This window comes from Aquarana catesbeiana, linkage group LG03, assembly GCF_042186555.1.
Source record: "Aquarana catesbeiana isolate 2022-GZ linkage group LG03, ASM4218655v1, whole genome shotgun sequence".
NCBI classification, from domain to species: domain Eukaryota; kingdom Metazoa; phylum Chordata; class Amphibia; order Anura; family Ranidae; genus Aquarana; species Aquarana catesbeiana.
This window is the reverse complement of record NC_133326.1, coordinates 223,072,879-223,917,614: the sequence shown is the minus strand read 5'-3', so window position 1 is coordinate 223,917,614 and position 844,736 is coordinate 223,072,879. Positions and strand designations below refer to the sequence as shown.

The 844,736-nt window shown below is 41.4% G+C and overlaps 1 protein-coding gene and 1 long non-coding RNA gene across 2 annotated transcripts; both read left to right on the top strand.

Moving 5' to 3' along the window:
* The first annotated feature begins 146,876 nt into the window (after nt 1-146,876).
* Nucleotides 146,877-155,645, top strand: LOC141134507 (uncharacterized). The gene is made up of 3 exons (XR_012243179.1): nt 146,877-147,004; nt 151,746-151,811; nt 154,925-155,645. It is a non-coding gene; the product is annotated as an uncharacterized lncRNA (long non-coding RNA).
* Nucleotides 155,646-168,461: 12,816 nt separating this feature from the next.
* On the top strand, nt 168,462-769,371 carry KCND2 (potassium voltage-gated channel subfamily D member 2). Its single transcript, XM_073619816.1, has 6 exons — nt 168,462-170,803; nt 669,512-669,674; nt 679,765-679,851; nt 709,057-709,140; nt 754,164-754,414; nt 766,202-769,371. The coding sequence occupies exons 1-6, from the start codon at nt 169,689-169,691 to the stop codon at nt 766,377-766,379; spliced, it is 1,878 nt and encodes a 625-aa protein (XP_073475917.1). The 5' UTR covers nt 168,462-169,688; the 3' UTR covers nt 766,380-769,371.
* The last annotated feature ends 75,365 nt before the right edge of the window (nt 769,372-844,736 follow it).

Genomic DNA, 844,736 nt, shown 5'->3' with positions numbered 1-844,736 from the left:
TGCTGCTGTTGATCTCTGGGATTCCTGGACCAGATTGTGCTCCCTCTTATATGGACTCCTCAAGATCCCAATTTTCTTTATCACAGACTTTTGCCAGCGTTGACTTCCTCTTTATTTTCTTTTTACCATAAATAAATGGATATTTTAGTTTATGAAAAGACTTTATGTGTTCTAATTAACATCACTGATTTAGAGACAATGTCAAATTAACAAGGGACAACAACCTCCTTGAGATTGCAAAAACACAACAAAAAAAATATAATGTTCTAGTGGTAACTTTTACAAAAAAAAAAAAAAAAAAGATAACCAAAAAAGGTTCTTTGTGTTAACTTTATATACAAAAAAAATCAAAAACAAAAAAAAAAATAATGGTTCTTTGTGGTAACTTTACCAAAAAAAAAGAAAAATAAAATTAAAAAAATGTATTTGTGTTAAATTTAAGAACTACAAAAATTTAAAAAAATGGTTTTTTGTGGTAACTTTACAAACCCAAAAAATTAAATAATGTAGATAAAGATAAAATAATTTTGGCAATAATCATAAAAAAAACCTTGATGAAATCTAAAATAAAAGATGACTCCCCCAAAAAAAACAATTAAACGTTAGTATGGAGATATGGCTTTTAAAAAAAATTCTTTATCATTCATGAGATCAAAGAGAAATAATCCAGAAATCAGTTTGGGAGAACTCTGTTTGAATAGGAACAGCAAAACATCTTCGTTCTTATAGCATTATTATAGCAAGAAGACATTAATGCGCTGCATTCAACGATCACAGAATTTGCAGCGTGAGGAATGTGCTACCTACAATACGAACACTAGTTTTACTAGACCGACTGCTTCCGTTTAGTTTTTGCTTCTGAGCATGCGTCGTTTTTTTGTCCGCCAAACTAGCATACAGACGAGCGGATTTCTGGGTCCAGTGGAGTTACGACATAAAGATTTGAAGCAAGTTCCAAATCTAAAGTCCGTCAGATTTGTGGCTGGAAAAGTCTGCTGAAAGTCCAGGGATGCCCACACACGATCGGATTGTCCGCCGGATTTGGTCCGTCTGCGTCCGTCAGACTTTTGTAACCGAAAAGTCCGACCATGTGTACGCGGCATTAGAGATCTGGAGGTGCATCCTACATATTGAAGTGTGCATGTTGTGCATTCCACAACATACACAACATTCTTTGTGCCACAATTAATGAAATCTCGAATGGTATATACTCTGCCAGTAGATCGAGAGACAATGGTCTTGTTATTCCTTCTGTGCTTATCATAATAATGGCAGGTTCGCAGGCCACAGCAGAACAAGCCATGAGTGGTTAACCATGTATGTCTGATACTACGAGATTGAAAAAAGCGAGGAGATAAAATATTACAAAATGTCCTAGTGCATCTGCTTGAGAACCTGCAGCCCTTGGAAAGCATAGGAACAAGATCCTTGTCGGCAGAGAGTACAGACAGATATTTGGATATAATGCCTTTAATTTGGTTAAATTCCTGTGAAAAGGTGGTAACAAAATTGACAGGATTACTTTTGTTATTCAGACAAATGCCTATTGCTTGTCTTGGTGAGCAGTGTGCGTCTATCTCTATTCTTGGCTATTGTGACACCCCTATTAATGTGACAATCCTGGTAACCCCTCTCTTTAAGCCTCAAGGTGATGATATTACATTCCTGTAAGACACTACCTGTGTCGGAGCAATTCCATCGTGCTCTAATAAATTTCCCCACAGGAATAGAGCGTATATTGTGAGATGGGTGACAACTCGTAGCCAAGAGCAACAAATTTTACCTGCACATTCTTTGAGGAATGTATGGCTGTGAACAGTACCTGTTGTATGGTCCCCCACAAGAGTGACATCTAAATAGTTAATCATGCTATGATTACTCTCGTGGCTAAATTCCAAACCAAAGTGATTGGTATTGACATAAGATGTGAGGGCAGACAGATCCATAACAGCCCCATCCCATACAAGTATGAGGTCATCAATGAATCTGCCATACCATCTAATGGCACCCACACATGGATTGGAATGGGAGAACAGAAACTCCTCCTCCCACCAGCCCATGTACAGGTTCGCCAAGGATGGCGAAAATTTGGCACCCATATAGGCTCCTCTACATTGTAGGTAAAAGATCTAATCAAAAATAAAATAATTGTGTTGTAACAAAAAATCAACTGACATGACCAAAAACTTTTTCAACTCTGCACTATATGTGCTATAACAATGTAGATGGAATCTCAATGCATCCAGTGCCAAATTGTGACGAATGCATTAACATAAGGATCGAACGTCCAAAGTGTCCCACAGATATAACTCCTGCCATCTAATGTCCTTCATATGAGGCAACACAGTGGATGTATCCTCATTGTAGCCTGGCAGTCGTTTTACCAGTGGCTGTTTGTATTGGTCAACCCATTCCCCAAGTTTTTTTAAGCAGGGAGCAAATACTATCGGTCATCCCTTAACTGGAGTGTCACCTTTGTGCACCTAAGGTAGATGGTAAAAAAACAGAATAACCAGACAATCCAACATAAGGGAGTCTGCTAGTTTCTTTTCAGCTATCTAGGAGCTGGGATAATTGCTTTGGAAAAATTTTAGTGGGGTCTGTTGATAGGACGCGGTAAGTGTAGATGTCACTCAATTGCCATATTGCTTCCGCCTTATAGTTCTCAGAAGAGAGGATCACCACTGCTCCACCCTTGTCAACTTCCCGTATCACTATATCTTTCTGAGTTTTCAAACGGGTAAGGGCTTTCCTTTCAGACTTATTTCAATTGTCTGTAGCACAGGTGGAGGCAGTAGACAATCCTCTCTTTAGATCCACAAGATCCTTTCTACTAACTGTTGAAACCTTTCTACTGCTGAACTTTGCGTATTAATGGGATAAAAATATTTATTGCTCTTGTTGATATCAGCTACCTGTAGAAGGTTGGTGGTGTTTTCCTGATACTATCACTACCGCAGGCAGCTACATTATTTACACGTTAGTGTAGTGCGACCTCTGCACAGTGTTCAGCTAAAGCTACCTGTAGAAGGTTGGTGGTGTTTTCCTGATCCTATCACTACCGCAGGCAGCTACATTATTTACACGTTAGTGTAGTGCGACCTCTGCACAGTGTTCAGCTAAAGCTACCTGTAGAAGGTTGGTGGTGTTTTCCTGATCCTATCACTACAGCAGGCAGCTACATTATTTTAACGTTAGTGTAGTGCGTCCTCTTCACAGTGTTTAGCTTAAGCTACCTTTAGAAGGTTGGTGATGTTTTCTTGATCCCATCACTACCGCAGGCAGCTACATTATTTTAACGTTGGTGTAGTGCGTCCTCTGCACAGTGTTCAGCTAAAGCTACCTGTAGAAGGTTGGTGGTGTTTTCCTGATCCTATCACTACCGCAGGCAGCTCCATTATTTACACGTTAGTGTAGTGCGACCTCTGCACAGTGTTCAGCTAAAGCTACCTGTAGAAGGTTGGTGGTGTTTTCCTGATCCTTTAACTACCGCAGGCAGCTACATTATTTACACGTTAGTGTAGTGCGTCCTCTGCACAGTGTTCAGCTAAAGCTATCTGTAGAAGGTTGGTGGTGTTTTCCTGATCCTATCACTACCGCAGGCAGCTACATTATTTACACATTAGTGTAGTGCGACCTCTGCACAGGGTTCAGCGAAAGCTATCTGTAGAAGGTTGGTGGTGTTTTCCTGATCCTATCACTACCGGAGGCAGCTACATTATTTACATGTTAGTGTAGTGCTTCCTCTGCACAGTGTTCAGCTAAAGCTACCTGTAGAAGGTTGGTGGTGTTTTCCTGATCCTATCACTACCGCAGGCAGCTACATTATTTTAACGTTAGTGTAGTGTGTCCTCTTCACAGTGTTAAGCAAAAGCTATCTGTAGAAGGTTGGTGGTGTTTTCCTAATCCTATCACTACCGGAGGCAGCTACATTATTTACACTTTAGTGTAGTGCTTCCTCTGCACAGTGTTCAGCTAAAGCTACCTGTAGAAGGTTGGTGGTGTTTTCCTGATCCTATCACTACCGCAGGCATCTACATTATTTTAACGTTAGTGTAGTGTGTCCTCTTCACAGTGTTAAGCAAAAGCTACCTGTAGAAGGTTGGTGGTGTTTTCCTGATCCTATCACTACCGCAGGCATCTACATTATTTTAACATTAGTGTAGTGTGTACTCTGCACAGTGTTCAGCTAAAGCTATCTGTAGAAGGTTGGTGGTGTTTTCCTGATCCTATCACTACCGGAGGCAGCTACATTATTTACACTTTAGTGTAGTGCTTCCTCTGCACAGTGTTCAGCTAAAGCTACCTGTAGAAGGTTGGTGGTGTTTTCCTGATCCTATCACTACCGCAGGCATCTATATTATTTACACGTTAGTGTAGTGCTTCCTCTGCACAGTGTTCAGCTAAAGCTACCTGTAGAAGGTTGGTGGTGTTTTCCTGATCCTATCACTACCGCAGGCATCTACATTATTTTAACATTAGTGTAGTGTGTACTCTGCACAGTGTTCAGCTAAAGCTATCTGTAGAAGGTTGGTGGTGTTTTCCTGATCCTATCACTACCGCAGGCAGCTACATTATTTTAACGTTAGTGCAGTGCGTCCTCTTCACAGTGTTCAGCTAAAGCTACCTGTAAAAGGTTGGTGGTATTTTCCTGATCTTATCACTACCGTAGGCAGCTACATTATTTTAACGTTAGTGTAGTGCGTCCTCTGCATAGTGTGCAGCTAAAGCTATCTGTAGAAGGTTGGTGGTGTTTTCCTGATCCTATCACTACCGGAGGCAGCTACATTATTTACATGTTAGTGTAGTGCGACCTCTGCACAGTGTTAAGCAAAAGCTATCTGTAGAAGGTTGGTGGTGTTTTCCTGATCCTATCACTACCGGAGGCAGCTACATTATTTACACGTTAGTGTAGTGCTTCCTCTGCACAGTGTTCAGCTAAAGCTACCTATAGAAGGTTGGTGGTGTTTTCCTGATCCTATCACTACCGCAGGCATCTACATTATTTTAACATTAGTGTAGTGTGTACTCTGCACAGTGTTCAGCTAAAGCTATCAGTAGAAGGTTGGTGGTGTTTTCCTGAGCCTATCACTACCGCAGGCAGCTACATTATTTACATGTTAGTGTAGTGCGAACTCTGCACAGTGTTCAGCTAAAGCTACCTGTAGAAGGTTGGTGGTGTTTTCCTGATCCTATCACTACCGCAGGCAGCTACATTATTTTAACGTTAGTGCAGTGCGTCCTCTTCACAGTGTTCAGCTAAAGCTACCTGTAAAAGGTTGGTGGTATTTTCCTGATCTTATCACTACCGTAGGCAGCTACATTATTTTAACGTTAGTGTAGTGCGTCCTCTGCATAGTGTGCAGCTAAAGCTATCTGTAGAAGGTTGGTGGTGTTTTCCTGATCCTATCACTACCGGAGGCAGCTACATTATTTACATGTTAGTGTAGTGCGACCTCTGCACAGTGTTAAGCAAAAGCTATCTGTAGAAGGTTGGTGGTGTTTTCCTGATCCTATCACTACCAGGGGGAAGCTACATTATTTACACGTTAGTGTAGTGCTTCCTCTGCACAGTGTTCAGCTAAAGCTACCTGTAGAAGGTTGGTGGTGTTTTCCTGATCCTATCACTACCGCAGGCATCTACATTATTTTAACATTAGTGTAGTGTGTACTCTGCACAGTGTTCAGCTAAAGCTATCTGTAGAAGGTTGGTGGTGTTTTCCTGAGCCTATCACTACCGCAGGCAGCTACATTATTTACACGTTAGTGTAGTGCGAACTCTGCACAGTGTTCAGCTAAAGCTACCTGTAGAAGGTTGGTGGTGTTTTCCTGATCCTATCACTACCGCAGGCAGCTACATTATTTTAACGTTAGTGCAGTGCGTCCTCTTCACAGTGTTCAGCTAAAGCTACCTGTAAAAGGTTGGTGGTATTTTCCTGATCTTATCACTACCGTAGGCAGCTACATTATTTACACGTTAGTGTAGTGCTTCCTCTGCACAGTGTTCAGCTAAAGCTACCTGTAGAAGGTTGGTGGTGTTTTCCTGATCCTATCACTACCGCAGGCATCTACATTATTTTAACGTTAGTGTAGTGTGTCCTCTTCACAGTGTTAAGCAAAAGCTATCTGTAGAAGGTTGGTGGTGTTTTCCTGATCCTATCACTACCGGAGGCAGCTACATTATTTACACGTTAGTGTAATGCTTCCTCTGCACAGTGTTAAGCTAAAGCTACCTGTAGAAGGTTGGTGCTGTTTTCCTGATCCTATCACTACCGCAGGCATCTACATTATTTTAACATTAGTGTAGTGTGTCCTCTGCACAGTGTTCAGCTAAAGCTATCTGTAGAAGGTTGGTGATGTTTTCCTGAGCCTATCACTACCGCAGGCAGCTACATTATTTACACGTTAGTGTAGTGCTTCCTCTGCACAGTGTTCAGCTAAAGCTACCTGTAGAAGGTTGGTGGTGTTTTCCTGATCCTATCACTACCGCAGGCAGCTACATTATTTTAACGTTAGTGCAGTGCGTCCTCTTCACAGTGTTCAGCTAAAGCTACCTGTAAAAGGTTGGTGGTATTTTCCTGATCTTATCACTACCGTAGGCAGCTACATTATTTTAACGTTAGTGTAGTGCGTCCTCTGCACAGTGTTCAGCTAAAGCTATCTGTAGAAGGTTGGTGGTGTTTTCCTGATCCGATCACTACCGGAGGCAGCTACATTATTTACACGTTAGTGTAGTGCTTCCTCTGCACGGTGTTCAGCTAAAGCTACCTATAGAAGGTTGGTGGTGTTTTCCTGATCCTATCACTACCGCAGGCATCTACATTATTTTAACGTTAGTGTAGTGTGTCCTCTTCACAGTGTTAAGCAAAAGCTATCTGTAGAAGGTTGGTGGTGTTTTCCTGATCCTATCACTACCGGAGGCAGCTACATTATTTACACTTTAGTGTAGTGCTTCCTCTGCACAGTGTTCAGCTAAAGCTACCTGTAGAAGGTTGGTGGTGTTTTCCTGATCCTATCACTACCGCAGGCATCTACATTATTTTAACGTTAGTGTAGTGTGTCCTCTTCACAGTGTTAAGCAAAAGCTATCTGTAGAAGGTTGGTGGTGTTTTCCTGATCCTATCTCTACCGGAGGCAGCTACATTATTTACACGTTAGTGTAGTGCTTCCTCTGCACAGTGTTCAGCTAAAGCTACCTGTAGAAGGTTGGTGGTGTTTTCCTGATCCTATCACTACCGCAGGCATCTACATTATTTTAACATTAGTGTAGTGTGTCCTCTGCACAGTGTTCAGCTAAAGCTATCTGTAGAAGGTTGGTGGAGTTTTCCTGAGCCTATCACTACCGCAGGCAGCTACATTATTTACACGTTAGTGTAGTGCGAACTCTGCACAGTGTTCAGCTAAAGCTACCTGTAGAAGGTTGGTGGTGTTTTCCTGATCCTATCACTACCGCAGGCATCTACATTATTTTAACGTTAGTGTAGTGTGTCCTCTTCACAGTGTTAAGCAAAAGCTACCTGTAGAAGGTTGGTGGTGTTTTCCTGATCCTAGCACTACCGCAGGCAGCTACATTATTTACACGTTAGTGTAGTGCGACCTCTGCACAGTGTTCAGCTAAAGCTACCTGTAGAAGGTTGGTGGTGTTTTCCTGATCCTATCCCTACCGCAGGCAGCTACATTATTTACACGTTAGTGTAGTGCGACCCCTGCACAGTGTTCAGCTAAAGCTACCTGTAGAAGGTTGGTGGTGTTTTCCTGATCCTATCACTACCGCAGGCAGCTACATTATTTTAACGTTAGTGCAGTGTGTCCTCTTCACAGTGTTCAGCTAAAGCTACCTTTAGAAGGTTGGTGGTGTTTTCCTGACCTTATCACTACCGCAGGCAGCTACATTATTTTAACGTTAGTGTAGTGCGTCCTCTGCACAGTGTTCAGCTAAAGCTATCTGTAGAAGGTTGGTGGTGTTTTCCTGATCCTATCACTACCGGAGGCAGCTACATTATTTACACGTTAGTGTAGTGCTTCCTCTGCACCGTGTTCAGCTAAAGCTACCTGTAGAAGGTTGGTGTTTTTTTCCTGATCCTATCACTACCGCAGGCAGCTACATTATTTACACGTTAGTGTAGTGCGACCTCTGCACAGTGTTCAGCTAAAGCTACCTGTAGAAGGTTGGTGGTGTTTTCCTGATCCTATCACTACCGCAGGCAGCTACATTATTTACACGTTAGTGTAGTGCGACCTCTGCACAGTGTTCAGCTAAAGCTACCTGTAGAAGGTTGGTGGTGTTTTCCTGATCCTATCACTACCGCAGGCAGCTACATTATTTTAACGTTAGTGTAGTGCATCCTCTTCACAGTGTTCAGCTAAAGCTACCTTTAGAAGGTTGGTGGTGTTTTCCTGATCCTATCACTACCGCAGGCAGCTACATTATTTACACGTCAGTGTAGTGCGACCTCTGCACAGGGTTCATCTAAAGCTACCTGTAGAAGGTTGGTGGTGTTTTCCTGATCCTATCACTACCGCAGGCAGCTACATTATTTACACGTTAGTGTAGTGCGACCTCTGCACAGTGTTCAGCTAAAGCTACCTGTAGAAGGTTGGTGGTGTTTTCCTGATCCTATCACTACCGCAGGCAGCTACATTATTTTAACGTTGGTGTAGTGCGTCCTCTGCACAGTGTTCAGCTAAAGCTACAAGTTAGTGTAGTGCGACCTCTGCACAGTGTTCATCTAGAGCTACCTGTAGAAGATTGGTGCTGTTCTCGTACTACAGGCAGGGAGTTGATTTTTCTAGCTGCAGTATCAGTATATATATATGTCCCAGCTTAGTGCAGCTACATCTCACTGCAGGCCATTAGTATGTCTGGAAGGCCAACAAGGAGAGGCAGACAGTCACAAGCCAATAAAAGAGAGCAAGCAGGCTCTGTGTCTAGAGGCAACAGTGCTGGTCATGGAGACGGTGCATCCTCATCAGCACGTGGCCGTGGGACACGCTTGGCCTTTTTTTCGGCAGCTGGCAGTGTTGAGCAGCAACATGCGGAAGACTTGGTTGAGTGGATGACCAAGCCATCCTCATCCTCCTCATCCTCCCTCACCCATGCTCAGGGTACGTTGTCTGGCAAAGCAGCTGCCAACACGGCCTCTTCCCTCGGCTCAATGGCATCAGTGACTCCTTCCCTAGCCCCACCATGTCCTCCTGAGGAATCCCACGAACTGTTTGACCACAGTGTTGGGTACATGCTCCAGGACAATGCCCAGCGTTTAGAAGGCTCTGATGATGATACTGAGCTAGATGAAGGCAGTAACGTGAGCACGGACAGAGGGGGTGCCCAAGAAGGACAGCAATCTGGCAGTCATGCTCCCCCTGCTGCAGCATACTGCCAGGTTTGCTCCAGTGATGAGAAGGGAGGGGATGATAAGGTCACTGACTCAACGTGGGTGCCTGATAGGAGAGAGGAGGAGGAGGAGGCACATCACTAACGAGGCAGGATGCCCTCCAGGGGCCAGCCTAAGGGCAGCACACTGACTGCATCACACCGCAAAGCTCCACATGTGCAGGGAGCTGCTGTCTCTGCGCGTTATTCCAAAAGTTCTTTGGTGTGGGCCTTTTTTGAGACGAGTGCATTAGATCGCACCACTGCTATTTGCAACATATGTCTCAAGCGTATCTGACGTGGCCAAAACATCTCCCACTTGGGCTCTACATGCTTGACCGGACATATGTTGACCTGCCATGCAGTTCGTTGGCAAGCGTATCTAAAAGACCCACACCAAAGAACAAAGAGGACCTCTCCTTGCTCCTCATCAGCTGAGATTTCCAACCCCACTATACCTTCAGTCTTCTCTGAGACCTGCACTGAGAGGAATAAAGGTGTAGAATTAGGTGTGTCACAGCCAAGTACTTGTGGGCAATCTGCTTTCAGTACACCAACGTCAGATTGTACCAGACAAATTTCCCTGCCCCAGCTGCTGCACTGCCGAAAGAAGTTCGCTCCCAGCCATCCACATGCCCAGCGGTTGAATGCTAGCACTTCAACTGCTACCTTTTCAGTTGGTAGACTCTGCCCCCTTCCATGAGTTTGTGGAATGTGCGGTTCCTCAGTGGCAGGTACCGAAACGACACTTTTTCTCACGGAAGGCGTTTCCGGCTCTCTACCGGCATGTGGAAGGCAATGTCCATGCCTCCTGGACAGGGCGTCAGCGGTAAGGTGCATATTACCACTGACTCATGGTCCAGAAGGCATGGACAGGGATGTTACCTAAGTTTCACGGCGCATTGGGTTACTCTGCTGGCAGCTGGGAAGGATGCAGGACAAGGTGCAGTAGTGTTGGAGGTTGTTCTGCCACCACGTCTCCAAAATGCCACTACTTATGATTCTGAAACACCTCTCTCCTCCACCCCCTCCTCTTCTTCTTCCTCCATGGCTTCTTCCTGTGCTTTATCCTCGGAACCAGCTGTGCTCCATAGGCGTTCAAGGGGCTACTCAAGTATGCAGGCCAAAAGATGCCATGCGGTGCTTGAGCTGGTGTGCTTGGGGGACAGGAGCCACACTGGGGCAGAGGTTCTGTCAGCTCTGCAGGGGCAGGTTCAGAGGTGGTTGACGCCACGCCAACTTAAGGCAGGAATGGTGGTTTGCGACAATGGGATGCCTTGCAGAAAGGTCTGTGAACGCGTTCCCAGAGACTGGGAGGTTACAAACTCCTGTTTCTGGACAACGTGTTGCTGAGGCTTCGGTCAGTCAAAGAAGGAGCGGTAGAGAAGGTGGCCATCTGACCGATGCGTTCAGACAATTTTTTAGTCCGCAGCCCCAAGGTATGATCGGTTCCAGCAACCATCGCCAGCGTCTGTTTTACATGGTGCAAGAATACCTAGGGGCAAGATCTGACTTGGACACCTTTCCCACCAAAAATCCTCTGGGTTACTGGGTCTTGAGGATGGATCACTGGCCAGAGCTTGACAGTATGCAATTGAGCTACTGGCTTGTCTTGCATCCAGCGTTCTCTCGGAACGCACATTCAGTGCTGCTGGAGGCTTTGTAACTGATCACAGGGTGAGTCTGTCGACTGACTCGGTCGATTGACTGACCTTCATAAAAATGAATCAGTCTTGGATCACCACCAGCTACCAAGCACATGATGCTGATGTAACCGAATACATTTTTTTTGAAATGTCAGATCCCTTCAAAGACTGCCTATGCTGATGCTGAGTGACTATCCTGTTATACTGAGTAATTATCCTCTTCCTCCTCAATGATCATGATGATAGCTTGTAAGAACATTTTTGGTTCTGGGCGCCGCCAGTCCCGCCACCAGTGCCTAAGGCACAATTTTTCAGCCCCTGTTTAACAGGGGCATGTAATTACAATTTTTCATGCAATTCTTTGCTGCAGGGCTAGTTCCTGCGCTCCAACTAGAGTATCTTTGAGGGGTTGAAGTGTTGTGACACCAGCACCAGTGCCTAAGGCCCAATTTTTCAGCCCCTGTTTAACAGGGGCGTGTAATTACAATTTTTGATGCAATTCTTTGCAGCAGGGCTAGTTCCTGCACTCCAACTAGAGTATCTGTGAAGGGTTCTAGTGTTGTGGCACCAGCGCCTAAGGCCCAATTTTTCAGCCCCTGTTCAACAGGGACATGTAATTAGAATTCTTGATCTAATATTTCACAGCAGGGCCCGTTTCTTCGCCCACCAAGAGTATCTGTGAGGACTTACAGTGTTGTGGCACCAGCACCACCACCACCAAAGGCCCGATTTTTCTGCCCCTGTTCAACAGGGGCATGTAATTACAATTCTTGATCTAATATTTCACAGCAGGGCCCTACTTTCAAACATCCAACTTACAAACGACTCCTACTTGCAAACGAAAGGAGACAACAGGAAGTGAGATGAAATCTACCCCTAGGAAGGGAAATTCTCTCCTGTAAGAGTTAATATGGGAAAAACTTTTCTCCTTTCCACTGATGCTTTATCACCAATCCTTGTTTGACAAAAAAACCCACATTTTCAAAAAACATTTGTCATTGGGACAAAAAGTGAGGTGAAATCTTCTGAAGGGGAGCACAGACAGCAAAACAAATGTCACAGGGGTGATAACCCTTCCCTAGGTTTTCCAAAAAGCTTAAAATAGATTTTTTGGCTGGAGCTAAACACTTTAAAAATGTACCAGTTAAAAATTACAAACAGATTCTACTTAACAACTAACCTACAGTCCCTGTCTTGTTTGCACCGCCTGTATACTGCTGTTCAGAGTATATAGGGCCTGGGGGCCCCACACCTTTCCTTTTTTAATTTGGGTGCGGGGTTCCCCTTAATATCCATACAAAAACCAAAGGGCCTGGTAATGGACTTGGGGGTACCCATGCCGTTTGTCTCACTGATTTTCATCCATATTGCCAGGACCCGACATTACATTAAAGCCGCAAGCAGTTTTAAATTACGTTTTTTCCTTTAAAAATGACATTTTGTGCAGGGACTGTTCTAAGCACGGGAAACACGCGCCACTTTACAGGCATACTATAGACACCCCACAGGTATGATATTTAAAGGAATATTTAACTTTTTTTTTTTTCTACTTTAAGCATCATTAAAAGCACTGCTCCCGAAAAAACGGCCATTTTTAAAAGTTTTTTTGCAGTGATACATGTCCCCTGGGGCAGGACCCAGGTCCCCAAACCCTTTTTAGGACAATACCATGCAAATTAGCCTTTAAAATGAGCACTTTTGAATTCGAACGTTCGAGTCCCATAGACATCAATTGGGTTCTAACGTTCGTGCAAATTTTCGGTCCGTTCGCAGGTTCTGCTGCGAACCAAACCGGGGGGTGTTCGGCTCATCCCTAATGGGCACTGATAGGCAGCACTGATGGGCAGTGATGAGAGGCACTGTCTGGCATCACTTATGGGTACTGATTGGTGGCACTTATGGGCACCGATTGGTGGCTCTGATAGGCACTGCTGGGACTTTCCTGTAATCAGGGCATGGATGATCAGTGTCCTGATTACCTGCCCAGGTCTCCCCTGCGAGGAGATACCACTGATCAGCACTCCTTGCCACACACTCTGTCAGTGTGAGGCGAGGAGAGCGGATTCACGGCACTTCAGTATTTACATGTGACCGGCTGTGATTGGACACAGACGATCACGTGGTTAAAGAGCCGTTAAGTCAGGATCGCGCAGTGTCCTAGCAACACGGCGCCATCATATGACATCCTCCCAGAACAATAGCTGCACCATCCCTCCGTCATTTGACGGTGGGTGGGAAGGGAGGGGTTAAAAACAAGGGGTTTATTCAAGCACATATGCAAACATATGTGTAAGCCGCAGTGGTTATGTCAAGGCACCCCATTGTACTGAGGTCCTAACTTTTTTAATTTTTTGAGAGTGTCCCAAATTGGAGCATATAAAGCAGTCAATAGATTAAGGGCAGGTTTGCTTGGAAGGAGCCCACCCCCCTTAAAGGTACAGGGATGCACGGGATACCCAGCAAGGGCACAATGGAGTCCCCGCACCAATATAACCTATAACTATCCTTTGCAGCAAAGGGCACATAAAAAGTGCTACACACATCAAAAACAAACAAAAATTCCCAGCTTACTTACCAGCTAGCCTGCAAAAAAAGCAAAACAATTTGACCCTGTCTAACTGTTACACATTAAAACAAGGGGTTTAGTCATGCACTGTTGCAAACATACAGTATGTGTAAGCCACAGTGGCCACGTCAAGGCACCCCAGTGTACTGTGGTCACAGACAATAGACAGGGTCAATTTGGTTTTGTTGCACGCTAGCTGGTAAGTTTCACAACTCATATATCCAGCTGAAAACCTACAGTAGATTGATTTTACGCCACCTTCATAATGCCATGAAAGCTTGCAACTTCTTCTGAAGGCTTGGTTCTACTGGATTGCGTTTATCTTTTCTGAGGAAAGCAAATTCCTTCTGACAGATCTTGAGTAATCATTTTTTGCTTCTGTTATCTTGCACGCCCCTCTCAGTCCTCATTTCACCTCTCCCCCCTTTTTTTCTCTCTTCCACCTCGAAACACTTTTTTACTCTTTGCCTACCCTTTTTTTCTCTACCAATTTTTTCCTCCCACCCTGTTTCACAAGTTCACCTTCCCCTTATAATTGAAAAAAAAAACATTTAATTCCTGATATGTGTTGATAACATCTGAAGCCTCCTAAGGGTGGTCATGATAGAGATACACAATGTCTGGGTTTGATGACACTACCCCTCTATTTAACAAAATTACCTGGATAGAAGTTTTTTTTTATTTCTCTGTTTACTTAGAAATGTCCTCCTCTGGAGGAGGACTCTTAGTTATTGATGTTTCTGTTTACTTTTTTCTATTGTGAAGCTTTCTGTAGTCAATCTTGTGACCGGTTCGTTGTCCTTAATCTCTGGTATATCTTGATTAAATAAAGAATGAAAAAAGAAAACATGCTTTTAACATTGGTTATTGAAGAGTAAAAAATAAGTTTTACAGTTTTAATGTTTGTAGTTGGTACTGTATAGCTTCATCACAGTTATAAATTCTTTGTGAAAAGGCTCTCATGTGAAGGCTATACTCTGAAATTAGTATTGAACATATCCTCCACTAATCCAGTGACATTCTAGTTTAATTTTTAGTAACATTCAAGCTCAATTTTGCTTTTCAAATTGAAATTCTTTAATGGAGTTAGAGCCATTCACAGCATTTTCTAAAAGTTTCCAGCATGCTTTCTGTTGGATATGGCGATAAACTAATAATCTCCCAGTGGAGTCAAATGAACACTATAAATATCATTATATCCTCTCTGTGAACAATGAAGATTGAATGAGAAAAGTACATGTTTCCATTTGTTCATTCGTAATGTACAAATGTATAAAATAGAGTTGTACTAGCTAGACTGCAGTGTCCACGTGACATGTCTGCACTATAATTATTGAAGTTTAATATGTGTCTGCAGAATCTTCTGGCAATAATTGCATGGCAAATCTGACATGCTGGTTTGTTCCAAGTTGATCAATCTATCAACTTGGGTACAAGCAGTCTGCCCCTAAATGGTTCAAATCTCGGCCGATCCCTGCTTAACCGGCTGAGATTCAAACTGTCCATGGCCAGCTTTAGGTGTAATCCAGAGACACAGTCCCATAGGTGTTAATTTACTAAAGGTGAATAGGCTTTTCACTTTGCAAGGGAAGTTGCCCCAGAGCTTAGTGATTGTGGTAAAATTTCACTTTGTAAAGTCAGCTTCACCTCACTTGCAAGGGAAAATTCTCTTGCAAAGTGCAACTTCCCTTGCAAGGTGAACAGCCTATTTGCCTTTAGTGAATCAACCCCATAGTTTTACTTATAATAAGAGAATGATTGATTATTAATTTACTTACAGATACAATTTTTGTGCATATATCTGAAACCTTATTGAAATTCAACTACTTTAGTAAGTGTGGTAAATTAAGTTAAAACTTCATTTTCTCTTATGTAAATCTAAATGATAAATGTATACTGAACGACAAACAGAATGATTAATGATTTACCAGAAACAGCTTCAATCATTTCCCCTTTTTCAATTTAGAAATAGTAACAAGTTTAATTAATCACCGTGGGGGATCTCTACTCAAGTGACACAGCTTTCCTCTTGCCAAACCAAGCAGGTACGTACCACTTCCTAGATAATAAACAATGTCTATTACATTCAAATAATCAAAAGCAATGGTCTGGATTACACTTCTATGATAAAATTCTTGCCTTAAACTTACACATTATTATACTAAGCAAGTCATTCATCAAAATCTTCTAAAGGTTAACAAGACATTAATCACATTCAAATCAATTAAAGTTTAGCTCACTTACATGCCTTTTAGCTGCCTGCATTAGTCTTTTGAAAAATCAGACATCACAGATAGCCTTATTTAACGATCCTCAAATGTGGTTCTCTTGCATTACTAGAAATAAAACAATGTATAGTTATATGTGATATCTTATCATTTCTTCAGAAAAGCTATATTATTAGAAGACTATAGATGTGTGAATGGATTGCACTATATAAAAAAGGTGTTGTCAGGGTTTAGCTAATCAGGCATCACCAGTGTGCCTTCAATAGGGATGGAAGCACGTGGCGATGTTTAGCCCAATACAACCGAATACAATTGCTGAATGAATGAATGAATTAATGATTTGTAGAGCGCTGCAAATGCAAACTGAATCGCCTCAAGGCGCTAGATACAATCTCTGTAGTCGGCTTCTTAGAAAAGGAAGGTCTAATTGCTGCTCATAGTTGGCCCCTATGCTAGCCTCCCCTAGTTTATCCTTACATTTTTTTTTATCAGCTGTATTATGATACAAAGTTAATTTTTGGTGCATTATTCTTTTATTTCTTTACTGGGCATACATTAGTCAATCTGTGTCTATTGGTGATGTATGAGTTGGTATTGCTGGGCCATCTGTTTTCATCCAGTCCAGGAGCTGCAATGCGCACTGAGGGCTTCCTCCCTTCCCCCGCCTCTTTTAATGCCTCGGGGGGGGCGGGCGCACCATCACTGTGCATCAACATCACGTTATACACGCCGGAGGTACGGTGTCCTTGTGGCGCTGCCATGTCGGCGAGGTTTTTTCCATCACCGCAAGCGCCATGGGAGGTTGCAATGATGCCATTTGCCGGGCAATTGGCCTCCTAGGGGATGGTGCCTCCCTCTCACCCTGCATGTGTGCGTGAGTGATGTTGGGGGTTTCTCTGTGGTGGCGTCTATATAGGCTTCCTCCTTGGGTGCGCTGGGCACTCAGGGCTCTCTTGCACACACTGTGTATCACCATGGATCACAGTCCTCCTTTCTCTTCCTAGTACCAGATATTTATTGGAATCATATGTGACACTTTCCCAGTCTGTTTTCTTTATCCTATCCTCATTCCCTTGGGGTTTTGGCTGTCCAATTCTCCACTTCCCTTCACCTACCTTCTATTCTGTTTAGCCCCAATTGCAGTCAGCTTCCAGCTTTGCACCTATTACTTTTATTATGAGCACTGTTTTTTTGTCAACCATGATATTATTTCTTTCACATTTTACAGAGGTCCACTTGATTGGCTCATTTATCATTTCCATTTCACACTAGAAGTGCCCTGTGGACCCATATCTGCCTTGGATGCTGTCTGGGTCGGTTACTATCACTGAGCTTGCCACCACAGCTACCGGTCATTATGTACCCAGATGGCTCATGTTCTTCAGCACTATACCATTAATGCATGGACTTTTGTAAATTTCCATCTGGGGGGAATTTTTATCCAACCCCCTTATACATTGCTGTGAAAAAGAATTTGCCCCCTTTCTCATTTTTTATTTTTTTGCATTTGTTACACTTAAATGACTCAGATCATCAAAACTAATTTCATTATTACACAAAGATAACCCGAGAAAATACAAAATGCAGTTTTTAAATGATGGTTTAATTTATTAAGGTAAAAAAGCTGTCCAAACCTGCCTGGCTTTATGTGAAAAAGTAATTGCCCCCTAAACCTAATGACTGGTTGTGCCACCCTTGGCGGCAACAACTGCAATCAAGTGTTTGTGATAACTGGCAATGAGTCTTTCACATTGCTGTGGAGAAATTTTGGCCCACTCTTCTTTGCAGAATTGTTTTAATTCAGCCACATTGGAGGGTTTTCCAGCATGAATGGTCTGTGTAAGGTCATGATACAGCATCTCAAAAGGGTTTAAGCCTGGGCTTCGACTAGGCCACTCCAAAACCTAATTTTTGCTTTTTTTGAACCATTTGGAGGTGGATTTGCTGTTGTGTTTTGGATCATTGTTCTGCTGCATAACCCAGGTGCACTTGAGCTTGAGGTCACAAACTGATGGCTGGACATTCTCCTTTAGGATTTTTGGGTAGAGCTCAGAATTCATGGTTCCATCAATTATGGTAAGTTGTCCAGGTCCTGAAGCTGCAAAGCAGCCCCAGACCATCACACTACCACCACCATGTCTGACTGTTGGTATGATGTTCTTGTTATAAAATGCTGTATTAGTTTTATGCCAGATGTAACGGGATGCACACCTTCCAAAAAGTAAATTTTTTGTCTCATCAGTCCACAGAATATTTGTCTTAAAGTCTTGGGGATAATCAAGATGTTTTTGGTAAATGTGGGATGAGCCTTTGTGTTCTTTTTGGTCAGCAGTGGCTTTGGCCTTGGAATTCTCCCATGGAGGCCATTTTTGCACAAGTTCTTTCTTATTGTTGAATCATGAACACTGATCTTACCTGAGGCAAGTGAGGCCTGCAGTTCTTTAAATGTTGTTCTGGGTTATTTTATGACCTCCTAGATGAGTCGTTGTCATGCTCTTGGAGTAATTTTTGTAAGCCAGCCACTCCTGGGAAGGTTCACCACTGTTCCAAGTTATCTCCATTAGTTGATAATGGCTCTCCCCATGGTTCACTGGAGTTCCAAAGCCTTAGAATTGGCTTTGAAACCCTTCCTAGACCAATACATGTTTGTTTCTAATCTGTTCTTGATTTTTTTTTAGATGTGGCATGATGTGTGGCTTTTTGTGATCTGTTAGCGTGCTTCACTTTGTCAGACAGCTTCTATTTATGTGATTTCTTGATTCAGCAGGTCTGGCAGTAATCAGGCCTGGGTGTGTCAAGTGAAATTTAACTCAACTTTCCAAAAAATTGTAGTTTATCACAGTTCATTTATGATTCAGCATGGGAGGGGGCAATTACTTTTTCACATGGGGTCAGGCAGGTTTGAACAGCTTTTTCCCCTTAATAAATTAAATAATAATTTAAAACCTGCATCTTGGATTTACTCAGGTTATCTTTGTGTAATCTTAAAATTTGTTTGATGATCTGAATCATTTAAGTGTGAGAAATATACAGAAAAATACAAATCAGGAAGGGGGCAAATACTTTTTCACAGCACTGTGTGTTGATACATATTAGATCATTTAGACAATCAATTTTTAATTTCAGGCACATCACGTGCTTGCTCCTGAAGAGTGGCTGTTGTTACATTTATCATATGTTTATCAGTTACATTTATCATGTACTTATCAGATTTTCATGTTATTTTGCATAAACCCTTACCAACCCTGAGGCCATAGGTCATGCAGGTATTACCCCGTAAATATGTGTATATATATATATTAATTTTGGTGAATTGTGGAATTTTATCCTTATGATATTAATTGATACCAATGTTATTATCACGTTTAACAGTTTCAGAACTTGACACAGAGATTATGTTTGTACATATATGTATATGAACTAATAAACATCTTGTTATATTCACCAATCTATTAATTTGCAACCACGTGCTTCATATGAGGTCCCAATCCTCCTGCTCTTTTTATCATATTGACAGGGATTGAGGCACATGGCCTTACCAGGCCATGGCTTCATATAAAGTCCCAAACCCCCTCTTCCCCTTTTAGTGTGCATTCAATAATTTATTCAAGTATCAAGTATTCATTGCGGTATGCATTAAAAACAGCACAGAAATTTGTGCTTCCTGGTTTTTAATCCTAGCAAAAAAAGTGATTTAAAGTAGAATTCCAACCATTTTGTTTTTTTACTTTTTTTTTCTATTTTTTAGCAAGGAAGAGTTAGGTTGTTTTTTTTTGCCTGTGTCCTTGCTAGGGAAATTTTCTGTCACTTGCTGCCCCGAGGATGCGACAAGCAGTGAGAGGAACACCCCCCAAATTGGTGAAATCTACGCTGTGATATTTGTCACTGGAACAAATGTACCCAACAGGAGATCCCCCTACTCCTTTGTCCTGCTGACAAAAGTTAGAAAAAAAGTTGGAATGAATCTCCAAAACAGGGACACAGACAGGGACAGCTATGAAATCCTTACAAATTACAAGAGGACAGAAGGAGAATATCCTTTCAAAATAAGGGACTTTAAAGGCATCGTAGTGAAACTGACAACATATATAGCTAAAGCATTATTTTTGTGTTGGCATTAAAACAAATTGTGGAATAATGCATAACCACCAATCATACCATAAAAAAAATGTTGCTGTATCCCGTTAATTATTGGTGACGCATTTTGCCGTCCATTACTGCTTCATCAGGGACAGTACAGGATGATCTGAAAATTTAGAAATATTTTGACAGTGCAAATATTTGATTCCATATTATATGTATATGCGCGGGAGGGGAGGTAAGGGCTTATGGACCAGAAGTGGCATGATTTACCTGCATGTGGGCTAGTTTGGCTGGGTGGTGTGTGCTGGGCATGTGTTTAGTTGCTTGTTGCTGGTTTTGTTTTCATATTAGGTCTGTGAATATTTGCTGGATGTGAGTCAGCCCGTTTTCTCCCATGCACCCTTATGCACAGTTGGTATTGGTACACTCAGTGATACTCCTTGGCATTTCTTGCGGTTATTCAGGTGTGGCCGGTCGTGGCCCTCTTCCCCCTCTGGGTGGTCTACTGACCAGAAGACAGCCCTCTTATGTTGCTGCACAGGGGTTGGTGTATAGGTCCTGTGTGGACACCCTTCTTGGAGTTAATGGTTGATTAACATTTTCAAATCATAGTGGTAAGCCCAAATGGCTATGATACATGTAATATGGAATAAAATTGTTACAATATTTGTACTGTCAAAATGTTCCTTAATTTTCACATTATCCCGTACTGTCCCTGATGAAGCAGTAATGGACTGCAAGATGCGTTGGTAATAATCAATGGGATACAGCAACAATTTTTGTTATCTACATTGATTTTAAATATTATGTACAGCATTATACAGTATATGTGATTGATCGGTGGTTATGCATTATTCCACCATGTGTTTCAATGGGAACAAATAAATAATGTTTTAACTTTATATGTTGTCAGTTTTGGTATGATGCCTTCAAAGTCCCTTATTTCAGAAGGATATTCTCCTTCTGTCCTCTTGTAGTTTTGTTAGCACTTGGCATGTGACAGTGTACACTTACTGCTTGAAACGTGGTCATTGACTTTATATTTGAAATCCTGACAGATGTTTTAACCCTTCTTCCACTCTAGTGCAGGATACTTATCTGTTTTGTCTATCATGCCTGGTGTATAAAAATTAATTCATTTTTTTATTCTCCTGAATATTGTATGTTAATTTATCTGATCTACAGGAAAACATCCAAATAGAAAGCCCAAGGAATCATGATTCATGAATTGAATAGACAACTAAGCATAGCTATGCTCTGGAGAATCACATTTCCAATTAGCCAGTTAATCCTATTTTCCAACTGGTTTGCTCATCACCAGTGAAAAAACAGTAACAGCAAGCAATGGAGGCACTGCAGAGAGCATAGCTTCTCCCTGTTCTGTATGGTTGAGTGAAGCCCAGCAGTCTTTTTACCTATCGTAGGGAACTGGGAATTCAGATAAAAAAAATAGGTTATTTGGTGTGGTGCAGCTTGAATAAATGGTTACGTTAAAACCAAAGTAACTAACGTAATCATTTTGGTGCCATAAGCCAAGTAGATTCTGGAAGAAATGTCTATAAAAGTGTTTTAATCAATGTTAAAAAAAACATACTGATATATGGCTGACATAAATAAACATTACTTTAAATGGTAACTCCATTGTTATTAGAAAAAATAAATAAATAAATAAAAATTATCTTTCCTTTTCAAATTGCAGCTGCTGTGATTTTCTGTAAAATTCAATGTAATATGGCAACCTGGTGTCTGAACCAAAAATCTGCACTAAGATACATGTCAAATTTAGGCACTCCCCCTACAGTAGGAATACTGTATCTGTTTTGGTGACTTATGCCCTGTACATACGGTCGGACATTGATCGGACATTCCGACAACAAAATCCATTAATTTTTTCCAACGGATGTTGGCTCAAACTTGTCTTGCATACACACGGTCGCACAAAGTTGTCGGAAAATCCGATCGCTCTGAACTCAGTGATGTAAAACACGTACGTCGGGACTATAAATGGGGTAGTAGCCAATAGCTTTCGTCTCTTAATTTATTCTGAGCATGCCTGGCACTTTGTGCATCGGATTTGTATACACACGATCAGAATTTCCGAGAACAGATTTTGTTGTCGGAAAATTTTATAGCAAGCTCTCAAACTTTGTGTGTTGGAAATTCCGATGAAAAATGGGTGATGGAGCCCACACACGGTCGGAATTTCCAACAACAAGGTCCTATCACACATTTTCCGTCGGAAAATCCGACTGTGTGTACAGGGCATAAGAGTGTACCAGGTGATTATGATGAAACAGTCCCTCCCAGTCAGATTCAGTCTGCCAAGAACATGGTGAAACATACAGCTATTTCTTTAGAGCAACAAACAGTTTCATTTTTTTTCAATAAAATTAACAAACATGTTATACTTACCTTCTCTGTTGCAGTGGATTTGCACAGGGCAGCCCAGATCATCCTCTTCTCAGGTTCTTTATCAGCTCTCTTGGCTTCTCCCTCCTGTCGAGTGCCCCCACAGCAAGCAGCTTGCTATGGGGGCACCCATGATGAGTCACAGCTCCCTGTATCTATTCAAACATGGAGCTACAGCCCAGCCCCGCCCCCTCCCTCTCCTGACTGGCTGGCTTTAATTGGGTCCCACTGCTGTGTCTCTGCCAATCAGGAGAGAGAGTCACGGATGGCCGAGACACTCGTGGACATCGCTGAATAGAGATGGGGCTCAGGTAAGTAATAGGGGGTGCTGGGGCGGCTGCTGAATGCAGAAGGCTTTTTATCTTAATCTTAAGATAAAAAACCTTTTGACTTTACAACTCCTTTATAGGAAAATATTTAAAAGAAACGTATAATATATATATATATATATATATATATATATATATATATATATATATATATATATATATATATATATATACACCACTCATATTTTTGTAAATATTTTATTATATCTTTTCATGTGACAACACTGAAGAAATTACACTTTGCTACAATGTAAAGTAATGAGTGTACAGCTTGTATAACAGTGTAAATGTAGAAATTTCCAAATTGGGCCCAAAGTGTCCATATTTTGTGTGGCCAGCATTATTTTCCAGGACTGACTAAACCCTCTTGGGCATGGAGTTCACCAAAGCTTCACAGGTTGCCACTGGAGTCCTCTTCCACTCCTCCATGATAACATCACGGAGCTGGTGGATGTTAGAGACCTTGCACTCCTCCATCTTCCATTTGAGGATGCCCCACAGATGCTCAATAGGGTTTAGGTCTGGAGACATACTTGGTCAGTCCATTACCTTTACCCTCAGCTTATTTAGCAAGGCAGTGGTTGTCTTGGAGGTGTGCTGAAGGGAGGGGATCATGCTCTGCTTCAGTATGTCACAGTACATGTTGACATTCATGGTTCCCTCAATGAACTGTAGCTCCCCAATGCCGGCAGCACTCATGCAGCCCCTGACCATGAAACTCCCACCACCATGCTTGACCGAAGGAAAGACACTATTGTCTTTGTACTCCTCACCTGGTTGCCACCACACACGTTTGTCACCATCTGAACTAAATACGTTTATCTTGGTCTCATCAGACCACAGGACATGGTTCTAGTAATCCATGTTCTTAGTCTGCTTGTCTTCAGCAAACTGTTTGTGGGCTTTCTTGTGCATCATCTTTAGAAGAGGCTTCCTTCTGGGATGACAACCATGCAGACCAATTTGATGCAGCGTGCGGTGTATGGTCTGAGCACTGACAGGCTGACCCACCCACCCCTTCAACCTCTGAAGCAATGCTGGCAGCATTCATATGTCTGTTTCCAAAAGACAACCTTTTGATGAGACGTTGAGCAAGTGCACTCAACATCTTTGGCCGACCATGACAAGGCTTGTTCTGAGTGGAACCTGTCCTGTTAAACCGCTGTTGGTTCACTGTGCTGCAGCTCAGTTTCAGGGTCTTGGCAATCTTCTTATAGCCTAGGCCATCTTTATGTAGAGCAACTATTCTTTTTTCCAGAACCTCAGAGAGTTCTTTGCCATGAGGTGTCATGTTGAACTTCCAGTGAACAGTATGAGAGAGTGAGAGCGATAACACCAAATTTAAAACACCTGCTCCCCATTCACACCTGAGACCTTGTAACACTAATGAGTCGCATGACACCGGGGAGGGAAAATGGCTAATTGGGCCCAATTTGGACATTTTCACTTAGGGGTGTACTCACTTTTCTTGCCAGTGGTTTAGACATTGATGACTGTGTGATGAGTTATTTTGAGGGGACAGCAAATTTACACTGTTATACAAGCTGTACACTCACTACTCTACATTGTAGCAAAGTGTACTTTCTTCAGTGTTGTCACGTGAAAAGATTTACAAGGGGGGTGTACTCACTTTTGTGAGATACTGTATATACTGTATATATATATATATATATATATATATATATATATATATATATATATATATATATATATATATATATATCACATTCTATTAAAAAAAATATATAATATAGAATTATATTATTATACAGGATTTATATAGTGCCAACAGTTTACGCAGCGCTTTACAATATAAAAGGGAGACAATACAGTTATAATACAATAAAATACAAGAGGATTAAGAGGGCCCTGCTCAGAATAGCTTACAATCTAAAAAAAATATATATAATATAGAATAATATAGAATATTATAAGTGTATTGCAGTATTAATATGAATATTATCCCTCCACATTATTGCCACACTCATATTGACCCTCCATGCCACAGTGAGTTTTGCTCATGACTGTACTAGAAATTTTATAGTCGAAAGGCTGTAGTGATATTTTTGCTGTAGTGACATTATTGCAACTGGTAATGTTCCACCTATTTTAAGATCACTATCCATAATTATTCCAGTTCATTGCTGTCATATTTATTTCCTATAATTTCTTCAGTAAATGTATTCAATATGTATTATTTTCCACAGTAACAGTCTACAACTCCAAGTTACTCTTCAGGCTAAGAAAAGATTGTACATCTTATGTTCAATAACTTGCTCTTCTTGGTGGAATCTTATCTACACTGGACAAACTGGATAAAGTATGGTAAGATAAGCAAATCTGCCAGCATTTCATTTTTTCCAGCTATCAAAACTGTTCAAATTTAAAATACCGGTAAGTTTCTAACATATTAAAGTGAATATATAGTCTATGAGTATGAGAACAGTACATGAAATCATCAGCATAATGTAAATGATCTTATCACTAATGCCCCGTACACACGGTCGGACTTTGTTCAGACATTCCGACAACAAAATCCTAGGATTTTTTCCGACGGATGTTGGCTCAAACTTGTCTTGCATACACACGGTCACACAAAGTTGTTGGAAAATTTGATCGTTCTAAACGCGGTGACGTAATCCACGTACGTTGGGACTATAATTGAGGCAGTAGCCAATAGCTTTCATCTCTTAATTTATTCTGAGCATGCGCGGCACTTTGTCCATCGGATTTGTGTACACACGATCGGAATTTCCGACAACGGATGTTGTTGTCGGAAAATTTTATATCCTGCTCTCAAACTTTGTGTGTCGGAAAATCCGATGGAAAATGTGTGATGGAGCCTACACACGGTCGGAATTTCCGACAACAAGGTCCTATCACACATTTTCCGTCGGAAAATCCGACCGTGTGTACAGGGCATTCGTTTTTGATGTTATAAAAGTCTTCCTGTGTACCGCCTGGAATGATATATGTACACAGGCAGGGCTGTCAATGGGGGGGTGGGGGTACAAGCAGTCCTCTCATACCAGGCCTGGGTCACATTATGGCTTACTTATAGTAAATGTAGACTAGAAATGTTATCTCCACAAATGTTCAGCATCTTCTGTTGACCTGTTGCTGAAGTGCTGAAAAATGGTTAGTAGTTCACATGCACATGCACATACCGCGTCCCCTTCCCCTTTGGCATTTTGACCAACCATCCAATAAGGTGCTTAGTGAACGCGTTTCACACAAACGTGTGTGAAACACGTCCACTGAGCACCTTATTGGATCAATGTATGTCATGTTCCTTGATTTTATGGATTTTCAATAAACTTTTTTGATTTTATTTTCGGATGTGCCACCATTTCTCTCTGTTTCAATTGCATTTCTCTAGCTGCAGACCAGGCAGGCACCCGGATTCTTCCAGCAGCACATCAGATCCTTACAGGTGGCTTTGAGCGGTGTGCACCCAGTTCTTTCTTTCATCCATGTCTTCCCTACTTGTTTACCTAGGCAGACTGCCGTTTTGCCTGTGTACCAAATGATGGGCGGGTGCCAGCGGACATCGAGTTCCCGGTACCCACGAACTGGCTCCCATTGTGTATAATCACAGCGGGAGCGAGCCACCAGCAGCATGCATTTGTGCCCGCTACCCGGAAATGCCAGATTAAATATACTGTATATACGTGATCTATATACATGATGTAGCAGTAAAACTGCTGTAGGGCAGTCAGCAAGTGGCTAATATGGTATAGCATAATGAATATATGTAACAACATACATGTAAAAATATATTGTTAAAATTTCTCTTAGTACATAGATCTTCTGGCATTTAAATTTAAAGTAAAACTGGTTTAAATAAAATGTGAGGGCTGCCATAGCAGGCCTGCTTCTGACAATAATAGTTGCATGATTGTATCTGCTTTTAGAACCTCTGAATTGCTGATCTAGAACAAGTGTGCGGCAAGTGAAGGTCAGAGAAAATTTGGAATTCCTTGTCTGTATACTTAATCAGGATCAGTGAAAGTGCTGAAGGCAGGAGATCTGCATACTGTAACTACCAAACATATAGTGTTTTTTTTTAAAGCAGGCAACCTCTACTGGGTCAGTAGAGGTTGCCTGTGTGGTTGAAGAGGAACCCTGTCTAGAAGGCTGTATGGGGCCCCATGATTTCTAATGGCAGCCCTGTACATAAGAGTCAGCTGGATTAATTATTACAAATGCAGGCTCCACTTTCTTCTTTACAGTGCTACACAGTAAGTGTCCAATGTCACCTCATTAATTAAGCTAAGTTAACACAAACTTTACATTATATACATGCTCTATTTATTGAATAGAAATGTGCACAACAGGACAATTTGTTACGCTTCATTTCGGATGTGTTCCTTAAGTGAATAATTTAGTCTCATCATATTTTTTAAAATGATTTATTTTTGTATATTCGGATTTATTTTGTATATTTCTTATTTTGAAATTGATTTGAAATTAATTTAAACTTGAATTTGAAATGGAAACATATTGCAATAAATATAGTAGGATATACAAGGGAAACAAGATGATGATTCCAACTTAGGCTGCTTTAACCATTTCTGAACAAGCCGCCGCAGTTATAATGTGGCAGGTTGGCTCCCCTGCGCGTGACATCGTAGCTGCACGTTGGCTCTTTAAGATGCCTCTGACCGCCGGGCACGCGCGATCGCTCGTTACAGAATGAAAACGGGGTTGTGTGTGTGTAAACACACAAATCCCGGTTCTTTCAGGGGAGCAGAGACAGATCGTGTGTTCATACTAAGTATGAACACCGATCTCTCTCTCCTCCTACACAGTCCCATCCCCCCTACAGTTATAACACACCTAGGGAACACAGTTAACCCCTTGATCACCCCCTAGTGTTAACCCCTTCCCTGACAGTGTCATTTATACAGTAATCTGTGCATTTTTATAGCACTGATCACTGTATAAATGTCACTGGTCCCAAAAATGTGTCGAAGGTGTCCGATTTGTCTGCCACAAAAAAAATTGCAGATCACCGCCATTACTAGTAAAAAAAAAATAATGAAAATGCCATAAAATGCCATAAAATGACCTATTTTGTAGACGCTATAACTTTTGCGCAAACCAATGAATATACGCTTATTGTGATTTTTTTTACCAAAAATATGTAGAAGAATACATATTGCCTAAACTGAAAAAAAAATTTGTTTTTTTTTTTTTTTAAATTGGGACATTTACTATAGCAAAAAGTATAAGACATTGTGTTTTTTTTTTCAAAATGGTCGCTCTTCTTTTGTTTATAGCGCAAAAAATAAAAACCGCAGAGGTGATCAAATACCACCAAAAGAAAGCTTTATTTGTTGGAAAAAAAGACGTTAATTTTTTTTGGGTACAATGGTGCACGACCGCGCAGTTGTCAGTTAAAGTGCCATATCGCAAAAAATAGCCTGGTCATTGAGCAGCCAAATCTTCTGGGGCTGATGTGGTTAAAGAATAAAAAAAGAAGAGAAAATTAAGGAAAAGAATAGAATAGACTAGAAAAGAAAAGAATTGAATAGAACAAAAAAACAATAGAATAGAATAGAAAATAAAATAATAGAACAGAGTAGAATAGAAAATAAAGGATAGAATAGAATGAACATAACCATCTTTTGAAATTTGAAATTTGGCTATTTTCATTCTATTTTATTCTATTCTTTTCTATTCTAATCTATTTTTCCTATTCTATTGTTTTCATTTCTATTCTATGCTTGTCTGTTCTATTCTTTTAGTTTCTATTCTATTCTGTTTTATTTCTGTTTTATTTGATTGTATTGTATTCTATTTCTTTAGTTTCTATTCTATTCTGATAGATTTGACATTCTTTTGCTATATTCTTTATTTTCTATTCAAGTATGTTCTGTTTTATTCTGTTTTATTATATTTGTTTCTGTTCTATTATTTTATTTTCTGTTCTATTCTGTTCTATTCTATTATTTTATATTATATTCCTTTTTATCTATTCTATTCCGTTTTATTATACTCTATTCTTTTATATTCTATTCAATTCTGTGCTATTTTATGGTATTATATTTATTTTTTTCTATTCTATTGTTTTCCTTTATATTCTACCCAATCCCTCCATTGGCTGCCACTCATGCAACAAATTAAATTCAAAATACTAACAACAATCTACAAAGCTGTCCAATACTTGGCCCCCAGCTACATCACTAACCTAGTCTCAAATTACCAACCAAATTGTTCATTTTCTCCTGTTCTCAAGCTCACCTCCAAGATTTCTCCAGAGCCTCTCCCATCCTATGGAATTCCCTACCCCATTCTGTCTGACTATCTCTGTCCATTTTTAGGTGATCCCTAAAAAATACTCTCTTTAGAGAAGCCTATCCCGCCTTCATCTAACAACTGTACTTTTAATTTCTCCATCAGCTCATCCCACACAGTTATCACCTTTTGTATCACTTTGACCCTCCCTTTAGAGTGTAGGCTCTAATGAGCAGGGCCCTCTGATTCCACCTGTATTGAATTTATTGTAACTGTACTGTCTGCCCTTATGTTGTAAAGTGCTGCACAAACTGTTGGCGCTATATAAATCCTGTATAATAATAATTATTATTGTTATATTCTGTCCTTTTATTTTCTATCCTATTCTGTTTTATTCTATTCTTTTCTATTCTATTCTAAAAAGCAGCCTAGGTAGGAATCATCATCTTATTTCACTGTAATACCTTACTGTATTTATTTTAATATGTCTCCATTTTAAATTCAAATGCATATTAATTTTCAAATTAAAATTCATTCCAAAATTAAAATTCTTAGAATGTGTTTTGTTATCATTTATTTTGGATCAGTTCAAATTCATTATTATTGTGATTCAAAAATTTGGATACATCCGAATTTCCAAATAACAAAAATTTAGTCCAAATTTCGATTCATAATGAAACAAATCGCACATGTCTATTATTGAGCAAATCAACTCTTGTGTGTTGCCGATAGCTCTCTGTGTGTCTAACTTCTCTCAGCAGTTGTTAGGCAAGAGTTAAACTGGCCATACACAGATCAAATATTTCTCAATTCCTGCTATATTTCATCTGTGGGTGGCCCTGTTGGCCCCACCCAGATCAACAAATTTAGATTTTTCTATTGACTTTAGTTGGGGAGAATATTCTCAGCCAAACACTGCCTACATTTAATCAGATGCAGGTACTGTTTGATTATTCAAGGGTAGAGGAATCTAATGATTTCTCTTTGTTAGCCTGTGAGGCTGGCGAGTGAAATCCTAACATGCATGGCTAGCGTTTGAGTCATTGTAATGGTTAATCTACCCTGCCTTTAGTAGCTAATCTCAAAATTTCTACACTTATAGAAATATAATTTTAGGTAAATGGTGCAATAATAACTCACAATTTGTGCTCTTAGGAAATACACCATATTTTACCTTTGAGATAGACAAAGCTTTTAAAATAAAATACATGAAGGAACACATCTGCAAATCTATAAGGAAGATACAAGCTGCAATAAGATCTTTGCAAGTGTGCATTGCTACTGTAATGTATGTAAGTAGCAAAGTAAATCAGGCATGTTGCATTTTTTAAAATAATTATTACAATAAAATGTGCCCAGTCCACTGAGAATAACATAATTAGCGCTGATCTCCAGGCTTGCCTTTTTTTTTTTTGTACCCAAACGTCCTTCTCCCTTGTACAGAAATCCCCAGGCAGTAAACTTTTTTGTTTATCCTGCATCTATCCTGAAACCAGAAAAAATGTACTCAGATGCCAGGAGGAGGGATCAGTAGATCTTCCTTTTATCAAATAGGATGTGACTTAGGAGTATCTACATAAATGTATAGTTAGGTACACAACTGTGATAACTGAGTTATGCAGATGGGAAATGTGAAGATGCTGAGGTATGCAGATGAAAGAGGCAGAGGAGGGTCAGAGATAGATGGAGTGGAGCTGCCAGCAGTTATGTGGGCATTAAAAAGGGAAAACAGAAGTTCCCTGTGATTGTTGGCCTCAGATTTTTACTTTGCTTTTCTTGTTCTCCAAATTGTGGTTGGTGTTGGCTTCAATGTCTTTCAACTAAGGCTGGCCATACATGAGTCATTTTTTTTTTTTATATATTCAACCAGCGGGTTGAAAGAAAGAAAACATTGAATGTGTGGATGGGGGAATCCCTCCCATTCAGACATTGGGGTTGGTTTACTGAAACTGGTGAATGGAACATCTGGTGCAGCTGGGCATGGTAGCCAATCAGCCTATCAGCTTATTCAATAAAGCTTTGACAAAAAACTCTGGAAGCTGATTGCTTTCTATGCAGAGCTGCATCAGATTTTGCACTCTCCAGTTTTAGTAAATCAACCCCTTTGTATTCTAACAGTGTGGAAATTTCCCCTTCCATCAGAATACATTGATCAGTACATCTATAGCCAGCAGTGCTGGTCAAGAGAAAATTATGACTTGTGTACAACCAGTCTGCCCACACATGGATCAAAATGTGGCTGCTCCCTGCTGAACCAGACAAATTTCAATCCATTTTTGGCCAGCTTAACTCCCCAGACAACTACGACTATGACCTCCCCTCCTAGTTGTCAAGTATCTAAGGACACTGATCAGAAATTTGTGAAACATTTAATTTGTGCCCAAAGTTTAGCTTTATTGCATAACATTTGCCTGGGTTACAGACTTGCATTATTTGATCATAGTTACGTAGTTAGTCTGGTTGAAAAGAAGATACAAGTCCATCTAGTTCAACCAATAAATCACAATTTCATTGGAGTAAAAAGACACCTACAGTATATAAAAATGACAGCAAAGAGCAAAGATTACTGGAAAATGATTGTCAGATTGTCACAAGTGGCCGTCACTGGTCGAGAAGGATTAATTGACCTTCTTATTTATCCATTTAGCCCCTAATCTACATGCAGTGTTTCATATTCCCATCGTACACGTTCCTGGTATAAGCTCCAAAGGTTGGGTGCTGCAGCAACAACCAGCTGGGTACTGGTTCAAGTCACAATGTAGATACTTGCCAGCACACCAAGGATCAGCACAGGATGGTGTGCAAAAGGTTTAGTTTATTGCATGATCACAACACAAAGAGGTGCAATGTTTCGGAGTCACGCAGGACCCCTTCGTCAGGCATGTGCTGAAGGGATCCTGCGTGACTCCGAAACATTGCACCTCTTTGTGTTGTGATCATGCAATAAACTAAACCGTTTGGACGCCATCCTGTGCTGATCCTTGGTGTGCTGGCAAGTATCTACATTATAATCTACATGCAGGGCGCTAGATGAATTGATTTCAATGTGGGTTTTTTCTTTGAAGCACATGATTAGAGCCTGAGGCTCTAATTGGCTTCAAAAAGAGTGGATTTGGGGCGCAGAGCACTGCACCCTTAGTCCACTCAATCGTGTGACATTAGCAAATTAATATTCCCTAATGTCTTCTTTCTTCTCCTCCCGGCCAATGAAGGAGCGAGTCCTGAGACCCAATTGGCCAGGGATTCTTAGGACTTCTGGCCAATCGGGTCTCAGGACCTGCTTCCTGTTGGGCCTGAAGGAGAAGCAACAGCACCGGCTTTTCCCTCTGAAAGCTGCGGGCCATGTGCAGCATGGAGCAGCAGATGGAGGTGCAGCAACAGTGAGAGGAGGCCGCCCAGATTGACAGGTAAGGATAAGGTAAGGCCATGGATCGCTGCCTTCCCGTTCGTTTGTGGGGGGGTGCTGCGAGTGAGGGCGCCAGGTTTGTTTGTTGCCCCCCCAAACAAAAATTGAGCACCATCCGCCACTGTTCTCTACCTATGTGAATGGCTGTTTCAGACTCCAAAGGAAATTCCCAGATAGTGTAATAAATTCGAATAAAGCCATTCATTAAAACAACGATTATACTCACAAGTGAATAAAAGCAGGCATCAATACATAAATCTGGTGCAGCCCCCAGTAAACTAAAAGCATTGTGTACACAGGAGATAATAGCCGGCTTGTTCTGTGTGTACTGGGACTAACAGACAACAGCCCCAGGCACTTCCGCCCACGTTGTCGCTCCTCCTAAACACGTTTCATTGCTATGGTCACTTCATCGGGAGGATCATTAATTTTATATTTCAATTCTATAACTGCATGTCATTTGAAGCACTGTTGGTAACACTATGGTCCATTTTGGGAATATATGCACTGGTTGGGGCACTTGTCGTAATGATAATTATGCATGGTACACCTTTTGGAGAATTTCTCTGATTTTTTCTCTCCTCCAGTGAAGACAACCTTGCATTATGCATCACCAACTCTGAAGGCACTGCCATTTGCTCTATTTCTTCTTCCAGATGCAATGTCTTCTTCCTTTGGCTATTGGGCAGCCAGTGATGAAACAGCTCCTGCACATAAGCACTGGAGTTGCATTACCACAGCACTAAATTAAACTTGTATTACAGATGCAGAGTGTAATCTTCATTATGCATGAAATTATATTAAAAACGAATATTGCTGGGGCGTGGCCTGCTACAGCATGGAGTAGGACGTGGAAGACCCGAGCTCCATCCAATACCCCTGAATCCACATTAATCCTGCCTATCAGTAATCTTCCGCAACACCCTGGCATACCTCCTGAGGATCTTACTCATATCGGTGGACTTCAGGTCGGACGGGAGCTCCGAGTAGCACGGCGCTCCTCCGCGGCTGCAGCCACAAATACAGGCCGCGGCTTCGGCCTAGTCGATGCTGGCGGCCATCTTGCTCCACTCGGCCTCCTCACCTCATCTATACTCCTTCCTGGCCTCCCTGGTGTATGGATCTCCTGCCGCAAGCAGGCCCGGCCCTGCAGGCTTCCGATTAGGGGTTCAGGCAGAGCGGTACCCTTCCGTGCAGCGGCGGACTTAAATCCAGGCCGCAGCTTCGGCCTGGTCCTGGGCTCCGGCGGCCATCTTGCTCCTCCCGGCCTCTTTAAAAGTGCTCCGCTCTGGCCCCTCTGATGCTTAGCTCCCCCACCAAAAGCTGATCCTGCTACACCGGATCCTGACTGGGAGCCCGAACTGAAAAGTGCCCCCCCCACACAGTGACAACCCCAAATCCGTGGTTTCGGCCTAGTCTCGGCGGCCATCTTGGTGCTCCCAACCTCATTACCTGCCCCACATCCCCCTTTCCTGGACTCTGCACCCAGTACAGTGGATCATTTAACCCACCTACTGCTCCCTGCAACTCCTCCAGGGACATCAAAGTACTCAGCCCTACAGATGACCTCTGCATCCTCCAGGTGAGTGGCACCCATTCTGCTACTCTATATTGGACACTCCTGACCCTCCTATCTTTCCTCTGCCTGATCTGAACCCCGGCTGACAATCCTAGTGCCCTTGCCCGCCAAAGCATTGTCCCTACTCAAATCTGCTGGGGGTATTCAGGCCCATTGGGGGTGAATGGGGACTCAAGACCTGTCCTAGACGAAACGTGTGGTGAATATCCTGCTGTTCTCGACCTCCAAACTCCCCCAGCTCACCCTCTGCACCAACTCCGCAACCGCTCGGTCAGCTGCGTCTGCCGCCTCTTACTAACAGCCATGGCCCCGCCGAAACCCAAGACCGAAACGGCTGCCAAACTTGATAAATACCGCCGTCAGGATAAAGACAGCCTGGGGGAAGATGGCGGCACCGCGTCAGAGGGGAGGGAGGTGGCGGGCGCAGACACAGATAGAGTGCTAGAAGCCATCTCTGCGCTCCAGGCCGCCCTCACGACCAAAATTGAGGAGGTGAAGGTAGATGTCTCCCTGGTTCGACAAGACCTGCATAAGCTTAAGGAGTGAGTTAAGACATCTGAGACCAGACTGGGAGAGGTGGAGGATGCGATCCCGCCATTACAGACTACCTCTGAACGCATGCAGTACCAGATCAATCAACTCCTGGCAAAGCAGGATGATATGGAGAACAGGCTTCGTAGGTGCAACCTCCGCTTCATTGGCCTACCAGAAGGGACAGAGGGGAAAGACCCCACCACATTCCTGACAATTACTAATTACAACGTATGGCAGGGAGGCCTTTTCGTCCACGTTTGCTGTCGAAAGAGCACATCGTATGCCTGCTAGGCCACCACCACAGGGTGCCCCACCCTGAACATTTATCGCCAAATTGCTAAATTATAAAGACCGCGATGCAACGCTGCGCATGGCAAGGTTGAAAGGCAATATACCTGTTGAAAACGTCAAGGTAGCCATCTTCCCTGATTTTTCCACTGAAGTACGGAAGCGCAGACAAAACTTCACTGAAGCCAAGAGACGCCTGCGCATCAAAAATCTTAAATACCCAATGTTATTCCCTGCACGCCTTCGTGTAGAGGATGATGGCCGAGCCGTTTTCTTTGAAACCCCTGAAGATACCATCGCCTGGCTGGTACGCCGAGATAACAGGAAAGAGAATGAATAACCCAACACATACAGCACATGGCTGTGTATTGCGGCAGGGGACCGCAAGCCTCTTTCCTTACAACATGAGGGACTTTGCCCTAAATACCTCAGGAGAAACTATATACTACCACTTATTATTTTGACGACCGGAGCCTCGGGTCAGTAATAGTCCTACAGAACACATGTATGGTGCAGCGTGACTTTGCCCCACGCACTTTTAGGGAAATCAGTCACCGAACCTGGAATGAAGCCGTTCAACTACAATTACACACATTTATCTTTCCCAGAGAATACATGCAACTATTTTCTTTATACATGATTTTGTGGGATATGTTTACCCCGGGTTCTAAAACCCAACGGCTACCCTGGTTTTTTCTGTTATTTCAGATGAAGCTGACTGTTTTTTCCCGGATTTCAAGTTCAGTTTTGTTCGGGAAGTATGCCCGCACAGGTTGGGGTCAGTGCAGGGCTGGGAGGGGGAGGGGAGGGAAAATGTTTAAGTTACTTTTTAAAATGCAAGAAGTACTATTTTTACACTTTTTGAATCATTATAGTTTTTTGAATAATATTGAAAATTTACCTTTGCTGTTATATTTTATAATACTGTACATACACATACATAATCTTTGTATAAAGGTACTGGTGAGACTCAGGATACACGCCTTAACACTGAAAATGATCTGTGAGAACTCCATATGGCGTCTATAAAATTCCTTACTTGGAACGTGAGAGGCTTGCGTGAACCGTTTAAGAGGTCGGCAACCTTCACATTCCTTAAGAAACAGAGGGCTGATGTAATAGCATTGGTGGAAACCCATATAGACGGCAAGCTACAGATGGCCCTACGCCGCCCATGGGTAGGATGGGCATTTCACTCGACCTTTACATCCCATTCCAGAGGTGTATCTATTTTAATTGCAAAATCCATACACTTTGAGCCAGGAGAGATATGTACAGACCCTCAGGGCAGATATGTTTTTATATCTGCTAAACTATACGGGGAACCCTTCCTAATCTTGGCCTTCTATGTCCCCCCTCCGTTCGCTATTACTATAATACTGGAGGGTGTCTCCTTCATGGCAAGATACCCCACAGTGCAAGCAGTATGGATGGGGGATTTTAATTCCACAATGAATGATACCCTAGACAGACTTCGCCCACTGACAGTAGCTACAATGAGGACAAATGACACTAAATTACATAAAATAACCTCATCCATTCATCTAATTGATACATGGAGACATAAATTTCCGCATACTAATGCTTATTCATGTTTCTCCTCCACGCATAACTCGATGTCCCAAATAGATTTCATTCTGATGTCTAAACAACTTTTACCTAGATTATTGACAGTGTCCTTTGGACCTAGGCTGTTGTCTGATCATAGCTTTTACTCTATTACTCTTAGCGTGTCCCGTGCCAAGCAGAAGCGGGCCTGGCGCTTGAACCCATTTTGGTTGTCCTTGCTGCCAGAAGATGGTATGCTTGAGGTGGAATGGACTCGGTTTTTTACGGACAATGAACATTCTGCTCCCGCGCCAGTAGTGTGGGACACGTTTAAGTTGCATGTCCGAGCTGTCCTGACCTCACGCATTAATCAGATTAAAACAAACTCCGCGGAAGCCTTAGATAAAGCAATCATAGAACTATCTTCTTCAGAACAAGCATACACAGCTGACCCATCCACAACAAATGCCAATACTCTTAAACTACAGACAAGAGTGGTGTCTCAGATGCAATATGTAAAAGCTAAGCAGAAATTATTCTTTAATAGACAGCGGTGATTTGAACATGGAGAAAAAGCAGGTAAATTGCTTGCATATCTTGTTCATAGTGAAGACAAACCCCCAATTGTAATTACACTTCACGATAAGGATAGACAGCCGATCACGGGTCCTTTTGTCGTGTCCTCCAAGTTTAGAGATTTTTTTACAGAACTTTACACACCGACGGTCTCGGAGGATACGACAATAATGGATCAGTTTTTGAGCAACATCTTACTTCCACAACTCTCGGAGAGTCAAGTTGAACTTTTTGAGGCACCCCTCACGGTGGAGGAAATAAAGATTGCTATTGCAGACTTTGCTAGGTCCAAATCCCCAGGGTCTGATGGTTTGCCCATTGAATTTTATGCACACTTTTCTGAGATACTTACACCCAAACTGCTGACTCTGTATAACACTATGTTCGAAACCTCAACACTACCTGCATCCATGAGGGAGGCCACGATAGTACTTATACCCAAACCAGGGAAAGATTTAGGATACCCTGAATCGTACCGCCCCATATCTTTACTCCAGGTAGATGTCAAAATATTAGCCAAAGTACTCTCCAAACGTCTAAACCAAGTAATACTATCCCTTATACATGTGGATCAGTCAGGGTTTATGCCTGGCCGTAACACTTCCTTTAATTTAAGGAAGTTATTTATCAATCTCCAGGCCAAGCACGAAAATACGGGCACAAGAGTAATAGTAACATTAGATACGGCCAAGGCATTTGATTCGGTTGAATGGAGATATCTCTAGAGATGCATGGAGGGATACGGATTTGGGCCCAAATTTATCAGATGGGTGCAACTGTTATATCAGCAACCAACTGCCCGAGTGGTGGCCAATGGATGCCCCTCTCGGGAATTTGGCCTAAGCAGAGGTACGAGGCAGGGATGCCCGCTCTCGCCTTTGCTGTATGCTCTGGCATCGGAACCCCTCGCCGTGTCCATCTGTACTAACCAGGAGATAATAGGCTTGACGTTCAGATCCCTTACTGAGAAAATTAGCCTCTATGCAGATGACACTATCCTCTACCTGGCAGACCCTGGCCACACACAGCTCATAATGTAATTGAGCAATTTGGGAAATTCTGGGGCTTGAAGATTAATTGGGATAAATCACAGATATTACCAATTGATAGTTTTCCACCTACAGAATCACAGTCTAATTTACCCCTTCAACAGGTGGATATAATAAAATACCTTGGCGTTAAAATATCCAAGAATCCAGTAGACTATATTTCCCTGAACATCGAACCATTATTCTCCCTAATCAAATCTAAGATCCAGGTCTGGTCCCGCCTCCCTTTAGGAATATGGGGCCGAGTCAATTTAATAAAGATGGTACTACTACCTAAGGTACTGTACGTCCTATGGCATACTCCAGTATATCTACCCCTTAAGTATTTTAAACTATTAGAAGCACTACTTAAACCATTCATTTGGGCGAAATCTAGACACAAACTCTCATGGCAAACACTTAAAAATTCAACGGACATGGGTGGAACAGCACTACCTGATTTTAACCATTATTATATTGCGTCACAGCTGTCCCAACTATTTCACATTGACAAAACTGACAAGGAACGCTTTCTCATTCTGCTGAGCCCCCATTGGACTCAGCATACTGGGGACCCAGTAAACGGGATAGCGGTGGGTGTAGGGAACACACAGTCAAAAGATTATAGACATTCTTTGCTATATCATTACAGACGCATATGGGAATTGGCTTCTTCCAAACTAGAGACACCATCATTTAATGACTATACACCACTTTGGCATAATAACAAGCTGGAGGAACTTAATGGAGTCCAGAACTCAGACTTACGGGCAGCCAAGGGCATATACTATTTACACCATCTGTTCACAAATGGAACTTTTAAAACGTTTGAGGCACTTAAGATGGAGTTCCAGATTCCGAATCAAATGTTTTTTTGTTATCTTCAGATCCGTCATGCGATCCAAACGCAGTTTTCATGGGGTTTTCCTCAGCCCACTCCTAACTCTATTATAGCCATAGTCAAGGATACAGACTCAAAAAAACTAATTTCCTGTTTTTACAACATGTTATCAGCCCCTACCTCTGCAAAATTAGCTTACGCGTTGAAACCAAGATGGGAGAGGGAGGCTGGGAGGATGGAGGACGAGGAGTGGGAAGAGGCCTTGGAAACATGCAAGTTGGTTTCACCCAAACTTTCAGACAGACTGTCCCAAATCTTTATACTTCATCGTGCATACCTCACTCCTCTTAGGGTAGCTAGATATAAAAGAAGTCAATCCATCACATGTCCAATGTGTAGAACTGAAACAGGCACATTCTTTCACCTTATATGGTCTTGTCATAAGATACAAGACCACTGGAAACAAATAGTTACCTTCTTGCATGACGACATGGGGTCCCCATTAACTCTTGACCCAAAGCAATGCCTACTGGAGATTTTTCCAGATGTACTAGATAAATTCACACTAATATTCCTACATGAAACTTTATTTTCAGCTAGGAAAATTATTGCCAGACAATGGATGAGATCCGAACCCCCTCAATTGGTGGACTGGAAAAGAGACATTAACACAACCCTTCCATATAAAAAATTCCTTTATATTAACAGTGGTTGTCCAAATAAATATAACAGAATATGGGATAGATGGTTACAAGAGTCTACGACATGCACATAAATGGTGCTTATCCTGATACTTACTAAGTATGAGTGTGGAAATGTACGGATTATATCAGAACCTAAAGAACTAACTATATGATAGAAATATATGTGTATCATGTTCTTTGTGTGCTGAATATCTTCTGTATGATGTTAAACATGTGTACCAATGCTTTCCATGTATTATGTACAATCTTGCAAATAAAAAGTTTGTTATAGTGTAAAAAAAAACAAATATTGCCAGAAGACAGGTGAATAGGTATGAAAAAGACATATGGGGGAGATTTACTAAAGCTGGTGCACACAGAATCTGGTGCAGTTGTGCATAGTAATCAGTTTCTAACTTCGGCTTCTTCTTGACAATAAAAACCTAGAAGCTGATTGATTACTATGCACAGCTACACCAGATTCTGTTTGCACCAATTTTAGTAAATTTCCCCCACAGAGTCATTTTAACTGTACCAACTAGCATTCAGTTCTGCTTTAAGGTTTTGGTATTCCTGAAGTGCTATTCTATGTCTAATAACATAAAATTAAGAGCTAGACATTGGGTTTTTTTGTTCTCAATGAGTGTGATTTAGGGTTCTGAAAGCCACTGTTTTATTTGTAATCCTGTATGCTTTCTAACTAGGTTACAATTTAGCAGAATGCAAGCACAGCTAATTTTTATTAAATTAGGCAAAACCTGTTAAATGTTTCAGACGATGAATGACAGAGGGGAAATCAAATATGTTTTTGTATATTGGATATCTCCTTCTGTGCATTATAATTACCAGTTTCAATTTTAATTAGGAAAATTCAAAGTGACTTATTGAGTTTACAAAGGGACTATGAAGAGAATCAATCTAGTACCCAGAGAAAATTGAAGCTATTATTAAAAAGCAAAAAGTATGAGATTTATTATACGTTGTCCTCTGTTGGTTTAAAATGTAAAGTTGAGGGTTTGCTTTGCAGTCTGTATTAGTTTACAGCAGAGGCTTTGAAGTTTTAACATTAGGTATGCCCAGATATGCCATATTCTTCATTCAGAAAGCGGTTTGTGTGTTGATGATAACCTTGTGTGGCACACTTGAAATAACTGCTATACAGTAATCAAGCATATAAGTGTAAAGTTATATATTTTGTCCATGACAGCTAGCTAAATGAAAAAAAACGAAAAAGAAATAAATTCAGCTATGTGCAATTGCATGCATTAACTAGTTGTGTTCAGAAAATCCCTGTCTTTTAGGTGCACCTGTGATATGACTATGGACATTAACCACTTGTCGACCTCCTACCGCAGATATACTGCAGCAGGTCAGCTCTATTGTGCAAAACTATGTACCAGTATGTAATTTCGTGAAATAAACACAGGGAACGCCACTCAGCGGGATGGGCGATCTCTCCCCAGAGAGGCAGAACGGCGATCTGCCTATGTAAACAAGGCAGATCGCCGTTCTGATAGGGAAGAAGATAGAAATCTTGTGTTCCTGCTAAGCAGGAACACGGATCTCTGTCTTCATCCAGTCAGACCATCCCCCTCACAATAAGCATACACCCACTAGGAACACACTTAACCCTTTGATCGCCCCTGATGTTAACCCATTCCCTGCCAGTGTTATTAACACAGTAAGGCTCGGTTCACACTGGTGCGATGCGGCAAACCCTGCAAAACCAGTGCGGGTTCCCCCATCGCAACTGACTCACAGGCAGTTCACACTGCCCTCTACGAAATGCTGCAGATGTCAATACAAAGTTAATGACACCCCCAGATCAGTTCGCAGATCGCAGTGAGAACTGTGAATTTGGATAGAAATCAGATCGCATGGGTGTGAGCACCGGTGCGATTTGATTCTGGTGCAGACAAAAAAGGGTCCTGCATGAGTTTGGTATGAATGCGATGCGAATTCAGCCATACCGTTTGTATGGCTGAATTTGCATTGCACAGTCATCGCAGGTGACTTGCAAGGTCTGGCACCGCACCAATGTAAACCGAGCCTAACAGTGCATATTTTTATCACTGGTCACTGTAATAATGTCACAGGTTCCCAAAAAAGTGTCAGTTAGGTGTCCGATTTGTCTGCTGCAATGTCGCAGTCTCACTAAAAATCGCTGATCGGCGCCATCACTAGTAAAAAAAAATAAAGAAATAAAATAAGAATGCCATAAAAATATCATATAGATTGTAGGCGCGATAACTTTTGCGCAAACTAATCAATATATTGGGATTTTTTAACCAAAATATGTAGCAGAATACATATTGGTTTAAACTGATTAAGAAATTTGATTTTTTAAATTTTTTTACTGGATGTATTTTTCTGCATAAAGTAAAAAATATTGTTTTTTCTCTTTCAAAATTGTCACTCTTTTTTTTTTATAGTGCAGAAAATAAAAACCGCAGAGGTGATCAAATGCCACCCAAAGAAAGCTCTGTTTGTGGGAAAAAAAGGTCATTGATTTTATTTGGGTTCAGCGTTGTACGACCGCACAATTGTTAGTTAAAATAACGCAGTGCCGTATCGCAAAAAATGTCCTAGTCATTAAGGGGGTAAAACCTTCCAGGGCTGAAGTGGTTAAAATGGAACTTCACCTAAAAAGGAAAGTTCTGCATTATGTCCTCTTCCCCCCTCTTCTCCTACTTTTGGAAGTTGTTTTTTTTTTTGTTTGTGGAGAACATGGATCACAACCAAGACTGTGATCAGCTCAACAATGAAATGAGCGCAGCAGGAGACACGAGGAGAGGAACAAAACAGACCAGATAGTGTGGCATTGCATAAAACCACTTCAGTTATAGAATATAGAGGGTACTCAAAACACAATAAATAAAACAAGCTCAAACTCCGCTCACAAGCATCGGTGGACATAATGACGTGAGAATCTTAGGCTCCACGCAACATGCTTCACATAGACAATGCCTTTAGGGCTCAGAAGTAACAGCGGTATGATTGCATATTTTTTTCACTGTCTTTTGCATTATCACTCTAACCACTTGCGGACCACCCGCCGCAATGCACTTTATGCTAGTATATTTAAGCCAAACTGCTTCCAGAGTTATTTTTTTTTTTGTATAGATTGGAGAAGGGCTAGGAGCTCTGTTCAGTTTTAATTGGTGTCCCTCTTGAGAGTAATTTCCATAATTTCCTGCTCTGACTGAGATCCATTCTCTGGACAAGAAGCAAGAAGAAATGAACGCAGCAGTAAAAACATGTCAAAAGATCTAACCCATTCTCCTACTGTTTATCTACTGTGTCTTCACCTCCCCAAAAGGTGCACAAACACCAGCTAAACAAAAGCCCCTTCACCAAATACCAAACATAAAAATGTGTTTTTGGCTTCTATTAATACTATAAGTATGTTTTTTACCTTTTGGTGAATGAAGCTGCAAAACAATGTTTGCTTTTGGTTGTGAGGGCAGGTTTGAGAAACAATAAATTACAGTAAACAGATAGAGAATATTCCTGCGCTACCATATACAGGGAAAGGAGAGGGGGAATGAAACAGTAGGAAAAGCTGCCTACACCAGGTGGGGTACAACCTGTCCCTAAATATTAGAAAAATAAGTAAAAGTGTGGTGCTGCGCTAATCCTTAAAAGCATATACAGGTATGTGGAAAAAAATATATAAATAAATTATCAGTGTATAAAACTTTTGGTAATAGTTCTGACGTGTTAATAATCAACTCCGTGAAAAATCAACATAGGCAACCTTGTGCAAAAGATATACATAAGTAAATAAAAATATCAAATAAAATAAAATAACAATACCTGTCTAAGAATAATAATAGGTGTATACAGTGCAGCCAGGCGTATAACAAACAAGCGAAAATAGAAAGTGGCTGGTGCTCATGAACACAATACAAGTGACAGTTTAACTGGAACCTTGTGATATTCAACAAATATAGTCCACAAATCAGCGCGCATGAAAGGTGATCCACTAAAGGCTAATAAACATCCAAAAATGTGTATAAACAGTGATCCATTTAAAATTGATTAAAGTGACTGGTAACAATTGTGATGTGTATTCTTTCTTCATGCAACACAGCCCGCAGTGGTGGGCTGTGGCCCCTTACCTGAAGGTAATGGGGTACTCGCATTAGCCAATATTGGGCATGTCGGCCCTTAGCTTAGCAGAACCACAGCATCAACCAATCGTGGGAACGACACTAATTAGATCCTATCCTGGCTTATCTCCTCTGGGGACATCCGTCTCTCCAAGTAGTATCCCGGGGTCACCAAGCTAAAAACATCAAAGGAAGATCCCACAATGGTGTAATATCGTTTGGCAAAAAGTAGGTTTTTATTGAAACAAATCAAAATACTCACATTAAAACAATAGCAATGAGTGGAGATCCGACGAGCGGCGAGCTCGTACCGCTAATCACCATAGAGTGCCTGTCCCTTTTGGGGACACTGATAATTTATTTATATATTTTTTTCCACATACCTGTATATGCTTTTAAGGATTAGCGCAGCACCACACTTTTACTTATTTTAATAAGTTACAGTAGTATATGGAATGAACTGCACAGTTATGAGATATTATACAGTGTATATAAGGAATAAGCACACATCCAATGAAAAATTAAATCAAAATTAGTGATAAATTGTGAATTCCAAAATCAATAAATTATCATCAAAAAAAACACTGATAAAATCCATACAGGAATTGAGAAAAAGTCCATATGGTGCTCCAAAAATTGCTAAGTGATAAAGGACAAAATGTGTTCACTCGGTTCTCCTGATCACAAAAAAAACAATCAGCGCCGCTTACCAGAACAGTTGGATCTCAGGTTATAGAGATCATACATACTCACACAAAAGCTAGCCGACAGGGATAATCTCTTCCTCAGTCTCCTCCAGGAGAAAAATCCTCTCCAGTACAGGGGGCTATCCAGTTATGGAAGTCTCGGAGACACAAATCATTATTTTCCGAGTAATCCTTGACATCGTAGGATAAAAGGAAGAGACTTCATGGTGTAGTAATCCAAGGGTATTTTATTTTAAAAATATAGTAACACATCAAAGAAAATGGTAGAAAGTTGAACTATCACACAGCCGCTGCTCTGACCAGCAGGCTGATATGTGGTGACGTCAAGGAATGCTGCTCCAACCGACACGTTTCCCCATACAAGGCATCGACTGGGATTGGAGTACAGGAGTAGATTTTTCCCCTGGAGGAGTCAGACGAGGAGATTATCCCTGTCGGTTGGCATTTGTGTGAGCGTGTATGATCTCTATAACCTGAGATCCAACTGTTCTGGTAAGCGGCGCTAATGGTTTTCTTTGTGAACAGGAGCACCAGGTGAACACATTTGGGGTTATTTACTAAAACTGCATGGTGCAAAATATGGTGCAGCTCTGCATAGAAACCAATCAGCTTCCAGATTTTATACTGAAAGCTTAATTGAACAAACTGAAATTAGAAGCTGATTGGCTACCATGCCCAGTTGCAGCAGATTTTGGTCAAACTCCTCCATTGTGTTCTTTATCACTTTGCACTTGTTGGAGCACCATATGGACTTTTTCTCAATTCTTATATGGATTTTATCAGTGTTTTTTATGATGATAATTTGTTGATTTTGCAATTCACAATTTATCACTAATTTTGATTTCATTTAGCATTGGATGCGCACTTATTCCTTATATACATATGTTATTAGCTGAGTATTCAGGCTATTTTTAAGCAGCAGCACCTTCTTCACATTCACATCTTTTATTTGGGTTAGCGCAGATATTTATTTTATACACATATTATACAGTGGCCATACATGAAGCAGATTTCGGCCAGTTCCTGATAAATCTGGAGAACCTCGCTCAATGGTTGGTCCAATCGGTTGCCTCCTGCCCGACATCTCTTGATTGAACATTTAAAGAAGTCAGGTGGAAAATGGTCGGCCAAACAGCACTTACATCCAATAAGCTGCAGGCACTGATTGGATATTGTGGCAGCTGGTAGCGCCAGCTTTCAAAATGTGATAGCCACAGTGGAAGATTCGTCCATCCACACTGCGTAGCATGGATAGAGGCACCTGAACAGAAAAATCAGACTGCAGGCTAAACTGAAAAAAATCTATTTGTGTTTGTCCAGCTTTTCATTCTTCCTGGAAGACACGAAGACTTCATTAAATAGTAAACAACCATATAAAGAAAAAGGAGGCCCCAGGGCCAAGCGCTGCGCTAGAAATAAGTATATTCAACTTGAAATAAATCAAGTAAGGAGAGCTGCCAGCACCAAGAGTCTACAATACAAAACCCAAAATCATAAACAAAAAAGGAGGTGCAGCACTAATATCGCAAAATAAATAATTATAACACAAAGAGGAATCACCAAACCAGAATATTGACAACCTGAAAAGGTGAAAGCACTCTAATAAATGAAAACTAATGTGAAGTACCAATTCTGGAACTATTTTTATATTCCAGTATACAAGTGGATAAGAATTATTGTATAGGTGTCATTAATAAAAAATTGAATTGAAAAAAGACACTCAAAAATAATAAAACATAAATAAAAGTGTACATGTATAATTTACCATATGAAATGGACGTTGAGTGATAAATAGTCCCAACCATAAGTGAAAACAAACCAAATATAAATAACTCTAGATCCAAAATTATATTAAAATTAATCTCAAGATCATGTGTGAAAACAGTATAAATAGCAAAAACTAAGGTAAAGTCCAATGTAAGCAATGATTGAGTCCCAATAATCTTGAAAAGTGAATCAGTGAATAATGCAACAGAGCAAATGGTAACATAAGGATCCCTCATCCAAAGAAGCAGAGCACCCGAAGTGAGTATATAATCTCCTTACCGACTGAACAGACCAATATGTTGGTCTCACCAAGCCCAGGGAATTCGGTCTCCCAAAAACCTATAGGTCATCTGAAAATGCTGGATGCGGGATTATATCACTTGGTCACTCAAAAACATAAAAACAAAAGCGGCTCCATAGTGTAGCATTTGAGTACGAAATTTATTGAGCTCAAAAAGGATTGCAAATACAAGAGTCTCCCGAGGCTTCCTTCGCTCCTAGCCTTTGTAGCTCACACATCCCCAAAATATCAGCGATCCATCTCTGTGTTTCACAGTAGGAACGGTGTACCTTTCATCATAGGCCTTGCTGACTCCTCTCCAAATGTAGCATTTATGGTGGTGGCCAAAAAGCTAAATTTTGGTCTCATCACTCCAAATGACTTTGTGCCAGAAGGTTTGAGGCTTGTCTCTGTGCTGTTTGGCGTATTGTAAGTGGGATACTTTGTGGCATTTGCGTAGTAATGGCTTTCTTCTGGCGACTCTACCATGCAGCCCATCTTTCTTTAAGTGCCTCCTTATTGTGCATCTTGAAACAGCCACACCACATGTTTTCAGAGTCCTGTATTTCACCCGAAGTTATTTGTGGGTTTTTCTTTGCATCTCAAACTATTTTCCTGACAGTTGTGGCTGAAATTTTAGTTTAGTTTAGGTCTACCTTTGGTTTCAACAGAACCCCTCATTTTCCACTTCTTGATTAGAGTTTGAACACTGCTGATTGGCATTCTCAATTCCTTTGATATCTTTTTCTATCACTTTGCTGTTTTATACAGTTCAACTACCTTTTCATGCAGATCCTTTGACAATTCTTTTGCTTTCCCCATGACTCAGAATCCAGAAACGTCAGTGCAGCACTGGATGAAAGATGCAAGGGTCTGTCAGGAGTTCAGAAACTCATTGACCTTTTATACACACACATACTAATTACAAGCAAACAGATCACAGGTGAGGATGGTTACCTTTAATAGCCATTCATACCCCTTTGTGTCAACTTGTGTGCATGTTATCAGGCCAAAATCACCAGGGAATGGAAACTTTTGATCAGGGTCATTTGGGTAGTTTCTGTTGTCAATATGATTTAAAAAGAGTAAATACAGTTGATATGTAAACTTATGAGCAAAAGTGTATGTAATGTGCAGCACAGCATGCATTGGGATTGATTTACTAAAGGCAAATAGACTGTGGGGGAGATTTACTAAAACCAGAGCACACAAGCTTAAGTTAGAAGCTGATTGGTTACTATGCACAGCTGTACCAGATTCTGAGTGCTCCAGTTTGAAGAAATCTCTCCCTGTTCCCTTTGCAAAGAGCACTTGCACTCTGCAAGAGAAGTTGCTCCAGAGCTTAGTAAATGAGCAGACACTCTGCTGACTTCCATCATCCAATCATGTGCAAGCAAAAATGCTGTTTTTTTTATTGTTCTTGCATGTGATTGGGTATTCTTTGCAAAGTGAATCTTTACCTCATGATGAGGCTTCTGCTCATTTACTAATCTCTGGAGTAACTTCACTTGCAGAGTGTGCTCCAGCAGTCATTAATATGTAACATATGCTGTAACAGTAACAGATACTGTATGTAACATATAACACAGCATACAGAATATTTAAGGCGTATGTAGTGTACAAATATGTTATAAAATCTTTTCCACCACACCCTGTATTTATGCATACATGCTCTTGACCACTGACCGCTGTCCCCAGTAATTCTCCCTCCCAGAATAAAAATATCGTCCCCAACAAACATTCTTTCTTACTCAAGCAACACCCCTCAAAAGTAAAAATCCACTGCTCACCTTTGTACCCCTCTTTCACAGCTCATCTCAGTATCCCTGATCCACAGCTCACCTTTATATCCTCCTGTTCACAGCTCACCTCTGTTCTCTTCTAGATCTCACTTTTGCACCTTCTAGATCTCACTTTTGCACCACATCTCACTACCATTCACAACTCTCATCCCCGTGTCCCCCTTCCATCCACAGCTCTCACTTCTGTATCCCCCTCCATCCACAGCTTTCACATCTACACTGCTCTCTTTCCACAGCTCTTACATCTGCACCCATTTCCAGCCACAGCCCTTACCTGTGCACTCATCAACCCCACTTCCATTAACAGCTCTCATCTCTGAGCCCAGTCCTACCCATCTACAGCTCTCTTCTTTGCACCCAGCATTACCCAATCCACATCTCTCATCTCTGCACCCAGCCTCCTCAAACCACAGTTCACCTCTATGACTTCCCCCATCCACATATACAGCCCTCACCTCTGTAACCTCCCTTTACAGCTCATCTCTGTCCCCCATTTCCAGTTCTCAATCCAGCACCCTCTGCCCACAGCTACATTTCATTTAGAGAAATGAAAGAGAGAAATAAATGGTTCTAAGCATGTATGGCTGTTGTAACTCCTTTTTGCTACTATATACATTTTAAAAAAAAAATTAAGTTGCTAATTGCACTTTTGTTTTGTATAGACCTACACATCTGTCAATTATATACTAAAGAAGGGATTTCCAGGTAGCAGGAATTTCCAGGTAGCAGGGAGTTCTGATGTAGTGCTGTTATACAGTGCCAGTAGCCAGGGCGAAGATGCCAAACGCCCCCCCCCCCCCCCAAGATGCATGAGCAGTGTGCGTCAGCAAAAATTGCCTACCCCAAAAAGAATTTGAGCACTAATCTGCATGCTATGTGGGATGTTCTGCCTCCCAGGCTCCTCACAGTTCAGTAGCAGCCCTTGGGGAATCTGCTTTTAAAACTTTTCACAGGCAGCTGGCAGGGAGAGGTGCGGGGGTATAGGATTGTGGCTGCGGAGACTCACAATAGAGATTGCATTAGCTGTCCAATTGGGACTGAGCAGGTTTTGCTTACCTGCCCCCTACCCACATTCTTTGCTGTGAGGAGATAGGGGCGGGTAAGCAAACCCTGCTCAGCCCTATGTGACAGTCTCGATCAAGGAGCGTGGCAGTGACGGGAGGAAGAACCTGGAGGGTAGAGAGAGCACAGCGCAAACCTCCTCCCAGCTCGCTGCTTCTCTCCAGATGGGCTTTGTCCATTCCGTCTCAGTGCTGACAGTAGTAGTAAAGCTGCTGTTAATACTTCTGTCAGATTATAGCGGTAGCAACTCTTCATGGGGCGACCCCCTCACATGGAACCACCCCACCCAGGGCAGTCGCCCCCTCTGCTCACCCCTAGTCCTGGCCCTGCTGTTAAAAAAGGAAGTGACTTCAGGGTAACTGATCAGCGTGAAGATAATGCAGACTGGCCACCTCACAAGACTGTGTGATAGGGCAAGACCACCATGTTGTCTCTTTTTTGACATTCTTCAAATTCTTTATTTAAACAAAGAAAGTATCCAACAGAGCAGCGCATGATATAACATCAAGAGTACCCAATGAGTGTCATATACTGAATGTCAGTAAGGAAGGTGAATATGGGGAGGTTTAGTTAATGGAGATATCAAACCCAAAGGTGGGGAAAATAACCTGAAAGTAGGCCATATGCCACGTTGGTAAGAGAATACCTCTAGAAGCTAAGATAGTACGCAGAGACATCTCCAGAATCCAATATTGTTAGTTACCAGTCAAAGTGCATGCTTAATTGGACACCCGATATTCAAAAAAAGGAGGAGAAAGGGTCTAGAGAGCTGAGAAAATGAAATAATATACAGTCGAATAACACGGGGGTATAAGGGGAAGGGAGGGAGGAGTGTCATGCTGGAGAATGCATGGAAAAGGTGGAGGCCAAGAGAATTCAATGCCCAGAACAGATTCCTAGAAAAGCCTTACTACTCAGAGTAAATGAACATGTTCCGGTAGGATCAAATTTTTACATATTGCTCCCGCCTGCTCTAGGCAGTGAGGACCAATTCTTCCAGTTTGTTAACGTCATCAACTTTGTGGAGCGACAACAAGATGGAAGGAGGGTTTAGATCCTTCCATTTTAGAGCAATACAACTTTTGACAGCAATAAGTAAGAAAAAGAGGACCATTTTTTTTTTTTTGTAGGTCTTTACTGGGATCTGAGAGCAATGGACAAGGTGTCAATACTGTATGGGGGGGTCCTAGGGCACAAAGAAAATAATGTAGCTGTAGTGCCTTCAAGAAATGCAAAGCAAAACAGCAAGCTGGGTGCATCAATGTCAAGATAAAAGGACAGGTATCGGAATCGAGGAAGCTTGAAAGTAACCCCTCTCAAGGAGCTCACAAAACAGGCCCTCATCTAAGCGTGGAGGGAAGCTAGGGTTGCCCAAGACGGGGTATAACAGAGATTGACTGGAAGATACAGCTGGGTTACGACAAGCCAGGGAGCAAACTTGGAGCATAGGGCCACGCTCGGGTGTGTCTTAGGAGACGTTGGTATAGCTGCATAACACCACGGGGCCCTACGGAGGGGGATGCAACTATACTGTTGTTCAATATAAGTCCATAGCTATAGGTCACCGTGTCTGCACCAGTCAATAACCCTCCCTAGATGTGCAGCCTGTTAGTATTTCAACACATCTGGTGCTGCCATGCCCCTATGTAGTTTTGGTAAAGTTAAAAGGTGACTACAAAGTATGGGTCGCTTTTGAGCCCAAATAAACTTGGTAAACTAGGCATTAATTTGACAACAAAATGATGAGGGAATATGAATAGGCAAAGGCTGGAAAAGATACAAAAACTTGGGTAAGGCACATCTTGATAATATTGCAATGTCCAAACCAAGAGTGTAGGCCTTGATGCCATTTATCTAAAAGGGCTTGGACTTTATTGAGTAGGGGTGCTAAATTTTTTGCTATAATAAATATCCCTAATTTAAAAAAAAAAAAATCAAAGTTTAGGCTGATATGTATTCTTCTACATATTTTTGGTAATAAAAATCGCAATAAGCGTATATTGATTGGTTTGCGCAAAAGTTATAGCATCTACAAAATAGGGGAAAAATTTATGGAATTTTTATTATTACTAGTATTACTTTTATTTTTACTAGTGATGACAGTGATCAGCGATTTTTATTGGGACTGCAACATTATGGCGGACAGATAGGACCCTTTGGACACATTTTTGGGACCATTGGCATTTACACAGCGATCAGAGTTATAAAAATGCACTGATTACTGTGTAAATATCATTGGCGGGGAAGGGGTTAACAGTAGGGGGCGATCAAGGGGTTAACTAGGTAGTGATTCTAACTGTGGGGGGATGGGACTGACTGGGTGAGGAGAGCGATCGTTGTTCATACTTAGTATGAACAACGGTCGCTCTCCTCACCCCTGACAGCACGGAGATCTGTCTGTTTACATTGACAGATCTCCGTACTGTCTCTGTGTGGAGCAATTGCAAGTGCTTTGGCTCTGGCATCACGCCACTGCCACACGCGCTCCCCCTGGTGGTCACAAGGCAAGCTGACGCATAGCTACTACTGTTCGCCCAGGGGAACCAACCTGCTGCAGTATAACTGCAGCAGCTGGTCGGGAAGGGGTTAATTAATTAGGAAAGCCAGCAGATATCCTCTTCACTAATTCCACTGTTGTAAATACCTTAGATGGAGTAGTCTGTGGATACACCTTGCTGTCTATCTTTTCTCGTAGGATCAAAAACTTCAGTGTATTTCATTTCTCCTGAGATAATAACAATAAACATCTGCCAAAGTTATCAGCACTTCCCACTGAGGGAATTAGGATTAGCCATCGTAAAACCGTAAAACAATTTTATTCTGTCATGCTTGGAGCCTCATGGCAATAAAATTAAGAGTGCACGGCATGCAATTAAATGTCTTACCCAGGGCTTATTGATATTGTAGAAATCATATAGGCCTGAAATGACCTGTAGGAGACAGCTGTCCAACTCACAGTTTCAAAATCTGATAGGACCAAGCTATATTACTAGTATTTATATATTTGAATGCGGAAGAAAATACTGAATAGGTTAGGATCACACTTGACTTGGCTATCGCATACAGAAGACAAGATAGCTGTCTCCCAGAGAGACATCATCTTTAGTATCTCTGGAAAGAAAATTCCATGTTGGACAACAATTTACCAGTTCTTAGAATGCAACCTGTACATTTTCAAAGATGATAATATCTTTAAAAAACTGTTTGTAAGGAGTAGCTACTGTGCGGTCTTAAACTTGTGACATCCCAACGAACGCTCCTCTGCCTTGTAATTGGTCAGATCATTTCCGGCAATACCCTACTCATGGAAAAAAAAACAGAGGGGCTGTGCCTGTAGTCAACAGCTCTCGTTTCACATCAAGGAATATCTACCAAGATTTGAGAGCCGCTGATCCATCTTGTTCATTGATTGGACTTTGCTGAATCAGGACTTGCATATTGTCTCTTTTTCCTTTGTAATACTTTTTTACTGTAAATATTTTGTATGCAACATTTTTTCTGAACTATCTTTTTTTAATTAAACGATATTTCAAAATCAAAATAGTTAATATTGTCACTAAGAATTATTGTCTCTTTGAAGAGCGCTACCATAAGGTAAATCTTTGGATATACCTGTCTGTGCTGACAGTATGTTACAGATGTTTATTTTTAAGTCATAATTGCTATTGTTAATATTGTGAATGTTTGACATCTTTCAATAAAAATATATGGTGGCAATGTAAAGGAATAATTGCATAGTTAACCAAACCCAGTGACAATCTCTCTCAGTCTGTTGGCACTGAGATATTGGTCCTGCAAGCTGGAAAATCTTTGTGCAGGGTGAGGTTTAGAGTGGCATTGTCGAGTATCAGTGATAGCATGGTGTAAGGTTGACCAGCCATCTGTCACAAGTTGGTGACGGTGGCAGTGGTCTGATTCTGCGTCCATCACATATAAGTTCCTTGCTTCGCAGCCTCTTCAGTCAGGACAGCTTGTGCTGCACCACAACTGAGTTGTTCTTATATGGGCTATATCACACAGTGTCAACAAGGAGATCATTACAGCAATCAGAGCGGCTTCTTGTCTGTATATGAAGCACCTTAGTGGAAATAAGCCGGGAAGTTGGATATTCATTATTCATATAGTGTAACTGATTCCCAGGACAGTAATTGGTTTCAAAATTTCTCAGCAGAAATATTTATTCTGGCTTTTCATACTGAACACTTTCAAAATATGCTCATGTTTATCTGTGTGTAAAGTAAATAGTTATTGCTGTTTATTGTTCCCTAAGCTTTTAAGTTGAAAGTTACAGACCCTTACTACTTCACACCAGGGTCACTTTTTGCTTGTTACTTCCTCTGTACATGTCTTCATTGTGATGGAGAAGATACACAGTATGTATCTAAAAGGACTGGCTGACCAGAATGGCCTGGCAATAAGAAAAGCAACTTTTCCCACCTGTCTGACCTGTAGCTCAGAGCCAAGAGAAATGCTCTTAAATTACTTCATGGCTCTGTCCTACAGGTCTGACAGGTAGTGAACAGGGAAAGAAGCCAGTAATAGCATTTTTTTCACAATAAAAAAATTACAGGCATCAGGTCTACGCCAGGGATATTTGTTTGCTGGGGACAGACCCCACAAAACAGGGACACCGCCAGGGATATTTGTTTGCTGGGGACAGACCCCACAAAACAGGGAATGTCCCTGGCAAATGGGGTTAGATAGCAACCTAATGTTAAAAGCTTTAATATCGCTGTACAATTAAAGTAATGCTACAGTGTATAGATATGAAAACAAAGATTCTGAATCCTACAAAATTGACCAATTCTACATAGCCTTAGTTATATAACCTCGCATAAGTAATGCCAACTCGACATAGTTTGCAAAACATGTGAATTACAACATTAAAAATGACACAAAAATAGAGCACTATATATTTGTTTTCAAAGCCTGCAGGCAGATACACAAAGTCAAAACCTTAGTGAAACCTTTTCCCTTGAGTATTACTTCAGATGGGGAAAGTGCTTCCAAGAAGAGGTAAGGTAGTGGAAGTCTAAACTATAAGTACACAGTTTTCAATGATATTTGACGCTGGCATTCAGGAAATAATGACTATAAGCTATCTATGGTTGCTTTAATAGAAAAGAAACTGTTATGGAAAAGTGTTAAACTTGAATATGTCTAACGTGCTTCTGAACATTTGATAAAGAAGAAACCCAAACAAAAGCTTTGCAATTAAACTGAAAGTTATAATCTCAGCTGTAACATTCAGTTATGTAATGATACTCCAGTTAAAGTAGTTGTAATCCCTAACTTTCAAAAGGCCTGAATTTCACAAACACCTATTTTTTATTATTTGTCATATTTCAGTCTGCTGATCTCCTGCATTGGCTTTGTGGCCACTTCCTGCCTATATGCAATCACTCCAGTGATGGCTCCATAGTATTGCTAAAAGCAGGTTTCTTGATGGTGGCAATAGTGGATCATATCTGTGCAATGAGCATCTGCATGGCCACCAGAAGCTTGTGTTACAAAGTGATGATGCAAGAGCCTCTGAACCCTCATAACAGTTTTACTAGGTATTATTTTAATTATAGCAGCAGATCTAAAAATGTTGAAAATAACTTATGAAATGACATTAATGTGAATCTAAAGCCAAAATCTTTTTGGATAGAATTGGAATAGGTTAGGTTTTCATTTCTGTTTGTGTACCTGCTAGGGAGATTCATTTGTCTTGGTGACCATTGTCACTGTGACTCAAAGTAAATGAAAATCCAAACTTTTAAGTTGTCACCTGTTTTTCTTTGTTAAATATACTTGTCTTGGGTTGCAAAGCAATCTTCAAGGTAGTAGCTATTTACACAGATAGGGGGATACATATATCACTTTCTGTTTAACAAGCCTTTTTTCCAACTAGCTAGGCAAGTTCATTATCTGTTAAATAGAGGAAGTCCAGCTAATGAAGGCTACTCACTGGAGAAGCACAAAGGCTCCGTAAATTTCAAATAGTAGCTAAAAATTTAAATCCCTGCAGCTTTGAGAGTCTTTCCTCAGAAAAGGAAAAAATAACCCCCCCCCCATATAGTAAATGGGAGGAAAAAAATCCCTTTTGACCCCTGGGTGATCAGACTTTCTCCCTGGACAAGATGCAGTGTTCTGTTATGCAGAGTTAGCATTGTGTCTTTGGCAGTTTGTTTTAAATAGTTGGAAGAAAAAACTCCAGATAGAAGTCCATTGTCATTCAAGCCAAAATGAAATGCTCAGATATAAAGCCACTCTAATTCCACAATCATCAGGAAACCATCAACATCTTCCTCATGTTTTTATCTCCACTTCTAGTTTGGCTCAACTCATCTGGTTTTATAATCTCATCTGCTTGTTCAACCATTCAACATGTATTACCTTTTACAGTAAGAGTAAAAACAAAGCAGATAATATGTTCCCTCCAATTATGCCAAAGCACACAGCTTACAACTACTTTTAGTTATTTCTGTTTTTGACCATTTCTGACTGCAAAATTATTGTAGAATATTCACTGTATTGCTATGACACAATGGCTTTCATTTCCAGTGGAAAGAATAAACTTCCATCTCTCTCTGTGTTGACCTGGAAACAGTGGCCTGCGGCAGGTCAATGTCTGCAGCATGGCATTCTCCAGCCAAGTCTTTGACAACAACCAAAATCTGATCTGAAGAGAAAACAAAATCCACCAGCCTCTGAAGCATCTGACAGAGATGGTGAAACCAGTCAGGCTATGCAAGAGTCCACCTCTCCACTATGACCTATTTGTCATCTATATGCTACTTATGGAACGGTACACCCTGCTATGGATGTCTCTTTCATTGATTATAGGATATCTTTGAACAACAGGACCTGATAAGTATATTTATACTTTTCCTGGATGTGGGACTTTCACTGATTACTTTGATTACTCTTGCGTACAAACATCTTGGATTACAATTGGTCCTTACAAGACTGAAACTGCAAGCTCTAAATTGTTGAGCAATTTAATTATGGTGATTGACTTTACAGTGGAAGGGAGGTAATTCAGGACATGGAGTTCTATGCTATTTGACCTTGCGGTTATAACTTCATGACATTATATCTCTGGAACCCTGAATAGTAGACCTCCTCTTTACCATTGCACTATTTCCAATCACATCCAGCTTTTTCACCATTATCCAGCTATATCGCTTCTCTTGTGTTCTTTATCGGTAGCTCCCACCTCATTTACTTCTTTGCCTCGAGTATAACTCATAGGGAGGTTTTGTAATATTGTACAAGCAGTATCTTGAGGGTCATTCATTTTTAGTGTTTGAAAATCTGATGTTACTGAAATTACCATTCCCAGCTACTTTATTCCACATCTTAAGAAAAGCTGGCATAAGATCCCATCTATTTTTATCTCTAAGGACCCCTACCTAAAGTAAGTGTCAGGGCTGGGCTCAGCCCTTCCTTCTCAAAGCTGGCCGCTCAGCTGTCAGCTAATTGCCAGCTCCTATCTTTCCACAGTGACTCACCTGTTGATGATATCCTGCTCGTCAGTCCTGCCTACTTAAGCCGTTCAGTCCAGATGATCTCTGCTTTTGCCTTGGTCACATCTCTAGAGATGCTCTCCTGTGTTCCTGTTAAAGACTTGCTTGGCTGACAATCCTTCTGGCTTCAGATCCTGCTTGCTGTTCTAATACGCTCCCCTCTGGCTCCCTGATGTTTTGGCTTGGCTGACTATCTGTTCCAGTTCCTGTACTCTGGCTATGTTTGACTATGTTTACTCTGTTTACCTTTTTTTTAATTATTATTATTAAACAAGCGTGATTTAACTGTACTTCTCTCTCTGTCTGATTTATGGTTTCTGACAGTAGGCTAAGGCCATGAATTCAGGAGATGCAGTCAATCCACTTGTTGGTAATATTTTTTTCAGATTGGATGAGCAGGATCAGTTTGCCATGGCATTACAAATGCTCCAGAGTCACACAGCTTACCTGGAATCTCCCACTGTGGCTGCTCTGGTACAACCTTTGTTGCAGGCCATCCCTGCTGCTCCAGTCTCTGTACAGGCCCCCACCTCAAATATTACCTCTATAAGAGGTATGTTCTTGTTGCGCTCTGCTTCCCCAGCAATTTGGGGGCGATCCAGTCCAATGCAGATGGTTTCTCAGCCAGGTTGAGATATACTTTGAGATGCTGCCCCAGGCGTTTCCCACGGACAGAAGCAAAGTAGGTTTTGTGATATCTTTGCTTTCTGAGAGAGCCTTGGCCTGAGCAAACCTTCTATGGGAGATATACTTTGAGATGCTGCCCCAGGCGTTTCCCACGGACAGAAGCAAAGTAGGTTTTGTGATATCTTTGCTTTCTGAGAGAGCCTTGGCCTGAGCAAACCCTCTATGGGAGACGCAAAAACCTGTTGTCTTGAGTTACCCTGAGTTTGTGGCTCCTTTTAAAAGGGTATTTGATGTTCCTGCACACTCCTCTTCTGCTGCCAAGTGCCTCATGTCCATCAAACAGAGTACAAGAACTGTTGCAGATTACACCATTGAATTCTGTACTCTGGCAGCAGAGGTTGCTTGGAACATTGAGGCCCTCGTGGCTGCTTTTTCTCATGGTCTCTTGGATACCATCAAGGATGAGATAGCAACCCAAGATATACCCACTGAGCTGCAGAAATTTATCACGTTTACCATCCTCATTGACTCCAGACTCAGAGAAAGACTCCCTTTTAAGGAGCGCTTGCGGAATCCTCCTGTACATTTGTCTCTGAACTTTGCAGTTCCACCCTTGCCTCCCTCACCTCCCATGCCTCCTGGTACCGAGTCAGTTTGTGAAGATGAACCCATGCACTTGGGCTTCGCGCGTCTCTCTGCAAATGAGAGAATCCTTAGGAGGAGGGAGAGATTGTGCCTTTATTATGGCCAGGCAGGTCACTTTTTGAAGTCTTGTCCTACCCGTCCAGGGAATGCCCTAACCTTGAGGTCCTGTCACGGACAGACCTTAGGTGGTGTTGTTTCGTCCCCAGTTATCCCGAAGGATAAGCCCTTGGTTTCGCTTACTCTTTCTTGGGCTGAGTGGTCCATCAAGATACAGGCTCTAATTGACTCTGGGGCTGCAGGCCTGTTCATTGATGCTGCCTTTGTATAGAAGCACTCGATTCCTCTGCAGCTGCATGACACTCCACGTGCCATTGAGGCTCTTGATGGGGGACCTCTATAGCCTGCCCATGTGACTCATGAGACTGTTCCGTTGTCCATGGCCATAGGGGCTCTTCACCATGAGATAATCCAATTCCAAGTTATTTCCTCACCTAAATTTCCGATGGTTATTGGTTATCCTTGGTTACAGAGGCACAACCCCTCTTTTGATTTGCTCCGTGCTGAGGTTCTCTCCTGGTCACCACAATGCAGTAAGACATGCTTCCAGAAGGTAGCCAAGGTCCTGTGCACCTCTTCACTCTCCTCCCTGCCAGAGGAGTACTGTGATTTTAGTGATGCCTTTGACAAGGGTCAAGCTGGTAGTTTGCCTCCACACCAGTCGTATGATTGCACAATTGACCTTCAACCTGGTGTCATACCCCCTCGTGGCCAGGTTTACCCTTTGTCGGTCTTGGAGGATAAGGCTATGGAGGAGTATGTTGCAGATGCACTTTCTAGAGTATTCATCAAATCCTCGTCTCTTGCTTTTGCTGGTTTCTTCTTTGTGAAGAAGAGTGGTGAACTGAGACCTTGTATTGATTATAGGGGTCTCAATCATTTCACGATTAAGAATGCCTATCCGATTCCATTGATTACGGAGTTAGTTGACCGCCTCAAGGCAGCAACGGTTTTCACAAAGCTTGATTTGAGAGGGGCATACAATCTTGTGAGATTAAGGAGGGCGACAAGTGGAAAACTGCGTTTAATACCAGAACAGGCCATTATGAGTACCTTGTAATGCCTTTTGGCCTTTGTAACTCCCCAGCAGTTTTCCAGGAATTTATTAATGATGTCCTCCAAGATTTGTTGCAGATATGTGTGGTGGTTTATCTCAACGATATCCTCATATTTTCCAAGTCCCTGGAGAGCCACCACACAGATGTCTGTTGTGTGCTTCAGAAACTAAGAGAGAACAATCTCTATTGTAAATTGGAGAAGTGCGAATTCCATCATAAACAGGTTAATTTCCTTGGTTATGTAATTTCCACTACTGGTTTTTTGATGGACCCAGAGAAACTTTCAGCAGTCCTACAGTAGCCCCGACCCGTGGGTTTACGTCCTCTGCAACGATTTCTTGGCTTTGCCAATTATTATCGGAAGTTTATTTGTAACTCCTCGTCTCTGGTCAAGCTGCCTTTGTTTCTGCTCCTGTGTTGATCCTATGTTACCTTATATCCTTGAGGTTGATGCTTCTGAGACTGGAGTTGGCACCCTTCTGTCTCAACATCCTACCTCTGAGAGCGCTATGCATCCTTGTGGCTACTTTGGCTTTGAAATTGTCACCTGCGGAGTGCAATTACGAGATTGGTGACAGAGAGCTGTTAGCGATCATTTTAGCCTTGAAAGAATGGAGACATCTCCTCAAAGGTACCACTGTGCCGGTTCTCATTCTTACTGACCATAAGAATCTCACATTCTTGTCTGAGGCTAAACGCCTTTCTCCCAGAAGGGCGAGATGGGCTATTTTCTTGTCTAGTTTCAATTGCATTGTTTCATTCTTACCCGGTACTAAGAATGTAAGGGACACTTTGTCACGACAATTTTCCTCCACTTCCAAGATGGAGTCGGTTCTGGTTCCTGCGATTCCTCCTAATCGTATTCTGGCTACGGTTCGCACCAGTCTCACTTCTCCTTTGGGTGACAAAATTCTTGCTGCTCAGGTCCATGCGCCTCCTGACAAAATCTTTGTCCCAGAGAGTCTTTGTACTGCAGTGCTCAAGACTTACCAGTCTCCCAAGACTGCTTGCCACCCTGGGAAGAATCAACTTTTTTTGGGCCATTTCACAACAATTCTGGTGGCCTAGTCTATGTGGTGATGTAACCGCCTTCATAGCTACCTGTTCTGTGTGTGCTCGGAGTAAGCCTCCACAACACGTTCCAGTGGGCTTCCTACAACCCATGCTCAATAGAGAGAGGCCCTGGACCCACCTCTCTATGGATATTTAATTGTGGAGTTACCCAACTCCCAGGGTAACACAGTTATCCTTATGGTGGTTGACCAGTTCTTGGAAATGTCACATTGTATTCCACTTAAGAAGTTGGCCACTTCTAATGAACCGGCTTCCATTTTTGCTCGGGAGCTCTTTCGCTTACATGGGCTACCCAAGGTGATTGTCTCGGACAGGTGTAGTCAGTTTGTGTCCCAGTTCTGGTGAGCCTTTTGTGCACAGTTGGGAATTCAGCTTGCTTTCTCCACTGAGTAGGGATGAGCCGAACACCCCCCCGGTTCGGTTCACACCAGAGCCTGCGAACGGACCGAAAATTCACACGAACGTTAGAACCTCATTGACGTCTATGGGACTCGAACGTTTGAAATCAAAAGTGCTCATTTTAAAGGCTAATTTGCATGGTATTGTCCTAAAAAGAGTTTGGGGACCCGGGTCCTGCCCCAGGGGACATGTATCAATGCAAAAAAAAACTTTTAAAAACGGCCGTTTTTTCGGGAGCAGTGATTTTAATGATGGTTAAAGTAAAAAAAAAAAAAGTGAAATATTCCTTTAAATATCGTACCTGGGGGGTGTCTATAGTATGCCTGTAAAGTGGCGTGTGTTTCCCGTGCTTAGAACAGTCCCTGCACAAAATGTCATTTTTAAAGGAAAAAAGTCATTTAAAACTGCTTGCAGCTTTAATGTAATGTCGGGTCCTGGCAATATGGATGAAAATCAGTGAGACAAACGGCATGGGTACCCCCCAGTCCATTACCAGGCCCTTTGGGTCTTGTATGGATATTAAGGGGAACCCCGCACCCAAATTAAAAAAGGAAACAGCAGTATACAGGCTCTGTACTCTGAACAGCAGTATACAGGCGGTGCAAACCAGATAGGGACTGTAGGTTTGTTATTAAGTAGAATCTGTTTGTCATTTTGAACGGGTACATTTTTAACGTGTTTAGCTCCAGCCAAAAAATCTATTTTAAGCTTTTTGGAAAACATAGGGAAGGGTTATCACCCCTGTGGAATTTGTTTTGCTGCCTGTGCTCCTCTTCAGAAGATTTCACCTCACTTTTTGTCCCAATGACAAATGTTTTTTGAAAATTTGGGTTTTTTTGTGAAACAAGGATTGGTGATAAAGCATCAGTGGGAAGGAGAAATGTTTTTCCCATATTAACTCTTACAGGAGAGAATTTCTCTTCCTAGGGGTAGATTTCATCTCACTTCCTGTTGTCTCCTTCTGTTTGCATGTAGGAGTCGTTTGTAAGTTGGATGTTTGAAAGTAGGGGCCTGCCCTATATACTTAGCAGAAATTTGGGCCTTAGGTATTGTTGTGGCCACAACACTGTAAGCCCTCACAGGGCCCTGCTGTAAAAAATATTAGATCAAGAATTGTAATTACATGCCCAACGGGGGCAGAAAAATTGGGCCTTTAGTGGTGGTGCTGGTGCCACAACACTGTAAGTCCTCACTCGCTCTTGGTGGGCGCAGAAACGGGCCCTGCTGTGAAATATTAGATCAAGAATTGTAATTACATGCCCCTGTTGAACACAACACTGCAACCCCTCACAGATACTCTAGTTGGAACGCAGGAACGAGCCCTGCTGCAAAGTATTGCATCAAAAATTGTAATTACACGCCCCTGTTAGACAGGGGCTGAAAAATTAGGCCTTAGGCACTGGTGCTGGTGCCACAACACTGCAACCCCTCACAGATACTCTAGTTGGAATGCAGGAACAAGCCCTGCTGCAAAGTATTGCATCAAAAATTGTAATTACACGGCCCTGTTAGACAGGGGCTGAAAAATTGGGCCTTAGGCACTGGTGCTGGTGCCACAACACTGTAACCCCTTACAGATACTCTCGTTGGAACGCAGGAATGAGCCCTGCTGCAAAGTATTGCATCAAAAATTGTAATTACATGCCCCTGTTAAACAGGGGCTGAAAAATTGGGCCTTAGGCACTGGTGGCGGCGCCCAGAACCAAAAATGTTCTTACAAGCTATCAGCATGATCATTGAGGAGGAAGAGGATAATTACTCAGGTTAGTCACTCGGCATCAGCATAAGCAGTCTTTGAAGGGATCTGAGATTTCAAAAAAAATTATTCGGTTACATCAGCATCAGGTGCTTGGTAGCTGGTGGTGATCCAAGACTGATTCATTTTTATAAAGGTCAGTCGATCGACCAAGTCGGTGGACAGACGCACCCTGTAATCGGTTACAAAGCCTCCAGCAGCACCGAATGTGCGTTCCGAAAGAACGCTGGACGCGGGACAGGCCAGTAGCTCAATTGCATACTGTGCAAGCTCTGGCCAGTGATCCATCCTCAAGACCCAGTAACCCAGAGGATTTTCGGTGGGAAAGGTGTCCAAGTCAGATCTAGCCCCTAGGTATTCCTGCACCATGTAAAACAGACGCTGGCGATGGATCATACCTTGGGGCTGCGGACTAAAAAATTGTCTGAACGCATCGATCAGACAGCCACCTTCTCCACCGCTCCTTCTTTGACTGACCGAAGCCTCAGCAACACGTTGTCCAGAAACAGGAGTTTGTAACCTCCCAGTCTCTGGGAACGCGTTGCACAAACCTTTCTGCAAGGCCTCCCGAAGATGTTTCATCCTTTGCTCCCTCTGCGATGGCAAGATAAGGTCCGCAACCTTACCCTTGTAACGTGGATCAAGGAGGGTTGCCAGCCAGTATTGGTCCTTCTCCTTGATACCACGAATAGAAGGATCCTTACGCAGGCTTTGCAGGATCAGGGAGGCCATGCAGCGTCGGTTTGCTGAGGCATTCAGGTCCGGAGTCCTCTGGGTCACTAAGGACGACATGGTCCGCAGCCACCTCCTCCCAGCCACGTAGAAGTCCATGTGTTTCTTGGGACTGATCCCTTAAAGACTGCTGCTGATGCTGAGTGCCAGGCTCCACCTTCATACTGACACAATCCTCCTCCTCCTCCTCTTCCTGTGTGATCGGCGGGTACGCAGGAACACTGTCTGGATAAAGGGGGCCTTGAGAGCTAAGGAAGTCCTCCTCTTCCTGCCTCTTTTCTGCCTCAAGTGCCCTGTCCATTATTCCACGCAGCATGTGCTCCAACAGATGGACAAGGGGGACAGTGTCACTGATGCATGCACTGTCACTGCTCACCATCCTCATGGCCTCCTCAAATGGTGACAGGACAGTGCATGCATCCCTGATCATGGCCCACTGGCGTGGGGAAAAAAAACAAGCTCCCCTGACCCTGTCCTGGTGCCATAGTTGCACAGGTACTCATTGATGGCCCTCTGCTGCATGTGCAGCCACTGCAGCATGGCCAACGTTGAGTTCCACCTGGTGGGCATGTCACAGATTAGGCGGTTCTTGGGCAGGTTAAACTCCTTTTGGAGGTCTGCCAGCCGAGCACTGGCATTATATGACCGGCGGAAATGCACACAGACTTTCCTGGCCTGCCTCAGGACATCCTGTAAGCCCGGGTACCTGCCCAAGAACCGCTGCACCACCAAGTTAAGGACGTGAGCCAAACAGGGCACATGGGTCATTTGTCCCTGTCGGAGGGCAGAGAGGAGGTTGGTGCCATTGTCGCAAACCACCATTCCTGCCTTAAGTTGGTGTGGCGTCAACCACCTCTGAACCTGCCCCTGTAGAGCTGACAGTACCTCTGCCCCAGTGTGGCTCCTGTCCCCCAAGCACACCAGCTCAAGCACCGCATGGCATCTTTTGGCCTGCATACTTGCGTAGCCCCTTGAACGGCTACGGAGCACAGCTGGTTCAGAGGACAAAGCACAGAAAGAAGCCATGGAGGAAGAAGAAGAGGAGGGGTGGAGGAGAGAGGTGTGTCACAATCATTAGTAGTGGCATTTTGGAGGCGTGGTGGTGGAACAACCTCCAACACTTTAGCACCTTGTCCTGCATCCTTCCCAGCTGCCAGCAGAGTCACCCAATGTGCGGTGAAACTTAGGTAACATCCCTGTCCATGCCTGCTGGACCATGAGTCAGCGGTAATATGCACCTTACCGCTGACCGCCCTGTCCAGCGAGGCCAAGACATTGCCTTCCACATGCCGGTAGAGAGCCGGAATCGCCTTCCGTGAGAAAAAGTGGCGTTTGGGTACCTGCCACTGAGGAACCGCACATTCCACAAACTCACAGAAGGGGGCAGAGTCTACCAACTGAAAAGGCAGCAGTTGAAGTGCTAGCAATTTTGCCAAGCTAGCATTCAACTGCTGGGCATGTGGATGGCTGGGAGTGAACTTCTTTCGGCGGTGCAGCAGCTGGGAAAGGGAAATTTGCCTGGTACAATCTGACGTCGGTGTACCAAAAGCAGATTGCCCACAAGTACTTGGCTGTGACACACCTAATTCTACACCTTCATTCCTCTCAGTGCAGGTGTCAGAGAGGACTGAGGGTATAGTGGGGTTGGAGATCTCAGCTGATGAGGAGCAAGGAGAGGTCCTCTTTGTTCTTTGGTGTGGGTCTTTTAGATACGCTTGCCAGCGAACTGCATGGCAGGTCAACATATGTCTGGTCAAGCATGTGGTGCCCAAGCGGGAGATGTTTTGGGCACGCGAGATACGCTTGAGACATATGTTGCAAATAGCAGTGGTGCGATCTGATGCACTCGTCTCAAAAAAGGCCCACACCAAAGAACTTTTGGAATAACGTGCAGAGACAGCAGCGCCCTGCACATGCGGAGCTTTGGGGTGTGATGCAGTCAGTGTGCTGCCCTTAGGCTGGCCCCTGGAGGGCATCCTGCCTCGTTGGTGATGTGCCTCCTCCTCCTCTCTGCTATCAGGCACCCACGTTGAGTCAGTGACCTCATCATCCCCTCCCTCCTCATCACTGGAGCAAACCTAGCAGTATGCTGCACAAGGGGGAGCATGACTGCCAGATTGCTGTCCTTCTTGGGCACCCCCTCTGTCCGTGCTCACGTTACTGCCTTCATCTAGCTCAGTATCATCATCAGAGCCTTCTAAACGTTGGGCATCCTCCTGCAGCATGTACCCAACACTGTGGTCAAACAGTTCGGGGGACTCCTCAAGAGGACATGGTGGGGCTAGGGAAGGAGTCACTGATGCCATTGAGCTGAGGGAAGAGGCTGCGTTGGCAGCTGCTTTGCCAGACAAAGTACCCTGAGCATGGGTGAGAGCGGATGAGGAGGATGAGGATGGCTTGGTCATCCACTCGACCAAGTCTTCCGCATGTTGCGGCTCAACATGGCCAGCTGCCGAAAAAAAGGACGTGTGTCCCACGGCCACGTGCTGATGAGGATGCACCGTCTCCACGACCAGCACTGTTGCCTCTAGACACAGAGCCTGCTTACCCTCTTTTATTGTCTTGTGACTGTCTGCCTCTCCTTGTTGGCCTTCCAGACATACTAATGGCCTGTAGCTGCACTAAGCTGGGATATATATATATATATATATATATATATATATATATATATATATATATACTGATACTGCAGCTAGCAAAATCAACTGTCTGCCTGTAGTATGAGAACACCACCAACCTTCTACAGGTATCTTTAGCTGAACACTGTAAAGAGCTCGTAAAAAACTAACTTGTAGCTTATTTAGCTGCCTGCGGTAGTGATAGGATCAGGAAAACACCACCAATAGGGATGAGCCGAACACCCCCCTGTTCGGTTCGCACCAGAACATGCGAACAGGAAAAAAGTTCGTTCGAACATGCGAACACCGTTAAAGTCTATGGGACACGAACATGAATAATCAAAAGTGCTAATTTTAAAGGCTTATATGCAAGTTATTGTCATAAAAAGTGTTTGGGGACCTGGGTCCTGCCCCAGGGGACATGGATCAATGCAAAAAAAAGTTTTAAAAACGGCCGTTTTTTCAGGAGCAGTGATTTTAATAATGCTTAAAGTCAAACAATAAAAGTGTAATATCCCTTTAAATTTCGTACCTGGGGGGTGTCTATAGTATGCCTGTAAAGGGGCGCATGTTTCCTGTGTTTAGAACAGTCTGACAGCAAAATGACATTTTGAAGGAAAAAACTCATTTAAAACTACCCGCGGCTATTGCATTGCCGACAATACACATAGAAGTTCATTGATAAAAACGGCATGGGAATTCCCCAAAGGGGAACCCCGAACCAAAATTAAAAAAAAAAAATGACGTGGGAGTCCTCCTAAATTCCATACCAGGCCCTTCAGGTCTGGTATGGATATTAAGGGGAACCCCGGCCAAAATTTAAAAAAAAAAATGACGTGGGGTTCCCCCTAAATTCCATACCAGACCCTTCAGGTCTGGTATGGATTTTAAGGGGAACCCCGCGCCAAAAAAAAAAAAAAAACGGCGTGGGGTCCCCCCAAAAATCCATACCAGACCCTTATCCGAGCACGCAACCTGGCAGGCCGCAGGAAAAGAGGAGGGGACGAGAGTGCGGCCCCCCCTCCCTCCTGAACCGTACCAGGCCACATGCCCTCAACATTGGGAGGGTGCTTTGGGGTAGCCCCCCAAAACACCTTGTCCCCATGTTGATGAGGACAAGGGCCTCATCCCCACAACCCTGGCCGGTGGTTGTGGGGGTCTGCGGGTGGGGGGCTTATCGGAATCTGGAAGCCCCCTTTAACAAGGTGACCCCCAGATCCCGGCCCCCCCCCTGTGTGAAATGGTAAGGGAGTACATAAGTACCCCTACCATTTCACGAAAAAAGTGTCAAAAATGTTAAAAATGACAAGAGACAGTTTTTGACAATTCCTTTATTTAAATGCTTCTTCTTTCTTCTATCTTCCTTCATCTTCTGGTTCTTCTGGCTCTTCTGGTTCTTCTGGTTCTTCCTCCGGCGTTCTCGTCCAGCATCTCCTCCGCGGCGTCTTCTGTCTTCTTCTCCTCGGGCCGCTCCACACCCATGGCATGGGGGGGAGGCTCCCGCTCTTCTCTTCTTCTCTTCTTCTCTTCTTCTTTTCTTCTTTTCTTCTCTTCTTCTCTTCTTCTCTTCTTCATTTTCTTCTCCGGGCCGCTCCGCAATCCATGCTGGCATGGAGGGAGGCTCCCGCTGTGTGACGGCGCTCCTCGTCTGACAGTTCTTAAATAACGGGGGGGCGGGGCCACCCGGTGACCCCGCCCCCCTCTGACGCACGGTGACTTGACGGGACTTCCCTGTGGCGTTCCCCGTGATGTCACAGGGAAGTCCCGTCAAGTCACCGTGCGTCAGGGGGGGGCGGGGTCACCTGGTGGCCCCGCCCCCCCCCCCGTTATTTAAGAACTGTCAGACGAGGAGCGCCGTCACACAGCGGGAGCCTCCCTCCATGCCAGCATGGATTGCGGAGCGGCCCGGAGAAGAAAATGAAGAAGAGAAGAAGAGAAGAAAAGAAGAAGAGAAGAAGAGAAGAGCGGGAGCCTCCCCCCCATGCCATGGGTGCGGAGCGGCCCGAGGAGAAGAAGATAGAAGACGCCGCGGAGGAGATGCTGGACGAGAACGCCGGAGGAAGAACCAGAAGAGCCAGAAGAGCCAGAAGAGCCAGAAGAACCAGAAGATGAAGGAAGATAGAAGAAGCATTTAAATAAAGGAATTGTCAAAAACTGTCTCTTGTCATTTTTAACATTTTTGACACTTTTTTCGTGAAATGGTAGGGGTACTTATGTACCCCCTTACCATTTCACACAGGGGGGGGGGCGGGATCTGGGGGTCACCTTGTTAAAGGGGGCTTCCAGATTCCGATAAGCCCCCCGCCCGCAGACCCCCACAACCACCGGCCAGGGTTGTGGGGATGAGGCCCTTGTCCTCATCAACATGGGGACAAGGTGTTTTGGGGGGCTACCCCAAAGCACCCTCCCAATGTTGAGGGCATGTGGCCTGGTACGGTTCAGGAGGGAGGGGGGGCCGCACTCTCGTCCCCCCCTCTTTTCCTGCAGCCTGCCAGGTTGCGTGCTCGGATAAGGGTCTGGTATGGATTTTTGGGGGGACCCCACGCCGTTTTTTTTTTTTTTTTTTGGCGCGGGGTTCCCCTTAAAATCCGTACCAGACCTGAAGGGTCTGGTATGGAATTTAGGGGGAACCCCACGTCATTTTTTTTTTTAAATTTTGGCCGGGGTTCCCCTTAATATCCATACCAGACCTGAAGGGCCTGGTATGGAATTTAGGGGGACCCCCACGTCATTTTTTTTTTTAATTTTGGTTCGGGGTTCCCCTTTGGGGAATTCCCATGCCGTTTTTATCAATGAACTTCTATGTGTATTGTCGGCAATGCAATAGCCGCGGGTAGTTTTAAATGAGTTTTTTCCTTCAAAATGTCATTTTGCTGTCAGACTGTTCTAAACACAGGAAACATGCGCCCCTTTACAGGCACACTATAGACACCCCCCAGGTACGAAATTTAAAGGGATATTACACTTTTATTGATTGACTTAAAGCATTATTAAAATCACTGCTCCTGAAAAAACGGCCGTTTTTAAAACTTTTTTTTGCATTGATCCATGTCCCCTGGGGCAGGACCCAGGTCCCCAAACACTTTTTATGACAATAACTTGCATATTAGCCTTTAAAATTAGCACTTTTGATTTCTCCCATAGACTTTTAAAGGGTGTTCCGCGGCATTCGAATTTGCCGCGAACACCCCAAATTGTTCGCTGTTCGGTGAACTTGCGAACAGCCAATGTTCGAGTCGAACATGAGTTCGACTCGAACTCGAAGCTCATCCCTAACCACCAACCTTCTACAGGTAGCTTTAGGTGAACACTGTGCAGAGCTCGCAAAAAACTAACTTGTAGCTTATTTAGCTGCCTGCGGTAGTGATAGGATCAGGAAAACACCACCAACCTTCGATAGGTAGCTTTAGGTGAACACTGTGCAGAGCTCGCAAAAAACTAACTTGTAGCTTATTTAGCTGCCTGCGGTAGTGATAGGATCAGGAAAACACCACCAACCTTCTACAGGTAGCTTTAGGTGAACACTGTGCAGAGCTCGTAAAAAACTAACTTGTAGCTTATTTAGCTGCCTGCGGTAGTGATAGGATCAGGAAAACACCACCAACCTTCTACGGGTAGCTTTAAATGAACACTGTGCAGAGCTCGCGCTACACTAACTTGTAGCTTATTTAGCTGCCTGAGGTAGTGATAGGATCAGGAAAACACCACCAACCTTCTACGGGTAGCTTTAACTGAACACTGTGCAGAGCTCGCACTACACTAACTTGTAGCTTATTTAGCTGCCTGCGGTAGTGATAGGATCAGGAAAACATCAACCTTCTACAGGTAGCTTTAACTGAACAGTGTGCAGAGCTCGCACTACACTAACTTGTAGCTTTAGCTGAACACTGTTCAGGGGACACACTACACTAACTTGTAGCTTTAGCTGAACACTGTTCAGAGGACACACTACACTAACTTGTAGCTTTAGCTGAACACTGTTCAGAGGACGCACTACACTAACTTGTAGCTTTAGCTGAACACTGTGCAGAGGTCGCACTACACTAACTTGTAGTTTTAGCTGAACACTGTTCAGAGGATGCACTACACTAACTTGTAGCTTTAGCTGAACACTGTGAGGAGGACACACTACACTAACTTGTAGCTTTAGCTGAACACTGTTCAGAGGACGCACTACACTAACTTGTAGCTTTAGCTGAACACTGTGCAGAGGTCGCACTACACTAACTTGTAGTTTTAGCTGAACACTGTTCAGAGGACGCACTACACTAACTTGTAGCTTTAGCTGAACACTGTGCAGAGGTCACACTACACTAACTTGTAGTTTTAGCTGAACACTGTGAGGAGGATGCACTACACTAACTTGTAGCTTTAGCTGAACACTGTGCAGAGGTCGCACTACACTAACTTGTAGTTTTAGCTGAACACTGTGAGGAGGACGCACTACACCAGCTTGTAGCTTTAGCTGAACACTGTGCAGAGGTTGCACTACCCTCACTTGTAGTTTTAGCTGAACACTGTGAGGAGGACGCACTACACTAACTTGTAGCTTTAGCTGAACACTGTGCAGAGGTCATACTACACTAACTTGTAGTTTTAGCTGAACACTGTGAGGAGGACGCACTACACTAACTTGTAGCTTTAGCTGAACACTGTGCAGAGGTCGCACTACACTACTAACTTGTAGTTTTAGCTGAACACTGTGAGGAGGACGCATTACACTAACTTGTAGCTTTCACTGAACACTGTGCAGAGGTCGCACTACACTAACTTGTAGTTTTAGCTGAACACTGTGAGGAGGACACACTACACTAACTTGTAGCTTTAGCTGAACACTGTGCAGAGGTCGCACTACACTAACTTGTAGTTTTAGTTGAACACTGTGAGGAGGACACACTACACTAACTTGTAGCTTTATCTAAACACTGTGCAGAGGTCGCACTACACTAACTTGTAGTTTTAGCTGAACACTGTGAGGAGGACGCACTACACTCACTTGTAGCTTTAGCTGAACACTGTGCAGAGGTCGCACTACACTAACTTGTAGTTTTAGCTGAACACTGTGAGGAGGACGCACTGCACCAACTTGTAGCTTTAGCTGAACACTGTGAGGAGGACGCACTACCCTAACTTGTAGCTTTAGCTGAACACTGTGCAGAGGTCACACTAAACTAACTTGTAGCTTTAACTGAACACTGTGAGGAGGATGCACTACACTAACTGTAAATATTCTAGCTGCCTGACTGTGGTACTAATAGGATCAAAAGAACACCAGCAATTTTCTTCAGGTAGCTGTAAATACTGTAACAAGACAAGCCTGACTGTCAGTAGGAAGATAACAGGAACGGATCTAGCTAAACTGAATACAGTGTATATATATATATATATATATATATATATATATATACATACACAACAAACACCTGGGATGCATATATAAACACAATACACTGTAAGTGCAGCTAACTCACTGACTGTCCTGCCTAATCTAGCTAACTCAAATGAAATGACACTGTCTCTCTGTCTATCTAAGCACGCTGGAACACACTACACAGGGCCGCTATGTAGGCGGCCTTATATATTGTGGGGCGTGTTCTAAACCCCCTGAGCCATAATTGGCCAAAGCCACCCTGGCTTTGGCCAATTATAGTTCTCTCTACTGACGGCGCTATGATTGGCCAAGCATGTGGGTCATAGTGCATGCTTGGCCAATTATCAGCCAGCAATGCACTGCGATGCCGCGCCACACGAATTTGGTGCGAACGGCCCATAACGTTCACAATTCAGCGAACGATCGAACAGCCGATGTTCGTGTCAAACATGGGTTCGACTCAAACGCGAAGCTCATCCCTACCTCTGAGTATCACCCGCAGTCTAATGGGGCCACAGAATGAACCAATCAGTCCTTGGAGCTGGACAACTGGTCAAACCGCTTACGGAGTTTGCTTACAATAGTGCCTTGAATTCTGCTTCCCGATTGTCCTCATTTATGGCAAACTATGGTTTCCAAACTTCCATGTTGCCTGACTCATTTGTTCCGCAGAGTATTCCTGCATTAGAGGAGCATCTCCGTGGTCTTCGTTCCAATTGGGCATAAGTCCAGGAGGCTTTGCGACATGCTAATGATAGGTACAGACTCCATGCTGACCGCAGACGCCTGCCTGTGCCTTCCTACCAGGTTGGGGGCAGGGTCTGGCTGTCATCTCGCAACCTCTGACTTTGTGTTCCCTCTCTGAAGTTCGCACCTCAGTTTATTGGACCTTTCCGTATTGTTCGCAGGATTAACCCAGTGGCTTACGCATTAGACCTTCCTTCTAATATGCGTATCTCGAATGTATTTCATGTCTCCTTATTAAAACCTTTAGTCTGCAACCGCTTTACCACCTCGGTGCCTCATCTTCACCCTGTACAGGTTGAGAACCATGAGGAGTATGAAGTACAGTCCATTGTTGACTCCCATAGGTGCCGTGGGCGCATACAGTACCTGGTGCATTGGAAAATGTACGCTCCAGGGGAACGCTCTTGGGTCTCATCCTTGGACGTACATGCCCCTGTCCTCATCCGTTATTTCCAAACGTTTTGCCCTCAAGCCTGGTGGTCCCCCCGAGGGGAGGGTTCATTGAGGAGGGGGTACTGTCAGGGCTGGGCTCAGCCCTTCCTTCTCAAAGCTGGCTGCTCAGCTGTTGGCTAATTGCCAGCTCCTATCTCTACACAGTGACTCACCTGTTGATGATATCCTGCTTGTCAGTCCTGCCTACTTAAGCCATCCAGTCCAGATGATCTCTGCCTTCGCTTTGGTCACATCTCTAGAGATGTTCTCCTGTGTTCCTGTTAAAGACTTGCTTAGCTGACATTCCTTCTGGCTCCAGATTCTGCTTGCTGTTCTACTACGCTCCTCTCTGAAAAGTTTTTCATCAACTTTCATTGGCTCCGCCTGTGCTATTCTGCCCCATAGTACCACCCAGGCATGATGCTTCTTACGATAGCCACTCCTGTCCACTATATTAGTATCCAACTAGTCCCTGTCTAAACAGCTTGAAGGAGTGCGGCTGTTCATGCCATTCACAGCTTGCACGCTCATGAAACGCGTCTCATTCCGGTGATGTTATCACCCTCCGCCTGGACTCCTGCGCGCCTCAAGCCTCATGTGGAAGACGATCTCCACCGCAGCGAGGCGAACACCATCTAGTGGTGTACGAGGATACATCTCAGGATGCACACAGACAGGAGCCAAGAAGGATCTGACTAGACCGAGGACTACCCCTGTAGGGGACACATTACATGCCTTCCCTTCACTCAAAAAATGTGAGTGCATTGTGGAATATTTACTGTTCAATAAATATGTTTTAAATCTGCACCCAGAGGCGCCTCTTCTCCCCCTTCTTGTATTTCAGCCTTTGGGAACATGGTCACTGTCCCTCTGTGATGGCAGCCCTGACAGCAGATTACCCTGATCCACTCTCCCCCCTCCCTTTTTCATATAACCACCTTCATCATCTATAACTTTTTGTGACTTCCTCCACAAAACATCAGCAGAGTCTGTAAATTCACCATTCATTATTTATCCTTTTTCTGATGTATGGAATACCATGCACATCCAGCATGTGTACCTAATGCATATAGGATATATACTGTCTTAGTTGTTGCGCCTTTTACTTGTATAACAATGCTATACCCACAGTTGATCCAGAGGAAAGTGAAAAACCCCAGCAAAGCATGATTCAATTTGCTATAGCAGGGGAAAAATTCCTTCCTGATCCCCCGAAAGGCAATTGGATTTTCCCCGGATTAAATTTACCTATAAATGTCAGTACCCAGTTATATTATGTACATTTAGGAAAGAATCCAGGCCTTTTTTAAAACAATCTACTGAGCTTGCCAGAACCACCTCCAGAGGGAGTCTATTCCACATTTTCACAGCTCTTACTGTGAAGAAACCTTTTTGTATTTGGAGAATAAATCTTTTTTCCTCTAGCCACAAAGAGTTTCCCCTTGTCCTTTGTGATGATCTTAAAGTGAATAACTCAAAACCAAGTTCACTATATGGACCACTTATATACTTGCACATGTTGATCATATCCCCCCTTAATCTTCTCTAGAGGGAATAAATTCAGTTCCTCTAATCTTTCCTCACAGCTGAGCTCCTCCATGCCTTTTATCAGTTTGGTTGCCCTTCTCTGCACTTTCTCCAGTTCCCCGATATCCTTTTTGAGAACTGGTGCCCAAAATGAACTGCATATTCCAGATGAGGTCTTACTAATGATTTGTACAGGGGCAAAATGATATCTCTCTCTCTGGAGTCTATACCTCTCCTAATACAAGGAAGGACTTTGCTCACTTTGCAAACCGCAGCTTGGCATTGCATGATATTATTGAGCTTATGATCTACTAAGACCCCCAGATCCTTCTCCACCATTGATTGTACTCCCCCTAGTATATATGATGCATGCATATTCTTAGCCCTCAAGTGCATAACTGTACATTTATCAACATTAAACCTCATTTGCCACTTGACCAATTAGACAGTGCATTGAGGTCGGCTTTTAAATTGGAGACATCCTGTGAGGATGTTATTCCACTGCATAGCTTAGTGTCATCTGCAAAGACAGAAATGGTACTTTTAATCCAAGACCCTATATCATTTATAAAGGTATTACAAAGTAAGGGTCCCAGCACTGAACCTTGGCTGTACACCACTGATAACCTTAGACCATTCAGAGTAATGTCCTGTACACACAATAGGATTTTCCAATGGAAAATGTGTGATAGGACCTTGTTGTCATAAATTCCAACTGTGTGTAGGCTCCATCACACATTTTCCATAGGAATTTCCGTCACACAAAATTTGAGATGTGGTTCTCAAATTTTCCGACAACTCCGATCGTGTGTACACAATTCCGACGCACAAAGTGCCCCGCATACTCGGAATCAAGCAAAAGAGGAGCACTGGCTATTGAATTTCATTTTTCTCAGCTCGTCATTCATACATGTTGTACGTCAACGCGTTCTTGACGTTCAGAATTTCCGACCAACTTTGTGTGACCGTGTGTATGCAAGACAAGTTTGAGCCAACATCCGTGGGAAAAAATCCCATGGATTTTGTTGTTTTGAAAGTCCTATTGTGTGTACAGGGCATAAGAGTTATTAACCACTACTCTCTGAATCCTGTCTTTTAGCCAGTTTTCTATCCATGTACAAATTGATCTTTCCAAGCCTGTAGACTTTACTTTACACATGAGCCGTGTGTCTAACGCTTTTGCAAAATCCAAGCATACCACGTCCACAGCCACCCCTCTGTCCATGGTTTTACTTACCTCCTCATAAAAAGAAATCAGGTTTGGTTGACTGTCTTTCATGAATCCATGCTGTCTGTTGCTTAAAATATTTTTTTCTAGTAAGAACTCGTCTATGTGCTCTTTCATTAAACTCCTCAGTATCTTCCTGACTACAGAAGTTAAACTAACAGGTCTATAGTTACTTGGCAAAGACTTTGATCCCTTTTTAAATATGGGCACCACATTGGCCCTGCGCGAATCCAGTGGTACCATTCCAGTCATTAACGAGTCCCTAAATATTAAAAACAATGGCCTTGAAATGACAGCGCTCAATTCTTTTAGGATCCATGGGTGGATGCCATCTTGTCCAGGTGCTTTATCCACCTTCATTCTGTCTAAATATTTCTGGACCATATCACTTTTGAGCCATTGTGGATCATTTGGGGCTGTGTCACTACCACTCCCATTATGGACATGAGCTCCCCCATACTCCTTTGTATACACAGAGCTGAAGAAAGTATTTCATACATTTGCCTTCCCTTTGTCCCTAGTCATCCACTCTAGATTATTTTGTAAAGGGCTAACATGCTCAGACATGAGTGAACATGAATAATCAATAAATGTGATATGTGACCCCCCTATTGTGGATAGTCAGTAGTGTACAGTGCTCAATACAATCCTCAGTAAAGTGCAAGTGCTCAAAAACTCCACATGGATTCCCAGTCATAAACAGCAAATAAATAAATAGATGAAGCGATATAAATAAATATGAATAATCAATGCGATAATAAAACAATGTGCTTATAAACAATTAATAAACGACAAATAGTCCAATCTATAGTGAATATAAACAATAAAATAGTCCAAGTTATGTGAATAAAGATGAGATGCTATAGACCGAAGCTCTTCACTTTGATCCACCTCTGTGCATGTGACAAATCACTCCTTGTACGACCCTTCACAGGATGTGCCCTTACCTTAAGGCTTAATAAAAACACATGTGACAGTGGTTAATCTTCTGGGGTATTCCTCTTATTTGTTCCTCCTTTCTTTGGTATATATCTTAGCCAACTGATTCCACTATGTATCCTTCCTGATAGTCACCAGAGCCCTCCTCTCACATCACCCACATGCAAAGTAGAAACTGGCAATAGTGTTTTATCCTTTTAAAAATGTATTAAACAATCATGCGCCATATATATATCAACTCACATTTTCCATATTAAAACCAACCTGTATGTAAACAACCTGTGTGTGGAGACGGTGGTTTCACCTGAGATCCTGCTCAGCTCCGGTCGACAGTGTTCCCTCCGCCTGTCACACTAAGACAAACTTTCCAGATACGTCCTCATACATCAGCTCTCCAAGCCCCTCCTACTAGTTTCGTCACAGCCTTGTGACTTACTCTGGGAAATATATCATAAAATTACTATTCGTCATTTATTAATTGTTTATAAGCACATTGTTTTATTATCGCATCGATTATTCATATTTATTTATATCACTTTATTTATTTATTTGCTGTTTATGATTGGGAATCCATGTGGGTTTTTTGAGCACTTGTACTTTACTGAGGATCAGTAGATTGTATGGAGCACTGTACACTACTGACCATCCCACAATAGGAGGGTCACATATCACATTTACTGTATCAATTATTCACATATTATATTACATTTATCAAATATTCACTTAGCGCTGCACTTATTTGGTATTCGCTTTTGCATTACCACATAAATAGGAAGTGTGGGGAGTGCTGGCAGCTTTTTATTTATTTATTTATTTATTTGTTGGCTTTGCATAGCAGCTCTCGAGATTCTAACAGACATTTATATGCTCAGACCTGACCTTTTTACTATTAATATATTTGAAGAATTTTTTGAGGTTTGTCCTACTATCTTTTGCAATTTGTCGTTCATTTTGAATTTTTGCGTCCTTTATTTCCTTTTTACATATTCTGTTATATTCTTTATAACATTTAAGCAATGATAGCGTTCCTTCATTTTTTTTTTTTTTTAAAAGCCCTTTTCTTATTTTTTATAGCCATTTTAACTTTAGCCGTGAGCCACATAGGTTTTAGCCTTTTAAACTTATTGCACATGGGAATATGCTTTTCAGTGAGGTCACATACAGTCTTTAGCCGTGAGCCACATAGGTTTTAGCCTTTTAAACTTATTGCACATGGGAATATGCTTTTCAGTGAGTTCACATACAGTTTTTTGAAGAATTCCCATCTCTGTTCTGTGTCCATTGATGTCAATATTCCCTGATCGGTACTAAATTTTCTCTCCTAAAGTTAAGTGTTTTTATCTTACCTGCATGAGTTTGTTGCTTACAGCTAACATTAAATGAAATCAGGTTATGGTCACTGCTACCCAGATGCTCTTTTATATGAATATTGGTAATAAGCTCTGCATGGTTTGAGATTACCAGGTCCAGCAGAGCTTCATTCCTAGTCTGGGCCTTAATAACTGGACCTAAAATTGTCTTGTAATAGGCTTTTACATCTTTGCCCTTTAACTGTCCCAGCAGTACCATTACTCCAGTCAATTTCTGGGTAGTTTAAACACCCCATTATTATCACTGTCCCAGCCCTTGCAGCCCTTTCCATCTGTGCAAGGAGCTGAGTCTCCACCTTCTCACTAACACTGGGAGGTCTATAACAAACTCCAATGACAACCTTTGTAGTATGCACACCCATGTACAGTTCCACCCATAATGCTTCAGACTCATCACACTCTCCATCAACTAGGTCCTCTTTCACACTTGCTTTGAGATCACTTCTCACATAGAGACAGACATAACCACCCCTCTGTTTTAGCCTGTCTTTCCGAAAGAGAGCATAGCCAGGAATATTAATAGCCCAGTCATGGGAAGAATGAAGCCAAGATTCAGCAATATCAATTAGATCATAGTTCTCCTCATGCACCAGAGCTTTCAACTCACCTATTTTGCTTGTCAGACTTATGGCATTGGTAAACAAACACTTTAACTCATTGTCACATTTTGCAAACGTATGTTGCATATTTTTCTTTTGGTACAAATAGTACCATTTCCAATGGTTGTTTGTAACATAGGAACCTTCATATCATCTGCCATAGCCCTTCCCCCATCTTTCCCCTTTCCACCCACCAATAGGGAATGACCCATGTCTGACCTGTCTGTCCCATTATAATCTAATTCACCCCCCTCCAGCGGGGGCATCTGTTCTGGTAGCAACTGTCTGAGAGGACTTCCTCTACCTGACAAATGTCCTCATACTGTTGGGTCTACTAGACAGGAAGTAAATAGAAAGTACACCGGGGGGGGGGGCGTAGATGGTAAAAAATAAAAAAACTGACAGGGATTCAAAGCCTTCCCTACTCTATACAATACTTTTACCAAAAGTTGGATTTAGATATTAAAGCTTATATGAGAGTTAAGCGATTGGGTTTACATATTCTTTAATCACTTTAAAAAACATACACTTTCAAGTAAAAAAGCAAATGCACACTAGTAGTACTCTTAAAAAAAAACTCTTTATATCATTGCAGTGGTGGAGAAAACAATATTTGCATAAATGACAATAGTTCATACTTTATAACAGGCAAATTTTTCCTTCAAATCTTATAAAACACTTGCCCAAAGTTACACAGGGAGGTTGGAAATTCAGGATGTCAATTGATCTGTCCCCATAGTCCCTTTATCAAGATTGTCTTTTCACTATATAATTGAAAAACATACACTTGTCACCCATGTCACTCATTTCACTATATGCATATATCACATGTAGGATGTAGTGACATTGACAGTTTTTACTTTACTGAAATTTTCCAATATCCTCAAAGTGCAATGAATATAATCTGGAAAGTAAAAATACTTTCTTTTTGGTGCATTTTAATATTTGAAGTGTTTTACACAATAGTAAAACAAAAAGAGTGAAAACGTTTATCTTTTACATTTTTAACACTAGCACCTGCTTTCTTTATTGTCTCCTTACATTTGCTGGGTACTAGGTGGACTGTGTTTTCTCCCTGTTGTTTAAAGCGGTTGTACACCCTGTACAACCACTTTTTTCCTACAGGTAAGCCTATATTAAGGCTTACCTGTAGATGCTTGAAATATCTCCTAAACCTCCACGGTTTAGGAGATATTTACTAAAAAGATGATCGCCTATGACTACGGCGCATGCGCCCTTTGGAAAGGGCACATCATGCCATTTCCATTAGGGGCCATGCCATGACTTGCGGCTCCCGTGCGTGGGAGTGACGTCACGCAACTCCGGACAGTCACAGAGCCAGAGTTCGCGGCCCCGGAAGGAAGAGGGGCGAAGATGGAAGCTCCCTGCTCGTGGGGACAACGGCGACAGAGCGGGCTTCTGTGTCAGGTAAGTGACACATAATGGGCTACTATGCAATGCATAGTAGCCCATTATGCTTTACCTTTGCAGGGAAATAAAGAGGAAGTAAAACCCACCAGGGTTTACTTCCTCTTTAAGAAGGCTATAAAACAAAAAACACACAAAATAATACACAAACAAGGTAAAAATTACAGTTTTTTTTTAACATTAATTTATTTTAACTACATCTTTATCTTTGAGAAACAGATCTGTTATTTTGCTAAAATTCCATTTATAGCACTTGGCTGGCAAGTAAGTACATTAAATCACCAGTGTCCTCATTTGACCTGTTCAGATGCTAATAAATGGGATTTCTTACCTACACATCTATTCATATGAAGTAGGTTAAGTGAGGACTTTGGCGATTCAGCAATGTACTTGCTTGAGTTGATAGTCTAGTCCTATGAAGGGATTTGTTCACTAGCAGAATGGGGTGTCACATGGCGTAGTCTACATGATTAGTGATCAGTTTTTTTTCTTTCTTTTTTTTCTACTTTCAAAAGATTTTTATTTTTCATATCATAGAAAAGTTATCACAATGCATTATAACAACGTACAACACGGTAACTGACAGAATATTGGAGAGGTGGAGGAATAGGCCAGTAGCAATGAAACCTATTTGAGTCACTAGGGGTATTCTTGTCAACTATGGACTAGGCTATGTAGATACAGCCACAGCTATTTTGGTCTTGTAATAGGGACCGGTGGGAAGCAGTAGCAGCTTAAGAAGGGAGGAATCCCTGCATCCGGCAACCCTAATGGGATCAATCTGTGCCAGGGGTAAACCCCCCACTACCACCATCCAGAGGGAAGTGGTAGCAGCTTAAGAAGGGAGGAATCCATGCACCCGGCACCCCTAATGGGAACAAGCTGTGCCAGGGGTTAAACCCCCCCACTACCACCACCCCGCCCCGCAACCCTTAAACGGAAAGTTATCACTGTGGGAGTTTACTTCCAGGGAACCCCTGTTAGTGGAAACGTTATACTTCAAGGTTAGATTGAAAAAAGATTGAAAATAATGCATCTCCTCAATTCAAAATTTTAGAGAGAGGGAAAAAAGGAAAGAGAAGGAGGGGATAGAGAAAGAAGATGGGGAAAAATATGAGCCAGTCCCTAGTTTATGGATTCAGGTTGGCTTGGGAAAACTCCGGAAATAAACGAGATGCCTACAAATAAGGCCCAGGGTTCCCAGACAATTTCACATTTTTGGGTTGTGTCTGTGAGGGTGCTTGCTATTTTTTCTTGGGACATAATCTAGGAGATCTTGCATCGAGCTGCCGCTAGGGAAATCTTGGGCTGTTTCCAAACCCTAGCCATAGTAAGTTTAGCTCCTAGGAGGATAAAGTGGATCAGCTTTTGTATAGACTTGGGGATTTGGGGGATATGGGGATTAAGTAGGGCGACTGAAGGGGACCTGGGGACCGTGCAGTTGGTGACCTTAGTTATAAGGTTAAAACATTTTTTTCAAGAATGATCTGATTCTGGGATACTCCCGCCAGATATGCGCCATCATGCCCCGGAGCTGGCAGCCCCTGAAGCACTGAGGGTCTGCTGAGGGGTAGATAGATGCAAGTCTAGTGGGGGTTATGTACCATCTAGTTAGGACCTTTAAATTGGCTTCTATCAGGGAGGTGTTTAGGATCCCTTTGAAAGCTTTGATCCTAGCTACCTGCCAGGTCTCCAGGCCCCACTCGTGTTGAAAGTCAGCCTCCCAGGTTGTCATGTAGGTAGATTTGGCTGTCGGTAGAGAGAGTGACGAATAGAACACAGAAATGCCTCCCCTTTGCTCCATAGCCTGTCTACACCAGAGTTCATTAGCCGTAAATTTGGGTGGAAGTGATTTATTCTTTCATGTTTTGTGTAGGAAGTTTGAAATCTGCCGGAATCTGAACCTCTCAGAGTCCGGGAGTTCAAATTTGTTGATGCGGTGACTAAGAGTGATGGGGCCGTTGGAGATGAAGAAGTGTCCTATATGGTACAGCCCCTTGTCCAACCACCATTTCAAGGATTTAATGTTCAATCCAGGGGGAAAGTCAGGATTGTGGAATAAGTGAGCCAGAGGGTGACCTGAGGACACCAGACCTGGCCGGTTTCGGAGGTTGTCCTAAAGGGTACAAGAGTGGGATAGCGTGGGGGCTAGAATTCTGGGGGCACCACAGTAAAAAGTCCAGGGTGAAGTGAGGAACTGCCTGTCTTTCTATGTGGACCCAGTCTGTTTTTTTCAAATCTGAAATAAATTGTGGAGAGTTGGGCTGGTTTCGCCACCAAGTAGTATTTGTGCAAGTTTGGCAGTCCTAGGCCTCTCTTTCGTCTGTGTAAATATAAGATGTGTTGAGGGATTCTATATCCCGCGTTTCCCCATATAAACTTTAGTATCTTACTTTGGAGTGACCGTAGGTGATCTTTCCTGATGGGGATAGGGAGGGAATGGAATAGGTATAGGATCCTAGGGAGTAAAGTCATTTGATGGAGTTTATTCTTCCTAGCCAGGAGAGTTTGGACCATTTCTTAAGATCTACTTCCAGTTTTCGGTATAAGGGTGGATAGTTGTGAGTTTAGAGGGTTTCAGTGTGGGCTGTTAAGGTAATCCCTAAGTATCTAATTGCTGATTCACTCCATTCAAACTGAAATGATTACTGGAGCAGGGAGAATGTCGTTGTTGGAAGAGAAACATTGAGGAGTTGCAATTTGGAGTAATTGACCTGGAGACCTGAAATTTTGAAGAGTTCTGCTAGGACTATGCTGAGATTGGGTGATGTGATGTGAGGTTAGGGGAGAGGTCAGAAATAAGAGGATGTCGTCCGCAAAGAGAACGTATTTATGATTTTGGTCGCCACATGATACCCCTTTAATATTGGGGTTTTGGCGTATAGCTATGGCTAGGGATTCAATGGCAATGGCAAAGATTAGTGGGGAGAGAGGACATCCCTGTCTGGTTCCCCTGGCAATGTCTATCGGATGAGAGTAGTAGCCTTGCAAGCGAGTCTTAGGTTCGGCGTAAAGGGCACGTATTAGCCCTAATGAAGCGCTGTCCAAAGCCCCAGTGCTCCATGAAGGAAAATATGTAGGGCCAGGACATGGAGTCGAAGGCTTTCTGCAAGTCAAGAGTAGGAGTAGACCCTGATGTTTTGGACCCCCATCCCAATTAGTTTGTAGTATCGACACAATATCTATTGCTCGTCTTACTTGGTCAGGGCCTTGCCTGTCAAGTATGAAGCCCAACTGGTCTTTATAAATGTATGAACTAATGAAGGAGGCGAGGCGGTCGGCCAATATTTTGGTTAATATTTTCAGGTCGTTGTTTATTAAGGAAATTGGGTGATAGTTGCTGACTTCTTCTGGGTTCCTATCTGGTTTGGGTATGACCGTAATCTAAACTGTGTTAAGTTGGGTGCCTAGGGGGTCGCCCTGCATTTTGAAATTAAATAATTTTGTCATGTATGGGGCCAGGGTATTCGCAAAGGCCTTATAGTAGGGGACGGAAAGACCGTCTGGGCTGGGGGCTGAGCCCTTTTTGACTTCCATCACCTCTTCTTCATGAAGGCTGCCTCTATGAGGTTCTTGTGTTCAGCATTTAGCAATAGAATGGGGAGGCTATCCAGAAACCTTGATATGGATTCCTTGTTAGTCTATGTAGGGGAGCTAAAGAGTTTGGAGAAGAAGTCATGAAATGCTTCTAGTATTTTGGTTGGGTTGGTAGTAGGTTCCTGACCAGCAATTCGGATCTTGGGCATGGTGTGGACCTTTATTCGGGGGGACAGTTTGGTAGCTAGAAGTCAACCTATCCTATCTTTTTGTGTGTAAAATTTGTTGCCACTCCAGCAGATGGCTTTCTCGGCTAGTTGTAAGGGATAAATTAAGTTCCAGTCTGGCTTTATCTATTTGGGCTATTGGGGCACCAGAAGGATTCTTTTTGTGTTGAGCCCGTAGGGCTAAATAATCCTTCTCTAGTCGCTCAATGTCAGACTTTTGTTCTCATTTGTATTGAGTGGCTATCTGGATTATCTTGCCTCTGATGAAGGCCTTATGGGCAGCCCAGAGAGTTTCAGCTAAGATATTTTCCACATTGTTTAGTTTGAAGTATGCCTGAAGTGCTTTGTTTATTTCTCTAGTTCTAATAGGGTCTGAGAGAATAGATTCATTCAATCTCCAGTGTCCCCATTTTGTGTCCTGGGCGACTGATCGGATAGACATGACTACTATAGAGTGATCTGACAGGGCTGTGTCCCTAATTTGAGTGCGCTGGACCATATGAAGAAGGGGCGAGTGTTGGTAGGAGTAATGGGTAAAATCCCATCTAGAGGAGTTAATTTTCCGCCAGACATCCGCTAATCCCTGGGCATGAAGTAGTTTGGCTATTTTATGACTCATTTTGGTAGATCAGGTCAATTGGGCCTTAGGAGGCTTGGTTTTGTCTAACCCCTGGTCGAAAGCAACATTTGAATCTCCCCCCATATTACCGTGCCTTCCAAGAGGGAGTTCAGGGTGTCCATTAAGAGCTGGAAAAATGTATCTTGTTCTTTATTGGGGGAGTAGTAGGAAACTAGGGAGGATAGGTGCCCCTCTATCGTGCCCTTCACTAGGATAAACCTGCCTTCAGGATCTTTAAAGTTATAGGGACTGTCAAATTTGCAGGATTTGGAAAAGAGTATTGCCACCCCACAGGTTTTGGTTTCCGCATTGGCTAAATGGAAGTGTGGAAAGTGAAAGTGGAGGAAGTGGGGGCTGCACCGTATAGGAAAGTGAGTCTCCTGCAGCATGATAATGTCCAGGTTTAGGGATTTGTAGCTGTCAAAAACTTTCCTCCATTTGAGAGGGGAGTTTAGGCCCTGGACATATTTTAAGAACTTTCTCTGTGGGGTCGGCCATGGAGCTCAGTAGGGACAATATCGCTGTTTCTACCGTCACTCACCCTTAGGTGTCTTCTTTTGGGACATCTTTGAGTGGGGTTTCTTGTTGCATCGGCTGGCATCTCAGAACGAGTCGCTGAATAGGTACGTAGGTGATCTGTAATAGATGGTGGCTCATTAGGCTCATATGAAGAGAGGAAAGTATAAGAAGAGAGAAGAAGGTAGTGAGGGACAGAGTAAAGACATGAGGGTCTCCCAGCATGAGAGAGCTGGGTCCCAGGGGGGAGAGGCCCTCCGAGAACCTCGTTAAAGAAAAACAATAAGGGCATGTCCTGTGAAGGATCAGACAGCCTAGCCCCCAGAGGCCAACTGGGATCTGAAGGTTAGGTGGAGGAACATGGGGACCACCCCAATGCAGGGTGCCCCTGGTAAAGTTTCATAAGTGCAAATCAACAGCCATCGGTATCAGAAAAACAGGAGTTAAAGATGGATCCAAGGCTTGTCTGGGCGGTCCTGCCCCCCTCTCCCCTGGGGAGCGAGGGAAGGAGGAGGCCCATATGTTTTACCTCTGAACCTCCCACACTGAGGTGGGAACACCCCCCAAAAAATAAAAAAGGGGGAGCAAAATTGAGGTGTGACACAGGATCCCTGAGGAGAGAACGAGTCATTCCTTTCTGGGATTTCAACTACTTGAGGATAATGGCCGGTGATTCTCCCAGGGGGTCTGCCAAGAATCTTCAGGGGAGACCCGAGTCGCTGTTAAGGCAAAACAAGCAAAAATTTAACAGGTGAACATTTGGAGAACTGTGGAAATAAGTTAAAGATCTCCAAAAAGTGAAACGAGAGAAGTCTCTAATTGGAGGGTTCAGTGGAACCAAGAACCCGGAACCCGTCTCTGGGTTGTGAGAGAGAAGGGAGCCAGATTAATTGGTGAACAGTCAAGGGGGACCGTTATCTTTAGCCTTCTTATTCTTCGTCTTGTTCCAGAGCGGGGATTGGGGGCTAGTAGGTGTCGGCCTTTTAGCTGATCCAGATATGTTGTTTTATGTGTCCATGTCAGTTTCCTGGGAGATAAATTTCAGGTGGAGTAGGAGCTTTTCAACTTCCGAGAAAGTGGAAAAGGAGTGGTTCTTCCCTTTGTTGGAGAATTTCACTGTAAAAGGGAAGGCCCATTTATATTTGATGTCCTTTTGTGTCAGGACTGATAGTAAAGGTTTCAGGGATCTTCTGCGCTGCATTGTGGAGGGTGACAGGTCCGCAAAGCTCTGAATGGGGTGACCCTGGCATTGCACACGGTTCATGGATCAAGACTATTATATGACTTCCTCCTTCATTGCGTAGTGGTGAGGTTTGGCAATGATGTCTCTCAGTGTGCCGTCTTTCCTAGGGGGTCCCAGGGCTCTGTGGGCTCTGTCTAGCTCCAGGCAATGTTGAGAAATATTTGGGATCAGGTTCCTGATTACATCCTGCACTGCTTCTTAACATTAGTGATGGACTCTGGGAGGCCCCTGATTCTAATATTATATCTCCTGGACCTGTTCTCTGAATCATCAATTCTGGATAAGGCGACATCCAATTGGTCTTGAAATGTCTGGATATGATCTGAGTTCTGGTTTGTAGCAGCAAAAGTCTTGTCTAGCTTGTTCACAATTGTTTCCATTCTGACTCTCTGGTTCTGGAAGTCGGATTTTAAGTCCCCTGTGATTTTAGATGCTGTGTGAGCTAGGCCTCTTTCCAGGAGATCTGACAGATTCTGGTAAAGCTCAGCTGCAGGGAAGTCAGATTCTTTGGCCTGGTAGTCAGTGGGTGAGGTGCCTGCATGAGAGGCTGTGTCAGGAAAGGTTTCACCTGCTGGTGGAGCTGTCAGATCTTTGGGCCACAGTATTGGTGTCCACCAGCGGGTGTCTCCCGGCAGTCTGGAGCTGACATTATCTCCTGCAATCAGGTGTCACCTGATTACAGGAGGTGTGTATATATACCCGGCAGATGCTCACACATTTGCCTTGGTATTTTCCTTGAGCCCTAACCTGTATTCTTGAATCCTGTACCTTGTGACCTGTATTCCTGAATCCTGTACCTGTACGTTGTGTACTGTGTTCCTGAACCCTGCATCTGTCCCTGGACCCCTGTCTTGCAGACTTATCCCTTCCTCCAGTTGTCCTCTCCCTGTCCCTTCCTGCTTCCTGTTCTACCTGATTAATCTCTCCTGTATGACCCTGGCTTGATTATGTTTATGATTATATCTTACTCATTTTTTCACGTTGGGTTTAGAGAGTTATTACTGTGTGTCAGCGTGGTTGTTTGCTGGTTTTCTTTATTGTTTATGACTTATCCTTTTAATAAAGCTAACTATTATCACTTTACATGCGTTTTGGTCTTTCCTACCGCAGTCCACACATTTCTGGTCACACCGGTTTATGACACAATACCAAGGCCAATCCTGGCCAGAGGTGGCTGCTTAGGGAAGCCATTGTGATTCTGTTTTGGCTAACATCCAAGCATTCAGAGGAATTTGTTTATTATTCTCTGCTGGTGACAGAGGATGGGGAATACTGCCACCAGATATTGAAAGAGTGGGTCAGTGACCAGCTACTAGAGTGTATCCGACTGGCTCATTGCCTAGTTGATCAGGGCCATATGCTGTTTGGGGATGTTCAGCCCCTGATTCAGGTATGTGCAGAGCTTGCCTTGTCCAGTACTCCAAGAGTCAGTGATAATTTTTCTCCCCCCTTTAGTTTTGATCAGGTTGAGTCTCTGGTGTGGTTATTAGAGAATGACCCGGCTTCTTTCTTTGAGCATTATTCCTCATGTCCTCAGCAGGTGTTATCAGAGTGTATTAACGCAGTGAAGTCCCTGGTTAGACAGGCAGTATGTAAGCCGAATTTTGTTCAACCTTTACTACAGGCATGGTCAGATCTGTTACAGCCTCAGTCAGATTGTAACAGCCCATTCCTGCTGCCAGACACCTGCCTTCTCAGTGGTCTTGTTCTCCATCACCCATCACCCACAGCAACCACAGTCACAGCCCAATATCCCCTGCTACCAACTAAATATCAGTATCCTGTTTCCACTTGCTGCACCATGGGCACTGGAACATCTGGCTGGAACTGTCTTTAACCCATCTGCCTCCTCTCTACTGCCTGCAGCAATTCCACAAAGACCCCCCTTAGTAACTGCTTCCTCTTTCTTACCATGCTCAAACTCTTCTCTTCCATCAGCTGCACCCCCTATTTACAGCCCTGCAGTCACCTACAAGGCTTCAGTAGCTAAAACCAAAAAGAAGCTAAAGTTTTTTCCAACCTGTACAATCCTGCCATTATCCAATTCTGTTTCCACACCAGCCGATCTATTCCAGCCTGCCTCCACGCCAGCCGATCTGCTCCAGTCTGCTTCCACACCAGCCGATCTATTCCAGCCTGCCTCCACGCCAGCCGATCTGCTCCAGTCTGCCTCCATGCCGGCTGATCTGCTCCAGTCTGCCTCCATTCCGGCTGATCTACTCCAGTCTGCCTCCATGCCTGCCGATCTGCTCCAGTCTGCCTCCACGCCAGCCTATCCACTCCAACCTGCCTCCATGATTGTCAATGGGGTCAGGATAGCCTCTGATGGTCCTGAACCTGGTGACCCACCTAACCCTGCCAACCTTCTGTCTGCTGTCCAGCCTGATGCTCCAGTATTTGCTGTTCAGCCTGATGTTCCAGTGCCCATGGTCCAGCCTGATGTTCCAGTGACCACGGTCCCGCCTGATGTTCCGGTGCACATGTTCCAGCCTGATGTTCCAGTGCATTGAACTGGGAGAAAGGGTGAGGGGAAAGGGAACAAGAAGCATTTATGAAGTGGCCAAATTAAGGTGACCATAAAGTTCGTAAATGAACTAATGCTGTAACCATAATAGCACGAAGAAGAAAAAAGGCACCCAGTACTAGTGTCTGGGTAAGGGGTTACCTTAGCAAAGCTTTCGGATTATCAATCACAAATTGGCTGAGTTGCCAGAAAGTTAAATAATTCACTTTATTTGAATAGTTAAAAAACATTAAACATTAGGCAACACGCTTAATTAAAATGTACATAGGTAGAGCGCAGTGGGACCAGAAGGGCCCTATTACTGCGACTATAGTTTAATAGTGGGCCTGACACAACAAACAAAAAAACGCACTACACAAAACGAAAACAATACACACAACGGATGACAGCGCCCGGACGCCGTAAGGATCTTGCTAGTAGCTGGCTGGTAAGGGGTGATCAAATTGATGTCGCTAATTTGGTATCTGTTATTATTGTATTAATATTCACAATTGGCCAAAAAATACCCGTCAGCAACAAGAAAGGTCCTTTTGGGGATAGGTGGGAATGGTGGTGGGAGAAAAGGTTGGGTGGTATTAACTACTGCTGGCTTGACTAGAAGTGCTAAGCATTGAAATTTCAAAGCTATTGGTTAAAGTTAGAAAGCAGTAGAAGTCCACATGATGATGATCAGATCCTGGGAATATTGATGAGAGGATCAAGGATGTTGTTAGAAAAGATGCGGCAAAGGAATGATTGTCCTTTGGGCAGTTTAGGTAAAAGTCATTAATGTTAACATAGTGGGTGTAGAGAGTATTCTCAGATGAATAGAGATATGAAATTTTACCAAACTTAACTCAGATGAATAGAAATATTGGACTTTACCATTTGTAGCATCAGTTGTCCTCTGAGATCCGCTCTGGATTGATCATTCAAAAATACTGCCCACCTGATGAGAAGGAGAGTTGGTGAGAGGATGCAGCTCCGATGCAAGCAGCAGCAGCTGGAGGGACGGCGGAATCATGGATTGTGAACTGCGATCACTACCTCCTAGTCAGATCACTGCTGTAGTAGCCGCCTACTGATGGAAGTCCTCCAGCTCCTGATATTCCTCCTAGGGGCTTGGATCTGCTGCCAGTTAGTGGAGGAAATCAAATTGGTGCAGATGCCGGGTTAGCGTCAGTGGGATAGGCTGGTCGGAGCAGTCAGCTGTCAGCAGCTACCTGTCACTTCGTCTCATCTCCTGATCTCGCACACACACACAGTGCCCGGCGCCCGCGGCATGTCGGCGTTGATGACTTTCGCTATTGCCGATAGCGTAGCTTCATCTCGGACGACTCCAGGGCTGGTGAGGACGCTCCTCTTGTATCGTCGGCTGCGATCAATCACCGCCCTGATGCTTAAGTTTTGACACATGTGAATCTCAATAAATTAATCACACTTGTATGTTTCTGTCAGGAGAATTTCGTATGTTGTTTGTAAAGGGTAATTAGGGGATAATGGATACAGTAAACTGTGGGGGTAAGAGTTTTTTTGATTTTAGTAGTTCATTCAATACAGCTATATTTTTCAAACTGAATTACAAGTACCTGGCCTGGTGTGGTGAATAATAAGGAAGGAGGACAAGAGGGGAAGGGTGGAACAACAAAAGTGGACATGCTAATGAAACTAGAATTAGGTAAAAATTAATGATACAGCATATTAAGTGGAAATAAAAATAAGAAAAAAGAAAAATAAGAAAAAATGATAAGCATACTAGTAATGGTATAAAGCTTCCTAAGTGTTAAAAAGTGGATATATTGTAGTGTTGCCTACCATGTCAGCGTTTTATTCATATATAATATCGATTCACTGGCATGATTGGAGTAAAACACCAAATATGATCCGGGATTGTTGTTTAAGTGGGTAGAAAGGGCTGAAAATTTAGTTCAGTGTTTAGCCCTACCGGAACTAGCGACTTTAGGCGGTAAACCCACCATTTTTCTTTTTGAAGTACCAGCCACCAGCCACCATCCCCACTGGGTAAAAAATGGTATTCCGGTGGGTCAATTCCTACGTCTCAAAAGAAACTGTTCAAAAGCCAGTGATTACCGAAAGGAAAGCCAGGATCTCTATACACGCTTTAGAGAGCGTGGCTACTCACATCGTCAAATTAATCGAGCTAGGCGGAAGGCATCGAATCGGAACCGTCAGAGCCTACTCTTAACTGAGTCAACTCATAACTTGGACCTACTTAAACCAAAAACTGACGGTCCAGTTAGATTAATTACCACCTTTGGCTCTCAATGGAATGACATTCGATCCATCCTAGAGAAACATTGGGGTTTACTCACAAACTCACCAGGTTTGGGTATGATAGTAGGTACTTCTCCCCAGATGGTTGCCCGACGGGCCAAAAATCTGGGGGATATGCTGATACAGTCAGAATTCACGCGAAAACCTGAAAATTCATGGTTGTCCGACTATCCGCGAACTCTTGGTATGTACCCGTGTAATAGGTGCCAAATTTGTCCCTATGTACACAGAACCTCCACCTTCACCGATGCGCATGGAAAGGGATCATTTAAAATGATCTAATTAATTGTTCTACATCCCGATTAATTTACATGATTACATGCCCATGTCCCAAAATTTACATTGGAAAAACAAAAAGACAGCTAAAAATCCGCATTGGAGAACATTTGCGAGAAATTAATGACAAAACAAAAATCCCCGAGAAACCTTTGGCAAAGCACTTTGCTAAATTTCATGGGAGTAACTCGCGTGGGATGACGGTAAAAGGCATTTATGCCCTAAAATTACCCCCTAGACGTGGCGATTTTGATCGCATACTACTTCAAAAAGAAAAATGGTGGGTTTACCGCCTAAAGTCGCTAGTTCCGGTAGGGCTAAACACTGAACTAAATTTTCAGCCCTTTCTACCCACTTAAACAACAATCCCGGATCATATTTGGTGTTTTACTCCAATCATGCCAGTGAATCGATATTATATATGAATAAAACGCTGACATGGTAGGCAACACTACAATATATCCACTTTTTAACACTTAGGAAGCTTTATACCATTACTAGTATGCTTATCATTTTTTTCTTATTTTTCTTTTTTCTTATTTTTATTTCCACTTAATATGCTGTATCATTAATTTTTACCTAATTCTAGTTTCATTAGCATGTCCACTTTTGTTGTTCCACCCTTCCCCTCTTGTCCTCCTTCCTTATTATTCACCACACCAGGCCAGGTACTTGTAATTCAATTTGAAAAATATAGCTGTATTGAATGAACTACTAAAATCAAAAAAACTCTTACCCCTACAGTTTACTGTATCCATTATCCCCTAATTACCCTTTACAAACAACATACAAAATTCTCCTGACAGAAACATACAACTGTGATTAATTTATTGAGATTCACATGTGTCAAAACGTAAGCATCAGGGCGGTGATTGATCGCAGCCGACGATACAAGAGGAGCGTCCTCACCAGCCCTGGAGTCGTCCGAGATGAAGCTACGCTATCGGCAATAGCGAAACGCGTTGACGTCATCAACGCCAACACGCCACGGGCGCCGAGCACTGTGTGTGTGTGCGAGATCAGGAGATGAGACGAAGTGACAGGTAGCTACTGACAGCTGACTGCTCCGACCAGCCTATCCCACTGACGCTAACCCGGCATCCGCTACAATTTGATTTCTTCCACTAACTGGCAGCGGATCTAAGCCCCTAGGAGGAATATCAGGAGCCGGAGGACTTCCATCAGTAGGCGGCTTCTACAGCAGTGATCTGACTAGGAGGTAGTGATCGCGGTTCACATTCCATGATTCCGCCGTCCCTCCAGCTGCTGCTGCTTGCATCGGAGCCGCATCCTCTCACCAACTCTCCTTCTCATCAGGTGGGCAGTATTTTTGAATGATCAATCCAGAGCGGATCTCAGAGGACAACTGATGCTACAAATGGTAAAGTCCAATATTTCTATTCATCTGAGTTAAGTTTGGTAAAATTTCATATCTCTATTCATCTGAGAATACACTCTACACCCACTATGTTAACATTAATGACTTTTACCTAAACTGCCCAAAGGACAATCATTCCTTTACCGCATCTTTTCTAACAACATCCTTGATCCTCTCATCAATATTCCCAGGGTCTGATCATTATCATGTGGACTTCTACTGCTTTCTAACTTTAACCAATAGCTTTGAAATTTCAATGCTTAGCACTTCTAGTCAAGCCGGCAGTAGTTAATACCACCCAACCTTTTCTCCCACCTATCCCCAAAAGGACCTTTCTTGTTGCTGACTGGTATTTTTTGGCCAATTGTGAATATTAATACAATAATAACAGATACCAAATTAGCAACATCAATTTGATCACCCCTTACCAGCCAGCTACTAGCAAGATCCTTACGGCGTCCGGGCGCTGTCATCCGTTGTGTGTATTGTTTTCGTTTTGTGTAGTGCGTTTTTTTGTTTGTTGTGTCAGGCCCACTATTAAACTATAGTCGCAGTAATAGGGCCCTTCTGGTCCCACTGCGCTCTACCTATGTACATTTTAATTAAGTGTGTTGCCTAATGTTTAATGTTTTTTAACTATTCAAATAAAGTGAATTATTTAACTTTCTGGCAACTCAGACAATTTGTGATTGATAATCCGAAAGCTTTGCTAAGGTAACCCCTTACCCAGACACTAGTACTGGGTGCCTTTTTTCTTCTTGATGTTCCAGTGCCCATGGTTCAGCCCTATGTTCCTTTGCCCATGGTCCAGCTTGATATTCTGGTGCCCACGGTCCAGCCTGATGTTCCACTGCCCACGGTCCAGCCTGATGTTCCTTTGCCCATGGTCCAGGCTGATGTTCCAGTGTCCATGGCCCCATCTGATGTTCCGGTGCCCATGTTCCAGCCTGATGTTCCGGTGCCCATGTTCCAGCCTGAAGGTCCAGTGCCCACGTTCCAGCCTGATGGGCTGGTGCCCATCACTCAGCCTGTTGAGCTGTCCCCCTCACCCAGCCTGTTAAACCGGTGCCGGTCACCCAGCCTGTTGAGCCGGTGTCTGTTACCCAGCCTGCTGAGCCGGTGCCCTGTTACCGGCCTGTTGAGCCGGTGCCCATCACCCAGCTTGCTAAATTGGTTCCTGATGCCCAGCTCACTGCTGCTGCTGCCCAGCCTGTTGCTCCAGTGCCCACTGTTCAGCCTGTCCCTCCAGTGCCCACTGCCCAGCCTGATGTTCCAGTGTCTGCTGTCCAGTCTGATGACCCGATGCCTGATGCCCAGCTCAATGATTCAGTTCCTGATGCTCGGCCTGATGTTCCAGTGCCCGTTGTCTGGCCTGATGATCCAGTTCCCGATGCCCGGCCTGATGTTCCAGTGCCTGCTGCTCAGCCTGATGTTCCATTGCCTGCACTCCAGTCTGATGATCCAATGCTTCATGATCCAGTTCCTGATGCCCCACCTGATGTTCCAGTGCCCGTTGTCCGGCCTGATGATCCAATGCCCAAAGTCCGGCTTGATGATCCAGTTCCTGACGCCCAGCCTGATGTTCCAGTGCCCGCTGCTCGGCCTGATGTTCCAGTTCCTGCTCTCCAATCTGATGATCTGATGCTTGATGATCCAGTTCCTGATGCCCAGCCCGATGTTCCAGTGCCCGCTGCCTGGTCTGATGTTCCAGTGCCTGTGGTCCAGTCTGATGATCTGATGCCCGATGTCTGACTTGAGGATCCAGTTCCTGATGACTGCCCTGATGCTCCAGTGCTAATTGTCTGGCCTGCTGTTCCAGTGCCCGCTGCCCGGCCTGATGTTCCCATGCCTGCTGTCCAGTCTGATGATTTGATACCTGATGTCCGGTCTGATGATCCAGTTTCTGATGCCCGGTCTGATGTTTCAGCGCCTGCTCTCCAGTCGGAAGATCCAATGCCTGATGCCCAGCTTGATGTGCCTCTGCCCACTGCCCAACTTGATGTGCCCCTGCCCGCTGCCCAGCTTGATGTGCCGCTACCCGCTGCTCAGCTTGATGTGAATCTGCCCGCTGCCCAGCTTGATGTGCCTCTGTCCCCCTGCCCAGCTTGATGTGCCTCTGCCCACTGCCCAGCTTGCTGTGCCTCTGCCTGCTTCCCAGCTTGATGTGCCTCTGCCCGCTGCCCAGCATGATGTGCCTCTGCCCGCTGCCCAGCATGACGTGCCTCTGACCGTTGCACAGCTCGATGTGCCTCTGACCGCTGCCCGGCTTGATGCCATGGACTTTTTACAGCTGTGAATAGTTGGAGAGTCCAGAGGTCACTCCTTCAAGGGGGGTACTGTCAGTAAAGGTTTCACCTGCTGGTGGCGCTGTCAGATATTTGGACCACAGTACTGGTGTCCACCAGCGGGTGTCTCCCGGCAATCTGGAGCCTACAACATCTCCTGCAATCAGGCATCACCTGAGACTGATTGCAGGAGGCATGTATATATATTCCCAGCAGATACTCACACATTTGCCTTGGTATTTTCCTTGAGCCCTGACCTGTATTCCTGAATCCTGTACCTTGTGACCTGTATTCCTGAATCCTGTACCTGTACCTTGTGTCCTGTATTCCTGAACCCTGCATCTGTCCCTGGACCCCTGTCTTGCAGACTTATCCCTTCCTCCTGTTGTCCTCTCCCTGTCCTGTCCTGCTCCCTGTTCTATCTGATTGATCTCCCATGTATGACCCTGGCTTGATTACGTTTATGATTATATCTTACTCCTGTATTCACGTTTGGTTTAGAGAGTTATTATTGTGTGTCACTGTGGTTGTTTGCTGGTTAACTTTATTGTTTAGGACTTATCCTTTTAATAAAGCTTACTGTTATCACTTTACATGTGTTTTGGTCTTCCCTACTGCAGTCCACACATTTCTGGTCACACCAGTTTATGACAGGCTGTATCAGGCCCCATGGGGGAGAAGGCATAGTCCTCTGTGGTGCGGCTAAACAAAAAGGGGGGTTATTGCCAACTGATTGGGAAAGAGCTAGTTCAGGTCCAATCATATAGATTTGGTACATTTAGACAGTGTGTGTTTGAACCGATCGTGTGTACGCGGCATAAGAAGGAATAATGATGGACTGTACTCCTCTCTACCCCCTGAAGACTTAATTTATATGAATATAGTACACTGCTATAGAGATACATGGGGGCTGATTTACGAAAGCCGTGCACCATCAGTAGAGGCGCACAGCGAGGAGCAACACACATGCTCATATTTACAAAACGGTGCACCACAAACAGAGCGCGAAACCCCATTTACTATAGCGATCTCGGCGCACGGGAGAATGCAATCTGTGCACCACTATGGACATGGAGCATGGCATCTTCAATTTAATATTAACAGAAGATGGAGGTGCCAATATTATGGAGTGATGTGGGGTGATGTGAGGAAGTTTAGTAACAACTGCCCAAGTAACAAATATGCCCAAAATAGAATGAGAAAGTAACCTTTTCTGAGAAAGCCTGCTGTGCCTGCAAGTACGTTTAGAACTGCGTGAGATCAATGTAAGCACTGCGCATGCGCAAGCAGCTCCTGCGCTCGTTCAAATGCGTTGTTTCACTGCGCCACCAAAATCTTAGTAAATGTCAAGCAACGTAAATGCAATTACGTGGGTTGAACTGGCACACCTCTAAACTTGACATTTTTATTTTTACGCTGGTTCATCCTTATATATTTTTTTAAGGAGATTTGCACACAGGTCATGTTAGCATGCTACGTTGCCAACATGTGACATGCACCTTTTTAAAATTATGTAAAAAGACACTCGCTCCTCTAGCAACTCCTAAGTTGCATTTAACCTTCCCCCTCTAATGCATATGATTTCTTTGGGCTAGCTTTTGCTTCTAAAGGGGAACTCCACAATCTATTCTCCAATGCTCTTGTCTCCCCCCTCTAACCCCTTGGATTTCCATGGCCTAACTTTTGCTTTTAAAGGGGAACTCCACCCTCCACTCCCTTCTCAAAAGGCTGTGAGCTGCCTTCACCAATCCAAACCACATCCTTTTTCTGAGCATACAACAGGACCAGCTAGGAAAGAGGTGAGAAGAGCGATCACCCAACCCCCTCCTGAACCATACAAGCACTCAACATAGCTGGCTGCCTTTGGTGCATGTTGGGCTCAGCCCAATACCAACCACAAAGCACCTTGTACCCACTAGTTTAAAGGGGCTTTCCACATTCCATAAAGCCCCCTTTCTGCAGCCCCCACAACCCCAGCCTAGGGTTGTGTGGAAGAGGCCCTCCTGCCCCCAAGCATCCACCCCCCTTTCATGGGCTGGCTTGCTGTGTGTTTGGCTAGGGGTTTGTTAGTGTATGGGAGGGGCACAATATTTTTTTAGTTCAGGGTGGTATTTTTCACATGGGGGTTCTCATTTTAAACCTTAACATACCCAAATGGCCTTGTATGTATTGGGGGGCAGGCTATTTTTTGTTTTGGGTTTAAATATTGCAGCTGCAATGTAGATTTGTACATTTGCTTTAAAGCCATACATCTTTGAAGCAGCATTTTGGATCCATGCTACAGACACCACTTTAAAGGCAGAGTAAGCCCCTCCCCCCAAGTTACATGCTTTTAGGCAATTTTTAAAGGCACTTCTTGTTTCATTTTTGGGGTTGTCTAAATTGGTGACATTGATATATGTCCCTCAGGGTGGGACCTAGGCCCCCATACCCATTTTAAGGCCCATAACTAGAATATAAGCCAGCCAAGTGGGGACCAGCAAAATTAACAAGTCAGTTCCCATAGACTGCAATGGTATTTGTTGTATAACTTTTGCCCATGTTAGGCTTTGTTTGCCCCTCTGGACCGGGGGTGTTTGTCCCATCTGTAATTTTGTAGCATGCTGGATGATGAGCTTAATTTTGGACAGGGGGGTGGCTTACTTTGTGCTAGCTGCATTTGGGTTGGTCTGGGCATGCTCATGGACTTTGACTTTTTCCTGTGCCTTTTGGTGTGTGAAATGCATTTGGGTTGGTCTGGGCATGCTCAGGGACTTTGATTTTTTCCTGTGTCTTTTGGTGTGTGACATGCATTTGGGTTGGTCTGGGCATGCTCAGGGACTTTGACTTTTTCCTGTGCCTTTTGGTGTGTGAAATGCATTTGGGTTGGTCTGGGCATGCTCAGGGACTTTGATTTTTTCCTGTGTCTTTTGGTGTGTGACATGCATTTGGGTGGGTCTGGGCATGCTCAGGGACTTTTTTTTCAGCTTTCTGTGTGTGAACAGCACTTGGATGTTTCTGGGCATGCTCTGAGAGTGTGTTTTTGGGGTTAGTAATTTAAGGACATCCTTAACAGATGTACCCACTTTGAAGTTCTGGGTGAACTTGCATTTTGGGGGTTATTTACTAAAGGAAAATCCACTTTGCACTGCAAATGGATGTTGGAGTGGAGGTAGAATCACCAGCACTAAGTCCAGGGACTCCAGGAATTTTTCAGCTGGCCACAATGTCGCCTAGTCAGGAGTTTCTGGATGATGAAAGTGTTGTGGCCCTGAGGAATGTATGTCAGTTTTCTGGCTTAAGTTATGGGACTGGAGGTGAATGATGCACATCTTCATGTGAATGAGCATCAAGCTGGTGTCCCTCAATGTGAGGGGTTTTGGGTCTCCTGCTAGACAGAGCGCAGTTTTTGAGGACTTGAGGGTCAATGGAGGAGACATCACCTGTCTACAGGAATGTTTTTTTAATCGACCGTCCAAGCCTCTGGAGTGGGTGGTGGATTACATATGGTCGGCAGTTGGGAACAATAGGAATGCTGGTGTAGGCATTATCATTATAAATATTTGCATTATGTCACATGTTGTGTTAATGCCAGGAAGATTAATTATGGTAGATTTAGTTTTGTTTAACCAGAAGTTTAGGCTTTTTAATTTATATGCTCCTGTGAATAGACAGGAACGTCTTGAGTTTTTGAAGTTTTGAAGTTACATGCAGTGGGAAGGAGACCTAGTGTGATCATGGGTGATCTTAATATGATCCGTTTTGTGAAAGATAGGATAGGGGTAGAGGAGACTAAGTTAGATGTAGGTAGCACCATGCTGAATGGGGTAATTCAGGACTTACATCTCAATGATGCTCATATTGTTCTGGGTTTGGTGAATCCGTATTTCACTTTTTTTTCGGAGAGTGGGTACGCCAAATCCAGAATTGATTTCTGTTTGTTTTCTTTTTTTTTTGTCACTCAGCTTGTTGTGTAGAGAGACCAAAATCAACTTAGCCGTTCATATATGTCTCTTTTTCATTTTCACATCACTGTGGCTATTTTTCAAGACGGTATAGAAAAAAGAAACAAAAAATCACAAGAAAATCCCATGATCAACTTATCCATATCCGACCTTCTTTTCCTTCCCCCTTATAAAACTATAAAATTCTTCCTTTATTATATTATCTTTCTCAGTCGCACACCGTATTGTTTAATCTATTTCCCACTCCCCCCCCCCCCCATCCCTTGTGCATTACCCCTTTCCTAATTTTCTCTGCATAACTCCAAGATTTTTTAAACTCTCTCCAACACTTCCATTTATCTTTTCCCACCTCCCTCTTTTCATCCTTGTTATTGTACGTCCGGTCCATGATATAAGTTTCCTCCATGGCATTTATCCACTCCCATATCTGCTGGGCTTTCTTTTGCCAGCCAGTTTTTAGGGATTAACTTTTTTGCTGCATTTAATAAGTGTGGTACCAGAGAAGCCTTATATTGTTTCTCATTCTCGTCGATGCTGTGGAAGAGCACCATCCATGGATCTTCTTTTACCTCCGTTTCAGTAATTTCTTTAATAATTGCTAAGATCTTTTCCCAATACTTTTAGATAGTCGGGCACTTCCACCACAGATGTGCCATTGTGCCTACCTCCTTACATCCCCGCCAACAATCTGCCGACTTCCCTTTTTGATATTTACTGGTCCTGTCTGGTGTTGCATACCACCTTACTAAGCATTTATAATTCATCTCAGCTGTTTTTATATCTACTGCCGAGCTATGGGTAAGGTTCAAAATTTTTTTAATCGTGCTTAAAACTTTCTGTGTCCCCAATTCCCTTTCCCATTGTTTAATGAATGTGGGTACCTCTGTTCCTTCCTCTATCAATAATAATTTATATAATTTTGAGATAGTGTTTTTTGTGTTTTCTGAGGTGCACAATTTTTCTAGCCCCGTCAGTTCATCTCCTGATCTTATTGGCTGTGGTAGTTTCTTCACAAACCGTTCTAGTTGCGTGTACCTCCATGCATTAATCACCCATACTTCTGTGTTCTGTTTTAACTCCTGTAGTGCCCTAATTTTTCCTTTATTTATAATCTCTCTAAGTTAAACCTTGTCTTTTTTTATCCAATTCCCTCCTATACTTGTTTTCCCTGGTGCAAAATACTCATTATCTTTTAATCTTAATAAAGGTGAGTTATATGTTTTATTTAGTTGCTTATATGTTATATCCCACATCTTTAGTACCACCCATGTTAACAAATGTGTTTTTTCATCTATCATTCTATGGTGAGGAGGGTTCCAAATAATAACTCCTAGCTGTGCCTTGCTATAAAATTTTTCTATGTTTACCCATCTTTTTTCTTGATTGTCCCTTGACCATTCTATTGCTCTTGATAGGATTATTGCTTTGTAGTATGTTTGAATGTCTGGTACCGCCAGACCCCCTCTTTCTTTGTCTTGTTTTAACGTCTTTAAGGAAACTCTCGGCTTTTTATTTCTCCATATGATGTTTGTTAGTATTGTTTTTAGCTTTCTAAGATAGTACTGTGGTAATCTGATTGGTAACATTTGGAGTTTATATGTAATCTTTGGGAGGAGAGTCATTTTTATGGCATTTATAGGCCCCATCCAGGATATTGGTCTAATCTGAAATTTTTTTCCTTCCTTCTTAATTTTCTCCAGTAAGGGGATGTAATTCCTTTTATATCTCTTTTCTAGGGAGTTAGCTAGTTTTATTCCCAGATATTTTATCTCTTTTTTCCATGTAAATTGAAATTCCCTCTTCAACTTTTCCTCTTCTAATTTACCCATATTTATATTCAGAATTTCAGATTTCCCCATATTAATTTTGAAATTTGCTATCTCACCATATTGCTTAAGCGTTCTAATCAGGTTTGGCAATGTACTCCCAGGATTAGTTATATAAAAGAGCACGTCATCCGCAAATGCTGACGATTTGTGCTCTTCATCCCCGACCCTGAACCCTTTAATGTCTGGATTGTTACGAATTGTTGCGAGGAGTGGCTCTAGGGTTAAGACGAAGAGCAGAGGGGACAGGGGGGCACCCCTGTCGTGTCCCCCTCTTCATCTCAAAGGGCGCTAAGAGGGATCCGTTGATCTTGATAACTGCCCTTGGTTGTCTATACAGTGTTTTTATCCGTCTCATCATCTTTGGGCCTATTCCCATTTTATCTAGTGTTTGAAACATGAACCCCCAGTCTATTCTGTCGAATGCCTTTTCAGCGTCACTCGACAGAAGTAGACCCGGGGGTCCGTCCTCCTTTATCTTCTGGAGCAGAAGTAGGGTTCTCACCCCATGATCTCTCCCTTCCCTTCTTGCTATAAAGCCCACTTGATCCGGATGGACTAGTGTATTCATTAATCCTTTCATCCTCGTCACTAGTATTTTTGCAAAGATCTTTGTATCTGCATTTAGTAGCGATATTGGATTATAGCTAGAGCATAAAGTCACGTCCTTTCCTTCCTTTGGGATTACAGTAATTATAGCAGACAGCGCCTCCCTACTCAGTTCAAAATCTTCTTCCAGCCCGTTCATATACTGACACATCTTAGGTATCAGTATATCCTTAAATTTTTTGTAATAATATGAAGTGAACCCGTCTGGCCCTGGACTTTTCCCTTGTACTGTATCTGTTAGTGCTTCCTTTACCTCTTCTTCCGTAATTGATTTCTCTAAGGACTCTCAGGCATTCTCTAAGATCTTAGGTATCCCAGCATTCTTTAAAAATTCACTTATCTTTTTACTTTTTTCATTTATCTGACACCCTTTCTGCTCCCCCGCATACAGATCTTTATAGTAATTTTTGAAAATGTCACCTATTTCTTTTGTCTCATAGACCATTGATTCCTGTTTGGGTTGTATCTTACCTATAAAATTAAGGGTTTTTTCTTTCTAAGCATTCTAGCCAGATGTTTGCCCACCTTATCCCCCCACTGGTATCTTTCTTTCGCTATTTGGAAGAATTTTTCATCTGTTTCTTGATCCATAAGCCTTTTTAACTCTTCCCGTGGGAGAAAAGATAGCCAAGAAGTTGAGGTTTTGGTGTCTAAGAAAATTGTCGATTTATGGTAAAGTTTTAGTAGTCAAGGCAGTAATCTTACCTATAATTTTGTATGCAAGCAATATCTTCCCTCCTTGGGAGATAAGATTGAAGAAAATGAATAAGTTATTGTTTACTTTTTTATGGGGGTTGAAAATAGAAAGAGTCAAGAGAGAATATGTGTGTAGACATGAATGTAATGGTGGGTTGGGTTTTCCGAATGTGAGAGTGTTTTTGTTAATGCATTATTGGTTTTGCGAGGAGAAAATTTTGAGGAATGGTGGAGTGTGTGCTAGGATGATATCTTTTTCGGGTGGGTGGTTGTTTAGGAGATGGGGGTGGGTGGGAAGGGATTCAAGCATACCGGTGGCCTTCGTGGTGGCACGCGACTACTGAGTATTAGAAACGTTTAGGGTAGAGTTTAAGTTGGGAGATTTAGGAGAAGGGGAGAGGGATAAAGTGAAGGTGAGAAAGTGGTTGATAGAGAAGGAGTATGTGTGTAACCTTAAGGGAGTAAATTCGTCAGTGGCTGGGAAAGTATGAAAGAAAATGACTGTATATGGGGTGATAAATGTGCAGAGGCAGATAGTATGGATGAGTTTGCATGCATGTCTAGCTAAAAGGCTATTTATGAAATGGAAGGATTTGTGTGTGTCTGATATTTGTCCAAGAATGAATTGTGGGGATGTAGAAGACAGTGAGCATGCGTTCTGGGGGTGTGGTGTAGCAAAAGATGTGATCAATAAGAGTCAAGATCTGGTGAAAGAAATAACAGGAGTGAAGGTGGGTGAGTGGAAAATGATGATGTATGGCTTGGGGAAACCACAGAGAGTATTGTGGTTAGTGTTATGTGCATTAAAGGAAGTGTTGTGTGATGCACGCAACTTGTATGTATATAAAAAGGTTTCATTAGACAGTAAACAGTGTATAGGATTATCGCTAAGCAAGCTATATTTCTTTTTTGTGTTGGATAAAAAGAAGGGTGTGGATCTTGAAGGCACCTGGAAGTTTAAAAAATGGAGGATGTTGATTAAAAATTAAGTCTCTTCCACGATGATGTAAGACCTTGTTGGAGACAGTGAATGAGAGTCAAGCTGAATAGTCTCTCAAAAGAGTTTTCTAAAGTTGAAAAAAAAAGAGATTTTAGAGAGAGAGATTACATTTGGGTGTCATTATAGGACACATGTATTTTTAGTTTATTGTATTTTTTTTGGTGTGGGGGGGATATTTTCCACTGAAATATTTTTGATGTTGTCAATGTGTGTCATTTGTAGGTTGTTTCACTTTAATTTCATTGTCTGTGCTGCATTATTTTGCAAAATCTTCCTCAAGACTAATGTTTAAATCCTTAATAGATGTTCGTTTGCGGGAGCACTCGTTTTAACTCCTGTTAATTTCCTCTGCAAAATACAGTAGTCAGAACCTCTGACCATATTCTGTTAGTGTCTCAAATTAACATACATGCATTTTTTTCTTTCCTTGCTGTTTTCCAAGTCCTGTTTTGTTGACCAATAAAATCTGTAGCAAATGTTTATGTTTTATGTGTTTTTTGTTCATTTTCATGCAACAGATTTCCCAGCTGCAGTTTAACTAGGCTGATTGGCATGGCGAAACAAAAAAGGCGTGATTTGTCTAAAAGCTTCTTTCCTGGTGCATTCATGGTAGCATATGCATGGATTGTGCATATGCTGCCATGGATAGGCACCAGGAAAGGACAATTACAGAGAGGTAGGTATTCAATTTTCCATTTTAGCACAGTGGTTCTCAGCCTCACTCCTCAAGTACCCTACAGGACATGTTTTGGGAATTTTTCTTAGCTAAAATAGCTGTCCAAAATACCAAGCCATTGACTTTGATTTAAAGCACCTGTGCAAGATGAAGGAAAACCTGCAAACATGACATGTTGGGGATACTTGAGGACAGGGTTGAGAACCACTGATTTAGAGCACTGAGCTAAAATCTAGCTCAAGACAATCCTCTTCTAATTGTGGGCATTTGAGGGAAACCAAGTGAGTGTTAGAACCCCTGCTTGTCTTTTTTAGCTTTGTGTCCCTTTTCTGAAAATTGGCTTCACTTCCTGTCACATAGCCACACAGGAAGTGAGGGTAAATCCCTACCAATGTCTTTCCTTGGGGACACACAGATCAATCTAACTAGTGTCCCCCATTAGGCAAATTGCACTCTAGCACTTTATTGTGTACACCCCAAATTATTAGGTATTTTGGGGTTTATTAAAGTCAAATCTAGTCTGCAATATAAGTGTACTCGCTGTAAATCTGAGGGTAAGCACTGGTGATTTTATCATCCAATCATGTAGAAGCAAAGATGTTTTTTTTTTGTTTTTTTTCCTTGCATTTCTCCCTCGGATCTCCAGCAACTTGTAGTGCGAAGTGGATTTGCCTTTAGTAAAAAAACCACAAAGTCCAAGATACCCAAAGTGCTAGAGTGCAACAATTTACCTAATGTGTAGCTCCGCAACAGCTGGAGAGCCATAGTTTGAAGATTCACGATCTAGCATGTCTTGAAAAAAGGTGGTTTCTCATGTGCCTTGTATAATGCCCAAGAAATATTGTTAGGAAAATACAAGTAGGTCATGGCATATCTACATTCCAAATTTGGCACGTAAGATGGTCATGCACTATGCAATCTGATTGGCCAATCTCTGTACAACTCAATATTTCGGCAAAATAGGTAATAGGAAGAAATTAATTCAAATTATAGGAAATCAAACAGACTTTTGCACTAAATCTAACTTATTTAAGATCTAACTGGCTGCAGTGTATGGTCACCTTTAAAGATCAAGATCTGAAAATATGAATTTATTGGGTTTAGAAACACTTCTCTGTTCTTTGTAATGTATTGAAAGATTTGGGTAAAAATAGAAAAAAACACATTGATACACAAAGATATTTTAGAAGTGATAAGAGTGAGATTAGCATCAAAAGGGTTAATTAACTGAGAACACCTACTAATTGCCTAACAAGACACATCCATTGAGATTAAATTAACCAATTGTATTGGGCATGCGCTATTATCAATGAGAAAACCGTAGTTACTCTAGCACCAGTTACAGTTTACATATTTATTATCTTTTTGCGCTTCAAAGTGCACCGGTTTGCACATTCAGGTAATTACTTTTCCAGGCACCAATTAAAGTATAAACTGGCACAACGCATTATTATTAGTAAATCAGCACCATGGTCAATCCTCACTTCCCAATTTGTGACTTTAAATACGATAAAATATTTATTCTTAAGACATCTAGGAGGTGCACAAGAAAAAGAGTCAGCCACAAATCTATAAAAAAATGGTTTATTCTTATTGTAAGTATCTTAATCTTTGGTAGCAATGCTTCCCTCGACACAGTATGCTCCCTGTTTGGGTGTCTGGGTAAGGAGACAAGATTCAGATGGTAAGATTATTATTACGAACTCTACATTTTTGATTTAACACTCAGTGATTTACGCCTTACTATGTTACCTGTTTCAACAATTTCCTAACTACAATATGATTGTATTGCAGACAGTTTCATTGTTATCTCATAAATTTTACTCATGTTTCCTTTTTTTGAGAAATCTCAATAAAAATATTGAAATATAAAAAATCGTTTATTTTAGTAACCATGGTGATATTTCCGAATGTCTCATTTCAAGTCATCATCATAACTGGGTTTTACCTGAGAAAAGGTCATTCTGGGAGCATTTTGTGTGATTTATAGCACCAGATAATTTCATTTTGCCCAGATAAATGGTAAATGTATCCTATAGATGTCAAAATAAAGCCATAATAGGAGGTATATTAACAGTAGGATGCATAAATCAATGAAAATAATTTCTAGTGAGCTCACTGTCACCAGTAACCTTTTTTGTGAGCTAGAGGACAAAGACTACTTCCTGTCAACTTCTACACTACAATGTCTGAATGAGTCATTTGACTCCACATCGCTGGGGATTGTACAGATGTTAAGTAGCATTTAAAACAATATCTGTAGGGCAGAGGATATGGCAGCCGTGAAACTGATCTAAATCTTATGCAATAAATATTTCACATTTTGCTTTCTATTTATATCAACCAGATGTAATTTCCCTTACCTTGCTAATGTTACCACTTACCATGGAGGTAATGACTAAAACAATAATTATTTTGCTGGCTGGAAAAAACACATATACACCTTTTAAAAACAGTTTTTATTGCTTTCAAATGTTATACTTGAGTAAATGAAAGGAACTGTAATAGCAAAATATGTAAATGTGCTAAAGGTTTACTGTTTATTATGAGCACCACTGTGTATTTTTTTTAAAGGTGTCCCTAAAATCAGCATTTAAACTTTCGTAATTGGAACTGTAGTGAAGGACCCATTCACTCAATATGCTCAGATGCAAGTACAGGCCCCTTTAATTCAATTTCCCACAATTCCATGTGTTCCTGGACACAACTGGGGAAGAAAAGTTCCTCAGAAGTAGATGGAAATGTATCTTCAGCCAGGCTAGTGTCCCTCCACTGTCAGAACTGGCGTGCAGGCTGCTAGATAGGAGCCAAATAGCATGCAGCTTCTCCGGAAGACCCAACATCTCTCCAAATGCAATTAGAGCATTCTAGATCCAATGAGCTGGCTCTTTGTCCTCAGGTCTTGGATCCCTCCAGCTGTTTGCCTTTGGTACCAGAGCTACCTAATCAGCTGCAACTGGGGAATTCCCCCACCACCACAACCATCACCATATGGCCAAATTTGGACAATAAGTTAAAAAAGTAAATTAAAAAATAATTTAGATAATGAAAAATATTTCAGATATTAACCTTATACAGTTACCAGCATATGAGACGTTTTGCAATAATGGTCTTTTCAGTAATTTTTCCAGCCCTGCAACACAATAATTACAAAGAGCAGGACCATACATAGACATGCATATCACCCAGGGGCCCCTGTTCTTGTAAGGCACAGAAGGTGCAAAAAAAAATATAGCCTGAATTAACAACTTCCCATAGTTCATAAAACTATCTGGTATGCAGAAAAATATTGAAGCTTGAAGTATACGGCTGCAGGAGTTTAAAAACATCTTATGCTTCTGGGTACTTCTTATGCCTTTTAGAATCTTAAAGAAAACTTGTTATGACAAAACATTGAGACTATCATTGCTGATTTCTCACCGACTTCTCAGCTAGTCACGCTGTTATTCTGACCCTGTGAATTAGAACTTAAAACATTTCTCAGACCATTATCTCAATACTTTTTCTGGATTGGTGGATCTACATGCCAGGCAAGTATATAGAGCAGACAGAATCTGGAGCAGTTTGCATAGCAACTAATCAGCTTCTATCTTTAATTTTTAAAGCTTAACTCAACAAGCTGAAGATAGAAGCTGATTTGTTGTCATGTACAACTGTTCCAGATTCTGTCTGTTTTGATAAATTCTCCCATATAGACTTTTCAGGAAGAGATCAACATTTGCAACTTCTAAGTGTACTCTCAGTAAAGGATCTTTAGTTATGACATACACTTGAATTTCCATGGCTTCCCTAATGATCGCAGCCTGCTTGAACCTTCTTAACCCTAATAGTAATAAATTGAATCTGTCAATAGGAAAGTAAGCTACAGTTTAATAAAATAATTTAGCACGTTTTGTAAAGTTTGTCAGTTTTTAGAATATAACTTGATACAATGCAATAAAAAATGTATTGTCTGCACAACCATGTTAACTAGTTATGTGCAGATACCAGTCACAGGAATCAGAGTTCTCAGGCAGGGAAGCTATCAGAAATTTTGGGGCCCCTTACACATCTTTAGGCCTGGGCCCCCCCGGAGCCCAACCCCAACATTCCCCAGGGCCCGCCCACTGGTCATCCCACCGAAACCACCCACTGGCCATCCCACCGAGTCCTTCGATGCACCCACTTTTATTTTGACACTCTTACACCTTAATATATGAAAAGTGGATTACAAGTCATCAGTGCTTTCAATATTTAACAGTAAGGGATTACAACCCTCCCTTAGCCCTTATTTCCTCTGTGATACATAAATCAATCAATATAACAACTCTTGACTGACTACAGGGATTTGTTTACACTGGAGGGATGGATGGTGCTGGGCGTGGATGGGGATGTGATGTGTTGTGAAGACTGGAGGGATGGATGGTGCTGGCCGTGGGTGGGGATGTGTTGTGGAGACTGGAGGGATGGATGGTGCTGGCCGTGGGTGGGGATGCCTTGTGGAGACTGGTCTGGAGGGATGGATGGTGCTGGGCATGGGTGGGGATGCGTTGTGGAGACTGGAGGGATGGATGGTGCTGGGCATGGGTGGGGATGTGTTGTGCAGAATGGTCTGGAGGGATGGATGGTGCTGGGCGTGGGTGGGGATGCGTTGTGGAGACTGGTCTGGAGAGATGGATGGTGCTGGGCGTGGGTGGGGATGCGTTGTGGAGACTGGTCTGGAGGGATGGATGGTGCTGGGAGTGGGTGGGGATGCGTTGTGGAGACTGGTCTGGAGGGATAGATGGTGCTGGGCATGGGTGGGGATGCGTTGTGGAGATTGGAGGGGTGGATGGTGCTGGGCATGGGTGGGGATGTGTTGTGGAGACTGGTCTGGAGGGATGGATGGTGTGGGGCGTGGGTGGGGATGCGTTGTGGAGACTGGAGGGATGGATGGAGCTGGGCATGGGTGGGGATGCATTGTGGAGAGTGGAGGGATGGATGGTGCTGGGTGTGGGTGGGGATGCGTTGTGGAGACTGGAGGGATGGATGGATGGTGCTGGGCGTGGGTGGGGATGTGCAGTGCAAACTGGATGGATGGATCGTGCTGGGCGTGGGTGGGGATGCATTGTGGAACCTGGTCTGGAGGGATGGCTGGTGCTGGGCGTGGGTGGGGATGTGTTGTGGAGACTGGAGGGATGGATGGTGCGGGGAATGGGTGGGGATGCTTTGTGGAGACTGGAGGGATGGATGGTGCTGGGCGTGGGTGGGGATGCGTTGTGGAGACTGGTCTAGAGGGTTAAATGGTGCTGGGCATGGGTGGGGATGCATTGTGGAGACTGGAGGGATGGTGCTGGGCATGGGTGGGGATGCGTTGTGGAGACTGGAGGGATGGATGGTGCTGGGCATGGGTGGGGATGCGTTGCAGAGACTGGCCTGGAGGGATGGATGGTGCTGGGTGTGGGTGGGGATGTATTGTGGAGACTAGAGGGATGCTGGGCGTGGGTGGGGATGTGTTGTGGAGACTAGTCTGGAGGGATGGATGGTGCTGGGCGTGTGTGGAGATGCGTTGTGGAACCTGGTCTGGAGGGATGGATGGTGCTGGGCGTGGGTGGGGATGTGTTGTGGAGAATGGAGGGATGGATGGTGCGGGGAATGGGTGGGGATGCTTTGTGGAGACTGGAGGGATGGATGGTGATGGGCGTGGGTGGGGATGCATTGTGGAGACTGGTCTGAAGGGTTGAATGGTGCTGGGCATGGGTGGGGATGCATTGTGGAGACTGGAGGGATGGTGCTGGGCATGGGTGGGGATGCGTTGTGGCGACTTGAGGGATGGATGGTGCTGGGTGTGGGTGGGGATGCGTTGTGGAGACTGGCCTGGAGGGATGGATGGTGCTAGGTGTGGGTGGGGATGCGTTGTGGAGACTAGAGGGATGCTGGGTGTGGGTGGGGATGTGTTGTGGAGACTGGTTTGGAGGGATGGATGAAGCTGGGCGTGGGTGGGGATGCGTTGTGGAGACTGGAGGGATGGATGGTGCTGGGCGTGGGTGGGGATTCGTTGTGGAGACTGGAGGGATGGATGGTGCTGGGCGTGGGTGGGGATGCATAGTGGAGACTAGAGGGATGGATGGTGCTTGGCATGGGTGGGGATGCATTTTGGAGACTGGAGGGATGGAGTAGATGCTGGGAGGGGATGAAGATGATCGAGTTGCATTGTGAAAATGGATGAGGATGACTCTGGGTGGGGATGAGAGTTAAATAGTGAAGAGGCTCTCCAAAACATTACTCGCATATGCACCCAGAATCATCCATTTTAACATTGCAACTCAATTATACCACATTACATTTTTGAGACTTACCCTCCATGCAGCACTCTAGGATCTATCCTCATGGCACCTGTTATTGCTGTGTCCTGTGTTCATGTGCATCAAGGAGCTGGCCACCCCCTGCCCCTGTCCCGACCAATTACAGTTCAAGTAAACCAGCAGCAGCAATCAGGCTCCGCCTCAGCAGGGAATGGATGAGGAGAGAGCACTGGACGCGATCACCTGCTGTGTGTGCACAACCACAAGGGGGCCTGGGTGCTGTTGAAAGTTATAGTGTCTTTGATTCTTCTCTGCAGTGACGCGGTACAAGTTCTGATCAGATGCTTAACCTCAGCCAACGGCAGGGGGTGCTGTTGGAAGTGAAAGTGTGCGCCGAACTTGTAGATCTTATCATCTGCTTAACCTCAGCCAGCAGGGGGGGATGCTGTGGGAAGTGATGTGAAAAAGTGTCTTATCTTCTGCATGCTTCTCTGCAGCGGTTCTGCTGTTGGAGGGAAGCAGGCCCTGGCCGGCTGGGCCCCTAGGGACACTCAGGCCCCTTACATGTGTAATGCCTGTACCCCCCTGATGGCAGCCCTGTTCTCAGCTATATATTGCCTTCTCCTAAAGTTTTGGAAATTTTAGTAAAAGGCTCCATACTGATGTGCTGCTGCTGATTGCTCAACAATTTTAACATTAGTTGCAAATAAAAAAGTGAAATATTCAAATTCCATAAAGATCCCTCTAGCAAGGCGACTTCACTTTGGGAGAGAGACTTGGGACCGATGTCCGGTGAACAAAGGGAAGAGGTGTATCAGGCTGTAGTAACCTGCTCCCTAAATTTGGCTCAGAAACTATTCCAACTCTAAATTCTCCTACGCTCTCATTATACTCCCCTGAGACTCTATAAGATGGGGTACAGCACGGAGTCTCAATGTCATAAATGCAAAAGGGATCACGGGACTTAATTAATTTACTATTGCCTTGCCCTAAATTACATCTTTACTGGAAACAGGTTGTAGACACATTGAATATGGTATTGGTTAATGTTAATATGGTTAATGTGCATGGAAAGGTCTGAATCGGGCCTTCAGTGTATCTGCCATGCCCAAATAACAGATTTTTATGGTCAGGCCGAGCTTCAACAATTCCCAATGTGTCAAAACATGCCTTCCCACTGCTGTCCTCATACATTTCTATAAGCTCATTACTATGATCGACTGCTTCATTTGAAAATGGAAAGTATTAGAGGTCGACGGAAAAGTGCTGATGTTTTGGCCATCAACAAATTCACAAACACATGTTTATTTCCCTTTTTTTTTTTTTCTTTTAGGCATTCTGTACCAGTGTCGCCAACCATCAGTATTTTTACTGGCAGCCAGTAAAAAATAAGCACATTTCTCCTGCCAGTAAATGTCAGAGACACGAAAAGGTTGCCAGTAAAAAATATGGCCGTGACGCTTGACTTGGATTTACACATGCACAGTTCCGGTCCGCAGCCGGCTAAGAACATCTGAGTGCCTGCTACAGTGTGTTCAGGTGGTGGCAGAGGGTAGGTCTGGCGAAAGTGGTGCCTGAACATGTTGTGTGATGTCATTGTGCAAGGGGGCCAGGCAGAGCGGGCGGAGCCCAGTATGTGGGTGTTCAGGGCGGAAGCAAGACACATTGGGAGCGGCACTGTTAGTGCTGTTTGGAACTGGAGTGGACTGTAGGGACCACCGGGCATAGAGTCGTATCAGCGAGGTGTCATCTTCATCTGTGCTGCTGCACACAGCTGTCTGTGTCACTTTAAGAATCAGTCATATGTGTGTGCCTGCCCATTCTAAATTCTTGCCCTCCTGAGTCCTGTCCTTGAGCTACTTACTTACTATATTGAAAATAAAATAAGAAATATGTTTTTTTGCCTTAATATCTAGCTTAATCACATTGCATATTGTACTTGTTTATAGCCTAAATACTGAAATTTGCACTTAAAACTGTAATTTTGGGGGGCATGTTCTGCTCTTCATGATGGCGGACGTGTGATCAGTGAGCTCCAGACAGGCGCCACCCTCCATCACCCCTGTACAGCACTATACACTCTCAATCACCACAGGGGTAAGCCACATCAACCCCTTAGACCACCAGGCACCTCCTGGTCAAAATCGGAGACCGGAGACCATACTACCAGACCCCTCCATGCCACGGCCTACTGTCACCATGGACCGCTATTTAACCAGGCCTCAATCCCCAATCTCAATTTTGCAGGGGGACCGAAAGACTATGTCCACACCCTGATGGCGAAAGATAGCTCACAGCCAGCTCCCCCCTTTGCAGCACCCCTTATCCTCCCAAGCATTATTAACCCCTGAACTGCTGAATATCAAGCTCCAGATTCTTGCACAGCAGCTCACCAGGAGCATAGCCCAAGAAGTGGGGAAGATCTCAAGGGAGCTTAGGGGTGAAATAGATCAGCTTGGTGAATGTACTTCCACACTTGAGACAAAATTTGATGAGACAATTCACTATCTGCAAGCTTTAGAAGATGAGAATGTGTCCCTTAAACACTCTGTGTCTCAGCTACAACTCCAGCAGGAAGATCTGGAAAACAGAGAGAGACACCAAAACCTTAGGATCTGTGGAGTATCAGAAAAAGTGTCTGACAACAATATCAGATCATTCCTCCTGGGCCTGTTCAATAATCTTGCACCAGACATAGCAGACATAGACTGGTGTATGGTGCTAGACCTCATGATATCGGGATGAGATTCCACTACTATGAGAGCAAGGAAGTGTTTACTCTGGCTATAAGGGGGACATAATTCAAATCTTTAGCGACCTCTCCCCGATTACTCTGGCTAAAAGGTGCTGCTTGCGGCCTATCACTTCTTACATCCAACAACACAAGATTCCTTACTACTGGGGCTTCCCATTCCGCCTCTCCGTCACGAAAGGTGGAATCCAGCATATCCTCTGGGACCTGCAAGAAGGGGACTCCTTCCTTAGGAATCTGGGCCTTCCACCACTACCAGCGAAAGATTGCCAGCTCTCAGCGCCCACGTCAACCAACCTGACCATCTGTGAGATGTCGTCCATGACCCTTCCTTTGGGGTCTCAACCCCCTGTTACCCCTCACACGGGTGTGATCTGCTATCTTTCCCCTTCTCTCCAGGGTGGTTAAAGTGTTTTTTTCTTGTATTTTTGCATTTTTATCTTTCTTTTGTTTCCTCCCACTGAGGTACCTTGAACAGTTTGGTTTTGTTTTTGGCTAACCCATAGAAGGTAAGTAAGGAGACTTTTGCTTGCTCAAGCTATAGATGGAGCGGCTCGGCGGGGCACATTGCCTCACCCTCACTGGAGGCCGCCTTGCTCCCCCACATATCCTTTGACTGCGGTCGAGGACCCCTGAGACACTATTGCCTCTCAGGCCTGCAACTGTTATTCATGTTCTATCTTTTTAGGCCGTTATGGCCTGTTAGTTTTTTTCATGGACCCTTTTTGTTTTACAATTTTTTCTTTTTATTTTACATTTTCATTGTTATTATGTATCCTTTTCCTCTCTGGTTAAAGTATACTGTATTATTAGATATAAGGTTATTTATCTGTTCCCGTACCATAGGGGTATCACCCAACGCACTAAGGGTACTCTGGCTTGCTAGCTTTACCCAACTATGGCTCTGAAGATATTGTCCTATAACGTGAAGGGTTTGAACTCCATCAATGGCTGGCTCTGAAGGAGTTCAGGACCTTCGGCGCGGACGTGATCTTGATTCAGGAGACTCATTTCCGTGCCGGAGATTCCTTAAAATTTGTTTCCAAACACTTCCTGGTTTCATATATGGCTTCGGACTCATCTGACAAGGCTGGAGTTGCAGTGCTAGTCAGAAGCTCCTGTCCTCTCCAGATCCAGTCCTTTGGGCCCACATGGTTGATACATAATATTGCAATGTATTTTGATGTCTAGCCCTTTTACCCTTATGAATGTTTATGAACCCAATTCGGGTCAGCTTAAATTTCTCACTGAAACATTCAATCTGTTGCAACGTTTCTTTAGGCCCTTTACTGTTGTAGGTGGTGATTTCAATGCTATCCTTTCTCCCACAAGAGATAGGAAATCTCCATTCCAAACTAAGCTACCTCTCCCAATGCAATCACTAGCCTCCTCCTTCTGTCAATTAACGCGGGCTCACCATCTATTTGACGCTTGGAGGATAAAACACTCAACCAGCAGACAGTTCTCATTTTACTCTCCTCCCCATAAAATAGTTCTCCAGATTAGATATTTTTTCGTGACAGCCCCCCTTTTGCCTAACACAGTGTCTTCTGATCTGGGCCCAATCACCTGGTCAGATCACGCTCCCCTAACCCTAGACCTTGCCCTCTCCACTGCATTCTACAAGACATGCCATTGGAGGCTCAACGAGTCCCTATTGAACCACCCAGAAACCAAAGGAAAACTTCTCTCGTCGCTAACCGAATACTCAACTCAATGCAGGTTCTGTGTCCAGTCCATCCACTGTTCACTATTCCATGATCACCCAGCTACCTGTAAATTACGAACCTTTGCTAGCCTCCAGTCTAAATATCAACTCCTCAAAAATTTGTATTACTCTTATCTTCAAATAAGTCATTACCTGTCAGCTCTTTCCCCTACCCTTATCTTACCTAAATCAATTAACTTTGAACTCATGTGTTCCCAAGGTCCCCATCAAACACGATTGATTTCCAGCTATCTATCAAATACTTCAGGAATCATCCCCACTTTCTGATGATCTCCATACTTACTTGCGAAAATGGTCTAAAATCATAAAAAAGCCTATCTCTATCCCTCAGTGGGACAGGATTTGGACCTCCACCTCCAAAATATCCCAATGCATGGTGCGGAGAGAATATTCAAAATATTGTTCTTCTGGTATAGGACACCAGAGATCTTGCACGGTTATGATCCCTCCCTATCCCCACTTTGCTGGAGATGTGGTAAGACCAGAGGTATCCATTACCATATACTCTGGCAATGTGAGTTAATTATACATTTTTTGTCCATGATGATGTCTCTGCTCCAACAATTATTTAAGTCCCCTCTCCCATTACATCTCCTCCTTGGCCTTCCCTTTCCAGGTTTGTGGAAAAACTCAAACAAATTGGCTTCATACAATTTATTAGCAGCTAAGAGAGTCATTCTAATATGTTGGCTGGCCTCCACACCTCCCTCTCAAGAACAACTTCTCAATGTCATCGCTGAAATTCGCAGAATGGAACACATGACGGCATTAGTAGAGGATGCTATTGACAGGTTCGACGGGGTCTGGAAATTGTGAGACAAATCTAAGCACGGTTCCTCTCCCTGACTCTGTCTGAATCACATCAACCCATTCATTCCCACCCCTTCCTGATTTAGCCCCCCCCCCCATATCCCGTTCCCTTGCTGATTTCTGTTTCCCACCCAGTATACTACCCCCTTACCCCATGGTATATATATATATATATATATATATATATATATATATATATATATATATATATATATATATATATATATATATATATGTGTTGTATAATTTTGATATACATTTATATTTGCAATCAAGAGAAAAATTGTTATAGCCTTTAGACGGTTTGCTCTACACAGTTCTTTATCTAGATAAATATCTGTATTCAACCTAGATGCTTGTATCTTTTTTGTTTGTTTTCTTTTTCTTGTTTGATTCCTTATAGCTCTCACTGAGCTTAATATGCTTTATTTGTAATGTAAAAATCTTTAATAAAAAATACAATAAAAAAAAAAAAACTGTAATTTTGTAACTTTGGGAAATGCCAGTAAAAATTTGGCTGTGCCAGTAAATTTCAATCTGGTAGGTTGGCAACACTGCTCTGTACATAAAAAATAAAAAATAAAAAGATTACCATATGTGTTATTGCTCCTGTCTTTCTTTAGACAGACAATAAATGGTCAGTTTTCATAGGTTTCTTCTGAGACAGCAGAAAATTGAACTTTTTTTTAAGGCAATGTAACAGTAATAATTACACACCATTACAATATTTATTTGTAAATTTAACATTTGTAGGAGAAAATTCTAATGAGATAAAAAAACTGTATAAACATAATGCTTATATTGTAGCTTTAAATGTATTTAACAATTATTTATTCTAGTGTTTTTTCTATTTTATGGTTTTCAACGTTGAGCTTCTTTCATTTGAGCTGTAGGCTAGAACCATTTTTGTGACACAGGAGAAATTAAAGGGTCTCAGATGCCCTTTATAGATACTGACTGCATACAAACTGTCAAGTGATACATAAAATTGGATAGTGACAGATACCCAGATAAACAAAGTGATTATTTTTGAAAAGACAGCACATTTGTAACAGGGTTCTACACTGCATTTACTTTATATCAGCATTCAGTAAATTTAAGTGCTAAAAATGTGCTTTAATAATAAAATATAAAATATTTAATTCTGATCAGGGTGCTGTCAATGTTTGTTAAAGCTTTTAGAACTAAAAATGATAGGTTGTTCTGCAACATGGACTTCTTAAAAATACAAAATAAAGATGTGCAAAAAAAAATGACTTATCTAGTTTGGTAAGTGCTCACAAAACTAGCAAGAGGAGACTTGGCATATTGAGGATCACTTAGACATAAGTACAGTACATTTTATGTATCTTCACAGTCCAATTTACTTAAAGTGGATGTAAACCCGATTCATGAAATTTGAGTTGGGCACATATATCTTCAGTGTTTTGTTATCTCTCTTGAAAGCACTATGTTCCATAACTGTTTCCTGATCAGTTCTGCTGTTATCAGCCTGATAACTCCTGACAGTCTCTACCTATGAGTAGAGGGGGTGTGTTTCTTTCCTCCAATCAACTGTCTTGGCTGTATGCCCAGGCTTCTCTGCAGTGCTAACCAGGAAGAGAAAATCTCTAACGTGATCTGAAATTTCTAAACAGTATATAAAGATGAAGACAGCAGATATACATGTATCATATGAGGCTGTTCATTTCACTGGGTATATGTGAGGGTTTACATCCACTTTAATGTAAATCAAATGAGTATAATCATAATCCTACAAAAATGTGACAACATTTTGAAACATTCAACAGCCTATACTCCTTACCTAAGGCCTTCTCCAAGTCCAAGCATACATAGCTGATACAGTATTGTTGCAATAAAGTTGAAAATACTTATCAATCAAGCTATGTATACAGTGGGGAAAATAATTATTTTATTCCCTGCAGATGTTGTAATTTACGCCAATTACAAAGAAATGAAGGGTCTATAATTTTTATCATAGGTGTATTTTAAATGATAGCGATAGACTATCAACCAAAAATCCAGAAAAAACACATGATACAAATGTTATAAATTGAGTTGCAGTTCAGTGGGTAAAATAAGTATTTGATCCCCAAACGGAACATGACTTAGTTCTTGGTGGAGAAACCCTTGTTGGCAAGCACAGAGGTAAGACGTTACTTGTAGTTAGTGACCAGGTTTGCACACATGTCAGGATGGATTTTGGTCCACTTTTCTCTAAATATTTAAGGTTTCCTGGCTGTCACTTGGAAACTTGAAGTTTCAGCTTCCTCCATAAATTTTCTATAGGATTAAGGTCTAGAGACTGGCTAGCCCACTGCATGACCTTAATGCGCTTCCTCTTGAGCCACTCCTTTGTCGACAAGGCCGACTTTGCCGCATTGAGGGGCCAATGGATGAGGCCATGTATTGTAACATCTTGGATGAGAACCTTCTTTTCTCCTTAAAAAAAAACGACGTGTGCCCCCCCCAAAATCCAGTCCAGACCGAGTAAACGCCCCCCCCCATGATCTTTGCTTTTCTTTAACGGTCAGAGAGTCCTCATCGGTTCTGACATCTTCTACCTGACATCTTTCAGAAGCCAGGTAGAAGATGTCAGAACCGAAGAGGACTCTCCAACTATTGAAGACCGTTGAAGAAAAGCAAAGGTTTTCTTTAACTTCTTTCAGAAGCCAGGTTGCAGCCATCTTCATTGGGTGATGCAGGATGACATTAGGGATGAGCCGAACACCCCCCCTGTTCGGTTCGCACCAGAACATGCGAACAAGAAAAAAGTTCGTTCGAACACGCTAACACCGTTAAAGTCTATGGGACACGAGCATGAATAATCAAAAGTGCTAATTTTAAAGGCTTATATGCAAGTTATTGTCATAAAAAGTGTTTGGGGACCTGGGTCCTGCCCCAGGGGACATGGATCAATGCAAAAAAAAGTTTTAAAAACGGACGTTTTTTCAGGAGCAGTGATTTTAATAATGCTTAAAGTCAAACAATAAAAGTGTAATATCCCTTTAAATTTCGTAGCTGGGGGGTGTCTATAGTATGCCTGTAAAGGGGCGCATGTTTCCCATGTTTAGAACAGTCTGACAGCAAAATGACATTTCAAAGGAAATAAGTCATTTAAAACTACTCGTGGCTATTGCATTGCCGGTCCGACAATTCACATAAAAGTTCATTGATAAAAACGGCATGGGAATTCCCCACAGGGGAACCCCGAACCAAAATTTAAAAAAAAATGACGTGGGGGTCCCTCTAAATTCCATACCAGGCCCTTCAGGTCTGGTATGGATAGTAAGGGGAACCCCCGCCAAAATTTTTTTTTTTAAAATGATGTGGGGGTCCCCCTAAATTCCATACCAGACCCTTCAGGTCTGGTATGGATTTTAAGGGGAACCCCGCGCTAAAATTTAAAAAAAAAACGGTGTGAAGTCCCCCCAAAAATCCATACCAGACCCTTATCCGAGCATGCAATCTGGCAGGGGGGGATGAGAGAGCGACCCCCCCTCCTGAACTGTACCAGGCCACATGCCCTCAACATTGGGAATGTGCTTTGGGGTAGCCCCCCAAAACACCTTGTCCCCATGTTGATGAGGACAAGGGCCTCACCCCCACAACCCTGGCCGGTGGTTGTGGGGGTCTGCGGGCGGGGGGCTTATCGGAATCTGGAAGCCCCCTTTAACAAGGGGACCCCCAGATCCCAGCCCTCCCCCCTGTGTGAAATGGTAAGGGCCTACCATTTCACTAAAAAACTGTCAAAAATGTTAAAAATGACAAGAGACAGTTTTTGACAATTCCTTTATTTAAATGCTTCTTCTTTCTTCTATCTTCCTTCATCTTCTTCTTCTTCTTCTGGTTCTTCTGGCTCTTCTGGTTCTTCCTCCGGTGTTCTCGTCCAGCATCTCCTCCACGGCATCTTCTATCTGCTTCTCCTTGGGCCGCTCCGCACCCATGGCATGGGGGGGAGGCTCCCGCTCTTCTCTTCATCTTCTTCTCTTCTTCATCTTCTTCTCTTCTTCATCTTCTTCTCTTCTTCTCTTCTTCTCTTCTTCATCTTCTTCTCCGGGGCGCTCCGCATCCATGCTGGCATGGAGGGAGGCTCCCGCTGTGTGACGTGTCTCCTCTTCTGACGGTTCTTAAATAACAGGGGGGCCACCCGGTGACCCCGCCCCCCTCTGACGCACAGTGACTTGACAGGACTTCCCTGTGATGTCATGGGGAATGCCACAAGGAAGTCCCGTCATGTCCCGTGCGTCAGAGGGGGGCGGGGTCACTGGGTGGCCCCCTCCATTATTTAAGAACCGTCAGAAGAGGAGACACGTCACACAGCGGGAGCCTCCCTCCGTGCAAGCATGGATGCGGAGCGGCCCGGAGAAGAAGATGAAGAAGAGAAGAAGAGATGAAGAGAAGAAGAGAAGAAGATGAAGAGAAGAGCGGGAGCCTCCCCCCATGCCATGGGTGCGGAGCAGCCTGAGGAGAAGAAGATAGAAGACAACGCGGAGGAGATGCTGGACGAGAACACCGGAGGAAGAACCAGAAGAGCCAGAAGAACCAGAAGAAGAAGAAGAAGATGAAGGAAGATAGAAGAAAGAAGAAGCATTTAAATAAAGGAATTGTCAAAAACTGTCTCTTGTCATTTTTAACATTTTTGACAGTTTTTTAGAGAAATGGTAGGTGGTACTTTTGTACCCCCTTTCCATTTCACACAGGGGGGTGGGATCTGGGGGTCCCCTTGTTAAAGGGGGCTTCCAGATTCCGATAAGCCCCCCGCCCGCAGACCCCCACTACCACCGGCCAGGGTTGTGGGGATGAGGCCCTTGTCCTCATCATCATGGGGACAAGGTGTTTTGGGGGGCTACCCCAAAGCACCCTCCCAATGTTGAGGGCATGTGGCCTGGTACAGTTCAGGAGGGGGGCACTCTCTCATCCCCCCTCTTTTTCTGCGGCCTGCCAGATTGCGTGCTCGGATAAGGGTCTGGTATGGATTTTTGGGGGGATCCCATGCCGTTTTTTTTTTTTAATTTTGGCGCGGGGTTCCCCTTAAAATCCTGAAGGGTCTGGTATGGAATTTAGGGGGACCCCCACGTCATTTTTTTTTTTTTATCTTGGCCAGGGTTCCCCTTAATATCCATACCAGACCTGAAGGGCCTGGTATGGAATTTAGGGGGACCCCCACGTCATTTTTTTTAAATTTTGGTTCAGGGTTCCCCTCTGGGGAATTCCCATGCCGTTTTTATCAATGAACTTTTATGTGTATTGTCGGACCGGCAATGCAATAGCCGCGAGTAGTTTTAAATGACTTTTTTCCTTTGAAATGTCATTTTGCTGTCAGACTGTTCTAAACATCGGAAACATGCGCCCCTTTACAGGCATACTATAGACACCCCCCAGCTACGAAATTTAAACGGATATTACACTTTTATTGTTTGACTTTAAGCATTATTAAAATCACTGCTCCTGAAAAAACGGCCGTTTTTAAAACTTTTTTTTGCATTGATCCATGTCCCCTGGGGCAGGACCCAGGTCCCCAAACACTTTTTATGACAATAACTTGCATATAAGCCTTTAAAATTAGCACTTTTGATTTCTCCCATAGACTTTTAAAGGGTGTTCCGCGGCATTCGAATTTGCCGCGAACACCCCAAATTGCCGATGTTCGAGTTGAACATGAGTTCGACTCAAACTCGAAGCTCATCCCTAGATGACATCAATCCTGCGCATGTGCTGGAGTTTAGTCATCCCAGCATACAGGACCTGGAATACTTGCAGAGCTCAGTGTACTTTCTGTACTTTTATTGTAAAGGAAACATTTCATGGCTCCTCTGTAATAAAGAGCCTGCCTGTTTCTCATTTTTGGCTGCATTCGTTTTCGTTTTTTTTAAGCTTCTTTTATTATCACCTGCTGATCCCACCAGCAACACATTTCCTGTCTTAGGGTGTCTCCACTCCACTGGAGAAGCAATGGAGACACCTTTGGGCAGCAGCATTGTCAATTTGGGGAAAGGGTAGTGTCAGACTAGCAGGTTTTAATGGACTTGACTAACAAATTAAAGCTGAACTCCAGCTAACACTTTGTAGGCCGCTACAACAACAGTATTCTTTTTCCATTTGGGATAAAGGCTTTACATACGTAAATGTATAAAAGCAAATCATCGTAATGCCCCTGACAGTGGTAAATGATTTGTCTCAACCCTCTTACTGTTACTTTTTCTGGACAGATTGCTCTGTTAACCACTTGTCGACCAGCCACCGTCATTATACTGCGGCAGGTTGGCTCAATTACGCAAATTGCCATAGCTGTACGTCGGTTTGTGTAATAGATAAAGTGTCGCGCACGGCACCGGAGCCGATGCACGTGACCGGCTGCCGCAATGTCCGCTGGCCATCCACGATCGCTCCACAGATCAATGTAAACAAACAGATCCTTGTTCTGTCAGGGGAGTAGAAAGAGATCAGAAACAGCAATTCCTCTCCTCCTCCAGTCAGTAGACTCCCCCCACAGTTAGAAACACCTCTCAGGGAACACATTTAACCCCTTGATCACCACTAGTGTTAACCCCTTCCCTGCCAGTGACATTTATACAGTAATCAGTGCATTTTTATAGCACTGATCACTGTATAAATGTCACTGGTCTCAAAAAAGTGTCAAAAGTGTCCGATCTGTCTGCTGCAATGTCACAGTCCCACTAAAAATCGCCGATCACTGCCTTTACTACTAAAATAATAATAAAAATGCCATAAATCTATCCCCTATTTTGTAGATGCTATAATGTTTGCACAAACCAATCAATATACGCTTATTGCAATTTTTTTTACCAAAAATATGCAGAATACATATTGGCCTAAACTGGGGAAGAGATTTTTTGAGGATATTTATTATAGCAAAAAGTAAAAAATATTGATTTTTTTTTCAAAATCGTCGCTCTTTTTTTGTTTATAGTGCAAAAAATAAAAACCTCAGAGGTGATAAAATACCACCAAAGAAAGCACTATTTGTGGGGGAAAAAAGGATATAAATTTTGTTTGGGTACAATGTTGCACGTCTGCGTGATTGTCAGTTAAAGCGACGCAGTGCCGTGTCGCAAAAAAATGGCCTTGGTAAGCTGATTGATATATATATATATATATATATATATATATATATATATATATATCAATTTATACATTATATACAGTGGGTAAAATAAGTATTGAACACGTCACCAATTTTCTAGGTAATTATATTTCTAAAGGTGACATGCAATTTTCACCACATGTCGGTAACAACCCATGCAATCCACACATACAAAGAAACCAAAACAAATAAGTTAAAAATTACGTTATGTGTAATACAATGGAATGACCCAGGGAAAGAGTATTGAACACATGAAGAAAGGGAGGTACAAAAAGTAATGGAAAGCCAAGACACCAGCAGAAATCTATCAGTAATTAGAAAGCAATCCTGGTCCTTGTCAGTGCAAATTAATATCAGCTGGTTCAGTCTCAACTGATGGCCTATAAAAAGATGTCTCATTACAAGTGTCACACAAGAAACAAGAATTATCTCATGATGGGTAAAAGCAAAGAGCTCTCTCAAGACCTTTGCATTCTTATTGTTGCAAAACATACTGATGGCATTGGTTACAGAAGGATTTCTAAACTTCTGAATGTTCCAGTGAGCACTTTTGGGGCAATAATACGGAAGTGGAAAGAACATCATTTCACCATTAATCAGCAATCACCAGGTGCTCCTTGCAAGATTTCTGAGAGAGGAGTGAAAAGAATTATCAGAAGGGTTATCCAAGACTCAAGGACCACTTGTGGAGAGCTTCAGAAAGACCTGGAATTAGCAGGTACAATAGTTTCAAAGAAAACAATAAGTAATGCACTCAACCGCCATGACCTTTATGCACGCTCACCGCGCAAGACTCCATTGAAGCTCATTTAAAGTTTGCTCCACAAAATTTAGACAAGCCTGTAAAATACTGGAAGGAATATAGTCTGGTCAGATGAGACCAAAATTGAACTCTTTGGATGCCATAATACGCACCATGTTTGGAGGTCAAATGGCACTGCACATCACCCCAAAAACACCCCCATGCCAACAGTGAAGTTTGGAGGTGGGAACATCATGGTGTGGGGCTGTTTTTCAGCATACGGTACTGGTAACTTAATTTCATTGAGGGAAGAATGAATGGGAAAAATGTACCAAGACATTCTTGATAAATACCTGCTGCCATCTACCAGGATGATGAAGATGAAACGAGGGTGGACATTTCAGCAAGACAATGATCCCAAACACAAAGCCAAGGAAACTCTCAATTGGTTTCAAAGAAAGAAAATAAACCTGCTAGAATGGCCCAGCCTATTATCTGATCTGAATCCAACAAAAAATCTATGGAAAGAACTAAAGATCAGAGTGCATAGAAGAGGCTCATTGAACCGTCAAGATTTGAAGACTGTGCAATGCATGCAACTAGTTTCTCCATACAGGAGGCATCTTGAAGCAGTCATTACCAACAAAGGATTTTGTACGAAGTTTTAAATGCATTTCAGTTAGCGTGGTCAATACTTTTTCCCTGTGTCATTCCATTTTATTACACATAACTTAATTTCTGAACTTATTTGTTCTGGTTTCTTTGTATGTATGGATTGCATGGGTTGTTACTGACATGTGGTGAAAATTTCATGTCAATAGCACCTTTAGAAATATATTTGGTGATGTGTTCAATATGTATGTTACCCACTGTATTTACTATACAGTAGTAGGGGGGTTAAACATTTTCTATGCAAACATATTTATTTTTCAGAAATATGGCCCACTTCTCCTCCAGGAAAAGGGTAAAAAATGTAAATAGTTGGTCTCTACACAAATGGCAGGTTATGTAACATAATAGCCCATAATTAAATTAGTTTGATGCAGATGCTTAAGAATGTTATTTTTGCAGAGCATTAATGTTTTTTATTGCCCAATAAAATGTAGTTGATATAAAACTTACATTTAATGCTTAAATGATAAAAAATACCTGTCATGATATCATTCTGCAACAGCAGACGTGGCCTCAGACATGTTTAATACAATGAAGACTGCAATTATATCAAAGCTTTTGATAGAGTTGTAAAATTTTGATGAGTTTCCCTGCATATTGCCACCTTCTGTCATCACCAAGCAATATTCTGTCTAGCAAATATCCGAGTCCTCATGACAAGTGTGTACTTTTAGTTTCAGCTGTGTATAACATTTTAGCTTTAAAACTTTACACACGTTCAGAGTTGTTGTTTCAAATTCGGTGTCAAAATCTTAGCTAGTGTTGCTCTAATACATCTGTGTTCAGTTTAATGGCAGTTTAGCTGAACAGACAAAAAAAATCTTCAAAATCCAAATTGGGCATTGCTTCACAGTGTAGGGCTTGTAGTGTGCCACATCACCCCTTTTACTTTGGTATGGTTTAGACAAAATAGGGTCTAGAGGTAGCCTGGAGATATTTTAGTACTAAAATAAACCCCATTGTCGGTGTCAGTGGCAGCAAAAATAACCCCCAGCATTGGTGTCAGTGCCAACAATGACAACTCCTAGCATTTGTCAGGGCCAGCAATAACCCCCAGCAAGTGTCAGGGTCAACAATAGGGTCAACAAACTTGGGACACAGCCAGATAGATGCTGTCCCAAAATATTTCACTAGTCTGACTTAAACCATTGTGGTTATCTAAAAGCTAACCCTGGCAGCTTAGGCCATGGTTAAAATTTAGTTGGCAGGGTTAAGGTTAGAAAACCAATATGGTGGCAAGCACCGCCATATCAGTTACTATAGTGCAATCTGCTATTTAGCATCATGATTTCATTGAGTACACATTAGCGGGCAAAGGGTCATTGTGATTGATGCTGGATTTACATTGCTGAATGATTTGATTCACAGATACATCACTGGGCACTGTGACTGATGCTGGATTTACTTTTGGAGACGTTAATGGAACTTATTTTAAAAACAAGTAAATATGTATTTGTGTTTATTTATTCAGAGATTTTTCTTTCATGGTGTTTTTTCACTCTTTGTGGGAATAGGAAAGAAATATTACTGTACTCCTGTACTTATTCCCCTGGGGTGGGAGGATATCTGGTCACCCTGAGTAATAGGGGCGTCCAGATTCCACTATGAGTCAAAACAAAACATACAGGAAAGGTGCTGTAGGACCATCCCTCTGAATGAAAGTCAATACAATATTGAGGATAAAAAACATTTTATTACAAAAATAGTAAAAGACCTACAGGTGGTTGTCCCTACACATAATCTTAATGTGTTATCAATAGATGACAGATAATGATAGTAAATGAAAATACAGTATCAGTTACAGCGGGGAATGATAACTCGTCCCATCCTCACGTGTTTTGCCTGTATTGGCTTCTTCAAGGGATTCAGGGGATGTGTGTGGCTTGGAACAAAATTTGTATAAGAGCAGAGCATTTAGCGATGTCAAGAGAGATGCATGTGTCCCTTTATCTAATCAGAAGTACTAAAAAAGCACGCAGGGGCAGATATATGGGCAAGGTTGAAGACGGTCCCACCTCCAGGCAACAAACAAGCAACACTAGTATCCCATAGATATATCTACAAATCACAGATGTTCCTAGTGGGTAGACCAGAGATTCCAGGAAAGCTCTGCAGTAGGGAGGAACAGACACTAGAGAGTTGCCACACTATCATGAAGACCAAGACGCCATGCGATCCCACATTTTACTGTTATCCCCTTCTCTTTCTAGTGGCAAATGGAAATGAGCAAGAGGTCCTTGTCCTCCCACATTGGGACAAGATATTTTACAAGGGTAAAGGCTTTGCCGCCCCCTTACAAAGTAACCCCCCCCCCCAGCCCCAATGTTGAAAGGCATATGGTCTATTATGGTATCACAACCCTCCCTTTCCTGGTTGGAGTATGGAGGGGTGTTTTCACACTTGCAAATGCACCCACAGTCAAATTACATATGAGAACATCTGCCAAAGGCAACCCCATTGAAAGCAATAGGAGGTTGCTGGCTGCCTCAGCTGATCCTGATTCGCATGTGATCACTACATGAGCAATTACAAGCGAGTGGGTACAATTATCTGTGTGAACGCAGTGTGAATAAGTGTGTATGCACCCTTAAGGAAAACTCCATTTTTTTTTTTAAATAATACATATACACCACAGCAGTGGGGTACTTTCTCTGTTACTTTGGTGACAATACATTGCTGAATTACAACCAGCCCTGTACTAGTACAATAACCACTTGAAGACCAGGCCTTTTTCTGACACTACTTGCATACATGTAAAAATCAGTATTTTTTGCTAAAAAAATTATCTAGAACCCCCAAACATTATATTTTTTTTTAAGCAGAGGCCTTTGTTTTTCAAACACAATTGTTTGGAAAAAAAAAAAACTTTAATGCATTTTAATGTACAAATGCATAATTCAGTTCCCAGTTGTTTTGTAAAATATAAAAGGTGATGTTACAATGAATAAATACCGTAGATACCAAACATGTCACGCTTCAAAATTGCACACGCCCGTGAAATGGCAACAAACTACATACAGTACATTATATTATCTATAGGCAACGCTTTAAAAGACTTTACAGGTTACCACTTTAGATTTACACATGAGGTCTGGTGCTAAAATTATTGCTCTCGATCTGATGTTTTGGGCAAGTGGTTACATAGTTACATGGTTACATAAATAAATATAAATAAATGATGCGCTAATATTAACCAGTTAATATCACACTAAGTGCTAGATTCACAAAAAACGTGCAAAATTAAATCCAAGTGTATGACTGAAGTATATACATAAACCTCTGTGTATAAATATAGTGAATAAATAATTATAAAATAATGAAACTGTCCACTATTGAAAGACACACAGGACTCCTCTTAATATGGAAAAACGGAACCTGTTAAACAAACTGATAGTGCATCAATACACAGACCTCCTGTGCATAGATAGAGTAAATATGTGATTTATAAATAATATACAAATTAAAATAAAATAACATAGTCCACTAATTAGGACACAGGGATAACTCCTCTTCACTTAAAAACCGGAGCCTTGTAAAGCAAGCTTGGATGAATTGACGGCGGGTTAAATATTACCGTTTACCTGCCGGTACTGGCTAGTGGAATTCTCAGCTCTCAACGGCCATCCCCAGTATAGAAGACAAAATTGGGAAACGAAACCATTGCGCAGGAATTAAACTCAAATGCATAAATAAACGTACAAAGTGATCTCACTCACAAATCCCCATTTAAATAGATCACATGAGAATAAATGGTCAGCTACATTCAACTCCGTGCTGCTGCCTCCTCATTCACCTCCAGTGTCCACACTGCTGAGAGCATCACAGGCTCCTCCTCCCGATGCGTTGCGTCACCAGACACGTGACTTTTTCAAGGGTCATGGTACATGGTTACATAGTAGACGAGGTTGAAAAAAGACACAAGTCCATCAAGTCCAACCTATGCATGTGATTTTATGTCAGTATTACATTGTATTTCCCTGTATGTTGTGATCGTTCAGGTGCTTATCTATAGTTTTTTGAAATTATGCTCCCTGCTGAAACCACCGCCTGTGGAAGAGAATTCCACATCCTTACCGCTCTTACAGTAAAGAACCCTCTACGCAGTTTAAGGTTAAACCGCATTTCTTCTAGTTTTAGTGAATGGCCACATATCTTATTAAATTCCCTTTCGCGGAAAAGTTTTATCCCTATTGTGGGGTCACCAGTACGGTATTTGTATATTGAAATCATATCCCCTCTAAAGCATCTCTTCTCCAAAGAGAATAAGTTCACTGCTCGTAACCTCTCCTCATAACTAATGTCCTCTAGTCCCTTTATTAGTTTTGTCTGGACTCTCTCAAGTTCCAGCACATGCTTCCTGAGGACTGGTGCCCAGAACTGGATGGAATACTCCAGGTGCAGCCGGACCAGAGTCTTGTAGAGTGTATTGTTTTATCTCTGGAGTTAATCCCCTTTTTAATGCATGGCAATATTCTGTTTGCTTTGCTTGCAGCAGCTTGGCATTGCATGCTATTGCTAAGCCTGTCATCTACTAGGACCCCCAGGTGCTTTTTCATCCTAGATTTCCCCAGAGGTTCTCCCCCCAGTGAGTAGATTGCATTCCTATTTTTGCCACCCAAATGCATTATTTTACATTTTTCTACATTAAACCTCATTTGCCATGTAGTTGCCCATCACTAGGGATGAGCTTCGTGTTCGAGTCGAACATCGTCTGTTCGCCCGTTCGCCGAATTCCGAACGTTATGGGCTGTTCGTGCCAAATTCGTGTGGCGCGTCACGGCCCATAATTCACTGCGGCATCGCAGTGCATTGCTGGCTGATGATTGGCCAAGCATGCACTATGACCCGTATGCTTGGCCAATCACAGCGCCGTCTGAACAGAGAGCCGTAATTGGCCAAAGCCAAGGAGGCTTTGGCCAATTATGGCTCAGGGGATTTAGTACACACCCCACACTATATAAGGCCGCCTGCACGGCGGCCCTGTGTAGTGTGTGTTCCGGCATTCATAGATAGAGAGAGAGAGACAGACAGTGTCATTTGATTTAAGTTAGATAGATTAGGCAGAACAGTCAGTCAGTTAGCTGCACTTACAGTGTATTGTGTATATATATATGCATCCCAGGTGTTGCATATATATATATATATATATATATATATATATACAGTACACTGTATTCAGTTTAGCTAGATCCGTTCCTGTTATCTTCTTACTGACAGGCAGGCTTGTCTTGTTACAGTATTTACAGCTACCTGAAGAAAATTGCTGGTGTTCTTTTGATCCTATTAGTACCACAGTCAGGCAGCTAGACTATTTACAGTTAGTGCAGTGCGTCCACCTCACAGTGTTCAGCTAAAACTACAAGTTAGTGGGGTGCGTCCTGCTCACAGTGTTCAGCAAAAACTACAAGTTAGTGGGGTGCATCCTGCTCACAGTGTTCAGCTAAAACTACAAGTTAGTGTGGTGCGTCCTGCTCACAGTGTTCAGCTAAAACTACAAGTTAGTGCGGTGCGTCCTGCTCACAGTGTTCAGCTAAAACTACAAGTTAGTGTTGTGCGTCCTGCTCACAGTGTTCAGCTAAAACTACAAGTTAGTGCTGTGCGTCCTGCTCACAGTGTTCAGCTAAAACTACAAGTTAGTGTGGTGCGTCCACCTCACAGTGTTCAGCTAAACCTACAAGTTAGTGTAGTGAGACCTCTGCACAGTGTTCATCTAAAGCTACAAGTTAGTGCAGTGCGTCCTGCTCACAGTGTTCAGCTAAAACTACAAGTTAGTGCGGTGCGTCCTGCTCACAGTGTTCAGCTAAAACTACAAGTTAGTGCAGTGCGTACTGCTCACAGTGTTCAGCTAAAACTACAAGTTAGTGCAATGCGTCCTGCTCATAGTGTTCAGCTACAACTACAAGTTAGTGTGGTGCGTCCACCTCACAGTGTTCAGCTAAACCTACAAGTTAGTGTAGTGAGACCTCTTCACAGTGTTCATCTAAAGCTACAAGTTAGTGCAGTGCGTCCTGCTCACAGTGTTCAGCTAAAACTACAAGTTAGTGTGGTGCGTCCTCCTCACAGTGTTCAGCTAAACCTACAAGTTATTTTTTTGCGAGCTCTGCACAGTGTTCACCTAAAGCTACCTGTAGAAGGTTGGTGGTGTTTTCCTGATCCTATCACTACCGCAGGCAGCTAAAAAAGCTACAAGTTAGTTTTTTGCGAGCTCTGCACAGTGTTCAGCTAAAGCTACCTGTAGAAGGTTGGTGGTGTTCTCATACTACAGGCAGGCAGTTGATTTTGCTAGCTGCAGTATCAGTACATATATATATATATATATATATATATATATATATATATATATATATATCCCAGCTTAGTGCAGCTACAGGCCATTAGTATGTCTGGAAGGCCAAGAAAGAGAGGCAGACAGTCACAAGCCAATAAGAGAGGGCAAGCAGGCTCTGTGTCTAGTGCTGGTCGTGGAGACTGTGCATCCTCATCAGCACGTGGCCGTGGGACACGCTTGGCCTTTTTTTCGGCAGCTGGCCATGTTGAGCCGCAACATGCGGAAGACTTGGTCGAGTGGATGACCAAGCCATCCTCATCCTCCTCATCCTCTCTCACCCATGCCCATGGTACTTTGTCTGGCAAAGCAGCGGCCTCTTCCCTCGGCTCAATGTCATCAGTGACTCCTTCCCTAGCCCCACCACGTCCTCCTGAGGAGTCCCTCGAACTGTTTGACCACAGTGTTGGGTACATGCTCCAGGAGAATGCCCAGCGTTTGGAAGGCTCTGATGATGATACTGAGCTCGATGAAGGCAGTAACATGTGCACGGACAGAGGGGGTGCCCAAGAAGGACAGCAATCTGGTAGTCATGCTCCCCCTGCTGCAGCATACTGCCAGGTTTGCTCCAGTGATGAGGAGGGAGGGGATGATGAGGTCACTGACTCAACGTGGGTGCCTGATAGGAGAGAGGAGGAGGAGGAGGAGGAGGAGGCGGCACATCACCAACGAGGCAGGATGCCCTCCAGGGGCCAGCCTAAGGGCAGCACATTGACTGCATCACACCCCAAAGCTCCACATGTGCAGGGCACTGCAGTCTCTGCGCGTTATTCAAAAAGTTCTTTGGTGTGGGCCTTTTTTGAGAGCATCAGATCGCACCGCTGCTATTTGCAACATATGTCTCAAGTGTATCTCGCGTGGCCAAAACATCTCCTGCTTGGGTACCACATGCTTGACCAGACATATGTTGACCTGCCATGCAGTTCGTTGGCAAGCGTATTTAAAAGACCCACACCAAAGAACAAAGAGGACCTCTCCTTGCTCCTCATCAGCTGAGATCTCCAACCCCACTATACCTTCAGTCCTCTCTGAGACCTGCACTGAGAGGAATGAAGGTGTAGAATTAGGTGTGTCACAGACAAGTACTTGTGGGCAATATGCTTTTGGTACACTGACGTCAGATTGTACCAGGCAAATTTCCCTGCCCCAGCTGCTGCACCGCCGAAAGAAGTTTGCTCCCAGCCATCCACATGCCCAGCGGTTGAATGCTAGCTTGGCAAAATTGCTAGCACTTCAACTGCTGCCTTTTCAGTTGGTAGACTCTGCCCCCTTCTGTGAGTTTGTGAAATGTGCGGTTCCTCAGTGGCAGGTACCCAAATGCCACTTTTTCTCATGGAAGGCGATTCCGGCTCTCTACCGGCATGTGAAGGGGATTGTCCATGCCTCGCTGGACAGGGCGGTCAGCGGTAAGGTGCATATTACCACTGACTCATGGTCCAGCAGGCATGGACAGGGACATTACCTAAGTTTCACCGCGCATTTGGTGACTCTGCTGGCAGCTGGGAAGGATGCAGGACAAGGTGCAGTAGTGTTGGAGGTTGTTCCGCCACCACGCCTCCAAAATGCTAATGATTGTGACACACTTCTCTCCTCCACCCCCTCCTCTTCTTCTTCCTCCATGGCCTCTTCCTGTGCTTTGTCCTCGGAACCAGCGGTGCTCCGTAGCCGTTCAAGGGGCTACGTAAGTACGCAGGCCAAAAGATGCCATGCGGTGCTTGAGCTGGTGTGCTTGGGGGACAGGAGCCACACTGGGGCAGAGGTTCTGTCAGCTCTGCAGGGGCAGGTTCAGAGGTGGTTGATGCCACACCAACTTAAGCCAGGAATGCAGGAATGGTGGTTTGTGACAATGGCACCAACCTCCTCTCTGCCCTCCGACAGGGACAAATGACCCATGTGCCCTGTTTGGCTCACGTCCTTAACTTGGTGGTGCAGCGGTTCTTGGGCAGGTACCCGGGCTTACAGGATGTCCTGAGGCAGGCCAGGAAAGTCTGTGTGCATTTCCGCCGGTCATATAATGCAAGTGCTCGGCTGGCGGACCTCCAAAAGGAGTTTAACCTGCCGAAGAATCGCCTAATCTGTGACATGCCCACCAGGTGGAACTCAACGTTGGCCATGCTGCAGCGGCTGCACACGCAGCAGAGGGCCATCAATGAGTACCTGTGTGACTATGGCACCAGGACAGGGTCAGGGGAGCTTGTTTTTTTTTCCCCACGCCAGTGGGACATGATCAGGGATGCATGCACTGTCCTGTCACCATTTGAGGAGGCCACGAGCAGTGACAGTGTATGCATCAGTGACACTGTCCCCCTTGTCCACCTGTTGGAGCACACGCTGCGTGGAATAATGGACAGGGCACTTGAAGCAGAACAGAGGCAGGAAGAGGAGGACTTCCTTAGCTCTCAAGGCCCCCTTTATCCAGACAGTGTTCCTGCGTGCCCGCCGATCACACAGGAAGAGGACGAGGAGGAGGATGAGGAGGAGGAAGATTGTGTCAGTATGGAGGTGGAGCCTGGCACTCAGCATCAGCAGCAGTCTTTAAGGGATCAGTCCCAAGAAACACATGACTTGTACGCGGCTGGTAGGAGGTGGCTGCGGACCATGTCATCCTTAGTGACCCAGAGGACTCCGGACCGAATGCCTCAGCAAACCTACGCTGCATGACCTCCCTGATCCTGCAAAGCCTGCGTAAGGATCCTCGTATTTGTGGTATCAAGGAGAAGGACCAATACTGGCTGGCAACCCTCCTTGATCCACGTTACAAGGGTAAGGTTGCGGACCTTATCTTGCCATCGCAGAGGGAGCAGAGGATGAAACATCTTCGGGAGGCCTTGCAGAAAGGTCTGTGCAACGCATTCCCAGAGACTGGGAGGTTACAAACTCCTGTTTCTGGACGTGTTGCTGAGGCTTCGGTCAGTCAAAGAAGGAGCGGTGGAGAAGGTGGCCATCTGACCGATGCGTTCAGACAATTTTTTGGTCCGCAGCCCCAAGGTATGATCGGTTCCAGCAACCATCGCCAGTGTCTGTTTTACATGGTGCAGGGATACCTAGGGGCAAGATCTGACTTGGACACCTTTCCCACCGAAAATCCTCTGGGTTACTGGGTCTTGAGGATGGATCACTGGCCAGAGCTTGCACAGTATGCAATTGAGCTACTGGCCTGTCCTGCATCCAGCGTTCTTTCGGAACGCACATTCAGTGCTGCTGGAGGCTTTGTAACCGATCACAGGGTGCGTCTGTCCACCGACTCGGTCGATCGACTGACCTTCATAAAAATGAATCAGTCTTGGATCACCACCAGCTACCAAGCACCTGATACTGATGTAACCGAATAATTTTTTTTGAAATCTCAGATCCCTTCAAAGACTGCCTATGCTGATGCTGAGTGACTATCCCTGAGTAATTATCCTCTTCCTCCTCAATGATCACGCTGATAGCTTGTAAGAACATTTTTGGTTCTGGGCGCCACCACCAGTGCCTAAGGCCCAATTTTTCAGCCCTTGTTTAACAGGGGCGTGTAATTACAATTTTTAAAGCAATGCTTTGCAGCAGGGCTCATTTCTGCGTTCCAACTAGAGTATCTGTGAGGGGTTGCAGTGTTGTGGCACCAACACCAGTGCCTAAGGCCCAATTTTTCAGCCCTTGTTTAACAGGGGCGTGTAATTACAATTTTTGATGCAATACTTTGCAGCAGGGCTCGTTCCTGCGTTCCAACTAGAGTGTCTGTGAGGGGTTGCAGTGTTGTGGCACCAGCACCAGTGCCTAAGGCCTAATTTTTCAGCCCTTGTTCAACAGGGGCATGTAATTACAATTCTTGATCTAATATTTCACAGCAGGGCCCATTTCTGCACCCACCAAGAGCGAGTGAGGACTTACAGTGTTGTGGCACCAGCACCACCACCAAAGGCCCAATTTTTCTGCCCTTGTTCAACAGGGGCATGTAATTACAATTCTTGATCTAATATTTCACATCAGGGCCCATTTCTGCGCCCACCAAGAGCGAGTGAGGACTTACAGTGTTGTGGCACCAGCACCACCACCACCACCAAAGGCCCAATTTTTCTGCCCCTGTTAACAGGGGCATGTAATTACAATTCTTGATCTAATATTTCACAGCAGGGCCCTGTGAGGGCTTACAGTGTTGTGGCCACAACAACACCTAAGGCCCAAATTCTGCTGAGTATATAGGGCAGGCCCCTACTTTCAAACATCTAACTTACAAACGACTCCTACTTGCAAACGGAAGGAGACAACAGGAAGTGTGATGAAATCTACCCCTAGGAAGGGAAATTCTCTCCTGTAAGAGTTAATATGGGAAAAACATTTCTCCTTTCCACTGATGCTTTCCAATCCTTGTTCCACAAAAAAAACCCAAATTTTCAAAAAACATTTGTCATTGGGACAAAAAGTGAGGTGAAATCTTCTGAAGAGGAGGACAGACAGCAAAACAAATGTCACAGGGGTGATAACCCTTCCCTATGTTTTCCAAAAAGCTTAAAAAAGATTTTTTGGCTGGAGCTAAACACGATAAAAATGGTGCGTCTGTCCACCGACTCGGTCGATCGAATGTACCCGTTCAAAATTACAAACAGATTCTACTTAACAACAAACCTACAGTCCCTGTCTTGTTTGCACCGCCTGTATACTGCTGTTCAGAGTATATAGGGCCTGGTGGCCCCACACCTTTCCTTATTTTAATTTGGGTGCGGGGTTCCCCTTAATATCCATACAAGACCCAAAGGGCCTGGTAATGGACTGGGGGGTACCCATGGCGTTTGTCTCACTGATTTTCATCCATATTGACAGGACCCGACATTACATTAAACCCGCAAGCAGTTTTAAATTAGATTTTTTCCTTTAAAAATGACATTTTGTGCAGGGACTATTCTAAACACAGGAAACACGTGCCACTTTACAGGCATACTATAGACACACCCCAGTTACGATATTTAACCCCCCTGGCGGTATTCCCGAGTCTGGCTCGGGGTGAGATTTTAGTACCAAAAGCGGTAACCCCGAGCCAGACTCGGGATCGCATCGCTGGATCCTGGAAGACGCGACTCACCTTGTCTCCGGGATCCCGCGATGTTCTCCCGCTGTGTTCGGTCTTACGCCCGATCCACTGTGTGCCCTGGCTTCCGTTCCCTGCGAGCGTAGCGACGCAGGGGGTGGAACCAGCGGCAAATTAAAATAGTATATAACACAAACACACTGATACATTGTAATCCTATTGGATTACATTACTAAATATAATAAATATAATAAAATTGACCTCAGATTGCCTCCCAGTGCTTTGTCCAGTGCCCCTGCCTGCAGTTTTACTGTACTTTGTGTCTGGAAACTGCAGAGCGACCATGGCATCCAAAAAGCGCGCTTCAACCTCAAAAGCGACATATGACCTGCTGGAAAACAGCGACAGCGAGACAGAATCGCTTGCAGAAGTGAGTGATAGCGAATCATGGGGAAGTTCGTCATCAGGCACGGAAAGCGATTTCAGCGATGATCCTGCGACTTTGCCCAGCGATGTGCGGACTTGGTGCTCGATTGATTGCGGTATGGAGCACACAGCACCCCCAAGATTCCCGTTTACTGGAGCGCCTGGTATAAAAGTGGAGGTTGAAGATGACAGCCCCTTGGGATACTTCCAACTCTTTTTGACTGATGAAGTCATAGAAAGAATTGTTACAGAGACCAATCGGTACCAGGAACAACAAGCTGCTATACCTCAGAGGTTTTCAAGGAGCAGAAAATGGGAACCAGTGACCAAGGAGGACATCTGGAAGTTTCTGGGCCTAATTATTCTCCAGGGAGTGGTGGGGAAACCCCTGCAGAAATGGTATTGGACAACCAACAAAATATTAGCCACTCCTTTTTTTGGCACCATAATGTCGGAATACAAATTTTCTCTCATAATGAAATATCTGCATTTTCAAAATAATGACGAATTTGATGAGACTTCTCATCCAGCTCCAAAACTGAAAAAAATTTGGGACTTATATCAAATTATTCAGAAAAATTTCCAGCAGACCTATGTACCAGACAGAGACGTCAGTATCGACGAAAGTCTTATGGCCTACAAAGGAAGACTTAGCTGGATACAGTACATCGCGTCTAAGAGAGCACGATTCGGCATAAAATCATTCATGCTCTGTGAAGCCAGCACTGGTTATATATGGAATTCGGTCCTTTACACCGGGAAAGGAACCAAATTCAACGACAGATTCAGTCAATATGGAATGGCAACCGCTTCTGTTCTCACTTTGATTGAGCCATTGTTGAATCAGGGGTACTGTGTAACCACAGATAATTTTTATACTTCTCCAGAACTCTATGAGTTCCTTCTACAACACAAGACGGATGCATACGGGACTGTTAGAGCTAACCGGCGTGACATGCCGCCAACCTTTGCCAAAAAAAAGCTCACTGCAGGAGAAATAGTTGCCTGGCAAAAGGGCAAAATGATGGCACTAAGATGGCGAGATAAAAAAGATGTGTGCCTAATGAGTACCATTCACAACACCTCTACTCTCATGGTACATACAAAAGGTGGAAAAGATGTTATGAAACCTCAACTCGTAATGGACTACAACAACACAATGGGAGGTGTTGACAGAGCTGACCAGGCCATGACTTTTTACCCTGCTATGAGAAAGCAACAAAAAAAATATTACAAAAAAATCTTCAGGCATCTTCCACAGTGCCTGTGGAACGCTTTCATTCTTCTAAAAAAAAAAGAGTGACAGGCCTGTGATTCATGCAGACTTCGTTTGGAAAGTTGCAGAACTCATATTTCTGAAGCACCAAACACCAACCACTGTAAATCGATCTGGATGTCGTGCTGCTGGCGTTGTGAACCCGGAACGTCTGACAGGTCGACACTTTATGGACCACATTCCACCAACGGAAAAGAAGGCAGCACCCACAAGGATGTGTGTGGTTTGCTGCTCTAAACGTGATGACACAGGAAGGAAAGTCAGAAAAGAAACCCGGTTCTACTGTCCTGACTGTGACGTCGGACTTTGCGCTGTACCCTGTTTTAAAATTTACCATACCCGAGACGTTTACTAAAGCAATATGACTACTAATATTGCACTCTTGTTTGGCCAAAAAAAATGTCAGTGTTTTTGATTGATATTATTTACTAAAATTTATTGAATAAAAAGTATTACAGGGGGTCCCCGGGTTACGAACAAGATAGGGACTGTAGGTTTGTTCTTAAGTCGAATTTGTTTGTAAGTCGGAACAGTACCCTTTTTTCAGTGCAAATCCAGTCTTTTATTTATTTTTGTATAATTTTCCTATATTTAATATTATTTTTCTTATTCTTTTTTAATTACTTCTTTTTTATTTTATTAATTTAATTATTACTGTATTTCTTATTTTTTTTTATTTTTATCAATTTTTTTTCATTTAAACTTTATTGCTATCACACAGGAGAAAACAATTCCCTGTGTGATAGCAATTGGAGGTGACAGGTTCTCTTTTTTGACCCTGTCACCTCCAAAACAGGAGTCCCAGCACTGTGCTAGATTTCCACAGCACAGCACAGCTCTCCCCTCTTACAGTTTACATGGCAGCAGGGACAGGAGACACCAGAGAGAGGGGAGCCGATGTGTTGATGTGTGATGGCACAGCAGGGAGATGGATGGATGGAGACAGCAGCAGTGTCTGTGACCCGAGTCCGGGGCAGCGGCACAGGAAAGACCGGGGATCCTGGGGGCTTCACTAGGCTGCACTAGGCCGCGGCCACGACGGGCAGTTTTAGCGGCCTGGCAGGCCACCGGACCTTGCCAGGCCTGTAGATGGGCAGGCCAGGAACGGAGGAACGGCTCAGTCATGCAAGGAGAGGAAGATTCGGCCGGCAGTGACGTCATTCGGGCCCCGTTCGTAAGTAGGAGTTGTTCGCAACTCGGATGTTCGTAAGTCGGGGACCCCCTGTATTACTATTATATTATTATTTGTTATTATTTATAGTTATTTATTATATTATAATTTATGATTTTGTGTTTCAAACTTTATCATACCCAGGATGTCTACTAGACTCTTGTTTGGACAGATTTCAGTGAGTTATTCCTAAGAATTACAGGCCTACAATATAAAACGCCACATTTCCATGCAAAAATAATGGTACCGCTTACAGCACCTAAAATCTGAAATAATCATACCGCCAGGGAGGTTAAAGGAATATTTCACTTTTTTTTTTTACTTTAAGCATCATTAAAATCACTGCTCCCGAAAAAACGTCCGTTTTTAAAAGTTTTTTTTGCATTGATACATGTCCCCTGGGGCAGGACCCGGGTCCCCAAACCCTTTTTAGGACAATACCATGCAAATTAGCCTTTAAAATGAGCACTTTTGATTTTGAACGTTCGAGTCCCATAGACGTCAATGGGGTTCTAACGTTCGTGCAAATTTTCGGTCCGTTCGCAGGTTCTGGTGCGAACCGAACCGGGGGGTGTTCGGCTCATCCCTACCCATCACATTAATTTGTTCAAATCTTCCAGCAAGGTTTCTACATCCTGTGGAGACATTATTGCCCTGCTTAACTTAGTATCATCCGCAAATACAGAGATTGAGCAGTTTATCCCATCCTCCAGGTCGTTTGTGAATAAATTAAATAGGATTGGTCCCAGGACAGAACCCTGGGGACCCCACTTTTGACTATTCCGAGTACTCCCCATTTATCACTACCCTCTGAACTTGCCCCTGTAGCCAGTTTTAAATCCATGTACTCACCCTATGGTCCATGCCAACGGACCTTACTTTGTACAGTAAACGCTTATGAGGAACTGTATCAAATGCTTTTACAAAATCCAGATACACCACGTCTACAGGCCATCCTTTGTCTAGATGGCAGCTCACCTCCTCATAGAAGGTTAATAGATTGGTTTGGCAAGAACGATGCTTCATGATTCTTCATGAATCCATGCTGATTTCTGCTAATGATACTGTTGTCATTACTAAACTCTTGTATATAGTCCCTTATCATCCCCTCCAAGAGCTTGCATACAAGTGATGTTAGACTAACTGGTCTGTAATTCCCAGGGGTTTATCTTGGCCCTTTTTTAAATATTGGTGCTACATTGGCTTTTCTCCAATCAGCTGGTACCATTCCAGTCAGTAGACTGTTCGTTAAAGTTAGGAACAATGGTCTGACAATTACTTGACTGAGTTCCTTAAGGAGACTTAATAATATTAAGTTTTTCAAGTCTATTTCTAATTCTGTCATTTGTTAGCCATAAGGGTGCTTCCTGTGACGTGACATGAGGATAAACATTGCAGTTTTGTTTACTGAAACCCCCCGGTTCCCTCGTAAGGAATGAGGAGAAGAATAAATTCAATACATTCGCCATCTCTCCATCCTTAGTAACCGGATTCCCTTCATCATTCTTTATGGGACAAATATGATCTGACCACACTTTCTTACTATTTATGTACTAAAGAATTTCTTGGGATTTTTTTACTCCGCTATGTGCCTTTCGAGTTCTATCTTAGCTGTGATGATTGCACTCTTACATTTCTTTTTGCATTCTTTGTAAAGTTGGAATGCTGATCCCTCAGCTTTGTATTTTTTAAAGGCCTTCTTCTTTGCTTTTATATGCGTTGGAGTTAAGCCACCCAGGACTTTTATTAGCTTTTTAAAATGTATTTCCCATTGGGATGCACTGGCTAATACCCTTATTTATTATGCTCTTAAAGCATACCCATTTTTCCTCCGTGTTCTTTGTTCTTAAGATTTTATCCCATTTGGTATCTTCTAGCAAGGATTGTAGTTTAGGGAAGTTGTTTTTTTTTAAATTCAGTGTCTTTGTATTTCCCTTATGTTTCCTATTTGTGTGATATATACTGAAACTAATTGACCTGTGATCGCTGTTTCCTAAATTGCCCCGTATTTCCACATCCATGATAAGGTCTGTATTGTTGGTAATCAGTAGGTCTAGTAACGCTTGTTTCTAGTTGGTGCATTTACCATCTGACCCATGAAATTGTCCTGCAAGACATTTAGGAACTGGCAAGCCTTAGATGAATGCACAGTTCCTTCCACCCAGTCTATGCCTGGATAATTAAAATCCCCATTATAATGAAACTTCCCATCCTTGCCGCTAATCTAAACTGTTGTAGGAGGTCCGCCTCCACCTCCTCCCTCTGGTTAACATTTAACAATGTAAATAGACCCCACTGGTTTTAGAAAGCTGCAATTGTAATCATATATGTATAATTACGTACACTGCATGGATTTCATCACATTTTCTATGCAGAAATCTGTGCATTGAGCAATTCAGATGTATGGTTCTAACTTTTCAGAACTGAATCTTCTATATTCAGGCATTTTAGTGTTTCCCAAAATGAACAGCATCTCTAATCAGCCTTATCTTTTTTAAAAGTTCTTATTAACCCCTTAACGCTGGCACCTCCCGCCCCTTAAAGGGGTTTCTGATGCTGGAAGGATGGGGTTATGATCATGTGACCACCGTGTTTGGCTGTGTTTGGCTGTCACAATGGTCACATAATCATTCTAATATTTATCACATATGTTATTTTATTTCCACTTATGAATAACAGATTCACACTATTTGTTATCCGAATTGTTGCAATTTTGGTGTTTATTGATCCACGCCAGAGGATCAATATTGTCACTTTGCCTATGTGTATATTAATTTTTATTTGATGTATTTACAATACTTTCCAATTTGAATACTATATCATCAGGTGATTTAATTTCACTAAATTTAACTTATTTTATTCTCGGTAAATTTCTCCAATTTAGTTTTCTGTTTTTAGTTTGTTTTCACCATTTCATTATGTTTATATTTATTTTCATTTTAGCGCTGCACTATTTTATATTATATCACTTTGGGTTTTGTATTGTAGACTCTTGGTGCTGCCAGCTTATATTTTGCTGATTTTTTGATTCATTCAAAATTTTTTTTGATTTAGTAGACATTCAAGTGTAATTGCAGTGCAGCATTAGGCCTTTTGGCCCTTTTTTTTCTCTTCACATGATTAGAAAGCTCCCGATCGGAAGACTCTGTGGCGGGAGCGCGCAGGGCACGTGCTCATGGCACAGGCTTGTTTACATTTTGGTATGCAAATATGAAACCTTTCGCGTCAAGGCCCACCTGCTGAGAGGTCGCTAAGCTAAGAGATTAAAAAAGTGAAACAATATGACTTTATTTTGACTATGTGAGGGTTGATATTACCATCTTAAATTCAGATAAATAATATTCCAACAAATATATATCATTACTTCAAATGTATTGCTTCTTTCACAAATGTGACATTGCAAGTCACCTTGGTATGTTAAGATACAAGTATCTTCTGTAAAAGTTACATGTTTGTATAACACCAGCATTAACATTTTCTTCACATATGCTGAGAAGAAGAATGTTAAAAAATAACATTAAGTGAAGCAGGACCATCCTACCTGAGGCATAAAAACTTGTAAGATTTGTCTCCTGTCCAAGTCTTTTTATTATCCTTTTATTTTCTATAAACTTCATAAACTGTATTTGATGCAAGATCTTTGAAATTATATGCATACTGACATGCAGAGGACAGGAGCCTACTAAAGGTGCATAATAAGTGCCACAAAAAGATATACTGTATGCAAGAATGAAAGGGTATGTAAAGCCAATATAGTATAATAAAGCAAAAAAAAGCATGGAATGGTTAAAACCTCTATCAGTTTTTTTCACATCTGTGACCCATAGCGTAACAAAAAATATAAAGAAATTTACCTTAACCCCTTGCCAAACAGCCGCCGTCATTTTACTGTGGCAGGTCGGCACGATCCCGCGATCCGTTGTAGCTATACGCTGGCTCGAGGGAGCGGGATAACAGGCGCGTGCACGCCGCTACACAGCGGGGGTGCTGATGCTCGTGGCTGACGGTCGCGATGACTGCCAGCCACGAGCGATCACGGGAACGAGAAGCAGAACAGGGAAGTGTGTGTGTAAACACACAAATCCTTGTTCTGTTCTGTGAGGCGTGACAGATCGTGAGTTCTTATTAGCTAGGAACCACAATCTGTCACTTCCTCTAGGTCAGTCCCCTCCCCCTACAGGTAGAAACACACCTAGGGAGCACAGTTAACCCCTTGATCGCCCCCTAGTGTTAACCCCTTCCCTGCCAGTGACATTTTTACAGTAATCAGTGCATTTTTATAGCACTGATTGCTGTATAAATGCTAATGGTCCCACAAATGTGTCAAAAGTGTCTGATGTGTCCGCCATAATGTCGCAGTCCCGATAAAAATCGCCGATCGCCGCCATTACTAGTAAAAAAAAATAATAATAATAAAAGAGCTATAAATCTATCCCCTATTTTGTGTACGCTATAACTTTTGTGCAAACCAATCAATATATGCTTATTGTGATTTTTTTTTTACCTAAAATGTGTAGAAGAATATTTATTGGCTTAAACTGAGAAAAAATTTGCTTTTAAGAAAAAAAATGGGGATATCTATTATAGCAAAATTTACAAAATATACAAAATATTGCGTTTTTTTCAAAATTGTTGAAAGCTCTATTTGTGGGAAAAAAAAGGACGTCAATTTTGTTTGGGTGCAACGTCACATGACCGCGCAATTGTCAGTTAAATTGACGCAGTGCCGAATCGCAAAAAATGGCCTGGTCATTCAGCAGCCCAATCTTCCGGGGCTGAAGTGGTTAAATAAGTGAAATCCCCTCTTGGACTGTTATCATTCCCAGAAGTGTTCCTATTGGATGATTTCTCTTCTGTTCCTGTTGTGGTGATAACTCCAAATGGAGTTTTTTTTTTCCCTTTTTGCCAAGGTGACAATGGTGACTCTATCAAACTTAATAAAAAAACAGTTTTATTTCATTCTTTACACATTTTATTAGGTATTCAGATGAACGCTGTTGCACTTTATTTATTAAAGGAGAAATAGGCCAAATCTATTTTGGGCATACTTCTCCTGTGGGTCACAGGAATATGGTTATTTGTGTTAAAGTCTGCTGTTGAATGACATCACAGAGCCGGTCCAGGCTCTGCAGGGATCCCAACAATAATGTCGTGATCTGCCCAATAATGTTGGAATCCGGACCAATGCTGCACCCACCTATGTGAGCATGATTGTATGTTTTTATTTGAAAGTCCACATTTCTCCTTTAAAGTATATCTCAAGCCCCAAGCTTTTTGTTCAACATTTACATTACTAAATGAACATTCAAGACACCTTAAAGCAGTCTTCTGTCTGCAAGACAATGGCATATTGTGCTAGTATGCATCACATACTAGCACATTTTGAAAGACTTACCTAAAAACAAAGCCCTCCAGTGGCGCACTGTCACCACTGACAGGGCTTCCATCTTCACCCAGTCTTCCTTCTGGGTTTTTTGGCTCTGGCCTTTGAATAACTGTGCAGCAAAGACCTCACACACGCACATGCACATGGGAGTCACAGACAGGGCACAGAGCTCTAAAGGGACAGCACGAGTATACCATCCCTTCAGAGTGCATGTGCCAGTGACGTCACCAGCTGCAGAGACATTAAATATCTCCTAAACGGTGCACGCTTAGGAGATATTCCTAGTACCTACAGGTAATCTTTATCTTACTGTAGGTACAAATGTCCAATGTGTTTGTATGTGTGTTTATGTGTTCACTACCACTTATAATATACCACTAGGGAGAAAGTTGATGGCAGATAGGAATGCCTGCAAAGACCAGATGCGATCACTGATCCCGGTTTATCTACACTGCCTTGAAGAAGTGTTAATACCCCTTGAAATTTTCCACATTTTGTGATGTTACAACCAAAAATGTAAATGTGTTTTATTGAGATTTTATGTGATAGACCAACACAAAGTGGCACATAATTGTGAAGCGGTAGGAAAATAATAAATGGTTTTCAAAATGTTTTACAAATAAATATGTGGAAAGTGTGGCATGCATTTGTATTCAGCCCCCCTGAGTCAATACTTTGTAGAACCATCTTTTGCTTTAATTACAGCTGTAATGCCCCGTACACACGGTCGGATTTTCCGATGGAAAATGTCCGATCGGAGCGTGTTGTCGGAAATTCCGACCGTGTGTGGGCTCCATCGGACATTTTCCATCGGATTTTCCGACACACAAAGTTGGAGAGCAGGAGATAAAATTTTCCGACAACAAAATCCGTTGTCGGAAATTCCGATCGTGTGTACACAAATCCGACGGACAAAGTGCCACGCATGCTCAGAATAAATAAAGAGATGAAAGCTATTGGCCACTGCCCCGTTTATAGTCCCGACGTACATGTTTTACGTCACCGCATATAGAACGATCGGATTTTCCGACAACTTTGTGTGACCGTGTGTATGCAAGACAAGTTTGAGCCAACATCCGTCGGAAAAAATCCTAGGATTTTGTTGTCGGAATGTCCGAACAAAGTCCGACCGTGTGTACGGGGCATAAGTCATTTGGGTATGTCTCTACCACCTTTACACATCTAGAGAGTGACATTTTTGCCCATTCTTCTTTGCAAAATACCTCAAGCTCTGTCAGATTAGATGGAGAGCGTCCGTGAACAGCAATTTTCAAGTCTTGCCACAGATTTAGTTCTGGACTTTAACTGGGCCATTTTAACACATGAAAATGCTTTGATCTAAACCATTCCATTGTAGCTCTGACTGTATGTTTAGGGTCGTTGTCCTGTTGGAAGGTAATCATCTGCCCCAGTCTCGAGTCTTTTGCAGACACTTAACAGGTTTTCATCTAAGATTGCCCCATATTTGGCTCCATCCATCTTCCCATCAACTCTGATCAGCTTCCCTGTCCCTGCTGAAGAAAAGCATCCCCACAACATGATGCTGCCACCACCATGTTTCACGGTGGAGGATGGTGGGTTCAGGGTGATGTGCAATGTTAGTTTTCTGCCACACATAGCGTTTTGCTTTTAGGCCAAAAAGTTCAATGTTGCTCTCATCTGACCAGAGCACCTTTTTCCACATGTTTTTCTTCCACGTGTTTGAAGCCATCTGTGTCCCCCAGATGGCTTCTCACAAACTGAAAACAGGACTTCTTATGACTTTCTTTCAACAATAGCTTTCTTCTTAGCACTCTTCCATAAAGGCCAGATTTGTGGAGTGCATGACTAATAGTTGTCCTGTGGACAGATTCTGCCACCTGAGTTGTGGATCTCTGCAGCTCTTCCAGAGTTAAGCCTCATACACACGATGAGATTATCGGACGAATGATCGTCCAGGTTTTTTTGCATGCAAATCTCAGATCGAATCTGATGAGTTTACTAAAGTCATGAAAATTCCCGTATGACAGAAAAAAAATTCGGAAGTGATGTCATGTGTTGTAATGCATTTGTATTGCATTTTCAAATGATAGCTGTACTGATTAAACGATAATCGTACGATCTGGCACCGTACGAAGAATTTTTTCGTGCATATCCAATAATATCGGATGAACTGTCATGTTCGGCTTTCGAAAGCTCTGTACTAACGATCCGATTATCGTACGATCGATTCGAAAGCTGTATTTTCTGTACGATTTTCTGATTATGTGTACGGGGCATTAGCATGGGCCTCTCGGCTGCTTCTCTGATTAATGATTTCCTTGTCCCAGTTTAGGTGAACAGCCATGTCTTGGAAGGTTTGCAGTTGTGCCATGCTCTTTTTATTTTTGGATGATGCATTGAACAGTGCTCCGTGAGATGTTTAAAGCTTGGGATATTTTTGTATAACCTAACTTTGCTATAAACTTCTCCACAACTTTATCCCTGACCTGTCTGGTGTGTTGCTTGGCCTCCATGATGCTGTCTATTCACTAAGGTTCTCTAACAAACCTCTGTGGGCTTCACAGAACAGCTGTATTTATACTGAGATTAAATTACACACAGGTGGACTCTACTTACTAGTTAGGTGACTTCTGAGGGCAATTGGTTCCACTAGATTTTAGTTAGGGGTATCAGAGTAAAAGAGAATGAATACAAATGCACGCAACACTTTTCACATATTCATTTGTAAAACATTTTGAAACCCATTTATCATTTTCCTTCCACTTCACAATTATGTGCCACTTTGTGTTGGTCTTTCACATAAAATCCCAAAAAAATACATTTACATTTTTGGTTGTAACATGACAAAATGTGGAAAATTTCAAGGGGTATGAATACTTTTACAAGGCACTATATCTATTTTTAAGAGAAGGAATCAGGTTAAAAAAGGTTTGTTATGGGCAATTCCATACCTTTTGGATTTAAAGTACCACCCATAAGAGTAAGCTAAGGCTATTAAACCAATCTCCTCAGCTATCTATGAGAACATGGTTTAGTTCCCAATATGTATAAAAGCACTAAAAACAAAGCACAGCAATTTAGAACACCCTTTATGCTACACTTCATACATCTGTTATCGGCTCATTTATAAAAGCTTCTTGCAGTTTGTAGAGATGTATTTTGTATTTTCCAAAAGCTGCTTATAGTTTTAGTTCAGTGCAAAAAAGCTGATGTTGTGGTGAAAAGAAAAATTCCATTGTATTCAGTAAGTAGTTGTGGCTGCTACTGTGGCTAATGGTGCAGCTGATTTTGCCAGTGCTGGCAGGGGTGTATGGAGCATTGGTAATAGAGTGTCAATACAACAAGCAGGGATAAAAAGGGGTCTTATCATCAAACAGGCACCTAGAATTATTCTGTTCATTGAAAACTGTGATAATGTTTCAGTTTATCTTTCCTTCTGAAGTTTTAAATAATTCTGTTGTGCTTTTAAGCCTTCTAAACTGTGGCTATGCAGTAGCTTTGCCTCCATTTAATATTGATTCCAGTTGTACTTCTGCTTGCTTTCTTCTAGTTTGCCAGGCTTGTCAACCAACATATTTGAATCAAAGAACACAGTTGAATTGCTCTCTGCTTAACCTCCGACAAATGATATCTTGCATCATGGTCACAACTGGTATGTGTGTTATGTAGAAAGTCAGTCTTATCCCCAATATGCAGCATAGGTAATATTGCTCTATCTTTCACTTCGCTGTGTGCAGTATGCTCCTTTACAGGTTTTGATAGCCAGGCATTTACACATGCTTCCCTGATTAAATGCCAAATAATGACATACATAAGAGGAATAACACAATTCACATCATAGTAGTTCATATTGATGAAACTGGTCATCTCTTTAAAAATCCCCAGTGACTGACACTACAGGGTTGATTTACTAAAACTGAAGAGTGCAAAATCTGCTGTAGCTGTGCATTGAAACCAATCAGCTTCTAACTTCAGCATATGCAAGTAAGCTTTGGCAATGCAACCTGGAAGCTGAATGTCATATATTGGTTACTGCAGACTGGGTTGAAAGAAACAGGCTTCCTGCTTTGCTTCTGTGGTCGGTTACATTTTCAGGTTAAGTCTGTGCACAAGGGAACATTTCAGATCAATTTGTCAATAGAAAAAACATTCTGCCTTTGCAAGACCAGAAAAACACTTATAACAGTCAAAAAATTGCTTTAGTGTGTCTAGAGTCTCCTAGCTATATCCAGGTTCAGTAATAGTTTATAAAGTTTTTTTTGTTTGTTTGTTTAGTATACCAACCAACCTGTGTAAGAAATATGTATATTCTTACTTTTTTCAAGTCGCTCCAGTCCAGTCACATTTTTTTCCTCTTTGTCAGTCAGTGGCAGTTGCAGAGCAGTGAAGAGAGCACTCCAGCAATGGATAATAAAGCCTGGAGCAGGGACGTCAACCATAGGCTTCGATGTCCCATCCGTTGTTGGCTCTCCTTCCCCTCTCCTCCCCTGCAACCACACTGGCACAATGAAAATGGGTAAGTATATACAGTACATCTTTTTTACACAGGTTAGTTAGCATAGTTGTTAGGAGAGGGGAGGGGACAGTTTTAAGGCTAGTTAGGTGTAAGCTGGAATTTCGCTTTAAAGCAAGTAGTAAGTATGTCTTAATATCCCCCAAGGCCAAGGCCAGATGTTCATTACTGGAGTCTGTAGGCACACATGTGTTGGCATCCCAAGTGATAGCCATCTGGTGGGTTTATCAATTGTACACATGACTCTAACCTAGCTGACATAATGTGTAAATAACTTTATAGGAGATAACTATTTGAATCAATAATGTAAAAAAAAATGTGTGGCTAAAAAATAATCAGGTAAATATCTTTTTGTGGCTGCCGCCTCATAGGCATACCACTTACCGCTTTGGAAATTTGTAGTGAATAGGAGGAATATGTATGATAGGGGAGGGCACAGGAAGCAGTTTGGAGTATTGCTGTTCAGAATTGGTTGTACTCTTTTAAAGAGACATAGAGGTAATTAGGGAACATCTGGCCTTGGAACTTACCATAGTTGTTCATGGTGGTATTACCAGTGTCATGGAGCGTCATCATCTATGGCCACTGCTCCAGATAGCCAGGTATTGCTTTTGGTGTTCACCTGGCTATACAGCAAGACATGCCTCATGGGGGATGATCAAACAACTTCAGCTTCTGAAAGTGGTTCCAATTGACTAACTAGCATTGCTGGTAACACATTATTGGATAAGTGCATGTGTACATGGCATTGCTAATATTTCTTTGGAACTCTGCACTCTTGCCTTTAGAATACTGGCAATACTCTTGGCTTGGAATTCCTGCTCAGTATTTTAAATTAGTATATACATAAGGGTACTTACATCTTTAGGCCAGATCTCTTGGGTGCTCTTACTCTCTTACTCTGACATGTACACACCCAGAGTATCTTATTTCCTCTCTATCTACTCTCCTACTCCAGCTATCTAGTTTTACTCTAGGACTCTGACCATTACTAACTAGCAGGTTATAAAACCAAGCTTGAACTATGGCTATCAACATAGAGTGAACTAGGATGATTAGGGTTGGATCTTATAACTAAAGACAAAGCTTTTTTAACTTCGGATAAAGTAGAGAGAGATTGAAACATCTATCAAGTTTTTATTGCTTTTTCCCAAATTTTGAGTGCTCCCCAGAACAGGCAGAGAGGAGAAATTTTCCAATGTGGACATTAGTTCCGGTGATTAGACATGTGTGATTCGTTTTGTTGCAAATCTAAATTCGAAAGTGTCTGAATTTCTGAATTACAATAGTAACAAATTTTAATAAAATCAGAAAAAATTATAACAAAATGAATTATCTGAATCCAAAAATAAATTCAAATTTGAAAATGTATTTGAATTTGAAAATAAATTAGATTTTTAAATGGAAACATATTGCAATAACTACAGTAAGGTATAAAAGTGAAACAAGATGATGATTCCTATGTAGGCTGCTTTATAGAATAGAATAGAAAATCATAGAATAGTATAGAATAGAACATAATAGAATAGAAAAATAAAGGTATATGAAACAAATAAAATAAATTAGAACAGAATAAACAATAAAAGAATATAATAGGATAGAAAAGAATAGAACAGAATAGAATAGAAAAATAAAGAATAGAATAGAATAGAACGAATATAGCCATCTTCCAAAATTCCAATTTTGAATCAATACAAAAATAATGAAAGTACGAAATGAATCTGAATACAAAACAGAAAACAAATTCTCGAAAACAAATCATTCTAACATAGCGAATATGACAAAACAAAATTATTAACATAACAAACAAATCCAAAACAGAACGAAACAAATTTTTCCATTGTGTACATCTCTACGGGTCCTTTCACACTGGGGGCTTTCACACGAGGGCTTTCATACTGGAGCAATGCGCTGGCAGGACGGTAAAAAAAGTTCTGCAAGCAGCATCTACGGAGCAGCGAAGGAGCGGATTGTATACCGCTCCTTCACTGCTCCTGCTCATTGAAATCAATGGGATGGCGCGGCTATACCGCCGGCAAAGCGCTTCTGCAGAGGCGCTTTGCGGTGGTTTTTAACCATTTCTCGGCCGCTAGTGGGGGGTAAAACCGCCTCCGCTAGCGGCCGCATACCCACGGTAAAGCGCCGCTTACAATAGCGGCGCTTTACCGCTGACGCCGCCCCCGCCCCAGTGTGAAAGGGCCCTACCGGTGACCCTGGTGACTTTTCCTCATTTTGGGGGGGTTTTCTCTCACTTTCTGTTGCAACTATGATAAAGGGAGTGAAGGTACATCTCCCCAGAGGGATACAGATGGTAAACAAACATCTGACAGGGATTGTACCCTCCCAAACATTATTAAAAATGATTAAAAAAAAAGGTTTTGCCTTCAGTTCTACTTGCAAGATTCAGTGTGCTCATCTCTATTTTATTCTGTGCATAAGGTCTTATATGAAGGTCTTTGAGACATTTTTCAAGGTAAATTCCATATATTGGAAAGTTATGCTTAGTAACTTTAAAGGTTAAATAACTCATAAAAATGTACAAATGACACACACAAACCCATTTAGGTAGAAAGGTCACCATACATGTTGTAAATGCACTTCTAGGCTGAACAATGTTTCAGGAATGATTGAAGGTTGTCAGGGCTGGCGGCTGTTGAAAGAAGCACAAATCCATAGGAAGCATGATGAGTGGGCCATTCTCATAATTATTTGGCAATAAAAAAGTGATAGCATCTCAATACACTCAACATATCATGCACCTCTGTGGAATAACTAATGCAAAAGACAATGCCACTAAAATATTAATGCATTTTTACGTGCTTCTACGTTTCTTGCACATATATGATTTCTAAAGTGCAATTAAAATGCGCAATCCCAAATTAATGTTATATAATTATAACATCATAAAGTCATAAACTTAAAAAGACCACCGTATTTTATTTGTTTGTGTTTTCTTAAGTGCTTTTTGTTGAATATACATTTGATTGTATGCATTTCTAAGTTTAGGTGCTTACCACCACCTAACAAACAGCTAACTTTTATCTTGACAACAATGAGAAGTCAGTGTAGTCAACAGCTAAAATACTGGCCATGTGGCAACATTGCTGAAGTTCATAATGCTCTGTTCATACATTTGCAGGTAGAGTTGATTTACTAAAACTGGAGAGTGCAAAATCTGGTGCAGCTCTGCATAGAAACCAATCAGCTTCTAGGTTTTATTGTCAAAGCTTAAAGTAGTTGTAAAGGCACAAGGTTTTTTTTATCTTCAAGCATTCTATGCATGAAGTTAAAAAAACCCTCTGTGTGCAACTCCCCACTCAGCCCCCCTAATACTTACCTGAGTCCCCTCTAGATTAAGTGAGGTCCACAAGAGCCTTGCCTCTCTGTGAACTCGCATTCCTGACTGGCTTGTGGCAGCAGCGGGAGCCATTGGCTCTCACTGCTGTCAATCACAGCCAGTGAGCCAATCAGGAGACCAAGAGGTGAGGCTGAGCCCCGGCTCCATGTTTGACTGGACACACAGAGCCACGGGTCGGGAGCGCCCAGAACAAGCTGCTTGCAGGAGGGAGGAGCCAGGAGCACCGGTGTGGGACCCGAGAAGGATCCAGGCTGCTCTGTGCAAAACCACTGCACAGAGCAGGTAAGTATAACATGTTTGTTTTGTTTTTTTTTTTTTTTAAAGACTTTATTATCGCTTTAATTGAACAAGCTGAAGTTAGAAGCTGATTGACTATCATGCACAGCTGCAACAGATTTTGAGTGGTCCCGTTTTAGTAAATCTCCGCCAGTGTGCCTGTGTTTTTTTTTTTTTTTTTGCCCTAGGTGCAAAAAATGTACAAAAGAACCGAAGATACCTTTTTTTTAAAAAACACATTGCATTACAATGCATGGTAATAAGTTACAATGCTTTGTTGAACAATTCAGCATTAAGACCCCATTCAATGCGTTTAATAATGATGATTGATGCTGACGAGCATGAAAACGCACTATATTCTGGCAGTTGCGCTGCAGTACCATTCATTCCTAATGGCACCCCCAAATGCAACACCCAATGCACGTGCACTGATATGCACCATGATACATGATAACCTATTGACATGCTTTGTAGTGTGATGAGATTTAAAGAAAAGCTGCCCACATTTCCTTTGTGCAATTGTCACGCATAGGGTAACCCATGAAATGAATGCACTGCCCTAAACATGACACACCTAAACGTGTAAAAACGCAGGCGCAATGTCACACCTGCCTAGTTGTAAACAGAGTATTATGTAGGCAGGAAGTGGTACTTAGTGCTTTAGTATGTCATTCAGTTACGGTTTATATCTACTTTAACACTTGGAGCTTTGACTTTCGCAATACATAAGGGGTACAAATAATAAGCTCTATATCCACCGCCTCTCTACATTTGGGGGCCAGAGAGAAGCTATGGAAGCTGACAGCTATGTGAATACAATGGTAAAACTGAAAACATTTCTGATTAAATCTGTCATCTATTCTGTAAAAGAAATATGAAGCAGTGGCAGAGACTCTGACCCTATGAGAGGCATGCAGCAGAATCCATTAAGTCTATCACTAAGCATATTCATCATAATGATTACTGTATATAAAGCTACATCTTTTTCTATACTATTCAAGTTCCATTATGTATAATAGACTGATAATTTAGACAGTGTGAAAATATGTAAGACTGTCAAGCTACATAGATCCTATACTATTACCAAGTTTTTTTATGTTTCCATTTCAGTGTATAGCAAGATGCTGTTCTGGTATTATTTTAAGGAGAATTGAGGACAAGTGATAAGAAAACCAGGTAGATCTGAACATTTCAAATTTACTGATTTACCTTATGATATGCACTCCAATCTGCACAGAATTATACGATTCAGGAATCATGGTTACCTGGGTTCCTATATTGCATGTGTCTCTGCAGGTCAGACTAATCTACATGCAATATTCTTGAGAATGTAAAAGTGAGGAATCAGTAATTCCCTTCATTTGAAAAATGCCTACTGGTGACCACTGCTATCACATTTAAAAAAAAGGCTTATGTTAGAGTGCCCAAAATCAATTTGTTGTGCAATCTATTAAATCCAGATTTTCCTGTCAATATTGTGCATAATAGAAAAATATTAATGGTTAAAAGCAATTTTAATAATTCATTTCCTATGTGAATTTATAAGTGACGGACCACAAAATCTATCAGACATGACATAGATGTATGACAGATTTTGATAGATTCCCACTGCATTCAATTGTATTGTAATTGCACTGTCTACCCTCATGTTGTAAAGCGATGCGTAAACTGTCTGCGCCAAATACATCCTTTATTATAATAATAATAATATTAATAATAATATAGCGACTGGTAAGAGGAACACTAAAACTTCACAGATGGAAACTCTTCTCATGGAAGAAACAATATTAAATGATATAAGCAGGGAATGGATTCAATACATTGAATTACCCAAAAACAGTATATTATATCACTCAGTGATGGCATATTATGACATTCTTCCGCCGATATTATCTGGTAGCAAGGTATAATATCACCAAACCAGAGTATGCTACATCACCCAAAAATGGCATGTTAATCAGTAGAGGCATGTTATGTCATTTTGTGGTGGCATGCTGTATTATGAAAGCCTATCAATCATGAACAGAATATTATTAAGCAGTATATATTTATAGCATCTGCAAGCAAATATTTCACACCCAATATCTAGGAGCATTAAATCACTAATATCAGCTTTTATTCCCCCGATCTAAGCCACAAGGTTCAGTTTTATATAATTCATCTTTTATTCTCCTAACATTAACCCCTTTTCACCCAAGCCTTTTCAACCCCCCCCCCCGCTACCCCCGACACCACCAATATTTGCATATTTGAAACTCTTAGCAGCATCTGAGGCAAGAACCTCTTACCAGGGCTGGGACAAGGTGTGGGCAGGATGGGCAACTGTCCTGGGCACTGTGGTATCATGTGAGTTGGAGGGACACTGTGAGGAGTTTGGGGGAAGGGATTTGTGTTGGGAGGGGGAGTTTGGGGGGGCAGAAGGGGGTAAGAATTGTTCTAGGAGGGGGATTTAGGGAGCATGTGCTAAGTGATATGGTGGGGGGGTTGTGGGGGGGGGGGGTAGTGCTAGTAAGAATGATTGGGAAGCATTTGTGCTAGGAAAGGAATTTTTTTTCGGGGGGGATATTTGTGCTAGGAGAGAGAATTGTGGGGGGTAATTTGTGCTGGAAGGGGGGATTTGAAGTGGGGGGAGAGGATGTGTACTTGAAGGGGAAATATGAGGTGTAGAAAATTTGTGCTAGGGGAGATGACTTTTTTGGGGGGTGACATTTGTGTTGAGGGATTGGGGGGGCAAAGATTTGTGCTGGGAGGGGGGATTTCAGCAGGGGGAGGATTTGTCCTGCAAGGAGGGGAAGTTATGCTTGGGGGTAAGCATGCAGATTCATGTTCAATTTTTTTGGGTGGAGGGGAAATTTTTATTGACACATAATGTTCATACATCTTGGTTGGGGGGGAGGGGTGCTGTTTAGCATATTCGCCCTGGGCTCCAGATGACCCTGCCTCCTACACACGGGTTTCAGCTTGTATCAGATTCTAAGCACTTTCACTTTAAGGGCTTGTTTACCCCAGATGCAGTCAAACACATTTTTACATGCAGTGCAAACGCATACGCAAAAAAAATCAATGTATTTCAACTAGCCTAGTTTACAATATTGAGGCACCTTTAAAAAAAAGTACATCATGCTTCATTTGTTTACAGGCAAATGTACCATAACGCATAGCAAAAGCATGTGAATGCAACGCATTAAAAAAAAAATCATGATGATTCAAAAAGACACCACAAACACACTTAAAGCTCATTGCAAGCATGCTGCAAATTGTCATTTTTTAATGTAGGCACCACCGAAGCATGCATTTCTATTCATATGTACATGTACAGTATGTGGTGGCAAGGGGCTTTGAACATTTTTGGTGGGTTTTCTTAATTGTACTTAACCTTAATTATTTAGCCTCCCTGGCGGTTTTCCTAAGCGTGGCTCGGGGTTAAATTTCAGTACCATTAGTGGTAACCCCGAGCCACACTAGGGATTCCATTGAAGGATCCTGGTGCGGTATACTTACCTTGTCCCCAGGATCCTGCGATGTCCCCCCGCTGTGTCTGCGGGCTGTGTCCTCCACCCGATGCCTCCCTGTGCCAGGCTTCATTCCCTGCGAGCGCTTTTGTCCCCAGTGCTTTGTCCAGTGCCCTGCATGCAGTTTTATTTGATATATACTGTTCTTTCTGCCTGGAAACTTGAGATTGTCCATAACAACCAAAAAGTATCCCTTTACGTCAAAAGTGGTTTTAGACCAGCTAGAAAACAGCGATAGTAAATTAGAACACTTGCAGAATTGAGCGATAGTGAATCGTGGGGAAATTAATTTTATAATTATTATATTATTACTTTTTATAATTATTTATATTTATTTATTATATTATAATTTATGATTTTGTGTTTCAAACGTCATCATACCGGGGATATCTACTAGAATCTTGGTGGACAGATTTAAGTGTGTTATTGCTAAGAATTACAGGCCTACAATATAAAATGCCAAATTTCTATGCAAAATAATTGTAAAGCTTTGAGACGCAAAAATCTGACATAATCATACCACCAGGGAGGCTACACCCTTCTTTTCTTTTTTTTCAAATTAACTTTATTGCTATCACAAGGGGGCTGGAAAAGGTTACCTGCTTTATACGAGTAGTTCAAATTTTTAATCCACAAGATACTGCTGTTGCCAGCATGTGATTATTATGTGTTTTTTTTTTTCTCTCTTTTGAAAGGGCTTTCATTAGCCTTTCAGTGGGGCACATCTTGTTCATTTCAGGTGTGCTAACTTGTAATTAATGATCATTTGTTTCACAGCAGGCTTAAGCACTCTATATATATATTCCTCAATGCGTGATGTTCGTCATTCGGCCCATCCTGCGAAGATTTCTTGTTGATGACGACACGCGTCAGGGAGTGGCCTACAAGTGACGACATCATGCATGCCCCACCACTAACCACCGATACTGTTTGAAGCCGACAGCCTGCTGCTCTTCTGTTATACAAAACAAAATTATGTTCATGTTTTGTATGAAGGTAATTGTAGCCATATTTTAAAATAAAATCTTTTACATTATGATGGGCTTTACTATGGGAGTTTTCCTTTTTTTTCATTGTGAGTTTTCCCTATACAATCTGTGATCCATGTGACGGTTACCTTCCTGCATAAACTTTCTTCTGCTTGTTTGACCATTTACTTTTACTCTGCACGGATCATTTCTGCCTTGGATTGCTTTGCACTTATGGACTGTTTATGATTTTGTTGGTGTTGCATTATTAAGATTGAGTTAAATTTTGCACATGGACACTTTTTTTTTCATTTTTTCTGTACAACTGAATGTTATATATTGCTGCATTATTTGGAGCGCTGCTTATTATCCTCATTTAATTGTAGCCCTCAGAAATCTGCTGATCTATGGGTGTGGCATAGCACCAAAGATTGGGGGGCAAAGACCTAAAGTCACACTATCCCCCCCCCCCACCTATTTACAGAGTCTCTCTATTTATGTTCTGATGTCTCTCTCTCTCTCTGATGTCTCTCTCTCTCTCTGATGTCTCTCTCTTTTGTCTCTCTCTTGTCTCTCTCTCACTTTATAAAGTCTCTCTCTGATGTCTCTGATGTCAATTCAATTCAAATTCAATTCAAATAAGCTTTATTGGCAAGACCAATTACATTTTAAGATTGCCAAAGCAGTTGAATTTGTATGGGAAAGAGGGGGGGTGTCATTTAAAGGGGGATGTGGTGTGAGTCTGTAAAACTGATTTTCCCTTTCAGTCTGTGACATGCTGTCACATATTGTGCAGCTATATTCACATTGGCTTCTCTGCTCCAACTAGAAATTGAAGTTTCTTCTTCTCTTCTATATAATTGAAGTCCAGGATGAGAGTCAGTGTCCCTCACCGACGAGTGGTCCTTATGCTCCAGGACCCCCTGGTCACATTGCTGGCACAGTCCACTCTCCCTGGGCTTGTAGGTCTGTCTGTGCCATCCTAACTCGATTTCCAGGCTGTGGGCGCTCAGTCTGTATAGGCTCAGGGTCTGTCTGTCTTTGGGGTCTTGTAGCACCACCAGGCACAGGGCCAGTTTGTAGTCTCTCTGCAATGACTGGTAAACAGTTCCTTGGCATTTGTTATTTCATTTCTCCATTCTCCAATATATTTTTCTTTGGAATCATTCATTATGTTTTTTATTTGAGATTTTGTCAGGTTGAGTTGTTGGGGGTTGTGATAGACAAGGTGCTGATGAGTTGCTGCAGGCTGCATGGCTTGGACTGGTCCTTATTGGTCAGTAAGGCTTTATGGTGGTATGAGTAGGGACTGCTGTTTTGCAGATGGTCCCAGTATGATAGCGCCCTCTTCTGTGCTGTGAGATGTAAGGGAAATCTGCCCAACTCAGACCAGCAAGCGCTGTTGGAGGTGCAGATGGACTTGGAGGAGGTGCTTGCAGAATTCCAAATTAATTATTTCTGTTGGACAGGAGTCCAATTTTTGATTGGTCTAGGTAGGTGACAGGACCCCAAACTTCACTGCCATAAAAAAGGATTGGGGTGATGATGCTAGCAAATATTCTAAGCCAGACTCTCACTGGTGGTTTTAGGTAGTGCAGCTGTCTCCTGATGGCATAGAAGGCTCTGCATGCTTTGTTTTTTGTGCCTCTATGGCTGGCTTGAAACTTGCAGATTGGTTCATTTCTAGGCCGAGGTATGTGCAGTTGTTAGTTTCATCAAGAGTGACCTTATTTAATGTAAAGGAAGGGATCTTTGTTTGTTTTACGTTCTTCCTTTGGAAGACCAGGATTTTTGTTTTCTTTGAGTTGATAGGTAGTGCCCATGTGGCATTGTATTTCTTTAGGACTTCCAAGCTGTCTCTCTCTCTCTCTCTGATCTCTCTCTCTCTTATGTTTCTCTCTCTCTGATGTATCTTTTATGTCTCTCTCTCTGATGTCTCTCTCATGTCTCTCTCTCTGATGTCTCTCTCTCTCTCTCTGATGTCTCTCTCATGTCTCTCTCTCTCTCTGATGTCTCTCTGATCTCTCTCTCTCTCTCTGATGTCTCTCTCATCTCTCTCTCTGATGTCTCTCTCATGTCTCTCTCTCTCTCTCACGGATGTCTCTCTCATGTCTCTCTCTCTCTCTCTCTCTATCTCTCTCACGGATGTCTCTCTCATGTCTCTCTCTCTCTCTCTCACACGGATGTCTCTCTCATGTCTCTCTCTCTCTCTCATGTCTCTCTCTCTCTGATGTCTCTCTCATGTCTCTCTCTCTCTCTCATGTCTCTCTCTCTCTCTCTCTCTCATGGATGTCTCTCTCATGTCTCTCTCTCTCTCTCTCACACTGATGTCTCTCTCATGTCTCTCTCTCTCTCATGTCTCTCTCTCTCTCTCTCTCTCTCATGTCTCTCTCTCTCTGATGTCTCTCTCTCTCTCTCTCTCTCTCTCTCTCTCTCATGTCTCTCTCTCTCTCTCTCTCATGTCTCTCTCTCTCTCTCTCTCTCTCTCTCTCTCTGATGTCTCTCTCTCTCTGTCTCTCTCGTCCCTCTCTCTGATGTCTCTCTCTTGCTCTCTCTCTCTGATGTCTCTCTCTCTCTCTCTCTCTCTCTGATGTCTCTCTCTCTCTGTCTCTCTCGTCCCTCTCTCTGATGTCTCTCTCTCACTCTCTCTCTCTGATGTCTCTCTCTCTCTCTGATGTCTCTCTCTCATCTCTCTCTCTCTCTCTCTCATCTCTCTCTCTCTCTCTCATCTCTCTCTCTCTCTCTCTCTGATGTCTCTCTCTCATCTCCCTCTCTCTCTCTCTGATGCCTCTCTCTCTGTCTCTCTCTGTCTCGCTCTCTCTCATGTCATTCTCTCTCTCTCTGATGTCTCTCTCTCTCTCGCTCTCTCTCTAATGTCATTCTCTCTCTGATGCCTCTCTCTCTCTCTCTGATGTCTCTCTGATGTCTCCCTCTCTCTCTAATGTCATTCTCTCTCTCTCTCTCTCTCTCTCTCTCTCTCTCTCTGATGTTTCTCTCTCTCTCTCTCTCTCTCTCTCTCTCTCTCTCTCTCTCCGATGTCTCTCTCATGTCTCCCTCTCTCTCTAATGTCTCTCTCTCTGATGTCTCTCTCATGTCTCTCTCTCTCTCTCTAATGTCTCTCTCTCTCTCTGATGTCTCTCTCTCTCTCTCTCTCTCTGGTGTCACTCTCTCTCTGATGTCTCTCTCTCTCTCTCTGGTGTCACTCTCTCTCTGATGTCTCTCTCTCTCTCTCTCTCTCTCTCTGATGTCTCCCCCTCTCTCTCTGATGTCTCTCTTTCTCTCTCTGATGTATCTCTCTCTCTGATGTCTCTCTCTCTCTCTCTCTCTCTCTCTCTATCTCTCTCTCTCTCTCTCTGATGTCTCCCCCTCTCTCTCTGATGTCTCTCTTTCTCTCTCTGATGTATCTCTCTCTCTGATGTCTCTCTCTCTCTCTCTCTCTCTCTATCTCTCTCTCTCTCTCTCTCTCTCTGATGTCTCCCCTCTCTCTCTGATGTCTCTCTTTCTCTCTCTGATGTATCTCTCTCTCTCTGATGCCTCTCTCTCTCTCTGATCTCTCTCTCTCTCTCTCTGATGTCTCTTTCTCTCTCTCTCTGGTGTCACTCTCTCTCTGATGCCTCTCTCTCTCTCTCTCTCTCTCTCTCTGATATATCTCTCTCTCTGATGCCTCTCTCTCTCTCTGATGTCTCCCCCTCTCTCTCTGATGTCTCCCCCTCTCTCTCTGATGTCTCCCTCTCTCTCTCTCTGATGTATCTCTCTCTCTCTGATGTATCTCTCTCTCTCTGTATTCACTGATGTCTCTCTCTGATGCATTTCTCTGATGTCTCTCTTTCTGTATACTTCGCTGACTCAGTGAGCTTTGTACCTGGATCTCCAGAAGAAAAAGGAAAGTAAAAGTAAACTTGGCTCCAATCTCAGTTACAGCTCATAGAGAGGTACAGAGCAGCGTCAGACATGCCCCCTTCACACAAGTTCAGGCATGGATGGTTTGGATAAATCACAATGGGACCAGACCTGGGTGACTATGAAATCATGCTTCTGGAGCGCAACAGTGGTGAAAACTAATTTTAAAGTGCTACTTCGGTGGCACCTTGTGTGGGACTCCTGGATCATTCCTCCCAATTAGTTTTGAAAGCAGACTACTGGACTTATTGAAACATGAGCACAATTATGTTTGTTTCTCCCCGGCACAATGATGTCTGTCCCCCCCCCCCAATCCCCTCGCTTCCTTCTTCTCTGTATCTTCCACCGCTCTTGCTTCTCTCAGATTCCTGGCAGCACTTTTTCTCTCCTCTGCTCCTTCATGCTGTTACCACTGTACACATATGAGAAGGCTTAATACTTCAAATCACCTCATCAGTTAGCCAAGAGGCCTTGCCTAACACCTTTCTACCAATAGTTGTTTTATCTATTGCTGTTTTATCTACCCCCTAAGCATCTCAATCTGAATTCTTTGAATGAACGGGATTTATGTCACCCATTCTGATGTACGCGGTTTCTGAAACTTCTGGTATATTGTTATGTATACTGTTTTTTGTTCTTTTCTTTTGTATATTTTGCAAAAATCAATCAAATTTATTGAAGAAAAAAAGTGTAAACTATTTTAATACTACTGAAAAATGGCAATCAATTACACAGAGGAACACTGACTTACTGTGGCCAACGATTAAGTTGGCAATAATTTAGCCCACTAGTGGGAAAAATGTGTCTAAGGGACCTCCCCTGTAGGTGGAGAGCAAAGCTGAAGCCATCTTACATTACCTACTTTAGTTTTGGTCACAGTGAGTTAGCGTTCTGTATGGAATTTGTTGACATTTTTCTGGAGCATACTGTAGCCTGACAAGCTGTTTTTTGATGATCTGCACCAATTCATTACATGTCATGTTGGCTGATATCAATGATAGGCGCATTGGAGCAGTACTTTTTTTGTTGGTCTATTTTAATAATGTTTTAAATCCATTCAACCAGAAAGCAAATCAACGATGGCATCAATGCAACAGACAATTAGTAACTACAACATAGAGAGAATTCCTTCTTTACCATATTAATGGCAGGCAAATCAATTCTGCTAGATCAATCATTCCATTATTATAGTTGAAAATCTTGCTTCTAGTAATAGAGGTGTTTAGTTCACATTTGAATTAATCTATACTGATAGCAATCATGAATCCAGAGTCTGGTGTCTTTACAATGAGGAACCCAAAATAATGTTTTTTTTTTTCAAAACTTCAACTAATAAAGTGTTACATAGTTACATAGTAGGTGAGGTTGAAAAAATACACGTCCATCAAGTCCAACCTATGTGTGTGATTATATGTCAGTATTACATTGTATTTCCCTGTATGTTGCGGTCGTTCAGGTGCTTATCTAATAGTTTTTTCAAACTATGGATGCTCCCCACTGAGACCACCGCCTGTGGAAGAGAATTCCACATCCTTGTCGCTGTTCCTACTTGTAGAGGGATATCCTTCCTCCAAGTCCTGCTAGCAGAAAAAAAGTGGAGGTTTGCTGTTTCAGCTGCGTTCATTCCCTTTATGGCAGGCGTTCTAATATTTATCTCCCCCTGGAATTACACAATTCTGGAACTGAAGGGCTTTAACCACTCAAGCCCCGGAAGGTTTACCCCCCCCTTCAAGACCAGGCCATATTTTGCAATACGGTACTGCACTACTTTAACTGACAATTGCGCAGTTGTGCGACACTGTACCCAAATATAATTTATGTTCTTTTTTTCCCACAAATAGAGCTTTCTTTTGGTAGTATTTGATCACCTCTGCAGCTTTTATTTTGTGCACTATAAACAAAGAAAACCCAACAATTTTGAAAAAAAAATAATATATATATATTTTTTGCTTTCTGCTATAAAACATACCCAATAAAAAATGTTAAACATAATTTTTTCATCAATGTAGGCCAATATGTATTCTGCTACATATTTTTGGTAAAATAAATTCCAATAAGCGTATATTGATTGGTTTGCACAAAAGTTATAGCGTCTACAAACTATGGGATGATTTATGGAATTTTTATTTATTTACTTCTTTACTAGGAATGGTGGTGATCAGCGATTTTTAGTGGGACAGCAATTTTTAACAGGCCCCCCCAGCTTTGCCACAGCTGGGACCTTGATGAACAAACATACTGATCTGGACTGCCTAAAATGGCACAAGCTCTATAGGCTGGAAACTTCTTCTCCTGGAGAATAACAAAGCTGTCTCAAACCCCAGATTATATCTGCACCCCCTGCCACCTACTATGCGCTCTACCCCTGGGATTGCCTGAGACAACATAAATATTGGAACTGCTGATTTGCCTCATACCGACCCACTAAATTTTGGATTCTTTCAGAAGACAGGGGAAAGCAAGCAAACCCCCAGCCTACAGAGCCTGAAACAGCCCAAAACAATCAAAAACTGCTCCACTGGTTACAGTGAAGCCAAAAAGAACTAAACTTTCCAAGCAATCTTTCTAGGAGGGTGCTACACAAGAGCTGTTATTATTCACCTTCTTCTAAAAATGTTAGTTGCCCATGTGTGTGTGTCTAGTCTAAATTATTTCCATTTGAATTGATTTTCAAACTGTAGCTGCTTACTTTTAAAAATCAGCTGCTTACCAATGCCTAGAGACTAGTCTTCCCGCAGCCATCTTGGATACAAGAGCTGACTGTGACTTCCTGAGGAACCACAGCTAGCTCCCCACTGCCCATGTGCAAGTTCCCGAGGCACTTTGCGAATGGTCCTACAGCCTCTTGGTACATAATATGTGTTGCAGGAAGCTGCAGAAGGGGAGGGGGTGGAGCAAGGCATTTCAGAAGTAGGAGTGGGTACCGATAAATATTGGTATGTACTCCCCCCCAAACAAGTACCTGTAACTCAGTTACAGGCTTCGGAGAAACTGAAAACCAGCTGGGCTTCACTTTTTAGGTGAAGTTACACTTTAACACTTTATAACACTTTATAAGTCACTGACCTGGAACAAGCATATAGAAAGCAAAGTCAGAGTATTCGGTGTTGGTGTTTGGATCAGCATGGCAGACAGACAACTAACATTTTAAACAGAAATCATGGTAGCCTACATTTTTCTCAGCACAGGTTTCCTTGAATAAGGTGCACCTTCCAAGCCTTTATGATCAATCACATAGTGGCACATAGCGAGGGTCAAGATCTCACTTGTGAACAGTTGCACTGTGAAACATTATAAAAATTGGCAAAGCAGATGGAATTTGTTGAGATGATTGCAAGGATAACATTTTATCTGAGAGCCAGCAGAACAGTCAGAACATTTGAGAAGAGGAGATCGGAAAACCATATCAAACAAACATAGGGTCACCAAAGGGCGGACCCATAAAATACAAGACATGTATTCAACACTGGGCACCTCATACAAAGATTTACCTTTCTACCTTCAAGATACGGGTAAAAAAAGAACACAACAGAGTGTTTCTTTTATAAGAAGAGACGTGATGTTACCCCCTTTTCCTGAAATACTATAAGTTAATGTCATCCAGAATAATATACCTCAGTTATAGTGGAGTTTAAGCATTTTTAAGCAATAAAGAAGTCTGACTGTGCAATAGAATTTGCCTTTATGACAAATTTCTATTTTTCATGTTCCTCTTAACCGTCTTCTAATGCTTGGAAGTGCTTATTTTTTTACTTGTAAGCATTAAATAGTCTCATTAGAAAAGGTTCTCAAATCTATGTACAGTATATATGTGTGTATGGCCACCCCTAGAGATTAGAGGTCTGTATTAAACAAGCTGCATTGACTGTCCTGCCCTGAAATTAACCCTAAAAGAAAAGGATCGGCCAGGTATTGTGTACCAGAGTGTTAGACCGTTTCCACTAAAACCTCGTACACAGGCTGAATGTAGGCCTGTTTCTACTAAGCCAGCCGATACCACCCAACATTTGGCCCGTGTACTAGGCTTAAAGTGTTACTAAACCCACAACAGTAAAATCAGTGTGTATATGCAGTAAAGCATGCTTGTTATAGTCACTGTGGAAGATAAGGGGTTAATCCTCCATATTGTGTAAAAGGCTGTTTGAGCCTGTCTTCTCTGATCCTCTCCTTCTTCCATTGTCCACTAACCATCTCCTGATAAGACAGAGCCTTCGGAGTCACTCTGCACATGCTCAGTTTGATTTGTATTGCTAAAGAGTTTTTTTTTTCCTTCTGCATGTAATCAGCATAGGGCCAATCAGCACTGTCCAGACAGAGGGTCAGGGGTCCTGCAGCCTTTTAGGACAGTCAGAGTAAAATAAATCTTCTCCTACAAGCTTTAATTAGACTCTGGTAGAAGTTACAAGATTGCTATTAACCTTACTGATGAGAAAAGGTATTTAGCAGTTTATATTTACTAAAATAATTGCATTTCCATGTTCTGTGTAGTGTGGGGGGTATCACATATAGTGAATGCAGGGTTCTGGGTTTAGTAACTACTGTGAAACTGTGAAAAAATGGTCATGCTGTTTTTACGTTATTGTTGAGAAAGGAAACCCCCCACCACACAAAAAAAATATTGTTTCAACAATTTATGGTATCGATTTATTTAGCTTTTTCTTAATGCGGTATTAACAGTTTGACCTCTAGAAGGTTTTACTCCCTTCATGACCAGGGCATTTTTTTTGCTATTTGGCACTGTACTATTTTAACTGACAATTGCGCGGTCATGCAACGATGTACGCAGAGGAAATTTATATACCCTTTTTCACACAAATAGAGCTTTCTTTTGCTGGTATTTGATCAACACTGGGTTTTTTAATTATTAGATGGTGTGTGTGTGAACGTTATAGACACTATACTGTAATGACGATGATCAGCTTATAGTGGGACTGTGATAAGGTGGTGGGCAATCTGGCACTAACAGACACTAGCTGGGAGGGTCACTAACTGACACTGATGCCACTAGTGACACTAGTGACACTAAGGCCACTTTCACACTGAGGCGTTTTACAGACGCTTTTGCGCTAAAAATAGCACCTGAAAAGTGCCTGTAAACTGCCTCTTCTGCAGTCCCAGTATAAAAGCCCAAATGCTTTCACACTGGGGCGGTGCGCTTGCAGGACAGGAAAAAAAGGACAGGAAAAAAAGTCCTGCAAGCAGCATCTTTGGGGTGGTGTAGAAGCGGTGAATACAGCGATCCCAAAACGCCCCTACGCATTGAAATCAATGTCCAGCGCTGCAAGGTGGCCAGCACCCCAAAGTGAAAGTGGCCGAAGACATGTACACATAGCCTATTATGACTGCCGGCATAAGCGGCGGACAGAACGTTCCTATTCTGAACGGGATTCTTCTGCGTTCAGGAGAGGGAGTTTGAACATCCCCTAACTGCAGCAGCTTCTAAACAATTGTAAAAGCCTATGTGTACATGGACACATAGACTTTAAGGAGTGGAGTTTAGGAGCTTTGGCAAAAAAAAGTTTAGAAGCTGCCAGGAGCTGCTAGTGTACATGTACATACAGCGATCAGTGATATTACGGTACACTGACACTGTACTAATGACACTGGCTGGGAAGGGGTTAACATCTAGGTGCAATCAAGGGGTTACCTGTGTGCCTACAAATGTGTGTAATGTGTGCTTATTTAACTTTACTTCACTATGTGCTTTTCAGGGAAACGAAACAGCCAGATCGCTGTTCCTATGTACACAGAGTTCTGTGTTTTTGTAAACATGGAACTCTGTGTATGATTAGAAGCTGCCAATCAGCAGATTTCAGCCAAAATCATTGGCTGAAATCTGCTTCCAAACTACTGCTGTGTCAAATCACAAATCCTGAAGAAAACCGGTCACATTCATGTACGTGGCTGTGCCTGTACCTGCCTCCTGCTCGCAGTATATATACTGTGAGCGGTCGGCAGATGGGTAAACTCAAAAATGTAATGTATTGCAGTTAATCCATTCCTATTTGTGCTGGTTGCATTAGTTTTCTTTTTCTAGGCTTTTTTTCCTTTATTTTCATTTGGTGAATTGATCAGTAAGGGGTCATTTGTCACCCTCTGAGGAGCAACTTGAAGTAGAATGAAAACTCCTCCTACAAGCGTTAAACAGACGCTGATAGAATTCACAAGACTGCTATATACTCGATGTCATCGAAGCACCACCGAAGCATCGCAGAAGCACGAAAAACACATCATAAAAGCATGTTGAAGCAGTAGGTGCTATAGTATGTGTTGAAGTCGAAGCAAGTGTAAATGACCCCTAAGGGTCTACCCGCATGAAGGGGGACCAAAAAAGAGGAGGTAAGGGGGCTATCTGTGCAATGTCCATGCACAGAGCAGATAAGTATAACATATTTTATATTTTAATTTAAAATGTTACTAAACCCAGGACCCTGCATTCACTATATCTGCTCTCCCACAGTACACAGAATATGAAAATGCAATTGTTTTAGCAAATATAAACTGCTAGTTAGAGCAATCTTGTGACATCTATCAGTGTCTGGTTAAAGCGGTTGTAAACTGCGGCTGTAGTGAAAAAAAAACACCTGCAAGGCAATGACATTATGAAATACTCACCTTGGAACAAAGCATTCCAGCACTGTACTGTGACTGCTGAGAGGGCTGACATCTTTCTCTGATCTCTCTTCTGGGTTTGCACACTCTGGCTATGTGCTTGGCTGGAGCCGCAATGACGTCACTACCAAGGCATGTGCGCGGGAGCCCTCGGTTCCGGCACAAAGCTCTGAAGCTCTGACAAGGTCCTTCAGAGCGCATGCGCCAGTGACATAACTGACTATATCCAGGGTAAATATTTCCTAAACGCTGCACATTTAGGAGATATTCATTTTACCTATAGGTAAGCCGTATTATAGGCTTACCTGTAGGTAAAAATGACCATGCGGGGTTTACTACCACTTTAAAGCTTGTAGGAGGCATTTTCATTCTCCCTTGATTGTCCTATGAGGCTGCAGGGCCCCTGACCCTCTGTCTGGACAGTGCTGATTGGTGCTGTGACAATCACAGGTAAGTATAGACATGTTTGTTATTTAAAAAAAAAAAAACATACCTTTACAATCACTTTAAATAAAAATAAAAAATGAAAGCTTAGTATGACTTTAAAGTGTTACTAAACCCAGGACCCTACATTCACTATATCTGGCCTCCCAAAGTTCACAGAGCATGGCAATTATTTTAGTAAACATAAACTGCTAAATACCTTTTCTCACCAGCAGTACATAGCAGACTTGTGACTTCTATCAGCTCCTAGTAAAGCTTGTAGGAAGAGTTTTCATTTCCCCCACGATTGTCCTATCAGGCTTCAAGACCCCTGATTCTCTGTCTGGACAGTGCTGATTGGCTCTGTGCTGATCACATGCACCCTCCCAAGAAAATAAAAAAAAACTCTATAGCAATACACACCAAAGTTAAAGCAGACCTTCAGTCATTTTTTCATCTTTCTATCTATTAAATCTTCTGCCCTTGTTGTTTTAACTTTCAATAGTAAAACATTTTTTTTCTGACAGTAAATACCTTATAAAGCCCACTTCCTGTTTCTTGTCTGATAAAAAAAAATAGGCTTATGACATCATGCACAGCTCTCTCTCTCTCTCTCTGAGAGTTTGCCAGGAAGGGAGGGGGGATGAGTCATAAGAGAGCCAATGAGAGCTGCAGAGCTGGAGGTGTGCCTCTGTGTGTCTGTGTAAATCCAGGAAGCTCAGCTGCCCACAGTTAAAATGGTTGCAGCCAGACTTAGTGGAGGGAGATTTCTGCAGCATATTTGGCAAGTAAAGAATCACAGTATATATAAAATAATATGCAAAGTGGTTGGAGGGAAGCTTCAGAATGGCAAAGATGTTTTTATTACAAATTATGTGAGCAGACAAGCATTCTTTACTGCACATACACACCAGTGGCAGCCTGTGCACTGTGGGCGCACTGGCGCCGCCCCCCATCCATGCACCCGGTCCCTTTCAGGACGGCGGACGCATGGATTCCTATGGCGGGGGGTGGAAGGGGGTGGTACTTTTTGAAGCACCTGAATAGAGCCAGAGGCTCTAATAGGCTTCAAAATAGGGTGGGCTTGGGGTGCCGAGCATGTGCCCTGATCCCACCCAATTGTGTGATGATAGCAAATTAATTTTCACTATTTTCACACTCACCTTCCTCCCCGCCAATAAGGAAGCAGGACGGCAGACCTGTTTCCTGATTGGCCAAAGCGCCAGGCCACCCTATTGGATGCCTGGTGCTTAGGAAGAGGAGCGGAGGAGACATGTTTGAGGAGCTGCTGCAGGAAGTCTCCTCTGCCAGAGCCTCGAGTGGGGGGTCGGTGGGCACAGTGGCTGCATAATATGATGAGCACACGTGGCTGCATATAATGGGCACAGTGGCTGCATATGATGGGCACAAGTGGCTGCGTTTGATGGGAACAAGTGGCTGCATATGATGGGCACAAGTGGCTGCGTTTGATGGGAACAAGTGGCTGCATATGATGGGCACAAGTGGCTGCGTTTGATGGGAACAAGTGGCTGCATATGATGGGCACAGTGGCTGCATATGATGGGCACAGTGGCTGCATATGATGGGCACAAGTGGCTGCATATGATGGGCACAGTGGCTGCGCTTGATAGGCACAAGTGGCTGCATATGATGGGCACAAGTGGCTGCATATGATGGGCACAAGTGGCTACATATGATGGGCACAAGTGGCTGTGTTTGATGGGCACAATGGCTGCGTTTGATGGGCACAGTGGCTGCGTTTGATGGGCACAAGTGGCTGCATATGATGGGCACAAGTGGCTGCGTTTGATGGGCACAAGTGGCTGCATATGATGGGCACAAGTGGCTGCATATGATGGGCACAAGTGGCTGCGTTTGATGGGCACAAGTGGCTGCATATGACGGGCACAGTGGCTGCATTTGATGGGCACACTGGCTGCGTTTGATGGGCACAGTGAGGCTGCAATTGATATGAGTGGGTCGGTATTTTTCAGTTTGTTTGCGCCCTCCCAAAAATTTTGAGCGCCAGCCTCCACTGATACACACTAATTTTACTGATGAGGGTTTAGTAACACTATAAATAAAATAAAGAAAGAAATGAAAGCTTAGTATGACTTTAGCAGTGTATGGAGCTGTTGCAATGTATCCCAGCCCGGTGGAGCAGACAATACATGTAAATAAGACAATAGATTGTGATGGCCGGAGGCGCAGAGTGTGCTCAGCCCATACATGTGGAGCGGGATGCTCGGAGCCTGTTGGACGGCTGTGCGCTGCATTGGAATCTAGCGCCATCTAGTGTCCGGTGAGCCGGAATGCAGTGACAGTTGCCATCCAGCTGTCATCCTGTAGACAGGAACATAGAAGTCACACCGGGATGGATCGCTGCGTGTGTGTGTAACGTGTTTAGCAGTCTAGTATCCCCTATGGTCCCTTATTCAATGTGCACCACTCCGATCACACAGTTCCCTTGTGCTGCATTCCATCGCCTTCTTCATTCCCTGCAGATGAGTAAAGTGTGTGCCCGCAGCTGAGCACAGGACATCCCCGACGGGGGGGTAATGTAGATAATAGACGTTACTATGGTGACCAAGTGGCAGTGATCGTAGTGATGGGGAAGTGATGAGCCAGGTATGCGGGCGATTCTCACCCTGACAAGGGAGATCGGGCACAGGGGGCGGGGCTACAGCGGCTCAGCTGCTGAAATGGATTCAAAGACAGTGCGAGAGGGAAGCTAGGATCGTCCCTGGACTCTTCTCTGGACACTGTGCTGGCTGCGATCCCTCCACTCCAGGCACACACACAACTGCCACTTCACGTGGACTCAGCCAAGGGATCGAGAGATAAATTGGGCTTGGAGTTCCTTGAAGCCCCCCCCCCCAGCTTGTGGATGGAGCTGCTGCTGAGGATGATGATGATGATGAGGATGATGAGGATAAGGATGCTGCTGTGTTAACTCACTGCTTGTGCTGTGGATTCTTTCTACTTGTTGCTCTCAGCTTGTTGTTTGTGTGTGTGTGTGTGATCACAATGAGCTGCCAAGGCTTTGATGCGAGTGGCCACCTTCCCCAGGCTCCCCAGAGGTAGGTAAAGATCCAGTTTAAAGGGATTGCTGCAGTTTTTCCTGCCTTTTGTGCAACTGGTTAAGTCATGCTAGCGTATGTAAGGGAGCACTACAGGAAAGGGATGGGAGCAAGGACTGTGCTGGGCTATCCTGGGATGAAATGAGATGGAAGAGACAACCCCATTGATCTCCTGTTTTGGAAGGTGAAGGCACAGGCATGTGTGAAGTGCTTGCCACTGTCAGACTTAAGAGACAACAGATAGGTGAAGGCAAACTGCAAGCAGACATAGCATATATTTTATTGCTGCTGATGTACAGGAGCTAAAAAAAAAAAGGTGCAGCTGAACAGGCAACACATGCTATGCTTCATCTTATATGTCCACCATGAACGCTCAACGTACTACTCTTTAATACCTGTGGATACAGATGGCCAATTGGAACCTGGAGACACATCTTTGACCAAACTGGGTCTGTTGTAACTTTTTTTTTTTTTTTTGCTAAGCTAAGCAATAAACTTCAAGCTGCCTACAAATTTGAAATTCTAGGTAAAGAACTGCAAGAGGAAAAAAAAAAAAAAATGGCGGCGGGGGTAGCAGCATGGATGCCTTTCGCACGGGCTGCCGCTATTGGTTGGATGCCTGTGGCTTCGGCGCCTATGCCCCCTCCACCCATAGGTGAGAGAAAGAGGTCGCAGGACACTTTGATTGTTTTAAACGTAAGCGGCACCCGCTTTCAGACGTGGCGAAACACCCTGGAGCGCTACCCCGACACACTGCTTGGCAGCACGGAAAGAGACTTTTTCTTCAACCAGGACACCGGAGAATATTTCTTCGACAGAGACCCGGACATTTTCCGCAACATTCTCAACTTTTACCGCACGGGTCAGATTCACTACCCGCGTAACGAGTGCATCGCAGCGTACGACGAAGAGCTGTCTTTTTTTGGTATTATTCCAGAAATGATTGGTGACTGTTGTTACGAGGAGTACAAAGACCGCCGAAGGGAGAATGCAGAGAGACTACTGGATGATGCCGATTCAGAGAACTCGGCAGAAGGACCTTTGCCCCCCATGTCACTGCGCCAGAAGCTGTGGCGGGCCTTTGAAAACCCCCATACCAGTACAATGGCCTTGGTGTTTTACTATGTAACTGGCTTCTTCATCGCTATTTCTGTCTTTGCCAACGTACTGGAGACGGTTCCATGTGGTCTAATGCCAGGCACCATGCGGGAGTTGCCGTGTGGTGAACGTTACGCTATGGCTTTCTTCTGTCTGGATACAGCTTGCGTCATGATATTTACTGTGGAGTACCTGTTACGCTTGATGGCTGCACCCAGTCGCTATCGGTTTGTACGAAGTGTGATGAGTATTATTGATGTGGTAGCCATCATGCCATACTACATAGCCCTTGTGATGTCGAACAACGAGGACGTAAGTGGTGCGTTTGTTACGCTGAGAGTGTTCCGCGTGTTTCGGATCTTCAAATTTTCACGCCACTCACAGGGTCTACGGATCTTGGGCTATACACTTAAGAGCTGTGCCTCAGAGCTGGGCTTTCTGCTATTCTCCCTCACTATGGCTATCATCATCTTTGCCACAGTTATGTTTTATGCTGAAAAGGGTTCTATGAACAGCAAATTCACTAGTATACCCGCTGCCTTCTGGTACACTATCGTCACCATGACAACATTGGGGTAAGTCTTTAAGAAGTGAGGATACCATTAAGCATTTTGTCCTGTTCTCTCAAGCACGTCCAAGTGGCTGATTATCTATGGGCTTCAATAAATGGGATAAGGCACATGGAATACCGCACAAGGTTGGTCTACTCTTGCCCATAAAGTACTAGGTGCACGTCCAGCTCATTACTGAAAAACCAGGGAACAGAATAGTGGATGACCGCACTCTGGTAAAACAGACTCCTTTATTATTGCCAATCCATAAAACTCCATATAACAAGAGAATTGAGACTCACTCCTCCTCTTTTATAGATTTGAATGAATAGAGCAGTCTGTTTTTACTAGAGTGTGGTCATCCACTATTCTGTTCCCTGGACTTTCTTTAAGCCTAATATTATCGTTTTATGTAACATGTGCTTTTCTTTAAAGTAGAAGTATATAAAACCTTTTAATTTTTTTAATTTTAGATAGAGTGTCAGAGGGTTATTATCCCTGTCAGATTTTTCTCCGCCATCGCGGAGATTTCCCTTCACTTCCTGTCCCATAGACAAAAAGGAAGTGAGATGAAATGCTTGCAAATTAAGGGAATTTTTTGGGGACCCCAAGGTCACCGGAACTAGTGTCCCAATTGGAAGATTACTTTTCTGTAGACAACCCAAAATTTGGGATTTTCTTTTACTTTCACTTTCAATGGTAATGGTAAACAGGACAAATAGAGAGGGCGAATCTACCTAACAGAAGTACAGACAGCAATAAAAACTGACAAGTGTTCTAAACCATTCCCACTCTAAAACTAAAATTAAAAAAAAAAAAGTTTTGCCTTTAGTTATACTTTAGGTACTTTTTTTTTTTTTTGGCCTTATTCAGCAATGCACAGTTCAAGGGCAAAAAACACCAACCAATGAGAACTCATATTACTAGAGTTGGGTCTGTACAAGATGATTCTCTCTTGGTACTATGCGTACTACACCTAGGTACTTTGGTCATTGTATCGTTTTACAGAATGAGTCCAATAATTGTTTTTTTTGTCCTTTTTAGTAACTGCAATATAATCTCTAAATACCTAATATATAACATTATCTCATGTTGTCTTCTGTCCAGTAAACATAAATGTGGAACATGCACACTAACTTGAATGTCTGTAGGCCTGGCTGTATATTATCTGTCTAGAGAATAGGAAGTTTTATTCTATAGTGATGTTCTGTTTTGTAACACAGATCAGCCTTTGGTTTATCCTCTCTTCAATTACTCACATTTGTAAAAAAAAAAAGTAACCAAATGTCTTAGTCAATGTATTGCTCATATTACCATACAAACAGCTCAATAATGAATTCAGACAGGGCAGTGTATGATAGAAGTACACGTCTCTATAGTGCATAGGTTTTGTTATGTGAAAGTAAATGCTCTACTGAACTCCCAACTGAGATACACAGAAAAAAAGGTTTGTTTTTTTTCACGCCAGCTTATCTTCTGGAGAATGTTCATTTTGTTTTATAAATGTATTCACAGGACTGATGCTGTACTAGGCAGTCATTACAGAGCTCTCAAAGTACTCATTGAGTTTAGATACAGAAGAAATTCAAGAGGCCATTCAGACTCAGTCAGTTAATATGAATTAGTTATGTGGGGGAAAACACCTGACGGATGTCATTGAATCTTGTTTATGAAAGCAAGGGAAGAATGAACTCAGACTACAAGTCTAGTCTTTAATGAGCAGTAAGGTTCTTCCTCTTATTCTCCCAAGGTCCACCAGGATAGGAAAGGGATCATCTGGATTCCATGGTCAACACAGTTTGCTTGCTGCACTTTTTTTTCTTGATTAAAGAAGCAAGTGAGAAGAAATGGACACCTTTATGTTGACTTTTACATACCCATAGCTCCCAACTGTCCCTGATTTTGAGGGACTGTCCCTGATTTTGAGGGGCTGTCCCTGATTTTGCGGGACTGTCCCTGATTTGGAACAAAGTCCCTCTGTCCCTCTTTACTCCTCAATTGCCCCTCATCTTGGTCTGGTCTATATAGTTGTATATAAAATGCACAACTATCAAAAAGTGTTTTACAGTGCTCAACCTTTCATCCAATTTCTAAATGGCTGCATTTGTAAAAGCCAATATAAAGGAATAGTAGTGGTAAAAAAAAAAGCTCTCGAGGGTTTAACCAATCAATTGTTTTGTACAATTCTCCCTTCAAGGGAGGCGTGGCAGGGGGTGTGTCCTATGCCTACATACTTTTGCTAATAGATGTCCCTCATTCCCATCTCAGAAAGTTGTGAGGTATGCATACCTCTCAACTTTTTGAGATAGGAACGAAAAAGAAGTTGACACCTTTATGATGACTTTTTCATATCTATAGCTCCCAACCTTCCCAGATTTCGAGGGACTGTCCCTGATTTGGAACAATGTCCTCCTGTCCCTCTTTCCTCCTCATTTGTCTCTCATTTTGGTCACATATATATATATATATATATATATATATATATATATATATATATATATATATAATGCACTAATTGTCTATCAAAAAGTGTTTCCCACTGCTAAACCTTTCATCCAATTTCTAAATTGCTTCATTTGCAAATTCCAAAAGCCAATATAAAGGAATAGTAATGATACAAAAAAGCACTCATGGGTCTAAACAATCAATTGTTTTGTACAATTCTCCTTTAAGGGAGGCCTGGCAGGAGGTGTGTCCTATGCCTACATACTTCTGCTAATAGGTGTCCCTTATTCCCATCTAAGAAAGTTGGGAGGTATGCATACCTCCCAAATTTTGAGATAGGAACGAGGAACACCTATTAGCAAAAGTATGTAGGCATAGGACACACACCCCTGTCACGCCCCCGTAACCTCCTCACGCCCGCGCTATAGCCGAAAGATGGCTACAGCGCGGTCCTAAATTGCTGGGAGGGTGTCCATGTACGTCCTCCCGAGCATGCGCTGCCTGCGCCCCCTGCGGGCAGCGCGCGGCACGCTCTGTGATCAGCGAGTCAATGAGACTTGGCCCCTACCACGTGATCAGCTGTCAGCCAATGACAGCTGATCACATGAAGTAAAGAGAAGATCGTAATCGTTTTTTTTTTCCTTACCACTGACAGCGTGAGGAGAAAATAAAAAGCAGATTACCGGCTTCTGTCAGAGGGACATCAGCCCCAGGCATGGACACCCACCACTGCTAAGCATTGACCACCAGTGACACCTGCCAGTGCCCACCAGTGCCACCTACCAGTGCATATCAGTGTTGCCTATCAGTGCCTAACAGTGCCACCTACCAGTACCCACCAGTGCTGCCTATCAATGCCCACCAGTGCCACCTATCAGTACCCATCAGTGCTGCCAATCAGTGCCCATCAGGGCCTCAGTATCAGTGCCACCTATCAGTGCTGCCTATCAGTGTCACCTACCAATGCCTTTCAGTGCCCATCAGTGCCGCCTATCAGTGCCACCTATCAGTGCCCTTCAGTGCCACCTATCAGTTCACTTCAGTGCCGCCCATCAGTGCCCATCAGTGCCACCTCTCATTGCCACCTATTAGTGCCCATCAGTGCTGCCTTAACATTGCCCATCAGTGCCACATATCAGTGCCGCCTTATCAGTGCCTATCAGTGCCCATTAGTGCAGCCTACCAGTGCTGCCTCATCAGCACACATCAATGAAGGCGAAAAACTACCTGTTTGCAAAATTTGAAATCAAACTTTGAAACAGCTTTTTTTTTCTAAATGTTCTGTCTTTTTTCGTTTTTTTAGCAAAAAAATAAAAAATCCAGCAGTGATTAAATATCACCAAAAGAAAGATTTGTGTGAAAAAATGATACAAATTTCATATGGATACAGTGTTGCATGACCACGCAATTTTCATTTAAAGTGTGACAGCACTGAAAGCTGAAAATTGGCCTGGGCAGGAAGGGGGTTTAAATGCCCAGTAAGCAAGTGGTTAAAGAAAAATTATACAAAAAAAATATATATCAGTTAAACCCAAAAGTGTTTTTTTTTTTAACCACTACTATTCCTTTATACTGGCTTTTAACATTTATAAATGCAGCAATTTAGAAATTCAATGAAATGTTTAGCACTTGGAAACACTTTTTGAAAGATAAATGCATTTTTATACAACTATATAGATCAGACCAAAATGAGGGACAAATTAGGAGAAAAGAGGGACAGAGGGACTTTGTTCCGAATGAAGGACAGTCCCTCGAAATCAGGTATAGTTGGGAGCTATGCTTTTATGAACTTTAAAGCTGAATTCCAGGTATAATTTTAATTGCATACTTACATTGGTCCAACTTGGACCATTGCAAGTATGCAAATTTCATATCTGATGGACAGTTATAGAAGGTGACAATCAAGGTAGTAGTTAGTGCTACAACAGTGATCACCAATATCTTCTGGGTCCTGTTGACAAGTGGCTGCCCCACTGCAGACTGACCACAAAGGATCGCTCACTCTACATTGCCACCAATCACAGGAGACCTTGTATTTGTTTTATAATACAAAGTGTTCTCTGATTGGACATGGTGGAGATTGTAATGTCACCTCCTTTCCTCTCCACCTCATTTAATCAGTCGTTTGAGGTCCAAGCTGGACCAATGTAAGTATGCAATTAAGATAATACCTGGAGTTCAGCTTTAAGCTTTCACCACTCATGTAACCTTTAGTAACTGCAGATCCACCATTCCTCCAACCAACTCACCTGTCCCAGAATATAGAATAGCAGCTTTCACATCAGACATGCTGATCAGTCAGAGTTACAGACACTAATAAAGAGTCATATTTATAAAACAAAGAATGTAACTTTAACCAAACTTTCACTGGGGGTGAATCAAGCGCTGTTTTTTTTTAAACAGATGGACCTGAAAGATTTACTTGGAGTAAATGGTTAGGATTGCTGGTTTTATAAATACGCACTTTAGTGATCAGAGCTAAAATTTAGCTTAGGCACCTGATGGACTAAGTCTATTCATCCCTCACCTTTAAGCCCAATTCTGGGCAAAAAAAACCCCTTGCAGTGGGCCCCCCCCCCCCACCTCACTGATAGGTTACATGCTTGCTAAGTCTAGGAGGCAGAACAAAGGGCTGCATTACTTACTTGACTCCTTGCTTCAGACAGGCTCTACTGCTGCTATCTTCTACCCGAGGCTCTGTGGATGGAGGCTCTGCTTCATCATGTACAACGCAGGGCCATTAACCCTGTTCTGTACGTGCTGCATGCAGATGTGTGACCACGGCTAGGAGCAGGTCATAGAGGAAGCTGCAGCAGGGCGGTCACATGGAGCGAGGAGAAGGTAAGTAATACAGTAGTAGTGTGGGAGGGAGGTGGACCCACTACAAGATTTTTTTTTTATTATGCCCGCAGTTGGGCATTAAGTCTGTTCTGGTTAAATGGAATCCCAGAATTTAAATGCACCTGGCATGGAACCACCCTTGTTTTATTGCAAAAAAGGTTGAAAGGCTGGTGCCATGGAATTTGTTAAAACATTGTTTTATTACCGCATGTGAACAACAGTCAAAAAACGCAAACGTGTTTCGGCCATCAGGCCTTAATCATGGCTGAGCATGGGTTACATTGAGGTTTGCAGAGACTTCACAGGCTAAGTGCTTTGTTCTTGAGGCTCGACAGGCATTACACAGGTGGTAGTAGCTTGGTTGCCCCTTTTCCAACCATTGTTTTATTGTTTGAAGGGTGATAGTATATGGCCTCTTTTAGACTTGCTTTTGGAGGGTATCAAAAATGTGCAGTTGAGCTGCATTTTTGCCACCATCCAACCCCTTTTACCCCCTAAGCTGCAATAGGCAGGGGACCAGGGTGTTGATCTGCCCTTTAGCAAATGATGGGCAGCAAGCTAGACGAACGCTTCACATTTAAGTCAATAGGGAAGTGCCGCAAATGCCCCTTAACCGCATGCAATGGACACGGTTGCATGGCATTTGTCTTCAGAAATGGGGTTAAAACAGGCAGTAAGGAGCTATCACATGGCTTCCTCATTGTCTGTTAGTAGCCTTTGGAGCATGATCCAAGCGTCCATCAGGCTTCAGAGGCAAGGAAGATTTAGATGCAGGTTCAAATCTACCCTATGAGTACAAATTATGTCACTTTGTGAAAATGAGCTTTAGCAATCCCAGGTTATAAATTCAGACAAATTGCACAGTGTGATAAGCATTAGTAATTACTTCAAATCAATTAGTGATCTTTCTTTTGTAAACTGAAATTACACTGCTACACCTTGAACTGCAGCTTTACACATTGCGATGGTTTACTGAATTAATATAGTATAAGTTGTACACAAGCTATAATAAAAAGTACTTTCTGTATAGAGTAGCTGAATAGATTGCGACGTATTCGTACAATATTGCCTTCAGAATAATACCAGAAACCTTCCCTTCTCCATAACTGCATGTGATGCAGTAACCATCACTGTGTCATGTGCACAGTTATCAAAAAAGTAGTTTTGAATTTCAAGACATAGGAGAAGTTGCCATTCTTGGGACCCAAATAAAGTCAAACAATATTGCTTTGGCAGCCCACCTAAAGCTTTCGAGACGTCTGACCTCTAGTGCACTGAAGTCCTTCATCTGATGCTGGTAAGACTTACCCTGTTTTAATGGAATTGAGACAACTCATTAAGATATATCCATGTACAGTATAGTACAGATATGCACACTTCCCAACTTCAAAATCTTTTTACAAAGATGATATGGATCTGTGCATTAAAAATAGCGTTTTGCTGTTTTGCTGTGTAATCTAGGATCAGTGTGGGTGGAATCTGTTTCTCCTCTTAGTATGGTTTGTCATTTTTGGAATGAACACGTGGGAAGAACATGAAATCAGCCATCTGGTTAAAAGTGAGCACAGTATTTACTAAAAATGTAATGCTGGCCAGTGGCCACAGAGTCCAGTTAGCTTATCATGTAGGAAATAGCTAATTTATTTGGGGCATACTTTTTCAGCTTTGAGTCTATGCATTTAAGACTATATAGACATAAGCGCATCACGGAATCCTGAAATGTCCAGGATTAGGATGTGGATGGCTTTAGAAACTGACAATTTATGGACCATTTAGAATGCACTGTGGTAGGTACTTTTTTGGGCAATCAACCATTGTTAGCCAGAGATACAACCTTGCTGACATAATGATGGCTTGATTGTTTTTTTGTTGAATATTTTACGCACAGCGCAACTCAACTAATCAATATAAATGTCCACCATACACTATAACTGTGCTCAAGAAAGTGATATAATACAATATGTATTTCTGCAATTTATCCATAATAATATTTATAACTTGGTGTACAACAAATACAATAAAATGTATCAACCCAAAAAATAGTCAAGAATAAAATAAGTCCAATCAATAAGTAATACAGCCACCTCTGTAATGTATGGTGCTCCATGTCTCCAGCACCCAGATAAGTTGGCTGCTCACCTCAAGGCCATGACCTCTGCATTACCAGAAAGGTCAAAGCAAGATGTGTTCTCCTCAGGGATAGTGGCTCTGATGGACACTCAGTGAATCCTCACTCTTTTTCTCAAAATTGGGTACAATGGTCCTCAGAAGCTCAGGAACACCAGATACATATGGGAGGCAAAAAGGGAAGCACACAAAATCTAGTGTTCTCTATCTTAAAAATGTAATGTATTAAAAGAAATAAGTACTGCACTTACAAACCTAGCACTGCTGCCGGCATCCGGCTCTGTAGTAATACTGAAGAAGTCCCTTGGATGTAACACATATATCGCGTGACATCATCCCACGGCCATCTCGGTACAGAGCCTAATGCTGGCAGATGTGTTTACACGTGTATTTGAGTTAGCACTCGTGGCAGTGCTAGATTTGTAAATGCAATACTTACTTCTTTATATACATTACATTTTTAAAACAGAGAACATTAGATTTTGTGTGCTTCCCGTTTTGCCTCCCATATGCATCTGATGTTCCTGAGCTTCTGAGGACCATTTTACTCAATTTTGGGGGAAAAGAGTGAGGATTCAGAGAGCGTCCATCAGGGCCACTATCCCTGAGCTTGTTTTGACCTCTCTGGTAATGCAGAGGGCATGGCCTTGAGGCGAGCGTTCCACTTATCTGGATGGTGGAGACACGGAGCGCCATATATTATCTGAATCACATTGTCACAGTGATGGCTGTATTACTTATTAATTGTACTTTTTTAATTATGATTATTTTTTGGGTTGATATATTTTCCTACATTTGCTGTACACCAAGTTATAAATATTATTACGGATAAATTGTAGTGATACATATCACTTATTTGGTGTCAGCTGGCAACTTTATTTTGATTATTGAGCACATTTTATATCATTTTATACATATATTTTTGATTGTGCTAATTAATTTTGCAGCATGTTGAATATTTGACTGCTGCCAGATGTCTATGACCAGTTCTAAATCTACAACACATACGTTGTTAAAGGTCTTATCTGTCAGAATAAATGATACTGCAGAGTTATATTTATGTATTGTCACTTTTGCAGCCAGATTGGGATAACGCCAACATTATATTGATTACATGTCCCCATTCACTTTCCATACGTTTAAAAAAACAAATATTGCTGCTTACCTTTTTACTTGCTATTTTGTAAAAAAACTCCAAAAATGAATCTCTCCCTTTGAATATAATGTTAAGGAGGGGGCTAGTGAGTTATGTTTACCACAATTAACCCTGTCTGTATTGTTCAGGTAGATCTCATCATCAGTTGTAAATTAAATGTACACACATCTGTCCTTGCAAAGTGTTAAACATCTCAAAGCCTGGGGAATACACTGTGGGGTTGATTTACTAAAACTGGAGAATGCAAAATTTGGTGCAGCTGTGCATGGTAACCAATCAACTTCTAACTTCACCTTGTTTAATTCAGCGTTGAATGTGATTGGTTTCTATGCAGAGCTGCACAGATTTTGCATGCTCCGGTTTTAGTATATCAAATATATTTTGATGCAATTTTGCAAGTTATTCTGAACAGTAATAGCCGTCCTATGTATAATTGTGCTTCAAAGAAACAACTAGAAAGGCAAGAAATAATTTTTTAAATAGTTGTATGTATGTTGTGTGGATGGGAACACATGACATGCGAAGGAGGAAATACTTTAAGCATTCAGTATTTAATTACAATTGTACAATGTCTTTCCGTTGACTTGCTGGTGAAATGTGTCTTTTACTTACTGTATAACTGACTGAGAGATATATGGGTATAGCTATACAGTACACTATGAAAATGGGGTCATGATGTATAATTGTACTTGCTGCATAAGACATTGATGCACAAATCAGTAGTATAATTTATGAACAACCACGTAATAAGCTTTACTTTTTATGAAAGATAGCGTTCCATGGATATTTTCTGCTTTTTTTCCACTTTTTAAATATGTTCTTTTTCATCATTTAATCCTATTAGGCACTTTTACTTTGAAGTAAACATATTTTTCTATGCAAAACATTACTTTACTGTACTTGACTTTATTTTGATTTATACATGAATGTTTTTGAGTTGTATTCATATCATATGCTAGAGTTCACCTTAAGGCAATAGGCCTAATGACACATGGCTGCCACATACAAATAGGCTGATTTTGGTGCAGAGATGTCTATGCTGCTTTTTTTTTTTCTGTGGCCTGCAACATGGTAATGGTCTGTGTCAATGGGCTTTTGTATGCGCAGATGGATTTTACATTCTCATACAAGTCTATGAGAATGCAAAAGCCACTTGAAGCAGGCCAAAGGGCAGTTCAGAAGAAGCCAGCTGAACGTTAAATGTACTTGATAGAATATTTTGAGTTATCTCAGAAGCATCTTGAACTGATGTTCCCATGTGTCCTTAGTATTTAAATGATTACATTAGGGTTTCAAGTGGAAGTATAAGCTAAATCTAAAAATGTTGCTTGCCCCCTCTGCTTACCAATGCTGCATATGGTTTATAAAAGATAGCAGTGTAAATACCCATTGTTGAGTGCTCCCCAGTAGGCACCACAAGTGGGAGGAAGGGGAGGCCATGTTTTTAACAAAACTTATATTAAGCCTATACTTCCACTTTAAAGTGGAAGTAAACCCTCTTATCATTTTTAGGCAAGGAAGCTGCCATCTTGGCCTCTGTTTAATCTTCAACTGCCATGATGCTGCACATGTGATTAGTTATGACACCATTGGATGGTTTGACAGTTTGGTTGAGAGCACAAACAATGTGACAGTTATATTTCCGGCACATGCCAGGAATGTAACTTTTTTTTGAAACTCTTAAATCGATGGGTTTACTTTTGCTTTAAGGCTACTTTCACACTGGGGCGGTGAGAGCGTCAGCGGTAAAGCACCGCTAGTTTTAGCGGCGCTTTACGGTAGTTTTAGCAGTGCTTTTTGGCCGCTAGTGGGGCGTTTTTAACCCCCGCTAGTGGCTGAAGAAGGGGTTAATACTGTCCATGTATCGCCACTGCCGAAGCACTTTGCAGGTGCTTCGGCAGCCCTGCCCATTCATTTCAATGGGCAGGGCAGTGGAGAAGTGGTGTATACACCTTCATCCACTGCCCCAAAGATGCTGCTTGCAGGACTTTTTCTAGCGCCCTGCAAGTACACCGCTCCAGTGTGAAAGCACTCGGGCTTTCACACTGGAGTGACAGGAGGGGTGCTTTACAGGCACTCTGCAGGCGCTATTTTTAGCGCTAAAACGCCTGTAAAGTGATTTCAGTGTGAAAGTGGCTTAAGGTAATTGTAAGTTAAGTGTTTGGTGAATTGTCAGGGTTCCAGATAATGGTTAAGGGTTAATTATAGGTATAAAGGGTTAAGTTAGTATGCGGTTTATGAGTTAAAGAGCTATTATATGCAAAAAACTAAATTTAATATATTGCAGGTTACCATTCCAATGTTGGGCTGCCTTAGTTTTCTTTCTTTAAGTCTTTTTTCCTTTATTTTCACCTGTGATCCAGCCAATAATGTACTTCCTGTCTTGGGGTGCCTCTGAAGAGGCAACGGGTATATTTTTGGACAGCAGCATAGTCAATCTGGGGAAAGGGTAGTGTTTGCTGATTTAGATGGATTTGACTAACAAGTAAAAGCTGAACTCTAGCACTTTTTTTCAGCTGTTACACCAACATTTTTTTTTAGAAACAAAGGAAAAGAATGAGACTTTAAATGAGGCCTATTGCTGCAAAAATGAGTGTATGGAGTAAATATATGACAAAACCTTTATTGTATCAAAAGCAATTCTGTGGTCTAGAAATGCATGATAATGTTTTCAAAACATACATAACCATATACAAAGGCTGACATATTGGTAAAAATATACCATGAACACATAACTGTATACAATGATGATACATAATTATACATGTACATAGATGAGTACATGCTGTATAAAAGCTGAACTGTCTTGGCATCACATAAATAGAAAAACTCTACGCGTTTCATGAATAACGTTCACTCATTAGGAGTATGGATGCAAAATATTCATTCACTGTAAGTACAAAAAAATCATATATATAAATATAATAAACCTTTTAAAAAAATGAGGGAGAGAAAACTTTATGGACAATGCAAAAAAGTTCCCTTAGGGATTATTAGAATATACTAATACTTACAGATCAGCCCAAGAACTGAACTGGCTCATGTGAGGATGAAGGGGGTGGGAGAGGGGTTCCCATCACATGCCCGGCCCGGAGCTGAGACAGGAAACCCAAACCAAGTCAGGGGGTCAGCTCGAGGCAGGTCAGGTCATCACAATACAATTGCAGAGAGGATAGATGATCTAATAACAATCTGCACCAATCTGGAAGATAATGATTGTATGGTGCAAGATGTGGCAGGAGCCAGACAGAACTTATTCTGCATTTAAGGCGCAAAAGAACAACCCAATTTGGTGCAAAAATTGTATTTCCTACATTTTTTTCTTAAACTTACACTGCAAAAAAATTAACAGATGGAATACATCATGACAGACCCTCTTCTAGCAAACCTCACGTTCTGGCAAAAGCTCCAGTTAGCCCACTTTATAGGATCACAGCCCACCCCAGCACTCTATGAGAGGGCCCTGACGTCCTTTGAGCTACTTTGTTCGGAGCAAGAGCCAGTCCGCCATACGATCTCGTTAACATATCAAATTCTCATTGCACCCCCAAACGGGGACAGACCTCCTTACATAGCCAAGTGGGAACGGGATTTGGGATTACAGCTAACTGAGAGTCAAGTGGAGAGAATGTTTCTCTTCTCATGTAAAATCTTGGTGTGTGCCAATCAGCAGGAATCAGGGTTTAAGGTGTTATCTAGATGGTATTACACCCCAATCTAGGTACACCGGATGTTCCTTCTGAGTTCGGACCGTTGTTGGAGATGTGGTGAGGAATCAGGCTCTCTCTTACCCATCTTCTGGTCCTGCCGATCCCTAACCCCATTTTGGACAGAGGTTCACCACATTATACAGAAGTTCACGGACCGGGAGCTGCCCAGGACCCCTGAGTTCTTTCTCTTACACCACCATGAAATACCGGGCAGGGCATACAGGAAATCTATCCTACCCCTCCTGGTCATGGCAGCGAAAATTTGCATCCCCCTGTATTGGAGATAGACAGAGCCTCCAGGGGTGGGTGTCTGGTTGAAGAAAGTGGCAGAATGGAAGATCTAGTGGAGGATCTAGAGGACTAGAGGATCTAGTGGCAACAGACAGGGAACTTAGAGAGCAGTACCTTAAAAAGTGGTTCTATTGGCTCGAGTTCTACTACTCGGAAGAGTATGCGAGGCAGCTGGTATGATGGACTGGGATGGATGCCTGGGGACCAGTGGAGAGACCGGAGGCAAGGTTGTTCTCCCTTGGGTCGTACCTCTCCACCCTACAAATAAATTGTTGTATAATGACTAACCTCATGCGGAATACAGTGAGCTTCTTAACCTATTGGTATGTCACCCAATGTATAAGCACATAGATTGGATTAGTGAGCTTTTGGGGTTTCTTGTTCTAGCTACTACCAGTTGTACCATGATGTTATTCTTATATGGTTGTGATGACCCTTCAGTATACACAATATTGCTGTGCTTCCTGTACCATCATTTGTTTGTTTTTGTATCTCTATTCTATTTCAAATATAGAATAAAAAAAAAAAATACACAGATAAATGTAATTAAAAAAAAATAGTACTTTTCTAATATGCCATTCACCATGTTGTAGAATGATTGGTGTATTTAATCTCAGGGTGTTGTTAGCAACAAATAAGGAAAAAAGCATGAAAAAAGGCCCGTGGCTGAAACATTAGTTATATTAAATCAAGAACATAGGGTGGGTGGGGGGATTTATTAAATCTGGAACAGGCAGAATCTGGAGCAGTTGCGCATTCCAATCAATTTCTATCTTTAATTTTCAAAACTTACCTGAACAAGCTAAAGATCAAAGCTGATTGGTTGCCATACACAATTACTCCAGATTTTGGCTACTTCAGTTCTGACAAATCCCCACCACCCTGTGTTTTTGAATCCTGGTGCCCTCAAAAGTTAAAATTTGCTGATTTATAGTTGTGACTTCAGACTGAGAAGAGTTTCTCTCTAGCATGCAATTCTGATGTCTTGAGGTGCTGTTCTGTTATTGTGGATTATATTTTAGCAAATTGTGCTCTAGAGACACTTGCAAATAAGGGAGTCATATAGAGCATATGTCCAAATAACAAACCACCATTGTGATTAGTTGCTGTGAAAATATACTGATTATTATAATGACAGTTATCAGCATACATGGTCCTATGAAGTGTGCAAAGAAAAGTGTTTTGTTTCATGTAAAAACTCTTCTGCTAAGAAATAACCACAAAATATATTCCTTTTTTTATATATAACCTAATAATTCTGTATTGTTTGTGGCATAATACTATGTAAAGATATTTAATAGGTATGATAGAATTATTTTATATGGCTCACACAATTTGTAGTCAACTTTCACTGTTTAGCCTTTGTAATCTCCTCTGCATTAGTAAATTCACTACATGTATAGATGTCAGTAAAACTGCCTGGGAATGCACAACCTTCGGAATTACAAAACAGGATAAGTTCCAGGAGCAGCCGGTAAATGACTGCTTGGGTTACAAAAAAAAAAACAAAAGAAAAGAAAACTAAACATGGCCATCTAGTAAGGAAACATCTCAAGTCATCAACATTTCCATAGCTATTATTATTTTTGTTTTGTTTTGTCTTTTACCTCTGAATGCTTGTTTTTATTCATCGCGTATTAAGGCCCGTACACACGGTACAAAATCAGATGGAAAAATTTGTATGGCGAACTGTCTGCTCATTTTTGGATCATTAGTACATTGCTTTCGATAGCTGATTATGATTTTTGGTCAGACAAAAGCTGGATGTGCAGACTATAACATTTTTGTCGGATGTAATCTCCATGTCCAATTTTCATTTCATCAGTATGGTTTTCGTACGAAAAAAATTATAAGAGTAAGACTATGCATGCTCATAAATGAAACAATACATACAAAACTATTCAACACATTACGTCACTTCTGACGTTGTATTCTGTCGTACGAAAATTTTCGTTTTGTGAGTAACCTCTTCACTTTTGACATGACGTGAGACTAGCATGCCACAAAAACACGGATGCTCGGTCGTCCGAAAATCGAAACGTGTGTACGAGGCTTTAGTCAAACTGTATGCAATCTGCTCACTAATAGCTATGCTTACAATAGGACAACTATTGCAGCCTCATTAGCTGCAATGTATTTTTGACTTTTTTTTTTTTGCTTTTTCGCATACATTGCGGCTTTTAGAAACATTGTGGCATGTTGATTCACAAATCAGGAACAATATCTGCATATACGACAAATATGCCAAAATATTTTTGTTGTGCTTCAAATGTGCATTGCATTAGGTATTTAAATTAAATAAAGTATAGTTTGCTCAAATGTCTCATGCAATACATTATACAGAACTGCCTAACCAGAGAGGGATAGGTTACAAGCCATTGCTGTTACTATGACCATCTACTTGTTACTGTAGCAGTAGTCACAGATACAGTGTCAAAAGGTATGTCTGTGTTCTCTGATAAGCAATGAGACATGTGTAACATTATCTGTGAAACATTCTTCAAGTCATGTCAATTATTGCAATCATCAGGCAATTACAGTAGAACGCAACCAAAACATATATTTTTAGTTTTGAGCGTATATAAGAGTTGGAACCTTTGTCAGCTCTTATTTGTAATCTGTGTCTGCTTTAAGGAGCTTTCCCTTTGCTTCCTTCCTCCCAAGGGATTTCTTTAGGTTTTGACAGGTACCTGCTCCCAGATAGTCCCAGGTAGCTCCCAGGCCAGAAGTTTGGCCCCTCTTCATTCCCCCCCACAGCTAGCCCATTGAGAAAACACAGCGTGATTCGCACATGCACAATAGGAAACCAGCTCCACAAGGCTTCACTGCCAGTTTCCCTTAGCCAAGATAGTGGTGGAAGTGCCCGAGAGCTGAAATGACTCAAGAATGGGCTCGGGTGAGGACTCCTCTGGATACCAGGACAGGTAAGTACTCTAATACTAAAAATATTTGTAGCTGCTGACTTTTTTTGAGAGGGGGGGCGGAACGCCTCTTGAAGTTAGAAGCTGATTGGCTACCATGCACATCTGCACCATATTTTGCACTCTCTAGTCTTAGTAAATCAACCCCCAGATCTCCTTTGGTGCAGGCAAGTGTTGTATGTTCCACCCCCACAAATGCATTTGCAGAAATTGATGACACTGTACACTATATTCTGTTTTATATACGGCATATCACGATAGTTTGGAGGTACTATATGAAGTTTATGTTACATGGAAATACCTAAAATATCTCCATACTAGCCCGTAATGAAATTGATGGATTTTTCTTAAAAGTCAGAATTCTCCACTGTTGCAGTTTTAAAGGCAATTTTTTTTTTAATTAAAATAATAAACATGTTATACTTATCTGCTCTATGCGCAGGTATTGCACAGAGCAGACCTGAACCTCCTTTCCTGGGGTCCCTCGATAGCTCTGTCATGACTTGTTTGCTCAAACCAGAGCCAGGCTGTGTATGCCTATTGAAACACATAGTGTGGCTCGGCTGCACCCCCGCTCCCTGCTCACAGGTATGATTGACAGTAGTAAGAGCAGTGGCTCCCACTGCGCTCAGCCAAGCTTGTGAGGGCAAGGAGAGAAGACTAGAAGACAAGCAGAGTGCTGGATCGATACAGGATAGGTAAGTATTTGGAGAGGGGGGGGTGCACTGCAGGTGGCAAAACAATCTTTACCTTAATGCAGGGACTGCATTAAGGTAAAAATTGTTTTACCTTTAGAACCACTTTAATAGTAGGATGTAGCCTACTGCTGTATCCGTCTAAACAGGTAATAAGCTGTTTTTACAGTATAGTTCTCTATCACTAGAAATTTCAAGGTTGCCTTCAAAAGACACTTTGTGGAACCTGCTGTGAGAATTCACACTGGGAACAGCTTAACACAAATATTTTAATTTAATTATGTATAATTAAAGATGGGCTTCATTTACAAAGCCAGAATAATCTTTATTTGTAGTAACATTCTTTTGCAACAACAAGAGGTGAAAATAAGACATACGAATGAAAATGATTGTTATGGTGTGTATATAATATTATATATATATATATATATATATATATATATATATACACACAGTATCTCACAAAAGTAAGTACACCCCTCCCATTTTTGTCAATATTTTATTCTATCTTTTGATGTGACAACACTGAAGAAATTACACTTTACTACAATATAAAGTAGTGAGTGTACAGCTTGTATAACAGTGTACATTTGCTGTCCCCTCAAAATAACTCAACACACACCCATTAATGTCTAAACTGCTGGCAACAAAAGTGAGTACACCCATAAGTGGCAATATTTTGTATGGCCACCATTCTTTTCTAGCACTGCCTTAACCCTCTTTGGCATGGAGTTAACCAGAGCTTCACAGGTTGCCACTGGAGTCCTCTTCCACTCCTCCATGACGACATCATGGAGCTGGTGGATGTTAGAGACCTTGCGCTCCTCCACCTTCTGTTTGAGGATGCCCAACAGATGCTCAACAGGGTTTAGGTCTGGAGACATGCTTGGCCAGTCCATCACCTTTACCCTCAGCTTCCTTAGCAAGGCAGTGGTCGTCTTGGAGGTGTGTTTGGGGTCGTTATCATGTTGGAATACTGCCCTGCGGCCCAGTCTCCGAAGGGAGAGGATCATGCTCTGCTTCAGTATGTCACAGTACATGTTGGCATTCATGGTTCCCTCAATGAACTGTAGCTCCCCAGTGGCAGCAGCACTCATGCTGCCCCAGACCATGACACTCCCACCACCATGCTTGACTGTAGGCAAGACACACTTGTCTTTGTACTCCTCACCTGGTTGCCGCCACACAAGCTTGACACCATCTGAACCAAATAAGTTTTACTTGGTCTTATCAGACCACGGTACATGGTTCCAGTAATCCATTTTCTATAGTCTGCTTGTCTTCAGCAAACTGTTTGCTGGCTTTCTTGTGCATCATCTTTAGAAGAGGCTTCCTTCTGGGACGACAGCCATTCAGACCAATTTGATGCAGTGTGTGCCAAATGGTCTAAGCACTGGCAGGCTGACCCCCCACCCCTTCAACCTATGCAGCAATGCTGGCAGCACTCATACTTCTATTTACCAAAAACAACCTCTGGATATGACGCTGAGCATGTGCACTCAACCTCTTTGGTCGATCATGGCGAGGCCTGTTCTGAGTGGAACCTGTCCTGGTAAACCGCTGTATGGTCTTGGCCACCATGCTGCAGCTCAGTTTCAGGGTCTTGGTAATCTTTTTATAGCCTAGGCCATCTTTATGTAGAGCAACAATTCTTTTTTTCCAACCCTCAGAGTTCTTTGCCATGAGGTGCCATGTTGAACTTCCAGTGACCAGTATGAGAGAGTGAGAGCGATAACACCAAATTTAACACACATGCTCCCCATTCACACCTGAGACCTTGTGTCATGTTTTCACATACCTTATAGATGAGCCCGGTAATGCAGAGGAAAGCCTCCCTTACGTATCTGACTTGCAGCCCCTGATAGAGTCAACAGGGGACCTGAGAGTACAGAATGGTATGAGTGCCTGGCAGGTGGATAGCCAGGAGAGTTGCTCCGGAGTTCCTGATGCTGGTGGGATGAGATGTTGGCACAGCAAGCAGTAGAGGGGCTGGGTCAGCACAGCAGCAGTAGAGGAGCCGGGTCAGCACAGTAGCAGTAGAGGAGCTGGGTCAGCACAGCAGCGGTAGAGGAGCTGGGTCAGCACAGCTGCAGTACACAGCGGGTCAGTCTTGAGAGATTTGGAGCACAGGCACATACAGGAAAAAGGAAGTAGAATGTACACCGCTCCAAGGCTGTCTGCAAATTAAAGATCTCTTGATACTGCTGTGGCAACAAGACTGGGTGACTGCCAAGGTCTGCAACCTGGAAAATCCATGCAACAAAGAGAAAAAGCGGCACATCCAGAGATGAAGAAAAATGTGTTGGTTTATTGTAGAATCAAAGGTTAAAAAACATGACACATGAGAGATCCACACTGTTCAGCAGACGCGTTTCAAAGTGCTTAATCCACCCCCATCCATACTCAGCCATACCCAGTCATACTCAGCCATACCCAGCCATACTCAGCCATACCCAGCCATACCCAGCCATACTAAGCCATACTCAGAAATACTCAGCCGTACTCAGCCGTACCCAGCTGTACTCAACCGTATTCAGCCATACCCAGCCGTACTCAGCCGTACCTAGCTGTACTCAGCCGTACTCCGACGTAATCCGCCATACTCAGCCGTACCCAGCCATAGCCAGCCGTACTCAGCCATACCAATCCATACCATCCATTCTTTCAGCTGCCTTTGACACGGTTGACCACCCCCTCCTCCTCAAAAAACTTTACTGCTTCGGTCCCTGTGACTGTGCTCTTCAGTGGCTCTCATCCTACCTATCCCAACGCACCTTCAGTGTCACTTACAATTCTACTTCCTCCACTCCTTTTCCCTTCTCTGTCGGGGTCCCCCAAGGTCCTGTTCTTGGACCTCTTTTTTTTCAATCTACACCTCTTCCCTGGGTCAGCCTCTCATGGCTTTCAATATCATTTCTACGCTGACGACACACAAATTTATCTCTCCACCCCTCAACTCACTCCATCAGTCTCCTCACGCATCACTAACTTACCAACCGACATATCTGTATGGATGTCACACCACTTCCTCAAACTCGACTTGTCCAAAACTTATAATATTTCCTCCCCCACGTGCCTCTTCCCCTGACATGTCTGTCAAGAGCAATGGCACAACCATCCAGACGTCCCCACATGTCAGGGTACTAGGTGTTGGATTCTTGGAATCTTGGATTCTGAACTCTCCTTTCGGCCCCACATCCAATCACTTTCCAAAGCTTGCCACCTCAACCTCCGCAACATCTCTATACTACGTCCCTTTCTAACCAATGAAACCACAAAGCTCCTGATTCACTCCCTGGTTATCTCTCGCCTTGACTACTGCAACTCCTTACTCATTGGCTTACCTTTAAATAGACTATCCCCCCTTCAGTCCATCATGAATGCTGCTGCCAGACTCATCCACCTTACCCCGCACAGTGTCTGCTACCCCTTTCTGCCAATCCCTCCATTGGTTGCCACTCGCCCAACAAATTAAATTAAAAATTCTAACAATAAGTTACAAAGCCATCCACAACTCTGCCCCCAGCTACATCACTAGCCTAGTCTCAACATACCAACCTAATCGCCCTCTCCGTTCCTCCCAAGACCTCCTGCTCTCTAGGTCCCTCATCACCTCCTCCCATATCCGCCTCCAGGACTTCTCCCGAGCCCATCCTCTGGAATTCCCTACCCCAATCTGTCAGACTGTCTCCAAATGTATCCACTTTTAGGCGATCCCTGAAAACTTTCCTCTTCAGAGAAGCCTATCCTGCCTCCATCTAACAACTGCACTATTTTCTCCATTAGCTCATCCCCCACAGCTATTACCCTTTTGTATAACTTGACCCTCCCTCCTAGATTGTAAGCTCTAATGAGCAGGGCCCTCTGATTCCTCCTGTATTGAATTGTATTGTACTTGTACTGTCTGCCCTAATGTTGTAAAACGCTGCGTAAACTTTTGGTGCTATATAAATCCTGTATAATAATAATAATAATAATAATACCAAGCTATACTCAGCCTTACCCAGCCATACCCAGCTGTACCCAGCCATACTCAGCCATACCCAGCCATACTCAGTCATACCCAGCCATACTCAGCCATACCCAGCCGTAACTCAGCCATACCTAGCCATACTCAGCCATACTCAGCTGTACTCAGCCATACCCAGCCGTACTCAGCCATCCCAACCATACCCAGCCATACTCAGCCATACTCAGCCGTACCCAGCCATACTCATTCATGCTCAGTCATCCCATCCATACTCAGCCATTCCCATCCATGGCTCATCCATCCCCATTCATGCTCATCCATGCCACATCAGTTCTCATCCATGCCACATCCATGTCACTACAGTGCCTCACAAATGTGTAATAGGTAGTCAAATTCACTTTGAAACTTATGCCCCTAGAACACCTGATGGTGCTCCCTAATGTTGGGCCTCTCTATGTGGCCAGGCTGTGTAAAAGTCTCCCACATGTGGTATTGCCGTACTCAGGAGGAGTAGGAGAATCTATTTTGGGGTGTAATTTTTGGTATGTACATGCTATGTGTTAGAAATATTGTATAAATGGACAAATTTGTGTAAAAAAAATGTGTTTTCATTTTCTTTACACATTTTTCAAAAACTTATAGAAAAAAATGACATGTTCAAAAGACTCATTATGCCTCATAGCTTATATGTTGGGTTGTTTTCTTTCCAAAATGTGGTCATTTTCAGGGCGTTTCCATTGTCCTGGTGCTCCAGGGCCTTCAAAAGTAGGGATGAGCTTCGAGTTCTAGTCAAACTCATGTTCGACTCGAACATCGGCTGTTCGCAAGTTCGACAAACAGCGAACAATTTGGGGTGTTCGTGGCAAATTCGAATGCCGCGGAACACCCTTTAAAAATCTATGAGAGAAATCAAAAGTGCTAATTTTAAAGGCTTATATTCATGGTATTGTCATAAAAAGTGTTTGGGGACCTGGGTCCTGCCCCAGGGGACATGGATCAATGAAAAAAAAAGTTTTAAAAACGGACGTTTTTTCGGGAGCAGTGATTTTAATAATGCTTAAAGTGAATCAATAAAAGTGTAATATTCCTTTAAATTTCATACCGGGGGGGTGTCTATAGTATGCCTGTAAAGGGACACATGTTTCCCGTGTTTAGAACAGTCTGACAGCAAAATGATATTTCAAAGGAAAAAAAGTCATTTAAACTACTCGAGGCTATTAATGAATTGCCGGTCCGACAATACACATAAAAGTTTATTGATAAAAACGGCACAGGGGAACCCCGAACCAAAATTTAAAAAAAAATGACGTGGGGGGTCCCCCTAAATTCATTACCAGGCCCTTCAGGTCTGGTATGGATATTAAGGGGAACCCCGGACAAAATTAAAAAAAAAAAAATGGCCAGAAGAACCAGAAGAACCAGAAGAAGAAGAAGATGGAGGAAGAAACCGAAGGAAGATAGAAGATAGAAGAAAGAAGAAGCATTTAAATAAAGGAATTGTCAAAAACTGTTTCTTGTCATTTTTAACATTTTTGACAGTTTTTTAGTGAACTGGTAGGGGTACCCCCTTACCATTTCACACAGGGGGGAGGGCCGGGATCTGGGGGTCCCCTTGTTAAAGGGGGCTTCCAGATTCCGATAAGCCCCCCGCCCGCAGACCCCCACAACCACCGGCCAGGGTTGTGGGGATGAGGCCCTTGTCCTCATCAACATGGGGAGAAGGTGTTTTGGGGGGCTACCCCAAAGCACCCTCCCAATGTTGAGGGCATGTGGCCTGGTACGGTTCAGGATGGGGGGGGCGCTCTCTCATCCCCCCCTCTTTTCCTGCGGCCTGGCAGGTTGCATGCTCAGATAAGGGTCTGGTATGGATTTTTAGGGGGACCCCACACTGTTTTGTTTTTTTTTTATTTTGTCGCGGGGTTCCCCTTAAAATCCATACCAGACCTGAAGGGTCTGGTATAGATTTTGAGGGGGACACCATTTTCTTTTTAAAATTTGCCTGGTATGGAATTTAGGGGGACCCCCACGTCATTTTTTTTTTAAATTTTGGTTCGGGGTTCCCTTGTGGGGAATTCCCATGCTGTTTTTATCAATGAACTTTTATGTGTATTGTCGGACTGGCAATGCATTAATAGCCGCAAGTAGTTTTAAATAACTTTTTTTCCTTTGAAATGTCATTTTGCTGTCAGACTGTTCGGGAAAACACGGGAAACATGCGCCCCTTTACAGGCATACTATAGACACCCCCCAGGTACGAAATTTAAAGGGATATTACACTTTTATTGTTTCACTTTAAGCATTATTAAAATCACTGCTCCCGAAAAAACGGCCATTTTAGAACTTTTTATTGCATTGATCCATGTCCCCTGGGGCAGGACCCAGGTCCCCAAATACTTTTTATGACAATAACTTGCATATAAGCCTTTAAAATTAGCACTTTTGATTATTCATGTTCGTGTCCCATAGACTTTAATGATGTTCGCGTGTTCGAACAAATTTTTTGCCTGTTCGCATGTTCTGGTGCGAACCGAACAGAGGGGTGTTCGGCTCATCCCTATTCAAAAGTGTAAGAGGTAGTCAAGAAATTATATGTGTCATTTATGCTCCAAGAACGCCTGATGGTGCTCCCAGCATGTTGGGCCTCTGTATGTGGCCACGCTGTGTAAAAGTCTTACACATGTGGTATTGCCATACTCAGGAGGAATAGTAGAATGTGTTTTGGGGTGTAATTTGTGTTATGCATAAGCTGTGTGTGAGAAATAACCTGCTAATATAACAATTTTGTGAAAAAGAAACAAAAAAGAAAAAAAAAATCTTGATTTTGCAAAGTATTGTATGAAAAAATTACAACTTCAAAAAACTCACCATGCCTCTTACTAAATACCTTGGAATATCTACTTTCCAAAAAGGGGTCATTTGGGGGGTATTTGCACTTTCCTGGCTTGTTAGGGTCTCAAGAAATGAGATAGGCTGTCAGTGCATCAGGTGTGATCAATTTTCAGAGATTGGCGCCATTACTTGTGAACTCTATAACTTTCACAAAGACAAAATAATACACGGATTTGGGTTATTTTTACCAAAGATATGTAGCAGTATAAATTTTGACCAAAATTTATGAAGAAAAATTACCAACTTGCAAATTTTTTTAACAGAAACAAATTTTCGGTCTTTTTTCTTTTATAGCGCAAAAAATAAAAACCCAGCGGTGATTAAATACCACCAAAAGAAAGCTCTATTTGTGTGAAAAAAAAGACAACAATTTCATATGGGTACAGTGTTGCATGGCCGAGTAATTGTCATTTAAAATGTGAGAGCACTGAAAGCTGAAAATTGGTCTGGTTAGGAAGGGGGTTTAAGTGCCCAGTGGCACTTAAACTTAAATGGTTAATGGCTGTGTGTTGAGTTATTTTGAGGGGACAGCAAATTTACACTGTTATACAAGCTGTACACTCACTACTTTACATTGTAGCAAAGTGTCATTTCTTCAGTGTTTTCACATGAAAAGATATAATAAAATATTTACAAAAATGTGTGGGGTGTACTCACTTTTGTGAGATAATATATATATATATATATATATATATATATATATATATATATATATATATATATATATATATATAAATATACAGTGGGGACGGGAAGTATTCAGACCCCCTTCAATTTTTCACTCTTTTTTTATATTGCAGCCATTTGCTAAAATCATTTAAGATCATTTAACCACTTCCCGACTGACGCACGCCGATGTACGTCGACAGAATGGCACGGCTGGGCAAATGGGTGTACTTGTAAGTCCCATTTGAATTTCTCACCGTGCCATTGCATGTGCGCCGCCAGCGGCGCGCACGCGCGCTGGCCGGGAGCTCCGTGAGTCAGGTCACGGGTCCCGCTGACTCGATCGCCGGGGGATACCCACGATCGCCTCACGGAGAGGACGAACGGGGAGATGCTGATGTAAACAAGCATCTCCCCATTCTGCCTAGTGAAAGGCTCACTGATCTCTGCTCCTTGTCCTCGGGAGCAGAGATTAGTGACGTGGCACAGCTAGCCCATCCCCCCTACAGTTAGAAATCACTCCCTAGTACTGACTTAACCCCTCCCCGCCCCCTAGTGGTTTACCCCTTCACTGCCAGTGTCATTTACACAGGAATCAGTGCATTTTTATAGCTGTATAAATGGCAATGGTCCCAAAAATGTGTCAAAAATGTCCGATGTGTCCGCCATAATGTCGCAGTCACAATAAAAATCACTGATTGCCACCAATACTGGTAAAAAAAAAAAAAATGAATCAAAATGCCATAAAACTATCCCCTATTTTGTAAACGCTATAACTTTTGCGCAAACCAATCAATAATCGCTTATTGCGATTTTTTTACCAAAAATATGTAGAAGAATACGTATCGGCCTAAACTGAGGAAAAAAAAATGTTTTTTTAATTATTTTTGGGGGATATTTATTATAGCAAAAAGTAAAAAATAATGCGTTTTTTTCAAAATTGACGCTTTTTTTTGTTTATAGCGCAAAAAATAAAAACCGCAGAGGTGATCAAATACCACCAAAAGAAAGCTCTATTTGTGGGAAAAAAAGGACGTCAATTTTGTTTGGGAGCCACGTCGCACGACTGCGCAATTGTCAGTTAAAGTGACGCAGTGCCGAATCGCAAAAAGTGCTCTGGTCAGGAAGGGGTTGAAGCGGTTAATTACATTTTTAATAGAGTACAGAAAGGGTGAAAAAAACCCAGTCAGCTGGGATGATTTCCCTTTATTTCCTGCACTAAAAAAAAAAAAAAAAAAAACACAGCAGAAAGAGAGAGAAAGTCTCAATAAAGTGAGAGTGTCCCTTGTGTTCATTTTTTTTCCTCATTAATGTACACACAGCACCCCATATTGACAGAAAAACACAGAATTGTTGACATTTTTGCAGATTTGTTTAAAAAGAAAAACTGAAATATCACATGGTCCTAAGTATTCAGACCCTTTGCTGTGACACTCATATATTTAACTCATGTGCTGTCCATTTCTTCTGATCATCCTTGAGATGGTTCTACACCTTCATTTGAGTCCAGCTGTGTTTGATTATACTGATTGGACTTGATTAGGAAAGCCACACACCTGTCTATATAAGACCTTACAGCTCACAGTGCATGTCAGAGCAAATGAGAATCATGAGGTCAAAGGAACTGCCTGAAGAGCTCAGAGACAGAATTGTGGCAAGGCACAGATCTGGCCAAGGTTACAAAAAATTTCTGCTGCACTTAAGGTTCCTAAGAGCACAGTGGCCTCCATAATCCTTAAATTGAAGACGTTTGGGACAACCAGAACCCTTCCTAGAGCTGGCCGTCCGGCCAAACTGAGCTATCAGGGGAGAAGAGCCTTGGTGAGAGAGGTAAAGAAGAACCCAAAGATCACTGTGGCTGAGCTCCAGAGATGCAGTCGGGAGATGGGAAAGTCAACCATCACTGCAGCCCTCCACCAGTCGGGGCTTTATGGCAGAGTGGCCCGATGGAAGCCTCTCCTCAGTGCAATACACATGAAAGCCCGCATGGAGTTTGCTAAAAAAACACCTGAGGGACTCCAAGATGGTGAGAAATAAGATTCTCTGGTCTGATGAGACCAAGATAGAACTTTTTGGCCTTAATTCTAAGTGGTATGTGTGGAGAAAACCAGGCACTGCTCATCACCTGTCCTATGCAGTCCCAACAGTAAAGCATGGTGGTGGCAGCATCATGCTGTGGGGGTGTTTTTCAGCTGCAGGGACAGGACGACTGGTTGCAATGGAGGGAAAGATGAATGCGGCCAAGTACAGGGATATCCTAGACGAAAACCTTCTCCAGAATGCTCAGGACCTCAGACTGGGCCGAAGGTTTACCTTCCAACAAGATAATGACCCTAAGCACACAGCTAAAATAATGAAGGAGTGGCTTCACAACAACTCCATGACTGTTCTTGAATGGCCCAGCCAGAGCCCTGACTTAAACCCAATTGAGCATCTCTGGAGAGACCTAAAAATGGCTGTCCACCAACATTTACCATCCAACCTGACAGAACTGGAGAGGATCTGCAAGGAGGAATGGCAGAGGATCCCCAAATCCAGGTGTGAAAAACTTGTTGCATCTTTCCCAAAAAGACTCAAGGCTGTATTCGATCAAAAGGGTGGTACTACTAAATACTGAGCAAAGGGTCTGAATACTTAGAACCATGTGATATTTCAGTTTTTCTTTTTTAATAAATCTGCAAAAATGTCAACAATTCTGTGTTTTTCTGTCAATATGGGGTGCTGTGTGTACATTAATAAGGAAAAAAAATGAACTTAAATGATTTTAGCAAATGGCTGCAATATAACAAAGAGTGAAAAATGTAAGGGGGTCTGAATACTTTCCGTCCCCACTGTATATCTGTGTGTGTATGCTGTATGTATTATAGATATTGGATTGTGCCTAAAGATTAGTAACTGTTAGCACTTATAGACCTTCAGTCATTATTATTTTGTTTCTTGAAATATTGACAGCCCTAAATATGAATTCCAGACAAAGAGCTAAGTACACAGCAGAAATACATGTATAGAAACTATCTTGCCTGCCAAACAATTCTCAATTTTATTTAGCTAGTCTGGTAATCCAGCCCCCATGACAGACAATACAGCCAAGATGATGAGTTCACCTTTCACTATCTGCCCTGGACTGCTTATTAGAGAGAGAAGGAGCAGAAGCAAATAATGAGGTAATCTCTATGCTATCCCCTTCAGAAAGCATGTTCACAATGTGGACAGACATAACTTTGCTGTGCTTTAATTTGTTACATTTGACTTCCTTCCTAAAGAATGCCACTATACAGGGGATTAAATCTGAATGTATTGTGCTTATATTTTGCATTTGCTGATACAAACTTTGTGTGATTTTATTTGTACCACCAATGATCTCTGGGGTGCACACAATGTTACCTCATACATTCATACTTCGCAAGTCCTCTAACCCAGTTTTTCTCAACTCCAGTCCTCCAGGCACCCCAACAGGTCATGTTTTCAGGATTTCCCTCAGATGAAACAGCTGTGGTAATTATTGATCAAATCATCTGTGCAAAATAATGGAGAGCCTGAAAACATGACCTGTAGGGGCTCCTTGAAGACTGGAGTTGAGAAACACTGCTCTAGCCCACTATGAAACCACCTACAACAGAAGAAAACTGAACCTATCCAAAACCTGGTCAGACTAAACGTAAGACAAATAAGACAAAGTGTCAACCAAACTGTAAAAAATGCTTTTACAATAAATAAAATAAATAATCCAACGTGTTATCATGTACATTGATTAAAGTGGAGTTCCACCCAAAAGTGGAACTTCCACTCATCAGATTCCTCCCCCCCTCTGGTGACACAGTTGGCACCTTTCAGGGGGGAGGGGGGTACAGATACCTGTATATTACAGGTATCTGTACCCACTTCCGGCGTAGATAGCCGCAGAATCTGCGGTTATTTACGCCACTTCCTGCTCCCTCCCCGCTGCCTGCTGGGAAACACACGGGTCCCAGAGGCAGCAGGGAGCATTCGTATTGCACGGCGCGACTCGCGCATGCGCAGTAGGGAACCGGGAAGTGAAGCCGCATGGCTTCACTTCCTGATTCCCTTACCGAAGATGGAGGCGGCAGCACCCGAGGACGGAGAGACGCTTCGGCCTCGGGTGCCGACATCGCGGGCGCCCTGGACAGGTAAGTGTCCATGTTTTAAAAGTCAGCAGCTGCAGTATTTGTAGCTGCTGACTTTTAAAAAATTTTTTTTCGGCGGCGCTCCGCTTTAAGTAAGATCCTTGATCATTTTTATTGCTACCAGCGGCAACTTAATAGAAATCTTTGTATTGAAATTAAAAATGGTGGTGGAATAAAAATATGATTGTTAATAGCACAAATGTTGCTAGCTACTTATGCATGTATTTATTTAAACTGCTACAAAAAGAAAATGCACAAGGAATCATTATATAATGTTTAGAAATGTCACGTGACAGTAAACAATTAGAAATTAATTGACCTTTTCATAAGAAAACAGTGCATCATTTAATTCATTTATTGTCAGAATGCTACTATATTTGTTAGGTTTTTTGATGACTAGTGCCAGGTTTACTTTAGCAGCCACTGTAGGCTAGAATTGTAATGTTTTTACATTTATCACATCTTCTATCTCTGCTTCATGGAAATACCTCCCATAATGTCTCCCAAAACAGCCAAGAATTGAGTGGTGAAGGTTGTACTTTTCCATTATGTGATATTAGAATGTAATGTCTACTTTATTCATCCATACTCAGTGCTCAAGGCCATTTTCCTAAATCTGTATAACCATACTTGTATACATAAAAATCACATAATAAGACATACAGTATTCTATCATAAATTATAATACATTTTTATGGATTTCCCAATGCATTTAAACAGTGTTTAGAAATTCAGTGCTCAAAAATGTATTTGTGTGTTACAAGTAGCCCTATTGTCTGTCTGTATCTGTTAGTCAAAATTCATATACACACTTACAAGCTGAGTAGTCCTACAGCCTGAACACACAAATGCAGTCTGAAATGACCAGTCCCATAGGGGCATCATTTCATTAGGTAATATGCATGCTTTACCTTAGGAGCTAGAGCATTGTCAATAGAGCAAAACACCCACTGAAAAGTGCTTTTGTATTTATTGGGTCTTTCTTCTTTTTTATTTTTGCTCTGACTAAAAGTTGAAAAAAATTCTCAGATAAGAATGAAAAAGTGCATATGGATTATTAGTTATATATTTAGCAAACAGGAGGACCTCTATTTTTTTCACATACACTATATTACCAAAAGTATTGGGACACCTGCCTTAATATGCACATGAACTTTAATGGCATCCCAGTCTTAGTCCATAGGGTTCAATATTGGGTTGGTCCACCCTTTGCAGCTATAACAGCTTCAACTCTTCTGGGAAGGCTGTCCACAAGATTTAGGAGTGTGTCTATGGGAATGTTTGACCATTCTTTCAGAAGCGCATTTGTGAGGTCAGGCACTGATGTTGGATGAGAAGGCGTGTTGTCTTGCAGTCTCTGCTCTAATTCATCTCAGAGGTATTCTATCAGGTTGAGGTCAGGACCCTGTGCAGGCCAGTCAAGTTCCTCCACCCCAAAATTGCTCATCCTTGTCTTTAAGGACCTTGCTTTGTGCACTTGTCCAAGTCATTTGGTGAAGGGGGGAGTACGGTGTGGGGTTGTTTTTCGGAGGTTGGGCTTGGCCCCTTAGTTCCAGTGAAGGAAACTTCCTGTTCCAACATGTCTGTGCACAAAGCAAGAGCCATCAAGACATGGATGAGTGAGTTTTAAGTGGAGGAACTGGCCTGCACAAAGTCCTGAGCTCAACCTGATAGAACACCTTTGGGATGAATTAGAGCGGAGACTGCGAGCCAGGCCTTCTGGAAGAATGGTCAAACATTCCCATAGACACACTCCTAAACCTTGTGGACAGCCTTCTCAGATGAGTTGAAGCTGTTATAGCTGCAAAAGGGTGGGCCAACTCAATATTGAACCCTATGGACTAAGACTGGGATGCCATTAAAATTAATGTGCTGGTAAAGGCAGGCGACCCAATACATTTAACAGCTTGCCGACCAGCCGCCGCAGTTTTACTGTGGCAACATGGCACGGCTGCGCAGATCGCCATCATGTTACGTCACTTCTTATTGTGGCCACTAGGCGCGCGCGCCTGCTACTCGCCCCAGAGCCGATGTGAGTGCCCGGTGGTCCAGATGACTGCTGGGCTCCCACAATCACTTGTGACACGGCGAGAATCAAGATCTCTGTGTTTAAACAAAGAGATCCCAGTTCTCTGAGGGGAGAAGAGACTGAGCGTGTGTTCATACAAAGTATGAAAACCGATCTATCTCTTCCCCTAGCAAGTCCCATCCCCCCTTCAGATAAAGCACATAGCAGGGAACATAATTAACCCCTTGATCGCTCCCTAGTGTTAACCCCTTCACTGCCAGTGAAATTTTTACAGTAATCAATGCATTTTTATAGCACTGATCACTGTATAAATGCCAATGGTCCCAAAAATGTGTCAAAATTGTCCGATGTGTCCACCATAATGTCGCAGTCACAATAAAAATCGCAGATCGCCGCCATTACTAGTAAAAAAAATAAAATAATAAAAATACTATAAATCTATCCTCTATTTTGTAGATGCTATAACTTTTGCGCAAACCAATCAATATACGCTTATTGCGATTTTTATTACCAAAAATATGTAGAAGAATACATATCTGTCTAAACTGAGAAAAAATTAGCTTTTTTTTAAAAAAAAAATGGGGATATTTATTCTAGCAGAAAGTACAAAATATTGTGTTTTTTTCAAAATTGTCGCTTTTTTTTGTGTATAGCACAAAAAATAAAAACCGCAGAGATGATCAAATACCACCAAAAGAAAGCTCTATTTGTGGGGAAAAAAAGTACGTCAATTTTGTTTGGGTACAACGTCGCACGACCACACAATTGTCAGTTAAAGCGATGCAGTGCTGAATCGCAAAAAATGGCCTGGTCATTCAGCAGCCAAATCTTCTGGGGCTGAAGTGGTTAATATAATAAAGTGTATTTGATTGTCTATTTTTAGCTGATGTTGAAAAGAAAACTGCTGCTTAAAAAGCTCAAGGTTTAATTTACTCATAACACTGCTTCATTCAATGCTGGGACCTACAGTATTCCCCCTTGCCTACTTTTTTAAAGAAATGTCCTACAGAATTTAGCTTAGAGAGAGAGAGGATGAATGAAAGCAGCTTCTGTTGTGCTTTCTCTAGATTACACATACTGCTCTGTTCAATAAATAACGTTTTTATATAAATGGTAAAGAAAATAAATATCAGTTTAAAATACTCGGAAAAGGATTAAATCATAAACAAAATGTAAATAAAAGTTTTACTTTGGAGATTTTAGTGTATTTGCCTTGTGGTAAATACTGCTGATGCAATAAGTTACATAGTTACATTGTTGGAAAGGTTGAATAAAGACACCAGTTCATCCAGTTAATCCTGAGCATGTCTGTGTGTGTTTTTGTCACTACCATTTTAAATATTCCTGAACATTGTGTTCTCTGAGAAACACATTTTTTTTTACATTTATCTACAACTCCTACTGACACCACAAACTGTAAAAGGGAGTTCCACATCCTTACCGCTTAACCAGTAAAGAACCCCATATGCAGTTTAAGATTGAACCGTTTCTCATTCAACTTCATTTATGGCCGCATACCTTCTTTAGAGACCTTAGGCTAAATAGTTTCCTCCCAATGCTAGAGTCCCCGTTTAAAGATTTGTATATTGCAGTCATATTCCCTATTAAGTGTCTCTTCTCCAGGAAGAACAAGTTTAAAGGATAAGTTCACCTTTAAAAAAACAATAAATGCATTTTGTTTTTGTAGGTTTTTTTTTTTTCTCACTAGGAGCCTGCAAAGCATTGCACCCATGATCGGAAGATTGCGGTGCAATGCGGGATTCCCGCAGACTGTCTGTGCAAGCTGTCTGCTCATACGTCATACAAGCTGACAGGAAGCATCAATGAACTACCTAGAGCAGTGGTCATCAACCCTGTCCTCAGGGCCCACTAACAGGCCAGATTTTATGTATTACCTTGGGGAGATGCAGACTAGAATACTGCAATCACTGAGCAGCAAATGATATCACCTGTGATGTATTTCAGTTATCTTGCAAACCTGGCCTGTTAGTGTTAGTGGGCCCTGAGGACAGGGTTGATGACCACTGACCTAGAGCACTCAACAACGCCCTGGTAGTTCATCAAGAGCTACAAGCCAACAGCCGCAAAGGTTGTTGGAACTTGTAGTTCTCCCATTTACAGCACTCTGTGAATGAATAATGTGGCCAGGCATTTTTTTTTTAATTGTGACAGCGAGGTCAGGGAGAAGATCCCCGACTTGCTGTCACTACAGGCAGTGAATCAGGGAGATGCTGCAGAGATGGGAACATGTTACATGTTCCACTCTAAAAACGGGTGGAACATGTAACATGTTCCCAAAGGTGAACATATCCTTTAACGTTTGTAGTTTTTCCTTCAAAACTAAGATCCTTCAGCCCTCTTTTTAGCTTTGTTGCCCTTCTCTGGACTCTTTCTGGTTCAAGGACATTCTGTTCAAGGACATCCTACCTGTAGACAAAGGAAAATAAAAATATCTATGTGCAGGCCCATATATGTGTGTAGACTGTGTGTGCTGAAGCATAGGAACACTTTTATATAAGAAGAGACTCTCCTGAACCTGCAATATTGCTGCCCACAAAGTAAGAACCATCCTGGCAATGCACTACCCTGCATCAGAGCTGGATCCCCCTTTGTCATGATTGCTGTTATTGGATGGAAATGAATCCTTCAGCACAGAGGACTGCTGCAATCTTCTGCTCCCACCCAGCACAGGTAAAATGCTGTGAGCATTGAAACTGTATCTGTCCCACCTGCAGTTTTGCAATTTTCTTTTCTTATAAAGGCTCCTTGTAATATCATCTGGATAATGTTGCTCTTTAGGAAAGTGTGTAGACCAGGCTTAGATAAAAATGACTGCCAATGGCAATTAACTTTAAGTAAATTATTACTTTTTCACACTGCTACAACATGCAGTTAAAGCAGAATTAAACCCTGTAGACCAGCACCAGAATAGCACATAACACTATTCAGCACATGCATCAAGTTTTTTATCAAACACTCTATGCAGCTGTATTATTGTGCTTACTGTTGTTTTGGAACTTGTGGTTTATCCTGGGCTTTAAAAAATCTCCTCCTTTACCTCCCCTAAACTCTATTTCTGCCTGCATGGACATGCAGAAATAGATTGCGCACAGCAAAATAGTCAAGAGGAATATATAAGGATGTAAATTACGGCAACTGTGACATCAGTAGTCACATGGGGTTTCAGGAACTCAAAATTTGATCATGAGATGAGCAGATGAGCTGGACAGTGATGCTGACATTGGCACAACAAGGTGCTCTTGCAGATCATGGCATGGTCAAGTATGCCTTGATTGTGTAATAATCTGAGCATGCGCTAGTAATGTGAGTGGGGAAATAAGTCAAAATCTCATAAACATCAAGGTTTTGGAGGATTTGGAAGATAGGTACAGGTATTATGTTTAATGTACTTGCAGATTCAAGTTTAACATGCTGTCTGGGTCTTATGAGTTGTCCACAGTAGTGTTAGCCATCTTGCTGCTGGATATTTCTGTACATATGACAACAAGTATGGCACAAAATAATACCTTGTAATACTAGACATAGATGTAATTAAACAGGAATATATGTGTTCTAGTTCATAAATTCTACCTGTTATGAACAATGCTGGAGACATGCTGTGATGATTTTGGGTTATGTACATTAGTGACCTTAAAAAAGAAACTTTATCAATAAAATAGAAGTGAAGTGAAGTGAAAAACAGAACAGTTTGTGCCTTAGATTAGGTATTATGATGAACAATATAAATGCAAATAAAGAGGCCAAAGGGCTATTATAATGTATATTTAACTGAGAGAAAATATGCTATTGTATTTCATAAGCACAGACAATTTACATACACATATTTTATGGACAGTATATCATGGGGCTGCACTGAAGTAATCACAGTTGCTGTCCATGGTGCTGAAATTGAGCAGCACAGTGTAATTTACAACCCTTGTAATGATCATTTACAGCAAGCATTGTTTCTGTTTAATGCATGATTACAGTGACTAAATCAATGCTGTTAAAACATACCCCTGATTAAATGCTGTGTTATTTAAATACTAGGTAAATTTTATATGCCAAACAAAGAAATGGCTTTTCAATGTAATATAAGATTCTGTATTGTTTTTTTCTTCTATTGTTTTTCAACAAGACTAAATTTAAAACCTTTCTTATGATAGAGTGCTTTATAACAAATGTAAGGCAGAGAAGTAAAAGTACTTACATAAAATTGCAATGCATCCGTCATTCTATTACTACAAAGGGAAGGTTTTATGAACATCTTGTACTGGAAATGCACTTAAAGAAGCTAAGGCCAATCTCTTTCCTTATTCAGCATAATCAACAGAAGCTGACTAAGGATGGTTGAGACATTGATATGACATGCTACCTCACTTATAGCTTGCTCATCTGTGATCACTAAACCTTTCTTTCCTTTTAATGTGTAGAATATTACTGCTACATTTTAAAAAGCATGTATACTGTAATATTTTTTTAGCATTTAAAACAATATATACAGTAAAAAAAAAAAGAATATATATATATATATATATATATATATATATATATATATATATATATATATATATATATATATATATATATATATATAATGAACCCTGATGTGTATTGCGTTTTTTGGTACCCTAAAATGTCTGAACAGTATAAACACCCCCAATGTGAGTTGTTTTTGAAAAGTTGACACTACAAGGTACTTAGTTAGAGGCATGCTGAGTATTTTGAAATTTTGCCCCACATTTTTTGGAAAATAAAGTAAGTGAAATTAGATTTTTTTTTTGCACAAAGTTGTACTTTTAATAAGTTATTTCTTAAACAAGGCATGGACATACTTAGAACAACACCCCAAAACACATTCTCATACTCTTCCAGAGTATAGAGTAGTTTTTGGCTGCTTAGCCTCATGGCCCAAAATCTAAGCAGCATCTTCAGGCTTTTAATGAGCATAAATTATGCATTTGATTTACTGATTACCTATCATATTTTTGGAGGCGCTGAAGTGCCTGGACAATAGAAACACCTGCAAATTGATTACATTTTAGAAAGCAGACGCCCAGAGTATATGCTAATAGGTATGGTGAGCCTTTGGAAGGCTTTTTTTCTTTCTTTAAAAAAGTTGTAAATTTAATAAGGTATTTCTCATAAGCAGCATGGGCATTTGTAAAATTATACCCCATAACACATTATGCTACTCCTCTTGAGAATAGGAATTTTATATATGTGGGACTTTTTTGCAGCCTAGACACATAGAGTGGCCCAAGATCCAAAGAGCACTTCCAGGTTTTCTAGGACTATAAGTTGCGCGTCTGATTTCATGGCTACCTATCACATTTTTGGAGGCCTTAAAGAGATTGTAAACCACAAAAAAAAAACTGCAAGACTAGGCATAATAAGCTAGTATGCATCGCATACTAGCTTATTATGAAATACTTACCTTAGAACGATGCCCTGAATTGGCGCCAGCACACCAAATACACGGCCATCTTTCACCAGAGTTACTTTGCTGGCTCCGGTGCTGTGATTGGCCAGAGCCGCAATGATGCGGAGCTGCTAGTCACGGCACGGGCACATGCGTCGATGACGTCAGCAAAATCGTATATAGTGAATATCTCCTAAACTGTGTACGTTTAGGAGATATTTACAGTACCTACAGGTAAGCCTTATTATAAGCTTACCTGTAGGTACAACTGGTGTAACATAGTTTACAACCACTGTAAAATGTTAGGACAGTATGACCACCCAATGACCACATTTTGAAAAGCTAATGCGGCAAGAAAATTGCAAAGAGGTATTGTGAGTCTTTTGAAGATTTTGTTTTTTGCTGCAAGTTTTTATTTCCCACACACAGTATGGGATACTTAGAATCACACCCCAAAACATATTCTGCTACTCTTCCTGAGTATGTGGATACTTTTCGAAACCTAGCTGCATAAAATCCAAGGAGCATCTTCAGGCTTTCAAGGGGCATAAATTATGCATCTGATTTCCTTACTGCTTATCATGTTAGGAGGCCCTGAAGTGCCTGGGCAACAGAAACACATACAAAATGACCACATTTTGGAAACCAGACACTCAAGGTATTTTCAGAAGAGTCTTGTGAAGGTTTAGTTTTTTGCTACATATTTTTGGAAAAAGAAGAAAGATAACATATATATATTTTTTTACACAAAGTTATATTTTCCACACACAGCACATGCATCCTTAGAATTATACCCCAAAACACATTCTTCTACTCCACCTGAGTATGTGGATACTAAATGTGTAAGATTTTTGTCAGTGTTTGAACCAAATGTGTAGGATGTGTTCAATGTTTGAACTGAAAATACAAAAGCAAAACATTATGGCGGAATGAACACAAATGCCCAAAGTTTAAATGTATGAAATCATTAATCTAACACTGAAAACACTGGCACTTGCTGTGATTTGCAAACTGGAAACACTGACACTGGCTCTAATCAGCGACAATGGAAACACTAGCACTGGCTTTCTCATCTTAGACTCCAAATATCTTATCAAAACTAGTTAAGACTAATACCGTAATGAGGTATAGTCGTAACAGAAGCAGTCAGTTATGCAGAGGCCAAGATTTGAGGTACTGTAGTGACAGTAGTAACATGTGTCATTCCTTATTCGATCTTTGCTGCGTACCAGGCATTTTTTGGGGGTGTCCTTTCTGCTTGAGTAGCACACTACGTCATTTACGTGTTTACGAGAAGGTGGAACGCAGCTGGAGCGCAAATAACTGTCGGCATCCCCTATCTTGGTACACACTTGGTTTGCTGTCTAAACCCGTACCGGCATTACATGCACGCCGTATATGGGTGCAACCGGTAGGAACACAAGGTTTTTATTGGATACTATTGCCTGGTGTTTATTTTATGTTTTTTAAATAATAAACGGACCGATTTTTTAAATTTACTACACCATGGGAGCTCTCTCTTTGTATATTTTTTGACATGCGAGTGATGGGCACATCAGAATCAACTACTCAATAAGGATATATCTGGGACATCCACCGCGGACATCAGGGAGCAGTGACCTCCATAATAAGCACTACAGGCCCATTACCCCTGCAGGGGTGTCTGGATCCGGTGAGTAGAAATTCTGATGGGGGAGCACAGAAGTCACCTGGAATACTATTTAAGCACCAAAGTCACCTTGATGCTGTCCAGATTTGATGCAGACACCACTATGCATATGGAACTTTCATATTTTTTCTTTTCTTCATCTTTTTCTTCTGCATACTAGAGACTTTGTGTTTTCTCTGTTAATAGCCATAACTATCTAGGGACCACTGCACCAATTATTTATTTGTCTTGGAGGGTCCCATTTGGCTGATTTATGAGTCCTACATAGATGTAACAATCTGTAACTCCTATATAGATGTGACAGTGTTATATGTGAATTGAAGGTGTTTTGCATGTATATATATTTTTTTGGATTATCTCCTATACACAGTTTTTTTTCTATTTCCACTGCACACCTATATACCACCCAGAGCTATAGACTGGGTACTTAGGCTTATATGATATACCCCCTCCCTTTCACCTATTGAGGTAGGAAACTTTCTATCTATCATTTAGCCCACCCTATTGCATAATTAAACATCTCTATTTGATTCTTTCCCTATGATACAGCAGCTTCTAGGGTTCTTTTAGGTAGCGTCAAACACCCCTCTTCTTCTTATTCATATTCTAATTTGGGGCACCCCTCGTGAGTGTTTCCGTTCTTAGGGGAGGCAGCAACCTTTCCTGTTACTGTGTAGGCCTATCCTAAGCGCAGTGTTTCTTTCTTTATTTTTGTAATACAATCAGTAAAGTGTCTCTCATGCAACCTACTGACTGCATGATATTGAAGCCATTCAGGCGCACAGTCCTCCTGGTAAATTAGGGTCACCAAAGATTTCTTCTTGAAATTTTTAGAATCAGCCAGATCTTTCTACTGATTTTTAAATGGCATATGAATTATAGATGACCAATTGAAATAGGTAGATGGACACTTTTTCATACCAGTCTTGGGTCATACCTTGATCTTTGGGTTGCCAGGGAAGGATTCATCATCTGGTCATTTAAATCTACACCTCCCATATGTAGATTCTACTCATGAATGCACAGAGGTTTTTGGCACATACCAAACATCCATGAATTTGCAATGATGTATCTGGATGAATAGCTAAAAAGACATAAACATCCCATTTATCTTTCCATTTAAGTGTCCACATTTCCTTACTATTCAAACCTGCTGACTGCCTCTTTATCAGTTTTGTGCTGACAGTTCTTTGAGGAAAGCCTTTGCAATTTGGTTAAGTACAATAGTACTACAAGCTATGGTTTGTTTGAGAAAATGATACCGGAAAAGTGGTGCACTGGAATAATCATTGTTCACAGAGAGGTAGCTCCCTTTCTACCCATATAAGATGAGCACCCAAGGGGTTCCAAATCTCTTAAATGCAGAAATCAAATGTATAACCTGAGCCTTTCTCATATAGTTTGGACAAAATCCCCCCATACCCGGCATATTTACTGGTGACATAAATTTCAGGCTGACATATGTGTGATATTCTGATGAGCTTCCACTGAAATGGTCTAGCATAACTGGAATGTGGATTATTGGCAATAAACTATTGGGCAGCACAGCAAAAAAACTGTTCATATAGCAAACACAGGCACTGGCTGCAGATACACTGGACACACTGGCACTGTCTGGGATCAGCTACACTGGAAACACTGGCACTGTCTGGGATGATCTACACTGGAAACACTGGTGCTGTCTTGGATCAGCAACACTAGAAACACTGACACTGTCTGGGATCAGCTACACTGGAAACACTGGCACTGGCTGGGATCAGCAACACTAGAAACACTGACACTGGCTGTGATTATCAAACACAAAACACTGGAGCTGGCTGTGATCAGCAAACTGGAAACACTGGCACTGCTGTAATCAGCTTTGCGGAAACACTGACAGTTGCTGTAGTCTTCAAACTGGAAACACTGGCACTTGCCTTGATCAGGAAACTGGAAACTCTGGCACTGGCAGTAATCATTAAACTGGAAACAATGCAGCAGGCTGTAATCAAACCACAGGAAACACTAGCATTGCTGTGATCAGGAACACTGGCGCTAATTCTGGTCAGCAACACTGGAGCATTGTATATACAGGATCCTATGCACTACCACTTAAATTAGAAATAAGACACAGCTGCTCACAACTTGCAGTTTGTCCCCACATCCATAAAACAATATAAACAAATTAGAAGTGGCACTGTGCTTCAAAATATAAGGGATATGTGTAACTAGGTAAATGATTCACAATTATAAACAAACAATTTTGAAATTGAATGCACTGCTACCAACATATGCAGTTAATCTCCCATAAAAAAATGTTAGATAACATAAAATAAATAATAATCGTAGATATCCATAAAAATAGGATAGTGATAATCCAAGAATTGGTGATGGCCCTACTGGGTGCTGTTATCCAAGTGTCAGTCCTGCAAGAAGCTTAATCAATAAATGTGCAAAATACCACAAATGAATAAATAATCCTATGCCTTATCGCAATTTAATGAATAAAATTACATCCCTACTGGGTGGTGAAGCCAAAGATACCAGTGCTGAAAGCAATGTGCAAAATTAGCAAGGATAAATAAGGATAAAAAATAAATGTATAATGAATCAATAATGTGACAAAGTGTAACAGTTCAATAAAAATAACATAAAAATTCATATAATATTGTCAATTGAACAAAAACATTAATCTGGTGATATCAGTTGTGCAAAAATCATCAGCTTCCTCTGTGATGTGATCACTCTCCCTTGCAGCTTAATACACACTGTGGGGTTTATTTACTAACGGCAAATCAACTTTTCACTACAAGTGCCCTTGGAAGTGCAGCCGCTGTAGATCCGCGGGAGACATGCAAGGAAAATAAAAAACAGCATTTTTGCTTGCACTTGATTGGATGATAAAAAATTATAAAATCAGCAGAGCTTCCCCTCATTATAGATCTTCCCCTCAGATCCCCTCAGTGACTGCACTTCCAAGTGCACTTGCAGTGCAAAGTGGATTTGTCTTTAGTAAATCAACCCTCGTGTGTGCTAGCAATTCACCTCATTCCCTAGACCATTGTTTCTCAACTTCAGTCCTCAAGGCACCCCAACAAGTCATATTTTCAGGATTGTGGTAATTACTAACGGTAACGGTTGTGGTAATTACTAAGGGAGTGAAACTGATCAAATCACCTGTGCAAAATAATGGACAGCCTGAAAACATGACCTGTTGGGGCACCTTGAGGACTGGAGTTGAGAAACACTGCCCTAGACTATAAGGTCTAATAGCATTTAGAATATAAACAATTCCACTTTGTATGGCTGTTATCAAGTGTTTTCTCCAATCAGAAATAAGATAGCATAGCATAGCACTTTCTCCCACTATCCAATCTCCTCTCTTCAAATGAGTGATAAGAATATGCAAAAAGGTTGCCACCTTTTCTTCAAGCCAAACCCAAACACTTTAGCAGTGCACTGAATTTTTTTTTAAGAGCGAATGTTGTGGACTCTGGTGTAAAGGGGAACTCTGATGTAAGGGTGTTTCTGCTCACCAAAGCTCCCACTTACTTTAGAGTTCCCAGCATCCCCCCATAAATCAGGGTTCCAAATGCCCCCCTTACATCAGAGTCCACAGGGCACCACTTACATCTGAGTCCCCCTTACCTTAGTGTACTCACTCGCTCAGAGGCAGGAGATAGAGGGGAGGGAGGGGGGAGTCTTAAGTCACAGACATTGAATGGTGAGCTCACTCACCCGAGGATAGAGGCTCAAGCATCAACACCTTTCATCCACAATGTAGCTTCCATTTCAAATTTCTAGCTCACCCATTCCTTTCCTGAGGAACAGAACACCAAGGATTGGAGTTTGGGTGGGCAGACAGAGGGGTAAGGGTGGGAGGAGGAGGAGAAGATTGAGCCCTCTCTTCTGTCCATGTATGGGGGTGGGGTGGGGCTCGTGCACACACCTATGTACTTGGTGGTTGTGGTACTCAGTTACTTCGGGAACTGCAGTCCATTCTGAATAATGTATCTGTGTTTCAGGTGGTCTGAAACCCAGACACAGGATTCAAAATCTGGACTGTCTGGGTAAATCCTGATTGCCACTGCTGTATTCAAGCATTTGCACTGGCTGTGTGTATAAGGGGTACTGGAAAACTGGTACTGGCTGAGATTACTGATGTGAACTGTCATATCTGAAACACTGGCTATAATCATCATTTAGCTCTGTGTGTAAGAGAGGAAGGGGTCACAACAATCACAATCAAGGTATAGAACCATTTCCATTGGCTCAGTACCATGTGTCTGTGATCTGCATCTGTTCAATGACAGTACAATTACAACAACAAAAAAGACATTTATAGGTCGCCAGTTAGAAGAGGAATCACCCGCGCCAGTCTTTTAACTGCATCTGCCAGTAGTAAACTGGTTAAATTATTACAAACATATGCACACACACCTACACTGTAGACATTAGTTGAAAGTCTCTGACCATTTGTTAGATCAGGCTACAGTCTAATGTCTATGAACACTCTGCAGACATTGGTGGCCAAGGCTTATATGGTGGGTTGGTAGGAGTTAGTGACTAGACAAATTAGAAAATCGTATCCAATCACCGCAGTTTTCTTCCTGATAAACTGGCAACCGAGGTGTCAGCAGCATGTTTCCCTTGCCCTCCTCCACAAACCAATACATAAAAATGCTTCTTCTAATAAAACAGCTTAACTCACAGACTGTCAGAAAAGGCTATTGGCCCTTGGAAAGAAGCATGTGCCTTAGGCCTCATCCACACTGGACGTCTTTTGACGTTTTTACAGCAGCTGTTTTGGGGGGTGGGTTCTGAGAGACATTTTTCAGCTGTAAAAATACTCTGATAAACATCGATAGATGCTCAAAAACGTCGCTCGCCAGCGTTTTTTAACATTTTTGATCCATTGGGAAAAAAAAAATATATATATATCTGTATATAGATATATATAGATCTATATAGATCTATATATATCTATAGATATATATATAGATCTATATATATATCTATAGATATATATATAGATCTATATATATATATTTATTTATTTATTTTTTCTCCAAAAAAAAAAAGCTAAAAGACGCTAACGCAGAAAAACGCTAAGAACGCTAACAAACGCTATTGCAAAAACGTTTAAAAAAGTTGAGGGAAGTTGAAAAACTCACTGCAAAGCTACTGGCGTTTTTATAACGTTATTTTAACGTCCAGTGTGCATGAGGCCTTAAATGTTAATTGTACATGCATACACGTACAGCTGGTGTTTTATAGATTATTTTGAAGATTTAGGTACAGCTCAACATTAAAATGTGAACTGATACAATAATAATAATATGACTAATAAAATGAAAGTGCATAGTACAAGTAAACTGAAGTTGTACCGCATTTTATTAAAACAAGGAAAATATGTTGGGTCTTCATGTTATGTGCCCATGCATACCGTAGAGTACTAGTGAATTCATAGAAGTAATGTGCTCGGAAATGGAATGTGTCTGTGTAAAAAACGCAATTACTCATCAGTGCTGATATAAACACTAATAGATGGATGCTGTGTAAGCTGCAAGGACTGGAGACCGTGACAGGTTTGCAAGCCATGTAATGAGTTGTACCTTTGAGGCATTGCTTCACTGAGTTATTGAAGAGATAATAGGAAATAACTGGTTTCCTTGCAAAATGGTAAATAATATGACACAAGGACATCATGTGTACTGATAAGTGAAAGAAATGCTTGAACAAATAGGCAACCATGGCCCACCATGTAAAAATGCATCAACTTTTTTTATCCTAGTTTTACCTTGACATTAAAACCCCTATGCCAAAAACCGATGCAAAGACAAAAAGAATAAAGTGTAAATTCCAATGGCCCTGCCAATAATTTATCCTTAAAGTGTTACTAAAGTAATTATTTTTAAATTAAAATAACAAACATGTTATACTCACCTGCTCTGTGCAATGTTTTTGCACAGAGCAGCCTCGAACGTCGTCTTCTCAGGCCTCCCGATCCTGGCTTCTCCTCTTTTTTTGTGTGTCCCCATAGCAAACAGCTTGCTGTGGAGGCACACAGTGACTGCGCGCTCCCAAGCGGTTTGTCTAAGCCCTCCATAGACTTACACAGTGGGACTTAGCCCCACCCCCCACTTCCTCCTCACTGCATTTGATTGCAGAGCTGCTGCTTGAGTGCTGTGTGAAGAGGAAGAAAGGGAAGAATAGATGCACAGCGCTGGATCTGTTCTTCTTTCTTTTCCCCTTTACACAGGGAAGGGGGGGCAGAGAAATAGAAAACGTTTTTTATCTTACTGTAAGGAATGCATTAAGAAAAAAAAAATCATGCTTTTGAATGCCTTTGTCACCATTATAAAAAAAAGCCCTATATGCTGAATTTTGTGTGTGTTTTTTACCCTACAGTTTGCTATTCAAGTTAAAGTGGATGTAAACCCACCACTTACCCAGTATAAACTAATGGCACAGTATTAATTAATATATACATCCAAGCCTCCTGCATGTATCCCTACCTTGCAAATGTCACCCCCTTCAGCAGTAGGCGCCCCACAAAACTCTGGAATCGGTGGTCTCTTTGCCAGAGCTCGGTGGGCAGAGTCGTGATGTACCCACCTCTACACTCTCCTACTCTCCTACTCTCTTATTCCTGAGTTTTGAGTAACATCCAGTCAAAACTCAGGAAAGGCACCTCATGACTTCAGCATGCCCAGTCAGGCTGAGGTGTGGAGCAGCCAATCCTGGGAGAGCTGGAGAAGAAAGGAGGGGAGATGTGAATCTACAATCGTAACACACACTTTGCTCTCTGCTCGTTCATTAGATAAAGAAATGAGATGTCAGTCACAGCAGTGGGGGATGTGGCCACATAAACTTATCTGTGTGTTGTTTTTTTAACTTACTTAAAAAAGACAGGAGGATTGCTCAGAGCTGAAATTAACTCTTCGTGACAAGACTGGGCACAGATGACTTGACATCCTCTATTGTACCAGGTAAAAGTCTTTGTTAAAAAAAAAATCAGGTTTACAGCCACTTTAATTCACACAGAGACTTTCAAAAAAGCAATGCATGGCAAAGCGCGTGCACCAAACACATGATAATTTATGTGTTGTAGTGTAGACTAACCCTTATGCTATGCCGCCCCCTAAAAACAGAAAATCCTAATTTTGGAAATTAAAGTCATTATAAACTCTCCATTTAAAGTTTAGCTCGTTGCGATCTACATAAATATTGCTATTCATCGCTGCCTGTTAAAACTGACTTTTTTGAACAATCTTCTTATAATCCGTTCTGTAATCTTTTATTACGTCACCGCATTTCATTGTCAGATTGACGGCACGCTATGTGTGCCGTTTCCTTAACAACAGCATGTCGGATTGGTTATTTCCAATGAAAACGGCAAAGCAAGAAAGTCTCGCAATACTGTGCCTTCCTCCTCAGCTTTCTGATGTCACAGGGGGGGGTGTACCAATGAATCTCACAGACATCCATATGATCGAGAAAGAGGCTTGAATAGCACCTGATCGGAAAGTGGTTAAGATAACTAATATTTAAAGGAGCTTTATGGTCACAGCATACACATTAATTTTAAAAAATCAACATCGTAATAATAGTATAAACAATAGTTACATTTGACAATCCAATGTTGTAATTTGTTTTCCTTTCTGCTGGCCATCTCTTTCCACAGCTTTCTGGATTCCCTGCATGCTGTTTACTTTCAATTTCTAAGGACTACATATCTCATGGTTCCTTGCTGCCTGCAGGCAGTAATTCCTGTACTGACTCTGCCTCCTCCTCTCAGCACCTCTGTATTTCAGAAGACAGGCTCTGTGAAATGTGTGGCACAGCAGTGCCTAATCACAGGGCATAGCGAATACATGTCACAGAATTCAAGGAAGTAAACGTATGGGATTTTTCACACACCTTAGGCCCCTTTCACACTGGGGCGGTTTGCAGGCGTTATTGCGCTAAAAATAGCTCCTGCAAACCGCCCCTAAACAGCCTCTGCTGTTTGTTCAGTGTAAAAGCCCGAGGGCTTTCACACTGAAGCAGTGCGCTGACATCTTTGGAGCGGTGAAGGAGCGGTGTATTCACCGCTCCTAAACCACTCCTGCCCATTGAAATCAATGGGACAGCGCGGCTATACTGCGGTAATACCGCCGCGCTATACGAGGGGTTTCAACCCTTTTTCGGCCGCCAGCGGGGGGTTAAAACCGCACCGCTAGCGGCCGAATACCACTGTAAATACCACTGTAAAACAGCGCTAAAAATTTTTAGCGCTGTTTTACCGCCGACGCCCCCTACCGCCCCAGTGTGAAAGGGGCCTTAAACCAGGAGTAGGCAACCTCGGCCCTCCAGCTGTGGTGCAACTACAAATCCCATCATACCTCTGCCTCTAGGAGTCATGCCTGTGAAAACAGCCGAAACAGCTGGAGGGCCGAGGTTGCCTACCCTTGCCTTAAAGCGTTTGTTAAGAAAAAAAAAAGGATCCTGTCTCTTTAAAGCATGTTATAGAGCATCCTGTCTCTTTATCCAGCATGTTAGTGCTTGTCCTGTGTCATTTGGCACCCTGCATCACCTAAAATACCTGGCTGATCCTGCCAGTCTGTGCCCTCCCCCCTGTAAGCTGACCACGGTATAAGTCGCTGATCGCTGCCATTACTAGTATAAAAAATAAATAAAAATTCCAGTATATATCCCATAGTTTGTAGATGCTATAATGATTGTGTAAACCAATCAATCTTTCTTCCTGAGGTGCAGCTTTTCAGGCTTAGACACTGAAGAACAATGATGATGAAAATGTGAAAAAGCACAGTCATCACACTGTGATGTGGAATACACAGTAACCAGGAGCAACCTATCACAATTCAGCAGTCCCCTGCATCATCAGCACAATAAGAAAAGATTAAACATTGGTTGTGGTGGGTAAACACATCTTGAAAAGTGTTCCTTGCTCCATTAACCACTGGAATGGCGTCAAACTTTTACCCTCAAAAATTTCCATAGGCGACGTTTAAAAAGTTCTACAGGTTGCATGTTTTGAGTTACAGAGAAGGTCTAGGGCTAGAATGATTGCTCTCACTCTACCGATCGCAGCAATACCTCACATGAGTGGTTTGACCACCGTTTTCATATGCGAGCGCTACTCGCGTATGCGTTCACTTCTGCGAGCGAGCTCGTCGGGACGGGGCGTTTAAAAAAATTTTTTTTTTCTAATTTAGTTTACTTGATTTTATTTTTTTACACTGTTTTAAAAAAAAAAAAAAAAAAGGGTCACTTTTATTCCTGTTACAAGGAATGTAAACATCCCTTGTAATAGAAAAAAGCATGACAGGTCCTCTTAAATATGAGATCTGGGGTCAAAAAAGTATTTATTTGGACTTAAATGCAATAAAAAAAATAAATAAATAAATGTTGTCATTTGAATAAATGACATTGAAAAAAATGTGCCTTTAAGACGTATGGGCGGAAGTGACGTCTTGACGTCGCTTCCACCCTGCTATGGTATGGAGACGGATGGAGGCCATCTTCCCCTCACTCGTCTCCATACCAAGGAAGGAGACAGACGCGATTGCCTCTGCCGTGGCTGGCAGCTGCGGTAAGCGGCGGAGGGCACCGGATCGCAGTGGGTGGGGTGGCCCTCTCCCGCCACCAAAAAAAGTGATCTTGCAGCGAATCCACCACAGAGACCACTTTTATCTTGTAGCCGACCGCGGGCCGAACACGGGGATACCAGGGTTATGGCAGCTAGCTGCTGCCATAACAACAAAATCCATCCCCAAAGAAGGGACGTACATCGGCGTGCGGCGGTCGGCAAGTGGTTTTAAGATTAAGATTGTTTGAAAAAATGAAAAAGCTTAAAGTGATATTAAAGTCTTTTTTTGTATGTTTAAAAATAACATGTTATACTTACCTGTTCTGTGCAGTGGTTTTGCACAGAGCAGCCCGGATCCTCCTTTTCTCGGGTCACTCACCGGCACTCCTGGGCCCTCCCTCCTGCGAGTGCCCCCACAGCAAGCAGCTTGCAATGGGGCACCCAAGCAGGCTCATTCCCGAACCACGGCTCTGCATGTCCATTCACACACAGTCCAAACAGTTTTTAGTGAAGCATAATTACATCACAAAAAGGTAGTGCAACGTCACAGGACCACTTTGTATGATGATCTGTGGTGTACTAGCAAATATCCTCGTTGTGGCTTTCTGATCCAATCTCCAGCTGATGGTTGCTGCAGCACCCAAAACTTTTAGAGCTTTACCCAGGAATTTGTGCGATGGGAATATGGAGTACTACCATTCACACACAGAGCCGTGGCTTGGCTCCACGCCCTCTCCCTCCTTATTGGCTCACTGACTATGATTGAAAGCAGTGGGAAACACTGGCTCCCACTGCTGCCAATGAGGAGGGAGAGTCTCCAGAGAGCCAAAGATCTCATGCACATCGCTGGATCCAGATGGGGCTTAGGTTAGCATTAGGGGTGTATTAGGGGTATTATGTGTACTGGACTCAAAAAATGTTTTAGGGGAAAACATGGAATGTAATTATACTGAAATATAAAATAATAATAGACAAATACTGCTTATCTAGCAAAACCTTAAGGCAAGCTTTACTTTATTTGATGTAAATTCACCATTAGAAAAAGCTGCCTAAATTACTCTGTTGCTTAGATATTATGTTTATTAAAACAATTTTAGACACCATCACATTGTTTAAATTAAATAAACTGTAACATTTGCCCAGATTAGCCTGCTTGTATTCATTCTTTAAATACCGCAGGTTGATGCAGTATTATCCAATACATGCAAAATATATGCACTAATTATGTGGTATAAAAACATGAATTGCAAGGAACTGTAATTTTAGATTTACAGTATAATGCACAGCTGTGCAAAATTAGTATTCATAGCGACTCATCCATGAAGCAAATAGCCATGTAATAAGAACAAATAATGATTTGTTAATAGCATATGAAATTTGTATTATTATTAGGGCTTCTTTTTCTCAGAGCATGTTGGTGATGTAAGTTTGTGAAGTGGAACTAATGATAGTAAGACTTGCATTTTTTTTTATTTCGTGTTGTTCAGAGACTTCATTAGTGGCAGCCTGACCCATGACATGAGCTGTGTCTGAGAATGCTCCAGAGTAGATGACAACACTTAATCGGCTCATTCACTTGAGAAGTTGTGATAGTCATTGGGGTTGATTTAGTAAAGGAGTACAATGTTCTTTTAGCCTAGAAAACGTGTTCCCTTCAGTAGTGAAATCTAAAGCAAAATTTTCGTTTGTGCATTTTTTTTACATTCACCTTCACTTGATTGGGTATTTTGTACACACAACTTTACTGTGCTAATTGAAATGCACAGGTGCACAGGCTATGGACTTTTAATTCTACTTAACAAACACTAATTTCGTTTTAAAGAAAAACTCTCATGAATATTTAAAAATTAAATGTAGATTCATGCATTAATTATCAAATATAATAGCTTCTGAAGACACGCGGTCCCACAAAACGGCGTTGGGCTATCTATGCATTGCTTGTGGCCGCGCCGCCATCCTGTATAGGATTGATGTCCCCAAATGCAAGTCAAACCAGCGGCATTTGTAATATTCTCTTTTTTTAGTGTTTGGATGTTTTTAAATGCTTTATTATTCACTTATTGATTAAATACTACTACACTATGAGGATTTTTTTCTTATGGCTGGTGATTACACATAGATGAGTACACTGATATTGACACCTGGCATTAATGTGACGAGACCATCTGAATAGAAGGAGAGAGTGAATTATGGAGTAACTCTGGTGATAAGCGAGAGATATATATTTGCAGAGGAACATTTATTTACATGTGTTAATTGCTGTCCTGTGATAAGGCAGCATATCCTTGTGGTAACAACGCATTTTTACCATTTGGTGACGGATTATCATTATAGGTGCCATCTGCTTTGTTGGTGAAAGTGCAAGTGACACATTTGGGACTGTATATCTTACACTGGACAATTAAGAAGATAATATTTATATTCACTGTGTATTATATGCTAGTGACACCATTGGGATTGTACGTTGTTACTTAACATTTATATTCCCTGTACATAATATTTTCACTATATCCCTAAGGACATAATCCATAATACACATAGAAGCTTCTTTCACATTTACTTCCAGCGCTGCAATTTCTATTGTTTATACATTCATTATATATATATTAGCCTGTCCAAATAACTGCTAATGAAATGTTAAGAAAATCGCTACTTTATTTCTTAATTTCCAGCTTCTCTGTTCCTCCCTTGTTAGAAGCCTGATTTGTGTGAGTTACTAATGTTAAAAAAGGAACTTCAGCTTGATTAATAAAAAATCAGGCACTTTCTAGTGCCTGGAGTCCGGTGCTGTCTCCCTGAAGCCATCTTTTCCTACTAGATTGCTGGTCCCGCCATCTTGGATAACGGAGTCAGCCTTGGCTTCCTGAAGAACCACAGATGGCTTGCCACTGTGCATGTGTAAACGTGCGCAACACTTTGTGAATGGTCCTGCAGCCTCCTGGGACATGTGATGTGTCCCAGGGGGTTGCAGGAGGGAAGGAGGTGGGGCAAGGGATGTCCTCCTCGCCAAGGCAAGGATTTCATTCCTAAACTGAACCTAGGTAAATAATTTAAGTTATTTACATGGGTCTGGTCTTTGTTATGGATGAAAAAAGAGGGACAGGGGACACTGCAGCATAACTCGCATCTGGTATAGTGGTTAAAAGCTCCTGACATTTTATTAGGAAATATAAAATGCACTCAAAAGAAGATCAAAGCAAATGTTGCATGTATGGAATATGTCAGTTAAAGAGTCCATCATCACACAGGTGGGAGCAGGTATCCGGTGTAGCCACCTCCTGCCCCTGGCAAGGGGGAACCAAGAATGGAGCTCCAGGTCCACTGACCACCACAGAGTCGGTACTAAAGGATGCATCAATCCAGATAAGCCTACCATCACTCTGCTTTGGATCTTCCCACCACAGACGTTAGTCCGATGGGATGTACAGGGATGCGTTTCAGGGAGTCAATCCTTTTTCAGCTCTGTGGTGGTTGCCAGTACCCAGAGCTCAATCTGATGTTAGTACAGCAATCTCACCTTCTGTTCTATTGTGTTTTGACAGGGGGGCAGCCCCCCTGCACTGATCAGGAGCCAGTTGGCAGACTTTTTTCAGTCATTACTCATTAGCCTTTGACAGAAGCCGGACTGAACTGCCATACGCACAGGTTGAATGTCAGCTGGCTTTTATTGAACCGGCCAATGCCTGCTGACATTCGGCCCATGTGTACTAGGCTTAAATTTCTGCTTTACGCTCAAGAAGAGCTCAGTTGTCACCTATTCACTGAGCACTCTTGGGGTAGAAGATGTGTTAGCTAGAGATGCTCCAGTTCCTTAGCTCCACCCCCTCTGTCTTTTCAAGCGGTGGTAGAATCAGCTGAAACCTACCACCTTTGGATCCAAATTCAACCTGCATTGGTTGCTGGGACACAGGCAGTTGAGTTACATAATTAAGGCAACAAGGCCATCAGAAGTAAGTATCCACCTCTGTCAATTACCATTATATTATTTTTGGTTCCCCCTGGCCAGTGGCAGGAGGTGGATGCACCAGATACTTGCCCCCCCCTGTGTAATGATGGACTCTCGGAACTGATGCACTAGGGTTGATTTACTAAAGGCAAATCCACTTTGCACTACAGGTGCACTTGAAAGTACACTGAAAGTGCACTTGGAAGTGCAGTCGCTGTAGATCTGAGGGGAAGATCTGAAATTAGGGGAAGCTCTGCTGATTTTATTATCCCATCATATTCAAGCTAAAATGCTGTTTTTTATTTTCGTTGCATGTCCCCCTCAGATCTACAGCGACTGCACTTCCAAGGGCACTTGTAGTGCAAAGTGGATTTGCCTTTAGTAAACAACCCCCACGGACACCCGTTTTGACCTCCTTATATGCAATTTATATTTCCTAATAAATTTTCAAGAGTTTTTAACTCGATGTGGGCTGTGCTGTGTTATCCCCCTTCTCTTCTCTTCTTTTTTTTCTTATACAGTAGGAGCTCCCACTTCAGATGCTGATGAAGCAGCACCTGCTTTTTAGTGATAGTGTTGTTCTTAATTAGATTCAGGGACTACCCGCATCTTATGCTTATGTTTATATCATTTTTCTACTTGTGGTGTTTAATGTTATATGCACACTCCTTGCTCTATATGTGCAGGTGGTGCTTTACTTTTTTTTTCTGTTCTGTCTTCTTTATTATGTATGAAAACATAGGGGCATATTTCTAAACAAATTAACAAATAAAGCAAAGCTTGCCATAAGGTTTTAGTAGATAAGCAGTGTTTGTCTTTTATTTCTTTATATTTTAGTAAATTTACATTATTTCCCTCAAAAAAAACCTGTAACTCAATTAAACGCTTGGGAGGAGCAAACCAGTAGGACTTCAATTCTTGAGTAAAGCCTAGTACACACTGCTGGGTTGAATGAAAAAAAAAAACCTGACAGCTCAGGTTGGAGCCGCTGTACTAACAATTAGATATTAGTACAGCTGCCTCACCTGCTGTGTTCTATTGTGTTTTGACAGGGGGACAGCTCCCTCCAGAACACTCTCTCGGCTGAGAGCACGGATCAGGAGCCAGTTGACAGACCTTTTTCAGTCATGATACAAAAATTAGAACTAAACCAAGAAGTAAAGTTAAAAACACCACAAAAATAGAGTCAGAGATATAGTACCAGACAATGGGACAAATAGGTTAATATTATAATATGGTAGGTTAATTGGCTTCTGTCCAAAATTGGCCCTAGTTTATGAATGTGAGTTTGGGACCTTGGATTGGGGGCTCCTTGAGGATAGGGTGCGATGTATGTGTGGATCGCTGCGTAAATTGATGGCGCTATATGGGTACCTTAAATAAATAGGGATAATTGTAGGCACGCAACCACACTCACTCATGTTGAACTGGATCGATTGGTGTCTTTATTCAACCTTACTAACTATGTAACTATGTAACTAAATAAAGTTAATAAAAAATTACAAAAGTTTATTGCAGAATATAATAGAAAAAAATGCCAATACAAATAACGGACACCTCCACCAAACACCAGTTAAAAAGACAACGTTGTCTATTTGAAGAAACTGCACAATTCAATGGGATGAGAAATAACAACTACCTGTGATGTTCATATCATCCAATCAGATTCTCCCTTTCAGTGTTCTAGTACATGGTTGATGTGGGCAGTATAAATGGTTTAAGACATTAATACATGAGGATCTTGACTACATAAAATGACTTCATGTAATACAATGAATATGTAATTTAGTATTGTATACGTTTTACTGATATATTACTGTGCCATCGGGGAATTATCTGAGAGAAGTGGGCACATGTCCAGGTGTTTGCTATCTGGACAAACAATACTGAGATCTGCTGCCTCCAAACAATTTGCATCACTTTTTCCATGGAACAGCTAAGGTGCTGAAACTTTGATACAGGTAATCACCTGTTTGCACAGCTGGACCTGGATGATGCAGCAGAACTGTCTGTGTTACAGAAGCTTTAACTCTTGTTGTTATCCTCTGTTCAGTGTATACAATTACCTGGTATATAAAGAACATGATTATGCAAAGGTGATTTTTTTTTTTTTTTCTGCGTAACTGCCCAAAATTTTGCAAATAAAAGCAGCAAAACATTAAAAATATAAAAGCATTTGCACAGGAATTGCGTGTACCTTATGCAGAATCACTACATTGGACATCCTAAATATATAATGTACAAATCTCTGTTGTCATGTTTAATTATGGGCCGTGGATAAACTGTGCAGAGGGTTAGAGGGTTTACCTTAGAGAAATAACCAGGTGTCATTATTCCTTGTTATTTTGCTTACTAGTGGTTGTTTTTCAGACTATGCAACTCTTTTGGTTAATGAGTATTGACCTTTGCATTCAATATACAGAACAATTGTCTCCTATGGTGAAATATACAGTATGTATATTGTACCCAGGAACTAGTAAGTACATGTTCACTTAGTAAAGAGGTTGTATAGTAAATGTCTCTACCTGACATGGGTGCAGATCAATTTTGATCCGTAAGGTATTGTTATTGAGCAGTCCAGGAAAAACACCAAATAAAGGCATTGTGCTTATGGCTGCAAATGGCTGTATAGCATACAGTACAGTCCCCGAGTGGCAGGGGCAGATCAAAGTCACTAGTCAGTTTGTACAAATCAATGACAGGTGGCAGCTGTACACATATATACACAAATATACTTGGATCAGAGCATAAAAAATGTAATATATTGCAGCTTACCAAGTGGTGGCTGCATTAGTTTTCTTTTTTTTATGTTTTTATTTCTGTTTTTACTTGGCGATCTAGTCAGTAACATAACTCCTGTATTAGAGTGCCCCCAGGGGGCTAAAGGAGCACAGGGGGCACCTATGGGGACAGCAGCATTATTTATTTGGGGGGAGGGTAGTGTTAAGTTTGGTACACATGATAAGTTTTTTTCAACCCAGCAGGCTAAAGGGAAAAAAAAAAAACCTGAAGAACCTTGCTGTATTAACTATGCAATGTTAGTACAGCGATCTCCCCGCTGTGCTGTTGTGTTCTGACAGTGGGACCCCCAACCGGTTAGCTCTAGCAACCATTGGCTTTGTACGCTGAACGGATGCTGATCAGCCACTGGTTTTCCAGCATGCTTTAGATATATACAGCTCCAAATAATAACAGGACTTCTGCCATTAGATATCCTGAATACTGGACTAATGATTTGCACTATATTGCTTGTTTGATTGAGAATGCTTGTTTGACAGAAGCTGATCATTAAATCGGTTTCTTTCAAACAAGGGCCTGAATACACCTGTACACACGGACTGAATGCCGGCCGGTTTCTTTAGATGTACTAGCAGATTTAGATAAACTAACCAATTGAAGCAGAACTCCAGCAGCAGTTACAGCAACAGTGTTTTTTTTTTAGTATAAGAATTTACATGAATAAATAAAAACTGATCATTGTAAACACCCCTGTCAGTGCTAAATGGTTTGTCTCAACACACTAACTGGTACATTTTGCAGGAGAGCTTGTTCTGTTTAAAAACAACAGACTTACTGGCTGGATCACCCGATGAAAATAAAGCAAAGAAAGCTTATGGGGAAAACAAATGCAGCTATAACATCTAAGAATAACCTGCAATATAATAAATGTTTGCTTTTGGATTTATTATCGCTGTCTAATTACTGCCTAGTGTCTAACTTCCAATTTTGCTTGGCAATAACAGTACTTGGTTTGAGCATCCAGACAAAAGTGCAGCTTTATGAAGCAGCAAAGGCTGACAGTCACCTCTCTCTGCTCAGTGAAGACCTGAGAACTGAGCAATCAGTGTTCATGTGATCACTCAGTACTTGGTCTTAGAGCCGGCAGACCGATGATGCAGCCACATAGGTGAGTATGTATGTTTTTTGACATTCCACACTTCTCTTTTAAAAGGATTCCCTATGGCAGGTAAAATAGCAATAGCACGCCATGAAAGTTATTTATGAAAGGCAAATCCACTTTGCTCTACAAGTGCAAACTACAAGTGCAAATTGCGCTTGAAATTGCACTGGAAGTGCACTTGGAAGTGCAGTCGCTGTAAATCTGAGGGGTAGATCTGAAATGAGGGGAAGCTCTGCTGATTTTATCATCCAATCATGTGCAAGGTAAAATGCTGTTTTTTATTTTCCTATCATGTCCCCCTCGGATCTACAGCGACTGCACTTCCAAGTGCACTTACAGTACAATTTCAAGTGCACTTTGCACTTGTAGTTGGCACTTGTAATGCAAAGTGGATTTGCCTTTCGTAAATAACCCCCATGTGTCTCTAAGGATGGCGTTATTTTAAAGGTAGACTCCAAGCCAACAGTTTGAAATACTACATGTGTACAGTTTACATACTAAAAGGGAACTGTTTCCCCAGTCTTGTGACATGATGCTGCTTGTGATGTTAATGCTGCTGTGCATGAGATTACATGATACTGATATCAGGAGAGAGTCAGGTATTTTTCTTCTTGCTATGTAAGCATACTTAAAATGTACAATAACTCCAGTTTTGTTGCAGTAGTAGGCTATATACATTGCAAAGATTTCAGAAAACTTTTTCTGTAGATTTTTGCCCTTTTCTGTTATGAAAAAAAATGCAGTTTGTTTTACCATGACCTTTCTCAAACTGAATTCTAAATGGGAGAATATGCCTTTATTATAGAAAAATGAGCAATGTCAGTGATATAATGAGAAAAAGTTGTATCGTCTTTATTCCTTAAATAGAAGAGTATCTCACAAAAATGAAAAACCTATTAAAGGATTAAAGGATGCCTGAAATTTGATTAGTGCAGACTTCAGGGAAAAGCAGTGATCCCATCACCTGGATAGGAAATGAGATCCTTGGGGGCATTCTGTACGCCAACAGGTTGAATTGCAGGAAGGGACAATTTTATTGTTTGACTATTTTAGAAAACTGTAATAGTGGTAGACCTGTATACTGTTTTATATATATATATATATATATATATATATATATATATATACAGTATCTCACAAAAGTGAGTATACCCCTCACATTTTTGTAAATATTTTATTATATCTTTTCATGTGACAACACTGAGGAAATGACACTTTGCTACAATGTAAATTAGTGAGTGTACAGTTTGTATAAGGGCCCTTTTACACATGCGGACCGTTCGGATCTGCCTGTCGGTTTTTTCAGGCGGACCTGAACGGTCGCTCCATACATCTCTGCGGAACAACGGATGCCAGCGGTGACATGTCTGCTGACACCCGATCCGCTCTGCTAAATCCAGACGGATGGAAACCCTATTTTCTATTCGTCTGGCGGATTGGATGAAAATGGACAGGCAGTCCGTTTTCATCCGATCCCCCCCATAGAGGAGAGCAGAGATCTGACAGGTCCATTTCTGCACAGTGTGCAGAGACGCACTTGTCATCTGCCGGCTCAGCGGGGATCAATGGAGCAATCCCCGCTGAGCAAAGCGGATGGCCCTAACAGTGTAAATTTGCTGTCCCCTCAAAATAACTCAACACGCAGCCATTAATGTCTAAATTGCTGGCAACAAAAGTGAGTACACCCCTAATTAAAAATGTCCAAATTGGGCCCAATTAGCCATTTTCCCTCCCCGGTGCCATGTGACTCGTTAGTGTTACAAGGTCTCAGGTGTGAATGGGGAGCAGGTGTTTTAAATTTGGTGTTATCGCTCTCACTCTCCTATACTGGTCACTTGAAGTTCAACATGGCACCTCATGGCAAAGAATTCTGAGGATCTGAAAAAAAAGAATTGTTGCTCTACATAAAGATGGCCTAGGCTATAAGAAGATTGCAAAGACCCTGAAACTGAGCTGCAGCATGGTGGCCAGGACCATACAGCAGTTTAACGGGAAAGGTTCCACTCAGAACAGGCCTCACCATGGTTGACCAAAGAAGTTGAGTGCACATGCTCAGCGTCATATCCAGAGGTTGTCTTTGGGAAATAGACGTATGAGTGCTGCCAGCATTGCTGCAGGGATTGAAGGGGTGGGGGTCAGCCTGTCAGTGCTTACGCCGCACACTGCATCAAATTGGTCTGCATGGCTGTCATCTCAGAAGGAAGCTTCTTCTAAAGATGATGCACCAGAAAGCCCACAAACAGTTGGCTGAAGACAAGCAGACTAAGGACAGGGATTACTGGAACCATGTCCTGTGGTCTGATGATACCAAGATAAATGTATTTGGTTCAGATGGTGTCAAGCGTGTGGGGCAGCAACCAGGTGAGGAGTACAAAGACAAGTGTGTCTTGTCTACTGTCAAGCATGATGGTGAGAGTGTCATGGTCTAGGGCAGCACAAGTGCTGCCGGCACTGGATAGCTACAGTTCATTGAGGGAACCATGAATGCCAACATGTACTGTGACATAATGAAGCAGAAAATGATCCCCTCCCTTTGGAGACTGGGCCGCAGGGCAGTATTCCAACATGATAATAACCCCAAACACACCTCCAAGACAACCACCGCCTTGCTAAATAAGCTGAGGATAAAGCTGATGGACTGGCCAAGCATGTCTCCAGACCTAAACCTTATTGAACATCTGTGGGGCATCCTCAAATGAAAGGTGAAGGAGTGCAAGGTCTCTAACATCCACCAGCTCCGTGATGTCATCATGGAGGAGAGGAAGAGGACTAGAGTGGCAACCTGTGAAGCTCTGGAGAACTTCATGCCCAAGAGGGTTTAGGCAGTGCTGGAAAATAATGGGAGCCACACAAAATATTGACACTTTGGGCGCAATTTGGACATTTTCAGGGGTGTATTCACTTTTGTTACCAGAGGTTTAGACATTAATGGCTGTATGTTCAGTTATTTTATTTATTTTATGTACTGATATAGCGCTGTCAATTTATGCAGCACTTTACATATACATTGTACATTCACATCAGTCCCTACTCTCAAGGAGCTTACAATCTAAGGTCCCTAACTCACATTCATACATACTAGGGACAATTTAGACAGGATCCAATTAACATACCAGCATGTCTTTGGAGTGTGGGAGGAAATCGGAGTACCTGGAGGAAACCCACGTAGGCACAGGGAGAACATGCAAACTCCAGGCAGGTAGTTTCGTGGTTGGGATTTGAACCAGTGACCCTTCTTACTGCTAGGCGAAAGTGCTACCCACTACACCACTATTTTGAGGGGACATCAAATTTACACTGTTAGGCCCCTTTCACACAAGGTGGATTCCGCTTCCATGGAGTCTGCCTCGGTCCGCCGGCTCAGCAGGAGATCTCTCCATTGATCTCCGCTGAGCCGGCGGATGACAAGTCACTCTCTGCTCACTGAGCGGGGAGGGGCTTGTCAGGCGCCGCTGCCGCCTATGGAGGGATCGGATGAGAATGGACAGCATGTCCTTTTTCATCAGATCTCACCTGATCCGATGCGCCAGCTACGGACCAGGACGTAGGGCCATCCGTCTGCTTTTAGCGGATCGGACCGGGTCGGATGTCAGCGGACATGTCTCGGCTGACATCCGTCGCTCCATAGGCTAACATGGAGTGCCCGTTCAGGTCCACCGTCAAAACTGACAGGTGGACCTGAACGGTCTGATCGTGTGAAAGGGGCCTTATACAAGCTGTACACTTATTACTTTACATTGTAGCAAAGTGTAATTTCTTCAGTGTTGTCACATGAAAAGATATAATAAAATAGTGAGATAGTATATATATATATATATATATATATATATATATATATACTGTGCACATATTAAAATAGAACTATGGCCTCTCATTAAAAAATGTGTTGCAGCACTTAATTTTTTATTTTTACTTTATGAGGCTTGTGCATCACATAATAACTGGGTTAGGGACTTGCTTAGGCTCTTATACAGGAGCTTTAGTTTTACTTCAAATTATAAAATGGCTTGTGTTGCAGAAATATAAACTATAGTGCCATAAGTATTGGGACCCCTGCCTTAACATGCACATGAACTTTAATGACCTCCCAGTCTTAGTCCATAGGGTTCAATATTGAGTTGGTCCACCCTTTGCAGATATAACAGCTTCACCTCTTCTGGGAAGGCTGTCCAAAAGGTTTAGGAGTGTGTATATGGGAATGCACATTTGTGAGTTCAGGCATTGATGTTGGACGAGAAGGTCTGGTGCGCAGTCTCTACTCTAATTCATCCCAAAGGTGTTCTATCAGGTTGAGGTCAGGACTCTGTGCAGGCCAGTCAAGTTCCTCCACCCCAAACTCGCTCATCCATGTCTTTATGGACCTTGCTTTGTGCACTGGTGCTCAGTCGTATTGGAACAGGAAGAGGCCATCCCCAAACTGTTCCTATAAAGTTGGGAGCATAAAATTGTTCAAAATGTCTTTGTATGCTGACGTCTTAAGAATTCCTTTCACTGGAACTAAGGGGCCAAGCCCAACCCCTGAAAAACAGCCCCACACAACAATCCCGATTCCCAACAAAATAATTTGGAGGAGTGGCCCAATACTTTTGGCAATATAGTGTGGATGAGCAAGTTTGGGGTGGAGGAAACTGACTGGCCTGCACAGAGTCCTAACCTCAACCCTATAGAACACCTTTGGGATGGATTAGAATGGAGATTGCGAGTCAGGCCTTCTCATCCAACATCAGTGCCTGACCTCACAAATTCGCTTCTGGAAGAATGGTCAAACATTCCCATAGACACACTCCTAAACTTTGTGGTCAGCATTTCCAGAAGAGTTGAAGCTGTTATAGCTGCAAGGGGTGGGCCAACTCAATATTGAACCCTACGGACTAATGCTGGCCATACACTATACGAAAAATCGGCCGAAAAATCGTTCGTATAGACACTTCGTTCGTTTTTCGGCAAGTTAATGGGCACAAATCAATAATCGTTTGTGACGTTTTTGTGGGAAAAAACGAACGGGAAGTTTGGAAAATTTTATGCCGAACGTACGATAAATTGCAAGGTTAATGTGTTTCCCGTCCTGTCTGCACTAGGTATATGTAAAAAAACGAACAAAAAATTATTTATTCATGTCCACTGAACAATTTATCGGTCATTACATGATGGCACGATCGTTTGCGGTCACGGTCGAACGTTCGTTTTTCTAAAATGTGTTCGGCCGATTTTCTGTATAGTGTATGGCCAGCATAAGACTGGGATGCCATTAAAGTTCATGTACATGTAAAAGCAGGGGTCCCAATACTTTTGCCAGTATAGTGTATATATACAGTGGGGAAATTATATGATCCCCTGCAGATTTTGTAAGTTTGCCCACTTACAAAGAAATGAAGGGTCTATAATTGTTATCATAGGTGCAATTTAAATGATAGAGACAGAATATCAACCAAAAATCCAGGAAAAAACACATGATACAAATGTTATATTGCAGTTCAGTGAGTAAAATAAGTATTTGAACCCCAAGCTAAACATGACTTAGTACTTGGTGGAGAAACCCTTGCTGGCAAGCTCAGGGGTAAGACATTTCTTGTAGTTAGTGACCAGGTTTTCACACATCTCAGGAGGGATTTTGGTCCACTCTTCTTTACAGATCTTCTCTAAATACTTAAGATTTCTTGGCTGTCGCTTGACAACTCGAAGTTTCAGCTCTCTTTGTAAATTTTCTATAGGCCGCTCCATGACCTTAATGTGCTTCTTCTTGAGCCACTCCTTTGTTGCCTTGGTGGTATCTTTTGGGTCATTGTCATGCTGGAAGACCCTGAACTGCGCTCTGTGTGTGAATGGAAAATGTCCATTCACAGGAGCATGGCTCAGGGGAGCAAGGCTGCTCGAGTGCCTCCATAGCAAGAGGCTGGCTATTGGAGGTACTCTGCGGGGGGGGGCAGGTCCGTCATCGAGGGACCCAAAAAGAAGAGGATCGGAGCTGCAGATAGCAGGTAAGTATAACATGCTTGTTATTTTAAAAATCACTTTAAATTTTTTTAAATGAACATGTAACTGGATTAATGTGTTTATAAATTTGCCTGTCCAGCTTTAATCTGTTTCAACTTTAAAACATAAAAAATAGTCAAGGCTCTTTATGTACTTATTTATTGCAGGATTAAAACAGTTCTCCAAAAGCGTGACTAAATATGATAGTGACAAGATTAATTAGCTCGCTATACTGTATAATTGCGGTAAGCTGTAATGTATTAAATGTTTATTTAATTGCAGCCAAGATTCATCTTGTAGCAGCAGATTACATGTCCTTCCATCTGCTGGAACAATTTCAGGTGTCTGTTGAGTTCCACAAAGTATGCTTTAAAACTCTGTTTGTTTTGAGTTTGCACGACAGCACCTGCTTCCAGGTGTCACTTAGTCTTCCTCACCTGATACCTGAAAAGAGCACTCTTCTAAATTGAATATGGCCTTTGAAATGCAGTATCATTAATTAATGTTTCATTGGTTTTTGTGACAGTAAAAAAGACAAGCATTCATGGACATCTGCTACATCGACACATTGAAGCTTTTGGACTTAAAATAATTTAAACTTCATATAAAAAGACTTTTTGCTTAGTCTTTAAAGCACTGAAGCTCTTTAATGGAAACTTTAATTAAATTGCAGTTTTATGAGCTTCACCTTAATCTTTTAACTAAGCACTAGTGAGTTGTCAATAGCTTTCTTCAAGAGCGGCCTTCTCAATGGTAAGAATATATAATTAGAGCATTTTAAAGAGGTTTCAAAGTCATATTTTTGTTTAATAATGTGCTATTCTTAAAGCAGAATGAGACAGATACATGATAGGGGATAATGCTCATACAACAACTCCTTCTCTATTCCTTCATTGTTGCATTCCTTGGATAAACTTACCTTGGCACGTTTGAAATGTTGGAACACATTCGTATGTAATTCAGATTGCTGTGATATAAACTGTGGCTAGTGCAAAATACTGTGAAATTTTTATTACAGACAGGATAACTTGCCACAAATTTGTGGCAGTGCTAAATCCGTAAAGCCTCGTACACACGCTTGATTTTCGGACGACAGAACGTCTGATTTTTGTGGCATGCTAGTCTCATGTCGAAAGTGAAGAGGTTACTAACAATACGAGAATTTTCGTTTGACAGAAAACAACGTCCGAAGTGACATAACCTGTTGAATCGTTTTGTATGTATTCTTTCATTTCTGAGAATTCGTAGTCTTTCTCTTACAATTTTTTTCGTACGAAAACCATGCTGATGAAACGAAAATCAGACGTTGAGTTCAAAATTTTATAGTCTGCACATCCAGCTTTTGTCTGACGAAAAAGTCAAATCGGCAGTCAAAAGCACCGTACTAATGGTAAGATTTGCGAACAATCGGTCATCGTAACACAATTGACATCTGAAAATCAAAGCGTGTGTACGGGTCTTTAGTCTGTTAATTTGCTGCACATTTTCACTGGCAAGTTGTACACTTGCAGAGCACTTGAAGCACAAGTTCTAGTTGACACATTTCTAATTTGTAGCAAATTTGCGTGGCAAGTTTTACTGGCCCTCCAGCTGTTGCGGAACTACAAGTCCCATGAGGCATTGCAAGGCTGGCAGTTACAAGCATGACTCCCACAGGCAGAGGCATGATGGGACTGGTAGCTCCACTGGAGGGCCAGTAGTTTGACAACCCTAAGCGCAAAGTTGCAGTGGTGACTCTACAGCAAGAGCTCTGCAAGTCACAGTGACCCCTGTGATGGGATGACTATTGCACAGCACAACTGAACCAGAACTTGCAGCAGACTTAGAATGTTTGCAAAGAAAGTTGATCTAGAGTCATGCAAAGCAGGCTTGCTGCAATTGTGCAACAAACCTGTAAAACCTGGCAAGTCTAGCAATAGCTTAGCAAGTCAATTTTCAAACCTGTCGCTCAATTGCTTGCTATCTGTGATAAGGCATCTATCATTCCTACCTTTTAAAACAGGATAAATCCAAAGCACAGAGGATGTATGCCCAAAATGGAGCAAGTCTCTAAAACAATAACATCACAGAAGGATATAGAAACTTCACAAGAGGACCTGAATATATTAATAAAATGGGCTACTAGATGGCAAATTAAGTTTAACATTGGTAAATGTAAGGTAATGCACTTAGGGGGTAAAATATAAATGCAAGTTACTCATTGGGAGGAGAACCTTTAGGGGATTCCAGGATGGAGAAAGATCTAGAGGTCCTTGTAGAAGACAGGCTGAGCAATAGCATGCAGTGTCAAGCTGCAGCTACTAAAGATGGCAGAATATTAGCATTCAATTAAAAGGGAATTTAGTCCAGAGTTAAAATGATAATCCTGCCACTTTATAAAAATCTGGGTCGGCCGCATCTGAAGTATTCTGTCCAGTTCTGGTCATCAATCTTTAGAAAGGATGTGCTGGAGCTGGAGAGAGTCCAGAGAAGGGCAACTAAATTAATATGGGGACTGGAGGACCTCAATCATGAGGAACGACTAGAAGTGCTAAATTTATTCGCTTGAGAGGAGATATGATAGCAATTTACAAATAGCAGTGATCCCGGCGTAAGTATGAAACTTTTCAGTCCCAGGGAGTGTAAGAGGACACGGGGCCAAAAGATGAGACTGGAAGAGAAGCGGTTTAACCTTAAACTGCATAAGGGGTTTTTCACTGTCAGAGTGGTAAGGATGTGGCATACTCTTCCACAATCGGTGGTGTCGGCAGGAAGTATGGATAGTTTTAAAATACTCTTGGACGTGCATCTTAGCGAAAACAACATACGGGGATATGGGAAATTATTTTTAACACGCAAACACACACCGAAACAGGTTCAACTGGATGGACTGTTGTCTTTATTCAACCTTACAAACTATGTAACTATGTAACCATGGATATGAATAAAAGGAGACAAGCTCAGTCCATAAGTCCATCAATCATAAATAATTAATGGCGGCAGCCATCCTAGGAGTGTGTCCAACTCTGAAAAGATATGAGAAGAAAAGAAAGAGAGGGGAGGTACCACCTGAGTGTAATATTACTGTACACGTTTTATTATCACAGGATTAAAAACACTCACAAGATATAAGTTGTAAAAGTGCTCATCAATAGTACTCAGCCCTGGGGGGGTTCCAACATCCTGCAGGCTGAAAGGAGATAGTTGGAGGCAGAGAGGTCCCTCTAGGTCCAGTAAGTCCCACGCCAAACCAGCGTGGAACGCACAGACGAAAATGATGTCACCAGAAGGGATGCAAGTCAGGGCTGGAACTTAGAATTGCAGGACAGTGGGACCCCCAGAGCTGAGAGCACTTTTACAACTTATATCTTGTGAGTGTTTTAAATCCTGTGATAATAAAGCCTGTACATTAATACTCCATTCAGGTAGCGCCTCCCCCCTCTCTCTTCTCTTCTCATTCCTACCGTTTGCCTAGGATTATATGCTAAGTGTCACATGGAGGTTAGTATTCTTTTTTCGCTCCTGGCACTCTCCTTCCATGATCTGAGGATTACAGTGGGAGGGGCTGAGATTCCCCATTGACATCAGCTGGGAGGAGAGTGGCAGGAAGTCAAGTGAGTTCACAGCAGCGCTCTGATATAAGGTATTTCGCTGCATAATTTTAAATACACAGATACTGCACAGTATATCTTTCTGTAACAGAGGGGTTTTCAGGATCCGAGATTAGTGGTTTTACAGCCATAGCGGCTGGGGGGAATGGGAGGGGCAGGGAGGAGATGGCTCACACACAGACTTCCAAGCTGACAGGCGGGGGAGGGGGGGGGAGAGACTGTGGGCTAACGGAGGCACGTAAACTGACCACGGTATCATGGATCAGCAGCCATGATTATCATGGTCAGCACACTAAGGGGGACACAGAAACAGGCAAGATTAACCAGGTATTTTACAGCACAGAGAGGGACAAATGACACCTCACAAGTGCTATGCTATATGTCCTGCTTTAAAGGAATAGGATCATTTTTTTTAGGGTTACAACCATTTTAACCATTCTCTACTCTACTGCTATCTAAAATAAAACATTTTATGCTGTGGACAAATTAACATGGTTGCACATGACTTTTTCGACACTCTGCAGTATTTACTATTCTGAGCTTAAGTTCAGGGAAAGCAGTCTACGTTGTAACAATACCCCCTGTTTTCTACTGGTCATATGTGTACAGCTCATCTGCAACTGTATAGATAACTGAGGTTTTTTGAGCCATCATTTTTGCCCATGCTCCCACACCATTTCCTTACAGGAAGGCTGAATTACCAATCATGCACCATATTGTCTATACATTAACATCCTACTTGCATCAGTCCAGTAGACTTAATTAAATCTGTCAACATAAGTACATTTCATATTGTGTTAACATAAATATTTTTCTGACACAGCGAAAAATAACATCACTAAATACTCTCTCATATATACTGTACATGCACCAAAACATATTCACATTGTAATACACACCAGTCTCCTGCCAGATTTGATTGAGCTGCAACTTGATAGCTGTCCATTCAATCCCTATGTAGTGTACAGTGTCCCTCTCTAGTGCTTTCACGCTGCAAATTTAACCGGACAGATGAGGTTTCACTGTTTTCACCAGTGTATTTCCACCAGTTTCCATATAGGTGTTTAAGATAATATCTTTGTTTATGGAATTCTTTTACACGCTGCATGTATTGTGGCTGTGTTGAACTGTAAGGGTTTTGTTTAATAACCTGCTGCAAAACAGCATGGTGCGTAATAACTGCAGACACTAAATACAGGTCACCTTTCACTGGTCTGAATGCAGCTTGTTGCTGGAACCTCTTATTTAACTGATTGCAAGGAAATACAGTGTGTCATCCAGTCAAGTGTTCTCGTTAAAATTCCTACAAGGTTCATCCTTGATAATACTGGCTAGTGTTTTTTGCATCAGAAGGAGATTACACAAAATTAGTTTTGTGAATTTATTAAATGAAATTGTAGAAATGAGTGGGGATGGGCCAAACTGACCCCTGTTCGGTTCGCACCAGAACTTTCGAACACTGCGAACGTTTGGACCCGAATATTGAACCCCATTAAAGTCAATGGGACCCAAACTTAAAAAATCAAAAGTGCCCATTTTGAAGGCTTATATGCAAGTAATTGGGCATACAATGGTTATAGGGGTCTGGGTCCCGCCCTGGGGGACACATATCAATAAAAAAAAGTTTGAGAAAAACTTAATTTTTTAAATAAGCAGTGATTTTTTGATTTTTAAAGTGAATGCATAAGAATGAAAAAAATCCTTCCAATATAGTGCCCGGGGGGTCCCCTTAGTCTACCTGTAAAGTGGCAGATCTGTACCATGTCTATAATCTGCAAAAGCAATAATTGCATTTTTTAAAGCCAAAAAAATGACATTTACCCTGCAAGCTGCCTTTATTTTGCTCATCAACAGCTGGGGAGCCAGTGTGTATGATGGGGCCACAATGTAGTGCACGGGAAACAATATTAGAGATTTTTTGAATGCATTCTGGTGTTACTTTGACTTTGGATAGAAGTAATGGGTGCGTACAAATTGGTCTTTGGTTGTCGGCGGCGCCTTCCCACCGTAACCCTATAGAGGTAATCTTGATGAAAGTAGGAATTGGCCTTGCTGTAAAAAATTGCAATGATATGCACCTGTCAAACAGGTGCAGAAAAATTAGTCTTTGGGTGTTGGTGGTGCCTTCCCACCGTAACCCTATAGAGGTACTCTTGATGAAAGCAAGAATTGGCCTTGCTGTAAAAAAATTGCAATGATATGCACCTGTCAAACAGGTGCAGAAAATTACTCTTTGGGTGTCAGGGGCGCCTTCCCACCATAACCTTATAGAGGTGCTCTTGATGAAGGCAAAAAAAATTGCAATGATATGCACCTGTCAAACAGGTGCTGAAAAATTGGTCTTTGGGTGTTAATTGTGCCCATGAAACCTATACCAAAAATATTCTTACGGATGAAATGATTGAACACTTTCAAAGAGATTCCACATTCCAAAAAGACTTAATCAGTGACATCGGCATCAGGGGCTTCATAGCTGCTAATCCAGGACTGATTCATTTTTATATAAGTCAAACGGTCCATGGAGTCTGTGGACAGACGAGGTCTATGATCAGTAACGAAACCTCCTGCAGCACTGAATGCCTGTTCTGAAAGCATGCTGGATGCAGGGCAGCCCAGCAACTCAATAGAATACAGGGCAAGTTCTGGCCAGTGATCTATTCTCATGACTCAGTAAGTCAGTGGATCGTCAGCTGGAAAGCTCTCCATCTCTGTTTTGGCCCCGATGTAATCTTCCACCATGTGATGCAGATGCTGCCGATAGGATGTGGAAGCTGACACCCCTGGGCGGCGAGGACTAATACAATTCTGAAATGCCTCACTTAGGCAGACGCCTTCTCCAACACTCCTCTCTTGACCAACAGAAGACTCAATACTACATTTTCCACGACACTGTAATCAGGAAAAACATTCAATAAAATCCTCTTTAATGTGTCCTCAAGATAGTTTATCTTCTGCACTCTTTGTGGGGACGGGATGAGTTCTGAGACCTTCCCCTTATAACGGTGGTCAAGGAGGGTTGCCAACCAGTAATCATCCTTCTCCTTTATGCCACGTATTCTTGGGTTCTTTCACAGGCTTTGAAGCATGATTTTGCTCATGCGCCTCAAATTTGCCAAGGCTTGAGAAGGAGACTCCTCTGGGTCACTCAGGATGACAGCATCTGGAACTTCCTCCTCCCTGCCACGTACTACTCCCAAGGGTCCTGGGGTTGGAAAGCCATCGCTTACAGGTTGACGCATGTCTTCCTTTCTTCGAAGCCTATGAAACTGCCAGAATCTTCCTCCTCATCCTTCTCCCCTCTCTCCTGTGTTCTGTGACATAGGAATGATGCTGTCTGGATAAAGTGGGCCTTGAGAGGAAAGGAAGTCCTCCTCTTCCTCCTGCTGCTCTGCCTCCAGTGCCCTGTCCATAATGCCATGCAGAGTCTGCTCCAGTAGGAACACAACAGGGATTGTGTCACTGATGTATGCGCTGTCACGACTCGCCATCCTCGTGGCCTCCTCAAAAGGTGACAATACAGTGCATGCATCCTTAATGATCAGCCACAGGCACTCGACGGCCCTCTGCTGCATGTATAGCTGCTGCAGCAATGACAAAGTCGAGTTCCACCTCGTGGGCATGTCACAAATCAGGTGGTTTATGGGCAGGTTAATTTCCTACTGAATTTCAGCCAGCCGAGCACTGGCTGTGTATGACCGCCTGAAATGGCTACAGACTCTTCTGGCCAACTTTAGCACATCTTGCAACCCTGGGTACATGTTTAGGAAACGCTGCAACACCAATTGGTGTGAACCACCTCTGGGCCTGTCCCTGTAGAGCTGCAAGAATCTCTGCTCCGGTGTGGTTCCTGTCCCCTAAACACACCTGCTGAAGCACTGCATGGCACCTTTTAGCCTGGCTCTGGGAATAGCCCTTTGAACACTCAGGGGGTACCTGATGTTTATAGGACAATTCTGCAGAGGAGGGCATGGAGGTGGCGGAGGAGGAGGAGGGGTATAGCTCACAGGTCTGGTATCATCACCACCAGCTGTATGGCGACGTGGCGGCACAACAAGCTGCAGCATCGAGCCCTGTCCTGCATACTTTCGAGTTGCAAGGAGCATTGCCCAGTGTGCTGTGAATAAAATATATCGTCCCTGCCCATGCTTGCTGGACCACTGTCAGTAGTAAGGTGGATTTTACAGCTGACTGCCTTGCCCAATGATACCAGAACATTCCATTCTATGTGATTTTAGAGAGATGGAACGGCCTTACATGAAAAGTAGTAGCGACTGGGAACCTGCCATTGTGGTACAGCACATTGTGCGAATTCAAGAAAGGGGGCAGAAACCACTAGGCAGAAGTTGGAGAGCCAACAGCTTTGACAAGTTTGCATTTAGACCCTGGGCATATGAGTGGCAGGGACTGTATTTTTTTTTCCTCTGCAGCAGATGGGGCAAACAAATTTGATGGCTACAGTCTACAGCTGGTGATGTGGGTCTGGCAGATGTGCTGATAGGACCTGGGACACCCTGTGCTATACCATCATCCCTGTCAGTGGAGGCTGGTGAGAGGTAATGACTCGGTATAGCAGAAGCAGACTGAAATGGGTGAGGAGGAGTAAGAGGGACAGATTTGTGCCCCTTTTGTATGGCTTTTAGATTCTCTTGTCAATGGGCTGAGTGGTTGGACTTTAAATGCCTTGTTAAGCATGCAGTACCCAAATAGTTGGTGTTTTTGCCACGTTTGATGTGCCTGAGACACAGTTTGCAGATAGCAACAGTGTGATATGCTGCAGATGTGCTGAAAAAGGCCCAGACAGCTGAGCTTTGGGGACTGGGCCGGGAGATAACAGCTGCAGAATGTGAGGAATAGGGTGGCTGCTCTCTACTCTTTCTTGATGTCGGCCGCCTTGGGGTTGTGCCGCCTCACCTTCAGTTTCCTCCTCTGCTCTATCTGGCACCCAAGTCGCATCAGTGACTTCATCATCATCATCATCATCATCATCTCCATCATCTCCATCTCCTCCATCTTCATCATTACCACTGGAGACAACTGGGCAATACGCTGCGGCTTGGGGAACATGAATGCCAATTTGTCTACCAGTGTTCCTCCCTCTCTCTAGGCTAATGTTCCTGTCATCCTCAACCTCAGAACCAACATCTGAATCCAGTAATGGCTGGGCATCATCAAGGAGCAAGTGGCTGACGCTGTGGTCATATAACTCAGCTGACTCCTCAATGGCTGATGTTGGGGCTATGGCAGGAATAGATGTGGACAAGGAGGTAGGTTTATCCACTCTGGCAACTGCAGGGGACTGCACACTTGTCCTTGCGTGCGTGACAGAGGATGAGGAGGATGAGGAAGGTTTAGTAAGCCAGTCCACCACCTCTTCTGCATGCTGTGACTGGATAGCATGGGCAAACTCACTAAACAGAGGAAATTATGCCCTGCCTGAGGACTGACTACCACGTCCTCCTTTGCCTGTGGACACATTTGTTGTTGGCCCCCTTACAGGGCCTCTCCTTGTTGTCCTCCCAGACATTATTGGGTGAGAGGGGGCGGTGCTTATAAGCAAATGTAAAGAAGAAGTTGAAATCTGTACGTAGAAGCACTTTAATCAATGTAAATAGGTGTTTGGTGCACTTTAATTTGAGTACTCACACTACACAGACACACTCCACAGATACACTATAATATACTGCAATATAATGCGCAAAACATACAGTGACACACAGAACTATATGGTGTTAAACTGGCAGTAATGCACACAAAACTATATGGCGTTAAACTGGCAGTAATGCACACAAAACTATATGGCATTAAACTGGCAGTAACGCTTACAGAACTATACGGCGTTAAACTGGTAGTAACACACATAGAAGTAAATGGCATTAAACTGGCAGTAACGCAATCTAACGCCCTTTAATAGCCAAGACTTGTGCTGCCACTCCCCCTGCACAGCCATTCACTGGGAAGACCAGTGTACTGTTTTTTCCTTGCCTCCTGCTGACACACCCCACTACGTTCTCCACCCTCAGCTCTCTAAGCTTTTTATTCAGCTGAGAACAGTGGTCATGTGACCAATGATAGAAAAAGTATTTATAATGTGTTTTTTTTGTAACTATACAGAAATGTTTTGCCTTTTTGCTTTTTTTAAACTGTTGGTTGTTTTACAAGTTAAAGGTTTGCATATACTTTAATACTTGAAGCAGCTCTGCACTCTGGTGAGCAATATCTTTCTGGCCCAACTGTGGGTAAATTAGAAATTATCCCTTGCAGTGGGGCTGTGTGTGCACTGCAAGGGTTAATTGACCATTTTGACTAGAGGAGAGGAGAAACAGTTTTACTTACTTGATCCTCTGCTTTCTTGGCAGATGGCACCCCCTCACGATCCTGTGGTGGACTGTTCTTTGGTGGGGTCCAAAGCAGGACTATAGACAATGCTCTAATCTAAATGAAGTCAGGACCCTCGACTGGTTGAGCATGAGGGTGCACAACAAAAAACAAGCCATTAAACCTTGCAGTGTGCCCATGCAGAGCAAATTATTTATTTACCCGGAGTTAGGCTTTAAAGAGGAAGTAAACCCTGGTGGGTTTTACTTCCTCTTTATATCCCTGCAAAGGTAAAGCATAATGGGCTACTATGCATCGCATAGTAGCCCATTATGTGTCAATTACCTCAAACCAAAGCCTGCAATGTCACCATTGTCCCCACTCACAGGGAGCGTCCATCTTTGCCCCTCTTCTTTCCGGGGCCTTGAACTCTGGCTATGTGCTTGGCCAGAGTCGCGTGATGTAACTTCCGTGCATGTGCGCGGGAGCCGCCAGTCACAGCATGACCCCTATTAGAAACGGCACAGTGCGCATGCGCTGATGACATAGGCGCATGTGCCGTAGTCATCGGCGCTCAGCTCTTTCAGAAATATCTCCTAAACCGTAGAGGTTTACGAGATATTTCAAGCACATACAGGTAAGCCTTAATATAGGCTTACCTGTAGGTAAAAGTGGTTGTACAGGGTGTACAACCACTTTAATGGTTATGTTTAATGGGCATGTTTGTGTTTTGTTTTGTTTTTCTTATAATGAACTGAGTGCTAATCTTTGGGTTTTCTATCTTGAAATATCTGCCTAGGGGACCATGTTACATGAGCAATTTTATAGCAGCAATTTGTAACAGCTACAGCATGAAGTTGCTCTAGATAGTATTTTATCAGTAAGAATAAATCAGGGGTTTCCAAACTTTCTAAATAAAGGCCCAGTTAAGTGTCCTTCAGACTATAAAGGAGGCCAGACTGTGGCCCGGCGTGAGTGGGAGCAGACAATGTCTCAGCCTTGGTGGTCAGTGAGAGTAAAAAATAAATAGCACGGGTGGTCAGTAGAAATGGAGGACATCATTGGTATTGGTGGGATAAATAATGCCCAGTTGTTTATATCAAGGGGAAGAATTAGACCTAATCTTTAGTGTCAGTGGAAAGAATAGTGCCCCATTGTTGGTGTCAGTGGGAAGAATAGTGCCCCTTTGTTGGTGTCAGTGGAAAGAATAGTGCCCCATTGTTGGTGTCAGTGGAAAGAATAGTGCCCCATTGTTGGTGTCAGTGGGAAGAATAGTGCCCCTTTGTTGGTGTCAGTGGAAAGAATAGTGCCCCATTGTTGGTGTCAGTGGAAAGAATAGTGCCCCATTGTTGGTGTCAGTGGGAAGAATAGTGCCCCTTTGTTGGTGTCAGTGGAAAGAATAGTGCCCCATTGTTGGTGTCAGTGGAAAGAATAGTGCCCCATTGTTGGTGTCAGTGGGAAGAATAGTGCCGCTTTGTTGGTGTCAGTGGAAAGTATAGTGCCCCATTGTTGGTGTCAGTGGAAAGAATAGTGCCCCATTGTTGGTGTCAGTGGAAGGAATAATGCACCATAGTTTATGTCAGAGAGCTGAAAAGTGCCCCATTGTTGTTAGCTGAAGGAATGTTCCTCGTATCAGTGGGAGGGGTAGTGCCCCAAGGGCCAGATAAAGGTAGGCAAAAGGCCGCATTCGGCCAATGGGCCACAGTTTGGAGACCACTGGAATAAATCAACAGTAATGATTCCAGTGACTTGAGCTCAGTTGTTGAGTGACTGACTTTTTGCAGTGTTTAGAGCCAGTTACAAAAACGTTATCTCCGTAGCCACTCATGTTATCCAATGCAACTGCTGAAATCCATGGCCCTTTAGTGACCTGTAACTGAACAGTTAAGCATAGTAGTCTGCTATGCAGTGCATAGCTACACATCACCAAAGAAAATAATCAAAGAGATATCTAGCTGTTACAAAGTTTCTAGTGTGAAATGGCCTTGATGATGCAAGGCATACAATCTAGTATGAGCAAGACAGGGGTTTTCCATGTTACTTATTTTAAAAATGTAAAAGGCAAAAAAAAAAGGATTAAGGCAATGGAACCTTCGATCATTTTTGGAAAACACTAAATGAAAAAAGGATAGTCATGCTTGTACCTCTGTCATAAAAGAATTGATACTTAGCGTAACATAAAATATTTTCATTATGGGTCTGTTCTGGAAAACAGATTTGATTTGGTACACATAAACGTTACCAAAAAATTTTTATAATATTTTTTGGATGCCAGTGAGATGCATTTACCAGCTTCTTTTCATATCTTGAGTACTCTGTACTAAGATTTACAAAATGCAACAACGGTGATATGTATATATATATATGTATATATATACAGTGGGGACGGAAAGTATTCAGACCCCCTTAAATTTTTCACTCTTTGTTATATTGCAGCCATTTGCTGCAATATAACAAAGATCATTTAAGTTCTTTTTTTTTCCTAATTAATGTACACACAGCACCCCATATTGACAGAAAAACAGAATTGTTGACATTTTTGCAGATTTATTAAAAAAGAAAAACTGAAATATCACATGGTCCTAAGTATTCAGACCCTTTGCTCAGTATTTAGTAGAAGCACCCTTTTGATCTAATACAGCCATGAGTCTTTTTGGGAAAGATGCAACAAGTTTTTCACACCTAGATTTGGGGATCCTCTGCCATTCCTCCTTGCAGATCCTCTCCAGTTCTGTCAGGTTGGATGGTAAACGTTGGTGGACAGCCATTTTAGGTCTCTCCAGAGATGTTCAATTGGGTTTAAGTCAGGGCTCTGGCTGGGCCATTCAAGAACAGTCACGGAGTTGTTGTGAAGCCACTCCTTCATTATTTTAGCTGTGTGCTTAGGTTCATTGTCTTGTTGGAAGGTAAACCTTCGGCCCAGTCTGAGGTCCTGAGCACTCTGGAGAAGGTTTTCTTCCAGGATATCCCTGTACTTGGCTACATTCATCTTTCCCTCAATGGCAACCAGTCGTCCTGTCCCTGCAGCTGAAAAACACCCCCACAGCATGATGCTGCCACCACCATGCTTCACTGTTGGGACTGTATTGGACAGGTGATGAGCAGTGCCTGGTTTTCTCCACACATACCGCTTAGAATTAAGGCCAAAAAGTTCTATCTTGGTCTCATCAGACCAGAGAATCTTGTTTCTCACCATCTTGGAGTCCTTCAGGTGTTTTTTTTAGCAAACTCCATGCGGGCTTTCATGTGTCTTGCACTGAGGAGAGGCATATATATTCGTATATTATATTAGTATTTTATTATGAGATCCATATTTTTTTTCTTTATGAAAAATTGAATGATCTCTTGTTTTATGATCAGCTGGAAAAATGGATGTTGGATTAATTGTTTGCTACAGTTCCATCCAATAATAGAGGCATATTGGCTGGAAGCAAGAGATCTATTATAGGTTCCTCTTTACAAGTTTCTTAACTGCTTCTGCGGTAGTTAAACCATAAAAAGGGAACATTACCTATGCAATATTGATACATGTAATAAAAAAGAATCTTTACAGGGAAAAAAACCCAGAGGGAGGAATTTATCAAACATTCATGATGCACACAACTTTTTATTTACCGTATTGATTCAGCTGAGGATGCTTAGACTTCAGAGAGAACATTTTCCTGGCTGTAAAGCTGAAGCGAACCATTTGAGAGTACTCTTGTTTAAACTTGTAATACCAGAGCGGAATGATGAATGGTGTTTGTGAGAGTCTCTGCATCTAAATTAATGTTAATATATCTACTCAGATGTTAAACCATACCTGTCTTGTCTCTGATTGCACCGCATCCCATATTGTATTGTTTACCAGTCAGTTTTCCCTATTACTGACTCATAAAGTTTAATGATGTTATCAATGCAAGGCAACTTGATGAACTAGATTACTATTGTATAAAAAAAGTTTTATTAGTGTTTTACGAATTGCTGACTATAATCCAGGGTCTAAATGAAAAAAACCCAAAAAAATGTTTTTACGCTGACATTTTGTATACATTTTCCTCTAGCCAGTGGTTGGTTACTTTTAGTGAACCCATTATTCTCAGTCATGTAGTTAGATCCAACATGGAAGTGATATGTATAAATTATACACACACACATTTTTTCATGATTTTCATTTGCTTGGTGAGAATAAAATGCCTTGTCTTGAGCACTATTATACTGTACACTGGAAAGAAAACTCATTGCCTAAAATACAAAACTGACATGGAATAATCAGACCAAAGTCAATGGGGTTGATATACTCAAGGCAAATAAAATGTTCACTTTGCAAGTGCAGTTGCCCTCAATTCCCTCAGATTTTATTGAATTTGGTGAAGCTTCACTTTGTAAAGAATACCCAATCAGGTGCAAGAAAAAAAAAAAAAAAAAAATATATATATATATATATATATATATATATTTGCTTGCACATGATTAGATGTTGGAAATCAGTATAAATTCACCTCACTAAGCTCTAGGGAAAATGAGTGCAACTGCACTTGCGGAGTGCGCAGTCTATTTGCCTTTAGTAAATCAACCCCATATAGACTCCTAAGATCTCAGCTGGTGACTGTAGGATGAATTTACTGTGACTTTGCCCAATTGAGTGTATTATTGCCTGCCCTGCAGTCAACAATAGTCTGCACTTTTAGCTCACAATAATCCTAGGGTGTGAGCATGGGGATTATGTGAGATTGATAAACACAGTACAGTAAAGAGACAGAAAAAAGTAAAGTTAAAGAGTAATTCCACTTTTGTTGAGAAAAAAAAAACATTACCCTTTGGGTAATCTATATACATTACAAGGATTTTAACAAGCTTTGTTGTAGATTCCTACCTTTTGTTATTCTGAAGAAATTCCTGTGTTTGTCTGTGTCCATATGGAAAGTGTATCTAATGGGAGTGGTTTCATAATTATAGATCAGCTGCTGCACTTGCAGGGCTCTAATGAATTGCAAGGTCTACATCCCTTTAGAGGTGATTTCCTATTGGGATTATCTCACCAAAAATGAAAATTTTGTTGCAGGGGATGCCATAAATCTTAGTGCAAACTTCTGGGAAAATCAGTGAGCCAATCACACAAGCAGGAAATGATCTTTCTAGGGGTGTTCTGTACATTTTGTGTACAGAACACCTCCAGGTAGCCATATTGCATTCCAATAGGGACACTAGTTCTGGTGACACACTGGAATTTCCTCACTTTGGTGGTATTTCCTCTAACGTCCTGTTTTGATTATGGGAGAGGAAGTAGATGGAAATCTCACCTATGGAACACAGATGGCAAAACAATTTGCAGGGTTATAGCCATCCCGTGCTCTATCCAAATCAAAAAATATGCATTTAGCTACAATTTAAGCTGGTCATACACATAACAAACTCTCTAGCTCCATGAATTACCCCTTCCATTCTAAACAGCGTGGATGAAGGAATCTCCACTGCTAGCTATTGTAGTCTGCCAGCTGGCACATGCAGCTGTCTCCAAATGGCGACTGCAGCTGCTTGGATACATTCACTGTTCCACTAACTTTTTTCTATCTCGATTTTTGGAATGGATGTGTGTAGCCAGCTGGTGAAGGCAGGGCTGCTCAAAGCTCACATTTTAGCCAAATCAGACAAATTTCAAGTATGTGTATATACTGTACATTGCCAGGGACCCCAGACTTCTTTTTCTTTTCTCATTGAGAAGTAGATAAGGGGGAGCTGCAATCATGCTAGATCACATCCACTCCCTCATGTCTCTACACATTGTGGCCATTAACCATTCTCTTCTCCACTGGAGAAAACTCCGGTCTTAATAAGCGTGCTATCCCCTGAGAACTTTATATGTGATGAATAGCTGTGATGAGATAAAGTGCACTAGATCACATCTTAATAAACTATTGTGAGGAGTAATTCTATACAATCACATATTTTTTTCCAGTGCAGCAACACTGAAGTACATTATGAAGCCTTCTTACCCATGTGGTCATGCATTTAAATTATCAAGAACCTCATCAGGTGTCAGAAAAAGCAGCCTATGAGTAGGGTTTCAAGATGATGCATTGAAAACCAGATACACATGACATACCCCCACGCACTGAATTCTTCATTTGAGCAGACATATAGCCTGTATCTAAACTGATAGCAACATGACATGTAACCATTCATTTACATTAAGTAGATGATCTATCATCTACCTATTAAACAATCTTCTTGCATATGCATTCATTCACCTTGGAACTTTCCATATTTTGTATTGTTAAAGCCTGGAATTAATATATATAATTAATTTGACTATTGTGCCACTGATATATTCAAAATAGTCTGCAGTGCAGAAGTAGTAAAAAAATTACACCTTTTACTGTAAAGTCCCTACCTATGCTCTGGTGCAGGGATCTCCAAACTTTCTAAACAAAGAGCCAGTCAACTGTCCTTTAGACTTCAAAGGGGCCAGGCTGTGGCTGCGGCAGTTGAAAATGTCCTGACGTCAGATTAAGTGAACAATGCCCTATTTTTCGTATTAGAAAAATGGTGTCCCATTGTTGCTGTCAGTGGGAGGAAGAGTGCCCAATCATTAGTGTCAGTGGGAGAAATATTGCCCCATCATTGGTGTCAGTGGAAGGAATAGTGCCCCATTATTGGTGTTAGTGGGAGGCATAGTGACACATCGTTGGTGTCAGTGGAAGGAAAAGTGCCCCATCATTGGTGTCAGTGAAAGGAATAGTGCCCCATCAATTGTGTCAGTGACAGGAATAATGCCTCATCGTTGATGTCAGTGGGAAGAATAGTGCCCCATTGTTGGTTTCATTGGAGGGACTTATGTCCCATTGTTAATATCAGGGGGAGGAAAAGTGGCCCAAGGGCTGGAGAAAGGCAAGCAAAGGGCCTCCGGTTGGAGACCACTGCTCTGATATATACCATAATTCGTTGAGAAGAATCCACTTGTGTGCAAAAAAAATGCTGCATAATCCTAAAATACATATGCCTTTTTCTGGAAGGCTCCAAAATCAGTTGGAAAACATATCCAAACAACCATCAGGAGCTCACAAAACAAGTCCAAAATAAGTTATAATGAAGCACCAATGAAGGATGTGCTTTAATTAAAAAGTATCTTTATACATCTGCTGGAGCACTATTAAATCCATTATTAAAATTGTAAAATATATGGCACAGTGTTTAAAGAAGGCCTTCCACCATAGTGATAGACTGTGTAATGAGAACACGAGGCAAGTAAGCAACCAAGAAGCTAGTGATAATTATAAAGGAGCTACTGAGATAGGAGAAACCAACCACACAACACAGCTTGGCTTTGAGGAAAGTGACAAAAAGAAAGCCATTGCTGAAAAAAAAAATAAGATGATCTCCTCATTGGAGTTTTCCAGGAGGCATGTGGAGACAACAAATATATGGGAATAGGTTCTCTGGTACACTGAGACCAAAACTAAAACTTTTGACCTCAGCGCCAAGACACTACACATTGCATAAAGCTAACACTCCATTTCCATGGATAGACAGGGTAGGAACAGCACGCTTTCCATCAGCCAGAACTGAGAAACTGGGCAAGATTGATTTGAAGTTCTTTGGAGCTAAATACTGGGCAATTCTAGAGGAAACCTTGTTTGTCTGCAAGGGAAATGAGACAGGGGTTATGACAGGGGCAATGCTATGCTCTGAAGTGGTTAGATGTGTGCTTTGGCTGAGAATGCCACAGCCAAAACCAAGGCTTCCATTCAACTGAGAAACTATGGCAAGACTTGATAATTGTTGTTCACCAAAATACTCCATCTGATCTGAGCAGGTTTAGGCAATTTTGTCTAATGAATGGGCAGAAACTTGTGGCTGGTAGAATCCCAAAGATTCACAGCTGTCAAGGGTGATTCCGCCAAATACTGAATTAAGGGATACATGCTTTTTTTCCTGGTTTTGGTACAGTAAGTATTGTCTCCACCTTACGCTGCTGTGACTATTTGAACGCCTATCGACCCATTCAAATTTTCTGTACAGTATGTTCCTGTGTGTTTTTATTTTTTAATTGTATCCACATATCATAGCATATCGCAGAGCAAAGAGGTAAAGTGCAAGTATAAGCTCCACTTGACAAGCAAGTATGACTACAAGTTCTGTAAAGATGAATGGGTGGCAAGCAGAAAAAATAGATGAAAACACTGCCTGGTACTGTGGAGAGTTGGCAAGTTCATCCACCCTGCTTCAGATATTTGTGCACAGGGCATACTAGGTAGGAGGGGGTGGGGAAGCATATAGATACACATTTTTTTTAATACTGGAAGTAGTTAAAGCCCATTTCTGCACAAATATGAAAAAATTATTCCTTGAAGTGGGTCTATGCCTGCACTGCAAAGGTTAATTGCTCATTTATGTCTAGGGGAACAATAAAAGGATATTTACCTACCCAATCCTCTGTTGTTCCATGGCATGTTCCTCGCAGCGTTTGCATGCCATGTTCCAACTGTATAGAGTCCTGATGTCTCCAAGAGCAAAGCAGAGTCCATAGACCTGCCCTGGACATGAGGATGCAGAGGGACAATCCACCACCGGAACATTGGGGAGCACTGCCTGCCAGGAGACTGAAGGATCAGGTAAGCAAAACCGTTTCTCTTCTCCCCTATACAAAACAAGCTATTAGCCCTTGCAGTGCCAACGCAGTCCCAGTGCAAGAGATAATTTTTTATATTCCCAGTTTGGATTTAAACTACTGTCAGTATTGAAATACTGTCTATATGTTTCCCCACACCCTCCTACCTAGTATGCCCTGCACACAGATCTCAGATGCAGGGTGGGCCAGCTTGCCAAATCTCCATTGTGCATTAGTTGGACTTTAAATTGGAAACATATATTTTATTTATTTATTTTTATTTTCAAAAGGTTGTATTTTTTATCTTTACCAGATTGTAGCTTTAAAATATGCACCTGATGGGGACCACATATCCACCTACTGGGCCAGATCTTTGGGTTGAAGGGGCTAAAAACGAGAGGCTGGGCAACTTTTCATTTAAACATGTGTGTATAATTTTAAAGTGCAATTTCACTTTCGGAAGAATGTGTATCTATGTGTTTATTTAAATCCCTGTAGATTGAAAGTGAGAGGACCCAGTATGCTGCTACTCCTTCATTATTGCTCAACTTCAGTGTAGTCTGCCAAGAGGTGTCAGGGAGTGCAGATCCTAGCTGTGCTGTCTGAAAGGTGTGCCTGAATCTCAAGACTGCCTGGAAAATCTTTTGACACATAAAACATTTCACATATGTATATTTCAGCTTTCTATTTAGCTTTTTGCCTGGGGCTCAGCTTTAAGTCTTTTACAGACTTAAATGTTAGCTGCAGTTTTGCTTTAAATATTGCATAGCCTGAAAGCTTCTATCTTTATAAAAGTAATAATTTCATAAATACAGCCTCTGTCACCTGAGCCTATTCTCCTTCTGGACTTTTATGAGGCTGTAGATCATTGTAAAAGACTAAACTGCTTCCACGCACCATTTGCAAAATGTATTGTCTGATTTGTATTCTAGTTTTACCAGTTGCCATAGACAGACAATGTAATATGTCAGAAATTACCTACATTTCTCAGTGTAATATAGACTGACATTGTCTTTTGTCTTGTTTTTTTTAATAAGAAAAAAGCTACACCAGTGTGAGCACATGTATTATATATTTGCAATGCCACAGTATATGTCAGAATATAGATTTGTTATGTAGTGAGCGCACATGCAGGAATGCTAATTCTTGGTTCAGGCTTCCCTTGTGGCATCCTGCAATACCCTAGCATGGGCTACCCCATAAACTCTGTAAACAACAGAATGGCAGTGCAAAAACCTTACCCCTGGGAGCCAAGGGAGAGGTCCAGCCTGGCCTGACAAGAACTCAGGACTACCTTCCTTGATTGGGCCCCAGACACCACTCAATACCCTATTTTAATCCCCCATTGAGAGTCCAGACTAGGTTCCTCTAAAATGTTTCTAACTTTACTATGAACAGTAATATGCTAACAGGGCCCTTTACAGATTACTTTGAATAACATTAATCAGATAGTTCGCAGCAGTGGTCGCCAACCTTTTGGACCTCATAGACCACTAGACTCCCAATTGTGAATCCCACAGACCACTGACATGCCTTATGCATGCAATGCTCCGGTTCTCTGCCCCCCCCCCCCCCCCGTATCATACTGCTGCCTTATACACACAATGCTCCAGCTCTCTGAACCCTCCTGCCCCCCTGTACTCTGCATCGCTGCCTTACACAGACTCATCATCGGATCTCACCTCTTTATCCAGCCATGTGCCAAAGCTCTGTGCTCCCTCCCACAGTCTATAATCAGCATTGCCATTGGAAGTCCCTTTCCTATTCACCTCCCGCTTTCTGCACTACACCCGGAGCCTCTCTCTGAGTTCACAGGAGCCAGAGCTACAGAAGAGGAATCGGGTATCAATGAGCGCTGACATAATCGACTGTCAGAGCGCATTGAGAACAACACTGGAAACAACACTGGGCGGTTTACATTCACCACAATGTTGATTTGCAACAAAACCCCTGGGGAACACCAATATTTCCTGGTGGACCATCAGTGGTCCACTGACCACTGGTTGGTGGCTGCTGGTTTAGAGGATAACTGCCTCATATTCATGGATAATACTATTAAAACCACCCTTACAATATAGAGATTTTTGCCTATTACATTTAAAAGGTAACTCTACTTCTGTGTTAAAAAAAATATAGGGAGTAAAAAAAAAAAAAAAAGATTATTATAACATTTACAATTGCTACACAAGCCATATTATAATTTAATTTACCTTTCCAAACTGTGGTCAATGCAATATGGCTTTGAAAGGCTTTCCATACATAGTTGGAATGTAATATCCTTTCCTGCTTGTGTGAAGAACTTTGCACTTAGAAACAAGTCAGGTTTAAGGCGTCCTCTGTGACAAAATCACTAAAGGTATGCAGACCCTGCAGCTTTTCTCATCAGAACACTCCAAGTGCACCAACTTATTAAAATGAATACATCACTTCCATTCAGAATCAGTTCACAAAAAACATGGTGGAACATACTGCTTTTTCTTCAGGGCAGAAACAGGTAGAAATCTGTAGCAAAGTGTGTTAAAATCCCAGCAGTGGACATTGCTCATCACCCAGAGGAAATTGTTTTTTTTCTCAACAAAAGTGGAGTTACATTTTAAAGCGTATGTTAACCCCCCAAAAAATTAATCATGCTCCTTTGAAGCATGTTATATGACACAGTGCTTGTGCAGTGTCATTTGGACCCCTGTGACACCTAAAAAACCTGGCTGATCCTGCCAGTTTCTCCCCTCCCCTCTGTAAACTGACCACGGTAATCATGGCTGCTGAGCCCTGACACTGTGGTCAGTTTGCATGCCTCCATCATCCGCAGCCCTGCTATCTGTCCCCTCTCTGCTCTTGTGTCCTCCTCTCCCCTCTCCCCCCTGCCTGTTGGCTCCTGTGTCAGGACCCACCCCCGCCCCCCCCCCCACTGCTGCTTTAATAACATGTCTTACTTTATATAATCTGCTCTGTCTTCTATGATATGTCCCCCTGTGTGTGTTGTATAAAAAAAAGCTGTATATACCTTATCTGTGAGCAATTTTCAGCGGTCACGTGACGCGCCGGCTCACTCCAGCTCACTCCTCCTTTTCTCCTCCCCTCCTCATCCCCTTTAGACTGACGTCAGTGGGGGAATCTTTGCTCCTCCCGCTGCATCTGTCAGACAGGGAGAGGAGAGATGCGGCGCGCAATGTGACCGCTGATCGGCGCTCACAGATAAGGTATATAAGGCTTTTTTTGTTATATACAACACACACAAACACAGGGGGACATATCCTTAGGAGCCTGAGCAGATTATATAAAGTAAGACATGCGGGTTAACAAACCCTTTAAACATGAATAACATCATATGGTAAAAAAACGGGTAATAAACAAACAAAAATGACTTTTTCAAAATTATAAAAATCTTCTGCTCATTTTCCAGCTTGCTGGAAAATTCCAGTAGGTACATTTTTTTTTTTTTAAATTTACAGTTTTTATTGATTTTCCAAGGGATTAAGGAATTGACAGCATACCATACAAGGAGAAAGAGTTTGTAGCAGCATAAGTACTTCTGGTATAAAATCAACAAACAGATGATTAATGGTACAAGAAATTACATAACTAGACTAGTAGGTAAAATTTTTATCATTCACAGACAACACCGAAAACAATTTTTTAAGATATTTCTGAACATTGGTTAATAAGCTGTCCCATCCTCTGGACTTGGCCTGGTGATCTTTTAAAAAAATTTTTTAACCACTTGAGGTCCGGGCCATAGCCGAATGACGGCCACAGCGCGGACCTCAATTTCCGGGAGGCCGTCATGGGACGTCCTCCCCTGTGCACGCGCACCGTGTGCACCCTGCAGGGCGCGCGGTCCACGCGCTGTGATCACCGAGTCATGGAGACTCGGATGATCACAGATCCGAGTAAGGGGCCGATCCCGGCCCCTTACCATGTGATCAGCTGTCAGCCAATGACAGCTGATCACATGATGTAAACAAAAGCATGGTAATCGTTTTTTTTCTGTCAGCGTGAGGAGAAAAAAAAAGCCGATCACCGGCTTAAGTTAAAGGAACGTCGGTCCCGAAGAGGAAGGAGACACATATGCCTCATCTGTGCCAGCCAGTGCCACCTGCCATTGCCACCTGCCAGTGCCCACAGTACCCAGCAGTGCCACCTATCAATGCCCACAAGTGCCACCTATCAATGCCCATCAGTGGTGCCAATCAGTGCCACCTAGCAGTGCTGCCATCAGTGTAAGCAATCAGTGCCCATCACTGCCACCCATCAGTGCCCATCACTGCCACCTATCGGTACCCATCAATGCCGCCTCATCAGCGTACATCAATGAAGGAGAAAAATTACCTGTTTGCAAAATTTTATAACAAAATATTTAAAAAATATAAAAATTTTTTTTTTTAATTCGGTCTTTTTCAATTTTTTTAACAAAAACTAAAAACCGCAGAGGTGATCAAATACCACCAAAAGAAAGCTCTATTTGTGTGAAAAAAAATTATAAAAATGTCATTTGAGTACAGTGTTGTATGACCGCGCAATTGTCATTCAAAGTGCGACAGCGCTAAAAGCTGAAAATTGGTCTGGACAGGAGGGGGGTTTAAGCCCCTCCCTGCCCAGTAAGCAAGTGGCTAAACTTCTAATAAAAAGTAAAAAGGGTAGATAATGCTAAACATCCTCCAACAGGAAATGACTGTGAAGCTCACAGTGTGCAGTGAAAACAGACCAAGCATTTTCTATACAAGCCTGAAGGTAAGGCTGGAGTTCAAGTGTATACCATATTTCTTAGATTTGGGTAGCCTGCCATCCTAATTTAGTCTCATAGAGCCTGAAATTTTGGGAGATTTGTCCCGGCCCTGAACCACCCACAACTGAAGCTCACTAGGGAAGAGGGAGATTGCTGACATGGCAAAGCATTGCCCAGCACACCAGCATTTGCTAAAGTGCAGTTAACAACATATATTAGGTATGTAACATAGGATTCCTGGCCAAGCACCATAGCTGATTAGATAAGGAGGGTGTCTGTTTAGTGTACAGATGTTGATGCAGAACAGGAGGGTTCATGTATGCATACATATCTGACAAATAAAATATTCATTGGTGAGATCCTGTCTTCACATGGTTTATCCTATGTCTCTACCTTTAGTCCACCAGAAAGTAGTCTCTAATGCCGCGTACACATGGCCGGACTTCCCGACAGAAAAAGTCCGATGGGACCCTTCGGTAGGACATTCCGACCGTGTGTATGGACTTTTTCTGTCGGCATTTCCGACGGACTCAGATATGGAACATGCAAATCTTTCCGTCGGAAATGCCGATGGAGTTTAGCCCGTTGGCAAGTCCGGCCTTGTGTACGCGGCATTATGCAGATGAATGAACCAAAGTTTTCCTCTGCTTTGTACAGCCTGAAAATAAGTGATTTGCAAATGACAGCTCCCCAACAATGTCACAGATTTCCCTACCATATACGTTTTTAAAGTGGTGGTAAAGAAAAAAAAATGGTCCCCTTGCAGGTTAATGTCATATTGTGCACATTATGACAAACGTCCCTGTAAAGTGATCCCTCTCCATCTCTGTCCCTAGTGACAAGGCTTCCATCTTTACCCGGTCTTCCTTCTGGGTTCACGCATTTCAAATGTTTGAATGGCAAGGTCACGATGATGTCACTCCCGTGCATGTGCACAGAAGCAGTGCTGGTACAAGGTCATCTAAAGGCCAGGGTGAACACGCCAACCTACGCCCTCTTCCCAATATGTATGAGCATTATGGTGTTTGTTTACTAAAGGCAAATAGCTTAGTAAATGAGCAGAAATTCTACTGATTTCCATCATCCAATCAAAATGCAAAATGCTGTTTTATTTACTTTCCTTGCACGTGATTGGGTATTCTTTGCAAAGGGAAGCTTTACCTCATTTACTAAGCTCTGGAGCAACTGTACTTGTAGGGTGCAACTACACTTTGCAAAGTGCACAGTCTATTTGCCTTTAGTAAATCTACCCATATGTGTCAGCAAAAATTCCCCCACAAAAACTCGAGCACTAATCTGCATGCTTACCACCTAAGCTTGTTTTTTTAAGTAACCCCCATGATGGAATGTGTATGAAAAGAAGGTATTGTAAATCGTGTTATTTTCAAATAAACTTACTTTGTAGTCCCCAACGAGTGTGCACCCTTCTTTAGTGTATCTGAAGCCCACTTGTTCCTCCTTCTGGGATACGGTGCTGCTGGTTACCCAGCATTCCCCTCCTGATCTCGCAAGTGCGCATATAGTAGCGAGCAGTGGCGGCTGGTGTTTTTTTGGGGGGAGGCAAACAACCACGCCCGGGCAGTCGGCAGGTGGCACTACCCCCATGCCCGCTGTCTGCTGGCACTTACCCCATCTAGGTGGCGTATGGCGGGCTGCGGGCAGTGGCTCCGGTGTCCTCTGCGCCAGCATGGCGGACCCAATCTAGGTGGCAGGTGGCAGGCTGCGGGCAGCAGCTCTGGTGTCCTCACCTACAGCACAGTGGCTATCGCCATGCATCTCCTCTCCTCTTTCTTCTAGGCACTAGATGTCCAATAGGATTGCCTGACGTTTTGCCCAATCGGGAAACGGGTCTCAAAACCTGATTGGCGGAGAGGAGATTTAGTGTGAAAATAGGGAATGTTCATTCGCTACTGTCACACAACTGGGTGGGATCGGGGCGCAGGGTACTTTTTTGAAGTACCCTCCCTTTTTGAAGCCTATTAGAGCCTCTGGAATTGGAATCCATAGTCCGGTGCTCTGTATGTAGATCACGGGGCCGGACGCATGGATAAGGGGGGGCGGTGCCCCTAATGGACAGGCTCCCACTGGCAGAAAGCTCGGCACGATGCTACAAGCGGCGGATGCCCCTTGACTACTGAAATTGATGACACTCATATCCAAGGAGCCAATGGGCGGGCGGACATGACGTACATCGGAAGCGGAGGATTACAGTGATACTAAAGTCTAATTTTTTTTCTTTAAAAATAACAAACATGTTAAACTTACCTGCTCTGTGCAGTGGTTTTGCACAGAGCAGCCAAGAGCTTCCTCTTCTTGGGTCCCTCGCTGGAGCTCCTGGCCCATCCCTCCTGTCGAGTGCCCCCACAGCCAGCAGCTTGCTATGGAGGCACGCAAGCCGAGCCGCAGCTCAGTGTGTCCATTCAGATATGAAGGTTCCACCCTCTCTCACTCCTGATTGGCTAAAATACTTTGATTGACGGCAGTGGGAGCCAATGGCGCCACTGCTGTATCTTAGCCAATCAGGAGGGAGAGTCCCGGACGGCCAAGGCACTCATGCACATTGCTGGATAGAGATGGGCTCATGTAAGTATTAGGGGGGCTGCTACACAAGGTCAACAAGAGTACCCGTGAATTTTCAAAATGTAAAAAAGAGTTTTCACAATGTCGTGTTATTATATGGACTGCAAACATTTTACGGCATTAAATAGGTGTTATTTATAAAAAAAAAAAAAAAAATTCATTTTATTAAAACAGAGATCTGTTCATAACTGCTATTGACAAATCAAGTGTTCAGGAGTACCTAATAGTCCCATCTATTCTCATCTTCTCCTTTCAAGTACTAAGGGAGCAAATGATACATATTTATCATCCGTTGAAGATGTGTTGTTGGATTAGTAATCAGGAACTGAGTAATGTTCTTTGACCTGCAAACATAGGAGGCAAGTGGTTAAACTGAATTTTCATAATGTCTTCAGGCAGTAGACCTCTAGCACATGACACAGCTGTCTTGTTTAATACTATCAAAGAGAAGAGACAAGACAGCACACCAAACACACAAACATAAAGACATTTACAAATCAATGTGGAATATATAATAAGGATAACAGAGGGTAGACTGACTGTACATTACAAAGGTTTGTAAACATAGTGCCTGTGACCTCAAATTTATATATTGACATATTGCATTATGCATAAGTAATAACATTTGGTGCAGGATCCCATCCGACTGCATTGTTTCATTTTATTTCACTTATATTCTTTTTCCAAGCACTGCAGCACACGTATCGCCTGTTGTGTTTTCATGTCGTGTTCTGCTCCTGCCTGTCCGGTGTGCATTACTCTGCAGAGGAAAGTATTTACCAAATCTGATAAAACAAGCTGAAAAAGATGCACTAAAATTCTTTATCATATTATTCTAATAATTACCTCTTAATTTAAGATGGCACCAACACGTTAAATCACAAAAGCATGCGGTTCTTCCAGTACTGCATATTATATGTTGATTATACACCATTTCTTCAGTTTAATAAGAGCCCATTTACTTCTTATGCCCCTGACGTAAAGCATGCTATGTCACACATTAACCTGTCTTGCAGTAAGGCACCCTGTTGAAATGAATATGGTGCCAATAAAGGAGATTTACTAAAACTGGTGCACTTCAGCTTGTTCAATTAAAGTGTTATTAAATCCACTACATTAAAATCAGTCTGTGTATGCAGTGAAGAATGCTTGTTATACTCACTGTGGAACCTAAGGGTTCAATCCTCTGCATTGTGTAAAAAGGCTGTTTGATCCTGTCTTCTCTGATCCTCCCCTTCATCCACTGTCCCCAAAGCAATCTCCTGATAGTTCAGAGCCTTGGAGGCACTCTCCACATGCTCAGTTTGTTCTGTATTGCTTGGGAAGTTTTTTTTTTTATTCTTGGGAGAGTGCATGTGATCAGCACAGGGACAAATCAGCACTTTCCTGACAGAGGGTCAGGGGTCCTGCAGCCTCATAGGACAGTCAGAGTAGAATGAAAACTCCTCCTACAAGCTTTAACCAGTCTGCAGTCAGACACTGATAGAAGTCATACGACTGCTATTTACTGTTGATGAGAAAAGGTATTTAGCAGTTCATATTTACTAAAATATTTGCATTTCCGTGTTCTGTGTACTGTGGGAGACCAGATAACACTTTAAGCTTTGACAATAAAGCCTGGAAACTGATTGGTTACTTTCCTCAGCTGCACCAGATTCTGTGTGCACCAATTTTAGTAATTCTCCCCCAATGTGTTGCCTTAGAGCTATGGCATGCCATTTAAAAGGCATTACCACAGCATAAAAGGCTAAATGGGCCCTACAAGTTTGCAGTGATCTGCTGATTTTACTACATATATATCCTATCGATTTTTGCAATTTTCTGTATCTAAAAGTCAATTCACTAAAATTATCCCAGCTTTTTCTTTAAGAAAAATAACAGCTGTCTGGCATTAACAATTCTTTGCTGTCAGGAACATATTGAGGAGCACAATAAAAGTTGTCAATTGAGGTAGAATTAAAAGGGCTGATGATAATCTGAAGCTTTCAATAGTTATATGTTCGTTTTTATGTGGAAGAATAGCTCCATGCCAATGTAATATTTATTTTGGTAATTTGAACACTTTGATAGGATAATCTTAAACTCACTACACACATTACTACCTGACTGTACAACCTCCTTTAGATCTAACAGCTGCAGTACAAGAGTCTGCCTAATTAGTACAAGTGGATGAATAGTTTAGGTAAATCTAAATGAGATTTTACAGACATTGTACAGCAGATTTTAAATGTGTATGCAAAGCAAATATAAATAACAAACCCATAACTTTCAGGTCTAGCTCCCCCTTCTGGCGTGGCCATTCCTGGGCATGCGCAAATTCCTTTGCATCCTGGCAGAACCCGTTGGCACATCTGTGCATGTACAGGGGGTTTTCATGTATGTGCAAAAAACAGGGATTGTTTCGGACTTCCGTGTTCCTGGTCTTTGCACGTGCATGGGAATCCCCGCATGTACGCAGGTGGGCAGGAACTCTGCACATGTGCAGATGTGCTGCAGGGCTTTCTTGGGAACTGAGCCCTTTGGCACATCTCTGCACGTACAGAGAGAACCTGCCTGGGTGAGAAAAGTAAAAGTTCATGCTTTGCAGCAGAAATACAAACTATTGACAAAATAGTTAATATCTATTGGTAAGAGAGGGAAGGAAGACAATCAGAACATGATGGCATTTAGGGTGAAAGTCCGCTTAAAGGAAGGTCTGCATACGTTTGGTGTGTTAATCATATGTCAATGTTGTTCTTTTTGGTAACATTTGATAACTTGTTGAATCTCCATGTAAAGACCTAACAGTTCACAAGTTGTGTACAGGGTTAGGTATGTATATATTACAAGCAGGATAACATTTTAGCATGCACAGGCAAATTTTATGAATTTAATCACCTATTATTGCAACTTTGTATCATGACCTTGCAGCTGCCTGTATACCTTAACATTTCCAAGTCAGTTTTAGACCACTGTAAACTATAAAATACAGTCTCTGCCCAATGTGAAATGCACTTTGAAGAAAGCTGTGTTCTTGCTTCCTGTGATTGGCTTTGAAGTGCATCATCCATTATTATGTCTAGCTCCTTTATACTATGCTTGCTGTAACATAAAGTAATGAGTACTTTGGTCAGTCCGACTCACCTACAATGCCTCTTATGTTCTGCTGCGTGTCGACTGAGATTTTGCTTTGGAAATGTTGTGTTGAGTATTGAGGCAGTATCCACTTGGGTTTTCTCCTTTTCTTATAACCTTTCACATTATTCCCCTGTATAATAACTAGCCAACACTGGATTAACACACTATGATGTAGGAGAAATGTGTTACATTGGAACTCAGATAAGAACATTTTAAAGATAAATTGAAATTCTGTATCATACCTCAGCAACGCACACATAGAAATGTACTAATTAAAAGCAGAGTTTCTATTTTTTTTTTTTTTTAGTTTGGGAATAGAGTGTTGGAGGGTTGGACATATTTTTAAAGTGTAACTCTACTTTTGTGGAGAAAAAAAAACCTTTGGGTGATCTGTATACCTTAGAAGGATTTTAACAAACCTGGTTGTAGATTTCAACTTTTTTCTGTTCTGATAGAGAAAATTGAGTACTGTCTGTGATACTTTTTTTATTTGCACTAACATACAATTTTTCAGGACAAGCTTTCGGGGTATGTCCCCTTCTGTTCTGATAAAATAGTTAGTTGTTTTACTAAGTGCTTTCCAGGCTGATTCTTGAATGAAAGGGTCTGTGCACATTATAACCACCTGTACTTTTATGCCCCGTGCACACGGTCGGACTTTGTTCGGACATTCCAACAACAAAATCCTAGGATTTTTTCCGACGGATGTTGGCTCAAACTTGTCTTGCATACACACGGTCACACAAAGTTGTCGGAAAATTTGATCGTTCTGAACGCGGTGACGTAAAACACGTACGTCGGGACTATAAACGGGGCAGTGGCCAATAGCTTTCATCTCTTTATTTATTCTGAGCATGTGTGGCACTTTGTCCGTCGGATTTGTGTACACACGATCGGAATTTCCGACAACGGATTTTGTTGTCGGAAAATTTTATCTCCTGCTCTCCAACTTTGTGTGTCGGAAAATCCGATGGAAAATGTCCGATGGAGCCCACACACGGTCGGAATTTCCGACAACACGCTCCGATCGGACATTTTCCATCGGAAAATCCGACCGTGTGTACGGGGCATTAGTCTTTTAATATGGAAAGCTGCAATGTCTGAACCCCTTTAGAGGTAGCTAACCCTTGGGAAGTTTCTCACCAAAACTGAGGTTTTTATTGCAGGGGATGCCTGAAATTTGACTTGTATCTTGTTACAGACTTCTGAGAAGATCAGTGAGCCAATTACACAAGTACACCAATGGTTTAATTGCCTCCAGGTTGCCATTTTGCATTACATTTTTTTTTTTTTTTTAATTACAGTGCAGGCAGATTAAAATAAAAGGGTACTTTTAGTTACATTAAAGTGGTTCTAAAGGCTGAAGGTTTTTTACCTGCATGCATTGTATGCATGAAAGTAAAAAACCTTCAGTGTGCAGCTCCCCCCTCAGTCCCCCTAAGGCTGGGATCACACATGTCTGGTTTGCAGTCCAGAATCAGGTGCGTTACTGTTCACCGGTTCAGGTGTGATTCAGGTGTGAATTTTTGCCTGAATTCACACCTGAACCAGACCCAAAAATGCACAGGACCCTTTATAAAACCGTGCAGCGGCCACCCAGGACATGTGTGAGAGCCAGTCACATTCACATGTTATGCAAATTGGAAGGTTAAAAACGCATTCAATTTGCATATATGTGAACCCAGCCTTATACCTGAGCCCGATCTCAATCCAGCAATGTGCACAAGAGCAGCAGTTCTCCTGGGTCTTGCCCTCCTTATTGGCTGAGATACAGCAGCAGGAGCCATTGGCTCCTGCTGCTGTCAATGATAGCCAGTAAGGGGGGATGGGGATGCAGTGCTGATCTGCGATCTCTGTGTCTTATGGACACAGAGATCTGGCTCAGAAGCATGCATGCATAAGTGCCCCTATAGCAAGCAGCTTGCTATGGTGTCACTCGGGAAGGGGGAGGGGCCCAGAGCGCCGGCAGGGGATCTGAGAAGAGGAGGATCTGGGCTGCTCTGTGAAAAACCATTGCACAGAGCAGGTAAGTATAACATGTTTGTTATTTAAAAAAAAATCCTTTACAAACACTTAAATTAATAAATGGCGTGTGTAGAAATTATATATACTATACTATCTTTCTAATGTGGAGTTCTCCTTTAAGTTTTTATTGTTGCTTGTTTACCTGCTGGGAAGATTCACCCACTCTATTTGTCCTGCTGACCATTGCCACTGAGACAAAAAGTAAGGGGAAATCAAAAATTATAAAGTTGTCACCATAACACGAGGTAAAGGAAAATCATGTTCCTGTGACAACTAAAGAGGAAATTCATTTTTACTTTGGGGGCATGTTCCATCATTTCCATTTGCATCTGAAGCACAGCTTCATAGGGGTTTATATCATTCCCTATTCTATCCTGAAAAAATGGCTATACTGTTACATATATTTTAAGGGCTCCACACAGGTCCATGGAATAAAAAATGGAACTCCTGGATGCCAAGACATCCAGTGTAGCGCCTTGAAAATTTGGAGAGGGAGGACCATTTTGCAGCTCAGCATATATTATCTAGAATAATGTTGGCAAGCATTGCCCAGGATACTGCAGTAGATCTGGGAAAAAGTGTCCTTGGTTAAAAATCTTTACATCTTAAAATAAAGCTGTATGTTTTAATCTAACTGGCCAGGATATTCTAGCCTTACAACATATTTTGGATACAGCCCAATGAATAAAGAAATTCTTGTCTTTGCTAACTGACTGGTTTAATGAAAATAGGTCTTAACAGCTGTGGTCTCATCAAGTGAATACCACTTGTTTTTTTCTGGATTTATAGAAGCATAAAAAGAAAGGTAATGTAATATGATTAATATCGGCTTGGGACATCACATTATGAATGAAGTAAGGCAGAGTTGTTGAATTGTATCAGATAGAATTAAAAGAGAAGTTTCTTGACATGAAAGAGTCTGAATCTTTCCAACTCTTTTGTCAGTTTTTGACAGCAACCAAAACAAAGCCTTCCAAGAAAAAAGATTCAGGGGACTAGCGTGCAGAGCCTTAAGCAGCTGTGCTGTGAGACATTTTAGCTCTAAGCTATGGACCTAGGTGGAGAAGTTTTGGTCCTAGGAGGAGATAAAGGAGCAGTGTTGTCACCTAGGATGGCAACTATGTTAGGACTACATTACAACTTTTCATCTTCTCTTTTTCATAACCTAGAGACATGTTCTGTAGTTCAGAGGTGAACTGAGCAGTACCAATAGCGCTACTGGAGATAACACTGCAGAGTACAATGAAACGTATGGGGTCACTAGATTTCTGGAAAGAACAATCTTTTTTTTTTTTACTTATTAAACAACTATTACCAATATACTGTCAATAGTATAATTATAAAACCAAAAGAGAGAAAATAAGGTGCTTGTCAACACTGCCTTGGAGAAATTGCAACAGTTATGCAGTTGGGATTTTAAGCAGAGAAATCCCCTTAGTGTGACACCAGGCTTGTAAGATCTCCCAAGTCTTAGTTTTTAGACTTCGGAACTGAATTAAATTAAATTGCTTAAATGGTTGTGTCCTCTTTCTGAGGCATAAAGTCATATGATCGCTCAATAAGAGTCCAGCCACCTGGGACTACAAGATATCATAGAAATCTTGACTGGAGATTATATTTTCTTAGAAAATGAAAAATCCTGGGAGGTTGATTGACTAAAGGAAACTATACTGTGTACTGCAAGTGCAATTGCTCTAGAACTGAGGGGAAGCTCCACTGAATTCTATCATCCAATCATATGCAAGCAAAAAATGCTGTTTTTTTATTTTTTGTGCATGTGATTGAGTATTCTTTGCAATGTGAACCTTTACCTCATTTACTGAGCTCTTAAGCAAGTGCACTTGCAGTGCACGGTATATTTGCCTTTAGTAAATCAACCCCATTATGTTGAACAAGAGGCAATGTTCTAGAATTGAATGTTGAAGAGCTCCTGGAATACTGCCTTGATCATCTATTCATTAGGGCTTTGCTGTATAGCATTGGGGAAGGCTTTTTGTAACTCACAGAGGTGAACTGGGTAAGGTTACAACACTGCAGAGTGCACGGGAATGTACGAATTCACTGGATTTTATCATGATCAGCAAGTAATATTTACTCCATTTATCAAATATATATAATAAAACACTTTTATGGTATATTAAACAGACCAAATGGCAGCACACAGGAAAAGTTAATTGTCAGAATTTACTTTAAATTAAATAAAAGTTTGAGGTATACCAAAAGAAATATAAAGTGTATCATTGCAATGAGCTTAGTTTTGTAAAGCACTAGAGATAGAGTTGGAAATGGATAAAAAACTTTTTTTAAATATGTCTGTGTTTTTTGTCTGTGTCTCCTTTGGGAAACAGTAGGTCTGTGGCAACTATGGATGTAACAAAAAGCAAGATACTCCCAATGACTTACCGTATATACTCGAGCATAAGTCGAGTTTTTCAGCAAATTTTTTTGTGCTGAAAGTGCTCCCCTCGACTTATACTCTAGTCAAGCACTTTTCTGCAGCAAAAAATTTCATTTTCCGAACCGACTTTGGGGCCCCGTATCTCAGGGCCACTTGGTGCTAGGAACAAATTTAGTGTGCAACCCCAGTGGAACTGGTACCACAACATATCCAAAGCTGAAGTTCCTAGCACCAAGTGACCCTGAGATACTGGGCCCCAAAACCGGTTCGGAAAATGTCATTCTCTGCTGCAAAAAAGTGCTTGACATTTTCTGAACCGACTTTGGGGCCCCATATCTCAGGGCCATTTGGTGCTAGGAACCCCATATTTGGTGTGCAAACCCAGTGGAACTGGTACCATAACATATCCAAAGCTGGGGTTCCTAGCACCAAGTGGCCCTGAGATACGGGGCCCCAAAACCGGTTCGGAAAATGTCATGGGACAGCAGGCCACACCTTGCCCCTAACCTTAGTTCCCCAGGTACCACCATAAAATCTTATTAATAGGAAAAAAAACACACATACATCATATATGGCAAAAAATGGCCGCGGTAATTTTATTGGTTACAAAAAATTCATATAAATAAACATAATAATTCCAATTTTCCAAATGAAATTAAATATTTAACAGCAAAACCTTTGCCCAGTTTTCAGAACTCGGGCTACTCAACCTTTATTTACAAAGAAATACGTCCCCACCAGCCGGACTTGTGCAACCAGGCCGGCCTACCCCAAATATGCCCTCTCAATGCTGCTTTGCAAGCCAAGATTAAAGATATCTGCACCTACATCTGAAAGGTGGACCCCATCCTGCCTATAAAGACCTGGGATGCCCCCTTCCAGATCCACGTGCCTATAAGAAAATCCCCCCCAAAAGTGGCATAAATTTTGCCAACGCCCGATTGACCCTCTTCCTCATCTTCTTCATTACTTTGGAAAATGGGGAAGACAGCCAAGCGAAACGAGGAACAATTTCTGAAAATACAATGATCGTACCCGGGGAAGTCAAATGGAACCTATACAGATCCTGTTTAATCATAAATAAAAGGTCTAAAGTACAAACTGAACCCAAATCATTGCCTCCCAGATGGACTATCAAAATTGAAGGCGGTGGCCATACCTGATGTAACTGAGACAAATGAAAAAATAAATGTTGCCACCGCAAACCTCTTATTCCTTTCCAATACAGATTGAAGAATTCCGGCAGTAATTATATGTATGAGTGGCCCACAATCCAAACACAATGCTGAAAACCTGGAAAATTAAAGTGACAAGTTAGGTCTAATATATCTCTTAAAACAGTTTGACCTCCACCTTCCCAAACCCATTATGGTTTTGGCTGGCAACCCCTTTTCAGCAGCGTCAGACGCTGCTCCTATTCTGAATGAATGTGAGGAAAACTTGAAATCTTGTAGACCCAATTTCCCAAGACAGCATTTCAGAACATAAGCAAATTGGTACCTGGTTAAAGGAGACTGGTCCCAATGACTGAGAAAATGAGTCGCCCCCACCGGACGTGCGGCGAGGAAACTGGTAACTAGCGCCACCGGACAAACTGAGGCGTCACTCCATGCCGACACTGTCACCCATTCCCCCCGCCCCAGCTGGTCCGTTTTCGACCGTCTCAGAAAAACCTGCACGCGACCGTGGTCAACTAGCACATGCTCCGACCACAAACCCAAGGAGCTCAGCTTGGATCCAGGAAGCAGGTCAGAAACCCGGAAGGCACCAAAATAAAACAACACAAAAGTTACTTTAAACAGCAAAGCCTCATAGCCGCTAAAACATACCCCCAACGTGGCATCGCACAAGCGCCTAAGCAGAGATAAACCAATAGGACGCCTGTCATCCTGGACAAAAGTTGATCTTCGATAGCCTTTCAAGGCCTGCTTTACCAGGAAAAAACTAGAGCAGGATGGGAGACCCCTCATCCTGAAGAAAAATGATACTCCTGCCAGGGTCTTAGCCAGAGAACCATAAGAGGGCTGGCCTTCCATTAGAAAAGCCAAAAAGGCCAAAACAGCCTGCTCCTCGGGAGACTCCCAATCAAAACCCGCATTTCCAGCGAATAGCATCCACTTCCTCCAAGCCACGGAGTAGTCTGCCCACGTACGGGAAGAAACTGAGCATTTAACGGCATCCATCACTCCCGCTAAATTAGCTCCCACAAGTATGCCGGGCATTGCGTTCCTTCCGCGTCCGCCCCTGGGAGCAGCTCCCGAAAACGCTGCATCTGGAAACGGGAAAGAGAGTCAGCCAGATTATTCAAAACCCCCGGCGTGTACTTCGCCTTGATCCAAATGTTAAATTTTAAACATAAAAAGACCAAATGCCGCAAAATATTAACCACCTAGAGAGAGCTGCAAGAAAGACAGTTGACAGCGAAGAGGACCCCTTTATTGTCCGTTTCTACCAGAATCCGCCGGTTGGCAAAAAACTCTCCCCAAAGCGCCACGGCCACTAAAGCTGGAAAAAGCTCTAACAGCACGACGTTCCTAGTAGCCTTCATTCGAATCCATGCCTCCGGCCAAGCCCCACAGCTCCAATGCGATCCCCAAATTGCCGCAAAACCCTTGGAGCCTGCCGCGTCAGTGAACAGACGAAAATCAGGAGCAAAGATAAAATCTGATTGAAAAAAGGAACGCCCGTTAAAAGTCGCCAAAAAATCAGCCCACACTACCAAATCATCTTTGAGGGAAGCCGTTAAACGGATGTGAGCAAAAGGAGATTTCAAACCTGCAGTTGCCATGTACAATCTCCTAGAAAAAATCCTCCCAACTGGCATGATTTTTCCAGCAAAAGCCAGGAGACCTAGTAATGACTGCATCTCCTTCAATAACACCTTACGTCTCCGCAAAAATACTGCAATAAGGTTCCTCATCTTGTCTACCTTAGCCTGCGGCCACCTAAATTCTTCCACTTCGGTATCGATCAATATACCTAAAAACTCCATGGAAGTTGCAGGATAACAAGTTTTCTCGGCAGCCAGAGGAACCCCAAAATGTTCTGTAACAACCACAAATAACTGCAGAAGACGAGAACAGATGTCAGAATTTGCCGAGCCGATAAACAAAAAATCATCTAGGTAGTGTGCAATAGAATCCTGACCAGACTCAAAACACATAACCCAATGAATGAAAGTAGAAAAAGTTTCAAAATATGTACAAGACAAAGAACATCCCATAGGAAGACATTTGTCAAAAAAATAAAACCCGTCAAAATAAAAACCCAAAGAACTGAAAGCTGCCGGGGCAATGGGTAAGAGCCTGAAAGCCGACTTCACATCGGCTTTTGCCAACAATGCCCCCCGGCCGCATGCTTTAATTTTGCCCACTGCTTCATCAAAAGTCGCATAAGCGACTGTACACAGCGAATCTTCAATTTCGTCATTCAACGAGCCCCCTTTCGGGAAAGAAAGATGCTGTATTAAACGAAATGAATTCGGTTCCCTCTTGGGGACCACACCTAGCGGTGAGATGCGAAAATCGCTAAAAGGGGGGAATTTAAACGGGCCAGCCATGCGACCTTCTGCAATTTCTGAAACTTTTTCCCTCACTACTTCAGGAAACTGCCTAACTGACTTCAGATTATCCACAATAGTACAACCAGAGCCAGTAAAAGAAGAGAGAGGAAAACCAAAAGAAAACCCTTCAATTAGTAAAAGCGCTTTCTCCCTGCTTGGGTATAGATCCAGCCAGGGGCGCATGTTTTCCAGCCTCACTGGCGTGCAGGCTCTTAGGAAAAATATCGCGCTGAGACGGGACCCCCACCGCTGTTTTCCTAAAACATTTCACCACAGGATGGGGCCCTGCGCAAAAAGAGCACTCATGTCTATACTTACAAGAAGTATTAAAACGACACTGACTCTCATTGAACGAAAAACACCAACCCCTGCGATACCCTGGCGAAACCTGAGTACCCGGATTAGCAGGGAACTGCCGCATACTAGGCGCTCTCTGAGGCAAGATTAAATTAAGCCATAGGCCCACGTCTTTCATTCCCCATCTTAAAGATGGGTGGACCGCTAGCTTCTGGCGAAAAGACTCGTCATAAGCGTACCAGCCCAGACCTCCAAAATTCTTGTAAGCCTCCAAGACGTGGTCCAAGTGCTGGAACAAACCCCTGCTCAATTCCGGGTGCTTCTCGACCAGAACGCTTGCAAAAACAAAAAATACCTGTAACCAATTATTAAACGATCGTGGTACCGTTCTGCGCCTATCTTCCTCCTGCTCCCCTTTTTTATCTGATTTCAAATTAAATTCTTTTGCAGTGGGAAGAAGAGATAAAACTTCCACAAAATCTCCCCGCCAGATTTTTTCTTTAACCGCCGAAGGGAGATGGTACCCCAAAGGAGAAATTTCACAAGGCATAACCCCTTTTAAACATGCCTCAGGGACTGACAAGATATCCCTAACAGGAGTGTGCATGTGTGCATCCCCAATATGTGTACTGCCTGACTGACTAAATGACACAGGAGCAGGGACATTTACAGGTGCAGAGATTTTAAAGCTAGCAGAGTCAGACCCAGAGGGGGAGACAGCCAGAGAAGGAGGAAGAATAGGAGAGGCAATACCAGCAGCAGAGAGAGCATGAGAGATAGCTGACAGGTAACCCAAAATATCATTCACAGTGGATTTTTGTAACTCACCCTGCCCAGCTGATGACACCTCCGCCGCTGGGACACTCATGCTTGTCTGTAGGCTGTGGAACAGTGCACCCGGGACCAGGTCACTCTGAGGAGCCGACCGCTGAGGAGTAGCTGTTGCTTGAGAGCCTGCAGCAGACACAGGCAGCTCAGTCCTCTCCTGTCGCTCTTCTTGTGGCGCCTTCCCCTCCTCCTGGCTGGCGACTGAGTGCGGGTCCGCCTCTTCTGTCCCGACCGTCTCCCGGGCACCGCCGCCATGCTTCTCCTCTCTTCTGCACGCGCCCGCCCAGCGGCTTGTTCTTCTCCTCTGGAGACGCTCCGGAGGGATGCTCCACCTTGCTCTTCTCTGAGGTGAGGGCTGGACTGGCTGAGCCTATCTCACCTCTGCGTTCTGCTGACTGTCCTCTGTGACAGACAGCGCCAGGCAGCGTCGCATCCATTCCTCTCCGCCCTGGCTCTCTGCTCTCTCCACAAAAGCCCTCACAAGGTCTTCCATCCGCACCGCTCACAATGACAGGAAAGAGAACCGTTTTAAAGGCAAGTCAGTCACTCTTTGCTCTCCAGGTCAGGCTGCAGTTTCTTCTCTTCCAGGTCCAGCTGCTGCAAGAGGAAGTACAGACCCTCAGCAGCCCCTTTTATCACTTCTCCCAGGAATACCGGAACCTTCCCTGGGATCTGATTGGGCCACCTGCAACTCAGGTATGCATTTAAAGGCACAGCACACTAAATACCTGCTAACCTAAACTATCACCAGGGCTGGGTGACCGCCGTCCCAAAAAAGGGGGCTCTAATGGTGCGCCCCCTTTTAAGTATTCTCTGCTGCAGAAAAGTGCTTGACATTTTCTGAACTGATTTTTGGGGCCCTGTATCTAGGGGCCACTTGGTGCTAGAAACCCCAGCTTTGGAAATTTTATGGTGCTAGTTCCACTGGGTTTGCACACCAAATTTGGGGTTCTTAGCACTAAGTGGCCCAGAGATACGGGGCCCCAAATTCGGTCAACTGTGTCCATCTGCAGCAATGTCATTTCGGGACCCTTTGGGTTCAGAGACCCCAAATTTTGGCTGCAGCTAGGGGGCATCTAGGAACCTTTAACTACCGAGTTTGAAGTTCAGGGGACCTATGGCTGCAAATGGGCACAGTGAGGCATGCAAATGGGCACAGTGATGCTGCAAATGGGCATTGTTGACCCTCTTTTCCACTTACAGTAGCTGTGCATTTTTCACCCTCGTCTTATGCTCGGGTCAATAAGTTTTTCCTATTTTTTTGTGGTAAATCAGGGCCTCGACTTATACTCGGAACGACTTATACTCGAGTATATAAGGTATACGCAGATACTTGTAATGAAAGATACTTGTTTTATATAAAAAATATTGTTTTTATTTTCAACTATCTATCAATCCAGTGCGTAATATGTTGATTTATCCAGTATGTCAGTGCAGGCGGCTGGTTATACGTTCATCACAAGATTAGTGGTATCATCAGTTCCTCACCATTAAATCACCCATATGCTGCATTGAAAGAAACATATATATATATATATATATATATATATATATATATACATGTGTGACTAAATTAATTAGTCAGAGAGGGCTGAGACAGCTATCTCAAAACCCCAGGTAAACTGACCTTATTGTAATATATTTTCAAAGGATAAATGGCTACTTACTGAGATTTGTATTTCACTACATGTTCCTGTCCTGCAACTATTCAATGTGTTGTATCCACATAGGAATAGAATGTATACTGGGTGTACTGGGTATGCCATTTATATAGAAGCCTGCTGATGCCCTGACCTATCTCACCTGTGTGTATAATCAAGGTACGAACCAGCGCATGTGTTTCACCTCCCCATCCTGTATTGCATGCCCCTTCCAACCTTGAATAAATCAAAGGCCAGCTGTATGGCCTCCTCGGCATTCAGGGAGAATCCCGACAATGGCCGCCGACTCCATGGAAACCTGTCCGGCATTGTGATGCCACGCACCAGCACACCGCCCCTTGGTGGTGGCTGTGTGCATGCGTGCAACAGACACCAGAGACAGACACCAGCGCCTGGAGTCAGCCACTGAATGCCGCTGACGCGGAGCATATCCTGGTGTGTTGTGATGTTTTGTGTCTTTTTGCTCTGGCTATTTAAATATTTCTCATATCAAAGGTAGGACCCTTTGTTATTTTTGAATTCCTGCATACACAGGCTATTTATTCCCAATGATGATGATGATGTTATTGATGTCAATATTGCTAATATTCTGTATTAATATGTTGTAGATGTCTGTATCCACCTGAAGAAGATTGTATACAAAATTATGATTGAACCATGTTGGGGTTACTCTAAACAGTAATATCCAAAGATATACCATTTCTTTTTATAAAACGTTATATAGACATCTAACATGTTTATTTTTGTGTATACCAGAGCTCTTGTTGTTCCTCCTTTTCCACATGTTCCCCTTCCCATCTCCTTTCCTTTTTGTTATTGCTGCTTTTTTTGATGCAATTTTACTCATTGAAAATAAAAACAATATTTTTATATAAAACAAGTATCTTTCATTACTTGTAAGCTACGTATAAGCCATTGGGAGTATCTTGCTTTTTGTTACATACATTATTGGGCTAGCAGCACGTTGTTTATAATCAGGAGAGGTGGGTTCCATATATTTTGTTTAGAGGCAACTATGTTGGCATTTAGATTGTACATTGGTAAAACATGTTATTCTGTTCCAATTTATTGTGGAAATGTAAATGTATGTGTCCTTTTTTTGTAAATTCAAATAGCTTGTGTACTTTTTATAATTTATTTTATATTTCTTACTCAACACCACTCTGCAAAGTCCCACGGGCAAATTGTCCTTTCCAGTGGCGGCTGCTGCATATGGGGCACAGGGGGTGCCGCCTGCCTAATCCATGCCGGACGCATTGAATCCAATAGGGTTTTTTTTATTTTAGACGCATGTGATTAGAGCCAAAGGCGCTAATTGGCCTAAAAAAAGGGTGGGTTTGGGGAGCAGAGCACTGCACCCTGAGCAGGTCTTAAGGCCTCGATTGTCCGAGAGGAGAAACAATCGTATTGGCCGGTACCGGGGGCGGGGAGAATATACAGGGAGATCTAGGAGATGCGATCATTATCTCTCTGCTCTGCATCGATCGCCGCCAAGAGACCCAACTGTGTAAGTCGGGTGGATTGTTTGCTGCCCCCGTGATGAATGTTTTTTGGTTTGTTTGCCACCCCCCCCCCACCCCACCCCAGCTGGAGCACCAGCTGCCACTGTCCCTTTCGTTTAGTTATATTGGGGACTGAGTGCTGCATTGCATAGATGTCAAGATTTCCTTTTTATTCCTGTTCCAACTGTAAAATGTTAAATTTCCCATTCTTTTCTGCCCTGGTGACAATAATACACAAAGAGGGTGAATCTCCCCAGTCAGACAAAACTGAAGAGCCTGTGAGGGGTTCTCATCCTTGCCCCGCTTTATTCACAACCTAAAAAGAAAAGGTTTTAGCTATAGATATATTTCTGAATATTTCAGAACAGGCTTAGAAAGTCTTTCTGGAAAGTATGATATAAAGATTGATGTCAGAATGCTAATTATGATAATCGGTACATTTCAATGTTTCATAATATATCTTTCACTTAAGTATACTTATTATAAGTTTCACAACTATCAATCATTTGGTTATTAACTGATTTTAATACATATGAGATACTTATCAGCTTCTGTTCATATATGATTTAACTGTAATACAGTTTTATCCCTACACTCTGAATCTGACACCTAGATAATAGCATAAAGCTTATTACATGGCCTAAACAAACCAATTTTTATAGATCCTACATCTGTATTCTTATTGCCTCATTGTTTTTGCTGACCATTTTTTTTTCTTTCATGATTAACCTTTAGAATTAGAATTTTGTTTTAAATGTTCTAGTAAATTAGAAAGCCTTTCAAATGACCCATTAATGGAATTAGTTCTGTGGCATAAGAGCCTATACACAATGCAAGTGCCCACAAGAAATTCTCTATGGCTTCTCCCAGTGGGCTCATTTCACAACCTGCACAAGAAATCAACCAGTTGGAAACAACGTGCTAGCTACATTGTGTGCATACTAATATGTTCATTTGTATTTGACACATAATCATTTAAAACATTGTCTTCTGCAAATGAAAATTAGCCAAGATGATTTTATTATTGAAGTTAGTAGCATAGCCTACTCAATGGATGCAAATGGGCTTTTTTATTACAATTGTATCATCACATGCCCTACTTTGTAGTTAATATAATGTTGAGTTTAAATATATGAAAAACAGATACAGTGCTGCGCATAAATGAGTACACCCCCAACAGATTTATCAGAAGACCTTTACTTTCCTTTCAGAATCAACATTTTCTTTGGGACGCTATACTACAAAATACTCCCACAAATGTGGGCCATTGATTGCAACCAATATTTGTTAATTTGCACACACAAAATTATATTTCCTAACAAATTCATTCAAGTCCATGTTGCAAAATTAATACACCCCAATGAAAGTCTTAGAACTGGTTCACACAGGGGCGACACGACTTACAGCGCGACTTTGCGAGGCGACTTGGACACGACTTGAGCGTGAACCACAGCGTGACTTGGAGCGACTTGGAGCGACTTACAATGTCCCTCCAGGACAGGGGACTTTGCCAGTGGACAATCAGAGCTTATCAGCTCTTGTCACATCATGCTTGTTTAGTGGGGAGTACCTGGATAAATTCCTTTCTGCTTCCTGTAAAGTTGCCTCACTATGAACGAGGATCTGACTTGGAGGCGACTTCCATTGAAATCAATGGGTACAAGTCGCCTAGAAGTCGGATTGAAGTAGTACAGGAACCTTTTCTGAAGTTGGAGCGACTTCAGTAGTGTACATTAAGACGGCTCTCATTCACTAACATTGATTTTCTCATGTCGCGTGACTTGGGGCGACCTGGGGCGACTTGAAGTCGGATCCCAAGTCGCCCCTGTGTGAACCGGCTCTTAGGAGCAAAGCTAAATTTTGGGTAACAAAATCCTAATTAACAAGAATTCAACTGCAGGTGAGTCTAATTAGTCATTAAACAGGTGTCCAGCAGACAGTTAATTATAAAAGGGCATTACTTAACAAAGAAAACCCCTTCCCATTTCATGCTGTCAGCAATGGCACCACATAGAAGAGAAATGTCACAAGGCCTGAGAAAGAAAATAATTTCTTTACACAAGAAAGGGGAAGGCTACAAGAAGATAAGCAAAGCTTTAATTTCAGTCAGAATACGGTAGCAAAAGTGTTGCAAAAATCTAGCAAAAATGGAACTGCAACCATCCCACAGAGACATCCAGGCCGTCCATTGAAGGTAACACCTCGACAGGAGCGTCTTCTGATGAGAAGGGTTGAAGAAAATCACCAAGTGAGTTCACTGCAGTTAGCTAAAGAAATAGAAAGCCAAACTGGGGTGATTGTTTCCTGTGACACAATTTGGTGTACACTGCAATGGGTGTTGTCCATGAAGGAAGCCTCTCCTAAAGCCCATGCACAAAAAGCCCGCCAAGAATTTGCCAGGGCCCATGCTAAAAAAGAAAAAGACTACTGGGACTCTGTACTCTGGAGTGCTGAGACCAAGATAAATCTTTTTGGAACTGATGGCTTCAAAATTGTATGGTGTCACAAAGGTGAGGAGTACAAAGGAAAATGCATGGTGTCTATAGTGAAACCTGGTGGTGGCAGTGTTCTTCTGTGGGGCTGCATGAGTGCTGCTGGTGTCGGGAGATGCATTTCATTGATGGTATCATGAATTCACAGATGCACTGCTCTATATTGAAAGAGAAGCTGCTACCATCACTCCATGCCTTTGGTTATCGTGCACTTTTCCAACATGACAATGATCCAAAACACACATCTAAGGCCACTCTCCTGATCTGAACCCAATTGAACACCTATGGGGAATTGTGAACAGACAAGTTGAGCATCACTCTCCATCTAGCACCCAGGCTCTAAAAGAGGCCATTTTTGAAGTATGGAAAAAGATAGAAGTTGCAATATGTTGCCAACTTGTTATTCCATGCCTAGAAGACTTGGTGCTATCCTTACAAATCATGGAGGTCATACAAAATATTAGATGTAATAGTTTTTGTTGTGGGGTGTATTCATTTTTGCATCAACTAATTTAACTAAAACTGAAGATTATGTCATCTAAGTTATATTCTTAACCTTACTTTCATGTAATGAGCTAAACAAATGTTCTAGAAAACTCAGTTTTGTCAACATTTTGGAAATTGTTCTTGTGTTCATTGAGATATTGATTAAAATCTTACTTTTCAAAAGGGGTGTACTCATTTATGTTGACCTTTTCAGTAAACAACATTGACCAGGGCTGTGCACTATAGGGTATAGCCTTTCTTATTCTTTAAAGAGTAACTGGATTTTCAATAAGCATGGTTGCTACAGTGGTATGAAGTAACGACAGGCTAGAAGGCAACTCTGCAGAGAGGTACTATGTTGATAACTGATTACAGTCCAACTTCAGGTGCAAGAAAAAATTGCCTTTGCCATGGGCCCCACCGCTAAAAGGGTTAACTGCTTATTAGGTCTAGGGGGGCAGTGATAAGGAGTAATACCTTACTCACCACGCCTTTATGCTTCCTCCTTCTACACAGTCGCTCCCATAAAGCCTCCTCTCTGGGGCACTCCTGGCCACAGGCACACGCCTGACTCTGCCCACAGCCTGGAGCACCAGGGAGAAGAGGAACACACCAATGACTGATGGAGCAAAAAATAGGGTGCTGCTTCCTCTGCCTTTAAACTTATTTAACGTTTAACTCTTGCCAGGAGTGGGCAGCAAGGTTTTTTTTTTGATGGTTAAAATTAGAGGTTCTGTACAATCTATGATTAGGAAAATCTGCAAGAACATCTGCTTTGAGACTAGGGAATTTCACTTTAGTACAATATTGTATTGTACATTAGTACAATATTGATGCATTATTAGACATGGGGTTTCGATTTTGGGTGGAGAAAGGGCCAACATTATTATATAGCAAAATACAATAGGTACGTAAGATCCTAAGATTATCTAAGAAATAACTTTTGAAATACCCTGAACCTGAGGTCAGACACCTCTTTCATTTTTAAATGGTTTTAAGAAGAAATTGGAGAATCATTATGTATAGCTCAGTGCCCTATTAAGAATGAAGTGATGGAGGTGCTTCTGCCTGAGACTACTTGGATATAACAAACCAGGAACATAGTTATGGTCTCATGAAGAATGCCTCCTGCTTCTCTGTGAGCAGTATCCACTATGTGACAGCAGTAGGGGACCCGACATCCACCTGGCCTACATCTGGGACAACTGGACCCCTAAGTCCCATAGGGCACTTGTCCAGTTGCATAGTCTATACTACTTTTTTTCATCAAATGTTGGGCCCCGTTCATACCTGCGCATTTGGTAGCTTGATGCACAAAGCTCCAAAATGCTTATTAAGCCATATCCCAGTGTTTTAAATAGCCCCTGTCCACATCTGAGCATCCTGTAGCTGGATGGCTGTGGCTTAAAAAAGTATTTGAGCTACATTTCAGACAGAATTGAGCATTTTTGATCCCATAGACTTTAATGCAAATGCCTAAAAATGCTTGATTTTTTCTGGAGTATTTCAGCCATTTGTTTAGCCTATAATAATTGATTTCATCCCCCTAGTGCCATTTCCATTGGCTAAAACAGGGGCGTTTAACCTTTTGAAGAGCAAGGGCCACTTGAGTGATTTGGTAACCAGTCGCGGGCCACACTGAAATGATATGGTTCAGAATTTCATTTTTTTTTATTTTGAATAGCTTAATGAACATTTTTTTCCTGCAGCCAGGAGGGAGAAAATGAGAAGTTGGCTGTTAGCAGTTGCAACAGGAAAATCGAGAGGATCATTTCCTGTATATTCCGTTCCTGTCCAAATGCTTTCAAACTGCTGCGCTGCGGTTTACTGGCACCGCGGGTGCAGGGCAGTTCACCTGCGGCTTTCCTGAAGGTAAACTGTGCTTTAAATAGACTATTTTATCATGCAGGTGTGAGGCACTTTATGAAAGTGCACCAGAACTCCTGCATTTAGGAGTTTTGGTACCCTTTCAGAAAGTGCACCAAACCTGTAGGATATATTAGAAGTCTTTGGCTCAGTGCAGCTAACCCACAGGAAACTTGCATGTCCACTACATTGCACTCGCGATCAGTGTGAAAGCAGCTTAATAGTTGTTAACTCTTTTATACGTGCTAATATGCCCATTACAAAAGCGCAGTGTATGTGATGTCTAATATACTGACCTTTTGTTCCTCTTCCAGCTTCTGCTGGCATCGCTCTTAAGGCTATTAGAAAGGTCCAAGGCGAAGTGCCCTCTTGGATCTGTCCTTTGCCACCTACTCGGCAAGCCCAGATCACAATCAACGGGTTGCGACCGTGGGCATGCACGTTCCTGGTTTGAGGTCGAAGGCCACATCAGAGGGCCCCGAGGGTCACAGGTTGAGCACCCCTGGTCTAAAATGAAAGTGTCTGAAGCTTAAATACACCTTAATATGCCTAAAAATCACTCTGCTCAGGTGTGAATGAATGCTTAAAATTGAAGTACAGCCCTCGGACAATGTTGGACAAGTACCTGGTCATGGTTGCCTTTATCTATGAAACATACTGCCAGCCTGCAGCCTGCTGCATGCTTTTTTTTCTTTGTATATTTCAAGAGTACACAGCATTTTACAGGTTGCCACATCACTACAAGGCATAAACACAGCTACAGTGGATATAAAAAGTGTAAACACCCCTGTTAAAATGTCAGGTTTCTGTGATGTAAAAAAATGAGACAAAGATTAATCATTCCAGAACTTTTTCCACCTTTAATGTGACCTATAAACTGTACAACTGAACATCAAACTGAAATCTTTTAGGTGGAGGGAAGTAAAAATAAAAAACTAAAATAATATGGTTGCATAAGTGTGCACACCCTTAAACTAATACTTTGTTGAAGCTGCTTTTGATCTTTGTTGAAGCACTCAGTCTTTTTGGGTGTGAGTCTATCAGTATGGCACATCTTGATTTGGCAATATTGGCCCACTCTTCTTTGCAAAAACACTCCAAATCTGTCAGATCGCGAGGGAATCTCCTGTGCACAGCCCTCTTCAGATCACCCCACAGATTTTCAATTGGATTCAGGTCTGGGCTCTGGCTGGGCCATTACAAAACTTTAATCTTCTTCTGGTAAAGCCATTCCTTTGTTGATTTGAAAGTATGCTTCAGGTCGTTGTCATGCTGAAAGATTAATATCCTCTTCATGTTCAGGCCTGAAGGTTTTTGTGCCAATATTGACTGATATTTGGAACTGTTCATAATTCCCTCTACCTGGACTAAGGCCCCTGTTCCACCTGAAGAAAAACATCCCCAAAGCATGATGCTGCCACCACAATGCTTCACTGTGGGTATGGTGTTCTTTTGGTGATGTGCAGTGTTGTTTTTGCAACAAAAATATCTTTTGGAATTATGGTTTCATCAGACCATAACACATTTTCCCACATGCTTTTAGGAGACTTCAGATGTGTTTTTGCAAAATTTAGCCCAGCTTGGATGTTTTTCTTGGTAAGAAAAGGCTTCCGTCTTGCCACTCTACCCCATAGCCCAGACATATGAAGAATATGGGAGATTGTTATCACATGTTCCACACAGCCAGTACTTGCCAGATATTCCTGCAGCTCCTTTAACCACTTCAATACCAGGCACTTAGACACCTTCCCGCCCAGACCAATTTTCAGCTTTCAGCGCTGTCGCAATTTGAATGACAATTGCGCGGTCATGCTACACTGTACCCAAACAAATTTTTTATCATTTTGTTCCCACAAATAGAGCTTTCTTTTGGTGGTATTTGATCACCTCTGCGGTTTTTATTTTTTGCGCAACAAATAAAAAAAGACCGAAAATTTTGAAAAAAAACAAGTTTTTCTTTGTTTCTGTTAAAACTTTTTTGTAAATAAATACGTTTTCTTCTTCAATGACGGGCACTGATATGGCTGCACTGACGGGCACTGACGGGCACTGATACGGCGGCACTGATGGGCACCGATGAGGTGGCACCAATGAGGTGGCACTGATGAGGTGGCACTGACGGGCACTGATGATGGGCACTGATAGGCGGCACTGATGGGCACTGATAGGCGGCACTGATGGGCACTGATAGGTGGCACTGGTATGCGGCACTGATGGGCACTCATAGGTGGCACAGATGGGCACTTATAGGCGGCACTGATGGACACTCATAGGTGGCATTGATGGGCACTCATAGGTGGCATTGATGGTTACTTATGGATGGCACTGATAGTTGGCACAGATGGGCATGGATGGGCACTGATAGATGGGCACTGATGGGCATGGATGGGCACTGATAGGTGGCATGAATGGACACTGATGGGTGGCACTGATGGCACTGCTTGTTTGCAGTGATGCCCCTAAGGGTGGCATTGCTGGGCATCACTGCAACATAATGGTGCCAATCAGTGCCCATTTGTGGGCACTGATTGGCACAGATTTGGCACACTGGGCACATGTGGATGGCCATGGGGTACATACCTGGCCATCCACATGTTGCCCCTTCCCTGGTGGTCCTAGTGGCGATCCCTGGTGGTCCAGTGTGGTGATCTGCGGGGGGGCTGCGCTGATAAACAATCAGCGCAGACCCCCCCTGCCAGGAGAGCCACCGATCAGCTCTCCTCTAATCGCGTCTGTCAGACGCGAGTGAGGAAGAGCCGATCAACGGCTCTTCCTATTGACAGCGTGATCAGCCGTGATTGGACACGGCTGATCACGTGGTAAAGAGCCTCCGCCGGAGGCTTTTTACCAAGATCAGTGTAGAAGTGTGTCAGACTGACACACCGCTCCACCGATCGCCGCGATGCGCGCCCCCGGGGGCGCGCTGCGGCATGTTATCCTGCTGGACGTCATATGACGCCCAGTCAGGATAACGGAACCACTTCCCGGACGTCAATTCGCTATAGGGCGGGCGGGAAGTGGTTAATGTTGCTGTAGGCCTCTTGGCAGCCTCCCACACCAGTTTTCTTCTTGTCTTTTCATCAATTTTGGAGGGACGTCCAGTTATTAGTAATGTCACTATTGTGCCATATTTTCTCCACTTAATGCTGACTGTCTTCACTGTGTTCCATGGTATATCTATTGCCTTGGAAATTCTTTTGTACCCTTCTCCTGACTGATACCTTTTAACAATGAGATCCCTCTGATGCTTTGGAAGCTCTGCGGACCATGGCTTTTGCTGTAGGATGCGAGTAAGAAAATGTCAGGAAAGACCAACTAGAACAGCTAAACTTTATTCGAAATTAATCAGAGGCACGTTAAATGATGGCAGGTGTATACTGACTCCTATTTAACATGAGTTTGAATGTGATTGCTTCTGAACACAGCTACATCCCCAGTTATAAGAGGGTGTGCACACCTATGCAACCACATTATTTTAGTTTTTTAGTTTTATTTCCTGTCCTAAAAGATTTCAGCTTGTTTTTCAATTGTGTTGTACAATTTATAGGTCACATTAAAAGTGGAAAAAAACCTGAAATTATTTATCTTTGTCTTATTTTTTTTACATCACAGAAACCTGACATTTTAACAGGCGTGTGTAGACTTTTTTATATCCACTGTATATATTTAGATTTTTTTCTGTTTCACATGTATTGTCCAGCAAATGTGACAGTGACATGGAGTTGGGACAAATTAAAACCTTGCCTGGGTTTCTTTAGAAGCTGAAAAAAGGCTTGCTTATTATACCTTTATAGCCAAGATGATGGAAATTTACCGTTATAAGCAGCTTTGTTAATTAGTTCCCAATGGATACATTTTTGGTCTGCAGTTACATTTCAGGAAAAGCTTCTTTATTTTTTATTTTTATTTTATTTTTATTAAATAAAGAAAGTTTTAGCTATATTCTGGGTGTCAAGGTACTTTCAACCATTCATGATCAGCTTTGTATGCCTTTATATAATCCCTGTATGGCAGCCCATTATCTCATTGTCATGAACGATTACACTGTACTGTTTAAAAATCTGTAGTGTATCAAAAATATGGATTCTGTAGCCTTCAGGCTACAAACCAATACATTTTCTTGCCTGTCATGCATTAGCCTCATTTTATAATCTGTACCCATCTGTAGCCTGTCCTCCATTCTCAGTTCTGCTTTTTCCAGCAACCTCTAAATGTATATAAAGGCTACAAACTTCCCTGCAGATTGCTTGTGTTTTCTCTGGAGTTCTCTACATTTCAGCTTGTCTTTCATTGGCTTTTATTACCCTTGTCTTTTGGCAATACACATAAAGGAAAACCACTTTTATTATGACTCACAGTAGAAAATCTGGATCAATTTCTAGAATGCCTCAGGAGTCAATGTGCCCGTAAAACCAATAAGCTTTATTTACTTTTAGCAGCATCTAAAAACAGAGTTGGCTGATACACTTGTCTTTGGGTGAAAATTAAAAGCCCACCTATCCAGGTTATGAGCATTCTTTGTGTTGTTTGGAACTTTTCTGTTCTCAACAGGGCAATGATAAGCACTTCCATTAAGGAACATTTTACTGCAAATAGATGTTGTCTTTTAGTTTTTCTATGTAGTAGAATCATGTATCATGAATATAATTTTTTCATTCTTAAACAAACATCACAGATGTTTCTAAAGCTAATGGGATACAGGGGTTCCTTAGGCCTACAGAAATGTATCAGAAAGCACCTGCAATTTAACGGTATAGTTCAAATTTTAGTACCCAACAGTTTTTGTTTTTTTAAAGTAAACCACTGCTTTGCTATACTAGGCAAAAGGTTTGCTGCACAGCTAGATGTTTTACTTTTTCTCCCCTTTTTTTTTTCTGCAGCCCTAGTTTGCTTCCCAAGCTCTACAAAATTCTTGTATAAATTCTGAAATTAGAAAAATACACAGGGCTCTGCAAGTTCCTCTCAACGTCCAGATAACAGCGACCAGGCCTAGTAACTGACCCCTTAAGCATCATAACCATGCTAGGGAAAACTGTGTACTTTTTGTGTCTTTGGCAAAAGGATCAGTAAAGTGGAAAAGCCAAATGTAGTGTATGTAGCCGTTGGCACCTGCTGAACAATGAACCTGTTAGCCTTGTAGAGTGAAAACTACAGACTTGGTTTTGGGTGCTGGCTCTGCTGTGATTTGAAAGCAGAAACCTATTTTTTAAATTATCACGGAAAAGTATACATGTATCCATTTATGTACTTTAAATTTATTGTTAAGAGTCTTGATCTAGTTCTGTAAAAGATAAACAACTAAGCCTTTGATTTTAGAAACCTTTCCCACCTTTACTGCATGGTATATGAAAAAGGTTCACACTACTTTAAATCATCTTTCCTATCAGTGTATTGTCAACAGAAACAGAAAAGAGCACTGGTGCAAAAAATATTAGGCAGCCTGCAGAGTATATAATAAATTATACTTTTATGAAGATTAATCTTGCGTCTGATGGTATTGTCTCTCAGGTTGCTTTTATAATTTGAAACAAATATATTCATATATACCGTAGAGTGAAAGAAAACAACTGATCATTTTCTGGCTGGGAGGGCACAGTAATGGTAAATGTATGCAGATCGAGTCATAAAGTCATTGTTACTAGAAATGTCTCCTGTTTTATGCTCATGCAAAGAATCCATGATCGGTTGAAGGATTCCTTTTCTGTGCTTGAAAAGCCTATTTAAGGACTAAATGGTAATTTATGAATCACAAAAAAAGAAGGGTCTGCATAGGTTGTGACCTAGGATTATCTGAAGCTTAAAGTGACAGCACAGGATGGCTCACTTCTAGATTAAACTGCATCTATCTGTCAAATTATTCTGTACTCTAAAGCTACCCTCAAGGAGAGTTTAGGCAAGAATAGTCAGAATTATGGGTTGCTTGGCCTTTCTTCAACAAACTTAGATTTGTAGGCCCTTCAGAGGAAACGATACTAATCAACACAAGAATTTAGTGACTGGTCACCAGTATGATTTTATGAAAGTGGGGCAGAAAATACTGAACTTGGTGTACAAAGATGCAGCATTATAATATACCCATCGATTCAGAGAAAATACCCTTTGCCTGCTTTACTCATAATTACTGACAGCGCTAACTCAAACATCAGTAAAACTATAGCTGGGGGAGCTGAGGTCATGGCAAATTTTATGAATGATTGTATCACTGATGATTGTATGAGTGATTAAAAAAGGTTTCCTTAACAGTTAAGGAAAAAATACTGGGCAGATTTGGGGGGAGTCTGATAACACCAATCTCCCACGATACATCTGTGAGGCATGGCAGAAGGTTCTGTAAAAAGGATTTTATTTTATATGTATCTGCATGATCTGTAATTTATGCCCATACAGTGGAGTCGCCCAGGAGGCTTTTAGGCTGGGGTCACATATGCTATGGCCACGGCTCACAGCATGGGGTCCGTTGCCTCAGTGTTCACCCATTCAGGTGTGAATCAGGTCCGAGTTTTTGCCTGAATTCACACCTGAATCAGAACCAAAGACGCACAGGACCACCCTTTTTAAATGCGGACCGCGGAACTGTGTGAACTGGCTCCATTGAGAGCCAGCCACACTCTCCTGTCATGCAAATTGGATGTGGGGAAACCCACATCTAATTTGCGTATGTGTGAACCCGGCCTTGGACTTTAGGACCCTTTAAAATGTATGGTTTCTTTATTCTGTTCCCATAGCAATTTTTTTTTTAAAAGCTCATCATGATTGTTATATTTAAAGTGACCACTTTTTTGACAATGCAGGGTAAAGTAAAAAGGTCACTTAACTCCCCCTCTCTCCTGCATTGCATATTTTTCCAGCACTAATCCTGCTACTGGGACTAAGGAAAGAAAGCATTGTGTAAGCTCCACACCAACTTGTTGGAAACAAGTTAGTAGACTCCTTCCTCAGCTCCATGTCACAACTCTGGGCCAAATACGAGATACCTTGTCTTGTCACATGACAGGGGGGTAGTAACTCACCTGCTCACCCATACCCAGAAGTAGTAGGCAATTCAATTTGCGTCAAGTGGCAGAATGACGTAAAAGTGAGAAAGGTGGGAGTGCTGCTGGGCAGAGGGGAATTAAAAAATGTTTTTGCCCTACATGGGCAAAGAAAAGGCTCACCTTTTTCTATTTTCAGCTGGTGGCCAAGATGAGCTGTTCACACATTTTGTTGACACAGTGGGGTTGATTTATTAAATCTGGTGAAGCTGTGCATTGTAGCCAATTAGTTTCTATCTTCAGCTTATTCAATTAGGCTTTGACAAAAAAAAAAACCTGAAAGCTGATTTTCTGGTTTCTATGCAGACCTGCACCAGATTTTGCACACTCCAGTTTTAGTAAATCCACCCCAGTATGAATATTGGAATTACCCTGACATTTATGCATGGATAACCATACCACAGGTCACATAAACCTTAGCAGAAAAGCATTTTTTTCTTACATGATGCCCACTCACATAAAAGGTGTTAACCTTTTTTATTTACTGATATTGAATAACATGCTATATTTAAAAGGAATGCAGATATTAAAATTAAAGTAGTATACTATCATGTATGTTTTTACTGTGTGATTCTTATTTTCCGTTTATGGTAATTCCTACTTCTCCAAAAATAAGCATGTTTAAACCTTTATCTCCAAATTCAGTCAACCTTTTTAATTTATGATAAAATTGTTTCCCACAATGCTCTTCTCACAGAAAACATTGAGAAGAAATGTACCAGTAAGTTGAATTATTGGGTCTCTTGTTGATATCTTCTGTCCTCGGTGAGAACACCCACTCAGCGCATGTTGAGTTTTGTACTTCCCTGTCTTGGTGAGGGTATTAGGCTAGGGCGAGCATGGAAAGTAAATGACTTATTGGTGTGTATACAAAGCACTTAAGGCAAAAACGATCCTTGCTTTATGGCAGAAGTATACCTAAATATGGTTTATACATAAAAAAAATTAACTTTATTGTAAAATTTACTGAGCTCTGTTGGGTACAATTATCTCTTGCTGTTTCAAGCTAACATACCTAACTCTTCATTGAACCAAACAGTAGCTCCTTTTATGTTAGTGGTCTATTCAGAGCGTCGTGATAAAGTGCCCTATTGATTTTTCTTTGCAAATACTTCATCACAGTCTTCATAGAATTCCAACCTCCATGATCTGGTGTGAAAATCCTTTTTGCACAGTATCTTTACTGCTTACTTGCTTCATTATAAAAAAAAAATCATTTTCACCATCTCTGTGATATTTGACATTGTTTCTTCTAATATGATATTAGAAGGTTGTTCAGGCAATTCATGGTGGTTGCATGTTATTCACATTGATACATGTTCATAAAATTGACAGGTTTACTTTAAATATGCAACACCCAGTGGTTTAAAAGCAGAGCTGTGAGAACAACAAGAGGAGGAAAGTGTTAATATTTTGTTACACTTTGATGATTTACACCTGTCGCCAAACATATTATTGGTAGTCTGTTTGCCGAACAGCAACATTAGTGATATTTTAGCAGAACAGTTATGCAACACTGCACAGTGATATGCTCTACAAGATGATTGATATTTTTTAAAGTTTATGATTTGCATTAAAATGCTTTACAAAACTCACAAAGATGTTTGCAAAAATCATTATGTGCCATTAGAATATGAAAGTGGTAGGGAAGTGAATTGTTTTGCTGCGTGCAGAGTGGAGAATAGGACACAGCAAAGCAATTATGCCACTATGGGAGATGGACATAAAGTACCAGATGGCAGAGGGTGCAGCAGATTATCGAGAGTGTGGATTGCAAGTATGTAATTATATATACAGTATGTGTATTTGTGTATTATATGAATATTTTTTTCTTTAATTTGTTTCTTTAGAAACAACCCAGATTCTAGTTATAGAGCCTAAAGCTTTGGGCAGAGAGATGCCTTAGACTAGACCAATTGCAGTATTCATTTTTGACCCATGGCAAATCATCCCCAATGCTTGGTGCACTATAATAAAGTAAAACTAAATGGCTTACTATCAGTGGATGCTTAGTGAAGCAATGCATATGTTATTCACTAAATTTTATTACCTTATCACAAACCACAACTCAGTTGATGTCCCATGGTGGGTTCTTCTGCCATGGAGGGCATACACTGAGCAACAGCCAGCATGCACTCCTCCAAACTTAGCCTTATGCCCCGTACACACGAGCGGATTTTCCGTCGGAAAAAACTTGGATGGTTTTTCCGACGGAATTCCGCTCAAGCTTGGCTTGCATACACACGGTCACACAAAAGTTCTCTGAACTTTCGACCTTCAAGAACATTAAATTCAATGCTTCCGAGCATGCGTCGAATTGTTTCTGAGCATGCGTCAGAATTTTGCACGTCGGAATTGCCACACACGATTGGAATTTCCGATCGGAACTTTTTCTGTCGGAAAAATAGAGAATCTGCTCTCAATCTTTTGCTGGCCGAAATTCGGCCAGCAAAAGTCCGATGGAGCATACACACGGTCGGGTCGGAATTTCCGACGAAAAGCTCACATCAGACTTTTGCTGGTGGAAATTCCGCTTGTGTGTATGGGGCATTAGGCTTTTAGTTACATTACAGGCTTCATTTAAAGTTATTAGGTTTTAATCTTATCGGTTGCTTTGTTTGGAGTAAAGAATGTTCCCAATTTTCATCAAAAAACATACTGATACTGTAATTAGAGTAGCAAGATAAAATAATTTAATTGATAATAAACTAAAAGTCAAAGCTAGCATGGAGTCAGATTGGCCTCATATAAAGAATTACCACTTTTTTAGGTAAGTAGTGGTATATTGCATAGACTGAAAATAAAATTGATTAGGATAAAGCATCTTGTAGTTTATATTATCCATACAAATTATTTAACCACTTCAATACAGGGCACTTATACAACTTCTTGCCCAGACCAATTTTCAGCTTTCAGTGCTGTCGCAGTTTGAATGACAATTGCGCGGTCATCCATCACTGTACCCAAACTAAATTTTTATCATTTTGTTCCCACAGATAGAGCTTTCTTTTGGTGTTATTTGATCACCTCTGCGGTTTTTATTTTTTGCTAAACAAGTAAAAAAAGACCGAAGATTTTGAAAAAAATAAAAGTTTTGCTTTTGTTTCTGTTATAAAATTTTGTAAATAAGTAAGTTCTCTCTTTCACTGATGGGCACTGATATGCGGCACTGATGGGCACTGGTAGGCGGCCCTTATGGGTGGCACTGATATGCAGCGCTGATGGGCATTGATAGGCGGCACTGATGGGCACTCATGAGTAACACTGGTGGGCACTGATGGGCACTGATAGGCGACACTGATGGGCACTGAAAGGCTGCAAAGATGGGTTCTTATGGGTGGCACTGATAGGCGGCACTGCTGGGCACTGCTGGGCACTGATAGGCGGCACTGCTGGGCACTGATGGGCAATGATAGGTGGCACTGATGGGCACTGATATGCGGCACTAATAGGCATCCCTGGTGGCACTGGCAGTGGTAGGCATTGTGAGTAGGCACTGATTGGCAGCTTCCTGGGCATTGATTGGCAGCCGCCTGAGCACAGATTTGTATTTCCCTGGGGGTCTAGGGGGGGCATGCCTGGTGGTCTAGTGTGGATGGCCATCCTGGTGGTCCTGGGTGGCATGATGGTGGTCCTGGGCGGGATCCGAGGGGGGGCTGTGCTGATAAACAATCAGCACAGACCCCCCCTGCCAGGAGAGCAGACACGAGTAGAGGAGAGCCGATCATTGGCTCTTCCTATTTACATCGTGATCAGCTGTGATTGGACACGGCTGTTCACGTGGTAAAGAGTCTCCGTCAGAGACTCTTTACCTAGATCAGAGTTGCGGTGTGTCAGACTGACACACCGCAACAACGATCGCCGCAATGCGCGCCCCCCGGGTGCGCGCAGTGGCTTAATATCCTGGGGACGTCATATGACGCCCAGTCAGGATATTGAGACCACTTTGCCGCTGTCATTCTGCTATATGGCGGGCGGCAAGTGGTTAAAATAACCCCTCCCAAAATTGACAATAGCTTTAAGTTTTCAGGTACTAAATCAGTCTGATGGGCTTCTCCTACGGGTCACAGAAGTGCATTTTGTTTTCACTCCTGTGACCCATTTTCAGCAGAGAGAGGTCTGAAGTCCGCTCTCAGCTGACGTCACACAGATCAGTCCAAGCACTGCATCATCTGGAAGTCTGGATCCGCCTGCTCGCTGAGAGGCTGAGATGGCCGCTCCCCACCCCCTCCACAGGCCAGTGCTCCAGTGAGCGTGGAGGAGCAGAGCAGGAGAGCTGCTGATTGACATTCAGTAGCTCTCTGCTCAGGGAGCTGAGAGAACCGAGCCATGGACAGTGTTCCATGGCTTGATTCTCAGTGTGGGGGCAGTAGGTGAGAGATGCAGCATCGGACTAGGATTACATATAAAGTCTTCCTATGAAATATCTAAATGTAAATGTAACATTTAAACCAGGTTAACCTATAGGGTGAACCTTGTCTATTTCTAAAGTGGTCGTTGGTACATGTAAGGGACCTAAATAGACTGATTACAGCACTTTAATGGGGGTCATTGGAGATGGGGTGGGGGGAGGTGAGAGGGGGAATGAGGGGGTAGAGAAGAAGGAGTCCTTATCCCAAATGGGGCTTACTACACCAGTTATGTAGGATTAGATTGGAGTAGTGAATATTCTGTTGAGTCTTTGAGCTGAAACCAGCTTGCCCAGGTGTGAATAAATTTAGTCGGTTGCACAATATTGATAAATTCTTCCATTTTTGCGGTTTGTCTTATACACAAAAACCATCCCGCAATTGATGGTGGCATTGTATTGCCCCATTTACTGGGGGTGCAGCATTTAGCCTTGTTGATAAGATGCATGGATAATGACCTGTGGTAAGTCAATCTGGGGAGGGAAGGGTAGTGAAGGAGGTATTGCGAGGGAGTAAAGTCCAGCGTGTAGGTGGTAATCTTTGTGATGTAGTCATGCACGTCTTTCCAGAATGATTGTACCTTTGTGCACAGCCACCAAATGTGTAGTATGGTGCCGGGTTCTGATCCACATCTCCAACATAGCAGTGAGAATGTTGTCTAGTTTTTTTTTATCCTGGTTTTGCTTCTTTTTGTGGAATGCTTCATACTGGCATGATTAATTTGATTTGGCTTTATGTCTGTACAAAAAGCAAATTGGAATATTTATGTCTATCAATAATTCTTTGTAGCGCTAATGGAAATCCTATGATATCATTTTGTATCCCGTACTCCTATAAAACTAAAAGCTATTTACACTCCAGAAACAAAGATAATGATTTGTCTTCTTGCTACTTTCTACTCCAACATATTGACCACCTGCCATTGAGGTCTTACTGAGTAATATCCCTTAGGAGACCTCATTAACATTTTGACATTGTTCATGTGTTGTTCTGCAGATCGATAATCCCAAATACATATTCAGGACAGGTTGTTTTAAATAGAACATCTGACTCTTAAAGTTGAAATGTCCGCCAGATTTTTAAACAAAAGACTATACTTTTTACGTATTATAACATGAGTTAAACACCCCAAATCAATTATGCACAATCCTCTATTTACCTGTTTTTGCTGATAAGGCATGCTTTAAATTGCACTAGTGAGTCTCTTAAAGACTTGTTCACGCCATGGGGATGATTTACTAAAGACAAAAAGTCTGTTCACTTTGCGAGGGAAAAATGCAAGCATGTGCAAGCAAAAATTTGTTTTTTTCCCCTTGCACGTGGTTGGGTATTCTTTGCAAGCTAACTTTTCACCACATTCATTAAGCTATGTGGAAAATGTCCTTACAAAGTGCAATTTCATTTGCTAAATAAGCAGCCTATTGCTTTTAGTCAGTAAGGCCTGGTTCACACAGATGCAGGTTGCAATTTGCATATACCAGGTGCATTTTGTGTTTTTCAATACACGTTTTTGAACCATTGAAGCCTATGGAAGCAAAAACCAGAAAAAAGTCCCTGGTACTGTTCAAAAAATACATAGATGTGAATGTGACCCATAGGAAACCATGTTAAATGGGCTTTAGTGTGTTTCTGCAAAACTGAAAATGCGCTAAAAAATGCATAGGTGTGAACCAGGCCTTAATGTCTGTGTGCGGAGGCCTATGTTTCTTCGCACCTGATCAACACAGGTCTCCCCAAGGACACAGGTCTCCCCAAAAACAATTGTCTGCATTTTTCAGCAAAGAATCAGAGTTCATCTGAAATCACTGTAAAGCTAACAGTTGATACCAGGAAAATATAGCTGACGAAATTATGTTTTTTGGGGTCACTTGTCCACCACGTTCAATCAACTGGTCAATGAGCAGGTATGCTTGTAGTCTGGATGTGACCAGGTCAGGGCAGATCTATCAGGACGAAGGGGTAGGTGAAGCCAACCTGCCATTGTGGCACATAATTGCCAGTCTCATTTGCCAAAAGTCTGCAGGGGACGCTGAGCCTTTTTGGTATTTTATCTCCATCCAAGATTGCAATGTAGACTAATTTCTCGGCTCTGATCTGGAACTGGCATCCTGAATGGGTGTGGATCACAGGATGGCCTTTTCAAAACAAGTGTATACTTTTTTTCTGGTGTTTTAATATAGTTTCAATTTATTTTACCATATTGTTTCTAATAATAATTATTAATAATAAGTAATTATAATGGTGATTAAAGTTTCACTTTCTGGAAAAACTTTAGCATTAGATATAAAAATGTGTTAACATTTCCAGTGTTTTTAAAATGTTGAAGACAGGTCCAAAAATGGGAGTTTGCATATGTTATCCTACTTTATCTAGTCAGAGGCCCTCTCTAGTTCTAGATTTAAAGAATTTGTTAATTCTATATTTAGAACAACGTTTCCCAACTTTGGTGCTCAGAGATTGCAGTTACATTAAAAGGTAATGTTGCAAATGAAGCCCCCTCATTCTTTTACCTGTTATAAAGGAACCTGTGGAGCATGTTTATACAGGAATATGGGAAATAATTATCGACACTGACACACGTACACCTACACAGGTTGAACTGGATGGACCATTATCTTTATTCAACCTTACATACCTACTATGTTCTATTAGTGGTCCCTGTGGTATACAATTATGAAAAGTGGCTCTCGGTCATATATGAGGTTGAGATATATGATCTCAGAGCCCTGTTTTACATTTTTTGACATCAGGGCATCCTTTTTTTCCTGCCCACGGTAGCACTTGATATATAACCATTACATTAAAACAAAGCAGAGGTACTAGCTGTAGTAAGCAAGCTCCTTTATGAACCCCTCGCACTTGGTCATGTGAAATAAACAATGGGATTGAGTATAGGGAATGCACAGAGAAATGTGCCTTTGCCAATTTGTAACCTTCCTTCGGAACTCTGTAAGGGACAATATAATGACAGCACCACTCCACGTAATGTGATTTTCTTTGTTTTAATGTGTTACACGTGAACTAATATTGTGGGGAAGACAGATACAACTGCTGCGACCCCTTTTCATCTACTACTGATTAAAGTATTGGCATATCACATGCTGTGTGTATAGAGAGTGCAAAAACAGGCTAAGAAAGGAAAGAGGCTGTAATCATTATTTTGCTATATTTTGGCTTGTTAAACCAAATAACCTAGTTTAAAGCCAGCATTTCGTATGAGAAAGATGGGGAATACCACTTCTGAAAATGCTAGTTGTCAGACTATTGCCTCTGGCTTTAATATGTTGAATCACTGACCCAGAACCTGTATGCAGATCAGGAAAGTCAGAGTACAGCCAGAAATCTGTTTACTCGTCTATGACTCAGTGTTTTAAAGCCTAATGCCGCGTACACACGAGCGGACTTTCCGGCATACTTGGTCCGGTGGACCAGAGTCTGCCGGACAATCCGACCGTGTTCTTCCCAAAAGCCCGCCAGACCTAGATTTGAAACATGTTTTAAATCTTTCCGTCAGACTCAGTTTCTGGCGGAAAGTCTGCTCGTCTGTGTGCTGGTCCGACGGAAAGCCCGCTCGTCTGTATGCTGGTCCAACAGACCAGATACGACGCAAGGGCAGGGTATTGCATTTCGCGCTCGCTGCAATAGGAAAAACAAATTTTCCTATTGTGATGTTTTAGGGGGCGTGGTCACCGGGTGATGTTGACCACGCCCCCTAAAACGTCACAGTCCCAGCATGCCCAGGGACTGTGACATCATAAGGGGGCGGGGTCTCCGCCTATATAAGTCACAACGGAGCGCTCAGAGAGCAGTCCAGCCGGAGAGAGCAACGTGTCAACATCTGGAGAAGACAAGAGGGAAGAAGACAAGAAGCCCAGAAGTCCGGACCTCCGCTGGCAAAAGAGCGGCCTGAAGACAGCGGAGGAGCCGGCCGAAGACCTGGAACACCGGGAGAAGAGGCCGGAGAGAGCGGAGAAGAACCAACCGGACGCTGGGAGAAGAGGAACTGGAGGGACCCCCCAAAGCCGGAAGAAGACCCCCGAAGCCGGAGGAAGACCCCCCCGGAGCTGTTTAATAAATTATTTTAAAAACCTGTGTAGTGTGTTTTATTATTGACACTTTTTCCCTAGGTGAATGGGTAGGGGTACCATGTACCCCATACTCATTCACATAGGGTGAGGGGCCGGGATCTGGGGGCCCTCTTATTATAGGGGGCTCCCGAATTCCGATAAGCCCCCCGCCCGCAGACCCCGACAACCAACGGCCAGGGTTGTCGGGCAGAGGCCCTTGTCCTCATCAACATGGGGGCAAGGTACTTTGGGGGGCCCCGCAGGGCCCCCTTCCCCCAAAGCACCCACCCCCCATGTTGAGGGCATGCGGCCTGGTACAGTTCAGGAGGGGGGGGGCGCTCGCTCGTCCCCACCCCCTTTCCTGACCGGCCAGGCTGCGTGCTCGGATCGGGGTCTGGTATGGATTTTAGGGGGGACCCCACACCGTTTTTGCGGCGTAGGGGGTTCCCTTTATAACCCATACCAGACCTAAGGGCCTGGTATGACCCGCGACGGGGCTCGCAAGGTGTCAATCTCACCGATAAAAGCGGCAAGATTGACTTCCTTTTCTAGTCCCGTCGCACCTGAGTCACGTTCAAAATGAACAGACTTGTCCATGTATTCTGAAAGTCCGCCGTAACTCCGGCGAAAGTCAGTCGGAAAGACAGGCGGATTTAGCCTGCCGGAAATTCCGGTCGTGTGTGGGCAAGTCCGTCCGTTTTAAAGTCCGGCGCACCTGGCGGACAAAGTCCATCGGAAAGTGTGCCGGACCAAGTATGCCAGAAAGTCTGATCGTGTGTACGCAGCATAAGACCCTTTCACACTGAGGCGCTTTACAGGCGTTTTTGCTCTAAAAATAGCACCTGTAAACTGGATAGTAAATAAATAAATGTAGCGCTATGTGTAAAATTATAAATATAAAGTGCAAATCTCTAAAATAAATAAATCCTATATATAAATGAATAGTCTATAAAATGAAAAAATGAAGAAATAAAACATGAAAAACTCTTCTTGTGATCAGTGTATCCACACAATTCCACCACAGTGATTGTTCGTCCTCAAAAGGAGTGCACACCACCACCAGTAAAAATGCGTGCTCACCTCCCAGATGAGTCAAAACCCATATGTAGATCTCCCCACAAGCTCTTTGCTCTCACTTCCTCACTTCCTCTTCCCAATCAATGGTGGGTAATCCATATGGCACTTTTCTTAATGGTAACTCAGCTCATTAATATCCAAAGAAGTGGATCATCTCCCAGCTTGGCTCAAGATTCCATGAGTTCAGGACATGTAAATAATAAGTATGGAGACCATAGTGTTCTCCGTATACAAATTTATTCAAAGCCCCCAAACAGACAAGTTGCACTTACAAGATAAAAACTTTTAAAATCACATAAAAACCTCCAGAGTAGCACAACCGTGTCCACATACACAGTGCCTGGCTGAACGTGACTATCAGCTCCTCCCTTCTAGATGCGTATCGGCCAATCACAGGCCTTCCTCAGTAGATAACTGCCTCTTCTGCAGCCCCAGTGTGAAAGCGTGAGTGCTTTCACACTGGGGCGGTGCGTTTGCAGGACAGGAAAAAAAGTCCTGCAGGCAGCATCTTTGGGGCAGTGGAGGAGCGGTGGGCGCCGCTTTCAAAGCGCCTTAAAAGCGCTTTGAAAGCAGCACTAAGCGGGCGCATTTAACTCCTTTTTAACCCATACTGGGGGGTTAAAAGCACACCACTAGCGACGCCAAAGCGACGCTATTACAGCGGTAAAGCGCTTCTAAAACTAGTGGCGCTTTGCCGCTAATGCCTGCACTGCCCCAGTATGAAAGGGGGTCTAAGTGTAGTCAAAATAAAAAAGCAAAAGTCAGCACAAGGAACATGACTTACAATTAATAAGTCCCTTGTTTGGTTGGCTCCTGGTTTTCTCGAAATCCTCCTCAAAGCTGCCCACTGCCGTAGTCTACCGATGCATATTAGAACTGAGGAAGCTGTAATTTGCACTCATCAAGAGTGCATGACTATGCCAGCCCTTCCCACTCAGCTCTGCCATTTTTTTTTGTTTGTTTTTGAATGCAGGGCTCGTGACTTTCAAACATTTGATTGTCCTCCAATCATAGATCCTGTTTCATTCATCGCAGCTCTTGTACCGGCCTCCGTGAATAGTGGAAGCTGGGTTTTTTAAATAACAAACATATCATACTTACCTGTTCTGTGCAGTGATTTTGCACAGAGAAGATCGGATCCTGATCTTCTTGGGTCCTTCACCGGTGCTCCTGGCTCCTCCCTCCTGCCGGGTGCTCCTACAGCAAGTAGCTTGCAATGGGAGCACCCAAGCAGGCACGCTCCTGACCCATGGCTTTGTGTGTCCATTCAATTCCAGTCCATTCAAAAGTCATTCAGGAGTGCGAGTCCTCTGGAAGGCAAGGCTCTCATGAACATTGCTGGATGGAGATGCGGCTCAGGTAAGTATTGGGGGGGCTGGGGGGGCTGCTTCACACAGAAGGTATTTTTACCCATGGCTTTGTGTGTCCATTCAATTCCAGTCCATTTAAAAGCCATTCAGGAGTGCGAGTCCTCTGGAAGGCAAGGCTCTCATGAACATTGCTGGATCAAGATGGGGCTCAGGTAAGCGGGGGCTGCTTCACACAGAAGGTTTTTTTACCTAGAATGCATGAAGGTAAAAAATCCTTATGCGTTTACAACCACTTTAATAAGTGCAAATGACAGCTCCCTCAGCCCCCCACAGAAATAGAAGGTTACAGTGGTGGGGGTAAGGCATTGTCAGAGGAATATTTCAAGGAAATCAGGAGCCAGCAGAGCAATGGGCACAGCGCATTAAGAGTAAAACCCCATACAGACAATAGGACTTTGTACAAACTTTCCCTTGGATTTTTGTACAAAGGGCGTTGGCTAGAAGTTTGTCTTGCATACAGACGACAGGACTTTTCCAGCCAACTTTCACCAAATCATGTGGTTTTTCAGCTCTTCACCACCACCCTTTGGTCAACTACTGTATTGTCTGATATTGTGTCAATCTTGCCACTTTTATTGGCGAGATTGACACCTTGTGAGCCAGGTTCACACTGGTGCGGAGATCCGACTTGGATCCCCGCCAATGCCAGGCACTGTGTTTGGTATGAATCTTGAGGGGGAACTCCACGCCAAATTTTAAATAAAAAACCGGCATGGGTTCCCCTCCAGGGGCATACTGGGCCCTTAGGTCTGGTATGGATTTTAAGGGGAACCCCCTACGCTGAAAAAAACGGCGTGGGGGTCCCCCCCAAATACATACCAGACCCCTATCCAAGCACGCAGCCCAGCCGGTCAGGAAAGGGGGTTGGGACGAGCGAGTGCCCCCCCTCCTGAGCCGCACCAGGCCGCATGCCCTCAACAAGGGGGGTGGGTGCTTTGGGGGAGGGGGGCACCCTGCGGCCCCCCCACCCCAAAGCACCTTGTCCCCATGTTGATGAGGACAAGGGCCTCTTCCCGACAACCCTGGCCGTTGGTTGTCGGGGTCTGCGGGCGGGGGGCTTATCGGAATCCGGGAGCCCCCTTTAATAAGGGGGGCCCCCAGATCCCGGCCCCACACCCTATGTGAATGAGTATGGGGTACAGCATACCCCTACCCATTCACCTAGGGAAAAAAGTGTCAATAAATAAAACACACTACACAGGTTTTAAAATTAATTTATTAGGCAGCTCCGGGGTCTTCTTCCGACTTCGGGGGTCTTCTTCTGACTTCGGGGTCTTCTTCCGACTTCGGGGGTCTTCTTCCAACTTCGGGGGTCTCTCCAGCGTCTTCTCCCTCTCTCCGTTGTCGTCTCCACGCTCTCTGGTTCTCCTGTGCCTTCTTCCTTCTACCGGGCTCCTCCGCTATCTTCTGCTCTTTTGCAGCTCTTTTGCTAGCAGAGGAGCCCGGACTTCTTCCCTCATGTCATCCTATGACCACGCCCCCTTATGACCTCACAGTCCCAGCATGCCCTGGGACTGTGAGGTCATAGGGGGGCGGGTCACCGCCTATATAAGTCATAGCAGAGCACACAGACAGCATTACAGCCAGAGAGAGCGTCGTGTCAACATCTCTGGAAGAGAAGAGGGGAGAAGACGAGCCAGATGTCCGGGCTCCTCTGCTAGCAAAAGAGAGGCAAAATAGCAGAAGATAGCAGAGGAGTCCGGCAGAAGGTAGAAGGCACCAGAGAAGAACCAGAGAGCGTGGAGCGACACAGGAGAGAGGGAGAAGACGCTGGAAAGACCCCCGAAGTCAGAAGAAGACCCCCGAAGTCGGAAGAAGACCCCGGGGCTGCCTAATAAATTAATTTTAAAACCTGTGTAGTGTGTTTTATTTATTGACACTTTTTTCCCCTAGGTGAATGGGTAGGGGTACGCTGTACCCCATACTTATTCATATAGGGTGGGGGGCCGGGATCTGGGGGCCCCCTTATTAAAGGGGGCTCCCAGATTCCGATAAGCCCCCCACCCGCACACCCCGACAACCAACGGCCAGGGTTGTCGGGAAGAGGCCCTTGTCTTCATCAACATGGGGACAAGGTGCTTTGGGGTGGGGGGGCCGCAGGGCTCCCCCCTCCCCCAAAGCACCCATCCCCCATGTTGAGGGCATGCGGCCTGGTACGGCTCAGGAGGGGGGGCACTCGCTCGTCCCCACCCCCTTTTCTGACTGGCCGGGCTGCGTGCTCGGATAAGGGCCTGATATGTATTTTGGGGGGGACCCCCACGCCATTTTTTTCGGCGTAGGGGGTTCCCCTTAAAATCCATACCAGACCTAAGGGCCTGGCATGCCCCCAGAGGGGAATTCCCTCTCGCGCTCGCCGCAGTAGGAAAATGTGTTTTTCCTATAGCAGCCAGCGTGAGATGTACAGTACCCTGTTGCGCTGGAAACATTCTCACGGCCGTGTACTGTAGTTTGTACAAAAGTCTGATGCTTTTGTGTACACACGATCTGACTTTGCTCCAACTTTTGTTGCTGGAAAGTTTGTCCATTTGCACAGCCAACAAAAGTCCGATAGAAACAGAAAAAGTTTGTCCGATGGCGCGTACACACGGTCGGATGTTGCTCCAAAACAGCTCATTTGCATGTTTGTTGTCAAAAAGTCCGATCGTGTGTACGGGCCTTTAGTCATGTCTCTTGTGCTCATTTTTTTTTTTTTTTTTGACTACACTTGGATTTAAAACAAGAGAGGTTAGCTACGGACACCTCCATGTGTATCATAGTAAAGGTTTTCTTTAAATGTTCTATTTTCTATTTCAGAATATAAATGTTCCAAAACTCTCAACTTTACCTGCAAGGAAAATATTTCCTCACCTTCATTTTGCTGCCTTGTCTTTAAAGATTTCACCTAGCAGGGAAGCCTATTAATTGGGGCTGTCTTTTTCTGAGCATAGGCAGACACTAATCAATGCTTCCTGTACCATGCTTCCAATAACCTATTAAGAACAGGGGCTGTGATTACAGTGTCTTCTTATACACTAGAGAGGCCTTTCTGATCAGTAGATTCTCTTGCTCATATGACTGAAGCCTTCGTTAGTATCTGTCATGTGAAAGATTGCAAAACCAGCACCACAGATTTACAAATAAACCTAAACTCTATACATTATGTGTTAAGATTTGTATATTTTTAACTGTTCATACCACAATATGAATTTTGTAGCATTATAAAGAGATACACCCATTCTATTTAGGCTTTGTACATGTAGCGCTATCCCCACAGAAGCCACTGGTAATTTGGCTCTTGGTGTAGCCTCGTGTGAGGCCTAACACACTCTGACCCTGGCAATTTGAGAATTTGAACATTTTCTAAAAATCCACAATTATTTTGATGTCATCATACACCTAGGGACACATGCACACAAGAAGGAAGACTGGTGTTGTGTTGCTTCCATGAGGATCAGATTCCATCATTTTATTTGTAAGTGTATTTGGTGACATTTTATAATGTTTCAAATTCAATGTTTCACAGATGGTTATGCCCCATGAGGATCGCTTCTTTCTGCTTCATATACCCTATGGTGAAGACTTCTTGGTCTCACAAACATTTTATTGTCCATTGGCACTTGAAGAGGATTTCCAATTGGCAGTGCCGGATTAAACTTTGTGGAGGCCGATTGGCAGCCCAAACCTCGGGGCCCCCTTGCATGTTTCTGGAGGATTCTTGTTTATAAACTGACAGCTGAAAGAACATGAGCTTTTAGGAGGCAAACCGTAATGTGAACCTGATGTCTATAGTTTATGTACTTTAAGTTGTTATTGGGTACATTATATTAATATTTTTTCATGTACAGTTTTCATTTGTTTGAGTTGATTTTTTTTTTATCTTTAGTAAACAATTTAAGAAATCTTCATTGTAAGTTTTTTTCAGATCAGATCAACATTATTTTGGTCCATAGTCACGAGGCTCTTAGACGGCATAGGGCCCATAGGCAAATGACTATTCTCCCTATTTGGTAAACTGGCACTGGCAGTTGGACACTAATTTATTTGCTGTCAGATGCTAATTTAGATATTTTATGTTATTTATATTTCATGTCTATATGTACTGTATATATTTGTAGAAACCCCTCCTTGAGCTGGAGCATCCATATCCTAAATGTAATGTTTGCAGCTAGGCTTTAGCCAATCTGAACTCTGATTGTTATTATTATCTAGGTTTCTTGGGTCTTCCCTAAGCCCAGGACATTGTTTTCCTATTCCTGGAAAGAGTTCTTCAGTAGAGTGAGAAGATACAGTGCTGTGGTTTATGAGTGTTTATTATTTACAGTAAATCACAAGAAGGTTTTTGCCAGTAATGTGGGTCGAGGAAGGGAAAAATACTTGGGAAGACCTTCTACAAGGCTTCTTCACTACTAAGCTTTGCCTGAAGAGCATATGTATTTGAGAGATCTAGTCATTGCCTCCTAGGCCTGCTGCCTCAGGGAAGGTGAAAATAATCTAGGTTCACTTCTACAGAATGCCAGTTGTGGCTTAAAGGTTCACTACTAGCCTGTGAGATGGGCAGAAGATATTAAGATTATGTCCATACAGCCTACACAGTTCTACATTAGTCTTTGGCATAGGCAAAGATACTTCAAAATGCTACTGGGCAGAGTGAATTTGGTGCTGTTTTTGGGCATCCTGTAACACTATCTGTCTCTCCTCTGGATACAGAGCTAATGAAATTTGGGAAAATAAGGTTGATGGAGTGGGTGTTTGTCATTGGATCACTGCTGGTGGGTCAATGAGTGGTTTGGAGATGCGGTAGGCCAGATCACCTGTAGAAAACCAAGGAGGGGCCATTAAATCTAGTTGCTCCTTTGGAGATGAGTGCTTCATATTATTTGCACATTTTTAGTCATTGATGAGCACTGTATGAATACTGCATATTTACTTAACCTAAAGTTGCCTAAGGGCCCATTCACACCAGTACATGCGTGTTATGCTAAAGTTCTTGTGTGCAGGGGCAGTGTGATGCGCTAATGTCAAACATTACAGTGATTATTTTTTATTTTTTAACTTTATTTAAAATAAAACAAAATTTAAGTGAGGTTTATGCACTGCAGTACATCTTTTACAAAACGCCCACCAATGCACATGTATGATGTGAACAGGACACCTAGAGAACAATTGTTTTCCATCTGTTATTGCCTTAATCCTGTGTTGATAAATGCAGCTCAATGCACCTGTATGGAAAAGGCCTATTCATCTTTGTCTGTTTTAATGCAGCAAATCTCACACATTTTGCTGTCTGACGATGCATTTGAATTTAGAAAACCCCATTCTTCCTGTGGGACTGGTTCACATCTATGTGCTATAGTTTAGGGTGAAGGGGAAAAGGAAACTATATGGGCTCATTCACACCTACATATGCTCATTACCATACATGCTGCAATGGTCACAGAACAGTCTGAATTCACCAGTGTTTTGAAGTGTTGCTTGGCTTAGTATTTCCTCAGGATCTATCCAGAAACTGAAGGTAAAGGGAGCATTTGTTCCCTTGTATTTGTCATTTGGTTTTTGGAGATGGAGAAGAGAAACTTTGGGACTGAAGATTAATTGGTATATAAAGGGTACCATGCTAGTGGTCTACAACAGCCTTGATGTATTGGCTGGTAGCCATGGTAATGAGTAAAGGACATTTTTATATATATTTTAAAGCCCCTGCAATGTACAGGACTGTGCTCTTTTCACTTTTTATCTGCTTGTAGTTTGTTTTCATGTCTACAGCCTTATACCAGCATCTTAGTATTCTACAGCCATTGTTATATTCTTGCGTTGTGGGTTGCGCCACTTTTAGCTAGTGCCAATATGACAGATAAAGTTCAAGGTATTACGTGTAATTTTTCTACATAAATAATACAAACTGTAATATTTCTTATAATGAAAAAGAGTGGGATGAGGTCAAATGTAGTTTAACATATGCATTCAGCTGTTGAAGCTGTGTCTGTTCAAAGGGAATCATGCTATGAATTTTAATATAACTGCCAGGTTATTGTGCTGTATCAGCTTTCTTTTACCAAGATTAAAATATATATATGGAAATCATTTCCTTTTATTATGCATTACGCTGGTGGATTAGTATGACTGATCAGAAGAGAAATGCTCCCATATGAGAAAATAGATGTAAGGTTGTTTTATATTAATAGCACACTTTTCCATTTTACTGAAAATAGCTGTTTTATCTTCAAACTGTTCATACAAGTACATTGACCTATTTTTATTTGTCTGCTAAAAGATAGGGTTTGGGGATAAATGCGATATTTGTGAAATTCTTGTTAAAATGAGTAACCATTTTGAGGTATTTTAAAATATAACTAGAGGAAACAAAGGCTATATGGTGTATTTGAAAATGCTATGGAGGCTAGGAACCATTAGTTTCAGCCATGTACACATACACTTTAATGTTCTAAAATCTAAATTAATGTCCAAAAAATTAAAAGGTGACCATAGATGAGAGTTCAGACATCTCATTATCAAACACCCTTTTTACTACCTGGACCTGTTTGTTCCCAATTCAGCCAGTAGATAGATACAACGAACGCATGGGGGCTTATTTACTAAAACTGGAGAGGGCAAAATCTGGTACAGCACTACATAGGAACCAATCAGCTTCCAGATTTTATTGTCAAAGCTTAATTCAACAAACTGAAGTTAAAACCTGATTGGCTACCATGCACAGCTGCACCAGACCAGTTTTAGTAAATCAACTCTATGATGCATGCTTTTTCCCTTTTGTCCAAAGAGATCTTTTAGGATGTTTATAAATGTCTACACCAGTGTTTCTCAACCTTTTTTTAGTCAAGGCTTTAAAATTCTGCATTCTGGTGGCACCTCCTTTTAAATTTTAAAAACAAAATTAATAATTTTATATATTGCAGCAACAGCCACACACATAAGACACCCAACATTAAAGGCAGGGTTGCCAACCTCCGGCAGCATTTTTTACTGACAAAACATTTTTACTGGCAACATGAGAAATTACAGAACTCCTATTGAAAACTAACACAGTGAATACTTGAACAATATAAACATGATATGGAACACTGACAATACCTATAACAAAGTAATTTGCTTGATTTATACTTAAAAAGTCAACACAGCATGAAATTATCAGACCCTGATATTTACTGGCAGTTGTAAAAAAAAAATCACAGATTTTTACAAACTGTCAGTAAATTTACTGGCGGTTGGCAACCCTGATTAGAGGTGATTTATTCTTTCAAAGCAAATTTTTGCACACTGCTACTGACCAGTATTCCAGCATTTCTTCTTCCTCATTTTCACTCCCCCATGCAGCCAACATAACCCCAGTACTGACAGAGAGGGGCAGGTGGGTAAAAACAAGAATGCTGTTTGATCCACCCGCTGGCTTTTACATCATTTTTTGGCAATTTTTGGCAATTTTTAGGCATTTTGTCAAGACTCCCCTGAATAATCCAGAAGACACTCTGGTTAAAAAAGGCTGGTCTACACTTTAAATTGTCCATAAGAACTCAATAACAAATCTGTATAAGGATTATCTGTTGCAAGCTATGCTTAAAGTGGTTGCATTGTTTGTTTTGTTGATGCTATGCATGGGCAGCTTTATTCTACAGAGTACATAAAGTGAGTGCGTGAGCAAAGAAATAGGTGCTACTGCTGCTTTGTTTTAAAGGTGCTAGCTCTTGGAAGACAACCTGTTTTTAGTTTCACTACTAGAAGAACAAGCATGCAGACAGTAAGTCCTAATGCTTGTGCCAGGTTAATGATTTAGTCGGCAAAAAAGGATCAATATTACAGTTTCAAAGCATACAGTGCCTTAAAAAAGTATTAATACCCCTTGACATTTTCTACATTTTGTCATGTTACAACCAAAAACGTAAATGTATTTTATTGGGATTTTATGTGATAGACCAACACAAAGTGGTACATAATTGAGAAGTGAAAGGAAAATGATAAATGGTTTCCCAAAATTTTTACAAATAAATATGTGAAAAATGTAGCGTGCATTTGTATTCAGCCCCCCTGAGTCAATATTTTGTAGAACCACCTTTCTCTGCAATTACAGCTGCAAGTCTTTTTGGGGATGTCTCTACCAGCTTTGCACATCTAAAGAGTGATATTTTTGTCCATACAAATGCACGACACACTTTTAATATTTATATAAGTATTTATTTGTAAAAAAAATTGAAAACCATTTACCATTTTCCTTCCATATCACAATTATGTGCCACTTTGTGTTGGTCCATCACATACAATCCCAATAAAATACATTTACATTTTTAGTTGTAACATGACAAAATGTGGAAAATTTCAAGGTGTATGAATACTTTTTCAAGGCACTGTACATCTTTAGTGTTAGTTTACACCAGATGCAGTTCCGTGCACTTTTTTTTCTGCACTAAAAATGCATGCAGTGTTTTCCATGTATTCCAATGGCTCTAGTTCACTCCAGTGCAGGCAGTTACCGGTCAGTTTCTGGTGCAGAAAAAAAAGTAGAGCATGCTGCATTTTTTTTTTGCACAGAACTGTATTGGAACCTTGCAAATTGTATCAAAAACGCACTGGAACTGCACTGGAACTGCGTGTGGTGTGAACTGTAAGCAAAAACTGATCCAGAACATATGAATGCATTTTTGTGGTGTGAACTGGCCCTAAAAATGCATGTACAGTGTTTTCCATGTATTCTAATGGCTCTAGTTCACACCAGTGCAGTCAGTTTCCGGTGCAGAAACTGACCCGGAAACTGACTGGAACTGACTGCATTGGTGTGAACTAGAGCCATTGGAATACATGAAAAAAACACTGTGCATGCATTAGTGCAGAAAAAAAACGTACGGAACTGCATCTGGTGTGAACTGACCCTAAGGCTCGATTCACACCTATGCATGTTGCTTTTGAGCGTTTTTGGAGGTTTTTTTTTCATGCTTGCCACGTTTTTGAGCCGCGTTTTTGCCGCGTTTTTGCTGCGTTTTTGCCGCGTTTTTGCCGCGATTTGCGTTTTGCGTTTTTTTTTTTTTTTTTTTCATTTTTTTTACAGTCTTAAAAAAAAATTACAAAAAAAAAAATTAAAAAAAAAAAAAAAAAAAAAACGGCAAAAACGCACCAAAAACGCACCAAAAACGCATCAAAAACGCTGCAAAAACGGTGCACTTGCGTTTTTGATGCTTGTCCATTGAAAACCATTACATGCAAAACGCTGCTTTTTGCATGAAAAAAAGTCCCCGACCCTTTCCAAAAACGCAGAGATACAAAAAAGCATTGATGTGAACATGTTCCATAGGAACCCATGTTAAAAAATTCCCGTGCATTTCTGCAAAATGCAAAATGCATCAAAAAACGCGCTAGTGTGAATGGGGCCTCAAAGCCCAATTATCACTTTGGAAAAAATAAATAAACTGCTCTCCACAGCTCCTGAAAATAAAAAAGCAGCTCCAACTGATACACTCAGGGGCATATCTACTGAAAGGCAATCAGGGTGTTTGCCTTGGGTGGCATTTTTCAGGGAGTCGATGCAGCTCCCAGGCAACCGAGCTATAGCCGAATGATAAATACAGCATGGTCATCCAGTTATGGGAGGGCATCTAAAAACGTCCTCCCAGAACTGTGCCCGCTGCAGCGCGCACCCGGGCACTTTGTGATCTAGGTAAAGAGCCAATCACAGCGACTCTTTACCACGTGATCAGCTGTGTCCAATCACAGCTGATCACGATGTAAACACACTTGCCGGTTATTGGCATTCCTTTCCTTATGCTGTCACAGTGCAAGGAGATGAGAGCCGGTAACCAGCTAGTGTGAAAGGGGACATCTACACTAATAATCAGGGCACTGATGTTTAGTGTCCTGATCATTAGTGCAGCCCCAACAGTGCCCATCAATGCTGCCTATCAGTGTCAATCAGTGCTGCCAATCAGTTCTCATCAGTTCTTCCAATCAGTGCTCATCAGTGCTGCCAATCAGTGCCCCATCATCAGTGCCACCTATTAGTGTCCATCAGTGCCGCCTATTAGTGCCCATCAGTGCCGCCTATCAGTGCAACTTTATCAGTGCCTCCTCATCAGTGCCCTTCAGTGTAATGTGTAGCACAATGAAAGTTTTTGTACCTAGGCACCTTACATTTACATATCTATGTGCCCGTTTGTTGGGACCGGGCAGGCTAAACATTTTTTCTGGAGTGGTTTTAAGTGCTTGGGTGTATGTTACAGTTTTATACACTTTACACTTTTTTCATTTTATTGCTATTGCCAAGAGAACCAATAGCCCCCTATGTGATAACATTTTTACTGATGAAAATTCCAGATATGAGCCCCTGTCTCAGGTCTGCAGCGAACCACGTGCCAGCTTTAGGGAGCTCATCCCAATTCAGCATACTGCAGCAAACATTCGAACAAGGCCACACATTGATGACCACACAATTAATATTTTATTCAGCTTACTAAATAGTCCCCATCTGTGGCCTTACCCTTCTGACATGTTTCCCCTGGATTGAAACTAATTGTAGAGATAGGAGTGGCCAGGGCAGGGGGATGGTAATATACACCAAGTAATTAAAATGAGTCAGAACAGGATTAAGACCAAATAACCTTGTTCAAAAGAAACAAAATCAATATAAGTGAGACCAGGGCTTTTTTTTTTCAGAAAATAGGTGCAGGAACTCAACCATGACCCCCACACACCTTCCAAACTGCATCAAATAGTGGGTGTGGTTACATTTTATGACAAACAGTGGAAGGGTCTTAAAGGGGCAATTATTTCAAGGGAAGTGTTACACACAGCATGCAGAGTTCAGAGGTGCGCTCCATGTAGAGTTCGGGGGTATGCTATGTGCAGGGTTCAGGGTTCAGGGGTGCACTGCACATAAAGTGCAGAGTTCAGAGGTGTGCTACATGTAGAGTTTGGGGATGTGCTATGTGCAGGGTTCAGGGGTGCACTGCACATAGAGTGCAGAGTTCAGAGGTGCGCTACATGTAGGGTTTGGGGGGTGTGCTATGTGCAGGGTTCAGGGGTGCACTGCACATAGAGTGCAGAGTTCAGAGGTGCGCTACATGTAGAGTTCGGGGGTGTGCTATGTGCAGGGTTCAGGGGTGCACTGCACATAGAGTGCAGAGTTCAGAGGTGTGCTACATGTAGAGTTGGGGGGTGTGCTATGTGCAGGGTTCAGGGGTGCACTGCACATAGAGTTCAGAGTTCAGCCTTCTTCCACAGCTGCTTACTTCTGCATCCCCATCCACATCTCACCCCTCTTCAGCTCCAACCTCTGCATGCAACCCCCCCCAGCTCCACTACCCCTTCCTGCTTAAAAGCTCCACATATCTTACTTGTGTTGCTGTATTGGGCTGAAACACCTAGCTGGCTCTAGTACCTCCCTGCACATTGTAGGTGGCTCTGCTTCTCTCACTTACAGGGAGATCACCCAGTGGGAGAGTCAGGATCTGCACTGCACATCGAGCATCTGCATCTTCCTTGTCCCCATCCTGCACTCAGTGGGAGCCACGCAGGAGATCAGATCTGTGGGAGTCCTTGGGAGACAAGCTGTCACTTGTAAACACAGAAGCCAGACTTCTGTGATTGCAAGTGACAGTGGTGAGCAGAGGGACTGAGCCAGAGGTGGTGGAACTGAGTTCCACCAAGTTCCAGCTGAAAAAAGCCCTGAGTGAGACACCATTGAGAACTTTATTCGCCTGCACATGAGGGACAACTCAGTGAAAAAAATCACCAAAATGTGTGGACCAGCTGCATAGCCCCATGAGCAAAGGCAAAAACATATACCATGTACAAGTATATAAGCATATATATAAAAATGCATACAAATACAGGTGCAGCTATACACAGGTTCAATCCAACAATCTGTATACGTAATGTATTGACCTGTATAGAAAAAACATATACAGTAACTGTCAGCACATATGTGAGTGTTCCTGCAGTCTCTATCATTCCAAAACTGTCTAATCCCTTGTTACAAGGTTACCATTACTAAAAACAACACAAGGAATTGACATTACTAAAACTGACCTCACAAAGATTACGCTTACAAAAAATTAACACTACAAATAATTTGTGTTATAAAATATACAAAAAATATTACATATAAAACTCCCGATACAGTATATACCCACATCTGTCATTTTCTAATGAATTCATTAAAATAAGAATAGGCATTGGTTTTATTATATCTTAAAGTCTAAAAATATGATAATACATGGACAGACAGGTAGGTCAATGAAGCCCCGAGGATATACTGTAGAGACAAGGAAAATAAAGACAGGAGGTTATATTTGTGAAGGCAAATGTCAACGCATTTTGGAGTCTAGAAGCCTAGACATCTCTATTTAAACACTTAAAGTGATACTAAAGTCTCTTTTTTTTAATTTAAAAATAACAATCATCTCTATACTTGCCTGCTCTATGCAGCAGTTTTGCACTGAGAAGCCCAGATTCTCCTCTTCTCGGGTCCCTCTTTGGTGCTCGTGGCCCCTCTCTCCTGTTGAGTGCCCCCACAGCCAGCAGTTTACTATGGGGGCATCCGAGCCGACCTGCAGCTCCGTGTGTCCATTTAGACACTGTGCTGTAGCTCCTCCCCTTTCTCTCCCCATTGGCTGACTGACTTTGACAGCAACAGGAGCCAATGGTGCCACTCTGCTGTCTTAGCCAATCAGTACAATCACCCAATCAGTACAACTTTGCTGGATAGAGATGGGCTCGGGTAAATATTAGGAGGCTGAGGGGGGCTGCTGCACAAAGAAGACTTTTTATCTTAATGCATAGAATGCATTACGATAAAAAATCTTCTGCTTTTACAAAATGCATTGAGGGTTATATATATTCTATCGGATGGGTTTTTTTCCATGGCATTGTTTTTTGTACGTTTTGTAATGCTAATTATCAGTAGTGTTTATTTTTTGTAACCTTAATATTTGCAGAATCAATTTTAGTAAAGGCATTTCCTCAAATAGAATGCTTTTGGTATTGGTAACTTTGTAATAAGGGATTAGGCAGTTTCGGAACCATAGAGACCGCAGGGACACTGGCATATGTGTGAGCAGTTACTATGCACCTTACACATACAGGTCCATACATTAACTATACAGATCAGTGTATGAACCTTTGTATAGCTTCACATGTTCTCATGTATTTTTTATATATTCTTATATACTTGTACATGGTATGTGTTTTTGCCTTTGTTCATGGGGATATGCAGTCAGTCAGCGTATTTGGCAACATTTTTTAATGATATGACCCACATGTACAGGTAAATAATCCTTTCAATAGTGTGATCCCAATTCTGTTTATTTTAAACTTTACTAGTTGGTTTGTCTTATGTTCTGATTGATTTTAATTACTAGCTCTATATTAACATTCCCCCATCTTGGCCACCCCTACCTCTATGTTAAGGTCCAATAATAGTGAAATGTGTTAAATGGGCATGCCCACAGGTGAGAACTATCCAGTAAACCAGTGTTGCTAAATAAGATACTAATGCGTGATGTAGGGTTGCCACCAGTATGGGATTCACCCAAATAGTCTGGGTTTTGAATCATGTGTCTGGTTTTCAGTCCGCCTAAAAACTGGACACAGTATTCATACCAGTCCCTGGCTTCCTAAGATAGCTAGAGAGAGGATTAGGTGTTCTCCTCACTCCAGCCTGCAGGGGGAAATAGAGAGCCATCACTGAGACTGAGAACTCACCACAGTCTCAGAGCGGAACTGCAGGGGAGTGAAGACAGTATGTCTGGATACTGGAGAGAGGAAGGAGGGGCTACTTTCTTTGCAGTTGATCTGAGTACAGAGGGGAGGGGGGGCTCTGATGTGTGGAGAGAGACCTGGGGGCACCTGAAGTAAGGGGGGCTGTGATGTGTGGAGGTATTCTGATGGGGACACCAGATGTATAGGGGGACTCTGATGGGGACACCAGATGTAAGGTGGGACTATGATGGGGACACCAGATGTAAGGTGGGACTCTGATGGGGTCAACAGATGTAAGGGGCACTTTGATGGGGATACCTGATGCAAGGAGGGACTCTGATGGGGACACCAGATGTAAGGGGCACTTTGATGGGGATACCTGATGCAAGGGGGGACTCTGATGGGGACACCAGATGTAAGGGGGCACTTTGACAGGGACACCTGATGTAAGGGGGGACTCTGATGGGGACACAGATGTAAGGGGAACTCTGATGGAGACACCAGATGTAAGGGGGACTCTGATGGGGACACCTGATGTAAGGAAGGATTCTGATGGAGACACCTGATATAAGGGGACTCTGGTTGCGGCACCTGATGTAAGGGTGGACTTTGATGGGGACACCAGATGTATAGGAGGACTTTGATAATGACATTAGATGTAAGGGAGACTCTCATGGGAACACCAGATATGAGGGTGGACTTTCATGGGAACACCAGATGTAAGGGTGGACTCTGACGGGACACTAGATGTAATGGAAACCCTGATGGGGACACAGATGTAAGGGGGGACTCTGGTGGGGACACCTGATGTAATGGGGACTCTGATGGGGACACCTGATGTATGGAGGACTCTGATGGGGGCACGTATAGGGGGACTCTGATGCGGACACCCAATGTAAGGCGGGACTCTGGTGGGGGAACCTGATGTAAGGAGGGACTCTGGCAGGGGGCACCTTATGTAAGGAGGGACTCTGATGGGGACTCCAGATGTATAAGGGGACTCTGATGGGACACCAGATGTAAGGGGGGAATCTGATGGGGACACCAGATGTAAGGGGGCATTTTGATGGGGACACATTATGTAAGGTGGTTCTATTTTCTTTTACTTGAAATATGGATGTGGTGGACTACTTTTATGTTATATTAGAGAGAAAGTTGGACCTCAGCTGGAAGAAAATTTTAGCAACCGGACTTCTGCAATGCACAAAAACACAAAGCCCTTTTGCAGGTGTGCTGTGGTGCCTTTAAATCATAGTGGCACAACCACACACCTTGCTTTTTGTGCTCATTTACCTCTGGCAAAATGTATGGTTGCAAAATTCTATACGTTTTGCTACAGCACAAGTTTTAAAAAGGTTGTACAGGTTTTACATCTATTTGTACTACATTTTGTTTTTCATTTGTTTTGTATACACTATTTGATGTGCGCCACTTAAGTTTTCCAGTTTAGCTTGAAGAAAAGGTGGCAACCCTACTGTAATGTCATCAGTGTATGGCCTGGTTTGAATGTTTGCAGCATTTCTACTGTGACAGTTTCTCCTCAGATGTCTATTAGACCCCTTGTGTCTCCTTTTCCCTCCAAGGAGATCATGCTCCATTAGCTTCTTCTTTCCACAGCAACCGGAGAAAGTGATGGAAGAAATCAGAAGGGATGTAATCCTTGTCACTTCCGGGTTCTTATTAGTTAGGGGAGATCAGTGAATGGGCCGGTTGCTGGTTTCCCTGCCATCTACCTGGTAACATCCATTATGCAGGTCCCGGGCCTACAGGTGAGATAATGGAGCCCAAGAAACAGGACAAGAAGGTCTTGCAGGGGTTACATTTACTGGGGGTCCATGAAAGAGATTAGACTGCTATAGCAGCTGGGAGTTTGTGTAACCCCCCTCCCCCAACTGCAACCTGATATACATCAGGAAATAAAATGGTTATAACAAGCTGCTAGAGGGCCTTAGCAGGTTTTCAACAAGTTTAAAGGAGTTCTGTAACTCACTAGAAATTACTAAAGCCTGTTTGTTAAAGTTTTAAAAGTGCCAGTGCTCATTCCCCTTTTAAGATCTATCTTTAAGTTCCAAAACTGGAGCTGAATGGTGCTTTAAAGGTTTCAGCAAAACTGCTTGAAACTACCTGAAAGCTTTGCGAAAGCTTGCTGTACAGTTAGTTTGTTACAGAAGCTGAAGTCCTTATGTGAAAGGACAAAGAGTGCCAGAAGAGTTGCTGAATTTTTTGTTGAATTTATAACATGTTAAGCAAAATTAAAGTTCTCAGTAGGGGGCAAATATGGTTTTTACAGGACTGTACAACTGTATGGCATAAAACAGACCAAAAATAAATGAGACTGTATAGCTGCCCTCATGTATATATATAAAAATCCACTATCATTAAAACTCCTTACGATTTATTTATTTTTATGATCTTCTAAAAATTGTTTATTAGATCTCTAAAGTGCATACTACTATTTGGGCAACCAATACACTGTCATAGAACAATACATTTTACAGGCAAAAATTATTATTTCACAGATCGTTGTCCTCACCCACATGCTTTAGTAAGGAAAGGGGGGCAACAGAAGATACATGACATGTTTCTAAACTTCAGAAGGGTCCTGCTTCTTCAGGTGCTGCAAAACTGTGTCAGTGAAAGAAACACAAATCTCCATTAAGACATCTTAATTATTTTCTGACTTTTTACAGAGTTTACAATATACATGCAATGGTATAATGATTTTTTTTTTAGATGATACTTGGAGCCCATCACCACACTTAGCCTCCCTCTGGGGACTGCTGTAAAACTGTAGTATGTATGTAATATGTGTTGAACAGTATGCCCCTTCTTTTTTCCAAAAATTACACACAAAACAGGTTTTTTTGGTGTGAAGTGAGAATAGTAACATGTCTGTAATATTTTTATCTTTCAATTGCATTGGAAACATCAACTTTCTTAAACTTTGGCGGAGGAATGCAGGAAGCACTATCTACCAGCTGAGAACTTCAGTCTTTAATCCAGTCATTCTCACAATGTGCCAGTCCACCACAATCTCTATTGAGATGTTGAAACCCTTGGAGGTTCTTTGCTACCTTACACATGAAATAAATACTGAATTCAATACCCAAGCTCTACTACGGTAATTCTATCCAAGGCTGAAAACCAGTGCTCGTGGCGGGGAGGTGCAGTTCCTCAGTACTTTTAACATCAATAGAAATAAGCTGCCAACTTGGTGGACTCAAACACTAAAAATCTTTATTGGCTACACGAGTACATCCTGTAAAACAACTCTGATGCATTTTGGCCACTGTGGCCTTACTCATAGCATGCTATGAGTAGGTCCACAGTGGCTAAAACACTTTAGCATTATTTACTGGATGCACTTCTGTAGCCAATAAAGGTTTTCAACATTTGAGTCCACCGAGTTGCCGGCTTATATCTATCAACATAAAAAAAATACCGTAATTCTCAACCACCAATCAGATTCAAACCTGCTTTCATGGAATGAATGTGATTGGTGATGCAGGAAGCAGAGAGAAATAGAGGGTTTAATTTACTAAAGGCATATAGACTGTTCACTTTGCCAGTGAAGTTGCACTTTTGCAGGGAAATTTTCCCCTGAGATTAGTGAATAGGGTGAAGCTTTGCTGACTTCCATCATCCAATTATGTGCAAGCCAAAATTCTGTATTTTTATTTTCCTTGCACATAATTGGTATGCTTTGCATGTGAAATTTCCACACAATCTATATGCTCTAGGGAAAATTCCAGTGCAAAGTTCAACTTAAAGCGGAGCTTCATCCAAAAGGGGAAGTTCCATTACCAAATGGCACTTTTTGGGGGGGGGGCAGGTACCTAGTTTTGACAGGTCTACACTCCCACTTCCACTCGAACCGCCTAGGCGATCTAAGCAGAAGTTCTCCTCCCTCCCCACAGTCTTCTGGGACACAGCAGAGGTCCCAGAAGACTGCGGGATCGTTCACAATGCAGAGAGTGGCTCACGCATTCATAGTGGGCAGCCAGCTATGAAGCCGCAGCTGTCACCATCAGGGACCAAAGACCAGTGAAACAAAGGGCTTGGGTGAGCATAGCAGTGGATCCTGGGACAGGTGAGTATCTGTTTATTAACCGCTTCAGGACCGCCCCATAGCAGATTTGCGGCTCTCCTGTGCAGGATCACATATATATACATGATACTGCACTACCGCCAGCAGATCGCTTCTGCTATGATTAATCACACCAGAAGCCGATCTGTGGGTGTCGGGCACTGGATGTCTGCCAGCGCCCACTCAGAAAATCACTCAGAATAGAGATCTTCCTATGTAAACAAGGCCGATCTCCATTCTGACTGGGGGAAAGGGATGGAATTTGTGTTCCTGCAAATCAGGGAATAAAATCCATATCTTCCCCTAGTAAAAGCACCTAACAAAGTACACAAAAACACTGACTAGGCACACAATTAACCCTTTGATCACCCTAGATGTTTAACACCTTCCCAGCCAGTGCCATTAGTACAGTGACAGGGCATATTTTTATCACTGATCACTGTATTAGTATCACTGGTTCCCACAAAGTGTCAAAAGTATCAGTTAGTGTCCGATTGTCTGCGCAATATTGCAGTCCCGCTATAAGTCGCTGATCGCCATCATTACTAGTATAAAAAAATTAATAAAGAAAAATTCCATAACTATATCCCATAGTTTATAGATGCAAAACGTTTGAGTAAACAAATCGATATGAGCTTATCGGATTTTTTTTTTTTTTACCAAAACATGCAGCAGAATACATATTGGCCTAAATTTATGAAGAAATTAGATTTTTTTTTTACAATTTTTGTAGCTGTTGAATTTTCATTTTTAGAAATCTCACTGGAGCTCCTCTTTAACGTGCAAAGTGAACAGCCAATTTGCCTTTAGTAAATCAACCCCATTGTCACCAAACACAAACTTTAGGACGTCTAATTCTTCTGATCATCTTCAGTTTCAGCTGGTGGTATATTTTTTTTGGGGGGGGCGGAAAACAATGCACCCATACGCAGCTACTCCCCCCCTGGTCGGTCGGGGCACCTATAACACCCCCCCCATTAGTCGGTTGGTCACCAGCCCTGCACTTACCCCATCTAGTTTGCGGGCATCGCTTTCTCCGGGCAATGAACGGCGGCTTCCCCTGCGTCTCCTTCTCCTCGGCATCAAGGCAGCTTCCTCCGTGCATCTCCTCCCTCCTCCGCCTAGGCGGACAATAGGATCGCTTCTCCTCTCGGCCAATCGGGTGACAGGTCCCAGGATCTGCTTCCTGATTGGCCGGGAGGAGAATCAGGATGACAATAGCGATTATTAATTAAAACCCCATTAGAATCCATGCACCCAGCGCCCTGCATGTAGATTAGGGGGCCGGACACATGGATAAGGGGGGCGGTGCCCCTGTGCCCTGCATTACGGGCCGCCACTGATCATTTTACTGGGCCAGTTATATGCTTGAGAAATCTGGCAACAGTGTAATACAGAGAACGTAAACTCAGTGAACATTTTGATTTTAGCACATTGCATAGTATACTCAATAGCATAATGTAAGTAATTCACTGTTCACTTTCACATGTTGTCTGGAATTTGCTCTTTGACTGTAGAAACATCTCTCTGTAATGCGTTATCCTGATACACAGTTTTTGGTAGTCAGAAATCACGGTATTGTGAAAGGGAAATCTGTTCTCTTTGTTAAATGAAAGGCATGTTCATAGCAATTAGATGGGTAAGAACATAAGGTGAAGTGATTGCCTAGTTATGAAATATACATGATAGTATTAAGTGAATACACCCCTTAAACAACCATACTAGTGGAAGACAAAGAATGTGCCGATGTAATCAGAAATGAATGGAATGATAGTCATTAGAAGATGTGATAAAACATGTACTTGCTTTTAGTGAAGGTCAAATACAAAATGTGATCACATTTACAAAAAGGCTGATGCATGTGGAGGCTTTATTAGCTTTATAGTTGTAGCCATAAAAGAGACTGCTTAGATATTTCCCAGCATGGCTAACATATAAAGCAATGGGTAAAATCAATTGATCTGTCCAACAGAATTAGTATATGGAAGGGACAGAGATATATCATACAATCTATGCAGTTCTTGTAAATGAGAAATCCCGGATACGCCATACATTTCACTGACTTGCGTCCTCCTCCTCTTTCCAATAAATCTACGGCACACAAGATTTCTCCATAAAATTCAAGGCTATAAGTATCCGCTAGACAGCACCAAGCTGAGTATTACTGTTTGATCAAAACAGTTTGCAGCAATACTGATTGTTTCATTATTATTTCATTCACTTTTCCAAGCAGTAAAAATGTTTAATAGTTGTTCATAGCAAAAGGTACTATAATGATAGTAGATGGTAAAATTTGAACATACTTAAGAGAGAACACTTACATTTAGTGCCCTTAAATTGTTAAAGCCCAACTCCATCCAAAATGTTTTCATTTTATTTGGGCCGGTTTTAGAGACAGAAACTCTTTCAGGATTTTACTACTGTGTCCCCATGAGGATTTGTTCTAACTTCCTGTCTAGGCGACAGGTGTCAGGCAGAACAGCCAAAGAAGATATATTTTCTCTATAGGGACACAGCATTTAAAACCTGACATACATTCTTATCCTCTCCCACTCTGTCCAAAACTAAATAACTTTATTTGGGTTTTAAAGCTAAACTGAACCCTCAGTTTAAATAAATGAAATACATTCTAGGTGCATGAAAAAAATGTGTGCAAAGCCTTACAGGCTGTTTAAAAATTATTATTATTATATTATTATATAGGATATATATAGCGCTAACGGTTTGCGCAGCACTTTACAACATGAGAGCATACTGTACAGGAATCAGAGGGCCCTGCTCATTAGCGCTTACAATCCAGGAGGGTCAAGTGATACAAAAGGTAAGGTTGCTATGGGGATCTGCTGATGGAAAAAATAAAAGTACAGTTGTTAGGCAGGGGTAGAATAGTTTTATCTGAGAAAAATGGTTTTCAGAGTGGACAGAGTAGGAGATAGTTGGGCAGATTGGGGTAGGGAGGTCCAAAGGATGAGAGAGGCTTGGGATAAGTCCAGGAGGTGAGTATGGGAGTGGGTGATAAGGGACTTATAGAGAAGGAGGTCTTGGGAGAAATGAAGAGAATGATTTGGTGAATTGCTTCGTAAGTTGTTGTTGGTATTTTAATCTAATTTGTTGGGTGAACAGAAGCCAGTTGAGGGATTGGCAGACAGGAGTAGCAGACATGTGGACAAGTCTGCCACAGATTGAGTAGAAAGCCTGCCAGCATAGGATGGCGAAGCCGTGCCTTCAAAATGTGTTGTGATTGGCCAGTCAGCGTGTGGGCGGTTCCCCAAGTTGACAGCCCTGGACCACTCCCACCCAGAGGCACACAGCCGACGTGTCCATGAGGCTTATCAAGGCTCCAGCTGCAGCTAACACATGGCGCTTTCTCAATAGAGACTTTCCGGTAGTCTTCCTGTGCTCCTGTGACACTGAACCTGGAAGCTCCCACCCACTCTAGCATTCTGTAAGTGCTCCAACATTTTTCACGCAAGTTTTTAGTGTTGTTTTATACTTATATACTGAATAAATTCCTAAGCTGTTTAAAGGATTGGCTTGGCGCTTCTCTCTCCTCCTTTTGCTTTCAGTAAGTCACTTTCCTGAATGAACACAGTGAATGATCGGTACTGATCACTTAGTATGTTCATTCTTAACTGAAGCATAGTAAACTGTGTTACAGAGTGCTTCCTGTTCATTACTTCTGCAGTGCAGCCGAGGTTGTAGAGAGAGGAAATGAGGAATCTATGCCCTCAGTCCTTTTCTCTGTCTCAAAAGTGAGACATCAGGGGTCTGTTTAGAGCCATTAAATTTCACCAAAACCTCCCTAACAGGGCGATTAAAAAATGTAAAAAAGTTGTAAAAAAAGTAAAAAATAATAAAACACTAAGGGTTAATTCACACATGCTTTGCTCTCCAAATGTGTACTCTGTGATTTTTAACGGCAGCCCTGCAGATACAAGTGACCTTGCATTGGTATATCTGAGATCTTTCAGCTCAGTCTCCTTCACAGACTTTGATATAAATTTTGACAGCAGACAACATATGTTGTCTAAGGGACCACCATATGTCAGCACTGCACAAAACTGCATTCTTGGTCTGTGGATCTGTGTTACGCCCTGCGGTAAGCTTTTTTTCATCATAGAGGCAAACATACTGAAAATTGCAAACAGCCGCTGTCAAAATATGTGCAGTACAGTAAGCATAAATATCTTGGATCTTTATACTGATGTAAGGGCATTCTAAAACATGAACCTATTTATTGTAATTTTCTCTGTACACATCAGTTGTAGGTAAAATGTATGCTTATTGTCACATCTTCATACCATACTCATTTCATTATATAATTCATGCAATAGCAATATTATATTTGTCTTACTAGCATAAGAATTACATTTTTATATGCATGAATAAATCTTATGGGACACGTAAAGATCTTTTTTGCATATGACAGAAATTGTCTGAAATTAGGACTAGGTTACCTGCACAACTTTTGATGCTGAGAAATATAACCACTTGTTAGCAGTCACCTAATTTTCAGTACATTCAGATCAATCAAGTGACTGAATCATGTGTAGCCATAGCCTAGTGTTATGTTGCTGCCCCAACAAACTTTGTTTAGAATGTTATAGCATAATGAAGGAGGGAGAAAAGATGAACATGGTTGGTTGGTAAGGGTGGACTGGTAACATCAGAACACAGACAAGGCCGGTGCTACCACAAGGCAGCTTAAGCAGCCGCCTTAGGGTGCCACTTTTTTGGAGAATAAGGATATCCAGTTCAGCTCTTTGGACATACTACGTATGTCCGAAGAGTGAACCTTTAATCACAATCTGAAGACTGCAGTAGCAGCCATCAGCTTGTGCATGTTTTGTTCAGCTAGTTTTCGGCTTGAAAGTGAAAGTGATGCAGTTCCACAGCTGCCGACCACTTTCACAGAGCTGGCAGTGCGGTGCTCCCGCCCTTCAGCGGCCCCCCTCCTCCGTGGTTCCTGAGCTCTCCCACTCTTACCAGAGCCTGGGAACACAACCGCTGGCTAGGGGAGAGCAATCACTGTGAGGCCGGAACAATCCATTCCTCAATCTCACATGCAAACAATGAAACCAGAAGTGATGTCACTTCCGGTTTCAGATCCACCATTTCCTGGCCAGTACTGCCAGGGGACATATCTAACCAAGCCGATCTGTGCTTGGTTTGACGGCGTGAAGGGTAGGGGAGACATTGGGGTCTATTAGCCCCTTAAAGAAGAACTACAGTCTGCTCACATAATTTGTAATAAAAACATCTTTGCCATTCTGAAGTTTCCCTCCAACTACTTTGCATATTATTTTATATATACTGTGATTCTGTACTTGCCAAATATGCTGCAGAAATCTCCCTCCACTAAGTCTGGCTGCAACCATTTTAACTGTGGGCAGCTGAAGCTGCTGCCTGTTCACTTCCTGGATTTACACAGACACGCAGAGGCACACCTCCAGCTCTGCAGCTCTCAGTGGCCCTCTTATGCTCATTCCCCCTCCCTTCCTGGCAAACTTTCACGATAGTTGGAGAGATTGCTGTGCATGATGTCATAAGCCTAAGCTTTTATCCAGACAAGAACCAGGAAGTGGGCTGTATAAGATATTTACTGGCAGAAAAAAAATGTTTTACTATCCAAAGTTAAAACAACAAGGGCAGAAGATTTAATAGTAAAAAAGATGAAAAAAATGACTGAATTTCCGCTTTAATGTCTCCATAAAGAGTACCTGTCAACTGCCCAGTGCTATCACATGTGATAGCATTCAAGTAAAAATAAATAAAAAAAGAAAAGAAAAAAGTAAAAAAAATTTTTTTTAATTGTATTAAAATATATTAAAATGAGAAACAAAAAATCTCCGAAACCCCCATTGCCCCACAGACCTGCACAAACACAAACACAAGCCCACGCATATGTAAACAGCGGTCGCACCACACGTGGGACATATCGCAGCGAATGTCAGAGTAAGGACAACAATTCTAGCACAAGAGCTCCTCGTGTGTCACCAGTGGGGATTTTTGGGCACCATAGTTCTTGCCGATATCACGGGCACACGCAATTTTAAGACATGAAATGTTTGCTATCTATTCACTCGATACAACCTCATCTTTTATATTTTAACCAAAAATGGGTATTATATGTGCGTTTTTGCACTAAAATGTATTTTATTATATTTGTTCCTGAAAATTTGCATTCAATAAACAGTTGCGCAAATATGATGTGACATAAAAATTTGCAACTATCACCTTTTCATTCTATAGGGCCTCTGCTTTTAGAAAATATATAATGTTCTGGGGGTTTAAGTAATTTTATTGCCAAAAATTAAGACTTTTACATGTATGCGACAAATAAAAAAGAAATTATTCTGGAGCTATTGTTATCGTTATAAAGTTATCGTTAGTTTCACTTTAGTTGCAAGAGAAAAAAGGCAGGTCTCCAGCTTGGCCACGTTGTATACATTTTAGGACAGAATGGGCAGCAATAAAAATCGTTTAGCAGGCAAAACAGCTCCCAGATATGTATTTCAATTATGTATTTAGCTATAAAGCAAGGGTGTGCAGTTATGCCAAGAAGCTCTTTCGTCTTACAATCACATTCACTATGGTATTATTGGTTGCCTCTTATTTTAGCCCTGCCCTTTGCATTCATATGACTAGATATGGCTGCTTGATTACGAAAAAAAATATGCAAATCAATAGAAACTATAATAAAAGTAATGAAATTTACTTAAATACTCTAGGAAAACAGATTATATTTCTTGCTGATTTTCCAAATAAAATGAAAATATATTGATTACCTTTGTCTTTAGAAAACTGAGCACACATCACATGAATAATGCATTGAACAAAGATAAAAATCAATATAATGAATGTAAATATTTTTAATTTTAGAGACTTTTGTATTATTGCTTGTAAATAAAATTAGCTGAAGGTTTAATCAATACAACAAATCATTTGGTAATGGGTGTACCGAAGGGCATATGTAGGGAATGGACATTTAAATGATATACTGTGTATTGACATGTTGCAGAGAATGGTCACTAATATTCTACATCTGCTAGCTTGTGATGTTCAAATTTATCGATGCGTGCTCAGTTATGTTTTTTTTTTAATATGTGAAACAAAAGACATTGTTGAAGTTTTTTTTTACTTTTTTTTATGTGAAACTGCTTTGAAATACAAAAAAAATCATAAAAGGATAATACATACTGTAATTTTGAGATTCAGTGCAGGTGGTAGTAACATATTTTCTTTTGCATAAATTAATATTTGAATAGCATGCTGAGAAGTAATATTGCTGTGCTCATCTTGTTTCCCTGAAGCTATGAAGACCTTATAATAGGGATTTTCAGCTAGGAGTCTAACAAGTGTTTTCTTAAATATTAGTGGACTTAAAAAAAGGCAGATAGTAAGGAACAAAGTGTTATAGCTAAAAGCAGCCACTGACATCAGTGTTTTAGCTCACAGTAGCCAAATACAGCAAAGTGTAATAGACCCAAGTAACCAATGACACCAGAGTGCAAATGGCTCACAGCATCCGATAGCAAATTCTAGTTTATAGTTCTGAAAAAATGTTTAATCTGACTGGGTGCAATGGGTTAATTATTATTATTATTCAGGATTTATATAGCGCCAACAGTTTGCGCAGCGCTTTACAGCAACGGGATAATGCATTTTGCACTGCCTTACTGAATACATTGGGATGCTATTACAAGAAAATATATTGGGGTGGGGTAGAGGGGGTCTTCAGTTTCATTAGATGTACACTGTATTACTGAAAGTATTGGGACACCTGCCTTTACACGCACATGAACTTTAATGGCCTCCCAGTCTTAGTCCATAGGGTTCAATAATGAGTTGGTCCACCCTTTGCAGCTTTAACAGCTTCAACTCTTCTGGGAAGGCTGTCCACAAGGTTTAGGAGTGTGTCTATGGGAATGTTTGACCATTCTTCCAGAAGTGCATTTGTGAAGTCAGGCACTGATGTGGACGAGAAGGCCGGTCTCACAGTCTCCGCTCTAATTCATCCCAAAGTGTTCTATCGGGTTGAGGTCAGAACTCTCTGCAGGCCAGTCAAGTTCCTCCACCCCAAACTTGCTTATCCATGTCTTTATGGACTTTGCTTTGTGCACTGGTATGCAGTCATGTTAAAACAGGAAGGGGCTATCCCCAAACTGTTCCCACAAAGTTGGGAGCATGAAATTATCCAAAAAGTCTTTGTATGCTGACGCCTGAAGAGTCCCCTTCACTGGAACCAAGGGGCCAAGCCCAACCCTTAAAAAACAACCCCACACCATAATCCCCGCTTCACCAAATGATTTAGACCAGTGCACAAAGCACTGGGCCAACTTAATATTGAACGCTACAGACTGAGACTGGGATACCATTAAAGTTCATTTGCTTGTAAAGGCAGGCATCCCAATACTTTTGGTAATGTAGTGTATATTTGAATGTGTCCTACTTTAATGTGTCCTACTTTAATTCCATGATTTCACATCCCGGTCTCCCCGCATCACCTTGGACTCTGTTTCTCCTTTTTTCCCATTACCAGGTACTCTGGTTCCTAACAGTCACCTTCCCTTGTCTCCACGTGCACCTTTCCCTTACAGAAACTCATTTGGTTGGTTCATATACCATCCCCACTGGCCTGGACCCACAGTCCCCTGGGGGGCTGTGGGTTCTTGGGTGCTTACGTTGGACAGGCCCCCACCACAGCTTCCGACCATGATGCCCCTGGGTGACCCGCGATTCCTAGCACTATACCACCAGCACCAGGTTTTTCTGTAAGTAACATGTGGTAGGGGGGTTTCCCCTCTCTCATAATGCTATATGACTGACTATTTAGACCCATTTTTTCATGTATTATAGATCCATTACGTGCCTGTTCCTGATGAGTGGTTATACACCACGAAAACGCATAGAGGCAATACATGCCGTGTATTGTACCATCATGTGGTCAATAGAACTTTTCACAATTATGCTTATATATATCAACTCTGACTGGGAATAGCAAGGCCATGGGCCATGCAGGCAGTATTTTGAGAGTATGTTGTGTATATACATTAATTCTGGTGGATTCTGGTGATTTATTATGTCATGCAATTGATATCGATGTTATTATCATGGTTACTATATGGGATTCATTTCCCCATTTCCCTTATATATATTATGTGTGTATATCAGTGTTTTGTACCAATAAATATCTTCTTACATGTCCACCTACTCAGTTGCTGCTATGTGTTTCATTTAAAGTCCCGCCCTCTCTGCCCTTTTTTCTTGAGCTATTATTTAAAAAAATCCTGACTCGGTTTGCGAGTGTTGTCTCGCTAAACGAGCAGGATTCAAGCCTCTGCGGTGTGCAGTACCGCATTTGGTCCGTGGTGAGGGGGCGCCAGTGACACTCAGAGCCGTTCGGAGCTGCTTGGATGCACTCGGATGCACTCAGAAACACTCGGAAATACTCAGGAAAAACTCAGTTCCCGAGTGTTTCTGAGCCTTTTCAGGGGTTTCCGAGTGCATCCGAGCAGCTCCAAGCGGTCTCTGAGCAGCACTGCATTTGGCCAGAGGTGTGGGGGTGCCAGTGACACTCAGAACCGCTTGGATGCACTCGGAAATACTCATGAAAAACTAAGTTCCCGCGTGCTTCTGAGCCTTTTCAAGGGTTTCCGAGTGCATCCGAGCAGCTCCGAGTGGTCTCCGAGCAGAACCGCGTTTGGCCAGAGGTGCGGGGGCACCGGTGACACTCAGAGTCGTTCAGAGCTGCTCGGATACACTCGGATGCACTCGGGAAACACTCAGAAATATTCAGAAAAAACTCAGTTCCCAAGTGTTTCTGAGTCTTTTCAAGGGTTTCCGAGTGCATCCGAGCGGCTCCGAGCGGTCTCCAAGTATTTCTGAGTCTCTCCGGCACCCCCCTACCTCTGGCCACATGCGGTGCCACATACAATAGAAGTCAATGTGGAACGAATTATCTTCGTTTCCATTGACTTCTATGGGGAAACTCGCTTTGATATGCAAGTGTTTTAGATTACAAGCATTCTCCTGGAACGGATTATGCTCGTAATCCAAGGTTCCACTGTAAAGGGTAAATCCAGTTTTACTATCTTCACCTCTCAAGGCTTGGAGACTGACAGGACCATTTAAATGGACCTCTGTCATACTGGTCTAACATGTTCAGGTGTCAACTATCTGAGGGTTTGTTTTACTCCAGAGCGTTTTCCTTCTACTTCCCATCCAGCTTTGAGATAGAAAATGAAGGAAAATCTTCCCAATGGGACACAAACCAAAAAAACTTGAAAGGGGGTCTTAACAATTCCCTACATTCCTTAAACTGGTAATAAACCCAAAAGCAAACCTTTATTATATTGCGGCTTACTAATACTTAGATGTGATGGCTGCATTCGTTTTCTTTTTAGGATTTCTTTCTCTAATTTTTATCTGGTTATCCAGCAAGTAAGTCTGTTTTTTTTTTCAAAAAAACAAGCTCTCCAGCATCAGTTCCATAGATGAAACAAACCATTTAACGCTGGCAGGGTTGCTTACAATGATTACTTTTTACTTATTTATTTATTCAGGTAAAACCTTTATCCAAAAGGGAAACAATCTGTTTGCTGTAACTGCTTATAAAGTATTAGCTGGAGTTTGGCCCTAATTTGTGTACTAGTGTATTTGAACCTACTAGTACATTTAACACTCCCCCTCCTCCGAAGATGCCCCCTGTGCTCCTTCATCCAGAGTAGGGCACTCTAATACAGAAGGTGTGTTACTGACCAGATTACAAGGTGCAAATGGAGGGGAAAAAGCCTACAAAAAGAAAATGGATGTAGCCACCACATCTAAAAGAAAGGTATTCTAAACATATTGTACATTTTCTCATTATAATCTACACACACTCTATGGGATATTGTAAAATATACCTTTACACTGCTTTTATTTCGAAATAACTAACTATTTACTGATGATTCCTGAGCAGTCATACAGATAGAGCAGACTCAGTGCCAACTGCCATTTTGGTCCCTGTAATTTTCTATGCATGGATATTCATTCCAATATCAGATGAATTAAGTAAAAAGCATGAGACACATTAAGGGAGATGTTCACATTGTACCCTAGGCATTGGAGCTTCTGGTATTTTCTGATTACATGAGCAATGCCACAGATCACTTGCAGATTCAAATGTTAATGAACAAAATTGTAATACAATTATTTTCTAATGATGCTTATTCTGGCTGTATCCCCAGTCTCCAATTAACCTAAATATTATGTTTTAAATCTTCTGACGCTTTGTATTCTTTTGTAAAATTATAGATTTAATAGTTTTTTCTTCCTTATTGTGGTACAGAACTAATCATATAGAGTTAATTTTTATAATCTTTTTTTATATTGCGTAAACTTAAAGTTCAGTAATTTCTGCCATAATTTCTGACAAAGCATGAACTGCAGATTCAGTTGCACATATTATCTTTACTATAATAAAAAAATAATAATAATAAAAAAATTAAGGATAATTAAAGTTTAAAGTGATACAACCAGGGCTTTTTTTCAGCAGGAACTAGGGGGAACTCAATTCCACCACCTCTGGCTCAGGTCTTCTGCTCCCTGTTCACCACGATCACTTGGTAACACTGAAGTCCAGCTTCTGCGTTTACAAGTGATAGCTTATCTCCCAGTAGAGCCCACAGGTCAGATCTCCTACGCAGATCTTACTGAGTGCCGGAAAGGGACAAGGGAGATACAGAACAGGTGCCCAGGCTTCAGTGCAGTCATGGGCAGGAAAGGGTGCCTGGTAAGCTGCACCCTCTGTGGTCTCCATTTTTTCCCTGGTGACCAGTTATTGATGCCTCTACTGCATAATCTCCCTTGCAAGTGACTATAGTATAGTATAGTATGCTGGGAGGTACTACAGCCGGATAGGTGTTTCAGCTTAATATTGCAACAAAGGTAAGACAAATGACAGATGGTGGCGCTTTTAAGGAGGGGGGAGAAGATGAGGGCAGTGGGAGGAGGGGGTTTGTGCAGAGTGAAGAGCTACTATTTGATGCCATTTGGCAGGTATGTGTGTGTGGCGGGCATGGTTGAGTTCCTGCACCTATTCTCTAAAAAAAAAGCCCTGGATACAACAGATAGGCATTCCTTGGATTCAGAAGCAACCTGTATTTCTTTCTTTCCTTTAAGATACACTTTTACAGATATTTCCATAAAAAATGTAAAAATTCTGCACTACAAATGAAAAAACTAATATGCCACTAGCAGCTGTATTCATGTTACCAATTAATATAAAAAAAAATGATCAAATAAAAAAAAAAAAAAAAAAAAAAAACAGCACTTTGTATAAAAGCAATAAATTAATAAATAATTAAATAAATAAATCAAACCTAATATGAGTAAAATATAATTTATATATGTTACATAAAACTTTACAAACATACACAAATGAGAAAAATAATACATCTAAAGTGGAAAATAGTACAAAAAAAGTGCCTCCATGTTCTTATATGAATCAACACTCCTCTTTAAAATAAGACCCTTCTGTTCCACTACCACAAGGTGCGATTGAACTCATTAGATATAGAGGACCAGTTAAATCAATAAGCTGGTCTATGAAACACTTTTTTTTATATACATCTGTTCTGCTCTCCTTATTCCTCATGGTATAGTACATGTATCCTCAATGAACATATGAGGCAGAAAAGGCAATTATGGTGCAGCAACATTTATCAATCATAAAATACATAAGATTAAAAGACCTACATGGTACAAGTTCTTTCCCAGCACTAGGGACAAGATTGCCCAGTATGACATAGTAGGATCATATCTCAAAGCTCCAGAGCTTCCACCTATTGTGCATCTGCCTCCTCCGCGAATTAATAAAAATTGCTGCACTATGATCACTTTTTCTGCCTCTATGTATTCATTGAAGATGAATATATAAAATATTACTTGTGGTGGAAGGAGACCAGACTGGACATAAATATACAGTGGGGACGGAAAGTATTCAGACCCCCTTAAATTTTTCACCCTTTGTTATATTGCAGCCATTTGCTAAAATCATTTAAGTTCATTTTTTTGCTGTCCATTTCTTCTGATCATCCTTGAGATGGTTCTACACCTTCATTTGAGTCCAGCTGTATTTGATTATACTGATTGGGATTAGGAAAGCCACACACCTGTCTATAAAAGACCTTACAGCTCACAGCACATATCAGAGAAAATGAGAATCTTGAGGTCAAAGGAACTGCCTGAAGAGCTCAGAGACAGAATTGTGGCAAGGCACAGATCTGGCCAAGGTTACAAAAATTTTCTGCTGCACTTAAGGTTCCTAAGAGCACAGTGGCCTCCATAATCCTTAAATGGAAGACGTTTGGGACGACCAGAACCCTTCCTAGAGCTGGCCATCCGGCCAAACTGAGCTATCGAGGGAGAAGAGCCTTGGTGAGAGGTAAAGGAGAACCCAAAGATCACTGTCCCTGAGCTCCATAGATGCAGTCGGGAGATGGATGAAAGCTGTAGAAAGTCAACCATGACTGCAGCCCTCCACCAGTCGGGGCTTTATGGCAGAGTGGCCCGACGGAAGCCTCTCCTCAGTGCAAGACACATGAAAGACCGCATGGAGTTTGCTAAAAAAACACCTGATGGACTCCAAGATGGTGAGAAATAAGATTATTTGGTCTAATGAGAACTTTTTGATCTTTTTGAACTTTTTCGCCTTAATTCTAAGCAGGATGTATGGAGAAAACCAGGCACAATGGTGGTGGCAGCATCATGCTGTGGGGGTGTTTTTCAGCTGCAGGGACAGGACAACTGGTTGCAATCGAGGGAAAGATGGATACTGACAAGTACAGGGATATCCTGGATGAAAACCTTCTCCAGAGTGCTCAGGACCTCAGACTGGGCCGAAGGTTTACCTTCCAACAAGACAATGAACCTAAACACACAGCTAAAATAACGAAGGAGTGGCTTCACAACAACTCCATGACTGTTCTTGAATGGCCCAGCCAGAGCCCTGACTTAAACCCAATTGAGCATCTCTGGAGAGACCTAAAAATGGCTGTCCACCAACGTTTACCATCCAACCTGACAGAACCGGAGAGGATCTGCAAGGACGAATGGCAGAGGATCCCCAAATCCAGGTGTGAAAAACTTGTTGCATCTTTCCCAAAAAGACTCATGGCTGTATTAGATCAAAAGGGTGCTTCTAATAAATACTGAGCAAAGGGTCTGAATACTTAGGACCATGTGATATTTCAGTTTTTCTTTTTTAATAAATCTGCAAAAATGTCAACAATTCTGTGTTTTTCTGTCAATCTGGGGTGCCGTGTGTACAATAATGAGGAAAAAAAATGAACTTTTGCTAAAAATGAACTTTTGCTAAAAATGAAAATGATTTTAGCAAATGGCTGCAATATAACAAAGAGTGAAAAATTTAAGGGGGTCTGAATACTTTCCGCGTCCCATATATATATATATATATATATATATATATATATATATATATATATATATATATTTATAAACAAATGTGTCATAGACTAGTTCATTAATTTAACTGGTCATCTACTGTATATCTGGTGACTTCAATCCCATAGGGCAGTGTTTCTCAACCTCTTTTCAGCCAGGGCACCCTTTGAAAGCATATTCAGTCTCAAGGCACCCCAGTCTATGTCTAGTGCTGGCCATACACTATACGAAAAATCGGCCGAAAAATCGTTCGTATGGACACTTCGTTCGTTTTTCGGCAAGTTAGTGGGTACAAATCAATAATCGTTTGTGACGTTTTTGTGGAAAAAAAACGAACGGCATGTTTGGAAAATTTCTGCCGAACTTACGATAAATTGCAAGGTTAATGTGTTTCCCGTCCGAACTGCCTGTACTAGGTATATGTAAAAAAACGAACACAAAATTATTTATTCATGTCCACTGAACAGATTATCGGTCATTATATGATGGCACGATCGTTTGCGGTCACGGTCGAACGTTCGTTTTTCGAAAATGGGTTCGGCCGATTTTCTGTATAGTGTATGGCCAGCATTGGTTCACACTAATTCGAGTGATTGCAGGTGCTGGTATCGCAGATGTTCCACATGCAGCTAATCATGCTGCTCTTTACAGCCATGTGGGGCTGCCATTCATTCCTAATGGCACTCCCACGCATCTAAAAATGCATTGCTTTTGCAGATGTGGAAACCACTGGGAAATTGCATAGTGCAAAAGCACCATGCGATTTCTCAGCCCTCAGTGCAGGATCCGTTTTCCTGCATGAAAAAAACTAACACAAGAGGGTGCCTCCATCTAGATTTAGCGATTTAATTAATAAGACATAAAAAAACAATTTAAATGCACTTACTAGATAAAAGATCAAGGCTTGTCATAGACCATTATAAACCTTCATAGGATTACCGTGAGGCTGCAAAGCTCAGCAAGCACGTGGCTGGTTAAAGCAAAGTTCTTGAAGGAAGGCACTGCGTTCTTGAAATGCAAGCAAGGCAGCCCATTCAAACGAATGAGCCGTCATGCCCGAGCAAATGCGGCTCGCAGAGTGTGAACCTTGACTATGAGCTCATTCACACATGGGGTTGGGTGATGGTAACACGATGCGATTGAGACACGTTTTGACCACCCCCAACTTCTTTCCCTTTACCTGTAGAGGCAACAGCCAGGGTTGTACACATGCTGTATCAACAATGCTTTGTGGCTATGGCAGGAGGTTTACCCCCTCTTGCGTTACCGATAAACAAGTCTTCGATGCAACCACCCCTCTACCACGTGCACTGCATGTAGAGGTTTAAAACAGGTGGTGAGGAGATGACATATTGCCTCCTCACCACCTGTCAAATGCCTCTGAAAACCAATCCAAGCAAGAAGGCCGAATTCTGTACCGCTGGTGTGAATGAGCCCTGAAAAAGCAGTCCCGCTAGCTTAGAAATGCAGTTCTGATGGTACAGAGTATAGGGGTCAGGATCAAAAGTAACGTACAGACATACAGTATCTCACAAAAGTGAGTACACCCCTCACATTTTTGTAAATATTTTTATCTATCTTTTCATGTGACAACACTGAAGAAATGACACTTTGCTACAATGTAAAGTAGTGAGTGTACAGCTTGTATAACAGTGTCAATTTACTGTCCCCTCAAAATAACTCAACACACAGCCATTAATGTCTAAACCGCTGGCAACAAAAGTGAGTACACCCCTAAGTGAAAATGTCCAAATTGGGCCCAATTAGCCATTTTCCCTCCCCAGTATCATGTGACTCGTTAGCGTTACAAGGTCTCAGGTGTAAATGGGGAGCAGGTGTGTTAAATTTGGTGTTATCGCTCGCACTCTCTCTATTTTAAGGCTTACCTGTAGGTGCCTAAAATATCTCCTAAACCTCCACAGATATTTATGAAAGACCCAAGCGCTGATGACTACGATGTCATCGGCGCATGTGCACTTTAGAAAGGGCACATCATGCCATTTCTAATAGGGGTCATGCTGTGGCTGGCGGTTCCGGCCAGTCACAGAGCCGGAGTTCACGGCCCCGGAAGGTAGAGGGGTGAAGATGGACGGTCCCTGCTAGTGGGGACACCGGTGACATCGCAGGATTCGGTTTCAGGTAAGTGACACATAATGGGCTACTATGCGATGCATGGTAGCCCATTATGCTTTACCTTTGCAGGGAAATAAAGAGGGAGTAAAACCCACTAGTGTTGTCACAAGAAAAGACAGAGAAAAAGATTTACAAAAATGTGAGGAGTATACTCACTTTTGTGAGATACTGTACATACACATACAGTACATACATACATCCACATATACACTATATTGTCAAAAGTATTGGGACGCCTGCCTTTACACACACATGAACTTTAATGGCATCTCAGTCTTAGTCCGTAGTATTCAATATTGAGTTGGCCCACCCTTTGCAGCTATAACAGCTTCAACTCTTCTGGGAAGGCTGTCCACAAGGTTTAGGAGTGTATCTATGGGAATGTTTGACCATTCTTCCAGAAGCGCATTTGTGAGTTTAGGCACTGATGTTGGACAAGAAGGCCTGACTTGCAGTCCTCAAGTCCTGTCCTCAACCCGATAGAACACCTGTGGGAGGAATTAAAGCTGAGACTGCGAGCCAGGCCTTCTCCCTTCAACAGTAGATCCCTTCAAGCAACATAAGACCAACCGCCAGCAACAATATATTCCCCATCAGCAACAATAGACCCTCACACAAAATCAGATCCAGACCAGTGACAATAGATCCCCCAGCAGCCAACATCAATAGACCCTCCAGCACACCCCACACCCCATGCTATTACATACATTCAGTGCTGGAGGTGCCGGAACTGCGTTCCCCTGCGTTCTCGCTGAAAAAAAGCCCTGCATACATACATACACTCACACACGCATAGAGTACTTATTTATTTACAGTCCTGCACTGTAGGAGGATGCCGAGCAGGTCAGCAGTCTGGTAGAAGCCTCCTCCATTTAGGGCTCTGTACATTGTCAGGTCAGCTAATTACTGTCAACTCTCACTATACTGACAGTGCAAAACTCTGCTGCAAACTGGCGACCGAGGGAGATCAGACAGGATTGTGGCATCCCCATTGACAAATATATATATAGCAGGACATGGGTGGGCAGCCTGCATAGCCTTCTGAGTGCCTGTAGAAGCTGCAGGCCTGTTGGAAACAGCAGACCAGCACTGCCTTAATAAAAAAAAAGGCTTAACTGGTGCCAAGAAGAATCTTTTACTACATTACTATTTAGTTGGGGAAATTTTTGGTTGCGGAACCCCTGAGGACTCTTCACAGTACCCCGGCTGAGAAAGGCTGTCATGGTGGCACCTTGTGGGTGTGGAATAGAGGGTTTATTTTGAAGAGAAGGAGTGTTGAACCAAAGATGTTAAAAACTTGATATATGGATATGTTTGATATATTGGATTTTTGGATACTGGAATTGCACTTTTTTATATACTATTTTGCACTTTATGATTATTATTTTGCACTTTTTTTTCATATTTGCACATATTTAGTTTACATATATGTAGCCACCCAGTCCTAAGCAAGGATGACTATCTAAATTTAGTCTTGCTGAATGGTAGATAACCCAAGCTGATTTATATTCTGTTTCCTTATTTGGTTCCCCCTAAACTCAGCGGTGCTGTTGTTTAGGTGTCACTGGTACCTCTGACAATAGAGTGAGATGCCACAGTAATACTGAGTATTTATATCTCCTCTGGCCAACCATTAGGAGGTTTATTGCCACTGGTGCATGCTGGGAGAGAGCATACATATTTGGGGAGGACCTTGTGAGCTCTCTCTTCCCTGGACTGTGGCCTGGGGAAGGTGTGTGATGTGCATCTGTGTGAATAGTCTTGGGGCACAGGAGGCCATTGCATGTACTTGGTGCAAATGCCTAAAAGCAAAAGCCTACCTGTCCAGTGTAAAAGACAAAAACAGAACATTCCATAGCTAAACTCACCAACCAGTCTGCTAACAAACCAAATTAACCAGTCCAACAGTCTGCATTAAAAACAGGGGTTTAGTTAGCACCCATTTGCAAATGCAAGCGTAAGCTGCAAGGCCTCTTCACAGCACCCTGTGTATGCTTGCAGTCCTAAACGCTACTGAATTTATGAGCGTCTCCACAGTGGGAGCACATGCATTCAATGGATAGGTGAAGGGCAGGTGGGCCTGGAGGCAGCCCAATCCCCCTTAAAGGAACAGGAAAGCACTATATTGCACTGGCTGTCCTATTAAGATGCAGTACCTCTGAACGTCTGTCTGGACAGTGCTGATTGGCCCTCTGCTGATCACATGCACTCTCCCAAGAAAAAAAAACCCTCTCTAGCAATACACACCAAACCGAGCATGTGCAGCCTGACTCCACTAGCTCTGTTCTATCCGGACATGTTTGGGGGGCAATGCAAGAAGGGGAGGATCTGTGCATACAGGATCAAACAGCCTTTTTACACAATGCAGAGGATTAACCCCTTAGGTTCAAACAGAAATGATACTGTAGTGCTAATTGGCCCTAATCTGTTTAATTATGGTATAGACATCAAAATGCAAGCTTGTTTAGGGGTCAGGGATTAATGTGATTTCCATTAAAACTGCTGTGTAATATGTTTGTTGTAGCTTGGCTTGAAGAAGAATGTTGTTATGCTTTTTGTGAAGACTAAAGATGTATTCAGAATAAAACTCAAAAACACGTGAAAGGAGGAAAGAGTTGAGTGATTACAGCTTTAAGAAAGTAAATGATGCCATTAACGTAATTTTCAATATTTAGTAATTTCAGGGTTTTTTTGTGAACTTCAGCTCTCTTGTTCTTTCATAATAGTCATACTTGTGATTTCTGAGTGCATATTTCATCAGTTTCAGTGTAGGAGAATATCATTTGTATGAATATTTCTTTGGTGTTGAAAATATTTGAAATGTTCTCCTTTACAAATACAGTCCTTTTATGTTATCCACAGGTTATGTAGGTAGCATAGCATTGAACTGATTTGGAAAACAAAATAAATGCTATTTTCAAAAACATACTGCAGACACAATAAATAACTCAAATATATTCAGATTTGACACATTATGTGCTGCATGTTTGTAAAAAGCATAGTGTGATCAGCCCTAAGCTAATACTTTTGTAATAGTCAATTAATTAAAGAATGTATAATGTACTAATTGTGCTTTATTTTGTTTTGATGCTGTAATTGTCTCTGTCATAGCCCCTTGGAATTCTCTAAAGCCGCGTACACACGGGCGGACTTTTCGACCGGACTGGTCCGACAGACTTTGAAACGGACCTTTGAAGGACTTCTGACTGACTTTTTAATGAACGGACTTGCCTACACACCATCACACAAAAGTCCAACGGATTTGTACGTGATGATGTACACCGGACTAAAATAAGGAAGTTTATAGCCAGTAGCCAATAGCTGCCCTAGCGTCAGTTTTTGTCCATTGGACTAGCATACAGACGAGCGGATCTCTGGGTCCGGTGCAGTTACGACGTAAAGATTTGAAGCATGTTCCAAATCTAAAGTCTGTCAGATTTTACTGGAAAAGTCCGCTGAAGGTCCAATGAAGCCCACACACGATCGAATTGTCCGCCGGACTCGATCCGTCGGACCAGTCCGGTCGAAAAGTCAGACCGTGTGTACGTTGCATAATTCTCTCTCCTCAAATATGCATGGCAAATGTCAAGTAGCAACTCCAAGAATGGTGCTTAAATAATGTACATTCATTCTTCATGTGTATGTAAGGGTACATGCACATGGGGCACAAGGAAGCTGTAAGCACAAAGAGTTCCCTGCATTTTCCCAAGTTTAACGATAAAGATCCCATGTGCCTTCACCATCCATGTGCGTGTACCCTAGAATGGTTAGGTACTTCTTAAAATACCCTAAAGGTTAGGTTAAAAATAATAAATGAACATATTCTTGCAGGAAAAAATGTACATTTATTATTTTTTTTACACACGAACCTGCACAGAATTGCATCGGTGTCAGTGGATCACGGGTGCAATGTCAGGCTCCTGCATTGCCTCCTCCAGTTCGCTGGATGTACCCAGGTATGGGCTTTCAGTTACTTGGCTTACGGATGTGTCAATGGACTACAGGTTTGGTGATTACTAGGGATGAGCCTAACACCCCCCGGTTCGGTTCGCACCAGAACTTGCAAACAGACAAAAAATTTGTGCGAACATGCGAACACCGTTAAAGTCTATGGGACACGAATGTGAAAAATCAAAAGTGTTTGGGGACCAGGATACTGCCCCAGGGCACATGTATCAATGAAAAAAAAGTTTTTAAAACAGCCGTTTTTTCAGGAGCAGTGATTTTAAGAATGCTTAAAGTGAAACAATAAAAATGAAATATTCCATTAAATATCGTGCCTGGGGGGTCTCCTTAGTCTGCCTGTAAAGTAGGCCCTTCGGGTCTGGTATGGAAATTAAGGTCAACTCCATGACATTTTTTTTTTTAAATGACGTGGGGGTCCCCCCCCAAAATCCATACCGGACCCAAAGTGCCTGGTATGGACGGGGGGAACCCATGCCTTTTTTTATTAATTCTGTCATAGGGCTCCCCTTAACCACTTCGATACACTATAAAATTTGCTGTTCAGCGAACGGGCAAACACCCGATGTTCAAGTTAAACTTATGTTCGGGGGCGCTCTGGGTTTGGAGGGGTTTGCTTCACAACATGTTACGGGCCAAATATGGATATAACATGTCACATGTTGAAAAGGTGGAGCTAGCCATAAAGCAATTAGAAATGCGCAATAATAAAATAAAGTTATATACTGTACTTGCATAAAAATAAAAAAAGTGTTTATTAACTGGCAAATTTTTATAGAGAAAGAAAATGTATACAAACGATATATAAAATAGTGAAGAGTTTGTTAGTGTAGTAAAAATGTATTTTGTTGTTAGATAAATGTGGTTGTTTGCTGGAAGGAATTGCTATGGTATAGCTCAAATCATTTAACGCATAAATCTACATAAATATTTATACATTTGAATTAAAAAATATGAGAAATATTTATAAAGTAATAAAGTTATTTGTTAACCAATGTCTATGGGAAATTAGGAACTATTGCAGTAGAAAGATAGCATTTAAAATTTTATAGGCAATATTAAGTTAATTCTTCTAAATTTCATTCTCTTGCTTTGAAACAGGGAGCAAATGAAAATTCCAGAGATATCTATGGTAACCTAAACATTCCCATAATTTAGCCTTATAGACACAGTTACTTTTGTTAGTCATCTGACTAATAACAAAAAATAAATAAATTTTTTATTTTTAAAATAAAACATATTAGCTTATTTCATGTGTTTAACTCTGCTTCCTTTCTAGTACTTTCTACTGGCATCCAGATACTGTCACTGCACCTACAGTATCTGGATGTGAGTCTATGGGTCATGTCTTACCTGAATCAAATTAAAGTGGTTGTAAAACCTTACAAACCACTTTTCACTACAGGTAAGCCTTTAACTAGGCTTACCTGTTCGTACCGTGGATATCTCCTAAACCTGCACGGTTTAGGCGATATCCACCGTATCAGCATGTATCAGCATGTGCTGACATCATCGCACTGCGCACTGAAGAAATGTCTCATTTGTGCCATTGCTTCTGCTGATGTGCTATGACCGGCGGCTCCCGCGTGTGATGTCATCGTGGCTCCGGACAATCACAGCGCCGGAGCCCGCGATCCCGGAAGTAACATTCCGGAGACATGTCGCCGGTCACAGCAGTGTACAGGGACCGCTGCATTAGCTTCAATCTAAGATAAATATTTCATAATCCGCTAATATGCGATGCATACTAGCTAATTATGCCTTTGTCTTGGAGGTTTTTTTTTTGTTTGTTTGTTTTTTGGATGGGTTTACAACCACTTTAACAAACTCTCTATAAGGCTTGTCTTTACAGCCATTAAGCATCAAGAAGAAATGTCAATCACATTCCCTGATAAGCAGATGACCACTAGTCGGAGAATTTACATATCTGTATCATAAGTACAATATATTTCTTCTGTTGAACTGATCTGCTTTAGTATTACGTGCATTTATTCAAACGCGAAAACATGCATCCTTTAAAAACTGGCAAATATGTACATACAGTAATTTTTATTGATCTGATGTGCTGCTTCCTTTTCTTTGCTCTAACATTCCACTATAGCTCATTATAATAAGTTCTTAAAGCAGTTGTATACCCGCAAACCAAAAAAAAAAAAAAAACAAACAAAAAAAAAACCTATAAGGCAAAGGCATAATGAGCTAGTATGCACCGCATACTAGCTCATTTTAAAATACTTACCTTAGAACGAGGTCCCCACATCGCATCCCAGTCCACGCCGAGGGAGCTGACAGTTTTCCCTCTGCGTTTCTTCCGGGTTCGCGGCACTGTGGGTGGCCAGAGACGCGATGATGTCACTCCCGTGCATGCGCACGGGAGTCCTTAGTTCCGCCAAGGCCTGGCACGCTGACAGGCTGTTGGCGGAAAATCCTACTGTTTGTACGCTCCATCGGACAATTGTTGTCGGATTTTCCGCAGACAAATGTTGGATGGCGGGTTTTAAAATTTTCCGTGGACAAATATCTGTTGTCAGATTTTCTGAGCGTGTGTACACAAGTCCCTCAGACAAAAGTCCAAAGTACAAACACACATGCTCGGAAGCAAGGACGAGCCAGAAGCGGTCGGTCTTGTAAACTAGCGTTCGTAATGGAGAATTAACATTTGTGACGTGGCAAATTATGAAATTTCGAAATGCAGCGCACAATTCTCTTCTTCTTTATTAGGATAATAATGAAGCTGCTTTGCTGGTGATACTGATGGAGTTATTGCAAACAAATTTTCAAGTGATATCAAGAATAATAATATTATTATGCTTTTTTTTTTTTTTTTCAAGTTAACACCATTACCCTGTAGTTTTTAAGATCAAAGATCAAATGTTGGTGTCCCTTGTCAATTTTACATCGCATTTTTTAAAATGTAACTGCCTACTGACAAACTGTCATTTGAAGTAAAACACATAGCCAAGTATTATTCTCCACAATTTTTTTATTGTGCATTAAAAAAAGAAAACAAATAAAATTAGACATGCTATCTGCCAATAGAACGTAACCCCAAAGTGCATTTTATGCATCCAAAAATATAGAAAATATAACAAATCAAATCATTATTCAACCAAAAAATAAAATAAAAGCCTCCCGCAGCAAAGGCATATGACAGAATTGGTCACGATTAATAAAGCAACCAATTTTTGGTCCAAGAAATCCTTCTCCTCCTGTTCCTGGACTGGATTTGGGTCAGAGCAATAACTCCAAGGCCAATAATAAATAACACGTTATCTCCTCCAATTTCGCAACATGTCTGGTTGATGAACGGCCGTTCAAAAACAAACTGAAAAGCACGAAATGAAAACCTCAAACAAACACTCACCAAACTTCTACTAACTCGAAATTAGCAGAAGGTGCCCAAAGGGTGGCGCTAAGGAGCTGAAAAACCACGTAGTACGTCACTACGTTCGTGTTTTTTGTCCAACAATTCCTTGCCATTTGTATGCAAGACAAATCCAGGCACAGACAAATGTCCGAGGTTTTGTCTGCGGAAAATCCGATCGTGTGTACGAGGCTTTACTTTCACTCTCATTTGTAGAGGATGTTAGTTTTTCATCAGTATATCTGTTTTTTAGTGCCTCACTGATCTTTCTATGCAGTGACATTTGTTAGTAGACTTTTTAGATTTTTTGATTATTTTCCTCAATCTTAACCACTTCAGCCCTGGAAGGATTTACCCCCTTCCTGACCAAGCCTTTTTTTGCGATATGGCACTGCGCGGCTTTAAATGACAATTGCGCGGGCATGCGATGACACTACTTTGGGACCATTGACATTTATACAGCGATCAGTGCTATAAAAATGCACTGATTACTGTGTAAATGTCACTGGCAGGAAAGGAGTTAAACACTAGGGTGCGATCAAGGGGTTAAGTGTGTTCCCTCAGCGTCTTCTAACTGTAGGGGGATGGGAACATCAACAGAGATCACTGCTCAGGGAACATGATCAGAGATTACTATATTATATACTGTATATATATAGATATATACAGTATATAATATAACAAGAGAAGTTAGAAATAGGCAAGATAATATTAAGAGAAATTGAAATCTGATGTAGCTATAATATAGAAAGAGATATATGAGTGATTATTAAGATCTAGGAAATTAATAGGAAATTGTCTCAGATTTAGAGTGGAGTCTACTATTTAACTTTGTGGGGGGCAAAAGAACAAATAAACCGAGAAATAACTAAGCTCTTCTACAAAAACTTCAAGACAACCAGTCATTTTTAGAAGTAAGGGCAAGCAATAACAGCCTTTATATTTTTTCGGTACATGTTTCCTTTAACTTTCATTTTTAAATCACAAACATCACAGTCAACAGTGTTGATTCAGATATCACTTTCTTTTGTCATATACTGATCCTTTACTTATTGAAACTTTTACTTTGACTCGATTTCTTTCAGGTATGGCAGTATTTAATTAAAAATCCATCTATTTATTTCTTGTTTACTGTGGGACTGTCACTCACAGGAAGTTTGAGCACTGGCAAGCAGAAAAATTGTAAACCATTCTGCATGACCTCTACACAGCATGCTTCAGTTTTTTGCTAGTGTTCTAGGAGGATGGACCTCTTTCTTCAGCTCTGCTGAAAAAAGTCTATAGTTTCTTCATCTTCTATACTTTGTGGCTTTTTTTTTATCTGTGCGCTCATTTAGGATTCCTCACTGACACTACTGCTTGAGTTGGTATCTATATAGCAGTTCAGATTCAGATCAGCATTTCCTTAGCCTAGTTTGGGAGGCCATAACAAGACCCGATTGAACTGGGTGTGTGAGCCAGTCTGGCGTGTAACCTTTAGGCACTGGGCTCTTCATTATGGGACTTTCCAGACCTGAGTGTACTGTGTTAGTTAGCTGTGGCACAGTTTCCAGGTCCAGACACAGTCCCAGTTCCTGTAACTGAATAATCACATAGTGAGTGAGGCCAGTCAGACTAAAGCCCTGGGAGATACTTCTCTCATTGGACCAATGAGTGATTATCAAACTTCCCACTGAAGTTGGTTTTACTGGGTAAAAGATTAAGGCTGATAGACTAAGAGCTGTGTTCTGCATTCTCTTTCCTACTATTCAGGTTGGAGAAAGTACCATCCTACTGCTGTTTCTGCTCTTGGCTACCTGAAACCCTCATCAGGTCCAGCTGTCTCGGTTTGTGAGTAGGGATTGACCGAATGGACCCCTGTTCGGTTTGCACCAGAACCTTCGAACACCAGGAAAGTTCGGACCCGAATAACAAACCCCATTAAAGTCCATGGGACACAAATGTCAAAAATCAAAAGTGCCCATTTTGAAGGCTTATCTGCAAGTAATTGGGCATACAGTGGTTATAGGGGTCCGGGTCCTGCCCTGGGAGACATGTATCAATAAAAAAAGTTTGTGAAAAACGTCATTTTTAAAAGAGCAGTGATTTTTGACTTTTAAAGTGAAAGCATAAAAATGAAAAATTCCTTCCAATATAGTGCTCGGGGACTTCCCTTAGTCTACCTGTAAAGTGGCAGATCTGTATCATGTCTAGAATCTGCTACGGCAATAATTGCATTTATAAAGCCAAAAAAATAACATTTTCCCTGCAAGCTGCCTTTACTTTGCTCAGGGGAGCCAGTGTGTATGATGGGGCCACAATTTAGTGCACTGGGAACAAGATTAGATATTTTTGGATACATTCTGATATCACTTTGACTTTGTATAGAAGTAACAGGTGCAGAAAAATTGGTCTTTGGGTGTCGGTGGCACCTTCCCATCGTAACCCTATAGAGCTAATCTTGATGAAAGCAAGAATTGGCCTTGCTGTAAAAAATTGCAATGATATGCACCTCTCAAACAGGTGCAGAAAAATTGGTCTTTGGGTGTCGGGGGCACCTTCCCACCGTAACCCTATAGAGGTGCTCTTGATGAAGTCAAAACAAAATTGCAATGCTATGCACCTGTCAAACTGAAAAATTGGTCTTTGGGTGTTAATTGCTCACGTTAAGTGCCAATGAAACCTATACCAAAAACATTCTTCCAGATGAAATGATTGAACACCGTCAAAGCTAGGCAGCCTCGAAGTCCTGCAGAGATTCCACATCCCAAAAAGACTTAATCAGTGACATCGGCATCAGGGGCATAGCTGGTAATCCAGGACTGATTCATTTTTATAAAAGTCAAACGGTCCACGGAGTCTGTGGACAGACGTGTTCTATGATCAGTAACAAAACCTCCTGCAGCACTGAATGCCCGTTCTGAAAGCACGCTGGATACAGGGCAGCCCAAACAACTCAATAGCATACTGGGCAAGTTCTGGCCAGTGGTCTATTCTCATGACCAAGTAAGTCAGTTGATCATCAGCTGGAAAGCTCTCCATCTCTGTTTTGGCCCCGAGGTAATCGTGCACCATGTAAGGCAGACGCTGCCAATGGGATGTGGAAGCTGACAGCCCTGGGTGACGAGGATTAAAAAAATTCCGAAATGCCTCACTTAGGCTCAAAAACTACATTTTTCACGACACTGTAACCTACTGGAGATTTTATCTTCTGCATTCTCTGTGGGGACGGGATGAATTCTGAGACCTTCCCCTTATAACGATGGTCAAGGAGGGTTGCTAACCAGTAATCATCCTTCTTCTTTTATGCCACATATTCTTGAGTCCTTTCACAGGCTTTGAAGCATGAGGTTACCCATGGCCTCAAATTTGCTGAGGCTTGAGAAGCAGACTCCTCGGGGTCACTCAGGATGACAGCATCTGGAACTTCCTCCTCCCAGCCATGTACTACTCCCAAGGGTCCTGGAGTTGCTTACAGATTGACGCATGTCTTTCTCTTCTTCAAAGCCTATGTAAGTGCCGGAATCCTCCTCCCCATCTTCCTCCCCTCTCTTCTCCTGTGTGTTCTATGACAAAGGAATGATGGTGTCTGGATAAAGTGGGCCTTGAGAGGAAAGGAAGTCTTCCTCTTCCTCCTGCTGCTCTCCCAGTGCCCTGTCCATAATGCCACGCAGAGTCTGCTCCAGCAGGAACACAACAGGGATTGTGTCACTGATGCATGCACTGTCACAGCTCACCATCTTTGTGGCCTCCTCAAATGGTAACAGTGCATGCATCCTTAATGATCAGCCATTGGCGTGGGGAAAAAAAGTCGAGGCGGCCTGAGCATGTCGTCATGCCGTACTCGCACAGGTACTCGTTGACGGCCCTCTGCTGCATGTATAGCCGCTGCAGCATTGACAAAGTGCAGTTCCACCTGGAGGGCATGTCATAAATCAGGCGGTTTATGGACAGGTGGTTTTCCCGCTGAATTTCAGCCAACCAAGCTCTGGCTGTGTATGACCACCTGAAATGGCTACAGACTCTTCTGGCCAGCTTTAGCACATCTTGCAACCCTGGGTACATATTTAGGAAATGCTGCACCGCCAAATTGGGGACATGTGCCAGGTATGGCACATGCGTCAACTTCCCCTGTCTAAGGGCGGACAGGAGGTTTGAGCCATTATCACACACCACCATTGAACCACCTCTGGGCTTGTCCCCGCAGAGCTGTAAGAATCTCTGCTCCGGTGTGGTTCCTGTCCTCTAGACACACCAGCTGAAGCACTGCTTGGCACCTTTTAGCCTGACTCTGGAAATACCTTTGAACGCTTAGGGCAGGGATATGCAATTAGCGGACCTCCAGCTGTTGCAAAACTACAAGTCCCATCATGCCTCTGCCTCTGGGTGTCATGCTTGTGGCTGTCAGAGCCTTGCTATGCTTCATGGGACTTGTAGTTCTTCAACAGCTGGAGGTCCACTAATTGCATATCCCTGGATTAGGGGGTACCTGATGTTCATAGGACAATTCTGCAGAGGAGGACATGGAGGTGGTAGAGGAGGAGGAGAAGGAGGAGGGGGTAGAGCTCACAGGTCTGGCATTATCACCACCAGCTGTATGGAGACGTGGGGGCACAACAAGCTGCACCAAGCCCTGTCCTGCATTCTTTCGAGTTGCAAGCAGCGAACAAAATATATCGTTCCTGCCCATGCTTGCTGGTCCACGTGTCAGCAGTAAGGTGGATTTTACGGCTGACTGCCTTGCCCAATGATGCCAGAACATTCCCTTCCATGTTATGGTAGAGAGATGGAACAGCCTTATGTGAAAAGTAGCACAGAGAAGTAAATGATGTTAAACTTGCAGTAAAGCACAGAACTATATGGCGTTAAACTGGCAGTAATGCACACAGAACTATATGGTGTTAAACTGGCAGTTAAGCCCAAAAAACTATATGGCGTTAAACTGGCAGTAACGCACGCAGAACTATATGGCGTTAAACTGGCAGTAACGCACACAAAACTATATGGCGTTAAACTGGCAGTAATGCACACAGAAGTAAATGGCATTAAACTGGCAGTAACGCACACAGAAGTAAATGGCGTTAAACTGGTAGTAACGCAATCAAATAGAGGGTGTTCAACCTTCACTTCACTGACGCTATCAGAACTGTCCCTACTCTAGCTATACACTAATGTCAAGATTACTGACATGGTCTCACTACACTACACTGAAACTATCTGAGCTGTCCCTACTCTACACTAATGTATGTATGAATGACACAGTCTCACTACACTACAGTGAAACTATCTGAGCTGCCCCTACTCTAGCTACACACTATGCAAAGCTGAATGATGTGGATGATGGTCCTCGTCACTACACTCACACTATCCCTAGACTGACACTAAACTAATATTCTACACTGACAATTGAACCAAAATAGCACAGTATAGCACACTAACTAAGTAATAGCACTGAATGAAGCCCTGTTCTATCTCTCTCCACGCCAAAATCACACTGAAAATGGCTGCCATTGAAAGAATACTTTTATATTGTGGAGTGGGAATGAGCCATAATTGGATAAAGTCATGATGACAGTGTCCAATCTTTACTCTGACAGTGCTCTGTGCACTGATTGGCTGAAGCTTTCACTGCTTCAGCCAATCAGGGCTTGCAATGCACTGTTCAGCACTGCAATGCATTGTGGTTGGTTCGGGGGGGTGAACAAATGGTCAAATGACACGTTTGTTCAGCTGTTCACCGAACATCCGAACAACAAAAGTTCGGCCCAAAACCTATGCTCGGGCCAAACCGTTTGCCCATCCCTATTTGTGAGTACCCAAGGCTTTGTCTCATTTGGACCTAGTTCTGTTCATACTTCTCTAATGCAACATGTCTTTGCTAAGAAACACAAAGCAGACAGACCTTCTGCCACAGGTGGCACGAGCCCATACTTCCCTAGTGATTCTGGGGCTGTTTACTCAGTATCCCCAGAAGGAACTGCCACATGTAATCTTAAAGCTGAGACCCCAGTTGTTATAAGGTCATCATCGGAATCTTTCTCAGCTCATTTGGGTAAGGCCAAGTTCTCCTCCATGTCTACAGAAACCTTCATGTCCACTTGGGACTTCTTAGCTGTTTGTATTTAGCTACTGGGGCTTTTGGCCCACAGAGGGCTATGCAGAGTCTGTCTCTGCCTCATCTTAAATCAAGCTGACCTGTGGTCCTGTCACCATATCAAATTCACCATACCCACAGAATATGTCTAAATAGACTGTTTTTGTGGCACTGTAGGTTCATCTTTCAAACTTTATTGATCCAGTGGATATTACCCTACATCTAGAGGTTAAGTTTGCTGTTCCAGGTCTTTTGAAGCTGAGACAGCTGCAAAGACCTTTCTACTACACCCAATATTTGAGTAATTCCTATATTTAGACTGTTAACACCCTGAAGGTTCTTGGGCCCCACCGAGAATGTGTTGGAATATTTCCCTTGTGAAAGGGTATTTTAATTATTATTAGAGCTTTAAGTACTCATTATACAAATGACCATTAAAAGATAACAACTTTTTGTCAGCAGAACATTATTGCTTTTAGGTAGGCTGCTTCCTGCCATAAAGTACAAATTACACATTATGGCTCACTTGCCTGTCGGTGTGCTCTTGTCCAGTGATATGACATCTCCCTCATCTCTCCATCGCTGTTGCTGATATCTTCGGCCAGTCTTCTGGACCTAGAAACGTTTGTGGGCAGCCATGGATGATGTATGCTGAAGTTACATCATCCTGGCTCCATTCTTAAAATAAAAGGATAAATGAGATGGGTGTGTACACTACAAAGTACATGTACACAAAATAAAAAAAACTGCTAAGAGCAAGAGGAAGAAGGACTTTGCCTGGCTCTTCTACTAAAAAACTCGTGGCAGTTTATTTTGGCGTGCATTTCCAATTTAAGACCTGAGGCTGAACAACAAGAATTTTAGAACCTTCTTACTTGATTTGATTGTAGTCGTATTAGTGCAATTGTGACAGAGAAAATTGAGTACTGTCCATGATACTTTTTTTATTTGCACTAACATACAATTTTTCAGGACAAACTTTCGGGGTATGTCCCCTTCTTCAAGGTCCAAGCAGTACTGATTCACAAATTTTTAGGCAGCATGTTAAAGAAGAAGAAAAAAAAAAAAAAAAAAAAGAGAAAACCAAACACATACAAATCAATGATAATAAAGATAGCAGCAGAGTTAGTGAGATAAGACAGAGGGAGAGCTATAGAATGTAGGGGGGGATACTAGTCACAGAGGGGTCGTAAAAAACTTTAGCACAGGGATCCTCAAACTACGGCCCTCCAGCTGTTGCAGAACTACACATCCCATGAGGCATTGTAAAACTCTGACATTCACAGACATGACTAGGCATGATGGGAATTGTAGTTCCTGAACACCTGGAGGGCCGCAGTTTGAAGACCCCTGCTTTAGCATAATGTGCAAGGAAACCAATATCTAAATTCAGGCCGTTATTTTTTGTGTCAAAAAGAAGTATCATTCTTAGTTCAAACGTTTTCCTTTCCTGGATAGCTCTGAAATTCCCTTTAAGAACTAAAACATTGAGGTTTTCTATAGTGTGGTCCAGTTGTGAGAAATTATGTCCCACAGGTGTGCATAAACTGTCTTCTTTATGTTCTTTGATGGTATGTCTGTGCAAATTCATCCTCGATTGCAACTTCTGTCCTGTTTCACCAACATAAGATGCTTTGCTGCACCTTTTGCATTGGATGAGGTACACAACATTACTGGAGGTACAGCTGTAAGATCCCATGATATTGAAGGTCCCATTTGTGTGTGTAACACTTTTGGATAGATTGATCTAGTTGCATAGTTTGCAGCGTTTTTTATTGCAGGGTTTGCTTCCATTATTTGTGACTTCATAATCAGAGTGAAGTTTCCTGCTGATTAGATTGTGTCTGAGGTTGGGTGGTTGCCTGAAAGCCAATAATGGGGGATGTTGGAATATTCCTTTCAGAGTTTCATCCTCTGTTATAATGGGTTGTAAATCTTTGATTATCTTTTTGATCCCTTCAAGTACTGGGTTGTATGTGGTGACTAGAGGTACTCGGTTATTTGTTTTTTTCTCTGTGTATTGGAGGAGATTTTCTCTTCGGGTTTTCAAGGCTGTGTTTATGCTGTTGTTGATGGTTTTGTCTTTGTAACCTTTCTTATGGAAGGAGTCTGCCAGTGTTCTGAGATGTTTATCTCTGTCTTCTGGGTCTGAACAAATTCGGTGGTATCTGATGGCCTGGCTGTGTATGATGGCCCGTTTAGTGTGTTGGGGGTGAAAACTGGAACTATGAAGATAGCTGCATCGGTCAATAGGTTTTCTGTATATCGACGTGTGAAGTTTGTCATCCCTGATGTATACTGTAGTGTCCAGGAAGTTGACATGTGTTTTCGAATAGTTCATTTTTAGTTTGATAGATGGGTGAAAAGTGTTGATCAATGAGAAGAATTGGTTTAGATTTTCTTCACCTTCAGTCCATATCATGAATATATCATCAATATAGCGATAATATCTGTATGGCTTTTGTTGTATGCTGTTCAGGAATTTGTCCTCCAGGTCAGCCATAAATAAGTTTGCATATTGGGGTGCCATTTCGCTTCCCATAGCAGTACCCATACACTGGAGATAGATGTCATTATTGAAAGTGAAGTAGTTATGTGTAAGAATGAATTCAGTGAGCTGTGTCACATCCTCAGCCGTGTATTTGTGGTTTGGAGAGGATGATAAGAATCTGTGACATGCTGCCAACCCATCCTTGTGAGGGATGTTACTGTACAGAGATTCTACATCCATAGTGACTAGGAGTGTATTTGGTGGTAATTGTTGTATATTGTTAAGCTTGTTCAGAAAATCAGTGGTGTCTTGCAGGAAACTCGCAGTGTTCATGACTAAAGGTTTTAACATGTTTTCTACAAGGCCTGAGATATGTTCGGTATATGTTCGGACAGTACTCAATTTTCTCTGTCACAATTGCACTAATACGGCTACAATCAAATCAAGTATGATGGAAGATACTGCATATAGCCGCATAAAGAAGCAGTTAACCAACCTGATCTCAAAGGAAACACAGGTCAACAGCGACATCTTCTTTCTCTCAAGATGCAAAAAGAGGAATCTCATACCACAGGGTCTCCGGATTAAAAATCCTTGTGCAAATACACTGAACTCTCCTTATGCAGAAGGAATCTGCAGACGTACCAGCGAAAGGTTAAGGAACAACCTCACTCATAAACTCTATGGTAAAAGGCAAACAATCCGGAAACAAAAGCAGTTGGTGTTTGAAACCTCAGCACCATTGGACCCCACAAGCATCAACCAAATTAAGAATGAAATCGAAACCTTACAAAGACAACTGCAAAAACTTGCCATGAACAGGAAGCAAAAAAAACTCCAAAAGCTACACCAAGAGCAGACCTTTTGGATACAACCTAAACAACTTCTATAACTCCTGCTATCAGCAACTTGGAAGCCAATCCAGAATCCCAAGGTATCCCTTGTGTAAATGCTGACTTTACAGAAAATGTGCATATAACAGAGGAACTCGGAATCATAAATTTGTCAAATCATCAACTTTCTACACCAGAAACATCAGTCCTCTCCAAAGGCCTCACATTCTGCCCAACCACCAGATTGGATAATTTACAGGTATGGCCAGATATGGAGGAATTCTTTAGGAGACTAAGGCTCAAAGAATATTTTCGCAGTAAGGAAAGGAATCCTAGGACAATAGGAGGTGACAAAAAGAAAAAGAACAGCAACTTCACACCTCCACAAGGACGCAACCCCAAACTGGATACCTATATTGACAGCTTCAGGCTGCGAGTTACATCCCTGATATCCACTCAGCAAAAGAAAATATTATACAACCTTTCACCACTGGAGCGAAGAGCTGTACATGATCTGCGCAATAATCAGGCCATAACCATCAAATCAGCAGATAAAGGGGGAGCAGTCGTTGTGATGGATACAGACAAATATATACAAGAGGGCCAGAGGCAGCTGGCAAATACTACTTACTACAAAAAACTGGATTATGATCCGACCCAGGATTTTACTAAGCAATTAAAAGGTCTCATTGCGACAATACCAAGCCACCTACATTCAGAACTCATCAATGCGATTCCAGATAATCCAGAAATTGGAGACTTCTACATGCTGCCCAAGATTCACAAGCCAGGAAATCCAGGCAGACTCATTATAACAGGTATGAATACACTTACCGAACATATCTCAGGCCTTATAGAAAACATGTTAAAACCTTTAGTCATGAACACTGCGAGTTTCCTGCAAGACACCACTGATTTTCTGAACAAGCTTAACAATATACAACAATTACCACCAAATACACTTCTAGTCACTATGGATGTAGAATCTCTGTACAGTAACATCCCTCACAAGGATGGGTTGGCAGCACTTCACTTTCAATAATGACATCTATCTCTGGTGTATGGGTACTGCTATGGGAAGCAAAATGGCACCCCAATATGCAAACTTATTTATGGCTGACCTGGAGGACAAATTCCTGAACAGCATACAACAAAAGCCATACAGATATTATCGCTATATTGATGATATATTCATGATATGGATTGAAGGTGAAGAAAATCTAAACCAATTCTTCTCATTGATCAACACTTTTCACCCATCTATCAAACTAAAAATGGACTATTCGAAAACACATGTCAACTTCCTGGACACTACAGTATACATCAGGGATGACAAGCTTCACACGTCGATATACAGAAAACCTACTGACCGATGCAGCTATCTTCATAGTTCCAGTTTTCACCCCCAAACACTAAACGGGCCATCATACACAGCCAGGCCATCAGATACCACCGAATTTGTTCAGACATAGAAGACAGAGATAAACATCTCAGAACACTGGCAGACTCCTTCCATAAGAAAGGTTACAAAGACAAAACCATCAACAACAGCATAAACACAGCCTTGAAAACCCGAAGAGAAAATCTCCTCCAATACACAGAGAAAAAAACAAATAACCAAGTACCTCTAGTCACCACATACAACCCAGCACTTGAAGGGATCAAAAAGATAATCAAAGATTTACAACCCATTATAACAGAGGATGAAACTCTGAAAGGAATATTCCAGCAACCCCCATTATTGGCTTTCAGACAACCACCCAACCTCAGACACAAACTAATCAGCAGGAAACTTCACTGTGATTATGATGTCACAAATAATGGAAGCAAACCCTGCAATAAAAAACGCTGCCAACTATGCAACCAGATCAATCTATTCTAAAGTGTTACACACTCAAATGGGACCTTCAATATCATGGGATCTTACAGTTGTACCTCCAGTAATGTTGTGTACCTCATCCAATGCAAAAGATGCAGCAAAGGATCTTATGTTGGTGAAACAGGACAGAAGATGCAATCGAGGATGAATTTGCCCAGACATGCCATCAAAGAACATAAAGAAGACAGTTTATGCACACCTGTGGGACATCATTTCTCACAACCGGACCACACTATAGAAGACCTCAATGTTTTAGTTCTTAAAGGGAATTTCAGAACTATCCAGGAAAGGAAAACGTTTGAACTAAGAATGATACTTCTTTTTGACACGAAAAATAACGGCCTGAATTTAGATATTGGTTTCTTTACACATTATGCTAAAGTTTTACGACCCCTCTGTGACTAGTATCCCCCCCTGCATTCTATAGCTCTCACTCTGTCTTATCTCACTAACTCTGCTGCTATCTTTATTACCATTGATTTGTATGTGTTTGGTTTTCTCTTTTTTTTTTTTTTTTTTCTTCTTCTTTAACATGCTGCTTAAAAATTTGTGAATCAGTACTGCTAGAACCTTCCTTAAATGGCATTTCAGCCTGAATATCTAAAGATGCCTTATTTCTATTAATGTTTGGAAACATATATGTTTCACAGGCCTTACAAACATAAATCACAAGAATTATGGTGCACTTCACATGGTAAGGTAGCCGTCCAGAAACTTCAAGAACAAATGTGTCAGCACATCACAAGCTCAATTTAGAGTTATTTATTGAACACAAACATAAAAACAGCAGCAATATTTTGGTGCTCAAAACTGTCTGTTCATCAGACAAACAGTGTAAAATGTTACTGTTTGTCTGATGAAGGGGCTGTTTAAAACTACAAAAAATTGCTACAGTACATTTTTTTTGTCTGTGATTAATAAATGGTTCTAGATTGAGCCTGTGATGTGCTGGTTATGCTTTTGCTCTTATTTATAAATGTCTGATGGAGCAGCAGTCTCAACAGTCTATGTCACCACATAGCAACTAAAGTCACATATTCTTTCTCTGTCATTTTCCATTGAAGGTTTGAAACTGATTGTTTTCTTTGGGACAACAGTGACAATGCATAAAACTGTTCTTCTTACCCTAAGTAAACATCACTGGCAATGATTTAGGAAGGCATAATTTAAAACTGCAATCAGAAAATGTTTTGTCTCCCACTCAACATTGCCGAGTGGATTTCAGAAAGTTGATGATTAATCTCCCTTGCTTAATTGCATATGCACCCAAGCAAGAACTTCGGCGGGGTTCCTGCACATTTCCTTGTCTAAAAGACTAGCAAAGCAGCTTGATACTTTTAAAATCATTAGGAGAAAAAGGAAGTCAGGATTATGAAAGAAGTTTTTTTTACAGCAGATGGTTTAAATGCTAGTATAAAATATTAAAGAAAAATGGTGTGTGCAAGTATATTTGCTTCTGTACGCATAGTAAGATAATTATAACTGTATCAATATGCTTCTGTTAAAAAGGGTTATTTACTAGTCATGAAACATGTCCATCTACGATCAGCTTAACAGGCGTTCATTTACCAGACAGATGAAATCTTTATTAGGACATTATACATACTTTACATCACAGTAATAAATAAACGACAAGCAGTCATGATTTTACACTTTTTACTAATGTAGAGTCATGTCAGAATGCAGAGCACACTGGTATGGGTTGACACTAATGTATTCCTTTGCATTTTGCAACCCATGGGAAGCTGTATTTGTGGTGGCCTCCACTGGTTCTTTAGAGAACGGCTCAACCCAGAGAAATAAATGGGGCCATGGTGCACATGAGCAGGCTGAAAATGATTTGTTCAGGATGTTTTGTGAAGCAGGTCTGTGTAGCTCCCAATAGGGCCACACAGCAAAAAATACTGGAATGAGCCCAAGAAGCAATCTGCCTACCGGGTCTCTCTTTTTCCCCCTCCCAGTTGCCACCATTATGGTGCATGCACTGATGTACCCATGGGCTGTGCCCAACTGTAACTATCCAAAACTATCATACTATGTATTTGATGAATGGATTGGTGCTATTATTAAAGCAGTAGTAAAGTCATTTTATTGATTTATTCCTACGGGTAAGCCTTTAATAAGGCACCATTTAGGAGAGATTTACTTTAGTAGAAGCAAGTGACGTCACTGCTGCATGCACACTGTGCTCTCAATGGACGGCATGCATACGGGAGTGAGATCATTGCAGCTCAGCCATTCAAACAGATCAGAGCCCGTGAATGTGGAAGGAAGCCCAGGTGAAGATCGAAGCCCTGTCAGCTGTGACAGCATGCCACTGGAGGACTTTGTTTTATGGTAAGTCTAGTATGCTAGCGCATTATGCTCTTAAAATTGCAGAGGGAAGGTTTTTTGGGGGGGGGGGATTTTTTAAAAAAAAGATCAATCATATTCATCTGATTTTATGTTTGTTGGTAAAACAGATCTATGAAATAGTAATGGGGTTGCTCAATGAATATGAAAAGGATACTGCATGTGCATATTGGATAAAGGAAGGTTAAAAGATTTTGATCACGTGTTTCTTCAGTTTCATAGTGCTCCTTTCTTGGCTACATTTTAACCACTTCTGGACCCACGCATGCCGATGTACGTCCTTATTTGAGGATGGATATCGTTGTTATGGCAGCAGCTAGCTGCCATAACCCTGGCATTCCTGTGTTCAGCGAGCGGTCCGGTACAAGATAAAAGTGGTCTCTGCGGTGGATTCGCCGCAAGATCATTTTTATTGGCGGCGGGAGAGGGCCCCCCTCCCGCCACGATCCGGTGCCCTTCGCCGCTTACCGGAGCCACCGGCAGCGGCGGAGGCAATAGGGTCCTTCCCGTGGCTGTGCATGGAGACGAGTGAGGGGAAGATGGCCCCCACCCATCTCCATGACACTGCAGGGTGGAAGCAACGTCAAAACGTCACTTTCGCCCACAGCTCTTAAAGGGACATTTTTTTTTCATTTTTTTAAATGACAATTTTTTTTTTATTATTGCATTTTATTGTAAATATGAGATCTGAGGTTTTTTTAACCCCAGATCTCATGTTAAAGAGGTCCTGTCATGCTTTTTTTCTATTACAAGGGATGTTAAAGCGGAGTTCCACCCAAATTTTGAACAATATCTGTATGTATTCTCTTCCTTGCCTAGATGCTGACATGCCGTTTAAAAAAATTGAAATCGCCGTAATTACCTTTTATTTTTCTATTCTTCTTTGCACTTCCTGGTTCTCCTCCCGTGGGAGTAGGCGTTTTTCTAGCCTCTCCCAGACTCCTGGGAGCTAGTCTCAGGCTTCCCAGGATGCCACTGAGCATGTGCGGAAACGAGCGGTGAATGCTGGGAGCACAGCATTCACCACATCCAGGAAATAAATGCTTATGGGCTTCAAATGCCCACAATGAAGACAATGAAGATGGAAACCGTCTGCAGTGAATAATATAAGTTATTCTTTCCAACGAAATCTGTCACAGGCGGACATATTACACACAATATGTGAGTATGTAATGCTGAGAAGAAAAGTTTGTGAATGAACTAAAACAAAAACAAAACGATAGATAGGTGGACCCCCGCTTTAACATTCCTTGTAATAGGAATAAAAGTGACACATTTTTTTTAAAAACAGGGTAAAAATAAAAAATAAAAGGTGAAATAAATAAGAAAAAAAATTTTTTTAAACGCGCCCCGTCCCGCCGAGCTCGCGTGCAGAAGCGAACGCATACATAAGTAGCGTCCGCATAGGAAAACATTGTTTAAACCACACACGTGAGGTATCTCTGCGATCGGTACAGCAAGAGCAATAATCCGAGCCCTAGACCTCCCCTGTAATGCAAAACATGTAACCTGTAGAATTTTTTAAATGTCGCCTATGGAGATTTTTAAGGGTAAAAATTTGTCGCCATTCCATGAGCGGGCACAATTTTGAAGCGTGACATGTTGGGTATCAATTTACTCAGTGTAACTGTATCTTTCACAATATGAAAAAAAAAAGTGGGCTAACTTTACTGTTGTCTTATTTTTTCATTCAAAAAAAGTGTATTTTTTCAAAACAAAGTGCGCTTTTAAGACCGCTGCGTAAATACTGTGTAACAGAAAGTATTGCAATGACCTCCATTTTATTCTCTAGGGTGTTAGAAAAAAATGTATAAAGTTTGGGGATACAAAGTAATTTTCTAGCAAAAAAACAGTTTTTAACTTGTAAACAACACATCTAAAAAAGAGGCCCGGTCCTTAAGTGGTTAAGTAAAGTAAAAACTTTATTTATTGATGTTTTACACATTATCATCATTATCAAGTATGTTAAAAGGAAATGTTGCCCAAAAGAACCACCCGGGATCCTTGTTTTATTTTCATCTATACAACCTTATTTCATGTTTTGTTATTTTCAAGTATGTTAGACTCTAAAGGAAAGTATGTATTAAAATTATGTTAAAAAGAAAATATCTTGTTACCCATAAGGAAACACCCAGGATCTTTTTTTTTTTCATTTCTTTGCAGAAATGAATGTTAAAAATTGGTCGGGCAGCAAAAATCCCCCTGTGAAGATACTTTTTTTTCATAGGCTACTTTGCTGAATGAATATTCAAGATTTTGTTTTTCTACATGCTCTGTTGATTGTGGATCAACATGTCCCAATATAAATCAGAAAAATATAGACTCCAACAGTAACTAATGTGCTGGATATTTTGTGGTAGGGTCTACCACCTCATGCATTGTCAGATTGTAGCCTTATCCCACAAATATAATATGTATCATGTTACATAGTTACATAGTCATGTTGAAAAAAGACACAAATCCATCTAGTTCAACCAACAGAAAAAAAAACAACTAAATAGAAGACCTTCATATACAGAAAACTGTACCTGCAGTTGCCCCAGAGGATGGTAAAAAAATTCTTTAACGTATAGTCCTATTTGCTCCATCCTTCCTGATTCGCTGAATGCAATCAGATGTTCCTTGGATCAACAAGTGTTTTTACCTATAAATGTTAATAAAGTTATATTTTGTGCATTTAGGAATGCATCAAGCTCTTTTTTAAAACAATCTACTGATTTAACCACAACTAGTTCCTGTGGGAGTTTTTATTCTTTTTCGAGGCTCTTACTTTGAAGAAGCTTTTCCATATATCCATAAATCTGTTTTCCTCTTGACATAAGGACCGGTCCCTTATCCTTTGTAATGAAGCACAACTTCATGGAAACACTTCACAAAACACTTTTACCTACCTGATCTAGATGGCACTATGGTGGCGGACTGTCCCTCAGCACCAACACATCCATTGCAAGGCTTTTGGCCCTGTTTTGATCTTGATCACATCATAGTCCTAGACCACTGGAACATGGGGGAGAAAATGCTGTGGGGACCGGTCTAGAAGTGGCGAGGATTGGGAAAGTAAATTAACCCATGTAGATGGGCTGAAGTTGGCAGGAGTTGGGCTTTCAAGTTAAACTAAATTCTCTCAATCAACATTAACTATTTTTAATCCTTATGCTGCTAGCATTAGTAAATAGATAGGAAGATATATTATAGTTACTTGTTTAACCGCTTCAGCCCCAGACCATTTGGCTGGCCAAAGACCAAAGCACTTTTTGCGATTCGGCACTGCATCACTGCGTCACTTTAACTGACAATTGCGCGGTCGGGCGACGTGGCTCCCAAACAAAATCAACGTTCTTTTTTCCCCACAAATAGAGCTTTCTTTTGGTGGTATTTGATCACCTCTGCGGTTTTTATTTTTTGCACTATAAACAAAAAAAGAGCGACAATTTTGAAAAAAACGCATTATTCTTTACGTTTTGCTATACTAAATATCCCCCAAAAATATATAAAAAAACATTTTTTTTCCTCAGTTTAGGCCGATAAATATTCTTCTACATATTTTTGGTAAAAAAAAATCGCAATAAGTGTATATTGATTTGTTTGAGCAAAAGTTATAGCGTCTACAAAATAGGAGATAGTTTTATGGCATTTTTATGAATAGGTTTTTTTTTTACTAGTAATGGCGGCGACATTATGGCGGACACGTCGGACAATTTTGACACATTTTTGGGACCATTGGCATTAATACAGCAATCAGTGCGATTAAAAATGCATTGATTACTGTAAAAATGTCACTGGCAGTGAAGATGTATGAACAGAGGATCTGTCAGTTCTCCCCTCAGAGAACCAGAAACTGTGTGTTTACACACACAGCTCCCGGTTCTCCGTGTGCCTCAAGCAATCGTGGGAGCCCGGCAGTGATCGATACCGCCAGGCAATCGCATCGGCTTCGTGGGCGAGCAGGAAGCGTGCGCGCCTCTGGCAACGCGCATGTGCCCCCTAGTGGCCGTCTATGGTACAGACGTACCATGATGGCAATTCACGTGCCTGTGCCACTCTGCTGCAGTATAACTGCGGCAGACGGTCGGCAAGCGGTTAACCTTTTTTTTTTTTGTTGCATCCCTTCTGTTGCTTCTTGGTTTCTAGCCTTGGCCAAAATGATGGCATACATTCCATGAGTTTTCACTGGCATTTTTCTGCCAGCTAAAAAAGGGGAAGAGGGGCTCTCTCAAGTAAGTACACCTTCTTGCCTGCTTGAGCTAAGGGCAGATGAATTCCAGAAAGTAAATGCTACATAAATCATCTGCCTTACTCAAGATGGCCATGGCTAGAAATGCAAGGGGGTTTTCCAAAGTGATTTCTCAGCAAAATAAAGCAGGGAGACATGGATAGATGGGAGCTTTGAATATTAAAAAATAATTATTGGTGTTTTCAGTTTGTGGTCCTCAGATACAATTAAGTTGCCCTTCTCTGCACCAGTTCCCCAATATCTTTTTTTTTAACTGGTGCCCAAAACTGAACTGCTTATCCAAGATGATGTGTTACAAATGATTTGCACAGGGGCAAATGTATGTCTTTTTCTGGAGTCTATACCCCTTTTAATATATGAAAGTATTATGCTTGCTTTGCAAACTGCAGCTTGACACCATGTGCTATTATTACATTTATGATCTACCAGAACCCCCAGGTCCTTCTCCGCCATTGATTCCCCCAATTATATTCCCCCTAGAATGTATGATGCATGCATGTTTTTAGCCTCCAAATGCATAACTTGACATTAATGAGCAATAAAAGTCATTTGCCACACAGTTGCCCACAATTGCCCAATTAAACAGTGCATTAAGGTCTACTTGTAAATTGGGGACATCCTGTAAATATATTTTTCCACTACATATAGTTTTCTATCCATTTATAACTGAATTTTCAACACACATAGACTTTAACTTACCGTATTTATCGGCGTATAACACGTACTTTTTTCCCCTTAAAATCAGGGGAGAATCGTGGGTGCGTGTTATACGCCGATCCCCCGCCAATCCCCCGCTGATTGTGAGCGGAGCATCAAGCCACCGGGATACATAGCCGAGTGTACTCGGCTCGGCTCCGTTCACAGTCACGCCCAGTCCCGCCCCATGATGGACATAACACAGGGACTAGGTGTGACTGTGAGCGGAGCCGAGCCGAGAACACTGAGAGCCGCTGAGATACACAGGACACCCGGCTCTGTATCTCGACTGCAATGAAAAGGCTGCAATGACAAGGCTACACTGACAAGGCTGCACTGACAAGGCTGCAAATGACACTGGACAAGGCTGCAGATGGACACTGATAAGGTTGCATTGATGGGCATTTAAATGTAAGTTTTTTCCTTAAACTTCCCTCCTAAAAGTTTTTTCCTTAAAATTCCCTCCTAAACTTAAGGTGCGTGTTATGCACTGGCGCGTGTTATACGCTGATAAATACGGTAAGTATTAGCTGTGTGTGGGGAACTGTGTCAAATGCTTTTGCAAAATCCAAGTATACTATATCCACAGCCACTCCTTTGTCTAACGTGTTTGACAACTTCAGTCTTTCACGGATCTTTGCTTACTATTGCTTATAAAATGTTTTCTAGCAAAAACTTCTAGCAAGAAATATCTTCCTGACTATAGAAGTTAAACCATCAGTCTCTACTTGCTTGGTAAAGACCATGATCCCTTTTTAAATATAGGCACAACATTGGCCTTGCACCAACCTAGTGGTACTGAGACAGTCTCTAAGAATTCACAAAATCACCCCCTGATGAAGATACGAAATACCCCTTGTATCAAACATGCGTAGGGGAAGGGGACAGGACAGAACGTTATACATACAACCTGTTGGGACAGATTAGCACGCCACCCCATACCGGCTGCTGTTGCCCGTTCATCTCTGCTGTTTTAGTGTGGCGCCCTGAAGCGCCCTGTTACTGTGAGTACCCATTGCGGGATTTGTTTATGATTTTAATAAATTTAGTACATACTGCACCATGAAGTCCTTTTTATGTTGATATATTGAGGTACAAACGGGAATGCTGTGAGGAACAGACGTACCAGTGCAAATCTATCCAGGACCCTGCATATAACATCGAACCCAGAGAGGTTCTATGGCGCATTCTGACCAAGCTTAATTGCAAGGTCGCACGCCCTAAGGTGAGGGGCTATTACCTGGGGGGGAGCACTTGTATGAGCGCACAGCACTTTAGTTTGTGTTCACCATAACACATGAATGGATTGTGGAAGATCTGTGGACTGTTAATTTCATCATTGCACAGCAACACAGCACTGAATTGCATAGAATCACATGGATGCAACACCAAATCGCATGGATGCGTTTTTTTTGTATTTTTAACTTTTTATTGTTTGAATATTGCACTAACACCATATTGCATAGATGCAGCACTGAAATGCATGGATGCAACACTAAATCGGACTGTTAATTTAATCATTGCACAGCAACACAGCACTGAATTGAATAGAATCACATGGATGTAGCACCAAATCGCATGGATGTGTTTTTTTGTATTTCTTTAACTTTTTATTGTTCGAACCTTGCACTAACACTATATTGCATAGATGCAGTACTGATATGCTTGGATGCAACACTAAATCGCATGGATGTTTGTGTTGAATTATCTATTAATGTTTGAAAATTGCACAAGCTTTGTGGAATATTTGCAATACACAGGCTTATTGGAGCACTTTTACCTATTTATTTATTCATTGAAATTTATTGCACATTAACGTATAGTATAGTATTAATAGTTATTAATAGATTTTGTATATGTTAGGCACAATATCACTTTATTAATATTTTAGTGGAAATTTTTTTATTCTTTATTTTGATAAGCGCAGCGTGTGTACAATTTAGTCTCTAAGAATTGCCTTCAAAATAAGAGTTCAACTTTCTGAGGATGCATGGGGTATGCCATCTGGTTAAGGTGTTTTGTTCATGATTTGTTCTAAATGCATCTCCAATCCTTACCTGAGCTTCCTCCGATCCAGCAATGTTCAGGTTAGCCTCAGGATAGCCTCAGCTGTCTGGGGACACTCCCTCCTCAGTGGCTGACACAGCAGTGGGAGCCTATTGGCTCCCACTACTGTCAATCACCATCAGTGACCCATAGGGGAGAGAGCGGGGGGCAGGGCCAAGCCATGACTCTATGTGTCTTATGGACACATAGAGCAGTGGCTGGGGAATGAGCATGCAGTGGTACCCCCAGAGCAAGTGGAGTTTTCTGGGGGCACTGCTTGAGGGGGAGGAACGAGGACCGCCTGTGGGGGACCCAAAAAGAAGAGGATTAAAGCTGTTCTGTGCAAAATCACTGCACAGAGCAGGTAAGTGAAACATGTTTGTTATTAAAAAATAAAAAATGAAGCTTTAATACCACTTGGTAGATGGTATTTAATAAATTTGCATTCTCTTTGTCCTTAGCCTCAAATTCTGAGCTATCTTGTAAAAGATGTAATGCTCTGACCTAACTTTTTTATTATGAATATAATTTAATAATTGGGGGGGGGTGTCCTACTCACTTTCACAGTCTGTCATTAATTTTTTAGAGTGATCTTAACGGTAAATAAATAAAAAAATACAAACATGTTATACCTGCTCTGTGAAATGGTTTTGCACAGAGCAGCCCCCTGCTCCCTCCTCACTCGATGTGATTAACAGCAGCAGGAGCCATGCTGTCTCTAAGCCAATGAGGTGGCAGAGACCCAGGAGAGCAGTTGCTCTTGTGCACATCGCTGGATCGCGATCAGGATCAGGTAAGTATTGGAGAGGCTGCTGCATACTCAAACTGTTTTACCCTAGGTAAAAAAAAAAAACCTTCAGCCTTTAGAAGCACGTTTATATTTTGTGTCTTTGATTTATTCTTTACATATTTTGTTATTTCTTTGTAACTTTCAAAAGATAATGTCCCTTCATTTTTCTATTTTTATTGCCCTTTTCTTTTTTTTATGGCTTTTTACCTTTACTTTTAGTTTTACTTTTAGCCTTTTAAATGTATTGCTCATGGGAATATATTTTGCAGTGCGTTTGGGTACAGTTAATTTGAAATATTCCTATTTATGTTCATGTGACAGTGTATCTGCGCTTTTGGGTACTTTAACGCAGATATAAGACAAATGTTTCTGAAAGTTTAAATGTAAAACATGTTTATTTAGATTATGTAACAAAAGGTTTCTGCAGGGTTAAATTATGTACTTTTTAGCTTTACAGATTTTTTATTTTGACATTCTGGATGAAGAACTGAGTTGTATTGTTTCTTGGCCTTGGTGCCTCCATTTATAGAAATAGTACCATTGTTTGATTAACTGCACAGGTGTGAATATGTGGTTTGCTTTAAAACATTTAATTCTTTGAATAATAAAATTGGTGTTGTGCCAGTTGTGCCCTTACATAACTTTGCTAATTGTTAAAACTGTTCCCTGTTGAAGTGAGCACAGCCAAGTTTGCTTTTTATATATTTTCCCCTATGCCTAAAGTTTGAAAAGCATGCTTTCTATAACATATTAATTCAACATTCATTTCCATTTGAAAGGCACACAGATGTGTCCTCACAATGTCTCTTTGGTATAGAAGTAGGGCATTGGCGGTGACTAGCTTTTAAAAAGCATATCCAAATAGATGACTCATTAAAAAAAACTGATCCAAAAGAGAGATGATTAGAAAATCAATAGATCTTCCCAGTGGTGAAATAGAAGCACACAACTCCTTGGAGGCTGATCTTGTTTTACATTTTAAGCATCAGAGTCAATTCTAGGAAGGGTTTTTCATTATTAGATTTATTTATCTTTGTAACTGCGATGTTAGTTATTCCCCCATGGTATCTTTAGTTTAACATCAAATCTAGAACAAGATTAATCATGTTCTTGCTCTGTAACAAAGAGCCTATGTCCAATTTTGGATTTTTTTCTCTGTACTAATTGAAGTAGTGACAGGTGTAATACGAAAGCTTTCATGTAATAGCTCTGGTCAATTACCCAATAAATTGTTCACAATTTCTTGTGGTGTGTTTTAGAGATGCAAATAGTATCCATAGTTTGAGTTTGCTTACAGAGGAACAACATGAGGCATACAGTTATTTTGCTAATAGCCATTAGTATAAGTAAAAAGAGAACCTGTCAGCTTTTTAAAAAAAAACCTCTCCAGTTTGGAAGTTAGTTAGGCATGGGTCAAAGTGTTTCCAAAGGAAAGGATCTGTGGTGCTTCATCATAAATCTGTAGCTTTGCTGCTGATCTATCACCTACCTCTAAATAATATTGGTACGTGTAGTTCCATTAACATTAACTTGCAAGGTTCTGCTGTTATACAACAAAATGATCCAGCGCTCAATGGGTTATCAGAAAAGGCAGTCTTACAACAGGCAGTGGAACATAAACACAAACAGTTTATTCAATGATATACATGAAGTCCAATCCTGTATCAAAGCAAATGGAGTGGGGAGTGTTAAAAAGTAAATGGCTTACGGTTTCACTGGAGGTCCTCAGAGCAACGAGGGACTGACGGCATCTGGGTGAAGGGAAAACCCTCGCAGCAGGGGAGACGCCAATTTCCCTGCTACTCTTCAGCTGAATGGGAGACCTGCTCACCGGCGTGTGGAGGACAGCCGGACGTACTGGAGGAGGAGACGGAGGCAACGGTCAGCAGGAAGGTGGAGAGCCAGACTCCGTACTTCACATGTCAGAAACGCCAGTCCAGCTGGAGTGCTAACAGGAGGTGGGAAGGTGCCACGATCCTGCAAATGGATTCCCGCTGCTCTCTCCTGATGTGACCAAACACGTTAGTTGCTGCTCACTGCTGGGTGGGAGTGTCCTGGGGGGGATGCAACATCCGGATGGATGAAAAACAGAGCTGGGTTGGCTGGCGTGGATGGCAGTCAGCGTTGCTGGAGGCTGTGGTGACTGGAACTGCTTGAGGACCAGAGTGACCCGCAAGCTTCTCGGTTGCCGTGACGATACGTTTCACGCACTTGCCATTTTTCATGGGTATGGGCAACCAGGAAGTTTTAAATATTGTGTAAGGGCAGGGAATAAACAGAGCAGTGCGGCAGGGCAATTCAGTAACAATTTGTTATATATGCACATGATGGGTGTAACGAAAAACACAATAATGAATTAAAAATTAGTCAACGCATATGTTAAAAAAAAAAATATATATATATATATATATATATATATATATATATATATATATATATATATATATATATACATATATATATATATATATATATATATATATATATATATATATATATATATATATACATACATATATACATACATATATATATACATACATATATATATATACATACATATATATATACATATATATACATATATATACATATATATATATATATATATATATATATATATATATATATATATATATATATATATATATATATATAGGTTGAAGTGTAGAGGAGAACCGCACACAGCTTTCAATCTAGTGCCAGCAGACAGGTCCTCCCACCGACCTTGTTTATATAAGAATAAAGTTCCAAAGGTTGCTGCGCTTAAAAATGTATTGCTTTATTCCATCAAATCTTTGGAAAAAGATTACAAAGAAAGAAACAAGTAGAGTCATTCCAGACAAAATCGTTACAATCATCTGTTCAGACAAAGATTACGTTTCGGGCTGATTTGTTTGCGCCCTTCCTTAGATCAGTCAGAACACATCTGATGGAATAAAGCAATAATTTGCAGATTTGATGGAATAAAGCAATACATTTTTCAGTGCAGCAACCTTTGGAAATTTATTCATATATATATATATATATATATATATATATATATATATATATATATATATATATATATATATATATATATAAAATATGCGCATATACATCCACACATGAATATGCACATATGGGGTACACCAACGATCAAAAGTAAAATATATGTATAGATGCGGTTTAAAAGAAAAAAACGATATATCTATATATCTATCTATAGATCTAGATATAGATATAGATATATACACACATACACATGTGTACCTATACACACATGCATAAATAAAAAAATGATGAAAATACTGATTAAAATGAATTATAATAAATTCCTATTAAACATATAAAAAATAATAATAATAATAAAAATATAAAAATAATAATAATACAAAGATAATAAAAAAATAAAAATACAAATAAAAATGAAAAAGTGAAATAATGACATAAACAAAAACGACATGAAAGAATGAAAATTGTGCAATTTATATTACTTTATATATTGTGTTCGCACATTGCACTGAATACTGGGCATGAAAAATAGTAAATAATAATAATAAATTCCCAAATATATTTATTAACAATAAATAGATTCTGCAGCCACTAAAAACAAAAAAGGAAGGGGAGGGGGGAGGATGGAAGAGAGGGAGGAGGCAGGAAAAAAAGAAAAGGAAAAAACCCCATGAGGTAGGCCTCATTCGGCTGAAGCGTAGCAGGGACAATTATTATTATTATCAGCACCTGTGTCTGCAGCCTGCTTCAGCTTCTCTCTGTGTATACCTAGTCTGTCTCTGTGCATGACTAACTCCTAGTCATTCTGTCTTTCTCTATGCACTACTATTCATTCATAATTCCTCGGTGTGTTTTGGTACATTTCTTCTAATTTTGGTTGAACTATCTATTAAATTGTGATCCCAGCAAGGGACTCTTACCTGCTTATCAGCCCTTAGTTCCCAGTAGCTGTCTGCTCAGGTGAGCCAGAAGGCCACAACTTGAGAATTGTCTGCAGCACAACCCATCTTCAGAAGCTCTAGAAAGAACAAAGCAGCACCTCGGTCCCTCCAAGAAACCTCACCTTCACTGTACGTGCGAGCATGCTGGATTCTTCCCCATTGGTACCAGTGGGTATCCTCCCTGTCCTAGACCCCTGCACCTATATGTTCCTCGTAGCTTTACCCTATGTTCTTGTAAGCCAAGCATCCCACTGCTGTAAGATACCCCTGTACTGCTGTCTTTCTGAAGACAGCACAATTAGTAAATCAACAGAATATAGGTATATTTTAAATCGTTGGCCATTAAATGACTTTTATTTCGTCTTGCACAGTTCACACTATAATCTAACAGTATTACTAAATGTAAAAAAAAAATGCAAAGATTTATGTGCCATACAGCTGCCTCTAATGAAGGTAACAGAATAAGGTTTTTGTTTCCTATGCACCTATTATGATATGGGAATTTTTATATTTATTAGCAAAATTTGCTGGCAACTATCTAGGATCTTTTCATTCATTTCAATGCATTTCTTGGCACAAAGCATACTTTTTCAGAGAATAATTTGTAGGCTTTCAGATCAGCATACAGATAATCTACATAATGTCTAACAAAAAAAGTAAATATGCTTGGAAAGAACATGGATTTATATGCTGAAGTGACCATGGCAGCTGCAGTGACCATGGCAGCTGCAAAGACTAGGGGGCAAGCTGGCATAATTTAGGGTCAATCATCCAAGCCTACCCCTGCCTTTATCCCCCCCACCGAGTATCCTCCTTTATAACTATCATGGCTATTATTTCTAGTACAGTACTTACCTACCCTTGGTTTTCTTGTTGTACAATTATATGGGATGAGTTCATCCCTATTTGATAAATGTCCATTTTTGAAGATTGGCATTTGCTATTTATGTTTTTCTATGCCTGTATGAAGTAATGTTTTTAAGAGGTTAGAAAACTATATTTGTTTAAATTGATGTGAAATATAAACACCCTACATGCTTTAAACTGAAATTGGCATTAGACCCAAAAGCAAATATTTATTATATCGCATTTTACCAATTCTTAGATGTGATGGCAGCGTTTTTTAAGGCTTTTTTTTTATTTTTTATTATTAGCTGGTGATCTGGCCAGTAATGTTGTTTTTCAAAATAACAAGCTATCCTATAGATGTAGCACTTACAGAGATGAGAAAACCATTTAATGCTTACACTGGTGCATATAATGGTCAGCTTTTCTTTAGTTATATATTATTATTATTAGTATACAGGATTTTTATAGCGCCAACAGTTTATGCAGCGATTTACAATATAAAAAGGAGACAATACAGTTATAATACAATAAAATACAAGAGGATTAAGAGGGCCCTGCTCAGAAGAGCTTACAATCTAATAAGGTGGGGCAGGTGGTACAAAAGGTTGTAACTGTGGGAAATGAGCTGATGGAAGTGGTAGAAGATTAGTTGGAGATGTGATAGGCTTTCCTGAAGAGATGGGTTTTCAGGGATCGCCTGAAGGTAGCAAGAGTAGGGGATAGACGGACAGGTGGAGGTAACAAATTCCAGAGGATGGGAGAGGCTCTGGAGAAATCCTGGAGACGAGCATGGGAGGAGGAGACGAGAGAGCTTGAGAGTAGGAGGTCTTGAGAAGAGCAGAGAGGACAATTTGGGTGATATCTGGAGACAAGATTGGTGATGTAGCTCAGGGCAGAGTTGTGAATGGCTTTGTATGTTGTGGTTAGAATTTTGAATTTAATTCGCTGGGTGATTGGGAGCCAGTGTAGGGATTGGAGGAGAGGGTTGGCAGACACTGAGCGGTTTGTAAGTTGGATAAGTCTGGCAGCAGCATTCATGATAGACTGAAGAGGGGATAGCCTATGGAGAGGGAGGCCAATGAGAAGATAGTTGCAATAGTCAAGGCGAGAGATAACGTGGGAGCAAATGGGGAGCTTGGTGGTTTCATTTGTTAAAAAGGGGCGAATTTTAGAGATGTTATGGAGGTGAATTCTACAAACTTTTGACAACAAGTCTAGGATTACGCCTAGTACCCTGGCTTGAGGGGAGGGACTGATGGTTGCATTGTTGATTTTGATGGAAAAGTCATGGAGGGGGGCACGGGCGGGGGGGAATATTAATAGCTCAGTTTTAGAGAGATTTAGTTTAAGGAAGTGGTGCGACATCCATGCTGATATATCAGTTAGTAAGTTACTAATGCGAGAGGAGACTGAAGGAGTGAGGTGAGGAGTTGACAGATAGATTTGGGTGTCATCGGCGTATAAGTGGCATTGGAAGCCGTGGGCGGTTATCAAGTGACCAATGGAGGAGGTTTAGATAGAGAAGAGAAGGAGTCCAAGAACAGAGCCTTTGGGGACCCCACAGAGAGGGGCAATGGAGAGGAGGAGAAAGAGTTGTAGGTAACACTGAAGGAGCGCTGTGATAGATAGGCAGAGAACCAGGATAGAGCAGAATCTTGGAGGCCAAGGGAATGTAGTTTATTGAGAAGGAGCGGGTGGTCAACAGTATCAAAGTTCACAGAGAGGTCAAGTAGTAGGAGTATGGAGTACTGGCTGTTGGTTTTAGCAGTTAGTAGATCGTTAGTGAGTTTTAGTAAGGCAGTTTCTGTGGAGTACTGCGAGCGAAAGCCAGACTGTAAGGGGTCAAGAAGGTTATTTTCACTGAGGTAGGAGCTAAGATGGTTGTAGACTAAGCGTTCTACAAGTTTAGAAGTGAATGGGAGCAATGAGATGGGTCTTAAGTTGTTCAGGTTGGTGGAGTCCAGTGAGGGCTTTTTAAGTATGGGAGTGATCTGCGCATGTTTTAGAGGAGAGGGGAAGGTGCCACTAGAGACTCATCCCATTCATGCCAGAAGAGGACAAAGCAGCAGTAGCTGGAACAATCATCAATTCCAGACTCGACTACACAAACTCCCTCTACATAGGACTACCCCAATATCAGCTTGCGCGCTTACAACTCATCCAAAACACAGCGGCAAGACTGTTAACAGGAAAAAAACCCTGGGAATCCATCTCCCCTTCCCTGAGGAGCCTACATTGGCTAACCGTAAAGAATCGGATCACCTTCAAGACCCTCTGCCTCACCCACAAATGCATATACGGAAATGCTCCTCAATACCTATGCGAGAAAATAAACCTCTACACACCGAATCGCAGTCTTCGATCTTCTAACCATAACCTCCTCCTTATTCCAAACACCCGCTACAAAACAAAGGGAGAACGAAGATTCGCAGTCCAAGGACCACGGCTATGGAACGCTCTACCTACTCACATTCGCATGGAAGAAAACCATCAGGCCTTCAGAAAGAAACTCAAGACCTACCTCTTCTGAGAAGCTTGACAACACAGGACGGATCCAGCGCCTTGAGGCGATTCAGTTCGCAACTACAGCGCTATACAAATCATTCATTCATTCATTCAGAGAGGGAGAGGTTGAAGATGTGAGGGAGCATAGGATAGAAGAAGAGGGTGAGTAGTTGTGAGGGAACAGGATCCAAGGGACAATTGGTTAGGTGGGCATCTGAGAAAAATTTTGTAACCTCTTCAGTAGTAGCCAATTCAAAAGAGGAAAGAGTTCAATGTGTTGTTAGGCAAGGTATTTTGAGTGGGTAAGATGTACGCACAGTGGAGGTATCCTCACGAATTGCATCAATTTTGTCTTTGAAGTGATTGGCAATCTCTTGGGCAGTGAGGGAGTTAGTGGGTAGAGGGGGTGGGGTCGAAGAAGAATGTAAAAATGTTATCCCAAAAGGAAATAAAAGGAAAAAACTATTTGCCGTAACTGCTTATAAAGTATTAGCTGGAGTTTGGCTTCAATGTTTTAGTGTATCTAAATCAGCTATTACATCTAACTCTCCCCTCCCTCCAGACGGAAAATACTGCTGCCCAAATGTCCCTCCGTGCTCCTTCATTCAGAGTGGGGGAACTCTAATACAGGACGTGTGTTACTGTCCAGATCACCACATCTAATGATTGATAAGCTGCAATATATGACATATTTGGTTTTGGTTTTAATACCGCTTTAATATACTGTACATCTACATAATTATTTTAGTTTTTTCTACAAGTAAAGTAGCGGTGCGCTAATAAGCGAAGTTTTTTGTTATTTATATAAAATAGTGACAAATATATTGTGATTCAAATTTTGCTGCAGCTGTCACTAGTGTGCTCCCACAAAAAAACAATAAAAATATAAGTGTGACAGCGCTGCAACACTAATATAACAAGATACAACTTTCCAGTGATAATGCCAATAAAGAATATGAAAAAATAATAATGCAAAAAGATCCCCCAAAAAAAACAGTATGGGACCTAAAAATGAGATAGCGCTAAAATGATGATAATGTAATAATAAATAATATACCAAAATACAAACTTTCCAGTGATAATGCAATATGTGAAAAAATATAAAAATAAATGTATCCAAAAAAAAAGTCCAATAATCAATAATGAGAAATCCTCCACAGTGATGGTTCTTCTAACAAAAACTTTATCCTGAGTGCTCCCACCACCACATGCAATGGCAGCTCACCTCCTTTATGCGACACCTAGGGGTCAAACACGTCTTTGCACTTAGTGACAATATGCCTTTAAAGGAATCTTCTATGGTCTTTAATAAATGTGAGTTTGTTGCTAGCTGGGGTGGAGGCTATATTATTTAACCCCTCGGATACTGCACTATAGGAGGCACTTTTTCTTATTGTTTTTTCATATGCAATGCTGGTCTTAAAAACGTGAAAGGAGTAGAGTGGATGAGACCTATGTCAGCCATTGATGGTGTCGTTTGATTAAAACAATAAAAAGCATGGAATATACAATTGAGAACAATCTCACTATGAGTCGATCAGTCCACCGCTAGGCTCCACCTCTACTAGTTTTGCCACCCCTCACGTGGCTTCATCTGGAGGAGATGCCAGGTGGCTGTGGCGGGACCATTTTATAGTGTACAGTATGAATGGGAAGTAATTACCTAAGTTGGATAAAGCTGTGGCGTTCAAAGATGCCTACACATGCACAATAGCGCTTCCTCGTGTCAGTGGGACACAATGTGAACATACATATACATATATAAAAATACATAGAAAAAGAGAGACTAAATATTTAGTCTCTCTTTTTCTATATATTTTTATATATTTTTTATATATATTTTTAATTAGTAATTTGATATATAATTGGATTGGGAATAGTTTCATTAGCTGGTTCCAAATACTAACTATGGAATCAATAGTTCATTTCATTTGTCCATTGGAATTTGGTGTCATTATTATGGTTATTGATTTGCCGTTATTAAATCTGTGGTATTTTTGTCTTAAGCTCATATACATGTTGATTCGTATTTGTATTCTTATTTTTTGCCTATACTTATGTAGTAATTGACATGTTATTTAATGTTTACACTGTTTCTTTTATGTATGGTGTATTGATCATCACATTGAGGGTTCCACCTCTATACATATTTACTCTATGTCCTCATTTTTGGCCATGTTTATGAAGCCCATTAGATCTATTAAGCCCGTAACCAGAAGTGGTCACAAAACGGGGACTTCCGTTTTAATAAACCGGAAAGTGCGTCCATAAACGGTGCACCGTGTTTACATTGTGTACTACTGACACAAGGAAGCGCTATTGCGCATGTGTGGGCATCTTTGAATGCCCAAAGTTGGCCATGTTTTTGAAGCCCAATGCATTGTTTTTAACGGTGCACCGTGTTTATATTGTGTCCCACTGACACAAGGAAGCGCTATTGTGCATGTGCGGGCGTCTTTGAATGCCCAAGCTGACCATGGTTTCGAAGCCCATTATTTTTATGGAATCCATGACCGGAAGTGGTCACAAAGCAGCGCCCTCTGTCCGTTTAAACTGGAAGTGCGTCATAAACGGCGCGCCGTATGTTCACCTTGTGTCCCACTGACACGAGGAAGTGCTATTGCACATGTGCGGGCGTCTTTGAATGCCACAGCTGTATCCAACATAGGTAATTACTTCTCATTCATACTGTACACTATAAAATGGTCCCGCCACAGCCGCCTGGCATCTCCTCCAGATGAAGCCATGTGAGGGGTGGCGAAACTAGTAGAGGTGGAGCCTGGTGATGGACTAATCGACTCAGAGTGAGATTGTTCTTAATTGTATATTCCATGATTTTTATTGTTTTAAAAAATGTGAGTTTATTGCTAACTGGGGTGGAGGCTATATTATTTAACCCCTCGGATACTGCACTATAGGAGGCACTTTTTCTTCTTGCTTTTTCATATGCAAAGCTGGTCTTAAAAACGTGAATGGAGTACAGTGTTTGAGACCTATGTCATCCATTGATGGTATCGTTTGATTAAAGACCATAGAAGATTCCTTTAAAGGCATATTGGCGCTAAGTGCAAAGGCGTGTTTGACCCCTAGGGGTCGCATAAAGGAGGTGAGCGGCCATTGCATGTGGTGGTGGGAGCACTCAGAATAAAGTTTTTGTTAGAAGAGCCATCACTGTGGAGAATTTCTAATTATTGATTATTGGACTTTTTTTTGCATTAATTTATATTTTTTCACATATTGCATTATCACTGGAAAGTTTGTATTTTGGTATATTATTTATCATTTATTTAATTAAAACCATGATCAAATACCACCAAAAGAAAGCTCTATTTGTGGGGAAAAAAGGACGTCAATTTTGTTTGGGCGCAACGTCGCACGGCCGCGCAATTGGCAGTTAAAGCGACGCAGTGCCGAATTGCAAAAAGTGCTCTGTTCAGGAAGGGGTTGAAGCGGTTAATTACATTTTTAACAGTCAGCTGGGAAGATTTCCCTTTATTTCCTGCACTGAAAAAAAAAAAAAAAAACAGCAGAAAGTGAAAGAAAGTCTCAATAAAGTGAGAGTGTCCCTTGTGATAAGGGATCGTTATTTAAGGGATGTTTTTGATTTAACATTTTAGCTGCCAGAGCCATTTTTGCATTTTTTATTCACATGCTTATAAAAATAAAAATTTCTGGTGCTAGAAATATTGCTCTCATTCCGGTGTGAGCAGCGATATGTACAATGTGTATGGCAATCTGCATTTTCATGCCCCCAATGCATTTACATTCAAAATGTTTGCTCCTGTGCTCCACTGAATGTAATGCAATGCAGATTCCTTCAAACAGTGTTTAGTCCTTCTAATATATCTAAATAGTGAAAAGATATGATAATAGAAAAACAGTGGCGCTACTTCAGACCACACTATCCAATATAAACAATAATGAGAAAGTGTATTATATATAAAAAAATATCTGGTGCAAAAAATGTGTTTAAACAATTAAAACACCATGTGACTTTTATAAGTGATTAAATAAAAAAAAATGTCCATATATTGAAATAAATGAAGTTCTTGGTTGTAAGTGTCTTCTTAATTTCTTCCACCACACCAGAGTGTTCAGTGAACCCACTCCCTTAAGAACCGTACTCACAGAGGTGTGGCTGTAGTTTGGGTCACATTTACTCCATGTCACTTTTTGTACTCCTTGAATGATCGGGAGTATGCGAGTATGCGGCCGCGGGAACACGAGGTGTGCACAGGCTCGTTGGAAGGTTCTCTTTCATACATTCGATAGGAGGGTATAAAAGGGATGATTGTCATCCCGGGCAGCCAATCCCATGAATAAGTCAATCTGTGACGAAACATGTTGGGGGCTTGGCTGTGACGCATGACGCTGGAAGCCGTACAAGGAACTGGTGATTTGAGCTAGTGGCGTGTCACCGAGGAGAGGGTGAGAGCTGAAGTTATAACGCCTGCGCACCTCGGGTCCGCCGTGACCGTATCCCTGCACTGTGTGATTTCATTGCTGAGTTGCTGTGATTTGAGTTTACACCAATTCTTTTTGCTGTTTTGGATTTTGTAAAATGTGAGTGGACACATAGAAAAGTGTTAGTGTTTTAATAAAACGGTTATGCTGTTTTACACTGTTGGAGCACTTTATTATTTTACATGTGGAGTGATTCCCATACACATTGCTGGATATCGGGCTGTTGATTCTACCTTTTCTGTGTGGGTATAAAAGCGTTTTAGCCTTGCACGCAAACGCAGGCATTTGGAGTCGGTGAGTGCGGTTCTTAAGGGAGTGGGTTCACTGAACACTCTGGTGTGGTGGAAGAAATTAAGAAGACACTTACAACCAAGAACTTCATTTATTTCAATATATGGACATTTTGTTTGATTTAATCACTTATAAAAGTCACATGGTGTTTTAATTGTTTAAACACATTTTTTGCACCAGATATTTTTGTTATATATAACACACTTTCTCATTATTGTTTATATTGGATAGTGTGGTCTGAAGTAGCGCCACTGTTTTTCTATTATCATATCTTTTCACTATTTGGATATATTAGAAGGATTAAACATTGTTTGATACATTTTATTTTTTATAGTGGCAGCTCCATTCACCACGAATTTGTTTGTTAAGTAGTTTCATCTGAGGCGCAGTGGTGGTAATTTTAGTAAGGGGTGGTTGTTTTACTTTAATACCTATAGTTATTTACAATGCAGATTCTTTCCCTGGTATGCTGGCCCGGGGACACCGAGAGGCACACCCAGACGTGACTTCAAACTTTTAGCAGCTTTCTGGGTCAGGACCAAGGAGGGGAGGAGAGCGGGTGTATGTCCGCTTTGCTCCCTCCCTCTACCTAGTTGCACCTGCTATGCCAGTCACAGGCCTGCAGATGGGCAAGGTGAGCTTGGGATACATGGCGGGGGCATCGGGGGGGAGGCACCATTACTGGGGGGAGTGTGGAAGTAATCAGATGGCAGCACAGGGTCAGTAGGGGTGTACTTCCTAATGTATGTGCTGTGAAGCTTACTCTTTCTCTCCTCATCATCACCAATTACAGGTTTGAATCTGTTTGGTGGCTTTGAAAAGCTTTTAGTAGAGAAATTACTTTTTTATTAGTTATACTTCTGGATTTAGCTCAGTTTCTTCTATTCTATGGATTTGCAAGGAGCAGAGTTACGACATTTGCTTAATGTACTGCAATTATTATTGCTATTGTACCTTTAGCTAGACAATTAATATCAGATTACCTTGACAATTTGTTGTATTCACAGCACAGCATTAAAGTGACTCAGCAGAAGTAATGAAAAACACCTGCTGACTAAAGCTAGTATATACTTATGTACTGTTATGTATTTATTCTCCTGCTCTGAAATGCATGACCTGATGTTTTTTTCCCCTTTTTCAGCAAGCAAATATATTTTTTCAATCTCCAGTACAGCACTCTTTCCTAATAGAAGACACTTAATGAATTTTGGTTCGCACACACCAAAAGGTTTTTGTTTTCACATGGATGGGATTTGAATTTTTTCAAAGATCAATTTTGATAGCACAGTTGGAAACATTTGTGATTTTGGAGAGGTGTAATATTTATTAAGCACACAGAACCTTATGAATACAATGTAACTTTTATTAAATAATGTATGTGATACATGTGATACGTATATTGTATGCATTGGATAGGCATAAGCACATCATAATGTTAATTAGCAATGGTCACGATATTAGAATAGGGGGACGGAGAATAGGAATACTGCACCGGAGGTTATATACACACACATATCAGAGGCGTAACTAGAACCTTCAGGTCCCCGGTGCAAGAAACCATGATGGGCCCCCTTTCCATCCGAGCCCCGGGCTTCCAATTTTGGGAGGGTGTCCATGGACATCCTCCCAGAACCCTGCTTCCCACATGCCCCCTGGGACGTGCATCCAGCACAATCACAGCGGCTCCTTACCATGTGATCAGCTGATCACATGTAAACAGACTTGCCGGTTATTCGCAGCCCTTCCCTCCTACGCTGTGTCTGTGTGAGGAAAGGACTGCTGTTAATAGGGATTGGGCCCGGTTTGGTTCGCACCAGAACATACCGAACAGGCAAAAAATTCGGCAGAACACGCGAACACCGTTAAAGTCTATGGGACACGAACATGAACAATCAAAAGTGCTCATTTTAAAGGCTTTTATGCAAGTTATTGTCATAAAAAATGTTTGGGGACTCGGGTCCTGCCCCAGGGGACATGTATCAATGCAAAAAAAAAGTTTTTAAATCGTCTGTTTTTTCGGGAGCAGTGATTTTAATCATGCTTAAAGTGAAACAATAAAAGTGAAATATTCCTTTAAATTTCATACCTGGGGGGTGTCTATAGTATGCCTGCAAAGTGGCGCATTTTTCCCGTGTTTAGAACAGTCCCTGCATAAAATGAAATTTCTAAAGGAAAAAAAGTCATTTAAAACTACTCGCAGCTATAATGAATTGTCTGTTGGAGAAATCAAAAGTGCTAATTTTAAAGGCTTATAAGCATGGTATTGTCATAAAAAGTGTTTGGGGACCTGGATCCTGCTCCAGGGGACATGTATCAATGCAAATGTTGCAGTCCTGATCGCAGATCGCCGCCATTACTAGTAAAAACAATAAAAAATAAATAAAAGTCCTTAAATCTATCCCAGTTTGTACATGCGATAACTTTTGCGCAAACCAATCAATATACGCCTTTTGTGATTTTTTTTACCAAAAATATGTAGAAGTATATATCTCAGCCTAAACTGATGAATATTAAATGTGTTTTTTTTATATTTTTTTTTTTGGATATGTATTATAACAAAAAGTAAAACAAATTGTTTTTTTTTTCGAAATTGTCCCTCTTTGTTTGTTTATAGCGAAAAAAATAAAAACCGCAGAGGTGATCAAATACCACCAAAAGAAAGCTCCATTTGTGGAAAAAAAAGGATATCAATTTTGTTTGGGTACAGCAATGCACGACCACGCAATTGTCAGTTAAAGCGGCACAGTGCCATATCGCAAAAAATGGCCTGGTCATTAAGGGGGCAAATCCTTCCGGGGCTGAAGTTGTTAAAGTGCAACATTAAAAATGAAAAATTCCTTTAAATATACTGTAGTGTCTGGGGGGGTCCCCTTAGTCTGCCTGTAAAGTGGTGCATATGTAGCATATATAGAATATGCTGCAGCAAAAATGACATTTCCAAAAACAAAAATGAGTCAATTCACATTTAAATTGACTCATGGTTGCAATTGCTGGCACCCAGCTATTAAAAAATTTAAGAAAAATACAGCATGGGATCCACCCTCCTGAACAATACCAGGCCACATGTCCTCAACATGGAGGGATTTGTGCGTTGGGATTGGTCCCCCCCCATACCAAAGCACCTTGTCCCCATGTTAATGGGGACATGGGTTTCTTCCTGACAACCCTGGGCTGTGGTTGTTGGGGTCTGTGGGTGGGGGGCTTATTGGAATCTGGAAGCCCCATTAACAAGGGGCCCCCAGATCTTGCCCCCCCCCCCCCCCCCGATGTGTACATAGCCTTATCCATTTACCAAAAAATTGTAAAAAAATAAAAATAAAAATAGGAGACAAGTTTTTGACAAATATTTTTTATGAAAAATACAGTGTCCCTCGATGTAAATCCACCTGCCACACTGCCGACCCAAAAAAGAAAAAAAAAGCTTCTCCTTCTAGGCCGAATGTCTCCTCTGCGCTTTAACAGTTCTTATATAAGTAACGGCAGGGCCACCTGGCAACAGTACCTGGTGGCCCCACCCTCTTGTAACGTGGCCGGCCCAGCATGCACCGGTCCTGTTTTTATTTTATTTTTTTACACTTTTTTACACACTTATACACTTTACTATGTACCCCATACCCATTCACATACGTGGGTGGGATCTGGGGACCCACTTGTCAGAAGGGGCTTCCAGATTCCGATAAGCCCTCTGCCTGCAGACCCCGACAACCATGGGCCGAGGTTGTTGGAAAGAGACCCTTGTCCCCATCAACATGGGGACAAGGTGCTTTTGGGATTGAGGGCATGTGCCAGGCTGCATGCCCGGATAAGGGTCTGGTATGTATTTTGGGGGGGACCCCATGCCGTTTTGAAAAAAAAAATTGGCGTGGGGTTTCCCCTTAAAATCTTTTAAAATTCTTTAGTTTTTTTTAACTGACACTTTTTTTATTTTTTTTTATTCAGCTGTCAGCGGGGAAACTCATTGACAGCTGATGACTCATCAGTTGTTAAGGACACCGGGGCCCGGCTTCCTGGCCCCACTCCTTAACAAGCAGCTTACACTGTGGCCTGATTCGGCAAAGCTTTTGGCCAATCAGGGCGCAGAATGCACTGTGCAGTGCACAGTGCATTGCAGGGTGTTTGTCAGGGCGAACACCCCGCAAACACCCTGCAAATTCGGGTGTTTGGCAAATGGTTGAATAGGCAAATGTTCAGCCCAAACTCATGCTTGGGCTGAACCATTCGTCCAACACTATTTAGGAATGTGTCTGTGGGAATGCTTGACCATTCTACCAGAAGCACATTTGTGAGGTCAGGCACTAATGTTGGACGAGAAGGCCTGGCTCGCAGTCCCCACTCTAATTCATTCCAAAGGTGTTCTACCGGGTTGGGGTTGCAGGCCAGTCAAGTTCCTCCACCCCAAACTTGCTCATCCATGTCTTTATGGACATTACTTTGTGCATTGGTCCAAATTACTTGGTGGAGGTGGGATCATGGTGTGGGGTTGTTTTTCAGGGGTTGAGCTTTGCCCCTTAGTTCCAGTGAAGGGAACTCTTAAAGTGATTGTAAAGCTTTGTTTTTTTTTTTTAAATAACAAACATATCATACTTACTTCCACTGTGCAGCTCGCGTTGCACAGACTGGCCCTGACCCTCGATTTCTGGGGCCCCCCGGTGCATCTAACAGCTTCTCCCCACATCAGATAACCCCCTAGGAAAAGCTCTTTCCCTGGGGTTACCTTGCAGGCACGCTCCCAAGTCCAGCATTTGCGTCCATAGACACGAATGCCAGACTCGGCATTCCCACGTCATTGGATTTGATTGACAGCAGCGGGAGCCAAGGGCTGTGGTGCTATCAATCTATCCAATCAAGTTCCGAGAACCCTGGGCAGAGGGACAGCGCATCCTCGCCGTTGGAAATTCCAGGGCTCAGGTAAGTAAAATGGGGGACTGGGGGGCCGGTGACTGACAGAAGTTTTTTCACCTTAATGCATAGGATGCATTAAGGTGAAAAAACACGAAGGTTTACAATCCTTTTAAGGCTTCAGCATGCCAAGACATTTTGGACAATTTCATGCTCCCAACTTTGTGGGAACAGTTTGGGGATGGCCCCTTCCTGTTTCAAAATGATTGCACACCACTGCACAAAGCAAAGTCCATAAAGACATGGATGAGTGAGTTTGGGGTAGAGGGATTTAACTGGCCTGCTCAGAGTCCTGACCTCAACCCGATAGAACACTTTTTGGATGAATTAGAGCGGAGAATGCAAGCCAGGCCTTCTCATCCAACATCAGTTGCAAAAAAGGGGTCCACTACCCCCACTTATGACTGGCCATTGCAATAAGCAGTATTGGGGGGCAAATAGATGTAAACAAGGCCAAGGATAAATCAAAAATGTGTATATGTATAAATGTGTATATATATTTATGTGTAAATTTATGTGTAAATGTGTATATATATATATAGATTTTTTTTAATGTTCAGATATTGACTAGAAAAACTTGTAACAAAGGCAAATCTAAAATCCTTGCTTGCTTCTATTTTCTTAGTGTCACCACCAAGAAAAGTAGCTCTTTCTGCACTTCCCACCTTACTGATAATACTATCAAGTTCATTTTCTACATAGCCCTTGTTAATGAATCTGGATTTTAAGATCATAACTTGTTTGATATAATCCTCATAAACAGTACAATCCCACCTTAAATGAATAAATTTGCTCTTAGGAACACTTCTTAACCAAGGTGGATAGTGACAACTTTCTTTACTGATATAGCTATTGCGATCGGTTGACTTAAAATAAGTTGGCGTGTCTAGAGCACCTTCCCTGATCTATATTAAGGTCTAAAAAGTGTATCTTAGAGGAGCTAGCTTCATGTTGTAAAGAGACTCCTAAGATGTTATCATTAAGCTGATCAAAAAATGAATTCAGCGATGTAAGATCACCGTCCCTTAGGAGGAGGACATCATCTATGTACCTCCCCAAAAGAGCACTTCATGTCTTCTCTTGGCATAGACAATGTCATCCTTTTATTTGGCCATAACTAAATTGGCCATGCTCGGAGCAAACTTGGCTCCCATTGCTTACCCCTGATTTTGCCGATAAAAGCACAGTACAGTGTAAGAGACCTGGCAGCCGGGGAGGGGGTGGTGACCTGCGGGTGGTGGCGTGCTGGAGCGACAGGGGGGCCAGGTCCATCTGCCGCCCCCCTGACTGATGGACCACCAGCCGCCACTGGCTATATGTGCTGAAGAGTTCTGTCAGTATGTTAGTGTGATGTTACGTTTCACTGCCATCTTTGAAGAACATCAGTAAAATGCAGAAAACATATTTCAATTGTGAACATTCCTTTCTTATAAATATAAAGGATCGTGGCTGGGGATATCATGGATAGGCCTATGGCAAGTAGTAAAGGCACAATATGGGGAAAGCTTCTAGTTACCAGCAGTGGGTAAATGTCCTATCCAAGAGGAGGAGGGAAGGGCACATTTTGGCGTCAACATCTGGCCAGTAATAAGTTCCCTTACAATTGGATCATTTTAATATCCAGTCACAATGATCATGTGGTACCCCTCAGATTGACTGGGTACAGTGTCTCTGTGTACCTAGGTGTCTAAAGACAGCTGGGTACACATCTATCATCAGGCAGAATGACTGCCTCATGGCTATTTATCCAGTGCCAGTTTTGTTCTGGTGACCAGTCAATATTTGGCATTTTCTTTCACTTTCATTTCATTGATAACAGTCTCCTTAGTGGGGGAATAGACAGTTATAAAAATCTGACAGGTGTTCAGACAGAAAAGATTTAAAAATGTATGTGATATATGCAGCTATATACTGTATATGTTCTGTGACGTTTATATAGTGAGGCTTCCAACAAGCAAATACTTTTTGATGTCTCACAATACTTTTACCATTCTTCATTTGTAAATACCTAAATCTGATTCTGATACAGCCATACATATTATGATTTTGTTACCTAGTAGGTTATATACAGAATATGATTCAAATATACTGCCTCTAACAAAAGGGCAAACTGGAAGATGTTTCATTATATATAATTCTTCATAAATACTTGAACATCACGATCCTGTAAATAATAGGCTCATGTCTGTTTTTTCTTGCAACTATTATTTTTAGGCCACATTAATATAGCGCCTAGTAAGGGCTCAGTATTGTGTGAATTCTAGCTAAACTTCCATTCTGCAATGCCTATTAAGTATTTGTTATTGATTTGAAACCTCCCTTTTTTCATAGTAAAACTTTATGTTCAATACCATTTTTCCCAAATAAACCTAAAAAATCATATCAATGTGTCATCTTCTTCAACTGAAAAGCTAAAAAATAATATAAAATGCTTAAAATTATTATCTTTATTCAAACTTAAAGTCCATTGCATTAACGGATAGCAGTGGACTTCAGTGGCAGGACAGGAAGTAATATATTATTCTTAAGAGGTTTGAGGAGAGGCCACAGAAGAGTTCCACAACCTGTCTCAGTACCTCCAATACCTTATTATGTTACAGTACATGGTATTGTACAGTATTCCTAAGATGTATATGTGACAAAACAAACACATCTCCACGAACTAATCTAGATAAACTTCCTTCCCATCTCCTCACTTCATTTATCTATGTACTTGAGTAGCACAGCTTCAGACAGGTTGGATGTTTACAGCCTTGTCTGCAGAAATATATTTTAGCCCTGGCTGTAGCATGTCTTGTGTGCAAAAGACCTCTTTGATTTGACTGTGGCCATACTCCAGGACTTTTAAGTTCAGGAGGGCTAGGTAGTTCAGGCTAGCATTACTTTTGTTATAGTGGTTGTAAACCATTTACAACAACTTTTTGTTACAGGTAAGCCTATAATTAGGCTTACCTGTAGTTACACTGGATATCTCCTAAACCTGCATGGTTTAGGAGATATCCCCTGTATTTGCATGTGCCGACATCATTAGCACATGCGCACTGAAGCAAACTGAAGCACTGGCACTTACGTGCTGTTGCTTCAGCTAGCCTGTGCCGTTACCGGCGGCTCCCACGCGCAAGTGACGTAATTGCGACTCCGTCCAATCACAGTGCCCGGAGCCCACGATACCCGGAAGTAACTCTAGGAGTGATGTTGGCTGCTGGAGTGGTGAACGAGGACCACTGGGGGGGCTTCGATCTCAGGTAAGTAATTCATAATGAGCTAGTATGCTATGCATACTAGCTCATTATGCCTTTGCCTTGCAGGGTTTTTTGTTTGTTTTTTTAGGGTTTACAACCACTTTAAAGGTACAGTGTCTTCATTTGTCATCATGTTTGGGAAAATATATATTGACTTTTTAGTTCACTGATGTGGTTACGTGTTTACATAATGATCCACAATAAAGATACACTTACATTCATCCATAATATACAAGAATCTTAGTTTTATTTAATTTATACAACCTGTCATCCATGTAACTTGAGATCTCTTAAGAAGTACAAGTTCCCGCCTACTGCCAACACAAGCAGTACAAAAATCTTAACAATCAGAGTATATTCAGAAATTGTTATACGCTATAATAGAACCCTGTAGATATGATCAATCTCCAAGAACTTTCCTGCTGAATAATTCAAAATCATATCCTATACAGAAGTCCAATGATATATTTTATTTTCATACCCCAGACTTCTCTTTATGATATTCTTTGTATTAGTGTTCTAGTGGCAAGGAAAGTGTAATATACAATTTAAAAATATTCTATTTTAGATTATTCAATAACACAATATGCAGAGTCAAGTCCCGAGTTTCCAAAGTAACTCATCTTTTACTGGTATTTTACTAAGTGAATTCTAATTAGCTGTAGTTTACTGCACATTGCAGTTAAAGGTAAATAATAATAATAATAATATCAGCCCTCAAAAATTCCACTCGCCTGCTCGCATACTGCGAGTTGAATTTAGTGCAGGGTGAGTGAAGAGCAGGGGTGGACCAGGCTGGCCGTTTCCTGGTTGAAGCGATCAGCCAGGAAAGTGTCAGCCAGAGGGCACATAGCAGCAGGCCCGGACTGCCCCGGCGCCGCTTTGAGCTGAGGTGAGGCTACAGCACTCCCCTCCCTCTCTCTCTCTCTCCTCCTCTTGTGTATCACACACACAGCCAGCATCTCCTGCTGTGTGTCACGGAGCTGGTTCTGTGTTCAGCGGCGCGGTGTAACAAGGTCCCGCCCCCCCTAGATCAGCTCATGTGATAGTAGATTGAATCAGTGTTCTGCCTATGAAACAAGCCAGTCTAGGGGGGTGGGACCTTGTTACACCATGCCGCCGTACACAGACCCAGCTCTGTGACACAGTGGGACATGCCCTCTGTGTGTGTGTGATTCATTATCCAGGTGAGTCTTTATTGATGAAGGGGCACAGTAAAGCTGCATTTGATGGGGCACAGTGAGGCTGCATTCATGGGCACAGTGAGTCTGCGTTCAGGGGCACAGTGAGGTTGCATTTATGGACAGTGAGGCTGCATTTTATGGGCACAGTGAGGCTGCGTTCACGGGCACAGTGAGGCTGCGTTCACGGGCACAGTGAGGCTGCGTTCACGGGCACAGTGAGGCTGCATTCACAGGCACATTGAGGCTGCATTCAGGAGCACAGTGAGGCTGCATTCACGGGCACAGTGAGGTTGCTATCATGGGCACAGTTAGGCTGTGTTCATTTGCACAGTGAGGCTGTGTTCATGGGCACAATGAGGCTGCAATGATGGGCACAGTGAGGCTGCAATGATGGGCACAGTAAGAGTGCATTGATGGGCATAGTGAGGCTGCATTCATGGGCACCATAAAGCTGCATTTGATGGGTACAGTGAGGCTGCAATGATGAGCACAGTGAAGCTGCATTGATGGGCACAGTGAGGCTGCATTGACGGGCACAGTGAGAGTGCATTGATGGGCACAGTTAAGTCTGCATTCATGGGCACCATAAAGATGCATTTGATGGGGCACAGTGAGGCTGCATTCACGGACACAGTGAGGCTGCATTCATGGGCACAGTGAGGCTGCATTCAAGGGCACAGTGAGGCTGCATTCACGGGCACAGTGAGGCTGCATTCACGGGCACAGTGAGGCTGCATTCACGGGCACAGTGAGGCTGCTTTCAGGGGCACAGTGAGGTTGTGTTCAGGGGCACAGTGAGGCTGCGTTCATGGGCACAGTGAGGCTGCCTTCACAGGCACAGAGTGGCTGCCTTCACGGGCACAATGAGGCTGTGTTCACGGGCACAGTGAGGCTGCGTTCAGGGGCACAGTGAGGCTGCGTTCAGGGGCACAGTGAGGCTGCGTTCAGGGGCACAGTGAGGCTGCGTTCACGCGCAGTGAGGCTGCATTTTACGGGTACAGTGAGGCTGCGTTCATGGGCACAGTGAGGCTGCGTTCATTGGCACAGTGAGACTGTGTTCACAGGCACAGTGAGGCTGCTATCATGGGCACAGTGAGGCTGCATTCATGGGCAGTGAGTCTGCGTTCATGGGCACAGTGAGGCTGCAATGATGGGCACGTTGAGAGTTCATTGATGGGCATAGTGAGGCTGCATTCATGGGCACTAGGGATGAGCTTCGAGTTTGAGTCAAACTCATGTTCGACTCGAACATCGGCTGTTCGCAAGTTCGCCGAACAGCGAACAATTTTGGGTGTTCGCGGCAAATTCGAATGCCGCGGAACACCCTTTAAAAGTCTATGGGAGAAATCAAAAGTGCTCATTTTAAAGGCTTATATGCAAGTTATTGTCATAAAAAGTGTTTGGGGACTCGGGTCCTGCCCCAGGGGACATGGATCAATGCAAAAAAAAGTTTTAAAAACGGCCGTTTTTTCAGGAGCAGTGATTTTAATAATGCCTAAAGTCAAACAATAAAAGTGTAATATCCCTTTAAATTTCGTAGCTGGGGGGTGTCTATAGTATGCCTGTAAAGGGGCGCATGTTTCCCGTGTTTAGAACAGTCTGACAGCAAAATTACATTTCGAAGGAAAAAACCCATTTAAAACTACTCGCGGCTATTGCATTGCCGACAATACACATAGAAGTTCATTGATAAAAACGGCATGGGAATTCCCCACAGGGGAACCCCGAACCAAAATTAAAAAAAAAAAATGACGTGGCGGTCCCCCTAAATTCCATACCAGGCCCTTCAGGTCTGGTATGGATATTAAGGGGAACCCCGGCCAAAATTAAAAAAAAAAAACGGCGTGGGGTCCCCCCAAAAATCCATACCAGACCCTTATCCGAGCACGCAACCTGGCAGGCCGCAGGAAAAGAGGGGGGGACGAGAGTGCGGCCCCCCCTCCTGAACCGTACCAGGCCACATGCCCTCAACATTGGGAGGGTGCTTTGGGGTAGCCCCCCCAAAACACCTTGTCCCCATGTTGATGAGGACAAGGGCCTCATCCCCACAACCCTGGCCGGTGGTTGTGGGGGTCTGCGGGCGGGGGGCTTTAACAAGGAGACCCCCAGATCCCGGCCCCCCGTGTGAAATGGTAAGGAGGTACTTACCCCTACAATTTCACTAAAAAACTGTCAAAAATGTTAAAAATGACAAGAGACAGTTTTTGACAATTCCTTTATTTAAATGCTTCTTCTTTCTTCTATCTTCCTTCATCTTCTTCTTCTGGTTCTTCTGACTCTTCTGGTTCTTCCTCCGGCGTTCTCGTCCTACATCTCCTCCGCGGCGTCTTCTATCTTCTTCTCCTCGGGCCGCTCCGCACCCATGGCATGGGGGGAGGCTCCCGCTCTTCTCTTCATCTTCTTCATCTTCTTCTCTTCTTCTTTTCTTCTCTTCTTCTCTTCTTCTCTTCTTCATTTTCTTTTCCGGGCCGCTCCGCACCCATGTTGGCATGGAGGGAGGCTCCCGCTGTGTGACGGCATCTCCTCGTCTGACGATTCTTAAATAACAGGGGGCGGGGCCCCCTGGTGACCCCGCCCCCCTCTGACGCATGGGACATGACGGGACTTCCCTGTAGCATTCCCCGTGACGTCACAGGGAAGTCCAGTCAAGTCACCGTGCGTCAGAGGGGGGGCGGGGTCACCGGGTGGCCCCGCCCCCCGTTATTTAAGAACCGTCAGACGAGGAGACGCCGTCACACAGCGGGAGCCTCCCTCCATGCCAGCATGGGTGCGGAGCGGCCCGGAGAAGAAAATGAAGAAGAGAAGAAGAGAAGAAGAGAAGAAAAGAAGAAGAGAAGAAGATGAAGAAGATGAAAAGAAGAGTGGGAGCCTCCCCCCATGCCATGGGTGCAGAGCGGCCCGAGGAGAAGAAGATAGAAGACACCGCGGAGGAGATGCTGGATGAGAACGCCGGAGGAAGAACCAGAAGAGTCAGAAGAACCAGAAGAAGAAGATAAAGGAAGATAGAAGAAAGAAGAAGCATTTAAATAAAGGAATTGTCAAAAACTGTCTCTTGTCATTTTTAACATTTTTGACAGTTTTTTAGTGAAATAGTAGGGGTAAGTACCCCCTTACCATTTCACACAGGGGGGGGCCGGGATCTGGGGGTCTTCCAGATTCCGATAAGCCCCCGCCTGCAGACCCCCACAACCACCGGCCAGGGTTGTGGGGATGAGGCCCTTGTCCTCATCAACATGGGGACAAGGTGTTTTGGGGGGCTACCCCAAAGCACCCTCCCAATGTTGAGGGCATGTGGCCTGGTACGGTTCAGGAGGAGGGGGCCGCACTCTCATCCCCCCTCTTTTCCTGCGGCCTGCCAGGTTGCGTGCTCGGATAAGGGTCTGGTATGGATTCTTGGGGGGACCCCACGCCGTTTTTTTTTTTTTTTTGGCGCGGGGTTCCCCTTAAAATCCGTACCAGACCAAGGATCTAGTATGGAATTTAGGGGGAACCCCACGTCATTTTTAAAAAAAAATTTTGGCCGGGGTTCCCCTTAATATCCATACCAGACCTGAAGGGCCTGGTATGGAATTTAGGGGGACCCCCACGTCATTTTTTTTTTTAAATTTTGGTTCGGGGTTCCCCTGTGGGGAATTCCCATGCCGTTTTTATCAATGAACTTCTATGTGTATTGTCGGCAATGCAATAGCCGCGAGTAGTTTTAAATGGGTTTTTTCCTTCGAAATGTCATTTTGCTGTCAGACTGTTCTAAACACGGGAAACATGCGCCCCTTTACAGGCATACTATAGACACCCCCCAGCTACAAAATTTAAAGGGATATTACACTTTTATTGTTTGACTTTAAGCATTATTAAAATCACTGCTCCTGAAAAAACGGCTATTTTAAAACTTTTTTTTGCATTGATCCATGTCCCCTGGGGCAGGACCCAGGTCCCCAAACACTTTTTATGACAATAACTTGCATATAAGCCTTTAAAATTAGCACTTTTGATTATTCATGTTCGTGTCCCATAGACTTTAACGGTGTTCACGTGTTCGAACAAACTTTTTTCCTGTTAGCATGTTCTGGTGCGAACCGAACAGGGGGGTGTTCGGCTCATCCCTAATGGGCACCATAAAGCTGCATTTGATGGGCACAGTGAGAATGCAATGATGGGCACAGTGAGGCTGCATTGACAGGCACAGTGAGAGTGCATTGATGGGCACAGTGAGGCTGCATTCATGGGCACTGTAAAGCTGCATTTGATGGGCACAGTGAGGCTGCACTGATGGGTACTGATATGCTTTATGTTAATATTGTTAAAGTTGTTGTTAATATTTATTTTTGGAACTTAATTCTGCTTAAAACATTTAACAGTGTAATTTCATGAGCTAATTTACAAGGACGTGTTTAGGGCAGACTTAGGGGTGGGGCAAGGGAGGGGTTGGGTGGGGCAACTGGTGGCGAGTAACTCTTAAGACCTGGCTAGTGGCTCGGGACTTGAAATTCTGAGCCCTGATAATATTATTAATAATAATAATTACTATATATATTTATATATACTATGTTTGCTTCACAAACAATTAGGTGGAATCTGAGGTCCTGTATAAATATTGTTCATAGGTTTTAAAAATGAAGTTAATATGGTGCTTTATTGAAGAAACCATGCACTCCTGTAAATTCTCCTCAACTGTTAATGTTTGCCTCAAATGTATCCTACAAGCCAATAGTAAAAAAAGAACTAGTTGAGGTCCAGTAGGTCAGATACATGCAAAATTGCTTTTGGCAGTTAGATCCAGTCACAGCTGTCATAGAAAAGTGACCATGCACTTGCCTATTTTGTACTTTTCTTTGGATGCCTTTCATCTGGAAGATTGGCCAGAAGAAGAAGACCATATAGTAGATCCTTCTATACTCTGCAATGATAGAGTGCTCCCAACACAAAAATGTTCCCCATGTATTTTAGGGACCCTGCAAGTAAGCTTTATTTTACAACAAGACACACATTGCAACCTCGTTATTCTCTCCAATGATGGCACGTGACCAACAGACGGATAACAAAGTATAAAATTGCTAGAGGTCAAGGCTTGCATTGTCCATAGTGATATCACATGCAGAAGAAGAGGAATTGAGGAAGACTGGTATAGAGAAAATACATTACCTAGTATGTATAAATGTGTTTGTCCTGCTAACTGCATGTAAGCAAGTAATGATGCTACAAACACATGCACAAACACTGTAACTGCAAAAGGAGGGTTTCGGGATTGGACCAGAAGTGAAGAGAGTGGCTGTCATCCTTCTGTGTGAGGTTATTTAGAGCTTGGTAGGTGCACCCAGATGAATAACAAAACTACTCAATTAGGTACTCTGGGCTCTGCAGCTTGGAGGTGACAACACCTTCCATTGGTGTAATTCCATGACAGTTTGCTCAAGCAATGGTTCCTTCTGACATATCCCTGCAAGGTATTCTGTAAACACTAAAATCCAACCTAATTTCCAACAATTGCTTCTGTGATATAATGGTTGTCCAGAGAAGCTGTAGCCTAGGCTTCATTTACTATGTGAGAAAAATGATGCCGCTCAGTCATGTCTTACGGGTTGAATTCTCTGTGCTTAAAAATAGCTAAATATTTGAAAAAGGCACTCAGGAACACAATTACACTACAGACATTGTATGCCATACCTGCTGCGATTTTCCAGAACTTTCTATTTCTTTGACCTGAAGATCAAATGTGGGTAGGACTGTGAGGCCTTTTTATGAGGAACATAATCACTGCCAAGTCAAGGCCTGTCTGTAGTGTACAGGCAAGGGCCATTATATATCCCTGTCAAGAAAAGTAGGGAAAATAGAAACACTAGGGCAGGCGTTTCAAACTCAAATCTTAGGATGGTTTGAAAAGGCAGTTGCACCTTTACCCACAAGCTGCACTGCAATAATTTAACAGCAATTCACTAGGAAAATCACATTTATTTTGGTGTATTTCATAATGTTGTCTATTTTTTTTTTTTTAGATATTAACTGTTATTGCTATTAAAATGTGGATTTTGTGAATACTAGTGAGCAAAAATTCTGGTGCTCCCATTTGTCCTGGAAAACTTTATGCTCCTCTTTAATCTTTCATTTTGCTTTCACAGAATTCATGTTGAAATAAAAACTGCTTAGATGGCATCAGGGTGGTGTAATCTACTAAGGCTGTCCATCATCACCTTCTGCGTCACATTCAGTGTTGTTCATGCCCCATCTTTAGGCAGCTTATCAGTCACTTTGCTTCTTCATAGCCACCACTTTCAAAAAGTATTCATAGCCACTCTAAGATCTTCCTACCTGCTCATCTCACCTAAGAATAGACTCTTTAGGCTTAGTATTACAGTCTGCTTTAGTGTCTCCCTGCCCACCCACAAGCTACTTTCTACTTTTAAGCCTACTTTTTCAGCAGACTTAAAAATGATGGAGAAACCAACTACATTGTAGAACCATGTGAATTTAAACCCTTCCCAAAAGTAATATTCTTTGAAACCCCATAACCTGAAATGCTATCCTTTAGAGACTACCTTGCTTTCAGCTTCAAAGTCTGTCATTAGCAGCATATGCAAGACATTTCAATACAGGAGTGTTATGCCGCGTACACACGGTCGGACTTTCCGGCATACTTGGTCCGGCGGACCAGAGTGTGCCGGACAATCCACCCGTGTGTGGGCGGCGGCGGACTTTTCCGGCGGACTTCTTCCCAAAAGCCCGCCGGACCTAGATTTGAAACAAGTTTTAAATCTTTCCGTAGGACTCAGTTTCGGGCGGAAAGTCCGCTCGTGTGTGTGCTGGTCCGACGGAAAGCCCGCTCGTGTGTAGGCTGGTCCGACGGACCAGATACGACGCGAGGGCAGGGTATTGCATCTCGTGCTCTCTGCAATAGGAAAAACAAATTTTCCTATTGCGGTGAGCGCGGTGCATGCCAGGCCCTTAGGTCTGGTATGGATTATAAAGGGAACCCTGCTACGCCGAAAAAACGGCATGGGGTCCCCCCTAAAATCCATACCAGACCCCGATCCGAGCACGCAGCCTGGCCGGTCAGGAAGGGGGGTGGGGACGAGCGAGCGCCCCCCCCTCCTGAACCGTACCAGGCCGCATGCCCTCAACATGGGGGGTGGGTGCTTTGGGGGAGGGGGGCGCCCTGCGGGGCCCCCCCACCCCAAAGCACCTTGTCCCCATGTTGATGAGGACAAGGGCCTCTTCCCGACAACCCTGGCCGTTAGTTGTCGGGGTCTGCGGGCGGGGGCTTATCGGAATCTGGGAGCCCCCTTTAATAAGGGGGCCCCCAGATCCCGGCCCCCCACCCTATGTGAATGAGTATGGGGTACATGGTACCCCTACCCATTCACCTAGGGAAAAAGTGTAAGTAATAAAACACACTACACAGGTTTTTAAAATATTTTATTAAACAGCTCCGGGGGGGGATCTTCCTCCGGCTTCGGGGGTCCCTCCGCTTCATCTTCTCCCGGCGTCCGGTTGGTTCTTCTCCGCTCTCTTCTCCCGGTGTTCCTGTTCTTCGGCCGGCTCCTCTGCTGTCTTCAAGTAGCTCTCTTGCCAGCAGAGGTCCGGACTTCTGGGCTTCTGGGCTTCTCTTCCCCAGATGTTGACACGACGCTCTCTCCTGCTGGACTGCTCTCCGAGGGCTGCGTTGTGACTTATATAGGCGGAGACCCCGCCCCCTTTTGATGTCACAGTCCCTGGGCATGCTGGGACTGTGACGTTTTAGGGGGCGTGGTCACTGGGTGATGTTGACCACGCCCCCTAAAACGTCACAGTCCCAGCATGCCCAGGGACTGTGACATCAAAAGGGGGCGGGGTCTCCGCCTATATAAGTCACAACGCAGCCCTCGGAGAGCAGTCCAGCAGGAGAGAGCGTCGTGTCAACATCTGGGGAAGAGAAGCCCAGAAGCCCAGAAGTCCGGACCTCTGCTGGCAAGAGAGCTACTTGAAGACAGCAGAGGAGCCGGCCGAAGAACAGGAACACCGGGAGAAGAGAGCGGAGAAGAACCAACCGGACGCCGGGAGAAGATGAAGCGGAGGGACCCCCGAAGCCGGAAGAAGACCCCCGAAGCCGGAGGAAGATCCCCCCCCCCCCGGAGCTGTTTAATAAAATATTTTAAAAACCTGTGTAGTGTGTTTTGTTACTTACACTTTTTCCCTAGGTGAATGGGTAGGGGTACCATGTACCCCATACTCATTCACATAGGGTGGGGGGCCGGGATCTGGGGGCCCCCTTATTAAAGGGGGCTCCCAGATTCCGATAAGCCCCCGCCCGCAGACCCCGACAACCAACGGCCAGGGTTGTCGGGAAGAGGCCCTTGTCCTCATCAACATGGGGACAAGGTGCTTTGGGGTGGGGGGGCCCCGCAGGGCGCCCCCCTCCCCCAAAGCACCCACCCCCCATGTTGAGGGCATGCGGCCTGGTACGGTTCAGGAGGGGGGGGGCGCTCGCTCGTCCCCACCCCCTTTCCTGACCGGCCAGGCTGCGTGCTCGGATCGGGGTCTGGTATGGATTTTAGGGGGGACCCCACGCCGTTTTTTCGGCGTAGGGGGTTCCCTTTATAATCCATACCAGACCTAAGGGCCTGGTATGCCCCGCGACGGGGCTCGCAAGGTGTCAATCTCGCCGATAAAAGCGGCAAGATTGACATCCTTTTCTAGTCCCGTCGCACCTGAGTCACGTTCAAAATGAACGGACTTGTCCGTGTGTGGGCAAGTCCGTTCATTCTGAAAGTCCGCCGGAACTCCGGCGAAAGTCCGTCGAAAGACGGGCGGACCTAGCCCGCCGGAAAGTCCGGGTGTGTGTGGGCAAGTCCGTCCGTTTTAAAGTCCGGCGCACCTGGCGGACAAAGTCCGTCGGAAAGTGTGCCGGACCAAGTAGGATAGAAAGTCCGACCGTGTGTACGCGGCATTAGTGAGCCTAACCACATTTCAGAGATTTAAGGGAACAGATGGCACAACTTCCCCTTTAAGTGTTCTTATCTAAAGAGTAATTATCAATGACAACAATTTGTTATTTCTTCTCCAAACTTCGACTCTGTACAAAAAGGCACCTATATACATCATTCAAAGGCAGTTCAAGAATGTATGGCTTACATACAGGAGGATGCTTGTGGCATGCTCCCTTTACTGTGTACCCATGCAGCTTCACCGAGATGACTTCCCTAAAAGAGTGCCGTCCTACTCAGTGTGGTGTGCTGAATTGCACCAGACCAGAAGACTGGAAATGCTCTTAGTCCTGAGTACCCTAGGCTGACTCCAAAGATGTCCAGAATTATTCATGTACCATCCATACTCAACAGGAACCTGTCCCCAATGCCTGGCCCAACTCTGCCTCACAAGCATTTAGTGGTGAAAAGTGACAACCGCATGCCTAACACCCTGTTACAGCTCCTGTCAACAACAATTTGTCATTGAAATGCTTGTTAATTTAGCCAGTTGCCGCCCGCGCACCGTCAAATGACGGAGGCACGGTGCGGCTCTCGTTCTGGGTGGATGACATATGATGGCGCCCTGGGGGCATGATCGCTGCACCATGTTACTAGGACATGACTCTTAAACCATGTGATCAGCTGTGTCCAATCACAGCCGGTCACATGTAAATACAGGAAGTTCTGGTAATCGGCTCTCATCGCCTCACACTGACAGAGTGTGTGGCGGGGAGAGCCGATCAGCGCCATCTCCTCGCAGGGGATAACAAGACATGTAATCAGGACACTGATCATCAGTGCCCTGATTACACTAAAGCGCCACCAGTGCCAGCAATCAGTGCCCACCAGCGGCAGCAATCAGTGCCCATTAGAGATGCCAGTCAGTGCTGGCTTTCAGTGCCTATACGTGCCGCCTATCAGTGCTGCCCATCAATGCCCATCAGTGCTGCCCATCAATACCCATCAGTGCCCATCAGTGCCTCCTATCAGTGCCCATCAGCGCCACCTATCAGTGCCCACCAGTGCTGCATATCAGTGCTCATCAGTGCCTCCTCATCAGTGCCACCTAATCAGTGCCTATAAGTGCAGCCTCATCAGTGCCCATAAGTGCCACCTCATCAGTGACCATCAGTACAGCCTATCTGTGCCCATCAGTTCACCCTAATCAGGGCACATCAGTGAAGGAGAAAAAATAATTATTTACAAAACTTACTGACAGAAACTAAGAAAAAATTTATTTTTTCAAAATTTTCGGTTTTTTTTTGTTTGTAAAAAATAAAAATTCCAAAAGAGATTAAATACCGCCAAAAGAAAGCTCTATTTGTGTGAAGAAAATTATAAAAATTTCACATGGTTACAGTGTTGCCTGACCGCGCAATTGTCATTCAAAGTATGACAGCGCTCAAAGCTGAAAAATGGCCTGGGCAGGAAGGGGGTGAAAGTTCCCTGTATTGAGGTGGTTAAGGATACAAATCAACAAATGGCACACCAATCCACTGCAATAAAGTTACTTTAATTGGCTAAAATGCAATAGCAAAAAAATGGACTCACAATGATGGTGAATGTGAAGCCCTTGTCAGTGGCCCAAATCATAGTCCTCTAAATGGAATCTAAAAGCTTGTGTGTCTTTGCCAGGGTCAGGGCTAGAAAAGTATTCAGGGATGCTTGAAACAGCATAGAGAAGCAGGACTTGCTGTTAAGGTGCTCTAGGGTGGCATCTTGCAGCTTAGACTTCTTGACCTCCCACTTCCTGATTTAAAGCGAGGTACTCATCATCAAGGCAACACATTTCAGAATTAGAATATACCTTTTCAAGGCTAATATGCTGAGTGCTAGGGTTTCCAGTTATAGCATCCAGTGGGGTGGGATTACTAATGTAACAGTTGTATACATTTCAGTTGGGCAAAACAGGATTATGGGTAAAGATGCTGCATTAATCACAGAAAAACAGATCAGCCTAAACACATTTTACAACATAGATAATACAATATGGATGAAGAAACGCTTTCTTTGGCTATATAGTACAAAGGGGGTGGGGCAAGATTTGTGATAGAATTGCTGTATACAAATCTAGCAGGACCAAACTGTAGAAATGGCACATACATCACATGAAAAAAACAGACCAATCAATTGCATATTGGAAGACATGGAAAACTACAGGACATGAATTGAGAAATGACTTAAATAATTTATTGTGCACCTTCTATGTACAAATTGTTAAAACATTATATTACTGGAATAAAAGAACGCTTGAGAGGAGCAAAACTCATTTAAGTATGTATTCTTGATTAACATAACTGCACTGATCATCAAAACTATGAAGTATCGTTTTAGCTCAAGGAGTGATGAGGTCTTTCTTCTACATTCATCATCCGTGTTTTTGCTGATAGACTCAAAAAATTTGTAAAGAAGTAAAAAAAAGGTTCATTCCTAAAATTTGCCTTTCTCTGTGTGATTTGCAAATGAATTAAAATGCCAGGTTATGTTTAAATACATTATAACCTTTTTTTCAAATCTCTATAACCTTTTAAAGATATAATTTGGTTCTAACACTGACACATTTGTAACATTGTGATGAGACAGTGATCATGGTTTCAAAAGGTCTTTAAACAAATCATGCGGGCTAATTTAAATGTCAGTTGATGTGAAGTGACAAAGCAAGTTAATGGTGCAAAACTAAAATGGCCATTATGGTTGTCAACATGTATTGTCCAAACTCATACAAGTAATGTTTAACTTTGCTAAAGAGGGCCTGTTGCATATCGGGTTAAAGTTGTTAAAAAGAGCCCTTGAGAGTAGTTTATTTTCTGAAATGTTACATCTCCTCCTATTTTCTCTCCTACCTCAATCTCTCGCCTTCATTAAAAATATATTGTCTACCTATAAGCTGGAGGTAAAAAATGTCATATACATTATTGGAATGGCAATCACAGGGACATAAAATGATATTTAAAATTACATTGATTTTAGACACACCCAGGGACCTGAAATTTTGTTGAATACACCAGCAATAGCAACAGAACAGATTTTCTTGATCTAATACCATAAAAAGGAAAAAAGCGCTTTCTCCTCATCAAAAATAAGACCATGGAGGGGCATGAGGCGGAGCCTAGCGGAGCAGACATGCATTGTTAGAGCTCCACACCGCTGAGGAGAGAAGAGAAGGACAAAGCGGAGCCTGCAGGCTCAAAAGGTATCCATTTGAACCTTTTTGCCCCAGGGAACAAACTGTGAAAGTTTGGGCAGGAAATATGGTACTGGGAGGAAACCGTGGCAGAAATAAAAATCACCTCACAAAGAGCTCACAGGCACTCACTGCAGCTGAAGCAGCTCCAGTCACCTCACAAGATACAGCATCAGGGAGCTCTCACAGACAGAAAATGTCACAGCAAGACTCTCCATTTGAGTCAGATACAGAACAAATCCTCTCACAAACTTCTCCACAAGCCTCCTCAGCATCCCCAGTAATATTATTACAATTTGAAAAGATGCTTCATAAGGCTTTAAAACAAACCTCAGACCAAATAACAAAAAGCCTAACCAAAGAAATAAGAGAGCTGGGAAACCGCACCGCAGCCTTAGAAATAAAAATGGATGAAATTGAAATTACAACCCAAGAAAATATAACAGAATTGGAACAATTAAAAAAAGAGAATTTAATACTTCAAACTAAGCTCGAAGATTACGAAAATAGAGCCAGACGTTCAAACTTGCGCATAAGGGGAATACCTGAAACTGTGACAGACCTGCAATCTACTATTACTGCTCTATTACAAGAACTAAAGCCAGATATCCCTATTGAACGTTTAGAACTGGACAGAGTACACAGAGCCCTCACAGCCAAAAAGAAAGATGGACCCCCACGTGATATAATCACAAAATTTCATTATTACAGAACGAAAGAACAAATACTAATTGCTGCAAGAGAAAAAAAGGAACTTAATTTTCAAGGACACAATTATCAAATTTTTGCTGACCTATCCCAACTTACTATTACTAAAAGACGATCCATGAAACCCCAACTAATGGAACTGCAACGCCACAACATTATGTATCAATGGGGCTTCCCCTTTTCAGTCAGATTTAACTACCAAGGTACAATTTACAGAAGCAGATCAGCAGATGAACTACAACAAACCCTTTTAAAATTAAATCTGACAGAACCCACAAGCAGCAACTCTCCCACACGCAGAAGAATGGCATCATCTTCACCTTCAGGCAGCACCCAGAAAATTTCAGAACAAAATGGGAATCATCATTCTCACAAAAGAGGCCGTTATGCCACATCATCCATGGACCAAGAAGATTCAATGGACTGACATCCTAATTCCTGATATCTCTTCATTTATTATACTAAGAGATGGTTCTCTATAAAAAACCTATATTTATAACTGAATGTAACTGCATTCTGATAGTCACACACTGTGTGGGATCATGTTACATTCCAGTTATATTTCTTATTACTTCTGATTCATATAGCCTTAGAATATATAAGTAAAATAAGGAAATTCTTGTTCAGTTATATATTATCAGGTAATAACAATAGATTTATTACTTTTTAGGACAAATATGTTCAATAATCCAAAAGTAATGGAAGCTTTTTCTTTCTTTTCTTAAAACAAATATATTATTACCTAACTAGTTCCTAGAATTATGTTTTTGTTTATTCTAATCTGAAGCAATACAACCTCAATTTTATGAGTTAACATATCTAAACAGTTACATATGAATAAAATATGTAATTGTTTACTCTAAAAGGGTTAAAATCCCAAAATAATTCAAACTATCTTCATCAATACCAAAGTTATTAACAGTACCTTTCTAACTGAATTATTTCGCCTAGGGCAAGACTAACCATATACAACCACCCTGGAATAAATAATTTCAACAAAAACTATATTCTGCACTCCAATTAATGAAACATCATTTTGATGTCTTTTGACATAGCACTTCTCTCCTGTAAGCGGAAGATCCGTGTACCCCCATTAGCCCTCCTCATTCTCCCAACCATATTATGTGGGAGTGTGACGAAGGCACTTATTCCCCTGAGAGAGATATTTATTCTCTTTCACGGGTAAATTGTGATTACTTGCAAAAAATAATTTATACAATGTATCATCTAATCTCATATGTTTTTTGTTTACTCTTTACTCCAGAATTCACTGGTTTCTTTTCTATCTATTCATCTCTTCAGTCCACACAGGTGGATCTGCGCAGTCAGCTCTGCATAACAAAAAGTAAGTCAAAACTATTTGATCTATTGCCATGGCACCACTGAATATACTTTCCCTAAATGTTCAGGGAATAAATGTCCCTCAAAAAAGGACCAAAGCCTTCCGTACTTTCCATAACAAGAAGGCTCACATAGTATGCCTCCAAGAAACACACTTCACCAAAGATTCTACTCCAAAATATATTTCTCCTTTTTATCAACAAATTTACACGGCTTCTGCCTGTACCAAGCAAAGGGGAACTCTAATTGCATTTCACCGATCCACACCATTCACCTTATCATCAGAAATTAAAGACCCAGAAGGTAGATACCTGATACTCATGGGTTATATAATGGATACAGCAATCACGGTGATTTCCTACTATGCTCCTAACAAACAACCTACACCATTCCTCTCACATATATTACAAGTGATTAATACACACAAAATAGGAACAGTGATAATGTGTGGGGATTCGAACCAGGTCCTCCTCCCATTTCTAGATAAATCACCTTTTACACCATCCAAAATAACCTCTAGATTACCTTTTTCTCAACTTCTTTCCAAATACAATCTGGTAGATTCATGGAGAGAAAGTAACCCAATGAAAAAGAAATTCACTTATTTCTCGCACCCTCATCAAACCTTCACCAGAATAGATCATATTTTTCTAACAATAGGAATGATACCAGAAATTATTGCATCAGATATAATTCCGATTCCGTGGTCTGACCATAATGCAGTATACACTACTATAGCCTCAGCCATACCAAAAGCGCATGACCCAACGTGGTACTTACCGGACATAATGCTCAAACACCCACTACATCAGATGGCCATTGAACAAGCTTTAAAGGAATACATATCAATTAATAATACAACAGACATCTCCCCAATAACACTGTGGGAAGCTCATAAGCCTGTCTTGCGTGGTACAATACAAAGACAAATGGCACTATTTAAACGGGAACGCAAAAATCTAGCAAAAAAACTAGAACTCAATTTTAATGCAGCCTACATATCATTTCAAGATAATCCATCTCAGAGTACAAAATCTCATCTGGAAAAATCTAGATTGGAATACGATCTATTTCTCACTGAGTCAGTTGATAAATCCCTCAAACGCTCCAAACACAATTTCTACATGAATACAAACAAACCAGGTACATATTTGGCTCGGGCATTAAATTCAACTAACAAATCTTTCAAACCAATACGTTTGAAATTATCAAAAAATGTTTACACTTGTAATCCAGTTAAAATAGTCCATAAATTTCACTCACATCTCGCAACTTTATACAAGACAAACAATGAATTTAATCCTACAGAAGCTAAATCCTTCTTCTCAAAAATAACCTTACCTGAGTTATCTCAGAATCAAAAAAGCAGTTTGGATGAGCCTATAACTATAGATTAAGTTGCTAACGCCATAAAAGACCTAAAACTTAACAAAAGACCAGGCCCAGACGGCTACTCGGCTTTATACTATAAAACATTCTCAGAAATACTCTCTCCCATTCTCACTGAAACTTTTAACAAACTTCTAGATGGACATTCTTTTCGGCAAGAAACACTAATGGCAATTGTTTGTATGATCCCAAAACCCCTTTCTGATGATACTTCCTGTGTGAATTATCAGCCTATCTCTCTGTTAAACCTCGATATTAAATTATTAGCAAAAATAATAGCAAAACACCTCAATAGCATTATAGGAAAATTAATACATAGAGATCAAGTAGGCTTCATGCCAAATAGACAGGCAGGCGATAATATACGCAGGGCAGTGTTATTGGCACATATTGCTAAAAAACGGAAAATCCCTTTATGTTTTCTATCTCTCGATATTAAGAGGGCATTTGACACAGTATCCTGGCAATATATGCAATATTCATTACAAAAATGGGGTTTTGGACCCCACTTTTTAACATGGATCAAAGCATTATATAATAAACCCAAAGCCTATATAAAATATGCTGGATACAAATCTGAAGCCTTTAATATTGAAAGAGGTACCCGACAGGGTTGCCCATTATCTCCCTTATTATTTGCCCTTATACTTGAACCCATGGCCCAATACATCAGAACAAACCAAACTATAACTGGCATTGAAGTAGGAGGTATTACACACAAATTATGTATATTTGCAGACGATATATTACTTTTTCTATCATCACCACAGGTCTCTGGTCCTAACTTAATACCAGCTCTTGATGGATTTGCAGCCCTATCCGGCCTTATGATTAATCCTAAGAAATGCCTAGTGCTTAATATTTCACTCACAAACATGGAATTGATCCCGGCTAGGGCTGCACTCCCATTCACATGGGCAGAAAAATCAATCCCATATCTTGGAATTCATTTAACAGCATCTCATTCTGACTTATTCTCAACCAATTATCCTCCTGTATTAAGACGGATCACAAATCTAATAAAACAATGGTCGCAACTTCCTTTATCCTGGATAGGGAAGATTAATGCAATCAAAATGACTATTCTACCCAAATTGCTTTATCTATTCAGAGTCCTCCCTATTCCAATTCCTTCCTATTTTTTGAGAATAGTACAACAAAGAGCAACTTCGTTTATATGGGGCTCTTCTAAGCCACGTATACCTATACACACACTACATCTTCCCAAAAATAAAGGAGGCCTGGGATACCCTAATTTTACTAACTACTACAGAGCACCACATTTGGCCAGTCTGTCCAAATACCATGCAAAACAGGAAATCCCATTATGGATATTTATAGAGGCTTCAGAAAATGACCCTCTATTAATATCAAATTTATTATGGCTTGATCCTAAAGACCGCTTTAAAATTCATAATCCCATAACTAAACACTTCTTATCTCTCTGGGATAAACTAAAAACCAAATATCAGTTACAATCTCCACACAATCCTCTCCTTTCTTTTATCAGAAATCCGGCCTTTTATCCGGCATGGATCTACCCAAATTCTTTTAAAGCTTGGACAACATCAGGCATTCAGACACTAAATGACTTCATAGCATCTAAATCATTCCTTTCATTCCCATCGCTTAGAGAAAAATATGATCTACCAAACTCTGAGATATTTAGATATCTCCAAATCAAAAAATTCTATACACCATTCCTAAAGGGGGATACACCATTATCCCAATTATCCATTTTTGAATCAATCTGTACAAAAGATCCATTTGCTAAAGGTACAATTTCATCACTTTATAATCAATTATATGGAGTAGCAAATCTTAATAGACCCTCTTACGTTCAGAAGACACAGACTGGTCTAACATATGGCTCACATCTAAGTCATCTTCACCCAACATCTTAGCACTGGAGACAAATTATAAAGTCCTAACTCGCTGGTACCTTGTACCCGCTAGAGTGGCAACATATTCACCTAATACCTCAGCTCTTTGTTTTCGAGGATGCCCAGAAATAGGCACATATTTACACATATGGTGGACGTGCCCAGTAATCCAAACCTTCTGGAAGGAAGTCTTCGTGATTGCATCTAAAATATTCAAAAAAATAATACAACCAGATCCATATTTAACTTTACTTAATCTAAAACCGGAATGGTTAACACTCTCTCAATTCAAACTTATGATCCAACTAATAACGGCTGCAAAACAAACAGTGGCCAAGGCATGGAAATCTCCTACATTGGTACTAGCAGAAACAATTCACAGAATGAATAATACAATGTCCCATGCTAAGATGGTAGCCATCGATCAAAATCAAATTCCAAAATTTGAAAAACTTTGGCATCCTTGGATAAAACAACAGTTCCTGTCAAACTTCAATGACTCTGTCCTGTTGCCATGGTAACAGATTAAATGACTTACAGAGACACCCATTCTAAGGCTTCAAAGAGAACTAAAAAGAATAATAAACTGACGAGCGGGACAACCTTGTGGACCATACCTCTACCTTTCAACCCTTTTTCTTCTTTCTCTTTCCTTTTCTCCACCTTACGATTAAAGCTCATTATCAGAATTTATTTGACCTATATACACTCTACTTGTAAACAATATGTATAGTAGGTATAAATCATTTAAATAACTAAGGAAATTATATATATCTTTAATTTAGGTTTACGTGAACCCAATGTTTAATATTTGAAATTTCATGATATTTACCTATATAAACCCTACTGTAAAACAATGAGCTTACTTTATAGATCCTTGTAAACTTACTTTATGTATCTTTATAACATTGTATACTCAATAAACTTCTTTTGACAAGCAAAAATAAGACCATCGCCAAGCAGCTTGGTGAGAGGGTGACATCAGTTTGCGCTATCATTCAACAGGAAAATCTTGTCAATGGTTTCAAAGCAGCTGGGACCATAGTCACCAAGAAAACAATTGGTAATACATTATGCCGCGAAGGACTGAAATCCTGCAGTGCTTGCAAGGTCCCCCTGCTCAAGAAAGCACATGTACAGGCCCATCTGAAGTCTGCTAATGAACATCTGAATAATTCAGAGGGGAACTGGGTTAAAGTGTTGTGGTCAGATGAGACCAAAATTGAGCTCTTTGGAATCAACTCAACTTGCCGTGTTTGGAGGAGGAGGAATGACTCCAAGAACACCATCCCCAAACATGGAGGTGGCAAAATTTTTCTGCTAAGGGGACAGGACAACTTCATTGTATAAAAGGGACGATGGATGGGGCCATGTACCATCAAATCTTGGGTGAGAACCTCCTTTCCCCAGCCAGGGCATTGAAAATGGTTCATGGATGGGTATTCCAGCATGACAATGACCCAAAACACAGGGCCAAGGCAACATCGGAGTGGCTCGAGAAGAAGCACATTAAGGTCCCAGAGTGGCCTAGCCAGTCTGCATACCTTAATCACACAAAAAATATGTGGAGAGAGCTGGGTTTGAGTTACCAAACGTCAGCCTCAAAACCTTAATGACTTGGAGAGGATCTGCAAAGAGGAGTGGGACAAAATCCCTCCTGATACGTGTGCAAACCTGGAGGCCAACTGCAAGAAAAGTCTGACCTCTGTGATTGCCAACAAGGGTTTTGTCACCAAGTACTAAGTCATGTTTTGCGAAGGGTCAAATACTTATTTTACTCATTAAAATGCAAATCAATTTATAACTTTTTTGAAATGCGTTTTTCTGGATATTTTTGTTGTTATTCTGTCTCTCGCTGTTAACATAAACCTATCATTAAAATTGTAGACTGATCATTTCTTTGTCAGTGTACAAATGTACAAAATCAGCAGGGGATGATTAGCAGAGTAGCAGACTTTATAATTCATATAGAAGTCCACATTGCGAGGTGAGCGGAAGACACAGTGTGGAAATATATAGTAGGTGAGGTTGAAAAAAGTCCATCAAGTCCAACCCATGTGTTAAGAAAAATATTTAATAATAATAAAAATAATAGTATTTAAAGTGGCTTTATACCTCAGAATCATTTAGAGGTCTAAAATATCGGGCGAGCATACTACATTCACTGCACATGTGGATATTGCACAGGTATTTTCTTCAAAATAATTTTATGAGTATTTGGAAATTTGTCTGGTTTACATACTCTTTTGGAAACAGTGAGCACTGTGTGTGTTTTTTTTTCTTGCTTAACTACTGAGGTACTCTGGATTATTAATGAACAGTGAAATGCATGACAAATAGAGAGAAGGTTATCGGTTTGGATATATTTATATGAACAAAGTGGTATGTGACCTCCTATAATCTAGAGGCCTATTTTAGGGGGTGAGCCTATGTCCAATAGTTTAAGTGAATGTCTTTGTATAAGCAAGATATTTTTGAAGGTGGTGCTATTACAGACCTTGAAAGTGTGTAGATGAAAAAAAAGCTTTAATAGAAGGGATATATACATCTTTTTTGAAGAGAACTACTATTATATATATTATTTCTGTGGGACTTTATTAAAGACTAATGCCTCGTTTCCACTGAGCGGATCGGTTCGGTTCGGTACGGTACGCTATTTTGGGTGTTTCCATTATGAAAGCGGCCCATACAACGGAACCAAACCGTTCCATTCAGGGTCCTGCTTCAGATGTGGGGCCATAGAAAATGGAACGTTTCGGTTAGGGCGGAGCTACGATACATTACACTAATTGGTGGACGTGTGACGCCAAGACGGCATTTTTTTCTAAACCCACGTATGGCCCCTGTCGGTCTGACTTGCAGTGGAAACGCTCGCCTGAATAGGCCGGACCATTCTAGGCCTTCCAAACTGATCCGACCCGAACCGATCCGCTCGGCGGAAACGAGGCATATATGATATGAAATTAAAGTGCTACTCAGATTATACAATTGCTAATTTTACTTGTTTTATGTGTAATTCACAATGTGTGCTAGCGGCTTAGGGGGTGGGGATGATAGCACAGCTGCGTGGGGATATAAAATTTCAATTTTATCAACTGCAGATCAAACGATCAGTCTAATATGGCAGCTTTATTGACTGTAAAGGATATGAGGGTTTAGTTCCACTTTAATGTGGTAGTAAACCTTTGAAAGGGAAAATCATCTGTAGTGATCATTATAAAAGGATACATTCAATAAGCCATTGGTTTGGATTCTGGCCATGCACTAATTTTACAACATTACTCTTTGTTTCTTCTGGCTGTTTTCCCCTGACATGCAATCCATGGTGTTACTCATCCCCTCTCTAGCTTATTGGCAACACAAATGTTTAGAGGGGAAGCTCATGCGTGATGCTTTCCAGACTGGCTTTGCAAAAGGGGAAAAAGGGAATATTGCCTCTCCCTGCTATGTGTAATCTCTCTCTGCAGAAAGCATGCCATCACAGCTCACAAAGAATCTGCTCCAGGCCCCAGCACTGAATCTCTCATCTTGTCTCTGCAATAGTTTCTTGTGCAATGCTTGGAAAGGTAAAATTTGCGGATTACTGCAGGAAAAGTATTGTTCCTGAGATACATAATTCTGTAGTCCTCTACACCAGGGGTCTCTAAACTTTCAAAACAAAGGGCCAGTTTACTGTCCTTTAGACTTTAGGGGGGCCGGAGTGTGGCCAGTGGGAGTAGAAAATGCCCAAGCATGAGTGGAAGTAAACAATGCCCCATCATTGGTTTTAGTGGAAGGAATAGTGCCCTATTGTTGATTTCAGTGGGAGGAATAGCACCCCATCCTTGGTGTCAGTGGCAGAAATAGTGCCCCATTATTAGTGTCAGTTGTGGATGGAATAGTGCCTCAGGCTGGGTTTACACTAGTGCAAATTGGATGCGGGTTTTGCTGCATTCAATTCACATGACAGCAGAGTGTGCCCTGCTCTCAATGGAGTCGGTTCACACATCTCTGTGACGGCTGTCCTGTGCATCTTTGGCTCCAATTCAGGTCCTAATTCAGGCAAAAACTCAGGCCTGATATATCCCTGAAACGGAGAATAGGAATGCACTGGACCCCTGCTGTGAGCCGCATCCGATTTAAGTGTGAACCCAGCCTCAAGGGCCAGATAGAGGCAAGCAAAGGGCCACATCCGGCCCCAGGGCTGCAGTTTGGAGATCACTGTTCTACACCATGCAAACAATGCATACAAACTATAGATTCTAAGAGCTGAATGTACATATAAATAAGAACATTTCTGTTATTCCTTCTTTTCAAGTAAATATTTGTTTTTTAAATCCCCCTGCACTTTTAGCATGCCTTTACTTATAATGTTGTAAAGCACTGCCTAAACTGTCGGCGCTATATAAATCCTGCATAATAATAATAATAATAATAATAATAATAATAATAAGTTAGTGCATAGATTTTACATCATTCACGTGTCAGTGGAGAGGGGAGTGAGAGAGGCTGACATACAGACTGACATGCACCCTCCGGGTCTGTTTAGCACATGCTTGTGGTGACCTTTGGGCGTTGACATAAAACAGATAAAATTACTTCTTGTGTCTGCCTACTCTTTTCTTAAAGCACCTCAAAAACTTTCACAGATGGGACATCCAATCAATGCAACATTTATATATGTAGCGCAAAAAATATCTTATATTTCTATATATGCTTAGATCACTATTAGGAACAAATTCAAGCTAGTAATTCAATTTTCACTGATATGTTTTTTTTCCACATTAAGCATACACAAGATCCCTTTCCTGACAGACTGTAATGAAGAGGGCATGGCTCCAGAAACGCATTAGCCATTTAATTGTATAGAGATTTTGACATGTGTCCATTTGGTGCAGTGATGGCCTGTGGGCTGTGGGGTACTATGTCTCCCACTCATACAAGGCACTATTCCTCACACTGAAACCAGCAATGGGGCATAATTTCTCCCACTGACACCAACAATGGGGCACTTTTCTTCCCACTAGTACCAACAATGGGGAACTATTCCTCCCCCTAATACAAATAATGGGGCATTGTTTACTCCATCGGATTCTGGGGCATTTTCTACTCCTACTGACCTCAGTCTGGCCTCAAAAAGTCTGAAGGTCAGTAAACTGGCCCTTTGTTTAAAAACTTTGGAGACTCCTTGCTTGGAGTTTCAACATGGATAGACTGTGTCGGGCAGTCTTGTGTTACACGCTTTGTAAGCATTTCATTCATCTTAGTTTGTGAGTGTCATTTGCATTATTATGCCCATTATTAAAGGTGCTCCTTTATGGGGAGAAGGAGCTCTTTTTCTATTTATGTTTATATGTGCTGTAGACTTACCTTTCTTTTCTGAAATTTGCTATTAAAATGAGGTTACAATTTTTTTATAAACAATTTTTAAGTACTGTACAATGCTCAAATGGTGGGATCATCTTGCACCATTTAAAAATATCAGCAAATAACCAATTTAAGTTACAAAGTAACTTAAAGCGGGGGTTCACCCACACCGCCAAAAAAAAAAAAATATTAAAAGCCAGCAGCTACAGCTGCTGACTTTTAATACATGGCCACTTACCTGTCCCAGGGTCCAGCGATGTCGGCAGGGGACGCCGAGAACCTGCTCAGTTCTTGGCAGCTGCCGCCGCCATCCTAGGTGAGGGAATCAGGAAGTGAAGCGTTGCGGCTTCACTTCCCGATTCCCTACTGCGCATGCGTGAGTCGCGCTCCGCGTCCCTAGTGGTCCCTGCTCTCTCCTGGGAGCTGTGTGTTCCCAGCAGACAGCGCAGTCGGGACGGGAAGAGGCATAGACTCCCATGGGAGTCTATGCCGGAAGTGGGTGCAAATACCTGTCTTAGACAGGTATCTGCACCCCCCTCCCCCCTGAAAGGTGCCAAATGTGACACCGGAGGGGGGGAGGGTTCCGAAAAGCGGAAGTTCCATTTTTGTGTGGAACTCCGCTTTAAGTTTCTTCTCTAGTTATTACTTAATACAATAAAAGAACACATTACTGTGTGCATCAACTATATCTGGTTTCTACTGCTTTCAAGCGTTCTGTTAAAAAGATTTCCTCTCCCTTCCTGTTTTGCTGACGCTATTTTACCAGACAAGTGATAGGAACTCTCAAGAGCAGCACATACAGTATCTCACAAAACTGAGTACACCCCTCACATTTTTGTAAAAAATTATTAAATCTTTTCATGTGACAACACTGAAGAAATGACACTTTGCTACAATGTAAAGTAGTGAGTGTACAGCTTGTATAACAGTGTAAATTCGCTGTCCCCTCAAAATAACACAACACACATTCTTTAATGTCCAAACCGCTGGCAACAAAAGTGAGTGTACCCCTAAGTGAAAATGTCCAAATTGGGCCCAAAGTGTCAATATTTTGTGTGGCCACCATTATTTTCCAGTACTGCCTTAACCCTCTTGGGCATGGAGTTGACCAGAGCTTCACAGGTTGCCATTGGAGTCCTCTTCCACTCCTCCATGACGAAATCACAGAACTGGTGGATGTTGGAGACCTTGCGCTCCTCCACCTTCCGTTTAAGGATGCCCCACAGATGCTCGATAGGGTTTAGGTGGAGACATGCTTGGCCAGTCCATCACCTTGACCCTCAGATTCTTTAGCAAGGAAGTGGTCATCTTGGAGGTGTGTTTGGGGTCGTTATCATGTTGGAATACTGCCCTGCAGCCCAGTCTCTGAAGGGAGGGGATCATGCTCTGCTTCAGTATGTCACAGTACATGTTGGCATTCAAGGTTCACTCAATGAACTATAGCTCCCCAGTGCTGGCAGCACTCATGCAGCCCCAGACCATGAAACTCCCACCACCATGCTTGACTGTAGGCAAGACACATTTGTCTTTGTACTCCTCATCTGGTTGCCGCTCCACATGCTTGACACCATCTGAACCAAATAAGTTTATCTTTGTCTCATCAGACCACAGGACATGGTTCCAGTAATCCATGTCCTTAGTCTGCTTGTCTTCAGCAAACTGTTTTCAGGCTTGCTTGTGCATCATCTTCAGAAGAGGCTTCCTTCTGGGACGACAGCCGTGCAGACCAATTTGATGCAGTGTGCGGCGTAGGGTCTGAGCACTGACAGGCTGACCCCCCCACCCCTTCAATCTCTGCAGAAATGCTGGCAGCACTCATATGTATATTTTCCATAGATAACCCATGGATTTGATGCTAAGCAAGTGCACTCATCTTCTTTAGTGGACCATAGCGAGGCCTGTTCTGAGTGGAACTTGTCCTGTTAAACCGCTATATGGTCTTGGCCACCGTGCTGCAGCTCAGTTTCAGGGTCTTGGCAATCTTCATATAGCCTAGACCATCTTTATGTAGAGCAACAATTATTTTTTTCAGATAATCAGAGATTTCTTTGCCATGAGGTGCCATGTTGAACTTCCAGTGACCAGTATGAGAGAGCGATAACACCAAATTTAACATACCTGCTCCCCATTCACACCTAAGACCTTGTAACACTAAAGAGTCAAATTACACTGGGGAGGGAAAATGGCTAATTGGGCCCAATTTGAACATTTTCACTTAGGGTTGTACTCACTTTTGTTGCCAGTGGTTTAGACATTAATGGCTGTGTGTTGAGTTATTTTGAGGGGACAGCAAATTTACACTGTTATACAAGCTGTACACTCACTACTTTACATTGTAGCAAAGTGTCATTCCTTCAGTGTTGTCACACAAAAAGATAGAAAAAAAATTTACAAAAATGTGAGGGGTGTACTCACTTTTGTGAGATACTGTACGTATAGAAACAAAAAATGTTTGTCTTTAGTATAGTAAGGGAAAGCAAGCACCCCTGTAAGATTTTTTTCTTCTGTGCCCCTGTTGCAGATTTTCCCTTTTCTTCTTGTCCTGTGAAACGAAGGGTAAATCTAATAGATTCTATGATAGCAGTAAAAACTTGACAGGGTTTCGAAACCTTCCCCACTTTATTCAAAAGAAGTACTTGAATACACATAATCAAGAGGCTGCCCAAGTCATGCACATCACATTCATCTTCATAGGTCTAGGCCAGTGTTTCTCAACTCCAGTCCTCAAGGCGTCCCAACAGGTCATGTTTTCAGGATTTCCCTCAGATGAAACAGATGTGGTAATTACTAAGGCAGTGAAACTGATCAAATCACCTGTGCAAAATAATGGAAATCCTGAAAACATGACCTGTTGGGGCGCCTTGAGGACTGGAGTTGAGAAACACTGGTCTAGGCTTACTCTGTAATACACCAAAATGACAAATATTGTTGGTAAGCTAACCCATGTTTAAAAACTTTAAAAAAGTGATTTATGTATCAGATACCCACTCTATTGATTTTATTGGCATGGGTTTTTTTTTTTCATTTTTTTTTTTCTTGTTCAAATATTTTATTGAGTATATTTCAATGTAAACAGAAGCAATACACATCACAAGAAGGTCAGATCAGAAAAGATCAGATAACATGTCATTATAACAAAACATTTGTCATAATCAAGTAGGAGGAAGCTAGTTCCATCTAAGTAATGCTATGTAGCGTGTATCGCAGAGTGGGTAGGCCCTCTCATTGTTTAAGTTAGAACAAGACTAGGCTGCAAAATTAGTCTTAAAGAAAGGGAGAGGGGTACTGGGGGGATAAGGCTACTTGCGATCTATAGGTCACAGAAGTAAAAGTGAGGCGTTAAAGTCAGGGGGTAGGTAGTGGGTGATCCAGGGCCTCCACAGTTTTTCATAGGCTGAAACTTTGTCTAGTGGGACAGCCTCAATTTTGGCATAAACCATGGCCTTAGTGATTCTGTGTTTCGTGGCTAGAATGCATAGAGAGGGGGATTTCCAGGCTTTTGCAATGGTCTGTTTGGCTGCTGTAGTGATGAACATGGGGATTTTTAACCACTTAAGGACCGAGCCTCTTTTTGAGATTTGCTGTTTACAAGTTAAAAACAGTTGTTTTTGCTAGAAAATTACTTAGAACCCCCAAACATTATAATTTTCTTTCTAACACCCTAGAGAATAAAATGGTGGTTGTTGCAATACTTTCTGCCACACCGTGTTTGTGCAGCAGTCTTACAAGCGCACTTTTTTTGGAAAAAATACAAAAATTTAATTAAAATTAAAAATGAAAAGAATTAAAAAATAAGAAAACAGTAAAGTTAGCCCAATTTGTTTTTATATTGTGAAAGATAATGTTACACCGAGTAAACAAAATTGTAGATACCCTAAAAACCTTCTACAAATTTTAAGCGCTTATGGAGCTAGTGAAACCAATGAAATGCGTATTACAATTATCAGTTTAAGACACAGAGAGCTGCTGCCAAATAACTTACTCAAGGTAAGCCGACTAAATAAAAAAAAAGAAAAACAGAAATGGTTAGTGTAGGCAGCGCTACATAAATCCACACTGTCAAGCAATGTGCTGACATATATCGCATTTAGAATGTACCATAATGAATTGCAACACTAAAATGATTAAACCAACCACAAAAGATGTTGTTATTTCAAAATACACTCTCTATGTGCAAAAAATGCAATGTATTAAATTCAGTCCACAATGTAGATTAATCAGTGGTTATATCCCTGGGAGCAAAAGCAGTCACATTAAAATGTTTCTATTTCTTCCACAAGTACAGTCCTGAGAATTGGAGAACAAATGCCCTATAGAATCAATTCTTACCAGACCAAGCTGGATCACAGGAATGTAACGAAGTTTAATTGTGATGTCAGATCTCTCCTCGGGATGATATACACAGGGACAGCCGCTGACAGGCGGGTAGGGTCTTCGGCTAAATGAGCTCATTCACATGGAGAAGAAAAACAAAATGCTCCATAGCATAATCCCATTTCAAATAATTTTATTTAAATACAGATCCCCCATGAGCTCATTCACATGGAGAAGAAAAACAAAATGCTCCATATCATAATCCCATTTCAAATAATTTTATTTAAATACAGATCCCCCATGTAGGAAATACCTTTACACTCTTTCAAAGTAAAATAGGCATCTAACATAGTGTTGCATCCAAAGGATTCACGTGATGATATCTCCTGCACACTTGGCGTGATTTTCAAACACACAATAGGTCTCTCTCAATGGTTTGTACACTCGATTCAAAGTTGTCGTATAGCCACGCTCTGACACGTTTCGTCATCTATGACATCATCTTTGGATGTAACACTATGTTAGATGCATATTTTACTTTGAAAGAGCGTAAGTGTATTTCCTACAGGGGGATCTGTATTTAAATAAAATTATTTGAAACGGGATTACGCTATGAAGCATTTTGTTTTTCTTCTCCATGTGAATGAGCTCATTTAGCCGAAGACCCGACCCACCTGTTAGCAGCTGGCCCTGTGTATATCATCCCGAGGAGAGATCTGACATCACAATTAAACTTCATTACATTCCTGTGATCCAGCTTGGTCTGGTAAGAATTGATTCTATAGGGGGATTTGTTCTCTGATTCTCAGGACTGTACTTGTGGAAGAAATAGAAACATGTGACTGCTTTTGCTCCCAGGGATATAACACGGATTAATCTGCATTGTGGACTGAATTTAATACATTACATTTTTTTGCACATAGAGAGTGTATTTTGAAATAACAACATCTTTTGTGGTTGGTTTAATCATTTTAGTGTTGCAATTCATTATGGTACATTCTAAATGCTATATATGTCAGCACATTGTTTGACTGTGTGGATTTATGTAAACATCCCTTGTAATAGAAAAAAAGCATGACAGGACCTCTTAAATATGAGATCTGGGATCAAAAAGACCTCAGATCTCATATTTACACTAAAATGCAATAAAAAAAAAAATTGTCATTTAAAAAAAAAAAAAAAGGCCCTTTAAGAGCTATGGGCGGAAGTGACGTTTTGGCGTCGCTTCCACCCTGCAATAGTATAGAGACTGGTGGGGGCCATCTTCCCCTCACTCATCTCCATACCCAGCAAGGGAGAAGATCCGGTGCCCTCCGCCGCTTACTGGAGCCGTTGGCAGCGGCGGAGGGCACCAGAGCACGGCGGGAGATGGGGCCACTCTCCCACCGATAAAAGTGATCTTGCAGTGAATCCACCGATATTCCACTTCAAAGTTAGGATGTATATTGGCGTGTGGCAGTCTGGAAGTGGTTAAAGTGCTGTCTGTATGCAGAGATGAGAAAACTAGTTTGCCAGGGTCATGATCTACTTTTGACTACGAAAATTGTCAGCATGGTCCAGTGTGTTATGTTCATTTTGTTTCTTGTCATAGTGTTCTCTCTTTACTTCTTTTATTGTTTCCTGAATAATTGTAGCTCAGTACTAAAAGCACAGGGGCTGTAATCCAGCATAGTTAGAGGGCTGTTTGATAAAATTGTTTTTTATCAAAATAAAACACACAGTTAGTTTACTGATATATTGGAGAATAGCTGAATGATAATCTGAAAGCATCTTATTGCAAACCAGGTCTCCCTTTCATTAAATAGCCCAGTCTATGATTAACATGTAATTTGTGAATAGAATACAGTTATCATCAATATCTTTAGAATGTGTACCTGCACAGGGATGTACATACAAGAACATATAAGTCAGTGCTGTAAATCAGCCTTTAATGTGATATGTTTCCTTTCACAAGTTCCACTAGGGCATCTTGCAGTGGAATCAGCTGGTGTTTATATGAATGCTTAAAAGCTCAATATTACTAATAGTACTCATCATCATCATCATTATGATAATTTTCCATCAATCATATTTTGCTAGTGATTGGGTCCGTAATAACTTTGCAACAATCAGATAAGTGGGGGGAAATAAATCTAGTTCCCTCAATCATGCAATCATAGCACAGCAAATTAGGCTGAATTCCAAGTCACATGACAGATAGAACTAAATCGTTCCTTTGTTATTTTCATCTTGATATCAAAAGGAGATGAGAAACAGAGCGTGCACAAGAAAATAATAATGTTTCCCAGCTCTGTGCAGCATTTTCATTCTGCCACCTTTATTGACCATTTGTAGTATATGCCTATACTTTTTACATTATGAGGTGAGATATTGATTTTGTTTTGTTTGTTGTAACTCTTTTATGCTTTTGGAAGCTTGACATATGTTGTGTGATATTCAATTTGAAATGTCGTAAAGAAGATTAAACTGTTCTCTCTTAACAAGATTTTCTGGAGTATTACCTAAATGACCAACCAGGGACCAATGAAAATGACATGCTAATTTCATACCATAAGTAATAAGTAAAGCAGGGACCTCTGTTTATCCCACATAAGCCTTTTCTTTAAAAAAAAGTTTAAAATATATAATATGATATCATAGCTATAAAAGGATTCATATTTTTCACATGCCTTAAAAGGAGTTACCCCCCCCCCCCCCAAAGCATTAGGACAACTTGTACAAAAAAGAGAGAATGACAACAATGAGTAAAACAACTGTTGCAATTTCAGGTTTCTAACATATTTATTAGACCAATACAGTACTAGAGTCTAGAGTATCCATATGGGACTCCTATGTTTATGATGAAGAACGTATAGCTGACTCTAATGCCCCGTACACACGGTCGGATTTTCCGATGGACAATGTCCGATCGGAGCGTGTTGTCGGAAATTCCGACCGTGTGTGGGCTCCATCGGACATTTTCCATCGGATTTTCCGACACACAAAGTTGGACAGCAGGAGATAAAATTTTCCGACAACAAAATCCGATCGCGTCAATTCCGACCGTGGGTGGCCTGTCCCGACGCACAAAGTGCCACGCATGCTCAGAAGAAATTCCGACACGGGACAGCTCGTTCTGGTAAACTTAGCGTTCGTAATGGATACAGCACTTTCGTCACGCTGCAATGTTAAAAATGGTTTAATACAGCGCACTCTCTTCTTCTTTATAATGTGACAAGAATTAAGTAGTTTTGCTGCTCATATTCACACACACTTCTCACAAACTTATTTCGTTACTATTTCTCGGGATTCCCTCAATATATTTTGATTTCTCACATCTGACAACATATTTTTTTTTTTTTTTTGGTGATTTTGATTTGTACTTCCGAAAATGTTTGTGTGTTTTTTCTGACAAGTTCCCACAACACCACTAATATGTTGTTCTATTTAATCTGTAGGAGATTGTTTGGTGTTGTTGTCCCTTGTTAATTTCACATTTTATGTTAGAAATGTACCTGAATCGTCACCAACAAACTGTCCTTTTTGGATGAAAACACACACAGGAGAGTAGAATTTACCTAACTAAATTTTATTAAGGGGTCACAACTATAAACAAAGAGGGAGGCAACGCTGGAGAAACTGCAGAAGTGGGTGAAGCCTTGGACCCCCAGGGCAGACATCAATTATTTAAAAGCAAAATTGGTGGCCTGAGGAGTCCTTATCTAAGGGAGGGCAGTCTGGTCCAGAAGTCCCAGAGATCCGGAAAGCAGCAGATGACATCTGTGTCCCCAGGCTGTGGTCATACGAGAGACTGCATCTTCTGTCAGACCAGACTGAACCCAGGGCCATCACTCTTTGGTCTTCTTTCCACGCTTCCTTCCAGCCTTTGGCTGTGGTGGTAGAGTTGTGGCAGCAGTGGGAGGAGGAGGAGGAGGATCGTCCCTCTCAATGACATCCGTCTTGTGTGTCAGTTCCCCACTCTCCCCCTTACGTAGGACTTTATAAATCAGGTCCTCAGAGATCTTGCGTTGGCCCTCCTGCATGCCCTGCAATTTGGTGGCAGCCATGCAGGCAAAGGCCTCTTCAGGACTGGGGAAGGCTCTGAGGGACGCAGAAGCCTCCTGGATCAGCCTGTATGCTGAATCCTGCACAGGACTGGGAGTGGCCTTCCTGGCCCTTTTGTATGGCAGGCGGAGGGGAGGAACCTGAGACTCAGTCAGGCTGCGACTTGTCCCAGGCTTCTCTTGGCTGACACTTAGCCCCGCCTCCTCCTGGCTGCCACTAATCCCCGCCTCCTCCTGACTGCCACATTCCACAACCTCCTCCTGGCTGAGGTCTTCCTGTGTATGAAAAAGGGACATAGTTTTAGTATTTTTTACATCAATCACACACAATTTTCACCTCCTGACTGCTGCAAATTGAATGTTAACAAATATAACAGACTATCCTTCTGAGCCCAGCAGTTTTCATTCTTGTCCCAATTTTGGGTGCCCACTACTGTCTATTGATATGTAAAACACTTTTTTTAATCAGCAATTAGTGATCAATAATAACATCTAGTAAACATCATTTATTTATTGCCCAGAAATCTGTAGAAGAATGCTATACCTGGCTCCAGCTGGGCTCCTCCACTTCTTCCTGGCTGGAAGGCCCAGGTTGGACATCGGAAGCCTCAGCTGGGATGGAAGGAAGAGTGGAAGAAAGAGTAGAGCGGGATTCCCTGACTTCAGTGTGGTCTGACAGAAATCGCATTCTCTCATAGTACCACAACCTGGGGACATAAATGTCATCTGCTGCAGCTCCGGACCTCTGGGAATCTGTGACCTTCTTGCGCTCCCTGAGATAAGTGCTCCTCAGGCCACCAATTTTGGCTTTTAAATAAGGGATGGTTGTTGCTGTGGGGACCACCGGCTTCACCAACTCCAGCAGTTTCTCCAGCGCTGCCTGCCTCTTCTGTTTGTGGTTATAGTGGGGGTGTCTGACTTGCCACAGACAGGGCAGCTCCCTGTATTTGTCAATGAACAGGGGCAGGAAATTGTGGTCGTTGAACCCATCCATTTTCTCTGCAAGACACAACACAAGACAAACCCTAATGTCAGGCCAAACTCCCCTAATCTTGTTACAATATAGGCTTCAATTTCGAAGCAGTATAGGCCCAAGTTTAGATCCTACCTTCGTTAGCACGATCAGCGTCTCCGATGCTCCTTCCTCCGCTCACAGATCGTACGTAAGACGCGCGCGTTACGATTTATACACACTGGACATGCGTATAACTCCGCCCGCCCCTGACGTTCTTTCTATTCTAATCCCCGCCCCTTTTCGTTCGGCGCAGTGGAGGAAGAGCACATGGCGGATAGACAGCAGGATCGTGCTAATTACAGCAACGAGGAGGAGGAGGAAAGGCCGGAGCCTGAAACGTCCCAATCCAGAAGGAGATTAAAGGACTCAAATATGTCCTTTGGGGAGATGTTGGAGATGGTGGACATCCTGAAGAAGGCCGACTATGATGGAAAGTATGGGCCTTACCCCAACCCCAATGTCCGAAAGGCCAAGATCATGGCGAAAGTGGTCAGGAGTCTGCACCGGAAATTCGGGGTACGACGATCGAAAGATCAGCTCAGGAAGCGGTGGTCGGACCTGAAATTACGAGAACATGAGCAGTACAGAAAGATCCGGAGAGTGCTGCAAAAAAGTAAGTAGTTGTTCTGTGTTCCTATTCTTTATGTTTATGACGTTCGTGCTGCTCCATGTGCTTTTAGGAACTGTTGTACAGTTTAAAATGGCAACTTTCATGTTCATGGGCACATTATTCGTTCGGATCACACATTTTTATTTCGGACTATAAAATACCATTGTTTAGCCCATATGCATTTGGCCACCATTTTGACGCCCTATACTTGGCTTCAAAGAATTGGGTTGTGTAGATGGCTTTGTTACTAGAATGAAATGCAAACTAGATTGTGTGTAAGGAGAGGACACTCAGCAGCTGTTTTCACATCTGGACACTGGAGCACTAGTGTGGGACACAAGAACACCCTTTTTATTATGGGGGCCACACAGGTGCTCCAGTGTATACTATAGGGGGGGCTACATCTGTGAAGCTTGTACTAAACAGGTAAAGTATTGCAGCTTGACAAAGGACACTAAAAAAGCTACATCTTGGAACTCTGCTAAAATAGACAATTGTACCCCACTTCCAAGCAATGTTTCATCTTTATAGTTCTGCCATCAAATATCTGTGTGCTAATTATACCATTTTTGTTTTACATAGGGGAGAAAAGACTCGGAGGACACCCCTCATCTGAGGAGACCAGAGCCCCCCCCCCCCTCTGGAAGAAGGGGAAATCCCACCAACACAAGCAGAGCAGGAGGATGAAGACGTGGTGGAACTAGTCACCACAACAGGTGAGTGTCTGCGACCACAGGCTCAGATAAGAGATGGATGGTGGCATTTTTTGGGAAACCTAATTTATTTTGGGGTTCGTCTCTTTTTAGGTGATCGTGAGGTTGTGGATGAAGATCCTTTCACATCCGAAAGTGCCCAGATCGTGATCGGGGAGATCGTGGGGTGTAATTTACAATTGGAAAACATCAAGCAAAACATCAATGATGTTATTCTAAAATATAAAAACATCATTGATGTTTTGGGGCGAGTTTAAAACCCCTCCAAATCACTTTCTTCTTTTGTGTGCTACAATGTGCGAAATGTTTTTGTGATTTTTCCCAAAGCCAAATTTGGAGGATGCACACAGTGTGTCAACATGTGCTATCTGCCATCACGGGAGATCAATGGATGCGTTTTGGGGGTGCAACCCCTTCCTCAATAATAAAGTAGCGGTGAGGAAGGGCTTTCTCCCCCAAAACACGTCCCTTCATCCCCCGTGATGGCAGATATCACATGTTGACATTGGGAAATTTGTGTGCATCTTCCAAATTTGGCTTTTCCTGGGGTGATTTCCCCCCATCTGAACGCAATATCAAACACAGTTCCTAAATACTCATGTCTGATATAGCCTTCCAGTTCTACCAAATGTGAACTTTGTGAGATCAAGATTTGTGTCTTTCTTGTGGGTTTTACACAGGCCTGTTTTCTATAAAATGCACATTTTGATTTTGGATAATGACACCAAAAAAATTGATATACAACAAACATGTTGGTTTGTCAGAAAAACCTTTGGTAAATGCACATGTGATTGTGCAGGTATTAAAAAGATTGTTCATCAAGAATGTGTGGATTATTGTCTCAACGCTACAACACTTTTGGGGTGATGTAATTGTTGTTTTATGAGAAAATGGGGGTTATTTCCTAAGGGCAAATCCACTTTGCACTACAAGTGCAGTTTCAGTGCAGTTGCAAGAGCACTTGTAGTGAAAAGTGTCTTTGCATTTAGTAAATAACAGCCAACAGTGCTTTGTAAGGTTACACAATCACGACATTTTCTGCACTCCACACATTTCTGTCAGGGTCAGCTAAAACAAACACAAGCAGTAAATGTCCACAAAGAAGAGCCTGGGGGGAGATGCCTGTCGAGAACTTGAGGTCCTGCAGGCTTCTCCCTGTCGCCAAATACCGCAGGGTAGCGACCAACCTCTGCTCCGGAGTGATGTCTTGCCTCATGCAGGTATCCTGCCTGCTGATATAGGGGGTCAGCGAAGCCAACAAACGGTGAAACACGGGGTCCGTCATCCTGAGAAAGTTCCTGAAATCATCAGGATTATTCTCACGGATCTCACGGAGCAAAGGCATATGAGAGAACTGGTCACGCTGAAGCAACCAATCCTTGGTCCATGAACTCCTCCCCACCCTGTTCATGGACTGGACTTGTGTCAAGGTCAGGACCCCAACACCAAGCCCCTGCACAGCACGAACTCTACGAGGAGTACGTATACAAAACATGGCTAGAAAACGGTCGGCTGCTCAGAACGAAGTAACAGAACGCACTGAAGAACAGCAAGGCCTGTGAAGAGAGACCTGAAAACCAGTAACGAACGAACAAGAATACAATGACTCCTTAAAATTACGCGGAACTTGCTTGCACGCACTGAAGAGCAGATACAAACCCACAAGCACAAACTGAACGGCAGAAAACGATCTGAAAGCCACGAGTCTGAAAAAGCGCGAATCGTCTCTCACCAAACTTTTACTAACACGAGATTAGCAAAAGGAGCCCAAAGGGTGCCGCGCTTGGTTCTGAACCGGCCTTTTCTAGTCTCGTCGTACGTGGTGTACGTGACCGCGTGGTTTTCGATCGGAAATTCCGACAACTTTGTGCGACCGTGTGTAGGCAAAACAAGTTTGAGCCAACATCCGTCGGAAAAAATCCTAGGATTTTGTTGTCGGAATGTCCGATCAATGTCTGACCGTGTGTACGGGGCATTAGACTGAAAAATGTCCAGCCCTAAAGTAGCAAAGTTACCCCAAACCATAACATTCCCACCACCATGCTTCACAGTTGGTTCAAGGTTCTTATGTCTTTGCTTTACACCAAATATGTCTACTCTTACAATGGGCAAACAACCCTACTTTTGAATAATCAGTCCACAACATATTGTTCCAGGAGGCCAGGTCTTCGCATATATACCAAATGGCAAACTATAGTCCGGCTCTAATTTTTCATTTTGGACAGCAAAGGCTTTTTTGACAAACCTCAATTGGTGCAATCTCTTTCTTGCAACATTGAGCACCAACTGTTGGAAGAGTTACCTGCAGATCCCGCAAATAAAGTTTGGAATACTAGGATAATTCTATTAGCATAAAACAGTCAGCTCTTGGGCTGAATTTTCTGAGCAGGCCAATACTGGAATAATTGGCAGTTGTTTGATGTATATTTTTCTTAGAGAAGATTGAATTAATCTAAATCTTTTGGCAATCTTTTTAAAATACCTTGCCAGACTCATAGATATCCACAACCTTTCTGAATACCCTTTCATCTTGGCATGCAACACAACACACATCAATAGCAAACAAAGCCACAGATCCTAGATATCTGAAGTTAAAATAAGACAAGTTCCACCTGCATGCTCTCTAAAGAGATTCTAATCATGGGCACCTAATCTGAAACACCTGTTTCTAATTTCATGACTTGTAGGGGTGTTTTTTCCTATGCAGCCTGACAAATCTGCATTTCCATTAAATTAAATTATGCAAATGAATACACCATATTAATTGTATGTGTCATTTGTTGAATGAAGTGTATCACCATTTTCTGTAGAACATCTTTAAATGAAGATCTAATATTTGCCTGTTCAAATAGGATGAAAAAGTCCTCGATGTCCATAGGTTGCATTTAGGTTTTCAAATTACATCATATTTGGGATTATAATACCATGTTACATATTGACCAGTTATACCTGTAATCGAATTAACTGATAGGAAAACAATTGTTTATGAAAAGTATATACAAGCGGGGTATGCCTGTATATTTGTTGTAATCCAAAAACCAAAGATACTCAGTGATCCTGATTTACTAAATAAGTAGAGCATGTTCACTTCTAAAGTGAATTTTTACTTATTGTAGTGAATGATGTGCAACAAAATGAAAATGTAAAGAATACTCAGTCAAGTGTATGGAAATTGAAAAATAAAATACATGAAACATTTTAAATCCAGCTTGATTGATTGATTACCCCATTCACTAAGCTAAGTGAAATTTCCCTTTGGAAAGAGAGAATTCACATTTGTTTAGGTAATGTGGTGAAGCTTTGCTGACTTTGTTCATTCAATTATGTGCAAAAAAAAAATCTTTTTTTATTTTCCTTGATTGGGCATTCTTTGCAATGTGAAATTTCACTTTGTTTTACCTCACTTAATATAAATTAGAAAGATTCCCTTTACAAAGAGAGAATTTCATTTGAAATTGAGCATGTTCTACTACTTAAAGGGTAACTCCACTTTTCAGGGGGGGGGGGGGGGAGCAAATAAAGAAAAAATAATATAGCACATATAATTACGACACTAATCATATTGTGATTGAATGTTTCTTAAAAATTACCTTTCCTTTTCAATCTGCAGCTTCTGTAATTTTGTGAGAATGCATTGCAATATGGCTACCTGGAGTTGTTCTGTACATAGAGTGTGTACTGACCACTCCCCAGAAACATCATTTCCTGCTTGTGCGATTGGCTCACCAATTTTCCCAGAAGTCTGCCTAAGATACAAGTCAGATTTCAGGCATCCCCTGCAACAAAAATGGAGAGATACTTTCAATAGGAGCAGTCTAATGGCCCGTACACATGATCCGAATATCGTACCACCAATTTCGCTTAATAGTCGCAAGTAGAAATTGAATAGGTAGATAAAGTCACGAAAATTCTTGTACGACAGAAAAAAAAATTGGAAGTGATGTCATGTGTTGTAATGTATTTGTATTGTATTTTTGGACGACGACTGTACTGACTAAACGAAAATCTTACGATCTGGAATCATACGAGGAAAATTTTCATGCATGTGCGATCGAATAATATCGGATGAACTGTTGTGATCGGATGTCGAAAGTAATGTACACATGATCCGAAAATGGTACAATTCTTCCTCGGACGACCTTTTTCGTCCGATATTCGGATTGTGTGTACGGGCCATAAAGGGATGCAGGCCCAACATTTTTCCTCAAGCTCAAAGCTTCATGGTCCCCTGGTTAGGTCAGCACCCTTTCTCAACAGCAGAAGAAGATATGCCCTTGTTCCTATGACAGCACTGATCCTTCTTTGATAAAGCACAATTTGTGTGCAAAACATGTAAGCCGTTCCTCCCTTGCTTGTACATGTAGTGCTCTTCATGTTCTTCATGGTAGCAAACAACGAAAAAGGTAGTACAAACACTAAAGTACCATAGATATATAAAGTCCATTACTATGCAAAATATGAACCTCCTCTCACTCCCCCGTAACCCATTCTGCCTCTTAGGAGACATAATCACTAAGTGATGTTGGTGCTTGCAATCTCTAACTTCAGTTTTCAAGATGGTGTTGAGCAGGACTAAATGTAGTAGCTCTGACACATGGGTATAGGAGAAATATTGATGATGTACAATACTGTAGCTAACAATGCTAATATTGTACTGGGTAGTATAACAAAGGACTGAACATTCCTGACCACAGAATAATAGAATGAATAATTGCAAGAATGGTATTATATTGTCAAGTATTGTACTATAATTCAGTTACTTATGTCCCGTTGATGAAGTACTGTAATTAAAGCTGAAGTTTAGCGTGCTTATATTTTGCCCGCTGTGGTTTCTCCAGTCTCCCTTCACTAATATGCTAATGATATTTTGAAATAAAATGTTCCCTTTTTTTCATTACATACATTATGTATGTCAATCCAATGAATGAAAGGGGCAGGCCAAAGAGAGTAAGGCTGAGAAAGAAAAAGCTAGTACTAGTCTTAGTGAAATCAGTGTAAGCAAATTAAGTAGAGGAGAGTAGCTTGTACAACTGTGCAAAACGGAAGGTAAGACCAGAGTTCATCTTTAAAGTGATCATTTAAGCACAGACTTCTACATTGGAAAATGAACTATGGGAACAGAAAATATGATGAAATGTAGTAAACAAACATGTCTTAGTAGGTGTATATAGTAATCCCATTCCTAGAGTTCTTCCTTAATTGAATTAGACAGCAAATTAGGAGATCTACTTCTATTCTATCTATCTAGAATACCACCCACGTGGTCTGATGTTTATTTAGTTCATTAATTCCAACACTCACCAAATGAACACTTAAAATATTGCCTGAAAATATGTCAAGGCAAAATGTCAAACTATTGGCTTCACTCTAATGAGAAGGTTTAAATGCAACAGTATGACTTTATTACATGCCTGCTACCCATCCATCTCTGACACTTAACTTGCTAAGCACCTGCCAACATATGTTAATCTTTTCACCTCATTTGTGCAAGATTGTCCATAAGGTTAAGCTCTACTTACCACTTGCCATTATCTCTGTACTTATACTGCATGCTGCCTTTAGCTTGCTCAGATATTCAATACCTATACCGTATGATCCGATTTCTAGGCTTAAAGTAAAATGCAGTATATACATACATATATATTACAGTTTCAATTTGGTTTTTGCATCACACTAAATACAAAGTTTTATATGTGTGGCTGAGGCTCAGAGACTTGCAAAACTGTATATTTATTCTCATTCAGACACCACACTAGATTTATTATAACCAATACATCATGTGACTGTCAAAACCAATTACAAACTGTTCTCTAAGGTCCTGGGCACCATGTTATTACGAGAATTGACTTTTAAGAGATTCAGCAGGAAAAGGCTGAACAGTTAGAGAAAGATGTTTTAATCAGATGTTTTAATTAGCATAGCTTATAGACATCTTTCCTTTTTCACGGTATGCCTGACCTTGCTTGTGTCAAACATAAATTGTCCCTTTGAATATATAATGTATTGCAACTACAGCAAAGTACTATGATCAATCCTAGCCAGCCACTATAATGTGAACAAAGTTAGCTACCTGACAGGCAGGGAGCCTTTAATTTTAAGGTTGACATTTACACTACATGCAATATATACAAATGTGTTGTGAGCAACATGTTTTTCACTGAGTGTTAGCCCCTTCACCAGACCTCATTTTTTCAAATGAAAACATTGCAGACGTGGAAAATAATAAGCACTTACATGTATTCCCATGTTGTAACCTATATAACTTTAGTGGGAATCTTAATCCCTTCCTGGAAGTGTCAGTTCCTGTCTGTGCTGATCCCTGCTCCTGCCCCCTAGGCAGGAAGTCAGCAGGAGTCTGCACAGTGTTAGCAAACACTAAGATTTCAGGCACGTTCAGAGATTTATTATCCATGCAGCCGTAAATAATTACACATAAGTGCAAGCTGGAGCAGTTGTTAAAACACAAAAGTCTAAGAAAGCAGGGGCTAAAGGTAATATTTGCAGAGTGGATTACAGGGCGCAGGGGTGCCGCCCCCTAATCTATTTCAATGGGGTTTTTTTTAAGCACATGATTAGAGCCTGAGGCTCTAATTGGCTTAAAAAAAGGGTGGAACCAGGGTGCAGAGCACTGCACATCGGGAACACCCACTTGTGTGACAATAGCAAATTAATATTCGCTATTGTCTTCCTGTTTCCCCTCCCGGCCAACCAGGAAGTGGGAGGAGTGCGCTTGACCGAGAGGAGAAGCGATCGTATTGGCCGGGCAGGGGGGAGGATGTACAGGAAGATCTGGGGGGTCGGATGGCTTGTTTGCCGCCCCCCTTGGCTGAAGCACCAGCCGCCACTGGTGGAGGAAGTATCACTGTTGCTGACATTAGTTCCTCTGGTGTGTGCAGGCTCCTGCTTTCATCCTTTTTGACCTGTTAGATGAATGAGAGGATGTCCAGTAAAGCTGGCCATACACAGTTGGCTTTTTTTCATTCAGCCAGCAGGCTTAACACATTCTTCCATCCACACAAACAAGGTGGATGGAGGAATCCTTCAGGACATTGTATTCTGACAGCGGAACCCATCACTCTAATGCCCCGTACACACGGTTGGATTTTCCGATGGAAAATGTCCGATCGGAGCGTGTTGTCGGAAATTCCGACCGTGTGTGGGCTCCATCGGACATTTTCCATCGGATTTTCCGACACACAAAGTTGGAGAGCAGGAGATAAAATTTTCCGACAACAAAATCCGTTGTCGGAAATTCCGATCGTGTGTACACAAATCCGACGGACAAAGTGCCACGCATGCTCAGAATAAATAAAGAGATGAAAGCTATTGGCCACTGCCCCGTTTATAGTCCCGACGTACGTGTTTTACGTCACCGCGTTCAGAACGATCGGATTTTCCGACAACTTTGTGTGACCGTGTGTATGCAAGACAAGTTTGAGCCAACATCCGTCGGAAAAAATCCATGGATTTTGTTGTCGGAATGTCCGAACAAAGTCCGACCGTGTGTATGCCCTATTAGAGTATGCTGAGCAGCTGCTGTTGCTACTTGACTGTAGCTGCTGATCACTGAAAATTTTCTAACATGTCAACACAAAATCAATCAAACAATTGACTTCTATTGAACAGGGACAGCCACACACTGATGGAAATTTGTCCAGTCCTTGCTGAATCAACTGAATTACATTAAGTATATGGCTAGCTACAGTCTTAAACATAAACAAATAATAGTAGGGAATACTACAGAGTGACAGCTCTAAGCCTGCCTGGGACTTTCTGGTAATTGTCAGTCAAACTACCACAGTACTGAAAACTGAAAAATGGCCTGAAAAGAAAATGGGTATAAAATGCTGGTCTTTATCTACACTTCAGTTAATTAGGGGGTCCTATTTCAGGACCAAAACAAAAACACATATACACATACACTGAGATCCCCTCAATAGGATTACACTCATTCCGCACACATACTTACACACCTTAACCACTTGCCGTCCGCGCTATAGCCAAAAGACGGCTACAGCGCGGACTTAATTTGCCAGGAGGGCATCCATGAACGTCCTCCCGTGCTTGAGCGGCCTGTGCACCCCCTGCAGGGTGCGCACGGCACGCTCTGTGATCAGCGGGTCTTTGAGACTCACCTGATCACCGATCTGAGTAAGGGGTCGATCCTGACCCCTTTCCACGTGATCAGCTGTCATTGGCTGATGTGACCTAAACAGAGCCAGTAATCGGCTATTTTTTCTCCTCATGCTGATAGCGTGAGGAGAAAAAAAAGCAGATCGCCAGCGGCTGCGAGAGGGACATCGGTCCCGATCATGGAGAGGCTTCTGTGCCCACTAGCCTCACCTACCAGTAGCTATGAGTAAGCACTGACGCCAGTGCGAAACGTCAGCTCGTTTTTGTCTGCTGTGATTTTTTTAATTTTGATGTGTATTCTTCAATAAACAAGGCTATTCTTTGAGTGCGGCTGACCAGAATCCATTCATGTCTATTGTGATCAGCATTAAGCCAGCACCTGTGACCTCTAATACTGAGATTGTTCTTCCTTTTGACCTATTTAAAGTTCCTAGAGCGGTGTTCATTTCTCCCTGCCTTCAATTTCTGGACCTACCAATGCCCACAGTGCCACCCATCAGTGCCCACAGTGCCACCTATCAGTGCCCACAGTGTGTCATCACCAGTGCTGCCTATCAATATCACCTACCAGTGCCACCTACCAGTGCCCATCAGTGCCACCTAACAGTGCCCATCAGTGCCACCTACAAGTGCCCATCAGTGCCACCTATCAGTGCTCATCAGTGACAACTATCAGTGCCACCCATCAGTGCCACCCACCAGTGCCACCCAGTGCCTTCTTATCAGTGCCCATCAGTGTCATCTTATCTGTGCCTATCAGTGTCGCCTTATCTGTGCCCATCAGTGCAGCCCATCAGTGCCCACCAGCGCCACCTACCAATCCCCAGAGTGCCACCCATCAGTGCCACCTATCAGTGCCCACAGTGTGTCATCACCAGTGCTGCCTATCAATATCACCTACCAGTGCCACCTACCAGTACCCATCAGTGCCACCTGACCTAACAGTGCCCATCAGTACCACCTACAAGTGCCCATCAGTGCCACCTATCAGTTATCATCAGTGACATCTATCAGTGCCACCCATCAGTGCCACCCACCAGTGCCACCCAGTGCCTTCTTATCAGTGCCCATCAGTGTTGTCTTATCTGTGCCTATCAGTGTCGCCTTATCTGTGCCCATCAGTGCAGCCCATCAGTGCCCATCAGTGCAGCCTCATCAGCGCATATCAATGAAGGAGAAAAATTTTATAACAAACTATTAAACATATTTTTTTTCAACATTTTTTGTCTTTTTTTGTTTGTTTAGAGAAAAATAAAAACCCCAGTGGTGTTTAAATACCACCAAAAGAAAAACCCATTTATGTGAAAAAAATGATAAAATTTTCATTTGAGTAAAGTGTAGCATGACCACGCAATTGTCATTCAAAGTGTGACAGCGCTGAAAATTGGTCTGGGCAGGAGGGGGGTTTAAGTGCCCAGTAGGGATGAGCCGAACACCCCCCTGTTCGGTTCGCACCAGAACATGCGAACAGGAAAAAAGTTCGTTCGAACATGCGAACACCGTTAAAGTCTATGGGACACGAACATGAATAATCAAAAGTGCTAATTTTCAAGGCTTATATGCAAGTTATTGTCATAAAAAGTGTTTGGGGACCTGGGTCCTGCCCCAGGGGACATGGATCAATGCAAAAAAAAGTTTTAAAAACGGCCGTTTTTTCAGGAGCAGTGATTTTAATAATGCTTAAAGTCAAACAATAAAAGTGTAATATCCCTTTAAATTTCGTACCTGGGGGGTGTCTATAGTGTGCCTGTAAAGGGGCGCATGTTTCCTGTGTTTAGAACAGTCTGACAGCAAAATGACATTTTGAAGGAAAAAACTCATTTAAAACTACCCGCGGCTATTGCATTGCCGACAATACACATAGAAGTTCATTGATAAAAACGGCATGGGAATTCCCCAAAGGGGAACCCCGAACCAAAATTAAAAAAAAAAAAATGACGTGGGGGTCCCCCTAAATTCCATACCAGGCCCTTCAGGTCTGGTATGGATATTAAGGGGAACCCCGGCCAAAATTAAAAAAAAAAATGACGTGGGGTTCCCCCTAAATTCCATACCAGACCCTTCAGGTCTGGTATGGATTTTAAGGGGAACCCCGCGCCAAAAAAAAAAAAAAAACGGCGTGGGGTCCCCCCAAAAATCCATACCAGACCCTTATCCGAGCACGCAACCTGGCAGGCCGCAGGAAAAGAGGGGGGGATGAGAGTGCGGCCCCCCCTCCCTCCTGAACCGTACCAGGCCACATGCCCTCAACATTGGGAGGGTGCTTTGGGGTAGCCCCCCAAAACACCTTGTCCCCATGTTGATGAGGACAAGGGCCTCATCCCCACAACCCTGGCCGGTGGTTGTGGGGGTCTGCGGGCGGGGGGCTTATCGGAATCTGGAAGCCCCCTTTAACAAGGTGACCCCCAGATCCCGGCCCCCCCCCTGTGTGAAATGGTAAGGGGGTACATAAGTACCCCTACCATTTCACGAAAAAAGTGTCAAAAATGTTAAAAATGACAAGAGACAGTTTTTGACAATTCCTTTATTTAAATGCTTCTTCTTTCTTCTATCTTGCTTCATCTTCTGGTTCTTCTGGCTCTTCTGGTTCTTCTGGTTCTTCCTCCGGCGTTCTCGTCCAGCATCTCCTCCGCGGCGTCTTCTGTCTTCTTCTCCTCGGGCCGCTCCGCACCCATGGCATGGGGGGGAGGCTCCCGCTCTTCTCTTCTTCTCTTCTTCTTTTCTTCTTTTCTTCTCTTCTTCTCTTCTTCTCTTCTTCTTCATTTTCTTCTCCGGGCCGCTCCGCAATCCATGCTGGCATGGAGGGAGGCTCCCGCTGTGTGACGGCGCTCCTCGTCTGACAGTTCTTAAATAACGGAGGGGGGCGGGGCCACCCGGTGACGGTGACTTGACGGGACTTCCCTGTGACGTCACGGGGAATGCCACAGGGAAGTCCCGTCAAGTCACCGTGCGTCAGAGAGGGGCGGGGTCACCGGGTGGCCCCGCCCCCCTCCGTTATTTAAGAACTGTCAGACGAGGAGCGCCGTCACACAGCGGGAGCCTCCCTCCATGCCAGCATGGATTGCGGAGCGGCCCGGAGAAGAAAATGAAGAAGAAGAGAAGAAGAGAAGAAAAGAAGAAAAGAAGAAAAGAAGAAGAGAAGAGCGGGAGCCTCCCCCCCATGCCCGAGGAGAAGAAGACAGAAGACGCCGCGGAGGAGATGCTGGACGAGAACGCCGGAGGAAGAACCAGAAGAACCAGAAGAGCCAGAAGAACCAGAAGATGAAGCAAGATAGAAGAAAGAAGAAGCATTTAAATAAAGGAATTGTCAAAAACTGTCTCTTGTCATTTTTAACATTTTTGACACTTTTTTCGTGAAATGGTAGGGGTACTTATGTACCCCCTTACCATTTCACACAGGGGGGGGGCCGGGATCTGGGGGTCACCTTGTTAAAGGGGGCTTCCAGATTCCGATAAGCCCCCCGCCCGCAAACCCTCACAACCACCGGCCAGGGTTGTGAGGATGAGGCCCTTGTCCTCATCAACATGGGGACAAGGTGTTTTGGGGGGCTACCCCAAAGCACCCTCCCAATGTTGAGGGCATGTGGCCTGGTACGGTTCAGGAGGGAGGGGGGGCCGCACTCTTGTCCCCCCCTCTTTTCCTGCGGCCTGCCAGGTTGCGTGCTCGGATAAGGGTCTGGTATGGATTTTTGGGGGGACCCCACGCCGTTTTTTTTTTTTTTTTTTGGCGCGGGGTTCCCCTTAAAATCCATACCAGACCTGAAGGGTCTGGTATGGAATTTAGGGGGAACCCCACGTCATTTTTTTTTTTAAATTTTGGCCGGGGTTCCCCTTAATATCCATCCCAGACCTGAAGGGCCTGGTATGGAATTTAGGGGGACCCCCACGTCATTTTTTTTTTTAATTTTGGTTCGGGGTTCCCCTTTGGGGAATTCCCATGCCGTTTTTATCAATGAACTTCTATGTGTATTGTCGGCAATGCAATAGCCGCGGGTAGTTTTAAATGAGTTTTTTCCTTCAAAATGTCATTTTGCTGTCAGACTGTTCTAAACACAGGAAACATGCGCCCCTTTACAGGCACACTATAGACACCCCCCAGGTACGAAATTTAAAGGGATATTACACTTTTATTGATTGACTTTAAGTATTATTAAAATCACTGCTCCTGAAAAAACGGCCGTTTTTAAAACTTTTTTTTGCATTGATCCATGTCCCCTGGGGCAGGACCCAGGTCCCCAAACACTTTTTATGACAATAACTTGCATATTAGCCTTTAAAATTAGCACTTTTGATTTCTCCCATAGACTTTTAAAGGGTGTTCCGCGGCATTCGAATTTGCCGCGAACACCCCAAATTGTTCGCTGTTCGGTGAACTTGCTCGACTTGTTCGACTCGAACTCGAAGCTCATCCCTAGTGCCCAGTAAGCAAGTGGTCAATACCTACACCCATACTAGTGCATTGGCAACATTTTGGTATCTCATTTATTTGTTGTTCACCACCCAATTATTCCTTGGCAAAACATCTTTCTTAAGTCCAAGTGCAACCATTGGTACAACTACTACATCCTTTATTATCATTTTACACACATTTACTGTGGGTATCTACACAGTATTGAATTTTTTGAATATTAATTTTTTGAATATTTTTTTTATCCCCTTTGTTGTGGTTCTTAGTGTATTGCCAATTTCTATCACCTACCCATTCCTTTTTTTTCATTTTTTCTATAGAACCTGATTTGTGTCCCATATGTGCACACCTCACACTCTGGCATTGTGCTGTGGCTGTCCAATTCTCTCCTTGGTTGCTGTTTCCCGCTAACCCCTCTTCGGTTCTCCTTATGTGTTGGAGAGTCTGTGTTGGGGGGGTTTGTCCCTGCCTCAATCCTGGGGGAGAAAGCACATTTGGGACCACCACCCTTCTCCAATATGGGGACTACTGGGCTAACTACTTGGGCTCTGCCATTGGTAATGTATAAATCCTCAAATTCTGCTCTCTTTTTGAAAGCATGACACACTACCAGAGACTTTATTTACCTATTTATCCATTTATTCTATTCTTTAGTCAATATTCATGCATCCTACTCCTGATGGTTGGATTTAAACGCCATGAAACGCGTTGAGTCCACTCTCAGGGGTGCCAAGTCAAGCTTGCCTAAAAATCATGAATTTCATCGACTATTTTTAATATCTAAATTTATTAGGATACTAATGTTTCACTTGATCTGTATGTTCATTTAATTTACCAACTGTGATTGCTTGTACCAAATATGTCTATCCGACATGAATATTAAATATGTCAATATGATTACTACTATTTTTATTATGTTTTTTTCTGCTTGATCCATGTATTATATATTATGATACATTATATATTATTTTTTATTCATCAATTGAATTTAATTTATTGGATTGATTATTCAGCAATTCTTTATGGTTACTTAGATCTCCCCTTATAGGGACTCTGACATATAACCTATTTTAGGTATCCTAGAAAATTTTATACACATATCCATGCCTCATTCAAAGTCCCAAAACCCATTCTCTATTTTTTCCAGGTGTTAAGGTAGTTAATATCTGCCTGAAATACAGCTTGAAGAGATAAAAGGAATATTGTTATCTTCATAAAGTGTTTTGACGCAATGTACTTTTTTTGGAATACATTTGTACATCAATTGTAACTGTAGTAATACAAAAAACAATGATTTACTATTTAAATATTCTGAACATATATGCCAATTTTTTGGGGGAAAAGATGCCGTATTTATGGTAAACAGACCCAACAAACTGAAACACACCTATGCATTTTTTAAACAGAATGGAAAAAAAATAAACCATAAAAAACAAACCTTCACCCAATCAGGGGCCCTTCAAATAAATGACCCACTATGTATTCCTGTTTGTTTTTCAGGTTCTACCAAATGTCAAAAGCACAAAACATATTTACTCTAATACAATGCTTATCTCTGTTAATAAGTATTGCCTCTGGTCATGAGGGGGAACATTTGTGTTGCAAAGCCTTTATCATTATAACTTGTCGCAGGCATCACTTTAAGGTAGATTTATAGTACAGAAAACAGATCATGCATTAACAGATACTACATTTGAGTGACATGAACCTACTAGCTATGATCTAGTGAAAGCTGAGCAGGAAGCTTTCCCAAATCGTAGGGCTTTATCCAAGAGCTTAAAGAAACTGTCATAATAATTAATAGTTTGCCTATAAGTGCTTTAGTATAGAAGGACTGGAACTGAGCCACTGCCTTACTTACACAAACCTAGGAGACAAACCAGAAAATTATAGACTTGTAACTCTAAGCTGTTCTACTGTATTTAACAAATCTTTACATACAGACTAGCTGGTAGGGGGACTAAAACAGCCTCCTGTTCTCTGAATTAAATGTACCATGATCAAAGAGCACAGTTCTATAATTCCAGATACATTCTGTAACTTTGTTATTTTGCAAAATGTAAAATTACAGTAATGTCTACCTTACCAGTAAAATGTATTTCCTCAGTGTTATCCATTGTTACATTTATTATACTATTCAATTTGCTTCAACTGTACTATTCACAAAAGGTTTGAGAACACATGCACAATATATCAATATATTTAATATCTAAAAAAAGACATCTTTTTTTAACACTGTCTACATTTTGCCTTTTGGGATTTCAATTGTCTGTTTTCTGTTGCCCATATCATCAACTTCTCCTTCTCATTGTCTACAATAAACAAATGGACGTGTAAAGCTGTTGGAAGCACTTTCTATCATAATATCTACATGTTAACAGTAAGGAATGAGACTTTTAAAATGACCCTGTCGCTATTATTAAGCTTGCCAGCAAAGCTATACCTGTAAAAGTCAACTGTGAACACTTACCTATCCTGCTGCCCATGCTGCTTAACATTCGTTCCTGGAGAATGGTTCCCCAAAGTCTTCTGGGAAACTGAAACTTCCAGCTCTTATGGGTTCCTCCTGCCACCTCCACACCAGTAATGTCTTCTGTAGTGACATGGAAATCAGCAAGAGGAACTATTGAGAAATGTGGGGGACCCAGGAGATTGACACTTCTGGAAGTGTTAGTTTGCCAACAGATTTGGGGAGTGGGGCATTTCTCAGGATCTGAGTGGTGTCTGACAACATGGGCAGCAGGGAATGGAACTATTTACCTTGCTGTAATTTTTTTGTATTTTTGTAACAGGATTGCTTTACTCAGGATAAAATAAACTTACATAAGCTTATGTGCACTTTTTTCTTTTAATGGTTATGAATAAGGATGAGCTGACTGTTCAGTCTTAACCTAGGTTTGAATCAAACTTGAACCCATTTGCCCCACTATTAGTTGGGAACTAAGTATTATAAATAGCAGCGGTATTTCTATTGAATGAAGGAACCACTGATGTCACAGGGAATCCCTGCTCCTTCTAAGTAAAGGGATGGGGATAGCAGGGACACCACTGCTCAAAAATGGCCACTGCCCACTGAACATATTGGGTCAATGATGTCCCCACTATACCAGCCCCTTCCCTTATATAACTGATGACAGCTTGGGGAGCTGTTATTCAACTACTGTTACCACCAGGATCAGATGTGTGCCATGGGTTGTCAGGTTTTGTTGGTGAGACAGCCGGTGGTGGGCATTGAGATTGATGAAGGATTTGCAATGACATATTAAAAACTTGCCAAAACCATCGACTGGATTCTCAGTCCATGGGTTTGGTATAGATTTCCGGGGGACCTCACATTTTTATTTGTTGATGAGTTACCCTCCTAAAATCCATACAGATTGAAAGGGTCTGGTATGTATTTTGGGGGGACCCTACACAATTTATTTTTATTCTTATCATAGGATGTGCTACAGCAAAAATGACATTTACAAAGAAAAAAAAGATAGTTTAAATTGCCAGCAAATGACATTCATGCTAACTTCTTTTTTTTTTTATTAGCACATAAACCCTTGGAGAGGTCTGTGTGCTGTTTTTTTTTTTTTTTTTTGTAAACAAAGCAGTTGCCAATGACAGTTGTCAAAGTCAGTTACTGGCAACTTTAAAACTTTTTTCCTTTGTAAATGTCAATGATACTGCAGCACTTTCTGTACATCACAGAGATGCGCACCTTCGCAGGCAGGATTAGGTCGCCAGCAAGGCATGCTATTTAAAGGAATTGGATGTTTTTAATGTTTAACTTTATGTATAGATAAAAAAAAAAACACTCTGCTGCTGGTTGAATGGATTTTTTTGCATTGATATACATGTATGTTTCCTAGGTATAGGCCAACCCCCCCATGCATTTTTTTTACACCATTTGCCTATTAGCCCAGACAATGGACATTTTTTATTTAATAGACTTGGCTGCCATTGATTTCATTGGGGTTTGGGTTTAGCATCCAAATGTCTCTGACGTTCTCTGAACCCTGCTTGAAACTGAACCGAGGTCAGTTCGGCTCATCACTAATTGTGAACAGAGATGAGTACAGTGGAGGTTTAATTGTACCTTGCATCTCAGGCTGTGTTGAAATCATCCTCCATCCCCCCTGCCACCAATTTCATTTGATTATGCAAAAGGGTCAGTGTAAACAGGAATATGTGTTTAACTTCTGACATGTATTTGTAAAGCAGTTTATGAATTTTGAATTAGACCTCAGGCAGTGGTATACTCTTACAAATATAAAGGTGGGAAAGAATTTGGAAACAATGCTTCCAGGCATAGGGAATATACATAGTATAATGAATGATCATTTCACAATTTTAAAGGGTAAGTTCACCTTTACAGAAATATCTGTAATGTGAACTTATACTGGACCCCCTCCCCATCGCACCGGTCCCCCTGTACCTGAAGCTGGCGATCTCCCGATACTGACACATCGTAAAGTCGCTTAATCTAAAAGCAGCTTAATCTCCTAGACGTACCTCATATATAGGAGGAGGCATATAGATAGGAGGCATACTTATTGGTTGGCACTGCCCATGTGACAGCGCTGACAAATCAGAACCAATCAGAACCTGCGTGGCCCTTCCTGTCAGCCCTGTAGAAGAGGAAATCCCTGGACTGGTAAAGCGGCGACCCCATGTGTCAGTGCGGGAGATTGCCACCTCACATACTGCGGGACCAGGTGCGATGGGGAAGGGGTCCAACGTAAGTTCACCTCACAGATTTTCTGTAAAGGTGAACTAACACTTTAAATAAAACCGTTATGGATTTACACTGTTCTATATGTTTGTGGAGTACATAGTAATACATAAGTGTAGGTGTGAATGGGCCCACATAATTTACATTTCTTAAAATAAGATATTTATATAAATATATACTCTCCAAATATTTTGAATTAGCAGAAAAGTCAGTAAAATTACTAAGTCACATCCAAGTAAAGGCACATACAGTATCAAAAATTCCCCCTAGACACTGATTCAGTTTCACACTAAACTGCAGTGCATGCATTTGAACCAGTTACATAGGAAAGAACTGGGTTTGGGTATTCTTAAATGCATGAATTTTGCTGCATTAAAATGTACATATGTGAATAGACCTAAAGAAAGAATTAAGCTGGCCACTTTCTTCTAAAATTAAAAAAATTTAGACTTGCAAAGCTGAACTTGACTTACTATAAACAGCACTTAAAGTAGATTTGAAATCAGAAAATGAAGATTTGCTATGTTAGAAAGGACATTTAGGAATGTTAATTGTGCAATACCCTGAAAATTTACATTTTGTCTGGAATTCCTTTAAAAAAAATCTGTGTAATTCCTGGTATGTGAGTGTGCCTAGGCACTCCTGTGCCTCCAACCCGATAGCTGTATACCGTACCTGTAATGTGAGATCTAATATGGAATAAGATTTGGTGATGTTACTAATGTGCAGCTCACTGTTCTCCTTGCTGTAGGCAGTGGAAGCAAAGCCCTGCCTCTACCAAAATGGCTGCCTACATGCAGAGACACAGTGCATAATAAGACATTAAAAGTCAGTAATGGAGAAAAAAAAAAACATCTGTAGGGAGACCTCAGTCAAAACTGAGAAATATTTCCTCACCACATTTGTGGAGCTTCCTTTTTCAATTGTCCCTTGGCTGCACCACTTTTTTCCTATTCTCTTTGTGCTCCCTTTGCTGCTGGAGGTCCCTCTATGTCTGTACTACACACAGTACAGAAGTGTAATGCCCCATACACATGATTGGACATTGATCGGACAGTCCGACAACAAAATCCATGGATTTTTCCTGACGGATGTTGGCTCAAACTTGTCTTGCATACACATGGTCACACAAAGTTGGTCGGAATTTGCGAACGTCAAGAACGCTGTGACATACAACACATACGATGAACCGAGAAAAAATGAAGTTCAATAGCCAGTGCGGCTCTTCTGCTTGATTCCGAGCATGCGTGGAACTTTGTGCGTCGGAATTGTGTACACACAATCGGAATTTATGCAAACGGATTTTGTTGTCGGAAAATTTGAGATCCAGATCTCAAATTTTGTGCGACAGGAATTCCGATGGAAAATGTCCGATGGAGCCTACACACGGTTGAAATTTCCGACAAAAGGCTCCCATCTAACATTTTACATCCGACCATGCGTACGGGGCATTAGAGTACACACAATGTGGAGACTCCACAGATCCTGGTGGCACAAAGTGCACAGAGAGAATGGGAATATAGTGGTGCAGCTAGTGGGGCAATTGAAAAATGAAGCTCTCATGAGGATATTAAAAAAAAAAATCAGATGCATGTGGGTAATGTTTTTTCGATCTAATTTAGGAAACAAATTACTTTATAACCACTTTTATATCATTTGCAACTGGACAAGCATAATTGTTCTGCAAGTTCAATACATCTGAAGAATACAAAATATTTCACTTTTCTTGCCCAAGATTGATAAATTGGGGATTCTTCACAGACTGGACAAGTCTCACATCTACCTATTTAGGATGACCGAAAATGTGTTTTCGACGAAAAAATAAGAATTGCCGAATTTGTCATATTTACAATTTAATTAAGCAGCATTAATAGTTGGGAGTACATTTCTAAACATGGAAAGGGGATGCTTGGCAGGAGTTGCTGCATTAGGAGCACAAGCAGGAAATTGTCAGAGACAGGCATCATTGCCTGCAACAGACTCAAAAACTTTACACAAGATTATTTCTTTGTAGAAACCGTAAATCCAAAAGCCGACATGGGTACAGCCAATAGCTTTTCGCTTTCCATATTTATTCAAAGTTTGTAGTTTAACTGGTGTTCTCCACTGAGAACTCTGGAGATAATACAAATATTGGGGTTGAGAATTTTTTTTTTTTTTTCAATTTTAAAAGGTGTCTAAAGCAACCTTAAAAAAAGCTCCTTTATTTTCAATAAAAGTAAAAGTTTGACGGTGGCAGTTATAAAACAAAATAAAGCAAGTAAATAACTTACTTTTTCCCTGTTTGGGTAACTGGAGTGCATATTATAAATCCCTAAAATGTTCAAGTCTTAAGTACATAAAACTTTCCTTTAAAATTGTATGGGTAGAAAATGTATGGGTAGAAAATTCAGTTGTTTATATTGCTTTTACAATAGGCAGTAAATTGGATCATTTAGCATTTATTTGACAAAAACAAACCGAGACAGGAAGTACAGCAGTAAAAAGTGTTTCTAAAAGCTATTCACAGAAAAAAAAAACAATCCTAGCAATTACTGTATTTCACATCCTAAATAGATTTTACTTCAGATTTGCAAAAAAAATATTCATTTTCAAATTCCATCACTATGGTTGTAGTTGGCATACCATAATCCCAAATATTAAATAACGTGCAGCATTTCAAAGCGTGTTAACGCCATTTCAAAGCAAAAGGAATTTACAGTTGTTTTATGTGAAGTGACAATTTTGAGTAGTAAAATATACTGCAACTTATTCACATGCCAATATGCCTTAAAAGCTATTTTGCCCAAGAATCTCACTTTCCAATTTCAGCAGATTTCACACTTTATTCAACTCCAAAAATGTATTTAATAAATGTGTGAGTATGTCAGCAAAACAAATGTACTTCTCGCTCCCAAAATGCATTCCTATTTTAAAAGTATTACAAGATATGCACATTTATGTTAACTGAGGGTTGAAAGAATGAGCAAAAGCAATTCCTCCTGCTAAATAATGAATGTTATTTGTGGATTTGGAAAGAGTACTGTGAAATGTCAATCATAATTAAGCACCAAGTTACATATTTGAAGATGCTGTCATACAACCCATTACCCCAATTACATTGATATATACTGTACTATATACACTACTATATTATCAAAAGTATTGGGACACCTGCCTTTACACGCACATGAACTTTAATGGTATCCCAGTCTTAGTCTGTAGGGTTCAATATTGAGTTTGCCCACCCTTTGCAGCTATAACAGCTTCAATTCTTCTGGGAAGGCTGTCCACAAGGTTTAGGAGTGTGTCTATGGGAATGTTTCACCATTATTCCAAAAGCACATTTGTGAGGTCAGGCACTGATGTTGTAGCTTACATAGCTTATGCATGCATTGGCATATGTATGCAGACTAAACCCCTGCTTTTAACGCATACTGTTAGACAGTTTGATTCGGTTGTCGAAAGTAAGCTTGGATCTTTACTTTGTTTTGATTTGTATTTAATTTATATATTTTAATTACTAAGGTTTTATTTTCTGTTTATTGTAAATTTGTGACTTAGATTCAGGTATGACATCTGTAACCTATGCAATATTTTTGGGTGTCCAGCGGGGGGTGCTGCATATACCTGCCCCTTATGTTTATTATTCATCAGTTTATATGAATATGTTTCATATATTTTCGTATTATATACTCACTTTCATAATTGAAAGATTGTAGTGTCATGTTTATGTTGTTTTTAATTAGTATGCACTGATTCTTTCCTTGACGGATGTGTTAGTGTTACATTTCATTGTTTACAGCCGTTGGAATGCATCTATATAGCATTTCCAGCCATCCATTGTCTCTGATACATATCCTAATACACAACCAGTAACAAAAGTTCCGGCTGTGTAAATATATATATATATATATATTGCGTGCGTGTGTCTATCATCCATGCCTTTGACGATGACCTATTGGTTGAAATGCATCAGGTGATGCCTTGAGGACACAAGCACACTACGAGCCGCAGCTATTTCAGTTTTAATATGTTAGTTTTTTTATATTTTGTTCTGTGAGTGCTTAAATAAATTCATCATATACCCAAACAAACTTCACTATGTGCTTCCTTATATTAATTTTTGGGCGCTTCTCTGTTTTTGGATAATCGATTGGAGCATTGCTGGATCTTGTGCAGAGACCTGTCCCTAAATCCTGGAGAGGGAAATCAGTTGTGGTGCCTGCAGTGTGGGAGAGCAATATACGCTGGAGCCTGGAGACATCCTTGGCACTTATGCCTCAATGATTCTGTTCATCTGCCTTCTGGCAAGAGTATTATATATGTGCACTGTGGTGTGATGTGTCATTGCATACACTGAAGTTGGTGCGAGGGTCCTGTCTCTTCTACTCACAATCTCCCCTGGATTCCATTTCCTTCAGGCATATTTTCTCAAGCGCTGCATATGAACTCCTTATTTACACTGTGTTGTGCTGGATGGAACAGCAGGAGATAATAGGGGGCTCTTTGCAGGGTCCGTGCCTAGGGATGCCAACTTGATGAGGTCGGCCGCAGGTGGGATCGATGTCGGAGAGTGGTGCCACAGGGGCGATCCTCTATAGGTGTGTGCTCCCCTCTTCTTCAGCCACAGAAGGAGCTGACAGCACTCAGCATGGAGTGGCTGGAGGATCAGACTTGGCGGCTGGTGGGTCAGTTGCTCACAGCGGCCATGCATCCTTCCTCCTCCTTCTCCTAGGCCAATGGGATTGCTTCTCCTTTCGCCCAATCAGGAAATGGGTCTTGGACCTGCTTCCTAATTGGCTGGGATGAGAATCAGTGTGACAAGAGCAAATATTCATTTGCTCTTGTCACACAACTGGGTGGCACCCTTTTTTAAAGCCTATTGAAGCCACGTGCTTCAAAAAAAAAAATTGGAATCCATGCATTTGGTGCCCTGCATGCAGATTAAGGGGCCAGACGCATGGATGGGGGGGAGCGCCCATGGGCCCCTAATGGATGGGTCGCCACTGCATATTGCAATACCAAAGAGTAAACCTTTTATAGCAGTCACTCAGGTGCAAAACACCAGCAAATGATTATAAGCCATCTTCTCTTTTCATCTCCTCTCTCCTCTTCTTAGGAGCACCACAGTTTTTGGACTCATCTTCTTGTATACTAGATCTGTAGCATTCTGCTCTATGCAAACCAAGATTAAAACGATGAAGCATAAACATATTTGTGTGGAGGAAGCTCTGCTATCCTTTGATACTCTAAAACAAAGATTTGAACTACCCAGTAGATATTTCTTTAGGTATCTCCAGGTTCGTCACACCTTTTCCACTAAATTTGATGCTCAACCCTTAACTCTCCTCCAATCCAATATAGAATCTCTACTACATGATGATCAGTTGGTCAACCCCCTGTCCAACATCTACAAATCACTCCTCCCCTCAGTCCACTTTGGCCTGGAGAGTTTATATTCTAAATGGCAAGAAGACTTCCCAAACCTTGACACAGAAGACTGGGAAGAAGTTTGGGAGTACCCATTTCTTCAACTGATTGTAGTCAGGGACCATTTAATACAATTTAAGTTGCTTCATCGAACTTACTTAACACCACAAACATTGAATAAGATCTGCCCTGGGGCCTATCCCCATTGTTGGAGGTGCGGCAGTAGTGAAGCCGATTTCTGCCATATGCTATGGTCCTGCCCTAGGTTGGGAAATGGTTACTAAATGTATCACTTCTCTAACAACGATTCCAATCCCAATGGCTATTTCCATTTGTTTGCTGGGCCTTGTGAATTCTCTAGCACATCGCCGAGCAACCAGAACCTTCTTGGGGTTATTGCTGTTCTATGCACGGAAAGCAATAATTCTGAAATGGAAGCAACACCCTCACTACAATTCTGGAAAGCTTTAATTAACTCCGTTGTCCCCCTATACAAAGCCATTTACCATTCTCGTGGATCCCCGACTAAATTTGACAAAATTTGCAATATCTGGTTAGAATCACATACCACCATTGCCACGCTAGTGACAGAAAAATTAGAAAATATATGTTATGACCGCATACTCCTGGTTTTATCCAGTTAATCCTTTACAAAGCTCAGAATCTTTGGGCTTAGTGCACACATCTCACAGCAGATATTCCTTTTATCAGAATTATTTGGTGCATGTCTAGTATAGTATTGATATGTCATACTATTTGTGAGTTTTTTCTGTAATGTTTGAGACGGGGAATGCCCAGAGGCTCTGTTTTATACACTTTTGTTTGGAAAAACAATAAAAAAAAAAAATGTCCTGTTTTGACAGCTGAGATTAGCACTTTCTGTAGTATACCAGCCTCTTTCTATGTCCCACTCCAAGGCTTTACCCAGCTGGACACGCTCCCAGATATTACTCTCACTCCCAGGTGTACCGGTGCTCACATCAGAGTACACTTATCCTGGCCTAAAAGACCCTTTGCATCCCATTCACAGTCCACTTAGACCAAAACTCAAGTCAGGTTGACTACAGCTGGTTATTCTGGGTGTTGAACTACCTCTACCCAGAGCTCAGCCCCATCAAAGGCCCTTGGCAGTAGCTGACTACATTCACATAGCTGTGGGGTGTTTGGCACCCATGCCTCACCTCAAAGGGCTTCTCCCCCATGGCATTCACACCAACTCCACCGATTACATCACTACAGGAAGGTTTGTCTAAAAGGGGACATAACACCTAATTACATAATTCCCCATTGCAATCCTATTTTGGGACAGACCCACCTAGTCTCAAACTAGAAAACTGCACCTGCCTACAACATGGTACTATTTACATTGCTGATTGCGCCTATTCCCCTTAGAACAGGGGAAGGAGAGAGATCAGTATGTATGAATGGACATAGAATGAATGGATCAGCTGCTGATCTATTATTTATGTTGCAGTAAGACAGGGATCTTTTTTAACTCTTTTCTGCCCTCTCCTCCCCTACACACTCCAATACTGTCCCTAGTGACCTGTATATTAACCCCTTACCATCCTTATCTTGCCCTTCTGAACATTAACCCCTTCATATCCAGTCCATCCTGCCACTATATGTGACCAGTACATTAACCATTTCACCTTCAACTCTTCTGTGTTTAACCCCCTCAATACCGGCATGTTTCTTCATTTTCAAAAAAGTGTGGCAAAAAACAAGTCGGCCAATCATCTTTTATGTGCAAAATAATCTCAGCGCTGTAGAGAAACTAACATTGTGAAAATTTGAATATGGTTCCAAATAAGTGAATCTTAATAAAATGCAAAATTTATGCATTTGCGCAAAAAATTACAAAAATGAATAATTTCAAAAATGAATAAAGTATAACTTACTGGTGCCGCTGTAAAAAAATAACAAATTCCAAGTGCAAATATTCCACTTAAAAGTAGCTCTGTGACTTATAAGTGTTACAAGTGACATAAAGTCTCCATGATAGATGAGTACACCAATAAATAGTGCAGAAAAAACGGTGTTCCAATCTTCCCTGCTGAAACTGGTTGAAAAACAAACACCACATTGTGTGCACAGGTGATCCCTCTCCCCAACAGACATGCACTCTCCAAATTTCCTAAAAATACATTTTTGGACATTTTTTCCTTTTTTTATAGAAAAAATAAAAAAGTGATTGGTTGACAAATACAACCAAAAGAAAGCTCTATCTGTCTCCAAAATATTATATGAAAACAATTTGGGTACAGTGTTGCATGAAGGAGTAGTTGCCAGTCAAACTATCATAGCACTAAAAACTGAATGTGGCCTAGTAATGAAGGAGAAATACAGGCTAGTAGTCAAGAGGCTAATAAAGCAATAGGAACAATAATTTAGGGACTCCGACTGCATAGGTATATATCGCTGTCACTATTGAGAAGAAGTGATATCAGTAAGGTTAGCAATATCATGAATAAAGTTCCTGACTTATTTTTGTTTTCAATATTCATAAAAACTAATAGCACTTTCCACGAGAGTTTCATTATTGCTTCTCTCTTATTGGATATCTTTTTCATTCAGCTGCTGTCCTGTTAATGTAACTAGTTACAAAAAGTGCATCATTAGCATTTCTTTCTGTTTCACTTCTGGCATTTCTGCAGAAACTGAGCCATAAAAGAAGGTGAGAAAATAGGATTATGGAAATAGAACAGAATTTCCAATTATATATTTCTATTGGCAACTGAACACATATGTGGTATTAATTTAACAGACTTCAAACACCTGTTCATGAATATTCCCTTCCAGCTATTTTCTGACTTCAGGATGCTTCATGCAGTACTATTAATACTTTCTCAACACCTAAATAAATCTGCAGATTGTCAGTTTGGAAATTATGGAAACTTCTGGTTCTAAAACTGTTCACGTTAGACTTCTAAGTTGTTGTATAATGTGTAACTTTATTTATAACTGCAGAAGGTCACAATCACAGGTCATGGATGTTCACATCTACCTTCTTGTAGTTTAAGGTTCTTTTTTTAGATAGCTGCAAGCAGTGAAATGATTATTCCCTGTTCTTTGACAAGCACTATTGATTGTAGCTTTCAACCATAACTCTCGACTGATTGTAACGCTCAACCACAACAATTCAGCAATATTGAGCTATGTATTTTTTTTTTGGTCTGATTATTATAAGGATCCAAAGTGGAATTTTCATTGACATCATAGTGAAGAAGCAGGCAGTGTGTAAGAATTCAGTCATAAAAATGTTTTTTCCTTATTTAATGCAAAGCTGGCCATATAAAGTATCTCACAAAAGTGTGTACACCCCTCACATTTTTGTAAATATTTTATTATATCTTTTCATATGACAACACTGAAAAAATTACACTTTGCTACAATGTAAGGTAGTGAGTGTATAGCTTGTATAACAGTGTACATTTGCTGTCCCCCCAAAATAACTCAACACACATCCATTAATGTCTAAACCGCTGGCAACAAAAGTGAGACACCCCTAAGTGAAAACGTCCAAATTGGGCCCAATGTGTCAATATTTTGTGTGGCCACTGTTATTGTCCAGCACTGCCTTAACCCTCTTGGGCATGGAGTTCACCAGAGCTTCACAAGTTGCCACTGAAGTCCTCTTCCACTCCTCCATGACGACATCACAGAGCTGGTGGATGTTAGAGACCTTGCGATCCTCCACCTTCCGTTTGAGGATGCCCCACAGATGCTCAATAGGGTTTAGGTCTGAAGACATGCTTAGCCAGTCCATCACCTTTACCCTTAGCTTCTTTAGCAAGGCAGTGGCCACTTTGGAGGTGTGTTTGGGGTCATTATCATGTTTGAATACTGCCCTGCGGCCCAGTCTCCGAAGGGAGGGGATCATACTCTACTTCAGTATATCACAGTACATGTTGGCATTCATGGTTCCCCCCAACGAACTGTAGCTCCCCAGTGCAGGCAGCACTCATGCAGCCCCAGACCATGATACTCCCACCACCATGCTTGACTGTAGGTAAGACACACTTGTCTTTGTACTATTCACCTAGTTACCACCACACACGCTTGACACCATCTGAACCAAATAAGTTTATCTTGGTCTCATCAGACCACAGGACATGGTTCCAGTAATCCATGTCCTTAGTCTGCTTGTCTTCAGCAAACTGTTTGCGGGCTTTCTTGTGCATCATCTTTAGAGGAGGTTTCCTTCTGGGACGACAGCCATGCAGACTAATTTGATGCAGTGTGCGGCGTATGGTGTGAGCACTGACAGGCTGACCCCCACCCCTTCAATCCCTGCAGCAATGCTGGCAGCACTCATACGTCTATTTCCCAAAGACAACTATGCTATGATGCTGAGCATGTGCACTCAACTTCTTTGGTCGACCATGGCAAGGCCTGTTCTAAGTGGAACCTGTCCTGTTTAACTGCTGCATGGTCTTGGCCACTGTGCTGCAGGTCAGTTTCAGGGTCTTGGCAATCTTCTTATAGCCTAGGCCATCTTTATGTAGAGCAACAATTCTTTTTTTTCAGATCCTCAGAAAATTCTTTGCCATGAGGTGCCATGTTGAGTTTCCAGTGACCAGTATGAGAGAGTGAGAGCGATAACACCAAATTTAACACACCTGCTCCCCATTCACACCCAAGACCTTGTAACACTAATGAGTCACATGACACCGGGGAGGGAAAATGGCTAATTGGGCCCAATTTGGACATTTTCATATAGGGGTGTACTCACTTTTGTTGCCAGTGGTGTGAGAGCTGGAGACACTGCTGGTTATACACCACCATATGGCAGGTCAGAGCTTATTCCCACAGTGGTCTTCCCATCCCTTGTGTAGGGTAACTGCTTGATTGGTGATCCACATCCACTCTGTGTGCAGCTTGCAAGATACTTTTATGTGACATAGCAAGTGACAATCTGCATCTGGTGGCAGGTGACGTAGCAAGTGACAATCTGCAGCTGGTGGCAGGCGACGTGGTAAGTGAAAAACTCGGGGCTCCCACTGATTCTGCAGTAGGGTAATGCTCTCCATTTTATCGCCATCAAAGAATTTAGAGGCTCTTGTGCTACACACTAATAATGAAAACAGAAAACTACCTTCATTGAAAAACTACATGTGTGGAAGCACTACCTAACTGCTCTATGAAAAACGATCCTGGAACAGCACCTTGTGAAACACTTCGCCAGATGGTCACCCAAGCAGGAGGCTGATGTCTTTTCCCAGCAGTGTGTCCTGGAGTATTCCCATGATGATCCACTTCTACTAAGCCTGTTTGACCCCCCTGAGTAAGGGCGGTCACAGGCTTTTTGGTAAGCCTCCATTTTTACCATTAGGTGGTGGGCAGCACTGTACGGTGGAAAACTGATCCCGGATCCTGTATTGAATTTTTACACATCGCATTTTTGGACTTTATTGATTTATTGCTTTTCTTAACACTTAATATTTTTTGAGCACTTAATTACTGTTAATTTCTTATCATTGATTGGAAATCATTTACTGTGGTTTATTTATTTAATTAATTGATTGAATAATTGATCTATTATCATTCACATATGTTTTTGTCGTAAGTCCAGCGCTGCACTTTCTATCTTTACAATAATGGCTGTGTGTTGAGTTATTTTGAGGGGACAGCAAACTCACACTGTTATACAAGCTGTACACTCACTACTTTACATTGTAGCAGTTTTGTCACATGAAAAGATATAATAAAATATTTACAAAAATGTGAGGGGTGTACTCAGATTTGTGAGATACTGTATGTCATTTCTTTTCATTCAACCAGCAGGTTGAACGAAAGAAAATTACTTGATTCTCCCATCCACACAGGAGACTTCCCTACCATCAGAATACACTGATCAGCACCGCTGGCTATAGCCGGCGATGTTGATCGAGAGAAAACTTTCCAACAGGCTGGTTGTACACAAGTCGATCAAGAGACCATAAATAAACAAAAGTGCAGCTCTTGTAATATACAGTGATTAAAGTATAACATAAACAAAAAAATCCAATAAATATCATGAAATAAATGATCATTGAGAACTTGGAAGAAATAATCCACCATATACACATGTAAGCACTCACCAAAAGTATGTTGTATAAATGCATATAATAACAAAATTAATGAACATAAATAACATGTTCCACCATGTGAAACTGAAGATCTAGTGCGGGGGTCTCCAAACTTTCTAAACAAAGGGCCAGTTCACTGTCTTGCAGACTTTACAGGGGCTGGACTGTGGCCATTGGAAGTAGAAATTATGCTGGCATCAGTGGGATTACAATGCATCTTTGGTATTAGGGGGAGGAATAGTGTCCTATTGCTGGTGTCAGTGGGAGGAATAGTGACCCATCATTGGTGACAGTGTGAGGAATAATGCCCTAATTTTGGCATCAACGGGAGAAATAGTGTCCCTTCATTGGTGTTAGTGGGAGAATTAGTGCTCCATCGTTGGTGTCAGTGGGAATAATAGTGTCCCATTGTTGGTTTCAGTTTGAGGAATAGTGCCCCATCGTTGGCATCAATGGGAGAAATGGAGCCCCATTGTTGATGTTACTGGCAGGAATATTGCCCCATTGTTGGTGTCAGTGGAAGGATAAGTGTCTTATATCAGTGAAAGGAAAAGTGCCCTAAGGGCTGGATAAAGGCAAGCAAAGGGCTGCATCTGGCCCCTGGGCTGCAGTTTGGAGACTCCTGATCTAGTGATATCAATCCTCTACCTGGTATGCATTCACCAGAATAATATTATATGTACGCTTTTTTGGACAAATCTCCACCAAACATTATCCACCTGGTCTCCACACTTCGTGGCATAAAGCACCTCTGAAAAACTGTTTCATTGGGGTTTATTTGCTTGAGTTGGAGAGTGCAAAATCAAGCTCACTTCTGCATAGAAATCAATCAGCTTCTAAGCTCAACTTGTTCAATTAAGCTTGGGCAATACAACCTGGAAGCTGATTGGTTTATATGCAGAAGTGAACCTGATTTTGCCCTCTCCAGCTTTAGTAAATAACCCCATTGTGACTTTGAGGAATGCATAGTGGCTAAACTTGTGATAAACAATGTCACATAGCAGTGGCTAGAACACTACACTGGCTTGACACAAACAGCTGAAGTGCATTGTGTTCCCCTTCCTCATTATCCCAATCCTGGAACAATATCCCAGGAACTAAGCCATGTATAACTCCTTCATCATCATCGTCATTATTTGCAAAATGAAGAAACACCAGAAAACAACTCTTCTAGCTACTGCTATATGACATTTCATTGTTATATCACGTTTAGCCACTATGCATTCCTCAAAGTTGTTATTATATGAAAGCAAAAAAGGGAAAAAAAACTGCGCTAAGGTAAACTGAGACAATGTACCTAAACACAATCGTGCTGGTGATTGATAAATCTTGATTAATAAAAGCAGCGATTCTTCTGCATAACAAAATACAGTGTTGGATATGGAAAAATAATATAGTCGCGCTAAAACATTAACAAAATGATGTGTACATTAATCCATAATATTGCCAATGAACCATGTGCATGTACAATATTTCTTGAAACAAATGAGAAAATTATAACGTGACACCAAAACTAAAAACAAATATGAAAATTAGTAAATGGTGATAAAATGAAAAAATAAAAATAAATATATTGCATGTAGTGATATGTCCAAAGCCTTGAAATGGCCACACACCCGTGTACCAATAAATATTAGTGAAATACAAAAATTATTGGAAAAGTCCATCCAAATATGAACTGTATGCAGTCTTCAATAACGTGAAAAATCTTGTGCTCAATTCACCACCAATGATAGAGATTAGCCGCTTACCAGAACCCCATGATCCCTCACTACAGAGGATCAGGGGAAGCCTGTAAGGAAAAGCCCTCCGGAGTTTGACAAGTGGACCCAGACCCTGGAATCGTTGATGGTAGTAGAACAACCAAAGACACCCAATGGAGCTAATATGCCTCAGGTCCCATCATGACCTCCCCAGCTCAAGGGTAGCGAGTATGGCCAACTTCTGTACATTTCCACATGCTGGCAATCTCTATCATTGGTGGTGGATTGAGCACAAGATTTTTCACGTTATTGAAGACTCCATACAGTTCATATTTGGATGGACTTTTCCAATAATTTTTGTATTTCACTAATATTTATTGGTACACGGGTGTGTGGCCATTTCAAGGCTTTGCACATATCACTACATGCAATATATTTATTTCTATTTTTTCATTTTATAACCATTTACTAATTTTCATATTTGTTTTTAGTTTTGGTGTCACGTTATAATTTTCTCATTTGTTTCAAGATATATGGTACATGCACATGGTTCATTGGCAATATTATGGATTAACGTACACACCATTTTGTTATTGTTATTACATGCATTTCTGCAACATACCTTTGGTGAGTACATACAGAGTCATGGATCATTAACACTCCTGCAGTTTGCACATCGTGGATTATTTTTTCCAAGTTGTAGATGATCATTGATTGCACATTATTTACTGGACTTGTTTCAGTTATGTTATACTAAATTCACTGTATATTACAAAGGTTGCACTTTTGTTTATTTATGCATGTTTGTTCATAAGGTCTGTACCTTGTGTGTCACCTTGCGTGCAATCTGCTTTTTCCTTTAGGTCGCTCGCTTTCCTTTTTGTTTTGTTTTTTCAATCAAGAGATCAACTTGTATACAACCAACCTGCCCATCCATGGATCAAAATTTGCCTCGTCCCTGCTGAACTGGCCAAGTTTCGATCAATGTTTAGCCAGCTTAAGTATTGTTAATAAGCAAGGAAAAGCCTCACATAAATAGTCATGGTCCACTAACCTCTGTAGTGGTCATTGTGGTAGGGTTGCTATATTGTCTATATGGTATGATTATGTGATTGCACTTTTTTCATCTTAAGCATGCTGTTTATAATTTTTTTAACTCATAATTATAATAATCATAACTGCAAACATATTCCTTTTATTTTTTTTCTCTAAATTCTTTAAAAGATTAAATAGAAATATTTACCATAATTTCCAATCACTAATACATAAAACTGGAAAAATGTGATGGAATCATGCCTGCATCATTTCCATTTTTTATACATATTGATTTTAAAAGATTGTAGGCATGGTTACTGATATAGGGTTTTTCTGTTCCACAATGTGTATAAGCACTTCAGTGGGAGAAAGCAAGAGTTTGTTGTTCTGGGCTGAGGGAAGAAGTTGATAGTGGCATGGAGTGGGATGGAAACTAAAAGCTGAGAGGTGAGGGATGGAATCTAATGGTGGAAAGGACAGTCTGAAATTTGAAGGTGGAGCGGAAATTACAGTTTCCTATTTAAAACATACAGCATAACTACAGTATATACACTATATATACATAAAAAGTTGATCTACAGTTTCTCTTTTTTCAAAATCCTTCTAACAAGCAATGGGCTGATTGGGGCTAACTACCATGTAGACCCAATGGACTCATTGAAAAAAAGCACAAAAATCCTGAGATATGCCGTGTACACACGACCGGACTTTTTGACCGAACTGGTCCGACGGAACAAATCCGTCGGACAATTCGATCGTGTGTGGGCTTTATCAGACCTTTTCTGTCGAAAAATCTGTTGGACTTTAAAAATAGAACATGTTTCAAATCTTTCCGACAGACTCGAGTCTGATCGAAAAATCCATTTGTCTGTATGCTAGTCTGACGGACAAAAAAGGACGCAAGGGCAGCTCTTGGCTACTGGCTATGAACTTCCTTATTCTTGTCCGGTCGTACATCATCACGTTTGAAACGATCGGACTTTGGTGTGATCGTGTGTAGGCAAGTCCGTTTCGTTGGAACTCCTTCGGAACTCAGTCGAAAAGTCCTTCGGTGTTCAGTCCGACGAAAAGTCCGGTCGTGTGTACACGGCATAAGGCTCACCAGCATCTGCTGCCAGTAGACCTCTGATCTTAGTAAATCAGACCCTCTGAGCTTGAATAGCATAAAGCAATTCTGCTGTGAGTTGGAGTATCTATGAAAAACAGAAGAAAAAATCCACTATTACTAAAGGAAATTCTTTCAATCAGTGCTTCTAACCCCTTCACAGAGATTATTATAGTTTGTACATTCTACTTGCTGTTTCCACACTGACTGCTGCAAATGTTATTGACTGAAGAACACAGGAATCATTTCAAATGTATGACTGTATATTGTCCAGCTAGACGTAGATGGAAATAATTTAAGTTGTAGAAAATGTATTTCACATTTTGTTGCTGCCTTAGTATTTTCATACATGAAAATCTAATCTATTTATTGAAATAGAACAGCTTGTTCTCCAAGATCTCAGAATAATTGACTTTTAACACAGCTGATTTTAACACATCTGATTAATTTATGGTTATGCCTTTCCTCAGAACCCACATCATTCACTACATTGTTTCAAATTCAGTTTGCGATACTTTCTTGGGAAAGCAAAGATTTGATTCTGAATTATTTATTAACTTGCTTCTAGGCTGGAAATAAATTTAAATGTATACTTCAGCATAACGTTTAATATTTATTTCTTTAAGCTTAGACAAGTGCAAAAAACTATTTTCTCAAATGGCTGTTGATGCACAATAGAGGTTTAAGGAAGATATCCACCAGACACTTATTATTTTCTGTTTGAAGACTATGGGATCTGCATATACCACTACAGAGAATTTTTTACCTACCAACTATGATTCCATTTGTAGAGAAAATTCCCCCACTTTACAAATCATGGAGAATTGTCACTAAAGAAAGGCGATAAACCAGATATTAAATGTAAGAGGAAATCAGTAAGTTACTCTGGGTAAAACAGGGTGTTAATTATTTTTTTTGTCAAATTTCCCATAACAAATTGACCACACAGATTTCTGAAAACAAATCAAAGCTCCTCAGAGGAGATATTCAGTACTTTGCCAGGTCTGTCCAGGTGAATTCAGAACATAATAAATGTACATGTGCTTAAAGCTGAACTCTAGCCTTACCTTTTGGCTTGCACAGATGTACAGGCTCCTCCCTTGCACTGAAACTGCCTTTTCTAAATTTCTCTGCACTCGTGAGAATCTCTCCAGTAAGTCAGACAGCCTGCCTCATTTCCTGGCTTGAGGATTTACAGCACCATCTTTCCCCCCCAGCCTTACTGTCCCTCACCCACCCCTTCCATTCATTGGGTTTCAGTTGTTTTTTATTAATGTAGGCTGCACATCACAGGTAGGTGATACCTAGGGAGGTCTGCATACACATTCAGCCTGCAATAACATGCCCAGACCTCCAGACTGACATCCACACATAAACAAATATTTATATTTGCATAATTCCTCCCAAAAGCCAGTAACTGTTTATATAAGGGCTATTGAAAGAAGTACAGAGGCAGGCGATGCATATGGGAAGCTATGTCCAGCTTTGTGACAGACACAGAAACCTGCTGTATACAGCTAAATGAGAGGTATGCCATCTGATGTGTGTGTCCACTTGGAGCAAGAGGACCAGTGATTTTCTTATTGGCTACCTGGATTGATCTTCCCCTTTTTCCGTTTGCTGATTCACGCATGGCAATAGAGCATTTGAGATACCAAAACCTTCTTTGACCCCCCCCCCCCCGTAATAGGTGGTCAATGCCCTCTGGTAAGAGTACATTCTCTATTGGTGGTGGTCTATCACATGGTGAAAGATTTTAGTTGATGTATCAACAGTTTAGACACCTGTTCATATTTATGTCACTTTAGTGACTCACAGACTCACTATTTTTGCTTTTTTGGTTACACATAGCGCAACATTATTTTATGTATTTCTATTTTTATGACGATATCTCAATAGAGTGTGGCAGCTTTTATTCACATTGTTATCATAAGCACAGTTTATTTTTGTTTTTTACTGCATGCAAATGCAGCCTGCCATAAAATGTCCAGACCTCCAGACTGACATCCACCCATGAAAGAATTTTGATATTTGCATATTTCCTCCCAAGGGCCAGTCACTTTTTGCATAAGAGCTCTTGAAAGGAGTACAAACGCAGGTGATGCATATGGGAAGCTATGTCCAGCACCCTGATGGCCCTTCCCAGCAGTAAAGTAATGTCTACTGTTGCAGGTGGTTGCTGGTCCATGAGAGAGTGTAAATTGCACCTATTCCCACACTAAAACACGCTGCTCTTTTGCAGATGTGCGGGGCTGCCATTTATTTTTAATGACACCCTCACACGTCTGGAAACGCAGTATGTTTTCAGATGCTGAAATCGCATGCAATTTCCCCGCGGCTGTGTTTTTAAAAAGGTACATTTTCTCTGCATTTCCTGCAGTTACAGCAGTCCATTCAAATGAATGGGCTACTGTAACCGCACAACCGCAAGCTGCAGCAAATGCACAGATGTAAACCTAGCATAAAAAGTGCTGTACAATAGCCTGAGCAAAAAGGCATATAAATGATCTGCTCTTTCTGACAGGAATTATCACAAGTCTTTATTCATGTGTTTGATGTCACTAAAATAGACACGGAAGTCCTTATATTTAGGTGTTTGTCCGTGTAGCTTTTTTACTGTTCTATGTTTTGTCGGTTCAGCAAACCAAATACTGCACTTTTTTTTTTTTACTATACAAGCCAGAAGGTTCAAAATGGTTGACACCTTATTATAGGCTTACCTGTTAGTACAAGTGCAAAAAAAGAGTTTACTTCCACTTTAAGCACTGTATATACTGTACTTTCTTATGTAAAGAATGTGAAGAAAACTGCAACACTGTAAAAAAACAAAACTTCAAGATCTCAGAATAATTGTCTTTTAACGCAGCTGATTTACCACATCTAATTAATTTATGGTTATGCTTTTACTCGGTAACCCACATCATTCACTACATTGTTTCAAAGTCAGTTTGTGATATTTTTGGGGAAAAGCAAAGATTCTATTCTGAATTATTTATTAACTTGCTTCTAGGCTGGAAATAAATCCAAATGATACTTCAGCATAATGTTTAATATTTATTTCTTTAAGGTTAGACAAGTGCAAATTGAACACAGCAAAAAAAAAAACTAAACTTCACAGAAGTTAACGTTGAAGTTATATACAAGGGTTCATTTTAAAGGTAAGTTTAGGGATGAGCAAATCTGTCCAGGAGTGTTTGGTGAATCCTGTTTGGAATGTGGAAAATCTGAATTTAGAGGCTCGGTGAAGGGATTTGTAGGGCTAATTAACAAACTACTGTCCAAAAAAAAACCAAAAAAAAAAAACATGGAAAGCTGAGTACTGACATGAGACGTGTACCAATGCATTAAAAGAATAAAAAATAAATAAAAAATGATATTTTCACACTACATTAGAAATACACATTTTTTAAATTACTGTATTTATTGGCGTATAACACACACTTTTCACCCTGAAAATTGGGTGCAAATAGCGTGTGCATGTTATACGCCAATATTTCAATTTTAGCTGCCTCGGAGGGGACAGGGAGGGGGGCGGGACGAGCGCTGTCAGATTGCATACAGTGAGAATCTCCTGTTTACTTGACGGCCTCTGTAATAGGATGTCCTGTCTCCTGGGCTGCCATTGGACCACTGTTCTGTCTATCATAGGAGATTCTCACTGCATGTAATCTGTCGGCACTCATTTCGCCCACCTCTCTGTCCTCTCTTGCTGCAGATGGGCATTGAAGGCAATGGTGAGGCTGCTGCATTGATGACAATGGTGAGGCTGCTGCTTTGATGGCAATGGTGAGGCTGCTGCATTGATGGCACTTGTGAGCCTGCATTGATGTAGACTGATGAGGCTGCATTGATGGCACTTGTGAGGCTGCATTGATGTGGACTGATTAGGCTGCATTAATGGCACTTGTGAAGCTGCAGATGGGCACTGACCCTTATTTTGCTTTAAAGTTCCTTATTAAAAATTTAAGTTTTTTTCCTGAAACCTTCCTCTTAAAATGAATGTGTGTGTTATATGCCTATGCGTGGTATACCCCAATAGATATGGTACATGCTTGGGAAATGCCTTAAAGTTGTAAAGGATGTTACAGTTCAGTTACTTTCATGGACAGTCTCAGCAACAGTGCATATTTGAGTGTGAAATGATTTTTTTAATTTTACAATTAGCTTTGGCTTACATATAGAAGCAGTACCATGATCTGATTCATTTTAGGTTAATCAAAAGGCTTTTTCAGGTACTTTTAGTGGAACAAATGTTCTCCACAAACGGTAATAGGGTAGTTCAGTGTGGCTGCCTCAGTCAAAAGACCCCAAATCTCTTCTTAACCTAACCTAAAAATGTTGATCTTTTTCTTTAAAAAAAAAATTGTTTAGTTCCACCCGTCATTATGTCGCTGCGGTCTTCCAAGGCCATAGAGGCAATCAAAGCTGAACTTCTCTTTAATCGCCTCTGTGACCAGTTGGTGGCACTGTCGGATTGTTTCTCAGGTGAACCTGTGGAAACAGTAAGCCTGAGAGACACCAGCAAGTGGCGGGAGGGGGGCGATCCCCCCCCCCGCTGCTTCTGAAACTGTTCCAGTAGCTCATGAACCACTTGGAACACTTTCAAGAGAAAGCCAGCTGCCAGATGAAAAAAGAAAAATACTGGGGTTATAGCTGATATTTTCAGTCATAATTCGGTAAACCACTTGCAAACTGCAATATATATACTTATTGCGGTCGGCAAGTGGTTAAATCAAGGATAATAAGTCAAAATATGCTAGATAAAAAGAGCACAGGCGGGTGTTTTGGCAGTGTAAATTTGGCCAGCAGCAGGACAATTATTATGAGCAAAGCCAAAGTCCAATTTTAGTTGTGAAAGAGCACAGGTTTGGGCTTTACTAGAAGAATTGGGATACTACAGAGGATAGAGCAGTGACAAATGGGAGAGCAGCAGAACACTTTTAACCACTGTAGCCCCGGAAGATTTTCCCCCTTAGTGACCAGGCCATTTTTTGCGATACGGCACTGTGTCACTTTAACTGACAATTGCGTGGTTGTGCGATGTTGTGCCCAAACAAAATTTATGTCCTTTTTTTTCCCACAGATAAAACTTTATTTTGGTGGTACTTGATCACCTCTGCGGTTTTTATTTTTTTGCGCTATAAACAAAAAGGAGCGACAATTTGAAAAAAAAACAAACAAAATTTTATACATTTTGCTATAATAAATATCACCCAAAAAAAAATTTAAAAAAGAAATTTCTTCATCAGTTTAGGCCAATATATATTCTTCTGCATATGCTAAAAAAAATCGCAATAAGCGTATTGGTTTGAGCAAAAGTTACAGCATCTACAACATAGGAGAAAGATTTATGGCATTTCTATGGCATTTTTATTAGTTTTTTTTTTTTACTAGTAATTGCAGCAGTCTGCAATTTTTAGCGGGACTTCAAAATGGTGGACAGATTGGACACTTTTGCACATTTTTTGGACTATTGACATTTATACAGCGATCGATACTAGAAAAATGCACTGATTACTGTGTAAATGTCACTGGTAGGGAAGGAGTTAACACTAGGGGGCGATCAAGGGGTTAAATGGGTTCTCTAGTGAGTGTTTCTAACTTTGGGGGATGGGACTGACTAGAGGAGGAGACAAATTGCTGTTCCTAATTAGTAGGAACAGACGATCTGTCTCTCCTCTCCTGTCAGAATGGGGATTTGTGTGTTTACACAAATCTCGTGCCCGTGATCGTGGGTCACGCACATTGGGTCCCCCGCCGTGCAGCCGGCGTGCACGCGCTTTCTATTGCCCTTAAAGGTGCCGGCGTACACCTACGTTGATTTGCGGGAAAGAGCCGGCCTGCCTCAATATAATGATGGTGGCTGGTCGGCAGGTGGTTAATCAGGGGTTATAAGTCTAACTGGTTCATGCCTAACTTTATTTTAACTTTGGGCGTAGCGGTGAATGTGAGTAATATAATTTGAGGTGGTAAAGTGTCTAATTATTTTGCAGCAAGCTTGTGTTCAGGACCGCTCATCCAATTCTTGTACATATACGCAAATGTATATATATAATATACGCTTGGATATACAGTGAAATGCGTACACCCAAAGCCTGTCATTGATTTGTACAAGCAGCTGTATGCAAACACCTGTCACTCCTGGGACCCTCCTAGTCACATAAACATATGCCTTCTTCACACCGTATGGCCCTCTATACCCATGTGAATGAGGTTCTAAAATACCATATCCTTTTAAAAGTAACTTTCCTATTTTATAGTCAGTGTCAATGAAAGTAGTAATAAAGATGTTTTTAATGTAAATCTGAATGTGCATGCATGCCCACTTGCAAAATTATGTGTCTTGTGACTTTTCCAGATGTTCTCTCTGCTATGTAGATGTGGGGTTGATTTATTAAAACTGCAGAGTGCAAAATCTGGTGCAGCTGTGCATGGTAGCCAACCAGCTTCTAGCTTCAGCTTGTTCAATTAAGTTTTGACAAAAAAGCTGGAAGCTGCTTGGTTTTTATGCAGATGCTGCGCTACATTTTGCACGCTCCAGTTTTGGTAAATGAGTCCCATAATGTAGGACCTGTGATCCCAGCCGAGAGGCCTTATGCTTTCCACAACTTCCAATTACTTTGTCATTCTGCTCCTATATGTTTTATAAGTGGCAGGGATCATCATTGCTCAAAACAATGACCCCTGGTATCATCCTGTACTCTCTCTTCTCATTTGCTAGACAGCTCCATTTTTTAAAGCACAGATGGCTTAAAAAAAAGCATGCGAGAGAAAGGATTAGGGTTAGGATAGGACTGCTATGATAAATGGCCAGTTCCTGGCAAATAAACTACAAAGAACTAATTATGAGGGGATAATGACATCTCTTCCTTTAGAATGGTACTACACCTTCATGACCTCCAACTAATAAATGAGCAAACTAGGCAAGATAACATATTGATAAATATGGATATTGCAAAATGTAACACAGATTAGCGAGTATGCATGCACACTTCTTAATTTGCAGTGTTTGCATTGAAAAAATACTTTAGTTCTAATTGAAATGAAGGACCGTAGCAACGTAAAGTAACGCAAATACAAAATTGTGTTATGTTTGTCACCAAATATTAATTGCACGCATTGTACCAGCAAATAATATTACGGGAAATGATGTTCACCAACAATAGCATTAGTGATCTCTCTCATATCTATTCTGAGGTGTACGTATGCGGATTCTCTGGGGCAAGGAAAATATTAAAATGAGTGGAGAACAGCCTGGAACATTTGTTATCGTAATGATAAATGCTGGAAACTTTTCAAAAGGGAAAAAGTTCCACCTGTGCAGCATAGCTTCCAGGGAACAATTCCAAAGATTTATGGTTCACATCACAAAAGATGAGCAAGTATCTCAGCCCATAAATTTTCCAACATATCTAATTGCTCAAATGCTCTGTTAGATGTGCAGAACAAGTTTATGATATGGACTATGCATGCCAATAACAACCATGCTGAATTCTCTGGAAACCTTCAGGTGTACGAATGTTTCTAACTGGCAGGCAATATACCAATGAACATTCCACATGCAAAATGTGAATGCTGCTATAATATATCTAGATCTAGCTAAAACTTAAATTTAACGTAACAGTTCTTCTGTTACCTGTAAGTAATGTGCACCTAAACTCCGTTAATATCCTACCTCCTATCCAGAGAGCTTGATAGATCAATATGTAAGATTATTTAGAATAGCAACTTTAAGGTTTGAATGCACTTATTTAGGATTGATTTTATTTCAAAGCAAAGCCTTGCAGCGCTAAAATGTTATAAAAGTGTTATAACTAACGTGTCACTGTTTTCCCCTTCCAGGTGTTTGATATGCAGCTGAGCAGCAAATGCAAGAAGTTAATTCACCCATTAGGGATAGAATCTTCCCTTTCTAAGATTATTTATTTTTCTAGCTCAAGCATTTTATGTTCAAGTAGAGACAAAAGTGATTAAAGTAGGCCTTAACCCAAACTGAAAACCTGTTAAAAAAATAGTAAAGTATAGTGGAAGCAGGATTGGAAGGGATTTGAAGTAAAAACATACCTGCCATTTAAAAACAAGCAACACTCAGGATCTATGTCATATGCCCTGAAGCTGCAGTGGCAATGCATTAGGGCCCTAAGATCACCACAGTGAATTTAAATGTAGATTCTGCTGAGGAATGCATAACATTCCATGTCTGCTATATTAAAATGCTTCTTGTAAAAATGCTTATTAACCTTATTGTAATGTTTCTTATATTAGTTGGTCACAAGAAACTGTATATACAGGCAAGCAGTGCATGTGTTAGTATATTACAGCTGCTAAGTGGTTTAGTGGTGGATCTGAGAAACCTAAATTATATCTGCTACACGAGGAATTGAACTTGCCACTAGAGATGGGCGAACTGTTCAGGCCAAGCATTGGTTCGGCCCCAAACATTGCCTGTTCAGGCAGAGGCCCCCCCATCCCTAAGCAACCCCCAATGTTGAGGGCATGTGACCTGGTATGGTTCAGGAGGAGGGCCACTCGCTTATCCCCCCCTTCTGACCTGCCAGGCTGCATGCTCAGGGTCTGGTATGGATTTTGGGGGGGACCCCACGCTGTTTCTTTTTTAAATCTTGGCATGGGGTTCCCCTTAAAATCCATACCAGGCCCAAAGGGCCTGGTATGGTTTGGGGGGATCCCCACACCATTTTTGTTAACATTTTTGTATTGCCAGCAATGGCTTACAGCTGGGAAAATCAATTTAAATGTCTTTTTTTTACTTTCTATATGTCAGTTTTGCTGCAGCAGGTTCTATACACGGTAAAGATGTGCCACTTCAAAGGCAGACTAAGGGGACACCCAGGTACTATATTTAAAGGAATTTTTCATTTTTATTGTTTCACTTTAGGCATCATTAAAATCGCTGCACATTTAAAAATGATATTTGATACATTTCCCCAAGGATAGTGCCCAGGCCCCATACCCTTTTTATGGCCAATATCTTGCATATAAGTTTTCAAAATTGGGACGTTTGATTTGACTTTTCGAGTTCGGGTCCCATAGACTTTATCAGGGTTTGAGGTTTGGGTCTGAACTTTTTCCATGTTTGGGAGTTCTGTCTGCTGCAAACCAAACTGAAGGGTCTTCAGCCCATTGCTACTTGCCATACACATACTGCTGGTCAAACAGTGACTGCATACTATGAAATCCAGTCACTATTGTGATATTCAGACAACCACAGTCGTACAACAGCCTTCAGAGGAGATTCCTTAATAGCATGGATGGAGGAAACTATTATATGTATCTTATTCAGCCTATGAGCTGAACAAGCGAAATGCCAACAATTTGCACAGTGCTTTACAATATACAGTGTGACAGTACAGTTACAATACAATTCAATACAAGAGGGTTAGGAGGACCCTGCTCCTGAAAGCTTACAATCTAATAGGGTGGGGCAAGTGGAACAAAAGGTAACAATTCTGGGGAATGAGCTGATGGGAGAAATAAAAGATTCAGTTGTTAGCTAAAGGCAGGATAGACTTAACTTGAAGATATAAGTTTTCAGGGATTGCCTAAAAATGGACAGAGTAGGAGAAAGTAGGATAGGAGTAGAGAGTTCCAGAGAGTGAGAGAGGCTCTGGAAAAGTCCCAAGGGTGAGCATGGGAAGAGATGGAGAGCAGGAGGTTTTGAGAGGAGCAGAAAGGATGGTTTTGGTGCGATACTGTGACAAAATTGGTGATGAATCCAGTGAAGGGATTTGCAGAAAGGGTTGGTAGACACTGAATGGTTGATAGGGTGGATGAGTCTGGAAGCAGCATTCATAATAGACCGAAAGGGGGATACCCTCCATAGAGGTAGGCATATGAGAAGGGAGTTGCAGTAGTCAAAGTGAGAGATAACAATGGTGTGAACGAGTTGCATAGTGGTTTCATCAACTAAAAATGGGTGTATTTTGGAGATGTTATGAGGTGAAGTCTACAAGATTTGGACAGTGATTGGCTATCTATAGAATGTAATATTACTTTATTAATCTAGAGTAATGAATGTTAGGAGACCAGTTGGTTGTAATTTATAGCATGTGTATAACATGTGTATTTGAGGTTGCAGGGATTTTGCAAATTTTTTGTCCTTTTTCTTTGTTCCTTCTTGCCCTTGTTAGAGGTGCCGGTTTTGCTGATAAACAGGAGTTTTAGACAAAAGGCCTTCAGCTTCAAAGCAGTAAGTTTGTAATCCTGCAGAAGCTGCTCCTAGCCACCAAAAAGTTAGCAAAAAGAAATAAGGGATATAGAAAATATATTACTCAACAGTCCTTCTCCAATCCTCCAGTGATGTCTGGGAGCAGCTGCTGTAAAATTGGAATAGTCTAAACATACTGCTGCCAAGCTGCAAACCCCATGTCTTGAACTCCTGACCACTAATAAATTGGGTATCCTCGACATGTTTAAAAATGCTGCAGAAACAATGTAAGAATAAATGGGGGCTTTTATCTTTTAAAACATTTGACCTTATTACAAATATTGAGCAGTATGAATTCAATGCAGCTGTATATGACAGTTTGTGTAAAACAACTTGCAAATACCTCATAAAATGCAAACTCCAGTATAGTTTGTGTGTACATTTGAAATGATATTTTGACTGATTTTTTTAGTTGAAAATCTTCACTAGAAAATTGTGCAAATAGTCACTTTAATTATCCAATTACATGAAAAGCAAGCTCATGTTCAGTTTGAATACCCAATAGACAGATGCTTTTCACATGGCTTGGATAATTGAAGTGAATATTCACACATTTTTTTTTAAATGCAGATACTCAACTCCTTTGATAAATCAGCCTAAATATGTACCAAATTTTCTGATAAACAGTTGCATCATTTTGGTTACACACTTTAGGACTTAAACAATTTTTGCTTGTTTAATGCTGTATCAGTTCAACCATTAATAATTTTTTTCATTCTGTAATACGCACATGTGATTTTGGGACTGTTTATGGGACAAACAAGGCTTTCTATCAGCAGTAAACATATCACTAATTGTTGCCCCAATGCTTGTTCAAGTAAATAAGACCTATCCAGACAATAATACGAGATAATGAAGAGCTGGCATTAGGAATGTGAGTTTTGCTCCCTATCCAGGCGATGCCATAGCTCCTTAACAGAATTTCCACATACATTTTTTGTTCAGTAGTAGATAAAATCAAGGGAAATACAAAATTGCTTACTGAAAAATCTTTTTTTTTTTCACTCATGCAAAAAAAGTTTTTTACCAAACTATTCACTTTGTGTGATATATATAAAAGAGTGAAAAGAGATGATGGTAAACAGGATAAAATACTGTTAATGACAGTTCAAAACTAAGTACTGTGGAACATCTGTTTGATATCTGTAAAATAGGCTTACTGTAAATTATTTATAGATTTTCTTTCCAAAAATGTCAAACACATACATCACTTTAAAAAACAGTTTTCCCCGTAGATATATTTTATTCTCTAGTTTGTAGGTACAGTACATATCAAAGGGCAAATATACATACAGTATATGGGGAATATTTGATAAAGAAATAATTTTCTTGCTTACATGACGTGCCCAATAACCTAGTTCAGGATGCTTGAAGTGGACTACTCCATAAGTGAATGTATGTATTCTTATAATTATTGTATATTTTATTATGTTGCACTGTTCACTAATTATCTCCTCTTAAGATGTTCCAAAAAATGAACATTAGTTAAATTCCATTTGACAAAAGGTGCACTAAATCAAATCTAATCCTGACAAATCACTGGAACTAGAAAAAGAGCTCAGCAAGACTCCTACTGAGATTACAAGAAATCTGCTGGAGTACAAGTTACACTTTACATCTAAGCAACTTAATGCACAATTGCTTATTACCACAATAGACATAACACTGCTTTGTTGTGGGCTGCATTACAAAAATGGCTATATCAAATGTTCAGGCCCCTGAGGTACTTTGGTAGCACATTGCAAAGGAATGCAACCCATGTCAATGAATTTGTGCTAGTGCACCACATTAGACTAGATAGGGTCGTAGGGTCCTAATTATTTTATCGTAAGTAGCAAGCTTATTATTGTGGTTTATGAATTATAGATCAATAGCCCTGAAAAGTTGCAATGGTTACTTGGTAAGTTAATATGTTGTTGCAAGCATAGGAGATCAATTGCTGATGTAAGTCTCTTTCCAACAGTGTGGGTAGATATCACAAGAAGGCAATTGTTTGAAAAAACACTGTTGACGCCACATGGACATTTAACATTAAAATGTTTTGCTGTTCAGTGTGTGCATATTTATTATTGTTAAAATATGGTTCCATGGTCACTGTATATACTTTCATTTTATAACATCAGCATTGGCATAGCAATACAAACATTAGTTATTGTTTGCAATCCAGTATAAGCTTGCTTAAAAAATCTCTTTTCATGTTGTGTGTGCTGCCTGTCTGCTAGCCATCTCTTTCCGCAGTTTCCCAGATTCCCTGCATGCTTTGCAGCTTCTTCTCTCCTCAGTTTTTAAGGACTATATATCCCATTGTTCCTTACTGCCTGCAATCAGGGATTCCTGTACTGAATCCATCTCCTGAACCTCTTACTCACCTCTGTAGTTTAGAAGGCAGGCTTTGGGAAATGTGTGACACGGCAGTGCCTATCAACAGGGCATAGTGAGTATGTGCCACCGAATTCAAGAAAGTAATTGTGTGGAGAACTTCCCAAACTAAGTCTGAAAACTTCAAGATGGTTCAGATTAATAGGAGTAGGTTAGAAATAATTGAAATACAATGTGGAAATTAACCACTTCAGCCCCTGAAGATTTTACCCCCTTCCTGACTAGAGCACATTTTACAATTTGGCACTGCGTTGCTTTAACTGACAATTGCACAGTCGTGCGATGTTGTACCCAAACAAAAATTGCATCCTTTTTTTCCCCCACAAATAGAGCTTTCTTTTGGTGGTATTTGATCACCTCTGCGGTTTTTATTTTTTGCGCTACAAACTAAAAAAGACTGACAATTTTAAAAGAAAAACTGTTTTTTTTTTACTTTCTGCTATAATAAATATCCCCATAAAATATATAAAAAAACAAATTTCTTCCTCAGTTTAGGCTGATATGTATGTATTCTTCTACATATTTTTGGTAAAAAAAAAAATCACAAAAGGGGTATATTGATTGGTTTGCGCAAAAGTTATAGTGTCTACAAAATAGGAGATAGATTTATGGCATTTTTATTATAATTTTTTTTTTATTAGTAATGGCGGTGATTTTTATCAGGACTGCGACATTGCGGCAGACAGATCGGACACTTTTGACACTATTTTGGGACCATTGAAGTTTAGAGATCAGAGCTTAAAATAGCCACTGATTACAGTATAAATGTCACTGGTAGGGAAAGGGTTAAACACTAGGGGGCGATCAAGGGGTTAAGTGTGTTCCCTCAGCATGTTCTAACTGTAGATGGGCTTCCACTGACATGACAGAGATTGATGTCCCGATGACAGGGAACAGAAGATCTCTGTCATGTTACTAGGCAGTACAGGAAAATGCCTTGTTTACATAAGCAGTTCCCCGTTCTGCCTCTCCTTGCCATGATCGCGGGCCGGGACATCGAGTCCGGCGAGACCCGCAGGCACACTTCCGTATCATGCACCGGGTGCGCGCCTGCTATCCTGCTTTTGCGGACTGACGTACAGGTACGTCAGTTTGCGCAGGAGTACCATTCTGCCTACGTATATCGGCGTGAGATGGTTGGCAATTGGTTATTGTATGATTTTGATTGTTGACCATAGATACGCTTCAATGCATGGAGCACTATCTAATATGTATATATGTGTCTTGTTTGTAGTATTTTGGGTTAGCTGTTAAGACAACTGTCACTGCCTGAAACACAGGATATATGGTATATTATAATTCTAATTTGTAGCTGTACTATTTTAAGTGGTATGTTAAACAAACAATACTAAATATGTTGCTGGAATTTATTTGGCATATGTGTTAGTGTGTTACTGTATTAACATTTTGCTAACTTTTTTCTGCATGCTGTGCACATCGATATAAATGATAAAAAACTGGACAACCTTTTTTTTTTTTTTTTTTCTATCAATAATATTATGTTTTTATTAATTGACTATTAATGGAATACAGCCCAAAACGACAAAGCATACAGTCAATAATGTATACATAAAGCTTTCAAAAATAATAAAATCACAATCAAAAATTCACAGAGTAAATGCCACCAGGTACACGCTTAATATATAAAGGTCAAGCTGATACAGAAATTAAAACAATATATATAATGATATTACCATTCCAGCCACCAGTAAAGCCTTATAAGTTTTCAACCAATATTAAGTCCGGGTACATCTGGCCATGGATCCCATAGCTTGTCATATTTTCATGAGCACCCCCTATGTTGATATAAATTTTTTTCCATCCGCAATGTATTACCAATGGCTGCAATCCATTCCCCAACTGTAGGAGGACGTTCTGACTTCCAATATAGCATTATTGATTTATGAGCTAGAAAAAAAATCTCTGGTTTCTCTTATACGATTATACAAGGCACACAAGGGGTGTAGCTTGTACAAAAGCTCATTATTATTTAGAAAAAAGGGAATTAAGGTCTGGAATGACCACTCTAACACCTCCATCCCTAAATACAACAGAAAAAAAGGACAGATAGCCCTGGAACTTTGAGTGAGGTGGGAGAGATTTGTCACACGTTCACAAAAAAATGTAATAAAATCCATTTATTAATTACAGAATGCTGTGTAACCGAATGGGAACAGCAGTGATTGTGTGTTACCCGGCATAGTGGCCAAGTCAACAACATAAGTAACAACAGATATCAATTCATTACAATTAATATACATCCGTTAAAACAACAACAATATTCATTGTGAGTTGCTGAGCCAGTAGATATACAGTACATACATCATAAGGAGCAGAGAATTGTACATACATTAAATTAAAGCAGTATATGAACAATAAAACATACAACAAAAATACTCAGCAGTATGAGCATATAAAAAGCATCAATGGTGCCCTACACGTTTCGCGAGTCTGTGTTTGCTCTTCAGGGGCTGATGCAAGGTTAAATTATCTGAAACAAAAAATAATGTAAAAAGTGGGTATATGTTGATGAATAAAAAAATGGGAGCAGAGGGAATGGTTGGCAAGAGAGGTCAGAGAAAAAGAGACCTCACACTTACCAATCCACTGGGCTGGGTCACCAAACACTGGTGTCAAGATGGCGGCAATGGGCATATCCAGTTCGGGGGCTGAGGGGATGCAGCGAACAAGAACCGCAGCAGGGAAAAGATCAGGATGAACAGCACTTACTGCATGAGGCATTTGGTCACCAGTCTCAGATGTACCCATGAACATATCTAAAAAACATATATAATGTAGGTGTGGATGCACAAGTCTCAAAAGGCATGATGGAAAAAGAGAGCATAAGATGGTAAAATCTAGTGATTGGAATTAACATGCTAGTGTATAAAATGATAGAGCCTATTGTGTTCCAAGTCTACATATAAATGGTTGACTGATATAGAATAGTGTGTGATTATGTGTGGCCAATCATAGCAACAAGCGACATATTATTATTTAGGGGTGTGTAGGGCAGTGTGACATCTAAATTTGGCCCTGTTGCAGTCATATGCAAAAAGTAGAGAATGCACAGAGCTGAAAGGTTTTCATTGGTATTCATTAGCCAGTATTTCAATGTATTCAATAAAAATGCTTTACAACTGCTGTCCTTCTACTAAAGTGGTTTCATTATAAAAGTATGTTGGCAAATTACAACCTCAAAAATTTGAAAGAATTTTATAGAAAATAAGCATGCTCAGTAAACTTTATTCAGGATATCCTTTTTAGAAATCATTTTTAGAAATAGATTATAGGTATTTACTCTGAAATCTTTCTAACTATTGACAGTGGGAGATTAAAAAATCCATTGCACAGAATTTAGGGCTTCTAAAAAGTGAGAGCAGATAGCAATAGGGGGCTAAGCAAATTTGGGATATTTACTCAGGAGCAAAGAAAGTCTGATACCGACTTTGTTATACACATATAATAAAAAAGAAATAAATATTGCAATGTGAAAATAAAAAAAAATTCAAGGCAAAACACTGTAATCCTATTTAGGCTATATTGCCTAAAATATTGTTGGCATAGCAAAGCAATAGAATAAACTACATTTGATCCTAGAGTTTATCTACTATATAAAAGGCCATAGAATGAGAATAAAAATGATCTGTTCTATTGCAAGGTAAACATCAAATTTAACCATTACTGAAATAAACATCTATGAACAATATTCTAGTACCCTCAGCTCACTGTATTTAAGGATAATAGCATATTAACCACTTGCCCACTGGGCACTTAAACCTCCTTCCTAACCAGACCAATTTTCAGCTTTCGGTGCTCTCACATTTTGAATGACAATTACTCAGATATGCAACACTGTACCCATATGAAACTTTAGTCCTTTTTTTTACACAAATAGAGCTTTCTTTTGGTGGTATTCAATCACCACTTTTTTTATTTTTGTGCTATAAATAAAAAAAGACCGAAAATTTTGTAAAAAAAAAATTTTCTTCATTTTTGTTATAATATTTAACAAATTCAATTTTCTTCATAAATTTTGACCAACATTTATACTGCTACATACATTTGGTAAAAATAACCCAAATAAGTGCATATTATTTGGTCTTTGTGAAAGTTATAGAGTCTACAAGCTATAGTGGCAGAAAATTGATCACACCTGATGTACCGATGACCTCATTTCTTGAGACCCTAACAAGCAAGTACAGTACAAATACCCCCCAAATGACACCTTTTTAGAAAATAGACATCCCAAGGTATTTAGTAAGAGGCATGGTGAGTATTTTGAAGTTGTAAAATTTTCCCACAATTCTTTGCAAAATGAAGATTTTTTTTTATTTTATTTTTTTTCACAAAATTGTCATAATACCAAGTTATTTATCACACACAGTATATGCATACTTGTAATTACACTCCAAAATACATTCTGCTACTCCTCCTGAGTATGGAGATACCACATGTGTTTTTCACAGCCTGGCCACATAGAGAGGCCCAACATGCAGGGAGCCCCATCAGGAGTTCTAGGAGCTTTTTAGGAGCATAAATTATGCATAGGGGGTTATTTACGAAAGGCAAATCCACTTTGCACTACAAATGCACTTGGAAGTGCAGTGGCTCTAAATCTAAGGGGTAGATCTGAAATGAGTGGAAGCTCTGCTGATTTTATCATCCAATCATGTGCAAGCTAAAATGCTGTTTTTTATTATCCTTGCGTGTCCCCCTCGGATCTACAGCGACTTTACTTCCAAGTGTACTTGCAGTGCAAAGTGGATTTTCCTTTAGTAAATAACCCCTATAGACTACCTCTCACACTTTTGATGGTCCTGGAGCACCAGGACAATAGGAACGCCAAAAAAAATACCCCATTTTGGAAAGTAAACACCCCAACGTATAATCTATGAGGCATATTGAGTATTTTGAACATGTAATTTTTTTCCACAAGTTTTTGTAAAATGTGGAAAGAAAATTAAACCGCTTTTTTTTTCTTTTTTTTTTACACAAGGTTGTCCATTGTCCATTTATAAGATATTTCTAACACATAGCATGTACATAGCAAAAATGACACCCCAAAATACATTCTGCTACCACATGTGTAAGCCTTTACAAAGCCTGGCCACATAGCGAGGCCCAACATGCAGAGAGCACCATCAGGTGTTCTCAGGACATACATTACAAATCGAATTTGACTACATATCACACTTTTCTGAGACACTGATGGGTACTGTAGTGGCGTGGATGTGGCACAGACAAGAGCTGATGTGGCATGAATGAACACTGATGTGGCACAGATGAGCACTGATGTGGCATGGATGAGGCACGGATGACCACTTATGTGGCATGGATGACCACTGATGGGGCATGGATGTGGCATGGATGATCACTGATGTGCCATGAATGTGGCACAGATGATCACTGATGTGGCATGGATGTGGCACAGATGATTACTGATGTGGCACGGATGATCACTGATGTGGTATGGATAGGGCACGGATGATCAGTGATGTGGCATGGATGTGGCACGGATGATCACTAATGTGGCATGGATGTGACACGGATGATCATTGATGTGGCACGGATGATCACTGATGTGGCACGAATGGGCATGACTGAGGATGGATGAGCCAGGGATGGAGCATGAATGAGGATGATTAAAGCCAGGGATGGAGCATGGGTGAACATGGATATGGATGGATGAGCCAGGGATGGAGCATGAATGTGGATGGATGAGCCAGGAATGGAGCATGAATGTGGATGGATGAACCAGGAATGGAGCATGAATATGGATGGATGAGCCATGGATGGAGCATGAATGTGGATGGATAAGCCAGGGATGGAGCATGGATGTGGATGGATAAGCCAGAAATGGAGCATGGATGTGGATGGATGAGCATGAATGCGGATGGATGACCCAGGGATGGATGGATGAGCCAGGGATGGGCACAGATCAGCGCTGTGGGCACTTTGGATCCAGCCCACAATGCTGCTGCACCGGCTCCCTTCTCTCCTCACACACTGTACCGATTGGTGTGAGGAGAGGATGCTCCAGTTTGTTTACAAGTGATCACTCCGTCATTGGACAAAGTGATCACATGGTAAAGGGCTGATGTCATTGGCCCTTTGCCCTGACCCATGACACGCCGGGTCCTGGAGGCCCGACGGTCACGGACAGGAGCGGGAGCTCAATTCTGGGAGGACATCAATGTACCTCCCAGAGTTATCTGACTGCACTGTAGCCATCATTCAGCTATGGCCCAGCTGGCTAAAATCAAGCTTAAACCTAATGTTTAGGTATGAACTATTTTGCATGGTTGCATTGTTCTAGCTTGGACCAATGTAAGTGTGTATGTGCCTTACCTGGCCAATGCAGTAGAAGCTAGAAATCAATGTAGTAGGCACTACTACTACAATGATCGGTGCTTGTTTTCAGATCCCATTCCAATAGCTGCTGTGCTGCGTAGTAAACACAGGAGGCTGCATGCTCAGAGTGAGCACTATTCAGAGAACAGTTTGCATCTCCTCTATGAATGCAAAGCATTTTTTGATTGGACTAGGTGGAGAGTATGATGTCACCACCCAGCCTCCCACATTGTCCAAACCTGAATGGCACCCGTGCCTTGTGATAGACCTCCTGTGTTCACTAAGCAGCAGGGCAGCCTTTTGGCATGGGATCCAGAGGTTAGCAGTGATCACTGTTGTAGTGGTAGTGATTTCCAGGTACCACAGGGATTGGGCAGTTATCGCACATAGGGATGGGGATGGTGGGTTCGTTTCCATGACATGACTACCAATGGGAGAAAGGGGTAGGAATGGGGGTTAACTTTCACTGCTATAGGACCACCAATGAGGGGGTTACTTTTACTGCTATAACTCCCAATGTATGGAAGGGGAGTGGGAAAGTTAACGTTTACTGCCATGAGCACCAATGTGGGGGGATGGGGGTTAACTTTCACTGCTACTAACCACCAATGCAGAGGGTGGATTAAATCAATAGTATTGAGCACTGTGCCAAGGTCTATTAGTGAGTCCACTAACACCAACTTTGGGGGTTATTATTGTGTCCATTGACACTAATGTTGGGGGTTATTATTGTGTCCACTAACACAAATGTTGTGGGCTATTATTGCATACACTGACATCATTGTTGTTTGGTTATTATTACACTCACTGACACCAATGTTCACGTATTGCATCCACTAAAACCGATATTGAGGGTTATTATTACATCCACTGGCATCAGTGTTGGGGATTCTTATTGCATCCACTGACACCAATGTTGAGGGTTATTATTGCACTCACTGACAGCAATGTTGGGGTATATTTTTGCATCCATTGTCACAAATGTTAGGTGTTATTATTGTACTCACTAATATCAATGTTGGGGATTATATATTACATATATTACACAATATTGTGTCCACTGAAACCAGCGATGGAGGGTTAATATTGTGTCCACTGACACCAATGCTGAGGGGCATTATTGTACTTACTGACACCAATGATAGGGGTGTTATTATTTTTTCCACTAACACCAATGCTGGGGGTTATTATCGCAATCGCTGATACCAATGATGGGGGTTGTTATTGTGTCCACTGACAACAATGTTGGGGCTTATTAATGCACTCACTGACCAAAATGCTGGAGGTTATGATTACTATCACTGACACAAATTCTAGGGGTTATTGTACTCCAACTTCTTCGGTGTAAAATGATATATGCTGCAAAAATGCAGCAGGACAGATTTTTTTTGGCGTTGAGGTGCATTAGGGCCGTTACATTATAAATAAGCTGCTGCCAAAATTAGCTGCTATTCTACAGCCCTCTATGCTTTATTTTATGCATACGTTTAACAAAACCTTTGAAAGACTGTAAAAAGCATTGATAAGACATTAATAAGACTTTTCACTGTTTATCACAGTGATAAGTCCCCAGTGATGTGTTTAATAAATTATGATAACAACTAAAACAGGGAATATCTCATTCTCTGAATTTACTATGCATTTTTGGTGACAAGTACACAGAAAGGAATATGAATGTATCAGTTAAATTAATAGTAAAAGTGATAAAATTGCTTCATCACTGTGATAAATATGGCGGAAAGATTAGCTTTATCAACACAAGTCAGTCAGGAATAAAGGCTTTTTTTGGTGAAAAAAGGAAAAAAGAGAAAGTAGCCTGGAATTACTACGGTACATATAAATAAGACATGTGCAGAATGGAAAAATCTGTTTGGTTTGGAAAAACATCAGTTTGGCATGCCTGCTATAAAACTATACCTATACCTTGATCTGACCCCTAAATCTAACCCTACACCCCAATCTATAATACATTCATAATGAAAAATGTAGTGTCTTGTGAAGAGAAAATTATATAACAATACAAATCAATGCCATGTTATACTAGCAATAAAAATGTGGAGCTGAAATACAAAGCAACAAATTATCATTGCTGGTAAAACAGCATGAGATGTTTACACCAAATGCAACTGATCTGCTTTAAATAACTATATGTAAACCACACATAAAAGTGCTAATACCTATGTACCTCTCTGAAATAGGCAAAGCAAGTTCAGTTAGCGAAAGAACATTTATAGCAGCTGGAAGCCAGTATTTGTACATCCTCTACCTATCCTAATTTTCTTACTCTTACAAATTTGAAAAATGACAGTGAATGCACATATACTTTAAAATATTACTGAAAATTTGGCAGCCCATTCAGAGCCTTTTTAGACTTTCTGTATTCTTTCTTATACAGCCATTTTAGTCTAACAAATCAAATCCTTTAAATATATTTAAATAACGTTGGCACAGTTCATGCAGTAGAAAAGCTTTTTGTGTGACCTTTAAAAATTAATGTAAGGTGAAATTAAATTTTCATTTTTTGTGTTCAACTGAACTTGTACTGAATCTCAAATAATTTCTGTTGAATGCATGCTCCAATATATATAAAAATATATGCATGTGAACCAATCAGTTTGTATGGTATGTACCATAATAAGAGAATACTGCACAGTTCAACTAAGTTGCTTTGTTCATAAAGGCACCGGAGTTTCGGGCAACATGTAGTAAAATGCTTTTTCTTTTATATTTTTGTCTGTGACCTTTCTACAGTGTAAAATATATTTAAATGAGAAGTTTTTGACTGTACTGTGAAAGAAAAGGTTACGTGCATATTCCTAGTCATAAATTTGCACTGTGATTATGTATAGTTAAAAGCTTAATAAAGGAAACTAATTAAATTTAACTTGAGCGAACTGATGACTCATAGTGCCTAATGTTGTTATAACATGCATGGTTATGTTTTAAAACATGAAATAGGAAAACAAATGCAATGCAGGCAAGTTAATTCCAAGATGCACTTTGGTGGATGAGGATTTCTGACCCCACAAATTAACCACCAAATTCAATATAAAATGATCTACAGTGTTAATGGGGCCGATTTACTAAAACCGGAGAGTGCAAAATCTGGTGCACCTCTGAACAAGTTGAAGTTAAAATCTGAGTGGCTAGCATGCACAGCTTCACCAGATTTTGCACTCTCTAGTATCATTAATGATGGTTTACAATGTGTTGTAAACCAACCAAGATTAACTAAGAGCACACCAATTTGTACCTTCTGTAATTAGCTAAAATCATCAAACTTTGTCAAACCCAAGACCAACAAACAGACATGTTTGTAATGTTTTTATCTAGAAAAATTGCTAATTGCTATTTACTAATTCCTAAAGAAATGTCTTTCTTTTATGATCCAATAGGTGACAAATATCAAACGACACATTTGTCAACATAGCATACTGTACAGTAGCTACAACAACCAAAATAATATTGAATTTCTTGGAAGTTCGTGGTCAGACAGGATTTGACAAAGGCCCCTTTCACACGGGGCTGTCCATTTTCACTACTCCGCTTGCTCAGCGGGGAATCGCTCCATTGATCCCCACTGAGCCGGCGGATGACAAGTCCGTCTCTGTACTCTGTGCAGGGACGGACCTGTCAGAGAGTCCGCTCTCCTCTATGGGGAGATCGGATGATTACGGACCGCCTGTCCATGTTCATCCAATCCAATTCGCCAGGCGGTGGAAAATAGGACATCCATCCGCCTGGATTTTGCGGAGCGGATCGGGGCGGATCGGATGTCAGCGGACATGTCACTGCTAACATCCGACGCTCCATAGAGCTGTATGGAGCAACCGTTCAGATCTGCCTGAAAAAACTGACAGGCGGATCTGAACGGTCCGCATGTGTGAAAGTATACAACTTTGTACAATTCTGTATTTTTTTTATCTCTGTGTATTAGAGCAGGGGTCCCCAAACTTTATGTTTCAATTAGTTTCATAGTTTCATAGGTATTAAAACCGTCATGCTCATGCAGTGCTAAATCATGTGATTGAATGTGTTAACGTTTAGGATGAAAAGAACAACCATATATATCATTCGGTTTTCATGTCCTATAGGAGGATGTCGTTTAAGGCTCTTTATGAGCTTAAAGTAGCAGGTGGGCAGTCCAAGCTGCTGTATAGACAGATGGCTACAGGCAATAAAAAATGGGGGGGGGGGATTGGGAAAAAACAGAGTGAAAACAGAGTCAGTAAGGTAGGGAAGTAAAGGCAACACAAATTGAGGGGTCAGGGGGAGGATCCAATAGGATGTATCCACCACAGACTCATGTAACTCAGGCTGGAAGAGTTCAAAGATGGTAAGGCATTCCTTTTACCACAAATGGCAGTGGCAGGACCTGAGAGCCGATGGAAACATCAGCTAAGGGTGCCGACATCACTGGATTCTAGGACAGGTAAGTGTCCTAATATTAAAAGTCAGCAGTTACAGTATGTGTAGCTGCTGAATTTTAATTTTTTGCTAGGGGGGGAAAAAATCTGCTTTAATCCCCAGACTTTTTAGACAAAAGGCCAGTTCATTGTCCCTCTGACTGTTTGGGGACAGAACTGTGGTTAGTAGGAGTTAGAGAAAAATATCCTAGCATCCAGGGTCAGTGAGAGTAAAAACAAAAGTGACTCCCCTCAGCACTGATATCAGTGGGAGCAGTAAAAGCCCCCTCAGCATTGGTGTCAGTAAGAGTAGTAAAAGCCCCCCATTGATGGTGTCAGTAGGAGAAGTAAAAGCTCCCCAGCAGTGGTGTTTGTGGGAGTATTAGGAGGTCTGCCAGCACTGGTCTTAATGTAAGAAGTTAAAGCCCCCTGTGCACTGGTGTCAAAGGAAGTAATAGATGACCCCTACTCCTGATATTGATGTTTAGTGATCCTTTACCTCTGTGCAGGATCCATTTATAGCATCTCTCTGCTCCCCATTATGAAGTCACGGCCAGGACCATATAGGCTTTATTAGGCAAAAGATCAGTTTGCCTAATAACACCAGTGAAAGATTGATGGGTGCTGGTGGACCACGCACTGCCACTCTGCACAGTGGCTCTCTCTGGTGTGCAAAGAGAAAGCCCTGCATGCAAGGCCTTCTCTTTCCAGGAGCAGTTTTACAGCAACCAGAAACCCATAGTTTGGGGAATTCTGGATAAGAGCACAGACCTACATTTTCAAATTGCCCAAATGTGAGTATGTGTTAACGTTCCCAACAGACATTTCTAGGACCAGCATTGTCTTGGGGGACCAATACTTACTGACCATACCACACACTTATATTCAAGTGATAACATCAAAAAAGTATCTGACTGATTACCATAAGATAATAAATCCACCAATCTTGATATAAACCTTGAAGTGATTGATTTGTTGACATTTGTATAGCCAATCAGCGTATGCTTACAAACAAACATTTGCTTGTTCACAATCTGCCAAACAAACTTCTTTGACTGACAAATGATAGTTTAACATTCAAATAGGAACAAGGCAAATTGTGCATCTGATACAAACCACCTGTCAATAAAATCTCAAGCACACAAATCCCCACTGCATTTTCTTTAGAGAACATAGAAATAAGCGATAGGCAAGTAATAAGCAGTGCACTGCAGAAAAGGTACCAATATATAGCAGACAACTCTCAACGTGATACTAATAACTTTAACATACGCATAAAGGAATGCTCATTAAAAAAAAAAAGTAAAAAGTGTCACTGGGATAAAACAAAACATTAGCAAATGTGTAATTATTCCTCACGGATATCTATGCTTCATTTCGTTTTGCAATACAGAATATGAAAACAATGTTTCTTAGACCAACAAAATTAACTAATCAAAGTACACAGATAAAAATCCCATCAGGTTTGGATCTCACAGCTGTAGAAAAAGTTATCTAATTAAATTCTGCTTAATTGAATTATTAGGCTTAATTAAATAAACATTGAAATAATATAATAAGTATAAACATTATCTGCTTTGAAAAATATTAGCCTTTCTCCAGATCTAGGATATTTCTTTAAGTCATCTCATTTTTTTGGCTGTATTATGAAGGGTTACTGAAAATTAAAGTAAATATGTCACCAAAATGGGTAATTCAGACTGAGCATATACAGTAATATTAAAAAGTAGGTGGTGAAAATCAAATCATTGACAAAACATGAGATATATGTAACTGAGATAAAATGCAAACCTGTACTTTTGCTGTAAAATTTGAGCTTGCCTCCCCCTTCTGCCCTCAACTTTATTATTTGCCTTATTGGTAAAAGAGACTGCCCTCTAAAACTAAAGTTTACCAGAATTCTATATTTACATACAGTATGCATTTTTTATCTACATTTCTGGATCTATTGATCACTAAGTCATGCTATTTTAATTTACAGCAACCTTACAGTAGCCACTGCTTTTGCATTTTTTCATCACATACTCAGGCTGGACTGCTTCGGTATACACCAGCTTGCTGTAGATATGCGAATATGATAGTACAAAAAATTGGTAAATGGGCTTTGTGCTCCTTTAACCTCCCTGGCGGTAATCCTGAGTGTAGCTCGGGGTTAAATTTCAGTACCATTAGCGGTAACCCCAAGCCACACTCGGGATTGCATTGCAAGATCCTGATCCAGTATACTTACTTTGTCCCCAGGATCCTGCGATGTTCCCCCCACTGTGTCTGCGGGCTCTGTCCTCCACCCGATGCTCTGTGTTCCGGGCTCTGTTCCCTGCGGGCCTTGCGACGCATGGAGGCGGAGCCTGGCAGCAAATTCAAAAAGTACACAATACATAACACATACTGTATACTGTAATTTTACAGATTACATTACTGTATCAAATCATTTCACATCCCTTTTGTCCCCAGTGCTTTGTGCAGTGCCCTGCATGCAGTTTTATATTATATATACTGTTCTTTCGGCCTGGAAACTGGAGATTGTCCATAGCAACCAAAAAGTGTCCCTTTACGTTAAAAGTGGTTTTAGACCAGTTAAAAAACAATAGTAAATTAGAACACTTGAAGAATTGAGCAATAGTGAATCGGGAGGAAATTACTTTTATTGTTATTATATTATTATTTTTTATAATTATTTATAGTTATTTATTATATTATAATTTATAATTTTATGTTTCAAACGTTATCATATCTGGAATGTCTACTAGACTCTTGTTTGGACAGATTTAAGTGTGTTATTACTAAGAATTACAGGCCTACAATATAAAACGTCAAATTTCTATGCAAAATAATGTACTGCTTTGAGACGCAAAAATCTGACATAATCATACTATGGTAGTTGTATAAGTACAGTAAAAAATATGCAGAAAAATATATAATGTATTATTACGAATAGTAAAAGACAATAAACATCAAAAAAGAAAGAATGTGGCTGTGCGAGTTGCACATCAACATCACAATAATAGCTGTACACTGCTCAAGGTCCCGGACCTCCGTGATGCAGAGACGGAGTCCTGGAACCATACCCAATGCGTTTCAGAATCGCTTCCTTCTTCAGGGAAGTATTAATAGATGAAAACATTCACAATGTTGACGATCAAAAACCAAATAACAGCCACCCAAAATATAAAAACAGCAGAGTCCATTAGGTGTTGCTCATGTGCCAAACCCACTCACCATACTGATGGGCTCAACTAAAAGAAGCCCAGCGTGACCAGACTACATGGGATGCACCCAGTAGGGCGCATGTGTGACAGGAGGATTTTTTGATTGTATCTGGTTTGGCTGCAATGGAATTTCTTTGCATAAAACGTCCCCTGGAGGATGATATAGACACCCACCCTATTGGTGGCAACAGATGGATATGAGAACATGAGAAACCCCTGAATGGACTCTGCTGTTTTTATATTTTGGGTGGCTGTTATTTGGTTTTTGATCATCAACATTGTGAATGTTATCATCTAATAATACACCCCTGAAGAAGGAAGCGATTCTGAAACGTGGTGGGTGTGCTTCCAGGACTCCGTCTCTGCATCACGGTGGTCCTTTAGCAGTGTACAGCCATTATAGTGATGTTGACATGCAACTTGCACAGCCACGTTCTCTTTCTTTTTGATGTTTATTCTCTTTTACTATTTGTCATACTAAATTATATATTTTTCTACATATTTTTTCATACATTAATGTACTTTTTGGTGTTGTTATACAACTACCAGGGCCTCTAAAGTCCCGCAAGGTGGAATCTTGCTCTCTGCATCCATTTATTGGGATGTTGGCCCACCCCTAGTTCAATTAACCTCAACTTTATTTCTGTTTAGAGAAACCCATAGGCTGCAAGTAGACAAATTTGTTTATTTTTCGTTTTATTCATTTTATCTTCTTTTTTTATCGGATCATTTGTTATGCTTGGCATTCGTTACTTTGGATCATTCCTAACTTTAGATGCATTTGTATTAGTTCAGTTCCATTTGTTTAGATGAAGCATTCATTACTTCGAAAAATGTCTAACTTCAGATGCATTCATATTCATTCCGTTCCATTCATTTAGATGTGGCATTCGTTACTTTGGATAATTCGTAACTTTGGATGCATTTGTATTTGTTACGTTCTTTCATTTAGATACAGCATTCGTTACCTTGGGCTTGGTCTCTTCGTTCATTCGGGATTGGTATTTGTAATCGGCCCACTACACCCTGTCTGGAATCTATGGAATGCAGTCTGACACAGAAAAACACACAGGGGAATAAGGGACAAGCTCATTGGCCAGAGAAAACACACGAACACTGCCCATCCAAAAATCTAATGAATCCGAATATATCCAAAAGAAATACGAATGCATTCATCAATTATTTCTTTAAATTCAATAATAAAGAATAGTTGGAAAGAATGAAAATACAAAAACAAAATTACCTGAATGTAATCGATTCGTAAAACTCATAGGTTGAATAGTATTTTGCTCTTTCAGATTTTCAGATTACCGTTCTTTCAGATTTTTGTTTTTTCGGATTTTCGTTCTTTCTGACAATTAGTTTTCGTACACATTCGTCAAAAGAGTCTTTCGTTCATTGGATGCTCCCAAATGAATGAATATGCTGAATTTCATCTGAAAACAAATTTGTAATGAAACGAATTGCACATGTATGGCTGCAATTGCTGACTTGAAAATGTCATTAAACAGTACAGTACTTAATTATTTAACTTGACTATTGCATGTTCCTCATTTATGAATTCACTTTCCCTCCTGTTTTTTTTTTTGTTATATGCTGCATGAATTCAGAGGAACACACCCATCATTGGTTGGTGCTAGCAACTGTCGTTAAACTTACACAGACGTGGTCATATTATGCCCACAGTCTGTTATAACTATATTTGATTACCGAGTGTTTTGGTTCTTTTATTACCTGTTTTTTGCTCAGCATACTGCATGGTCAGCATACCATCCCCTGGCTGTGTTTTTAGATATGGACATGGAACATGCAGCTAGCCATAGTAAGAACTCTTGATCCTCCCGTTTTTGGTCAGTGACTTAGAGTGTTGAAGCCAAAGGATAAGCATAACAGACAGCCAAATAGTGTTTTCCATAGAGATCTGCAATGAAAGCTAACGTATATGTTTCTGATTTTCTTTAACTCAAATCCACTACAAAAAAACATGGATTTGTTTTGCTGTACTGCCTGGGATAATACACAAATTACACTTACTTTTTCAAGTCATGCTGCTATTGGTAAATTAACAGCAGCAAAAATCAGCAGGTTGGTATACAAAATGAAATCATTACTTTAAAAAAAATTACATATGTTATTACTTCTATTTGACCACAACATTCTTACAGGAGATTATACTGTACTGGAGTAGCACAAAAGCTAGATGTAGGTGGTACAGTCTCATCTACAAAGCATAACATTCACACTTATTAACAGATCAATTTATCTGAGGTAGGAGCTCTGGCCAAGTGTGTGACAGTCAGGATAAATATCAATGTGACTGTGTTATACAGCAGCATGGTAAAATCCCAGATCTGTAGCTTTGATTGATTTTACTTGTGCAGCTAGAAAATGATGGAGGTATAGTAAGGGCACAATTATCCAATGTAATGCAATGACAAAAAATAAATGTGTGTGAGATATATATATATCAGTATATACCAAATAATTATTCAGTTATATTTTCTTTAGTAGCTAACCTGTTATACTTACCTGCTCTGTGCAGTGGTTTTGCACTTGAGCTGTACCTCAAGTAATGTACCTCAAGTAATGTTGTGTACCTCATCCAATGCAAAAGGTGCAGCAAATGATCTTATGTTGGTGAAACAGGACAGAAGTTGCAAGCGAGGATGAATTTGCACAGACATACCATCAAAGAACATAAAGAAGACAGTTTATGCACACCTGTGGGACATCATTTCTCACAATCTGACCACACCATAGAAGACCTCAAAGTTTTAGTTCTTAAAGGGAGTTTCAGAACTATCCAGGAAAGGAAAACGTTTGAACTAAGAATGATACTTCTTTTTGACACGAAGAATAATGGCCTGAATTTAGATATTGGTTTCCTTACACATTATGCTAAAGTTTTACGACCGCTCTATGATTAGTATCCCCCCCCCCTGCATTCCCCCCTAGCTCTCCCTCTGTCTTATCTTACTAACTCTGCTGCTATCTTTATTACCATTGATTTGTATGTGTTTGGTTTTCTCTCTTTTTTTTTTTTTTTTTCTTCTTCTTTAACATTCTGCCTAAAAATTTGTGAATCAGTACTGCTTGGACCTTGAAGAAGGGGACATACCCCGAAAGCTTGTCCTGAAAAATTGTATGTTAGTGCAAATAAAAAAAGTATCACGGACAGTACTCAATTTTCTCTGTCACAGAGAACCCCAAACCTTCCTCGTCTCGGGTCCCCCACCGGCACTCCAGGTCCCTCCCTCCTGCCTGGTGCCCCCATAGCAAGCAGCTTGCTATGGGACTATCCAGGCAGGCTCACTCCCACGCTGCTGCTCCGTGTGTCCATTCACACACGAAGCACTGCTTGGCCCCAGCCCTGCTCTCCCCTTATTGGCTCACTGGCTATGATTGACAGTAGTGGGAGCCAATGGCTACTGTTGCTGTTTCAGCCAATGAGGAGGGAAAAACCCAGGAGAGTCGAGGCTCTGGAGCACATCGCTGGATTGAGATGGGGCTCAGGTAAGTATTAGAGGGGGCTGGGGGCGCCACCACACACAGAAGTTTTTTTACCTTCATGCATAGAATTCATGAAGGTTAAAAACCTTGAGCCTTTACAACCACTTTAAGGCTAGTCTGAAGAGTGTGATGTTTAACAGGCTTTAGCGACTTAAGCAATCCCTTAGAAAATATTTAGCCAGGTGAAGCCTGCTAATAATCCGTGTATCATTGGCAGTCACTATTGGGTTAAAGGTGAACAAAGACTACACTGTAAAGAAAGAACATGTATACTTACCCTTCCACAAAGTGGAGGAGTTTGAATATACAGGCCACTGCTAAGGTAAGTAAGCATGCTCTTCTTTTAGAGTGTGGCCTTCATTAATGTTTGATCCTGTAATGATAGAGTTTCTTTAGTCCCCTGTTCAAACAGGCTTCAGCTTATATAAAAGTAGCATGTACAGAAAAAAATTGCACAGCATTTGTAAAATTTTCAGTAAGCTTAGAGCAGATTTGACAAAGTCTTTATTAAACACTTTGGTTCCAGAACTTAGCGAGCGCTGAAGCAAAAGCCAACTGAAGAAGCATAAGTATCCCAATGACAACACTGACCAAATATGGTAATGTCCATATTTGATCTATGACATCACCCAGGAGACCACTGCCCTTTTGTTTGTAAGCAACTTCTTTCAACTGGCATTTGATGTTGTTCATTATGATTGACGTGAGTCTGCATCCCTGATTGTGGGACATTTTTGTTGTATTTTTACAAAAGGACTTGTAAAAAAAGTTACAGTTTACAGTATTTATTTGTGTATTTATGTATTTTATATATGAGTATGGGTACTCATTCAAATGCAGGGGGTAGTATCTGGTGGCCCCCTATTTTTACGGGGTCTTCTAGATTCTATTAAGCCCCTTGCACACCCCAACAACCCCTGAGTCAAGATGGTGGGGAAGAGGGCCTTGTCCTCATCAACATAGGAACAAGGTGCTTTGCCAGTGGTCCCTAGCAAAGTACCCCCCATGTTGAGAGTATGTTGCCTTATATGGTTAAAGAAAAGGGGGATGCGTGCTCACCCCCCCTTTCCTGGCTAGTCTGTCTCCATGCTTGGAATATGGTCTGGTGTAGATTTTGGGAGGGAACCCATGCTTCTTCTACTACCCATGCTTCTTAAACTTGTTTTTTGCACGGGATCTACTTTAAAATCCATACCAGCCATGAAGGGTCTAGTCTAACTAATAAGGGGGACCAATGCTGATTTTTTTTTTTACACAATCCCCACCCCTTTTTTTCTTTGAACGACAGCCAAATGGGATAGGTGGGAATGACTGATGGTTGTTAGAACGCCAATGTCTGCCAGCTTCCAAACAGCCAGGTAGAAGGGAAGCTGTCACATTTAGCAACAGTAGTATTACTGCTGCTAAATGTCTTACTTCCCACTGCCACCAGAGGTTAGACTTCACCAAACACCAATTTACTTTGGGTGTTTGCCAAACATCTGATTAAGCAAAATTTTGTCCATACCTAGGTTTGGACCAAACCAGCAGCTCCTCCCTATTGATGATATTGTGAGGCTACCAGTCCAAAAATGGAAGTTGAAACAGAAATGTATCTTTCCACACGATAATGATCCAAGGAACACTAGTAAATCCACCAAACAATAGCTCAACAGCAAGAAATGGATCGTTATAGATTAGCCTAGGCAAAGCACTTCTTTTAATACCATTGAAAAGTTGTGAAAGTACATTAGGAGTGTTAGGATTAGCATTTTCTATTACTTTCCTATTCAATTATCGTTATATGCCAGCAGTCCTCATAATTCTAAAATAGAAATTGCATCTTATGCATACAAGGACACATTCTGCCTTGTAAAGATGGCTTATTTACACTGTTATTTTATATTTTTGTACAAATACATTGGCATTGTTATAATTTTGTTCTTCGTGATGAACCTAATAAAATTATTGAGAGCAAAATGTTTTGGGGCGTTTGAAACAGCAGTCTATGCAAGGAAACACATTAATATCTTACAAGTGAAGGCATGCAGGGGTACATCACCTTTATCTGTAGGCACCGTTTGAATAAAGAGTTAATGTTTGCCTGTTTAAAGTGGAAATATAATATACCTACAGGTAGGATTTTTATGACAGAAGAGACCCTTATAGTCTTTTCGGTCATTAACCCTTCTCAAAGCTTATCAGCATTTATGTACACTTATGCCCCGTACACACGGTCGGATTTTCCGATGGACAATGTCCGATCGGAGCGTGTTGTCGGAAATTCCGACCGTGTGTGGGCGCCATCGGACATTTTCCATCGGATTTTCCGACACACAAAGTTGGAGAGCAGGAGATAAAATTTTCCGACAACAAAATCCGATCGCGTCAATTCCGACCGTGTGTGGCCTGTTCCGACGCACAAAGTGCCACGCATGCTCAGAAGAAATTCCAACACGGGACAGCTCGTTCTGGTAAACTTAGCGTTCGCAATGGATACAGCACTTTCGTCACGCTGCAATGTTAAAAATGGTTTAATACAGCGCACTCTCTTCTTCTTTATAATGTGACAAGAATTAAGTCGTTTTGCTGCTCGTATTCACACACACTTCTCACAAACTTTTATTTGTGTTTTTTTAGTGGGATTCCCTGAATATATTGTTATTAGTTGTCACATCTGACAGTTTTATATTTTTAAATTTTTTTTTATTTTGGATTTTAAGCCTTTTTTTTTCTTTAATGTTTGGATTTTTTCCAAGGCTGATCTTTGTTCAATGTTATTTTTATTTTTACTCCAGAATATTTTTGGGCGTGTTTTGTGTGTCAAGTTACCCCAACACCATTGATATCTTTTATTATTTAATCTCCAGGAGATTGTTTGTTGTTGGTGTCCCTTGTTCATTTCACATTGTATATTTGAATTGTACCTGAATCCTCACAAACAAACTGTCCTTTTTGAAGTAAAACACATAGGAGAGTATAATTCAAAACAAAAATCCTTTATTAAGGGATCAGAACCAAACAAATAGGGAGGCAACACTGGATCAACAGGAGAAATTAGCTAAGCCTTGGACCCCCACGGCAGACATCAATTCTTCAACATCAAAATTGGTGGCCTGAGGAGTCCATATGTAAGGGAGGCCAGTCTGGTCCAGAATTCGCAGAGATCCGGATAGCAGCAGATGACATCTGTGTCCCCAGGCTGTGGTACCAGAAGAGGCTGCATCTTTTGGCCGACCAGACTGAACCCAGGGCAATCACTGTCTGGTCTTCCTTCCACGCCTCCTTCACGGCTGTGGCTGTGCAGTTGGAGATGTGGCAGGAGGAGGAGTAGGACCTGGAGGAGGAGGAGGACTGGGGGGACCTGGAGGAGGACTGGGAGGACCTGGAGGAGAGGGAGGAGGAGGAGGAGGACCTGCAGGAGGAGGAGGAGGACCATCCCAAAGATGTGTGTGAGGTGTAATTTGGCCCCTCATACCTTTCTCCAGAGCCTCCGATATGAGGGCCTCACACATGGCTTTTTGGCCCTCCTCCATCCTCTGCATTTTATAGGCTATGAAGGCAGCAATGTTCTCCTGCATGGTGTGTGGTGCTCCCAGGACCTCTGTAGCCCTCCAAAAGAATGCTATAGCAGCCTCCTCTAGGGTACTCCTCCTACTGCCACTTTCTCTTTTCAGGGGGGGTGGAGGGACCTTGATATCAGCCAGCCGGCTCGGCCCGGCCACCTCCTGGCTGAGACTTCCCTGTGTATGAAAAAGGGACATAGTTTTAGTTTTTGCATCATCAATCACAATCCTAAATTAGTACTCCCAACTAACATCTAGTTAACATCATTGATTGTACAAGCAGAAATATTTAGAGGAATGCTATACCTGGCTCAATCTGGGCTCCTCTACATGTGGCCTGGAAGGCCCAGGTTGGGCGTCAGAAGCCTCAGCCAGGGGGGAAGGAAGCGTGGAAGGAAGACTGGAGAGTGATGACCTGGGTTCAGTCTGGCCTGCCAGAAAGTGCAGCCTGTCATAGTACAACATCCTGGGGACATAGATGTCATCTGCTGCTCCGGATCTCTGTGAATCCAGGACTTTCTTGAGCTCCCTCAGATATGTGCTCCTCAGGCCACCAATGAAAATCTTTAAATAAGTGATGTCTGCTGTGGGGATCACCTGCTTCACAATTTCACACAATTGCTCCAGTGCTGCCTTCCTTGCTTGGTTCTTGAAATGGGGGTGGGTAATCTCCCACAGACAGGGCAGCTCACTTAGCATCTCTATGAATACTGACATGAAGTCATTGTCTTTCATTAAGATATCCATGTTCACTGCAAGACACAACACAAGACAAAGCCTAATGTCAGACAAAACTATCCTAATCTTGTTACAATATAGGCCTCAATCTAGAAGCAATATAGGCATAAGTTTGTCTCTTACCTTCGTTCTTACGATCGGCGCGTCCAATGCTCCTTCCTCCGCTCACAGATCGTACGTAATACGCACGCGTGTTACGCTTTATACACACTGCGCATGCGTGTAACTCCGCCCGCCCCTGACGTTCTTTCTAGTGTATTCCCCGCCCCTTTTCGTTCGGCGCAGTGGGGGAAGAGCATGATGGCGGAGTTACAACAGGTGCGTGCTAATTCTACCAACGAGGAGGAGGAGGAGGAAAGCCCGGATCCAGGCACGTCCCGATCCAGAAGGAGACGTTTTAAGGCCACAAATATGTCGTTTGGGGAGATGTTGGAGATGGTCGACATCATGAGGAAGCCCGACTATGACGGAAAATATGGGCCTTACCCCAACCCCAACATCCGAAAGGCCAAAATCATGGCGAAAGTGGTCAGGAGTCTTGAGCGGAATTTCGGGGTACGAAGATCTAAAGATCAGCTCAGGAAGCGGTGGTCAGACCTGAAGTTGAGAGAGCCAGAGCAGTACCGAAAGATCCAGAGAGTGCTGCAAAAAAGTAAGTAGTTGTGCTGTGTTCCTATTCTTTCTGTCTTTATTACGTTCGTTCTGCTCCATATGCTTTTATTAATTGTAACCTTTAAAAAGGTCAACTTTAATGTTCATGGGCCCATTATTCGTTCGTATCAAACATTTTTCTTTCGGCCTCTAGAACACCATTGTTTAGGCCATATGCATTTTCACACATTTTTGGGGGCCTACTTGGATGCCAAATATTTGTTTGTGTAGATGGGTTTGTTACTAGAATGAAATGCAAACTAGATTGTGTGTAAGGAGAGGACACTGAGCAGCTGTTTTCACATCTGGACACTGGAGCACTAGTGTGGGACACAAGAACACCATTTTTATTAGGGGGGCACACTGATGCTCCAGTGTATACTATAGGGGGGCTACATCTGTGAAGCTTGTACTAAACAGGTAAAGTATTGCAGCTTGACAAAGGGCAATAAAAAATATACATCTTGGAACTCGGCTAAAATAGACAATTGTACCTCACTTCCAAGCAATGTTTCCTATTTCTAGTTCTGCCATCAAATATCTATGTGCTAATTATACCATTTTTGTTTTACATAGGGGAGAAAACACTCGGACACCCCTCATCCCAGGAGACCAGAGCCCCCCCCCCCTCTGGAAGAAGGGGAAATCCCAACCCAGGAAGCTGAGCAGGAGGAAGAAGAAGATGTGGTGGAGATTGGCACCACAACAGGTGAGTGTCTGTGACCACAGGCTCAGGTAAAAGAGATGGAGGGTGGCAGATTTTTGAGACCTTTTTTTTTGTTCTTTATCTCTTTTTAGGTGATCGTGATCCAGAACGCTTTACATCTGAAAGTGCCCAGATACTGATCGGGGAGATCATGGGGTGTAATCTCCAATTGCAAAACATCCAGCAACAAATCAGTGATGTTAATAAAAAAAATAATAACATCATTGATGTTTTGGGGCGAATTTAAACCCCACAAAATCACCTGTTTTATCGTGGTCCAATCTTACCAAAATTTTTTCAATGTTTAGAAAAGCCAAATTTGGAGGATGCACACAGTGTGCCAACATGTGCTATCTGCCATCCCGGGAGATCAATGGACGCGTTTTGGGGGTGCAACCCCTTCCTCAATTATAAAGTAGCGTTGAGGAAGGGCTTGCTCCCCCAAAACACGTCCCTTGATCCCCCCTGATGGCAGATAGCACATGTTGACATTCGTAAATTGGTGTGCATCTTCCAAATTTGGCTTTTCCAGGGGTGATTTCCCCCCATCTGAACGCTATATCAAACCTAGTTCCTAAATACTGATGTCTGATATAGCCTTCAGGTTTTACCATATGTGAACTTTGTAAGTTCAAGTTTTTTGGCTTTCTTGTTGGTTTTACACAGGCCTGTTTTATCTGAAATGGATATTTCGATTTTTGATAATGCTACGGCAAAAATTGTTATACAACAAACATGTTGGTTTGTTTTAAAAACCTTTGGTAAATGCACATGTGATTGTGCAAGTATAAAAAAGTGCCTTACTCAAGAATGTGTGGATTATTGTCTCAACACTACAACACTTTTGGGGTGATGTAATTGCTGTTTTATGCAAAAATGGGGGTTATTTCCTAAGGGCAAATACACTTTGCACTACAAGTGCAGGTTCAGTGCAGTTGCAAGTGCACTTGTAGTGAAATGTGTTTTTGCATTTAGGAAGTACCAGCCAACAGTGTTTTTTATAAGGTTACCCAATCACGACATTTTCTGCACTCAACACATTTCTGTCAGGGTCAGCTAAAACAAACACAAGCAGTAAATGTCCACAAAGAATTTCTTTTGGTTGTTTTTTATTTGAAAAAGGTGTCACAGATTGTCTGGCATATTGATAGCCCCCTCCAGGTAGAACTCCAGGTAGCGTAACCGGACATCACGGGCATTCAGGGAGGGCAAGCCAGGACGGCCACTTTCAAGCGCCGTCAGCGTTGATGGATTTGGGATTCCGGCCTCAGGCCCAACTGAGCCAGCATAGTTGGCTGAATGTTTTCTTAAAAAATTATGGAGAACACAGCAGGCAAGTATTATATGGTTCAGTTTACACTCCGCCATATGGATGGGTGTCAGAAATAATCGGAACCGGCTGGCCAGGATTCCAAATGTGTTCTCCACCACTCTTCGGGCTCTGGCCAGCCGGTAATTAAAAACCCTCTGTTCCGGGGTGAGGGTCCTCATTGGGAATGGCCGCATCAGGTGGTCCCCCAGCGCAAATGCTTCATCAGCAACGAACACAAATGGGAGACCTTCAACATTGTCCTCTGGAGGTGGCAAGTCCAAGCTGCCATTCTGGAGACGCCTGTAGAACTCCATCTGGGCGATGACTCCACCATCGGACATCCGGCCATTTTTCCCCACGTCCACATAAAAGTCCTCTTAATTAGCCGACACCACCGCCAACATCACTATACTATTAAACCCCTTGTAATTATAATAGTACGACCCCAAGTTGGGTGGTGGGACGATGTGGACGTGTTTCCCATCAATTGCCCCTCCGCAGTTAGGAAAGTCCCACCGCTGGGCAAAGTGGGAGGCCACAGTCTGCCATTCCTGTGGCGTTGAAGGAAACTGTTGAGGAAAAAACAATAAACATTACTATTTTTTCAAAGATACATGGCAAGCAGATTATACACAAACATTATGGGGCAACCTCCAGATAGCATTTACTAAGGGGAATTTAACAACAACAAAGTATAAGGTACACCTATCATATTCCCCCTCCCCCCCCTCATGGGCCATTTCTAACATTATAGGGGGGGGAACTCTTGGACAGGTAACCCTCTTCACTTCATTGTCGATCGGAAATTCCGACAACTTTGTGCGACCGTGTGTAGGCAAAACAAGTTTGAGCCAACATCCGTCGGAAAAAATCCTAGGATTTTGTTGTCAGAATGTCCGAACAAAGTCCGACCGTGTGTACGGGGCATTAGCCACACATGTGTAGCTCAGTGTACATTTAAGGCTCCACTCTGTGCCATGATGAAATGACTCCCGTGCACATGCACCGGAGTGACATTATCACGGCCTGGCCAACCAAGTGGGTGAAGAACCCAGAAAGAAGACTGGGAGAAGATGGCAGTGCCTGTTACTGACAGAAGTGCTGGCAACGCAGTGCTGGAGGAGATTGCTTGGCAGGTAAGTCTGCCATAATGTGCTAGTATGCTATGTATACTAACATATTATGACTAAAATCTCCTGGGGCCAATTTAAAAAAAATAAACTATTTGGAGGAGGCTTAAAGGCATGGTTCACATTTACCCAAAAATGCCTATGCATGTAAGTGGTGTGCCCTTGCTATGGGTGCAGGCCATTTACATACCTTCCAAAGCCTGGCTGAAAAATTCCCACAGATTTCATAATCCCCTTGTGTCTTGTTGCTAGGGTGCTGTTAAGCATTTCCCAGCTGTTAATGTTCCTCGGGGGAGAAAAAGCACATGTGGAGGGGGCACTTAAGCTTGCTCCTGTGATAATGGAAGTGAACAGTAATAGATGGGAATCGTTATCCTTTAGCAACATCCTAGCAACGAGGTAGGATGGGATGATGCTATCTCTGGGGAGGATTCAGTCAGGCTATGGGAGGTATGTAAATGGAATACACCTATAGCAAATGGCATTATTCAACTTTGGTCAAAGCTGCACAGTTTGTTTTTATCTAGCCTCTTAGCTGCATAAAGGTGAACTATGACATTAATTCCATTTTAAATATGTGAAAAAGTTGAACAATTTCCATGGGGGTTTACTAACTTTTTCACATCGCTGTATGCAAATGTTTCTATTGTTTACTTCACTCATATATTTTAGTCTTTTCTAGTCAACACCATGGAAGGCCAAAACCAACTACGGATCAGGCCAAATGCAAAAAGAAAAAGAAAATCCTTTGTTGGCACATTTTGCAAATATAGTTTAATACTCCTAGATAAGATCAATCAGCTACAGATACTCACAACCAATGATGAACAATAACTATTGGTCTTTCAACTGGCACTTCAAAAAAAAAAAACAGTTTTGTGAAAAACAGTGAAAGAAGAGATTGCAAGGAATGGAAGGAAAAACAGACACTGTACAGAATATCATGTGCCATTTTTTGTGTCCCAGGTTGAAATTATTGTTAGAATCCTCCTGTTTTTTAATTGCAGTTGTATCAAATGTACTCTAGTGTGGCACTCTGCCCGGAAACTGTTTCAGTAAATTACACTCCAAGATGATCCAATCTTTGGATTTTCTCCAGTACAAAGGCTGTGATGTATAATTAAAACCAACCAACAATTAACTCCAATCAAAGTGTAACGTGATAAACAAGCACTGTAAATTCAGTAAATCTACAATGACCTGCAAAAAAAATGCATTTTATAGAATTCAAGTAAAAAAATTGCATCTTAATAAATACAGATAACTCATAATTGTATCTGCTACAATTTCATATAAAAATAAAAGATCACGGTGCAGTGTTAAAATAAGGAAACAGAAATAAAAAAGAATACAAGTTGTACATTCCATTGCTGAAATGTCCATGGCATCAATTTTTTAGGAGATATTGAGAATGTATTCTTTAGCCATGTTTATTTATAATAGTATACATATTTAAGCACACTTTTACCAGTATTTTAACATAGTTTCACATCAGCATTGGTTTCTATGAAGTCTGAATATGAAATAAGTTATTCAGAAATGAATGTAAATTGTTTTCCAGCATATGTAACTAAATTTAAACCATCACTCATGAAAATCTTCATAATAATGACAAACACTACAGAAAATACAGAATGACTCACCGTGGTTTGTTTTCATGATCATAACAAAGCTGGTTCTGCTTAGAGACACACATACTATAAGTAATAATAACACTGACATTTTAATCACTTTTCACAGACAGTCTCAGATACGCTAAGCCAAAGTAGATTCTTTTGTTATGTGTTTTAATATTACATAAAGAGAGAAAAGATATGGTAGGGTACTTTCTAGCTATTGATTTTCTGGGATGGGTGTCATATTGATGGAACACCTCATAGAGTTGTAATGGGAGTGGCTGATCAAAATTCTTCTTTATTTTTTATTACTATATGTAGGTATGTTGTTATTATTATTATTTACATCAACACATGGAAAAGCATAATATAAAGTAAGGTATGGAGTTTTTTTTAAAAAAGCAATAAAATATACACAGATTTACAACCCCCTAGAAAAAAGAAACCTACCCAAAAGAGAAGTGTTGTTCAGTTTATGAAAAGGCCAACCCATGGGCACCAGTTTGAGTAAGGGATGGCATTTTTATAGCAATAAAATACACACAGATATACAAACCCCTAGAAAAAAGAATCCTACTCAAAAGAGGGGTGTTGTTCAGTTTATTAAAGGCCAACCCATGGACACCAGTGTGAGTAAGGGATGGCGTTTTTTAAAAGCAATAAAATATATACAGATATACTGTACAAACCCCTAAAAAAAAGAAACTTACCCAAATGAGGGGACTTGCTCAGTTTATAAAAGGTCAACCCATGGGCTCAAATTTGGGTATAAAAGGTGGTAGAAAACCACTAAAAATTCACTTAATGCTCAAAATGTGCTTCTGAAGACAGAAATAGGGAAATTGACTTTTCTTTTCATGTGAAAGTATTTATCCTCATCCTGCCCTTATAATCTAGTCACTACCCAGTCAATGACCTGGAAGAAGTATGCAGCCAATTAACAAGAAACTGAACTCTGGAAGCTGTGCCCAAAAAATTCAGGCAGATGACAAAAGACTGGACACCAGTGTTGCCTGTGGTCTTCCTGGTGCTGATCCTTCTCCATTGCTAACAGGCAGAGCTGGGCGTCATCACACCAGAGCTTCCACCAAAGAGCACATGAGTGACATCACCAGATCTCATTCTAAATCTCTTGAGACTAGCAGTAAGAGCAGTAAGAGCAGTAAGCAGCAGTATGAGGCAGCTGTGCCTTAATACGCACTCACACTGTTAATGTACAGCTGTGAAACTGAAAGCACAAGAGTGCTAGGCACCCTCATATACCAGGAAATTATTTTTTAGGTAGAGTTAAAGTTAAAAGGTACATTATTAGAGTTAACATTTTTCAATATCTCCATTTGAGCTCATATTCTTGTAAAAATAACTTTTTTAAAAATTAAATAATATAAAGATGTTATACTTACCTGCTCTAATCAAGATGAATACACCGAGTGGTGGCTTACCTCCTCTTCTGGAGTCCACCCCCCTGTGCTCTCCTCTCCTCATCTTCTCTAAGTGCCCCATCAGCAAGGTATGTGCTGAAGGGGCACACTCCCGAGCTGGGTTGTGTGCGTCCATAGACATATGCAGTGTGACTCAGCCACATCCCCGGCTCCTTTCTCATGGGATTTGACTGACAGCAGCAGGAGCCAGTGGCTTCTGATGCTCTCAGTGAAGGAGAACAGGGAGAGGGAGCAGCATTGGGTACAGAGCTGGATAGAGATAGATAAGTGTTTAGAGAAGGGGTGGAGGAACAGGCAGTGGAAGGTTTTTTTCCCTACTGCTGAGATTGCATTAAGGTAAAAAACCTTTAGAGTTTATAATGAAATGCAAAAAGTCTGTGTGACGGGAGGGCCCGTGGAACTCAGAATACATCTTATGTCTAAGTCACCCTGTGCCATCCTGGCACAGGGTGAGTGAGAAAATATATCTTGGACTACTTAAAATGGGACAGTAATATTTGTCCACAATATCTCCCAGGATGTATGTAGAGATTATTATTGGTTTGGTTGATTCTGAACGCAACCTGTTGATTGAATGAGCTGATCATATTGTCCTCTATACAATGTAGGAGACGGGACGATTCCTATTGGAGCTCATGTTAATTAGGTTAATTAGGTTTTGTTTGTATTGTTAATTGTAATTAGCTCCAGCTATTGTGTTTATATTACTGTGTGAAGCTCGGTGCCCACAAGTCTGGGCGAAAGGTCATGTCTTAGTCACCTAGGCTGTATAAAGGATTAGATAATTAGCTCATGTTAATTAAGTTACAGTTGTATTGTTAGAGGAGGTTCCAACGGCATATAAAGTCTTGTAATTTTGATTCTAAATAAAGTTAGTCCTGATGTACTCCAAGACTGGTGTTGTCTAGTTCTTGGGGGTTCCTATAGCCAGATCCATTGGACTTGTGTTCCAGAACTTAGGGAGCGGTATATGACGGAAGCACTCAAGCGGAGTGTGGGACGTTCCGTGACATTGGTGGCAGCAGTGGGATAGCTTCTTGCAGTCTGGGAAATCTAAACCTCCAACTGGATCCAAGATCAGGATAGCAGACTTCAGTCACCCCAGCGGAGATATGGACCTGGCATCAGAATTCCCGGGGCTGCTGCGGATCATCCTTTCAACATACACCAGGACTGTGTCTGAGGATGAATACCTGGAGCTTAGGCAGCAAATTCGGGTGGAGCTCTGGATTGCAGCCCTCCGTCTCTCTGGTATAAAACAGGGCAAGTGCTTTCCAACCCAAGAGCAATGGGCCAGTGACCAACGGGCATTGCGGATGGCATTCCTGGGAGAGCGGCCCCAGGAGCAATGGGTGACTGAGTTGGACAGGTTGGTCCAGCAGGAGATAGAGCTGGACAATCGTTATTGGGCTCTGCAATGGCACGCAGAGGAAGGATATTTAGGGGAGACAACAGAATGCTCTCCGGAGGGATATGACTTTGGCGGCCCTGGATTGCTGTGGGAGAGCCTTACAGATCTTTTTATGTTTGGCGATGAAGGGGAACCTGACCTTGAGGACCTGAGAGAATATAGAGAGTCTATGCTCGGTCTTGCAGGGGTCTCAGAGCTCAAACCTGATCTGGACCATTTGCTAAGGAAGTAACAGCATCTGGAAAGGGCATACAGGAAACTGCTAGAACAAGTTCAGCAGCATGCCAGAGAATCGGCAGTGGAAAATCCGGAGATTGTCGTCCCCAAACCTGAAGTGCTGACAACAGGGCAGAGCTCTGCTAACCTCTGCTCAGAAATGATAGCATCTTATGGGTTCCATGGACAGGAGATGGTGAACCTCTATCCCCAGACATCAGTTGCAGAGACATGGGATTTGATAGACTTTTCTGCTGAGGAAGAACAACCTGATGAGCCTCCAGCAGAAGAGCTGCTATCAGGGCCAAAGTTCACTGTGTTCTGCCCAGCACCAACAGTGGCTTTGGCCTTCCTGAGAGAAGAGGTAGTCGGCCTTTCTCCCACAACACTGACAGGGACATGTGATTTTCTGCCAGCAGCATCTATGGAGTTAAAACAAACTTCTCCAGCTGAAGATCTGGTAACTGAACAGAGGGTCCAAGACCTCTGCCCCACACTTTTACCAATTCCAGAGACTGGGGATTTAATAGACGTTTCTGTAGAGGAGGAACCACCTGGCAAACCCCCAGCAGAAGTGCTGGCAACCGGACAGAGGGTCCAAGACCTCTGCCCCACACCTGCAGCAATTGTGGAGGCTCAGGCTGAGAAGATGGCAATCACTTCCCAGCAGCAGATACAGGGGGAGAAGGGAGAGGAGGTGTGTGTTGTCCCTCCCCAACAGTTGGCCAGGGTGGAGGAAGCGAGCTTTCCTCCCCAGCAAAGATCCGTGTACCTGGGAGACAGTACCATCGACATGTCGTCCCAGCAGCCAGATGAGGGAATAGAAAAGGAAGCAGCTGGCTCACCTCCCCAATGGCAGCTACACAGTTTGGGAGTGGAGGAAGCCAGCCTCCTGCCCCAACGGTTAGCCGGAGCAGAGGATGCGGAGTCCCCAGCAGAAGTGCTGGCAACAGGGCAGAGTGTTACCAACCTCTGCCCAGCACCGGTAACAACTACAGAGTTCCAGGGAGGCGGGGCAGTCGGCCTCCCTCCCCAACAGTTAGCCAGAACAGATGGTGTGGGGTTTCCAGCAGAAGGGCTGGCAACAGGGCCGAGGACTGCTGGACTCTGCCCTCAACTAACAGAGGATGGATTTCCTGTGAAGGTGGATGGGACTTCAGTCTCCACCTGTATACCCCAGGGATGCTGGGCAGTGGGCCCCGATCCCCAACAGCCTGACAGAGTGAGCCCAGTCACCCTGTCTTCTCTCCAGCGGCAGAAAGGATTCCAGGGAGAAGGGCCAGTCCAGGCCTCTCCCCAGCGGCAGATATGTTCTCTGAGAGAGGCAGAGGTTGGCTGGGTGAGTAATGCTTTGTTTGGAACAATTTGTTTGGGGTACTGTGTGGGTACAGGCATTAGAGGACTGGAACTACTGACTAACTTCGGAGTCAACCCGTCTGGGGTCTCCTCCTGTGTTAGTCTCCTGGGAGAGATGTGACGGGAGGGCCCGTGGAACTCAGAATACATCTTATGTCTAAGTCACCCTGTGCCATCCTGGCACAGGGTGAGTGAGAAAATATATCTTGGACTACTTAAAATGGGACAGTAATATTTGTCCACAATATCTCCCAGGATGTATGTAGAGATTATTATTGGTTTGGTTGATTCTGAACGCAACCTGTTGATTGAATGAGCTGATCACATTGTCCTCTATACAATGTAGGAGACGGGACGATTCCTATTGGAGCTCATGTTAATTAGGTTAATTAGGTTTTGTTTGTATTGTTAATTGTAATTAGCTCCAGCTATTGTGTTTATATTACTGTGTGAAGCTCGGTGCCCACAAGTCTGGGCGAAAGGTCATGTCTTAGTCACCTAGGCTGTATAAAGGATTAGATAATTAGCTCATGTTAATTAAGTTACAGTTGTATTGTTAGAGGAGGTTACAACGGCATATAAAGTCTTGTAATTTTGATTCTAAATAAAGTTAGTCCTGATGTACTCCAAGACTGGTGTTGTCTAGTTCTTGGGGGTTCCTATAGCCAGATCCATTGGACTTGTGTTCCAGAACTTAGGGAGCGGTATATGATGGAAGCACTCAAGCGGAGTGTGGGACGTTCCGTGACAGTCTGATCTCCCTTATTGCATGCATAAACAAAGTATAGTAGCTCCCAGGTATAGTAGCTCCCATATTTATAATTTTGTAGGTTCCCTTAAAGTACATCTGTCATACTTTAATTTCTTAAAAGTATTTCTAATTGCTTTTCTTAAAGTGGATGTAAACCCAATGTCATCCTTTCTAAACTACTGCCATAGGGGTTATCTATAAGGATATACATGCCTCCTGCATGTAGTAGACTCCCCGCCCACCTCTACACTCCCCTTGTCAATATGCATTTCTCCTGTGTATTTCCTACACTGAACTTCTGGTATGATCTCTAACATCCAGTGAAAAGACAGGAAAGTAACCACATGACTTCAGAATGCCAAATCATGCTGAGGTGTGAAACAGCCAATCCTTGCAGAGCTGCTGAAGAAAGGAGTGGGAGTGGGAATTAAAAAATAATGCACGTCTTAGGCTAGTGCACGAGATGTAAATCACCTGTCACTCACAGCAAAGGGGAGGATTTGACAACGTTTTTCTTTTTTTGTCAAGATTTATCTCACTGAACAATAAAAGAGTATTGCTCAGAGCTGGATTAACTCCTTGTGGCAAGACTGGGTTCAAATGATAGGAAATCTTATACTCTACATTATGACATCAAAAAAAAAAAAAACAAATTCAGGTTTACATCCACTTTAAATTGTTTATTTTGTTATCCTTGTTTTTTTGGCTAAGTTGCTATTGGTGATTGTTTAGTAGGTGAAGGTGAAGTGAAGTACTGGAGTAATTGTCATTGTGCTGCTGAGGTGTTGAGTGCTGTGTTGAGTGCTGTGTGTTCCCAAATAGCATATGTAAGAGAGGTGAGCTGTTGTCCAAATTGGTGCCTAATTTGTGTTGTATTTAACCACTTCAGCCCCGGAAGGATTTACCCCCTTCCTGACCAGAGCACTTTTTACAATTTGGCACTGGGTTGCTTTAACTGCTAATTGCGCGGTCATGCAATGCTGTACCAAAACGAAATTTGCGTCCTTTTCTTCCCACAAATAGAGCTTTCTTTTGATGGTATTTGATCACCTCTGCGGTTTTTATTTTTTGCGCTATAAACGGAAAAAGACCAAAAATTTTGAAAAAAAATGATATTTTCTACTTTTTGTTATAAGAAAAATCCAATAAACCCAACAAAAAATTACAAAAAGTTGTCACTAAATAATATATTGCTCACACAGGCCATGGGAATATGTGGATTTGCACCCCAAAATACATACAGCTGCTTCTCCTGAGTATGGGGATACCACATGTGTGGGACTTTTTGGGGGCCTAGCCGCGTACGGGGCCCCGAAATCCAATCACCGCCTTCAGGATTTCTAAGGGTGTAAATTTTTGATTTCACTCTTCACTGCCTATCACAGTTTCGGAGGCCATGGAATGCCCAGGTGGAACAAACCCCCACCAAATGACCCCATTTTGGAAAGTAGACACCCCAAGCTATTTTCTGAGAGGTATGGTGAGTATTTTGCAGCTCTCATTTGTTTTTGAAAATGAAGAAAGACAAGAAAAACATTTCTTTTTTTTTCTTTTTTCAATTTTCAAAACTTTGACAAAAAGTGAGGTCTGCAAAATACTCACTATACCTCTCAGCAATTAGCTTGGGGTGTCTACTTTTCAAAATAGGGTCATTTGGGGGGGGGGGGGGGTTGTGCCACCTGGGCATTCCATGGCTTCCGAAACTGTGATAGGCAGTGAATAGTAAAATCAAAAATTTACGCCCTTAGAAAGCCTGAAGGCGGTGCTTGGTTTTCGAGGTCCCGTACGCGGCTAGGCTCCCAAAAAGTCTCACACATGTGGTATCCTCGTACTCAGGAGAAGCAACAGAATGTATTTTGGGGTGTAATTTGACATATTCCCATGGCATGTTTGAGCAATAGTGACAACTGAGCATTTAGTGACAACTTTGTGCAAAAAAAAAAAAATTTGTCTCTTTCCCACAACTTGTGTCACAATATAAAATATTCCATGGACTCGACATGCCTCTCAGCAAATAGCTTGGGGTGTCTACTTTCCAAAATGGGGTCATTTGGGGGAGTTTTGAACTGTCCTGGCATTTTATGCACAACATTTAGAAGCTTATGTCACACATCACCCACTCTTCTAACCACTTGAAGACTAAGCCCTTTCTGACACTTTGTTTACATGAAAAAAATTTTTTTTTTTTGCAAAAAAATTACTTTGAACCCCCAAACATTATATATTTTTTTAAAGCAAATGCCCTACAGATTAAAATGGTGGGTGTTTCATTTTTTTTTTTACACAGTATTTGCGCAGCAATTTTTCAAACGCATTTTTTGGGGAAAAAACACACTTTTTTAAATTTTAATGCACTAAAACACACTATATTGCCCAAATGTTTGAAGAAATAAAAAAGATGATCTTAGGCCGAGTACATGGATACCAAACATGAAATGCTTTAAAATTGCGCACAAACGTGCAATGGCAACAAAATAAATACATTTTTAAAAGCCTTTAAAAGCCTTTACAGGTTACCACTTTAGATTTACAGAGGAGGTCTACTGCTAAAATTACTGCGCTCGATCTGACCTTCGCGGTGATACCTCACATGCATGGTGCAATTGCTGTTTACATTTGACGCCAGACCGACGCTTGCGTTCGCTTTAGCGCGGGAGCAGGGGGGAACAGGGGTGCTTTTTTTTTTTTTTTTTTTTCTTTATTATTTTTTTGCTTTTTTATCTTATTTTTAAACTGTTCCTTTCATTTTTTTAAAATCATTTTTATTGTTATCTCAGGGAATGTAAATATCCCCTATGATAGCAATAGGTAGTGACAGGTACTCTTTTTTTAAAAAACTGGGGTCTATTAGACCCTAGATCTCTCCTCTGCCCTCAAAGCATCTGACCACACCAAGATCGGTGTGATAAAATGCTTTCCCAATTTCCCAATGGCGCTGTTTACATCCGGCGAAATCTAAGTCATAAAATGCTCGTAGCTTCCGGTTTCTTAGGCCATAGAGATGTTTGGAGCCACTCTGGTCTCTGATCAGCTCTATGGTGAGCTGGCTGAATCACTGGCTGCATTCTCAGGTTCCCTGTTGAGACAGGAGAGCCAGAGAAAAACATGGAAGACGGTGGGGGGGGGCATTCCCTCCCACTGCTTGTAAAAGCAGTCTAGAGGCTAATTAGCTGCTAGGGTTGCTTTTAAATGCAAGCCGACTGCTGGCTGAAAAGAATGATACCAAGATGATACCTAAACCTGCAGGCATCATTCTGGTATAACCACTCAAAGTCGTGAATGGCTTACCTGAAGACAAAAAAATGGTTAACAATAAAACACAGTAAACGGTAAAGTATAAAAAATTGCATACCTGAAAAGCAAACATGATAAAACATAATAACAATAAAACATTGCAGAATAGAATACAGTAAAAAAGAGCAGAACAATAGAGAGAGAATAGAGAGAGAGAGAACAATAAAACGACAACAATTTTTTTTTAATTTTATATTTTTTTTTTGTGTTTTTTTTTTTTACACTTTTTTTTGTAACTGTAACTTTTATAACTGTAACCGGTTCCAGGTTCGGGTCTCTCAAAATGCGATGGCATCTTGGGAGACCCTGTGAAAGTGTGCCTAGTCTGTGCAATGCTGTACCCTACGCTAATACTCAACTAGTGATTGGTAGCATTCAAAACATTCACCAATGCAAAGACCAGGATTATCAGGACAGGAGGGACAATAATACCGGGTGTCACGCCTATATCCGTGCTTGCTGCAGACACAACATATTTTTTGGGGGGGTTCGTTGGGTAGGGGTACTCGGGAGGACATAAAGAAAATGCCTCTCATGCAGCCGACTGCATTTGGTTGGGGATGTGAATGGGGAGAGTACGGGAGCTGCAGAAGTGGTGGGTTCCAATTAGGATTGGCGCATGCAGCAGGAAGGGCACTATGGGCATGACGGGCCTGTTTGTCTTCCTCTTGGTGGCAACGGGACACTACTTGTGCTTGCCATCTCACTAGCTCGAACTGCACTTATGGGACTCGCCACGTCACCAAGTGTTACTGCAGTGCTGGTTTGACTACGACTGGGGTGTCCTAGGCCGCTGGTGCTTGCCAGTTCACCAAAACGCTACCAAAAAAACTGTTAGCGATCGCAGGGATCAGGCCTGACTCTGCGAACGCTGCAGTTATGTGTTTAGTGTTTTGTAAGTGACAGTGATCGATCGATACTGCACTTGGGTGGGCTGGGCTGGGCCGGGAGGAGGGGCAAAACGCAGGTGCTAGCAGGTATCTGGGCTGATCCCTCTAACACTGCGTTTTTGGGAACCCTAAACTGCTGGGGACGCTAGTATAGATCTGATCAGATCAGATATTGATCCGTTCAGATACTATACCACTAAGGGAGGTGTACGGTGCGTGCGTGGGTGTTAGCGGTACTGGCACTAACCTGACGCTGCCTAGGGCTGGTGCTTGCCAGTTCACCAAAACGCTACCAAAAAAACTGCTAGCGATCGCAGGGATCAGGCCTAACTCTGCGAACGCTGCAGTTATGCGTTTAGTGTTTTGTAAGTGACAGTGATCGATCGATACTGCACTTGGGTGGGCTGGGCTGGGCTGGGCCGGGCGGAGGGGCATACGCAGGTGCTAGCAGGTATCTGGGCTGATCCTGCTAACACTGCGTTTTTGGGAACCCTGAACTGCTGGGGACGCTAGTATAGATCTGATCGGATCAGATATTGATCCTTTCAGATACTATACCACTAAGGGAGGTGTACGGTGCGTGCGTGGGTGTTAGCGGTACTGGCGCTAACCTGACACTGCCTGGGGCTGGTGCTTGCCAGTTCACCAAAACGCTACCAAAAAAACTGTTAGCGATCGCAGGGATCAGGCCTGATTCTGCGAACGCTGCAGTTATGCGTTTAGTGTTTTGTAAGTGACAGTGATCAATCGATACTGCACTTGGGTGGGCTGGGCTGGGCGGGGCGGAGGGGCAAAACGCAGGTGCTAGCAGGTATCTGGGCTGATCCCGCTAACACTGCGTTTTTGGGAACCCTAAACTGCTGGGGACGCTAGTATAGATCTGATCAGATCAGATATTGATCCGTTCAGATACTATACCACTAAGGGAGGTGTACGGTGCGTGCGTGGGTGTTAGCGGTACTGGCGCTAACCTGACGCTGCCTGGGGCGATGCATATCACTGCCAGGCGATCAGGGGGCTAAACCTTTATACGGTAAAAAACGGCGGGTACCCTGACACTATAAAAAATACATAAACTAACTAAACTAAACTAACCAGCGTCACCCGTAACACTTATACGGTGATCACTGGTGAAAGGGTTAACTAGGGGGCAATCAAGGGGTTAAAACCTTTATTCGATAGTATATGGGGGTGCCTAAAGCTATAAAACACTGACGGCGAACCTAAATATTTACCTCCCTAACTAGCGTAACCAGTGACACTAATACAGCGATCAGAAAAATGATCGCTTAGTGACACTGGCAACAGGGGGTGATCAAGGGGTTAAAACTTTATTAGGGGGGGTTAGGGGGGTACCCTAGACCTAAAGGGGACTAACACTAACTGCCCTACCACACTAACTGTCACAAACTGACACCAGTGCAGTAATGAAAAAAAAAAAAACTGCTTGGTGTCAGAGTGACAGGGGGGAGGGGTGATTGGGGGGTGATCGGGGTGGATCGGGGGGGGGTAAAGGGGGGTATATTGTGTGCCTGGCATGTTCTAAGGGATGTGTGTGTGTTGTGCACTCACATTGCAGTCTTCTCTGTTTACTCTGTAGACTTTGCTCTTTTGAAGTGCAGTAGGACAAAAGTGCATGGTTTTGAACAGCAGTAGTTTGAAAACAGCAGAGTTTGGAGACAGCCAAATCTTCGATTAGTACCTGTGTTTGAATTTAAGTAAATCTTTTTTTTAAATGTTTGGTTTAGTTCAGTGCAATGCTTGTTTGCCATTTGTTTTTTGTGGTACTTTTTGGAAGCTAGGATGCTGTCCTATTTGTATGCAGATTTCTAGTCTACATGATGACATTGGTCTAGAGTGGTTAGTGGGATTGGGATAGCCAAGGGATGCTCGGTCTCTTAGGCTCACGGTCTAGATGAAGAATGATAATGTAAGTGGCTGTCTATGTAATGTATCTGTATTATCTTATTTCTATTTTTTCTTCTCTAACTTTTTCTATCCTAGGATTTGCCTTAAAACCTTGATAGCACGTGTATGTCAATTGTAACCATATCTCCTTTTTGCATTAATTATCTTTGTAGACTGGCAACACTGTATTTGTAACATCACTATGTTATATTTGGTAATATTCTATTATTCTAACGTTTCTTTTCTATATAAATAAATTAGATCTGTGTATTTTAACACCATTATCAATCTTTATTGATTTCATGGGCTATAGCTGCAATGCATTGGTTGATTCATATATAGATAAAAGTGAGGTAGGTAAAAATCGCCATAACAGATGGTCCTGTGACCAAATCTGTTTAATGTATTTATAAATGATATAAAGGATGGGATAAACAGCTCGATCTCAGTGTTTGCTGATGACACAAAAATAAGTAGGACAATAACATAACAGCAGGATATAGAACTTTACAATGAATAAATTAATGGAGTGGACTACTAAATGGCAAATGAAGTTTAACATTGATAAATGTAAGGTCTTGCACTTGGGGGGTAAAAATATAAATGCAAGTTACTCACTAGGGGGAGAACCCCTAGGGGATTCCAGGATGGAGAAGGATGTATGGGTCCCAGTAGAAGACAGACTGAACAATTACATGCAGTGTCAAGCTGCAGCAAGCAAAGCCAGCAGAATATTAGCATGCATTAAAAAGGAAATTTACTCCAGAGATAAAACTATAATCCTGCCACTTTATAAAACTCTGGTTCAGCCTCATCTGGAGTATTCCGTCCAGTTCTCCTTGTCAATCCTCAGAAAGGATGTACTGGAGCTGGAGAGAGTCCAGAGAAGGGCAACTAAATTAATATGGGGACTGGAGGACATCAATCATGAGGAACGACTACAAGCGCAAAATGTATTCTCCCTGGAGAAGAGACGCTTGAGAGGAGATATGATAGCAATATACAAATATCTCAACGGTGATCACAGCGTAAGTATCACACTTTTCAGTTCCAGGGAGTGTAAGAAAGCACAAGGCCACACGATGAGACTGAAATAGAAGCGGTTTAACCTTAAGCTGGGGGGGGGGGGGTTTCACTGTCAGGGCGGTAAGGATGTGGAACTCTCTTCCTCAATCAGTGGTGTCGACAGGAAGTATGGATAGTTTTAAAAGACTCTTGGACATGCATCTTAGCGAAAACAATATAGGGGGATATGGGAAATGATTTTATGCACACATACACACACACCAACACAGGTTGAACTGGATGGACTGTTGTCTTTATTCAACCTTACCAACTATGTAACTATGTAACATTGCTTGTCTAAATCCCTTGGTTTATGCCCTGCAGTCTGAGATCAGGATGCTGCCCAAGCCAATTTGTTCTGTTGAACTGCCCTGCAAAAAGCCACCTCTTCTTCAAAGACTGCGCAGGAGAAGGAAGAAGTGTGACCAGGCAGTGGGAAAAGCAAATAGAATTCTAGGATGTATCACTAGAGGGTCACCAGCACCAAACATATCAAGAACTTAATATCAAGAACTTCAGGAACTTAATATGTACAGAATGGATGAAAGAAGTGAAAGGGGAGACATGATTGAAACCTGTAAATGCATCAATGGGGTGAATAAGGTTCAGGAGGGCAATCTTTTCAATATGAAATCAAATTCAAGAGCACGAGGACATGACCCTCAAACTAACTGGAGGAAAGTTCAAAGCTAATTTTAGAAAGTATTATTTTACTGAAAGGGTAGTTGATGTTTGGAAAAAACTTCCAGCAGAGGTAGTGAGACAACAGTTAATGGCTTCAAACATGCTTGGGACAAACATAGACCTATACTCAGACAAAAAAGTTAATGAATAAAAAAAAAAAAAAAGGGAAGACTCGATAGACTACTCTGTCTTTTTTCTGCCATCACTTTTCTATATTTCTATAAAATATATATGGGGATACTAGTACTGATCTCCATATAAAATTGCTAGTTGCTGTTTGTCTGGTACTTCAGTTACTTTTGGATAACTGACCGTGAACTAGCATGCAGATCAGGAAGAACATGAGTAATGTAATTTTTATCGGTACACTTATTCCAGGTTAACTACTCAAAGTATTAAAACCAGATTGACAGCATGTCAAGAAGAGCAATAGCTGCTCTATGTTTCTGTCATGACTATTTTTTTTCTTAAGGGTGATAGTTACACAGCTACCGACCTTCCATCCTTTAAATCCTGGAGAATTGTACTTACATAACAGACATATTCCCATGGAAGTTTGCCCATGGTACAAGGTCCGTGTTATTAGTAGTAGGTTGGTGGGGGAAATTCTTCAATACTGTAAACCTAGGCTGCAATAAATTATAACATATCCCAACCAAAACAGTAATAAATTATATCCCCCAGAAAGCAATAAATTATCATTTCCCCCACCCTGGCAACAATACATTGAAATATATTGCCCTGTTCAACGGTTAATTATAATACTCCCCCTCAGCAGCAATAAATGTAATTATATCCCTCGGACTAGCAATTAACTAAAATATCCCCCCAGGCAACAATAAATTATGATAAATCGCCCCGATCTACAATTAATGTTTGAAAAATAAGGGGTGTTCGTGCAGGATTAATTCAAAAAAGGAAAGCAGAAGTAAAATTTGAAAAACAGCAACAACAGAAATACAAATTCAAAATACTTGAATTACAAACAGCGTTCACGGTCACCTGGCAAGGGGACCAGGGGCATGTGCAATGGCTGGCAAGCCCCTAGAGATGAAACAGTAATATGAACAACAAGGGATAAGCACAATTGGGATTTGAGATTTGTTGGTATTTTTGTTGCAAAAAACTGTTTATTGATGGCAGAAAGCAGGTGGAAATATATTTTAAATATTTTGTACAATAGGGACAGTTGAAGGGTTACTAGGGGCACTGTACTGTTTTCTGTTTCATTTAAAACTAGTCTTTTACTTTAATGTGAAAAAAAAAAAACCTTCAAGGGCTTTTTACCCATTTATTTGCATGCAGATACAGTTACTTATGATGCTACTTAAGTATGTTTTATCAAAGTGTTTATCTGCATTGTGTTTTAGATTGTGTTTTAGATGTATTTATGCACAATTTTTGTTAACATTTTGGTAAAGTGGTTGTAAAGGGAAACATTTTTTCTTAAATCATGTGAAAGGACATATGTGGAAAGTGGACGTTATCACCGTAATTGTTGCAATCAACAATACAATCAACACATACAAAAAACGCGTGTGCGTGTATATATATATATATATATATATATATCTATATCTAGATAGATATAGATATATATATCTATCTAGATAAGTATAAATATATATATATATGTATATATATATATATATATATATATATATATATATATATATATATATATATATATATGTTTCATAAATATATATAAATCTGCTAACCTCAAATTATACAAATTACACAGTGTTGAATGTGCAAAAAGGCAAAATATGTAAATTACTACAATCAAACCATATACAATAAAGTGCTATGTGCAAAATACAAAATATGTGCAAAAACATCAATAATGTATAACCATTGAAATTAGTGTGCAAAATGAATGCAAAAAATATATATGTATATTATTTAGAAGAATTCATGCAAAACCAATCCTTGAACAAAAAATGTATTTCATTAGTTTGATGTTATATATCAAAGTTGGATAGCAACTGTCCTTTTCTATAAGATATATTTTTTTGTTTTTCAATTTTCTGTGGCACGGTTCTGTATATTCCCTCTAAACATTTTTTTTTACCTAAATGTATTCTCTCTATTAAGGTAAGAAACAATAGAAGCACCCCTCCCCCCCTTAAACACTTACCTGTGTCCTGTATCGATCCAGAGCTGTGCCAGATGTCAGGCCTTTCCCCCCATTTCCTTCTCTCACAAGCTTCACTAAAAGTAGCTGGAGCCATTGGCTCCTGCCGCTGTCAGTCAAATCATGTAAGGAGGGAGTGGGGGAGGGGCTAAGCCACACTGCATGTGTCTCCCATGTGTCTCCCAGCTCGAGAGCAAGCCTGTGCATCTGCCCCGATAGCAAGTGCCTTGCTATGGGGGAAGGCACAGAAGAGGAGGAGTATAGAATGCTGATGGGGGACCCCAGAAGATGAGCCACTTTGTGCAATACTAATGCATAGAGCAGGTAAGTATACCATGTTTATTATTTTAAGAAAACATTTTACAACTGTTCTTGGAGATTGCCACTCACTTCCTATGGTCTTGACACATTGTGTGAAGGGAAATCTTTCCAAGGGGGCAGTAAAAGCATAGCACTTCTACTCTCCCCACTCACCCCACTGGATAAACTACCTGCTACCAGTTTACGTCATTGAAAATGGTACTGTTCTGTAATACCTCACATAGCTTTAAGGCTTTCTGCACATATTTTGGTAAAGGATATTAAAACAGAACAAAAGATAAATTAAACTATACTTTCTAAAAATTGACTCTTTATGCTCAAGTTTTGAAGACAAAAACCAGCTTAAAATTGAAATCCCTTATATTTACTTTAATAAACAGTGTATTAACAAATATAGGGATATTGGTTAGGTTTGCAAATGTTGAACTAGTTTAAAAAATAAAGTATATTGTATGTTTGACTTTGTTGATTGGGAGTCTACGGTATAAAAGATACCAATTTATTAAATATCTCTTCATCTGTCAGCTATGCATGTAATTATTTAATTAATTTAGAAATCTATTTCAGTTCATTTTTGCTAAAAAATCTACATTATGGCACAGAAATGTGTGTGTATCAAGTGGCAGATTGACTGTAGGGAGAAAACATCAAAAATGTAATTTTAAATTCATAAATATTTATACATCATACTTTACAATCATAAAATGTAAGAGATTTGAGTTGCATATATCCTTGGTGCACCCTACACTTCACACTGCATCTTGTGTATGCATCATGCTGCACCAATATAATAAGAGAGAGGCATCTGTAATGTGGCATAAAGTATGTCAAATTAAAAGCATAGAAAACTTTGCCACTTAAAGCAGAACCAGCCAAAACATGGGGGTGGGGAGAGGTTGAACTGACAACTTTTGCCACAATGTGCACAAAGTATGCACAATATACTTGCACAGTATGGCAGACTTATATCTGGGTGTGCTCCCCTGCAGGGATGCGAGGTTCTGTTAGTATACAGGTAAAAATTCGCTTACAGATTGGTAACAGAGCCTATTGTTGGAAAATACTTATAAAGTGTCCTCTGCCAAAAGGCTCTACCTGCTGTCAGTTCATTGTTTTGAAGGTTTAGTTCCACTTTTATTGTGTACATCGGTCCTTAGGTTTTATAGCCTTTTTACTCCAGAGGGACCCTTTCAAATACTGCAATTTCACGCTCTCAGGGAACCCCTAATAGAAATGATTATATCTACAGTTTTTAGTACTTTAGTGTGCTCAGTAAGCTGTTGACACAGGAATTAACTAAAAAATAAAGAATTTACCTCAAGTATTTGACACCCAGAGTGAATCATTTTACAGCACCTCCCTGCACTGTACGACAAAATTATTTTCAATAATAAGCATGAAATACAATGAACAATGGTCAGGAAAAAAAAAAAAACTATGAAAATGAAACAATGAAAAGTGAAGTGTCCCTTTACACTAGTGGTTAGTGGAGAAGTGTCCACTTAGTGTAGGTACTCTGTACATTGGCACTCAGTGGAAAAGTGCCCCTTACATTGGTGGTCAATGTAAAAGTGACACCTTGAACTGAATGTTAATGCAAAGTTGCCCCTTTACATCAATGATCAGTCTAGGTAAGATATCCACTTGTCATTTTATTGTCAAGAATTTTGTGTAATTCTTCTTTAAACCACATAATTATGGCGAATGAGCTGGTAGTAAATTCTTCATTTGGTTTGGCTCTATAGATTCACTCAGAACAACTACTGTAAAATTGTAAGTCATTTTCTTGTAGCCTGTGAACATCAGCAGGCTTTTTAATCTGAAATAATCCAATAAATGGCTTTTCAGAGAAAAAGTGACATAGATTCTGCTAGTAATTTTCCAGATTTAGTTTCATTATTTTTTCTACTCAGGAGAAGAGTAAAAATGTTCTGAGTAGATAATTACATTGGGATCAGGTCACAACTTTCATGCAGCCATCAATGCAGAACATGTTGTTTATGTTATTGATAAGTCACTTTTGTTGCTTAACATACGAACATTAATTTTAAAGTTGTACTGCATTATAACAATAATAGTTGAATATTAAAAAGTTTTAGATGAGGACTGTTTGATGTCTTAATGTTTGTCTGAGACTATGTGTGCTATTGCGGACTGAATGTTAGTGAGGTGCTATCATAGATACTTATAGATCTAAATAGAAATGTAGGGCAACACTGCACTAAGGCCTCATTCACACTTGCAGTTAGGGCCATCAGTGAATTTCTACTTCAAAAATCCACCCATCCAATGGTTACCTGCGGCTAGGGAGAGATGATTAGTCCTGGACGCAATCTGTTTGCATCCACATGATAATAGCGGTGGACAGTCATGGCTCTTGTCAGTATATAATTGATTTGTACATTTTTCCAAGTTGCAGCTATTTGCAGCCACTTGTGATTCTAGTTACAGAAATCTGTGGATTCTTGCCACAGGAATCTGCTGATGGCCCTAATTGCAAGTGTAAATGAGGGTTTAAAGGTAAGCTTCTGTCATAACTGAAAAACGTGTAACTAAAGTGCATACTTGGGGCATAAACTACCCTCTGAGCGGTGCAGATTTTCAGCTAGACAATGCTGTACAGCAACAGTTCACCCCTCTCTTTTTGATCTGTAATTGATGATCTTGGAATACACCTACTGATGATAGTGGAGCAGTACTAACAATAGCAGTACTAAGAAGTGTCTCTAAAGGTAACCAAACACTGATGGAAATTTGGCCAGTTCAGCAGGGACCAGCCAACCTTTTCTCACTGTGTTTACTTCATATTCTTCTGTTGAAGGGTCATGCTAGAAACGTATCTTGATTAGAGGCTGCAGCCAATCAGCTGTAGTTGCCAAATATTATATTCTGACAGCGAGCCCTGCTGTCAGAATACAATGTCTCAATGGGGAGGATTCCTCCCTGCACCTCATTTGGGTGGATGCAGGAATCTGTTAGTTCTTATTTTTCAGCCCACTGGCTGAATGAAAAAATGACCATCTATGGCCAGCTTTAGCTACCAGTCAGATGTAAATCTTCTGTTAATGTGCTCCTCTGCTGCCAAAAGCCCTCATCAAAGCCATCAAACTCTTATGCAAGCAGCAATGACTTGCAAATCTTCTCTGATGTGACGGCACTGAGGCCTGGAGACTGGTTGCTCAGGCACTGTGTATTGTTGAAGATGGTGAATACATGAAAGTACCAGATTTCTGTCATAGCTCCAGCAGCAAATTGGGCAAGCAGAGGAGGATGGAGAAGGTAAGAGCAGATCCTTTTATCTTGCTTACTGTGCAGTATGCCTGTTACTTTACCTAGTCACTTTAAAGTTAGACACTAAATGATTGTTGGACAATTATTTTTAGATTGGAAAATGGCCTTCGCAAAGTCCTGCTTAGAAGACATACCTAGATTGGTCTGGTAGAATTTCCTTGCCTGAAAAACTTTTACTTACAATTAAGATTATAGTTTTTGGAGTGTCTGTGTGACACCTCTAGTATTACATCACCACCTGTTAATGTTGCCTTCTTCATAATGACCACTTGAACACACAAAGCCTGTAGGAACTGTTTCGCCATGATCCCTTTGCTATCTGCCACTAGTCGAACACTAAAGTAATGCTGGTCGTACATGGTTAGATTATCACTTCAAGTTTTGTGCAGAAATTCTGACAAATCATTCATCAGAACATTCTTCTTTTCATTGACTCAACTAATTTAATTCAAAAGCCCTTCAAATTTAATTCAGAGTGCTATTTGAATGGAATTCCAGACAGATTAAATCGGTTCCATTACAATACAGTGCCTTGAAAAAGTATTCACACCCCTTGAAATTTTCCACATTTTGTCATGTTACAACCAAAACCAGAAATGTATTTTATTGGGATTTTATGTGATAGACCAACACAAAGTGGCACATTATTGTAAAGTGGAAGGAAAATTATAAATGGTTTTCAATTTTTTTTACAAATAAATATGTGAAAAGTGTGGCATGCATTTGTATTCAGCCCACCTGAGTCAATATTTTATAGAACCACCTTTCGCTGAAATTACAGCTGCAAGTCCTTTTGGGGACGTTTCTACCAGCTTTGCACATCTAGAGAGTGACATTTTTGCCCATTTTTCAGTCTTGGCACAGATTATCAATTGGGTTTAGGTCTGGACTTTGACGGGGCCATTCTAACACGTGTCCTGCTGAAAGATGAACCTCCACCCTAGTCTCAAGTCTTTTGCAGACACTAACAGGTTTTCTTCTAAGATTGCCCTGTATTTGGCTCCATCCATCTTCCCATCAACTCCGACCAGCTTCCCTGTCCATGCTGAAGAAAAGCAACAACATGATTCTGCCGTCACCATGTTTCACAGTGAGGGTGGTGTGTTCAGGGTAATGTGCAGTGTTAGTTTTCCACCACACATAGCGTTTTTACTTTTAGGCCAAAAAGTTTAATTTGGTCTCATCTGACCAAAGCACCTTCTTCCACATGTTTTCTGTGTCCCCCACATGGCTTCCTGCAAACTTTAAATGGGACTTCTTATGGCTTTCTTTCAACAATGGCTTTCTTCTTGCCACTCTTCCATAAAGGCCAGATTTGTGGAGTGCACGACTAATAGTTGTCCTGTGGACAGATTCTCACTACCTGAGCTGTGGATCTCTGCAGCTCCTCCAGAGTTACCATGGGACTCTTGGCTGCTTCTCTCATTAATGCCCTCCCTGTCTGGCCTGTCAGTTTAGGTGGATGGCCTTGGCAGGATTACATTTGTGCCATACTCATTTTCGGATGAAGAATTGAACAGTGCTCCGTGAGATGTTCAAAGCTTGGGATATTTTTTTATAACCTAACCCTGCTTTAAAATTCTCCACATGGTGCTGTTTGTTCACTACGGTTCTCTAACAAACCTCTAAGGGTCTCAAAGAACAGCTGTATTTATACTGAGAATAAATTTACACACAGGTGGACTCTATTTACTAATTAGGTGACTTCTGAAGGCAATTGGTTCCATTAGATTTTAGTTAGGGGTATCACAGCAAAGGGGGCTGAATACAAATGCATGCCCCACTTTTCAGATATTTATTTGTAAAAAAATTGGAAAAGCATTTATCATTTTCCTTCCACTTCACAATTATTTGTCACTTTGTGTTGGTCTATCAAATAAAATCCCACTAAAATACATTTACGTTTTTGGTTGTAACATGACAAAATGTGGATAATTTCAAGGGGTATGAATACTTTTTCAAGGCACTGTATGTACGATTTTTCCCAAATGAAGACCAAATTCACTAGAATTTCTCTTGTTCAAGAAAAATTTCCCATCCTGCTCCTTCAAATTTTCTCATCACTACAGTTTAAAACAAACCTTGATTTGACCCCACAAACCATTAGAAATTTGAACAAACCTTCTAAAAAATGATAATTTTCAAACAAAATTCTAATGGTATATATTTTCCCACAAGATACTTCTGCATAAAAATCCTGAACCTGCAGTATACTATCTGCAATGCGGGGATAAACTCCCAGACCTACAATGTCATCCACCAACTTCCATTGCTCCTTCATTGTCAGTGCTCCCTCTCCTCCCCTGCAGCAGCCACTCACTGATGCAGGGGAATCACTTTTGGATCATGAGGCTGCGACGAAGCAGATTAAAGAAAAGGTATTTACTCTCTTGTATAAATAGTATGCAGTATAGGTAGGAGGGGGAGAGGCAATGTTTTAACCAAATCATATTTAGCCCATACTTCCAGTTTAACTTTGCAGTCAGAAAAGCTCCTATTGTTCAGCAGAAATGCCCCTGTTCGGCAGAAATACATTTTATATTGACCACTAATTATTTTGAGAAATCTATTTTATTATTGGCACTGGGCAAATAATATTTTGTATAGTAGACTGTGGAATCTATCAGCTGTGTTAGCCCATTTTCAGTCCTCTGGAGATATAATCATACTCGTGGTATTTCTTGCCTATACAATACTGTATCTGCGCTCAGATGATTAACAGAGTTGCCTGTTCATTTGGGGTCATAGAGAGGTCAGCGTCAAAAATAAAGGAAATGTGAATGTTATCTGCTGCATATGGTGCATATCATCCTTTGAACTTCCTTTAGTTTTATTGATAATGTTATTTCGACTCTAACACAAAGTAACAATCTGCACTTAATCTTAATTTCAAGGAAACAAATTGGAAACCTTGTCATAGCTGAGCACACTATTCATTGACAACAGACAGAAGCAAATTTCAAGCTTTGGAATAAAGCTAAAAAAAAGTGTAGCACCATTGTTTTGCACATGACTGACTGAAAGGTCAGACTGGATGATATTGGTTTAAAAGTACAGCAGTTATTCTTTAGTACCTTTTAGACTGCAGATTTGGTAGGATGATAATAGAAGTAGTTAAAACTGTTTGCCTAAAACCATACTGTGCTTTGATACCTATCGTGAAACTTGCAATTTGCCATTGCTAATCTCCTTCTGAACCTGAAAGTTGCCTGCCATACAGATCCACTGGTTTCAACACTGTGGTCAAAATGAACCCAGAACAGCTATACCAATCAGGAGTTCTAACTACACCTACTGCATACCAGTAATGGGCAGCCAGGCAGCATTTTCAGAAGGTCAGTAATAGCAGTCCATAGACTCATTTCAAAAAGCTAAACATCACGATAAGGATACATTCTTTCTGAAAAAGTGATAGTTGTCCTCACCTAAGTCCTATAAGATTTGAATATTACAGTCCCATAATTATACACATACTTATTCTTGTGTAAAGATGTGTAAATTGAACCTCATGTCTTTCTCTCACGATACATTTGGTTTAACAAACGGATGATTTAAATCTGATTGGTAACTTAAGCACAAAAAGGATGAATACAGCTGCGATATAAATGATGAACATTGGACTTCCTTTCCTTGCCTTTCTATTAAAGTGTTACTAAACCCACAAAAGTAAAATGAGTCTGTATATGCAGTAAAGTATGCGTGTTATACTCATGGGGGGAACCTAAGGGGTTAACACTTTGCATTGTGTAAAAAGGCTGTTTGATCCTGTCTCCTCTGATCCTCCCTTTCTTGCACAGTCCCCGATCCATATTCGGATAGAGCAGGGGCTAGGGGACAAGCTGCACATGCTCAGTTTGGTATGTATTGCTAGAGAGTTTTTTTATTTTTTCTTGGGAGGATGCATGTGATCAGCACAAGACCAATCAGTACTGTCCAGACAGAGGGTCAGGAATCCTGCATCCTCATAGGACAATCGTGGCAGAATGAAAACTCCTCCTACATGCTTTAATCAGACACTGATTGAAGTCACAAGACTGCTCTAACTGCTGATGAGAAATGAATATAGTGACTGGGTCCTGGGTTCAGTAACACTTTAAATATAGGAGATTGTAGGCCGATATGAAAATACAACTTGTTTTAACTAGATGGAGGGTGCATTACCCTGTGTTCCAAAGACCACTGATATTAAAATATAACTTTTATTCAAATTATATAAAATGTATCTTGACTGTGAATAAATATATATATATATATATATATATATATACAGTTGTGCTTAAACATTAAAAAAAGACCCCCTTTAAATTTTTCACTCTTTGTTATATCGCAGCCATTTGCAAAAATCATTTAAGTTAATTTTTTTTCCTCATTAATGTACACACAGCACCCCATATTGACAGAAAAACACAGAATTGTTGACATTTTTGCAGCTTTATTAAAAAAGAAAAACTGAAATATCACATGGTCCTAAGTATTAAGACCCTTTGCTGTGACACTCATATATTTAACTCAGGTGATGTCCATTTCTTCCGATCATCCTTGAGATGGTTCTACACCTTCATTTGAGTCCAGCTGTGTTTGATTATACTGATTGGACTTGATTAGGAAAGCCACACACCTGTCTATATAAGACCTTACAGCTCACAGTGCATGTCAGAGCAAATGAGAATCATGAGGTCAAAGGAACTGCCTGAAGAGCTCAGAGACAGAATTGTGGCAAGGCACAGATCTGGCCAAGGTTACAAAAAAATTTCTGCTGCACTTAAGGTTCCTAAGAGCACAGTGACCTCCATAATCCTTAAATGGAATACGTTTGGGATGACCAGAACCCTTCCTAGAGCTGGCCATCCGGCCAAACTGAGCTATCAGGGGAGAAGAGCATTGGTGTGAGAGGTAAAGAAGAACCCAAAGATCACTGTGGCTGAGCTCCAGAGATGCCGTCGGGAGATGGGAGAAAGTTGTAGAAAGTCAACCATCACTGCAGCCCTCCACCAGTCGGGGCTTTATGGCAGAGTGGCCCAACGGAAGCCTCTCAGTGCAAGATACATAAAAGCCCACATGGAGTTTGCTAAAAAAACACCTGAAGGACTCCAAGATTGTGAGAAATAAGATTCTCTGGTCTGATAAGACCAAGATAGAACTTTTTGGCCTTAATTCTAAGCGGTATGTGTGGAGAAAACCAGGCACTACTCATCACCTGTCCAATACAGTCCCAACAGTGAAGCATGGTGGTGGCAGCATCATGCTGTGGGGGTGTTTTTCAGCTGCAGGGACAGGACGACTGGTTGCAATCGAGGGAAAGATGAATGCGGCCAAGTACAGGGATATCCTGGATGAAAACCTTCTCCAGAGTGCTCAGTACCTCAGACTGGGCCGAAGGTTTACCTTCCAACAAGACAATGACCCTAAGCACACAGCTAAAATAATGAAGGAGTGGCTTCACAACAACTCCATGACTGTTCTTGAATGGCCCAGCCAAAGCCCTAACTTAAACCCAATTGAGCATCTCTGGAGAGACCTAAAAATGGCTGTCCACCAACGTTTACCATCCAACCTGACAGATCTGGAGAGGATCTGCAAGGAGGAATGGCAGAGGATCCCCAAATCCAGGTGTGAAAAACTTGTTGCATGTTTCCCAAAAAGACTCATGGCTGTATTAGATCAAAAGGGTGCTTCTACTAAATACTGAGCAAAGGGTCTGAATACTTAGGACCATGTGATATTTCAGTTTTTCTTTTTTAATAAATCTGCAAAAATGTCAACAATTCTGTGTTTTTCTGTCAATATGGGGTGCTGTGTGTACGTTAATGAGGAAAAAAATGAACTTAAATGATTTTAGCAAATGGCTGCAATATAACAAAGAGTGAAAAATGTAGGGGGGGTCTAGAATTAATTGATTGCCAGTATAGTTATTATCTTAGTACTCAAGGCATTAGTCTTTAGCATTAGAAAATACAATTTGCACAGATATTGCCAGTCATGTTTTTAAATACAGTCTCAGACATGCACAACATTTTCATAATTAAAGCCCAACTAAATGTACATTTCAGGTGCATCACAACAAAGGTGAGCAAAGTTTTAAGGCTCATTTATAATAGAGAGTTGATATCACTCATCCTCATATTCCATTCAGATGGAGATGTTGAGATTCAGAGGCAATTCATAAAATAAGGCCTGCAGTATGAAGTCTGCAGTAGTTTGTGGTGCTTTCTCTGCTTAACACAGCAGAGAGAGATAACTTTGACAGATCACATAATAGGACTCTCCTCCCAGATTTTTCTTCTACTCCTCCCTAAATTTTTATTGCTCTTCGCCTGCTTCTGACTCCTGAAGCCTGTTGTGCTTTAAAAATGTGTTTTGTTTTTTGTTTTGTTTTTTACTAGAGATATGGCCACAGTTCTCTGGGGAGATTTACCCTCCATTCCTGTGATAAGGACAACAGAAAGAAAGCTGATGGAGGCCTTATCCATACACCTTTTTTACTAAATAGTCCACTGACAATTGTATCTCTGCCACAGGAAGAGAGGGGAAATCTCCCCCACAAAAAAACAGTCTGTAATACAAACCTGGGATAGATGTAGAACTAGGAAGTGCATGACTAAGATGGACAGTTCTTGAATCCATTGGCAAAGGCAAAGAAGTGCAATCTTGATAGAAAAACTAAATAAAATTATCAGTTCTGAATAAAACCATTCCTGTGTGTGCAAATCACATATAAATCTTTGCAAAATATAGCAAAACAGGAAGATAGCTAGGTCTTAACCACTTCAGCCCCTGGAAGGTTTTACCCCCTTCCTGACCAGAGCACTTTTTACAATTTGGCACTGCGCTGCTTTACCTGGCAATGCTGTACCCAAATGAAATTCATGTCCTTTTGTTCCCACAAATAGAGATTTCTTTTGGTGGTATTTGATCACCTCTGCGGTTTTTATTTTTTGTGATATAAACGAAAAAAGACCCACGATTTTGAAAAAAAAAAGATATTTTCAAATTTTGTTATAAAAAAAAATACAATAAACTCAATTTTAGTCATACATTTAGGCCAAAATGTATTCAGCCACATGTCTTAGGTAAAGAAAAATTCAATAAGCGTATATTTATTGGTTTGCGCAAAAGTTATAGCGTCTACAAACTAGGGTACAGTTTCTGGAATTTACGCAGCTTTTAGTTTATGACTGCCTATCTCATTTCTTGAGGTGCTAAAAAGGCAGGGCAGTACAACCCCCCCCCCCCAAAATGACCCCATTTTGGAAAGTATACACCGCAAGGAATTTGCTGAGAGGCATGTTGAGCACATTGAATATTTTATGTTTGTCCCAAGTGATTGAAAAATTACAAGAAAAAATTACACAGTTGTCACTGAAATGATATATTGCCATGGGCGCATAAGAAATTACACCCCAAAATACATTCTGCTGCTTCCTCCGAGTACGAGGATACCATATGTGTGGGACTTTTTGTCAGTCTAGCCACGTACAGGACCCCAAAAACCAAGCACCGCCTTCAGGCTTTCTAAGGGCGTAAATTTTTATTTCACTCCTCACTACCTATCACAGTTTCGGAGACCATGAAATGCCCATATAGCACCCCCCCCCCCCCAAATGACCCCATTTTGGAAAGTAGACACCCAAAGCTATTTGCTGAGAGGCATGTTGAGTCCATGGGATATTTTATATTTTGTCACAAATTTCAGGAAAATGACAATATTTTTTTTTCCACAAAGTTGGCACTAAATGATATATTGCTCAAACATGCCATGGATATATGTGAAATTACACCCCAAAATACATTCTGCTGCTTCTCCTGAGTACAAGTATGCTACATGTATAGGACTTTTTGGCAGTCTAGCCGCGTACAGGACTTCGAAAACCAATTACTGTCTTCAGGCTTTCTAAGGGCGTAAATTCTTGATTTCATTCCTCACTACCTATCACAGTTTCCAAGGCCATGAAATGCCCAGACAGCACAACCCCCCCCCCCAAATGACCCCATTTTGGAAAGTAGACACCCCAAGCTATTTGATGAGAGGCATGTTGAGTATTTTGCAGGTCTCGCTTTTTGTCACAATGTTTTGAAAATTCAAAAAAGAAAAAAAAAAACATTTTCCTTTTCTTACTTCATTTTCAAAAACAAATGAGAGCTGAAAAATACTCACCATGCCTCTTAGTAAATACCTTGGGGTGTTTACTTTCCAAAATGGGGTCATTTGGGGGGGGGTTGTGCTATCTGGGCATTTCATGCCCTCCAAAACTGTGTAAGGTAGTAAAGAGTGAAATCAAATATTTACACACTTAGAAAGCCTGAAAGCAGTGATTGGTTTTCGGGATCATGTAAGCGGCTAGGCTCCCAAAAAGTCTCACACATGTGGTATCCCCGTACTCAGGAGAAGCAGGAGAATGTATTTTGGGGTGTAATTTCACATATGCCCATGGCATGTTTGAACAATATACCATTTAGTGACAACTTTGTGAAAAAAAATGTATTGTCATTTTCCCGAAACTTGTGGTAAAATATAAAAGATTCCATGCACTCAACATGCCTAGCAGCAAATAGCTTGGGGTGTCTACTTTCCAAAAAGGGGTCATTTGGGAGGGTTTTGACCTGTCCTGGTATTTTATGCACAACATTAGAAGCTTATGCAACACATCACCCACTCTTCTAACCACTTGAAGACACTTTTTGTTTAGATGAAAAAATACTTTTCTTTTGCTAGAAAATTACTTTGAACCCTAAACATTATATATATTTTTTTAAAGCCAAGGCCCTACAGATTAAAATGGTGGGTGTTGCAATTTTTTTTTTTTTTTTTTTTTACACAGTAGTTGACAAGCGATTTTTCAACCGCATTTTTTGGGGAAAAAAACACTCTTTTGAATTCTAATGCACTAAAACACACTATATTGCCCAAATGTTTGGTAAAATATAAAACATGGTCTTATGTCGAGTAGATAGATACCAAACACAACATTTTTTTTTTTATTATTATTTATTTTGCTTTTTTATTTTATTTTTACGCTGTTCCTTTCTTTTCTTTTTTATCATTTTTATTATTATCACAGGGAATGTAAATACTATTTTTTTAAATTGGGGTCTATTAGACTCTAGATCTCTCCTCTCCCCTCAAAGCATCTGACCACACCAAGATCGGTGAGATAAGATGCTTTCCCAATTTCCCAATGGCACTGTTTATATCCGGCTAAATCAAAGTCATGAAATGCTCGTAGCTTCTGGTTTCTTAGGTCATAGAGATGATTGTACCGTTTTGGTCTTCAATCAGCTCTATGGTCAGCTGGCGGAACCACCGGCTGCATTCTCAGGTCCCTTGGTGGGACAAGAGAGCCAGAGAAAACCATGGAAGATGGCGGGAGGGGAGCATTCCCTCCCACTGCTTGTAAAAGCTGTCTAGAGGCTAATTAGCCACTAGGATTGCTTTTACATGAAATCTGACTGCTGCTAGCAGGTATCTGGGCTGATCCCGCTAACACTATGTTTTTGGGAACCCCAAACTGCTGGGGATGCTAGTATAGATCAGATCAGATATTGATCCATTCAGGCACTATACTACTAAGGGAGGTGTATGGTGTGTGCATGTGTGTTAGCACTACTGGCACTAATCTGACACTGCCTGGGGCGACGCAGACCCTGACTGATGCTAAAACCTAACTGATATCATCCGCCGGGTGATCGGGGTTATACCTTTAACTCTAACTAACCAGCATCACCTGTAACACTGTGGGCTGCATGAAAAAAGAGATTGATCGATGGGTATGTCTACCATTAGAATACCGCCCTGCACCATTTTTTTTTAACTGTGGTGGTGAAATAACCTTCTACTGCTCTGGAGTCGCTGATTTACATATCGTGAGAGCAAACGCTGTTGCTGTCAAGATAAATGAATCAGTGCTGCAGCTGAATTGTGTACCTGAAAAGCAAACAATGGTAACAACAAAACATTAATTCAATAAAACAACAACAATCTGGGCCAAAAAATAGAGTAAAAAATATATGCCGAAGCAAGGGGGCAAGCCACCCCTAACATTAGGGGCAAATTGCCCCTCCACCCCTGCCCCCATGCTTCGGCATATATGCTCTTTTTTTTAAACTATAGTGGTGAAATCAGCTCCTACAGCGCTGGAGTCGCTGATTTACGTATTCTGAGATCAAATGCTGTTGCTGTCAAGATAAATAAATCAGTGCTGCAGCTGAATGGTGTACCTGAAAATAAAATAATGGGTAACAATAAAACACAGTAAACAGTAAAGTATAAAAGAATTACATACCTGAAAAGCAAACATGATAAAACATAGTAACAATTAAACATTGCAGTTAAAAAATACAGTAAAACAGAGCAGAACACTAGAGCAAGAACAATAGAGAGTGAATAGAGAAAGAATAAAACGACAACTATTTTTGGCTTTTTTATTTTATATATTTTTTTTTTTTTTTTCAACTTTTTTTTTTTTTTTTTTGCACTTTTACTTGTAACTCTAATGGTTCCAGGTTTGGGTCTCTAAAAATGGGATTGCATTTTTGGAGACCCTGTGAAAGTGTGTTCTAATATGTGCAGTGCTGTACCCTATGCTAATACTCCACTAGTGTGTGGTAGCATTCAGAACATTCATCAATGCAGAGACCAGGTTGGTCAGGACAGGAGGGACAACAATAGCGGGTGTCATGCCAAAATCCACACTTTCCACACAGAAAATGCCTCCCATGCAGTCGGCTCACTGCATTTACATTGGGAATTTGGGCGACAGCACCATCTGGAAACACAAGGACTGTGATGATCTCTTCCTGGAATTTAAGGAAGGATCCAGTTCATCCTGAAGCTTTGTATAGCACATAAGCGTTCAGCAGAGCCAATTGGAATAAGTATACAGACACTTTTTTGTACCAGTGTCTGGCCTTACAGGCAATTAAGTACGGCGCCATCAACTGATCGTTGAGGTTCCCCCTTCCATATTAAGGTTGTATTCATGGACACAGAGGGGTTTCCCCACAACACCAGTCGCCGTTTGAATTTGGACCGTCGTGTCTGCGTGAAGGGAGGACAGAACGAAAACATTCTTATTATCCCTCCACTTCACAGCGAGCAAATTATTACTCTCAAGCAGGCTCTCTCGCCCAGCTTAAGATAGGAATCTACAAACCGCTGGGGTAAGCCCCGGGGATTAAATTGCACTGTGCCACCTGTGCCAATTCCATGATGAAACCGAATAAGGGTGACACCAAGTCCCACACAATCTTAACAGCACTCCCTATGTAGTCTGGGCAGTTCTCCTGCTCTACGTAACTATCTCTTCCCTCGTAAACCATAAAACTATATGTGTAGCTTGTAGCCCTGTCACAGAGCTTATACATCTTGACCCCATATCTGGCATGCTTGCTGTGAAGATACTGTTTGAATGACAAGCAGCCAGAAAACATAATCAGGGACTCATGAATTCTTTCTCTATTCACTCTCTATTGTTCTCGCTTTAGAGTTCTGCTCTGTTTTACTGTATTTTTTAACTGCAATTTTTAATTGTTACTATGTTTTATCATGCTTGCTTTTCAGGTATGTAATTCTTTTATACTTCACTGTTTACTGTGTTTTATTGTTACCCATTATTTTTTTTCAGGTACACCATTCAGCTGCAGCACTGATTTATTTATCTTGACAGCAACAGCATTTGATCTCACAATACATAAATCGGCGACAACTTGATCGGGAGTAAATAAGGCTGCAAACTGTTGGTTGAAGTGGTTTACCAGGGGACAAATTCTGTAGAGTCAGTTGTATTCAGGGTCACCCCGAGGATGACAGAGTTCATTGTCACTGAAATGCATGAACCGTAAGATCTGCTCATATCATGTCCTGGTCATGCAAGCAGAGAACACGGGCATATGGTGAATTGGGTCAGTGGACCAATATGACTACAACTCACTTTTTTTAGTTATGACCATGAGGAGGGATAGGCCCAGGAGGGTCTTAAATTCAGAGATCGTGATAGGTCTCCAGTCTCTGGCAAGGGTCAAGGGCAAGGGGAATTAGCAGTGATGAATTGACCAGCATACAAATTGCTTTGGACCACAATAGATCTATAAAGATCTTCCGTGAAAAACAGCGAATAATAATCAAGTGACCTAAAATCAACTGTTTCCACCTGAATTCTGGATTGGCTAGTGAATGGTGGAAGCACGGGTTCTGCAGAAGTGGTGGGCTACAATTCGGATTTGCACATGCAGCAGGAAGGGCACTATGGGCTTGACGGGCCTGTCTTTGTCTTTGTATGGGACTCGCCAGGTCACCACATGATACTGCAGTGCTGGTTTGACTACCACCAGGATGTACTAGGCCACTGGTGCTTGCCAGTTTACCGGAAGGATGAGCGGTACTAGTACTGGCTCTCTGCTCAGAGCCCTGCGGTTCTTGCACCTCAACAACAGCAGTAGAAATCTGACAGATGGGTGACTTCCTCTTCACTCTCATCTATCATGCTCAGAAACGTGTAGGCCTCTTCACTACAGGCATACCCCACTTATAAGTACACAATGGGGTTTATTTACTATCGCTGGAGAGTGCAAAAACAGGCTCACTTCTGCATAGAAACCAAATGAGCTTCTAACCCCAGCTTGTTCAATTAAGCCTGGTAATAAAACCGGGAAGCTCAGTGGTTTCTATGCAGAAGTGAGCCTGATTTTGCACTCTCCAGCGATAGTAAATAAACTCCATTGTGTACTTAAAAGTGGGGTATGCCTGTAGTGTACCTTCGATTGGACATTTTGGCCTCTAAATTTACTGGTACACTAGTGTGGAGGAGCTAAACCCAGGTGCTAGCAGGTATCTGGGCTGATCCCGCTAACACTATGTTTTTGGGAACTCCAAACTGCTGGGGATGCTAGTATAGATCAGATCAGATATTGATCCATTCAGGCACTATACTACTAAGGGAGGTGTATGGTGTGTGCATGTGTGTTAGCACTACTGGCACTAATCTGACACTGCCTGGGGCGACGCAGACCCTGACTGATGCTAAAACCTAACTGATATCATCCGCCGGGTGATCGGGGTTATACCTTTAACTCTAACTAACCAGCATCACCTGTAACACTGTGAGCACTGGTGACAGGGAGTGATCAAGGGGTTAAACCTTTATTGTGGGGGTTAGGGGGGTACCCTAAAGCTACCTGGGCCTACCACTAACTGCCCTAATGCTGATTAGTGTCACAAATGACACCAGTACAGTGATCAGTGAAAAATCTGACAACTGCACTGAGTGACACTGTGACAGGAAGTGAAGGGGTTAACTGGGGGGTGATCAAGGGATGATCGGGGGTGACAAGTGTACCTACGTGTACTGGTGTTAGTGTAGTGTTGGGGCAACTTACTGTGAGATGTTCTCTCTCCTCTCTCTGGAATGAAAAGAGTTTCACGAGGATAGATGACATCACTTCCCCTGCCTGTTTACACTTACAGGCAGGGGAAGGATTTCATTTGCCAGAACCGATCAGCAGGTCCAGGCCATAAATCATTGGCCTGGACCTGAAGATTGATCGGTTCTAAAATGAATCCGATGGTCGTGAGCGCAGCGGGGGTGCACCCTGTACAGGTACGGGATTTCGTGCAGTGGTGCCATTGTGCCGCAGTAAATGTACGCAACACGGTGGCAAGTGGTTAAATATAGAAGTGTTTTATTGATGATGTTTTAATTATTTTGGAGGGGACATTAGAGACAACTGTTGAAATATGAAATTAGGCTTTGTGATTTATAGCGATTATAATAAGATTTGCACTAAAATTTATTTTAAAAGTACCAATCCCAACAGTTATATTTATACCTTAAGTTGCAATCATCAAAAATGGATCTAATATTTCCAAAGGACAAAGGGAATTGATTGAGAGATTATAGCGATGGAAAGAATCCTTTTAAAGAGAAATCAAAATTAGTCTCCAATCAGTGGCTGTATTTCTAACAGAATTTTCTGTACATTACAAGACGGTTGAGAAAAAATAAAAATAAATTTAAAGGATAAAGTATTGGGACCTTTTTGCCTAAAAATATAGAAGATAAATAAATGTAATGCATTTTTGAGGGGATGGGATAACAAAGTGTTGGCCAATAGCATAGTGGTCCAGGGTTCGAATCTTGGTCAGTTTAATTACATATTAATAGTGATTCAAAATTACATATTCATAATGAGGCCTGGATCACTATGCTATAGGCCAACACTCTACCTCTGCTCTGGTATAAAAATTATTATGGAGATGTATATGGAGACAAATTCTAAACAAGAATTATAAGCACAATGTTATTTATGAGTACATGAATTGGAAGCTGAAGCCTGCCAGTCTTCAAATGTAAATACACAGCAGGTATTTTCTAACTTAGTTGTTATAAACTTAGTAAAACTTGACTCTAGAGCCTTTGTGATAAGGAATAACTTTAAGAAGGAATAACCTCACATTAAATGTAGCTTAAGAGGCCAGGAATGACTTGTTTTCTTTCAGAAATGTTTAGGATATTGAAAACAGAGGTGCCTAAAAATATGGCATATATATACTTTTGCATATTATATATTGCTAACCTTTATGCACCTATTCCTGGGTTTAGGAATGACTTGTTTTTCCTGTTAGGAATATGTAATCAATTTAATGTCCATAGCCTTGGCACAGGTATGTTTTAACCGGTTCCCGTGAGGCAGAATGGTACGGGTGGGCGAAACGACGTTACCTTACGTCTCCCCCCTAGGCGGCCACGACGATCAGATTTGTTTCAGAACTGATCAATCTCCAGGCCCAGGCCAATGATTTCTGGCCTGGACCTGATGATCGATTCTGACGAATGAAATGCTTCCCCTGCGTGTAAATGTAAACACAAGCAGGGGAAGTGATGTCAGCTCCCTCTCGGAAATTCTTTTCTGTTCCAGAGAGAGGAGAGAGGACTTCCAAACATGAGTTGCACCAACACTACACTGACACAGTACATGTAGGCACACATATCACCCCCCGATCGCCCCCTCAGTTACCCCCTTCACTCCCTGTCACTGTGTCACCCAGTGAAGTGTTCATATTTTTCTTTGATCACTGTACTGGTGTAATTTGTGAAACTAATCAGCATTAGGGTACTTAGTAGTAGGCCCAGATAGGTCTAGGGACCCCCCTAAACCCCCCTAATAAAGGTTTAACCCCTTGATCACCCCCTGTCACCAGTGATCACCGTATTAGTGTCACGGGTGACGCTGGTTAGTTAGTTTTTTTTTATAGCATCAGGGCACCCGCCGTACATTATCTAATAAAAGGTTTAACCCCCTGATAACCCGGCAGGTGATATCAGTTCGTTTTTAGCACCAGTTAGGGTCTGCGTCACCCCAGGCAGCGTCCGGTTAGTGCCAGTAGCGCTAACACCCATGCACGCACCATACACCTCCCTTAGTGGTATAGTGTCTAATGCTTTAAGGACAGAGGAGAAATCTAGGGCCTAATAGACCCCAATTTTTTTTAAAAAGAGTACAGAAACTGTGATAGGTAGTGAGGAAGTGAAATCACCATTTTACGCCCTTAGAAAGCCTGAAGGCAATGATTGGTTTTCGGGGTCCTGTACACAGCTAGGCTCCCAAAAAGTTTCACACATGTGGCATCCCCGTACTCAGGAGAAGCAGCAGAATGTATTTTGGGGTGTAATTTCACATAGGCCCATGGCATGTTTGAGCAATATACCATTTAGTAACAACTTTGTGCAAAAAAAAAAAAAATTGTCATTTTCCCACAACTTGTGACAAAATATAAAATATTCCATGGACTCAACATGCCGCTCAGCAAATAGCTTGAGGTGTCTACTTTCCAAAATGGGGTCATTTGGGGGGATTTGTACTGCCCTGCCATTTTAGCACCTCAAGAAATGAGATAGGCAAGCATAAACTAAAAGCTGCCTAAATTCCAGAACTTGTAACCTAGTTTGTAGACGCTATAACTTTTGCGCAAACCAATAAATATATGCTTATTAACATTTTTTTACCAAAGACACGTGACTAAATACATTTTGGCCTAAATGTATGACTAAAATTGAGTTTATTGGATTTTTTTAATAACAAAAAGTAGAAAATATCATTTTTTTCAAAATTTCGGTCTTTTCCTGTTTATATCACAAAAAATAAAAATTGCAGAGGCAATCAAATACCATCAAAAGAAAGCTCTATTTGTGGGAAAAAAAGGATGCAAATTTCGTTCGGGTACAGCATTGCATGATCGCGCAATTACCAGTTAAAGCAGCGCAGTACCAAATTCTAAAATGTGCTCTGGTCATTGAGCAGCCGAATCGTCTGGGGCTGAAGTGGTTAAGCCATGCAAGAACCTGCAGAAGGTTTTTAAAGGACATTTGCCATGGACAGAAATATGTGGAAGCCATTGCTGACCTCCTTCTGAAAATGATAGTTGCCTGACTATCATATTTTTTGTCAGGCTTCAATACTCAGTCACTGACCCAGAACAGATATGCTGTTCATGAGTGCAGACATCACTTGCTGCATTCTTCTTCCAAGTCAGTTACTCAGAAAGCACTTGGAAGCAGGGGATCAGAATATCTGCCAGGTGAACTCTGGAACACTATGCTATACGCCAAGACTTTACATTTATTCTGTTAATTCTGCTTCTGATCTTGTGTCTTTGTGGACATAATGTATGTGTCAAAATACTACCATCTTCAACATTCCACACTTGTGTGGTATTTCTTTTTTTATTGCATTCCCTTTGAATTATTAACTCCCACAAGCTGAATATTTTATTGAATGTCTTTATCTGTGTTCTATATGGTGTTCCAGTTGTTGACATAAATGGCAAGTTCATCTGACTCTAATATTATTATTATTTTTATTATTATTATTCAGGATTTTTATAGTGCCAACAGTTTGCACAGCACAACATGGCGGCAGACAGTACAATTACAATACAATTCAATACAGGAGGGATCAGAGGGCCCTGCTCATTAGAGCTTACAATCTAGAAGGGAGAGTCAAGTGGAACAAAAGGTAATAGCTGTGGGAGATGATCAGATGGAGAAATTGAAAATACAGTTGTTAGGTGTGGGTAGGATAGACTTCTCTGAAGAGGAGGGTTTTCAGGGATGGTCTAAAAGCTAATAGAGTAGGAGATAATCGGACAGATTGGGATAAGGAGTTCAATAGGATTGGAGAGGCTCTAGAAAAGTCCTGGAGGCGAGCATGGGAGGAGGTGATGAGGGAGATAGAGAGCGGGAGGTCTTGAGACCAAGGGAACGATTAGGTTGGTATTTTGAGACTAGGTCAGTGATGTAGCTGGGGGCAGAGTTGTGGATGGCTATGTAGTTGTTAGTATTTTGAATTTAATTTGTTGGGTGAGCGGAAACCAGTGGTGGAATTGACAGAGAGGAGTAGCAGACACAGAGCGGTCGGTAAGGTGGATGAGTCTGGCAGCAGCATTCATGTTGAATTGAAGGGGGATAGACTATTTAGAGGTAAGCCAATGGGGAGGGAGTTGCAGTAGTTGAGGCAATATTATACAGTACATGCTTTCTCAGATGTCTTCTAAATTGTTCAAGAGCTACATGCAAGATGTCCCAGAAAATTTTAACTTATTTATCTGTGCCTTTCTCTAGGAATACAACAGCATATAACTTATACCTTTCTTTTTGTCAACATTTTTCTGTCTCTCTCTAAAGTGGTTAAGATCTAGCTACTATCTCGAAGTGCTGGAAGCTGCAGCCATTGATCAATGTTGCTGACAACAGATGGCCTCAATTATAGATTCAACAAGATAGGGGAACCTTAACAACTCTGTCTGCTGACCTTGTGTACATCATACGTTTTTATAGCATTAGCGGTTGATTTTAGTGAAAGACTACACTTTGACTTTGGAGCAATGATGTAGGATTTATTGTAATCATCCTCTGCTGAATTTTTCAAAAATTCAGTTTTAATAATCACTGTTTTTTATTGTACTGAACATGCAAATAGGTACTTTTCAAAATGCAACTTTAGTTGCGGTTGGATGACTCTTTGGAAGACCATAACACAAAATATGATTCTCTACACTTCATTTTCAGCCATGGAATACAAGCTTTGGAATTGGAAGGCTTTTTACCACTTACAATACTTTGTTACATTACAGCCTTTAGTTCAATGTTTTTTTTTTAATCTGAATTATATGTGATGGATCAGAACACAATAGTCTATGTTGGTGAAGTAAAATTAGAAAAATATATACATAAAACTATTTTTCAGAAATAAAAACTGATAATTCACCCCCTTTGTTATGAAGCCCATAAAAAGCTCTGGTGCAACCAATTACCTTCAGAAGTCACATAATTAGTGAAATGATGTCCCCCTGTGTGCAATCCAAGTGTCACATGATCTGTCATCACATACACACACCTTTTTGAAAGGCCTCAGAGGCTGCAACACCTAAGCAAGGGGCACCACTAACCAAACACTGCCAGGAAGACCAAGGAACTCTCCAAACAAGTAAGGGACAATGTTGTTGAGAAGTACAAGTTAGGGTTAGGTTATAAAAAAATATCCAAATCTTTGATGAGCCCTAGGAGCACCATCAATCTATCATAACCAAATGGAAAGAACATGGCACAACAGCCAACCTGCCAAGAGACGACCGCACACCAAAACTCACGGACCGGGCAAAGAGGGCATCAATAAGAGAGGCAGCACAGGGACCTAAGGTAACCCTGGAGGAGCTGCAGAGTTCCACAGAACATATGCAAAAAGGCATGTGGGAGACTTGCAAAATGTATGGAGGAAGGCGCTCTGGTCTGATTAGACTAAAATGTAACTTTTTGGCCATCAAAGAAAACGCTATGTCTGGTGCAAACCCATCACATCACCCAAAAAACACCATCCCCACAATGAAACATGGTGGTGGCAGCATCATGCTGCATCATGCTGTGGGGATGTTTTTCAGCAGTTGGGACTGGGAAACTGGTCAGAGTTGAGGGAAAGATGGATGGTGCTAAATACAGGGATATTATTGAGCAAAACCTATACCACTGTGTGATTTGAGGCTAGGACAGAAGGTTCACCTTCCAGCAGGACAATGACCCCAAACACACTGATAAAGCAACATTTGAGTGGTTTAAGGGGAAACATGTAAATGTGTTGGAATGACCTAGTCAAAGCCCAGACCTCAATCCAATAGAAAATCTGTGGTCAGACTTAAAGATTGCTGTTCACAAGCACAAACCATCCAACCTAAAGGAGCTGGAGCAGTTTTGCAAGGAGGAATGGGCAAAAATCCCAGTGGTAAGATGTGGCAAGCTTATAGAGACTTAACCAAAGTGGCTTGGAGCTGTGATAGCCATAAAAAAGGTGGCAGAATAGTTATGCACATTGACTTTTTCTGTTATTTTGTCCTATTTGTTGTTTGCATCACAATAAAAAAAAAAATATCTTCAAAGTTGTGGGGATGTTCTGTAAATTAAATGATGCGAATTCTCAAACAATCCATGTTAATTCCAGGTTGTGAGGCAACAAAACACGAAAAATGCCAAGGGGGGTGAATACTTTTGCAAGGCACTGTACAAAAAGACTGTAATTTGTATCTTGCTTGGTGACAGAAATGCATCTTATAATTTTATTTTGGAAGTTCTAATAAGAGGTTTTGAAATATAAAGCTTGCTGTTGAAATTAGTACTTTTCTGTGTTTCTCATAAAATATTTTCAGAGGGATTTGGCACTGGTGCCTTAGATGTTGAGTTGGTTATAAACAATTAGGAGTGGAGCACATAAAGACTGTTATATCAAACAGTAGAAGGCTGTATGATTTGGGGGAGTGGCAATGAGATGCCAGTGGCTCAGTGTGAGCTTTGTGTTTACAACAGTAGCTTTTGCAAGGAATACGTTTACTAGCCAACATAGTTCAGCAGGCTTACAGAATAGTGTTGTAATGGTAAAATAAGTTTAATTCTAAATGTATGAACTTCTGTTCTTCCAACACTTACTTGCCTGCATTTAGCTATATCTCAAGTGAAAATATAGCCTACCAATTACAGTTTACAGTTATAATAATTCACCTTCCTGGATGTAACTGTTTTCTAAAGAAAAAAAAAAGGTCTATATACTTAAGAGTGTAAGGTCAATTATTTTAAAGCCTTCAGTCAGAAATCAAAAAACAAAAATGAGCACAAGGGACATTGCTTACAGTCAATAGGGTGCTTCTCTTGGGCTGCTTTTGCCTCTATTAGCTGAAATCCTTCTCCATTGATCCCCCCCACCCTCACAGCCATGATTTTCCAGTGCAGTGGGAGTTGTTAGAGCTGACAGAGCTATGACAGGCACTCTTCAAGAGTGCCTGATAATGCATTCCCTTTCCGCCTAGCTCGTCCATTCATAGGAGCTGTACTATAGCCTCTATAAATGAAACAGGATATATGAATGGATGATGACCAGATGATTAAAAGGTTTGTCCCCCTATTCATAGATGCTGTTTCATTTAAAGAAGCAGTAGTATGGCTTCTATAAATGTGGGAGCTTGGTGGAAAGGGTGGGCATAGTCAGGAATAGGGATGAGCCGAACACCCCCCTGTTCGGTTCGCACCAGAACATGCGAACAGGAAAAAAGTTCGTTCGAACATGCGAACACCGTTAAAGTCTATGGGACACAAACATGAATAAACAAAAGTGCTAATTTTAAAGGCTTATATGCAAGTTATTGTCATAAAAAGTGTTTGGGGACCTGGGTCCTGCCCCAGGGGACATGGATCAATGCAAAAAAAAGTTTTAAAAACGGCCGTTTTTTCAGGAGCAGTGATTTTAATAATGCTTAAAGTCAAACAATAAAAGCGTAATATCCCTTTAAATTTCGTACCTGGGGGGTGTCTATAGTATGCCTGTAAAGGGGCGCATGTTTCCTGTGTTTAGAACAGTCTGACAGCAAAATGACATTTTGAAGGAAAAAACTTATTTAAAACTACCCGCGGCTATTGCATTGCCGACAATACACATAGAAGTTCATTGATAAAAACGGCATGGGAATTCCCCAAAGGGGAACCCCAAACCAAAATTAAAAAAAAAAAAATGATGTGGGAGTCCCCCTAAATTCCATACCAGGCCCTTCAGGTCTGGTATGGATATTAAGGGGAACCCCGGCCAAAATTAAAAAAAAAAAAATGACGTGGGGTTCCCCCTAAATTCTATACCAGACCCTTCAGGTCTGGTATGGATTTTAAGGGGAACCCCGCGCCAAAAAAAAACCAAAAAAAACGGCGTGGGGTCCCCCCAAAAATCCATACCAGACCCTTATCCGAGCACGCAACCTGGCAGGCCGCAGGAAAAGAGGGGGGGACGAGAGTGCACCCCCCCTCCCTCCTGAACCGTACCAGGCCACATGCCCTCAACATTGGGAGGGTGCTTTGGGGTAGCCCCCCAAAACACCTTGTCCCCATGTTGATGAGGACAAGGGCCTCATCCCCACAACCCTGGCCGGTGGTTGTGGGGGTCTGCGGGCGGGGGGCTTATCGGAATCTGGAAGCCCCCTTTAACAAGGTGACCCCCAGATCCCGGCCCCCCCCCGTGTGAAATGGTAAGGGGGTACATAAGTACCCCTACCATTTCACGAAAAAAGTGTCAAAAATGTTAAAAATGACAAGAGACAGTTTTTGACAATTCCTTTATTTAAATGCTTCTTCTTTCTTCTATCTTCCTTCATCTTCTGGTTCTTCTGGTTCTTCTGGCTCTTCTGGTTCTTCCTCCGGCATTCTCGTCCAGCATCTCCTCCGCGGCGTCTTCTATCTTCTTCTCCTCGGGCCGCTCCGCACCCATGGCATGGGGGGGAGGCTCCCGCTCTTCTCTTCTTCTTTTCTTCTCTTCTTCTCTTCTTCATTTTCTTCTCCGGGCCGCTCCGCAATCCATGCTGGCATGGAGGGAGGCTCCCGCTGTGTGACGGCGCTCCTCGTCTGACAGTTCTTAAATAACGGGGGGCGGGGCCACCCGGTGACCCCGCCCCACTCTGACGCACGGTGACTTGACGGGACTTCCCTGTGACGTCACGGGGAATGCCACAGGGAAGTCCCGTCATGTCCCGTGCGTCAGAGGGGGGCGGGGTCACCGGGTGGCCCCGCCCCCCGTTATTTAAGAACTGTCAGACGAGGAGCGCCGTCACACAGCGGGAGCCTCCCTCCATGCCAGCATGGATTGCGGAGCGGCCCGGAGAAGAAAATGAAGAAGAGAAGAAGAGAAGAAAAGAAGAAGAGAAGAGCGGGAGCCTCCCCCCCATGCCATGGGTGCGGAGCGGCCCGAGGAGAAGAAGATAGAAGACGCCGCGGAGGAGATGCTGGACGAGAACGCCGGAGGAAGAACCAGAAGAGCCAGAAGAACCAGAAGAACCAGAAGATGAAGGAAGATAGAAGAAAGAAGAAGCATTTAAATAAAGGAATTGTCAAAAACTGTCTCTTGTCATTTTTAACATTTTTGACACTTTTTTCGTGAAATGGTAGGGGTATAAGTACCCCCTTACCATTTCACACAGGGGGGGGGCCGGAATCTGAGGGTCACCTTGTTAAAGGGGGCTTCCAGATTCCGATAAGCCCCCCGCCCGCAGACCCCCACAACCACCGGCCAGGGTTGTGGGGATGAGGCCCTTGTCCTCATCAACATGGGGACAAGGTGTTTTGGGGGGCTACCCCAAAGCACCCTCCCAATGTTGAGGGCATGTGGCCTGGTACGGTTCAGGAGGGAGGGGGGGCCGCACTCTCGTCCCCCCCTCTTTTCCTGCGGCCTGCCAGGTTGCGTGCTCGGATAAGGGTCTGGTATGGATTTTTGGGGGGACCTCACGCCATTTTTTTTTTTTTTTTGGCGCGGGGTTCCCCTTAAAATCCATACCAGACCTGAAGGGTCTGGTATGGAATTTAGGGGGAACCCCACGTCATTTTTTTTTTTTAATTTTGGCCGGGGTTCCCCTTAATATCCATATCAGACCTGAAGGGCCTGGTATGGAATTTAGGGGGACTCCCACGTCATTTTTTTTTTTTTTAATTTTGGTTCGGGGTTCCCCTTTGGGGAATTCCCATGCCGTTTTTATCAATGAACTTCTATGTGTATTGTCGGCAATGCAATAGCCGCGGGTAGTTTTAAATGAGTTTTTTCCTTCGAAATGTCATTTTGCTGTCAGATTGTTCTAAACACGGGAAACATGCGCCCCTTTACAGGCATACTATAGACATCCCCCAGGTACGAAATTTAAAGGGATATTACACTTTTATTGATTGACTTTAAGCATTATTAAAATCACTGCTCCTGAAAAAACGGCCGTTTTTAAAACTTTTTTTTGCATTGATCCATGTCCCATGGGGCAGGACCCAGGTCCCCAAACACTTTTTATGACAATAACTTGCATATTAGCCTTTAAAATTAGCACTTTTGATTTCTCCCATAGACTCTTAAAGGGTGTTCCGCGGCATTCGAATTTGCCGCGAACACCCCAAATTGTTCGCTGTTCGGCGAACTTGCGAACAGCCAATGTTCGAGTCGAACATGAGTTCGACTCGAACTCGAAGCTCATCCCTAGTCAGGAACCCTTGATGAGTGCTTGTCACAACTCCATTAGCTATATTAACCCCTGAAGCACTGAGAGATTATGATGGGGGGGGGGGGGTAGGAGGGGAGATGAATAGAGGAGAATTTTAGCTAATATAGGAGACAGCTGGGCAAGGACATATCCTACTGACTGCAAGTAATATCCTTTGTGCTGATTTTTGTATTTGATTTCTCACTAAACTAAGGGTTTAAAGAATGCAAGGCTATTATTTTTTTTTAAAACATGAGGGGGCACATTTATTATAATAATAAATACTGCATGCTTTTATATTCTTAACAAGCAGTACATGAACTATAAAGAAACCCCTCACTAACCCCTGTGTTTGCAGGTACTTTGAAGTAATTTATTCTCAAAGATCACAGCAAAAGTGGAGCTGTCAGTGAAGGCTTGTTTTAATGCTCATTTACTGTTTAAGAATTCAATAACAATAAAATGTCCATAACCTGACCACAGATTTATTTTATATTTGGACACATTTGTCTAGTTATAAATGTAATGCTAAATGGTAAAACATGTTGTTGAACATAAAATCGAACATGACTGGATTTATTTCATATCTGTAAAGCAGGAAAAAATCATGTGGTTTTTAAATGTGTTAGAGGTTAAGAAGTATGTACACTGGAATGCAACAGGTATTTCTTTTTTTAAATACTTCTACTTATTAATGTCTGTACTAGAATATTTGATATGGCATTACAGATTACACAATTTTGCATAATAATTTCCCATGACATGTGGCCTCCTTGTACTCTTTCTCCTACCTCAATTCTAATCTTCTTAATTACCTGTCAAGCAGTGTATTAATGCAGGTAAATGTGGTTACATAATTTACTAAAACGTTGTTAAAATAATTAGTTTTTAGCTTCATATAAAGTTGATCATTTGATGCTGTAATGTTGTTCAAGCAACTCATACTGTTACAGATAAAACTCCAAATTAAATTACAAGAAGTAGGAGTCATGGCCATGGTTATTAGTATTCAGGTTCTCATGAGTAATTCATCTACTTTTAAGTGGAATATATTATTTAAAAAAAAATAACAAGTTGTGTACAAATGTATTAATGATTTTGCTCATTAATAATGATATTAGTGTAAAAAAGTTCATACATGACCCAGACCAAGAGGAAGTAATATCCAACATTTATTTTTTTTATTTATTTATTTCAGCTACTTATATAGCGCCATCAATTTATGCAGCGCTTTACATATACATTGTACATTCACATCAGTCCCTACCCTCAAGGGGCTTACAATCTAAGGTCCCTAACTCACATTCATACATACTAGGGACAATTTAGACAGGATCCAATTAACCTACCAGCATGTCTTTGGAGTGTGGGAGGAAACCGGAGTACCCGGAGGAAACCCATGCAGGCACAGGGAGAACATACAAACTCCAGGCAGGTAGTGTCGTGGTTGGGATTTGAACCAGTGACCCTTCTTACTGCTAGGCGAGAGTGCTACCACTACACCACTGTGCCGCCCTTAACCACCCTTAACATAACCATGAACATTAATATTGTCATTATTTTCTGCAGAAAGTAGTGGTTGTGAGCTTGCAGAACAAGGGCCTTTCATACACTTATACAGTACTTATACGTATAATGGCTTAAAATGGTTTTAATGTGATAATAGGCCATGGAAGTGGCTTGGGCTATTCTTCGATGAGATTAGACAAACACCTCCCAACTGTTAAAGACACAACATTTTAATGTATCTACATGACTTCCATTTGTTTTCTCCATACTACAAGTCTCTTATACCCTATCCTGAAATCTGAGAACTATAGCAACCTTAAATGGCAGTGTTTCTGCTACTCATTGTGCTCACACTGCTACTCACTACTTAGTCCTTCAGTGATTATAGTGGAAGTCAGTAGAGACTCACATCACCTCTTGTACATATACAAGCAAATTACAGAGATGCTTAGCAATAGTTATCTTTATGTTAGGCAGTGATTACCGAGAACGGAACCATTAACAGGTCATGTTTTCCAGATCTCAGTCACAGGTAGTAGCATTCTTTTACGCTGTGATCATTCAGCTGTGTGGGGGTCTGTAAAATTTGATTTTATAGTTATCTTTTAAGGCTCCAGCATGGAAACACTAAGGAATTTTGTACAGAGTACAAAGTATATAGTGCCTGGGGGACCCCCACACCATTTTTTTTCTAATTTGGGTGTGGGGTTCCCCTTAATATCCATACCAGACCCAAAGGGCCTGGTAGTGGACTGGGGGGAACCCATGCCATTTTTTTTCAATGATTTTCATCTATATTACAGCCGCGAGTAGTTTTAAATGACATTTTTTCCTTTAGAAATGTCATTTTGCTGTGGTATTGTTCTAAACACGGGAAAATGCGCTACTTTACAGGCATACTAAGGACACCCCCCCCCCGCACGATATTTAAAGGAATATGTCATTTTTATTTTTTCACTTAGCCTTATTATTAAAATGACTGCTCCCGAAAAAACGTCCATTTTAAAACTTGTTTTTGCATTGATACATGTCCCCTGGGGCAGGACCCGGGTCCCCAAACACTTTTTATGGCAATAACTTGCATATAAGCCTTTAAAATGAGCACTTTTGATTTTTCACATTCGAGTCCCACAGACTTTAACGGTGTTCGCATGTTCAAACAAATTTCTTGCCTGTTCGCATGTTCTGCTGCGAACCGAACCGGGGGGTGTTCGGCTCATCCCTAATACCTGACTATAATATAACCAAAGAACTAAAGCTGGATGCACATTATCTCTATAGACCCCTGTCATTCAGTAAATATCTAGTGGATTGACTTCAGAGTATATTTTTATCTGTTTTTTGTAAATTAGGTCTGAAATCTAAAAGTCCGCTCCTATTTTAGAGAAGTAAAAAAAAAAAAAACTTGCAAAATGCTTACAGTATTGTAATCTGATATGCAGATTCATAATTGATGTTAACTATAACATGAAGTCCCAAGTTCTATATACATATCAAAACTTAAAGTGTCACTAAAGGTAAATTTCTTTTTTTTTTTTTTTTCATTTTGGCTAGAGTGGAAAGGGATTAGAACTCTTTTCAGGTTTTATTACTGTCTGTGCCTCCGTTTGTCCTGTTATTGTTATTTGTCCTGTTTACTGTTATTATTGAAAGTGAAAGAAAATCCCACATTTTGAATTGACATTGGAATAGAAATAGAGGGGAAATCTTTCCCTTATTTTGGAGGGATTTCCTCTCACTTCCTGCTTTGGCTACAGGACAGTAAGTGAAGGTAAATCTCCTCAATGGGAAACAGATGGCAAAAAATACTCCCATACCTCAAACCCCGAACATCCAAAATGAAAAAAAAAATTTTGCCTTTAGTGACACTTTAACTACTTGCCGACCAGCCGCCGTCAATATACGGCGGCAGGTTGGCTCCCCTGCATGAATCGCCATAGCTGTAAGGCGGCTGCTTTAAGGGGTTTAGGGAGCACGACTCCGGAACCAATGCTTGTGGCCCGCGGCCACAATGTCCGCCGGTGACCCACGATCACTCCTCAGAGCCAGAACGGGGAATTGTTAATGTAAACAGACAGATCCCCATTCTGACAGGGGAGGAGAGAGAGATCTTCTGTTCCTAGTGATTAGGAACAGTGATCTCTCACCTCCTCTATTCAGTCTTATCCCCCCACAGTTAAAAAAACACCTCCCAGGGAACACATTTAACCCCTTGATCACCCCCTAGTGTTAACCCCTTCCCTGCCAGTGATATTTACACAGTAATCAATGCATTTTTATAGCAGTAATCGTATAAATGTCAGTGGTCCCAAAAAAGTGTCAAAAGTGTCCGATCTGTCCACCGCAATGTCGCAGTCCCGCTAAAAATCGCTGATCGCCGCCATTACTAGTAAAAAAATATATAATAAAAATGCCATAAATGTATCCCCAATTTTGTAAACACTATAACTTTTGCGCAAACCAATCAATATACTCTTATTGAGATTTTTTTTAACCGAAAATATGTAGAATACATATCGGCCTAAACTGATGAAGAAATTCTTTTTTTGGATATTTATTATAGCAAAAAGTAAAAAATATTGGAGTTTTTTTTTAATTGTTGCTATTTTTTTGTTTATAGCGCAAAATATAAAAACTGCAGAGGTGATCAAATACCACCAAAATAAAGCTCTATTTGTGGTAAAAAACAATGCAAATTTTGTTTAGGTACGACCCTGCAATTCTCAGTTAAAGCGACGCAGTGCCATACAGCAAAAAATGGCCATTAAGGGGGAAAATCTTCAGGTCTGTAAGTGGTTAAAGGATAAGTTCACCTTTTGTAACATATTCAGGGTGTAGCATGGGTAACAGGGTGAAAAAAGAAAAAACTGAAAATGGTCTGGCATCACCCGAAAAACACCTACATCCCAATATGTACAACAAAACACAAAAAGTCGTCCGGGGACTTTGAATGAGGTGAATGCGGTTAGCCAGTCACATCACACAAGTAAATGCAGTATCAAAGTTTATTAAAATTTGTCATGCATACATGAACAACATGAAAGTTGCCAAGCCGATCAGCTGATACATACAATGTAGAACTGTACCAATATACACAGGCATAGAAAGTGACCCAGCACGTTTCGCAAAACCATGCTCGCTTCATCAGGGGTAGATGCGTGTGTATTACATCTGCAAAAAATGAGAGACCAAATAGGTATCTACACAATAATGGTGTTATGGCAAATGGTCCAAGTGTCTGAAACACAAGGCCCCATACTTACCAACAGCTGGGTCAGACTCCCACATGCTAAATTCCCAGAGGTGGCAGCAGTAAGCGTCCAGCTCGGGAGCTGAGGAGGCAAGAAAAACCCAGACCCAACAGAGCACAACCGGGGGGCAGGCATGGCTGGCATGTGAGTGTGTGTCCCCAAGGATCTCCAAAGTGCATAGAGAATATCAACTGAAACATAAATGCATGTATAACAATTAATACTGCCATAACAGCATAAATGTGAAGCAGTATATGATACAATGTAAATATGTGTATACATGAACCATGGGTAACAGGGTGTACATGTAACATGTTACAGATGCACTGACTCCTCCCAAACCCCGGTCCGACAGCTAGCTAGGGATCCTCTCCCTCCTGCTAGCTGTCACAATCTGCACGTCATCCATGCACAGTGTTCTGTGTATGGGAAAACGACAAGGTCCAACAGCCTTTGCTGTTAAGCACTGTGGTAGTTCATTAAAGGGGTTGTAAACCCTCCTGTTTTTTCACCTTAATGCATTAAGGTCAAAAAACTTCTGACAGTGACTGGCCCCCCAGCCCCCCCATTTTACTCACCTGAGCCAGTTCGTTCCCTTGGTGGAGACGTGCTCACCTTGTCTGCCCAGGGTCCTTGGCTCTTGATTGGATAGATTGGTAGCAGCGCAGCCATTGGCTCCCGCTGCTGTCAATCAAATCCAGTGACTCGGACGCTGGGGGGGTGGGGCCGAGTCTGGCATTCTGTGTCTATGCACGCAAATGCTGGACTCTGGAGCGCGCCCGCAAGGTAACCCCCAGGGAGAGCGCTTCTCCCAGGGGGGTTTACCAATGTGAGGAATTGCTGTGAGCGCCTCCAGGGGACCCCAGAAGACGAGGTTCAAAGCCACACTGTGCAAACCAAACTGCACAGTTGAGGTAAGTATGTTATGTTTGTTATTTAAGAAAAAAAAAACAAAGGTTTGCAATCACTTTAAGTCTTCCTGTCACAGTGTAACTGCCCAGCCAGACAGATACACAGACAGTGTGCAGGACCATGGCATTACACCCATGATGTGCTGATCGTGGGTAAAATGCTTTACAGGTCCATTACAAAAAAATAATAAACGCATATTTTTTTACCTGCAAAAAAAATTGCATTTATAATTTTTATTTGTAAGGGTGAACTTCTCCTAATTTCAAAGATGGATCATGGGTCCATTATAGTATAGAGAGTTTGTGGCTCCTGCAAAGCCATGGTACTGGAGTAATTCCCCAATTAGCTTTTTGTAATGCTGGACCATCTTTAAGGTGTATCATAAACCAAAAACAACATTTTTAAACAATACAGCTTGCCAGTCCTTAGATGTGGTGGATATGTTTGTTTTCTTTTTTAAGGTGTTTTTTGCCTTTATCATCTTATGATCCACCCATTAACACACTTCCTGTCTTATGGTGACAAGATTCATTCACTGTAATGTATTTATGCAGGAGCAACATTGTCACTGTAGGACAGAACATTTGTTGGGACTACAGTACACATTCCCCTATCCTTTCCTTCATAACACAGTGGGACAGTGTTTTGTAGTCCTAACAAACTCCCTGATAACATCGTTTGAAATAAGACTGCATAGTGTATAAGGCTGTTTTGGATTTCTGGCAAGATTAATGGGTATTTTCTGATTTTTTAAACAGAAATAACGAGATGCTTTTAATAGCACTGTATAATTAACAGACCAAAAGGGATGAGTTCAGTGTTAAGGTTTATATATACTTTAATAAGATGGGGTTCACAGCAGTGATGTTAAAGCAGGGGTGTGATCGCTTAAATGTTGATATGAAGATTGATTGATAAATTTATTACTGAGAACAAGAGTAGGGTAGGAATATTACTATTGTGAATCATTTCATTTTAATGGCTCATGCAGGGACTATTCCCTGTCTCAGTATAAAATGGCATTATTTTCCCAGTCTGGTTGAAAATTGTTTCATTAAAGCTAAAAACCGTTCAGCGGGAGTTATGATGACTTCAGAACAACTTGAGATGATAAAAAAAAAACTTAACTCAATTGAAATTCAACATCGCAGCTTTTAAATGATATTTTAATCTTGTGGTATGCTAACATGCAAAATGTTCTTGCCATAAGCCTAGTCCTCATAATATATGACGGAATATGAAGTTAGAGTTTTTATGGCTGCATTAATGTTTTAGAAAATTATAACCTCTGTCTGCTACTTAAAAGTGACATTTTGTTCACATAAGTCACAAAGAAATGCTAGGAAAACAAATTAAATATAGGGCAAACTTTTTTTTATTGACAGAGGCTGTGTATATATGCCATTATATTATAATCCTGAAATATTTATTTTTTTTAGTTAAAATAGAGCAAGCCACATTAAATACGGTAGTTTGTTATGGTGGCTCAACCCTGAGGCTTTAATTCATGATTTACCCCCTGTGCCTCACTTAGTGGTCACTTTTATACAAAAATAGTAAAATAAGCAAAAATCAAATGTGCCACTCTGTTTAAATGTAAAAACAGACCCCATGATTCTATCTCAAGAAACCCTGAAGCTAGAATCATTAAACCAAAAATTACTGTATATTAAAATACTCACAGTAATGTCCACCAACAAGATGGGCACATGCAGGAGCATACCTGGGGGTGGAGTCATGGCGTGTGATGTCATTGCACAGACCATGGCCATCTTGATGGCTGGATGTTTGCTCTCATCTGTATATGCCATTGATTCGTTTCTATCGTGTAAATGCAATATTTTATTAAACTACATTTTAATTGGATCATACTACACTATGAGGAGGCCTTTTCCTTTCTCTCACTTTGATACATTGATTTGGTGAGGAATTTGCTGGCTACCTTATTGCCGGATCCTGGAGCAGTGCATATATTGCCTTACCTGGGATTGACTAACTGCGCTATTTGGCCGCTTAATATGGTGGCCAAATTTCTGTGGTAAGAGGCTCCCCCTTTGGAGTGTTGATGATGGTGGAGGATTACTTTCCTTATGGTTCCATCTCATAGTGACACCCTTATGGACTTTAGCTCATGAATTGATTTTTGTGTCCTGATGTTACATAGACACTCTGTTCACACCTTCTAGGTGGTAGTGTGCACTTGGTTATAGTTTTTTTAGACCTTTGTAGAGACAGCGCTGCATATTTTATTATTATATGAAATGAGTTCCAGTGATGTAACTTTAAACAGATCATACCAAAGGTTGAAATGTAGTACAGCATTGCTATGATTGGGTTTGGGGCCTTGGGGTAAACTGGTTACTATTTTGACTACTATATAATGTGTTGTTCAATGTTAGTGGAGCTTTACTTAGATTTATGGCAGGGCTACATATGTAGGGAAAATTGTGTGTACCTGACTAGCACTCAGCAGACAAATGCTTCTGTAAGAATATATTGTGGTATAAACATGACTTAGTACAGCAGATATATGGGGAAGCATCACTACACCTAGAATCAGACCACTCATTACACACAAACTAACCTTTGCAAAGCTGGCCGAGTTCTGACAGTGAGTATTGGTCATTGACACTACTCTTGCTTATCTAGTTGCTATCCTGTGGTCACCTTGTCAGAGGCAGGGCCAGGTTTATCAATAAATAACTCCTGCTTCGCTACCACCAAAAAACAAACTTTAAGTGTTTCGAAAAATACTCAATCACACTCCCAAATGAGCTGCTGCTGACACCTTACATATGTTCCCACGTAAACCATAAATGAAAGTAAATATTAGTACTGCACTGCTCCAAATATATAACAACTTCTAACAATGGAAACAGTGCTAGTAAAAAACAAAATAGCATTAATAATAAAACAATATATGAAAGATACAAATTGTGACATAAATATACTAATCGTGAAAGTCATAGTCCACAAACATGAAAAAATATGATAATTATGCCAAATTTTAAGACCCTATGCCAATGTTTTTCCCACCCTCTGCCCCCCAGAAAAAGGGGTGATGTGCGTTAGACCTGTATTGTTATATGGGTCCAGAGTTTGAGGTGAGGGTATAATCGTCACAAAGGTGGCACATGCTGTTTGAGAGTTTGGTTTGGAGCACTGGAGTTGTGGTGTCACAAAATTTGGCATAAATAGTAATTCACCTTAAATGGGCTTTAAGTACCTTCATGATTAGAATCTTTATGTAACAATTTTTGTCTTTCATATATTGTTTTTATCATTGAAGTCATTTCGTAGCTCCGTTTTCATTCCACAACAGTAAAATCAGTCTGTATATGCCGTAAAGCATGCTTGTTATACTCACTGTGGAACCTACGGGATTAATCCTCCCCTTCTTTTACTGTCCCCAAAACATCTTCTGATCATACAGAGCTTTGGGGGGGCACTCTGCACATGCTCAGTTTGGTGTGTATTGCTGGAGAGTTGTTTTTTTTGTGGGGAGGGTGCATTTGATCAGCACAGGCCCATCAGCACTGTCCAGACACAGAGGGTCAGGGGTCATGCAGCCTCATAGGACAGCCAGAGGAGAATGAAAACTCCTCCTACAAACTTTAACCAGTGCTCGGCTGGACACTGATAGAAGTCACAAGACTGCTATATACCGCTGATGAGAAAAGGTATTTAGCAGTTTTCATTTACTAAAATAATTGCATTTCCATTTTCTGTGTATTGTTGGAGACCAGACATAGTGAATGCAGGGTCTTGGATTTAGTAACACTTTAAGGCCAGATTTATACCACTTGCACCCCAACTCAGATCAGAAGTCATAGCCATGCAGCATTGAAACTAAGAGGAGCAGGAATGCAAGTGACACACATTGGAGATGGGAAGAGGAGGGGATGCAAGAGACACATGACATAGAGACTTGGGAGGGGGCAAGAAACAGACAACATAGAAACAAGGGGGAATGGAGGTGGAAAGAATACAAGAAATAGTGTGTTCACTCTACCTCAGTACACCTGAGGAGAGTAGGGTAAACTGTTACCCTATTTTGGTAGCAGTTCAGTGTTTGGCGTACAGGCTTAGAAGCCTGGAAATATTAACACTTACAGTAATATCTTACTTCACCAATAAAAATCTTGAAGCTTTGTAGGGACAGCAACAATGCAGACCCATCTTGATGACCCTGGCAGGCACGGTGGCAGCCAAGCAGTTCTAAAACATACAATAGCTTTTAATACACTGAACCAGCAACATATGTGGGTAACTAAAAGAGAGAAAAAACTGTGCTAATGACCAAAATTACACAGTATGAGCAGCAAGTCTCCTGTAAGATATAAACACAGTACAAAAATAATTAACTTTAACAGAGTTGCGCTAACACGGTTTGAATAAATACACCAAATGTAAAGTGATCCAATACAGTCCACAGATAATATAGTGATCGTAAGTCCTGGACAGATGGTTGTGTGCACTATTTACCAGACGGTATATGTTTTTAAACTGGGAGTTCTGGATTCCTTTGATGTAAGTCCAAATTATGGTCTAATAATAAAAAAATATAAATAAATAATAAAATTTTTATAAGGATTTTATGCAATGTTGAGCTTCTTATATTTTTGGGCACTATCAATGACCGCAATATCTGCATAACCGATGTGCATGCCACAAGAGGATTGACAGATGATGCTGCGAGGCCCTGCCTGGGTTTATAGCCACAATCGCTTTTGATCTTCTGTGATAGGAGGTCTATGGGAGCTGGTAAGCAGGCATTTCATCCATTGTGAGAAGAGCAGTGCCATCTAAATGCAGTAATAAGAATACTTTAATTCCCAACAGTAGGATAAAAAGGATGTCAGCGCTTGTATTTAAATGTGAAGAGTTCATCCGCTCTAGTGGGAGGACGAGCTGCGGTGTGTGGAGATGTCCCTTCAGCTCACGGCTGCGCTGGTTTCTCCCAGCGCTTCCTGGTCCACAGGTACACTCTGGGGAAGCCGGTCGATGTCACTTCCGGATGTCAGGTGGAGTAGGGCAGTGTGCGCATTTGGAGCATGTGTGCTCCTTTCATCCATTGTGGTGGCAGTTCTTTCTACAGATTACACACTTCAAGGTGGTGGAAGGAGGTGTTATGGACTAAGAATAATTACGGTGAGGGAAAAAAGTATTTGATCCCCTGCTGATTTTGTACATTTGCGCACTGATAAAGAAATGATCAGTCTATAATTTTAATGGTCGGTTTATTTTAACAGTGAGAGATGGAATAACAACAAGAAAATCCAGAAAAACGCATGTCAAAAAAGTTATAAATTGATTTGCATTTTATAGAGTGAAATAAGTATTTGATCCCCTATCAATCAGCAAGATTTCTGGCTCCCAGGTGTCTTCTATACAGGTAAGGAGCTGAGATTAGGAGCACTCTCTTAAAGGGAGTGCTCCTAATCTCAGCTTGTTACTTGTATAAAAGACATCTGTCCACAGAAGCAATCAATCAATCAGATTCCAATCTCTCCATCATGGCCAAGACCAAAGAGCTGTCTAAGGATGTCAGGGACAAGATTGTAGACCTACATAAGGCTGAAATGGGCTACAAGACCATCGCCAAGCAGCTTAGTGAGAGGGTGACCACAGTTGGTGCGATTATTCGCAAATGGAAGAAACACAAAATAACTGTCAATCTCCCTTCGTCTGGGGCTCCATGCACGATCTCACTTTGTGCAGTTTCAATGATCATGAGAACGGTGAGGTTATCAGCCCAGAACTACACAGGAGAGTCTTGTCAATGATCCCAAGGCAGCTGCGACCATAGTCACCAAGAAAACAACTAGTAATCCACTACGCCGTGAAGGACTAAAATCCTGCAGCACCTGCAAGGTCCCCCTGAAAGGACATGTACAGGCCCATCTGAAGTTTGCTAATGAACATCTGAATGATTCAGAGGAAAACTGGGTGAAAGTGTTGTGGTCAGATGATACCAAAATCGAGCTCTTTGGCATCAACTCAACTCGCTGTGTTTGGAGGAGGAGGAATGATGCCTATGACCCCAAGAACACCATCCCCACCGTCAAACATGGAGGTGGAAACATTAAGCTTTGGGATTGTTTTTCTGCTAAGGGGACAGGACAATTTCATTGCATCAAAGGGATGATGAACTGGGCCATGCACTGTCAAATCCTGGGTGAGAACCTCTTTTCCTCAGCCAGGGCATTGAAAATGGGTCGTGGATGGGTAGTCCAGCAGGACAATGACCCAAAACATGCAGCCAACGCAACAAAGGAGTGGCTCAAGAAGTACAGTAGCACATTAAGGTCATGGAGTGGCCTAGCCAGTCTCCAGACCTTAATCCCATGAAAAATATGTGGAGAGAGCTGAAGGTTCGAGTTACCAAACGTCAGCCTCGAAACCTTAATAACTTGGAGAGGATCTGCAAAGAGGAGTGGGACAGTATCCCTCCTGAGATGTGTGCAAACCTGGTCAGCTACAAGTAACGTCTGACTTCTGTGATTGTCAACAAGGGTTTTGCCACCAAGTAGTAAGTCATGTTTTGCGAAGGGGTCAAATACTTATTTCACTCATTAAAATGCAAATTCATTTATAACTTTTTTAAAATACAGTTTTCTGGATTTGTTTGTTGTTATTCTATCTCTCATTGTTAAAATAAACCTACCATTAAAATTATAGACTGATCATTTCTTCAGTGGGCAAATGTACAAAATCAGCAGGGGATCAAATATTTTTTTTCCTCTGTGGACTTTATTGGATCACTGTGGGTAACTGTGTGGCAACTCTGACAGCCTTAATGCCCTTTTGAAAAGTGCAAGTTTTAATGTGTTATAATCTTGAGTTATTGATGGGAAGGCTCTCAATGTGAAGGCCAGGTTTCCAGTGTATGAGCTGATGACTGTCATGTTTGTATACTAGGAGACATAACCTTATAATGAGTTAGAGCAGGGGTGCCCAAACAGTGGCCCACATGTGGTCCACAGAGCTCTCTGATGTGGCCAGCAACCTCCTGCTCTGGGATGGTAGTTTGGCAAGCCCAGATGACAGGCCAGCGCCAGCTCCTGTCATAAGCGATACCAAATACACTCTGCTTAAGACAGTAACAGGCGGCGATACCTGAATGGAAGACCGTTATTAAAGGTAAGTTTATTACTGAAATCACAGTGTATATATGGGCATATCTGTTCTGCAGTGGTTACTAGGCTGCTTTCAAACTGATCCATAGGTGAAGCGCAGTGCACCTGCGGGTTACCTGCACTGAGCCATAGACTTCTGTTATTACCGGCGAGTTTGGTTCACTTTCAGAAAGTGCACCACACCTTCAGGATATAGTAGAAGTCTATGGCAAAGTGCAGCTAACCTGCAGGAAAGCCACAGGTGCACATGGCCCTTTCACACGATCGGTCTGACCCAATCGGACCCTCCATTCACCTCTATGTCCATTTACCCCCGCTTACCTGCAATCTGATCCACTAAAAAAAACAGAAGGGGATCTGTCCCCTTCCATCTGAGCGGCTTGAACTGGAGGGCCCATAGAGTAGCGTGGGCTGTGTCTGTGTCCACGCAGCATATGCAGCGTGTACACAGACCTGTCATCTACCCGTTCTGCTCCTTGTGACTTGCGACCGGTTAACAAGTCGCTTCAGTGGCCCTCGCTCTTCAAAAGGTTGGGTGTCCTAGACTTAGAGGATAGGGATTTAGGAGGTGCAGTATCGTCCCTGGAGATAACCATTGTAATGGAGGTTTATATCCTCATCTATACTGAGGACATATCCATGCTGAAGGGCAACATCCTTCTTCACCCTCTGCATTTTTTTCCTTGCTGAGATATGTTAGTGTCAGACATGTAAATGCCAAGGTTTTTCCTGAAGAAGTGTGCCATTAGTCCAAGAAATTAGACAATTGCATATCTTAAAATCTATTATTTACAGAATAATATTGTAATAATTGCTATCTATGTGGCTAAGTGAATGACAAATACATGCACAGTAATGAAGGTTGAATGGCTGATTAGCTATAAATTGCACTTACATGATCTTGAAGAACTGGGATCAGTGCCAAAGGATGTGCATTTCTGCCCATCCAGTCCTGAGATTTACTGTGTCATATAGTTTAACCCTGCCTAGCAGGGAAAGAGACCTGAACTTTATCTGTTACAGGTAAGTAACATTTACTGGTCTTGTCCCTCTCTACCATCATATTGGACAGTGAAAAAGGCAGCAGACTGATGAGATCATCTCTCTGTCACTCTGCGCACTCCTCTTAACAGCATGGCTCTTGTTAGTACATGAGCACTGCAGCACAGATGATTGGTTCCGTGTACTGATTCCCATTTTCCTAATATGACCTGTGCTGTACAGGGATTGTAAAAAAGATGATACAGAGTCAAAATTCACTTACATTGTTTGCAAAAAAACAATACATTCCATTATGTACCAATAAATACAGTAATTGGTATCTGGAGTTTAGCTTCTTAGCAGTTTAGACACATTTAAGCAGTATTGTTTTTTTTGTATTTGGTTTGTATAGTGTAGCTACTTGTGTGCAGAAAAGAAATCAATAGGTTAAGAAGCTTGGGAGGTTGAAGAATGTTATGTGAGGTAAAGTCTCTCACTAAATAACTAAAAAGCCATTGTTTGTGTAATCATTTTTATTACATGCTTGTTTAAAAGTGTTAATAGAATGATCAGAATACAGTGACATAACTCCCTGTGTCCTCAGTAGAGCCTGTTGACTCTGGTGCGATTATACGCCCAGGAAGTGAACAGCTGATATTAGTAGTATATTTAGGCAAAACTAAGCAAAAGAACAAAAATAGTTTATTGCAGCTTACCAGCCCTTAGATATGGTCTTTGCTTCAGGCTCTTTTCCCTCTATTTTTACCTTGTGCTGCTGTCAGTAACACACTTCCTGTCCTAGTGTGACAACACTCACTAAATTGTCTCTATGGAGAAGTAGCATTGTCACTCTAGGACAAGACTACAGAAACCTCCTCCCCTTATCTTCTCCATAATCTAGAGGGTAGTGATTCTGTAGCCCTTAGAAATAACTGAAAACAATGTAACTGATAAAACTGCAGCACAGACAGAGAGCAGGGGAAGTTGTGCCAAGATTCCTAGCAAGAACAACGGGTATTTTTACTTATTTTACTTATCAAGCACATACACCAAAACACTTTCAATGATATATTTAAGGCCCCTTTCACACTGGGGCGGGGGTGGCGACGGCTGTAAAGCCCGCTATTGGTAGCGGTGGCGGTGCTTTACCGTCGGTATTCGGCTTGATTTCAAATGGGCAGGAGCGGGGAAGGAGCTCCTTCCCCGCTCCAAAGATGCTGCTGGTAGGACTTTTTTTCCCGTCCTGCCAGCGCACCGCTCCAGTGTGAAAGCCAGAGGGCTTTCACACTGGAGACAAAGCAGCGGCACTTTCGGTCGGTTTGCAGATGCTATTTTTAGTGCAATAGCACCTGCAAACCACCCCAGTGTGAAAGGGGCCTAACAGATCTAAAGGGACAAAATAAGAGAAGTTAATTGTTAGGGTTTGCGTACTTTTAATGGTATAGAGCTAGAAAATAGAAGCGTTACGCACACCGCAGCTACACCATGTTCAACTTGGTAAATCATCATTACTAAGACATTTCAATGGCCATGTGATTGATGTACACATACAAATAGTGATGCGGGGCTGAAGCCATATGCCCATGTATGCTAATGTTGCCATATTACTAGAGTGCGTGTGCTAATGCTGGATAGAGGGTCGTGTTCCCTAGTTATTTGAGTGCAAACAACCCAAGCGCAATGCCCTTTCAAGAAACAGCACACAATTCATCAAAGATGAATATGTGACTCTGCCACTGGCCCTACACATCTAGATTTCTCTCATTCAGCACATGAGTAGAACAAAAGAAACGAAATAGATTCCTCCATAAACAGAATGGATGGAGGGATTTCCCCTGCCGGCAATTGTATTCTGCCAGCCAGCATCCGTGGCTGTCAGAGTACAGAGTACCCAAACAGTGAGTGCCAGTTCACACTGGGACGACTTGTCAGGTGACTTAGCCGCCTGACAAGTCGCGTCCCGTTCTGTACAATGGAACCGTTTTAATAGGAGCGACGCAAGTCGCTCCGACTTAGAAAAAGGCTCCTGTACGACTTTGGGGGCGACTTGAGGCGACTTGCATTGACTTCTACACAGAAGTCGTTTTGCAAGTCACCGCTCCTGTCGTGTCCAGGTCGCCTGAGGCAGTCGCGCTGCAAGTCGTGCTGCCTCAGTGTGAACCGACATTTACTGCATCTGATTGGAATTAGCCAAAATTCAAGCAATCTGTGACAGCGTTTATATTGTTTTTCCCCATATTTCCAAAGTCTAATGCCGCGTACACACGGGCGGACTTTTCGACTGGACTGGTTCCGACAGACTTTCCAGCGGACCTTTGACGGACTTCCGACGGGATTTCTAACGAACGAACTTGCCTACACACGAACTGACTTTCTAACGAACGGACTTGCCTTCACACGATCACACCAAAGCCTGACGGATTCGTACGTGATGACGTACACTGGACTAAAATAAGGAAATTGATAGCCAGTGGCCAATAGCTGCCCTACTGTCGGTTTTTGTCCGTCGGACTAGCATACAGACGAGCGGATTTCTGGGTCCGGCGGAGTTACGACGTAAAGATTTGAAGCATGTTCCAAATCTAAAGTCCCTCAGATTTGCGACTGGAAAAGTCCGCTGAAGGTCCGGTGAAGCCCACACATGATCGGATTGTCCGCCGGATTTGGTCCGTCGGCGTCCGTCAGACCAGTCCGGTCGAAAAGTTCGACCGTGTGTACGCCCCATAAGAGCCATAGGTGTGCGCAGCCTAATGTATTAGTGTGTGCACTCTTCGGCTCAAACACACATGCATGTGTATGTATCTACATATATATGACCCTGGAACATTGATCTCCCTGCTGGCACAGTGAAAGAGAAGAGCATAAACACTTATTTTATGGCAGAGCCAATAAGAGGGAGATCTTTGACGGTGACCTCATCACGCTAGCCTTCCGCGACGGTGGTGAGACGAACACTCTAGGAATAGGGAGAAGTGAATAGAGACACCGCAGCTTTCATATGACACAACCGCTTATGATAACACATTTTTCCTGTAAGTGCAAACTCTTTCTTAAATAAATGATATTGAACTGACATATTGCACTATGGGAGTTTCTATCTTTTATCTTTGAGCAACATTAGAAAGATCGACTGGTCCGGATGATCTTAAGTTTTGGGGAGACTTTTAAATTCCCTGTGTTGGGAGAGACTGTTAGCAGCAGTCACAGCTTTTTGGTAAGCAATCTACCTCACTTTTGGGTGTTGACCCGAACACACGTTGGTTTTGTATTGGGAAGATTGGTGTCACAGCTTCTGTTTCCTGCAATTCCCCTTTTTTCCTGAGGCATATTGCTTATGGATTTTCTCATTGATCACTATGGGACATTGCTTTAGTTTTCCTCTTTTTCTTTTTTTTATTTTTTAAAATATTTTTTCTTTTTTTATGTAGTTATTATTTTTTTTTATTTCACTTACCATTGAATGTATCACTGTTTGATTATTTCACAATTTTTATTATCATAACGATATCATATTTTACATCAATATTAGCGCTGCACTCGCTGTGTTGTTTATTCTGTTGGAAGTTTTTTGGTATTGAACTTTGGGTGCTGGCTGCTTTACACTTATAGCACTCTTATCATTGATTTTTAATTGCTGATTTTTGTCTAGCGGAGCGTTGACCTTAGGGTTTTTTTCTTTTATAGTGATTAGGGTGTGCCTGGGCACACCCGACACACCCTGTGCACATGCCTATGCTAAGAGCCATATCACGCAGGTGACCTTGACGCTGGCGACAGATAGTATCAGATTCACTAAGAGACCACCTGTCAGTCACTATACAATGGCCAGTGGAATATCCTTCCCTCACTGCCCCACTGCTGGTGATCAAGATTCGACAGCATTTAGGCTAGTGATGGATCCACTTCATAGAAGTAAGTAAAATGGTTCTGCCATGTCCCCTGTCTGACATCAGCCTTACTAGACACCTTTACACTGACGTGTTCTAAAATACTATGAAAACCATCTAACTAATGACATTTAGACTTTAATACACAACAACACTCAGAATTAGCTATGCTGAAAAATATAACAATTTTCTCACTGACAGCATAATTTACTCCTCTGAAGCTGCAATGTGGATAAAGTAATTGTACAATTTAGATGCAAGGAGTTGTTTCTTAAGTCCTTTGTGATTATAACTTGCAAAAACATATATACTGGTAAAACAGAATAGTTAAAGAACAACCTGTGGACATCTTCACGCAAGATTTGATCGGTGCCCTAGATATTTTTGTTTGGGTTCGTACATTATTGATGCCTTTGGTTGCCTTTGTTTTGTGTCTACCATTTGGTGTGTATACTTCAATCACCTTTATTGCTTTGTTCATGGTGATTTAAATCCCATACAACATCCATGTTTTATTGCTAAAGCCAACTTTATCTTTTATCAAAAGCAAGATATAAAGCTTGGTTCTCAATTACACTTTCTTACTACTTTTAAAACCCACAAAGCACATATCCCGATCAATTCTGTACGTACAAATGCTTTATAGTTTATTTATTTCATGTACATTGGTGTCATGCAATCCGGTGTATTTTTTTTGCTTCAAGCAGTACTTCAATAATATATCAAGTTGACAGTGAGGATTGATCCTTTATGGTTAAATGGAAAGGGTATCAAGTCAGCATCGTGTTAACCAGGAGAATGTACTTAAATCTTCTTGAAGGGTTTGCATTCTCCTCTTTTTTTTATTTTTTTTGCAAAAGCACACAGAAAGACAAAACAGAAAAACAATTTGTTTTTTTTCTGGAAAAAGACTGCTAATAGAAAACATGGACCATTTTGCTGCATTTTCAAGCACAGACAAAATTTATGAACATGAGAATTTTTTTCATTATTTTTAATCAAGTCTGTTTATACCTGAAACACTGCATTGATAAACATTCTGCGTACAGAATTTTGAGTGCCTTAAGCAGCCCATAGATGAGTCAATTTTTTTTTGTTCAACCAGTGGGTACATAATGCAATTATAATTCCAAACATGGCTTCCAGTAAGAAGAAAAGTGTCATTAAATAAGGAGACTGTTAAAAAGAAATAGGAAAGCGGATGTTTAAGTGACACTGTTTATTATTTTTTATAGCACCATCATTCCCTATGGCATAGTACAATGTAATTGTTACAAACAAGGGCTAAAACAGATTATGCAAATACCTACTTTTTCAAGTATCAAGAACATATTGTACATGTACAGTATATAGCTAAAGCATACAGTGAAGTTACAAGACAGTAACCAGACAAGACAAATATTTAATTGCTTGTTATACCTAAATATATGTTTCCATATTACATATCCTGTGTAGCTGTTTGTATATGCATTTTACAATTGAAAACAAAAAAAAAAATATATATATATATATATATATATATATATATATATATATATATATATATATATATATATATAAGAAATTTGGCATATATAAGCTTATAATCTAGAGGGATAAGCGTCAGTAACAAGAGGTAAAGCAATAAGCAAGCATTGTCTAGATGACAGTTTTTGCCTTAAAACATGGGGGATTCAACCAAAAGGGAAAGATCAGTAACAAAAAGCATTTTTATATTTTGGTCCAACCTATTAAAGGTCAACTCTGGAAATTAAAAAAACTGCCCTTGCAGTGCCCAAAACCCCCTGCATTTGCACAAACTCTAGGTTCATCCCCCATAGATAGCATTTAACCCATGCAATGAGGGGGGCTCCATTACAAGAGTAGTTTTTGTAATTCCTGGAGTTGGGCTTTACTTACAAATTTGCTACTTTTTGTTCACAATCCGAAATTCTGTTTCAGATAAAAAAAATTATTATCTCTGGGGCCTTTTTTACTCCTCTGTTTTTATTTCCACTCAGGTGTTTAACCCATACTCAGGGCCATCCTTACCGCAGGGCAAATGGGGCATCTGTCCAGGGCACCACCATTGTTGAGGGGCCCAAAGCTGCTGCCCCTGAAGCCTGTGCTACCCGTCGGCTTTTTTTCAGCCAGAGTTCCACCACCACCTCCAAGATCTGGCGCTGGTCGCTGAGCTGCTCGCTACTGTCACTTGTAAATACAGGAGCGCTGCTTCTGTATTTACAAGTGACAATGCTCTCCTCCCGGCGGCCATTCACATCCCTTCCTTCTCTGGAAAACATCCTCGATTTCTATGAGAGAGCAGAGAGAACAGAAGAGGGAGGGGGCGGGGGATGTACACAGGCAGAAGCTGCTTCAAGCCTCAGACATTCAATAAGTTACAGCTGCTCTTCTGCAGCCACACTCTGACGTTATTTAGCTGGTGAGGACTCGGGATGTGCTCAGTACTGAAAGGGCGGGAGGGGGGATTGATGCCAGAGGAATGCTGTGCATTGATGGGGGTAAGCTCCAAACTGGAATCTGGGAAGAGGAGACCTATGTACTTGCTGGGGGGGGACTCGGATGTACCTGCACTCCGTAAACAGATCCCCCCTAACTCCTGCACTCCGTACACAGATCCCCCCTAAATTCTGCACTCCGTACACAGATCACCCCTAAATCCTGCACTCCATACACAGATCACCCCTAAATCCTGCACTCTGTACACAGATCACCCCTAAATCCAGCACTCCATACACAGATCACCCCTAAATCCTGCACTCCATACACAGATTACCCCTAACCCCTGCACTCCGTACACAGATCACCCCTAAATCCTGCACTCCGTACACAGATCACCCCTAAATTCTGCACTCCGTACACAGATCACCCCTAAATCCTGCACTCCGTACACAGATCACCCCTAAATCCTGCACTCTGTACACAGATCACCCCTAAAACCTGCACTCTGTACACAGATCACCCCTAATTTCAGCACTCTGTACACAGATCACCCCTAAATCCTGCACTCCATACACAGATTACCCCTAACCCCTGCACTCCGCACACAGATCCCCTCTAAATCCTGCACTCTGTACAGTGATCCCCCCTAAATCCTGCACTCCGTACACAGCTCACCCCTAAGTCTCACACTCTGTACACATTTCACCCTTCAATCTTGCACTCCATACACAGCTCACCCCTAAATCCTGCACCCTGTATATAGCTCACCCCTCAATCCTGCACTCCATACACAGCTCACCCCTAAACTCTGCACTCTATACACAGCTCATCCCTCAATCCTGCACTCCCTACACAGCTCACCCCTCAGTCCTGCACTCTATACACAGCTCACCCCTAAATCCTGCACTCTGTACACAGCTCACCCCTAAATCCTGCATGCTGTATATAGCTCACCCCTCAATCCTGCACTCCGTACACAGCTCACCCCTAAATCCTGCACTCTGTACACAGCTCACCCCTCAATCCTGCACTCCCTACACAGCTCACCCCTAAATCCTGCACCCTGTATATAGCTCACCCCTCAATCCTACAGTCTGTACACAGCTCACCCCTAAATCCTGCATTCTGTGCACAGCTCACCCCTAAATCCTGCACTCTGTACACAGCTCACCCCTAAATCCTGCACTCTGTCCATAGTGCACTCCTTAACCCTGAACTCTGTAAGTAGCTCAGCCCTTCCGCACTGCTGTACTGCCGGTGGCATAACTACTCATTTATTTCAGGTAGCCTGTCCTCAGGGATACTGCTCCTATTGGGCTCTGTTCCTAGCTGCACTCAGTTAACCTTCATAGCTGTGTGTGCTCTGCTCTGCTCATTGCTAATAGCAAGTTCCAGTCTATTGGCAGGTCCCCTCACCTCTCCAGTCCATGGTGTGCAGGCAGTGAGGAGATGATGTGCTGTAACCTTCAGGAACCAATCAGTAAGCTGTATTGATGTGCTGTGACCTCTAGCAAACATTGAGTAAGTGGCAATGATGCACAGTAACCTCTAGCAACCAATCAGTGAGCGGTAAACATGTAACCTCTAGCAACCAATGAGTAAGTGGTAAGCATGTAACCTCTAGCAACCAATGAGTGAGCGGTAAACATGTAACCTCTAGCAATGAATCAGTGAGTGGTGAGGATGTGCAGCCAATCGGTTAGCAGAAATGATGTGCTGTAACCTCTAGCATCCAGTCAATGAGCAGTAATGATATGCTGTAACCTCTGGCAACCAATCTCAATTGCTGCCTGACCTGATTTTAAGTCGGGGGCAAAGGCAATGTTTTCCCAGGGTCCAATCAATATTAAAGACGGCCCTGCCCATACTCAAATATTTCTGTTGGGATACTTTTCTAGAACTCTAATCTATATGCTATTAGGCATTCAGCAAACCTCCAAGTCTTTAAAAATTGTGTCAGACACCATTATATCAGAAAATAATACTAACTTTAATACTAATTATTAACATCTCCTAATATTATTTCTTCCATCACTATATTAATTTACATAATATAACCACAACTGACAAAACTCATTTACTTTTTTCTTTTTAGGCTTCTAGACTGCTTAGTTCTTTTGATCCCTCAAATAATTATGTATATGTTTTTTGTATGTTTTATTAATTTGTACAGAGCTACAGAAATAAACTATGGTGTTATAACATTTCAAATAATGAAAAGCCACCACAGGCACTGGGAACTAAACATTCATGATAGCTCAATTGTAAATTAAAGTATAACTAAAACAAAACTATTTTTAGTTTTTTTATATAGAGTGGAGAGCAAGTAGAACACCTGCCAGGTTTTTATTGTGGTCTGTGTCCCATTAGGTGAATTCACTGAGAATAGAGGGGAAATCTTCCAAATAGTTCTGTTGACGCTGGTGACAATCAGGGATTTCCTCATTTTGAAGGGATTTTCTCTCACTTCTGATTGTGGCTATGGGACAGGAAGTGAAGGGAAATCACCTCAATGGTACATAGATTGCAAAAAATCCTGACAAAAGTTACAACCATCACTTATTCCATTCAAAATGAAAAAATGCATTTAGTTGTACTTCAGGTTCCCCTGGCAGGGGAAATGTTAAATAGGTATTTTTTTTATATGCAGCTCCAACAAAAAGTGCCTTCAAAAGAAACCTCTGAATGCTTGCCTGTTTCGTGACTCCATGCTTCATAGTCTTCAAGTTCTACAGCCTCCAGCAGAATCTTCACATCAGACACAATTCCAGGTGTGTCAAATGTCTAGTCCCTTGCTGCTCTGAATTGTTCATCCCATCACTATTGTGTTCTGTAGTGTCATTTGGGTTAGTAGATGGAACCACAGGTGCACATTAGTGGACGCAGGCATTCAAAACTCCTGAAAGTGTCACAAGTTAAAGATTCTGCAGAAACTGTGGCACTAGAAGACAGTGAAGCCAAGATTTGCCACACACTTAGGAGGGACATTTTCAAAAGTTTATTTTTTTTTGCAGGAACCTCTATTTGGATGTTTTCTCTAGTACAGTAATAGCAAATGCATGCAGTTTAAAAAATATGCATGTGTGTATTGACAATACAACACTTGCATAACTTTCAAATAGTATTAGTTATGCGAGATATGTTACTCAACTAAAATTATATTTATTGATTTACTATTTAAAGCAGAGTTCCACCTGCAAAAAAAAAAATAAAAGTCAGCAGCTACAAATACTGCAGCTGCTGACTTTTAAAATAAGGACACTTACCTGTCCAGGGCGCCCACAATGTCCTCACCCGAAGCCGACCTGTCCCTTGGCTCCAGGCGGAGGCACCGGCATCTTAAGCAAGGGAAGTCTTTACAGCCTGTTTCCTACTGTGCATGTGCGAGTCACGCTGCACTTTCTGACTGGTCCGTGCAGTCTTCTGGGACCTGTGTGTCTCCTAGAAGACAGCAGGGGGGACGGAGGAGGGGCCGGATATGGCATAGATCGCCACGTATACTGCGGCGATCTTTGGTCTGAAGTGGGAGCAAATACCTGTATTAGACAGGTATCTGCTCCCCCCTCCCCCCTAAAAGGTGCCAAATGTGACACCGGAGGGGGGGAGGAACCGGATAAGCGATAGTTCCATTTTTGGGTGGAACTCCGCTTTAACTGAGAAAATATGGAAATGCATTCAAGGTATTACATTTTTTTAAAAACAAATAACTCATACTGTATGTGATAAAAAAAAATAACGTGCAATTCTTTTTGTACACAAAGTGGGTAAAATGATACTGTTGAGTAAACTACCACATACATCAATACTTGCTCTGATCTTGAAGGTTTTCATTACACCAGGACACAAGGGGGTTAAAGGGTAAGATGACTAATCTATATGAAGCAGACTTACTTTTTAATCTACAGAATCAGTGTTTACTGTTAAATTCTATTAAACTGTTATCCTTCATTGGAAGTGAATATAAGCTTGAAAATTTAAAATTGGTTTCCTGGATCTGCCTCTTTATTTTCCATCTTTTCTGAACTTACAAATAACTTTTTTTTTACCTTTTAAAACTCTGTTAGCCATGTACATTTGCAAAAATGCTATAGATTGGAAAAAAGACAGTTCTGCAGAATAAGATAAACCTGTCACTCTAACTTTGCAAGATAGAGAAAAATCTCCTAGCTAATGGCAAGCTGCTACAAAGCTCCATGACAGAGAACATGATGGACAAGTAAACACTTCAGTTATTTCTCAAGCCCTATCCTCCATATCAGGCTGGCTCAGAAAACCACAAAATTGAACATCCTAAGAAAGGTAAGAAGCCAAAGAATGTTTTTGGTTCAGTAGCAAAGTGAAGTATCACATATTAGAGGCAGCCAACTCAGCAGCACTTTATGAATCACTCTGCTACAAACACTTCTCATGTTTAGGTACATGTTCTGATAGAAGACACTGCTTTTGTGATGATATGTGAAACTTTGGTCTTTATTATCTGAAGTGATTAGTAAATCAGCATGAATTTTGGACCAGCTCAAAAATCCTACAATTATTTCACAGATTAATTTATGATCTTTTTTTTTAAGACCTAGCATAGATAACAACCATGGGCGTCCGCACCATAGGGCAAGGGGGGTCAATTCCCCCCCCTGGAATCGTAAGAGTGTTGAAGTCAGAGTGAAGACACTTGCCCCATGTGTTGCAATGGCCGCCGCGGCCGCCTCCGCGGCAGCCGTGGACTTTTTTTTCCAAGTTTGCTGCTGGCCTGGGGGCTGGGGCTGCTATCAGTCTTTTCCGACTACACATCCTTCCCTCCCTCCTCACCCCCGGCTCGAGCATCGGATTGGTTCTGCCGCTCGGGCCTCTGCTTAACATCACAATGACCCGGCTGTTCCGTGATTGGCTGCTGCCTCAGCCTGCCTCTGCCTGTGTAAATGTATGTTGTGCTTATGCCGATCCAGCCGCGTGGCACCAGCTCCTCCCACAGGTCACAGGTGCATGGCGTGCAGTGGCCGAGATGACAGAGAATACACTGCCTGGCTGCCAGTGCATGTCCTGGGCCTATCGCTGAAGAACCACAGGTAACAGCAGTGCCTGTATAATGACACCACTGTGTACATCTTTTTGTATTGCAAATTGCAATACATGACCTTAGAATGATGCCCTCCCCCCTGAAAAAGTTGAGCTGACGCCCATGATAACAGTTTTTAATGTTTCCAACCATGAAAATGGAGATCATTGAAGCAGTATACATTTTTACATCATTACTGTTTTTTTCCTTGTTTCTTTTCATATTCTTGTTATGGTAAACACAATATTCAGTTATGTGTAAATAACTTGATGTGTTATAGCATATCTATAGATGGCGCTGTACTTGAGCTGCAGTCTAAATTGAAAAATCTAGGGTTGATATTTCATGCTAATTTAACCTTTGATCCACATGTACAAAATGTTGTCAGAACATCTTTTTTCCACTTGAGAAACATTGCTCGGCTGAGTCCTATGCTATCATACACTGTAGATGAAAAGCTGATCCATACATTTGTGTTCTCCTGACTTGACTACTGCAATGTTCTACTCGCTGGTGTACCTAAATCCACGATTAATCAACTTCATTATGTTTAAAATTCTGCAGCCAGAATCCTGACTAGGTCTGGTTCAAGTGATCATATTACCCCTATCCTGGAGTCCTTGCACTGGCTACCCTTCAGGTTTCACATAGACTTTAAGATCCTCTTGCCCAAATATGAGGCTCTTATAACCTCTGCTCCTCAAATTCCGGTCTTCGGTGTGTCCCCTCTACTCACCTACACTCGACTGGTGACATAGCCTTCTCCTGCTATGCTCCAAAACTCTGGAATTCACTTCCAAAGAACATCAGAGAGTCATCTTCTTTAACCGGTTCCCGACCGGCTCACGCAGATATACTGTGGCAGAATGGCTCCCCTGGGTAAAACCCCGTACGGGTACGTCCTTCCGCTTTTCGGCCACCAGAGGGCGTGCGTGTGCCCGCTGCATGGTGGAGGACCCAATGCGCATGGCCGGTGGGCACGATCGCCGCTGGACATGCGTGACCGCGTGCGTGAGCGCCAGTATAGGGCTTTGTGTGTGTAAACACACAAAGCCCTGTGCTGTCAGGGAAGAGGAAACATATTGTTTGTTCCTATTAAGTAGGAAAAAACGATATGTCTCATCTCCTAGTCACTCCCATCCCCACACAGTTAGAACACACTGAGGGAACAAACAGTTAACCCCTTGATCGCCCCTAGTGTTAACCATTTCCCTGCCAGTGACATTTACACAGTAATCAATGCATTTTTATAGCACTGATTGCTGTATAATTGTCAATTGTCCTAAAAAAATGTCAGAAGTGTCCGATCTGTCCGTCGCAATGTCGCAGTACCACTAAAAATCGCAGATCACTGCCATTACTGGTAAAAAAAAATAATAAAAATGCCATAAAAATGCCATAAATCTTTCCCATGATTTGTAGATGCTATAACTTTTGTGCAAACTAATCAATATACACTTATTGTGATTTTTTTACCAAAAATATGTAGAAGAATATATATTGGCCTAAACTGATGAAGACATTTTTTTTTAATTTTGGGGATATTTATTATAGCAAAAAGTAAAAATTATTGTTTTTTTTTTCAAAATTGTCGCTTTTTTTTGTTTATAGCGCAAAAAATAAAGACCGCAGAAGTGATCAAATACCACCAAAAGCAAGCTCTATTTGTGGGAAAAAAAGGACGCAAATTTAGTTTGGGTACGGTGTCAAACGACCGCGCAATTGTCAGTTAAAGCAACGCAGTGCCAAATTGTAAAAAGTGATCTGGTCAGAAAGGGGATAAAATCTTCCGGGGCTGAAGCGGTTAAACTTATTCAAATCAAATCTAAAAACTTTTTTTCTTTAGACAAGCTTTCACATAATTGTTCCTTTTTCTTTTATGTTATCCTCTGTATTTCTTGTGTTTTTTCTTGTAAAGCGCTTTGAGGTGCTACCTTTAAAGGTGTTATATAATAATAATATATTATTATTAATATTATCATGTGTTGAATGGTCACATGGAGCAAGGTTGGGCACTGGATAGTTGACCAAGGATCAGTCTCCACTGGCACAGCCTGCTGGGACATATACCTCTGTTCTAGTTTTCTCTGGTACACTTAGTAGGTCTCACCGGTATCTGCCTCTAACCTACTGGGTCTGTCCACACTTCAGATTCCCATGTCCTAAAAAGTGTTCCACCTATAGATGTAATCATCCTGTTGTTGCACATCTTGATTGATCCAGCTCCCTTTTTAAGGGTAACTTGTGTTATTCTCCATGTGATCACTGTAACATTTTTAGGCTGTGGGTGAGCTTACTATTTTTTTTATTATAATTGGTTGCTGAATTTTCTTGTCCCAACCTCACTTAAACTGCAAAATTCCCTTCCGTGCTTCTAGCTACTTGTTTGCATTCCTCTCAAATTATACAATTAGCTCCATTTACCAATGGTAACATGCTCTGGCTTAACTTTCTGACTACATTCCTATCTCAATCTCTGGTGCCATCTCTGCCCAGATAGATGCCCATTTTAGTCCTAACCCTGATTCAACTTTCCTAACAACTGGCATGCCACTTTAGACTTAACAGATCCTATTTGCCACCAGTGAAGTCTTCCAAGGGACTCACTCTGTGAGTGTTAACCATATTCTTTATATATGTTAAATGCCATAGCACTAACATATTGCTAATTGATTAACAGGACTTTTACAATCATACATAACATTCCCTACAGTCAAGGAACATACATTCCAATGTATCTACCACAGTCACGCAAACACACTTGAATTACATACCAATTAACCTACTAATATACTTTTGGTTGGGAACTGGGTCACCTTGAGGAAAACTGGAGAAAACCCAGACAACCATAGTAAAAATAAATACATTCACAGAAAGTGTCTTTGGTAAGAGGTTAACCCATATTTACCCAATATAGTAAGACAAGCATGCTAACCTCTTTGCTACTGATCTGCTTTGTATATACATTTAAATTTGCAAGACAGTAAATGCCAATGAATTCTAATCATTACAGTGTTTAAACCTAAAAAATACTTTTTTTATAGTGTGAATGTGTTTTTTTCATATGATCATATTGCATACATATATTACAATTAGGGATGAGCCGAACACCCCCCGGTTCGCACCAGAAAATGCGTACAGGCAAAAAGTTTGAGCGAACATGCAAACCCTATTAAAGTCTATGGGACACAAACATGAAAAATCAAAAGTGCTAATTTTAAAGGCTTATATGCAAGTTATTGCAATAAAAAGTGTATGGGAACCCGGGTACTGCCCCAGGGGACATGGATCAATGCAAAAAAAGTTTTTAAAACAACCGTTTATTCAGAAGCGGTGATTTTAATAATGCTTAAAGTGAAACAAAAAAAAGAAATATTCCTTTAAATATCATACCTGTGGGGTCCCCTTAGTCTGCTTGTAAAGTGGCGCATCTGTGCAATGTGTAGAACAGTGCTCACAGTAAAATGACATTTCTAAGGTAAAAAATGTAATTTAAATTTGCTTGCGGCTGTAATGTATTGCCGGCTCATGGCAATTAGGGATGGACTATTTGTTCGAGTCGAACATGAGTTCGACTCGAACATTGGCTGTTCACCCGTTCACCGAACAGTGAACAATTTGGGGTGTTCATAGCAAATTTGAAAAGTCGCGGAACACACTTTAAAATTCTATGGGAGAAATCTAAAGTGCTAATTTTAAAGGTTAATATGCAAGTTATTGTCATAAAAAGTTCCCTGCCTTTAGCCTACTATCATGGCTCTCACAGCAGAGCATGTTGTGATTGGCCAAAGCAGGTCAGGTGCATGCTTTGGCCAATCAGCAGCCGTCTCGCAGTGCATTATGGGGCACTCCGTGGCGCTCAAATTTGCCCCAAATGCCCCATATGTTCGGTTCATTTGCGAGCAAATGAACACCCGATGTTCGACTCGAACATCGGGACCATCCCTAATTACAATATAGGCAACTGATAATGAGCTTAACGGCATGGTCAACCTATGAAAGCATTGACATATAAAACAACATAATGATTGGGTTTGAGATTTTGTTTTGTTTAAAGTGTATGTCAAGCCAAGAGAGTTGGTTAGAGTGAAGGATTATAAGAATTCCTTTGGGGATTTTCTGCTATCCAGGGTTCCATTAGAGACCTTACTGTAACTTCTTGTCCCTCTGATAATAGTTTCACCAGAGAAGTAGGGGAAATCTGCAACAGCAACACATACAAAAATAAAAACATGACGATGGTTGTAGCCTTCCTTTACTTTAAAAAAACACATTTTTATTTCTGTCTCATTTGCTTTTGAAGCGTTTCCATTATTTTTCTGTTTTGTAAAATGACACAGATAAGAGTAAAAACCTGAAAGATGTTCTATCCCTATGCTACTCTATCCAAAGCTAAAAAAACAAAAAAAAAAACAACTGGATAGCTGGACATATAGTGGGAACACCAGTGCATCTATTCCCACATATAAGCACATAATGCAGTTTACCAGAGTAGAAGACCTCACATGTGAAGGTCATACAGCACTTGCTTTTGCAATCAGCAGAGAAACTTAGTAGTATCTCCTCTATAGTGACCAACTATGATCCAGCCTACTTTCCACCAGCATCAGTCTCAAGGCAAAGCCACACTCAGTTTGTGATCAGTCACCCCCAAGAGAGAACAAAAAATCTGCACTCTAGTTCTGAAGATTATTACAACTTTTATTAGTAACAATACAGTAAAACATCACCTCTTAAAACGTAATCCTCCAGCTCAGGTATTCCTCCAGAATACATCAACTTCTGACATCATTCCCGATTCTGTCCAATGCATTTCAGCCAAACAGCTGTCTACAGGGGCTAGCGTAATGTAGTACTATGCTGAATTAAAGTGTCTGTAGAACCTTACTTCAGGGGATTCAGGTGATACACAGAGATGAAACCAATCCTCCCAAATATGTTGTACCCATTTCTTTGCAGCCATCTCTTCTCTACATCAGTACACAGATCAAAGGATTTTTTCTCAGTGCAGCAGAAGGCAGGAGGCAGGGATCTGAAATGACACACACTGCACAGCTAGAGCACCGAGCTTCATGTAATGCGAGAGCTGAGTGGGGGAAAGGGACACACACCCCCTGTAACCAGGCTTAGCTGAGGCTGTGAGTCTCATGCTGTGTGCTGGAAGAGGGTGGGTTGTCACACGGAATGCTGTGGAGTTGGCTTAGCCTATTAGGAGTGAGTCATGCAGATAGCAGAGGGAAGAGAAAGCAGAGATATGACATTTGCTGCTTTGGATTGAGGCAAATCCACTCTATACAGAGATATGCTTTGTTTATTTCTCATGTTTACCACTTTAGTTAACTGTGCTTTTGTGTGAGTTCAACAAGCCCTACTTTATTGCATTATCAGTTGTAGGCGGAAGGTATATATTATATTACTTTTTGGATTGCTGAATTAATTATCTGTGCTGTTGTGTGAGTTTGCTTAACCAGTGCCACTTGTAATACCACTATCTTATTGTAACTCTAACACTAGTAAACACTTTAACCAATTTATACAATACTGACCTTTTATGCCAGCACTCCTATGTTCACCCCACCCAGACCTGCAGGAGCGACGTATAGTAAGTCACACATAGAAAAGACTGAAACACCACTCGTTTATTTCCTGGTATGGCATGATATTAAATACAGTATACAAAAAGGATATGACCAGAACTGTTCAGCCATGGCATATCACCATAGAAGGGCAGGCTCACTTACATAGCGTGTGGTCTATGTACCCCTAAACACATTCTCCAATTATGGACATATACCTTCCAACATTTGTCAACTTATTTATCACGTGCTAGTACATAACATCATTTTCAGTAAAGAACATATTGCACAATCATGTTGCATCGTCAACATTATGGTTAGACTGTCAAAGCTTATAGCAAGTTCCTTTTTCCAATATTGCCTAATATTAACTGCAAAATAATATCTAGAATTAAATAAATCTTCTAGGCTAAGTATCAATAAAGCACAAAGCCATGTAATTACTTATGGGGATCTTTACAAGATCCTTACACCACTGATTTCATTGTATTATCAGTTTTGGGTGCGGGTATACTGTATATGAATTGCAGCTGGGAGATTTTTAGTAACAGGAGCTGTAGGTTGATTCTTTTATTTATGATAACACCTGACAAACCCTTCTCTTCAAAGATCCTGACACTGATTTTTTAAGTGCTTTGAGTCCCCAGAGAAAAAAGTGGTATAGAAATATTATTATTGTCCAGGAGAGGTGCTGTCAGTTGAAGATCACACTTCACACATTTCCGGGTAGGGAGAGGCTAAAGATCAGAGAGAGAACTGGCTGGCATAGATACTGGCTGGGCTGCTAGTTCCAGGTATATTACAAGCATGTATGCACTTTGTACCTGCTTCTAATAGGGCCCCTGCATCTAACAAGGTATGTGCTTCTAATAGGTTAATTTAACGAGAATGAAAAATGACTATTATGCAAGAGTTATCCATTGCAGAGATGTGTTTATCAAGCAACATTTCAGGAGTGGCATTAATTAATAAAATACAGATGCCATGAAGAGCTACAGGTGGCAGAAATACATTGGTTGATTCATGGTAAAATGATTACAAACATTAAAAATAACAAGGTGAAACAACAAATAGATCAATATAGAAACATTTGGCAGTGTGGTCCTGTTATAGCCTAATAGGAGAACATTTCATTAAAAGGCATCTGTATTGATTTCCATAGAATTTGCATGTCATTATGGTATACGACAGGAAAGGTTATACGTCTACAATTACGACACATAATTGGAATTTGTGACCTTCATTAGTTTTGTGAACCTTTGCATATCATTCTTCTTTGTTTTTCAACCCCTGTCTTACAAAATGAAATGACTTTGGTGCCTTTTTTTCATCTGAATTCTTTTTATTTTCATATTATTGACCAATATAAAGTTTTTGGGGGCTCTGAACTGAGGGGTGGAGTGTTCAAGGTGTTGCTGGAGGTAAAAAGGCTGCCTTTTTCACAGGAGCACAGATACAAGATGGAGCATAAAAGAAAACCAAAGTAAAAGTTTAATATTACCAAGGAGGATCGCCAGCTGATTTTATTTTTCTGTTTTGTTGCGTAATCTTCTCATAGTGGAAAATGAAATGTAGAGCCTTATTGAATTGAAGGTGTGTTTAATATAAATAGGAGGACTGAAGTACAACCAGATGTTACAGCGATGGTTTATAGACCCAGTAAGAGTATTCCTGTTATAGAAAAATGAATGTGGATCTTTTTCTGCACAGTTGATTGAGTGTTATGTCTTGCAGAGAAATGATAGGGTGAAAATTGTAACAGAGCCACTACAGGTGGTGAGGCTGGTGGCATTGTGACTCTGGAATCTATTTCTGGGAATGATCCACATTTAGTGATCTTGTTACTGGGGATAAAGAATCAGACCTTGAGGAAGAAGTTTAAGAAAGGGATATATGTTTATCTTCTAAGCTCATCTGACCAAGAAAGTTGATGTATCAAGGCCCACACCCTGTCCTCTCATCACATATCTGCTAGTGGTTCATTAATTTGCTAGATGTATTTTGCCCTCAAATATGGTCCCTGCTCTACATGTAAGCAGCAGTGTGGATCTACACACACTATAAGAGGTCCACAGATATCAAAGTGTACATAAATACATGGACAAATGGTGGTAGAGCCACCCACTCTGTTCTACCTATTCTCAGCCTATTCTTTTTTTCATTTGTTGTTGTAGTTAGGTATTTTACTTCCACCACCATATCCTCCTTAACCCGAGGCATTCCCCAGATCTTGTTTGACACTTCATCATCAATGTCATCTTCATTTATATCTGAAGCACTATAATGAGGTAAACTTGCTGGAGAATGCAATTATTTTTTACTCATTAGCTTACAGTATATTTCAACAGACTTTCTTTTGCATGGAAGTGACACTGGTATTACCTCTACTGTATCCATGGTGGTCTTTTCTTCTTTGCAGTGGCCTTTTGAATTGCAGAAGTGTTTGAAATACATTATGTACATTGGAGGAAAATCAGTGTTCCCAACAAAATTTAGATTTTATCTAGTGTGAAAAATCAACCCATATTAGGACTTAAAAAAATTATATTAGTATTATATATATTATTAAAAATAATCATATTAGGGCAAAAACACACACACACGTAAAAATGCTGGGTATTAAATCTGGCACAGGGTAGGGTTAAAAAAAAGCAAAATAACAATTTTTGTTCCTTGGATAAATTGTTTTTTTATTAGATTAAATGACAAAGCAATCACATGTTAAATACTACAGGTATGGTGTCTTGAAACATTGTTATTGGTTTACTAAAATTAAATTCACTTTGCAAGGGGAGTTTTACTTTGTATGGGAAATTTCCCTAAGTTCAGTTAATGAGGTGAAGTTTTGCTAAATTCCATTATCCAATCATGTGCAGGCAAAAATGCTATTTTTTTTTTAATTTTCTTGCATGTGATTCAGTATATTTTGCTAAGTGAAGCTTTATGTTCACTAAGCTTTTAAGAAAATTTCCTTGTAAAGCACAACTTCCCTTGCAAAGTGAACAGGCTATTTGCTTTTAGTTTATCAATCCCATTCTGTCTAAAAACATTGTAGAATACATCAGGCCTATCATCACCTCACAGCCACAGCAAAAAGTCAAGAATACAACTATGTTTTATTATTATTTATGGCTGGATATATTTCTACAAGAATATTTTCTTTTAGTTCTTTTTCTGGGGAAAACAAACTGAAGTGGCAACCTAAAGAGCCGAATGAGATGCTTAAATGGGCATGCACACAGTGACCTAGTTTATCTGATAGGTTAATTTATTGAGGACCGTGCATAGGGGGTTATTTACTAAAGGCAAATCCACTTTGCACTACAAGTGCACTGAAAGTGCACTTGGAAGTGCAGTCGCTGCAGCGGCTTCTCCGTTCATGGTCTTGGTTGGCAGTTCCTACTCACTGTCGCAGGTAGTATTCAAAGCTTTTCGTATCATGTGCAATCTTGCAATTCGGCATGCTTCCTATCCTGCATCCCTTTCGTAGAAAACCTGCCTCCGAGTTGTTGTCAGTCATGTCCCGACATCATTCGACACAGGCACAGTACATTCGTAAGTTCCTACTGGCAAACATACGATTTATTTGTAAATCCAAGCCTCCGAGCCTCTGTCAGTCATTGTCCGATATCATCCGACATAGGCTTCACTGGTTATAAGATTCACTGTCCATGGGGTTGCCGTCTCATCCATTTGGAGATGAGTATGTATTGTTTGTACGGGTTCTGTGGCTGATTGAGGTGGTAATTAGACCCACCTGGTGCCTTGTCTGCACTTTGATTAGCCTGGGGGTTGGTAGGTGTTCGGTTTCAGAGTAAGGGGTGGCATATACTCTACAACCAATTCGTATCAGATTAATTTAGTACTTCTTACTACCGATTCGTATTGGATTCATTTCATACATTTTACAACCGAGTCTTATCAGAGTCATTTCTCTTTACAACCGATTCGTATCAGATACATTGCATACTTTCTACCATTGCCATTCGTTGTATCCTCCATGCTGTGTGTTTTCGTTCCCGCAGCGGAACTTACAAATCATTTGTACATGGTTCTTCTCTCATTTATTTGCCAAACCTGTTATTTTCTGTGCCTCATGCACGGCGCCACACTACACTCTTCGAATGTGTTGCACACCCGCTCCAGTCCAATGCGAACCCGGTCGCACGGTCACTGTTGCAGGTAGGATTCCTTACCATATTTTGTCATGTCAAAATTTGTTGCCACTCGCGGTGTCGCCTGTACCATGTGTTCGGTTCCCACAATGGAACTTACAAATCATTCGTACGCACTTTTCGCATTCTATTTTCTACACCAAACCTTGTTGTTTTGCCTCGTGCACAGCATCATGCCACACCTTCCTGATATGTTGCACTTCCGCCACAGTCGCTGCGAACTCACTCGCATGGCCCACTGTCGCAAGTAAGATTTGTTACCACATTCCTTATGTCCTATCAATTCGTTACCATTCATTGTCTTCCATATCATTTGTTAGGTCCCCCTACGGAACCTACTAATCAAACAGACATTGTCCTTATCCCTTATACTGCTCGCTTAAGGGTATAGTAAGCTGCCAAACAAACCAAGTGTTTCTATTCTTTTCTCAGTAACCCAATTCTCATTCGTTGAGAACCTTGCAGCCATGCAAAATCGTCTCAGCAGCCTGTCACTCTTGTTGAGACCCTTGCAAAACACAATATCATCTTAGCTACCCCTCACTCATAAAAAAACTAAAAATAAATAAATAATAATAATTAAAAAAATAATAATATAGAATTAACCTTTACCACCACGCAGCCTCGGTCCAGCAACCTGACACCTGTTGAGACCCTTGTAACCATGCAAGATTATCTCAGCCTGTCACTCTTGTTGAGACCCTTGCAAAATGCAAAATGGTCTCAGCAACCTCTCACTTGTCAAAAAATAAATAAATAAATAAATAAATAAATAAAAAACCTTTGCCACCACGCAATCTCAGCCCAGCAACCTGACACCTGTTGAGACCCTTGCAACCACGCAATATCATCTCAGCAAACAAGACTGAGACCCTTACAACCACGCAATGTCGTCTCAAAACAAACCTCATACTCACCGAGACCCTTGCAACCACGCATTATCGTATCAGCAAACCAGACTGAGACCCTTGCGACCACGCAATATCGTCTCAGCAAACCAGACTAAGACCCTTCAAAAGACAAACCTACCCATCGAGACCCCCTTGCAACCACATAATATTGACCCAGCAGCCTGACACTTGTGACCCTTGCAACCACGCAATTTTGTATCAACAACCTGACACTCACTGAGACCCTTGCAACCACGCAATATCATCTCCAGTAGTAAAAAACACTTGGCAGCACACACCTTCGTGCAAACCCGCATACAAACTAACTTGCAAACATACCTCAGTGGCATACAATCAGCCACACAAACACGCAGTGGCACCCAGTTGGCCATTCATCTCCAGTGGCATGCGGGCCACTCATCTTTTCTTTGTCTTTCTCCCTAAAGGTTAGTTCAGGTTTCCATCCGGCGCCAGGTTTGACTTTATCTCCCAAGGTAAAAATAAATAAATAAATAAAAATATAAAAAATAAAAAATAGGAGGGGAAGAACGCACAGTTCGCATCTTCACCAGGGTCAGTCGCATGACAGGGATGGGTCATTTCAAATAAAAGTCACACCAGGCCCACTATCAGACGGTTATCCACCACCTCAATGACTTCCTGCTCATCGAACAACCAGGCACACCACCGGCAGATCTAGACAGGTTGAGAATAGTGTTCAGCAACCTCAACGTGCCCATAGCCGAGCATAAGTGGAAGGCTCAGCAAACTCCACCTTCCTAGGTGTCACTCCGGACACGCGTGCCATACAGGCTAGCCTGCCTCCCGACAAACTAGCCCATACCAGGACAGTTATCAACGACTTCATCCGGTCATAAGGGTGCACCATGAGGTAGTTGCAATCATTACTAGGGATGCTGAACTTCTCAGTGAGGATTATTACTCAAGGATGGTCCTTTATATCACAGATTTTAGTGTTTTACTCACCAGTGCAAGATCCAGACCAAGTTCTAAAACTAGACAAAACAGCAGTAGCAGACTTAGCTATGTGGGACTAGTTCCTCACCAGCTGGAACGGCATTTCAATGTTCATCCCAGCAGTGTCAGCCGAGCCACCACAGGTGGTCACCGATGCTGCAGCCTCCACGTGCTTTGCGGCCATTTTCGGTCGTCACTGGTTCGCCAAACCTTGTCCCCCAGAAATTCTCTTAAATTTCTGCTTTCACCCAGTCTTCATCACTCTTCGAGCTGTATCCCATCGTGGCAGCTGCCCAGGTCTGGGGCCACACTTGGACAGGACAGATAGTGCTCTTCACAATGGACATTTAGGCCACGGCCGACATCATTAATAAAGGTATATCCAAGTCACTCCCCATCACGTCCTTCCTGCGCAGGCTCACGCAGCTGTCAATCCGGCACCAGTTTAATATTTTCTGTAGACATATTCCAGGCAAATGCAAAATCGCAGCTGATGCGTTGTTCCATTTCAACCTTACTTTGTTTTTCCAGCAGGAGCCTGGAGCCGACCTAACAACTACTCCTGTCCCACCCTGGTCATTGCTGACGATGGACTGAAGTTGCATCTCGCCAATGCAACCCAGCTCATTAACAACTTCTTGGCATGCAACACACTGAAGACCTATCGCACTGCTTGGAACACTTACCGCAAGTTTTTGGCCTCTTGCCCGGGAGCAGCGATAGGCAACGTTAGACACGTCCTAGCCTTATGTCTAATACCTCTTTGTTCCAGCAATAAAAGCCGGGATGTATGACTTTAGGTATATATGGTGATTTAAAAGTTTTATAGACGGCTGGCTTGTTCTCCGCTTAAAGGATAACCTATATTCATATATTTAACTGATTTAACCACTTCAGCCCCGGACCATTATGCTGCCTAAGGACCAGAGGACTTTTTCCAATTTGGAACTGCGTCGCTTTAACTGCTAATTGTGCGGTCATGCAATGCTGTACCCAAACTAAATTTGTGTCCTTTTCTTCCCACAAATAGAGCTTTCTTTTGATGGTATTTGATCACCTCTGCGGTTTTTATTTTTTGCGCTATAAACGGAAAAAGACCGAAAATTTGGAAAAAAAAGTGATATTTTCTACTTTTTGTTATAAAAAAAATCCAATAAACTCAATTTTAGTCATACATTTAGGCCAAAATGTATTCGGCCACATGTCTTTGGTAAAAAAAAATGTCAATAAGCGTATATTTATTGGTTTGCGCAAAAGTTATAGCGTCTACAAGCTAGGGTACATTTTCTGGAATTTACACAGCTTTTAGTTTATGACTGCCTATGTCATTTCTTGAGGTGCTAAAATGGCAGGGCAGTACAAAACCCCCCAAATGACCCCATTTTGGAAAGTAGATACCCCAAGGAAATTGCTGAGAGGCATGTTGAGCCCATTGAATATTAATTTTTTTTGTCCCAAGTGATTGAATAATGACAAAAAAAAAAAAAATTACAAAAAGTTGTCACTAAATGATATATTGCTCACACAGGCCATGGGCATATGTGGAATTGCACCCCAAAATACATTCAGCTGCTTCTCCTGAGTACGGGGATACCACATGTGTGGGACTTTTTGGGAGCCTAGCTGCGTAAAACCAATCACCGCCTTCAGGATTTCTAAGGGCGTAAATTTTTGATTTCACTCCTCACTACCTATCACAGTTTTGAAGGCCATAGAATGCCCAGATGGCACAAACCCCCCCCCCCCCCCAAATGACCCCATTTTGGAAAGTAGACATCCCAAGCTATTTGCTGAGAAGCATGTTGAGTCCATGGAATATTTTATATTTTGACACAAGTTGCGGGAAAATGACACATTTTTTTTTTTTTTTTGCACAAAGTTGTCACTAAATGATATATTGCTCACACAGCCCATGGGCATATGTGGAATTGCACCCCAAAATACATTTAGCTGCTTCTCCTGAGTATGGGGATACCACATGTGTGGGACTTTTTGGGAGCCTAGCTGCGTACGGGGCCCCGAAAACCAATCACCGCCTTCAGGATTTCTAAGGGTGTAAATTTTTGATTTCACTCTTCACTGCCTATCACAGTTTCGGAGGCCATGGAATGCCCAGGTGGCACAAAACCCCCCCAAATGACCCCATTTTGGAAAGTAGACACCCCAAGCTATTTGCTGAGAGGCATGGTGAGTATTTTGCAGCTCTCATTTGTTTTTGAAAATGAAGAAAGACAAGAAAAAACTTTTTTTTTTCTTTTTTCAATTTTCAAAACTTTGTGACAAAAATTGAGTTCTGCAAAATACTCACTATACCTCTCAGCAAATAGCTTGGGGTGTCTACTTTCCAAAATGGGGTCATTTGGGGGGGTTTTGTGCCACTTGGGCATTCCATGGCCTCCGAAACTGTGATAGGCAGTGAAGAGTGAAATCAAAAATTTATGCCCTTAGAAAGCCTGAAGGCAGTGCTTGGTTTTCGGGTCCCGTACGCGGCTAGGTTTCCAAAAAGTCTCACACATGTGGTATCCCCATACTCAGGAGAAGCAACAGAATGTATTTTGGGGTGTAATTTCACATATTTCCATGGCATGTTTGAGCAATATATCATTTAGTGACAACTTTGTGCAAAAAAAAAAAAAATTGTCTCTTTCCCGCAACTTGTGTCACAATATAAAATATTCCACGGACTCGACATGACTCTCAGCAAATAGCTTAGGGTATCTTCTTTCCAAAATGGGGTCATTTGGGGGGGTTTGAACTGTCCTGGCATTTTATGCACAACATTTAGAAGCTTATGTCACACATCACCCACTCTTCTAACCACTTGAAGACAAAGCCCTTTCTGGCGCTTTTTGTTTACATGAAAAAATTATTTTTTTTTGCAAGAAAATTACTTTGAACCCCCAAACATTATATATTTTTTTAAAGCAAATGCCCTACAGATTAAAATGGTGGGTGTTTCATTTTTTTTTTTCACACAGTATTTGCGCAGCGATTTTTCAAACTCATTTTTTGGGGAAAAAACACACTTTTTTAAATTTTAATGCACTAAAACACACTATATTGCCCAAATGTTTGATGAAATAAAAAGGATGATCTTAGGCCGAGTACATGGATACCAAACATGACATGCTTTAAAATTGCGCACAAACGTGCAGTGGTGACAAACTAAATACATTTTTAAAAGCCTTTAAATGCCTTTACATGTTACCACTTTAGATTTACAGAGGAGGTCTACTGCTAAAATTACTGCCCTCGATCTGACCTTCGCGGTGACACCTCACATGCATGGTGCAATTGCTGTTTACATTTGACGCCAGACCGACGCTTGCGTTCACCTTTGCGCGAGAGCAGGGGGGGACAGGGGTGCTTTTTTTTTTTTTTTTTTTTTTTTCTTTATTATTTTTTTGCTTTTTTATCTTATTTTTAAACTGTTCCTTTCATTTTTTTTTAATCATTTTTATTGTTATCTCAGGGAATGTAAATATCCCCCATGATAGCAATAGGTAGTGACAGGTACTCTTTTTTGAAAAATTTGGGGTCTATTAGACCCTAGATCTCTCCTCTGCCCTCAAAGCATCTGACCACACCAAGATCGGTGTGATAAAATGCTTTCCCAATTTCCCAATGGCGCTGTTTACATCCGGCGAAATCTCATGAAATGCTCGTAGCTTCCGGTTTCTTAGGCCATAGAGATGTTTGGAGCCACTCTGGTCTCTGATCAGCTCTATGGTCAGCTGGCTGAATCACCGGCTGCATTCTCAGGTTCCCTGTTGAGACAGGAGAGCCAGAGAAAAACACGGAAGACGGTGGTGGGGGGGGCATTCCCTCCCACTGCTTGTAAAAGCAGTCTAGAGACTAATTAGCCACTAGGATTGCTTTTACATGAAAGCCGACCGCTGGCTGAAAAGAATGATACCAAGATGATACCTAAACCTGCAGGCATCATTCTGGTATAACCACTCAAACTCGTGAATGGCGTACCTGAAGACAAAAAAATGGTTAACAATAAAACACAGTAAACGGTAAAGTATAAAAAATTACCTGACACCTGAAAAGCAAACATGATAAAACATAATAACAATAAAACATTGCAGAATAGAATACAATAAAAAAACAGAACAATAGAGAGAGAATAGAGAGAGAGAACAATAAAACAACAACTATTTTTTTTATTTTATTTTATGTTTTTTTTTTTTTTTTTTACACTTTTTTTTGTAACTAACTTTTATAACTGTAACCGGTTCCAGGTTCGGGTCTCTCAAAATGCGATGGCATCTTGGGAGACCCTGTGAAAGTGTGCCTAGTCTGTGCAATGCTGTAATACTCAACTAGTGCATGGTAGCGTTCAAAACATTCACCAATGCAAAGACCAGGATTATCAGGACAGGAGGGACAATAATAGCGGGTGTCACGCCTATATCCACGCTTGCTGCAGACACAACATCTTTTTTGGGGGGGTTCGCTGGGTAGGGGTACTCGGGAGGACATAAAGAAAATGCCTCTCATTTGCATTTGGTTGGGGATGTGAATGGGGGAAGTACGGGTGCTGCAGAAGTGGTGGGTTCCCAATTATGATTGGCGAATGCAGTAGGAAGGGCATTATGGGCACGACGGGCCTGTGTTTGTCTTCTTGGTGGCAGCGGGACACTACTTGTGCTTGCCACCTCACCAGCTTGAACTGCATTTATGGGACTCGCCACGTCACCAAGTGTTACTGCAGTGCTGGTTTGACTACGACCGGGGTGTACTAGGCCGCTGGTGCTTGCCAGTTCACCAAAACGCTACCAAAAAAACTGTTAGCGATCGCAGGGATCGGGCCTGACTCTGCAAACGCTGCAGTTATGCGTTTAGTGTTTTGTAAGTGACAGTGATCGATCGATACTGCACTTGGGTGGGCTGGGCTGGGCCGGGCGGAGGAGCAAAACGCAGGTGCTAGCAGGTATCTGGGCTGATCCCGCTAACACTGCGTTTTTGGGAACCCTAAACTGCTGGGGACGCTAGTATAGATCTGATCGGATCAGATATTGATCCGTTCAGATACTATACCACTAAGGGAGGCGTATGCTGCGTGCATGGGTGTTAGCGGTACTGGCGCTAATCTGACGCTGCCTGGGGCGACGCATATCATCGCCGGGCGATCAGGGGGCTAAACCTTTATTCGGTAATAAACGGCGGGTGCCCTGACACTATAAAAAATAAACGAACTAACCAGCATCACCCGTAACGGTTATATGGTGATCAGTGGTGAAAGGGTTAACTAGGGGCAATCAAGGGGTTAAAACATTTATTAGATAGTATATGGGGGTCCCTGACGCTATAAAACGCTGATGGCGAACCTAAATATTTACGTCCCTAACTAGCGTCACCAGCGACACTAATACAGCGAGCAGAAAAATGATTGCTTAGCGACACTGGCGACAGGGGATGATCAAGGGGTTAAAACTTTATTAGGGGGGGTTAGGGGGGTATCCTAGACCTAAAGGGGGCTAATACTAACTGCCCTACCACAGTAACTGTCACAAACTGACACCATGCAGTAATCAGAAAAAAAAAACAAACAAACAAAAAACTGCTTGGTGTCAGTGTGACGGGGGGGGTGATTGGGGGGTGATCGGGGGGCGATCGGGGGTGTTTTGTGTGCCTGGCATGTTCTACTGTGAGGTGTAGTGTTTGTGCACTTACATTGATGTCTTCTCTCCTCGGCGCCGGAACGGAAAATACCGAGCCGAGGAGAGATTACATCATTTCCTTTGCTGCTGTTTAGCATACAGCAGCAAAGGAATGTTCTGATTGGCCGGCGGCGATCGCGAGAGGGGGGCCACGAACGGATGGCCTCCCCCTCACCTCCGATCGCCGGGGGACAAAAGAGGACCGCCACGGGCACCGGGGGGGGGTCCGATCGGACCCCCCACCCGCGGGAGGCAGATCACGTATATGTACGTGATTCTGCCTGCCCGTGCCGCCTTGCCGACGTACATCGGCGTGAGGCGGTCCTCAAGTGGTTAATTTTAGGGAATTTCACTCCTGATGATTGGCATGAGCCATGAAACGTGCGTCGAGTTATATCGAACTGATGCCCAGACAAGTTTGGCTCACCATGAGCAATCGATCATGTTCATTGAATTTTCATAAATGGATGAGTGTTTTTATGTAACTGTAATGCTAATTATGTGTATTTTATTCTGTATAATAACTATATATTCATACAAGTGTGTCATAGTATATTGTGTCCTGTATTACAGATTGACACTCTCTATAATGTGATTTGTTATTAATAAATTATTTTATGCATGATTTGAATAATGTATCCATTCAGTGACATGCCTCACACAAAGTCCCATTCCTTTCTCCTCCTGTTCCATATATATATATATATATATATATATATATATATATATATATATATATATATATATACATTTTTTTTTTTTTTTTTTAAGATAAAGGAGATTGGGAGTCAATTATTTTTATGTAGGCATAAGGTATATGTATTATACACCAAGGAATTATACTTTTTAAAATACATAGGGGTTTGGTGTTTAAGGAGTATGAAATGGGATGTGTATGTGTAAGGTGTATAGTAAGTTCTATAAAACTATTTGAAACTATGCATATGAGCAGCTCAAGACTATTTGAAATGCATGTACAGTATGGGAAGTGTTTCTCATTGCCCAGTCTGAGTATTGCTATGCAGGGAATCACTATCAAGACATACTAAGTTACATAGACTAGTTGCAATTGTAAATACAAAGATAGCATACAGGTTTTTTTTTCTGTACACATAAGTGTGTTACTTGCTGTTCTATAATAAATGCCTCAATCGACTTTGTGCTTGCAACACAGCAATCCCCTTTCAGCAAAAAACGTCTAAACCTATGACACAGTGGGGGGGATTTACTAAAACTGGAGAACTCAGAATCAGGTGCAGTTGTGCATGGTAGCCAATCAACTTCTAACTTCAGCTTGTTCAATTCAAGCTTTGACGTTAAAACCTGAGAGCTGCACCAGATTTTGCACGCTCCAGTTTTAGCAAACTTCCCCCAATGACAGTTCCTTGTCAAACTGAAAAGTGTAACTACAGTGGCTAATGTGATTAGTGTGTTTATATGAGCAGAATATCTATGCACTGCCCCATGCTCACTGGTTGAGCAGAGAGCAGAAAATCTCTTTCCTGAGTGATAGAATATGAGGGATGATAGAGCGTCCCAAACTTTGCCTCTGATCAATCCATATTTCTGCAACGTTTGTGTGACTAAATTGCACATTTCAGAATTCATTGTAATCTTTTTTTTTAACAAATTGAATGCAAGTCTGTAAAATCCTGTCTTAATACTATAAAAACACTTTATATAATTCTAATATAACTTTTTTTCAGCAGACACATTATCCCAAAGTAACTTGGCAGCGCTCACCTGATTTCTTATTACAGTGACTGTTTGAATTTGTATAATTCCATTATTACATTTGCATTTTGCTGCAATGTGTAATATTAATTGCAATATACAGTATCTCACAAAATTGAGTACACCCCTCCCTGGTGCCATGTGACTCAGTGTTACAAGGTCTCAGGTGTGAATGGGGAGCAGGTGTGTTAAATTTGGTGTTATCACTCTCACTCTCTCATACTGGTCACTGGAAGTTCAACATGGCACCTCATGGCAAAGAACTCTCTGAGGATCTGAAAAAAAAATAATTGTTGCTCTACATAAAGATGGCCTAGGCTATAAGAAAATTGCCAAGACCCTGAAACTGAGCTGCAGCACAGTGGCCAAGACCATACAGTGGTTGACCGGACAGGTTCCACTCAGAACAGGCCTCACCATGGTTGACCAAAGAAGTTGAGTGCACATGCTCAGCGTCATATCCAGAGGTTGTCTTTGAGAAATAGACGTATAAGTGCTGCCAACATTGCTGCAGAGGTTAAAGGGGTGGGGGTCAGCCTGTCAGTGCTCAGACCATACGCCACACACTGCATTAAATTGGTCTGCGTGGCTTTCATCCCAGAAGAAAGCCTCTTCTAAAGATGATGCACAAGAAAGCCTGCAAACAGTTTGCTGAAGACAAGCAGACTAAGGACATGTATTACTGGAACCATGTCCTGTGGTCTGATGAGACTAAGATAAACTTATTTGGTTCAGATGGTGTCAAGGAGAACAAAGACAAGTGTGTCTTGCCTACAGTCAAGCATGGTGGTGGAAGTGTCATGGTCTGGGGCTGCATGAGTGTTGCCGGCACTGGGGAGCTACAGTTCATTGAGGAAACCATGAATGCCAACATGTACTGTGACATACTGAAGCAGAGCATGAGCCCCTCCCTTCGGAGACTGGGCCGCAGGGCAGTATTTCAACATGATAATGACCCCAAACACACCTCCAAGAGACCACTGCCTTGCTAAAGAAGCTGAGGGTAAAGGTAATGGACTGGCCAAGCATGTCTCTCCAGACCTAAACCCTATTGAGCATCTGGGGGGCATCCTCAAATGGAAGGTGGAGGAGCACAAGGTCTCTAACATCCATCAGCTCCATGATGTCATCATGGAGGAGTGGAAGAAGACTCCAGTGGCAACCCATGAAGCTCTGGTGAACTCCATGCCCAAGAGGGTTAAGGCAGTGCTGGAAAATAATGGTGGCCACACAAAAATATTGACACTTTGGGCCCCATTTGGACATTTTCACTTAGGGGTGTACTCACTTTTGTTGCCAGTGGTTTATACATTAATGGCTGTGTGTTGAGTTACTTTGAGGGGACTGCAAATGTACATTGTTATACAAGCTGTACACTCACTACTTTACATTGTAGAAAAGTGTGATTTCTTCAGTGTTGTCAGATGAAAAGTTATAATAAAATATAAGATATATATATATATATATATATATATATATATATATATATATATATATATATATATATATATATATATATATAATATAAGATATATAAAAATGTGAGGGGTGTACTCACTTTTGTGAGATACTGTAGCTATAAAGGCATTTGCAGGAGTCAGAGCCAAAAGCAATAAAAAATACCTTTGCAAACAATCATTTTACACTGTAGAAAGATGGAGCTGTGTGTCAGCTTTGTACTGCTCTAAAGTAAGGACAGGGAGAGCATCATTACTTGTACATTTGTGCCATTAAACCACATCATTTCATTTTATGACATTGAACGGAATTCTTTCCACAATAGCAAATCACTGCAATAGTGTGAAATGGTAAAATCAACAAGTAAAATGCTGGTGGATATTTAAGTACTTATACATGTTGAACTACAATTTTGAACTTTTCCATTTTAAATGTTTATGTCTGTTGAATGAGAAAGTTTCATTATGATTTGTTCCTCAGTTTGGAGCAAATGGCAAACACTTATTTAATTACAGAAGCATACAAATGGGCAAAAATTGTACAAGAGGTAACATAATAAAAGAGCCATAAAAATGTTACCTTTTCCCTGTCATTGGAAGACAATTTAGCACTATAACCTTTTTAAAGCAATATTTCCCTGCTGATAGTGATAGGGCAGGTGAAATTCTTCACATGCAGCTACAATATCATTGTAAAAGCTTTGATTTTTAACAATACATGGCAATAGAATAAATATACTGCCTGATGCCCATAAATGAGTATGCATAGGAATGCAATTTTGAAAATACAAATAGAATGGAGTCCTTTTTGTTTTAATTAATTTACCTATATATTCTCTGATGCCACCAGAAGCCCTTTGGATCTTCACTGCATTGTAGCATACGTGAGAATAGTTTCAGTGATATAAAGGGCAGTTTTTCCTAAACACAGATACCAGTAAACAGTAAAGGGGAAAACACTCCTATGCTTTGCTGCAGGGAACTACTACACAAAGCAGTGCTGGTGTACTGACGTCAGTGCTGCCTTTAGAAAGCTGTGAACTGTGGCAGGTATCAGACCAATCACCTAGCTCTTATGCAAGTTGCAATGGTGACCAGTATTGATGAGGAAACCAGGCAATGTCTGGTTAGATAAACGTTTGACAAACCCAGTGGGATAGCATTGAATCCCGTTGAAGTCGATGAAAGACAAATCTTTTTTTTCTAGTTTTTTTGGCCTTGCTAATTTGGATGTTTTTGTAAACAAAAAGTCACGGGTAACTCGATACTGTCATTGAAATTATGTACCAATGCAAAAAACAATAAAAATAAATACTGGTCAGTGGGAACAGGTTCCTTTAGTGCAGCTTAAAGAGCAACACTAAAAATATAAAAATCCTACTGCTATTAGGGTGCCTTAAATCTGCATGTGAAGTTGAAGAGCAGTGCTATGTACAAAATAGTTTGTTTACAAACAGCAGGCAAGAGATCTGTCAGTTAGCAGCAGATGACCCCCACTTTTTTTGGGCGGGGGGGCAGGATGCGGGGATGTTGTCCACTCAACAATAGAGATAAGGTGTCATGCAAAGGGGAAGGCATTACCGCCCCCCCCCCACGCCTACAAGGTGCCCTTTCAATGTTGAAGGCATATGGCCTGATATGTTTCAGGCCATATGCCATATTTCATCTTTCCTAGCTACCTATACCTGTGTCATACCCATACCAGTGTAATTTTTAATTTAAAGGGGGGTCCCATGCCTTCTTTTAAAAAAATGATCCCCCTTAAGAGTCATAAAACACCCTTACCCAGGCAAGCAGCCTGGGCATCCAAGAAACAATAAGAAACAATGGGGGGGGCGAAGCCTTCCCCCTTGAAATGCACCTTGTTCCCCAATCTTAAAGGTACAAGGGTCTTATCCCTATGTCCTGTGTGGGGGGATGTGTTTTTTTTTTATGGGGGGGGGGCTTTAGTCTTTAGAATAAGGGGACTCTCTGATATTATTCACAAAAAAAAAAATGTCAATAAAAATACACAGTAAAAAGATCCTTTGTTAGAATAAATTTAATAAACAATGTCCTCTGATGTAAATCCAATGTCAATCACGTCATACAGCAATATAATGTAGTTCCATGTCAACCATGAGGACCCACCCCCCAATAATATTTTCCTGTCGACATCATGAACCAGTGGCGATGATGTTCGCCCACCGCTACTCCATTTGCAAATGACAGATGCCCAGCTGGCTTCTGGATGTAAACAAACTGTTTGCTGGACTGTGAACAAGCAGGGTTTGCATTGAACTTATGTTCAACCTGGACTCTTCCTGCAGTGACCAGTCTGTATAAAAGGAATCAGCTTAGAAAAAGCCAATTCCAATGCTGAAATATTGACTTTTGCCATATAGACACTTGATCTTGGACACTTCATTCCTAAAAACCCAGGATACATTTCTTTGAAGCGCTCATTTCAATTCTTTGCCTGAAATTTGGTTTTAAAGTATTCCAGATTCTAAGTGTTAAAAAGGAATCACACTGGCCCAGGAGATGACTATCACCATAAACATACCAAAACATATGACTAACTCATTCTCTCTATTTTAATTTACTGGGTACCAAGTACCATTGCCTTATTTTTATTCAGAGTATCACTATGTACCTTCATTCTCATTGACTACAAGCCAATTTACTTTTCTGAAGTTTCTTTTTTTGCCATTAACAACAACAAAGCTTTGTGTATCAGTACTGCATGAAACCCTTACTATGTCATCTTATTTGTCAATAGGTCTTCAGTGGTCACTAAATTAAATCTTTATGTATGAACCCTAAAGACGAGTTTGCTGCAAAAAGGGTAACCATAACACAGGACCCTTTTGCTAAATAAAAAGGGAAATGTATTTTTCTTTGCACTCTCAAAATGATGACATAGTTACATAATTAATATGACTGAAAAATTGACACAAGTCCATCCAGTTCATACAGATCAAGAGAAAAAAACACACACACAAATTGAAAACCTCCATCCTACACCCACAGTTGATCCATAGGAAAGCAAAAAAACACAATAAAGCATGATCCAATTTGCTCCACCGGGGGAAAAAATTTCTTCCTGATCCCCCCAAGAGGCAATTCAATAATCCCTGGATCAACTTTAGCAATAAATATTAGTATCCAGTTATATTTTGTGCGTTTATATGGACTACTCATGTATTTATACATGTTGATCATATCCCCCCTTAATCCCTTCCATTTAGTTCAGATAATCTTTCCTCATAGCTGGGCTCCCTCATGGCTCTTTTCAGTTTGGTTACCTTTCTCTGCACTTTCTTCAGTTCCCAAATATATTTTTTGTGAATTGGTGGCCAAAACAGAACTGCATATTCCAGATGAGGTCTTACTACTATTGATTTGTACAGGGGCAAAATGATCTCTCTCTCCCTCTCTGTCTCTCTGTCTCTCTGTCTCTCTCTCTGTCTCTCTATCTCTCTCTCTCTCTCTCTCTCTCTCTCGTCTATATCTCTCCAGTCTATATCTCTTTTAATACAAGAAACGATTTTGCTCATTTGGAGACAGCAGCTTGGCATTGCATGCTATTATTAAGCTTATGATCTACCAAAACACCCAGATCCTTCTCCACCATTGATTTCCCCAGCTGTACTCCCCCTAGTATGTATGATGCATGGATATTCTTAGCCCCCAATTGTATAACTTTACATTTATCAGCAATAGACCTCATTTTCCACTTAGTCACAGAAGATACAGAAATTATTACAGCTAAGCTGATTTCTACTAGTTATACAATATTCCTCTAAACGTCTTGATAATTAGTTAGATTTTAATAGTATATCTTCACAAAATTGAAATCCCCTGCAGTACCTAAACTTTTTGCTGATCATTTGAGTGACTTTTAGATGAGTTTATGGCCAAGACAGAGTGGGCCATTTCAAATGAGTAACAATTGGATTTTACAGCTTTATTTTTTGTTTGAAACAACATGAAATTAGCCTTTTAAAAATACCATTATGTATTTGAAAAAGACAATTCCAAAAAAAGAGTGTTGGGAGAACTATTCTGTTCATCAGTATGTTTCAAAAAAAGAGCTCTTTATTGTTCCTAGTCAAAGGCCAGATTCAAACTGTCATTTTCCTGTCCAGATTTGAAGGGTAATACAGACAGTTCTTATATGAGACACTCAAAAGTGTTTTTTTTTTCTTGAATAGTTTCCAAATCTGTATGATGTTATTTTGGAAGGTTATTTTCGCCAATGAAACTTTGAATGAACGAGAGCTAAAAAATACTTTAGAAAACCCTTAATATATTCTCTGTGACCAGATCAGAAGGAGAAGAAAAGTAATTGGAATACAAGGAATCTTAGGAATGTATTGGGTTTTAAATTTTAAAGCACACATAAATAAAAAGTAAAGAAAATATTTGATAGAGTTTACTAGAACGATAAACAGCTCTTCCAGTGATAAAGGTTTTAGTATATTTTGGAAAGACTGTATTTAGAGTGGTAATACAGGCTAAATCTAAATGTTCTTAAAAGTGCTCTGGTCATGTGTTAGGTATCTTCCACTTCAAGGCCCTTTTCAGTTGTTTGTGCCACCATGTCTTTTAGAATGGTTACCATGGCAAGGCTGTGAGAACTTAGATAAGCTCAGCTGTCAGAACACCAAAATACGTCATTGGAGCACACCGTAAGGCACACCGTAAGGCAGTGATCGATTAGACTGTGACATTGTAACTTTGTAGCAAATCACAAAAGGTCAGACAGCAGCAGTGCTCATAGAGCCCAATTGCTCGACTACCAGCCCTGACCTCATCTGACACGGGTGCCAATTCTATGTCTCTTTGCTAGAGCCTGCTATAATGCATCATATTGTATTACACCAATACCTAATTGGACACTAGGCACCTTAGGTGATCGTCACTGTTTTTTACTACCTGCCTTCACCCGACACACTTTACTGACCCCATCCTGGTCTGTTGGACACATCAAGCACAGGTGGATCTAATATGGCTGTATAGCCTCCAATAACTTTAATTGCTGAAGCTATTGCCACCAATATCTATGGACTCTAACTTTGAGATTGGGAAGTGTATGATCATGTGCATGGGTGTATGTGCAGCTGCTTGATCCCTGGTTAGACAACGTTGTCTTTTTTTAACCTTTTTATATTTGGTGTTGGTTCCACATATTGCCTAATCATTTTTGTATTTTGTGTGTTTTTCAAATAAAGCAGCTTAAATTGACCATAGTGTCCCATCTATGTGACGTACTTGGAAGCCTCTTTTTCCTTTTGTAAAGTGGGATCCCCTGTATTGGACATATGTATCCACTGCTAACATAATTGTTACTGCCCATGCAATAGGATTTACATAATATTGGCATTTAGGGTGTTTAGAGTGCAGATATTGACTCTGGACATGCCTGAGCAAAGATTTGCTGACCTTTTGGAAAAAAAGGAGGATGAAGGCTTTGTGGCAAATCTCTAATCATTAATCTCTATGAGAGGTAGTGAATATTTGCAAGTGTTACACTTACACATTAATTAGCATACATGCCCAGTACATATACTGTATATCTGGTGCTAGGGTGAATTTAAAGCAATTTTGCAATTCGGAAAGTAGGGATAGTTTAGGGTATTACATTATATGGCATAATCTGTACATACGTTACTGTGGTAACACTGTATTGCTCTGGTCACAGTGTGTTACCAGTCAGTGTCCTTGATCATTGTCAGACCCGTTATATGATAACTCTATACTGTGCTTGTGACAGTATGTAAAGAAGAAAATGTGAACATTTTTTTTTCAATTGCTTTATTCTGTGACAAGAAATTACAACTTCAAAAAACTTGTCATACCTCTTACTAAATATCTAGGACTGTCAACTTTTCAGAAAAGGGGGAGGGGGTCATTTGGGGGATATTTGTACTGTCCTGATGTTTTCAGACCTCAAGAAATAAGATAGCACATCAGGATTGATCAATTTTCATATATATACATATACCATTTGTGAACTCTATAACTCCCACAGACTAAATAATAAGCACTGATTTGAGCTATTTTCACCAAAGAAATTTAGCCTAGGGCGGCCCATCCATTAAGGGTGCACAGGCACCGCCTCCCCAATCTATCGCCACCAGCCCCCTATCCACGCGTCCGGCCCCTTTCAGGATGCTGGGCGCATGGATTCCAATGCGGGGTGGGTGGTTTTTTGAAGCACCGATTAGAGGCTCTAATAGGCTTCAAAATAGGATGGGCTTGGGGCGCTGAGAATGAGCCCACCCAGGTGTGTGAGAATAGCAAATGAATATTCCCTATTCTTACACTGAATCGCCTCTCCACCAATCAGGAAGCGCGGGTCTGAAACCCGTTCCCCGATTGGCCAAAAGGAGAAGTGTTCTGATTGACTGTCGAGGAGGAAGGAGGAGATGGAAGCCACTGAGCAGGGGAAGAAGAAGCTGCTTGTGATGCCCGCGGAGGATAGCTGGGGAAGCCGCCCGTGAATGCCCATCATGGATGAAAAATTAGTTTTTGTTTTTTTAAAACTGTTCTGTCTTTATTTGTTTATATAGCAAAAAATAAAAAACCCAAAAAATAAAATTACTATTAATAGAAAGTTTTATCTGTGTGAAAAAAAATGATAAAAAATGTATAGGGGTACAGTGTTGCATGAATACGCAATTGTCATTCAAGTATGACAGTGCTGAAAGCCGAAAAATTGGTCTGGGCAGGAAGGGGGTGAAAGTGCCCTGTATTGAAGTGGTTAAGGTACATACAGGGAGCATATCCTATTCTATAGTTTTTCTTTCAGGTGTTGTTTTTTTTTTTTTTTTTTTTTTTTTTTAACAAACCCTCTGAGGGCTGAAATAACTAATCGATTAATCGGCAACTAATCGATTATGAAAATAATCGATTACTATTTTCATAATCGATTAATCGGCCAGTAACATAATGGGGTTAAAAAAAACTAAAATGAGCCCTTTATAGTACAAAAAAGAGCAAATAATCGCTACTGTAAATATTACTGTAAATTATTACTGTAAATATTACTTTCACAGTTCTACAGTAAAAAAATGAACCCTTACAGTAGTGATTATCTGCTTTTTTTGTACTATAAAGGGCTAATTTTATTTTTTTTAACAAAAGCATGTAATGCGTTTTTGCAGCAATTTGTGTTTTTTAATCTGCCCAACAACAAATTGGCCAACAAAATACAAAAACGCAAATTGCAGCAAAATCACGTGTGCAAAAATCAAAAAGCACAGCAGAAACAGATCACAAGCAAACTGCATAGGTGTGTACCGAGCCTTATGCTGGCCACACGGATCAATTTTCAGATGAGAATATTCATACGAAAAATCTTTATACATTTGCTGAATGAAAGAATGTTATTTGAAATTTTCACTTGCTTTTAACATTTCTGTTTAAAATGAATGTAATTTCCGAACGAAAACCACATACACTGTCTGAAAATTCCTTTGACCAAAAGGTTTTCTATTATTTCCAGATTTTCCCGTCACTGTGGTTGAAAATGAACATCAATTTGACCTCACTAACAATTAGAAAATCGAAAATGAAGTTCTTAAAATTACACTTTTTTTGAAGGAAGACATTGTTTGTTTTTTTTAATACAAAAATGTGATCTCTGAGTCTGATATTTACCAGATTTACTGGTAGTAATAATACTGGTAGTTTAATAGTATATACAGTATATCTCTTCTGTCTGTTATTCTCAGAGTGGATTAGAGATTTTGCTCCCTAACCATATAGTTGGTTATTTATATTTACCACTGCATAGAGATAATTAAGAATAAATTGCCTTTTTTTAAAAAAAACTTTACATATTAACTAAATTATACACCACACTTTTTTTTATGTTATTAACCGATTAATCGATTAATCGAAACAATAATCGGCCAACTAATCTATTATAAAAATAATCGTTAGTTGCAGCCTTAATTTTTCATAGTGCCAAACCTTTTTTTTTAAATCTGAATTTGACTGGTGATACAGAAAAAAGAAATAGAGGAAGTTATACAGTACAGACTTTGAGAGGTACATGATCAGTGATGCTTTGATGTGCTACATTAGACCTACCTGCTGTGAAAAAAATCTCAGAATAAGGCAAATTGAGTGAACGTTCTGATTTTAGTACAATGTTTGCTGGGTCTCATCAGTAGCTCACTGAACCCATTACTACTTGCCTGGAATTTCTCTGTGATGATAATATTACTGATGTTTATGCAATTGTTATATGCAGATAGCAAGTTTAAAACATTTCCAGATATCTTGTTTTGTCAAGATATCTGACTAATCCTTTAATGTCGTAGTGAGAGGTCAACACTTTAAACTTTTCAAATGATCTTTTAAATCAAGTTTCTGTAATTGTTAGCTTCTCTTTTAATTTAGAGAAGCATCTTTAAACTCCTTTATCCTCAAGGCCTCCCTACAGGCCAGGTTTTTTTTAGGATGACCAAATCAAATTACTTTACTTTAAACATAATTAGATTTGAGTGTATGCAAATTGGTGTCTCACAGAGATGCACTTAAGACCTGGCCTGCCTTAACACCCCAGGGCATTGAATTGACAAAATGTGCAGCATCTAGTAATAGGATTCTATGGTACTTTACTTGTTAGTAGGCAGCTGAATCAATTTAGCTAAAATTTGTCACTGTTCCCAGGGTTCTCTCCTTTTCACGCTTGAATGAGCATTCTAAAAACACAGAAAATGCAATACAAAAATGACATCCTATTCAGCATTCATTGTTTGCTTCATTGTACATAAATGATAACACTTGCACTTGAAAATGACTGTTTACTGTCTTTTCTTTACTAAGCAACGTGTTAGCAACTTGTGCTTTTTTGTTAGCCTTATTCTTTTTCTTCTGACAACCAGTTACTCAATTTTGTAAAGATAAGTGGCACAATGTAGGAATCAGGGCTGTCTTTAACCACTTAAGGACCGGAAGGATTTACCCACTTCCTGACCAGGCCATTTTTTTGCGATACGCCACTGGGTCGCTTTAACTGACAATTGCGCAGTCATGCGACGGTGTACCCAAACAAAATGAATGTCCTTTTTTTTCCTACAAATAGAGATGTCTTTTGGTGGTATTTGATCACCTCCTGCGGTTTTTATTTTTTGCACTATAAACAAAAAAAGAGCGACAATTTTGAAAAAAAAAATGTTTTACTTTTTGCTATAATTAAATATCCAAATAATAAATAGATAAATAAAAAACACATTTCTTCATCAGTTTAGGCCAATATGTATTTTTCTACAAATTTTTGGTAAAAAATCACAATAAGAGTATTTTGATTGGTTTGCGCAAAAGTTAGCATCTACAGAATAGGGGATAGAAAAGTAAAAAATGGCTAGATGGTACCAGAGGATACAGCACCTCATCCCCTAAATAATCAAACGTTAAATGGGTGTGTGGACAAGGGATTATAGCGGTGCTAGGGTCAGGAAGATTAGAAAAGAAAAGATAAAACAAAAAATACTAAAATTACAAATTTTATTAATAGTCTATCATAAATACAATGTACATTATAAACAATTCATACAGTAATTATGCAAATTTTGTGGATACATGTACTGTAAGTGACCCTAAGAATGGTCAAGTGGGCCAGATGGCAAGTGGCCGTTGAAGGAGGGGGGGCTCATTTTCCTACATGTTTCGCCAAAACATTGGCTTCTTCAGGGAACAGGAGCTCATAGGGTGGATATATATAAAAAATTCTGTGTGGTGGACATAAAAACACATGTTAGAAATATTAATTTGACCAAACACTGCATAGTAAAAACAATAACACACTGCGACTGTGGCTGGACATTCATGCAACCCCAAGCTCCACACCACTAAACGGAACTGCGGACATACCTGGGGCGTCAGTGCCCAAGACGGGAGGGAAGAAAGGGAGAGGGGGAACACAGCCACCCAAGGAGATCCCCACAGGGGAGCAGGCAGACCGCGCCGTAAATTATGCCTGCAGGGGGCATACAGTAGACCTGGCAAAGGAATGTAAAGATAGTCATGTGTCATAATGCACTGTGGTAGTTATTCCAGGAATAGAGGGTTGCGCATATGTGCATTGTATTAAAAAGAGAACAAAAAATATATGTATATAAATAGGTATAAATGTATCTATATCTCTGGAAAGGGTGCGGACTTACATGTATATCTAAAAGCTGTAGAGAGGCAAGGTCAGGAAGTGCCTGTGATATATGTATGCACACAGCAAGGAAAGGACATCAAGGTTGAACCATATCTGCAGACCACTTAAAGCAGGCCTAGTTGGAAAAATGGATAGTGTTAGGGGTCTTGCTGTTGTTAACTGGGGCCAGATATGGTGGTTTATGCCTATACTTACTTGATGGTATCTGCTGTAAGAAAAGATTCTCATAGCGGTACATTCACAAGTATATAGTACCGGTGCTGGGATGAAAAAGGGATAAAAATAACAGTGGATCCTATATGAAATATAAAGGAAAAAAGGAGGATCAGAAAGGTAGGGAAATGGAAGCTTTAAAATGTACTTGGGCACAGGTGAGGCTAGTGAAAAGGAATCTATTACCTAATTCATCATGAAGCACACCGTGTTGCTTGAGAAAATCAGTGTTAACCACCAGAGTAAGAGGCCGGTCCAAAGTAAGTTCTAAAAAGTATGTAAAGGAATAATAAATAATTTATTCATGTAAACAACATGAAGTCAGGGTGTTTTGAAAGGCAGAAGTTTACCTTGTAGCTGTGTGCAGAGCAAATGCAGGCACGTCCCTCGTCCATGGGAACTGAGGGACTGGCCGGTTACTCATATACCCCCCACACCTGATCAGATGATGATCAGGTGTGCGGACGCTAAACAAGGGGTAGCCACGGCTGTGCACTGCACGGTGCCTAGGAACTACGAGTTCCATCATGCAACGCGCGCACATGCTCAGATCTCACGGACCGTGTGGCGATTGGAGAGGCGAACACCCCTGGAATGGGAAGTACCAAGGTGTCATCTCACCCAATCTGCCGATGGAATAAAGGACCAGAGAGTCTGAGAACAGACGTGGGCACCCAGGGGCAGACAGTTGTCTGCGCCTTGGCGTCCGTACAGGCAAAGACAGCGCTAGCCATGTCACCCCCAAACCGGGAGAGCCCGCGGAGCCGCCGCCCACCACCCACGCCACAGATAATCCCCCCAGTCCTGGGGCTAGCCAAGGCACCAGGGACAACCGCAGTCCAGTGGCGGGGAACAAAGGGGCACGAAATGTAGTGCGCCGAGACACAGGATGGGAGGATATCCCAACGATCTTGCCCAACGATCCACAGGGGCCACTGGGGAAGGTGGGAATTACTGTGTGTCAGCACACGACATCCAGCCATAATGTGTGCAGTGTGCATAGAGAACCACTGGGTCCCAGTACGACAGTAAAACCTGCAACCAAAAAATTGAAAATACAATGCAAAAACAATATATAGAAAAGAATATATAAAAAAGGAAACACACAGTATATGTATTGCACCAGTTGTGTCGAAAAATATTGTTCAATAATGACAAAAAAGAGTTTTAAGTCGCAAATAAATACAGGCAATATACACTTATAGAATATACAGGGATATAAGATATATTGAGTCAATTTGCCAGCTTGTCTCAGAAAAGGAAAAAGGCATTTGTAATCAATGTAGAAGGCAAGGTATTAGTCCATGTCAAAAAAACATTATATGGATGAAATACCGGGTGGAGCCATGGCAGCAAAGGGAAAGAAAGACAGGGAATACAGGAGAATGAGAAACTAAGAAGGGAATAGAAGGGGGGGGGGGGGGGAAAGGGATGGAAGAGGATAGGGTAGAGAGGAAAAACCACAAACGACGTTGTCTGGGGAAGGGGCATGGAAAAGAAAAACTTAAAGGAAGGGCTTAAAACTAATATATTCATTGAGTCCTGGGAAGATGGTAGCATTTAATATATGAATCCATTTGGTTTCGAGTCGTAATAGTGAATTATCAGTACTACCGCCTCTTACATGTGAGGGGATATGTTCAAGTGCGGAAAACAAAATAACATGGGGATCGGAGTTATGTTGGGCAGCGATATGCCTATTAATGGCCGTAGTGGTGATGTTCTTGTATAGTGGTTTGATATGGTCCCGGATACGGGTCTGAAAGGGGCGCTTGGTTTTGCCAACATAGAATGCGCCGCATTGGCATTGGGCCAGGTATACAACCCCAACAGTGGCGCAGGTGACATAGTGTCTGATGGTGTGTGTGTTTCCATCGGGTAGATTAACAACCTGAGAGTTGGCAACGAATGTACATATGTCACATTTGCCACATTGATAGGTACCGGTGGCAGTGGGCCTATATGCAGTGTCAGTAGAATGATGACTATGAATCAGACGATCACGGAGAGAGGGAGAGCGTCGATAGGTAATATCAGGATAAGTGTTAATATATTTGGCAATGGTAGGATCAGATGTGAGTAAGGGCCAAAATTGTTTGAGGACGTCTTTGATTTGGGTATGCTGATTGGAGAATTGGGTGATGAGTCGTGTGGGTTGTTTAGAATCCAATGGTTTGTCGGAGAAAACCAGGTCTTTACGGTTGAGTTTTTTTGCCTTATGGAATGCTTTCTTTAAGAGAGAGTGGCTGTAGCCTCTATCTAAGAGTCTATTATAGAGGTCGTGTGCCGCCCTGAAGAAATCTTCATCGCGGGTACAGTTACGTTTAATCCTGACATATTGACTATATGGTATACTTCGAAGGAGGGGCTCAGGATGGGCACTCTGGGCATGTAGGATTGTATTGCCCGAAGAGGGTTTGCGATATAGAGTAGTATAGACTTGGCCATTGGGTTGTACACCAATCTGAAGGTCCAAGAAATGGATCTGAGACTGGCTGCACTCCATGGTAAATCTTAGATTGTATGTGTTGTCAGTAAGGCTTTGTACAAATGAGGAAAGTTCTTCCTTAGTACCGGCCCAAAACAGAAGTATATCATCGATATACCTGTACCAGGATATAATCCTGGACAGGTAGGGGTTGAAGTGAATCGAGTCAAAAAGTTCCCTCTCCCACCCCCCCAGGTACAGGTTGGCATAGGCAGGGGCACACTTAGTCCCCATAGCCACACCCTGCACCTGGAGGAAGTGGGAGGAGCCGAACATGAAATAATTGCGTGTGAGTATGAACCTCAATAATTTGAGGACAAAGTCCCCGTATTCATCATATTGGGGGCCTCTGGCACGAATGAGTTTGCTGATAACTGAGATACCTCTATTGTGGGGGATTACGTTGTATAAGCTTTCCACATCTAAGGCTACCAACCATGTGCCACTGGGCAGGGATTGGCCATCTAATATACGAAGGAGATGGATAGTGTCCTTTATATATGAAGGCAAAGCTACAACATGGGGTGCCAGATATTTATCTACCAGAGCACTGGCAGATTCTGTGAGGCATTGACGACCAGACACAATTGGGCGACCAGGTGGATGGTCGAGAGATTTGTGCAATTTCGGGAGGGAATAGAAGGTAGGGGTAGTGGGTTCTTTAACATAAAGAAATTTCCATGTGTTGGAGTCTATACTGCCTTTTTGATAAGCTGCAAATATCAGCTGTTGGTATTCGGATATATAGTTAGCAATGAGTGTTTTAGAAATTGGTCTATACCACTCGCGATTGTTTAAAATATCCAGGCACATTTGTTCATAGAAGGACACATCCATCACCACCACATTGCCACCCTTGTCGGCTGGCTTAATGGTGAGTTCAGGATGGTTTTGTAGGGATTTGATGGCCCTAATCTGAGCCAAAGTTAGGTTGGAGGGATACGCGGAGTTGAAATTTAAGCCTTCGATGGTGTTAGTGACCTGTTGTACAAAGGCCCATATATTGGGATTTGTAAAAAGATTTGGAAAATTCACAGATTTGGGTTTAAAAGAAACAGGAGGGGGGAAGGGGGGAGCACCAAGGGCGGCGGCCTCAAGATTGGTAGGATCAAGAGAGTCGTCACCATCAGTGCACCCCTCCTCCCAAAGTGACATTAATTCTTCGAGGGCTTGTATTTCCGCTAGGGTGGGAACCTGTTGGGAAGGATTTACATGCACATTCTGAACAAGTGCAGTATTAGATTGAGATTTGTCATAGATCACTTTGAAAAGAAGTTTACGTGCAAAAAGATGCACGTCTTTAATAAAGGCGAATTTGTCAAAGTCGTTCGAGGGACAAAATGTGAGGCCTAATTGGAGTACATAGATCTGATCCGCATTGAGTGGAATAGAAGATAGATTGATTACATCAGGGGTGGTTGGTCTTGCTGGATCATTGGCATTTGTGGGTGTAAATCGGGGGATGGGCTTGGGAGAGACTCCTGGCCCTGCCCTAAAAAAATAGGTGCAAGTTTAGGGTCTGCTGTAGCAGAGCTGGCTGGAAACATGGAGGTGATAGTGGGTTCACTTACCCTTCGGGAGGTGATGTGCGTTTGAGGGTGCGGTGGTGCCATTATGCCTGCAGGTGTCTTGGTAGAGGATGATTTGGGAATCGCTGACGACTTGGGTTGTGCTTTAGTGAAGGGAGTGGATACGTGAGCGGTCTTTGAATGACCTGTAGGTGGATGTGGTAGAGGAGTGGGTCCTAGTGTACGGTGGAGTGACTCCGAGGATATGGCCGAAAGATCGCCTTTTCTTCTTTTTGCTAATTGTTCCTGTGTCAAATCTTGGTAAACAGTGGAGGTACTGGATGAAAAAGAAGCAGATAAATTGTTAGAAGCATGATTATTCGAAGTAGGTATATTAGTGGAAAAGGGTTTGTTTCTAACTTTGGTTTCCTTGGCATTGTCCCAATTGTAGGCATATCCATTTTCATGGGCTGCTAAGTCTCTTAAGAATTTGCTTTCTTTGTCATTAATAGTCGTAAGTGTATATTCCTCCAGGTGTGCGCGCAGGGTTTTATCCCGCTTGCTATACCTGGGGGAGGAAAGACCAAGAGCATGATCTGTGTACCATCGATTGATTGCAACATCAAGTTGTGCCAACTCGGTGGTATATTCGTGGCACAACATGGAGAGCATGTTGAGAGAGCATGATATAAGATTGCTTTCCCAAGAGGTTTTTAATGTGTCGTTGATTTTTTTGATATTGGGGAAAAGTTGTATTCTTAATCCCCAAGGTATTATTTTGTGTTCCGCATATTTTTCAAAGTAGGTTTTATGCCAGTAAATTCTGACTTTTTTTTCCAAGAGACGTTGTAGTCTGATAAATGCCCTATCCAGCTCAGCATCGGTTATGGTAGAAGCATTTTGGGATGCCTGGATGCGGGTCATGAGACCCTCCCAGGCTTCTCCACAGAAATCCGCCATGGCTCCACCCGGGGTCCTGAAAAGAGAAAGAAACCAGTCCTATGATAACACAAAAGATATACACGGATTAATATGTGTTCCAATGATTATCACAGTCACAGTAAGATGAAGATAAGAAGAGATATAATTTGTCAAGATGGCATATAACTAAGGAAGGATAGTGGATTTGTTGGGAATAAACGAAGATAGAAGGATATATAGTTGTATTGGACAAGTATATATAATATATATGGGGATATTCAAATTAACATATCAGGGACCAAGACTAGCCAAAAGGACATAAGCATTAAAGCATTAAAGCTTGTATTTCATCCATATAATGTTTTTTTGACATGGACTAATACCTTGCCTTCTACATTGATTACAAATGCCTTTTTCCTTTTCTGAGACAAGCTGGCAAATTGACTCAATATATCTTATATCCCTGTATATTCTATAAGTGTATATTGCCTGTATTTATTTGCGACTTAAAACTCTTTTTTGTCATTATTGAACAATATTTTTCGACACAACTGGTGCAATACATATACTGTGTGTTTCCTTTTTTATATATTCTTTTCTATATATTGTTTTTGCATTGTATTTTCAATTTTTTGGTTGCAGGTTTTACTGTCGTACTGGGACCCAGTGGTTCTCTATGCACACTGCACACATTATGGCTGGATGTCGTGTGCTGACACACAGTAATTCCCACCTTCCCCAGTGGCCCCTGTGGATCGTTGGGCAAGATCGTTGGGATATCCTCCCATCCTGTGTCTCGGCGCACTACATTTCGTGCCCCTTTGTTCCCCGCCACTGGACTGCGGTTGTCCATGGTGCCTTGGCTAGCCCCAGGACTGGGGGGATTATCTGTGGCGTGGGTGGTGGGCGGCGGCTCCGCGGGCTCTCCCGGTTTGGGGGTGACATGGCTAGCGCTGTCTTTGCCTGTACGGACGCCAAGGCGCAGACAACTGTCTGCCCCTGGGTGCCCACGTCTGTTCTCAGACTCTCTGGTCCTTTATTCCATCGGCAGATTGGGTGAGATGACACCTTGGTACTTCCCATTCCAGGGGTGTTCGCCTCTCCAATCGCCACACGGTCCGTGAGATCTGAGCATGTGCGCGCGTTGCATGATGGAACTCGTAGTTCCTAGGCACCGTGCAGTGCACAGCCGTGGCTACCCCTTGTTTAGCGTCCGCACACCTGATCATCATCTGATCAGGTGTGGGGGGTATATGAGTAACCGGCCAGTCCCTCAGTTCCCATGGACGAGGGACGTGCCTGCATTTGCTCTGCACACAGCTACAAGGTAAACTTCTGCCTTTCAAAACACCCTGACTTCATGTTGTTTACATGAATAAATTATTTATTATTCCTTTACATACTTTTTAGAACTTACTTTGGACCGGCCTCTTACTCTGGTGGTTAACACTGATTTTCTCAAGCAACACGGTGTGCTTCATGATGAATTAGGTAATAGATTCCTTTTCACTAGCCTCACCTGTGCCCAAGTACATTTTAAAGCTTCCATTTCCCTACCTTTCTGATCCTCCTTTTTTCCTTTATATTTCATATAGGATCCACTGTTATTTTTATCCCTTTTTCATCCCAGCACCGGTACTATATACTTGTGAATGTACCGCTATGAGAATCTTTTCTTACAGCAGATACCATCAAGTAAGTATAGGCATAAACCACCATATCTGGCCCCAGTTAACAACAGCAAGACCCCTAACACTATCCATTTTTCCAACTAGGCCTGCTTTAAGTGGTCTGCAGATATGGTTCAACCTTGATGTCCTTTCCTTGCTGTGTGCATACATATATCACAGGCACTTCCTGACCTTGCCTCTCTACAGCTTTTAGATATACATGTAAGTCCGCACCCTTTCCAGAGATATAGATACATTTATACCTATTTATATACATATATTTTTTGTTCTCTTTTTAATACAATGCACATATGCGCAACCCTCTATTCCTGGAATAACTACCACAGTGCATTATGACACATGACTATCTTTACATTCCTTTGCCAGGTCTACTGTATGCCCCCTGCAGGCATAATTTACGGCGCGGTCTGCCTGCTCCCCTGTGGGGATCTCCTTGGGTGGCTGTGTTCCCCCTCTCCCTTTCTTCCCTCCCGTCTTGGGCACTGACGCCCCAGGTATGTCCGCAGTTCCGTTTAGTGGTGTGGAGCTTGGGGTTGCATGAATGTCCAGCCACAGTCGCAGTGTGTTATTGTTTTTACTATGCAGTGTTTGGTCAAATTAATATTTCTAACATGTGTTTTTATGTCCACCACACAGAATTTTTTATATATATCCACCCTATGAGCTCCTGTTCCCTGAAGAAGCCAATGTTTTGGCGAAACATGTAGGAAAATGAGCCCCCCCTCCTTCAACGGCCACTTGCCATCTGGCCCACTTGACCATTCTTAGGGTCACTTACAGTACATGTATCCACAAAATTTGCATAATTACTGTATGAATTGTTTATAATGTACATTGTATTTATGATAGACTATTAATAAAATTTGTAATTTTAGTATTTTTTGTTTTATCTTTTCTTTTCTAATCTTCCTGACCCTAGCACCGCTATAATCCCTTGTCCACACACCCATTTAACGTTAGAATAGGGGATAGATTTATGGCATTTTTATTATTATTATTTTTTTCACTAGTAATGGCAGTGTTTTGCAATTTTTAGTGGGACTGTGACATTGCGGCAGACAGATCGGACATGTTTGACACATTTTTGGGACCATTGACATTTATACAATGATCAGTGCTAGAAAAATGCACTGATTAGTGTGTAAATGTCACTAGCAGGGAAGGGGTTAACACTAGGGGGCGATCAAGGGGTTAAATGTGTTCCCTGCCCATTCTGGCTCTCTGTGGAGCGATCGTGGGTGGCCGGCGGACATTGCAGCTGCCAGCCACACACATCGGCTCAGGCATCACACCCCCTATTGCTCTTAAAGTGGCCAATGTACACCTACGGCGATTCGCCTAGGAGAGCCAACCTGCCACAGTATAATGATGGTGGCTGGTCCTTGAGTGGTTAAGTGGTTAAAGAATACTTTACTAGGTGCCACCAAAAATATTGTATTACAATTGTGAAATTGTTAAAATGAAGCTAAAAGCCAAAGTTTTTTATAGTTTCGCCTAGAGTAGAGAAGGGTTAGACATCCTTTCAGGTTTTCTTTACAGAAAGAGAAAAAAAGTTTCCCAATCTGGATAATTTTTGTGGTGACAACTGTATAAAAGAGGATTTAGTTAGTTTTGATAGATTTCCATTTACATCTCGTTGTGTCAAGAGGCAAAGGGGAATCTCCTCAATTGGATACAGGCGAAAAATAAAATAAAAAAAATGTCATGGTTTTAACCTTTTCCTGCTCCATCCCAAACTAAAAAAAAGTTTTGACTTTAAATATACTTTAAAGTGTTACTAAACCCAGAACCCTGCATTCACTTTATCTGGTCTCCCACAGTACACAGAACATCAAAATGCAATTATTTTTGTAAATATAAACTGCTAAATACCTTTTCTCATCACCAGTATATAGCAGTCTTGTGACTTTTATCAGTGCCTGGTTAAAGCTTGTAGGAGGAGTTTCCATACTGCACTAGCAGGACCCCTGGCCCTCTGTCTGGATAGTGCTGATTGGAGCTGTGCTGACCACATGCACTGTCTAAAGAAAAAAAAACCCTCTAGCAACACACCAAACTTGTGCAGCCTGACTCCACTAACTCTGTCTTATCCGTTATGGAGTCAGTGGAAAAAGAAAAGGATCTGTGCATATAGGTTTAAACAGCCTTTTTACACAATGCAGAGGATTAACCCCTTAGGTTCCACAGTGAGTATAACAAGCATGCTTTACTGCATATACAGACTGATTTTACTGTTGTGGGTTTAGTAACACTTAAAAACAAAACAAAACAAAAACAAAAAAATGATCAAGCATAATGTGCCCATAATTGCTATAGCTCTGGGAGTCATGTAGGTAATTTTAGGACAAGCCTCAGATGAAGAAAACAGTGAATTATTATTAGAGTCAATGTGATATTTAAGGGCCACACATACTATTGCATTGCTATCTTACCTGTGTCGATGTGCTTTCACCCTTCTGATGATTTTTGCATTCTCATTAAAGTCTATGGGACTGCAGAACCTGAATAAAGCAGGCCAGCAGAAGGTTAACCGCAGGTCAGCGGCATTTTTCAGTGAATTGTGAATGATCTTAAAAGGGTCTTAAATTGATGTCCAACCTATGCCATCATTACAAGCCCAAACCCATTGACACAGGACCTAACATGCACATTATGTACATTGGTGTGCTGTGGTGTCATTCATTCATATCAAAACACAACAGGGGTTGTGGGGTTAGGGACACAACAACATGTGATAATGCAATAGCATACAGTACGTTGTGGTAATCTGCATCCAAAAAAAAACGCTGCAGATACCTTTTCTTTTCCACTGTTTTGGCAGCCCATTCATAAATAATGAGGTGCACATGAACATTTGAGCATTAATGTAACACCCTAAAACATATTGGTGTGAACGGGCCCTAAGAAGAAAGTCTACAACATCATAGATAGAGATGGAGAGGAAGGAACCTGATGATACAGATGTGGAGAGATGATCCTTCCCTTAAATAACATGCACATCTAGTTTTTAGAACATTTTCAATGATCTCCCCATAGCTGCTTATGAAGTAAAGTTGATGCCATTCTGAAGCTCCTGGGATGCTCAGACAAATAAGAAAGTTATGTAGAGACATCTCTCATTGCTTGCTTTTAGTCAGCTTGAACAGTTTTCCTTGAGACAGATTTACTTTAATTGCTTCAGCACACAGGGAAGGATGCCATCTGGGCTGAGTGCCTTATCTGTCTTAATTTTGTTTAGGTATAAGTGCATCTTTTCCTGTATATGGCAGAGGATAGTGAAAGGACAGCATTGGTTATACTGTATGTCTTCACCATATAATCTGCTGCTGTCAACTGCTTTGTAAGGATAGATGAATGCATTCATGGTTTCAGCTTTGTATTACCTAATGTATCTTTTAGAAGGGCTATGTTCTGAAATGATCTTTGTTTAGTGTTTAGTGTACTGTATGACTTTTGGAAAAATAACATACACTTGTCAAATAATCCAACAAGTAAAAGTAGGCCACTTTTGTTAAAAGAAGGCCAGCAGATCCCTGCATATACCTCTGTTTACTTGAAGTTTCCCCATTCTGCGCTCCTAAATTTGTGTGCAAGTTTTGACTTGTTAGAGGGTTTAGTTTTTTTATATGCTTGCTGCATGCCACACTGCAAATTGAGAGCCAATAATAGGCATCTGCAGGGCATTACATATTGGGACATGTTTAACCACTTCAGCCCCGGACCATTTGGCTGCCCGAAGACCAGAGCACTTTTTGCGATTCAGCACTGCGTCGCTTTAACTGACAATTGCGCAGTCGTGCGATGTGGTACCCAAACCAAATTGACGACCTTTTTTCCCCACAAATAGAGCTTTCTTTTGGTGGTATTTGATCACCTCTGCGGTTTTTATTTTTTGTGCTATAAACAAACAAAAGCGACGATTTTGAAAAAAACGCATTATTTTTTACTTTTTGCTATAATAAATATGCCCAAAAAATATATAAAAAAATTTTTTTCCTCAGTTTTCTTTTACATATACGTATTCTTCTATATATTTTTGGTAAAAAAAATTGCAATAAGCGTTTATTGATTGGTTTGCGCAAAAGTTATAGCGTCTACAAAATAGGGGATAGTTTTATGGCATTTTTATTAATAGTTTTTTTTTTTACTAGTAATGGTGGCGATCAGCGATTTTTATTGTGACTGCTACATTATGGCGGACAGATCGGACACTTTTGGTGTGATTTTGGTACCATTCACACTTATACAGCGATCAGTGCGATTAAAAATGCATTGATTACTGTGTAAATGTGACTGGCAGTGAAGGGGTTAACCACTGGGTGGCGCTGTAGGGGTTAAGTGTGTCCTAGGGAGTGATTCTAACTGTGGGGGGAGGGGCTGTGTGTGACACGACACTGATCACCGCTCCTGATCACAGGGAGCTGTGATCAGTGACAGTGTCACTAGGCAGAACGGGGAAATGCTTGTTTACATTAGCATTTCCCCGTTCTTCCTCTCAATGAGACCATCGCGGGTATCCCCGCGGACATCGAGTCCGTAGGACCCGCAATCATACTCATGGAGCTTGTAGCGCGCACACCCGCAAACCGCTTCTTAAAGAGCAACGTACAGGTACGTTAATCTACCTGTATGTGCCGCTGTATATTGGCGTGAGCCAGTCGGCAAGTGGTTAAGGTACAACTGTAAACCTGGAAGTATGGAATTTGGGATTGTTGGGGTGAAGAATGAAGGAATGGAATATCAAGCTGCACAGGCACCCGTTGATTCTTATTTTAACGAATGGTAACTTCTACTTATTTATGTAACAAGTGTACTGTTATCAATCTGTGTTTCAGATTTAGAGTAGTAACAAACCCAAAAGCAAACATTTTATTATATTGCAGCTTACCAATTCTTACTGTAGATGTGATGGCTGCATTCATTGAATTTTTTAGGCTTTCTTTCTTTTATTTTTACCTGGTGGTCCTGCCGGTAAGTGTGTTGTTTTTCAACAGAACAAGCTGTTCTGCAGTTATAGGGTTGAGACAAACCATTTACTACTGACAGAGGTGCTTAGAATTATCAGCTTTTATTTATTTATGTAAAACTTTTAATCCAAAAACAAAGAAAAAATAAACTATTTGATGTTATGCCACATTAGCCAGGATCAGGATGCTAACCCTAGAGCCTGTACATTTTTTCTGTCCTCCCAGGTTTACTTGACCTGGACCCTAAAACTTATATTTCACTTATTAATTGCCTATTTTCTAACATTAAAATGTATTTTACATCCTGAAGCCTCATACACACGATCAGATTTTCTGACGAACGAACGTCTTTTTTTTTGTTGCATGCTAGTCTCATATCAAAAGTGAAGAAGTTTCTTACCATACGAACTTCAGAAGTGACGTCCTGTGTTGACTAGTTTTGTATGTATTCTTTCGTTTCTAAGCACGTGTAGTCTAATTAAACAAAAATTGGACGTTGAGTTCACGTACCACAACAATTTTATAGTCTGCACATCCAGCTTTTGTCTGACGAAAAATCGGAATTATCTGTTGAAAGCACTGTACTAACAATTCTAAAATTGGTAGATTATTTGTCGGACGAAATTTTACTTCTGATTTTTGTATCCTTTGTACGGGCCTTTACAATAACCATTATTCTAATCCATCACATTAAATTAACCCCTAAATAACCATACCTGCTTTAAAGCGGAAGTAAACCCATCCATAAAACCAGTTTAAACGCTTCAGCACCGGAAGATTCCTGACCGCAGCACTTTTTGCGATTCGGCACTGCGTTGCTTTAACTGACAATTGCGCAGTTGTGCGATGTTGCACCCAAACAAAATTGACGTCCTTTTTTTCCCACAAATAGTGCTTTCTTTTGGTGGTGATTGATCACCTCTGCGGTTTTTGTTTTTTGTGCTATAAACAAAAAAAGAGCGACAATTTTGATTAAAAAAAGCAATATTTTTTACTTTTTACTATAATAAATATCCCCCAAAAATATATAAAAAAAAACTATTTTTTTCCTCAGTTTAGGCCGATATGTATTCTATATATTTTTGGTAAAAAAATCGCAATAAGCGAATATTAATTGGTTTGCGCAAAAGTTAGAGCGTCTACAAAATAAGGGATAGTTTTATGGCATTTTTATTATTAATTTTTTTTTAATTAGTAATGGCTGCGATCTGCGATTTTTATCGTGACTGCGAAATTATGGCGGACACAACGGACACTTTTGACACTATTTTGGGACCATTGTCATTTATACAGCAATCAGTGCTATAAAAATGCTCTGATTACTGTGTAAATTACACTGGCAGGGAAGGGGTTAAACACTAGGGGGTGATCAAGTGGTTAAGTGTGTCCTAGGGAGTGATTCTACTTTTGGGGGGATGGGCTTCCACTCACATGACAGAAATCACTGCTCCCGATGACAGGGAGCAGTGATCTCTGTCATGTTACAAGGCAGAATGGGGAAATGCCTTGTTTACATAAGCATCTCCCCGTTCTGCGGCTCCGTGACACAATTGCTGGGATACCGGCGGACATCGAGCCCGCAGGGCCTGCGGGCATAGTCACGCTGTACGTGGCGGGCGTGCACACGCTAGCATCGCCAATTAAAGAGGACGTACAGGTATGCCTTTTTGCCCGCCACTGCCATTGTGCCAACGTATATTGGCATGCAGTGGCCGTCAAGTGGTTAATTTACAGCACGTGCCGGAAATGTAACACTCCTATTGGTTGTGCTCTCAAACTGTCAAACCATTGAATGGCTGGTGTCATAACTGATCATATGTGCAGCATCATGGCAGTTGTGGATTAAACACAGGCAAAGATGGCAGCTTCCTTGGCTGAAAACGATAGGGGAGTTTACTTACCCTTTAAGCGCTTGAAGCATTGCTATTGGAAGATATCACTCCAGCACTAAATCTTCTCAGTGCTGCAATCCCTTTACCCCAAACAATACAAATGTTACCAAAAGATTACCAGATCTACATATTTAATATAGTATACTGTCTATTAGCGAACTAAAATAGATTTCCCTCAAATGGGGTCAATCACAACCATTACAAGACAATTGTCCTGTGCATTAAAATCTGTCCTTTACTAGAACCATTAGCCAATACAGTAGACTTCCTCTAGGTGGTTTTTGCTTTGACTGATCATTTTGAAATGATGTGCCAGATGGGCAAATCAATTAAGGAATATTGCAACAAAAATTAAACCATCAAATTTCTAATCATTAATCTGACAGTTCCCTAGTCTTTCTGAGAAGCGTAAAGGTCTAATGTATACCAGTGGATTATGGATCCTTGAAATGCGGGTCACCTACATGAAAAGTGAGATGACAGTGGCTTGCACAGGTGACTAAGCTTTGCCTTGAAATAATCATCTGCCTTGTAAAATATGCAGACTTATTAAAAGTTAAATTCAAAGTATTCAGAAATCTGTTATCCCAGGCATAATAGCTTTATTGTAAGGCTTACATTTTCCTAGCACATTTTGGCTTTTTAAAGAAAGCTAATAACAGGATGTAAGATACTAAATACAGCTTTGCAATGAAATCCTGTCTGTACAGCATAGCTGGTATACATTTTTCTATTTTCCCTTTAATTATGGGAGATTTTTAGTCTTTTAATGCTAAAAAAAAAGAAACATAATAATTCTGTCTTAACTCTATCTGTGCTCTATGTTAGTTTATACTACCCAACAAGTTGAATGTATAAGTTAGCAGAAAGAAAATTATCACATACAACCTTATTTAGTAGCAAAGTGCATTAACTCATAGCTAGAGTAGCTAGAGATTAGTAAATAATGAAAAACCTGGTCCGCTGGAATTGTAAGTTTGTTAACTTGCTGCACATTTTAACTGGCAATTTGTATACTTGCAGAACACTTGAAACACAAGTTCAAATTTGCACGGCAAGTCTCTAGCAAGGGCAAAGTTGCAGTGGCGAGTCTACAGCATGAAAATTCAGCAACAGTGATCAAGACTTGCAGAATGTTTGCAAAAAAAGTTGATCTGGTGTCATGCAATGCGGACTTGCTTCAATTGTGCAACAAACTTGTGAAGTCTGGCAAGTCTAGCAATAACTTAGCAAGTCATTTTCAAACTTACAGCACAATTGCTTGCTATCTGGGTTACTTACAATGTAGTCCTAACTCAGATAGAAAGGACAACCTACCACAAATTTGTGGCAGTGTTGAATTGTAAGTCTGTTAACTTGCTGCACATTCTCACTGGCAAGTTATACACTTGCAGAGCACTTGAAGCACAAGTTCTATTTGACACTTTTACAATTTGTAGCAAATTTGTGTGGCAAGTCTCTAGCAAGAGCAATGTTGCAGTGGTGGGTCTACTGCAAGAGCTCTGCAAGTCTACAGCATGGAAATTCAGCCACAGTGACCCCTGTGGTGGGATGACTATTGCACAACATAACTGAACCAAAACTTGCAACAGACTTGATCTACAGTCATGCAATGCGGACTTACTGCAATTGTGCAACAAACTTGTGAAGCTTGGGAAGTCTAGCAATAGCTTAGCAAGTCATTTTCAAACTTACAGCACAATTGCTTGCTATCTGGGTTACATATAATGTAGCCCTAATATCCTGTTGCTCTTATGCCTCCTTGCCTCCTGCAATGTGTATGCCAAAAGTGTTTAGAAAAATTACCTGGAATAAAAAAAAATGACCAACTCACTAAGCAATCAAAAGTGCATTAAGCTCAGAAGGATATAAAAATAATCTATGCTTCTAATGCCATCATGCACACCAAGATTCACACGTAAGAATAAAAAGCCCCCATTCCCACACATTTTACAAAAAAAAAAGAGTAGACCCAAAAAGAGTAGAAAAAAAAAGTTTTATTGTAAGAACACCGCAACTTTGCAGGTGCACATTTAGATGCTGAAGTGTACATCCCATTGCACACCAACCTTTTTGATAAATATTGTAAATATTCACTGTACTCCGTGCATGTTCATGCACAATGGTGAGAGCAAAAGAATAATAGGATTGTGGTATTGATACTTGATTGTACACACTTATCTGTTAGAAAAAGCTTGCTAGGTACTAATTAGGGACCATTTGTCAACCACTTTGTGGATAAACTTTTAATATTTCTGAATTAGAGATCATCACCTGAACAGATTTAAAAAAGCTTGCATTTTGAAGCAAATTATTTTTTATAGTCAGTAAAAACTATTTATCTAGTCAATGTCTATAAATAACATGCTTAGAAAAGAAGTGTATTTATTTTGCTTAAAAATGACTCACAATCAGTCTCAGAATACAACTTACTATTTTAAGGTAACCTTAGGCTGTGTTGTCTCAGAACCCTTCACAGTCAATCACAATGTGCTTTGAATTTGACCTTCCATGGAAATGGAAGGTCCCTTTTACTTACAGCTCCCGCCTCCCAAGTGTAAGTAGCCCTAAAAAAGCCATTAAAAAAAAGAATAAAGCTTATTTAAAAAAATCATAAATAAATAAAACAATGCTTGCCTTGATCCTGATTCTGAAACTTCTGGGAAGCAAAAATTACATCACCATGATTCTCTGTGCTGGGCACTTCAAATTCCTTGAGGGTTCTCTCCAACCAATTCCAGTGGGCCTATAGCTTAAGCATCAAAAGGCCAGTGATAAAAGAAAGCCTAAGCAAGCTAAAACCAACTATGGTCCAACCTTTGGTGATTTACAACTGACATGGGGCCAGTGAAAGTGACTAGGTACCAGGGGAAAGTATAGCTGTCGCTACACAGGTTTGCAAGTTGCTTCTAGGAAGGAATGGAAGCACTTTGCTCTATCACATTCTTACCGTATTTAAAGTGATTGTAAAGTCTCATTTGTTTTTCTATTATAATAACAAACATGTTATACTTACCTGCTCTGTGCAGTGGTTTTGCACAGGGCAGGTCGGACCCTCCTCTTCTCAGGTCCCTGGCTGGAGCTCTTGGCCCCTCCCTCCTGTTAAGTGCCCTCTTAACAGCTTGCTATGAGGGCACCCAACCTGAGCCACAGGTCCCTGTATCCATTCACAGAGCCGTGCTTAGGCCCTGCCCCCTCTCTCTCCTCATTGGCTAAATCAGTTTGATTGACAGCACAGGAGCCACTGCTGTGTCTCAGCCAATCAGGAGGGAGAGTCCCAGACAACTGAGGCATTCGTGGACATCGAGAGGGGGCTCGGGTAAGTATTAGGGGGGCTGAGGTTGGCTGCTACACACAGAAGGTTTTTTATCTTAACGCATTAAGATAAAAACCTTCTGCTTTTACAACCACTTTGAATTAAGATCTTCTAAGAATCAAACCTCCACTCTCTTTATGCAGTAGGAGCATTTGCATTATGCTATAGTGAAAGGGATTGGCAGATTATTTTTTTAGTGCTGGGTCCAAGAATTTAGCCACTTTTTCACTTCATTTTAAGACAATGGGGGTGATTTACTAAGACGAAGGCACTGCACCAGTTCATACAATAATTGGTGCTCCGGAAATGCCATTAATCGAACGTGCAAACCGGTGCACATTGAATCGCAAATAGCGATAATAAATACCTGCATATGTAAACTGTAACTGTAGCTAGGGTAACTACGGTTTTCTCATTGATAATAGCGCATGCCCAATAGAATTGGTTACTTTCATCTCATTGGATGTGTTTTGTTAGGCAATTAGTAGGTGTTCTCATTCAATTTACCCTTTTGATGCTAATCTCATTCCTATCACTTCTAATATATCTTTGAAATTAGTTTTTTTTCTTTTTTTACCCAAATCTTTCAATACATTACAAAGAACAGAGAAGTGTTTCTAAACCCAATAAATTTATTTTTTCAGATCTTGATCTTTAAAGGTGACCATACACTGCAATCAGTTACATATTAAATAAATTAAATTTAGTGCAAGAGCCTGTTTGATTTCCTATGATTTGAATTAATTGTTTAAGTGCATCTGCTATTACCTATTTTGCCTAAATATTGAGTTGTACAGAGATTGGCCAAACAGATTGCATAGTGCATGACCATCTTAAGTGCCAAATTTGGAATGTAGATGTGCCATGACCCACTTGTATTTTCCAAATGATATTTCTTGGGCATTATACAAGGCACATGAAAAAACACCTTTTTTCGAGACATGCTAGAGTGATCAGGAATCATCAAACTACGTCTCTTCAGCTGTTGCGGAACTACACATCCCATGAGGCATTGTAAAACTCTGACATTCACATACATGACTAGGCATGATGGGATTTGTAGTTCCTGAACAACTGGATGGCCGTAGTTTGAAGACCCCTGTGCTAGACCATTATTATGCCTCCAGAATTGCGAATGTGGCATCTACCCAATTTCTCTCTGCTGGTGGACACAAGAACCTACATCTATAGATATATCTATATATACACACACACTGAAGCAGGAAGCAATATACATTGGCCCGGAAGTGAATCTGTACACAGGAAGTGGGTGTGTGTTTTGAGGCCAAATCATTTAGACATACACACATGACCCACACAAACACCACCCCATGTAAAAATAAATAAAAAATTATCTTAATTTGCAAATAAGGATCATCACTTCCTCAAAGAACAGTGAGCAGGGCATGGTGGTGGGAAGAAATTAGCAGCCGTACAAGCAACTTCCTGGAGGGGCGTGATGTAATTCCTGTCTGCTGGCCACCACTTCCGGGAACCAGATATGCGCCATGGGTACATAGCTCCATGCACACAACAGTTGCGCATCTCACATACACAACGGTCACGCATCTAGATGCATTTGGCGCACCTAGCTGCAGGAACCCAATTTTTATGGAAATTAATAGTAAAGCAGATGCAGATTTCCAGGACTGGACTAACAAATGTTTATAGTAAAAGGCAATTTGTGTTATCTATTAAACATTTCTAAATAGGCCATTGACATGCATCACAGTTGAACTTAAGAATGTCCTTGCAAAGTTAAACTAAATGAAATCCTTTCTTATTTTTGCTTGGGGATAGAGTGCAGAGGGATTAGAAGTCAGTTTTTGGGGATGTCTTCACCCCTGATAGGGTGAAGACACCTCCCAAATTTTGCCAGTTTCGCCTTCAAATTTATTCACTTCCTGTCACATAGCCACACAGGAAGTGAGGGTAAAACCCTGTCAATATCTTTCCTTGGGGACACACAGGTCAATCTAAATAGTTTCCCCATTAAGTAAATTGCACTCTAGCATTTTGCTCTGTACACCCCAAATTATTAGGTATCTCGGACTTTGGGGTTTTCTTACTAAAGGCAAATCCACTTTGCACTACAAGTGCACTTAGAAGTGCAGTTACTTGAGATCTGAGGGGGACATGCAAGGAAAATAAAAAAACAGCATCTTTGCTTCTACATGATTGGATGATAAAATCACCAGTGCTTCCCCTCAGATTTACAGCTAGTACACTTGTATTGCAGAGTGGATTTGCCTTTAATAAACCCCAAAATAACTAATAATTTGGGGTGTACACAACAAAGTGCTAGAGTGCAGTTTGCCTAATGGGGACACTAGTTAGATTGACCTGTGTGTCCCCAAGGAAAGACATTGGTAGGGTTTTACCCTCACTTCCTGTTTGGCTATGTGATAGGAAGTGAAGCCAATTTCCACAAAAGGGACACAAAGCCCAACCTAAAAAAGACAAGCAGGGGTTCTAACACTCACTTGGTTTCCCTCAAATGCCCACAGTTAGAATAGGATTGTCTTGAGCTATATTTTAGCTCAGTGCTTTAAATCAGTGGTTCTCAACCCTGTCCTCAAGTACCCCCAACAGGCCATGTTTGCAGGTTTTCCTTCATCTTGCACATGTGCTTTAATCCGAGTCAATGGCTTGGTATTTTGGACAGCTATTTTAGTTAAGAAAAATTCCCAAAACATGTCGGGGGTACTTGAGAACTGAGAACCACTGCGCTAAAATGGAAATGGAAATACTACTATAATACTTACCTCTCTGTAATGTAATGCTGCCTGGTGCCTATCCTTGGCAGCATAAGCACAATCCATGCTTATGCTACCATGAAGGCACCAGGAAAGTAGCTTTAAGACAAATCACACCTTTTTTGTTTTACCATGCCAATCAGCCTAGTTAAGCTGCAGCTGGAAAATCTGTTGCATAAAAATTGTTTAGGGGGAGTGTAAAATACATTATTTGGATTGAGCATGCATCTGCAAAACAAATTATTAACAAAACAAATAAAACATAAAAATTTGCTACAAATTTTATTGGTCAACAAAACAGGACTTGGAAAAGAGCAAGGAAAGCAAAAAACACATGTATGTTAATTTGAGACACTAATAGATTATGGTTTTGAGGTCTGACCATTTTGCAGAGGAAATTAACAGGAGTTAAAAGGACTGCGCCCACATACAGTCTCTTAAGGATTTAAACATTTATTAGTCACAACATCTTGAGGAAGATTTTGCAAAATAATGCAGAACAGACAATTAATTTAAAGTGAAACTAACAACCTACAAACAACAAACATTGACAACATCAAAAATATTTCAGTGAAAAATACCCCCCCAAAAAATAAAAATAAACAAACGTAAAAAATACTTGCTGTAAAACGCATCTGTTTTGCAAAGACATAAACAAAATACAAAGAGAAAATACATGTGTTACAAACTCTATAAGGACACCCAAATGTACTCTCTTGCCCCCCACACACACCCACACACCCACACACCATCAAACAATCTTGCCTTTTTTCAGAGCAAGTAAATAAAGCTATTTGCAAGCTTTTTATTACATAGGTTTGTGTGCTAATGTGGCAATTGAAAACACATGCACAGTCCATGAAACACACAAAATACAAGTTCACCCAATGTAGAGACAGAACTTCAAAGTGGGTACACCTGTTAAGGATGTCCTTAAATTACTAACCCAAAAAACACACATTCTGAGCATGCCCAGAAAAATCCAAGTGCTGTTCACACACAAAAAGCACAAAAAAAGTCCCTGAGCATGCCCAGACCAACCCAAATGCATTTTACACACCAAAAGCCACAGCAAAAAAACAAAGTCCCTGAGCATGCCCAGAACAACCCAAATGCAGCTAGCACAAAATAAGCCACCCCCCTGTCCAAAATTAAGCACATCATCCAGCATTCTACAAAATTACAGATGGGACAAACACCCCCCGGTCCAGGGGGGCAATCAAAGAGCCTAAAATGGGCAAAAGTTATACAACAAATACCATTGCAGTCTATGGGAACTGACTTATTAATTTTGCTAGTCAACAGTTGGCTGGCTTATATTCTAGTTATTGGCCTTAAAATGGGTATGGGGGCCCAGGTCCCACCCTGAGGGACATATATCAATGTCACCAATTTGGACAACCCGAAAATGAAACAAGGAGAAGTGCCTTTAAAAATGCAAAATTGCTTAAAAGCTAGTAACTTGGAGGAGGGGCTTACTCTGCCTGTAAAGTGGTGCATCTGTAGCATGTATCCAAAATGCATGTATCCAAAGATATACGGCTTTAGAGAAAACGTACAAATCTACATAGCAGCTGCAAGATTTTAACCCAAAACAAAAAATAGCCTCCCCCAATACATACAAGGCCATTTGGGTCTGTTAAGGCTTAAAATGAGAACACCCATGTGAAAAATACAACCCCGAACTAAAAAAATATTGTGCCCTTCCCACACACTAACAAACCCCTAGCCAAACACACAGCAAGCCAGCCCATGAAAGGGGGGTGTATGCTTGGGGGCAGGAGTGGCTTGAGCACCCCAAAAATTAACCACCTTGTTCCCATATTCAGAGGGACAAGGGCTTCTTCCACACAACCCTAGGCTTGGGTTGTGGAGGGCTGTAGACAGGGGGATTTACGGAATGTGGAAAGCCCCTTTAAACTAGTTTGTACAAGGTGCTTTGCGGTTAGTATTGGGCTGAGCCCAACATGCCCCAAAGGCAGCCAGCTATGTTGAATGCATGTGGCCTTGTATGGTTCAGGAGGGGGTTGGGCGATCGCTCTTCTCGTCTCTTTCCTAGCTGGCCCTGTTGTATGCTCTGAAAAAGGATGTGGTTTGGATTGGTGAAGGCAGCTCACAGCCTTTTGAGAATGGAGTGGAGTTCCACTTTAAAAGCAAAAGCTAGCCCATGGCAATCTAAGGGGCTAGAGGGGGGAGACATGAGCAGTGGAGTGTGGAGTTCCCCTTTAAAAGCAAAAGTTAGTCCATGGTAATCCAGGAGTTTAGAGGGGAGAGACAAGAGCATTGGAGAATGGAGTGTGGAGTTCCCCTTTAAAAGCAAAAGTTAGTCCATGGTAATCCAGGAGTTTAGAGGGGAGAGACAAGAGCATTGGAGAATGGAGTGTGGAGTTCCCCTTTAAAAGCAAAAGTTAGCCCATGGAAATCCAAGGGGTTAGAGGGGGGAGACAAGAGCATTGGAGAATGGAGTGTGGAGTTCCCCTTTAAAAGCAAAAGTTAGCCCATGGAAATCCAAGGGGTTAGAGGGGGGAGACAAGAGCATTGGCGAATGGAGTGTGGCGTTCACCTTTAAAAGCAAAAGCTAGCCCAAGGAAATCATATGCATTAGAGAGGGAAGGTTAAATGCCCTTTTAGGAGGAGCTAGAGGAGCGAGAGTCTTTTTACATAATTTTAACAAGGTGCATGTCACATGTTGGCAACGTAACATGCTAACATGACCTATGTGCAAATCTCCTTAAAAAAATACATAAAGTGAACCAGCGTAAAAAAAAAGTGTCAATTTAGAGGTACGCCCATTCAACCTATGCAATTGCATGTACGTTGCTTAATATTTACTAAGATTTTGGGCGCGCAGTGAACAAACTCATGTGAATGAGCGCAAGAGCTGCTTGCACATGCGCACTGCTTACATTGATCTCACGCAGTTCTAAACGTACTTGCAGGCACAGCAGGCTTTCTCTGAAAAAGTTACTTTCTCGTTCTATTTCGGGCATATTTGTTACTTGGGCAGTTGTTACTAAACTTCCTCGCATCACCCCATAATATTGGCACCTCCATCTTCTGTCAATATTGAATTAGAGATGCCGTGCGCCATGTCCATAGTGGTGCACAGATTGCATTCTCCCATGCTCCAAGATCGCTATAGTAAATGGGGGATTCGCGCTCTGTTACCTGCACACCATTTCGTAAATATGGAAATGTGCATTGCGCCTAGCCGAGTGCCTTTACTGATGGCACAAGGCTTTCGTAAATCACCCCCAATGCACTGCTTTTTCATTAGTCCAGAGGTCTCGATTAAGGTTTATTTAAGAATAAAAAAGTTCAATGGTTTAATATTAATTGGTTAGAGATAGATTTTTGCAATCTAGTTTGTAACTTAATGAGCCTTTACAAACCTATTATGTCATAAACTTCTGCTTCACAGCAGCGACTTATCACACATAGGGAAAGTTGTCCAACAAGGAGTAGTTTGAAAAGCAAATTAAAACAATGTACAACTACATTTCAATACAACTGAAAAAAGTGAAATATAACTTTCATTTCCACTTTCATATTATCACAGTGCTCCGCTGTTTCTTTGTATAGAACTGCCCATTACCTTTATGTACAGTTGTGCCACTTGGGAATACCTAGATTCTTCTTGTTTAAAATGTTATTATGCAATTATGCAATTTTCTTACACTCTTCCTATGACCTTGACACAGTAAAAGCACTCAAGAATATTTCATAGCTTCGTGCTACAATTCCAGAAAGAAAATATACTTGTATTTCACATCTACATTATTTTTTTTTCCATTTCAAGCCTTACAGGCTAATTCCCTTTAGGTTATAAAGTCAATATGATTTAGCTTTCCTAATCTCAAATAATATTTTACTTTAAACTAGATCAGTATTTTGGATCATAAAGTCCACTGAGATCTGAAGATACATTTTGATTACATTATTAATTAAAACTGCATACATCAAAATATAAAGTCTTTCTACTTTGGAGGTTGAGTATCCAGAGACCTAGCATTACTGTTTTTCTTCATAGTGCCTAAGGCAAAGAATCATCACTAGAGAAAACTCTTGTGTGCACACTTCATACAGTAAGACATACTGTAGCTCTATTCCACATGTTGGCTAGTAAGAGATGATGGCGTGGATCATTTCTTTTCTTGTTATACTCGCAGCCTTGACCTGTTCCTATCATCTCACGTGAAGACATTTGCAAGTGTTAGTGAGTAGTATGTTTGTATAGGAACATTTTGAAGGGTCTATCATCATTCGTTTTAAATTAAAATCTCCTTTTATGTGCACGCTGCTTTGATTTTAGATGTAATTTACTGAAGGCTTTAATTTCAATCATCAATGTTTCTTTTAATGATAAAGGTTTTACAGCTAGTTCTGTACAGATTATGAACATGTTATGGATAATAATAAAAGTATGGCTGCATGACCATATTTGCAGTCGTGGTTTTGAATTTACGTGGTGACTTCTAATGTAATTGGGATCTGAGCAGATCACATGCCATTTCACTGCAGTTATTCCAATGCCCATAGTGGCATAGCTGTGGTTAGTGCAGAGGCTTAGAACAGAGGGTTAGGTTTAAATTTAAGGCAGGCAATGTTAGGGTAGAGTTTCGGCCTAATGCCCCGTACACACGATCGGATTTTCCGACAACAAATTTTGGATGTGAGCTTGTTGGCGGAAAGTCCGACCATGTGTATGCTCCATCGAACATTTGTTGTCGGACTTTCTGCCAACAAATGTTGGCTAGCAGGTTCTCAAATTTTCCGCCAACAAATGTTTGTTGTCGGACTTTCCGATCATGTGTACACAAGTCCGTCGCACAAAAGTCCACGCTCGGTCTTGTAAAACTAGCGTTCATAATGAAGATATCACGTATGTCTTGTACGTCACTACATTCATAATCGTTGGCCAACATTTGTGTGACCGTGTGTATGCAAGAAGGATGGAGCCAACATCCTTCGAACAAAAATCCACAGTTTTGTTGTCGCAAAATCCGATCACGTGTACGGGGCATTAGAGTTTGGAATTATAGTTATGATTTCAAATAAGAATTTATTTTAAAAATCTCCAGTTTGTACCTACATTCTTGTTCTCAATCCAACTATGCTTCATTTTTTTCTACTTTCTTTTTTTTTTTTTTTTCATTACTAGTCTGAATGCTTTGAGCCAGTGTTTCTAGGGGAATGGGTAAAATTTAAAAAAATGGCCTCCTACTTCCACAGAAATTGAATATAAGAATACGATGCAATTTCCTTGCAGTAAACAATGTCAATTTCTGCTCCCTCTGATCCAATGCACACTTTCTAATGATTTTAAAGCTTGGAAGACTTTAGAGAGGCTTGTTTGTAACTGCTCAGGTGAAATGCACTAAGTGCATATGAGTGCTAATCATATACAGGAAATGAGAAGGTGAGAACTGATCTAAGCATGTACTAGGTAATGGAAGAGGAAGGGACCCAAAAAAATACTGGCAGCAGTGTTCACTGAAATACATCACACCACCAGTTTTTCTAAACTGGAAGTGAACTGTATCAACATTCATTTACCTGCACCCAGAAATGATCTAAGGAAAAACAACATCCATGGTGTGATAAATCAGGAATAATATAGTTGCACATTGCATAGTTGCCAACATTGTGGCTGTAGGCGGAGCCGTAGAATAATTAGGGGGCAGGGCATTCGTTTATAGGCGTGGCTTAGAAAAAATATACAAGTGCGGCGTGTGAAGCGCGCCGCGGCGAAAAATGGATGTGGTTTACGTGTCATAGTGGGCGTGGCTTAAATGGGCGTGGCTCAAGAGGGTGTGGTTAGAGTCTGAGATGAATGAGGGATGGAGAGGGATTAGAGGGGGAGAGGGATTAGAGGGGGAGAGGGATTAGAGGGATTAGAGGGGGAGAGGGAAATGATGGGACAGCAGCCCCAGATCCTACACAACAATAGAAATATGTGTATTCTAGAAAGTTTAACAATCAGCAGATAAAGATACTCCAAACACCAAACTCCAAATGGTTGTTATGGTGTCAGGATGATTGAAGTGCATTATTTCTATTATTACATTGTAATATAAAATGAAATCATTCAACTCACCATAATGCAGGAGTCCCCAGCGGAGCCCCCCCTCACATCAGGAGTCCCCAGCGGAGCCCCCCCCTCACATCAGGAGTCCCCAGCGGAGCTCCCCCTCACATCAGGAGTCCCCAGCGGAGCTCCCCCTCACATCAGGAGTCCCCAGCGGAGCTCCCCCTCACATCAGGAGTTCCCAGCGGAGCCCCCCCTCACATCAGGTGTCCCCAGCGGAGCCCCCCCTTCACATCAGGAGTCCCCAGCGGAGCCCCCCTCACATCAGGAGTCCCCAGCGGAGCTCCCCTTCACATCAGGAGTCCCCAGCGGAGCTCCCCCTCACATCAGGTGTCCCCAGCGGAGCTCTCCTCACATCAGGAGTCCCCAGCGGAGCTCCCCCTCACATCAGGAGTCCCCAGCGGAGCTCCCCCTCACATCAGGTGTCCCCGGCGGAGCCCCCCCTCACATCAGGTGTCCCCGGCGGAGCCCCCCTTCACATCAGGTGTCCCCGGCGGAGCTCCCCCTCACATCAGGTGTCCCCGGTGGAGCCCCCCCTCACATAAGGTGTCCCCGGTGGAGCCCCCCATTCACATCAGGTGTCCCCAGCGGAGCCCCCCTTCACATCAGGTGTCCCCAGCGGAGCCCCCTTCACATCAGGTGTCCCGGCGGAGCCCCCCCTCACATCAGGTGTCCCTTGAGGAGCCCCCCTTCACATCAGGTGTCCCCGGCGGAGCCCCCTTCACATCAGGTGTCCCCTGCGGAGCCCCCCCTCACATCAGGTGTCCCCGGCGGAGCTCCCCTTCACATCAGGTGTCCCTTGAGGAGCCCCCCTTCACATCAGGTGTCCCCGGCGGAGCCCCCCCTCACATCAGGTGTCCCCAGTGGAGCTCCCCTTCACATCAGGTATCCCCAGTGGACCCCCCCTTGCATCAGGTATCCCCAGTGGAGCCCCCCTTGCATCAGGTGTCCCCAGTGGAGCCCCCCTTGCATCATGTGTGTGTCCCCAAAGGAGCCCCCCCTCACATCAGGAGTCCCACAGTGGTGCGCCCTCCCCCCTACCTTAGAGGTGTCCTAGCAGTAGCATGGCTAGAACCCTGCCCCTTTCCTTATCAGACAGGAAGACGGCTGGGGGGGGCTAGACGGAGCTCCTGCATCACCGCCCACCCTCCGCCTCGCCCCGCCTACCCCCCCGCCCCGCTGCCAGTCTGATATGGAAAGGGGCGGGGGGTAGGCGGGGCGAGGTGTGGTGAGGCGGAGCGGGGCAGAGGGTGGGCGGCGACGCAGGAGCTCCGTCTAGCCCCCCCAGCCGTCTTCCTGAACTTCACCAAAATGGCGGCCGGCGGAGACATTGCGCGGCCTGCCCCTTTTTTCCCCTGTGGTGGCGCTTTCCGCGCCCCCCCTGGGTGTCGGTTTTTCAGGTACGTTTGCGCCACCGGTATCAGTGGGGCCACCTTTCTGCACGATTGCCCAGCCACAATACTGAATTTCTTTAATGTGTATTAAATACTGTACTGTTAAATATCTTTGTTTATATGATGTTTTCTGTATCCCCACATATAGACCCTTTTATATCCTTTTTTTAGCTCTTGTTCCCTGAGGAAGCCAATGTCTTGGCGAAACATGTAGGAAATCGAGCCCCCATTCTGACGGCCATTTCCATCTGGCCCATTCTACTATACCCTGGGTCGCACGCAATTTATAAGTCTATTTTAAGTGTAATCGATTTAACTGTGTTTTTCTTGTATGTATCATTACCAATAAATAAACTCTGTAATTTTGTTCTTTTAAATCTTTTTCTCTCTTCTTGCATTATTTGACCTTAGCACCGTTATAATCCCCTGTCCCCATATCCACTAACTATTTGATTTTTTTGGGATGAGGTGCTGTCCTAAGTGTACCATCTAGCCACCACTACATCTGCAAAGAAAGTGTCTGTACCATCAAACTTTTCTGCACTGATGAGCCAAACTTGCAGAAAGGTCTTTAGCGTTTGTCTTACTTCTGGGTGTTTTGAATGTTTAGTCCTCCAATGCATTCTGTGGTTTTTACAAATCGTCTTCACGTCAATGCTATATCCTGCAGTTATTTAATGGTCCAACAAGGAAAGCCACAGTATGCAGTGGCGGATGTCAGCATCTGACTGTCCCAGACGTGTCAAAATGCTGAATGTTTTCAGCAAGGTTGGATCTTTAACACAGTGTATTTGAGCAGCATGTTGCTGCAGGACAAGAAAGTTTTTATTTTACATAGCCACAGATTCTTAGTGTATTAGTTGACTCTTACAGATAATGTTCCTGTATTGTATAATTATTTCTATACACAATTACAGATTTACTGAATTCTGAATTTCACTAAAAGTGAATTGCAACCACGATTAGCAACATTTATTAACCACTTCCTGCCCACCATATAACAAAATGACGTGCGCAAAGTGGTTAAGTTATCCTGACTGGACGTCAATGACGTCCAGTAGGATAAGTCGCAATTGTGCGATTGCGTGCCCGCGGCGATCGGTGGTGCTGTGTGTCACTCTGTCACACCGCAACTCTGATCGTGGTAAAGAGCCTATGATGTAGGCTGTTTACCATGTGATCAGCTATGACCAATCACAGCTGATCACAGCGTGTAACAGTGTGTAAAGCCGGTAAATGGCTTTCCTCAGTTCATGCTGACAGGAGAGCCGATCGGCGACTCTCCTGTCAGGGGGGTCTGTGCGGATAATCAGCGCATTGATTATCAGCTCAGCCTCCATCAGAGGTGCCCACTAAATCTGTCAATCACTGCCCATCAGCTGCCAGTAAGTACCCACCAAAGTGCTAGTCAGTGCCCACCAAAGTGCCAATCAGTGCCCATCAAAGTGCCAATCAGTGCCCATCAATAATGCCTGTCAGTGCCCTTCACTGATGTCAAACAATGCCCATTAGTAATGACTGTCAGTACCTCATTATCAGTGCTTCCCATCAGTGCCATCTATTAGTGCCCATCAGTGCCGCCTGTCAGTGCCCATTAGTACCGCCTATTAGTGCCCACCAGTGCCACCTATCAGTGCCACCTATCGGTGCCCATTGGTGCTACATATAAGTGCCCATCAATTCTACATATTAGTGCCTCTTCATCAGAACCCATCAGTGCAGCCTCATCAATGCCTGTCAGTGAAGGAGAAAACAAAATTTTATAACAGAACCAAAGAAAATATTTTTTTTTTTTCAAAAAATTTGGTCTTTTTTAGTTTGTTTAGTAATAATAAAAACCCCAATGGTGATCAAATACCACCAAAAGAAAGCACTATTTCTGGGAAGAAAATGATAAAAATTTAGTTTGAGTACAGTGTTGCAAGACCACGCAATTGTCATTTAAAGTGTGACAGCTAAAAATTGCTCTGGGCAGGAAGGGGGGAAAGTGCCCTGTATTGAACTTAATTTAAATGTATTGCTAAGTAGAAAGATTAATACAGTTATAATGAATTACATGGATCTTTATCCTAGAAAATATCAAGTACCTGTTTTGTCCTTGAACAGAATTATTTTTGCAATGCTTATGCTAAGTGTGTCTGGAAGCATACTTTATATCAGGAACATTGGTCTTTTCTGAACATCCTACTGCTGAACATTGTGGTTTAGGTGATTATGCATGGTATAAACATGCAGTTTAACAGGCCACCCTGTTGGTTGTAAATGTGAGGATTATTCCTTGTCGTCAATTTCCTTAGCAATGTTACTGAAATAAGTGGAACTGGATTTTATGGTTATAGGTATATGAAAAAAGCAAAACTGGTACTTTTGTGTTCTCATGGGAGCATGTAGCTTTTTGCATAATGTTGGGCATATAAATGTTTGTTCAGCAAAATTCTTCTCTTTCAGGAAATTTCTTCAGCGGGTGATGCTATTTCAATACATCTTTTAGAAATTCAAATGTGCTCCCAAACAGTGTAGGTGAATAGGGCAACATTTGGGAGCAGTGTCACAAACATAAATACCATGGATTGAATTTCACTTCTACTTGAAAGAGGTTGCAGCTTTCTTGATATCTTTAGGTTGCTAGTTACATTATGTATGTTTTTTTTTTGTTAAGGCTGAAGTACCAGCATTCTGTTGTTCCGTGGAGAACTCTGAATCACTGTTTGCCTTTTGCTTATAACAAAATTGCCTGCAGGGGACCGGAATGAAATACACAGGCACGAAATATTAGTTCTGTCATAAGACAAGCTGAAGAAATAGCAGGGGCTGAAATACAGGTTACTGATAGTGGATTCTTCGTTGAACATCTTTATTTTCTACATTGCAAACTTCTATTATGTGAACAAACAGGCTGACAAAAGTCCTCTAAAAATAAAAGTATTCTTATCAAAGACATAAGTAGCACATACAATAAGGGTTTCACATTGGGGGAATACAGATTGTGTAAAGCTGCAGATTGATATAGGTTGACTAGCCACAAGAGGCCTGGCTCTGAGTTTTTGTTCCATTAAAGAGTGTGTGTTTAGAGTGCTAAATTAGCCAGTTTAAGAGCAATTTCAGGCAATTGATAAAAACAATTAGTGAACTGATAATGTTATCCAGAAAACATTGCTACTGTGCTTCAGTTTCCTTTTTTAAACCAAAGAGCAAAAATTGTTAAAGTGGTTGTTAAGCCACTTCTATAAAATGCTCCTATCCTCTCTGTATTATAACAATAAGTTCCCCTATGACATATCATAAATATGCTTATCTCTACTGATAACACACCATCTTCCTGTGATCAGTTGCCTCCTCTCTCCTCTGCCCGGCTGACAGTTGAAGTAGGCTGGGCCGAGCACTGCAGCTGACGTCAGCCAGGGAGGAGAGGAGAGAGAGCCAAGGAGTCACATGATCGCAAGAAGATGGTGTGTTATCAGTACAGATAAGCATATTTATATTTCTCACAGACACAAGGGAACTTCTTGTTCTAATACAGAGGGGATGGGGGCTTTTAATGTTAAGTATGAGAGCAGCAGGAGGGGCGCTAACATGAGTAGACACTCAGAGAGGGGAGGGGGGAGAGGAGGGAGAAGAGAACACAGGAGACAGAGAGCAGGGCTGCGTATGACAGAGACACGTACTGACTCCGGTGTCAGAGCTCAGCAACCCTGATATGTGGGAGTCAGCGTACAGGGGGAGGGTAGACACTGGCAGAATCAGACAGGTATTACAGGGGGCCAAATTATACAGCCCAAGCACTGTGCTGTATTACATGCTTAAGGGAACAAGATCTGTTTTTTTGGGGGGTTAACAAACGCTTTAACCACTTAAGGACCAGAAGGATTTGCCCCCTTAATGACAGGCCATTTTTTTTTGTGATACAGCACTGCGTCACTTTGACAATTGCGCGGTCCTGTGACGTTGTACCCAAATAAAATAAATGGAGTTTTTTTTCCCACAAATGGAGCTTTCTTTTGGAGGTATTTGATCACCTCTGCGGTTTTTAAAAAAAAAAAAAAATATATATATATTTTTTACTTTTTGCTATAATGAATATCCCCAAAAAAATAAAAAATAAACAAATTTCTTCATCAGTTTAGGCCAATATGTGTTTCTTCTACATATTTTTGGTAAAAAAAATGCAATAAGCGTATATTGATATTAATGGCAGCGATCTGCGATTTTTAGCGGGACTGCGACATTTCGGCGGACAGATTGGACACTTTTGACACATTTTTGGGACCACTGACATTTTTACAGGGATCGGTTCTATAAAAATGCACTGATTACTGTGTAAATGTCACTGGCAGGGAAGGGGTTAACACTAGGGGGCGATCAAGGGGTTAAATGTGTTCCCTGGGAGGTGTTTCTAACTGTGGGGAGATGGGACTGACTGGAGGAGGAGAAAGATCGCTGTTTCTAATCACTAGGAACAGAAGATCTGTCTCTTCTCCCCTGTCGGAACGGAGATCTGTCTGTTTACATTGACAGATCCCTGTTCTGGCTCTCCGTGGAGCGATCGCGAGTGGCCGACGGACATCACAGCCGCCTGCCACACGCATCAGCTCCGGCGTGCGCGCATGCCCCCTGGAGCTCTTAAAGCGGACAACGTATAATGACGACGATTCGCCTTATAAAGTCAACCTGCCACAGTACAACTGCGCCGTCTGGTCTTAAAGTGGTTAAAATTGTAGCTTACATCTTCATAGATGTGGCAGCCTTAGTTTTTTTTTTCAGGCTAAGTACAGAAAAATACCAGTTAATCCTGTCAGAATTCAAATGTCCCTGTAACTTCCTTGGGACAAAATTGGAATCTTAAGGTCATCAGCTTTCTCAGCTACTGTCTCTGGATTACAAAGCAATGTCTCTCTATGAAATGGAGATGAAAAGAGGAGGTGTTTGTAGTCCAAATCAGATAAGCAGCCTACGGTGACAATGTTGTTCCTCCTGAGAGACATTGCAGTTAGTGAGTGTTGTCACCCTAGTACAGGGCATGTTTTATTGGCAAAATCATTAGGTTAAAAAAAAGAAGAAAAAGTCTGAAAATGTAAATAAATGCAGTCACTACATCTAAGGACTAGGGTGACAAATATTAACCGCTTAAGGACCACCCCACGTACATTTACTTTGGCAGGGTGGCCCTTGAGCGCAAAATCACGTACCTGTACGTGATTCCTTCTTCCGAGTCAGGGGCGTGCGCATGTGTGCCACTGGAGATCTGCTTCCGCTGTGATTGTATACAGCAGGAGCCAATCGCGTCCGCCAGGAGCCCCGTGATTGTTCGTAGAGAGGCAAAACGATCTGCCTATGTAAACAAGGAAGAATGATGTTCTGCTGGTGAGAAAGGCAGAGATCTTGTGTTTCTGCTAAGCAGGAACATGGATCTCTGTCTTTCTTCAGTTAAGCCATCCCCCACATAATTAGAAAACACTTTCAGGGAACACAGTTAACCCTTTGATCCCCCTGATGTTAACCCCTTCCCTGACAGTTAAATGTATACAGTGACAGTGCATTTTTTTAGAACTGATCACTGTATTGGTGTCACTGGTCCCCAAAAAGTGTCACTTAGTATCAGATTTGTCTGCTGCAATGTCGCAGTCCCGCTAAAAATAGCTGATCACTGCCATTACTAGTAAAAACTATAAAAAAAAAAAAAAGGCCAGAAAACTATCCCATAGTTTGCAGACCCTATAACTTTTGCGCAAACCAATCAATATAAGCTTATTGGGATTTTTTTTACCAAAAAAACATGTAGCAGAATACATATTGGCCTAAATTGATGAAGAAATTTGATTTTTTACATTTTTCAATTGGATGTGTTTTATAGCAGAAAGTAAAAAATATAGTTTTTTTTTTTTTTTTTTCAGAATTGTTGGGTTACTTTGTTAATATCGCAAAAACTGCAGAGGTGATCAAATACCACCAAAAGAAAGCTCTATTTGTGCGGGAAAAATAAGTACATGAATTTTCTTTAGGTACGGTGTTGCAGGGCTAGGCAATTGTCAGTTAAAGCAGCGCAGTGCAGTATCGCAAAAAATAGTCATGAGGGGGGTAAAACCTTCCAGAGCTGAAGTGGTTACAGTTTTGTTCTTGGTTTTAGATACACTTTAACAGATATTCCACTCAGTTTACCTTAGTCTTAGCTCATTCTAACACACTGGAGCCAGATTCCATGTTTAGAGAGAGCAAGTATATAGATACTGAATTCCTAAAATAAATAAGAATGTAATTTTAAATATATACAACTTTATTTATACATATAAAAAAAGTTTTACAAGCTGACTGAGAAATCAAATAATGTGATTGAAATCAGCACCCAGTCTGACAGTAAATATTTAATTCACAAATTGCGTTACATTGTAAGTCCTTCCCATATATAGAGCTCTTAATAAAGATGATATATTCCAGCATGTCTGTGAAACAAACAGGATGTCTACAAATACATTGTGTGAGGAATGATGGTACTAAAACATTGAGGACTATAGCAAGTCTCATCTGGACATCGTACAAGGCAAAAAGAATGTTGGAGCCAATGCAGCTATGTAATGATGAACTATCTAAGCAGTAATTCCAGTGAACATAGATGGTCCGTATAGCAGAACCTGTGTCTGTGTAGAAGCAGATATGTAGATTGGAAATCTCATTTGTAAATGTGCCTTGGCTGTATATGATGAATAGAGAATCTAAAAAGAAAGGGGGATTTAAGTTCAATTTTTGGCTAATAAAAGCAGCAGATTTCATTATTTAAGTGTAGTGGAAATGGTACATTTATTGGAAAATGGCAAATGGCAACTCACATGACAATAGTCAATATATGCTTATCACGCATGTCACAGGTGATAGCAGGTCTGTTATGTAGTAGCATCCACTTTCTGCTTCCTGATCTTCGGCCTGTTGCCTGGATACTACACACAGCCTGGCCCAGTGATTTCGATCTCCTCACCCAGATGCTACACAGCGGACCTGCCTTCACCTATGACATGCACTCGTCTTTTTTATTGAGTGAGATGCCTTTTTTTTCATGCACTTTTGATATTACTTACAATGCTGCACTTAGGTTGTGTTCCCTGACTGTCTGTTTAGTTTTTTTCCAGACTTGGACAGCAGGTGCTTTGCCTTACTGAGTTCCCATCCACATTGATGATAAGCATATTTTAAAGGGTAACTCCACTTTCGTGGGGAAAAAAATAGCGTATAAAGAAAAAATAATATAGCGTGTACAATTGCAATACAAGTCATATTGTAATTGAATGTTATTAAAAATTACCTTTCCTTTTCAATCTGCAGCTGCTGTAATTTTCTATAAATGCAATGCAATATGGCTACATGGAGTTGTTCTGTACACAGAATGTGTACTGACCACTCCCCAGAAACGTCATTTTTTGATTCTGTGATTGACTCACCAATTTTCCCAGACGTCTGCCTAAAATACAAGTCAGATTTCAGGCATCCCATGAAACAAAAATGTCATTTTTGGTGAGATATTTCCAATAGGAACATGGCTAAAGGGATGCAGGCCCAGCAGCTTTCCTCATTAGTGCTCTGCAGCTGTCACAGCTGACTGATAATTATGAAACCACTCCCATTAGACCCACTGAACAAAGAGGCACAGACAAGCACACATGAATTACTTCAGAATAACAAAAGGTAGGAATCTGCATTTTTTTCGGGAGCAAAATTACATTTCTAAAGGGAAAAAATAGTCATGAAGTAATACCCAGGGAAGTCCCCCCGAAGTCCCCATGCATCAGAGGAGGGCAGGGTCACCGGGGGGCCCCGCCCTCCATTATATAAGAAGTGTCAGAAGAACCGAAGCATCACACGTCGGAAGACTCCCACTGAGGCGGATCGTGCAGACGGAGCAGAGAAGAAGCCGGAGTAAGATGCGGGGCGAGAAGGGCGGAGGAACAAGAAGATGGAGAAGAAGAAGATGGAGGAGAAGAAGATGGAGGAAGAAGAAGAACACAGAAGAAAGACCAGAAGAAAGAAAATGGAAGAAAAAGTGGAAAGAAGAAGAAATTAATAAAGGACTTGCCAAAAACCATCTCTTGTGTGTTTTTTAACCTTTTTGACACTTTTTTGTGAAATGGTAGGGGCACATTTGTACCCCATTACCAATTCACATGGGGGGGCCGGGATCTGGGGGTCCCCTTGTTAAAGGAGGCTTCCAGATTCTGATAAGCCCCCGGCCCGCAGACCCCCACAACCACCGGGCAAGGGTTGTGGGGATGAGGCCCTTCTCCCCATCAACGTGGGGACAAGGTGCTTTGGGGGCTACCCCAAAGCACCCTCCCAATGTTGAGGGCATGTGGCCTGGTACGGTTCAGGAGGGGGGGCGCTCTCGCGTCCCCCCTCTTTTCCTGCGGCCTGCCAGGTTGCTTGCTCAGAAAAGGGTCTGGTATGGATTTTTGGGGGGACCCCACGCCATTTTTTTTTAATTTTGGCGTGGGGTTCCCCTTAAAATCCATACCAGACCTGAAAGGTCTGGTATGGATTTTGAGGGGGACCCCATGCCATTTTTAATGAGGGGGACCTCAACGGCTGTTTTTAAAACTTTATTTTGCACTGATACATGTCCCCTGAGGCAGGACCCAGGTCCCCTAACACTTTTTATGACAATAACTTGCATATAAGCCTTTAAAATTAGCACTTTTGATTATTCATGTTCGTGTCCCATACACTTTAGCGGTGTTCGCATGTTCAAACAAATTTTTTGCCTGTTCGCATGTTCTGGATGCGAACCGAACCGGGGGGTGTTTGGCTCATCCCTAGGGGGTAGTGCTTTATGGCTAATGGTATTCAGTAAACCTGAAGACCATTTAATTCCCTTTCCTCTGTGTAGCACTGCATTCTTGAGGGCTGCTTTGATTTACCTGTTTATCTGCACCGCCCTTTCCCTGTGAACACTCCAACCCACCTGACACTCTGGATTCAGACATCTTCTTGCAAGCACCTTTAAATGACACTCCAACACCTGTCAAATAGATATTCTCTTAAGTTTTACTGAAGTAAAGATATGTGTACAGGAGGAGGGTTCATGGATCCACTGAGTTCTGAATAACAGCCAAACTTAGGTGAGCAACTCCCAAGAACCAGCTTAATTACAGTTCAATAGCACAAATGCAGGATATACATATACCTGTATACAGTGAATACCAGCTAGAGAATAAACAGATGTTTGTAAAGATTCCACTAGTTAATGCAATATGTTACCAAGCTAAATGGGAATCCCAGGCCGGCCTATTAAACCTTTACATCCTAATGAGACCAGATAGAATAGGATAGGGGCCCTTTAAGCAACAGCAGTGTCCAGGGTGCAGGCCGGCAGTAATATTCACTGGCAGTTGGAGCTTATTAGATTATGTCTAAGATATGGTACAGTGATGTGATGATATGCAGGGCAACTTAATCTGGCTAGTGATAATCCTTAGAGTAGCACAGGATATGGAAATCTATGTGCAGTGTCTTATGTAATGCAATAAGGGATTTCCATGGGCAAGGTGTCTGTACACAGTGTCCAAACAAGATGACCAGGTAGGGATTGTGAACAATTGGCGACTGCCCTCTCACCAACTGCAGGACTGGATAAGAACCTCCAAAACAGCGAACCTGGATGAGATGTCCTTCTGGTAAGCGAGCGATGATAGCCGATCAACTGATGGACACGGGTGATCGTTGGATCCGTCTGATGAAGTTGTGCTGCGGTGATGTCTCACAAATGGCAAGCAGAGTTGGGGCTGGGCTGAAGTCACTGGATTGCCACGAGGTAGGCCGCAGCCCTCTCGCCTAGCAGCAGAGAGGTGTTCACTCGGTGAGGCCCAGGAAGAAGAGAGCGTGATCTGCTGCCCTTTTCATAGTTCCTCCCAGAGGTCTGTTCATGTTGCAGAGGGGCCTCTGGGATGTGTAGTCCAGAGGTAGTTTCATAACATCAGACCGGCTGCTCAAGAGACTACTAGTCCCACAATCCCCCTTGTTTGGCTTAGCCCTAGAGGGACACAGGAATAGATGGAAAGTAACAGGGGTGGTCCTCGGAACATGGTAACTGCAGTCCACTGTCGGCTACATCTGTAAAGGGAAAATAAACTGAAACAACTGCTAAGCTAGAGATTTACCAGCTCTGCCACTGTAAACTACAGGAAGTTTTTTTAGTTTAGACTGGAGTTCTTCAAATGCGCAATAGACCACGTAGCCATTTTCCCTAGAGCATAGTGCAATATGTAAACATATATATAACTCTACCCAATGTAGTGTTGACATCAGCATTTAAGTTGATAAAGAATTTGTTCATTCTAAGTTAAGCAGAGAAATGAATACTTACTGCTTAATTGCTTGTAAATTGTCATTCTTTTTGTCAGCAGTTTTCACTGACAGTGAAGTCATTTGGGCTTGTTTATCAAGTGCACCAAAATGTGAAACATGAGCAGTTAATGCTTTGTCAGAATTTCCATGCTATAGCTGATATCTATTTAAATCTACGCAATACTATCGATGTGACAAGCTTTTTAAGTCATTTTAGATTATGGAAAATTAAGAAAGATTATACCAGAAACAAATATTGCTGCCAACAAGTCATTTTTCATATTTTGTAACACATTAAAGACTACTTTTAGGTGCATCCGTTAAAGTGTATGCAAACCACAACAATGATCTTCTTTGCCCACTTTTGGTCTGTTAAATTTACTATTGAAAGTGTTTTGTTAAGTACAAAAAATACCCATTGATCCTGCTAATAATCCAGTGCTATCCTGTGCACTTTGCAGTCTTCCCTCAAGCAGTTTTGTTCCAAGTAGGATAAAAGAGATCTTAATGATTTTTTTTTTTTTTTTGTGGTAAATTTGTTTATTATTTCTCTTTAATTTTCCCTGATGGGGATCTCTCACTGAGCAGCCAGGTGCATGAACACAAGCTTTTAGTGCTTTTAAAGTACTTTAAAATTGTTACTGCTGCTCTGTGTTATAAAAAGTTTTTTTCAGAAGGAAATACCTCTAAATCCCTTATGCATAAGAAAGACTGGTTATTGAGCCTTTTATTTTAAAGAGCTTGACATTAGCTCTAAGGACAGCTGAATTATTCTAGTCAAGTCAAAAATACAGCTAAAATAGATCTGAACCCAGTCAGCAAGCTTATCGTGCTAACATAATTTTAAAAATCGTCTCTCTCTCATCCGTTGAATGATGATGATTAAGGATGGGCTGTCTGTTCGAGTTGAACATGAGTTCGACTCGAATATTGGCTGTTTGCCTGTTCGCCAAATAGCGAACAATTTGGGGTGTTCGCGGCAAATTCGAAAGCCGCAGAACACCCTTTAAAAGTCTATGGGAGAAATCAAAAGTGCTAATTTTAAATGCTAATATGCAAGTTATTGTCATAAAGAGGGTTTGGGGACCTGGGTCCTGCCCCAGGGGACACGTATCAATGCAAAAAAAACCTTCGGGTCTGGTATGGATTTTAAGGGGAACTCCGCGCCAAAATGTAAAAAAAAAAAAGGCGTGGGGTTCCCCCAAAAATCCACACCAGACCCTTATCCGAGCACGCAACCTGGCAGGCCGCAGGAAAAGAGGAGGGATGAGAGAGTGCCCCCCCCCTCTTGAACCGTACCAGGCCACATGCCCTGAACATTGGGAGGGTGCTGCTTAACACATTCTTCCATCCACACAAACAAGGTGGATGGAGGAATCCTTCAGGACATTGTATTCTGACAGCGGAACCCATCACTCTTAGAGTATGCTGAGCAGCTGCTGTTGCTACTTGACTGTAGCTGCTGATCAATGAAAATTTTCTAACATGTCAACACAAAATCAATCAAACAATTGACTTCTATTGAACAGGGACAGCCACACACTGATGGAAATTTGGCCAGTCCTTGCTGAATCGACTGAATTACATTAAGTATATGGCTAGCTACAGTCTTAAACATAAACAAATAATAGTAGGGAATACTACAGAGTGACAGCTCTAAGCCTGCCTGGGACTTTCTGGTAATTGTCAGTCAAACTACCACAGTACTGAAAACTGAAAAATGGCCTGAAAAGAAAATGGGTATAAAATGCTGGTCTTTATCTACACTTCAGGTAATTAGGGGATCCTATTTCAGGACCAAAACAACACACATATACACATACACTGAGATCCCTTCATTAGGATTACACTCATTCCGCACACATACTTACACACCTTAACCACTTGCCGTCCGCGCTATAGCCAAAAGACGGCTACAGCGCTGACTTAATTTGCCGGGAGGGCGTCCATGAACATCCTACCGTGCTTGAGCGGCCTGTGCACCCCCTGCAGTGTGCGCACAGCGCGCTCTGTGATCAGCGGATCTTTGAGACTCGCCTGATCACAGATCTGAGTAAGGGGTCGATCCGGACCCCTTTCCACGTGATCAGCTGTCAGCCAATGACAGCTCATCATGTGACCTAAACAGAGCCAGTAATCGGCTATTTTTTCTCCTCATGCTGATAGCGTGAGGAGAAAAAAAAGCAGATCACCAGCAGCTGCGAGAGGGACATCGGTCCCGATCGTGGAGAGGCTTCTGTGCCCACTAGCCTCACCTACCAGTGCCCACCAGCACCACCTACCAGTGCCCACCAGCGCCACCTACCAATACCCACAGTGCCACCCATCAGTGCCCACAGTGCCACCTATCAGTGCCCACAGTGCCACCTATCAGTGCCCACAGTGTGTCATCACCAGTGGGGTAGCCCCCCAAAGCACCTTGTCCCCATGTTGATGGGGAGAAGGGCCTCATTCCCACAACCCTTGCCCAGTGGTTGTGGGGGTCTGCGGGCGGGGGGCTTATCGGAATCTGGAAGCCCCCTTTAACAAAGGGGACTCCCAGATCCCGGCCCCCATGTGAAATGGTAATAGGGTACATTATGGGGTACTCCTACCATTTCACCCAAAAAAGTGACAAAAGAGGTAAAAGAACCACACACACAGCTTGGCACAAGTCCTTTAATAAAAAAAAACAAAAAAATTCCAGCGATGTAATCCTTCTACGATCCACGAACGATACAGCCTCCTCCATAGGAGGCACCCGGCAGAATGACGCGCGACTCAGATGACCGTTCTTAAATAACAGAGGGCGGAGCCACCCGTCACGTGGACGGGTGACCCCGCCCCCCTCTGACGCAAGGGGAAATGCCAGGGTTACCCAGTGACATGTACGGGTGACCCCATCCATTCTGACGTGTCACGAGAAACCCCCGTTGCGTCAGAGGGGGCCGGGTCACCTGTACATGTCACTGGGTAACCCCGGCATTTCCCCTTGCGTCAGAGAGGGGTGGGGTCACCCATACATGTCACTGGATAACCCTGGAATTTCCCCTTGTGTCAGAGGGGGGCGGGGTCACCCGTACATGTCACTGGGTAACCCCGGCATTTCCCCTTGCATCAGAGGGGGGCGGGGCCACTCGTCCATGTCACAGGTGGCCCCGCCCTTGGTTATTTAAGACCTGTCATCTGAGTCGCATGTCATTCAGTGGGGCACCTCATATGGAGGAGGCTGTATTGTTCGTGGATCGTAGAAGGATTACATCACTGGAATTTTTTTTTTTCATTAAAGGACTTGTGCCAAGCTGTGTGTGTGTGTTTTTTTTACCTTTTTTGTCACTTTTTTGAGTGAAATGGTAGGAGTACACCATTACCATTTCACACAGGGGGGGCAGGATCTGGGAGTCCCCTTTGTTAAAGGGGGCTTTCAGATTCCGATAAGCCCCCAACCCGCAGACCCCCACAACCACCGGGCAAGGGTTGTGGGGATGAGGCCCTTCTCCCCATCAACATGGGGATAAGATGCTTTGGGGGGGCTACCCCAAAGCACCCTCCCAATGGTGAGGGCATGTGGCCTGGTACGGTTCAGGAGGGGGGCGCTCTTTCGTCCTTCCTCTTTTCCTGCGGTCTGCCAAGTTGCGTGCTCGCATAAGAGTCTGGTGTGGATTTTTGGGGGAATCCCACACCATTTTTTTTTTTGGCGCGGAGTTCCCCTTAAAATGGGTCTGGTATGGATTTTTGGGGGAACTTCACGCCATTTTTTTTTTTATTTTTCAATTACTTTCAATGACTTCAATGACGGGACCGACTATTCATTAATACCTGGCACTAGCGCTAGCACTTTTAAATGAAGTTTTTTCCTTTAGAAATGTCATTTTGCTCTCAGACTGTTATAAACACAGGAAATATGTGCTACTTTACAGGCACACTATAGACACCCCCCAGGTATGAAATTTAAAGGAATATTTCACTTTTATTGTTTCACTTTAAGCATTATTAAAATCACTGCTCCCGGAAAAATGTCCGTTTTTAAACCTTTTTTTTTGCATTGATACATGTCTCTTGGGGCAGGACCCGGGTCCCCAAACACTTTTTATGACAATAACTTGCATATTAGCCTTTAAAATTAGCACTTTTAATTTTTCATGTTCGAGTCCCATAGACTTTAACGGTATTTGCGTGCTCGAACAAATTTTTTGCCTGTTCGCATGTTCTAGAAGCGAACCAAACCGGGGGGGGGGGGGGGGTGTTCGGCCTATCCCTAATGATGATAAAGCAACCTAGATTTTTACTGCCACCTACAAGGGAAGGGGACAGTAGGTACATGGAAACTAACGCCCAGCCCCCTTGAAAATTCTGAAAGCCTATACAGTTAGCAAAACTTCCACGCTACTCCATTCTCTGGTTTTGATGGCCTGGTTGCCTGGTTGTTGACAGTCAGGTTCTGATAGACAGACATTTCACATTCAGTATTCATGACTGTGCTTAAAGTTTATACTTTTACTATCTACAGGGTTTACCAGGGAAAAGATTTATATTCATAGCTGTGAGTAGGGGGTTTCCCTCCATGCCCGTTTTTGTGAGCTTTTTTCCTGTTGGTGATAGAACCTAATTAGCCCTACTTCTTGCTAATCATTTCTTGATTTGGTCTTTTACAAAGTTAAGACCCTTTTATCCCCTTGTTAGGCCTCCACTGCAATCGTGGGTTTACATTTAGTATTGTTAGTTGTTAAAGCCTTTCACTTTAATGCTGATATTGTGTTACTTGCTTTGAGTCCAGCAGGAGTTCTCCCAATGGAGATATATCTATATTGCCTGCAAATGGTGAAGGCCATCAGAGTTTATCTTTCGGTCACTGCTTCCTTAAGTGACAGATTTCCTGTTTGTCATTCCAGAAAGTCATAAAAGACAATTTCCATCCCCCCCAAACCCACTTTGTTAGTGGTTTTAGAGATTTATCGTGCCCACAGATATGGAAGCATTCCAAGTCCTAAAGTCTATATTGAAATGTTATATTGAAGGCTGTGTGGACTTTAAATGTACTTCCATGGATAACAACGCAAGTTTCATAAAAACATGATTTTATTACAATTTTTTTTTAAACATACATGTATAGAATAATGTAGTCTAACAGGCACTAAAAATGCTTTTGCTTAATTAGATAAATGCAAATAGGTATCAGAAAATAAATGGTACAGTATATCACATGAAACTTTTCCATTTCCTCTCACCATGTTTCGCTTTTTTTCTCCACATCTTCAGGAGTAAAGCTTTAGTGAGCACATGTATTTTTAGAAAAACAATGAAGATTGTAATAAAATAGCATATATTTAAAAAAACAGATAACATCAGGACCCAATATGAAGAGACATAATACTTACCATAAACCTATAGGGTACACAACTAGGGGAGCGCTGAGGCTCATGTCTCCCTGGCGAGTATGGGAGCACTAAAAAGAGGGGCATATTCACTCCCGTCTATAAAAGCATTTCATTAATATAAAGGTCAATTGAAACTTGTTTAATTATAAACAGATTGACAGCTCCAAACATACCCACTAAAAGAAGACAAGGGTTTCAATTTCATTATTGACAGAAGAGATGTTTATAGGAGCGATCAGCAATGGCCACTCACATTTAAAAATTGCTGAGAGGTGGTACATCCACAGTATTATATACAAATCTAAATCAAAACATAGTAGTAATTATGATAATAGATATTTTAAAGCTTTCAGCTTATAAAAACATGAGAGAAATACTCCATTAGAGAGACAATAAAAGTCTCACCTGGATAACAAGTAGATATAATGGGGTTGATTTCCTAAAGGGAAAAAAGATTGTGCACTTTGCAAAGTGCAGTTGCTCCAGAGCTTCGTAAATGAGCAGAAACTCTGCTGACTTCAATCATCCAATCATGTGCAAGCAAAAAATGCTGAAGCCTCACCTCATTTACTAAGCTCTGGAGGAACTGTACTTCTGTCGGACCAGCTGCCTAACACAAATGTCAAATATCGGCCGATTTTCATTGAACCGGCTGATATCGCCCAAAATTCGGCTTTAGTATATAAGCTGTAGTCCACAAAATGTAAGAAAGTGGAAATATATCCAGCCCTAACAGGAACATCCTGTATAAAGCAAGGTAATGACATAAAATGTGACCAAGTGGATCCAGGTTGTAATTATATATTTCATAAGTTTCAGTGTGTATCCAGCTATATCAAACAAGCTTACCAGGAAGTGTGTCATTAAGAGCAAAGGCCAAACGTTCCCCACAGTATCAGTAGACCACCTGTAAAATCCCCTCTAATGCCCCGTACACACGGTCGGACTTTGTTCGAACATTCCGACAACAAAATCCTAGGATTTTTTCCGACGGATGTTGGCTCAAACTTGTCTTGCATACACACGGTCACGCAAAGTTGTTGGAAAATCCAATCGTTCTAAACGCGGTGATGTAAAACACGTACGTCGGGACTATAAACGGGGCAGTGGCCAATAGCTTTCATCTCTTTATTTATTCTGAGCATGCGTGGCACTTTGTCCGTCGGATTTGTGTACACACGATCGGAATTGCCGACAACGGATTTTGTTGTCGGAAAATTTTATCTCCTGCTCTCAAACTTTGTGTGTCGGAGAATCCGATGGAAAATGTGTGATGGAGCCTACACACGGTCGGAATTTCCGACAACAAGGTCCTATCACACATTTTCCATCGGAAAATCCGACCGTGTGTACGGGGCATTAGAGATATGTCCGGCCCCAACTGGAAAAGATTCCTATATGGTAAAATATGACATGTCACCAGATAAATCCAAGCGACAGTTGCAGGAACCATAAATCTACATATACATCAGGATAGTTCAGAAGGGCTTACCAGGAACAGTGTATTGAGTGCCTGGATCAGGTGCTCCCCAGAGTATCAGCAGGGGTTCCCCCCAGGAATACCCCTCTCATAGTGCTCCTGTCTGGTGCATCGCCACACCCAACCGTGAATTGCGGGTGATGTCACCAGACCCGACTCCCAACTGAGCATGAACTGCAGCTGGGCACTTCTCTCCAGCTGCGCATGCGCAGTCCACCCCACTCCACCATGTCACATGAGGGCAGCGGCCACTAAATGCCAACAGACAAGCCCAGATGCAAGGGCACCACGCGTGCCTCCATTGGGAATCACATACCCGCCGTAACAAAGACACCCCCAGGCATCCCCCCCAGAGGCTGGAAGATGGTACAATGGGCGTCACCCAGACACTCTAATGATTTGAAAAGCCATTGTTTCTCAGGGATCCATGATGTCTGTATACAGTAAAAAGCCCTGCGCTATGCAACTGGTAATGGTTCCTTTCAACTAGCACTAACTGGATAGAGGTCAAATTAGGGGGGGTGGGGGGGTTTGTATCTTGAATCAACAAAATGATAATTTTTAGAGGAATGGTTTATATGTAAAGTTTTGTGTTGCAATATACACTTATCCCAGCGTAGTGGGTTTTGACGGGTCTGAGTGGCAAGATAAGTATATTTTTCCCATTTCAGCCCACTCTACTTATGCATTGAGTACTTTTGTTTTTTGGGGCTTTTTTTGTCATCGGACCTCTGTGTCTCAGATCTGTACAATTGTGACCTAATGTTTCGTACATACATTTTGTACATGGGCTGGTTTGGTTGTGTTTGTGTATGCCTGTACCTCTGTTTGGTCTGCTTTTGGGCATTTCTAGCCTGCCTAATCATCATCAAGCACCGTCCTTCATTGGACTAAAGAGAAAATAGGATTGTTGTACTCACTGTAAAAACCTATTCTAGGAGTCCATTGAGGAACACGGCTCCCTCCCCTCATATGCTTTTGTTTCATCTTTGGACTGCTTGCTACAATAAGTAAGGGTGAGGTGGAAGGGGTTTAAGCCTCAATCTGCCAAGCCTTCAGTTTCTATGTTCCTCCTAGTGTCCATTTCTCCTGTAGACAGGAGTATAACCCTAGGTTGCTTAATCATCATCATGTTGTGTCTTTCAATGAACCAAGAGAAAAGGATTTTACAGTAGGTACAATTCCTATTTTTCAGTCTCATTTATATATGCAGCTTTTATTAGAAGAATGCATGGTTATCCTACGTAGAATATCATAGTTTAGGAATTTCCTGACAACTGTCTATCAGTTGTGCTCCTGCATTGTCAACCTGTCAAATGCACCCATGGTGGAGACTTAAAGTCGCTGACACAAATTGTGCAGTCAGAGTCCATATCACTACATGTAAACAAGTCCAGCATGATGATATAGACAGACCAGAAAAGACTGAAAAAACCAGCAGAACTGAGATGCAAAGAAACTGAAATAAGAGTGAAAAAAATGTCAGTAAACAAAAACATGAAAAAATAATGGCGTTTTAAACCATGCTTTAGCAACCTAGATATTATTATGTTAGGATTTAGACCTACTTTAAAACCTACTTTAAAGCATATTTGGTAGACATTGGACAAGGATATTTTCATTAATAATAAGGGACTGCTTTGAAACTGTTATGCCCTGTACACACGGTCGGACTTTCCGACGGAATATGTGCGATCGGAGCTTGTTGTCGGAAATTCCGACCGTGTGTGGGCTCCATCGGACTTTTTCCATCGGAATTTCTGACACAAAAAGTTTGAGAGCAGGTTATAAAATTTTCCCACAACAAAATCCGTTCACGTGAATTCTGACCGTGTGTGGACAATTCTGACGCACAAAGTGCCACGCATGTTCAGAATAAATTAAGAGACGAAAGCTATTGGCTACTGCCCCGTTTATAGTCCCGACGTATGTGTTTTACACCACCGCGTTCACAACGATGGGATTTTCAGACAACTTTGTGCGACCGTGTGTATGCAAAACAAGTTTGAGCCAACATCCGTCAGTAAAAAAAAATGGATTTTGTTGTCGGAATGTCCGATCAGTGTCCTATCGTGTGTACAGGGCATTAGCCTTTCTAGCAGCCAAGTTACTGTGTTTAAAGTAGTTGTAACCCCCCACCCCCCCCCCCAAAAAAAAATGTACCTGTCCCTTTAAGGCACAAGCTATAGCATAGTGCTTTTGCCTTGGTAATTGTCCCTTTATTTCTTCTCCAGTACCTGGTTGATCCTGCCTGGTGCTGACTTCCCCTCTGTGAGCTGACCATGTTTATCGTGGTTGCTGAGCCATGAAATTATGGTTTAGCTTATGTGCCTTCATCATTGCAGATCTCCCCTGTGCGTTCTGCATTTCCTCCCTCTCTCCTTGTCAGCTCTGTAGTGTTCACTGATAATACAATCTCCTCTACTCCCCGCCCCTCCCCTCTCCTCTCCTCCCCACCCCTTCCCTCTTCTCTCCTCTCCACCCCTCCCCTCTCCTCCCCACCCCTCCCCTTCCCTCCCCACCCTTCCCCTCTCTTCTCCTCCCAACCCCTTCCCTCTCCTCTCCTCCCTGCCCCTCCCCTCTCCTCAAGCCTTCGTTGACTATACTGTTTCTCTGAAGCTGCAATGCCTCACAGTGTATTATCATGGGAGAAAAGGGTATCTCAGCCCCTCCCACTTGGTTCCCTTAGATCGGGATGGACATGTGACTGCAAAACAGAGCACAGAAAAAAGGATATTGTAAAAGGGTATTTACAATTAGAAAAAAACACACACATTGCACTGTTAAACAAGCAAAAACATGGAGGATCAATCAGTTTTGGGCATTTGAGTTTACAACCACTTGGTATTTTGCTTAGTTTTACATATGTAGTTGTTGGAGCAATTGTCGATTTTGGTTTGCTATGTAGGGAGTAACTGATGTGGAATAATGTGGGAGGCACCTCATACATAAGCATGTCCAAAGTCATTGAATCACAAGTTAGGCTCGGTTCACACTAATGTGACATAGGATCCGTCTTATGAGACCCCAAGTCGGATGATGTGAAATCCAATGTTTTCCTATGAGAGCCGTCTAAACTGATACTGTACTACACAAATCTGTCCAACTTTAGAAAAGATTTCTGCACTACTTTGGTCCAAATTTGATATGACTTCAATGCCACGGAGTGTAAAAAGTCACATCAAAGTCATATCAAAGTTGGATTCTGAAGTTGCACTGAAAGTCACGTGACTTGAGTTGACTGGAGTGAGGCTAGTGTGAACTGAGCCTTAATGAGGTAAGTAAAAACATGATAGCCCCAAATCAACATAGCAGTTCACATATTTCTATCAGCACAGGATCTCTCAATTTGCTCAGACATCAGCTCTCATGAAACTACACATGCAAATAATATGTATAAAGAGGGCCATGTTGGGATCAATAGACCCATAAGTGGTAAAGCTGCATTTTTAGTGCTATTAGCATTCCTAAAAACACTATATTTTCTTTTAGCATTACTTGTCATCCACAGCAAACTAAAGTTGCAGAGTAATGCCCCGTACACACAGTCGGATTTTCCAATGGAAAATGTTCGATGGGAGCTTGTTGTTTCAAATTCCGACCGTGTGTAGGCTCCATCGGACATTTTTCATCTGAATTTCCGTCACACAAAATTTGAGATCTGGATCTCAAATTTTCCGACAACAAAATCCGTTGTCGTAAATTCCGATCGTGTGTACATAATTCCGATGCAAGTTCCATGCATGCTTGGAATCAAGCAGAAAAGCTGCACTGGCTGTTGAACCTCATTTTTCTTGATTCGTCATATGTGTTGTACGTCACCACGTTCTTGATGTTCGGAATTTCGGCCAAGATGTGTTTGACCGTGTGTATGCAAGACACGTTTGAGCCAACATCGGTCGGAAAAAATCCATGGATTTTGTTGTAGGGAATGTCCGATCGTGTGGACGCGGCATAAGAGTCCATAAAATCTCAGACGCATTGTAAAAAGAACGCTATATTCTTCCATAATAAATAAGCCAAACTGCTGCTGCTTAGTATGTGATATAAGTATGGTCTGAACCATAAATAGATTTTCAATGATAGATTCCACTAACAACATTATACAAGTTAAAACATATTTGTAGGACATAACCCCTGATCATTACTATTTGCTCTTTAGGTTATACAGGGATCTCCAGATATTTGTTTAAAGAACTTCCTTCACATTATATACAGTAGCTGCATCTGCCTGATGAACAATTAATCATTTTCAAGAAGCAATACATTAAAAGCTCGTTTTATGTTGTCTGTTTTATAAAAAGGCTCATAATGTTTCTATGGCAACTCGGGATTGGGATGAACTCAATGAATGAAGCAGTTTATGATTTAAAATATATTCCCTTTTGTTAGGCAGAGCACATCTAAATCTTCTTTTTGGACTCTATTTCATTTTCTCTTACCTGAAGATAAATCCAAGCCAGAGATTTCAGTTTGCTGGGGTGCCATTTTTGATCCCCATGGTATCTTTTTTTTATAGAAAAACATAAGGTTTTAATGTCAGGTATCCCCTAGCTTTCTATTTAGCAGAATACCAACCTTCTTACATTGTACAAACTGCACCGTTTCTGTAGACTTCCAAGCACAAGCAATTCTCTGACAAAAGATCTCCCTATGTTTGCTTGAATCCAGTTCAATGACTTGACACAATATTCTGTATGACTCAGCCGATGGATTGATGCTGAGAATGCGCAATGATGAGACCCATTTTCTTTGGAGAAAAGGAAGCAAGGTCAGAGTGATCAAAAAGATTTTCTAACAAGTTGGAAGGTCATAAGAACAAGTGCATATAACACCCTCAATCTATTATAACTTAGCAGTTAATCTCTACATGGCCCGACTACAAATATCTAGTCTTGTATAGATGCTATTATCAGGCAGATGCGTGGAAGCAATCTAGACTTGTAAATGGCTGGTAGAGCAGGTAATAAATGTACAGGGGATTTTATATATATATATATATATATATATATATATATATATATTATATTTTTCTTGCTTTTAGAGCCAGGACTGAAAAATTATTTTAAACATATTTTCAGGGAAATATGAAACATTGCTTATGAATATTTTGTCCCCTTATATCCAGCCAACAGCTGAAACTTTAGGCTCCTTTTCAGATGTTCACGCTCAATATTCTCAATTAAACCCCCCTCCCACACACACACAAACACACACAGACAGACACACACATGCACGTTGCTATAAACACTTACATATGTTTAACAAACTTTTGCACAAAAACATTTTTGGTTCGCATTGTGATATTTTGGGGGTCTGGGCTAGCCAGCCGTGTCTTTGTAAAACATACCATTTTTTTTTCCCCAACTACACAAACAAAACCATATTCAGCACTGAACAAACAAAACAGTCTGTTAACTCTGGTACAAAACAAAACTTTGGCTTACTGCCAGTGTAAATATGTACCACAACAGGGTTTAAAGTCTCTACCTGCTCCAGGGGTCCAGGAATAGTTATAATAGCTCAGCCAAGTCTCAACAGCCCACAGCTCATTCACACTACTTCTCCCACACCTGGAAATCGTTTTTTCCTTTTTAACAGCTCACTCCAAAACCCATCATCCTGCATGGGTAGATTTCCTGAATACTCCAAACTACTTCTTTGCTGTGCACCTTAATGGGACCACAACCCAAACAATGGTAACAAATGTCTATCATCCAGGATCCCTCCTTGGCATCCTGTACAGCATATATTTTGCAATACATGTTCAAGCTGGCCAGCTGCATTAAAGTGATACCTCTGAGGTTAGTCCCTACTCTAGTTGGCAAAGTACTAAATGTATACATTTTCATAGCATATTTTAATAGACATATAGCTTAGTAAGGGGTAATAGTCACTGACCTGTATTATTTACAATATATATTTTATATACTATATAATGTATATACACAAATTCATGTATATTGTATGTGGCGCTAGAGGGGTGTACACTGCTATACTTATACTTCAGTTCCTTAGGGTGCTTACCTCTCTATTCTTATCTAATTTGGAAAAGCCTGTGATTTACAGAGCTCAATAGCTGAAGCTGACATTTAGAGAAAAGTGAATGTGTCAGAGGCTCACCCCACCCCCTTGCCAAACCACTACAGTTTCCATTTAGATTAATTGAGAAATAATATATAAATTGTAATTTAAGTTTATAACTATTTAACCACTTCCCGCCTGGCCGTCAATCTGCTATAGGCCGGGCGGGAAGTGGTTAAATAGTTATAAACTTAAATTACAATTGGTGGTTCCGTTATCCTGACTCTGCGTCATATGACATCCAGCAGGATAACATGCCGCCACGCGCCCTCGGGGGCGCGCATCGCGGTGAGCGGTGGAGCGGTGTGTCAGTCTGACACACTGCTACACCGATCTTGGTAAAGAGCCCCCGGCGGCGGCTCTTTACCACGTGATCAGCCATGTCCAATCACGGCTGATCACGATGTCAAAAGGAAGAGCCGTTGATCGGCTTTTCCTCACTCGCGTCTGACAGACGCGAGTAGAGGAGAGCCGATCGCGAGCTCTCCTGACAGGGGGGGTCTGCGCTGATTGTTTATCAGTGCAGCCCCCCTCAGATGACCACACTGGACCACCAAGGACACCACTAGGACCACCAGGGAAGAGGGCAACATGTGGATGGCCAGGTATGTACCCCATGGCCATCCACATGTGCCCAGTCTGTGCCCAATCTGTGCCAATCAGTGCCCACAAATGGGCACTGATTGGCACCATTATATTTCAATGATGCCCAGCAATGCCACCCATTAGTGTCATCAGTGCCACCAATCAGTGTCATCAGTGCCACCCATCAGTGTCCATCGGTGCCAGCTGTCAGTGCCCATCTGTGCCCATCAGTGCCCACCTATCAGTCCCATCAGTGCCCATCCGTGCTACCTATCAGTGCCACCCATAAGTACCCATCAGTGCCACCCATAAGTATCCATCAATGCCACCTATGAGTGCCCATTAGTGCCACCTATGAGTGCCCATCAGTGTCACCTATGAGTGCCCATCAGTGTCGCATACCAGTGCCACCTATCAGTGCACATCAGTGCCACCTATCAGTGCCCATCAGTGCCGCCTATCAGTGCCCATCATCAGTGCCCGTCAGTGCCACCTCATCAGTGCCACCTCATTGGTGCCACCTCATCGGTGCCCATCAGTGCCACTGTATCAGTGCCCGTCAATGCAGCCATATCAGTGCCCATCATTGAAGAAGAAAACGTACTTATTTACACAAATTTTTAACAGAAACAAAGAAAAACTTTTTTTTTTCAAAATTTTTGGTCTTTTTTTATTTGTTGCGCAAAAAATAAAAACCGCAGAGGTGATCAAATACCTCCAAAAGAAAGCTCTATTTGTGGGAACAAAATGATTAAAAATTTGTTTGGGTACAGTGTAGCATGACCGCGCAAGTGTCATTCAAATTGCGACAGCGCTGAAAGCTGAAAATTGGCCTGGGCGAGAAGGTGTCTAAGTGCCTCGTATTGAAGTGGTTAATAAAATAGAGTAGCAGATTTAGTTGTGCCCATGTGACATCTATGGACACAGCACACATAATATGCAGCCTTATGCTTTCTATTATGTGCAAAATAACTGGAGCATGTGGCTTTCACAATGGACAAAACTTGTCACATTGTCACCCCTTTGCTTAGAGTGCTTGAAAAAAAGCAAAATACCATGATTACTGCTATATTTTTCAGCAAGACCTAATATTCAGTTTCCACCATTTAAGTGTAAACATTTTTTCAAGTTAAAAGAAAATTGTACATTCCAATGAATGATGCATCTTCTAATCATGTCTTTATAATGTTGCCATCACATTTTTTAGGCCAAACTGTGTATACAGCAATAAGCACTTGACAGTTGGACATTATCAAAGTAGAAAAAAAAAAAGGGCCATCTTTGTGGAAACCTTGCAAGAAGATCTGAACAAATTAATGGGATAGGCAACTATGTGGCAAATTAGGTTTAAAGTAGAAAAATGTAAAATAATGCATTTGGGTGGCAAAAATATGAAAGCAATCTACTCGGGTGAGAACCTCTGGGGGAATCTAGGATGGAAATAGACTTAGGGGTCCTAGTAGATGATAGGCTCAGCAATGGAATGCAATGTCACTCTGCTGCAAGCAAAGCCAACAGAATATTGACATGCATTAAAAACTGGATTCAAAGATATAAATATAAATAAAGATATAAGATATAAAGAAATAAATAAAGATAAAACGATAATTCTCCAACTCTACAAGACTCTGGTCCAGCCGCACATGGAGAATGCCATCCAGTTCTGGGCACCAGTCCTCAGGAAGGATGTGCTGGAACTGGAGAGAGTCCAGAGAAGGGCAACAAAGCTAATAAAGGGACTGGAGGACCTTAATTATGAGGAAAGATTACGAACACTGAACTTATTCTCTCTGGATAAGAGACGCTTGAGAGGGGGTATGATTTCAATGTACAAATACCATACTAGTGACCCTACAATAGGCATAAAACTTTTTTGTGAAAGGGAATCTAAAAAGACACGCAGCCATTCACTAAAATTTGAAAAGAAGCGGTTTAACATTAAACTGCATAGAGGGTTCTTTACTGTAAGAGCGGTAAGGATATGGAATTCTCTTCCACAGGCAGTGGTTTCTGTGGGGATCATTGATAATTTCAAAAAAACTATTAGATAAGCACCTGAACGACCACAACATACAAGGATATACAATGCAATACTGACATAAAAGCACACACACATAGGTTGGACTTGATCGCCTTGTGTCTTTTTTCAACCTCACCAATTATGTAACTACCCTGTTTCCCCGAAAATAAGACCTAGCGTGATTGTCGGTGATGGCTGCAATAGAAGCCCTACCCCCCAAATAAGCCCTACCAGGTTTCCCCGAAAATAAGCCCTACCCTGAAAATAAGACCTACAAGGACTTTAACTAGGGCTTATTTGGGGGGTAGGGCTTATATTGCAGCCATCACCGACAATCACGCTAGGTCTTATTTTCAGGGAAACAGGGTATGTAACATATACTCCTATTCAGCTGGCTATAGGGAAAATTCTCTGAGCAGCATCTTAAAGCTAAACTCCAGGCAAGCTGGTAAATACATCATTTAAATTCATATATGGGAACTGCCAAAGATTTTGAATTTATTTTTTTTAGGCAACCTTGACATCTAAAAAACCCTGCCAGACAGCTGATTGGACAATGAGGTAACAGCAGAAAGTTAATAAGTCATCTTTCTGCTTTCCATCCTTTTGTCAGGATGTTCTCCATCAGCACATGTACATGCAGCTATGCAGGGGAATACACAAAACTATGATTTTGTATTAACCACTTGCCTACTGGGGACTTTTATCCCCTTCCTTGCCAAGCCAATTTTCATCTTTCAGCGCTGTCACACTTTTAATGACAATTGTGCAGTCATGCAACACTGTACCCATATACACTTTTTCGCATTTTTTTAACACAAGGAGAGCTTTCTTTTGGTGGTATTTAATCACCACTGGGTTGTTTTGCTTTTTTGCTAAAAAGACTGAACATTTTGAAAAAAAAAAAAACATTTTCATAGTTTGTTATAAAATTTTGCAAACAGGTAATTTTCCTCCTTCGCTGATGTGCACTGATGAGGCGGTACTGATGGGCACTGATAGGTGGCACTAATGGGGACTGATGAGACTGCACTGGTGGGCACTAATGAGACTGCACTTATAGGCGGCATTGATGGGTACTGCTAGGCGGCACAGAAGGGCACTGATAGGTGGCACTGATGGGCACTGATAGGTGGCACTGAAGGGCACTGATAGGTGGCACTGATAGGCAGCACTGATAGGTGGCACTGATGGGCACTGATAGGCAGCACTGATAGGTGACACTGATGAGGAGGCACTAATGGGCACTAATTGGCAGCACTGATGGGCACTATCAGTGCCGTCCCTCTAATCCATGCACCTGGTCCCTAATCTCCAGGCAGAGCGCCAGACGCATAGATTTCAATATGTTTTTTTTTTTTAACACATGATTAGAGCCTGAGGCGATAATTGGCTTAAAAAAAGGGTGGGCTTGGGGCACAGAACACTGCACCTTAAGCCCACAGAGTTGTGTGACATTAGCCAATTAATATTCGCTAATGTCTTCTTGCTTCTCCTCCCGGACAATCAGGAAGCGGCTCCTGAGAGCCGATTGACCAGGGAGCCTTAGGACTCCCGGCTAATTGGCTCTCAGGACCCACTTCCTGTTCAGCCAGGAGGAGAAGCAACGGCCCATCAGCAAAAGCCTCTTCCTGGAGCCTTACCCTGGATTCAGCTCACCATCGGTCTCCTCCATGCACCTGCACCTTAGCACCGCAGCATAGGGTAAGGCCATGAATCGCATGTGGGGGGGGGTTTGGTGCGAGTCGAACACTGCATTCCCAATAGATTGCGTGTGGGTGGATTGGGGGTGTGAGTAGATCGCTGATCAAGCAAGCACCGGGGGGTGTGTAGTGTGAGTGCCACCACCCCACAATATTGAGCACCAGCCGCCACTGGCCCTGATTACCTGTGCTGATGTCCCTTTAACACAAGACGGTTATCGGCTCTCTTTTTTTCTCCACACACTGTCAGCGTGAGGGAAAAATAAGCTGATAACTGGCTTATGTTTACTTCTGTGATCAGCTGTCATCAGACCCCTTTCACACTGGGCCATTTTTCAGGAGCTTTTGGAATAAAAATAGCGCCTGTAAAGCGCCTGAAAAACGGCTCCCCTGCAGTCCCGAGTGCTTTCACACTTAGGCGATGCACTGGCAGGACGTTAAAAAAACTCCTGCAAGCAGCACCTTTTGAGCAGGGAAGGAGCAGAACCACTCCTGAAGCGGCCCTGCTTATTGAAATGAATGGGCAGCGCTGCCGAACCGCCGGCAAAGCGCCACTGCAGTAGCGCTTTGCGGGTCATTTTAACCCTTTTCCGCCTGCTAACAGGGTTTAAAAGCGAAAACCTCTGCAAAAACTACTGTAAAGTGTCGCTAAAAATAGAGGCGCTTTACCGCCAACGCCGTGGATGCCCCAGTGTGAAAGCAGCCTTAGAGACAGCTGATCATGTGGTAAAGGGCCACTGTAATTGGCCCTTTACCCAAATCTGTGATCAGCTGAGTCTGAAGGACTCAGTGCGCAGGCGGGAAGGGGTTAAAGACATAACTGCATTAATTCATATTTTGTATATATATGTGTGCAGTTTAGTATTTAAGGCAATAGGGGAGATTTACCAAAACTGGAGAACTCCGAATCTGGTATATTTGTGCATGGTAGCCAATCGACATCTAACTTCAGCTTGTTCAATTAAGCTTTAACAACAAAACCTGATTGGTTTCTATGCAGAGCTGCAACAGATTTTGCATGCTCCAGTATGAGTAACCCCCCCCCCCCCAATATGCCCTATAAAAAGGGTTTAAATATTCATCTGTATCTGTCAGTTTTGCAACTTTAATGGTACAGTATTTCATTAAATTATATTTAAACATTATATCCAATGTATAGAGACAAATCACTATATAGAGCGTCAAATCCAATGCAACTTTGTGTTATGGGTTTGTGTATTTAACCAGTTCAGTTAAAACGACACTACAATTAGTATATGACTCTAGTACATATCAATGTAAAGTTTACAAATGCAATAAAACTTTTGATTTTTACATTTTGTATTTTTTTTGCATAACTAAAATACTTAGAAAATGTAACAAAAATTAAAAAGGTTAAATATCAACAGTTAAAACATAGGAATAAACAAACAAAATTATAAGTAAAAGAACAGCTAAGGTGAGAAGAAAACATTTTTAATTAGGACTGACTAGTATAAACAGGGGTTACATTTTAACAAATTTCATTAAAAAGAAGCTTTTTTTTTTAATCTTGTCAGATTTCTTTAACTGACATCATAACTCATTCCTTTGATCTGCTGATGAATGAGTACATAAGTAACAATGATACTATGTACTATGAATTTGCATCTGAACGGTGTGTATAAACATTGTGTAAGAAGGTCTTTTTTTTAAGCAGCTGCTGTAGTAACTGCTGTTGATACACAGCAACTCCCAGCTGTCATTTTGAGTTGAAATTGCTGGCAAATGCAAGGAGGCAAATAGCAGTGGGTAAGAAGGAAGGGACATACTGCACATGCCCTGTGTACACCAATATAGTTTTTCTAGGCTAGTAGTGTGGTTAATGTCCATAACTGGTAAAAATGCATGCATTCGTGCTAGTTTATCTTCAGCGGCAGTTGAAATGGAAAAGTTAAAGGTAATTTTAAAACGATTATTCATGCTGTTCTAATATTAACCTTTTATTATATGCTAATATTCTTTTGAATTTGTCCTGATAATAGTGGTTTTAATATTAGTTCTTGAGCATAAAAAAGCAAACTAATTCTGAAGTGTTGATTGAATGCAATATAAATCTAAATCCTGGCAAATTTATGGAAACTGTTGCTATGATAACAATCTCATTCTAATCGTATTGCTTAGCAATGCATCACTCCAGGACTTACTGTAAAAATCTAATGCAAATTTTAATGTCTCTGTGATCTAAATACAATACATCTTTTTCACAGAATTGATATTCCTGAAGGAGACAGAAGAAAATGTAATTATAAGTGCATCAGCTTTTACTAATTACTGCACATTGCAATTTAAAGGGACTCAATGGTTGATTTACTAAAGGCAAATAGGATGTTCACTTTGCAAGGGAATTTTCCCCAGACCTTAGTGATTGAGATGAAGTTCTGCTGGTTATTAACATCCAATCATGTTGAAGCATATATTTATTTTTTCTTCCTTACACATGATCGGGTATTCTTTGCAAAGTGAAACATTACCACATTTGCTAAGCTCTGGGGAAAACTCCTATGCAAAGTGTAACAACATGAACAACCTATTTACCTTTAGTAAATTAACTACATTGTGATAGGCAAAGATTCAACACTTTTGAGTTGCGTCTGAACTTGCCATTAAGCCCTGTCTCTATGTTGTCTCTTTCTGGCCATAAGGAACATGAAGTAGGCGGGGGGGGGGGGGTAACCTTTGTCATATGAGGGAGTGCCAGGGTTTTGCCTGTCAAAACAGCCATTTCTGCAAGCTTTTTGAGGCTGTTGCACCTATAGGTTTATGCCCTTTATTATTACAGTTCATTTTTTTTCAGACCTGAAAAATAAGGCAAAGAGTAGTGTGCTATTCCAAATCGATGCCCAAAGTTGGGTTTTTGGCCTTAAAAAAAATAGAATGCCATTTGCCAAGGTCTAGGCATCAACATTGTGTTATTAAACAATGAAATACATCCACATATCTATAAAATTGTCAACCTGGTATTAGTTGGTATTACATTTTTGCAGTAAAATCTGTGAAATCCATGAGTATGAAAAGTAAATTATTATGTTCATCTATGCCTCAGTTACTGTTAAATTATTTAAAGTTCCAAGATTTAATGTTAAACTCCAGTCAAACAGCTTAATACACAGTTGAAATTCATACAATTGAACATAGATCTAACAGACAAACAATTGTATGTGTTGAAATGAATCTGTTACAAAGCAATAGCTGTCTCTGAGGACTCAGATGAAATTTATTTCAGATAGGTCTGTAACAGGCAAGTAATTTTAGTGATATGATTTTAATAGCTTGCTGAACTCAATATCCAGCTCTGTGTACACAGTATTTAGTAATCTAGACATTGTGCAATGTACTATTGTGGAGCCTGAGGCCTTCTGACATACAACTTTCTCCGTGTTACGGCAGGCTGGCACAGCATAGAATGGCAATAAAACATTGTCCTGGGGGATAATTTGGCATTGTGATCTATTTCTCAGTTGAGTAAATATAACAACACTTTATGCAAATTCACATGCTACCTCCAATCTTTTCCTTCAGCATTTTATTCATCTAAGGAGATCAGTGTGTGCACTGGTGCATCTGTATACACATAAAGCTTTATTATGGTGTTATAGCTGGTGCTGCTGAGAAAAGGGATTAAAAAATCAGTTCTACAGCATTTTGATTTTCTATGTAGAGAAAATGCAAGCCAACTATTTAAACTAGATATGCTGCTTTAATTGTTCTGGATGCTAATAGAAACTGATAATATAATTCTTCACCCAGCCAAATCTTCCACATTTCTTCTCTCTGTCATATTCCCAAGTGCTTACAAAATGTTGAAATGCAGAATGTTCCTTTAGAAATAGATTGCTATGCCTTTTTATATCTTTGGCAAAATGGGCCAGATTCACATTTGTATGAAAAAAAAAATATTTTGAGGGGCTGAATGTTCAGGTGAAATTTGATGGCAGATGTGCTTTATAAATGCAGTGAAGCAGAATGCATTTTCCATAGGAATTAATTGTACCACTTGTAAAACACATGTAAATTCATTAGAAATGCACAGCAAAATGCAAAAGTGTGAAAACAGCCTAAAGTTTACATTGTCCTTATTTGTAGATCAGTCTAGCCTTTGGTAAAAAGAGTGCTATTACACAGCTCACCATGATATTTCAATATGTATATCACTGCAAGCAACGTTTAAAGCATAGCTTATACAACTTCAGCTGCTAATAGTCCTCAATCGACAGCCCTGTCAAACTTTATGATAGCTGCCACAACTTCTTTTTCCCACTGTCTTGAGTGGCCCTGTATCAGCCAAATCTTTCTGGGTCGCTAATTGTGTTATATCTGTTAAAACACTACTGCTGTATTTTTCACTGTTGGAAACATGAGTGGGCAGGAAAAGTTAAAAACGAATAAGATTTTATATAGCATATTATTATTATTCAATTTTAATTGCACATTTTTACTTTAATAAAAAGTTTGTTGCTAGATATGTTATACTGATCTTGGCACCACTATACTGTATTTTAATAACTGAAACCTTATTAACCTATTTAATGTTAAGCATGTCTCTCCTTGTCATAAGATCTTGAGGACATTCTCTTTCACAGGTTACTTTTCAGGCAGACTCTCCAGGGTAGTGTCTCTCTGCCTGATAAGCATTTCAAGATAACGCCTGTCCACACGATAGGCTTTCCAGAAAGGTACATCCAGGGCAGAGTTTTTGCATATGATAGAGTTTCCAGGCCAGGGGCAGGGCAGAGTCTCTCCACATGGAACTCTTTCCAGTCTCAACATATGATAGACTTTCCAGGCTAATGTCTCACCATATGATAGGTTTTCCAGAGCAGTGTCTCTCGACGTAATACTTTTTCTAGGCTGGTCTATCCAGGGCAGTGTCTTTCCACAAGATAGGCTTTCTAGGCTGGTCTATCCAGGACAATGTTCCCGCTACCTTATAGGCTTTCTAGGCTGGTCTATCCAGGGCAGTATCTTTTTACATCAGTGTTTCTCGTCTCCAGTCCTCAAGGTGCCCCAAAAGGTCATGTTTTCAGGCTTTCCCTCAGATGAAACGGCTGTGGTAATTACTAAGGCAGTGAAACTGAACAAATCATCTGTGAAAAATAATGGAGAGCCTGAAAACATGACCTGTTGGGGCGTCTTGAGGACTGGAGTTGAGAAACACTGTTCTACATGATAGCCTTTCAAGAGAAATGTCTCACCAGATGATAGGTTTTCCAGGGCAATGTCTCTCCATATTATAGTCTTTCTAAACTGGTCTGTCCAGGCCAATGTCTCTCCACATGATAGTCTTTCTAAACTTACAAGATAGGCTATCCACAACAGTTTTACTCCACATGATAGACTTTCTTGGCTGATCTATCCAGGGCTGTGTCTTCCCACATGATACACTTTCCAACCATTGAAACTCCACATAACAAGCATTCAAAGCCAGTCTTTTCAGGACAGTGTTTTTCCACATAGCAGACTCTATTTCAGAGCAGTCATTCTAATGGCAGTCTCTTAAAGTGTTTGTAAAGCCACTTTTTTCTTTTTATAGTTCCCTCTGTTAGATAACATGATGCTCCCCAGTGTATGTGATTTATAAAAATAATACCTTATCTCCGAGCGCCACGCGACTGCCCGGTGGTCTCCTCTCCCGATGTGACAGCTGCAGGGGAGGGGCTGAGTATCCCCCACTGATGTCAGACAGGATGAGGAGAGGAGAGGAGGAAACCAGCGGGCAGCCACGTGAGCACTGAGCGGTGCTCAGAAATAAGGTATTAAGCTGCATCTTTTTATATAATCACATACACTGGGGAACATCATGTTATCAAACAGAGGGAAGAAAATATAATATATTATAATATATATTTTTATAATATAATATAATAGAAAGTAAACACAGTTATTTTTACTGCAGGAGGGGAGGATCGGGGAGCTGACAGGCAGGGAGGGAGGGGGGAGAGGACGGAGGAGTGGACAGAGGAGGACAGAGGAGAGAGCGGATGACGGAGTTATGTAAACTGACCACAGTGTCAGGGCTCAGCATCCATGATAAACCATGGTCAGTTTATAGGGGGAGGGTAGAACCAGAAATGTCAGCCAGGTATTTCGGGATGGATGCTGCATATCTTTGCAAACCCTGGAAACGACTCCAAGAAAACCAGTACAATGTTACAGCACCTTGCAAAAGTTTTAGACATTTGTGAAAAAATTTTGCTGTGGCGATTCTTTAAAAATTATTTAATTAAATTATTTTTACTTAATAAATTAAGAACCTACAAAGTGCAGAAATAAACCTAAATCTAATCAATTATGTGTCCACTCTTTGCCTCTAAAACAGCATCAATTCTTCCAGGTACACTTGCAAACAGGTAAGGATTTTGCAGGCATATAGTCCTGTTCATGATTGAACAATTCTACCAAACCAACAATGATCAACAAGATGATATGTAGGTGAAATGATATCAATAATTCAGGCAGGGTCAACTGTTTTGGATGAAAGAAACTGGTTGAGGAAAAGCCATGTTCTACTAACAACTTTATAGAATACTTGTGGCTAAAATTCAAGACTCCAATGTGGAAACAGGACTCACCTATGCATAAAAACAAAAGAACTGGTATGCAAAAAAAAACTGTAATCAGGTGCTCTGGACTAATGAGTCCAATTTTGAAATATTTAGTGCAACAAAGGCACTAAGGTTTTTTTGCTAAAGCTAAGATGAGTGTCTACAGAGAACAGTGAAACATTGTGGATGTTACTTGCAGGCTTGGGGTTGTATTTTTGCACATAGTTGGGTTGGCACAGAGTTGGGGATTCATTCAGAATTATTGGATCTTGAAAATTTCAGGCAGATACTTATCTATTATGCAATACCATTAGGGAGGAGTCTGATTGGTCCCAAATGTATTCAGCAACAGGAAAATGACCCCAAGCATACAGCCAAAGTCATAAACACCAAGTCCTGGAAAAGATGATATGGCCCCTGTGAGCCCTGATCTCATTGAGTTTGTCTGTGACTACATCAAGAGACAGAAGAAAGTGAAGCAGCCTAAATCCACAAAAGAATGGTAGTTATTTCTCACAGATGTATGGAACAACCCATCTGCCAAGTTTCTTAAAAAAACTGTGTGTAAGTATACCTATACAAAATGATGCTGTTTTAAAGTCAAAGCTTGGGCACACCAAACATTGATTTGATTTATTGTTTTCTTATTTACGCACTTTGTAGGTTGTTAATTGATTAAAAAAAATGTATTCTATTATATTATTTTTAAATCATCCTCAATTTAGATTCATATTTTCAGAAGTGCCTAAAAGTTTGCACAGGGCTGCACATATTTAATTATACTTGTCTGCACATGCATATACATATTTTAATTTGAAACTTTGCAGTCATGCATACCTCTTTTGCCTCTTACTTTTGTATGCTTCTATAAATAGATGACTGAATTGGCTGGTTATGGTGTGGTTTTACTCTAAAACCAAAGTGAGAACAGGTGCTCCACTTGAATGATAATAAATTCTGCTGAATAATACAAGATAACTACACCTGTCCAGTTCAAAGGTTGCCGCTCAGGAGAGTTATTGCTCTGCCATGGGGTTGATTTACTAAAGGGAAATAGACTGTGCACTTTGCAAAGTACAGTTGCACTCTACACGAGCAGTTGCTTTAGAACTTAGTAAATGTGCAGAAGCCATACCGACTTCTATCATCCAATCATGTGCAAGCAAAAATGCTGTTTTTTTTTTTTGTTTTTTTATTTTCACGTGATTGGATATTATTTGCAAAGTGAAACTTTACCTCATTTAGTAAGCTCTGGAGCAACTGCACTTTGCAAGTCTTCTTGTCTTTGGTAAATCAACCCCAATATGTTCTTGAACTTGCACAAGAGTGTGGTGCACCTCTAATTACACACTTTCTTAATTCCATCATTAAAGTAAAACTCCAGCCATATTTTTTCAGCTTTGGAAAGTGTGGAAATGGTTAGACATCCTTTTAGATTCTTACTAGTGTCTGTGTCGCTGTTGTGAAGATGCTGATTTGTTTTCTATCTTAGTGGCCAGAAAGGAAGTGAAAAGAAAAACCTAATCAGGGGCTGGGAAAACAGTAAACATCTGTCAGAAAGTGTAAACTCTTCCCCACCAAAGTTAACCCCCCTAGCGGTATTCCCGAGTCTAGCTCGGGGTGGATTTTCAATACCAAAAGCGGTATCCCCGAGCCAGACTCAGGATCGCATCGCAGGATCCATGTAGAGTTTACTTACCTTGTCCCCTGGATTCTGCGATGTCTCTCCGCTGTGATCGGCGAGCCACCGTGTCTCGCTCAATTCACAGTGCCGAGCTCCGTTCCCTGTGAGCGTTGCGACACACGGGGACGGAGTTCGACGCCAACTTCAAAAAGTGAAACACACAGTATAGATACAGTATACTGTAATCTTACAGATTTCAGTACTGTATCAAATAATGACACATCCCCTTTGTCCCTAGTGGTCTGCCCAGTGTCCTGCATGCAGTTTTATATCATAAATACTGTTCTTTCTGCCTGGAAACTGGAGATTGTCCATAGCAACCAAAACTGTCCCTTTACATCAAAAGTGGCTTTAGAGCAGCTAGAAAACAGAGAAAAATAAATTAGAATAACTTGCAGAATTGAGTGATAGTGATTTGTGGGAAAATCCGTCATCAAACACTAAAAGTAATGAAAGCGACAATTCTGCAACTGAGCAAATTTCAGTGTTTTTGATTTGATTACATTATTGAATAATTTTTATTATTATTATATTATTATTTGTTATAATTATTTGTAGTTATTTATTATATTATAATTTTTTATTTCGTTTTTCAAACTGTATCATACCCGGGATATCTACTAGACTCTGGTTTGGACAGATTTAAGTAAATTATTCCTAAGAATTACAGGCCTACAATATAAAACGCCAAATTTCTGTGCAAAATAATGGTACCGCTTTCAGCACCTAAAATCTGAAATAATCATACTGCCAGGGAGGTTAAAGAGAAACAAGGAACTCCCGAACCCTGGAGCAGTACAGTTCCACTTTAAATAAATATATAACATTCATACTATTCATTTTTAGCTGATCATTTGCACATACAGTTGCCCACTCGCTAAAGTATTTCCAAATTCTAACGAGCAACTAAAAAAAAGAAAGGCGTAATATGAAAGAGTAAAGGCAACATAAGTTACCTTAAAGCATATCTGTGTATTTAAAGGTCCTAGGACACATATAGACACATATAAACACATATGGACTATGATTAATCACACTTAGTGAAATACCATCCAAATGTTTATACCAATATAACATTTGAAAAATATAAAAAGTTGTGCTACGAAACTTTACAAAAAACTGTAATGTTTTATTAGAAGGAAATTAAATACATGTAAAAAATGTTTTAATCTCTGTGCAACAAACTGAGAAAATAATCAGCAACGATTGATGCATAAAGTAAAAGATCACACAGATACACAAGGTTGTTCAGTTTGATTTAGGAGCATTGTGAATAGAAAAGAAAAACATGTTTCAGTAATATAGTGTCTATTGTTCTGTAACAATAATAATTGCTTTGCTAATTCAAAATATTACTGCCTATAGTATGCACTTTTACCCTTTTCTAGAATTAAATAAGAGTTTTATATTGGCTATATTACGACCAAAAAAATCAACACATTTGATTGATTGACATGTGGCATAGAAACATAGAAAAGTGACGGCAGCACAAAGACTAATAGGACGTACACACAGTCGGACTTTGTTCGGACATTCCGACAACAAAATCCTAGGATTTTTTCCGACGGATGTTGGCTCAAACTTGTTTTGTCTACACATGGTCGCACAAAGTTGTCGGAAAATCTGATCGTTCTAAACGCGGTGACGTAAAACACGTACGTCGGGACTATAAACGGGGCAGTGACCAATAGCTTTCATCTCTTTATTTATTCTGAGCATGCGTGGCACTTTGTCCGTCGGATTTGTGTACACACGATCGGAATTTCCGACAACGGATTTTGTTGTCGGAAAATTTTATCTCCTGCTCTCCAACTTTGTGTGTCGGAAAATCCGATGGAAAATGTCCGATGGAGCCCACACACGGTCGGAATTTCCGACAACACACTCCGATCGGACATTTTCCATCGGAAAATCCGACCGTGTGTACGGGGCATAAGAAGTGGTCTATCAAGTCTGCCCATTTGACATGTGACATTTTCCTGGTCTTATCACCCCCAACTTCAGTTTCAGATTTTATTGTGTAAAATACATAACTAGTATCTATGGATTCTGCAGAAATGCACTTACAATTTTATTTGTAAACTTGCAATAATATATACCTTCAATATTTGGATTAACCTGCATTTATGTGGTAAAGTTTGTGCATCTCAGCAGTGGTCAATAGAGCCTGATTCACATGTTATATTATTTTTATAGAAGCCTGTTTAATACTACTAACAGTGAAACTATATTTTTGTAGTGATTTTATTTAGTTTTTTTAAACATCTTTAAACTCATGTTTTATACTGTATTAGCTTCTTAGTATGTGTTGATATTCTTTGTTTTACAAATAAACATTTAACACATGACAAATGATTCCCATTTTCTCCAAGCACTACCTAATTAAGGTGATCTTGTCAATCGATATGTTAGCTGTTAGCTAGGTATATCCTTTCCTATGCTGTTGTTTAAAGTTTGCCACTTGCTAGCTGCAATTGGCAAATGTTAAATATCTACGTCATATATTTCAGATTTACCTGTAAAAATATAAAACAGAATGTGTATTGTAACAAAGGGAAAAGAGCATACATGTAGTGAGCAAAACCAACAAAACAGAAATATATCACATAAAATTCAAAATGTATCTGGTGGGAGCACAGGAAATAAAAGCATACTTCAAAGCAACCATCCTGGATCAAACTAAAATCTGGTGGAAATCCGCCTCTTAACTAGGGATGAGCTTCGAGTTCGAGTCGAACTCATGTTCTACTCGAACATTGGCTGTTCGCAAGTTCGCCGAACAGCGAACAATTTGGGGTGTTCGCGGCAAATTCGAATGCCGCGGAACACCCTTTAAAAGTCTATGGGAGAAATCAAAAGTGCTAATTTTAAAGGCTTATATGCAAGTTATTGTCATAAAAAGTGTTTGGGGACCCGGGTCCTGCCCCAGGGGACATGGATCAATGCAAAAAAAAGTTTTAAAAACGGACGTTTTTTCAGGAGCAGTGATTTTATTAATGCTTGAAGTCAAACAATAAAAGTGTAATATCCCTTTAAATTTCGTACCTGGGGGGTGTCTATAGTATGCCTGTAAAGGGGCGCATGTTTCCTGTGTTTAGAACAGTCTGACAGCAAAATGACATTTGGAAGGAAAAAACTCATTTAAAACTACCCGCGGCTATTGCATTGCCGACAATACACATAGAAGTTCATTGATAAAAACGGCATGGGAATTCCCCAAAGGGGAACCCCGAACCAAAATTAAAAAAAAAAAATGATGTGGGGGTCCCCCTAAATTCCATACAAGGCCCTTCGGGTCTGGTATGGATATTAAGGGGAACCCCAGCCAAAATTTAAAAAAAAAATTGACGTGGGGTTCCCCCTAAATTCCATACCAGACCCTTCAGGTCTGGTATGGATTTTAAGGGGAACCCCGCGCCAAAAAAAAAAAAAAAAAAACGGCGTGGGGTCCCCCTAAAAATCCATACCAGACCCTTATCCGAGCACGCAACCTGGCAGGCCGCAGGAAAAGAGGGGGGGACGAGAGTGCGGCCCCCCCCCCTCCTGAACCGTACCAGGCCACATGCCCTCAACATTGGGAGGGTGCTTTGGGGTAGCCCCCCAAAGCACCTTGTCCCCATGTTGATGAAGACAAGGGCCTCATCCCCACAACCGTGGCCGGTGGTTGTGGGGGTCTGCGGGCGGGGGGCTTATCGGAATCTGGAAGCCCCCTTTACCAAGGGGACCCCCAGATCCCGGCCCCCCCCCTGTGTGAAATGGTAAGGGGTTACTTACCCCTACCATTTCACTAAAAAACTGTCAAAAATGTTAAAAATGACAAGAGACAGTTTTTGACAATTCCTTTATTTAAATGCTTCTTCTTTCTTCCTTCATCTTCTTCTTCTTCTGGTTCTTCTGGCTCTTCTGGTTCTTCCTCCGGCGTTCTCGTCCAGCATCTCCTCCGCGGCGTCTTCTATCTTTATCTCCTCGGGCCGCTCCGCACCCATGGCATGAGGGGGGAGGCTCCCGCTCTTCTCTTCATCTTCTTCTTCATCTTCATCTTCTTCTTCATCTTCTTCTTCTTCTTCTTCTTCTTCTTCTTCTCTTCTTCATCTCTTCTTCCTTCTTCATTTCTTCTGCGGGCCGCTCCGCATCCATGCATGGAGGGAGGCTCCCGCTGTGTGACGGCGTCTCTTCGTCTGACGGTTCTTAAATAACGGGGGGCGGGGCCATCCGGTGACCCCGCCCCCCTCTGACGCACGGTGAATTGACGGGACTTCCCTGTGACGTCACGGGGAATGCCACAGGGAAGTCCCGTCATGTCCCGTGCGTCAGAGGGGGGCGGGGTCACCGGGTGGCCCCGCCCCCCGTTATTTAAGAACCGTCAGACGAAGAGACGCCGTCACACAGCGGGAGCCTCCCTCCATGCATGGATGCGGAGCGGCCCGCAGAAGAAATGAAGAAGGAAGAAGAGATGAAGAAGAGAAGAAGAAGAAGAAGAAGAAGATGAAGAAGAAGATGAAGATGAAGAAGAAGATGAAGAGAAGAGCGGGAGCCTCCCCCCTCATGCCATGGGTGCGGAGCGGCCCGAGGAGAAGAAGATAGAAGACGCCGCGGAGGAGATGCTGGACGAGAACGCCGGAGGAAGAACCAGAAGAGCCAGAAGAACCAGAAGAAGAAGAAGATGAAGGAAGAAAGAAGAAGCATTTAAATAAAGGAATTGTCAAAAACTGTCTCTTGTCATTTTTAACATTTTTGACAGTTTTTTAGTGAAATGGTAGGGGTAAGTAACCCCTTACCATTTCACACAGGGGGGGGGCCGGGATCTGGGGGTCCCCTTGGTAAAGGGGGCTTCCAGATTCCGATAAGCCCCCCGCCCGCAGACCCCCACAACCACCGGCCACGGTTGTGGGGATGAGGCCCTTGTCTTCATCAACATGGGGACAAGGTGCTTTGGGGGGCTACCCCAAAGCACCCTCCCAATGTTGAGGGCATGTGGCCTGGTACGGTTCAGGAGGGGGGGGGGGGCCGCACTCTCGTCCCCCCCTCTTTTCCTGCGGCCTGCCAGGTTGCGTGCTCGGATAAGGGTCTGGTATGGATTTTTAGGGGGACCCCACGCCGTTTTTTTTTTTTTTTTTTTGGCGCGGGGTTCCCCTTAAAATCCATACCAGACCTGAAGGGTCTGGTATGGAATTTAGGGGGAACCCCACGTCAATTTTTTTTTTAAATTTTGGCTGGGGTTCCCCTTAATATCCATACCAGACCTGAAGGGCCTTGTATGGAATTTAGGGGGACTCCCACATCATTTTTTTTTTTTAATTTTGGTTCGGGGTTGCCCTGTGGGGAATTCCCATGCCGTTTTTATCAATGAACTTCTATGTGTATTGTCGGCAATGCAATAGCCGCGGTAGTTTTAAATGAGTTTTTTCCTTCAAAATGTCATTTTGCTGTCAGACTGTTCTAAACACGGGAAACATGCGCCCCTTTACAGGCATACTATAGACACCCCCCAGGTATGAAATTTAAAGGGATATTACACTTTTATTGTTTGACTTTAAGCATTATTAAAATCACTGCTCCTGAAAAAACGGCCGTTTTTAAAACTTTTTTTTGCATTGATCCATGTCCCCTGGGGCAGGACCCAGGTCCCCAAACACTTTTATTGACAATAACTTGCATATTAGCCTTTAAAATTAGCACTTTTGATTATTCATGTTCGTGTCCCATAGACTTTAACGGTGTTCGCGTGTTCGAACGAATTTTTTTCCTGTTCGCATGTTCTGGTGCGAACCGAACAGGGGGGTGTTCGGCTCATCCCTACTCTTAACATACCTGGCTACAGATTGAAAGAACAGTTTTATCGACCTGCTCCAAGATGACACTCTGCACCTTGCCACTATGGAACACATTCCTACCTTAGCACCAGGGCTTTTTTTCAGCGGTAACGCGGGGGAACGCAGTTCTGGCACCTCCAGCACTAAATGTATGTAATAGCATGGGGTGTGGGGTGTGCTGGAGGGTCTACTGATGTTGGCTGCTGGGGGATCTATTGTCACTGGTGGGGATCTGATTTTGTGTGAGGGTCTATTGACTGGCCTCTGACCACTCACACCATCCTATCCCATGTTTTTATTGCCACACCCCTAGCAATAGCCAGAAATTGGAAATCTCCTAACCTGCCCGCTATTGAGGAAGTGATCTCTTTTCTTAATACCCATTGTCTGATAGAATTCATGCATGCTAAGGCCCACCTTCAAACCCCTGAATTCTATAGAAACTGGGATCCTTGGCTCACGCATCCTAAATGTCTACCTCTCATCTGAAATCTCATCCTTTTAACACACTGCACTAGTGATGGGCTGGATGTTCGAATTGAACATAAGTTCGACTCAAACATCAGCTGTTCATATTTTCGGTGAACACATGAATAATTGGGGTGCTTAGCAGGAATTTCACACACCGCCGAGCTTCCCATAATGCACTGCGATCTCGCAGTGCATTGATTGCTGCTAATTGGCCAAAGGATGCACCTGATTGGTATGCTTTAGCCAATCACAGCGGAATGTACTGTGAGAGCCATGATTGGCTAAAGGCAGGGTGCCTTTAGCCAATCATGGCTCAGGGGCTATCTCCATGCCCCACACTATATAAGGCTGCCAACACAGCAGCCATGGGTAGTGTGTATTAGTGGAGATTAGGCAGGTTAGTGTATTGTGAGTTCAGTCAGTTTAGTGCAGTCAGTGTAGTGTGATAACACAGTATAGAGCAGTGTGTATAATACAGTGTAGTGCAATGTGTATAATACAGTGTAGTGCAGTGTGAATAACGCAGTCTAGTGCAGTGTGTATAATGCAGTGTAGTGCAGCGTGTATTACACAGTGGGGTTTATTTACTAAAGTCAAATCCACCTTGCACTACAAGTGCACTGCAAGTGCACTTGGAAGTGCAGTTGCTGTAGATCTGAGGTGAAGATCTGAAATGAGGGGAAGCTCTGGTGATTTTATCATCCAATCATGTACAAGCAAAAATGCATTTTTTTTATTTTCCTTGCATGTCCCCCTCAGATCTACAGTAACTGCACTTCCAAGTGCACTTTGCCTTTATTAAATAAACCCCAGTGTAGTATGAATAACACAGTGTTGTGGTGCTACTGAAGTGTTGGTGTGTACAAAACTTCTGTGTCACCACTGATCCCATTTTTTTTTTATTAATAATTTTACTAATGTAATTTAAATTTTTTTCAAATTTTTAACAGCAGGGCCTGTTCCTGCACCCAGCAAGAGTAACTGTGAGGGGTTACAGTGTTCAGGCACCACTAGGTATGGGCGAACGGTTTGGGATGAGCATAAGTTTGGCCTGAACACCCATTCAGGTACTCCCCTAACTCCCAAAGTTTTTGGGCACTTAGTGGGATGTTCGTCCGCCAAGCACACAGTCAATAGGTTGTTAAGGCTTCCCCGCTGAGAGCTGAATTTTAAAAAATTATTGTACAAAAGAATGTAAGTTTAATAAAATTGGGGAAAAAATGGCGTGGAAGGAACCCTTTGGGTCTGGTATGGATTTTAACCACTTCCCTACCGTAAAATGATGCCAGCAGGAACTGTCCCTCCCTCCTGCAGCCCATCAGAGTACCCAAGTATCCGTTTCCAGACCATTAGACTACCCAAGTATCTATCTGCAGTCCATCGGAGTACCCAAGTACCTATCTGCAGCCCAAGCCTCATAGAGTTCTTTCCAAAATGGGGTCATTTTGTGGTTAATTCCACTGTCCTGGTGCTCCAGGACCTTCAAAAGTGTAATAGGTAGGAATGAAATTACATATGTCATTTATTCTCCTAGGATGCCTGATGGCTCTCCCTGCATGTTGGGCCTCTCTTTGTGGCCAGGCTGTGAAAAAGTTTCACACATGTGGTATCGCCATACTCAGGAGGAGTAGCAGAATGTATTTTGGGTTTTAATTTGAAGTATGCATATGCTGTGTGTGAGAAATAACTTGTTATTATGACAATTTAGTGTAAAAAAAAACAAATTACTTAATTTTCTCAAGAATTGTGTGAAAAAATAACAACTTCAAAAAAAAATCACCATGCCTCTTACTAAATATTTTGGACTGTCTACTTTTGAAAAAATGTCATTTGTGGGGTATTTGTACTGTCCTGACATTTCAGAGCCTCAAGAAATGAGATAGGCTCTCAGTACATCAGGTGTGATAATTTTTTTATGATTTGCACCATAGCTTGTAGACTCTATAACCTTCACACAGGCTAAATAATATTCACTAATTTCGGTTATTTTTACTTGATGTGATTGTAGCCGTATTAGTGCAATTGTGACAGAGATAATTGAGTACTGTCCGTGATACTTTTTTTATTTGCACTAACATACAATTTTTCAGGACAAGTTTTCAGGGTATGTCCCCTTCTTCAAGGTCCAAGCAGTACTGATTCACAAATTTTTAAGCAGAATGTTAAAAAAAAAACACATCTTTGAGGGAAAGGAGAGGGAAAAAAAGAGAAAAACAAACACATACAAATCAATGGTAATAAAGTTAGTGAGATAAGACAGAGGGAGAGCTTTAGAATGGAGGGGGGGGTGGATGATAATCACAGAGGGGGTCGTAAAACTTTAGTATAATGGGTAAGGAAACCAATATCTAAATTCAGGCCATTATTTTTTGTGTCAAAAAGAATTATCATTCTTAGTTCAAACGTTTTCCTTTCCTGGATAGTTCTGAAATTCCCTTTAAGAACTATAACATTGAGCTCTTCTATGGTGTGGTCCGGTTGTAAGAAGTGATGTCCCACAGGTGTGCTTAAACACTGTCTTCTTTATGTTCCTTGATGGTATGTCTGTGCAAATTTATCCTCGCTTGCAACTTCTGTCCTGTTTCTCCAACATAAGATCCTTTGCTGCACCTTTTGCATTGGATGAGGTACACAATATTACTGAAGGTACAGTTGTAAGATCCCATGATATTGAAGGTCCCATTTGTGTGTGTAACACTTTTGGATAGATTGATCTGGTTGCATAGTTTGCAGTGTTTTTTATTGCAGGGTTTGCTACCATTATTTGTGACTTCATAATCAGAGTGAAGTTTCCTGCTGATCAGTTTGTGTCTGAGGTTGGGTGGTTGTCTGAAAGCCAATAATGGGGGTTGTTGGAATATGCCTTTCAGAGTTTCATCCTCTGTTATAATGGGTTGTAAATCTTTGATTATCTTTTTGATCCCTTCAAGTGCTGGGTTGTATGTGGTGACTAGAGGTACTGTTATTTGTTTTTTTCTCTATTTGTTATTTTTACCAAAGATATGTAGCAGTATACATTTTGGCCCAAATTTAGGAACAAAAATTACTTATTTGCAAAATGTTATAATAGAAACTAAAAAAAAGTGTTTTAAAAAAAAAAAAAAAATTGGTCTTTTTCTTATATTGCAAAACAAAAAAAACCCAGTGGTGATAAAATACCACCAAAAGAAAGCTCTATTTGTGTGAAAAAAAATGATGAGTAAATGTCATTCAAAGTGTGAGAGCACTAAAAGCTGAAAATTGGTCTGGGCAAGAAGGGGGTGAAAGTGCCCTGTATTGAAGTGGGTAAGGGGAACCCCATGACAGAAAAAAAACAGCGTGGGGTCCCCCCTAAAATCCATACCAGCCCTTTGGGTCTGGTATAGATTTTATGGGGAATGCCACGCCACACCAAAATTTTAAAAGAAAATGGCATGGGGTCCCCCCCCAAATCCATATTAGGCCTTTTGGGTCTGGTATAGATTTTAAGGGGAACTCCACGCAATTTTTTTTTTTAAATGATGCGGGGTCCCCTCAAAAATCCACACAAGACCCTTATCCGAGCATGCAGTCTGGTAGGCCAGGAAAGGGGGGATGAGTGAGCGCCCCCCCCTAAACCATACCAGGCTGCTTGCCCTCAACATGGGAAGGGTGCTTTGGGATGCCCCCAAAGCACTTTGTCCCCATGTTGATGGGGACAAGGGCCTCTTCCTGACAACCCTGGGCTGTGGTTGTCGGGGACTGCAGGCGGGGGGCTTATCGAAATCTGGAAGCCCCCTTTAACAAGGGGGCCCCCCGATCCCAACCCCCCATGTGAATGGGTATCGGGTACATCGTACCCCTACCCATTCACCAAAAAAGTGTCAAAAAGTAATAACCACAGGAAACTTTTTTTTAACAAAGGACTTGTCAAAAACTGTTTCCTGAGTTTCTTACTTTTTGTCATTTTTTTGGTGAATGGGTAGGGGTACGATGTACCCGATTCCCATTCACATAGGGGGGAGGGCTGGGATCTCGGGTCACCCTCAGACCCCCGACCACCACAACCTAGGGTTGTTGGGAAGAGGCTCTTGTCCCCCTGCAGAGCTCCCCTGCCCCAAAACACCCACACCCCATGTTGAGGGCATGTTGCCTGGTATGGTTCAGGAGGCTGGTATGGATTGGGGGGGGCCCCTCTGTCATTTTTTTTCCCCGTTTTTTTAATCTGTATTGCCTATTGTATTGTAAATTACAGCTGTGAGCAAGTTTAAATTACATTTTTTTTCTTTAGAAATGTCATTATTGCTGCAGCAGGCTCTATACATCATACGGATGCACCACCTTACAGGCAGACTAAGGGGACCCCCAAGCACAATATTTAAAGGAATTTTTCATTTTTATTGTTTCACTTTAAGCATCATTAAAATCACTGCTAGTTTAAAAACGACTGTTTTAAAAACTTTTTTTTGCATTGATACAAGTCCCCTAGGGCAGTACATGGGTCCCCATATACTTTTTATGGCAATAGCTTGCATATAAGCCTTTAAATTAGGACTTTTCATTTTTCATGTTCGTGTCCCATAGACCTTAATAGAGTTTGCATGTTCGCTAGAACTTTTTCCCTGTTCGAGATGTTCTGGTTTGAACCGAATGGGTTCTGTCCATCCCTACACTGCACCTATATAATCTGTGTACCCAACAAGACCACCTTTCTACATATGCTTTTAGACACTGTTTTCTTACAACATATACAATGACATCCTATCTCTAGACTCTGTTCTCACCAACCATTCTGTTAGCGATATGTTTACTACTATTTGCTGAGTTTGAAATAGTTTGTAGCTAATTGTGAGCCATGTTCTTTCCATATTGTGTACTCACCCTGCAGCAGGGTCCCTGGGTTTCACTGCCATGTGGAAAACACATTGGTGTGCGGAACGCTGGGACCTGGCATGGAAATATAAAGGTTATTTGAAGAATAGCGTTCTTTTAGAATTATGCCCAATAGTTGTTGCTATTGATATTAGGGGGGATAATTTTAAAAACAAGTGTATTCTGTTCAGAACCGATGATAAAGGTGTAATGTATGCTTTAAACTGTCTAACTTCAAGGTCTCTGCCAGTTATTGCTTTACTTAGATAATTGTTTTTCAAATTCCTGAGTCTGAGTCGTTTTTCGCCTGTCTTCTGGGTAATTTTACCCCAAATTGTATGTATTCCAGCTCAAGCCGTAGTGGCTGAGCTGATGGCAGGTGTTTAAAAGAAATTTTGTAGCTATTTATTTAATCATTTATTGTTAAAGCCAATAATAATAAAGGCCGCAGCCAACTTTATCCAACAATAAAGGTGCGTGGTGTTTTCCTTTCTTGTTTAAATTCTGCTGTCTGCTGTCCCATGAAGGAAACAGTTTCTAACCCCCCTTCCCTCATGGGATTGCGGCAGTGGAGTTTCAGGTATTCCCTTAACTTAAAAAATGCGGGAAGGTGTGCTATTGGTCGCCTTCCCCTGTATGGGTCAGGTCACCTAGTATCCAGGCAGTTTGAGAAAAGAGCGAGAAGGTACTCTATTGGTCACCTTTTCCTAGGTAGGTCAGATGATCTAGTATCCAGGCAGTTTGGAAAAAGAGCGGGAAGAATTTGAAAGAAAAAGGGTGTTCCGAGCCCCTGAGGTTCAGTGGCCCCAGTAGGCACAAGCTGTGGTGTTCCCTCCCTCCCTCCCTGTCCATTACGGCTTATTATTATGTGGCAGTGTTACCTTTGTTAAGGGGGACAGTTTCTGAGCCTAGGTTTTTTACTGACTAGGTCTCTTAAAGTTTATATTACCTGAGTGATTTCTGGTTAAAGAATGTTTTGATGTAATGGGTAATTTTACCCCCAATTGTATGTATTCCAGCTCGAGCCATAGTGGCTGAGCTGATGGCAGGTGTTTTAAAAGAAATTTTACAGCTATTTATTTATTAATTTATTGTTAAAGCCAATAATGATAAAGGCCGCAGCCAACTTTATCCAACAATAAAGGTATGTGGTATTTTCCTTTCTTGTTTAAATTCTGCTGTCTACTGTCCCATACGTGTATGTAAGAAGTAATTATATCAACTGGCATTTACATATATATAATCATCCAACAATGGTGAAGCACACTGGTCATGGTTTACAGCAGTGGTTTTTACATATTTTTGTGTGTGTCAAACGTCCATCATAAAGGCTGTTCATGAAGATTCTGTAGATACCAGTTGATATAACTACTTTTTTCCATATGCACATTGTATGGATGTGGGGTGATAGTTGTTGGTAACTGCTGGTTCCACATGTGTACACCCATGATCCACTACATGCTCTCTGCTGGTCTATCATGTTGCTGACTCACTGGAGTTCTATTGTACAAGATAAGGTCTTTTAACATTGGTTTTATATATTGACCCTGTTCTGGACATTATATGTGTTCACATACACCTATGTGGGACGGTTTTGAAAAAACAGGAAAATGTCTCTGTATTATAGATGAGAATTTTACCTGGGTACAATGCACAGATGTGGTTACTATTATGTCTTTTTTAACTTTTGTATAATGAATTTGGAATGTTATGTGATATATTTCTGTTTTGTTGGTTATGCTCACTACATGCATACCCTTTACAGTCTCTTTGCTACAACACATATTCTATTATATATATATATATCTTAGTGGGATGTGGGCATACTAGCATGGTACCTTCTTCCTGTATTGAGATACATTACTGGTAAAAAATATTTTTAGCACTAAACATGAATGAATGTAGTAAATGTAAACACTATAAATGCACACTAGACTTTTACTTTCAGAAGAGTATGCTTTAAAGAAATTCATAACATGTATAAAGTTCATTCAGAATTAAACAAGGAAAAAAATGAACATTAATTGAAATAGAGGAAGAAATGTTCAAAGATATTTTTTTAAAGTTGTAGGTAGATAGCTATAGTTAGCAAATCCAAAAACAAAATGGCAAATAAGATACAGACATTTCATCTGCAGTATCTCTGAAAATGTGACACGCATGGAAGGTGCTTACACTATTTTAATACCGTACAGTATGTATACTTTTTATAGCATAGCATTTTACTTGGCAGGACAGCACATGTCTACCATATTACATGTTTCTTTTAGCACTTAGTAAATTATAGTAATTACTATACATTTTCTCCTCCACTGTGATTTCACTTATCCTTCAGCAATGTTAATTTGTTAACAATATTATAGAAAAATACACAAAGGTCACAGAATACAACATAAACCTTTGTGCATTCTCTAGATTCCTTACAGCTGAATTATAGTAATAGCGGTGATACCAAGGGGTGGTTGCGCATGCAGTAACAGAGGTTTGACTGAGATCTAAATTGAAAGTGAAAGCTACTTTCATTCCAGTGGCTTCAAGACAAAAACATTTGTGCTCATTCAGGCTGTCTTAATAAAATCGAATACGCTGATTCACTTTTTGTTCCAGGCACATAAGCTAACCATAATTAGCCCATGACACAAAACATATCTTTCACAGCATTGTGGTATTGAACCCCTTTACTTTTTTTGCGAAGTCATGTATTTTAGCTTATTTCAAACAATAAAAATATGGCAAAAGAACCTACTGTTGAGAAACTCAAGTAGCAAGTAGATTAAGCACATACCAGAACCTGGCATTATTATCTGCCTTGGACCAGGCATCAATTGTGAGGTGCAGCCACACCTTTGTGACCAGCATCAGCACCTGTCACAGCCTTTTGTCACAGTACTCAAGTCACTTTTAAAGTGGAAATAAATCCAATGATTTACCTGTCTCCCAAGATAGTTAAATCCAAGGCATGCCATGAATAATAACTGTTATAGCTACTATTGTGCTTATGTTGGCTCTAAACCAAATTGTCAAGGCATCAAATGGCTGGTGTCATAGCTGATCAAATGTGCAGTAACATGGCAACTGCAGATCGAAAGGATGTTAAGAATGCAGCCAACTTGGTTGTGAATGATAGGAGGGTTTATCTCCACTTTAAAGTGGAACTAAACCATCCTAGCCTTTACAGCCAAGAAAGCTTCCATCTTAGCCATGTTTGATCTGGTGGGGCAGTGATGTCATAATCTCTGCCTTGTCCAGTTTGAGAAAACCTTGCATTCATTAAGAAAATGCAAGGTGCTTTGTAAGTGACACCTATGATGAGTGGTTGACCCCTTATGGTTACTATGCAGCATGTCAACCACTCAGCACAGAATCAGAAAGACAGTGACAATTATTGTATTACCAGTGACTTCTCCATTGATTTCCAGCTTCCACAGGGATTTCACAGGTATGGAATATGCATACTTACATTGGTCCAAGCTGAACCAATGTAACTTTTGAATTAATTCTATACCGAGAATTTAAATTAAAGGTCCTGATTTATTAAATTGTGCCATACATTTTGGTAATCAATATCCAACCAGACCTGGGCAGCTAGCAGATGGCTGGTGCAGCAGGATTGGTAACACCCAGCAGGTGAAGAACCAGCAGGGACCAGGTGGCATGTGGAGTAGAGCTGGAGAATAACTGGATGCAAGGTCAGACAAGCCAGGTCAGCCCCAGATGGTCAGATACAGGCATAGATGGTGGGCAGAGAATGGTCAGGGTACAAGCAGGGGTCAGCAACATAGAATTAGTCAGATAACCAGGAGACAGAGTAAATTCAGGGACAAGTCAAGGTCAGTGCAGTTCAAGCAAGGTCAAGGCAAGCCAATTCAATAACAGGAGTCAAAACAGGAATGGATGCAGGGACACAGGTAATAGCTGGAGATCACACAGCACTGGCTGATAGCACTGCTGCAACTTAAATAGTGTCATTGGTGCCAACATTAGGGACAGGTGCGCGTGGGAATTCACGGGCACATGGGCACCCGCATATCTGAGCTTGTGCACCTGCGGACGTCTAGAGGCTTCAGCTGTACTAATTCTAGTGACTTCCTGACAAAGATCCTCAACTTTTCATCACTCCCTGCAGTTTAGGTACAGGGAGTGGGGAAATCGTGAACTTCTGGATATAGAAGAACATATTACTCATACCATGTGACAATGCAGGACCAGTCACCAAGCGTCAGCACTGTGACATTGCAGAATGGAGAATCCATAGATGTGTGTAAGCTATACCATTAGCATAGTTTACAGTTAATTAGTAGTTTATACTGTTTGTACTGCTCCCAGCAGCTGAACAGAGAAGCGGGGGAGTAAAGGAAAGGTCCTGCTAAGGACAGAGGGATTAAAGTAAGCCAGTTTAATGGGCCAAGACTAGGTTTACTTTATTGCTACAAAGGTGAAATCAGTTGCATACATAGTTAAAAGGTCACTTCACCCTGTGCGGAAATTTTAATTTTGGAGTATGTTCTAAAGTTAAAGAACCTAAAACATGTTATATATTTCACAGACTCTGGGCACTTGGATTACATATTGTAAAGGAGTGACGAACAGTTGCTTCTTATACTGCAAAGTATACAGTATTTGTTCCACATAAAAAGTGAAAATCTGTTTGTCAGCAGATGCAGGCCACAATTGTTTTTTTTCTTACACCTCCCCAATGATGTGCTTTAATTGCAGAACATACGAGGCAGCCAAAATCAGTGGGGCATGCATCGCTCCACTTTAATGTATACATCCACTGTGTAAAAAGGGTCAAAAAAACTGTAACTACACAGACGTTTCTTATGTTTCTCAGCTTGATATACTTATTGAGGCTTTTATTTGTGTTTCTTTTCTCTTCGTGTCAACTCAGCTCAGCAGAACATAGTCTGTTTCCCAGAACTGCGAACTTTAGCAGTATTGTGTTTCTTTGGTTGAAAATGTTACAAACAATGATGTACAAATTATAATTTGCTACATGTGGGGTTTTATTACTTTAGTAATTTACCTAGATCTGTTGTAACTGTACTGAACAACTTACAAATATAAAAACCAAATGTACCTTTCAACATCCATTATTTCAACAGCTGTCACTCTGGTTCTAGTTTCAATTTTTAATTTGTAACATTTTAACATTCTCATTTACAATCTACCTTTCTCACACTCTGCATCCAAATACCTGTAGATCACTTTCACACATCTCTTGTGCTCAAGTATCAGCCAATCTGCAACATGCAAAGACAAATATGCTGTTCATTTTGCAAGAAAAGTTGCTCTCTGCAACAGAATTATCTCCAGAGCTTAGTAAATGTGATGAAGCTCTGCTTACTTCCATAATGCAGTCATGTGCAAGCAAAAATGCTGTTTTTTTTATTTCCCTTGCATGTGATTGGGTGTTTTTTGCAAAGTGAAATTTTTCCACAATCACTAAGCTCTGGAGAAAATTCTCTTGCAAATTGCAGCTTCTTTTGCAAAGTGAACAGACAATTTGCCTTTAGTAAATCAACCATATTGTCTATGGATCTACACAAAGTATATATATGTATATATTTATTTATTTTCCTGACAGTTCATCCATTTTGTTACAATCTACTCAGCTATAAGTAATGTATTCTTTCTATGCCTCCACTGGTTCCAGAATTTTGGTACATTAATTCAGTATAATTTCAGTACTATAGTATTATATGCTGATACACTTACACTGATTATTCAGAATTTGAACACCTAAGGAGTCTTGCAGAATAAAACTGCTCACCAGACCTATGTTAGACAGCTGCCAAGCAGCCAATACACCAGGTTTTGCAAGAAACTCTACCAAAAAAATAAAACATGCATTTGGGGACATGTATAATTAAATATTTTGTTGTGTTCACATAACTATGGTTGCATTCATTTGCTTTATTTGCATAATATTTAGAAAAACTAGAAAGTACGTGAGCAAATGTAAGTAGAGTGACCAGAGGAAGCAATGATATATCCTAAGTGTGCATCTTACAGTAACATAACCTTTTTGATGTAATGCGTACTAAATTGACATCATGGAGAACCCATTTTGTGACATGCACATGATATGTGTCGCCAGCACATTTTCTTTTCCTCCCTGTTGTCTGATGACTTTTTCATTAAAATCTCTAATAGAGAAAGAGAAGCTTTGCTAGTGACCTTTATCTTTGTAACAGACAGTAGGACAATGCTGAAAGTCAGTCATGTCCAGGGAAATCAATGCACCTTATTTGCCTGTTTAATCTAAAGCAAGGAAACAATTTACCAATGACATAGGAAAAGGCACTTGAAATCAAGCAACAAATGGCCATGACCATGTATACCTGAAATATCTTGATTGCCAAGTCACCATGTAGTACTGGGCTCATTGTTTTGTGAAAGGCAGACAATCTGACACTTTATTATTGTACAGAGCTTACATGAAGAGCTCATTACCTTACCCATGTATTCATTATCTTTTTTTACACCAGTTATCACTAACCTAAATGTATCCCCAAGATGTGATGACCTTTATGTGCTTATCATGCACTCAGGCAGGTTATACACGATGCAATGAAAAAAAGTCATGCAAGATAATAGTAACAGAAGCTATTTCAGACATATCAAAAACTGTGTAACAATGGCCAGTTATCATTTTCCTCAATGAAAAAATAATAATTATTTTCATCTTGTATATCTCTAGTAAATCATTGGGAAAATTATCAACTTGTTCTAGAGGAGCATAGTTTGGATGCCACTGTTCACATGCCTTACTGACTAATCTTCTTGATCAGTGGTCCCCAAACTGTGTCCCTTTGCTTGTCTTTTTCTGGCCCTTGGGAAAAAGTTCCTCCCCCAGGATATGAGGTACTGTTCCCCCATTGATATGAGGCATTTTTCTTCCCACTGACACCAACAGTGATGCACCATTCTATTCACTGACACTAACAGCGGGGAGCTTTTCCTCCCACTGACACCAACGATAGGGCATTTTTTTTTTCTTCCACTGACATCAACTATGGGGAACTATTCTTTTCCAGACATTAACAATGAGGCATCATTTCTCCCTCTGATAAAAATGATTAGGAAATATTCCTTTCACTGAGATCACTGATGGGGCACTATTGCTCAAACTAATACCAATGACGGGTTACTTTTCCTCCTCCTACTAACCACAGGCATTATGTAATTTTTTTAACTCCCACTAGTCACCAAGTCTGAGACATTGTCTAGTCCTGCTGATGCTGGGGCATTTTCTACTCTCACTGGCCACAGTCCGGCCCTCCTAAAGTCTGAGGGAGAGTAAACTGGCCCTTTGTTTAGGAAGTTTGAAGACTCATGTCCTTGATGACAGATTTGTTAGAGTATGACCATTTTTAATTAATTTCTTTTCTTTAAAGTGATTGTAAAGGTGAAAGTTTTTTTTTAGGGGAGAAGGTCTGAGCTGCACTGTCTGTGTCTAAAGACGCAGGCAGTGTGGCTCCAGATTAAGACCACAAGTGTGCCACAATAGGAAGCGACTTCCTATGGTGGTACACTGAGAAGAGCCAGGAACGCTGGCATGGGCAGGAGAAGAGGAAGATCAAGGCTGGTCTGTACAAAACCATTGCACAAAGCAGGTAAGTATACCATATTTGTTATTAAAAAAAAATAGGAAAAAAATAGGTTTACAATCACTTTAATGATATTAGCTCTCCTGACATTGTAAAAAAATAAATAATAATAAATATTTTAAAAACAACCTGAAAAGAGTAAAATATGGGAGCTGTGGTTGCTGAGTTCCAAGCTTGCCGTTCTCTATTTGCTTGACTACATGTTGAGTCTTATGGAACAAACACGTGTATATCAGGTGCTGGGTGCAGATTCCCTGTCATATTAGTATCTTGTCTTTCTATATACATGAAAGAGTAATCTGAATGTGATTTTCTGTCAGGCCACAAGATTTTACTAGAGTATTAAAAGGAAGATGATCCCATTCCTAACATATAATGTAGACAATCCAAATTTCTTGCAACAAATATGAATGACATAAGGCAGTGAATCATTGAAAATACTTTAAAAATTTGGTTTTTAGCCTTGCATTTAAATAAAGGTGTAACAACATAAGCAGTTTTAGAGTAGTCGTAATTAGCAATCTGCGTATATTTTGCTGCAGAAATATAATGTGCTTGTAATGGTACATTATGCCATCTGGTGGATGTTTTTATATTCTGGCACACTACTTCCATTCATAATGCAAATTGATGAACATTTTAACTATAAAACATTTTGCAGCAGGCAAGGTCTATATGAGGTCACTGGCCGTAACAGTTCTGCAGCATATTTCTTAATTAATTCCAATTATATTTCTTCAATTAGGTGGTATTTGACAATGTATATACAGGATAGGACAAAATTCTTTGTCTATAATATTGCATTGCTGTTATCAGTACAGATTCTGGCTTTAACAACTTAAGGACCAAGCCTTTTTCTGAGATTTGTTGTTTACAAGTTAAAAACAGTTTTTTTTTTCTAGAAAATTACTTAGAACCCCCAAACATTATACTTTTTTTTCAAACACCCTAGAGAATAAAATGGTGGCCGTTGCAATACTTTTTGTGACACCGTATTTGCGCAGCGGTCTTACAAGCGCAATTTTTGGGGAAAAAATACACTTTTTTGAATTAAAAAATAAGACAACAGTAAAGTTAGCCCAATTTTTTTATATTGTGAAAGATAATGTTACGCTGAGTAAATTGATACCCAACATGTCATGCTTCAAAATTGCGCCCGCTCGTGGAATGGCGACAAACCTTTACCCTTAAAAATCTCCATAGGTGACGTTTAAAAAAATTCTACAGGTTGCATGTTTTGAGTTACAGAGGAGGTCTAGGGCTAGAATTATTGCTCTCGCTTTACCAATCGTGGCGATACCTCACATGTGTGGTTTGAACACCGTTTTCATATGTGGGTGCTACTCACGTATGCGTTCGCTTCTGCACGCAAACTCTTCGGGAGGGGGCATGTTTTAAAAAAAAAAAAATCTTATTTATTTTACCTTTTTATTTTTTATTTTTATGCGTTTTTTTTTTTTTTTAATGTCACTTTTATTCCTATTACAAGGAATTAAACATCCCTTGTAATAGAAAAAAAGTATGACAGGACCTCCTAAATATGAGATCTGGGGTCAAAAAGACCTCAGATCTCATATTTACACTAAAATGCAAAAAAAGCTGTGGGCGGAAGTGACGTTTTGACGTAGCTTCCACCCTGCATTGTTATGGAGACGGGTGGGGGCCATCTTCCTCTCACTCATCTCCATGCCCAGCAAGGGTGAAGATCCGATCGCCTCTGCCGCTGCCGATGGCTCGGTAAGCGGTGGAGGGCACCGGAGGAGGGGGGCCTCTCCCGCTGCCGATAAAAGTGATCTCGCGTCGAACCCGCCAGAGAGACCACTTTTATCTTAAACCGGACCGCTCACTGAAGAAGAGGATACTGGGGTTATGGCATCTAGCTGCTGCCATAAGAACGACATTCCTCTTCAAACAGCCGCCGTATAACGACAGTGGGCAGTCCGGAAGTGGTTAATGTTGTAACTTGCAATGGTAGAAGGAGAAACAATATTGTTATGTGGCAGCACAGACAGTTCTTTTTTCAGACAGCATAAATGGCCAACGTTTCTAGCCCTTGAAAAATAGATGCATATTATTAAAGATACATTGTTATTTATAATGCTGATCTATTTAGAACAGTGGTTCTTAAACTTTTTTGAATAGCTGACCCCTTTAAGAATCTGATGAAAGCTATGGACCCCTTCCCAGAAATATTCACATAAACACAACTTTATATGCAATTAATACAATATGATCATACAAGATTTATATAGCGAGAAACAGTTTTTTACAGCGAGACAGTACAGTTACAATACAATAAAATAGAGAGGGTTAAGAGGGCCGTGCTCATAACAACTTACAATCTAAGAGGGTGGGGAAAGTGGTACAAAAGGTTATAACTGTGGGGGATGAATTGATGGAAGTGATAAAAGATTAGTTGGAGGCGTGATAGGCTTCCGTAAAGAGATGAGTCTTCAGGGATCGCCTAAAGGCAGTAGAGTAGGAGATAGCCAGACAGCTTGAGGTGCAGAGTTCCAGAGGTTGAAAGAGGCTCTGGAGAAGTCCTGGAGATAAGCATGGGAGGAAGAGACAAGGGAGCTAGAAAGCAGGAGGTCTTGAGAGGATCGGAGAGGATGGTTTGGGTGATATTTTGAAACAAGATTGGTAATCTAGCTTGGGGCAGAGTTGTGAATGGCTTTGTTTGTTGTAGTTGGTATTTTGAATTTAATTTGCTGGCCGATCAGAAGCCAGTGCAGGGATTGGCAGAGAGGGATGGCAGACACTGAGCATTGGTATTGGTAAGATGGATAAGTCTGGCGGCAGCATTCATTATAGACTGAAGAGGGGAGAGCCTATGGAGAGTTAGGCCTATGAGAAGGGAATGGCAATAGTCAGGGCAAGAGATAACAAGTGAGTAGCTTGGTGGTTTCATTTGTTAAAAAGGGGCATATATTTGAGATGTTACGGAGGTGAAGTCTACAAACTTTTGACAGCGACTGGATTTGGGGCTGAATGAACAGGTCAGAGTCTAGGATTACAACTAGTACCCTGGTGTGAGGGGAGGGATTGATGGTTGCATTATTAATTTTGATGGAAAAGTCGTGGAGGGGGGTTATCATCAGCTTGGTTTTAGAGCGATTTAGTTAAAGGAAGTGGTGCGACATTCATGCTGGTATGTCAGTTAGTAAGTTAGTAATGCGAGAGGAGACTGAAGGAGTAAAGCTATAGATTTGGGAGTCATCGGCGTAGAGATGGTATGTATGTACTCTATTTTATTGAAATGGAATTGCCTAATACATATATGACATACACAAAGTCTGAATCAACAAGCTTAAGGCCTCATGCACACAGACACAAAAAATGCTGCTTTGAAGTGTTTGTTTTCACCTAAACAAATCTGCATGTTAGCACATGAAGATGTTTTTGTACGTTTTTATGTTCAGCATTCAGGGGTTAAAAAAAATAGCTCAGGCACATGTTCCTGGAGAAGTGGTTTGTTGTTTTTCCATGCAAATGTACGTAAATGCATACTCATGCACATACATATATTCCATTGGCTAGAATGCATGAATATTCTAGCCAATAGAATGAGGTAAGGTGCAAATGCTTCTAAATACCATTCGCATGTAAATGTGCATACATGTGCCTAAACGCAAGTAAAGGAAATGCAAGATTAGAAGCTTGCCAACTTCTGGCAGCATAAATTCATACACCTGAGTGCAAAACTCACTCCTTTTCATACAAAAAGTAATGGCCACTCATTACAAAAATGAAATGAGGGCTGTATAGTGAATGTAGGGGGTCATGAACCCCAGGTTATAATCCCCTTTAGGAGGCTGTTATTTTACTTTTACCACATACTGTTCATTAAATCTTGCTTTTTTTATTAATCTGTTTCTTTTAAAATCTTGTTTTTTGTTTTTGTTAAACAACTATTCTCTTAGAGTGAACAATATATTTATTATAGACCTATATGTATTAGAGGTTTGTTTATGATTGTACTTGTCTAAGAAAGCTGAACCTTATGATACTTGCCAGAGTATCCTATGATTTAGGTTCTGTCTTACTACTCAAGCTGAAAACTAATAAATGTCTATTGCTAGACATTTGCTAATTATTCTATTGGTAATTGTTACTTTTAATACTTCTTATGTCCTTTGTATATAGTAATATATATAATAATATAGTAAGGAAAGCTGTCAAAACCATATATGAACTGCATATGTTTTTTTTAGGTATGGTGATATGGTCCCAAAGACAATAGCTGGGAAGATTTTTGGCTCCATATGCTCTTTAAGTGGTGTTTTAGTCATTGCGTTACCAGTTCCTGTAATAGTGTCCAACTTCAGTCGGATATATCATCAGAATCAACGAGCAGATAAACGCAGAGCGCAAAAGGTAATGTGATAAAATTACCATGAACAGACATATATTGTGCACATTGTACAAAGCAAACCAAAACTTGATTGTCAGAAGTGAGTGGATAACGATACTGTATAATATAAGGTTTATTCTGGTTGGTGTATTTAAAATAGCATTTCAATGCTTTACAAAATATTGAATTGGAGATAGAACTAATCTAAGCAACTAAAAGTGTATTTCCACTTTTCGGCCAAATTGGGATAACACCTGCTTTATATTTGTTGGTATTCACATTGCATAAAAACAAAAAAAATACTTGCAATTTTCTGAAAACTCAAAAACTGAAGTTTTCCTCTGCTGTGCAGAAAGGGCTTGGAAGTTAAAGTTCCCTGTAATTAACCCTGTCTGTACTGTGCTCATTTTCAGTTAAACTAGATTTGAACCCTGCCTGTCCTAACAAATGGGTTAAATAGCTAGACGTAGGGCTTCTCCATTGTGTGTTAATGAGGGAAAATCCAGAGGCCTAGATTTACTATGGGCAAATAGGCATAGAGTGGCGTTTTCTCAAATATGACTACAAAAGTGGAATTACACCTTAAGTTATTTAAAAACATAAGTGAATGTGAATAGCAATAATGAGTCAACTCATTTGGAGTATTGAGATGAAATAAAAATAGACACTATAGACACAATAAACACCAGTGTATCACCAGTACATGATGTAAGGATAATTCTCTCCAAGAAGAACACAGATAGAAGTAGAAAACAAAAACTTTTTTAGTAGATGTGGAAGGGGTGGAATACCATGAATTAGATTTCCCCAGCAAGGACACAAACAACAATACAAACCTGACAGGGGTTCTAGGTTTTGACCAAACATGTGCTGATGGTATTTTAAATAGGGCAAGAAACATTACATTAAAATAGTGCTGATGTTTTGTAAAACCAAATTGTTCTCTTTATCATCTGGTTTCCTTGGTAGTTATTTACTGTGTATAACAACTCTTTCTAATTACATTGACATTATCTTTCTACTGTATATGGGTTTATAATTTATTGCTATATTAAATAATATTATGCCGCGCTTACTTTAAGAATATAGACTTTCTTTTGAATTAGTATAACACTCTTGATCACAATCATACAGCTCTTTAAAAATAAGCCTATCCTAAATACAAGTTGGGCAACACTGGTATTGATTTCATTTCAGTGCTGCTATCTGACTTTAGTTTTAGTCAATGAACATCTCACCACAATGGTAAAGCAGAGATACACTGTATTACAGGAATAAATTGAACAATTACTTTCTCACTTTTAACTAGGAGCTCCAGTACTGAGCTAATACATCAGCCATATGAGCGACTGGGGAGTAATTTATGAACAGATCAATTTGCCTTTCAGAAAAACCAGATGTCAAAGTGCTAGCAGTTCATTCTCAGTTTTAAGTGAAAGGCATATAAGAAATAGAGAAGAAATTGAACTCCATGGAAAAAAAAGAAATTGCCTGACATTTCAAGAGAATATACTTCTAATTAATTTTGCTATATCAATTTATTTCACTATGGGAATGAAGTCTGAGGACTGATACACCACATATCTTCAGATGCAGTCTTTAATTAATGTAGATTTCTCTATTACCTGTAATACTTAATTATCAGTGTGTTGTTGCTGAGTGTGGCACATAAAATATATTTTGAAATTGGTGAGGGCAAAAGGTTCAGTTTTTCATGAAGCAACAAGTCCCCAATAGAAAATTGGTAAAATGAGATAGGAGAAAAACTGATAGCTAATAATAAAAAAAAGTAATTGTATAAAGTTGTTTTATGGTCTGATTGTTCCTGGGTTTGAGTTGATGGCATATAGAGTAACTACATGTTTTCATATGACTCATATGAAATTAATTTCAAAGCAGCGCAAATTTTAGTGTTACAAGATTCAAAATCTGTCTAATCCCTATTATGTAAAGATTACAGAGAACACTGAGCCAGTCACATCAGTCTCTCCACCAGGAGGTGCTGTTCTGCAAGGTTCTGCTGGCTCACTCTGCTTTGGTCTCAGCTGGGAGAAGCAACAAGCCTTGGGCTTTTCTACGGCCCCTTCCCCAGCCTTGATGCAGCAGGCTGGGGAGGATGAACGTGGGGGCTCTCCAGAGCGACTGAGCCCTACACCACATACTCACATTGCCATGGATTCTGGACTTGTCCCTATTTAAGGGGAGTCCTTACCAGCTTTCCAGGACTGGAGTGGTGAATAGACTTTGACGTATAACTTAGGAGGAACAGAAGCTTGCTGTCCCGAAAGCAGGTTACAGGGAAAAGAAATGTCTACATGGCAAGACTCCAAGCTGAAGTCTCTGGAGATGGCATTAAAGAAGCAGGAGAATATGGCCACCACTCTGGAGGAGAGCAGCAGTGTGTTTAAGGAAAAAAATCAGGAGGAGAAAAGGAAAGTGCCTGTACGAGTACCAGCCAGAAGGTGGATGCCAGAGCAACAGCGACAGTATGGATGAAGGATAAGGAAGCAGTTTCATATGATGGCCCCAGTACTACCCTGTCCCATCACACCTGGCCCCCCCACTCCCTCTCCAGCAGTCTGGGTCATCTCAGGAGGAGGTTGAGAAAAATGGCGGATTGCTGCAGACCATTGTGGAAATATAATCTCCCTTGAATGGCATGAAGTTTAGCTTTTCCACCGACTCGTCATATGAAGATGAGGAGGAGAATGTCATCCCTCAGCCTGGAAGGGAGAAAGTGAAGGAAAAAATTACATTTGTGAAGTCTGATTAAGATGGTGGCAGTGCTACAGTGTCTGCTGATGGAAGACATACTTGAAATGTTTCAGTTCAGGAAAATGCTGGTGAGGGAGTTCCTATGGAGAAACTCTCTCAGTATGTGGAGGACTTTCCTATGGTTGCTGCTACAGAGAAAGAGGCTGCGTCTGTTGATAGATCCTTGCAATCAGTAAGGAATGCAGGAGAAGATGGTGGGGATCCAGACAAAGAAGTTTCTGCTGGCTGTGAGAACAAGGAGCAGGAGTCCCACATCGACACTAAAACTGCAGAGCAGGAGTGCCACGTGGACACTAAGTGTTTTTCTAAACAAAAGATTTTACCTGATAACAGGACTGCTGGTAATTGTGGTACTTCTGGGAGTATGGTGAGCGGGACTGCTGTGCTGGAGGGGAGGAGGGAGGATCAGGTAGTGGGTACTGGGTACTAGGTGGGTAGTGCCAAACCTGATTTCAGAGGTTCCTATGCAGTAAATGTGCCTGAATGCAGAAATTCTGTATTTCCATCAGCTATCCAGGGTAGGAGCCATGCTAGGGCTGTGTCGGAACAAAGTCATGCTGCTGCTGAAAGGAAACTAATTGTGGGACTTTTAACTAATGCACCTTCTTCCATTAAATGCAGGAATGTGGTAAAGCTCAGGTGGGAAGGAGGAAGTATTCCACCTATCAGCAGCGTGGTTGTGGATAGTATCATAGCCATGGGATTTAAGGCAGAGGATATTTATTCTCTAATCAGTCCAGCAAGTTCCTATGAATACGATTTATCATTCATACATCCAACGTCACTGGATCTGTTTTGGGAACAGTATTAGCACGTGAATAGAGGCCAGCCGGATTGGAAGGGACTTGTCTTCAAGGTTATCTCATGACAGCCCTTTATAAAAAATGTGACTATCCTGACTAGGAATAAGTCTATACCCCCCCCCCCCGAGTATTTATGGGTCCGGTTAAGGAGGTTTGGTGTAACTTTGTGTCCCTTAAAAAAGATTGTAGAATATGGATGGGTGGGTGGTCGGAGTCAATGAGGTTGAGAGTGTGTGGGAATGTGGTCCAGCATTTGCCCTCCTCTGCCTTGATTGGTAGAGATAGGATTACCGTCTTCTACCCTGGCCAACCTAAGATGTGTCATAAATGTGGAATCAAGGGACATTTCTTCTCTTCCTGTACAAAGTAGAAGTGCTTTTTTTGTCATGAATTGGGTCATCTGGTGTGGGAATGTAAGATCATTAGGTGTAATTTATGTGATGAGATTGGTCACCCTTATAGCCAGTGCCCCAAGGCTATGCACAATAAGCCAGAGTTAATGGAGGAATTCTTCTGTTTGGATAGGGAAGAGTCTGGGTTGGCTGAGTTTGTACCAGGGTATCCGAGTGTCTCTGTCCTTTCAGAATCTGTGTGAGGTCGTCTGAGGTGTCAGTGTCCCCCCAGACTGTGACTGGTTCCGCAGTCATTGTCAGAAAGTGTGGTTGTCAAGTATGTGTCTGCACCTCTTGTTTATCCTAGAATAGTAAAGGGTGCAGGACCAGCGCATATGGTTACATAGTTACATAGTAGGTGAGGCTGAAAAAAGACACAAGTCCATCAAGTCTAACCTATGTGTGTGATTATATGTCAGTATTACATTGTATATCCCTGTATGTTGCAGTCATTCAGGTGCTTATCTAATAGTTTTTTGAAACTACCGATGCTCCCCGTTGGTTGCACCGACCCCTCTTCCTTGGCATGGCAGAAGTGCAGCTGGAGGTCAGCAGATGCCGAAGGGTGGAGTGGGTTATGATTTGGGTGATGGTGGGGGGGAGTGGGAAGGGGAACGGAATGAAAGTGGTTGGTGTAGAATGCAAGGTGAATGATGTGGAAGGTGGGGTGAATGATGTGAAAGACTGGGTGAATGATGTGGGGAGAGGAGTAAATGAGGGGTTTTTGCTGAAGATGTCCTGGGGTGGGGGGAGGGGGTTCTGCCATCAAGATTGTCAAGTGACAATATGGGTGGGTATAATAATGGGTGGGGTTAAAAGGAAAATGGGAAAGAGGCCGAGGAGTGGGAAGGATGTCAGTGCTCCTGAACCAGTGAGGGTGGAGGTGTCAAATCCATTTGAGGTGTTTTCTGAGATGGAGGGAGAGGGTTCTTCGGGGGATTAATTGATGATTTCTATGGAAGAGGAATCACAAGGAATATTGAAGCATGCAGGGTTTCCGAGTAGGGAGGGTGGTTCTAAGAAACATGTACCTCAATCATCATGATGGCAGTTCCCATTCCTTTGAAGGTGGTGACCATTAATGTTGCCAGCATAAGATCAGTAAATGCTCGTAACATGGCCTTATTTTTGTTTAGCAGGTTTGATGCTGATATTTTCTTTTTGCAAGAGAACAGGCTGTCTAGTTTGGCGTAGTGGAGACCTGGCCCCTCTTTCTGGTCTCTTGTATCCGAGCCTTACACTGGAATTGCAGTACTTTTTTCCTGGCATGGTAATCTGACGGCGGATTATTGGGATAGAAATGGGATAGAAATGGGTCCTGCCACCATGGGGTGGCAGGACCTGTGCCTGATCAACATCTATGGGCCCCAGACAAAGTAGGACAGTAAATGCCTCTTCATGAAGATCAAGCCTTTTCTTTTTACAGCCCAGCAAGTTGTCTTTGGTGGTGATTTTAACACCGTCACTAGGACTAAGGACAGGAAAGGTACAGAAACCAGGCTGGACTGTGATGGTCTTTTTTTTTTAATGAAATCGCTAGACAGGCAGTCCTGGTTGATGTGCACGTTCATTGCTGCCCAGACAACATGGTATTCATTTTTCAACGAGGTAGTAGTCAGAGTAGAATAGATACGTTTTTTTTTTAAGGGGAACTTACTTACTACCTTCTCGGCATCAGTGTGTCAGGTGGAGTTTTCCAATCACTGTATTCTGTCTGTGACTCTGAATAGCCACGATACACCACCTATGGGAAGGGGTACCTGGAAGCTGAATTTGGCACTCCTGGACGATAAGAAGGTGAGTCAATCCTTTGAGGATTTTTTTCAGGCACAGTTATCAATCATGGACATTTGCAACAGTAAGTCAGAGTGGTGGGAGCGCTGTTTTTTTCAAGGTCATAAGAAGAAATAAACAGCTTGATAAGTATGTCACCTACTAGCGTCTGCGAAGGGAGCTTGATAGGCTTGTCTCGAATAATGGAGATCCAGGAATGATCTCTGAGGTTAAACTCTTGCTCAGGAAGTATCAATATGATAGGCATGCCTCTTTGGTTCTGGAAAGGGATTATGGGAAATATCACTCAACCTGACCCTTACCAGAATTGCAAACAGGATAGAGCAGTTAAGTCAGTTGTGAGCCTGGTTGACAGTATGGGTTCCTTGACAAAGTCTAAGTCGGGGATCCTGGAAACCGCCAGGTCATATTATGCTTACCTCTTGGGTAGACTTTGATCAGGCAGGGATGTCAGGTTTTCTGGATTCTACTCCAGGACTGGTAAATGACAGTTCTCTTGTGAGTTTGACAGAGGACATCACGGCAGATGAGATAGTTAGGGATATTGATAAGCTTGCCATTAAGAAGTCACCTGTGCCAGATGGATTGACAGCCTAGTTTTTTAAGCACTTTAAGGTTACTCTCCCCATATATGGTGGAGGTTTTTAATGGCTGTCTGAGAGAAGGTTCACGCTCTCCCTCCATGCGACAATCTGTGGTGATTCATCTGTCAAAGTGTAAAGATTCTTCGAGAATTGACAGCCCATTAGTCTTCTCAATGTCGATGGGAAGGTTCTGACAAAAATAATCTTATGGCGTTTATCATCTGTAGCGGGCAATTTACTTTCTCGCCACAGCTCTGTTCGGTTCAGGGTAGAAGCACTTTTTCAGTAGTGTTAGCTGTCCAGGAGGCCCTGGAGTGGTGCAGGGCTAAAGGCTGGGGAAAGTTTATGCTGGCATCGGATCAGACTAAAGCTTTTTCTTGGGTCAATCATGAGTACCTGTGGCTGCTTCTTGGCAAGTATGGCCTGGAGGGGGCTTTATTTATTGGCTGAAGACCTTGTACAGGGGGGCTGAAAGCTTCATGTTTGTTAATGGTAGGATCGGATGGCCATTTGAGGTTGGCTCGGGTGTGCATTAGGGGTGTCCTTTAAGTCCTCTGCTATATGAGTTCACAAACGATCCCTTCCTCCAGAGGTTAGAGAGCAGGCCGTTGTGTGGAGTGCTGTTGGGCATTCCTGGTGAGCCTCCTCTGAGGGTCATAGCCTATGTTGATGACGTGTCTGTTTTCATCTCTGGGGCGGTGGAGGTAGTCTCAGTGATGAGAAAGTATGCTGAGGCATCTGGCTCAAAGATCAATCAAGATAATAGTGAGGTTTTCCTGGAATCTAGAGAGAATTCCTTTAAAGTCTTGGGATTTAGCCTGGTGCTTGTTTCAAAACAGATTCTATGTGAAAGGTAACCTGAAGCATTACTCTTTGGAGAACTGTGGTTGTGGTGGGGTGGAGGAGACGATGGACCATTTGTTGCTTCAGTGCCCCTTCAATATAGAAGTCTATAAGCGGGTGGGCGGGCTCTGGGTATCCCTTTCCTTTCCCTCTTGAGTTACGCGGAGTGGTCATATGGGGCCTTTGAAACTCACAAAGATCTTGATTTTGAGACACTTTGTCTAGTTTGCTTAGTAGTCTGATACTCCACATGGAATGCACGGTATCAGGTATCCAAAAAGTCCTTCCTGACGATGTTGTGGTGCACAAAATTTTGGGTGAGGTTGGGTAGATTCTTTTTGAGAAGAACAGGTGGCGGCGGGAGCCCTGAACAAAAGTGTGGAGGATTGTTGGGTCCCTGTAGCTGCTGTCTGTTAGTCTTTGGGTGTGCGACTTTTCTTTCTATGCTTTCACGTCCCCTAGATTTTTATAAGATCAGATTTTTGACAAAAGACTGCAATACATGGGATCAATGTTTAATCATTTCTTAGCCTAAGGGTGTGGTTAGGTTGAGGTAGGGTTGTGTTTTGCATAATTTAGTAGTTTACCGATAATACATTTATGTTTATTTTTGTATAGTTCTATTTATGTTATTTTAGGAAAAAAGCTGTTTTCTGTTTTCTGCTGATGTAAGCTTATATATTTTTGTTTATTTATGTATATATTCTTTTTTATTTATTTTTTGTATATATGTAAATATGTTGTTAATAACAAGCTGTATGTTTGCAAGATTTTAAATAAACAAAATTGACATTATTTCATATGACTCAAATTAATTTCAAAGCAGAACGGATTTTAGTGTTACAAGTTTCAAAATCTGTCTAATGTCTATTATGACCTGACCCCATAACTATGTTTTCCAAAGTGTGTACATGTTTTCCAAAGTGTGTACAATTGTAGACTTAAATGTGAGAGATTTACCAAATAGAGCAGTGAAATGTTTTAGTGACCATGTTACGATGTTTTCTATATATTATTCAATTAGCCAGTCAATATGAACTCATGCATGCACCTCTTGTTAAATCACACAGTCCATTTTCTATGAGTTTCCTTGATTCAGAAACAAACATGTAGGGGAACTACTCCTTGCCAGGTAGGGGCTTTCATCTCGAAATAATTATACTAACTAATTATATTTCACTTTTTTTTTTTTGGTAATCTGTTTGCTAATTAGAACTCCATGAAAAAGGGAGTTTATCCAAAAAGTTGAAAAACTGTTTTTATAGTTATAAAGGAAAGTCCTCTTGAAGTACCTGCCCAATGCTGAAGGCCAAAAGCCATACAGACCAGGGACGTGCAGTCAGGGGAGGCAGGTGTGGCAGAGCCTCACCTGCGATAAGCATACATTTTTCTTTTAAATCGAGCTTCAAGGGTCATAGCTCGGTAACCTTAGGTAGGTAGCCTAAGTCCTACCCTACCACCGGTAAAAATTTGGGGTTTTTACGAATTATGGTTCCAGAGATACGGGGCTTCTTGTGCAGCCTGTCAGAAGCTACAGTACATACAGAGCTGCCAGTTTAAATACAAGCTGGCACTCTTTGCAGCAGACTGAGAGGTTGACCTTACAGTGCCTCTAACTTCTTGTCAGAGGCACTAAGCTCAATGGACAGCTTGGAGTCTTGAACCAATGGTAAAGTACCATTAGCCCCAGCTGTCCAATAAAAATGCTGGAATGGAGGCACGCCTCTCACTGCAGTGTCATTAAAGGGACGTATCTAAAAGACAAATGCTCCCTTCCAGCCCAGCCCTCTTAACTACAAGGAAAAAACATGGGTTTATGGGTATAAGCTAAATCATATATTATTATGCTATATGTTATAAGATAATAATGTATTATTTATCTATTTACTGTGAAATTACTGGTTTAAAGTTATAACTTCAAACTACAGTAATTTGTCTGTTAAGCCACCTGCTTGAGTATAATTTTTGAAAATATAGTAAATTACCTTAAAACAATATATAATAATTATTTGTATATTACTTTTGGTAATTAACCCCAGCCACCCAGGCAAATTCTGACACTTCTCTCCTACATGTAATACTCATCTGTAATACTTCTTGCTAGAAAATTACTCAGAGCCCCCAAAAATAATATATATTGTTTTAGTAGACACCCTAGGGAATAAAATGGTGGTTGTTTTTATGTTACACGGTATTTGCGCAGCAATTTTTCAAATGCGCTTTTTTGGGGGGGAAAAAATGGTTTCATGAAAAAAAAAAAACTAAAGATAACACAATTGATTTGTATAATGTGAAAGATGATGTTACACCAAGTAAGTAGATACCTAACATGTCACACTTTAAAATTGCGCACACTCGTGGAATGGCACCAAACTTCAGTACTTAAAAATCTCCATAGGCGACACTTTAAATTTTTTTACAGATTACATGTTTAGAGTTACAGAGGAGATCTAGTGCTAGAATTATTGCTCTCGCTCTAATGACCACAGCTTATGTAACATGTGTGTATCTGGCTGATAATAGCCAGTGCCTCACCAGCCACTCACCTCACCGCACGTCCCTGATACAGACAGATATTATCATAGCAGGGAATCACATCCTTGCAGCCAGATCTCACAGTACCTTGCCTAAATGCTGGTGTGCCAGGCTGGTATCTTTGGGGGTAGTGTTTTTTTCATGCTAACTTTGTTTAAAAATGTAGATTTGAGCCCTGTAAAAAGAATTGTAAGAGTGAAATACTGCTGGAGTAGATATACACTTGTCTCCGGTTTTCCTATAATTTTTTTAAGAAAATAATATTAACGGTACTGCATTTATATATATATATATATATATATATATATATATATATATATATATATAAAATATTTATTATATTAATGAGTACATATTAATGATAGCCATATATTTTTTACTTCGCAGAAAGCAAGACTTGCAAGGATTCGGGTGGCAAAGAGTGGAAGTGCTAATGCTTATTTACAAAGCAAACGTAATGGCATACTAAATGAGGTAAGGTTCATCTTTATCTTATTTTCCACTATTTACACCATGTGAATGTGCACATAGAGTCTTTCTGAAACATCAACATCAAATGTTCTCTGCCTGAAGCACACTGCAGTCTAAATCCTGAATACAATGGAATAATTGAATGCAGAAGTAACTACAAGAGTGGTAAACATCCATAATTGATTACTGAAGGCAGTATTTTAGCTTAGAACTGTCATATATAGTGTGTGTCATGAGTAAATTGCATTTCTGATAATTGAGACCATTACAGCTAGCAGATTTAAGAAATAAGCAAACACGTGAGTGGGATTTGCTTTTTGACCTCAGCTTTGAAATGATAATAGGTGAACGTGAATGATTTTCCTTAGGCATATGCTGTCTATAGCTTTACACAAAAATTGCCCTTGAAAATGATCTTTGCCAAGGAAAAGTTTGAAAAATAAATTGTTAAAAGCAATATTCAGTAAACATCTTAGATACAGCTTGCAGTAAACTGTAGAAAACGTCACCCTTCATTTTATTGGTCTCTAAATAGATAGAAATGTGATAACCAATTCACTGGCAACTATATCCGTTAAAGATTAAAGGAGATTTTATCCCAGCAGACAATCCTGATCAAAATCGAACAGGGACTGACATCATTTTCATCAAGCAATCTGGTTGGGATATGGAAATCCTTGACAGGGAATGTGACAATTGCACTCTCCGATCCTACACTGTGCAGAGATTTTCCTGTTTGTGGATTAACAATTTATGCACCAGCAGAATGAGAGTGATCAACGCTGGTTAACTCTTACAGTTAACTCTTACATACAAATTATAGCCTCCACCACATGCTTGTGCACCATTTACAGCATCCACTGTGCAAAAATATCTTGATCTCTAATTGCACAGTCAGACAGGAATTTTACAGTTGGGTAGCCCCTTACTAAGGCAAAGATTCTTTAATTTATGATTGGAGTATTCAGAGATTAAAATATTGTTTTAATGACAAGAAAAAAGGTACAAGAAAATATTTACAGAAAAACTGTTACAAAAGAGACAAAAACAGACGATAAGCAACAATAAAATAATGGTGTTCAAAAATCCAAAAACACGTAAGCATGGTTCACCTGATTTTTAGTTCAGTGCGGAGCCCAATTTGTGTGCAGAGTAAGTTCAATCTGAAGTATCAGGTAAGCGAGCTATCTTTTTAGGAAAGGACGCCTACAGACATTACACAGCCAATCAATTTGTCCGAGGGATGTGCTGAAGGGGTGTTGCAGTGATTTACTATGCTCCAGTGGATGGCCCTTCAATGGCAATTGTTATCTACAGTGCCATGAAAAAGTATTTAAACCCCTTGAAATCTACCACATTTTGTCATGTTACAACCAAAAACGTAAATGCATTTTATTGGGATATTATGTGATAGACCAACACAAAGTAGCACATAATTGTGAAGTGAAAGGAAAATGAGAAATGGTTTTCAGAATTTTTTACAAATAAATACCTCAAAAGTGTGGCATGCATTTGTATTCCCTTTACTCTGATACCCCTGAGAAAAATCTAGTGGAACCAATTGCCTTCAGAAATCACCCAATTAGTAAATAGAGTCCACCTGTGTATAATTTAACCGCTTGCCGACCAGCCGCCATCGTAATACGGCGGCAGGTCGGCTCTCCTGGGCAAATCGCCATAGCTGTGTAGAGGGCAGGCAGACTCGATGTCCACCGGCGACCCGCGATCGCCTATTACACAGGCAGAACAGGAAACTGCCTTTGTAAACAAGGTGATTCCCTGTTCTGACGGGTGACATGACAGGAACCTACTGTTCCCAGTGATCAGGAACAGTGATCTCTCTTTTTGCAGCACTGGCCATCTAATTCCAAAAAAAGTGTTGGTTTGGCCCCCACAGAGCCTTGATCTCAACATCATTGAGTCTGTCTGGGATTACATGAAGAGGCAGAAGAATTTAAGGCAGCCAAGATGTTTGGAACAACCTACCTGCCGAGTTCTTTCAAAAACTGTGTGCAAGTGTACCTAGAAGAAGTGATGCTGTTTTGAAGTCAAAGGTTGATCACACCAACTATTGATTTGATTTTGATTCCTCTTCTGTTCATATACTTTCCATTTTGTTAATTGAGAAAAAATAAACTATTAACATTTCTATTTCTAAAAGCTTTCCTAATTTACATCATTTTTTCACACCTGACTAAAACTTTTGCACAGTGTAATTAATATATACAATATTTATGCACCTAAGCAATTTATCTATTTAGTATGGCATAATAACTGTTATTCTTTGTCAAGTGTCTATAATGACTACATCAAATAAACTACTGTATAAATATAAAAGCAGAAACATTATAGACTTTTTAACCACCCAAGGAGTGTGTAATGATTTAAACCTAGTGCAAAAAAATGTTTGTAGCTTATTACTATGGTAACGGTAAAATTACCTAATGGCTTAGTTGTAAGCATCAGGCAAATCCAGTAATTCTTACTTTTCTGCTTTTTCCACTGATCCACCACACTTTCCCTGCAAATATTCTGCCATTTTAAATCCTGGCAATGTAAGGCTGCCACGTGTTAATTGGTTAATGTTTGTGAGTGTGCAGCCATTAGAAATAACACTGTCTTGTGAAATTAGGTGAATGCTATTTAGCAAATCCTGCAGGAAGTAAACAGCAACAGCAGATTATAAATATTGCATGTGTAGCACAGTGGGTAATAAACAAAACATCTACAATGAAAAAAAGACACACTGAATATGGAGATGTGGTAACACCCATCAAAATATTTCTTATAAATGCCAAAATGTTTCTGCTCTGATCTGATTATTCTAAGCAATTAACAGCAGATGTATAAGTAGGTGGTTTTACCTACTATTTGTCCAACACAGGTGCAGTGGGGGCTCAGCAGACTTTGCTCCCACCGGTAAATGCTCACTAATTAATGATGGGAGCATCTGACATTCAAAGCCTTAACCACTTCCATACCGGGCCTATTCTGGCACTTCTCTCCTACATGTAGAAATCATATTTTTTTTGCTAGAAAATTACTCAGAACCCCCAAACATTATAAATGTTTTTTTAGCAGACACCCTGGGGAATAAAATGGCGGTCATTGCAACTTTTTTTTTATTTTTATTGCGCATGGTATTTGCGCAATAATTTTTCAAATGCCTTTTATTTTGGAAAAAAATCAGTTTCATGAATTAAAAAATAACAAAACAGTAAAGTTAGCCCATTTTTTTTTGTATAATGTGAAAGATGTTGTTACACCGAGTAAATAGATATAGAATTTTTATAGGTTACCAGTTTAGATTTACAGAGGAGGTCTAGTGCTAGAATTGTTGCACACATTCTAACGCACGCGGTGATACCTCACATGTGTGGTTTGAACGGCGTTTACATATGTGGGTAGGACTTGCATGTGCGTTTGCTTCTGAGCGCGAGCTATTGGGGACAGGGGCGTTTTAAAAAAAAAAAATTATTATTATTTTTATTTTACTTAATTTTTTTATTTTTACACTTTTTTTTACATTTTTATTTTTTTTATCACTTTTATTCCTATTACAAGGAATGTAAACATCCCTTGTAATGGGAATCTATGTGACAGGTCCTCTTTGTAGAGAGATGCGGGGTCAATAAGACCCCACATCTCTCCTCCAGGCTGGAAAGCATGAGATCGGTGAAAAAAATTTCACTGATCTCATGCTGACAGCTGCGATCGTGGCTTTGTTGACACCTGGGAACCCGGGCGTGATGTCATAACATCGCGCCCGGGCCTCCGACGGTCATAGAGATGACTGGTGACCATCTGGTCACCAGTCATGTCTATCGTAGTCATCCAGCGCCAGCTGATCCTTTCTCCGGGCCCCCGATGGCACGGGAGAGCCCGGAGAAGCACCGGATGGCGGCGGATGGGGGGGCGTCCCCTCCCGTCGCCTATAAGAATGGTCAAGTGGTGGAACTGCTCATTCTCATGGTGCAGAGAATCGCCGGCTGGAAATAATGATATCTGAATGATGCCTCTAGCTGCAGGCATCATTCAGATATCACCGCGCAAAGTCAAGGACGTCATTTGACTATGTGCGGTAGGGAAGTGGTTTTAAAGAGTAACTCCACTTTCGTTGAGAAAAAAACATTCCCCTCTGGGTAATCTATGTACATTGCACAGATTTTGACAAACGTTGTAGATTCCTGCCTTTTGTTATTCTGAAGAAATAGTTGTTTGTATGTCTGTGTCCAAGTGAATGGGAGGGACTTTATAATTATCAATCAGCTGCTGCACTTGCAGGGTTCTAATGAAGAAAGTGGCAGGGTCTGAATCCCTTTAGACAAGATTTTCCTTTGGGTGTATCTTATCGAAAATTATGTGTTTGTTGCAGGAGATGCCCAAAATCTGACTTGTATCTTTGTGCAGACCTTTAGGAAAAATTGGTTGACTCATTTGATAAACTTATAATAAATACTGTGTAAAGTGACTACTGTGGTGTAACTTTTCATATCTATAACTGTGGATTTAAAAGGAAATGTATAGTGGTTTGTGCACATTTTCATTATTTAGCATGATCAGGTTTACAAAAAAAACACATTAGCCACTTGCTGCCCACCCACATTTACTGTGAGCGGGCAGCAGCTGCAGGCACCAAGATATACTGTTACAACACGGCTCACATGAGAAAATCTTAAAAATGTTTAAAAAATGAAATAAAAAATTATTTACATTTTTGTTTTACATATTGTCACCAGTCAGTAACCCTGATTACTGCCACACCAGTCATATGATGATGTTATACTGCACTGGTGACAGTACATAAAAAAAGATTGTTAAAAAAAAACTAATTTTATTAAAGTTTTTTCATTTTCCAAAAATAAAATATTATTATTAATACAAATATAATTTAATCTTCAAAAAATGTTGCATGCCTCTTACTAAATACCTTGGACCATCTACTACTCCAAAAAGGGGTCATTTGGGGGGGTATTTTTACAATCCTGGCATTTTAGAGAAATGAGTCAGTACAGTACATCGGGATTGATCAATTTTCAAATATACATAGTTTGTGGAGATGTGTTTTGCTTTGTGTTAATACCAGATTGTGGTCCTCAGGATCACCTCAGTAGGAAGTGAGCAAGCCTGGATCCAGTAGCAGATGTAGCAGGTAGGTATCAATCAGAAGTTTGGTCAATAAACAAGGCAAAGGTTGGTAACAAGTGGTTGCAGGTTGAGATCGAACAGAAGTGTCGTTGAGGAACAAGCCAAAGATCAGTAACGTGTGGTAGTGGAGATAAGGACAGCTGCTAGTAGGAAAAGGAGCAATATATTGGCTGCAGAGAGCACAATAACCTGGCAAACAGGAAGTGCAGAGCCATGGCTTAAATTGGGGTATTCATGGATGGAGCAAAGAGTTCAAGGTTCACCTGAAACAAGAGACACAGCAGAGAAGTTGAGCCACCTGAGCTCTCCAGCATCTCAGGTGACTCAACAGGAAGAGCCACTGCCAGATGCAGCAGCGGTTGTGGGTTCAGATCCCAGTCCTGTTGAGACCTGAGACATGGTCTAAATCAGGATGTTCATGGGAGGAGCAAGGTTCATCTGAACAAGAGACAATGCAAAAGAGTCCAAAGGATCAGACAGGGAGCTGTCCAGCATCTTGGGTGGCTCAGCAAGGAGAGTCACTGCTAGATTCTGCAGAGGTTGTGGATTTAGATCCTGGTCTTGACAGCACTATTGTCATACTTTATAAAAAAATGCAGAAGCCCTGGCAGGTAATCAGTATTCCAATGAGCTAAGCAAAAAAAACCTTTGTGTCTTATGCCCCATACACACGGTCGGATTTTCCGATGGAAAATGTGTGATAGGACCTTGTTGTCGGAAATTCCGACCGTGTGTAGGCTCCATCACACATTTTCCATCGGATTTTCCGACACACAAAGTTTGAGAGCAGGATATAAAATTTTCCGACAACAAAATCCGTTGTCGGAATTTCTGATTGTGTGTACACAAATCCGACACACAAAGTGCCACGCATGCTCAGAATAAATAAAGAGATGAAAGCTATTGGCTACTGCCCCCTTTATAGTCCTGACTTACGTGTTTTACGTCACCGCGTTCAGAACGATTGGATTTTCCGACAACTTTGTGTGACCATGTGTATGCAAGACAAGTTTGAGCCAACATCCGTCGGAAAAAAATCCTAGGATTTTGTTGTCGGAATGTCCGATTAATGTCCGACCGTGTGTACGGGGCATTAGTGTTTTTACCCCCTACTTGGCTACTGTGAATGCTCCAATAAAAAATTAAATATTACGTAAATAACACTCCTATAGATAAAAAAAAAAATGCTCAAATGATACATGCACCCATTTACATTGATGAGTGACAATAACACTTATTATCCTTAAGCACTAGACCTCCGAAAGGTTTTACCACCTTCATGACCAAGGCTTTTTTTGCTATTCAGCACTTTGCTACTTTAACTGGCAATTGCTGGAGCATGCAACACTGTACGGAAATTAAATTTATATCATTATTTTCACATAGGTAGAGATTTATTTTGGTGGTATTTAATCACCACTGGGTTTTTTATTTTTTGCTATATAAATGACAAATATCCTAAATTTTGAAAAAAACATGTTTTTCTTAGCTTTTGTAATTACATTTAGCAAATAATCTTTCTTCATAAATTTAGGCTAAAATGTACTTTGATACATTTCTTTGGTCAAAAATAACCAAGATCAGTGTATATTATTTAGTTTGTGTTAAAGTTATAGAGTCTACAAACTATGGTATAAATATATTTCAAAATATATTTCCCAGGACAGTACAAATATCCCCCAAATGACTCCTTTTTGGAAAGTAGAAAGTACAAGGTCTTTAGTAAGAGGTATGGCAAGTTTTTTTTTTTTTTAATTTCTTTATTTTTGAATATCATATAATACATTCCACATATAACACTTAACATAATCTTCACATCATCTCTTACATCTCCATTTATTCATATTATAACAACATAGTACATTTCTTTTTGAATGGAGCTCAATCTCATCTTCCCGGTAGACATATATAATTTTCCTTTTCTCTTATCCTAGCCCTAATACCAACCCCCACCCTCTAAGACCCAAAACGCATAAAATACAAACAAGAAAAAAAAAAAAAAAACAAGGAAAAAGGGGTGCCCCCTCCCCTTCCCGTTCGATCGCACATGATCTACCTCTCTTACTCTCTACTTCTATATGCCAAGTAGGGAGCCCATATCTTCCAGTATTTCTCGTCCTGTTCTTTCAGCATCAGAGTCAGATTCTCCATTTGTTGGATTTCTGTAATTCTAGCCCACCACTGTGTTCTGGTCAGAGGGACTGAACTTTTCCACAGGGCCGGTATACAGGCCCTCGCCGCTGTGAGAAGGTGTTTAAGCAGGGAGTTCTTATATTTTTCCACCGACATGGGGACATCATTTAGAAATGCAGCCGGGTTATCCCCAAGAGACATACCTGTAATATCCTTAACCGTTTCCTCAACCATTTTCCAAAATCCCTTAATCTTCTCACATTCCCAGAATATTATTATTATTATTATTATACAATATTTATATAGCGCCAACAGTTTACGTAGCGCTTTAATATGTGCAACATCGTGCCCTCTAACCTCATGCATCGCCAGCATACGCTTGAGGCCTGTGGGAATATTTTATGTAGAACAGATGGTGTTCTATACCACCTGGTGAGGATTTTATATCCTCCCTCTTGGTACCTGCTAGCAACCGATGTCTTATGGGTGGATTTTAAAATTTTGACCTTCTGTCTTTGGGAAAACGTTATCCCCATCTCTCTTTCCCAAGCTTGAATAAAATTAAGCTCTTGGGGAGCTTCCAGACTCATTAATACCTCGTAGAAATATGATAGGGAATGCCTCATGCTCTCTCCATCTAGACATCTCTGTTCGAAACAAGATAATTCCCGTATCACTGGGTAAGTTTTGATTTTCGAGCGATATATGCTCCTAACTGCATCGCCCTAAAATAGTCTAAGTCTGGTTCTACTTCTCCTTCTATCTCACCTCGTGTCATCAAGCGATTGCCCCTAGAAAAATGTATGAACCTGTTTCTCCCCCTTTGTTTTAGTACCTCAAACCCCCGGTCTGTTAGGCCAGGCTGAAAGTCTGGCGAGCCCAGCACCGGGGACATAGGACTCGGATGTAATGATAGGTTTGTCTTTTTGAAAATCGTATTAATAGTACGGATAGTTGCACCTATCAGTGGATGTTTTTTCACTATTATTGGTAGTTTCGATTCCGCTATCCATGCCAACCCCTCCAAGGGAATTTTAGCCATCGCTTGTTCTAATTGTACGTATGGTTTCCTCACAGAGGCGCACCATTCCACTACTCTGGCTAACTGTGAGGCCTCCTGATATCTCACTGGGTCTGGAAAGCCGATACCTCCTTTTTCTTTAGGGAGAACTAAAATAGTTCTCCTTACTCTTGCTGGCTTCCCAGCCCAGATAAACCTCAGAAACCTTGATCTGTGGTCTTTTAGGAAACTCGAGGGGATCTTTATTGGCAGGGTTTGTAGCAGGTAAAGAAGTCTAGGCATCAACGTCCTTCCAAACCAAGTAAAGATCTCCCTATCCCATCTCTTAAAGTCTAGTTTAATTTGTCTTAACATCGGGGCATAGTTTAGCTCAAACACTCTACAAAGCTTCTTCGGTATTTTGGTCCCCAAGTAGCTTATGTGGGATTCTGACCATCTAAAATTGAATTGCGTCTTTATCTGTTGCATTTCAGGTACCTTCATTTCCATCCCCATGGCCTCAGATTTAGTGTAATTCACCTTATAATTAGCAAACTCCCCATATTGAAGTATCTCCATTAAAAGGGATGGAAGGGATATAATTGGGGAGGTTATAAAAAAAATCAAATCGTCTGCGTAAGCTGCTAACTTATGCTCCTCACTTTCTGTCTTAATACCACTAATATTGGGATTGGCACGTAACTTCCTTAAGAAGGGCTCCAGTGTGAGAATGAAAGTAATAGGCGATAATGGGCATCCCTGGCGCGTTCCGTTTCGAATCCGGAAGGGGTCCGATAACCTGTCATTTACCTTAACCCTCGCACTCGGGATAGAGTATAGGTTTGAAAACCATCTCAACATCCCATCCCCCAATCCAATGTGCTGCAAAGTGGCCCCGAGAAAAATCCAATCAACTCTATCGAATGCTTTTTCTGCATCAGCTGAAAACAATATTAAAGGGGTTGTAAAGTTATTTTTTTTTTTTTTTTAAATAACAAACATGTTATACTTACCTTCACTGTGCAGCTCGTTCTGCACAGAGTGGCCCCGAACCTGGTCTTCTGGGGTCCCTCGGCGGCTGTTTCAGCTCCTCCCCGCAAGCATTTACCACCTTCATGCGAGCTCCCTCGCACGGTGGTGAGTGCTTGCGGGCGCGCTCCCGTGATACAGCCGGCGGCTATAGCCGCTCGCTGTATCACTCGGCCCCGCCCCCCGGCGCTCCGCGTCATCGGATGTGATTGACAGCAGCGCGAGCCAATGGCTGCGCTGCTTTCAATCCATCCACTGCAGCCAATCAGCGACCAGGCTGAGCTGCAATGAAGATGACGAGCACGAGCAGCGAAGATTCGAGGCGTCAGGTAAGTAAAACGGGGGGCCTGGGGGCGGCGGTACTGTCAAAAGTTTTTTCACCTTAATGCATAGAATGCATTAAGGTGAAAACATTTTTACCTTTACAACCCCTTTAATGGTTTCTGTTGGCTCTGTGCAATATAAATCGCATTAATTACTCTCTGCGTGTTTTCCCTCCCCTCCCTTCCAGCGGTGAATCCCACTTGATCTGGGTGTATCAATGCAGGAATGTGCTCGTCCAGTCTGATCGCTAGGATCTTAGAAAAGATTTTTAGATCCACATTTAACAGTACGATCGGCCGGTAGCTAGAACACTGAGATGGATCCTTTCCCTCCTGCGGGATTACTGCTATATGTGCCATTAATGTCTCAGTGGGTAACTTCTGTCCCTCCCGTAGTGAGTTGAAAGCCGCTATAAATCTTGGAGCCAATTTTTCAGCAAAAAATTTGTAGTACGCCAGGGTATATCCATCTGGACCCGGTGCTTTCCCCACTTTTAAAAGATTTAATGCTCTCTTAAATTCTTCTACTGTAATTGGTACGTCTAGATCTCATGCTGTCTCCTCTGTCAGCTTTGGCATTTCCGAGTTTCGTAAATACTCCCTTACCCTCTCCCATTTACTTTTACACCTCTCTGGGGATAGGTGACCTTCCAGTTGATAGAGACCCTCATAATACTCCTTGAAAATCTGTGCCATGTCCTGCGAGGAGCTGACCACCTCATCCCTCTGTGTCTTGATACCAGACAGGTGCTTCTGTGTTGTAGCATCCTTAAGGGCCTTTTCCAACATCCTACTCGGTTTATTCCCAAATTCATAAAGTGTCCGTCTTCCCCGTTTCAACTTAGCTTTAGCCTGTTCAATGAGTAGTGAGTTCAGATCCTCCCGGAGACCACTTAGTTTTTCCTCTAATTGCTGTGTCTGAGATTTTTTATGTTTTAGCTCTGCTTCCCGAATTTTTTTAAGTAGAGCGTTGGTCTGTTCGTTAAGCTTCTTTTTCCTATGCGCCCCTAAGGATATCAGGACCCCTCTCATCACACATTTATGTGTTTCCCAAATACATAATGGGGTGACTTCCTCCGTATCATTTGTCAGAAAAAAGGAATCCAATTCCTGACTTAATTTTTGTTCATACTCTTTATCCTTTAACAAAGTCTCATTAATCTTCCAATGCCACTCACGGCGATCTGTCTCACCTAAATCCAGTACACAATTTGTCGGAGCATGGTCCGACAAGGTAAATGAACCTATGTCAGCACTCACCATTGATGTTATTCCTGTCTGTGATATCAAGATATAATCGATACGGGTATACGATTTATGTTTTGCCGAAAAAAATGTGTAATCTCTGTCTTGTACATGAAGCGTCCTCCATGTATCTATCACCTGCAAGTCACTTAGTAATTTTTTAACTCTTCGTAATTTTGTGAATGAGAGGTGGGAAGCTCCCCTGGACGGGTCTATGAGAGGGTCCAGTGCCAAATTTAAATCTCCTCCTATCACCAAGATGCCCTCCTTATACTGATATATCATTTGAAGACAAGTCTCTAAACAGCCAACCTGGTCTTCATTCGGGAGGTACAGGTTCGCTAATGTAACTTTTTGCAATCCTATTAATCCCTTTACAATTAAGAGACGGCCCTCCTCATCTGTAATTACTTTCATCTCCTTCCATGGAGTCTGTTTCGAAACGATAATAGATACCCCATTTGATTTAGCGCTCAAGGATGCACTATGATACACCACAGGGAATTTGTGGGTTACGAGTCTTGGTATTCTGTCCCTTCTGAAGTGTGTCTCCTGCAGGAAAGCGATCTGCGTCTTTAACCTTCCCAATTCGGCAAGCAGCCTAATCCGTTTCTCCAGGATGTTCAGTTCCTTAACATTATATGAGGTGAATTTTATTCTAGTCATATCTTTACGATCGTCTGGGAGCTACGGGGAGGGGGGACCCCAAGAGAGAAAAAAAAAAGGAAAAAAAAAAAAGCCCCCAACCCCCGATTCCCTTATTCTACTAAAAGGGATAGTCCAACCGGCGCAAATCCTCGATGCCGTTGACTAAAAAAAAAAAAAAAAGGAGAGAAAAAAAAAAAAAAAAAGAAACGCCTCCGACTTTCCCTCCACCCGGAGGAGAGACGTTTATTGTAGGGGGATGTCCCCGAGCACAAGAAGTTCAAGTGCAAGCATGCCAGCAGCAGCGTGCCCAATAAAAATTAAATAAGGAGAGATATCACTATATTTTCAATTACAAATCAAAAGTATATCCTATAACCTTGAGCATCACCACATGTCTCTCCACGTTAAAAAAAAAACAGCCTTTTGCAATTGTATTTACATTTCCATACATATTTGGCAATTACAATCATATAACACGATTTACCCCTCCCCCCCAACCCCCCCAAAACCGTCCTCTATGCCTAATCCACCTCCTTTCTACCCTCTACTCTTAATAGAATACACCGTGCTTCACACTTTTATTTCTTATACCCCCCTACCCCCCCTCTCCTATGTGTACCCCATTTAGCTTGTCTTCCCAAGACACCTTATTAAGTAGAAAAAAAAAAAAAATCTATATTAATTTAGTATGGTGTCATCTCCCTTATTGGCCCCATTCCATAAACATCTCCAACACCCTTATCTCCCACACAAATATATATATAATTTTCACCGTGCCAAGCAACATTACTTTTGATACTTTTATACTCTTAATACCCTTAGTGTAAAAAAAAAAAAAAAAAAATTATTAAGTAGACAAAAAATCTATATTAATTTAGAATGGTGTCATACCCCTTATTAACCCTGTTCCATAAACATCTCCAAAACCCTTATCTCCTACACAAATATATATATAATTTTCACCGTGCAAAGCAACATTTCTTTTGATACTTTTACACTTTTAATACCCTTAGTGTGAGAAAAAAAAAAAAAAGGGTCAATATTAATTTAAAATAGTGTCATTCCCCTTATTGACCATGTTACATACACATCTCCAGAACCCTTATCTCCCGCACAAATGTATATATAGTTGTCACCGTGCCAAACAATAAACATATGTGATACGTTTGCTACATTTAGTACTTTTAATACCTTTAGTGTAATACAAAAAAAAAAATAAATTAACCCACACCTCCTCCTCCCCCACCCTCCCCCCTCCCCCCCCCCCCCCATCCTCAAATCACCTAACCCATCCCATTCCTCGTGTGTCGCCTATAATCATCATAGTACATACCCAAAACACAGCAAAAAGAAAAAAGGTACCATAGCTCACCTAGCAAACCAAGTTCAACCCCCCCCCCAAAAAAAACCCCACTTCCACCATCACAAAAAAAAATAAAAAGTGAACTACACAAAAATGAGAAAGAAAAAAAAAAAAAAAAAAAAGGAAACCCAAGAGCAGAGGGAACTCATAATAACAACGAGTCAAATACTATCATCCTTTATCAGGGATTTTCTCCAACCTTCACGAGGAACAAAATCTGGAAGAAAGCCCCGAAAAATAGATGGAGGGGGAGGTATGGGGGAAGGGAATATGATGAGAGAAAAAAAAAAAAAAAAGGAGAAACCGAATGACACAAAGTACAATCTGGGCAATGGGAAAAAAAAAAAAAAAAAGAAAACCACTGTAGAGCCTAGGGCCCAGTTATTCTGCCTCTTTCTCCCAGTTCCTTCTCCTCTGCCGTTTCTTCTGTTGGCTAAACCCCCCCATAGTCTCGATTGGGATATCAACCCAGTCAGGAACCTCAACTACTTCTGAGCCCAGAAACGTAAATACGTCTGGTAGTTGGTCTGGAACAGACAGGATGAAAGCACGTTCTTCCTTTTTTATAATTAGGGATAACGGGTACCCCCATCTATAGGTTGCTCCCTTTGCCCGTATTTGATCCAGTAGTGGCCTCAATAGCCGTCTCCTTGTCTTCGTCTGCCAGCAAAGGTCTGGAAACACCTGAAGCTCCTGACCTGCAAATTCCAATACTCCTTTCTGCCACACTGCTCTCATTATGTCCTCTTTTACTTTAAAAAAGTGCACTCGGCATAACACGTCCCTGGGGGCCCCCTGTTCTGGAATGAACCCTACCGGGCTCCTATGCACACGATCCAACTCAATATGGGTGTCAGAGGGGTTTTCCAAGTATTTATTAAAAATAGCAATTGCTGTCTTTCTTAAATCAGGTGTTTTTATGGCTTCTGAGATCCCTTTAATGCGCACATTGTTTCTTCTGCTTCTGTTCTCAGAATCTTCAGCCTGCAGCTGTAAAATTAACAGTTTTTGGTGTTGCGTTTTTAACTTTCTCTCCAACAAATCAATGCGAGCATCTGCCGTGGACTGCAATGACTCACAACTGAACAATCTCTTGTCCATTAATTCTACCTTGGCACATACTTCACTCATTTCCTCCCTCACAGCCGCTTTTAAATCGCTCATCAGGGCTTGTATGTCCTCTTTAGTCGGTAGCGCCTGTATGAGCTGCCTAATGTCCGGCTCACCACCACCATCCAGCACTGTTGTCTCCCCTATGCTTAATGAACATACCTGAACCTCTGTGTTAGCCCTGGTCCACGGTATAATTGGGGAGCTTACTTCAACGGATTCTGTCAGCTCGTTTCGGATGTTCCCCACAGATCTACTTGAGGTGGCTGTAGTGGCCGATTCCTCCAAGGCCGCTAGCTGTTTCTGAGCGGCCCGCACAGCTCGCTGAGAGGCAGCACCGGCCTCCGCTGACATGGCTGAATCTTTCTTCGCTGTGAGGTATCTAGTGGTAAGCGGGTATCTGGGTGCCTCCGTCACTCCTGTGCCTTTCTCTCGTCCTCGTCCCGGCATGAGCTCCCGGCGTCTCTCAATCTGCCCACTCCCGATCTCCTGTTCGGGCGCGCTACTGCAGTACACCGCCCCTCACTCTGTCATGCGCAAGCCACACCCCCCGACGTCAGCCGCCTGGCAAGTTTTTTTGAAGGTGTAGTTTTTTGTCACAATTTTTTGGAAAATTAAGAAATTAAACACATTTTTTAAAACATACTGTCACCAGTGCGCTTCAGCGTCATATGACTGGTGTGGTGATGATCAGGGATACTGACTGGTGACAGTATGTAAAAAAAAAAATGTGCTTAACCAATCCCATAGTGTCACTTCCAAATCTCTTGAGGGAATTTGAGAGATATGGCACTCTTTCAAATATAAAAATTAATTTTGATAAGTCTGAGGCCATGGGAATCAATATAACGCCAAATAGATTGTGATCTATAAAATCACAATTTAAGTTTAGATGGACAGATACATCCCTCAAATATTTGGGGACCCTGATTCCCAGTGATTTACGGGACACCTTTGACCTTAATTCCCCCCCCCTGTTGACTAAATCTAGAATACTTTTGGAAGAATGGAACAGTGGGCTACATTCCTGGTTTGGCAGGTGTAATCTGCTTAAAATGTCCATACTTCCAAAATTCTCATATTTACTTCAAACGTTGCCAATCAAAATCCCACCTCAATAGTTTAAGCAAATACACTCCATTTTCATCAAATTCATATGGGCAAAATCAAAACCTAGATTGCATAGAAACTCACATTCTAACAATCTAACATTACCCAAACATTATGGAGGACTGGCCCTCCCAGACCTAAAAAACTACTACAGGGCAGTACACCTAGGCAGAATAATAGACTAGAACCGGCATGGCAAAAACAAGCTATGGATACAACTAGAACAGGCACAGTCCGAGGCCTCGCTGAAGGGAGCGGTCTGGTGCTTTGATCGACTCCCCGTGACATTGAAATCACACCTTATAATTGGTACATCACTTCGGGTGGGAATTTCCACGATACTTGCAAACTCCTTATCCACTGGTAGCTCTCCTCTATACCCAATTTTGGGTAACCCAGCTTTCCCTCCGGGTCTGGAACGACTAGGATTTGAAACACTCAAATCGACGGGAAGGGATCGAGCTTCACATTTCTTGATAGACAATAAATGGCCATCCATGCAGTCCCTGACGCTAGATAGTGGCCAATTTCAACTCCCATTCTGGACAGCATTACATTTGCATCACTTTCTACTTACGATCCCCAACCCATCGCAGTTTAACCACGACCTGACGACCTTTGAAAGCTACTGTAATGACGAGGGAACCTTACCTCAAGTACTGTCCAAAACTTATGCCTTCGTTAACTCCCCTCCAGAACAACCTGATCTGACGTTCATACGTGCATGGGAAACTGACTTACAACGTACATTTACTAGTGCCCAAAAACAAACAATTATCCATTCTCCCTAAAAACATCTATCTGCACCAAAATACAGGAACTTAACTACAAGATTTTAACTAGGTGGTACTACACTCCTAATAGACCTCACGAATACTTCCCGGACACATCAGACAAATGTTGGAGATGTCAAACGAGTAAGGGGACTCTCCTCCACATCTTCTGGTCTTGCTCACTGCTGCAGCACTTTTGGACGACAGTCCGCAGGATTACGCAAAAATTTACGGATTACACAACAAGTGATAATCCAGCTCTCATCTTGCTACACGCAACTACAATCTTGACTGGAACCTATAAAAAATCGATAGTATGGCATTTACTGAACGCAGCTAAAGCGTGCATCCCACTCCTATGGAAGAAGACTCTTCCGCCGACTATAGAGATGTGGCTGCGCAGGGTGGAGGAGATCAGAAGATTGGAGGACCTGGTGCAAACAGCACAAAACAAACAAGATCAACATTCCCAGACATGGAGGCTGTGGAATATGTTCATACTCTCGGATGAAGGAATAGCCCTTCTGGCCACATAAAATAGAGTAACACAATAGAAGTCGATACACCTGGGCCTAACACCCCTATCCCTCCCCCTTCCCTCCTCCCACTCCCCCCCCCCAAAAAAAATCCACCTCCCTGTACTTCTTTTCTCCTTCCTTTCCTTACTCTCTTCTTTGTCTCTCTTTGGTTTCTCACTTCTTCGTCTACTTTCTTGGAACCTACTTGTTCCCACCCTTTTACTCCTGGTTTCTTATAGTTATGGTATTTCATACCGGAAGTTTCAAAACATTTCAGAAATGAAGCTTGTATTACATACAGATTGAGATGATTTGTATTACCTGCAAAAATTGATTTTGTTAGCTGGACGTCAACTCAAAATTCTGAACACTTAAACACAAATGCCATTGTTACTGTTATTATTAGGATATGTTTTTACTTATGTATATCAGATACCATGCTGGAAAATGTATCTCAATTCCATCTTTGTTCTTTTACTCTCTCTTTGAAATAAAATTTTATATTTGAAAAAAAAAAAATGTGTAAAAAAATCAAAGTAGTTCAGTGTCACCATAGAAAGCCATTCATGACAGTTTTGCTTACATGTAATTATCTGATCGCTATAATTAGTCATTGTGGTCACATGATACTCCAGCCACTCACAGCGGCCGGGTACCAAGCATCGTAATCCGCTGTGTCAGCTGGACACAGTGACCATGTGTGTGCACGCCAGTGTGCATGTGCTCAGCAACGTACCAGTATGTCTCTCGCCGCCTGCAAGCAGTAAATGTACTGTGGCAGCAAGTGGTTAAAGTGAAAAAAATAATACAAATCACATAAATATTTCCATCATATACGTCCCTTCAATTGTTCCATCATATACATCCCTTCAATTGTGCTTTCTCCAAAGTGATGAAAAATACTTCTTCTTTAATCTTTCACGCGCATCAACAGCACAAGTGAGTCCTACCATCATACATCATGTGATCTCACCTGAACTTGTGGACCTATTAGTGTAAGCAATATGTCAAATGCACCTTCCCCTTTAAGTGGTCTATTCCCTGGGCTTCACAACTGTCTCCCTTCTGGGGATCTTTCCATTGGCTCCTGTGTGAATCACCACCAATATGCAGTCTCCACTTGTTCTTCCACTCAAAAAATGAAGAAATAGCATAGTGCTTATAATGCAAAATCCCTTTATTAAACAAATTAAAATATACACATTTACAAAATAGGTGCCCTCAGACAGCAATGCACCACTTTAAACGCTTGCCACAAGTAAGTCTCATCACCTTTCAATATGTCCTCTCATCTAAACTTTTGGACCTATTAGTGTAAGCAATAGGTCAACTGCACCTTCCCCTTTTGGGGGTCTATCAACTATCAACCCATCTCCCCACGCCAAGGTCCTAGGTGTAATCCTGGACTCTGAACTAACCTTTCGACCCCACATTCTATCACTATCCAAAGCTTGCCGCCTCTGTCTTCGCAACATCTCCAAGATACGCCCCTTCCTAACCATCGACACCACAAAGCTTCTAATCCACTCCCTGGTCATCTCCCGCCTTGACTACTGCAACTCCCTCCTCATTGGTTTACCTCTAAATAGGCTATCCCCACTTCAGTCCATCATGAACGCTGCGGCCAGACTCATCCACCACACAAACCGCTCAGCGTCTGCTACACCCCTCTGCCAATCCCTCCATTGGCTGCCACTCAGTCACCGAATTAAATTCAAGATACTAACTATAACTTACAAAGCCATCCACAACTTGGCCCCTAGCTACATCTCTAACCTAGTCACAAAATACCAACCTAATTGTTCTCTTCGCTCCTCCCAAGACCTCCTGCTCTCGAACACCCTTGTCACCTCATCCCATGCTCGCCTTCAGGACTTCTCCAGAGCCTCCCCCATCCTCTGGAATGCTCTACCCCAATCCGTCCGTTTTTCTCCTACTTTATCCACTTTCAGACGATCCCTGAAAACTCATCTCTTCAAAGAAGCCTATCTGGCCCCCACCTAACAACTGTACATTTATCTTCTCAATCAGCACATCACCCACAGTTATTACCTCTTGTATCTCTTGACCTCCCCTCTTAGATTGTAAGCTCTAAGGAGCAGGGCCCTCTGATTCCTACTGTATCAAATTGTATTGCATTTGTACTGTCTACCCTCAAGTTGTAAAGTGCTACGTAAACTGTTGGCGCTATATAAATACTGTATAATAATAATAATAATAATCTATTTCAAGGGCTTCACCACACTCTCCCTCCTGGGGATCTCTCCACGGGCTCCTCTATGAATCACCGCCAATATGCAGCCTCTACTTGCTCCTCTGAAGATAGGTGCACTCAGACAGTAGTGCACCACTTTAAATGCTTGCTACAATATCTGGGTACATGGTCCCACTAAGACTAAACCTCAGCATCACCTATTTCCCACAATCCAGTGGCACTTCCAAGTAGATGCAATGGCATCATAAGCCCTGCCCTGACATGTTTTGTCACGCCCTCATGACTTTATTAAAGGGTTATTACAAAGCTCAGTGTCCCCGAGTCTATATATATCCAATATATAGTATATATATATATATATATATATATATATATATATATATATATATATACAGTATTTTTTTTTTGTTTTTTTTGTTTTTTTGTTTAGTTCCATATGGATGTGGGAACACATTATAGTGTGAGCATAACAACTTAACAGAGGACAAGTCTTTACTAGCAGGTGTACGCGGAGAATAATTCACCTTATTGTCTTCCAATGAGGCATTTTATGTGTTAGTCAATCATTTTTTTTTTACCTTTAATGCTAGCCATAGATTGATCGTTTGGCTAATCAAAAAAAAAAAAAAAAGTGAATAGACTCCCCCATCCACACAGCGGGGTGCGTGGGAAAATCTTCCCTGTTGTGCCTTTGTATTCTGACTCCTCCACTGTCATAATACACTGAATCAATGGGCTGCAGCTGGCTGATTGAGAAAAGTTTTCCAACACTCCTATTTGGCAGAAGTTGATAGATCTACTTCTGTTAAACATGAGCGAAATTTGATACATGGATTGAAATTTGGCCAGTCTCTTCTGAGTTACAGTATATTTTGTATTTAAGTCTCAGTATATTTTGTACTAGACATTTGAATTCATAATATATGTACCTGTTTTTGCCTGAATTGTGAAATGCATTCCTCTGTGTTTTACCATTAAATAGATAAATCAGTTCTTTACAAGTAAGAGCGTAAAGACAGGTTTTTGTCCTTTTACTTCTTACTGTTCTCCAATTTGCAATCATCAAGTCCCGTGCAAAATGTTCAGGGGAATTATGTTCACCTGAAAAAAACTAGATGTTTGATGACTTCTTTCAAAAATATTGCTTTGGCTAATGCTGATTTTCTATCAGTGGTGGTATCAGTGTGTGTGTATGTTAAATATTCATATGTTTGATTATGCCTACGGGTATATAAAGCCTAGAGATGGTTTGTAGAATTGCCAAATACATATAATCCTACTAGTTTCCACTTATATGCAGCATGAGTGTAATATTATACACAGTATTCAATAAACAATGACTAGAATAGATATTTTCTCATTTATTAGGCACAAATATATAGTAACAAATCGAATTATAACAATAATAGCATATAATAGCAATCATACCAATAATATCATATAGCTAAAGCACAGCTTTGTTTCTTATGAACATTTTTAGCTTGCTCCTCATTTTAAAAAAAGTGGAATTTTTTTTTTTTTTTTTTAAAGGAAGGTGAAGATTTTGCAGATATAATCTACTTGTGTGGCTTCTCTACCTTCACAAAGGCTTTAGCTTGAAAATGCTAATTTGCTGAGCATCATGAACAGCAAGCATTTACAAAGCTTCTACTAAGCTCTGAGCAGCTTTCATTAAGCTGCCCTGAAAGCATCTTTCTGTTCCAGGCTGGGTGCTATGAATACATACAGTATCTCACAAAAGTGAGTACACCCCTCGCATTTTTGTAAATATTTTATTATATCTTTTCATGTGACAACACTGAAGAAATGACACTTTGCTACAATGTAAAATAGTGAGTGCGCCCCCTTGGGGATCACTGAAGTTCTTGTTTTGGGTATCCTATTAATGATGGATTGACTTTACTGTGGGGTCGCAATATGGTTTACTTCTCCTCCGTTTGACTTTTAATACCTCACAGCCTGTTATAGTCTATTAGCGGAGTTCTCACATTTAAAGGGCTGCTTGAACTGCTGCTTACCCCCCCGTGTGCAGTCTCGGGGGGTTAGGCTCGCCTCTTCCACGGACCCCCTGTTGCAGCCGGCAAGCTGAATCGGTTTGGGATTGAAACCCGCCTCAGTTTAGGGGGGTCGGGTGGTGTGGGGGGTGGGGAAAGTTCCCCTAACGGGGCTAATTTAATTTACGTTAGATGTTGGGCTGTTTTCAGTTTGGTTTTGTTTTCATCTTATAAGTGTTTTAAAAAAATTGACTCATCAGCATTGCAATGTTTCCAGGTGTGTCCGTTATGGGTCCGGGGGTCCAATTGAGGAGCCGTGACTTACATTGATCCTAACATTATTATCATTCTGAGTAACCATGTCCTCCCTTAACATCATTTCCTGGAACACTAGGGGACTGAACTCCCTGGTTAAGCGTTCCCTGGTGTTCCAATTCATTAAAGCTTATAACCCACATATATGTGTGTTCCAGGAAACGCACTTAATAGGAAGTAGGGTTCTGGCCCTTAAAAAAAGTGGGTGGGCTACCACTACCACTCTACACACTCTAGTTTCTCCAGGGGTGTTACTATCCTGATACTGAAATCTCTTCCTTTCCGGCTCCTGGATTTGGCCCTGGACCCTGATGGTCGTTATGTTATCATTCATGCTAAAATACACTCTCTAACGTGGACCATTGTGGGTTTATATTTGCCTCCTCCGGCCTCATTACTGGTGCTCAACCAGATCACCAGCAAGATAGTCGACTTTGCATCAGATAACAATATCATATTGGATGATTTTAATCTGGTCCCTGACCTGGATCTGCGGGACGTCATTACTCTGGGTTGACTGAGTGGGCGGATACATATGGCCTGACTGATGTCTGGAGGTGGAGACACCCCCAGACCAGGGCATACACGTGCCACTCGGCCTCTAATAGGACGTTCTCCCTAATAGACTTAGTCTTTCGCAGGAAGTCCGGTCCTCCCTATGGTCACAGACATACAAATACCCCCTAGAGGAATCTCTGACCACGCGCCCCTGTTGTTGTCATTGGACCTTTCACTGGGTCCTGTAGACAAGATATGGAGGCTGAATGGAGAGTTATCAGATCTCATCACAGGATGGACTGTGGAGGTCTTATATGTAGAGCAGTGCCAACGTCCTATTTTACAAATCTTAGAAAAATGGGAGGGAGGGGGGTATAAAATACCCAGGAGAACAAAACAAATGGACTTTGTAGGCACCAATCATAAAAATCAATGTAAACTTTTATTTATACATAATTATTAAAAAGAATCACATAGACGTAAACATTTTTTTTTAAAAACGCAATACATTGCGGAAAGTGGTAGTGTGTATCACTACCTAAATGTATGAGAACGGATCAGGGGATAGCCCCTACAACAAGGGAAGGGATAAACCCTTTCCGTTCCCATTCAATAACCTCAAACTGATATAGCTCGGTAAGGCTCTACATGTTTCGCAAATTTTGATTGCTTCTTCAGGAGCTTGTTTGGGTTACCTGTAATGGGGAATAATGGAAAAAGACATACACCAAAAAACATTGAGTAATATATTAATATTATTTTTACATAAAGGCTTTACAATAATACGTCTCAATAATTGATGTTAAATGTGCTCCCTGTATTAAATGTTTCTTTGTAAAGAAAAATATATAACTAGTAAAAAATATATTAGTTTGTAAAGCAAGAAAAAAAAACAAAAAACCAATAGGTCTTGTACATATGGCATATAGCCCATTCAACCACCTTCCCACACTGCTAGAACCGATAAATAACTCTTGTGGCTCTCCAGTTCTGGGAGGGCATCTCTAGACACTTCGTAAGAATGCGTTTCCTGTGTCAATTGTCATTCAAAGTGTGACAGCGCTGAAAGCTAAAAATTGTCCTGGGCAGGAAGGGGGTGGATGTGCCTGGTATTGAGATGCTTAAAGCAGTATTAAACCCAAAAGCAAACATTTATTATATTGCAGCTTACTAATTCTTAGATGTGATGGCTGCATTTGTTTTTTTATTTTTTTAGACTCTTATTTTCACCTAGTGATTCACCAGCAAATCTGTTATTTTTCAACAGAATAAGCTGTCCTGCAGATGAAGCAGTTATGCCGCGTACACACGGTCGGACTTTTCGTCTACAAAAGTCCGACAGCCTGTCCGACAGACTTCCTGCGGACTTTCGGCGGACTTGCAGCAGACTTTCTAACGAACGGACTTGCCTACACACGACCACACAAAAGTCCGACGGATTCGTACGTGATGACGTACACCGGACTAAAATAAGGAAGTTCATAGCCAGTAGCCAATAGCTGCCCTAGCATGGGTTTTTGTCCGTCGGACTAGCACACAGACGAGCGGATTTCGGGGTCCGTCGTAGTTACGACGTAAAGATTTGAAGCATGTTTCAAATCTAAAGTCCGTCGGATTTGAGGCTGAAAAAGTCTGCTGAAAGTCCGGAGAAGCCCACACACGATCGGATTACCAGCCAGCTTTAGTCCGTCGGCGTCCGTTGGACTTTTGTAGACAAAAAGTCCGACCGTGTGTACGCGGCATCAGAGTGTCAACACAATTTAGCACTGATGGGGGTGCTTACAATTATTTAAAAGTTGTTAATTTGTATAAAACCTTTATCCCAAAAGGAAGAAAACTGTTGCTGTGACTGCTTATAAAGTGTTAACTGGAGTGTGGCTTCAATTTGTTAGTGTATCTAATTCTATTAGTGAAACTAACACCCCCTCCCCCAGATTAACAATGCTGCAGTCCAAAGGTGCCTCTGTTGCCCCTTCATCCACAGTGTAGGCACTCTAATATGGGAGGTGTGTTACTGGCCAAATCACCAGAACTTAAGGAAAATAAAACACATGTGGCCACCACATCTAATGATTGGTAAGCTGCAATATATTACATTTTTACTTTTGGGTGTTCAGCGAGCTTTTAGAAGTATTCAAGCAGCTTTGTGGGAAAAGTTCAAAGAAACCTTTATCTTTAGTTTGGGGATTTTAAGCACAGACAATGAAAACGCTAACTGTCACTTTATACATGCTGCTTGCAGGCTTCAGTAGACTTTTACCAAGTTTCAGATAGTGCTGAACATTACTGAAGTCTGCTAGCAGCTTGTTTAACCGCTTCAGCCCTGGAAGATTTTACCCCAGATTTGACCAGAGCACTTTTTGCGATTCGGCACTGCGTCGCTTTAACTGACAATTGCGCGGTCGTGCGATGTTGCACCCAAACAAAATTGACGTCCTTTTTTTCCCACAAATAGAGCTTTATTTTGGTTGATCACCTTTTATTTTTTGAGCTATAAACAAAAAAGCGTCTATTTTGCAAAAAAAAAACATTATTTTTTACTTTTTGCTATAATAATTATCCCCCAAAAATATATAAAAAAAACTATTTTTTTCCTCAGTTTAGGCCGATATGTATTCTTCTACATATTTTTGTTAAAAAAAATTTGCAATAAGCGTATATTGATTGTTTTGCGCAAAAGTTATAGCGTCTACAAAATAGGGGATAGTTTTATGGCATTTTTAGTCTTCATTTTTTTTATTAGTAATGGTGGCGATCTGCAATTTTTATCGGGACTGCGACATTATGTCGGACACTTTTCACACTATTTTGGGACCATTGTCATTTATACAGCGATCAGTGCTATAAAAATGCACTGATTACTGTGTAAATGACACTTGCAGTGAAGGGGTTAACCACTAGGGGGCGAAGAAAGGGTTAAGTGTGTCCTAGGGAGTGATTAAAACTGTGGGGAGGATGGGCTTCAAGTCACATGACAGCGATCACCGCTCCTGATGACAGGGAGCAGTGATCTCTGTCATGACACAAGGCAGAACGAGGAAATGCCTTGTTTACATACAGTAGGCACTTCCCCTTCCTGAGGCTCCGTGACACGATTGCCGGGAGGCCGGCAGACTTCGAGTCCACCGGTTCTGTGGGCACAGTCATGCTGTACGCCGCGCGTGCCTGCTATCCTCGGCTCTTAAAGGAGACGTACAGGTACGCCCATTTGCCCACCGCTGCCATTGTGCCGACGTATATCGGCACGCAGCGGATGGCAAGTGGTTAAAATGTCAGTAAATAAAGTTAGTTTAGCAAGTAAAGAAGTTACTTGAAGCTGGAAAAAAAGCTTTGCAAGTGTTTTGTAAAAGCTTGACAAACACTCTTCTTGTACAAGCTAAATTCCATATGTACTGTATATGCTCTCATCATTTCCCATAAGAGATACAACTAGCACTCCAAAAAATATCTGTATTTCACTGACCCAGACTTGAAGTGTAGGTGATTTAAAAGTGTAAAGAAAGCTGCTCAAAAATTGCTGTAAATTTTGTAAATTCTTGCTGAAACGAGTGTTCTTCAAAAAAGTGTTTGTAAGCTATCGCCTGTATAAACAAATTTGCACTGGAAATAAATCATCACTACAGTATCGTAGGATATTGCAGTAAATAAAGTAGAATTCTTTTAGTGACATCATGTGCCATGTTTTAAAATGTGTTTGTAATAAATGTGTTTTGCCTGCATGTGCTTATTTCAAATGGTAAAATAAACAGTTCAAAAACCTATGGGTAAATAGGTAAATAATTAACTTGAATAAACCGTTTTTTTCCTGCCTTGATATTATCTATACTTTCAAATGGCAAAACTATAGAATTATCTGCATAACATGATCGTATAGACTAGAGCAACATCGATAAATAAGTAGCATAATTTCCTATATAGAAAAATACTTATTATTTGCTAAAATGATCAGTGCCATGCAATTTAGCCTAATTTAGGTATTTGATATAATTTTCCACTGTATGGTCTCTTTTCAGCCATGTTGAGCAAGACTTTTATACAGTATGCAGCTAAGACTGCAGATTTGTCATTCTATGCTCTCTATCCACCCTGCATTCAGAAGATAACAACAGGGTCAGATAAAGGGTATAAATTATTTATTTCTAAAAGATTAGGGCATGTAGATTTAAAATACGGCAGTTCAGGTGCACACACAAAATGTTCGATGTTAATATGATTTAAAATGTGTGATGCTGGCAACTTTTGAATTTTTGGCAAGAATAGGGAGTTCCAGGACACCCAGTTATTTGTAGTCAGAGAAAAGAAGGAGGACTTAGTGAACAGACTCAGTGGTAGGATAAAATTATAGTCTCAGGGCAGATAGGCTTTGCCTCCTGTATCTCTTTGACAAATATTATACATGGCTTAAGTGTTCCTTCACCTTTATTTAAACATGATCCAATTCAACACCGTCTACCCTGTGGACATGTAAATACAGTATCTCACAAAAGTGAGTACATCCCTCACATTTTTGTAAATATTTTATTATATCTTTTCATGTAAAGTAGTGAGTGTACAGCTTGTATAACAGTGTAAATTTGCTGTCCCCTCAAAATAACTCAACACACAGCCATTAATGTCTAAACCTCTGGCAACAAAAGTGAGTACACCCCTAAGTGAAAATGTCCAAATTGGGCCCAATTAGCCATTTTCCCTTCCCGGTGTCATGTGACTTATTAGTGTTACAAGGTCTCAGGTGTGAATGGGGAGCAGGTGTGTTAAATTTGGTGTTATCGCTCTCACTCTCTCATACTGGTCACTGGAAGTTCAACATGGCACCTCAAGGCAAAGAACTCTCTGAGGATCTGAAAAAAAGTATTGTTGCTCTACATAAAGATGGCCTAGGCTATAAGAAGATTGCAAGACCCTGAAACTGAGCTGCAGCACAGTGGCCAAGACCATACAGCGGTTTAACAGGACAAGTTCCACTTATCCCAGGCCTCACCATGGTCGACCAAAGAAGTTGAGTGCACGTGCTCAGTGTCATATCCAGAATTTGTCTTTGGGAAATAGATGTATGAGTGCTGCCAGCATTGCTGCAGAGGTTAAAGGGGTGGGGGGTCAGCCTGTCAGTGCTCAGACCATATGCCGAACACTGCATCAAACTGGTCTGCATGACTGTATCCCAGAAGGAAGCCTCTTCTAAAGATTATGCACAAGAAACCCCGCAAACAGTTTGCTGAAGACAAGCAGACTAAGGGCATGGATTACTGAAACCATGTCCTGTTGTCTGATGAAACCAAGATAAACTTATTTGATTCAGATGGCGTCAAGCGTGTGTGGTGGCAACCAGGTGAGGATTACAAAGACAAGTGTGTCTTGCCTACTGTCAAGCATGGTGGTGGGAGTGTCATGGTCTGGGGCTGCATGAGTGCTGCCATTACTGGGAAGGTACAGTTTATTGAGGGAACCATGAATGCCAACTGTGACATACTGAAGCAGAGCATGATCCCCTCCCTTCTGAGACTGGGCCACAGGGCAGTATTCTAACATGATAACGACTTCAAACACACCTCCAAGACAATCACTGCCTTGTTTAAGAAGCTGAGGGTAAAGGTGATAGACTGGCCAAGCATGTCTCCAGACCTAAACCCTATTGAGCATCTGTGGGGCATCCTCAAACAGAAGGTGGAGCAGCACAAGATCTCTAACATCCACCAGCTCTGGGATGTCATCATGGAGGAGCGGAAGAGGAGTCCAGTGGTAACCGGTGAAGCTCTGGTGAACTCCATGCCCAAGGGGGTTAAGGCAGAGCTGGACAATAATGGTGGGCACACAAAATATTGACACTTTGGGCCCAATTTGGACATTTTCACTTAGGGGTGTACTCACTTTTGTTACCAGCGGTTTAGACATTAATGGCTGTCTGTTGAGTTATTTTGAGGGGACAGCAAATTTAAACTGTTATACAAGCTGTACACTCACTACTTTACATTGTAGCAAAGTGACATTTCTTCTGTGTTGTCACATGAAAAGATATAATAAAATATTTACATAAATGTGAGGAGTGTACTCACTTTTGTGAGTTACTGTAACGGATTGACTTAAAGAGATTGACTTAAAAGAGCTATTATTTAATGTTGTTACATGTGTAAAGCGCATATAGTGGTATGAGACTAAGCTGAAAAAACAGGGCAGATTGTAAGATTTAATTGGGTTATGCCGCTAAATCACTTTCTTTCAAAGATATATTTTTTTAAGCAAAGCCAATCATTAAAAACCCTCCAGTGTAACATTATTCTAACACCATTTCATGTAGTTTATCTAATAAGGGAAAATGAGACTAAACCAATAAATGTTATCTATAATAAGAGAATTAGTGAAATATCCAGACTGAACAAAAACTTGATTATTAAATGAACCATGGAAAAATAGTAATAGTAAAAGTAGGTTGAAATGTTTTTATTAAAATACGACTTTGCAAGTGTCTGTTCTGTTAGTAGGCATTGTTCCATTCATAATGGACATTGATTGCATTCCTTTAAAGGTTTATGTGTACCATACTTTGAACTGTCTTGTGGTAGAGAAATAAGAAAAGGCATAGGTGATATTACTGCTGAGATGTCACTTAGTCCTAATTAGGGGCAAGGTTTGTATTTGCCAATGAATCCTGTGAAAATGGCGAGATTGGCAGGCACATTTTTTACACCATAATGCAATGCATGGCTTTTGAATCTTGGCCAATGGGCTTAGACTAGCCAATAAGTGGGCTTTTGGATAAGATAGTTCCTCACTCTAAAAGGAAAGGTGAACACAGATCAGCCCTAGTGTCAGTGTATTGAAGCTGTAGGAAAAAGGGAGTAAAATTGAGTAGGCTAACACTCTGCCTATTGAGAGGTTAGGTATTAGGAAACTGAAATTTAATTTGCATCCTGGTTGGGATCCTTAATGGGAAACAAAGACTCCCCCTTCCACGTGTTGTTCAGTGAAAGGGTCCTGTCCAAATAACAGTTTGCAGGAAACTCTGGGGAAGAGTGTCACTGAAGTTTTCTGGGGCATAACTATCACCCTTCTACACTTCTTTGGTGAATGGATTCCTGTCTGTGGAATATTTTGCTGTGTTAAGAAACTCAGAGGAGGTGTTGCACTGAAATTCTCTGTGACCTCACTATATCTGGTATACACTGACACCTATTTGGTCTTCACTAGCACAAACCCTATGTTTGGAATCCTGCCAAGTATGACAAATGATATTGCATAGGTTTAAAAGTACAGACCTTTATTGCTTACTAAGAGAAAACATTTTATATAAGATTTTGAAGAACTGTGGCTCCTTTCTCAAGCATGCCAATGAATGAAATGGCTTTAAACATCAAACATTTTATAGCAAAATCAGAATGTATAGTAGCATAATTGTGTTCCATCCAAATATTCAAATATTTATAGAAACTGAATGTGAAATAACTTGTAAGTCTGGAAAGGCCACAAAATGTGATTTGCTGCCTTTGTTTCTAAATGGTGTTATATTTCAGACCAGAAATCTTATAGAACTGAGGAATCAGGAAGCAAATAAAACAATGTTTTAATATAATTCAAGGTAGAGAAGATTATTGAAGAAAATAATTTTATTGAAAATAAAAACTGCACAGTTAGTGTGGAGAAATATTTTTTATTCCAAACTGGGTAAATCGACAGGATTTATATTTAAAGTATTATATGCTGAATAAATATAAATGTATATATATATATCTTTAAAAAGATGTTAAAATAAGAACATTTCAAAGTTTTAATGCATTATTTTTATTTACAGGGCTCACATGAAGAGCATAACAAAACTGGGTCTACATTTGCAACACAACATCACCACCTGCTACATTGTTTGGAGAAGACCACGGTAGGGAACTTGAAACATTTTTTTACTGTGCAAAGTGAGAATACAATAATTTGCGTTGCTTCACTGCAGAAGGAAAACTGTGGAAATGCTTCTTAGTTACTTAATGTGATTCTCCGTTTGCATAGGATCATTGGCCTTTTTTATTAGCTGGCCTGTATCACATGCTTTTTCCCACCTTGACTTGGTTGATGACAACCAAAATAATCTGATAACTGATAGTCGGTAGTCACCATCCAACACGTGCAACAGGAAATGAGAATAAGGGACAGAGTCACAAATTTGAGATTTCAATGAACTGCAAACTTTAAAAAGAATTTTATAAAGCCCAGGTGACCACCACCTGAAAATAAATTTGTTTGTATTTGGGCTATAAAGTCAATAAGACCATCTTTCATAGCCCTCCAAAATCCTAACCCATGATTGTAGGCACATATATTATAGGAATCAAGCAATACATCCACGGTATTGAAAAGTCCAATTTATGTGCTTTGAAATATACCTAATATCGTAATACGCATACTTACTGAAAATCTTTGATTCCCTGAAAAGTATTCCAAATGAATTCACCCTTACGTTCTAGACAGTTCAAATCTAAGTCATTCTTAGATACTACTGATGCATGAAGGCTGCCATGAAATATGCACTAATGGTAAAACCTAGTAATCCCTTTCTTATTCAGAAATGAAAATTCATTCATATATTCAGTCTAGCCTATGAAAAAAATTATATTATTTCAAAATTGACAATGATGTCTCAAAATAGAATTGAAAAAGTTTACAGGTTACCTATTGTTGTGGACGGGCCTTTCTTGGAAACTAGCACAAAGTTCTTATTAGAATCTTTACCCATTGAATGCATAGTATAGGTCTGCTTTCATCAGTTAGGACCCCTGTGGGATTCTACTGCTCTTTAGGGCTCTTTAGTGTTAATGAGGTTTCCACCTTAGTTATTGTCCTTCAGCAACTTTTTCAACAGACAGGAAATGAGGGAAAGTCTGCAAGAGGGACACAATAAACAGCTAACAGGTGTTCTAGCCTCCCATTACCCTACACAGAAATAATCTGTGTCTGTGTTACTGCACTTCCTATCTGATGAAACCATTATCTTTGGAGCAATAAGTGAAAATCTCTGTAACGGGGCACCAGATAGCAGAAAAAAAGCTTCATCTTTCCCCATTCTATTGAAAACAAAATAAAAAGGGCTGGACATACATTTTAATTGTCCAGAACCTGTCAAAGTAGTTCACACAACATACATGGGTTATGTAAGGCAGACCTCCCCAGTTTATAACAGTCGCAGTGGTTGCTAACTGTAAACACTTAACAAAGATACATCCACAGAGCAGTTGCCTAAATAGATTCAGTCCTGTATAGGTGAAGCAAATGAAGCTGATGCCCTGCTTTGCTGATCATATCAGGATTTATGAGTTCTACATCTCTGTAATGTATAGTCTGCCCTTTTCATATGAGAAACTATATTATTGGGGCTTTCCTCTCACCGAACCAACTCATTTGCTATGGTTAGTCACCGGCCTGTTTTGGTGGAACAATGGACTTTGCTCTAAGTGAACAATACAAAAACAATAATTCCATCTTCACTGCATTGAAAAGGTAAGATTACTTAAATCAATAAAACATGTGTAAACATGAATTACTTTACAGCCTGGTTGAACATCCATTACCAAGCAGGCTGTTATGAAAATCTTTCAGTATAATTGGGATATGCAGGTAATCAGTAAATTGATTTTCTGGATAAGATATGGTGTCTCCAGGGACAAGTGGCTTTCATTACTTCCTTCTCAATGTTATTGCTTCTAGGAAATATTATATTGGAAAATATGCCTTCTCTCTGTTTTAAATCTGTCTCTGTCATCTGAATAATCTCAATTTCCTTTATTTTCTGTTATCACATTATATGTAGGGGTTATCTCATGTTGTGGATGAGCCCATCTTACCACTAAGTCCTTCACCCAACATTCAGGTACCATTTCAATGTTTCTTAAGATTGTGGAAGATTGAGGTGCACTTTATGTAATGGGTAAGTTAATCCAGAAGGATTTTCAGTTTTTGGTGGTCGTCTACAGGGTGAATTACCCACTTACTCCTTGCATTCCTTGCCTAGGGATTAAAGCACCTCACCAAACATCTGCCTCTACCCCTACACTGTGGGCAATATTTAGCCATGTAAAGATGCTTCACTCCTTTGGCTGCATTCCCTTATAATGTTAAATATAATAATAATAAACTAATAATGAACAGTGAGACTGCAGACCTTCCAGATGGCAGGTTGGTGTTGGAGACCCCTTGAGTAATAATAGAATAGTGGGTGATACAGCCCTCTTGCATCTGCCTAAAGCTGAAATATCATTTTAATTCACTTGCAGATACTATTGGATCAGTGGTTGGAGCAACATATAATGGAAGCATTAAAAAAGTGCCCTCTATCTGAAACAATCAGCCATTTTGTTTTTATGTTTGAATGTGGTCACACTGTGTGAGAAAATTAAGTCTGTTTTAAACATACCAAATCGATCCCCATTACATCATATTTTCCAGTTACACTTTCATACCACCAATAAAAGAGATCATTTGACATACTGTGCTCCACACTATGTTTTTGATGTTGTAAACCATATAGTGATTGTCTCTGTATTACATTTTGACAAGAGTCTTTTATTTGTTTTTTTTGTTAACAGTTAAACCAAGAGTCTTTTTAATAGTTAAAATATTACTTCCAGCAGCATTTGGTTAAAAGTTAATTTTTACCTAAACTGAACATGTATGAAATATTAAAAATCCAGATTCATATGTTTCATGTCAGCATTGAATATATTTGCAGTGACACATTGCTCAACTGAATGATTGGTTTTGGTGGGTAGAGTTCTAAACCACTTTGTGAATTGGCCATTAGAATAAAAGTCATTACAAACATCTTAGTCAGCTGTGCCAAAAATTAAAAATATGACCATATGTAAATATTATCTTAACTCTTTCAGTATATATTAAACCTACTGATTGTATTGACCAAGCTAGGGAAGGGGGCTGGGGTGATTTTTTTTTTTTAGTAAACATGTACTTGCACTTTACAGCAGAAGATCTTGGTGCAAATGAGGAATCATTTTTTTTTTTTAGTTAGCACCTACAACCTTATTCTCAAGAAAAGCGTTTTTATTTTTTCCATCGTAAACTGTAAGAAGTGTGAAAAAATGGGAGAAAGGGGGTGCTTTAGTGAAGAGTACTGTGGGTGACAATAGCAAAAAACAGAAACATTTGCATATGACTAAAGTCTGAATCAAACATAAATCCACTGCACATCGATTCATTTCGTTTTATAGAATCACCCCAAAATCAAGATAGAAAGATAGAAAGTGTAGAGAGTTAGGAATGAGGAAGTTGACTACTTGCTGACCGCGCACTGTGGCTTAACTGCTACAGCGCAGGCCGGCTGCACAGAATCACGTATATATACGTAATTCTACTTTTCAAGGTAGGGGGCGGGTGCACGCACATCTGCCCACCTGACTACGATGTTATTGGCTACTTTACATGCTGATCACCGAGTACCGGCCAATGATTCCTGTCCGAAATCCGCTAATCGGCGGAGCAGAAGCCAGGAGAGAGATCTATGTATGTAAGCGACACAGATCTCTCTCCTGATAGCAGGGATGTGGCAGTTATAGTCTCCCTGCAAAGCAGAGGGTCAAAACCATCATATCTTTGAGTAAACGCACCACACAGTAAACGCATAAACACTTGCTAGGCACACAGTTAACCCTTTGTAGAGAACAAAATATTCTTATGTAAGAATGTAGGTCTAATTTAAAAGAAGAGTGGCCCTGCTAAATTCCAGTGTCCTAATTTATCTTAAACAAAGTGCTGACTAGCAATGTCCCAAACCTTCGTTGGTGAGAGAAAAGCTTACCATGCACGTTCCTTTCTATGGCGCGGCAGGAATAATCTATAGTGTTTGGTATTTTTACAGCACTGGGTTGAGTATATGGACTGCCCATGGCTAGTGCAATTTGGACAGACTGTTTATCCATTTATACTCTTATATATTTTCATTTTGGATCTATCATGAACATGTAAAGGATCTGCAGGAGATATCTCAATGTTAGCTCAAAGGTGTAAAGAAATAAGTACAATAAACATAATTATTTTATTATTTTTAAGAGCAAAAAAATATATAATTCAGTTTATAGACAATATTTCTTCTAAGATGCTGACACATATAAATGAAAATACAGTTTAGAACTTAGATTAAAAAAAAAAACTCTGCTGTTTTATAAAAAAAATACTAATTTGAATTTACCTGTACTGATTAACAGACAGTGAACATCAATAATGTTGATAAACTCTTGCTAACTCCAAAAGTCCATGTGACAATTGCAATCCTGCTGCTGAAAGAGTTTCCATCAGCAAAAGAGTGACACCATATATAAAAATTACATGAGTTTAAATTATTATGCCCAAAATTATATAATGTATGTAATATAATCGTAATATACAAAGTACATAAATGTGAAAATTCTCCTCAACGACACAAAGCAAGGTATTAAACACATAAATTCACTATAAAAACCATGATTAAAAATAATACCACCGTTTTTTAAAGAAATAGAGCAAAGATGTACTAAATTAATTAACCTTTCACCCCCTTCTCTCCTATATATCTGATCTCCAGTTTGCGTAGTAGTATATTAATCCATTGATCTTACTTATCCTTCACATCTGCACATTAACCCACATCCTCTCACTGTACTGATATTACCCCTTCATCTATTCCTCCCTCTGTGTATGACATCTAAGCACTGTATCTACTGAACCATTACCACATTCTGTGTTTTAACCTCCTCAATATCAGCATGTTTCTGCAAAAAAAAAAAATATATTATACATAAAAAATAAATTCCCTTTGTGCAAGTGGAGTCATTTTGGGGGTCTTTGTACTGTACTGCCAATTTAAGTTTAAAGTTTTTGGTCTGTTTTTTTTTTTATATAATAATAGATAAAAAAAGGTTAATACTACAAAAGAAAGTTCTATCTGTCTCATAAAAGATATCAAATTAATCTGGGTACAGTGTTGTATGATAGTGTAATTGTCAGTCAACCTGTCATAGGTTTGAAAACTGAAATGGCCTGCTAACAAGCTATTACAGGCTGGTGCACAAGTGTTTAAACCTTGTATGATGCTGACACTGCAAAAGTTTGCAAATGTGGAGGCTGCCATTGCTTACCTCTCCTGAAAATCCTAATTCCCTGGATGTTGTGCTAATCTAATACCTTTAAAGTGGAATTCCAGACTAAACCTAACTAATCTTATACATGCTCCCTCTCCACTCCTAACACCTATGCTGACTAACCTGTTTAAGAAAGATGTATATAGTTACCATTTTTCAAGCTACTCCAGTCCGGTTACATGATCCCTATTGTGTTAGTCAGTGGCACTGGCAGCTGCAGGGGAGAGCACTTGACAACAGCTGGAATGCCTTGGAGCGTTGATATTACCCAAAGGCTACTATTGTCCATCCACACTCCCTTTGCAGCTACCCCAGGCTGACACAGGGGGGCCAGATCATACATCTGTACTAAAACGGCCTGGAATTAGGTAGGTATATACATCTTTCTTACATATGTTAGTCAGCATACGTACAAAGAGGGGGAGGGAACATTTTTTAGATTAGTTAGGTTTAGCCTGGAATTCCATTTTAAAGGGGTTGTAAACCCTCATGTTTTTTTCACCTTAATGCATCCTATGCATTAAGGTGAAAAAACTTCTCTAACTGACCGGCCCACCAGCCCCTCGTTTCACTCACCTGAGTCCATTCGTTTCCTCGGCGAAGATACGCTCTACCTCTCTGCCCGTTGTCTCAGCTCTTAATTGGATAGATTGATAGCAATTCATTGGCTCTATTGGCCACTGCTGTCAATCAAATCCAATGACGCGGGCACCGGGGGGCAGGGCCGAGTCCTGCATTCTGTGTGAATGTACATAGAAGCAGGACTCGGGAGCATGCCCTCACGGGTGTCCACCTTAGGAGAGCCTTCTCCAACGTGGACACTCAATGCGGGGGGGAGCCACCAGTGCTGCCGGGGACCCCAGAAGCCGAAGATCGGGGCCCCTCTGTGCTAAATGAACTGCACACTGGAGGTAAGTATGACATGTTTGTTATTTAAAAAAACAAAACAAAAACGAGGGTTTACAACCCCTTTAAGTTCAATCTGGAACAAGCATGCATATCAGAAGTTCTGTTGTATTATTGTCCAAGTTTATTCAGAAAGTGCTGAATTCATTGGTGGCCCAGCATCTACAGTAATATTTCAGAAGAAGTTAATAACGACAATCTTCATATCTGTCCTAGATTTCCTTTGAGCATATGCATCCCTCCCCCCAACAAGTGACAATAATGGGCCTGCAAAATATGTTGTTTGGGCTCAAGAATTGCATTGTGGCATAGGTGTTGGAGGATACATGTTCTTCACTCACAGAAGTGGAGATAGAACAGGGGTACACTCCAGGGACAAATTTGAAGAGAAAACTATGTTTGCGCCCTCTGATACTGCTGTTTGCTTAGTAATTTCCTCCCCCTTCCTTAGATACAATTAACAAGTTAATGCCCGCCACAGATGGTTCAAATCGAACTGTGTGTGGGCAGGCTGAATTTACCAAGTTTATAGATCGATCAACTTGGGTACAACCAGCCTGCCAGATTCAATTGCGATTAGTGCTAGCGGCTACTATAGCTGCTAGCAATAACCACTATCTTCTCTCAAGGGGACTGCTTCCCTACCCGCCCCTGACCCCCCCCCCCCCCAACCAGGAGCAGACAATTGCTCAGCACAAGTCACCACAGACTTGTAGCATCTATAGCAGCTGTAATCCCATACACTGCATAGTGTCTCAGATAATAAATAAAATGCTAACTTTACCAATCATCTTATCTGTTCCAAAAAAATACCAAAACATATCCTGGCTGTCACTTAGCTCTTGCTGCTTCATAGCAAGTCTACTAAAATCTAGCTGATGGTTTGATTAATTGTTCTTAGAATAGGATGGCTTTACAAGAAACTTTAATTTAAGAGAATTGCTTAAGACTTTACACCCCCAAGAAAACTATACTTTTATTATTGAATGATATTAGTCTTTAATGTATATTTAATAATCTGCCTAAAATGTGTCTGCTGTCTTTCTTTCTCTCTACATATTTATATTGTTTTGCACCAGGTTGACTATATTTCATGAATGTGCAAAAACACATTCATAAGAAATCTCATGTCTATCAGGAGATTCCAATATTTTTTTCTATCTAGCAAACTAGCTGGTTACAATGAACCCATAAAACATTGCAGAATAGATTTTCATATTTTTGTGTAGCACACCTACAACGTCTCAAAGCCTCATATGCCAGGTTAATGGAAATTGCTGTAAGCAGGATTATACACAGCCACTTGCTTGATTTCAATCAACTGACCTCCTAAGTGCTTTCCTAACTTTGATCCTGTCCTACTTTAAGACATTGCTTTTTCTGCCAATGCTTGCAGGACTCATATCCAAAGTAATAAGATACTGAAGCGACTCTTGCCATGTCACTGTGGACTCTGGAGACAGCTGTAATAAGAACAACTTGTATTACCTTGGATTTTGATTTTTTTTTATGCATTTAGCCTTATAGATATTGGTCTTTGGCTATTTTTGAGGGTTTTACCCAGGACTTTAGCCTCTTGGTGCCTGTAGTCCGAAGATCAATTTATTGTTGCAATTTCCCCATGCTGGGAGAATACTAGCCTATGTGTAGTTCATGCTATCACCATGAATAGCTAATCAGGATGACTACTTTGAAACAAGAATGCTATGCTTGCAGGCTGTGTGCTGTTTGAGTTTGCTTAGCTCCAACGCTGGGCTGCTGCTTGTAGCCTCAGGTTGTCGAGAGAAAGTCAGGAGCTGACCTTGACTGATCACATAACCAGCTCTGAGGTATCAGGTGATTAAATACTATGTTCCTTTACTAACAATCCCTCTCTTCCTGCAGCATTCTACCTCCCTCCCCCCCTTGCAGAGAGAAAAATAGATACATTTGACAAGCTAAATTGATTGATAAAAAGTGTGTATCGACTGCCCCAATTCCCATTGAGGGGTTCACAAGAAGGCAGATGTCAAATAGTGAATAGGCAATAAGACATTTACACATTCTCAAATGATTCATACAGATCTGGGATGAACCCTGTCCTCTTCTTAATTCAGCCAAGAGATAAATGCAATGCAGAAATGTCTGCACAGTAAAGCCTTATTCATCAATAAAAAAAAACAATCAACTGTCACTTAAGAATCTATTTTCTGTTATGTTGGAATATTTGGTGCAATAAACATTTCTGCCCACCACTAAAGGTGCTTATTGCTTGACCCCTTTACAGTCTGAACACCACAATTGATAAAGAATATTGGCTTTTTTATTGGGTCTTTCAACTGAGCATAGGAAGATAGACATAGTAATGAGAGCAGCAAGAGTTGAAACATAAACTTTTCCTCAACGGCCCCGCCAAGTCCATTCCATTTAAATGGTGTATTGTTTATAGGAATAGAAATAAGTGAATCCGTAAGGTGATGACGGTAACAATCTAGAATAAGTGACACTCTCAACAGGAATCAAAGTACTGAAATGTGGTGACATAATGTCTTATGTTTTAAGAAAGATCTGGTAGCAAAGAGGAAAAGGTCTGTTTAGATCTTTAAATCTACCTTACATGGAAAAACTATTCAAATAAAAAAGGTCTGAAAGCATTATCTAAACATGGGTTGTTCATGATCCTGTCCATAGTTCCTAATCAGCAACATATTAAGTCCTCCATTGGAATTTGAGTCCTATTTTATATTTTCACCAGATATTAGAAACACCGGTCATAACAGGAGAAAAACATAATTAAAGGATAAGTTCTCCTTTGTAAAAAAATAAAAATAAATGCACATCTTTTTGCAGGTAAAAAAATGCGCATTTATTATTTTTGCTACTAGGAGCCTGTAAAACATTTCACCCACAATCTGCAGATAGCACGGTTCTTGCAGACTGTCTGTGTAGGCTGTCTGCTCATACTTCATACGAAGGCAGTTACACACTGACAGGAAGCATCAATGAACTACCTAGAGTGCTCAACAGTGCCGTGGTGGTTCATTGAGAACTACAAGCCAACAGCCTTCGGGTGTGTGGGTCCAGTGAGGGGTGCCTTCCCTTGTCAGTGCTAACAGGGTCTTAAATAGGAGCCCACTATTATGGGTTTGCTATTGGACATTTATCCTTCCGGCATACAGCCGGCATGCAAATGGTTCGTCTGAACGCTTTACTCCCTAGTTGGCTCACCTATTATACGTTTTGATATCGGCATCTCAATGCACGCACTAGTCTTACATAGCCCTGGTCTGGCACTTACTAAAACACGTTATTTAACCCCAGGGGCTATGGGTGCTATCTGAACACAGAGTCATTCCTTTTGGAATTCATATATGCACAAAATATCTACAACTCTGAAAGCCCTGATGAAGGTACTAGAATACCGGAAACGCGTCAGGTATCGGGGTACACTACTCTTGTGAGAGTACATCTACTTTTCATCACCCCATATATATTCTCTGTTTTGATTGTGTATCTATTATGGAATTATTCTTTATCTTGTGTGTTATAGACGCTTTCACGTCTTTTTTAAATATATATATAAAATTTATATTTTTTTATCTTATGAGTTGGTGGCCTGTTAAAGTCCCAAACATAGGGGGATTTCTTTTTCTATGGTTCTATTTTAATTTGTGACATCAAATGGGGAGAGAAGGTCCCCTGCTCGCTGTCACAATGAAGGATCAGGGGGGTCCGGGCGGTGCAGCAAATGGAACATGTTAACATGGGTGTAACATGTAACATGTTACTAAAGGTGAACTTATCCTTTAACTTACCCCAACTATTTCAGAAAGTGTATGCATTAATGGATGGTAAATATGTTACAATATAAGCTGGACAAATTCAGTAACACACTCTGCAGCTTATGACATCAAAACATATTTCACATTTAGACTTAAAACTTGTCTAAAGCCAAAACTTTGAATAGAGTTTTTAGTGCTGTCTATATGCCTGAGACGGGAAGGGAGTGGACATTTTCCTAACAGGACAGTCACAGAAAAAAAACTGTGAGCTTTGACTCAAGGACACATTTTTGGGCTTGTAACACATTAGTAAACTTAGGGTAGTTGCATCTCACTATTAGGATATTAGATACATTTCATTATGAACACTAAAAATCCCATTTCTGACACCAAGCATGGTCACCACTTATGTCTTGCAAAGAAAATATAGATTTCTTCCAATGCAATACACTGGCATGCTTTCTTGGATGATTTGCTAGCAACATTTAGATATACACGACTGTAGAAGTTGTTGTTTTAGGACCCCTCGGTCTGCAACAAAATAGTTTCCCGCTTTAGTAAATCTCTAACATTAATGCAATATGTTAATGTTACTTAATATGGAAACAGAGCTGAACACAGAAAAGTACTAGAAAACATTTGATTACAACAAATCAAGTTCATCAAGTTGTTGATAAGTATGTTATTGGTTGAACTTGATGAACTTGAGGGCCCTTGAACATTAACAGCCCAGTCCCCTTTTGTGGAGCATTTTCCATTAGATGTGCAAAATAGGGCAAAAGGGCAGCACAGTGGCTAAGTGGTTAGCACTTCTGCCTAGTAGCACTAGGGTCGTTGGTTCGAATCCCAGCCACAGCACTACCTGATCTGAGTTTTTATGTTCTCCCTGTGCCTGCATGGGTTTCCACCGGGTACTCCAGTTTCATGCCACATTTCAAGGACATGCTGGAAGATTAATTGGCACCTGTCTAAATTGGCCCTAGCATGTGTATGTGTGAATGTGAGTTAGGGACCTCAGATTGTAAGCTCCTTAAGGGCAGAGATTGATGTGAATATACAATATATATATATATATATACACCTTAGATTATAAGCTCCTTGAGGGTAGGGACTGATGTGAATGTACAATGTATATGTAAAGCGCTGTGTAAATTGACGCCACTATATATGTACCTGAAATAAATAAATACAATACATGTAAATGTAAAGCGTTGCTTAAATTGACGGCGCTTTTTAAGTACCTGTAAAAATAATGTTCTTTTTGCGTAAGCTAGTTCAATCCATTTTTTCAGTTCTTTTGACTGATATCCTCTTTGTAGTAGATAAGCACTTATCATTCATGCTATTACTCTGTTTTTACTAGCCATGAAAATGCTTGAATTTGCGTGTCCCCGGCTCACATGTTGTCCAAAGCTTTTATTGCAGAAAGATCACATCACAAAATACCAAGTGCAATGTTTCGGAGCTGTGCAGGACCCCTTCATCAGGCATGATGTGATCCTGCACAGCTACAAAACATTGCACTTGTTCTTTTGTAATGTGATCTTTCTGCAATAAAAGCTTTGCAAAAAATTTGAAAATACATGGTGTGCTAGTGAATATGTGCATTAATCTGTGATGTATCCAGTATCCAGCTGGAAGTCACTGCAGCATTACTGACGAGCTCTGTTCCAGGAAAGTGTGCGATGGGAATATAGACGCTTCACTATGGGGCCTTTTTAGCCCCGCACAGCCCAAAAACTTCACAACTCTTTACAGGCTGTACTGATATGTGCGCAGCAACCTCCAGTCACTTCAATGGAAAGCCTGCTTGCCAGGCTAGGTTGAATTTTTTTTTGCCAATATTAAATTTTTCACAAGATCCAGCAACAGCTTCAGATGTGTCTATTCTGCAAAAAGGTATGCTTTTACAAGATTGTCTTTTTACCCAAAAAATTGATTTGTAAGTATTCAACCTCTCTCTCTCTCTAATGCTTATGGTCCGGTTTACATAGCTGATATAGTTCTTCCATTCATCTGCTTAGGCTAGGTTTCCACTAGTGCGTCCCCAAAGTCGCGCGATTTTGCCGCGATTTTTTACCGCGATTTTACCGCGACTTTTTACCGCGATTTGAAGCAATGCCTGTATCTATGGACCTCAAGTCGCATCAAAGTGGGACCAAAGTAGTGCAGGGACTACTTTGAAGTCGCTGCGACTTGAAGTCGCACAGATATGAACGGTACTCATTGGAAATCATGGGAAACAATTTGTCATGCGACTTTTCAGTCCCAAGTCGCATGAAAAGTCGCACTAGTGGAAACAGAGCCTTACTATTTGTTTTTATAGCTGTAAACAATGTGTTTTAATTTTTGGTAAAAGAGATGCAACTACAAAATGTACAGTATCTGTGACAATAGTGAGGTCTGATGAACTCTAAACTGTGGGGAGGGAATGGGGATCTATACTAAATACTGTGTCACCCTCATTTTCACCAAGATTTGCAAGTTGGTAATAGATTTTAATCTCATGTCTGTGCTAGGCATTCATTGGAGGTGACACCTGTAATGGAACACAGTCCACATTAAGATACATTTGACATAAAGCAGATAAAGTAAGATGGCATTCAAGCATGTCATAAACCTCAACTAGAGGGTCTGCAAAAGACTCATAAGATCCCTTTCACACTAGTGCAGTTTTTAGGCACTTTAGCGCTAGAAATAGCCTCTGCTAAGCACCTGAAAACCGCCTCCCATTCATTGCAGTGTGACTTTTTACACTTGAGCGATGCGCTTGCTGGATGCTACCAAAAATCCTGCAAGCAGCATCTTTGGGGCAGGTTGGGATAGCTGTATCTAGCACTCCCACAATGCCCCACCCATTGCAATAAATGGGCAGCGCTTCCAACGCGCCTTAAAGGCATTTTGAAAATGCTGCAAAACGGGAGTTTTTAACCCTTTTTTGGGGTTAAAAACCACCCATGTAGCGGGCAAAAAGCACTGCAAAAGCGCCTCTAAAACAGCTCTAAAGTGCCGCCAAAATGAGTGGCGCTTTACTGCTAACCGCGGGCTCTGTCAATGTGAAAGGGGTCTAATGAAGCCTGTCATAAATGGTTTGTAGTAAATATTCTGGCAGAGCAGCTTTAACCGTTAGCCGAGCATCGCACACCAATGTACGTCGGCAGAATGGCACTGGTAGGCAAAAGGGCGTACGGGTTACATCCCCTTTAAGAAGGGGACGGTGGCATGGGTGTATGCCTGCTGCGGTCTCCGTGACCGTGACCGCGGGTCCCACAGATTCGATGTCTGCTGGGTGCCCACGATCGTGTCACGCAGAGGAAGAATAGGGAGATGCTTTTGTAAACAAAGCATTTCCCCGTTCTGCCTAGTGACAGGACAGAGATCACCGCTCCCTGTCATCGAGAGCAGTGATCACTGTCCTGTGTGTTGAAGCCCAACCCCCTAGCAGTTAGAATCACTCCCTAGGAAACACTTAACCCATTCACTGCCCCCTAGTGGTTAACCCCTTCACTGCCAGTGTCATTTACACAGTAATCAATGCATTTTTATAGCATTGATCGCTATATAAATGACAATGGTCCAAAAATAGTGTAAAAAATGTCCGATGTGTCCGCCATAATGTCTCAGTCCTGATAAAAATCGCAGATCGCCGCCATTACTAATAAAGAAAACTAATTAAAAAAAAATTAAAAATAAAAATGCCAAAAAACTATCCCCTATTTTTGTAGACTATATAAATTTTGCGCAAACCAATCAATATACGCTTATTGCGATTTTTTTACCAACATTTTTGGGGGATATTTATTATAGCAAAAAAAAGAAAATATTGCGTTTTTTTTTTCAAAATTGTCATTCTTTTTTGTTTATAGCGCAAAAAATAAAAACCGCAGAGGCGATCAAATACCACCAAAAGAAAGCTCTATTTGTGGGAAAAAAAAGGACATAACCTACTAGAGCCAAATTTTACACATAATCCATAGTTTTTGCTGTAATGGAGTTACATAAAAAGTGATTACTAATGTATAAAACTATACCAATCGGGTAGACAGCAAGCACATCTATATGATGAAGTCTATAAGGCTAATAAGATACATTACATTAGATCTCCTAAGAGAATTGTACACATGATCTATATCAAGTTTGATATCTAAGAAATCACAATTTCATTCTGTTAAAAAAATATTCGGAAACACAGAAGTCAATTAATTATCAGTAATCTGAATCCATTTTGAATTAATAAAATAAAAAAAAAATTGTACCTTTTGTCATTAAAATGTGGAATGTTTCTGGGCACAGTCTATAAATGACTTTATGAAAGGTACAGTATATCCTGGGAGTATGAGGTACTCATTCTGATGCAGACAGCAGGCCACATTCCTAAAGTCTTGCCCTCATCAGTGATTGGTGTGGTGTTATGGCTGTTCACATTAAACGTAGCTACAAAGGGGTTCATCTGAGAGAGATTTTGATAGATTCTTACTCTGACAGATCACAATCTAAGGGGCAGCAGAGGGACTGTGCTTTGCGAGTGTGATGCATTTTTACAAAGGCTGATCACAGAATGACAGACAGCAGGGGGCTAAATTGTGTGAGATGTGTGTTTGCAGCATTTAAAAGAGCAGGCATCAGGATTTTGCCTGAATAAAGATGGAGCCGGCCTACTGTAGAGAAAGGAGGAAAAAAGAATTGTCAGGGGAAATTAATACTTCTCCTCTAGAAATCAAATACTTATAAATGTTACACTTATACAATATGTATCACCCATGCACGTAGCATGAAAAAAATATTTGATGCTATGTCTGATTTAAGCAGGGAAGCAGACTGCGGTTTATTAACCACCAATTCTTATATAACCTTCTGTGACTGAATGAACACAGCTTTTTTTTTTAATAGGATGGCCAGAATTCACATTGTTTAGTACCATAACTTACAATATAAAGGTTGCTCACCTTCAGCTGGTATGATAATAATTCAGTAATATTTTCCTTACTTTAATAAACAATTTATAGATGCAATTTATTCATTTCACAGTTTAGATTTTTTTTTTGTTTAACAGAGAATTGCACAGTTTAGAATTTAAAGTCAAACAAGGACATGACTCCTTTGCACATGTATCCCCCCAAGCTATAGATTTGTTAATAGTAATTACAGTTAAATATACAAATTCCACTAAGCATGTCTCCATAGTATGTTCAAGGACAGTTAAAGCATTTAAAATTTGTATGTTTGTTTAGCAAGATAAAACACTTTAAACTACATAGCCAGCCTTTTAAATGAAAGTATAGTGTATTTTCTGTGAGCACAATTTTGAATTATTAAAGCCCGTGCTTAATTATGTTTTTTTACTGCTATGGAGGCCTCAAATTTACAACTTGGGTCATAGGGGTCTGAGTTTTAGATACCCATGATGGGTTTACTTTAACCGCTTCAGCCCCGGAAGATTTTACCCCCTTCCTGACCAAAGCACTTTTTACGATTCGGCACTGCGTCGCTTTAACTGACAATTGCGTGGTCGTGCGAGGTTGCACCCAAACAAAATTGACGTCCTGTTTTTCCCAAAAACAGAACTTTCTTTTGGTGGTATTTAATCACCTCTGCGGTTTTTATTTTTTTGTGCTATAAACAAAAAAAGAGCGTCAATTTTGAAAATAACGCAATATTTTTTTACTTTTTGCTATAATAAATATCCCCCAAAAATATGTAAAAAAAAACAATTTTTTTCCTCAGTTTAGGCCGATATGTATTCTTCTACATATTTTTGGTAAAAAAAAAATCGCAATAAGCGTATATTGATTGGTTTGTGCAAAAGCTATAGCGCCTACAAAATAGGAGATAGTTTTATGGCATTTTTATTATTTTTATTTTTTTACTAGTAATGGTGGTGATTTGCAATTTTTATCGGGACTGCGACATTATGGCGGACACGTTGGACAATTTTGACACATTTTTAGGACCATTGCCATTTATACAGCAATCAGTGCTTTAAAAATGCATTGATTACTGTTAAAATGTCACTGGCAGGGAAGGGGTTAACACTAGGGGGCAATCAAGGGGTTAATTGTGTTCCCTAGTGTGTGTTCTAACTGAAAGGGGGAGGGGACTGTGTAGGGGAGATGACAGATCGCTGTTCATACTCTGTATGAACAGATGATCTGTCTGTTCTCCCATCAGAGAACTGGAAACTGTGTGTTTACACACACAGATCCCAGTTCTCCATGTTCCCCGAGCGATCACGGGAGCCCGGCGTTGATCACGACCGCCGGGCACTCGCATCGTCTTTGTGGGCGAGCAGGGGGCATGCGCGCGCACCCCTAGTGGCCAAAAAAGGAAGTGATGTAAGATAACGCCAATTCGCGCAGCCGAGCCATGTTCCTGCAGTACAACTGCAGCGGCAGGTCGGCAAGCGGTTAAACCCCCATTCCAGCTTGCAAAAGAAAAAAAAATACAGGAAATAAATACTTTTCAGCACAAATTAAAAATCATTTCCAGCTGAAATGCACACCCAATCTATCAGCACTGTTCCCTGCAGACTCACCCACTCACAGATCCATAACCAGACTTCTTCAGGGTTGAATGATGTCCAATAGCATTAAGCCCACTTCCTGTGAATCAAGGGCAGGGGTCTCAAACTGGTGGCCCTCCAGCTGTTGCAAAACTACAAGTCTCATGAGGCATTGCAAGACTGAAAGTTACATACATGACTCCCACAGGCAGAGGCATGATGAGACTTGTAGTTCCGCAACAGCTGGAGGGTCACCAGTTTGAGACCCCTGGTCCAGGGTGCCAGGTTTTTGCCCCCCCCCCCCCCCCCACTGGTGGAGGGTGAGGAGGACTCATGAGGGGAGATTTACTAAAACTAGAGCGTGCAAAATCTGGTGGAGCTCTGCATAGAAACCAATCAATTCCATGTTTTACTGTCATAGCTTAATTTAACAAGCTGAAGTTACAAGCTGATTGGCTACCATGCAAAGCTGTACCAGATTCTGAGTGTTTCAGTTTGAGTAAATCTCCCCCATGTTGTCACCAAAACATACCAAGTTTTCACTCAGTGTGTATATTACAAATGGCTGGAAGAAATGTAAGTATATACAGTATACATAAGTGCAGGGGTGGTTTAAAGGGGAGGGAGGCAAATGAATTATTTTGATTTTGTGATGCGGTCATTTTTACATGCTTGCTCTTCAATGTTTTTGTATTGCTTTAATGTGAAAAAAAAAAACATATAATTAAAAAACTAATGAAAAAAAATGACATAAACAATTTCTAAATTTTACCCAGCTAAAAAAAAAAAATTTGGGTTGAAGTTAGTCTTAATATAAAATGTGTAAATATAAAAGTGTTGATATTATTAATATTAAACTTATCTTTTCCATGAAGATCCTAAAAAAATTGAAAAGACTATACCATTCTTTTAAAGTTATTATATTTTTAGGAATAACAGAAGACAGCATGCTTAATATCTAGGTACATATGAACAGCAATGTTTCAAAATTAACCACTTCAACACCGGGCTTATTCTGACACTTGTCTCTATTTCTAAAAATCTAGATTTTAGAATCTAGAAAATTACTTAGAACCCCCAAACATTATATATTAAACAGAGGCCCTAGAGAGTAAATTGGTGGGTGCTGTGATGTCACATGGTAATTGCGCACATGAGGTCGACAGTGACAAAATCCTAGGCGCTTCTGGTTTCTGCGGTCACACAGTGGGAGTCACAACATCAGTTCCTCTTACTTTGTCCAGGAACAAGATGCCGTCGGTCACATCTTTACTGGGCTCCCGAATTACACAGGAGAGCCCAGTAAAGTGAAAGTAATCCAGTGGCTTCTTAACTGCTATGATCACTTTGCCAGTGAAGACAATCGCTGGCAGAAGAAAATTATATCTCAATTATTGTTGCAGCTGCAGTGATGCCCGGGATATCTCCCTTTTAATTCAGCGACGTACCAGTACATCGCTGGTCAGCAAGTGGTTAAATTATATCTAAACTCAACAACAAAAATGTAATAAATATCAGCTTACCATTCCTTAGATGTGATGGCTGTATTAGATTTTTTTCTCAGGCTGAGTACATTTTCATATACATGTACATGTCACAATACATGTAGATTCTGACAGAAATGTAACTTCCTGTGCACTGAACTGAAATCTGAAATGTTGTCAGTGAGGGCTGGAGGAGCAGAGCACAGAGCGGTGACTGACAGTCAGACCCGGACTGGCCATAGGGCAGACCAGGCATTTGCCAGGTGAGCGGGGCTGCCTGATCTATGGCCTGTTGATAAGCGGGCCGCACTGTGGGGGGGAAAGCGGAGGTCGCCACTCACCTCCCGCTATGCGCCCATGCCTGGGTCTCCTCTCCCAGTGGAACTACCAGCGAACTGCAGGGCTTAGCTGTCTCTCACAGACAGTGCTGACAGTTCTCCCCCTCCTTTCCCTGCACGGATGGGAGAGGAGAGAGAGCTCCTCCTCCTCCCGCCCCTCTCCTCCTGTGTCTGCCATGCGCACACTTCCCGGAGATGTGTGGGCGGGAAGTTTGAAGCCACCAGTTAGTAGAGGAAAGGTATTGACAGCCTATGCACGAGCCTCCAACCTGGGGTGAGTAAGCTCACCCTCTCTCCTGCATCCCAGTATATAAAATAATTTCAGGGGCACTCTGTGGACTCTTATGCAAGGGGGGCTTTGGTGAGCAGAGACCCCCTTACATCAGAGTTCCCCTTTACACTAGAGTCTACAGCATTCCCCATTACATCAGAACCCCCTTAAATCAAGGTTCCCCTTTACATTCATTCATCCACAGAGCTCCCCCCTTACAGCGTAAGGGGGCTGTGCAGACTCTGATGTAAGGGGGGGATCTGTGGATTCTGATGTAAGAGGGACTGTGCGGACTCTGATGCATGGGGGTCTCTGCAGACTCCGATGCATGGGGTCTCTGTGGACTCTGATGCATGGGGTGTCTGCGGACTCTGATGTAAGGGGGGGGGGGCTCTGTGGATTCTTATGTTAGGGGGGCTATGCAGAATTTAATGTAAGGGGGCTCTATGGACTCTGATGTAAGGGGGGCTCTGCAGACTTTGATTTAAGGGAGTAGGTGGTGGGAGGAGCTGGAGATCTACACTTTAACCGGTTCAATACCGGGCATTTTCACCCCCTTCCTTCCCAGACCAATTTTTAGTTTTCAGCTCTGTCTCACTTTAAATGACAATTGCGCGGTCGTGCGACGTTGTACCTAAACAAAATTGACGTCCTTTTTTCCCCCACAAATAGAGCTTTCTTTTGGTGGTATTTGATCACCTCTGCGGTTTTTATTTTTTGCGCTATAAACAAAAGAAGAGCGACAATTTTGAAAAAAACGCAATATTTTTTACTTTTTGCTATAATAAATATCCCAATTTTTAAAAAAAAAAAACTAATTTTTTCCTCAGTTTCGGCCGATACGTATTCTTCTACATATTTTTGGTAAAAAAAAAATCGCAATAAGTGTATATTGATTGGTTTGCGCAAAAGTTATCGCGTCTATAAAATACGGGATAGATTTATGGCATTTAAAAAAAAAAAATAGCGGCGATCGCAATTTTTTTTCGTGACTGCGACATTATGGCGGACACATCGGACACTTTTGACACATTTTTGGGACTATTCACATTTATACAGTGATCAATGCTATAAAATTGCATTGATTACTGTGTAAATGTGACAGGCAGTGAAGGGGTTAACCACTAGGGGGCGGGGAGGGGTTAAATGTGTTTCCTAGGGAATGCTTCTAACTGTAGGGGGAGGGGACGCACAAGGGGAGGAGACCGATCAGTGTTCCTCCGTTCTGGGAACACAGATCGCTCGCTCTCCTCTGAGCTGACAGGACGTGGATCTCTGTGTTTACACACAGAGATCCACGGTCCGGCCCGGTCAATGGGCAATCGCGGGTGCCCGGCGGACAGACAAATGATGTCCACAGATGGGATCTCCCATCCTGGGTGGACGTCATATGACGGCCTCGGGTTCCCGGCCGCCTAGGGGGCGCGCGCCCGCCGCGTTGCTGGGGACCCGGTGCGTGTGCCCGGCGGCCACGCGCCCCCTAGGCGGCCGGGAACCCGAGGCCGTCATATGACGTCCACCCAGGATGGGAGATCCCATCTGTGGACGTCATTTGTCTATGGCCGGGTAGGGAAGTGGTTAAGCACAGAGTAAAAGGGGGCACAATGATTAGAGATAAAAATCATTACAGTACCCCTTTACAGTGCAGTCCCCACTATATCACAGTGTCCCTTTACATTACAGTGTGGTCTGACTCCATGAATTCCCGCCACCAACCTCCCCCGCGAATGCCTGTCAGCCCTGCCGGTCCATGGTAAAGTTGTCTGCTCAGTCAAAAGTGTCTGGGCCTATTTTTTGTCCCAGTCCGGACCTGCTGACTGTCACTGAGATTTTGGGTGACAACACTTCTCCTCTGTACATACAGTACAGTTAGTCAGCGTTGTTACCCTGGGACAGAAATTGTGTTAGCAGGATCACCAGAGAAAAATAAAGGGGAAAAAGCTGGAAAAGAAGCTAATGTAACCACTACATCTAAGGATTGATAAGTTGCAGTATATTAAATGTTGTGTTTGGATTTTGAAATCAGAGCACAGCCTGAATTAAAATAGTTTTGTTGTATCAAACAAAGAAGGCAGCTGTCCTCTAGTATGTCTGCGACAATGTCATGAATCTCAAAAAACATGCTCAATGCAACAAATACAGTCTAGTGTTATCAGTTCATAAGGTTTATGGCTCTAACCCTTTTAGTATTGATTTTGAAAACATTAGCCTTATTTATAAATGTAATTTATATCTAGTCCAAGAGAAAGAATATTTGCTAAAATGCATAAAATACAGCCGATTTCAGCATATTTGACAAAACAATGCTGAACAAAAACATGTGCCAACATGTTTAACCATTTGCCATCCGCCCTGCAGCAGTTTTACTGCTACAGGGTGGCAGCTTTGCACTGGATCACACATATATATATACGTGATCCGACACTTCTAGGTAGGGGGTGTGCAGGCGTGCCACCGCTGCCTCGCTTCAGCTGTGATTTCACACAGCAGAAGCTGATTGGTGGGTGCTGGGTACTCAATGTCACTAATTGTCCGGCAGAGTGACAGAACTGAGATCTGCCTATCTAAACCAGGCAGATCTCAGTTTTGACAAGGGGGAAAGGATGGAATTTGTGTCCCTGTAGGGAATAAATTTCATCTCCTCCCCTAGTAAAAGTACCTCACACAGTATAGTAAAACATTGGTTAGGCACACAGTTAACTCTTTGATCGCTCCTGATGTTAACCCCTTCCCAGCCAGTGTCATAGTACAGTGATAGTGCATATTTTTAACACTGATCACTTTATTAGTGTCACTGGCCTCCAAAAAGTGTTTTAAAAGTATCAATTAGTGTCAGAATGCCCGCCGTAATATCGCAGTCCCGCTATAAGTCGCTGATAGCCGCCATTACTAGTAAAAAAAAATATTTTTTAAATATCACAACTGACAGTTACCGCTCTCTGCTCAGAGTGGAGCTGAGACCTGGATGATCAGCTGTCCTTGATCACTCAGTTCTCAGTGTAAAGCTGGTGGGGGACAACTGCACCTCGGGTCCAAGCTGCAGCCATCTAGGTATGTATGTTTTTTTTTTTTTTTTTATTCTTGCACTTCTCTTTTAATTTTACCAGTTCACTTGCATGAAGAAAGTTCACTGGCTCACTGCTTACTAGAGAACCTCAGTTTTGAAGTGGCTATATCCACTTCAGATTATGAATAGTTTAAACCAATTCACTCATCTCAAGTACGTATGTATATGAGATATTCAGCATGTTATTTTTTAGATAGTGTGGAAAATAATGTACATTTTTTTCTCTTTTCTTTTTTTATCACATTTGTCACATGTACAAATTTGGGTCCTGTGGATGAATTTGGTCACATGGACGAATTAAATTTTAATATTGATTCAGGGCTTTATTGTTGTCACGTGGATAGATTTTGGGTCACGTGGATAAATTTGGTCACCTGGACAAATGAAACTTCAACTATATTTGTTTTTAATTTATTAATATTTTGTTTGCAATCATTGATTTTTTTCTTAAAATGGAATGCGCACCAGTTTGTATAAAAAATTTTCACATCAATATTTTTTTTGCTTAGATCAGTTTGTAAACTCCCAATTAAATTAGTTTTAATTCTTAGTTGTAACACTAAAACATGAAAAAGTCCAAGGAAATGAATACTTACGTAAAGCGCTGTTTTTAATTAAAACATCTATCCCAGTTAATGGTTTGCCAAGAGTGATGGTTGAAAGTATTTTTTTTTAAAAAAGCAGATATAATTGAATAGCTAACACGTAAGATGAGTATATACAGTATCAGTGACAACACTGGAGAAATTACACTTTGCTAAAATGTAAAGTAATGAGTGTACAGCTTGTATAAGGCCGCGTACACACGGGCAGACTTTTCGACTGGACTGGTCCGACGGACTTTGCGGCGGACTTTCGACGGACTTTTGACGGACTTCCGACTGACTTTTTAATGTACGAACTTGCCTACACACGATCACACCAAAGTCCAACGGATTCGTACGTGATGACGTACACCGGACTAAAATAAGGAAGTTGATAGCCAATAGCCAATAGCTGCCCTAGCGTTGTTTTTTGTCCGTCGGACTAGCATACAGACCAGCGGATTTCTGGGTCCGGCGGAGTTACAAATCTAAAGTGCGTCAGATTTTTGACTGGAAAAGTCCGCTGAAGGTCTGATGAAGCCCACACACGATCGGATTGTCTGCCGGACTCGGTCTGTCGGACCAGTCTGATAGAAAAGTCCGCTCGTGTGTACGCTGCATACAGTGTAAGTTTGCTGTTCCCTCAAAATAACTCAACACATAGCCATTAATGTCTAAAGCGCTGGCAACAAAAATTGGTACACCCCTAAGTGAAAATGTCCAAATTGGGCCCAAAGTGTCAATATTTTGTGTGGCCACCATTATTTTCCAGTACTGCATTAATCCTCTTGAGCAAGGAGTTCATCAGAGCTTTACAGGTTGCCACTGGAGTCCTCTTCCACTCCTCCATGACAGCATCATGAAACTGGTGGATGTTAGAGACCACCTTCTGTTTGAGGATGGTCCACAGATGCTCAATAGGGTTTAGGTCTGGAGACATGCTGGGCCAGTCCATCACCTTGATTAGGATGATTGGGATGGTGTTCTTGGGGTCATGGGCAGCATTCCTCCTCCTCCAGACACGGCAAGTTAAGTTGATGCCAAAGAGCTTGATTTTGCTTTTATCTGACCACAACACTCACCCAGTTCTCCTCTGAATCATTCAGATGTTGATGTGATTCATTAGCAAACTTCAGACGGACCTGTACATGTGCTTTCTTGAGCATGGGGACCTTGCAGGTGCTGCAGGATTTCAGTCCTTCATGGCGTAGTGTGTTACTAATTATTTTCTTGATGACTATGGTCCCAGCTGCCTTAAGATCATTGACAAGATTCTCCCGTGTAGTCCTGGGCTGATTCTTCACCATTCTCATGATCATTGAAACTCCATGAGGTGAGATCTTGCATGGAGCCCCAGACTGATTGAGAGTTATTTTGTGTTTCTTCCATTTGCGAATAATTGCACCAACTTTCGTCACCCTCTCACCAAGCTGCTTGGCGATAGTCTTGTAGCCCATTCCAGCCTTGTGTAGGTCTACAATCTTGTCCCTGACATCCTTGGACAGCTCTTTGGTCTTGGCCATGGCTGAGAGATTGGAATCTGATTGATTGCTTCTGTGGACAGGTGTCTTTTATGCAGGTAACAGGCTGAGAGTAGGAGCACTCCCTTTAACAGAGTGCTCTTATTTTCAGCTTGTTACCTGTATAGAAGACACATGGGAGCCATAAATCTTGCTGATTGATAGGGGATCAAATACTTATTTCACTCATTAATATGTAAATCAATTTTTGAAATGTGCTTTTCTGGATATTTGTGTTGTTATTCTGTCTCTCATTGTTAAAATAAACTTGCCATTAAAATTATAGACTGATCATTTCTTTGTCATTGGGCAAAGTACAAAATCAGCAGGGTATCAAATATTTTTTTTTCGTCACTTTATATACCATAGTCTTTGGACTCTATAACTTTCCTGCAGACTAAATAATAGACACTGATTTGGGTTATTTTCACCAAAGGAATGGAGCAGAATACAGTATGGCCTAAATATATGAAGAAAGATTATTTATTTGCAATGTTTTATAACAGAAATTAAGAAAAATGCGTTTTTCATTCAAAGTTTTTGGACATTTTTCATCTATTTAGCAAAAAAATAAAAGCCCAGTGGTGATTAAATACCAACAAAAGAAAGCTCATGTGAAAAAAATATAACACTTTCATATGGGTACATGTCTGTATAATTGTCATTCAAAGTGCGACAGTGCTGAAAGCTGCAAATTGGCCTGGGCAGAACAGGGGGAAAACATGCCCGATATTGAAGTGGTTAAATATACAATCATCGCTTCAGGCTTAGTATTTAGTCTATAAAAGTAATCCATATGTAGTAGAAATGTACTCACATAATAACTTTAAGGCCCAAAACACTTGGGCATGATTTATACTTAGCCTGAAAACACTAGTCCAAAGATTTTTAGATTCATCAAGAATTTACAGTTCATTAAACATTATTTGAGCAACTTTCTGAAACCTGGAAAGCACCATATATTTGTATGAGAGTATGGACTTTATATTGGAGTGTGAAATGTAGACCTTCAGTTACCAGGCCCCATCTGTCTCCTAAGCCCTTGTCAATGAAGCTACCTGTGAGATATAAAGACACAGAAGAACATTAAAGAAAAAAACTGTTTTACGGCTACAATAGATCAATCCAAAGTAAATTAAAAAAAAAATAATCTACAAACATGGATAGAATAATATTAAACGAAAATATAATGGACCTAAACACAAGCTATGTCTCCTTAAGGCATGGTTCACACTGGTGCGATTTTATCTGATTTCCAACGCAATTATGTAGCGCAACTGTAATACAACTTTTTGATGAGTGTTTTCAGTGTGTTTTTTATGAGTGTTTGATGCGTTTTTAAGGTTTTCATACTACTGTGATTTCTGGGGGAGGAGGCGAATAGTAGGGGGAAAAAAACACACTGGTATCACATTGAGGTATATGGGGCACAAAATCGTGCTGCATTGCACAAGATTGCATAACAGTTGCATTGCATTGATGTCAACAGGCACCATTTAACTGAATGTGATTTCCATTGTCATGTGATTCTGTGCGACTCAAGTCGCATATGAAATTGCAGCAGTGTGAACCAGGCCTAAAAGACTACAGTATCTTGTTGTGTAAACAAACCTAAAGTACTACAGTACATAGGAAACATAAAATTGCACCAGACTTCCTGCAAACCACACAGAATTGGGAGATCTCCCCCAACCATGTCTTATCAATATGATTAGAATGTTGCCATCCCATGTCCACACTGTTACATAGGAAGAGGTTCTAAAATCAAGTATGCAGATTAATTTGATTACCCGCAGTATATAGCATATAGCCAATAAGCGCAAAGCAGTCTTAAAGCAACAGGACATTATCAATAAAATATCTTCAACACTAAAAACAGTATCCGAAACAATAACTCTATTTCAAATGATGTCCACTTTACAACAAACACACGCACAGTAACATCACAAGCCACTGGGATATGATGTGAAAATGTCAAGTGCAAAAAGAAGGGGACCCAAAAGGCCCCATTACTGTTGTAAAGAGCAACAGAAGCATGTTTACCCCTGATGAAGCCATGGAGAAGAGGAGAAATCAGTTAGGGGCTTTAGCTATTCTTGCTACTATACCTGTGGGAACCACATTATACCCGGTCTCAGAACACATATATTGTTTGAATACATTTCTGAGATAAGTGGTTGAAAGGATTTGTGATTTTACACCATTCACTCTTGATACAGATTTTGATCGTCATATGAGAGGAAACAAATTATTATATACTGTGACTAGTGATAGTACATGGAGAGTTGTGGTCTTTGATTAGCAATATCATTAACTGCGTCACACTGTTAATGGCTGGAATTGATTACTGCCAGTTGGCTTACAGTCCCTTTCTTAGGTAGTAGACTGAGGGTGTCTGCTATCCCATTTACTTTCTGAGTTTCTCTGTAGCACAGTTTTGTATGCATGGGGTTTGAATCATCATTATGGGACACTTCATTTATCTGATCTCACAATGAGTTACCAGCTGGATTATATGCTTTGAAGTGTCTGTTGAAGGCTTGCAGGGTATGTCTCAACAGCTGTTTAATTATTGGTCCCCTTGCTGCATTCTATAGACAATGCATAGGTATAGTATTTCATGCATCTCTCTGTTAACAGAAGCAATATCCATTTGTCTCACTTGAATATTCCGGGCCACCGTGAGTTGGAAATAATTGACTCATACCAATATAGCTTTTTATATAAGCACTATACTACAGACCCATCTTTTTAAGATTTACTTGGTGCAACATCGCAAATTGAAAAACATGCTGTATATAATTAATACTTTAGGCCAACTAGCTATAAAACTATTGTATAAAGCTGTTTGACCCAGCATGACATTGCGGATGCCATCGGATTTAGTCAGCACACCTGATGTTCCAGTTAAATGTGCTATATGTGGAATTTTGTGTGACATAGAAACACATCTAGTTTGATCAGCTAGGTTGTACTTTGTTTGATTTACTGTTATTATGGGTGCAGTCACATACATTCTGCACAATTGTTATTTCAGATTACTGCACCGTACATAGAAAATAAATAAGTGCAGCGCTATGATTGCAAAAAAAGGGAAAAAATTGTATGTGATTCAAATATATATGTGACAAAATGACACAAACTCTAACATAATAGATGTGAATGGATATTAAGCAAATATAGTAACTGCACTACACACAAATGTCCAAATTGAACGAAATTATGAAATACAGTCCAATTAGGTTTGTGATCCAATACACATGTAAGAAGTTCCTGGCATTCCTGGGAAACTTGGAGTGAAAAAATGGAAGCATACACCACCACCATGAAAGAGGGAGGAGGCTTACCAGATAATATTGACTTGGCGGGGCATATACCACCCAAGTCAACAAGGCCAAGGCTTGTTGGGTTCAAACCACCCAATGGGGGACAGCAGATCCTGGAACTCCGTCAGTTGATCAGCCTTAGACGGTCATGAGTTGTTAGCTGAAGGCTCCAGAAGTCTCGGGGAGCATGAAAACTTATTGTCACAGGAAGGGTATCATGTAATAGAAAAAGGGGGCTGACATAGCCGTGCCCGCTGCTGGATTGCGGGGTCACAGCGCAGTATACACTTTTCATTACTGCACCTTACATGAAAATGATTGTGCTATACTGCCTTATGCTGAATAATATTACAGGGGATTCCAGTGGAATATTGCTGATAGAGGTACAAAAATGAAATCTTTCACTTTGTTGCAGACTGTGCACTGGCTGGGATATATTGAATATTTTGGATATTTTCTGCACAGGATAACTTGGATTTTTAGTGCCAACTTTGTTGTTGGATGTACAGTACAGTGCCTTGAAAAAGTATTCACACCCCTTGAAGTTTTCCACATTTTGTCATGTTACAACCAAAAATGTAAATGTATTTTATTGGGATTTTATGTGATAGAGCAACACAAAGTGCCACAGGACAACTATTATGCCGCGTACACATGGTTGGATTTTCTAGCGGGAAATGTTGGATGTGAGCTTGTTGGCTGAAAGTCCGACCGTGTGTATGCTCCATCGAACACATATTGGACTTTCCGCCAACAAATGTTGGCTAGCAGGTTCTCAAATTTTCCTTGTCGGACTTTCCAATTGTGTGTACACAAGTCCATCGCACAAATGTTCACGCATGCTCGGAATCAAGCATAAGGAGCCCAAAGGGTGGCACACTGGCTATTGAACTTCCTTTTTATTGGCTCATCGTACGTCTTGTACGTCACCACGTTCCCAACTGTTGGCCAACATTTGTGTGACCGTGTGTATGCAAGACAAGTTGGAGCCAACAACCTTCGAACAAAATTCCACGGTTTTGTTGTCGGAAAGTCTGATCGTGTGTACAGGGCATTAGTTGTGCATCCCACAAATCTGGCCTGATTGGCAAGAAGAAAGCCATTGTTAAAGAAAGCCATAAGAAGCCCCCATTTGCAGTTTGCGAAAAGCCATATGGGGGACACAGCAAACATGTGCGAGAAGGTGCTCTGTTCAGATGAGACCAAAATTGAACTTTTTGGCCTAAAAGCAAAATGCTATGTGTGGCAAAAAACTAACACTGCACACCACCCCAAACACACCATCCCTGCCGTGAAACATGGTGGTGGCAGCATCATGTTGTGGGGATGCTTTTCTTCAGCAGGTCAGAGTTTATGGGAAGATGGATGGAGCCAAATGCAGGGCAATCTTAGAAGAAAACCTGCAAAAGACTGCAAAAGACTTGAGACTGGGGCAGAGGTTCACCTTCCAGCAGGACAACGACCCTAAATATACAGCCAGAGCTACAATGGAATGGTTTAGATCAAAGTTCACATTCATGTGTTAAAATGGCCCAGTCAAAGTCCAGACCTAAATCCAATTGAGAATCTGTGGAAAGAATTGAAAATTGCTGTTCACAGACGCTCTCTATCCAAATTGACAGGCTTGAGCTTTTTTGCAAAGAAGAATGGGCAAAAATGTCACTATCTAGATGTGCAAAGCTGGTAGAGACATAGACAAAAAAACTTGCAGCTGTAATTGCAGCGAAAGGTGATTCTACAAAGTATTGACTCAGGGGGAGCTAGATACAAATGCATGGCACACTTTTCACATATTTATTTGCAAAAAAAAATTGAAAACCATTTATTATTTTTCTTCCACTTCACAATTATGTGCCACTTTGTGTTGGTCTATCACATAAAATTGCAATATACCAATATTCTGATATTCTGATCATATTGGTAAGATATGGATCAGAAGAAATCTCCCAATTCTGTGTGGTTCTACTACATATTTATAGTTTTTAGGCACAATGGTACTTTTATGATTGTTTTTACAATAAAATGGTCTTTCATATTATTCTAATTACCTTTAGGGAATAGTTAGTGTTGTTTTTTATATAAATTTAATTCAGACCATTGTAGGTTTAAAACAGTTTTTTCTTAGATGTTTTGTATTCAAGTTTACAATTGTAGACTACAGACAAACATTGGGTTTGTACTGTAGGTCTTAACTTAGCTAGTGTTGTGTATTTTTTTTTACTCTTGGCACTGAATGGAGAAGTACTTCAGTACTTCTTTTCCACAACTAGACGGGTAAACAACAGCTAGTGACATTAAACCCACTTACTCAAAGCCAAGGCTTTCATGGACCTGGAACCACCAGGGGGTTGTCATCATGCAGCCTGGGCTCAGAATATTACGGTATCATAGTAAATAGTGTTCACTTGTTATTATGTGATCATCATTCAGTGCAGAAGTAAGGTCCTTCCAATACTGCTGGCAGAGAAGAGATCTGTGACGTCATCAGACTGGTCAGGAAACACCTGAAAAAAGGTACATATGTATTTTTATTTTTTAAGTAAAGGAAAGTTATTTTCCCACAATAGAACCTGTTCTTTTGTCCTGAATCAATAAAGTATAGGTTTAGTTTAAATCTACAGAATGCAACTCAACTAAGATTTATATTGTTGCTTCCAGATTGGATCTTAAAGTGGAGCTTCACCCAAAAGGTACCCACTCCCACTTCCTCGTAAGATTGCCGTACGGTGATCTGCATCATATCTGGCCCCTCCTCCTTCTCCCCACTGACTTCTGGGACCTGTGTGTGTCCCAGAAGACAATGGGACCATACAGAAAGCACATATTATTTAGAAGTGGTGCTAATTGTCACAAAAAGGCTGCACTGACCCACATCCCTAAATTACATAGTTAAAGACAAATTTCCTCTGGATGTGATTTTGAGACGGGACAGAAAGCAGCTAGGTTATCACAAAGGTATTACAAAAATATAAATCATTTAATAGTTTGAAGTTAAAAAGGTAATCATATAAATATACAATACAATGAAATTTGGTAGGATGCTGATACAGAAAAAAAAACAGTTAGTGTCACAATTAATAACCACAATTATTCTGTTGAAGTACAAATGAGGACAACAGAAGTACCCAACGCTGTTTCAAGTCTGTAAATATACTTTCTCTTCTTCAGGGATGTGTGGTTGCAGCAGAACGTATAAAAGTCTACAATTGATAGAAAGGGTACAAATAAATATACGATGCATATAATACAACATCAAAAAAGGCCTGTATAATATCACGCCATTTACCAATTCCATATCACAATTGTAAATACACTGACAGTGCAAACTGTATAACTGTTCAAAGTATCTTGCATCCAAAACAGGGGAGAGCTATTTAAAAATGTGCTGTGGTTGTAAGCCCGATCGGTTCCAGTTCAATGGGAACACTGCTCGTGGCGCATCTAGGCCCAAAAGGGGGGAAATTGTCCCTCACAAAGGATGCCCTGGCATAGCCCGTTAGGGGTGCCCCGCATAAAATCCTGGGACAACTGTAGTCGCTAAAAGGAAAAAGAAGGATAGTTGTAGGTATGATTTGTAAACCAAACTCATATAGGACAGAGCTGAAGCACATGTAGAGGCATATCTAGAAACATGAGTTGTGAGGGTGACAGGCACGTATACAGACATAATGACTATATCATATATGACATGTGTATGGCACTGTATGAATATATCTATATATAAATAAGAATGTACATGTACCTGCCCAGCCAGGTGCACAAAACTCAGACAGGGAGAGAGAGAAAAGGACCTAAGGATGCTGAATGGTCCACAATATTCGCCACAGGACTCGAAAGTACCAACAGATGGCCAGAAAAGACAGCCTGCAATCTAGTACAGAGACAAAAAAAGGAAAATCCAGGTAGAATTGCTGGATAAAACGATTTGACTAAGTAAGAGTAAAATAAAATATTTTTAATAAGGAGATCTGATAGGGAGAAGGGGTATACTCATCACTCAGATCCACTCTAAATCAGTAAGTAATGATGGCAGAAACTTTCAATTAAAGGCTGAAATTCAGCAAATAGTGGTTACCTGGTGTGTGGCTGAAAAGTGAACAGGTCCTCAGTCTCTCCACCCATGCAGTATGGAGAACTGACTAGACTGAGGCCGTGTTTTATGTGTGGGATTGAAGGCAATTGGGCCAATCACATACGTACGCATAGCATAGCTTTAGCTTTCCCCCTTTTTGGGCCTAGATGCGCCCCGAGCAGTGTTCTCGTCTCGTTGCACTTGAACCGGAACTTGGAACACGATGGGTACTTCTGTTGTCCTCATTTGTACTTCAACAGAATAATAATTGTGACACTAACTGTGTTTTTTTCTGCATCCGCATCCTACTAAATTTCATGTATGGTATATTTATATGGTTACCTTTTTAACGTCAAATTATTGAAAGATTTATATTTTTGTAATACCTTTGTGATACCCTAGCTGCTTTCTGTCCCTTCTCAAAGTCCCATCCAGAGGAAATTTGTCTTTAACCATACAGAAAGCACAGAGCGGTCCATGCATGCGCAGTAGGAAACTGGCTGTGAACCCTGAAGGCTTCACTGCCCTGTTTCCCATACTTGCAATGCTGATCCCTGCACCTGAAGCCGATTGACTAATCGGCTTGGGGTGCCGACATCGTGGGATCCCTGGACAGGTAAGCGTCCTTATATTAAAAGTTAGCAGCTACAGAATTTGTAGCTGTTGACAATTTTTTTTTTTTTTTTTACAGGCTGGAACTCTGCTTTATGGGTAATTCAAAGGAAATCTAATCCCAAAAACAAAAATGTAATATAGCTTACCTAAGAGAATAGGTAAAGATATTCCCCCTCTCTGAGTTACCCCCTGTCTTTACCCTATACCCACTGAGCACCATTCCTTGTTTCCACCCCCTACCCACCTCCCAGTACTGCATCTTTTAGTTGTATGTAAGTTGTATGGAATTTAATAATTATACCAGGAAAAGCACTAAAAATAGATCCCCTGCTGCCAGCAACAGTAGACTCCCCCCCAGCAACATTAGATCTCCCAGCAGCCAGCATCAATAGACCCTTCAGCAGCCAGAAAAAATAGATTCCTTCCAGCAACATAAGAACCTCCCCCAAGTAACAACAGATCCTCCCAGCAAAAATAGACCTCCCCAGCAACAATAGACGCCCTCAACAATAGATCCCCCTCAGCAACAATAGATCCCCAGCAGCCAGCAACAATGGACCCTCCAGCACACCCCATCACCTCTTCCTGGAGGTATTGGAACTCTGTTTACCAATGTTCCTGACCCTGGCTTGAAAACACACACAAGCAAAGCTGCTCTAAGTGAATAGTTAGTCGTCTATCTACTAGCCACTTGTAGCACAGCTCGTCTACAAAGCTACAGAAAAGAAAAGGATCCGGAATCGGCTGCACTTCTTCAACCTTTATTGACTGTTCCATAAAATCATCACAGACAGTGTGGGGTACAGCTGAAATTTAACACGTTTCACGCTACAGCTAGCACTTACTCATAACCTCCTGAGGTTATGAGTAAGACAGAAAGCATATGTAATGGAAGAGTTATTTTTTAAATAAACTGAAAAAGTGTGAAGTATATACTGTGAGTAGACTCGGAGTCTATTTAATAATGCCCCTTAAGACCATGCTGAAATAGTCAGTATAGCCACGCCCACTTTTGTCACGTTGTGCTCTGCTTAACACCATCCCTTCTTCAGACTGGTCCTCTTTTTCTAGGGTTGGGAGAGATGATTTTTATTCTTGTCGAAAATGAATGCAGCTCACAGGACAGGTAAGCCAGGGCAGGACACAAAAAAGAAAAGGATCCGGAATCCGCTGCACTTCTTAAACTTTTATTGTGTGAAGGTTAACGTGTTTCACGCTACAGCTAGCGCTTACTCATAACCCCAGGAGATTGTGAGTAAGCGCTAGCTGTAGCGTGAAACGTGTTAACTCTCTGCGGTACCCCACGCTGTCTGTGATGATTTTGTGGAACATACACTAAAGGTTGAAGTGCAGTGCATTCCGGATCCTTTTCTTTTCTGTGTTCTGCCCTGGCTTACCTGTCCTATGATAGCTGCATTCATTTTAGACAAGAATAAAAATCATATCTCCTGACTATTTCAGCATGGTTTTAAGGGGCATTAATCAATAGACTTCAAGTCCAATCACAGTATATACTGCACGCTTTTGCAGTTTTGTTTTTTTTTTTAAACTCTTCCATTACATATGCTTTCTGTCTGAGCCTACCCTATAGGAGGATGCCATTAAAATACTTGAGGGCTGCTTAGCATGCTTAGCATGCTAGGAAAAAAGTTTATTAAGAAATTTGATTTTTCTCCTTTTCTTCTGAATATGTATTATAACAGAAAGTAAAAATATGTTTTGTTTTTTTTAAATTTTCATTTTTCTTTTTTAATTATATATTAAAAAATGAAAAACCCAGTGGTGATCAAATATCACCAAAAGAGAGATCAGCCCCCTTAACTTTGAGACTCCTTCAAATTAAGACCCCAGATCAACTCCCCTTAATTTCCAGACCTGAGATCAGCTCCCTTCAAACTTACCTTTAAATTCCAGATCAGATCCCTTAAGCTCCCCTTCAGACCCCAGATCAGTCCCTTTTAAACACCTCTTAAGGCTCCAGATTAGTATCTCTTTAGTCCTTACATCAGCTCCCTCCCTTTTCCCTGTCCACCTGTCCACAACCTCTTCAAATCCCAAGCCACAGAACACAATGAGGATGTCTGTCCCAGACTAACCTTGCAGCTTTGAGTCATGTGACACTTTAATCACATCATGATAAGTTGTGGGTATTGGTTTTCCCCACTCTCCTGTATGGGCATTGGTCAGTTACGAGTGTTCCATCAAACAGCGCTGGAGCATATGGTGAGTCTGTGAACCCAGGGATTTGGTTCAAATGCAAAGTGTGTCCAGTGGAAAATTAAGACTGTAAGCTATAATGAAAATAAAAACAAAATCTTTTTTTTTACTTATATTAACTACCAATCTCTCCTTTTCCCTATAATAGAGAAGAACAAAGGCAGACACAATTGAAGTGTGGCTCTCTCCATAGCTACAGTGGAAGAGTGTGATTACCAGGTGAAAATAAAGGAAAAGAGGCCTTAATCACTTGCCAAATACCCACAGTACATTTACTGTGGGCGGGCGGCACGGGCAGGCTGGATGGCGTACATGTATGTCATCCAGCCTGTTATATGCTGTGTGCCTCTCCTGCGACTGAGGCTCCCAGCACCTGGCCGTTTGATCACAATGTCAACAAAAGCTGTTATGACTTAATGTCATTAATAACAGCCGTGCTTCCTATACAGTGATGTTGTGATTGGCACACAGCTATCACATGGTACCTGGCCCAATCACAGCACCATGTACCATGTGATTAGCTGTAGCCAATTACAGACCACTAGTGATCACAGATGTTATGAATCATCCATGACCATTCAAAACATTGCTGTTACAGTGATCATCATTGTAAAAGCAATCAAGGTGTAAAAAAAAATCCCTGATCATGCCCCCACCACCATAGTAGTACAGTGTTACTATGGTGAAATATGTAAAGAAATAGTCAAATAGTCACATATTAAAACAATTTAAATGTAAAAAAATAGAATAAAAAGTTTTTGTTTTTTTAACATACTGTCACCAGTTAGTGTCCCTGATCACCACCACACCAGTCATATGATGATGCTGTACTGCACTGGTGACAGTATGTAAAAAAAGGAAAAAAACAAAACAAACTAATTTCATTAATTTGTTAATTTTTCAAAAAATTGTGACAAAAAATTACAACTTCAAAAAAATCGCCATGCCTCTTACTAAATACCTTACACTGTCTATTTTCCAAAAAGGGGTAATTTGAGGGGGGGGGATTTGTACAGTCTTGGCATTTTAAGTGCATCAAGAAAAGAGATTGGCTATCAGTACATTATTCAATTTTCAAATATACTGTATATACCATAGTTTGTAGAACAGGGACATGCAGTCAGGGGAGGCAGGTGAGGCAGGAACATAAAAAAAAAAAAAATCCAGCTTCGAGGGTCGTAGCTCGGCGACTTGGAGTCATAGGGGGTCTTGGATTGTATGTAGCTTAAGTCCTACCCCACCACTGGTAAAATAAATTTGCAGCTCCTACAACCTATGGTTCCAGAGATATGGGGCTCCTTCGCAGCCTGTCAGAAACTAAATACAGAGTGGCCTGGTCATGAAGGGGTAGAACCTTCCAGAGCTCAAAGGGTTAAGCAAAAAATAATAATAATATTCTTAATAAAAATTATTAATAATAATAATAATAATAATAATGCAGCCAACACATCTAAGGACTGGTGAGCAATATATTACATTTTGTTTCTGAGTTTAGATACACTTAATGACTTCAACAATTTTCAACAACTCAGAGCTAGCTGAATGCTTTGTAGATGCATGTTGAATTTGATGCTGTTTACATTAGTGTTTTTACAAACTAAAATTAAACAATGTCTAACAGCTGAATATGAAAAGCTTATTATTGGCAAGATGCATTGCTTATCGAGCTATAGTTAAATGCTGCTGCATTTTTTGTATAGGCAGTAATGTATGTACAATTTAATGGTAGCCTTTTCAGTATGCTGTCTTTTTTTAGTACCCTCCTCACGTTCCCTGGCATTAGCTGGAAATGGGTTTATAAACTAATTTCAAACTCGTTTAACTACAGTTTCCAGATCTACTTGATAATTGAGGAAATTAGTTTAGAAATAGTATCATAATTCACCAGATTTAATATCCATACAAAAACACAGTAAATAAAAGCTGTACTGTACGTTGATCGATTAGCTAAACTCACAACCCCTTTTACTTGTAAAATATATTTCCTTAAAATAATGCTTTAAGATTATTTACATTAATTAATTCCAAGATTACACAAACCTGTCTATTTACCTGCACACCTGGTTCCTGTATACAGTACACATGTGGCTCTCCTTTATCCCATTAAATAAATAGGCAGATGTAAGATAGAAAAACAGACAGATATTTTTAGACATTCAAAGATGTAATTGACTAGTGTAGGCTTCTTTGGAGGGGTTATGAGAAATGGCCCTCCCCAAAAAGGATATTGCCCTAAACATGTAGGTAAATAAGAGAACCAGAACCTTTGCTAACTTGAAGAGTGGGTTTGATAATAAAGTTGGTAGTGCCTCCATTCAGGAGAGGGCCTCCCTTCCTGGCAATTTAACCAGTAATCTAATCAAAGTAATTGGGAGCAAAGGAACTACTGTAACTGGCATATAACATTAACCATAAGTATATAGCACACCATTATGGAAATAATACCAGCTTTATAAAATAAAAAGTTAATATTAGTACACACATCCAATATACAAACAAGTATTATCAGCAAAGGGCCCAACAAAGGTCCTGGTGGACTTGTACACATGTACCCAGTTGTATACATTTATTAATAAACATAACTCCAGATGAATGTTGCAGAAAAGTTCAATTGCAGGGGCACCTGAGGCTGATTACAATGAAGTGTCCCCAGTGTCCTGAAGACAAGATCTGCAATGATAAAGAGATCCTCCAGTAATTCTTCAACCAGCCTGGAATGCAATTTTTCAACAGGAGAAACCAGAGATGAACCAAAAGACGCACAGGACCCTTGTGCAAATTTGCACCAGAGCCACATAGAGAGCCGGTCACAATCTCCTACCATGTGAATTGGATGTGGAGAAAGCCACATCCAATTTGCATAGGTGTGAACCCAGCCTAAAGGCCTGTACACACGATACGATAATCGGATGGAAAAATTTGTACGATGAGCTGTCTGACGATTTTCGGATCATTAGTTCGGTGCTTTCGACAGCCAATTTCGCTTTTTCATCAGACAAAAGCTGAATGTGCAGACTATAAATTTTTTTTACGGATGTGAAAATTGTAAGAGCAAGACTACGCATGCTCAGAAACAAAAGAATACATACAAAACTATTCATCACATGACGTCAAGTCTGACGTTGTTTTCTGTGGTCCGAAAATTTTTGCATTGTGAGTAACCTCTTTACTTTTGGCATGAGACTAGCATGCCACAAAAAACTGACATCCGGTCGTCCGAAAATCTAAACGTGTGTACAAGGCTTTAGGCTTTCTGTTTCAGTGAAACATTGCCGACAGAGAAATCAGTAATTTTACCCAAAATTATTGCACTAACTCATCCCAACTGAGTGATGTATGTACATATATTTTTATATTCACATAAATCACCTTGTGTCTTAAACAATGCTTTTTATTCCTATCACAAGGCAATGTAAGAATTTAGCTTCAAGAGGTGCACTCCTGATAGTTCCTTAGAGCTGACACCTGTCTCTGATAGGCACCAGACTTGCATCCTAATGCTATTTCTCCAGTGTGCATACCATTAAAACCTTCAACAGCACGTGAGAAAGTGAAAAACACTTATCATGTAGATGGAGTGTATGTCTGGGCATTTTAAAAGTCTTGTGCAACCCAGATCATAGCAATGCTCTTTAAGACCTGCTAATTGTGCAGGCCTCACATTAATACATGCAAGCCTGGTTTGCCATGGGATGTACAGGCTGTATAATTATGGACTACATTGCAGGATAAACACCATCAATTTACAACAGTTCCACTTCATTGGGCTCTTTCAGTAAGGCAAGAGTAATATGAAATAAGCAGCAATCTTTAACCAAAAAGAATTTATATTCATGTGTGTGGCTTCAGCCCCGTTAAATGTCATTAGTTACTATGGGTAACTGCCTTTGCGCACATTATTGTAATTTGCTTTAAACCTGACAGGTTCAATAATAGCAACTCTAATTAGAAAATGAAAGATCAGCAACATGGCTAGTTGAAAAATGAATAGCTATTAATGTAGTAACACGTTAATCTAGACTGAAAAAAGACCAAAGTACACAAATTTCTATGTGTTTGGTAAAATAATGTTAATATTGCATAGCTATACCTTGGATAGCATACAGTGCATCCGGAAAGTATTCACAGCGTTTCACATTTTCCACATTTTGTTATGTGAGAGCATTATTCCAAAATTGATTACATTCATTATTTTCCTCAAAATTCCATAAACAATACCCCATATTGACAACGTGAAAGAAGTTTGTTTGAAATCTTTGCAAATCACATGTACATAAGTATTTACAGCTTTTGCCATGACACTCAAAATTGAGCTCAGGTGTATCCTGTTTCCACTGATCATCCTTGAGATGTTTCTACAACTTGATTGGAGTCCACCTGTGGTAAATTCAGTTAATTGGACATGATTTGGGAAGGTACACACCTGTCTATATAAGGTCCCGCAGTTAACAGTGCATGTCAGAGCACAAATCAAGTCCAAGGAATTGTCTGTAGACCTCCAAGACAGGATTGTATCTGATCTGGGGAACAGATCTGGGGAAGGGTACAGAAAAATTGAAGGTCCCAATGAGCACAGTTGACTGTATCATCCGTAAATGGAAGATGTTTGGAACCACTGGGACTCTTCCGGCCAAGCCGAGCGATCGGTGGGTGGAAGGGCCTTAGTCAAGGAGGTGACCAAGACCTCGATGGCCACTCTGACAGAGCTCCAGTGTTTCTCTGTGCAAAGAGGAGAACCTTTCAGAAGATCAACCATCTCTACAGCACTTCACCATTCCGGATGCACTGTATGACTGGTTTGAGCTGCTACTCAGAGGACTAGGAGCAAATAATGTCAAAGAAAAAGTTTTAAATTAGATTTTAAGCTTTTCCAGGGGCAGGAAGTTATGTGATAGGAAGATATGTTCTCAGTAAAGCTCTGCAGAATAAATGTAAGTACTATGGGTAAAAAAAAAATACAGTAAATGAGAGCAGTAATTATGCTAATTACTGAAGCATAACAGCAAATTTCATTATGGATTAACCTGTTCGTTTAGCTGCAATGTTACATGAATCAACATACATTATTTCCTGCCACGTTCGCACTGACAGGCATCAAAGCCCGACAAAGTAGCCTACTCATCCTGAGGCCAAGCCAGCTGCCAGTACACTTGCTTTGTATTTTAAAGCCTACTAAATCAGCAGTCAGGAGCATACAGAACTCGCTTTATCATTTAACTGAATGAATCTGTGTCGTCCTTCACTATACAAATTTTTGTCAGGCAAGGTTGCTTAGAACAAAGGATATTCATCAGCCTGTAAGAAGACAAATCATAAAAAAACACATTTCACATAAAGACTGATATTAAAATATATGAATAACTGCAATCAACTAGCATGACCATCGTTGAAATATTACCCATATCAGACTTTCATATACTCACATTATCACGTTTTATAGAAAAAATACCATTCAACCGAGCAGTAGTTGTTTCTTCCCTCAGAAGGAAAAGCATTCAATTATTTGATTGTGCACAAACGTCTTTTCAAGGAAAAAATATTTTTAATCTAATAACACAATTCCTAGGCATAAAAACAGCATCTGTGTAATTACTTAAAAGAAGTCTGCAAAACTAAGTGTGCATTTTTCAATAACAGCATTCTAATAAAGACCCAGCTGTATCATTGTGTTTCAAACTGTTTTCAATTCTAAGATATGCTTTGCCTTTTTGTTGCCATCCCTTTGCAATTATTCCTAATGGTGTTTGTCATTGTTGATGGCAATCTATTCACAGCTGTTGTGTACTTTTTGTGTGTACAGTGCATTACGGTTAGCCGTCTTTCTAGTTCAGGTTAGCGGTGCACTGGCATCTAATGTACAAAATGCGCAGCCCCCCCATTAATAAGTCTTGTGTGCTAAGACGTTAAGTGAATTTAATTAGGCATACATTCAGAATCATTCTTTTTTTTTATTTTAAGCCAGTTATAAATTAAAAATTGCATTTGTAATGTGTACTTATGCAGCTTGAAATCAGGAATGTTTAATGCAAGTGAACATTGATTACTAGGGGAAACGATTTTATGTCAGTATCCTGCAGTATTTATTTGAAGCATCTCTCCCAAATTATTCGTCTTTCTAAATCACGAGTCTAATCTGAGCTGAGCAGAGCAAGAGCTCTATGTAAACACTGGCAAACTACAAGCTGGGTTGGATCTACTTTGATATCCTTTTTATGCAAAAATAATGATGGTATGATACTGGTAAAGACAGGAAAAAAATGACAGCCTTGATTATTTTTCAGCTATGGCTATCACATATTGAGGTTGGTTTACTAAAGGCAACTGCAGTAGGCTGTTCATTTTGCAAAGGAATTTTCACATTCCAAGGGAAATTTCTCTTAGCACAGTGAATGAGTCAAAGCTCTGCTGACTTCCATCATCCAATCATTTTGCCCCCTTATAAATCCGCAACTGATCTAAGACCACCTTGCCCACAGGATGCCAGTGCTTTCACGGAGGTTAAGCACAGTGTCTCCCGAGTGGTAATCTTTGAAAAAATCGCAGCCCACCAAAATGATAAGATGACTACGTTTTGTTGGGTATGGGAACCTTGGATTGAGTCCTGCATGCCACACTCTTTTGGCCCAGAGTAGCTGGCTGTGGTGAGCCGGCTCAGGTGGGGAGCAAGATGAGCCTGGAGTCCGTGCAGGGAGACCGGTGTCAGGCTGCCCTGTGTGGCCGTGATGGTATATTCAGAAATTGGATGTCTGCCCAAAGACGATGTGTCCAGCTGGAGTAGTGAGAGGAGCTGTCAGTCCAACTGCTGTGTGAGCCAATCGGGACGTGTTTTGGAAGCTTCGTGGTTAAGCTTCCGAAATCCGATTTCTGGGAATTAAAAAAAAAAAAAAAAAAAAAAAAGAAGATTGATAACAAAAAATGCATATACTTAACAAGCAGTAAAGGAGCTTTAAAAGAAGTCATCCCTGACCCCTCTAGCTGCTTTTAATGTGAAGTAATCAATTTTCAAAGATCACAAAAAGATGCTTGGGTCCAGTTTTTTTCTAATAGCTTAGAAACATCTGCTGCATGTTCACATTAGGGGGCTGACAGCCTGCCTAATTATTTTCTATTAAAAAAAAAAAAAAACAATGCCTGTGTTGTGAACCTTGAAAATGATCTGTTTTAAATCCTTATAGATACAGAGGTGAATGAGGGTTTGTATTAAAGTGCTTTATCCACTTGTTCAGAATATGTAAACCCTTTAGTGTGCAGGATTTGGGCACAGGTTCACTTTAAGCTTTGACTAGAAATGATTTAGCAAATGACTATAAAAACAAGTTTCTGTTGTTATTTTACATCTGTTTAAAATTAAGTTCATGAAAAACAATACAGTAATACAGTATCTGTAGTCAGGGCTGCTGTTAGAAATCACGTTGCCCCATACAGCCTACCTGACAAGGCCCCCCCGGCCAAAAGTGACCGAGGACATATAGTAGATTTATCAGTCCCTTTTGTCTACAGCCTCACCTGCACAGATAAATGAATAGGAAATGCTCTGAGTCTTCCTGCTCATTTACAAACTGAAGCACAGTAAACCGAGTTTACTATGCTTCAGTTATGAATGGTCACAGGAATGATTGGTACTGATCACTCACTGTCTTGTCTCCAGAAAGGAAGGGACCGGCAAATTACATTCCCCTGTGTACCTACTGCAACTGCTGCCGGGAGAGGAGGGAAGCCAGCACACAGGGGGGCCCAGACAGCAGATGGAAGGGGCGCAGGTGTTAGAAGCAATTCCCTTGCAGTGCAGCCAGACGTAGGGAGAGGAGGAGAAGCTGGCAGTGATGCAGTGAAAGACAGAAGAGGATGGGTGTCTGCAATAAGACAGTACAGCATGTGCCTGGGCCCCCCTTTTAAACTGATGGGGCTTGGGCCCAGTACAGGAGGGCTGACTGTACTGCCTTATCAGCAGCCTTGTCTGTAGTACCTCTTTTATATCTTTATTTCTAATAATTGTAGTTTATCATGTAAGAAACTGTATGTATTTTGTGCATATGTGAAATAACATATTACTTACATGTGAGCAGAGTGTGTTGAGCTTAGACATGTTCTTAACATTTCTCAAACATCTTAGTGTGTTTTCATTTTTAGCCAATTCCTTCAACTTACAAATAATTACCTTGCTATATTTAACTGGATTTAAATGAAGGTAATGATAGCTAATTATAATATGTGATCCTGAATAAATATGCAACCACATTAGCTACATTAAATAAATTAAGAGTATGAGATTTGTTATTTTATGTAAACAATATCAGGATAGTGATAATATAATAAGTCGACAAACTTATGCCCTGTACACACGATAGGATTTTCCGATGGAAAATGTGTGATAGGACCTTGTTGTCGGAAATTCCGACCGTGTGTAGGCTCCATCACACATTTTCCATCGGAATTTCCGACACACAAAGTTTGAGAGCTTGCTATAAAATTTTCTGACCACAAAATCCGTTGTCAGAAATTCCAATCGTGTGTACACAAATCCGACGCACGAAGTGCCACGCATGCTCAGAATAAATTAAGAGACAAAAGTTATTGGCTACTGCCCCCTTTATAGTCCGACGTACATGTTTTACGTCACCGCATTCAGAACGATCGGATTTTCCGACAACTTTGTGTGACCTTGTGTATGCAAGACAAGTTTGAGCCAACATCCGTCTGAAAAAATCCATGGATTTTGTTGTCGGAATGTCCGATCAATGTCCGTGTGTACAGGGCATAAGTGTTAAAAATCCAAACATAAAACATTTGAGAATGCTTGCTGCAATGGAGTGTCGGAGAAAAAAAAACCCACATGGAAGCAACCTTGCAAAGCTCTCAGCATATTATTATACCTTTTTGTAAACATACAAATTTATTCTTAAAGGTAAAAATGTGAATTTATTTATTGACACAATTGACACTTGTTTTATGAAAACTTATTTTAATAAAAGTCTGTATTTTTTAAAGGAATTTTTTTATTGTAGACCTTCGTTGATATTGTAGTCCCAATTTCTGTATTCAAATAAAAAAGTGCAGGTAAAAATATTACTTGAAAAACATATTGCTTGCTGTGTTTCTATTTACCGTATATACGCGTGTATAAGTTGAATTTTTCAGCCCCTTTTTTGGGGCTGAAAGTGCCCCCTTCGACTTATACATGAGTCATCGCCATCTGTCTGCATGATCAGCGTGTCATGCAGGCAGACGGCGGCCAGTGTGTGCTGCATAGACTCGGCAGCGGCTCTCAATGTTCAAAAGCCGCGCCTCCTCGTCTGTGATAGGCAGTCAGTGTACAGCCTATCACAGACATTCTCTCATCCTCGTCCGTGGTATGAGGATGAGAGAATGTCCGTGATAGGCTGACCACTGACTGCTGGGAAATGGAGTTATTTGGACGAGGAGGAGGCGCGGCTTTTGAACAGTGAATGGCTGAATACTACACGCTGATCGGTGCAGAGCAGCGCACGGAGGATGCACAGGACACAGGTAGGATGCACACACACACACAGACACATGCACACAGGTACATATACACATACACAGGACACAGGTACATATACACATGCACATATACACAGGTACATGACACAGGTACATATACACATGACATATGCACATATACACAGGACACAGGACACATATGCCCAGGACACATGATACATGCAAAGGACACAGGGAGGTATACAGCTGCAGATGGGCATTGCTGACCCTCTTTTTCCACTTGCAGTAGCTGCTGCATTTTTCACCCTCGTCTTATACTCGGGTCAATAAGTTTTTCCCATTTTTTTGTGGTAAATTAGGGCCTCGACTAATACTCGGAACGACTTATACTCGCTTCACCCCGTGTTGTGCCCCCGCAGTGCTGCTGGCTTCCCCCCCCCTCTCCCCCTTGCTGCTGTGGGGGAGGTTTCAGAATGGAGAGTGGGGGAAGGAGCTAGTAAATATATAATTTACTGGCCCCTTCCTTTTCTAAATGAACACAGTGAACACACTCACTCACTGTGTTCATTCATAACTGAAGCATAGTGAACTGCGTTTACTATGATTAATTTTGTGAATGGACAGGAAGCCGCTCAGCACAGAGTACTTCCCATTCATTCACTGCCCCATGCAGCTGAGGCTGCAGAGAAAGGCATGTGTGTTTGAGCTCTGGGGTACACACAATAATGCAATAGGCTGCCCACACCTATGGCTTCTTGTGTGTTACCAGGGACAGATTGCTTACCTACTACTTGAGTTAATGTTCTGTTTTCTTATTAACTGTATTATTTGCTGGGACAAAATGTGAAAAAATGGACTGGTGCACTCACATATACAACTATGCAATCACATATGGAACTTTCCAGAAGTAGTTACTGATTTTACTAAGAAAAAACACAGAATTTATTCTTGTATTCATTTTTTAATCTTTAATACTTTCGTTTTTCTAACTTTCCTTACCAAATAATGGGCAATTTTCCTACAGCATTACACTGGAAGCATGGAACATTTGGGACTATGCTTACATCTATATACTTTTTATAAACTGTAATGTGCTTGTAAAAATAAAATAATATGTTTGTAATTAAAATATAAATATTTTTCAAGTTCAGGTTCCCACTGGAATAGTTTGATGTTTTAAGCTTAAAAGCTTTTCTACTTGATTTAAATGTTGAAAGTATTGCAGAATGGTTAATTAATTTTTAATTGAATGAAGATAGTTTGCTGAGCAGTATTTGAAGTAAATATATTGCCTTACATACTGAATAACACAGGTACAAATGTATAGATTGGAATGACATATAAACTCAAAGGACCTGCTTTTAGGAACTAAATTTACTTTGTATGCTATAAGCTCTTTGAGAAGCATACTGTATTTTGAGTTGCAGAATGCTGTCAGTTTAAATTTAGGGTCTTGGAGTAACAGTACAGCAACTCCCATAGCATCAGTATAGTAAAAAAAAAAGAAAAAAAGTTTAAGGCTTATTAATGCTGTTTAAACATTGTTGTTTTATAATATTTATTAGGTTTCATTATGTGGAGCCTTCTTGTATAGCAGTACAATAAGGTCCCATACTGTACGAATTAAGAATAATGTATGGATATTTCTTTTTTTTTACCTAGAATCGTGAATTTGTGGATGAGCAAACGTATGAAGAAAACTGCATGGAAGTGTCTACTATAAATAAACCAAGAAACCACAGTCCCTCTTTGTCTTCACAACATGACAGACGTAGCTTTTGTTGTACTAGAAGGAATAAAAAGAATCTGCGCATTCCAAATGATAATATTACAACGTGCAGCCACCATGGAAACCTTCAAGAGCTTAGTGCTGTCCAGATCCAGCATATGGAAAGAACTCCCTTGTCCAACAGGTAATACTTCACTGTCTACAACTTAAAGTGATGGTAAAGTCTTGCTTTTTTTGTTTAAAATTAACAAACATGTCATACTTACCTGCTCTGTGTAGTGGTTTTGCACAGAGCAGCCCGGATCCTCCTCTTCTTGGGTCCCTCGTCGGCGCTCCCGGCCCCTTCCTCCTGCCGAGTGCCCCCACAGCAAGCAGCTTGCTCTGAGGGCACCCAAGTGGAGCCACTGCTTTGTGTGTCCATTCAGACATGGAGCCGTGACTCGGCCCTGCCCCCTCTCTCTCCTCATTGGCTCACTAACCTTGATTGACAGCCGGGGGTGCCAATGGCGCCCGCTGCTGTGTCTCAGCCAATCAGGAGGGAGACAGCCAAAGCTCTCGTACAACATCGCTGGATTTTGATGGGATCAGGTAGGTATTAGGGAGGTTGCTGCACACAGCCTTTTAGAACCACTTTATAGTCTCAGTCATACTTTTTATTAATATTATTATTATTAATGTTTACATTATTTCTTGTGTTATCCACAAAGGGTTAAGAGGCAGCGATACTAAACATAAAGTACAAATGGCGAAGCATAGCACTCCATCCAGAAGGTTCATACTGACTTACAGATGGTGACCAAACATGTTTTATGCCAGTCTGTTGACACCGAAAACTAATGTTTACTGGACAACCAATCTGCTAATGAAATAACAAAAAAAGCTTACCCATTGACCTTAAAAACTATTTTTAAATTCCCATATTTTACCATTTTAGTCATACACTTTTTATAACTGCATATACAGCTGGACTTAGCAAAATGGAGTGACTATACTTGACCTGATAATTGGCAGTAAAACAAATGTGTTTTGAAACAGGAATTTTTATACCTTTGCTCCCATTTTTGCCTGAACAGAACTTTAGATGAGTTGGACAGAAGTTTCACGGTGCTCATCGGTGGTGTGGTAATCTGAGCAAGTGTGGGCACATCACTAAGCAATTATGATCAGAGTGATGGAAAGTTATATGAAATTTATAATCACTATCATGATCCAATATGTGCTGTTGCTACAGCAGTGATTTTAATAGAGCATTAAAGACGTATTAAACCCAAAAGCAAACATTCATTATATTGCAGCTTACCAATTCTTAGATGTGATGGTGTATTTGTTTCCATTTTTATGCTTTCTTTCTTCTATTTTCATCTGGTGATCCAGCCAGTAAGTCTTTTGTTTTTCAAAGGGACAAGCTCTCCAGCAGATTGTATCAATTTACATGAATGAGACAAACCACTTAACACTGGCAGGGTTGACTACAATGATCAGCTTTTATTTATTCATGCCAAAAGCTGTTTGCTGTAAATGATTATAATGTGTGAGCTTGAGTTTGGCTTCAAATGGTTAGTCTAAATCCACTAATACATTTAAGACTGCCCCCCCCCCACCAGACCGACAATGCTGCTGTCTGCTGTGCCTCCTGTGCCCATTCATCCAGAGTTGTGTCTCACTAATACAGGAGGTGTGTTACTGACCAGATCACCAGGTATAAACAGAGGGGAAAAGAGCCAACGAAAAGAAAACTGATGCAGCCATTACATCTAATGATTGGTAAGCTGCAATATAATACATTTTTGGTTTTGCATTTAATACTACTTTAAATCCATCTCAATAAAAATATTAGGCCCTTTTTTTCCCCAACATGAAATTGTATAATTTTGGAAAAAAACTGACGTTATTTCCAACTGCTGTAGCAAAACTCAAGGGATTACTAGATGCAATAGGCATACAAGGAGGCAGTGCTGTGAAAAATGGTTCAGCACATATGTGTGCTTTGCATGTTTATCACTGTACAGGCCAAGCAGGGCTGCCCATCTGAAGCATTTAGCATTTATTTTGGTCCTTGAAGGGAGCTTGAGAATAAGGTATAAAGATTGTGTCAGCTGATATCTCAGTGACCAAAAACTGCCTCCCATACCTCCTCAAAATAGAAAATGGGCTTTGAGCAGTAAAACAGTCTCATGCCGTGTACACACGAGCGGAATGTCCAACAGAAAAAGTCAGACGGGAGCTTTTTATCATATATTCCGATCGTGTGTATGCCCCATCGGACTTTTTACGTAGAAAATTCTGACGGACCTAGAAAGAAAACATGTTCTAAATTTTTCCGACGAAACCAATTCCTATCGGGAAAACTGCTTGTCTGTATGCTGTTCCGACAGACCAAAAACGACGCATGCTCTGAAGCAAGTACGAGCAAGCAAGTACGAGACGGAAGCTATTGGCTACTGGGTATTGAAATTCCGATTTTCTAGTGCCGTCGTACGTGTTGTACGTCACCACGTTCTGGACGGTCGGAATTTTGTGTGACTGTGTGTATGCAAGACAGCTTGAGCAGAATTCCGTTGGAACTCCGTTGGAAAAACCTAGAGTTTATTCCAACAGGAAAACCGGTCGTGTGTACAGGGCATAACATGTTTTTTAGAAAGAATCAGTCAGAGCCACATTATATCACTTTTGAATCATAATAGGACTGATAAACTGCATTTAGGCTCCATGCATACAAGCTTAAAAAAACGCTGCTGCTAGGAGCATTTAGAGTTTTTTTTGTATGCCACTATAAGAAAAGAATGTTATCCTATGTGTCCATGCACACTTTGGAGTCTAGAAGCAATTTTTAAGCTCAGTGTTTAGGAGCAGAAGAAAAAACTCTATGGTTTGCATTTTTGGGAGTTTTTTTTTCCGGCAGAAAAAAAACACTGAACGCCGCCCCACTGACAGCTGGTATGGATTTTAACCACTTGCCGACCGCCTCACGATGATATACATGGGCAGAATGGCATGGGCAGTCAGAGTAATGTATGGGTATGTTACTCCCCTCCCGTGGGCGGGGGGCACGATCACGCTCCCCCGGTGCCTGAGGCGGTCGGTATCATTGCAGGATCGATCTGTCCTGAGGGTGAGGCCACTGATTCATGGCCACCCCCTCACGATCGCTCCTGACAAATGGGAAGCTTCCTCTGCTTCTGAAACTGTAAAGAGAGGAAGAGGAAGTGATATCATCTCTCCTCGTGTCGGTCATTTGGTCCAGAGCCCAAGAAGAGAAGACATCACTCTGAGTTTGCACCAACAGCACACTAACACCAGTACACATAGGCACACAAATCACCCCCGATCACCCCCCCCTGCACCCCCTGTCACCGTAACACCAATAGCAGTTTTCATTTTTTTACTGATCACTGCATTGGTGTCATTTTGTGACTGTTATAAGTGTTAGGGCAATTAGTGGTAGGCCCCTTTAGGTCTAGGGTACCCCCCCAACCTCCCCTAAGGTTTAACCCCTTGATGCCCCCCCCCAATTAACGCTTTTTACCCCCTGTCGCCAGTGTCACTAATCTATCATCTTCGCCGTATTGGTGTCACGGGTGCCGCTAGTTAGCCTGTTAGTTATTTGGGTTCACTGTCAGCTTTTTATAGCGTCAGGCACCCCCATATACTACCTAATAAAGGTTTTAACCCCCTGATTGTCCCCTAGTTAACCCTTTCACCCCCTGGCACCAGTGATCACCGTATAAGTGTCACGGGTGACGCTAGGTAGCTAGTTAGTTATTTAGGTTCACCGTCAGCTTTTTATAGCGTCAGGTACCCCCATATACTACCTAATAAAGGTTTTAACCCCCTGATTGCGCCCTAGTTAACCCTTTCACCAGTGATCACCGTATAAGTGTTACGGGTGACGCTGGTTAGTTAGTTTGTTTTCTATACCCGCCATTTATTACCCAATAAACGCTTAACTCCCTGATCACCCGGCAGGTGATATCAGTTAGGTTTCAGGGTCAGTTAGGGTCTGCGTCGGCCCAGGCAGCGTCAGATTAGTGCCAGTACCGCTAACACCCACGCACGCAGCATACACCTCCTTTAGTGGTATAGTGTCTGAAAGGATCAATATCTGATCTGATCAGATCTATACTAGCATCCCCAGCAGTTTATGGTTCCCAAACACGCAGTGTTAGCAGGATCAGCCCAGATACCTGCTAGCACCTGCATTTTGCCCCTCCGCCCAGCTCTGCCAAGTGCAGAAGTGATCGATCACTGTCACTTACAAAACACTAAACACATAACTGCAGCGTTCGCAGAGTCAGGTCTGATCCCTGAGATCGCCAACAGTTTTTTTGGTAGCGTTTGATACAGTTGCTGACAGCCTAGGAGCTTTTTTACCTGTGAGTCTCACTACTGTACCGAAAATTTAAAGCCCAAAATGGCAAATCAAAGGTACACTAGTGAAGAGGCCTACACGTTTCTGAGCATGACAGATAGTGAAGAGGAAGTCACTCATCTGTCAGATTCAGGCTTAGAATATGATCCTGTAGACCCCAGCGGCCCCATGAAAGATAGCTCTGACAACGGAGTTGTGGTCCCTGCCAAGGTCAGGCGTACCAGACCCGATCTTCTTCTGCTGTTGTTGAGGTGCAAGAACCGCAAGGCTCTCGTATGGAGCAGAGAAGTACTAGTGCCGCTCATCCTTCTGGTGAACTGGCAAGCACCAGCGGCCTAGTACACCCTGGTCGTACATCCAGCACTGCAGTATCACGTGGTAATGTGGCGAGTCCCATAAGTGCAGTTCAAGCTGACGAGGTGGCAAGCACAAGTAGTGTCCCGCTGCCCCCAAGAAGACAAAGACAGGCCCGTCGTGCCCATAGTGTCCTTCCTGCAGAATTTGCAAATCCTAATTGGGAGCCCACCACTTCTGCAGCACCTGTACTTCTCCCAATCACTGGCCAACCCGGATTTCAGGTGGAAACAGTTGATTTTACGTCATTTGATTTTTATTCACTGTTTTTCATGGAAGTTCTCTATAGATCTATTGTGGACCAAAGTAATTTGTATGCTGGTCAATGCATCGTTGCTAATCCCCAGTTCTCCCTTGCCAGAGATTGGAAACCAATTACGGTTTCCGAATTTAAGACCTTTCTGGGCCTATCCCTCGACATGGGCATAGTTAAAATGAGTACGTTGCGATCATATTGGTCCACTGAACCAATTTACCATATGTCCGTGTTCTCTGCCTTCATGGCCAGGGCACAATACGAGTAGATCTTGCGGTTCATGCACTTCAACAACAATGAACTCTGTCGTCCTCGTGGAGACCCTGGATATGATCGGCTCTACAAAATTTACAAAACTACTTCAACAAACGTTTTGCAGCCTTGTTTACTCCCCATCAAGTTGTCTGCATTGATGAGTCCCTGATTACGTTTTCTGGCCACTTGTCTTTCAAACAGTATCTTCCCAGCAAGCGTGCCAGATATGGGGTCAAGATGTATAAGCTCTGTGACAGGGCCACAGGCTATACATATAGTTTTATGGTTTACGAGGGAAGAGATAGTTACGTAGAGCCGCTGAACTGCCCAGATTACATAGGGAGCACTGGCAAGATTGTGTGGGACTTGGTGTCACCCTTATTCGGAAAGGGGTACCATTTGTATGTGGACAATTATTACACGAGCATGCCACTTTTTAGTCACTTGTTTGATCATCAGATTGGCGCATGTGGCACCGTGCGATCTAATTGCCGGGGCTTACCCCAGAGGCTTGTAGATTCCCGTCTTAGGCTGGGAGAGAGAGCCTGCTTGAAGTAATAACTTGCTCGCTGTGAAGTGGAGAGATAATAAGAATGTTTTTGTTCTGTCCTCCCTTCATGCCGACACGACGGTCCAAATTCCTACGGTGACTGGTGTTGTGGAGAAACCCCTCTGTGTCCACGAATATAACCAAAATATGGGAGGGGTGGACCTCAATGACCAGTTGTTGGCGCCACACCTAGTTGCCCGTATGGCCAGACACTGGTACAAAAAAGTGTCTGTATACTTATTTCAATTGGCTTTGCTGAATGCGCTATACAGAGCTTCAGGATGGACTGGATCCTTCCTTAAATTCCAGGAAGAGATCGTCAGAGCCCTTCTGTTTCCAGATGGAGCTCAACCTCACCTTCCCAATCCAAATGCAGTAAGCCGGCTGCATGAGAGGCATTTTCCGTATGTCCTCCTTAGTACCCCTACCCAACGAGCCCCCCAAAGAAGATGTTGTGTCTGTAGCAAGCACGGATATAGGCATGACACCCACTATTATTGTCCCTCCTGTCCTGACAATCCTGGTCTTTGCATTGGTGAATGTTTTGAACGCTACCATACACTAGTGGAGTTTTAGCGTAGGGTACAGAACTGCATAGACTAGGACACACTTTCACAGGGTCTCCCAAGATGCCATCGCATTTTGAGAGACCCAAACCTGGAACCGAACCGTTACAGTTACAGTTACAAGTGTAAAAAAAAAAAAAAAACACAAAAAAATATATAGAATAAAAAAAACAAAAATAGCTGTCGTTTTATTGTTCTCACTCTCTCTCTCTCTCTCTCTCTTCTTTCTCTGTTGTTCTGCTCTTTTTTACTGTATTCTATTCTGCAATGTTTTATTGTTATTATGTTTTATCATGTTTGCTTTTCAGGTATGTAATTTTTTTATACTTTACTGTTTACTGTGTTTTATTGTTAACCATTTTTTTTGTTTTCGGGTACGCCATTCAGCTGCAGCGCGGATTTATTTATCTTGACAGCAACAGCGTTTGCTCCCACGATGCATAAAGCCGTGACTCCAGGGCTGTAGGAGGTGATTTCACCACCACAGTTAAAAAAAGCAGCATATATGCCGAAGCATGGGGGCAGCAGGGGTGGAGGAGCAATTTGCTCCTAACTTTTGGGGAGGATGCTCCCATGCTTCGGCATATTAATATTTTAGGCACAGATTGCATTAAAAAAAAATTTATTTTTTACTAGGTTTTTTTTGTATTTGCTTTGCAGGTATTGTATGTCTTACGTTATACTGTAATGTTACTTTGTTTTATTGTTAACCATCATTTGCTTAGCAGGTACGCCATTCAGTTGCAGCGTGGATTTATTTATCTTGACAGCAACAGCGTTTGCTCCCACGATACATAAAGCCGCGACTCCAGCACTGTAGGAGGTGATTTCACCACCACAGTTAAAAAAAAAGAGCATATATGCCGAAGCATGGGGCAGCAGGAGTGGGGGAGCGATTTGCTCCTAACTTTTGGGGCGGATGCCCCCATGCTTCGGCATATATTTTTTAGGTCATTCACCTGCAGCACCGATTTATTTATCTTGACTGCAACAGTGTTTGCTCCCACGATACATAAAGCCCTGACTGCAGTGCTGTAGGAGGTGATTATACCACCACAGTTAAAAATAAAAATGGTGCACGTATGCCCATCATTAAAAGTGGGTGGATGAAGAGAGGTATTCTAATGGTGGGCATACCCACCAATCAATCTCTTTTTTCATTCAGCCCACAGGCTGCATGAAAAAAAAGATTACAATATATGCCCAACAAGGACCAGCAACGTACTGGTATGTTGCTGGACTTTGAGTGGTTATACCAGAATGATGCCTGTGGGTTTAGGTATCATCTTGGTATATCATTCTTTTCAGCCAGCGGTCGGCTTTCATGTAAAAGCAATCCTAGTGGCTAATTAGCCTCTAGACTGCTTTTACAATCTGCCCCCTCACCGTCTTCCAGGGTTTTCTCTGGCTCTCCTGCCCTAACAGGAAACCTGAGAATGCAGCCGGTGGTTCTGCCAGCTGACCATAGAGCTGATCAGAGACCAGAATGGCTCCAATCATCTCTATGGCCTAAGAAACCAGAAGCTATGAGCATTTCATGACTTAGATTTCGCCGGATGTAAACAGCACCATTGGGAAATTGGGAAACTATTTTATCACACCGATCTTGGTGTGGTCAGATGCTCTGAGGGCAGAGGAGAGATCTAGGGTCTAATAGACCCCTTTTTTTTATATCTACACAGTGAGGAGTGAAATAAAAAATTTACGCCCTTAGAAATCCTGAAGGCCGTGCTTAGTTTTCGGGGCCATGTATGCGGCTAGGTTCCCAAAAAGTCCCACACATGTGGTAACCCCGTACTCAAGAAATCCAGTAGAATGTATTTTGGGGTGTAATTCTTCATATGCCCATGGCATGTTTGAGCAATATATCATTTAGTGACAACTTTGTGCAAAAAAAAAAAAAAAAGTTTGTCATTTTCCCGCAACTTGTGGCAAAATATAAAATATTCCATGGACTCAACATGCCTCCTAGAAAATAGCCTGGGGTGTCTACTTTCCAAAATGGGGTAATTTGGGGGGATTTTGTGTCATCTTAGCATTTTATGGCCTTCAAAACTGTGATAGGTAGTGAGAAGTGGAATCAAAAATTTACGTCCTTAGAAATCCTGAAGGCGGTGCTTGATTTTCAGGGCCCCGTATGCGGCTAAGCTCCCAAAAAGTCCCACACATGTGGTATCCCTGTACTCAGGAGAAGCAGCTAAATGTATTTTGGGGTGCAATTGCACATATAACAATGGCATGTGTGAGTAATATATCATTTAGTGACAACTTTTTGTAAAAAAATTGTTTTTTTTTGTCATTATTTAATTACTTGGGACAAAAAAATTAAATATTCAATGGGCTCAACATGCCTCTCAGCAATTTCCTTGGGGTGTCTACTTTTTAAAATGGGGTCGATTGGGGGGGGGGGGGTTGTACTGCCCTGCCATTTTAGCACTAAACTAAAAGCTGTGTAAATTCCAGAAAATGTACTCTAGTTTGTAGACCCTATAACTTTTGCGCAAACCAATAAATATATACTTGTTGACATTTTTTTTACCAAAGACATGTGGCTGAATACATTGTAGCCTAAATGTATGACTAAAATTGAGCTTATTGGATTTTTCTTATAACAAAAATTAGAAAATATAATTTTTTTCAAAATTTTCGGTCTTTTTCCGTTTATATCGGAAAAAATAAAAATCCCAGAGGCAATCAAATACCATCAAAAGAAAGCTCTATTTGTGGGGAAAAAAGGACATAAATGTTGTTTGGGTACAACACTGCATGACCGCGCAATTACCAGTTAAATCAGTGCAGTGCCAAATTGTAAAAAGTCCTCTGGTCTTTAGGCAGCCAAATGGTCTGGGGCTTAAGTGGTTAAGGGAAACCCGACACCAAAAATGTTTTTAAAAATGGCATGGGGTCCCCACCAAATTTCATACCAGACCCTTAGGTCTGGTATGAATTTTGAGGGGAACTCCACGCCAACATTTTTTTAAAAATGGCGTGGCTTTTCCCCCCAAATCCATACCAGACCTTTATCCAATCATGCAGCAAGGCACACCAAGAAAGGGGGGGTGAGCAACGCCCCCTGAACCATACCAGGCCAAATGCCTTTAACATAGGGGTGTGCTTTGGCACCTGGCACGCTGAGTTTATGATGTCATAAGGGGCATTTTATTTAGCAGCAGCTACAAAGAGTGGAACTGTCAGTTACCAGAAGCCAGTGTCAGGTGCAGACCTCCTTTTTTTTGTGCAGGTCAGTGGCATTTATCGTGATTGACATTGAATCTACTTCAGGGGATATATATTTTTTTTTTAATAAAGGACTTGTCAAAAACTCCTCTTTGGCTCCTATCTTTGATTACACTACTCTTTTTTTGTGACTGAGTAGAGGTACTATGTACCCCATGCTCATTCACATATGGAACTGGGACCTGGGGCCCCCTTGTCAAAGGGGCCTTCCAGATTCAGATAAGTAACCCTCACACCCCCACAACCACCGAGCCAGGTTTATGGGGAACAGGAACAAGGTGCTATGGTGGGAGCCCCCCTACCCCAAAGAACCCCCCATGTTGAGGGCATGTGGCCTGGTATGGTTTAGGAGGGGAGGGGGGAGCTTGCTCATCCCCCCTTTCCAGGCCTGCATGCTCAGATAAGGGTATGGTTTGGATATTAGGGGGGACCCAACACAGTTTTTTTTATTTTGGCATGGTGTTCCCCTTAAAATCTGTACCAAGCCCAAAGGGCCTGGTATGGATTGGGGGGACCCCCACGCAGTTTTTTTTTTTATGCAGCAGGGAATCCCGATGACAGCTGATAAGTCATTGATTGTTAATGATGCGGCCTCCGCCCACTCCTTAACAACCCGCTGTTCGCTGATAAACGCTGGCACAAAGACTGCTAAACGCTGGCACAAAATGCTAAATGTGAGAGTTTCTTGTCTGGTGTTTTCCTGTTGTTGGTTTTTTTTTTGCACTCCTAGTATGCATGGAGCCTTAAAGTAAAATAAAAACTAACTGTAATGTTGTCCATTTGGAGTAATATAAGCTTACAACTGAGAAAGCTGATACCCCAAATTTTGTGATAGCTGTTCTTTAAACCTTTGGTGACCAGAATCATTGTCACCTAGATGCCCAGGCTAAATTTTCCAGCATCAACATGCATTGGTTAAGTTAACAATATCTCTATGACTAATTTGCACATTTAAATGATTTTGTTACATACTTTTAGGACATATCGTTTTTTTTTGTAATTTAGTATACAGTTTGAATTAAAAAACAAAATCTTGTATTTAGTTACAAGGGAAGGAGCAAGGGGGAATATTAGTATAGTGTGTCACATGAGAGACAGTTTTGGTCTGCTGGGACTACGGATATCCAAGAAGCATCTAGCAGCATTCTGCAAAAGGGAGGCATTTACAGGTAAATAACATGCATAAAATATATTCAATGCACATATCTTTTGGGAATATTGTTGTTAAAATTAATTGTCTGGTGACAGGGTCTTTTTACATATATGGCACTTAAACCTGGTTCACACCTATGCATTTTTTTAGTGCGTTTTCGGTTTTGCAGAAACACATTACAGTCTATTTAACATGGTTTCCTATGGATGTAGTTCACATCTGTGCATTTTATGGAAAAGGCAAGGAACTTTTTTCTGATATTTGATTCCATAGACTTCAATTGATCAAAAGCGTGTATTGAATTGTATGCAAACTGCAACCTGCATAGGTGTGAACCTGTCCTCAGGAAGAACATTGCAGCCTGGAAGTGCCACTGTTCATCTGCAGGGTTAAGTTTTTTTATTTTTTGCAAATGGAGCCCTCAGCCTGCAGAGTCATGCAGAGTATAAGGACAAGTGGAACAACACAGCTGAGAGCGGTCAAAAGGGAACGCCGCTCCTTATCCTGGTTATACCTATATGTTTTGAGACCCTTAGGTTTGTTTGTGCACCATGTTTTGTACTACCTTAAATATCAAATTATTGGTGATCTTCCAAGGCCATCATCCACAACGTACATAAATGTTTGCACAATCAACTCAAATTAAGTTCAAATGTGTGCAGTTTTAGATGGGATTAGTAAAGAGGGGGTGGGATCAATGCCACATTAGGATTATTTGTAATACATGTGCAAAATCCCACAGCAATAATGGAATTGCTAATCAAGTGCATGGATGATATTCATATACATTTGTGATTAAAAAGAGAATTAACCAAATGGGTGGATCTATGGATCAAACAGGAAGTGGTAGGTAGTAAGGATTAAAACTCATAAATACTCTCTATACTGTACATACACTGTGGGTTGATTTACTAAAATTGGAGAGTGTAAAATCTGGTGCAACTGTGCATGGTAGCCGATCAGCTTCTAATTTCAGCTTGTACAATTAAGCTTTGGCCAAAAAAAAAATGTTTTTGGTTTCTATGCAGAGCTGCGCCAGATTTTGCACTCTCCTAGTTTAGTAAATCAACCCCTATATGTGTATTGGGGTGATATAGGATGCTATAGAGGATTGAGCAGCCCTAAAAGGGTAATTTTAAGCAAATAGATACAGGAAATTTGTGTTTTAATTAGATTGTAATAGCTTAAATGTTGAATTTGGTTAAATGATCCTTTTCCACCTGTTTTACAGTCGTTCCAGTTTAAATGCCAAAGTGGAAGAAGCTATTATACTAAACTGTGAGCCGCCATATGTCACCACAGCAGTAATAAGTATCCCAACACCGCCAGTGACAACCCCAGAGGAAGATGGTAGATCACAGTCATCGTACTACTCTCAAAGGAACATTGTAAGGGTGTCAGCACTATAAGACCTGCTCAAAGAGGATTTTTTTTTTTTAAGAACACAAAAGCTGCAGTCATCCCAGAAAGAAATGAAAACGGTCAAAGCTTCCCAAGATTTTCAAACAGTAAATTATTTGCATACTAATAGGACAAGACAAACACATTTGAATAATGCAATGGGACTGAATAACAGATCTTCCAACTGAATATCCATGTGACTACATACATGAGCACAATGAAAGATTGCCCATTGACGTTTTCCTCTTTTTTCCTTTCCAAAAATGCAACATTTTTTATATGAAAATTAAAAAAAGCCTAAAAGGAACTCTTTTGGAGTACTAAAAAACAGCTTTATGGCAATGGAAACATTGTAATTATGTTTTCTCTAGAGGGAACATTGAACGTTCCGTAGAGTAATGAGTATGAAAGAACATGAAAAGCAAGTATATTTGTACTTATTTAAATGGCATCTGTAATGCATGCAGCTATTCTTCAGAACAGGGATTTTGGTAATTGAGGCTGTTTCGACCAAACATTATTTTAGAAAAAGAGCCTTTCAGTGCTTTCACAACAACTGGATGAATAATGTTTACATTTACAAAACAAAGACAAAAAAAAGCATTTTGGGAAAAGAACCGTATTTATAAAATCAGTTGCATTATGTGTTGTAAAAATATTCTTTTTTTTTTTTTTTTTTTTTTTGATGATGTTGTTTTATTGTTTGTTTATCTTGTAACAGCTGCAATAACTGTGTGTTTGCTACATACAAAGTCTGTGTTTATTTTCAAATTTTTAACATTTAGCTGACAAAAGTATGTTTTGACACTGGGAAATAATATCTGTGCATACAGATTGATATTTCATTCTGTTACTTTGTGTTTATTGAAAACAAAAACATGCGTTTGAGCAAGGGTAATAGCTATATTAGCTCAGTGGTATTTTTTTCTACCAGAAAGATTTTTAAAGAACCCTGAGTCTGGAAACTGCATGATAACTGATTGTAATTGGTCTTGAATGCTTGCAATGTTACGCTTATTATTTTGTAGTGCTGGTGGTGTCGATATTGATGTTTAACACAAGTAAAAAAATCATGTATATTTGGGATAAAGTCATTGTAAGAGAAGAAGCCCCATCCTTACACATAAACATTCATATGACAGATACTCTTCAGAATGCGAGTATGTGTGCTATTTAACGCTTAGGCTTATTCGGTAGGCTATTCAGAATAGCATCTATCTTTCTACTTATTTTTAAAGCCAAACTTCACCCTTACCCCCTTTAATTAACTGCTGGTATAACATTTTGTTTTACTTAACTGAAGCCATGGTCACATGATGATCCTTTTCTCTTCTTCTGTTTCCTTTCTGGGGTCCTTCTTCAGGTACCACATCACTGCCTTCTTGATGTGAACGCCTTTTATTGGTGGAGGCAAAACTTCCAGTGGCTAAGTCCTCTCTTATAGGCTCTAGAGGCAGGAGAACTCATGGGGGGCGGTGAAGAGGCCACTGCTCAAGAAGATAAAAAGCAGAAAAAATGTTTGGTCCTCAGGGCAGAAAATTAGCTTGGCTCTTAGAGGAAACTGTGACTTTGATCCATTACACTGCAGGATGGCTTAGTAAGAGGTGTTTAGAATCAAGACTGAGGAGTAAGGTAATTGATGCACAATACACTATTTAAATGTATTTTTTTATTTTTACCCTGTAGTTGGGCTTTAAATATCTTACATCTTTTTAGCTGCTGGAAAATGCACATCTCTGTTGTTTTTTAACCGCATATTGAATAAGTCTGCACCATGTATGTTGTAAATAAAAACTTGGCCATTACCCTACTATTGCTTAAAGTGGACAAGAAAGATCTATTTTTAAATTTGTCCCATTACACTATGAAGTTAAGCTGGCCATAAATGACTCTTCCTTATTTGATCAGCCAGCGAGCTGATCAATAAAAAAACAAATGGTTTCCCCCATCCACACACGTGAAGTGGATAGGGGAATCTTCCTGCTGTGCTATTGTGTTCTGACTGCGGGACTCCTCTGCTGTCAGAATACACTGATCAGTGGCTGCAGCTGCTGATTGACAAAAGTTTTCCAACATTCCTATTCGATCGTTAGTTCAACTTTTGTCGAAAGGGAACAGACATACATGGATTGAAATTCAGCCAGTCCCTGCTGAACTGATTTTAAACTATCTATGGCCAGCTTTAGACTTGTGTCCACTAAAAACATATTCTTTATTGAACTATGCAGAAGTGTCGTCTTAATCTTTCTATCACTTTGCTTTGATTTATTTTGTAATGTTAAGGATCTTTTATAATTATGCCTAATGTTCATTTATCAAAACTCCTGAAATGATCAAAAAAGGATGCAGCTAGGTTCATCAGTCAACAGTACTCCCAAGTTTAAAGATTAGATTTGAATGTGATATCCCATGGCAATTACAAAACCAGGCCAAAGTTAATGCATGATAGGTTGTGCAGAAAGAATATGCACAGAAGGCTTATAATAACATATAGTGAAATAGAAACCATCAGCCAACCAAGCCATTTAATCTTTTACTGAGCTGACTTTCATAGAAATAAATCTTATTGGTTGATATGGGCCGCTACACTTTATATGTTAGCATTGTTCTTAGCGCTGCCCGATTAAATAAGTATAACTGTATAAGAGATGTTAAAACATATGACAAATCAGTACACTTATAAAAGTGTAAATTTACATATTAGCTAGGTAATATGCACCTTTTTTCAGTACTAACTGATAATTATAAAGCCATGCTGTCTCTTCCAACTTAATTTTCTTCTACTGGAGCAAATGTATAATAACTGGAAGCAAAGAAAGCGACTGGATCTATTGGTTCGTTAGTCATCCAAGTTAGGTGTGTTTATTGGGTATTCTAAATCTTTCTGCACCTGTTTCAAGGTAAACTTTAATGTATCAGGAGCATGCACGCCTAAAGTGATGCTAATGTTGTTTTTCTATAATATAGCTATATACAATATCTCACAAAAGTGAGTACACCCCTCACATTTTTGTAAATATTTTATTATATTTTTTCATGTGACAACACTAAAGAAATTATACTTTGCTGCAATGTAAAGTAGTGAGTGTACAGCTTATATAAAAGTGTAAATTAGCTGTCCCCTTTAAAATAACTCAACACACAGCCATGAATGGGGAGCAGGTGTGTTAAATTTGTTGTTATCACTGTCACTCTCTCATACTGGTCACTGGAAGTTCAACATGGCAAAGAACTCTCTGAAGATCTGAAAAAAAGAATTGTTGCTCTACATAAAGATGGCCTACAGCTTATATAAAAGTGTAAATTAGCTGTCCCCTCAAAATAACTCAACACACAGCCATTAATGTCTAAACCACTGGCAACAAAAGTGAATATACCCCTAAGTGAAAATGTCCAAATTTGGCCCAATTAGCCATTTTCTCTCCCCGGTGTCATGTGACTCTTTAGTGTTACAAGGTCTCAGGTGTAAATGGGGAGCAGGTGTGTTAAATTTGGTGTTATCTCTGTCACTCTCTCATACTGGCACTGGAAGTTCAACATGGCAAAGAACTCTCTGAGGATCTGAAAAAAAGAATTGTTGCTCTACATAAAGATGGCCTAGGCTATAAGAAGATTGCCAAGACCCTGAAACAGAGCTGCAGCATGGTGGCCAAGACGATATAACGGTTTAACAGGACAGGTTCCACTCAGAATAGGCTTCGTAATGGTCGACCAAAGGAGTTGAGTGCACATGCTCAGCGTCATATCCAGAGGTTGTCTTTGGGAAATAGACGTAGGAGTCCTGCCAGCATTGCAACAGAGTTTGAAGGGGTGGGGGGGTCAGCCTGTCAGTGATCAGACCATTTGCCGCACATTGCATAAAATTGATGCTGCATGGCTGTCGTCCCAGAAGGAAGCCTCTTCTAAAGATGCTGCACAAGAAAGCCAAACACACCTCCAAGACAACCACTGCCTTGCTAAAGAAGCAGAGGGTAAAGGTGATGGACTGACCAAGCATGTCTACAGACCTAAACCCTATTGAGCATCTGTGGGGCATCCTCAAATGGAAGGTGGAGGAGCGCAAGGTCTCTAACTTCCACCAGATCCGTTATGTCATCAAGGAGGAGTGGAAGAGGACTTCAGTGGCAACCTGTGAAGCTCTGGTGAACTCCATACCCAAAAGGGTTAAGGCAGTGCTAGAAAATAATGGTGGCCACACAAAAGATTGACACTTTGAGCTCAATTTGGATATTTTCACTTAGAGGTGTACTCACTTTTGTTGCCAGCGGTTAAAACATTAATGGCGCTGTGTTAAGCTATTTTGAGGGGACAGCAAATTTACACTGTTATACAAGCTGTACACTCACTACTTCACATTGTAGCAAAGTGTCATTTCTTCAGTGTTGTCACATGAAAATATATAAAAAAAATGTGAGGGGCGTACTCACTTTTGTGAGATACTGTATTCAGTTTCTGCAGGCATAATTGTTAGGTAATATGAATTGGGAAACCAGCTGATGGTCCCAGAAATGTTGGCAAAGGACATAAGGAGCAAGGAAAAATGCAAGAGGTTTTATTCTTTAAATTTGCCTGGCATGTGCATACAGGTGCCCTTCCTAAAGGGGAACCCATCAGTATGATGTTTTTTTTTCTCAATTTTTTGTTACCTTTCGCTGCCAGGTCAGGGGTTTGTCAGGCCCGGGACCGACAAAGTGGGTGCCGACTGTTGGAGGGGAGGGAGGAGAGCGGACATGTTCTTGTTGGTGACCTGGAAAGTGACGTGTATGATATCACTCCTGGATCACACTGTCACTTTCCCCGGCTAGCATAGCCGGGAAGGGATGTATTGCAATGTGATCTGAATTGCAGTACATCCAGTGGAGCCCAGAGGCGACATGCAGGGTCTTTTAGTCCCTGCATGTCTCGTTAAAGAGAACCTGTCACCTAAAAATCATCACATAGGGGTCTTTTTGTCCCCTATGTAATGAAAAAAAAAGTTAAAGTTAATAATAAAATAAAGTTACACCTAAGAGCATAAAATCTCTCCCCCCAAATTTTTGAGGCCCCCACACCTCCCCATATACGCACATACAAATGTAAACGCATGCATCAGGGGCGTCTACACAAAAACATTGATTGCGATACACGTTACGTATCGCTGCACATGCCTGAGAGAAAAAATTCACAAGACCTCCTCTCTAACTAAACTGATGACTTATAGGGGGCTTTTGAAGCATCGCCTATAGAAAATTTAGGGTTTTGTTGCCATTTCACGGGTGCACACAAATTTAAGGTTTGACATGTTGGGTATCTATTTACTCAGTACAACCTCGTCCTTTATATTTTACTAAAAATGTGGGTACTTTAACATTTGTTTGACATCAGAGTCCTCGTGATTTTTGAGGATGGATTTCTTAACAGTACATACAGCTAGAGGGATCAGTGAGGGCTTCTTTCAATGTACTTGTAATGTAAGAACAATCTGGGCACATGTGCACTTTAATGTGTCTGGATATATTTAGGAACTAAAGTGTGTAAAATTAACTCATTCCTCATGTAGGTATTCACTTTAATTATCTACTAAACTCCAAATGAAATTAAACATTTACAGTTACTATACAATTAAATACAAGAGGAATCAGAGGGCTCGGCTCGTTAGAGTTTACAAACTAGGAGAGTAGATATTACAAGAACATTAGTGGGGTTGCTGAGGTAATTTAACTATTGATAAATCAATTAAGCCAGCTTTTATAGGATCCGTGAGCACTGAGTGCTGCTTATTAGATAACATTAGCTCAAGCATGCTAAAAAAAAGAGCCTGTCACCAGACCATTCATTTTAACAAAAATATGGTGATTAACATTTTGTGGGCATTTAAAGTTTATGCATTGCATTTAACTATAAGAGTCCACCTTGTGTGGACATCCAAAGGCCCTAAGTTGGGCACCACCATCTTGGATGTGATGTCAACAGCCCCAGCAGAAACTCCATGGTGACACTCTACAGCATTACTCTTCATTCATACCACAGCAGCTACAAACAGTAAAAGCGTATGTAGGGAGTTGTAGGTGAGCTTTGCCAGCACAGAGAGTAATTAGGCATTTGCAGCAGAGGCCAGGTCTATGACATGGCAGGAGGGATAAGGTGTGCTAGGGAATTGACTAGTCAAATTTTTTATCAAGTTCAACGGCAAGTTCCATGGTATAGTACAAGTGTGGTAAAATAATTAATAGGATAGGAAGAACATCGGAAGTAAGAGGAACAGAATGAAACACCAATTGGAAGTAAGAGGAACAGAATGAAACTCCAGAACATTGAAAGTAAGCATTTGATTTTTCTGTGTTTGTACCTGATTTTTTTTTATAAACTAAGTCAGGGTCTCGTAGATGTCCTTTCTACATTCAGTAAAAAAAAGTGCTTAGGGTCAAATAGGTTATTTTGAAAGTTATGTGTAGTAAGCCGACTGAAGCTGTCACTTCAAACAGACAACTGTGTGCAGGTAGATATTAAAGGGATAAAAGCTTTCCTGCACATAATTGAAGAGAACAAAAGTTCACTTCACTTCAGATTATTAGTTCAATGCCCCAGAGTTATTTTTAGACTTTAGAATTTTTCTTATTCCAAACCCTGACAACCAGCTGATTGGAATACATTGTACAACCCATGAGGTGTCTAGCGCAATTAAAGTCACAGAAATAAATGTTCAGTTAGACATTATAACCCCCTTTATTTTCATAGTGTTACCTCCACTTTCCTATTACAACACTGTAGTCCAAAAGGAACCACATTTTCACTGTGCTGCCCAGTCAATTCTAATCTAATGGACCTGGTCCTACAAAATCCCTAACTTTTTCAGTGTTTCAAGTCTAAGTATGTACGCTTGAGGGATGTAGCTCTGATTCAAAAAGTGGCAACAATTCCAAATGGAAATTGGTTGACAATCATAACATACAAAGGACCATAAAAAAAGTGTAAAGCTTCCATTGGGATTTAAAAGCTTTCCTTGTCATACTGAATATTTTATTAATATCAGAGTGATACCTCTTTAAATAAAGTATTATTAAAGTAAATTATTTCCCCTTCAATAAAATCTAATGCAACATTAAATAGAACTTTGATATTTTTATTAGCTTTAGAGGGTCAGACATGACATCAGAAACCAGGTGTATAAAATCAACAGAACTGTGGTTAGATGTAATGGTAGACTTGGCTTGTAATGCCCAAAACTGCATATATCAGATAACAATATCGTATCCAACTACTATTATCTAGGAAACTCCCTGCTGTAAAGAGTTATTTTGTACCTCTCTAACTAGATGGAAATTCATATATACATGCTTACCCTACCCAAGTAAGGGATATTGAAATGAGTTTTGCTTCATTATCTTATCTGTGCAGTGTTTAAGCACTTCAAATACAGAAAAACTCAAAACTGTGCCATGGGAGCCTTTGGTTATAAAGCAGTGATGTCCCTCTGTAGAATCTGATGTTGATTCTTTTTAACAGTGAACTGAAAATACAACTTTCAACCATTCTGATCTTTATCACCCAGAGAGCACTTCAAATTCTGTTCAGGCGATGTTCTCCAGACATATGAATACTAAAAGCCATATAGGCCATTTGCGGTCCTCATAGAATGCTGTACAGGCACATACAATCATTGTTATGCTTTGCATGGTACAAGCAGAAAAAGCTGACCGAGCCTTTAAAATATATTGGGGGAATTCAATAAAGCTGCTGTGCCACTTTTTTGGCATTAATCCCTCTTGTTAATGTATTGTTCCAAATTCATGAAGCAATTGCAACACTTTTGGTTTTGACTGAGACTTGTAAACCTAATCCAGGTACTTTTAAAATGTGCCACTTTTACATTGTGGTGCAATGAATGCACCAAATTTAAAATAAAATATTGACAGTTGATATCTTACAAAAGAGGAGCTTTTGGCATACAGAGAGAAACTTCTACAGACAGATGTTGTGAAATTGTCTCACATTAAAAGTGGAGCAACATGCACCAAGGTCAAGTACAGGGTCTAGACAGGTACATGAATTTGGCACATACTGTACCACTTTTAGAACAATGCAGGAGAACCACTGTCACAAAACCTGTCTGCATCAGTCTTTATGAATTCCAGGGAATGTGTTATCTCATACACAACATAATGTGAGAGATACCTTCAATGACAAGTGACCCTAACAACCTTACTGTAGGTAGATCAGTAAAAAGCTGGTTTCTGATTGGTTACTAAACATTTTATGCCTTTACAAGTAAGCACTTGTTATTTGAAACCCTGCAGAATGAGCATTGCTACTGTAGTCAACAGCCTCACCTAATTATTTGGCCACACTCCATAACATTTGGCAATGACCAAAGACATCAACCTTAAAGCCCAGCACATTAAGTAAAACTAGATAAGGTTTTAAATATCAATATATCATAGATAACCTACAGAATTATAATAGCTTGGTACAAAGGATAATAATATCACATTAAGATCCTGTCACTGATGGAATTGTGTTCGCAAAAGAGACCTAACTAGAGCACATACCTGTTCTTATGACAGTGTAATTTGGCTGACAATAACCCTGCAGAATATTTCTTATCAGAGAAGGAGCAATGACAGAATGATGTCTTGCTGGCTTGGCCAGCTATGGAGCAACCCTGTAGGAGCAAGTGAATTGTCTTCCGGCTCTCTTAGCAATCCTTTTACTGATGAGTGGCACCAGGCAAAAGATCAATAGGGTGTCATGGCCCCTACTGTTTACATTTGTGCCTAAACCTAGTCATGATTAGTTTTGTTTAGGATGAGGCCATAGCCAACTGAAAAAATCTGCCAGTTTAACCGCTTCCGGACCAGCCGCCACATTTTTACTGCAGCAGGCTGGCTCCCCTGCACAAAATCACGTTACTGTACGCGATCTTTCGAGGTCCGGATAACAGGTGCGCACCCACTCGCTGCACAGCGGGGTGCCAATGCTCGTGGCCAACGGTCGCGATTACCGCCGGCCACGAGCGATCGTGACCAGGAGACACAGAACAGGGACGAGTGTGTGTAAACACACACTTCCCTGTTCTGTTCTGACAGGAGTGACAGATCGTGTGTTCCTATTAGCTAGGAACCACGATCTGTCACTTCCTGTAGTTAGTCCCTCCCCCTTCAGTTAGAACCATTGCGCAAACTAATCATTATATGCTTATTGCAGTTTTTTTTACCAAAAATATGTAGAAGAATACATATCGGCCTAAACTGAGGAAAAAAAAAAAAATTATGCATGTTTTTTGGGGGATATTTATTAGAGCAAAAATTAAAAAATAATGCGTTTTTTTCAAAATTGTCGCTCTTTTTTTGTTTATAGCGCAAAAAAATTAAAAACCACAGAGGCGATCAAATACCACCAAAAGAAAGCTCTATTTGTGGGAAAAAAAGGACGTCAATTTTGTATGGGTACAACGTCGCACGACCACGCAATTGTCAGTTAAAGCGACGCAGTGCCGAATCGCAAAAAAGTGCTCTGGTCAGGAAGGGGGTAAATTCTTCCGGGTTTTGCCAGAGATTTATTTATATATGATCAATCAAAAATTTACAAGTAATGCAAGAATCCATAAATATAAACCATTTCTCCTTTTAGTTATTGAGTATTTACATGGCAAACATAAAAAAAAAAATCACCTTAGTATTAAAGATCTCTTGTTCTTCAGTGCTAATTGATATGTGCAGTAGGCCATGACAACTAATCAGAAACTACAGGCATACCCCCACTTTTAAGTACACAATGGGGTTTTATTTACTAAAGCTGGAAAGTGCTAAATCAGGCTCACTTCTGCATAGAAACCAAAGAGCTTCCAGGTTTTATTTCCAAAGCTTAATTGAACAAGCTGGGGTTAGAAGCTCATTGGTTTCTATGCAGAAGTGAGCCTGATTTTGCACTTTCCAGCTTTAGTAACTAAAATCCATTGTGTACTTAAAAGTGGGGTATGCCTGTATCTTGGTTACTATGGGTTACTTCATCCAACATGAACCAAAGCCCATGAAGAGTAAATTAATATTACCAACTCCTACCTTCCCCGGCACATTAACTTTCTCTTTGCTTCCCTCTGCTCTCTAAAGAGAGATATCCATTACGCCCTGGTATTGGGAACATGTGACTCACTCCCTTCTTAACAGATGACCGTTTACACTGTGGCTTTTCAATAAAATGAAGATTTTTTAAGAGCAACAACCAGAGTGTGGAACATCTTTTCTACATAACTACTCAGCCAGCGACTGTGGATCGAGCACTCGGGAGCTCTGCTATCTATGTGTTGTATGGATAGTAGCATAGATTTTTCTGTTTTCACAGTGGAGAAAGCCGCCAGTCTTCAAATGGCAAAGTGCAGGGTCACTTTAAGAATTAGAATATATTGTAATAATAAGTCTTCTCTGAATAAAGCATGAAGTGGAAGGGAGTATTTTGTATAAATTATGATACAAGGAAACAATAACAGAGAATTTGGAGAGGTAATGTAATCTCTGGTGGCAGAAGAACATACATATGCTTCGTTTTGCCAGTATTGCCAGTAAATATCTGCATATACAAGTATGAATTATTCCAATTCCGGTTGTGGTATTTGTTTTTTCTCCAGCATTACAATTCATGCCACATTAACTAGAAACAGAAAACAGCAGATGCTATGTTGTATTTTATCTGATTTTAAGTAAATATACAGCATTTTTTTAACAAGAACATTACTTGGCCTAAACAGTTTCTATGATAACAATAGTGTTAAAGTGTAAGAATCTTATGGTTCTGTAGGTACCTGTTTTATTCTTCAGATACGTCCCTGTGTAGCTCTCTTACATCCATTAGTATTTCCTCTGTAGTATCCTTAAATACTAGGTTCAGGGTCAGAAATTAGCCCAACACTTTTAAATGCCAACTTTCCCCCCATAATTCAACTTTCAAATGCAGTAACAGGTTTGGGATTTGATGGAATGACATGGGGCTGTACACCCTATTTACGCCCATCATAATACCTAAATAATAAAACAAACACACAACAAGGGTTATGGAAAAGTTTAGGCCACGGCCCCTTTGTTGGGTTTAAAAGAATTTTAATTATATAATGAACTTTAACCTTTAATACCAAACAAAACCGCTGTTAACCAATAACAGACCAACATGCTTAGTCACTAAGACTCAAGGAGCAATATCTTATACCAACCAAGTAAAAGTTTACCAACCACTGTCTACCCACAAAGTGGGCGACATTACTCAAAAAGATATACCTTCAATATTAATCAGAACTGTTGTTAACCAGTAACAGACCAACATGCTTAGTCACTAAAATTGAAGGAGCATTATCTTATACCAACCAAGTAAAAGTTTACTAACCACTGTCTAACCACAAACTGGGTGACATTACCCAAAAAGATGGACCTTCAATATCAAACAGAACTGTTGTTAACCATTAACAGACCAACATGCTTACTCATTAAGACTCAAGCAGCAATATCTTAAACCAACCAAGTAACAGTGTATCAACCACTGTCTGCCCACAAAGTGAGCGACATTACCCACCTAAAGGTGGACCGCGACAAGGAGAAATAACAAAGGGGAGGGAGGGTGGGAGAGATCCAGAAGAAAGGCTGAGGAGAATCCAGAGGTGAGTCCAGCTGACAGACCTGAGGTAAATGCTGACTCCACCCAGTGACAGGAGAGGATATAAGTAAAAGGTTACACTCATTGGCTAGATGTTTCCCACCAAAGGATTTGTCACCAATCCAATGCTCAGCAGCTGAGGTAAATCTTCCTAGCAACAGCAGGCAGCTTGTCACTTGAAACACAAAACAGAAAGAACCACCAATGCAGCCATAGAGAGACATGTACTTAACAATCACCATAGCCCTCAATTAAGAGTAAAATGTATTTATAAAACAAATGGGTGTTGGGGGGTCACTTCTCTATTTTATTCTTTCATGGCTCTGTCAGAGAGTGGGGCTTAGCCTTTAGGTACAATATAGGTCTATGGAACAAGGGGCTCCACATGTATTTATCTGAAGTGACTTATCTTCCCTCCAGTGATATAATGGTGGCTGGCCCTCTGACCGCCACTGACATCTTTGCCAAGTCTTCCCCATTGTTTGGTGTCTTTGGGGGATTGACTGGTTATGATGTGACTCCTAAACGTGTGCACATGAGTTAATTTTTCCTGACACCAAGGCATGCTGAGAATGTACATTGAATTGTGCATTTAGGAAAAGAAGGGAAGGCAAGCAAAAGTAGAGTTTTCATTGAAGTAAAGTCATAGAGAGTCTCTTCTGCAATAAAAGCCTACAAGCTAACATTTATTGGTAGTAAGGCTAAAATGTCACTTTAAATAAAGTTATGGTAGAGTGATGATAGTGTCTACTTTGCCTCTGTTTACTAATCTAAAAATCTCTACAGGTGATACATTGACAAGTATATGCAAACCAAGCATATAAAATTGTGAGCTAGCTTACTGCAAACACACTATCATTTCCTTTTAAAAACACCCAACACACTATCCTTTCCTTTTAAAAACACCAAACACACTAGGGTGGATTTCCTAAAGGCAAATGGCTGCTAACTTTGCAATCAAATTTTACTTTTGCTCAGTAAATGCTGTGAAAATGCACTTTGCACAAACAAAGGAAAAAAAACATCATTTTTTTGCTTGACATGATTGGATGATGGAAGTCAGCAGAGTTTCACCTCATTTTCTAGTTAAGGGAAAATGCTCTTGCAAAGTATTTGCCTTTAGTAAATCAACCCCACTGATTACAGATACATTAACTTGATCACATTTATGTATCATTTTTTTTAAAGTAATTTTTCTATAACAAAAAAATAATAACTTGATCCTTGCAGTTTGCAGGTTGGCAGTGAGGCACCTAACCATATTGGTGACTAACAGAGAGTATTTGATAAAACCAAAAGGTGTTAAAACTAATTTCACTCAATGTAATTATTTTATACTTATACTTGAGGCTTAAACCATGTTGCTCTATCTATCCTATGCATCTGCCATCTATAGGCTGCATTCACTTCATTGTGCAAACATCTGTACAGTTAATCTACTGGTCTTTTTACACATTGGATAACAAAGAAACATGTATAAAGTGCAGTAAATCATATAAATTGATAAGATATAGGTAGTTTATTTTAACATTGACAAATGAAAGCCTATTGCTCTCTGTGTGTCTAGAATTACTGGACATAGTCAGCTCATAAGCTAGTTTTTTTTTACCACTATACCTTATCTCACATTGTATGTAAAATGCGTGAAAATGATCTATATACTGTATATAGGTATATTTTAATGATCTGTGACTTAATTTGTTTCTGTTATTCTCTTTATGATTATTGAGATAAGACATACCATACCAGAAGATTATTGTTTTCAGTAAGTAGGCCAACTCAAAGACTTGTGATATGAAAAGAAGCAGGAACTGGACAAAACTCAATACATATATTGGCAGGCTGGTTGTACTGAAGTTTATCCATCAATCGACTTAAGTACAACCAGCCCGTCTGGCTTTTTTTCACTTAATCACTGCTGGTGGCTATAGTCACCTGCAGTGATCATTGTATACTGATAGAGGTAACCTCCCGCTGTCAGAATACGAAAGTAGAAAGGATTCCCCCATTGACACTGACTGTGTTAATGGGAGAATCAAGCGTAATTCATGGGCTGCTTTACACACAACCATTATGTGAGGAAGATTCTATACATCCCCAAGGATTGAAATCTGGAATCCTCTTGTATATTAATATGAAGGGATCCCACTTCCTAGAGTCCACTCATAACCGTTGGCAGAACCCTTTTGCTGTTTACATTACACAGAAAAAGTAAGTCAATTTATTGAAAATTTGCTGGATCACTACGAAGGGGGAAGGTGGTGTTTGGATCAGCTAAGTGATTCCTTCTTAACCACAAACAATATCTGTTGGCGTTATTTTATTTTTACTTGGTATATATGTAAAAAGTGATTGATTTCATTTAAATAATCTGTTTAGTGAGCATAATTGTGTTTTTTTTTTAATCCTGCTTTTGTGTTTCATATGTAATTATACATGTACATGTGTCTATCTGATTTATCATTGTATATGCATATTCTCCTTGCTGTTTGGTAATATCAGTGACCTGACTAAAGGCGACACTAAAGGGTTCATCTATAATGTAGAGTGAATATCTGTAGCTGCTCTCTGTTATACATGGCAGTGATACTCCATATTGCAGCCTGCAGATTAATGAAATGCAAGCCATAGTATGCAGTAAATACTCACCTCTGACAGTTACATCCCTTACTGGTTGCTGTCATCTTCTCCCCCAGGTTACTTCTAGGTGCCAGGTTTTGGCTTCTTGATTGGCCAACGTGGGAGACATCACCCCACACAAACGCATAGGATTCATCATTCTGGCACCGCCAGAGTGTTCCGACTAGACTTCCAGCCCAAGTAGTGAGTCAATCAACAGTAAGTGGATTCAAACATGTTTAGGACAAACACAGATCTATATTTGGACAAAAAACAAACAAACCATTACTTAAATTTTTTTTTAAATCGGGCAGACTCAATAAGCCACTTTTTTTTTTCTGCCGTCACTCTTCTGTGTTTCTATGTACTATTAATGCACACTAAGCTGTTCATGTGCAGTTCAGTGTACATTCACTAGAAGAGACTGCAAGCAGGTGGACAAGTGTGTCTCATTGCATAGGAGACATATCATGCCTCTAATGCCAAAAATGGCTCCCTGTTTACAGTTTTTAAAGTGCATCTAAAGACAGGTTTTCTTTTTCTTAATAAAAAAGAGGTTTATGCTTACCAGTCCCCTGCAGACGCAGTCCACATCTTCTTCCAGAGCAAGCTGTATACTGCAGGGACACTCGTCCATAGACATACACTGCAGCTTGCTTTCTCCTCACAGGCTTTGATTGACATCAGCAGGCGCCAATGGCTTACGCTGTTGGCAGTGAAGCATGTGAGTCCAGGAAGAGAGGAGAGCGAGGCTGCCGATGGGGACAGCACTGGATTATGAGAGGCGTTGGGTACCTTTTTCAGGGGGCGGGATCAGCCAGAACAAGCAGTAGGACATTTCTTTACCTTACTGTAGGAAATGCATTAGGATTACAAAAAAATTTACTTTAGAACCACTTTCAGCCCCAGAAGGATTTACCCCCTTAATGACCAGGCCATTTCTTGCAATACGACACTGCGTTACTTTAACCAACAATTGCGCGGTCATACGCCTCTGTACCCAAATAAAATCGATGTCCTTTTTTTCCCACAAATGGAGCTTTCTTTTGGTGGTATTTGATCACCTCTGCAGTTTTTATTTTTTGCGCTATAAACAAAAAAAGACCGACAATTTTGAAAAAAAAACAATATGTTTTACTTTCTGCTATAATACATATCCAAAAAAAATGTAAAAAAACAAATATATTAATTAATTTAGACCAATATGTATTCTTCTACATATTTTTGGTAAAAAAAAAATCCCAATTGATTGGTTACACAGGTTATAGCATCTACAAACTACAGAATAGATTTATGGACCTTTATATTTTTTTATGGTTTTTACTAGTAATGGCGGTGATCAGTGATTTTTAGCGGGACTGTGACATTGCGGCGGACAAATCTGACCCTAACTGACACTTTTGCGGGACCAGTGACACCAATACAGTGATCAGTGCTAAAAAAAAATGCACTGATTACTATATAAATGACACTGGCAGGGACGGGGTTAACATCAGGGGCGATCAAAGGGTTAAATGTGTTCCCTGGATGTGTTTTCTTAATGTTTGGGGGAAGTGCTGACAGGAACAATACAGAGATCGCTGTTCCTGATCACTAGGAACAGCAGATTTCCATGTTGTCCCCTGTCAGAACAGGGATCTGCCTTGCTTACATAGGCAGATCTCCATTCTGCCGCTCTGTTCCACGATCGCGGGTGGCCGGTGGACATCGGGTCCGCTGGACACGCCCAACGGCTCCTACTTCGTGAAGTGGGCAGGTGCCTCTGGCAGTGTGTGCATGCCCACAGTATCTATTGCAGGAAACAATGTACAGGTACGTTGTTTCGCGCAATTGTGCTGCTCTGCCGCAGTATATATATGCGGTGGGCGGTCTTTAGGTGGTTAAAATATCGGTTTAGTTCTGCTTTAACTACTGTCAAGTCACCTAACCGGGCTCTCTTTCTGACTTTTTTTTACAATCTTCATTTAATAGAATTTTGTCAGCTTCAGGGTACCAAAGGCATTATGAGTTTTTCCTGATGTTTACTATCATCGTTATATTAAACTCTGATTTGCTGTCTTCTGAAAGCAATTTCCCAGTGAGAAATTGTTACATACTGTAAATTGCTGGTAATAGTGAAGCCTACTGGTTCTTCATAATTATGGTATAAATTGGTAACTGCAGAGTTTGTACAGCCACAAAATGGTGCGGAATTTAATACCAAATTATATGCAGGCTTTTAAGTTTTCATCCTCTGGTACTATCATTGAGCAAAATCCATATTCAGTTACCATATGAGCCAACAAGCATTTCTTTTAAGTGCAGCTTAGATGCATATGTCTCTGTATAAGAGACACCAAGCTATGGGATATTTGATCACATAACCCTGTGTTTGGTGTTATTTTCCAGTTATTTTTTATTTTCCATTTTAAAACATACACCTGATTTCCAGTGTGGGCTAAACAAGTTAGCATGGGTATTACATCTGGTGGATTTGTACATAGAGTATTTGTCATCATTTGTAAAAATACACAAAAAATGTCAGGAAAATATGAAATACTGCATATTCACATTTTTCATTTTGTTTTTTAGCCAGCAGGTGGAGCTTCAGGCTTCTTTTCTCATTTTCCAGGCTCTTGCTCTGTAAAACCTGTTGTTTATGCATCCAAGTGGCTTTCAGTGGTTTATCTCTTATGCAAAATCTCCATCTAATGTTTCATTCAAAGGGATATAAACGGCAGGAAGCTTCTGCAGTGTTGTTAGTCAACCCATAGTGCTCCAAAAATACTTTGGCATGTAATGAGTGTTTGTGCTTAATATAAATATTGTATACATATATTAAAAAATAAGAAAAAAAAAAGAGAAAAGATATAAACTGACTCTTCAGCACCTTATCCCTTATGCAAAATCTCAGTTTGATGTTTCATCCAAAGGGAGATAAAAGGCAGGCAGCTTCTACAATGTTGTCTCTTTAGTTACCCCATAGTGCTCAAAAAATATTTTATCATGTAGTAAGTGTTTATTTTTATCACATAAATTGTATACATAAAGTTACAAACCCCCCCCCCCCCCAGAGAAATCAAGATATAAACATATTTTGTAAAACTTATAAATATAAAAACTGAAATAAAAATGACCCAAGACCATTACATTTTGTCTTTAAAACTGATGGCCCAGTATTTTCCCCTAATGTCTCTAGCTGTAGTGTTACTTCATAACTGTTGCCTTAGACAAAGTGATATCGATGTGTTAACAAAAACTGTTACAATTATGATGCCAGCATTGGCCCTTGCTAAGAGGGCACCTTGGTGGGAGTAAATTACACAAGCACTATTCTAAAATATCAGCAACAGCGTATGTTAAGTAGAGAAGTGTCAGAAAGAAGACATGCACAGTTCAATGTAATAACACTACATGATGAACCATCAGTGCTAATGACACTAGAATATTCAGCAGGTTATCTCATTAGTTCAAGACATTTCTGATTTTCATTTGTATGTTTCAGATGCTTTAAATGTTGTTTTGGTGGTGAATGACAGATGATTGTACACAATACGTTATTAAAATGTAAATTAAATGTAATTATTTCTGTGTTTCATCTAACGCAACTGAGCTTATTGTTTTGTGATTTTTTCTTTCCTTTGAAATTCAGACATGGAAAGCAAGCGTAATGCATACATTATGCTGAAAGAATAGACTGTGAGGAATATTTAAATAAAACATGCATGTTCAGAATGGACAAAAAGCTTCTGCGCTAGATACATTCTAATTCATTGCCTACCATTTGTATCATTTAAAAAATAAACCACTGAATGTTTCAATTGTCAAAAAGAAATTTATGATTAAAGTTTTACTCTAAGAATAATTTTTTCAATAAAATAAAAACAATGGGACGGCGGCGTTGTGGTGTGGTTTTTTGAACACATTCCCAAATTACTGTGCTTGTGTATGAGAGATTAGACTGTAACAAGATGGTGATTTTGTAGAACAAAAAATTGATTCTCTTTGAATTACAAATGAAGAGAACTTTCGGTTCTGTTTATAAGAAGATAAGCAAATCGGGTTCAGCTTTTTTTTTCTTTTTTTTTTTTTTTTTTGGCAAGTGGTTTAATGTATTATTTAAAAAGTAGTTCAAACACAAGAAAGAAAAACTATTAGCATTATAAAATGTGTAGCATAAAATCATTTATGTATACAGGTTTTTCTATGTACAGTCTCAACTGCATATATTGAAGGGCCTCTGACTCCCCCGAATAGAACATTTTTTTGTTTCTCATGAAAGGGAGTACATGCCTTTACATAGGATTCAACTTTTTAAATCTGACTGGTAGGAATGCCATTTTTAATTATTTTTAAAATTTATATATATATATATATATATATATATATATATATATATATACATACACACACACACACACATATACACACACACACTACCAAAAGGACCCCTGACCCTCTGTCTGGACAGTGCTGATTGACCCTGTGCTGATCACATGCACTCTAACCAAGAAAAAAAAACAACTCTCTAGCAATACAACACCAAGTTGAGCATGTGTAGCTTGCCCCCAAGGCTCTGTTCTATCAGGAAATGGTTTCGGAACTGTGGAAGAAGGGGAGGATCAAAGAAGCCAGGATCAAACAGCCTTTTTATACAATGCAGATTTTTAACCTCTTAGGCTCCACAGTGAGTATAATAAACATGCTTTACTGCATATACAGACTAATTTTACTGTTGTGGGTTTAGTAACGCTTTAATGTTTTAATCACAGCAGTTCAACTATGTTATCATATATGAAGTGGAAATGATTACACAGAGGATCTTCAAAGACCAGCGTGCGTTTTAGATCTGGTGGGTTTGACCATTTTTAGCAAATGCAATGCCTTTTATATGATGGAACAGTACATGATTGTAAATTGCACTGAATATGGTAAGTATAGGGGGAAATGCATTACATCTACATGAATGTTAATTGCAGAAGATCTTTATCAAAGGTTTTAACCTTCTGGAACAAACAGTCTGACTGGTCTTCAACATTTATTTTTGCTGAAGTCAAACAATACTGTGCCAAATGTATATAAGGGTTCTGTTTTTATAATTAGGCAGAGTAATAAATGAAAGCTTTGCTACAGTTCGATCTGTATTATGTGACTTGGCTGTAGCTACATGTGGCTTACCCAAAAATAGTGTATCAGAAGATAAGCTGTGCCAAGGGGAAGACTTAACAGACTGACATTAAGGCTGGGTTCACACCATTGCGAATTGGATGCAGGATTCCTGCATCCAATTCGCAATAGCAGGAGATTTTGACTGGCTCACATGGAGCTGGATCACATATCTCCACAGCGGGTCTGTTTCAGGTCCGAATTCAGCCCAAAATTTGGGCTGAAATCGGACCTGAAATGGTGAACCGGCATGCACAGGACCCCTGCTGTGAGACGCATGCAGCTCATATGTGAACTGAGCCTTAGTCATAGAAAGTCACCATTCTTCTTTAGACAACAGCAGCTGGTTAGTGGTTATATACGAGTAAAAATTTTCACTTTGAATACCTAATCATATACAACAGGGGAGGACTGAGAACCTTTGGCCTGGGAGAAACACAACCAACTAGCCTTTTCATGGCAGGGACAGTTTTTTATGGGATAGAAAATATGTACTGTATCATGCAAAGTGTGTCATGGTGCCTATGGATTGGTGGGCATACTGAAGGTGGAGTGGTCCTTACAGACATTACCTATTGCAACACACCTTTTTACACCTTCCAGCATCAACTTTCCTTGCAGCTCTCAGCGTTTGTTAACATTTTGGGGCTGAAAAAGAAGTTGAAGGAAGACTTCCCTACGCTAGATGTTGAATGGAAAGCATATAACATGTATATAATGCCCATCATGTGTCATTGACTGCAGTTGTCAAATTGATCGATGTTTGAATGGTGAAGTATCTACACTCAGGGCCGCCGTCCCAACATATTTTTCTTGGGGGCATAAATGCCAACATATCCTCCAGTCTATTATTCCCCTGATGTACAGGAGAATTAAAACACATAAGAATTTCCCTTGCATATTACTAGGTAACCTGGAACTAGTATGCTGGGATTCTAATTTAGGGTGAACCTGTGAGAACAAAAACATGGCACTTGTCATTACTGACCTTATTCTTAAAATCTCCTTACCTTACCTGGCTCCCACTGTTTTTAGTACGTTGAGTCACTGACCGGGAACAAGAGTGTAACAAGAAAAGCCATAATGAAGTGAGAACTCCTGATTTACATGCATGATTCAGGTTACTGGCTCTAAGGCCTGGTTCACACCTATGCATTTTTTTGTGCATTTTAAGTTTTGCAGAAACACACTACAATCCATATATTCTATGGATGTAGTTCACATCTATGCATTTTATGAAAAGGGCCAGGGACTTTTTTTCAGTTTTTTGGTTCCATAGACTTCAATTGTTTAAAAATGTGTATTGAAAAACGCAAAATGCACCTGCAATATGCAAACTGCATCCTACATAGGTGTGAATCAGGCCTAAGTATTGAAGGTATTGTATCCAGATGAAAGTCAGAAAACTAGCATTATCAGAAGGATAGGTCACAAACAACTTCTTAAAGAACAGGTTTTCTTTAAGCGGAAGCTTTTCTGAGAGAAACATGGAAGCTGTCATTGCTTATTTTTGCAAATGCTAGCTGCATGACTACAATGCTGTCCCATTTGGTTCAATTCTTTGAGTTGTTAACCAACAACTATATGGAGAGACAAACTTCTGATTTTACTCTGACTTTCCTGACATGGATATTATGTTCCAGGCCAGTGACACAAAAAAATGGAAGCCAGAGGGGCAAAATAGGAGCTAGACAATTCCAATTTTCAGATAGAGGTCACCAATACCAGCCCTAATATTTATTTTAGGAAAGATTCACTTCAACATGCTGCATGCTTGTTCTGGCTCAGTGGCTAAGAAATTATTTAAAGTGTTACTAAACCCAGGACCCTGCATTCACTATATCTGGTCTCCCACAGTACACAGAACATGGAAATTCAATTATTTTAGTAAATATAAACTGCTAAATACCTTTTCTCATCAGCAGTATATAGCAGTCTTGTGACTTCTATCAGTGTCTGGTTAAAGCTTGTAGAAGGAGTTTTCATTTTACTTTGACTGTTCTATGAGGCTGCAGGACCCCAACCCACTGTCTGGACAGTGCTGATTGGCCCCTGTGCTGATCACATACACCCTCCCAAGCAAAAAAAAAAAAAAAAAACTCTCTAACAATACACACCAAACTGAGTATGTGCAGAGTGACTCCAAAAAGGAGATAGATTGGGGACAGTTGAAGATGGGGAGGATCAGAGAAGATAGGATCAAACATCCTTTTTACATGATGCAGAGGATTAACCCCTTAGGTTCCACAGTGAGTATAACAAGCTTATTTTATTGCAAATACAGACTGCTTTTACTGTTGCGGGTTTAGTAACATTTTAAATCAATGATAGCCTGGCAACTAGCATGTTCAGAAGATTAGCAATGACAACCAAGATATTTCTCTTAGTACAATAGTAATTCTAGAAGTTTATATTTTTTAAGTTGACTTAAAGTCTAGAATAAGTATAATATTTATATATTAAATAGACAATAAAACTGTTTATTTCATATAATACCAGTAATCAATTTTAATTTTACAATGACATTAAGTTTAGTTCCTGAATATACATATATGTATACATAAATTAATTTCACATTTAAAACAACCCAGATTTCAAACTCAGATTATTCATCCAGTATGCAATATTTGCAGCTTGGATATGACATAGAGGCTGTGATAATACAGTGCAGAGATAAACACTAATGAACAAAATGCAGTCAAGCGCAAAATATAGCAGCCAACCAGAGCAGATCAGCTTAGTACAGTCAGAGCTGAAGAAATGATGATTGCTGGGATAGATACATTTTTTACATGTATTTTTACAGGACTGACATTTTGTGCAGTATGTATGTACATAAATTGTACATTTACATCAGTCTTTCAAGGGGCACGACCTATGGTCCCTACCTCACACACAAATACTAGCCAGTTAATATACCACCAGCATGTCTTTGGAGTGTAGAAGAAAACCAATGCACAGGGAGAACATGCAAGCTCCGTGCAGGTAGTATTGTGGTTAGGATTCAAACTAATGCAAGGCAGAAGCACTAACCACTACGCCACTCTGCAGCATCCTAATGTACTTTCAGTGCTGCTCTGTGTCTTATGAAATAAGACATTTATAGGTAAATTGTGAAAATCAGTATATAAAAACACACATAACTATGACATTTCCACCTTATATTTTGCTAAACTCCATTCATGTAATAAATACAGTGCCTTGCAAAAGTATTCACCACCTTGGCTTTTTACCTATTTTGTTACATTACAGCCTTTAGTTCAATGTTTTTTTAATCTGAATTATATGTGATGGATCAGAACGCAATAGTCTAAGTTGGTGAAGGAAAATTAGAAAAATATATACATAAAACTATTTTTCAGAAATAAAAAAAACTCATAATTGGCATATGCGTATGTATTCACCCAATGAAAAAAGGTGTATTCAAGGGCCCAAAAGTACACCACTCAGCGCCAGGGACCCAAGCAGTTCCAAAACAGTGATAAAGCAAAGAAAAAAGAAAATATATTAATATATAGAGATAACACCAATTTGCTGTCACAAAAAAGTGAAAAAACCCAAGTGAGACTAAAACAGCAGCCGTTTAAAAATGCACAAAAATCATCATAAATAGTGGCATACCATAATCAGCAAAATATGACTATAATAACAAACTAAAAACAGCGCTAGTGTTGAGCTAGAAAGGATATATGTGGCCAACTTCACAAGCAAAAAAAGGCCTTTGAGAGAGAGGGGCAGTAAGCACAATGGTTCAGAAAGTGTTCATAGGTAATCAAAGTATAGAAATTCAGTGTGCACCTTCCACCGATCCATCCACTTCCACCCTGTGAGAACACACTCCCCTCAGGGGGTTAAACTCACCAGAGCCTAATAACCATAAGCATCCAAGAAAGGAGAAATCCAAGCCACAGGCCACTGTCAGCAACCCTCCGGAGGAATCCAAGACGGTCAGGGCCCACAAATCACCAGACAACAAAAGAAAAGCGCACATAGCGTAATCCTGTTTATTAATTAAAAGCCCTTCACATCACACAAAGACCCCCCTTCAAACATTATACGTACATTATTGTTGCAATCAAAAGAGCGCATCAGAAGGAAGCATTAGACACAGCATTTCACCATAGTAAACTTCAGCCGGTTCAGCTTTCCAAGTAGCGATCTCTAACTTCCTGGTTGTGATACAGGCTGTGGTGGAGCGCAAGCGTCACTTCCGGCGTCGTGTAGGCCACGTCCTGACGCGTTTCGTCATATCCTGACTTCAACAGAGGGCGTGCCTACACGACTAACGGACAGGTCTATATTGTCCAGCCCCATCCGCCCTAACCAATCAGATAAGCGCCCGGCGTGACGACAGGTGCAAGTCATCCACCGAAATACACACTGACGGCTTCTCCACGGGAGAGGGGGAGAGACAAATAGCCACTCTGCACACTGGCTCGCATAGGCGAGTATATACACTCCCAGGCTAAACATCGCCAGCCAGTGAATGTAAAACATGTAAAGAATGACATTACACATTATGCTTTTATAATAGGGGCTAACAGTATATCATCACATGCAATCAACACATAAGTTGAATCTATCATATTAAGCCCGCCGATATGCATATACATGCAGCAGCAATCACTAAAAATGATCGCTACATGACACTACAGCTTATCAGGCGATCAATGTAGAATGATCACTGCATGTTAACGCAGCGTATCAGGCGCATATACAAATATAGCATATAGCAAATATAATTCAATCGTTAATAAATCATTAAGTGCAAACAGTGAATATTCAATCAAAAACACATAATAATAAAAAAATTCACATTATATTTCTAAATATAGTCAGTTAAAAAGAGACCAATAGTGGGTAATTAATTTCTAAAAGAGGACCCCATTCAGGTAAGTTAAAACCAATATACGCTTAAAATGACATACATTAATATATAAAAAAATACTATAAAAAATAGGACTATATGTATAAACTATGCGCAAACCTCAACTGTATACGGCATAGAGTATAAAAGCAGATTAGGCATTAAAAAGCAACTGATCATCTCTACCCCATAGCAAACAATTAAAAATCGCTTATGAAGCAGTTAATGTCCAACTCCACGTTCAACCCCCTTGGCGATAATGTGTCCGCCAAGAAGATACACTGGGTCTCTCTCTTAGACAGGTCACGGACCAAATTGGAACCCCTCCACTTCGGTTTTAAATGGTCAATGCCCCAGAATCTGAGGCCAGAGGGGTCTTGGTTATGCTTTAGTTTGAAATGGAGCGAGACATTATGGTCTTTAAAACCTATTTTTATGTTGGTTATATGCTCTGCGATCCTGATTCTTAAAAGTCTCTTAGTGCGGCCTATATACATAAGCCCACACGGACATTGGAGAGCATAGACAACGTAGGAGGTGTTGCACGTAATGAGCTCTTTGATGGCAACTCCTTATTATTAGAGGTGGATGTAAAACTCTCCAACGCTCTTAACGGTCTCTCTACGTCCTTACAAGCACGACACCTCCTACAACTATAAAAACCATTCTTATTCCAAAAAGTGGGGGGCCTGGCCGGAGGGTCCAACACCTTCCGCACTACTTTGTCTGAGAAACTCAGGGCCCTTCTGTAGATAAACTGGGGCCTACAGGGTAGGACTGATTGTAACACTTTGTCCATGCACAGCACATGCCAGTGGGTGGCAAAAATGCCTTCCACTTCTTTGTACTGAGAATGAAAGCTTGAAATGAAGCTCCATTCATGACTGTCCCTATTCGGGACCAGAGGACCATCTTCTAAAAAGTTTTCTCTAGGTTGCATAGCTAATTCCTGAATAATAGAATCTAGCGCTTCCTCATAGTATCCCTTTTCCATACATTTTTTCTTTATAATCTGAGCCTGTACCAAGAAGTCTCCATCTTCTGAACAATTCCTTTTCACCCTAGTGAGCTGTCCCTTCGGAATATTTTTTAACCACATAGGGTGATGGCCACTGTCAATGGGCAAGTAACTATTAGAGTCTGTGGGTTTAAAGTAGACCCTGGTTCCCAACTTGTCACCTTGTCTAAAAATGCTCACGTCCAGAAAATGTATCTCATTCTGGCTAAATTCACTAGTCAATTTAATATTATTAGCATTAGAATTAAGTTCATTTAAAAATTCATGTAAGCTGTCGCTAGACCCTTCCCAAATAAAAAACAAATCATCTATGTATCGTTTGTACAGCAGGAGCTGGGCGCGGGGTACCGAAAAAATCGTTTTATCCTCCCACTCACCCATAAACAAATTTGCTATGCTTGGGGCAAATTTGGCCCCCATAGCAACGCCCCTGCATTGGGAGAAGAAACGGCCATCAAACCAAAAAAAATTATGGCTTAGGCAGAAGTCTAGGGCATTTCTAATGAAGACTTTTTGATTCTGTGGCAAATCATCGCGTTGGCACAAAGCCCAGTTCAGAGCCAAAAGTGCGTCGTCGTGCTGGATGATGGAATATAAGGACGCCACGTCTGCCGTTACTAAATACAGCTCATGTTTTTTCTGATAAATCCACCTGCTGTAAAATCTGTAGGAGACTCTTCGTATCCTTAAGATACGCCTTAGTCCGTATAACACTGTCCTGGAGAAAGTGATCAAGGTATTGGCCCATTCGAGATGTAATGGAGCCAATCCCGTTCACTATAGGTCTCCCGGGTGGATTATTCAAATCTTTATGTATCTTAGGTAACGTGTAAATTGTGGGAATTCTGCTGTTACTCGGCACAAGATACTTTCTTTCTCTATTAGACAACACCCCTGTCGAGTACCCCATCTCAACCAAATTCCTAAGATCTTTTTCATATTGTACAGTCGGGTCCTTACTTAGTTTTACATACGTATACTTGTCATCTAACATTGCGGTCAGTTGATTATGATAAAATTACTTATTTAAAATCACTACCCCACCCCCTTTATCTGCGGGTCTTATCACTATTTCCTTCCTCTTTTCAAGCATAGTGATCCCGTCTAGTATATGTTGGGGATTTACTTTCTTTCTAGGCACTAAACGCTCCAAATCCCGTGTCACCAATCCTTTGAACACCTCAATATGTTGGTTTGCACTATTCAGAGGATTGAAGAGGGATTTATTTCTTAATCCACTATCCGTTGGTCCTGAGTTCCTAATATTCACCAATTGGGAATTTTTGTTTAAAAAATACTTCTTAATATTTACTTTTCTCATGTATCTATGTATGTCAATAAAAACATCGAATTTATTGATCGGCCTTTTCAGGCCACACTTCAGCCCTAAATGCAAAATGTTGGTCTCTTTGTGGGATAAAACCGCATTGCTTAAATTAAAAATGCCTCCTAGTCCTGCTCCCGCCTTCTTTTTTTGGACCCTTCCTCCTGCCCTGCAGCCCCTTGTTCTTCTCTCCAATGATTGGAGTGCTGGGCATAATTCCACTCCTGTTGCGGCTGTTCCCTCCACTGAGGTTCGCGGTAATCCTGTCCCAGCTGCGAGCGTCCCGGGGGTCTCCCCCTCTGCTGCGGGCGCCCTCGACCCCGTTTGTGCCAGCCTCTCCCCCTCCCTAAAAAAGGACGGGGTGATTGACACCTGGCTCTATCCACATTTTCCCTCAAGGGATCAAACCTGTTATAAGTAGGGACTTGATATTGATTATTGGGAGGCGCGTGATGATAGGAGTTAGAAGTATTTCTCCCATTATTACTTCTCCCATAGCCATTATTTCTTCTACCAGGAGTGGAATAATTGTCTGGGGGGCGGTTAAAACAGTTATCCCTCCTATTACCACCCACATATGGGGCCACATTAGGGATATTATCCACCTGACTATTAGAGTTCTGGTAATGATCACCATCCCCATTTCCTTCAATATTTGATGGGGCTTTGCCTTGTTGCCAAAGATACACAGAGCCAGACCTGAAGTCATTCAGATCCCTATGGAACTTTTTAGCCTTCTTTTTCTGTGTATCCTTGTCAATCTTTTCAAGTTTCTTTTTTATACGGGTATTAAAATCAACCACCTGCTGTGAATCCTTTATGGGTTCTAACTGTAAACGAAATTCATTAATTTTGCCCTCCAAAATAGTCATTTTCTTTCGTTTACGCGCAAGAACTAAATCCTGCAACTTAAATCCCATATTAGTAAAAAAGTCGTACCATTCTTTCATCGATTCTGAATCATTAAGACCATCCTGAGGGACTACATCCCACCTAAGACTCCTAGCTATAATCTTTTCTTTGATATACTGTTCAAACGTACAGATGTCCCACCATGTGCGGACCTGCTTTTCAAGCACATTCCCCAAAGCAGTCAGCACCCCATAAATGTTAGACTGTGCAGTAGTCTGCTCATTGACTGCAAACACATTACCAATATCAATAGTTCGACTGCTCAGGAACTGCAATGCATCCATGGCAGCCAAGAAAACAAAAATCGCAAAATGAAAAAAGGTGTATTCAAGGGCCCAAAAGTACACCACTCAGCGCCAGGGACCCAAGCAGTTCCAAAACAGTGATAAAGCAAAGAAAAAAGAAAATATATTAATATATAGAGATAACACCAATTTGCTGTCACAAAAAAGTGAAAAAACCCAAGTGAGACTAAAACAGCAGCCGTTTAAAAATGCAGAAAAATCATCATAAATAGTGGCATACTATAATCAGCAAAATATGACTATAATAACACACTAAAAACAGCGCTAGTGTTGAGCTAGAAAGGATATATGTGGCCAACTTCACAAGCAAAAAAAGTCCTTTGAGAGAGAGGGGCAGTAAGCACAATGGTTCAGAAAGTGTTCATAGGTGATCAAAGTATAGAAATTCAGTGTGCACCTTCCACCGATCCATCCACTTCCACCCTGTGAGAACACACTCCCCTCAGGGGGTTAAACTCACCAGAGCCTAATAACCATAAGCATCCAAGAAAGGAGAAATCCAAGCCACAGGCCACTGTCAGCAACCCTCCGGAGGAATCCAAGATGGTCAGGGCTCACAAATCACCAGACAACAAAAGAAAAGCGCACATAGCGTAATCCTGTTTATTAATTAAAAGCCCTTCACATCACACAAAGACCCCCCTTCAAACATTATACGTACATTACTGTTGCAATCAAAAGAGCGCATTAGAAGGAAGCATTAGACACAGCACTTCACCATAGTAAACTTCAGCCGGTTCAGCTTTCCAAGTAGCGATCTCTAACTTCCTGGTTGTGATACAGGCTGTGGTGGAGCGCAAGCGTCACTTCCGGCGTCGTGTAGGCCACGTCCTGACGCGTTTCGTCATATCCTGACTTCAACAGAGGGCGTGCCTACACAACTAATGGACAGGTCTATATTGTCCAGCCCCATCCGCCCTAACCAATCAGATAAGCGCCCGGCGTGACGACAGGTGCAAGTCATCCGCCGAAATACACACTGACGGCTTCTCCACGGGAGAGGGGGAGAGACAAATAGCCACTCTGCACACTGGCTCGCATAGGCGAGTATATACACTCCCAGGCTAAACAACGCCAGCCAGTGAATGTAAAACATGTAAAGAATGACATTACACATTATGCTTTTATAATAGGGGCTAACAGTATATCATCACATGCAATCAACACATAAGTTGAATCTATCATATTAAGCCCGCCGATATGCATATACATGCAGCAGCAATCACTAAAAATGATCGCTACATGACACTACAGCTTATCAGGCGATCAATGTAGAATGATCACTGCATGTTAACGCAGCGTATCAGGCGCATATACAAATATAGCAAATATAATTCAATCGTTAATAAATCATTCAGTGCAAACAGTGAATATTCAATCAAAAACACATAATAATAAAAAAATTCACATTATATTTCTAAATATAGTCAGTTAAAAAGAGACCAATAGTGGGTAATTAATTTCTAAAAGAGGACCCCATTCAGGTAAGTTAAAACCAATATACGCTTAAAGCGACATACATTAATATATAAAAAATACTATAAAAAATAGGACTATATGTATAAACTATGCGCAAACCTCAACTGTATACGGCATAGAGTATAAAAGCAGATTAGGCATTAAAAAGCAACTGATCATCTCTACCCCATAGCAAACAATTAAAAATCGCTTATGAAGCAGTTAATGTCCAACTCCACGTTCAACCCCCTTGGCGATAATGTGTCCGCCAAGAAGATGCACTTGGGTTTTTTCACTTTTTTGTGACAGCAAATTGGTGTTATCTCTATATATTAACATATTTTCTTTTTTCTTTGCTTTATCACTGTTTTGGAACTGGGTCCCTGGCGCTGAGTGGTGTACTTTTGGGCCCTTGAATACACCTTTTTTCATTTTGCGATTTTTGTTTTCTTGGCTGCCATGGATGCATTGCAGTTCCTGAGCAGTCGAACTATTGATATTGGTAATGTGTTTGCAGTCAATGAGCAGACTACTGCACAGTCTAACATTAATGGGGTGCTGACTGCTTTGGGGAATGTGCTTGAAAAGCAGGTCCGCACATGGTGGGACATCTGTACGTTTGAACAGTATATCAAAGAAAAGATTATAGTTAGGAGTCTTAGGTGGGATGTAGTCCCTCAGGATGGTCTTAATGATTCAGAATCGATGAAAGAATGGTACGACTTTTTTACTAATATGGGATTTAAGTTGCAGGATTTAGTTCTTGCGCGTAAACGAAAGAAAATGACTATTTTGGAGGGCAAAATTAATGAATTTCGTTTACAGTTAGAACCCATAAAGGATTCACAGCAGGTGGTTGATTTTAATACCCGTATAAAAAAGAAACTTGAAAAGATTGACAAGGATATACAGAAAAAGAAGGCTAAAAAGTTCCATAGGGATCTGAATGACTTCAGGTCTGGCTCTGTGTATCTTTGGCAACAAGGCAAAGCCCCATCAAATATTGAAGGAAATGGGGATGGTGATCATTACCAGAACTCTAATAGTCAGGTGGATAATATCCCTAATGTGGCCCCATATGTGGGTGGTAATAGGAGGGATAACTGTTTTAACCGCCCCCCAGACAATTATTCCACTCCTGGTAGAAGAAATAATGGCTACGGGAGAAGTAATGATGGGAGAAATACTTCTAACTCCTATCATCACGCGCCTCCCAATAATCAATATCAAGTCCCTACTTATAACAGGTTTGATCCCTTGAGGGAAAATGTGGATAGAGCCAGGTGTCAATCACCCCGTCCTTTTTTAGGGAGGGGGAGAGGCTGGCACAAACGGGGTCGAGGGCGCCCGCAGCAGAGGGGGAGACCCCCGGGACGCTCGCAGCTGGGACAGGATTACCGCGAACCTCAGTGGAGGGAACAGCCGCAACAGGAGTGGAATTATGCCCAGCACTCCAATCATTAGAGAGAAGAACAAGGGGCTGCAGGGCAGGAGGAAGGGTCCAAAAAAAGAAGGCGGGAGCAGGACTAGGAGGCATTTTTAATTTAAGCAATGCGGTTTTATCCCACAAAGAGACCAACATTTTGCATTTAGGGCTGAAGTGTGGCCTGAAAAGGCCGATCAATAAATTTGATGTTTTTATTGACATACATAGATACATGAGAAAAGTAAATATTAAGAAGTATTTTTTAAACAAAAATTCCCAATTGGTGAATATTAGGAACTCAGGACCAACGGATAGTGGATTAAGAAATAAATCCCTCTTCAATCCTCTGAATAGTGCAAACCAACATATTGAGGTGTTCAAAGGATTGGTGACACGGGATTTGGAGCGTTTAGTGCCTAGAAAGAAAGTAAATCCCCAACATATACTAGACGGGATCACTATGCTTGAAAAGAGGAAGGAAATAGTGATAAGACCCGCAGATAAAGGGGGTGGGGTAGTGATTTTAAATAAGTAATTTTATCATAATCAACTGACCGCAATGTTAGATGACAAGTATACGTATGTAAAACTAAGTAAGGACCCGACTGTACAATATGAAAAAGATCTTAGGAATTTGGTTGAGATGGGGTACTCGACAGGGGTGTTGTCTAATAGAGAAAGAAAGTATCTTGTGCCGAGTAACAGCAGAATTCCCACAATTTACACGTTACCTAAGATACATAAAGATTTGAATAATCCACCCGGGAGACCTATAGTGAACGGGATTGGCTCTATTACATCTCGAATGGGCCAATACCTTGATCACTTTCTCCAGGACAGTGTTATATGGACTAAGGCGTATCTTAAGGATACGAAGAGTCTCCTACAGATTTTACAGCAGGTGGATTTATCAGGAAAACATGAGCTGTATTTAGTAACGGCAGACGTGGCGTCCTTATATTCAATCATCCAGCACGACGACGCACTTTTGGCTCTGAACTGGGCTTTGTGCCAACGCGATGATTTGCCACAGAATCAAAAAGTCTTCATTAGAAATGCCCTAGACTTCTGCCTAAGCCATAATTTTTTTTGGTTTGATGGCCGTTTCTTCTCCCAATGCAGAGGCGTTGCTATGGGGGCCAAATTTGCCCCAAGCATAGCAAATTTGTTTATGGGTGAGTGGGAGGATAAAACGATTTTTTCGGTACCCCGCGCCCAGCTCCTGCTGTACAAACGATACATAGATGATTTGTTTTTTATTTGGGAAGGGTCTAGCGACAGCTTACATGAATTTTTAAATGAACTTAATTCTAATGCTAATAATATTAAATTGACTAGTGAATTTAGCCAGAATGAGATACATTTTCTGGACGTGAGCATTTTTAGACAAGGTGACAAGTTGGGAACCAGGGTCTACTTTAAACCCACAGACTCTAATAGTTACTTGCCCATTGACAGTGGCCATCACCCTATGTGGTTAAAAAATATTCCGAAGGGACAGCTCACTAGGGTGAAAAGGAATTGTTCAGAAGATGGAGACTTCTTGGTACAGGCTCAGATTATAAAGAAAAAATGTATGGAAAAGGGATACTATGAGGAAGCGCTAGATTCTATTATTCAGGAATTAGCTATGCAACCTAGAGAAAACTTTTTAGAAGATGGTCCTCTGGTCCCGAATAGGGACAGTCATGAATGGAGCTTCATTTCAAGCTTTCATTCTCAGTACAAAGAAGTGGAAGGCATTTTTGCCGCCCACTGGCATGTGCTGTGCATGGACGAAGTGTTACAATCAGTCCTACCCTGTAGGCCCCAGTTTATCTACAGAAGGGCCCTGAGTTTCTCAGACAAAGTAGTGCGGAAGGTGTTGGACCCTCCGGCCAGGCCCCCCACTTTTTGGAATAAGAATGGTTTTTATAGTTGTAGGAGGTGTCGTGCTTGTAAGGACGTAGAGAGACCGTTAAGAGCGTTGGAGAGTTTTACATCCACCTCTAATAATAAAGAGTTTGCCATCAAAGAGCTCATTACGTGCAACACCTCCTACGTTGTCTATGCTCTCCAATGTCCGTGTGGGCTTATGTATATAGGCCGCACTAAGAGACTTTTAAGAATCAGGATCGCAGAGCATATAACCAACATAAAAATAGGTTTTAAAGACCATAATGTCTCGCTCCATTTCAAACTAAAGCATAACCAAGACCCCTCTGGCCTCAGATTCTGGGGCATTGACCATTTAAAACCGAAGTGGAGGGGTTCCAATTTGGTCCGTGACCTGTCTAAGAGAGAGACCCAGTGTATCTTCTTGGCGGACACATTATCGCCAAGGGGGTTGAAGGTGGAGTTGGACATTAACTGCTTCATAAGCGATTTTTAATTGTTTGCTATGGGGTAGAGATGATCAGTTGCTTTTTAATGCCTAATCTGCTTTTATACTCTATGCCGTATACAGTTGAGGTTTGCGCATAGTTTATACATATAGTCCTATTTTTTATAGTATTTTTTATATATTAATGTATGTCGTTTTAAGTGTATATTGGTTTTAACTTACCTGAATGGGGTCCTCTTTTAGAAATTAATTACCCACTATTGGTCTCTTTTTAACTGACTATATTTAGAAATATAATGTGAATTTTTTTATTATTATGTGTTTTTGATTGAATATTCACTGTTTGCACTGAGTGATTTATTAACGATTGAATTATATTTGCTATATGCTATATTTGTATATGCGCCTGATACGCTGCGTTAACATGCAGTGATCATTCTACATTGATCGCCTGATAAGCTGTAGTGTCATGTAGCGATCATTTTTAGTGATTGCTGCTGCATGTATATGCATATCGGCGGGCTTAATATGATAGATTCAACTTATGTGTTGATTGCATGTGATGATATACTGTTAGCCCCTATTATAAAAGCATAATGTGTAATGTCATTCTTTACATGTTTTACATTCACTGGCTGGCGTTGTTTAGCCTGGGAGTGTATATACTCGCCTATGCGAGCCAGTGTGCAGAGTGGCTATTTGTCTCTCCCCCTCTCCCGTGGAGAAGCCGTCAGTGTGTATTTCGGCGGATGACTTGCACCTGTCGTCACGCCGGGCGCTTATCTGATTGGTTAGGGCGGATGGGGCTGGACAATATAGACCTGTCCGTTAGTCGTGTAGGCACGCCCTCTGTTGAAGTCAGGATATGATGAAATGCGTCAGGGCGTGGCCTACACGACGCCGGAAGTGACGCTTGCGCTCCACCACAGCCTGTATCACAACCAGGAAGTTAGAGATCGCTACTTGGAAAGCTGAACCGGCTGAAGTTTACTATGGTGAAGTGCTGTGTCTAATGCTTCCTTCTGATGCGCTCTTTTGATTGCAACAATAATGTACGTATAATGTTTGAAGGGGGGTCTTTGTGTGATGTGAAGGGCTTTTAATTAATAAACAGGATTACGCTATGTGCGCTTTTCTTTTGTTGTCTGGTGATTTGTGAGCCCTGACCGTCTTGGATTCCTCCGGAGGGTTGCTGACAGTGGCCTGTGGCTTGGATTTCTCCTTTCTTGGATGCTTATGGTTATTAGGCTCTGGTGAGTTTAACCCCCTGAGGGGAGTGTGTTCTCACAGGGTGGAAGTGGATGGATCGGTGGAAGGTGCACACTGAATTTCTATACTTTGATCACCTATGAACACTTTCTGAACCATTGTGCTTACTGCCCCTCTCTCTCAAAGGACTTTTTTTTGCTTGTGAAGTTGGCCACATATATCCTTTCTAGCTCAACACTAGCGCTGTTTTTAGTGTGTTATTATAGTCATATTTTGCTGATTATGGTATGCCACTATTTATGAGTATGTATTCACCCACTTTGTTATGAAGCCCATAAAAAGCTCTGGTGCAACCAATTACTTTCAGAAGTCACATAATTAGTGAAATGATGTTCACCTGTGTGCAATCTAAGTGTCACATGATCTGTCATTACATATACACACCTTTTTGAAAGGCCCCAGAGGCTGCAACATCTAAGCAAGAGGCACCACTAACCAAACACTGCCATGAAGACCAAGGAACTTTCCAAACAAGTAAGGGACAATGTTGTTGAGAAGTACAAGTCAGGGTTAGATTATAAAAAAATATCCAAATCTTTGATGATCCCTAGGAGCACCATCAAATGTATCATAACCAAATGGAAAGAACATGGCACAACAGCAAACCTGCCAAGAGACGGCTGCACGCCAAAACTCACGGGCCGGGCAAGGAGGGCATTAATCAGAGAGGCAGCACAGAGACTTAAGGTAACCCTGGAGGAGCTGCAGAGTTCCACAGCAGAGACTGGAGTATCTGTACATAAGATGACAATAAGCCGTACGCTTCATAGAGTTGGGCTTTATGGCAGAGTGACCAGAAGAAAGCCATTACTTTCAGCAAAAAACAAAATGGCACATTTTGAGTTTGCGAAAAGGCATGTGGGTGACTCCCAAAATGTATGGAGGAAGGTGCAAACCCAACACATCACATCACCCAAAGAACACCATACCCACAGTGAAACATGGTGGTGGCAGCATCATGCTGTGGGGATATTTTTCAGCAGTCGGGCCTGGGAAAATGGTCAGAGTTGAGGGACAGATGGATGGAGCTAAATACAGGGATATTCTTGAGCAACCTGTACCACTCTGTGTGTGGTTTGAGGCTAGGATGGAGGTTCACCTTCCAGCAGGACAATGACCCCAAATACACTGCTAAAGCAACACTTGAGTGGTTTAAGGGGAAACATGTAAATGTGTTGGAATGGCCTAGTCAAAGCTCAGACCTCAACCCAATTGAAAATCGGTGGTCAGACTTAAAGATTGCTGTTCACAAGAGCAAATCATCCAACTTGAAGGAGCTGGAGCAGTTTTGCAAGGAGGAATGGGCAAAAATCCCAATGGTAAGATGTGGCAAGCTCATAGAAACGTATCCAAAGCAACTTGCAGCTGTGATAGCTGCAAAAGGTGGCTCTACAAAGTATTGACTTAAGGGGGGTGAAAAGTTATGCACTTTTTCAGCCATTTTGTTCTTTTTGTGGTTTGCTTCACAATAAAAAAAAAAAAAAAAAAAAAAAAAACAAAAAAACCTCCAAAGTTGTGGGCATGTTCTGTGAATTAAATGATGAAAATCCTCAAACAATTCATGTTAATTCCAGGTTGTGAGGCAACAAAACACGAAAAATGCCAAGGGGGGGTGAATACTTTTCAAATGCACTGTATGTAGTGATCGTGTCAGTCTACAATCCTTGCTCAGAGTGACAAGGCAAATCCACCTGCTGTTTTGTCATACTGTTGTACAGAGGCATCTTTAGAGTTAGATAGAAGATGAGGGAATATCATTTTTGCTACTGCTAAAACCCATCCACTTCCTGCCAGTCAGAGCAGGGCATTCATCAGAGATGGAAGGAGGGATCTTAGTGGGTGCTTTGTGTCACTTCCTTCAGATGCAGAATTCCTCTTAGAGACCTCTTCCTGGTACAGGCAGATTAAAGACCTCAATAGGCTGGTGAGAGGGAAAGATTAAGCACTCTATGAAAACATATCCATGATGCCAAAAAATGACATCACATAAATATTTCACTCATATCATTTTAGAGATGGATTAGTCTTTGCACTAAAGTAGTGATTTGTTATCACTAATCAATATTTTTTCCCCCACTTACTCAGTTATAACACATTTACTGACTACTATTGCATGCTGCAAAAATAATTCTGATCATACAAAACCATCCAACTCTTAGTTATCAGGGCTGAGCACATGTTTACTAAGGGCTTTAAAAGCAGAATAAAAGGATTATGGATTTTGTTATTTAAAAATTAAAAAAAACATCTTTTGGCACATGCTGAAAAGGAAATATTTTACAAAGCTTGACAATAATATATTGTGATACATTTAAAAAAAAAAAACTAAACCTAATGTGCATATTGGAGTCCAATTAGACAGATATGATTGCTAATTGCTTGCTCTAAAGAAGTGAATTTACTGCTTTGCTTTTTGACTGCAAGGACGAATTCATCTGTTCAATCGCAAATTAGTTTCATTGGATATTTATATATTGAAATGTGTTGCAGTTTGGGGATATCATTTGTGTGATTTATAGACATCTATCCTACAACAAAGACAATCTGTTTTATGCAAGGTAACAACACAAAAGAACCTAGGTTTTCTTTTTTCAATAAATTGTAATATGTTATCAGGGCTGTTATTTTCTATGCCACCTTTAAAGAGTAAGTTCACCTTTACAGAAATATCTGTAAGGTGAACTTACACTGCACCCCCTCCACATCACACCCAGTCCCACTGTACCTGAAGCTGGTGATCTCCCGTACTGATACATCGTATCGCCGCATTACCGGTCCGGGGATCAGAAATCCCCCGTGGCTTAATCTCCTAAATGTACCTCGTGGAGGTACGGATAGGAGGCATTCTGATTGGCTCATGTGACAACGCCGACCAATCATAACCCGCGTAGCCCATCCTGTCAGCGCTGGAGAAGAGGAGAGAAAGCCGTGGGGATTTGAAATCCCTGGACCAGTAAAGAGGCGATACGATGTGTCAGTGTGGGAGATCGCCAGCCTCAGGTACAGTGGGACCGGATGCGATGGAGAGGGGGTCCAGTGTAAGTTCACCTTACAGATTTTCTATAAAGGTGAACTTACACTTTAATATTAAAACAGAACATGATGACCTGCCAGCAAAACTGTTGCCAGATATATTTGCTGTTAAAGGGTGACGACACTGTCTGTGTGCTATTAAGAGAATTGTCATCACTGACAGACCAGCATTCAGTCAATCAGTCAGTGGTTGGCAATCCCTAGCTCTGTCCATTGACTTCTTGCTTGACAATAATTTAGTACAGACTTCCCTAATGCTCATAGGAGATATCATTTTTGCAGGAGCTTGCAAGTCCAAGGTACGTTGTAAGTGCTGTGCAAGCACTGATGAAGTCCAACGACTTTTTCCTCCAGAATCTAACAGTGAGCTCTTGTGCATTAGATTGGTAACTGGCCAATGAGAGAGTGTAAATTAAGGGTCAAGCGGGTTACTTAAAGAACTGTGACCTCCCATTAAAAACTGCACTGCACTATTTTTATTTTGCTAATTTGTGCAATTTGTATTTTTCTATTCCTGTTGTTACCTTTTGATAAAAAAAAAAAAAAAAAATTCAACAAATACAGAATGCAAAAAAAAAAAAAAAAAGGTGCTGCAGTATTTATTATAAGTACTGCAGTCCCACAAATACCTGATGATCCTGCCAGTGAAGGCTACTTAATGCAGCTTCCCGTTATGGGTTGGCAAACATGCTGCACTTCCCCTGAATTCAGAGCAGAGTTGCCACTCCCATTTAGGCTGTGCATGCTTGCACAAACGAAGGAGGATTTGGCTCAGAGAAGGTAAAGAAAGTTTTCTGTTTACTTTTGAGAATTGTGCATCAGCAAAAACTGCATTAGGGACATGTTTAGATTGTCATTTAGGACACTTAAAGCCTCATACAAACCTGAGCATTGTGTAGCTCAAAGCACAAAGCTCCAAAACGCTCATTATCCAAAATCCTATGGTTTTCAATTGTGCCTTGTGCCTAGGCCAGTGATGGTGAACCTTGGCACCCCAGATGTTTTGGAACTACATTGCCCAAAATGCTCATGCACTCTGCAGTGTAGTTGAGCATCATGGGAAATGTAGTTCCAAAACATCTGGGGTGCCAAAGTTCGCCATCACTGGCCTAGGCCTTTGCCTGAGTGTAGTGTTGCTTGAAGCTTGTAACTGAAAAAAAGTACACAAGCTTCTGTTGAGCTACAAGCTTCAAGCAATTTTAGCCCCACTAGACTTCATTGTAAACATCTTAAATATGCGCAAACACCTATGAAAAGTCCAAAAAACCAAATGGCACATAAAAAAAGCCACAGACAACTGCAAAACACCTGTACAAAGGCTAAAAACTGTTATTCAACCTAACATGCTCTGTTCAAGTGTGAATGCAGCCATAGTTGTGTGAGGGGCAATAAAGCTGTCCAAAAATAGATGGCAGTCTGTAATACATTAGTGTTTGCCTTCTTAAAAATAAATACTCCTCTGCTTAAAAGGGACAGATGGCAGATACCAGAGACTGTTACAAGGAAAGAGATCATTGGGTTCTTGGCACACACTGATAACTGAGACAGTCAGAGTCTGTTGTACAAAAAAACCTGTAAGTGCATGTAAGCAGATGTTTTTAAATATCTCATCAAGTATTAATAATCATTCAGCACTTTCAAGATGTTTGATATTAATGCCCCTGCAAAGTATAAAACTTGTTATACTATGGGGAGGGAAATGCACCAACCACCATTCACTTGCTCGACACAAGTTCATAAATATTTAACTTTACTATGAAATACATTACTAATTCAGACTAAAGCATAAGTTTCCACATTCTAATATGAATTTTAATGTACAGTTTCACAGTTACATAAAATAAAAGGTCCAAATAAAATTATTGCAACTGAAACATAAAAAGAACAAACATTTTACTGATCTCTTGAAATTAGCAGTTTCCTTTGAGTTCTACAGGGATGTATAGAAGTATGTACTGTATGTTCTTCTATGTGCAGATTATCAATATTTATAGTGTTCTTGAAAAGAACTGTAAATCTACAGAGAATACTCTCAATACATATAGCAGGATGAGTTATTTTAACGTCATTCATTACTTTATGGCATGCCAAAAATGTTCCAATCCAAAACCTAAATGTAGGTGTGGAATAATTGTTTTGTATGTAATTGACATTCAACTCTGAAAGTCTTATTTTCACATAATCATTATGTTATCTCGATTAATGTTATGTTCTTACATCCACAAACACCTCCTTTCCTTGCTCTCCTCAATAGTAGACTCATTGAAACTCACATTTATTGCTGAACTAACATTATTTTATGAAGTAAAAACCCATACTTTAATTTTTTTTCTCAGTTTTTAATTTCAGGACAGCTTGAGACAATATCAATATGTAATTGTGCAATAGAACTAAATTCTCTACAGTTTCCACATTTTGGATCCAGCATAAAAAAGTTCACTGATGGTTAAATATTGTACCACAATAGGGTCCCTAGTTTTTTTTTTTACTGCCCTTAATTGTGATTTCTGGGGAAGTGGAGATTGCTCTGGCTGGCTGTGTGAAAATATTGGTCGGTGTCTGCTAGGGAGGAAGGAGGTGAGAAGGTGATAGCCCCTGTTCTTTTTTCCAGTGGAAATCACATGACATAATACAGACTGATAAAATAACCTTATTTTCAAGCTACAGACTGATAAAAATACCTTATTTTCAAGCATATCTAGCGGGGGGGGGGGGGAGTGGGCTTAGAGTTAAAATGTAACTTTATCCAAAACAACATACATTCCACATGAATAATTATGTTACCAAAATTAGTTCTGCAAATTGCCTCCAGCATTGCGCCTGTTTTTCTTGCTGGAGGCCACCATTTTGCTGAAGCCCAGAGCCCCAGCAGTAAATCATAAAGCAGAACGAATTCCATCGATTTAGCAGTTTCAAAAAACAGTTACATTGCTGGAATGCCAGGATTTCTAACTGTCACATTTGCTTGAGTCCTCAACCAAACTGTTGAACTATCAAATTGCTGGTGTCATAACTGATCACATGTGCATATACAAAAAATAAGACAAGATTGGGTGGGACTTTGTATGTACCTTGTAGGGTTTAATTAATACACAAATCAAAGAGATTAAAAAGAAAATGAACAAAGTTTTTATTTTACATATCCAAATACTAAAAATCATTTAAATATTAATTGGTTAAAAGCACCATTACAGTTGTATTGTTCAGGGTGTTGTGTATCCTGGCTGAAAAATCCGAAAGTCGGCCTACATGTTTCGTGGGATAACCTGCTTCATTAGGGCCTCAGATAATACTGTAATTAATATATATACTGAAAAGGGAAAGGGGAAGGAGAGGGGAGGGGGAAGGGAAAAGGAACAGTGTGGGGGAGGGAAAGAGGTGAAGAAAGGACATGGGGAGGGGGGCAGAGAGTTTAGGGGGACGGGAAAGAAAAAGCGGTGGGACCGATATGAGGTGTGACTGCAGAAGAAAATGGCCAAATCTTACCTTTAAAAAGGCATACTTTTTTTATACAATTTCATAATAATTTTTTATATGTTTCAAATTTGAATATTTATATTTCAATTATACAAGCTATATATTTTGCCACAGAAGTTGGGTTTATCCTTCTCTTTTTCCCTCCCCATGGTTTGCCGCAGTGCATGAAGCAGGCTGTATTATGTTCCATTGGATAGATTTACAAATTCAAACTATAAATGAAATCAAATGTGATACTAGTAGTTATGAATATATCTGTTTTGCTTTAATATTTAGCATCTTTAGTTAGAAAATGTTGTCATTAATATGTTTATGCATTGTCATTACAGTATATATATTAATTACAGTATTATCCAAGGCCCTGATGAAGCGGGTTATCCCGCTAAACGCGTAGGCCGACCTTTTGGATTTTTCAGCCAGGATACACAACACCCTGGACAATACAACTGTAACGGTAGTTTTAACCAATTAGCATTTGAATTTTTTTTAGTATTTGTATATGTAAAATAAAAACTTTGTTCATTTTCTTTTTAACCACCTCAATACAGGGCACTTACACCCCCTTCCTGCCCAGACCAATTTTCAGCTTTCAACGCTCTCACACTTTGAATGACAATTACTCAGTCATGCAACACTGTACCCATATGAATTTTGCATCCTTTTTTCACACAAATAGAGCTTTCTTTTGGTGGTATTTATTCACTAGTGGGTTTTTAATTTTTTTGTGCTATAAATTAAAAAAGACCGTAAATTTTGTGAAAAAAATGCCTTTTCCTTTGTTTCTGTCATAAAATTTTGCAAATTAGTAATTTTTCTTCATAAATTTTGGCTAAAATTTATACTGCTACATAGCTTTGGTAAAAATAACCCTAATTAGTGTATTTTATTTGGTCTTTGTGAAAGTTATAGAGTCTACAAACTATGGTGCCAATCACTGAAAATTGATCACATCTGATCAGGCCTTCAGTACATCAGGTGTATCTCATTTTTTGAGACACTAACAAGTCAGGGAAGTACAAATACCCCCAAATGACCCCTTTTTAGACAGTAGACTTTCCAAGGTATTAAGTAAGTAGCATGGTGAGTTTTTTTAAGTAATTTTTTCCCACAATTCTTTGCAAAAATAAGATTTTTTTTTTTTTTTTTTTTTTTTTTTACAAAATTGTCATATTATCAGGTTATTTCTCACACACAGCATATGTACACAACATATTACACGCCAAAATACATTCTGCTACTCTTTCTGAGTAGCAGATACCACATGTTTGAGACTTTCACACAGCCTGGCCACATACAAAGGCCCAACATTGAAGTAGCACCTTCAGGCGTTCCATGAGCATAAATATGACACATCTAATTTCTCAACCACATATTACATTTTTGAAGGCCCTGGAGCACCAGGACAATGGAATTGCCCACAAAATGACCCCATTTTGGAAAGCAAACAACCCAACGTATAATCTATGAGGCATAATGAGTCTTTTGAACGGTTCATTTTTTTCCAGAAGTTTTTGGAAAATGTGGAAAAAAAATGAAAACGCATTTTTTTTTTTTTTTTTTTTTTTTTTTTTTTACACAAAGTTGTCAATTTATAAGATATTTCTAACACATAGCATGTATATAGCAAAAATTACACCCCAAAGCACATTCTACTACTCATCCTGAGTATGGCGATACCATATGTGTGAGACTTTTACACAGCCTGGCCACATACAGAGGCCCAACATTAAAGTAGTACCTTCAGGCATTCTAGGAGCATAAATTACACATCTCATTTAATTCCTACCTATCACACTTTTGAAGGTCCTTAAGCACCAGGACAGTGGAATTACCCACAAAATGACCCCATTTTGGAAAGCAAACACCCCAACGTATATTCTATGAGGCATGGGCTGCAGATAGGTACTCGGGTACTCTGATGGGCTGCAGATAGGTACTTGGGTAACTTGATGAGCTGCAGACAGGTACTTGGTTACTCTGATGGCCTGGTGACAGGTACTCAGGTACTCTGATGGCCTGGTGACAGGTACTCTGATGGCCTGGTGACAGATACTCGGGTACTCTGATGGCCTGGTGACAGGTACTCTGATCGGCTACAGATAGGTACTCGGGTACTCTGATGGGCTGGTGGCTGGTATTTGGGTACTCTGAAGGGTGGTGACAGGTACTCAGATGGACTGTGACAGGTACTCAAATGGACTGTGACAGGTACTCAGGTACCCGGGTACTCAGATGAACTGTGACAGTTACTCAGATGAACTGTGACAGCTACTCTGGTACTGAGATGAACTGTGACAGGTGCTCGAGTACCCAGATGGACTGTGACAGGTACTCAGATGAACTGTGACAGGTACTTTGATGGGTGGTGACAGGTCCTCTTTATTGGGGGGGCAATCAGTGTGATTGGTGTACATTGTAGGGGGATAATGAGATGTTACCGCAATCTCCTTCTCACACACGATTGGTGTGTGAGGAGGAGAACCTGGTAACATCTCGTTACCGCTCTGTGTTTACATTTAGTGATCAGCTGTGAAAGGACCACAGCTGACCATGTGGTAAACAACAGCCGGCCAATGGCTGTTTACCAGTGTCGGTGACGAGCAGTGTTCCCAGGAACACGCTGCTACAGACGTGATCGCGTGCATGCGCCATGCAAAGTGGGGAGGTACCATCTGTGATCGCCCGTGACTTAGTCACGGCCGATCACGTGGTAAACAGCCATGCCCAGAACAAGAGCCACGTCGCCTGGCCGTCATATGATGGCTGGCGGGCAGCAAGCGGTTAATATCCTTGATTTGTGTATGCATTAAGCCCTACAAGGTACATGTAAAGTCCCACCCAATCTTGTCCTATTTTTTGTATATGCTCTTTTGGAATGGTACCTGTGTAGGGTTGTAATTATCTCACACTCTCTCCTCACATCCCTTATTTACATGATCACATGTGCAGCACCATGGCAGTCGCAGATCAAACAGAAGCAGCTTCCTTGGCTGTAAAGGATCGGAGGGTTTAATTCTGCTTTAAGGCTGTCAGCAGATCAGCTTCTACAAACTCGGCAGTGCCTAAAAATGGAGTGCAACTGATCATGTGCAGAGCAGGATGGTACAGTGTATTACTGGATTTTAAGCAGTATAGACACTTATTTTTAATGTTTTACATAGCTATACCTGCAAAAGGGGCCAGCCTGTAGTAATTTAGCAGGACTTCATTTTCTGACTAAAGTTACACTTTAAGTGACCTCATTACTTTGCCCTACTTAATTTAATTTTAAATATTAGTAATTTATAATTAATAGGAAGATGCATATTGTAAAGTTTGGGGAATTGTAGCTCCACAGGACCGAGTACAAAGCCGATAAACTTTAAATAAAAAGGCTTTTATTTTCCGCAAGCAAGTCAAAAATAAGGCTTCCAGCAGCACACAAGCAAAAATACAAAATAAAGTCCACTTATCTTCAGCACAAAGTAAAAGTAAAAAGGCACCTTACAGTTCGTTGATGGGTAGTTATACCAAGGTTTTAACAGTCCTTGTTGATTATTTTATCAGCCCCAGCAAAGCCCGCAGCTCTCCAAGACAGGAGTCTTCCACACAACTCCTCCTCACCACCCCTCCTAGCACTACTTCCTGCCTTTAAGTGCTGCTTCCTGGAGTCTCTTAACCCTGTGTGTGCTGGAATCCCTGTAGTCAGGGGTGGGGGCTCTTTCCCACCCGAATACCACTTCAGAGCCTCCGAAATTCCGGGTCCCTAATATCTCTCTATTAACACAGAGCGAACTGCGAGTCAGTCCTCTCCTGATTAAAGCTATTCCCGGGAATTCCTCACCTATCCTGGAGGACCCCCTGAATACTACCACACTTCCCCCTTAAAGGGACTATAATCCAAATATCAGTGCTATATAGCACCCATCCAGGGCCCAACCTTGGCGTCCTGTACATATCCCCCCCCGCCTCAACGCGAAGGTGTTGGAGGCACCATACAATAGACTCAGGAGAGGGCATCAGCATTCTGATGTCTCCCGGGTCTGTGCTCTACCCTGGAATTAAACTCTTAGAAAGAAAGGAACCACCTTGTCACTCTGGCATTGGTGTGCTTATTTTGTCTCATCCAGGTCAGGGCATGGTCTGACACCAGGCAAAACCTCCTATTTAGGAGAAAATATCGTAGGGAGTCCAGAGCCCACTTGATGGCAAGACACTCGCTCTCTACCACAGCGTAGTTTTTCTCCGCTGTTGTCAGTTTCCTACTCAAAAAAACTACTAGGTGCTCTTCCCCACTGACCTCTTGAGACAATAGTGCTCATAATAAGCCCTCACTTAAGGCATCTGTCTGCACCACAAACTCTTTCGCAAAATCAGGAGCCACAAGCAATGGATGCTGGCACAATGCCACTTTAAGCTTCTGAAATGCTTCTTCAGCATCCGTATTGCATTTGATCATTACTGACTTTCTGCCTTTTGTTAAGACAGTCAATGGTGCAGCGATGGTGGCAAAGTTGGGGATGAACCTTTGGTAGTAACCAACTATGCCCAGAAATGCTCTGACCTGCTTTTTGGTTAGTGGATGGGGCCAGTTCTGTATGGCTTCTACCTTATTCAACTGAGGTTTCACTAGCCCCCTACCCACAATGTACCCTAGATACCTGGCCTCCTCCACCCCAACTGCACATTTCTCAGGATTAATTTTGAACCCTGCTTTCCTCAGAGAGTCTATGACTGCCTGAACCTGGGGAAGATGGGACTTCCAATCAGTGCTAAAAATTACAATATCATCCAGGTAGACAGAAGTGTATTGTCAACGGGGGTGTAATGTTTTGTCCATTGACCTTTGGAACATGGCAGGGGCCGAGCGTAAACCAAATGGCACCCTATTATACTGGAAGTGGCCTTCGGGAGTGGAAAAAGCAGTTTTCTCTCTGGCTTCTTTGGTGAGGGGAATCTGCCAGTACCCTTTTGTGAGGTCCAACGTGGTGATGTACCGGGCAGGACCCAACATTTCAATTAACTGGTCTACCCGGGTCATCGGATAGGCATCAAACTTGGACATTTCATTAAGTTTCCTAAAGTCATTACAGAAACGCAGGGTGCCGTTGGGTTTCGGTACCAAAACTATTGCACTCGACCATTTATTCTGCAATTCTTCAATGACGTCAAGTTCAAGCATCCTTCTCACCTCTTCGGACACTGCCTTCCTATGAGCTTCTGGGATGCGATATGGTTTTAATCGGACTCTTACATTGGGTTCTTTTATAATGTCATGTTCAATGACATTGGTGAGACCAGGTAACCCTGAAAACATTGCTCTGTTTCTCTGCAGAAACTCCTTCGCTTGTTGGGTTTGGGGCTTAGAGAGGGTAGCAGCAACCTGCACCAGGTCAATTCCAGCAGGGTCTCCTGCATTGACACCTACCACAGCAGACACCTGTTCTCGATCTCTCCAGGGTTTTAACAAATTGATGTGATAACTTTGGTACGGTTTCCTTTTACCAGGTTGGTGCACCCTGTAGTTCACCTAACCCACTTTTTCCACCACCTCAAAGGGACCCTGCCATTTGGCTAAAAATTTGTTCTCTGTGGGAATCAGAACAGCTATCCAGTCCCCGACTTGAAACTGCCTGATGTTAGTGGACTGGTTGTACACCCTCCTCTGGGCATCCTGGGCCTTCTGGAGATGCTCCCTCACTAACGGCATCACTCTAGCCACCCTCTCCTGCATTTGAGTGATATGTTCTACCACCGTTTTGTGTGGTGAGGACTCACTTTCCTAGGTTTCCTTCACTAGATTCAGCAGTCCACGGGTGTTTCGCCTGTATACCAGTTCAAACGGTGAGAAGCCAGTGGATGCCTGTGGAACTTCTTGGATGACAAATAACAGGGCAGGGAGCAACATGTCACAGTCCTTTCCATCCTTCTGGACCACTCTTTTTAACATTGACTTTGGGGTCTTGTTAAACCTCTCAATGAGGCCATCTGTCTGAGGGTGATAGACGGATGTCTGCAACTGCTTGATCTGAAACAGTTTGCACAAGTCCGCCATCACCTTTGACATGAAAAGGGTGCCCTGGTCAGTCAGTATCTCCTTGGGGAACCCAGTTTGTGAAAACATTTGAAACAACTCCCTGGAAATGGCTTTAGAGGAAGTTTTCCTTAAAGGGACCACTTCAGGATACCTAGTTGCATAATCCAGGACTACTAATATATATTGGTGTCCCCTGGCTTACTTTACTAAGTGCCCCACTAGATCCATACCAATCCGTTCAAACGACACCTCAATTATGGGCGGGGTACCAGGGGGGTTTCTGTAGTGGGACAACGGGCGGTTAACTGGCAAGTGGGGCAGGACGCAGAGTACCTTTTCACCTTAGCCTTTACCCCTGGCCAATAAAACCTGTCAGTTATCCTGGCTTCCATTTTTTCAGCCCCCAGGTGTCCCCCCAGTGCATCATTGTGGGCTAAATCAAGGAGAATCTGCTGAAACGACTGGGGAACCAGCAACTGCTCCACAGCTTCCCCTCGGCTTTCAGCTACTCTATAAAGCAAATCCCCATTCAATGCAAAGTGAGGAAACCTTTGCTCGGCACAGGGCACTTGTGGGACTCCATTAATAACTGATACCTTCTCCCGAGCATTGACCAAAGTGGGGTCCTGTAGCTGCGCGGTGCCAAACACACCCCTGGACACCCCCAAATCTGGGTGCACTAGCCTAGAGGAAGTTTCTCCCTCATCCTCCTTAATCAAGGTCTGCAATGGGGAAGATTCCTCTTTGTCCTCCTCCAATATGATCTGTAGTGGAGCGATTTCCCCCCTCAGAGGTCAACTCGGTCTTGAGACCTGAAAGATGAGCATTATCAACTATATTTGTATTTTCTGAAATGCCATTATCAGTGACAGGTATCTCAACATTATGGGGGTTCTGGACCAGACCCTTCAAGGTTTGGCCCCAAAAGGCCCAGTGTCCCCAGTTCTCCTGGCAGCCCCATCTGTACCTGGTTCCACAGTTCAATAAACAATGTTAAGTCACGCCCCACTATGATGTCATGTACCAGACTTCTTACCACCCCAACCTCTTGTGTGGTACAGCCATATGAAACAGTCACCGGAACCAGAGGGTACTCCCTGGTGTCCCCATATATACACACTACCCGTGAGTCTTACGGGGCCGAGTCTCCCAATCCCCCTGGCACTTTCCAGCGTCACCATGCTACCGGAGTCCAGTAGAGCCCTGGCAGGAAGGTGGTTCACCCACACATCACACTCAAACCATCCTGCAGCCAGATTCTATGTGAAAAAAGTGGCACATGCTTTTTGCACATAGAAGGAGCTTCTCCGACCAGTCCCTCAATCCATAGGCTCCTCCTGAACTGGGCATTGTGCTCGGGTATGCCCCCAGGACCGACATCGCCAACACTGTATATCCCTCTTTCTTGGGACAGGAACCAACCTCTGTGGCTCTGTGGAAGATGATGCAGGTTTGCGAGTTCCAACGTCTGGCAGGGCTGTACTGTGGTTGGCCTGGTTGCCCTTGGTGTGGGTTCCCGATGCTTGGCAGGCCCAAGCAGGTCCTCCAACATGGTGTACCTTTCGACCAACTCTACAAGCTGGTCAGCTGTTGCAGGATCTCCATGGCTTACCCAGCGCTGTAGGTCATCTGGCAGGGACCACAGGTTCCAGTCCATCACCACCTGTTCCACCATTTGCGGGCCTGTCAACTTCTCTAGTTGCAGCCATTTTTTGATCAGCTGTATCAGTTCGGGCATTTGGGACCTGGGTGGTCAGTTAGGTTTATACCTCCAGCGTTGCACCCTTTGAGCTCGGATGGCTGTGGTCACTCCCAGGTGGGCCAGGATCTCTGCCTTCAGATGCTTATAGTCACTGATGTGCTTAGCCAGGAGGTCAAAGTAGGCCTTTTGCAGGTCACCGGTAAGGAAAGGGGAGATAATGACAGCCCATTGGTCACTGGGCCACCCCTCTCTCTCCGCTATCCTCTAAGTTAACGAGAAAGGATCGACTACATCATCGCTGGATATCAGTTTTTGCAAGAAATGGCTGGCCCTCACGGATACTTGGTTGCCAGTGGCGATGACAGCTTGCTCCCGTCCCTGAGCCAGCTGCACTGCCTCCTGCAAGGCAGCCATCTGTCCTGAGTGGACTCCTGCTGGGCAGTAAACTGGTCGGCTAGCAACCGTGTGCTTTCCTGCTGTGCAGCTACAGCCTGTGCCAGGGTCTGCTGCTGCTGAGCCATCGCTTCCTCATGGTGACGGTTTGCTTCTGCTGAGGCTAGCTGCTGGGTCACGGTGGCTTGCGCCAATGCCTTGATGACTTCCTCCATGTTTTTTTTTCCGGCCGTTTGTAGTGTCTGAGCTGATTTCACCCAAGAAATGCCATAGGTAGTCTGTCTCTTTAAATGTCAGTTTTCAGTTTTAAACGGCTTTTGCGGCTGCAAATGCATTTCTGCCTGCATCCAAGACACCAGTTGTAGCTCCAAAGGACCGAGTGCAAAGCCGATAAACTTTAAACAAAAATTTATTTTCAGCAAGCAAATCAAAAATAAGGCTTCCAGCATCACACAAGAAAAAATACAAAATAAAGTCTGCTTATCTTCAGCACAAAGTAAAAGTAAAAAGACACCTTACAGTTTCTGGATGGGTAGTTATACCAAGGTTTTAACAGTCCTTGTTGATTATTTTAGCAGCCCCAGCAAAACTCACAGCTCTCCAAGACAGGTATCTTCCACACAACTCCTCCTCACTACCCCTCCTAGCACTACTTCCTGCCTTTAAGAGCTGCTTCCTGGAGGCTCTTAACCCTGTATGTGCTGGAATACCTGTAGTCAGCCGAATATCACTTCAGAGCCTCCGAAATTCTGGGTCCTAAATATCTCTCTATTAACACAGAGAGAACTGCGAGTCAGTCCTCTCCTGATTAAAGCTATTCCCGGGAATTCCTCACCCATCCTGGGTGACCCCTGAATACTACCACACTTCCCTTAAAGGGACCATAACCCAAATATCGGTGCTATATAGCACCCATCCAGGATCCAACCTTGGCGTCCTGTACAATATGCACAGAGTTAGGAAACACACTTAAAGCAGGCCTCTAGCCAAAAATAAACATGAATAGCCCATTGCTGTAAAAGAGAAAACAACAAAACCAGCTTTAGCTGCAATATTTGCCTTCAATCCACTATCATTCAACTCACTTCCTCTGAACACAGGTCAACTTGAATACACCACATCTTATGACTGGACAGTGAAAAGAGAAGCAGCACGGTGATGAGCATATCTCTCTGTTGCTCTGATTTGTCTCCCTATGGGCATGCTTCTTGTCATTACATGAACTGATTCGCTCCTTGTGCTGCTTCTTTTCTCTCACAGCTTAGCTGTGCAGAGACTGTAAGATGCTGATACTAGGTTGGATACAGGTATACAGCACTGCTTGTATTTGAAAAATACATTTTAGGATGTATTAATGATTGCAGAGCTGCATTCATTTGTGTCCTTTGTATTTGTCTAGTGTTCAGGTTTGAAGTATTAATACTGTAATGCCCCGTACACACGGTCGGACTTTGTTCAGACATTCTGACAACAAAATCCTAGGTTTTTTTCCGACGGATGTTGGCTCAAACTTGTCTTGCATACACACGGTCACACAAAGTTGTCGGAAAATCCGATCATTCTGAACGCAGTGACGTAAAACACGTACGTCGGGACTATAAACGGGGCAGTGGCCAATAGCTTTCATCTCTTTATTTATTCTGAGCATGCGTGGCACTTTGTCCGTCGGATTTGTGTAAACATGATCCGAATTTCCGACAACGGATTTTGTTGTTGGAAAATGTTATATCCTGCTCTCAAACTTTGTGTGTCTGAAAATCCGATGGAAAATGTGTGATGGAGCCTACACACGGTCGGAATTTCCGACAACAAGGTCCTATCACACATTTTCCTTCGGAAAATCCGAACGTGTGTACGGAGCATAATAGTTGTAACCCATATTTCATAGATACAGGATATGAAAATATTTTGCACAGCAACCAAATCAATGCTCATAATACATGGCTATTTCAGGTAGTTATCAATGAAACTACTACATTATAGCAGACATGTTTCAATTTTACCATTATACTAACTAGCTGAAATTAGGTGAGATTTAGGCTGGAATCACACTATTTAGATGCAGTATTGTACAGCAATGCATGTAATGAGAGTTGGTGTGTTGTGGTGGCATAGCACCCCAGTGCACCTTTCCTACACACCATTGCAGCACAACCTGAGGCAAAGTAGCATACTGCCATGTGATCTGGTGTATTAGGCCACCCTTTCAAATGAACAGGATGTCATAACATATGTTAATGCACACTATAGTGTGTTAAGCACAATATACAAGAACAAAATGGTGTGAATGGGCCTTAACTACTTGGCTTCCACGCTATAGTCGAATGACAGCCACAGCGCGGTCCTGAATTTACGGGAGGCTGTCATATGACGTCCTTCCCTTTGCACGCTCCTGTAATCACCGAGTCACTGAGACTTGGGTGATCACAGATCCGAGTAAGGGGCCGATCCCAGCCCCTTACCATGTGATCAGCTGTCAGCCAATGACAGCTGATCACATGATGTAAACAAAAGCTCAGTAATCATTCTTTTTTTCTCATGCTGACAGCATGAGGAGAAAAAAAAGCTGCTCACTGGCTTATGTGCAAGGGACATCGGTCCCGAAGAGGAAGAGGCAATTCTGCCTCATCTGTGCCCACCAGTACCCCCTGCCAGCGCCACTTGCCATTGCCACCTGCCCACCAGTGCTACCTATCAATGCCCATGAGTGCCACCTATCAAAGCCCGCAATTGACCCCTATCAATGCCCACCAGTGGTGCCAATCAGTGCCACCTAGCAGTACTGCCTATCAGTGTAACCAACCAGTGCTGAACAGTGCCCATTATTACCACCCATCAGTGCCCATCACTACCACCCATCAGTGCCCATCACTGCCACCTATCGGTGCCCATCAGTGCCACCTCATCAGCGTACTTCAAGGAAGGAGAAGAATTACCTATTTGCAAAATTTTATAACAAAATATAAAAAAATATAAAAAAACTTTTTAAAAATTTGGTCTTTTTACATTTTTTTAATGTAAAAATAAAAACTGCAGAAGTGATCAAATACCACCAAAAGAAAGCTCTATTTGTGGGAAAAAAATGATAAAATTTTAATTTGGGTACAGTGTTGTATGACTGCGCAATTGTCATTCAAAGTGCATCAGTGCCTTAAAGCTGAAAATTGGTCTGGACAGGAGGGTGGTTTAAGTGCCCAGTAAGCAAGTGGTTAAACAAAAATACTAGTGTAACTACTGTACTGTTGTATGTTGCTGTTATGGTAGGACTAATATCTAAATAAAATATCATTTATAAAACATTTACTATAAAAATCCATTATCCAAATGGGAAAATATGCTGTCCAGAATTGCATGGTAGGAAGTTTGCCTGATGTGCAGTTTAGCAGAATGCCTGGATACATAAATTGATGGCCAAGGTCAGTGTAGACAGATAGAAAAGAAATTATTAGGCTTATTGAATCAGAACTTGGCCAAAAATACCTGCTGCCAGTAGCTTCCTTTACTAAACTGCATTAGGAAAATGCATGCATGAATGTGATTGGTTGTTGTGACAGGCTCACCCGGAACAGAGGCTATTGGAGGGGACTGAACGCAAGCCTCCTGCCAACAGATTATGGGCCATGGATTTTAAGGGAACAATACTCTGCAAGGTGAATTAGAAATCCAGTCTGATCTGTACTAATCAGACTCAATCGTGTATATATGTATATATTGTATGTTGTCTCATTCTGTTGTGGACTCTTTGCTGTGGTCATTTGGGATGTGTGTCCCTGTAGAGGGAGGGGGGATTCCTCCAGCAGCCCCCCTGCTGATAAGACTGATTCATACTGTTGGGACACATACTGTGAGGAGATGCTGGTGTCATCAACTCCAACTACCTGTCTTGTTGTCTGCTATAACGTGTTTAATGTAAATGAGTCTAGTCTGGCTTACCACAGGTTTTAAGGGTATTCCACACATTGTTGTTTGTTCTAATTAACCCTGTGTTGATGTTTATAGTAATGTGTATTGAATAGTCACCTAGTCTGAGTAAATGATTTAGTAAACTAGCTCATGTTAATTAGGTTACAGTTGTATTGTTAGAGGAGGTTCCAACGGCAAGTAAAGTCTTGTAATTTTTATTCTAAATAAAATAGTCCATGTTAGCACTGAAACAGCATTGCCTTGTTTTGTGCTTATGAGCAGTTGGAATATCTCATATCTGAGTCCAGACTGGGAGGAAGTGGTATACCGACGGAAGCACTCAAGCGGAGTGTGGGATGTTCCGTTACATTGGTGGCAAGCAGCGGGACGCTTCCTGCAGTCTGGGACATCCAAGCTTCCACCTGTATCCAAGGTCTGGATAGCAGGAGAAGAGAGGAGAGGTACAGATACCAGCCACCATGGAAGAGGAATTCGGAAGGAGGTTGCGAGAGATGCAGATACAGCACAGAGGACCAGTATCAGAGCAGGTCCTGCTGGGATGGTTTGATTCTATCCGCTGTGAACTCTGGAAGGAAGCGCTAGCCCGTGAGCAGCGACACCAGGGAAAAGTTCTCCCCTCCATCGAGGAAAGGTACTGGTCGCAGTATGGATTGCGGGTTCTGTTTTTGGGAGAAAAACCGAACAAGGAGCAGACAGCTGAATTAAGCAGTCTTGTCTGGGCAGAGATGCGGCTGGATGAGGGCTACAGAGCCCTCTGGTGGCATGTATCCCAAGCATGCCCTTGGATAGTGGATGACAGCCCAATGGAAGGCTTTGGCTACGGCTGGGACTGTTGTATGTGAAGCTGACAGAGGACCCTAACTTTGGGAGTGATTTGGAGTGTCGGTTGGACGAAATAATGGATTACAGAGAACAGCTACTGAACGTTTCAGAAGTGCACTGGGCACTGGAAGATATAGAGTTTCTAGCCATTCAGGAATGGGAGCTGGAGATCGCCTACAGACGACTGCTAGACTCTGCTCAGCGCGAGGGCTGGGCTCCCTTTGCCTGGGACTATCAGTAAATACCAGGTGACAGCTCTGAAATCCTGGCTGAAGAGTCGGCAATGTGGCAGAGTAACAGTGTGCTTTGCCAACCTGCCCCCACAGCTAGGGAGGCGGAGGTCTTATGGCGGATGCAGCAAGTGCTGACTGACATTGATGATCCTGTTTCTGCATGGGATGATCTTGGATGGAGGAATGTGCCTGTCCAGCAGCATGCCAGAGAATCGGCAGTGGAAAATCTGAAGATTGCCGTCCCCAAACCTGAAGTGCTGACAACAGGGCAGAGGTCTGCTAACCTCTGCCCAGCACTGATAGCATCTTCTGGGTTCCATGGGCAGGAGATGGTGAACCTCTATCCCCAGACACCAGTTACAGAGACAGGGGATTTGATAGACTTTTCTGCTGAGGAAGAACAATCTGGTGAGGCCCCAGCGGAAGAGCTGGTATTAGGGCCAAACTTCACTGTGTTCTGCCCAGCACCAACAGCAGTATCTGTGGAGTTACAAGGAACTTCCCCATTTGAAGTGCTGGTCACCAGACAGAGGGGCCAAGACCTCTTCCCCACACCTGTAGCAGTTTCGGAGGCTCAGGATGAGAAGGTGGCAATCACTTCCCAGCAGCAGATACTGGGGGAGAAGGGAGAGGTGTTCTTCGTCCCTCTCCAACAGTTGGCCAGGGTGGAGGAAGCAGTCTTTCCTGTTGCCAGCACTTCTGCTGGGGACTTCACACCCTCTGCTCTGGCTAACCGTTGGGGCAGGAGCCTGGATTCCTCCACTCCCAAACTGTGCAGCTGCCATTGGGGAGGTGAGCCAGCTGCTTCCTGTTCCATTCCCTCATCTGGCTGCTGGGACGACATGTCTGTGGTACTGTCTCCCAGCAGCAAAGATCCATGCACCTGGGAGACAGTACCACAGACATGTCGTCCCAGCAGCCATATGAGGGAGTGCTACCAACCTCTGCCCAGCACCGGCAACAACTGCGGAGATCCAGGGAGCTGGGGCAGTCAGCCCCTCTCTCCGGCGACAAGCTGATGTAGTGGAGCTGCTACTCCCAGCTGAATCGCTGGCAACAGGACAGAGCGCTGCTGGCCTCTGCCTAGCACCTACAGTTTCTTCTCAGCTTCATGGAATTGGGACAGTGGGCCCCTCTGTCCAGCAACAGGCCAAGCCATGGAATGGTAAACACCACCCAGCTGAAGCACTGACAGCCAGACAGAGAGTCAATTACCTCTGCCCCACACCTGCTGAGGTCAACTATTCCTTGCAGCCAAGAAAGGAGATCATGCGGACAGACTTTGTGAGTTCACTCTGCCTGACTAACACACGTCCAGACCAGGTGGAGGTCTGGGACCTTGTTAGTCAACCTTTGATAGGGGAGAAATGTGACAGACTCACCCAGGAGAGAGGCTATTGGAGGGCACTGAACGCAAGCCTCTTGCCAACAGATTATGGGCCATGGATTTTAAGGGAACAATACTCTGCAAGGTGAATTAGAAATCCAGTCTGATCTGTACTAATCAGACTCAATCGTGTATATATGTATATATTGTATGTTGTCTCATTCTGTTGTGGAATCTTTGCTGTGGTCATTTGGGATGTGTGTCCCTGTAGAGGGAGGGGGGATTCCTCCAGCAGCCCCCCTGCTGATAAGACTGATTCATACCGTTGGGACACATACTGTGAGGAGATGCTGGTGTCATCAACTCCAACTACCTGTCTTGTTGTCTGCTATAACGTATTTAATGTAAATGAGTCTAGTCTGGCTTACCACAGGTTCTAAGGGTATTCCACACATTGTGGTTTGTTCTAATTAACCTTGTGTTGATGTTTATGGTAATGTGTATTGAAAAGTCACCTAGTCTGGGTAAATGATTTAGTAAACTAGCTCATGTTAATTAGGTTACAGTTGTATTGTTAGAGGAGGTTCCAACGGCATCTAAAGTCTTGTAATTTTGATTCTAAATAAAATAGCAGTTAGCAGTGAAACAGAGTTGCCTTGTTTTGTGCTTATGAGCGGTTGGAATATCTGATATCTGAGTCCAGACTGGGAGGAAGTGGTATACTGATGGAAGCACTCAAGCGGAGTGTGGGACGTTCTGTTACAGTTGTTAACCTAGCTCCAAAGATATTTGCTAGCAAATAATTGAAACAGAAGAATCAGTGATTTGCAAATTTCTAATTTGACTAAAAATAAGCAGATCTGCCTGACCCGGAGAGATTTGCTTGGTTTAGCAAAATGGACAATTATGGTTCAAGGATTGTACAATTCTCTGTGAAGAAACAAACATGTATATTTGTATACAGATTGATTGGGAAATAAACTGCATCTGAACATCACAAACTAAAAACACAATTTAATTCATTTTTAATATTCAAAGCAAGCTCATCCACCCTCCATGTCTCCGTGCTTTATTTTGATGAGAAATCTTTTTGAAATAATTCCCCTAGCATTTCTGGTCATGGTCATCTTGAGTAAGAGCAAATGATTCATGTAGCATTTACTTTCTGGAGTCCATCTGCTCTTAGGCCAGGCATGCAGGCAAGAGAGTGTACTTAGCTGATGCAAGAAAAACAGATGCCATGAAAACTCATGGGATGTATGACATCATTTGCCTAGGCATGAAAACCAGGAGGTAAATGCAGAAAAACAGTTTGCAACAAGTAAATAAAATATTCTTTTTTATTTAATAATGCTAGCAGCATAAGGATTAAATAATAGGCTTGTTGATTGAGTTTAGTTCTGCTTTTACCCAAAAAATGTAAATCTGCACATGTTAAGGTGAATGCAAAAATTTTATGTAGTGTTATTTAGTGTATATCCCCCTCTCCCTTATTTGTATCACCATTATCTCCACGTCTTTTGGTATTCATACTTACACTTTTACTCACTAGACAGAAATCGGCCTTTATAGCCCTTGCCTGGGCTCCCCGTGGCCAGCCTCTTTGTGTGCAGCCTAGTGTCCTTTTTCCTCATTTGGCTTAACATCAAGTCGCAGGTAAAACATCACTGTTGGTTGGCTGTTGGGTTTTGGACTAGGCGGTCAGTAGCATAATTATTATGGTTGATTATATACTTGTTCTGTTGTATATATATTTTTTGTGCTGTTTTCTAATTGTACCTTGTCCTATGCAGTATCACATCTACCTCTTAACCAACATCCCCTGAAGAAGCCCTAAAGGGCGAAACATTTCGGGATACGTCACTCCATGCTACTGTTGAGTGACCTTGTGTTTCATCTTTCAATTAGATGTGTATCTATGTCTGCGCAATATATGTTCAGCCAATATAATATATATCTATTTTAAGTCGTTGTTAATAAACTTTGATTTTTTTTATAAATTGATGCATTGTCAGTAACTTTTCTGCTGGACACCCTTAAAATCCCACCAAAATTCCCCTTCTTGTCTACGCAAAAATTTTTATATTTACAGATTTGCTAATGAAGTCACTTATCACTATTCTTTACTTTTTTTTTAAATAGGTGAGCCCAATCCTATTTCAGGCTAAATTGGATTCTACTTTTTTGAGATACTGGCAACAGTGTGCCCGTTGGTTGAGGATATTGCAAATAATGCCGAAGAAGTGTTTAAGCGGGTAAGATGTGCAGGAGAGGAGAGCTGAGAGAATGACAGCATGTGCAGGCAAGGAGGTGGAAGGGCATTATGGCAGGCAGTAGGTGCAGGAAAATGTGAAGGGTATAACCTGTACTTAGAATGTGGTAACCTGAGAATTTTATATGATGAATCAAGAACAGCGCTTTATATGTGAAATAAAGTTATATGTTAACCAAAAAACAAACATAAAACTGGTCTCAATATCTGAGCCTTATATGTTATATATAAATTAACTGGTTTACTGCACAATGGCACCGCTGCGCCAAACCCCGTATGCGTACGGGGTCTCCTCTATGAGCCGCCAGAGGGCACGTGCGCCACTGGAGGCACACATGCATGCCCACTGCACGGCGGGGGGAGCCGATGCACGTTGCTGGTGGGCGCGATCGCCGCTGGCCACGCTCGATTGTGTGTACAAGAGCTAGCATGGGGATTTGTGTGTGCAAACACACAAATCCCTGCTCTGTCAGGGGAGAGGAGACATATCCTTGTTCCTACTGAGTAGGAACAACAATATATCTCCTCCCCTAGTCAGTCCAATCCCCTCACAGTTAGAACACGCTGAGGGAACAAACATTTAACCCCTTGATCACCCCCTAGTGTTAACCCCTTCCCTACCAGTGACATTTATACAGTAATCAGTGCATATTTATAGCACTGATTGCTGTATAAATGTCAATGGTCCCAAAAATGTGTCAAAAGTGTCCGATCTGTCCATCGCAACGTCGCAGTACCGCTAAAACACGCAGATCAATGCCATTACTAGTAAAAAAAAAAAAAAAGAAATGCCCTAAATCTTTCCCATATAACTTTTGCGCAAACCAATCAATATACGCTTATTGCGATTTTTTGTACCAAAAATATGTAGAAGAATATATATTGGCCTAAACTGATGAAGAAATTTGTTTTTTAAAAACATTTTTGGGGATATTTATAGCAAAAAGTAAAAAATATTGTTTTATTTTTCAAAATTGTCGCTCTTTGTTTATATCGCAAAAAATAAAAACCACAGAGGTGATCAAAAAAAAGGAGGCAAATTTTGTTTGGGTATAACATTGCATGTCCACGCAATTGTCAGTTAAAGCGATGCAGTGCCAAATTGTAAATAGTGCTCTGGTCAGGAAGGGGGTAAAATCTTCCAGGCTGAAGTGGTTAAATTAAAGTGCAGATGTGTGCAGAATGCCTTAAAATATCTCAACTGTCAATGTAATCATGTATGAAACCTTAATAGGTGATAAATCAACCTTAACAAGCAAACATGTTCTATGTTGAATTCCCTGAAAAGCCAGCAATGTGCTAAGTTAAATGTGCTAACATATAATCATTATCCAATTGTGTGCAAAAAACATAAGTGATTCCACATATTCATCAAAACCAGGATGAAGACAATTGTCAAGACATAGCACTTTTTTTATATCTGCACATTAATTTATATATTATGGCCCCATATATTGAGACACGTTTTTTTTTTTACTTTACATGCATTTTTATTTCACATATAATAGCGCTGTTCTTCTTTATCATACTATATATACATGCTGTAGCTATCTAGGGAGACGTCTTTGAACAGCTGCTGGGGTGTTCCCTAGTTTTATAAATTGCAGGTGTCCTTTATCTAACCTGAGAATTTAAACTCAGTGGTGCATTGGTTTGGTAGAGAAGCATGTTGGCTGTGAATTTTAGTACCTATGCCTGCCTGTCTCAGTCTTCCCCTTAACTAGTGCAGTCAAGAAGCTCATGTCCTGCTCCTCTGTACTGAATCCCAGTCAGCCAGCAGGCACAGACATGCTGGCAGGTGATGTGGTTCTCCCACACTCTGTCCAAGGCTCTCAGCCTTCAAGGCATTCAGTCACTTCTAGTGGATGGGGCTGGGCTAAAGAGTCTGTCCTGCTGCCCTGGCTGCTGTGCTGTGTTGCACATGTACTTAACACATGCTAAATAGTACCGAGACAGAATACATGGTGTTTGATTCCAGCAGCTCAGCTGGATTCCACCTACACATAAAGTACCAGAGAGAAAGACCCACCTTAAGATAGATATAGCATATTAAAGTCTCTGTGGTCACTAAGGTTCTTTAAAAAAGGAGAAGATTAGGCCAGTGTCCATAGGCCATAATGAGTTAACTCTTTCACCAGAGGTGAGCAGTGTTTGAAGACAGTGGCAAAGGGTTGCAGAGATGAACAGCTTTGAAACAGGGTGCAGGGGATGCAGAGGTGATGAGCAGTGCTGTAAGAGGGTGGCAGGAGATGCAGAGGCGGGCAGCATTGAAAGAGCTTTGCACAGAGTGTAAAGGTGAGCTGCATAAAAAATGAGGGTGGCACGGGATGCAGAGGTGAGCTGTGTTGGAAAAGTCTGGCAATGTATGCAGAGGTAAGCAGCATTGGAAGAGGTGGGCAGGGGATCCAGAGGTGAGCAGCATTGGAAGGAGGTGGCAGGGAATGCATGGGTGAATATCATTGAAGTGGGTGGCAGGAAATAATAGGTAAGCAGTAGGGATGAGCTTTGAGTTCAAATCGAACCCATGGTCGACTCGAACATCGCCTGTTCAACCGTTTGTCGAATTGCGAACGTCATGGGCTGTTCGCGCCAAATTCAAGTGGCGCATAAAGGCCCATAATTCACTGCGGCATTACAGTGCATTGCTGGCTGATGATTGGCCAAGCATGCACTATGACCCGCATGCTTGGCCAATCACAGCGCCGTCTGAACAGAGAGCCGTAATTGGCCAAAGCCACGGTGGCTTTGGCCAATTATGGCTCAGGGGGTTTAGTACACGCCCCACACTATATAAGGCCGCCTGCGTGGCGGCCTTGTGTAGTGTGTTGCGGCGGCAGAGAGATAGACAGAGAGACAGTGTCATTTGATTTAAGTTAGATAGAGTAGGCACGCAAGTCAGTTAGCTGCACTTACAGTGTATTGTGTATATTTATGCATCCTAGGTGTTGTATATATATATATATATATATATATATATATATATATATATATATATACACTGTATTCAGATTAGCTAGATCCGTTCCTGTTATTCTCTTCCTACTGACAGGCAGGCAGGCAGGTGTTTTTACAGTATTTACAGTTACCTGAAGAAAATTGCTGGTGTTCTTCTGATCCTATTAGTAAAAAAAGGCAGGCAGCTGCAATATTTACAGTTAGTGTAGTGCGTCCTCTGCACAGTGTGCACCTAAAGCTACCTGAAGACAATTGCTGTTGTTCTGATCCTATTAGTACCACAGGCAAGCAGCTGCAGTAATTACAGTTAGTGTAGTGCATCCTCTGCACAGTGTGCACCTAAAGCTACGTGAAAACAATTGCTGTTGTTCTGATCCTATTAGTACCACAGGCAAGCAGCTGCAGTATTTACAGTTAGTGTAGTGCGTCCTCTGCACAGTGTGCACCTAAAACTACCTGAAGACAATTGCTGTTGTTCTGATCCTATTAATACCACAGGCAGGCAGCTGCAGTATTTACAGTTAGTGTACTGTGTCCTCTGCACAGTGTGCACCTAAAGCTACCTGAAGAAAATTGGTGGTGTTCTTCTGATCGTATTAGTACCACAGGCAGGCAGCTACAGCAATTACAGTTACCGTACTGTGTCCTCTGCCCAGTGTGCACTTAAAGCTACCTAAAGACAATTGGTGGTGTTCTTCTGATCCTATTAGTACCACAGGCAGGCAGATGCAGTATTTACAGTTAGTGTACTGCATCATTTGCACAGTGTGCACCTAAATCTACCTGAAGACAATTGCTGTTGTTCTGATGCTATTAATACCACAGGCAGGCAGTTGCAGTATTTAGAGTTAGTGTACTGTGTCCTCTGCACAGTGTGCACCTAAAGCTACCTGAAGACAATTGCTGTTGTTCTGATCCTATTAATACCACAGTCAGGCAGTTACAGTATTTACAGTTAGTGTACTGTGTCCTCTGCACAGTGTGCACCTAAAGCTACCTGAAGAAAATTGGTGGTGTTCTTCTGATTATATTAGTACCACAGGCAGGCAGCTACAGTATTTACAGTTAGTGTACTGTGTCCTCTGCACAGTGTGCACCTAAAGCTACCTGAAGACAATTGCCGTTGTTCTGATCCTATGAATACCACAGGCAGGCAGCTGCAGTATTTACAGTTAGTGTACTGTGTCCTCTACACTGTGTGCACCTAAAGCTACCTGAAGACAATTGCTGTTGTTCTGATCCTATTAATAACACAGGCAGGCAGCTGCAGTATTTACAGTTAGTGTACTGAGTCCTCTGTACAGTATGCACCTAAAGCTACCTGAAGACAATTGCTGTTGTTCTGATCCTATTAGTACCACAGGCAAGCAGCTGCAGTATTTACAGTTAGTGTAGTGCGTCCTCTGCACAGTGTGCACCTAAAACTACCTGAAGACAATTGCTGTTGTTCTGATCCTATTAATACCACAGGCAAGCAGCTGCAGTATTTACAGTTAGTGTAGTGCGTCCTCTGCACAGTGTGCACCTAAAGCTACCTGAAGATAATTGGTGGTGTTCTTCTGATTCTATTAGTACCAGAGGCAGGCAGCTACAGTATTTACAGTTAGTGTACTGTGTCCTCAGCACAGTGTGCACCTAAAGCTACCTGAAGAAAATTGGTGGTGTTCTTCTGATCCTAATATGTACCACAGGCAGGCAGCTGCAGTATTTACAGTTAGTTACTGTGTCCTCTGCACAGTGTGCACCTAAAGCTACCTGAAGAAAATTGGTGGTGTTCTTCTGATCCTATTAGTACCACAGGCAGACAGCTGCAGTATTTACAGTTAGTTACCGCGTCCTTTGCACAGTGTGCACCTAAAGCTACCTGAAGACAATTGCTGTTGTTCTGATCCTAGTAATATCACAGGCAGGCAGATGCAGTATTTACAGTTAGTGTAATGCGCTCTCTGCACAGTGTGCACCTAAAGCTACCTGAAGATAATTGCTGTTGTTATGATCCAATTAGTACCACAGGCAGGCAGCTGCAGTATTTACAGTTAGTGTAGTGCGCCCTCTGCACAGTGTGCACTTAAAGCTACCTGAAGACAATTGCTGTTGTCCTGATCCTATTAATACCACAGGCAGGCAGATGCAGTATATACAGTTAGTGTAGTGCGTCCTCTGCACAGTGTGCACTTAAAGCTACCTGAAGACAATTTCTGTTGTTCTGATCCTATTAGTACCACAGGCAAACAGTTGCAGTATTTACAGTTAGTGTAGTGCATCCTCTGCACAGTGTGCACCTAAAGCTATCTGAAGACAATTGCTGTTGTTCTGTTCCTATTAATACCACAGGCAGGTAGCTGCAGTATTTACTGTTAGTGTAGTGCGCCCTCTGCACAGTGTGCACCTAAAGCTACCTGAAGACAATTGCTGTTGTTCTGATCCTATTAGTACCACAGGCAAGCAGTTGCAGTGTTTACAGTTAGTGTAGTGCATCCTCTGCACAGTGTGCACCTAAAGCTACCTGAAGACAATTGCTGTTGTCCTGATCCTATTAATACCACAGGCAGGCAGATGCAGTATATACAGTTAGTGTAGTGCGTCCTCTGCACAGTGTGCACCTAAAACTACCTGAAGACAATTTCTGTTGTTCTGATCCTATTAGTACCACAGGCAAACAGTTGCAGTATTTACAGTTAGTGTAGTGCATCCTCTGCACAGTGTGCACCTAAAGCTATCTGAAGACAATTGCTGTTGTTCTGTTCCTATTAATACCACAGGCAGGTAGCTGCAGTATTTACTGTTAGTGTAGTGCGCCCTCTGCACAGTCTGCACCTAAAGCTACCTGAAGACAATTTCTGTTGTTCTGATCCTATTAGTACCACAGGCAAGCAGTTGCAGTATTTACAGTTAGTGTAGTGCATCCTCTGCACAGTGTGCACCTAAAGCTACCTGAAGACAGTTGCTGTTGTTCTGATCCTATTAATACCACAGGCAGGCAGCTGCAGTATTTACAGTTAGTGTACTGTGTCCTCTGCACAGTGTGCACCTAAAGCTACCTGAAGAAAATTGGTGGTGTTCTTCTGATCGTATTAGTACCACAGGCAGGCAGCTACAGCATTTACAGTTATGCCCCGTACACACGGTCGGACATTGATCGGACATTCCGACAACAAAATCCTAGGGTTTTTTCCCACGGATGTTGGCTCAAACTTGTCTTGCATACACACGGTCACACAAAGTTGTCGGAAAATCCGATCATTCTGAACGCAGTGACGTAAAAAACGTACGTTGGGACTATAAACGGGGCAGTAGCCAATAGCTTTCATCTCTTTATTTATTCTGAGCATGCGTGGCACTTTGTGCGTCGGATTTGTGTACACACGATCGGAAATTCGTACAACGGATTTTGTTGTCGGAAAATTTTTATTAGTATTAGTACCACAGGCAGGCAGCTACAGCATTTACAGTTACTGTACTGTGTCCTCTGCCCAGTGTGCACCTAAAGCTACCTAAAGACAATTGGTGGTGTTCTTCTGATCCTATTAGTACCACAGGGAGGCAGCTGCAGTATTTACAGTTAGTGTACTGCGTCCTTTGCACAGTGTGCACCTAAATCTACCTGAAGACAATTGCTGTTGTTCTGATGCTATTAATACCACAGGCAGGCAGTTGCAGTATTTAGAGTTAGTGTACTGTGTCCTCTGCACAGTGTGCACCTAAAGCTACCTAAAGACAATTGCTGTTGTTCTGATCCTATTAATACCACATTTAGGCAGTTACAGTATTTACAGTTAGTGTACTGTGTCCTCTGCACAGTGTGCACCTAAAGCTACCTGAAGAAAATTGGTGGTGTTCTTCTGATCCTATTAGTACCACAGGCAGGCAGCTACATTATTTACAGTTAGTGTACTGTGTCCTCTGCACAGTATGCACCTAAAGCTACTTGAAGAAAATTGGTGGTGTTCTTCTGATCCTATTAGTACCACAGGCAGGCAGTTAGAGTATTTACAGTTAGTGTACTGCATCCTCTGCACAGTGTGCACCTAAAGCTACCTGAAGACAATTGCTGTTGTTCAGATCCTATTAGAACCACAGGCAAGCAGCTGCAGAAATTACAGTTAGTGTAGTGCATCCTCTGCACAGTGTGCACCTAAAGCTACCTGAAGACAATTGCTGTTGTTCTGATCCTATTAGTACCACAGGCAAGCAGCTGCAGTATTTACAGTTAGTGTAGTGCGTCCTCTGCACAGTGTGCACCTAAAACTACCTGAAGACAATTGCTGTTGTTCTGATCCTATTAATACCACAGGCAGGCAGCTGCAGTATTTACAGTTAGTGTACTGTGTCCTCTGCACAGTGTGCACCTAAAGCTACCTGAAGATAATTGGTGGTGTTCTTCTGATTCTATTAGTACCAGAGGCAGGCAGCTACAGTATTTACAGTTAGTGTACTGTGTCCTCAGCACAGTGTGCACCTAAAGCTACCTGAAGAAAATTGGTGGTGTTCTTCTGATCCTAATATGTACCACAGGCAGGCAGCTGCAGTATTTACAGTTAGTTACTGCATCCTCTGCACAGTGTGCACCTAAAGCTACCTGAAGAAAATTGGTGGTGTTCTTCTGATCCTATTAGTACCACAGGCAGGCAGCTGCAGTATTTACAGTTAGTTACCGCGTCCTTTGCACAGTGTGCACCTAAAGCTACCTGAAGGCAATTGCTGTTGTTCTGATCCTAGTAATACCACAGGCAGGCAGATGCAGTATTTACAGTTAGTGTAATGCGCTCTCTGCACAGTGTGCACCTAAAGCTACCTGAAGACAATTGCTGTTGTCCTGATCCTATTAGTACCACAGGCAAACAGTTGCAGTATTTACAGTTAGTGTAGTGCATCCTCTGCACAGTGTGCACCTAAAGCTATCTGAAGACAATTGCTGTTTTTCTGTTCCTATTAATACCACAGGCAGGTAGCTGCAGTATTTACTGTTAGTGTAGTGTGCCCTCTGCACAGTGTGCACCTAAAGCTACCTGAAGACAATTGCTGTTGTTCTGATCCTATTAGTTCCACAGGCAAGCAGTTGCAGTATTTACAGTTACTGTAGTGCATCCTCTGCACAGTGTGCACCTAAAGCTACCTGAAGACAGTTGCTGTTGTTCTGATCCTATTAATACCACAGGCAGGCAGCTGCAGTATTTACAGTTAGTGTACTGTGTCCTCTGCACAGTGTGCACCTAAAGCTACCTGAAGAAAATTGGTGGTGTTCTTCTGATTCTATTAGTACCAGAGGCAGGCAGCTACAGTATTTACAGTTAGTGTACTTTGTACTTTGGTGGTGTTCTTCTGATCATATTAGTACCACAGGCAGGCAGCTACAGCATTTACAGTTATGCCCCGTACACACGGTCGGACATTGATCGGACATTCCAACAACAAAATCCTGGGGTTTTTTCCCACGGATGTTGGCTCAAACTTGTCTTGCATACACACAGTCAGAAAATCCGATCATTCTGAACGCAGTGACGTAAAAAACGTACGTCGGGACTATAATCTCTTTATTTATTCTGAGCATGCGTGGCACTTTGTGCGTCGGATTTGTGTACACACGATCGGAAATTCCTACAACGGATTTTGTTGTCGGAAAATTTTATAGCCTGCTCTCAAACTTTGTGTTTCGGAAAATCTGATGGAAAATGTGTGATGGAGCCTACACACGATCGGAATTTCCGACAACAAGGTCCTATCACACATTTTCTGTCGGAAAATCCGACCGTGTGTACGGGGCATAAGTGTACTGTGTCCTCTGCACAGTGTGCACCTAAAGCTACCTGAAGACAATTGGTGGTGTTCTTCTGTTCCTATTAGTACCACAGGCAGGCAGCTGCAGTATTTACAGTTAGTGTACTGCGTCCTCTGCACCTAAAGCTACCTGAAGACAATTGGTGGTGTTCTTCTGTTCCTATTAGTACCACAGGCAGGCAGCTGCAGTATTTACAGTTAGTGTACTGTGTCCTCTGCACAGTATGCATCTAAAGCTACCTGAAGACAATTGCTGTTGTTCTGATCCTATTAATACCACAGGCAGGCAGCTGCAGTATTTATAGTTAGTGTACTGTGTCCTCTGCACAGTGTGCACCTAAAGCTACCTGAATACAATTGCTGTTGTTCTGATCCTATTAATCCCACAGGCAGGCAGTTACAGTATTTACAGTTAGTGTACTGTGTCCTCTGCACAGTGTGCACCTAAAGCTACCTGAAGATAATTGGTGGTGTTCTTCTGATTCTATTAGTACCAGAGGCAGGCAGCTACAGTATTTACAGTTAGTGTACTTTGTCCTCTGCACAGTGTGCACCTAAAGCTACCTGAAGAAAATTGGTGGTGTTCTTCTGATCCTATTAGTACCACAGGCAGGCAGCTGCAGTATTTACAGTTAGTTACTGCGTCCTCTGCACAGTGTGCACCTAAAGCTACCTGAAGAAAATTGGTGGTGTTCTTCTGATCCTATTAGTACCACAGGCAGGCAGCTGCAGAATTTACAGTTAGTTGCTGCGCCCTCTGCACAGTGTGCACCTAAAGCTACCTAAATAAAATTGGTGGTGTTCTTCTGATCCTATTAGTACCACAGGCAGGCAGCTGCAGTATTTACAGCTAGTTACTGCATCCTCTGCACAGTGTGCACATAAATCTACCTGAAGAAAAATGGTGGTGTTCTTCTGATCCTATTAGTACCACAGGCAGGCAGCTGCAGTATTTACAGTTAGTTACTGCTTCCTCTGCACAGTGTGCACCTAAAGCTACCTGAAGAAAATTGGTGGTGTTCTTCTGATCCTATTAGTACCACAGGCAGGCAGGTGCAGTATTTACAGTTAGTTACTGCGTCCTCTGCACAGTGTGCACTTAAAGCTACCTGAAGACAATTGCTGTTGTTCTGATCCTATTAATACCACAGGCAGGCAGATGCAGTATTTACAGTTAGTGTAGTGCGTCCTCTGCACAGTGTGCACCTAAAGCTACCTGAAGAAAATTGGTGGTGTTCTTCTGATCGTATTAGTACCACAGGCAGGCAGCTACAGCATTTACAGTTATGCCCCGTACACACGGTCGGACATTGATCGGACATTCCGACAACAAAATCCTAGGATTTTTTCCCACGGATGTTGGCTCAAACTTGTCTTGCATACACACGGTCACACAAAGTTGTCGGAAAATCCGATCATTCTGAACGCGGTGACGTAAAACACGTACGTCGGGACTATAAACGGGGCAGTAGCCAATAGCTTTCATCTCTTTATTTATTCTGAGCATGCGTGGCACTTTGTGCGTCGGATTTGTGTACACAGGATCGGAAATTCCTACAACGGATTTTGTTGGCGGAAAATTTTATAGCCTGCTCTCAAACTTTGTGTGTCGGAAAATCCGATGGAAAATGTGTGATGGAGCCTACACACGGTCGGAATTTCCGACAAGGTCCTATCACACATTTTCCGTCGGAAAATCCGACCGTGTGTATGGGGCATAAGTGTACTGTGTCCTCTGCACAGTGAGAACCTAAAGCTGCCTGAAGACAATTGGTGGTGTTCTTCTGTTCCTATTAGTACCACAGGCAGGCAGCTGCAGTATTTACAGTTAATGTAGTGTGCCCTCTGCACAGTGTGCACCTAAAGCTACCTGAAGACAATTGCTGTTGTTCTGATCCTATTAATACCACAGGCAGGCAGTTGCAGTATTTACAGTTAGTGTAGTGCATCCTCTGCACAGTGTGCACCTAAAGCTACCTGAAGAAAATTGGTGGTGTTCTTTTGATCCTATTAGTACCACAGACAGGCAGCTGCAGTATTTACAGTTAGTTACTGCGTCCTCTGCACAGTGTGCACCTAAAGCTACCTGAAGAAAATCGCTGTTGTTCAGATCCTAATAGAACCACAGGCAGGCAGCTGCAGTATTTACAGTTAGTGTAGTGCGCCCTCTGCACAGTGTGCACCTAAGCTACCTGAAGACAATTGATGTTGTTCTGATCCTATTAGTACCACAGGCAGGCAGCTGCAGTATTTACAGTTAGTGTAGTGCGCCCTCTGCACAGTGTGCACTTAAAGCTAACTGAAGACAATTGCTGTTGTTCTGATTCTATTAATACCACAGGCAGGCAGATGCAGTATTTACAGTTAGTGTAGTGCGTCCTCTGCACAGTGTGCACCTAAAACTACCTGAAGACAATTTCTGTTGTTCTGATCCTATTAATACCACAGGCAGGCAGCTGCAGTATTTACAGTTAGTGTACTGTGTCCTCTGCACAGTGTGCACCTAAAGCTACCTGAAGAAAATTGGTGGTGTTCTGATTCTATTAGTACCACAGGCAGGCGACTGCAGTATTTACAGTTAGTGTAGTGCGTCCTCTGCACAGTGTGCACCTAAAGCTACCTGAAGACAATTGCTGTTGTTCTGATCCTATTAATACCACAGGCAGGCAGTTACAGTATTTACAGTTAGTGTACTGTGTCCTCTGCAGTGTGCACCTAACGCTACCTGAAGAAAATTGGTGGTGTTCTTCTGATTCTATTAGTACCAGAGGCAGGCAGCTACAGAATTTACAGTTAGTGTACTGTGTCCTCTGCACAGTGTGCACCTAAAGCTACCTGAAGAAAATTGGTGGTGTTCTTCTGATCCTATTAGTACCACAGGCAGGCAGCTGCAGTATTTACAGTTATTGTACTGCATCCTCTACACAGTGTGCACCTAAAGCTACCTGAAGACAATTGCTGTTGTTCTGATCCTATTAATACCATAGGCAGGCAGCTACAGTATTTACAGTTAGTGTAGTGCGTCCTTTGTACAGTGTGCACCTAATGCTACCTGAAGATAATTGCTGTTGTTCTGATCCTATTAGTACCACAGGCCGGCAGCTGCAGTATTTACAGTTAGTGTAGTGCGCCCTCTGCACAGTGTGCACCTAAAGCTACCTGAAGACAATTGCTGTTGTTCTGATCCTATTAATACCATAGGCAGGCAGTTGCAGTATTTACAGTTAGTGTAGTGCATCCTCTGCACAGTGTGCACCTAAAGCTACCTGAAGACAATTGCTTTTGTTCTGATCCTATTAATACCACAGGCAGGCAGCTGCAGTATTTACAGTTAGTGTACTGTGTCCTCTGCACTGTGTGCGCCTAAAGCTACCTGAAGAAAATTGGTGGTGTTCTTCTGATCCTATTAGTACCACAGGCAGGCAGTTGCAGTATTTACAGTTAGTGTAGTGCACCCTCTGCACAGTGTGCACCTAAAGCTACCTGAAGACAATTGCTTTTGTTCTGATCCTATTAATACCACAGGCAGGCAGCTGCAGTATTTACAGTTAGTGTACTGTGTCCTCTGCACTGTGTGCGCCTAAAGCTACCTGAAGAAAATTGGTGGTGTTCTTCTGATCCTATTAGTACCACAGGTAGGCAGTTGCAGTATTTACAGTTAGTGTAGTGCACCCTCTGCACAGTGTGCACCTAAAGCTACCTGAAGACAATTGCTTTTGTTCTGATCCTATTAATACCACAGGCAGGCAGCTGCAGTATTTACAGTTAGTGTAGTGCATCCTCTGCACAGTGTGCACCTAACGCTACCTAAAAAAATTGGTGGTGTACTTCTAATTCTATTAGTACAATAGGCAGGCAGCTACAGTATTTACAGTTAGTGTACTGTGTCCTCTGCACAGTGTGCGCCTAAAGCTACCTGAAGAAAATTGGCGGTGTTCTTCTGATCCTATTAGTACCACAGGCAGGCAGCCACATTATTTACAGTTAGTGCACTGTGTCCTCTGCACAATGTGCACCTAAAGCTACCTGAAGAAAATTGGTGGTGTTCTTCTGATCCTATTAATACCACAGGCAGGTAGCTGCAGTATTTTCAGTTATTGTACTGCATCCTCTACACAGTGTGCACCTAAAGCTACCTGAGGACAATTGCTGATTTTCTGATTCTATTAATAGCACAGGCAGGCAGTTGCAGTATTTACAGTTAGTGTAGTGCATCCTCTGCACAGTGTGCACCTAAAGCTACCTGAAGACAATTGCTTTTGTTCTGATCCTATTAATACCACAGGCAGGCAGCTGCAGTATTTACAGTTAGTGTACTGTGTCCTCTGCAATGTGTGCGCCTAAAGCTACCTGAAGAAAATTGGTGGTGTTCTTCTGATCCTATTAGTACCACAGGCAGGCAGTTGCAGTATTTACAGTTAGTGTAGTGCACCCTCTGCACAGTGTGCACCTAAAGCTACCTGAAGACAATTGCTTTTGTTCTGATCCTATTAATACCACAGGCAGGCAGCTGCAGTATTTACAGTTAGTGTAGTGCATCCTCTGCACAGTGTGCACCTAACGCTACCTAAAAAAATTGGTGGTGTTCTTCTAATTCTATTAGTACCACAGGCAGGCAGCTACAGTATTTACAGTTAGTGTACTGTGTCCTCTGCACAGTGTGCACCTAAAGATACCTGAAGAAAATTGGTGGTCTTCTTCTGATCTTATTAGTACCACAGGCAGGCAGCCACATTATTTACAGTTAGTGCACTGTGTCCTCTGCACAATGTGCACCTAAAGCTACCTGAAGAAAATTGGTGGTGTTCTTCTGATCCTATTAATACCACAGGCAGGTAGCTGCAGTATTTTCAGTTATTGTACTGCGTCCTCTACACAGTGTGCACCTAAAGCTACCTGAAGACAATTGCTGTTGTTCTGATCCTATTAATACCACAGGCAGGTAGCTGCAGTATTTACAGTTAGTGTAGTGCGTCCTTTGCACAGTGTGCACCTAAAGCTACCTGAAGATAATTGCTGTTGTTCTGATCCTATTAGTACCACAGGCAGGCAGCTGCAGTATTTACAGTTAATGTAGTGTGCCCTCTGCACAGTGTGCACCTAAAGCTACCTGAAGACAATTGCTGTTGTTCTGATCCTATTAATACCACAGGCAGGCAGTTGCAGTATTTACAGTTAGTGTAGTGCATCCTCTGCACAGTGTGCACCTAAAGCTACCTGAAGACAATTGCTTTTGTTCTGATCCTATTAATACCACAGGCAGGCAGCTGCAGTATTTACAGTTAGTGTACTGTGTCCTCTGCACTGTGTGCGCCTAAAGCTACCTGAAGAAAATTGGTGGTGTTCTTCTGATCCTATTAGTACCACAGGTAGGCAGTTGCAGTATTTACAGTTAGTGTAGTGCACCCTCTGCACAGTGTGCACCTAAAGCTACCTGAAGACAATTGCTTTTGTTCTGATCCTATTAATACCACAGGCAGGCAGCTGCAGTATTTACAGTTAGTGTAGTGCATCCTCTGCACAGTGTGCACCTAACGCTACCTAAAAAAATTGGTGGTGTACTTCTAATTCTATTAGTACAATAGGCAGGCAGCTACAGTATTTACAGTTAGTGTACTGTGTCCTCTGCACAGTGTGCACCTAAAGCTACCTGAAGAAAATTGGTGGTGTTCTTCTGATCCTATTAATACCACAGGCAGGTAGCTGCAGTATTTTCAGTTATTGTACTGCGTCCTCTACACAGTGTGCACCTAAAGCTACCTGAGGACAATTGCTGATTTTCTGATTCTATTAATAGCACAGGCAGGCAGCTGCAGTATTTACAGTTATTGTACTTTGTCCTCTGCACAGTGTGCACCTAAAGCTACTTGAAGAAAATTGGTGGTGTTCTTCTGATCCTATTAGTACCACAGGCAGGCAGTTGCAGTATTTACAGTTAGTGTAGTGCGCCCTCTGCACAGTGTGCATCTAAACCTACCTGAAGACAATTGCTGTTGTTCTGATCCTATTAATACCACAGGCAGGCAGCTGCAGTATTTACAGTTAGTGTAGTGCGTCCTCTGCACAGTGTGCACCTAAAGCTACCTGAAGACAATTGCTGTTGTTCTGATCCTATTAGTACCACATGCAAGCAGTTGCAGTATTTACAGTTAGTGTAGTGCATCCTCTGCACAGTGTGCACCTAAAGCTACCTGAAGACAATTGCTGTTGTTCTGATCCTATTAATACCACAGGCAGGCAGCTGCAGTATTTACAGTCAGTGTACTGTCTCCTCTGCACAGTGTGCACCTAAAGCTACCTGAAGAAAATTGGTGGTGTTCTTCTGATCCTATTAGTACCACAGGCAGGCAGCTACAGTATTTACAGTTAGTGTACTGTGTCCTCTGCACAGTGTGCACCTAAAGCTACCTGAAGACAATTGCTGTTTTTCTGATCCTATTAATACCACAGGCAAGCAGCTGCAGTATTTACAGTTAGTGTACTGTGTCCTCTGCACAGTGTGCACCTAAAGCTAGCTGAAGAAAATTGGTGGTGTTCTTCTGATCCTGTTAGTACCATAGGCAGGCAGCTGTAGTATTTACAGTTAGTGTACTGCGTCCTCTGCACAGTGTGCACCTAAAGCTACCTGAAGACAATTGCCGTTGTTCTGATCCTATGAATACCACAGGCAGGCAGCTGCAGTATTTACAGTTAGTGTACTGTGTCCTCTACACTGTGTGCACCTAAAGCTACCTGAAGACAATTGCTGTTGTTCTGATCCTATTAATAACACAGGCAGGCAGCTGCAATATTTACAGTTAGTGTACTGTGTCCTCTGTACAGTGTGCACCTAAAGCTACCTGAAGACAATTGCTGGTGTTCTCATACTAATAATACTACAGGCAGGCAGTTGATTCTGCTAGCTGCAGTATCAGTATATATATATACATCCCAGCTTTGTACAGCAACATCTCACTGCAGGCCATTAGTATGTCTGGAAGGCCAACAAGGAGAGGCAGACAGTCACAAGCCAATAAAAGAGGGCAAGCAGGCTCTGTGTCTAGACGCAACAGTGCTGGTCGTGGAGACGGTGAATCCTCATCAGCACATGGCCGTGGGACACGCTTGTCCTTTTTTTCGGCAGCTGGCCATGTTGAGCCACAACATGCCGAAGACTTGGTAGAGTGGATGACCAAGCTGTCCTCATCCACCTCATCCTCTCTCACCCAGGCTCAGGGTACTTTGTCTGACAAAGCACCTGTCAAAGCGGCCTCTTCCCTCAGCTCAATGGCATCAGTCACTCCTTCCCTAGCCCGACCATGTCCTCCTGAGGAGTCCCCCGAACTGTTTGACCACAGTGTTGGGTACATGCTCCAAGAGGATGCCCAGCATTTTGAAGGCTCCGATGATGGTACCCAGCTAGAGGAAGGCAGTAACGTGAGCCCAGGGAGAGAGGGTGCCCAAGAAGGACAGCAATCTGGCAGTCATGTTCCCCCAGCTGCAGCATACTGCCAGCTTTGCTCCAGTGATGAGGAGGGAGGGGATGATGAGGTCACTGACTCCACGTGGGTGCCTGATAGGAGGAGGCACATCTACAACGAGGCAGGATGTCCTCCAGGGGCGAGCTTAAGGGCAGCACACCGACTACATCACACTGCAGAGCTCTGCATGTGCAGGGCGCTGCTGTCTCTGCGCGTTATTCCAAAAGTTCTTTGGTGTGGGCCTTTTTTGAGACGAGTGTGTCATATCCCACTGCTGCTATTTGCAACATATGTCTCAAGCGTATCTCGCATGGCCAAAACATCACCCGCTTGGGCACCACATGTTTGACCAGACATATGTTGACCTGCCATGCAAGTTGGCAAGCGTACCTAAAAGACCCGCACCAAAGAACAAAGTGCACCTCTCCTTGCTCATCAGCTGAGATCTCCAACCCCACTATACCTTCAGTCCTCTCTGAAACCTGCACTGAGAGGAAAGAAGGTGTAGAATTAGGTGTGTCACAGCCAAGTACTTGAGGGCAATCTGCTATCGGTACACCGATGTCAGATTGTAGCAGGCAATTTCCCTGCCCCAGCTGCTACACCGCCGAAAGAAGTTTGTTCCCCGCCATCCACATACCCAGCGGTTGAATGCTAGCTTGGCTAAATTGCTAGCACTTCAACTCCTGCCTTTTCAGTTGGTAGACTCTGCCCCCTTCTGTGAGTTTGTGGAATGTGTGGTTCCTCAGTGGCACGTTCCCAAACGCCACTTTTTCTCATGGAAGGCAACTCTGGCTCTCTACCGGCATGTGGAAGGCAATGTCTTGGCCTCGCTGGACAGGGCGGTCAGCAGTAAGGTGCATATTACCGTTGACTCATGGTCCAGCAGGCATGGACAGGGACGTTACCTTTCACCGCACACTGGGTGACTCTTCTGTCAGCTGGGAAGGATGCAGGACAGGGTGCAGTAGTGTTGGAGGTTGTTCCGCCACCACGCCTCCAAAATTCTACTAGTGGTGATTCTGCCACACCTCTCTCCTCCACCCCCTCCTCTTCTTCCTAAATGGCCTCTTCCTGTGCTGATTTGTCCCCGGAACCAGCGGTGCTCCGTAGGCGTTCAAGGGGCTAAGCGAGCACGCAGGCAAAAAGATGCCATGTGGTGCTTGAGCTGGTGTGCTTGGGAGACAGGAGCCACACTGGGGCAGAGATTCTGTTAGCTCTGCAGGGGCAGGTTCAGAGGTGGTTGACGCCATGCCAGCCTTAGCCAGGTATGGTGGTTTGCGACAATGGCACCAACCTCCTTTCCACCCTCCGACAGGGACAACTGACCCATGTGCCCTGTTTGGCTCACGTCCTTAACTGGTGGTGCAGCGGTTCTTGGGCAGGTACCCAGGCTTACAGGATGTCCTGAGGCAGGCCAGGAAAGTCTGTGTGTATTTCCGCAGGTCATATAAAGCCAGTGCTCGGCTGGCTAACCTCCAAAAGGAATTTAGCCTGCCCAAGAACCGCCTAATCTGTGACATGCCCACCAGGTGGAACTCAACGTTGTCCATGCTGCAGCAGCTGCACGCGCAGCAGAGGGCCATCAATGAGTACCTATGCGACTATGGCACCAGGACAGGGTCAGGGGACCTTGTTTTTTTTTCCCCACGCCAGTGGGCTATGATCAGGGATGTATGCACTGTCCTGTGACCATTTGAGGAGGCCACGAGGATGGTGAGCAGTGACAGTGTATGCATTAGTGACACTGTCCCTCTTGTCCAGCTGTTGGAGCACACGCTGCGTGGAATAATGGACAGGGCACTTGAGGCAGAACAAAGGGAGGAAGAGGAGGACTTCCTTACCTCTCAAGGCCCCCTTTATCCAGACAGTGTTCCTGCCTGCCCGCTGATCGCACAGGAAGAGGACAAGGAGGAGGATTGTGTCAGCATGGAGGTGGAGCCTGGCACTCAGCATCAGCAGCAGTCTTCATGGGATCATTTACAGTCCGAAGAAACCCATGGACTTGTACGTGGCTGGGAGGAGGTGGCTGGGGATCATGTCGTCCTTAGTAACCCAGAGGTCTCTGTACCGAATGCCTCAGCAAATATACGCTGCATGGCCTCTTTGATCCTGCAAAGCCTGCGGAAGGATCCTTGTATTCGTGGTATCAAGGGGAGGGATGATTACTGGCTGGCAACCCTCCTTGATCCATGTTACAAGGGTAAGGTTGCGGACCTTATCTTGCTGTCGCAGAGGAAGCAGAGGATGAAACATCTTCGGGAGGCCTTGCAGAAAGGTTTGTGCAACGCGTTTCCAGAGCCTGAGAGGTTACAATTTCCTGGTAATCCTGGACAATGTGTTGCTGAGGCTTCGGTCAGTCACAGAAGGAGCGGTGGAGAAGGTGGCCGCCTGACTGATGCGTTCAGACAATTTTTTAGTCCACAGACCCAAGGTCTGATCGGTTCCAGCATCCATCGCCAGTGTCTGATTCACATGGTGCATGATTACCTAGGGTTAAGATCAGACTTGGACACCTTTCCCACTGAAAATCCTCTGGGTTACTGGGTCTTGAGGATGGATAACTGGCAAGAGCTTGCACAGTATGCAATTGAGCTACTGGCCTGTCCTGCATCCAGCGTTCTTTCGGAACACACATTCAGTGCTGCTGGAGGCTTTGTAACCGATCACAGGGTGCGCCTGTCCACCGAATCGTTCGATCGGCTGACCTTCATAAAAGTGAATTAGTCTTGGATCACCAGCTACCAAGCACCTGATGCTGATGTAACCGATTGATTTTTTTTTTAATGTGAGATCCCTTCAAGACTGCCTATGCTGATGCTGAGCGACTATCCTTTTATGCTGAGTGACAATCCTCTTCCTTCTCAATTTTCATGCTGATAGCTTATAAGAATATTTTTGGTTCTGGGCACCGCCACCAGTGGCCAAGGCCAAATTTTTCAGCCCCTGTTTAACAGGGGCCTGTAATTACAATTTTTGATGCAATAATTTGCAGCAGGGCTCATTCCTGCACTCCAACTAGAGTATCTGCGAGGGGTTGCAGTGTTGTGGCACCAGCACCAGTGCCCAATTTTTCAGCCCCTGTTTAACAGGGGCGTATAATTACAATTTTTGATGCAATACTTTGCAGCAGGGCTCATTCTTGAGCTCCAACTATAGCATCTGTGAGGGGTTGCAGTGTTGTGGCACCAGTGCCTAAGGCCCAATTTTTCTGTCCCTGTTCAACAGGGACATGTATTTACAATTTTTGATCTAATATTTCACAGCAGGGCCCATTCCTGCGCTCAAGAGTAACTGTGAGGGCTTACAGTGTTGTGGCAACACCACCACCACCACCAAAGGCCCAATTTTTCTGCCCCTGTTCAACAGTTGCATGTAATTACAATTCTTGATATAATATTTCACAGCAGGGCCCGTTCCAGCGCCCACCAAGAGTAACTGTGAGGGCTTACAGTGTTCTGGCACCAGCACCACCACCTCCAAAGGCCCAATTTTTCTACCACTGTTTAACAATGGCATGTAATTACAATTCTTGATCTAATATTTCACAGCATGGCCTGTTCCTGCGCCCACCAAGAGTAACTGTGAAGGCTTACAGTGTTGTGGCAACACCAACACCTAAGGCGCCAATTTCTGCAGAGTATATAGGGCAGGCCCCTACTTTCAAACATCCAACTTATGAATGACTCCCACTTGCAAACGGAAGGAGACAACAGGAAGTGAGATGAAATCTACCCCTAGGAAGGGAAATTCTCTCCTGTAAGAGTTAATATGGGAAAAACGTGTCTCCTCTTCACTGATGCTTTATCACCAATACTTATTTCACTAAAAACCCAAAAGTTTCGAAAAACATTTGTCATTGGGACAGAAAGTGAGGTGAAATCTTCTGAAGAGGTGCACAGACAGCAAAACAAATGTTTCAGGGCTTATAACCCTTCCCTATATTTTCCAAAAAGCTTAAAAATAGATTTTTCGGCTGGAGCTACACTTTAAAAATGTACCAGTTCAAAATTACAAACAGATTCTACTTAACAACAAACCTACAGTCCCTGTCTTGTTTTCACCGCCTGTATACTGCTGTGCAGACAATAACTTGCATATTAGCCTTTAAAATTAACATATTTGATTTCGAACTTTCGAGTCTCATAGACTTTAATGGGGTTCTAAAGTTTGCGTGAACTTTCGGTCCGTTCGCAGGTTCTGGTGCGAACCGAACTGGGGGGTGTTCAGCTCATCCCTAGTAAGCATCATTGCAAGAGGGTTGCAGATAATGTAGAGGTGAACAGGGTTGGAAGAGGGTGGCAGGTGATGCAGAGGTGAGCAGTGTTGGAAAAGAGTAGCAGGGAATGCAGATGTGAGCAGCACTGGAAGAGGGTCGCATGAGGTGCAAAAGTTAGCAACCTTGGAAGTGGGTGAAGAAGATGGAGAGATCAACAGTGTTTGAAGAATGTAGCAGGGAAGCAAAGGTGAGCAGTGTTGGAAGAGGATGCAGGGGTCAGCAGTTTTGGTAAAGAGTGGCAGAGGAGGCAGAAGTGAGAAGCTTTGGAAATGAGTGTCAGGAAATGCAGAGATGATATCCTCTTCACTAATCCATCATCGTAAATAACTTAGCTGGAGTAATCAGCAAATACACCTTTCTGTCTATCTTTCCTTTTAGGATCAAAAACTTCAGTGTATTTCATTACTCC

Bases quoted from the DNA above. Each gene is read 5' to 3' on its own strand.
- KCND2 (XM_073619816.1), top strand. From the start codon at position 169,689: ATGGCGGCGGGGGTAGCAGCATGGATGCCTTTCGCACGGGCTGCCGCT. The intron at 679,852-709,056 runs GTAAGGTTCATC...TTTTATTTACAG, and splicing joins GTAATGGCATACTAAATGAG to GGCTCACATGAAGAGCATAA. The intron at 754,415-766,201 runs GTAATACTTCAC...CCTGTTTTACAG, and splicing joins AGAACTCCCTTGTCCAACAG to TCGTTCCAGTTTAAATGCCA.